Source organism: Globicephala melas, chromosome 5 (assembly GCF_963455315.2).
Source record: "Globicephala melas chromosome 5, mGloMel1.2, whole genome shotgun sequence".
Lineage (NCBI taxonomy): Eukaryota > Metazoa > Chordata > Mammalia > Artiodactyla > Delphinidae > Globicephala > Globicephala melas.
The window spans coordinates 16,102,371-17,255,803 of record NC_083318.1 but is presented as its reverse complement, the minus strand read 5'-3'; the positions used below and the strand labels follow the sequence as shown (position 1 = coordinate 17,255,803).

General features: G+C 35.9%; 2 protein-coding genes, 1 long non-coding RNA gene, 1 other non-coding gene and 1 pseudogene across 5 annotated transcripts; 1 reads left to right on the top strand and 4 right to left on the bottom strand.

Moving 5' to 3' along the window:
* Positions 1-147,979: 147,979 nt before the first annotated feature.
* ANKRD50 (ankyrin repeat domain containing 50) lies at positions 147,980-191,558 on the bottom strand. Its single transcript, XM_030863897.2, has 5 exons — positions 191,426-191,558; positions 188,965-189,918; positions 162,165-162,394; positions 152,627-156,174; positions 147,980-151,106 (listed from the first exon to the last, which is right to left on the bottom strand). Exons 2-4 carry the CDS (start codon positions 189,474-189,476, stop codon positions 152,630-152,632), a joined length of 4,287 nt encoding a protein of 1,428 aa, XP_030719757.1. The 5' UTR covers positions 189,477-189,918; positions 191,426-191,558; the 3' UTR covers positions 147,980-151,106; positions 152,627-152,629.
* Positions 191,559-333,157: 141,599 nt separating this feature from the next.
* Positions 333,158-711,856, bottom strand: LOC132597333 (uncharacterized). 2 transcript variants are annotated; one of them, XR_009563923.1, is made up of 4 exons: positions 711,529-711,856; positions 689,811-689,890; positions 353,370-353,455; positions 333,158-336,016 (listed from the first exon to the last, which is right to left on the bottom strand). It is a non-coding gene; the product is annotated as an uncharacterized lncRNA (long non-coding RNA). The 2 variants fall into 2 exon arrangements; XR_009563922.1 differs by lacking the exon at positions 333,158-336,016 and adding an exon at positions 353,129-353,183.
* On the bottom strand, positions 686,636-687,140 carry LOC115857090 (AKT-interacting protein-like; annotated as a pseudogene).
* FAT4 (FAT atypical cadherin 4) lies at positions 710,564-882,173 on the top strand. The gene is made up of 18 exons (XM_060298962.1): positions 710,564-715,738; positions 783,107-783,238; positions 794,711-794,972; positions 796,831-797,181; positions 803,539-804,461; positions 805,093-805,267; positions 831,257-831,437; positions 838,727-838,971; positions 840,987-845,336; positions 854,697-854,801; positions 858,944-859,251; positions 865,466-865,551; positions 866,767-866,946; positions 870,253-870,377; positions 872,050-872,267; positions 876,292-876,553; positions 877,735-877,737; positions 879,153-882,173. Exons 1-18 carry the CDS (start codon positions 710,564-710,566, stop codon positions 881,015-881,017), a joined length of 14,946 nt encoding a protein of 4,981 aa, XP_060154945.1. The 3' UTR covers positions 881,018-882,173.
* LOC115857365 (U6 spliceosomal RNA) lies at positions 792,200-792,306 on the bottom strand. The gene has a single exon (XR_004041233.1). It is a non-coding gene; the product is annotated as a U6 spliceosomal RNA (small nuclear RNA).
* Positions 882,174-1,153,433: the final 271,260 nt, after the last annotated feature.

Below are 1,153,433 nucleotides of genomic sequence, written 5' to 3'. Positions count from 1 at the left end.
AGTCATTTAGATAACATATCACATTACTAATAACTTTATAAATCATCAAATGTACAGCATAAAGAAAACCTATCTAATTGAAAATAGAATTAACAAAAAGCAAAGATATTTTTAACTGTTGGTGTAAAGAAATTGTGATCATTTTATGTTTTTTAAAAAGTCATTGGAAGCAGAGGTCATTTGTAAGAGCAATTTTGTGCCATACGCAGTGAACATGAATAAAAGGAAAGACACTTGATTTGCATGCCGTATAGATCACTAAGTAATTTTAGAGAACTTCTAGTCTCTGGTGCAATAAGAAAATGAGCATTACAGTCTTGAATGAAATTCACAGAAATAGTCTCAGGACAGTAAATTGCCTATAAACTCTTGACTAGTAGAAAGCACTCTGAAATACTGAATAACATCAAAGAAATATGTATATATCATGAGTTCTCCATCCAAGAATCTAAAATTGACCTACTTATCAGTTCCATAATTCTTTCACTTGATGATAATTACTTTTCACATTAACTTAATTCTTAACTCTCATCTTCAGGTCTTTTCATCTCTATCTGCTCTAATTTCTTTTAAGAGAGTTTTTCCAAATCATGTCTCTGTTGTATTGTGTTAAAGTAAATAACTATTCACCAGCCAGCTGTATGGCATTAAATGATGCAGTAACTATCTGGACCAATGTTTCTGGAGATCACTGCCATCCCTAAAACATCAACTGGCAGTTCTACAGCTTTTCCATAATATTATTCTTCATAATGATACCCTATAGGTGGTACAGGATTCTCAAATATTTTTATTCCTTTTCCAGTAAACATATGTCAGTTACCTGATGTGCAAAGGCATAATATTGGTATTATCACAGAAAGACTAAATTACTTTTAAATTAATAATTAAATAAGTCTTATAATTTGTAGAAAATGCAAAAACATGGGGAAGGTATCTTCGATTTTGATATTAATCAAATAATTTCATATTTTAAAAATGAGTTGCTGTTGTTTAAGTATTCCCAGTGATTAAACAAAATGCTGCGTTTAGGAGCATTTGAGATTATTATAATTGACCCAGCGTTCTTGGAGGAGCATTTGGTTGTATGTTTTAAAGGCACGAAAATGTGTGCTACCCTAATCCACAGATCCCATCTCTAGGAATATTTTCTAAGGCAACATTAATAGGTATGCAAATATATATTTATAAGAATTTCATTAAAGTTTTATTTATAGACTATAAACATGGATATATATATACATGTGTATATATATCATGCTTCATTCAAATAATAACGTGATGTGATGACAAGATAACAGTCTGGAAGTTTATACATTTATTGGTAAGGAAGGATGTTTATGTTTTGTTTTGACTGATAAGAGTGGCTAATAGCAGTTGGCAAATTATAAGCAATTTGTGTAAAAATTGTTATACATATAAGGGGAAGTGTCTAAAATGTATACACTAAAATATTTACAATGGTTTTCTCTGAGTAATTGAATTATAGAAGATCCTATTTTTTTCATTTCTGTTTAATAATAGTTTTGGATTTTCTACAGTAACTATGGATGGTATGATTTTTTAAAACATTCTAAAATAAAAATTCACTTAAAAATAGGAATTTATTACTGGCATATTTGTTCATTATCTACTCATTAAAGATAATGAGCAAAAATATTTCATTTCTCAGCTAAGCTTGAAAAAATTTCTGTATATACTCATTACATGATATTGTTCCACCTCGGTGACAACCACATCCCTTACTTCTAATGGTTATCCTTAAATTCTCTTCTTCCAGGTAGTCTGTGTGGAACCATTTATAGGAATCACCATTTGTAATTGGAAGGGCAGGCAATAGCAAAAGTAGATCAACTCCAAGGAATATGAGTGTTTTGAAGGAATTAGTGCAGGGAAGAGAAAACATATTTCCAGGGCTGTGAGGAAACCCTTCAAGGCTGCCATCAGTGCTACAGCGACTCTTCAACATATTTCAGTAGGAAATGGGCCACTGTCACTAAGGGACATGGTAAGGAAAAACAGTCCAGTCATCTGAGAGTCCTTGGTTGATTAGTCCAAATCCATCATCTTTATTAGTAAAATGAAAGCACATCCTCTGCATGTGGTCAGCTTGACCTGTGAAGTACAGCATAGCATTCTTTCCTCAAGCATTGCTCCCATTGTCCCATTCACTGAGTGCTGGACATTTTCTCATGATGAGACATGTTTTGTCTTTCTAAATAGAATTCATGGAGAAATTTATACATAAATGCTGAGCACTCCTTGCGTCTATGTCACGGCACTCTGTCCAAGGCAATGCCCCTGTTAACTGCAATCTTATAGTTAGATTATTCATCAGAAAATATGTAAATTCTACAAGAACTGGAATCATGTCTTATCCACCACTTTATATCTAGCACTAGATACAAAGAAGACATTCAATTAATGCTTGTTGAATGAATGAATGAATGAATGGTGAATAATGAATGAGAACATGAGTTAAACAATAGTAATTGAAAGTCAAGTGTTTATACATGAACAGTCATGAAGAACTATGAAAAGTAAAAAACACCAGGTAGACTTAATTATATGTGACCATTTAAAGCATGATGAATATGATATCAGTAAATAACAGGGAATATTAAAATTATTTTCTAAAAGGTGCTAGGTTAACTAGATAGCAATTAGATAAAGCAGTTTAATCCACATTATACACTACACAACAAAATTCCATATGATCTAAAGTGCCACAGAAAAAAAGAATATTAAGTTTTCATCAATTCTCTGAAGAAGAGCTAATGAATATGTAAAATGATAAATACCTAAGCTTCCTAACATAGAAGCAGTAGAAGAAATGCTAAACTAAATAAACATTCAGTGATACAAGAATTCTAAACTACTGTAAAAGTTTAAAAGTAGTAAAACTTTGTATTTTTAAATACAAATTGATTAGAAAAAAAATTCTCCAGTGACTAGGTATAAAATATGATTAGACAATTCCCTCAGGAGAAAATGCACTTAGAAAACCAACATACTGGGGGCTTCCCTGGTGGCGCAGTAGTTGAGAGTCCGCCTGCCGATGCAGGGGATACAGATTCGTGCCCCGGTCCGGGAAGATCCCACATGCCGCGGAGCGGCTGGGCCCGTGAGCCATGGCTGCTGAGCCCAAGCGTCTGGAGCCTGTGCTCCACAACGGGAGAGGCCACAACAGTGAGAGGCCTGCGTACAGCAAAAAAATAATAATAATAGATAAATGAAAACCAACATATTGAAAAGTCTGCAATCTCAATAATAAGGAATCAGTAGAATTAGAAAAAAACCAGCATGGCACCATTTTTCACCTGTTGAATCAGCCATTAAAAACTGTTAACAGCTAATGCTGTTTCAGAGCATACCAAAAATGGTAAAGTAAGTCATACTTTGCCCACAGCAAAGTAAATTAACACTATCCTTTTGGAAAACAATTTGGCAATATGTTTCAAGTACTATAAAAATGTTTGCATGCTTTGTTCTAATATTCCCATTTTGTAAGGCTCACCCATTTGAAAATAACACACAAGAAGTACCTCTCTGTATTCATTGCTTTTTATTTATAGAAGTGAAAACTGAGGCAAAAATGTCCAAGAATAGGGAAAAAGTTAAGTAATTTTGGAACACCCATTCAAAAGAGTATGAAGGAGCAATTTCAATGAGAGCTATGGATATGAAAAAATTATGGATAAGAAAAAATACAACATTATATACATAATATGATTGCAGCTGTGTAAAATACATGCATCTGGGAAAGGTGGGATGGAATTATTTTCATATGAGGAAGGGGGAGGACACTTTTGTCTCTTGCTTCTTCCATCCTGTTGTCTGGAATAGAGATTTATGAGTTCCAGAGGCTTCTGTCACCTTCATGTAGAGGGTGGCACTGAGGAACAGTCAAGCCTCAAGCTTGAAGTCTGAGGCCCTGCAGACACAATGAAGCTGCCACATCAGCCCTGGGTGGAATACTTCAGATTATTTATCTCAGCTTTTATTATTTAAGCCTCAGCTGTTTGGGGTTTTCTGTTACTGTTTGTTAGTTTGTTTTTGCTGAATGCATCTGAGCCTAATCGTAACCCATGTGTAATAAAAAATGTCTAGGATTCATTCTATATTTAGCATGAACAAGCAATTCCAAGTTCTAATTAAAATTTTAAGCTAAATATTAATATTTTTATTCTGAACATAGTCTGTTATACTGCATCATTGAATATCATACATTATGTTTTAAAATGTCCTATTTATCAAGGTGTTTACCAAAATAAGAAATGGTACACTGCAATATTTTGTCGTTATTAATAATCATTAAATTCAGAAGTTTCATAAGTAGTTAATCTGACTTGATTCCTATTTTTTCTTGTTTCCAGTTTATTTCCCACCCTAACAATGAGAGCAGTTCTCTGTTTTCAGTTTTTTTTTGCTTTGTTTCAGAACCGTCATATTCCTCTCACGGGAACTGCCTAACTCTGTTTAGTTTTGGCAGCCACAAAATATGTTCCCAGGACAAATGGCCCATGTACACTGTGAAGTGTACACAGTTCCCAGGTCAGAATAATGCTACATGCTAACAAGCAGATGCATACAGCTGGCGTTTTAAAAGGCTTGGCAAAATTCACTCTTTGTTCAGCTTTCTTAACAATCCTTATAAGATTTTTCTGAATATTTTATACTGGCCTTCTTTTATAACATCTAAATTGAGAAGAAAATTGAATACAAACACATGATACATATACAATGATTAAGTTCCAGGGCTTTATTTTATTTTTTTTTCACTTGGGTCATCAAAACCTCAGTGTCATCATTTTTAGAATTAAATATTGTGGATGATACTTATAACAAATTAGGTGTAATGAGGCATTAAGAAAAGTCAGAATTGTTTATTAACATAAGTGCTAAGTCAATGAGATAAAAAGCAAAAAGTATATTTTATTTTGGCTGGTCAGCTAGAAAATATGTGAACTGAAGAAAAGCAAACTTTGCAAAGTTCCCATTTAACCATACACAAAAAGAATAGCATGTAGGGCTTCCCTGGTGGTGCAGTGGTTGAGAGTCCACCTGCCGATGCAGGGGAAACGGGTTCTTGCACCGGTCTGGGAGGATCCCGCATGCCGTGGAGCGGCTGGGCCCGTGAGCCGTGACCGCTGGGCCTGCGCGTCTGGAGCCTGTGCTCCGCAGCAGGAGAGACTACAGCGGTGAGAGGCCCACATACCGCAAAAAAAAAAAAAAAAAAAAAAAAAGAATACCATGTAATTTAACATATTCTTCTGTACCAATTCTATGCTACATGGTCAAAAGAAAATAGCTTCTACTTAAGGATTTATAATCCTTAGGAAGGAAGGAAGGAAGAAAACAGGTAATGCTACGTTCAAGAAACATACAGTTAATTTCTCTAGCAAACCTATTTGAATATCCAGTAAATTCTAAAGACAACCATATTTTATATCTATATATATACATGTACATGCATAATATACATATGTGCATATATCTCTTTGGAAGAACCATAAATGTATTCCTCATAATTTTTAGGTTATATATATGAGCAATTAAAAAAAGAGGTTCAGTTCAAAAATGGTTGATGAAATCTTTTTTAACGGGGTAAATTTTGTCAAAAATTGTACACAAGTGTCTGAGTCAATTGATTCCGCACAATTTTTCATGATAGAATATTTAGTTGAGAAACTATTCACTAGGAAGATTGGTAACTCAGTAGTCACTATTTATATCAAGCTACACTCAGGAATTTTTCAAAACTACAATCAGGAATATAGTCAGAAAAAAGTAAGACATAGGGTAGTAAGAGTTAAAGTCACAGGTTAAGGTCAAATGACCTCTTCTCTAAAGAGCCTATTTTAACAGCCTGACCTGCTTCTTCTGAACAAACATGGCAGTTGGTCGTGCCTCTGATATGATTCCTGAGTCTTCTAGCTCACGTTGTAATTTTTTGTGTAAGCCTACAGAGATTATTGCTCCAATCTCCTGCATGGTTCCTCTTCCTCCAGTCTTGCTTCTGTATGATCTAGTGGTTCTCAGACTTGAGCATGCCTTGGAATCATCTGAAAGGCTTGTGAAACCACACATTGGTGAGTCTCCTTCTCCACAGGTCTTGATTGAGTAGCTTTGGGGTGAAGTCGAAGAATTTGCATTTTTAACAAATTTCCAGGCGATAACTATTCTGCTGGTTTTGAGAATATTTGGAGAACCACTGACTGGTCTATTCTTTACTCCACCAAGGAGACAGAGAGAGCTTTAAAAACAAACACCCAAGGATGTTTAAAGAGCTCTAATATCTTAAATAGTCTATACTGCAAGATGCTTTCATTCACATGGCACTTCCCTACTGGAGCTTATTGCATTTATTTGTTTGTTTGTTTGTTTGTTTGTTTTTTATGGCTGTGTTGGGTCTTCGCTGCTGCCCGCGGGTTTTCGGGCTTTCTCTAGTTGCAGTGAGTGGGGGCTACTCTTCGCTGCGGTGTGTGGGCTTCTCACTGCGGTGGCTTCTCTTGTTGTGGAGCACGGGCTCTAGGTGCACGGGCTTCAGTAGTTGTGGCTCACGGGCTTAGTTGCTCTGCGGCATGTGGGGTATTCCCGCACCAGGGCTTGGCGGGCGGATTCTTAACCACTGCGCCACCAGGGAATTCCTGGAGCCTCTTTCTTACCAGTTCCCTCCTTCACACTCCAGAAACAGTCATGTTAAACTTTTGAGATTCTCAAATGTAATTAGCTTTCTTTCTCTTCAGGGCCTTTATGTCTCTTCTTCCTGGCACAGTCATTTCTTCCTCTACCTGGCTAACTCATACTTCCATTTCAGGCAGCACATTTTTCTTCTTTCAGGAAGTCTTTCTGTCTCCATTAGAGGTGTTGCTCCTATGTATCCCCTGAATGCTCAACTTCTATTTCAGCCTAGCGATAATACAATAGCTCCTCACTCAGTTAGAGAGTCTATAACGGGCATTGGCAGCATCTTTTTAGCTCACCACTGTCTAGCACAGGACTTAACATGTGCCAGCTGCTCAGTAAAGATCTGGAATGGGTGACTAACTTAGTGAATGAATGTCCTGGTTTACCCATCAGACTTTAAGCTTGTGGGATAAGGATTTAGTGCTTGGATCTTCGTCTTCCTCATGGCATCCAGTATAGTCCCCTGCCCATGGTAAGCACTATATAGTGATGATTTGGCTAAAAGAAGAGATGAATGGATATAGGGATGGATGAAAGGAAAAGGGGGAACACAGCCAAATACCTAGAAGTAGCTACAGTATTTGGAAAGGTTAAGTAGGAATCTTCTTATATTTACTAAAACAAACAAACAAAACAAACAGGTAAACTCTCTGACATGGATTCAAGGAAGCTAACCCATAAAAGGAAAGTAATGGCAAATATCTATTCTAGAAAATTGAAAAATAAATTTTTGAGGGGTTATTCCATCATCTGAAAGTTCAGTATTAGAAGACATTAAGCCTTACTAGAAAAGTATTCCTGGAAAATGTGTAGGGAGAGATGTTCCCAACAGAAACAACATTCATATTAACAGAGGAAATGGCAATATCACAATACATTTGTGTAAGTAAAGAGCCATAACACAAGAATATTCAGACGTTGGCTTCAGCTGTGGCTGCCATCTGGTAGGTCACAGTGTGGGAAAAATGAGAGCTGTGACACAGGAAAATAAATCATAGGCCTGGGAACTGGAAAATCAGAATTCTGTTCTTGATTTTAGCTGCTGAATTGCTACATGAACTTGAATATGCTGAGTGCTTCAGTCTCCTCATCTATGAAGTGGGGCTAATAAAATTTCCAGTAAGACTATGCATGAATGAACAGATATCTGTCAATACAGAAAGCCCTCTGGACGTATTACTATTTTGAAGCTGCCTCAGATACTATTTTTCCCCAGTCTTAGTCTTCCCCTGTATTCAAGTGTGGCTAAACTTCCTGTTATTTTGCGGTTTTGTGGAGTCTGTGTTTTATATAAAGCTGCATTTCCCAAGCTGCTGAGTGCAGTGATTATTCTTGCCTTCAGTGAGAAATTCTGCAGATAACAGAAATAATTGGACTGGAGCAGCTGCTAGCTTTCCCATTTTTTTAAACAATTATGAATGGTTTCATTTTGTGTATTATTTGCTTCTCTTACATTCTCTTTTCTTGCTGCCTAGAACTGAAGACTTTCTGTTATAAGCCTGTAGAGATTAAGAACATAATTAAGAAGTAGCAGAACTTGTAGTTGGCATGACATCCAGCAAAGATGTCAGAAAAAACGCCACTGAGCAGGAAAGACCACGTAAACCAGCAATCATCCACAGAAAGACAGTGAAAATATAGGGGGAAAGGAGACCTGGAGAAAAATATTTGAAGAAAGACTGTCCAATCCCTCAGGGGGAACTCAGCAACAGAAGCAGGCAGATGCAGCCGATATATAACTTGGGAAGATAAAGGTGGGCTTTTCCATACACCTCTAGCAATGTCTATATTGATTGTCTTTGACTTTGTGGCTCTTCAGGTGGGCAAGTCTTGCAGAGCATTTACTGTCTACCAGGTAGAACTTTTCAATAGTAGCTTTGCTTATGTGAGTCCCCTAGCCTGAAATGCCATTTCATTTCCTCTCTTTTCCCTAATTCTTCAGCATCTCGGTGGAGATGTGTCAAACCTTTCTCAGGTGGAAATACCTGTTCTGTCCTGATGTCTATAACAGAACAAGAATATCATTATGTCAAAATTATTTTCTCTCTCCAGCCTTATGTGAGCTTCTTGAGAATAGAGATCTTATTCTCCTTCATGTCTGTACTGCTAGTTCCTCACCCAGTATTCCTGCCACATAGTAGAAGCTATATAAATGTTGGGTAGGATCTCAACCTTTGGATAAAAAGAGAGAATGCGTGACCGTGACTCAGTGCCAGCTGACATCATCAAGTGCCACTGTCATTACCTGACATAAAACTAAGCACATCTCTGTTTTATCGGGAGTATCATCTGTGTTTATGGAAGCCTGTGTACTGCCTCTTTCAGAATTCATAAGTAGCTGTTCTCTCCTTATATTACTACAAAGTCAAAACAGTAAAAGCATCTTACATCACAGACTTGGCATTGGATTAGCTTAATGAGAGTGTTTTCCATATAAAGATCAATGAAGAAAAATCCAGAGCAATTACTAATTAAATGGAGAGAAAATGTTTTTCTGACTCAGAGCCAATCATTTTCATTGGCAAGATGTTCAGTGTCTCCCTTCATCAAAGTGCCCTGATTTTCAGGGAACTAAGGTTACTGAATTTTTAGAAAGACTTGGGGCCCCCTAATTTAGGAGATGAATCTGGGGCAGGTAGATGTCCAGATTGGGGCAGCACAATGCTTTGCTTTTTGTAGTGGACACTCAACAGATCCTTAACAAATAAATATAATATCTAGAGGATACAAATGTTTTGGAGAAAAAATCTGTTTGGGCTAATGATCTGGGTGATTTCAAATTGAAGCTACCAGATACATTACAGTCTTCAGCCAAGTCACTAATGGCAGCGTACCGTGCCAAATGCTGAATTGTAGAAATTATGACACTTTATGAAATGATACCCACTAATAACGCCCTGGTTTTCAAGAATAACTAAGTAAACAATAACACTGGCAACTTGGCAACTTGACCAAAATTGCATCCTATCACAATTTGTCAGCATTAAGAGACACAATTCTACAGAAGTGACGATTTTGGTTTTTTTACATTTTTCTAACTTTTATCACATCTTCAAAATGCCTACGTCCTATGCTATTTGGGCCTCACTGCTCTCTTTTAAGTAATGATGAGCAGTAAGTTTACATAGATTTCAGCTAATGTCTAAACTAGTTTTTGTCTGTTCAGGTGATTCCTGGAGAAATCCAAATTTCTCCGGAATTGGTTTGGAACTGAACCCACAGTATCTCTGAGTTATGCCTGTATAGCTATGACATTAGTGAGAGTCTGCTTAGAATCACATTACTCTTTTCTGTGATTATATTCTCCAAGCATTAAAACAAACAAAAATCCTGGGTGGATGGTGAAGTGAGGAGGAAACCAGAATTTGGATCATATTTTCTGACATTTTCACTGGATAAAACAAGTTTTAGGCAGCAGCTCTTCCCTTTCTGTCTCATTTGGGTTTGGCTTCTTAACCTAAGGTGAATTATGATTTATTTCATAGAAATCTTCCCACAAATCTACATTCCTATTGCCAAGTCTATGATTAAGTAACTAAAAATTTTTTAATTGGAATAGGTGTTTTTCATCTAAATACATGCATACACACATAACATTCTATAATCCTAAACTTTACATTAAACATTATGCTTTCTTAAAATAGTAGATGAGCCTTAAAATAAATACCAAACCGTCAGTTGTGCCAATTATGATGTTTTCTGACCCAGATTTTTTTAAGTGAATCTTTCTTTCCACACTTTTACTGCCAAGCAGGTTCTTGTTCTGGCCAAGAAGGGTAAAGAAACCTCCATGAATACTTTAGATATTTAAGTCACAACAAATATACCCCCCAAAAGAACGAAAAGTAAAGAAAGACTTTTTTAGGTATAATGTACTGATTTTTCTCTATAAAAGAAGGGAAAACCTCCATGAAACTCGATGTTTTTCAAACCCCTTCCCCAGTTTATCCAGTAAACTCAGCACATACATGATATGGCAGAGCCTAAAAGAATACACTGCCTAATTCCTCACACCACAATCTTAAAGCCCTTGTGAATTTTGATTTAGCTTTCTTTATCTCTCGCATGGCTAAATAAAAAACAAACAAGCAAAAAAAACCTCTGCCCTGCAAACCATTTTTAAAATATACTTCCTTTCCTTGTCACCCCAATTCCCATTTTCTTAATCTTTACCAGCACACACACACACACACACACACCGTGATGAAAATGCAAGGGGGCACAAGACAGAACAAATAAGCAGATCTGATTTCCTTCTCCACAGACTGCAGAACAGGATACATTTGGAAATTAATTTCAGTTAACTCACGTGATCATAGCTTTTGGGAAGCGGTAGCCTAGAAATAAATCACTTTCCCTATATGTAATGTGAGAAGATTCCGAGAGACAAAATGCCACTATTAGAATAGCAAGGAGCATAAGGGTGTCTGGATGAAACCTGTCCGGAATCCCTAATGTGTCTGAAAAGCCCAAGTGTTGTTCAGCAGCCCGAATCGGTGGCTAACCTGAAAGAAGGATTTAAAGCCTGCATTTGAAGCTTCCAGAAATCACCTTGTGAATGTGTCATGGCTGAAAACTTTTTTTTTTCCATTCTGTAGTTTAAAACAGAGCTGGCAAAAACCAAGCAGAAGTATATCATAAATCAAAGCTACAAGCAGGGTACAAGTTCGAGTCAGGCCATTGTGATAAGAATTTCCACACCAAAAACCCAGTCCATCAGAATTCAAATAGATGAATGTAATCATTAACATGAGCACTTAAAAACAAAATTCTCCTGATTTTTCAATTAGTGCTTTCACTCACAATTAGAGCTATTGTGGGAATAAACATCATACTCCCAGAAACTCCATTCACAGTATGATGCATGAATAATCCAGTAGGAGAAAGAGGTGGGAACTTTGCATCTCAGTAAAGAACAAAAGTTCTTGTCTGTTTAATCTACACTGTGTCACTTATTGAAGGAAATTAGCAGAAGCAATTTTCTTCATGTCTCCCTACCCCAAAACAGGAAAACACAACAATTAAAAAATTAAAAATAGCAAAATCTGCATCGTCTCCCAAATCAATTGAAAAACTGCCACATGTTAATTTCAGGTTTAGTTCATATCTGGGCCATCAGAACTCTTGGGGCAGTCAGAGAGTGGGCACTAGCGATTTCAGCAACCCTTGGCATCTGGATGAAGATGGTTACAGCATTGAAGGTGGCAGGGCATGTAGGGTAAGAAAAAGAAGTCCTTGAGGACCTACATTTCTGTCGGTGCACTAGAGTCACCTCTGAAGAGGAACTAATGGAGCCGTCCATTATTAGTCCTGAGGTGTCAACAGAATGTTATTCTAAACCAGAGGTCAGAAGATATGTTCTGTAAAGAGCCAGATAGTGAGTGTAGGCTTTGCAACCTGTATGATCTGTGTCACAACTGTTCACCTCTGCCATACGTAATACATAAATCAACAAGTGCATTGTGTTCCGATACAATTTTGTTTAGATAAGCAAGTGGCAGGCTGGATTTAGCCTGTGGATTATGGTTCACTGAGGCTGGTTCTAGACTGTTTTGTCCTGAGCATATTTCTCAGCGCTACTGAAGAAAATTCTTTATGAGTTTTCTCCATGTCCCATAAGGAACAGAAGCAAAAAACATACATACAGCATGCATGCATACAGCAAAAAACAAATAACAACAACAACAAAAAAAACGGACAAAATTGACAAGTATTTTTAAAATTGTTCACGAATGTTTCAGTTCCTTTTTTATTTAGCTCATATTTCATGACCAACCACTATAAATACTTCCATAGAAGCATTTTTATTTACCCATCTTTCTGACGGATTCATTTTAGAAAATCCTACAGGAATTAAATCCAACTATGTGCTTACTCCGTAACTGCCTATATTAAATAACAAGACCTGGCTAGAGAAAATTTTGCATTTTGACTCTACACCCTTCAAATTTAAGAGCAAAATTTCAAAAGAGCAATTGAAACCAAGACAGTCTACCTACCTAGTAACCTCACTTTCTTACTCTCTAAAACAACTAATTTTTTACCTTCTCTGTTTGGTAGATTAGGAAACCATATGAGAAACCAACATATAGAAATCTGTATACAAGATTGGACCAAAAGCTTAGGCATCACCTAGAAAGAGATAGATTTGTGGATTAGCACATACTTAAGGGTAATGCTTAAGTACACAAGCTGCCTTTTAAAAAATGTCTGTACATAGATAAACTCTGCTCTTCTCCCAGGGAAATGCATGAATTACTAAAGAAGCAGCTGTAGTTTTAAGGACTATGGCCAGCAGCTGGGCATAATACAAGCATGAAAAATAAACCACATTGTCTTGTAATGGAAGCAATTTGATAGTTTTAATTTCATACACGAGCAATATATTCTCTAAAAATGACCACGGTACTTGAAGAATACTTTTGTGGGTATTAGATAGTTGTTCTTTTTATAAGATTGTGTTTGCAGTTAGGCAGTCTCCTGTATCCTGCTTTTCTTCTTGCTTCCTGCTCCTCCATTTCTGTAACGCAGTCCATAGGGTAGAGACAGGCAGAGTTCTCTGAGTTTCCACTTTATGGTTATACTAAGATCCATCAGGCTCTTAGACAACAAATACTTGCTGGAACTCAGAAGACAGAGGTAGTTTTCAGGCTTGGCACGTTTTGGAGATGGCTTCCTTTGTTTTTGTTTTTGTTTTTGTTTTGCGGTACGCGGGCCTCTCCCTGTTGTGGCCTCTCCTGCTGCGGAGCACAGGCTCCGGATGCGCAGGCTTAGCAGCCGTGGCTCACGGGCCCAGCCGCTCCGCGGCATGTGGGATCTTCCCGGACCGGGGCACGAACCCATGTCCTCTGCCTCGGCAGGCGGACTCTCAACCACTGCGCCACCAGGGAAGCCCGGGATGGCTTCCTTTGAAAGAGACTTTCTGGGTAATATAAAGAAGACCAGCGAAAGGAGGGAAAGGAAAGGGAAACACCTCCACCTAAGCTTATAGAAACTGCACTCTACCCTCTTGTGAGTATAAGCAGGGGCTCTAGAGCTAGACTACCTGTGTTTGAATCCTGGATCTGGCACTTTTTTGTGACCTTGGTCAACGTAGTTTTACTTCTTTGGCCTCAATTTTCTCATCAGTAAAATGGGAATAATAATAAGGTTTATTTTCAAGACATGTTATCAAGATTAAATAATCCAATATTTGTAAAGTTCTTAGAATAGTATCTAGTAAGTAGTATGTACCACTTAAGCGTTTGTTGAATAAAACAAATATTTTTTAGCAGTATAAAGTGCAGGCTACTGTGAATATTATGCAACAGGTAGACAAGAAGGTAAGGTTCAGCCGAGGTCCTACCCAAATCAGGATCAGTTATGAACAATAACCATTGCTGTATCCTTGGGTACTAGGATTGTAGTGATCCCGAGGCTTGAATTTGGGCCAAGCAGCTACCATTTAGTCTGAAGCCAAAATTATAATCATTCAGATAAAGCAATTGAAGTGCTACTGCACCTAGGAGCAAAATCCTGAAGACAGATGTTAGTACTGGGTGATGAGAACTTGTGCTATGTGCTTATGTCACAGGAGATTACCACAAACCCAGACAGGCCCAGGAGTAGGAACAGATGGGAATTAAAGCTGGAACACAGGACAAAATGAAGTCTGGTGTTCGATGAGCAGTCAGCAGCAGACACAAAATAATACAGTCTTGGCACTTATAAGGACTCAAAATGTCATTTAAGTGTGTTTCTCCTTGTTCTTCTAGCAATGTCTACATATGCCAAAAAGTGGACATGCCTCCTTGGCTTGATTCTTTCCACATATAGGAAAAGTTCCTTCCCAAGGAAATATGCTTTGTTTTCAGATAATTTGAGTCAGTAAAGTATTATTTGTTTTAATATGCTAAACCCTAACTCTATATATTTCATTGACCCATTTTTCCTAGTTCTGTTCTCAGAAACTTCAAAATATAGCAAATATCTTTCGTATATTTGAAATTACATGTATAACTATCTTGTTTTCCATAAATCTTCTTTTCTCTAGGCTGATTATTCCCTGTTTATTTACTTCATTCAACATGGCTTCTTTGCAGCCCCTTTACCTGTCCCATCACTCTCTTCTGGATAATTGTTAGTGTACCCAGAAAAATGTAGAACCTGGAACTGAAATGGTTAATAAGAATAAAACCAAGAAATAATTCAGAAAACATTGGGAGTGATTATCTCCCTATATGTGGATGCTCCATATATATTAACAAAAACTGTCAACACAATTTTTCTGTAAATATCCTGATAGTAAATGTTTTAGGCTTTGAGGTCCATAAAGTTCTATTACAATACTCAATTCTGTTGTAGCATGAAAGCAGCCATAGACACTGCAAATGAATGAGCATGGCTGTGTTTCAATAAAACTTTATTTACAGAAAGAGACAGTGGGTTTTGGTTTGTTAATTCCTGTATTAGATATTCATATGCTTTCAGTCAACTAAAACTCTTAAATTTTCTTCACTTCATGCCTCTAAGCTATAGATCTTCATGGTTTACTTTAAAAAGACTTTATGTTTATCCCTATTAAAATTTTGTATGATTAGATTTAGGTTATACATCTTAAAGTACCACAGTCATTTGGATTCCAATTCTGTTAGTCATTGCATCTGAAGACTCCTCCTCTCTACAGCATGCCACTTGCATATTAATTAACTATGTCCTGTCTTCATTTTAATGCAAATTATTGACTAAAATGTTGATTGGGACAGGACCAAGGAAAGAATCTTCTGTATGAAACTCTGAGTTAATAGAAATCCATTAATAAACATTCTTTGGAGACATTTCTTCAATCAGAATATTATGGGTTGATTTTACCACCCACCCATATTTTCACATCGTAGTAGCTCAACAAAAGGATTTAAATTTTCTCTTTCTTTGTAACTTAGTGTTAAGTAGCTCAGTAGTCAGGTATGTAAGTTCTTCAGTTTTCCCCACCTGTTTATGGCAAGACTAAGTGCAGTGCTTGAAATTTCAAGACGTCAAATTGCGGCTTATACAAAGAACAAGTTTCTAATAAGTATTTAGCATTGGAATGGATTGTGTCACGAGGAAATGCGGTTTCCAGGCATTGCAGGTATTCAGAAGATGAAAGATAAAATTTGAGGATGACTTAGAGAGATTCATGTATCAAATAAATAATGGAATAGATGACAAATAAAAACACATCTACCTCTGAGAGTCTGTGAATCTGAAAGTTTGTTCGGCCAAATAATTATCAAGGATTTAGCAAGGAAACAGCCTCTTGACTCTCTGCTGATATTCAGGCTGGAAGGGAGGTTAAATACACAGCAAATAGCTGCAGCTCATACCTCACTTTCATTATCAATGCCTTGTTATCTGCAGCTCCTGAGATTGTACTGGCAATGGCCCCAAAAGACAGGATATACAATGAGATTGAATTTCTGACAGTCTGAAAGTTCATGAAATATTTATTTCTACACAGGAAAAGAGGAAGTGGAATGGTTCTTTTACTAGCTTTATTAGAAATGTAGCCGTTTAAATTATGCCTTTAGCCTGAATAGGATCAGTCCACAAAGGACACCATATATCCCCGCCTCTACTTCATTTAGAATATTTCCCTGATCACAACTTGCTTCAAGGATATTGTCCTATTTTAAATAATAACACTATTGTCTGAATTGTGTGTAACATTTTGAGCTACGAGAATGGGCTGAGATAAATCTTTCATTAAGATGTAAAACTTTGGCTTATGATTATGTATAAGAATATAACTTACACAATCACTTCTCAAAGTTATTTTCATCAAAATCCATTCATTGGGTGAAAAGAGATTCTTCTAATAGCAAAATAAACACAATATATATATACACTCATTATCTACACCCTGAAATTATGACAACATTCAAAAGCAACATAGTAACATGATCATGATTAAAACGCAGTCATGAATATAGTTTTATCAGAATTTCTAACCGAAAAAATTCTGGTTGATTGCTTATTTTTTTTTTAATTCATGTAATAAGATAGACACTTGGCAGCATATCTTCTGCAATTATTTTTACCATCCATGAAAAAATCATGGTGTACATTTCCTGACAGGGAAAATGTTTTTTACTTTAGTATTTCCTCCTCCTCCTACCTCCCACCTGAAGCCCTTATACCAAGTTCTTCAGTGTTACTACGTATCAGAGAAGTCATCATTCATAAAGTTCATGTGTAGAGTTTGGAGTTTGAATCTTGTTATGATAACAATCATGCAGTGTAGAACAAGGAAAGAAGTCAAAACAATGAGAAGACTATAACTTCATTACTGACTTTGCCATATCTTGAATGACCAGAACATCATATAATTCCTTTCTAAGAATGGTGAGCCTGATTCTGTGAATTTCTGTGAGAACTTGATTCTGATTCCATTTATCATTCATGGTTTGTTCAGAAGAACATTGCTCTACTTTGGCAAAACTGTTTCTTCCTGACTCCAATTAAACGGGCCAGGTGGAGGCTGCCAGGCACAGTTTTACTCCTCTTCCATCTGACTACAACCAAGGGGCCACATTTTCTTATCCTAGAGGTTGTATAGGACATGGGTAGATGATCCAGGTTCTGTTCATCTAAATTTATTCTAGGATTTTATGAATTAGGAGCTATGTCTTCAATAAAAGATCTGAGGTCAGAACTGGGAGCCATGAATTACACTGAGTGGAGAAGGGTTTCAGTTAAGATGCTCTTGGTTGTAATCCAGAGGAAAAAAAATAAACTCAAATTCTTATACATAAGGTGGCAAATGGGAGGTAACATCTGGGAAAGGCACAGTAAGAACCTTCAAATATTCTCTGCTCAATAAAAGCAATAAGAACACTGGCAAAAAATTTTTTAAAGAATTGTGGAAATTAACCTAAAGCTTACAACAATCCGGGAAGTGTTTACTGGGGGAAAAATGCCTGAATTTAGTAACAGCAGTGAGCCTTGTAGCATTTTAGTCTGCCCTGTTCCCAGCTCCCTCTTCTAACTTCTATGGTAGCCTTGAAAACCAACAATCCCACTCTCATGGTGATAACTAGCAATCTAGTAGCCACTGAAAGGGGCAGCATGGAGCTAGAGCACCTTTAAAGGCCCATTCCCAGATAACTGTCATTATTTGATTTACCTGGAATTTCCCTGGAAAATCCCATCCCAAAGCGTACTTTATTTAATCAGAATCAGAATTCATCCAGTGTGAACCGGGTTTTTCCTGGGTGCATTTGATAAAGATAATCATCAGCAGCAGTTGTTCTGATGTGGCAAGACAACTGGGAAAACAACAAGGTGATCAGAAAACTTAAAAGAAAAAGCTGGAGAATGGAGTGTGTATAAAGGGCTTTTAAAAGCTCCAACATGCTCCTGGGAATCTAGAAGGCTACGTGTATGCCTAGATCTGCGTGCATGCCCAGGAAAGATGAAGAAGGCGCTGAATGACCTTGAGGCTCTGTGTGAGCAGGAAATAAAGTCTAAGGCAAAGCTGTAAACTGCCTGTCTGAACATTGAAGGCATACCTCCACAGGTATGCAGAGCCAGTCAGCAAAGTGGGAGACTTACTGATTTGAGTCATTTAAGGAAATCGCTCTACAGTTATTACCTGACCGCTAAATTAACCATCCAAAGATTCCAGAGGCTACATACGACAAAGAATATCAATGTTAAAGAGTTAGTTTAAGAAAGTCACTGAACAAACAGTCACAACAGCAAGCAGCCACAACAATAAACTCTGCAGATGGGAAGGAATCTAATTTCCAGAGTTTCCACATTGTATCATTTAAAATGTCCAAATTTCAAACAAAAATCATAAGACATGGGGAAAAAGACCGAGCATGGACTCTACATAAGAAAAATAAATGTCTAGTCAATAGAAACTGTACCTAGGGAAACCAAGACATTGGATCTACTGAATGAAGATTTTAAGTCATTATTTTAAACATGCTCAATGAACCAAAGAAAACTATGTCTAAAGAACTAAAGGAAAATCTGGGAACAATGTCTCATCAAATTGAGAATATAAATAAACAGAAATCTCAAAGATAGGTCCATTGAGATTATTCAGTTTGAGTGTCATAGTACATTAGGGTTACTGTTTAAAACAACAACAACAACATCTATTGGGTAGCTTATAAGCAACAAAAATTTATATCTCACAGTTCTGGAGGCTGAAAGTCTGAGATTAAGGCACCAGCCTGGTGAAGACCCTCTTCCAGTTGTAGACTTCTCATTGTATCCTCATAGGGCAGAAGGGCTAGGCAGATCTGTGGAGTTGCTTTTATAAAAGCACTAATCCCATTCATTAGGGCTTTACCCTGATGGCCTAGGCGCCTCCCAAAGGCCCCAGCTGCTAATATGATCATATTGGACATTAGGATTTCAACCTATGAATTTTGAAGATATACAAACATTTAAGCCATAGCACTGAGAGAAAACATAATGAAAATTGTACACTAGAAAAATATATTTAACACAATAGAATGTAGTGAAGGAAGAATATAGGATAAACAAAGATATATAAAAAGAAATAGCAAAATGGCACACAAATTCTACCTTTTCAGTAATTACATTACATGTAAATATATTAAAATCTCTAATCAAAAGGCAGAAATTGGCAGAATAGGTTAAAAAATATTGTTCAACTATATGCTGTTTGTGAGAGATATACTTTAAAATCAAATACACAAGTAGGTAGAAAATAAAAGGATAGAAGGAAATACACCATGTAAACAGTAACTAAAAGAGAGCTGTATTGGCTATGCTAATCTCAGACAAAGCAGAATCCATGATAAATTGTTATTAGAGGCAAAGATTGGTATTTTATAGTAATAAAATAGTCGATCCATCCAGAAGACAGAACTATTATAAATGCACCTGACAAAAGAGGCCCCCCAAAAAAGCATGAAACAAAAGCTGACAGAATTGAGCAGAGAAATGGACAATTCAGCAATAGTAGTTGGAAAAAATCAATACTATATACTTTCATAACTGATAGAACAACTAGACAGAAGGTTAGCAAAGAAATAAGAGATTTTAACAACACAATAAACCAACTAGACCCACGTAGCCATCTATAGAACAGTCCACCCAACAAGAGCAGAATACATGTTCTTCTCAAGTGTACATGGCACATTTGCAAACCCTATATCTGATAAGAGACTAGTCTCATACATAAATATTCATACAACTCAACGATAAAAATAGAAATAAGCCAATAACAATGTGCAAAGGATAAGAACAGACATTTCTCCAAAGAAGATACACAGTGACCAATAAGCACATGAAAAGAAGCTCAGCATCATTAGCCACAGGGAAATGCAAATCAAAACCGCAATGAGATACTATTTCACACCCACTAGGATAGCTAGAAATAAAAAGATGGACAAAAACAAATGTTAGTGAGGATGTGAAGAAATTAGAACCCTCATACATTGCCAGTGGGAATGCAAAATAGTGCAGCAGATTTGGAAAACACTTCAGCAATTCCTCAAAAGTTAAACATAGAGGTGCTATGTGATCCAGCAATTTGACTTCTTAGAATATACTCAAAAGAAATGAAAACATGTCCATTCAAAAGCTTGTACACAAATATTCATAGCAATATTATTCATAGCACCCAAAAAGAAAAAATACTCAAATGTTCATCAACTAATGAATGGATAAACAAAAGTACATAAACTAGAATATTATTTAGCCATAAAAAGAAATGCAGTATTGACGCATGCCGCAACATGGATGAAAACATTATGCTAAGTTAAAAATACCAAACCCAAAAGATCTCATGTTGTATGATTCCATTTATATGAAAGTTCCAGAACAGACAGATCCATAAGAGACAGAAAGTAGATTAGTGATTTCCAGGATCTGAGGAATGCAGGGGAATGGAGAATGACTGCTAATGTGTAAAAGATTTCTATTCAAGGGATCTAATGTTCTGAGATTATCAGTGGTAATGGTTATAGAACTTTGTGAGTATAATAAGCACTGAATTTTACACTCTAAAAGGTGATTTTTTGTTATGTGAATTGTATCTCAATTAAAAAAAGGAAAAACAATCTTATACATAAAAGGTCAGTGGTATAAGAGTCTAATAGCACAGTCTAAGGCTCCCTGCTGTCAAGTACATAAATTTGAACCTGGGGTGGAGTTAGCATTTCCAGAACCACACAGATTGCCAAGCAAATCTGGGAGAAGGTGACATGCTGGTGAAAAGAAGGTCCTAAGAGACTGAAGAGGACTTGCAGTTAGAAACAGAGAAAGGGACATAGAGAGGAAATCTGAGACTAAAGACTGGGTTCAGCTATTGCATTCTTTTTCATGGTTAGTTTTCAGAGCCAATAAAGTTTCTTTTTTTCCACTTAAGCCATTGGGTTGGATTTCTGTCACTTGCTAGTAAAACTCGGGAATAATAGCTGTATTTAAAGAAAAACACTACTCAAAATAACTTAAACCATTATAACACTAAAAATAGGAGTATATTGAACAGTGATGAGTGAAAGTGAAGATACAAGAGTGTTGTATTTCAATACCATCGGCCAGAAAGTTGTGAATGGATAATTTAAGCTCAAATCTTTAATACGGTTATTCTGAAATGTGAGTAAAAACTCTTGATAGGATCAAAGCTCAAAATGTTCAGGAAGAATATGATTGTGAATTATCAAGCCTGATTGTTATAAGCAACCTGTGCTTGACTAATCTCTATGTTTTAATGCAGTGATCAAGCTCTTATATTACTGCTATTGAATTATTTTCTAGGCTTCAGAATAAAGTAGCCCAAACAGTGGATATCTTTCCACATATAAATATGGTTTGTATTTCAGTTTTTTGAGAAATGAAAATTTATTTTTCACTATTACTTTCTTTACTAAATTATTTCACTTGGCAGAATTTTTAAAAATCTTCAGATATTTTCGCTATTAAGAAAATCAGTTAATCTAATGAAATAATCCTAGGAATTTCCATTATTTTTCCTCAAAAATTATACTTAAGGGATCCTGAGGGACTTCCCTGGTGGCACAGTGGTTGAGAATCCGTCTGCCAATGAGGGGACACGGGTTCAAGCCCTGGTCCGGGAAGATCCCACATGCTGCAGAGCAACTAAGCCTGTGAGCCACAACTACTGAAGCCTGCGAGCCTAGTGCCTGTGCTTCGCAACAAGAGAAGCCACCACAATGAGAAGCCCCGACTCGCTGCAACTAGAGAAAGCCTGTGCGCAGCAATGAAGACCCAAGGCAGCCAAAAAAAAAAAAAAAAGAAAAAAGAGTATAGGGATCCTGGTTATCAAATTCATTATTTTAGTATCTATTAAAAGGTGCCTGAGGAATGAAATTATAAATTATTTACTTATAGAATAATCCCTTTTATACTACATAGGTACAATAAATTTTAAAGAACAAAATAATTGAATTTTTAGGCCCCAACCCTGTAGGAGGAATCCATGATATCCTAAATTGGCCTGATCAGTTTTCTAGTAATAAATGGGTATTTAATAACTTCTTGTACCTAAACAAATAACAAATGAAATACAAGAAAGGAGTACATTCTCTTAGTTGACAAAAGAAAATGCACAGTTACCTGATTCTAAATGATATCTAGAATAAACAATCACTGATAAATGAATACGTTAATGCATAGATACACACCCACAAAACAGAAGCGGATTTGTAAATCAACTATACTTCACAGAAGCAGATGTGTTGATCAAATTTTAATGAATTATAGAAGCTCTATAAAAGAAGATTGTCTTCCCAAACTATCTAGATTAACTGAAGATCAAAACCTAATTTTCTATAAAGATACGTATGTGAGTGTTTGAGAGAGAGACAAAGACATACAGAGACAGAGATAGAAAGATAGAAGAAAAGAGATATAGAAGAGACCAGTCACCCCTCCCTCCATATCTACGGGTTCTGCATTCTCGGATTCAACCCGCCATTGAAGATGGAAAATATTCCGAAAAAAAAAAAAATCCAGAAAGTTCCAAAAAGCAAAACTTGAATTTGATGTGTGCTGGCAACTATTTACATAGCATGTACACTATATTAGGTATTATAAATTAGCCTAGAGAAGATTTAAAGTATAGGTGAATGTGTGTAGGTTATCTGTAAATACTACAACGTTTTATTTATTTATTTATTTGGGCATCCATGAATCTTGGTATCTGAGGGGAGTCCTGGGACCACGATTACCAAGGGTGACTGTATTTTGAGAAATAAGGTTTTCATCCTGGGCTTGATAGGATTCCTGGATGGCACCAGGAAGTTCCTAATAATAATAGTCTGACAATACTGGCTAGACTAAAAGTACAAAAGATCCTTTACTTTTTGTAGGCAGAATATACTGCAATTTGGGGTAAACACACTATTTTATTTTTTAAAACATATTTGAACACTATCTTCCTGAAGTAAATTTCTCACTGTGTGCCACGTAAAGTAATTTATTGGTATCTTGAGGGTTCTGCTCCTATTTAATCTACGTGTATTGACTGATTCATACTGATTTTTTAGCATTTGGCCATTTTTTATGAAATTGAGGGACCAATCTTCTGGTCAATTGGAGTAAGTCTTTAACACATAGAATATTTCTATTTAGTTGGATTTTTTTGTCAGGAAATAGGTTTAATTTATATATTGTGTATATTTGGCTCCACAAAGAGCCTGCTCACCCAAGACTTCCAAAAGTTAGACTGACTCTGTATAGGTCCATGGTAAGCTTAATGCAGCAGTAAAAAATTGAACAGTACCTGTAGCATAGAAAGAATTGCCTTACATATTGGTAAGAAGAGAGCTGAGTGCTAAGGTGGCCCCTGTCCCAACCTAATGGATGGAAACACCTTCATTTCTTGGCTATTATCACTGGGCAGGATTCTCAGTACTACCTGTGGGCTGCCAGCTCCTAAACCATGAGCATGTCTCCTTAAGAAATGGAGGGTGGCCTTGCAGAGCCATTTCTAGTCAATTATTTGTATCCTCATTTTGTGCAGTCTTTGCACTACTTGTTTGCTGTTTCAGTGGTAAACTGAAATGAGACACCACTAAAGCCAGTCAGAATTAACATTCTTGCCAATCTTCAAATCCAATCCAGCAATTTGTGGTCTAACTCAGCTCATTTTTCCATTCCACAAAGTAAGTAGGATTGGTTAAAATCATTTTGTAGCCTCACTGCATTTGTCACAGTGAAGTTCAAATAAATAATCACAAGCTATATTAAGGATAACAATCATATAAGTCTAAACAGATACTTTGATGGAGCAAATGATATAAGTCATACAGGGAAACAAAAATGTACATCTAAGGAGTCTTCAGCATGCTAGATGCATCTACTAGTGAAGAACATTTCTGTAGCTTTAACATCAGCAAAATGGTTTAATGAATGACAACAAAAGAAATAAGGTCAACATTGTCTCAATTTTGCCCCTGTGATTTAATCAGCATGAAAATATTCATAGAAAATCTAGCCCCCTCAGATTATTAACTACCTAATGCATAAGGGGTAGAGATGGCTTATGTCTCCTACTCTGTAGATATTGTATATAGGTATAGGATATTTATATATAAGTATAGGGTATATATACATAGGTATAGGATATTTATACACAGATATAAGATATTTATACATAGGTGCCTTAGAGTAAGCCACAAAACAAGTTTTAGGTATCCTCTTGACACATCAATTTTAATCAAGTATTTGGTAACAAGCTAAATATTTTAACTCATCTAATATACTATGTATCAAATATTTTCTCATCAAAATCAGCATAAATATATGTGGAGTAGAAGATGACATTTATTTGAACTTTAGAGATAAAACACAGAATTTCAAAGAAATGCCAGATGTTCAGGGAGCAGTTTGCCTATGCTTCACAATATCTACTCCCTATGATATTAGAGATACATCAGTGAAATGTTTGAGAAGCATTAATACAGGATTTTAAAAGTAATATTATTGGGACTTCCCTGGTGGCACAGAGGTTAAGAATCCGCCTTCCAATGCAGGGGATGTAGGTTCAATCCCTGGTCAGGGAACTAGATCCCACATGCATGCCACAACTAAGAGTTCACATGCCACAACTAAGGAGCCCGCCAGCCACAACTAAGACCTGGCACAACCAAAATAAATAAATAAAATTATTAAAAAATATAAAAACTAAAAAGTAATATTATCAAAGAGTAATTAGTAAATACCTCTATTACTAATTAGAGAGACCAGAGAAGAATGCATCACCTTTAGTAAAAAAATACATTATAGCAGATGCGGGTGGTGCCCCACCTAGATGTTCTTTACTAGACAGTAACCACCCTGCCCAGCTCTTATAATTACTGATTGCTAGTAGCTCACAGATGCCCCCCTATCCTATTGTGGACACCTGCTCTCAGCCAACAAAAGCCATCTTACCTGGAACGTTATGGTGGCTCCCAGGCAACGGCTGAAAGCTAAGGAAGGGCCAACTCTGTGGTGGGATTCCTGTTCCAGGACTGCTTCTGCAGGGGTCAGGCTGAAGCTAGACTCCAGCTGAGAACAAATCCATGCCCTATCCCTCTACCCCTCATTCTCTTTCTCCTGAGAAGATTCCCTCAATAAATCACTTGCACAAGAATCCTGTTCAGGCTGTGCTTCTAGAGAACCAATCATAGGCATCACGTTTCTGCCTCCACACCGCTTCTCCCAATAATAGTGTGAAATGCTTAAAATCTCCACAGTTTGTCCTTATTGTGCCCAGCCAGTGTCTTCTGAGCTTTCGCCTTTCTCCTCAATTGCATCCTTGTGAACCCTTTCCTGCAGGAAATTGCCTGGATCCTTATAGTCTCTTTATCACCCTGTCTTTGACTTGGTTTTTCCATTCTCTTTGTATTAGATTGGGAGGGACATTATCCTCATGGGTCTAGAAAGGAACTTCAGAGATAACTTCAAGCAGAAGAGTATATAAGTATATGGAAACTCAACCCACTTCAATGTTTTAGCATCCTTAAAATTAGCACTTTTTTCTTTATGTCCAATAAAAATTTGCCCTTCTTTACTTCATACCCATTTTTTGGTTTTGGATCTGGTCTTCTGTGGACATAAAGAATAACTCCTTATAAAGTATTATACTTCATAAACAAAGACTACTCACATAATCTAAAACAGTCAAAATTGACCCACTAGATCTGTATCTAGGTCATTTTGCCCAAAGTCAGTTCTTTAAAAGCCACTTCACCAAACAGGCAATCCCCAAATGACCAATGCACCAAAATACTTATATCTTTAACTATTTAGTTTTAAATAGACGGTTCTTGTTTGGTTTTCAAAACAGGCCCAGGGGCTAAAACAAATAGAATATTTCTTATACCATTATAACGAGGCAAAATGCAAAACAGTCAAATAAAATTAAATGCTTAGAAGAAACAAGTAAATTCTGCAAGTTGATCATTCCAAGGATTGTATTTGGCTTCTGGGAAATTGTTGACTACTTGGCTTATATCTGTTAGATATCTAGGCTACATATACTTTTTTTTTTTTCATTCCCCAATATTTTAGAACTGATTTCCATTCATTCATAATCATTTAAATGTCCTTAATGTTGAAAACATTGGGAGTTTATCTATCCTCAAATAGGTTCAATTTCCTGTCATTCTTCCCACTTATTAATATATAAATCACTTCCACCTTAAATTGTAGTGTAACCTGTAAGTGACTACTTGAGAAATCCGAGTTAAAGATTTTGTTTTCACCTTTAGAATTTTTTTTTTTTTTGACTTGGGAACGGCACTCATCCACTGATGGTAGGAATAAATAATACTATCAATGGTCTTGAAAATAGTTAGGAAGCATGTATCAAAAGATTTAAAAAATGATCTTTCCCTTTGAAACATTAACCCAATTTCTAAACTAAATAATCAGATATGTTAGAAATACTCCTATGTCCTGTGCCTTTCCTTCCTGTGTGTCTCCTTTACTCTCACACTACTACCACACTCATCACACTTCTGACACCAGATGTGTGGAGGTTTTTCCCCACACCAAGCAATACTCTGACACAAGCTGGAAGTCCTACAATTTATTGATAGCTCAATTATAACCCTATCTACCTGGAGATAGTGTTAGATCCCACAGGTTAAGGACTGGTCCCATAAGACTGCTGCCACCCTTCTTAAGATACTGATCACAAGTAGTAGGTTCCCAGGGTAACCACAACTTCTATTTACTTGACTACAAATCAGAGGTTCCCACAACCTCCTCTTCCTTTTGATTTAATTAATTTGCTAGAGCAGCTCACAGAACTCAAGGAAACATTTATATTTACCAGTTTATCAAAGGATTTGATAAAGGCTACAGAGGAAGAGTTACATAAGGCACATATAGAGCGAGGTCTGGGAGGAAGGTCCCAAAGACACGAGCTTCTGTCCTTGTGGAGTTGGGGTGTCTTACCCTCCTGGTATGTAGATGTGTTCACCAGCCTGGCAGCTCTTTAAACCCCATACTATTGGGATTTTTATGGAAACTTTATCACATAGGCATGATAAATTGTTAACCCCATTTTTAGCCCTTCTCCCTTCTCAAGAGAATTTGGGGGGGTGGGCAAGACTAAAAATCCCAAGCTTCTAATCATGGCTTGGTCTTTCTGGTCACCAGTCCCCATCCAGTAGCCCACCAGAAGTCACCTCATTAGAACAACATACACTCCTATCACCCAGGAAGTTAAAGGCTTTCAGGAGCTCTGTGTCAGGAATCAGGGTCAAAGGCCAAATATTAGAAGTGCTGTTATCACCTAGGAACTGGGGTCAGAGAACAATATAGATTTTCTTTTATCTCACATCAGACATGAGTACAAAATAAATTGCTGAGATATTAATTGCAACATTTTTAATGAAAATTTAAATGAAAAGGACGGAACTAGGACTAGTTTTGGAAATGGATGGACTCAGAATTCAAAAATTGTTGTCAAGAATTAAACTTTTCGGGCTTCCCTGGTGGTGTAGTGGTTAAGAATCCACCTGCCAATGCAGGGGACATGGGTTTGAGCCCTGGTCCGGAAGATCCCACATGCCGCAGAGCAGCTAAGCCCATGCGCCACAACTACTGAGCCTGTGCTCTAGAACCCGCAAGCCACAACTACCAAAGCCTGTGCACCTAGAGCCTGTGCTCCTCAACAAGAGAAGCCACCTCAATGAGAAGCTCACGCACCACAACGAAGAGTAGACCCCCGCTCAGAGCAACTAGAGAAAGCCCGCATGCAGCAACAAAGACCCAATGCAGCCAAAAATTAAATAAATAAATACATTTACTTTTTAAAAAAAGAATTCAACCTTTCTTTGCCTCTCAATTCTGTTCTTCTTTATTTTTTATATGGTGGTCCCCAAGACAGTATTTCTGTGTCTACCATTCATTGACTCAAAACATTCAGATGTCCCCCCTTGAACAATTTTGTGGCCAGGGAGCAGAGATCTCTTGATTAGTTTAAACCAATAGGCTCTACCTCTGGCCCTTAGAGTAGAAACAACTCCACCCAAATCATGAGTTTAAAGTAAAGGAAATTTGATAGTTAAAAGAAAATTTATCATAAGAAGGAAGAATGTTTTCTAGGTGACAGAAACTAAAGATACCCCCTCAATGATAATTTGAAAACATGATAAATTACTATCTATATATTAAAAGTCATATTGTTAAAATATATTTTGTTATATGAGAAGATGCTTAAGGTAAAATGTCACAATCAGAAAGCAGGGGGAATAGCAAATGTGAACACCTGAGGCAGAATCAGTTTTGACCTGTGAAGAATGAAGAGTTAGATGAGCTCAAGCATAATAAAGAAGGGGAAAAAATCTTTATAAACAAGACTGGAGAAATAAGCAGACTCCAGATCATGAAACATCTTGTAGACAATAGCACTGATTTTAGTCTTTTTCCCAAGTTCAATGAAAGACATTGTAGGATTTTTAGCAAGAAGTTTGCATGACACAATAAATATTTTTAAAGAACAATGTGACCAGTGTGTAGAAAATGGATTAGAGAGGAGCAAGTGTAGAAGCAGGAACTAACAAGATTTTTCTGGGAAAATCGGCAGTCTTGTATCTGTTTGGTTCTGTATTTAATCCATATCCAATGATCTCACCACCCCTTTATTACCTATGTTCTCCCATTTTGTACTCCATCATTTACACACCAATTCCAGGAGGGCAGGGACCATGTCTACCCATACTTTACACCTCTTTCTGGACCTAAGATATACTAGGCAATGCTTGCTTGTAAATTCTTTGTGTGTGTGAGCTTCAAGACAAAGTTCAAGATGGCAAAGACTTTATAACTCTTCTTTATGTTTTATTAAAACACTGTATTTAAAATATTAAATACATTTACATGTTTTCCTATTAGCAAATATAAAATAACAAATTGATTCCATCTTACTTAACAGGGGGTCACTTTGGATCCTAAACTATTGATTCTGTAATTTTTGAGAAATTACTGGATTCAGAGTATATTTGTGAGAATACCACCATGAATAGTTTAAAAGTAATAGATAAGTGAAAATTGACTTGAGTTACTGCATTATCCCTGATGTTTTTCTGTGATTCACGAATTTTTTACAGACAGATTCAACGTAAAATCACCAAAAAGATAAATAAAACAGTTTATTTTTTATTGGTTCTCATGATGTTTAGGTTATTTTCCTGATATTTAAGCATATATGTACAGTTAATTTTGATTACTTCTATATACATTCAAATTTGAGAACAGAAATATTGAATTTCTTCTAAGCAAAAGGCCTCAACACTTAATATTTAGCAAATTCCTTTGTTTTCAATAGTAGATAGTAGTATTCCTATTTTTAAAAACAAAAATGTAGAAGATGAGAAAATTTCTCAACTCATCTAGTTAATTTGTGAATTTAACCTTGTACTGTGCATATATTCACAAATCATAATTTAAAACTCAGTGTTCTTGCTGTGGTTTCAGATATTTTCAGTGAGCATTAAGCATCTTTTATTGTCTAACACTGGGATTAGATGCTTCTCTTCCGAACTCATAGCATTTCATTCATACCTCTGTCACCATAATTTTACTGCGTTTTAATAACCTGTTTACTCTCTGTCTCCCAACAAGAATATGAACTTGAAAGTAGGGGTTGTTTCTTAGGCACATAGTAGACACATAATAAATGTTTTAAAATAAATGATTATTTTAAATAATTTATTTTTCCATAGTAGCAGATAGGAACAGCAAAGCCTTGTTAGTTATGGAAAATCTTCAATGACCTAGAATAATATAATTTGCTAGTACTACTCTCTGGAAAGAAGGATTTATATTAAAACACATACACACATGCAATAGATGGCATATGTATTTTTTTGAAACATGACGATTATGGTACTACTTTAACGAAGCCTCCTTGGGGCTGATCTCAAGTACATGTTCTTGAAAAAAAAAAAGTGAGATTCGGGGGATGAAGTGCATATACGCAAATTGGCATCATTTGTCTTTGGATAGAATTTCAGCCAAATGAGACTCAAGACTACATTGACATGGCCAAGTATCATTTAATGCCACTTGTGGGCATTTCAAAAATTTCATGGAAAGTATAGTTCTCAGGTTTCTTATTTAATAACATGGGCAGTTGCCAGTGATGGGAAAATGCCAAACCTATTTCAATTTTGAGGTTAAAAAGTCTAATTTACTCAAAGTCAAATTTTATCATATCTCCTAAAAACAGTTGCTACTGAAGACTTACAGAAGTGTGTTACTTACACACACATTTATACTTGCAGAAATAATGCAAAAAACATTTCAGCCTCAGTATTTTTTGTTTATGCAATCAAATTTAGTTTAAATGGGTTTTGGTTCCTTAGCAAAAATATGATACGTAGACAAAGGAAAGGTGGCGTTTCTAACGAGACCCTAGAAAACTCAGGTTTTGAGTTAAAAGACATAAAATTAATTTAATTCATTCAACAAATATTACAAAGTACTTTAAGTTGACTACCTATAAAGTGTTGCAGTTCTAATTTAGTCAGTGTGTGCCTTTTAAATCCTCACCTGATACTTTGAGTACTCAACTAAAGAGATGTTAGTATCAGAACTATGTTGTCACAATTTTTCACTTATATATGGGTTATTTCAATTGGATATGATTTTGATCTGTTGGAATAAAATTGAATACATGGCTGTTTATATGGATGTAATATTTTTTTCTCACAAAATAACAGTCAATCACATGTATTCCTCAGACTGCTCCAAGCCAGAAAAAAAAAAATCTCGTTTGGAGATTTCCTAGTAGCCTCTGAGGAAAGAATTTGGTGGAGTCAACCTCCATCTAACATTCAAATTACTTTATTATTTTCTATTTTTGCTTTATTTCCCCTTTCTTCTGGCTTTCAAAGGTCTTTTGATTGTTTGTTTTCTTTATTTACTGTTCCTCCTCCTCTATGTGTTACGATTTCTGGGGAATCTTGGATTAACGTATCTATAAAGTACTGTGCACAGCACAGACTGACCAAAATCATAAAGTCATTCAATAGACAAAAGTCTGTAGCTGGCATGCTTTGGTTTCCTCGATTTTTCCACAAACTGTCAGTCCTGGGTGGGGCCCCATAATTCTCATGTTTTCTGTCTTTTGTCATTCCTGGGAGTTTCTCTGAACTAATCCTACTTCACAGGGTTTACAGACTAAATTTCAGAACAGACGTCCTCAGAGCTGACTGACAGGAACAAAGGCTAGCTAGGAGAGAGCTGAAGACAATGACGGTAATGGTACTGCTCTTTTTTCTCTCTTTTTTGTTTACTAACTTCATGAAGCACACACCCTCCCTTCACCCTCTGTGCAGAGCTGACTGCAAATTTTCTCTAGCCTCATCCAAAATTGGGCACTGGGTGTTTTGACTACATAACTTTATTTTTGTCAAATCAGGTCACTTTGTCTGAAGCAAAGGCTCCTGTTAGGACACATTTTCCACCCTGAGTTGTTTTATAATGTGTTTCTCTTTCTTATTCCCAGAACACACACACACACACACACACACACACACACACACACACACACACACACACACACACACACACACACACACACACACACACACACACACACACACACACACACACACACACACACACACACACACACACCCCTTCCTCCTAATGTTTTCACTCTTAAGGCAACCTGCCACTACAAAGACTAGTAATGAAAGTTTCTTGCAATTCTAAGCACTGGTCTGTGATCCTTTGAAATGTCACGGTCACTGGAATTTTTGGAGAAACCAATTCTCTGGGTTTTCCCACACTTCTTTCAAGGTATTTCCACTAGTCCTTGGGGTTGCCACACATACCCATCCTCATTTGTTTGGTGGTTCATTCTGTCAGCTTCCATAGCATTAGCTACAATCCTATTGAACCGCTTTGGCTATAGCGTAATGATTGCATTTTAACTGTTGCCTTCTGGAGATGGAAATCTCAGTTTTGATTTTCAAGCCAAAATAAAGGTTAATTTTTTTAATTCAATGTACTGGAAGAGATAAAGTTCATCTGTATCTTTTTAAATCACATCATGTAGGTAGAATTCATATCAGCTATAAATTACTAACAGGCATAAAAAGTAATAAGTATATGAAGTATTTTTAAAGTCTTCTAAAAAGTTAAGAAGGGGTAATATTACAAATGTGAGTAAAATTTCTGAGCTGCAGGATGGAAAAGGAACATGTCTAAGATGGATGCTGTAGCAGTAGACTCTTAATCAGCTTTTAAAAGTAAATCTCTTACTTCCTCAGAGTCTCAGGTTCCTAAACTGTGAAAGGAGGATAATAGTTCTGAAGCTTAAAAGAAATCATTTTTATCAAAGGCTCTGAGAAAACAAACATAAAAACTGTCTGTTGTTATTTAGCAAGTAAGTTTAAATGACCTAGCACACACAGAGTACAGTGCTAGCCTTACTAGCAAATAGAATAATAGAAATAGATCAAAGCCCTCCTCTATGCAGATATTGTACTCACTCTAGTGGAAGAGTCAGTGTATGAAATTTCTCAAACACAGCACAGGACACACGATAGGAGGACCTCTAACAGAGGTGCTCTAAGCTGCTATGGGAACCGAGGCTTGGAGGGAGAGTGGTATTTCTTGGGCTTCTGGGAAGTTTCACAGAGGAACTAATTTTCTATCTGAGCCTTAAAAGGGAAGGAGATATGGGGTAGGAAGTTTATTTACATAATGACAATTAAAGCCAGCATGCCAATCATCTCAAAATGATGAGAGCTAGCTGACTGGCTCCAGGCAGCCAACATGCTGTCTTTATTATTTTCAGGATAGAGCTGAGACTGGCATAAGGGAAAAAGACTGAACTGAAAAAAAGTGTTCACTCATAGTAAATATACACATGGCATAGTTAAAGGATCAACCAGTTTTGACAGACTTGGTAGAAACTAGGTTGCCAAATTTAATAGAATATTCTTACAGAAATTATTTGCAATAGTAAATGTCACATCATTAGGTCATACAGTAGAATAATTATACAGTAGAATAATTAAATAAAAATGATGAATAGGTGTATGTGTGTTTCTGTACTCATGTGTTTATAATGGATCTATTTCTAGTCCCTGCTCTGTGTCCATAGACATAACTTAGGCTACTATGTCCTAACAGCCAACTGAATAAATTTGCTTAAAATTGCTTTAATTACTTAAACTAATTTTCCAACTGCAGTATGTGTACAGTGATTTCCTTTGCTTTCATGCTGAACTTTTCCCCAAGCGGTTTGCTAAGAAGCAACCTTTTTTTTCCGATTCTCAGAAAGTCCTGTGCTGGCTTATATATCTCTCCTAACAGTCCTTGAGTTCAGACAATTTGAATCCCACATGTGGAGGAAACGTTTCTAAGTGAAAACTGATCTGACCCTAAACAAACCAAGCAGTACAGGCAAGGTCTTCAGAGGGAGAGGGAAGGGCAGAGCCCAGAAAGTGGGGGCCAGGCTCTTGGACGGTGTTTCTCAGGGCAGCTGCCTATAGATTCCAGAATGTATATGTGTACACTTAGGTCGGTATATCCAACATGTATCTTGGCATATGACATCAACAGGCCAAATCTGACACCGAAAAAGACAATCCTGAATCCATTGCCACTTTTACTTTGAGGGGGGAGGAAATGCTGCAATCTAAGCTCACACCATTGTCCCAGCTGGGGTGGGAGCGCATATGGAGTAATATCCAGGTGTGTGCAAGCCTTTCTTCTTCCCTCAGTGATGTCGTGTAAATAATTTAAAATGTTCATTCTCAGTGTTCTTACATTATCGTGGGAATGATATTTACACCAGTATAATAGGGCTGTTGTGAATACAAAATGTGTGCAAAGCAGTTAGCACAGTTCCTGGTACAATAAAAGTCAACCAGCATTATAAAAATTAAGTAGTAAATATAAATATCATTTTAATGACAGTACATAAATGCAGGACCTATATGTTGGAAAGATAGGACAAAAGATATAACTTTGGGGAAGTTATATGGTGAATGATACATGGGGGAGATACCCCCTCATTCTGCTATTGAAGCGGAGAATATATATCAGTTATTTACCCAGAAGTAGATGTCTGTCATGCTTTAATTTTGTCTTCCTCATTACAAAAATCATATAAAAATATTTTTGGTGCTAATTAAATAAATCTATTTGCAAAGAGTTTTTAAACTAAATTCTAGGGAAATAAGAGCATCCTTAGGCATGAGCTTTAGAGATGAAGCCACTAACTTTGAGAAAATTACTGTCTTCCAATTTCTTTTTTTTAATTTTTATTTTATATTGGAGCATAGTTGATTAAAAATGTTGTATTAGTTTCAGGTGTACAGCAAAGTGATCTAGTTATACATGCACATGAATCTATTCTTTTTAAAATTCTTTTCCCATTTAGGTTATTATAGAATACTGAACAGCGTTCTCTGTGCTATACAGTAGGTCCTTGTTGGTTATCTATTTTAAATATAGCAGTGTGTACATGTCAATCCTAAACTACCAATCTATTCCTCCCCCACACTCTTCCCCCCTGGTAACCATAAGTTCGTTCTCTAAGTCTGTGAGTCTGTTTCTGTTTTGTAAATAAGTTCACTTGTATCATCTTGGAGGGGAGGGTGCATCGCGTGGCATGTGGGTCTTAGTTCCCCAACCAGGAGTCAAACCTGCACCCGCTGCCGTAAAAGCATGCAATCCTAACCACTGGACCACCAGGGAATTCCCTGTATCCTTTTTTTTTTTCCATTCCAAATATAAGCTATATCATATGGTATTTGTCTGACTTACTTCACTTAGTATGATAATCTCCAGGTCCACCCATGTTGCTGCAAATGGCATTATTTCATTCTTTTTAATGACTGAGTAATATTCTATTGTATATAAGTACCATATCTTCTTTATCTGTTTATTTGTTGGTGGACATTTAGGTTGCTTCCATGTCTTGGCTATTGTAAACGGCACTTCAATGAACATTGGGGTGCATGTATCCTTTCAAACCATGTTTTTCTCTGGATATATGCCCAGGAGTGGGATTGCTGGATCATATGGTAGCTCTATTTTTAGTTTCTTAAGGAACCTCCATACTGTTCTCCAAAGTACCAATTTACATTCCCACCAACAGTGCAGGAGGGTCCCCTTTTCTCCATACCCTGTCCAGCATTTATTGTTTATAGATTTTTTGATGATGGCCATTCTGACTGGTGTGAGGTGATATCTCATTGTACATAGATACCTAACTAATTCTAATAACCAATAATAATTGCAATATTTCAACAATGTTTGTTATTGTTCTGGGTGAAAATTATATAGCGTCTTCAAAAAGTTACAACTTATTAAAGGCCTTAGACTTCCCAATGTATTTCCTCCAAAAAAAAAAAATCTGCTCAGAATGAAAATGTTAGTGCAGTCATCATAACATCTGAGATTTTTGAAAATTAGGAGAGACTGTATGTTGAAAGTACATTAACCAGGTACATCTCACTCACTGTTGCTTAGCAGACATCTCAGGAGAAGAATAGTGGCAAGAGACCTGGCTGACTGAAACACTGAGAGAAATCATACACAGAGGAAGTGTTCTATTTCCTTTGTTCTTTATGCGTTCTATAAATATTTCATGTATTTATTAAAGCTGTGTTATTGCTGGAAGCCAGCCTTCTCCCTTGTTTAAATCTTCCCCCACCCTTGAAGGATAGAAATGTTTGAAATATAGGGAGTCTGCATTCCACATACATGTTTTCTTAATAGACAACACATGAAAATTAGAGAGGAAAATTTCTTAAAAGAAAGAGAAGGAGAAATATTTAGGATGATTAGAAAGAAAAGTCTCACAATACCCTGGAGGTGACCTTGGAGCAATGACTTTTATCAAAATTCTATGAATTGAAAATACATGCAGTTCCAATAGAAATGAGAGTCAGCTTTTTCTTCTCACAGCTATGTTTGTCTTCCTTGGCCCATGTGGCAGGAAAGTCATGGTTTGAGGGGCTTCATTAGAAAGCTGCCTGCGGGTGGTTCATTACCAGTTATATTTATTTCAGTGTTAAAAGGGCAGATTTCCTGTTTAAATAGTATTCATCTTTAAGGGCGAGGCACCACTATTGGAAACATCAACAAAACCATTCCATTCACTAACATTTAAACCCAAAAGCTGGAATAATGGAAGGGATCAATAAATCAGAGGTCAACATGGAGTTCTCTTCCTTTGGGGACCCTGATGATCCTGTTGTTTCAATCTTGTCTGGGCTGTGAAATGAACAGAAACAACTGGGAACATTCCATCTGGTCTTTGGCGAACATAGGCTTCAGCTTCTTTCACTCATGAACGTCACAGCGGGACTATGTGCTATTCTATTTAATCTCAATGTAATACCACTTGTTTCCTAAAACAGAGCATTGATAAGTTGAAAAGCTGTGATTTGCTTCACATTGGGGGAAAAACAGTGCAGTACAAAAGCAGATACCAAAACTAATTCACACAAATTAAAAAGTGTCAAAATCTATGACGAATTCCCTGCTGTGTTGTGTCTTCTGTAGAAAGTATCTATGCTACTTAATATGTGCCAGACAATGTGACCAGCACTGAACATACATTATCTCATTTTTCTTCAAACAATTTTATGAGCCTCAGTTTTACTGAGAAGGAAACTGAGGCTTAGAGAGGTTGAGCTCCTGTCCAAGTTCCAGAGTTAATACATAGGAAAGCTGAATTCCAAGACTGTCGGATTCAGCACCTGAGCACTCAGCCACTACACATCCTCTAAGTAGAAGTTATGTGGCTGTACTTGTTTAAGAACAAGGCTGGTTTAACCCTTAATACCAAAGTTCTACTAAAGACATCTGTCCTCACTGAGAGACACACCTATATCCTGGAATCGCAGAATCACAGAAGCTCAAATGTATTTAATAGTAATGCTATCATATATGCCCAGTCTTCCAAACTGGGACACTTTTGCAAAGTGAAGAATGTGCTAATAATACTTTGCTGAGAAAACAGGTATAAACCAGGATTGATCAAGTGAACTTGGAATGTCTGTGCATTCTACTTGTAGACAATCTTTACCAATCATCTTATGATTAATGAATTTTCTAGCATTATACTAATATTAAGAACTGCAATATAATGCTGCTGCTAAGACCCAGATTTGTTTATATACATTGTCTCCATCATCTGCGCCGATTCTTCAGGTAGAGATTATTACCTCCATTTTGCCGTTGAGAGAACAGGGATCAGAGCAGACAGATGAGTTGCAAAAGGGCATTTAATTGTTAACAGGCAAAACTGGGATTCAATACCAGGTTTTGAACGTTACCCCTTACTGCTTTTCTTTTGTTTTCTCTTGTTTCCTATACCCCTAGGAAAATTTTAGTCATGTAAAATTCATTCCTTCTCAAGGAGGGACTTTGGTAGATAATCCATTTAAAACATTGTATCAAAATGGCTGAATAAGCAAATGTGATTATCTTCCTACCCACTTCAAATTCTTAGAAATGACAGAATTGAGTTTTTTAAAAGGAATAGATCAGTATTATCACTGGCAAACTACAAATAGTGCCACCAGCAGACTAAACGTTTTGGGAAATTTTGTAAAACATGGAGTAAATGAGATCAGATTGTCAAAAGACCCGCAGCTCAAACCATTTTGGGGACAGGGCTGCTGCAGAGGCGAGTGAATCTAGGGCACAACATGCTCCGAGACAAAGGATGCAGAGCAGAGGGTTCCTTTTGGCAATTGTCAGGAGGAATCACTGGGGATCTGATTCAGAAACGTTAATAGGCTGGCACCTATGTGTTTGCTGATTAATAGGCCATGGAGGTTCCCTTCCAAGTTAAAGCAGAGAGGATGTGGCCACCTGGGAGGAAGGACAGTGCAGGACTGATCTGCAGCTGGTACAAACCAGGTAGACCAGTTGTTTAAATATTGTAGGATTTCTCTTCCAGTTATTTAATCGATGCTGCTCTCAGCCCCCTAAATACCTCCACTGCCCCAGCCTCCCAAGCATTTCTTCCAGGACCCATAGGTCCCCTCATGATTCAGCACCCCAAGGGTACGTCTGGCACTACCAGGGGCTGTAAGACCCCAGTCTGGTGCTCTGGTCAGTGTCCATTCTGACTGCTCAGTACCTATGGCATGTAAGGGAGAGTAGATAGTAATCGACTTCTCAGATGTTTGCTTTCTCCTTTCTCAGTACCTATCTCTTTGTGGCTGTAAGTGGCTATATGACTTGCTTTGCACCAGTAAAGTGTGTAAGGAAATGACATGTATCACTCCAGGATGGAAACATTTAGAAAATGTACTCTTCACCTTCCATCATGAACCCTGAAGCTTCATGTAGAAATGTTAGCTCACAACCTGATGGAAACCCTGTCAGCCTGGGTGCTCAAGGGACTGTGATAATTATTTGTCATTTGATGTCATTGAGATCTAGGGAATGACTATTAAAACACCAGAACAAAGTCTGACTTAAATCTACTAGCAGTTAAATAATTTGTAGCATCCAATACGAAGGGGGTTGCTACTCAGCCAGAAGCCAGGGTCAGTGACATCAGCAGCCTACTCTGCTTTTCCACTGAAATAACCCTTAGTAGTGGCATCCACCAATGATCAGGAGTTCTCTAGTATAAAAATAGCCAGTGAATAAACAGCAACAAAAAGAGATGAAAAATATAAGGAAGGCTTAATAGACTGTGAGGTTAGATTCAAAAATTCCAACATCCATTTGAGAGACATCCAGAAGGGTTGAACAAAGGATATGAAGCAAAAGAAATAATTCTCAAGGCTCAGATAAAATCTAAGTCTTTGATTTAAAATGACCCTCTAAGAGCTACACAATATGAATAAACAAAGACAAACTCACTTATACATTCTTAAGGAATTACAAAAAAATGATAAAGAGAAAATTCTAAATGCTGCCGAGGAGCCTGAAAAAAACTACAGGCTCGCCAAACAAGAATAAGCTGTTGTTTCTGTTGTTTTATTGGAAGCTCTGGAATCTACAAGACAATGGTTTTCAATTTTTGGTGAAAAATTTTGATCCTAGAAGTCTATCCCTAATGGTGATTGCTATAGTTCCACTGAATTCAGCAGCAATAAGTCCAGCGACTTGAATAAAGGTTCGTAGTAATGCAACAACTTCTCAATACCATTAATATCCCAAGCTCATTCTGTCTAAAGACCACTATCCTTTGGATGTGATTTTTCACCATCATAGGCATCTTACAGTCATAAGATGGCTGGTCATTCTTGTTTCACATCTGCATTCCAGGAAAGAAGAGCAAAGTAACAAAGGGAAAAAATCTTATCCTACGCTGGAAACTCTATTCAATGTGGTACCGACATTGAAAAGGAAACTTTCCTGGACATGCCCAGAAGACTTTTACCTACAACTCTGTGGCAAGATCTGTGTTACAAGCCACACTTTGTTTCAGAAAAGGCTGGAAGTTAGGCTCTTTTAAGAAGACACGTTCTACATTAACACAGTTGGGGTTACAATAGCAAGGAGAAATGAGAGAGTGGATATTGGGTAGGAAATTAGCAGGGTCTGCTTGTGATTTTCCTTAGCATGAGTTCTGATCTTCCTCTCCTTCAGGGCGCACGCTATCAACAAATGTTGGAAGGATGACCTGCACATTTGGAAATAAAGTTACATGACAGTCTCACAAAATACATAAAAATAATTCTTTTTGAATCATGGAACAAAACAAAGTTATGAAAATAGTATAATTTTAACATGAAGGATTTTACTAAAAAAACCCAAAACTCAGAGCGCTTAAGTAAAAGGATTAACACTCTTAACACTGACAAATATAAAACTTCTCTACAACCAAAGAAACCAGAAAAAAATGTAACTTGGAATGTTGAAGAAGGGTTCTCACATTTTTTTTCATGTACCTGTTGCTGTTTGAGTATTTTATTAAAGAGGACATATTCTTGTATTCTTTGTGTAATTATTTTAAATACAAAACAACAAACACACAAGCGTTTTATTTTACTAGGTATGAACCAACATATTTTTCCACCATCTCATCTATTTTAGTTATACAGTCTAACACTGGGTCAAAACAAATCTAATGTATTTTGTAAATTGATGGCCATCCTTCAAATATTAGATGAACACAATTATAATGTCATTCGGAGTTTCCGCCTGTCCAAACCAAACATTCTTAATCTCTTCAGTCATGGCTAATGTGGATGGTATTGAATTGCTTTACTCTGCCCTGAATGTAGCAGCTCTACCTCTTGAACCACAGAGGTTCAAACTCACACGTCAAGTGTGGTTTTTTTCAGGGGCAGAATAAATCAGGAGTATCACTCCTCTAATTACAGGTATAATGTTTCCACTAATGAAGACTAATCATGCATTTACTTTTTAAAGCAACTCAATCATGCAGTTAGTACATGTAAAATTTACTGGTTTTGCCTTAAAGTTCATTTTCTTGGTACTACTAATTAGCTGTACCTTTTCCTTGTATTTCTCTTTATGGAGATAGTATGCTTTTCTGTCTTTCCTCAGCTACTCTGTGAAGATTCACTGCTGCCTCTTATATACTGAAGAAGCCTGAAGGCCAAGTTTCTTATAATTAGAATTGAGCTGGCCGTACCCTCCAGAGACTGTGCTTTGATGTTTTGACTGTTTCTTTGAAGTCCATATTTGCATCTGGGTCAGTTCTGATGTCTCCATGGTTATCAAGGTAGGTTCCAGACCCCTGACTTTTGTCCCTTGCTTCACGTTATTGTGTGACCAATCTGCATTGCATCCAAAACAGGCTATGATTTACATATTATGTACTTGTGTAATTGGACTTTTTGCGTATAAATATAGGACCTTTTATTTATCCCTGTTTAATTTCAATTTTTGCACTTACAATAGGTAGAGCTTCTTATTCTTTATAATTCCCAACATTGTATCGGGCCTGTTCTTGATAAGAATTCTCAATATAAGTACATCCAAGTTACTGGTATAAACACTGAGCAGAGGCAAGGCCAAGGACAGAACCCAAGAGCACACCCAGCAAAAGCTTTCTCCAGGGAGAGATGTGTCATTTCAAGCACTTACGTTTACTTATATTCTTATAAGAATAGGTGTATATTGGATTTATATTTTTGTGCTTCTTTTTCCTATTATAGGAGAACAACTCATAAAGCTTAACTTCTGGATTATATTCTGACTTATATCAATCCCAAGATACTGATGTGTGTTAGGTTTTATTAGGCAAGATGTTTTGGGAGAGTATAGAGCTCCAAATTGAATAGTAACTTCAAGACCTCAATTTACCTATTTTATGATAATATTCTGCTTCTTTAAACTCTAAACTATTGGTTAAAAGATGGATATAAATTTTCAATGGAATTTTCCCAATTGTTTGAAGAAAATCCGATTGGAACTTGGCACTTACCTGAATCAGAGAAATTCTGTCAACTGGTAAAAAATAGCATATTAATTTTCTTTTTTTTTTAACCAGTTATTTTAACATTGCATAGATATAGCTTGATTTACTTTATTCACTTGGAATGCTTAATATGATTAATTGGTTACATGCTTTATTTTGTTTAATCCCCACAAAATCTTACAATGAAGCAAATAACTCAATGAGGTAAAGTCATTTATATAAAGTTGTACAACTTGTGTTGGAAAAACTAAGGGTCAGTTTGAGGTGGGTGACATGAGAACAGTCACAATTATTCGCTAAACCATTGGCTCTTTATATACATTATTCCTATTAAGCTTTAGAACAGTTAAAGTGGAATTTTGTTATTGGTTTTGCTTTTCCAACATTTAAGAGACTTACTCTGTTGGAAGAGTTCCTCACCCTCTGAGCCTTGCTGGGAACAAGACAGCATTCTTGGTCTGTAGGAGCTTAACAAGCCAGAAGCTCTCTTTCTAGCTTTCCCTGCAGCCTCCCGTCCAACTTCCCTACTCACATCCAACCTCACCAGTGTCCGACTTAGGATGGGGAACTTGGTCCCTGGGATGGTAGCAGTAACAGTAGCTGCTGATGAAGTCGATGGGGCACAGGCGGAAGTTGTACGGGAAGTTACAGTGGTATAAGTTTACAAGCTTAGAATTGAGGTTTGGTGGCAGCAGCAATGATATCCTCATCACCATGGTTTTGAACATTGCTTCCGGCTGCTTCACCTTGAGTCTGATATACCAGCACCCCTCACATTTCTGTGAGTTACCCAATATTATTTTAATAAAGACTCAGTTTAGAGTATTCGTTAAGACCATAGGCCCAGATCTGCTACTTCCTAGCTGTGTGTGACCTTGGGTAAGTAGCTTAATTCCTGTGTGCTTCGATTTACTCCTCTGTGACAAGAAATAATAAGAATGTGGGGATTCAATGAGTATGGTACTTTGAAGACTCTGTGGCAGGTGGAAGGCACTCCATAATTGCCCACTATATTACTAGACTAATTTTCTCATTAATCAGGCAAAGTCTGTTTCTTTCAACTAAGAACTATGACTGATAATTATTAATATTTGTGGTTTTGATGAGGATACAGGCTCAGAAGAGTTACTTAAGGTTATAAATTTGTAAAAAAATGGATGCAAGAATTTTAGAATAAAATTTAGCTCTATCTGAACTCAAAACTTAGTTCAGTTCTTTGCATTTTCCTACTTAATAGAGGATGGCTTAAAATATCCTTATAACAAACAAGTAGAAAGGTAGTCATTCAAATGCAGTTGACTGGGAAAGAGAAGAGTTTGACTAGAAAATTTATCTTTCTCTATCATAATTACATATAGGAGACCTTCTACCAGAATGAAATTCCAATTCTCAATTAAACCACAAGAAAAATGTGTCTGTGTATATGATATAGCATGAACTCAATAACTTAATAATTCTGTTTATTAAAACTGTCTTGAAGTTAATCCTATTATAGATATCTAGTGCCCTGGAAGCAGACAAGATTACTAAAACAGACCGAGTGTAGTTTTTCTATAACAACTTTCTTTTTCCTTCCATCTCATTTTCTTGGCTTCAGAATTCAGTAAGCTGCAAATCTCCACTTTCTTTCTGATACTAAATGTAGCAAGGTTAGCAGAAACTCTTGATATGAGGGCTTATCTTTCTTCTTTACACTCACCAGGCAGAATTTCATCTCTCTCTCGGTGTGGCAGCAAAATAAAAATGTGTCTTCCAATCAAAACAGTCAAGCATTTCACTTTCGAGCTAATCTTCTTTTGCTGTAGTAGAAAACTCTTTGTACCTTCATCGAGGAAATCATCAGAAAAAGGGCAATCATTTTCAACCTGATATTTTCCTTTGTACAAATCTAGCCTCAAAGGAATGCATTTATCTTTTTAAAATGCTGCTATGATTTATTTCATGTCTCCACAGCTAAATGTGATGATTTGATGGGAAACCCAGGAAATAGCTTCTGATAGTACACATTATAATTGCATCACTTACATACTTGTATGCAGAGCTAATCATCAAGCATCAAATACCAAATTTTTAAAAAAATTATTTCTTTTAGAAATTGGGATATGGTTCTATTCTTTTTTTATTCTAAATTCATGTTTTAATTTTAACAGAATACCAAAATATAGCATTTCCATTTCTATCTAATTGTGTGTAACTTTGAATATGTTAAAATGGGTATGCATATTATTATTTGCAGTTTCTCCATGTCATGTGGTATTATTTTTCATGTATTCTTACAATCACCAGTAAGGCATACATTTGATAACCAAAAGCTGATAAATCCTCAACTTATTAAACCAAACCAATATAAATTATTTAAAATATTAATTTTTGTAAAGCAACTGTGAAACACATTTGTGCATTATTTGATAACGTAGTATTCCTGGAATAGAATCTGTTTTCTCTTCTATGACCTTGAAGAATAACTGTGTTGTTTGCCGTGGGTTTAAAAATATATAAAGTGCTTTTACATTGATTTTCTCATTTAATTCTAACAAATATATGAGCTGTATATAGAGGGTTTTATTGTTGCATTATAAAGTTGAGAAGATTCTGAGATGAGAGGTTAAGTTGTATCGCACAACAGGAGGGGGCGGAAGGAGACGGCAATAACTGCTGGGACTTGAATCCATTATTCTAAAGTGCGGATCCAGTGTCTTTCCTGTTACAGCCATTCCTCTCATTCTCTCGCTGAGTCGTGTTTAAGAGTTTGAAAGCGAAATGAGTTAATTTATCTCAGGAAACTTGCTCTGGCTGCTAGCCTTGCAGCAGAATGCGCAGTGCTAAGTCTCAAGCCCCACTGGAGACAAACCCCTCTCCCCGGACCCCTAGAGCCGAAAGTAAGGGTGCGTGTGTGTGCGTGCGTGTTTTCTCCCAGCTTCTCTTGTTGGGCCTGAGAGGATGGGGTGCAAGGCACAGTGGGAGCGCCAAGTACCTGTCCGGTGTCTGGTTGTTAAATGAGTAAGTGATGCCTGGACATGCTTGGGATCTCCTGGAAAGAACACTCGACTGAGATTCAAAATGTTTGCCGGAGGCTCAAGGAAGCCTCCCGAGCTCTGTGTTACGATGGAATTCTTTCTCTCTGAGTGGAAGTTTGCTCATACATGAATGAGGCTTGACGGAGACATTTAAATATGTTATAAATGTTATGATGTTTGTAATGGTTGTATGTCAGTTAGGGAGTGCTAGTCAGGGTCTCATTTTACCCTAGAGGTGAGCAGTCTTTTGCCCCATTCATTTATCAGGTAGTTTTGTTTGTTTATTTTACATAATGTCCTTCCCCCCTCACCTCAGCAGTGTGGAGATTACTTTGATCATTGTTTCTGTGTTTGTGGAGCACCGGGAAAAGTAAAAACTTCCCATCTCTTAGATCCGCTCTTATTACTTTTATAAAATGAACACTGCAGGCTAATTTATAAGGCTGGGTTTACCTGGCTCAGTGAATAATTTCTGCATCAGAAAACTGATATTTTGTTAAAAGGTGTATTTTAAAAATGGACTTACTGGTCTTGGCACTGCTTTTGTGTTAAAACACACACACACACACACACACACACACAAAACAAAACAACTCTTTCCTTCAATTTAATTTTTGGATGAGTGATACAATTTTTGCCATAGTTTAAGAGAAGTTCACACTAATGCCTGTAACATAAAAATGTAAGACAGAGTTAGGCTTTTGAGGTATGAAGTTGCTTCTGTGTTTTGAATGGCTGAAGTAAATAGATTGAGCACAGTAGTACAGGAGTTGAATAGGATTTCAAGTTTATAATGTATTTGATGCTGTGTTGTATAGCAGATAAAAGTAGAGATCATAGGGACAGATTTCTTATTCCTGAGAAGAATGGTTTTCTTTACATGTCTCTTTATCCCTATAAACCAGCCAGGATTATATATCCTCAACCTATTTTCCCTTCTGGTTCAAAAGTGAATCTTCATGTGACAACATAAAATTCCCCATTTTAAGTTATAATTGCACTACCTTCCCACAGAATCTTCAGAAACAAAACATATACACCTTTTTCAGAAAGAAAACATGGAATCAGAAATCATTTTCCTCCTTGAGAAAGAAAATAGCTCCTAGTCAACAAATTGCCTCAATAGGTAGATTTATGACAACCAAGGATGAAAAGATAAAGAACTTCTAATGACATATAGAACTCATATGTATCTATTATGAAGTACACATTATAATCATTTATACTTATTTGAAAATTCGTTTTAAGTGATTACATAGTCATAAAGTGATAGCTAGTTGTTTAATAGGAAAATTAGTGATTTATATATTGATTCTAGTTGATACATAAAACCTTCCTAGGCTCCAGTTTTCTTATCTGTAACATGAAACCTTAAACTAGATGATTTGTGTATACCTTTCCAATTCCAAACTAGAGTGATTAATCTGTCTTTCAGAAGAGCAAGTTAATTTTGTGTTATTTTCTTGTATTGTTTGTTAAATACTTCCAAGAGAGGGTATCATGTATTCTTGGAAACCTCATGAAGCTTGTCATTCATATAAAAATCAACAAATGTTAATAGTATATTAATTATGTATAAAACATTGTAAGCTATAAAAGACCCAAAGAAAAATAAGAAATCATTAATAACCCTAAGGAGCATACAATCTAATTTTAGAGACACGAATACAGGAAAACTCAAATAATACCGTACAATCATTAGATAACTGATGTCACAAGGGAATTAATGAGTATTGTCTAATTTAATTGTATGTGTAGGAGGAGCTGAGTTCATTCATTGGGGCTGAATGGAACTAGGGATTCTTATGAAAAAGTAATTTGATCTCTGTCTTGAAGGATGGGGAGAACTTGATTAGGTAAAGGGAAGAGCCATGGCCATCACAGCTATATTACTCTTAGAGCTTTTACAGTATGACAGGTGCTTTCACACAGTAACTGGACAAGATATTATGACAAGTATTCTTATACCTATTTTAAATGAAGCAAACGGGAACTATAAGAACTGAAACTCATATTCTGGTCTTTTGATTTCCAGTCTTCTGTTCTTACCTCTACTTTTACTGTAATCTTGAATATGTATTATTTAATTCTACTATTATTTTGTTTTGTTTTAGTTTCGTTTAGGAAGGGATTAGAGAATTAGTGTCTGAGTTGTCAACACTTACCCTGCATTATCTTTTTAATATAGGTGAATGTAGTATTGTTATTCTTATTTAACAGAAGAGGAAGCTGAAACTAAAGAAATTAGGCATCAAAATCAGGAATGTGGAAAACTGCACAGCATTAGACTGTGAATTTTGTCTTAAACAATTTATAGAAGGAAAAACTTCCAGAAGAGTTGATTGTAAGCTTCTCTTTCACAAATGGCTAATTGTTATCCTTTTGACCTCAAAGAGTTCATGAACCTTTATAAATCCTTAACATACATGCAAGAACTAATGTAACTAACTAGGAACTCTAATTGCTATTATTACTTAGAAATCAATAAGTAGTTTTTAAGTGCTAGCCTTGTGCCAGATGTCAAGCTCATTGCCCTCCCATCATCAAGAAAAAATCAAGAGTTGAATGATTTTTAAAATTATTTATCCATATGTTCTATAATTACTTGGAAATTTTAGTTTCCAAGTAATTAGCTATGTAGTGGGAGAAAAAATATTGAAATAACAAACAATTCTCTTACATCATCTAGGAATTCTAAAGGTCAGATTGCTAGTTGAGTGTCTGCCTTTCCCCGGGAAAACAAAGTGGGTCCTAGAGGAGGATGTGTTAGCAGCTATTGTATACATTTACAGAAAAATACAGGAAAGGCATTTTATGAAATCAATAGCTGAACTCCTTGAAAACCCTAATGAGGGACGAATGAAATTTCCAGGCCTCTCCTCAATCAAAAGAAACAAGGGAAGTGTTACTCTGACATCAAAAACTAGCTTCTACATCCTTGAAGGAATTTTCTTAAAAAAGAAAACAAAGCAGGAAATGGAGGAGAAGCTGGGGAAATGGATAACAAAATTTCTGCAGAATGAGGTGATCAATTTTAACCCTTCCAGGTCTTTGTGATACCAAAATTTCATAACCTCGTATTTCCCTGTTGCTAAAAATTCCATAATGTACTTTTATAATTTCACTTTGAAGAATTCTTTCAGACTATAAATTTTCTTTTTCAAACCAACAATTTCTTTCTGTAATAGAAAACACATTTTCTTCCATCTGTGCTCAGGTCTACAATCAATGAAAGCTTTCTTCATATGTTTAATCAAACAATAAAGAAAGACCCAGCACAAAGAGGACGAGCCAATGAGAGCAGCTCTTGTAACCAAGGATCATTTTAATCCTCCACTTTTTTTTAGCAGCACAGAATTTGGTACACAGCACCTCAGCTGTAATAATTTACACTTAACAAGCAAAGATAAGAATAGTGTCCCCTTTTGTGCAGTGGTATCACAATTATGGGGCAGTATTTACGCACTCATGCTAGCTTGGAAAGAGAACTTTTCACTAAAGAACATTTTACAGTAGGTGTTTCACCTCCCTTTGCAGAACATATTTGGGTGTGAACAGGAACTTTCAAACAGTCTGAATAGATTTCTCCGTCTGTATGCTTCAGCAATGCTGCCTGAACTATTTGTCTATGGCAGCAGTTCTCAGACATACTGGTCTCTGGACCCTTTTGATAATACTCTTAAAAATTATTGAGGATCCCCAAAGAACTTTTGTGTGTGTAGATTTTATCTGTCAATATTTAGCATATTATAAATTAAAAGATAAATTTTAATTAAAAATAACAATAATAAACCTTCTGCATGTGAATATAAATAACATAGTTTTGTGGAAAATATCTACAATTTTCAAAACAAAAAAGAATATTTGGCAAGAATAGTGACTTTTTTACACTCTTATATGCTTTTATATGTTTACAAATTTTTTTAAACACCTGTATTTATGGAGGACAGTTGGTTTCTTATATCTGCTTCTGCATTCCATCTATTGAAATATAGTTTTGGTTGAAGTATAAGAAAATATGACTTCATCCAGATTTTCAGTTGGCAAAATAAAGGATATTTTAACAGCCTTTTAAGACAATTGCATATAATCTTCTTTGCTAATTAACCAATACTTGACAGGTGGTAGTTTCTCAAAGATTAGTTGTACTATGAAGTCTGTTCTCATATCAATCAACTTTTTGAACTCTGTTACATTAAAACCCATTAGTTTAACCTGTTCTTTGAATATTTTACCACACATGATTTTGTAAAATTATACATTGGTGGTACAGAAAATTTACAGAGCTATACAGATCTTCCTGATGTTGACACATTTCATTATATAATATAAAAAGTTATTAATATTATCACCAACCTTATTTAAAACATCTAGGTATTGGAAGCTGTGGAACCATGGTGAGAATACAAGTTTTGCAAAATTCTAATTTTTACTTGATAGCTTGAATTTATTCACTTGCAACAAATGCTGTCAGTGTTTTCTTTGAAGGTACAGGCTCGCTTTATTCATTTTTGAGAAAATATCTGCCAGATACAGGTATATATATCTGAATAATCATAGTTTGTCTGCCTGCTATTCATTCAAGAAAAAATGGTGTTCCATGAAAAAAATAGCTAGTGCAACTCAAGCAGTTACACTAGTGCTTTTGCTTGTCCAACTGTTTCTTTGTGTGTCCAGCAGAAGTGTGCTCTATTCATACTCTAGTTTTATCACACAAATATTAAAAATCACATGTTCTCATGGATGAAGTTTTAATAAAAATCAGTCCTACTTACCCTTTCATCAAGGACATCCTCAGCTGGAACCAGCATTTTTAAAAATTGTGATTGTGTGGTGATGAAGAATACAATGACTATAGTACAGATAGATGCCATTGCCTTGATTCATCATAAGGTACTGCATTTCACTCATCATTGCTTTTGCATCATCAGTGGAAATGTCACCACAATAAAATAGGAAAATAATGTCATCATATTATTATGAAAATAGTTTGAACTCACTCTTTTTTCTTTTTTTAGAAATTTTAAAGCTTTTTATTGTTTTACTTTTTTTCGCTTTATAAATTTCTTTTTAAAAAATTTTTATTGGAGTATAGTTGCTTTACAATATTGTTAGTTTATACTGTACGGCAAAGTGTATCAGCCATACGTATACATATATCCCCTCTTTTTTGGATTTCCTTCTCATTTAGGTCACCACAGAGCACTGAGTAGAGTTCCCTGTGCTATACAGTAGGTTCTCATTAGTTATCTATTTTATCATAGTATCAATAGTGTATATATGCCAATCTCAATCTTCCAATTCATCCCACCCCCCTTGGTATCCATACGTTTGTCCTCTACGTCCGTGTCTCTATTTCTGTTTGAACTCACTCTTGAAAGTGTCTCAAGAGCCTCTAGATCTATAATGTGAAAAGATTATAACTTCAGATCTATGTTCACTCAAGGAAGGGAATGAATTATACATGAGTAAGTAGTTTTCTATTTATACCTACAAATAGATATATAATACCCACATTAATAATAGCTCACAAAATTGCATAGGGATTGAAAATTTTATGAGCCTAAATGCAGCTAGACTTATTTAACTTTGAATATATCTGTTTACTATTTTATTAGAATAATGTTAATCCAAAGGTAATGCTTCCTAATTTTTTTTCCACGAGTCATGAAAAATACAGAGCAAGAAACTATTTTCTAAGATGCCCATGGTTGTTCACATTAGAGAGTTAAATAAAATATTATTCACAATTAATTAAACATAAGTGCTTTAGATACTAATTGAATATCTGGAAGAGAAGAGCTAGATTATTCCATATTAATAATATTATATTTATTTTTCAGTTGTCAGTGAGGACTAGTTTCATAAGCTCATTTTAATTCATTCACTCAATAATTGTTTGAGACCATGAATGAGCTGGTGGGAGGGAGTGAGGTTAGCGTGCAAAGATAAGGTACATCCTCTATTTACTGCCACACAGTGTTGGATATAACTTAAGGTGGTAAGTGCTAAAATAAAACTAAAATATAAGGAACTATGGAATTACAGGAGTAGAAGGACTAACTTGACCCCGCGTGGAGAATCAGAGACAGCTGCCTAGAAGAGGATAAGCTTGGAGTTGATTCATGAAAGACAAGTAATTAAAATAATAACAGCTACCATTTCACTTATGTGCTAGGCCCTTTTCCAAGAAGTCTACGCTTTTTTCTTTAATTAATTTTTTTATTATTTGGCTGCATTGGGCCTTTGTCACGGCACGCGGGCTTCTCGCAAGTTGTGGTGTGCGGGCTCTAGAGTGTGCAGGCTTAGTTGTCGCGCACCATGTGGGATCTTAGTTCCCCAACCAGGGATCGAACCCGAGTCCCCTGCATTGGAAGGTGGATTCTTAACCACTGGACCACCAGGAAAGTCCCAGTCTACACTTATTTACAGACTTGGTCCTCATAATAACCCAATGAGTAGGAACAATTATTATCCCAGTTTTACAGATGCTGAACCTGAGTCACAGGTGGTTAAAAAAAGCCTACCTGTAGTCAAACTGTAAACAAATATTTGAACCCAAGATGTCCAGCTTCAGAGTTTGTGCTTCTGTTCACTGTACCATTCTGCAGTCTCAAACCACATGGAATGTTTACCCAGTACGGGGATCTATGTTTTCTGTGTTAGCATTCATTGTGTGTGCAGGAGGAAAGGGCATGCTAAGCAAGAAATATTTAGAGTCTAGTGAGAGGGTGCCATACCCTGCTCCGTTTCCACTCTGAAGTAGGAAGCAAGGTCATCTTCCTTGGGAGGCAGAGGTGGGGAGATGGCTAATGTTGAATTTGAGTAGATATTAAAGACTAAGAATAGCCACTGCATTGCATGCAGAAAGGAAATAACTATTTATACATATAGATAATGTTTAAAACCTTACATTTTTAGTGGTCCAGGTCTACATTGTTGTTGATTTTTTTCCCAGTAGATCTCAGAAATTGAGATAGAAGAAAATATTTAGATTGGCTCCAGGGTTAGCAATAAAATAGGGTTTTAGGATATTTTTGAGGGAGTAGGTAAGATCATAGACTTTGAGGTTTAGATTAAATAGAAAAAGCCCTGACAGAGAAAGTGCAGAGCTCTGTTATTTTATTTCTGACTTTTCTACCTATGAGAAGGATGTTCAACCTGGAAACAGCAGAATATCACAGAAGCCCAAGAAAAATGGGAAGACTTTTATGAGTGCATAGAGTTTCCAAATGAATGTATGTTGCCTGTTCCAGAAAAGAAAAGAAAATGAGAATTGGTTCATATCTGGAGTTTCACCGCCTATGATGAAATGCCAGTTTTTGTGATAGTGAGCAAATAAAACTCTCTGTACCTGCACTTTCCTATCTATAAAGTGAAGATAATAGCTGTAATTTACCTCAGAGTGTTATTATAAGGATTAAGTGAGTTAAATCATGAAATGCACAGATAGATGCTTGCCCAGAATAAGTACTTAAGAAGTACACACTTTTATGACTGATATTGATATTGTTATTATCATAAACTCAAGGAATAAAGATAGAGAATATCTGTATGAAGAGTTCACTATACAAATAAAGACTGTAGTTCTTTTTCTTAAGATTCTCGTTCAGGACAATTACAAATACATGGATTAATGTGCAATCTAATAATGCTTATGTTTAATCATCTGAGTCCTATAATATCAATAAAATAGGTAAGGATTCTTTATCCATTCGATTGACTTTTTTAAAGTTGTGCAAAATAGCTAATGCCTATAGCTGCAAAGTGTCTAAGGCAGAAAACTGGTAGAAAGTGAAGAATAACAACAAAACAACTACTCATTATTGAATGTTTACAGTGTACCAGGTATTATTCTAAGTAATTTTACATGTATTGGTACTTCTTAATAAATGGGCACTACTGATTTTTCTAACCTTAAAAATGAGAAAGCTGAGTCTGAGAAAGATTATACAACCACGTAAGGGAACACATCTAGGTTTTATAGGAAAGGAATTGTCAGGATTTTCAAATGTGATTATAATTACATCCCTGGGGATAATCTTCGTGTAGTATACATTTCTGCTATTATAATGGGACCAAGGTTATGACATAGTTTTTGTTTTACATTCAAATATAGGTGATATAAAAATCTGAACAAAATTAACAACTTCTATTTTTTTAATGGCTTCACAGTATCCTAACATGGAACTTTCACTGCTTTTTTCTTTGGTAAGACCTTGTACTACCACCGTCAGTGACTTGAAGGTTCTCTTCTTTGATCAAATCATCATGGCACATTCCGTGTGGAGTCTTTCAGACATGCTCAGTTACCAAGACCTATCTTCCAAGGAGATATTTTGTAGGTAAATATAAAACCTTCTAAGGAGATATTTTGTAGGTAAATATAAAATCTTCCAAGGAGATATTTTGTAGGTAAATATAAAACCTCATCACTCTATCAGTTTATCACTCTTGCAGCATTCTGTGCTATATATCCCCAATGGGTAGGCTAACTTTTCTTTCACCCGAGAGACTTTTCTACGTATTCCTTGTTAGAGTAGAGCTGGTCCATCCTCTGTGAGAGGTAAAACTGTGCTCTCAGCAGCTACCCAGAACCAAGCTTAATTTCTTCTCACCTTTTGGATTTCTGACATAATTATTTTATTAAGTGACTGTTTTTTAAACTTTTGGACTATGTCCAAATAAGTCTTCTTCAGGAGCAGTTCCTCATTTCCAAGTTTAGCTGACATGGCCATGGTCATTAAAGAGATGCTTTTCTTACATTGCCTCAACCTTGATAAAATCAGGGGTACTTTCTGAAATCTAGGTTTCCATACCAATGCACCACCCCCCAGAAAATGGAGTTGCCAGTAAGAGTAGCTAAGTTAAATATCTTTATATATGTGGTCATTTGTAGACAATGTTCACGACCAGCAAGCTTCTTCTTCTGTTTCTTATGTAAACTGAGTATTTTAAATGGTCATTAGATTTCTCAAATGTGGTAAGATAAGCCTGTGACTGTTTAGGAGTTTCTCATGAATATCTAGACTTTAAACAAAGTTGAAGTAAATAAATCTATTTTCACACTCACGCAATCTTTATTATGGCTACTATTTGATAATTTATGAGGAAATTGTTGGTTCATATGTATTATCTTTATCCTTTTAAATTGTGATTAGAAACTTAAAAATTTCCATTTCTTGAGTTTTACTTTATATTAGTTAAGATAAGAGTAATGGAGCATCGTAACTATAATACTAATTAATGACTAAAATATAAAATGTATGAAAACATAATTAAAGTTCAGATTTGTTATCTTCCACTTTAACAAAAGCAATATTCTCTGCCTTTTGACAAAGTATAAATTGTCTTATATGTGAAGTTTCTATGGGATAATATATTGAATAGAAGCCCAATAGCCAGTGGAAACAATTTTAAATTGGATTTTGTGAGTGTGAAATTTGGAAAAAACACAGTCAAGACTCTTTCTGTATTTTTATTTATTTTTTTGAAGAGAATTGAACTTGAACCTAGAAAATATAATTACTACAAAACAGCTAAAGATTGGCAAGTTAGCAAATGTTAGCACAAGAGTTAGAGCATGGGCAGTGTAAAATCACTGCTTTCTATAAAATTAGGAATCCAGTGATCCATAGAAGAAAAAATTGATAAATTGGACTTCATCAAAAAGAATTTTGCTGTTTGAAAGACCCTGTTAAGACAATAAAAAGACAAGCCACAGGGTGAGAGAAAATATATATAAATCATATATCTGATAAAGGATTTATATCCAGAATATATAAAGAGCTCTCAAATATTAATAATAAGGAAACTATGTGTGTGTATATATATATATATATATATATATATATATATATGATGGGTCTGAAGATTTGAAAGACACTTCACCAAAGATTTGTCAATGGAAAGGAGCACATGAAAAGACACTCAACATTATTAGTCACTGGGAAATGCAAATGAAAACCACAAGAACATACCACTACACACCTATCAGAATGGCTAAAAAAAGAGAAAAAAGAGAAAAAAAGACACTGACAATACTAAGTGTACTGGAAAGGAAGAAAAGCATTACATTGCTCTGTTTGGAATGCAAAATTGTACAGCCACTTCATCAGTTTCTTTCAAAATTAAATAGGCCATTATCATATGACCCAGTAATATTATTCTTAGATATTTACCCAGTGAAATCAAAATATATGTTCACATGAAAATCTGTATGTGAACTTATGTTCACATGAAATTCTTTATTCATAATTGCCCAAAACTCAGAACAACCCAAATGTACCTCAACTTGTGAGTTGATAAACAACCTATGGTACATCCGTACAATGCAACACCACTAGGCAGCAAAAAGGAACAAACTGTTAGTGCACACAACAATGTGCATGAATATCAAATGCATTATGTTAAGAAAAAGAAGCCAGATTCAAAAGACTACATACTGAATGATAGCAATTCTATGACGTTTTGGGAAAGGCAAACCTATAATGACATAAAACTAATCAGTGGTTGCCGAGGTCTGAAGGTGGGTGGGAAGCAAGAGGGGAATTGTGGAGTGAATGGAATCTTTCTCTATCTTGATTTTGGTGATGGTTACATGACTGTATGTATTTATCATAACTCATGGAACTATATATAAAAAAGTGAATTTTACTGTGTACAAATTATACCTCAATTTTAAGAAACCAGAATCACAACTACCAAACTCTCTAAAACATGGGACAATCTAAATAAATCTATATAATGCAGTTTTATCAAAATCTATTATTCCATGGCCTTCTATTATGTAAAATTATAGAAATTGAGAAATTGTTTTGGTAATTCTAAACCAAAACCTTGATCCTTTTTAAGGTGCAAAGACAAAAGCTGTTCACCTGCCTTAAATACCATTAATGTGATTATGAAAACATTAATGAATGTCAAATACATTTTTCATTGAATAACATTTTCAGAATAAAAACTTGCAAAGATGTACTTTTTAAGGTAAAACTGCCCCCCTGACTGGAAGCATTCCACACAGAGAGGTTGGATGATCCTTTGTGGGGATTCTTTTTAGGGACCTGTCATCTATAGCCGTATGTAAATTAGATATTTTTCAGTTCTCCTCTACACTTTTCCACAATGGTCCTAGCCAATGTCTATTATCAGTCTGATGTTCAAAGAGTTTATTTAGAAATAAAAAGGATTTCTTGCCTATACCAATGAAACCTGCATTTTTTGTGCTGCCTATTATTTCACTGTGTGATGAAAAGATCACAAAATAATGTTTCTATCACTTCTTTTAATTAAAATAATTTAGGCGTATAGGATTTTGATTGTGTTGGGAAAGATGGAGAAATTGAAGCAATATTTCAGATTAAACCTTCACCAAACCTTGGCATCTCTTTTCTATTCAGCACAAACAGCACTTCTAACCAACAGCCTTTATTTTTTAACTTCTTATCAAGTACTCTGGTGTTATTTAGATATAATGTAATTCAAAAAATTAATTGGACATTTTGGATAAAACTTAGTGAAAAGGGAATGCTTAATGCAATTCCACTTATCTATACAATCAAGATGAATTTCTCATGAAGCAGGTTGAGAAATAATGCTATAGAATAGGAACTTGGTTTATGACCTTAGTTTCATTTATTCTTTATCTTTAATGAAAAAAATATTTAAAGTCTGAGTCATGGGGTTATCTCTCATCCCTAATAAATTAGAGCAGTGGTATGAAAGGTATCAGTTGAATAGCCATAAGAAAGCTGAGCCTGGCAACTTTCTGTTTAAGAGTAAATAGCTCTTTTATGAATTACAGGAGAAAACTCACACATACACCCACAAATCTTACAGAAAACTTCTGAAAGTTGAATTGAGATCACAATAAATTACATTGAATTTTGGATCAATTTTTTGTTTTTCAGTTTTGAAGTAGTACAAAATAACATCTATCTTTAGGCTTACTAGCTTCAGGAGAAGAAACCTGCATGCACAAGGCATATCTTTCAGAGGGGCAGAAAAATAGGGCTGCATAAAAGACCTTGTGTGATTTATCAGTCATTGAGAAAAATAGTGCACTGTCTAGCCAGAGATTTCAAATAACCAGGCAAAGTTCTGAGAGGACTGAAAAGTCAAAATCCAACTTAATTGAAATGGATAATTAAATAGATTATATAGATAGAAAAATAGATAGATATAGATAGATGGATAGATGACAGATAGATAGATAATGGTAAATGTAGTTTGAGTCTATACGTGTAAGCTTAAAATATCTGACAGGTGATAGTTCTTCTTCAACAGCCAATTAATAACTAGTTAGAACTATCAGAATGAAGTTGTTTTTGTGGTATCTGAAGGGATTTCTAACTTTCTTCTTTTCTATACATTTTTAAAACAGTGTGAACAAGACAAAGTTATCCTGTTATTCTGGATACCAACCTAGCTCCTAAACAGCACCACTCTCATGGCCTAAAGAATAGCAGATTATATGGGAAATGACCTAAATGGGACATGAACTGCCATTCATTTGTTCTGCCCTTTTCCTGAATCAAATTGTGTAAGTGTTGCATAGGAGAATAGGAGAATTTGCATGGTTATTTGTACCAGAAGATCTTTTGGCTTTCATTAGTCACCAGTCAAGTATTCTTCCTCAAGAAAAAATTATTTCCAATAATTTACTCTTTTTTCTTGTATTCTCTCAGTCTTTCTTGTAATTTCCATTGTTATAAGGATAGGAGAAGCTGAAAGACTCATCCTTCTGATATATAGAAGACAAGGATTCAGGCTAAATCATCTTCAGTATTTCCAAAACGCATTTGCCAGCTGTCTTGAAAATCTAATAGAAGTAGTAATCTTTTATTTTTATTATTTTTCTGGAATTACATCAGCACAGGGTGTTTGTCATAATAATAGAAGACTAGATTGACAGTAAGAAGATTTGTCTTTGAAAGAGAAAAATGAGGAAACAAAATTTAATCAAATAAAGGCATTTTATTAGGTAGACCAGATCTTTCAACATATGGAGTATATGTGGGAAAACAAAATAATTAAAGAGTCACTGATGGTAAAAAGTTTAGGAACCATGTATTAGGCCATCTTCCTCTTCCAAAGAGGAAATGTTTAAGAGATGGTGTTTGTAATGTTGAATGAAGAAAGGGAACTTCAAACATCTATGCCTTCTTTAATTCAACAGGTTTATGGAAAACTTTAGCCTGTGCTATTATATTTTAAAATATTTATTGAATTATTATCTCAAATTTGACAAAATCAGCAGAGGGCTTCATTATTTTAATTATTTTTAATGAGTTTGAGACTTTTTGGTGTAATTTGGGTATTTCAAATGGATATATGTGATATACTCAATGCCATTTGTAAGTTTCAGATAAGTTGGAAACGTTGTTAATCAAAGTATCTAAATCATATTTTATGAAAAGAAAAATATGACATTTTTGTAGACATTTTATTCAGAAGTCTTGGATATTTAGTCCTCAATGATACATCATATATTTTCTTTTAGCTTCAAAAATAAATACAATTAATATGCATAAGTTCTTCGTGACTTAGGGTTTTAATTTTTTTATTTTTCTCAAAAACTAAAATATATGATAGCAGTGTTTTTTAACATCTTTTTTGAGGTAAAACTTATTTTTAATAAACTATACATGTTTGAAGTGTAAACTTATATAAGCTTTGCTATTTGTGTGCCCTCGTGAAATTACCACCACAATTAAAATAATAAGTATACTCTACAAGTCCCAAAGGTTTTCTCATGCCCCTTTGAGATCTCTCCCTCCACTGTTCTTTCTGCCCCATTATCCCTGAGCAACCACTGATTTGCTTCAGGACCAGCTACCTAATTTGCAGGACCCAGTACAAAATGAAAATGTACAAAACAATTCCTTTGTTCAGAAAGCAGAGAAATGTTTCTCTCAAAAGTACTAAAATATAAAGCTTTTTCTTTTCCTCTGTTGTCTCTCTCTTAGCTTGTCATGGTGGGGTTTTTTGGTTTGTTTGGTTGGTTGGCTGGTTGGTTGGGTTTTTTGGGGGTTTTTTGCTATTTAATGTCATTCTAAATAAAGAAAAATTGAATTTTGAGGGGAAGAGTCCAGAGATGGCAGCATAGGAATTCCCTGAACTCACCTCCTCTCACGAACACAACAAATTTACAGCTACACATGGAATAATTTTCCTCTGAAAAGGATCTGAGAACGAGGTGAACAGTGACTCCATAACAAAAGATAAAAGAGACTCATTGAGATGGGAAGAGAGGCAGAGACTTGGTCTCACCCAGAGCCCTACCCCAGGCACAGTGTCCCACAGTCAGGAGGGGATCCCCAAAGTATGGAACTTTCGCTGAAGGAGTGAATGGACTGTGTCTCACATCAGTTACCTCAACCTGGTCCAGCATCAGAAAGAGGAGCCCCCAAAGAATCTGGTTTTGAAAATCAATAGGGATTCAGTCCAAAGGAACCACAGAACGGTAGGGAACAGAGAACTTACTTTTTTTTTTTTTAAACATCTTTATTGGAGTGTAATTGCTTTACAATGGTGTGTTAGTTTCTGCTTTATAACAAAGTGAATCAGATATACATACATCACCATATCTCCTCCCTCTTGCGGCTCCCTCTCACCCTCCCTATCCCACCCCTCTAGGTGGAGAGAACTTACTTTTAAAAAACCTGTGCACAGAGCCACTCTCTCTGAGACCTCTCGAAAAAGCAACAGTTTGAAAAGCGCCTTGATCATATGTGAGGGCAACCCACTTACTAATCCTTAAGTGGCTTCTGAAGACTTTCCACAGTGACTTTCTCTGAGGACCAGAACGCTGCTGCCTATCAGCACCAGTGGGTGTGATCTGCATGCTGTACACCCTGCACATCAGCTGTGCCATGACTGGGATGGTTAGTACACCAGACCCTGCGGTCCCTACACAGCAGCCTCGGCCCTGCCACAGCTGGTGAGGGAAGCAGTTCACATGAGGGATGCCCCTTGAGCACCAGACTCTGGAGACCAGGGGAGATTGCACTTGTGGGACCCATGGATCATCTCCTACACAAAACCACACCTTCAAGACTGGTAGTAGTAGCTGTTTTGCCTAATTCATATAGACAAACTCAGAGTCAGGCAAAATGAGGTGATAAAGGAGTATGTTTCAAGCCAAAGAACAAGACAGATCCCCAGATAAAGACCTTAAGGAAATGAAGATAAGCAACCTACCTGATAAAGAGATCAAAGTATGGTCATGAAGATGCTCTCTGATCTCTGGAGAAGAATGGATAAACAGGTGAGAACTTCAACGAAGTTTTAGTTAGTTTAGGCAGGAAGGTAAATCAGGTCCCTGCTACTCCTTCTTGATGAGAAGCAGAAGTTCAGGTGATCTGACATTTCAATTTATAATTAAATTTTTTTTTGTTTCTTAATAAATATATGACTCCTTGAAATCACAGCTATTATTTCATAAACTTGTAAAAATTAACTGACTGATAACATCATGAAGTTGAAGTTTATTATTTTTACCCTGTGTCTTGCTCTTCTTTGATCAGAATTCTCTAGAGCCTTATTACTCAGTATAATCTGCTGACTAAAAGCATTGTGATCACTGCAGAGTAGATTAGAAAGGCAAAACCTCAGGCTTCACTTAGAGCTACTGAATAAAAATCTTTATTTTAACAACATCCCCAAGTTAAACATATTAAATTTCAAGAAGCACTGCAGGGCTTCCCTGGTGGCGCAGTGGTTGAGAGTCCGCCTGCCGATGCAGGGGACATGGGTTCGTACCCTGGTCCAGGAGGATCCCACATGCTGTGGAGCAGCTGGGCCCGTGAGCCATGGCTGCTGGGCCTGTGCGTCCGGAGCCTGTGCTCCGCAACGGGAGAGACCACAACAGTGAGAGGCCCGCGTACCGCAAAAAAAAAAAAAAAAAAAGCACTGCACCATGAACCCTCTTGCACTGCTGGTGGGAATGTAAATTGATATAGCCACTATGGAGAACAGTATGGAGGTTCCTTAAAAAACTAAAAATAGAATTACCATATGACCCAGCAATCCCACTGCTGGGCATACACCCAGAGAAAACCATAATTCAAAAAGACACATGCACCCCAATATTCATTGCAGCGCTATTTACAATAGTCAGGTCATGGAAGCAACCTAAATGCCCATCGACAGATGAATGGATAAAGAAGATGTGGTATATATATACGATGGAATATTACTCAGCCATAAAAAGGAATGAAATTGGGTCATTTGTAGAGATGTGGATGGACCTAGAGATGTGGATGGACCTAGAGACTATCCTACAGAGTGAAATAAATCAGAAAGAGAAAAACAAATATCGTATATTAACACATATATGTGGAATCTAGAAAAATGGTACAGAAGAACTGGTTTGCAAGGCAGAAATAGAGACACAGACGTAGAGAACAAATGTATGGACACCAACGGGGGAAAGTGGGGGGTGGTGGGATGAACTGGGAGATTGAGATTGACATGTATACACTAATATGTGTAAAATAGATAACTAATAAGAACCTGCTGTATAAAAAAAATAATAAAATTCCAAAAAAAGCACTGCACCATGGGATATTTCTTCAGAAGGTACTTAGATCTCATTCTTAGTTCCTTAATGGGAATTCCTAGCCAAGGTTAAGGATCTTAACCTTGTACAACAGAGCTCCCCTCTTGGAATCCAGCCATTATGCATTTGCATTCCAGCTCTGAAAATTTCTAGATGTGTGACTTTTAGTAAGGTAATTTTTAGTCTCAGTTTCATCATCCACCAAGCAGAACTAATAAAACTGACCTCTTAGGAATGTTACAAAATCAAATTAGATGTTACATCTAGTATCTGGCACATAACAACCTCTAAACAAAAGATAATTATGATTATTATTAGATTATTATCTTGTAAGTTTCTGAAAGGAAAGGGTCATGTCAAGTTTCTCTGCATTTCCCACAACACCTAAGAGAGAAGATACTGATTCACTGATTGATTGATTGTGATGACATTTGAATACTTCTCTAGGTAATTAAGAAATAGAAGTTAATGAAACTACTTCCAGTGAGTAGAGTATATGACTCACCGAGCAGTCACAATCATTGAAGGAGAAAATAGATGCTCTCTACTTCATTCACGTTTAAGGGCAGAATATGTTCATCCCACTGATTTTCAATGGTCATCAAAACAACTTCACGTGAAATTAATTTCACCTACTTCTTGTTCTTGTTCCATTTTAAGCAGGAAAGTCACTCTGCCTTAATGAATTTTTTTATTAAATACTCCTGCCAAACTTTAATTGAATGTGCAATGACCCTCATTGTAGTGCCACGACTCACCTGAATTTTATCGTCCAAATGATTTTTTTTGAGGAAATGACAATCTAGATAAGAGAGAAAGGAAATTCACCCCAACACATCAAGATTCAGTGTGTTGCTCTTAAAATATAAAGATATGACTGCTCTGTGATTTCTATGACACTTATTTAAAGATTTTGGTTCTAGGCTTGTCCTCTTCCTCCCAATTTTGATGAAATATTGGAGCTAATCTACTGCAGTCTTTCAGGTTGTCACACTTTTATGATATGGGGGACGCATTTACGAGAGATTAATGAAAACTACACATATAATTGGACCATAGTGGACTAAAACAAGGATTACAACCACATTAAGAGAATAATCTAACAAATGGCCATTTTAGGTCAGAAGAAAATTTCTTAAGCATTATTCAAAACCTATGTACAAAGTAACATATAAGAAATATAAAAATGATTTTTTAAATTAATTTAATCTTTAAAGTTATTTTCTAAAAGCAAACACTATTATAAAATTATGTTAAGGGTAATGTACTTGTTTAATTATAATATTATAAACAAAAATTGTATCTTCTAATTGATGTTGGGAATGTTTTCTTTCATCTGAGAATATATCGACTTCGGAAAAAAAGATCAAATATAAAATGTATTGTCTTTAAAAGAATTACTTGGCAAAATAATTAGTAACTATTAAGTTTTTATTTGAAAACTTGGTCTCCCATAAATGTGAAAAATATGCAGAGCCCTTTCCCTGTACTCCCACTTTATTTGCATCTCCTTAGTCAAATTGCTGCTAGGGCCTATGAACTGTTAGAAATATGAGGCTCTGAATTTGAAGTTCTCCAGGTGATAACTAATAACTAATGTGGTGCTTTATCCTTTATGGGACTGACTGAGACCCTGGAGGCCAGCTTTAGAAAGATCCTAGACAAATATCAGAAAGAAGTACATCCTGGAAAGATCCAACCTTTCCTGTCGTTTGGGCTGAGACAGCGTTGGGAGCCTGGGGAGCAGAGATCCTTCTTCTCAGTACCTTAGCAGTAGCACCAGCAAACTTCTTGCCTGTACACTTCCAGCCTAAAGGAGTCGCTTCAGCTACCTACAGGACTAGTGCCATTTATAGTCTTCTAACAACTAGCTCTCATACTCCGTGGATTAACAAAGGAAAAAAACCAGCCAGTTAAGGAACCCTAGGAAACAGAATGATCAGTCAGTATCTCAATCAGGGTCCAGTTAGGAGACAGAAATCATACCGATTGTTTTAACAGAATGTGAAATAAAGAATGGTTAATGATGTGTAAAAACAATTAGGTAACTTAAAGGCAAAAGGAGAACTCTGGGGTTTCATGGAATTAGCAAATTCAAGGAGCAGGTCCTACCCATAAGGCTGCGGGTGAAAGGAAAGCACTTAGAAATGTTAAACCTTGGAGGAGAGGCCTCACAGAGCTAAAATTCAGACCCCTGAGGGAGAGTCCTGTTCTACTGGTCATGGCATCTTTGAGCTGGAGAAGGGGTCCCATGGGGCTGGGACCCAGACTTCTAAGGAGGGGGTGTCAGCTGTCTGGTTCTGGTGTATCTGAGGCATGCTGACAAGCTGGTCTTGTCATAGTTGGAAAGACTACAAACAAGATTCAACTGCCACTATGGGTGAACACAGCTGCTACCAGGGTGATGAAGCATCACTAGGGCAACACAGGAAAAAGAAACTCAGAAAGCAACAGGAAGCCGGCAGGAAGAAAACAGAAAATAACAAGTCCCTTCTTACTCCACCTGCCTTATTGGCTCTCTCTCTCTCTAGCACCCCCTATTGACAAAACCTTAAGGGGAGTGGCTGACAAAGCAGAATGTAGTTAGTTGAATTGAAGAGGGTAGTTTGGGAGCTGAAATGCAATATATTAATAACTGACACAGTCAAAAAACAAACAAACAGAAAAAGAACACACGCACAAAAATAGAGCAACCCAGAGAGACAAATGGAGATGGAAAAAAAAGAAGAAAAATGAGGTAATTCAAATGTAGGGAAAAATAGTCTATAGATTAAAGAAATAATAATTTTTAAAACATGATCTTCTAAACAAATCACCTGATGAATTGAAAGAGAGAAGTTTTCACTGAGATCTAAACTAGTGGCATGGAAAATCAAGTGAAATAAGTACCACAAAGCATAGGATAAAATATAACTAGATTGAAATAATGACAAAAAATGCAAGCAATGTGGAACAGAGATCTAAGAGAGTTAATATGAGTAATAGGAACTCTAGAATAAGTAAAATGAAGAAAGGGAGGAGAAGAAATAATCAGACAAATAATAAAAGACAATGTATTTGATCTGAGGAACTTGGGTCTGCTGATTAAAAGTTTCACTAAGTTCCTTAACTACACTAATGGTAAAACCTAGGAATAAAAGTCCTAAACCTAAGATAAAGAGACATTTACAAGTTTCCAGGGATATAGAAAAATTACCATCAAAATAAAAAGAATTGAAAAAAAAAAAGAGAGAGACAAAAAGCATTGGGCTGGCATCAGAATTCTCATCCAAAACATAGGAAGATAAAAGCTAGAAGAGAGTAAGAGTCTTATCAGTCAATTATGAAGAAAAAGGACTGTAACTCAAAAAGCCCAATAATTGAAGAGTAAATACAAACTCAATTCTTCATAAAAAATGCAATGATAAATAAAATTTTCAGCACCAATCAAGTAAATAAACAAGACAGAATTATCTAACAGTGAAGTATTTTAACAAAGGTGGACTCTCACAGACTAATTGGAATCCAATTTCTCAAGGTGAGATAAGGAATAAAAGAGAATCTAAGAAGGAAAAATAAAACACAAATTAGACACCAAAGACTAGTTTATGTATCTTCAGTGTCTTCAATGTATTGATTAATGTCACAAATGTTTTTTAAAAAGAAAAAGAAAATCCTAGAATTTATACAAGTTAACAAGGTTATCAGATGTGGGAGAGATCTTTTTAATGAGAACAGAAACTCAGAAACTAAGAAAAATGTAGACAAACATTTACTCTTATATGAATATCTTTTTTTATATAAAGGGTGAGAAACAGTGCACAGAGTTTGGATGCACATCCAAACAGTGCACATCCCATTTGGATGTAGAGCTATCTGTAGAAGCCATTTACAGCAAATACTCTCAGACTTAAAACATTAAAATTAACCTCTAAGTTAGCAAAATTCGATGAGTATGAAGTGGAATTACTGTGTCATGTGTAGCTCTATTTTTAGTTTTCTGAGAAACCTTCATACTGTTTCCACAGTGGCTGTACCAATTTACATCTCCTCCAGTGTATGAGGGTTCCCTTTTCTCCACATCTTCACCAATATTTGTTATTTGTGTTCTTTTTGATGATAGCCATTCTGACAGGTGTGAGGTGGTATCATTATTGTTTTGGTTCGCATTTCTCTGATGACTAAAAATATTGAGCATCTTTTCATGTGCCTATTGGCCATCTGTATGTCCTCTTTGAAAAAATGTCCATTCAGGTCTTTGTCCTTTTTTAAATCGGGTTCTTTGTTTATTTAATGTCAAGTTGTTTGAACTGTTTCTATATGTTGGATATTAATCCCTTATCAGTCACATCATTTGCAAATATTTTCTCCCATTCAGTAGGTTGTCTTTTTGTTTTGTTTATGGTTTCCTTTGCTGTACAAAAGCTTTTAAGTTTAATTAGGTCCCATTTGTTTATTTTTGCTCTTATTTCCTTTGCTTTAGGAGACAGATCCAAAAAAACATTGCTATGATTTATGTCAAAAAGTGTTCTCCCTATGTTTTCTTCTAGGAGCTTTATAGTTTCCATCTTACATTTAGGTCCTTAATCCATTTTGAGTTTATTTTTGTATATGTTAGAGAATGCTATATAGATAATTTCATTCTTTTATATGTAGCTGTCCAGTTTTCCCAGTACCACTTATTGAAGAGACTGTCTTTTCTCCATTGTATATTCTTGCCTCCTTTGTCATAGATTAGTTAACTGTACTGTGTGGATTTATTTCTGGGCTCTCTATTCTGCTCCACTGATCTGTATGTCTGTTTTTATGCCAGTACCATACTGCTTTGATTACTGTAGTTTTGTTGTATAGTTGGAAGTCAGGGAGTGTGATTCCTCCAGCTCTGTTCTTCTTTCTCAAGATTGTTTTGGCTATTCGGGGTATTTTGTGTACCATACAAATTTTAAAATTATTTGTTCTAGTTCTGTGAAAAATGCCTTTGGTATTTTGATAGGATTGCACTGACTCTGTAGATTGCCTTGGGTAGTATGGTCATTTTAACAATATTAATTCTTCCAATCCATGAACACAGTATATCTTTCCATCTGTTTGTGTCATCTTCAGTTTCTTTCATCAGTGTCTTATAGTTTTCTGAATACAGGTCTTTCATCTCCTTAGTAGGTTTATTCCTAGGTATCTCCTTTTTTTTATTGTTTCCTTCCCATGTCTGTGAAAAACTTTAACCGAGTTACCATTCTGCTTTACATCTTCCAATGTCTTTCTAATTTTATTTACCATTGTTTAGTTTCCTAAACATATGTAGAAACAGGAATTTGGGAGCTAGCTTTCTTTGCTGTATTCAGGAACATAAATACTTGAATTGGAGGGAAGAGACTGTTCGTTCACAATTGCTCAATGCTGAGTCCAATATGTCAATGAAAGCACTCTCATTTTGTTTTTTGAAAGGTTTTGACATGAGGTTTGTTTTGTTTTCAGTGGTAAGGGATGCCTGCTTACTTAGAAGGATTGCATAAAAAGAAAAATATAATTTACAATTTTATTAATACAAAGTTCAAAAAATTATATTGTTTTTAAGTTACATGTGAAACGTAAGGGAAAATAAATGAAAGACTAAGGAGCAAAGCCTCTAATGGGAAAGCCATGCTTAAAAATCAGCTAAGCTGCATGTGTTATTTATAAGGTGTCAAGGGCAAAATTGTGAAAAGGAATTTTGCCTTTTCCATTCTCTTTTCATCTGTTAGTTTCTTTTCTTTGTGAAGTATGTGTACTTAAATGCTACCTGGAACAGACCAAAGCAGTCCATAAAAGTAGTATTAATTACTAGGTAATCCAGCACTATACGCTGCCTCTCATATTGCTTGGCCTTTAGCCTTCACCTTCTCTTTATAGCTCTAGATCAATAGAGGATTCAGGGACATAGAATGTGTTCACTAGGCTTTTATTTTAATTTTTGCATGTATTGCCTTCATTTTTAAGAAATAAGCAAAACTAATAAAGTCAACAATAATTATACTTTGTTAACATTGCAAAATATGTCATTCCAGACTTGTTTCTAAGCACATGTATATAAATAAATGAATGAGGTATGAATAAATGAATAGATGAGGAGTGAATGAATGAATGAATAAATAAATGACTAATTTAACAAAATGAAGAAGTGTATGTTTGTGAGTGTGTATATATATACATATATATGTATATATATATATATATACACATATATGTGTATATATATAATCTGTTCTTTCATTTGACCACAAACTCTGATTATCTCTTCATGCCAGTAAATTTAGAAACAGGTTATCATTAGGATACACTGTTAATGGTAAAGATTCACACATCTTTTCTGAACTGCAATCTGGCCACTTCTTACTCATGATTTGATTTTACTTGATTAATTGCATATAAAATATGTAGCTTTTATAGGCCTTTTGCAATATTAAATACAGAAACTACTCAAAATCCCAAATATTTATGCTCTCTCTTCATTGAATTCATAGAATAGCAATTTTTATTATCTAGTCCAGGAATCAGAAAACTTTTTCTGTAAAGGGCCAGATAGTAAATATTTTAGGCTTTGCAAGCTCTACGGTCTCTGTGCAATTTCTTGACTCTGCTATTGTAATGCAAAAGCAGCCAATGACAAGAAGTTAACAACTGAGCATGGATTTGTTTCAATAAAAATTTATATACAAAAATTGTCAGTGGTATGATTTGGACGGTTTTATCACCTAACTCCATTTTGCTGGTTAAACGAAGGCCCTGAAAGCTTAAAGAACTTTGCTCAAGTCTCAAAGCTAGTTAAAGACACAAGAGCTACTAGGATATGTGTCTATAAAACCCTAGTCCAGTGTTCCTTCTATATCCTGAAATATCAACTTTTATTTTTTGTCCCTCTCTAATTCTAATGGTATAACATCCCCCCAAAACTATAAATATACATTTTCATTCCCAATATTTTATTTATCAATTCTATTTTCAAAATATACTTAGAACTACTTCTAAACACCTCCCCTGCTACCATCGTGTTTTCCACACCACCATCATTAGTCCCTAGGGTAACTGCAATAGCCTTGCATCTCTGTCTCTGCTTCAGCCTTTGCCCCACTTCAGGCTGATTTTGACAAGGAAACAAGAGTGAGCCTTTAACAGAGGAGTCAGGGCCCTCCTAACCTGAATAAATCTTTATCACGACCTTAGTCCCTCCACGATCTGGCCATCTATGACCTCTGACGTCATGTCCCACCACAACCTCATTACCTCTGCCTCAGCAACTCTGTTCACCCGGCTTTTCCTTCAATCACTCCAGGCCTCAAGGACAGATATCCACACTCCTCATTCCCTCACCTTTCTAGATGTTTACTCAAATGCCACATTCTTAGTGAGGTTTTTCCTGGTTGCCATGTCTAAGTTGCAATGCATCTCACACACACACACACACACACACACACACACACACACACACACACCACACTTTGTATCTTCTTTCTTGCTTTATTTTTCCTCTTTGCGTTTATATAAGTGTTTTTTTAGGTGTGTATTCCCCCACCCACCAGATTACAAGCTTCGTAAGTACAGGGATTTTCATCTGTTTTATTCACCACTTCACTAACACTTAAACCAATGTATGGCATACAATGATTGTTCAGTAAATAATTGTATAGTGAATTAATGAATATAAAAGTCTGGTTGTCTTTCTCTTTCTGACTTACTTCACTCTGTATGACAGATTCTAGGTCCATCCACTTCACTACAATTTTGTTTCTTTTTATGGCTGAGTAATATTCCATTGTATATATGTGCCACATCTTCTTCATTCATCCACTGATGGACACTTAGGTTGCTTCCATCTCCTGGCTATTGCAAATAAAGCTGCAATGAACATTTTGGTACATGACTCTTTGAATTACGGTTTTCTCAGGGTACATGCCTATTAGTGGGATTGCTGGGTCATATGGTAGTTCTATTTGTAGTTTTTGAAGGAACCTCCATACTGTTCTCCATAGTGGCTGTACCAATTCACATTCCCACCAGCAGTGCAAGAGTGTTCCCTTTTCTCCACACCCTCTCCAGCATTTATTGTTTCTAGATTTTTTGATGATGGCCATTCTGACCAGTGTGAGATGATATCTCATTGTAGTTTTGATTTGCATTTCTCTAATGATTAATGATGTTGAGCATTCTTTCATGTGTTTGTTGGCAAACTGTATATCTTCTTTGGAGAAATGTCTATTTAGGTCTTCTGCCCATTTTTGGATTGGGTTGTTTGTTCTTTTGTTATTGAGCTGCATGAGCTGCTTGTAAATTTTGGAGATTAATCCTTTGTCAGTTGCTTCATTTGCAAATATTTTCTCCCATTCTGAGGGTTGTCTTTTGGTCTTGTTTCTGGTTTCCTTTGCTGTGCAAAAGCTTTTAAGTTTCATTAGGTCCCATTTTTTTTTTTCCATTTCTCTAGGAGGTGGGTCAGAAAGAGAAAGACAAATACCGTATGCTAACATGTATATATGGAATATAAGAAAAAAAAATATCATGAAGAACCTAGGGGTTAGACGGGAATAAAGACACAGACCTACTAGAGAATGGACTTGAGGATATGGGGAGGGGGAAGGGTAAGCTGTGACAAAGTGAGAGAGTGGCATGGACATATATACACTACCAAACATAAAAAAGATAGCTAGTGGGAAGCAGCCACATAGCACAGGGAGATCAGCTCGGTGGTTTGTGACCACCTAGAGGGGTGGGATAGGGAGGGTGGGAGGGAGGGAGATGCAAGAGGGAAGAGATGTGGGAATATATGTATATGTATAACTGATTCACTTCGTTATAAAGCAGAAACTAACACACCATTGTAAAGCAATTATACTCCAATAAAGATGTAAAAAAAAAAAAAGTCTGGTTGACTCACAACTAACCTTGAGTGCTGAGCATACTGAGTTTAAAGTTCAAAGTAATTTGGGGTTTGCTTCCCTTAATGGTCCAAGAAAGAGATTTGAAACAACTATTTATTTATATATTGGAAAAGGTGAAGAAATGAGGGGTGTGGAAATCTGCTCCTGAGACAGGCGTGCCTGGAGTGTTTGAGGGAAGAGCCGGGTGACCAGGGTTGCTGAAACAGAGTCAAGGACGCTGTGGTAGCAGGTGAAGTGGAAACGCAACAGGTGGCCAGATTGTGGAGGGGGCCTTAATGCAGTGATAAAGATTTATTCAGTATATGTAAATAATATTTTTAAAAGTCTCCGATTTCAGGTATTCTTTCCTAAAAAACACGTGAAATAATAAGGATGGTAGTCTGAGTCTCCAATAAACTTGAATTCTTGAAGACAGGTACATAATCCTTAAGAAGACTGTTATTTGAGAAGTAAAGAGCCTTACTCCTAACTTTTGAAGGTACATTTCTGCAGATCTAAGCGTTATATATTAATTTGAGGAGTACAGAAATCTTGAATTTAGATTTGAAAAATAGTTTCCTGAAATGTATACTAAAAACATTGCAATAATCTGAACACAGTTTGACCTTTGGGCTGAAGAGGATGGAGGAGCGTTGTAGAAATCACCCTGCAATCATATACCCTTGGTATTTTGCCACGTTTAATTTTGAAGGCATTTTCTGGCATCCCTCTCAGATTCTTCCACATACCATATTTACATTAATTATACTAAGAGACATAATTATAACTCATGGCTAATTTGTTTTTAAAAAGAAGAGAAAGAAGCCACAACAAGAAGCATGTTAAAAATAACACTGAGAATATAATTTAAGTATTAGACTTAAACCATTTAGTGTCAAAATACAGGCTTCTATCCCTAAGCTGCTTTAAATCTACATCATTACAACATGACTTGATTTGCCTGAACAATAAAAGACTAAACTTTTACAGGAAGTGACCGTTTAAAAAACGTATCTGTGCTTTTATAGTGTTTTAAGGAAAAAGATTAGCTTCATCTGAGTGTTTTCTATGTGTATATACAGTTTCACTTTTGAAAAAGATTTGTCATTCATTATGCTTATTCTTAAGCCAGTCAGTAGCTTGCCTGAAATTAACAGATGAATTTTCAGATACGGAAATAGATTAGTTTTGCACCAGACGTGCGGTACAAAAAATACCGTAACCATTGATGTTTTTTAAAGTTGTTTGAGGTTTTGAAGTGTTTTTTTAATATCATAATACATTCAATATATAATACATTTTTAACTTTAAATTTATTGCGTAATAAATTTTGTAATCTGATTTGTGTCATTGTGCTATGTTTATGAAGATTAGAATTCTCAGTTTATGTTTTATATATGGAAGTTTTAAATTATATATTTTCACATTTAACAATTTAGTATTAACGTTTCTAATTGGATTTATTTTTTTCCAACATGTGACACATTTAATATCCTTAATATGTAAATTACTCATACAAATTGAAAAGAAAAGCATTACAATCCAATTAGGCAAAAGCACAAAAGGTTTACACAGAAAGTTCATGGAAATAGTATAATTAACCAATGAATTTAAGATACAATAGTTTTAACGGTAATCATCTTCAGGACATTTAGTCATAAATATAAATATAATACATATAAAAATGTTATGTTATGAAAATATGCTCTAAAATGAACTAATAGTCTTGATTACCTAATTTTAAGGTTGCCATACATCCGTGGATATGAACTGTGTTCTTTTACCAACTGAACCATTTGAAACCACTGCTTGCTCCTGCCAGATAGCTCCTTAGTATATATCCCTAAGTGGGGGGCCTCTTTCCTTCATTCTAGAAATTAAATTTTTAAAAAGTTTGCTGTCTATACCCCAATAAAGATGTTAAAATAAATAAATAAATAAAATAAAAAATAAATTTAAAAAAAAAGTTTGCTGTCCTTAAGTATGGTTGCCTCTAAAACTATAGTGATATCTGTATGTGCACCCTTAACAGAATTCCTGAAAAGTCTAGTTAAGTGAAAATACACTAGTTATCAAAATGGGTAGATAATACAATATTATAGTTTTTAACAAGCTATATATAATGCTGCATATATAAAGACATATGTAGTAGATGTATAGTGACAAATGCATAGAAATTGTGTTGATAAAGCATGTTGTTTTTTTCCCTTGAGCAAAAATTAAAGCGCTGGGTTTCAAGTTCTTATGATAAAACAAACAATCTAGTGACAATATTTATCATTTAAAAAGAATTTAACTAGGTTCATCTTCTAGTTTTTCAAATCCAGAATAAGGAACTCAGGTTACCAAATAATCAGTGATGATGAGCGTTACATCAATTAAAAGTAGGTATGTGTTGGGACTTCCCTGGCAGTCCAGTGGTTGGGACTTCGCCAAGTGCAGGGGGTGAGGGTTTGATTCCTGGTCAGGGAGCTAAGATCCCACATGCCTTGGGGCCAAAAAACCAAAGCATAAAACAGAAGCAATATTGTAACAAATTCAATAAAGACTTTAAAAACGGTCCACATCAAAAAATCTTATAAAAAAGAAAAAAGAAAGTAGGTATATGTTAAAAATTATAGAAAATCAGGGGAAATTGTTTAAGACAAACTTGAAAACATTCTTGAACTAGATGTAATGGCACTAAAGTTACGTGACTTAAATTCAAAACTATTTGGTTAAAAAGAAAAATAAAATTCAACTAAATAAAACCCACAGGGCTCTTACCATTCCCCCCAAAAAGATGGGTGAGAACATTTTGTGTAAAAACGAACATTCTTAAAGCTGTACAGCTCGGAAGCCACTCTGTATGGATGCTGGAGAGCTGAAAAGGCCAGGCTGTAGTGCACGCTGAGACAGCTCCCTCCATACCTATTCTGTAAGCCACCCACTGAGCAGCTGATGTGGAGTTTAAAGAATTAATATCAGCTTAGGGGATAAACTTGATTGATCTAAGGATAAATATATACCTCAACACACCTGTCATTGGCTCACTTAGGTATGAGCATGTGTCCTAATCCTGACCAAAGAGATATGAGAAAACCCCAGCCAGTTCCATGATACTAAATCTGCCTTGGCCCAGGGCAGGAGTGTAACATCCTCTGTGTTCCTGCGTCTTGTGTGTTTGTACACTTACTTTCTTAACCAGTGTGCTAGAGGCCACCCTGTCGTCTTCTGGTAGGTGTGTGTGGGATCCTCTGTCCATACCTCCTGGGAGGGGCCCCTGCCATCTGGTCCCATTACTTTTGTCAGTAATGTATTCGTCAGGGTCCACACCAGGCATGGATGGGGGCTTGGAATGTTTTGTCGTGTTTCTTCAGTACCATGGATTTGAAATGAACTCATCCTTGCTGTGAGCATCAGAATCCCTGAAGAGTTTGTTCATAATTGGGAAACATTTGCAACGTCACCCCAGAATTAGTCAGCCTTATTCCCCTTCACTTCCAAGTAGAAGTTAAGAAGTATCAAAACAAGCAAAGAGCTATTTTTAGAAGAAATATGTTACACTCAGAAATGGTGAGATTTCTGGAAACTTTTTTCTCAAAGATAACAATGGGAAGCCATGCACTTTTTCCCACTGTACACAAAGAAGAATGAAGCTCAGACCCTAATGCCACTGGCAGCAATAACCATAAAGTCATTCAGCCTTAGGATGAAACCAGCTTTTATATTTGAACTGAAGAATCAACTAATCCTGAAACAAGGCCTGCTTCTGGAGTACTAGTCATATGAGTTAAGGCATGTCTTTACTCTTTAAGTCAATTTGACTTGTGTATTACTTGCAGCTTCAGGCATTGTAACTGATATAGAACTTGGTAGATATTTGGCTCAAGATGAGAACTAAGCATGAGTTTGTAAAAGCTATGACCCATGAAAGAAAAAGTCAGAGTAACAATTTAAAAACACCTAGAATCTGTAAAATAAAGCATGAAGTGAAAGCACATGTTCATTCTTCTCTGTAAAGAGTCCTGGAAAGCTACTTAAAGCAACAGCTGCCATTTGATCTTAAGTGATCACCAACTCTGTGATTACCTCCTACCTGGGATTTAGTGTGCAGATTCACCTCTAATCTGGATTGTAGGGAGAATTTCATGGTTTAGATTTTGAACTCTGCTTGGAAACCTCTTTGAAGATCAGCCAGAAGATTATGGTAGTGCAGATAACCTGCAGAAGCTTACAGCTGTCCGCCTGTAGTTCATGCTGAGCAAGTAGTCATTTTCCCAATGTGATAAAAATCGGATTACATTGAACATCACCTTCTACAGGTTATTATGTTCTCATCACCAAAATACACTAATCTCCTCTCTAATTTTTCTGATTTTCACAGCAGGGGAGTTCTAAAAGTGTTTTCCTCTTAAAATGTGTATGTGCTTCTTACTAAGAATGAAGTGTTCTTTTTTATTTGGGGTAGCAACTGACATACATGGTTCTACAACACTCAACATTTGCTATTTTGTTTTGCCTTATGTATAGATGATTGGCTATAATATATTATAATTTTTATTAAATTGAGCTATACAATGTAATCTTTATAATGGTTTTCTTTAAGAAAGTATTATAAAGGTTTTTCTTGGCCCAATTTTGAAAACCTGTTGCTTTCAGATTGAATAAAAATGTATTTTTATTAATGCATATTTGAGTATTTTTATGAATACTATTTTCTTCAAAAATTGCTTCATTTTTAAAGCCAAAATTGTGTGAGCACAGAAAACTATGAGTAGTCACAGTGGAACATGTTTAGCAAGTGTAAATGTATAGTAATTTAAGTCTAATTAAATTAAAATAAATCATAATTAAAGGTAATAAGTCAAATTAAACTTCCAAGTAATTTCAGTTACCAAGAGGAATGCCCCTTTATCACATATCAAAAACCAAATTACTCCCTTCTATTTATGTCATAAAACAAAAGTGACAATTTAAAAGCTAGTGATTTCTGCTCTTAACAACACAAACATCAGGATAACAAATAATCCTCTTAAAAAACAAAAATGAAAAAATAAACTATTTTCATAAATAAAAATACTGATTTTGCACACACATTCAGGTTTCAGTGACAGATAAATGAACATATCTCTATTTGTATTTTATCTAAAAAATAGATTATTAAAGACCAAATTTACAAAAATTGTGCATAGGAAAAGTTAACCAAACTATATAATTACATTTGTCCCTATTATATACCTCTTATTTTTGTGTTTTTTTCCTCACAGCACTAAATATGGAACTTCATTAAATCTCAGCATTTATATATTAATCATGTAAATAATTTTTTCATTATGAGTTACCACTTCATACTAGAATCTTTTTTGGGAGGGAGGAGATGCGAATGTTAGCATTTTGTAAAATACCTGGGCATTGTCTCTCTTCCATTAAAATAAATTAAAAAATTTAAAATTCTGCATAATCAGTATTATTATCTACTGTTCCCTTAAACACTGGGGAAAAAAAATACCTGAAAAGTTACTTTGCATTGTAATATTTACCTCTAGTGTGTAGAAACACAGAATCTATAAATACGAAAAATAAATATTAACAGTGAATAATTTTATGTTGGTTCTTTTACCATCAATTAAAAGTAGTATTTTTCATATATCAAAATTTAATTTATATTAGGAGAACAGATATATAGGTAAAAATATAATGAAACAATACAAGTTTTATAGGGCATTATTCATCATATTGCTAAAACTTATAAAAATAAAAATAGTGATTTGCTTGTAGTATGTGAGGCTGATGTTACTTACTCAGCCTCATGTGCTGTGTCTTGTCCTGCCAATATTGGTTAGGGGTTTCATCCATCATCTCCCATAGGGATACCTATACGCATCTGTGTCAGAATGGCTGGAAGTGGTTGTATATTCTCTAGCTAGTTTCTCCAGGTGAAACTAATGACCTCATACTGTTATCAAATCTATATTTGATAATATAGATTATTAAATAATACCACACATTAACCAAATGACTGTTGCAGTTTAGCATTACACACATACACATTTCCAAATACATCAACAAATAAAGTGCATTGCTTAATCACTAGATATATGTTAAAGTCAAAAGCATATGCATTCTAAGGAGAAAATATACATAATTGAAAACATAAGAAAACAGCAGTCAGTTGTGGGACATTAAAGAGATATAAAGAGACATTTTGGAAAAACAAAAAAACAAATTAGGTGCCTAATAAGCATATGAAAAGATGCGCAATCTAATTGTTAAAAAATAAAATAACCTTCCATATTAGCAAAAATTTTAAAACTTTATAATATCCAGTATTGGTCAGGATATAGGGCAACAGTCATTGATATACGCTGCTGGTGAAATTTAAATTGGGTGCTATATTTGGGAGCAGACTTTTGACTATATAGGCCAATTTCCAGTAGTAGAGATTCCTTTACCATGTATCTTGCAAAGATATCATGTATCTTTGCAAATAAATCTTTGCAGAATTATGCCTAAATGCATATAATGAATATACTCATTCAAGATTGTTTAAAATAGCGAAAAACGGAAAAGCAACTAGTTAGATATTTTTTCCCTCTCTTTCGTTTCCTTCTTTCTTCCTTCCTTGAGTGTAAGGCTCTTTGATGATTTCATTCATCAGATATTCAGCAGAAAGTTTACTCTGTCCGGTATAATAAAAACTCATAAGGAGTCATTGCTGGATTTTACATAATGCCCTATTTTTTTTTTAATTTTTTTTTAAATTTCTAGAAGATCACTTCAGCTGCAGTGTATGTGAGAAAGCTGGTAATGGCAAGGAGATGGAAATAATGCACACGAGCAGAGCAGTTATACAAAATCAAACCTTAGGATAGTGTGCCAATAATAAAAAAATGAAGTAGATCTGTACATGTTGATTTGGACAAAGGGCCACATTATATTAAGGTTATGAAAGCAAAGAGTACACATAAATGCATGTGGAAATACATAAGCATTTCTTTTCAGAATGGTAACAAAATTTAATATTAATTACCCTTTATGAATGGAAATAAAAAGTAAAGAAACTGGAGTAAGGCAGACATTTTATTTCTTTTAATTGCAAAATTTTCTGTATTGCTCACATTCTTACAATGCTTTTGTATAACTTTTATGATTTTGTAACAGAATTAACTAGTTTAGGATTTTAGACCATTTTTTTCTTTATATGTTATAAATTAAAAGTAATTATAATTACCATTTAAAATTTGTCTCCAATTTATGTTGTTCTAACCACTTGTCTCAAAATATTCTATAATTTTTAAAATATTGTGACAATATTTTATTAGGCTTCTTCTTTTTCCTTAATTTTTCCTAATAAATAAGTAATTGACAACAGCTAAGAAAATACAACTTAAACTTTAAAAAATTAATTAAAAAGGAATTTTCATTTCAGTTTGTTTAAAGTTTATTGAGTTATCAAAGTCTATGATGACATATATACCCTCAAAATTGGGCATAACTTTTTGCAAGAATTAGATTTTACGTAGCCCCCTATAGTCCTACATTTCAGATACACGTCTGGAGTTATTTTTGTAAGACAACATAATGAATAACTTTAGTATCTTCTCTTACACTAGAATACAGGGGCTTGAAACAAGATAGATTGGCTGAGAAGGAGTTTCATGTTTAGAAAAAGATAAAATCCTAAAAAAAAAAGAACAAGGCCATCTGCAAGAATCATTTATGTATCATTTTTGACTTTAATTTCATACAATATTTATCTTTTCGTGATTGACTTAACTTGGTATAATGTCTTCAAGTTTGTTTCATCCATGTTGTAGCACTTGTCAGAATTTCCTTCCTTCTTAAGGCTGAATAATATTCCATTGTAGTATATACCACATTTTGTGTATCCATTCATCCATCGACGGACACTTAGGTTGCTTCCACCTTTTGGCCATTGTGAATAATGGTGGTATGAACATAGGTGTACAAATACCTGTCTGAGTCTCTGCCTTCACTTCTTGGGGGTATATATCCAGCAGTAGAATTGCTAGATCATATGACAACTGTTTAATTTTTTGAGGAAAAAATTAAAAAGGTAAATTTGGGGTTATGTGTATTTTAGCACAAAAAACAAAAACAATTAATTTCTGCTTGATATAAAGATTCTTAACTCACTAAAAGGTGCCAAACTCTGATTGTGCATCAGAGAATCTCTGACAACTAAACCAGCCTAACTGCGCTTCACACAGTCTTGACTCTTCTCTGTCCTGACTTGTACTTTCAGGTCCATAATCTTTACACTGTCCAGCCTTCCCCATCCCAACAGGATGTGTCCTAATGCACATACAGCCCCTTTTTGACATAGAGAGGGTTCTACCTCCTCAGTTCCAGGAAGTTTGCTACTGTTTATTGTGTTTTCTCAGATTCAAAATAGTATAGAAGTCAGAAAGCCTGGGTCTAATTTCTATCCCTGCCTTTTACTAAAACTATGAATTTTCAAAAATCGTTTATTTTTCTTGATTTGCTATTTGCTCACCCATTCATTTTTTTAAAAAATCAGTTGAGCACCAACAATTTTCCAGGAACTATGCCAGGTGCTAAAAATGCCAAGAGATCATGATGTACCTCTTCTGTCAAGCAGTTTACAGTTACTGGGGCAAAAATAGCTCTCTAATACCCTTTAGAGGGATAAAGTAGGGAACTTCTAAAAAGTAATCCGTGAGAAATGGCTTTGTATATTTTAAACATTGAATGCATGTGGTGTGATTAATATTCACACTGGTTCCCGTCGCACTTCGGGTGCTCTCAAATCCACATAAGAAATTGGAGAAAGAGGTTATAATGGTTAAGTAGAAGAACAGCACTCCTTATTTGTACAGCAGAAACACCACCGCCAACACCAAAGAGCGCTGACCAGTAATTTATATTTTTAATATTAAAAAAATTTCACCCAATTTAAAATATTTGACGTCTCCAAATTCTTGTTTCCTTTCCATAAAGCAGTCTACTGATGACTCTCACGGTGTGTGGACATAAAGGGAAGGGCTGCATAGCTTTCTCTCCCTTTAATTAAAAATGGAAACAGGGCTTCCCTGGTGGCGCAGTGGTTGAGAGTCCACCTGCTGATGCAGGGGACATGGGTTCGTGCCCGGGTCTGGGAAGATCCCACATGCCGCGGAGCGGCTGGGCCCGTGAGCCATGGCCGCTGAGCCTGCGTGTCCGGAGCCTGTGCTCCACAACGGGAGAGGCCACAACAGTGAGAGGCCCGCGTACCGCAAAAAAAAAAAAAAGATATAGAAGCTTCTTGCTCTGGTCACTTTTTATGAAACAAGATGGGATGTGAAATACTTCTGGTCACTCTGGAGAATGAGATGGCCTCAGAGTGTGGATGAAATCTACTAATGTTGATAAAGAAAAATATTCAAAACAGACAAATCCAATCAGTGGATATGGAGTTGGGATATTAAGAAGTGCAATTTTATTGTAATGCTCTAGAAAAATGTGTGTGATAAGACTAATTTGGGAGGAAATGCATAAACCAATAGTTCTACCAATGGGATTTAAAGTAAAATATTCCATCAAATTGTTAGTAACCGGTGCATCTTAAGCAGATGACAGACACATAAAATTGGTTTCCTTATTTGTGCAATGTAGCAGGTTTCAAAAATTTCTTTGGATTGTTGTTGACAGTAAGTGAGATATAGTGGGAAAGCATCCAGGTGATGTCTGATGCAAAGTTGATGCTTAATAAATCCATCTATAGCGCCCCACCAACCTTGCCTGTGCTCCTCCATGATGACAACAATGAAATCCTATCCAATTCCTCTTGCAGTAAAGAAAGTTAAGTGTATTTCTTTAAAATGCAAGCAAGTAGAAGTATAGCATAATAAGCCTTAACGACGTGCGTGTTGAAGTAGAGTTCAATTTTGTTTCATCTGAAATGGGAATAATACTAATTACTTTATAGAAAGAGTATAAGGAGTAAATGAGATAATGAAAGTTACTTAACACTTAGCTTATTATATAGTATGTGTGAGATAAATCTTAGTGGATAAAGGATCCTAATAGAAACAATGATAAGAACAGAATTTCCCTGAAAAAAACACAGTAAAAAATTCTTGGGAAAGAAGAATCCATTTGACAAGTCATCTAGATTCTGGCTAATTTATTCTAGATACAAAATTGGCTTCCACATAAAATGGGAATGTGAGTTTTTATAGTTCTCCAGTATTACCCTTATTCAGAAATTTTTTTTTCTCTCCCGCATCTCTCCTGTTAGTGCTATTGCCTATCCACAGTTATCACACCTACACGAGAAGGGAAGTGATGGAGTTCCTTATTGTCAGGGTCAAAATTGACCATTCGAGCTGTCTCTGTGGCCTCTTTGGGTAGTAGAGCTAGGGTGCTTCGTCATAAAATATGAAGTCTTGCCTATAAAATCTATCTAGATTGAAATATTTCTACTTGAGACAAAGTTTGATTAGAGTTCTAAACCTTGGGCTTTCAACCAAATTTGGGGATTTGATATAAATTTAATTTCCTTTTGGAAAGACTGAAAAACAGACTTCCTGTGTACTTACATTAAACCCAAACAGATTTCAATTATTCAGGTTTGCTTTATTTTGAGATCCAGTGCCTTCTTCCTGTAATTTTTCAGGTAAGCGCGTCTTGCTCTTCAGGGCTCTTGTGTGCTCTGTACCTTTATTTCATGTCTTCTTATGTGTGCTGCAGCTGACTTTACAGACCCTCTAAAACTGACTCAATGCTCTCTTCTTTTGCTAAGAGTTTGCTGCTCTAAGAATAAATTGCGATTACACATTTCCTTTCCCTCCAGCTTTTTCTTTTTTGTAGTATCCTTTCTCCCCTCTATTTTTTCCTCCTTTTAAAACCATTCCTTTACTCTAGTCTTTGCATCCTCACCCTATGACACAGCATTCATTGTCTCCTCTACAATTTCCCCTTTCTGCAGGCTGTATCAACGTGCTGTTCGGTGAGCAGGTACTCATTAAACACCTACCACGTGTCAGACACATATGTCTGGAAAGACATCTTTGCCATTCTGTGGCTTCCTTTTTAATAAGTGCATATCTGGCTTCCTTTGGTTGCTTTTCCATCTTGCAGTTTCTTCCCGACTGCCTCTTTGTGGTGGGAGGGGGCTTTATTTTCTGATGCAAATTCTATTATTTTGGCGGGAAAGACACACTCAGTTTCCAAGCACAATACCTCTGACATAACCATCTCCACAGGACACTGAAATATTATCACAATTTAGGTCTCTTGGTTTCAGGCTAGTGGGTGCATTTCAAAGATGGTTGAAAAAAACCCACAATCATCATCCTACTCTTTTTGTCACACCAGGTCAAAAGTCACTCTTGGCTATAGGTTTTGGACATTTTTATTGCTTGAGAAAAAAGTCAAAACTCCTTAGTGGACTACAGGTTCCTTTTTGATCTGCTCTCTGATAACTCCCCAGTTTTATCTATCAAATATTCCTCCTTTGCCTTCAATGTTCAAATACTGAGTTATTCCCAACTCTAAGATGTGTCCCTTCTTGCTTACCTCTTGTCCACTGTACCTGCTGTTATGTATATGCTGGAAGCACTTTCGCACTCTTCTGAATTTGCTGGTATAACTTCTCTTTTTGTCTCAGTATGTGTGTTCCTTTCTCCATGAAGCCTTCCTTGAATTTCCAGGATTGGACTACATGCCTAGTCTTGTGCTTCCGTGGCAGCTGATGTGACACTTATTCTGGTGTAGAGGGGGTGTTCAGGAAACATTCTTTCAAGGAATGGGGATAAATTTTAACATTGATCATAACTAATGCATATTTTATTGTTTTAATACAGACATACTAATGATCAGTCCAAATCTAATTCTTGAAACTGAAACCAAGTAGCAAATTTGTCTCTACATTTCTCTAGAATAATACAACTAAAACATTTTGTTTTCCCCAACTGCTTCCCCCTTCTTGTGCAAGTTGATTCACTATTTGACTGGCTCAAGTTACATTGTTTTATGCTGGCTTCTCAGTGGCAAGGCATCTTTATATGTTAGCAAAGTAGTAACGAGGATAAAACATTTTAATTGTTTTAGTGCATTTTAATAAAGACCAGTGCCGCTTTATTTTGGCATTGTTTAATAGAATACCCAAGACTAAGATAATGGGGACATCTAATTGCTCTTTGATAATGGATATTAACCATGCAACTGATATTTCCATTTGACTGCATAGAAAAAAACAGACAAGAAAATTAATAAAGAATGGAAAATGTTGGCTGATTGCCACTTTTTTTATTCAACTCTTTATGTATGAGATCAGTTAAGGTAATACCCATAGACAGTGGCCTATAGGACCTCTTCTGACATGTTGAATGTCCTCCTAAGGCGGGATTATTTCCTCTATTATTTTTTCTAATTACTGTTTCCTTTTTTTTTTTTTGCGGTACGCGGGCCTCTCACTGTCGTGGCCTCTCCCGTTGCGGAGCACAGGCTCCGGACGCGCAGGCCCAGCGGCCATGGCTCACGGGCCCAGCCGCTCCGCGGCATGTGGGATCCTCCCAGATCGGGGCACGAACCTGTGTCCCCTGCATTGGCAGGCGGACTTTCAACCACTGCGCCACCAGGGAAGCCCTTCTATATCTTTTAAACAAAGAAACAATAAATTTATGAAGAACGTGCAAGACAAAGGGGTTTAGGCTAGGGGTAGTAAAGGATGAGGTCATAACTAGGAAGTTGAGGATTAGCTTGACATGTTTGTCTGTACTGATTTCTGGGCCCTACAATCCTCATCTCTGGTGAATGTCTTCCATCCTCCTGGTACAGGGAGGGGACCTTTCACATGACCTGTTTTGGGAAGAAGAGCAAGCGTGTGTCTGTTTGGGGGCGGGGTGGGAGGATATCACAGTGACCTTCCTGCTTCTGCCATTTTCTCAAACTCCTTCAGAGTAAGCTGTTTACTATGCCAAGGTGTCACATTTTGGGGTCGTGTGTCCTGAACCCCATCACCACCCTACCCTGCTTTACCTCTCCCAGAAACCACAGCAAAGGCACCTGCATACAGTTCTTCTTCCCCCTCAGCCTCGTAACTGCACCCGGGCTTACCCCTCAGCGGCCCTGTGTGAACTGTGGGTGTGACGAAGAACTGCAGACCCTTTCCGTTTTCTCTCTCTTGATCTGCATCCATCCTCACCAAACCTCAGCCAAGGGAATATGGTCATATGGTTAGAATACCTGGCCTCTACTCCCTAAAGCAGGAAAACCTTCCCCACCCCAGTCATGACAATTAAAAAAAATCTCAAGACTGGGGCAAAAAATCACCCTCAGGGGAGAACCACTGCTCAAATATTCCCTGTCGACCTCTGACCATCCGTAGTGCTTTCCTGACATCCGTTATCCCAGCTCTTCTAACAATAGAATAAGCACTTAATTCTCAATTAAACTCTTTATTTCTGGCTTCCATGAGCTTCTGTATTCTAACCAAAACTGACTGAGAGGGAGGACATAACAGATCAATTATTTTCTGCACGGGAGTAATCCAAAATAGATTAAATTTAGCCACATAAAATATTTAAGTAGAAGTTAAAAATTCACATGGTTTATGCTTCTTCCCCGCAGATAATTTTTCAATGTAATAGAATCCTTATTTTTTAAAAGAATGCTCTCTTAATTTTTGGAAAAATACCCATCTTCTACAATCAATTGTTTTTTTAAAGAAAATGTGACCTATTTGGCAAGGTTATTTCTTGGGAGATAGCTGCTGGCTTATATTTTTAGAATGTGTTTATGCAAGAGTTAGATTGTAATTTACCAAAATGTTACGTACAAAAAGGCCAAGCAAAAGTAAGAGTATGGGTCGTGGTTGGGGTAGAGGTTATTTTGTACTGTGGATGCATAGGTAAGACACACGAGAGAGAAAGTAGTATTTTCCCTTAATTGTCAATGGCCTAACTGGACTAGAGCAAAGAAGAAGTAAACAGAAAAAGTGAAGGCTTTGATGCTTCCTAAACAGGGTTAGGTCTAGTTGACATTAGATTGTATTGACAAAACAAACAAATGAACAAAAAGAGCCCCTTCTTTTTGTTTGTTTATTACAATTTCACCTTCAATGCAGTTTGATTAATTTTCTCACAGATAATAGTTTTAAAATTTTATGTATTATGAAATTGTGAGGCTGCACAGACTTTGAAATTCTCCAATGAAGGGTATTATAGAGGCGCCAGGTAACTAGAGATACAATATAAATCTTGACTGAATGTTTCAAAGTATAGAATTTCATGCCTTTCTTCTCCCATCTGTGCCCTAATCCTGCCTCTGAGAAACAAAGCATCAGGGGCACTTCACAGTGTGGTGCAAAAAATATAAATAAAACTTTAAAAAAAAATCTCTTTAGTAAGTCGGCATCCACTGAAGTCATGCCAGCCTGTGAATTACAGTTTGCAGAAGCTTTAGAAATGAGGATAAATTGCAGCATATCATATCCCATGTGAAATGAAGAAATGTTTTTTCTTGTATATGCCATATAACAAAACAATACTCTGACCTAAACTGATTCACTTTCTAAAACACTATGTTTCTCGGCTTCCGAAATCTTTCATCCATATTCTTCAGTCTGCTGCGCACATTTTATAACACTCAAGCCATGGACTGAACATGGTGCCGCAGTTCTGGCTGTGGCTCCAGCCTGACCCAAGAGCATATGCATTTTAAGCTTAAGAAGGAGAAGCAATTGCAGCATGTTGAAATTTACATATTTGTTTTGTTCTTGGAATCTGTTAATATACTAGTTGCTAAATGCATGTTGTAGGTCTTACAGACTCTGAACTTGTGTAATGATATAAAAACACCATAGCATGAAATTTCTACTAAAGGTATCATAAACAGTATCTTGACCTTTAATAAATCCCCACTGTAAAAACTTACACTTTAGGGTATGAAGAGTTGGTAGGATAACATTTTGATATATCAGCCTTGGCATTTTTTCCCCCTTCATGTAAATCTGTGGCTTCCCCACAATCCAGACTGCATTCATTACGTGAAGGAAATGATGTTACAACAGAATCAGAGACAGTTTCTTTAATGTCAAATCCCTACTCCTTGAAAAGGGTTAGAATATAACGAGCACAAAAGGAGTAGAAGAAATTCCTTTTTCTCCCAGCCTAGCTAAAGTTTTCTGGGAGGAATCTAGGAGTAAGTAGACCTTGGATGTCCCTAGGAGGGCCTCACCCTTGTCTGAGCTGAGCCCTCCACCTCTAATGGTAGGGTACAGTCAGAAGTTTTGGGGACGAAGTGAGAAACAGAGGCCCCATTGTGCTGATTTAAATAGAACCCAGTGAGGAGCAAGAGCCAGATTATCCTCCTACACTGTGGTAGGTAGCAGGGCATAAATGATCCACCTGGAACAGTCTCCCAGATTCCCCCCCCCCCCCTGCCGCAGGGCACAGGAAGAACCACTAAAAAGTACATTATTTTAATGTATAAATAGGTTGAAAGTGGAGATAAATGGAACATAAAAATTCATCGGTTAACCTAAGGGAAAACAGAGGAAAAAGAAGCAAAGAACGGATAGAACAAATAGAAAATATCTTCCAAGTTGGTAAATTTTAATCCAACTATAGCCATAATTACACTAAATGTAAATAGTCTAATGACATCAATTAGAAGAGACAAATTAAGTTGAATAAAAAAATTTAGACCCCAATATAGGTTTTCTACAGAAACCCAATTTAAATATAAAATACAAAGATGTTAAAATAAAACAAAATTTAAGTACTAATAGAAGGCAGGAGTAATATTAATTAACATTAAAATAGACTTTAGAACAAAGCATATGACTACATATAAAGAAGGATATTCCATAATGGAAAAGTGGTCAGTTAACCAAGCAAGCATAACCATCCTAAATGTGCATGCACCCAACAACAAAGTCTTAAAAAACAAAAAGCTTTAACTGAAAGAACTGAAAAAAAAAATAGACAGTTATAGTTGGAGATTTCTATGTTTCTCTCTCTGATCAGTAGAAATGCTAAACAGAAATTCTGAGGGATGTAGAACACCTGAACAACACTATCAACCAAATTGAACCAATTGACAATTACAGAACACTACACTCAATATCATCAGAATGAATATTCGTTTAAATTGCACATGTAAATTAACATTCACAAAGAGAGACCATAGTCTGGACCAAAAAAGAAAAAAAGATTTAAAAGTATAATTTGAAATGAAACTCAATTAAACAAGAAATCAGATAACTGGAAAATCCCCAAATAGTTGTAAATTAAATAGCACATCCATGTATAACTGACAGGTCAAAGTCACACAGGAAATCAGAAAATATTTCTAATCAAATAAAAGTGAAAACATAATATATCAAAGTTTGTGGGATGTGGCTAAAGCAGGGCTTAGAGGGAACTTTATGGCATTGATTGCTCATATTAAAAAAGAATCAATGTCCAAAATGTCTTATCTTAAGAAATTATAAAAAGAAGAGCAAATTAAACCAAATGAAATCAGAAGAAGGGATATAATAAAGATAAAAAGAAAACTGGAAGAGAATAACAACAGAGAAAATCATTTAAATCAATAGCTGTTTTTTTTTAAAGAAGTCAATAATTTTGATAACCTCTAGTCTGAGAAATGAACAAAAATGAGAGAAGACATAAATTACAACTACCAGGAATAAAAGAGGTGACATCACTAGATATTCTATAGATATTTAAAAATGAACAACAGTATGTTAGTTTGCTAGAGCTGCCATAACAAAGTACCACAAACTAAGTGGCTTAAACAACGGAAATGTATTGTCTCACAGTTTTGGAGGCTAGAAGTCCAAGACCAAGGTATCAGCAGAAGTCATGCTCCCTCTGAAGTTGCTAGGGAGAGGTCTGTTGCAGAGCTCTCTCCTAGTTTTGTAGTTCCTTGACTTGTGGAAGCATAACTCTAATCTTCACGTGGCTGTCTTCTTGTGTGCCTGTCTGTGTCCAAATTCACCCTTTTTATAGTGACACCAGATATTTTGGATTAAGGGCCCAACCTACTCCAGTATAACTTCATTTTAACTAATTATATCTGCTGATACTTTATTTCCAAATAAGGTTACATTCTGAGGTACTGGAGATTAAGACTTTGCTATGGTCTGAATGTTTGTTCTCCTTCCCCCGAATTCATACGTTGAAATCCTAACCTGCAAAGGTGATGGTATTAGTTAGTGGGGCCACTGGGAGGTGCCTAAGTTATGAGGGTGGAGCCCTCATGCATGGCGTTAGTACTCTTAAAAAAGGAGACCCGGCAGAACTCCCTTCCTCTTTCACCATATGAAGACACAATGGAGAAGTCTGCGACCCCCCAAAAATGCTCTCACCTGGCCATGCTTCCAGCCTCCAGAACTATTAGCAATAAATGTCTGTTGTTAGTTAGTTTGAGGTATTTTGTTATAGCAGCCAGAATGGACCACGACAGACTTCAACATACAGATTTGGAAGGCATAATGCAACCCATTACACACATTCTGCCCATAAATTGGACAACTCAAATGAAATGGATACATTAGACATCAACTGTCTAAGCTTTCCCAAGAAGATATAGGTAAGCTCAATAGCCCTATAATCTGTAAAATAAATTGAATTTGTAGTTAAAAAACTTTAAACAAAGAAAACTCCACACATAGTTTCCTATGCTGACCAAGTCTACCAAATATTTAAGGAAGAAATAATACCAATTCTACACATTGTTCCAGAATAAAGAGGAAAAAAACACTTCCCAACTCACTTTACTAGTGAGCATTTAACTCTGATGCCAAAACTGGGCAAAGGCATTATAAGAAAATTGCAGACCAATATCCCTCATGAACATAAAAGCAAAATCTTTCAAAAAATGCTATTAAAACAAATTCAATAATATATAAAAAGGGTAATACTTCATATCCAAATGAGTATTATCCTAGGAACTAGGCATTTGTTCAATATTCTAAAATTAATTGATATAATTCACCATTTAAAAGACTAATTAAGAGAAAAAATATGAAATTTTCAATTCAGAAATAGTCCTTTACAAAATTCAATATCCATTCTTCATCAACACTCGCAGAAAATGTGTGTTGCATATATATAGATAGATATAGATAGGGATATATATAATAGAATTCTCAAAAGTTAATAATAAGGAAACAATAAGCTAAATAAATGGGCAAGAAATTTGGATGCTTTCCCAAAGAAGATATATGAATAAAAAATAAGTACATTAGTTATTAGGACAATACAAATGTCAAAATCTCAAAGAGATATTACTCTTAACCATATCACAATGGTTAATATAAAAACGGGAGTGGGTAATACCAAGTGCTCATCAGGATGCAAAGCACTGGAACTGTCACATAGTGCTGACAGATTTGCAAAATGGCACAGTTACTTTAGAAAACAATTTGGCGAATTCTTATAAATTAAACACAGGGGCCATATAGCCCAGGGATAGCATTCCTAGGTGTTCACATAAACTGAAATCCTGTGCCCACACCAAAGCCTGTACATTAGTGTGTGTAGCAGTTTTATTCATAATATCCTAAAACGTAAAACAGCACAAATGTGTCTCAGCAGGAAAATAGATAAACTATGGTACCTCTGTATAATTGAGTACTACTCAATAATATAAAAGAAAGAACTAGTGATGTAGTCAGCAATGTAGATAAATAGTCCATGCATTTTGCTAAGTGAAAAAGCCAGACACAAAAGGTTACATTCTACATGATTTTACCCCAGATGACATTCTGAAAAAGGTACAGCTATAAGGGCAGATTTCATAATTTGTTGCCAGGGACTGCGTGTGTGTGTGTGTGTGTGTGTGTGTGTGTGTGTTTGTTGTGGGATGGGGTTGAGGTAGGTGTGGGTGACCACGCAGAAGAATAAGAGAATTTGGGGGTGGCGTGGAACTCCTTAAATCATCCTGAATGTGGTGACAGTGGTTACTCAAATGTACGCATTTGCCAAACTTCACAAAAATGTACAATAAAAACAGAAAACTCTACAGTATATAAATTATATAATAATTTTTAAAAATAAGCTATTGAAACGTATAGAATGGGCATCCAAATTAGTCCCATTTGCAAAGAACTATCCTCGTGAATAGTTACTGTATTGACTTGGCTTTTCTACTAAACACCAAATTCCCAGAAAGTAGAGATTTTGTTTCATTTGTCTCTGCACCCCAGCACTCAGTATGATGTCTGGCAAAAACAAAGTTCTCAATAAAAGTTTGTCGTGCGTAAAAGTCAAGTGGCTCAATTAAGTGTTTTAAAGCTCAGCCAACAATCTGATTGACTGATTCTATATAACAATATCAGAAAAAATTAATCGATGCAAAATAAGAGTTGTACTACACATGGGTGATAGAAACATTAAACCAAATTTAAAAGTCCCAAATGGCCCTTGATGAAAGGTTTATTACAGGCGTAGAGTATTTATTTTAAGTAAATTCTGGATCTGTCACCTAAAATTGATGTGATTAACAGTAAGGGGGAAAATAATGGCTACACCTCAAGTTGGGACCTGAGAGAAGTGAAATCACATATCTTAACATAAATTATCAAGATCCTAGGAGGTCTAAATGAGTCTTGTAGAATCAATCAAACACAGAAAAGAGAAGGAGTTCTCCTGGGAAGGTGATAAGCCCGAGTCTGAAAAGCTCATGCAGACCTGAAGCTTGATGAAAGCATTTTTATTTGAACCAGCTTAAGCACAATGGGATGCTGTGAGATTCTCACTGCACAGCTGTCCTCTTCCTTCACAGTGTGTTTGATGTACAAAGTGGTGCCTGGAGCCCAGAGCTTTCAGATGCCCACTCAGGACCATGTGCACTTTTCCAGACTCATTTGCTGACGGAAATAATAGTGCTGTGAGTCAATTTAGTCGATGAGAAGCACTTTAGCAAGTTTCTTTCTCTGGAACCACAGATGAGAGGGAAAGAAAAGATTCTACTTGTTTTGGGCATTCAGTAAATTACTTGGTGAAAGAATAAATGGGTGAGTGAAGGAATCAATGAGAGAATGCATAAATGAACAGGGCTATAATTTGTGTTATTTGGTGCTGAAAATAGCAGACGCTATGAGATTAACAGTAATGATGATGAACTTGTACGAAACAGCCTTTTAGAATTCAAACCTGCTCTTTACTAATCCCCCTCATTTACACTTGGATTTGCTGGTGGCATGGTCCATTAGCCTCTTCTGTTTTTAGTTTCCAAATTCTAGAGTTATCCCTTAGGAATGCTCTTCTGATACTCTCTCATTCTCTGCATTTCTCCTTGTCTTTCTCTCCTGTAAATATATTCTTCTCGCATGACTTTTCAGGAAGAAGATTCATGCCCTTATGTGCCCATAGGCTGTTTTTGTGTTTTATTCTTATGATCCAAGGAAAACAATACAACACACTTGTTTTCTTGGTATTTAATTAGATATTATATCCACTATCTTTGTGATCGCATTCTTATTCTTACAGCTTTAAAATAAAATAGAAAGAAAAAAAAATCTCCTCTTTACAAATTTACCAACTTCATACTCCCATTTTATTTATCAAGAAGACAACTGATGATAACAGAATAGATGTGTTTGGAACTATTGTCCAAAGGGAATTCTAGTAAACAAATTAGACTCCTATGATTTCTCCAAAGTGATACAGATGGCTTCCTGCTACATATTAACCTAAAATGATAAGTACATTTTCCAGGATTTTTAATGTGTACATCTGAAAAAAGCTAATACCATCTTATTTTGATAAATATGGACAGCACAATGGTTTAAAAGATTTAGAGAGAATTTCATGACACCATTATTAAATTATCTGACAGTGAAAGATCCTTACTGTGTCCATAATGCTTTGGATCATATTTTGCCATTTCCTCTACCCTTCCATTGCTTCACATTTTCAACTTTGGCTATTGGAATAATGATCACTTCTTGTTTTTAACACCGGAAAGATTTGAGGATTTTTTTTTTTTTTACATTGTGTCTTTTCAGTGGTTCACTCCCAGAAAAATTAGGCATGTTCTAGCATTAGAGTTTATATTAAAAATGGGTCCTTTAAAAAATATATTGATGTGGGGTATGTCAAAAGGCACAGTGGCCAACTGAAAGAGCTCCCAGTGGCCAAAGCTGCAACAATTTGAGCAACAAAATAAAGTAGTGTTGGATTATAACGCAAAGTATAAAGTAAATATTCATGAGTTCATACTGATGTGAATAAATTAATAAATGAGGGAGAAGAGTCAAATCTGTGCAGAAGAATTCCAAATAAACTATATAGATACTTCTTCATCTTAAAGAATGTAGAGCTTTACTCTACACTCCCTAAATTTGGGCTTCCGTCCAAATGAGGAAAGTCACAACCTGTCACATCCAAAGGAGAAACTGTCACTGCCAAAACACATCCTAAAGAGACATGATAACTAAATGTAATGTGGAATCTTAGATGGGATCCTGAAACAGAAAAGTATGTTAGGTTTAAACTTGGGGAATCTGAATAAACTATAGCTTTAGTTAATAATAATATATCAATAATGTATAATGTATAATAAGTTAATAATAATGTGTTGGTTCATTAACTGTCAAAGGTGCCATACTAATGTATAAGGCTAACAATAGGTGAAATTGTGTATATGGAACTCTGTTTTCTCAGTTTTTCCTTAAATCTAAAACTGTTCTAAAAATAAAGTCTATTTATTTTAAAAAATTGAGTAGAGTGAAACTAACAAAATACTTTAAGCCCTGGGGAAGGTTGAAGTCAGAATATTCCACAGAGAAGTAAAGCCCTAATTAGATGACAAATTACTTGAAAATCATGTCTCCTTGTTATAGATTTTTAACATCTCCTTGTTATATTATTTTAAAAATCTTTAAATATATATTTTTATTTTACAAAATATTTTATGGTGACACTAAAGGCTGTTTAAATTGGGTGGAATAAACATCTCCTCCTTGAGACTTTTCCTGATATTACTTTTCTTTGTTTCTTTCAGTCTTTGTTTACAGGCATATACTCACAAAGTGGGCTTAAGTTTAGAAATGTCTGGCTGTTCACTAATATTATGTATTTCTCTGTTATATATATCCCTTATAATTGTAAGTTAAATGGCTGAATAACAGTCGTTCCAGGTCATTTAAAAAAGCAAATTATTTTTGAAAACAAATAGAAAGAAAATGAACTGAAAGAAGCATGGTATCATTCAGGAATGAATTTTTATTTCATATGACTCTCGAAAGTAAGGGCAGCATAGCTTCCTAAGGTATTTTTCTTTTGTTTTTTACTTAAGTTAAACTATGTTGAACTCATTTTCTTAATAGCTGACTGAAAAAAATTCAGAACAAGTGATATTTTTATTTACCATAGACATCAAAACATTTGTGGTCACTTTGAATTACAATCTTGCTGCTCTACTAAATAATGTTTTTGATCTCCAAATTATTCTTGTATTATTACACTGTGGGAAAATTATGGTTATAATCAACTTAGAAATATAGTAAAGAAAACAAAAGAATAAAACAGATAAAATAGTAAGTCAAGCCAAAAATACATCCTCAGATCTGTGCTTTTTTTATCATTAGACATTTATTCATATTTTCTACATATTTGGAAGATGCAGCCTTGTGTACATATTTTAATTAGAATGATATATTAATGTCATTTTTTATCTGCTCTCACTGGTTTTGTCATAATATTTATATACCGGAAAATAAAACAGTGGTTAAGTTCTGAATATCAGATGCATGTTGATTTCAACATACAAACTAAAATATTTATTTTTCAGACCTTCTTTGCGAGGCAACATTTTAAAAATGTGGCTTTTTTTCTCATTTGATATTCGATGCTTTTAGAATTTAAAGAGCATAATGTATGAATCTTAAAACTTTTGTAATATAAAATGCTCTGCTGCTATTAGCCAAAGACATTTTCACATAATCCAGTAATCTTGTGGAATTCATAAAAAATAACAATACTATTTTTTAATATGATGTGTCAGAACCTCTGATAAGAGTTTTTCTTTTTATATATTATTCTTTTAAATTTTAACAAGTTTGTAACATCTGTACTGTGTTACTCATTTCATTTTACAAATGAGAAAACTTAGGTAAGAAGGGCTAAGTAACTTGTTAAGATAATAGAGACATAATTTCATAACAGGCTGCAGGACTCCAGAGCTTACACTTTATTGCTTCACCAAATGTAAAAGTTTGAACAATATATAAGTAATTCTTTCAAATGAAAATACTTATGAAGGGCCCTGAAAATGTCTGGGCCCCCAGAATTACACAGATCACTGCCAAAGTGGTTTTGTTTCTGTGACTGACAAAAGAATGAGTTGAGTGAAACAGTGCTTAATTAAGTTCTCTGCTATTCAGTCTTACAGCATACAAACTTTTCCTTAATTACACTTTTCACACTGTTAAATTCTATTTTGATTTTTTTGTATGTTTAAGGTCTAACCTCCCTCATTGTTCTGAAAACACCATGAAGCACCATGGGGTTTTTTTGCTCACTTTTCTATTCCTATATTCTAGCAAAGTGCCTGGCCAGAGTCAGCCAAGCCACCTGGCTCGTTCATCAGGACACCTTCAATTTCAAATGATAGATCTTACTAAGAGTTCTCAGACGATTAGGCACATTTAATTATTTTACATAACAAGAAGACTAGAGCCAGCTGGCTTTGAAGGAGGAGTTTGGTAGCTTCCAGGATATCAGGACACTGGCTGAGCATCTCTGTGTATGCTAGGTAGCAAGTGCAAGTATATTCTAATTGGGAAGACAAAAAGAGGCTGACAGATGGTGTCCCAGAGAAGGAGAAACTCTAAAGAGTTAGAGAATCATGAAATCTTGGCTTGAGAAGGAGCATCAGAGATCTGATTGCCTCACCCAGCTTTATTCCTGTATCGTCTTTTGACAAGTACCTACCTAAGACAGCCCATGCTTCATCACTCTCAATTCAGTGTCCAGGAATGTATTACTTCATAAGTAACCCATTCCATTCTTGAACAATCCTAGCTATATAAAGTTATTACATCAGGGTGGATTTTCTTTGGTCTCACACATTTCACCGATTCTCTGATCCTTCTCTTTCCTGTCTGAACGCCTCTTTGTGACTTCACCTTCTAAGCTTGTCTCCGTGGTGCATCCCTTCACTCACGTGTTTGCAAACGCATTAAGTTTCCTTTCCCCTTTGTCTTTCTTCCACACTTCCTGTGCACACAACTTTGGCTTCAATCAATTCTAACATCTTGCAGAAATCTTGAAATTGAGCAACACATAACATAAATCAGTCTGGAAGCAGCTTATTACTATAGAACTATGGGATTGCTTCTTTTATTTTTTTTTAACATCTTTATTGGAGTATAATTGCTTTACAATGGTGTGTTAGTTTCTGCTTTATAACAAAGTGAATCAGCTATACATATACATATATCCCCATATCTCCTCCTTCTTGCGTCTCCCTCCCACCCTCCCTATCCCACCCCTCTAGGTGGTCACAAAGCACCGAGCTGATCTCCCTGTGCTATGCGGCTGCTTCCCACTAGCTATCTATTTTACATTTGGTAGTGTATATATGTCCATGACACTCTCTCACTTTGTCCCAGCTTACCCTTCCCCCTCCCCGTGTCCTCAAGTCCATCGTCTAGTAGGTCTGTGTCTTTATTCCCATCCTGCCCCTGGGTTCTTCATGACCATTTTTTTAATTTTTTAAATTTTTATTATTATTATTTTTTTTTAGATTCCATATATATGTGTTAACATACGGTATTTGTTTTTCTCTTTCTGAAATACTGCACTCTGTATGACAGACTCTAGGTCCATCTACCTCACTATAAATAACTCAACTTCATTTCTTTTTTTTTTTTTTTTTGCGGTACGCGGGCCTCTTACTGTTGTGGCCTCTCCCGTTGCGGAGCATGGGCTCCGGACGCGCAGGCTCAGCGGCCATGGCTCACGGGCCCAGCTGCTCCGCGGCATAGTGGGATCTTCCTGGACCGGGGCACGAACCCGTGTCCCCTACATCGGCAGGCGGACTCTCAACCACTGCGCCACCAGGGAAGCCCCTGGATTACTTCTTGATCATAGCAATGATGGAACAAGCTCTAAACTAAGTTAATGAGCCTCAGGTTTTATAGAGACAAAGCAGACACTCAGATTTCATTACATCACCTATCATATGATTTAGCTGAATTTTCACACATATGCAACTCAAATTTTGATTAATTTCTTTGAGAAAAGAGGGATGTTGTCTCATTGATTCACTAGGAGTTGTTTGACGTTTGTAGCTGAACTTGGATGGACCAGATTTTGTAACCAATAGAATGTTTACTGTTTAGCCACCTGAGCTACTTCTAAGCAAGTGTCCTAAACTAGTTAAAAAAAAAAAAAAAGTTACTTGTAAAAAAATCCATAATGACTTTTTAAACATGGGGTGGGGGTAAGAAGAATGTCTCACTTCCAAACCTTTTTACTTACTTTCTTATTTCCCACTACACATCCCAACAATTTTGTTTTTACACCCAAGCTGCTGAGAGATGAAAGGATGAAACCAAAACTGAGTCATGCTTTCAGGTTTAGCCGGGCTTCTCAGCACTGCTCCAATACCTCCTGCATGTCCCTGGACAGAGTTCCTGTTGTCCACCAAAGTTATTAAAAATATTTACTCTTTACTCCTATTTCCTCCTAGACTTTTCATCATCATTAAAAGAAAAACACAGCGTTTGTCGTTCATTGAGAAAATTGATGCTAAAGCATAAAATTCCTAGCCCCTGTCTAAAAGCAGTGACTTTTATCTTCCCAGCTCTCAAGCCGGTGCCCCCAATCCCCGAGGAAGAGGAATATAGCATCACCCCGTGGGACACTTTCTGGTTTCCACCTCAAAGACCTGAATAAAGCATGTATTTCTTCCCTCTCTAGGAGCTCAACCCCTCCTCTACATGGGATTTCCACATATATAAATGCAATCATGAGTCTCCTATCTGAACAAATATTTATACTTGTCTCCAATTTAATCATCTGACCTCAGTCTTTTGCCTCTACCATTCCACTGGAATGACCTGGATCACGGTCACAAATGACATCTTAGGAGTTAAAAACAAAGTGCTTTTCATAATTTATTGCTCAGTAACTTTTGGCACTGTTGAGCAATCTTTTCTTGAAACCAACACCTCTCTATGTAGTAGTCCCTTCATTCATCCAACAAATATTTTCTAAGCACTTACGTTCAGCAAGGGCCTGTCCTCTACACTTGGAAATGTATCACTGAGCAGAATAGTTAAGGATTTCTGCCCACATGGAGATTATAGTCTATTGAGAGGAGACAGAAACAATCAATATATATAATTGTATATATACAATACAAATAGTATATATATATACTAAACCTTTTTAGTATTTTAGAAATTGACAAGTTTTATGGGAAAAAAATGAGAGCAGAGAAAGGGTATCAGAAGTATGAAGGATGAGATTAGCTGCCATATTACATTTAGTGGCCAGTGTAGGCATTATTGAAAAAGTGAGATGTGAACAAAATGTGAAAGATGTGAGAAAGATAGTCAAGAAGAAATATGGGGGACTTCCCTGGTGGCGCAGTGGTTAAGAATCCGCCTGCCAATGCAGGGGACACGGGTTCAAGCCCTGGTCCAGGAAGATCCTATGTGCTGCGGAGCAACTAAGCGTGTGTGCCACAACTACTGAGCCTGCTCTCTAGAGTCCGTGAGCCACAACTACTGAGCCCACGTGCCACAACTACTGAAGCCCACATGCCTAGATCCCGTGTTCCACAACAAAAGAAGCCACTGTGGTGAGAAGCCCGTGCACCGCAACAAAGAGTAGCCCCCGCTCTCCGCTACTAGAGAAAGCCCGCGCAGAACAACGAAGACCCAATGCAGCCAAAAATAAATAAATAAATAAATTTATTTTAAATAAAAGAAACTAGTAAATCTGTATTACAAACTATAAATCTTAAAAAAAAGAAGAAGAAGAAGATATATGGGAAGAAGAACAGCTAGGAAAATGGCAAAGCTAGACAAAGACCCTATGAAGCATGCCTGTGTGTTGAGGAATGACAAAGACACAGTGTCACTGGAGAGGAGTAAGGGACAGGAAGAGAAGGAGGAGGGGGGAGCAGAGAGTGATGGGGCCAGAGGAGGCAGATCTTTTTAGGCCTTTGTAGGGACTGTGACTTTTCCTTCAGATGAGCAGATGAGTGACATGTTTTGACTTGGCTTTGAAAGTTGTTCTCAGGATACAATGAGAATATATTGTATATTGTTGTGGGTAAGACCTATTTCAGTGATCCAGTAAGAGATGATGGTGGGTTGGACCAGGGTGGTAGCAATGAAGGTGGTAAGTGGTCAGATTCTGGCATATTCAGAAGGCAGAGAACTTAGGTTTTAAGAGAAATCAAGAGAGCAAAGATGAACTAAGGTGTTTTGGCCGGAGCAATAGGAAGAATGGAAGGGTCATGAAATGAGAAGGTGAAAGCTTCAGATAAAGCAGATTTGACACAGAAGAAGATCAAGTCCTCCTTAAACATCCTGCTGGATATGTAAAGTTGACATATGGACATGTCAGATAAGCAGTCGGATATGGGTCTGAAATAGGAAACAGCATCTGAGCCAACAATGTGTATTTTCAAGTCATCAGAATATAGATGATATTAAAAGCTCTGAGACAGTATGAGATCACCAAGGGAGAAATACAGAGAAGACAAGAGGATCAAGGATGGAGGCCTAGAACAATGCAACATCATGTGTCAGGCAGAAGAGGAGGGTCTAGCAGAGGTTACTGAGTAGAGGGAACCAGTGAGGTAGAAGGAAAGCAAAGAGAATGTAAAGTCACAGAAGCCAAGCAAGGAAAGTGTGAAGGGGAGGCGTGAGTTAGAGTCCTTGATTTGAGAGCATCTCTCTTGTGTCTCTCAGCATGACTTGACTGACTGTTTTAGCAACTAAATCCCAATCTTGGCTCTTAGTGTTCTTGGTGACAACTAAAACCCTCAAGTGTTTTCTTCATTTAAATAACTCTGCAGAGTTGGGGCTTGGGGGTGGATGAAGGTGGTCAAAGGTACAAACTTCCAATTATAAAATAAATAAGTCATGAGACTAATGTACAGCATGGTGACTATAGTTAACAATACTGTATTGTACATCTGAAAGTCACTAGAGGGTAGATCTTAAAAGTCTTATCATAAGAAAAATATATATATAACTATGTGAGGTGATGGATACTGAAAAAACTTGTAAACATTTTTCAGTATATACATTGATCAAATCATTATGTTGTACACTTAAAGCTAACACAATGTTATATGTCAATTATGTCTCAGTAAAAGTGGGGAAAAAAATCTTAAAAGCACTAACGATTTTACCTGTGCATACCCATACAATAACAATTCACCACTTCAAAAAAAAAAGAAAAAAAAAACTCCACAGCCCACTTTCCTTCATTCAATTCTACATTGTTTTAAAGTTAAAATATTGAACTTCCTATCCATCAATATTATTTATTTTATTACCTTTTATTAGACTGTTATATTTTTATGGATACTGACAATGTGGTGCTGAAAACTGGGGGTATAGGAAACCCTGAAAGTAGAAAGGAACTAAAAGCATCCTCAAATGTAAATGTTATATGCCATATTTTCTAGAGTCTTAAGACATTTTTACAATTTCAACTTTTCAGAATCAATGTCTTGCAATTCACGTGTATATATTTGATATGATAATGTTTTCATTTTTCCAACAAATCTGTTTTCAAATTGGTGGCAAATCTTAAACTAAATTAGTGGCATACTAGAAGCAAAACATTATTGAGAATTATCTCTGGGGGAAATAATAATAATAGCTAATATTTGTTAATACTTAGGCACCCTGCACCATGCCTAACAGACTAATTATCTCATTTGATTCTAAACACAACCATATGAAATAGAAAATGTGATTACAGCAGTATGAGAACTAAAGCTTAAAGATGTTGTTACTTACACACAATTATAAAATTAGTAAATATTAAAGCCAAAAATTGATCCAGGTCTTTCTGACAAGTCTATGCTCTTAGCCATCATGTGATCTAAGGTTCATTCCCGTATTAGTACAGCCTTTGTTTACTGCCCCACTTTATTCTTCAATGATTTCAACTTTACTCTAATAACTTACATGATTCTGTGACATAATATACAACGAATCCTTTAAATGGAACCATTTCCTATTTAGTGATGTGAATTTCGTTGCAAAATTGTTAACAATTTTATTGTAACCATAAAGAGTTACTGTGATTCCTTATTACTGAACTATATGCTGCAATTTGTTGGATGCCTTTGTTTAAGCTTGTGATTGTGGGATGCATACAAGACAGAATAATAGTTTTCTCAGAATTCTCAGCTAATACAGTTTTAGGCAGTCGATTCAAAAGAGATTATAGGTAGCATAACTCAAATTCTAATTTAAAAGCAGAAATTGTCCTATGTTTACATTTTTATTACCTAGCATTTATCTTCTAATTACAGTTACCAGTTATAATATTTATGGTAATTTCAAAGTCATGCAGCTTTTTAAGCCCTCTAGCTCAAATCTTCCACATCATTTAATGGAAAAATTGCAACCCGAGGCATACAGAAAGAAACTGGTATATTTATAGTGAAGTTTTTCTCTTCATCTAGATTTTTAATTTGGGGGTTGTAAATGGAATTGTGGGAATAACCTCAAACGGTTACTAAGAATAAGCATAAAAACTTACTGGTTATTCAAATATATCAAGCCCTTTCATCTGGAAATACAAATGAAAACTAGGAACCAGATTATTCAACAATTAATCCTTCCAGATTGTTTTTAGCAATAGTCCAAATACAGCTAGCAAAGTTGTTTTTCCTTTTTTCCCCCCAAATTTAATTATTTTAAAACACTGCAATATTTTAACTTAAAATATTGTTGTTAAGTTGACATCTTTATACTTTAAGAAAGCTGTTATGAATGAGCTAAATGAACTCCAGAATTTTTAATGACCTTTATTCTTTGGACTCAAAAGTTCAGAGAAAATTGAAAAGAGAAAATTAGATGGAATTTCCTTACAAACAGGAAAAGTAAACATAATCGACTCTACTAGTGTACCACTTATGGATCTGAGAAAGCATATTTACTCTTTGAATGTACATTCACCTAAGAACATAATCATTACCAAGCCGGAATTCACCATGTAGAGCCCAAAACCCTTTAGTCACTAGAAATGGTATATTGAAAACAGTCAACCACAATCAGTTATGAACTTTTCTGGGATCATGACTGATGAATCACCAACCAGTTTTATTAGAATACTTAATACTACAGTTCTTTTTAACTTACACTAAAGAGTCTATAATTTATCTATATGGAATTGAAATTTTTATTTTACAAAAGCATTTTATTTTACAAAATTTGAATATTTTAAGATTTCACAGAATAAGTCAAACAATTTAAAATATTAAAAGAATAGTCCTAAGACTATTCCATGGCAAATTTTAATTCTCCAATATAGCAGTCTATTTATTTCTACCTGTGTCAGGTAAGATTAGGTTCAGCTCCAAGTGTTAAAAAGTTCAAAATAGCAGCAGCTTAAACAAGATACAACTCCCTTTTTGGATGTAAGCAGTCCTGGCCCACAGTTACCAGGACATAAGGCCCTTCACATCTTGTTGCTTCCTGTTCTCAACAAGTGGCTTCCATTTTATGGTTTGAGATAGCTGCTCAAGCTGCAGCAGTCGCATTTAGTTTCAACCAGCAGAAAGCAAAAAAGAGACAAAGAAAGACACTTCACTTTCATTTAAGGGCACTTTCCAGAAGTTGCCCACAAATTCTGCTTACATTCCATATCAAAAAATTAAGTCCCACGTCTATATTTAACTGTAGATGAGGGTGAAAAACGTATTCTTTATTCCAGACAATCATATGCTCAGCTAAAAATCAGTTCTAGAGCCAAGGAAGGGGAGAGCAAACATTAGGTTCTAATCAGCCAGATTACTTTTCATTGTTAACTCTAGGTGTGTTGCATAAGTATGGCAAACTATCCCGCCCCCATTTCAATGGTGATTTATTATTCAGCAGTAAACGTTAATTACATGACATCATATACCTATTTATCCCTTCCAAAATGAGTCCAGTTTAATCAAGTGGATATGAATGTTTCCGTATAGAAATTATGTTAAGTTTATCTTAATAACATTATTGCCAGTGACTCCTACATTGAAAAGTCTGTGAACTTGAGCCCCTGAGTAACAATAGTTTGTGTAAATGGCTGAGCGTGTGTTTCCACCATGTCACCCTGTTGCTCTGCTTATGACTAGCTCTAGGTCTGCTTAAATAACCAGTGGCCTTAGACTTTATTATACACTCCATCAAATTGCATGATGCTGAGTTAAAATTCATTAATAAAATAATTGCAGAAGTTTCCCATTGGAGATGTTCATACAATTTCCTAACACCTGGTAAATTTGCTTTCTCTGACTTAATTAGTCTTGTTCTAAGTCGGTTAGTTGCTCCACATCACATCTAGAATAAATACATCAGAATCCAGTCACTTCTCAAAAATCTCCACTGATGGCCATCATCATCTCTCACCTGGATTGTTGCAAAAGCCTTCTAACTGATCTCGGTGCTTCAGTTTATTTTTCAACACTAAGAGTTATTTCAACAATGAGACTTATTCTTTTAACATATATATCAGATCATGTCCCTTCTTGGCTCAAAACCGTCTCAATAAGAGTAAATGGCCAAGCCCTTACTTGGACCTCCAAGACCCTACATGACCTGTTGCCACCACTCCCATGCACACAGTCGCAAGTTTATCTCCTACTTCTTTTCTCTGACTCTCTCTCTGTACTCCAACCAAGAAGGACCTCTTGTATGTCAAACACATCAAGCATGCTCCTACCTCAGGGCCTTTGCATCTTTTTTTCCCTCTGACTAGTATGCTTTTCTTCTGGTTATTTGTGTGTCTCAAACCATTACTTTGTTTTCAATCCTCTACTCAAATGTCATCTCACATGAGATGGCTTTCCTTACCATCCTAAATAAAAATATAAGCCCCTACCAAGGCATCCTACTCCCCTCACCTTTCTTCACTGTCGTCCATAGCATATATCATTATATGATGTTTTTATTGCTTTGTTGAATGAATTGTTTATTGCTGTGCCTCTGCTGGAATGTACGTTCCATGAGGGCAGGGACTTTGTTTTATTTACTGCTGTATCCAGTGACTAGAATAGTGCCTGGCATGCACTGGTGCTTAAACACAATGAATTACTAAATGAAAAAAATCAATGTATATCCCAGAATTCTTTCAAACTCCTGGAAAGGGCATTGTCTGATTCTATTTTTCAACATCTTTGGTAAAAAGGTATAAAACCTCCTAGGTTTTCTTCACCATTTATTTAGGAAGCATTAGCTGAGTGCTTCAAAAGAGAAGAAATAAAAATATCCAAACTCATCAGGTTAATATCCATTAAAAATATACAGCATTTTGGGTTTTTTGTTTTGTTTTGTTTGCGGTACGCGGGCCTCTCACTGTTGTGGCCTCTCCCGTTGTGGAGCACAGGCTCCGGACGCGCAGGCCCAGCGGCCATGGCTCACGGGCCCAGCCACTCCCGGACCGGGGCACGAACCCGTGTCCCGTGCATCGGCAGGCGGACTCTCAACCACTGTGCCACCAGGGAAGCCCTGGTTTTTTTTTTTTTTTCTTGTTTTATTTTTTATTTTTTCTGAGATGACTTAGACATATGCCACTCTTTCCCTCTGCTTTGGAACTTCTGTGAGGCTGGACTAAGAATTCCATTGACTTTTCTATCAGACAACTCTTGTTTCACTTCCTTTCACATCCTCTTGTCCTCACCTCTTTTTCTTTATTTTTTTAAACATCTTTATTAGAGTATAATTGCTTTACAATGGTGTGTCAGTTTCTGCTTTATAACAAAGTGAGTCAGTTATACATATACTTATGTTCCCATATCTCTTCCCTCTTGCGTCTCACTCCCTCCCACCCTCCCTACCCTACCCCTCTAGGTGGTCACAAAGCACCGAGCTGATCTCCCTGTGCTATGCGGCTGCTTCTCACTAGCTATCGATTTTACGTTTGGTAGTGTATATATGCCCATGCCACTCTCTTACTTTGTCCCAGCTTACCCTTCCCCCTCCCCGTATCCTCAAGTCCATTCTCTAGTAGATCTGCATCTTTATTCCCATCTTACCCCTAGGTTCTTCTGACCATTTTCTTTTTTTTTTCTTTTTTTAGATTCCATATATATGTGTTAGCATACAGTATTTGTTTTTCTCTTTCTGACTTACTTCACTCTGTATGACAGATTCTAGGTCCATCCACCTCACTACAAATAACTCAATTTCGTTTCTTTTTATGGCTGAGTAATATTCCATTGTATATATGTGCCACATCTTCTTTATCCATTCATCTGTCAATGGACACTTAGGTTGCTTCCATGTCCTGGCTATTGTAAAAAGAGCTGCAATGAATATTTTGGTACATGACTCTTTTTGAGTTATGGTTTTCTCAGAGTATATGCCCAGTAGTGGGATTGCTGGATCGTATGGTAGTTCTATTTTTAGTTTTTTAAGGAACCTCCATACAGTTCTCCATAGTGGCTGTATCAATTTACATTCCCACCAATGGTGCAGGAGGGTTCCCTTTTCTCCACACCCTCTCCAGCATTTATTGTTTGTAGACTTTTTGATGATGGCCATTCTGACTGGTGTGAGATGATATCTCATTGTAGTTTTGATTTGCATTTCTCTAATGATTAATGATGTTGAGAATTCTTTCATGTGTTTGTTGGCAATCTGTATATCTTCTTCGGAGAAATGTCTATTTAGGTCTTCTGCCCATTTTTAGATTAGGTTGTTTGTTTTTATGATATTGAGCTGCATGAGTTGCTTGTATGTTTTGGAGATTAATCGTTTGTCAGTTGCGTCATTTGCAAATATTTTCCCCCATTCTGAGGGTTGTCTTTTCGTCTTGTTTACGGTTTCCTTTGCTGTGCAAGAGCTATGAAGTTTCATTAGGTCCCATTTGTTTATTTTTGTTTTTATTTCCATTTCTCTAGGAGGTGGGTCAAAAAGGATCTTGCTGTGATTTATGTCATAGAGTGTTCTGCCTATGTTTTCCTCTAAGAGTTTGATAGTGTCTGGACTTACATTTAGGTCCTTAATCCATTTTTTTTTTTTTTTTGCTGTACGCAGGCCTCTCACTGTTGTGGCCTCTCCCGTTGTGGAGCACAGGCTCAGGACACGCAGGCTCAGTGGCCATGGCTCACGGGCCTAGCGACTCCGTGGCATGTGGGATCTTCCCGGACCGGGGCAGGAACCCGTGTCCCCTGCATCAGCAGGCAGACTCTCAACCACTGCGCCACCAGGGAAGCCCCCTTAATCCATTTTGAGTTTATTTTTGTGTATGGTGTTAGGGAGTGTTCTAATTTCATTCTTTTACATGTACCTGTCCAGTTTTCTCAGCACCACCTACTGAAGAGGCTGTCTTTTCTCCACTGTATATTCTTGCCTGCTTTATCAAAGATAAGGTGACCATACGTGCGTGGGTTTATCTCTGGGCTTTCTATCCTGTTCCATTGATCAATATTTCTGTTTCTGTACCAGTACCATACTGTCTTGATTACTATAGCTTTGTAGTATAGTCTGAAGTCCAGGAGCCTGATTCCTCCAGCTCCGTCTTTCTTTGTCAAGATTGCTTTGGCTATTCGGGGTCTTTTGTATTTCCATACAAATTGTGAAAATTTTTGTTCTAGTTCTGTGAAAAATGCCAGTGGTAGTTTGATAGGGATTGCATTGAATCTGTAGATTGCTTTGGGTAATAGAGTCATTTTCACAATATTGATTCTTCCAATCCAAGAACATGGTATATGTTTCCATCTATTATATCATCTTTAATTTCTTTCATCAGTATCTTATAATTTTCTGCATACAGTCTTTTGTCTCCTTAGGTAGGTTTATTCCTAGGTATTTTATTCTTTTTCTTGCAGTGGTAAATGGGAGTGTTTTCTTAATTTCACTTTCAGATTTTTCATCATTAGTGTATCAGAATGCAAGAGATTTCTGTGCATTAATTTTGTATCCTGCTACTTTACCAAATTCATTGATTAGCTCTAGTAGTTTTCTGGTAGCATCCTTCGAATTCTCTATGTATAGTATCATGTCATCTGCAAACAGTGACAGCTTTACTTCTTTTTCTATTTGGATTCCTTTTATTTCTTTTTCTTCTCTTGGTTGCTGTGGCTAAAACTTCCAAAACTATGTTGAATAATAGTGGTGAGAGTGGGTAACCTTGTCTTGTTCCTGATCTTAGTGGAAATGGTTTCAGTTTTTCACGATTGAGGACGATGTTGGCTGTGGGTTTGTCATATGTGGCCTTTATTATGTTGAGGTAAGTTCCCTCTATGCCTACTTTCTGGAGGGCTTTTATCATAAATGGGTGTTGAATTTTGTCAAAAGCTTTCTCTGCATCTATTGAGATGATCATATGGTTTTTCTCCTTCAGTTTGTTAACATGGTGTATCACATTGATTGATTTGCGTATATTGAAGAATCCTTGCATTACTGGAATAAACCCCACTTCATCATGGTGTATGATCCTTTTAATGTGCTGTTGGATTCTATTTGCTAGTATTTTGTTGAGGGTTTTTGCATCTATGTTCATCAGTGATATTGGCCTGTAGTTTTCTTTCTTTGTGACATCTTTGTCTGGTTTTGGTTTCAGAGTGATGGTGTCCTCATAGAATGAGTTTGGGAGTGTTCCTCCCTCTGCTATATTTTGGAAGAGTTTGAGAAGGATAGGTGTTAGCTCTTCTCTAAATGTTTGATAGAATTAGCCTGTGAAGCCATCTGGTCCTGGGCTTTTGTTTGTTGGAAGTTTTTTAATCACAGTTTCGATTTCAGTGCTTGTGATTGGTCTGTTCATATTTTCTATTTCTTCCTGGTTCAGTCTCGGAAGGTTGTGCATTTCTAAGAATTTGTCCATTTCTTCCAGGTTGTCCATTTTATTAGCATATAGTTGCTTGTAGTAATCTGTCATGATCCTTTGTATTTGGTCTCACCTCTTGATCCCAGACGTGGCTGCAGTGAACAGTTCTGTGCTGGCTTCAATTCAGGTAGGAATGACAGGGTTTCTGCTCAAGAAAGTGTCTGTTGCTTTGTGCTGTGAGGCTTCTCTGATGCCATAGCAGGGACCCTCATGGAAGCCCATTCTGCAGTCACACATGAGCAGCCAGAAGTAGCTGGAAGTTAACATCTTCAGGAGCAACCTCCATCAGCATAGGATGAGAGTGATGGATAAACACTGCCACCCCAATCATCCTCAGGCAGGTGATTCCAGGAAGCATTCAGGAGCATTTTGTGTGTCAATCACACCGCATTAAAATGGTTTTAAATATCACAATCCACTGTACTGTTTTATATGTAAGGACTAGGAAAATTTAATTCCATAATAAGAATTTCCTCCATATGTGATTATTGACAAAGAATATAACTATGTAAATTTCCTAGTTGGATGTGTATAATGGTTTTTTACTGCATCTTTTACTTGTATCCAAAAATCTAAAAATATTTACTGAAATAAAAATGTTAGTGGAATAACTATCTGTTGAAGTTATTTTCTGTATCTTTTTCCTATAATTTATGCTTTAAAATATAACTTAACTTTTTGAAAATAATAATGAATTCTGGATTTTTATTGTTGTTCTGTATATAAGACTAGATTTTAATGACATTCAGATAACTATGTCTTAGTGCCAACCACTATATGTCATTTACACAAAAATATGCTAGAATATGAATTGATAAAGTAGCTAAATGGTATCATCATGAAAAAGATTTTGAATATGCATTGAGTTATGGTAGATAGTCCCATTAAAAGTATATCCAAAAAGTATTGATTAATCCTTCTATGTTGAACAGAAAGGAATGTTTTACTGAAAACGATAATGATAAGCCCTTTGCTTTATCTCATTCAACAGAACTTAGATGAGTTTGTAGTTGAAATGCTCACTAAAATTGGAAATGATGCATATAATAATGGCTAACGTTGTATTGTTCCCTGTATATTAGGTGCTATAATTTATTTCAATTGATCTCTACAAAAATCTTACTAGATTTCTTATTATGTTGTACTAAATGTGAAAAAAACTGAATCTCAGCTAGGTTAGCTGGGTTATCCAACATCATACAACCAGTAAGTGGCAAGGCTGAAACATGTTTGATTAGAGCCCACAGCCCATGGTGGTAACCACTACTCCAGAATGCTTCTTATGGAAGCTAGTAGCTCTCCCTGAAAGCAGAGACCAAGAGAGAAAGTTGAAGCAAGTTTCAAAGTCTGCTCCACAGTATGTAAAGCATATTAAGTTAGGAAGCTCGTGTTTAACCCTGGCTCCATCAGTAACAAAGTATGGTCTTAGTTCCCTGAGGTTTCCAGTCTAATAAAATGAGATGACAGCATTAAATAAGTTCAATGAAGTATTCTCTAATATTCCCTGGCTCAATAGTTCTCTGAATTATTATTTTTAAAAAGTTATGTGCAATACTGACTTATACTGGCAAAAAGAAATTTGGATGTTTACATAATCACAAGTTTAATGTAAGTCAATAGTGTAATCTTGTTGCTCAAAATCAATAAATCTTTAAAGTTAGTATTTGGAGTGTGTCCACAAAACAGAAGTGATAGCCCTACTGAACTGTGCATGAGTCAGACAGCATCTTCAGTGTCCAGTAAATTCTGGACCCAGGCAAATAGGTGAACTAACTACAAAGATGTTGGGTTGGAATTTCAGGGACCAAGTCAGGGTGTAAGATTTGGGTGGGACTGGCCCAGAACTACGAAGATGTGATGGTATAATTAATTTTAATAATTTTCTATGTCACCTTAATTGGGCCATGGGGTGCCCAGATATTTGCCTAAATATTATTTCTAGGTGTGTCTGTGAGGGTGCTTCCAGGTGAGATGGGCATTTGAATCAGTAGATTGAGTAAAGCAAATGACCTTCCCCAGTGTAGGTGGGCATCACCCAATCCGTTGAGGGCCTAAATAGAATAAAAAACAGAGGAAGGGAGAATTTGCCTCTCTGCCTTCCTGCTTAAGCTGGGACATCAGTCTTGGTCTTCTCCTGTTTTAGGATTGAGATTTACGCCATCGGCTCCCCTGGTTCTCAGGCCTTCAGACTTGGACTGGAACTATACCACTGGCTTTCCTGGATCTCCACCTTGCAGACAGCAATTCGTGGGACTTTTCAGCCTCCAAAACTGAGTGAGCTAACTCCTCATAGTAAATCTCTTTAGATAAGATATTGCCTGTTTGTTTTGTTTCTCTGCAGAAACTTGACTAATACAGAATGTGGCAGTTAAAGTGGAAATATAGTTCAAATTGGGTATCCAAAAAAGGTTTAATCCAAGAGGACCAAAGCTTTACAAACCCAGAATCAGCCTTCTCTGTCTCCCACCAGAGTCCCACCTATAGCAGGAAAGTGCACAATTGCAAGACACAATAATTTAAAAGAAAAAGGAAGGAAGGGAGGGAGGGAGGGAGGAAGGGAGAGAAAAGAAAAAAAGGAAAAGAAAAGAAAAGGTAGTAAGTTTGGCAGATAGCTGGCACAACTAGCAGGCTTTGGCTATGAAAGAATATTTACAGAGCACCTTGCCTGCAGAGAAATGCTGGGTGAAGACAGATGCTCTGAGAGAAAGGAAACCTTTTCATTCATGTCAATGCAGATTATTCCAAATATTTCCATGACATACAGGTTATAGATATGTTTTGCTAATAGCAAACTTAACTGCCAGTAAAAGATAATATTCTCCATGTACAAAAGATAGCTAAAGACACAAGTCGCACACTCTTCTTTAAAAATATTTCAGCGACTCCATTGGATAGGAGGCTTTCAAGACTTCTGTTTCTCCTTTTTGAAAGAAAAATATTGACAGTACTCATGCTACCTTGTGTGGTCTGACACAGGGAGCAACCTGGCATTTGTTAGCCCTTGCACTGGGCAAGTGGGTAGCGTCATTCATCGTAGTTACCCTAAGGCTGAGCCCAGATGGTGTTCCCTGGGAAAAGCTTGGCAAGAGCTTCACAGACAGCAGGTCCGTTGCCTCTCCCTGAGTCAGAAACAAACCTTGAAAGGTCCTGCACTGATGGTATCTTCTCTAGCTCTCCAATCACATCACTCCTTTGACTCTGTCTCTGTCTCTATCTCTGTCCTTCTCTCATCACTTCTCTTTTCCTGCAAACAAATCTGCTTACGTTCCCACACGTTCAGTCTTCTCCCCAAGACTCCTATTTGGAAATCCCTCTCTCAACCCATATCGTCCTCCCTCTTATAGGTTCATTCAATATGTATTTTCTCTAGAAGAGTTTGCTGTCTGATTCCACAAGACCCGGATCACTCATAATGTATGCACTGCTGCACCACACACAGACAGTCTGGATGATGTTGTCAGTTAGATACACTGTATTGTTCTTATTCTCTCTGTTATTTTCTTAGGCATAATCTCTAAAAGAGAAGGAGTAACTCTTATGCTTTCTTTTTTATCTCTTCTCTTTATTTTCTTATCATCCCAAACACACACACCCGCACCCCCCCACACACACACATACTCACAGACACACCCATTTTGTCTAGTTTAGTATAGTATATTTTATTTATAAGTATACAGGATTATCGCTATTTCCCCCATTCTTTTCTGTAACTGAGATTGTGTTCATCTCAATATAGAATTACTCTCCACTATCAGGAGGACATTGAAGGAATATGTCATTTGATATGGCTCAAAAAAAAAGAGAATCTCAGATTGGAAAAAATAAGGACTACTACTTTGTTTAATTCTCAGGAAACTGGATACGTTCTGTATAATAGTAGCAAGATCGTACACCTCATGTGGTCACTGGAGGAAGAATTTTACCTTCTCCCTGGAATTCCTAATGAGAATTCTTCCCACTTGGTTGTATGATTTCAGTCTCCATTAGTGGCTTAGAGACTGCAGCTATTACATGCACATAACATGATTAATATCACATAAAATGGGTAAAGCAAGTAAGTTTTCTCTAAATTCACTGTCTAAAATGAAAAAACAAATTGATTGTTTAAGGAACATTTCTAAGTCATGGGCATTTTTTTTTTTTTAAGATGCTGGAGGTAGGAGTTTATTAGTTTATTTATTTATTTTTGCTGTGTTGGGTCTTCGTTTCCGTGCGAGGGCTTTCTCTAGTTGTGGCGAGCGGGGGCCACTCTTCATCGCAGTGCACGGGCCTCTCACTATCGCGGCCTCTCTTGTTGCGGAGCACAGGCTCCAGACGCGCAGGCTCAGTAGTTGTGGCTCACGGGCCTAGTTGTTCTGCGGCATGTGGGATCCTCCCAGACCAGGGCCCGAACCCGTGTCCCCTGCATTAGCAGGCAGATTCTCAACCACTGTGCCACCACGGAAGCCCCATGGGCATTTTTGAATGCGTAACTTCTTCAACAGCTGTCAGGAATATTTTATCACTTTGCTTTTCCAGGTGATAAAATGGTGTCTAAAACAAGTTACAAAAATGTCCCACACTCATGCAGATGGCAGGAAAAGGAACGGAGATTCAAACCTGTTCCTTTTACTCCAAGCTCAAATTTCTCCGTAATAATCACAGCAGCCTCAAGAGAAAGCAGAGTTATATTTTTGACACAACTTAGACAAACAGTATGCTTTAGACTTTGTTGCTTAAACAAGGATGTGGTAAGATGATTAGATAAGAGTCATATACAGGTAGGCTGATATTAAAAAAACAAGTTCAGAAATGTAGAGGAAGTCAAATGCAGAAAAACAAAAATTTTAAAAAGTTGTAGGTCAGAAAGACCCAGACTCGGGAAAGAAGTTAAAATGTTTTTTCACATTAGTCTGAAAGGTGATGCCATCTATTCCTCACTAAGAAATAAGAAGGCCGAGAGGATTAAAAGCAAAGGTGCTTCTTTCCTACCATAGTCTGCTTCAGTTTGCTGCCTTTGAAGATTGTTGATGAAGTGCTCCCTGATAAATTTACATTCTTTGTTTGTCCTAAGAGATGGCAGAAATGACTCCCAGAGTAATCCCAGATTTCTCGCTTTCTCCAGAGCCTTCAGGAACTAAGCCTCCTCGTATCATTCACTAGGACATTAGTGAATATACTGATATTCACTGGGAACTCAAATACTTTTCAGACAGAATGACTGAGGGGGAGAAGATGCAATCCAGAAACTTTGTTGGTATGAAACATATGTTGGCAGGGTTGGGGTAGGAGGGAGCACAGAATTTTTTGGTGATCCTTAAAACTAACAATTTTTGGGGGGGCATATTATGCTTTATTACTTCAAGGAAGGTAAAAATGTAACTAAAACACAAAAGAAGATTTGTGCAGTGTATGGAGAAGGTGCTGTGAATGATTAAACATGTCAAGAGTGGTTTGTGATGTTCCGTGCTGGGGATTTCTCGCTGGACGATGCTCCAGGGTCGGGTAGACCAGTTGAAGTTGATAGCAATCAAATCAAGACATCGAGAACAATCAACATTACACCACGCGAGAGATAGCCGACATACTCAAAATATCCAAATCAAGTGCTGAAAATCACCTGCACCAGCTTAGTTATGTTCATCGCTTTCATAAAACTAATCATTTTAAATATCAAAAGTAGTAGAAGTTATGTGGGCACAATCATCCTTTTCTCTATTTTTCTGAAGAAATCCTGGCTCCAAACTTGGATGCCGCATTCAGCAAAATGTACTTAAATTGACTCAATTCCCTCTGGAAATAGATTACCAACTGTTGTTACCAGCACAGAGCCGCTGAGGAGAGAGGAGTCTGGGAGAACCTCTTCCCACTGTCCTTCTCCCTGAGAGGCGTTATAGTTAATAGGAAATCCTTAACACCCTTACATGTCCACTGATTAATCTTCCAACAATGATTTCACAACTTTTATAGGTTGAGCCTGGGGAGCTGCCAGGCTGGCCCATCCCTTAGTCACTCTGGACGCATGGGTGTGCACACATGCCCTTCTTTGTGGAGGGAGACTAGGGTAAACACAAGTAAGCACTTAAATATCTTAAGAACAGATTAATATGAGGTGGTTTTGAAGTCTTCTCATTCACCACTCTTCAGTCTTCCCAGTTTCCCGAGGTACATGTGATCCCACTTCGGATCTTACCATCACCTCTAATTGCTCCACTCCCCAAATCCCTCACTCAAACAAGTCCACTCAGACCACACCTTCCCTCCTTCCACTTGCTGGTCCAGCCATATTTACCATGAACACTGCATGCGAATTGAGTCCTCCAGCTTTTTGATTCCTTTACTCTTTCCCAATCCATGTGCCTAGGGCCTTATTCCATTTGGATTCCATGATCCATCATTTCAACAATACCCTTGACACTATCCTAAGGTCCTTTAATGTAATTAAGTATGTCTGTTTTTTATTTATAACCTCTGGGTTTCTAGTCTTGCTTAAGAAGCTCAGCCTCATCTCTAAATTGTACCTGTAGTCTCCTAGATTTTCTCACAAAACTTTAATTTTACATTTACCACTTTACTACCTCTGAAACTTATCTTCAGTTATTGTAATATAAAGGCTAATATTCTATCCAGATGGAAGTTTACTTTTGCAAGCACTCAATGTAAAATAATGACTGTATACTTTATATATAACTTATAATGTGTATGTTTTATACATTATAAAATACTTTCCCAATGAATTTAACTGCCACGTGTGTCATACATTAGTTTATCGTATGTCTTTGGATCTATTTCTGGATTTCTAGTCTATTCTACTAAGCCATTTGTCTAATACCAGGCGAACACCATATTGATCTGTTTAGAGTGCCTTTCTTGTATGTTCTAAGTCTGGGAAGGCATGTCTTTCTATGTTACTGTTTTCTAAAATGTTCTAGACTAATCTTTGGTATCTGTTCTGCATATAAATTTTAAGATTATTTTATACAATTTTACCTGCACATACACAAAACACATGTTATCAGAATTCTAATTAATATTTTCTTAAATATATGGCTTCATTTTGAGAAAGTTACATTTTCTAATTTTAAATCATTCTCTCTAGAGCATAAGTCTTCCCATTATGCCTACTCAAAGACACAGCTCCTTTTCATCTCCCTGTTCTCTCCTGAATCATCATTTTTTTTCCCTCTTTGGGAGATTATTCCCATCCTTATACAAATGCTTTACTTACCTTCAAAAATTAACCCATATGATTGTGGTTTCCCCTTAGTTACCAATCCATTTCTCTGTTCTTATGTATAATAAAACCTCTTCATGAGTTTTCTTTTCCCTCTCTGTAATTTCTTTCCTCTCCTCCTTCTAACCTCATTCCATTTGGGCTTTATTCTCATGCCATTCCACGGACACAGTTCTTTTCTGGCTCACCACTACCCTGCAAGTATCTAAATCCAGTGACCAATTCTTCATTCACATCTTATTTGCCTTATCGTTAATATTTGACATGACTGATCACACTTTATACTTTATTCATTGGCTTTCACAACAACATAGTCAGGTGAATTTTCTCCTTTACTGCTTCCTATTTCGTTCTCTCACCTCTGAGAGCAACATGGCTCATTCTTTGAGTCTCTTCTTTTGTCTAAATACTCCCACTTCCTTGGTGATCTCAATGTTTGAGATGGTAACTTTAAATGCCATCTACATTATGAAGATTCTCAAATTTATATACCTCTGGCATGTACCCACCCCAGATTTGTATATCTAATTACCTCATGACCTCCCTACCTAAATACCTCATAGCCAGCAAACTTACCAAATTCTCCTATTAACACAAATCTGGTCATGAAATCTCATGGCAATCAAACCTTCCATGTCTTGAATCCTACTTACTTTACCAGGCTTAGTAGCCCTTTGTAATTTCAGCCACAGCCGTCACTCACCCTACCCCAAACATTTTCTGCATGTATCCTTATGCCTCCAGGCTTGTCTTAATCTAGTCTCTCTTCCGAAAATGACACATCCTCATTTCATCTGTTGAATCCCACCTCACCTCTCAACTCTATGTCTTGCAACCACATAATGCTTTTTTTCCATGTAGTAAATCTCTCCCTTCCTCAAATTTTAGTGTCATTTATTTTGTATTTCTTGTTTACCATATACTATCTTAGATATGGACACTCTGTTTTGTTGAAATGATCTATAAGCTCTTGTGGGGCAGGGAAAGGGGCTTTATCTTTCTGGGTTTTCAACATACCTACCTCAGGGTTTTGAAAGTAGCAATTGCTCAATAAATTGAAATTATAGTCTTCCATGGTTTCTATTGATAGTGCAGACATATTTGTCTCATTTATATAAACAATAAAGCAAAGTTATCTAGAACAATATCAATTAATTACACATTTTAGTGACCTGCCAAGAAGCTGTGTAAATCAGTTGTATTAGAAGTACAAAAGAAATCCCTGTATTGTAACATTATAGTATCTCACAGCATACACCATGTTTAAAATTCTGTCAGTCACCCATCTTCTCTCAGTTAATATCATCAATGGTACATCACAGTGTAGTAGGAACCATGAAGAAAGTAACAAGTTTATTGCCTGGTGTATTTTTAGTACAAATAGACATGTATTCAATGATTTAATACAACATTTGGTCAGATAAATCACCGTATTATAATGATAATGAGTATTATAGACAGCCTGAAAAATCACAAGTTCTCATGATGAACCAGTATAATTTTGGAATATGTGTAAGTACCCATCTGCACAGATACTACTTAAATGGGACCCAGGGCAATTTCTGAGAGCATATATTCACTTTCTCATCTATTTTATCTGTCTGCTTTTCAGCTTCCTCTTTTTCTACAAACTTTATTAATTTTGCCCGCCTTATTCCTTCTCCCTTTCTAACCCTTGGCTTGAGCAGAACCCACATGATAGCTCCAATGCCCCTGTGTGGGGTCAGGGTCAGAGATGGTGGACACCCAATTTAGTATCCATTGTCTGGATCACCTTTTATTGTTCTTCTTGGAAACTACCTCAGAGTTATCAGTGAGTTGTCTCAGTTATTAAAGCTGAAACTTAATAAATCAAAAAGTTCCATAAATAGATTATTCCAGATTAATTGCGTTCTCATTAACTGCAAAAAAGAATTCTTGACATTCTCTCTCTTTTTTTTTTCATAATGAAGATTAGATTACTTCGTTGCCTTAGGAAGTAGATTATATTAAATACAACATTTTTAAAAGAATTTTACATATTTAAGACATATATAAAGCTGTTACATGGTAAAGAGAATAGTAGGTTGGAAAGTTGTTTTCTGAATAGGTACAGATGTGAAAATATGCTCTGGAAGTTTTTAGTGGAAGCTTTTAAAGTAAAACTTTGATATAAGCTTATTTTTTATGTGCTGCGTCATTTTTTTTCAGCTTTTTGAGAAAAAAATAGTTAATTAAGGGTTCCAGTTAGACGAGTTAAAGTTAATCAGGATTGACTGTACTGGAACTAAATTCTTGAAATGACACACATAAACTTGGTTAACTTGTTTCTTTTGAGGCCACGTATTGCATTAAGGTCAGTGGTTACATAACCCATCCATGATAAATGGTAGTTTTCTTTTGCCAACATCATTTTAATTGCAAGTTCCAATTTCTTCAACATTTTGTTCTTTGCTGATATGAGGCCAACTTACACAGCACCTTGGTTTGCTGTTCCAGGTAATGTGTTGGCTTTCTCTCTTGCCCATAATTTACTCCAAGAAAATATAGCCCTCAACCTACAGCTTATAATTAGTAGTTAAGTATATGAAATTTTCCATTACTTATGTTTCTATATTTTAAAAATTTTAATATAAAAATTTGGGTTAGCAATCCATTTCTTAAAAGTCTAATTTATTATTTTAAATAATAACAGACTTTTTGTTGTTTTATCACAATGTAAACTCAAATCCTTTTACCAATAGTTATAGCTTTCCCTTTATGCCATATAGATAATTTCAGCTTTAGGGACAGAAATTCCAATCCTAGTATTATTTTACAGAAATGCAACTTACATTTTCCAATTTTTCTTTCTCTTTGTCTCTTTTTGCTAAATGTAGACACATCCCTATTTATTTAAACAAACAGTGGTTAAGAAAACAGTCTTGAGTTTCTCTTTACTTGATTCTGCTGTGTATTTCTTTGGTGTAAAATATGCTTTACTAAGGAAAAATAGTTTTCCCTTCTCTGCAAGTGAAATGAATCACTCAAGCAATGACATAAAAATATAGAGTAAGTTTTTAGTTAGTATATGTGACGAAGTGACACAACACCATGGCTGAGGCCAATGAGACAGAAGGATGGCTCCCTGAAAAAGATCTATCATCTTATCCGATTATCTGCTTATCTTATCATCTTATCTGCTACTGGATCAGGTAGATTACTCACTAGCACAGAAAAGGAAAACTCCCAAGGAGGGGTTGGTATATGGGCAGAATAAGCAATCATCTGGCATGCTGGCTATAAATACAAATTCACACACCTCACCTCTAGAGTTTCTGGTTAGAAAGCTTGGAGTAAGGTGCAGTTAACACCACTTTAATAAATTTATTTTTCCCCAGTACATCTACCAGATATAATTCTGAAGCAGATGGTACATGGACCAGACCCTGAGAAAAAATACACTAGACATAATACTTCTGCGTTGAAATTTTTTTTCTGCTGTTCTGGTCAAAATGGTCAACTAGTAGCAATTTCATATGATTCAAAATAATACTTTTCCTGCCATATTTATTATATTAAACCATAAAATTGGGTTGCCCAGGGGTTAGAGAACTCAGTGTTGTGGTGAAATAATATTTTGAAGTATTAACCAACATGTATCCCCTATATTTATGCTACTTGGGACACTTTGGCATTAAGACAGCTAACATGAAGCAGCTATTGACTTCTGGAGGAAATGTACTTATCGAATCAAAGAAAGGCCTGTTGAGGATCAAAAGCCTATATTTTATTTACGGGCAAAATCTAGCCAACAAGTAAACTCAAGGCACAAAGATACTAGATGACTCAAGGGAAATGTTACTGCTCTGTCCCCTTCTCTCTCCTCTTTCCCCACCCCAAGATGAAAAGTAACTCCAAAAGGTGGAGGGAAGAAAAGAATGGAAAGGAGATCTAAGAGTGGGTGGACATAGTGGGGTCCGAGGTGGAGATATCCGTGCTATGCTGAGCAAAGTCTTGAGGGACTTGTCTTGAGGGACAGGAAGACTGCAGCTAGTTTGTAGAAAACAAGTGTAGAGGGAACCTTTGCCTCATTTTTCCCGGTAGAGATGAAGAAAGGGAAAAGTCCTGAGTCAGACTGGGTTCAAATAAATCCACGAAGCCTCATACAATTTCTTTGCACTAGGCATGGATGATTTCCTTTTCCCTGGTAATCAGGAAGGGGTAAAGAGCTATATGAACCCTCATTGAATTTCTGTGGTCTCAGCATGACAAGAATAGCAGAGTGACTGTGTGCACCCAAGAGGGGCCCAAGCAGTGAGTCATCACATGACCCATGGAGCCTCTGGACAAGATTAAATGGCGTCACAGAAGCAATCTACGTGGGCAAACACACAAAGACCAGACTAAACAAGGCTGCTGCAGGAGATGCCGGGGTGGAGAGAGGGTAGCTACCTGGAACAGATGTTATCCTTAACTGCCTGGCACTATGTTAAGATCCTTGAAATAGTATAGATACAAGCCCAGAGGAGGGGACTGGGTAATTTTGCAGGTGGGTGGAGGGATGGCTACCTAGTATAATCACAGTTCATGTTAGGTATATCAGTTGCAGAAAAAAATTTTTTAATCTATTTCTTAAACATCTGAATTTTGTGGATAAAATGACAGCTTATTATGAGAATCCAAACTACACACAGTAGCAGTACATTTCAAACCAAAACAGATGATTAAAGCCTTTAACGGTCCCTTTTAACCCTGGATTGGCAATGCTTTTAGTCCATAGCCATTCTAAGCCTCTCCATGAGAAAAGTAGCCGTGCTTGCTATGTCATCCTTACAGTCCATCTTCCAGCCCAGGACTCTACTTATTATGTCTTAGCTGCATTAGAAGCTCGCGAAATAGGTTCTCTTTGTGACTGTTGAGGAACACATCGCTTCTCTCACTACTTTAGTGATTGCCATCAAGTGCTGTCCCTCAAGAATCCAGTTTTTTACACCTTAATTCCTTCTCCTCTATTAGTGTGTGTGTATATATATGTGTTTTTACTTTTATTTTTCATATTTCTTCATCCTGCTTTATTTGATCTAAGCTCACTTTTATTGAAGTTGTATAAACACAATTATAAGAGGTTCTGCTTTTTAGAAACTAATGTACAAAAATTCAGTTTACATAAGTGTTATGGAGAAATTCTTTACACCTGTGATTTTTTTAATAGTCGGCCTCTTTCTAATACACTGAAAGAAACAATTCTTGCCATTCCACTAAAAGCACTGCTCTGCACAGCAGATCATTGCCTCTGTGCTAAGAAAAAGGAATCTTTCATATTTCTAAAGGAACTTTCTTTTCTCCTGAGGAGATACACAAAAGGGTTTTACTTGTGTTATTGTTGTTGTCATTGTTGTTTTAGTGTTTTTAGAGGAGTGTAAAGAGCAGGTATTGCCTCTACTGAATGTTTGAGGGAACTGGAATTCAATAAAGTCACAGAATAAAAATCAGAGACATGAAGCCACCTCCTGGAAAGCTTGCTTGCTCTGTGTCACAACCAGTATTAAATTCCACCTCTCTATAAGAATTAGTCATTGACAAATTTTATGTAGCCTCAATTTTATGTAGCATTAAGTTAAGTACTCTAATAGGATGTACTAACTTCTCAGTCTACAAAATGACAGCCACCTAGTTGATGTCTCACCATGCCTTGGTATAGAGATTCCATGTGAAATCTTGGCTATAACCTCACTTTTTCAAAACCCAGTATCTTTTGCAACCTAGATTTCCAGTAAGAACTATGTTGCCTGGTTGTAATACATATAAAAATCAAAGAAAATATTCAAAATTTCAAGCAGATAATCATCTTTCTCACATAAAACTATTTTTTACATGTCTTCATAGATATATAGTTGTCCTTGCCTGTACTGAAATATTTTTATCAGGTGTTGCCTAGTGGCAAATAAACACTTGCATGTCTAAATTAGAGAACAGAAATAACTGAACAAGCCTAGGAGGAAAGTGAAATTGCATTTTCAACATAATTAGCTCTTTAATTGTCAGGCCCAGCTTAGTCAATGTATCTAGAAACATAAGTAATTATGATTTATTTAAACACTGTTTAAAGTGCATTATTCTTCTTCTAAAAGCTGAATTACAGAAGGAAAAATTCAATCTTAAAATCAGCAGTGTTTACAAACATCTTATAATTTTTTAATGTTAATGCAATAATTATAAAGTTAGCAGCAATTCCCCGAATGTAATGTTAAAAAGAAAACATCATACAATATAAAGAACTATAAATTACAAGAAAAAATCAACCAGTTTATATCAAATCATCTCCTAATAGAAACATTTCTTTTTAGAGAAATCCAAACTTTTCTTTTTTTTTTTTTTTGCGGTACGCGGGCCTCTCACTGTTGTGGCCTCTCCCGTTGCGGAGCACAGGCTCCGGATGCCCAGGCTCAGCGGCCGTGGCTAACGGACCCAGCCGCTCCGCGGCATGTGGGATCTTCCTGGATCGGGGCACAAACCGGTGTCCCCTGCATCATCAGGCGGACTCTCAACCACTGCACCAGGGAAGCCCCAGTCCAAACATTTTTACACCAACACACTCTAATCATAATTTACATATTGTGGTTAAAAAACACATAACATAAAATTTACCATCTTAACCATTTTGAAGTGTACAGTTCAGTAGCATTAAGTGTGTTTACACTGTTGTGCAACCAGTGTCCAGAACATTTTCATCTTGCAAAATCAAAGCTCTATACCTGTTAAACAACAAGTCCCCATTTCCACATCGACCCCCAAGCCCCTGGCAGCCATCATTCTGCTTTCTGTTTATATAAATCTGACTGTTCTACATACCTCATCTGAGTGGAGTCGTATAGTATTTGCCTTTTTTGTGACTGCCTCATGTCACTTGGACACATTCATTCATGCTGTCACATTTGTAAGAATTCCCTTCCTTTTTAAGGCTGAATAATATGCCATTGTATGTTTATACCACCTTTTGTTTATCCATTCATCCATTGACGGACACAGGTTGTTTCCACCTCTTGGCTATTGTGAATAGTGACGCTCTGAACATAGGAGTGCAATATCTCTTAAACTCCTGCTTTCAATACTTTTGGATACACTCAGAAGTGAGATTGCTGGATCATACGGTAATTTTACTTTTAATTATTTGAGGACTGACCATTCTGTTTTCCATAGTAACTGCACCGTTTTACATTCCCACCAACAATTTACAAAGGTTCCAATTTCTCTTCAACAAAACTTATTTTCTTTTTTTTAATAATAGTCATGCTAATGGATGTGAGGTGAAACCTCATTGTTGTCTTGATTCACATTTTTCTAATGATTAGTGATGTTGAGCATCTTTTCACATACTTGTTGGCCATCTGTATATCATCTTCGGAGAAATATCTATTCGAATCCTTTGCCTAAAGACAGTTTTTTTAATCAGCCTCGTATATTCACTACATTTTTGAAACAAAAGAGAGAAGAATTTTTTTTTTAATTGGAGCTAATTAGGTTCAATATCAGAGCAGAAGGAATTTGTGAAATTTTATTTTGCTTTACCTTTTATTTTGTCTTCAGTACTAACTGATTAAAAAGAGGAAAGAAAAAGAATTGTGCATTGTTTATTCAATTGGGTTTGCAGAAAATAAAACCTGACCTAGGTTTGACTAGATAAGGCAATTCTGGTGCCCTTAGGTGGATAAGCAGTAGGTAGCAACACCACAGTCTCAAGTACTTTTAAGATCCAGAGGAAAACTGGATAGATACATGTAAAAGAATGAAATTAGAACACTCCCTAACACCACACACAAAAATAAACTCAAAATGGATTAAAGGCCTAAATGTAAGGCCAGACACTATAAAACTCTTAGAGGAAAGCATAGGCAGATCATCCTATGACATAAGTCACAGCAAGATCCTTTTTGACCCACCTCCTAGAGAAATGGAAACAAAAATAAACAAGTGGGACCTAATGAAAGTTAGAAGCTTTTGCACAGCAAGGGAAACCATAAGATGAAAAGACAAACCTCAGAATGGGAGAAAATATTTGCAAATGAAGCAACTGACAAAGGATTAATCTCCAAAATTTACAAGTAACTCATGTGGCTCAATATCAAAAAAACAAACAACCCAATCCAAAAATGGGCAGATGACCTAAACAGACATTTCTCCAAAGAAGATATACAGATTGCCAACAAACACATGAAAGGATGCTCAATATCACAAATCGTTAGAGAAATGCAAATCAAAACTACAATGAGGTATCCCCTCACACTGGCCAGAATGGCCATCATCAAAAAATCTACAAACAATAAATGCTAGAGAAGGTGTGGAGAAAAGGGAACCCTCTTAGAATGTTGGTGGGAATGTAACTTGATACAGCCACTATGGAGAACAGTAGAGAAGTTCCTTAAAAAACTAAAAATAGAACTATCATATGACTCAGCAATCCCACTACTGGGCATATACCCTGAGAAAACCATAGTTCAAAAAGAGTCATGCACCACAATGTTCATTGCAGCTCTATTTACAGTAGCCAGGACATGGAAGCAACCTAAGTGTCCATCAACAGATGAATGGATGAAGAAGATGTGGCACATATATACAATGGAATATTACTCAGCCAAAAAAGAAAATGAAATTGAGTTATAAATTAGTGAGGTGGATGGACCTAGAGTCTGTCATACAGAGTGAAGTAAGTCAGAAAGAGAAAGACAAATACTGTATGCTAACACATATACATGGAATCTAAAAAAAAAAAACAGGTTCTGAAAAACCTAGGGGCAGGACAGGAATAAAGATGCAGATGTAGAGAATGGACTTGAGGACACAGGAAGGGGGAAGGGTAAGCTGGGATGAAGTGAGAGAGTGGCATGGACATATATACACTACCAAATGTAAAACAGCTAGTGGGTAGCAGCCACATAGCACAGGGAGATCAGCTCGGTGCTTTGTGACCACCTAGAGGGGTGGGATAGGGAGGGTGGGAGGGAGATGCAAGAGGGAGGAGATATGGGGATATATGTATATATATAGCTGATTCACTTTGTTATAAAGTGGAAACTAACACACCATTGTAAAGCAATTATACTCCAATAAAGATGTTAAAATATATATATATATCCAGTGGAAAGTTCCACCAACCCTGCGGCCGTGGTCCTTTGAGGACCACTAGGAGTTTCAGGGAAGTCCTGAGTCACTACAGTTTGAAGGCCTGAATCACTCACTGGCCTTAACCTTATTTGTAAAGAACAGTCTTTGTTGCTCTTTTTCTCATTAGCCTGATAATTTCTTAGTATTTCGTTATGGTCACATGAACAGGACACTGTCTGATTCTTCCCTAACTATCAAAAAAATTAGTCCCAACGCTCATCCCACATTTTAATCTCTGCATTCGCTTCCTTGGTCCTCCGTCCCCCGTATCAAGGATTCTCAGTTTGAGCACAATTGAGCATTGCTCTTTTATTCTAAGGTGTGTTCTCCACCTGCAGTTCGGTTTGTTGCACAGAATTAATCCCTTTATTAATCCCAACTGCAGCCCTTTTATTTGCAAAGCTATTCATTTCTCCACTTTACCTTGGATTTCTCCAGCTGCTGGCCATGATAATTCCCTACCTTCCTCACCAGAGTTGATTTATCCAAGGGTGGGCCGTTCTGAATTCTTCCCTAGGAAGAGAAGAAGTCACTCTCTAGTGGCAGGTTTATGAGATTTGAAGACCCCAACCTATGAAAGAAACTGTTCTACAAACAGAAGAGGGGCAGTCCAGAGGGTGTCACATTCCTGGGTTCAGTCACCCCTTGGGCTAGACTGCACCCCTCCATTCTACGGTTAGGCAATCCAGCCTTTCAATAAAGTCCCCTCTTTGCTGGAAATAATTTGAATGGATTTCTATTACTTGCAAACCAAAAGACTCAAGATGAATATATTTGTCACCTGTGGCCATTAAATCACCTTCCTTTTATGTGATCCTAACTCTGGCCTGGTTAGGACTTAGCTTCTCCTTATCTGGTTAACATGACTTTTCCTTTTCTTGTATATACCACAATTTTATTTCAATCGCACAAATGAAGTTAGCATGTACAAAATTTAAATGAAACAGTATGTTAAAAATAGCAGAGAGCCAAAAAAATCTAAAAAGGAAGTACACCTACAACATGAGAATTCAACATTCATTAGTGTTCCATCTCCAGTTTTGATTGATACTTGATGCTTGCAAATTTTGAAACAAACTTTGAGATCATGATGACTATTCTGAAGAGATTTCAGCACCAGCACTAAGATTTGTACATTCAGTTGGTTTGCAATTGACTTGTTAGCCATTTACACAGTGTATAGTACAGATGTGTCACAGGTCAGATCACAGTGTTGAAGGAAAGAAGTACCTTCCTGTAATTATAAAGTATCCCCTAAACTGCACTCAGCTGAAAACATCCAATGTACAAGAGCACGAAAACCATCGTAAATAATGTGGCTGCAAGGAACATAGTTTTGATGAGGAAACTAACCTAAGCTTCTGTTTCCCACTTTAATTACTGAAATCTCTAACAATGACAAAACTGTCACAAAGGACGGTAAATGTATACAGTAATTCAATCAAACTTCTTGGAAAGAACACATTTAGCGATCTGGGATAATGCGGAATGACAGAAAATATAATGTGATTCAATACTGGTTCTTTTTGTCATTTTACCCCGACATGTTAATATTAGATCAAGGCACAAAACGTTTAGCGCATAAACCAGTTTCTATTTTAAGATCTGATCAAAGAAGACTTATACTGAGATCAGCTCAGGGAAGTAAGGGTAAAGATAAGAAAACTGCCTTAATGTGATGGTTTCAGCGCTGTAAGGTCAGAGTGGGTTTGGGGGTCTGGAGCCATTTTGGTCTTATTATGAATTTTACAATGAACGCCTATCTGTGGTGGTAGGGCAGAGTACAGCACCGTTCTGTAAACAAGTCATCTATGCAGAAAAGCAGATGTGAATGGAAGTTTGTAATGGATCTACCACCCAGGGGCTTTTAGCAGCTCCCTTCACAGAGCTCCAGCCTCACGGCCTAGCCCATGCCCTTATTCTGATGTAAGGAGATAGTTCCAATATTCTGTGAGAAATACAACTCTGTACATGTTGAGAAAATCCTTTGTGTTCTTTGCTCCCATTAAGGGTAATCAAAAACAGACCAAAAAAAACCCAGGGCAACACCTCTAGTCATGAACTAATCATTATTTTACACCTCCTATGTTCATGCCTGCTTCAGGCAAATTTCCATGAGAATTCTAAATGTTTTGATTGCTCAGTAACCACTGACAAAATGCAAGGGGCCTGGGCAGCCATAGCAGGCCTCCCCAAGTGTGAATTCCCAAAACCTACTTATTTGCCAGCAGCTGCAGTCTTCTGATCTCCAAAGATACATTTGCTTGGAGCCCAGCCTTTGTTTAGATCAATTAAAGTGCCTTGGGCAAAATGTATGTCTTTTCCTTTAAGGTACTTTTCCATCTGAGTTGCCTGCAATGTATTTACTATAAAGAAAACTTAACAATATAAAGAAGCTTATTTGGGGGGTTAAAAACAATGCTATTAAAAACAATTCTAGAAATTCATCTTTCCTCTTACCCTTTGATTCATGAACTGGACATGTCATTGAACCTTCTTTTGGGGGAATTTATTCTTGAATCTTGTGTCAGTTACAATTTCATAGTAGAGGAGATACAAGCGTATTTTGAAAAAATATATATATACTTTTAAAGCGTCTGGCTGTTCCTATTTTGACCGAGCGCCTGCAGGGAACATATGCTTTTAACAGTCTTATCAGAATTAAGGAACGCTTTGAAAATGTCTGTTAGTGCCTGGTGCAGTGTGAAGGGTGGGTGTGGACCTCAAGTTTAAGCTGGAAGAAAAGAGAGAAGTGACAAGTTAACTGTGGGGATCCAAATGACCAGGTAGTCTCCCCCAAATCAGTAAAAGACTGGATTACAGGATGGAAAACACGAAGCAGCACTGCCACAGCCCAGGGTTATAGGAAGGCTAACCTGAACAAAATGCAAACAGATTATCAACTACTGTCATAAAATTAAATTCTCTTTCAATACTGGAATATGGTTTTAAAATTTTCTCTCTTCATTTTGCCTGCTTGTTTTCTTCTTTGTAAATGTTCGAGATTTCATGTCACCTGATTATTGGGAATATACTGAAATTTATTACCACTCAAATTTAATTCTGAACATTTTAATTTTACTAAAATTTATGAAAAATTGTAAATTGAGTCTCTAGCATTACCAATCAACAGTATCTAAAATTTAAGTATACTAGCTCTCATTTTATGCTTTGTAAAGTATTTTCATATAATTGTATGAAGAGCTAGAAGAAGATGAATTATTATCTCTAATTTATAGATGATAGAACAGTTGCTCAGAAAGTAATGTAGAACAAAGGACAGCAAAGCATAAGTGACTTTTTCAGGTCTCCTGGAAACTCGGTGCTTTTTTCAACACATCACATGCCATTTAAAAAAATTTCTCCAGAAATTAAATGACCAAGGGAATGGTCCCTATAGAAACCTAAGAAATGAAGTTTTTGAGGTTTTGTTCTCTTTAAGTGTTCTACATACAATTAACATTGATGCTGAAGACAATTTTGCCAGGAATAAAGCATACGTGTAAGTGCAAGAGATTTTGCAATTTAGCATTTGAATCATTAGTGGATAGAATTCACGGTTCATGTGAACAGAAAACACAATGCCATTAGTCCTTCAGTGTCACTAAAAGGCAGCTAACAATACCTTATTTATCCCTGCTAGTTGATGGATCGCTGTGAAAAGGTAGGAACACATTTTTTTTGTTGTAGTTTTAATGAATAAAAACACTTTCTGTTGTGGACGGGTTTTTTAGTTGGTATTTTGTTTGTTTTGCTTTCTCTCATTTTGTTTTGGTAAACGCACTGAGTGTGTATCAAGGCCCTGTTCCAAAATCAGTTTATATATAATAGCTTATTGTATTTTCATCTTAGTTCTTTCCTATATTCAAAGACAACCAAATGCCCATGGCGACTGTTTCTCTCCTTGCACGTTCAAAGTCCTGTTGACAACCAGCCAGATTCTCACTTTCTGAAACTTGTTGGGAATCCTTGTGGACATTTTCTTGAGGACTGAAGGTCTCTGCCTACAAATTTGAGAAAACAAGAAGAAACTCACGTGATCATCTGGCCTGTGGTTCACTTCCACTTGTGTGTCTTTTCCCATCTCATAATTAAAAGATAATAATGAATAGATCATGTCTTTCCAAATCCTCCCTACAGGCAGATCTTTTCTATCAAAATCATATATATAATTTGGCTGCACCGGCATTTGGGGGTCTTAGCACGGCACGTGGGATCTTAGTTCCCTGACCAGGTATTGAACCCATGCCCCCTGCGTTGGAAGCCCGGAGTCTTAACCACTGGACAGCCAGGGAAGTCCCAAAGTCACATATTTTTATTTTTTTAATTTTCTAAGGATTGTCACCCTTAAACTCTTCCTATTACAAAATCATTCATTAATACCAAACATTTTTTAACGTAGGTTATGCCCGTTTTTCTTCTCTATGTAAAGGTATGGAATAAGTACTAAACATTTCCTTGTAGATTTTATGAATTGGGAGGTACTATTAAGTCACCCTTCACCTTTTCTTTTCCACATTTTACAGTCTCAGTGCTTGACTCTTATCCATAGACCCTAAATTGCCACCTATTTCTTCAGCTTTTCCTTCAAGTTAATATTCACTAGTGACAAATACAAACTCTTGGCTCTGTCTTTTTACTTACTTTGTTGACAATGAACAAGATCCTAAAGCTCTCTTAAACTATTTCCTTAATTCCTAAGATATGGATAGTAAAACTTATTTCATAAAATTTTGTAAGGATTAAATGCAAAGTAATTGCATACAATGCACTTAGCACAGTGTTGGGTGTATAAATACTTGTAAACAGTTTATTCTCCAGAGCTCCTAGGCTGAAGAGGAGAGTTCCCAGAGAGTCTGTACCTTACAAGGTATTTCTGTTTTTAAAGAAAGAAAACTGCTAAGTTAGCCTTTAACCAAAATTCATGGATTCCCAAGGAAAGGATTTTCTCCCCTTTCTGGTCACTTCCCAAGTGCTGCGTGTCCTGTAACTATCCACCCTGATGGTGTTTGCTGGACAGTCTCTGTTTCTGGCTTTGACTATTGGCCTTGTCCTAAGCAGGCTGTTTCTTTGCAGACGCGTCCTCTGATTGCTTTACACCCATGTGTTCTGCCTGCTGTTCTCATTTCCCCAACTCCTGTGCTGATGTCACTATTCTTCAAATCGAGGGCACCCTGAGGATGGAAACCTGCAGGGCAGCAGAATGAATTTAATCCCATTGTTAGTGTCTATTCTGAACTGCTCAGCAAGCAAAGAGCAACTCCTTACAGAATGTGTTGCTCCTGAGAGCAGAAGGGTAATGAACTGTAAAACCAGATGGCTCCATCCCCTAAAGCCATTACAGGGTTAACTTCCCACAATCATGGGAGCAGCAAGGGTGCCATCTCCTGCTGATTATCTCCTCAGATTCCCAGGATAACTAACTGTGTGTCTTACAAGAACTCTCCTTTTATTGGGAAAAATATTAAAATGTGTTGCAATGAGAAAGAAAATGAAAAATTCTCAATTCGTTGTTGTAGAAAACTGATAGGTAACTGTTTAATTTTCCTCTCAGCAATTCCAAAAGGCTGATACTTTAATCTGGGAAGGTAGATGGAAGATTTTGCCTGTGGATTGAAGGAGAATACAAATACAGGTGATGCTCCCAGCTATGTGCTGTGTAAGAGACTTCATGCCTCTTACATGATTTATACTGTGACTTTTTTTCCCCTCTTTTACTATGGCTTTTCTGTTTGTAATTGGATTAAAAGAATTCACCTTCAGTGCAGGCACAAGTTCCCTATAAAAGGCTACCAGGAGCTGCAGATGGACATCAAGGGGAGGCTGTTTCCATGAAAAAAATAAATAAATAAAGCTTTTACTATAAATAAAAGAAAATTGAAAATAATAACCCCAGTCATTTCTGCTTTCTATATACCCTATTTTTTAAATAATTTTTTAGGGACAATGAATGGGCCGTTTATGATATTATTATCAATCCGTGTGGTTCTAAAGACCTCTTTTTTCTCAGAACCTGGCGAAAAGTGCCTTCATCCGATAAAGGCAAAATGAGAAGAAAAGAGAAAGCTAGTTTTATTCATTTAGTCCGTATTACAGTTTGCGTTGTCCTTTGGCTTTTTTAAATTGCAAAACTGTGCGCAAACACAACTACAAATCTTGCAATACTATTTTCCTTATAGATTGTTCTCAAAGATAACTATCCACTTATGACTTGAAATTTCAAAATAATTCTTCAGAAATTTAATTGGGGGAACAAGTGCTATCACTTTGAAGAAGTGTGTACCTATGTCTCACCTGTAAATCTCGACTTCCAGCTGTAAGTTTTATCACTAGTTTCTACAAGTCTCATCAGTCTCATGGGGATTCCCAAATTAAATCACATGTTCCCACTGAAGGACCTAACCTGAGGTTTCATTTTCCTAAGCAGAATATTTCAGAATATTTATTAGTCTTTGAAGAGAAAGCTTATTGCTAATGCTAGTTTGGCTTTTAATTGGCTTTTGTCCATTTTTAAAAATTTTATCTCTACTTTACCTTGATTCCTAACACAGCATTTATGAGGTATAAAATTTTGTGCTGTCTTAGTCGCTAAATCAAAGCATATAGCTGTGTACACTACAACTAATCCTGATTAGTCGGGGAAAAAAAAAGTCTGCACAGAAAAATCCATTCAGTTGTTTTGATGGAATTAACTTGTCCCAAGAAATCCATAAACCAGCAGTCAGTCAACATTTTATGAAGGAATATGCTGTTCATTTCAATTAGTCACCGAGACTGAACATGCATAGGCTTTATCAATAGCTTTAGTCACAATACCAGAAAAATCAAAAATCTGATATGGCTAAAGGTTAAATCAGAACTATTCACACTTAATCAGATCATCAATCACTACAAAAGTTATTAATGAATGAATAAGGGACAGTTATTAAGCCGGTTAATTTAGAATATCATTTGTTAAACTTGGCAAGTCACATGAAAAAAAAAGGAAAAAGCAACTAACGTTTGTTTTGTGCCTCGGCAGGTGTTTTCTATATTAACGCCTTTAATCTTCCCAACCTTGCAGTGAAGATATTATTATCTTCTTTTTGGGAAAAGTAAACTGAAGCTAAGAGAGGTCAAGGGATTTGCCTAAGGTCATAGTGCTAGGAAATGGTAGATTCTGGATCTGAAATTAAGGCTGACTTGAGAAGTTCACACCTTTCTCCAGGCCTGCCGCCCAGGCAAGAAACAGTTTCACATCCTTAGCTAATTCATGGGGTTGCAACCCAGGGTGCGCTGAAGTGATGCCCCAATGAATCATCGTGGCAGGGTTGCCGCTGATGTACAAATTGGCAAATGGGGCCTACTTACGTGCAGGAAAAAGAAGAGATGGGCTTTGAGTGAATGAATAATATTTTAAAATATTGACCTAGAGAATAAGTTTAAAAGAATTTATTTCATTGACTTTTCATTTTGAATTGGGAATAAACTCACTTGGTAAATAAATAAGCGGTATCCAGCTTAAAAGTCTGCCTCCACCGTCGCCTCATGGGTTTCCATTCTCCTCCTCCTATCTGTGAGCTCAACAAGATTGTTTCCTGCAGATCTTGTGGTCTTTCTTATGCAAAAGGTAGCAGGCACATTGTTCTGCACTAAGCTTTTTCCTCACAGGACAAAATCTCTTGGAGATTCCTTAGTGTTATGTTACTACATTGAACTGTCGTTTCTTATCTGCAGGGTCCGTTGAATAGATAGGCAATAATTTATTTAATCAGTCTCCTATTGATGGACATTTTTCAAACTTCTCACCATTTCAATTTTCATTTCGTTGCTCTGCTTTCGTTTTTGTTTGCCAGCTTTTTCGATTATTCAAACAATGCTTCAATGAATAAACGTGTACCTTCATCATTTCAAACATGTATAGGCATATCTGCAGATAAACTATAAAAGTGGGATTGCGGAATCAAAGAGTAAAAGAGTTTGCAGTTTTCCTATGTAGTAAATTGCTTTCCATAGGGATTGCAGCAGTTTTATGCCCACCTGTTATACATGAGCACTACTCATGTATCATGAGCCTACTTTCTCGCGGACTTTAAAGAAAAAAGTCTTTTAAATATCAAATTTGGGGAGTTTTGTCATTCTGATAGATGAAAAATGCCATTTTAGTGTACTTCTTTCACTATACCTTCCACTTGGTTATTTTTTGTATGTGTGAAAATTACTGAAAATGTGTGTTAATTGTGTCCTTATTGCTTTATTGAAATCTCTAATTGCCTACTGTGGTTTCTCAGTTGATTCACTTGGGTTTTTCCAAGAATATGATGACATTGCGCACAGTGATTTTACCTTCTTTACAAACTCAACTTTTTTTTCTTTTTCTAATTGTGTTGGCTACTAATGTCAGAACAATATTAATAATGGTGGTGAGAGTGAATTTTCTTGATTTATTCTGACTTTAGTGGGAAGGTAACTCATATTTCTTTATTAAGCATAAAGCTGACTTTTATACTAAGAAACACATTTTATTCTATTTCTATAGTGTTTTTATCAAAAACTATTGTTGTCATTTGTCATATGTCTTTTCAGCCACCATGAAATATATGTGTTTTTCTCTATAGGTATGTAATTAAAAGAACTGCTATATTAATAGCTTTCCAGATATCAAATTTTGCTTGAATTCCTGGAATAACCCCAGTGGTTATAATAAAATATTTTTTAATGTGGTGTGGGCTTCTGGTGGCTGATATTTACTTAAGATTTTTTGCATCAGAAATCATAAGTGAGATCAGTCTATTGGTCTGTTATTTTCTTTTTGCACAAGCTTTGCCATGATTTGGTATCAATTTACACTGGCAGTCCTCGCTTTGCACTACAGTGCTAAACTGTAAAAATGACCATGCATACTGAAACCCTGCACAGTGATCTTAATAATCCTTGGAATCTGGGTGCAAATTTCACAGCGGCATACATATTTGTGTTAACAGTTTCACCAATAACTTCGCATAAGTCAATTTACACTATCTTCTGAGACAACAAAAACCAGCCTTTACTGGCAGTGAAAGCTCTTTTCGGTCTCCTCATGGTCTCTGTTTTCTTTCAACGCAACAACTAACTTTAATGTTTTAGCTTGAATCCTAGCTAAACTGGTTGGGATTTTTTTATTACAGTCTCCACTTAAAAGTAGAAGCAAATTCTATGTTTCCATCATAGTGGCTTTCTGTGCTTAGTAAATTTTAAACTAAAAGATGTTAACGCAACTTTAGCTTAGTTTTTATATTCATCAAACTTTTTCAACATGGTTTGTACCATAACATCATGCAGATCTAGATTTCATCCTATCTTTGCTTTGCCGTTGCCGTTTTCAAATCTTCTAATTTCATCCACTTTCACTCCAGCATCATCAATTTCCATGTCTTTGTCACACTTTAATCTTTGTTGGCCAATTTCTTCTTTCAATAATCCATTTTTGAAAAATGTTGCATGGGTTTATCACTGGGAGATAAGAAAGCAACACAATTATGTGTTTTGCTGTCTGTTCATGAAGTGAGTAACAGATACTCAGTGACCAAGCAACCAGTCACCAACAGACTTTGAAAGAGGTGACATGATGATCACTGATCATAATGCACATCTGTTATGTACATAATGATTTGTGGACTAAAGAGCTAGCAGTGAAGTTTTTTACTTTATACAATTATTCATAGTTAATATATCATGGTGACTGAAATTTGAACCCTGCTGTTGAGGAACTGGTGTTATTTAACTAAACTGTAATAACTGAAATTCATGTGTATTGGAACCATGCAATATGAAGCTGCATACAAAGTATTAGGAATTTTTTTTTTAACAGCATTTTAGAACAGTTTTAAAAACATTAGAATTTTCTGCTCAATATCAGGTAGAGTTTTTCTGTGAACCATCTACTCTTACTTCCTTTTTGCCCAAGATATCTATATATCTTCTATGGAAATAAGATGCTTAGATTTTTAAGACTCTTTCCAGGGTCATTTTCATGGTAAATTATATTTTCTAAGGAAATGATTCATGTTATCCAGGTTTCCAAATTTATTTGAATAATATTAAACATTAGCTCTCCAGGTGTGCAGATATAGGTTGGTTACCTCAGGTGGATCCCTTCCCATAAGAAAGTGCTTTTTTGCTGCCTTTTTTTTTTTTTTTTTTTTGCGGTACGCGGGCTCCGGACGCGCAGGCTCAGCGGCCGTGGCTCACGGGCCCAGCCCGCTCCGCGGCACGCGGGATCCTCCCGGACCGGGGCTATTTTGTTTTTTTTAGATTATCTGGGATCTGCTGTCATTGGCCCATCTTGCTATCCACTTTCCCTCAAACAATATTTGCTGCTCTTCATTGCAAGAAATTTGGAGGCACTCTTACCTGCTCATGGCCGACCTGACCCTTTTAATGGAGTTTGAATTATCTGACTTCTAATTTCACTGAAAATGAAGCATGCAGATTTTGCTAGTGTTCAACTTGTAACTTTTGCAAAATATTCAGAAGAGAAAGGGAAATTGCTGCTTTGCCTTTCATGTTTGTATGAGAAGTAATCACTGGCTTTTCAACACAAAGCTAGACAATTTCATTAATGAATATATTTCATTATATTTCAATGTAATTCAGTGACATTGGGTTTTTAAATCAAACTTATTTATGAATTCGTTTGTCATTGTAGCAACTAGGGGCTTGGTTTGTGGGAAAAGTGTGGTTATAAAGGGAGAGTAGGTGACAGTTTTGGGGGGATGATGGAACAGTTCTGTGTCTTGATTGTGGTGGTGGTTATATGAATCTATGTGCATGATAAAATTTCATAGAACTATTAAAAAAATGAAGAAAGTGCATGAAACACTTGTGAAATACAAATAAATTCTATAGCTTTTTATAATTGTTTCAATGTCAATTTCCTGGTTTTAATAAGTGTACTATGTTTATGTAATATGTTACCATTGGGAGAATCAGGTAAAGAATACACAGGAACTCTGAACCATTTTTGCAAAAGCAAAATAAAAAGTTTGTTTGTATTTGAGCAAATTCTTGCTCTAATTATTAGATTGATTTCTTCATACAGAAACTTAGACCTCTTAGGTATTTAGATATGATTACAGATAGTAGGAAACTCAATACTACTGTTTAGTCTATGCACATTCAAGGTTCATAATGTATTTCATATGTGTCATGGTTGTATTTTCATATAGCGTGGTTATCTCTCTTCACTTGAAAAATTGGATTAAAAAATTGCAGACCACTGTGTTATACACTACTCTTTTCTATACTGATCTCTGACAGGAAAACAGCAGCATCTCTGTTCACAGTGTGACAGGTTGAAAAAGGAAATACGATCCACTGTCGTTTGAAATAATCCAAGTTCACTCTGTATTCCCTTGTGGGGAAGGAAGAATGTCAGAATAATCAATGTGAAAAGTGGAACAAAGAATCTTAGACATTGGGGTGGGGGTGGGAAATCATTCAGCTTGGCTTAAGAAGATCTATCATATGATTGAGACTAAGTTTTCTGAGTCATTCTGTTAAAGGCAGAAGTTGAACTAGATGACCCAAGGCAGTGCTTCACAAGCACAACTGATTTTCAGAAAATATTGGGAAGTTGCTAAAGTGATTCTGATGGCCAACTGGGTTTGGAAATCCTTTGATCCAAGGTAAATTTTACATTAAAAATATTGATTTAAGCAGGATTATAACAACATTAATTTCAGCGATAATGTTCCGAACTAACAACCAATTACTTGAAAAACTGTGAGGGTTTTTAAACCAATCCATACGTGTATTTTCAAAACTTAGAGGAATAGTTATTCTTATTTAAAAATTGTTTTTTATCCATTAGAAATTCTGGATCACGTTCAAATCTTCATTCTCAGATGAAGAATGTATTTGACTGAAATATATACTAAATAGCAGCTTTAGTACAATGAGGTCAAAATTCTCTTTGATATATTACAAAGTACTGTGAGTAATTCATTACTCAAGATTTGAATAGTGTCACTACCAAAAAAGGAGGAAATACTTTGTCATAGGATAAAGCTTCTATATGACTTTATAAGCGATTACACATTTCTTGCTTAATATGTTTTATTTTATATTCTCATTTATTTTATATTCTCATTGCTTAATTTTCAAAATTGACTGAGAATTTTTTTCCATTAAAATATGTTTTAAATTGTTTAGGTAGAACAATTTTAACTTGTTTGGGTAGAAGTATCTACCTTTATGGGGCTAACTGCTTTAAATCCTGACTTTTCAATCTATATTACTGTATGCTTCAGTTAAAAAAAAGTTTACCTTCAGACTGTTTTTTCTTTAATACTAATTTTTACACTTTAAGCTATTGACATATTTTTAAAACAGAAACCAAGAACTGTTTCTTCAAATATTCCTAAGAGGAACATTACAAGAGAGATAATAGGCAGGATAATGAGAGATGTTGCCCACACTTGCCCATCTTCTCCCATTAAGGTTCTAGGGTGTCACTCTTAGTTCAAGGCCCACACTTGCACTCTCATCACTGCCCTGTGGGAAGGACTGGGATCTGCACTGACAGAGAATGGCTTTTTTTCCTCCCAAGAAGTACCTGTAACTTGGACAGAGAAGACATCTGTATCGTACAGAGTTAGGCTCCATGGGGAAAATATTTCAAAGCACAATGGCCACAGTCTTCTTCCTTCTTAGGAAATTATGAAGGGCCCAGGTACTACTCTGGGAATTAACCAAACAACAGCTCATTCAGTGCAGCATCACGGGTTAGAGCTCTGTCATTTGGCGATGGCGTAGAGCTGATCTCGGTTGAATACCAAACTGAGCTCTGCCTGATTTCAACATGTTCCTGTATCTTCTCCATAAATACATTTATATAATTCCTCAAGTTCTACCAAACAGATGGAGGCACAAATTGTCAAAATGCCCACCCTGTTCTTGGTGTTCTAAGCCTGTCTGACCCAAACAAGTGACAATCGGGGGTTGAGGACACCACCAACACCTGCACCGTCACCACCACTTTGGTCTCTCTGAATCTACAAAACCCAAATCTTTCAGCTCTTTGTCCTTAATCTTTATCCTCTAGTCCTTTTGAACTTGAGTTTTAATGTCTTTGACATTGGCTTTCCTTCCATCTTTGATTTGAATCAGACGTTCATCTATCAATGTTTCTTTGCCTCTGTCAGCTCATCCTCTCACCTCGCTGGTAGACAATTCTCCCTAGATCTCTCATGTTTCTGCCTGTCTTGTGACATATTTTGTTCTGCACTAGCTTTTCAAAGATGTTTGTTTAGCAAACAGCCTTGGAGATAGACTATCTCCTTCCAGTTCAGAGGGCAGATTCTTTGCGGCCCAAAATAATAAAGACAATGGCTCTCTCCGGGGTAAGGATTGGGCAAGTTTGCTAGCAGCCCCTTTGTAAGAATGAGGGTTTCCCAGGCTCTGAGTTCCTTAGCTTTGATGTACAACCACTGTGCATGTAGAATCTTTCTGGACCTGCCTCCCTATCATCCCTGTAGAGCTTAGGGACAGGGAGAACCAAAGCAAACATGAAGCTCATGCTGCCTGCTGTGGTATGCGTAATAAAGTCTTTTGTCTCTGATCCAGAAGTCTTGTGTCTTCTGCTGGCATCTGTGAAACTGTGGCAGGCTTGTGACTTGTGAGCTTGCAAGTAGAGTAAAACCTCAGAGCTTTCACAGTTCTTGATACATCTCAGTTTGCATAAGCAGTATAACTGGCATTTTCTAGTTGGGGTTTCCTAGCACTTATTTCCCTTTCCTAATAACACCCTGATTCCCTCTTGAGAATTCTGTATTTCCTATTGGATACTATCTTCAAAAATATAATTAGATGTCCATCTTCTCCCTCTTAAGAGACGGGGATGTGACCCAGGCTAACCTCACTGGAACTTAAACAGAGTAACAAAGACAATGAAAGCAATTGGCATTTATTCATCCCTGCAGTGGCTCCCTAAACAAATATTTCCTGCTATTTCTAAACATCCTTTTTCTAGAATCTAGGGATAACTTGAACTCTGCCTATGTCCAGGCCAGGTTCTTCACATTTCTCATGAATTTTTTTAGTTTCTAATTTCCCCCAAATACATTTCCTTTGGCTTAAGTTGACACATTTTCTTTTACTTTCCACCTTCATACACATTTTCTTCTTCTATTTCACCAATTTTATTTCATTTTTAATGGGCTATATTCCCCACTGATTCAACTATTTCCATTTTAGCTTCTATTGAAATTTACATCAAATGACTTATTACCAGGTCTCAGATCGAATGCCTATATTATTGCACCAAAAGAACTTATGGTGGATTCTCAGAGAAAGGGGTGGTTAGCTGGAGGAAGTGATGTGTTGGCGATGTGGAATGGGGCTGACAACCCACACTTTTTTTTTTTTTTTTAATATTTTACATAACAAATATCAGGTGAAAATGTAATCTCAGTTCAAAAGTTTAACAATACTAAATTGATATAGTACCAAATAGAATTTTTAAAAATTTTTTTCTGTTAAAAATATAATCTCATATCCAAATTTCACAAGGAACCACTGTAATACGGAGAAAGGATTCCTAGGAGAAGGAGGCAATTTTGCTTGATGGAAAGTATCTGGGTTCTGAGGTTAGCAAGAGCTAAGTTCAAATCTGAATCAACTGTCCACACTTAATTCTTTTGAATCCATGAAAACTGCTGGGTTTCCATGTTTGCTGAATAATTAAAAGGCACACGTATGTTTTCTTGACTTTAGTGACAGCTATTAAGTTCTTCTTAAAATAATTAACTGAATTCAACTTAATAGTCTCCAATACAAAGAGGTCAGGTCAGGTTATCAGCTAAAAGCAATCAAGCAGTCAATCACATATGTTCAAACTAGTAAGTGATGAATAATTGGCTTGTTCTTCTGTGGTATTCAATACAAACTGAGTGACTATAATACAAACAGATGGGAAAGCAGGAATAAGAAAATGCATACTATTTTGTACTGAGTTTGATCCCTCTTTGAGCTTGGTTAAGCCAAGAGTGTGTTTTAACAAGTGGCCTAAAATAGCAGGATTGAAATGTTTCTCAATACCATGCAGCTGTTTCTGAATAAAAAGAAACTGCAATAAAAAGAATAGTAATTGAACGCTTACTATGTACAAGACAATCTAAAAGACACAAAGATGAGTAAGACTCAAGTCCTTTCAAAAAGAAGATTACAGTGGGAGAAAAGAAGACAATTTGTTTAGCATAACGAAGAAAAAGAACAATAAAAAACAAAAAATAAAATACAACAGTAATGAAAAAGAAGTGTTTCCTGGGGCTTCCCTGGTGGCGCAGTGGTTGAGAGTCCGCCTGCTGATGGAGGGGACGCGGGTTCGTGCCCCTGGACGCAGGTCCAGGAAGATCCCACATGCCGCGGAGCGGCTGGGCCCGTGAGCCATGGCCGCTGAGCCTGTGCGTCTGGAGCCTGTGCTCCACAACGGGAGAGGCCACAACAGTGAGAGGCCCGTGTACCGCAAAAAAAAAAAAAAAAAAGTTTGACACCATTGCTAAGTAGTAGTATCATATTAGAAGTTCTCCCTAAAGGAAATTGAGTTCTCCACTTACTTGGAACAAACCAGCCAGTTTCTCAAAATGATTTGAACCTCCTTGAGTGTTAATGATTTGTGTGAGTGGATATATGAGTTTGATCTATCGTTATTGTACCTATGTAGATATACCCTCATGTTGAATGCATGTTTTGTGCACACCATGTATTATTTTCTGAAGTCCATGTATTGAGTTGAACATTCATGCACATATAACTAACTTGTGTTTTTTCTTCATATATAGTTAATCAAAGTAAAGAAAATTACAAAATTCAACTTATCTTGGAAATTCTGATAAAAATGTAATATTAGTATGAGAAATTCTCTTAATTATTATGGCTAATTTATCTCCTTTATCATGTTCTTGAATTCAATTTTTTAAAAAAATGTACCGTATGAGTCAGGATACTTTAGAGAAACAGAATAATAAGAGAAAGACAGACAGAGAGATACAGAGTATTTTAATAAATTGGCTTATACGATTGTGGGACTGGCAAGTTTGAATTCTGCAGATCAGGCCAGCAGGGTAGAGAACAGGAGAGACTGATGTTTCATCTTGAGTCCGGAGGCATCTGGAGGCAGAAATTCTTCTTTCTCAGACGACCTCAGTCTTTTTCTCTTAAAGTCTTCAACTGATTGAATGAGGTCCACCCACATTATGAAGGGTAATCTGCTTTACTCAAAGTCCACTGATTTAAATGTTAATCACATTTAAAAAATATCTTCACAGCAACATCTAAACAGGTGTTTGACCAAACATCTGGGCACTATAGCCTAGCCCAGTTGATACATAAAGTTAATATCATATGTAATAATGGTGCTGTATGTGTCTAATATAAAACTCATCCTCAAATTCTTAAGAGAAAATGTTCAAAGTAATGCGCAAATACCCACTATGCTCCAATTCCTAAACTATTGAACTAGGCTAGATCACAAAGGCTAGGTGTGGTTAAAAGACAAGAATGATGAGTCATCTGTTTACCATTGTTTCCGCTTAGATTTATTACCAAATCAGTAAATAAGCAGTTCTGGAAGTACTCAAATCAAATATGTGAACAGACATGACTCCCAGCATCTCCCTTCCCTCCTACAAAAGCATAACTGATGTGATTTCAGTGAGTAGTGTGTTTGCACTCTCAGTGCTGCTCAGAGCCACACACTCACCTTTCACAATATTGGCCTTGGAGAAAGCCACATCCACATTCAGTGGTCCACCTTATTATAAGGAATTTCTTGCTGTGCCATTTCCATGTGATAATTCTTATAATGTCTGGCCATGGCTGATCTTTACATTTAAAAAGAAATAGTTCGAGATTCAGAGTGGTGATAATAGTCAAAACCTAAGAATCTGTTAATGTTAGATACATATCTAACACTATTATCACTAATGGGATTTTGAATAAGTCCACAAACACTCTTTAAAATTTCCTCCCCCAAATTATGTTATTGTTTTAACATAGTACATTATTAAATAGCAGATTTAAATATGAGTATTTTCATAGAGGTTAAAATTAGGTTCAGAGTGTTGAGTAAAGATAATCAGATGACTGAATGGAATCTTTAGGAAATTTTAAATAGGTTGAAGCAAGCAGGTTATTAGAGAATTATTTATTAAGAATTTTAGCCTAATACACTGAGAAAACATACAATATTCCATTTGCCATAATGAGGCATTTATCAAGTGTTCATTGCAGCACTATTTATAATAACCAGCACATGGAAGCAACCTAAATGTCCATCAACAGATGAATGGATAAAGGAGATGCGACACATATATACAATGGAATATTACTCAACCATAAAAAGAATCGAAATTGAGTTATTTGTAGTGAGGTGGATGGACCTAGAGTCTGTCATACAGAGTGAAGTAAGTCAGAAAGAGAGAAACAAATACCATATATTAACGCATATATATGGAATTTTAAAAAGCGGTACTGATGAACCTAGTAGCAGGGCAGGAATAAAGACGCAGACATAGAGAACAGACTTGAGGGCATGTGGGGGAAGGGGAAGCTGGGATGAAGTGAGAGAGTAGCATTGACATATATACACTACCAAATGTAAAATGGATGGCTAGTGGGAAGCAGCTGCATAGCACAAGGAGATCAACTCAATGCTTTGTGACCACCTAGAGGGATGGGATAGGGAGCGTGAGAGGGAGGCCAGGGGAGCGGGGGGTATGGGGATATATGTATATGTATAGCTGATTCACTTTGTTGCACAGCAGAAACTAACACAACATTGTAAAGCATTTATACTCCAATAAAGATGTGAAAAAAAAATAAAACAAAGAAATGAAGAGTGCTAGAAATGGTAAAAAAATGGGTAAATATAAAGTTTTGGGTTTCTTTTAATCTTTAAAAATAGCTGAATGTCTAGAGCAAAAATAGTAAGAATACATTGTGGGGTTTAAGTCATGTGTAGATATAAAATATATGATAACAATAACACAAAGTGTGGGAAAGAGAAAATGGAAACATATTATTATAAGGTTGTTAAACTATATGTAAAGTGTAATCTTATCTGAAGGAACACAGTGATAAGTTAATGATGTATACAGTAGACCCTAGAGCAATCATTAAAAAACAAAATTAAGAGCTATAAATAATAGCTAATAGTTGGAATAACATGGAACCATAAAATGATACTCCAAAATAAAACAGGAAAACAGAGAATAAAGGAACAAAGAACAAAGGAGACAAACATAAAACAAGTAGCAAGACAGTAGACAAACTCAGTTATATTAGCTATATTAAATGTAAATGATCAAATATTCCAATCAGAAGACAGATTGTTAATTGGATAAAAAGAAGCAAGGACCAGCTACATACCATGTATAAGAAACCCACTTCAAATATAAATAAATAAATAGGTTAAAAGTAAAGGAGATTAGGATTGACTAATGGTAGTGGATACACTACCATCCATGGTAGTGGATACACTACCATGTGTAAAATAGATAGCTAGTGGGAACCTGCTGTATAGCACAGGGAGCTCAGTTTGGTGCTCTGTGATGACCTAGATGGGTGGGATGGTGGGGGAGATCCAAGAGGGAGGGGATATATGTACACGTATAGCTGATTCACTTCATTGTACAGCAGAAACTAACACAACATCATAAAGCAATTATACTCCAATAATAAAAAAGCAGAAAGTAAAAGGATGGAAGAATATACCAGGAAAAAAGACTTTGAGGAAAGTTGTAATGGCTGCATTAATATCAGACAAAAGAGACTTCAGAATAAGGAATTTTGCCAAGGATAAAGGGGTACATTGAATAAGGATAAAGGGGTCAATTCATCAAGAGGGCACAATGGTTTTAAATTCATATACAAAATCTGAAAGATCTGAAAGGAGAAAGACAAATCTGCAATTATAATTAAAGATTTTAGTACTCCTTGTTCATTCAATAGAACAAGTAAACAAGAAAACGTAAGAGCTGAACAATACTTAACCAACTTGACATAATTGATATATATATAACATTTCATCCAACAACAGTATAAGTGTTTTTTCAATTGTACATACATGAAACATTACTAAGATAGGTGTATTCTGGGCCATGGAACAACCTCAACAAATGTAAAATGATTGAAGTCATAAAAAGTATGTTCTCTAATGCCAATAGAATAGCCAAGAATGAGTAATCAAAATGTATCTTTCCAGAAAAATCTGAAAGTATACCCAAATATTTAGAAAGCAAACAATACATATCTAAATACACTTGGGTCAAAAAGAGAAATCACAGGGTAATCAGAAGATACTTTTGACTGGATACAAAAGAAAAACAATATGCCATTTGTAGAATGTGGTTAAAGCAGTACTTAGAGGAAATTTTGTAGCATTAAATTATTATATTTGAAAGAAGATCTCAAATAAATAATGCAATTTTTTTTTTCTGTAAATGGAAAGATAGTAATTTTGGCTTAATGGGTCATACATACAATTTCTGTTGCAACTATTTAACTATATTTTCATAGTGTGAGAGCAGCCATAAGGAATATGTAAAACATGGGTATGACTATGTTCCACCTTATTGGAATAGAAAGTTCTTTGTCAGCCTTTAAAAAATTTTAGCCATTCTTGTGGATATATAGTTAAATCTCATTGTGATTTTAAATTGGTTTCTCCTGCAAATTAATGTTGAGCCTCTTTTCACATGTTTATTTGCCATCTGTATATCTTCTTTAATGTAGTATTTTTGACTATTTTGCCCATTTTTTCAACTAGGATGAAATTAGGTTTTCTTATTATTGTGTAGTACAAGTTCTTTATTTTAGACACAAATATTCATTTGATGAAAATACTATCCTTTCACTATTGAATTACTTTGTCATTTTGTTGAAAGTCAGTGGAACAAATATGTGTAGATCTGTTCATGAACTCATTTCTGTTCCATTGATCTATCTCTATCATTATGCCAATACCATACTATCTTGATTACTTTTACAGTAAATCCAATTTTTTTCTTTTTCAACGATATTTTGACTACCCTAAGTCCTTTGCATTTCCATGTAAATTTTCAAATCATTTTGTTAATATCCACACAAATACCCTGCTGGGACCTTGATTGAATCTATAGATAATTTGGGGAGAATGCACTTCTTATGAATATTGAGTTCTCTGATTCATGAAGACAATATATCACTCTATTTCTCTCAGCAATGTTTTGTAGTTTTCAGTGTATATTTGTTGCACATATTTTGTTAAATTTATCCCTAAGTATTTCAATTTTTTTCTGATGCTTTTGTAAATACTATTTTTAAATTTTCTTTTTCCAGTTTGTTGCTAGTATAAATAATATTTTTGTGTTTGTGTACTGACCTTGCTAAATTCACTTAAATAAAAATGAGTGAATTCTGCAAGATTACCCATAAAAATTAGTACACTAACAAAGAACATGTGTAAACTGAAATTAAAAGCTCAATCTATAATTGCTTCAAAGAACATGAATTTCTTAGATATATACTTAACAAAACATTTACAGGATCTGTAAATGAAAAATTACAAAAGCTGATGAAAGAAATCAAAGATATAAATACATTTACTTAGCTCTAGACTAGCTAAAATTTCCACTGAGAGGCACAGGCCCTAGAAAATCTGAAAAAAAGTAATATGGGAGGAATCATGATACTTTATATTAAGGCTTACTGTATATCTACTGCAATCAAGATAGAGCAGTATTGGCAGAGTAAGAGACACACAATCAAATTCAATCAAATTGAATTCAATCAAATTGACACAACTCAATCAAAAGAACAGAACAGAGAACCCAGAAATAGACCCACACAAAGATGCTGAACTGATTTTTGACAAAGGTGCCAAAGCAAATCAGTGAAGGAAGAATAAACTTTTCAACAAAAGTTGCTGAAAGTAATTGGACTTTCATAGCCAAAAAAAAATGAACTCAACCTAAACCTAAATGTAAAATGTAAAAACTGTAAAATGTTTAGAAAAAAAGGACAAAAGTCTTCAGGATCTAGGGCTAAGAAAAGAGTTCTTAGATTTGACAGAAAAAGCACAGTCCATAATGAAAAAAATTGATAAATTGGAGTGCACCAAAATTTAAAACTTTTGCTCTGTAAAAGAGTATATGAAAAAAATGAAGACAAGCTACTGTGAGAAAATATTGCAAACCATGTATCTGACAAAGGATTAGTATCTAGAACAAATAAAAAACTCTACATTAAAAAACCCCCAAAAATCCAATTGGAAAATAGGCAAACAACACAAACATTTCACTGAACAGAATATATAGATGGCAAATAGACACATGAAGAGATGTTCCACATCATTAGTCATTAGAGAAGTTCAAATTGAAACATGAGCTACTACTATATATTTATCAGAATGGCTGAAATAAAAAACAGTGACAACAAATTCTGGCAAGGATGTGAGGAAATTGGAGCACTCGCACATTGCTGATGAAAATGTAAAATGATATAGTTACTCTGGAAAAGTGTGGCTGTTTCTTAAAAAATTAAACATGCAATTACCATGTGACTCAGCAATTGAAGTCTGGGCATTTATTCTAGAGAAATGAAACCTTATATTCACAAAAAAAATCTATACACAGATATTGATAGCAGCTTTATTCATAACAGCTCAAAACTGGAAACAGTCCACATGCCCATCAATGGGTGAATCGTCAACTAAACTGTGGCATGTACACACCATGAAATATTCAGCAGTAAAAAGAAAAACAACTACTGACACACGCAACTTAGATAAACCTCAAGGGAACTCTGCTGAGTGAGAAAAGCCAAGCCAAAAACATTACATACGCTATGATTCTATTTATTTAACAATTTCGAAATAATAGAATTATGAAAATGGAGACTGGATTAGTGGTTGCCAGGAATTAAGAATGGAGGGGCTGGACAGGAAGCAGGTGAGTGTAGTTACGAAAGCAACACAAGGGATCCTTGTAGGCACGGAACTGTTTTGTATTTTGACTGTTGTGTTGGATATAGGAACATACACAAATGATAAAACTGAACGGAACTAAATGTGTGCACGTGTGCGTGCGTGCATGCACACACGAGAACGTGTAAAACAGAAATTGGAATAAGATTGGTGGATCTTATCAATGATAATATCTTGCCTGTGATATTGTTCTGTAGTTTCCCCAGATGCTACCATGTGAGGAAATTAGAGAAAGGGTACATAGGGTATCTATTATGTCTTACAACCGCATGTGAGGCTACAGTCATCTCAATGACAATTTCAATTAAAAAGACTGACAATTCCAAGTGTGGGTGAAAATGTGGAGACACTGGAAATCTCATCCACTGTGGGCGAGAATGCAAAATGGTAGAGCCACCGTGTAAAGGGCTTCATTAATTTCTTATAAATGTGAAGGTATACGTACCTCGCAACTCAGCAATTCCACTCTTAAATATTTACCCAAGACAAATGAAATCATATGTTGACACAAATATCTAAATGCAAATAAGATATCTCTAAAAAGGCAAAACTATTAAGAAATCAGACCAGTGGTTGCCAGAGGCTGGGGGTGAGAAGAGAGAATTGATTTCCAAAGGGACAAAGGAACTTTATGAAGTGATGGAAATATTCTATATCTCAATTGTGGTGGTGTTGATATTGTATACATTTGTCAAAACTCATCAAACTAGCCTTAAAAAGGATGAATTTTATTTTATGTGAGTTATACCTCACATTAAAAAATTCAGCAAGACTTATGAATACACGATCAATATACTGAAATGACTTCTATATATAACAAATAGAAAATGAAATAAAAATACCATTTACAACAGCATCAATGAGCAACAAATTATCCAGGAACACATCTAATAGATGCACATACCTCTACACAGAAAACTAAGAGACATTACTGAAAATAATGAAAGATACACAAGTTCATTGATTGGAAGACTAAATGTATAAACAGATCAATTCACCCAGCTCCAAATTGATCTGCAGATTCAATGCAATCTCAGTCGAAATCTCTTGGCAAGTTTCTTTTTGAAATGACAACTGAGAAGCTGATTTTAAAAGTTCTATAGAAACGCAAAACAATGCTAAGAAGAGCCATGGCAATCTTGAAGAAAAGAGTGGGAGGATTCACACTACTAGATATTAAAACTTCTAAAGCCACAGTAATTAAATGTGTCTGATATTGGCTCAAGGATGGACAAAAAAGATCTACCCATATAAGAATACATGATTTATGACAAAATGATACTAAAATACAATGAGAAATAGATAATGCTGGATTAATTTGATAATTCATCAAGGTAAAACAAAAACCTATTAGAAGAAAACATAGGAGGCTATCATCATGACCTTGGGCCAGGCAAATATTTATACAATAGGACACAAAAAAGCATTAACTTCTAAAAAATATTAAATAAGAACCTCTATTAAAACATGCCATCATGAGAGTGAAAGGGCAAAGCACAGAATCAAGAGAAGATATCTGCATTGTATATATTATAACAAGGATTTATATCCAAAACATAAAAGAATTTCTAAGAACCAAGAAACCCAAGGGGGAAAAAGGGCAAATTTCTTCACAAGTCAGCATATACGAATAGACAAAAATCATATGTAAAATGTCTAATTTCTTTAGTCATCTGGGAAATGCAAATTCAAACCTCAAATGCAATACTAGAATACAATCAAACAGAATGACAAAAAAAAGAGAAAAGAAAAAAGAAGAAAATTAAACAATACCAAGTATTGACAAGGATGTAGAGCAATAAGAGACTATTGTATATGGCTGATGTGTGTAGAAATTGATACAATCACTTGGGAAAATTGTTTGACATTATTAAAGCTAATCATACACATACCATAAGATGCAGTAATTTCACTCATCATGAAAAAGAAATGTACACACATGGACACCAAAAGTATGCACAAAAATGTAACTGCCTGCAGAATTTCCAAGAGCCCCAAACCAAAACAATCCAAATACCCATTAGTAGTAAAATGGATTTTTGAAAGTATGGTAAATTCACACAATGCAACATTATACAACAGTTTTAAAAGACAAACAATACTATAGCAACGAAAAGAGGTACACCACTGTTACACAGTGTGGATAAATTTTAGAAACATAACATTAAGGGAAAGAAAATAGCACAAAAAGGACATATTGTTTGATTCCATTTCTATGAAGCTTAAATAAATAGTCAATACTAATCTATTGTGAAGAAAGGCAGAATAGTGGTTTTCTTTGTTGGGGGTAATGTCTAGGAAGTGGCAAGGGAGGTTTCTGAGAGTATGGTTACGGCCTACTTCTTGATCAGGGCGATGGTTAAACAGGTCTGTTCACTTTATAAAAATGTATAGGACAGGAACTTAGGATGTGTGTTTCTTGCTGTGTATATTTCAACCTAAGTTTACAAACAAAATAGGAGTAACAGACACTCATTAAAATTGCAGCATCAGTTCTTTTGGGACCTACCTTTGTATCAATTTAGAACAAGAATAAGTAGAAAGCTGGATGTACACAGGGGCTTTTTCTAAACATTAAAAATATATTCTTCTAAGAATATGGTCATTAGAATGTAGCTAAATTTTGCCAGTGTGGTAATGACAGTGTGTATTTAAAAGTAGAAATCTAAATATGCAGTAAATTTCAAATGACTCCATTTTAATATTGGCTAATTCTAATTTTACTATATTAGCAAAACAAGCAAGCAGAGACCCTATCTTAAAGATGAGATTAGTGCATATATTTGCATGATGAATAAAATTTTCCCAGATATTCGGGAATCTGTGCCTTTGATATGTATCTCACTACTATTAGTTGGGTTCCCTCCAACTGTTAGAGCAAAGGAGTGAAAACATTAGTCATTGCCAAGTTCCCAGTGTATTTCCTTGGACCACCAGCTAGAAAATTCCATGTAAGTTTATTTAGTCAACGAGTCTGTTTTAAAATTCCTCTATGTACATCACCCACTTGTGTTTAAAAAAAAATTATTAAAAATTTTTAGAGTAAGACTTTTATTATTCCAACAATTTTATAAAGAATGTGAGGTAATGACTATAGAACCCTGTAATTATTGTAAAATTACCTAACAGAACGTGCCTTGTTGGCCCTTTTAGAAACCTCTGGAGTACAGACACACACACACACAACACTGTGTTCTGGTAGAAGAAGCAGAAGTTCTCGAAGAAGTGACATAAGTTTACTGAGTGAAGAATACACAGAAAATTATTTAGAAAATGACCATTGTTTGCAATAAAACCCCAAAATATCAAATTTAAGATGCCCATGATACTCTGAGGATCAAGGAGCACACACACATGCACACAATTTATTGGATTACTGCAATTTCAGAGGCAGGAAACCTGACATGGTGAGATACAGTATGTTTTTGGGGGTGGGAGGAGAATATTAAGTCCTTATAGAAATTTTAGGAAGATACTAAGGCTAGATCTTTTTGTTTTTCTATGTTCCTTTGAAAGGTTTTATATCTCATTTCTTTATGAAATGTTTCCAAAATTCATTTGCTCAGTATGTACTTAAAAGAAGTTAACTTAAAACAACTAGCAGTTGTTTTTACTGCAAGCACGTAAGAATCACTCCAATCACATGGATGTTCTGTTGGTTCAAGGATAAAATTAAAACAAGATATCCTCTGTAAAGCAAATATATTTATTATGCACTTTCATATACATAGGGATTTTTGCTTAATATAATACAAGGAATAAAATAAAACTTTTACAATGTGAAATTCAATGTACATTTTAGGCTATTTACATACCCCAAACCAAGGGAAAAATGAAAAAAGAAAAAGCATTTGTCTGAAACTACATTTGCTGAGAAGTGTAAGTGGAGGACATTAAAGTAAAACAAACATTTGCATAGGCAAACAACATTGGAAAAAGTACTTACTCCTGTTTTTTTAATCAGTGAACTATTATTGGTGAGGATCCCAGTAGGCATGGGGATGAGGGTGAAGGACATGATATAACTGGCTGTACTTTGCAGGACATACTGAGTTCTGGTCAATTTTCCTTCCAAAACCTTTCCTACAAACATGGAGATTTTATTTTTCATTGCTGTATTTTTTATCACTTCCTTTATTATCAACTCATGGCTGTTAGGGAAGCACACAAGGAATGGTATAAAACTGTTACAAGCACATGGCGGCATGGTTGTGTTGTGGCATCAAGTGATTTACAAAATTTAAACATTTTTATTTAAAAAATAGCTCTTTAGGAGTTTTATATTTGTGGGACTATTTTTACTCTCTTAGTGAAGCAGAAGCTATTGTCGGTCATCGTATTAAATAAATCCCCACAGAAACAAATAAGCAAAGCAGGGCATCTTCAGCCCCCTTTTCATCCATATTCTAACTGAAAGCCATTGCTGTTCTATTCCAAAGCTTAATTAATATAAAAACATCCAGAGGAATATTTACTTTTGAAAATCATATTTTTCCAACGGGTTCTCTTCCTACCAACTGTTTCAAGTGTATATAGTATGGATATGAAAACATTTAGCTCTTCAGAAAACATAAATCCCTTATGTAATGAGTCATAACTTTGCCCTTTGGCCACAAGGTGCATTTTTGTAAAAACAATAAAATTAAATAAATATAATTCCAATAATTCAAGGTTTACTAGAAAAACTGGCAGCTTTCAGGGTTCTCTTTCTAAAGAAAAATACACCTAATAAGAAATTGGAGCTTCATCTTCTAAAATTACATAAATGTACTGTATTTGAGATATGAGTAAAGTTGGTTATAATAATAGAATGTGTTCATATTTATTAACAGAATCATTAACACTTTTAAGGCTACTTTGCAAGAGTCCTATTAAGCGTATTTAATAAATGTCCCATAGGGACAAAAATTCAATACTTGAAACATTCACATTCGAGTTATCAATATTGCCATGTCACCTTAATATTAACTGAACTTATCAACTTATCTCCTATTCTTGATTATGACTTACTGATGACATAAACACATAAGTTTTGCTGACTTTAAAAAACAGAAGCAAAAATAAAAGCCTTATAGGAAGATCAAGTGAAACATTTATCACAACCAATTATACATTTCTATTTCTGTGAACAATGTATCATGTATATGTCCTTCATATATGAAGATGACATTACTGACCTCAGTTACTAAGACATTTTCTAAAGATTTTTTCCAGTAGTAGCAATGGTTTTGTGCTGAATCTCCAAATTCTCTTCCCTTATTCCTCCTTATGCACATAGAAAGAACAGAATTTCTGGGTTTTTTTGTAAGATCCCAGGGCTTTTTCAAAGATCAAACCTACAACCTTGGTTTCTAAACAATAAATTTTAATCTTTCCAGACATGCACACAACCCACTAAGCTAGCTCAACTGGTTTAGAGTCCACCCAGGAGGCTAAAGCTCTGGGTCACATGCTCATGTGAGCGGTCAACTTTGTTTTCCTGGGTTACAGACTTCACCCTTAACCCTGGCATCCATCATTCTGGAAGCGATTGTCCAAAGAGAAAAACAGGAAAGAGTATGTGGACAGAAAAGTGCAAATCCATCACTACCATTTATCAAATAGCAGTTAAAAAAAAAAATACACCTGTGCTATGGCCGATAGGTTAGTGGTGTCATCAGCGAAGGAAAACACGTATTATATTCATCAAGAATATTCATCCAACTAATCACTAAAATTGACCCAATTGATTTTGAGTGGGGGCTATTTTGGTCATGCAATGATTTACAAAATAGAAACAACTGAGAGAGAAGCTACCATCACAATTTACAGTGGTAGATATTTTATTTAACTGGATGGAAGAGAGAAAGGGTAGTCAATGAATTGTTCAGGGATCAAAAATCTACCCTCAGATAGACAGGTGCATCTCCCTTTACACACATGCCACTGAGGCCTGGCTCTGTCCCTGAGAATTTTCATGCCTCAGGAATGATCATCTGTCTTCTTGGAGGTGGAATGACAAGTGAGTGGAAGGTGAAACTGCATCCCAGTGAACGAAGCAGAACTTTATTCTGCCTATAGTCTGTGTGTGTGTGAGTTTTCTTTTCTTTCTTTTTTCTTTTCTTTTGCTTTTTTCTTTTTTTTTTTTGACACCTTTAGCCGAAGATTAGGAGGATTCTACTGGGAAATCCAAATATAAACTACTTAGAGCAGATCCCTAAAATACTAGACATTTTAAAAATCTTTCATGAAACTTTTTTCACCTCGATGTGGCATTAAATAGAAACACATTTTTAACCAGTGCTGAAGGTGTAGTGAACATAAAATAGTTGTATGATTTATTTTATTGAGTGACATTTTTAAGGATACAGGAAACAAGCCATACACTACAACAAGGCAAATACAACTGAAACAGTATGCTTAAGTTTTGTTTGCCACAGAAAGAAAAAAATAAATACAAAGAACACTGCCTTTTCATATATATTTGATCATGGCACATGCACATTTATCAAATCTTAACTTAAAATACTTTACTCAAGATCTTTTTCAGCTTTTATCAAGGAACCGCAGTATGTATCTCCATTTAAAAAAAAAAAAGTGCTTACTCTTGGGTAGTTAATACAAAGCACACAAAATGAAATTTTTTAAGTACAGAGGGTTACACTGAGAAGGCAGCCTTACTATTTAGGCACATTACAGTATTTAAGGTAACTGTACTGCAGATATCACATTCTTCATTTTTTTTTTTTTTCAGCAAATCAACAGGCATTTTATGTTTTCATCCAGTAGCTGAAGAATCACTCCAATCACAATGTCCTCTGTTTCACAGAATAGGAAACTAATGCAAAAGTTAAAAAAAAAATTAATTTCTATATTATACTTATTATCTAACTACATCTAGTTTTAAAACCCTACAAAAGAATATATACATATATTTACTATGTAAAGCACAAAAGTAGACCTTTTAGAGATTCATTATTTAACGTATAAATCACTTTTAAAGATTCCACAAAGTGTTTACCTTAATTCATATGTTTTACTGTATAATATATATCTATACTTAACCTTTACAAAAGACAGAATGAGTTGGAGGGCTGTACCATCAGAACTAAATATTTTTAAAATAAATCACATTGGAGAATGTATCCACTACTTTTAGACAAATTACTGTTGAATGAGATTTGACTAGTTGTCTGTAGATTCACAGTGAAGGGTGTTTATTATTAGAAGGTATAGGAAATGTATTTATAATAATGTTTTACCTAAAACATCCCTAAAAATTTATCTCCAAAGACAAAAAAGCAAAAGAAAGATTTCAAGTTTGTTAAAGAAAAGAGTACAATTTTGTTAGAGGATGAAAAATGATTAAGCAAAGTGGGATAAATATAATTGTAGTATAAGTTAGCAAAAATTCCTAGTGAAATCTGAATTTATCCTGAATATGAGAAATGTACTTCAGAAAAAGTATCCATAATATAAAATTATGCATCTGTTTTCCCATTAACCTCCCCTATGTAATTACTGTAGCATCCACTGTAGTGAAAAGGAGAAAAAAAATGTTTTTATTTAATAAATATAACATTGAGGTTTAAACATTTAATTCTAACGTCTAAATATACTGGGTCCTAAATACCCTCTTGCCAATACATCCATTTATCATCTTTCCACACCTATTCTTGATATGTGTAAATTTTACTTGGAAGATTCTTAAGGGATCTGTCATAATAAAAATTACCTTTCATGATTAAATCTTTTATTTCTTCCAGGGTGGAAAAAGGAAGGAAATTAACCTTCCCTAACTACCTACTAAGCACTATATACACTACCTTATTCAAACCCAAAAGGGAATATTACTGAAATAGCCCCTGCCTCTGTTACCATCAGAGAACTTTTAAGAGGGGAAATGACTGTATAGGAAGGAATTCTTAATCTGAGATCCATAAATAGCATATTCATTCACCCACTCATTCATTCACTTACTCAACACATTTCTACTGAGAAACTACTATAGGTCCAAGCAGTATTCCAAGTACCTGGAATACAGTGGTGAACCAAAGAGATAAAAATCCCTACTCTCACAAAGCTTACATTTCAGTAGAGAGGAGACAAATAATAAACATAATAAATAAAATATATAAAGCATGTTAAATAGTAAGTACTGTGGCTAATGTAAAGCAGGAAAGGGGGAAAGGGAGCGCTGGAGGTGGGAGAATTCAAATTCCAAAGAGTGATGAGGGAGGGTCTTGCTGAGAAGACGACAGGAAGAGTGATGAGGTGGCTGTGTGGGTTAGGGAAGAGTATTCTAAGTAGAGGGAACTACACTTTGGACATTTATTCTTTATGTTGATGAAATGTTACCTTTTATAATGGTGTTTCCTTTTTATAGTTGAAGCTTGGGTCAGAACCCTCAATCTGAAGCTTCAGGGCTTGTTTAAGGCTTAATTCCGTCTCCGAGGAAGGATATCCTTCCAGCACTTCCTGATGCCCTCTATCCTGTACTGTTCGTGGGACTGAAACCCTACCAAGAAAAACCTGGTTGCTCTGAAGATGATAATTTGGATTTGTCATTATTCCGTTTCTCTTCTTCTGTTCCCCACTTTGTTGGTGAATAAGAAACTGCTGTTGCGATCGACCGATTTCTTGCTGAGCTGAAGGTATAATTTTGCACTGCGATTCTGCTGGCATCTGTTTAGATGGTGCACTAGTCCCAGATTTGGCTGTAGGTCCTCTTTTATCAAACTGAGTCATTTCATATTCTAGAACCTTTGGCTGTGAAGAATTATTTTGTTTAGCTTTTTTCCCAGCTGACCCAGATTTGTTGGCATTTTCTGATTTCCCCCCTTTATTTGTTTTAGTTGACTTCAAACTGGGCTTTACTTGACTCCACTCAAACTCACTGCTCGGTGAATGATGGCTCTGTCCCAAGGACTGTGTTGTGGAAGACGGGGAAACAATTGACTGTCGACTTCTACTGCGCGGCAACGAATGCTGCTGAATTTGTTCTGTAAATGACAAGCTGTGAAAGCTGTCAATTGGCACTGTTTGAGCCGTTGCTGTAGATGAAGTAGTTCTCAAAGATGAATTTTTTGAGCTTTTCAGGGAATTATTTGACAATGACGACTTCTGCCGATCAACTGTCGAGTCCGGAGATTCTGAAGGAGAACTGAATGCATGAGCTGGCCCATTCGGTAACCCGCGCAGCGAAGGCTGCACGTCCCCTCCACCAGTACTGCCAGAGCTATTTGATTTAATTGTTAATGACTGCATTTTTGAAGACACTGACTGTAGAGGCTTTTGCTCCATTGTGTGGACAGGGGATGGAGAACAGCCATTCAAACTGGATGCACCATATTTTTCTAATAATTTAATTATCTGAGAATGTCCATTTTTGGCTGCAACACGCATAGCAGTGCGTCCAAATTGATCAGCATGGTTTGGATCAGCACCGTGCTCTAATAAAACCTGCACAACATCAATGTGCCCTTCCTGGGCCGCAATGCAGAGCGCAGTTGCACCTTGATTGCAGGTATGGTCCACCATGGCGCCATGCTCGATCAGAAGCTGCACCACTTTTACGTGGCCCTGCCAGGCTGCAGACTGCAGAGCAGAGCGCTTTTCATTGTCTGCAGCGTTGACGTCAGCATGGTAGGTGATCAGAACCTGCACCATTTCCAAATGGCCTTGCCAGCAGGAAACATGAAGTGCTGTCCTTCCTTCAGCATCACTTGCTTCTACATTTGCACCATTTTCTAAAAAATATTCAGCCATTGTAAGTTGGTTTTCTAAGGCCAAAATATAAAGAGTAGGCCTGCCATCAGCATCTTTGTAGTTCACATCAGCTCCGTGGCTAAAAAGTAATTCAACAATGTCCCTGTGTCCTTCCAATGCAGCAACCCGCAGTGCATTTCTTCCATCATAACCTCTGTGATCAATGTTGGATTTGTTTTCCAATAATACTTGAACACAATCATAATGACCCTCTTGCGAAGCTAATATGAAAGGTATCCGCCCATCATTATCTATTTCATTTGTTCTAGCACCTTGTTCAATAAGTGCTTCACATATTAATCTGTGACCTTCAAAAGCTGCCATGTGCAAAGGTGTCCATCCCGCATCATCCCTGTGATTTTCATCTAACCCCCTATCCAGTAGAGTACGTACAACTTCAACATTTCCTTGGGCTGAAGCTATACTGAGGACTGTCCTCCCTTCACTGTCAATGCTGTCCACAGCTGCACCCCAAAACAGAAGTGTGTTTACAACCGAAGCATGACCCATAGAAGCTGCTGCTAACAAGGGTGTACGACCATTGTTATCTGTGTGGTCGACATCTGCTCCCCCCTCTAGAAGCAAGTCAACCACATCGACGTGTCCTTCATAGGCAGCCACCAGCAGTGGAGTCATGCCATCTTTATCACAATGATCCACTTCAGCACCTCGATCGATTAAAAGGCTAACAACCGACGCATGTCCTTTACTTGCAGGAACACAAAGTGCAGCCACAGAGAGTGCAGTCCTGCCATCGACGTCCTCGTGATTCACTTCTGCTCCGTGGTCCAGTAGGTGTTCCACAATCTCTCTATGTCCCATGTAGGCTGCTGCTATCAAAGCAGTTCGACCTTCATTATCAGCTTTGTTGACTTCAGCACCATGTTGTAGCAAGTTAAGTACAATATCCTCATGTCCTCCCCAGGCTGCTGCTCTCAAAGCTGTTCGGCTATCAGCATCTGCACAATCCACTTTGACGCCAGCATACAGTAGTGCAGAAACGACCTCAGTATGACCACCCCAAGCAGCGGATCTTAATGCTGTCCAGCCATCCTGATCAGTATGATTAATATTTGCTCCACAACCAATCAAACAATTAACCACCTTGGTATGTCCTTGTCTAGCAGCTAGGGTAAGTGGCGTGTGCCCGTGAGCATCTTCTATCTCTAAATCTGCTCCCCTAGAGACGAGTAAATTCACCACATCAAGGTTGCCACTGTAAGCAGCATTAGCCAGTAATGTCCTCCCATTTGAATCACACTGGTTTACTGATGCTCCATTATCTAGTAATGTCCGGATGGAATCCTCTCTTTCCAAGGCTTGTCGGACTATGCATGATGTGCGATCATCTTCACTGTTGACGTGAGCACCAGCTTTCACCAACAGCTGTAGCACTTCTTGCTCCTTGGGTATTAGTGTGGACAGGGAGTCTCTGACAGGTGTACCGTTCCATATCATCCACAGAGCTAACTCAGCTGTCTCCAACTGTAAGTTTGAATTAATTAAGTGCAATGCAAATTCTTGTGCTTCCAATGGTGTTAAATTCTTGGCTTGACAGGTATAACTCATAGCCAACATTCGGTGTCCTTCTGCTGCATTACATAAATACTTCTGGGTGCAGTGTTTCACATCCAGGAGCCACTCCGCAAAACTATAGTGAAACAGTATTTTAGTATCTCCTAGTCCATCAACAAGAAGTTTGGAGAGGACATCTAACTTGCGCTGAAAGTCTTCCAAGCTTAATGACATACTTTTGGTCCACACTGCGTGATATAATTCCGTTATGGTCAGAGGTCGGCAGGCTGCAAGAATCACGTTCAAAATAGGCTGAACCTTTGCAAACTGTTTTCTTACAAAAAGTCTCTGACACAGCCAGAGATACAGACCATTTAGAGTTCCTGGGATGTCACGAATCTCTCTTAACATAATAAAATTTTCTACAACTCCATCGAGAACTCGTTCTAGATAAAGAAAGCATCCGCTGCTCTTAATGTGCAGTTGATTTAACATCTCTGCAGTTTCTTTTGTGAGGTGTTGTCGCAAAGCTTCTTCTTGATCTAAGCGATGAAGAATGTACTGCTGAACATCCTTAACGATATATGCCTTCCGAAGGTCATCTAAACTTATTTTTCGAAAACCTAAGGACAAAAAAGTAGATGTCAATTGAAAATGATTATCAAAGTTTCCACATAGTCAAAGAGAATGTCTTCAACATGTGACAAACTGAGAAGCAAATAAATCAATAATAAGTCAATTAATACTAATAAACCAGTCAATAGATACCTAGAAGTATATGAGTCAGTTTTCTTTTCCTTCTGGAGAAACACACTGATGGCAGATAAACGATTTCATTTTCCTATCCACAAATGGAACTATTTCTTATTCGTTTAGTGGCTCAGTGCTCCTCTCAACTTCCATGATAAGAGATACTAAATGAGCATTAGACATCTTACATACATAGCCAAGCACATCGGGAAGATTTTCTGATCTCCCAAATGATTAGGAAAAAAAGTTGCAGGAGACATAAATAAGGTTTGTTTGTTTTTATAAGCTGATCTTTTCCATGTGCAAAATTTACATATTTCTATCCACATAACTGAAGGTACACTAGTCTTAATTATGGAATTGAATATTTGCATACAGTTAGAATATCACCTGTCACTGCCTTTAAATGACATTATTTTACATGTTAACAAGTTAAAATAATTAAATCTTAGATTGTCAATAAACAGCTTGAATCTGAAGATGCAACTTGGTCAAATTATGCTAACAAAATTTCAGCACTGTGAAAATAAAGCAACTTAATAAAATTCAAACCAACCTAAAACCATACTAGTTACAGCTATTCAAAACTCACTTTAAGTTCTTTAAAGGAAACCATATCATTTTCCGAAGCAAGATGATATCCTGTTTTATAGACATGGATATATATTATATTAGACAACTGTGTAATTCATCTTCCAAAAGAAAAAACTGCTAAGTGAATGAACTCTCTTAAGAGGAATAAATCTAGAAATTCAGCAAAGATTAGTGATGGTCAATTAATACTGAGTAAAATACTCTTACTCAATTGAATAAAACAAATGTATATATCACCTACTATATGCCAGGTACTATGTGAGGAAATGAGACTCTCACTTTGTGGTGAGAAGTCAGTGAGGACCAAGGCAGACCCGCATTCTGAAAGACTATTCTAACATCACTAAAGATGAACAGGTGGAGTCAACTCTAGAGGCAAAGCCTCTTATAGAGGCTGTGATAAAGTCTACATAAGAATCACTAGGACTTCACTGGTGGCGCAGTGGCTAAGAATCTGCCTGCCGATGCAGGGGACACGGGTTAGAGCCCTGGTCCGGGAAGATCTCACGTGTCGTGGAGCAACTAAGCCCGTGCGCCACAACCACTGAGCCTGTGCTCTAGAGCCCATGTGCCACAACTACTGAAGCCCACGCACCTAGAGCCCATGCTCCACAACCAGAGAAGCCACCGCAATGAGAAGCCCACGCACTGCAACAAAGAGTAGCCCCTGCTCACCACAACTAGAGAAAGCCCACACGCAGCAACGCAGACCCAATGCAGACAAAAAATAAATAAATAATTAATTTTAAAAAAAGGGGTGGTGGTGGTGGGATGAATTGGGAGATTGGGACTGACATATATACACTAATATGTATAAAACAGATAACTAATAAGAACCTGCTGTATAAAAACATAATAATAAAATAAAATTCAAAAAACAAAAAAGAATCACTGAAAACCTCAACAACCAAAGCAGTAGCAGCAACAGATAAAAATAAAAGTTGGATCTGGAAATTACTAATAAGAGCTAGATGGCGTAGAGCTTAGTAAGTGTGGAGAAGGAAAGAGAACAGGAGTCAAAGCTAAGATTCTTTTGTGGTGTGGCCAAAAGCATGGAAAAAGAGACCGCTAAAGGACAAATAACAGGTTTGGAGAGAAAGTTGAAAAATTCAGTTTTGTGACACTAATCTTGAATTACTTAGATGAAATGGACAAATTTATTGAAAAACACAACCTACCAGGAATGACACATGAAGAAATAACAAATTTGCATACCTCTAAATCTATATAAAATGGAATCTGTAATTATATATATTTACATACATTCAATTGATTGATTAGTCTCAACAGAATTAATTTCAAATGATAAATTTTAATTACGAAAAGACACTCCTGAGCTGAAGAATTTAAAACATGCCTAGAAGTGTATAACATTCTACATTTATCAGTGATATGAGATAACTTGCCTCCAAACCTTTTTTGTGTGTTCATTTGCTTTTGACTTTATAAATTCATTAAAACAATTTAAGCTGGAAAACACCTGGCATGTTGCTAATAAAAAGGATTTTTAAAAATAATAACTACCACCTTACACCGTACAGTGTTTTAAAGTTTCCGAAGTGATCTTGTAGATAATGATTGACATGAAAGATCATATGGCCTATTATGAATAAATATCTGTAATTTAAACCTACATAACTAAGGTACCATGATTGAAACTTGAGGTAACTAAGACAGAATCTAGGCTAACCCTCCACTGTAACAGGTTTGGTTCTTGGTTTGGTTCTGAAAGAAATATAAGAGATCAACATTTATTGACAGTCAATTATTTTTAAAGCAGCACTTCCAGTACTTATCATACATAACACTTCTTATGTCAAGCCTGTGAGATAAGTTGCACCTGACAATTCTAATTTGGAATGCATACGTCTCAATTCAAAATCCATATATTTCATTAAAACAACAGTAGAAAGCAGAAACATGTAGGACATAAGGAATGCTGAAAAAATTTTTTAATAAGTGAAAAAAATGCTATGTTCATGGACAGAAGGAAAGCATATTTTAAATGTCAAACTCTTCCTAAATTTTAACCAAATGTAATAATTTTGTTTACATCATTAGTAGTTATAATTTTTAAAAAGCTGTTCAAGTCAATCTAGTGGAATAAAAGTAAAAACACATATTTTAGGATAATATTGATGGCAAGGACGACTGGGAAGTAACCGTACAAGAAAATTTAAAATAGTAAACCAATGTGACAGTTGCATAAAAACGCCAACAGACAGTTTAGAAGAGCAGACAGATGGTTTAGAAATACATCAATAACACACACACACAATAACACACACACACACACATGCCTACACTTAAGATAAAAGAAGCACTGACAACTAGTGGTACAGGGAGTTAATAAACAGTGCTGAGAAGATCTGTGATTTGATAAAGTATCCAGATAAGAGTCTTATTTCACACCATTCGGTAGAATATATACTATAAGGATAAAAATCACTAAATGTAAAAATAAGAATATACAATAGTAAAGGACAATACATTAGAGTGAATATAAGGGACTTCAAAAGAATTACTACAGTTTTAAAAAGCTGAAGAAAATAGCTGCAAAGAATAAAAAAATATGAAATAAAAGCCCTCTTAATAATCAATAAGAATATCACTAACTTCCTGGAGGAAACCTAGGTAAAGGTGAGAAAGTACTAATTCAAAGGAAAAAAAAGAGACAAATTGATAAATTAAGCATAAGGGGGAAGAATTCAATAGTAAATAAGAAGTATAAATAAAAATGAGATACTATTTTTCACACACTAAATCTGCAAATATGAAAATATATAATTCAATACTGGTGGAAGTTCTGAGAAACCAACACTCTCAGGTAGAAATATATGACATATATCTTTCTGGAAAGCAACTTGAAAATATGTATTCATAACTTTAGTAATATTCTTCAACGTTTACTACCAAATTCCAAACCTATCATCAACAGAGATGTGATCTGATGCTTATTACAGCTCAGCATTTTTAATAAGAAGGAGTATGGTAAGAGAACAAGACCATATTCAGTTCCTCCTTATTCCTTCTTGGTTCACTGCTTTCTCCACCAAGACCTAGTTCAAAGAAACACAAATTCATTTCTTTGCTTTGTTCCAAGCTCTGATCTAGATGTTGAGGAGATACAGTGGTGGACAAGACAAGCAAATTTCCTGTTCTTATGGAGGCTGTATCTTAGTGGAGGAGACACCCAAGTAAGAAAACAAATGTAAAATGTAAACAATTTTAAACAGTAATAAGACATAGGAAGAAAAATGTGTGCCTAAGTAGTTGAGGTGGCAAAAATAGAAATCGGATAGAAGAATATGGAGAAGCCTGCAGGAGACTGGTATTTGAGAAGAGATCGAAATGTTAAGATAGTAAGAAGTTCAGGAGAAGGTCATTCCCGTCAGAGGGAACGTCAAGCGCAAGCCCCTAAGGCAGAAAATGCAGATCTGAAAATAACAAACGTGAACTGACGAAAATATAGAGAAAGGGGAAATCTCATGTGTTGCCGGCAGAAGCATAAATTATTTCAAGCACACCAGATAGCAATTTGGCAAAATTAACTAAAGCTCAAAACGTACACACTCTATTCTCTAGTAATTCTGTCTGGGTTTGTAATGTAAACCTTTAGCACACGTGCACAAGACGTGTTCGAGTACGTTCATGAAGCATTTTTTGTAATAATGAAAAACTGAAATAATTAAATGTCCATGAATAGGATAATGGAAAAATTGGAGATTTATTCATGGGAAGGAATAATATACAGCAGTTAAAACCAATGAACTGGGTTTATAAGTAGTAATAGGAATAGGGCTCAAAAACAATGCTATCAAACAAAAGGATATAGTGATAATAATAATAACAGCAGCAATACACTTATGAAGCACTTATTATGTACTAGGCATTGTTCTAAGTGCTTCACATGTAATTTGTCATTTAGACTCACAAAAACTCTGCGGGGAAAGTAATAGGAATGTGTAATCCTCATTTTATAGACAAGGGCACTGAGGCACAGGTCATGTTGGTAAGCTGCATAAGGTCACATAGCCAGTAAATGGGAATAGCTAGGATGGTGTATGCAGTGTTTCATTTATGTGAACTATAAAAATATACAGAATACAAATATGAGTTGAAAGGACAGAAAATAAACTAATAATACTGGTCGTCTCAAATGAGGAAGGGAAAGAAATGGGATGCCATAGACCAAAAGGGGATTTAACTTTATCTGGACCTGACATACTAAGAGCTACATTAAGTATTAGCTGTTATCCTGTTAATCCCCCAACTTTTATCAACTAGATTTTCAATAACAACAGAACAGAATAGTATAACGGAAATCAAATCAAAAGTGCTGTTATTAGTAGCAAGGGAATCTAAAAGAGGGAATAAATCTGGTTAAAGGAAACCATTTTAACAAATTAGTAGGGTTTCACCATTCTGTAAAATGTATAGAACTATTTACAAGTGATATGGCTAATTAACCAATAACTTAATTATCTTTCCAATTACACTATAAATCCTGTGAGTGGTCCTTGTTTTATGCTCCTTTTACTTCCCATAGCACAAAGAAAAAAAGGGCTTTACATAATCTAATAGGAGAAACCACAACTTTATTGTGGTAGTAAAAAAGTAGAGTCAGGAAACAAGAAAAGTAAAGGAAGAAAAAAACCTGATCAGGTAGTTCTATACATTGTATAGACTGTTTTCTCACACATCAGAAAAAGGTTAAAAAAAGGATCTACTTCAAGAGGTATCCTGAATGGCTGTTGACTCTGTCTCTCCTCTTTTTTTTTTTTTTTTTATTTTAACATCTTTATTGGGGTATAATTGCTTTACAATGGTGTGTCTCTCCTCTTAAACCAGGAAAAACGTCTTAGAGAAACTGCCACTGATTTTTAAATACACATATTCACTACTCTCAGTCTAGTTAGAAGAAATATCATAAGCTGATCAGGACACATCAGCATAAAAATTGCAGCCCTACAGATATAAAGCAGCTAATATGGCATGAAATACTCGTAACCTTTACTAAAGATGTTAGATAAAGAATCTTGAAAAAAAAAGGTACTATTAAATGATCTTAAAATATTCTATGGCTTGTTTTTAATACAACTTTTAAAAAGTACAGTTGAAAACAGCTGATAGAACAGATAGAACAGCTGACAGAATAGCAGAAGCAATGAGCAGATTTTCAACTGAGTACTCTCCTCTAAGAAAGAAACACATGCATTATTTAGTTGATCAATGAAAAACATTTGAAGATGGCAGGAATTATGCTTACCGGTAAACATTTTAGTAACAGCTTTGCTCTGTTTTCGGGCAGAACAGAGAAGTAACAGCCATGGTGGAAAGAACTCGTGGTGACCAGCTAAAAGCTCTGCCACAGTCCCAGATAAGCTGGTAGACGTCTGTTCACCTTCCGTAACATTACACCCTTCATCCACTGAATCCACAAGCAGATAGAGGCTTTGCTGGGGAGGCTTCATTCCCAAGAGAGGGAGCAGGACACACCTGTGAAACACATCCATATGAGCATTTTGAATGTTACTGGCTATGATATTAAGGTTTATTATCCAAACACTAGAATTACAGGTTATAAATATTGTTTTAAGAAAAAAATTAATGTTTTAGAATAAAACTATTGTACAAGTTTCAATTCCTTACTTTAATGAGAATACTGGTCCTAAATAGTTCACATTTCCAACAACAACAACATTTTCCACAATAAAGTGTGTGTGTGTGTGTGTGTGTGTGTGTGTATTATTGATTCAGCATTCTTAAGAAGGGCAGTAGGAACCTGAAACAAGATTTCACTATTCCTTTCCTGAAATTTTTATCAATAATAAAAGCTTGAATTGTTTATCACAAAGCTAAAATGTATTGGAAAGGAAAAAGAAACTGGGGATCACTTCAGTAATAGAAAAGATATCAAGAGTTCTCTAGAATTTAGAAGATTTTATCATTATCATCATGTCTCTCACAAAATGACTGCACTTCATCTAGTTTGTCATACACAAGTTTTATTTTAAAAGACTTTTCAAAGATAAACTACAGTCTAGATTCCATTTGATGTATGTTCAAATTTCAATGTAAAGGATAAATTATTAGGTTTAATCCCAACACATTTCCTACTCAGATAATTTATACTGAAGTTGAATACAACTTTTTCATAACTGAAACAATACTCATTCATTTTCAACAAATATTTACATGAGCATTCCATATGCTGAATGAGGTACTGAAAGATACAACGGTGAAGAGGACAGAATCCATCTAATTATGAACACCAGAAACGTACAGATAATCCTTTCTACAACTCTCTTCTTAATCTTTCAATCCTGATAGCAACCAAGATCCAATGTATCACTAAGTCCTGTCAATGCTTCTTTATAAAAGTCTTCAAACCCACCCTGGTCTGTATCATCACCCTACTCCAAACTGCCGTCATCTCGTTCACCCAGGAACCACACTAATCTACATGCCTCCAGCCACTCCCTCCAGAGCTCCTACTGCAGCAGATCAAACTTTTCACAATGTTCCTCCAGCCATACTAGCTTTTTCCATGACTTTTACTAGATACAATTACACAAGGGCCTTTTGGTTTGCAGTCTCCTCTGCCTGGTCTGTGCTTCCCTTCTCTCTTCATGTAATTAACTCCTCCTTGGTCTTCAATGGTAAGCTTGAGAGTCACTTTCTCAAAACCAAGGCCCTATAATATGCTTTCACAACATCAAGTATTTCTCTTTCACAGCATTATCAAGTTTGTAATGTTAAACTTACTCAATGTCATTAATTCTTATTTCTCTTTAGACGTTAAGCATCAAAAGAACGGGGACTATGTCAGTCTCGCTCATGAGTATAACCCCAGAACCTAGCAGTGCTGTACCCATAGGAGATCCTAAGTAAAGACTTCACACTGTTGTAGCCTATTCTGGAAAACAAATAACTTCAATGTAGGCTGCTCAGTGCTACCAAAAAAGGCAGTAAAATTACTAACACAGTGGATAAGAAATGATCAACTCAAGGGAAGTAGATAAGAAAGGAAGAAAATGTCAGAGAAACATTCAAATATTAGGTGTTCAAGATGCACTAAGTTTTGAAGGATCAATTAAAATTCTCCAGGAATAGTAATAAATTTGCAATAAATTTTACAATAAAGGGAAGGCAGGGCCATCCTGGCAGAAGGAATGTTATAAATTTAGGAAAATGTCCTTTATTGTACCTTATGTATATAGTTCCTCTACTATGAGAACAAAGAAGGCTGACGTAAAACCAGTGTTATATATTTACCTACGTATACAGTACATATATACATATACAGTATATATATATTTCTATATATAGTACATATAAAATATACTATCATAATATACTATAGTAATATCCTATAATCAGTGCCACTTGAGAGAGACCATAACCTTAACTACTTTTTTTAAAAAATTTTATTAATTTATTTATTTTTGGCTGTGTTGGGTCTTCGTTGCTGCGCGGGTTTTCTCTAGTTGCGGCAAGCGGGGGCTACTCTTCGTTGCGGTGCACGGGCTTCTCATTGCAGTGGCTTCTCTTGTGGAGCACGTACTCTAGGCGTGCAGGCTTCAGTAGTTGTGGCATGTGGGCTCAGTGGTTGTGGCTCATGGGCTCTAGAGCACAGGCTCAGTAGTTGTGGTGCACGGGCTTAGTTGCTCCACAGCATGTGGGATCTTCCCAGACCAGGGCTCGAACACGTGTCCCCTACATTGGCAGGCGGATTCTTAACCGCTGCGCCACCAGGGGGGAGCCCCCACCTAACCTGTTTTTGATCAGGATAGGGTAAGGGGAGAGGTCAGCAAAGTTAGGAGAGGAGCTTAGTCAGGAGAAAGTTCGAGAGTAAGGCAACAGACACAGGAAAAAAAAAATCTAGTTAAGGCAGTAGGACACGCACAGGCTGGGGGAAGAGAAGGACCAGTGAACAACATACTGAAGAAAATTACTGAAAGAGTAAATGCTGGGACTTACAAAGTATTCTGAAATGTGAACTCTGACCTAAGGGTACTAAGGAGCCAGTGAAGTACTTTAAGCACAGAACTGATATGTTTATATCTGTGTTTAGAACGATAACTGGCTACAGTTGAAGGAAAGCCTGAAACAGAGTAAGTCTAGAAGGAAAGAGTGCGATAGGAGGCCACTGCTCAGAATTTAAGGGAAAAAAAAGAAAAAACAATCTCCATCCTGAACTACTGTTACCAAGGCCATCACTGCTAACTTTAATTCAGTGCTTTACTGCATTTAAGTACTTCACATCTGCATCAACTCACTTGATTCTCACATTAAGTCTTTAAGATGGGTACTACTGTAATACCCATTTCTAGATGAGGAAAACAAGGCACACAAGGAGAAGTCACTTATCCAAAGCTCAAGGAAGGGTCTGAAGTTCAGGGTCTGGCTCTAGAACCTACACAAGGGTAGAACATTCAGCCTGGTTTGCCTAGGACTTTACCAGTTCTAAGTGCTGAGAACCAGCCATTCCTCCTCCCTGTCCATGCCCCCCACGCCCCACTCCTGGGCAAACCAGGATGGTCAGTCACCCCCTAGTCTACACTCTTACCCACGACGGTCTACTGTCTATCTAAAACCAATGTTATAAATAAGGTAGTAAGCAGCAAGGTCAGAATGAAGTAGACAGATCTGAGGGAAATTTGGTGGGTGAAATTGATAGGATTTGATGATTATTCCCCGTCTTTTGCTTACTCCAGGTTATGTGTTCTTCTTTTCCTAGTTCCTTATAATACAAACTGAAATCATTGTTTCATACTTCTAATATAATCCTTTAATGTCATGAATTTCCCTCAAGTATTTTCACTATCATCCAATTCAAAATAATTTCCCTTTGATTTCTTCTTTGAAACAGGTTACTGAGAAGTGAGTGGTATAGTTTTTAAATATTTGGGGACCTCCCAGGTATTTTATGTTCCTGCGTTACCATTATTTAAATTCAATTGTGATCAGATAACATACTTTGTATAACTTGCACACCTTTAAATTTATTAAGCATTGTTCTATGGTCCAGAATGTCTAACTTAGTAAATGTGTAAGCATTTGAAAAGACTGTGTGTGCTATTGTTGGATGGACTATTCTATAAATGTCCATTAGGTCAAGTGGTGATAGTGTTGTTCAATTGTTCTATATACAACTGACCCTTGAGCAACTTGGGGGTTAGGGGCACCGAGCCCCTGTGCAGTTAAAAATCAGGATACTGCTTAGAGAGGGTATGGAGAAAAGGGAACCCTCTTGCACTGTTGGTGGGAATATAAATTGGTACAGCCACTATGGAGAACAGTATGGAGGTTCCTTAAAAAACTAAAAATAGAATTACCATATGATCCAGCAATCCCACTACTGGGCATATACCCAGAGAAAACCATAATTCAAAGAGACACATGCACCCCAATGTTCATTGCAGCACTATTTACAATAGCCAGGACAGGGAAGCAACCTAAATGCCCATCGACAGATGAATGGATAAAGAAGATGTGGTACATATATACAATGGAATATTACTCAGCCATAAAAAGGAATGAAATTGGGTCATTTGCAGAGACGTGGATGGATCTAGAGACTGTCATACAGAGTGAAATAAGTCAGCAAGAGAAAAACAAATATCGTATATTAACGCATATACGTGGAACCTAGAAAAATGGTACAGATGAACCGGTTTGCAGGGCAGAAATAGAGACACAGATGTAGAGAACAAACATATGGATACCAAGGGGGGAAAATGGCAAGGAGTGGGGGTGGTGGTGTGATGAATTGGGCAATTGGGATTGACATATATACACTAATATGTATAAAATGGATAACTAATAAGAACCTGCTGTATAAAAAAATAAATATAATAAAATTCAAAAAAAAAATCAGCATACTGCTATCTCTGCCTCAAAAACAAAGGAACCCAAGGGCAGTAAGCTAAAACAGTCAGGTATATATTTTTTCATTTTTTTTTAATTAAGCTATATGTCTCTTTATGTATATTTGTCTTAGGTAACATATAATTAGATCTTACATTTTTGTCTAAATCAGACAAACTGCCATTTATACTAGTGTATTTACCATTTACATTTAATGTGATTATTCATATGATTCAGTTTAAATTTACTATATTCTTATACATACCATTTTAAAATATACAAGTATATCTGTAGGACATATTACTAGGATTAGAGTTGCTAGGTTAAGGGCCATATCTGTGTATATCTTCACAGATATTGTCAAAATACCCTCTAGAAATTATATAACCATACCCTCCCAACAGTTGCGTAAGAGTGCCTGTTTCCCTAGCCCCTCCATTATAGCAATTAACATTATTTTCCACAGATATGCAGAAAATGGCATCATTATGCTTTTAGTTGACATTTCCTTATCATGAGGTCAATCTTATTTACAAATGTCTAGGAGTTTTATTTCTTTTTCTTTAAACTGTGTCTTCATATCCTTTATCCATTTTCCAAAAGATTAATGTTTCTCTTTTTTAGACAGTATTAAGAAAATGATTTTGTTGCTAATATTTTCCATCATTTGTTACTTTTCTTTTGACTTTTAAAGGGTTTTTTTTAAAAAATGTACAATATCTCTGTTTTTTTACTTTTATATAATATATCAGTCTTTTTTCTTTTATGAATTCTGAGTTTTATATGTTAACACATCAGTCTTTTTTTCTTTTATGAATTCTGATTTTATATGTTTCATTTCTGAGGGGACTTCCCTACTCTAAAGGTTAAAAAAAACACTTCCTCATGTTTTCTTCAAAAGCTTTGAAAATTTTATTTTTTAATCACATTAGTTTTGACATAAGATGTGAACTAGGTTTCCAATTTTTTTCCCCACATGGTTCCACAGTTATCCCCAAACTATTTACTAAATTATCTTTCTCTTATTGACTTGATTTGAAATATCTCTCTTTTCACAGACAGAGTAAATCCCCATATATATTTTGGCTAAGTTTCATCTCATTCTGTTGTCTCACCATCTCTTTTCCAAGCACTTATATCTCTGCCTCATGCAACTGTTGAAGTCAGGCAATTGCTCATTAATTATGTTTTCATTTAAGACAATATGTTTGGCTACGGTTTTCTTTTTGTTCCATGGCAATATTTTTCTGGTGAGCATTTCTGGTGCTGTTTTTTTTTTTTTGTTTTTTGTTTTTTTTTGGGAGGAAGAGTAAAATGTAGAGCTTTATTATGCCTTCAAACTTAAGTTGTTATTCACTTAAAATAGACTGTTAAAAATATAAGATTTTTTTTTTACTAGATCTTTATTAGAGTATAGTTGCTTCACAATACTGTGTTAGTTTCTGTTCCACAGCAAAGCAAATCATTTTTTACTAGCTCTTTATTAGAGTATAGTTGCTTCACAATACTGTGTTAGTTTCTGTTGCACAGCAAAGCAAATCATCCATGTGCATACACATGTCGCCATATCCCCTCCCTCCCATCCTCCCTATCCCACCCCTCTAGGTCATCGCAAAGCACCGAGCCAATTTCCACTAGCCAACATTTTACATTCTGTAGTGTATATATGTTGATGCTATTCTCACTTCACCCCAGCTTCGCCCTCCCACCCCACATCCTCAAGTCCATTCTCTATGTCTACCTCTTTATTTCTGCCCTGCAACTAGGTTCATCAGTACCATGTTTTTTAATTCCATATATATGTGTTAGCATATGGTATTTGCTTTTCTCTTTCTGACTTACTTCACTCTGTATGACAGACTCTAGGTCCATCTACCTCATTACAAATAATTTCATTTCTTTTTATGGCTGAGTAACATTCCATTGTATATATGTGCCTTCTTTATCCATTACCAAAACCAGAAAAAGATGTCACAAAAAAAGAAAATTATAGACCAATATCACTGATGAACATAGATGCAAAAATCCTGAACAAAACATTAGCAAACAGAAGCCAACAGCACATTAAAAGGATCATACACCATGATAAAGTGGGGTTTATCCCAGGGATGCAAGGATTCTTCAATATATGCAAATCAATCAATGTGATACACCATATTAACACACTGAACAATAAAAACCATATGATCATCTCAATAGATGCAGAAAAAGCTTATGACACAATTCAACACCCATTTATGATAAAAACTCTCCAGAAAATGGGCAATAGAGGAAATTACCTCAACATAATAAAGGCCATATACGACAAACCCACAGCCAACATCGTCCTCAATGGTGAAAAACTAAAAGCATTTCCTCTAAGATCAGAAACAAGACAAGGATGTCCACCCTCGCCACTCTTATTCAACATAGTTTTGGAAGTCCTAGTCTGGTGCTGTTTTTTAGACCCCTTCTCCCTACTGGTTTTGAGATATATTTTTACATATCTTGTGACAGCTCTTCTGTAAGGTAACTTCTTTCTGGATCAGCAATTGCAGGTTAGTGTGTCCAGTGTACAGGCTTCTAAGAATCTCCTTATGACTCAGAGTTATGGGCATGAACAACTTCTTTGCGCTTCTACTTCTCCCCAACCAATTAAGCTGAGAAGCTGTGGGGATGTACACAAGGCCTTTCTCACCACAGCCCCCTCGCCATTACCCCCAGATGTCTGACTCCTGCACAGAGCTCATCTGTGAGACTCATTCTTCCCAGCACTCTTTGTTCTTCCATTCTGCTTAACTGGGTCCAGGGAAACTTCTAGCATAAGTCTATAACCTGCCTCTGTGGTTCCAAATGAGGGTCTTTATGCTCTTGATGATGTTCAGGGTATACATTTATTTCAAAGAGTAAATGTTGTGTCAGTTTTGTCTGCATCTCAGTTTGGTATTAACTTCCACATTTATCTTGAGGCTGGGGTTTACAGGTCTCTCATAGTTTCACTTTCTTGCTATTAGACTATTTCCCAGGCCTTAGTCAGTCATGTCAAAACCAGAAGCCAAACTATGGCTTTAAAAATGTTGAGTAATTTTTTCTAGTCTTGACATCACCTCTAAACTCAAAACTGTCTGCTACCATCTCCATGTGGATGTCCTACAGGCGTCTCAAATTTAACATGTTTAAAGAAGCATTCTCTCAATTTACCCCCAATAAGTTCCTCCCCACCCATTTTCCCCATGTCAGTTAGTGGTATCCCATCACCCCCCTAGTTTCTTAAGTCAAAATCCTAGGACTAATTCCTGAGTCCTCCCTTTTATTCCAGCCACTGGTCCCCCTTTCAGTCCTAACAGCAAGCTTTCCTCCAGTCAGGGCCTATGTACTTGGTACTCCCTCTGCCTAGAAAGCTCCCTGAGGCCGAACTTCTCTTCCTTCAGATTTCAACACAAAGTTTATCCCTGAAGAGGTTTTCCTTGGTCACCGTGTCTTAAATGGCCTTCATCGTGTATTACTGTTCCTCTAACAACTCATCCTGTTTTCTTCGCAGTGTTGATCCCATCCTCAAAGTAATTTATTGCGTTATCTCGTGTACCGCTTTCACTGTAAGGCTGGGGTGAAGCTCCTCCACTTCCGTGCTGCCTCCCCCGGGATGGCGCCTGTCCTGTGCACTGCTAGATTCCCAGCACTCAAAACCATTATTTGCACATCACAAACACTCAGTAAAATCTGCTTCATGAATGAATGGTAATTAATAGGAAAACTGCTACTCTGAAACACTAGATAAAAAATTTTCTAGACTCAGAATTCCCATATTCAGTTTCCCTTTATTTATTCCATCAAAAGCACCATATGGGGATACCTACACCACCAAGTGACACACAGATCCACATCTCTACCAGATTACGTTTTATCATTTTATAAATGACAATCCCATCAAAGTATACACACACAAAGCAAGAGTGCTTTAGAAGTCTAAAACAGATTTTCCTCTGTTTGTGAATATATACGTATATATTATCTTCAAAATGAGATCATGTGATAGTATTAGATTATCACATTCAGACAAAGATAACCACCATCTTTAAAACCAGCAGTGTGCCGCAGGATTTTACCTGTGTAGGTACGTTATTAAATGTTATTAAATGCCTTACATTTCTTAGGTGCATTATTAAAATTCAGGCAATATATATTACATTAATACTTTTATGAATTTAATTTAAAGTCCTTGAGCTAGCTCTCCCCCCATTTTCAATTCTATGTTGAAAATAAGCGCTGGCAGCATCATGCTTCTGCAGCTGGCCTTCTGATTTTCAGGCAGAAAGGCAGCTAAAAGACCATTAGGGCAATTATGAAATGAAATCCTTTTTTTTTTTAATACAGTGAATTTACTTACTGCCTCTTTCTCAAGAGGCTAATTAACTTTTAAAAGCTCCTACAAGTATTGTAAGGAGTATACTATTAGACAGATACTTAATTTCTTAGTTTTCTTAGATACTTAATACTTAGTTTCTTAAGGTTTTCACTGTTGAACATTGAGTTTCATCTCATTCTCTGGCTCACTCCCTCAGGAGTAGAGAACTAGTTAAGAGCCTCCCTCCCAGTCTTACAACAAAATAAGCCAGGCAAACTGCAAGTTCAAGACTTTTCATGAACCTACGAGAGTGCTTAGGTCACAGGGCAACCAACTAGCCCAAAATCTAAGGTGACACAGACATCTGCAGGCAGACACAGAATGCAAGCACTTACTTACCTGGGGCAGATACCTGGACACTGGAAAACAAACTGAATAAAAAATAGGCAAAAGACCTGAACAGACACCTCACCAAAGAAGCTACAGATAGCAGGTAAGCGTATGAAAAGAAGTTCAACATCATATGTCATTAGGGAATTGCAAATTAAGACAAGCTGCGACATATAAGTTAGAATGGCCAAAATCCAAGCGCTGACAACACCAAATACTGGCAAGGATGTGGAGCAATGGGAACTCTCATTCGTTGCTGGTGGGAATGCAAAATGGTACACAGCAAGTTTGGAAGACAGTTTGGCAGTTTCATAGAAAACTAAACATACTCTTCCCATACAAAACAGCAATTGTGTCCCTGGTATTTACCTAAATGAACTGAAAAAGTATATCCATGCAAACACCTGCACACATGGTGTATATAACAGCTTTATTCATAACTGCCAAACTTCGGAAGCAACCAAGATGTCCTTCAGTAGGTGAATGTTAATAAACTATGGTACATCCAGACAATGGAAAATCATTCAGCACTAAAAAGATATGAGCTATCAGGCCATGAAAAGACATGGAGGAATCAAATGTATATTACCCAGTGAAAAAAGCCAATATGAAAAGGCTACATACTATATGATTCTGACTGTCAAACATTCTTAAGGCAAAACTATGGAAATGGTGACAAGATCAGTGGTTGCTACGAGGAGGGAGTGATGAATAGGCAGAGCATAGAGGATTTTTAGGGCAGTAAAACTACTGTGTATGATACAATAATGGTGGATACATTTATTATATATTTCTTAAAACCCATAGGATGTACAACACCAAGAGAGAACGCTAATGTCAACTATGGACTTTGGGTATTAATGATATGTCAATGCAGGTTCATCACTTATAACAAATGCACCACTGTGATGCAGGATGTCGATAGTGGAGGAGGCTGTGTGTGTGCAGGGATGGGAATAAATGGAAACTCTCTACACGTTCCCCTTAAAAGCAGTGAACCTAAAAAAATAAAGTCTGTAAATTTAAAAAAATAGTACGGTATTTGCAAAAGACAGACACATCAAAGTCTAGAAACAGACCAGTATAAATACAGGAAGCTGATTTTTCACAAAGTTGCAAAGGGAATTCAATTGAGAAAGGAAAGTTTTTTCAACCAAAAAAAAAATTATACATAATATTACCAGATTACCCACTTTGAATTCTGCCGTCTAAAATCTCACTACTATCTGGTGAAATTCAGCATCAAAATATTATACATTTGAAGTTTACCTAGAAGGGTAATAATCCTAAATACCTAGCACTTTCCAAAACCATCTGGAAGTACAATGCTGACATACTGGCCCATCATTTTATTAATGAAATGATTAAATTCTTTCGAAAGGCTATGCTTTAAAATAAATGTGTTTTAAAAAGATGAGAAGTAGAAAAACTAAATCTCTAATAATTCTTACTTAATATATCTTGTCTTAGGAAAACAAACACAGGTTTTACTTTTCTCTTTTTCTCCCATTTCATTAAGATATATATTGACATATTACATTGTATAAGTTTAAGGTATACAACACATATATGTACATATTGTAAAATGTCACCACAATAAGCTTAGTTAATATCCATCATCTCACAGTTAATAATTTTTTTTTCCCAACTTTTAAGATCTAGTCTCCTAGCACCTTTCAAATATACAATACAGTACCGCTAACTATAGTTGCCATGCTGTACATTACACCTCTTATAACTGGAAGTTTGTACCTTTTGACCACCTTCACCTAATGCCCCACCTCCTAACCCCTGCCTCTGGGAACTGCAAAGCTGATCTCCATTTCAATGAGTTGGGTTTTTTAGATTCCAAACACAAGTGAAATCATACAGCATTTGTCTCTATGTCTGACTTATTTCACTCAGCATAATGCCCTCAAGATCCATCCATGCTGCCAGAAATGGCAGAATTTCCTTCTTTTACTATGGCTGAATTATGTGTATATATGCATATCAAAATTTCTTTATCAATTTATCTAAGTCAGTGGACACTTAGGTTGTTTCCCTATTTTGTTTCCTTAGGAATGAAATTACCCTCCAGTAAATTAAAGCATGTGAAAATGTGGAACAGGGTATAAGATACCTCAAACCAGTTAGGGATCAAATTTATATACTCAATAAAAAAAATCTAATAAGTACAACTGATAATTAAAATCAGGTAAGGAGCTTGGCCAAAATGTAGGGTAAAATTTCCCTCTAAACTGTTACCAAGATATTGTTGTAACTTCATGCTTTTATGCACTGTTTCCCCTTTGCTAAAATATAGCAGGGAATGATGGAATATAAAAACAAAATGAAATAAGAAAAACATAACCAGAGTCAAAAATAAAATAAACATTTCAAAGTATCAGAAACAGAAAAGAAGCGTAATGCTGTGAGTGAACCGAAAACTTGAGCTTGTCAAACTTGTCTGCAATGGCAGCCTGGGGGTTAGATGGTGGAAGTAAAAGGGGCGAGGTAGTAGTCCTGCCTCTACTAACAGGACTCAGACTCACTGTATGAAACTAGGGGCTGGAACAGGGGCTTTCCTTATTACTAATGAAAGAAGGAAACAAAAAGCACAGACTACTGCCTAGGGCTATGGCTTTTAAGAAGCAGCAGGGAGGGCAAAAAATCAGCCTCCTTGGAGACAGGAACTGAACCTAAAATGATCAAGCGTCAGTGACTAAATCTACAAGATCACTTGTATCGGCTTGGAGTGTGAGCTTTGTATCTCAATTATTGGCCCTCATCCTAGACTGCACTGAGGGTGGGGAGTGGTGGAGGCAATCAGCAATCAGAGCAAGGAGAGCAGAGGTAGAAGTGTTCGTGAACCAAACAGGAGAGTGAAAAAAAAAATTACAAAATTTATAGTGCTCAGAGAGAAAGCAGCAAACTCAACAATCGGAATACGTGTTCATGTCCAAATGAAAGTAACTTATAAAACTGCCAGAGAACGCAAAGAAAATGTAGTTGTGATATTCAGATAAATAAAAGAGGGAATAAAATCCAATTTTTAAAAAAGGAATTATTTAACAAGCAAAGCCACAAATCAAATAAAACAGGAGAGAACCAGAGAAATCTTCCTCATAGGGACTTCCACTGCCAGATAAAATGCAGTAGGTGGCAGCAGCCCAAAACTCCCGCTGCAATAGCTAGAAAAAAAATGTTATCCGTTACAAAATTTACGTTTTTAAAGATAGGAGAAAGCTGTTGAAGCAAGAGAACAAAATGAATTAGAACTCCAGAGGATGGGAGTTGATCCAAAATGAGCAAAATAAAAACAAAAAACCAAACCACCTGCTACTTTCTCCTCAGGGGTCATTTGCTGATTTGAGGCATACAGTGATTTTAAGTATGGACTGAGAATCAGGCTTGGGCCACCCTGAGGGACTCTACCAGAGGAATAAAATCAGCACAACTTTCAGAGGTCAGCTATGTCTCTTTCAGAGAAAGTGCAAATCTGAGGTGTCCCTAACAAGAGGCTGATTTTCTCCAAGGTACATTTGCTAAATTCTGGGTTGTATTTAAAAAGCTAGGGAACTAGGATGAGTGTGTCTAAAAGCCAGCATGAAATCTCCCATAGTCTGTATGTTGGAGACAAAATTCTGCTAATGGGAGGGTACTTGCTTTAAACACAAAACCCATCCCCTTCAAGACACTTGTTAGAATTTGAAGGTATAAGGGGCAGGAAGTCAAAGGACTAAATAAATATTTCTTGGGGAAGAACTCAATTATCAAGTCCTTTTGGAACTCTCAATCAAAAGCTTAGAAGGTCCACACCAAAATAATAGGAATAAACTAGCAGTCTTACTAAGACGACAAAGGAGCCCCAGCCCACCTCCATCCCTGATTATATCAGCCCCTCACTCTCTCTGCCCAAATGAGAAAAACGAAAACCTTCTCTGATGAAAGATATTATCTGGAGCTCTAGTCATTTAACACACTGTCTGACATAAGAACAAAAATTATCAGACAGAAAAAGGGCAGAAATACATGATTGGTAATTTAGAGGAAAAAGACAATAAATACAGACTTAAATAATCTAGATACTATTGTTAGCATGATATTCATGGATTAAGAGATTCAACACTGAATTAGGAGATATATTCATGGGTTAGGAGATTCAACACTGCAAACAGGTCAATTCCCACAAATTCACCTAAAGATTCAATGCAACCCTCATCAAAATCTCAGCCAGAGTATTCGTGCACTCAGTCTCTCATGTGGCCTCCACTATACCCTCAAAAGAGAACAAGAGTGAAAAAACAAATACTGTGTGATGTGTTAGTATTATTTTAAAAATAACTTTGACCTTGCAGGGGCCTACACCGCACTTGGAGAAACACTAACCATGCCCCACTTGCCTAGATGATATTTTACACTTCGTTCTTCTCAAACCTCCATGATTTCCTTACTCCCCACATTCACTTGCAACTATCGACCTGGTTTCCTAGATAATAAAAAATTATTTAAATACGTATAAGTAACATTTAATATAAAAATGTGTGCATGCACACACACACACACACACACCCTTCTAGGCATATATAATTAGAAGAGAACTTCCACAAACTCACTGGAACATCTACTCTCCCAACCCACCTGCACTTTGATCTACATACACTGCCTTCCCTCCTCTAACCATGGATGAACCATCTGTGCTCCTATCCCACCCACTCTAATAACAGATCCTTCCTTATCTTACCTTCTCAATGATTTATTTCCAGCACTTTACCCTTTCTTTCTCGAATCATCAATCTCATCTCTTCTTTATCACCCTCAAACACATATCCTTCTCCAGCTATTATTCAACTTTGCTGCTCCCCTTCCTTACAGCAAAATGCCTCAAAAATTCTGCCGATATTTACTGCCTATTTACTCCTCTCACTTATTCATGATCTTATTATAATCAAGGTTTATTTTCCACTCCACCTATACCCCAAGAACTCCATGTTACTAAAATCAATCCTCAACTCAGCAAATACCTGACTTAGCTTATCACTTCCTCCTTCTGAAGACACTGTCTTCACTTTGTCACCCGGCTTTCTGCTCCTTTCATACTAGCTACTTTTTCTTCATATATTCTCAACCTTTGAAGTTGGAAGTACACTAAGGTTCAGATCTTGGATCTTCTCTCTTCTCTATTTACATTCATTCCTTACATAAGCTACTTAATGCTCTTAAATACCATCTATATTCCATTGAAACCAAACTGATATATAGAGACAGCACCTCTCTTTTGAATCTAGCCTCGTAAATCTGCTTACCTAACTTCAGACGTCTAATGCTGAACATATGCAGAACGAAACTTCTGACCTCAAACTCCACCTTGCTCCTGTCAGTCTTCTTCTTTTCAGTAAAAGACAACTCCATCCTTACAACTTCTCAAGCCAAGTATCTTAGAACCATCCTTTACTCCTCTGTTTTTCTCATATTCCACCTTCCAGTGTGCTATCAGGTCAATCTTAAAAATAATCAGAATACAACACTTCTCACCACCTCTACTTCACCTTAGTCCAAGTACACTGTCTCTCACCTTGACTGCTGCACTGGCCACTTACTGGTTTCCTTGCTTCCACATTTACCACCCCAGTTCTCAACACAGTAGCTAGTGTGATCCTTTAAAATCATGTCATATGATGTTTCATTCACTACTCTGTTTAAAAGACTTAATGGCTTCCAATCTCCTCAAAGGAAAAATGAATGTCCTTACAATGGCCTCCAAGTCCATACATTATGTGACTCCTAACTACATCTCGACTTGTCTCATATACTCAACTACTTGCTCACTCTGTTCCAGCCACACAGGCTCCCCCTTGTTTCTCTTGGATAATATTAAGCCAACTCCCACCTCAAGACTTTGCACTTGATATATCCTCAGTCTGGATACCTCCTTCAGGATGCCCTAACCTCCCCTACATAAATAGCAACACTCCTCCCCCAACCTACTCAGCGCACCACTCCTACCATGCTAACTCTGCTTTGATTTTCCACGTAGCACTTATTGCGTAGTGATATGCTACGTATTATATACTATCTTCTTAACTTTTCATTTTTCTACTAACCACCCACCCCAACCCTCAAAATTTAAGCTCCATAAACACAGAGGATATTTGCCACTTCTTTTTTACTAATCCATCTCAGTATTAAGAATGGCATCTGGCGCATTCCTGGTATCTAATACATATATGATAAATCAATGAATGAACGAATAAACCAAAGTAAAATAGAGAACTCGGAAATACATGCGTGTGTGTGTGTGTGTGTGTGTGTGTGTGTCTCACCGCAGTGGTATTACAAATCAATAGTGAAAGATTAGCCATTCAACAAATGCTGCTAGAATAATCAAGTAGAAAACAAGTTTTTAAATATTAAGACCCAAAAAGGCCAAAGTGTAAAGGAAATCATAAAAAGAAAAGATTGAGGGACTTCCCTGGTGGCGAAGTGGTTAAGAATCCACCTGCCAATGCAGGGGACAAGGGTTCAATCCCTGGTCCAGGAAGATCCCACACGCCATGGAGCAACCAAGCCCGTGCGCCACAACTACTGAGCCTGCGCTCTAGAGCCCACGGGCCACAACTACTGAGCCACGTGCCACAACTACTGAAGCCAGCGCGCCTAGAGCCCGTGCTCTGCAACAAGAGAAGCCACCACAATGAGAAGCCCATGCACCACAACGAAGAGTAGCCCTCTCTCGCTGCAACTAGAGAAAGCCCGCAGGCAGCAATGAAGACCCAACGCAGCCAAAATAAATAAAATAAATAAATTTATAAATGAATAAATAAAATTATTAAAGTTACGAGAACTAAAACAATTTTAAAAAAGAAAAGACTGATATATTTGACTCTATTCTTTTTTGTACCTTTCAAAACAAAAATTTCACAAGCAAAATGACAAGCCACAGGATCAAGGAAATAAGGTACCATTTCACATTCACTTTCCAGAACATAAAGAACTCTGACATTATGGCAAGTATTGGTGACCTAGTAGAGTAATGGAAACTCAAATTACACAGTACTACAAGAGGATACACTGATGTAATTTTAAAGGGTAGTTGGTACTATCTCCTCAGAGTTGAAGATGGATATACACACCTTATGATCCAAAATTTCACTTCTAAGTATTCAACCTCGAATCACCCTTCGCTATTTTATTCCTAGTATATGCACATCAGAATACCCAAGAATGTTCGTAACTGTTTTGTAAAGTTGAAAAAGTTGAATACATCTTAAATGAGTATCAACGTGACAACAAATGAATTATAGTATAAAGGATGACATTATATACCATATGGTAAAGTGAATCATGTAGATCCACATATAAAAACTTGGCTAAACATAAAAAAAAAGTGTTACACAGAAAATGTTGCAGAATAGTGCCAGCAACACAGTACTATTTATACAGAACAATGGTTTCCACATTGTAGTCTGGGGATCCCTTGGAGTCCCCTATTCAGTGTCATAATAAAACTAAGATGTCATTTGCCTTTTTCACTCTTGTTCTCTCTCAAGGATAAAGTGGAGTTTTCTAGAGACTGCATGCAGAAACAGAACCACGATAATCCAGCTGTCTTTTATTAAGCCTAATATTAAAAAGATTTGCAAAACAATGTAAAACAACGCCACTCTTTAAGTGGTTTTTTTTTTTTTTGGTCTTGGACAGTATATTCTTTCATTAAAATGTTATTTATGTTAAATAAAAATGTTATTTAGATGTTATTTAGATAAATAAAGATTTATTATTAAATATATTAATACATATTTAAATATCAGTTTAAATTTTAAATAAGCAAATATTTATAAATACAACCCACATAAACAAATTCTTTGGTGTGTGCAATAATCTTCAAGAGTATAAAGGGGACCTAGAATAAAAAAGTTTGAGAATTGCTGATGTGGAATCAAAAATGTACAGAACTAGAGCATGTAACAAGTATGTGTATATACATATATATCTCCCTATGTATATAAACTGGTCAAACTACATAGGCATAAAAAGTGAACTCACAGGAGGGGTCACCTACGGGGTATGAGTAGATCAGACTTAACGGGATACCTAGGTGGCTTCAAATGTGGATTATTTTTTCTTTAAAACAGAAACAGGAAACCCAGATTTAGAGCAAATATGGCAAAATGAGGAAGTACATGCATCTTTGTTTTTCAATTTTATTAACTTTGCTGTATAACTGAACCTTTGGCGGTAGGAGCAATCTATCATTTCCTCTGTAAATTTATTTTCTACAATTTCTTCCCCTTTAGTACCATTATTTTTTCCCTTTAAATTCCTGTGAAGGTCTCTGTTTGCAAGTTGCTTCTCTCCCTAAAGTAGCAATTTAACAAACATATTAGCTGAGATTTAAACTACAAAAGTTTTTTTCTCCTTTCTAAGTGAATATGAAATTTAAATGACAATGGCTGAAAGAATGATAAGAATTCTACAGATGAAACTATGGATTTATGACCTCATATGACTCACGTCACATAACATAAATCTGATGCTATTAAAAAGATTTTCCATTGATAAAAATTAATTTCAATATGAATTGTTGACACTAATGAAATCATCAAAAATACTGGTTTTAGATACTTTTCATCTATAACTATATAATCTATATGTATAGTATTATTCCACAGGAAAATAGAATATTTCAAAGCTGAATGTGGTTGAGCAATACAAATTATCAATGTGACAAAATTATAACATTTTAACGTAAAATACAGTTACTCATTAATTCAGGAAATACTGAGTCTCTGCTATATTCTAAGCCCTGGAGATATAAAGACACAAGACAGACAAGTACTCTGCTCATTCCAGAAGGTAGACAGAAAGTCAAAGTGAACAAATGCACAAAATAATTTCCAATCATGATAGACACTAAAAATTAAGAAATAAAGAAAACAAAGTGGGATGTTGTGATTTAAGAAAATGACCGGGTGGGGAGACTTGTAAAGATTCAGTGGAGAAGGGAAGACCTCAGAGGAGGTAACATTAAAGCTGGTGCACTAAGTGATACCAGAGCAAGTAGCCATACAAAAATCTGCTGGCCAGAAGGTGACCTATTTCAGAACAATAATAAGAACAATGTGGATGAAGAACCAATGAACAAGGCTGAAAACAGTACAGGCTGAAGTCAAAGGCTAGGTAAGGACTAGACCATGTAAAGCTTAGATTTTATTCTGAAGGTAGTGAGAAGCTAACTGCAGGTTTTAAGCAGACAGTTAACAAGATCTGATTATCCTTAACTGCTTTGTGAAGATAAGAGGGACAACAATAGCAAGAAGAAGACCAGTTAGGACACCACTGAAAGGGATAATGGGAGTGGCAGCAATGGAGATGAAGAAAAGTTGAGGTATTTGTTTTATCTTGGAAACAGAACAAAAGTACCTGACGGATTGAGTGTAGGGGGTGAGTGAAATTGAAGAATCAATGAGGACTCCTAGATTTTTGATGAAAATTAACGATTTCCTATTTGAAATGTTATTTCCTTAATTTTTGTATTGTTAGCTATTTCCACAACAGTGATGTACCACAACCACCCCAAAACGCAGTGGCTTGAAATAACAATCATTTATACTTCTGTGTCTATGAGTTCGTTGTACTCCAGGCGTGGAGTCAAGCTTCCAGTTGGGTCTGGTTTACTCCACACCTCCCTCATCTTCTTTGGACCAACAAGCTCGCCAGAACATGTTCTTCTGAAGGTAATGAGACACAAAAAGGACAAGCCCAATCACTCACGCACATGTTAAGCCTCTGTTTGGGTCACGTCTACTAACATCCCACTGGCCAAAGCAAATCTCATGGCTGAGCCGAAATCAAAAGGCAGAGAAGTACGCTTCTCCTCTAGCAGAAGGACTGCAATGTCACATGGCAAAGACCAAGGATACATGGAGAGAAGAAGAACAAAAGCAGATAATTCAATCCACACCAGTGTCTATATATTCAAATCATGAGTCACAACTGTAAAAGGTCACCAGTTTTTGGAATGTTCCAAATCATTGCTCAAGATAACCACAAGTAAGATGTAATTAGTTCTCTTAATTAATACCTATTTTTATTAAGTAATTACATGAACATTTTCAAATTCTACTTTATTACCAAAGACTATATTTAGCTACATTACATGTGTTATAGAAAAAAAATGACATTAGGCATATTTCTGAGATTAAGATAACATGAAAGAAAGAAACTGGTTTGAAATTTATTTTATTTATTTATTTTTTTGCGGTACGCGGGCCTCTCACTGTCGTGGCCGCTCCCGTTGCGGAGCACAGGCTCCGGACGCGCAGGCTCAGCGGCCATGGCTCACGGGCCCAGTCGCTCCGCGGCATGTGGGATCCTCCCGGACCGGGGCACGAACCCGGTTCCCCTGCATCGGCAGGCGGACTCTCAACCACTGCGCCACCAGGGAAGCCCTGGTTTGAAATTTAAAACAATTGTATAGTATGGTCAAAGACATCACTAGAACAACTAGACAGTAAAGACAGGCCACCAATCAGAATACACTTCAAAGATTATTTTTAAGGGGAGAAAAATAAGTATTTACTTATTTTACTTTATAAAATCAAACCATTTCATTGTATAGAAGCCATTATACTTTATAGATATTTCCTAAAAAGCAAAACTGCTAAAAGCAAAGTTGCTAAAAACAAAGTTAAGGGCTAAAAAACAAACTAAAAAAAAATCTGCAAAATATATAACAAACAAAAGGTCCATATCCTTACTATGTATATCAAGTTCTTACTAAACACTAAGAAAAATAAGACTATTCTTATCCATATCTCTTGTCGACTTTAACATTGTCTCATATGCTTAAAAATATTTCTTGAAAGAATAAATGAGCTTAATGTGTTCTGGTGAAGTTTGGAAACATGATACATACTTTAGATGGAAGAGAACCAAATTATGAAGAGCTTTTAAAGCCAAGCAGAGAAATTTAAATTTGTTGTAGAGGTTATCACAGGCTCAGAGGAATGACCTAAAGAAAGCACTGTTTTACTACAGTTAATTGGCCAACTGTTACCAAAATGAATTACGTATAGAGAGGCTAAGGTTAAGTAAAGCACCCAGGACGTGATGAACAAAAATTCTAGATTAGGGGAAAAGAATTCAAGAACCATTCCAAGAAAAAGATTAAATACCGTAGAATAGAGAAATATAATAGAAAATAATCAAAGAAAACTCTAGAATCTAGCCTGGGCAGTGCTTCTCAAACTTCAATGTGCACAGAATTCACTTAGGAATCTTGTTAAAAGGCAGATTCAGTTCAGTGGATTCAAGATTCTGCATTTATAATAACCTCCCAGGTGGTGCCACTATTGTTGATCTTAAGATCATACTTTTAAGTAGAAAGGGTCTAGGAAATAAGAGTAATTATGGAACAACGTAGATAAGAGAGTCAGTTTTCCCAGAACCCAAGACAACGATCAAGCCTCATATTACATGCTTTCTTATCAGCCTGTGTCCCTCCTTCTTAGCACTTACTAAAGCTCCATTTTTACATTTATTTTTGTGATTATTTGTTCAATGTATTTCCCCCCACTGAGCTCAGTGTCCTGTTTGGCTCACCACTTTAGTCCTGTTATCTGGACATTAGCACACATCTGGCGCATAGCAGGTGCTGATTATTTGTTTAAGAAATGAATGCGGCTTCCCTGGTGGCGCAGTGGTTAAGAATCTGCCTGCCAATGCAGGGGACATGGGTTCGAGCCCTGGTCCAGGAGGATCCCACATGCCGCGGGGCAACTAAGCCCATGTGCTACAACTACTGAGCCTGTGCTCTAGAGCCTGCGAGGCACAACTACTGAGCCCGCGTGCCACAACTCCTGAAGCCCACATGCCTAGAGCCCGTGCTCCGTAATAAGAGAAGCCACAGCAACGAGAAGCCCACGCACCGCAACGAAGAGTAGCCCCCGCTCACTGCAACTACAGAAAGCCGCTCACAGCAACAAGGAACCAAAGTAGCCGAAAATAAATAAATAAAATAATAAATAAATTTATATATAAAAAAAGAAATGAATGAATGAGTCAACGAAGAGAAATGCTAAAAGAGACGCTGGATTGAACAGAGGAAGGTGACAGACACTCCAGTGAAAAGATACATGTTGATCAGAATGAAGACAAAGGCTGTTGATGTAGATCTGATTGCTATCACATTAGACATGAGCATTGGTAGCCATGTAAGTAAATAAAATTACTGAAGGAGCGTATATACAAAGAGAGAAGATCTAAGGAAGCTTTGTTGGACAAATGGCCAGAGACAACCTACAGGAAGGGCCACCAAAGAATACAGTCAGACAGGAGATTCTGAATGCAAGAAAGCACAAATAATGAAGAAAGTCCTAACATATATCATCTAAGGCTAAAGATCGACTGAGTAGTGGATTCAGAAGCTATTATGCTTAAACATCTTTCTGTGAACATGTAGACGTAGAAGTCAGATTTTAGTACGCTAAGATAAAATGAGGTGATAGGGAAGAAGTAGTAGTACTTGCATGTACAAATTCAAGATAATATAATAGCAAATTTGGGGGGAGATAAAAATTATAGTGTTTCTCTACTCAGAGAAATAGAAAACATGTTCACGTTTGCAAATGCCCACAGGAGCCAGGCTGGCATATATAAACAAACGAAGTAGTCTTGGGATAGAATAATAGAGAGTGGAGGAGACGGAATCAAATTAGAATGTGTAGGCCCCACATAAAGACAGCAGCTGACACAGTGCCACCAGATTATTGCTTCAAAAAAAATGAAAAGCTAATACCGTCAAAATTTCCAATTTTTTTTCAAGAAAACCCCCAAATCTGGATAGGTGTGTGAAATTTCCTGAAGTGGATAAAAAATATATTCAACCTATAGGGCACTACTTTACTCTTTCTGATCCAAAATAAAGTCTGAGTTATCAAGAAGTAAATAAAAAAATGGCCAAGCAGAATTAAGAACGTGGCTGATGTTAAACAGTATAAATACGGAGCAATATGTTATGCCACTACAGAACTGATTAAATGCTGAGGACTAGTTCAGCAAATGATAAAGGTACCAGAAACCAAAGGAAGCAGCACTTAGACATGAAGTATAAAAGAGAGAGAAAGGCTAGGGTAAAAGGAAAAGATTTTAGGAAGGGAAAGTGCAAGCGTCTGAATGCATGGAAGTCCATATCAAAGTCAAAATAACATAAGAGTTAGAAGCAACAGACAACTCAGTGGAAACTGACACTATTACACTAAAAGAAATGTAGAATTTTGATTATGAAAATTATATTTTCATTTATTTTATTCAAAATGTGAACTGTAAAGACACCTTTACAAGGCCTTTTAATCCAACAATGTTTAAGAATAGATAATGATGGTTATCTTAAATAGTCTTAGATATTCAAGACAGATAATGGAAAGGAAATATTTTGCCTTGAAAATACCCCACAACTGAGGGTAAGAAGGAAGCACACGTTCCAGTCCCATTCTGTTCTTTGCCCCTTTGTTGAGTTTGCCAAAAATACTTGGAGTATACTCTTAATACTACAGTTAAGACAGAAGACAGACATCTGGCCACGTAAAACTATCTGGACCAATCCACATTCATACATGCTAAAGAGCAGACAGCAGGTTAATAAATTAATAATCACTGTACCAGTCTGGTCTGCATTTAAAACTGACCTAAATGATATAACATTTCAATTTCCTTTCTTATGCAAGCACTTCAGCTGTCCTTCAATCAGGTTCAAGCACATTCTAGATAGGTAAGTAGTATTATTCACTCCTTCAAATGATAATCATTTAGCACTTACGATATGCAAAGTGCTGTTCAAAGCGCTATGGTAAGCATAAAATATTAATCAGTCATGAATAATGTCACGAAGAAACATATGCCTAATAGAGGAGATTACAGAACATGTATGCATAAATAATTACAAAAGAAGTTAAAAATCTAAAGAGATACCAGTGAAGAACTATAAAATGTTCAAGAGGGAGATAAAAAGATTAGAAAGAAAATTTCACCATTCAAGGATTCTTTTTTTTTTTTTTTTTTTTTTTTTTTTTTGGTACGCGGGCCTCTCACTGTTGTGGCCTCTCCCGTTGCGGAGCACAGGCTCCGGACGCGCAGGCTCAGCAGCCATGGCTCACGCGCCCAGCCGCTCTGCGGCATGTGGGATCTTCCCGAACCGACCGGGGAACGAACCGGTGTCCCCTGCATCAGCAGGCGGACTCTCAACCACTGCGCCACCAGGGAAGCCCAAGGATTCTTATTCAACATAAAAACAAAGGTCACAGTCCAGTCTTCCAACTCCCAATCCTTTTCTAACAAGCCATTGTTGTCTTTCACCACTTCTCAGATGACTTTTCTACTAAATGCTCAAAGTTTAGAGTCATTCATCCTTAATTCTTCATCATGATTTTATTCCATTTACACTTAATTTGTGGTACCACTGAAGATGTTTAATTAATTCCTATCAACATTACACAGAACAAAATCTTTTTACTCGACTCAGAAAAATTGACGTCACACACAGAATTGACTCTCACCTGGCCTTGCAGATTGTGAACCAGAAATAAAAGAGAATGATATCCACTAGGAACAAAGCTTTGTACTTCCATTCCACATCCGTCTAACTCTCCAAAAAAGACCCTTGGGGGTTCAAGGACCATGATAGTAAAGTTCAGAAAGAAGTTTCTGGTTGAAAAAATAACCATCTTCAGTTGTGCTTCTAAACCAATCACAGGATCTAAAACCACTAGCCCCTCCCTCATTCCATAACTTAGGTGCCTTGATCCTTCTGTCAAAAACAACTGGAATTTATTTTACAGTTAGAGGACTACTAGGAAACTCTACCTCTGACATTAACTCTAGAAAAGACAATTCAACACAAAAGGCAAAGTTTTGCAATAAAAGCCTGAAGTGGGAGGCAGAATGAAAGAAATCAGCATTTGGTTCTCAAAACAAGTAAAAATGTAATTGTCATCAACTTAGTTCCACCAACAGAAACAGATAAAATATATATATTCTAAAGGTAGTAACAATAGCTTTTCACTTTAACCAGCGAAGAAAAATGGAAAAGAACAAAAATAAGAAATTAATGTGTCTTCATTCATCATTCTCTTCAACAGATGATCTAATTCCATTTGTGTTAAAATGTTCACGTGCTGCATCTACAGCAAGTATCTATATATTGATACCCGAAGTATCAATATTATTTCTTTTTATAGAAATAAGATAAATATTAGCGTAAGAACTTAAAGCTCCATGAAGACAGGGTATTTTGTCTGTTCGGTTCACTGATTTATCCACATCTGAATTCCACGTAACACACAGACAGTTCTCAATAAATATCTCCAGCTGAACTGTGCTTAAAACACAAAAGGCTCTCAATAAACATTTGCTGTAAGAATGAATGGATGTCAGAAGAAATTTGACAACTAAATCTCAGAATCAACAGACTATACTCTACCATGTCAGAAGAAAAAGAAGTAGCAATATTTACATGAAGTTTAAGATTAACATAAAGTTCCTTTCAGTCTTTAATTATCGTGAAGAAAATGTGATTTCAAAAAACTGGTAATTAACAAGTTACCACTTAGCTACGTGACTTCATGTAAGAAGTTAGCTTGCCGCACTACATACTGTATCTAGTATCATTAAGGGGGAAAAAAATAGGGATAAAAAATTAGGAAGTAAAACTGAAGAAAAGCAGATAAAAAGCATTAATTACTGAATCACTCTGAAATTTCCCCAACTTTGTGGACCTGTGAAGAACTAAGATTTACCTTTATCAATTTTCTATTTCTACTAAATTGTTTCACACATGAATATATGAAGCCATCAATATTATCAAGTGTTAGATGTTAAGAAAGTAACAATACACAAACTGGTTTGGGAGGTTGTTTTTGTCAAAAATGAAAAAAAAAATACTTTTCTTTGTTTATATTTCATCTCCCATCATGTTATAATTACCTCCAGCTCTGTCTCCCTCAAAATATTGCAACTTTTTGAAAATAATTACCTTTTGCTCCATTGTCTACTTGTTGAATTACATCTAACCCTGCCTAAATAAAATTCCTATCAAAAATACATTCCTATCAAAACTCTCTAAAGGACTTATCTAACAAGTCAATCAGTCACTAATAAAACCCACAATGAAATCTTAACTATTTGTCCAAAAGCAGAGGCCTAGATCATCTAATGCCATACACTATGTAAAAATATTTCTTTTCAACTTTTAATTGTGATCTCATGTCTGCATTCGACTATGGTTATCTTACTGCTTCGCAGTCTTGAAGGAAATGTAGCTCTGTGAATTATCAGAAACAGCTTCTCCAATATCAAAGTTACCTAATTTATTTAATGATTCATTACTTTAATGAAAAAGAAAGTGACCCAAGTTTTTGAAAGATCCAGTGGAAGATTAGTAAGAGCACCAAAATGGTCCAAGTGGAAAGACTAGGTTTTCCCTAACCAAGTACAGACTGGGAATATAAAGTGATTAGCTCCTTCTGTCAATCAGAAAATCAAAATTAATAAAAATCAATTTACACACAGCTCTATTTACTTGTTATTCCCCTTCAATGAGTAACTAAAATTACAGAAAAAAAATTACAGAAAATCCATCTGAGTAGAAGGATCTTTTTCAAGAAAATCTGATACTATAGAGAAAGATTTGCTTAGAATCAGTATATATCAAAAATATAGTTATCAGACTTGATTTTAAATATTTAAAGGTATTAGAAATTTACATAGCTAATTCCAATAAGACAAATTGCATAATTACATAATTTAGTTAGACTAAGTTCAACTTAGACTATAAGCTCTTTGAAACATTTTCTAAGGTGTCAATAAATGCAGTTTATGAAATTACTTATAAGAAATGAAAACTCAGCTCTTCAACTAGTGATAGTATCTCCAGAAAAAGCAGTAAGTCAAGAGGAAAAGAGCTGTTTATGTACAGAGACTTAAGTCTCTTAAAAGTTAAGTTTAATATTAAAGACTGCATTATTGATTCCATACACAGTGATTCCATATTGAACACTGTCCATCAAACCTGGCATCTCATACTTGTGATACAGGTATTGCCTAACCTATTTCCTCATTAATTTAAGAATGATATAACAATTCTAACGCTGATTTTGATGGCTCACAGCAAAAGATAACAGATTTGCCCTGAGTTTTACTGGACAGCACTTACACATTAAAAAGTCTGCAAGAATACCACACCTCTCAAATTAAGTTTCTTCAGTGCTTCACATTCTGTTATTAAACAAGTAAAAGATATACTTTTAATCTATAACCTTACAATACAAAGCTTACATTTTATTTCCTTCAACAAAGTAAACAGGTGTATTCATAACCACAGATTATCCCCAAATATACAGCGGTAGTAAAAGCACTGGCAAAGTTAAGAAACAAACACAAAAAAACTAAAAAAAACTTTAATTTTTGCACAGAAACCAGAACACCATGACATACTTATTGTTACCTTTTAAATGCTTCAGCTGGGTTTCTCTCACATTCCCCGGGCTGTAGGAGGCTTTGAACTGCTGGATCCCTTAGCTTGTCCTCATATCCTTGGAGAAGTCCACTGCGGCAGATCTGGGCAACCAGACCTCTAATAAACCCTCCAACACACAAAGTATCAGAGTCCTGGGCTTTGCAGAAATGAAAGGCCAAAGCCTGGCGATGTAAACCTCTCTGCAAGCTTGTAGGTGAACTTGGCCACAAGAGCTCAGTGCATAAGGCTGTCTTGCCACTGCCAGGCCCTCCTACCAATAACACACCCCAGGCAGCTCCTTTTCCAGAGACAACACTAGCATTATTCCCAGAATTCACTACAAGGGGTGGTGTGTTGACAGCACTGTTGCAGCAGTTAGTTTTCTCCTGGAGGCAATGCTGAAGCTTGTGGAAAACCCACTCCCTACAGTAAAACTGCTTCCCCTGCAGTAAACTCGTTTGAGCCATTTTGCAGACTTTCTCTTCCCAAGGATTAGTCATAATAGGTTTCTTAGCGTCAACATTTGCTAGAATCTGGGTACATCAACACAGGTCTTTACATCCATTAGGACGTAACTTGCATATTAAGTTGACTTTGAATGACAAGAGTAACCAGTTACAGTAAAATTCAACAGCCACATAGTCCATCTGCCAACAGAATGTGCATGACTTAATCTGGCTCTTTATTCCTGATCATCAGCAGAGAATATATTAGTTTATATGAATTGTTGAACTGATGGAAAACTGCCTGGTTCCGAACCTTGGCCAACACTTTTCCTATATCTTGATGGGTCACAAAACTCCATGGTTACATCTGGAGTTTATGTGATTGTGGATGTTTCAAGTATGCAGATGAGACAATACATCTGGAAAACTGAAGAGAAAGCCCAATCTTTCAATTTGTACAAAATGCTTTTCCAGATCGCAAGCGTTAAGTCTGTATCTGAAAATTAGATGCAGAAAAGGTGTCCATTATAGTAAATGCTACCAAAGAGATTACATTTATACAGTAGATTGTTAGTGCTCTACTCCTTGTTGAAGTATAGTCACTCAAAGTACTAGACCCTGCCAGTTTTAAGTATATGGGCAACTGCCAGGGAGGGAACTGTTTCAGATTACTGTCTCTTATGTGGCAAAAATGGCAAACCACTGTTAACACCTCCTTAATTCAAAGTATTCATAAAATGCATTTTTCAAGATAGATTCTTAATGAACCTGTTCACACGCTTCTCGGTTTAAGATGTCCAGGTAATCAATAATTCCCACCAGTAACTAAAATAAAACAAAAATATCTCAGTGCGAAATATCACATGCTAAAAGCTTACTTATCAAAGAATACAATTTACCAGTTACAGTAATCTCAAAAATCCATTCACTTCATCTTTGGCAGTTTCAAAAAGTTGGACAACTACCCCAAAATCATAACTACATTTTCCTTTCTGTATTTTTCTGCCTCTATAGTTAGGCTTCCCAAACAGCTACACTTTAATCAAGTTACCCTGGATTTTTAAAACCTCACTGTAGAAAGGAGAAAAAAAAAAAAAGACTTTAGGCACATGCAGTAACATCCTTAACTCTAGCCAAAAAGGTCTTTCCAACCAGCTTGGTAGAACAGCGCCAGTTCAGGAAGCTCCATTAACTTGCACAGCCCAGCCAGTCAAGGACTCTGTTTACGCGACTAGCCACACTTCTTTGTTGATAGTTTGCAAAAAACCTAGGGGATGATTATCAGGGTTGTGGCTAGATGGGAATGGATTGGAAAGAAAAAAAGGCGGGTGAGCTTACATGAAAGATAAATCCAAACACACGTACTATGGGAATCCTTCCTTCCTCTGAGCCGAAGGGGGGAACGTTTCGGAGGGGGGTTAGGAATGAAATCTACTACTGTGGCCGGAGAAAAGGCTGCATGCCCTCCAGGCAGGAAAGGGATAAGGAGCAGAGGGCTTCAGGACTGGTGGGTGTTCGCCTACAGTTCCGGCCTCTAGTTTCAGCTGATAGACAAAAGGAACTCCGGGATTCCCAGCGACAGGAACCACCTTTGGTTTCAACAGCCCCAAGGAGCCACAGGGGGGCCACCTTGGAGAGGCCACAGACGGAGGTGCTGCCTGCACACCGAGGTCTTCCTTCCAGAAGGCTGGGAACGCCTCGACACCCCGCCCCGCCCCGAGATCGGGGTGTGTCTTTTGAAGGGGGAGGGGGTGCCCGACGTCCTTGCCAATCCTTGAGGAGGGGTCGCCTCCGGTCGGCGTCCAGCTCCGCGCCCCTACCCCGGGCGCCGCTCCCGCCCCCGCCCGGCCCGCGACGGAACGACGGGAGAAGTCGGGTCTGGGGCCGGAGGCTGGACAGGGTGGCTGGGTGGGTCAGGTCGTAGCCCCAGGCACATGCCCCCAAGAATCCGACCTGAGCGTGGGGCCTCGCTTCCACCGCCGCCGCCGCCGCCCCTCGGTTACCTCGGTCCCGGCCGCCGCCACCGCCGCCGCCGCCGCCGAGGACTCTCAGCTTCAGACACTTGCTTCGCTGAGAAGCCGCCGCCGCCGCCAGCGCTCCCCAGACTCCAACTGCAGCCGCTTCCTCCACCCGGCCCGGAGCACGCTCCGGGTTCCTGATCCTCCTCTTGGCCCCCGGCAACTGCCAGTTCCAGCTGCCCCAGCAGCCTTGGCTGTGCTCCTCCCAGCCCCCAATGGCCAGCCGCCGCCGCCGTCGTCGTCAGGGCAGTGACTGTCTCAGGCAGCCCCGGACCGGCCGGCTCCGCCCCGCCCAGCAGCCCCGCCCCTTCGGCACAAGCCCCGCCCCTCCCGGCCGCCAGGCCTTTCTTCGGCCGCCGGCTCCGCCCCCTTGCCTCGCCCCTCCCCCACCGCGCCGTCCAGTCGCCAACCGTGCCTGGGCGTGTGCAGCCGCCTGGGACCCGCTGCCTGCGCCGCGGGGAGACCTTTCTGGGGGCGGCCTCGGGGCTCCGCCTTTCTCGGGGACGGGGCGGAGAAGGGGGCGGGGGCTGCGTTCTCGCGTCCCCGAGCTCACGCGAGTCGCTGCCCCCCCCTTCACCAGTCGGCCCTGAGCCTTCCTTTGTCTTCCAGGCTGAGGGACTCCGCTGGCTTTGGGGGCCGTGTCCGATGCTAGGAGGGGCAGTTGAGCTGGGAGAGTTGCCCCTTGCCACTCCCTTAACCCTCTTGTCCCCAAAAGCCACTCCAGGCCCGTTGTATTCCTGTCATCCGGGTCCCCTTTCAATCTATTAAATTCCAATTTGTACAAAATGATGCTTTAACTTTCTCAGTCTGGGGCTAAGAGAAGCAAGTAAAGACCGGGTAGAAGGTTGTAAAACTAAAAATCGTAGGGGTGTGGGGCGATGTTCCCACCTGCCTCATGTGAAGGACATGGCCAGATGGAGGTTGAAAGCAATCACGATTGGGTCTCAGGCCCCTGCCCTTCTGGACCGATTGATTACCCACAGAGGCCACTATATGAGAAAAAGACCATGGTCGAGGTCAGAATGCAGAATAACATGAACTGCCCTAGAGGACCTGACCACAGGGCAGTTACTTTTGAACTAGACAAGCCAGTTGTTTGCATTCACGTGGACCTGGATTAGATTCCAAATTTCTGCTGGGAAAGTACTGTCAACTGATGGAGTAGGAAATGTATCTTTATTATGTTATTATTTATGCTAAAACCATGAGCTTTCCTCCCATTCTCCATTAATTTAAATGTGCTTATTTCTTAAATGTTGAGCCAGTCTCCCATCTGTTTTTAGGAATTCCAAAGTTTAGTTCTCACTCTTAACTGGAAAAATGGATTGTGCTTGTGCTTACTCTTCCATTCTGTTTATTCCCTGGCTCTCCATGGCATTTGAGGTTTGTTGATCTCAATCTTTAACTTTAACACATTTGTTGCAAATTCTGAGGTTCTTTTCCAAAACACAAGCAAAAAAGGCAGAAGAGTATAAATCCTCAAGAATTAGAGTGATGAAAATTGATTTTTAAAAAGATACAATTTTGATATTAGTTTGCTTAAGCAATTTTAATTACCACTTAACTTGTTTGCCATACATTATTGTCATTGGAAAAGTTGACTCCTTCAGTTTCATGGTTGTAAAATTATATGCTTAGAGAAAATTTTAAATAAGAGATATGTACATCGTTTAATCATTTCCATTAAACTATTTGCTAATACAATAATTAAAATAATTTCTGCCCAATAGGGAGAGAAGTTACAGAAACTTGATTTAGTGAGCCTATTTTTTTTAAGGTAACTAACCATCATGGAAAGCTGTTCTAAATAACTTCAGCAATAACTAAGCTGTAATTAATCTTCAGACCCATTTAGAATTTTTTTCACTTTAAAGTTTATTTCACGTTTCATTTTTATGGCTTTTTGCTTTCCCTAATAGAAGAACTTCTGAAAAGCAGGGACTGTGACCTTCACACCCCTGTAGGTATGTAGCAAGTTTCCTTGCATGTAAAGCATGTCTGTTCCTTTTTGTCACACTCACTTACTTAGAGGCTTACTACAGGTATGGTATTATGCTGGGCATAGTGCTAGGTTATAAAGATGGATGGACACAGATGGCAAAAGAAACTTGGGACTGCTATAGCCATTCTTTCTTTTCAGAATATCCATTTATCTCACCAGTTTTTGATATGAAGCAATGATATTTTGTAAGCTCTTTCCAACTCCTCGCGGCCAAATTACTGTCTCTCTCACCAAAAGTCTGAAATCTCCACTGTTTTTTAAAAAAAAAAAAAGTCTGGCTTAGTGGGCCTATTTATTGACCAAACCAGGGCATTTTTGAGAACAAAAAGGAGACAATAAAAACAATTAAAATTGTATAATTCTTAGATATACTTATTTATTGACTGAAAACTTGGTTCTATTGTATTTGACAGAGATATTCTATTTAAACATTATTTTTCAAAAAATAACAATAAAATATATATTAAAACATAAATATATATTTACATACCAAATTTTACAAAACATCTTTTTACCAATTACCTGAATGCTAAAAATGACATAGGCAGAGTATTTACGTATTTACTCTCAGTGCATTTTCACATACTTTACTCAATTTCTTAGCATATTTTCTCCACCATCAAGTACTGGTATTTTTCTAAAGAATGCATTTTCTTAAATATGATTTTCCTTATTTTTAATTTGTTCATAAAATTGCCTGAAATCTTCTTCACGGTTGCGTAAATTTGAAATTATTGACGCCTTCAACTAATGCTTCTCGGTGGACCATAATAATTCTAATTGAAAAATTTTCCTGTAAGTACTGAGGTACGTAGTAAGTTCAAAGCAAACTCTGATAAAGAAAATATATTCTTATAAAATACATTCTAATTTCTGTTTTTCAGCTCAAATGTACAATTTTTTCAGCTCAAATCTTTTTTGAGGTGTGTGTTTTTTAAAACAGAGTAACATCTTTCAACAAAAATTTTTACAAAACAAAGCGCCTCATATAAATTTTCTTTATGTATGTTGATGTTGATGGTTTCAATTAAATTTAGATACTGCAAAATTATATGTCTTCTGATTTTTAACCCATTTGGATACAAAATATCATTTTATCCAATTAAAAACAGCAGCTCCATCAAGATTCTCCCCACAAGGTGAGATAATCCAAAGCCCAATTATAAATTTGAAAATGGGGTCTTTTATAATATTTGTACTCTCATCAAGTGATACATTTAATTCCGTCTTTGATTGGTAGAGATAAATTTCAGTATCTTCTCTTGAAGCCTTTGTTTTCAGTAATTACGATACTTTAAAAATCTGCAGAAGACGAACACTTTGATTTTGGAGTTTCAGTGATTCTCAATGAAATGCTGTGAAAATTTAGAGGACTCATTTTAGTCCTCTAGTTTAACTAGTGTAGGTCACTCAGGTTTATTTACAGAGTAATTCATCTCTTTTAATTGAAGTAGAGTTGATTTACAATATTATATTAGTTTAAGTGTACAACATTCAATATTTTTATAGATTATACTTCATTTAAAGTTATTACAGAACAATGGCTATATTTCCCTGTGCTGTACAGTATATCCTTGTTACTTATCTATTTTTTACATAGTAGTTTGTGACAAAGTAATTCTTTAAGTAGTTATCACTGGCAGTCTTTCAGATTATGTCACAAATTTAAAGAACGCTGTTCATTGTAAAATCATTCAGCCTACTTGATATGTGCTCTATTACAGGGTGACTCAGCCTCTGTTTCATGTATTTCAGATATACCTTACCTTTAACTTTCCGCGTTCGCCACTGATTCTCAGAAGTGGCAGCCTGGTGAGTTCATGCGTGTCAAAGGCAGCAGCAGCAGGCCAGGTCACACCTGACTAGCACACCAAGGACCTGGTAGGATCAGCAAGCTTGAAAGTTTCACTGACTACTACCAAGACCAGGAGTTGGCTATACCTAGCCTCTCATATCAAGCTGAATTTTGTTTTTTCAGCTAGTATCCTGCACACTATCCTTGAGAGGAAGGGTTTAGTTACTTTGCATCTGGAAAGAGTCTGGAAAAGAGTTATTGCTGGCAGTCTTTCAGATTTCCCTGCAAATTTAAAGAACTCTGTTCATTGCTAATGTGTCTCACACACTATGAAACATGACCATGGTAGAAGCTGGAAATAAATATGAAGGAAGGTCTACTAAACCTATTCCAGATTATTTTAATACTACTAATAGTAACAGTGCTTGGTTTACACAAACATGCACAAGTTATGTTAGTTATGTTAATTGGACTTGATGTGGTCCTAGACTATAGAAAGCCTTTGATTGACAAAGTAAGCATAATGATAGGAACATCCAGCTGTGGCTGCCCTCTTAAATACCCTTTTTAAAAGAATGCTTATTTAAGCCTTACATGTTAAAATTACTGTTGCCAGCTGTATTTGTTCCTGTTCTTGAAGACAAGCCTAAAAAGAGTTTTTTACTTACAAAATGTGTAAGGTATAGGCCTTTCTTTCAAAGAATTAAACAAACTCCAAAATAAGATCTATTTTGCAGAATTACCAGCCAAGGGGAATTCAGACACACTAGCTGTGGTTACTGAGTAGCTGCTTACAAGGCTCCCCACCTTATCTACAATCTTTTAGAACAAAAACTCTCCAGAGACTCCAAAATTACACCTACGGTACACATGACAGAATGAATCCGGAATTCATCTTCTGGTCCACCTCTCAAATACAGCGAGGAATTTAAAGAAGCAAATTAGGATCCTCTAAAATGTGTCCCTCCAATGGATTCTTATACTTGCGTTTTCCTACTTTTTCTTCTATGAGCCCATACCCAACCACAGAGCCGCCATCATCCTTTTATCAAATCTTTCATCCTAATAAAAGTCGTTCATGAAGTAGTCGCTGAACCTCATTTTAAACATAGGAGGACAATCGAAACTGATTTAGCAATATTACCTTCCTGACTCCTATGTCACATGGTTATATGTAAAAATAGCAATAATTAGATATAATTATAGTAACTTGAAACTAATGCTAGATGTCATTGATCAAAGTAGACTTGCATAACTTTATTATGTCCACTATGCATTCTTTGACCAAATTACAGTGAAATATTAATATAATTAATCTCGATTTGCTGTACATAGTTATTAACTTGATAGGTTCCCAGATAAATGAGAGATATTATTGTCCTCTGCTCTTCTAGAAGCATTCCTTATTTTGTCTTTTTCCAGGTCTGTTACTCACTAGGCCAACATGCCGTGGTATTAGCAACCTCTGAGAGATAGGTTTGTATTAATTTGGAAGATAAGTATTATATACTAGAAAGCATAAAAATAAGCTGAACGAAGTGTCTGTGGGAGTAACTCATCTTGGAAGGCATTTTTCGAAGGTCACAGAGGCTCCTGGGAATCCCACGCTTCCTATCCCACACACGTTACCAGGGAACTCGTTTATATTAATGGTGATGGTGCAGGCAGAGACAGTTGTACAATATAGCAGTGCAGCGCCAAGAGGCCCATGGCAGGGCAGTTAACTTCTCAGAAAGCTCGTTTGTTTTATTAGGCTAGATGTCAAATGACCTCCGAAAGGTAATTGATAATTTCCTTAAAAGTCAGTTTTATCTGGGTGACTATATTTCTTATTAGCACTCTTCAGTTACCCTAAAATGTGATCATTCCTTTAGCTCATCCCTTACACGTTCATTTAATTTTGAGTAAGCCCTCTCTGTTTTTAAGAATTCTTCTGACTGAAAAATGTGACTAAAATCCCAAGTCTGGAACTGAATTGTTTGAGGTCCGCCATCTGCCAAGTCTTTTAACCATGAAACACAGCAAGCACCCTATCAGAGATGATCGCTATTCTAGAACCATACTGAAAATACCATCCCAAATTATTTTCCGAAAGGCACATGTATAGATCCCCATGCTCCTGAAAAAGGAAGCAATGTTTTTATGCCTTTCTTCCAACTGTTAATGCTACCAGTCCAGAGTATGTAGGACAGAGACACCCCCAAGGAACCATACCTGATGAAATTTACACGCTTAAGCAGTTGTCTCACCACTGTACCTGGTCTGACCTGTGACTTGCATTAACCAATGGAATGTGGCAGAAGTGATGTTATATTCACTCCAGACCTAGATCTGAAAAGGACGGGCAGCTTCTGTGTCCCGTCTTGGAATGCTCAACTTTGGGAATCACTATTGAAGAAGTCTGGCTACCCTGCTGAAGAGACCATGTGGAGAGACCACACAAGAAGACCACATGGAGAGGACTTGAGGTCAGATGGAGATGTGGAGAGGTCCAGCCAGCCCAGCATCTTAGTTGGGCCTCCTGATGACTCCAGCCCCAGCTACCATTAAATGCAACCTCACGAAGAACCCCAGGTGAGCCCACTGGCAGCATTGTCCAGCTGAGCCCAGTCGAACCACAGAACCATAAGAGATATCAAAATGATTGCTATTTTAAGCCTCTAAGTTGTGGAGTCATTTGTTATATAGTAATAAATAACTAAAACACTACCTGATGGAAATAAGAAATATCCTAGTGTTCTGCAATTATTACGTTATTTCTCTGTCTCTCTCTTCATCTAGTCTTTTGGGCAATTGAAGTAGTTCTGAAGAACTGAAACATTATTTATACCATCCTAGTTTTCTATCCATTTGAGAACTAGAGAAATGAGACAGAAGTGAACTTTTTAAAATTTTATAGACTGAATGAGAATTTATATTTATTTCCAAGTTTCTTTTCTCCCCACTGCATATTTCTTATCATATTAGAAACCTTTACTCAACAAGAACATCTCTGATTCTAGCCTGTCAGACAGCCATATGATATTTTCAAACAAAAAACATCTGGTTCTAGCAAAGTGCCTTAAAATAAATGAGAATCAGAAGCTGCCCTCTCAATTTGCCAACATAGTTTTATATATAACTGGGATGGTGTGTCAGGGGGTAATCTAAATCAGAAGCACATAATCTCAATAATGTTGATTTAATTTCTGAATGCCTAGAGATTGACTACTTCAAAATTTAAAAAGAATAAAACATTTTGGTTTAGCATTAGCCTTAAGTAATAAAAAGGTTTTGTTTCATTTCTGTTTCTTTTTTCTTAGGGGTTTCTATATTTTGCTAAGAACACATAATTAAGAAACTTATGCAGATAAAAGATAGATCTAAATTTTGGGTGAACAAACTCATTAAAAATCAAAATTTTACTTTTAATACTAGAATATCTAACATGGGGACAAACTGGTTTACCCAAGGATCATACCTTTATGTGAGAATCTCATCAAATTGGTTGTTATAATCAAAAAAGGATAATAAAACTGAATATTTTTCAATCAAATCAGGTGAACTGAGAGCCCAGAGGAGGTGGGAAGAGAAATGACCAACTTTATCCTGGGAGAGGTACACTTTGAGAAGGAGAAGTGATCCTTTTTTCTAAGAGTTCACGTGGAAGAAAGAAAGGGAAATGGTTTGGAGATATTTTGAGAAGGAGTGTATCTGAAAAAGAGGATTGTCTGTAAGGTCAAATCGTGGTTGAAACATTAGGAGGTTCATGGCTTTAGGGAAGTATAGTTTGGGTAAGGGTCACCAGATACAGCTGCATAGGCTGTTCACTGCACAACTGCAGGTTACACCATTCAAATGAACTATGATCCACTTCAAACGGACCAGATTGTATCAAGGTAGTGAGTGCGGTTAGAGATTGTGTCTGAGCAAGTGTAACAGAACCCACACCCAATGGCTTAATACATAAGGGCTTGTTTCTCTTGTGTAATAAAAAGCCTGATGGCATGGCTTATATAGTAGCTCAACAGAACTCAGGAAGCCCCCTTCATCTTTCTCTCTGCCATCCTAAGTATCTTTCACTTCATTGTCAGCTCATGGTAGGATGACCAACCTGTCCTAGTTTTAAAACTGAAAGTAACACACTGAGAAACCTCCTTAGTCCCTGGTAAACCAGGACAGTTGGTGACCCTACATAGTCTCAAGATGACATTCTACCTCCAGCTTCTCATATCCATTGGGGCCAGGAAGAAGATGAGGGAAGAATTAGGGAATAAGAAATGGGTGGCACCTTTATCAGGAAAGTAAAACTTTCCCAGTAATTCTCAGCACACATCTAATTTACCAGAACTACAGAAAGTAGGCTGGGAAATAGGTTGTATGAGCTAGACACATTGCTGCCTTCTATTGTAAGAAGTAGAGACAGTTCATTGTGAAGACACTTAGCAATATCTGAATAGCTTTGTGACTTTCTCTAGGACTGCTCAGCATCCTTGGAGCAAGAATGAAGAAAGCAGACAAGGAGGGGCAAACCAGGGCTGGGGATTGTCAAAGAAAAATAGCAGAAGGCTAAGGAAACGCATTATTTTGGTACATGCATGTCATTATTGAAATGGCCCATTGTGCAGTGCATACTGGGGAAGAAGTTCAATAAAGCTAGGAAGGACATCACCTATTAAGAAAAATGATAGAAGACTAGAAGTTTATAATAAAATATCAAGATTCTTTTTAAATCCTAGGAAAAAAATTGACATGAGAAAGTCAATAATTTCTTTCATTTTATTGGCATCAGATTATTTCCCTTCAACTTAATATTCACCAAGTAGTTCTATTTTATTTATTTTAACATTCTGAACCTTAGGGAGGAAATTTTACTTGAATTTGTCTTAGAATTATGATATTTCTGTTACACTGATAATAAATCAATAAAGACATTAACAATGAAAATCTAATATAAAAACAGGTGGTGAGTTGATAACTGAAAGATTTTTTAAAATTTTATTTTAATGAAAATGCATGAGGAAAGCTAAGCATTTTAATGTCACGTGACAACTGAATAAATCATGGATTGAAGAGCAACACCATTTATCTGTAAACCATCAGTGACAAGTGAATTGAGATCACCTTCTATTTAAGTTAGACCACATTTAAATTCATATTCTATGCACTCATTCAGACAGGGAATAAACAGGTCAAAGAAGGTATAGAATAAATGATCTAAATATATAATTATTTTTGAGTCAAGACACAGTGAATGTAAAGTGATCAATTTCTCAGAGGGAGAATTCTCCCCTAAGAGAGCTTTTAAAAGTTCAAATTGGAGATTCTATATGTTTGCATAAAGAAGGTCAAGAAATTCCACTGACAGTGTTGTAAGAGTTTGGGCTGAAGAAAAATAACAAGGTAAGCTTACTAGGCCCCTTAAAGAAAGCAATTGTCCGTCAACGTAATACGTGTATCCTGGTTTGCAGTCTGCTGAGGCAGGTAACCCTTTTGCTTCTCAATCTAGAGAACAAGATTTCCTAGATTGGGGCTCTATTTCCTACATTGGCATAGATCAATTTTACCCCCACAGAATTTCTTACTTCTCTGTGCCAAGGAGGAAAAATCAAGAAAAAAGAGAAATCAGGGAATAATAGGGCAGAGCAAATATTACCTGCAAAAGTGGCTACCTAACCCTGAGAAGCTGAATATGAATTTAGGCCTGTGAACTCTTGTATTGATAAAATAATCCTGGAAACTTTGACTTCTTCAAAGGAAACAAAATCTATATATAATTTTTACTCAATAAAATTTATTTTTAAAATATATCTATATATATTTTGCAAAGGAAGGAAGGAAGGAAGGAAAGAAGGAAAAAAGAGGGCCCTTGCTGAGAACAAGTGATTTCTGACCATAATCTACTCCATTATTTGTTTCCAATATGGGCAGTAGGGTGGTTTCCATTTCCCATTAAATATATTTTTATTACAAAATATTGTAAAATAATACATTTTTCTGAAACTCAATGTTAAGTCCTTTTGACTTCGAGAGCAGAAGAGAGATATCATCAAATGTTGATAAATAGTCTCCTTTTTTAACACATTTGTCCAAAAGTCTCTGTAGTAAAGGGAAAAGTATTTCAAGGTGAACTCGCTTTTTGTCTCTAAACCAGTTTTTTGTGGAGTGTTAGATTTTGACCTAACAGTTATCTGTTGCTACATCACATACCCTAACCTAAGAAGTGGCTTAAAACCACACTAATTTATTATTTCTCACAATTCTCTGGATCAGCTGAGTGGTTCCTCTGCTGGTGTCCCCTGGGCTCCCTCATTTAGGTGCATTCAGCTGATTTCACTCCCATGTTTCGGTCATCATTCTTTGGCTGCAGAGAATGAGGTGGCTTTCTCGCCAGGCTTCTTCATAGCAAGGTGGCCTTGGAGTACAGTGAGAGCTAAGGCAGAATCTGGAAAGCCTCTGAGGCCTTGCTCTGGAACTCACCCAGCATCCCTTGTGCCAAATTTTCTAGGTCAAAGAAATTCACAAGGACTGATTCAAGAGGGGGGAAAGACTCTACCTGTTGATGGGATGGTCCTGTTTCTTTAAGTATGACAAATAGAAATCTTTAAGAATTTGACAAATGACATAAACTCTCCAGCAGAAGAAAAAAAATGTACACATACACAAAGTCTGTGTTAATTTTAAAGGAATGATACCCTTCTATGTCCTAGGACTCCAGATTAAGAAACTAAGAAATTCTGATTTAAACAGCTTCCCCTAAATTCAGTGTGCCACCTAACAGGAATACAGTCAAAACAATTTTTTAAAGTATGTCCATCTGCACTGACATTTTTCTCAGTGTTAGGGTTTGTATTTATAAAAAATTATGTTTTTACTCAGTAGGACTTTGGGGAGTTAAGGCGCAGAAAACGTGAATATCATAGTTGAACAGAGACTGATAATTTGTTTGACTTCGAATGGAATGTCACTTATATAAATTAATACATAACAAAAGACAATATGCTCTTTTCTAGTTCTATAGAGATGTTCTTATTTTAATCAATTTGTCATTCTATCTCTAAATTATTTTACTCTAAAAATGTTAAAAGCAACTTAATTTTATCTTCTTTAGTCATTGGTGGTTGAAGTCCCCTCAAACAGGAAAGTGAAGTAGAATTTTTGCTCAGTATCAGTCTTTGCTTAGTTTTAGTTAATTATTAAAGAATTAACTGGTGTGTGTTAAAAGATACATCAACGTGAACATTTTTCAAAAATAACTTCACACTAAATAACTGACATCAGCAATATCTTCTCAAGATATTGAGAAATATTTCTTATTTAACATAACCTTTGTAATGTTAACAAGTACTATAATACATGGTAGTTTAATTTGGCTAACTTCCAATTAAAGTGAATAAAGAATATTTTATTTTTTACTTGTATTTGTTTGTATACATTCATTATTTGCTTCCAGAATAATTTAGAAATGTTACATAAGTAAGTACCTGGCATTCAGTCTATAATCTGTACTTGATAAGATAAAAGCAAGACTTTCAGATAGGTACACAGGTTACATAAAGGAAATTCTCACACAGTTCCTGAAATTCAAGAGGAACAGGGTGCTGGTTATTTGATAACAAGAGTAAGAGGTTGGAGAGAAGAACATATTTTAATCAAGGTATGTGCTCAGGCCAAGGCAGAAATGATTATTGAAAAGTTCATGTGGGGAGGTTACATTAGAACTAAAGTCCACAAATTATACACTAAATAAAAATGAAACATCACAGCTGAAGCCCACAGTAGAACTAAACCCAACCATAGGTGATTATTTTAAGGTAGAACCTTTTTTATTTGATACAAAAAGATTGAAGTAGAAAAGGGTTTAATACACCATTGTTGCCTTTGGAGATGGACAGGGCCGTGTTCAAGGATTTAGAGAGTGGCTGCAAGAAGCTGAGAGTGACTCCTGGCCAACTGCCAACAAAGAAATGGGGATCTTAGTCCTGTAAGTGCAAGGAACTGCATTCTGCCAATAACAAGGAGGCTGGAGGAGAACTTTGAATTCCAGATGAAAACACAGCCACTCGACATCTTGAGTTTAGCCTTGAATTCCTGGAACAAACTTGAGGCTGCCTGGACTTCTCATGTACAGAAATTGTGAGGTAATAAGTGTATGTTGTTTTAAGCTCCTAAGTTTGTGATCATTTATTTTGGAGCAATAGAAAACTAATACAGATTTTGGTACCAAGGGTGCCACCATAACAAATGCCCAAAAGTGTGGAAGGGATTTTGAAAGCAGGCAGTGAACTGAGGCTGTTAGAATTGCGAGGGGCATGATAGAAAAAGCCTAGACTGCTTGAAAAGACTGTTCATAGAAATATGGACACTAAAAACGCTGCTGGTGAGCGCTCAGCAGAGAATGAGGAACGCGTTACTGGAAACTGGAGGAAAAGAGATCCTTGTTATATAGTAGTGGGAAGTTTAGGAAAATTGTTTCCTGCAGTTATATAGAAAGCAGAACTCGTAAATAATAAACTTGGATATTGAATTGAGATGGTTAAGCAAAAAGGAACCAGGACATGCTGATTTAGGACATTCTAAGCCTATAGAGATGGCAAAAGATGCTAAAATTAAGAGGTTACTCCTGGAAGTGTGTACAGAGTAAAAACTGTAGGTGTGGCTATACAACCTTTTGCTGCAACCCTGAAAAGATCAAAAGTTCAGGGTGTTCAATCACCCGAGGTTAAAGGTGTGCTTCATAGATCTCAATCAAGCCAGAAGACCTCTAAGAAGCTTTACTGGCAGTGTGCTTCAGCAATCTCAGCTGAAGCCAAAAATAGAAAAGAATTATCTCAGGAAAAACATCTGTGGATGAGCCTTTATGTGGAAAGCCACATAAAGCCACAAGGTACTTGGGAATATTTTATCAGCAGGGGTGCTGCCAACTGAGACTGTAAGGGACAGAAAGAGCATGAAATAAAAGGAGACTCTCAGCATCCCCAAATTCTCCTGGCAGGAAGCAGGGTTACTACTCAGCTGCAAATAGCATCTATCTTTCATGATAAAGGAAGGATGACTCACAGCTAAGATCTCAGAAGGCAGGGAGGAAAGCCACTGAGGATATTCCCGGGCCTTGAAACCTAATGGAGCCTTCCCAAGACTTCCAAGCAAGACTGATTCCGTTTTCCCTAATTGGGGGGCAGAATGTTTATAACTGTATTCGTTTTCTATAGCCATGTCACAAATTACCTCTAATGTAGTAACCTAAAAAACTCAAATCTATTGTCTCCCACTTCTCTAGGTCAGAAGTTTGGTATGGCTATTCTGGTCTTGCTTTTTAGCGTCTCACAAAGACAAAATCAAGACGTCAGCCAGGCTTGCTCATGTAGAGCTCTGAGGAAGAATCTACTTTCAAGCTCCTTCAGATGGTGGGCTGACTTCAGTTCCTTGCAGGCCCTCATTTCCTTGCTAGCTGTCAGCTGGGGCCCTGTCTTATCTCCCAAAGACCACCCACATTCCTTTGTATATTACCCGCTCTTGCTTCAGAGCCAGCGAAGACACAGCAAGTTCTCCTTGTGCTTTGACTCTCTGTGCCTGCCTCTTCCTGATTGCAAATTTTGTCCTGTTATTTGAGTGTATGAGCCCATTTTAATTGTAGACAATCAGAAGCTCTCAATACCTCAAGGATACATGTAAAATCTGCCCCCTCAGTTGAAGTCCGGAGCACAAGCCAATATCTCTGCAGGAACCACCCTTTGATTTTGTGTGTCCTTTCCCACAGACACACCTTCTTTACTGAATGTAATTTGAAGAGAATTGATGAAATGAAGTGGCAGAGTTAAGTTGTATTCTCTTTTATTGGCCACTCAGATACAATTGTTGGATTCTCTGAGAAAGCAAGGTCTATCAGAAGAGTAAACTAGAAACCCAGAGAGCAGGTTTCTACTTCTAATCCTGGGCAAATCAAATGAGTTATCGGATTCATTTTTCATCGTAGGATTCTTTTTTCATAGTAAAAGCCTTAGAAAAAATTATTACTAAATAAAGGCAAAGCAATGTATTATTACTAATTATTATTTCTGTAACACTGCCACTGTAGCCTTTTTGGATATAAAAGTCGTTTCCACATTTTTTAAAGATCTCTTTCATGATGACCCCACTGGTATTCTCTGTCTCACCTGTTATGTACTGAATATACACTACCTGAAATTCCCTCGACAGGCCGTTTGCTCTCATGCCTCCTGACCTTTTTACTCTGTCCTAACCTACAATATCATCTTTTTTTCATCTGCACTTTTCAGCCTTTGGATATCAGATCACTAAATCTCTGACACTTCACTTAATATTAGGTGCCCTTCTCTGTGCTTTTTATAGACTAACTGTGTCTCCTCCCCTCCCCAAATTCATATGCTGGAATTTTCATCCCCAATGTGGCTTTATTTGAAAATAGGGCCTTTAAGGAGGTAATTAAGGTTAAATGAGGTCATATGGGTGAAGCCTTAATCTGGTAAGACTAGTGTCCTTATAAGAGGAGGAGACACCAGCGATGTCTAAGAACAGAAGAAAGGCCATGTGAGAACGTGGCAAGAAGGCAGCCATCTGTCAGTGAGGCAAGGAGGGAGATGTCACCAGGAACCAACCCCGCCTGCCAGCACCTTGATCTTGGACTTCCAGCCTCCACAGCGGTGAGCAAATATATTAATGTTGTTTAAGCCCTATTCTGTGGTAGTCCGTTACAGTAGCCCTAGCAGACTGATACAGACTCTGTAGCTTCCTGTGCATAGCTTATCAGTTTTTTTTCCAGTAGCAAAACCAAAACTAAACAACAGCAACAATACCCACTTGTAAGCACAACTAGGTGGAATGTTTGACTTGTGTCCTTAATTTCAAACTTCTGGAAATGTTAGGACAGATTCAATGTTTCCAGTTTCTAGCCTTCCATTTTCTCTGAAACTTCTAGTCATCTAGCTTTGACTTTCACAACCCTGCCCAAACTGTTTCTGGCTATGTCATTAATGACCTTCTACTGAGCTGCTCCCCACTCTTTATTTAATCAATCCTACTGTGTCAGGACAACACAGCTGAACATTCCCTTATTTCTAAGTTAAGGCTCTGTTGTTTTTTCTCATAAACCTTTGGCTGTCTCTTCCAGTCTTCTTTTGCTTGTATATTTTCATTTGTGTTTCCTTTAAACAGGGACATTCCCCAGGGTTCTATTCATTGTTCTCTTCTCTCTTTACATATTCCCATTCAAACCTTCAATTTCTGCTAATGTCACACTGGGGATTAGGTTTCAACATGTCAATTTTGGGGACACAAACATTCAGTCTATAGCAATTGGTCTATCTTGAACTTTGAATTGATCTTTTATTCATACGTGATATTATAACATCATGCATTGATCATTTTGAAAATATTAACTCAGTTATGCAAACACATTTCATTATACGACATCAAAAAACCCACATTTGTTAATGTCACCACAAGTCACATCAGAAAAGTTGGTCAAGTTCACAGAGGTGGAAACTAGTAGTCCAAAATTCTAATTTTGGTTTGAAAGCTTAAATTTTGTCCTTGGCAATAAATACAGTCACCTAGTTTCCTTAAAGCAACAGGCTCACTTCATTCATTTTTGAAAAAATATCGGCCAGATATCCAAATCTAAATCACCCTAGTTTGTCTGTCAGTTGTTCTTTCAATTAAAAATGGTATTCCATGAAAAAGAGTGGCCAGTTCAACTTGCAACTCTTACCACACACAAGTGTTTTTCATTGAGTTAACCATCATAATGTGGTATGCGGTAGAATGTGTACTCACCCATGAGATTTAATGAAAAATAATATTTTTTACTGCTCAATCACAAATATTCTTAGGTGAAACTGGCTGTTTTTTCTTTTCTTTTCTTCTTTTTTTTAAACTATGAGTTGTGGCCGTGAAAATGCAATGATTACTAGAACCGTTTGGTGCCATTGCCTTTGAATCACGTTAAGGTGCCAGCAGTTTACTCACCATTACTTTTGGACCTGCCAGTGCAAATGTCAACAAAGTGAAAAAGTCAAGAGATTCTTAGTGTTTCTATGAAAGTAATTTTGACCAAGACAATCCCCTGCAAGGGTCTTAGGGACCCTTAGCAGTCCAAAGGCCATATTTGAGAATGGCTGAACTATACCACTCTTGTGTCCTCAGAGATTAGATGATACTAGAAGATAGGTATAGAGATTGTATTCATTATATTTTTCTCTAAACTGGCTCCTCTGCCCATAATCCCTGTCTTATTTTGTGGTACCATTGATCAATTAAGGTCCTGGCAGGAAAAAGGATGACATATCAAACTGGGTGATCTAAAGATCATAATAAAGAGACTAACCAGAAATGTGTAGGCAAGATTTATGGAAACAAAGAAAGGACAGTGCAATTCCCTGAGGTTAACAATGGCAGAAAGTGTCATCTCCCTGGGCCGGAAGGGACAGGTAGAGAGAGTAGTTACTGGAACTTGGAGGGAGCAGCGTAGGAAGACGGATGCCTCAAGCTAGCTTTTAGTTAGAGGGCAGAGCCAGCCTATGGTGAACCCGGAGGAAAAGAGCTGGAAGAATATCCTGACCTCCCATTCCTCCCTTCTCCCATCTCCTTTCCCTCCCTCCTACTTGCCTAACTCAGTATGAAACCAGAGGGCAAGGGTGGAGGCCAGACAGATTATCAACGGATGTGTCTTTTGTTCTAGTAATTTCTTTCATCCATATAGCCTATTTTCCATTCAAAGTAGACAGTGAGTGTCCATTGCCTCAAAGGAGGAATGATTCCACCAAAAATGAGAAAAAAAGTTGTTTTCATTTCTGAAGCAAAAGCTTTTGATGTATATAATATCTTAGGTATCCGAGCTTCCAAAACTAACCCTTGAAAGATGCAGATCATAAATTTTATGCTGATAAATCATAGACTTTGAAAACTGTATGATCATCTAAAAGCAAAATTTTCCCATTCTAGGGGAAAGAAATATTCCATGAGCTGGGGAGAAATGGGAGAGTCAGAATGGAGGTGGGAAGAATGAGTTGCTGGGTGCATCCTGAGAGTGGACCCTGAGCCCTATCTTTCTGGCCTCATTTCATAGGAAAATACAATGGAAAGACTAGAGGGCTTGGGGAAGATGGAGTATGAGAGCAGAGAGAACATGTGCTTGGCTGCCAGCATGGAGTTCTGAGGGGTGAGAACAGAAATGCCTGAGACAGACTCCAGAGTTTGCTTGTACCCAGGGTGGTGTAAGGAAAGACCAGTTGTTTGTTATATGCTTCGTAAGGGCTCATAAATACCTAAGAGATCTGTTCTTCTGGATTAGGGTTTAAGTAAGATTAAAGAAGAAGAAGCAGAAACGTGCATGGACTGATAACTAGGCAGCCAATGAGAATATGAACATGTTAGCAGAGACAAGTATGAATAGAGGATTACAACTATTCATCGGAGTGTCCCTTTTCTATTCCTGCACTGTGTCTGGGCCCTGAGAAATCCCTTAGAACATAGATATAATTCTAAGGATTAGTGGGAGGGTGGACTCTGAATTGACCAGGAAAATTCTGAAATGACTGAGGGAACTCAAAAGGTTTCCTGAGGCTATCTTAAATTCACTGAGATTCTGAGATTAAACTTCTGTTATCCAGCAGAATGGGAGTCAAAATAGAAATAGGTTGAATTCCAGAAAAAAACAAAATCACATTTCATGCACCTTGAATTTGAAGAGTAAGATTTTTTTCCATGCTGAACTTCTAATATAGGTTTTATAACACTTTATTCCATTTATTTGTTTGCAAGTCTGTCTTCCCCACCTATAATATAAACATTTGAAAGGCAGGAAATCAGTTTTATTTATTTATTACCAGTACCTGCACAATACTTGCCCACAATGGTTCTTAAATGTGTGTGGACTTAATTCAAGATCTTTAATCTTTGATTCTTTCATGAATAAAAGGAGCTATTTCGGAGTGGTCACTGTAATGTTTTAAAAATATAATGTTTATCATTCATTGCTCTCCCTTTTTGACTGTACTGCTAACATGAAGAAAAGGAAAGTGAAAGAACAAGAAGAAGCAGTTATGTTTTGCTTTTTGGGTTTTTTTGACTGCACTGTGCAGCATGTAGGATCTTAGTTTCCCTACCAGGGATCGAACCTGGTCCCTAAGACAGTGAAAGTGCAGAGTCCTAACCACTGGACCGCCAGGGAATTCCCACAGTTGTGTTTTAACGATAAAAAAATTTGATTCTAGTCTTCAGTATTCATATATACATATTGAAAGTAGAGAGTGACTCCCTGGCTCCTTTTTTGAAGGTGCTACTAGCCTTTGAGAGTTAATTAATAGGTACATAAATTAATTCCACATAATGAAAAAGGAAAAAAGATAATGATAAATATAGTTAGATCCCTTCATGCTGTAAGAGTGAGTGAGCAGAAAAGCCTAAAGGAGCTTGCTCTCACTTGTATTATTTATATAGCTTCACATTTTTAATAAGTATAAAAAAAGTCAAATGCCAAATAGTACAAGACAGGGAAGAGTGATCACATACATGCACTTGCTTATGAAATTTCCCTACAGCAATTCCTTTATCATTTATGTGGGATTGGGGGTAAGAGACATTAATTAGTTACAATGTATAGGCATTTAATAACGTGTGTGTGTGTGCGTGCATGCACATACATGCCCATACATATATGCACATAAATATCAAACCTCTTAAACTTTAAATTTAAAACTGTGAATTCATAAAACCTGAAATCAATCAGCCATCCGACAACTTTAACTGTCTACTCACAATTCTGTTAAGATTTATGGGAGAATACAATATTAATTGAAAACACTGCTTGACTTGAAGTAGTTTATCTGGTAAATGGAAAAAGAAAACATACTAATAAAATAAGAAAAGAAAATCTCTAAAATATAACATGAAATAAAGTCACCTCCACGACTCTATTCTATGATTTACAAGTTGAAATCAAACAAAATGCTTTACCACCAGTTGCATACAATTTAACTTTATAAGTTCAATATGATCATAGCAGTTTATTAACAATAAACAGTTGATTATGTTAATTTCCTAAAAGTTTCAATGTATACAATGAGGAATGTTTTTACTTAAATAAATTCATTTATCTTCCATAGCATTTAATATAATTATGGTTTGATGTTTCTATATTGCTTTTACAGACATAATATTTACATAAGTCAAGGCATTTTGAATTAAATATATGCACTGCTAACAATTGACGTCTAATGGGAAAAAATTGTGTTTGTACTAGACACCTCAATGACACTCAGAACTTGTAATGAGCAGAGAGCACGAGGTGGCCACATTTTCCATCATGAGACACCCATCTCCCACATGATCTTAGTTGATGGGGCCAAGAATGAGCAGCTAACCCAAGTCAGGAAATTTAGAGATTAGCCAGGAAGCCTAAAAGGCAAATAAGCCTGAAAAGCTCTGCAAAAACTGGGATGATGTGGGCCAATAACACTGTATATTCTAGATCAGATAGTAAGATCTACAGAGACCATCAGGCAGGTAACAACAGGAACTAGAAATGAAAGAATGCAGGGAGCCTGGGAATTCAAATAAGGACCGTAAGGCATGATGTTAACGCAGATGTATAAGAATGCAGAAATTATCAGTAAGCATAAAGTAAAGAGAACTATAACATTAGTTTGTAGTAGAAACAAAACCGACTCAAAAAGGAGGAATGGGAAGGAAGGAAGGGGTCTCATATTCATCTCCTATCTCTAAAGGGAAGAACCATAAGTTCTTGCTTCTGAGGTCCCTATTGCTACCTTGAATCTAGTTCCGATCCCCACATGTCCTAATTCTATTCTGGGTCCTTCTCATATATTTCAGTGTAAGCCTCATCTCTTTTACTGAGCCTTATATTAGACCTCTATTCCTGGAGCATGTTTAAATGACTTTGTTCATTGCAACCGAAAGAGTCTGACCGAACATTCAACAATGACACCTACTGTGTTCTAGGTTCTTGAGATGTAAAGATACCTCTGCACATACAGGATTCAGTCACCTGAAGTAGGACGAACATAAATAGGTGATTCAAAATATTTCGGAAAGACAGAATCATTATTTTTACAATGGAGATCATATATTACTGATTTTTATCACCCTGCAAGTCTGTAAATCCAGGCTTAAACTCTTTCTTGACTTTCTGTTTTTTGTTTGCAAAAGGCTGCTAGACAACATCATTTGAATGCTTCAGGGCATTCATCCTTGACCTTTCACTGTTTTCTCCTAAAACAAAAGTCTTTCTCAATGTTAGTTAATGTCACTATGATACATCCAGTAATGTTGGTTTGCTACCTTAGTGTCATCATTTATTTCAGTTCTGCCAACTCCAACAAATCAGACCCTTTGTCTTCTTTTGTTTGTCATAGCTAATCATTTTTTAGTTAAGCCCTGATAACCATTTAAAAGCCTCCCTGCTAAACCAGCTTCAAAATTAATCTCAGTAAGAGCAGCTCTGGTAGGTCATTCATTCCCTTTCTCAGAAACTCTCAGTGGATTCCCACTGTTACTAAGTTAAGTCCTGATTCCCCGCCCTCTTTCAAGGGCAAATTGTAGTTTTCCAAAACTACTGCTCATGACTACTTTAAATATAATTCCCACATCAATCAAACTGGGCAACCACGAGATGTTTCTACATGGTTTGCCTTCCCTGCCCATTCTCTTTTCTCTACTTGGAATGCCCTCCCCAAATTTTCTATCAAAATCCTTTTCTTTTTTTAGATATAATTTAAATCCCATTTTTTCAAGGATATTTACTGGAACTTGCCACTAAATATTATCTCTTTCTTACCTGAATTCTCATAGTAATCCTTTTGAATATCTCTGAAGATACAAACTGATCATTTGTGTAATTTATTGCCACTCTCCAGCTCAAGTGTAAGCTTCTGAAGGGCGGGGACCATGCATATTTGTTATTGCACTGTCCAGCCCTACCCATCACCCTGTCTTGGCATTGTTATTCCTCTGCAAGGATGTTGAATAAATAAATGTATGACTAATACAGAGAGCCATGGGGCTACTTTCACAAAAAACAACCTCATTTAGTATACCCACAACATGATATTTTCATCTTAATTCAAATGAACATATCTTCCCATCCCACACAAATCTGTTCCTCCTCCTGGATTTCCTCTTACTGTTTGGCTACATAATCCACTTCGTTGCCCAAGTCAGAAACAGGAATCACCCTACCCATCTTCATTTTTTTTACTCTTCACGTTAAATTCCATTTTTTCTCCTACTTATCTTTTATATCTGTCCTTATTTCTCTTTGTTATTACTCATTCGTTCAGATTTTCTCTCTCTCTTCTGGTCTTCCTGCTTCTAGTCTCAAACTTCTTCAATCCATCTTCTAAAACTATTGAAAAAGTAATCTCTCGAATACAAAAAATCTGATCATCATGTGCCTTTGTTAAAATGTTTTTCTTCCCCATTGGTTGCCTTTAAATTATGTAAGAGCTGAGCTCCTTTGTACAACTCTTCATGATATGACACCTCACTAGTATTCCTAATTACTTCTTAGCTTTTGTCCCCATACGCACTTTGTACATTCTAAATTACTTGTGCTTTTTACACTTCCAGACCTTTGGAAACATTCCATGTAGAACACTTCCTTCTCACATCTTCAGTTCACCAGAAAAACGCCTATGTAACCTGCAGCTTTAAGCTTCTTTGTGAAACCTTTCCTGAATTCCTTCAGCAATCTTAGCTATTCCTTCCTCTGTGTTTACATTATATGTGTTGTGCCTATTCCATTAAAGCAGTCATGTCGTGTTTGTCTACTTTGCCATTAGACTCCTTGGGGACACAGATTTATTTTTTTAAACGTGTACCTTAAGAATCTAGTGGAATATATTTCACACAGTCATTCACACAGTCATTTCACACATGACAAATTCTTGTGAAAAAAAATGGTAAATAAACATAAATTATGGAAAAGGGAACCTCCATATTTCTTAAATTTTAATTTATATATTCCATTGTCAGTAATTGTCAAATCATCTTTTTTTGGATGTAAAAGGAGCATTAGGCATAATCTGTGTTCATTGCAAAGGGCTAGCCATGAATAAAAATTATAACATGAATCAACAATATTATAACCAGAATTTTTATTTCCTTTAGTAATAGAAAGTAAAATGAATAACCAACACTACACATAGTATACTAGATTATGCTTAAATTTATAGTTTCATAAAATTAAAAAACACACATATATTGATACTACATTCTGTACTTTCTAAATGTGACACCCTGAAACACCTATTCGTCCATTTTCAATGATGAGGATAATTGAGTTTGCTTTGTCAATAATGATTATCACCAGTTTTTTCATGCCAATGCCCTTAAAATCTATATAAGTTAAAGAGAAAGGATGAAGGAATGTCTGTTCCTAGGATGATACACAAGTTTTTAGGCCCTTAGCAAAAACTATAACATAATAATAAGTATTATACTTCATTAAAAAGTGAATATATTTTATACCGCAACAGTTGAATTGGGCAACATCTATCTAGGGCTCCCACATTATAGATCAGAAACACTCAAGTATTTTAGAGAATTAATAAGCTCCATGAATCTATCATCAAGTTAATATAACTTTTATTTCTCTATTGTAGCTAAATTTATATTCATTTCACATTCTACTTTAGAGATGTAAGTCAGACTTTTAAATATAATTAATACAATTAACTTTTAAGGATATGTCAATGTTTGAATTATCCAGAGTTAAGACAGGTTCTTTGGCATTCAAATATATATTCCAGGGCTTCCCTGGTGGCGCAGTGGTTGAGAGTCCGCCTGCCGATGCAGGGGACACGGGTTCATGCCCCGGTCCGGGAAGATCCCACATGCCACGGAGCGGCTGGGCCCGTGAGCCATGGCCGCTGGGCCCGTGCGTCCGGAGCCTGTGCTCTGCAACGGGAGAGGCCACAACAGTGAGAGGCGCGCGTATCGCAAAAAAAAAAAAAAAAAAAAAAAAAAATGGAATCTCTGATGACTAGTTTGTAATTTCCACTGCATAAGTTTTGCATCCTGCTGCTCTGTACCCTGCAGGAGATGATGGCACACCGGGTAAGGACTGGCCTGTTCAGGAAGGGACCTCTTGGACACATCGCTATGTTAATTGCTTTGAGTAAAAAAAATTTTTAACGGACTATCAATCTTTTCAAAAAATCCCATTTAGCTAATAAAAAATGCCGGGGTCAGTGAATTATGTTGGCTTAGGAATAATTAAAATCTAGTCATCCTAATGGACTGAAGATCACAAGGGCATCTTGGAAGAACTGTTCCAGTGAACTGTTTCATATGATGCTAAGCTTTGTTGTGACAGTTTTGCACAGGGTAGCAGAGTGCCTGCCAAAAGAATATACTGTTACATATTTTCTTTTTTTAAATTAATTTTTATTGGACTATAGTTGCTTTACGATGTTGTGTTAGTTTCTACTGTACAGCAAAGTGAATCAGCTATACATATATACTATTGATACTATGTATAAATTAGATAACTAATGAGAACCTACTGCTGCATATTTTCTTAAGAAATATGTGTTTATATTGTGTAAAAAGAATAAAAGATAATTTCTCAATAAGACGTTAGAAGATGAATCACCCAGATATAGTATTTTTCATAAGCCCCATCTGTGGAGAAAATGGTAAAATATGCTTGATGAGCAACTGAGGTTTTCAACATTATCTGTATTTACAATTTTAAAGTTCTCTTTAGCTTGTCAGATGCAGATGCATTTAATTAAATCAGTGGATTAGAAAATAAAATAATGAAAGCGGGTGTTTGCAGGAAAGGCTCTGGATAAATCCTTTATGCAAGGTCCAGTTTGCTTTCAGTTACAACCATGTTTTAAAAACATTGTGGTTAAATCCTTGTTACCTTTTCTTGACTCCTTTGGAAGGTTTCTGACTTCTGTTTTCTTAACAGGAAAATACAAATTTAATATTTTTTTAATTCTTGCCTTTAAACTCTCTTTTCTATGTAGTCAATAAGCATTCTTTTGCTTCCCAAAGAACAAGACAAGTATAATACTGCCAACACACTATAAACATTGCTAAAATTCAAAAACACGTTTAAAGTGATGTCATTGATAAACACTTAGCACAGACACTCAGAGATAAAGGCATGACATGGTTCCATTTGGTCTTCATGACTCTCCTTCCTGTTGGCCCAAGCAACTTCCTAGGGTGCTCTGATGTCTACAATCTTATCTTTCTATTCTAAGCCAGATGTACTTTTCAACTAGGCTTGTAAATTATTTGCTTAATAATTAATAACTTTAAGGTCTGGATGTCAACAGTAAGAATAGCATTTAAACTGCTAAATATGTTGTTGTCAACATGCTAAAAATTAAGAGCCATACAATATCTCCAGGGTTACCATACTGTATCTCTCTTTATCTCAGTAAAATGTGTCCACTTGTGTAGTGGTGTTTTTGGAAGCAAAAGGGTAAAAATGAAAAACTATTTTTTATTTTATTTATTTATTTTATTTATTACTATTTTTTATTTCATTTTGTGGTTGTGTGCCAACCTCTGTGCAAATACATCAATGTTGGCAATTCAATACGAGAACCTTCCAGTCATCTGGGTTGTTAAGGGGAAGCGGGAAGATAATTGGAAAATACTGTGAGGTAGGTGGATCACCATCTACTTTGCCAAGAAAACGATTAGCTTACTACACTTGTAAAGTTTAGTAGTAACTGCTCTAAATGCAGATGCACAATCAATGATCCTTTGTTGCAAATTGTATACGGAATATTCAATATAGTTTAGCATTTTTTTAACATCTTTATTGGCGTATAATTGCTTTACAATCTTAAACTTAACAACACTCAGTTCCTCGTTTCCAACAGCTTATTTTACTTGCTTATAAAAGGCATGCCACTGAGACCTCTTTTTACTCCCTTTTTTACTCTCTTTTTTTTAGTTGACTTTAACACCTAGTGGAGAAAGAGCCAGAGAGTCTAAAACAGGGGTTCGTGTTCTCTTATTTTTCTCTAGCTCCCACTTCACTGCATGCAATTTCCATGTCACCAGAGAAGTGTCTTAATATAGGGATGATCCTGTTGTGTAAAATGTGCTTATGTTTATCTTACTGTATTGAGACCTTCATTGAAAATATTTCAATTACGTCACTGATAAGACCTTTCATTCTCTAGATTAGAAAAGAGAAATCCAAAGTCCTTTGTCCGGCACATCAAGAAAAAACTTCAAATAGGATTAGTAATGGAGTTAAATGAATGATGCAATGTGTTTGGAAAAGGGAAAAACAAAATCACAAACCAGTTTCCACTGATTTCTCATTTTAACTCTTAGGCTACAGCATTGCCAATGTGATTGAGTGAATTTTTCCTTTCTCCCTTCCTTTAACTCCATTTTTGTTTGCAAATAAAATTAAACTTAAAATCATTATTTGAAATCATTCTCATTGTACAACAAATGGGGCCACAGACAAATTTTAAATAAAACCTGAACTTGGTAGATTCTATTAAATGAGATTTCACAGGATATAACTTTATGGAATTTTAATTTCAAGTCACAAGAAATGTAAATACCAGGTGGATTTAACATGAACCTGATGAATCTTCAGCTTCAGGGATCCTCACTTGCACAGTCCCCTTGTAAGGCTCAGTCATTATTTATTTTTGAGTAATATTGCCTATTTCTATGAGGAGAGCTATAGCATTGAAAACATGCTTGGTACCAGGCGAAAATGTCCTGCTTTTTCACCAGTTCCTATAGTTTTGAATTTTCTCTCTATTTTATACCATTCATTCAAAGAGAAACTACCTCTCACAGAAGCTATTAAATTTTTTTTCTTGAGTTGGTAATTATACTTTTTATTTTAAAAAATCAACTTGAATGAAGTATAATTTGCGTAAAGTGCACAAATATTAATGGTACCACATTGACAAATGTATATATCCATGTAATCACCACTACAATTAAAGGCATGAAGGATCACAATGCTTCAAAATATTCATAGCCTTTGATCTCATAATCTTACTTCCAGAAATCTATCTTAAGGAAGTAATTCTAAATGTCATTAAAGATTCAGGCATAAAGATGTTCATCATCAAGTTGTATAATTTATAATTGCAAAAAATTAGAAGCCAACTAAATGTCCAGAATAGGGGAACGGTTAGGTGATAGCACATTGAGATGATAAAATATTGTGTTAACAAATGTTATTAAAGAGTCTGAAATAAAAACCTGGAGACTGTTGATTTTGCAAAATCTTACATGGAGAAAGTGATACAAAATTGATTGTATGATATGATTTCATTTCTGTAAACAAAAAATGAATAGAAAAATATTTGAAAAGAAATACTCCAAAATGTTAACAGTGGTTTTTTTGGAGGCTGGGATTCTTTCTGGCTCATATTCATTTATTATTTTTATCAATATGCTTTTATTATTAGCAGAATAAAGTATGATTGAAGTATAAAAATCTTTTTAAAAAATCAAGATCTTATTCATCTCAGTATTCGTGATGATGTTTCTGAGGAAGCTGTTTGTGATCATGGTTTGTTGAGCTGTGCTAATATGCTTTTCAAGTTTCCTGCCAAAGATTTCTTAAGATTCATCAGCTTCCTTCTCCTCATGACAATAGAGCTTACTAGAGCAATCCCTGTAGTAAGTAAAAACAGCCATCAGCCCTTGAAATTTTAATTAATTTTAGCACTTTGCAGCTATTACATGCAGTTCTTTCAAGCATCAAAGTATCCAATAAATCCAGAGCAGACTCTAGAAAAAAATGTGATGTGGGTGGTTTTTTTCAACATCCTACCTCTTTCTCAAGACTCTTCTCCAATTTTCATCGGCAAATTCTTTCTCAGTTTATTCCTCTGCCTGTCTCCCAAACTGTTGGCTTCTTTCTGGACTCCACTGGAAGCTGCCCTTCTACAAGACTAATCCTTATTTTCTAGATACCCAGTCATCTCCCCAGTTCATTTTCCACTAAAATGATTTATATTTTTCATGTCTTCAGTGAATTAATTTTTGCTAAAGTAAAATAATCTCTCTATATATTACAAATGGATATGTTGCTACCACCTCCACCTAGATAACATACATATTTATTGAGGCACTTGCAATGTAGTAGAAAAAGTAACAGATTTATACATTAATATTTATTTTGTATAGTTTTTAAATAAAGTAGTACATAAAACCTCTACATGTTTTTCTATTTATAAGAATTCTCTTTCTAAAAAGCAATTATAAGTAAAAAAACTCATTAAACACTTTATCTTATGACTCTTCAAAATTTTTCATTTTGACACCATCGTCTATAACAAGGGTCAGTAAACTCTGTGAAGAGCCAGATAGCTAATTTTTTAAAAATTAATTAATTAATTAATTTATTTTTGGCTGTGTTGGGTTCTCGTTGCTGCGCGCGGGCTTTCTCTAGTTGAGGTGAGCAGGGGCTACTCTTCGTTGCGGTGCGTGGGCTTCTCATTGCGGTGGCTTCTCTTGTTGTGGAGCACAGGTTCTAGGAGCGCGGGCTTCAGTAGTTGTGGCACGTGGGCTCAGTAGTTGTGGCACACGGGCTTAGTTGTTCCGTGGCATGTGGGATCTTCCCGGACCACGGCTCGAACCTGTGTCCCTGCATTGGCAGGCAGATTCTTAACCACTGTGCCACCAGGGAAGTCCCGAGATAGCTAATATTTTAGGTTTTGTAGCCAACCTGATCTCTGTTGCAAGTATTCACTCTGCTCACATAGTTTGAAAGCTGTCACGGACAATACTTAAACCAATGAGCATAGCTGTTTTCCAGTAGGACCTTACAAAAGCGGGAGGCAGGGCAGATTTGGTCCATTGCCAAAGTTTACCAACCCTAGTTTATAAAATAAAAACTAATCCATATAACATGCTATTAATGGCCCTTCTAAATTTGGCTATAGTCTACTGTTTCCTGGACATCCTTATTAACTCATTTCTCTTGTTCAAGCTGTTTTTTAATTTAAAATACCCTCCGTCTTCACTCTGTTCTTTCTACAACGAGCTCTCAAATACTTAAGTTGTAGACAAGATAATCACATTCTCTATGATCCTCTCTATTCCCTCCTGTATTTCTGTAAGAATTTTTTGTGCCTTTATCATAATGCTTTTTTTTGCAGTTACTATCACTCTATTCTTTTACATTTTCCCCAGGTTTATTGAGGTATAATTGGCAAATAACACCATATATAGTTAAAGTATACAATGTGATGACTTGATATACGTATACATTGCGAAAAGATTACCACAATCAGATTAGTGAACATATCCATCACCTCATATAGTTACCTTGTATATGCGTGTGTGTGCACACGCATGTGTGTGTGGTGGGAATGTTTAAGATTTACTCTCTTAGCAAATTTCAAGTACACGATACAGTATTATCAACTATAGTCACCATGCTCTACGCTAGATCCCCCAGAACTTATTCGTCTTATAACTGACGGTTTGTATCCTTTGAGCAACATCTTCTCAATTACTCCACTCTGAGCCCCTGGTAACCACCCTTTTACTTTCGTTTCTATGTGTTTGAGATTTTTTTAAAGATTCCACATACAAGTGAGATCCTAGACTGCTTGTCTTTCCCTAAATTGTTTTATTTCATCCATGTTGTCTTAAATGGCAAGACTTCCTTCTTTTTAAGGCTGAATAATATTCATATACATATATATACATACACATTTTCTTTATATATATATAAAGAAATATATATATAAAGAATATATATATGTATACCACATTTTCTTTATCCATTCATTTATCAACACTTAGGTTGTTGCTATATTTTGGCTACTGTGAATAATGCTATGGAGAACATAGGAGCACAGATATCTCTTAGAAATAGTGATTTCATTTCCTTTGGATACATACCAGAAGTAGAATTCCTGGACCATAAGGCAGTTCTATTTTTAATTTTTTGAGGAACCGCCATACCATTTTCTATGATGACTGCACCAATTTACAATCCCATCAACGGTGTACAAAGGTTACCTTTTCTCCACATCCTCACCAACATTTGTTACCTCTTGCTTTTTGACGATAGCCATCCTAACAGGTATGAGGTGATGTCTCCTTATGGCTTTGATTTGCATTTTCCTGAAGATTAGTGATGTTGAAGTTGTGTTCTCAACCCCTCCCTGCCCCTCAGTCATGCAGACCCCCTCAGTATTCTGGATGGGGCAAGGAAGAAATGACCTCTTTGACAGCATCCTACATAGCTGGGGAAGCCGTGCTCGCAGACTCTCACTTTCCCACACAGGAGAAATTGAGTGTTAGGGGATGTCTCTTGGCAGTGAGTTGTGCCTTCTGAGGGGAGGGGTGACAGGGGTAGATTGAAACTGTTCCTCTACCTCTTTAATAAATCCAACCTCAGATTTTTTTTGCCCCGATGGTGTGCTAGAACTTCTTAGCTGGACTTCCAGACTCCTAAAATGTATTCTTGTTTGTGGGTGTTTGTCAGAATCGGTGTCCTTTGTGGGGAAGATGGTAGAAAACTCCTATCCATTGTCTTAACTGGTGTCACTCCACAGCTCTTGATTATTTAGGGAGAGATGAACTAGATTTCACATTACACAGTCAAAAGAATAGACACTGCATCATTGAAAAAACTCAAACTCTCATGAATCAGTAAGAACTTTTTAAAAAGCTTCCATTATTTTGGATTAGAAAGAGCCAAAGATGTCATATTGTAGCTAATATAGAGTGAGAAAGCCAATTTCTCTTGCCCGTTAGATATATAGCTCAATAATTTAAATGTTTGATTCAATAAAAAGTATCTAGTGCTTTACATTGAGTAAACTATGTAATAATATAGAACAATTATAAAAAGAAGAAGGGACTACTGAACAACTTGAAATACACTATGACTAAAGTATTGCTTGATTTATGTCTTACTTGAAAAAGATAGGCAATCAATTTATTTCATCTGCAATTTTGTCCAGTTTTGTAAACAGTTTAAAAAGGTAAAAAAATCATAAATTCTTCTCATAGGATGACTGCAAGAAGGTAATTCTGGCTGGTTTGTCAAAAAATGGGTACAAGAAGTTCCAGCATCTGAGTTAATTCGCTATGGAAAGAACAAACTTTTCCCTTTGCACTCTTGGAATGTTAGATAACATCTCTAAAATATCTTTTGGCAAACTACCTGATGAAAATAACATTAATGCATGACTTGACTCTTACATGCATGAATCAGAGTTTGAAGAAATTGAGACTAATTGTTGTCAACATAATTAAATGATTTTGAAAATCCTGATAATAACATCAAACAATAATAGACTGCTAGGCCCTATTCTAAATACTTAACATTTATTAACTCATTTGGTCCTCAAATAACCCCATTTGACAGTTAAGAGAACAGACACAGCAAGTTTAAATAAGTAGCCCAAGATCACACAGGTCGCAAAAGGCAAAACCAAGACAGAAAATGAGACAGTCTGGCTCCAGAGCCTGTGCTCTCGACCACTGTGCTTTGTTTGCAAGTAGGATTATCATCAGGAAGGTAACACATGGGCCTGGACTTACTCACATATGCTCTCTACATATGGGAGGTAATTCTGATTAAATATATCAAATCAGTTTTAGACTTGCTGAAATCTTCTCTTTCTTCCATCCTATCCCATTGACGAGTTAATTGAAATTTGACTCCTATGATATTATTTCATAGTTTTTAGTTAGTTCTGCCATTTTTTTCCCCCATGAGATTATGGAAACTTCAAATGCAGTAGACGTCCTTATTCTAGTTCTAATTCTTTCGGCATTCAGAACTTTTGCACAGTGCTTGGAATTTAGGAGATGTTCAATAGAATGCTTGTTGAATGGATGAATAAATGATAAAATGCAATGAATAATATTAAGATGTTTGAGACAGTTCAATAACTAGAATCAAACTTCCCTGCTCAAGTGCCAAAATAATGACAAAAAAGACAAAAGATTCAGCTTTTGGAAGGTAAAATTTCAACTCTGATATTTCAAGCTAGTGCAGGAGAGTGGAGTTTATGTCTCATAACAGATGTAAGATTGAAGAGCACTTAATCTTTTATATTAATTATCTATTGCTGTATAAAAATTATCTCAAGACTTAGAAGCTTACACAACAATAAACACTTAGTCTGTCACATTTGCTACAGATGAGGAATTCAGAAGAGGCTTAGCTGGGTGTTCTGGTTCAGGGTCTCCTACAAGGTTGCAGGCAAGATGTAGGCTTGGGCCACAGTCGAAAACTTGACTGGGGCTAGAGGATCTGATTCCAAGAGAGCTCAGTCATATCGCTGACAAGTTGATGCTGGCTGTTGGCAGTTTCTTTCCATTGGACTATTTGAATGTTTTCATGGTTCTGGCAGCTGGCTCCCCCTAAAGGGGCTATCGCAAGAAAGAGCAAGATAGAAGACACAATTTCTTTTATGGCTTTGCCTCAGAAGTCACACATTGTCATTTCTGCATTATCTTATTGATATTACAAGCCAGCTGGTTTCAATGTGGGAGGAGACTACACGATGGCAAGAATATTAGGAGGCTTGAATCATTGGTGACCTTATTGGATGCTGGCTACCAAGCTTCCTTCACTAACAGTCTTGAACTGGAGTAGGCCTCCTCCCTCAGCTGCCTAGCCTGCCTGTGGGAAACCACAGTAGAGGAGACACAGACTTTCTACAGAGCATACTACCAAAAGAGAGAGAAAGGAGGGGTTAAACTATAGCAAGTTTCTACCACAATGTTTCACCACTTAATCACTTGTTTACTTATCTGAGGGCTTCCTCCCCAACTCAGTTATAAGCTGTAGGGATCAGGGACCCATTTGCCTTGGGCACCTCTGAGTGTCCAGCACTCAGCATAGCCCCTGGTACAACACACCCTGGTTGAATCTTGAACGAACAAATTAATGCAGTCATGATCTGCATCCTCCCACAGAAATTTCTGAAATTCAGTGGTTGATGGAAAGGATTCCCTTCAGTAGCTTTAGGACTACTATGCATACATTAATCTTTCCCATTTAAAACTTCAAAAACAATAAGTGCAAAATAATGTTGGTTGATAATTCACAGTACCTTTGGGATATTATTTTATGATGCCATCCTTATTAACGGCCAACTTAAATCTTTTTCATGTGGGAGATGTTCTGAAGTACAGACAAAGAAACAGTGGCTGATAAAATTTATCTTTGATCGAAGGACAAAAACTCCTGTTTAAAAATTCTCAAACTGATTCATACAAAGAGGAACATGGAAAATTAACTGCATTGATTAAATTAATATCTCCAGAAAAATTAGCCCTCCAATTTTCTTGGACTATTTAGCATCAGAACAAAGAAATGTCATAAGCAGCAACTGAAGAGAGAAATTTGTGGCATTAATTCTATCCAGTCCTGGCTTAACAAAACACTACAGTGGCCCTTTCCCTCCCATTCTATTCTAAAATTTCAATCCAGTGTATTTTCAAGTTCTATAGTCAACTTTTATTCAGTTCCACCAATACTGTCAAGGCTACTTTTTTTCAAATTTATCTCAGACAGCCTGCATTACCTGTGCTGAGAGGAACATCTGTTTCAGATTCTGAGATATCCAGATATATTGGTGAAAGTACTAAGTTTAATTGACATGAATTTTATCCTTAGTATTACTACATTTATAAACTACATTTTTAACTTTAATTTTACTCTTTTTATCCAACTAAAATATGAGGATAATAATGTATTTTTAGAATTAATGAGGAAGTCGACGTCAAGAGCTTTTTAACTGCAAAGAACTTTACAAAGTTGGATGGCTATTGTGGCCATCTTCAACAGAACTCTATGAATTAAGGCACTAGCTTTAACTCTTTATGCTCATAAATTCGTATGATGTGTTAGTGGTGGAATTATCATTTCCCAATTTTAAGGCTTTCTTCCATTTTGACTCTCCTAGCCTATTGCCGCTTGCTCTCTTATTGTCTCTGCTCCAAGTGAACTGGGAGCACTAATCAGATTGTTGAGTTTGGAGAAAGAAACTTGGCTCAAGTTTCTTGGTACTATGCTGAGTGCTGGCCATTCAGTGGTGCCCAAGGTAAATGGGTCTCTGGTTCCTACAGCTTATGATTGAGTTGGAGAGGAAGCCATCAAATAAGTAAAGTTATTACGTGGAGAAAAATTGTGGTAGATACTTGCTATGGACTGAATTATGACCCCCCCATTCATATGTTGAAATGTTAACCACCCCCTGCAACTGTACTGGAGATATAGGGCCTTTGAGGAGGTGATTAAGGTTAAATGAGGTCATAAGGGTGGAGCCCTGACCTGATAGAAGTGGTACCCGTCTAAGAAGAGAAAGAGACACCAGAACTCTTTCTTCAACATGTGAGGACACAGCGAGAAGACAGCCATCTGTGAGCCAGGTAGAGAGGTCTCACCAGAACTACATCATACTGGCACTCTGATTGCAGACTTTCAGCCTCCTGCCCTGTGAGAAAATAAATTTCTGTTGTTTAAGGCTTTTAGGTTATGGTATTTTGCTATGGCAGCCTGAGCTAACTAAAACAGTACTACACAAGAGAAGTACAGTTTTATTTGAAAGAATATAAAGGGCCTGCATTAGACTGGGTGATTAGGGAAAACCTATCCAAAGAGATGTTAAGACTTGGATCTGAAGACTGAATAATAACCAGCTGTGAGCATTGCAGACTGAGGTCACCAGGTTAATAAAGATTTTCCTCCATTTGGTTTGACTCTGTATCTGTGAATGTATGGTTAGACGGAATAACATGTTTGTTATCTCTGTTTGCAAAGCCTTTCTAGTTCTTACCATGACATCACTACATTATTTCTGTTTTAGAGATGTTGTTACACTGAGGAATAATATGGGAGTTTAAATAGGCCCCAAAACAAAACATAAATCTATCAGAAACATCCAGAAAATGCAGTTTCCAACATATTTTCTTGGCCTAAAATTGGATAATTCCCCATAAAATTTTCATTTGAATGAATTGTTAAAATGTGTTTACTTGGTTAGTGAAATTGTTGTTTTTCAAAATGACTTTTACCTGACCGTGGAAAACAGTTTAAATCTAAAAGTCTTTTTATTTTCATTTATACAAGACCTGAAAGAAAGTCTCAATGTGCATACATCTTTAATTCAGATAAATTCTTATGGTCATTTATTACTTAAAAAATATCTTCAATTAAGCTCTCCATCTGATGCTTTTAATACAATAAGCTCTTAACAATTAAAAAAAAAACAACCGTTGGTTTACCTTGTTTGTAGCATCGACACCAGGTTTTAATTTTTCTGTATATATATTTTCAGATGTTAGATGTTGTCTTATTCACGTGAGCATTTCCAAACCCTAGCATGGTAATCGACACGTGCTGAGTGTTTCATAAAGGTTGATTGACGTGTCCTTTTTAACTTAAAAAGGTTAATGATGGGTGATTGTCTTTTTAAGTAAGATATGACCTATTGTTGGTGGAAAGATGACTTTTAGGTTTCTATACCAAATAGTGACAAGCTTTGGTGCTATCATTGTTAAATATGGGTCAATTTTCCCTTGGATGAAATTTAAAGAAGTGCTTTTAATTGATGATATGATGTTTTGTTGTTATGTTGTGATATTTTTGGTTCAAAGGGATTGGGTGACAAGGAAACAGGCAAGGAAATGAGAAATATGAGGCTTGGTCCAATTTCTCTTGTAGCATTATAATCCATAGAATACATTTGGGAGATGGTTGGAATAAAACTTCTTAATTAGGAAACTGAAGGAAGCCACAGCATATGATCTGGATTTTGTGAAATAGTATCTCTCTTCCTTTTCACAGAGTAAGCGTTTCCTATTACCTACACAATAATAATAGTCCTACGTCATTTGCCTGAAAGCTATTAAGATCATGTTGTGTTTTGGGACCTTTAGTTAGAAACATGTCAAGGCCATTGACTGTGTAGCTGGATTGCCAAGGTTAGAATCCTGCCTTTGACACTGACAAGCTGTATAGACTTGAACAAGTTAGTTACCCTCTCTGGACCTCATTTCTTCACTTGTAAAGTGGAGACGATACTAGTGCCTGCTTAACAGAGTTTACTGAAGGCCAAGCATTTTATATATGTAGAATACTAAGAATAGTAGCTTGCACGTAGTTAGTGCTGCAAAGGGTGTTTGTTCAATAAGTAATAATGAACATTCATATTAAAACACAACTGTATTACTATAAATTGTAGACAAAGGAATTGAAGAATCTTTATTAAGTGCTCCAAATCATTGAATGGAGTTCATGGAAGAATAGCTCAAACCCAAAGCTTCTGATTTTTAAGTCTGTCAGCCATATGTGTGCCTGCTTCTCTCTAATTAAGCTTCACAGATTTAGAAATTCTCTGCTACAGAGGGCTGGAGTATAAGAAGAGTTATATATAGCTCTATAAAGGATAAAAATCAAAGGTCTTTGAGGAAAGCTGATCTGTATGTGGAACATAAGGGCTACCCCCAAGAATACGATGGGCTGCCTCACTGTGAGCTGTTGTGAGCCACATAGAAACGCATGCGACCTTTACTCTGAGAAGGAACAAAAAGCTTCAGGGGAAAAAAACTGTCCAGCTCATAGCAAAAGGACATAAAATTAGCTATGTCATTGAAATCAAATCATCAACTCTTTGCTACTTAAAATTCCTTTTGGAATGAACAAGATGTAAATCAATGACAAATGGATTAAATTATTTATTACAACATACTTCAAAGAATACTTTTTGAGTGTATAAATTAATGAGGACTCTGAAAAGGTCAGAACAAAGCAAACAAAGAATTCCTTGGGCAATCTCGACAGAGGTGAATTAGTGGGCTGGGCTGATGTTTAGCCCCTGGATCATGAAGCTTGGAGAACCAGAACAGACATTGAGAACCCGCTGAGCCAGACAGAGTTGCTCAGGCTGAAGCCTCATGCTGGGAGGCTCCTCTGACTGATGAAAGAACAGCTGCCTAACTGCTTACCCTGATCTCTGTTGCTCATTTATGATATTATGAAAAGTGTAACCCTACATTTTAGGGAGGTGTTAGAATTAGTGAGATACCTAAAGGACCTTGAGGTATTGACTATTACTGTCACCAAAAATACAACATATGCAAAAAAAATGTATAATGATTCTTGACACGAGGTATGAATAAGTTGCCTTCTGACATGTGGAAATGAACATGGGATTGGAATTGGGTCACATTTATGTCACCTTAGCCAATACCTAGTTTAATGAGTTTGGGTAATATTCTCTTTTTTTCACTCTTAGCCTTGCTTTCCTGAAATCTTTATCCTTCAAATATGTTTTAGGGTTTTTGGGTTTTAATGGCCATTAATTTTATAGGCTAGTACAGGCTAGATAAACAAAAAGAGACAGAAAGTGTTGAGGAGTTGTTTCAGTAAAGGTTTCTCACACATTATTAGACTGGACACATTAGAAAGCTGAATAATGCCAAGTGCTGGCTAAGATGTGGGGCTGAGGGAACCCTCAGCCATTCTGGAGAACAGTCTGGCACTATCTGAAAATATTTAGCTATCAACATGGCTTATCACTCAGCAGTTCTCCTTCAGGGTCCATGTACCAAAGACGTTCTTACATGTTCAAAATGGGACATTTAGGGCATTGTCATTGCAACGTTTATGCATGTGTGCAGTGAGTGTGTATGAGTGTGTGTATTTTTGTGCTGTGAGTGTATGCAAGTGTATATATGTGAGTATGAGTGTGTATGAGAGTGTGTGTGTGTGAGCGCACATGCACATGTAATGGAAGGTTCGTCTAGGCAACCCAAATGGCCAGCATTGGGAGAGTGGACACACCATGGGCTATATACAGCAATCAGATATAAGGATTACCTGGAGTTAGAACAGGATAGATGGATCTTAAATACACAGTATTTAATGAAAAATATCAATAGAAACAATGAGAGCTTTAAAACAGCACATTTACATACATTTGAAAACACACGTGTTCAAGCTCTATACAGTTTGTAAACATATACAAATAAAATAATTCTCATTAAACATAATGAATAATTGCAGTAGTTGCATACGGTAGAGGTAAAGACAGGAGTGGGTGAGGGGCTCAAAGGTAATAAATATCTACAGCAAGAGGGGAACCTTGTTTGGACTCATGAAGATAACGTGACATGGACTGAGCACAGGCGCAGACTGAAATACATAAATAAGTAAAATGACTGTCATGAGGGGGTCTCCCAAAGAAAGTGAGGTTTAAGATGGGTTTTGTGAGGTGAGTAGTAGTTGACCAGGCAAGGTGATGGAGAGGGAAATCTTACTAGAAAGAAGAAGACTTGAGAATATTCTGAGCGGTAGAAGCTGCCAATTCAATGGTCTGAAGTCAAAAGCACTTGCCTTCTCCTTGGGGTTGCTCCGCGCTGTGCGTGACAAGAGTATAGACCTCAAAGTGAAGTTGTGGGATGAAAAGGCAGAGAAGCAGACACTCTCTACATGAAGCAAGGTGCTATATTCTGCATTTCCACATCTGCATGGGATTCTGAAGGTGATGGGGAAGAGGTTCAACTAGAGAGTGATGGGACCCTTCTTTGTACTGTATCTGTATTGTAATATTTTAAACCATTCTGTCTCTAATTTGGGAGAGCCTATCTATGCATAAAGCCAGTTCAAGCCTCATTTCATCCACAAAGGCTTTGAAATAAAAGGTTAATACTTTTATTAATTGATAATAAAAATTTGATGAGTTAAATATAATACAGGAAAAGTTTCATTGTTTCCTTGAATCCAATTGATTAGATTATATATTGTGAAAATTTCTGAATCTATAGCTTTGAACGTTACTGCTGAAGTCTTTTATAAATAAAGTGAATGTTTGGTAAATCAATTTCTTAGTTAAATCTTTCCCTGCCAGCTCAACCACAGAATTCAGAAATAAATATAAATTTCATGTCAAAATTTTCCAAAAGATTTTGTTAGTACAGTAATAATTCCCAAATAATATGGCAACAGGCCCATGAAAATGTTTATTAGTTATCTCCCCATGTCCCAAACTGCCCACCATCTCTTCCTGCCCCACCTCTTTCTCCTCTAACCCTTCCTATCAGCTAGGAATTCTCATGGGTTTTCAGTGGCTTTCTATTGAAAATGTTTATTAAAACTTTTGTGCAGTTATAATGATGTAAGCATTTTCAAAAATCTGTGTTTGGTTCCATGTTCTTAGCAGTGATAGGCTTCTGTACAAGTATTTGGAGGAGTCTATTCCCATTTCACTACACTCCATTTGCCAGTACAAAGGCAGCCTTTGCCAGATTTAGTTCCAGCAAAGTGGAGGTCTACCCAAGTGTTTGCTTCATTTATAATATTCTTGTAGTCAAATATTTACACGGAGCCCCCAGATCCTCTGGCTTGGATCCTTCATATCATTTCCAACTCACTGTCTATTTACAAAACCATTTACTTTGGATGATGGTATAGACCTGGCCTAGTTTCCGAGGGGAAGCATTGAAAGCACCATTACTGGTCACTGTTAAAACAAGATTAGCCAACACGTGGGGAGTTGTACAAACAGAAGAAACTTACCCATTCTAAAGTGTTCTTTTTTCTTCATAACTTTATCTTTGAAATACACTGAAATGCACTGGGTTTTTTTAAAATTAGTTCTTGGGATGTTATTCTGAAAGTTTCCTGAAGTTGTTACCGATAAGGGCTACTTAGAACTGTGTAGAAAAAATTTAAAGGAAAGACAAAAACTAGCTGCTTGGGCACCTATGACAGAGATGTTAAAATATTTGAAAACTTGCATGAATGTAGAGGATCATATTTTAGTTAAAAGCCTATTCCTTCAAATGCAATTATCTCACTGATACTGCAAAGCCAATATTCATAGGCATTCTCTAGACAAGGATTTATTATGTGGAGGAAAGAACAATGTGTTTTATATAACATTTTATTTCATGTTCTGGGTTAATATGCTAGACAAGTTCTAAGTATGTTATGTGCCAACTAAAAGTATAATTCACATTGATGAACTGCAAGAGTCGTTTAGGTTAGTGAGCTGATTTGCTCACTGCTGCATGAGAGATTTATAGACTAAGGAAAGTTCTACTCTGAGGACAGAAGGTCATGTCTAACTGCATTAAAGATACTTAATTACACACATATTTTGAAACAGCAGTGAGCACAGCAATATATATCTACAAGCATTAAATTTTATATTGTCCATATGTAGTTTATTGTATATATATTGTTCATTCTGGTGCTATTTCCATTATATAGTCAACAAGGTTTGCTAAACAAGTAGTTTAATGATTGCTGTTTGGACAGTACAAAGTGTCATTAAGAGACAGTCTCTGATGGTGAGCCATTTGTCTGCATAAGGGAAGTTGCAACCTTGGCTTTATGATCTTACATATTTTTTTAAAATGCTATGCAAATATGCTGATAGACAATGAATTGGCAAATTAATATTTTTAAATTGTGCATTTAGATTTTTAAACTAAACTCAATTTCTCTTTATCTTGAACAATTTTCTAAGAGCAGTCGTTTGGTCTTCCTTGATCTAGATTCTTTCAACAATCCTACAGTACTTTGCATTTGCTTCCACTGCACTGTTATTGTCATCTTTTAGTATATTTTCTTGACTAAATCTGTTCCCAGGTTAGATAGTTGAAGTCTCTGTTGCAGGAAACTATAAACTCAACCCTTTATTTCCAATGTAGCCTAGAATCTGGTACACTGTAGAAATCTGATACATGTTTCATAAATGTTGAATACAAATTACCTTTCGAAGCACAGCTACTTCCTGCTCAAATATGCATATGGTGAGAATGAACTCTATTAATTGCTTTGCTGATTTAAATTTGATGTATTCTCATCCATTAATTTGTGTCAATGAAAGTAAAATAAGGGAAATACTGATACTAGTTTGAGCTGCTTTTTCTTGAACTTTCTAATAAGTTAAGCTGTGAAAAGTTTAGACAAAGCAGGTCCTTGAAGCAATAGTTTTGCAAAGTCATTAAGTATTAGACCCAGGAAACCTTACATTTTCTGCAGAACAGCAAACTTGTTTCACTGATGTGCTTAAGACAGCACATAAATATTATTCTTGGTTTCTTTGATAGCAGTGGAGTGCACAATCCATGCCTTGCTGGTCTTTAAGTATTTTAACAGATATTTCCGCGGATAAGTTTGCCTTTTTCCTTTTCTGCTTTATAAAAGGAAAAACTTGGCACTTCTTAAAAATAAAAGTTGCCTGTGCCCTCCTGGATAAAGATTTTGTTTTTGTTTTATATGTTCAGAAATTTGGAATTTTACAAGCCCCCAGATGATTCTTATTTTAGTGAAGTTTAATAAACACTTGGCAAATGAACTTTAAAACTCTGTTTTAAATGTAACACCTTAATAAGTAATTGGCGTCTGTTTATGGGGACGAGAGAGTGGAGGAGGGAAACTGAGAGAGATTGAGAAGTTGAGATATACAGTATTATGAGGGTGAAGGAAAAGCACAAGCACAGTTGGTGATCTGTGATTTGTTACTTGGTTATAACCTTTCCAGAGGGTATATGATACACATTAGAAGTCTTCAAATGGTGCACATATTTTGACTCCTAAATTCCTCTTCTAAGAATTTATTCCAAATCAGTCATCATGAAATTATGCAAATATTCAGCTCTAAGGATATACCTGGGAGTCAGTTTTTTAATTAACAGTGAAACCTTGGAAACAATGTGAATACCCAAGAATTTGATTAAAGGAAATATGTTAACAACACTAGGTTTCTCTTTCCTGATCCCGGAATAGGTTACATCCTGTACCCTCTTAGCACTGTGCTAGTCTTACTCCTTTGTAAACGTAATAGTTCTTTGTTTATATTTGTTTTTCTCCTTATATTATAAACACCATAGTGACAGAAACTGGGTTATTATATCTGCAATAATTAGAACAGGGTTTGGAACATAGGCAACTTTTAAAAAATATACGTGTTAAATGATAAGGAGTAACTCTGCTGCCAGAAAATATTCTTTTTTTTTTACATCTTTATTGGAGTATAATTGCTTTACAATGGTGTGTTAGTTTCTGCTTTATAACAAAGTGAATCAGCTATACATATACATATATTCCCATATCTCTTCCCTCTTGTGTCTCCCTCCCTCCCACCCTCCCTATCCCACCCCTCCAGGCCGTCACAAAGCACCGAGCTGATCTCCCTGTGCTATGCGGCTGCTTCCCACTAGCTATCTACCTTACGTTTGGTAGTGTATATATGTCCATGCCTCTCTCTCACTTTGTCACAGCTTACCCTTCCCCCTCCCCATATCCTTAAGTCCATGCTCTAGTAGGTCTGTGTCTTTATTCCTGTCTTACCCCTAGGTTCTTCATGACATTTTTTTTCTTAAATTCCATATATATGTGTTCGCATACGGTATTTGTCTTTCTCTTTCTGACTTACTTCACTCTGTATGACAGACTCTAGGTCTATCCATCTCATTACAAATAGCTCAATGTCATTTCTTTTTTATGGCTGAGTAATATTCCATTGTATATATGTGCCACATCTTCTTTATCCATTCATCCGATCATGGACACTTAGGTTGTTTCCATCTCTGGGCTATTGTAAATAGAGCTGCAGTGGACATTTTGGTACATGACTCTTTTTGAATTATGGTTTCCTCAGGGTATATGACCAATAGTGGGACTGCTGGGTCATATGGTAGTTCTGTTTGTAGTTCTAGTTTTTAAGGAACCTCCATACCATTCTCCACAGTGGCTGTATCAATTTACATTTCCACCAACACTGCAAGAGGATTCCCTTTTCTCCACACACTCTCCAGCATTTATTGTTTCTAGATGTTTTGATGATGGCCACTCTGACTGGTGTGAGATGATATCTCATTGTAGTTTTGACTTGCATTTCTCTAATGATTAATGATGTTGAGCATTCTTTCATGTGTTTGTTGGCAGTCTGCATATCTTCTTTGGAGAAATGTCTATTTAGGTCTTCTGCCCATTTTTGGATTGGGTTGTTTGTTTTTTTGTTATTGAGCTGCATGAGCTGCTTGTAAATTTTGGAGATTAATCCTTTGTCAGTTGCTTCATTTGCAAATATTTTCTCCCATTCTGAGGGTTGTCTTTTGGTCTTGTTTATGGTTTCCTTTGCTGTGCAAAAGCTCTTAAGTTTCATTAGGTCCCATTTGTTTATTTTTGTTTTTATTTCCATTTCTATAGGAGGTGGGTCAAAAAGGATCTTGCTGTGATTTATGTCATAGAGTGTTCTGCCTATGTTTTCCTCTAAGAGTTTGATAGTTTCTGGCCTTACATTTAGGTCTTTAATTCATTTTGAGCTTATTTTTGTGTATGGTGTTAGGGAGTGATCTAACCTCATATTTTACATGTACCTGTCCAGTTTTCCCAGCATGACTTATTGAAGAGGCTGTCCTTTGTCCACAGTACATTCTTGCCTCCTTTATCAAAGATAAGGTGACCATATGTGTGTGGGTTTATCTCTGGGATTTCTATCCTGTTCCATTGATCTATCTTTCTGTTTTTGTGCAAGTACCATACTGTCTTGATTACTGTAGCTTTGTAGTATAGTCTGAAGTCAGGGAGCCTGATTCCTCTAGTTCTGTGAAAAATGCCAGTGGTAGTTTGATAGGGATTGCATTGAATCTGTAGATTGCTTTGGGTAGTACAGTCATTTTCACAATGTTGATTCTTCCAATCCAAGAACATGGTATATCTCTCCATCTATTTGTATCATCTTTAATTTCTTTCATCAGTGTCTTATAGTTTTCTGCATACAGATCTTTTGTCCCCTTAGGTAGGTTTATTCCTAGATATTTTATTCTTTTTGTTGCAATGGTAAATGGGAGTGTTTTCTTGATTTCACTTTCAGATTTTTCATCATTAGTGTATAGGAATGCAAGAGATTTCTGTGCATTAATTTTGTATCCTGCTACTTTACCAAATTCATTGATTAGCTCTAGTAGTTTTCTGGTAGAATCTTTAGGATTCTCTATGTATAGTATCATGTCATCTGCAAACAGTGACAGCTTTACTTCTTCTTTTCCGATTTGGATTCCTTTTATTTCCTTTTCTTCTCTGATTGCTGTGGCAAAAACTTCCAAAATTATCTTGAATAAGAGTAGTGAGAGTGGGCAACCTTGTCTTTTTCCTGATCTTAGTGGAAATGCTTTCAGTTTTTCACCATTGAGGACAATGTTGGCTGTGGGTTTGTCATATATGGCCTTTATTATGTTGAGGAAATTTCCCTCTATGACTACTTTCTGCAGGGTTTTTATCATAAATGGGTGTTGAATTTTGTCGAAAGCTTTCTCTGCATCTATTGAGATGATCATATGGTTTTTCTCCTTCAATTTGTTAATATGGTGTATCACGTTGATTGATTTGCATATATTGAAGAATCCTTGCATTCCTGGAATAAACCCCATTTGATCATCGTGTATGATCTGTTTAATGTGCTGTTGGATTCTGTTTGCTAGTATTTTGTTCAGGATTTTTGCATCTATGTTCATCAGTGATATTGGCCTGTAGTTTTCTTTCTTTGTGACATCTTTGTCTGGTTTTGGTATCAGAGTGATGGCGGCCTCGTAGAATGAGTTTGGGAGTGTTCCTCCCTCTGCTATATTTTGGAAGAGTTTGAGAAGGATAGGTGTTAGCTCTTCTCTAAATGTTTGATAGAATTCGCCTGTGAAGTCATCCTGTCCTGGGCTTTTGTTTCTTGGAAGATTTTTTTTTTTTTTTTTTTTTGCCCTGTTGCGGAGCACAGGCTCCAGACGCATAGGCTCAGCAGCCATGGCTCACGGGCCCAGCCGCTCCGCGGCACGTGGGATCTTCCTGGACCGGGGCATGAACCCATGTCCCCTGCATTGGCAGGCGGACTCTCAACCACTGCGCCACCAGGGAAGCCCCTCTTGGAAGATTTTTAATCACAGTTTCAATCTCAGTGCTTGTGATTGGTCTGTTCATATTTTCCATTTCTTTCTGATTCAGTCTTGGCAAGTTGTACATTTCTAAGAATTTGTCCATTTCTTCCAGGTTGTCCATTTTATTGGCATAGAGTGGCATAGTAGTAATCTCTCATGATCTTTTGTATTTCTGCAGTGTCAGTTGTTACTTCTCCTTTTTCACTTCTAATTCTATTGATTTGAGTCTTCTCCCTTTTTTTCTTGATGAGTCTGGCTAATGTTTTTCAATTTTGTTTATCTTCTCAAAGAACCAGCTTTTAGTTTTATTGATCTTTGCTATCATTTACTTCATTTCTTTTCACTTATTTCTGATCTGATTTTTATGATTTCTTTCCTTCTGCTAACTTTGGGGTTTTTTTGTTCTTCTTTCTCTAATTGCTTTAGGTGTAAGTTTAGGTTGTTTATTTGAGATGTTTCTTGTTTCTTAAGGTAGGCTTGTATAGCTATAAACTTCCCTCTTAGAACTGCTTTTGCTGCATCCCCTAGATTTTGGGTCGTCGTGTCTCCATTGTCATTTGTTTCTAGGTATTTTTTTATTTCCTCTTTGATTTCCTCAGTGATCACTTCGTTATTAAGTAGTGTATTGTTTAGCCTCCATGTGTGTGTATTTTTTACAGATCTTTTCCTGTAATTGATATCTAGTCTCATAGCGTTGTGATCGGAAAAGGTACTTGATACAATTTCAATTTTCTTAAGTTTACCAAGGTTTGATTTGTGACCCAAGATATGATCTGTCCTGGAGAATGTTCCATGAGCACTTGAGAAAATGTGTATTCTATTGTTTTGGGATGGAATGTCCTATAAATATCAATTAAGTCCATCTTGTTTAAGGTATCATTTAAAGCTTGTGTTTCCTTATTTATTTTCATTTTGGATGATCTGTCCATTGGTGAAAGTGGGGTGTTAAAGTCCCCTATTATGAATGTGTTACTGCCGACTTCCTCTTTTATGGCTGTTAGTATTTGCCTTATGTATTGAAGTGTTCCTATGTTGGATGCATAAATATTTACAATTGTTATATCTTCTTCTTGGATTGATCCCTTGATCATTATGTAGTGTCCTTTTTTGTCTTTTCTAATAGTCTTTATTTTAAAGTCTATTTTGTCTGATATGAGAATTGCTACTCCAGCTTTTTTTTGGTTTCCATTTGCATGAAATATCTTTTTCCATACCCTTAGTTTCAGTCTGTATGTGTCTCTACATCTGAAGTGGGTCTCTTGTAGACAGCAAATATATGGGTCTTGTTTTTGTATCCATTCAGCCAATCTGTGTCTTTCGGTGGGAGCATTTAATCCATTTACATTTAAGGTAATTATCGATATGAATGTTCCTATTCCCATTTTCTTAATTGTTCTGGGTTCGTTATTGTAGGTCTTTTCCTTCTCTTGTGTTTCTTGCTTAGAGAAGTTCCTTTAGCAGTTGTTTTAAAGCTGCTTTGGTGGCTCTGAACTCTCTCAGCTTTTGCTTGTCTGTAAAGGTTTTAATTTCTCCATCAAATCTGAATGAGATCCTTTCTGGGTAATCTGGGTTGCAGGTTTTTCTCCTTCATCACTTTAAATATGTCCTGCCAGTCCCTTCTGGCTTGCAGAGTTTCTGCTGAAAGATCAGCTGTTAACCTTATGGGGATTCCCTTGTGTGTTATTTGTTGTTTTTCCCTTGCTGCTTTTAATATGTTTTCTTTGTTTTTAATTTTTGACAGTTTGGTTAATATGTGTCTTGGTGTATTTCTCTCTGGATTTATCCTGTATGGGACTCTCTGTGCTTCCTGGACTTGATTAACTATTTCCTTTCCCATATTAGAGAAGTTTTCAACTATAATCTCTTCAAATATTTTCTCAGTCCCTTTCTTTTTCTCTTCTTCTTCTGGAACCCCTATAATTCGAATGTTGGTGCATTTAATGTTGTCCCAGAGGTCTCTGAGACTGTCCTCAGTTCTTTTCATTCTTTTTTCTTTATTCTGCTCTGCAGTAGTTATTTCCACTATCTTATCTTCCAGGTCACTTATCCGTTCTTCTGCCTCAGTTATTCTGCTATTGATCCCATCTAGAGTATTTTTAATTTCATTTATTGTATTGTTCACCATTGTTTATTTCATCTTTAGTTCTTCTAGGTCCTTGTTAAATGTTTCTTGCATTTTGTCTATTCTATTTCCAAGATTTTGGATCATCTTTACTATCATTATTCTGAATTCTTTTTCAGGTAGACTGCCTATTTCCTCTTCATTTGTTAGGTCTGGTGGGTTTTTATCTTGCTCCTTCATCTGCTGTGTGTTTTTCTGTCTTCTCATTTTGCTTATCTTATTGTGTTTGGGGTCTCCTTTTTGCAGGTTGCAGGTTCGTAGTTCCCGTTGTTTTTGGTGTCTGCCCACAGTGGCTAAGGTTGGTTCAGTGGGTTGTGTAGGCTTCCTGGTGGAGGGTACTAGTGCCTGTGTTCTGGTGGATGAGGCTGGATCTTGTCTTTCTGGTGGGCAGGTCCACGTCTGGTGTTGTGTTTTGGGGTGTCTGTGAACTTATTTTGATTTTAGGCAGCCTCTCTGCTAATGGGTTGGGTTGTGTTCCTGTCTTGCTAGTTGTTTGGCATAGGATGTCCAGCACTGTAGCTTGCTGGTCGTTGAGTGAAGCTGGGTGCTGGTGTTGAGATGGAGATCTCTGGGAGATTTTCGCCATTTGATATTATGTGGAGCTGGGAGGTCTCTTGTGGACCAGTGTCCTGAAGTTGGCTCTCCCACCTCAGAGGCACAGCACTGACTCCTGGCTGCAGCACCAAGAGCCTTTCATCCACACAGCTCAGAATAAAAGGGAGAAAAAGTAGAAAGAAAGAATTAATAGAAGTAGAAAGAAAGAAAGGAGGGAGGGAGGGAGGAAGGAAGGAAGGAAGGAGGGAAGGAAGGAAAAAAGAAAGAAGATAAGGTAAAATAAAATAAAGTAAGATAAAATATAATAAAGTTATTAAAATAAAAAATAATTATTAAGGTAAAAAAATAAACAACAGACGGATAGAACCCTAGGACAAATGGTGGAAGGAAAGCTATACAGACAAAATCTCACACAGAAGCATACACATACACACTCACAAAAAGAGGAAAAGGGGAAAAAATCATATAAATCTTGCTCTCAAAGTCCACTTCCTCAATTTGGGATGACTCGTTGTCTATTCATGTATTCCACAGATGCAGGGTACATCAAGTTGATTGTGGAGCTTTAATCCGCTGCTTCTGAGGCTGCTGGGAGGGATTTCCCTTTCTCTTCTTTGTTCTCACAGCTCTCAGGGGCTCAGCTTTGGATTTGACCCCGCCTCTGCGTGTAGGTCACCGGAGGGCGTCTGTTTTTCGCTCAGACAGGACGGGGTTAAAGGAGCCGCTGATTCAGGGGCTCTGGCTCACTCAGGCATAGGGGAGGGAGGGGCACGGAGTGCGGGTTGAGCCTGCGACGGCAGAGGCTGGCGTGACGTTGCACCAGCCTGAGGCGCGCCATGCGTTCTCCCGGGGGAGTTGTCCCTGGATCCCGGGACCCTGGCAGTGGCGGGCTGCACAGGCTCCCTGGAAGAGGGGTGTGGAGAGTGAGCTGTGCTCGCACACAGGCTTCTTGGTGGCGGTGGCAGCAGCCTTAGCGTCTCATGCCCGTCTCTGGGATCTGCGCTTTTAGCCATGGCTCGCGCCTGTCTCTGGAGCTCCTTTACGCAGTGCTCTGAATCCCCTCTCCTCGTACACCCCACTACAATGGTCTCTTGCCTCTTGCCTCTTGGGTAGTTCCAGACTTTTCCCCGGACTCCCTCCCGTCTAGCCGTGGCACACTAACCCCCTGCAGGCTGTGTTCATGACGCCAATCCCAGTCCTCTCCCGGCGCTCCGAACGGAGCCTGAGCCTCAACTCCCAGCCCCGCCTGCCCCGGCGGGTGAGCAGACAAGCCTCTCGGGCTGGTGAGTGCCGGTCGGCCCTGATGGTCTGTGCGGGAATCTCTCCGCTTTGCCCTCTGCACCCCTGTTGCTGCGCTCTCCTCCATGGCTTCGAAGCTTACCTCCTCCACCACCCGCAGTCTCCGCCCGCGAAGGGGCTCCCAGTGTGTGGAAACCTTTCCTCCTTCACGGCTCCCTCCCACTGGTGCAGGTACCATCCCTATCGTTTTGTCTCTATTTATTCTTTTTTCTTTTGTCCTACCCAGGTACGTGGGGGGTTTCTTGCCTTTTGGGAGGTCTGAGGTCTTCTGCCAGCATTCAGTAGGTGTTCTGTAGGAGTTGTTCCACATGTAGATGTATTTCTGGTGTATCTGTGGGGAGGAAGGTGATCTCCGCGTCTTACTTTTCCGCCATCTTCCCAGAACCCTCCAGAAAATATTCTTGAAAGATATTTATTATCTTAGAAAGTTAATGATTTTTTCAGTTGTTGAAAAACAATTAGAAAACAGTATTTAGATGATGTCCTTGCCTTAAGAAAATGGATTTGTGCATAAAAACTTGGAAGTTTAAATACTTCCAAATACTTTTTTAGATAAATAGTCACAAGACATAATTAGGGGGTCAGTGGTAGCAAGTACAGGCCTTTTCAATGAATTACAGAAAGTGCTCCTGTGGGTAGATGAATAACAAAAAGATGTCCCTTTCTGTGGGTACCTCAGTCCCATCCCAGGCAGTAAGTTTTTGTAATGTTCACAAAATGCAGCAGCCCACTAACAACACAGCATCAAGAGATAAGACAGAGTATTGAACTAAACAAATGGTGTATAAAGAAAGATATCTAGATTTAAATGTCTAACTCCTGTGTATGAGTATATAAATTAAATAGATTCAAATCTTATTGCTCTAACTTCTATTGGAATTTTGGTGAAATTTTCCTTGTAGCTTTTAAATTTTTTTAAAAAATTATTTATTTTATTTATTTATTTTTGGCTGCATTGGGTCTTTGTTGCTGTGTGCGGGCTTTCTCTAGTTGTGGTGAGCAGGGGCTACTCTTCGATGCGGTGCACGGACTTCTCATTGCTGTGGCTTCTCTTGTGGTGGAGCATGGGCTCTAGGTGCGCCGGCTTCAGTAATTGTGGCACGTGGGCTCAGTAGTTGTGGTTCACAGGCTCTAGAGCACAGGCTTAGTAGTTGTGGCGCATGGGCTTAGTTGCTCCGCGGCATGTGGGATCTTCCCGGACCAGGGCTCAAACCCATATCCCTGACATTGGCAGGCAGATTCTTAACCACTGAGCCACCAGGGAAGGCCCTCCTTGAAGCTTCTAAATCAGGTTGTTTTTAAAATTAGTGTATGCATCAGTCTTTTTATTTCACTAGGTTATAATGAATTGATAAAATCACCTTATTCTTTGAATTTGTCATGAAATGTGAGTTTCTCTTTAAGCTTAGAATTAGTCAAGCGCTTCTGGCTCAGACACAGAAAATTTTCTAGAAAGGGGTGGTATTTTAATGAATTGGTTACAGTAGCCTCTACATTCTTAAAAGGTTTGATGTTTTCTTTGTTCATATCTGTATTCGGAAACAGACATTATATCAAGTAGTTTCATCATTATATATGCCTATATATTTTGGAAATTTATTTCTTGATTGTTGAATTTAGTTGGGAAATATATAATAAATAAACCGTTATATTTGGACTAAACAAGGCTCATAATTATAATTTTAGAAAACTATTCTCTTGTTAGTAATAGTTAGCACTATAAGCAAAAATATTCATTATCCCAGTGAATATTTAAATGACACTTGTTACTATTAATTCAATGTATATCCTGGATCAAAAGTTTTTAAATACTCTTGCACTAACTTATCTTCTTTCTTTTTCTCTCTCTCTCTGAATATGTGTGTGTGTTTATATAGTTATCTACAAACATGCACTTTAGAAAAATATGGACTCCACTAATGACTTGATGTATGATTTGACTGTATTGTTTGAGCATTAACATTAGTGATCTCTCTAGAAATTACCATCACCACTACATTATATTACCAGCTGCTGATATGGTTAGTGGGCTACACAGAACCAGTTCTCCAACTTTTTCTTATATGAAAAACAATAAACAATTTAATCCCAGATACTATTAAATTACCTCACTTGTGTGTGTGTGTGTGTGTGTGTGTGTATTCTTTCTGGACCTTTTTACTAGGTATGATTATCTTAATAACATTGGAAAGTCATTTTTCATATTCACCTATTAAAAGATAAACAAGTAGGACTCTATCAAACTAAAAAGCTTCTGCACAGCAAAGGAAACCATCAGCAAAATGAAAAGGCAATCTACTGAATGAAAGAAAATATTTGCAAATCATATATCTGATAAGGGATTAATATCCAAAGTATATAAAGAACTCATACAACTCAATAACAAAAAATAAACGATGCAATTAAAAAATGGGTAGAGGAGCTTCCCTGGTGACGCAGTGGTTGAGAGTCCGCCTGCCGATGCAGGGGACACGGGTTCGTACCCCGGTCTGGGAAGATCCCACATGCTGCGGAGCGGCTGCGCCCATGAGCCATGGCCGCCGAGCCTGCGCATCCGGAGCCTGGGCTCTGCAACGGGAGAGGCCACAGCAGTGAGAGGCCCGTGTACCGAAAAAAAAAAAAAAAAAAAAATTCGGTAGAGGATCTAAATACACATTTTCCCCAAGAAGACATACAGGTGACCAACAGGTACATGAAAATATGCTCAACATCACGAGTCATGAGGGAAAGCAATCAAAACCACATCGAGATATTATCTCACACCTGTTAGAATGGCTATTATCAGAGAGATGAGATAATAAATGCTGGTGAGGATGTAGAGAAAAGGGAACCCTTGTGCACTGTTAATGAAGATGTAAATTGGTCCAGCCACTATGGAACGAAGTATGGGAGTTGGTCAAAAATGTAAAAATAGAACTACCATATGATCCAGCAATTCCACTCAGGAATTCTGCTGTTATCAGAAGAAAACAGAAACACTAACTCAAAAAGATACATGCACCACCTGTTTATTGCAACATTGTCTACAATAGCCAAGATATGGAACAACCTAAATGTCCGTCCATGGAAGAATGGATAAAGGAAATGTGGTATAATTCTATATCTAAATTATTCAGCCATAAAAAAGAATGAAATCTTGCAGTTTGTGACCACATGAATGGACCTTGAAGGCATCATGCTAAGTGAAATAGGTCAGACAGAGAAAGACAAATACTATATGAACTCACTTATTTGGGGAATTAAAAAACACAGGCTCACAGATACAGAGAACAGATTGGTAGTAGCCAGAGGTCATGGGGGTGGACAAAATGGGTGAAGGGAGTCATAAAGTACAACCTTCCAGTTATAAAATAAATAAGTAATGGGGATATAACATACAGAAATGGCAACTAGAGTTAATAATACTCTACTGCATATTTGAAAGTTGCTAAGATAGTAGATCTTAAAAGTTCTTATCACAAGAAAAATAGCTCTCTAACCATGTATGGTGATGGATGTTAACCGGACTTATTGTGGCAATCACTTTGTGACATATACAAATATCGACTCATTCTGTTGTACACCTAAAACTAATACAGCGTTGAATTGCAATTATACTTTAATTAACAAGATAAAAAAATTCGAAACAGCAGGTTAATAATAAGCGCAAATATACATAGGTCCTGTCACATATGTGAATCTAAGGAACTATGACAGTTTGTATTTATAAATCATTAAAATATATAAAACTCTCATAAATATACTAAACAATTTACATACCTGAAAAACCAGAGTCTCTTAATCTTTTAAAATATTAGCGGTTCATCCTCACTTCTTTGCAATAAAATGTTAATGGGCACATGTTTTTTGAAATTCAAACTTTTGTGAGTAGAATGCTTGTGAAGCCCTGCCAGGAATGACACTCCCATGAGATGTAAAGAGTAATGACTTTTGATTCATAAAAACTGAAATGCACTCCTAACTCCACCGCAGAACAGCTGTGTGAGTTGGGAAGTCACCAAATCTCTCCGGGCCATTTTCCCGTAAGGGTTCAGACAGATCAATTCTAAGACTTCTTTCACTTCTGCTCTTCTTCACAGTTACTTGTATTCTTTTCCACCTCTCTCGGACTTCACACTTCGCTCTGCCACAGCAACAACAACAACAACAATAATAGTAGCAGTTATCAAAGGATGCTCAATTTGTGCCAGGTTCTGAGCTGAGCCCTTTGTTTGCATCAACTCATTTTCTATGCCAGTCCCCCTCTGAGCGAGAGCCTACTAGTGCTATTTCAGACCTAAGTCAACTGAAACACAAAGTTAAGCATTCCCCTAAAGCTTACACAGCAGTGTTAGAGCAGGGCTGGTGTTGACATCTGGTTCCAGAGCCCATGCTCTTAACCGTTAACGGGTGGGCCCTTTGCCAGCCCGAAGAAGAGCCCCTGCCTCTACATCCACTGTTGATTTCAGCCAGAGATCCTTAACTCTGCCATACTGTGAAGGCTACGTGTTGGCAAAGGGGAATATTGTAAGAGGTCAGAAAGGGGGAGGAGAGCATCTCAGAGACAGTGTCTGCTTTCATGGACTCAGTTGCTCTTGGGCTATGGGTTGGCCTCAGCATAACTGTGTGATGATCCTGCACCTACTCTGGAAAAGACATGAATGGGGACAAAGCTAAATATTTAGTTTTCTTCTGGTCTGCTTTCTAACCCCAATGCTTTTGAAACTCTGGTACATTGATCAGCCAGTTGAAATCAGTTTAGTGATTTTCATCCAGCATTCAAAAATGAAATAGAATCAAACATTCCAGAGTTCATCATAAATAGTAAAGATAAATGCTATCTTTTGAAACGCTTGTTTCATGGGGATGCGTGTGTGTGCGCCTGAGTTTGCTCACTGGGTCGTAATTTAAAAGTATTTCTCATTGTGAGTAATATTCAGAAAAGTTTCACAACTCTTTCTATTATAAAGATAGGAAAAGGAAGGGGGTGAACAAACTATGTTTTTACAAGGTGATCAGCAATGTTCTGTTTACATATCATGAGAGTTTAAATGTGAGCCAATTATGCCTTCTCCACCTAGATTTAAATTCTTCCTCAAATGACGTCATTTCAATGATCTTGGCCAAGAAGAAACAAAACATTCTCCTACCAACTGGAATTGTAGGAAGATCTGAAAATATCACTTTCCTTCTAATCCATTTTGCCTTGAAAAGAGATTCTTTATTGTTAGGTTATTTTTCTTTTTTAAGTTTTGTTTTGCCAAATTTTTCCTGTCATTTTTTTCTCAAGTGTAATAGCACATAGCACAACTTCCCCCGAACATCACTAATCCTGTACAACAGAAGTTTTACTAATTATTTATTTTAAAGCAAGAAAAGAAAGCATATGGAAATAACATGAATGTTTGAGTTCAGGATGATTTGTTTCTGAATATATCTATTCCACTTATAAGCTGTGTTACCTTGTATAATTTTCTCAAGCTTCCCAAGCCCAGTTTCCTCACCTATGAAAGGAGGTCAGTAACAATCATGGTCCCTCACCCCCAGTATCACCCAAGTCCTGTATCACTGCACTAGATTCCTGATGTCATCCTTTCTTCCACTCTTGCCCCCTTCCAGTCTGGCTCCACTCAGGGGACAGAGTGATCTTTTTAAAACATGAATCAGATCACTTCAGTTTCCTGTCCCAAACTTTCCAATGGGTGTATTCGTGTATAATTTAGTTTTGGTTATGTCTGCCATCATCTCCTAACTCTTTTGCCCAAACTCATTCTATTCTAATAATTTCTGGCCTTCTTCATGTTCCTTCAACACTTGGAACTCATTCTTACTTTGAGGCAGTTACTCTTGGCTCTACCTGTATCATTTTTTCCCAGATGTTTGTATAGCTATGCCCTCACATCATTTCTGTATCTGGTAAAATGCCATTTCCTTAAAATACACCGCCTCTGCCTTCACCCTTTATGTCATTACCTGCTTTAGTTTCTTCTTAGCCCTTATCACTAACTAACATATGTCACGTATTTGTTTGTCTATTGGTCTATTGTCTGTCCTACCTCACTCGAATATAACTTCCATGAGAGCAGGGACTTTGTCTTGTTTACTGCTGTATGCACAGCCCCCAAACCATGCCTGGCATACTGTAAGTGCTAAATAGTTGTTGAATAAATAATAAAATATTTTTAATCCCTTGCAAGGTTGATATGTGGATTAAGTAAAATAATTGATAAAAAGCACCTGTGGTAATGATTGGCATAAAATTAGCACTTAATGAATGACAGCTAATTTTATTGTCAAAGCTGAATTTTATTTTCCCATGCAGTTGGTAGTTATTATCAGGATAAAACATACAAGACATATTTATTTTTCTGTAGCAGTTAGGCTGAGGTGATGATTAACTTTTTTGTATCAACTTGTCTGGAAGATGATACTCAGATATTTGGTCAAACATTATGCTGGGATGTTTTTGTGAGGGTGTTTTTGGATGAGGTTTACATGTAAATTAGTAGACTTTGAGTAAAACAGATTGCCATCCATAATGTGGGTGGACCTCATCCAGTCAGTCTGAAGGCCTAAAACAGAAAGGCTCACCTCCCCAGAGCAAGAGAGAATCTTCCAGCTGACTGCCCTTGGACTTCCTCTCCAACATCGGCTCTTCCTGTTTCTACGACTGAGTGCCTTTGGACTTGAACTGCAACTCTTTCCTGAGTCTCCAGCCTGCTCACACACCCCATGATATTTTGGTTTCACCAAGACTCCACAATAGCATCCGCCAATTTCTTAAAATAAATCTCTTTCTATACGTATACACATATCTCTGTTTCTCTGGAGAAGCCTGACTAATACAGATACTTTCAGCGGCAAATATGATTTACCATCCAGTCTCTACTATGTTGATGAGCATCAGAGACTAAAATATTAGGGATTTTTTTCTTATAATGCAACGTGTTTGCCTAGTAGCTCAGGGATGGGAGCTTCTTGGCCAGTCTTGGTTTTCTCCTCATACTCATAGTGTGGTAGCTTCACATCTAAACAACTGAGTCCTTTCACGGCCACATCAAAGGTAAGAAGAAGCAAATGGTGCTTCTCCTCATATATCTCTCTCTTTCATCAAGGAGGAAAATTTTTACAGATGCCTCCCAAATTACTTCCCTTTATGTCTTACCAACATGAGTGTATTCATATTCCCATACCTTACCTGCAAGGGAAGCTGGGAAAATGCTATGAGAGCAAGAAAGAATGGTGGAAAAATAGCTCTTGTTAAGTAACTATAACACTGGTCTTGTGTCTTAAGAAAATACACCATAATATAATGGAAAAACTGTAGAAGTCTAAATGAGTCAGATTGGGTGTATAAGCTTATTATTGCTACATAAAAAACTATCACAAATTTGGTGGCTTAAACAGCATGCATTTATTATCTCACAGTTTCTATGGGTCAGAAGTGTGAATACAGCTTAGCCAGGTCCCCTACTTAGGGCTTCTTGAGGCTGAAATCAAGGTGTGCACCAGGACTGGAAACTCATCCTCGAACAGGTGTCCTCTTCCAAGGTCTTGGAATTTTGGCAAAATTCTGTTCTTTGTGGTTGTAAGGCTAAAGTTCCCTGTCACATAGCCCTCTCCAGACATGACATTTGCTCCTTTAAGACTAAGAAGAGAGCACCTGTGCTGCTTCCTCCTGTCTCTTACCTCTTTTGAAGGCATCTCACTTGTAATTAACTTAAAGTCAATGGATTAGGGATTCTAGCTATATCTGCCCAATCCCTTCACCTTTGACATATAACGTAATCACAGGAGTGCTGTCTCATCACCTTTGCCACATTCTATTGGTTAAAAGACAGTTGTAGGTCCCTCTCACACTTAAGGGGAAGAAATTGTACAAGGTGTAGCTCAATGATGATCATCTCAAAATTCTCCTTATTGCACCTGGCTTCACACTTTAATTCCATTACTCTTATCTCTATAACCTTTACTAGTTACTTCTCTGAGGTTCATCTTTTCTACACAGGCAAACCATGTTTTACTGTGCTTTGCTTTATTTTGTTTTTCACTAATTGAAAGTTTGTGGCAACTCTGGGTTAGACAAGTCTATTGGCACCATTTTCCAAGAGCATTTGCTCACTTCATGTCTCTGTGTCACATTTTGGTAATTTTTGCAATATTTTAAATTTTAAAATTATTAGTATATTTGTTATGGTGGTCTGTGATCAGTGATCTTTGATGTCACTACTATGACTCACTGAAGACTCAGATGATGGTTAGTGTTTTTTAGCAATAAAGTATTTTTTAATTAAGGTATGTGCTTTTTTAAAAGACATAATGCTATTACAAACTTAATAGACTACAGTTTGGTGTAAACATAAATTTTATATGTACTGGGAAACGAAAAAATCTGTGTGACTTGTTTTACTCATTTTATTGAGATATTCGCTTTGTTGTGGTAGTCTGGAAAAAACCTGCATTATCTTTGAGGTATGCCTATATATAAAATGGGATTAATTAACTTATGAAATTGCTTAAGTGTTAACTGATACAAGTATTTAAATATATTGGGGGAAGTGGGGAGTATGGGGCTGAAAACTCCAAACGTCTAATCACATTGGTGGTTCCCTAGGCACCTGGACCCCATCCTTAGGGGCTTTCCAAAGTCACCTCATTAACATAAACTCTGGTGTGACTGAAAGAGGCTTGTTATGAATAACAAAAGAACACCCATTTCACCTTTATGCTATGGAGCTATTTCAGGAACTGGAAATAAACTAAATATTTTAGCAAAAGATGCTCCTGTGCCTCTTACATAGAAAATTAGAAGAGTTTTATGAGCTATGCACCAGGAATAGGGGAATAAGACCAAATATACATATTTCTGATTATAAATCACAACATCATAAATGCCTAACTCAGTAGTTGGAACGTAGAATGCAAATGTTACTCTCCTGTCTTATCACCTACAGAGTTAAGTAAGATGAACTAAGTAAAATGCTTAGTACAGAGTCTGGTCTGTAGAAACAATATAATAAATATCAATTTCCTCTCCCTTCCATTTTTACATGATGCCATTTTAGAAAATATACTGCTTTATTTTTTTTAAATGATGTGAGCATCATAAGAAAGATTTGTAGTGTATTTCTGAACCAGTTATTTAATTTTTATGAGTTTTTATAACTCTAAGTGTATCATAAAGGAAAAATGGAAACACTAATCTGTTTGATCTTCTGACGTTATTTAATTTTAAAAGAATTTTTTACAATAAAATTTCTTAAAAAAACTAGAAAATTAGATTTTTATAAAAGACCCTTCATTCTTTATGGTAATAGTTCTGAATGTTTTCAATGCCTGAAGATGATTTGATAAAAAATTTGAAAAGAAAATATTATTATAAATTTTAACTATTGCAAATATTACATTTAAAATGTCACCTATTTGTAAAAAAAGAAATAATGAAGCAGTTTACAATAAAAATAAACAGTAAAAACTTTCTTTAAAAGATTTAAAAACAAAATCAGAGGCCATTTATTTAGAGAAATAGACAAAAATGCTCCTAGAAATTTGTTACTGGAGAGAATATAAAATTTAGCCCCATATTTCTTAAAGTAAAAATCAATCAATTAATCAATAAAGGAGCAATGTCAGGTCACTAAAATTCTTGTAAGAAGAAATTCATATTTCTTTAAACTCTTTAAACTCTTTTAAGATTACCAATTATTTTTCCGTAATTGTATCACTTTGGCCTGGCCAAATTCCTTAAATCTTAGGACTTAAATACATGTTTGATGAACTGAACTGAACTGTCACAAAAGCTATTCTTTATAAAATACTTAATTGAGAAAGATATTGCATGGCTACTGACATAAAGGACACCAACAAATATAATGGGTAAGATATTTCAGTGCAGGTTTGAGAAGATGCAGAAATGTTCTTCTTATAGTAGTTCTTGTGTCTAGTATATATAGAATTTAATCTTGGTAAAGCCATTTCTTTAAGGAGCTAAGCATGGTCTTAGAAATCCTTACTCAAATACAATATTGCAGTTGAACATTTATTTATTATTAGGATTGGCTAAGTCATTGAAGATTTAAATGCTTTAGATCTGGTCCCTGGATTCCAGGAATTCACAAGGCAACCAATTTGGGATTGGCTTCTCTGACAAGCTCTGAAATGTTGACATTCTGGAGAAGTTTGACTGAAGATAAGGGGATACAGTTTATATTGGCTATTGTGTTACTGAGCCTAACACATATTTCACCCTGACTCAAAGGGCTGTCCAAATTCTGCATGGAAGGCTATGCCTGTGAGGCCAAAACTGTCTGCAAAGAGATGAAACTACTTGAATTCTTGATTCTGATCCCAAGGTCTGTTCCATACAGAATGAAAGAGAAAAGCTGGCCTAAAAATTTAAAAGCAGGTGTTGTCAATTGCCCATTTCAATCGTTAAAGATCCTCAGCATGGCTCCCAAAGCAATTTGCTTTTGAGTAATATCACAAAGTAGTGATCTTGCCCAAATAAATGAGTAGGACCATATATATCCACATTTGACATGAATTACTGGATTCAGAATTAGTATTTATACTTGAAATTTGGAGAATATGGAGCCAAAGTCAACAATTTTTGTTGCTGTTCCTTTTACCAGCAAATAGTCAACAGATTTGACTGCTTCTGAAGGACTATTGGCCTATAATAGTGAAATATGTGAACAGCACTGAAAAAAGTAGTAGGCATGTGTGGTAGACAAATTCTAAAGGGCTCCCTAGGAGCCCCAGGCCCTGGTGTTTATACAGTTTCTCCTAGTTATTCAATTAAATGCTAAGTAGGTACTGCTATGAGTTGATTTTATAGATGTAATTAAGGTCCCAAATCAGCCGATTTTATTATAGGGAGATTACCCATGTGGGTCTTTAAAAGCAGAGAGTTTTCTCTAGATGGTTGCATTAGGGAAAGTCAGAGACACATTTTAGCTGGACTGGAAGAAAGCAACCATCCACACTGAAATGGGCTATGGAAGCTACATGACAAGAAACTGCAGGAGACATCTAGGAGAAAAGAGTGTGCATAGTCAATAGCTAAATGTAAAATAGGGACCTCAGTCCTACAACCGCAAGGAAATGAATTCTGCCCAAACACAGTGAGCTTGGAGGAGGACCCAGGGCCTCAGATGAGAACCCTAGCCCCGACCAACACCTTGATTTCAGCCTGGTGAGGCTCTGGGCAGTGAATTCATTCATGGTGTGCTAGACTCTGACCTACAGAAACTGTGAGATGACAAATTTGTGCTGTTTTATGCTGGTAAGTTGGTGGTGATTTGTTACACAACATGGATTTTAATGCAAAATAATACAATATGCATTTAATTCATTTAATGTAGAGACAAATTATTAGATACATTAAGAGAAGAGATAATAAGATTCCTCTGTTTTATATATTTTAGAATTTGTGCCTAAAATATACAGAGGTAAATTCTTCCAATTTTAGCTCTATGTGTAGTAATCTAATTCCACATGAAAAAAATTCACAGAGAAAGAAAAGCATAGACCATATTGAGTCCACCAGGTAGTCTCATTAAGTTGTTGTGTGAGGTATTTGAAAGTAATTGTAAACAATACTGGAAATAAAAAAAGAAAGAAAACCAGTTTGGGGTCATGTCAAGTAGGACCAACAAAGGAATTTGTACATTACTCAGTGGTAATGTGAGCCACTGAACATTTTTGAGTGATTGGGAAGGCCAATTAGAGTTGTACAGCAGAAAGATTTCTCTTAACAGTGTGAGGCATAGATTGGGAGTGGAACATGAAGCTACTGTAATAGACCATGTTAAATTTTGTGCCATGAGCCTACATGAAGATAGTAGAATGACATGTGGTTTCAAAGTCTAACACTGTAGTGTTTAAGCCTGAGTGTGATTATGGTGATTGTAATGCTATTAACAAATACGTGTAAGTCACAAGGTAACAAGTTTTAGGGTAAAGATGATAAAGTTAGTCTGGATAAATCAGATTTGAGATGTTAAGAAATCATGCAAATGATGGGATGGACAAGCAGTGGGCCATTGACAAAAATTCCAAAGGGAGATTGTTGCTGCAGAAATAGATTTGAAGTTATCAGGATGTAACTTTATGGCAGATGCCTCCTTCAAGGGAAAGAAGATGAAAAGTGGAGGAGACAAAAATACATGAGTGAGAAAATGTTACATTCCGAAGACAAGAAGCTAAGAGAAAAAATTGAAAAGGCTATAACTTTTATAAGACAATGTGAGAACAGATATCGTGGTTTGAGGGACAGAATATTTTTTAAAGAATATAATGGTAAATTAGTCCAGCTATTCCAGGGGTACAGCATGAAGAGCAATGATAAAAGACCTTTGAATTTGGTAACTGGAATGTGACAGTGAACTTCAAAACAGTTTCAGTAAAATAATAAGAGAAGCAAAATTTACACAGAGTTAGAAGTCATTTACTGCATATGAACTTTTCTTCAATGTGAAGTTGAAGGATGAGATATGATAAGATAAGAGGGGGCTAATTTACTCCTTCATACGTTTTTCTTCTAACAAATCCTAAGGATAGAGCTGAGCATAAGTCTCAGGTAAGAATAAAACCAATTTACATATATATATAGTAGTTAAGTTGATATTTCTGGTAGGCTTCTTGTTAGATTGCAATTCATTGCATCCTCTTCAACGTTCTACATACATAGACACACACAGATACATATATATTTATGAATTATACATGTATAATATATAATATATGTATTTACAGGTGATATTCAATCTAGTAAACTAATTTAAAAATTTGGTTTTTAAAATATTCAATTAAATTGTCTTTTTAATATTTTTTCTGAAGATTCAAAATGCTTTGCAAATATTAATTCATTAATCCTTGTCATAATTTCTTGAAAAATAATAATTTATTATTATTAATAATAAATTTTTTAGTATAGAACTAGGCTTAACCTCAGGGCTATTTCTCGAATTTTTATGAAAGCAGTGTATTTTTTTTAAACCTCAAGCATATTTCCATTAAAATAGTTAAAATTGTAGATATTTTGTATTTAATTAAATAGAGGTTATGGCCAGCATAGATTCCATTGCAAAAGCACTTAAATGATTAAAAATAATCAGGGTAGGGCTTCCCTGGTGGCGCAGTGGTTGAGAGTCCGCCTGCCGATGCAGGGGACACGGGTTTGTGCCCCGGTCCGGGAAGATCCCACATGCCGCGGAGCGGCTGGGCCCGTGAGCCATGGCCGCTGAGCCTGCGCATCCGGAGCCTGTGATCCGCAACGGGAGAGGCCACAGCAGTGAGAGGCCCGTGTACCACAAAATAAAATAAAATAAAATAAAAATAATCAGGGTAAACTCATAATGGTCTGAAAGACAGACACTTATTTTCAAGTTCTTTTTAATATATTCACATAAATCAAATAAATTTCCATTTTCCCTAAAAGAAGGAGAAACTTTTTCTGATTCTGTGTTTAAAGAAAGACTAGTCACAGTGTCAACGAGTAAAGACTACACTCATTGAGGAATATCTATAGAGGAAGAACAGGAAGTATCCTTCTGCTAAATATAGCACAAAAACTGTATTCATGAGACAATTTTTAGGTTCATAATGTAGTGCACAAAAAAATGATGGCTGAAAGCTTGAGAATCTGAAGAAAAAATATTGTATGAGAAGTTTAATTCAAGGCTAAAATGGGGATTTTTAGAATTTAACCTTAATAATTTATATATATGCCTATAATCAAAAAAATTTACAGCTCACTACTGTTCTGAATTAACTCCTCTGAAGGAGACTTCCCTTTGCTAACAACCCAGGGCAGAATCTTGCGTTTAACCACAGACCTCATTCACCCATTAGTCTCAGTAGTTCTCATCCCCAAGCATAACTGGGAAACAAGTGAAGTTCTGTACAGTGTACATCATGGCAGGGTCTCAAACTCTTACGGGCACCATATCAGTAGTTTTTTCTCAAGTTGCTTTATGCTTTATAATAGGTACTTAGACTACTAGTGACACTTCACCTTCCACTCCCTATGGAAAGTCTGTAGCCTCTTTTGCACACTCTTTACTTTCCAAGGTGACACAGAGAATTTTTGATGGTTTTATCAGTGCTAAAGTGTTCACTGGGAAAGTTACAATTATATGAACTTTCAGAAGGAGTCCAGTGGTTTCCAATACCAAATATTAAGATTTCTTTTAAAGTGTAAACCTTTTAAATATCCTCATATAAGAGTGGTTGTATTTTTAATACACACTGATTGCACTGATTATTGAAATCTATTGTCCATATAAACTCAAGGACCCCTTGTAGTAACTCATGGTCCCTGTGGTTCAAGCCTCAAAGGTCAGAAATCATCAGTCTAACCTAACCCTCTCATTTTGTATTTGTAAACACTGAGGCGTAGAGAGGTTTAGTGACCTTCCCAAGGTATCCCACCTAAGTGGACTAGAACCTAGGTCTCTTTGACTCCTATGAATATGTCAATTCCACTGTAACACTTCATACATTCTCTCTGTCATGATGGAGTCAAACAGTGTAATGTGATGTTAAAGCCCACTGGTCAAAGACCACCAGGGATGCACCTGTTGTCGAAGTTTCTGCAGCAAGAGAAAAAGCACATATAGGGACCATGGGATATCATGCTAAGAGGCAGTAGGAAGGGGCTTATTACAGGATTTGGGGTTATGCTGCTGATTCTAAACAGGGTTAAAGGAAGCTGAGTTCATTCTGTTTTGGGTGTTGTCTACAAGTAGGGGCATCTTGGTAACTTTTAACTAGAAGGAGGGGGTACTGAAGTGGGGTTAGAGTTGTCTTTGGTAAAGAAGCAGTAGTCACTCATGCTAGTAAGAAGAAAGGTATGTTTAGCTAGTCTTGCGGCTGCAGGGTCTTTGTCTCTATCTTATTTCAGATGTGGTCACTGAGTGGCATGTTCTCTGTCTTGTTCCATCACAGTCATAGCATGCCTTGCTTGCACATTGTTTATGTTCATATCCTGTGACCATGTTTATGTTCCTTAGGGAACATCAGAGCTTAGCTGTCAGCTGCCAGAGCCATTTTTCATTTTCTCTGTCATGTATAGGACAGACTCTGTTGATTGAGAAAGCACATTTGAATCAATAGACAAAGTTGTGAAAAGGAACACTCTAGTTCAACACAGGACACAATTTGGCACCTAGGAATGAAATGAATTGTCTCTCAAAACTGTGCATTTCCTGATACTGGAATGATTTGCAAGTCAAGATCCTTTGGTAAGAGGATGATTAGAATAAATGTGGTCTCCAGCTCTAAGATTTTACGCTTCTAGGTCTAATCCACAAAGTTGCCATAATCATAAAGATTTGAGGCTCAGTTGGAAGAGATAGTCAAAAGAATTTTTAAGACATTATCTTTCATTTCATGCTTCCCAGGCAAAATATTTTACCTTCATAAGGGCTTGCACCGTAACTCAAATATTGGCATTAAATCACATATGATTTTGTCCCTTACTCTCTTACACTCTGTATTTCATGAAAAGGAGATCTTTGTATAAGCAACCCATCTACTAAAATTGGAAGAATATACAGAATGTTATCAGAGTCTCTTCTACTAGGATGAAATGTACATTCATAAAAAATTAACTTTCTTGAACATTTCTCTTTCCATCTTCAATGTATATGATTAAGGTAGTTTCTCACTTTCTTCCATCTCTACCTGTTAAATTACTATCCACCCATCAAGATCCAACTTAGGAATTCCAATGTAACCCCCTGTATGCAGCCTTCTCTGACTCTACCCCCTTGATGGTGGTGTAAGCTCTGAAATTAAGACGTAATATTATGTGCTTCCTTAACATCTGGGGAAATGGAGAGGGCCTCAAATAGCCTATCTGCAATTCCCCTTCCCCACCTTCTCCCACAGATAAGGTCCCCTCACTAAACAACCCTCCTCAGGGGGACCAGGCACAGTTCCTGCTTATCCCTGAATAGCTGGTTTCAGTTCCCTGCAAACTCATGGGATTATTCAAACAAGCCAGTAACATCCTCCCTCAGGAACCATGGGGCATCTCACCCTCTTGGTACTATAAAACCTGCCTCCCAGGGCCCTTAATTACTTACTATGTCCCTGAGTGCAACTCCTATGTGGTCCTGTGTGCTGTGTAATCTGCTCCTTCCTACAGGCTGTGAGTGTATGTGACTAATAAGCTGCTGTTGATCTCATTTGCACAGTGTTAGGTGCTGTGTGTTTGGCCATCTCCAGGACCCTAGGGCAGGAATCCCTCCTTCACCAACAGGGTAAAGAGGAGGCAATTAACACATAGACTCCCTCTCCCTAAAGCAAGAATGAGTATATTTCTATTTTTCTAACGTTTTGTATGCTCCAGTACCATTTATTATACTGTGGCTTAAATTATAGTTATAATTTCACAATAGCGACTCCTTATTGCAAAGTGGGCAGAGATTTGAGTCTTAGCTTTGTATTTCCTCTAGGGTCTACCATGGCATCTTATAGACAGTAATGATTTTATATTATATTAGTACATTAGTATATGAGTACATTATATCAGTTCACATTATATTAGTACATTTTTCCTCCTTTCTAATTTTAGATCAATTTGTATCTAGCTTTTGATCATAAGAAACATTTTTTTCTTTGTATAATTGAAATAGTTTACACTGTAGAAAAGAAGCACATTAAAAATAAATCTTTTGCTGGATCAGCCTTGAGGCTGGCAATATAGTTATGATAGAGAGCTACCTCAGCAAATTTCATTAGTTCTGTGTCCAGCTGGAGACTAATGCTAAGCTACTTGTTCATTGCCAGCCCTACTGGGGTGACACATTTCTTATTAATACTTCTTTATTTTGATCCTACTGGATACCATACACCACTGATAAGGCCAAGACTATAGCTGCCACATCATTGTTAGAAGTGGAGCCTATTTTATAAGTTTAGGCCATCTCCAAAAATTGTCTTTTGCTGTTAGATTTTGCTTTAGTGGCAAAAAGTAATTTAGACATGCACACAGCTAGGCGATCAGGCTCTTAAGCAGAGAAATGATGGGAGGAAACTCAAGCTTTCTGGAGATCATGATGGATTTTATAGGGCAAGGGAAAAGTAATACTAATGTAATAAACTAGAAGTGATGGAATTCAGCCTTGTGGGGAGATGAGATTGAAAAATAAAGCTGTTTCTCAAGTGTCTAGGCAATCCTGCTTTAGAATTTCCCAGCAAACTTCCAGTTTATTCTGATTTTTCCCCTATCGGATAGTCATATGTTTCCTCACCACACCTGTTGAATTTTAAAATTTTAATGGTGCTCTCTAAATATTTCATGTGTGTATTCTTTGCTTCTTCAATAATATTGGAAAATTGAGAACATAAATAATATTTCTTTTCCATCCTTATAATATCTGGAAGGTTGTAGGGACTTCATAACTTCTTACTGGATTTGGAAAGGTAAAGTGGATTTTGGAGGAGTTTGAAGAATGAATTTGAGAATGAAAGAGAGAAATATCTAATATAGATATACACACATATGTACATATTTTATGTATACATTTATATTATACACACACATTTTTATATATGCAATATATTATATATATCCTTTATACATATTTATATACATTACATATTCAAATTTATATACTTAAATATATATATATATATATTCTCCCTATACATTTCTATATATACCAGAGAAGTCCTGAAATGCTTCTTATATGTTCTGTCAATTGGTCTTCACAGTTACACTGTGAAACACTTGTGTCTCTTTTATAGTGGAGGAAACAGGCTTAGAGATTTGCCTACTATGTTATATGTGCTGAAACCTAGAAGGAACCCAAACCAGGCTGACTCCATGTTGTCCTCATCAACAGACTACCAACGGATTTTACTGTCTCAATATTATGAAACTATACTAGCATACGTCATTATTGTCTCTTTTCCCAAAATGTATAATGATTTTTATCTTGATAATTTAAGTAGATGATAATTTTGACTAATTTTTACTAAGATGAGAAAGTTAGATGTGAAAAATTCATAGACAACTTTATTTTGTAGTTTAACTTAAGAAAAATGTTATAGGCACAGACATATGCCAGTTATACAGCCAGACCATGAAAGACTTAAGGTCTTAGAGGTTAAAAATTCTCCAAAGTAGAATCATGTATAAGTCACAAAATCTTTTCACTTGCTTGAAATTCTGCAGTTTTCTGCATAATTATTTCTTGAAGGCTCACGTTTGCTGTGTGAGAATGGAAGGGAGAAACATATATATAGATCTATATTCTATCTATCTGTCTATATACATATATATAGATCTATATTCTATCTATCTGTCTATATACATATATATAGATCTATATTCTATCTATCTGTCTATATATGGCTCACATTGGCTATGTCCAATATGAGATTCAGAGCTCGACACTCCAGAAACATGTTTAATTGAATTAAAGGTGAACTCTGATCAGTAATGGATAATTATAAGTTATTACCATATTTCACAAAAATATTATCTATCTATGGTTTTTATTTTCCAAATTATAGGCATACATTTTCCAAATATCAATTTACATCCGTGGTGAACTAGAATCTTTTTCTGTTTTGTTTCTTTGAAAAATATATATTGAACACTTAACAGTCCTCAATTCTTAGCTATTCCTGTTGACTTCTGAAATGTTGAGAAGTGAAAATTTTGATTAAATGCTATGCCAGGGAAGATCTATCTATCTATCTATCTATAGATAGATATAGATAGATATAAAGTGCATTAGTCTGCCTATTATAAAATAAGAGCTGACATGTACCTACCATATAAGACTATTTTAAAATTTGAGTCATTTAATTTAATATTTAAAGATTTAGGAGGCTGGATGGCAGTTATGTAAATATAAATCATTATTATCATTGCTATTCTCAGGTTTTAGTGGGGACTTGAAAAAAAAAAAATCCAAAATCGTGTCTCTCTTGCTTTGTTCTGTAATCTTAAGTATTCTTTATTTCCAAAAAAGAAGAGACAGCAAAGAAAAAAAAATGGCAACTGGCATTGAGAAAAACCCTTCTGTGCATTCCAGTGTCTCTTACTTCTTCTGCCAGCGAAGCCATGTGCTCGTGTTACTCAAATTGGATGCAGGTGTGTGTCCATGCACACTCGTAAAACCACATAACAAATGGAGAAAATGGAGCAAAACAACAAACCACTCAGAGACTTTGGGAAAGAAAAATGCCCAGCAATGAAGCTTACTTCACATTCCTTGTACGTACATCCAGTCAGACTTCTTAGTGTATGCAATTAACTCCCCAAATCCTGGTTTTAAGATTGGGATCTCTTGTAAAGAGAACCAAGGGAGCTCAAATCCCTGATGGACATTCTATCTGATGGCCTCTTTTAAATGCATATCATTTTTTTAAGACTTCTGTTGTTGTTGTTATCCACAAAGGCCAGGCCTATTTCATTACGATTTTGCTAACTGCAACAATCTACTTCTGAACACTGTAATAAGCCAGTTCCGCTAAATTGTAAATATTTCATATTATACATGACATAGGATCTATTGATACCCTTATATTCTACACTTGAGGGTTTTTGGAACTTCCCCCTTTTTGGGAAAGATAAATTATGCTGTGACTGTTTTAGTACTCTTACAAAGCACTTGCACATAAAGAAACCAAAAGAACTCTTTGAATCTTTATTCTTTTTCAGAGCTCACCAGCTTTGCTAAAAGTTGCACCATTCATTTAAGTCTTTGAGCACATACAGCATTGTTAATTTTTTATTCTATTTTCCATATGACACTGTCACTTTGGTGCCATAGGAAGGATGTGTCAGATGTTTTGAGAGGGGAGCTTTTGACCAGCTAGAATGAATTATTGACATATTTGTGTTATTAGTCTTTGTAATATGACTTCCATTGTATTTCTCAGTTTTATATTTGAAATATTTTTATTTACATTTATTTTCCTTTAAGTTTCATTAAAGGAAAGTTTTAAATATTTTAGTTTTAAATATTTTATTTATATATATATAAATATATATATTTTAAAAATATTTAAATATTTTATTTATTAGTTTTAAATATTTTATTTACATTTATTTTCCTTTACTCTTGGTGTCCTATTTCAATTAATGGGCAATAGGTTTTGAGTAAATCTGTAACTAGTTAATCAATTAATTAAAATGTTATAAATTATATACCCTTGTCTGTAAGATAACTTATGAACAGTGTTAAAGAGAGAAGACAAATTGAAGAGATAGTAAAGGATATCATATTTTCTTTATTAAGTAAATACTGTAAGAATGAACGGATCAAATCTATAACTTGTATTTCATATCCTCTGAAAGGCTATTGGGAATGATATAAAGCTTTAATTTCTGAGGTGTTTGTACATGTTCTCTGATAAAGTCATAAACTGCTCATTCTAGCTGAATAGCCACTTTTCTCTCATAGAGCCATACCGATAGGCAAAACCTTACTGCAATTGTGCATTCTTAACCTTTTCATTTTACCATTCATTTTGAAAATAATTTAACATTAATCCTATTCAAACTATGTATAAATTGAATCTGCTTTTTAACATGTACTTTTATTCTTGCTGACACTTAGAAATATCTCTCAACATCAGTGTTTTGGTACCAACACAACAGGCTGGTTATTAATCTGCCTGTCATTCCCAGGTTCAGTTCAGCAATTGGCTTTGCAGCCTCTGTCATTATATTGTACTTTAGGTTAACTGTACATTTATTGATTGCAACTTAGAAGATGTTGGAATATATTAGTTTTCTTGTCATTGATGTTAGGAGAAAGAAGATAAAAACCGACATTAGTCCAGTAGACCAGTGATTGGGATCTGGAGCTAATGAATTCCAGTTGTTAATGAATTCTGATTTGGAACAAAGAGTTTGAAAATTTGGTTCATAATCTTGTGTCCTAATTTGGGATGTAAACAAGTGAGTAAGTTAAGGATCAAGTGGAATCAATAAAGCAAGTGTAGTATGGACTGAAATAGCTGATGAACATGAGTTAAGTACGAGTTTTAAAGATACCATATTTTAGCTCATTTTTTTTGCAAAGGGAATGAAAATAGAGCAAAGCCTAAAACTATGAATTATAATATAATTACAAAAAGTATGTAAGGTAAAAAATTCTCTTGTCTGGAAAGAATGTCCTAGTTGTCCAGTTTCTATGAAGCAGGGGCATTAAACTGTTTAAATTGGTTATACAAGGGAAGACTCATCTCTTATGGCCAGAACAGAACTGTCTTTGCTCTTGGTCTTAACTTCTTTTGATAGTGTCTCATTATCTTATACTCAGGGCAAGTTTTGCTCACTTGGGTCAAAGGTCTAAATATGAATATTAAGTCTCAGAGCAGAGGAAGCTAGATATCCTGGGGTTTGTTTGTTTGTTTCGTTTGGCTGCCTTGTGTCTTCATTGCTGTGCGTGGGCCTTCTCTAGTTGGCGGTGAGCAGGGGCTACTCTTCGTTGCGGTGCGCAGGCTTCTCATTGCAGTGGCTTCTCTTGTTGCGGAGCACGGGCTCTAGGCGCCCAGGCTTCAGTAGTTGCAGCACACGGGCTCAGTAGTTGTGGCTCATGGGCTCTGGAGAGCAGGATGGGTAGTTATGGTGCACGGGCTCAGTTGCTCCGCAGCATGTGGAATCTTCCCGGACCAGAGATCAAACCGTGTTCCCTGCATCGGCAGGCAGATTGTTAACCACTGTGCCACTAGGGAAGCCCCTATCCTGGCCTTCATATTCATGTCTTGAATGACAAAAGAAACCCAGGTTTGCTTCCTACCAGAAGCAGTAAGTTTCAGAGGAGTTGAAAAGGAAGGAAAGGGAAATCGGAGGGAGAAAAATGTGAGATGATAGAAGGAAATGGAGAAATATTTAGTAAGGGAACAGGCATTTTAAAATTATGAATGCAGAAACATACTCTGATTCATTCTTTGTACGTATGTTTATTTTCTATTTTGTTATTAATAGTAATAAAATTCACCAACATATATTTCTCAATTTCTATTTTACTTTATGTACAACCATTTTATACATTCTTTTACTTTCATTGTTAAACTATATACTTTAAGCAGTTTTTTAGTTGGAGATTGTATTGTGTTTGTATGAAAATTTCTTTTCTCATATTCTCAAAGGATAGTTTAACTGTTTATATAACTCTAAGTTAGTAGTTTTTCCCCTCTCTAAACATTGATGATTTTAGCCCAATGCCTTATATAATCTATTGTCACTGGTAAGAAGTTGGCTCCTGTCAGTCTGAAGACAATATTTCTTTTCTCATTGGTGGCATTGAAAATTTTCTTCTTATCCTAACATTCTCCAGATCTCTGTGCTGTGTTAAGGTGGAAATTTTATTTCACTCTGCTCTGCACTTTCAAATCAAGGACTACTTTTTATTATGTTGTCTTATTTTAATTCCTGAAAAATTTCTACCACTTTTAAAAAATGTTCCTTCTGTCATTTCTGCTATCTTCATCTTGAACTTATATTAGAAACATGTTGGAGATTCTTTATCCTACCTTCTTTCTGTTTCTTAACAGGTTTTAGCTTTTTCTTCTCTTTCTGGTAAAATGCCAGGGTAATATGTTCTAATTCATTAATTTTTAATATCAATATATGGTGGACACAATCTAAGGTAACCTCAACGGGTCATGCCCTTGTATGAGCCACTTCCTTAAGTATGGACTGAATCTAAGACTTCCTCTTAACCAATTGAATATGGCAAAAGTGATGGGGCATCACTCTATTGATGAGGTTGTATTATATAGACTCTGTCTTAGCAGATTACAGTGAAAGGCTCTCCTGGTGATCTTGAAGAAGTAAACTGTCATGCTATTGAATGTCTATGGAGAGGACCATGTGGTAAGGAAATGTGGGCAACCTCTAGGATTTGAGGGCCTCGGTCCTACAACTGCAAAATTTCTTCCAGCAACCACCTGTTGCTGAAGACAAAGGCCCAAAATCCAGGGAGGACACAGCTCAGCCAATACCTTGCTAGCACTCTTAGGAGTTCTGAGCAGAAGACCTAGGTAAGTCTTGCCCGGATTCCTGATCCATGGAAACAGTGAGATAATAAATGTGTGTCATTTTCAGCTGCCAAATTTATGGTAATTGGTTACACAGCAATAGAAAGTTAATACAAACTAATATTTCCTACTTAATATTTATAATTCTAAATGTGTTCTTTTACTTCAGTGAATGTATTTTTTTTGCCAAGATTTCTAATTTACTGTTTTAATACAATATCCACCTTATAAAAAACTTTCCACTTCCTTTTGTTTCAATTTTATTGCTCATTTTTTAGATGCTCTTTTATTTGCCTCAGTGAAGGTCCTAACAATACATACTTTAAAATAGTTTTCAAGGACCAAGTCTTAGTATGGCAGCCCTGAGACTTCTGGTCTGGGTGATTCTGGAACTATCACAGATTTAGTTACCAAGTCAACAGGTGGATTGGCTCATTTCCTGGTAGAAGGGTTTTGTTTTTGATCTCCCACCTTTCTAGACATTGTACTTATTCTAAACGACAGCCCCTCAGCAACTGTTAGAATCTTTTCATAAGAGGGGAATTGTACCTGGTCTCTCGTTTCAAGCAATAAGTGTGTTTGTAGTCCTTGCATCTGAGTAGTTTCTTTAGTCCACTTAACCTAAGGCTACTAAACATCTGATGCTTCTTCCTTACTTCTCCCACCCAGCACAAGACTTTATTAACTTGCATTTCTATTCCTCTTCCTATTTACAAAGACATTTATCTTGTTTTGATCATGACTTATTAACCTAGTCTTTTTTCTTTTAAAACTATTAATCTAGCATTATGAGATACTTGGAGTGCACTCTGGGGAGGAGGTGAAAGGGGGTATTTTTTTTCAGTTATTACATGTCAGTGTTTACTTTCAAGTGAGCTGGAAATTCATCTTTAGAGCCATCTTCTTTTCTTCTCCTTTTTTTTTTTTAAATATTGATTTTTATTTATTTTTGGCTGCATTGGATCTTCGTTGCTGCGTGCGGGCTTTCTCTAGTTGTGGCGAGCAGGGGCTACTCTTCATTGTGGTGCGTGGGATTCTCCTTGCGGTGGCTTCTCTTGTTGTGGAGCACGGGCTCTAGGTGTGTGGGCTTCAGTAGTTGTGGCTCACGGGCTCAGCAGTTGTCGTACGTGGGCTCTAGAGCTCAGGCTCAGTAGTTGTGGCGCATGGGCTTAGTTGCTCTGCAGCATGTGAGATCTTCCCAGACCAGGGATCGAACCTGTGTTCCCTGAATTGGCAGGCGGATTCTTATCCACTGCACCACCGGGGAAGTCCCCTTTTCTCCTTTTTAAATTTAAAGCACATCATGTGCATCTGTTTTAATTTGTACTTCTGATTACTTAGGCTAAGGCTCCATTCATTCTTTCAATTATACAAGCTTGGTGTGTTATTAAGGATGGTATACAATTTGGAATGGCAAAAATTGAGATCATGCATAGGATAAGATTTAATAATTTCAAATATGTGTCATGTGGCTTTTATTAATGGATACTATAATGATTAAGATTTGACCAAGAGCAGGAAAAAACACATATTGACTCCAGTTTACCCTTCTTATTTACTCTAAAGCTAGATGGAAGTAACGGACTATTTAGGGTCACTCTTGTTCTAGTTTGCTACCCCTCTGGAAAACTTTGAGCTTTGAAATTCATACTCTATTTAGTAAAACTACTGAAATTATATAGCAAAAGTCAAATGCAATATTAATTAAAATGTAGGTTTCCTAACTTATCTTTCTACCTTCAGCTATTCCTGGATGATTAGAGCAATTATTTACGTAGGACTTCCTCTGATTATGACAAAGAGGGCAAGAAGTTCATTTAATTAGAGGGCCTCTGAATTTTTATAAATCGCTGGCTTTTCAAATTTCTGCATTAGCTTTGGAGAAGAGAAACCAGTGCAATCCCAACATTCCTCTGGCACCCCGCTTCACAAGATGTTAAGTGTGTTGATAGCTCTGTTGATTCTACCCAAAGAAGCCAGATAAAGCTGAGAACAGTGGGGACTGTACAAAAGGGTGGGTTAGAGAAATGAATGTCAACCAGCTCTCATCTCTTTTACTCTTTCCAGTAGTGAGCAGATTACTATTTACCAATGCACTGATTCTAAAGCATATTCTTTCTTTTCTCCCCACTTCTTTTTTTTTTCTTTTGCAGTATGTGGGCCTCCCACTGTTGTGGCCTCTCCCGCCACGGAGCACAGGCTCCGGATGCGCAGGCCCAGCGGCCATGGCTCACGGGCCCAGCCGTTCCACAGCATGTGGGATCCTCCCGGAGCGGGGCACGAACCTGTGTCCCCCACATCGGCAGGCGGACTCCCAACCACTGCGCCACCAGGGAAGCCCTCTCCCCACTTCTGATGTCAGGATACCTTATCAATGGCATCTTACAATTACTATTGACCAGAAATGGATAAATTCCTAGAAAAATACAACTTACCAAGACCAATTCATGAAGAAATAGAAAATCTGAACAAATCAATAATGAGTAAGGAGACTGCATCAGTAATCAAAAATCCCCCCCCCGCCCCCCAAAAAACCTGGGCTAGATGCTTTCCCTTCTTTCATTTAAAGAAGGATTAATACCAACACTTCTCAAACTTTTCCAGAAAATTGAAGAGGCAGGGACACTCCCAAACTCATTTTACAAAATCAGCATTCTCCTGTTACTGAAGTCAGTTAAGGACACTACAAGAAACAAAACTACAGGGCAATATCCCTGACGAATATACATGTAAAAATTCTCAACAAAATGTTAGCAACCTGAATCAACAGCACATTAAAAAGATCATACCCCGTAGTCAAGTAAGATTTACCCCTGGGATGCAGGCATGGTTCAACCTATGCAAATCAATAAATGTGATATACCACATTAATAGAATGAAAGATAAAAGCCATATGATGCAGAAAAATAGATCCAAAGAAAGTGTTTGACAAAATATAACTATTTTATGACAAAAATTATCCATAAACTGGGTATAGAAGGAACATACCTCAACATAATAAAAGCTATATATGACAAGCTCACAGCTTGTCAGCTACTATCATAGTAGCTCACAGCTACTATCATAGTCAAGTTAGACTTTTCCTGGGCTTCCCTGGTGGCACAGTGGTTGAGAGTCCGCCTGCCGATGTAGGGGACACTGGTTCGTGCCCCGGTCCGGGAAGATCCCACATGCCACGGAGTGGCTGGGCCCGTGAGCCATGGTTGTTGAGCCTGTATATCCGGAGCCTGTGCTCTGCAATGGGAGAGGCCACAACAGTGAGAGGCCCGTGTACCGCAAAAACAAAAAAAAACAAAAAAAAACAACTTAGACTTTTCCTAAAAGTTAAGGAATAAACAAGAGTGCTCATCCTCACTTTCCCTATTCAACATAGTTCTAGAAGTCACAGCCAACGCAATTAGGAAAAAAAAAATCCAAATCAGTAAGGAAGAAGTAAAATTGACTTTGTTTGTAGATCATATAATCTTAAATAGAGAAAATCCTAAAATCTCCACTGAAAATCTGTTAGAACTAAAAAATAAATTCAGTAAAGTTGTAGGATGCAAAATCAACAAACAGAAACCAGTTGTGTTCCTATACACTAACAAAAAACTATCTGAAAAAGAAAGAAAAAAATCCCATTTAATAGCATCAAAACCAAAATAAAATACATAGAAATTTAACCAAGGAGGTGAAAGATTTATACATAAAAAACTATAAAACTTTGATGAAAGAAATCGAAGACACAAGTAAATGGAAAATATCCCATGTTAATGGATCAGAATAGTTAATATTGTTAAAATGTCCCTACTACACAAAGCCATCTATAGATTCAATGCAATTCCTGTCAAAATTCCCATGTCATTTTTCACAGAAACAGAAAAAAACAATCCTAAAATTTGTATGGAATCACAAAAGACCTCAAATGGCCAAAACAATCTTGAGAAAGAAGAACAAAGCTGGAAGCATATTACTTCCTGATTTCAAACTGTACCACAAAGCTATAGTAATCAAAATAGTATGGTACTGGTGTAAAAATAGACACATAGACCAATAGAACAGAGTTGAGAGGGTAGAAATAAACTTCTCATTATATAGTCAACAAATACTTGACAAGGAAGCCAATAATACTCAATGGAGAAAGGATGATCTCTTCAATAAATGGTATTGGGAAAACTGGATAATCACATGCAAAAGAACGAAATTAGACCCCTGCCTTGCATCACTCACAAAAATTAACTCAAGATAGATTAAAGACTTATAAACATAAGACCTGACACCATAAAACTCCTAGAAAAATAACATAGGGAAGAAGCTCCTTGACATTAGTCTTGGAAATGATGTTTTGGATATGATATCAAAAGAGCAAGCAACAGGGCTTCCCTGGTGGTACAGTGGTTGAGAGTCTTCCTGCCGATGCACAGGACGTGGGTTCGTGCCCCAGTCCAGGAAGATCCCACGTGCCGCGGAGAGGCTGGGCCTGTGAGCCATGGCCGCTGAGCCTGCGTGTCCGGAGCCTGTGCTCCGCAAAGGGAGAGGCCACAACAGTGAGAGGCCCGCATACCGCAAAAAAAAAAAAAAAAAAAAAGAGCAAGCAACAAAAATAAAAACAAGTCGAGCTACATCAAATGAAATAGTTTCTGCACAGCAAAAGGAACAATTAACAAAATGGAAAGGAAAGCTACAGAATAGTAGGAAATATTTTCAAATCATATTTCTGATTAGGGGTTAATATCCAAACTATATAAGGAACTAACTCATACAACTCAATATCAAAAAACAATCCAAATAAAACTGGGCAGAGGAACTGAATAGATATTTTTTCAAAGGAGACATACAGATGGCCAACAGACACAGGAAAAGATATTCAACATCACTAATCATCAGGGAAATGCAAATCAAAACCACAATGAGGTGTCACCTCACATCTGTTAGAATGGCTATCATCAAACAGATAAGATATAACAAGTGTTGGTGAAGATGTAGAGAAAAGGGAACCCTTTTCTGCACCATTGGTGGGAATGCAAACTGGTACATCCATTATGGAAAACAACATGGAGTTTCCCCCCAATTAAAAAATAGAACTACCATATCATTCAGCAATTCCACTTCTGGGTATATACCTAAAGGAAATGAAATTAAGATCTTGAAGGGATATATGCACGCCTATATTCATTGCAACATTATTCACAATAGCCAAGATGTAAACAACCTGAGTGTCTGTCTATGGTTGAATGGATAAGGGTGTGGTATATATATACACAACGGTATGTTATTCAGTGATGGGAAAGAAGGAAATCCTGCCATCTGTGACAATACAGATGAAATATGTGCACATTATGCTAAGTGAAATAAGTCAAACAGGGAAAGACCAATACTGTATATCACTTACGTGTGGAATCTGAAGAAGCTGAACTCATAGAGTGCAACGATGGTTGCAGGGGCTGGGGGGTGGGAGAAATGGGGAGATGTTGGTCAAAGGTACAAACTTCAAGTCATAAGATGAATAAGTTCTAGGGATCTAATGTACTGCATAGTGATTATAATCAACAATACTGTATTATATACGTCAAAATTGCTAAGAAGGTAGATCTTAAATGTTCTCACCACAAAAAAGAGGTGGTAATTACGTGAGATGATGGAAGTATTAATAATGCTACTTTGGTAATCAGTTTACAATATATAAGTATCAAATCAACACAGTAAGTATATCTTAAACTTACACAAAGTCGTATGTCGATCATAGCTCTTTAAGTAAAGCTGGAAAAAACTATTGAGCAGGGGGCTGTTGAGCTGCACTTGGCATTGATTATATCTGTATAAATGTCTGCTACTTGCTTTTCCTCAGTCCTATACTTTTATTAGTCACCTTTTCCTTTAATAGCAAAACAAAACAAAAGAAAAAGTTGCAAATCCCATTCCACACACTAGCCTACAGCTGCCAAACTCTCCCTTTCCTTCCCGATGAAAGGGTATAAGTTGTCTTCAGAGCACACATTATTCTGTTCAGTTCATGCTGTTACAATTTCTCTCTTTTCACCTGGTTGCTTGTGGTTTTTCAGATTATTTTCTTCTCTCTATGCATGAAAGATAAAGCCCTCTCTGCCATTTCTTACACAGAGCTCTGCTGAACCAAGGCTAATACATAAGACAAGCTTTAATGAAGTTTTTAAGGTAAAGGAAACCAATTAAAATACAAAATAACACATGACAGATTCTGTAAATGTACTTTTTATCATGGAATTTATCATGGACTCTAGCCCCCAACTATGTTGCTGGGATTTTACTGTTTCTGGACCTTTTTCTTATCTTCTATGCCAGGACATTGCTTCTTTTTCTAGGTACCAGCAGAAAACTCCAAATTTCTTGTTATTATTAGTCATCTAAATGGCACCTATTTGGCTATACCTAATGGTCCTTGTTGTTCTTTTTTTTTTTTTTTTAGTGGTACACGGGCCTCTCACTGTTGTGGCCTCTCCCATTGCGGAGCACAGGCCCTGGACGCACAGGCCCAGCGGCCATGGCTCACGGGTCCAGCCACTCCGTGGCATGTGGGATCTTCCCAGACCGGGGCACAGAACCCGTGTCCCCTGCATCGGCAGGCAGACTCTCAACCACTGCGCCACCAGGGAAGCCCCTTGTTCTTAACTGATAACCAAACCAAGACTTTTGCCTGTTAAAAGAATTATCTCTTTTAGAGATAAGTTATTGTCACTCTTTTAGAAAGCATATACAACTATGATTAAAAAAATACTAAATTGTTTTTAGTATTTAAAAAATACTAAATTTTTTCTCTTTACCTATTATTTTCATATTTCCAACTGCCTCTAGACTTTACCTCTTGGATGCCCTATAGTTAATAGCTCAAACTGACAGTGTTAAAGAATAAAATTCAAAATGTTGAAAACTAAGCTCATCATAAAGACCTTCAAAACCTCTTCCTCCCTTTTTGTCTCATATCTCAGTGATCAATACCCACTTAATTGTCCAGATTTACAATCTGGGCATCATCCTAGATTCTTCCCTCTTAGTCAGTCCCCAAGTTCAATCATGATATTTTATCCATTCCACATGGTAGAAATTTCTGGAATCTGATAAAGTTTTCTTCGCCTCTCCTGTCTTTGTGTAGGTTAGTATCAACTATACATCTCAACTCCATGTCTCCATTATTTTTTCCCTCCAATTGAGTGAGTTTCTGGAAGGCAGAACCCAAGGTTTCCTCATGATTCCCACCTCCGGATGTTTGCAGCTTGTATAATCCCCTCACCTCGAGTTTGGTGGGATCTGTGACTTACTTCATGATAACAGGGTAAATGATATGAATAACAAGAATACGGCAAATGTGATGGGATATCACCACTTTGTTTATGTTAACACACCTTAATTGCAGCCTTGTGAGACCCTAAGCAGAGGCCCCATCTAAGTCATACCTGGATTTCTGAGCCACAAAACTGTGAGATAATAGTGTGCTTTGTTTTACACTAAGTTTGTAGAAATTTATTATGTAGCGATAGATAGCTAATACATATTTCTTACGTAAACTATGTGATCAGGTTACTCCTCAGCAGAAAAAGTCTATTAATGACATCATTTCCCGCAGAAATAAGCCAAGACTCTTAGCAAGACCCTTCCCTCCCTGACCCTTCCCTAGATTTCTATGAATGCTGAATTTCTGTTAGCTTATTGAATGAGGCATTTTCTCCTCTTTAGATCTTTGCACGTATTCCTCTTTCTACTTTGACTGTTCTCCCCTGGCTGCTTCTCTTTCCCTAATGGACTTGCTTCTTTTGTTAACTAATTCCTTCACTTCAATTCTGGTTTAGATATGACTATTTCTGGAAAGCTTTCTCTGACCAAGGAAGCTAGAGGCACCCTTTCCTTGTTTTTTCTATCAAAATGCTTTCCATACATCATTATAATTGCTGGTTTAATTGTCTCTTCTTCTCACTGGAGTCAATAAAATATGAGAGAAAAGATCATGTCTGTTTTGCTCATAAATTGTATATCCTCTGCATCTGACCCAGAGTTAAGGCTCATTAATTATCTATTTCATGAATAAATGAATGACTTACTACAAACTAGAGACTAAATTTGGCAAATATCACATGTAGTGCTAATAATTAGAACCACAGGACACCGTCTTGATGGGGAGTCACAGGAGCATCTGTATTATGCAGCCTTAAGGTGATGCCTAAGGCTCAGACCAGCTTTCCATCCTCTCCTATCTTTCCTTGTAGCCTCAGCTAGCTTTTTTCCTTGCCTTTAAAGCTTCTTACGTCCACTCTGTTCTTTGGTGTTCTCCCTACTAAGGCAGTATCCATTTCTCCTACAAAGCCATGTCCATACATCCTTTTTTGTTGTTGTTGTTACAATTATCGATAGTAACAAAAGCTGGGAAGTTGCAAAACTTAAATAGTCTGATTTATATAGTTCATAGCATCATAGTCCGTGATGAAAATTTACAAATTCCCTTTGGGAATAATAACTGGAACTTCTAAAAGTTTCCTTTCTAGTCTACTTTGTACCTCTAACTTTTGAGTCTATTCTACAGACAATACTCAATGAAACATCCATCCTTAAATTCTGATTTCAAAGATAAGGATGTACAGATTCTTTCTCTTTTCCTGTCTTTACAATAAGAAATCAAAATAGATCGTTAAGTGACTTTTTATCTTAATGGATAATTTGCATCTCTGAAGATTTCTGTTTTATCAGGACCTCTACTTTAGCCAGAACAATCATTTTGAATCATTTGTCTTGAACATTTCCTGGAATTACTGCTAAAATTTATTACAAATGGTCTTTCTAATCAGAATGTACTTAGAATTCTTTGAATAAACTGTGATTTTAGTTATATCTCAGTGATATTGTGATGATGGCATTATATTAAAGAATATAATTAGCTAGCATAATTAGGCACAGATAGAAATACTGTCAAGCATATGATTTACCCCCCAGTGGTTAGAAATTAAAGGGCTATTAAATTAATAAAGTGATGAATTCACATTTGAAAACAATAACATACTTTTCTATGAAATATAAAGGGAAAAAAATCACATTCTTTGTTATAAGAGCAGAATGAACTATTCTCCCTTGGTAACTAACTGTGATGGTATTACAAATCAGTCAGGTCTGGGAAGGACATGTTAAATCAGAAGTAAATAAAAACCTCATTACAAAGAATTCCCTTTCCTATATGTTATTCTTGCAATATTTGAAAAATAAAAAATACTTATCTTAATCTTCTAAAGTGTCAAGAGTTTCATACTACAAAATAAAAATTACATATCTTATTTTTATTACTATCAATTTTTTATTGGTGACATTTTTGAATATTATTTTTCTTTTTGACACTTACCAACATCTGATAGTCTAGCCAGTAAGATATTGTGTTTCCTTCTTTCCTGTTTAAATAGATAAATATAGAGATGCATATTCTACCCTGCCTTTAGTTTGAAGGGCCTTCTGTGCCATGATTTATTTTATATATATAAAAGAGCCTTGGCCAGATCATGAGGGTTATATTTTTAAATAACAAAGGGATCAGTGTGAGTACCTTTAGTTTTCTACTTTGAAAATAAATCATGTGAGTCAGATTTCTTAAACCACATGCTAAATTAAAAATATCATTGTCCTGGTAATGGATATTAAATAGCTTATTGATTTAGTTTCAACATTACCAGTTTTTCCCGGAGGATTCAAATACCCTCAATTGTGATTTGTAGGCAATATGCTAAGTATTGATTGCTACTATTATAATCTGTATTGTATGTTCATTACCTAGCATCAAAGAAAACAAAAACCCTACTAGAGTAAAATCCATTTTCAGATTGTTGTGATTTATTTTTAAAGAAAGATTTCAAATAATATTTTATTTGAATATATTCACTGAGCACATATTTTATACCAGACACTCTGCTAACTATTGCAGATTTCAAGCCGTATGGGACACGATTCAAGCACTGGTGGGACTTTATAATCTGGAGAAGTAGTAAAATTACTCTGATGAAAGGCAGTTCATACCTCTTAAGTAGTTTAAAATGTGCATACAGAGGAGAAGGAATGCATCTAACTGTGACAATTCAGGAAGTTGCATTGAATCAATGGTAATCTGAACATTCATGGCACCTTAAGAGAGAGGGATGGGACTTCAGTGGATGACTGTGGGAGGACAGTGACAATTCTAGGTAAAGAGAAAGGCTAAAAGCAAAGACATAGAAGTGGAAAACGTTGTGGAATGGTGGATTTCATTAACTGGTTGACACACAAGTTATTTGCTCTGAAGTAATATTTAAATGAATCATTTAAATATAATGGACAAAGCCTTATCCCAGCGCATAAACAGAAAAGCCTGTGTCAATGGCCTGATCCAGTATTTCCTGAGACTTAATCAAAAGAAATCCATGCTTTCTACATGGTAAGAAATCCTTGTTTGTGTCTATAAATGCATACTTAGGCACAATTATAGAATATCAATAAAAAATGCAATAGTCTATGAACTGACTGAGCATTTAGAAGTCAACAGTTTGGTACTCAAACCCCAATTCTGAATTCACATCCCAAATCTTTCACAGGTTCAGACTAACACCAAGGCCTAATAACCCCATCTTGGTTGTTGTAGGACAAACCAAAATGTATGCCAGTTGAACAGCTGTTTTGAAATCTGTTACTTTGGAGACCCCAAGGGGCTTTCTGACCCCTAATCTTGCTGAGTTACAATGGATACCCTAACTGATGTCTGTGTTGCCAGTTCCCTTGTAAAGCAGGGTAATAGATGTCAGGATGAGGCAGGATGTTAGCAAAGGTCATTAGCTGTACTTATAGGATTGGAAAACATCCAATTGTCAAGCAGAAGTGTGGCACTCGAACCAACACTATATCCTTTTTCCACGTGGCAACTTCCTTGCTTTCTCATGGGAAAAGAACATTGGAACATCACATAAATTGGCTTGTTAAATGTAAAGGGATATGCAAATACACAGTGATCCATTGAAATATCAATGTTCATGATTGTGGTCTGCCTGTGTGTTTTAAAACCATTAGCTGTAGAACAAGCCATTATATAGTAAATCCTGTATAATCAGGAGGTAGTCATAATAACCTAAAACTTCTATTTAGTTTATATTAAATTATGGAGATGGATGTAGTATTTGTACATACCTACCCACCCAAGCTGAGATTTTTTTAAGTTTTTAAAAAAATAATTTGTTTAAAATTCCATTTTTTAACTAATATTTTACAGCTACTATGTCTTTTCACCAAAGTTAATTGCAAATTATTTTACGCTACACAACATCAATTTGTCATGCTCTAGTTGGGCAAATAAAAGTAAGGCTTATGCTTCTCTCAGTAGTAATTTTACAACCTGTATCTGACAATGTCTTTTACTTTTGCCCCATCCTAACTTCCCTAGGAAATATTTGAATTTAGGATTCATGCGTTTCTCAGATACGGAAATAAAGAATTCATTTTGGCCTGACAAAAAATCATTAAGCTATATTCAGATTACCTAGTGAATAACTCACTTCAACTGAGTGGAAAGTAAATTAATTGACATCAGGGTTCATGAGTCCTTGCTTCAAATAGCTAACCTAATTAGGATCACTAATATTTTATAGTAAGCTGGAGATATGTATGTTTGCCAAATGGCATATTCATTCTTGACAAGTTCTTTTCATGTGAAAGCAACAAGATTCAGAAATTGTTAAATCTAATTAGGATATAAATCTCTGGCAACATTGCAATATAATATATGTTATGATCCATAATTTTGCCTGAAATATTTTTATTATAAAGATTCAGGTTTCAACTTATATTAAGACTGAACTCTACCTCTACAATCTCCTTTTTAGTAGTTGCAACTAATACAAAATCAGTTGCTATCCTTTCCTTTTTGCTCATTGTTACTTCTTGGAGAAGCTATTATTTATGAGTTTATAATGAATGAGTCTGGAGTTCTCAGAATATCCACCATGGTAAAATTGGTTAATTTAGTAGACATAATTTTAGCTATGAAACATCAACTTATTTATTAGCCAACACTGTGATATCCCAAGGACAAGAGTCAGGTCTTTTTTGTCTTTGTGACTGAAGTCCATGCTAAGCACAAGGCCTGCCACATATTAGACACATAATTTGAATATTCAAAATACCAGAGGCACACATGTTTAGCCTATTTCATGATATTTCTGAACCCATATAGGCTCAAGACAAAGCTGTCAATTGTCTTACTAAAGTGATGGGTAATTATGTAGTCACCAGGAAGTAATTTAGAAAGAAACACTTTTAGACATAAGTTCAAGTCTTTGTTTCACAGATAAGGTCTTTTAATGTTTCCTGCTTCTTAGGTTGCTCAATTTCAAGGGCTCACTTAGAGAAAATACATTTCCTCTACTTCTACTTCAAGATAGCAGCAGTGAGAGTCTCTAAAAATTGGGTTTTATAAATTATTGTACATGGATAAGAGCTTGATATTGGCAATGAAAATCTTTGATGAATTATCAATGATCTGATGTATATAATTACTCATTTCACAGTCAGTAACATAAATTGGAAAATATATTCTCTGGAATGAATAATGTTTATTATAAATATATGACATTTGCTTATGAAAAGCCAGCTTTGAATCTGGTGCAACACAGGCTTATTTTTCTGCTTTTACTTTATTTAAGATATTTAAAATATAATTTCACCCAAGAGAGTATTTTATTGTTATAAATAACATTGTATCATATTTCAAATAGCATATGATTAGTCAAATTCAGTAGATAGAATTCACTTAGAATTGTTATTTTTTTGAAATGACATGCTAAGTCATTTCAAAGGATAATTTACCCTAGAAAATAGGGAAAAAAAGTTCATTTACAACTGCATGATAGTTTAATATTTTTTCAGTTTAACATTTTAACTCATCTAACCATATGCCTTTGTCTCTGACTCAAACAAAATAAAGCAGAATGAATAAACAACGAAAATGACAAATTATTTTTCTGTGGAATTATTAAGGAGAGGAAGGTATTTTTGTTTGAGTCATTAAGCTTAAGGTATCTTTGTTTTTTCAGTGAATCTTAATCATGTGTAGGTTGTTGGTGTAGGTGGTGCTCGGGACAGAGGTGAACCTGCCTCGGTCCCGCTGAGAGGGGACACTTGCATACACATGACAATATTAATAGGCAGACTGTAAGGGCTTGATGGGACCACAACAGATACTGTGAAAATGTGATAGAGAAGAATATGAAGTTATGTCAGGGAAATCAGAGAAAACTTCTTGGAGGAGGTAGGGTATGAGTAATAATATTTGTAAGGATCGTCAAATATGGAGTATGTTAAGCAAGTGAAAACTATGATTCAGATTGGGGAAAAAAAACCCCAATGCATGTGTATTTTGTATTCTTCGTTGGGACAAACAGCAATAAAAAGATATATAAATCATTATTTTCCAAAATCTAGCTTCCTTGGTGCTGAAGCAGCATAATTTGTTATTTTCCTAATAAAAAGAATTTGCATATGGTTGGGGAGGGTGAGAAGAAAGAGTTGAGTACACTGTGTTTAAAACCCAATAATTTTCAATAATTGCCACAATTTTCTCCCTACGTAATGAATGCCAACTGGAATCAGCATTACCTATGAAGTACAATGGTGGAAAATGTAATGTGTTTTGTTCTAATTATTATGCTTTAAGCCTTTAGATAAAAAATTTATTCAAGCAAGTGTGGTTTTACTGTGTGCAGTCTATCAAGCAGAAAAGAGCGTGGTTCTTAACAAGTTACACTACAGGAATACTTTCCAAGACCAGAATAAGTATGTTATTTGGTCAAGTTCATTTTTTATGTACTTCTGCTTTCAGAACTCATGCCTCCCAATTTTTAAGCAGTCTTATGAAAACTAAAATATTTAACAATTACTTATTTCCCAAAATCCTATTATATCTAAAGTATCATAAATTGTTCCTAACCCCAATATTACAACTTAAAGAACAAATAAATTGCACTCATTCATGCTATATGTAGAAAACATGATTGCTATTTAGTTTTTCCTGGTCTTTAGCCTGTTATAATTCATTGTATTCAATAGTTTCACTAATATCAATAGCTTCGATCTCCAAGGAGGAAGAAAATATGCTTATCCCACTTGAATAAATGTAAGAATAGTTATCAGCTTTCAACATACATTATTTCTCTCCAGTATTTTAAAAATGGTCTCGTTTAGTGTTTCATTTGATTACCATTTATATATATACATTTATATTTATTTATAAATATATAATTTATGTATATACATATATGCATACACCTACATATATACGTACATACTTATACATATAAATATATATAACATATAAATATGTACGTATATATGTAGGTGTATGCATATATATAAATCTATTTTAATATGTTATAAGTAATGAATATTTATATTTTTCATACAAAACTTGGAAAGTTTGGATAAGCACGACAGATAATATAAAGGTCATACATATTCCTACCATCCAAAGATAACCAATCTAGACATTATATTAACCCAGGTAATGCAAATGGAAATCTCAGTATTAGAAATGGTATTTGATAACACAAGACCAAATGTGTTAAATCAGCTTCTTTATGTTTAAAATAAATTAAGAAGCAATTTTGGGCTAATTTAGATTAATATGGACTAATGTGTAGAATTTTCTTCCTGGTAGAAAATTTGACCACTGTCCCACTGTGCAATGATCAAAATTGCTTTAAGTGTGGACCAGCTAATTTTCACAGACGTAATGACACTTTTATCCCAGCTGTATGTAATTTGTTGTAATTACAACTTCTATTTAATGAACAATATTTCTGACTGAAATGCATTGACTTTCAACTTTCCCATTATGGCATACTGTTTTTGTGTGTTTTTATCTTCTGTGATACGTGTCACAAATAATATGTTATTAACAGAAGTTAAAATACTTACAAGTACTATTCAAAAACAACTTAAAGGTCACCCTAGAATAATGTCATTCTAACTTTCATTCAAGTGTCCTTTCTTGAGAGTAAAAGAAGGAGCAACAGAAAGAGATGGAATGTAGTTTAATCCACAGCATGTCCTAATAATGCTACAGCTGTTAATATATCAATTGTATTGACAGTTGCTTACCAGTAGTGATAACTAATTATTACAGTTCTGGGTGTTCTGTTAAAATCTTGGAATGCTCATTGGATTACATTTGCTCCTTGTGACTATTATGTCTCATGTATTGCAGTAGGAAATTCACTATTCATGAGTGCTTTTCAGAAAGATTGAATTTTGAAGGAATCAATACACTGAACACAAGAGTTGTTTTCACAGTGTTCACCATCCCTTTCTGAATTCGGATCAGGCTATTTTAAGTTGTGTCCCAACTGAAATGTGGAGCTCAGGCTATTTTAAGTTGTGTCCCAACTGAAATGTGGAATGATCCTGGATAAGAAATAGCATGATGGTGCTTATTAATGTATCTTTTTAAAAGCAGAAATATTATAATATCTGACCTGTTAGTCTTTTGTAATTTAATCTTATTTTCCATTATATGGCACAGAAATAATAAGTGGTCCCTCATTTTGAGGTAATGAGACAGAATGGCCTTCATGCCTCGTGTGATTAAGTCCCCCAAAATAAAGATGATTTCACCAGAAATTTTAATCTCTATGTAAATCAAGCCATGGCACATGGTAAAAGGTAGTCCTTTCCCCTTGGACAAAAGAGGCCAAATAGTGGCCAACTGTGTGTTGGTTTTCTCACTACATTCATTACTTAGTCATCTTTCGGACGGCCCTTAAACTTAGTGTCCCTTATTACGTTGAGTGATTTTTCTGGCCAGTGTGGTAATCTCCTTTTCTCACCTTGAGTGTTACACCTTATTCTACATCCAATACTGTATTAATGTAAAATTTGAAATTTATTTCCTTGCGGCAAATTATTGGATACCTCAATAGAGTTACATAGATCTGTTCAGATTTTCACTGGATTTTCTCGAAATAACATCTGCGTGTTTTTTTTTTTTTTTTATCTCTTAAAAGCACAACTTGAAGAAGTGTTCCATAAAAAGCAAACCAAGCTATCTCCACAAAAATCACAAGTCCCCAGATCCTATGGATATAATACCTATTTTTGTTAAGGCACATCCAGATGAAGAGAAAAGACTTTTCTTGAAGGATTCCTATAGTAAATGGGAAATAAAACTACTTTCTTTTTTGTGTGTACACACGACCTTTTCTATCATATACACAGTATCCTAGATATGATTGTTGTTTCTCTTATTCCCTTGTCTCCTAGATTTAAAATATTAATCTAGAATACAGCATTTGATTTTCTTAGAATTATCATTTATTTCAAACTCATTCTGAATTGATGGTAAGTTCATGTCAGTTCAAGAAATATTTATTAAATGCCTTTATTTATGTACCAGCTATTATTCATGGCATAGGGTATGCACTACCCTCTGCTCTGACTATCTAAAAAGTTTTTAATTAAACGTTTTAAAAGTTATCCCACTGAACATGTTACAAATCAAGTTATAGAAATGCTTATGACTTATTTGCTATAGTTTTATGATTTACAAGTAGCATAGAGAGAGCCTTTAAAAATTGATAAGTGGCGGCTTTGTAAAATAGAGGTTTACTCCAACAGTAGAAATGAAACTGTCTTAAAGTGCAAATACCGTTTCAAGCAATTTGGCAATGTCTTGACACTCCCAAGGAAAGACTAAATATCTCTCGTTGACAGTTAAAGATGTTGAACTGGAATATCCAAGTTTAGAAACAGAAATAGTGCCAAATAGCACAGTTCTGAACGCTGAGCAGATGCTCTATAAATACTTGTTGAAGCGGACTGCAAAGAATCCCCTCTTACCTTTAAAAGGGGAATTTTCCCCAATATGATCCCAACAACTGTGCTTTTTACCTCTTCTATCATCTGTTTTTGCTTGGCTACAACCACAGTTACTACACAGGCACATATTCAAAATTACGGGGTGTTCAGAGACTGAGGGGGTGCCCAGATTATTTATATCCCTCCAATTAGTACAAAAATAACATATCCCTAGGTGTTTCTAAGGTAACTGTGTGATTGTGAAATAAATTTCATACCATTAGACTTGTCGTTTTGCAAAAGCAAATACAACTCATATGATTTTATATGATTAAAAAAAGAGTTATCAATAGTTAGTACGTGAAGTAAATTTATAGTCCATATAGCTCAACTTTATTATTTTAGATACCTTATATTTAACAAATTAGTATGGCATTGTTTTTCATCAAATTCTTTCCTTTTAATCTAAGTGACTCCTGGCTATTTCTTGTTTAAAAAAAAAATCCATCCCTAAAATGTGAATATTTAATACTGCTGGACAACTTTAAACAATACTGTAAAGGGAATTCCAAATGAGAATTTTCAGTTATTTGCAAATGTCAGTGTCAGTGGAATACAAGTAGCCCCTGCTTTTTGAAAGTTCACTTTATGCCATTTCATTTTTACGAAAGACCTATACAGTAAGTCCCTAACTTTCAAGATTTGAGCTTTCAAAGTTGAACATGCATTTGGTTCCAGCAAGGAGCCAGAACCTGTGCCATCCACATCAGGCGTGAGTGAAACTGCAGCTTGCCCTCCGTCTCCTATTGCTGTCGATCCTTCAGCTCTGCCATCTCCCACCTCCTCTCCCTCCTCCAGTCAGTAACTCTTCTTTCGTGTTCACTCAGTGCCAGCCGCTGTATGCCAGCTGTTGTACTGTCCTAACTGTACTTTTCAAGGTACTGAACTGTAAGATTAAAAGTGTTTTATCTTTTGTGTTTGTTTTTTATGTATTATTTGTGTGAAAAGTATTATAACCTATTACAGTACAGTACTGTATAGCCGATTGTGTTATTTGGGTACCGAGGCTAACTTTGTTGGACTTCACGAACAAATTGGACTTATGAACGTGCTCTGAGAGTGGAGCTTATTCGTATGTAGGGGACGTATTGTATTAGTAGCTGTTTTTTTAACCAAAAGAAATCCAAAGAGGATTTTTGTTTGTCTGATAAAAAGGCAAAAAGGGAAAATAGTATTCAGTGTTTGTTTTGCTGGGAGCCATTATAGAGGCGTGACCAACCCTGAGCAGCCCTGAGAGTGGCACCCCCAAGCTTCTCCAGGAACTACACTCGACATGTCAGCATCAGGCCGCAATACACTGAACTGTGTCTGTGAGCATCTGCTTTGTGTCAATTTAGTATCCTAAGGTAATGGCTCCTTTGCTCTATGTCATTTTGGCTTACTAAAGGTTTCATAGGAACACTCTACTTTCGAATAGCTGAGGAAACCTGTATGTGACTAATGTCCTAAAGTGATAACTGAAGGTAGACTGAATAGGTGTTTGTGTGTGTGTTGAGTTTTATTACCTGTGTGTTGGTAAATAAAAGTAGTTAAAAAAAAATTAAACCCATGGATTTCCAACCTGAAATTTGGATGATACGATACGAAAATTGTTTAAAATGTAAACAATAAAGAAAAGCACAAATTTTTCTCTATAGAAGGGAAGGATAGCTAATATTTATTGTGTGTTAGTTGTGTCAATTCTCCTATTGTTCTGTTTGCCTTACAAGTGCTTTTTCTTTTAATTACAAAGGGTGATTTTACCCTCCATTCTACTCTTGAGGTCTCAGATAGTTGTATGGGTACCTGTAGGCTGTATGAGTAACTGCAGCTAGTCATTGGAACTAAGACTGAAACTCTGGTCTTTTTGTCTCTAAGACTCTTGTTCTTTGAAGTATCCCAAGGAACCCCTTGAAATGTAAATATATGAATCATTGACAAGCCTATACTTATTAATAGGTCCCGGGGTCTAGATGTATTAATTTTTAAAAAGTTGGCTTAAAATTTAAGTTTGACAGAAATACTTTAATAACAAAATCTTGCAATTAAACCTTGAATAGGTTTTAAAGGCTGGAATCCTAGGTTTATAATGCAGAATATTCAGATGTTAATATTTTATGTTGATCACCACATTCTCGTGATCTGATTATACGAGCATATTTTTCTGAGGAAAGGACAGTAGTCAGGCAGTAAAGCAATAGTCAGGATAAGAAATGAAGAATCCTTGAAAACCTTGAAGCTATATGTGACGACAATGGGTCAGCATAGGTGGAAGACACAGAGAAACAACAATTACGATTTTATCTTGACATTTTATCTAAAACCCCTTCTTGTCCAAAGCCAGGTTTCTTGGTCTGAACACGCAGGCTTCTGCTAATTTGCCTATCTCTTGTATTGAGTTTCCTTTCTAGAAAGATAATTTTAGGAGTTCTATAACACTGAAATCATTTTCACACATATACCATCAGGGAAATTCTGTGTATCAGCCTGTTTATTGCAAATGATATACCATATGTAAAAAAAAATCTGCTTTGAAATATTCTGAGTGATTTAGCATTCACTTAGTGAAAGTTGATGACAGCTTGTATATCATATATATACGATCCAAATTTTTATTTCTGTCAGTCTTAATCAACGATGATTTCTTGTTACTGATTGGGATTGTGTAATCCAAACCTAAAAAATTCATATTCAAAAATTTATTTTATGTCTATGTTGAAATAGTTTAGATGTTCAGCACAGAAGTATGTTTTGAAATCTGTTAAGTGCTTGCTAAAATTAGTCCTATATTTTCCAGTTTTAAATTATGTTCTAAGTTCGTGTTATTTTTCCATTAATTTTGAAAATACTTTTCCTAAAGTGCATGCTATTTCCCCTATGAGGAATTACTTTCCTATTTTTCTCCTTATTTATTTATTTTTTGTGTGTGGTACGCGGGCCTCTCACTGTTGTGACCTCTCCCGTTGCGGAGCAAAGGCTCTGGACGCGCAGGCCCAGCGGCCATGGCTCACGGGCCCAGCCATTTCGCGGCATGTGGGATCTTCCTGGACCGGGGCACGAACCCGTGTCCCCTGCATTGGCAGGCGGACTCTCAAGCACTGCGCCACCAGGGAAGTCCTATTTTTCTCCTTATTTTGCTAGAATCATTTTAAACCCCACTGCTTTCAGGAAATCCTGACCCAGTTTCTTTAATCCCTTTCTTCTTCTTTTTTTTTTTTTCTAATTTCTTTAGTGCTTTGCCTGTACTGTACTATCAAATTATTAGAAACTATTTTTAATTATACCGAATGGAGAAGTACAACTTTGAAATAACGTCATCTAATTAGAATAGGTTCTTCTCTATGGCCTTACCACCCTGAACACACCCTACCTCGTCTAATTAGAATAGCTTCTTGAAGAAGGAACTTTAGGAATCAAGAGAACTATAGGGAGACTCTGTAAGCTGTGTATATTGTTAGCCCCTTGAGGACAAGGAAATTGTTTTGCATGTAATAGATTTCTAGTGTTCAGACTTCTGAAAATGCTGTCTATCCAGGAGTCTTTTAACCTAAAAAAGTCACACTGAAAACAAAGGCAAATAACTGTATAGAGAGGAAGAGAGTTAATCTTTGGGAAGCAAATCATTCTCCAGAGTTTTTGACTTAGATTATATTAAGGAGTGTAGGATTTTTAATTTTAGTTCTTCAGTACTCCAGCTGAAGGCTATAAATGATATTGCAGCATAGAGGAATGGGAGGGGGCACTACTTGAAGCAGATAAAATGGCTGTACAGAGAAGTCTGTGTAGAGTCTGTGTTTTTTCTACATGTTTCATGCAACTGTAGAGAATTTCACAATATAATTATTTTATGATGACATTGATGGCAGTTTTATAATGGTTATATGATAATAAATGTATATCATATATTATTATATATAGTAATAAATTGTAATGAAAAATTTAACTATTAAACTTTAGATTATATATAATCTTAAAATTAATATTCTGAGTGTTTATGAACTACCAACTAAATCTTGAATTAGTATAGATTACTATTTCTGATACAGAGAAAGAAACAGAGTTGAAATTGTTTTGAAGAAGATAGCATTCTCCAATAAAATCATTAAGATCTATGGTGCTATTAGTCAAGGTAGAATATGAGTTGCTGTAAAGAGATTCCAAAGAATAATGGATTAACAAAGTGGAAATTTATTTCCTCTGATGTAACAGTTTGGCATCTCAGGCTTCTGGAACAACTGTGCTCCACAAGGTTATTCAGGATCTCAAGATTTCTCCATTGTATTATGTCTGTCTACACCTGGGCCATTGGCACCTCCATCTTGTTCAGTGAGAAGAAAGGAACTAAAATGGACCTCCAAGAAAAGTCATTTCTTTTTAAGCAAACAATGTGAAAATTGTAGATAGCACTTTCCTTCCCATTCCACTGAAGGACTTAGTCACATGGCTACACCTTCAAGGGAGTCTTGAAAACAGGTAACCCAGGAAAATCACTGTTAAAGGGACATCCTATAATTCTGTATTCAATTTTAAAATAAATAATAGGTTATAATAAGTTATGATTAACTTTTTGTGACTATATTTCACTGTCATTCATAGATGTTCCTGAGTCTGTCTTTGAAAGCTATCAGTTCTCATGCTTGTTTTTAGCATGAAAAAGAGTCATTTGGCAACATTTCAGACAGAAATGGAAGTTCTAAAATAATAAAATACATCCTTATGCTTTCTATCTAAGCTGACTCAACTCTAGTGGTAAAAACAAAGGTGAAACCATAAATAGTTGAAATGACTCACAGAAAAATAATAAGAAAGAAAATTTGGAAAATTAATAGTTCAACAGAAAATAGTCTAATTAGAAAAATCAACAGAATGAGCTCTTACATAACTTAAGACCTAAAAACTAAGTGCAACCCTAAAAATATATGTATGTATAACTCTAAAAATATCTAATAAACCAAATGAAAACTTAAAAGGTTAGATTCCACATTCAGATAAACTTTCTACTTTGATATTTAAGGATCATAATCTGCTATATATAGTCTACCAAGAGTTCATCATGAAAAATCAAATTAGCAGAGTCATTTGGGAGAAACCAATCTAGATAAGTGAAATTATTCTAGAAACTTAATATGCAGATTTTTTTATTCTCAACATGTACATTAATTAAGTAAGGTAAGCAATTTGGACTTTTATTTAACACAATAACGTTTGTAACTACGGAATCTCTATTTACAAATATATCTCAGAGATATTACAGGTTCAGCTTCAGACCACCATAATAAAGTGAATATTACAATAAAGCAAGTCACATGAATTTTCTGGTTTCATAATGAGTATAAAAGTTGTGTTTACACTATGCTGTAGTCCATTAAGCATGCAATAACATGTCTAAGAAAACAATGTATACGCCTTAATTAAAAAGCACTTTATTGCTAAAAGTTGTTAACTATCATCTGAGTCTTCAGTGAGTCCTAAACTTTTTGCAATTGTAATATTGAAGATCACTGATCACAGATCACCGTAACAAATACAATAACAGTGAAAAATTTGAAGAAATGCAAGAATTACCAAAATGTGACAGGAGACACAAAGTGACCAAATGCTGTTGGAAAAATGGTGCCAACAGATTTACTTGACACAGGGTTGCCACACACTTTCAATCTGTAAAAAAATGCAATGTATGTGAAGTGCAAGAAAGCACAATAAAAGTGAGGTCTGCCTGTACATGATTCCTGAAGGATAATTGTACACAGTAACAAGAGTTGGAATAAATGTACTATGACACTCAAGAAATAGAATAAGGTACAATATATAGTGGGGAATATTACAAAGGAAGGGACTAAACTTTGTTTTAGACACAAGAAGAAATGACCCTTGTCCTTATCAGGACTAAACCCTCAAGTTCTTCCCTCGATCTTCCTCCAGTGCCTGTCTCAGGGGCCCTATCCCACTGGTCAGGCCTTATTCAAGATATTAACTCTTCCCTTTTTATTCCTCTCCCTCTGACTTTTAACAGGAGTAGGTTCTCCGTTTTCATGAAGTGGAGGACTTTCACCAAATTTAAGCACCTTTGTATGAAGGGCTTTTACTGTCTTGTTTACCAGCTGTATCCTCATCTCTCAGAACTTGACCTTCACTGTTCAATAAATACTGAATTAGTAATACAATCTTACCATTCCTTAATACTAATACTGCTCACATGTATGCCTATACCTTCTGATTCCATTCATTCACAACCAATTCACTTCTGAGAGCGAATCTGGCGTTCCTCTTCATCACTCAATGGGAAATGTGTTCTCCGCCATCACCCAAATCCTCATGAGTTACAAAAAACTTCTCAGCTCTCAGTCTCCTCCAACGATCCTGCTGCACTTGAAATTAAATTTAATTTTTCTAGATTATTTTCTATCTCCATGCTTCAACAGCCGTTGCTTGTAGTTCAGTTTCTGATCTTTTGTTCTTCTCTGTATTATAAATAACTCAGAGTCCCTTTTATGTAGTTGTCTTTCAAATCTAAATGTCTTATTCTAGTACAAGTTGATGAAGCGTTACGTATTTATATTTTTTTCTACTTAAAATTCTCTCTATCTCTACATTGCAAATTCTTGCTTCTTCACTAAGATTTAGATCAAATAATTAAAGCATCAGCTTCCTAATGGAGCCCTTACTTCATCATGGAAAATCTTGAAGGAGTTTTAAGCAAAGGCTTGCATTATCACATCCTCTGCTTCCTTTTGCTACCCTAGTACTTCATTATTCCAGTTTCACTTTCTCCAGGACGCACCTGCAAAATTCTACAGCGTTTTCTTTATTTGGAAATTTATAACACTTATTGCCAGCAATACTCTTTAGATATTTATTACAAAAAGCTTACATAGGGACTTCCCTGGTGGCGCAGTGGTTAAGAATCCACCTGCCAATGCAGGGGACATGGGTTCGAGTCCTGGTCCGGGAAGATCCAAAGCAACATGCCATGGAGCAACTAAGCCCACGCGCCTACAGCCCGAGCTCTGCAACAAGGGAAGCCACCGCAATGAGAAGCCTGTGAACCTCAACGAAAACTAGCCCCCGCTGGCTGCAACTAGAGAAAGCCCGTGCTCAGCAATGAAGACCCAACGCAGCCAAAAAGAAAAAAAAAAAAAGAAAAAAAAGTTTTCTTAGATTTTTAGTCATACCTGTCCTCGCTTAGTGAATTTTAAGTTTCTTAAAGTTTGTAAATCTTAAAATGGATAGCAAATTTGTACTAGTTTATCAGCTGATACTTCTTGGATAAATTACTTAATGAATAAATGAGTGAAGGAACTCAAATGTTGGCCTCTGCTATTCTTTTTTCTTACAATATAACATAACCTTATGGTTATGAATCACCTATCTCAGAAATACAGATCTTTAACCAGATCTGCCAGCTGGGCTTATGTACACATAGTCAGCGCAACACTGCTTTCCCCACGTTTCTCTGGCAGTGAGTGAGAGGGAAGCAGAACCACTACAGTGCCTCACCCCATCCCCTACATGTCCTAATACAGCCCTAACAGGTTTAAAATCATATATATTTAGCCACCATTATTCCCACCTGACATGTCTTCGTTTCTCTCTCTATCATAATATAAACTCTTGCTTATAATTTCCTAAGGTGATGGAGGGCTAGAATATTTCCTAAAGTAGGAGCAGGAATTCAGTAGCACTCAGTATCCTGAATAAAAAGGATGATTTCTTGGCCTCCTTTATTGTATTAATGTATGCATGCTGATTCTCAATTTTTTCTTGATTGTCAAAGCACCCATCGTCAGAATAATTTAGGGATTATTTTCTATATTTCAGTAAGAATTGAGGTGGGGGCTTGTGGATAGATGTGTTCATAAATGCAAAATCGGAAATGTTACATTTCCCAGCTCTGGGGGATGGAAGGTAATCAAGACCTGCCCATCACAGCTGCAGCTGTCTGCCAAGCTTTGTCCTCCTGGGAGGCTTCCTGGAAGGCCAAGCTAAACTCATGGCTATTGGACTCTTCTGCAGATATGACAAGAGCTTTGGGCCAATACGGCGTTGCATTGCAAGGCTTCCTAGGTGCTTGCACTTGAATTCCTTCTCTTGCCTACTTTGCCTTTCGCTGACCTATGACTCATTTTGCTCTCAACAAAGGTCCTTTGATATCCCATCTTGCTTTCTGTCTTCCGTATTCACATCTATCTCCTAATTTTTACCATTCACAAACACCCTGATTCTACAAGTTATTCAACTCTATGAAATGAGTCAGAGGCTCACATGCCTATAGGAGCTAGGTCGGTGATATAAATAAAGAAATTCGGCTTGAGTGAAAACAGTGGAAAACTAAAGGGGACATGACTGCATTTATTTCTGATTGATGGTTGCCACAGGGGAATATGGGCCAAATATGACCAAAATTAAAAAGGAATTTTTTAAACTCTGCAGACTAATTAGAACATGTTTGTGGGCACCTTTGTCCTGTAGCCGGCCTTTTTTTTTTTTTTAATTTGATACTCTGGGATTAATCCTTGAATTACACCAATACAACCGTAGGGATTTATGTCTCAATGCCAACTTTATTTTAGCCAATTCTCTTACTCTTATTGAGTCAGGCAATTAGGTTTCTCACTGTTCAAATTTTTTTTACCTTCATATTAGAATATCTTTCTGTGCCCAAATCAATAATTATTTACTTTAAATTAAACATAATTAGAGTTTCTGATACTCTGTTATATGCACCACTTTAGCTAATATTTACTTCAGCTCTGATAATTGGCATCACAGTTGTATTTTTAGACGGAGAAAGGTGATTTCCAGTGTCACAGAGCTGGCAGTACTAAAGACATCCTGTTTGAATCAAGGCTCAGAGCAAGGTCTTCTGTTTCTGATCTACTGAGTTTTCTATTCTGCCACAGTAGTTTCTCAGCTATTACTTTCCAGAGTAATTTACCTTTTTGTTAAATCTTAAATATTGATACTGGAGCTCTGTCCTGTAATTCTCATGCCTTTTTTTTTTTAATGTCTCAAAAATTAAGATGAAAACATCAGTCATAGGTCTAAGACTCTTAATGATATTCAAGTCATTGACCCTGGTGATGAGATGTGTGCAGATGAAGTTCTCATATCTGAAAACAGACAAGCTAAGTCAAAGATCTGATGCATGGAAATTGCTGCATCCTTTGCTTTTGTGCTATAAGAGAGATTTTTAGTAAGAGTCTTTCATTCGTAAGATAATGTGTTATGTTGGATTTTAAAAATTCCTATCCAATAATAATTAAAGCCTTAAGTGAGCACCTATTATGTGCAAGGCATATGATAAATACTTTATAGAATTAACTATTTTATCTTCAAAACAACCCAGTAAAGATATTTTTCATATTTTAAAGATATGAAGACTAATACTTTCAAAAGATAAGAGAGTTGCCAAAGAAGTTTGCTTAGTACCTGGAATTAGCCAAACTTGAGGTTAAGGGTACAGTCCTCTAGACCACTTTTTCCCAAGACTTCTGACACCAGCTGCAACTTTGGCAGTTTCCCAAAACCACAGAGAGTTTCTATAATTTGCTAGGACTCACAGAAATCACTGGAACCTATGATGTTCACAGTCCTGTTTATGACGAGCAAAGGATGCCCATGAAACAGATGCCTAGGGTGGAATCTGGGACTGAGAAGGGTCCAAACGTGAAGCTTCTGAGTCATCAGGTATGCTCTATCCTCCTGGCATCAGTGTGTGGCAACACATGCATGCAATATTGCCAACCCAAGAAGTTTTTATTGAGGCTTCATTATCTAGACAGGATGGATTGAATCTTTGTCCAAATGGTTGAACTCAATATCCAGCCACTCTGGAGGTCAGGCTGATAACACAGTAGCTCAAAACCCCATCTCTCTCTTTTTTTGTTTTTGGCCTGGCCAACTCCACACCTGAGACACCTCATTAGCATCCACTTTCCTTTCTAGGGGCCCTGGTCAGTGTAAACTTTCAGATGTGGTCCTAGGGGCCCACCGTAAATAACAGAGACACTCCTATCACTCAGGAAATTCCACGGGTTTAGAGGCTACCTTCCAAGAACCAGAGACAAAGATCAGACACATTCTTTATTACACACTCAGTTAATAAATATCAGAATCAAGATTTAATGTTAGCTCTGTTGGGCTTCAGATATTAGTATGTGCATTTTCTTCTCATTTGCCTAGCATAGTACCTGACACATGGTAAGTGCCCAATAAATCTTAATTAAATGAATGAACAAGTCAGGTTTTTTTTCCTTTTGCACAGACAGATAGGGTAAAATTTCATGGCAATGATAGATACTCCCAAGGGTGGGTAATTTTGTCATTTTATGAATGATATTCTCAACAGGCAGTTGTTAATTATAAAACCCTTAAAACGAGCTTTTGTCCTCCTGAAAACAGCTTGCTGTTGCTAAATAGAATCACCAATAGAAAGAGGGGCTGGGAGCGGGTGTATAACGCTTGTGACTTAAGTGATTACAGATGAGACTGAGCATAAACTGGTTTAAGGCTGTTCTCTTGTGGGAGAATATCATTTCTGTTTTTTTTTTTTTTAAGATGTTGGGGGTAGGAGTTTTTATTAATTAATTTATTTATTTTTGCTGTGTTGGGTCTTCATTTCCGGGCGAGGGCTTTCTCTAGTTGCGGCAAGCGGGGGCCACTCTTCGAGGTGCACGGGCCTCTCACTGTTGCGGCCTCTCTTGTTGCGGAGCACAGGCTCTGGACGCGCAGGCTCAGCGGCCATGGCTCACGGGCCTAGTTGCTCTGCGGCATGTGGGATCCTCCCAGACCAGGGCTCGAACCCGTGTTCCCTGCATTAGCAGGCAGATTCTCAACCGCTGCGCCACCAGGGAAGCCCGAGAATATCATTTCTTAAGAGACGTTGCTCTCCTGCGTAATGCTTGAGTGTGATCACATGAGATTTTCTTTTAAATAGGATATAAGCTCCGCCGTGTCTCTGAAAAAAGAGTACTTACATTGAAGTAAGATAAAAAATATATTATGAAAAGCAAACTAAGAGTCAGCCAGTTAGGGTTTGTGTGTGAACGCAATGGAGAAATGTGAGTGAGGAAAATAGTTTTGGTGAGGGAAATCAGGATTTATTTAAATTACCAAATTCAAATCTATCTTAAAAATCTCTATATGTTACTTTAAATAAAGGCTCTGATCCAATTTAATTAAATAAACTATTAAGTCCTTAGTCAGAAACAGATTATGGGAAAGCATTTGTAAAGCACTTGTCTTTTATCTTTTCTCTGTTTCATCTATTATCCTTTTCATTTTTCTGGATATTAAACTATCAAAATGGCATTAAAAAGGAAACAAAACCTAACCTGTAATTCAGAGCGGATGGCTGATTTTAAAGTAATGGCCTGCAAAAGAAGAAAGATGGATGGAATAACCTTTTTTGTGTGATATATCCTTGGAAAATTTTCTGACTATATAATCATGAACATGGGAAGTTAAAGAGATAGTATCTCTTTGGGTGTGTTCCCAGACTTCTAATAGTTATGTTTTTTTATTTCTTAGTGTATTGAAATTATTTTATTTATGACTGCATCTAAAAATACATCTAAACGTGAGGCTATGCTCCTGCTATTTTATTCACTTTGCCTACGACAAAGCATGGAAGTTGGAAATGTTGTAGTTACTGAACCATATCTCTTACACATTTCACATAATTGTGCATTAGCCTAATGCTGCTTTCACTGAAACAAAATGTAGTAATAGTATATTATTAGGAGGGAGTGAACTTGTAATGTCAAAGTAGAGTCATATTCACTTAAATCTCATGTAAAGACAGAATTCACGGGACCACATTTACAAGTGCAACTGCAGGAGATTTTAGGTCCTTGAGAATGTTAACTAGAAGGAAACGTAGTAAGATAAACTCTCATATTATTCTACCCAAAATGAAGAATCTGTTTTCCTTTAATGTTCAATATATAGCTTAATTTCTGCCTGTGTTAGCAGATAACCTGTGCGTATGCCTTTCTGTCAAGTTTCTTCCCTTTATTTCCAGGAACCACAAATCAATTCAGGACTGATTCCTCAGTCCTGACCTCCTGAAATGGCCTTCTAACCATAGTCTTGGACAAACCTACCTTCTACTCTCCTACTGAAATAGCTTTATAAGTAGGCCTGTATTTAAAAAATCTGTAGTATCATCTCCCTCTACGAGAAATTGATCTTAGAAGCATTCATATAGCTCAATATAGAATTTATTCAATAAATACAACAGTCCCCCCTTATTCACAGGACATACGTTCCAAAACCCCCAGGGGATGCCTGAAACTGCAGATAGTACTGAACTCTATACATATGTTATGTTTTTCCTATACATACTTACCTACAATAAAGTTTAATTTATAAATGAGGCACAGCAAGAGATTAACGACAATAACCAATAATAAAATAGAACAATGATAACAATATACTGTAATAAACGTCATGTGAATGTGCTCTCTCTCTCTCTCTCAACATATCTTATTGTACAAATTTGGCAACTTTTCTGTCTTAACTAAGCACTTATCTGCACTGTAACGTTTGCAGTTTGAAGTGTGACAGAAAAACTAACGCACATTTCTTTTTCCCCTCCACAATTTCACAGATAGAAAATTTGTTCTTACCATAGACCTTAGCAACCTCAACATATGACTTTTATCCTTTCCTTACTAGATAGAGAACTTTCACCTTTTCACTTAAAGGAAGCACTTTATGGCTTCTCTTTGGCATATGTAAATTGTCAACATCACTCATCTTGCACCTTGTGGTCATTACCAAGTAAAATAAGTGTTACTTGAACACAAGTACTGTGATACATGGACAGTTGATCTGATACCTGAGATGTTTACTAAGTGAAAAATGGGTGGGATCCTCTGGACAAAGGGATGATTCACATCCCAGGCGGGATGAAATGGGATGGCAAGAGATTTCATCACACCACTTAAGATGACACACTATTTAAAACGTATGAAATGTTCATTTCTGAAACTGTTCACGTAATATTTTCAGATTGCAACTGACTGGGGGTAACTGAAACCTCTGAAAGCGAAACTACAGATAAGAGAGGACTGCTGTCCTAAGGAAAAATAATTATTTTTAAAAATACTATTTTAACAATTCCCCAAATTCTCATTAACTGATGCATCCTGCAATCATGTTTCAGATAACTGCTACCACAGTCGCTAACAGGTATTTATTGCATCGTGCTAGGCACTTTAGAATACAAATAAAGATCTGTTCCCTGACCATAAGCAGCTTGCAAGGTTTATTTTGCTAAAGTGTATGTCTTTAACCTGAATCCAAATACAAAAAGTAAATTCTCAGTGCTAATGATATGTGATTTGGCATCTGGGGTATGTAACATGGACAAACATTGTCTATGGACATTGTGCATGGACAAACATTGGAGGGAGGTGTATTTTAACAACTAGGAGTATGTGTAAGGGAGGGAAAAAATATGTTTTTCATGTACGCAATTTAGGTTCTCTGGCTGGGACCTTGTAAATTAGACTATTGAAAGACAGATTAACAAGAGAAAAACAAGCAGAATTTTATTAACACGTGCATTACACATACTCATGGGAGCCTGTGGTGATGAGTAACCCAAAGGGGTTGTTAGCGTTGTGCTTAAATACAGTCTTAGGCTAAACGAAGGAAAAGTGGTTTGGAACTTCTGGATGGAGGAAGCAAGCTGTGGGAAGGTGACCAGGAAGAGTATGGTAAAGACTGCTTGTTGAGTAAGGTTTGTTTTGCAGATTTAACTTGCTGCCTTCTCTGTTAGTAAGTTATTAAGAGTTCTTCTCCTTCTAGGATAGGAGAGGGAGAGAGATACCTTTACAAATGTAAATTTCCTTTACTAAAGGAAAACTTAGGTACTGTTTTTAGAGCTTTTTCTGCATCCACCTCTTCTTCATGGCCCTTAGCTCAAAAAATCCATATGCCAAAGAGGCATGTTTTGGGGTAACATATTCTGGTACCCTTCATGTGGAACTGGTAGAGTTGTTTGCCAGTTTGTAATGAAGGGGCATAACTTTGGCCCAAACAAAGTTCACCAATGAGAGTTTAATTCATCTTTTTTTCACTTTTATTTTCACAAGAGGTAAAGGATTTTTTTAATCTCAATCTTATTTTACGTATGTGTTGTGTCCATTAAATTTATCTGAATCACTTGAAAATGAATAGAGAAATTTTGATTCTACACAGCTGATTGCATATAGCAAACTACAACCGAATATTTAACTAAAATGACTAATAGCATAATATAAATGTATGTGGCAAAGAGAAAGGAAACAGAAAACTTGACAGTTTCTATTGCAATATTTGAAAGTTTATCTTATGCAAAATATTCAGAGCAGTCTAGGTGCTTAGTGAGTACTGGCAAAAACCATTTAAACAAAAGCAAAATCAATAAATTATATTTAGATCATCACAAAGAAGAATGACACTTCAGAGATTGTTCTTATTATTGCAGTTTTTAGTTGTCATCTTACCAGTAGGAGTAATAAGACTGATGAATATTGCTATTGAGACAAGGTATAATTTTTGTCTCATTAAAGGCATATTCTAGATGTTCATCAGACCGTATTAAGTCTGTTCCCTGGTGTTTCTGCTATAGTAATTTTTTCCCATTATTTTTCTGTTGCTAAGAATGCACATTGTGTAACGATGGTCTCTTTGTGACCACTGGCTGTCAGTGCCAATTATAATTTAAATAGCCCAGGCAAAGAACATTTAAATTTGAACGAGCAAATAGCTGTCATCAGCACATTACTGAAACAAAGTCATTTAGACTCAGCAGGTTAAAAATGAAAATAGCTGGATTTAAAATAACATATTTTTCTTTTAGTAATCTTGATGAATGTGTTCCTAAGTGAGATAATTGGGCTTTGATTAATCAAAAAATGTTATCCATAGCATGAAATAAATTCAGGTAGGCTTGAGGGATCTTAGTTCCCCGACCAGGGACGAACCCATGTCCCCTGCAGTGGAAGCACAGAGTCCTAACCACTAGATGGCCAGGGAATTCCCATGGGTAGGGAAATAAGAGGTTTAACATAGCAATATTCAAGGAATAATAATAATTTTCCTATGTTTCCGCAAACAAAGCTCGGTTTCTTTTTCTACCTATTAAAACAAACAAACACTGCTGTGTTTTTTTTTTTTTTTTTTTTTTTGCGGCACGCGGGCCTCTCACTGTTGTGGCCTCACCCGCCGCTCCGCGGCATGTGGGATCTTCCCGGACCGGGGCACAAACCCGTGTCCCCTGCGTCGGCAGGCGGACTCTCAACCACTGCGCCACCAGGGAAGCCCCAAACACTGCTTTTAACAGTGAAAAGGATGCTTTGAATCTCTGTGTAGAAATGCTTTTAGCATCGTTTGTCCAATAGGGGTGATGAATTTGCATTCAGCATCTCATTTCCCTCATTTTAAAGAACAATGGCTACGGAGAATCAGCTATTGAGTCAGGGGGAGCATCAAGAGTTTGAAGAGGACCAGAATAGGCCACCCCAAATATGCCACTTTGGAATAAGGATTATGTTGAGCTAAAGGTCATTAAAAACCACAGGTGCAAGAAAAGCTCTACCTCCCTGCTAACTGCCTAAAAATAAAGCATAAATTTCCTCTTTTGTAAAGGAACTTTACATTCGTAGTAAAATAAGTTTCCATTTGTATATCTGTCTCTGTACCAGGAAGAGTGCTTCTCTTGGAGACAACACTTACCACCTGAGAGGCTCCTACCTGCATAACAAGACAACAGTTACTTACATTTTCTCCCCTCACCTCCCCATAACTTGCCTCTCCCACCCCAAAGCCCCAAACCCCTTTTCCTTTCTGTAGCCTAAAATGGTGTACTAGTCTCAATCATGTGGACTCCTCCATTTTTCTAATTTCTTTTTGAAACTCCCATGCATATACACATAATTAAACTTTTTTTCCCCCATCTTGTTAATCTGTCTTTTATCAGTTTGGTTCTCAGGGCCCAGCTGTTGAACCTAGGAGGGTAGAGGGAAAAAAGTTCCACCTCTTCTATGAGTTCAAAGCACACATGTTACATAAAAAGGGTGCTTCTAGAGGTTGTCAGGGAGGAGAAAAGGAATTTCTAAAGAAGAAACTCTCTGAGCTGGGTCTTCAAGATTGACTAGTTCTCCAGCAGGCATATTAGGGAAGGACATAAGAGAGGAAAAGCATGTTGTAGTGGCATGAAATCATGCAAGGGCATGGTATGTTTAACCCGTTAAAGAGAAAAACCACAGACCCACAATGGCGTCACTTGCGCTAAAAGCCCACATTAAAATCTAGATTTAATACCTAACTTAATTAAGGTTTTCACCTTCCTCAGAAATGTAATCTTGATCAACAATTTTCGTATTTTCTGGTCAGCACCAACATGGTGATCTGTCACATGGGCCCTCTCCATCCCTGAGGAAGAAGAGACCATCTGCATGATTAAACCCTTGCTGGTCCTTTCCCCCCAAGTAAGATGTCCTGGCCTAAAAATAATCCTTTCTTTTCTTTTCAGCTCCCTAACCCCACCCTTCTTCCTATAAAAACCTTCCATTTTGTTCAATCCCTTGGAGTGCCCTTCTAGTTGCTAGATGGGACACTGCTGATTCATAAATCGTTGAATAAAACCAATTAGATTTACTCTGTTGAATTTTGTTTCTTAACAAAAGAAAGCTGGCTGTAGTTGAGGGTCTCTGGGGTAGAGGCTGTTGGGAAAGCGGTACAGATTTTTTAAGGTTATACGTACTCATACAGCATCAAGAAGATAATAAGGTCTTTTGAGCAAATTATGTAAGTGCTTATATGATAAATTTTTATTTTATGACTTTTATATTTTATTAAAGTTACATATATAAATGCTATTAAATGACAATATTTCTATAAAGCTTTCAGTAATAAACAAGTTATTCTTTGTTCCATCGTTCTCCACTACTCCTTTCCCCTCCTGTCTCTACTACTCCCTGGAAGTAACCCTGGAGGTGACCATCTTCAACTCTTAATTGTTTCCTTTTGCATTTGCTGTGCTTGCTCTAAATTCCTAAGTAATATGCTTATGTTAATTTTTAAAATTAGTTTTATATATTGACTTTTGATTTTTACTATGGAAGATGAAAATTTAATAGTTGTCTTAATTCATTTGGTCTGCTATAACAAAACACCACAGGCTGGGTTGCTTAAAAACAATAAACATTTATTTCACACAATTCTGGAGGCTATAAATCCAAGATTAGGGTGTCAGCATGGTCCAAGGAGGGTCCTCTTCTGGGTCCTAGATTTCTTGTTGTAGTCTCACATTGCAGAAGGGACAAGGGAGCTCTCTCAGACCTCTTCTATAAGGGCACTAATAATCCTAGTCACCTCCCAAATACCCTATCTACTAATGTTATTGAATGCAAGTTCGTGGGCCCAACGCACAGTGAGGCCAAACAAACCTAAATGTTGGAGATTGCAGCAGAGAAAGGTTTATTGCAGGGGCAAGCAAGGAGAACAGGTGGCTTGTGCTCAAAAACCATGAACTCCTCAATGGTTTGTGGGGAGAGGTTTTTTATAGGCACAATTTGGGGTGAAGGTTGCAGGGTATGTGACTTTCTTCTGATAGGTTGGTGGTGAGGTAACAAGGTGATGATCCAGGACTCATGCTCAGTCTGGGTGCGGGCAGGTTCCTAAAAAAGAACTCAATGATCCTCTATTAGGTATATTCCTGGAGGGGGAACCAGGACCCTCCCTCATTTCTGCACTATGGTTTCTTGACTGCTCCTCCCTTGTTTCTACTTTCCATTTCTTCCCTGATTAGCAACTGTTTGAATCTGCCCATTGGAACTAAGGGAAGGTCAAGGAGGCTGAATGAAGCTTGTTTCCTACAAAAAAGAAATTGGGGACATGGAAAGGATTTGTACCTGAAAGGACCCCACAGGGTCCTGCTCAGTTTCAATCAGAGTAGTAGTTTGTGAAAAATCCAATCTCTAATCTAGAAACATGAGTAGATAGAGGTTATATCTACTCTCATATTCAGCCTCATCCCAAATGTGCCTTTTACTACTCTATTCTGTTAAATTTTTCTCCCACCTCTAAGAAAGCAATGATCTTCTAAAATCAAATTCCTTCTTGGCTCATGATTCTATCTTTTCCTGATTCCTGAGTAGACTTCTTTGATTCTAGCATCTTCAGGGACATGATTGGAACTATTTTTAATATTCAAAAAACATATTTCAAAAGCATAAATCTTTTGTAAAAAACCGTATATAGTAAAATCTCATAAGATGAAATTCAAGTTTTATAGCCTGGCAATTGTAATATCTATAACTTCTTAAAAATTAACTTATTCTATGGATTTGACATATTGAAGTTTCTATAGGGCTACTCAGGGTTTATATGTAAAACCTGTGGAGTGTAATAAAAATCAGTGGGAATAGTGGACAACTGCAGAGTGAATGCTCCATCTAAGAGTGGACAGCCTCTGTTTAGTGCCAGCAGATTTTTGACATGTGGGAATTAAGCCTAATTTTTTCAGATACTTTGAGAGCTAGGTAACGTCTCTCTCTCTTTCTCTCTCTCTCTCTCTTTCTCTTTTGAACATGTGGGCAACTAGCAAATATTTGAGAACTACTGTGCTTGCCAACAAAGTCAAAAGTAGGATTCAGCTACCAGTTGCATCCTCTGCCTGCTCCAAGTTGGTTTATTGACTCTACCCCAGGCAACTCTTCATTCCTATTTCCTTAGCCTTTCTCATGATATGTACTTAACTTTAAGTAGTCTTCCTCTGTACCTATTCAAATACACCATTTTTCAAGTTCTAGGTCGATTTTTACCTTCTCTCCCCTACACTATCCACTTCAATATCACCCTCCACTGGGATAATATACATTTATTACATGATGATCTAATTTGTGACTAATGATTAATTAATTAATTTTTTTGTGGTACGCGGGCCTCTCACTGTTGTGGCCTCTCCCATTGCGGAGCACAGACTCCGGACGCGCAGGACACGAACCCATGTCCCCTGCATCGGCAGGCGGACTCCCAACCACTGTGCCACCAGGGAAGCCCTACCTTTAATTTTACTGTTAGTTCTGCCACGATTTTTTAAAGGTGAAACAAACTTTTTTTGTGGAAAAGACCTTAGAATATTGTAGCCCAACTCCTATTATATAGAGACTTGAAGAGGATAAGTAAATTCCCTAACATCATATTGTTAGTTGGTTACAGATTCCAGAGGCTGTTTTAATTGCCCTGAATATAGTAGGTGTTGGATACATATATGCTGACTGACTAAAAATTGTCTATCATTGTAATAAAGGCCTTCTTTAGACTTTTGTTACAATTTCTTAACATTTAAACACAAAATCCTAGATTCAGCAATGAAATCATGTTTTATAGAGTATTGTCTTTAAACTATAATCTTCCTCAAAAAAAAAAAACGGTTATTTCTCAAAGAAAAAAATCCATAACAATGGTATGTGTTTGCATTCCATGTTAAGCTGAAGAAAATAAGTGTGCAAATTGCTTTTGTTTATAAAATGCTGTGCCTCTGTTTAGATTTAGGCAGTTTTAACTGAATTAGCCATTTTTCCTTCAGAATTTTAAAGTTGCTTACCCACTGACAATGTTGGTATTGAATTTTTTCCCAGGTGACAATTTGGTAGCGATAGATGTTATTTTTTAAATCATGAAATATTTCTAATGAGTAGGAAATTATTAAAATCATATCACATATGCCCATATAAACACTACTCAGATCTAACATAAATCAAGATTTTGCAATACTTCCTTCATTCTGGAAAATTTAAGGAGACATTGTCATCCTGACTAATACTATCCTATTAAAACATATATTATGATTACCAAGGTAATACTGGTCATAATATTTAGGCAGAAAAGAATGGGCCTAAAGAACTGATTACACTAAAGCCAAACACAGCATTATAGGATTCTCCATCCTTTAAAATCTGAATCCGATTTTTTAAAAATATCAAACACATACCCCTCAGCTCATGGCACATGATCATCTTTTTTTTTCTAGACATCGTTTTTTTTTCTTTTTTTTCTGTATGTGGGCCTCTCACTGTTGTGGCGTCTCCCGCTGTGGAGCACAGGCTCTGGACACGCAGGCCCAGCGGCCATGGCTCAAGGGCCTAGCCGCTCCGCGGCATGTGGGATCTTCCTGGACCGGGGCACGAACCCGTGTCCCCTGCATCGGCAGGCGGACTCTCAACCACTGAGCCACCTGGGAAGCCCTAGACGTCCTTTTATTTAATGTTCATATTCCCTTTTATCAGCAGTGAGTGAGTACTGCTCTCGTGATCTGATTACTTTGCTGGAGAAACCACGTAGACAGGCTCTGAGTGTACAATTTAGCAGGAGAGCATCCCAGTTGAGCCAAGACTTCTAGTGTCCCTGCCAAGGTGTCAGAAATGTGAAAGAATAGGTCTTGGTCTCAGCTACTAATATAATAATGCTAATGCCCTCTCTGGATACCAAGTAGGCACAGGTGTCACCTACTTAAGCTATGCTTTGAGATCCTGACTCACAGAGCTGTGAGCAAGATGAAAGACTGTTGTTGTTTTTAGCTGCTAAGTTTTAGAGTGTTTGGCTATGCAACAAAGATAACCAGAACGACCATATTATTGTGTTTTAACATACATCTTTTTTTCCCCAGTGTATGTGTTCTTACAAAATATGTGTGTTTTGTGTACAGATATTTTGATTTTTTTAAATGTTATTATAAAATACATCTCATTTTCTTTTCAATTAAGCACAATGTTTTCGATATTCATGCATATTGCAACCTATACATCTATCTGTTACTTTTATTTGCTGTGTAAACTCATGTGTTCATCCAGACATTTTATTTTTTTCTCCTAGTTGCTGGGTTGCCTCTAACTTCCAGCTACACATAATGCTGTGGTAGATATCCTGGCAAATTCTCTTTACCTACTTGTATGAGAGGTACTTTAAGTTTATAGGAGCAGAAAGACTCTATCATAGATTGTGTCTACACTTTATTTGCCAAAGTAATGACAGATTCTCTCCAGTATGGTTGTACCAGTCCATCCTTCCACTAGCAATGTATGAGGGTCTTATCTTACCACATTCTCTTCAATAATTGAAATAATCCAGCTTTCTCATTTTTTCCTGTATAATATTTTAAAATGAGATCTATTTTTAATATACATGTTTCTGATTACAGTTGATTTTGAATGGCACTTTGTGCATGTTGGCCTTCTGTGTTTCCTTCTATTGACTTTATATTTTTACTTTTCTCACTTCAATACTTTTTTTGTCTAGAGTGCAGTGTAACAGTATATAACATATATAACACTATATTTAGTGTTAGATTGGAATCTCATCTTATTTTTCTCCATACAGGGAGCTCTTTTCATCCACTCTTTCCACCCCCCCCCAAACTCTACTAAACAATATATCCTCCCTGCCTTGATGTGTGATGTCATTTCTATCTTATGTTGTTATATTTACAATGATATATCTCTAAACTCTGTTCTCTTCAACTAATATATTTTTCTGTTCTTTAATCTTTTTAAAAGGTTGATTTATTTATTGCCAGAATGGTATTCTTTGTTATAAACATTTCAATAATTTTATCTTGTTTCTTGAAAACTTAACTGGAATTTTTATTTAGATTATATTGAATTTACATTTTAATTTGGGATGAATTAACATCTTTACAATTTTAAATCAAGAGTATGTAATGCTGTTCATTTATTCAGAGCATCATCTTTGATCTTACATTAAAAAGTTCTTTCTGATTGGGTTTTCATATATCCTTCTGTAAGTTAATTTGTAAACACTATATATTTTGTTGTTGTTTTGAATGATATCTTAATTATTACTGCACTTTCTGGTTAGTGTACTAGTCAGCTGTTGCTACATAAGATACAACTAAAAAAAAAAATCTCAAGGCATGTAGCGGTAAGTATTTTCACTCATGTGTGTGTTGATTGGCTTGAGCGAAACTCAGTGGGAGGCAGGGGCTCCCCAAGTCATAGGCTTCATACGGTGGAAGTTAGAAGCTCCCAGATGGGTGAGTGGAAACAAGCAGTGCTCAGAATGTCACACACATGGTCACGCACACTGTCACTTCTGCCCATACTTTATGGCCAAAGCACGTGGTCTAGCCCAATATCAATGGAATGGGAAAGTGCACTTCTCCCATGAAGGTAGTTCAGTGTGGGAATGAAAATTTGCTAAATAGTAACTGAATCAAATACAATTAGCCAATTAGCCTTCTAAATCAGCAAATGAGTTGAGATCATTATACTATTAGTTTAATAAAAAGATAATTTGAAGGAAAGCACTTGATTTCAATTAGGGAAATTTCTGAATGATATACATAAATTACATGCATTAAGTTTAATTAATTGATTCTTAGCTTTATTCCAAAAAGTATTTTCATTTTTAAACATAATGTTATTGAATAGTATATTATTATTATGTGGTTATTTTATTTTTTTCAGGTTTATTTTGATCAATTTTACATAAGAGCTTGAAATGTTTATTTTAATACTTGCTTCACATTTTAGGATATTTGTCACTGTATGCAGTATTCAGTTATATATATATATATATAAAATTTTTTTTTTTCATTTTTTGGTGGTGGGGGGAATGAGTAAACATATCTATCATCTAACCAAGAACTCAGGGACCCAAGACTTTCTCAATTTGATATTAGGCAGCTTAGTAGACAGTATTATGCCATATGCTCCCATATGTCTCAGCAAATCTGTATAATGCTAGTTATAAAGTGAGTACTTTATTTTAAATTAAATTAAAATAACCTAGATAAATCAGAATCTTAGTAAAACAAAAAAATAACAAATCTTCTTAAATTTGATGTAAGAAATTTTATCTTTAGTAAGTCACAGTGGTAGATAATATCTTTGGACTTTGTTGCATATTTAATATAGTATTGCTTCTTAAATATTGTTGCATAAGAAATTCAATGTGAGTTATTTTATTTGATAAATCATTGAGCCAAATTCCTTGAAGCAGTCTTATTTGTTGTTCTTATACTAAACTTTAAGATAATTAATTATTTTATTGGGCTATATATTGGTGTTTAGAGTCTGGCTGGGAAAATATTCTATTTTATTTATTTTATTTTTATTTGCCTTACTTGTGTTTATAGACATATTTGTTCACTTGTAAGCTCTAGAAATATCTTAGATCCAAATAAAAATGTATTTGGTAATAAATTTCAGCATATTTTTATAGAGAATTAAGAGGTGTTTTACCTATATACATTATATATTTTATATGAAGGCATTATCAGAATAATTTAAGCATAATTAATCTACTTATCATATATGAGAGCATTATATGTTTAAATGGTACTTAATAATGCCTTCATATAGAGAATACCAGTGAAAACACCTTAAAACAACAGCAAACAATTCTAGAAATACAAGTATAGCTTTGAAGAACAACAACAACAAAATCTGTATTGGAAATGTCAGTTGATTTTTAGCAATAATTTGGGGAACACTGAAGACTTAACCTGAATTCATGTGTTTTCAGTTAAGTGAGGCATAAATAAAAGCACAAAATCTGGAAATTGGATTAATTTATTAGTAGTAATTCTAGCCTGCCAAATTCAAAATGCCCCAGAATCTTTCCTAACGTTGAGCTTTTGAACTTCAGAAATCCCATCTGCTGGGGCAAATGGGCAATATCCCTAAGTCTGTGGCCTCTACTCTGGTGACATGAAAGGGAGAATTTGGGGACATGAGGTCTAACTCTTAAGGCCTTGTAACCTCCTGGAGGTCATCTTCTTCAAAAGTATGTTATGAAAAAAAAAAACCCTTTCTATTGTCATATCTCTCAACGGTGCTAAAGATTAGTATTTTTCAATCTTAATGTTACGTATTTGTTTTACACTTAAAAAAAGAAATAAACACTAATGTAATGCTTTGATGGCCTTTCTCTCCAGAGAATCAAATTTTATGCTGTTCGTTATCTTTGACAGCTTTCATTTTTCCTAAGAACAATAATGTTTAATGATAATCAATAACACTGGAGACCAAATTCTATTCATCTATTGAATGTTCATGAATGAAACTGGGTTAAAAGGGTATATATTAGATTGTCTCCAGTTTAGATCTTTGCTATGGTAGTCCTTCTTTATGCTTCTACAGGATTTAATACCAAATTGAAATCTAGGTAATGATAAGCAACTGTTTCCCATAAAAAATTACATGGTATGTCTTCAAGCTTGTGCTAAGTCACAGCAAGAGACAGCAAATCTTAAGGTTTTATTTCTTTTTCCGTGGAAGCATATGGCTTTAATTCACATGTACCTTTGGAACATTGCCACTGTTTGTGTACTTCATCAGCAGCATTCCAATAGAGCATTAACTTATAGTATTTCTGTTTTATTATTATTTGCAGGATTAGAAATGAAATAAAATAGTGTGAATGTGCTGTATTTGGGAGGTATTTCAATAGAGCCAATTATCCAGATTGTTTGCAAAAAAAATTCTTTAAACTTGCAAACTAGTGTTGTTTATTGTTTTTCAATCTTATATGCTTTACAAGTAGCTGTGATTTTTTTCCCTTTGCTTAGAGGCAGTCCAAACTGAAACTGGCTTTGTTTCAGCACTTCAAAATGAATTTCGCCAAATGGAATATAAATTGAATTGCTCTCAGGAATAAAATCACTTAGCTGCCATGAATCACAATTTTAAAGAGCAAAACATTCTGATACGTGTGTGTGCGTGTGTGTGTGTTCTAACATGTGTTCCTGCTTATATACCAGAAGGAGGAATAATACATTGTTGACTGAACTTTGAAATTCACTCGGAATTCCACTTGCTGAAGTGGAAGACAAGTTTTATCTTTGCCATGACTGGTTTTGACAGTCAGAGATAGTATTGTGTGATGATATTTTATAAGATTCTCCACTCTCCACTCATTTCCCAAGCTTTAGTATAGCATATATTATATTATCACATTGTATTATTTTCAAATATTTAACGTATTTGAAATATTTTAGGATGCAAATAACTTCAGCATCACCACTTCTTCCTTCTTTTCAGGTATTTAAGTAACGCTAATGTTTCATATTTTGGATTATCAACTTCATTTAATCACATACTACGCCCAAACTTGTGAAATACAAACAGTGCTACCAATGAAATACCAGTATGCTATATTTAAAGTTATTTCAAGAGTGAAGTTCTTCAATAAATACTTGTATTTCTAGCAATTGGAGCTTCCTTTTCATTACACTATCTTCAAAGTTATTGTTTCTAATTTTTTCATTCCTCTTTCTTGGAAAAAGATTTGCAGGAAATATTTAGAAGAGGGTATCAACTAGTAGATTGAGTTACCTGGTTTCACTGCCTGAATCCCCGAAACCACCTGTGTCTTTCAAAACATATTGTAAACAGAATTAGGTACTTCAAAATTCTTAGATTGCATTTTATATATGTCCCTCATTATTGCTCAAGTAGTTTTCTGGGTTTTTTCTACTTTATTAATTTCCAGGTAATTAATTAATTACCTACACATGTAATCAACCAAACTATAAGATACTACTATTGTAGAAATGCTTAATCTTTTGTATAGTTTTCCCCCTTTCTATAAAACATTTATTAATATTGCTTTACAACTTTATTTTGATTAGTGTTTGCACAGTGTGAATTTTTTCATCCTTTTGCTTTGAACCTATGTCTTTATATTTAGTGTGCATTTTTGTAGACAGCATGTAGTTGAATTTTTCTTTTTCAACTAACCTGATATCTGTGTTGTAATTGGCTTGTATAGATTGTTTTTAATTAATGTTATTATTAAAGTGGTTAGAATAAAATCTACCATCCTGCTGCTATTTTCTATTAGTTCCATTTTTTCTTTATTTTATCTGTTTTTCTGCTATCTTTTAGCTTATACAATATGTAATTTTCAGGATTCCATTTAATCTTCTCTATTATTTACATCTTCAAAAATTGTAATGACTGCCTTCAGGTTTACAATATACATCTTTAATTAGAACATACATTCAAATCATCTTATACAGGTGTGGAGAAGAACTTTACAAACAGTATGCTCCAAATTCCTCCATCCCATTTCTTGTACTATTATCATCATATAATTTGGTTGTACATGTGCTATCAACTCAAAATATCTTGTTAGTTATTTTAGCTTTTGAGGTTTTCTTTTAAAGCAGTTAAAAATCAAAATGAATTTTGTAATATCTTCACTTATTCCATTTTCAACACTCTCCGTTTCTTTTGTTTTTGACTTATATCATATTGCTTTGCCTACAGAATTTCCTTTAACATTTCTTGTAGTACTGAATAGTATTGACAGTACTTTCAGCTTTTATTTATCTGAAAAAAGCTTTATTTTTTTCTTCTTTTTGAAATATATTTTCATTGTGTATAAAATTTTGCATTGAAAGTTTTTTTTTTTTTTTCTATCAGCCCTTTAAAGAGTCACTTTATTGTTTTCTGGCTTGCATAGGTTCTGGTGTAATATCTGCTATAATGTTATATATGATGTGCCTTTTTTCTCTGGCTTTTTAAAGATTTTTTTCTTTCTCTTTGGTTTGGAGGAATACACCAATTTCTCTTTGTTGTTTTTTTATTTGTTTTGATATTTATCCTATCTTTATCCTCTGAGATCCTGGGACCTGTGGTGTAGTATCTGTCTTTAATTTTCAGAAAATTCACAGCCATTATTTTTTCAAATATTTGTTCTGCCTGTTCTCTCTTTCTTCTCCTTCTGAGGCTCCAAATACATGTATTGATACATTAGGTGACTTGATATTATCTCACATGTCTCAGATGATCTTTTCTTCTTTTTAAAAATTTCACTGTTTTGTGTGTGTGTGTGTCACTTCGAGTAAATTTGTTGACTTATTTTCAAGTTTATTGATTAACTCTTCCGTTATGCCCACCTACTGATACGCCTGTCAAAGGCATTCCTCATTTTTCTTGCTCTTTTTATTTATTCTAGCATTTTCATTTGATTCTTTTTTTTTTTTTTTAGATGTTGGGGGTAGGAGTTTATTAATTTATTTATTTATTTTTGCTGTGTAGGGTCTTCGTTTCTGTGCGAGGGCTTTCTCTAGATGTGGCAAGTGGGGGCCACTCTTCATCGTGGTGCGCGGGCCTCTCACTATCACGGCCTCTCTTATTGTGGAGCACAGGCTCCATACGCGCAGGCTCAGTAGTTGTGGTTCACGGGCCCAGGTGCCCCACGGCATGTGGGATCCTCCCAGAACAGGGCTCGAACCTGTGTCCCCTGCATTAGCAGGCAAACTCTCAACCACTGCGCCACCAGGGAAGCCCTCATTTGATTCTTTCTTGTAGTTTTCATCTCTGCTGAATTTACACACCTGATCATCCATTTTGTTCATCTTGTCTTTTAGAGGTCTTAATCTATTAATAGTAGTTATTTAAAATTCTGTGTCTAGCACTTCCCTGGTGGTGCAGTGGTTAAGGGTCCGCCTACCAATGCAGGGGACACGGGTTCCATCCCTGCTCTGGGAAGATCCCACATGCAGTGGAACAACTAAGCCCGTGCACCACAACTACTGAGCCTGCGCTCTAGAGCCCACAAGCCACAACTACTGAGCCAGCATGCCACAACTACTGAAGACTATGCTCCACAACAAGAGAAGCCACTGCAATAAGAAGCCTGCACACTGCAATGAAGAGTAGCCTCCTCTAGCCACAGCTAGAAGAAGGCTGCGAGCAACAACGAAGACCAAAGGCAGCGAAAATTATATAAATAAATTAATTAATTTAAAACAAATAAGCAATCTAAAAGAGAATACATTTTTATTTTAATTTTTTATTTTATTTTATATTTTTAAATTTAATTTTATTTTTCTATACAGCTGGTTCTTATTAGTCATCCATTTTATACATACTAATGTATATATGTCAATCCCAATCTCCAAATTCATCCCACCCCTCCCCCCCACATTCCCCCCTTGGTGTCCATATGTTTCTGACAGTCTCTAGATCCATCCACGTCTCTACAAATGACCCAATTTCATTCCTTTTTATGGTTGAGTAATATTCTGTTGTATACATGTACCACATCTATATCCATTCATCTGTCGATGGGCATTTAGGTTACTTCCATGGCCTGGCCATTGTAAATAGTGTTGCAATGAACATTGGGGTGCATGTGTCTTTTGAATTATGGTTTTCTCTGGGTATATGCCCAGAAGTGGGATTGCCAGGTCGTATGATAATTGTATTTTTAGGTTTTTAAGGAACCTCCATACTGTTCTCCATAGTGGCTGTATCAATTTACATTTACATTGTAAATCAATTCAATTTACATTCCAACCAACAGTGCAAGAGGCTTCCCTTTTCTCCACACCCTCTCCAGCATTTGTTTGTAGATTTTCTGATGATGCCCATTCTAACTGATGTGAGGTGATACCTCATTGTAGTTTTGATTTGCATTTCTCTAATAATTAGTTATGTTGAGCAGGTTTTCATGTGCTTCTTGGCCATCTGTATGTCTTCTTTGGTTTGTAGTTTCCTTTGCTTTGAAAAAGCTTTTAAGTTTCATTAGGTCCCATTTTTTGTTTGTTTTTATTTCCATTACTCTAGGAGGTGGATCAAAAAAGATCTTGCTGCGATTTATGTCAAAGAGTGTTCTTCCTATGTTTTCCTCTAAGAGTTTTATACTGTCCAGGCTTAAATTGAAGTCTCTAATCCATTTTGAGTTTATTTTTGTGTATTATGGCATTAGAGTGTGTTCTAATTTATTCTTTTACATGTAGCTGTCCAGTTTTCCCAGCATCACTTATTGAAGAGGCTGTCTTTTCTCCAATGTATATCCTTGACTCCTTTGTCATAGATTAGTTGACCATAGGTGCACGGGTTTATCTCTGGGCTTTCTATCCTGTTCCATAGATCTATATTTCTGTTTTTGTGCCAGTACCATAATGTCTTGATTACTGTAGCTTTGTAGTATACTCTGAAGTCAGGGAGTCTTATTCCTCCAGCTCCATTTTTTTCCCACAATACTGCTTTGGCTATTCAGGGTTTTTCATGTCTCCATACAAATTTTAAGATTTTTTGTCTTAGTTCTGTAAAAAATGCCATTGGTAATTTGATAGGGATTGCATTGACTCTGTAGATTGCTTTGGGTAATATAGTCATTGTCACAATATTGATTCTTCCAATCCAAGAACATGGTATATCTCTCCATCTATTTGTATCATCTTTAATTTCTTTCATCAGTGTCTTATAGTTTTTTGCATACAGGTCTTTTGTCTCCCTAGGTAGGTTTATTCCTAGGTATTTTATTCTTTTTGTTGCAGTGGTAAATGGGGATGTTTCCTTAATTTCTTTTTCAAATTTTTCATCATTAGTATGTAGGAATGCAAGCGATTTCTGTGGATTAATTTTGTATCCTGCAACTTTACCAAATTCACTGATTAGCTCTAGTAGTTTTCTGGTGGCATCTTTAGGAATCTCTATGCATAGTATCATGTCATCGGCAAACCGTGGCAGTTTTAATTCTTCTTTTCCAATCTGTATTCTTTTTATTTCTTTTTCTTCTCTGATTGCCGTGGCTAGGACTTCCAAAACTGTTGAATAATAGTGGTGAGCGTGGACATCCTTGTCTTCTTCCTGATCTTAGAGGAAATGGTTTCAGTTTTTCACCATTGAGAATGATGCTTGCTGTGGGTTTGTTGTATATGGCCTTTATTATGTTGAGGTAGGTTCCCTCTATGCCCACTTTCTGGAGAGTTTTTATCATAAATAGGTGTTGAATTTTGTCAAAAGCTTTTTCTGCATCTATTGAGATGATCATATGGTTTTTCTCCTTCAATTTGTTAATATGGTGTATCATGTTGCTTGATTTGCATATATTGAAGAATCCTTGCATCCCTGGGATTAATCCCACTTGATCATGGTGTATAATCCTTTCAATGTGTTGTTGGATTCTGTTCACTAGTATTTTGTTGAGGATTTTTGCATCTATATTCATCAGTGATATTGGACTGTAATTTTCTTTTTTTATAGTATCTTTGTCTGGTTTTGGTATCAGGGTGATGGTGGCCTCATAGAATGAGTTTGGGAGTGTTCCTTCCTCTGCAATTTTTGGGAAGAGTTTGAGAAGGATGGGTGTTAGCTCTTCTCTAAATGTTTGATAGAATTCACCTGTGAAGCCATCTGGTCCTGGACTTTTGTTTGTTGGAAGATTTTTAATCACAGTTTCAATTTCAGTGCTTGTGATTCATCTGTTCATATTTTCTATATCTTCCTGGTTCAGTCTTGGAAGGTTATACCTTTCTAAGAATTTGTCCATTTCTTCCAGGTTGTCCATTTTATTGGCATAGAGTTGCTTGTAGTAGTCTATTAGGATGCTTTGTATTTCTGCAGTGTCCATTGTAACTTCTCCTTTTTCATTTCTAATTTATTGATTTGAGTCCTCTCCCTCTTTTTCTTGATGAGTCTGGCTAATCGTTTATCAATTTTGTTTATTTTCTCAAAGAACCAGCGCTTAGTTTTATTGATCTTTGCTATTGTTTTCTTTGTTTCTATTTCATTTATTTCAGCTCTGATCTTTATGATTTCTTTCCTTCTACTAACATTGGGTTTTGTTTGTTCTTCTTTCTCTAGTTCCTTTAGGTGTAAGGTTAGATTGTATTGGAGACTTTTCTTGTTTCTTGAGATAGGCTTGTATTGCTATAAACTTCCCTCTTAGAACTGCTTTTCCTGCGTCCCATAGGTTTTGGATTGTCATGTTTTCATTGTCATTTGTCTCTAGGTATTTTTTTATTTCCTCTTTGATTTCTTCAGTGATCTCTTAGTTATTTAGCAACGTAGTGTTTAGCTCCCATGTGTTTGTGTTTTTTAAGTCTTTCCCCTGTAATTTATTTCTAGTCTCATAGCATTATGGACAGAAAAGATGCTTGATATGATTTCAATTTTTTAAAAACTTACTGAGGCTTGATTTGTGACCCAAGTTGTGACCTATCCTGTAGAATTGAATTTCTGTGTGCACTTGAGAAGAAACTGTAATCTGCTGTTTTTGGATGGAATGTCCTATAAATATCAATTAAATCTATCTGGTCTATTGTGTCATTTAAAGCTTGTCTTTCCTTATTAATTTTCTGTTTGGATGATCTGTCCATTGGTATAAGTGAGGTGTTAAAGTCCCCCACTATTATTGTGTTACTATCAATTTTCTCTTTTATTGCTGTTAGCAGTTGCCTTATGTATTGAGGTGCTCCTATGTTGGGTGCATATATATTTATAATTGTTATATCTTCTTCCTGGATTGATCCCTTGATCATTACATAATGTCCTTCCTTGTCTCTTGTAACATTCTTTATTTTAAAGTCTATTTTATCTGATATGAGTATTGCTACTCCAGCTTTCTTTTGATTTCCATTTGCATGGAATATCTTTTTCCATCCCCTCACTTTCAGTTTGTATGTGTCCCTAGGTCTGAAGTGGGTCTCTTATAGACAACATATATATGGGTCACATTTAAGGTAATTATCATTATGTATATTTCTATTACCATTTTCTTAATTATTTTGGGTTTGTTTTTGTAGGTCCTCTTCTTCTCTTGTGTTTCCCACTTAGAGAAGTTCCTTTAGCATTTGTGTAGAGCTGTTTTGGTGGTGCTGAATTCTCTTAGCTTTTGCTTGTCTGTAAAGCTTTTGATTTCTCTGTCATATCTGAATGAGATCCTTGCCAGGTAGAGTAATCTTTGTTGTAGGTTCTTCCCTTTCATCACTTTAAATATGTCACACCACTCCTTTCTGGCTTTTAGAGTTTCTGCTGAGAAATCAGCTGTTAACCTTATGGGGGTTCCCTAGTATGCTATTTATCATTTTTCCCTTGTTGTTTTCAATAATTTTTCTTTGTCTTTAATTTTTGTTGGTTCAATTACTATGTGTCTCGGCGTGTTTCTCCTTGGTTTTATCCAGCCTAGGACTCTCTGCACTTCCTGGACTTGATTAACTATTTCCTTTCCCGTGTTAGGGAAGTTTTTGACTATAATCTCTTCAACTATTTTCTTGGGTCCTTTCTTTCTCTCGTCTCCTTCTGGGATCCTTGTGATGTGAATGTTGTTGTGTTTAATGTTGTCCTTGAAGCCTCTTAGGCTTTCTTCATTTTTTTTTCACTCTTTTTTCTTTATTCTATTCTGCTGCAGTGAATTCCACCATTCCCTCTTCCAGGTCACTTATCCGTTCTTCTGCCTCAGTCCTTCTGCTATTGATTCCTTCTAGTGTATTTTTCATTTCAGTGATTGTATTGTTCATCTCTGTTTGTTTGTTCTTTAATTCTTCTATGTGTTTGTTCTTTAATTCTTCTAGGTCTTTGTTAAATATTTCTTGCATCTTCTCGATCTTTGCCTCCATTCTTTTTCTGAGGTCCTGGATCATCTTCACTATCATTATTCTGAATTCTTTTTCTGGAAGGTTGCCTACCTCCACTTCATTTAGCTGTTTTTCTGGGGTTTTATCTTGTTCCTTCATCTGGTACATAGCCCTCTGCCTTTTCATCTTGTCTATCTTTCTCTGAATGTGTTTTTTGTTCTACAGGCTGCAGGACTATAGTTCTTCTTGCTTCTGCTGTCTGCCCTCTGGTGGATGTAGCTATCTAAGAGGCTTGTGCAAGTTTCCTGATGGGAGGGACTGGTGGTGGGTAGAGCTGTGTTTTCCTCTGGTGGGCAGAGCTCAGTAAAACTTTAATCTGCTTGTCTGCTGATGGGTGGGGCTGGGTTCCCTCCCTGTTGGTTGTTTCACCTGAGGTGACCCAACATTGCAGCCTACCCGGGCTCTTTGGTAAGGTTAATGGGGGACTCTGGGAGGGCTCATTCCAAGGAGTACTACCCAGAACTTCTGCTGCCAATGTCCTTGTCCTCACGATGAGCCACAGCCACCCCCACCTCTGCAGGAGACCCTCCAACACTAGCAGGTAGGTCTGATTCAGTCTCCTGTGGGGTCACTGCTCCTTCCCCTGTGTCCTGATGAGCACACTACTTTGTGTGTGCCCTCCAAGAGTGGAGTCTCTGTTTACCCCTGTCCTGTCGAAGCCCTGCAATCAAATCCTGCTAGCCTTCAAAGTCTGATTCTCTAGGAATTCCTCCTCCTGTTGCCGGACCCCCAGGTTGGGAAGCCTGACGTGGGTCTCAGAACCTTCACTCCAGTGGGTGGACTTCTGTGGTATCAGTGTTCTCCAGTTGGTGAATCACCCAACCAACATATATGGGATTTGATTTTATTGTGATTACACCCCTCCTCCCATTTCATTTTGGCTTCTCCTTTGTCTTTGGATGTGGGGTATCTTTTCTGGTGAGTTCCAGTGTCTTCCTGTCAATGATTGTTCAGCAGTTAGTTGTGATTCTGGTGCTCTCGCAAGAGGGAGTGAGAGCACGTCCTTCTACTCTGCCATCTTTAACCAATCTTCTAAAAAAGAATACTTTAATAAAAAAAAAATTCTGTGTCTAATGATTCCAGTATCTGTGTCATAACTGAATCTTGTCCTGATGATCGCTTTGCCTCTCAACAATGTGTTTTTGTTTTCTTGATTCTTTGCACATCTTGTGATTTTTTTGATGAAACTTGACATTTTATTCAGGACAGTAGAGATAGAGGTAAATAATTTGTAATCCCATTTCTTCTGTGGACTTTTCTTGGAGTAGTTAGGAAATCTAATCAGTAGTTGATCTGGGTTTGGTTTTTTTGTTTGTTTCTACGGTTATCCTCAGTGCAACACATGCTTCAAATTTCTCTAGCATTACCTTGTGTTTGAGTAGGGCTGGTTTTCTGAGGTATTTTCTTGATGTCTTTTCCACTCCCAGCTTTAAGTCTTCTCTTTGCCCTGTGCCTCAGAGGGGATTTCTCTCCATGCTTTTACCCCCCTCCCAGTAGTAAACCACTGTTAATCGATACTTGACTCTTGTTAACTTCGTGCAATAAGTGGTGGTGGTAGAGGGGTTGTTCTCTGTTGTCCTGATTAACTTGAGCCTTAGACAGGTGCTGTATATCTGGGTCTTGAGGGTGGGTTTTCTCAGTGGTTCTGTCCTGTCTCCAGCTGCAAATCTTTGCCCAACATATATTCCTGCCCCTCCCCCAGGGACAGAGCATATTTTACTCTTCCCTTTCCCTAACTGCAATGGTTGTTCACCAGGGGCTGAAAGGACAGTGTTTTTGCCCTTCTCCCAAAGGTTGATCTATAGCAGGGGTAGAAAAGTTTGCAGATGAGCAATGTGCCTTTCCGCCCATGGCTGTTTGCTCCTCTCCCCTAAGCCTGCATGATTGTAGTTACCCTGTCCCCAGCTGTTCCTGTGAGTGTCTAGTAAGATCCATGGCTGTGAGTGGGTACAAATTCCTCTTTTATCTTCTGTTTCCAGGAGTTCAATATTCTCTCAATCACTTACACTTTACCATTAGTATTTTATTAAAATTTTAGCTAAATTCTTCATGCTGGTGTCCAGTGGCAGGTGCACCAGTAAGCAAGTGCTCATGTCTAATCACTCATTTGAGGCACCTGACTTTCCCTTAGATTTCAGCTTAGTTTGTTGACCTGTGACCTAAGTTCTTTGAGAAAAGTTGTGAATTTGTAAGTTATCTTTTATTTTTTAAATTAATTAATTAATTTATTTTTTGTGGTACACAGGCCTCTCACTGTTGTGGCCTCTCCCATTGTGGAGCACAGGCTCCAGACGTGCAGGCTCAGCGGCCATGGCTCATGGGCCCAGCCACTCCGTGGCATGTGGAATCTTCCCTGACCGGGGCACGAACCCGTGTCCCCTGCATTGGCAAGTGGACTCTCAACCACTGCACCACCTGTAAGTTATCTTTTATTATTTTTGTCAAAATAGTGGGAGTTTTGTTCTTTCCATCTTTCTGTAAGCGGAAGCCAAGTAGCTAAACTAACTTTTTAAAATTAAATCTAATGTGTTCTTGTAAGAAAAATAACCCTCTTCTCCATTCAAGATATTCCTTACTTTGACCATAATAACACCAATCACTCTTTATTGACTATTGACCTGGTATCTTATATATATCTCCTTTAATTACTTCTGATACCCTGTGATACAAGTTTATAGTGTAAAACAATCTTTGTCACCCTTACAGTATCTCTACCATTTCCCAAGAATCACTTCCTGCAAAACTAGATATATAGAGGAGCATGCAAATATGTCTCCTGGGCTTGAACACCATGGATTCAAATGCCTACATATTAAAAAACATTATATATTTTGTCTTTTACATCTTCTAACACACCACAGAAAATGCAAGTCAAATTTTATGTGGTATTTTTCTCATAGTCTCACATGGGAAGCTTATTCAATTCTTAATTACTTTATAAATTTTAGATTCAATTAACTTTTTAATAATTAAACTATTACTGTCTTGACAAAGTTATTTTGAATACCAAATGGCAAATATGAAGAAAGAAAATCTCCTTAAAATTCTTAGTCTGTAGTTTACAATAAAATTTTATTAGCTGAATTGTAGAATATTTTTTGTACCAAACAAGTAAACTTTTTGAAGAAAATAAACTTCGTTTTCCATATTAATGTGCTATAATTTATTTCACTGGAATCCAAATGTAATCTAAAATAAACTTCAGAGCATTCATGGGAATTTAATGAGCAAACACATTCGTGATAGCCAGAGTTCCCTGCAGCACAAATCATTATTGCTTAGTTGAGATTAATGTCCATCAAGTAAGAGCTTTCTGTAGGATAGTTAGAATTATTTTCACTTACAGAGAAATTGGAAAATTTATTATATTTATACATTTAATATTGCCTCAAGATATGATCTGTTTTAGTTTTTTTTTTTTTTACACACACACACACTTAGGGAAAATGACTGGAACTATTTCTAATTATTTTTTTAATAGCACAGTGTTGGACTGTGCATTCTTTTTCCTCTTGGGACAACACAGAATTGGTGTTTTGTTTTGTTTTATCTCTCAGGCAGATAGTTAGATGAATATATGGGCAATCAGGTGTGAGATAAGACTCCATCATTTTCCCAACACTCCCAATGAACTCTTATTCAGTGTAACAAGAAGGGAGAAGATGGAAAAATGCTTTCTTGTTATTCTTAAATCTTTTTTTTGTTTTAAATTTATTTATTTATTTATTTATTATTTTTATTTATTTTTGGCTGCATTGGGTCTTCCTTGATGCGTGCGTGCTTTCTCTAGGTGCAGCAAGCGGGGGTTACTCTTTGTTGCGGTGCGTGGGCTTCTCATTGTGGTGGCTTCTCTTGTTGCGGAGCACGGGCTCTAGGCATGCAGGCTTCTGTAGTTGTGGTTCGCGGGCTCTAGAGCGCAGGCTCAGTAGTTGTGGCCCACGGGATTCGTTGTTCCGTGGCGTGTGGGAACTTCCCAGACCAGGGCTTGAACACGTGTCCCCTGCATTGGCAGGCGGATTCTTAACAACTGCGCCACTAGGGAAGCCCTATTCTTAACTCTTAAGTGGAATCTTCCTTGGTATAGATTTTGAGCTGTTATAATGTAGGGGAACAATTCCCAGATTGACTTACTTCCTTGGCTACTCTACTTTCTTCCTCCAGTAGATTACTAACTCTAGGTTCCATTTTTTTTTTCCTTTTTCCTGTTTCTCTGAGACTGGCTGCGTTTTCATGTCCCACAGTTAGTATCGGTCATAGGGTGAGTTCTCTGGAAGCAGATTCTATGATAAAGGTTATCATTCAGGAGATTTATTAAAGGTGCTCCTGGAACTAACACTTATGGAAAGAAGGGAGAGGAAGGCAGGATTGGAGAAAGGAGAAAGTGGACTGTGTTGGGGTCTCCACAAAGGCCTCAGTGAATCCCATCGATAGATCTGAATCTTGAATGGTCCTTCAGAGTTGTCATGAGTTGGGGTGAGGAATTCAGCTTCAGACTCTCACATTGGTTAATCATTGAATGTGAGCCAGCTGAGAAGTGAATTTGCCTTGGGTGAAGCAGATCTCTTTAACACGCATCTCCAGATTAGGGCTGACTGTTGAGGGATCTCTATATGAAGCCCTCCCAGAAGGTGGAAGAGTAAGTCCTTCATCCCCAAAGGGGATAGGTAACAGTCACAACATGCATAAGAGTCCACCCCTTGTGCCACTCAGAAACATATCTTTGTATGAAATTTGGGAGCAGATCTTTCAGGTTTCTGGGGGCTCTTAATCCTGTAAAATTAATGAGAGGAACTATAGCTCCCACCACTGTAGTTGGTCTATGGGCTACAACTGATACTCACTGTTTCCCTGCTCTACTATCCTTTTCAGATTTCTTTGACCTTAAGCTAGTATCTCTACTGTTCTTGGTGGCTTACCTGGTGATATGACCCAGACGCACATCCTTGAAAATTTCACCCCTGTATAATGCATTTTTCTGAATCATAACTGCTGCATTTTTTTCTATTTACCATGAAAGTTGTGAATAGATTGCAAGATGTACGTAGATTACGTTGGTTGAAACATATTTCTCCTTTACTCATTGTGTAACACAGCCATATCTGGTGATCAGGATCAATTATCCTTTCTAATATGGTGAATCCTATTCTTAATTACTGGTCTTTTGGCACAAGGAGCCCAAAGTGACCCAGGTGCAACTGACCTTTATAGTTAAATAGAACTATTTTTTGTTCCCTTACTGCAGTGTTCCCGCTTTGAGAACCAGAACTTCTAAACCCTCACAGTTCAGAGTTGCAGGAATGGAAAGCACACATTCTCCAATAATGCTACTAGTAGTGATAGTAGCAGAGGGTTTCCTCTTCCTACCACTTAGATTCTGGGTCCAAGTAGCCCACCCATTGAAGACACAGCACCATATAAAAGTTGGTGATTTAGAATGTGCATTGCATCCTGGAAGATGGCACCAAATCCTCTCAAGTTACCTTCTCCAGGCTGGTGCTTCAGCTGTGTTTTTACCATCTCTTTCTGTCATTTCGTTAGGCCAGAAGCTTCTGGGTGGTATAGTATGTAATAGAATGAGTGAACCCCATGGTCAAGCTCACACTAACACTTCCTTTGCTATGAAATAGTACCCTGTGCTGGTAAACTAAACAGTCTTTAAATCCTGGGAAAGTATTGTTGACTGAGACCCTGTAGTCAGAAAGTGCAAATCCATAATGAGAATGTAAGTCTATTCTTATCAAAATCAATCATGGCTGCCTCCCTTGTAGAAGGTGTTCAATGTACTCAGTTTGCCACCATGGGGCTAATTGGTGACCTTGAAGGTCTGTGCCATATTAGGACTCATCTTTGATCTCCATCACTGGTTTTTGACCATTCAGCAGTGCAGTATTTAACCTACTGCTGTAAGTGGAAGCTAGTGCTGTTTGATCCTTCACAGTCTCCATCCCTGCCGTTATGATTATTTACTTATGCATGTATTGTTTAATCACTGGAATGGCTGATGACCAGGAATAGCTAAGGTCACTGGTTGGTAGTTTTGTCTACTTGGTTTTTTAATGCCTGTTCTCCTTCCACACAGTGTGGATGACCAGCTATACTGCCTAGAATTCTGCTTTTTGGAAACATTTTCTCTTACCACCTTTTTTCAAGGTTACCTTCTTTTAAGTGCAACCTCTTGCCATTTCCAAGTTGCATCCTTATTAGTGAGCTAAGCCATCCATGATTTATGATTGCTTTCTGCTTCCTCTGTCAGTTGCTCACAAGGGAACTCCTTCATCAGTCATTAAATATAAGCTGCCGCTGGGCCTGTAAATTTGGGAGAAGAAGCTCTTCTTAACAGAGGCAATTCCCAAAATGGCAAACAGTTAATGAATGCTGCCATTAGCACTCCTGCAGCTGGAGAAATAAATCCTTCATTCTTGAAGGGAGATCTAGGTGGTTGAGATATTATATATATTTGCAACTAGAATAATAATTTCCCAGAATAAGAAAGCAGAAAATATGACTAAGTTTTATCCTAAGATGACAGGTGTCTTGATATTTTGCCCCACTAAACTTCAAATTCAAGAGGTTCACAATGAACAATTATCCTCAAACTGTAATTATAATAAAATATAGAACACTGGGTCCTCTGAGCCATAGAATTTCTGTATTAATGTTCTTCCTTACCTAAAAATCAAGTACAAACTTCCATAGTTTGGACATCAAAAACTCTCTATAGTCTGGTCCCAACTGATTTCAAACTAATTTCTCATTTGTCTCAGCCATTTACTTTATATTCTTAGTGCCATCAATTTCATCCTCACAACAACCCTATGAATTAGATTTTATTACCTACATTTTACAGACAAGGAAGAAAAGGCTTAGAGAGGTTCAGTAAATTGCCTACAGCTACACATTTGTTCTAGTGGCAGAACTGGGATGTCTACCTTTCTTCATAACTCCAAATTTTATTCATAGTGCCTTCCATGTTTGACAAATACGTGACTGACTTAGAAATTGATCGGTAGTCCAACCAATAAACAAAAATATTTAATTGTAAGAGATACCTTCTCCCAATTTATTAATCCATTTAGCTTTCTAATCAAACTAACAAATCAATCCATTCCAGTAGTCTTTTATAAACTAACCATGTGGAAAGTAATTTATGAATAGGTATCTATATATTGTTTTTAAAGTTCCATAGTTCAATATACAGCTGCTTATTTCATACCTTTGACTTTATACAATGTATCCAAAGTAAATTCCCTGCAGAATTTATATGCTATGAGGTACAGAATGATAATAGAAAGGGCAGGGTTTTGGTTTTGTTTTTTAAATATTACTTAAGTGAATCTCTATCGTGATTTGAACTGATGACAGAACATATATTCTTCTGGTTTCCAAGAGGTCCAGTTTTGGGAGGTTTAACCACAGCCAGTTTGTAAATCAATGCTAGTCCGTTTTTCCTCCAAATGTCATCTTGTGCTTAGGATAGTTTATTAGTTTGCTAAGGCTGCCATAACGAAGTATCACAAACTGGGTGTTGTAAACAATAGAAATTATTTTCTCACAGTTCTAGAGACTTGAAGTCTGAGATCAAGGTGTCTGGTAGGGTTAGTTTCTTCTGAGCCTTCTCTCCTTGTCTCCCAGATAACTGTCTTAATGTTCACAAGGTGTTCTTCCTCTATGCATGTCTGTGTCCAAATTTCCTCTTATAAGGACACCTGCCATATTGGATTAGGAATCACCCTAATGACTTCATTTTAACTTAATTACGTCATAAAAACACCTGTCTCTAAATACAGCCACACTCTAAGGTAATGGGGGTTAGGACTTCAATATTTTAATTTTGGGGGGATAACAGGAGGGGAGTACTTGTGGAAGCCACAGTATTGGTAGGCAATGCTGGGTCTTTGTTGGCTTCTAGGCTCTCTGGCGTGCCTCGAGGTGCATATTGTCAAGTCTGGCCATCAGCTACTCTTTGAGCTCTAGTTATAAGATCCACATGTCTTTCTGCTGACACCTTGTCTCTCCATGAGACTGCTGGGTCTGTGGACTGTCTATCTTTGTTAACTTGTACATCTATCTGGAGTCTGGGGGAAGGTTTTAATCTTATGCAGATTGCACAGGCTACAGGAAAGTCTCCGATTCTGCCTTGTTTCTTCTCTTTTTGCAGTACTCCAGGTAGCCTTTGCAACCCTTTAACCCAGGGAGCTCCTTCAAGGCTACTGCCTTCCTGTAAGTAGGCACCAGACCCCTTTGCTTTAAAATCCCTGGACTTGTCTGCCCACTTATCATTTTCCTTTTGGAGTGAATATTGATCAAGTCTGTTTCTTAATTGTTCTCCTCTCCAAGACTTTCCTTTCTTCCTCATCTTGAAGGATTTTTTTTTTCCTCTCTATATATAAGGACAGAAGAGGGAATGGAGAAATGAAGAACAAGAGCTCTAGTATCTGATTGCAGCTCTCCTAGTGAGCTTAGGTTTAGCACTTATGTTTTTACGGACCTCAGTTACTCATTTATAAAATGAAGAGGTTGGTGTAGATAATGTCTGAAGTCCTTCCCACCATTAAATTTCTATGCCTCTGTGATGATATATTTAAGTTTACTCAGTCTTCTAAAGGGCTATTTTCTATCGGCACTTTAAAATGAATAGAAATGAGATGCCTTATGTTTCTCCAGTTTTTAATTTCATGATTGCCCATGGGTTTTAACAAATACTCTTTTTCTTTGACTGTTAGAGTTACAAATGATTATAATTTTATGTGACTTTCCAGGCAATTCCACTGCCCTCAAAGTTTTTCATGACCTATCATTTAAGAAAAAAAAAAAAAACATTATCAATGCACAAAGCTCTGAGGAGCTTTTTCTCTGAGAGATCCCAGATAAATAAAGTTACATGTGGTCAATAATTCCAAAATCAGCTATAAAGAAGTCATATTGCAAAACAGTACCTTATTCAGTTACTTGTTTTGAATATCTTGGAGACAAGCCCTGCTTTTGTTGACAGTATTTCTGAGAATGTTGACATTCCAACAGCAGCACCCATCAATTTGGGGGTAAGTGTTTGGAGTATGGGACAGTGTAGGAGATTGTAATTCGCCCTCTACAAAATCTGCTTAACTGGTTTTACCTGATTCTAGTTCTTATGAAGTTTTGAAGGGAAAGCCCAAGTGTCCGCCCTAAGCAAAATTTTAGGGTTGAACTATAAAGCCTTCAAAAACATATAGAATTGTAATTAGTGATGATGAGTGAAATTTTATATGGTTTAAGGCTCACTTTGTGCAAGCACGTTGAAACCTGACATGATGTATGCTATTCCTCTTGACGATTGCCAGAAAACTTCACCATGTCAGATTTCTGTTGTCACGTCTACTATTGCCATTTGCTGGCCAAAGAGTTGGTAAAATTTCAGTGAGAGATTTGCCTGAGTCCAAAAGTTGTCCCTGAGGATACAGTGGAAAAACATAATGAGACCGTGTGTTGTGTTATTTGGAGGAAAGCAATGTAAAAATTTAACAGTTAACAACAAGTTGACACTTTTTTATTGGTTCTATTAGTAAAGATAATAAAAACTTGTCAACTGGCCCTTATTTTTCTCCTCACTTGAAAGCCTGGTCAACTGTTGATTGATAAGCTAATGTTTCTCCATGCTTCTGTCCATGCTGGCCTTATACACATCTTTCCATCCTCCATCATCTCTTCCTCTGTTCTCTGTGTGACTAATTCCACTCACTCTTCAAGATCTAGGAAGTTGCTTCTGGTAGGTGATGACTTTCCCAAACAGACTTCTTTGTTTTTTCCTCCCATTGTGTTTTCATAGCATTTTTACACCTATTTTGAAACAGGTATCACATCATGCTACAATAGATCTCTTTATTTTTTCCCTTTCTTCCTCACTAGACTTGGAAACTTCTCAAAGGTAAAGCCATGTCACTCCCTGCCTTTCTCATAGTATCTTGAATTTAGCTGACACTCAAAGTGATGATGGAGTGAATGACTTCTTTCACAGCGATGGTCTGCATGTCTGATCAAAAACTAGTTCTGGGGACTTCCCTCGTGGTGCAGTGGTTAAGAATCCGCCTGCCAATGCAGGGGACACAGGTTTGAGCCCTGATCTGGGAAGATCCCACATGCCACGGAGCAACTAAGCCCCTGCACCACAACTACTGAGCCTGAGCTCTAGAGCTGGTGAGCCACAACTACCAAGCCCACGCACCTATAGCCCATGCTCTGCAACAAGAGAAGTCACCACAATGAGATGCCTGTGCACTGCAACCAAGAATAACCCCCGCTCTCTGCAACTAGAGAAAGCCCATGTGCAGTAACAAAGACCCAACACAGCCATAAATAAATAAATAAATTTATTTATTTAAAAAAAAACTAGTTCTGCATAATGGTAGAAAAATGGTTAGGTTCATGATAGTACTTAGTAACCATAGAACTCTCTGTGTAGTCTTAGGGCTGGAAAAGGAGAAGGAACAGAAAAGTGAGTGATGATATACCAGATTTCATTCAGTTTTAATGTCTTCATGGGTGTGAATACAGCCCAAGAGCACAATTCTTTTTTCTTTTTTTTTTATTGGAAGGAGCACAATTCTTGAACTTGGCATAAACCATAACAAAGAAATGCAACATAGAAATAAAAGTTTTACACTAAATTTATAAAATTCTGTTCAATTCTTCCTTATGGAAATAACTTTAAAGATCATTTAATTTACTGCTTTTCACATTGTTTTCCTTGGAGGATCCATAAAGATGGTTCAGGAGCCACCCAGATGGACTGAGCCTGACCAATGGATAGATGTCTAGGCCCTGACATACATTTCCAACAGAGAGGTCAGCTTTCATTAATGTATTTTGAATGTTAGCTTAGGCCTAACTCCCACTCAAAACCTAAGCAAAATTGGCTCAAGCCCACACCAAGTCAAGAGACTCTGGTCATTTAAAACCTGTTATATATTTTTTAAAATTCCCAGGGCTACCTCCATCTCTGGGCTCTTGAGTACCTGTGTGCTGATTCTGACCTCCATGTGATAGTAAGATTCATTGATTTATACAATTAAAAAAAATTGAACCTAAGCATTCATGACTACAGCAGGTCTCCTCTCTCCTTTTTTCCTCCCCAGATTGTCCTAGGAACACAAACCTCTTCCATTGCTTCTGCGTCTGCTTGGCTGCAGCCAATGCACAAATCTTCTGTAGGAGCAGGGGAAGTGGCGAATTCCCCAGCATTGGTCATAGTTTATTTCTCAATAAAACAGAGAGTGAGCCTGCTCCCTAATTCTGTCACAGTTTGTCCCTTGAGCCAAGAAACCATGCTAGCACTTAGAGATGCATAGAATGTCATGTAAACACCTTCCTCAGTCTTTGCTTTGACCTCTGCCCCACTGGGGATATAAACCTTCTCATACTGAGTGAGAATACGTTATTCACTCAATTCTTTTGCTTTTACTTCCTACCCCAGACTAGCTCTAGTACCAGTGCTAGATACACACACACACACACACACACACACTTTCTTTTTTCCTTCAGCCTGAAAATAAAATTCCTCCCCCACAATAACATATATAAATAGATTTCTGGAGTAGTAATCATCTCTCTGATTTGGCAAACTTATTCTAAGTTAGTCTGGGCAGGGTACAACTGGGACATCCTTTTGCATTTATGTTTTTATAGCATACTTCCATTTATAAAGTGCCTTCACATACTCAATTCTCTTATTAACCCTAAAAATACTATGTCCTTATCTATCACCAATTTACAGATTAGGAAACTGTGGCCAAGAAGATTGCCAAGGTCACAGAAAGACGCTGTGTGTGATGTGTTATTTTTATGTGACTGGGCTAAGGGATGCTTAGATAACTGGTAGGACATTATTTCTGGACATATCTGTGAAGGTGTTTCTGGAAGAGATTAGCCTTTGAATATGTCAACTGAGTAAAGAAGATCACCCACAATACCAATGTGCTGGGCATCATCTAATCTGTTGAAGACCTGAACAGAACAAAAAGGTAGAGGAAGGGCAAATCCTCTCTCTCTGCTTGAGCTGAGATAGCCGTCTTCTCCTGCCCACAGACATCAGAGCTCCTGGCTCTTGGACTCATGAACTCTAACCAGGACTTACACCATCAGCCCCCAAATTTCAGGCTTTCAGACTCACTGAATTACACCACTGTCTTTCTTGGTCTTCCAACTCACAGATGGTAGACTGTGGGATTTCTTCGTCTCCAAAACCATGTAAGCTAATTGCTACAGTAAATATTTTCTATCTCTATCTCTATCTATCCTATTGGTTCTGTTTCTCTGGGGAACCCTGACTAATACATGGTGCATCTGCAGCTTTGACTCAGGTCTCCTGACACCCCCCAAGGAGTTAATGATGTTGATGCGATGACTTTAACACAAGTTAGTCTTTAAGGACTAGATTTACTTACGTGTATTCTATTTTCTTTTTGGCCAAGTTTTCTTTCTCCTTCCTCTCTTCTTCTCCCATATTCTCTTCCTTTTATTTTTAACCACTTAAACCATGGTGGGAGGGAAGAAGAAGAGTGGAGGAAGAAGAATCATCTGCTGAACCTCAATATTTTCCTATCCTTTGAGGACTAGGTAAGCTTCTTGGACCATTATTTTGAGACATGCAAGTTGGGCTTTAGTAGTACATAATGAGTTGCAAGGGGGTGCCCTTAGGAGAGAGCCCGGCTAGTAGTTCCCCGTGGATCATCTGCTATTGTCAGACACACTGGCTTCTGGGGGCTACTTTATTACCAGCAACTCTGAGCTCACTGGGAGCAGGCCCATTTCAAGGATTTTCCACAGCGCCTTATACAGTGTTAGGCAAAATAATTATTTGCTAAGCTAATGGAAATTAAAAATGAATTAATTTTAAAAATTAAAAATGAAACTAATGAAATTAGAAATGAGAGTGAGGGATGTTCATACCCTCTATAAGATTGGGAAAGTGAGAATACATGGCAGTGAAAATTTTAAAAATACATGTTTTTCATTTGTCACTAATACTATCTAGATTATATACCTATAGAAAAAAAAAGATGTAACATAAAGGTCTTAGGGAGAGGAGAGTTATTGTTTCAACATTTACTGCTTAAATAAAACAGAATAATAAGGTGATGTGTAAGAGATAGTCTCATCTCTTTAGAATAAATTCATACAGAAAAATGACATAGTGTAATTTTTATTACTTGTTATAAATCAAACCATTCTCCTTTGGAAGTATGTCTGTTGAAGGTCTGGTGAACAAAAAAATAAATTGACCAAGTTCAACTCTCTTTCTATGGCTTGTCCTGATGCTCTTAAGTGGGCACTGTTTATGTAACACATAGGGTAATTCTTTATTTCTAATTTTGTTTTTTTTTCACATAAATTATTCCAATTTAAATAAAAATAATATATGCTTATGCATTATTTTAAAAAATCAAACTGTGTAAAGAGCAGAGAGAGAAAAAAAAAATCAAAAGCATTGCCTACTTCTCCCCAGTCCATATTACTCCTAATGAAAGATTTTAGTGAGAGTTCAGAGAATTTTGTAGAGTCATTTTCTTCTTTTGGGGGGTTGATTCTGGGAGCAAGGAAGCTGGCTCAGGGGCCCACACCACACCACCTGTCATATCAGAATTCTGTTTCTTTCCTTAGCTCTGCTTTTTTGAGGTTAATGGCTTTCATTTGTTCTTATTTCCTTATTTGATTGTTGCTTGTGAAGGAATTTTTTCTTTTTTTCTTTCTTCATTTAAAAACTATTTTTGTTCATTTTATTAGCATGGGGGAGGGTAATTTTTTGCTGCTGTGTCACTCAGCTAGTAAACCTCAAAACTCCTGTTTGGTTTATAAAGCTAAAATGTGAGGTAGATTAAGATTTCTAAAGAATTTTCACCCTGTGTTTTACCTCTTCAGAGTTTGAGATTGATATGGAATGATTGGACAAGAAAAGGAAAAACGTTACATTTTGTTTTAGTCTAACTCTGATGAACTGGAAGAGTGTAGAATTAATCAAAACAAGCTTTGAGTTCCATTGCCAAACTTAGAAAGTAATTAGCTTTCAGAGTTCAACCAGTACACGCAGTATATTCATGAATACACAGTTCCTTCAGGAATTGTCTCCCCTGCAGAGAGCTGCCAGAGTCATGCCCCTTTCCCTGCAGGCACGTCCAATGGCTGGTCTCACTGGGAACATAAAGGCCTGGCTATTTCCACCCAGTTGAGAACAACTCTGAAGGGCCATTCTAGCTTCAGACCTCCTCATGGGAGCAGCAAAACTTGCCATTGGTCACACTGCTCTGCCCACACTTGCTTCCTTCCCCTCCCTATGCAGGTATTGATCCCAAGGATACTCCCTAAAACACCCATCTTGAATACTAAGCCCTCTCTCAGAATTTGCATCCAAGGAACCCAATCTGTATGGTGGATACTGTGAGTTTTCTCACCAACATCTACCGAATCCCTATCCCACTATGTTGCAACATTTCTTTTGGTGGGATTAGCTTAACACTCAGCGCTGGGGTGAGTGCTTTATCTAAGACAGTCAGTGTATTCTATCTAATTTGCCACAGTCAAAGGTTCAGATATTCCAGGGCCAATAGGTTAGCACATTACAGTCACCTGATCATAGGGAATGACTCAGGGACAGTTTGATCAGTGAATTTCAGGACTTGGGTAATTGCGGGAATTAATGCTACTCTCTACCTAGGTGTAACCATATTGCCTTCAATGGCTGCTAGTAGTCAACTTCCAACAATGATGGAAACCAACCTGTGATGCTAAGACACAAAGGACAGAACTGAAGAAGATATTAAGAAAATGAGCCCAGCCTGGAATGCAACTATGCCTGAATCCTGTCCTACAGGTGGTGGGTGCAGGTGAAGATGATTTGTCAGGATGCCAGTCTTCTTCTAAGAAAAACCACTTCAGAAACAGCATATTAAATGGGTCTGAGTACTCTTAAAGGGTAATTGACTCTCAGAGTGAAAACTTTAGCCTGACCATAAGTTGGTTTATGAAACAAACCTGTTAGAGTTCAGGATGATTCTTGTTGCCCTATTACTTGAGTTAGACCCACATAAAGAAACAAAACATTGGGGATAGTGGTATTTCAAGCAACTTGGCCACATATATCTGTATATGTTGGTCATAATTTTATTGCTTTTAGCTTAAAGCCATTGCAAATGTATGGTGATTATGTTAGTGAGAGAATGGATGTTCTTTTTTTTCATTCTCTTTCACCCATTAAAATAAACCAGCGATTACTAAAAAACAGCTCAAAGCTTAGAAGTGCAGTATGGGAACATTATAGTAATTTCTGTGTAGTTTAGTGACACTGGAACAATACAGACTGTGTCATTTGCATTCTCAGTTGAACTTCACTTAAATGGAAATTTATTAATGGGTTTTTATGTAATGAATGAGGCACATAGGTTCAGGCCCAAGATCTTGGTCAACATTTGGGTACGTTTTGCAGTATTGTATTTTTAACTTTATTCTGTCTCATTTATTGTAAGAAAATGTATAATACAAATGGAAAATACTGGCTGCTTAGTAATATTCACATGACAAAATTCAGCTGACAAATGAGAATGATATTTCTGGATATCTAGCTCAAAATTATGTATGTAAACCAACAAAGGACAGAAAAGAAAATAACAGTAGCAGGAATATAAAAGTATTCACTTATTCTTGAGTGTGTATATGATATATATATATATAAATGATATAAAAATCTACAAGAACTATTCTCATTTTAACACTAGTGAAGACCTAAAATCAGAGAGGAGCAATAACCCTTGTTCATTGACCATCCAACAGACTGCAAGTAACTTTTCCACAATGTATTTGGGAATTTATAGACAGAAAATTGTTTCATTTATTTTCTGAATGAATTCCCATATGAGCTCTGACATGGCAAACTAAAATATCACTGAATATTGCCCCCCAAAACTTAAGAGTACATCATATGTAAATTTTTCTAAATAGTCCACACATATTTTATTTATTTTATTTACACTGGAAACAAAATTCTGGTTATCTGTAGGGATAAAATAGAAACTAAGGTTGTATTACTACTTCAGAAATTTTTTGTTTTGTTTTGTTGTAATTTTTTTTTTTGGCTGTCTTGCAATAGTATTTTTTTCAAATAAAAAGGGGATATACAATATATTGGACAGTAAATTTCCTGGTAATAAGATAATTCATAAAAATCACTCAAGAAACTTACTTTACATTTCTTGTCAGTTTAAAACTACTCTAGATAATGAAAAGAAAAAAAGAAGGTACAGTACAATTTCTAACATGGAGACTTTTGCACTTTTATAAAGTATTGAGAATATATTTTAGCTTAATGAATGAGAAAGTGATATAGGCTGAAATAATTAAAATACAGCAAGTCCCTTACATACAAAACTTCAAGTTGCAAAATTTCAAAGATGCAAAAGTGCTACAACCCAGACATTGCTGGATCGTTTTCTCAGGCGGGTAGATAGAAGTGAATCCAGCAAGGAACCAGAACCTGTGCCATCCACGTCAGGCGTGAGTGAAATTGCAGCTTGCCCTCCATCTCCTGTTGCTGACGATCCTTCAGCTCTACCATCTCCCACCTCCTCTCCCTCCTCCAATCAGTAACTCTTCTTTCCTGTTCACTCAATGCCAGTCCCTGTATGACAGCTGTTGTACTCTACTACTGTACTTTTCAAGGTACTGTACTGTAAGGTTAAAAATGTTTTCTTTGTTTTGTGTGTGTTTGTTTTTTTATGTTTTATTTGTGTGAAAAGTACTATAAACCTATCATAGTTCAGTACTATATAGCCGACTGTGTTAGTTGGGTACCTAGGCTAACTTTGTTGGGCTTACGAACAAATTGGTCTTACGAACGTGCTCTCGGAAGGGAACTTGTTCGTATGTAGGGGCCTACTGTAAAGGGGAAATAATTGTTTATTGACTTAATATGTAAAATTTTCTTTTAAATTATATCTCTCCATCGCTTAAAATCACTTGATAGCTTCTAACTGCCTATGAGATAGATTTTCAAGTGTGTGTCTGGTCATTTAAGCTTCTCCCTAATGTATTCCCCATATAAACTTCTACAGTTATTTCTCCCTCCACAGATCCTTCTCTAGAGCCATAAATATCTCCTTGTCATTCCCCCAAATTGCCCAGCATCATCTCATTCCCATACCTTTGCTTTTCCTGTCTCCTCTTGGCAAGAAAGTCTTCTGCAGTGTCCCAGCCAGAACACATTCTTCTTTCTCCTCCAAACCCCCATCCTATGTTGGAAAGGGCAAAAGAAACATTATCTTACTACATATTCCAGAATTCATCTGAGGAAGATAACTGGCTTTGCAGAGAAACAAACGAACAAACTTTATAAAACTACTGAGGAAAAAGGCGAGACTCTAAAGTTATGGAAATAAATCCCCAAACAAAATACTTTGCTCAAGTATAAACAGGAAGAGAGGGGAATGAGAAGGATGTGTGTGCATGTTAGTGGGGGGAAGGGTAGTGACAGAAGAGAGCAAATACATAGATGTGCAACATGGTAGCTTTACTTTGGACATTTTAGAAGCCAGGATATATGCTAGTCTATGTTAGTGTTTCTGTGATATTCTAATCTCTTAAATCTTTGGTAGATTCTGCCACACACAAAAGGCCTTTTGAGCATTTTCTTTGTCTTTTCTTTTGAAATAGGAGAAAGGGTATGAAGTCTACATTGGTTTAAATGTCGGTGAGGAGATGAGTGAGAGCTTCAAGATTTAGGGCAAAATATAAAACTTCAGGGTGAGCAGGAAATAGGAGCAAGAGGTGGCTAGAGAAATAGCTTTTCCTTAGAATTTAGCAGAATTCTTAGGGATGGCACGGACTTTCTACAAAGCGTATAATGGGAGTGCTGCTAAGGCTTACTGTAAGGTGACCAGTCTTCCAGTTTGTCCAGCACTGAAGGCTTTCCCGGCATGGGGACAAGCAGTGCTGAAAAGTCCCGGGCAAACTGAGATGGGTTATCCACTCTCCTAAAGAACGGAAAGCCACTAACCTACATCCTTGTGCCACAGACACTCTCTCTGGTACACATATGGCACTTAACACACAATATCTTGAATTATTAGTTATCATTCTCTTTGTTAAATATGTAATGAAAAGGTTATATATATATTTTTTTGGTTCAAAAAACCTCACATATCTGATCTATAATCTAAATCTGCACCCCCCCCATACTTACCTAAAAATATTTTAACCTTAATAATTCCCCTGATAATTTATTCAGTGCATTTTGTCACTCTCCTTTTGGCGTTACCTTTGGGTCACTCATTCTCATCTGGTAGCGATTTTGCCCTCTTCCCCCAATTCTGTCAACGTCTGGAGAAATCCGTACAATGTACAAGAGAGCACACCCCACTCCCTGCCACCAACACCACCCTAACAAAGAATTTTCTGGCAAAAAAGTATCAATGAGACCCAGATTGACAACCCCTGATTTAGATCCTGAATCATATTATTTTTTATCACAGTGTTGGCAAATACTTGGCTGGACATGAGGATTTGATATTTGAAAACTATCAAAATCATTTGAGGAGAAACTGGCACCGTGAAAGCCTGTTTTAAAAAGCCCCTTTTCCATGCCAAGCACAGAGCAATGACAGGTAAAATAATTTTAAAACATCAAAAGTAGTGTCCGTAAACAAGATAACAATCTTTATGGACCAGAAATGGAATAGAAACACAAAGCTGCGGCCCGGGCTTGCTGGGATCTGGCTCCCAAAGCAAACAAAGGCAGCCAGAGTTCAATTCTGAGGGGAAACAGGATCCCCAAAGCCCTATGCCTGGCAGGGGACCAGAGCCAGATTCAGCTCCAGAAGCAGTGAGGCAGTGGTTGTTGCAGCATTCCATGAGAAAGAGAAAAAAACCTCTTGCTATAGCTTTTAGAAGAGCTGTATGAGTCAGTATAGCCTAGCTTATGCTGTCGACAAGCAGCTCCAAAGTCTATTTGTCCAAAGCAATGAAAGCTTTTATCTGCTCAGCTACATGTGCATTATCTTCCTACATATTCCAGAATTCATCTGAGGAAGATAACTGGCTTTGCAGAGAAACAAACGAACAAACTTTACAAAACTACTGAGGAAAAAGGCGAGACTCTAAAGTTATGGAAATAAATCCCCAAACAAAATACTTTGCTCAAGTATAAACAGGAAGAGAGGGGAATGATAAGGAGTCTGTGCCCATTGCAGTTTATGTCATTCCAGACTTAGGTTGACAAAGAAGCCACCACTTGCATATGTGCTGACATCCAGGTCAAGAGCTAAAGGGCTCTAGAAGGTCTGGTATCAGTGAAATCTATGCTCTGGCTTGGTAGGAAAACATATCACGTCAGGCCAAAAGTTATTGGCTAGCATTAGTCACCCGGCTTCAGGAAGTGCAATTCTATCGTGTGCCTGGAAAGAGGGTCAACTACACTAATAAATGCCACAGTCTCTTTATCTAAGTTCTAAAAAGAAGCATAAAAAGCCAAGAACAAGGTCGCCAGCCAAGTTGCTTGCTTGTTCATTGACCACATGTCTGATAACTCCAATTTCATGATTGGTTAGAAAAAGAGCTGTCAGATGAGATCTGGGCATAATGAGATGGCTCTTGATGAGGCCAGGAAGAAGCCAACCATATACCATTTATACAGGTAGGGAAGAGTGAATAGAGAGAAAGAAAATATGCCCACTTAAGATTAGGCCTCGTTTAATCTCAAGGCACACGAGGAAGCACAGCAATATTTGCGGTTCTCTTCCTTCTGGACAAACGGTAGGATTTCACAGCCTCGATCTCTTACAGTTAGGGCTGGCCTGTAAGGGGAAGGATGTGTCTCAATTCCAGATTGAAGACTGTAAAAGCTGGTGCATGATGTTTCTTTCTTTCCTCCATAGAAACGGGTGTATGGCAAATAGCATAGGGTCTGGTAGCCTGGTATCTGAGTGAGGATAAGGTAGAGGGGATCCCCCTCCAGACCTGAGATGGACATACAGCGTAAGTGAGTTATCTACCTATATTGTTTTAACCCACTGAGATTTTGATGTTATGCAGCAAAATTTATCTTATGCTGACTGATATACTAGTTATTCCAGAAATATTTATTGAGTGCTTAGAAAATCTTAAAGCTGGTGAGTGTTCAGTTGGGCACGTGGGCCTCTCACTGTTGTGGCCTCTCCCGTTGCGGAGCACAGGCTCCAGACGCACAGGCTCAGCGACCATGGCTCACGGGCCTAGCGGCTCTGCGGCATGTGGGATCTTCCTGGATCGGGGCACAAACCCGCGTCCCCTGCATTGGCAGGCGGACTCTCAACGACTGCGCCACCAGGGAAGCCCAGTTGGGCTTTTAATAGAGTGTAAACTGAATTGATGAAGATCACGGTAGAAGACATTCCAGACTCTGAATAGCAGAGGCAGAGTGCTAGCATAGTGTACTGATGTGATAGAACAAACAAGGGTGTTTTGCTTGGGTGTGCAGGTGAAGAGCAGCTGGAAAGAAAATTTCATGGGAGAAGAAATATGATGTAAATTACAGCAGGTAAAGGGGTATCAGTTAATATAGCACTTTTCATTCCAGTTTGAAGAATTTGAATCTTACCTTCTTGAGAATAATTTAGGTTATTTTAAAGGTGAATGCCACATTGAATGTTAGTTGTTTTTAATGATGATTAATCTAGTAGTCATATTTAGGATGGTTTCGGATGTGGAAAAGTAGGCAAAGAATTTTTATAATAAGCTAAATGTGAAATAAAGAGCAGTTTCTGTATTGATAGTGGGAATGGTATAAACTTGGGAGCGATTGACAAAAGGAAATATTAACAGAATGTTTTGATTAGTATACATGAGAAAGTTAGGGGGCAAGTTTAAGAAAATCAATCAAAATCAGAATCAGGGTCACACACCTGGGAGATGAATAGGCGTTTGGACTGCAGGAGAAGATGACAGATTGAACTATAGATTTTAGGGGTGGGAGGACATTTTGTAGTGATATCTGGAATGCAGTTATAATTCTGTGGCTTGTATGGGAGGTTAGGTCTGAAGATATAGATTTATTTATAAACATTCCATTTATTCCATCGGTGTGGTTCATATTCACTAGACAGGCGAGCAAAAGTTTGGGTGAGTCATTTATGCAATACTCAGCAAAAGTAAGAGTGATGCCAAGTTTGTAATTATGTTGTTAGATTTATCACTGACAGGCTTTAGAGCTTCAGTATTTTAAAAAATGGCTACCATGCAGATAAAGGAGAAAAGGGATTGCCAAAATATATGGATTTTTACAATTTATACTTGTTCCTTTTCACCCAGTTTTAAGGAGCTTAACTTTCAGCTACAGAATTGGCTTCAGGGTGATCTGAAGAACAAATACAAACTTACTCTGGGAGATGATCTTTTTTTATTAGTCCCTTTAACGGTTTTAGGTTATTATATGTGTGTATCGTGAAATCTAGTCACTGTAGTTACTGCTTTTGAAAACTTTTGATCCCTTTTAATTCAAGACTAGATTTATTGTCATTATGAGTATCCAGAAATAGGCTGTGTTTAAGTGAATTTATTTGAGTTCACAAATGTTAATAAAATGAGTATTTTCTTCTTGAGTCATGGCATTTTATGATCTTTGTTGCTATGGTTAGAAGCTCAAAAGCACAATGTTAGCTTTATATAAAATACTTAATGCAAAATAGTATAGTCTTAAAAGTGCTTCCTGTGAACTCGATGGCATGGAACTAATTAAGATGCAAGCAGCAAATCCATGCAGATTTTGCTATGCCACCAAAGGAACTAGCATATATACAGGCAATATATGGCAATCGATGTTAAAGAATTTTTTATTATTTTCATAATATTTTTATTGGATCAAAACATAGACCAATTTCCACATTAAGATTTCAGGAATCTCGACAAACCTGCATTATCATATAGAAACTAAAATAAATGTTGCTGACAGTATCATATAACTTAAATTATTTAAAGTTTAATAATGTGCCCATAATTGAATGTATATTAATTTTGCTTTTGGGAAAAAAATGTATTTCTGACAGAATTATTATAATTAGCAAAGAAAAAATTCTAAACTATAAAATCTAAAAAATAAGCAAATCGTGCAGGATCCTAATTTAGGATTCCTAATTTAAACATTTTGCTGAGTTTTTACACATATTAAATTATACAACAATTTCCATATAGGTTTCCACCTATTAACACAGTTTCCAAACAGTGAAAACTTCTTGAGGATTGCATGTATTTTTTCCTCCAAATTTCCTAACAAATTTATACTTAGCCATCAGGGCAATTGAAACGCTGCTAGACCCAGATAGACCAGATTCTCCTCCATAATCCTCTAAAAATTATCCTATTTTCACACAGTCTGGGAATCTGTTTGAGGAGTTTTAAACTATTAAGAAACAAGTGCTTAAACCACGTCTGAAAGCAAGTGCTTGGAAAACTGATGGCTAATTTCTCGTCCTATGTGGGAGAATTCTCTGTGTGTGACATAGGATGAGGAACAAGCCAAATGATCTCAAAACAACATCACTGGAACATTTTAACTCCATGAAACACTTACTTCCAAAGGGAGATTCTGAACACTGGAATCTGGTTTTCCTCCTTTGTGGGGCAAAGAAAACATTTTCCTTTTCCTTCATTTTTTTTCCCTTTAATGTTTTAAAAAACAACTAAAAAGAAGCCATGCGTGTTTTTCTAGTAGTATCATTTTTCTGGTAGCTGAGACATTCTTAAGTCTTACGCTACAGCACTACAGAAATAATATTATTGATTTTATATTTCAGGTATGTTTATGATTTAGGCTTCACTTTGGCTGAGGGAGGAACTTGAAAAATGTTATGCCAACAAGGATTACTGTGAAAGTCAAGAATCTTTCTGATTGCTTAATGAGGTTCTCCATTTTGCATCATAAAAGAAATATGGAACTTTGTCAAAACAGGATGGAAATACCAATCATGTTTTCTGTTGCTAACCTAAATGCCTGGATATTTAGTCTCAGAAGCACTCTGGCTCCAGCTGGATGTCACGATGATTGGGTAGAAACTGCCAGGAATCAAATCTTATAAATGCAGAAGAGAGATGAATACTTCTAAATCAGAATTTACTGATTACATAGCACTGTTTTAAGTAGTTTAAAATATTAAATCATAACAACCCTATGAAATAGTTACTCTTACCCCTGTTTTAGAGAGAAGGAAGCTGCTTCTCATAGCAGTTAAGTGACATGCTTAGGTCCTAAGGTCAGGAACCAGCCAGGTAATATTTGAATTGGGCAGATCAGGCCCACAGTCTACACTTTGAACCAGCATGCATGCTGCCTCAGAAGAAAGTTGCAGTGTATCGTGCAGACACCATTGTTAGGGCTCCTACTGCGTTCGTCACCTTTGAAAGCAAATACTTTTCACCTCAGTTTTGTACAGTATAAGGAGAAAATTGCTGTCAAACAATATGTAAAGCTTCTTTATTTTTGATCAATGTGGAAAAGAGAATGATTGTCAGTTTTTCTGGTTAACAAAGACACCTGAGAATGTGTTAAGTTGGACTGAGACGTCATCATTCTAGAATATTTAAACGCATAGAGAAGTATTGTCTGTACAGAGAAAAGTCATTTCAAAGTAAGTGTTAAGTCTTGAAATTATAGAATTACCTAAAAGAAGATAAAAACTTATGAAGAAAATCTATCATCTTGGTGCTAATCTTGACAGAATTTTATCTGTAATTGTTTACGGGCCAGTGAGAATGATTTCTGATGAGTCGCTTTATATATTACCACACATATATCATATACTGTACATGTGTATGCACTGACACCCAATCATTTATATAGCTAATGTAATGCAATGTTTTCCAATTAACTTTTATGGGAAAATTCTGTGACAGAAATTTTATTCTCATAAATATATTACATTGAGTGTTTTGGTTCCAAGGACTATAGTCTGAATCCACGTGGCTCCTGGAGCCTTACCAGAAAACAACACGATTTCCAACCTTGCTGAATATTCCATGCTCTCAGCAATCGTGTTATATAGGAAGCCACAGGCTAAACTATTTCAAAAACATCTCTGGATTGAGAAATGATTTATTCAAATGGAAGTCCATATGAACCAGTTATCTCATGGAAATTGCCTCATGTATCAGGTGAATGATATCTAGATAATTCTGTAGTTACAACTCCAAAAAACGAATGATGCCAAGGCATATATAATATTGTCCAACATATAAGATTCATTGTATTTTTTTAAGAAGCAAAGTCCCTGTTCTCCTCAATCAAAGCAACTTCTCAAAACAGCAAGAAGAAATCCTTCTAGTTCTCCTTGGAATTGAAGGCAGGAAAGGGTAGGACATGTATGTACCAACTTCTGGAAATTGTCTCCTGGGAGATCTGAAATATGTTGATTTTAGAATCTTAAAAATAACGTGTCTATTGATGAAACAAATGTGTTCCAGAAATACTTAGTGTGAAAACTGAAATCACAATTCTGAAGAAATGGGGGTACGTTATCTCCATTGTTCACCAGTGGAAGCAGGTATTGGAAGGGTGGCTGTGCTAGGTGCACAGCAGGTGCAGCGCTGCAGGAAAGGAAACTATTTTCTGCTTGTTTCTCAATGGCAAAGTTCTTCTTCTGATGCCAATGTTCTCATCACACCATCTTGGGATAACTCAGAAGCAGTTGCTGAAGAAACTTAAAGCCCTAAAATTAGAGAAAGATGGAAAACTTGAGGACCACACAAATAGAGAATAGTGAGTTCTGTGGTTATAAATATTTAGTGACAGGCATTTTGCAGAGAAAATGAGAAGCTATGTCCCGCCCACCCTTAAGAATAGAATTAGTAAAATATATTATTAATATACGCAACTTGAAAACTTGTAAAACTTCAGAAAATGAAGAATCCCACACAAAGATCATTCACCTAACAGCACCAGGCAGAGAGAGAGAGAGAGAGAGAGAGAGAGAGAGAGAGAGAGAGAGATTGATTAACTTACTAAAGAAGAAATTAGAAATCAGAACCCCATACCATATGATCAGAAGTTTGTGGTATATAGTTTTTCTTATGTTAACTGAAGTAAAATCTATGTCGTTCTCTTCATGTGTGCTGCCCAGGGGTGGGACAATATTCAGATGGCGCACTCAGAAGGGACAATTGAAGAGAGTTTTATAAAGGGACTATTTACAAAGTGTGATGAGGGCCAGGGGAACCCACACTGCCTGGTTAAGCATCCTGGTGCTAATACCAGCTGGACAGTTACCAGACCCATTGAGAAGATTAGCTGTGGGAGAGCAGCCACCCAGCAGGAGGTGTGGCTATAATTAGAAAAAATCAGCTTGTGCCTGACCAAGTGTCCACGGGGAGGTAACCTAAAGAATAAATGTCCAGTGTGTCTCTCTTTCTCTGATCTCTTATATGTGCCCCCTATTGCTTAAACCCAACTAAAATCCAGAAGGAAAGGGAATTTGGTTGATATAGTAAATAGAAGTGAGAATACCCAGTGCTACAAGAGGGTGGACAAGGTTGAGAGTAGATTTGGAGGGGAGACTCTTGGACACATTCAAAAGCATTTTTTTAGTTTTCATGTCTTGAATTAAGATAGGATCTGTGGGGGAAATCCAATGATGTCAAGAGTCTGGTACTCAGAACGTGTAAACCCAGTCATCAACAACTTTTATAGAAAAGTTGCTTTAACAAGGCTACTTCTACCTAGGTGTACTTCAACATTCAAGGGGCATTTTTTATGCCCTGCAAAAGTCAGAATTTAGCCTTAAGTATTCTGGGAAAAGACTTCCAGTTCTGAGATTTTTTTTTTCACTTTGACTAGTATAGAAAAATTTTGATTTGGTTACTTAAAAAAATACATATATTTGAGACAACAGATGGCCTCATTTAGACTGTCAGGGAAAAAAGTTAGAGTGAAGGAAGGTATCTTTTTGTACTATTATGAAATAATCTCTGAGGCCCCATATATATGCACACATATATTTTTATGCATGTACTCTTAATTAACCAGGTACTCTGCCCTAAGGAAGATTTACTTGGAAAGTACAGTCTGTTCACTCTTATTATCTTTTTAAAGGTAAAAGGTGACAAAAAGTTCTGTATGAATAATAGAGGCACAAGTACCATGGTCTTGACAAAAAAAAAAAAATCCTTTTACTTTTGTAAAGATTATGTATTACTTTGTGAGCATTTTCCAAAGGAGACACAAAACTCCACGAGAATTCAGAGTTTGATTCTTTAAATTAATCTCACCATAGAAGTTGATAGAGCATTTATCAGTCACTTCAAGAAGTGAGATATTTCAAACAACACATGAAATGATCTTTTCCTTCTTTTTTTTGTTTGGACTCTAGGCTTATGTTAATAAAAGATGAAACAACTTGAGTCACGCATCTTCTCCTCACTCATCATTTCAGATGGTTCCTGACTTTTTGATACAGAGGTTTTATCATCTCCCACCAGGGAAACACACAGAACATGTTTCTTTTCCTTTTAAATAAGAGTCTACTTCTTCCTTCCTCCATTTTTCTCTTTCTTCCTTCCTTCCTTCCTTCCTTTCTTTCTTTCTTCCTTTCTTTTTCTTTCTTTCTTTCTTTCCTTCTTTCTTTCTTTTCTTTCTTTCTTTCTTTCTTTCCACCAGGTCTTAGTTGTGGCTCCAGGGCTCCTTAGTTGTGGCTCACCAGATCCTTAGTTGTGGCACATGGGCTCCTTAGTTGCAGCATGCATGTGAGATCTAGTTTCCTGACCAGGGATCAAACCCAGGTCCCTTGCATTGGGAGCACGAAGTCTTATCCACTGCACCACCAGGGAAGTCCCAGAACAAGTTTCTACGTTATGTCCTGATGGTTATTCAGCAGTTCCATGGAGCTCTCTGTTTTCTTGCTTGATTGAAACAAACTTGATGATCTTTCTACAGGACAATATCAAAGGTCAGTACTTGCTTCTGTGTCTTCAAAATATACCTGGCACAATTGTCATCCTTACAGGCCTGAACACTTGCAGAAGAAGGTTGAAAAGTACAAGCTTTTCCTGGAATCAGTAATGTTGCACATTTTGGCCTCCTATCTATCCCTTAAAGAAATCATTTTATTGGTCGCCTCATGTGCAGGGTTATCTCAGTGGTATTCTCTAGATTCAGCCTGATTTACTTTTCACGCATGAAATGTGTATAGTTGTATAAAAATATTATCTATTATTAACTAAAAATAGCCTGGATATCTGAATTGATGCCATTTCAGAGCAAGAAAGTAAAATATATATGGCCCCTAGTTTAATTTTAGTCTAACCTCAGCTTTAAAGAAATCACTATGAATTATGTATTGATATGTAGTTGCAATAAAAAACAATAATCATCATATTAGAAGCTGAGATTTTTTTGTTTTTGTTCTTTTTCTCCCCCAGGACCTAAGAAGAATTACCTGTAATCTGTCTCCTCTTTCTCCATGTAGGGAAGTGAGGCTGTTAAGACATGTGTTAAGAGTGGAGCTCAGAGCCATGCCTGAAATTTGTGCTTCCAAATCATGCATGTTCCAGCAAGCACACGACCTTGGTGGGGGACTCCAGAGGACAATTATCTCTGCTGGACTCTAGCAGCTAGTTTTCCCACACAATAACTTAGAAAACACACGATCTGGAGCACAAAGCATAGGTTTCTTTCAAAAGCATAAAATGATGTCATTAATGAAGGTTTTATTTATTTGGACAGGCAGCCTAACAAGAAGACAAAATACAGAAGTTGGAGCAAGGCATGCCCATGTGAAAGCTGCCTCCCCTTCAGGTTAGAAAGATGTACGCTGGTGTGACGTGCAGGCAGCTTCTATGTAATGAGGAGAGTAAGTTCATTAGCAAATCATTTTGTAGAGTCTTTGTAAAGCATTTATGAGATCCATTAAAGCCTCCAGTGTTTTTTATATGACATGAGATAGTTTTCATCATTACTCAAGGTCTCACAATTCATGAGTAATACCAGAGATCAAATCTCCTGACCCTCTTTCAGCGTCCCTTCTACTAGCCTCAGTACCATTCTATTTACATATTTACGAAGAGATAGCCAACACTTGAAAATGCAAATCAAATTCTTTAGGAATTTGATTTGTAAGCAAGTCCTGGAGGGGACTGGGGAATTTGGAGGATACTTTGCTTATTTGGAATTTCTCACCTTCAGCTGTCTGGTCTGATAAGCCAATAAAAAGGCATATTGTCTCTCCTTCCTCAAAGGCATGACATCTGATTATTCCTCTGGCTGGCATAAAGTAATGATGTGTTTAAGAGATAGAACTGAAAATGGAAATTATTCAGTGTGTTATGTGGTGAAAGAGAAGTAAACCAAGGACACAGGTTAAATGCTCAGTAAATTAAGATAATTTTTTGCCAATTTGGACGGTTGATAATTTAAAATTTAAGTAGAGGATCAGAAAATATATTTGTTGTCTTTTAGTATTATTCCACCCTTTTAGATTTGGGGCAACCATATTTTCCTTTTCTTTCTTTCCCTCTCTCTTTCTTTCTTTCCTTCGTGGTATAACAAATGTTTTAACTCTTAAATATAATAGATCTACCTCATATTTAACTTCAAGAATAATTTTAATGAAAAATATTTTTTACATGTCACATTGTATTTTTTTTTTGTACTCTCTAGAATGTATTCATTCTGCTGCAGGAGTAGCTTCAGAGCATCTAACATGCCATAATGCTAGAAACAAAAATTGCTAGCTTTTAAAAAATACGTATTTTCTTAAACAATAAGAACATTTATTACCTAACTTAAGAAGTTGGTTCTACAGGGTTGGTTCTGTAGCTCACTGGTACCTTAAGGACCTTTTCTATCTTTTGAGTTGATCATCCATTTATTAAGAATATATCTTTCACAGTTACCAGATGGCTGAAGAAGTTCCAAATATCTTATATTCATACAAAAAAACCCTTCCTGCTGTTCTCCATTTCTACCTGTCATTCTGTATTTCTATCTGGAATTATCTTCTATTACCTTAAATAACTCTTCTTAGTTTATTATTGTAAGACATATCTGCTTGTGATTAATAGCATATTTTCATTTTTTATGAAAAATATTTATTTTAATTTTTAAAAGATATTTTTGACTTGGTGTAAAGTTCTAGCCTGATGGATTTTTCTTTCTGTATTTTGAAGATTTTTCATTTTGCTTTGGATTTCACAGTTTCTGACAAAAAAGTCAGTCAGCATTCAGTCAGTGTTGTTCCTTTGCAGGCTCATTTGGAGAATTTTCTTTGACTGCTTTTAAGGTTTTTCTCTTTGATTTTCAGCATTTCACTAGGATATGACCCTGTGTGATTTAATTTATATTTATCCTGCTTGAGGTTCATTGGGCTTCTTGATGTCCTTGGAATATTCTCAGCAGTTATTTCTTCAAATATTGCTTCTGCTTTTCTCTCTCTCTCTTCTCTTGTTTTGAGACTCCAGTTGGACACATTAGAACTTTTGAGCAACATGTCACATTGTATCTTAACTTAGTACATTGCATTGTAAACATATTTTTGATGTAGTGTTTCTTATTCTAAAAGCCCTACAGCTTACCAAAGAGAATACGTGAGAATTCAACATCCTCTGCTCTTAATGAGAAGCCAGGAAAACCAACACAAATACTATTATAGTGATAAGTATAAGGACTTTGTATGGATTGAAATATTGGCTTTTGCTATAAATGGAGTCTTTTGAGTCTGCCCAGCTCACCTTATCTGGCTAAAACACGTTGGTATATTCTCCTTTAGAATTTGTTTCAGCTTGCTTGCTTCCCTCCCCCTCCATCCTTAGCACATATTTCAGATTACCTATAAAGGATTGTATTAAGAAAACACTATGATTAAAAAAAAATAAGAAGAAGAACTTTTAAATTAAGGTCTAACTCAATAGGGTGGACCACTTTATGAATTGCTACAACTGTGTAACCACCACCCAGGTCAAGATATAGAAATATCCATAATTCCAGAAAGCTCCTTTGAGACTTTTCAGAGTCAGCATTCCCAGAAGATAACTACTCTTTGACCTCTGCCATCATAAAATTGTTTTGCCTGCATTTGAAATAGAATCATACCATCTGTATTCTTCTATGGCTGGTATTATTTGCTTTGTATTACATGCGTTAGATGATCTTTAAGAGTTATCCTCCACTCCAGTTTTTAAATGTAACTAAGCCTTAATATACTATTCTGACTTTTCTGAAAGTGTCAAATGTGAGTCACAAAACCACTACAAAAAGAAAGATTGTTCATTAGTTGTGAGAATAAATTAATAGTAACTTCACTTTGTAATGGTTAATGTAAAGAAAAATTGCTTCAGATCCTCACATTCACGTACGCACCCCTCTCTCATGCCCATATTACAAAATAAACACACCTAATTAGGCAGTAGTTACATCAAAATTCTGGAAAGATTACTTAAGTCTTCAGCTTGACACAGGTTGAATCATTACATGTTCTCAATTAGCTCAAAATTATTGTGAACATAGACTTAAATAGCAAAAATTTGAACAGAGCTTGCGTGGTTGTGATGGTTAGTTTTATGTGTCAACTTGACTGGGCCACAGGGATGCTCAGATATTTGGTCCAGCATTCTGGGAATGTCTGTGAGGGTGATCATGAGTAAGATTAACATTTAACTTGGTAGACTGCATAAAGCAGATTGCCCTCCCTAATGTGGGTGGACCTCCTTCAATCATTTAAAGGCCTAAATGGAACAAAAGGGCTGACCCTCCTGTGAGTAAGAGAGAATTCCTTCTGCCTGACAACTTGAGCTGGGACATGGGTCTTTTCTTGCCTTTGGACTCAGATTGAAACATCAGCCCTTCTTGGGTCTCAAGCCTGGTGACTCTCTGGACTGGAGCTACACCATCAGCTCTCTTGGGTCTCCAGTTTGCCTGTTGGAGATCTTGGGACTTCTTAGCCTCCATCATCTTGTGAGCCAATTCCTTATAATAAATCAATCTTTCTGTCTCTCTCTCTCTCTCCATAAACACATTCTGTTGGTTCTGTTTCTCTGGAGAATCCTGACTAATACAAATTTGTACCGAGAATGGTTCTAGAACAGAATTTTAAGTTTGAGCTTTCTAGATTCTGGGGTTTCCGGTATTGACTCTGTAATCTGATTAGATTTAAAGACACCAATGAAAAAACAAAAAAGAAAGACACCAATGACTCTCCAGTACTAAGAAGAGCACTGAGATTCCACGGTGTAATGTGGAAATAGAGATACACAAAACATCACCTTTGGATACTCCTAATCAGCCACTTTGAGAAGCAAGTATCTGGGTGACTGTGTATATAATACTTTCAAACATTCTTAGTAAACTAATAAATATAATGAGATTGGTTGCTCCTAAGTTTGCTGGACAAAATGAGGAAGGAACAGGGTGAGCTCAGGGACTCTAATTCCCAATTAAAGCACAACATAAATAATCTGAATGCTTCTTTGTGCCCTGAAGGAGATCCTTATTTCCTGTAGCTTTAGGACTGAAATTATTGAAAATTAAACCCAGAATCTCAGCATGACTGGTTGAATTACAACACAAATTGAATTCTTATCCTTGTAGGGTGTCTACTGTTAAAGTGAATTGATTGGGAAGAAACGGGATCCGAAATTTGAAATGGGGACACATGGGAAGACTCTGATGAGGCTGGCAACATTGGGCCCCTAAATTCTGATGAGTCTTCTTTGCCAGGAGAAGGAGCCTCTCTACTCCCCTCTGAGGGGGTTAACTCTGCATTGTCTGCAGAAACTCTAATGGTTTCCCTCCCCTGAGGCAGTTGCCATGTAAGTTGCAATTCCACATCTCTTCCGAACCCACCTCTGCCATCCTTCTTTGCTTCCATGGGTTTCTCTGGAGAACCCTGACTAATAGAGTGGTTGAAATTTAGAAGACTATATACAATACTCTTCAACTTTTCTTTAGATTGGCTGGTAATACACAGGAAGCTGCAACATCAAAACAATTTTCTGAACAATATTAACAAAAAATTACCAAACTGGACTAGAGAAGAAATTACTTTTCTAAAGAAAAGCACAAAGTTATAATTGGGTATAGAGCAAATTAGAAAGACATAATAGGTCAAAATTAAAACATATATTGTGTTCTTTCAGGAAGCATCTTTTGTGGGGAGTTGAAATATGGTAGTCCATAGTCAGACTTGAGGTGAAGTGACCTGAAATGTACTTGAAAAGAATAATGACTTACATGGGCTTCCCTGGTGGCGCAGTGGTTGAGAGTCCACCTGCCGATTCAGGGGACGCAGGTTCATGCCTGGGCCCGGGAAGATCCCACATGCCGTGGAGCAGCTGGGCCCGTGAGCCATGGCCGCTGAGCCTGCGCGTCCGGAGCCTGTTCTCCACGGCGGGAGAGGCCACAACAGTAAGAGGCCCGCGTACCACACAAAAAAAAAAAAGAATAATGACTTACATTGAAAAGGAAGGGTTGTATGTAGTGAAAAAAAGACAATTTCTGCTTTTTAAAGAATAAATTTCCACTTCTGGAAAATTCTTAGGAATATTAAAATATACTCACAAAAGATTCACAGTATTGAAGACATAGATATTGGCATTGGATTGGAAGGTGTAAGTTTAATGCATATTATTTTTCTATGAAAAGATTTACCCTCTGATTCTAGTGTTAAAAAGCACTACATTTGACCAATTAGAAAGGGAGCCTAGTTTGAATTAGGAAAAAATCTTAATTATAGAGTTTCTGAAAGTAGACATTTTTCAAGGTAAAACCTTAAATCAGAGATGAAATTAAGATTAATCAACAATTGGTAACACATAGAACCAAACACTCAGGATGGATGCTAGCCATAACTGGGGCAGAGTCCCATGCCCAGTTCTGCTGGGCAATGATTCTTGAGTTATTTAGGAAAAATATCTAGAAAGCCCTGGAGAAGAAACAGTATTGGAAAGGGGCAAAGGTGAACATGGAGGCTCCAGGCAACAAGAATGAAAGTGCCTAAATATTTTAACAAGTGTTTTGGCCTTATCTGTGGTTAGTAGTTGAATATCAGCTCTACCTTAACTTCACTGTTTACATAATCCTTGCTGGCATTCTCCCTTTTCATAAGATAAGGAGGAATCTCTAAAGTTGAAGCACTCATTTGTTTTTGAACGCCGATGTCCTTGAAGGATTTTATTTACTTAGATTGAACAAAACCATCCTCTATGACTATGTGTATTCTTTTTATGCTTATTAACCTCTTTGTTTTCTATGTAGTGTAAAGAAAACGCAAGATAGAAACTTTATTTCTTTACTAAAAAATGTTATTGTAACTAAATTGTAACTAATGTCATATATATCCTATCATTCATTCAAGGATGCATTTGTTCCTGCAATTATTCATGTAGTCAACATACTTTGAGAAAAGCATGACTGTCTCTTCAGTGTTGTTGTTATTGTTGTTGTTTTTTAGAATATTTAATAGTCTATGTTTTCTAATCTCTTTTATATATAAAATATTTCTCTGGTTATTAGACAAGTATGTGCTCCACCTCGAAAATACACAGGAAGCACAGAAAGTTTTTGAGAATATAAAAACAAATACCCTTGCTAGCACTTGATGATATCACTTGGTGGACTTTGAAATGTTTTTAGAAATAAGCTTGTAATTCAACTTGAATATAAAATTGCAACAGAGTTTGGCATGGGCATTTCATGTGATGTCAAAAACAGCAAAACTGTTATTTTAATATCACATAGTACTTCACAGTATGAATATTTTATAATTTACCTAACCATTCCTTTCATGTTGGACATATAAATGATTACAAACAATACTATGATGATTAGATTTATGCATACATATGCGCATGCATTTATGAATATTTACTTAGGAAACATGATGAAAAATTTAAGAATCTTGACGCATATTACAAAATTAATTCCAGGAAAAGTTGTATTGATTCCTATTACTGCCAATAGATTATGATTCTTCTTACTACGTCCTCCCCAACTATTGCATATTATTATCAATAAAACTAAAAAGTAACTTTTGATTTTTTGTTGCGGGATAATGATTATTAACCCTAATTGTTTATAAAGAAAGGTGATTTTTGATGCAGTATTTTAATTCTTTTACTTTACTATTTTTGTTTTTATTCTTATAATTTTCCACAGCAGCATTTCCCTGCTCTTTCTTTGTGTTAAATACAATGATTGCTGTTTACTTTTTCCTCAGTAGACCTAAGCTCTTTCTAGGTAAGACAGTTCTGTAATCTTTGTATTAGCTCTGTACTCCTTCACACCCAGGATATTAAGAGACTGAATAAATGAGTGAATGAAATGAATAGGTTACAAATCTTCAACCAAGTAACAAGATGTTTCATTTTATGGTCTATTTTTTTATAGTGTAATATTCCTCCAGGTTTCCAAGACTTGAATAGTAAGGGAAAGCTGGGCTACTTTAACTTCAGCTGGTTCTTTTGGAAAATTTTAGGAGAAAATAAAACACAGTATTTATTTACTACTGCTTTTGAAGATTTATGCACAATATCAATAGTGAAAAAAAAAAAAATACAGCAACACAGACTCACAAAGACTACAAAGTATCATAAGAAAAATATTCGCCTTCCAAAAAATCTGGAGTAACAGTTGAAAAAATATTACATCTTCAGTGTAGTATTTATGCTCTTTTTATCACATTACTTCAGAATACTTTGGTTCGGATTGGAATGCGACTGGGTGCTTTTCTTTATGCTCTTGAGAAAAAAAATAGCAACCCAAAAAAAAAAAAAATAGAGATTACATCATCTCTGATTTCTACTTTGTGTTTTAAATCTTTTTTTTTTCCTCTCAATAATGACAGTTTGGCCCTCCTTTGTTTCAGCCATACTTAGGTTAAAATAATGCTTTTTGAATTGGAACTTCCCATTCAACAGTGGACTTTCTGTCTCATTCAGAATTCCTTAAAATGTTGATGGTCACTAAAACATGCTGAGGAAGGACATTTTGTTACATAGATATCATTATGACACATGAAGGGATATTACTAGTTAATTTCCTTGCAAATTGCTGTTCTTTGAAATTTGTTATGTGTATTAAATGATAATTTTTGAAAAAAGTTATAACACAATGTATAGTGAACATATGTCAAACATTTATATCATAAATTAATGAAGGAACGAGCGGGATAACAAAGGTGGTTCAAAAGAGGACACAAGAGACTAAAATATATAGTCAGGAAAAGAAAAATAGCTGAAATAAGTCATCTAAAGTAGATTCAAAACTGGTTAATGCTCTACAGGGTAACAAAACCATAACCTTTGGGTTTTGTTTTTGTTTCTTTCCTGCTGGATGGAAAGCATCTGCATCTGTACATTTGTTAACATTTATTTGCAACTTATCCATTTGCTATAAGTTTAAATCCAACTTTACAAAATCTGAGCTCTAAAAATAGTCAAATAATAAATCATACAAAGTTACATTTTCTTAGAGCATCTGATAACCTTTAAGTTGGATTGTTAGAGAATGCTCTTGTAAGATATTGAAAACAACACTGTAACTTTTTGCCTTATTTACAAGTTTGGGTAATTTTTACTACATAGGAGTTAAGTGGATATATATGTAGTATGAGATGAGACCTTATTCTCATCTTTGATTTAAGGGGTATTTTCATTTATGCTTTATCTTTTGTTGGATACTTTTTCTTGTCTTTTCCCCATTTCTCTATATTTTTTAACTTTTTAATTATCAAATGGTAGGAATTTGTTCATGTATGCTGCTACTACTTAGTTTTTGTTGATTATATGTCTCTTGTCTTTTTGCTGTTTCCTTAATAGCATCGTTTGATGACCAGAAATTTTTATTTTGAAATAATTTCAAACTTACAGAAAAGTTACAAGGATAGCTATGAACTCTCCTGTACCATTAACTAATTTTTCTTTATCACTTTGTATATAGGCGCACATGCTATTATTAGTATTATTGCTGAAACATTTGCAGGTGCAAAGCTTGTATAAATGTATAACTCCGGTGATCGCCACTCACAAAGATCACAGTAAAAATAGTGCCTTTTATAGATGTGAAGTCCAGGGTCGCTGAGTATATTTCCTCCCCAGGTAGTCTTTTGTCTAGAATTAGTAACTGCTTATTCTGGTACAATAGGAAAACTGATATTCTGATGCAATGCCAGTCTGTAACCTAGTGGAACATTCCTAGTGAAATGAAATTAGCTAAAAAGGAGTGGCATGGTTGTTATACAACTTACTGCATTTCACTCACAAAAGCTGGACATCAAATATTCCCACAGTCTTCCTCTTGGAGGAATTGCATCTGAGCTCTACTACCTGATGACTATAGGAGTATAGTAAGTCCCCTACATTTGAACCTTCAAGTTGCGATCTTTCAAAGATGCAAACATGGAATTTATTAATGAAGACCTGATGGAATTGGAGGCCCAGAGAAAGGATGAAGAGAGACCAGAGAAAGAAGTAACTGAAGAACCGAAGAAATTTACGACGCAGGAAATGGCAAGGGGATTCTCTTTATTTGAGGAGGCACCGTGAGTTTTTGAGGTACAGAACCCGAACGTAGAACAGTACAGGAAGGTTGCAGCAGCCATTCAGAATGCAATCCAGTGCTACCGTGTCATCCATGATGAGAAAAAAAAGAGCTACTACCCAGATATCACTGGATCGTTTTTTCAAGAGGGTAGATAGAATTGAATCCAGCAAGGAACCAGAACCTGTGCCATTGACGTCAGGCGTGAGTGAAATTGCAGCTTGCCCTCCGTCTCCTACTGCTGACGATCCTTCAGCTCTACCATCTCCCACCTCCTCTCTCTCCCGCAGTCAGTAACCCTTCTTGCCTGTTCACTCAGTGCCAGCCCCTGTATGCCAGCTGTTGTACTCTACTACTGTATTTTTCAAGGTCCTGTATTGTAAGATTAAAAATGTCCTCATTCTATGTGTGTGTGTTTATGTATTATTTGTGTGAAAAGTATTATAAACATATTACAGTACAGTACTATATAGTCGATCATGTTAGTTGGGTACCAAGCTAACTTGGTTGGACTTATGAACGCACTCTTGGAATGGAGCTTGTTCGTATGTAGGGGACTTGCTGTATTTCATTTAGAGCTCCTGTCTCTTCATTCTCCTGCCTGCTTTCTACATATGTTTTTCAAGATAGCCTCTTTCAGCTACTTAGAAACCCCAGCAAGCACATAAAGCTATTTGGGAAGTGTGGCTATTGTTTAATTCCTAGAAGTATTATAGTTCAGTCTCAGCGTTTTGTCTCCAGAGCTGAATGGTGAAGTGCTTTAGGGTAAAACTGATGTAGTTTATAACCTTATACAAGTCTGCTGCTGAAGGTCTACTTATATTTGTCTTTCTCTTGGTTTTATATTCCCCTCCGATTTGCAACAAAAGAATTATGTCACATTCCTTTGATACCAAGTACTACATATCTGTGGACCATTTATCTATGTGAATTAGAATAGAAAAAGTAGCTGGAGAAAATTGGCATCTATTTTATTACTCCTTACTTGAAGCAATGTCTATGAGCACTAATTTTATTTTTATTTATTTATTTATTTTATTGTATTTATTTATTTTTAAACATCTTTATTGCAGTATAATTGCTTTACAATGGTGTGTTAGTTTCTGCTTTATAACAAAGTGAATCAGTTATACATATACATATGCCCCCATATCTCTTCCCTCTTGTGTCTCCCTCCCTCCCACCCTCCCTATCCCACCACTCTAGGTGGTCACAAAGCCCCGAGCTGATCTCCTTGTGCTATGTGGCTGCTTCCCATTAGCTATCTATTTTACATTTGGGAGTGTATATATGTCCATGCCACTCTCTCACTTCATCCCAGCTTCCCCTTGCCCCTCCCCGTATCCTCAAGTCCATTCTCTATGTCTGCGTCTTAATTCCTGTCCTGCCCCTAGGTTCTTCAAAACCATTTTTTTTTCTTTTTTTAGATCCCATATATATGTGTTAGCATACGGTATTTGTTTTTCTCTTTCTGACTTACTTCACTCTGTATGACAGATTCTAGGTCCATCCACCTCACTACAAATAACTCAATTTCGTTTCTTTTTATGGCTGAGTAATATTCCATTGTATATATGTGCCACATCTTCTTTATCCATTCATCTGTCAATGGACACTTAGGTTGCTTCCATGTCCTGGCTATTATAAATAGAGCTGCAGTGAACATTGTTGTACATGACCCTTTTTGAATTATGATTTACTCAGGGTGTCTGCACAGTAGTGGGATTGCTGGGTTGTATGGTAGCTCCATTTTTAGTTTTCTAAGGAACCTCCATACTGTTCTCCATTGGCTGTATCAATTAACATTCCCACCAACACTGCAAGAGGGTTCCCTTTTCTCCACACCCTCTCCAGCATTTATTGTTTGTAGATTTTTTGATGATGGCCATTCTGACTGGTGTGAGGTGATACATCATTGTAGTTTTGATTTGCATTTCTCTAATGATTAATAATGTTGAGCATCCTTTCATGTGTTTGTTGGCAATCTGTATGTCTTCTTTGGAGAAATGTCTATTTAAGTCTTCTGCCCATTTTTGGATTGGGTTTTTTGTTTTTTTGATATTGAGCTGCATGAGCTGCTTGTAAATTTTGGAGATTAATCCTTTGTCAGTTGCTTTGTTTGCAAATATTTTCTCCCATTCTGAGGGTTGTCTTTTGGTCTTGTTTATGGTTTCCTTTGCTGTGCAAAAGCTTTTAAATTTCATTAGGTCCCATTTGTTTATTTTTGCTTTTATTTCCATTTCTCTAGGAGGTGGGTCAAAAAGGACCTTGCTGTGATTTATGTCATAGAGTGTTCCGCCTATGTTTTATGGGCACAAATTTTAAAAGGTTTTTCTAAGTTTCTCTTGGTGTCCTAGTATTGATGTGGAGAATTTAAATATAAATCTTTAGTTTCTTATTAAGACAATATGGCAAAGGCATCAAAATCATGAAAGCAATATTAGAAAGAACACAATGTGTCAAAAATGACTCATTTATATAGGTGGTAAACTCTGTAGTAATGGTTATCCCTGCTGATAACCATTCATGGTGGAAATAAATCCTATTAGAAGAAACCAGAACTTGTTAAATCGGATCATAACCTGGCCAGAAAAGTAATTTCGACCTATACACCATGCTCTCTGAGTTCCATTTTAAGAAAAAGGTAACTGTTTGGGAGAGTTATGGAAAGTTTCCACTTTATTGAAGCAGGTCAAAATAAGGGAGAGTCATACCTTGAGAGTCATATTATCAATTTGTACATCACCCTTTAATTAGAAGCTCAAGATCTAAATTTTAGTAAAATATGCTCCCCACTTCAGATGCCTGTAAATAATTAAACCTCACTCCCCCCTGAGGCTTACACATCAGTGAGAGAAGAACATTAACAGGGAATTAACAAAGAGGAAGTGAACCATGTGATTCAAAGGTGGTGGACTTAGAGGTGAGAAATCCCTAGAGAGGTGGAAGCTTCTCCTTGTTGTCAGGATTAGAAGATCTGGGTTTATTTTATTAGGGAAATTAAAACTTTCCTTATACCTCACAAGTAGATAAAGAACCTTTATGTTGTCTTCTGAAAGGTCATCAGTGCTATTAATTCTTCATTAATTCTTCAGAAAGAAAAAAATCAATTGAAACGTAGTTGGTAATAATGACAGAAGAGCCTTGGGGGAAATATGGAATTAATTCCACACTTTCTTACCTCGTTGCTAACACAAATAATCCTGCCATCTACCACATCAGAAGAATGGGTACCTTGTAGCTACTTACCTATTAAGAAAGTGTTACAGCAGAGGCTCCATCACTCAGCAGGGATTATCAAAGTGATTAAAGCATAGAAAGAGCAGGTTGGTGAAAGGTGACTTTTGTGCTCCTCAGTCTGATATTTTGTTTTTGTATTTAAATGCATATAGGAAATGCTGTATTTAACTAAAAGCTTTATTTTTTTCTTTAAAAGTTAATAGTGACTTTTTTTTTTTTTTTTTTTTTTGTGGTACGCGGGCCTCTCACTGCCGTGGCCTCTCCCGTTGCGGAGCACAGGCTCCGGAGGCGCAGGCCCAGCGGCCATGGCTCACGGGCCCAGCCGGTCCGCGGCACGCGGGATCCTCCCAGACCGGGGCACGAACCCGCGTCCCCTGCATCGGCAGGCGGACTCTCAACCACTGCGCCACCAGGGAAGCCCAATAGTGACTTTTAATTATAAGATTTTCTTTTGAAAAAGCCTGAGTTATTTTGTTTTTATAGTTCATTCTTATTAAGGTCACACATCTCCTACAAACAGAAAAGCGAAAAATCTCCACAAAACTACCCCAGTTAAATCCAATAAGTTATAGTATAAAAACTTTTTACTGTTTAATTAATGAGATTCTAAAGAAACTTGTATTGATTTATTTAATATTATTGATAGATTTACTATTATTCATAGGAACTTAATTATTATAACTTACAATTTGCATATGTTTCATGATTTAATGAGAATATCTAAATCAAATAAAATGAGAGAATAGGGTTGTAGAAATAAAAAAATTAATTATGTCATGCTTTAAACACTTTTACACATGTATCATATAATTGCCTAAGCCAGTGCTCTTAGCACAGATCATCGTCTTGCAGAGCTGAATGGATTTATATTGCCGACTGGTGGAATGCATAAATCTTTGAATTGTAAAATTTATTACCTGAATTATATTGAGTTGGGAAAAGTTGAGTTTCAAAACACTGGTGCAAGAGGAATGGTTACTAACCGAATATCATTTTGACTTTTGAATTACCGCAAGTCCTTTACAGCAAAGCAGGAGGACAGAGTCATTAGTTTCACAAATTTCTTTCTTTCTTATGAATACCCAACACTCTAAGGTACATTTTCGGAACATTCTTAAACTGTTCTTTTTTTGGTCTACAGTTTGTTTCTCCAACTCTCCAATCTCTCTTTTTCTTTTCCCTCCATCTTTCTTTTGGCATTTCAATATGTCCAGCCTTTACTGTGCACCAGTTAAAATATGGACATCATCTTAAATTAGGCAGAAAAATACTAAGAGAAAGAGAAGAACCCAAGTTATTTCACCCTGTCTAGCTCCTTGACAGCATTAAAAAAGAATCCCATATACACTGGATACAGAAGACATGAATGCCTGAATTCCCAAATACTTTGTTGAATGTAAAGGCATTAATTGGATTGTAAGTTTAAGAAATTTAAAACTTCAGCTGGGAGTCTTCAAAGCCAAATCATAATGTGCAAGCAAGGGTTATATAATGTGCAAAGGATACTTAGTGATTGTTTATGCATGTAAATATGTTTTTAATATCTCAATGTATATATCAATCAGGCTAGCCAATAACCTTACCCCTTGTAGCCTTTCTGTAACCTTGGAAGTCTAGTTAAATTTTATTGTTAATTGAAATTAAGGGTATGTACATGTATACAGCGCTTTATTCATATACTGTGCAATGTCAACCACTTCAAACCTTGACAATTTCCTAAACTTGGCATCGAGTAATGGGGTTTATGTGTATTAATTTGGCATTCTAGTTGCAATTGATTTTGAACATTATGTTTTTCCATGTTTTGTGCAAGCTTTTTTAAAAAAGAAAATCAGATTCTATAGAACTTCTTATTTTTGTAAATAATTTTAGTACCAGAAATCTGTCTCTGCTAAAGAAGGCTAAAAGTTTCAGTGGGAATATTAGCAACTTGAACAGCAAATCTTTAGGATCCAAACTAGCTGGAAGAGCGTTTAAGACAAATGGTTTGTTTCATCTTAGTACTACATACCTCAGTATCATGGAAGAGTTATTTTTTATTCTTCTCTAAAAATGAGTCTTTGAATTCTCCTAACCATCCTCAGAGAGAAAATTTTTGGCAGTAGAGATAACACCTAGAAAACAGAACACCTGTGGGTCATATACTATTATCTCTGGAGAACGGATCTTTCTTACAGAAGAGAACTATTTTGCCAAGTTTAGCTTATGCCTAAAAATTATGATAGTGTATATTAGTCAGGTTTCTCCAGAGAGAAGTAACAGAATATATTAAAAATATTTCTGATAAGGAATTGACTTACATGATTTCCAGCCTGAGCCTGAAGACCTGAGAGCCAGGAGTGTTGTGGTGTAAGTCTGAGTCCAAGGGCAGGACTTGCTGTCCCAGCTTAGCAGTCAGCCAGAGAGAAAAAGAGAGAGAAAGAGAGAGAATGAGAGAGAGAGAGAATTTTCCCTTCCTCAGCCTTTTCATTCTGTCCAGACCTCCAATGGATTGGACGATGCTCACCCACTTTGAGGAGGGCCATCTGCTTTACTCTGTCAACTGATTCAAATGCTAATCTCTTCTGGAAACGTCCCCACAGACACATTCAGAAATCATGTTTTACCAAATATCTGGGCGCCCTGCCACCCAGGCAAGTTGACATATAAAGCTAACTATTATGTACTAGCATTTCAAGAAGTCAGACTTCAGAGTTTTCAAATCCGAAGTACTTATTGTGTTTTAAAAAAACTTTATGGGGCTTCCGCTGGTGGCGCAGTGGTTGAGAGTCCGCCTGCCGATGCAGGGGACACAGGTTCGTGCCCTGGTCCAGGAGGATCCCACATGCCGCGGAGCGGCTGGGCCCGTGAGCCATGGCCGCTGAGCCTGCGCGTCCGGAGGCTGTGCTCCGCAACGGGAGAGGCCACAACAGTGAGAGGCCTGCGTACCGCAAAAAAAAAAAAAAAAAAAAAAATCTAAGAACGGAGGATTTATATATGAATGAAAATTAAAAGAAACTTTAATTTTTGTGACACTTCATTATTTCAACATTTGGATTATGTCTAACTCAATTCAACACTTGGATTATGTCTAACTTAATCATGTTTTTATAGCAATGAATATTTAATGAATTTCTCTTATATGCATACTTCTATTATTTAATTTTATTTAAGTCACTTTCCTCTGGTAAGTTAAATATGATTTATACTTGGTAAATTTAGGAATGCTAGTAAGGATGTGGGAAGTTGTATCTCACTGTGGTTAAAAGTGCAGCTCCCCTAGAATATAAATGTCTGAATTTGAGCCTCAGCGCTAGTACTTCCTAGCTGTGTGCTACTGTATAAACCAGTGTACTCCCCAGTCTTCAGTATCCTCATCTGCACAATAGAGATTACAATGGTATCTACTTCTTAAGATTAATGTGAGGAATAAATAAATCTATGTACAACACTGAACATGTTCAGTGACATTATACAAAAGTAAACTTCCTTACCAAACAAAACTTTCATAGACCTTTAATTTTCACCTATGTTATTTAGTCATTCTCTGGATTATGTTAAGTTTTCATCAGCAGTACTTTTTAATCAGGAGTGTTTATTCAGAATTACCTAGAGACCTTTTTATTTTTTCCCAAAATATACATGCCTTAATGCATGACAATCCTGGAGAATGGGATACAGGCGTGCACGTCTTGACAAAATTACACAAGTGATTCTTAGGGGAACCACTTAGGATCCAAGCTGGGTGGACGAGAGTTCAAAATAAAGGATGTGTTTTGTTGTTATACTATACACCTGAGCATCATGGAAGTGTTATTTCTCATTTTCTAAAAATGAGTCTTTTGATTCTCCTAACCATCCCTAGAGAGATATTTTTGGCAGATAAGGCCTAGAAAATTGAACACTTGTAGGTCACTTAAAGTTAGATTCATTTATAGTTAATTTACAACTGAAACTTTTAAAAGTATATTTACCATTTCCAAATTGATAATAAATTAACTACTTTTGATTTATTTAGGTATGATAATGTGCAACATTAAAAATATATATAGTTGAACGGGCAATGGTCAATAGTTCCCTACTATTTCTAATACAAATAGAGTTTTATCAACACATTTATTTCAGACTTAGGTTTCACTTTGGAAATGCCTGGGACCTGGTGAGTGTGAGAGATGAGAGAGAGAGAGAGAGAACAAAGTGACTGCCAGAGCAATGAGTGGTTTTTGAAGTGGGTACATCTGAAGTCAAGGATATTCTCCAGTTAATGTCTCTGACTCGTAATAACCAAAGAATTTAAGGTACATTTGCCTTATTCAATGCATCCCTTGAAAGTAGCCTCACTTCCTGCTGGAATCTGTCTTTACTCTGAAGTGTAGTTTGTACTTTGATGCAATTTCACCTGTAAATTTCAGAAACCCTTTGAAGATATAGAATGGAATACAAAGGCCAGCAAATCCATATTCAATAACAAGTAAAATGAAGTTGTACATCTTTTCATTTTGAAGACATATTTCATTTTTTATTTATTTTGAAGTATTTTTACCATTCAGGAAAATATAGAAAACGTGGCTTACAGCGAGATAGTTCAGCATTCAGGAAGACCTTGCTTCCCTAACTTTCCTAGACCCAGATGGAAGGGGTGACAAGATGAAGCCTGGTCTCCCTTGCGCCAAAAGAGAGGCTAAGGAGGACTGCATTACTCTTCAGTAACACGTGTTTCTGGGTCCCTTTGTGTCTATATTTATTTTACTCCAAAAGCCCCATTGGATTCAATGTCATCTTGATAGTTCACAAATGAAAGTTCTGAAGCCCCACTAGATGTAGATTCCCAATTTGGCTGAAAGATCCATATCACCAGGAACTGGGACTTTTTTTTCTCCACTATTTTATCTGCAAAACTTAGCAGAGTGCTTGACACACCATAGGCACAGTATAAATATTAATCAGATAAATGAATATATGAGAAGTCTGAAGTGAAAGTTCTCTTCTTTTAGCAGCAAAATATAAGTTATATATCTTGTGGATTTACACTAGGGTATGTTGATGACTTCCCCCATGCCAATTATATGAGAAACAGCATTTCTGGGGAACAATGAATATTTCTGTCATTTTTCTATTCTAAGGACCTCATTGGACAGGAAAAACAGAGACCTGGCTTTTCTCTTTCCCCTTTTATACCTTTAATTACAAATTTTTACTTAGCTAGTAAAAGGTATATGTTAAGGACCAAAATGAAGTCCTTTGCATATTACCTAAATTAGGTCTCTATCAAAATTTTGAAGTGGGCATTAAAGTATATATGTATTATACATCGTACCAATGTTTTCTTAGGTCAGTCTCCCAAGACAATAGAAATAAAAACAAAAATAAACAACTGGGACCTAATCAAACTTACAAGCTTTTGCATAGCAAAGGAAACTATAAACAAAATGAAAAGACAACCTATGGAATGGGAGAAAATATTTGCAAATGATGTGGTCAACAAGGGCTTAATTCCCAATATAGACAAGTAGCTCATACAACTCAATAACAAAAAACAAACAACCTAATCAAAAAATGGGCAGAAGACCTAAACAGACTTTTTTCTAAGAAGATATACAGCTGGTCAACAGGCACATGAAAATATGCTCAATATCACTAATTATTAGAGAAATGCAAATCAAAACTACAATGAGGTATTACCTCACACAGGTCAGAATGGCCATCATTGAAAAGTCTACAAATAACAAATGCTGGAGAGAGTGTGGAGAAAAGGGAACCCTCCTACACTGTTGGTGGGAATGTAAGTTGGTACAACCACTGTGGAAAACAGTATGGAGGTTCCTTAAAAAACTAAAAATACAGTTGCCATATGATCCTGAAATTCCACTCCTGGGTATATATCTGGAGAAAACTCCAATTCGGAAAGATACATGCATCTCAATGTTTATAGAAGCACTATTTACAGTAGCCAAGACATGGACACAACCTAAATGTCTATCAACAGATGAATGGGCAAAGAAGACGTGGTAACATATATACAATGGAATATTACTAAGCCATAAAAAAGAGTGAAATAATGCCACCTGCAGCAACATGGATGGACCTAGAGATTATCATACTAAATGAAGTAAGCCAGACAGAGAAAGACAAATACCATATGATATCACTTATATGTGGAATCTAAAGTACGACACAAATGCACTTATTTATGAAAGAGAAATAGACTCACAGATATAGAAAACAAACTTATGGTTACCAAAGGGGAAAGGGGGCGGGGGAGGGATAAATTAGCAGTTTGGAATTAGCAGACACAAACTACTATATATAAAATAAACAACAAAGTCCTATTGTATAGCACAGGAGACTATATTCAATATTCTGTAATAAACCATAACGGAAAAGAAAAAAACTGTGTATGTATTATCAAGATGAGAAGCCTACAGCTCAGAGCTCAAAAAGTTTAAGTAAGTTCTCCATTTGGCACCTCTTACATGGCAGAGTTGAGGTCAGGACTCAGGAAGGAATGACTGTACAGCACATCATATCTCATGATGTCATGTTTCTTTGGAATGTATTCCTTTGTCCACTGTTCACCAAGCACATAGCCATTTACTTGTTGGCTCAATTTTTTAAAAATTTTTTTCTGAGAAGTCTTTAGTGGAGAATGGTGTATTTCCTTACAGAATTTTGAAGTATGGCTGCACTCTGTCAAATCTTGATAAGAATCTGCTAGAATAGAAATAAAGTCTATGTTTGAGATTTTTTTCCCAATGTTTAATATTACTCAGGAAGTTATTTTGCTGCTAAAATGCTCTTCCCACTATTTTCCTATTTAAGCTTCTTGCTTGCTATTCTCTTCTCAGTAGACAGTGACTAATTTTTCAATTCCAATTTACATAATGGACAATTTGGATGACAGTTTCAGTTGTGATAACTAGCTAATACACTTTCTAGCCCCATATTTTATACAGAAGAACAAGAGTCCTGGATAGAAAAGAAATGCTATGTTAACATTTTCTATCAGTAATTTCTCTTAATTATGCAAATCATAGTAATTGTTGAGAAGAACAATGGTACTTCATTTTAAAAATAAAATTATGGGGCTTCCCTGGTGGCGCAGTGTTGAGAGTCCGCCTGCCGACGCAGGGGACATGAGTTCGTGCCCCGACCCGGGAAGATCCCACATGCCGCGGAGCGGCTGGGCCCGTGAGCCGTGGCCGCTGAGCCTGCGCGTCCGGAGGCTGTGCTCCACAACGGGAGAGGCCACAACAGTGAGAGGCTCGCGTACCGCAAAAAAAAATAATAATAATAGTAATAATAAATAAATAAATAAATAAAATAAACTAATGGTTGTTCAGCTAAATATTAAAAATGTTGTATACATAGTCCATATCCCAAGTTGAAATACAGTTAGTTAGGCTACCTATTATTAACTCAACACTTGCAGTCATATTTAAATGGTCAAGATAAAAGGAAAATGGTTATTTAAAAATTCTGTTATGAGATTTGAGGTCAAACAGCATCAAAGTCCAGATTTTTATCCCAATACCTCTTATTGACTGCAGACTTGTATTTCTAGGTATCTTCTTTTAAATATAGTATGTTTGCTTGCCAACCTAGGTTTCTTGGTTTTTTTGAAACTGAGCATAGTTTGATATTTTTGAATACTTCAAAAAGACTAAGGTATTATTTCTTCAGGACTGGATTTAAGTTTAATCTTTTTGTCTATGTTTTGGACATACCTTTTATAAAATGCTTCCAAAATACCCATTATGTTAATATTTTACTACAAAAATTAAGGTACTCATCAGGGATATATCTACGTCTGAGCACATTTTATGTGATGTATATGTTAATGTCTCTGAGTTCTCATTCTTAGATTGACATCTGTTTTCCTTGAAATGTGACCCTTTGAATGGGTGTCTGTGGTGGGGCCTGATGTGGCTGGAGAAAGGTCACTACTATGAACTGAGTTTGTTGTATTGTTTGAGGATGTTCAATTCTTCTATAAAGACAAGAAAAACAAACAAGGTGTGGGAGACACAAGAAATACAAAGTGTGGATAGTATTTAAAACAGTGGCTTATGAGTAATAGGCAAAAAGTATAATAAATGATATGCATACATAGTAAAAAAGCTAGTAACTTATAAATTAAGAAGATAATTGCTGTGTAAAGTGTAAAAAATAAATCAATAATATGTGAAACATACCAAAAATAGAGTCAATAAGGAATGTGACAGAACAAACAAAAATGTGGACGATAGATGGAAAGAGATGGGAAGACCAAGTGCCGGTCCCGCCACTTCCGGGCTCACAGCTGTCTCACCCTACATCAGCTACCATTGATCACACCCAATATGTTCTATTCTGACTCCACAAGTGCTCCACCAAGAAATGTAAATAAAACCCAAGGTTGTTCAGCAGGCTGGTCACAAGTTCCCACTGTAGCCTGTGCACTTGCCCCTGCATCTCTCTGACAGACTTGAGTGTGTATCACTGGCCTGGGGAACTTAGTGTCTGTGGGCCCCTTGCTTAAACCTCAGCTCTGGTGCTTTTAACCACACCCACTGCATTAGAGGGAGAGACAGGACATAGAACTTTGTGCAATCCCAGATCAAGGTAGTGTGGATTTTTACCACCTACCTGCTGTCCTAAGTGTGTTACCCTACCCCATTTTCCTCCTTGTTTCTTGCTGTGTGACTAAATTAATTTAATACACTGTGGGATTTGAGCATTTTAATTGGGTCTATAAGCATTTTGGTTGTTTGGCCTCTGGGATAGCTTACCTGGTAGTATACTTGGAGGCTGTTATTGCTTCAGAGTAATTTCCTGTATACCAGTGACCTTGCTCACTATGCACTAGGAAAACATATAAGCTCTGGGCAGAAGGGTCTAGAGTAAGTTGGAAATCTAACCAAGTAAATCATCATATGGTTGATGGTAATTTAGCTTCTGTGTAGATCCTGCTCAAACATAAATGGAACCAGTATTACTTATTAGGTCAGTTAGTATGTCATCTCCAAGGAAGATCCAGGGGAAAATAAATTTTAAATCCAATGGTGAATAAGATATAGTTGTGTAACTTGCTCCTTAACTATCACTTTGTTTATTATGTTATTATTAAAAATAGATCAAATTTACATATAATATACTATTTCATAGTTACTATTGAGGCTTACTCTATGAAAAATTTGAGAGTTATCATTTTAAATAAGTCTATTTCTATAACTTAATCACCAAGTAATAATAACAATAAAAACAATACAATATTTCCCACAAGTTCTTTTTTCTCTCAAGAAGCAAAAGAGCTGATTTCCATCTTATTTATGAATCCAAACTAAAGAAACACACACATTTTAACAAAGTTTCTGTATAAAGCTTACTCGCAGTCATAAGTCATATTATTTCTTTGCATTACTTAGTGGCAGGCTTGGTTTTCCTCCCTGTAATAAGATTTTTGTTTTTAATGTGATTCTTGGTCCTGAGAGACATACAAAGTAGAACATGGAAATCCCTTTGAATTCAAAATATTCAGTCTGTGATCAATGCTACTTTTTTATGAAGTATAAAAAGAGCAGAGATCATAAAGTGGCAATCTTGGTCCAACATAATGTTGTTTTATTTGATTTTAAACGCTTCTGGGCTCCAGGGTGGTGGATTCTGTACTTCATCATAATTTCGATTCCCTTCTGTCTCACTACTTTACACAATTCCTACTTGAGCCCAGAAGACATTTGAGGCATCACAATTTAAAGCATAGTTAATGCTCAAGGGTTATACTGAGGAAGACAATGGTGACAGATTACTTTTGGGACAAGTTTCATCAAAAAGATGAACTTTGGAAGCCATCAGCAAGTTGCAGAGGAATTGTACCCTTATTTTCCTTATCTCAGGAGTTTGGAATTATCTTTATTGGTAAATCCATTTGTATAATGCAATAATTTATTATTATAAAATGTATTTTGTTAATTTACTCATCATCTATTTTTTCTACTTTGAAGTATTTTTATAAATATTTAAAAAATCTTACATTGAATATAATTTGCTCAAAAATAAATTAACCATTATTATTTATTACTGAAACCCCTTGTCATCTCCAGAAGAAAGATCCAAGGAAAAAAACCTTGAAATCCCATGGGAAACTCCTGCTTCTGGGGACATAGAGTAAATGTACTTTTCCCTATTCCTCCCACCAAATACAACTAGAAGCCCTGGAAAAAATTTTATGTGTGTGTGTGTGTGTGTGTGTGTATACACACACACATATATATAATTTACATATATAAATTAATTTAAAAATCCAAATATTTAAATATATAAATAATTCAAATATGGAAATTACATATAACTATATGTTGTATATAATTCTTCTTAGGTTTATTTTATATACATGTAAATGTATAATATAAATGTGTATATTTATATAGTATATACAATTATATTTACATGTATGTAAAACAAATATAAGAAGAATGAAAAGTGGAACCACAGATGCAGACTGGACTGGCTATAAGAACACAGGGACTTAAGGAATAACACGGGGCTGAGTTCCCTGGATTTTCTTTCTGCCTTACATATTCCAGAAGCCAGTAACCTCCCCAGTCATACCTGTTTTCTTTACCTAAAGGACCAGGAAAGGGAAAGTCTAGCAAGAGGGAAACTTTTAGGTGATAATTCCTCTACTCCAGCCAAACACCATGGAAAAATTAGAGGTCTCACCACTAGCCATATCAGCGAGCGTTCAGTGGCAGGTCTAGCCTTGCCAGAGGCCCCAGCACTCCCAACCTTTTCCCTCCAGGTGTCAATGAAGACCAAGTCGGGACCCAGATCAGGAGACCCTCCAGCAGCACAGTGTCTTTGGAAACCACGTGGCGAGCCTGGACTTTCATCCCCATCCTGAAGTAGGAAAGCCTTTGTTGGTCTCCCTGTTGGCGTGGTTTCAGAGGCTGCCTAGGGAAAAGTCAGGACCTGCACCCGTGCCCAGTGGTGGAGGCTACTTCCTACTCTTGTGTCAGAGAAGATCAGGTGGGGCGCAGGAAAGAGGCCCACCTGCCTCTCAGCCAGGGTAGCATCACGGGAGGTCTACTGGGGATCTGGGACTCCCATCCCTGTCCAGGGGTAATGAGTCTTTCTCCCCATCGAGTGTCAGTGTAGGTTGATGGGGAACCTAGACCTCTACCTCCACCTGGCAGCAAGGAGGCTTCACCTTCCCCCAGGCCTACTGGAGCAGAGGAAGCCAGAGGAGGATGAAAGTAGACCTGGAGTCCAGTAATACACAGAGTGTCCAGGTTTCAATAGAAAACCATTCATTGTACCAAGTACCTGAAAAATCTCAACTTAAATGAAAAACCAATTGATGCTCTCATCAAAATGACAAAGATGTTAGAATTATCTGACAGATATTTTAAAGCAGATATTTCATCAAAGAGTATATATAAATTGAAAATAAGCACATAAAAAGACGTTCAATATCATTCAGCATTAGAGAAAGGAAAATTAAAACCACAATAGGCTATCACTACATACATATCATAATTGCTAAAATAAAAAAATAATCATAATGCAAAATGCTGGTGAGGATACAGAAAAACTGAATCACTCAGTTTGATGGTGGGAATGTCAAATGGTACAGCCGCATTGGAAAACTGGCATTTTCTTCAAAAAAAAAAACCAAAAAAACCTAAACATACCACCCGGGAATTCTCCTTCTGGGCCTTCATTCCAGAGAAATAAAAACTTATGTTCACACAAAATCCTGTACAGGAATGTTCATAGCAGCTTTATTCATAATAGCTAGAAACTGGAAATAGCTCAGATGTTCCATTTCAGATGATTAGTTGAGCATAGCATAGAACATACATATCATGGAACATCATTCAGCAATAATAATTTAAAAAATAACTATTGATACATGCAACAACTTGGATAAACCTCCAGAGATTTATGCTGAGTGAAAAAAATCCAATCCGAGAATGTTACTTACTGTATAATTCCACTTATATACCATTCTTGAAATAAAAAATTTAAATGGAAAACAGATTAAGTGGTTGCCGGGATTAAGGACTGGAGGGGACGTGAGGAGGGTGAGAGAAGGGCTTCAGTGTGGCTCTAAAAGAATTAAACGGAAATGTTTTGCATCTTAACTGTGTCTATGTGAATATACTGGTTGTGAAATTGTACTAGAGTCTCGTGAGATGTTACCACTGGGGGCAAGGGTAAAGGGTATATGGGATTTCACTGCATTATTTTTCTACAACTGCATACGGAATCTACAATTATCTCCAAATAAAAATTAAGCTAAAATAATTCAATGGTGAATATAACATCGCTGCAGATTATCTGGATATGTAATTTATACTTTAACGTCCCCTTTAGTCAACATCTTTATTACTATTAAAATAGATCAAATTGATATGTAACCTACAATTATCACTCATATTCATAATTACCAAATAAACTGTGTGAGTTAATTTATTTTTCCTGATCTAAGTTCTATCAGGGCAGTGGATTGTGACATCAGTGGCATGAATTGTAATCTTTCTCTGGCAAAATAGCATTATTGAAAGGAGATGAGTTAAGCCCAGGAGAAACAGGAGTACAGTCCAAGAAAATGCTGGGGTAGAAGCATCTTGAACTTTTACTCTACTTCCTGTCAGAAAAGTTCATGCTGAGTCCCGGGAGTGTGGCAAAGTCCAATATAATTACTGAATATAATCAAAATAGGAGGATATAGGCTGACAATTGTTTGGAAAACAGTGCTACTTTGCTGGACAACCAAGACTTATCTTTGGGAACCCACTAGAAATAGTCAGGATTAGAAGGAATGGCTTGAGAAATTAGGCTAGTGGGAAGCAGCCAGCCCTACAGCTAAGGGACCTGGAATCCAAGAGGTCTGGAGAGAAAGGACTAGACCCAAAGATGCGCCCAGCCTAATGAGGGTACAGATGAACAGACTGTGCAGGCCATGGCGTTTTAGCCTTCTGGCATGAGATAACTGAGGATTATTTCCAAATTCAATTTACCTTGTGGGGAAGTACCAGAATGGAGTCATAGTGGGCTAGAACAGAGCAATTGGCATGCTTCTGGGTCATCTTTTAAAGTCAAGGGATACATTTAGAATGAAGCAGAAACTTTCTCAGCAAAACGAGGTGGTTGGATGAGATGAACTTCAGGATCCTTCCACTTTAGGATTAAATCAACAAATCTATGAATAAATAAACCCTAAATTGTGTTTTTTCTTATTGTGAACTTTGTGGAGTAAAATGGTTATAATCTGCTTTGCTTGGTTTTGAAAGTTAATAAGAGGTCAAAATAAAATCATTCAAAATAGCGTAAGATATTCTAAAATAAACATGAATACTGTTTTAGAATAGTAATGCACTTTTAGGCAACTACTTCTCACAATATTTGGAAGGTATAATGATAAAATAAACTTTGTGTCAGGAAAGGCACACATTGGTCTCTAATGTTTCTGGAGATAAAGTGAAAGGAGAAAATTATCCATAAATCATCATTGTTCTGGTGTCCTAAAACATTTTGCTGATAGAATGAGACCAAAAATCCAATAATAAATGACTAAGGAGCAAAAATCATTTATAATTTTTCTTTTTAAATTCCATATTTAATCTGACTCCAGGAACTGAGACACACTACCCTATATAATCAATTGTATGCATTAACTTCTTGCTTTTTTTACTCCACTGATTTTGGAGTCACATAATTAACTCCCTGGTTCTTCTCTTTTAAGCACAATGTGTTATCATGCAGAATTAATTTGAAAAGTACTTTCTGAATCTTACTAGTGTTTATTCATGCAGAAAAACTGAAGAAAAAGAAATCATTATTGAATAGCTATTTTAAACTGGGGGGAAGTAAGGTTGGGTATTATATGAATGCATACATACGTATATTCATATGTAAAGCAATATTTAAACATCCAAAAGTTGGCAATTGCTTTCTTTGACTTTTCAATTCTACTTAATCTTAGTAGAGTTTCCCTAACGCTTATAAAATGTTGCTGTAATAACTGAGGATTTTCTTTTATCATTTTAAAAATATCATCTGATAGCAACACCTGTGATTTATCATTTGGTTTCATTTAGGTAGATGAGCTGAAAGATATGATGTACTTTCATTTCAGTATTAAGTTAACCTTTGTGTTAAAATGATCCTTAGTCAAGAGTTGGTTTCCTTTCTTTTAAAATTTTTAATTTTTTCGGCCATGCCACACGGCATGAGGATCTTAGTTCCCCAACCAGGGATCGAACCAGTGCCCCCTGCAGTGAAGCACAGAGTCTTTACCACTGGACCGCCAGGGAAGTCCCAGCCCAGAGTTTTAAATTCAAATTTCTTGTCTGTTTAAATGCAGTAGTTAATGAAGTAAACACTGATATCTTTTCTTTAAAAAGAACATATAGATGATAATTTAATTCAAAATGAGGGAAGCCAGTGCAGCTAATGGGCATTGAGTGCTGTGCTGTGTTCTGGGCACTGAGCTGAATGCTTCACATTTATTAACCATTTAATCCTCCTGGCAGTCTAGAAAGCAAGTGCATGTATTCATCCCATTTTACAGAGAAGGCAAGTCTTGACGAGAGAACTAAGTCTCTGTGTGAGGTATCAGAGCTAGAAAATGTTAGTGTTGTGTTGTTCTGGCTACAGGACATGCACTTCTGAATCATTCACTCTTCTGTTCATTCTAAGATAATGCATTAAAAGAAAGAGAAAAAACCTCATGTGAAAAGATGGAAATTTAACTATATTCTCAATAATGTTTGGAAATTTCCTGTTAGGAATTATATTGAAACATAATATTTTCCTCACAGCTTTCCTCACCATATTTGCCATGAATTTACATGCTTACAGTTTGTGAGTGTGTATAAGAAAATGCTGAGTTGACCTATAATTAATATTTTAATTTTCTCTTGTGTAGTGAAATTAAATAGGCTTGAGGATAAACCACATACTCTGAATGGTTACCTGTCTTAACCTGGATAAGAGAAAGATGACTTTGAATATGAGTAAGAAATTATGTGGACCAGTTGGTCAAGCTGCCAATGGTATGGTTATAACATCCTAGCCTGCAATCCAATTATGATGTTTTGCTCGTTTCTAGTCAGCAGAACTTCTCTGTCCTCTTCTGTGGTGAAGATTGTTTCTGTCTCTCAGGGGGACACTCAGTGGCAGAGAAGCAGATTCAATAATTCAGAGCAACTGCCTCAAATGTCCCAGGTTAAGACCTCTCCCAAAGGTCAAGAACTAATCACAACAGCTGCTTAGTTACCCAGCAGAATAATAAATAGTTCCCAAGCCCAATCTCTCTGTATGTAAACACAGAGGTCTCCCACTCTTCACTGCAACATTTTAAGGTGAATAGTAAAGAGTGTTCTTGTTTACCAGGCAGATGTTAGAGCATTAATGGTGTACTATTTACAACTCCTCCGTGGATGTCAAAGTTTTTGTTTGCTTGCCTTGAACATTTGTTATCAACACAGCTGCCAGAGATGGTGTGGGTGATATTTGAAACATTGCGGAGAGCTGCTGCTAGGAACCACCTTCTCAGCACAGGAATCAATATCAGCGAGATGGGTTTCATGATGATACATGTATATTGGGTACCTTATCTTTTAATCTGTTTTCCCATATCCAAAGGAATACATCCTATTGTTTTTGTGAGTCATATGAGAGAGTCAACTTCCTTCCATCCGAGATGAAATGAGGCAATCAATATGTATTGTCTTCACTGCCCACAGCAATGCCTCTTCAATAGTTAACGGGTCTCAAGCTGTGTGGGACTGACTGCTCTGGCCATGATAGTGGGCACCATCGACAAGCAGTGCTTGTGTTAAAGTTTTCGATTTGTTCTACCAAGAAAGAGACAATAACACAGGTTAAAGAATAACAGGCCAGGGGTATTGGGGGTGGAGAAAAAAACCAGCAACCACCAGCTATAATAAATAAATGAGTTTGGTTTGTAAGGAGGAGGCATTTGCTGTTTAATTTTCAAAGGGAATGCAATAGAATTCACTCTAGCTCTTCCCTGGGAGTGTACGTCACATTATATATTAAGAAACAACTCTTGACATCTAACCAAAGCTAATATTGTACAAGGTTCAAACATATGGTGAATTATTTCTATTTTGAATTGACTCATTCAGCTGTGGTAAGATAAAAGACATGATTTTATAAAATTTCTGGATTTCTTTTTACTGTGCATGCTAATAAATTAGTTTTCTGACAATTCAAGGGACTAAAATGCTCCCATCAGTTTTGTTTTAGATTATAATCATAAAATTATGTGGTAGTCTATTAATTATCCTTTAATTGTTGCCATCATTTAAAAATCCATTTCTGCCTATGATTTAGTGACAACTAAGCATATTTATTCATCAGGATGATATTATATTACAGAGGAACTAAGTGAGCACTAAGGATGAGTAGACGTAATAAACTTGGAGATTCTCAAGCCACTTCCCGTTTATCATAGAGTAAAAGAAAAGAGTAAATATTAGAGGTTTTTTTCTCTTTTATTTCTATTTTGATTCTGTATATCAAGTGAATTAACAGATTTGCAATATAATGGAAAGAAAAAAAAAAAGAAACACAAGTTCTCCAGCCACCTTGGTCCAAGGGGAGGAGCTAAACAAAATATTAACTGGACTTCCCATTTTCCAGAAGGTCGTTGCTGACCTCAGAGCCCGGACACCTGGTCCACATGCTTATGCATGTGTGTGAGCTACACTTCTCTTTGACGGGGAGTTGTAAGAGTTTGTTCAGAATATCATAGTGGTCACCAGTGTTCTCGGTTACTATAAAAACCCTTACATTTTGACAATATTCTTACTTTTCTAGAGTGTTTTCTTTCGAACACTGAAAATTAGTTCGTGCCTCAGTAAATCCGAAGTATGTTTTTAGTGTCCACAAAGGGCTGGGTTTCTATTTAGGTGGAGCCAACAGCTGCTAAGTGGTATGATTTCAGAAGCCCCGGACTCCTCCCCGTTCCTTGCCCCATTCCAAAATCTGTTTTCCACACCTGTTCGCCAACTTAGGACATTCCTTTAACAGGGGACAAAACTTTCATTTTATAATTAGAAATATGACTGAGGAAACCCCTCTGCCAGAAAGGTCCAAACACAGCTGCCCAGGTTACTTTATGGGCTGTCAAATTTCTCTTGGCTCTGGCTGCAGCCCAGAACACTCAGAAAATCTTTCCACTGTGCTGCGCTCCAGCCTCTGCCACCATCTTCTTGATGTGTAAGCCTATGTCTGTGGGAAGCTTCAATAAAATAGACAAAATTGAAAAGCTGTTATGCATCTTTCAAGAGAGAAGTTCCATGACATAGAGCCACACAGGATCTTTGCTCCGTGTTACAAATGTTCAGCTTTCTTAGGAAAATCCTCCACGAATCACTAGTACAAAGTCTGAGGTCGTGCCCCTGGCATTGCCTACCGCCCACGTGACCTTCTCCCTTTTCTTTCTACATCGGTAGTGTTCAAATGTTGTGATTGAGGCCCATTTCAAATCCAAGAATTTAGGTATTTTATTTGAAGAAAGCAAAAGTTCCACACTACTTTTTAAAATGTTTCAGAAATTGAAGGGAAAGAAACTTACTTCCCAGAGATTTTGGAACCCCGCAGTCACTCACAGCACTGGGTCGCAGTTTGAATAGAACCGTACACTTTCCTGACCAAACTCTCCTGTGTGTCAAGACACTCAGTTCTTGAGCGTTTCAGTAAACACGTGACTTTTCATCAGTGCTTGTTGGACTAGTACCCCTGTTCATACAGCAGTTATACCCACTCGTTACTGCATCACCTGGTCCACGTAGTTAAACGGTATTAGAAAACATTACTTTTACTATTGATCTAAATTTCTCAGCACATGAGAGAAGGGTTTATAGTATATCAGTGTGGCTCAGGATCATTGTGGTGTACATTTCAGGAGAAATCCTTGCAGTGTTTTTACCAGATGTCTATGTGGATTACGATTTTCCAATAGCTTTAGCAATACATTTTATACCAGGAATGTCTAACTTGAGGCTATTTTACTTTCAACTTAACCACTGTAAAGAGGTTGAGTCAGTGTTGCTTCCCCCTTTCAAGCTGAAAGACCCTCCAACTGTAGATGTAAAATAGCACTTGCTCTATTTGCACAGATTAGCTGAGACTTTACCCCAAACTGATGTAGTTTTCCATTGTCCCCAAAGTAAGGAAAAATCTTTCCTTCCTTCAACAGAATTTTTTATCAGATTTCTCTGAGCTAACAAGTGTCCCCACTTATGTTATAATTTCCTTGTTAGACACTGAGTTTGAAAAAATAAGTTGATTCTCAGTGAGAAGTGTTAAACACTGTGGTAACCCATCCTAGGGGAAGAGATGTTTTCAATAGCTCTTAGAGCGTGTATACGTTGAGATATGCTTTCATTTATGACAATGGAGAAGGCAAAGTTGCCATAAATGTTCTGGTACCCAGTGTGAAGGACAATAATTCATTATCATTATTATTATTATTGTTTCTGTGAGGGAGCTTCCTTTGAGGATTGCTGTCAGTTTTCATTTCCTGGAGGTGGGAATTTTTTCTTTTTTCACACACACACCCTTTCTTTTGGGAAAATTACTGGGCTGGGTTTGCTAGGTTCACAAAAGTAAAGCAAGTGGTCATCATGGTCATCTATTGTTCTTAGAGAAAACATAAAATAATTTACACATTTGAATGAAGATTTTAGAGGCTAAAATTTTAAGTGTTCAATTTAGGATCTAAGTCTGGCAAATAATCAGCTCAACCGTTTTTTGTTTTGTTTCTTTTTCCTCTGGTGTATAACTGTCAGAACCATTTGTCACATGTTATGTTGTATTATTCTGCTAATATTCCCACCAAAGTTTTAAAATCAACCAACCCATCAGTTAACTTTTTTTTTTCTCCCAATAATTAAATTATACTGGATTACTGAGGGTTCTACACTGGTGTTACTTAAGACCTAATAAGCCAGATTTGTGGAAATAATTGTTCTTTGCATCTCCTTTAGTGGGCTATAGAGATCAGACCATTTCCTAGGGATTGGGCTGGAAGAGGAGATTGGAAATGGAAGTATTCCCTGAAGGAAATGAATGTCTCTACTGTTCTTTGTGAAAATAAATAAAGGAAACCTCATTTTAAGTGGATTTGGGAACCCCTGAAGGAGGCGCTCTCACTCACATACCACTCTTGCAGCCTGCATAACCAGCAGAAAGAAGGAAGGTAAGAATGTTACTTTCTTCTGGTGCAAAGAGGGCATTAATCACACAGGGGAATTTTATCTCCTGCTTTTTAGAAAAGGAAAGAAGATCCCTCCCTGCCCCAGCAGCAACACACTAACCAATGCTTGCAGCCAAGGAGAAACGGCCACAACCTCGAACTCTCGTTCTTCTCCAATGAACTTTTGTTCAAAACAACCGTCCCCAATTTCCTCTTCAAACCTAATAAGAGTAAGCCCCTCGCCTTTGTTCTACATATTTGCCTGTGATTCACTACAGCCTGCCTGTCCTGAATGCAATTCTCTGCTATTCACAAATAAACCCATTTTGCTGGTAAAAAGTAACTGGTTATTTTATTTTTGAGGTTCACATCTTCATTGAGCACACCTTAGACTATGCAGACGGCAGGTTCTTCTTCTTGTTTTGCAATTTAAGAATAAAGGGTTGCTGGATTTCATATTTAAATGACCCAGAGATGCCTAATGGTAGCCGTCAAGAATTAAGCAGGGGTCTAGAGATTAAGTTGGGTTCCTGTGGGCCCTAGAAATACCTTGTGATATTGACATAACTGACACATGAACTTTATTTCTGTTACCCTCTATGCCCCAGATATTCTGGAAATAAATATTATGCATATAGTCTACCCTCATCTTTGCTTTGAAGTATTCAGAGCTACTCTGTCCATGCTCAGAGTAAACAACAATGAGGATTTGAGTTTAACAGCAAGGGCAACTCATTGTATCCTGTCAATAATCCTAAGAGAGAGGTGGTATTATTATCTCTGTTTTACAGGTGGAGGAACAAAAGGAAAGAGAGATTATTTATTTATTTACTTATTATTTTTTTATTTTTGCTGTGTTGGGTCTTCGTTTCTGTGCGAGGGCTTTCTCTAGTTGTGGCAAGCGGGGGCCACTCTTCATCGCGGCGCGCGGGCCTCTCACTATCGCGGCCTCTCCTGTTGCGGAGCACAGGCTCCAGACGCGCAGGCTCAGTAGTTGTGGCTCACGGGCCTAGTTGCTCCGCGGCATGTGGGATCTTCCCAGACCAGGGCTCGAACCCGTGTCCCCTGCATTAGCAGGCGGACTCCCAACCACTACGCCACCAGGGAAGCCCGGAAAGAGAGATTAGATAACTTCCTGTAAGTCACACAGATGTGTTAAGTGACATATCTCAAGAACAGCGAAGTTTCATTGGTTCACAATCAATTCATATATTGATTTTGTACTCTCTATGTGTCAGTCAGTCACCATTTGAATTGCAGGGATACAATAATGAAAAAGACAGAAAATAGCCTTGCTCTTCTGGAACTCATATTCTATTGGGACAATAGCAGTGGGAGAAAGAATCACCCACTAGGAGGAATTCACAGACTAGAGAAAAATTCCTTAAAGATAATAAGAAATTTCTTGTGGAAGGAAATACAAGAATGAGTGGACTCGATGTGAGTCTGGGCCTTAGGATATTTTATTTTGAACACTAAGAAAATGAATTTAATTACAATTAGAATTTGGCATCAGCTGCAAGGTGATACTTCCAATGCAGGAGTCTTTCATAGAGGTAATGCACTAATTACTTTTCACAGTAAGACTATATATATACTGTTTCTCCCTGAGAACAGTTTTTTTGAGGGAAATGAATACACGTAAAAGACCTCAAGTTTGGATGAGGGGATGAAAAGGGAAGGGGAGAGGCTGTATATTCTTATATTCTGGTATAATAGTTGTCATACAGAGACACTAAGTGATTTTAAATAAATTTTCCATTCCTTGTGTTTATGACATTTGGATATTTTCTATTCTTGAGTGTTTTTTTTTTTTTCTGGTGAATGGTCATAAGAATCATTAGTTTCATGCAGTATATTATACTGTTTTTATTCTCACCATGCTTTTCCCCTCCGAATCTTTAAATCCGCAACATGCCAGTTTCTTTCTCATTTCTCTCAGTTTTTTTTCCCCATGTGATATAGCTGGCTTAATTTCCTCAAGATCACTTTTTAATTTTATGATATGGACAAACTCAGAGAAATTTTATGAGAGGAAAAACCTTGAATCATTAGGTACCTGATTTTTTTTTTTTTGCTTGCTACTTGACAGTCTTAAATGGCCTTAACACATGGTAAATAAAATTTTTTTAAAAATCAAAACTATTGTAGAAAAAATGAATAGCATCAGGAAATGACTGGAATGGTCTAATTCACAGTAGGAATTTTTAATGAGTTTTCTAAGAATTTGATATTCAGCTCTTCATTCTTTGTATGTTTCTTTGGAGGATATAAGTTTATTTTTCATATGGAAAATTGGATCATTGAGTTCTTTAAGCAGAATTTGCCAGACTCAGTCAGTGGTAAAAATAATATATATATACCCTTTCTAAGTTATGTTAATGTAACTTGCCCATTTCTCATTAAAATGCAATATTTCACCTTCACTGGTGTTCTTTTCCTTCTTTTCACATGGTGGCTTGATTACCAAGAGTAAATATCTTTCTACCAACCACAGATTCATAAACTCTATCAATATTGAATTTATTTTTATTCCCTCTCCTAAAAAAGATAGAGAAAGAAACAAGAAATAGAAATTTCAGGTATCTTTGCTTGGAATAACAGAGGTTTTTATGTTGTGTTTGAAAATTGCATTTTATAGAAGTTTACAAACTTTTGTCTAGTTTTTCTATCAATTATTGATAAAGAGATTATAAAATCTTGAGTTAGAATTGTGGATTTATTTATTTCTCCCTTTAATTATGTCAATTTTTTCTTCATGTATATTAAGCTTTGCATATACATTTAGGATTATTGTATGTACTTAATGAATTGGCCCTTTTAACATTATGAAATGTCTCTCCTTATCTCTAATAATACTCCTTATCCCGAAATCTACTTTGTTTCATATAAATATAGCATTAGCAGTATTTTTATGCTAAGTGTCACTTGGTATTTCTTTTTCCTTCTTTTACTTTCAACAGCTCTCTGTCTTTATATTTAAGATTCATCTCCTGTAAACAGCATTTGGTGGGATTTTCTCTAGGTATTACAATAATCATCCTTAACTTATCACAAGCTTTATTTAATATTATAACACCTTATGTGTAATGTTAGGAATTTATAACATCCTTTATATTATTTTCATCATATATTTCATTTCAACAAATTTTATGAACTCCATGATATATTGTTATTTTTGCTTAAGGAATTAACTGAACTTTCTGTTTTCTATTTTTAACTGCTTTAGAATAATTCAATAAAAGAAGGAAAAATATTGTTGCTTATTTACCCACATGTTTACCATTTTTAGTGCTCTTCAAATTCATTAGATCTGAATTTCCATCTGGTACCATTTACCTTCTGTTTGAAGAAATTTCTTCAGAAGTTTTTGTAGGGTGGGTATGTCCATTAGCAAAGAATTCTTGGCTTTTGTTTGTGTAAAAGTGTCTTTATTTAATCTTTAATTTTAAGGGACATGTTTGTTTAATATAGAGTTATATATTGACAATATTTTGTTTTTCTTTCAGCACTTTAGATATTTTATTCTAGCCTCATTGCTGTTAATGATGTAACAGCCACTGTCATTCTTATTTATGTCTTCCTATATGTAAGGTGTCTTTATTTTGTAGGTGTTTTTAAGATTTTCTCTTTACCTTTGGTTTCCAATGGCTTAACTATGATATATTTAAGTGTGATTTTCTTTGTACTTATTCTGCTTGGGTATTATTTACCTTACTGAATCTATTGATACATTTAGTTTTTAAAAACATTAAGCAATTTAGCCGATATTTCTACAAATATTTTCTGGCCCCTTAAGTTTCTTTTGTCTTTCAGAAACTCCAGTTGCATTTATCTTATAACAGTTGATACTGTTCATTTTTTTCATTCTCCCCCTGCACCCACTTCCCCTCATGGTACTTCAGTTTTTATAATTTCCATTGACCTGTTTTCAAATTTACTGGTCCTTTCTTTTAATGTGTCCATTTGTGATTATATAATCCAAAGATTCATAGTATATCATGTCACATGTCTAAGCAGGTTTTCTGACCTCATCTCTTGAATTTTGTTTCAGAAATATCAGTCACTATAAGCTTTTCTATTGCATCGGTGAGGCACACAGGACAAATCAGAGACCCCTTTTCTGGGGAGTTAGTTGGTTCAATAAGAAAACTAAATAGTTTAGAAATAAAGTTAAATACTATCATAAGTAGTTGATCCAACAAGACTTAAACATGCATGTTAATCACACACACACACACACACACACACACAAATATGTGCATGAATACTAAGAATGTGCTGGAGTGTTAAAAATGTCTGAGCCAAATAATTGATGTGCAAACAAACAATGACAAAACTAAACAACAAAAACAAAATGGCAGCAGTATTTTCAAGAAAGATTTGATATAAAGGAAGAGAGCATAAACTTCCAAAGTTAGGGATATAGTATGTGCAGGAATTTTCTTTAGTCAACTTGGCTTTTATTTATTCTTCAAGTCTATTTATAAAAATGGGATTGAATGCATGCTACCATATCTGAAAACACATCCTGGTGAGCATATACTTAAAGAAACCTTTCCTTTTAATCAATTCTGCTAATTTTCTTTGCCTTTCTACATCCTGAGGAATACATTTCTTAGAACACTTCTATGCACCAAAGATAGACTTAACTCAGATAGGTCTCTACTGTCTCTAGAGCAACATACCTCTGATTCCTTAAGGATTTTATAGTATTTTGCCACACTCCTAATGGAAACTCTGGTTAATTTTTCCTAATTAATGAAGGACTCTAGTGGTCCACTATCTTTTTTCATTGTCATTGAAGGGAGAGAAATGAAATGATAAGAATAAGTGAGAATCTGCTTCTGTTAGTATCTCCAGAGACTTGAAAACTCTAAATATACTTTTGAAATAATTGTACAAAAAGGGAATTGAGTGGGGAGGATTGATTGGTTTCTTACTCAATGCAAAAGTATACATATATACACAATCAGCAATATACAGGCATCATAATATGAGAATTCATTAATCATATAATTCTAATCAGGAGAACCTTGATAGGACCTAGACTATATTATCATATTACCTTTGAAAGTGAAAGCATTTGGGGATTACAGGTATTCAGGCTTTTGTCAGAAGGATTAAGGATAAGTGGTGATGAGAGGCATTAAAATGAACAATGTTCACTTATCAAAAAACACTATTTGTATTGGCTATTAAATGCTTTCAAGATGAACTTCTTATCTACCAAAACAATGTTGCAGAGAGTCTGAGGAGTTTGGGAGTATGAAAGAATTTACTATGGGTCCCATGAGAAAGTAAGAGTGATATAAGAAAAAATGTTTTTATTTGGGAAAGAAAGGAAAGATTTTATAAAATATTACTTTGTTTAATTAAAAAGATAAATCATGGTTGTAGAATGTGTTGCAATTTTTAATTGTTATTCTTAAGATTTTTTTCAATTTTAAAAACAAATTCTTAGCAAAAAATTGACTTAAAAATGTTCTCTGTTATCTGTCTGTCGTTGTTGAGTGATAGAATTGTTGAAGAGTTTTAATTTGTCTCTAAACCTTCTTTATACTCTGTTGAGGTTAAATATAAATTTTTATAATAGAATATACTCTCTGTATAGTTAAAAACATAAAACTATTTTTAGGGAGAAGCACGTATACAAAAAATAGGATAAAATATTGAAAGTATTGACTTTATTTTTTATTTTTTATTTTTTTTAAACATCTTTATTGGAGCATAATTGCTTTACAATGGTATGTTAGTTTCAGCTTCACAACAAAATGAATCAGTTATATATATACATATGTTCCCATATCTCTTCCCGCTTGCGTCACCCTCCCTCCCACCCTCCCTATCCCACCCCTCCAGGCGGTCACACAGCACCGAGCTGATCTCCCTGTGCTATGCGGCTGCTTCCCACTAGCTATCTACCTTACGTTTGGTAGTGTATACATGTCCATGCCTCTTTATTGCTTTGTCACCGTTTACCCTTCCCCCTCCCCATAGCCTCAGGTCCATTCTCTAGTAAGTCTGTGTCTTTATTCCTGTTTCACCCCTAGGTTTTTCATGACATTTTTTTTTTCTTAAATTCCATATATATGTGTTAGCATACGGTATTTGTCTCTCTCTTTCTGACTTACTTCACTCTGTATGACAGACTCTAGGTCTATCCACCTCATTACAAATAGCTCAATTTCGTCTCTTTTTATGGCTGAGTAATACTCCATTGTATATATGTGCCACATCTTCTTTATCCATTCATCCGATGATGGACACTTAGGTTGTTTCCATCTCTGGGCTATTGTAAATAGAGCTGCAATGAACATTTTGGTACATGACTCTTTTTGAATTATGGTTTTCTCAGGGTATATACCCAGTAGTGGGATTGCTGGGTCATATGGTAGTTCTATTTGTAGCTTTTTAAGGAACCTCCATACTGTTCTCCACAGTGGCTGTATCAATTTACATTCCCACCAACAGTGTAAGAGGGTTCCCTTTTCTCCACACCCTCTCCAGCATTTATTGTTTCTAGATTTTTTGATGATGACCATTCTGACTGGTGTGAGATGATATCTCATTGTAGTTTTGATTTGCATTTCTCTAATGATTAGTGATGTTGAGCATTCTTTCATGTGTTTGTTGGCAATCTGTATATCTTCTTTGGAGAAATGTCTATTTAGGTCTTCTGCCCATTTTTGGATTGGGTTGTTTGTTCTTTTGTTATTAAGCTGCATGAGCTGCTTATAAATTTTGGAGATTAATCCTTTGTCAGTTGCTTCATTTGCAAATATTTTCTCCCATTCTGAGGGTTGTCTTTTGGTCTTCTTTATGGTTTCCTTTGCTGCGCAAAAGCTTTTAAGTTTCATTAGGTCCCATTTGTTTACTTTTGTTTTTATTTCCCTTTCTCTAGGAGGTGGGTCAAAAAGGATCTTGCTGTGATTTATGTCATAGAGTGTTCTGCCTATGTTTTCCTCTAAGAGTTTGATAGTTTCTGGCCTTACATTTAGGTCTTTAATCCATTTTGAGCTTATTTTTGTGTATGGTGTTAGGGAGTGATCTAATCTCATACTTTTACATGTAGCTGTCCAGTTTTCCCAGCACCACTTATTGAATAGGCTGTCCTTTCTCCACTGTATATTTCTGCCTCCTTTGTCAAAGATAAGGTGACCATATGTGCGTGGGTTTATCTCTGGGCTTTCTATCCTGTTCCATTGATCTATATTTCTGTTTTTGTGCCAGTACCATACTGTCTTGATTACTGTAGCTTTGTAGTATAGTCTGAAGTCAGGAAGCCTGATTCCTCCAGCTCCATTTTTCGTTCTCAAAATTGCTTTGGCTATTCGGGGTCTTTTGTGTTTCCATACAAATTGTGAGATTTTTTGTTCTAGTTCTGTGAAAAATGCCAGTGGTAGTTTGATAGGGATTGCATTGAATCTGTAGATTGCTTTGGGTAGTAGAGTCATTTTCACAATGTTGATTCTTCCAATCCAAGAACATGGTATATCTCTCCATCTATTTGTATCATTTTTAATTTCTTTCATCAGTGTCTTATAATTTTCTGCATACAGGTCTTTTGTCTCCTTAGGTAGGTTTATTCCTAGGTATTTTATTCTTTTTGTTGCAATGGTAAATGGGAGTGTTTTCTTGATTTCACTTTCAGATTTTTCATCCTTAGTGTATAGGAATGCCAGAGATTTCTGTGCATTAATTTTGTATCCTGCTACTTTACCAAATTCATTGATTAGCTCTAGTAGTTTTCTGGTAGCATCTTTAGGGTTCTGTATGTATAGTATCATGTCATCTGCAAACAGTGACAGCTTTACTTCTTCTTTTCCGATTTGGATTCCTTTTATTTCCTTTTCTTCTCTGATTGCTGTGGCTAAAACTTCCAAAACTATGTTGAATAAGAGTGGTGAGAGTGGGCAACCTTGTCTTGTTCCTGATCTTAGTGGAAATGCTTTCAGTTTTTCACCATTGAGGACGATGTTGGCTGTGGGTTTGTCATATATGGCCTTTATTATGTTGAGGAAAGTTCCCTCTATGCCTACTTTCTGCAGGGTTTTTATCATAAATGGGTGTTGAATTTTGTCAAAAGCTTTCTCTGCATCTATTGAGATGATCATATGGTTTTTCTCCTTCAATTTGTTAATATGGTGTATCACGTTGATTGATTTGCGTATATTGAAGAATCCTTGCATTCCTGGAATAAACCCCACTTGATCATGGTGTATGATCCGTTTAATGTGCTGTTGGATTCTGTTTGCTAGTATTTTGTTGAGGATCTTTGCATCTATGTTCATCAGTGATATTGGCCTGTAGTTTTCTTTCTTTGTGACATCCTTGTCTGGTTTTGGTATCAGGGTGATGGTGGCCTCGTAGAATGAGTTGGGGAGTGTTCCTCCCTCTGCTATATTTTGGAAGAGTCTGAGAAGGATAGGTGATAGCTCTTCTCTAAATGTTTGATAGAATTCGCCTGTGAAGCCATCTGGTCCTGGGCTTTTGCTTGTTGGAAGATTTTTAATCACAGTTTCAATTTCAGTGCTTGTGATTGGTCTGTTCATATTTTCTATTTCTTCCTGATTCAGTCTTGGCAGGTTGTGCCTTTCTAAGAATTTGTCTATTTCTTCCAGGTTGTCCATTTTATTGGCATAGAGTTGCTTGTAGTAATCTCTCATGATCTTTTGTATTTCTGCAGTGTCAGTCGTTACTTCTCCTTTTTCATTTCTAATTCTATTTATTTGAGTCTTCTCCCTTTTTTTCTTGATGAGTCTGGCTAATGGTTTATCAATTTTGTTTATCCTTTCAAAGAACCAGCTTTTACTTTTATTGATCTTTGCTATCGTTTCCTTCATTTCTTTTTCATTTATTTCTGATCTCATTTTTATGATTTCTTTCCTCCTGCTAACTTTGGGGTTTTTTTGTTCTTCTTTCTCTAATTGCTTTAGGTGCAAGGTTAGGTTGTTTATTCGAGATGTTTCCTGTTTCTTAAGGTAAGATTGTATTGCTATAAACTTCCCTCTTAGAACTGCTTTTGCTGCATCCCATAGATTTTGAGTCGTCGTGTCTCCATTGTCATTTGTTTCTAGGTATTTTTTGATTTCCCCTTTGATTTCTTCAGTGATCACTTCGTTATTAAGTAGTGTATTGTTTAGCCTCCATGTGTTTGTATTTTTTACAGATCTTCTCCTGTGATTGATATCGAGTCTCATAGCGTTGTGGTCGGAAAAGATACTTGATACAATTTCAATTTTCTTAAATTTACCAAGGCTTGATTTGTGACCCAAGATATGATCTATCCTGGAGAATGTTCCATGAGCACTTGAGAAAAATGTGTATTCTGTTGTTTTTGGATGGAATGTCCTATAAATATCAATTAACTCCATCTCATTTAATGTATCATTTAAAGCTTGTGTTTCCTTATTTATTTTCATTTTGGATGATCTGTCCATTGGTGAAAGTGGGGTGTTAAAGTCCCCTACTATGAATGTGTTACTGTCGATTTCCCCTTTTATGGTTGTCAGTATTTGCCTTATGTATTGAGGTGCACCTATGTTGGGTGCATAAATATTGACAATTGTTATATCTTCCTCTTGGATCGATCCCTTGATCATTATGTAGTGTCCTTCTTTGTCTCTTCTAATAGTCTTTGTTTTAAAGTCTATTTTGTCTGATATGAGAATTGCTACTCCAGCTTTCTTTTGGTTTCCATTTGCATGAAATACCTTTTTCCATCCCCTTACTTTCAGTCTGTATGTGTCTCTAGGTCTGAAGTGGGTCTCTTGTAGACAGCAAATATATGGGTCTTGTTTTTGTATCCATTCAGCCAATCTGTGTCTTTTGGTGGGAGCATTTAGTCCATTTACATTTAAGGTAATTATCGAAATGTGTGTTCCCATTCCCATTTTCTTAATTGTTTTGGGTTTGTTATTGTAGGTCTTTTCCTTCTTTTGTGTTTCTTGCCTAGAGAAGTTCCTTTAGCAGTTGTTGTAGAGCTGGTTTGGTGGTGCTGAACTCTCTCAGCTTTTGCTTGTCTGTAAAGGTTTTAATTTCTCCATCAAATCTGAATGAGATCCTTGCTGGGTAGAGTAATCTTGGTTGCAGGTTTTTCTCCTTCAACACTTTCAATATGTCCTGCCACTCCCTTCTGGCTTGCAGAGTTTCTGCTGAAAGATCAGCTGTTAACCTTATGGGGATTCCCTTGTGTGTTATTTGTTGTTTTTCCCTTGCTGCTTTTAATATGTTTTCTTTGTATTTAATTTTTGACAGTTTGATTAATATGTGTCTTGGCGTATTTCTCCTTGGATTTATCCTGTATGGGACTCTCTGTGCTTCCTGGACTTGATTAACTATTTCCTTTCCCATATTAGGGAAGTTTTCAACTATAATCTCTTCAAATATTTTCTCAGTCCCTTTCTTTTTCTCTTCTTCTTCTGGAACCCCTATAATTCGAATGTTGGTACGTTTAATGTTGTCCCAGAGGTCTCTGAGACTGTCCTCAGTTCTTTTCATTCTTTTTTCTTTATTCTGCTCTGCAGTAGTTATTTCCACTATTTTATCTTCCAGGTCACTTATCCGTTCTTCTGCCTCAGTTATTCTGCTATTGATCCCATCTAGAGTACTTTTAATTTCATTTATTGTGTTGTTCATCGTTGCTTGTTTCATCTTTAGTTCTTCTAGGTCCTTGTTAACTGATTCTTGCATTTTGTCCATTCTATTGTCCATTCTATCTCCAAGATTTCGGATCAACCTTACTATCATTATTTTGAATTCTTTTTCAGGTAGACTGCCTATTTCCTCTTCATTTGTTAGGTCTGATGGGTTTTTATCTTGCTCCTTCATCTGCGGTGTGTTTTTCTGTCTTTTCATTTTGCTTATCCTACTGTGTTTGGGGTCTCCTTTTTTGCAGGCTGAAGGTTCGTAGTTCCTGTTGTTTTTTGTGTCTGTCCCCAGTGGCTAAGGTTGGTTCAGTGGGTTGTGTAGGCTTCCTGGTGGAGGGGACTAGTGCCTGTGTTCTGGTGGATGAGGCTAGATCTTGTCTTTCTGGTGGGCAGGTCCACGTCTGGTGGTGTGTTTTGGGGTGTCTGTAGACTTATTATGATTTTGGGCCGCCTCTCTGCTAATGGGTGGGGTTGTGTTCCTGTCTTGCTAGTTGTTTGGCATAGGATGTCCAGCACTGTAGCTTGCTGGTCGTTGAGTGAAGCTGGGTGCTGGCGTTGAGATGGAGATCTCTCGGAAATTTTTGCTGTTTGATATTATGTGCAGCTGGGAGGTCTCTTGTGGATCAGTGTCCTGAAGTTGGCTCTCCCACCTCAGAGGCACAGCACTGACTCCTGGCTGCAGCACCAAGAGCCTTTCATCCACACCGCTCCTTAATTTGGGATGATTCCTTGTCTATTCAGGTATTCCACAGATGCAGGGTATATCAAGTTGATTGTGGAGCTTTAATCCGCTGCTTCTGAGGCTGCTGGGAGAGATTTCCCTTTCTCTTCTTTGTTCTCACAGCTCCCAGGGGCTCAGCTTTGGATTTAGCCCCGCCTGTGCGTGTAGGTCGCTGGAGGGCGTCTGTTCTTTGCTCAGACAGGACGGGGTTAAAGGAGCCGCTGATTCGGGGGCTCTGGCTCACTCAGGCCCGGGGGTAGGGAGGGGCACGGAGTGTGGGGCGGGCCTGCGGCGGCAGAGGCCGGCGAGACGTTGCAGCCTGAGGCGCGCCTGTGCGTTCTCCCGGGGGACTTGTCCCTGGATCCCGGGACCCTGGCAGTGGCGGGCTGCACAGACTCCCCGGAAGGGCGTGTGGCTAGTGACCTGTGTTCGCACACAGGCCTCCCGGTGGCGGCAGCAGCGGCCCTAGCGTCTCATGTCTGTCTCTGGGCTCCGCACTTTTAGCCGCGGCTCGCGCCCGTCCCTGGAGCTCTCTCAAGCAGCGTTCTTAATCCCCTCTCCTCGTGCACCAGGAAACAAAGAGGGACGTAAAAGTCTCTTGCCTCTTCGGCAGTTCCAGACTTCTCCCCGGACTCTCTCCCGGCCAGCCGCGGTGCACTAACGCCCTGCAGGCTGTGTTCACGCCGCCAACCTCAGTCCTCTCCCGGCGCTCCGACAAAAGCCGGAGCCTCAGCTCCCAGTCCCGCCCGCCCTGGCGGGCGAGCAGACAAGCCTCTCGGCTGGCGAGTTCCGGTCGGCCCGATCCTCTGCGCTGGAATCTGTCCGCTTTGCCCTCCGCACCCCTGTTGCTGTGCTCTCCTCCGCGGCTCCCAAGCTCCCCCACTCCGCCTCCCGAAGCCTCCACCCGCGAAGGGGCTTCCTAGTGTGTGGACACTTTTCCTCCTTCACAGCTCTCTCCCGCTGGTGCAGGACCCGTCCCTATCCTTTTGTCTCTGTTTAGTTTTTTCTTTTGCCCTACCCAGGTACGTGGGGGGTTTCTTGCCTTTTGGGAGGTCTGAGGTCTTCTGCCAGCGTTCAGTAGATGCTCTGTAGGAGTTGTTCCACGCGTAGATGTATTTCTGGTGTATCTGTGGGGAGGAACGTGATCTCCGCGTCTTACTTTTCCGCCATCTTCCCGGAAGTCCTCGACTTTATTTTTATTTATTGGATTTTTATGTATTTTTATTCATTGGATTTTTATGTTATTAATTGGGGAATATTTTATACCTTCTTCAGTAAGGTTAGTCATTTAAGTAGTTAAATGCATCAGAAATATTATTTTTATTTCCTTAACAATATGGGAATATTTCTTTGGATTTTCACTAATGAAAAAAAATTTTTTTGGTTCTATGGCCATATATTTTTATCCCTATGTCTGTATATTTAAATGTCGGGCAAAATAACAGTGTGACAAGTGGATATTTAGATATTTTTAGTTTCCTTCATTTTATTTCTTTGCATTTTCTAATTTTTAGATAAATATGTAAAAAAAAACTCTGTGGAAAGAAGCATTGACTTATGTCCTTAAAACAACCGGCAACCATGTCTGAATACCATGAAGGATTTCAGATTGTACCAATGCCAGTTCTGAGAAGATCACTGCTTTGGAGACCAAAGTGTTTTTCAGTTGTGGAACCAAAGTAATTTAAGTAAGAACAAACATAAATCAATAAACTTGTCAAACCTGGCCTATCAAAGTGCATACACAGTATTGTATTTTTCTCACATTAAAATATATTTTTCTTGGGCTTCCCTGGTGGCGCAGTGGTTGAGAGTCCGCCTGCCGATGCAGGGGACGTGGGTTCGTGCCCCGGTCCGGGAAAATCCCACATGCCGCAGAGCGGCTGGGCCCGTGAGCCATGGCCGCTGAGCCTGCGCGTCCGGAGCCTGTGCTCCGCAATGGGAGAGGCCACAATGGTTAGAGGCCCGCGTACCGCACAAAAAAAAAAAAAAAAAAATATATATATATATATATATATATATTTCTCAGTGGTGCTCAGTATCTATTCTTTTGCTTCTCTTCATATTCTAAGAATGGTTCTGGAGACTCTTGCAAATCTGTGTGCTAATAAAAATGGGTGCTTATGGGCAACTGTGGTACATTTTGCATTATTAAACGTTTCAGATTTCTCCTAAATTTGCACATATATAATGATGTAAAATATAAAGTATGATACCAATTCTATATATTGGTATCGATATTAAATCCTAGAATTAAGAATATTTTTGCCTTATAGAGATTTTTAATGATACTGATTAATTTTTTAAAATAAAATGTTCAGCTTTTTAATAAAAGGTCATTGATACAATCTACGATAATGATGCTAGCATAGTTAATAAAGCAGAATAGAAACCAAAATTTTGGCCAAAGAGCCAGAGTATTCTTTGTGCACAGTTAGAATTTTTGCTAGAAAGCATGTCCTCAATTGGGCCAGAATTGATTATAGTTTTGCGACAATTCCAAGTTTATAATCTCTATTTTCTGGACCTGTTCAAAGAAAGAAATCTTCATGAAACCCATATAAAATTTGACCTTACAATTACCTTTGGATTTACGGTTGAAATATCATCTAAATATTATAGCAGTCTAGATACAAGATGCATGAAAACAGGTGAAACAACAGATGTTCAACTAAAGAAGTCATGCTTTTTGAAGAAAAATGAAATGAATTTTGAATATGCATTAACCATATTTTTGGGGTAGGAACTGTTACAATTATTAGTTTAGTAAAAGCTTCTGGAAAACCCAGATTAAATTTAGCTCTTTCCGTATTAAAGGGATTAAATATCTTAAATGTTTTAGATTAAGTTTTTTGTCCCTAAGTCAAAATAGACTGCATGTAAAATATGCAGCAAAGGCAAACATTCCATTAAAATGTAACAAAATTAGAACAAGGAAACTCAAATGTTTGCATGAACAAGGAGTAGGACATTCACATAAAGTAATCTCCAGAGTATTTTCTGGGTATTATTTTATAACTAATATTCTTCCAGGAATAGTTGTGATTGAGCAGCATATTGCTATTTTTGTCTTCTTATATTTTCTAAGCTTTTAAAACTTTGGAGAACAACTTAAGAAATACTGTTTGCATCCAGGTATTGCTATAAGAGATAGTAAAACTAGTGATGTTGGGGCTTCCCTGGTGGTGCAGTGGTTGAGAGTCCGCCTGCCGATGCAGGGGACACGGGTTTGTGCCCCGGTCCGGGAAGATCCCACCTGCCGCGGAGCGGCTGGGCCCGTGAGCCATGGCCGCTGGGCCTGTGCGTCTGGAGCCTGTGCTCAGGATGTTAAGTGATAGGAATTTATATGGTGAAATTAAAATATTTTTCAACTTATGTGGGAAAATAATAATTTATCATTTGGGACCCTATTTACATGACAGGTATGAATCAAGTCTCATTCCTGAATCAAAGTATTGATTTAAGAATTTTATTGATATTTCCAATTGCTGCAGCCTCAGTAGAACAGGTCTTTTTTTAAATTTTGAAATTAATTAAAAAAGTAGTTAATAAAAGTATGCCCAACAAATATCTAATTCAGCATTGCTGCCAATAAAATACAAATTATGTTAAACAGTCCTTGCTAATAACAACATAATGATGATTTTACTAAAATGCATGCAAGAAAAGTGATTGTTGTGGGATAAATATATACTAATTCAAATTATGTTAGTCTTTATTATTTTAATTATCAAAACAATTCAGACCTGACGACAGAACACAGACATGCACAGTAATAATAGATTTCAGACAATTCAATATTTTGTCAGCTTTCAATCATATTAAAAAAAGCACATAGCACATATTTTTAAAATTTGTTCTTATGTGGTATATTTACATATATAGTGTGTGGGCCTGCATTTCTGTTCTTGTCCTGGGTCCTGAAAATAATAGAGAACAGCCTGTCTCTATTATACAGGGCCATTTAGGAATAAAGAGCAGAGTTAGTATCAGTCATGAAAGGACTGTCGAAGGGGGATGGAAAATTGGAGAAGCTAATCTTTGTTGAGCAGCTTATATGTGTCAAGGCCTATTCCATGTAATTTAAGTTCTATAAATGACTGAGATAGGTGGAGTGGGTCAGTTTCAGAGCTGAGGAAATTAAGTAATTTTTCAAGTTCATTTTGCTCATTATGTGAAAGAGTCAGAATTCAGAGCAAGGTCAGTCTGGGCTGGCTCTAATTACCCAGCTCTTTCTAAACTTAGATTGTAGAAGTAAATGAAACATGTCATAGTAGAAGACAGATCATAGTAGGCACAGAAACTGTTGATTATAGAAAATTGGTAGAAATAAAAAACTTGACAAGAAAAAAAAGATGTTTTGGGGTTTTAGAAGTACTAAATTTCTAAATTGTAGTGAGAATTAAAACACTTAGCAAATATCAAAAAGAATCTGCAAAGTCTCTCCACATTCTAGGAGTGTGGTAGATGAGTAGGATGAAAAGTGATGGAATAGTCAGGAAATAGTGTTGAATATTTAGTTTTATTTCTATATTTATAAAAATAAATTGAGGATAGCTAAAATTTATATAGTAGACATTTGAAAACACAAAAATGAACACCCTGAAGAATGTTTTTATAATTTCAAGGTAGAAAGATTTTGAGCTATGATACCAAGTCAGGACTCAAAGAAGACCTTTTTTAAAAAAGTTAATTTTTATTAAAGACAATTTATTGTCTTTAAACTGAGACAATATTGGAAACACTGGTGGAAAACCAGGATTCAGATAATTTATATTAAAAAATCTTACATGTTAATACGACCCTGTCTCAGAAAATGGGCAAATGACACCAATGGGAACTTTATACAGAAAGAAATACAAATGTCACCCACCCACTGGGAAAGTAACATGTCACATCTCTGTCTTGCTTTTCGCACTTCATCTTTCTTAGGGTATTACTGTAAAGTCCCTATTGTGGAGATATTATCCAAAAGTTAGCTCACATTTGTTAGAATAAGTTTATATTTAGCTGCTTATTAAATCTTTAATTTATCCATAGTGCGGCATTTGTTCAAAGAAATTCATCTTAGAGGATGATTATAAATCTCCAATCCTAGGATCACAACCAGGGCTTTTTCTGGGGATGAACCTAAATGTAGGTGGATACCACTGGCTTTCTGATCACTGGGCTGAAACCGAGGTTACATCAGATGATCAGTGACTGGGTCTATTTTTTCGTCCCCCCCGCCAGCAAGGATGGGAAAGGGGTGTCTCTGATTAGCATACTCAACAGAGGCTTCAGTCCGGCTCTTGGAAGATCACCCTAACCTCCAGGGCAGTGATAAGGTTTCATGTTTATCCTCTTGCAAGATAATTTGCATTTCAATAAGTAATAAAGGATTAGGCCAATTAATGAGGAACTAATCTGAAATACTTGGACTTCATGCAGCTGAAACCAGTGGGCGAAGCATGCAGGAGGGCTGGAGGCCTTTCACGGTCTCTAAACTGGTCAATGGAAACACCGGCTTCCCTGGGCCACACAGGTAAGTAGGTGTCAACACTGAAGCTTTCTTAGACTGGCTCTTCTATAAAGGGGTCAAGGAGCACAGATGCCAATTTATTTTTCTGTCATTCAGCCATTGTTAATTCTTCTTTCTCCTCTGAATACTAATCTCACCCCCATCATCTTACACCCACATGTCCTTTTTTGGAGAGCATAAGTAATGCCAAAAACCATCCTATAAAAGGGCTTACTTCCCTGTTGATAGTCCCAAATTGGTTATTTTAGATAGACAAAGTATAAGAAAAATCTTACATGTCCTAATCGATATCTGCTTGATAAAGAGAGGTGAACAAATAATAGTGCTCAATAGTGCAAATAAATCAAAAGTTTTAAAGCCTTTGAAATAACAAAAAAACCTAAATAAATTAAAGATCGTTTGTCCTAGAGTAACAAGCACATCATTTTCCTAAATAAACTCCTCAGTGAATATCTTTGGTGCTCTCACTAGGGCACGGGAACATGAGGGCTGGGTATTTCTACATTGTTTTCAGACACATTCTTGCTAATAACCCATTTCAGTTAAAATTTTACTTCTGACAAAGCGCTTAGGCACTCAATATTAGTGTCTTAGAACAAAGCTTATCCTTTAGTAAAACATCACTGAGGTTTATGGAGCATTTGTTGTACTTTTCTGTGATTCTTTTGCTGCAAACCTAGTGCAGAGTATCTAAACTAGTAGCTACTTGATCAGGCATTGTATGTGGTTATTAAATAGTATGCTCTGAACAGAACAGAACATTTAGAATAGGACAAGATTTGATTTGGTCTTCACTGTTTGTACCACCTACAGAAACTTGGATCTTTCAATTAAAATAAAGTCTAGGAGTTGTTCATTAGACATTGGATTTAACTTTAAAATATAATTTCTGTTTTATTAGGTAAAAGACATTTCTACCTATTGTAGAAATGTGAAAGATAGACATATGAAATTTATAATTTATATAAAAATATATAAGTACAAACGAACCTTGAACAATTTGGGGGGGGTTAGGGACACCAACACTCCCTCCTCAGTCGAAAATCCGCATACTGCTATCTTTGCCTCAAAAACAAAGGAATTGACTGATGACTCACCCAAGGGCAGGAAGCTGAAACAGTGTGGATAGGATCAGGACTCAAACCCCAGCTCTTTTTTTTTTTTTTTTTGCGGTACGTGGGCCTCTCACTGTTGTGGCCTCTCCCGTTGCGGAGCACAGGCTCTGGACGCGCAGGCTCAGCGGCCATGGCTCACGGGCCCAGCTGCTCCGCGGCATGTGGGATCTTCCAGGACTGGGGCATGAACCCGTGTCCCCTGCATCGGCAGGTGGACTCTCAACCACTGCGCCACCAGGGAAGCCCAAACCCCAGTTCTTTTGAATCCACATATTGTGATCTCAAATCCAACACAGACTTTTCCCACACTTAGTTAACTTAAAGATCTGTAAACTGAAGATACAGGTACTATATTTATTGAAAAAATTCTGCATATAAGTGGACCCATGCAGTTCAAGCCCATGTTATTCAATGGTCTACTGTACATATTTTTATATAAAAAGAAATATGTACGTGTATATGTGTACATATAATATCATAAGGGCATTCACATTAAAAGTGAGCCACTAAGCCACATGCATGACGTAATTCCTGCCCTTTGCATGTTGCAGTTCACATGGGATGGTAGGTGTTTTGTACTGGGTCAGGAGACCTCAGTTCAAGTAGGCACAGAGAATCTTCCATGTTCTCCTCTCTAAAAGTGGTTCAAATAGAACTCTTGGATTCCAGAGGCCTTTGGGCTCTAATATTCTATATTTTATAATCTAACATTTGTATGACTCTATAACTAAATAAAAGAAAATCCAATTTCAACAGTTCCAAATAATTATGAAACTTGTGGAGAGTGAAAAGCATACTTTTATTAGCTTTGGGATAATATTTAGGGACCAAAAAGTAATTTTTAAAAGAGAAGAAAATGTCTTCTGAAAATAAAACCTGCACCCAGGCAAAATTATAAGGACCTAATGATTACACCTACAAAAACACAGGATAAACGTTTAATGAAAAGAGAAGGTAGAAATTTACCAAATGATTGAGTGGTGGTAATGGGCCTCTGAAAGGTTAATTTTTCATCTTAATATTCTTTTTATTGAACCACTTTTATTTTTATTCTAAATGAAAAAGACCAAAACTAAGAGTACTTGGAAAGGGTTAAATACCACCGTTTACTCTGATGTACTTGCAATTGGTCTTCCAAATATCAAGGTGAAAAGTATTCAGTTTTGAAAGTTGTTCTTTCTTGTTATTGAAAAAGAGAGAAATCTTGTTGCATCCTTTAATGTAGGTACATCAGTGTTTTCCTTACCAAGAATTTCAACAGACTTATAACAACTGATGACTGGTGCCTGATGGAGAGCTCCCACCACTCTGAGGGTAAAGGGTGTACAGGCGGACTCATGTGACCCCAGACCCTCCGCCTGCCAAGGGGACTGAATTCTCGAAAAGACCGCCTGAATCCAGCTGGGACTATGGACTCCTCCTTCCCCTGAGTCTAGAGTATCTGGGAATATGGTACAAGGGAGAGAGACATTTTGGAATGGTAAATGAGAATGTACTATATTTAATTGGTTTCTACAAAAACCACACATATTTTGGGGAAGATAATGTTTAGTGATCTCTTGAAAATGTTGACCAAGATGTCATCAATTACACATAAAATGAAAAAAATGCAAACTTTGTATGGCAGTTTTCTGGTTACTAGAACAATGATTGAACCATCTGCATGATATTTACAGTTTGAGACCCGAAGAACAGCAGGACTTCAGCTGAAACCTCTAAGTTTTGCCCGGTGTTTCCTCAGAATTATTAATTGGTCCACATTTGGCATGCCAGTAAAGTTCTCATGAAACTTAACTAGGGCTAGCTAAAAACTTGGCATTTGTCCTTGGAAAAAAAAAAATCGACTTGAGTTTGCTTAAAGGTCTATGAACCTCAGGAAACCTCTCAGTGACCCTTCCTACAGTGTGGTGGTTTCTAGTGATATCTGAAACCAAGAATGTTTTGTGAAGGATTTGGGTTTCATTTGGAAAGCCATATCTAATCCTGGATACTGCCTAATGAATTAAAAGTCTGGTTCTCCTTGGATCTTCATAAAGGCAGTGCTATGTGTAAAATTCATGACTTCTTCTACAGAGTAAAATAGCACTTCTCAATTAGTCATTTTAAAATGCCTTCTTGGATTTTTTAAAACGTTCTTTCTGCATATATATATTCTGTCATCACAGTTATCTAAAATATAGGCATACGTTGAGTCTATCACTTGAAGCTGTAGCACAATTTCTCTTAAAGAACATAATTATTATAACAGATAACTATTTTATTGATACTATTGCATATTCTAAAAGTATTTCATGTATTTTGTAGACTAAAACAATCCCAAGAATAACAAGTTTTGACTATGTGCAGCTGGGGAAAGTAACTACCTCCCAAGTAATAACTGGATGGTCCTCCAGGTGCTGAGTGGGGTACTGGTGGACCTGGCTTTCTCACTCTACTTTTATCCCTCACAAGCACACACACAGGCTTCCATATACACACTTTTCTGCAGCATATGGGAATTACCTCCCCCAAATGAGGAAAATGACTCAGTGGATATGAACATTTAATGATAAAAAATATTTCCAAAAGGTATTAGAAAAATAACAACTACAGCTGATTGTCAAGGAAAATATGCAGTATTAAAAAGTGGCTTAAGAGATATGAATTGGAAATAACCTCTCTGTTTCCCTTTTTGAATCATCTTTAGCAGCTTTTTTGGTCTAAGTGAATTTTCAGCTTTTTTGTTCTAAGGATTTATTGTCCACAGTTCCTTACTGTTTTTGTATCTCAAATTCTTAGATAAAAAGTCTGAGAAGTATTGACATTCTTCATGTTTCTTAGTCTGTTTAGACATCATTATTTTAGGGCCTGTCTTTATTTTAGGAATCAGTAGAAATGATTTAGGAAAAGTAATCTATATGAGGATTATTAAGAAAAGATATGTATATATATATATATATATTTCTTTCCGTTATTCTGAGCCACTATGCAACTATAGAGAGGAAAATTTTTATATTGATAATGACTGATTCTGATGGCCAAAGAATTAAGAACAAAGTTCTACCAGGGCCAAAAAAAGAAAATGAAATCCTTCCAACCTTGATATATAGGCACTAACACTTTCTTTTCTACTGAGTTTCTTGTACAGCCACGTATAGCCACGTATAGTTCACTGTACAATTTTTTTATTTGAAAGTTTTAACAATACATTTTAAATAGGTTTATCAATTAATACCTTATGAGATGTGCTCTATACTTACAAAGAGTACTTTCCACTTGGATGGCATATCTGTGGACAGACCACTGTACCAGGGTACAGTGTCTAATTTTAGGACATCCAGTTCGATTTTCTTTTCTGACCATTGAGACTTCATGAGCAAGTAGAACATCGACATCACAAGTCATAGAGGTGCTTCTGACAGAGGCGACCCTGCTATGATCTGTATCATAAAGGCTTTTTATCATCATAGGCAGTGGAAGGGAAAATGTGTCTCTAGGAAATTTCTAAGAAACTAGATCCTTCTCCCTTTTCAATTATAAGGCAGTTGTTAACAAAGGGCAACATGTAACCAAGTAAAAGGAATGCAGTCCGTGAACTTTGGCCCACGCCATACTCTCGTAGATGCTGGAAGTAGTCTAAGCCAAGTCATCACCAGTGATCTTAAGCTCCAGCTGCCATTATGATTATAGGTCTTTCTAAATCACCTCTAAACCACCACTCATGTATTTCAGGTCTTTCAATAAGCAGTTAACTTCCTGGGGAGCTTGTCATACAAATCCCCAAATTTTCTTGTAACATCTTAGCTGTAATCCATCTTAGTAAATCTCAGTCATTTTTGGCTTTACTTAGCACTGATTTGTTGTCAAGGCAAATGCTTTGTCCTTCCACCAAGAAGTCATGGGTCTGCCTGTCTTACTGCCATTGGTTTCTGATTCCTGCTACACTACAACCTCCTGATACAAACACTCATATGAAGTAGTAGTTTAATCCTTTTGCGTAATTTATTTGTGCACTTCTCACAACATACATTTCCATACAATCTGGTCATTAACTGATCGTGTGGGTCACTATATATACTGCAAATTTGCTTTTCTTTATTCTATTAAACATATTTTATTTATAAGCTATCTACTCATAGATATATACTTTTGTAGAGTGTGGCTAATGGATATGAATTATAATACAGTGTTACATTTTGTTAAGAGACAAAGTTATTTCTGAAGAAATTTTTTCATAGAATATTTGGTCATTTGCAAGAATGAAAGTTTGGTTTCTGAGGAAAGCATGAGAAAATGATGATGTACAATGAGATACTGTATAGAAAACAGACAAGCCCTTTTAGCTTGTGTTTGATGATAAAGATGCCTTCACTCAACAAAGAATAGACGAGGCCCATCAAAACGTCAACGTCGGGCTTCCCTGGTGGCGCAGTGGTTGAGAATCAGCCGGTCGATGCAGGGGACACGTGTTCGTGCCGGGTCCGGGAAAATCCCACATGCCGCGGACCGGCTGGGCCCGTGAGACATGGCCACGGAGCCTGCGCGTCAAACGTCAACGTCAATGACATTATCATTACCTCTTTCTGCAGTTGCTAACAAAAGTGATTTCATTTCAGGAAAAGATAATATGAGAAAGCACTGTTTGGCCAATATGCAATCATTAAACTATCCCCCCAGTTTTTTTCTTTTCTCATTATTTCTCCCAGCTAAATTCACTTCTCCTTAATAAACGTTGTCATTTTTTTCTCTTTTGGCTATACAGAATCAGAAGCATGTTGATGGAGGGGATCAAGCTTACCAGGAGTGCAATATCTAGAGATAATTTTCCTTAAGGCAGAGTGTTCACATACTCATGATGCCGGGTCATCCCAAGGGCAAGGCTTACAAAAGACAGTGTTCAAAGAAGCTTGGTATCGGGAGAATTTGCCTATTGCAGTCTGCATTTATGGTCAGTTTTGCAGCAAGTTACTTAGCTACACTTCTTGGAACCAAGGGAGATTTGGGGAGGAGTAATTTCAGGACTCTGCTTCTTTTCAGTTTGTTTCTTCTTGGCCCAGAGGATTTTGTGATACAAGAATAGGCAAAGTATATCATTTATTAAACTCATCTAAATGGCAGGCAGAGCTTAGGAAGTTTTTCATATGTTTTCTCATTTAATTCACAAAGCAAGCTCTTGAGATAGACACTAATTATCATTGTTATCATCCCCTTTCAGAGATGCACGTGGAGTTTACACAGCTTGTTTAAGGAGATAAAATTCTTAAGTTCCAGAACTACAATTATGACTTAAGCCTTTAGGATTTCACACAAACACAGCATAAAGAAGTGTGGATGCTAGAACTAGACCCTTTTACTAAAAATCAAGGTCTCTTGTTTATTAATTTTGTCACTTGGGGTGAATTAACTTTTCTGTGTCTCAGTGTCCTCAAATGGAAGCAATAATTATTTAACACATGCAAAGGACTTGGGGCTTAACACATAGGAAATGCTTAATACATATTAATTACAATGCTAGGCTTTCTTCAAAGAATTTTATTATGTATTAATTCAATATGCTCATAGAAATTATATGTATAAATACAAATATTCAGAATTTTATATTTGAAATAACTTTTCAGGAAGGATTTTATTATATCCTAGGCACAATATATGTCTATATTTTTATGCCAAATATAAGAGGAATGCTGAGTTTCTCTCTGATAGTATAAAATGTCACGTTTCCTTACAACACGCAAATGCTTTACTTCAAAAGGCCAAATCTAAAGGTGCTGTCTAGCTTGATTTATTTGGTCCTATTTTAATCAGGACTGTTTTGCCCTACAAACTAAATTGCTTTGAGGAGGACCTGTCTCTGGGAAGCACATTATCATTTTGGCTCACACAGCAGGATGCTTCCTTCCCTGTAATGGGGCTTCTTTCAGCTCCCCTATAGGGCAGGATCTTGATGGGAAGGAAGGGAAAAGCAAGGTCAGACATTGTCATGGCACAGACAGTACTGTGACAATGGATAAACAGGTGCACAGGAGTGCAGGCATGCATACAAGTTCGAGAGAGTCTGCTCCTGTAACTCAGAGTTAGGTTGCCCATGGGCAGCCTCCCAAAACATTCCAACCTATGCCAGTGCTTAAGGCTGTAGGACTGGAATAACCACGAGTAATAAATACCGCGTGGAATTCGGTAGAACTTGCAGCTTCCACCTCCAACTTCTTTGTGGATCCAACATTCTAAGAAATAGTTGCTCTTTTACAGTTGAGCCAAGGAGCTTGAGAGCAGATAAGGGACTCATGTGAGGATCTGTACCACATTAGTTGTGGTAGAATCGTCGATCCCAGAGCCCAATTCTTTGCATTATATATTCTATCTCTGATCAAAAGTAAAAGTAAAAGTGCTTTTGGATCATTAGCCAAGGAGCCAATAATTCAATGCTTAAGAAAGACTAGTATTATATGATAAAGAACATTCAGAAAAGATTTCATTGGACTACCAGTTCATAAGCTGGCACTGAGCATGAATAGGCTATTATGGATAGACATGGTAAAGTGCAAAGATAATGGGACTTGGCTTTTTGTCCTTTGAGAGTTGATTTGAGTTAGGGAGGTCAAAGTTAAAATACATTAGTAGCAATTTAGAAGCAAGAACGAGTATGTCAGAAAAAAGCCTGGTGACTTGGACGGTTAGAGTTGGACGTGCACATTGATGAGTGGCTAGGGGGAGTAAGATAGAAGAGGTGGGGCCTTTTTGGCTTACTTCTTGGGTCTCCTGTCTTCTGGTTTTTCAGCTGTTTCTTGGAGGGAGTCATAATACTGGTAATATGGGTCGAATGGATAGGCCATGACTCAACCATGTTATCTGGACAAGTAGTAGACATGTCTTTAAAAATTAGCATGACTTTTTTTCCTCTTGTGTTTAAATCTAAAAGCAATAGGGTGAGTATGTGTGTAAAGTTTGCCAAACATTAAGGGCAAAATAAACAACTAATAAACAACCCATATAACTGAGGAGCATATTTCCATATAACGAAGAAAGAGCAAAATGAGATCAGGAAAGTGAATGTAAAGAAATATAATGATTTATCACGAACTGTTATGACCCAACATAGTTAATAGAGAAAGGAATCCATTTTCATAGGATGCATATGGGACTCAAGATTTTTTGGCAGTTGGAGCATCTACCTTGTTCCCTTCTCTCTAGTCTGTCTTTCCCTTTCCAACATACAAAATAAAATGAAAGCACTTACAGAGCAAGAGAAAACCTGAGGGGAAAATGTCCGTCTCAAAGCCAGACGGGCAGAGTCACCGCCGGCTGCACACATTACACTGTTTGGTGGTAGCTCTGCAGCTGCCAAGTACATCTCAAGAGTGACTGTAAACACTTTTGGCCCCAGTGGAGTCAGGGATCCAGAAGGCTGACAGAGCGTCCGTGCACCATCTGCCAGCAGGGGACGGGGACAGGCCAAATGCTGATCGAATTACACCCGTGTGACACTTCCTACTGTAATCACACCCTCCTTTTGCAGAGGCCAGGCTGGGACTAGAAGAGCAACCACTGTGATCAATGTCATCAGAGAAGGCTGGTGTCAGTGAGCAGCCCAGCTCAGCAGTTAAGAGAGCTCGGGCAAGCATCTGCTTGCTGCAAGAGGCATTCGCCTAAAAGGGCTGCCTAAGCTACCAGATGGAAGAAAGAGAAATGTTTTTACAGAAGTATGGCCTGTGCTTAATAATGATTAGGTTTGAGTGAGGTATAGCATGAATAAAATGCTTTAAAAAATAAGGGTTTTGAGAAATCTCACTGATCAAGGCACACATAAATACATAAAGCAATACAGGGAGAGAATGCTATTAAATATATTTTATATATATCTAATATATATATATTAAATATATGAAGAAAAGATCTCAAGTTCAAAATATTTTCATGTAATCATCTTTCATATATATTTTTGGTCACTTCACCCAGCATGTGGAATCTTACTTCCCCCGACCAGGGATCGAACCCACGGCCCCTGCACTGGAAGTATGGAGTCTTAACCATTGGACCCAGGGAAGTCCCTTTCAAATATTTTTAGTGCACATGTTATCCCTTAGAGTTTCTTCTTCTTTCTTTCTAATCCCCTCCTTCTACTCAGTTAGCCATAGCTTTCTGATACTGGGCATGACCTCATTAATAAGAACAGTCCCTGGGCTGGCAAGTATGTACACCCCAGAGGGCTTAGCAGTGTTAGGCAAAGACTAGCACTAGGTATATTTCAATTCAACTGGGAATGGGGAAGGCTTGAACCTCAATCATGTTTTACCCTTGCTTCCAATAGGAAGGTTGCTTATGTTGGGAAATGGAAGTACAAAAAGCAAAGGTATAGAGTTCTTAGATTCCAGAAGAAGCTGGTCTTGGGTTGGTTGGTATATCAGCCAACCAACATTTTATTTGGCTAAGAAGAAAGGTCCACAGAAGTCTGTCTGTCTCTCTCTCGTATATATATACATACACACTGGGAAGTAAAATGTTCATAATGTTTACATGAGACTTAGTAAAACTCCAAATTGAATAACTCCTTCTACTATTGTTTTATGTAAGACTAGAATTTGTAAACATTCACCTATGGTCCCAGTTAAGCATTCAGATGAACAGAGTGGGCTGAATTCATGCTTCTCAGAATATGTTTTGCAGACCAGCTGGTCCATCACAGGACAAGTATAGACTTTGAGAGTAAGTGGTTAGAAACTTTTATAGCACTTTGACAGAGTACTTTTTTTATGTCTGTTGAATCAAATGATAAATAATTTGGGTTTGTGTTTCATGTGTGTAATGTTATTTAATTTTTCAAATATTCATTTTATGATATCTTACAAAGTTATCAATCCATGCAGGACAGGGAGTAAAAAAATCCTTGATGATAGTTGCTTGCATACTGCTAACTTAATAAGGCTTTAATAAGGCTAACTGTGCATTCCACAATTATCTGTGCACATATACATGCTTACTTCCAAGGCCAGTGTTTAACGAGGAAAACCAAGGTGAAATTTATCATGTCATGATCCCACGGAAGAGGTTTTAAAGGGCACAAAATCTGCTTCCTAAAGCTGTCTGCTGAGCTAGCTCAATGATGTCGGGGAAAAAAAATAAACCAGAGGGTTTGAGAAAGTGGTCACTATTTAATGATACAAACAACTTCCTTTGTAGAAACTCTCCATCTCAGTACCTGTGGGCACCATAGAAGAGCAGGCTATTGCGGAGAAAACTTTATTTTATACCATTTAAAAATGGAGATATTAACACTTCATGTGTCATAAATACTCCTTTTTTTCTGGGTAGAAATCCACTTCACTACCTTTTCAGCAATCCATAATAATCTTTTAGCAAGATCTCTTTTTTCCTCCCTTTTTCTATACTTTTCTTATCTTCTGTTTCTTTCTTCTCTGTATCTGTGCTAAGTTGTTGGGAGTTAGAGAGTTATGGGCTTAAAGTTTTAGTATTAACAGGAAATGAATTTGGTATAGATTGTCGCTTGTTAAATATGTCACAAGTGATACAAAGTTCTACCTTTTTATGTCTCTAAATATAAATATATGGTTTAATACTTTCCAACCTCAGTCCATTGGAAATCCTTGGAGAGGGGTATTTGTATAAAGGTACAATAATATGATAAAATAGAAACAATAGAAAGTAACACGATAATCAAGGTGGAAAAATTAATTCTTAAAATGTCACTTAATTTCAAGTAATTAATGAGAGAAGATACAGAAATTTTATTTTGACATGTGTAGGTTTGTAAATAGGAGGACTTGGTTCTTTTACTCTGTTTTGTACAGAACTGAATATATTGAACCTTGCAGGGTTACTGTTTATTTCTGGTCAAATAAGTTTTTCTATTCATGTTCAGATTATCTCCAGTAGCTGTTCCAAGCCTAGCTAATTATCAGAATTGCCTGGAGAACTACCAAATAAAAAATCTTTGGAGGTGAGACCTGGGAATCCCTAAACTTAAAATCCTCTATAGGTGATTTTAATGAACGCTTTAGTTTGGGAAATACTTGTCTGGAGGCAATAGTCCCAAGTGGGAAAAAAACTAATTTAACATTTTTAGAAGCATCTTAATTCAAATGTAGGACGTTCCATTCCTTCTCGAAGTTCTATGGCACCTCTTAAGACATGGGCTAAACCATGTGGCACGTATGCTGTGTGGATCCCTGTTATCTCCTTAAGGATGAGGACACATTTTCTTTTATTGCTCTCTGCCACATGCTTATTGCATTGCACTGAGGCATTCAATTAACACCACTGAATAAAGTGGCATTCCCAAGAGAAATTGTGGCTGAAAAAGGGAGTAGAGCATTAATAGGAGGTGGTAAGAAGTTATTACACACCAGAGGCTGCCTTGAGCAGCCAACTGCTGGTGGAAACTGTCCCTCTTCTGAGAATCCCTTACCAACGGGAAATTTTTAGGACTCTGTACCGCTATGGAGTCCTTAGATATCTCAGAAGGGGGACACAGGATTGCAAGAAAGCTAAGAGATTAGCCAAAGCATTGTCTTCTAAAAAGAAAAAACACATTTCAAGTGAAACTTAAATTTATAACTCATATACTCTAACTTAAAAAACATCCGGAGGAGAATTCTCAAACTCACACAAATGCTATTTCCAAGTGTCAATACACAATTGTCACTATTAAAAAAAAGCAGACAATTAAGAAAAGAATTCAATCCTGGTGAATAACTTATGTGCAACAATAACTAACTGAGGCAATCATTTTAAGAATACATCATGGGCTTCCCTGGTGGCGCAGTGGTTGAGAATCCGCCTGCCAATGCAGGGGACACAGGTTTGAGCCCTGGTCTGGGAAGATCCCACATGCCGCGGAGCAACTAGGCCCGTGAGCCACAACTACTGAGCCTGCGTGTCTGGAGACTGTGCTCTGCAACAAGAGAGGCCGCGATAGTGAGAGGCCCGCGTACCGCGATGAAGAGTGGCCCCCGCTTGCCACAACTGGAGAAAGCCCTCGTACAGAAACGAAGACCCAACACAGCCATAAATAAATAAATAAATAAATAAAAACAAAGAATACATCATAATTACTAAAGCCATCTGTAATTTCATTTCAAGATATGGGATTACTGTTTCTATTAAAATGGCAGTATTAAGGTAAGCAATATTTTTCAGTATTTTTTAAATTTTTGATCATAAATAGTTGCTTGTAATGACAAAATTAATTATGGCCCTGTTTAATATTGCCATATTTGGCAATTAACAATTGTGCTCTATCATCTAAGAAAACTTTTTCTTACAAGGTATTAGGCCCAATTGAAGAACATTGGTAAGGATGAAAACAAACTGCATGGCTAATAAAAGCGCTCGAAATGTCAGGTAGAGTCTGAGAGCTGTATTTTACATGTTTCTTCTTTTTCATATCTTTCTAAGATTGTACCTTAAAAAGATCGCCTTCATCTCTTGTTATAATTCTTACTTCATTGGATTAATCAATTCTCAAAGATTTATAGAATGATAGAGTACATCATGCCTTGATGAAAACCACTCATTCAGCTTTTCTGGCATTTATTCATATGAATATTAACCTCATTGCTTGACACAATTTAAGGGATAAGTCTATATTCCCCACAAACAACCTGTTGAAAACACCTGACTGATCTCAGCAAAGACTTCCCAGCACAAAGACGTAGGTTGAGTCTAGCAGTCTCTTTTTCCTCACCATACCTCTTAGGTGCCTATCATACCCAGGCAGCACGCCATCCCACCTGCTCTCCCCGCTTAGAATTTTGGTTGCCATGGTTTGAAATTACCTGACTTGTAGCTTATTATATTAACTTGCTAATCAATTTCCTCTGTGTAATAAAGGGCTTTAAACCCAATTAGTATATGCATTTTATGTTTTTTTAGAAAGAAGTTTTTATGAAAGAAATATAAGCCCATGTTAAATTACATGTTACACAAGGGTTTATAATGGAAAACAAGAATTCTTTTTCCCAATTTATTCTCACTTACAACCTGCCCTTCAGGGGGCAGTTTTAAGACATATGAGCATTTAGTTTTCTTGTAGTTACCTATCTCCCAAATACATGTTCACTGCTATATCTTCACAAAATTTAGAAATTTTTACTGCTGTCTTCTTTTATAAGTGAGGATTTAGTTTACTTATCCTACCTTCATCTTCCCTAACACCTTTCCCATTTAATAGTTATTTTACTATTCTAGTTCTTCTATTGTTGCTTTTCTAAGTTTAAATAATTATTGAAAACTTTATTTCCTGTTCCATCATAAGTAACTCAATGCTGAACCTATACATTAAGGATATTGGCACCCTTATCTTTCTGGCATTTTTCCTCCGTACCTTCTCGTTTCCACCATTTGTTCAAGTCACATTAAATTTTATACTGCTAGATTGATAACATTTATATTTAGTTCTATATTCCAAATATAATCTTAGGTGTTTAATCTATAGAGTGAGTTTAAAAGTTGAAAACCAATAAGCTAAGTTATCTTAAATTTTTTTTTTTACTTTTACATTATTGTGACCACAAAAATTTGGCTCACTGTATAGCAGAGTTGTGGGCTATGCTTATATTTACTTCTTAGGTGTTCTCATGGGTCAAATTTGGTAGCACTCAAGGGAGAATATTTCTACAATTGTGTTCAAATGTAATATCTTCTTTTATACTCCACCAATTATTCAAATATTTAATTTGATCCATATTTGACTATGGATTTTTTTGTTTGATGTTTTAAACTTTTCCCTAGTTTCTGTTGCCTTTGTTTTTTTTCTTATTGGGATAAAAGACGTATGCTCTTTTCATTATATCCCTAATATGATCCAGGTTCTTAATCATTTTAGTTATTTCTTGAACTGATTATGTTCCTCTTTTTGTAGGCATTCTTCTTGGAGGCCACCTTCCAGTTTACCTTAGACTATCGTTTTTTAGACTTGTATTGAAGAAATTAGAATCATTCTTAATATTTCAGTTCTTTTGCTGGTGAATTGGCAGAATTGCACTAACTTAAAATTGCACATGGCCACATGACTTGCTTTGGGCAACAATATATGAGTGAAAGATCCTAAAAGCCAGTGGGCAATATATCATATTCTTCCCCCTGATACACAGGGATGGGTGGAGACTCCAAATTCTAAATCCCAGAGTGAGGAGACATGAACCAGAGCCCTCATCCATTATTCATAAAATAGTCATTTATTGAACACACAGTATGTGCCAGATTTTATGTATGTATATGTGTGTGTGTATATATATATATATATATATATATATATGTATGAATGCATGTCTACAGAGAAATCTAGACAATTTGTTAGGTTTTTGAAGCTATGAATTGCATATTCAGGCACCTGAGACTCTGGGGCAGAGTTATGTTGCAGAGCCTGAGAGTTGTTCTAGAATGGAGCAGAAAATGATGGAAGAAAATTGGAGCTTGTCAAAGACAAATAGGACGTATTGGGGGACAAGTTATCAGCGTTCACAATCCCATTATTGGATCAGGCAATAGATTCACTCAGGTAAGTTGGTGCTTTCACAGGGCTGAAGAAAGCTCCTCTTTGCTCATCTTCTAAAAGAGTAGTAGATCTAAGGTTATACCCCCTTAGTTGGTACCACCTTAAGGGCAAACCTTGTGGATATTAAAGGACACAGTATGGTTCAGGTGAGCCTAGGAGAAGCTGGGAGTGGAGAAGGGAAGAGTCACAGAGTCTCACCCTGGAGTGTTCAAAAGCAGAGCCATCCTCTATCCTTACTGAATGTCTATTCATTCAACAATTCATTCCCTCAATGACATTGGTCCTTTACTTGCTACATACTATTTAGATGCTGGGGATACAGCCAGTGATCAGAACGGCAAATTTCTTGCCAATTTGATTTTAGATTCTAGAAAAGAGAGAGCAAATATGCAGTATATCAGGTAGGGGGAAATGTGATAAAGAATAATGAAGTTGGGTAAGAGAATGAGACAGAGACCAGGTTCTTTCATAGTGCAGTTAGGGAAGGCATTCTAGGATGGAAACCTTTGGGCAGAGATAAGAAGGACATGAGAAAGCTGCTTACTTGAATGTTTGGAAAAAGAATTTTAAGGCTGAGGAAACTCTAAGAACAAAGACCCTGAATCAGGAGCAAGCTTGGCTTGAATAAGGAGCTGTGAGAATTTCAATGTGGCTCTCGAGAAGGAATCTAGTAGCCTTAGTAGTAAAGGAACCCAGGGCCAGATCGTTAAGGGACTTATGGGTCAGGAAAGGTTTGGTGTTTATTCTGTGTGAGCTGTGAAGCTACCAGAGGAATTTAAACAGAACATGACATGGTCTGATGTGAATTTTCAAAGGCTCACTCCTGTTGTTAGCAGAATAGACAATGAGACACAAGTTTTAGTTCAAAGTAATTTTTTTCTCAAGACTTTAAAGTCTTAGCTGCATTTTAGTGTTCTCTTTTGCTGATAAATTTGATATATGTATTATTTTCATTCTTTAATTGGGAATACATTTTTTTATTACTGATAAGCTTTTAGGATCTTCTTATTCTTGTGCTCTGAAATTTCATAATGATGTGTTTCGGATAATGATGTGCTTGTGTTTAAAATTTATCTTGCTCTGCGTTTTCTGGAGCTTTTCAGTTTAAAGGCTTGTGTCCCACTTCAGCTCCTGGACCTCTTCTCTATTATCGTTTTGAAAAACATTTTCCTGTCACTGTCCTCTATTCTTTTTTTCCAGAAATTTTATTAAAAATATTTAACTTTCTGTTTTAAGCTTCTATGCCTTTTATATTTCTATTTTTCTTACTACAGAGTTAAGCATTTATTTGTATCTCTGCTTCTATTAAAAATAGAAAAACCAAAGTTAGAATAAAAAGACTATATGTCTCAAGTAAAAGTGGGAGCTTCTATAATTTTTATGTGAAATTGAATGATGTTTAATGTGTTTAATATGTACGATTTTCATTAACTTGTACATGCCAGTTTGCTCCTTTCTGACCTTAAATTGATGGTCTTCCTTCTCCTAACTTTTAAACTATCATTACAGTGGGATCTCAGAAAATAAGGGGTAAATTTGTCTTGTAAATCTAACTTATTTTAATGATGTCCTTATCTTCAAGGGAGAAGAAAATAGATTATTTGCTCAGTCATTTCAGACTGTTCAGATAATACCACAAACTTTTGACTAAAACCATCCCTGAATGCTAACTCCATGTCTCTCAACTGTGAATTAGTCACTTCGTATAATATAATTGCTTCATCCAATAGCTGCTTTTAGATGTCAACTAAATTAAACTTTTTTGATATGCAAATTGCATTGGCTGCACATGTATTTTCTGTGACCGTGTGTCACCTATCCATTTGAAACTGCACAGTCACTCTTCCTGATTTGTAATTAAGATGGCAAAACCAGATTTTCAGTTGGAAATTATATCTGGAGTCAAAACTAAATAGAAATTAATGCTGTCAGAAAACTGGCTTTGTCCTTAAAGCAGGAGGAAGGAAATCAGAACCTTAAAGAAAGCTTCAAGAAATTAGGACTCCAACCTCTGAGGCCAAATTCACATAACCTATGGTACAAGGTACAAATGACCACAATACTTTGCAGCTCTTTCTATGGAGAAGTGAAGTCTATTTCCCCATCCCTTGAGTTTAGGCTTGGCCAGATAATTTGTTTTGAATATTAAAACAGTAGTAAATATGCCACATGTAGGGACTGAAAGAGTGCTTATCCACCCTGGGAATTGCCATCTCTCTTTACGGGATGATTACCCCGTGAAGTCAGTCCAGCCAGCAAGAATGAGAGACAATGGAGTGCAAGCTCAGCCACCTAAGCTGGACCATCTCACCAAGCAACCAGACTCCAGCTCTCCTGGGTTCTGACCACAGACCTGGGAGTGAGCTCAGCTGAGACCAGCAGGAAAACCACACAACTGAGCTGTGCCCAATTTACCAAACTATGGGCTTGTGAGATATGTTTACGGTTGCTGTTATTTTAAGTCATTAGGTTTTGGAGTGATTTGTTACGCAGCCAAGATAACTGACACACTACCTTTGTCAGGCAGGAATATTGCAGTGAGATGTTAATATAAAGATTGATCTGGGCTCCTGCACCTCGGCAGGGCCGATGCAGGATCCTGGTGGCTGAGGCCAGTGGCGGCAGCTGCGGAGTCTGGGTTTCAACCAGGGCCAGGCTGCAGCGAGCTCGGTGGCGTAACCCCGCAGAAAATGCCCCCCACCTGAGGTGACCTCCTGGGAGGGAGCGCACCCCAACCCATGCCTCTGCATCCCAGCAGGGCTCTAGCCCTCTTAAAGATGAAAAAAAAAATTGATCTGAAAGAGAGTCAAACTGAAGACCAGCCTTTTGGGAAACCCACGAGTGCTGGCTTGAAAACACAGAAAACAGTCTCTGCTTAGTTAACAGTCAAATAATCATAACCATTTGAGATTAAAAAATGAAGAAGTTAGCGTAAACAACAACTGAGAGAATAGAAGATTATAGAAAAATCTGAAGAGCTCTATAAAATAAAAAAGATGGAAGATAGGAATAAGAACATAAGACACCAGCAGGATATTTTCATTAAAGAAAATGTCAGATTTAAAATAGAATCAAGCATAAGCTTAGGAAATAAAAATATAACCATTAAAACTAGCAATCTAATTTGAAAATTCATGTAAAAGTGTGGACTAAGTAAAGAAAAATCATAGTAAGTGAAAAACACGAAATAGGATGATAAAAATAAATCCAAGTATCAGTAATCTCAACATAGGTGGATGGATTAATCATAGCAAAAAGAGACACAAAGGACTTGTTTTCAAAAAATTCAAAAATATGTTTACAAGAAACAAACCTGAAAGTTATGATGCTGAAATGTTAAAAATAGGAATAAGAAAGATAGAAAGAAAAACTGTTAACCAAAATTTACCTATTATCAATGTTAATATCAAACAAATAGGATTTAAGGAGGAAATTGCTCAAGTTAATCACCCCTTTCTTCTCTCATGTTCAGAACCAATTGAGAAATGCATATAGGAGTCAGTAAGGTAGGGATAAAATTGTCACCTTTATAATTCATAAGGACGGGGGGGCAGGGATGGCTTAAGTTTTGTCAAAAATACATGCTTCTACTTTTTCTGAATTAGAAATAAATAAATAAATAAATAACAAGATCATCACACAACCTTCACCCAGTCACAGGCAGGTCTGGGCAAACACTGAGTAGAGCCACACCGACTGAGTTTACCATCTCCCAGAGGGAATACCAGTATGCACACTCTCTCCAGACATTCCAATCTAGGGGCCAGAAGTGACTGAGTTTGAATGACTAGCTCCTTTCCCAAATTCACTAATCAGAATAGTTCATTCTTCTTTCCCTGGTTTCTATTTCTATCAATATGGCAGACTACTTATCTAGAAAAATTCTCATGGTAAAGAATACTTTATGGGCTTCCCTGGTGGCGCAGTGGTTGAGAGTCCGCCTGCCGATGCAGGGGACGCGGGTTCGTGCCCTGGTCCGGGAAGATCCCACATGCCGCGAAGCGGCTAGGCCTGTGAGCCATGGCCGCTGAGACTGCGCGTCCGGAGCCTGTGCTCCGCAATGGGAGAGGCCACAGCAGTGAGAGGCCCACGTACCACAAAAAAAAAAAAAAAGAATACTTTATGGTGGATATAAAATTAAATTATATATATGAAAATATGACCAAACTGATGATAGGTGATGGAAATACGTAGAAGCCAAAAACTACAACAAATCTCATATCTCATTGTAGATTTGTATTACCCTCTAATGCATGGCAGAAGCATATAGAATCCTCTCTGGAGGAAAATACTCTAAATTGAGACCTCAAAGAGTTCCTGCACATTAATTTTCAAATAATATAACCTAGAAGAAAAAAATCACGAAACACACAAGGGTACACACGAGGATACAAGCCACCATTACTGAAGTCATCAAAAACAACAAAACCATAGATATCGACAAACTGATACTAAAGTTTATACGGAGAGTAAAAGACCCAGAATAGCCAATAAAATATTGAAAGAGAAGAACAAAATTGGCAGACTGACACTACCCAACTTCGAGACTTAGTATAATTAAGACAGTGTGGTAATGGCAAAAGAATAAACAAATAGATCAATGGAACAGAATATGGAGCCCAGAAATAGACTCACATGAAAAATAGTTAACTGATCTTTGACAAAGGAGCAAAGGCAATACAATGGAGTAAAGATAGTCTTTTCAACAAACGGTGCTGAAGAAAAATGGACATCCACCTGCAAATGAATGAATCTAGACACAGAACTTCTACTCTTCACAAAAGTTAACTCAAAATGAATCATTGACCTAAATGTAAAATGCAAAACTATAAAATGATAAGATAACATAAAAGAAATCCTATATGACTTTGGGTATAGTAATGACTTTTTAGATACAACACCAAAGTCAAGACCCATGAAAGAATAATTGGTAAGCTGGAATTCATTAAAATTTTAAACTTCTGCTCTGCAAAAGCAAATGACTAGAGAATGAGAAGACAAGCCATGGATTGGGAGAAAAAACTTGCAGGACATATCTGATAAAAGACTGCTATCCAAAATATACAAAGAACTCTTAAAATTCAACAATAAGTGTACACTCAAACTGATAAAAAAATAGGTCACCTCACCAAAGAAGTTATACAGGAGGCAAATAAGCATATGAAAAGATTCAATCCCTTGAAAATCCTCTATTTAGGAGTAGGAAATGACTGACATGAGGAGTAGGTTAGAGTGCAATATCTTTAAGCCATGTACTTATATAGTTTTTATGAGAATGAAGATGAAAATTTTTAAAAAGATAGATCCAGAGTTTTATGCATTTGCAATATCACCACTTGAAAAATCACATAAATTACTTCTTAGAAATATGTCAGGATCATTCCTAAAGCAACTTTAACTCTACCCAGACGTGTAGAATTATCTCTTTTAAAATAAGTACATGTCTACTAGTATTCTTTTATTTAATTATTGTGTGGAAAAAAAAGAGACACATTTTAAAGAAACTCAGTACAGAATCATACAGAACCCCCTGTACTAAGAGTTAATTCCATTATATAGATATTTCTACTACCTGAATTAAAACACAATTGGATATTTAGAGATCAGGCACTGCTTTGCTTTTAAAACTGGAAACAGAATTGGTTTCGTTTTTAAGCTCTATTAGTCTGTAGCACCTGTCTCTGATATTTTTCTTCTTTAAGTTATCACAGTTCTCTGTTGCAGATGAGTGCTATTTTGATAGTTCTTCACAAACTAAAAACATGGGGTCTCTTACAAGCAGGGGATTCTTGGCAACTTATTATCTGTTTATTTTCTCTGAAATCAAATTTCCATAGATCCAACGGCATAGTCTATAAAATGTTGCCTATCCATACATTAAACTCATCACAGATGACCTAACTATATCTATGATGTATGCATATAGCAATATATATCTGTACTCTTAAGCTTAATTCACTTTCAAAAAAACTGTTCTAAACTTACTTTGTCTATATTTGTGCGCTCATTTTAAAATCCTATACTCTGTTCAAAATGTATCAATGTAATTTTATCAGCAAAATAAGCACACAAACAAAAGACAGAGAAGTTTATAAGCCTCTGCCTGGTATTCTTCTGCTCTGTTTTGTTTTGTTTTGGACAATGTCTGCTTTGCTCCGAGTCTATGTAATTGAATCTACAGATGCCACTCTCAGTCAGACTCAATCTCTCCTCATTTTCTGAGTCATTATTTATCAAGATAGAGTAAAAATATCAATAATCCGGGTCCCTTCTCACCATCTATCTCATGGGGCTTATAATTAATCTCTATTCACAGGTCAGGTGGACATATGGTCTCAGTTTTGCCATTTTCTAGTCTGATACTCAGCAAGTGCACTAGAGTAGCTCTGTCCAGTAGAACTGTCTTAAACAATGAAAATGTTTTCTTGAGCTGTATAATATTACAGCCAGTAGCCACTGAGCACTTGAAATGTGGCTAGTTAATTTTAGAGAGTCACATAGAGCTGGCAGCTACCATATTAGATAGTGCAACACTAGAGATTCCCTGATCCTAGTTGATATTCCCCAGAATAATTCTCTACCTGCTTTCTTGCCTTCTGATGCAGAACATACCAAATGTACTCTATTTCTTTTCCTAATGACTGTGAGTCATCATTATTGGATTGTAGAATGCTGCATCTAGAAGAGAATGGAGAGCAATGTTCTCCCAGACTGTGGAGGCATTCAGAGAGATTTAATGCATGCATTTCTCTCTATATTAGATGCCTCTACAGTGTAATTATTTTTCATCTTGCCACTCTTTTACCTTTTACTTTGTTATTATCTGTAACTCTCTATCTGACTTGTGTGCTTGGCGTAGCCACCACTGCAGTACTTCTACTTTGTTGTCTTCTGTACCTTAATACACAGTAAAGCATGTTAGAAGTGACCAGGTAATCAAACTGGTCAAATTAAATTTTACCTTAACTCTCTGCATGCCTCTGACCTGCTCTGCTACCGAGTAGAATGTTATGAATATTACGTCCTGCCTTTTCCTTGGAGATTCTCAGTGAAGCACAACTGAAAGGCACAATTGAAAGAGCTTGGAATTTAAAATAAGAAAGTTCGGGGGTTAGACTCATGGCTCAACTGTATGACTTTGGCCTGAGCCAATCTCATCTCTCCTTAAGGATTAGTTTTCTCATTTGTTAATCATCATCTTCAGTATTATCATCACTAACACTGATGAAGTTCTGTGCACGTGTCAAGCAATGTTCTAAGTGCTTTCCCTGTAGTAACTCACTTTAAGCTTCACAATACCCTATGAATTAAATGCTATTATTTATCCACAGTTTACAAATGAAGAAACTGAGATATGAACAGATTAAGAAACTAACTTTCAGAACTATGTTTCCAAGTTGCAAGTGTTTTGTTTCTTTGAGAGACATTTAATTGTCCTTTGGGCTTGTGATTTTATTCTGGATGATTTAACTTTGGGGTAGTAGGTTTGTAGATAAGAGCACACCATAAAGCACTTTGGAATTTCTAGAGAAATTGCAGGCAGCATTCATTATTCAATAAACTGAGTGGTGATCCATCCTTCCCTAATGAAGAAGTGGTCAGCGCAATGCGGCCTGGGGACAAGCAAAAGAAATTAAGTCAGTTTGGCTACAATCTGTTAGGGTTTTATAAAACCTGTGTGTGGTATTAATTTAAGCTTGGGATTTGGAGAGAGTCAAGAAAAGGTTTACATGACAAAGTCACTAATGCATTGGCTTATGAGGGAAAATCTAGGGTTAGTAGAATTTTTGCCCAATTTGATTTTAAAAAAGCATTTTCAAGATTTTATTTTGATTCTAAATATCTATGTTAATGTAAGCTCGACAACCTTGTTCTGGAAATAAACTTGTCTATTTAATGATATTTCTATGGGAATTCTCCCAAGTGTAATTTGATGATTCAAGTAGAGTTCTGAGTATCTAAATGTCTTTTAAACTAATTGCCTCTGTGTATAAACAAGGGACTTTGTAATTGAAAGGAAGTCACACCTAGCTATTTTTATTTTAGAAAAGACAAAAATATTGTGAAGAGATGCCATTATCCTGTAGGTATCATCAGTACTAGAAGCTATCTTTGCTTGGAAACTGACTCTCAATGTAAGCTGGATAAATGGAATTTCCTGTTGAACTGGTGAACTAGTGATAAGGTTGCTATAGTGGACTCACATGAGCTAAATTTTTCATGAAAGTAGATAGAAAATATTAACATCAATAATGATCTTCAAAAATCCCACTTAGTGTTGCTCAGAAAATGGAAGGTGCTTTATCATCTTCTTTATGGTTCTTCTGCATACATCCTCTCACATTCTCTCACATCGTCTTCACCATCATCGCCACACTCAGCAAAATATACAGATAATTTTTGCATTCATATATTTAAGAAAGCTTAGCATTAAAAATTATGGTAGATTTTAGTTTAGATGAAAGAAAAGCCACGTATTGTTTAGTAACATTTCCTCTCAAATGATAATCGTAAAATTGAATTTCTCCAGTAGTCATTTGTGGTACTGGGTGATTCTTATCCTCTAATGGCCATGGACTTGGCAGTCTGGGGGACATTTGTGCCGGAAGACAAAAGCACCTCATCAGCACCTCTGGTTCATCCACTTTTAGGACTGACCATCAGAGCTCAGGCTGGCTAGGAATGGGTAGCTTCAGGATCTCTCAAACAGATTTCCTCATAACTCACTTTTGTTTTGTAGGTTTGAGGGTAGCAGCTAACATATCAACAAAGCAAACCTATGTTCACTAGAAACTTCGCAGGGGCTACCAATGCTGGCTGCTACTTCATCTTGCTGGAAATTCTTAGCCTTTTTTCCTTCTTAAAGTATCAGGAACCTGATTAATGACAGGGCAGTTACTGCCCAATGAAAGTAAATGGCTAAAGACCTATGGCTGGCAACATTCAGAATGATTTAGATTACAGTGCATCCACAGGGCCTAAATGCTAATTTGGCACTAATTTGTGTTTAAAATCTTAATAAGATTTTTAAAATTCTTTAGGAAATCCTGGAAGAGAAGCAGAAAACAAAACAATCCCATAAAGTAAAGCATTACAGTGAGACACAGGAACTGACAGTTGTGGCAGCAGAGTGTGAAAAATAAAACTCATTTAAATCCTGTTTGTTTACAAGTTTGCATTGCATTGCTTAAGCTCTAGGCTCATGTTGTTAAAATTCTGTGAAGAAAAAAATATAGGCTGGATTATCTGGGCCAGCGCTTATTATTTTCAGTGTTCTGCCTTGTTCTCATGCATACACTCTCGTTTTGTTGTTACTGTTTTGGGGATTTTTTTTTCTTTTTCTTTTTTTTTTGGTACGCAGGCCTCTCACTGTTGTGGCCTCTCCCGTTGCGGAGCACAGGCTCCAGACGCGCAGGCTCAGTGGCCATGGCTCACGGGCCCAGCTGCTCTGCGGCATGTGGGATCTTCCCGGACTGGGGCACGAACCCAGGTCCCCTGCATCGGCAGGCGGACTCTCAACCACTGTGCCACCAGGGAAGCCCTGTCTGCAATCTTTACATTCAGGCAAGGGTAGATTATTTCTTCAAAATAATGTGATTAACTTCTTTACATAATGTTTAGCAATAAAACAAAAATCCCATTTTTTGTCTTTTGAGAAGTTAGCACTGCATGTGGGGAGTGATAAAGGAAATACAATGTTCTCCTTCTTAAGTCACAGAATCAGGAGACTGGGGGCATAAACAACTGAGGGAAAAATCTCAGTAGAGTGGTTTCCTTCTCTGCTAGAATTATATGCATCTCTGTAATTCATCAGTTGGCAACATTTTATAAGACAGCATTCTGCAAGTCAGTGAATGCATCTGGATTAATAATGTCTAGAGTCTAAATAGAATTTACAAGACAGATTAAACCTGGAGACATGATGTTAGGTAAAGAGAGTTGAGAAGAAGGTAAAGTGAATGTGAATTCTGACAAGTGATTATGGGAAAAAACTCCTTTAAAGAAAGGATCAGCAACACAGTTTAATGGTTGAACACCAAGGGGAAAACCCGAGTGCTGATTTTATGTTCAGAGAAATTATGTTAGAAAAGTGTGGCTAAAATTAAATTTATATTTTTATTCTAACCTCCTATTTTTTTCCCTTAGTTCTATCATTAAAGGAATAAAAATGGAGAGTGACACTTCTTGTTCTTGGGCTTGGAATTCAGCCCCAAATGAATTCCATTCTGCATTCTTGATTAACATTCACTCATCTATTTTTGCAGTCTTTGAATATGGGAAGAAAGAGATTTTTCAGATTCACACCATATAACTCATGTAACTAAAAAATAGCTTTCTGTTCATGCTTCAGGCCTGGCAGACAGGTAATAAAGAATACAAGCTTGGCCTTCTTTGAAGAAACTTTGTATTGAGAAAACAAATTATGACACTTTCTAAATTTTTAAGAAACACTGCCATAGAATCTAAGCATATGCCTTATAATAATATATAATATAATAAAGTACAGGATATTCCATGTTTAATTCCTATTAAATTTATTAAGACATACCTGGGATGTCAGCAGCTGTGCATTCCTGAAAATCTTTGTGGTCTGAAAAGTCATACACAAAAATATCAGAGCCTATGATAAAAATAGGACTTGGGGAAAGACTTCCCCAAACCCATGCAACTCTGTAACCAAGGCAACAATAAAAATAATAATCATGTCATGAAATAACTTAGCCCAGGGATGCTACCTTAGGGATATCAAATAGGTACAAAAACAATAAAGTAGAAATGTGGGTTTGGGGGCCACTGAGATGATGCAGATATAAGCGAAGGTCTGTATTCTTGGATGAAGAGCAACCTGCAGAGAGAGCCATTCCCAGCTCAGGAGCGCGGCTCTGGGATCAGAGTCCCAGGGCAGCAGTTGGTTGCTAATTTTCTTATAATACAGCTAAAAATGTTCTTACCTGTGCAGTAGTCAAGCTAAGAGTTTTTCCCTTTTCTAACAAAGATTGTCATTCTATTCTTGCTATACCAGTCTCTCTTGTCTAGGAAAATTTGTTTATGAAATTACTCAACTTCATATTACACTGATGTCATCTCTCCTACTTACCAATCATGTATGAGCTAACTTGTGTTAAAGAAATACGTATTGTCCCAGATCAACGATAGGCATCTGAGGAGATTTCTCTATGTGCCCATTACTTAATTGAGTTGCGATGTCCATGTCTATATCTTTCTTCCTCTATTTTATTATCCTGGTGTGGCCATTAAGAACCCCTCACATATCTCTCTACATATGTGTCGTATATTTTTTTCCTAAATCTAATGCTAAAGACAAGCATTATGTAAATTTCCACTTTCCATAGCCATCTCTCTGGGTGCCTTGTAGCTGTTCAGAGGTAGAGAAAGATCATGATATAAATGTGAAGTAGAAGCCACCAGAGAGCTGGGAGGATGACCCAGAGTGTTCAGGGACATGGAAGGCCAGGCAAGAGCATGTGACAGAAGGACGAGAGGTCAACAGCCTCAGACACAGCCCAGAGTTCATGGTAGGAATGGCTGATGGAGACACAGTCTTCGTATTTAACAGTAATGAACTTGTTGGTGGCTTTAACAGCTTCAGTGGAGTTAGGGTAGCCAGAAATCAGATTTCAAGAGTTTGAAGACTCAACTCAGGGAAACATGTAGAGAAAGAGAGAGTAAATGACTCTTTCATGAAATTTGATTACAAAAGAGAAGAGAAAATTAGGTCAGTAGCTGGAGGAGGATGGGGCTTTTGTTGTTTGTTTTATTGTGAAAAAATCAAATGTTTAAATGCTGTTGTGGTGGATGGGGACACAGAACATAGACTAGAAAATGAGTCTATTGTAGAGCATGGTCTCAAAGAAGACAGAAGTTGGACAACAGAGGTGTAGAAGCAAGGTGGGCAAATTTACATTGTAATCGGAGAGAAAAGGAAATGACAGCTGCACACGAGTAAGGTGGACATTAGAAGGGGGAAGTTGAAAAAGTTTTTGTTTAATGTTCTCTATTTTCTCTGAAGCAAAAGAGAAAAGAAATTTACAGTGTTGGATGTCTGTAATCGCTGCTGTCGAGGACAAGAAAAAGATGCAAAGTCTCCCCAGAAAGCAGAGAAGGACCATAAGATGAAGGGTCCCTTTTCCCCGTCATTTCTGGAACTCAGTCTGAACTGACCCATGTGTGACACCCATGCTTGGGAAGACAACTCAAGACCTATGTGCTCCAGGAGAGAGGTCCCTTCCCCTGTGTAATCCTGATGAGATCTACCCAGTCCAGATTTGGTTCTTGTTAGACTCTTGAGGAAAACAATTCTGTAAACCTTCTCGGCAGCTCTTCTGTGCATCTTTCACATGGGTAAAGTAAGAAGAAGATGGCTTTGGCATGAGGCAGACGCAGATTGGCCTCTTGGCTTCATGGCTTCTTAATGGTATAGGGTGGATTTCATTCTCTGGATTTCTTTTAATTTCTACACAAAGGAGGGTTAAACATCTACCTTTCACTGTTGTTACAAGGATTATACGAGGCAGTAAGTGCAAATTTCCTGGCACAGAGTAGATACTCAGCAAATAAAGTTTCACTTCCTTCTGTAGTTAAATAGTGCTTCTAGACTTTGTTAGCTTAATAGGAGAGGAAATGACTAGGTTGAGAATTTGGAACAAGACTCTGCCAACATTAAAAACTTTTCTTGCTTTTCATCATTAAATTGTCAAATAACATTCATGGAAGAGATTTGCGTTATGTATTTAGGTTTCTCAAGTTAATAATAAGTGTATGTTTAAGAAAGAAGAGACATTCTAGTGCCTGCTAAACCCTGACAAGTTGGCATTAATGCCAGAAAAAAAAAAAAGAAAGAAACCTAACAGTTCTGATAGGGATAAAGATGACTCATACTTATTTTTTTTTTCAGATTTCAACAGAATCATTCAGGCAGATTAGATAATGGCTTATAAGATGAGATAAAACTCTTATCATTGACAAAAAGTTCCTCACAGTTAAATCCCAGAGTTTTCCTTTTTTATTTTAGGTACAGATGACCCTTGAACAACGAGGGGACTGGGGGAGCACCAACCCTCTAAGCAGTGGAAAATCCGTGTATAGCTTTAGGGTCGGCCCTCCTTGTCTGTGCTTCCATATCTGCCAATGCAACACACTGCAGATTCAACCAAACTCATATTCTCTACTAGGTATTTAGTGGAAAAAAATCTGCGCGGAAGTAGACCCACCCGGTTCAAATCCGTGTTGTTCCAGGGTCAACACTATTAGGTAAAATTTGATGTTCTCTTCAGACACAGGTACTTTTGGGGATCCACTATCAAGCAAATAAAATACCAACTAGAAGACATAAGATAGAGGCCCCCAGAAGGTGTTTGCTTCATTTCACATTTTAGCAGGTGCCATAGGGCCGGTTTCAATGGATAGAATTATAGCTCAAGAAGGTTAAATTCTTAAAGCAGTTTAAGCCCCAAGTCACAGTAGCATATACATGTCTGTATTTACACACATACACATACAACATTTTAGAGAGTTTACTAGCTATTTTTCCATTTTGCTGGCAATTTATATTTGTTCATGAGCTTTCAGAAATAAGACCTCAGTTTTGTTTGTTGCTGCTTTTGCTGAATAGCAAATGCACTTCCACGGAAACAGAAGTAAGACTCAACCTGCCTATCTCGGTTACTTTAGTGGACTACTTACTTTAGTTACTCTGCTTTTTCACTCTAAGAAATATTTTTAAATCATTGGAGAAATCAACATACAAATATAAACAAGGCTCCGACTACCAAAGAATGGCTACAGAGGTGAAGCTTGGCCTCATGAACACCTCCCCTGAATAAAGGGATGATTGATCTCATCCTGATGCTTGGTGCTCCCAGCCTGAGAATTATTTTATTTGTGCTGTGATGAACCGTGGGACTGTGGTACCATCTGCCTCAAGGACAGTGTTTCCAGGATGGGATAGGGACAAAGGTCTATTATCATCTTTTAACATTTTATAAAATGCTTTGACAGGTCAATCCTGTGAAATAACTTCAAGCTCGGAAAAGATGAACTTTTCAGATGATAAACATCTGGTTCCTTCTTTCATGTTTATCAGAATCTTTTCCAAGAGATTTGCTATACCTGAGTTTTTATCACACATTTTATAACAATGATATTAAGGTACATAGCATAGACATGCTTAAAAGACCTTTTTAAAACATATAAGATTTATCAGATGAGAAACACTATAGTTTACATACCAATGATTTGGAACAGAGCACATGATATAATAAAATGGATCTTTTGGACAAATTGTAAAACTTCAGATGATGAAACTTATTGCTAACTTGCAATTTACGGTGAAAATACAATGGAAGATACACAAGTTATACTGATGGATAAAAGAAAATAAATGAGAGTAAGAGACAGGAGTAAGGCTTTGAACCTTTAATGGCAGTTTAAGAAGACTCAGAAAGGCCATTAGAGGCTGTTTTTAATACCTCACACTGACCCAGAGCTAGCGATGGTAGAAAAGCCTTAAATTATTACTCAAACGGGTAAATGAGAGTCACTCTAAATAAAAGAGAAGTAGATGGTTTAATTTAGAATTTATTTCTATTCCCTGATGTCAGTAAAAAGCTCCTGCAATCAAAACAGTGACAAATTAGATTTCTGACAACTTTTAAGGGTTTTAGATGTTGAGGTCACACTTTATTATCTCTAACTGCACCTTAAAATGTATTGCTTTATTTCCTTAACACTTGTGTAGGATTGTTTTTTCTTTTTTCATATAGGAGAATACCATTTAGGATGCTAATGAAACAGTTCAGATGAGAAATGATAGCTCTGAATTAAAGAAGTAACAATGAGAGTGGAGAAAAGGGACTGACTGAAGAAATGTCCATATATTTATCAAAGATATGTATGTAATTAATTGGATATTGGAGGCAAAGGAGAAGAAAGTCGTGAAAATGACTTACAGTCTTTTTGTTTAGATGAGTCATGAATAAATGGCAAAGCCTTTCACTGAGACTGGGTATAAAACACAACAGGAAGATTTGGAAGAAAAATATGAACTTCATTTTGTAATGTTTATTATAAATTGCTCACTTGGTGGGATATCAAATAGTCTGCCAAACATATAGATTTAGAGCTTAGGAGGTGAGCTGGAGCTAACGATTTGGCCATCTCATGAGTGAAAAGCTGGTAGTTGAAGTCACAACAATAAATCGGGTTGCTCACAGAAAATAAGTAGCATGAGAGAAGGACAAAGATAAAACTGTGAAAAATAGCGAAAATTAAAGAGCAGCAGAGGAAATGAAGACAAGAAGGAAACACCTAGAGCACTGGTCTGATTAAGTTGGAGGGTCAGTATAGTTTAGAGAAAATAAAGGAGGCCAAGACTTTAAAATGTGAGAAGTGACTACCACTGAACAAAGCCATAGAATGAATAAATCCCTATTGGATTTTGCAGTTAAGAAAGTATCAGTGGTGATCTTAGAGTGAGTGGTTTCCATAGGGTGGTGTTAAACTTGAACTGATTATGAGGGGATTAAGTGGAGACATAGACTTCTTTTTTAGTAGGTTTGACACAGAGAGTGGATTCTAGCTGGAGGGAGTAAAGGACCCAGGGAGATTTCTTTCTTTTAAGTTTAAGAGAGTTGAACTTATTTAAATAGAAAAGGGAATAACCAGTAGAGAAGGAAAGGATGATGTATAAAACAAAGAATGGTAAATGATGGAGGTAAAATTTTGGAGCAGACCAGACATGATAAGATCCGGCACAAAGGTGAAAGAATTAGATTGGACAGAAGGAGAGCTACGTTTTTCCCTCAGAAGAAAAAACAGATGCATCCTTCTACAACAACTACTCCAATTCCTTTTATTTTTGATGGATAATGTTACTGCTTATGCACCTCTAAACTCAGAGGGATAAACTATTAAACACTCAATAGATGATGGTAAATAAATTCAGTCATGCTAATCAACAGTCTCCAGGTAAGAAGAAGGAAGAGCAAAATCTAGCTGTATCCAGGAGCTTGTGTCCATGAATGCTCTAATTACCATCAATTCCATACAGCAACCATAAAACCACAGTGGAAAAGAAAGCTTCAGGCAAGAAGCTGGATGACGCTAGCCGTGGAGTCACCCAGCTAATCGTGCCTCCTGTGAGTCCATGTTCACAGCGCAATAACCTCTTTTTTTTTTTTGATATTTATTTATTTATTTGGTTGCACCAGGTCTTAGTTGCGGCAGGAGGGCTCCTTAGTTGTGGCATGTGAACTCTTAGTTGCGGCATGCATGTGGGATCTAGTTCCCCGATCAGGGATTGAACCCAGACCCTCTGCTTTGGGAGCACGGAGTCTCATCTGCTGCACCACCAGGGAAGTCCCATAACAACCTCTCTATGCCTTTCTGCAAGTGATTTCCCAATGGCCATGTTATTCCTTTCCCTGGGTAATTCTAATTCTATTTTCTTTTGTGGCTAGTATGAGCCAGTCCCTGAAAGACTGATCACTACTGGCTACAATATTAAAAAGTATGGTTCTGGACTTTAAAGCTTGGGAGAACTGAGTCTTGACCAAGATGATTTCATAAAACCCATCGCACCTGTGGGTGATCAGCTCCCTCCAAATGCCATTGCTACCATCTTTGATCTCAAACGACATCTTTTTTCAACCAAGGTGTTGATGAAATTATACAAAAGAGGAATATCGTCTACCCATTTCTTTCTAATCCCATGCCTTAAGTTTTCCCCAGTTTGAGTTAATGTCTGGGTGTGCTAGGCCTGTGTTTCTTTTCATGGCTGCAGTGTGCCCTGTAGCTTGATTATAGCTGTGCATTGGCAATGTTTAATTCAGTCTTTAACATGTCTCTCATTTTTTCTTATCCTAGGATTTTTTTTGACAAGGTAAAATAACTAAGCATAATGTCTTTATTTCTCTTTCAAAACTGAGGGAATAAAACAAAGATTCAGTCATGACCAGAGGCCCTCTAGTCCACAGAAATTTGATTTATTTGATGATGTGAAAGCCTAGCTTTTATAGTTCAGTTACAGGTATGGTTGGAATCCAAGTATGAAAATTATATTTTGTAAGTCTTATAAATACTAGAATGATAAATTAAGTGCAGGGTAAGTAAAAACTGAAAATGCCAGCAAGAACAGAGAAACTGTTCAGTGATTTTTAAGAAAGGGAAAGGAAATTTAACTTCTAAGGGGTTGCTGATGCTTTCTGAATAGAAGATTGATGAGCATCAAGATGCTATCTTTTTCTCTAACTTATATCTGAGGTTCTTTTTTTGCCCTCACAGATGTTGGTTAAATTTGTTACTTTTCATTCATTTGTACCTTTAGTTCAGAGTTTATTATCTCCTTATGGCAATTGCTTGAAGGATGGCAACATTTGATACCTGTGTGGGATATAACCATAGCACCCATTTTGGTGATTCTCAATTTAGAGACAGATGGCATTTAGCGGCACCAACTGTGGAAAGAGAGTAATTTTGTATAACTGTCAAAGTTCACCGTACTTGAAACCAAGGTGTTGATTGTATATCTCGCAGCTCTCTCTTCACATAAGTAACTCTCAAAAACAATAAGGGCTGGTGGTGTAGGCATCCCACATAGTATATCCTGGTTCAAAGTTTAGATAGAGCTAATACACACACACACACACACACACACACACACACACACACACACACACACACACACACACACACACACACACACACACCCCACTACGCGCGTGCATGCAACAGGAAGAAAATTTCCCTTTAGAGTCAGGATTCGTCAACTGTTAACATAAAGAGAGGCAAAAGAAAGAATCTTTAAATGAATAAAACATACTGATTTATTTAGCTCTCCTTTGTAAGCACTGATCTTTCATTGCTGATAGATGGGTGATGCTTAAATTTTATACCACGTTTTTTCCTGGAAATCTTTATGTCAATGTTGAGGAGTAAAGAGAGGAAATAGAAATTTAATAGGGCCAGATTGTGGGAATCTGAGAGAAGAGATTGATGTTTATTTCATAAGCAATAGGGAAACTGTACTTTCTTAAATGTGAATGTAACATGAAAGCCTGAATTGTTTTAAGAAAAGGGTTATATCAATAGTTAAATTCCTTGTGTTCACAGGACTCACCCCTGAGAAGAAGTAACCAAATATTTGTTAGTAACAATATAACATTAATGTCAAGACCTGCCATATGTCACAGTTCTAAGGCTTATGAAATTTGAATTGGACAAAAGAGTGAGCTTGCCTCGGGCTAGTGCTTGACGTTGGTGAGAGTGGTTGAGATACCAAAATCCAGTGTTCACCCCCAGCCAACACCCCAGATTCAGTGTGTGTGTTTTTGTTTGTTGGCATGCTTGCTTTTTTTCTGCCCTTTTATTTAAGTTATTTAAGTTGGGCTTAAGCATTTTAAGTAAGTTCATAAAGGGTACCCAAGAATAGGCATTATTCTTACATTCAAAAGTATTTTTGAGCTTCGTTCATTTTTTCATGTCTCTATGGTATTTTAATGGGCAGCTGTGAGGAGGTGTGACAGGCACTGACTGACTTCTATCATCCTAACTCAGGAGTTTTGACAACTTTTGGATTCTCAATTTGTCTAATATGTGCAAAGCATTACTTGCCCCCAAGATGGGAGAGGTGAGGACAGGTAGATAACTGTGACATGAGAAATTGAAAGAAACAAAAAAGAATGATTACTCCAAGAAATAGGTAGTTCAAGATAAAAGCAAACTTTTTCCTTAATAAGCTCTAACCATCAGAAAAGCCCTCGCCTAGAGAAGTGTTTTGTTATTAACAAAATGCATTTCTTATAGTTACAGTCGACTCTCTTTTTATGTTCGTTATTTGGAGTTTGCAGCAGAAGATTCTGAACTTTAATCATTAATTTACTTTTCAGGACACCACTTTATCTTTGTTTTGTCCATCCCAAACTTCTAGTACCATGTTTTGCGATTACTGTCAATGGCTCTGTTTTCTATTATTCAAGTTATAAGGGTGCTAAGAAAATGTATTCGTTATTTTACAGGACAAAAACCCAATTCATAGTTTACTTTACTTCATGCCGTAATATTTTAGGTAAAGTACACAAGCATTATCTTTATATTTTTGATAATCTCATTTGACTCTTTCCAAAGGGTGTTAGTGTGAGGTTTTCTGATGGCCAGAGCACCATGTAAATATAAAACACATCTTCTTGGGCTGGGGTGGGGAGATCTATGTTACTGGACCTGCAGGAATATAATACAAAATTACTTTATTGCCTATTGCCCCATAGTGCCCTGCCACCAATATCTAGACATTTATTGTCCCTTGTGACATCCAAGCAGATGGGTATTACTTACATTTAAACAGTGTTGTGTATTGCAATGTACATATTGTCAAAATCCTTATGAAATTAATTTCAGTAAATGTATAGAAATAATAATTTGTTTAAAAAGATTATTTTTAAAGTTTGTATAATTATGTAACACATTTCCTAGCTTGATTCTCTTGGAATTCAAGCATGCCTCAGAAGACGTGAAGGATGGATGGAGGTCAACCATGGTCTATTTACACAAAAAATGAGACACTTTGTGGGAAGGAAAAGAGAGGATTGAGAAGTCAAAGTTATTTGGGGATAATGGGCCAGAGTTAGTAGAGAAGGATCATTCTAAAAACAGCCTTTTATTCAGATCATCCTCTGATCTCGTCCCCATAACTCATGCTTGAATGCTACCAAAAGCGAATTGCAAAAAAATGTATGAGAAATGTCTCAAAAGCAATTAAACTTCCATCTCCATGAGACGTGAAGAGTGCAAGAGTATCTTCTGCCAGAGCAGCTGCCCATGAACTGGGATGGCAGAGAGCATCTTTGGTACAACATTAGCACCTTCACACTGTCCCCATCAGTTTTCTGGGGACCCAAGTAGGTTTTACTGGGAGTGACGGGAGACTTGTGGCCTAGTTATGGCTTTTCACATTAGAAGTATTAAAAAACAAAATTTAACTGAGTAAAATTTCAACATCGTGTTGGCTTTATTTTGATAATTCATGAATCAGGCAGCAGCCAGTCTAGCAGTCAGAAAGGAGCTCTAAGGACTGTACAAAGTGAAAGATTTGCAGAGGCGGAAGGAGAGGGAGCAAGGAGGTTACACCAGGCAAAAAGGGAATTCGCTGCGGCAAGGCCACTTTCCTTTAAGGGATGGCAGGGCCTATTAGACAGATTATCTCACTAGTACTGATCAGGTGATTCCAGTTTGACTGGTTTAAGATTCCCTTTCTGGGAGAGCTGAAACTGTAATTAAGTCATGGTTTGCAGACATGGGGCTTAGCATAAGTGACTCTATGTTGGACCTGTTATCTGGTTTTGGACAGGAACAATAAAAGAAATTATACTTGGGAAGAATTTATGAAGGAAGAATGTTATAATACTTAAAAGGCAGATGGAGACAAAGTCAGTTAAACCTCATATTAGTGTTTTTTTCTTACCGTGACTATTATTTTTTCCAGATTAACCTAGCTTGGAAAAGTGTAGTTAATTATTTTATTTAAAAATTTTTTATGTTAATTTTAATGTAGCTTCTTATCCCTATGTTCAAATAACATAGAGATGTAAGATATGTAATCAAAATATTTTCTGTATTATGTAATCCCTAATTCTGTATTACTAATAATTTCAAGGTTAAAGACGCTAAACACAACATATTATTTTAAAATAATATGCTTCTCAGATGTATTCCTAAAATTGATTCATGGAAACATGCTATATAATACAAGTCTCTGCTCAACACGACCCTTGGATAAATACATTTTTAAAATTCACATTCTTTTTTTATTAAATGACTCTGGTAATCTGCTTCCAAATAGCTCTCAATCATCTGCACCTCTTGGCATTCATGCCCAGTTTAGTCCCTCCCTCTTTTGTGGGCTGGACTAATGACTATCTTCTTTGTTTTTATATTTCATACATACTTTATATTTTATAATTATTAATATTTTTGTGTTTGTCTTAGGTTGAATAGAACCTAATTCTATAGTGAATTGATGCTGTTCTTTGTCATCTGGTAGCTAGTATAAAAAAACAAAAAATTGTATGGACCGTGTAGGTCTGTTTCATGGGACACCAGCAGCATATTAGATGCTCATAGAACAAACACATCCAGTCCCTACCTTGGCCATATATCTACGGTCTGAGAAACCAGGAAGAACAAGTACATCTACAAGTACACAAATTGTAACTTTGTGGCAAGAGGAAGTTGGCATCATTAACAGAGCAGAGAATTTTATCTCGTATTTTAAAGACAAGAAAATATTCTTTTGACTCTTACTTGATTGAAATGGATTTCCTAGAGAACATAAAGGTTCACATGGACTTGTGGGTCAAAGAGCCTTTGGCTGGCGGGTCTTTGCAAATTGGCATTTCTATTTTTAGAACCTGTCCAGACAGGGAACTGACAATGTTCTTTTTATTTCCCTGAACCTGACCTTGGCTTTGTTGGTGAGTCTGTTAGTCTATCTTATTTACTAAATGTCCACAAGATCAGCACACTAGCCCTACACAGTCAGTTCAAAAATATGGAGAATTTTGTTCGCTGGGGTTTTAAATATTCTTTTCCACATAGAAATAAAACACTGTCTTTTAAGCTCCTGGAGGGTGGAGATTTGTATTTGTCTTATTTCTCAGCACCAGAAGAGTGCTGTCATAGAACAGGTACTCATTAGTATGTGTTTCAAGTTTTACTCCAACCTAAGGATATCAGGAAACATGAAAGACATTTGAACTTTTTCCATGTGCATTCAGAGCATGATACATATAGTGGGTGTGCTAGCTTGCTTTCATAATGCCATATTCTAAACATATCCTGCTTTAATAATATTATTAGATAGGGAAGAAGACCTAGAAAAATCTCTTTTACTTCCTGGGAAACTTAAAAACTAGAATCTTTTTTTTTTTTTTTTTTTGGCACTTTGCTTATACCTTACGGCACTTGCTACTTTCTTCTACCTTCCCTGTGACTCAACCCATCTCTCTTTATTCCATGAAGTCTCAGAAGCTGGAACAACACTTGGAATAGGACTGACATTAACAATCTAACTCTTAGTGGAGAAGAGAAATGAAGAAAAATTAGACTTAAGGAGGCTATGGTACTGGGCAATAAAAAACTGACCAGAGCAGGGCCAAGGGGAAGGAAGCACGGGAACTAGGGCCAAAGAGTAGGAACCAACTCTTGCCTCTCCTAAGGACCTGCTCATTCAATAATCTGATCTCCATCTAGAGTCTTGCTATCCTTTTAATCCAGAGAGGAAAAGAGGTGTGTTGGCTGAGAACATCGGGAAAGTTGTTAGCACTATGACAAATGTGGTGCACTGACACTCACATTCTCTGGCCGGGTTCTACACAAACCCTAAAATCCGTGTACTATTGATTTAATACTCCACGGTTAAAGAATGCATGATTTGTTTTCAGCAACCATCCACACATTTAGTTAAGTGCTTTATATTAAGGAAGTCATATTATGTGTTGAAGGTTGTGAGGATTTCATACCATGAACTTGTCTGTTGGTGTGTGTATGTGTGTGTGTGTGTGGTGTGTATGTGAGTATGTATATATATATTAAACCTTATCTATTTACCTAGAATTACCTTATGTATTTATATATAAATACATAAGGTAGTAATATATATATAATATATATTTATATATAAAAATATGAATACACAAGGTAATTCTAGGTCAATATGTAAGGTTATATATATATGATATATATTTATTATATTTACCTAGAATTACCTTATTATATTGACGATATATACCTTAGATATTATAGATTATATATTACCTTATAAGGTAATGCAATATAAATTATAGAGTATTACGTTATGTATTATACACATACATATATATTATGCACATATACATAACAGTGTATATATTAATATATAAGCACATAAGGTGATTCTAGGTAAATAGATAAGGTTTTATATGTATATGATATGATATATATATATAATGCAGCATGAGGCTTATTCCCTTCTTTCATGAAGCCTGTTTGGTGCCACACGACTGTAGTGCAACTGAATAAAATATTAGATTTTCATCTGAGGGTAAGCAGTGCCGTGCCCCTGGGGGAGAAGGCAGTAGGAGAGAGGGGTTTGTGGACCTATTTAAATAGAGTAGGTCGCTAACTCATTGGAATTCCAGTCTATTAGCTCAGTGGGTTCAAGAGTTCACAAGAACCTAAAGTCCTCACATAATACTTGATATGTTTTATGAAATAAGAAATGAGTTACGTAGATGTTAGAGAGAAAAAAGTTATTCGTCTACTAGTTCACCTGAAGGCATTGTATTCAGCCCTGAGGTTTTCGTTCCATTTTATCAGATTTTACATCAATTCCATAATGTAAAATCAGGTTTTGTATATCAGACAAAATCTGGAGAGGGTAAGCTATAAGATTTTACATATAATCTGGGTTTTCCTGTAGGTTTGAAATTAGAATATTTACTTAAAAACTCAAATATTTTAATTATAAAATATGGTGGTGTGAAATTGGATTTGAAAAATAAAATGTAATTTATTTATCTATTTAGTCATCTAATATGTCTTTTTGCACTGCTCTATTCCAAAAGGATTTGACTCATAAAAATTAATTATATGTAAAAAATTGAGGAGGAAATTGCCAACCAGTTCATTAACTAAACTTTATTAAATGTCATTTAGGTGTCAGAAACTTTCACATCCATCACCTCATATATTCCATTCCACAAAATCTGTCAGGTTTATTTTTATTTTTTAAAAGACATTGAAGCTCTTTAGGTGAAGTCATTTACTTGCCCATTTTAAAAAAATAAGTAAATGGTAGAGCTTGTGTTCAAGCCAGGACTTCTGTCTCTATGACAGTTTCCCCAATACTCCCCATCGCTTTTTCTTTAGCTTAGAATCATGATCAAAGTTATATTTTTCAAACTGTGAAAAGATTAGACACAAGACAAAAATTTCCTGGTGAATTAAGTAGAAAAGCACAGCTTCAGTCCGTTACCAACATGCAACAGGTCTGGGGTAGGAGGAGTGAAGCAAATGTTCTACTAATGTGTTTTCCCGGCTTTAATGATAGATTTCACTGTATATGAATTTCATTCTGGGAGCTGAATCATAGACTATTTTGATTATTCTAAAATAAAGAATATGTGCAAATTGTTATTGACTGGAGAAAAACCTAAAGGCCAAAGTGTTCCCAGAGACAGTCTCAGAACTGTTCAGACCAGGCTCCCTCCAACTCCACAGCATAACTGTTGTTAATAACTTGTCACTCTCAAGCACTGTCATCAGTGTTTTCACACCTGTTGCCTCTCTTCCCAAGTCCAAATCCTGAGAGCTGATACCTTTTAGCAGAAAGCCACTCCTTCTATGTTACTGAGAAATCAGTACCACTGAGCGGTTTTCCTTCATCCAGCTGCACTTCTAGCATCACCACTGTGGCTTTCAGATGGCTGCTCACCCGTTCCTACCATCCCAGAAGAACTCTGTGCCTCACGTTTTGAAGTGAAAGTGTCTAACTGTATTTGCAATCTGTCTGTCTCCACTAGGACCTTGCTCTGTTATTTATACCTTCTCTCTATCATTTTTTATTCTTTGTAAGAAAATGCATGGAATTCTAATAATTTTTCAGGCCACGTGCAGATCCCCACCCTCCATGTTCTAGTACACTTCGATTCCCATCTACCTCTTAGCTGTTCCTATTCAGCCTCCAAGTGCTCAAGTATTACTAATTAACATATAGTTTATGTATCTGTGTGTGTTTCTGCATGGCTATGCATGGAAAGGTCTCTTCAGTGACAGACTTATTGCCCTTTGTTTAGATACTATCAGTAGTAATTTTAGGCAAGCCAAATGCTGCTTTAAATATAGTATTAAATATTGTGTAGGAATAAGGATCATGAACGCTGCACACTTGACATAGACAAGTTATTTAGTTTCTCTGTGTCTTATTTTCCTCATTTAAGATGGGGATATTGGTAGTATCTACCTCATAGATTTCTAAGAGAATTACATGAGTTAAGAGTGTAGATGGCTTAGAAGAGCACCTGTCATGTAATAAGCTCTGTGTGATGATGATTGATGATGACGATGACGATGCAACTGACACATTTGTGGGGTCGCCTGTCTCTGTTGTCTCTGCATTGTCTGTATTGATTCTCTAGTCCACACTTTTCCTGAAGATGGGTGCATCATTTAATTTGATGCTGTATAATCACGACTTCAGTTCTGTTTTAAACAAATTACAGTGAGATGTTGTAAAACAACATAGCTATGCCAGTGCTGTCGCTGTTGGGAAATTATTTTTTAAAAAAGCATATCCTGTAGATCAGTTCCTATAGTATTGAACCAAACAGCAAATAGTTTCATATTTTTCCCTAATTAATATCTTGGTTTAACCTTATGACTGAGTAATCCTTATTTGCTAGCTAAGAGCTAGAGCTATAAAACACCCACAGTCAAAAAATCTGTTAACTTACTCCCTCTTTTCCCCACGAATACCTCAAGGAAGTGATATCCTCTTTCATCTTCAAGAAGACAATGCCTTGCCTGAGCTAGCAGAGAGGTGTGAAATATTTACCCTCTATTTATTATCCTGTTGTCAGGTACTTAGATTGGTCACCTTTGGAGCAGGAAACTTTCTTATTACTCTAATAAGGAATGTAATGTTTTCTTAATAGCTAAAACAGCTTACATTATCATGTTAAAGTGATTTCACAATCTTAAAAGCCTGAGTAAAAGTAAGCAGGTGGTATGGGAAAACAAAAGTAGAAAGAGAGAGGAAAGGAATGAGGCAAGATAAATATAGGGTGATAAACACAGGTGAAGCCTGAGGCAAACATAAGGGCATGAGTTAGAGATTCTCACAAGAGAACATTTGTCACTGGTGGTGGGGTGAGTAATATGCAGAAACTAGAAAAGGAGAAAATCTCACTCAGGAATCCCAGAGTGAAATAACTAGTTGGTTCTTGCTTAGAGTCCATCTCTCGCAAAGTAGCCATCGAACTATTGGGCGGCACTACCGTCATCTGAAGATTCACCTGGGTGATGATCTGCTTCTGAAATCATCCACAGAACTTTTGGCAGACTCAGAAAATCTACTTCCAACCTTATTCATGGGGATCGTTCTACAGGGCTGCTTCATGTCATGGCAGCTGGCTTTCTCCAGAAGCAAGAATTCCAAGAGAATAAGAGAATGCCGAAGCACCCAAGATGGAAGCCACCATCTTTGATAATCTCATCTCAGAAGCGACATCTCATCACTTCCGCCATATTCGATGAATTAGAAATGAGTCATTAAATCCAGACCACACTCAAGGGGAGGGCATTGCACAAGGACATGAATACCAGGGGGTGGGATAATCAGAGCCCATTTTCACACTGCCTCTCACACTGAATTCAACACTATCCCTCAGGCCAATCCCAAACTTGTTATACAGGTGACTGGAGAATTCAGGTACGTATCTGGAGAATGATAATGGTATGGAGGAAAACCTTTTATTTTGTTAAAGTTCTACTCTTCATCTAACAATTCGGAAATACAAGAACAACAACGACAAAAAATGTTTCTTTCTTAGAGGTACACACAGAATTTTTTTTAATATTTAAATTGAGTTACCTGGTATTTGTTTTAAACTATCTCAGTTTTAAAACATTGGCATTTAAAAAAACAAGATGGCAAAGATGAGTGAAGCATTGTTGAACTGTACTATGGATACTTAAAAAAAAAAACATAACCATAGGTACTTATCACACCGAACAAACTTAACAACAATTTCTTGGAATAATGTAACACCCAGGAAATATTCAAAGTTCCTAGTTTGCCTCCAATATATCTTTTTACAGTTGATTTATTTATCCAGGACCCTAATAAGGATCTACCTTATTGATTTAGCTTAGTATATGCTTGTAGTGTCCTTTATCTCCTGTATTTTCTGTAAATTGCTTTTTTTTTTTTCGGTACGCGGGCCTCTCACTGTGTGGCCTCTCCCGTTGCGGAGCACAGGCTCCGGACGCGCAGGCTCAGTGGCCATGGCTCACGGGCCCAGCCGCTCCGCGGCATGTGGGATCCTCCCGGATCGGGGCACGAACCAGTGTCCCCTGCATCGGCAGGCGGACTGTCAACCACTGCGCCACCAGGGAAGCCCTGTAAATTGCTTTTTATAACTAGAGGTTTGACCGGATTCCAATTCAATTATTTTGGCAAAAATACTTCATAGGTTATTGTGTGTACTTCTTCTATGAATCAGGAGATGTGATATTAATGATATTATGAGATTTAATGATATTAAATCGATTGTTTTGTTCAGGTGTTGTCAGCTTGAATAATACATTGTAAAATTCTCAATCTTTAACCTAATTACTCTAGCATTGTGATCCCATTCCAGATGAAGTCTTTCATTCTTTGCTGCAAAATAGTAATTTTCAAATCAGATTATTTCTTTGACATTTACAGGTTAGAATTCCTCTTTAAGAATACTTTTTTTTTCTCCTCACATATGTGGTTTCCCTGAAATATAGTTTATACAGCAAAGGCAAGATAAATTAATGAAATACAAATTTTAAATTATTTCTGAAATTACTTGCTTAATTTTTGTCCACAAAAATGTGCATAGTAAATTTATTTATACCTCAGTAGTATTTTTAAAATAAACAAAGCCATATTTACCACCTAGTAGTTAAAATTCCAAAGAGAACCTTTTGCCAATAGCACATATATCTGATTTGAAATTTAATGCCTTTTGAATGAGAATTCCAAAACAGATGTTGGGCAAATTCATGTGACTAATGAAAATAAACTACCATATCTCCACAAGCATTGAACTGGGATAGCCTTTGGATAATTTTCTTTGGGCTTTGAAAGTGAATTTTTTTTCTAAAAGAAACAATCAGAAATAAACACCTCTGAGAGAGTAAAGGAAGAACATAAAATTAATATTATTTCTCAATCATGAAAAATGACTATTACGTATCAGGTATTTTATATGTTAACTGCATGGATTTTTCAAGACTTGGATCTTTTAACATATGGAAAAAGACAGAATGAAATGTTTGACTTATTTCTATTTCTGAGCTTTGCTGCTATTAAAAGCCTGTTTATCATGCCTTTCATAATTTGTGGGAAGTTAAGAATGAATAGCAAAGTCAATCATTTTTGTCGTGTTTTCTCTTTCCAGGATCAATACTTACAAAACAATGCAAAACTGCATGATTAGAAAATGATGTTACAGCTTTTCATATTTTTATCTGTATTATTTATTTTAAGGTAATCTGATTTGCCATGCTTTGTCAGTTTACTTAATAACACCCATTCATTGACTACCTTCTATGTTCAAAGAATTGGTCTAGGGCTTGTAAGGATCAAAGATCCACAAGGCATGATTTGGGGGCATTTTCGTAGTGTAGTGGTTCGCCTCACACAAGGCATGATTGTTCCCTTGAAGAAAAGCACTTTCTATTGGAAATCACAGACTTATATGCACTGTGAGTAATGAAGCAGGAGATGGAGAAGGCTAGATACTCTTGGTTTTGGGGCAGGTAACTGAGGGAAGCTAGGAAATGACAAATGTTTTGTGTTACTGGTGAAATGGTGGTGCACTGATATGGAAAAATGAAACTATTCAACCTCACTCTTGAGTGACTAAGTCTCTTGAATGGAAAAGCAATACATTCTCTTTCGGACTCCTAAATCCAGCCATTAAATACCACTTGTCTCGTTAGTTGACTCAATTGGCCTCTCATATGAAAGGAGAGCAACTATATCACTTGCATTCATTGGAAATGACTCTAGCATTGGGAAAAATAAGATTCCTTTTTTGAACTTAACAGAAAATCCTTTCCTTTTTGTCTGGGTGACATTTATAGTAATGACAACTTATTCTGGTTTTGGAGCAATTACATTTTCTGATTTTACTTTTTTTTCTTCATCAGAAGTTAGAAGAGTGTAACTTTTCATAGGATTCTAACTTCAGCATAGATAGTTTGATTGTCAGCTCTTCAAATTTATCATTTAACGACCACCAACCAGAATATGAGACTAAAAGAAAAACCTCACACAGAACACAGAATTTGGAATTTGGAGAGTTGCTGCTGCCTTAGCTTGCTATGTAACTGTAGAATGCAAAGGCTTAACATTTGCACAATAGCTAGTTTACTACCATCAAGTCAAAAGGCCAAGAGTGGAATAACTACCCAATTGGTTATTGGCAGAGTGTGAGGGATCAGTATTTTGTAAATACTCTTACAGGGTCTGTTGTTTACAACCAAAAAGAAAGTAATGGCTGCCATAAAATGTGGTCTCACACAGCTTGGCAATCCTCTATAAACCTTGGGAAGGACAAATGTATTTGGACCCCATGTCAGTAGTCCTGTGGAATGAGCTTTGGTCGTCCAATTGAAGTAGGCTGTTGATACTGAATGGGAAGTGACTTCTTGTTGTAACTACCCTTTACCAATTATGGATGTTTACCTGAGAAATCAAGACACATACCTGCTGTTTTATTATGCCATTCCCTTCTAAATTGCTTTTAGTGCATATCTGTTTAGTCCAACAGAAAAGAAAAGGAAAATGTGAAAGCATTCCAGTTTGGTCCTTACTTGCAAAGCTGCCAATTGACAACCAGCACCAAGTGGTTTACTTATGTGTTCTGAAGCACCCTGTTATCTAGTTAACATAAATATTGAATTCTACACACTGTCTTCTCAGCTTGAGATTCATACACGTTATTGTTTACAGCCTTGCCTCTCACTGCAAAAACAAAGTCCTGGTCATGTTCCTTCCATGAAACTACCTTTGATGAGCTTTTAGATTTACTATTTACTCCAAAATGGGCTACAGCTGGAAGTTGACATTAACTCTCTTGAAATATAGTCTCTCTGTTTCTCCCACTCATTTTGGCTATCTTTGATAAACAGATTAAAATAACTTGGCCTTGTTTTTAACATAAAATGGGTTATTCCATCAGTGTTTGGTCTAGATTCTTTTTTTAATTGATAGTTTTGTAACTCAATTAGATACTGAAAACAATATATATTCTTGAATTTTATTGCTGTTAGAGAGGTTTTTACCCCAACAAGATTTTATCAACAGAGCTGAGTTAATACGACTTTGGTGTTTACTCCAAGTGTCAGCTTTTGGGTTTGCTCTCCCTGCCTCACACTGAAATGTTCTCTACTTCCTCCACCACTGTATACTACCCTTACCTGCACAATTCAGAAGGTGGGACTTCTGAATAAACTGGGATTGTGGCAGATAGAGAATACCAAATTATTTGGAAGAAAACTTGATCAGATGGGAAGAGTACAGAAAAAATTGTAAGCATCACATGTAAATGGACCAAAAATGTTTTCTACTTTATGCCAATAAAATCAACTTGCAAGGAATTAATCATAACAGATTTATGTGGAGTGTTTATAGGTCAGAGATTCTGTAGTTTTCCTATTTTTCTATATTAATTATTTGTCTTTTAACAATCAATTACTATTAATTCAATAGCTGACTGATTTGCACATATAATACATAGAGGGGAATTACCTCAAAGACTTATGAACTGCCATATATGAAAAAATGTATACAACTGGCCTGACAAAACTAATAGAGTCAATTAAAAATAAAGCCAATCAGAATAGTATTAAAGTTTACATGAAAATTCAATCTGTTTCTACTTTAGAAAGTAGAAATATATTATTATTGATATGAATATTCTATGGTTCCTTTCTGGGAATTTCAAAGAGCTGCAAGGACTTTTCAAGAAAAAGTAAAACAATTTTTGAAAACAAATGTGAACATATGAAAGAAAAAAAGAATAATACCCAGGATAATTCTTAGTGACCACAATTTGTCTTATGATGCTTTTTTTAAAAAATAAAACCACCCTACTTCATGAGTCATCAGATTTATTCTATGACTAGTTTTGACGAGGTCCCACAAAGGGTAGGAGTACACATGCAGCATCCTCACCCTTATACCAAATTGAAAATTGCTAAATGGGATTTAGTCAATTGCTGACTTATTTAAAATAAAATAAAAATTTCAGAATAAGATTAGGTTTTGGCTTAGATAATAAAGTACTGTTATCCTAAATAAATAAATAAATAAATAAGGTCATCTTAAATACAATTTTTTATCTAATTAATTTGTGGGCTTGCTATTCATAATCAGAGATACCCTTAAAAGTGAGATTATCAAATTTCCTCATTACCCTATTTTCAGTCACCTGTTTAGGGTTTTTCACTTTATTCAATGGAAAGATGTTTAATTTAATGCTTATACTCTCATGGATTTGAGCAAACACAGCACAACTTGACACAAAGTAGATGTTTAGTTAGATTGTGATTGAATGAATAAATGAATTGTTGAGCCAAAGGTTAAAATTGGAATTACTCTAATAGTTATTACATTAGCTTTTATGAAAGTACATTATACATTGGTGTGTATCTATAAAGTAAATTTTATACTTACTTGATTCCTCTAGCAGTTTGAAGATTTTTTTTTGTTACTAAGATATTCAAACAAATCTTTATCAGTGTCATCGAGTCAAAAGAATGACATAATTTTACATTTAAGAAATTGTATCCTGAAATAAATTAACATACAGAATTTAAAACATCTGGTATTTCAATAGAGCTAAGTTAACTATGAATGAAATTTTATTAGGTGGAATTTGAAGGTAGGATTATATTTTTGTTTTTATGGGTTAGATTATTCTCTTCCTAAGATGAGTAAAATTGAAAGTAAAATGTTATCTGGCATAATGGTAATTTTATTATAATGAGGAAAATATTATGTCCAATAATACTACGTTTTTTGGAGGAGAACATAACATTTAATGGTTATTTCATTTCAAGTTTTGGTCATGTTTTAAGTGGATTCAAGAGCTGCAAGCTAAGTGCAGTGTACCCTCTGGTGCTCTGCAAAAATAAGTTTACACATTAGATTATGACTCCCCTAGAAATAATGTGAATGAGCTAGTTTCAAAACAACGTTTTAATCTGCTGGCTCTTCTAACAATGTCAAATGAATTCGCTCCACACTTGTGATTCCAACCTTAGCATTACTATTAATCAAGAGGAATTTCACATTTTTCCGTTGCCTCACAAATTTTGGTGTTATCCAAGAAAACAGAAACAGATGATTTTTTTTTTTCTTTTGGTACGCGGGCCTCTCACTGTTGTGGCCTCTCCCGTTGCGGAGCACAGGCTGCGGACGCGCAGGCTCAGTGGCCATGGCTCACGGGTCCAGCTGCTCCGCGGCATGTGGGATTTTCCCGGACCGGGGCACGAACCCGTGTCCACTGCATCGGCAGGCGGACTCTCAACCACTGCGCCACCAGGGAAGCCTGAAACGGATGATTTTTATTTTTCATCCTTACTCTCATTTCTCCTTGTCCCGGAACGAGCTCCCAGTTTCCTGAAATACCTTTTACAACAGAGTGGCTGCTTTCTAATTAAGTGGTTAGTTCTACAGAGCCACCGTATGATGTCTCTTTTACTTTAATGAGTTAATAGATTAAATGTTACCTCTGAGGAGGATTGCAACAGCCTATGGAGTAGACAGGTGACAGGTTATCAGCAGTGCTCACACATCAGTTAAGTCACAATTTCAGTTTCTATGAATGAACAGCCTGAGCATGAAATATAAATGACTAAAAATTAAATTTAAGCTATAGTATTTTGCCCTAAGAGTAATTGGAAGAACCTGAATGTATAGTTATGATTAAAACTATGGATCGTCACACCAAGGGACAATGGCATTTTATGGTATTTCTATAAATTGAATTCAGAAGCCCTGTGGAGTTAGGGTAGGGACCTCTAAAAATAGATGATGACCTTCCACATTAAATATACATATACATACCCCAGTGATTGTTTGATGAATTATTCATCACTGTAACAAAGGGCATTACATATTTTAAAAAGAAATGCTAAACACAAACTTTTTAATATTACCACACACACACTCACACATACACTCACACACTTGAAATGCTATATTGTTGAGTGATGTTTGGGCTGTAGTCTTGATTTGAGCCTTCTGTTCGAATATTATGATAGCTACCTTTTTCAAATTTCACAAACAAATCTATGTTGATTATTGATTCCATTTAGTAGATTTTGGAAGACTGAACTATAGTTTTAAGTCTATCTCAGATCCTTTGTAGATTAAAAAAATAACTATGTGTTAGTGTTATATAAACTACGATATTTTGGATCAATTAGAAATATTTATTATAGGAGTTACTAGTAATTTTTAAGTGCACCCTTCAAGAATAATAAATGCCATTTAGATTACAGGAAAAAAGAAATTGGGCAAATATTATTGTATTGCCATTTTCTAAAACTGTGTTTTATATTCAGAGTAGTCCCGAATGACTATTTTAAGGCTATACCATTCTTTTCATCTTGATTACCTAGGTCGTAATTACAGTCTATCTTGTTATCTGCTAATTTACCCTATCACTTTCCATTCTGGCTGCCATGTTCTTATTCTCTATTAGTTTACCCCTATATGAGCCAGGATTACTGGTTTCTAGTACGTATTTGCCATGAAGTGTTTGTTCATGGGTGGAAGCTGAAAGTTTTGCTTTTTGGAGAATTCATACCAGCCTTTGCACTCTGATGATGTCCAAGATTTTGTGATATGTTTTTTCTGAACATAGATGTAGGCATAGAGTATTTTTTTCTTTTAACCTCAGCCCTATAAAATAAAATAAGAGGGAGTAAAAAATAAGAAAGAAATAATTTGCATGCCTCCATTTATAAGATCTTGGGCAATTTGTTTAATTTTTTTGGGGGGGGGTGTCTCTGTATCTAAGTATATAAAATGAGTGAGTTGGCTGAAAGAAGTGAGATCAATTAAACTAGATTATTTCCAGTGTTCTATTCAGCTAGAAAATTATAGCATATTAAGGCTTGGCTTTAAAATGGTGTGTTTTTGATGTTTATTTTAAAAAAAGAAAGAAGGCAAGAAAGAAAAAGAAAAAAACAACTTTGGATTAGGTCTCTTATGTAACTTAATTCATTTTTATATTTGCTGAATGAGGTCATATAAAAAATGTTTCAAGCTTATGTAACAGGTTCAGAAAATCAATTGTCAGGATAAGTTAGGGTAAAAGAGACGAGGGATCCCATTTCAGGATGTAAGCCTGAGGTGAAGGTGAGCACACAGTTGCCTTAAGCAAGACCTGGGCTGCAATATTGACTGTTGCCTTGAAGTAGAAATGTAACGATAAATTACTGTGACTTTTAACAGTGGAGAACTTTTCACTGCTGAGGAGGTGAATACATTAAAAGAAGAATTAGTTATATTTTTAAGGAAAAATTATAATGGGAGGGAATTACAGCAGGTTTTAGTTATCTTGGTACAAAGATACCCAGTGATAATTTTGCCTGAATTTGCGGCACTGATTGGGCCAAATAATTGGGTCAGTTAGATAAAGAATTTGATTTCTTTTTCATTGAATTGACTTTCTATTTTAGTGTCAATACCCAGATTTGGTTTATATTAAATTTAAAGGCAAAAGGAGGTGGAATAGGATGAAGCATTTGTCCCATAAGACGTATTTTGCACCATAAAATAAATCACGAAAAAGAATCTCAAAATCGCTGCATGATTGTAATGGTTGTAGTGTATCTAGCAACTTTGGGTTCACATAATGTGTATTAATTTGTATCATCAGGGAGAACAACAGTGAACTGGGGTGTAGAATTAAGTTGGAATTGAAAACTCAGAGTTAGAGCAGACAGAAATAGCCAAAGCTATTCTCTATATAACCATTGGGATATTGGTGTGAATTGTACTAGGCTTTACAGAATATAAAGATAAAGTGATAATGGAAACCTGAAACATTTAAAACATTTGGTTACACTTACTGAGCCCCACATTTTTACTGTACATCTGAATGCAACTGAAATAGCATATCAACTAGTACTTCAACAAAAAGTTGTAATTTTAAAAATTAGGATGAATGTTTGAAATTAGGAGGAAAAAAAGGATAAGTATTTGGTAATAAAATAGGAAGCAAACAAGCTATGTGAGTATGAAAGTTAGAGTATATCAATGAAACAGGATATTTTGAAGCTGTAAAAAAAAGTAAAGTACCTTTGTATGTGTCAATATGAAAATTGTGCAAGATGTGTTATGTGAAAAACACAATGTGCTCAAAGATATGTTTTGAATGAATCTCTTTATTTTAAAAAACAATACATATTATCATGCTGGTTTATGTATTTTTGAAAAAAAAAAAGAAAAACAAGAAAATGGTGCTATTAGATGCAGTCACCAAATTTTCACTTTTTATATTATACCTTTATTTGTTGTTTGAATTCTCTAAACAAGAACATATTTCACTTTTGTTATTTAAAAAATAAAGTGTCAATAAATATTATCTCAAAGGAAGGTTTATGGGCTATTTTTCCTTCATATTGTCCTCAAACTAGAAAAATGTTACTAATAAATCTAAATTAAAAAATTTTTAAACCACAGGAAAGAATTTGCAGAATTTGCGTTTGATTATAAAAATCCCACTAATTGCATCAAAATTTATCTGTGTCTTGTAAGTACTCTTTTTAAATTAGTCTCACAATTATTTGAGGATTTCTTAGGCCAATTGAAAGTTCCAGTAAATTATGCTACACTCTAAAATAAACCTACCTCCATAAAAGCCTTAAAGTTGCCTTCAAATATCAGAGGAATAGCCTTGATTATCAGTACAGTGTCTTATCACAGGGTCTCTTTAAACATACTATGGACCCACCAAGAATAAAGTTCAAACTAAATCAGCCCAAGAGTCTCACTAGCTAAAATTCTGATATCAGTCTGGCAAGTAGCAGAAATGAGTAAAGGGTGAAGGTTCTAGTTTTGCTACCATAAAACACAAATATCCTCATCAATAATATTCAGCCATTTGACATTGATATGTATTGTCCATTGCAATCAACTTCCAAACTAGAACAAGAATCATTCATTATAACTTAAAATTACTCCTGCCATTGGTGTATGAAAATTGAATTCTTTACATCAGTACTTAGAACAAAATATTTCTAGCATTGATTGTCGGCTGGAAATTATAGTCAGATGACAGTAATTATACAACTAGGTATCACTATGAAAAAATAAGTGATGAAACATTAAATAAAAGGCATTCTATTTTTCAATTAATGTGGCTAGAGTTACTTGTTTTTCTTGATCAGAGCCATGAAAATTGTTTAGATTAGCCACATTTTCAGTCCCATGGCTGAATCAGTAGGATTTGAGGTCTCTACTGTCATTCCCTATCCCTGTGGCCTCCATTTTATTACCAACTCTGGTTCATGTACTTGCTACCAACAGCCTGAGGCCCAGAAGTTGACACCCTTCCTCTTTGGGCCAATGGAGTTTCCACTGCATCTCAAATAGAAAGTGTCTATTGGGTGTTTAGCTTAATTCATTATAAGGAATGAGGATTTCAGGGAAAGGGTTAATTTACTTAGCAACATTTTAGCAGGTAATGTGATTTCAAGCATAACCTTGCAGTTATAAGGCAGCACACACCAAATACCAGTTTATCCTCCCTAGGTTTTTCAGGGATGAACAGAGTCTCATGGCCCACTATGCTGCACTCCGGGAGGGCTTTTCTTGCACCAGAAGTTGGTTAGATGCTCTCCTTTCCTGGTCTTTGGCTCTCACATTCTGGCTCACAAAGTTCCTGACTCCCAGAAAGATCCATTCTTTCCATTTCTGGTTAAGGATAATTTTCTGAGTGACATTTTGTTGGTATCTAAAAGATGATGGTTTGTCCCTTCTGGATCTGAGACTTCTGTTTTCAAGAGGAATGATATGTATCCTGTAGTTAGCTCCGTTACTCTCTCATCGTTCCTGATTCCCAGGAGAAGAGTACCCGCACACACACATCTTTTTAGCTCTAATTTATATCCTTGAATTTTGGTTAAGACTGAAATCTTTGCAATAACCTCCAGCAAGCTTTTCCTGGCCTAATATGTCTAATCCAATCAATTTGAATGCTTCCTAGATCATCAAATCTTAGATAATTTTTCTCAACCCATCTTGCATATCAGGTCATCCTCTAAGGTTTTTGTTTTTGGACCTTTTTTTTTTCTGTTTCAGGCATTCTGAAAGGACCTGACCTCTATACTTGCCTTCCAGATCACTCACACTTTGATCTGCCATGTTGTTCTTACATCTATACTCTGTAAAGGAAAAAAATGTTCTGAAACAGTCTTAAGAAGTGTCTATGAATTCAAGGTTGTCTTTGATCATTGTTGTAGAGTTTTTCTTCACGAACAATATATTTACCTCAGGTAAAACAGAAAATCTCTAACGCAGTTGAACATATTTGGAGATAAATATATTGAAGGGATGGCTAATGGAATCAAAGCTAAATAGAAAGGAACTGAAAAGAGAAGGGGTTTAATGAGGAGAAATGAACCTGTAAAGGGTTTGTAGGTCTTCACTAATTCAAGGAACAAAAGTAACTGATAATGAGGGAATCAGAAATTGAATGGTTATGGTACATATTGAAATCACCCAAGGTGATGGTAGTACCGAAGGATGACTCAAAGAGGATGCTTTAATAGTGACCTAGATATTGGGAAATAATAGCAAAGAGGAAGAATAAAGGGGCACAAGCCTAAAAAAAACAGAATTAAGAAGGATAGGGTGTTTAGAAATGGTAGTCAACAGCATTGTAGGGCACCATCCCACCTTCGGATTCTGAGGCAATGGGGTGATACACAATGTTAGCTGCTTCCTCAGAGAAGGCTTTGGGGGTATAGTCTCCTCATAGTTTACCATAGTTGAAGGAAGTGAAAAAGTGCAGTAAGTTTTTATATTGAAAGGGAAGTTCCAAAGGGAGCATGAAGCAGAAATTGGATTATTAACAAGAATCTACTAGAGATATTGGTTATGAAAAGACAATTTTTGAAATAAAGAACTTAGTGTGTGGGCCTGATAGCAGATTGAATTTGGCCAAAGAATAAAATAGTGAGCTAAAAAGCAGCTCCAGGAATTTCCCCAGAATTGAGACCAAAAAATAATATAAAGTAAAATAAGAATGGCGCATAGAAGCAGAAATTTAGCCATGAGCTGTGAAGAAAGCTCAGAAGCAGGAATAGTACATGAGGGGAAAAATTATTTAAAGAAATAATAATTGAATATTCATCCCCTTCACCAAAAAATATGAGATCTCATTTTAAAAGGTAAGTAGGATGCTGAGAAAGAGAAAAAAATGTGCATTCAGACACATAAGAGGATAACATCATTAATGCCTCTGGTGAGAAAAGCAGATACCTCAAAAATCAAGGATGAGAAGTCAGAGTGATATCAACTTTCTCAAGGTAAAGATATACATATTGATTTTAAATTGTTGAAGGAAAGTAAATCTAAGTCTAGAATTTTCTCTTCAGTTAAATTATTTAAATGTAAGCTAATAAAAGTATTTTTAGGAATAAATGCATTCAGAATAAAATTTACCACTAAAAGACCTTCTCAGAAAGAATATTGTAGAATATATTACATCCATAGGAGAAATAAAGCTAGGTGAAATGCATTAAGATATGGGAAATAAGTTTAGTTATAGAGCTTATTGAAGTTTATTGCTGCCTAATAAACAATGTTTAAAAAATGTATACTCATAATAATCCATAAATAAACTCCAGACAATATCAACAGTTGGGGCAGTGTTTGAGAGAAGGGAGACTGAAGTGTGTAAAAACAGAAAAAGATTCTTGTCTTGCTCCAGATATAGACATACCAATATATTAATAAGCAGTAGACACTGTCAAAATACAAATAAATAACATAAACATGTATAAGCTCCACAAGAAAAAATAACAGAAGAAAATATGTCTAATATAAGGCCTGAAAAGCATGAAGGTATGAAAAGTGAATAAAATGAAAAAAATATAGTGTAGAGAATATAAAAATATAATTCAGATAAAAGAAAAACTGAAAAGTAATTACAACAATATAGAAGGTTAAATTTGTCAATTAAAAGATTTTATCTCCATATTGACTAAAATTCAAGTTCCAGCAATACACTATTCAGACATATTTACCTAAGAGATACACTTAGAAAGTAGAGGTCAGAAAGATTGATGATAAAGTGAGGGAAAAAATAAAACCAGAAAAGTATCTTTCAAAAAATAGTCATAAAATGAATTTTGATATCAAACTAAGTATAATTTAGGGTGAAAGATCATAAGAGCAAAGAAAGTTTCCTCTCTAATGGAGGATTGTATGTCTCTGTCCACTGTTGAGCTTGTCAGGCTATGGGATTTGCATTGAAAGGCAATTTACATATTGTAGGTAGTCTGCCCATTTAAATGTTCCCTTTTGTCTCCATCAGACCAGTTTCCCAGCATCCGGAGCTTGTTCTGTCAATCAGAAGTTTCTCCCAACAGGCACCTTTTCCATAAGACTGAAATAATTTGACCTGGAACTTACTTCTCATTGGTGTTTTAATTCCTCCTAAGAGCTAATCAGAGAGGTGAGAGTCCATCATTCTGGGCACAGCTATTTTATCATGTTTAGGGATGCAGCTTCCAAAAAAAAAATAGTAATAGAAAGCAGAATATATCTTGAGGCAAGTCACATTGACCAAATAAAAATGTGTCTTTCGACAGTTGTCCATTTTGAACCAGAAGAAGTCACTGCATGCCCCCAATGCTTATCTAGTCCTACTTTTAAGTTACAACAACTACATAAGGAAAGTCCAAAAATATAGGCTGGTACTACTTTATCTTTTTCTTTATTCAAAGTGAAATAATCACAAAACAATTTTTGAGAAAACGCCTAGATACTAGACAACCCCTATGATTTATGAAATATGTGTAGCATTTGGTTTATCTTTCCGCTTTCACAAGGCCTCATAGAAAGGTTTCCCCCATTATGCAAAGGAAAGAATGGAGTTAATTGAAACACTCAGTTTAATTCATCATTTGAATGATGTCAAAGATAAACACCCCAAATTTATTTTTCCTAGTAATTTTATTTAGTCATCTTTATTTTTCATGAATTTCTGTTTTCTTGAATCTCCTCAGACTTTATTGGCACTCTATCAATCAGTAGCAGAAAACAGAGAAATCATTGGATCATCTACTGGGATGAAGTAGAGGCTGTATGGAAAATAGTGTGGCCAAGACAACCAAGTACTCAAAATAGAATTAAACTCTCATGATAACTACAACCACAATATGCCAGGAAGGAAACAAAAAAGAAATTGTCCCCAAATGAAAGAGGAGGGGAAGCAGCGTGGGGCAGTCACACTCTTGGTTCTTTGAATAACTTGCATTATGTCCTTGGGTGATTCACTTAATTTCCTTGGGTTTACAGATTCCCCTCTGTAAAATGAGAGGATTGGACTAAATCAGTAGTTTCTAAATTATGAACCTTGGAATAATTGCAAGAAGGTCTTGAATTCATATGCTTTATATACTTCTACAATTACTAGGGTCCAAAAGTCCAATTGTAGTCATGGGACAGTTGCAAAAATATGTTTATATGTTTTAAAACAGTCCTCATTTGGAAAATTAAATAAGACACACTGGCTAAATGATGTGTGAAGTCTTTTCAGCCTATAGAATGCCATTATTTTATGAGTTAGATATCCAGGTGTTGAGGTGTCTGATTCCTGATTGAAATCTTTCTCCTGAAACTGTATTGTTATTGGAAAGAGCAGTGAGATTGTAGTTAGGACTGTGGTTTTCCAAGCTGGAATTTCATTCATTAATTGTTACCTTAGGCAAGTTATGTAAATGTTTATTTCCTTCATTTGAGATGACCCTTTGGAAAGACCTAGAAAAAGTTTAACGCGTTGTTCAAATTTAAGATGCTTTTATTGGTCAACTACTCTCAGCCATCTAATGCTAAATTTGCAGAGTAGGAATAAGAATCAGCTGTTAGGTCTGTTTATCATTGTAGCTGTTTTCAGCTTCTTTTTCTTTTACCCCTTCCATATTAATTTGCTGTTCAACTCTCTAGTTATTTTTCCACTTCCAGGCTGATCTATTGTTTGTGGTTTAAGGATCTTTAATACTTAATAACTCCAGCAGTAATACTTGCTATTTTTAGAAGAGAAATAATACAAATTCTAACAAAGCAAGCCAATAGATTGCCTGGAAATTGAACATAATAATAATAATAATCTAATATTATTTTATAGGCATAGAATTTTTCTTCTTCCTCTTGTTTGTCAGTTTCTGAAATACATGATTCTTTTTTTCTCAGCTCTGTCTTTTCTCTGCGTGCCTGTGTGTAAGTGTTTGTGAGCATGTGCATTTATCCTTCTTTCAGAGCAGTGTTTAGTCAAAGGCTCCTATTTATATTCTTGTCAGTTATTCGTTTATTTCTGGGTCCCTGATGATTGACTCCATGACCACTGAAACTGCTCTTGTCCTGTGAGAACTGCTCATTTTGCTGTGGGACCAAAGGAAGTTCGTTTCTTGTCCAGTTATTGGATTTCACTCCTTCTTAACTCACGCCATGTGAGCAGATGTACTCACTTGGAAATGGAAATAAATGGTTATCACTTGAAACAGAAGGGATCAGGGCTTCGCACATCTGAAGCACCCTGCTTTCAGAATTATTAAAGACTCTCCTTGAAAGTAACAGAGATTCCACAATGCTCAACCATCTTAATCTTCAATTAACTTTTAATCACTCTTTTAACAATGTCTTACAGACATGGATAAATTGTACAAGAGGCCAACTAACAATATTCTTTGGAAAATATGATTAAATAAAAGCAATTTTTTTACTTCAGTAAAACACATGAACTAATTTAAAGGAAAGAGAGGAATCAATTTTTCTATATTCGATATATTTGTCAAGCAGGCACAGGATTATTTTGGTAAACTGATATGTTATCCTTAAATGTTATCTGAACTCCAGATTCATATGTCCAAGCTCCTACTTGATATCCTGTTTGAATGTTCACTTAACATGTGTCAAATTGGGTTTTTTATCTCTCTCTTCTCCGCATTATCCTACTTTTCTTAACATCTTTGACATTTCAGTTAATGGCAGTTCATTCCTCCCAGTTTCAAAGACCAAAATCTTGGAATCATCCTTGATTTTTCTCTTTCTTTTTCACAGTGAATCTAAAGGTAAATTCAGTTAACTCTACTTTCAAAATATATCTTGACTATGACCGCCTCTTTTCACTTTCAATGGTACCACTCTTATGAAAGCTTACATTTTGCCTGGGTTGTTTCACCTTTCCACACATTTTTGTCTATTAGCAAAACAGCAGTCACACCTGCCCTATTAAAACATTAGCCAAACCATGTCACTCTTGTCTGTGAAAGTCTCTAATGTCTTCCCATATCACTCAGAGAATAAAGCCAAAGTCTTCAAGGGCCTAAGAAGATCTATGCCTCTGGACACTCTCTCCTATTAATTTCCCACTGATAAAGCTTTTGAATAGGGTGTCTCAACCTTCATTGTACCCTCATTCTGTTACCGAATAGGTCAACTGGACCAGCACCTGGGTCCTAGCCTGGATTAAGACCTGCTATCTCAGCCAGGGACATTCTTTTCCCTGATCAGATTAGCACAGCCAATAACAATACTGATGCTGAGACTGGAACAGCACAAGCTTTATCAATGGCCAAAGAATGAAGAAGCAGGAACCTAGTTCACAGATCAACCTCTCAACCCAATTCGGACTGAGACACCAAATATGTAGGAGGATTGAACAAGGTAAAAGGGAGGGAATTGGAAAGAATGGGAGAAATATTCATGAGTTATCAGAGAACAGGGATATGGTTTGGACTCAGAACTGATGCAACTCTCCTTTTCAGTCCTTGTATGGGTTTTTCTGGTTGTTGTCATGACAGTTGCCAACTCTCAGGGCTCTGGTGGGTGTGTCATTTAGCATGCTAATGTATTACAGTAAGCATATAATGAGGCTCGAGGTCTACTGCAAGTCAAATCCTCCACCATCTTGGACCTAGTTGGCTCTAAATGGTTCTTTTTTTTCTTCTTTTTGCAGCTTCCTCCTGAAACTTATACAAGAGTAATTGCTTTCTATTTGAGGGAGGGGCAGGGGTATGATTCTGGGGCAATAGCCTTGGTAACTATTCCCTTTGGAAAGCCAAAACCCAGACTCTCTAGAATTCTCTAGATTCTCTAGAATCTGGGATGTGAATAGTGTCCATCAATTAAATGCAATTGCAGCAATTTAAAACATGGAAGCAAGGTAGAGGCCATACTCTTTGCTCTGCATGAATATCTTTAGGAAGTTGCATGGTAGCCTCAGTATCCTTGTCTGCCCCCAGTTCACACAAATCTAGACACTGGTGGGATGATGGTGATAGTAGTAGCCACCGTTTTCTGCTCTCTCCATCACAGCTAGGATGGTGAGTCCTTCAGCTCCTTAAATCAGTGGTAGACCTCCTTGATTCTCTGTTAATGTTATATTAATAATAATGTTAACACATTATTCCCTGTATTGAATAGTTAAAATTTTGTTCTGTTTGACATACAAAAAGATGTGGTTTTTCCTGTGGTTAACTTCTATTGCTATACGCTCTTCCTCACTTAGATCTTTAGGAAAATGTCATTGTCTCAGTGAGATCTTCGTGGGCCACCCTATGTAAAATTTCACCTACCAAAACACACTTCCTCTTTCCTTCCCACGATTTATTTTTTCTTAGCACTTTCATCATTCTAGTATATAATCTATTTCACATATTTTACCATCTTATTTATAGCTGCCTCCCCCAAGAATGTGAGATTTATAAAGGTCAGGATTTTTTTAATGACTGCTGTATACCCAGTGCCTAGAACAATGCCTTGTACATCGAAGATACTCTGAAAAAATTTGTTGAATGAATGAATAAAAATCATGTGACAGGGCTTCCCTGGTGGCTCAGTGGTTGAGAGTCTGCCTGCCGATGCAGGGGACACAGGTTCATGCCCCGGTCCGGGAAGAACCCACATGCCGCGGAGCGGCTGGGCCCGTGAGCCATGGCCGCTGAGCCTGTGCGTCCGGAGCCTGTGCTCTGCAACGGGAGAGGCCACAACAGTGAGAGCCCCGCGTACCGCAAAAAAAAAAAAAAAAAAAAAAAAAAAATCATGTGACATTCTGTACTCCCAGTGACACCTTATGTGTATGTGCAAAAGTGTAAGAATATATATATATATATATATCAATACACACACGGTTGGCATGTGCATTATTCATAAAAAGCTAAGTTTCTTTAAATATATTTTGTGTCATGTTTTGAGTGGAGTGGTATTCAGTATTCAGCATAGTTTCCCTTCTTTTTTAAAGGGTTACAAAGCAGTGCTATGTTTCAGGACTATACTGATAAATTGAAACAATAGCTACAAAATCTGAGAAGTATCCTGAATGGAAGAAGGAGTTCATTGTTAATGCTTTTTGACCTCAGATTCCATTTTAAATAACATGAGAAAGGCATTTTAGTTTTCCAGTTGACCTCAGATATTTGGTTGGTTTGATCAGGCCTTAAAGATTTTTATTTTTAGCTGCTTAGCTGCATTAAATCTAAGTTTCCAGATTTTTCTGAAATGGTCTCTGTAGCTTCTTTCTTCACTAGATTCAGTATCAAGTAAAAGAGCAATGCAGAGGCAGAATCTATAGGCTCACTTGCCTCCCAGAAAATAGGGAAATTAACGTTATGAAATGTAGCCTGCCTCACTCTCATTCTTGTCCTCAATGGCTGTTTTCAAAGGCCGTGAATACTCCATTGCAAATAATTGCCCCCTCCCCTCCCCCATCCCCCTCAGAAACACAGACACAAACACACTCAGACATGCACAGTCACAGGCCAGCATACAAAAGATGCACCCCTCCCCCAACCCCCCCCCCCCCACACACACACACAAAACTATGAAGAAAAATCAATACTTGACCTTTCCAAGCAGTGGAGACATGGAGGCTTCTATTTCTAGTATCTGATTTTTAACATGCAATGCCATATTTGGGATCGGTCAGAAGAGATCAATGGCTCATTTTATTAGTATCAGGCATCAGAGAAGTTGAAAACCTCTCCAGGGATTATTCTGGGGTAAAGCATCCAAACACAGAAATTATTTTCTGTTACACAGTTGGGTTGAATTGAGGAGTTATTCCTTTCTCTTGTCATACCATATCATCGGTAATTTGAATTAAAGCAAGAAATTTTGTTCCTAAAGGGTCTTAGAGTTGCTCTTATTGACGTTCTGCTTCTTCTTCCCTTTTTTCCCCTAGGTTTGTTTGGCTCCTTAGATAACTTCAGAATCATCTTATATAATTTTTAAAGAAATAGATCAAAGCCTCTGGAATCAATGAAACTGAAAAAGAGAGGAGGATTAAGGGATCTTAAAACTGGCATAATATTATTTTTAGTAGTAGCACGTAGTTATTTAAGAACCTGTGAGTATTATGGGGCCATGACACTTTTATTTTGTAAGGAAAATTTTAGGGTATGATTTTTTTTTTTAAGTAGGAAAGTGCTTCATATTCAGAAAAGAAAAATGTAGCTCCCTGCCCTCCCCTCTCCATATACACATTCCACTGCATTGCTTTCAGCTTGCTACCCAAAATTTCAATACATCTGTTCGTTTTGATTAGTTTATGATATAATTTATAGATTTTACTTAAAAAAAAGGTATTTTCCATTTCAAAAGGCAAAGAAAATTGATTTAAAAAACAAAGCATGGTCATTTATTAGAAATATTTAGTTGGTAGCAATGGAAATCCCCTAGATAAAATTATTATAAAACCAGCATAACTTCTTCTTTGTGGAATTTTCAAACTCTCGGCCCTGAAGAAATCCAGTTAATGAATGAATGAATGAATGAATGATTGTGTCTTTCCACCCATCCATTCATTTATAGTAGGCTTTTACTGAAGATTTACTAACTACCCAGTGCGACGAAAGAAGTGAAGGATACAAAAATAATGATTCACAGTGAGTCACAGTTCAGTAGGGGAAATAGACACTCAGTTCCATCATGGCATAGTAAGTACAACACCAAAAAATATGTGGGTACACAGAGAATGGCATTTAAGTTATTTCAAGCTTGAGGTTTTGGTGTACATAATATTAAATTTACATTACCCTCTTTGTTTAAAATTTCAAGATCTCCCTCAACTGAAAGAGATTCTCTTTGGGAATTGTTATTCTTAAACCTCAAAAAAAATTTTTTTTCTTTTATAGACTGTGAAAACTCAGCTTTAGCTAAAATGCTGCTAGTACGCATAGGGAGAACAAAAGTTGTGGTCTGTTGTATATTCCTGAGAAGGACTGAAATGTGGCTAAATAAAACAGTGATTTTCTGTAGCATTGATTTCTTCAGAATATGTAGTTCGATAAGAGTTCGAAGGAACGAGCCAGCTGGTTGTCTGTTACAATACAGCAATGACCACAGTTTCATTGTTGTCAAACCCAAATTCTTGTGCCTGATGTACAGTGAAGCCAAACAAACTGAAACATCAGAGTCTGGAGCAGAGAAAGGTTTATTGCAGGGCTGAGCAAGGAGAATGGGGCAGTTCATGCTCAAAAGACCTGAACTCCCCAGTGGGTTTCAGGGAAGCGGTGTTTAGAGGCAAAGTGAGGGAGGGGAGTCCCAGGGTGTGTGATCAGCTTGTGCACAATCCTCTGATTAGTTGATGCTGAGGTAACAGGGTGGTGTCACATGGGTTAACATTATCAAACCTCAGGCTCCAGTAGGTCTGGGGACTACGCACTTATGGTCGTCAAGTAGTTAACTTCTTCCGTTTGGAGGGGGTTTTAGCATCTGTAAAACAACTCAGGAAATGTGGCTCAGATACTGTTATGTAGGTACTTCAGAGAGGAACTAAAGATTCTGTGATGCCAGGTGGCCGATTTACTGTTTAAGTTTACCGGTTCTCCTGGTCCAAAACTGCTATTTTTGTCACTACATGTTTGCATCCTTTCCATCATTAATTCTTGAGACAAGCTTTTGTGACTCAGGGGAGGCCTGGGAGATTGCAGCTTTTCTATAAAGAAGTGGTAGGCAGAGGACATGGGAGGAGGGTCTGTCCTGGGAAGGCCCTATAGGGTCCTACTCGGATACACCATGATGAGACAATTGTTTCATCAATTAGGAAATCATCAAAAGGACATAATTTTAACAAGCTCTTTGACATAAAAAAAGTCTTAATATGGCCGTGCTGAAGAGGTATTCTAAAAATTGTATTATTGTTTTAATTTAGACTTGCATTATAGCAATATAATATGATCCATTGATATAATTCAAGTTTAAATTAATGTCCTGCAAATAGAAGATATGCTATTTCAGGGAGCTTAGGATATGCTTCTAAATTTACCTTATTCACAAGTATAATACTTTGGACATTTTGTCAAAACACACTTGTGGAACATTTAGAATTAATGTTGAAGTTATTCATATTTCTTTTCTTTGTCAATTATGTAATGTTTACTATATAAGCTTAAGTTGCAAAACATAATAAAAAATTTAGGAAACTTCTACTACTCACCTCCTAAATGTTAATTATTTTATTGCTTTATAAGATTCTATCACATATGTATGAACATTTGAGTAACATGTTGTTTGATTTTGAATGAATTTTACATTTGTAAAAATTATATGCTCTATTCTACATTTTCACTCAATATTATATTCCTGAGATTTATTATTGCAGTTAATTATTTTTCATTGCCATACATTTTACTGGTTAAATAAACCACATATTTTATCCATTCTCCTGTGATTGGTATTTAGGATGGTTCCACTTGGAGAAGGTGTATCACACACAATGCTGTTATGAATATTTTTGTGTATATTTCCAGTAGCATATATGTGGGAATTTCTGTAGAGTATGTACTTAAAAGGAAATTTCTGGATCATATGCAATGCTCATGTTTAACCTGATAATTTTTTTTCAAAGATACTGAGGCAGGAGATAGGTGCATCCCAGGCTGAGCAGCTGGAATCTGGCCCATGTGGACAGGTACTCCAAGATAAAGATAATAGTAGGAACAAAAAGGAGCTGAGTCCTGCTTGGATAGAAGATAAGGAGACACATATTTCTCATTCTTGAGGTCAAGGAGACCCCCCAAACTACACATGCACAGAAAGGTGCCTCAGAGGTCAGAGAAGGGAGGGAGCACCAGGCCATAATATGTTCCTCTTCCCAGAAACCCTTGCACTGGAATCCATCTTGGCTAAAAGATGCACATGCACACAGGGGAGGGCTCTGAGTTAAACCACATATGGACTCAGAGCCAGGCAAAGCAAGATGATGGGCCAGAGGAAACCCGGAAGAACTGCCCCATATAAGTAATTTAAACTACCCAAAGGCGTGACCCTTTCTGTGAGCCTGCCCCTGTGTGTCTATCCACACGCACTTTTTTCCTCCTAGTAAACACTTTACTTGCTTCACTACTTTCCGTCTATTTGTTGAAATTCCTTTCTCCAAAGCAGAATAGCCAGGGCCTTGTCACTAGCCACTGGCCCTTGTGGTCTAGTGGTTAGGATTAGCTGCTCTCACTGCTGCAGCCTGGCTTTAATCTCTGGTCAGGGAATTGAGATCCTACTTCAAGTCACTGCAGGCCAAGGTCACCTGTGATCAATACTGTATTCATTTATAATGCTACCATAAAGTATGATACTTCCCATTGATCAAACATTTTTGCCAACATTTAATATTGTCATCTTTCATAATTTTGGTCAGTATTTCTTATTTGGAAGGGCACAGGGAAATATTTTTAGTCAAAATAATAAAATAGGTAGATGATAGCCACTAATCAATGAAAAGAGGATTTCTTTATATATCAATATTGGAATTCATTTGAAAACATTCTGTTTAATAGGTGGTTATTTTTTCTTAGCAAATGTTTACAAGTACTTTAAATGAAAAAAATGTCAAACTTCACAAACCATGTGAAATTTTAAAAAACTGTAATGAATTTTATGCAAAAACTATAAAATATGACTTCATTAAATGCATATTTTATTTTTTGCCTCTATTATGAATTGAACAATATAGGGAAAGCAAATTAATAGAACTGTAATTTTCTAAAATTTGATTTGCAATACTGTTGTTTCAAACTTAATGAGTATACTCACCATCAACATGAATATATTATGTAAACATTATGATCCGTCTGTTTTGTCTGGGCAGAGCAACTAGTGTTTATTTTATTGACTATTGAGAAAATTGGACACCTCTGGCTTTCTCATCTGCTTAAATCAATAGCTGAATTCATAAACATCACCTGTTTCATAGAACATACAAAATTAAGGTAATGTAAATATACTTCAAATGTTACTATCTTTAAATGCCATTCCTTTGTATTCCTAACATAAATCTGTATCTTTTAATTAAATAATCCTATCCATTTTGGTAAGGAATTCAGAAAGGAAGAAAACACTTCAATAAAACAGGAATAAAAGTTAGATTCTCTTTTTTGTAACATCTTTATTTGAGTATAATTGCTTTACAATGGTGTGTTAGTTTCTACTGTATAACAAAGTGAATCAGCTATATGTATACATATATCCCCATATCTCCTCTCTCTTGTGTCTCCCTCTCACCCTCACTATCCCACCCCTCAAGAGGGACACAAACCACCTAGCTGATCTCCCTGTGCTATGCAGCTGCTTCCGGCTAGCTACCTATTTTACATTTGGTAGTGTATATATGCCCATGCCACTCTCTCACTTCGTCCCACCTTACCATTCCCCCTCCCAGTGTCATAAAGTCCATTCTCTACTTCTGCATCTTTATTCCTGTCCTGCCCTTATGTTCTTCAGAACCAATTTTGTTTGTTTAGATTCCTAACATATGTGTTAGCATACAGTATTTGTTTTTCTCTTTCTGACTTACTTCACTCTGTAGGACAGTCTCTAGGTCCATCCACCTCACTACAAATAACTCAATTTTGCTTCTTTTTATGGCTGAGTAATATTCCATTGTATATATGTGCCACATCTTCTTTATCCATTCATCTGTCAATGGACACTTAGGTTGCTTCCATGTCCTGGCTATTGTAAATAGAGCTGCAATGAACATTGTAGTACATGAATCTTTTTGAATTATGGTTTTCTCAGGGTATATGCCCAGTAATGAGATTGCTGGGTCATATGATAGTTCTATTTTTAGTTTTTTTAAGGAACCTCCCTACTGTTCTCCATAGTGGGTGTATCAGTTTACATTCCCACCAGCAGGGCAAGAGGGTTCCCTTTTCTCCACACCCTCTTCAGCATTTATTGCTTTTAGATTTTTTGATGATGGCCCTTCTGACCAGTGTGATGTGATACCTCATTGTATTTCTGATTTGCATTTCTCTAATGATTAGTGATGTTGAGAATCCTTTCATGTGTTTGTTGGCAATCTGTGTATCTTCTTTGGAGAAATGTCTACTTAGGTCTTCTGCCCATTTTGGGATTGGGTTGTTTGATTTTTGATATTGAACTGCATGCGCTGCTTGCATATTTTTCAGATTAATCCTTTGTCAGTTGCTTCATTTGCAAATACTTTCCTCCAATCTGAGGGTTGTCTTTTTGTCTTGTTTATGGTTTACTTTGCTGTGCAAAAGATTTTAGGTTTCATTAGGTCCCATTTGTTTATTTTTATTTCCATTTCTCTAGGAGGTGGGTCAAAAAGGATCTTGATGGCATATATGTCATAGAGTGTTCTGCCTATGTTTTCCTCTAAGAGTTTGATAGTGTCTGGCTTTACATTTAGGTCTCTAATCCACTTTGAGTTTATTTTTGTGTATGGTGTAAAGGAGGGTTCTAATTTCATTCTTTTACATGTAGCTGTCCAGTTTTCCAGGCACCACTTATTAGAGAGGCTATCTTTTCTCCATTGTATATTCTTGCTTCCTTTATCAAAGATAAGGTGACCTTATGTGCGTGGGTTTACTTCTAGGATTTTTATGCTGTTCCATTGATCTATATCTCTGTTTTTGTGCCAGTACCATACTGTCTTGATTACTGTAGCTTTGTAGTATAGTCTTAAGTCCAGGAGCCTGATTGCTCCAGCTCCATTTTTCTTTCTCAAGATTGCTTTGGCTATTCGGGGTCTTTTGTGTTTCCATACAAATTGTGAAATGTTTTGTTCTACTTCTGTGAAAAATGACATTGGTAGTTTGATAGGGATTGCATTGAATCTGTAGATTGCTTTGGGTAGTATAATGATATTCACAATGTTGATTTTTCTAATCCAAGAACAGTGTATCTCTCCATCTGTCTGTATCATCTTTAATTTCTTTCATCAGTGTCTTATAGTTTTCTGCATACAGATCGTTTTTCTCCTTAGGTAGATTTATTCCTAGGTATTTTATTCTTTTTGTTGCAGTGGTAAATGGGAGTGTTTCCTTAATTTCTCTTTGAGATTTTTCATCATTAGTGTATAGGAATGAAAGAGATTTTTGTGCATTAATTTTGTATCCTGCTACTTTACCAAATTCATTGATTATCTCTAGTAGTTTTCTGGTAGCATCATTAGGATTCTCTAGGTATATGATCATGTCAACTGCAAACAGTGACAGTTTTAGTTCTTATTTTCTGATTTGGATTTCTTTTATTTCTTTCTCTTCTCTGATTGCTGTGGCTAAAACTTCCAAAACTATGCTGAATAATAGTGGTGAGAATGGGCAACCTTGTCTTGTTCCTGATCTTAGTGGAAATGGTTTCAGTTTTTCACCATTGAGAACGATGTTGGCTCTGGGTTTGTCATATATGGCCTTTATTACGTTGAGGTAAGTTCCCTCTGTCCCTACTTTCTGGAAGGTTTTTTATCATAAATGTGTGTTGAATTTTGATGAAAGCTTTTTCTACATCTATTGAAATGATCATATTGTTTTTCTCCTTTAATTTGTTAATATGGTTTATCACATTGATTGATTTGTGTATATTGAAGAATCCTTGTATTACTAGGATAAACCCCACTTGATCATGTTGTATGATCCTTTTACTGTGCCACTGGATTGTGTTTGCTTGTATTTTATTGAGGATTTTTGCAACTATGTTCATCAGTTATATTGACCTGTAGTTTTCTTTCTTTGTGACATCTTTTTCTGCTTTTGATATCAGGGTGATGGTGGCCTCATAGAATGAGTTTCAGAGCATTCCTCCCTCTGCTATATTTTGGAAGAGTTTGAGAAGGATAGGTGTTATCTTTTCTCTGAAAGTTTGATAGAATTATCCTGTGAAGCCCTCTGGTCCTGGGCTTTTGTTTGTTCAAGGATTTTTAACCACAGGTTCAATTTCAGTGTTTGTGATTGGTCCGTTTATATTTTCTATTTCTTCCTGGTTCAGTCTCGGAAGGTTGTGCTTTTCTAAGAATTTGTCCATTTCTTCCAAGTTGTCCATTTTATTGGCATATAGTTGCTTGTAGTAGTCTCCATGATCCTTTGTATTTCTGAAGTGTCAGTTGTTACTTCTCCTTTTTCATTTCTAATTCTATTGATTTGAGTCTTCTTCCTTTTTTTCTTGATGAGTCTGGCTAATGTTTTATCAATTTTGCTTATCTCTTCAAAGAACCAGCTTTTAATTTTATTGATCTTTGTTGTTTTCTTCATTTTTTTCCATTTATTTCCAATCTGATTTTTATGATTTCTTTCCTTCTGCTAACTTGGTTTTTTTTTTGTTCTTCTTTCTCTAATTGCTGTTGGTGTAAGGTTAGATTGTTTATTCGAGACGTTTATTGTTTCCTGGGGTAGGATTGTATTGCTATAAACATCCCCCTTAGAATTGCTTTTGTTGCATCCCATAGGTTTTGGGCCATGGTGTTTTCATTGTCATTTGTTTCTAGGTATTTTTAAATTTCTTCTTTGATTTCTTCAGTGATCTCTTGGTTATTAAGTAGTGTATTGTTTAACCTCCATGCGTTTGTATTTCTCACAGATTTTTTCCTATAATTGATATCTAGTCTCATAGCATTGTGGTCAGAAAAGATACTTGATACGATTTCAATTCTGTTAAACTTACCATGGCTTGATTTGTGACCCAAGATATGATCTATCCTGGAGAATGTTCTATGGGCACTTGAGAAGAAAGTGTATTCTGTTGTTTAGGGGTGGAATGTCCTATAATTATCAATTAAGTTCATCTTGTTTAATGTATCATTTAAATCTTGTGTTTCCTTAGTTATTTTCACTTTGGATGATCTGTCCATTGGTGAAAGTGAGGTGTTAAAGTCCCCTACTATGATTATCTTCCTGTCAATTTCCCCTATTATTAAGGCTGTTAGCATTTTCCTTATGTATTGAGGTGTTCCTATGTTGGGTGCATAAATATTTACAATTGTTACATCTTCTTCTTGGATTGATCTCTTGATCATTATGTAGTGTCCTTCTTTGTCTCTTGTAATAGTCTTTATTTTAAAGTCTACTTTGTCTGATATGAGAATTGCTACTCCAGCTTTCTTTTGATTTCCATTTGCATTGAATATCTTTTTCCATCCCATCACATTCAGTCTGTTATGTGTCTCTAGGTCTCAAGTGGGTCTCTTGTAGACAGCATATATACGGGTCTTGTTTTGTATCAGTTCAGCCAGTCTATGTCTTTTGGTTGGATCATTTAATTCATTTACATTTAAGGTATTTATTGATATGTCTGTTCTTGGTACCATTTTCTTAATTGTTTTGGGTTTGTTATTGTAGGTCTTTTCCTTCTCTTGTGTTTCCTGCCTAGAGAAGTTCCTTTAGCATTTGCTGTAAAGCTGGTTTGGTGGTGCTGAATTCTCTTACCTTTTGCTTTATTGTAAAGATTTTAATTTATCCATCGAATTTGAATGAGATCCTTGCTAAGTAGAGTAATCTTGGCTGTAGGTTTTTCCCTTTCATCACTTTAAATATGCCCTGCAACACCCTTCTGGCTTGCAGAGTTTCTGCTGAGAAATCAGCTCTTAACCTTATGAGGATTGCCTTGTATATTATTTGTTGCTTTTCCCTTGCTACTTTTAATATTTTTTCTTTTTATTTAAATTTTGATAGTTTGATTAATATGTGTCTTGGCATGTTTGTCCTTGGATTTATCCTGTATGGGACTCTCTGTGCTTCCTGGACTTGATTGACTATTTCTTTCCCATATTAGGGAAGTTTTCAACTATAATCTCTTCAAATATTTTCTCAGTCCCTTTCTTTTTGTCTTCTTCTTCTGGGACCTCTGTAACTCGAATGTTGGTGTGTTTAATGTCCCAGAGGTCTCTGAGACTGTCTTCAATTCTTTTCATTCTTTTTTATTTATTCTGCTCTGCAGTAGTTATTTCTACTCTTTTATCATCCAGGTCAATTCTCTGTTCTTCTGCCTCAGTTATTCTGCTATTGATTCCTTCTAGAGAAGTTTTAATTTCATTTATTGTCTTGTTCATCATTGTTTGTTTGCTCTTTATTTCTTCTAAGTCCTTTTTAAATGTTTCTTGTATTTTCTCCATTCTATATCCAAGATTTTGGATCATCTTTACTATTATTACTCTGAATTATTTTCCAGGTAGCCTGCCTATTTCCTCTTCATATGTTTGGTCTGGTGGGTTTTTACCTTGCTCCTTCATCTGCTGTGTGTTTCTCTGTCTTTTCATTTCACTTAACTTACTGTGTTTGGGGCTTCCTTTTCCCAGGTTGCACGTTCATAGTTCTCATCACTTTTGGCACCTGCCCCCAGTGGATAAGGTTGTTTCAGTGGGTTTTATAGGCTTCTTGGTGGAGGCAACTTGTGCCTGTGTTCTGGTGGCGGAGGCTGGATCTTATCTTTCTGGTGGGCAGGACCAAGTCCGATGGTGTGTTTTGGGGTGTCTGTGAACTTATTATGATTTTAGGCAGCCTCTCTGCTAATGGGTGGCTTTGTGTTTCTGTCTTGCTAGTTGTTTGGTATGGGTTCTACAGCACTGGAGCTTGCTGGTCATTGAGTGAAGCTGGCTCTTAGCATTGAGATGGAGATCGCTGGAAGAGCTTTCGCTGTTTGATATTACGTGGGGCTGTGAGGTCTCTGGTCATCCAATTTCCTGAACTCGGCCCTCCCACCTAAGAGGCTTAGACCTGACACCTGGCCAGAGCACCAAGACCCTGTCAACCGTATGCCTTGGAGGAAAGGGAGAAATAGAAATAAATAAATAAATAAAATAAAATAATTAAAATAAAATATATTATTAAAAAAATAAAAAAACTAATAAAAAATTTAAGAAAGAACAAAAGAAGAGAGCAACCAAAGCAATAAACAAATCCACCAATGATAACAAGCACTAAAAACTATACTAAAAACTCCCCAAAAAACAAAAAAAAAAAAGGACAGACATCATCCTAGGACAAATGGTAAAAGCAAAGCAATACAGACAAAGTCACACAAAAAAGCATACACATACACACTCACAAAAAGAGAAAAAGGAAAAAATATATATTTGCATATAAAAATAAAAAAGAAAGAGAACAACCAAATCAATAAACTAATCTACCAATGATAGTAAGCTCTAAATACTGAACTAAGGTAAACATAAAACCAGAAACAAATTAGATGCAGAAAGCAAACCCTTAGTCTACAGTTGCTCCTAAAGTCCACTGCCTCAATTTTGGGATGATTCGTTGTCTTTTCAAGTATTCCACAGATGCAGGGTACATCAAGTTGACTGTGGAGATTTAATCTGTTGCTCCTGAGGCTGCTGGGAGAAATTTCCCTTTCTCTTCTTTGTTTGCACAGCTCCCGGGGTTCAGCTTTGGATTTGGCCCTGTCTCTGCATGTAGGTCGCCCTCTGGCATCTGTTCTTCGCCCAGACAGGACGGGGTTAAAGAGCAGCTGATTAGGGGGCTCTGGCTCACTCTGGCCAGGGAGAGGGAAGGATACGGAATGAGGCGCGAGCCTGCAGCGGCAGAGGGCATCGTGACGTTGCAACAGCCATAGGCACAGCTGTGTGTTCTCCTGTGGAAGTTGTCCTTGAATCAAGGGATCCGGGCAGTGACAGGCTGTACAGCCTCCTGGGAGGGGAAGTGTGTCTAGTGACCTGTGTTTGCACACAGGCTTCTTGGTGGCTGTAGCAGCCACCTTAGTGTTTCATATCCATCTCTGGTGTCCGTGCTGATAGCCGCAACTTGCGCCCATCTCTGGAGTTCATTTAGTCGATGCTCTGAATGCCCTCTCCTCGTGCACCGCAAAACAATGGTCTCTTGCCTCTTAGGCAGGTCCAGACTTTTTCCCAGACTCCCTACCAGCTATTTGTGGTCCACTATCCCCCTTCAGTCTATGTTCATGCAGCCAACCCCAGACCACTCCCTGGGATCTGACCTCCAAAGCCTGAGCCTCAGCTCCCAGCCCCAACCTGCCCCGGTGGGTGAGCAGACAATCCTCTCGGGCTGGTGAGTCCTGGTCGGCACCGATCCTCTGTGCGGGAATCTCTCTGCTTTGCCCTCTGCACCCCTGTTGCTGTGCTCTCCTCCATGGCTCCAACGCTTCCCCCACACCCCCGTCTCCGTCAGTGAAGGGGCTTCCTACTGTGTGAAAACTTTTCCTCCTTCACAGCTCCCTCCCAGAGGTGCAGGTCCAATCCCTATTATTTTGTTTCTGTTTTTTATTTTTTCTTTTACCCTACCCAGGTACATGGGGAGTTTCTTGCCTGTTGGGAAGTCTGAGGTCTTCTGCCAGTGTTCAGTAGGTGTTCTGTAGGAGTTGTTCCACATGTAGATGTATTTTTGATATATTTGTGGAGAGGAAGGTGATCTCCACATCTTACTCCTCTGCCATCTTGAAGATCCTCCAAAAGTTAACTTCTAATAGCAGAATAGAGTGGTCATTATTACAAGGAAGAGTCCTCAAAGCCTTTTATAGAAATATCTTATTGCATTAAATATTTCAAAAATTTACCCTCAGCAAAAATAACTTTTTTTTTCTTTTAATGCCTATATGCATTTTGGAAATAATATTTTGCCTTTCCATTTATAGATAAAGACGTCTGTACAAAGACCAGGAATTTCTAATATAAAAGTGTAACTATCTGAAAATACACAGGTTCCAGGCTTATACTAACGTATCTGGATAAAGAGCAGATGAAGTGCAAAGATCTGTTTGAGTCACTGAAATCAAGCTACTTATCATTTCCTGAGTGACATCCCCCAGCTTTACTGAGGAAACCCTCTTTCCAAAAACTATTGACTTGGCATATTTCTATGAGAATGTCTGTACCCCAAGTACCATTAAACTTTTTTTTTTTAATCTGAGAAAATGAAATAACTCTTATACACTTTTAAAATGCAAAAATATTTATTATGATGTCAAAAACAGAATAAGGATTCTTTCCATGAATTACTTATTTCATAAAAAACTGAACAGTGATTATATTTCTCAAAGGTTCACAAAGTCACCATCATTGTGATCTTTCTCATCAGTGCCAAAACAACAAGAAGAGCCATATAAGTTTCCTGTAATTATAAGCCCCTGGAAACCAGTCCATAAAATTGAAACCAAAGCAGATTTCTTTTATTAGATTGCTACATAACTGTGTAAGCCTCTGCATTTATAGTTATGGGAAATTTGCCTTAAAAAATAAAGCAAGCTAAATGGAAGCAGCACAAAAATTTAGGTAATTTTCTTGGTGAAAAGTATCATCTCTGTTTTATGGTTTATTCTTGGTATACAAATAAATATAAAATATAATCCTTTAATGTCTAGACATGTTCCCCCACTGATTGACTGTATCTGTTCAGCTTAGATGGCCTATGCCATATCCACAAGTCTTTGAGAGTACCTAATAAGCATTTACAAAAATTTGTGATCTTAGACAAAGAAATAAAGATGACTGTGAAGGTTATATCTTGGTAGTCATTTTTATTTTTGAAATATTGTCAAACGTTAAAGCATAAAAAAGCATCTGGTTCATAGCAATCTAATATGTGAGCACCAAACATCATTCCATTTTTAAAACAGCTAGTGAACATTAAAATGAACAATGCTTGGATTTAATAATTAAACACAAAGTAGTTCCTTCAGTTTTGGATTACTCTGTTGTGAAAAAATATAAGAATAGTATACAAGAGTCACTAAAGATTTTTGACATCTTGAAAAATGTTTGGTAAATACCTTGACATTCTTTTTTTTTTTTTTTTGCGGTATGTGGGCCTCTCACCGTTGTGGCCTCTCCCGTTGCGGAGCACAGGCTCCGGACGCGCAGGCTCAGCGGCCATGGCTCATGGGCCCAGCCACTCCGCGGCATGTGGAATCCTGCCGGACCGGGGCACGAACCCGTGTCCCCTGCATCGGCAGGCGGACTCTCAACCACTGCGCCACCAGGGAAGCCCCCAATACCTTGACATTCTTAAGCCTCTTTTAAGACTTTTGTTAATTTTATTAAACTCAAAGTTTTAAAATTTTTTGTAGGTTTTCATTTAAAGTTCTTTCAGAACATTTTTAAAGGGAGAACATAGATGGGGTTTCCTCACCTGATTAATTTCTTTTTTTCTGGTTACACTCTTGAGATAAATTATCTCTCCCTGTTTAGGGAGAGGCTAGAAAGTCTCTAGGAAATCTTCTCATGGAAGCATGTTGTCAAGAGGACCAGGGTTTGCCCTAACATTACCCAGATATTTGTTTTCTTAACCCATGGAACTTAACAATCAAGGCTTATTCCAGGGGTGTAGCTATTCCACTCAGGGGAGGAAACAGGCAGGCTCTCATTTTCAACCACTTCTACTTCGTGTTTTTTTCTTGGATCCACTGGTAAGTATTAGAGAAGATACCTTTTCTCCACTCCTTGTACTTTTATAGTTCGTAGGAAATTTCCATTATGCAGGAGTAACAGTGTAGGGAAATTTGTGGACTATCTTCTCCAGGGAAGATTGAAGAGATTAGGAAAGAAGCTGGGTAGGAGTGAATCAATCCTTTCTTTCTCTTTCTTCAAGAAACCTGTGCTCAGCGGGTAGCCATTCTCTGCTCATCCCTATGATGTATTTTCCAGGTGGACCAGATGTCTTGTGTTCACTCATCTAGTTCCACTTTCCACTTCTGTTTTGCCTGGTGTCCACCCCAAGAGGGTGACTTGGATGGAATATATCAAATGATCCTTTTTCCTCTGGCTTTTGGGTGGATATGGCTAACAGGGAGTTGTGGTAGAAGATTGAATAGAAGCAGAACATTGAGTTCAAGTTGTCTATCTCGTTGGCTGTCTCCTGCAGAATTGCCTATCTCCTTTCATAGTGACTCGATTTGACTCTCTCTTTCTGACTTTAAAAAACTTCTTTGGGCCTAGGGCTAAAAATAGCTCTGCTGTCGACCAGCCCATGGTTTTTCAGCATTCCTATGCGTTGTCCACGTGATGCTAAATAGTTCCTATATTTGACTTTATTTAAATGACTCTAATATCCTTCTGAGACCATGGCTGCTACACAGAGCAGAGATTTGGGGGAAATAGGTTTAATTCAGAGAAATATTTGAAGCCCTATTTTGGCTGTAATCCCAACATTCATTTTCTAATTTAATCATAGTCATAATAAAGCTGATAAGAGCTCTCCATTTCTCTTACACCAATGTCTAATTTCAGAGTTGGTTCAGAACTAAAAAGGAGCAGAGAGGAATGTTAATTATATGTCCCTATGATACTCCAGTGTATTGATGCACAGCCAGTATCTTCAAAGGATGGAGAAGTCTAGGTATTTGATGTTCAAAAGAATAGGTGGAATGTGAAGCTGTTCCTGTGACCAGTGTGGGAGCACCTACTTCCTAGTAGTAAGATTCAGTCTTCAGTGCTTTAGTTAGTGTGGTCTTGCCTATATTTTTCCCCTTGAAAGTTTGGCTATATTGAGTTTCTGCAGCTATATGAATTTTTCAAAACTAGCATGATCTTCAGTAAGACACCTGGCCTTAGTATGCAGATTGCTATGGTTAACCTTGAACGATATAAAGATATATGTGGCCAGGAAAGGGTTTAAATCACAGGAGAGTCTCAACTCCAAACAGGCAATGCTTAAGCATGCAGAGTGTTTGGGCAGTGGTGGATATGACACATTTTTTGTCATCTCTGCAGAATATTTCTCAGTTAGTTCTTCAGCTGTCCAGGTCTCTGCAGATCAAAAGGCAGTTTTCAGTATAGGCTACTGAAAAGTATTAGAATATTTGAATATTATTAGGAACTGGACTTTATGTTGCTAACTGACAGGCATTAGATAGTGGCAGAAGATTACCTGACACATGTTTCTCAATCTTCCTGGGAAATGCATAAAGGTCAAGGGCAGAGGATCTGGGCTCCTTCTGTCCTGTGACTCATCCTCAGGCTGATGGTCACCTTCCTCTCCACTCGCCCGCCACCTAGGTTCACATTTTTACTCTGATTTATTAGCAATATAATTTATGACCACCATTTTGGATTTTGGAGATTCTAATTGTGGCTTCTCTCACAAAAATGAATGATGAAGTAAGAGAGAATAGAAACCTTACTAATTAGGGAATATTCCATTTTCTTGGAAAGTATCATTTAACCCAAGTCCAAAAAGTAACCTAAAAAAGGATTGACCCTGCAGAAATCAGTTTGTTCAAGGAAGAGTTAAACTGGTTTTGAACAGTATGCTTTGGGTTTTTTGTCAGAATAAGAGAAAGAGAAAAAAAATAAAAATAAAGAAAAGCAAGGTAATTCCATTGGAAGAATTCTTTATTTATTAATCACACACTAAGCTCTGGGCCAACAGTGGCCATGAGACAGGTCCTCTCCTCATATTCTAATATTCTAGTGATAGAGTCTAATATTCTAGTGATAGAAACAGGTAATGCATATATATTAAATTAAATTAAAATGCATATAAAATATAGTATCTGAGGTTGATACACTTATAAGGAAAAATAAAGCAAGAAAAGGAGAAAAAAACTGGGAAGACTTGTGCTATTTTAATACAAGATAATATATGAAAAAAAGAGCCCCTCTGGGAAGGTAGTATTTCAGGAGGGACTTAAATGAAGCAAGAAAACCAGGCATACAAATATCACGTGGGATATATTTCAGGTAAAGGGAATAGCATGTGCAAAGATCCTGAGACAGGAATATATTTGGTTTGACCAAGGTACCAAAAAAAAGCAGTATGATTCAGCCAATGAATGCATGGAAGAATGGTAGAGGATTAAGCTCAAGACACAGCCAGAAAAGACTTTTCTACATAATTTAATCTTTGCCCCGGCTGATCTGTCCTGTCCAAGTCTGCTACTGAGGGAGGATGCTGAGGTCTGTCTCCTCAGGCAATCCTGTTATTGATCAGCCCAGGACTGTATCACCAATCACAATGCATGTAGCTGTAAGGCAGGAAGGTCAAAGATGTCAAGACCCACCCTCACTAAAGCATCACAACATTCTATTTTGGTCCCACATGAAAATTCCGCCCTCAGCCTGTCATTATGGTCTCCAAACGATGCTCTCATGTTTCTCAGCATTTCCTGGTCTATGCACTAATGACAGGAATAAATATAACCCGTGTCTTCCTCTCTTCCTTTCTGACCCAATGGAAAATAGTTGCTGAAGTTGGAGAGTTGAAGAGCAGTCTATCTGCTTTGTGGCTGCTGAAGCTAATTGAAGAGAAATCCACTTAACCTGGGGCTACAATCAGTTTTCCTAATATATTGCCCCTTGGATTAAATTCACCAGCCCAGAGCTGTCGGCCAGGCTCCTGGTGCAGCAAAGTCATCCCTAGTGAGCTTACAGCATGAAGAAATAAGGAATAGGAGAGTTCTAATGACAGTTCCCTTGGGAGGGAGTATCCATAGGAGACAGAGCCTTCCATAGTCACCCAGATCCCTTTATATATGCTCCTTCTTCTTTATTGGGAAGGAGTTAGTGAGTGAGAGGTAGAGAATGACTAGGGGTTGCTCTCTCAAAAATCTTCTATGGAAATCTAAGGACATGGGAGCTGCATTCCCATTAATAACTATACTCTATCCATAAGAATCCCAAAAAAGAATTTGGAGAGATGTGAGGCTCCCCCACTCCAGGATGGCGTTCAAGTCAGTTTTATTTAGCTCTCAAAGAGAAGGGTAGCTCAGCTGATGTCTGCATTACAATTGTCAAGTCATGTTTCCTTCCTAGGGAACACTGTTTAGTTTTTGCTAGATTCGATAATATTACTTTGGACAATTAAAATTCTAAATCTAAATTAAGATTAGGACCATAATTACATCTCTCACATACTTCTTTATCACGGGGTATCTATTTCTTTCAAAAGAAAGCAATCTGTCATTTTAGATTACTGTCGTCTACCATAAGCAATAATACCTAATGGACTCAAGAAGCACTTACTGTGAAAATAATTGTTCATTGAAATGATAGTTGAATACCATAAGATCCTTACCCCACCCTCAAATGGCCCTATTTTTACCATTAACATTATTACCACATGTTTTAAATAGCAGGCCATAATCTGTTACAGTAAAATACAGCCTCATAGTCTCTGCCATGAGCAGTATTTTATATATGATACCCAGGAACTAAGAGAAGAAACAATTTAAACATGGAAGGAAAAATATTTCTAAATGCAAAATTATCAATATGTGTTTATATGTGTATGCATGTGATACTGTAGCAACTTGGGGCTTTTTTTGTTTTAAATATTCTGAAATTACATTTCTATATTTAAAGACAGTCCTCTCCCATCAGATAAAATTATCTCCAAGACTGTCCTAAATTAGAAAAGAAGCAGATGTACTGGGATAGATCTTATCTCTAAAGCTGCTGACAGTGGAAATTAATCTCAAAGGTTTCTTTCCGTCTCCCTTTATGGGAAAGCATATAATCATCTGCCATCAAATGCACACACAGACACCGTGGCCTCCAATGCATGCAGTGCGTGTCACCAAACAGATTCATTCCCAGCGCCCGTGACACGGCAAACTGTTCACCTGGGAAGGCATGTGCCCAGCAGCTAGGGTGCGAGCATATCCAAGAAATTGTTAGCCTCCCACTCTTCTTGCCTTCTCACGTACCCCCAATCCACTGAAATAGCTCATGGTGTAGCTGGAGTGAAATTGTCATAAAGAATGACAGATGATTTTTTCTCCTTTCAAGGCAAATCTGAGCAATTGAATTTTAGAGGAAATGAGAAATGAAAGAAAAGTGTACAGTGAGCTTATGAGATGCCTGTGAACACTGTGCTGCAGTGAATCCAGGCCGCCTCCCCAAAACACACACACAAAGGTTTGGTTTCCAAGCAATGGCCTTACCTCTGGCATCTATGCTTTTTTTTTAATTGCATGTAATTTTGTATGGAGATTTGGTCTTTATTATTAGTGATAGAGATGATTGCTAATGAGGAAGATTCAAGTAAAAGCTCCAGATAATTCACACTGTGTAATAGATTCTGCTTCCAAACAGCTGCCTCATTTTGCTGCATTCAAATTGCCAATTAGTATGAGGTGCTATTGGATATTGTATATGCAAAATTTGTTCATTTCCCAAACTCTGCCTTTTTGATCTTTTTTTTCACCTTATTTAAACAAAAGATGTCAAACATACTGAAAATAATAAGATAACGAATGCTTATTTACTCTTGCTCTCCTAACTAAACAAGTCAATATTTTGCCATATATTTTTGAATCAAATGCTATAGATAAAGTTGATATCTCTTTGTATCCTTCATTGATCTTCCCTCTCTCCCCAGATGTATCATTGTCCTTAAATTGGTATCATTCCTATTCATATGTTTGTATTATATGTGTCAGGTATTCATAGACTAGAAATAACACTGCATTTTTTTGTTTCTTAAAATTTCACAATTTTTATCACACTATTTATATATTTTGGCAATTTGCTTTTTACATTTAACAGTGCTCTTTAAAAATTTACTTTTGCTGACTGATGCTGCTCTAATTTATTTATTTTAACTGCTATATAATATCCCCCCATCTGAATATAATACAATTGATTTGTCCATTTTCTTAATAATAAGCACTAAGATTCTTCTATTATAAACAATGCTGCAATGAAGATTTGTACATACCTGCTTTTACACATGTGTGAGTTTCTCTAGGGCTTATAACTGGGTATAGAATTGCTCCATTACAGGTGAGTTGCTTCTTCACATTTACCAGATATTTTCTGTGTGAAATTGCTCTCTAAAGCAGTTGTACCAGTTTTTACTCCCACGAAACATGGTGAGAATTCGCCTAAGTTGTATTCTCAGACACCTTAAAATTGTTTGCTTTTGATGGGAATAAAATGCTATTTCATTGTGGTTTTGAGATGTGTGACTATAATCACAAGTGGAGTTGAGTTTTTTAAATATTTGTTAGCTGTTGTCTGAATTGTCTGTCCATATCATTTGTCTGTTTTTCTATCAAATTATTTGCCATTTTTCTTTGGTTTATAGGAATTCCTTATATATTCTCTTTCCTATCCCTTTGTTCACTTTAGTCCCAGGGAATATTGGTAGGACACAAATGTAAATTAATCCAAATGAGAATGACATTCACTGAGCCCCACCAACCAAAGCAAAAACATCCTTTAAACTTAAAACCAATGAGGCCTTCGTAAATTTAAAGTAAAATCTACCCTTCCTGTTACATATATCAGCATATTCTCCATTTTGTTTTCTAAGTTTTTGTTTTTCACCAAATGATTGTTTCTGACAAAATCATTTTTTTATATCCAGCAAAATCTGAGGAGCTAGCTTATCTCCATAATCACAAATTGGTACTGAAAGTGAAACCATGAGAGAATATCTCTGTCTTCTAAGTTAAGTGAAAATTCAGATCTCTGAAATAAGAATTGTGGTAAAACTTTGATACACATTAAGACACATGTTATATGTGTATATATAATTTAGATTTTGTTTACTGATCCATAGTGAACTAGTAAACTGTCCTCTCCTGTATTCAGAACCTGCTACATAATTTGTAGGGCCCAGTGCAAAATGAAAACGTTCAAGGTCAATGAGAATTTCAATACAGAGATAGCAGAGCCCAAAGCTCTGTGTGTTGCACACGTTACATGAACTTGAACCTGACCCTGCCTACATTATGTTTACATTACATTTTGTGCACCCTATCACATTCCAACTATTACCTTATGCTAGACATATTATTTTTCTTTATTACACAATTGCTTTTGTATGTTAAGAATGCTGAACTCAATCTTTTACTTAGAAAATTATTTTCAACCATTCTTAGATAAACTGAATAATAAAATGTATACACTATTTTGAGGGTACTTATGACTGTGCAAATAAAGACAGAAATGAAAATCACAGAATGCTAATTTATTTATCAAGTGAGTATTTGGAAAGTACTGACTTTATGATGATGATAGTGAAATAGTTTTGATAAAATTCATCGAAATTTTCTACTGTGAGATAAGCAATTAAAGTTCAAAAGAACACTAGCAATACCACATTCCTAAGGACAACCAGTATAACCTGCTTAACTAAGGGGGAGACAATGACCAAACACAGTTGAGACTGAAACTAAGGAAACACTGATGGTAATTTTGGATAGGGACTGCCACAGGGATTAGGTGGAAGCCTAAATGAGGCAGATAGATAATTCAACAAAGACCCATTGCCATACCTCCTACATGCCAGACCCTGAAAGTTGGAAATACAGCTGAGAACGGGCAAAAGATTGATTTTTATTCAGCTGAAAATAGATGTCTCTGTAGCTTAAACAGTGTCAGAATACAGAGAGAGGATGTAAGTATATTATGTAATACTTGACAGATTTGCCTTCCTATAAAAGAAAGAAAAGAGGTCCAATAGGTTAATGAAGCACCTAATAGGCAAGTGGAGTTAGCATAGAGTAATTTAAAATTTGCTGAAAGTCTAAGATCTAAGGGCTAGTCAAACCTTCTACTGTAAGTACGAGCATGAGCAGGAACGAATATGCAAAGTTTTTATAAAATTTCCACTTGAAAATTGGAACGATGGCGTTAAAATAAAATAAGGCATTAGTTTTAAATATCCTGTTTATCACTTTATTTCTAGATACCTAATGATCTTTCACTTTATATATTTAATTTGCTTTTAAATTGTAAGCATTTTGAACAGAAATTTTTTTTAATTTTAATTATTTTTTAACATCTTTATTGGAGTATAATTGCTTTACAATGGTGTGTTAGTTTCTGCTGTATAACAAAGTGAATCAGCTATATGTATACACATATCCCCATATCCCCTCTCTCTTACATTTCCCTCCCACCCTCCGTATCCCACCCACATAGATGGTCAAAAAGCACTGAGCTGATCTCCCTGTGCTATGTGGCTGCTTCCCACTAGCTATCTATTTTACATTTGGTAGTGTATATATGTCCATACCACTCTCTCACTTCGTCCCAGCTTAGCCTTCCCCTTCCTCGTCTCCTCAAGTCCATTTTCTACGTCTGCGTCTTTATTCCTGTCCTGCCCCTAGGTTCTTCAGAATTATTATTATTTTTTTTTAGATTCCATATATATGTGATAGCATACAGTATTTGTTTTTCTCTTTCTAACTTATTTCACTCTGTATGACAGACTCTAGGTCCATCCACCTCACTACAAATAAATCAATTTCATTTCTTTTTATGGCTGAGTAATATTTCATTGTATATATGTGACACATCTTCTTTATCCATTTATCTATTGATGGACACTTAGGTTGTTTCCATGTCCTGGCTATTGTAAATAGAGCTGCAATGGACATTGTAGTACATGACTCTTTTTGAGTTATGGTTTTCTCAGGATATATGCCCAGTAGTGGGATTGCTGGGTTGTATGGTAGTTCAATATTTAGTTTTGTAAGAAACCTCCATACTGTTCTCCATAGTGGCTGTATCAATTTACATTCCCACCAACAGTGCAAGAGGGTTCCCCTTTCTCCACACCCTCTCCAGCATTTATTGTTTGTAGATTTTTTGATGATGGCCATTCTGACTGGTGTGAGGTGATGCCTCATTGTATTTCTGATTTGCATTTCTATAATGATTAGTGATGTTGAACATCCTTTCATGTGTTTGTTGGCAATCTGTATATCTTCTATGGAGAAATGTCTATTTAGGTCTTCTGTCCATTCTTGGATTAGGTTGTTTGTTTTTTTGATATTGAGCTGCATGAGCTGCTTGTGAATTTTGGAGGTTAATCCTTTGTCAGTTATTCATTTGCAAATATTGTCTCCCATTCTGAGGGTTGCCTTTTCTTCTTTTTTTTTTTTTGCAGTACGCAGGCCTCTTACTGTTGTGGCCTCTCCCATTGCGGAGCACAGGCTCCAGACGCGCAGGCTCAGTGGCCATGGCTCACGGGCCCAGCCGCTCCGCGGCATGTGGGATCTTCCCAGACCGGGTCACGAATCCGTATCCCCTGCATCGGCAGGCGGACTGTCAACCACTGCACCACCAGGGAAGCCCTCGTTGGAAGATTTTGAATCACAATCTCAATTTCAGTGCATGTGATTTGTCTGTTTATATTTTCTATTTCTTCCTGCTTCAGTCTTGGAAGGTTGTGCTTTTCTAAGAATTTGTCCATTTCTTCCAGGTTGTCCATTTTATTGGCATATGGTTGCCTGTAGTAATCTCTCATGATCTTTTGTATTTCCGCAGTGTCAGTTGTTACTTTTCCTTTTTCATTTCTAATTCTACTGATTTGAGTCTTTTCCCTTTTTTTCTAGATGAGTCTGGCTAATGGTTTATCAATTTTGTTTATCTTCTTAAAGAATCAACTCTTAGTTTTATTGATCTTTGTTATATTTTCCTTCATTTATTTTTCATTTATTTCTGATCTGATGTTTATGATTTCTTTCCTTCTGCTAACTTTGGGTGTTTTTTTGTTCTTATTTCTCCAATTGCTTTAGGTGTAAGGTTAGCTTGTTTATTTGAGGTGTTTATTGTTTTTGAGGTAGGACTGTATTGCTAAAAACTTCCCTGTTAGAACTACATTTACTGCACCCCAAAGGTTTGGGCTTGTCCTATTTTCATTGCCATTTGTTTCTAGGGAATTTTTGATTTCCTCTTTGATTTCTCCAGTGATCTCTTGGTTATTTAGTAGCGTGTTGTTTAGCCTCCATGTGTTTGTATTATTCTCAGACATTTTCGTGTAATTGATATCTAGCCTCATAGCATTGTGGTCAAAAAAAGTTGCTTGATAAAATTTCAATTTTGTTAAATTTACCACAGCTTGATTTGTGACCCAAGATATGATCTATCCTGGAGAATGTTCCATGAGCACTTGATAAGAAAGTGTATTCTGTTGTGTTTGGATGGCATGTCCTATAAATATCAATTAAGTCCTTCTTGTTTAATGTATCATTTAAAGTTTGTGTTTCCATATTTATTTTCATTTTGGACGATCTGTCCATTGGTGAAAGTGGTGTGTTTAAGTACCCTACTATGATTACATTACTGTCAATTTCCCGTTTGATTGCTGTTAGCATTTTCCTTATGTATTGAGGTGCTCCTATGTTGGGTGCATAAATATTTACAATTGTTATATATTCTTCTTGGACTGATCCCTTGATCTTTATGTAGTGTTTTTCTTTGTCTCTTGTAATAGTCTTTATTTTAAAGTTTATTTTTTCTGATATGAGAATTGTTACTCCAGCTTTCTTTTGATTTCCATTTATATGGAATATCTTTTTCCATCCCCTCACTTTCAGTCTGTATGTGTCCCTAGGTCTCAAGTGGGTCTGTTGTACACAGCATATATATGAGTCTTGTTTTTGTATCTATTCATCCAGTCTATGTCTTTTGGTTGGAGCATTTAATCCATTTACATTTAAGGTAATTATCAATATGTATCTTCCTATTATCATATTCTTAATTGTTTTGGGTATGTTATTGTAGGTCTTTTCCTTCTTTTGTGTTTCCTGCCAGAGAAGTTCCTTTAGCATTTGTTTTAAAACTGGTTTGGTGGTGCTGAATTCTCTTAGCTTTTACTTGTCTGTAAAGGTTTTAATTTCTCTGTCGAATCTGAATGAGATCCTTGCTGGGTAGAGTAATCTTGGTCATAGGTTTTTCCCTTTCATCGCGTTAAATATGTCCTGCCCCTCCCTTCGGGCTTGCAGAGTTTCTGCTGAAAGATCAGCTGTTAACCTTATGAGGATTCCCTTTTATTTTATTTGTTTTTTTTTTCCTTGCTGCTTTTAGTATTTTTTATTTGTATTTAATTTTTGATAGTTTGAATAATATGTGTCTTGGTGGGTTTCTCTTTGGATTTATACTGTTTGGGACCTTCTGTGCTTCCTGGCCTTAATTGACTATTTCCTTTCCCATATTAGGGAAGCTTTCAACTATAATCTCTTCAAATATTTTCTCAGTCCCTTTCTTTTTCTCTTCTTCTTCTGGTGCCCCTATAATTCAAACTTTGGTACATTTAGTGTTGTCCCAGAGGTCTCTAAGTCTGTTTCCAATTCATTTCATTCTTTTTTCTTTATTCTGTTCTGCAGTAGTTATTTCCACTATTTTATCTTCCAGGTCACTTATCTGTTCTTCTGCCTTAGTTATTCTGCTATTGATTCCTTCTGGAAAATTTTAATTTCACTTATTGTGTTGTTCATCATTGTTTGTTTGCTCTTTAGTTCTTCTAGGTCCTTGTTAAAGGTTTCGTGTATTCTCTCCATTCTATTTCCAAGGTTTTGGATCATCTTTATTATTATTACTCTGAAATCTTTTTCAGGTATACTGCCTATTTCCTCTTCATTTGCTTGGGCTGGTGGATTTTTACCTTTATCCTTCATCTGCTGTGTGTTTCTCTGTCTTCTCATTTTGCTTCACTTACTGTGTTTGGGGTCTCCTTTTCAGAGGCTAAAGGTTCGTAATTCCCATTGTTTTTTTTCTGCCCTTAGTGGCTATGGTTAGTTCAGTGGGTTGTGTAGGCTTCTTGATGGAGGAGACTATTGCCTGTGTTCTGTTGGATGTGGCCGGATCTTGTCTTTCTGGTGGGCAGGACCATGTCTGATAGTGTGTTTTGTGTTGTCTTTACCTTATTATGATTTTAGGCAGCCTCTCTGATAATGTGTGGGGCTGTGGTCCTGTCTTGCTAGTTGTTTGGCATAGGGTGTCCAGCACTGTAGCTTGCTGGTCGTTGAGTGGAGCTGGGTCTTAACATTGAGATAGTAATCTCTGGGAGAGCTTTCACCACTTGACATTATGTGGAGCCAGAATATCTCTGGTGGACCAATGTCCTGAACTTGGCTCTCACACCTCAGAGGCACAGTCCTGACACCCAGAAGGAGCACAAAGACCCTGTCAGTCACATGGCTCAGAAAAAAGGGGAGGGAAGAAAGAAAGAAAGAAAAAAATAAAATAAATTATTAAAGAAAAGAATTATTAAAAATAAAGATAATTAAAAAGTAATTTAAAAAAAGAGAAAGAAAGAAGAGAGCACCCAAACCAAAAAACAAATCCACCAATAACAAGCGCTAAAAACTATACTTAAAAAAAAAAAAAACAGAAAAACAAAAAACATGGACAGACAGAACTCTAGGACAAACAGTAAAAGCAAAGCTATATAGACAAAATCACACAATGAAGCATACACATACACACTCACAAAAAGAGAAAAAGGAAATATATATATATATATATATATTTATCTTTATACAAAAAAAAAAAAGGAGGAAGAGAGCAACCAAATCAATAAACAAATCTACCAATGATAATAAACTCTCAATACTAACCTAAGATAAACATAAAGGCAGGAACAAATTAGATGCAGAAAACAAACCCCAAGTCTACATTTACTACTAAAGTCCACCGCCTCAATTTTGGGATGATTCATTTTCTATTCAGGTATTCCAAAGATGAAGCGTACATCAAGTTGATTGTGGAAATTTACTCTGCTGCTCCTGAGGCTGCTGGGAGAGATTTCCCTTTCTCTTCTTTGTTCGCATAGCTCCCATGGTTCAACTTTGGATTTGGCCCCCTTCTGCGTGTAGGTTGCCTGACGGCATCTGTTCTTCGCTCAGACATGATAGGGTTAAAGTAGCAGCTGATTAGGGAGCTCTGCTCACTCAGGACGGGGGAAAGGAGGGGTATGGAATGTGGGGCAAGCCTGCGGTGGCAGAGGCCAGCGTGATGTTGCAACAGCCTGAGGCTCACCATTTGTTCTCCTGTGGAACTTGTCCCTGGATCACGGGACCCTGGCAGTGGCACGCTGCACAGGTTCCCAGGAAGAGAGGTGTATATAGTGAACTATGATTGCACACAGGTTTCTTGGTGGCTGCAGCAGAAGCTTTAGCGTTTCATGCTTATCTCTGCTGTCCGCACTTGTAGCCGCAGCTCGCGCCCGTCTCTGGAGCTCGTTTAGGCAGTTCTCTGAATACCCTCTCCTCGCACACACTGAAACGATGGTCTCTTGTCTCTAAGGCAGGTCCAGACTTTTCCCAGACTCCTTCCTGGCTAGCTGTGGCACCCTAGCCCCATTTAGGCTGTGTCTATGCAGCAACCACAGTCCTGTCCCTGGGATCTGACCTCTGAAGCCCAAGCCTCAGCTCCCAGCTCCCACCTACCCCAGAAAGTGAGCAGACAAGCCTCTCAGGCTTGTGAGTGTGGTGGGCACTGATTCTCTGTCCAGGAATCTCTCCGCTTTGCCATCTGCACCCTTGTTTCTGCGCTATCCACCGTGGCTCCAAAGTTTCCACCAGCTCACCTGCCTTCTCCACCAGTGAAGGCTCTACCTAGTGTGTGGAAACTTTTACTCCTTCAAAGCTCCCTCCCAGAGGTGCAGGTCCCATCCCTACTATTTTATCTTTGTTGTTTTCTTTTTTCTTTTGCCATACCTAGGTACATTGGGACTTTCTTGCCTTTTGGGAAGTCTGAGGTTTTCTGCCAATGTTCAGTAGGTGTTTTGTAGGAGTTGTTCCACATGTAAATGTATTTCTCTTGTATTTGGGACAACATTAAATGCACCAACATTCGAATCTTAGGGGTCCCAGAAGAAGAAGAGGAAGAGAAAGAGACTGAGAAAATATTTGAAGAGATTATAGTTGAAAACTTCCCTAATATGGGAAAGGAAATAATGAAATCCAGGGAGCACAGAGAGTACCATACAGGATAAATCCAAGGAGAAACATGCCAAGACACATATTAATCAAACTATCAAAAATTAAATACAAAGAAAAAGTATTAAAAGCAGCAAGGGAAAAGCAAAAAATAACATACAAGGGAATCCCCATAAGGTTAAAAGCTGATCTTTCAGCAGGAACTCTGCAAGCCAGAAGGGAGTGGTAGGACATATTGAACGTGATGAAAGAGAAAAACCTACCACCAAGATTACCAGCAAGGATCTACCCAGCAAGGATCTCATTCAAATTTGAAGGAGAAATTAAAACCTTTACAAACAAGCAAAAACTAAGAGAATTCAGCACCACCAAACCAGTTTTAAAACAAATGCTAAAGGAACTTCTTTAGGCAGGAAACACAAGAGAAGGAAAAGACCTACAAACACAAACCCAAAACAATTAAGAAAATGGCAATAGAAAGATACATATTGATAATTACCTTAAATGTAAATGGATTAAATGCTCCAACCAAAAGACATAGACTGGATGAATGGATACAAAAACAAGACCCAAATATATGCTGTCTACAACAGACCCACTTGAGACCTAGAGACACATACAGACTGAAAGTGAGGGGATGGAAAAACATATTCCATGCAAATGGAAATCAAAAGAAAGCTGAAGCAGCAATTCTCATATCAGAAAAAAATAGACTTTAAAGAGCAAACAAACAATGATGAACAACACAATAAGTGAAATTAAAATTTTCCAGAAGGAAAGAGACAAAGACAAGACAAGACACAAAGAAGGACACTACATAATGATCAAGGGATCAATCCAAAAGGAAGATATACCAATTGTAAATATTTATGCACCAAACATAGGAGCACCTCAATACATAAGGATGATGCTAACAGCCATAAAAGGGAAATTGACAGTAACACATTCATATTAGGGGACTCTAACATCCCACTTTCGCCAATGGACAGATCATCCAAAATGTAAATAAATAAGGAAACACAAGCTTTAAATAATACATTAAACATGATGGTCTTAATTGATATTTATAGGACATTTCACCCCTAAACAACAGAATACACTTTCTTCTCAAGTGCTCATGGAACATTCTCCAGGATAGATCATATCTTGGGTCACATATCAATCCTTGGTAAATTTAACAAAATTGAAATTGTATCAAGTATCTCTTCTGACCACAACGTTATGAGGCTAGATATTAATATTAGGAAAAAAATCTGTGAAAAATACAAACACAGGGAGGCTAAACACAACTAAGTGACCAAGAGATCACTGGAGAAAGCAAAGAGGAAATCAAAAAATACCTAGAAACAAACAACAATGAAAACAGGACGCCCCCAAAACCTATGGGATGCAACAAAAGCAGTTCTAAGAGGGAAGTTTATAGTGATACAATCCTACCTCAAGAAACAAGAAACATCTCAAATAAACAATCTAAGCTTACACCTAAAGCAATTAGAGAAAGAAGAACCAAAGAACCCCAAAGTTAGCAGAAGGAAAGAAATAATAAAGATCAGATCAGAAATAAATGAAAAAGAAATGAAGGAAACAATAGTTAAGATCAATAAAACTAACTCTGGTTCCTTGAGAAGCTAAACAAAATTGGTAAACCACTAGCCAGACTCATCAAGAAAAAAAGGGAGAAGACTCTAATCAATAGAATTAGAAATGAAAAAGGAGAAGTAACAACTGACACTGTGGAAATACAAAGGATCATGAGAGATTACTACAAGCAACTATATGCCAATAAAATGGACAACCTGGAAGAAATGGACAAATTCTTAGAAAATCACAACCTTCTGAGACTGAACCAGGAGGAAAGAGAAAATATAAACAGACCAATCACAAGCACTGAAATTGAGACTGTGATTAAAAATCTTCCAACAAACAAAAGCCCAGGACCAGATGGCTTCACAGGTGAATTCTATCAAACTTTCAGAGAAGAGATAACACCCATCTTTCTCAAACTCTTCCAAAATATCACAGAGAGAGGAACACTCCCAAACTCATTCTATGAGACCACCTTCACCCTGACACCAGAAGCAGACAAATATGTCCAAAAAAAGAAAACTACAGGCCAATATCATTGATGAACATAGATGCAAAAATCCTCAATAAAATACTAGTAAACAGAACTCAACAACACATTAAAAGAATCATACACCATGATCATGTGAAGTTTATCCCAGGAATACAAGGATCCTTCAATATACTCAAATCAATCAAAGTGATACACTGTATTAACAAATTGAAGGAGAAAAACTATATGATCATCTCAATAGATGCAGAAAAAGCTTTCGACAAAATTCAACACCCACTTATGATAAAAACCCTCCAGAACATAGATATAAAGGGAACTTACCTCAACATAATAATGGCCATATATGACAAACTCACAGCCAACATCATTCTCAATAGTGAAAAACTGAAACCATTTCCACTAAGATCAGGAACAAGACAAGGTTGCCCACTCTCACCACTATTATTCAATATAGTTTTGGAAGTTTTACCCACAGCAATCAGAGAAGAATACGAAATAAAAGAAATCCAAATCGGAAAAGAAGTAAAAGTGTCACTGTTTGCAGATGACATGATACTATACATAGAGAATCCTAAAGATGCTTCCAGAAACTTACTAGATTTAATCAGTTAGTTCGGTAAAGTATCAGGATATAAAACTAATGCACAGAAATCTCTTTCATTCCTATATACTAGTGATGAAAAATCTGAAAGAGAAATTAAGTAAACACTCTCATTTACCATTGCAACAAAAAGAATAAAATACTTAGGAATAAATCTACCTAAGGAGACAAAAGATCTGTATGCAGAAAACTATAAGACACTGATAAAAGAAATTAAAGATGACACAAACAGATGGAGAGATATACCATGTTCTTGGATTGGAATAATCAACATTGTGAAAATGACTGTACTACCCAAAGCAATCTACAGATTCAATGCAATCCCTATCAAACTACCAAAGGAATTTTTCACAGAACTAGAACAAAAAATTTCACAATTTGTATGTAAACACAAAAGACCCTGAATAGCCAAAGTAATTTTGAGAAAGGAAAACGGAGCTGGAGGAATCAGGCTCCCTGACTTCAGAATATACTACAAAGCTACAGTAATCAAGACAGTATGGTACTGGCACAAAAATAGAAATATAGATCAATGGAACAGGATAGAAAGTCCAGAGATAAACCCATGCACATATGGTCACTTTATCTTTGATAAAGTAAGTAAGGATATACAATGGAGAAAAGACAGCCTCTTCATGAGTGGTGCTGGGAAATCTGGACAGCTACATGTTAAAGAATGAAATTAGAATACTCCCTAACACCATACAGAAAAATAAACTGAAAATAGAATAAAGACCTAAATGTAAGGCCAGACACCATAAAATTCTTAGAGGAAAACATAGGCAGAACACTCTATGACATACATCACAGTGAGATCCTTTTTGACCTACCTCCTAGAGAAATGGAAATGAAAAGAAAAATAAACAAATGGTACTTAATGAAATGTGAAAGCTCTTGCACAGCAGAAGAAACCATAAACAAGACCAAAAGACAACCCTCAGAATGGGAGAAAATATTTGCAAACGAAGCAACTGACAAATGGTTACTCTCCAAAATATACAGGCAGCTTATGCAGCTCAATATCAATAAATCAAACCAGCCAATCTAAAAATGGGCAGTAGACTTAAATAGAAATTTCTCCAAAGAAGATATACAGATTGCCAACAAACACATGAAAGGATGCTCAACATCACTAATCGTTAGAGAAATGCAAATCAAATTTACTATGAGGTATCACCACACACCGGTAAGAATGGTCATCATCAAAAGATCTACAAAGAATAAATTCTGGAGAGGGTGTGGAGAAAAGGAACACTTTGCCCTGCTGCTGGGAATGTAAATTGATACAGCCACTATGGAGAACATTATGGAGGTTCCTTAAAAACTAAACATAGAACTACCATACGACCCAGCAATCCCACTAGTGGACATATACCCTGAGAAAACTATAATTCAAAAAGAGTTATGTACCACAATGTTCATTGCAGTTCTATTTACAATAGTCAGGACATAAAACAACTTAAGTGTCCATCGACAGATGAATGGATAAAGAAGATGTGGCACATATATACAATGGAATATTACTCAGCCATAAAAAGAAATGAAATTGATTTATCTGTAGTGAGGTGGATGGACCTAGAGTCTGTCATACAGAGTGAAGTAAGTCAGAATGAGAAAAACAAATACCGTATGCTAATACATATATATGGAATCTAAAAAAAAAAAAGAGGTTCTCAAGAACCTAGGGTCAGGATAGGAATAAAGATGCAGACATAGAGAATGGACTTGAGGACACGGGGAAGGGGAAGGGGAAGCTGGGATAAAGTGAGAGAGTTGCAATGACATATATACACTACCAATTGTAAAATAGATAGCTATCGGGAAGCAGCCACATAGTACAGGGAGATCAGCTTCGTGCTTTGTTACCACCTAGAGTGGTGGGATAGTGAGGGTGGGAGGGAGACAGAAGAGGGAGGAGATATGGGGATATTTCTTTTTATATAGCTGATTCACTTTGTTATAGAGACTTAACACATCATTCTAAAGCAATTATACTCCAATAAAGATTTTTAAAAAATCTCTAAATGATGCAGTTAAGAGACTTGAAACATTTGGGATTCTCCTCTTTTATATTTTGAGCAGGAAAAAAAAATGCATTTTAGATTTGACCATGTTACTACAATGCAGAAAAAATGAGTATTTCAATCACTTGCAGATTAGTTCATATATCAAATTATGCATCAAATATTTTATGTATTTTGATAGTTTGCATATTTGTATACCTCATAATATATTAAAATACATAAATTTTTTATGTATAACAGTTTTATTATATAGTATAATATATTATATATTATGTATGAAATAGTTTATAGTATAAATCACAAATAGTTTGTAGTAAATAATCCACATATTTGTTTATAGTAAATAGTTCACAAATTGTCTCTATATTATACTATATATTTATTATATATTTCTATATAATTATGATATTATAGATTATATATATGTTATCATTTATGTATTACAATTACATACTTTTTATATTATGATATATAATTATATATTATAAAGAGACACTTGCTTTATCTAATAGTATTCTTGCTGTATGTTTTGGAATGGATACAGTAACAGCTTACCACCTCCATAAAACATCTGAAATAACTCACACAGATAGCTGTGTTTGAAAAAACATTTTCTGATTTTGTCAGTGTTCCATCTGAGGTGTTGGCATAACCACAATATAGGATGGAGAATCCCTAATAATATTTTAATCTGTTAAATTTTAAAATGGCTTTCTATTTTATTTTTGTCTCCAATTTAGTTTAAATCAAACTTAAAATTATCTGTATAGTCCTGCTATAGATAACCTATTTTCGAAGAAAGAATTGAGGCTTATTAAACATTTCATACTCATAGGTCCTGAACATGGTTTACTTTCTTTGTGAAGTAGCATGGATGGAATGGAAAGAGATTGTGTCAGACATAACTGAGATTATTGCCAGCTTCATCATTTTAAAAAGATGTGGCTCTATTATAAAAGCCTTGAGAAATATGTCTGTTCAAAAGCATGTGCCTGCTTTCCTAGTTTCCACTGTTTCTAAGGGATTAGTTTCAAATTTTAAGATTTAATGTATTCTCTTTCCCTCTGTATCAAGCAAGTTTACTTTTCCTATGTATGAGTTTGGTAAAATCAAACATAATAGTCCCAAATATTGTTCCATAAATAAGAAGATATTTATTCTCTAATGAAAACTTACTCCAATAATAATAATATGTGCATAAAGCAATGGAGAAAGAAAAACTGGAGGCTAGTGAAGATGTGGCTGGTGGAACCATAGTCCAAGACCATCATCATCATGAGAACCAGCTTCTACTCTGATCAATTTTATTTTTTCTATAGTGTTGGCAGACAGTTTTCCATGGGTCACCAGTCTTTTATTGTTGCCTAATGTGCCAAAAATACAGAGCCCTGAGTCCTTTTTCAGGATTATCTTTTCATAGAGCACCCTTGAGGGATAAGGTATATCTCTCATTGTGATAAACAGAAGGTTTCTTTACTGCCTGCTATAAAATAACTAGATTCTCCAATCTCAGTGCTCTTCTACAGTGCAATCCACTTTGCTAAGTGTTTCATCTCCCCCCCATCATCCTCTGGAGACTTGGGAGCAAGAGGAACTGAAGCAAATACCCTGATGCTCATGCTGCTTGCTGTATGATGAGTAACATATTCCCTTGTCTCTGACCCAGGAGTCTTGTGTCTTCTACCAGTATCCAAAAAAAAGTGACAGACTAAGTTTTTAGCTCATCAAGGTAAGGTAAGATGAAATCTCAGAGGCAAAAGTTTTCACGATGAGGATGGGATCTTGAATAAGGTGACTTTCTGGAAGAGGAAGTAAAAGGCCCCACAAGCAAGTTTCAGAGTGAGAAGAAGACACCCTGAGATCTGCTAGTGAATGCTTTCATCCAAATTGTGAGCAGGGGAGAAGATGGTAGTGTCCCAAATGCTAATGAGACTGAGGACCAACAAGTAGAATGGAAGCAACAAGCTGCCCAAGTGGAATCTGGTTGTTTCCTACTCTCTTCTGTGCAGAAACAGGAAGAGATATCATGAATAAGGGGCAGCAAACCCTATGGCCCCAGGTGAAAGATGAGGTAGCTATAGATGGTAAGCCTGGGCCCTCAAATGGCATCAGCAATGAGAAATTTACAGTTTGATACAGAGCTTGGGTGAACCGAAAACACAGGGGTCTCTTTGGTTGGGTTGTGTTCTGCTATCATGCCTCTCAAAACCAAAAGTAAATGCAAAGAGTCTTTCTTATTAGCATGGAGCCACTCTTTCACACAGTACCCCTGATCTCTACTTCCTCCTTCTATGTCAACCTCAGCTGCTTTTAGGAGAAATATCCCTAGGATGAGGCCAAGATCTTAGTCCTCTCTTCAAAAGGGAACCAAGGCTAAATACACTTGTCTGAGTATGTTGGGGAGCTTTGGGGAGGGCTAATGCTTATGGTTCTACTGGATCCATGCACCAAAGTCAATTCCTACCCAGTCTTTTAGGCAGAGAAGGAAACTGAATTCAACCTATAGACTGTGGGACAAAGTCACAGTGGATGACCTTGTGGATGAGCGCTTTCAGCTGATTCAATTCATGATTGCAGTGGCTTTGACATCTGCACATACCATTGAATTGATGCATTACATGCTTCTACTTCCTGTCCCAAAAGAGTTACAGAGAATTCACCTTTTCAAAGACTGCCACGAGGGGAAAAAGGTTAGTGAGACAGATCAATCCCTTCTCCCCTCCCACTTAACCCTCTTCCCTCTCCCTTCCTGGCTGGTCAAATAGAAATAAAATGAACTACAAGAAAGAGAAATGAAAATCACAGTTTTAGTTAAAGACTTAAAGGCTGCCAGAGTACTCAAAGAGATTGTTTCCCAGAAGAACAGTGCCAGCGAGATGAAGGTACCAATTACACCCCTTTTTTTAAAATAAAAAGGCACATTTTAACCTGCTCCTAAGCTTTTGTTGAAATTGTACCCATGACTCACGGAGGCTTGTAATGCTAGACTGATATCCTTATTTGTGAGTGCATCAGTTTGAATTCAATGACTAACAAAATGGAAAGTACTCAGTAGGCTTTCTTGGTCAAACAGGTACAATCTGTTCAGAGTTCAACTAGCCTGACCCAGGGACTTCTCAACTTTGCATGAAAACATGCTGCTCCTCCTTTAAGGAAACTTCATCCCCCACTTGATTGTCTAAAAAAATGCCATTGGATCAATAGGGACCTTAATCAGTGGGTACTGTCCACTGATACTGTCCATCAGTGAAAGTTAATGGTGTCCATGGATAGGAACAGCAATCTCGCCCCAATGACAACTCTGAAGACCAACTTTGGTAAAGGCTGGTCATCACAATGGGTTGAATTGGAAGCTGTGACCCTTTCCCTAGACAGTACTCCAGTGGATCATGTTATATTTTTATATAGTATTATACATAACATGCATACACGTAACAGTCATATTTTTACTAACTCTTAAGCTGTTGCCAATGGCTTAGCCATCTGTTCTACTACTTGGAAGACTCCAAAATGGCAGATTAAAGATGATCCTCGTTATGACTGCAAAATGTGGAAGGCAATTGTGGTTGCTCATCTGACAGTCTGGGCTGTACACATAGATGCTCACATAAGGGCTCATTCTCTGATGAGAGTGAATGGAATCTGCTGCTGATCAAGCCTGCATTACTCACATTGGTGCCATTGTTATCTAGATGCATCATCACATAAGGCATGACTATTTCCACCATCATAAACTGGACACAATGTAAGAAGTCAAAACTTTCTGATACAGAAGATAACTGTAATAAAGACTCCATTTTTTGATGTTTCATGGCTGCCAGCTTTTAAGCCTCACGTCTCACTCTTCCACTTCTGCCCCACATCTGGTCAAGCCGATGAGAAAACCTGCATGATCCCTCCTTTGATGCTGACAGGAAGTTCAAGCCACCCAAAGGAACATTACACTGGCTCCACCACCGAACCATCAAAACACTGCCAAGCCATTCTCCTTCCCTACTCTCTCAAGCCATTTCAGAACCTGCTTGAGAGTCACCTTGCTCTTCCTAGAAATCCTTGTCATATGAGTAATGAAACTTTCACATCCTTTTGGTGTGTCTGCGACATTGTCAATGTCAACAACCAAACCAAATATGGGGGTGGGAAGATGTGTTCTGTTTCTGTGGAATCTCCAAAACAGTTGGAGAAGAGAGCATCATGGGTGTCTAGACAATGACCACCACCTCGCAGTGTCTTTCTTCTCTTTCTCTGACTTGCTAACTGCTGGTGAGAGTGCTCTTTGAGCTGCGTTGCTGCCTGCTGATAAGCTTGCACTTTAATTTAGGCTGTTTTATGTTGCATTTGCTGAGTTCTACTGAGCCTTTGTTATAGATTGAACTGACCCAAGTCAGAAGTCTGGGTAATTGGAATTTAGGGACAGGAATATGAGCTTGGGGATGTCCTCTAAAAAGCTCTGGGTTGTGTATCTCTACCCAGACCAATCTGTGTGTAACAGATTGAACTGTGTGTCTCGACTCCACCATAAACTGTGCCTGACACTATGCTCAGGAGAATGACTCTTATTCTTTAACCATTGGTCATATGTCTCAACCACGCACTGGCCCCATTCTGCAAAGAGCTCAAGGGCAAGGTTGATACTCTGTGCATTATGGGACCACCAGTGGTTGCTGGTATGGAAGAAGAATAGCAACTGTGTGACATTCTGGAATCATACTCCTAAAAGCAGATGACTCATTGAGACCTCACAAAACGCCTTTTCTGCTGCTGCTATTTATGCTTCTGTAACCAAAAAAGATCCTGATCCTCAGAGTTTAGGGATTATCATAAGACCCTTGTAGCACAGTCAAAGGGTCACTTCAAACACTGCTCTTTGAAGGCCTCCACCCGTAACAATTCTGAGTCAAGTCACCTTGGTTAAATTCCTGAAAGTCATTTGATAAACCAAGGTCTGCTCCATCCCTGACAATGTCAAAAAAAGAGTTATTAACTATCTCAGTACCCACAACATGAAAAGAATTCCAACATCTTTAGGTCTTCTTGGGTTCTGAAGGCAACAAATTCCTCATTTACAAATTTTACATAATCCAGTTATACTGTTACATGCACATTGACCCATCTTGCATGGGACTTCCTCCAACAAAAGCTCTAAAATCTGTCCAAGTTGCAATATAATAGGCATTTTGTTAGAGCCCCCACCAGCGATACCTTCACTACATAGGCTCTATCAGCCTCCTCTCATACCTCCTGGAATCTCTGGAACACCTGTGATGGCCATAAGTTGCCCATGGGCTTCTGATGCAAGAAATTGTGTTCTTTGGCCCCATGTTATATACCATTAGAGTGACAATTCTGGTCCACACTGGGCTGTCATGGAAATATAGGCTCTCATAAGTCCTAAACCCAAGATCTTCCATATCCAGCTGCTCATTATACCTTGGGTCATGAAAGTAGCACCGCAAAAGCATGGCCACTGAGGACTCCTGACACACGATAGAGCCAAACCTGAGCTCCTGGTATATTCCTCCTGCAGGAGGGGGTGGCCTTCCCTTTCCTCAGTCCTTTTCTGGATGCCATGGTGCTAAAGGAGGTCACCCCTCTCTCAGACTCTTTGGCTATTTATGGAGCTCCTCAGGATCAGCTGAGTGAACAGAAAAAGGAGCTTGTAGAATTTGTGGATGGCTTCATCACCCTCACATATGATGAAGCTTGTTGCCATTCCTTCCTTAAACAGGATGCCCTTAATAAAGGATGAGACCCAAAGGTCACTATAATTGGCCAAACTTTAGGCAGTCACAGTAGCACTGGAAGACCTGATCAAAAATTGGCCCCATTTGAACATTTATGCAGACCCATGGACCATTGTCAATGGTCTATCTAGTATATTTAATGACAGCAACAGTGATTTCTTACCCAAGGCTGCTTCTTTGGTATAAAGAACTCTAGGCAACACTTGCCTGACAGATACACAAAATGTGAATCAAGGTCACATGCCTACTAAAGCTACAACACAAGTCCTCACCAAGATATTCCTGATCCCCTTGGAAGTTTTATACAGCACTGATAATGACAAAGGCACTCATTCATTTCCCACAATGAACAATGTTGGAATTTTGAAAAAGGCATTTGATGGAAATTTCATCTCTTTTAATCACCTCAGGCTACAGATCTCATAGAGTGCCATAATGGCTTACATAAACAAGCTCAAATTCAATTAAGTGAAAAATGGCACATGTGAGTCATCAGTCAACCATCAGGGGTCTGTTGTAATATGTCATCATTTTTTAATGTTTGGCTGTTGCCAGCTTTTAAGCTTCCCTCTTCCCTCTTCCATTTCTGCCCTGTATCTGGGCAAGACAATTAAAAAGCCCAGGTGCTCCCTCTTTTGCTGTTTGTAGGATCTTCAAACCATATGTCAGAACACTCACCCTGGCCCCATTCCATAACCACCATAAAAACCCAAGCCAGTCTTTTTTCCCTGCTCACTTTTTTATTTTTTCAAACCTGTTGAGGAGCAACCTTGTTTGACCCAGAAAGTCTCATTGTGTGATTAATGAACATTGTTATATCTCTTGGTTTGTGTGTGGTATCATCAGTCTCAACAACTGAACCAAATTTTGAGTGGGGTCCACCTTGTTTCTGGGCAATGGCTATAATGCCAACTCTAAGAGTTCTTGAAAAATTGACTGTATTTAACCCTTTTCAAGGTCACCATCTATGTCTTGCTATTGTTGAAACTTTCTAGTACAAATGATTGATCTCAGCCATAGCAAGTAGCCCTTGGGACCCTTGAAAAAAAACAGCCATGTTTTCAACTTTCCTGATCATCCATAGCTTGTAACAGTGAGACTTTTGTTGAAAATCATCCAACAGTGGTCCAATAGTCAAGATATTCAAATGACATTCCATGTTCCCTAACATTTATAGGCATTTGTTATTACAGATCACTTGATAGACTCCTCAAAAATCAATACAAATATGTTTCTAACACTTCCTCTCTTACTGTCTTCTGGTTCACATTCTATAAGAGGGCAGTTTCGACATTGAATGCAGCTATCCCCAGAATGGTTTATCTTCTTTAGTCTGCCTCCTGGATAATGTGAAGAAGAATGAAAGATGTAGGGAAGCCTATAGAACAAATTTGAAAATTCATGTTTCCTACTCTCACAATGTTTGTGCATGATGCATCTTTCTTTCTCCTAACAGTGACCCCAGGTAAGCCTGGCACTCTACATCCTCTGGGTAGCAGTCTAGCCATAAGGGGGCCTAAAGAATTCAAATTTAATTTTGGTTCAGCCACTTGGATTCTTTTGTTCTGACTTACATGGTCTTAGGTCATAAAGACACGGAATATACTAGTGAGTGCACTGCTCCACACGTCTTCCTTGTCCCTTTGGACCAAGGTGAGAAATATAATGGGTCTTTGTAAATTTTACAAAATCAGTCTTATTCCACTTGCACCTGACACCCCAGACAAAAGCTTTGGTATGAGTAGAAAATGATTAGAGAAAAGGTATATTTATAACACTGGGGTGGGACACACTAATTTCGTGAACAGCAAATAGGCAACTCCGGCACCTGGGGGTGGCACACCTTAGATCTCAGAAGTTGCAAGGAAGGGGAATAATAAATGCTCCTTTTGTCACCTAGATACAACACTGAAACCTGATAAAACCATCATAGGGTCTGCCTAAGTAATGCAACATCTACCATGGGCAATCTGACCCTTTACTGTAAAAACAGAGACACCCATGTGGACATGAACAGTTCTGAACTATTCTACTTCCTGATGCTATCAATGTGAACTCCTGAACAGGGATGCCCTCCCTCATATGTCTACAAAAATATGGCCCAGTCTGTTTCAGCTTGGTTGATACAAATTCATATTCTTTTCTTGATGTCTAAGTGCCTTTGAATTATGTCATATATGATGATTGAGGCTACAACTTCTAGGTGACATTGCCCATGTGTCTTAAACAAACTGTTATAATGTTCCACATTAGATTTAAGAACATATCTAGAACAGGGGCGACCTGTGTACATTTGGGTTATATGTTTGTATGTGGGAGATCAGGGACAGACCATTAAATGTCTTTCCATTGCAGATAGAGCTTGCTTTTTTAGCCCATGTATTGCCCCCTGTACTTATTGGCAATGACATCAAAGATCAGCAAGTCAGTTGCAACTCCCTTGCATGGTTCATAATGGATAATAGACCTGACCTTAGACTACAGTCTGACTACCTAAAATACGACTTGCTGATCCTGCTGGAATATATTCACAGTTGACTGAATCTGAGATCCTGAGGACGTGACTGAGGTCAGTACTGCAGGTTGCCATCATTCTCCTTTTTATCCTGTTAAGTAAATGCTGTGACAAATTGAATGGATTTGGGTGTAGCTTCTGTTAGTTAGGTTAATTGAAGCGGCCAATGGAGTAGTAAAATCATTTAGAAATTTGCTAGAAGCCAAGGTAAAGTAGGACTAAATGTTGGATATTGTTTGGAGATACCCAAGGGTCTTGGTCTTTCACGTTCTATGTCTTGCTAGGTGTGCCAAGAATAAAAGGCCCTGTCTACTCTTTACCTGGGCTGATTCTGAGGGTCATGTTACTCAAAAGGTTAGATTCTGAAGGGCTTTTTCCAAGTGTACATAAGGGTTGTGATCTTAAGACTCAGCTTGAGGGATGAGGTAGTATCTCCCTCTGGTTCAAAGAAGAGGATTAATTACTGATTGCTATAGAAAGGTGGATTCTCCCAAGCTCAGGGTTTTTCTCTTTAAGACATGCCACTGTTTGTGCTAGTGTTGTCTGGGGCCTTCTCATGCCCTGCTCCCCTGTTGGATTTGGGGACAAGCAGAACTGATGCAAATATGTTGATGTTTATGCTCCTTGCTGTGCCTTACATAATAAAGTCTTTGTGTCCGACCTGGGAGTCTTGTGTTTTCTGCCAGCATCCGTGAAACAGTATTAGACCAACTCATTAGCATGTAAGTTTAAGGTGAAATCAAATCCTAGACTCAACATGTAATACTAGGCATGTTCTCTGAAACTAGTTCTTTTCAACTCAGCTGTTGATTGGTCTTCATATTAGATACAGTTTCTACCTTAGTCACTAGCATGCAAGAAAGGACTGGGGTTATCAGTTATTTGCTTATCTTTTGGGAAGAGTGTAAGGAAACATCTTGAGCTGGAATTGGCTGCTGAATGACAACTGCTAGAGGAAGGCCTGGGTGGTTAATAGCAGTTAGAATTAATAACAGCTAATGAATTAAAAGCATTGGGAAATAATACTTACCCATGTTTTCTCTTTGTACAGTAGTTCCAAAATCTCTCTTTAAGCTGGCAATCAGATTTGTTTCCCTGGTTACAAAGACCAGCCTACTCAGACAGTTGGAGAGGTGACCATCCTGACTCAGCCTTAAAAAAAAAAATTCAAATTTTGCATATGCATAGGTATTTATTTGCTAAGCTCTTGAGACTAGTCTTATTAGCTGTTAAGGCAGCTTTAAAAACAGTACTTAATTTTCATTTAAAATGATGTTAAAATATCAATTCCAAAGAAACTGTCATTATTTGAATATTTACTGTAAAGTAGGAACTATATTGCTGCATGCATTTTTTATTCATGTATCCCATTAAAAGAAACTTATGAAATGCAGACTGTTGTGTTCATATCCCAGAATATGAAATTGGGATTAGCAAGTTTATGCAATGTAGTGATACTTCAGAGGTAATATGTGGTAGAATTTGTATTTGAAATAAGATATTCCTGCTATTAAAACCTCTTCATTTAAGTATACACTATTTAAAAATGATTTATTTAAAATTAAATAATAAAAAGCATGTAAATGATTTCAAAATGAGAAAGAGTAAGACAAGAAATTCTTTGTACCCTCTTACTTCTTCCTTAAACTCTCAACTGTATAAAAGAGAAAGAAAAGGGCTTCCCTGGTGGCGCAGTGGTTGAGAGTCCGCCTGTCGATGCAGGGGACACGGGTTCGTGCCCCGGTCCGGGAAGATCCCACATGCCGCGGAGCGGCTAGGTCCGTGAGCCATGGCCGTTGGGCCTGCGCGTCCGGAGCCTGTGCTCCGCAATGGGAGAGGCCACAACGGTGAGAGGCCCTAGAGGCACCAAGTGCGGAAGAAAGGAGTCAAGCTCTATAAACTATGACTTTTATTGCTTGAATGATAAGACAGCATGATTCACTTAATCAATCATTGATTTAATTTATAGTTCCCTTTACTGCATTTCATAAAATAAGCAGTTTGAAAAATTATAGTCAGAACATGTCTAAAGAAATGAGAATGATATATACTTTTATAGCCTTGAAGACTTCCTCAGGATGGGAAAATATATAATAAACAGATTTTATTTTATATCAAATTAGTTTATATGTTATAATGAGAAAAACCAGGTTACAGGTAAGATAAAATTTTAAACGTCCAAAAAGATAGATTTCCAAAAAAAGATAAACACAGAAAGGGCTGAAACCACTAAATTGTCTAATTTTGCATCAGGTTATGAATATAGGATCAACCCTTATGTCATCCAATGACACATTACTGAACTATGATATATTTTCCATAATTTGTTACCACGGATAATGGAGAGGCTTCTTTTAAAAATGTGGGTAAAGAACAGGTGAATGTACACATTGGATTGTATCCATAAAGGCTTAGTCAGGAGAAAGAAGCCATTCTGGTTATTTTAGGAAATAATTTAATATAGAAATTATTAATTAGGTACAAAGTTATATTATTTAGTGCTAGAAATTTTTTGTCTCCTTAGGCATCAAATGGTCAAACTGTTTCTCCTCATAGATGCCTCATGCTTTTTTTTTTTTTTTTTTTTTTTGCGGTATGCGGCCTCTCACTGTTGTGGCCTCTCCCGTTGCGGAGTACAGGCTCCGGACGCGCAGGCTCAGAGGCCATGGCTCACGGGCCCAGCCGCTCCGCGGCATGTGGGATCTTCCCGGACCGGGGCATGAACCCGTATCCCCTGCATCGGCAGGCGAACTCTCAACCACTGCGCCACCAGGGAAGCCCTGCCTCATGCTTTTTAAACAATTTTTTAAAGAAAAACTTGAGGAAATAAAATCTAATCTGCGACCTGAGGGGAGAGCGGATTTGTTTAAGGAAGGGGAAGGATAGGGTGCATTATAAGTCAAGGCAGCCTGGCAAGAAGAAGCGGGTAGCTTAATGTGGAGGAAGAACTTCACCCACATTATCCTACTTAATTCCAAACCCATTTATGGAGTATGCATGCTCATCTACTCATTATCTCCCTTTTTAAGAGAGTTAAAGAGGACAAAATAAGGCTTACTGATTTCCACAAGACCGCAGAGCCAGCAAATTGCAGCTAGATTTGAATTCAGGAGTATAAAGCCCCCATTTTAAACTATTAATGTGCTTCTCCATGTGTTATAACACTTTTGGAGGCTGGCTTAACCAGCAGAGACACAGAATGAATTGTTCTCCCAAGCACATCAGCAGTTGATAAGTACTTGAACTTCTTGTTTGGGATTGTTGTGCATTAGATCTGTCAATCAAATATTCATACAACTTTAATTGCTCTTGATCCAGTGAAGATTTAATGAAGAACAAATCTTGTGTTTACTCTAGTGGTGAGAAAAAGGCAAGGTACTACATATTACTATTAAAAGCTGTCGCATGCAAAAATCTAAAATTTGCAGGTAAATATTTTTCTGCAAAAGGACTCTTTGGTTTTTAGGAAAAAGTATCATTTCTCATGCCATAATTTAGTATTTTTCTCTAATACTTTAGGTAAACAGAAAAAAGCTCAACAAAATATCTAAACTTCTAGCAAGTATCCAGGTTGGAAATCTAGAGTTATTTATTTATTTATTTATTTATTTATTTATTTATTTATTTATTTATTTATTTATTTATTTTTGCGGTACGCGAGCCTCTCCCGCAGCGGAGCACAGGCTCCAGACGCGCAGTTCCAGCGGCCATGGCTCACGGGCCCAGCTGCTCCGCGGCACGTGCGATCCTCCCGGACCGGGTCACGAACCCACGTCCCCTGCATCGGCAGGCGAACTCTCAACCAATGCACCACCAGGGAAGCCCTAGAGTTTATTTTTAATAGAATTTATTAATTAAGGCCTTTGATATTTGGTACTATCACCAAAAAAAAAAAAATGTGTTTTTCTATCTATAATAACAATGAGGTTTTTTTTTTTTTTCTATCCGGAAAATTGAGATAATAATACCAACTTTACGGGCTATTGCGAGCATTAGGGAATATATATGTGCATGGAACGTTCTCCAAGATGAATTTGAAGAAAGAGTAGGTGTAGGACAGACTAATGGGCTAACAGCACTTCACACATAGAGGTCAGATATAAGAAAGATCATGATGTTCTTAAAAAATAAATTGATGAAACAACTGTGATTTTTTTTTTAAGGGGTTAGATTTCTCCTTTTCAGTGACTTGAAGAATGGTCTAGCTATTCAGAGTCTTTATTCTCTCCCGTTTTCTGGAAATAAATTTTTTCATCCACTTCTTAAATACTGCATGAATTGTAGCTTCAATAAAAATTTATTTCCACCCCATAGGAGTATCCACCTATTCAGGAAATACTATCTTTCATAGAAGTTTGTGACTCCTTCCCCATAAAGATATTTCACATTGCAGGCTTCTCAAAGGCAAAAGGTGGGGAAATTTCAGGCAAGGAGTTATGGTTTTAACCACCAGTCTAACCATTTTCAAACTGGATGACAGTCAGCAAGTATGGTGCTTTCATCAAGATGATGGAAATAATTAATTCCTACCTTACAGAGATTGGTTATGTTGAATTAGATAACATGTAAATAAATCATCAGATAGTAAACTTTTATCCAACTTCCCCAACCTTCTCATAAAGGAAATACAAAACTATCCTTCTCTAACCATTTTAGTATCATGAAATGTCTGGAATACATTGTTCTTGATTTTGTGTTTATGATTTATATTATCATGATTTGTTTTGTATGGTTTCCTGGTAGCACAACTAGACCAAGATAGCATATAGCCATAATGGTATAATTTAATGTGCAGAACACCTCAAACACAGGTAGAGAAATTGAGATGAGAAAAATGATCCCCCTGGTACATTATGAATCTTATGCATATTAGGATGGAAAAGATAGACTCATTATAATATGCTGAGGTAAATGAACAAAATGATGGCAAGATCTCTAAGCACATCAAAGGAAAGAGTAACAGCTTATGTAGATTCTGTAAATAGCAATAGTGACAGGATACAGCAAATAACATCAGATAATTTTAGAAGATGAATTGACTTTTCCTTATCACACACTAACTGGAAAAAGCAAATAATCTTTGAAAGAAACTAAGAATTGCTGCCAAAGAAAGTTAGCCCTGCAGCTGTGAAGGCCAAGGTGGGGTAGATGTAGAGGTATAAACATAAATACATTTTTTTTAAACGTAAAAGCAATTAGAATGACTTTTACATAGGAACAGGTCATTGGGTGCTGTAGATCCACATACTTTAGTAATCTAACCTTTACTTTATTATGAAATATACTGAGTATGAACCTAGAGGTGCAACTATTTTGTTAAAACTAATCCCAAGTATTATAAATCAGGAAAATCCTATTACGTCCCTTTTTTCCGGTAAATGGCATGAGAATTCTAATATCCTATACTGAAATCTTCTAAGACATTTCTCTATTATCATATCCTCTTATTAGAATGGTTTAGTTTTAAATAGTTTGTACAGCCTGAGAGTAGCAAAACAATGCAACAAACATAGGTCTCTGAGAACCAGGCTAGCACTTTCGAGGAATTGAAGGAAAGCTATAGGCATATTTTAAATTTTTCTAATTTAATTATTTCAATTGAAGCTTGTAGATAGGATAAAACTGCCTTATTCATGGTGCTATTTGCAAAGGCCCCCAGCAGGCTACTCCTTTCTATTAAACAAACAAACAAAAACTTATATAGGAATTTTTAAAGTAGTAAATTCATAGTTAACAAACTTCAGCATTCATTGTGCTTCTTCTAGGTAGAAATGTAGTAAACCTTTTCAAAAACTCTAATATTGTTCAGCAACTTCAGTATTAATTAAGAATAGGATTTGAAGAAAACATGGATAAAGTGATGGTTTTACTTACTAATCTGAGATTTTCCATTCTATGCTTTCTACTTAAATTCTTAGGGAAGAAAAATGTTCCAGTTGGATGTTTGTATGGTGAAGTAGCATAACATATAACATGGTTCAACGGCAAGAAATAAATTTGTGTATCTAATGATGAGAAATGGCAAAATACGATTAGAGACTCGTTAAAAAAATGTTGATTTATTTTTTATAACAAGAAGACTAATTTCTTGGGATTAAAAGGAAAATATCATGCAACAGTTCTTTTAAAAGCCAGCTAAACTAGACATTAATTTCTTAATACTAAACTATCTCTACAAGTGCACAAAAGTCTCTTACATTTTTAAGTAAAAGATTTTCTTTGAAGTATTAGCATATATAAAGAAAAGTTCTCAAACCTTAAGTGTAAAGTTCAAAACATTTGTACATATAATTGCATCCTTGTTACCTCTACTCTGATCAAAAAATACTAACACGTCAGAAAATTTCTGTGTTCTCCTCCAGTCATGATCCCCCAAAGCAACCATCATTTTGATTTCAGTCACCATCCCCCAAAGCAACCATCATTTTGATTTCTGTCTTTATAGAAATGGAACCCAGCAGTCTCGTTTCCTACTCTGTCTAGCTTATTTTCTTCAACATTGTATCTGTGAGACTCATGCATGATATTCATAATATTGTATGTAGCTAGCAGTAGTCTGTTCATTTTTATTGGTGCATAGTATTTCACTGTATAATTATGAGACCATTTATCCAGTCTGAGGAGTATTTAGTTTTTTTTCCAGAGTTTGACTATTATATATAATACATTACAAATATTATTGTATATGTGTTTTGGTGCACATTTAAGATGCAGTTTGGTTAAGTATATTCCTAGTAGTGAAATAACTAGATCTTAGGATGTATGCATGTTAAGTAAGCTTTAGTAAACACTGCCAAACAATTTTTCAAAGTGGTTCTATTAATTTATACAGCACCATTGTAGAAAGGAACTGCTGCTCCCTTTCTCTCCTGCACTTGGTATTAACAGTCTTTTTAATTCTAGCTCTTCTTGTGGGTATGTAGAGGTGTCCCATTGTGGTCTTAATTTTCTTTTCCCTAATGACTAATCAGGTTGAGCTACTTTACTTAAATCACTGCATAGTGATTTTCAAGTCTTTTGCTTGCTTATCCTTTTATTATGTATTTTCTCTTTAAGGTGTAGGAAATCTTTTATATTTTAGAAACCTATTTGTCAGTATATATAATACAGACTGTGCATATATGTAGTTTCACGTTTCCTCTTTTAAGAGTGACTTTTATGTAAAGTTCTTAATTTCAGTGCAGGCCATTTAATCAATATTTTTCTTTATATGTAGTTTATTATATCCTGCTGAAGAAATATTTTTCTGCTCCAAAGATCTATTCTCCTGTGTTATTTTCCAGAAGCTTGATCTTTTCAACCTTTCAGATTTGGGTCTAAAATTCTTCTGGAATTGAGTTTTCTATATGATATGCCATCGGTATCAATATTTATTTTTTTCTCTGTGGATACCTAATTGACTCTGGTAAACAATGATCTATTGTATCTATCACTGGAGATTAATTTTGTATGCTCCTGAATTTTATATAAAACAAAACATTTAGGATATATTTTTTATGCTTGGCCTCCTTCATGAAGTATATGCTTTTGCAATTCACTCATCGTGTGGCCAATAGTTCACTCACTATTTTTATTGTAAGGTAGAATTCCATTGTATTAATATACCACATTTTGTTTAGCTATTTACCTCTTGTTAGGTATTTAGGTTGTTTCCATGTTTTGATTACTAGGAATAAAGCTGACATGACCATTTATGTACAAGCCTTTTTGTGGACATCTGTTTTTATTTTTCTTAAGCCCATACTCAGGAGTGGATTTGCTGGATACCACAGTGAATGTATGTTTAACTTTTTAAGAAAGTATTAAATCTTTCCAAAGTAACTGTACTATTTTACACTTTTCTAACCCTGTATTAGGGTCTCATTTGCTCCACATATTCTGCAGCACTTGGTATTTTCCAAGCCCAATTTACCATATTATTTTTCTTTCTAGGTTAGTGATTTTGTGTCATGACTGAGAAATTTTTGCCTACCCTGAGGTTAAGAATATTATATTCTAAAATTTTGTAGTTTTTGCTTTTGTGTTTACATCTATGATCCATTTTGACTTAAGTATTGAGTATGGTATTATGTGAGGATTGAGGTTAAATTTTATCCTTTCCCCTTGTCACCTTTGGTAAAAATGACCCTCTCTCTTTCTATATATATATGTATGTTTTTTTTATCTATTGGCTTATTTTAACACCAGTAAAACATTTTCTTGATTACTGATTGATTCATAATAAATCTTGATATCAGGTAGTCTAAGTTCTCCAACTTTGTACTTTTCTTAAACTGATGTTCTAGATATTTTCACTTCCATATAAATTTTACAATCATCTTATTAATTCCCACACAAAACCAGGTGGGATAGTGGTTGGAATTCCTTTACAAAATAAATAGAACAAATTGGGAATAATCCATCTATTAACATTATCGCATTTTCCAATCTGTGAAAATAGTTTATTTCTTCATTTATTTAGTTACTCTCCCTCTGTCCTTTAGTTTAAAACTGGAGAAGGTGTCTTCTACAATTCAAACCTTTGATTTAAAATGCACTTTTATTTTTTATTTTTTTGGTCACTACAGAATCAGGGTCCTAAAGTTGGCTTTGTACTAATCCAGGGTTGAGAGTTAAGAACATATTTTATCAGGGTAGTGGGTTTAGGACAAGAGATTGTGATGATAATTGTATACACATTGTTCACATATAACACAAAGGAGGATGGAGTTTGTATATAAAGGAATCCTTCCTTAATTATCAAATTGTGCACTTATTTTGTAAACCATTTAAGGGAATATTTCTGTACAAACTCACTCGCTTTCACTTGACACATGGCAATTTGATCCTTTGGAGACCATATATGGTAAATTTAGTCACTGCAGAAGATGGCACTGCTTAGGAAAGAACGCACACGCATGCGCGCGCGCGCGCACACACACACACACACACACACTCAGAAGATAATACCAAAAAAGGCAACTCTTAAAATTGGGTAGAGAAAAACCAGCAAAATTTTTATCTATTCCCTTTAAATAAAAACTGGACACACTTTATCACCAGAAGGACCTCATTTGGGGAAACTTACTCTATATTTTATTAAGCATATAAACTTTGGGATCAGTTAAGTACCAGTTAGTTACTGGATTTTAATAAAAACCAGTTAAAAAGGCAAAAATCTACACTTATTCTTTATCATATGGTGTCTTTTCTAAATTTGTTTAGAAGCTGAATACTTAAATCATGACTGAACACAAAGCAAATAAATATTGTAAGTTTTTCATAGAGAAATATAGTTGGTCATTAATAAGTAAAATATTAAGGATATTCTAACACACTCTATCATGTTTTCTCTTCTCTTTTATTTATTTATTTTTTGGCTGTGTCCCACGGCTTGTGGGATCTTAGTTCCCCGGCCAGGGATCTAACCCTGGCCACAACAGTGAAAGTACCGAGTCCTAACCACTGGACTGCCAGGGAATTCCGTTTTCTTTTCTAATAACTAAACATCTGCCTTCATTGAGCAGTATAAAATATCATGACATCAGGCCATTTGAGAAAGATGAGCACATGTTCTCTATGAAGAAAGTTTAAAACTTTAGTAAAGATAAGAGAATATAATCTGATAATATCAGGAAACTTCAATGATATTTGATAGAGTGAATTAATATTATAAGGATCTAGATTCTTCTCAAATTAAAGTATGAATTCAATGAAAATACATTCAAATTGAAGTACACTCTTGTTTTGAGGAACATGATAAGCTTTCTCTGAAATTAACCTGGAAGCTTAAAGGTCCACGAGTGATATCTAATTTTGGCAATGACAAAGTGGGCTCAGTAAAGAACTAACACTTCCACTGATAACAACCACAAAAGCTGAACAAAATATATTCAATAAACGTTGGAAGTTATTGGAAGACTATCTACAGGCATGACTTAAGAAGCTATGATCCCTTAAAGAGGAGGGACACATAAGGCAAGTGCCACATTCACATTAGCTTTTTACTTTGGGGCATTGTCCAAATAACAGGACAGAGAAAAGAGAAAGCAACAAGCTTGCAGGACTAAAGACAAAACTGTTGGCCTTCTGGGCTGCCAGGAAATTGGATCTTGAGTGGTAAAAATCCCGGAGAGGAAAGAACAGCCAACAGATGCCCCAAATCTTCCCTTTAAGTCATAATTCTTCCTTAAATTGAACATGCCCAGAGTAAGACTCTAAAACCCCTACCAGCAAAAGCAGCTAGGAAGCCAAAAATCTGGGGAGATATCCGTGAAAAGTATGGTGCTGGGAAGAGACTGCAGTTTAGGTCCTGTGAGTAGAAGCAGCCTTCCTAAATGCCCAGGGTTTTGAATTGGGACCCCAGACAACCAAGCTTTAAGAATAATGGCTACCCCTTGGAGTCAGAAAAACATCCTAAAATAAAAGCCCTAGACCTAAAGGCAATACTCAAATCGACTTATCCATCAAAATTTAACAAGATCAAGGCTTGCAAGACAGATATACTTCATGTCATTACATTAGAAACATAACTTTTAAAACCACGTTTCAAAATGGCATTTTGGCTTGTATGATTCTAAGAAATCTAATAGACTTCTAGTACAACCCATCACAATAATATACCTGAAAAATTTTAATGTGATTCTATCTAAACTTCCTGTAAACTCCATGAAGGCATAGATTCTATGTCATATTTGATCATTGTATCAGCAATAAGCCATACAGCGCTATTATATGCATTCGATAAAAGCTTGTTAAATTAGTAAAATATTTCTTTCAATTCATAGTATCCACCCTGTCTGACACTTTTAGTCCTGGCTGCTCCTTGAGACCTCGTATCTGGTCCATCTGACCTTTCTTGCCGAGCTGCACAAAGAATACTGGTCTTAACTTTAAACTCAAGACTTCACTGTCTACTGCTTTGAATGATAAAACTCTTGACTCATCCTGTGTAAGAGCCAAAGTCAGAATAAACCATTGTATGCTAGATTATTGTACTACAGTCCTAGAAGGTATGAGTAAATGTTGCTTTTATAACTAAGTTAAATTAGTTATTTAAAGAATTTAGAGCAACATCTGGTACATGGTAACTACTTTATTTTATTTAGATTGTTTTATTTAAAGTTAATCTAGCTGAAAGGATTCCAGATACTTACAAAGAAAAAGTAGAGGACATGCATTGCTAACTGCTAATGATTAATATTTTTAATCAGATGAACTGTAATAAAAGTAAACACAACATTCAACAACTTCAAGGCTACAGCAGTGGCGTATGAAAAAAGAATGTTTATCCTTTTGGACACATTTAAAAAAATCACGTCCAGTAGTTTAGCACAGAGAATTCATAACTTTTGGCATTATTATGTGCTAAAAGATAAGCTTACAAACCCACATTTGTAATCCCTTACTACTGTGAACCATGTGTTGCTTGAATCTTCATGGGAGACATCTAATTGGCTGAAATGATTCTCATTAACTATAAAGTCAGTTGTTTCCCAGAAAAGAAAGACATATTTTCATTATATATGTAAAATATATAATGAAAATATATACTGATATTGGGAAAATGTATAATATATATGAGAACTTAGGTAGAAAAGCGAAAAATGAAATATGCTGCCCTCAACACCAGCTTCAACAATTCAGTATCATTATACTAAGTAAAGACCGACTATCAATGACTAAGCATGTACATAATAAGTGAAAGCAATTCTCTTATTTTCTTTTTCTAAAAACGGGCAAACAGTAAAAACATAGTTCTAATTTTTCTAATTTCTCTATTCTACATTGATGGTACATTTCAGCACAATAAACTTGCTTGGAATAAAACATTTTTACATAAAGTATTAGTAATATGTTATCAAAGAGCCTTAAAATTTTTTCCATATAGCCTTCTTTTTATGGCAAATTGTATATTCCTTGCAGAGATTCCATTTTACTAAGGAAAAGTTTCAATATAAAAGATACAAATACACATCTGAATATTTCCTTTGTTGTATGATAAATTGACTTTACAAAACTATAAACTATTCTGAGCTTAAGGGATTTTGGAAATAATGACCTTCATTAGAGTTTGTAATGCATTCTGGGTGATATAAAAAACGGCGTCAGCAGAATAATTTCTCCCTTAAAATGATCACCTTCACTGTGTAACAAATTGCTTGCATATATTCATAAAAAAATCTCTGTGGAACATTTCAAATTCGTAAGCATATATCTTCACTTTGAAACTTTACAGGAAATGTATAGGTTACTATATTTATGACCAGATTACAGTTACTACATAAAAGGATATCTCTGCTTTGAAAAGTGTGCGTATGTAGAAATATAAAAGTACTTACCAGTTACTTAACAGACTTAAGTCTATCAACTTAGCAGAAAGCCAGCCTTTAAATGTTTATAAATGAAATTATTTGAATACACATATTAGCTGGTCCTTCCACTGATCTCTTGTTCTTATATAACAGGTATATACTTTCATGTGTTCTATTTCTTCTCATTAAGGATAAATGATCTTTTATACTATGATGGAAGATGAAAATATATTTTCTACCACTAATAGCAATAATAAATAGTGGAAGTATTGTGGTCTCTTCTTAAACAGACTTTTAATTATCTATGAGTATAAATAATCTTATTAAATAATATTTCAATAAAAATCTATTTCCTGTATATTAGGAATATAATGACTTGAAAAACTGAGCTATTTTTTAATACTAATATTTTATTGAGTTAAGCATAATCACTACTCATTTCAAATATTATAAACTGAGGATATATCTCTTACATAATTTACTAGGGAATTTATAATAGTACACAGGATAGAAATACCAAAAATGAATGCCTAAATAAGTTCTGAAATTGAAATATCAAGTCATGCCTTTACATTAGAAATCTCAGCTTCTGTACTTTCAAACATTATGTCCCATTGAATTCATTACTTGCTGCCTTGTATTGTCGACCTATCAATCAGTTAATCAATCAATTATATAGTATTACATACACATGTATAGGTATATGTGTTTATGTAGAAAAATATAATAAAAGAAATAAATTTTATATGCTATATATGTATATATAATGTATATCCAATTTCATCTTCTAGATGTAAGATCTTTGTGGACAAGATCTTGTCTATACCTCCCTCAGCTGCTAACACAGCAATTTTCACAAAGCAAAGTTTCAGCAAATGTTTTTTTATCAATGTTTAAATAAATACTTCATTTTACACTTCAATTACTTAAAGGTTAAATAAGTAATAATTAAAACTAATATTTATAAGGTGGTTTCTATGTGACAGCCATTGTTTAATCTGCACTAACCCCTAAGGTGCCAAAGAATAAAAATGTTAACAGTTTATATGAATTGTCAGTTCCTGATGATGGTCTAACCTAATTTAATTTTATTTTCATTTAGATAATTTAGATAGAAATTTTGGAAAAATATTCAAAGGAACAAAATATGAATTTAAAAAAATGAAACAGATTTATTACTGAAAAGAATAAAAAGTGGAAAATAATTAATATCAGCTTCTTCAAAGTTTGAATTACCTTGAGAATAAAGTTAGCCAAGTTAAAGCAAATAGAAATAAAAGTGATTCTAATACTTGTGTTGCTTAAAATACACTAACTAGGTATTCTCCCGGATTTGTACTATGGGACCAATTCAGCATCACTGTGAGATAAATGAGGTGTTTTGTTAGATCTACTTAGAATCACATGTCCTGCTTCCATTATCGTTCCATTCTGCAAAGCATGTAAGTATCAAAAGAGTGTCTCTAACATCCTACATGTAAAAACTGTTGCTTTCTTGAAAATATATTACTTTTATTTATTTTGCTTTTGAAAACAAATATGACTATAGATTATTTAGATTTTTTCAGAAATTAATTTGTATCATTTACATAATTTTCTTTTATTTTCATTTAAGTAAAAATAGTATATAATGTACCCATGACTTTGCAAATTATCACAGTTTCATATAGAATGATTTAACAAGAACATCCTTCTCTTGATTTTGAGACATAATTATCTACATTCAAATCCAATGAAAATCAATATCTCATTATATTCTAAGAGGCAAATTAATGTCTCTTTTCAATGCTTTATTTTGGAGCAGATGGGAGTGCCAAAGCAGAAGCTGAGGAAGCGCTTTAAAACAAAAACCAAAAACCAAAAAAACATGGTATTGAAGCTTTTTATAGCCATTTAAGAATAAAAAGAAAAAACTCCTCATCAGGGGGACAGTGATGTTTTCAATAGATTACCTTTCCTTTAAAAGAACAAATGGACAGGAATAAAGGGAAAAAAAAACCCTTTAATGTCATCCTTTTGAATGGCAGCGAGAGTTACTTTTACTGCAGACAGGCTACAGTGGCCTATATATTCATTTAAAAGCTGTGGCTTTTATTTTAAATATGATTATTTCCCCCTGTGCCCATAAATTAAGGGCAGCTACTATTAAATTTAATTACTTTCTGTATCAGCATGCAGCTGGGGAATATTTCCCTCTCAAAAAGGATGATTACAAAGAGAGAACTCTTCTAAACATAGATCATGCTCTCTTGTTTACGTTCATTCATAGATCCAAGATCGAAAAATGGAGCCATACAATACAAATAGAAAATTGGTTAAAGAAAATAAAGGCCAGATTACATACAATACCTTGACAGAACTGCTGTTAGTAAACCTGAGTATTTTCTTTATGGATATACATTTTGTGTAATGAGCAACAGTGATTATCATTCCCTATCTACTGAGTTGGAAAACAAATGATAGGATCTGTCTCAGTAATAACTACCATCTAAAAAATGATCATGACTTTTGGCACATTATTTTTTCAGCATTTAGGTTACAGAAGTCTTGTAGTGATTAATCAAAATGACCACGAACAATATTCATAATACTCTTGAAGCAATGAGGTCTTCTTTGTATCTGTATTATAAAAATGAGAAAAGCATGTTTATGATGCTTTGGAATGTATACCTGACAGTGATGCAGTTACACAAAGATACAAACCAAATTAAGAGTGATTTTTCCAATAATTGCAAGCATCGTCCCTGATCTTGTTCATAAAATTAAGTTTAGTTAAACTTAGTTGTGTTGAGAGTGACAAAATTTCGAGAATTTACTATCTTCATTTCTTCTATTTAAAATTACCTAAGTTTTTCTACCCCAGACCATAACAACTAAAGTAAGTCTCTTTCATATCAAGATAATATATGGAAAGGTAAGGACAGGAATTACTGTATTAAGATATATCTAAGTGTGTTGTGTTGTATATGTAAATATAAAATAATATCAAGATTTTTTTTAGCATTTAATAGAAAATAATAAGTTGAACCTTTTAAGATAGTTCAGATTGAACTGAGCAAGAGAATCTCGATGGACAGCAAGAGAGAGAATGAGTGTCAAAATAATAATAACAGTAGCAACAATAACAATAATAGATTAATAGAAGAAACTATAGAGACAGATAATTTTTTTTATAGTTAGAGTAAAGAAAATAGAAAAGATATTGAGAGGAAGGAACAAAAGTTTTGCCTTTCTCTTCTGAGAAGGTAGTAGGCAGCTCTGCATATGAATCAGAGTTTCCAAATAATCCAGATAGTGAGCCACTGCTGAGAACAAGGATCTGGAAAGCCACCAGTCAACAGACAAACCAAGGAGACTACAGACCTTCTAGAGGGATTCTCCAGAATCAGCACAGCAATGCTCTCCACAAGGCCCCCTTCTTGCCCAGATAAGACTGGAGTCTTTTCACTCTCAGCCACTATAATTGAGATGAAATGTGTTTGAATAACTGGTACCTGCTAGCCTGATGGACCAGTTTGTTGTATTATTATTTTTAATGTTTAGTTTTTTTTTTTTAATTTAGTTAGGTGTCTCAATTAGAATTCAGAGATCCATGAGTATTGCCTTCAAAATTGTCACATCGGTAGGTTATGTAGATTTTAAAAAAACATTAATGACACTAATCAAGTCAGTTGGAGAGCATTTCTTTTAGAATTATTTTCAGAGTCACTTTGAAGCCACATCCTCACCAGCCTACTTCCAAAACAAATTGGTGAAAATAGGTTTGTAGCTCATCCCCTAGTAAAGGCAGAAACATTTTCAAAACTTCTTAAGCTACCTCTTGGAAGGAGCTTCTGTTCAAACCCTTTCACAATCAGAATGTCTAGTCTGTCTCCAAAGAAAGTCCATTCAATTTTATGTATAAGAGTTTTAATAGTCTAAACACATCCCCCACTCTTTAGACACCAAGGATTTTGGGATATTTCTAAGCCTCAAATTCACCTTCAAAGGATGGCTCTTTGTCACTACTTAGTAATGTCCAGTGAATTAGCTTTTCCTGCTCAAAGGTAGATGATAGCTTTTCAATATACTCACAAGATCATACAGAGAGAATATCTCTTATTGATATACCTAAGGCCTTTCTTTCCCTATTTTTAATTGTACAGATAGATTCTCTACAGGAATAGGGATATTCAAATTGTGAATTATCACAAAGAAAATTAATATTACTTTATTTTATATAAAAAGATATTTTCAAATATTATTAGATGTTAGTTATAAGATACTAAATCAATTGTGTCATAAAGTACAGTACAGTGTAAAGAAATTTCTGAATATTTTACCTACTTCAATAAAAACAATTTTAGTAGCAACATAATTTTGAAGTAAAAATAGAAAACAAAAAATTTTCATATCAACCTGATATACCAGTGTTGAATTTTTTACATTCCCTACCAGTGCTTGTCAATATGCATAAATAATCTTACATAGTGGTCATTATCATTTAGATATAATATCAATCACGTTTTAGTAAATACATTATTAACATTTTAAGTCTAAGAACATTTGCAAGACCCTTTAAAATAATACCTATAAATAAACATAAATGAATCAAAATTTTTTCAAAGGCTTTGATTTCTGTAGCATTAGCACCAATGCCTTAAACTAATTTAGAATTGTCATCATTGCCAAACAAACAAGAACAAGAGCTTTGAAAGTTGTACTTGTAACAATTATTCATGCCATTTTCTCTTCACCAATTCAGTTAACTTATACCTGTATTTTTCTATATAATCATATTCTAATCAATATTTCTCACAATCTGAATTTTTTTCCAGATTGCTAATGACTATGTGTTCTAGTTTTTTCCTCACAATGCATTTTTATAGTCAAATCACAAAATAGTAGATGTCTTTCTAAAAATTTTTGGTTTTATCTTCTGTCTCTCCCTGCTTTGATCACTTCCCCCTTTCATTCAAACCCACACAATTGTACATCAAAAAAAAAAACAAACACCACAACACAGCACAACAAAACCAACCATCCATTTGGCAGGGCAAGGAGAAGAGCTGGAGTGCGGACCTGCATTCCTGTGCTGAATTATGAGCTAGTGATGCACAGGAGCTGTTTTTCCTGGATTTGTAATCTCATGGTTCAGTGAGAACTCCACAGGGATCAATGAACAAGGATGAAAGAAAACATAATGGAAATGTTCCCGTCATGAGACCATGTTATAAGCAATATTTGAAAACCTTGCTAACTTTTAAAATAATGTTGCTCTTTGCTGTTCACAAACTGTAAAACTATCCATGCAATTTGTTATTATAAAATTGACTCCAAAATTACAGAAATATTTTTATCAATGGCTGTGGAAATCAAATCAATAAAGATTTCCAAATGAGCATGTATAAAATATATTACAGAGAAGCAGCTGGAACAGTATCACTTTGTATGCATATATGTAGAGATACATATCTCATTCCAAAAAGACTTAAGAGGGTTCATAAAATTACATGAAATGAAGCAAGATAAAGATGTATTTAAAGTACAAAAATGAGGTAAACAGAAAATAAAAATACAAAAAGAAAATAGAGCTAAGAGTGAGGATGGTATAAAAATCATATTTATGAAGATATACATGCAGAGAGGTATTTTTTACTTCTCCAAGGCCATTTTTAACCCCTTTCTGTTCTGTGTATTCCTAGCTTTTCACTTGTGTAATTCTGGTCAATGAGATTGAACAGAAATATTTTGAATGACTTATCAAAAATAATGTTTACTTTCTGATAACTGTCAAACAATTTTATATTATTCTCTGACTAAGAGCTTTCTCCCTTGCTTTATGTCTTTGAATATGAAATGAGAAGGTAATGTTTGGAGCCCTTGCAGTCATTTTGTGGCCATTAGAACAGCAAAAATTTCAGCCTCATGCTTTGAAATCATAAAGGTGTTACAAAAATATCAACAATAATGTACCACAAGCTTGTTATGGGAGAAAAAGGCATCTCTGTTTTTGTAAACCATAGCTAATCTAGTTTTTGGTTTCTTGTTGCTGATCACATATTAATTTAAACAAACTATATTATGACTAAAGTGTGACCACATTTTTGACTTTGTTTTTAACATTCAACATGACCAGTCATGATATACATTGCTTGTAAAAGATTAATAATATTCTTCAGGTTTCTTATTAATGAACATATTATGTGAGGTAGGGAGCAAAATCCTTTCTAAGCACAATGACACTGAGGAGAAATCCAGGCACCTTTTTAAGAATTTTGATCCTTTATAGAATCAGGTGAGAATAAGGGGTTTACAAGTTTGATACTTAGAGATTGTAAAGGAAAGCATAACTTACTATTTTCTCCACCATCACCCAAGAGAGTCATCATTCTTGCATGAAAGCCTTTAAAACACAAAAGTTATCAATTCATGACTCATGGTGGTGGAGTTAATTGTTATATCACTGTTGGGTAGGGGAGTCACAATATTGGCATAAACATCAAATACTGGCCCTACAGAAAAGTCATTCTTACCATACGAGAAAGCAAAGAATTCTTTTTTTCCCTTATTTTTACAGTCTATGCTCTAGAAATGCAGAGAAGTATATCTGAAAGAGGAGCCTCTCATATATCATTTCCATACCATGATTGTCAACAGAGCAGACAATGATTTTAGCCATTTTTGCCTACAAGTAAACAGTTGCATAAAATGTACTAATCAAGCAGAAATTATTTGACAATCCAAAAAACCAAAATTGTGCTATGTAAATGATGCTTCTTTTAATTAATACTTGAATGCCAATGGGAGATAAGTGGAATGGGGAAGTATCTATCCTTAGAACTTTTGATATGGGACGGATATGGAAAAAAATGAAGAAGATACAGAACATATTTGTAGATCTTTCCTTCCTTGGATCATCAATTCCCTCTTGAGAAAAGAATAGTTTTAAAATTGACTAAAGAATTAGCCTTTTTTATGAAGTCTTGTGAAAGAAGTTGTGCAGAAAATATAATTGTCCTTTAAATCATTCCTTTAACTATTGGAATAAAACAAGAGACTAACAAACATTCTGGAATGTTAAAACTAGAAGGGACCAGAGAAACTGTCTAGTGTATCCTTAATGTATTTAAGACAATGAAAGAGAAGCTTGAATAAAGCGTCTACAGTTGATGTCAAAAATGAGTTATGGTAATTTAACTATTTTCATATACAGGCGTATGTATAGCTTTAAGACTAGAAATGATATTTTTATCAGTCAGAATTTAAAGTACCTAAAACACAGTATAATTGTATTTATATAATTTAATTTGAATTAGATTGTTGATGTCAACAAAAGATTAATCAACATTTTTTATTCATCAACAGTTGGGAAAAGCTAAGACTGATACTATTTTGAGACTGCTGTTGCTTTCTTCCTTTTAAGGAACTGTCCTTGACAAAAGTTTACTTGATATTGAATGTGCTGTTTCTAAGACAATTAACTTCTTACATCTGGATTGCTGTAAGTAAAAATTAAAGGATCACTAGATGGACTGTTAATTCCATGAAGGAACCAACTTTTTAAACAAAGATATATGCTTCCAGATACTAATTAAAAGAGAGTCTATAATATATACAGTATTAAGAGAAGTGTGGGATGAGTTTGAATAGAGTTTCTTTACAAGTATAAAGTTACTTAAGAATTTGATATTCCTCCTTTACTCCAGGATGCTTTCTTTGAAGAGCAGAGATTCAGAGTTTATTTTCTTTCATTGCTGTCTGCTTGTTTCAGTACTACTCTTTCCACTTTATTTATTTTATTATTTATTTGTGAACTCAGCTGGGTATGAATAACTAGACTTTTTTTTTCCTTGAGTTTTCTCTTCCTCATAAACTCAATGGAAAAAATTCTCTCACTCCTGTAAGAATATTATAACTGGCTGTGGAATCAATTACAAACACTAATTCTACACCTATTGTATGTCTTTAATGTCGAGGACTCTGTTCTTTTCCTACTTTCTAATAAATATCTTGGTTCTATAAATACAGATAAGAATGCATACAATTTACCACCAAGAAAAAGTCAACAATCTCTCAGTCTAATCCCTCTCTCTGTTTTTTCATCTTTATATACTCTTCCCCTCTTCACACTTCTTACTCAGTTGAGTCAGGTCTTGCCTATATTAGCCAAACAAACCTTTTCTTAAACCAGTTTCCCACCTAAAAATGTCATCTTATTTCCCTTAACTTTTCATGCCAACTTGTTTTAGTCTTCAACAAGAAAAAAAAGTAAAAAAATAGAAAGAAAAAGGAAAAGCCACTGCCTTATTTCCCCATTTCCTATTCATTCTTTCAAACAACTGAACTAATAAAATGGCTCTGCCTGAAATTAACAAAATTCTGGCTGTCCAGAGTCTTTGGTGTCTTGCCTGTCTTGTCTATGACGTTTTGAAATGTTAACCACCTCTCCTTTCTTTATCACTCTAATGATTTTCTATCATTTAACTTCATTGTCTTCCAACATCTCTAAGTCTTCTCTTTCTCTTCAGCATCTCATTGAATACTTATTCGTTCTGTTCTTGTTCTAGACATAGAGCTTATCACCTTATCAACATTCTCATTCTGCCATTAAGTGTAGATTTCCCCCCTGAATCCTGTTCTTAAGCTCTTTCCCTTTTCTTCCTTACCATGTTGTTTTTAAATTCCCTATTTACTTCTATGCCTTCAAATAGCATCTCCATGAGAATTATCTCTGCATTTTTATGGAGAACCTCAGCTGGTTAATATACTTTTCCCTTAGACACTTTATCCTGTACTTTAAATTCACCTGACCACAACTGAATCTCTAATCACTGATTCTGCTCAGTCACATGGCATAGTGCAGCTCCAGTGATAAAGCTGAGATCTGCACCCAGGCATACCTGGCCACATTCCTACCTTTGCCATTGGTGATCGGTGGGATATTGGGCAAGATTCTTACCTGTGGGATACTGGATACATTTTTACCTTTCCTAAGACTTATTTTTCTTAGTAATATGATGAGCATAATAGTGGTACTCCTTCAAGTTTGTCTGAAAGACTAAAAGAAGGAGAGTTCAAAAAGGTAGAAAATGAATCAGGAAGTGCAGAGGAATAGAAACAAATTGAGCAGAATGTCCCAAGATATGGATGGTTCACAAAGAGAAAGTGAGATGAGGACCTTGGGAAAGCCATTACATCTGACAAATGATTTGAAAGTTAGTTCTTGTTTTATCTGTATTTGGTAGGATTTCTGCATGAAATCTTTCCTTTGGTTCATAGTACAGCCACATATTTTATTCATCTCTCTTAATACAATAATTCAAGTTCTAAAACAAAAGAGGAAATTAGTTCACTCTCATATCTCCAAGTTTGTATATATACCAAAGCCATTATTTCATGTAGAAAAGCATGGCAAAACTTCAGATTCATAGATATATTTGTGCCATAGATATATTTGTTTTATAATCTACAGTATTTTGTGATTGTATACTTTAACTTAATTTGTTTATATTTCTTATCCCTATAAAACTGGAAACTTTTTTGACTAACAGTTTAGAAAAGGTAAATGAATTAATTTAGTGAATCAAATATGCTATACCAGCCAGCATTTTCTTGGGAAATGTTCTTAGACTATTATAATTGAATGAGAACAAAAACAGTCACATTCATTCTGTGGAGAAATGAATAATTTATGAAGTTAAAACATTCTCCAAGGTACATAAAGTTCTGATAGAAATCATTGTGTTTCCACTCTTTCTCTGTAAATCTTTGATATCTATAAAATATAAATGCACATAATATATACAATATATAATAAAATATAAATATAATGATATACATGTAACATAATACTAGATATATATTTGCCCATCAAAATTTTTAAATTAGTTTTCACAGATGAACTAACTTTTTCAAAGTTTAGAACAAAAGGTGGACTGCTATACTTTGATACAGTAAGTCATGTTTTCCTGTTTGTTTATCCACTAAAAGAATTCCCTTTAATTATTTATCTTAAGCACCTAACATTTAAAAAAGGATTTTTTTCATGATTTATTTACATTATCTGATTGATTTTTAAACTATGAACACAAATTCCTATTGTCATGCAAATTTTACTTTTTTATCAGTTCATGTTAGTTCTGAGACAATTTCAAGGGTGATAATGCCATATACACAAATATCCGATTAAATAGTCTATCACCTGTGGTTGTTTATTCTCTGTTAAAAAATTAAGTTACCAAAATATTTTAATATTATTTCTCCCTTTCTCTTACCTTGCCACATACATTTATTTATTTTCAATTTTCACTGACTTCTGTAGAATGGCTTGTGATCAGGAGGGAGTATTTGGCCTAGATGATCTCTAAGGTCTTTTTTGGTTTTGACATTTTATTGCACTACACAGTTCAGTTCTTGCATCAGGTAGGTATAATACTTGTTTTTACTTAATCCAGCTTTTTCTTCTGTAATGTAAATTTCCTTGACAAAGGCCTAACAGATTGCTGGTGCTTTTAACTTTTGGCTACAATAGCATTATAAATAAATAGAACCTAAATGATTCTTAGAGACTAAGATTCTTTTTTAGCTCCTGAGTCCTTTAAAGAACACTTATTTGATGCCCACCAGGCACTACAGCTAAAGTACTTGGTAGCTAAATGAGTGCACTATTGGAAATAGAATGGAGGGGCTTGGAATTTTTCTATTTTATGGTACCCTGAGAAGGTTCTAAAGAGCAAAGTTTGAAAATCACAGACAGAATAAACCATTTACTTTATTTCAAGACTTCTGTCTGAATGTCTGATTTATACACACAAACACTCCTTTTTAGAATGAAGAAAGAGTTGCCCCTCCTCAGATGATGCTTAGTCCATTGATAGGTTTCAAAGGAGACTGCAAAAAGAAGCACTGCACCTAGAAAGTGATCAATAAACAATAGGAATTTCATAGTTATTGATATTATGTTGTTTGCTTTCCACTGATTATTTTTTAGATCGGTTGCCTATGCTATTATTCAACATGCCCTCTTGAAGTTCACTCATGCCACTTACACAGCACTCTCGTTTTCCTTCTCAAAACCAAGACACTGCCTCCCCGTTACACATCTTAAATTTTATAAAAATGCTTTTCTTACTTTTAGTGTAACTTTTGATATATTACAAGAATATGTGTTAAACCCTTATACCTTACTTATGATGCATACTAATGATGTAGATAACTGTGAACATACAAGAACTAGAACTGTCAACAGAACTAGACACACGTAGCATCCAAACCTGGAGAAATCATTTGCCAACTGCTAATCTAATTTGTTCATTGAGTTTTATATTTCGATCAGTAATGATTTCCCTCCTCAAGTCTAGTTTGATTCTTTTTTCGGGGGGTGGGGCATGCTTACTTAATGCCATCTTCACCAGCAGGAATTGAAGCAGCAGTGTATTCCCAGCTGCCCTAGATCGGAACCCTCAGGTTACGGGAGCAAGTCCTTCACAAGCCTGCTACGGGTACTGGGATTCCTGGGGTGATCCCTTCTTGGGCCGGGCAGCGACAATCCCCTCCGAGTGGGGAGCCCACTTCAGCTTCTGCACCTGCTCACTCTTGTGGGTGTCCTTGCAGTACGGGGGCTTCTGGGTGGTCTTGCAAGTACAAAGTGCCGCTATGCGGGTCTCCTGTGCCTTGAACTTGAGTGGGGATAGGCCGATGAGTTGGAAGAAGTGGGAGTCATCACAGAAGGGCTGCTTCTTGCTGTGGCCACATGCATACTACATGTAGGTTTTCCCAGCTGCCAACTCCACCTTCATGGGTATTTTGAGGGTCACCACGGACTCGCCTGGGGCTTTGGGGAACCATGGGGCCAGCCAGGAAGAGATGTCCTGCCTCTGGTTCAGCTTCCAGGCCACCGGCTTCAGGAGTGCCCTCACACTGCACAGGCTGGCCCTGCGGCCTCCAGCGCGCCGCTCTGGCTCCGCCTCGTGCCCTGGTCACCCAGTTTGATTCTTTAACAAAGTTAATGGCCATTCGTCATCGCCTCTAATTACCTGTTCACCTTTGTGATTCCATCTTTTACTTCTTTAAGCACAGTTATATTTAGTGTTATGTATATTTTACATGATCTTTGGGTGAGGGTGGAAATCTGTTTCCTTTACCCATTAGTTTGTGTGCATGTTTATTGCTCGATGCTCATCTGTTTATCTCCACCAGTTCTCCTTTGGGATGCTTTCATTGGCAGTAGACTTTGGTCCACTTCTGCAAACAGCTAGGGTTTGCCAAAGACCCAGGAAAACTTTACTCCCTTTCCCAGAAGTGGGGCCCAAATCAATGGGAAGTCCCAAATTCAAACACTTACCTAAGCAGTGGCCCAAGGCTTATAGTACCTACTGGGCTGGGTTACTCTGAGCACCTGCCTTAGGGGAAATTCTTCCTCTCCTGTCTATCTATCCATAGTTTTATGTCCCAGCTCCAACTCTAGAGGAAGTATTTGGGGGGAAGGAGGGAGATGCAGAGATAAAGTGGCAAAGTGGCAGGGTTTTTTTCTTGCTTATTTTTTATTATTTTTTTGAACTCCTCTATGTTTTGCAAGTCTAGAATTTTTTTTTTCTTTTCTATTTAGGATCTAGTTTTCTTGAAGCAGGAGGTTTCTTACGCCATCTAAACCACCATAATGTCAGAAAGGAAAGTACAGTCTGGAACTATTTCATTGTCTGTGTGTTTTTAATATGTATATCTGATTGAGAAATTGCTTCTTATATCCAGATGCAGAGTTCCAATTTCTTCTGGGACATTTTCCTATACTTTTTGTCTGAAACTAAAAATATATTTTGAAAAATATTTTAAAAATTATTTCTAAATTAATTTTCTTTCACAAGCTGTTTTATTCTCCTGTTCTATTAACTCTGCAACTAGATTACTGTAACTTCCCATACTAATAACTCAAATCTGTTGATCATATTTACTCTCTTACATAGGCTATTGAGCTTTGAAAACATACAAACTTGAATTATATTTCTTTGGGAATCTGATGGAGACTAACTCATTCTAAAATGTCCCTTTCTGCTCACAGAGAAAATAATTTTATCTCAGAAAGTAATGACTTTCTGAACTTATTCTGATCATTCACTGTGTTTTAAACATGATTCTCATATTTCTACATATTGGATAGTTGAGTCTGGAGGCTTGGAATAGTGAGTGGGTCTCATCATTCTAAAAGTTGCCTAATAAAATGCACTCCACTTTACCATAATTTAGACTTTGTTTTAGATCAGTTAAATTTTTAAAAGTAGCATTCTTTTGAAGGATTTAGACAACTCCATTAAATATTCCTTTCAACGTAAAAATTTCTTTCAACCTTAGCAACCAATGGAATAATTAAACTAAAAAGCTATAAAATAAGAAGCTAACAATTTATTATAAGACATAACAGAAGTATAAAATAAAGATTAATTAAATAAAACTAGTGAATAAGAATTTCATTTTTTTCTGTAACCCTGATGAGTAAATTAAGTATCCTTGACAGATTTTTTTTTTTTAGTACCAACAACTTCATGTATAATACGTTGTAAAATGGTTTAGCCTGGAATACATTAAGGAAACACCTTGGCTAGAATGCAAGCCAACACAGTTGAACCCATATAGTCCAAACAAGAAAATCTGTTACATACTTTCAGGAGAAGAATAAATCAGTATGGAGTCAAGGCTATCATGCTGTAAGTGTTTTATAAATAGATGGATCAGAAAGTAAAAGGAGAATGTCACAAATTTGGTATCAAAGTGACATTGATCTAGATAAGAAGCTAAGGAAATTGTAAATGCATCAGAATAATTTTGGTTGCAAATAATCTAAAATCCAATTTAGAATGGCTTATATACCAAAAGGTGACCTATTCTACTGACTCATAAATTCAACAACTCAGCAGTGTTGTTAAGGATGTAGTTTCTTTCGACTTTGCCTTTGGGGATGAAAGTTTTAACCTCATTCAGGGCTCCTTCATGGCCACAGGTTGCCTGCAAAGATTGATCACCATGGCCAAAACTTCCTCAATGATATCCAAAAAGGGGGAGCAAGGAGAGAAATTTCTGGTAGTTCTCTTGAAGAACAAGGAAGCTACTTTCCTAAACATTTCATCACTTCAACTGAGTCATTCTCCCTTCCCTGAATTAATTACTGTGGGAGAAGGATGGACTTTGCTGAATGACTTAAACAAATCAGGGCCCACCTTTGGTGTTGAACATAAGTTCACGGACTTTACACAATGAGAAAAGGATGCATCACCCAATGGAATATTGGGAATATTTGGCAGAAGAAGAGGAAACAATTTGGGGTGATATAAACAGCAGGTATCTACCAAGCATAGAAGAGATGATTGGGTCTGAGTGAAATTTTTCCCTAAGCGTGTACCTCTATTAAATCCTTAGTCCCTACTTCACTTAGTTGTGCTTGCTTCCCTCCTATAGAATGGCTATATAGTTCAGTGGTTAAAAACTGATCTAAAGCCCTGGTATGAGTCAAAAGCCTGGCTCCATCATTTACTAACTACGTGAACTTGGTCAAATTACTTAATTTCTCTGTGCTTCAGTTTCTTCAGTTTATATTGTATATAATAAGCGTAGCTACCTACTATCATTATTAGGTAGCTTTTATGAGCTAATTCATGTAAATTATTTAGAACAATGCTGACTGTATAATTATTATTAAATAAATCCTAATGGTTGCCATAGGAGATAGGATTTTGACATATAGTATATATGTATGTGTATATATGTATGTATATATAATACAGATTATAGAATATGAATTAATCTTTAAGCATCTCTCAAACAAAAATGCTTCTCTCAAACAAAAATCTTGCTTTTTCCCTATCATCATTTTGTTTAAGCTTTTGTCTTTTAGTACCTCAACCCATCTAAATTATCTTACTTTGATATAAGATTATTTCTTTTTTTAAATAAATAAATTTATTTGTTTATTTATTTATTTTTGGCTGCATTGGGTCTTCATTGCTGCGTGTGGGCTTTCTCTAGTTGCAGCAAGAGGGGGTTACTCTTCATTGCGTTGCACGGGCTTCTCATTGCGGTGGCTTCTCTTGTTGCAGAACATGGGCTTTAGGGTGTGTGGGTTTCAGTAGCTGTGGCATGTGGGCTCAGTAGTTGTGGCTTGCAGGCTCTAGGGTGCAGGCTCAGTAGTTGTGGCACACAGGCTTTGTTGCTCTGCAGCATGTGGGATCTTCCTGGACAAGGGCTCGAACCTGTGTCCCCTGCATTGGCAGGTGGATTCTTAACCACTGTGCCACCAGGGGAGTCCCAAGATGATTAAGGTACTGTGTTCCTGCTCACCCATCTTCCATTTCTGGTATTGCTTAGGAATTAAACTCTGTTGACCTTTGTATGAGTGTTAGCATAACTGACGCCATCTTGGGTCTGTTCAGTTCCTCCTGTCCTTCCACTGACCCTACTTAGGGCTGTATTGTGTAGTAAATCTCTTCTCTGTCATCAAAGGCTTTGTAGTTAATAGATATTGTTTAATTATCATTAGGTCCAGGTGGCCTCTATGCTCTGTTAGTCTCCAAAGAGTGATGAAGACCTTCCCTGACGTATTCCCAGCACCTATGAGACTAGTTACACATTCATTAATCTTGACTCTGGAATGCACTTCCTGTGGGTATACCCCCATACCCTAGGTTAACCATAAAATTGTCCCAATGGCTCCTCGATGGTGAGGAGCCCAGTTGTGAATGCTTCCAAATTGGTGGTCACCGGATCCTACCCTGCGAGTATGTTACTCTATGATAAATGGATCCACTGATTATATGGAGCTGACTAACTCATCTGTCAGTCTCAAGATTTCTTCTCAGTTCAGTGGGCACTTTTTGTTCCCTCTGTCCTCCAACAACCATCTAGTATTCAAGGCATTTTAGAAAATCTCCATCTTCATATGTTCAAGTTAGACTAACTGTTGTTTCCCAGAGTCACACATTTTCTAAACTCCAGGTCATTTCTCAGATTGTTTCCTGTGTTTTGTATGTCTCTTTTTCTATCTTTACCCTTTTTCTAGGTCTACCTTAAATATCACCTATTCTGTAAAGAATTTCCAGATTTCTGACAACCATATGTACACTAGAAGTTATTTTAATAGACCTTTAATGACAGAACTTAATTACTAATACTCTCCAATCCTCTCTCAAACATTCAACTACTGCCTGTGTAGTACCCAATGCCCAAACCCAGAAGTTTGCAGAGTTGGCTCATGTGTTTACAGAGTTCATTGGCTTTGTTCCACAAAATATGGCAATTACATTTGTTATTGTAATTATGAGATTTAAATTTCTTTCTAATTGATTAAATTTACATGTAAAAATAGAGCATTATATCCAAAAAAGCTAAGTTGATTTTTTTTGAAATACAAAAGTAAAAAACTGAAAACACTACTATTGAATTAGATGTTGAGGATGAAATTTAAGAAACCAGGAAAACAAAACAAAACAAAATCTAGAGGTATTCTGCACTCAAATTGCTTCATTAGTATTTTTAAAATTATTATAGAACTAGCAATAAAAATTCTAGTTAGTGGCTATGACTACTGTTTATACAAGAAAGACCTTGTAAAACAGAAATAGGGCAGCTCTACTCAGAGGAAAGTCCTGTACTCTCTGATAAAATGTGAGCAAATTAGTTTTCCTTTCCCTGTTTAAAATTGAATTTAAATATGTAAGGTGAATGTGTATTTTTAAATAAGTCCTTAAAAAGATTAATCAACTTCCTGTACTAATCACTCAGATGAATCACCAGAAATTATATTATTACTTATATGTTATTTTGGCATACTTTATTTTGTAAATGTTCAAGAGCTGGGAATATAAGAACAATAAAAATCTCTTTCTTATATGAATTCAGATTCTATTGAAGAGACAAGTATAAACATAATTACAAAATATCGGGGTAAATGCTAATGGATATTTTCATGAACTACTATTTCTCTGTGAGTATCAAATCTTCCTCTAAAATGGAACTTCTTGAAGGCCTTTTACTTCATATTTTGCCAAATAAAGGTTGCTGAATGGATGAATTGAACTCAATTTGGGACAAGTTAACTAAGTTGACAAGAGTTTATAACATCTATAGAGAGTTGCAAAATGTGAAAATCATTTTGCACTGTGCATAGATAAACAAGAACATATTACCTTATTTAGCACAGCTTCATGCAGAAAATATAGTTTAATAGTTCCTTATGTTTCCTATATTGAATAATAATAATAGTTGTTGATTGAGTTCTTACTAAGATCCAAGCACTAGTCTAAAGGCTTTACAAGTATTAACTCAATTAACAATAAAACCCTATGAATTTAATTTTATTGTTATCCACACAAAAAGTCTAATTTGCCAAGATAACAGAGTAAGTACAAAACCAGGATTCAAACCCACATAGTAAGGCTCCAGAGACCCTGCTCCCAATTTCTACTGAGTATTTGTTCATTCAATGGGCAATTACAGAGGGTATGTTTCTTGTCAATTACTGTGCTAGGCTTGGGGGCAAAAGAATAAATAAAACATGATTCCTCCTTTCAAAGAATTTGTTGTCTAATGAAGGGAGACAAAATAAATACTAAAAAAATGGTACAGGTTTTATTTTAGATATATTCACAAAAAGTGTAAAGCAAGGAATGTTAATCTACTGGGGACGTGTGGCATCTAAAGAGTTTTATATAAACTATTACAATTTTATTACAATCTGAACTTCAAAGAAAAGTTAAGAAATTCATCCATGATCATTGGATAAGATGAAAAATAAGTGGAGAATACAGTTACAAATCTGTATATTTGTTTTCATTTCATAAGGATATTTAATGTGCTAATATTGAACTCCTCCAACTATATGTGGCTTTTATAGATAATATAACATTTTGCAAGCTGCCTTATCATATGGACTAGTGCCACTAAAGAGAATGCATTTCTGTGATGTGATGTGTAGTAAACAGATACTAATTTCCTGTACGTTGACTTATTCTGTGTCAATTATAAATTTTGATCAGGGATTAGAAGGATCCATCTTCCTTTCTTAAAAGTGTACAAAAATCAACACAAATTGCCTGAACCAGAGAAAAGAAGTCTAACTTTAAAATTTGTTTATATTGCCAGTATTTTATTTCACTGTAAAAGATGAATTTTAAGGGGAGTGATATCAGGAAAGCAAAACAGCAAAACATATCTATTTTAAGTACTGCCAAAGGAAGTAAAAATAAAGTATGTGCTGACATTACACTTAAAACTTTATTTAAAAATATTTATAGTGTTAGAGAACAAAAGTATGGACACCATGGGGGAAAAGTGGGTGGGGATGGTGGTGGTGGGATGAACTGGGAGATTGGGATTGACATATGTACACTAATATGTATAAAATAGATAATAAGAACCTGCTGTACAAAAAATAAATAAAATAAAATTCAAAAAAATATTTATAGTGCTTATCATGCTGCTAGTGATTAATAATTATGAAAGAAATAAAATACTAACCATAACTTTCATAGAAGATAGTAAAAAAGTTTGAAGTAAAACAGCATGTGGCCTTAGCTGTAGGCAGACACATGTGCTGCCATTCTCACAAGGACAACATTTTGTAATATAATATATCCACTAAGTTCTAGCAAGTCAGAAAAATGACCTGCTTTTATTTTACGTGTTAAATATATACCTTGTTTGAATTAAATTTTTCAAACTTTTTGGTGCTAAGCATTTTTTGAAATGGTAGCCAAAACATCTTAAATTTTAGATCAAGAATTTATGTAGACAAAATTCTAAATGCATTTCACTCTGCATTAATACAGTAGTCACTCCCTTATTTAGGAGGATACATTCCAAGACCCCCAGTGGATGCCTAAACCCATGGATAGTACTGAACCCTGTATAAATACTATGTTTTTTTCCTATATGTACATACCTACAAATTAGACACAATAAGAGATTAACAACAGCAATAATAAAATAGAACAATCATAACAATATACTGTAATAAAAGTTATGTGAATGTGGTCTCTCTCTCTCTCTCAAAATATCTTGCTGTACATATTCAATGCTTTTTCTTTCTTAACTAAGCACTGATCGTTCACTGTGGCCTTAACTTTTACAGTTTGAAGTGGGACAGCAAAACTAGCATGAATTTCTTTCTCTTTCTTCACAATTTCATGGATAGAAGATTCGTTCTAACCATAGACTTTAGCAACCTCAGCGTATGACATTTTTCTTTCCTTATTAAGTCAAGGACTTTCACATTTTCCCTTTAAGACTTCTCTTGGGCATATCTGAATTGTCAGCATTGCTATTCTTGCACTTTGGGGCCATTATTAAGTAAAGTAATGGTTGCTTGAACATAAGCACTGAGGTACCATGACAGTTGATCTCATAACTGAAATGGCTACTTAGTGACTAAGTAGGATGGCAGGATACACTGGACAAAGGGGTGATTCATGACCTAGGTGGGACAGGGCTTGAGACTGCAACATACTACTCAGAACAGCACACAATTTAAAACATATGAATTGTTTATATCTGGAACTTTCCACTTACTCTTTCAGACCATGAAATCTTGTAAATGAAACCACGGAAAGAGACTTCCCTGGTGGTGCAGTGGTTAAGAATCCATCTGCCAATGCAGGGGACACAGGCTCGATCCCTAGTCTGGGAAGATCCCACATGCCATGGAGCAACTAAGCCCGTGCACCACAACTAGTGAGCCTGTGCTCTAGGACCCGCGAGCCACAACTACTGAAGCCCTCGTGCCTAGAGCCTGTGCTCTGCAACAAGAGAAGCCACTGCAATGAGAAGCCTGTGAACCGCAACGAAGAGTAGACCCGACTCGCCGTAACTAGAAAGCCCGCGTGCAGCAACGATCACCCAATGCAGCCAAAAATAAATAAATTAATTAATTAAAAAAAGGAAAAAGAAAGGAACCACAGAAAAGGGGGGACTAAAGTACAACTTCGTGTGCAAAGCAAGCATAATATTCCCCAGCCTTCACACAGGAATGCAATCCTCAGATACATTGTGTGTTTATTAGGGAGTGTAGTTGATTAATGGTCATATATTTTTATTATCAGCAGAAACTCTCTAAGATCAAGGATGAGGGTCTTATAGAGTAAGCATTGGGTTTACTTCCTGTATTGGTCTGCTCTGGCTGCCATGGCAAAGTACCATAGACTGGGTGAGTTCAACAACAAAAATTTGTTTTCTCACAGTTCTGGAGGCAGGAAATCTGTGATCAGGATGCCAATATGGTCAGTTCCTGGTGAGAGGTCTCTTCCTGGATTGTAGACTGCTGCCTTTTTGCTGTGTTTTTACAGAACAAAAGAGAAATATCCCTCTTCCACTTCTTATGAGACCACCAATCCTATCGGATCAGGACCCCATCCTTATGGCCTCATTTAACTTTAATTACCTCCTAAAAGCCCTATCAGCCAATACAGTTATATTGGGGTTTAGAGCTTCAGCATACGAATTTGACAGGGGGTAGAGTGGGAGGATGGGGCACCATTCAGTCCATACCACCTTCTTTTTCCTAAGTACCTTCTTTTTTATCCATTTTCATCTTCTCCAAACAAATCCCACAGTAGCTTGGGGTGAGATTATCCGACATTTTTCTGTTAAAGGAACTGACTGATCTCAAAAGACAATGCTATGTAAGATAAACATGTATACGTTTATCTCACTTTCAAATCTAGGAAAAAAAGGATTCCCATTGAGGTTTCTTCCTTTTCTCCAATGCCTCCTCCTTTTGCATCATCTCTTTTTTCAAGCACCTTTGTCCAGGACTCTATCTTGTAAGTGTTTACACTCCAGACAGGAAGAAATATTCCTTAGCAGATCTGGACAGAATTTTTCAGTTCAAACATCACAGGCTTTATCCCTGTGCCAAGGAGGCTCTCCTTTGCTCAGACTCAGGCTGACCTTACAGGGAGCTGACAGTGGGTGCCAGTCCTCTGAATGGGGGTGATTGTTAGTGCCCAGATTCCAGTTCAATCACCTGACCAGTTAGAGCTATGGTCTTACAGTTACCCAAGAAGGAAGCCCATCTTGCCTAGGCGAGTCTCAGATGAAGAAACAAATTATTCCCGTTAGTGTGATTTTGACCATGCACTTGAAGAAGAATTGATTTCTAGAAGTATTTGACTTTTTTCCCAGCCATGATAGCTGTAAATAATGTCAACTCTAATTATTTCTTCCTCATTTCAGTTAACTCCTCTGATAGAAGGGTGTTTGGAGTCTGGTTTATCTTATCCCACTGGTGGATCTAGGGTTGGCTTCTCTGTCTTTTGTTCTGCCAGTCTCCTTCTGAAGTGTGCTCTCTAATTTCTGCTTTTATGCTCTGCATTTTATTTTACATTTTGGTGATGGTTAAGATATATATTCTGCACCATTTCCCAAAGGGAAAATTTCTTATTGGGGTGTGAGAAAACAATGGATTTCCCCATTGTATATCAGAGTGACATTACTGTGTAATACAATTCAGCATTAACCTAGTTGTGGCTATTTAGGGGACATGCCTATTTAACTATCTCTTGTCCTTGTCATATAATCTACACCATCATCTTATTTCCAGGCATTATAAACTTTTGATGGAATTGTTTTAATACCTTTTTAAGACCTTCCTGGTTTCTTTCCCATCAACCAATTCGAAAATTGTTGTTCAAGTTATCTTTTTATAAGATAGCTTGATGGTGATACTTGCCTACTCAAAAGCATTCAGTGAATCTCATCATCCTCAGGACTAGATCTCTGCTTTTCAGTTTGAGATTCTATATTTTCCACCAGTTGGCCCCTGACTTTCCTAGCTTTATTTTTTATTGTGATATGAGATCAAAGTTCCATTCTTTGCTAATCTGAGCTACTCAGTCTTTCTAAATAGAATTTCCATCATGATCGACCTCATCTCCTTCCCTTCTCCCTCTTTCTCTGCTTGGTCTTCCTCCTCCTTGACATCTTCCCTCTTTTCTCAGACAATTAACCATACATCTTATTTCATTACATCAAAGCCTATTCGGTCTACACATGTGTTACTATTGCTTGATTTTATTTTTTCTTCATATCACATCCCTACTCCCAGTACCCTTTCTTCTAATTTAGATATGTTACCTGTTCTAAGTTCTTTACACACCCTTCCTTCCCAGGTCTCAAAGCATCATTTTAAACTTTTTATTTTTCTTGATGTAGTATGTCTTTGAAAACTCTTATCAAAGGGGATCTGTTTTTGATAAACTTTCTGAGACATTTAGTGTGTTCCTGATAATAGATTCACTGAGCTTCCATGTTGATATGATGGTTTAGTTTGTTATAAAATTGTGAATTTGAAGGTTTTTTTCTTCAACAAATGGAAAATATTACTTCTCTGTCTTCTTTCATCCAATAATGATGTTGAGAATACGCTTTTCTTATTCCTTTGTAGGTTATTTCTAACACGTATTATAATAATTTTGTCTGTTTAATGGTTTGAATTTCACTATGATGCATGATTCAAAAACTGATTAATCTTGTTAGGCTTGCATTTCTCCAATTAACTTTTTAGTCTGAAAAGTTAGATATTTCTCTAATTCTAGGAAGCTCTTGGTAGTCATTTTTCAGATTTCCTTTACATTTATTTATATTTTTTGTCACCTTCTGGGACACATATAATACACATTTTGATAAGCTTACTTTTATATCCTATATCTATTATCTTCTATTTTGAAAAAGGTGCAATGGAGTCTTTTTCAGGTTTTGTTTTTTTATCTTTTGTCAGCATCACTGTGCAATTCACTCCATCTACTAAGTTTTTATTTTAACTTTTATACCTTGAAAACTGTTCTTCATAATTTATTGTTTCTGCTTCACATTTTAATTTTCTATCCTTAAATTTTTGAAGATTTACGTATGCCTATGATATCATTTACTTCTATCTGATTCATTAATTCTGCCATGTTGAAGCAGGTATTAAGTTGTGGTACCTCCATGACAGAATCGACACTCCAAATGGGTTGTTATTTTCCTTGGGAACTCAGAGACACCTGGAGGTGTTAGTATCTCAACTGATAATGTGTATTTGGGTGAAGTTTATAAAGCCTATACCCTACCATAAGCCCCCTGTGATAAATTTAGAATATCTATTAGGAGGAGGAAATATGCTTCAGTGCAGAAAACGCATGCCTTTTATTTTTTTTAATTTTTTTTATTTTTTTTGCGGTATGCGGGCCTCTCACTCTTGTGGCCTCTGCCCGGAGCACAGGCTCCGGACGCGCAGGCTCAGGGGCCATGGCTCACGGGCCTAGCTGCTCCGCAGCATGTGGGACCCTCCCGGACTGGGACACGAACCCGTGTCCCCTGCATCGGCAGGCGGACCCCCAACCACTCCGCCACCAGGGGAGCCCTCATGTCTTTTAATATACACTGCAGCTGAGATTCACTTTTTTTTCCCCCAAGAGCTTCTCCTTGAATTATTATCATTTACTCCTTAGAGTGTGGAAAGGCATACTGAAAGGAAAACTTTCTCAGGGTTGGCTGGTCTACCTGCACCTATTTTAGACTATTTCTATCCCAGCCTCTATGAAGTTTCCTCACTGACCAAGGCTGCTTGCAGAGTTCTTATTTGAAGGGCCTTCAGGTGGCAAAGATCCATCCAGAGTAATGTGAACAAGAGAAAGAGTACACTTAAAATAATCAATTTTCACCCAATAGTGCATTCAGGGGCCCAGCGACTTCACCTTTGCCCACCGTTTTCTGCAGTTGCAGAGATTTCTCACCTGTGCCTATGTTAGTTTTATAGATCCATCCAACTCTAGATTTTGTGACATCTCTAGCCCAGGTGAATGCACCATCTTATCAAAACGCTATTCACTGCTCGAGGCCTAGCTCAGGAGCTTCTTCCTAAAAGCCATAGTCAACCACTTCAAACTATAGTGAATCTAGAATTTAAACAATAAAACCAGGTATTTAGTTAATCAGAATATTTAAAAATGTGTATATCTTGGCTGAAATTCTAATTAGTATTTTAAGCAATATCACTATCTCAGAAGTGACTAAAATGTTTATTCTAGCTGGATGTGCTGTATGTCACACTTTTATTTTAAGGGAAGGGGTCCAGAGAGTTTGTTCGGGCTAAGTCACTTAAGAAGCCTCAAAAATAAAGAGAATTTGGGGATCAAGTTACTTATCAGTCCTAGGGAGAAAGCCACCTCCCTTGAAACACTTATTAGTCCTCTAATCTGTCCCAGATACCATAACAGAGATTATTTCAATCTTTGAAATAGCTTGGGGAGGCTCATTTCTCCAATTAACAGATGATTAAATTGACGGATGGAGAAATCAGATAACCTAGCAAAGCTCACAGAGCCAGTGAATCACAGGGGAAGGATTTAAATCTAGCTGTCGTATCCCCTTCACCAGGTAGTATGCACATCCCTTAGCAAATACTAGCTTTCTAGAACTGATGTGGGTCCCTGGGTGCACAAGCTTGAGGAATTAACTCTTCTGGCCACTTAGAATGACCTTCCTCCAGTTACGTAGTATTTCAGATCTGTAACAGCTTTAGTAAAAAGTGCATAGTCAGGACAACTGTGAAAACTTAATTTCCTTACAGGCTCAGTTTTAGCTTCTAAGGCAAAATCAGAGTTTTGCTGATCTGCCTGAGTCTTGTGCTTCTATTTAAGGAGGCCTGAATTCAGCTGAAGAGTAAAGCAGGATGCATGAGGAAGATGGTTAGAAACATTCCTTTGTCTCTCTTTCAAAGCACACCAGTCTGCCCAGATCTGATCTCTGAAGTTAGGAGACCAGACAAGGGAATAGATAGCCAAATTCTCAGCATTATTTTATGTAACATAAACAACTTGGGGGCTTACTTAATTGAAGCTGAGATAAACCATAGTCACATGCATTTTGAGACTAAGTGGAAAAAATTCACATTATTTCCATTTCCGATTGTAAATCTTTACTAACCAAATTTTAATTTTTCATAAAATTCAATACTATTGTTGAATCCAGTCTTCTAATGCCACTAAAATGAGTTTCTTTAATGCAACTTGTGAATTCTATTACCTATAATAAAACATGTTTGAAACAATTGTGTTAAAAATGCCATAAATTAGGAACTATTTTGCGTTTTAATTTTAACTGCGAAATTTTCATTATTTTTAGAAACCCTCAACACGTAGGCCCATATAATCAAGAGGTGCCTAGGCTTTCTCTTCAATCTCATTATAGCAGCTGATTGTTGTAAAATAAATTTGTAGATATAAACTACAAACTCAGGAATTTTTAATAATTTAAAAAATAACTTTCTGTAATGTGCAAGTATGTGGTAACTAACAGGCAGAAATTGGGTATTCCTCTGTAGTAGGTGCATTTATTATATCTCTTTATTTCTGATGCTGAGGATTACAATTAAGGAAGGAGACTTGGTGGCACTTAAGTTCACAGGATCTGATCCTCAGTTTTCTGGGTTGAGAAACTAAAATCTGTCAGGGTAATCAGAACTTACCTGCATTTTAAGTCCTAAATCATGACTGATGCGTGCATCAAAATGCCAATAAAATGTGTACTTTAATTCCTTGACAAGGGTTAAATACTCACATACAGTTTTCATGCCATTCTCATTTTGGGGTCAGGCTATCTGGAAAGAGAACTAGTAATCAAAACATAGCCTGGGTAGTGGCAGTGAGAAAAGAAGAGAGTTGAACTGTCCAGCATAAGAAATAGAAATGTAATGGGCATAAGTGTGGCAAAGGTAAGGTGTTTAAGAAAGTTCAAGTTATCATTGCAATCAGTGGTACTAATTATATAAATTCTGCTGTATTACCAATTAAATAGAATTTCCTAGACTACTATAAATATCTCTGATTCACTTTTTTTGTCTTATACTTGAGAAAATGTTTTTGGATCTAACTAAGCAATGAATACAACAAGTTTATACATTGTGGACTCTGGCTCATGAGAACTTCTGTTTTCCTTTGTCTACTTTGAATCCTCTGTCTTGTTTATTTTAATAAAGAAACAAAATCACCCAAATCTAAAATAAACTAAAGAAGAATTTGTTCTACTGAGTTTTACTAAATAAATGAGATCATCTTATTTAATTCAGACCACATTACATCATCAGGTTGTCTTCATTGCTCTTACCCTTTCTGTTGTTTCCTATTGTCGTACAAATTTTCCCCTTTGTTTCTAGCTGGATTTGATTTAATCATGCATATTGCTAAAACACTTTCATTATTTAAAATTGATGCTGATTTTTACTCTTTTGGTCTAGAAATACATCTAACAAAACCAGGCGTGCGTGTTATCCATGCCCAAACTGTCCTATTAGAAATACCTTATTTGCAGGCCGACAGGATGCTACACCAAATAGGTTATTTGCTCCATTGCTTAGCTGCACTACGCAGTATAGAACATTTGATTCAGCTAAGGCAGCTGGTGATATGAATGCAATGTTAACCACTATCATGGTTATAAAACGAGACAGATTAAGTTCACAACTGTGGCCATAACCTTGGTCTAATAAAATAAAACAAAATAAGGCCCATTACAGTGTGTTTATTGCCATCTGTTACTAAATACTTCATTTAGATGATTCTGGAACAGTTTCATAGCTTTCCCACTGAGCCGGCTGTCTATGACATACAAAACTCAGAGGAATTAGAAAAATGTTAAATGAATTCACATAACAAATGCAAATCCTTTATGTTCAGACAGGCTATACTCTCAATTTATGATCTCTGAATTTTCCCTGAATGTGATTTCTATCCTAGTGAGAAGCCAGCAAGAGTTTGTGGATGATCATTTGCTATATTCTATGTTTATATGGGGCCTATGACCTTTGCACAAACAATTTTGGCATAGCTGTTCTTCATTGCTCATCTTTAAAGATGTTTCCCCCACCCTAGGTCATGGAGGATAAAATTAAAGCACAGGCAATATACCATAGATTATAGCACTGAGCTAGAACAGACAAAAATAATGTATCTTTGTGGTCCCAGGATTAATGGTTCACCAACTGGGCATGAGTAGACTCAGTTATACCCCGTTCACAGGGGAACCTGTAGACATTGCTGGGTAAGATACAAGACTGATGAATTTTGCCCAGTCATTTGAAGAGCAGTAGAGATGGAATGAAGAAAAGAGGCTATGGAAAAGAATATTAAAAAACATAATAATAAGAATATAGATATACATATAACCGAATCACTTTGCTGTATACCTGAAACTAACACAATATTGTAAGTCAACTATACTTCAATTAAAAAAAAAAGAGAGACTAATTTCTTCCCACAGCTAATCTGAGACTCTCTCCCCCTTGCTCTGGACCACTTGCAATGGGCCTTGTCCAACTGTATACTTCACGAATAAAGTGAGCATATAATTTAATATCCAAGACAGGACACTTTCAAGCGTTAAAAGACAGGCACTATTAACAATTAAAAACTATTAATAATTACACTATTAATAATTATAAAACTGTTGGTGCCATAGGTATAAATTGGATGACATTCTATTTTAAACCATTTTAGATCCAGTCTTTCTTATTTCAAGCATAATATTTATCCATTTTACCTCCTAGCCAGCTTCCATTTATCCTTCCTTTCTAAAAAGAAACTATACTAAAATACAGAATGATCCAAAGATTATTGCATATTAAATACCCAGGAATTGAAGAATAGTAAAAAAACGATAAGTGGTTATCATACTTTATTTAAAATTTCTGATTAAATAGATATGCATATATATGTGTATGTCTATGTATGTCTATGCATGTATATGTATATATACACACACACATTAGATATGTGTACCCACAGAATTTTTATCTCTTGTATAGATGTCATTGCTTAACAAATTATATTTTTTTCATTCGCTAAATGGTTTTTACACTCAGTATTAACCTTTTCAAAAATAACACTCTCAAATTAAATAAATTATTTGAACTTAGGATTCAAGCTGGGATATCTTCACAGAAAGAGACATGAAATATTTGTTTGTTTTTTAATTAGAATGTATGGTTTGAAATGGGGCAGGAAGATATACAATTACTGGATCTGGAATACCATGGGAAAAACAAGAAAAAACAAAAACAGAAGCCTTGTTGCTAGAACTAGAAACAAAGGCAGGAGAGGAATAGGATAAAATTTAACTCAATTCTGAGAAGTCTGACTTTAAAAATTAATACTTCTTTAATTTCTTCTGATTAAGGACACAATTGGTCCCCAAACCTAAGGTAGATCAGTTTGCAAGTGTGAGTCAAATGACTACAGATTTGGAGAGAGGATGCTCTGAGGCCTGGTGACAGCAAGGTTAGACTAATTATCTATTCTGCATTGTCAAATTTAAATCTGCTTGCCAATTTTACGTTATTTACATTTTTTTGAAATTTATTTTTTTAAGTTATATTTAAGATAATTTAAATCTCTATATAAAATCCTTAGTCTCAATTTATATATATATATATTATTATTATTACCATCTTTAAATTCACCTTATTAGAGGTGGGAGCAAAATATTGGCAGTAGACATACAATGTGAGAGCTGGAAAGACTCAAAGATGTAATTAAATCTATTCCCCTTGCATATTGGTGACAAAACTGATGTCCAGAAAATTTAACTGATTTACCCAAAGCCACAAAATTAGTTTATGGCAAAGCTGGAACTAGATTCCAAGGCTCTGGAATCTTAATCCATCATCTCCCCAGTATATCATGATGCCTCATGTTGCCCTCATGTGTCTGTCCTAAAAGATGCCTCGTTTTTCTCCAACTCTGTATTTCTAAGGATTTATTTTGTTAGCCCTCAGAAAGTCTGTGCCATTTTATGAAATGCTAGAGTAATTCAAACACCATCCATTTCTAATATATATATTGTATATATATATAATATATATAATGAAGTATATAATAAAACATATATTCATACAAATGTATGTTTAAATATGCATATTTTATATTCTGTTTGTTTTATACATATATATACAATATAACCACTGTCAATCTTATAAGATAAGAGCCTCTAGAATTCTTTTAATTTAAAATAATTTAAGTAAGTTTGTATTATATTTAAGGCTAATAAAATATATCTGGTAAATGGAATTTGTTTTACTTTTAGTTTATTCATTAATTCATCCTTTCAACAAAGTTACAGAGCTCTTGTTATGTGCCAGACAGTCTTCTAGGTACTAGAGGAAAGGCAATTAAAAACAAAGATGATAATTACATATGTGCCCTTAAAGAACTTATGTCTCTCTTTTTCATCTCTTTTTAGGGGCAAGGCTATAAGATTTTTCTTTCAAAAGAAAAACTGAAGAATAAAAATATAGTGACTTAAACCATGAAGTAAAAATAGGTAGTTTATGTGATGTTTTAGAGTGTACTTAAGTGCCACATTAGATTTACTAAGTAGCCATCTCAGTTTGAATATTTAAACTTTTCAATATTTTTTTCATTTTATTACAAGTATTTTTAAAATTTAGTTGAAAAAAACACATATTTAAAATCATATGAATAATTAATATGTTCCAGAATTGTCTAACCCTATTAGTCCTATGTCCACTTTTGCATGTTGAAAACAAGTTACACATTCTGCCACCTCATTTAGCACTGCATACAGTGGGATATCTTGATCATAAACTGTTTCATTTAAAATTTTTCATATATACTGCAAAATTTTCTACTTATAATGTAGATAAGTGAAAATTCTCACAACTTCAGGTTCCTATAAACTATAGTCAATATATTAGGCATTATCAGAATTTATAAAATATTCAGTTTGGGAGGAGAAAATGGTATCTTGTTGGTTTGAGTTATATTTTTTTAAATAAATGAGATTTTCATGTGCTTATTGGTCATTGGTATTTTTATTTCTTGTTTTTGGTAATCATCCATTTGCCCATTTTTAAAAATAGGAATCATGGTTTTTCAATTTTTCTGTCTGTGATGTATGTTGTAATCTTTTTTCTTCTCAGCTTATTTTTCTTACTCTCCATCATATTTCTTCCATAGAAAATTTAATTTTTTCATTTATAGTAAGTTGTTTTCTTCATGAGTTTTTATTTTGCTTAGAAAAACCTGTCTCCCATATTATAAATATTTGCTTTTGTTTAGAACTGCTAAATATTTTTAACATTTACATATTTACCATTTAAATATCATCTGGAATTTATTTTGTCTAAGACATAATATAGAATTATACATTTTTTCAAAATGAAAAGAAATTAGAACTATAGATTAACAAGATTAAAGTACAAATACTAGTTCATACTTGAAATATTTTACATGAATTAAAAAATGTTTAATATTAAAATTTATTCTTATTTTTAAATTTTAAGCTGAAGAAGGAATCATGAAAAAAATAATTGTTGACTATTACATGATTATTATGGAAAATAACTGTTCATACAGAGGAGGGGTTTCATTACCAAATTATTTACTCCACATATAAAGTACTCTTTTTGCTTTGTAGCTTGGAAAGCTTCTAAAGGGTTTTAGTATTTTGCAATCTTGTTACTGCATAGGAATAAATGGAACAGAACAAAATTGGCTACAAGAAGTCTATTTAAGGGCTTATCTTAGTAGATCATGTTGAGAGAAAATGAGAGCTTGGACAATATTGGTGGCAGTGTTGATGGAAAGGAGTAGAAAGATTTGTGTAAACTGAAAACTTAAAGGTCTTATTAATTGATTGAAAATGGTGAGGGAGAGATAAAGAGAGATACAAGTGTCAAGGGTAATTGACATATATATGTTAACTTACATATTAAATATATGATACATATATAATATGTTACATTAATGGTGAAAATTTAACAATGAGGAAAGAAGAGATTTATATATAGAAAGAGATGAAGAAATCTCTTGGCAAAAATGATACATAAGTGATAATGTAATGATCTGTAGTGCATACAGATGGATCTCCAGGGAAGGGTTAGCTCTCTCCTAAAAGATGCCCTTCCAATTCAACTATATAGCTTCCGAAATGCCATTTATACACATTTCCCATGTTTTCAGAAATATGCCTTTAGAATGTTAAAAACTCCACAAAGTCTAGAAATATTAGTTAACAGCAACTAATATATGATATTCTAGTAAGAGTTTTTTTTTTTTTCGTGGCAAAAAGAGAGTATCAAAAAAGCACTCAGTTAGCTAAGAGCTTTCTCTAAGAATAAGGACATATACATTTTAATTGGTTTGTACTTAAGAAAGAAATTTCTATATGAATGATCTGTCCTTTGGGAAACTTTGGCCTGCAAGAGGACACGAGTTCATGTAAGCAGGAGAATAAGATAACAGTAAGTGAAAAACAAAAGAGAGTTAGGAATCAGACAGATGTTGAAGAAAATGTCACTTACTTCATAATTTCCCTGAGACTGACAGTGATTCTATATTTACAGTTATCCTATTAAAATTAATTATTGAATTTTAAATAAATTAATTTTTGAAATAAGACATTTTATCAAGTATTAAATTATAATTTTTAGCAATAGAAATAGAGTTAACCATTCTTCAATGTTTAATTTTCATGCATTTGACTCTTGTAATACCATTTCTATCTGTCACAAAGCAGACTGACACATGATAGCAGTTTACACTTCATGCCATGACACATTGAGATTAGGCTGTCAAACCCTTTCATATAGCTCACTGACTTGAGGTAAAGAAAGTACTGGGAGACATCTTTGAGATTTTTTTTTCAAGTTCTTAATTTTAGTACTAACTAGACTAGAAAAAATAGTTCAAAGTGTTATTAAAATTTTGGTTTTGTATACATCTGCTACATTCAAGGTGTGAAAAATGACTTAAAAATAAATTTTGTGCAGTGGATAGCAACGTCCACGCTACACACATATTTTCACACACTGGTAGAAAATAAGTAAAAAAAATATATATTTTAACAATTTCCAAAAAGAAAATTTCCCTGATTCATTCTAAGAGTGAGTGGGAAGACACTGCTTTACCTATTCAGTCCTAAGCAGATATGTATTTCAGTCACTGATACATTTTTGCATTATCTATGTGAAAAAAAAAACCCAAATCAGTTTTCTTAAATATTTGCAAGTGACCATAAAATGATAACAAAGTAAAATACTTAACATTACTTTGGAAAATGACCATTTCTATTCATTTATTTATTTATTCATTCATTCTTTAAGTACCATTTTTTTTTCCTAGAAGTTCATCATTACACAGATTTGTCATATGGCAGACACTGTTACAAACTATTAATGTTAAAAGAGTCTTTTTAGTGTATAAATATATGTTGTAAAATAAAATTTAAAAATATAAGCATTGTATCAAATGTTGCCCCAAATTTTTAGCAACCAAAACACATCTTAATAACCAATGGTCATCTTAGAGAACTACTTTGATGAATAATAACTTATCTTTTATGTAGATTTAAAGTTTCAAACTTAAAGATTCTAGGATTAGTCTATAATTAATTTTTATTTATATGGAGTGTCAATGTCATCTAATCTGATCAATTTCTTAACATCAAGAAATGGCATAAATTTATAAACAGGGCTGTATTAAGCTGAATTTATATTTCTATCTTCAATGATACAGTTAATCTGAAATTTGCACTTTTGTCCCCAAAACACTATACAAAGGCATATACACACACCCAGAGTGATTCAGAGTATAGAGGCTATTATCCTAAGCTTTTTGTGTGGAAATAGTACTCTTGGAAGGTAATTCGGATGTAGAAAGAATACAGACTATTTTGTATTAGTGAAAGTACTATAGCTAAAGACCTAAGTAAACATTGAAAGGCATCTAGAATGTGTTGACATTCTAGAAATTGATGGTGCCACCAAATACTTTGTAAATTTTCTTATATTCCTTTATTTTAAGCACAAATGTCATTTGTGCTTAAAATAAGGAAAAACATGGTCATGAGGTTGGCTTAGTTTGGTTTTGTTTTAGCAGGAGATAATTTTGGTGACTACAACAAAATATAGCATCAAACTCCAAAGAATGTATAGTTGGCCATAATATTGTCCAGGTATCTACATAGATTATACTGAATATATCACAGATGTTTAAGAAGATCTCCTGATAAAATTAAAGATCCTATTAAATTAAAGAACATTTTACTGGGAAAAGGCTTTTATCCTATATCCACCACTAATTTTTAGTGGGTTCAAACGCTAGACAATTAAGTCCTCTATAAAAGAAGGCCTTTGATTTGTGTGGTCTCTCCTCTCTTAAAGTTGTTATGTAGAGCACTAGCTACTTGAATTACAGGATGGGGTCCATTTGAAGGAGTTTCTTTGTGGTTGGTTCTAGGGAGTCTAATATTCACTGCATCACTCTCCTGCCAGACTGAATACAACAGGAGAACAGGTAATAGCACCAGGAATGGAAAGACACTCATGGAAGAGGGCGGTGATTATAATTTGATATCCCATCATACTGACAGCCTGTGAATACATTTTTAAGGAATTTGAGTACACCTGAGGTCAATGAAGGAAGACTAGGCTGCTGTCTTCTGATGGCCCTGGGCAGTTCACCCCTAACCCCAATTTGCAAATCTTACACTAGTACTGCTCATTGGAAAAATGGGGATCCTATTGGCAAGGGATTTTAGAAATGAAGCTCTAGGTTTTTCCTCTGCAATTTATGGGTGCACTATTCCAATGAAGCTTGTGGAAGGGAATAAAGTTGAAAAACAAAAAAAAGGATACAAAAACAATTTTAGAGCAGCACAGGAAAAGCCCTGTCTTTAACAGGATTGACTTTGGTAGAAATCAAGTTATTGATCAACTACCAGTGTTAAGCAAGTCTTTGGGGGAATCTGACCCTCTAACTGGAGGGGCTTGGCAAGATTTTCCTTCAAATTCTGTGCTGCTGTACTCTTCTGGGGAGGAGTTCTGGTAAATACAATTTTGTCTCTCAGAATACATCCTTCAAGATTGCTGCCTCAGGCATCTGCTTTACTGATCCACTCCTTAATCCACATTTGTTGACAGAAAATCAAAGCTGCTTAGAAACTAAGTTGAGGAGGGGAGAGAGAGAGAGAGTTAAAGGGCAGACGTATGTTCTAATGACAGAATCAAGGATGCAATGAGGTAGCATGACGGGATTCTGGGAGTAAAGCAGCAGCAAACAACTCACATAGCAGTAATGAAACTAATCTATTCAACTGAAGATCTTGTGCAGTCTTTGAGGCAGAATCCAGAGGAAACTGATGGAAGACAAGGTACTCACTCCAGACTGTTCAACCCCACTTGAACCTACTAATGGAACCATCAGTTAATGGCATCACCTCTGACATGATGGACAGTGAAACAATAGGCATTGTGATCTTTTGCCTGAAAGAAGGATTCATACACGTTTTGTTACCTTCTTTTTGTTCTGCCAAAAATTAATGTACCATTAGAACAATTGAGGAAGAGAGCATTAAAGGGAAGTCAGTTACTTCTATCCTGTGTGTTACTTCATAATCTGGAGAAGCACTTTTGATATGAATTCAAGTAATAGTAGACTGTATAGATTGCAAAACAGTGAGCTTTTGAAAGTTATGCTTGTGATTCTGTCTATGTGGTGCTAAATTTTTACAATGTTTAACTGATCTAAGCTCTTAAGTGCAATTGTGTTTATTCTTTCTCTCAATATTCATTTCCAAGGTACCTTGAAACGTGATACTTTCTCATAGCACTTGATCTTTGTAATTCCAGTTCTAAGCAGCAAAATCTGACAGCAGTTTACAGTTCTTGCAGTGACATATTGAGAAGATTAAGCTGTCAAACTTTTAATGCTTTTTTTTGATAGCTCTTTTCTTTTGGGAGACTTTAAAATAGGAATTCAGATATTAATAAGAGAATTAATTATAGCCCTTCAGTTAAAGGAGGTTCTGTTGACAAAAATTTGTTCAGTAATGTTAACTCTATTTGTGTAATTTAAGAATATAAGACAAGGCAGATTTTAAGGCATTATTTTAAGGCATAAATAATGTTATAAAATGAGGTAGCCTGTAAAAACAAATAGAGATAATTGAGCTTTCTTAAATTAGTATACCTAATATTTCTACATCTTAGAGCTTATATTTTACATTACTCTTCTAATAATTTTCACCTCCATTTTGTTTATTCTATCCAGAAATTTGCTTTAACAACTCTGCCAGTAAGTACTCAGAAGGAAATGAGAAGCAAGGTAGAAGTGATATATCATATTAGAAAACACCTAAGTTATCATAAACACAGTGTTGGTAGAAATATGGACCATAAAAGTGATGCTAGTGAGAGCTAAGATGGAAATAAGGAACACATTATTGGGAACTTGAGGTAATATTATCCAGTGTTGTAGAGTAGCAGAAAGCTTTTCCTTTAATTCTTTTTTTTTTTTTTTTTTCTGCACCAGCTCTTAGTTGCGGCATGCAGGATCTTTCTTTTTTTAGGTTGCAGCATGCGGGCTTCTTAGTTATGGCATGAGAACTCTTAGTTGTGGCATTCATGTGGGATCTAGTTCCCCCTGACCAGGGATCAAACCCGGGCTCTCTGCATTGGGAGCACGGAGCCTTACCCACTGGATCACCAGGGAAGTCCCTAGAGTGGCAGAAAGCTTAACTGACTTGTGTTCTGCAGTTATATGGTAAGCAAAACATGGAAATGCTGAACTCAGATATTTAGCAGAGATTTCAAAAAATAAGGTTGAAGATATGACTGGTTTCTTCTTGCTGCTTAGAGTAAAATATGAGAGGAAAGAGATGGATTGAAGAAAAAAACTGTTAAGCAAAGATGACCGAGGACTTGATGATTGGGAAATTCTCAGCCTATCCAGATTGCTAAAATTAGGAGATTCATTGCCAGGAAAGCGTGCTCCAGAGAAAAAGCCAAGGGTATGGCTGGACAACCTTTTGCTAGTATCTCAGAAAGATTAAAAGGTCAGAGTATTCCTTCACACAGAGAGCTTTTTGAAAGATTAGGTGCATGGCTCATGGATTCCCCTAATTCATTTTAGCAGAAGTCAAAAATAGAGATGGGGTTATACAGGAAAGATCTATGGAGGAGCCTCTTGTCTAACGGAGTGAATCCAGGACACATACACTGGAGATCTACAAGGCTCCTGAGAATGTTTTCTCAGCAGAAACCCTGCCAGCTTGGACTGAAAGGGAAAGAGAAAGGACATAATAAAACAAGGCTATCAGATTCCCCAAATTCTACTTGAAGGGAACAGGCTAATAATACTACTCAGCTGCAAAAATGTGCTATCCTTCAAGAAAAAGGGAAAGTAAATCCAAGGTCAGAGACAGGGCTCAGGTGATGGAGACTTAAGTCAGACTTACTGACTTAAGATGACCTGATTATACTCGGGTCATGAAACCTACAGGAGTTTGTCCTGCTGGATTTTGAAATCATTTGGGACCAATGACTACTCTTTTCCTTCCATTTTCTCCTACTTAGAATAGTAACGTCTATATCTGGTATCTTATGCTTGCCCCATCATTGTATTTTGAAAACAGATAACTTGTATTCTAGTTTCATAGGTCCACACAGGGAAAGGAATTTTGCCTCAGGATATACAATATACTAAGAGCCTCACTCATATCTAATGTAGATGATTTAAATGATATAATTTGGGATTTTTAAGCTGATAAGACTTAGGTGAGATTTGAACTTGAGTTAATGATATTAAGTTAATGAACTTGGGTTAAAATTTTGGTGGAGTTTGGGATGCAATGAATGTATTTTGCATGTGGGACAGATGTGAATCTTTGGGTACCAGAGAGCAGATTTTGGTAGGGTAAATAATGGCTGCCTAAAGATGTCCATATCCTGTTCTGCAGAATCTGTGAATATGTTGCCTTATGGGAAGATTATCTTAGCTTATCCAGATGGACCTAGTGTAATCACAAGGGTCCTTGTAAGAGGAAGGTCAGAGTGAGAAAAGGAAATGTGATGATAAAAGCAAAGATGGAAGTGATATGGTCACAAGCCAAGGAATTCAGGTAGCTACTCTATAGAAGCTGGAAGAAGCAAGGAGCCTATTCTTCCCTAGAACTTGCTGACACCATAAGTAGTGAAGCTGCTTTCAGACTTCTGTCCTCCAGAACTGTAGGATAGTAAACTTGTGGTAATTTGTTACAGCACAATAAACAATTATTAAAGAGGAGTGCTATATATGTTCCCCACAACTCTCTAATGTTTTGGTGCATGGCCAGTAATCTTGAGCAATGGGGAAGTCCTGGCATTTGAGGCCCTCCAAAATATGTGGAGTGTGAGGTTTCTGCTTTGGCCAGGGTAGGAACTTTTAAGATTCAGTTTCAGTGCTTTAGTTAGTGCAGTTGCTGCCATTGATTCATTATTTGCCATTGCCAAAGAATAATATAATTCCTCATGTTAAACATAGCATTTATGGAAAGCAAAAAGAGGGTACATTCACAAATTCATTTTTTGAGGCTAGTTTAACCTTGAACAAAAACCATGGTAGAGTAATATGATAAAATAAAATTACCAACAAGTCTTCTTCTTAGCATTACAAATCTCAACAAAATACTAACAAATGATGATCAAGTAGGATTTATACTAGGTATACATAGTTGGTTTAATCTTCAAAAATCAGTCAGTGTGAGTCATGACATTAACAGATGTAATTAGAAAAAAGTTGCATGATTGTTGTAAGAGATGCAGAAAAAGTGACAGCTAAAAAAATCAAAGTAGGAAATATTTATAAGGAAAGCTTTTTAACTTTTATAAAAGGCATCTACACTTTAAAGAACATACTAATAATGATACATTGAAATTCTTATCATTCACATAGGAAATAAAACAAATATGTTCATCATTGCCACTTCAATTTAATTACGTTTTTATTAGGTGTCTAAACCAGTGTGTTAATATAAGAAAAAATTGATATGTATAAAGATTATGAAGAAATAAGCACTCTTTACCATTTTTGTCCATGTAGATAGAAATTTGAAAGAATTTATGAATAAATGTTTAGCATAAGATGAGAATTTAGGAAGATTTTGAACAGAAAAATTGTTATCTCTCTGAAAAATCTTTTGTATTTACATTCTAAAAATTTACAATTAAAAATCGTCTCACAAAAGATATATTTAAAAATCATCAAAAAATATTTTAAGATAAATCAAACAAATATGTGCAATTTCTTTGTGAATAAACAGTTAATGGAGGAAACTAAATGTGACAAATAAATGGAGATATATACAAAGTTCATGGATTGAAACACTCAATATTGTAAAAATATAAAAATTTCACAAGTTGATCTAAAGTTTTTACATAATTCAATCGAATATTTTTCTTTCTTTCTTATTTTTTAGAACTTGAAAGGCTGATCCTAAAATTACTTTGCAAATGTAAACGTAAAAAATATAATAGGGTATTCTTGAAGAAAACAAGAAAGTTTTGGAATACTTGTTCCTCCAGATAACATGCCTTGGTGTATTCCCAAGAGAAATGAAAGCAGATAGCCACAGAAAGGCTTTTGTACAAATTTTCATGAAAAGAATATTTATAATAGCTAAAATTTGAAATCAACCTGTTGTAGGTTGAATTATATTCCCTCTAAATAAATATGTTGTAATCTCAACCCCAAGTACCTAAGAATATGACCTTATTTGAAAATAAGGTCATTGCAGTGGTAATTAGTTAAGATGAAATCTTCAACATGTTGAAGTAGCATGGGTCCCCAGATCAATAAAACAGGTGCCCTTATAAAAAAAGGGAATTTTGGACACAAATATACCTATATAGAGAATGCCATGCAAACATGAAGACAGAAAATGGGGGGATGTGTTTACAAGCCAAGGAATGACAAAGATTGCCAGCAACCCAGGCATAGAACAAATTCTCCTTCACAGCTTCAGAAAAATCCAATTTAGCCAACACCTTGATTTTGGATTTTCAGCCTCCAGAACAATAAAACAATAAATTTCTGTTGTTTAAACAACCCAGTTGTGACATTTTGCCATGGTAGCCCTAGCAAACTAACACGCAACCCAAGTGTCAATTAACTGGTAAATGATTAAACATATCATGCTATATCCTTATAATATAAGCCATGTAAAGAATGAAGTATTAATATCCACAATTATTTGGACAAATATGAAAAACATTAAGCTATGTGAAGGAAGTATAACATGAAATACAACATTCTGTATGGTTCCATTTATATGAAACTCTAAAAAGTTAAAATTCTAATAACTTGAAGCAAATCAATGGTTATCTGGGGTTGAAATTTTAATGTTCTGTGTTACTCAGAAAATCTTATTAATAAAGACCCCTCCCTCACAACATACAAAAAAAATCTGTGGATTATAATTAAGGTGACCAAATATTTTGGCATCCAAATTGGGATGCTGATAAGAAAGAAAAACGTACAGTTGAGTATCCTGGACATAAAATAGGAATGTTGAAGGGAAACAAAGATGGTCCTCCTAATTATTGACCCAAATGTGCAATTCCAAGCTAGCCTTTAGAAAATTATCTGGTTGAATGTCTTCATGATCTCATGATAGGAAATTTTTCTTAAGACATAAAAAAGTCTTAAACACAAATTTAAAATGTAATTTCTACTGTGTAAAAATATAAATTTTTATATTTAAAATTTATAAATGGTAGACTCATATCCAGAATATTTAAAGGCTCCTTATCCCATTAAAAAACAATATCAACTGTAGAAAAATCAGAAGGCTGAATAAGCACTTCACAAAAGAGGAAATATGTGACCAAAAAGATATAAAACATGATGTACCAGGCTTCCCTGGTGACGCAGTGGTTGAGAATCTGCCTGCTAATGCAGGGGACATGGGTTCGAGCCCTGGTCTGGGAGGATCCCACATGCCGCAGAGCAACTAGGCCCATGAGTCACAACTACTGAGCCTGCGCATCTGGAGCCTGTGCTCCACAGTAAGAGAGGCCGCGATAGTGAGAGGCCCGTGCACCGCGATGAAGAGTGGCCCCCGCTTGCCACAACTAGAGAAAGCCCTCGCACAGAAACGAAGACCCAACACAGCAAACATAAATAAATAAATTAATAGTAATAAAAAAAACATGATGTACCTTCAGTAGGAATAAGAGGACACAAGAGATGCTAATCTACGTTCACTACACTGGCACAAAATGTTGGCAAGGATGTAGATCAAAAAGAACTCTCATGTACTGTTGGTGGCAGCATGACTAGGTATAAGCTTGGAAAACAGTTTGGTAAAGGTGGATCCTACTCTTTGATCTAGCAGTTCAACCTACAGGTGTTTGTCATAGATAGATACATGTACATTAGGTGGTCCCAATTTAAAATTAAAAACTCTGATGAACATGCAGATTTTATTCACTGAAGCTCTTTATGCAGAAGTAGTGTATATAGTAAGATACGAGGTACTTTTTAAAGTCCTATCAATTTCTAAATGTAAAATTAAGATGAAAAAAATCTTCAGTCATGAAAATGCTTATTGGGCAAAAAAAAGTGCCTGAAACATTAAATAGATATAGTGATGTATAGGCATAGTGATGCAGCTTCCTACATGCCTCAGATTCATTTCTATTTCTTCAATTTATGATCACGTGGACCAAGTGACATATGCTATATCTCTCTCACTCATAAATAAGTGAGAGACAGGTGTTATTTCTGCCTCCCAATGTCACGATCACAAATAATATTTTTAGAAGAGTGATATATAATAGTTCTTGACATTTCTTTAATAGAATTACAAACCAAAGAGAACTTAGTGTTGCTGAGTCCTAAAACAAAACACTCACTATAAATAATAATATGAAGTACTTTAGGCAAACAAATGCACAAAGTCTGTAATGACCTGGGAGCCTATTTTAGAACTTATCTGTACTAATTTCTGCAAGATACTCTATGGAATCTTAAGTCCAATATGATTAACTGTGTTCCCTACCAACATGAAGGACATCTATTCAGATCCCTCTTCTATGTTTTAAATGGAATGATTTGCAAGGTTTAATAAACTTCTTAGTAGCTTAGGTAACTTTGCCTCTTGAAAACTCAAGTTAAAGATGATAGAGAAACTGATCAACATTCAGTGTAGCTAAAAGACACCTCACATGTGTGTGGAAAGAGCTCAGGGCCAACAGTCAGAAGACCTGGCTTCACAATGCAAGATAAGTCAGTTTGCTTGAGTCCTTGTTTCCTCATCCATAAACTGAAGGTAAAAACACAAGCTCTTTATACTTTTAGGGATATTTGTAAAATCAAATGAAATAATGTGAGAACACGTTTAAAGCTATTCATGAAAGATTTCTTGTTATTATTGATACTTTATCATTAATATCATGTTTTGGAAAGAAAGGTTTTATGTCATTGACATTGGATCATTTGTTAAGGTATGCAGGCAGGTGTTTTGATTTGTGCTTCTAATTTCAATATTCAGTTACAAATATACATGATTTGTTTGCTAATAAACATGTAATAAAATAAGTTACATAAAATAAGTTACATGGTTGGTGATAATATGTCCCGATGCATGAAGTTCTTATGCTGGTATATGTATATGTTTATGTTTTTATGTACTTACATTTATGTCAATATATTTAATAGATTTAGAGACTTTGTAAAAAAAGATGAAAACTAAAGACTGCTTCCACATATTAACAGATGGCATATGTGGGAAAAGAATGAGACCCTGGAAGACTAAATTGTCATAAAACAAAGAAAATGCCAAGGACTGTATGATTTTAATTTTTCAAAATCTTTCCAAAATAAGCAACTTCTCTTTGTTAAATGATGATTTTAAAGATTTGAAGGAAGCACTTCATAACTTTTGACCTCAGGTTTTATTTCCTCTTTTGTAATATGGAAATCAAAAGAATTATTTCTTAATAACTTAATATAATTCTACTTTTTAAAAAAATCTATATTTTTATGCAGAGTATTTATGAAAAGATCAACTATTCAAATTAGAGCAGTCTGGATTAAGTTAATTCTTCTTAAAAAGGACAGGCTATGAAGAAGCAAAAATGGTACTTAGAATGAAAATATTTTATCTATGATATTAGGTGTGCCCTTCCTTTAGCAAACCATACACATTGTATTTTTGTATTGATATACTTGGTAAGCTTTTAAAAATAGTTTGAAGATTTTTTCAGCATTATGATCATTTTTAGCAGGATTACAAATCTTGCTAGTGAAACTCTGGTATTTCCCCATTACAAAGGAGTAGTATAGAATAGTCAGTAGGTTGAGTTTTGGGGGTGAATTTGATGTAGAATTGAATCCTGGTTTCTCCTTTTCTACCTGAATTGGGACAAGTTACTTGACCTTTCCAAATCTCAGTTTATTCACCTGAAAAATGAAGGTGATGATATCTACCTTTATGCATTTGTTGTAAATTATACAGTAAAGTATGTAAATTGTGCAGACCATTTCCTGGCCCATAGCAAAGCACTTGGAAATTGGCAGTATTATTCTTGGAAATGAAGGAAAGAATATCTTTTTTGCAGTTTATCAGTATATATCAATAGGTTGAATATAATAGAAAGATATTGAAATGTTCTCATTAGCTAATCTGAAGCAATAATTTTTTCCCTGAGTTAAGAAGTTGTTTGAACTTGATAGTTAATATTTTAAGTTACCATTGTCACCTAAGTAAAATTTATATTCTCAGTATATCCATGATGGTGAAATATGAAGTACTTCTTAAAATATAAGTAAAACACAAATATAAACATATCATTCCTCATTTTTAGGAATTTTGCCAACCTCAGAATAACTTCAGAAACTAGAAAATTAAGATCTGTCCTTGAGAAAGTCATTAACTGTTACTTATGTAGCTAAAATACAGCCAGAACTGTGATATCTAAAAGTCAACCCTGAAGAAAACTTTCTAAATTTATATTCTTATGATAGCATTCTGGAAAATATAGTATTATGAGAAATGTTTATCTATAATGTTTCATACTGTAACACAGTTTACATTAGATTTTTATGGAGTAGTACAAATATTCATCAAAATGCCCCAGCAAAAGTTAGGCATCCACTTGCCTAAGGGTTAGTGTTAAATGACGCAGTTACCATAATCTACACCAAGGCAACGCTGGCAGATCAATTCTCACTTTTGTGAATGGTATCATCTACTCCTCCTTTGAGTCTCAGGGGAAATAAGAAATGAGGCAAAAGCACTTTCCAGCATTTTGTGGCATTCTGCACATAGTGATACTAATTATATCATCCTTGACTTATTATATCGTTTAGTAGCAGTGTAAATTGCAAAGAACAGGGACTAACCCTTATAAATGATTTTAGAGTGTGTAGTATGCTGGTAGAAATGGATTAATCATTATTAAAAATTATGAAATCAAACTGATAACTTCCATAGTTTTTACTATCACCACCCCTCCCCCTCCCATGACCTCCATCCCCGAATCTGCCAAAAGTTTATTTGCTATTTGATTCAGCAACTAAGTAAATGCAGTCTTTTCCTCAGTCTGGTTGAAAAAGAGATTTAAACAATGCCCTGCCCTGAAGACTTGATCCATGTAGGAAGGGTTTACAAGTTGTTTTCTGCCATGTGACTTTGTTACCATAGATAAAAAAAATTTTTTTCACCTTGTGTATAATACTGAGGTCAAAGCTTTTCTGTTCCACTGATGTTATTACGACACTAGTTCAAGGAACTGTTATTGTATGACAAACAAAAAAGATGCATAGGCTATAACGTTGAAAATGTGATTTTACAAAGTAACAGTTGTGTAACCAGAAGTACCTATTGAAGTATAAATTTAAATAAAATACAAAAACATATGCTTTTAATAATAATACTTTATGACCCTTTGCTCCAGGTTTCCTTTCCTCCATCTAATTATTGAGCAGTCATTATTGACAAATGGCAACTAAAAAAAGAAAAAAACAAAAAAGAAAGAAAGAAAAACAGTTGTCTTTAATGGCAGAGCTATTATATTTTTAAAATTGTTGCCTCATTTCAAGGAAGATGATTAACAGAGGCATATTATTATTACTGAATGCCTGCAAACAAAGGGCATTTCAGAGATGAAATAGGATGTAACAATAAATGTCAACATATTTTTCTAATATTTGTCATGTGTTATAAAATAAACATGACAAATGAAAAACCAATTTTTTACTTTAGTTAAGCTTAAGGTTTTCTAAAAAAAGAGTTAATCATAACCCAAAATTTCTTTGTAATGAGACAGATGATACAATAGCCTATATTCTTAATAGACTCTTAGGTCATTATTAGTTACCATGTGAAATTGCTAAAAAGAGACATTTAAATTTATATCATTAGACCATTGCAATGGAATATATAGTATTCATTATTAGGGCTATATGTGATTTTTTATATAGCACAGATTTGCTTTTTGCTTGTAAAGTGCTTACTTTTCATTTACTACAATATTAAAAGTAAATAAAAATTATGGTAATAATTGTTTTGAGTACCTTTGTCTTACTGCATTAAGATTATCCCACCCGATTATTCTTTCATTTTGTTCCAGTTTATGTGTCCTTTCTCTACTAGTTGCTTTCCCTCTTTCCTTCCCTGGGATATATATGTCTGCTACAGGTATTTTAACAGCAAGACAGAAGTAAGGGACTGAGGATACAAATTTAATCTCCATGTTTCTAGTCTCATCTTTCATTTCCATCTTCTGTTATCCTTTGCATCTCTAAATCCAGAGTGTCTGTAGGAGAAATTAAAAATAAACAGCTGCTGGAAGTATACGGCAGGTGCAGACAGATACACTAAGCTACCTTAGGAGGGAAAAGGAATCTGAGTATTGAACCCCTCTATTTACAATCTATCTTACACTATTTCCTTATGCTTCCAAGTCCTGGGCCATCCTTGTGATTCAAAAGTAAATTTTCTTGCACTTTCTCCTCTTCCACTCTGAAGGCTCTTAGGTAACAACTCTTTCCATTTTCAATTAATCAATTCTTCCCCCACAACCTGTATTTCAAAGCTTTATTAAAATTTATTGTGTCATCTCATTTTCTCTTTGTCCTTGTGGGTTTACACCTCTTTATTTCATCACTCTCCCTTTATGAGCTTTTGAGAAGCAGACGTGATAATTCTTTGTAGTAAATCTGCCACATTTACCCAATTTCTATTAGTACTTTGGAGTAACTAATTTCACTGCAAATCACTTCATGCTTCTCAGATCCTAAACATTTAGTAATATCTTTGAACCTGTATATAAATGTGAATTAGCAAGATTCTAGGACCAAGACTTGGAGGAGAGAGATGAAGAATGGTACACTGTACTCCTTGTTATTAAGAGACATTCAGAGGTATTTTAATGATCTGTCTCTGACCTTGTGAATACCTTACAGGCACTCAGGTCATACACTCATCTATTTACCTCCTATCTGTAGAGTATCATTGGGATAATTTCTGCACGCTAATGAGACTTCATCTACTAGAAAGGCATCTTCAAAACATTAGCTGAAGATAGGGACAATTATATTTTCAGTTTAGTGTTATAATCTAAGAAACACCTATTGAAAAAGCAAGTATACTAATTTTGAGTAAATTTATTTGACTAAAAAACAAAAAGAAAAGTGAATTTACTAGACATATAAAGAAAGAAAAAGTGAGGTGCCCATCTTCTTGATTGCTGTTGTGTTCTTCACATTAAAAGGGCAGATAAGATCAGAAGTGAAATAGAACGGCTGCTTTTGTTATGACAGTAATGAGCTAGAATGAGACTTAGGTCAAAAAGACTGTAGATATGGGGTCACAGAGCGGTGAGACTTCATGAATTTATTCATTGAAATGTGGCCGTGTCCCCATAAAATAAGATGTCATCATTGCAAGTGCAGGTCGCTTTGCTGCACAGGACTGCTGTCTAACTCTGCTATGAGGGAGTCATCCAAAACTGGTTTATATATTTGACTGAAAATAGGAAAATTATTAAACTTTCAAAGAGAAAAAAGCACGGGGTCACTCCTTAGAAGATTTAGCATTTTGCTTTTTGATAATAATAAAAATGTATGTTTCTGAAAAAAGAAATATGAAATGAGATTTTGTGGATAAAATATTAAATTTTGAGTTATTCCAAGAGAAACAAATAAGATGTTTGTTCTATAAATCTGAGGAGAGTTTTGTTCAATAGAGCTTTAAAGCTATCTGTTCAGAGAGAAATACTTATTTTTAAAAAGTTGCATTGTTTTGATATCTTGAGGTATATGCTAGTTTAATACATCCATTCATTCCTTTGGCAATCTCTAGCATCTTCCATTTCTTATTTTCTACAGCCCAACCTCACAGTTCACCAGTAAAAATAATAATTATTGCTAAAATTTTAAATCAGCACAGTTTGGAAATAAAAATTAATTTTTATAAATACTCCAAACTTTTAAAATAACAATAATTTTGAAGTCTGTTATGATGTTAGAATACCCTCATCTCTGTGGCTTTACTCAATATCTCTGAAAGGGTATTATTTAGGCTTTCATTTCTACTTTCTAACTTAGAATCTTTTTTCATGTGACAGAACTAAAGGACAAATGTGTTTTAAAAATAAATAGGGTATATAGGGACATTGTAAAAACTACACATTCTATTGAATTTTCTTTTAAAATATATGTCATAAAAACTACACATTCTATTGTACTTTCTTTTAAAATATATGTACATAATTTTTGTTATACCTATTTAAACCATGTAGAAAAGTACAGGGTATTATATGACAAATACTCATGAACACACCATATTTTCTTTAGTCCTTCCAAAAAAAATTACAGATGTAATAAAACTTACTTAATATCATGTTCTAATACAATTCTCCTATATAACTCCACAGAAATAATCAAGAATCTGTTGTTAGTTTGTATTCTACATGATAGTACTTTTAAAGATATAGCTACTTCTTATCTTTCTATTATTTATTTTCTATTTTAATAAATTCTATTTTTATCTTTATTATATATTTTTTAGTTTTATTCTATTAGTTTTATTTGTATTTGTTGCTTTATTTTCTAACTTCCTAATGATTAACATATTTACTTTCAATATTTATTAAAAACACATTTAAAACAAACAAAAAACGAATGCCCACTTTTACCACTACTATTCAACATTATACTGGAAGTTCAAACCAAAGCAATCACACAAGAAAAAGAAATAAAAGGCATCCAAATTGGGTAGTAAACTTTTAGTTGCTTGTCTTAAAATATCCTTATCTCCTTTTAAATAATTCTGAGCTGAGTATAGAAATATAGTTCGAAATCTTTCCTTTGCAGATTGAAACTATATTGGCATTATTGTTACTATGGAGAAATCTATTGTCAATCTAATTGTCTGTCTAGTGATCTTTACCTTCAAGTAGATTTAATGAGTTTTCCCTTACCCCTGATTTGCTACAGCTTCACTAGGATGAATCTAGATAACAATTAAAAAAAAAAATCCTGCTCAAAAATCATGATATATTTTCAATATGAAAACACAGTTCTGGACATTTTTTAGCTATTACCCCTTAAGTTTTACTTTTCTGCCATCTCTCCAATGTATTTTTGAAGTACTTCAAACTACTCTTTACATCTTTACAAATTCTTCCATATTTCATATCTCTTTGCCTCTGAGTACTCTTTGCTAGGTTCATTTCTCTACTGGATCTTTCAATTAACTGATTATTTTATTCTGTGGAAACTCTCCTTCATTACAGAGTTAATTCCCTTTAAAGATTATTTTCAATTTCAGTGACTATATTTAAAAATATATTTTAAATGTATGTTTTCTCTTATTTTGTTTTGCTTTTCTGGACTCTATATCTAGTAGATCTGCAGTTTCAGTTCTTCTCAGTTCTAAGCATTTATTTTTCATTTTCGCTTCATGGAACTAATAGCGTTTTGAGCATGACAGAGGTTTTTAATGTCTCCTCTTTTGTACTTTATGTATCATTCTTATTTATTCACGTGGAGGAACGGCACTTTCAAAGTGTGAATATATAATGCAATCTTCACTAGAAGTGTGAAAAATTTTGTTTTTTGTAAAGGTATTGTAAGGGGAGACATAAAAAGAGGCAAATGGGCTTCCCTGGTGGCACAGTGGTTGAGAGTCTGCCTGCCGATTCAGGGGACACGGGTTCGTGCCCCAGTCCGGGAAGATCCCACATGCCGCAGAGCGGCTGGGCCCGTGAGCCATGGCCGCTGAGCCTGCACGTCGGGAGCCTGTGCTCTGCAACGGGAGAGGCCACAACAGTGAGAGGCCCGCATACCGCAAAAAAAAAAAAAAAAAAAAAAATAGTGGCAAACACATGGAGAGTTTAAAATTTTTTTTTGTAATATAAAATTTTTGGATAGTTTTTCACTTTTAGCTAACACAAACATATTTTTCAGTTTATTAAACACCTTTTGATAAACAATTGTTTACTACTGTGTCACGTGCATTATAATGTTGTAATGCCATGACATTCTTGGCTCAGTTTTTCACAACAATTTATGAATAAAGCATTTTAAGAAAACTTAGTAGAGATAATAATCAGTGTTTGGTAAAAAATCCTTTCAAACTTCAGACTTTCCTTTGTTACTCTCCACAGGTGACATTTCTGCTTGGAGGACACTGAACAAAGGCTCACATGTTTCTTTTACCTGTGAAGTGACTGACTCTACCAAATGCTGTAATCAACATGAATCCTCTTTTGGCAGCAGTACTGGCTCAATAGTTACTATGATTTGGAATAGACTATTAACCACTAAGGAAAGATGGCTTATTTTATTCTTCTTTTTCTATGAGTGAAACTTTTTACATATAACAGTAAACTTTCCTTCAAATCATAAAGGGTAATTGTATTTTTAGTTATACATGTAAAATTCTAAGCAATTTCAACTCTATTATGAAGTTATTTGAAAAAATATATAATATTGATGAATATAACATTATCAGGTGTTCTTATCTATATATTAGAATTTCAAGATAAAGAGCACTAAACATATTCAGTGTCTTATTTACAGATTTTATAGCCACATAGTCAAACCATGATTTCCAGAACAATGCTCTAGCACTGTGAGAAGAATGTGGGAGAATGAGAGAAAATGTGACTTTCCTCTATAAATCAACTGGATCCGAGCTTCAAGTAATTTAATCTTCTCTATTTTCTCATGTTTTCCCCTATGGTCTTTCTGACAGAACTATTGATGCTTTCAATCTTTCCACTGAAATTGTAAGTGTAAGAAAGACTTGCTTTTCCTAATCAGCTGGGGGGAAAAATAAGTCTTCGCTTTTATCACACATGGAAGCATTTACTATTCAGCTAGCCCATGCTGAGAAGTCGATTTCTCAAATGATTTAGTTTTTAGTCAAATGCTCCCAGAGTGAACACTCTTGAATCCCAGCATGCAAAAATAGGAGGATACTTGATACTACTAGTATTCTTTTGATTTCATTACTCCCACTCAGGAGTAACTCACAGAATTTGAAAATCAACTAAAAAGTGACTCAAAATTATACTTTAAGATGAATTCGCAATGAAGGCAAAAATTTCTGCATGAAGTAAAAAGAGGCACATATTCTTTGTCATGTTTTCTGGTAGAATGATTTGAATGCAGGGTAAGAATGACCAAATAGGAATTTTTTTTGGCGGTAAACTAATTAAAGTCACTTCTCATAGCTGACTTTTATGATACACTTCATGTATGGCTTAATGGGCCTGTAACAGTTTCTTTATGGAAAAAATTTTTCTGAGGCATTCTGGGGTATATAACAAAATAAAAGTAATTATGGCTAGATTTTAAAATGAGCTCTTTTTAGACAAAGCTTTCCACATGAAGATTTAGTAAAGTTACATCTGTTTTAGATAGAGATCTTTAAGCATCAGTCCTCAACAGCTACTTTGATAACAAGCAAACTGAAAGACCTCCAGGGTTTCTGATTTCCTACCACAACTGGCTTCAGTCAAAATGACTGTTATTCTTCATATTTTGCAGAACTCATTTTATTTAGCTGAAAGTCAAATGCTACTGAAAATCAGTTTCAATTGGGATACCCATCCAAAGCTGTAAAAAGGAAAAAATCTTTTTGGTCAGAATAAACGTTTCTCAAATATCTAAAGTCATACAAATGAAGCATTTGTTTTGAGCCAGTGGCCCACCCTGGGTGCCGATGGTGGGTGGTCATCACTGTATTTGCTTCTCAGTTTGTATACCTCAAAGCAACGGAAAGGCTGGACTCCTGAGATTATTAAATGATGCCATACAACATGGACAGAAGCTCCTTAAGGTCAAGGGGACTGCGTTTTAAATTTGTTTACATGCTCAGTGTCTTTTTAAGGGTTCTACACTAAACTGAATGAATTATAATTACTTGGATTTCTTGAAGTACCATGTCTTTAATAAAAATTCTATATTTTTGCTATGTATGTATGTATGTTACTCTGTGAATGAAAAAGAGGAGATTTTTCTTCTTAATAGATAAGCTAGTAAGATTAATCTTTTTCTTTTACAATTTTTCTTTCTCCCCGCTGATTGCACTCATCACTATCTGAATCTGTCCCACTCCCAACAAGAATGCAAGCTTCATATAGGCTGGGATTTTGTTTGTTTGGTTCATTGATATATCCCCAGAGTCTAGACTAATTGTGCATGGCATATAATTGACATTCAATAAATAGCAATTGAGTAAATAAGTTAGCAACTATTCCACATTTTGGGAGAAGTTAATACAGTAGTTCAGTTGAAGTCTTATGGAAGGAGCCTTAGGAGCAGAGACAAAGATGAATAGCAAGACCCCAATAAATATTAGCAATTATTAGTATCAGCTGTTTGTTATCCCCCCTTTTGCTGATGAAAGTTTACTTAAGAATCTTAATCTCAAGAAGAGATAAGGAGGGATTCATTACACCTAGTAAAAATTATTATGGAAAACATGCTCAAATATTATTTCTTTCAGAGGGTCTATTTATTTTTATCAAATATGTGATGTCCTTTAGACAAAACAATGATTCTACCATCTCAGATGCAACAACAAGAAGATATGTAGATGGATAGTTATACACTTACCTATGTACAATGGTATGTCTATATATCTCAATCAGTATTTATATCTATATATTATATATACATATATTTGTTTACATGTTGTATGCATTTCCACCACTGTGGTTATTTTTTTAAATCTGATCCTTGCTAAATTTAATTATCTGAGTTCACTACAGTTTATCTTCCTGTGAACTCCCAAATTAAGTATTGATATAATTATTTTAAATGAATCTTTAAGAGAATGAGGAATACAATACATACCTCATCTCATGGATTCACTTTGAGAAAGCTAACACTAACTCTTACCAAGTTGATTTGCTTGCATTTTATTTTCCACTCTACCTACAACTAGTGTTCCTTTTTATTTTAGTCGTTAAAGCAGGAAGTTATACTTTGATCTTTGGTCAATCATTTCAAACCCGCAATTAATACTTCCATTATATTTGTTTAATCAAAATGTTTTTGTTAACACACTCTTAGTTTGGAATAAAATAATCTAATTTTATAGTTCAAACTCTGCTTTGAAAAAGATATTCTAAAATTGTATGTAGGAGTAATATATAAAAATGTATTGCCATTCTACCTGAGACACTAACCAGGCAATCTTAAGTAATCCAGTGTTTTCAGTAGAACATATTAGCAACTTACATGCTATGATCACAGTAAGAAACATAGTAAGAAATACAGTGAATAAGCACAGGTCATTTCCTATAATTGGAGTTATTAAGTACACCTATAATACTGTATAATTTAGTATTCTATAACTTAAAAGTACATACAACAAAACCCATATTCTTGTATTACTAATTTTTTTAAATAAAAGTAGCAGTAAATAAATGAAATTGCATAAATGAATAAACAAAACAGAATAATAATTTCAAACTCTTTCTTATAAAAACAGAGTTTCAAGAGCTCAAAAACAAGAGAGAAGTAACAGAAATAAAGTTTCTTTACCCGTTTGTCTGTCACCTCTAGGATATAGCGTCAGGGATATTCTTCCTTAAGGGGTAAAGTCATTTAAGGATTTCCCCCCCAAGAATGACTTGAAATAAATCTTCCAAGTCATGTCTAAAAATCCTGAAATAAGAGCTGTGTGGAAATGCTGATTCTGGGGATTGTGAGTTGTGAAGGATTCATTGCAATAATGTCCTAACTGATCTCTAATATGCGTGACGTGAAGTATATGATAATCAAAAGCAAATGTCAAATTTACTATGTCCTTTTTCGAAGCAAAGAGAGAATAAATATTTTAAATGGAACAAAATTCTTTCCATGTAGTTGCATGTAGCACTAGTTTATTTTTTACAGTACAATATTCTATTGCATAAATATGCAGTTTATTTATCCTTAGTATTATTGATAGACATTTAGATTTTTCCAGTGTTTGAATATTACAAATAATGTGATACTACAAATAATGTGGTTACAAACATTCCTGTACGTATCTACTGGTGCAGGTACAGACACATTTCTTTTGGGAAAATATCTTAGGGGTAGAAGTGTTGGTATGCATATGCTAAGTTTTGTAGATGATGTCAAATAGAGAGTCCAACTTGTTGTATCAAATTACATCCCCACTAGCACTTTGAGATAATATTTGCTTTGCAATTCACCTATAAAACCTATTTTTTTCGTTTTAATTTTAACCATTCTGGAGACTGTGTAGTGATATATCATCATTTCATTTTGCATTTCCTGAGGAATGGTGAAAATGATTGCTTTGTAACTTGCTTCATGGCCACTATCTTGTCCCTTCTCCCTTCCCTCTACCCACTGGTAACCACTTATTTTTTCTCTATACCTGTGAGTCTGCTTATGGTTTTATTTTCACTAGTTTGTTTTATTTTTTAGATTCCACATATAAGTGATTATACCATAGAGTTTTTGTCTTTCTCTGACTTATTTCCCTAAGCATAATACCCTCCAGACCCATCCATGTTGTTGCAAATGGTAAAATTTCATTCTTTTTAAATGGCTGAGTAGTATTCCATTGTGTGTGTGTGTGTGTGTGTGTGTGTGTGTGCGCGCGCGCGTGTGTGTATGCCAGGTCTTTTTTATCTATTCATCTGTTGATGGACACTTGGGTTGCTTCCATATCTTGGCTATTGTAAATAATGTTGCTATGAACATTGGGGTACATGTATCTTTTCAAATTAGTGTTTTCATTTTCTTCAGATATATATCCAGGAGTGGAATTATTGGGTCATATGGTAGTTCTAATTTTAGTTTTTTGAGAAAGCTCCAGTATACCCATATTGATTTGCAACAGTATAATAAAGATAACATCTCCTTTCAGGGAAAAGTTTCAACAAGTTTGCTTTCAGCATATTATAAAATATTGGTTCTCTAAACTTGTAATTCTTTGGCTAGGTTGCTTTCTGGGGATCCAATCACGTTTCTTAGACTTTTTACTTTGTGACTCATGGATCTCTTATTTTCTTATTTTGCTTCTTAATATATCTTTTAGTCTGTATGTATTCTGATCCAACATGAAACTCACTTATACTCTTACTTGTTGAGTCTAGTCTGCTTTAATCTATTTGTTGAATTCTTCATTCGTTGTTGAATCTGCTCTATTTCTGTGCATTTCTGTTTTAGATTTCATTTTGTCATATATTTTCTTGAATATACTATTCCCAGCTATTTCAATGTCTAGAAATTTTAATATCCAGATAACCTGTGGGTCTTTTAAAAAGATCTGGTTTTTCTCTTGGCTATTCTTTTTTATTGAATAGAATTTTTACTGAATGCTGAAAATTATGTATGAAATAATTTGTCCCCAACCTTTTATTCTATAATATCTTATTTTCTGATTAAGGCTTTGAAGTTCCATTTCAATAATTAAATCACAACTGCCTAATATTATACAATTATGATTCCATCTTCCTTTAAGGATTCTTTACGTCAAATAATATATGTTTCAAGTGCTAGCATAGAATTAGAATTCTATATTCAGAGAAACTATCCTTCAAGGATAAAGGTGAAATTAAGGCATTTTCATGAAGAAAAACTGAGAGAGTTTCTTGGTATTTGATTTTCTCTAAAAGAACTACTAAAGGAAGTTTTTCAAACAGAGGGAAATGATAGCAGAAGCAAATTTGGAGTATCAGCAATGATAATACCAAGTGGTGGCTAGGATTTGTAGCAGCAGCTAGAACTCTTGGACATTGCTGGTGGGAGTGCAAAATCGTCCAGGTATTCCGGAAAAAGGGTTGGCAATTTCTTACACAGTTAAACATATACTTTCCATATGGCCCAGCAATCCCAAAAAGACCTGTCCATGAATATTTATTGTAGATCTATTTATAACTGCCAAGAACGGGAAACAATCCAAATATCTTTTGATGGATGAATGGATCAACAAACTCTGGTATGTCTATATCTGCACAATGGAATACCAATTAGAAATACAAAGGAACGAACTTTTCTTTTGACCTTGATTGTGGTAGACATTAAACACATTTATAGATATATTAAGATATTAAAACAGTTTTAAACTCATATTCTTTGTGAGTGACTGTAGAGGAAACTCAGGGAAATATTGTGGAGATGTTGAAGCTCTATAATGAAAATCTATCAAGACCAAATAGCATGGCTTCTGCTATTTGAACCTCATTTGTTGATGTCTAATTAAAAGAATCATTTGCATTTGCTAATGAATGTGTTTAGCTTCTAGTCAAATAATTATTGAACAAGCATGTGATTTAATTTTAATCTCAATTTTCCAGTGGTTCACTTTTCATGCTTATTTAAGTATTATCCTTTAAAATGAGTGTTATTAATGTGTATGGCACTTGTGCCTTGTCTTTTCATCATTATTTTATTGGCTTTTTCTCCCCTTTCTCCTTTACCCTGTTTCCAGCATTTATTTAGCACACTAACTGTGGATGAGCTTATACCCTGGAAAGAAATGCATCAAATTCCACAGAATCAAGCCTTATTTTTCCAAAAATTGGGTGAGCTCCCAGAAGACATTTAATGCTTCATAGTTTTATAGTTTAAGCAATAAAAGAGAGGAAACTAATTCTCCATTCTCATACCCTCACTCAAAATATAATTGAAAGAGAGACTTCTGTACTCTTGATGATTTGTTTTGACATCTATGAACAATCTTGCTGAGATGCATTTTTTATTCTTTCCTCTGCTATATACATTATAGATTTTTATTAATTTTCTGTTCCATATTATATAGCATAAATAGGAAGTTATGCAACTATTAAGCCAAATCAACAAATATCCAAATGAGAAGTAAGGTAATTGATAACCAAGAGTGTAAGTATTCCTGTGAATAACAAGCTTTTATAAGAATACAATGCTTCTTATTTTTAAATTATTTTATCTTCCTGTGGATGTGGACATTTTGTCTGAACAAGATGTAAGGCTGTAGTTTTCCATACCAGAAAAATCCATTTTATTGACCAAAAATAACCAGAAACATAGCAATATATTTTACCTAGATTATTTCTGAAATCTTCATTTCTCAAATTGCTGTTAAGCATGGAAAATGACTTTTTTGATATTTATGGCCTTTAGGGACTCAATTTGTGTTTCTATGAAATTAATGGTTCATTATATAGAAAAATCTTAATAAAATTACACATTTGGATAAGGAATATGGCATGTGTCAATAATGAGAACACCAATAATGATTTTTACAGACTTTAGCTTGGGCTCTGCTATTACAACTTTTTCCCATTAATTTTATTTCTCTTCATGAAAGTTGGAAAATATGCAGTGTAAACCAAAATGCACAATTCCCAGATCCAAGAAAAGAAAAAGTGTTTTAATTTCATTTTAATAATATTTTTGTATTATTATCATTACTTTATTTTTCCTGTAAAATCAATTTGTGATTATTTGAAACAAACAAATGGAAATGCTCAAACAATTTGTTTTTTTCCTTTAATTTGTAAGAACAAGAATTAAGAGAGAAATTACAGCAACCACATTTATAATAGGAACTTTTAAAAGACGAATCCAGATTATATGATTTTTGCAGATTAATTTTGCCTTTTTCACCTTCTAGATTTACCACCTCCCACAGAGTTTGACCCTAGTATCTGGAAAATGGAAAATGTCTTAGAAGTCATCAAGCACATCAAATTGCTATTTTCTTTTGTTGAGACACTACAAAGTACTGACAAAGCAAGAGAAATTAAATTAAATTTAGTATACAGGATTTTAAGGTAGGAGAATAAATTATGGCACTCTAAAGGTTTTAAATTACTCACTTTTTATAGTTTATATAAATATGACACATCATTATGTGGGAAATCTTGAAGATTCAGGAGAGGATAAAGGGAAATTATTTATCCTTTCACTATCCACACATGGTTCTGAAAATATACCGTTGTTCAATACTTCTGCTCTTTATATATTCATTTAATCAGCAGCTATTTACTGAGCACCTGATGTGTGCAAAAACTATTCTAGACAGTCAACCTTCCACTTTTGAAGCCTACATTGTGATAGGAAGGAAACTAAAAATAAAATAAGAACAACAAGAAGTCTGATAATTATAATGTACTGGCAAGAAAAAACACAGTAGGATAACATGAATTGTGGCAGGGGAAGGCTGAAGGATGTGTAATTCAGTTGAATGGTCAGGAGAGGAGGATCTGATGTTTGAAATAGAGACTGAGTAATGAGATGGAGCCATCCATGGGAGAAAGTTTCTAGGCAGCATTAAAAAAATGCAAACCACCTAACAGGGGGAATAAACTTCAATATAATGGAAAAGAAAAAGAAAAGAAATAGAAAAGAAATGTCAGAAGTTGTGGGAAATATTGAGCAAGGGGGAGTTTGATAATGAGGTGAAAATGGAAAAGCAGTTGTGCCAGATTGTGTAAGTCATGGTTAGAAGTTTGGATTTCATTTTATTAATTTTTTTAGTTGTGGAAGGAATGCTTAACATGGGCCCTATCCTCTTAACAAAATTTCAAGTGTACAATACAGTGCAATGTTGTACAGTAGATCTCTAGAACTTATTCATTTTGCATCACTAAAACTTTATAGCCATTGAACAGCCAGCAATTCTCCATTTCCTTCTGTGCCCAGCACCTGGCAAGCACCATTCTATTCTGTTTCTATGAATTTGACTATTTTAGATACATTATATAACTGGAATCATGCAGTATTTGTTTTCTGTGTCTGGCTTATTTCACTCAGCATAATGTCCACCAGGTTTACCCATGTCGTTGTATGTGGCAGGATTTCCTTCTTTTTATGGATAAATAATATTTCATTGTATGTATATACAAAATTTTATTTAGCTATTCTTCTGTTGATGGACATTTAGGTTGTTTTCATATCTTGGCTACTGTGATAGTTGCTACAATGAACATGGGAGTTCTGTTGGAGAACTGGAGATCCTGATTTCAATTGTTTTGGATATATACCAAGAAGTGGGATTGCTGGATCATATGGTTTACTTTTCATTCAAGTTAAAATAAAATCCAACCTCAACAATTTTTTAACTTAAATAAAAGCTAATTAAATAACTATTAAGCAGAAGAGTGCTATGTATGATTTTCTTTGAAAACAAGTAACTTCTGGGTGGAGAATGGAATGTGGTGGGCTGGGAGAGGAGCAGAGGCTGAGTTGAAGTGTGGGCTCTTTAGTCCAGATGAAAGAAGGTGGCTTGGACTGGGAGAATATTGGTTAAAATGAAGAAAAGGAGGTAAAAAATATATTTTTAGAGATAGAATGGATGATGTGAGGAGCTTAAGAAGAGTACAGAATCTAGAACACCACCAAGGGTAAGTAGATGGTGGTGCTATTTTCAGATAAAGGGTAAAATGAAGAAAATGTTAGGAGGGGGAGAACTCTGTCCAAAAGTTTCTTTGTTTAAAGCACCACATTCAAAAGGTGTTTGTTAGCTATTCAAATGGAGATATCAAGTAGATCTATAAGTTTGGAGAGAGGTACATATATGTGTATGTATATACACATATACACACCATATATGTGTATATCATGTTTTATAATATTTTTGTATTTAATCATTATTATTTATATAAGTTAATACATTTTCAAAATATCACTTTAATGACTACATAGATGATATTATGTAAAAGTAACATAATTTATATGTAATCATTTGTGAAATGCTGGACATGAAATTGTTTCTATGTTCCTGGATTTTGTTTTTATTATTTATACTCTATGTGGTCATTATTCAAGGTAAATAATTATGCATATCTACTTTATTCCCCTGAATAAAATTTTTTATTTTATTTTATTTAATGGAATTGCCAGATCAAAGAATTTCCACACTTTTAAAGATTTTGACACAATTCCAACACTGTTCCATCACAATTTCCATCAATGGTTCACAAAAGTGCCATTTCTCAGAATGACCAGCTAATCTAATAACTTTTTTTTGTTAACCTGTGCCATTTGCCAGAAGAAAAATATCATATCTTATTTGTAGTCTTTAAAACATATTTCTTTGATGCTTTGAAGATGTTTATTTTTCATAAGTGTTTAGCCATTTGCCTTTCTTCTTTTGTAAATTAGCTGTATATGGTCTTTGACTATTTTTCCTTAGTAATTTTCATCTTTATCATATTCATTTTTCAGGAATTTTTGTAGTTATTAACATTTCTATACACAATGAAAATATGCCTATACTTTAATATCATTCATTTTAATTATGGAGGGTTTTGATGGTTGTTGAATATTGTAAAAGTATGTATCAATGATTTCCTCCCTGTGACATCTGTGTTTGAATGAACACTTAATGTAATAAAAATTCTCCACTTTTTGGTGTTTGACTTCTGACAACTTTCAAGCTTCAGATCTTACTTCTCTCTTTCTGCTCCACATCTGAGCAAGCTGATAAGAAAGCCTGGGTTCTCCCTCTTTTGGTGTCAGGCAGGGGAGACTCAGACCAAGCAAACCCCTCCTTGCACATGGGAAACCTCATCTAAAGGCTACTCCTAACCACAATCAAAACCCCAAGTCAGTCTCCTTTCCTTACTCTCTTGAGTTATTTTCAGACCAGCTTGGGAAGCTTGCCCCATCCTTCCCCAAATCCTCATTATGGAAGTAATAAGCATTTTCATATCCTCTTGGTATGTGTGTGGCATCATCTGTCCTGACATCTGAACTAAATCATGGTGGAGGGTCCATTCTGTTTCTGCAGAGTAGCCACGGCACTAAGAAAGGACTGTTGCAACCATAAGTCATATAATTATTTGCCAGTATTTTCTTCTATTTCTTAAATATGTTAAAAAATTATTTCCTTTGAGGATTAACTTATTTTGGATTTTGATGTGAAGTAGGGATGTTTATTTTTTTCAAACATTAACCCTGTTGTTTCAACACTTTTTGGAAGCTATTAGGAGAAGGACAAGAGAAGTAGAAGGAAAAATAAGACTTCTTTTAATATCCTTTTAGATTTCCAAGGACATGACCATTATTTTATTTTTAGAAATTTATGAAATTCTAGAAAAATTCTAGATACAATTTTGATGGTCACTTCAATGTTGAAAACTTAGTTTAATAGAAATTCAATTTGATCAATTATTATTGTACATTATATGTAGTTAAAAGGAAAACTATTTGGATTAAAAGGAATCTTCTGTTACTGAAATATAATTGGCAACATTAAATGTGGTGAATGCACTCCTAATTTATAGCACTGCCAATACACTGAAGCTGAAAAGAATTTCCAAGATTAAAAATGTGAAAAACAAATGACAGTTTTCAAAGGCAATCAAGAAGGCATTCATCTACTTTGCCACTTCCGAGCTAATGTAATTGGGTAGAACTCTTTGATTATTTGCTATTGGCCTGAAACCACACTACATACTTTTATTCAATTATCTCATTTAATACCTAGATCTTCATGGAAAATAGTATATGTAATATATGTATGTATGGAAAAGAGTATATTCTCCCTCTTTACAGATGAGGAAACCAAAGCTTAGAAAGATTACAAAAATTGTAAGCCATAGGATGTAGCTTAGAACTCAGTTTAAGTGGAGACATTCCAAAAATATATTTCCTTGAAATTATTTCCATGCATTCTCTCTGAAAAACCTATTATTTACTTAAGGCAGCTAAAGGAAATGCCAATTAATGTTGTTATCATTGCAGGTTATATTATTTCAATCTTCAAATTTAAAGTAATTTTAACCAATAAGTAAGTTTTTATAGAAATCAAGATTATATTACACTACCTTTCCTTTCTATCCTCAGGAATCTTTCTTTGGTAGAAACTTGTTAAAGGTATTTTCTACAGGCATATATTGACTTCTCTTACTGACATAAAGAAGGAACCAATTCAAGGAAAAATGAAAGGCATTATCAATTATCAGCTGTGCATCTGTTAATTGAGGAACAGAAGCAAGCCTTGGCAGACCTGAAATGGCAAGACTCTATGAAGCTCAAAATAAACATGGAACAGGTCAGTCAAAAATAAAGATAAGGGCTTCCTTGGTGGTGCAGTGGTTGAGAATCTGCCTGCTAATGCAGGGGACACGGGTTTGAGCCCTGGTCTGAGAGGATCCCACATGCCGCGGAGCAACTAGGCCCGTGAGCCGCAACTACTGAGCCTGCACATCTGGACCCTGTGCTGCGCAACAAGAGAGGCTGCGATAGTGAGAGGCCCGCCCACCGCAATGAAGAGTGACCCCCGCTTGCCACAACAAGAGAAAGCCCTCGCACAGAAATGAAGACCCAACACAGCCAAAAAATAATTAATTAATTAATTAATAAACTCCTACCCCCGAACATCTTAAAAAAAAAAAGAGATAAATCCACATTTTAAGTGCCACATTTGTCATCATATGTCATTACACTTATTGTCACATATCACCATGGTTACTTTAGACTAGTTTCCAAGCTTTGATTTTCTACTTCATGCTTTAATGAATGAATAAATTTCCTAGACATCAATGTGATCCTTTAAGTAGTATCCAGTGATAAGTATATCATCTACAAATGCAGTATATAGCATTTTATTGCTTGAAAAATGTCTCATGTATATATTTAATCAACTTCAAATAGGAATCACAATGATTTCTTTATTGTCTTATCAGAGAAAAGTACTTACTAGAAGGAAATCTGTATGCATTTAAAACCTTATTTCAAGTACACTATAGATAAGAATTATTTTTTCAGATAAGTGTTCACAGTAATACATTTTCTGAACTGGAAAAGAGAAGTGTATATCACCCTATTAAGAGGTTCTATTTATTTTTGTTCTTTTGTAGCATTGTATTCTTTCCTGAGATCTTTCTTCTTTTATCAGTATACTCCCTGTTTTAATCTAAAATAAATAACTGAATATTTAGGGTTTTATTACTTTTACCTGGAAATTTTTGATTGTGCCATCATTATGTTGTCAAGGTAGCTAATGGCATATCTTTTTCCTTTAAGGAAAATATATGTCCATTTTATGAAATAATATATATATTATCAAGATATGAGCTAGGGGTTTGAATGTGTTGATTGACCTGTTTAAAATAATAATGAGTCATAAAATGACATTTATACATATATACATACATTCATGCATGGACACATGCATATATATGTATATACACACATGCACACATGTATATTTCCATTTAGGGATACAAATGAGATGTGGAATAAATTAGATACTTTCCATGATAAAAACTTTCCACTATAATTGCTACATTATAACTATATATAAATATATATGTGTATATAAGTATAAATATATATTAATATAAACTAGATCTATATAAAATATCTATATATTTATATTATATAATAGCTATAGCTTTATTCCTTTCCTGAAATGCAATTTTTCTCTCTGATTCTATCTAGTAGAAGCATGTCAATGACTACCTCTTTTTTTTCCTTTTGGTTCTACAAATCATATATAACTCAGGTTAAGAAATCAGCATTGCATGACTTAGAACCACTCAACATGGCCTGTTCTACAGCATTTTCCTAACTACTGCCACTATTGTGACTTTTTAGATGAATATTCTTATTCTTTTTGCTTATAGTTTTTAAAGCTATGTATGAATCCATCAAGTACATTAAATTTTCATACTTTAAAATTTTATTTAAATTGACACACACTTTTTAAATTTTTCTGTGACTGCTTTTGCACTCAACATTTTCTTTGTGAGATTTAACTGAGATGACTCATATTTCTGTAGATTGGTCATTTTCACTGTTGTATAGTATTCTGATAAATAGATAAACTACAAGGTATTAATCTAATATATTATCAACAGGTCTTTTGCTGGATTCCAGTGTTTGTTATTATGAACAGCGTTACTATGAACATTCTTCTATATGTTTCCTTCTGTATATGTACAAGAGTTTCTTTAGGGAATATACTTAGAAATGAAATTGATTAAATATTAGGTCTATGAATTTTCAAATTTATTAGGTAATAAAAGATAATTCTTTATCAAAGTTGTCATTTACATATTCACCAATAGTAAAGAAAGTTCTCATTGCTTGGAAATTTCTTGCTAATACACAATAGTGTCAGATTTTTAAATTTTTGCCAACATGGTAGATGCATAACAGTATCTCTTTGTAATTTTAATTTGCATTCCCCTGATTGCTAATAATATTACACATCCTTTTTGGTTTACTGGTCATTAGACTGACCTCTTTTGGGTTGTTATACATTTTCTTTGTAATAGATATATAAAACTTCTCCAAAATCTCTGATTACTAATTTTGTCAGTTATATGTGTTATCAGTAATTCTTGCCACAATAATGCTGCATAAAAAACAAAAATCATTCCTTAGTGGCATACAAAATAAACATGTATTTACCCCCTCAGTTTAAGAGTTGTCAGCCTAGGCTAGGCTTGCTGGCAGACTTTCCTGGTCTCAGCGGGTCTCATCCAAACATCCAGCAGTCTGATGGGATTGGCTAATCTATTAGTTACAAAATAGTCCATGTACAAATGTATTATCTAATTAACCCCTCCTCTTTATTGAATATCTAGTTTCTAATCATTTGCTATTATTAGCAGAGCTGTAATGAATATTCTTATAGAGAAATTTTTTTGCATGTGTCTGAATCATAAAATCTTTAGGACAGATTCTTAACATGGAATCATTGTGGTGACATGGAGACAAATTTTCACAATTTATATGTTCTGCCAAATTGCCCTCAAAAAGGGTTATAACAATCATTCTTCCACAAATATTAAATGAAAAAATCGACTTTTCCCATTGTTAAGACTCGGTACTGTCAATTTCGCATATTTTGGCCTAACTAATTAGTTCAAAAGTGATCCCAGTTTTGTTTTATCATTTTTTATTGCCAACATATTTAAGAATCTTTTTTCTATTTTCAATGTCCTTTGTAATTACTTTTTCATTCCTTTGCAAATTTATCTCTTAAGTCATTTGTCTTTTTCAAGTTGATTTGTGGGAGTTTCAAATGTTCTTTCATTCTATGGCTTTATTTGGACATTGATTATGATGAATTTTGACATGCACAAGACTTTGTTTTCATTCAGCTAAGTTTTTCTTAAGAGGTCTCTTTTCCCCTTTTTGGAAGCCCCTCCACATACAAAGTATATTTTTTAAAGACACAGATTTATATTTTCTTTTGAAAAACTTTTACCACACAAAGAATGAAGTCATCTTTTTTATTGTATTGCTATTTATGTCATTAGGATATTTTTCATTGAAATCTTAGATTTACCTAGAATTTGTTGTTATGCATGGGTATGAATTAGAAATGTACATTAATTTTGTTCCAAGTACCAAAACAAATTTTATGGCAAATTTTCATTTATACATAAGAATGGCTCTGAACTTTCTATTCCACATAATTCCATATAATTAAAAATGATACTCTCAATCCAACCTTGCAAGTGTCTTAGTTCCATTAGAATTGATTGTCAATCTAACCTACTCTCATTATTATTTACATTCTCAGAAATTCTTCTTCTTTTTCATCAGCTAATGGCTTCCTTCTAATTTTCCAATATTGGTAAAGATTTATTTAATTCTTATGTTTCTTCTCTCATTCAGTATGATTTTGAAAGAAGGAGATTAAAAAAACCTTGCATTTGTTTACTCATTGTGAAACAAAAGTGGATATTTAATTTATATTTTACATTTGGACTTTATGAATATATTAAGTAATATGAAAAATTTTAAATTATTTTGAAAAGCAAATAATCATGCCATAATCTACTTTTATAAAAGGAGTTGTACACTCATTAAATATCTATTAAATAGCTGGAATTATTAAATACACATCTAATAATCAAAATGATCTTACAAGGTATTTATTAGACTTACAGAAAATTATCTGAGTGTATGTGTGTTTTCTTGTTGTTATTCATCCAATAGCCATCTCCAAATACTACTTCCTTACAAATAGAATTGTTATTTCCTTTGCCCTACTCTAAGTGAACATGAGTGATTTAAAATCTTCCCAGATTCAGGGCATAAATCTTTATATATTTGAGCTTTGAATGTCCTTTGCCTCAAATTATGAGGCTCTGAGATTTTACCCTACTCCCTAGGTAACAAGTTAGCCAGCCACAGCTTCATAGTTTCTGGAAGAAGCAACATTCTTCAGATGTGTCAGATGAAGCACAGTTTAATATTCACTACAGATAAAATTACTATTAAAGATAAGAAATCTAGAATTTATATATAATATTTGTATTGATTATATTTAATTATGGTTATATTTTTATTATTGATAAATAATATGTGACTTTCTGCAACTTAACAAAGTTTACACTTTTGTATGTCTGCATTCTGCGATGATCCTTGAGATTTTAAGGGTTGTATTCTCCCATGAGTTCATTAAGTAGTTTCATATATTAGCTCAAAACCTTTCTGTGACCCTTCATTTCCAGTGTCACAAGTGCAAATTCCCAGGGCTCTAAACAATCACCTGCCAAACTTCTGGTGAACATTTCACCAAATGTGCTTATCTTTTCTCGTGCTCCTGCCTTTATTCATGCCAATTCTCAGACATAGAATGTATTGGATTCCATGTGTCAAAACCCATGCTATCATTCTGGAAGCTATATTTTTGTATTACATGTTGTATGTATTCAATGTTAAACTCTTTGTACTTTGATAATGTTTACATTTGAATAAAATGTCTTTAGAAATATTTAATTGCCTTCCTATGAAAATTAACATCCAAGGAGCCCAGTATCCCACAATTGTTAATAATAGTAGCAATGTATTTTTCTGCACTTAAAATATTCCACACGCAATTTATAGTAGATGCTCTCTATGCCTTACTCATTACCCCTCTTTCAAATGCATTAAGTGCCAACATGTTTATCTTTGTGCCTGAGAGGTTTGTTTTGTTTTGTTTTGTGTTTTCCCTTGAAACTGCTGAAAGATATAATACCATGATTGGGACCCACCATCATCACCATTACCAGCAGCTCTCAATGAATGACTCTCAGGAATTGGTACATGAACTGTCTAATTCCTTTATTCTTTGGGTAGGACAATTTTTAGATATATGGTTTCCATCTCTCTGCAGAATTGTATGATGCTCTAGACCAACACTTAAGAGCTCTGATGAACATTTGATACTTCACCACTATTGACAAGTTTCCCTTTCCTGTATTAAGTCCCCCACTTCCAAGTATTAAGTTCTCTGCACTTCCAAGTAATTATTTGACCTCAAATTCTTGTCTTTGAATCTGCTATTGAAAGACCCCATACTAGGACAGTTTATCGGAAGTGGTTTCCAAATGCAGGTCCTGAATCACTGTAGTCAAATGACAAGAAGCCCACTCCAGGGAATATAACCCCTGGAATGCTATAGTATCACAATTTTTAAGCCTCATCTGTAGTGAACTGGGGTAAGATAGAGATAAAGGAGGATGCATAGATTATGTAATTTTTCAAGACTTTTGACCATATGATAATAAAGAGAATTTCCAGCATTATGGAGTCGGTTGTCTCTCATTAAGTTCCAATGATACAGTAAAGAAAGGAAAGGACAGATTTAGTTTAGCCAAGCACCAATTCAGGTCACAATTTAAGAGCCAGAAGTTCTTTATGTCAGAGCCAAAGACCCTCATTGCCTGTAGCTGGTGGACTACAGGGCTGAAAACAAGGCCCAGGATCAGATTGTGAGTGAAGCAAAATTGCAGTGTTTGTTTTGCTTTTTTTTTCTTTCCTACTCCCAGGAGCCTTTGTTGCTAAAGTAAGGACTATGATACAGAAATCCTGGGACCTTGCAATTTAGATAAGATCATCTGTGTGAATGTGCTTAACAACCTTGAACCTCCAGACTCCCTGAATGTCCTGGGATGGTAGAAGTGTCTCACTGTCCCTCATGGATGGAAAATTAGCCTTGTCTGGAGACCATGCAGAGACCTCACAGGAGACAGATGCTTCAAACAACTATAACTGCCCTCTTTGAGATTTGACTCCATCTCCCTTTATATATTCTAGGCAAATAACTAGGATCATGTTTCAGCATGGCCCAGGGGAAGTATTTTTTCTCCTTCAGGAGGAAAACAGGGCAATGGCTAACTTCTTTCTACCACAGGAAAACATTAGAAGCTTCTTCGGAATGGGTTATAAGAGTGCTTGACCAGGATGCCTTGATAGAGTACTGAGGAGGGCACAAAATGGGAAGAGTGAAAGGGTTTATTCCCAAAGACCCTATGACATACCAGCTAACTCTGTTCCCTAATAGTGACCAGAAACACCTACTTTACTATAACAATAACAATGGTGAGGAGAATGATAGCATTATTAAAAAGCTCACAGTTGGCTATTTTTTTCTTAAGTCAGGAATGACAGTAGGGTAAACCTCTATGGTATTGGACTCTCTAAGGTCAATGGAGATAATACAATTCTGGAATTGTATGGGTCATGTAGCAGCATTTAACTGTCAGAAGCAAAGTGGATGTCATCTGAGGGAACCCAGCTTGCAATAATCTATGGTAATAGCTAATATACCATGATGTCCCAAGAGGTGAGATACAGTAAAATGTGACAAGTTTTTTTCCTTGACCTATACAACCAGCAAAGATCAAGAATGAGAGAACTGAAGGCTAACATCAGTGGCCACAATGGAAAACCAGCTTCCACATGTGGAGCAGCCCTATGACACCTATAGCTCATTGTTTAAAGTGCAGGACAGTTCATCTTGCAAAAGAACCCAAAATGCCATAGCAAGTATACTGAGTAGTATTTTCCCCCAATAATCCCCCGAGAAACCTTTAGTCATTTATCAGAATATTTGTGCATGGGAAAATGAGCACACTAAACTTTTTAGGATATTTGAATACACAGTCTAAGATGACAATCATACTTGGAGACTCAAAACACCATTATGGCCCAACTGTAAGAGTAGGGACATATAGAAGCCAGGGGATAAATGGGATCCTGGCCAAAGCCTATCTCACAGCGTGTCAGTTGGTTCTCCAGGTCTACCAAGTGCTTCCCCACTATGTATATACTGCATAGCTGGCTTGATTCATGCTCTGTTTTCTTGTTCTCTGGAGTTAAAGCCATAATGGTAAGAATGGCCAAGAGGAAGCCATACTACTCTCTTTTCTCTGGCCAATGTAGTAAATTGAAAGTAATGCTATGCTCTGGGTAGTATGGTAAAGATTAGTGCCACTCTTAATAATTACAAGGATTTAGGGGTCATAGATCCACCTAATGTCTCTGTTTATTTTATTAGTCTAGTCCCTAAGAAAGGTCACATAGATTACAACAATGACAGACTACCATAAATTATTCAAGTGATAGTCCTAATCACAACTATTGTATTGTATGTGGTATCTTTACTAGAAGATTTTATATAAACTCTGGGAGTTGGTATCTGGCTATTGATGTAGCAAATATATTCTTTCAGTCCCTGTCATGGAGAATCAGAATCATTTACATTCACCTGGAATAAAGAGCAGCATAGATTCAGTTTTGTCACAGGATAATGTTAACTCTCACTTTTGGTCACAAAGTCAGAAGAGACCTTGATCATCTGGACATTTCACATTATATCACACTGATCTACTATATTGAGGGCACCATGTTCATCTGGCCTAGAAAAAAGTAAGTGGCAAGTGTCCTGAGTCCCCTGGTAAAACCATGTGTATCGTAGGGTATAAGAAGAATCATAAAAAGGTCCAGAATATGTCACACAAGTATAGTTTATATGTATCCAGACATTAGAGGTATGTCAAGATATCTCCTCCAAGATAAAGAACAAGTTGTGGCAGCTTGCATCCCCTGCCACTAAGAAAAAGGCACAGAGTTGGTAGGCTTCTTCATATTTGGAAGACAGCACATATTACACTTGAAAATACAGCTCCATCTCCATTTATTAGATGATTTGGAAAGCTATCAACTTAAAGTTATCCAGCACATTAAAATTCTGTGCTAAAATATCTGGCAAGCCCAAATAAAAGTGTCGTAGCAAAGACCCTGGGCATGGAGGGTTAGCACAAGGACATGCCAACTGCAGCAAAGACGTATTCACTGTTTTAAAAGCTGTCGTAGCAAAGACCCTGGGCATGGAGGGTTAGCGCAAGGACATGCCAGCTGCAGCAAAGATGTATTCACTGTTTTAAAAGCAGCTCTTGACTTGCTATTCACCCCTACTACATGCTGGGCAACTAAGCATGAGGCATTGAGTGACTTTGTAACCTGAGCTGCCCATCCTGAGCCAGGTATTATAAAAACCCACCAAGTCACAGAGGTAATCAGATGCAAAGCAATCCATCACACATTTGAAATGTCATGTTATGAATCAGACCCAATTAGATTAGAGGATACAAGTAACTTACAATGCAGGTGACAGTACCACCTATTCCAGTCTCATGGATGCCTCTCCCACAGCTTCTAACCAAGGTCTCTTAGGGGCTCCCCATGGCCAGCTATTGGAAAAGAGAAAAACTAAGGTTTGATTCATAATGGCTGGGTAGATATATTGGCACAAGCTTATGATGCCCTGCTGCTGCATGAGAGTCCCACTAAACTGTATCTCTGAATGTCAGGGAGCAGAGAAATGTATCTCAATGGGCAGAGCTTCAGATAAATTTGTGCAGATGGAGAGTTGACCTCAGATGAATATGTTCACTAAATCCTGAGCAGCAGCAAATAGTTTAGCTAGTTGGCCAAAGACCTGAAATAACATTTATATAGGAAACAATCTGTTCTTAGAGAAAAACATGTGGATGCACCTACAGGATTAGGCTTAGGCACAGAGATGGTGAATCTCTGTGTCTCTCGCTGGTATTCACTAAAGAGCATCCACAGCAGAGGAGGCATTATAGAACAAAATAGAGAAGGTGAATTGTCTAGTAGAGATCACAACACCGCTAAATTTAGCACACTGAGGTGAAAGCTATGGCTACACCTGATTGGTCAGTATACCAGCAGGCAAAGAAGGACTTCTTATGTCAGACCAGGAAATTGACCCTGATTATTAGGAGGAGGTAAGATTGCTGCTGTATAATGTGGGAAAGGAGATTCATTTGGACAACATTTTTGTGCTTCTATGTCTAGTAATAATCGTAAATGGGCAACTTGTAGCAACTTCAGCCTAACAAGGACATGATAGCACTGTCCTTGCTTAATTGGAATGATCCAAGTAAGATTGATAAACAGTGCACTAACCAAATGCAAATCAAGACTCTGTAAAGAGAGATAATGAGGGGAAATTATTTATGCCTTACTTTCTATCATAAAAGAAGCAATTCTGGAAGACAAAAATAATCATGGTCTCTCATAATTGAGTAGTTCCAGGAACCTATATAATCACATGATAGCATGACTCCTCAGGCATGAGGTGTGCTTTACAACACCAGGCAAGCATACTAGAACATATGTGCCTGCTGAGAGTAAGAGGAATCTGGAATGGGTGGTAAAGGAGGAAGATTAGTATCAGTTGCAGTAATGGAAACCATAATTTGTCCAGCTAACGCTCTTTTTCTTATATCTCTCCCTCCCTTGAAATTGTGACTGGCAACTATATTGAAGAAGCAATAATAGGAAAGAGCAAATTTAACATGAAGCATTAATGGATGTGAACAGCACAGAATTCAGACTCTAACATCCATTATGTATTTCATATCCTTTGAATCTTTTTGTGTGTTCCAGTAGGCTTCCAAGTGCCTGTATCTGAAGATATGTGCCTGAGGGCTCTTTTGCTTTAAAAATCAAAAACTGTGGTGCCCACAATTGCAAGGCAGCCATCTGGAAATGCCAAGGGACTAGCAATCCTGGATCAGTTCCTCTCAGTTGGTGTTCAGTTATCCAACTTCCTCCCTCCTCAGGAAAGAGAATTCTGAGGGACAGGATTTGGACCATTTTCTCAAGTTTCCCCCGACATTTAACATATAGTGGTACATTTAATAGTTCTCCACTTAATAATTTACTCTATTCTGAGTCGCTTGCCCCATTTTTTTAAAACCAGAGTTCTCTGTGCTTCCCAAATAAACTACTTGCACGTGAATCCTGACTCTGAGTTGACTTTTGGGAAAATCCCAAATAATACACTAGATGTGGAGATAAATGAATAGAATATAGTATCCATGCCTGGAGAAATTTATATTGTGGAATTCAATACTAAGACATAAGAAAATGAATATAGTATGGTAGAGAATTATAATAGAATTAAGAACAAGATGCTGGGAGAGAAACAAGAGTAATATACTTAACTTCCTACAAGAAGCTGGATGAATCAGGACCAATAGCGTGGAGGAGTTGACATCCCACTGGAGTCATGAAGACTGAAGAAATGAATAGTAAATAAGAAAGTATACAGCCTAATGAGAAACTCATTTTAGGATACAATACAATAAAACCACACACTGATTATTCATAATATTCAGTCCTTTAAGGTAAACCAACACAAACTTGAGAATTTCCAATGTGAGTCATTTCCTGTAGAAAGTTTACTCTTGTGGAAAACATTGTAAAAAAACAAAACTTCTACTCCTGTAGATAGATGATTAGGCAAAGAAACCTTTGCATTTGTTCTTCTTGAGCCTATGCAACTGCCACTCAGACAGAAGTTAGTTTCCTTCTGTTACTTCTAAAGAGAAGTTAATGGATTTCTTTTGTGTGCTTTTTATGAACAGGTTTCTGGAAAATGAAATTTCCCAATTCCACAGTTCATCACCCTATACCTGATTGCAGAAATTAGTGATCAGAAATGAGAATATAAACTGAAAAAAATGTAATTTCCTTCTGTCTTTGAAACTGCTTTGAGATGGGAAACATTTTGCTGTTTCACAACATAATGTCTTCTCGTATAATATGCTGTCAGCAGTAATGAGTTGAATGAAAGTAATTTCTTTTCCTCTCATATAAAAAAGTGATGTGAAATATTCAAAGGGTAAAAATCATCCTCAAAGCAAAATATATATATTTCAGTATTTTCTTGAAGATTAATGTACCAGATACCTAAAATTCTTTTTTCTCTCCTTTCTAGACTTATAAAAAAAAGTATAGTTTTCTCTAGAGACCTGTGATTCAAAACTAGTCATTTTTTTCCTAGTATATGCTGGACTACATGACATTGCTTATAGAAGGATTTGTTCTTTTGCAAATGACTTGCCTGGTCTGGTACAACATGATTGTGTATAATGTTTCAATAGTTATTTTTAGGTTAATAAAAGAATGATCCAATTAAGATTGTTAAACAGTGCACTAGCCAAATGCAAATCAAGACTCTGTAAAGACAGATAATGAGGGAAAATTATTTATGCCTTACTTTCTATTCCAGAAGAAGCGATTCTGGAAGACAAAAATAATCATGGTTTCTCTCATAATTGAGTAGTTCCAGGAACCTATAAAGTCACTGGGGAAAGTTATTTGTATATTAAGGCTCAGGGACTGTCTAGCTCTGACAAGAATAATGTTCTTTTCTACTTCTGAACTATAAGACTTCTATTACTGAATCGCATGGTCTAGCAATGTGATGTATTAAATATTTATGAAAAAATGAAGTCTTCAGGATTTGGATCTGTGTATAATTGAGCTTCAGATGTTTATATGTTTCTTCAACACATTTTCTGAAGCATTTGTCATTTAAATTTTTTGTAATCTTTTTCATAAAATACTTTCTGTGTGCGCTAAGTTGAAAGAATGAACATGAAGAATGTATAAGTAAAAATATCTTTATAGATATAAGAAGGATATTCAATTACAAAAAGGTTTAAAAGTGAGGAGAGTATATGGAGTGAACATACAGTTTCTGATGTATGCAAAAATGCTCAAAGCAAAAAATGCTAAGTCATCTACATTCAATGTCCCTAAATGTATGTTAGTTTTAAGCAAAAAGAACTCTAAGGAAACAATTACCCATCAAATGAAAGTTCAAAGTACACAGTAGCCAAAGAGTAATATAAAAACAAAACAATTTTATGTAGTTCAATTTCAAAATCATAAAACATTTAACACAAAAACCCTTACCTTATGTTGCTAAGAATTAGAGTTTTTTCAGTATGTAGGATTAAATAATGTTAATAACAGTAAATAATGTTAAAAAAATAATTTTCGGGGCTTCCCTGGTGGCGCAGTCATTGAGAGTCCGCCTGCCGATGCAGGGGACGCGGGTTCGTGCCCCGGTCCGGGAAGATCTCACATGCTGCGGAGCGGCTGGGCCCGTGAGCCATGGCCGCTGAGCCTGCGCGTCCGGAGCCTGTGCTCCGCAACGGGAGAGGCCACAACAGTGAGAGGCCCGCGTGCCGCAAAAATAAATAAATAAATAATAATTTTTGGTTGAATACAATCTGTGATTTTATATGTACTTCACAGAATCTGCTGCATTAGCATCAGGGCACTCTAAATGTGAGGTGGACAGAAGCAAGAGATGGCAGAGTTCCAGCTGGCTTTGGAACGTCACTGACACATTGAGGTGGCTGAGACCTGGCATCTTCTATCCTTGACCGTGTCTTGTCTATAGTACAGTATGTTAATGTTTTAAATATAATAGAAAAAAAGGATACCAGCTTGAACATTCAGACACACGGAGTTAACAACTGTTCTACAAGGATATGGCAAGCCACCAACAGTAATGGGACAGAGAATCTAAACCCTAAAAAAGGCTCATGTTCCAGGAGAGCGAGAACTGTGTCTCTCAGTGAAGGGCACAGGGCAATAGTAAGTGCTCAATAAATACCACTGAAATAGTGAGGAGAAGTAAAAGAGTGATTACAATGACCAATAGTTCATAAACACTGTTTCTAAAGTATTTTGCTTATTCCTAAATGAGCCTAGATGCATTCTTTCAGGGCAATAATAAACATAAATATATAATACACATGCATATATAGAATGTGATGATTTGCTCAATAGTTATCAAAAGGGCCTACGTTTGTGTTTACAAAATTGTAGTTTATTACCTATGAGTATTGTGTAGAGTTATGATTTCTAAAGTCAGACTACCACTGTTCAAAACTGGTAGCCTTACCAAATACTAGTTGTGACATTGGGCAAATCTATTAACTTCTATATGCCTTAATTTCCTTACCCGTAAAATGGGGACAAAAATAATAGCTACTCATTAATTGTGAGAATTAAATGAATTATCTCATGTAATTGCTTAGAAAACTGCTTGGCAAATCATCAGTGCTATATTCATGTTAGCTATTATTACTTCTTATACCATAAGAAATGGAAATAACATCATAACCTTATGTTATCTTGCCAGAACTACTATATTATCTCCCCCTCTCCAATCTTTTCCTTTCTAAGTCATCCTACATACATTCCATTCAGAAAAATCTTTCTAAATCATGGTCTTGTTCATGTCAGACCTACACACTAAAAATGTCTACTGTCCCCAAATATGTATATAGTTCTTAGCCTGGCATTTAAGGCCTCTCCCAACCTAATTTTACCATCTTGTTTTCAACTGCTCCCTTTCTCTCATCTTTCATATAAATTAAGTTGACTTGCCCATTTTCTGAAAAGACCCTGAAATTTTCCTTCAATGATTGGCTGTCCTGGCCTTTCTCCTTGCTTACAATGTTGATACTTCATCTCCCCCATGAATATTTAACCAAGTCCTATAGCTTGAATTAGTGGGTTATACAGATAAGGTTATTATAAGGATGTGTACATGAGTGTGAATAGACCCTTCAATGGTACTGAAACTACTCATCCATTAATTTTGTGCATCACAGCAGGACTAGAGTTTACAATATGCGTTTTTAAAACTATATAATATTTCTTGGCTTACTCATTAAGACACTCCATCTCTTCCTGGATTTATGGCTGAAAAGTCTTATTTCACCACCTCAGAAACCTTGTGCCACTGCTATGCATTGTTTGCACTACCTGCAATGTGACATTTTACCTTATGGAAGACTCTTGCTGAGGGATATCTTGTCTTTGAAAATAACCCAAGACCAGAATATAAGATTTCTCTTACGTGGTGGCTGTTCAGTCTTAACTCAGTTTTGTTAAATCATAATTAGCTGTGTGATCAAGGGAGGCTAATTCTTTTGATAAATGCTTCCTATGTGCTGTAAATTGTGAGAACAAACAGGAAGATATAAGTCAAATATATCAGAGTGAGATAAAGGAAGTGGATTTTTAATCAGATTATGCAGAGAGGAGTAGCTTTTAATTAGAGGCTGTGGATTTGGGTTCTTATTTTCAGTATAAGGTGGTTAACTGACATTTTACTTCATAGCTTCCTTATCTGTTAAGTGGGGATACCAGTGCCTGGGTAGCTTACGAAAAAGTTATTGTGAGGAGCAAATGACACCCTGTAAACACTTTGAAATTTTGTGCTATACAAACGAGATTATTACGAAAAAAAACTGAGATAATTTCTATGCATGCTTGTATGTTTAAATGCAATGAAATTGTGACTTCGGTTAAAACCTAAAGTGCAGTAATTTTAATGCTTATCTAGTTACTGATTACAATATGAATATAGATAATATATGATAGATTAGCTATCTTCTGCCCACCACTGAGCTGGGTTTATTATAAATATGGAAGAAGAAAAGACTCTGTCTTCTCAGAGCCTTGGAGGTGGAAGGACCACTTGTGAGGAAGGAGGTATGAACACATGGCCACTGAACCCTAATTTCTAGGGTTTAGAAGTAGTAGGTACCAAAGAAATATGTATTGGTTTTCTACTGCTGCTGTAACAAATTACCACAAACTATGTGTCTCAAAATAATTCAAATTTATTCTCTTACAGTTCCTGAAATGTGTGTCATGGGGCTAAAGTCATGGTGTTAGAATCAGAAGGCTGTAGAGGAGAATCCATTTCCTTACCTTTTTCAGCTCCTAGAGGCTGCCTACGTCCCTTAGTTTGTGGCCCAGGATCACATCACATCTTCCCCAGCTTTTGTTATCACATCACTATTACCTCCTTCCTTTGACCGTGTTGCCTCCCTCTTATAAGGACTCATGATTACATTGGGCTCACGTGGATAATCCAGGCTACTCATGCAGGAGCCTTAATTACACCTGCAACACCCCTATCTCATGTAGGATAATAACCACAGGTTCCAGAAATTAGGATATGGGTAGCTCTGAGGGGGAAGAGTGGGGCCTTAGTCAGCCTCTCCCACAGAAGGGGAGAATCCCACCTTCAAGTGGCCCATAGGTTACTGACTACTACAGCCAAATTAAATTACTTAATTTTATTGCCTCATGACACTCACTACTAATTAAAATGGGGACAAAAAATACGAATTGAATATAGAAATTACTTCTCTAATTTCAATGCTTTTTTCCTATGTTTTGCAACTAGAGAATTCCTAAATTAGCACAATACTTAAGTAGGATGACCAGATTTTCCTTATCTAGAATATTCTGATAGACTTTGTTACAGGCTGGGTCTTCACTTAGAGTGAAAATTCTTTTGATGATCTTACCATCTTCTAGCATCTTCTAGGCCTAATACCCACTTGGATGAAATAAGTTTTGAATCAGAGCGTCAATGATTGAAAGCTTTCATCTGGGAACACTGAAATGGGATCAAATGATAGCTGTCTCTATTACAATGTTGCCTTGCATCATAGTTGCAGATTTCCATTATAAGAAATGATACTATTATATAAAGGCATCTTAGAAAAAAATATGAATGGTAGGAAGTTCTAAGCTTACAAAGAAGCTATCATTTCAGACTTAGGAGAGCAAAGTCATTGAGCCATCTAGTGAAGGCCAGAGAATTAAAAGGATATATTATGAGTTAAAGCTTTTAAAATTCTAAAGTTGGTATCTCATTTCCTATTATTTGTGTTCCATTGCTTTTCAGTTCTTTACAGCCTAATATCTTGAAAAGGAAAAAGAAAAAATCATTAAACAATGTAAGAGTAAACACACAAGTGTCATGACATGCTATTACCAAATGCTACAGTAATGCTGGTCTTTTGTAAACATTTGACATTAATATTATGTGAACTTCATAATATTACAAGTTTTGCATCAATAAATAGAATTTTAAGTACTACTAAATACTCATTTTAAATAGGATGAAATGGAGACATAAAGTTATAATACGGGGTGTTTTGGTCTAAGAAAAGCTGCATAATCTAAAATCACAACATTTAATGTCTGAATATCTGAGAATATAAAAGTATTTTTATGGGAAAAATTATATTTTAGAAAGATGTCTTATCATAAAAATAACAAGTAGAACTTAAAGAAAATTGGTAAATATTAAAAATGTAAAAGGGGGACTTCCCTGGTGGTGCAGTGGTTAAGAATCCACCTGCCAATGCAGGGGACACAGGTTTGATCCCTGGTCTGGGAAGATCCCACATGCCGCAGAGCAACTAAGCCCGTGCACCACAACTACTGACCCTGCGCTCTAGAGCCTGCGAGCCACAACTACTGAGCCCGCATGCCACAATTACTGAAACCAGCGCTCCTAGAGCCCGTGCTCTGCAACAAGACAAGCCACTGCAATGAGAATCCCATGCACCGCAACAAAGAGTAGCCCCCGCTCGCTGCAACTACGGAAAGCCTGCATGCAGCAATGGAGACCCAATGCAGCCAAAAATAAATAAAATAAATTTAATTTTTTTTTAAAAAATGTAAAAGGAGTAAATTAAATCCCTGTAACAGCTACCAGAGAAAGCCACTGTTAATATTTTTGGTTGTGAGGATTTTGTTCTGTTTTTTACTTAACTTATGTGCATGTTACTCAATATTACAGAAACAATCTAATAGAGCAAACAAAATAATATTTATTACTTATGTTGTTGAAAAAGCTTAAAGCAAAACTTATGACAGAGACAACTCTAAATTTCCTACAATTATTTTTATTTGTTTTTAATCGCATTTGTCTTTTTCAAGACCTTGAAAACATTAACTCAAACACTGGGGTTAATGTCTCTATTTCAAAATCTGCAGAAGTACTATTAAGATGGATAAATATTTTATAGCCCTTTAGAGTTCACAAAGCACTTTCAAAAGTGTATTTCTCATATATAATCTCGATGACACCTGTGACATTTAAATGTTATCTACAGGGTCCTTACCAAGCCCGAGCCTAGCATAAGGTCTCGCAGCTTTTGTGTTGTGACAGCTCTTTACCAAGAAAATAGAGCAGCTTCTAATAATGCTAACTGCCCATGATTTCAACAGTCCAATCTTATTTGCCATAATATGTGGGTCGCATAGGGAATTTCACCTTAATACGGACACTATTAGCATACCACTAATTTCATACCGCTGGCTTGTGGCCAGCGGTTTTTATAATTTTTATCCCACCAAGGTTGTTGGAGGATGTATGTTTCACAGGACATTCTTATACACATTCAAGGATGGTAGGAATTCTTCTCACTAAACTTAATGACTAGTAGTAGTGAACAAGGAAACTAAGACAGAGACCTCAAGAGGACAATATTGCCACCCACTCTATTGTGAAGACTAGAAGCACTGTCTGGCAGATCACCCTGGAGACTGTCTATGGGCTGTCTAAGCACCCCTGGCAGGAGGGGCTGCACCTAAACTCAATACCTCATGAGGCTGGAGCACCACACGTTCTCCAGGTGCTAGGCAGCTGGCATGTATTTCCCAGCATTCTCCTAGAGTGTTGGCACCAAAATTCAGTTTACTTGGTTCTTCTCCCCAGAACATTCACCATCTCCTTTACACATCCATTCTTGTGCTTGTGCATCCACAGAAAACTGGAATCCCTCTCCTAGAGAGAGCCCAAGGGAAGCCCTTTGGGTCCTGCCAAGCATGCCTCTCTGTAGGATGGTGAGACACCAGGGACCCCTCACTGCTGTCGCTTCTGTCTGTGATTTCTGATGGCCCAAGACTCTACAAGCACTTAGATAAATGCAAGGCTTTGCATGGGGTTGGAGCCAAGAAAAAACAAATGTTTGAATGAATTATAATGAGTGAGGAGAAGGCAGAGTAAGAATAGGAAAATAGAAGAAACTGACACCAAAGACACTGTACTCAACTGCCGTGTTTTTCAGCATTAAATGAATAGATAGATGGCAATCTTCAAATATTTTTTCCTCTTCTTTGGAAAATATTTGAAAATAATATTGTTGCCATTTAATGGATGATGACTAAGCAGTAGACACTGTGTGTGTTAACAACATAAACCATCTCCAACCATATGATAACCCTATTCGGTAGACTATTATACACATCTTCATTTTATAGAAAACTGAGGCTGGAGAGTTTAATAACATAACAATTTAAGTGGCTGAGTCAGGATTGAAACTCACTCTGACTTTAGCTGGTGTCTGTTTTCCAGAGGGAAAAGTATTTTAACATTATATCTGCTCATGGGAAATTAAGAAATTTATATTCAATGGTACTGTTTGTATAGGAAATATATGCAAATTTGAGGGAATGACTAGATGTCAGAACATATCTGATTAGAAAGGGCATATTTACTTTTAAATGCTATCTTAGCCTGTTAAGGGGAGCTACATATTGAAATAATCATAACCATAGCAGATAATTCCAGTTGATACATACTTCTTATAAAATACAGATTGCCATTTTAAAAGATGGATCATCTTATAAAATCACTAGGAAATTGTTACTAATTCAGTGTGAAGTGCTCTTCAGTACCAAATAATGATGGCTGATAAGTTTATTTTCACTGTTATGTCAAAACCCAGTGTTCAGGAAAATTAAAAGAAAAATAAAACTAATCTGTGAGAAACAGACTTTTTTTTACAATTAATTTTGTATTTGCTAGTGGGAAAAAACTGCAGAGATAGAGTTTACAACATTAATTTTTCAAAAAATTTATTCTTACTGAAATATTGTCAAGCAGAGGTCAAATTTCCACATCCTTTCTGATATGAGTTAAAAAAAATTAGGTTCTAGAGGTCATGAATTCTCAAATGAGGTACCCTGGTTTAGAAATAATCCCTCTTCTTAGTTAGGCATCATTCCTCTGAAATATCTTTTTACGTGCCAGCCTTGGAGTTTATTATATTAATATAACATATTATATGTGTGAAAATTATGTTATTACATATTATATTGATAGTCCATATTATATGTGGAAATATAGGTAATTTTGCTTAATACTAGGTCAACAATAATGAATAGTTTTTTGATAAACAGTTTAAAATCATCATGGTAACAATATGTCTTTTACTATATGCTCTTTTTTCTTCCTCTGGCCCTATAATTTTTTCAAAATACTTTCATTGTTTCCTTTGTTTGCTTGTGATAAGGAAAGGTTATTTAAGAGATGCAGAGCAACTTCATAATTGAAATTTGCTCACTTCTAATCATGCCACATGATCAGTGTCTCTAGAACTAGATGCAATTATAATGCTCTGCAGCATTTACTGTTTCAGTGGATTATGGACTCTGAGAGGAATTAAAATGAAGGGGTAAGTTTAATACAAATTACTGTTACCACCAAAATACATACACTAGCTGTGAAGACAAAGAGGTGCAAAGATTTACATGTGAAGGAGGCTATGTCTCCCCAAAGGTTCTTAATGTGTCTTCTGGTTTTATGTTATGTGGCAGTTCACATACAGAAAGAAATATAATGAAACCATAAAAAGAAAAAAACAATCCTCCAAGTCTGGCCATAAATGCACTCATATTTTATACTTGCCTTAGTGAGGAGGTTACCAATCAGAGTTTGCTTCTCTCTAGTTATTTAAATATTCTGGATCTTTTAAATAATTTGATGCTAATTATTAACATATTCTGGAGGATTGTTTTTACTTCCCTTTTCCATGGCTTAGACCATACAATTCAAGTAGTGTGACTAAACTTCTGTGAGTTCTGCTAAAAGACTTGCTGTAAATATTTACTTAGAAGAGTTCTGAATCATCCTTTGTGATGACTGCTTTAAACCCAGTCTCAGTATGGTGCCTTAACTTTTAATGCTGACGATTGGAAAAACATAACAAGCAAAGCTGGAGGATTTGGGAATAACAAATTTGGTGAATGTATAGGAAAATGACTATAGGGAAGCCAATATTTTCCCATCTCATGTAAAATCCGTCATCAATATTTCGAATGTACTTCTATCATCTATATTATAACACAGATGGGCCCCATGTTCTTTATTATAATTTAATAGTTCTGTTCCTGGTTACGTTTAGTTTTAACTCCACTGAATTGTTGCTGTGTTTCTAATTATGCAAGTGTTTTATTGGAGACATGTGGTTTAAAACTAAGATACTTTTACATAGATTTTTATTTGTTATTTTATAAAAGAACCATTGACATATGCATAAAATATAGTATTAAAGTTTCCAAATTACAAACAGGTTTTATGATGTTAGCTTTTTGATCTATATTTATTGCCATTCTGTTCTGAACTAAACATTTAATATATAAATTTAAAAACATATAAGATTCAAGATAAGGTGAGAGAGAGAAGTGAGACATAGGAAACTTGTCTAAGCAAATTAAATACTGACTTTAAATTTGTCAAGTCTTTTCTTTTTACCTAAGTACTCTTGTATTTAAAATAATTGATACATTCTGAACAAAATAATCTTGATTTTAGCTGAATAACTAGAAATAAAACACCTTTTGACTTCATGCCAAAATTTAAGGACCAATATTCAATGTGAGCTATTTAAAATTTCTGAGATGATAGAAATCAGGTCATCATTTTATAATCTTACATTTCTTATTTGAAATTACACATATCTGAAATTTTGTGTAATTATTTTTGAGAATCAAAGAAAATCTACTAAAAGTTAGTGATATCACCTTATCTAAAAATTTGTTATTTAGCTACCAGATCAATTGATTTCACAGTATGACTAATTATAAAATAAGTTTTTAATTTGACATTTCAGATTGCTAAGCCTATTGACCTTTTAGAAGACCTCCCGCTCAATGGTCTATATTAAAAAAAACAAAAAAAACTGCTTACGTCTCCCTTTCTAAATGAGTTAAGAATGCAGACATTTTGCTTTTTTAATAAGTTTCACACAATGAAGTTATTTGTAAATATTCAGAATGTCACTGGAATCTTTTGTTGGTATCATTATCCATAATTTTCAGTTTTCTTCACTCACAGGCTTTTTGCTCTACATTTATAATGTTTTGCTCATCTCTTTGTATGTTTTCACAGACCTGGGAGATTTTTTGTTGAAAATATATTGTTCATCATCTTCAAAATTTTTCCTAGATAAGTGAAGATTTGCCTAAGATTCACCAGGTGGTCATAAATTCTAGTGTTATTGTTCCTTTTTAAGTCCCACACATATGACCTCTTTTTACTCCCAGACTTAGAAACCAGTAGAGTGAATGAGATCCTCCCTAGGTCAAGGTAGCTTATACATGAAAAAGTTGCAAAATTTTACAAATGTAAACAGTAGAAATCTAGAAAATATAAATATGCATGGATTCTAAAGGTTTAAGATCAGGGAGGAAGGAATATAACATTAGATCAAGCCACGCTTAGCAACATAGGAAAAACACTCACCATACAGTCAGAATTCCATATTAATTCAAGCATCTAGGAGGGGCAGTAATAGCTCACTCAGTTGTTAGCTAAAACCTGGACACCATAGTCACCTAAATTAGAAAAAGGTGACATGCCAGAAATCCTTTGGTATTATTTAGAGCAAAGAATCCAAAGACCAGAGAGATAGGTGTCTTAATGTGGATTAATGATGGTGAATTTCTTACCCAATTATTTCCCTGGGAGGGCCTGAAGAACTGTAATATAGCATTAAGAACATTGGTGATAGAACATCCTTTAAAACTTCTGAGAATGTACTCAGCAAGCAAGAACAAAGGTGAGAAATGTCACCATGGATATAGCCTTTCTGATATTTATGGTAAAGTTAAGATTCTAAAGTGGCAGAAGCCATGTGTCAGAGCTTAATTGCAAATGACACAATAAGCATGATAGCTGTAATGGAAAGCAGGGCCTGAGGTATAATCAGTAAACTGGGCAAGCTGCAATTTAGACATGGCTAATTGATCATGAGTTTCGTGGAAGTGAAATAGATGGACACGCTATTAAATTCTTCCTTAATTCGGTAATAGAAAAAAAAATTCTTAGTTGGTGAATTTAACTTATTGAGTCACTATAAGGGACAATCATGAATTTTCACCCAGTTCCAGACTTGAGACAAATTATGGTCCCATATGCCTTGAAAGAAGAGGATGACGGATCTGCTTAAAGAAGGAGCAGAGACACAGCCAAGCACACGTACTCTAAATCTTCTTTCTATTTCTCCTAAAATATTCCTGTGGCTGTTTAAGAGGGTGATTGTGGTCTGAGAAAAAGAAAATTTCCAAGATTTTGAAGAATTAATAAACACTGGGTTTAAAGTGAAAATAATCTTTAAAGATCAAAAAACAAAATCACTCTCGGGGCCATAAATCAGAGAGGGTATTGTGGCAGTCTGGTGATAAATGGCGTTTTGGATGGAGTGTATGTTAAAATGAGCTCAGTGTGTTTGTGGATTTATCCACGAGTTTTTCTCCTTATTTGGAAACTCACAGAATTCTTCCTTTGGCTAGTTGTCCCTTGAATCAACATTTATAATATTAGCAAGAACCAAGTGTAAGTTCCTGGAACTGGTTTCCCCTCTACCATTAATTTGTATTTTAGCAAATTGAAAAACAGAAACCAGTAATACATCCCTGGTGGAATGACAGAATTTAGTGCCACCATGAAAGACTTGAAAGATGAATGAACATTGATTCGTGGTAGGTCTTCTTTTAAGTCATCTGTTTGATATGTTTAAATATGATGAAGAATGATGGGGATTATCATAAATACAATTAATCGATGATCCCAATATCAGCTGTTGTACCGGATGTGGTTCCTTTACTGAAGCGACCCACAGAATGCGTTTACCCTGATATGTGGCACTTGATCCAAAGTCAATGTTGTTCAGGCCGAGAAATAAAGGTCATGGACTTCAGCAGGCAACAGAAGTGAGATTTTCTTGGAGGCAGTGTATGAATAGCTTCCTCTGGATCACTCATTTTTGTGCTCCAGGAAATTGAGATCATGGGTAGCAATTTCGTCTGATTTCTGCACTCTCTGATATCTTGAAGCTGGTAGCACCTTTCTGTGATCTTTGTTCCCTGGGCCCTTCCAGCAGTTTTATCTTCTAATTCTCTGTATTAAATCCCAACCTGCTGCTTTCTTATGAGTTGTAAAATGGTTTCTGTTTTTTTTGGCTGAACTCTGACTAATTTAACCCAGAGCTTTACTCTCTACATGTTTTCTTAGGCTCTGTAATAAAACCTTCATTTATCCAATAGTTCAAGTCAAACGTCTTACAGACATTCTTGACCCCAGCAGTATTTCCCACCATTCCTCCCACATAGCCTTCTTGTCCCCTGAGTTCAGTGTTTTCTTACCAAAGGGCATTTGTAAGGCACTCTCCTTTCTATCTCTAGCACTTTCTCCTCAATGTTCTCATAACTCACTCCCTCACTTCACTTACGTCTTTGCTCAGATGTTACCTGCTTGGAAAAGACTTGCCTGACTACTGCTACCTACTTCTTTGACTATTGGCTTTACAACATATATTGATTTTGATTTTGACTGATGTATTAATTTACTCTCCTCTCAACTAGAAGAAAAACTCCAAGAAAGCAAATTCTTCATCTCTTTTAATTATTAATATATCCACATCACCAAAAATAGGTTATACAATTAGTAGGATTTCAATACATTTTTATTAACATAAAAAATAAATATTTATATATAAATTGTGTAGTTGTGAATCATTACTTTAAATTTAGTATAAAATATATTCATAAAATTTTAAACATATAAATTATGATAAAATAGCATTATGGGAGGCAGTATTGAATTCAATGAATATTCTTACTGGTGTCCTCAAGTACACAGAAGAGAACTTCCAGATAAAAGTCAACTTATTTATTTATTTATTTTTTTGTGGTACGTGGGCCTCTCACTGTTGTGGCCTCTCCCGTTGCGGAGCACAGGCTCCGGACACGCAGGCTCAGCGGCCATGGCTCACGGGCCCAGCTGCTCCACGGCATGTGGGATCTTCCCGGACCGGGGCACGAACCCGCGTCCCCTGCATGGGCAGGTGGACTCTCAACCACTGAGCCACCAGGGAAGCCCAAAAGTCAACTTATTAACACAGCAGCCTGTGGATTTTGCTGCTTGCCTGGCCTCACTTTGTCTGCTCTGTGTATGTGAAACTTTATTGCATTACTAAGAAAATGTCTTACATAGTACGTATCTCAATCCTTGAAGTGTTCATTTAATTCATCTTTTATGAAACCAATAAAAGATTCTCTTTTAATATTTGACCCAAATTCTGAAGTGGAAAATATATACTCTATAGAATCTTAGTCACAACAATTGAAAAATATATAAACTATATACAATATTTTTTTCTTAACTGAACATCCAGTAAAGCTTATAATCAGAGGCTGATGTAGTATCTCTGTCTGTTGAAGTCTAAATTCCTCCTCTTCTCTCTTTATACAAGTTCTGCTGCTCCTTTTTTGATGGCACATAATGTGCTCATTGCAGTTTGGTTGGCTCTGGGTGTCACTTTCTTGTATCAGGACCGTGATTGCTTAGGCTATGCTACTTCACTTACTCTGCTGTCAGATTTCAAATAAAGGAGTAACAACTGTATTGTTCAGAAAACTGCATCTCTCCAATATGCTGTGAAAGAAAAATGCCTATCCTTAATTTCAGGTACCATGAAATGATGTTTCTTTCAGACTTTTGATGTTCTAATATAATTGGTACCTTTTACATTCTTTGTCACACTGCAGTGATAGAGAATGTTACTGTATTTCATTTTTTATGGTAGAGGAAATAACTTCCTAATGGGGTCTGAGTTAAAAATCAGATCCTTCACTGGACAGAAATAATATAATTCAACACTTTATGTTCAATACCATTAAAATATGTCCTTCTGGCTTCTGGAGATCTTTCTGTTTTATCATTTTATCCTAACGATCAGTTTTCTTAGGCTGACAAATCCCGACCATCAAAGGTACATACTTATTTCACAGTAAGACATTAAAGCAGGAGAGTCGTTTACAAAGAAGTTAGATTGCCCATTACCAGACATTTCTCTTTTCATATTTCTCAACTTCCTGACCCTCTTCTACTGAAGACGCTCACAGCATTTCTTCAATCATTGTGCACATCACCTGTAGACTCTCAACTCTCTGTCTGAGTATAAAACCTGGACCTATCTCAGGTACCCCAAAATAACCATACGTACAAAAGCTTTCAAGCAAGTACATGTGTACTATGTCTAGAATATATGATGAAGCTCAGGTGAAGGTCTGGACTCAAGATGTCCATTTGGGAAACATCAGTGTGTTGGTAATTAAAACTAGGAGAATGGCTAAGGAGTATGTGCTTTTTGGTGAATCACAAGGGACACCAAAAATGCAAGCATAAACAATGGAAGAGGTGTTCACAAGAGATGCAAAGATGTGAAAATAACTGGGAAATTTTGTGATAATGGAAACTGAAGGAATATGGAGTTTTAAGGAGGATGAAGTGTGCAGTGCTGTCCCAAGGAACAGTGATTTACAGTGTGATAAGGACTCAAATTATCTTTGTAATCTGGCACTGGGAGATTTTTGGTGACTCTGATAAGAATGATCTTAGTAGAGTGAAGTTACAGGACATGTTACTGTGGTGAGTTAAGGAAGTGAAAACAAAGTGTGTAGATCACACATTTAAGAAATTTGAGTGGCGAGATTATAAAGCAAATGGCATCAAATGGCCTAAATTATTTCAAAATACTAGAATAAGCATGCAGATAATACTCTGAAATAGTCATTTCAGGGAATAGAAGAGGGTTTTGACCAAGGACCAGTGAAATATGGTAATAAAGATTCAAATGAGTTCTCATTTGTTACAGTAACAAGTCTTCACTAGACCTTCATGAGCTTGGTCTTCATGAAACTTTCTTATTGAAGTTAAATGGGGTACTGGACTAGAGAAGGTATTTTGTAATGTAGATTTACGGTTGGGTTTTCCTGGGTGACTATATTAGAAACATATAGTAAAGAGATACAGTAAATAAATAAATAAATGAAGTATTAAAATGAAGGCATAATAAAGTTAAAGTTCCTGGTGAGAAAGTAGGTTATGTGCTCAACCAAATGCTATTACTAATTGTAATAATAGCAAATATTCACATAGCATTTACAGTGTGCCCAGCAGTCCTCACAGCATCCTCCAGAGGCAGCTACTAGTTCTTATCCTCACGTATCAAATGAGGAAGCCAAGGCACAAGGAAGGGAAATAACTTGTCCAAGGTCTAACGGCTACTAAGTACTACAGCCACGATTTGAACCGAAGAGTCCAAATCTAGACCCTGTCCTCTTAAAAACCAGCAGATGAATGCCTTCATAGTGGGTATAATTAGTTGCAATACATTTTGGCTAGTTTAATCAGAAGCAGAACTTGTTAAGAATGGGCTAGAATGCAGGACTTAGAAGCTGTGCAAAACAGAAGAGCAACCAGAGCCACCCTACGAAGTGGCACAGGAAGGTATACAACTTTCCAGTGTACAAACACTCCAGCACAGATAACACACAGATAACATCACGGGTAACATCTGTGATAACGCAGAACTACACAGATGACATCACAGTGAGAAGCAACACTGGATATCAGTTTCTATCAGTAGAACCTCACTCACAGGCTCCACTGAAACTGGATGCAGTTCAGGCTACCTTTGCCAGCATAGTTTCTATGTGGTGCCAGTTTTTCTCATCAATTTTTACATCACTAATTTCCAATTTGGAAATGAGAAATTTCTAAACCAGGCTAGGAAACAACCCTATCTATACAACAGTGTCTGGGAAAGCAAGTGTCTAGGTTCTAGGCAAGTGGCCATAGGAACATGTCCAAGGGTCTCAGCAGCCAAAGAGAAACAAAATGAAACAAAAAGGCAAGTGTCAGCTGCATAGGTAATTCCAGCTGGCTAGGATGGCAAAGAAGTGAGAGGAGGAGCTCAAAGGACTATACATGAGGTTAAAGAGAAGTTAGAGAGGGAGAGAGGTTGTGAGAGAACCAGGAAAAAAGCGTGCTGTCAACAGAGTGAATTATTCGAGTTTAAGGTATGTAATGTAGATCTAGTCCAGGTGATGACCAGATCTCAGGTTTGGCCCTGGAGGTTGTTTGCCAAAATTAATGGAGATAAAGTCATCACATTAAATAGCGTTGCACACTTTAATACTAGCTTGTTAGATGAATTTTCCCTGTGGACTTCGAAATCTCTCAACTTTGTGATAAGATGTCAGAATGCAAAAGGGAAGACATGGCCGGTTCTCAAAGGCTTCACTGAATGAGGGATACTGATTTCAGGTGGATGAGTGACAACAGGGAAAAGTAGGGACTGCTAAAGTCCCAAGGCACTAGCCTCAGACAAGAATGAGTGCTTCCAGAAGTTGTACATATATACAATGAAATATTACTCAGCCATAAAAAGGAATGAAATTTGGTCATTTGTAGAGATGTGGATGGATCTAGAGACTGTCATACAGAGTGAAGTAAGTCAGAAAGAGAAAATCAAATATCGTATATTAATGCATATATGTGGAACCTAGAAAAATGGTACAGATGAACTGGTTTGCAGGGCAGAAATAGAGACACAGATGTAGAGAACAAACATATGGATACCAAGGTGGGAAAGTGGCGGGGGGCGGGTGGTGGTGGGATGAATTGGGAGATTGGGATGGATATATATACACTAATATGTATAAAATGTATAACTAATAAGAACCTGCTGTATAAAAAAATAAATAAAATAAAATTCAAAAATTAAAAAAAAAAAAAAGAATGAATGCTTCCACGGCAATGGAAGCACCTTTGTTTGGAGAGGAAGGATTGCAGCTATGGGAGTTGTGTGCATGGTTGTCTGCCCTTACTTATCCCATCATTCTGCCCCCAAATGATCTCAGCATTTCAGGCTGTATACGAGTTGTTCTCAAGGAAAAGTTGAAAACCACTATATGGCTGTACTTCAGGAATTCCCACCATTCTTCAGTTCTTCTTTCTTTATCTTTTCATTCATTAATTGATTCATGTATTCACTCTAGCCAATAGATAGATGAAGAGATAGAGGATATTTATGATGAGCTATAATGCTGTGTGAGACACTGGGTACACCACCATGATCAGATACGTTGATGTACTTTATATAAAGAAAACTTACAGAACTAAGAGAGGAGGTAAAAGAGAGATGTAATTTAGACTGAAAGGTCAGAGACGACTCCCCTGAGAATTAACAGTTCAGCTGAAACCGGAGGAACAGCAAATGTAAGAGATTTTCAGGTGCAGAAACCATCGTGTGCAAAGGCCAGTAAGTGGGGAAAAAAACGACTTGTTTGAGAAATTAAAAGAAGTCCAGTGTCTGAAGTATTTACGTTTCTGTTTTCCCTAAGTCATTGATTATGTTTAAGTATCTTATGACCTCAGACCACATATTATAAATAATGGGAGGATTTAGAATCATAGTCTGCCCTGAAGAAACCCTGTAATTTCCTAAATCAGAAAAGAAAGGGTATATTCTATATACCTTTCATATGTAATATAAATATATTACTCATGTATAATTATATAATATATAGTAATATGTATTATAAATATTAAATTGATTACCGTATATATGTGTGTGCATATTTTGTGTCTATATCTGTATCGATGATCTGGTTTGATGGGTCAGGGTATTCCCTTCAACTTACAAGACAGTATACTCCCTTTATAAGTCATGTAGGAAGTCTATAAGCTGATATGAAGAAAGACGATCTCTCTATATATAAATTGATGATTAGGTCCCTCAAAGCCAGCATTTATGTACCATCATTTTGTTGTGTGTTGAAAGGCAGGCAGATATGAAAACATGATATGAAAGCACTCAGATGAGACAGGCAAAAAAATCAATAAGAGAGAGCACAAGTGCAAGGGAACAACAATTCAATCTAGGTGAGAGGGCGCTGAAAATGTACGGGAGGCACGGTCTGCATAGTTGAAAGCTCATGAGGAAATCTCATAAGACATCAAAGCTCAGCATTAATGTACTCTGTGCAGTGGGGTTCTGAAGAGTTTCACATCAGAAGTAGATTTTAAGGACAATGAATCTTAATTCTTCAGAAGAAATGTCATCTACAACTTTTATTTGTTATTTTAAAATATGTTTAGCATCGTTTTCTCCCAAGCCCATTTTCTATGAGACTAATCTTACTGCCACACTTTCAGAAATAGCAGTACTTTTTGAAAGGCAGCAAGGGATTCGTGTCCTTTTTTCTTATCTCAAATGAAATAATCCTTTGGGCTTTAACGTTTCAAAGCATTAATATTTTATATCGCATTATAAAGTAAATAAGCAGATTTGTTTGGTGCATTGATCTTGATGGAGGGAAGAATTGATAGATAAGACAAGACACCTGGTGGAGGTAAAGAGAGTTGCTACTCATTAAAGAAATGTCCCTCGATACCCACGTCCAGGACTGCAAGGACATATTTTACAATTTCTGAAGTGTCTGATCAGTGAAATGATAAAATATTTGTATGATAGCTACTAAATGGATGGGTATTATGTTCTTTATCTGCTTATGGAATACATATTTATAGATTGCCTCTGTAATTCTCTTTGTAGAAGCTGAAAGTTGAACACCATGAAAACCACGACTCATTATTTTGGGTCACATACTGCCAGCTCATATTTTTAATATAAACACAGTGTATCAGCCAAAGCCATCAGCCATTGATTATTTGATTAAGTTGTATTGTTACAAAGACCATAATTACACTGTCTTCTAAAGAGACCATAATTTCATTTGTTTTGGTTCGAATGTTTTGTTTGTAAAACAGAAACCTAGTGACAAGCAAAACAGGAACTTATATAAAAAAGAAAAGATAGGGCCTGAAAACAGGAATGCATCTGGATTGTAAGAAATATCTGAAAGCAGAGAATTAGATGTCTTCCAGGTCCTTCTATATCTTTCATTTCTGCTTCTGCCTGGGTATCCATTTACATGTCATGACAACCAGCAATCTTTTTGGTTCTCAGGCCCAGGTACTAGGGAAGGAAACCCTTGATGCTCTTATATCAGAAGTCACCCTGGACCCATAACATAGCCATTACATGTAATGGCCATTATGTGGCCAGGGGAGTCATGTAGTAAATGCTGGAGGCAGCTCCACTCACATAAACAGAAAATCCCACAGAAATGTTAAGGGGAAATCACCCAATAAGTTTCTACTATACCATTTGGTGGAAGCATAAAGTGAACTAACATTTGTCAGCATTTAATATTCACCAAGCACTACATGGATAGTCTCTTTTAATACTCAGTACAATTCACTAAGTATATGCAGTTATCACTATATAGATGAAGAAGCCAAGCTAAAGGAAATGTGAAAAAAAGTCCAAGATCACATATGTACACATTTAGTTGAAGCAAATTTAAATACAATTATTGTGTTTCCATCTTGCTAAGCAGTGTTCTAAGGTTTGAGGATTCAAAGTTCTCAGATATGATCAATTCATGACCTTGGAGAGCTCATGGCCAATTGGAAAAGAGAAGAGAAAAAAAAAGATAATTATAACAAAAGTGGTTAAGCTTTCTATTTTAAAGAACGAATGATGTTTCAGAGGTTTATGTGTGGGGCATCAGACCTACTGTGACCCAGGCCAGCAGAAAAAAAAATATTTGGGGAAAGGAGTATTCGAATTTAAAAGAAGAATTGATATTAACTGGATGAAAAAGAAAGATAAGTGAATCCATGCAGAAAGAGCAGGCATGTAAAAATATGATCATTTTAAAACAACACAGTATGCTGTTGGTGAAACATAGGCAATTTGGCAGGGATGGAATATAGGAAAAAACAGGCAGAGAACGTCAAGCAGTGAGAATCAAGAGAGAAGTGGAGGTTAGATTTTGATTAGCATTGAACGTGTTTAGGACTTAGTTGTTATGAGGAAGCAATGAGAAGTTGTAGAAAGATATTTTTAATAAATTTATTTATTTATTCATTTATTTATGGCTGCATTGGGTCTTTGTTGCTGTGCCTGGGCTTTCTCTAGTTGCGGCAAGTGGGGGCTACTCTTCGTTGTGGTGCATAGGCTTCTCTTTGCAGTGACTTCTCTTGTTGCAGAGCATGGGCTTTAGGCACACAGGCTTCAGTAGTTGTGGTACATGGGCTCAGTAGTTGTGGCTTGTGGGCTCTAGAGTGCAGGCTCAGTAGTTGTGGTGCACGGGCTTAGTTGCTCTGCAGCATGTGGGATCTTCCTGGACCAGGGTTCAAATCCGTGTCCCCTGCATTGGCAGGCGGATTGTTAACAATTGCACCACCAGGGAAGTCTGAAAGATTTTTAAAAGAGTATTGCTCTTACATGAATTGACATTTAAAAACAAATTATTCTGGCAAATATTAATAATTAATGGGCTGGAAGAAGGAAAGGCTATAGGCTAGAAAGTAAATAAGATTCAGTGGTGGAAAACTTTGAAAAAGATAATTAAGTTCTGTCTGAAAGAAGCTGAGGCAGTTGGTGAAGCTAAAATTCTAGTCACGGTGTGGGTTTTTTTTTTTTTTTTTTTTTTTGCGGTACGCGGGCCTCTCACTGTTGTGGCCTCTCCCGTTGCGGAGCACAGGCTCCCGACGTGCAGGCTCAGCGGCCATGGCTCACGGGCCCAGCCGCTCCGCGGCATGGGGGATCTTCCCGGACCGGGGCACGAACCCGTGTCCCCTGCATCGGCAGGCGGACTCTCAACCACTGCGTCACCAAGGAAGGAACCAAGGTGTGGGTTTTTCATGACCCCACACACCCCCCTCCATTGTTGAAACAAGTGCAATGGAGATTGAATTCAATTTGGAAAATTCGGAAATTTCAACCCCCAACCACCAAAGCAAAAAATATATATATATATTACAATGCCTGTCATTTATTTTAAAATAATTCAGCATAGACAGTAATTGAAATGTGAATATTCATTAGTTAAGCAACATGCAGGCAACAGTCATCTGACCTAGTGAGGAATTCCCTCTCAAGAGGTAGTGCTACACATCATAAGAAATTATACTCTGTGATAACTTCACTAGACAACTTTTTCCATCCTAAACATTGGGGTCAAAATATGGTTTGAAGGAAAACAGTAGCTTTCCATTAGAATTCTTTAAATTTCTTACCCAGTTCAGCAGTATGATCTGAAAGTTATCAAATGTTTTCCATATAATTTAACGTACCAAATAATCCTAGTTACTTCAATATTTCTTCTGAGATGCCTAGGGGCCCTTTGGAGTACTCTAGTTAGCTAGAGAAAGAAACTTACAATCTGTTATCAAAAGCAGTTCATTATTCCAGGAAATCTTTTTTTCTCTTAACAGGGAGAAAGAAAAACCAAATTCCAGTCTTGTACCAGCTTACTATTAATAACAAAATTCATTTACCTAATTAAATCCAATCTAATCTTAATCACTACTAACAACATACAAAATTCTTTTTTCAAAGTTCCCTTTTCTCACAAACCTTTTATTACTTTTTGTATCCATATGATTTGTCCCATATTTTTCTCCATCCAGAAAAAAACAGCTCTAGGACAAAATTATTATCATCATTTTCCTCAATAAAAATATCTCCATTTTTTATACCTCTGTCAGCAACAACACATATCCTACTTGCTTTACACACTGAAATGCTTCGCTTATCATTTTTAGTAGCTTTAATTACATATTACAGTTTTTAAGCCTTAAAAGCCTTAACGAAACCAAGAAACAAGTAATTGAACTGTTATACCAGCATTTACTGATTGGCAAACTTAAGAATATATTCCATAACCTCTAAAAACATACATTTTTCTCATAGCATAATTTCTCTTCAATGTGGTACAAGATGCGTTAATAAACCCAAACATCTTTAGTGTTTTTTCTCTCAAAAGAAGGCAAAAGTATGTAAACTTAGATTTGTTCAGCAATGGTCCAGTATTTTATCTTAAAAATGATTTAGACATTCAATTAATTTTATTCAGTTAACTTAATTTAGCAAAACTCTAAAGTTTCAAGTTACCAAAAATCTGGAATAAGTATTTTTAGATAGACATCCCCGAAGCATAATTATTTTCAAAGAGTTTATCCAAAAGCTTTTGATCCATTTATGACAATATCACATATAGACATATGATATTCAGAGATCTCAAACCAGATATTTCAATACAGAACTTGTCAGCTTATAAATAACAGTTGGAATAAGTTCAATTTATTCACTTGATTATAAAAGGCTTCTCCCACTCCCCCCCTTTTTTTTTTTACCTTGGCTTGAAGTTCTACTAATTAACCCAAGACTGAAGTCTCAGGCAAAGTGGGCTGTGTTTGTATTTTAAGGACAGGATAAGAGTTAACTTCAAGCTTTCTCCTAGGCATATTTTTGTTCTCTCAGGGTCAGAATTCCAAAAACAGTATTTATCAAGCTAGCTTTCTCTAACTGCATATGCAAAAAGAAGCCGTTTTGGAATTTCAAAAGAATTTCATCTTAACCAATTTTCTCTGGAGTCTGAAGAATACTGTTGGCAACACAATGTTAAAAAAATCATCTTTCTGTTTTTTTAGTCATAGTTTCATAGCTTAATTTTTCTAATGAATTGAACCTGAATTTCCCATTTTACAAAAGGCAACAAGAATACCAGTCATACAAATGGAATACACGCTCATGCACCAGAAGACAGAACTGTCACATATCTTCTGATAGGATGACCAATGACCAATACAGAGTCCCAAACAAATACTTCCCCAAAACAAATGGTCCCCAAAGTCAGACTTATGTCAGAACTAATTGGAAAAATGTCCAAATAGCACTTCGTGCTCAAAAAAGAAGTTTGTCCAGGTGCACAACTGGTGGGCTTACTCGATTTTGGAGCTCATCAGCTCATCCAGATGCATGTTTCTGTTCCACCAAGGAAAAGCGTTAAGTTGGCAGACAGTGGCAAGAAGGGGAGTAACAGGGAGGAACCCCGAAACAAATGGTTTTGGCAGCTGCTAGGAACATCCCCCCAGATTTCCCTCTCAGGGCCAGCTAGCCACCAGCAGCCAGCCCCTCTCAGCCTTTAGGGCTAGTTGTCATGGCTGCGGCTCTACTCGGGAAACCCCGGGGAGCCAGATGTCATGAGAGCGCAGCAGCCCCACGTTGGGTGGCAAAAAACTGTCACCGTAAGTGGAGCCCGGCTGCTTGCCACTCTGAAGCCAATAAAGAGGCAAGGTTGGTGGAAAGGAAAGTTTGTTTTATTTTGGAGGTTGGCAACCATGGGATTCCTGTCCACCTGCTAACTCTCCCCACTGACAGTCAGTGGGCAAGAGCTTTTATAGATGGAGGGAGGGGGCTACCTGCAAGAACAACATGGTCAGCTCTGACAGTCATCTTGAAATGGGTCATGCAGTTGTCTGATCAGTGTCACCTCGATTGTTTTAAGTACAGTTAGCCTTTAGTTCCTGGGTCAGTTTGTTCCCATTTCTTTGGGCCAGTTCTTGGAATTGTGGCAGCTTATGTCACGGCTACAGTCTGGTCGTCATGTAGTTAACTGCTTCCACCTGGTGGGGTTTTCAGTATCTATAAGACAGCTCACAGGATGTGGCTCAGAATATTATCTACAGCCCTTGAAGAGGAACTAAAGGTCCTTGTGGTGGGCAAGGACCATAAGGTTCTGCTTCATTTCAAGAGGACATTTCTTTATTATCTATTTCTTCTCATGGGTGTTTCTCATAAAAGATAAAATCTAGTGATAATCTTGATAATGTGTATAGAATTAATATTAGGTGCACCAAAGTCAGTTTTAGAAGAGAACAACATAAACATTTAAAATTCTTTTGTAAAGATCACCTAAATCGTATCCAAAAAAATTAAACAAAAATCAAATGCATCTATTGGTTAGCTATGTGAACAGAACTGTAGAATGGTTTTATTTGATCCTGCCCTCATTTTTGCAGTCAGACCACCTTGTCAGATCCTTTTTACCGACCTGAGATTGTTTTCCTTCGAGACTTTTATCTTGCATTCTAGCACTAAATAGTTTGTTAGAATTTTTATAACTCCTTAAAAAGGACTCTGAGAACATTTCACAGTAATGAATACCGAGCCAGTTTTGACAACCTTGAATAGATGAGGCAAATTATTAAAGTGTATTTGCCACTTTTATAAACTTACTCAAATGCTGAAAAATCATTAGAGCACAAAACACTGATTCAGTATAACTTCATTCTGTCATTGATACATTTACATGTATATCTTATTGTTAACTTTCTTCTTAACTCATATTTTAGTATATCATGTGATGTAAGATAATTCTCATTTTTATAAAGATCACAGAGTTGCTGAAAACAGTAATTTTCACTGATTGTATATAAAATACTCATAAGAAGTCTAGTTTATATGCTTGTGTGAATGTTATTTCTATCATTTTTAACATGCATATCTCATAAATTTAACACATGCCTCGAATAGCATAGATACAGGTTATTTGATGTTCATCAAACATTTAACCTGTGACTCATATGTTTCATTCTAACAGTTATTAAAGGAAATATTATTCATCCTTAATGATAGACAAGTTCTTCTGCCAGTTTCTTATTACCAAAATAACACATATTAGTTGTGAAGAATTTGAAAAACATTACAGAAACTCTCTTACTGACTTCTGCTTAACTGATTACCGAGTATAACTTTTCATGTTCTGAGACCAATCTCCCAATGTGAGTGGGGAGAGTGTTCCCCACACCACCAAGAAATTCTCCTACACCAGCTGGATTTCCTACAATTCAGCTCAATTCCGTCATCCACCCAGAGGTAGCATCAGATTCCACAGGTTAAGGGTTCAGTCCTATAAGACTGTCCCCGGGCCCTTCAGATGCCTATCTCAAGCCCAGGGTGTTACCTATGCTTCTGACCAACTGGCTATAAATCAGAGGTTCCCAAGACCCCCTCCTTGGGTTCAATTAATTTGCCAGAGCAGGTCAAAGAACTCAGAGAAATAATTTACTTGCTAGATTACTGGTTTATTATGAAAGGGTGTAACTCAGGAAGAGCCAGATGCAAGGAGTATATAGGATAAGTTCTGTGGGAAAGATCTCAGAGCTTCCACGTCATCTTCAGGCACATCACTCTCCCCAGGTTTCCACGTGATCACCAACCCAGAAGCTCTCCAAACTCAGTGCTTTGGGGGTTTTATGGAGGCTTCACCACACAGGCACAATTGGTTAAATCATTGGTTAAATTAATTCAACCTCAAGCCCCTCTCCCCTCCCTAGAAATCAGGAGGTGGGATTGAAAATTCCAAGCCTATATTCTTGGTGGTTTTCCCTAACAACCAGCCCCCATCCTTAGTGCTGGCCAAAAGTCCCTCATTATCATAAACCCAGTTGTGGTAGAAAGGGGTTTGTTTTGAATAACAAGACAACATTTTACATTTATGACTCTGAAGCTTTTCAGAAACTGAAGACAGGAGACCAAATATTATGACAGGAGATGCTCCCACTGATTCCAGTTTTGGACTGTGATTCTGGAACTGTGGACATAAATTAAAATAAATTTTAATAAAAATAAATGGTTTATAAATAACATTTTTTCTTATAAATCATAATATCACAATAAGCAAGTCTCCACTGCCTCCATAAAGTGCTGAACACTCAAGGTTAGTAGGCCCCAAGCCATTGGAAATGTTTGCTTACTAGAGTTTGCTAAATACGGGTACATTCTCCAAACTGTGTGTGCCAGACTTACTTAATATTGCAATTATGCAATGTAATTCAATAAAACTGTGATATATGATTGTCAGAAGAGAATTACTTTCACAAAAATCAAATTTAAACTAAGAAAATAATAAATAATAGAAATTTTCTTGAAAATAAATTGCAGATGAAATAGGCATGAATGAGACAACCATAAAATATTGGCAAGAAAATTATAAAAATCTCCAAGGAGTCTCAATTTAGATTTCTATACAGATGTCTATAGTTCTTGCTACACATAAGAGAAAGCAAAACTTGGAATCATAAACATAATGCAAATTTGGCAATGTCAAATTAGCTGTTGTTGGTTGCTTCTGCAATATTTTGTTTGATTTTTTTGTTTTCCCTGGTAATAACCAATCTGAAAAAAAAACAACAGACTTAGTCATAATAAGAAGAACAGAAAACTTTTTTAATGTTGAAACACTAATCTTACTTAAATGTTTACCAAAACAGTTCCAAAAAAAAATTTTTTTTTTTTTTGTGCTATACGCAGGCCTCTCACTGTTGTGACCTCTCCCGTTGTGGAGCACAGGCTCCGGACTTGCAGGCTCAGCGGCCATGGCTCACGGGCCTACTTGCTCCGCGGCATGTGGGATCTTCCCAGACCGGGGCACGAACCCATGTCCCCTGAATTGGCAGGCGGACTCTCAACCACGGCGCCACCAGGGAAGCCCACAAAAAATTTTTGACACATAAAATATATTACTTTAGTGTTGTAATAACAATAGTTATTTAGACGATGAAAGCTGATGTTTCTGAATGGTTGCAAAATTGTCTGTCTTATTTTCATTGTGTTCATTTCTCTGACTATGAGAAATTATACTTCTATTAAGATGGCCAGCCTCCTTAACATACATGTTACTTGTGCTTAATTATAGCTTATAAAGTATAGAACTCCAAATATGGTGTTTTCCAAACATACATTATCAAAAGGATAGAATCAGGATGCTTCTGCCAAAGTATAGAGGTCTTTCCATGTCATATTAATGAAGTAAATTAGAATTTAAAAAATTCTCTGGTCTGCAATGTATGAGTACCAAAATACGAACCATTCCAGAGGATATAAGCTCTACTTAAGCTACCTCTGCACTAAACCATTTATTTAACAAACATTCATTGAGTGCAATGTATCCCCCAGGCTCTGCTCAAAGAACTAGTAACAAAAGAATTGATGACATGGTAAACTGATGCCCTTGAGAAGTCATTGGCATTGTATGCCAATGAAAAAAATTCCACTGATGCTTACAGGTGTACATGAGGGTGCTGTAATAACAGTGCCAAAGAGAAAGCAGGAAAAAGCAAGCAACATGACAAAAATAGAGTTCAGCTCTCAAATCTACCCATTTATCATCATTGGTTTGCACACTGAAAAAACCATCTGCAAGATATATTCATGTATTACCACCAAAGAATATACCATTCTCAATTACTACCTTTAGCTGTTTTTCCTTTAAAATCTTTGTAATTATTTCACTCTTGAAACCTTGCTCAAAGCGTAGTTTTGTTTTATTTTGTTTTTAATACATAGGAAATAACCAAATATCTAATACTTTTTTCATTACATTCTATTGAAAGCTATGAGACATACTTGAAAGTATATCATATTCTTTATTCTGTCAGTGCTAAAGCAGGATGTTCTCTTTTCAAAATATGTACTCTTTATTTAGGTTACTTCATACTCTTAAAAATCTATTTATTTATCATTCAAAGTATTTATATGCAGCCAGGAAAATATTTTTCTGTAATTATTTTTAATCATTCTGTAATTTTCTGTAATCATTTGCCAGTAATTCTGGCAAATAAACCAGAGTGAGAGGCACATGTTCCTAAGTTATTATATAAAAATCACCTTTCCAAACTATATCTATAGTTTGAAATCATGGAAAAAATTAAGAAAATCAGAATGTGTTTTAGAGGAAGGGCATCCCATATTTCATGACACGAATGACCAGAAAGTACAATTTAGATTTACCTCTACATTTAAAAATATCATTAAATACTAAAATGTTTCATTATTTTTAAAATGATAACATTAAATGTAAAACCCAACTATTGCACACATAAAGTTTATGAGACTTAGGGATATATTGACCCAAATTCATTATTTAAATGGCTAAAATAAAGAGACGAAAGAGATATTATGATACTTTGTAAAGATGGCTTATATTGTCATGTTATTAATAACATAGATTCACTTAACATTTTATTAGCAACATCATTATTAAAAATTATGCTATAATACAATGAACATAGAACCGTTTTTATATCAGAGATTCCAGTTACTAAGGTCTGGTGAAGATTCCTCCCCTTTTGTGGAAATTGAATTATTAAATCAACTCTACCCTACTAATGTCAGAAATAGCCTCAAAACACTAATATCACATAATCAGGATTGGCATGGAAAATAAAACCTATTTGAAAATAAAACCGATTGTTAATCCAATATAAATTACATCTTTCAGAATTAGGGTTACGTAGGGTCTACATTTCAGGCCCTTATGATTAAGGAAGGATGCCAAGTCCTTTCCTTTCCTATATCAAAGTCATCCCCATTCTTCCTCTGGTATATAAGGAAAGTACAATCATGTTGGAGTTCAGTCACTCTTACCCTTAGGCCTGCTATCCAGAAATTACCTAGAATGGAACTGTAACCCCGAAACTCACTGTGCAGAAGAGTCTGGTGTGAATGTGGAAGAAACTAGTGCATGAGTTAGGAGAGGAATAATAATATTGCATTAACTGATTCATCACAGAGAAAATGATGGAGGCAACATCTAAGATCTCTTAGGACACAACTTTCACCTCGCTCTTCTGCTGTGAACTGAATTGGCTGCATGGTCCACCTGGGTTTCTGTATTTATGTTTCATGCTCAAAGTGCAGATTGAAAGAATCAGGTGAACATACCATAGTTATCTGATAAAGTGTCAGAATAGTTTTCTATACTTAGATAACTAGCTCGTGCTTCCTGTTGGAGCCTTGGAGAACAATGGTAAGTAGGCCTTATGGGAAAGGCCACAGAAAAATGCCGCCCTCACATCAGAGAAAAGGGTTTCCAGGAGGTGTTTTGAAATTCACGAATGCTTCAAACTATGTAGCTTTTCTTTTTTTTTAGGTACAATAAAATTGTGATACGTTGAGAGTGTTTTAATATGCCAAGGTCAGTTTTCTCACATCAAAAAGATTTCATGTGGTAATTTTGAGAAAATGATTCAGACTTCCCTAAAAGTAATTAAAATTTTATTTTATTTTACAAACAACTTAATTGTTAATGAAATACAACATATTGTTTAAGATACTATTTGAGGCTTTTACTCTGTGAAGAAATATCTCTTTAGTAATAAGTGTACTTTAAAATTATGATATAGATATCTTATAATAAATTTAAAACTCTATTTTCATTTATAAGCCAGTAGTACAGCTTACTATTAAGAAATGCTAATATTAAACTTTTGTTAGTTATATCTCTCAATCTTAGGCAGTAGTCAAATAGTTTTAAATATAATTATTGAACGATTTTTGTTAGCAAGATCCTTAATTTTATAAATGACAAAACTCATCACTTAGAATAAAGTTATTTATTATACATAAACAGCTACAGAAAGTAAGGATCAAAAGATAAAGTAGCATAATTACTATATTAAAGCTAAATATAGACAAAATTAGAAAATGATATTAAATAAAAATAAATAAAATCTGTTTTAATATTTTATTTCTCTTTGGTGGATGTTTAGAAAACCTTGTTTGGTACATGAAATTTTATGATAGGACAGTCTGTGTGTGGGTGTGATATGGGTGTGTGCTGTGTGTGTGTGTGTGTTTTGAAAATTCATTGTGCACTTGGAAGGTTTAAATTTTTCATTAGCTATGATGTTGTTATTTTCTCCTTTGGATTTCTTGTATTCAATATCTGGTATTGATAAATTATTTATTATCATATTCTCTCCATATCCCAAATGGAGAATCGGTCCTATATATTGCTACCATGAAAAAATATGGTACACTGATTTTCCGTTTCTTTCTTAGAGCTCAACCTTTTATTTTTCCTCATCATTTAATGATCACTCTCCCAAACTAAGCTCATTTCCTTTTCTGAATTCATGCTCTCAACTCTTTCCAACCTCCCTGTACACCTGCCTAGACTTATTTTCGTGCTGAATTTGCCATTGCCACTACATTTCAGAGGTTCTAAATATAAAAGACTGAAAATGTAGAAAATACTAGTATGTGCATGTTTGGGTTATGGTATGTTCTTAATGTGAGGTTTAATCCCTTAAAAATAGGTAATTTTTTTCAGGAGAGGCAATGGTTACAGAAGCTCAATGATATAAAATCATTAGAAAATAATATAAATAGGAATCTAAAGGGATGAGGGTTGATGCGAAGAGTCAATAGGAAAATCTGCAGAAGAGTCTACAATAAGAACAAAACCAGTAAAAACCAAGCAGTAGTAGGGGACAGGGTAAATGGCTGAAGTTAAATAAACAGATTGGGCTATACTTAATAATGGTGGGTGAAAAATAAAATAGTTTCTAGAATTTTCCTAAATAAATATTTACTAAATAGTTTTACAATAGTTCAATTTTATATATTTTCTAATCCTTTTATTTTATAATTAGTTTATAAATTAATAGTGATGATATTTGGCCTCACTTTTTTCACTGTATTATTTTTTCTGCCTTTAGTGCTTTGTCTTATATCTTTTGCCACGTAGATTGTTTCTGGTTTGGGGCATGTGTAAGGCCAGTAAGTGTGTGTGTGCATGGGGGAGTGTGTGTGTGTGTTCATGCACACATATGTGCATATGGTTTCTTTTCACTTATAATTATTTTTTCCCTAGCAGTAGTCATTATGTCACTTATATACTTTATTTATTCCTGTCAGCCAAAAAAGAGAAACAGGAAGGAAAGGAGCATGGTCCTTCTTTTTAGAATACTTCCCCTAAATTTCACTCAGTTCTTTCATCTATACCCCATTGTCCAAAATTTGGTTATTTTCTCTCACTTAGCTGCAAAGAGGATGGGGGTGGGGTGTAGCTTTTCATTTGGCAGTCATATTCCCAGCTATAATTTTGAGTGCAATTACTGAGGACAAAAGAGGAAGAGATTAGGAAATACTGAGCAAACAGCCTGTCACACATGACTACATGTATGTTATAACAATCTGGAAATTAGATAATGTGCTTTGAATTTAATAATCAAAGTTTTCACAAACATTCCTAAGTTTGTTTTCATTTAATCATCTCAATGTAAAAGACAACAATAATTTTTAATCCTTCTGACAAAAGACATTGTATTTCTGCTTTTGTTCTTTCCATCCTCAACTCTTTCAACTTTGCAAATTGTTTTACAATCATCTAAGGTCATAAATCCAATTTTTAAAAATTTCTCTCTTTTTCATGTTATTATTTTTTTCATGTTATTTTTAATAACAAGATATTCTTCCTTCGGTTGTGGACACCCAATGTCTTAGGTAGACATAAATCTAAGCCAAGGGAGATCATTGGAAATCAAACCCTGTGAATAAAGATGGGAATAAATAACCCCAAATAAGTATTTGTGTTTCTCAAAAATGTGTGCAGGTGACTCGTCCTCAGTGGATTCCTACCAGAGCAAGAGTAGCATCTCTGAGTTTGACTTAGGGCCCCCTCAATCAAATAAAAATAAAAATTAAATAAAACCTTCACTTGCAAACCCATCTGTGTGGTCTTTTCAGTTTCAGAATCTTTTCCCTGACTGCTTTATACTTTAAACTATTTCTGTTTCTATGGTTTAAAAACATGAAGATTTACCACCACTGACCTTTAATTCTTATAATTATTAGTTACATAAAAAGTTTTTTATACATTTCTGTATCTTTTCATCCTACTTTAACACCAGCTATCTCAGAGAGAACTATATTTTCTGATTTCTCTTACGGTGATCTCAAGTGTGTCACTGAACATTCACCAGAGGCTTTCATTCCTGAACACCTGTATTTTCAAACGCTTGGTAGTATTTGAAATGATCATTACTCAACTCTTTCAGTGAAAATTTTATAAATATTATATGTTTTTCTTCAAAAATTTATTTAAAAAAATTATTTTACCCAAGGAAAGATCTGAATCTAACTTGATTTTAGTGATCTGTAGGCAGTCATTTCTAAAAAACGTTTAAAGTATTTATTATTACCTCTTACTCATTTTTGACAACTGATTTATTTTCTTGCATGTTCCCATGCCTTTCACAATTCCAAGTAATGGCTGTCCACCTCAAACTCGATGTTAATGGCACTCTTCAGAGCTGTACAGTGTATAGTTTTCAGGCCATGAGAGCTGGCCCGAGTTCCAATCTGATCATAAAAGGCTTCTTCACTTATACCTTTGATTATTAGTTCTGATAATTAACTTATATTTAAGTTTTCTTGTTCTTCAATCGTACCTTAGATTGCTATGGTTAATTTTCTATGTACACTCACTTCACTCAAAATTTTCATTTCTCTTTTTTCTTTTTTAGATTCTGGAAATGCTTTAAAAGTCTACTTTATTATTGTTAATTTGAATTTCTTCAGTGTAAATCTGCTTTTTAGTCTTCCAGCGAATGTTCTATTGGGCAATTATTTCTCATTGAATTTTGTACTTTTCTTATCCAGACCTGTCCTTGTTTAACAGAACTAAAGCTTTCTTTTATATTACTAAGAATAAGAAACAAATGTGTTCTGCATTTTCTTTTGTGTCATGAATTCATTTCAGGGGAGGATTTTCCTCTGAGTCATTGCCGTTTCACTTCTCTTTCTCTATATTTCATAATGCCTTCTTATATACCAGTTGACATTTTCTATTAACTCCTGTTAGAACTTGATTTTGTAATATTTGTTCATGTCATGAGGAAGGCTGATGCATCTTATTTTCATCTCTTTCCCCTGGATCTTATTGCAAAAGAAGGAAATGATTCATGCCCGGTGTTGGGGGAAAGTGAGGATGTGGGTTTTCAATACTCATTCCACAGTAGTTTCCTGGATGCTGGCAGAAGCCCCCAGTTGACTTGAAACCAGAGGACAGAGCATCATGTAATGCAGGTAGCACCCTGGTGCCCACATCGTGGCATTTAGTGAATGTTAATTTCCTTAGTAACTCTGTGTGCCTTTTCAAATTGTTCAATAAATACAACAACCTACTCAATAATAAGTGAAAAATAAATTTCTATAGATCTATAGTTATGGTTCAGAGAACAATGAGAAATAGGCCAGAGGTTATTGATGCTGCTCCTGGGTATATACCTTACAGGGCTTATAGCTGTGACTAAAAGGCTTAAAGGCAAAAAAGCATAAAGTACTGGAGATTTTTCATTATGTGACTTCCTATGTCAGTGTTAGCCAGAGGCAGTTAAGGTCATAAGCCTGGAGAATTAGTTGTGCAGACTTTCATGGGCAGAGGCCAATGCACAGACGGTCAGTGGAAGCTGGTAATGATTATTCCTAGTATATTTTGGTCAAGAAAAATGTCAAAGAAATAATAGAGGGATGATTTTTATTTCTAACTTATCTGCATAAATATGCAGACAAATCTGAAATATGCTCACTTCTTACTTCTCATTGCAAAGATATTAATCTATCTTTCATTTCCAGATAGAATAATGACTGTTTTATTTATAAATAAAACAAAATGAAAAGCCAGGAGCAAGTGTTCCTGCCAGGTCCACTCACTCTTCCATCTTTCTTTCCGGAGGTAAAGTATGCAGAAAATGTGTAACTCCTAGTTAATATTTGGGATCCCTTCCTCCAGAAACTACATCAAAAAACCAAGAATGTAGACTCCAGAAGAACAAAGATTACATTTGAAGATCTAGCTGGAAGGAGGGAAAAAAGCTGCCTTTGGGAGAAGATGAGGAAGCACATATTGAATAGTTTAAAAGCCATGGTACCTGCAGGAGATGAGAGGACATTGTCAAACCTGAAGCAAATCACACGGGACACCCTTCTGTGAGCCTTGGGTGACCAATAGAGGGGAGGCTGGCAGCATAAGGGCTTCATCAGTTAGACACTGAGCTCTTCCACACAAAGACAGACAAAAATGTGTCCCACTTATCCAGAGAATTCCTCCACAGTACTCGTAGAGGTGAGATTACACAGAAGACTGACCTACCTAGAAACCCTTAGATCCCAGCAAGGAACATGCAGGCTAGATGTGCGCTAGGTAGGTGTCAGGTTCCACTCCAAGCCAAAGGCAAATCATGAGGCAGAGTCAAGAGGAATATTAAGGATTTGGCGGGAAAGCGTAGAAACTGAGTGGAGAAAAATGTCAAATACAGGTCTGAAGATGTAGCTAAGAACCAAGGAAAATTTAACCAGAGAGAGAAAAACATTGGGATAAAACCTATATAATTCTGTTAATTTTCTCTCTCACCCAGAGCTAATTTTCATAGTCTACTCATGCATGCAATGGTTTTGGCTTAATGACATCTTAGCAATGACGCACAACATTTGACAGTTATCACTTTGTCTTGATTTTTTTTTTTATCGTTGATGGCATCATCAAGAGGATATGAAGATGTCCAGATTAAAATATTATGAAAAATTTTTAGAGACAGGAAGAAAATTCCCCTGAGCAATTAAATGACCTTTCTGACAAGGGGTGTGTACACACATGTGTGTATATAGAATTCAACTTACTTAAGGGGCTGGGCTAGAGGCACATCCTACACATAAATGTTTTGTGGTAGAACTAAAATGTCACAACTTGTACACTGAGGCTAGGCCTGAAAATAATTCCTGAATAAAAAATAGTAATGTAATATCAATGTGATTAATAATGCTACTTAGCATATTGCATACATTCAGTATACCAAGCTTTGTAATAGGCATTATATAAGCATTTTTATATCAGGTTTCTAATTTTTTTTAATAGTTATTATTACTCCAGCTTTATCCATGAGGAGAATGAGGTTCAGGTTCATGAAGGAGATGTAACTGCTCCAGATAACAGACACAGGAGGTGAAAGAACTGGGATTTTACATAGGTGTTTCTGAATCTAAAGCCCATGATTTCTCTACTACATTACAGCAGCATATCTGAGGAGTCACCTTAAGTCTTCCAGACCTGAGGTAAGCCATAAAATCTGTCCAAAGTTTTTTGTATCTCAAGTATCCAGGATATCCAAGAACACAATGGAAACTTGGAGAAGAATAATCAGCCAGCATCTTAGTGAAGCTGAGAGAATCATACACACTCCTCACATCATACATCAAAAAAAAAAAAAAAAACAACCAATTTAACCATCTGGAGAACAGTTTAGCAATTCCTTCAGAATTGCTAAAGTTCCCTTCAGCAAAGTTCCCTTTAGAAGATGTTTTCCATACCATATTCTCTTGGGAGCAATGGATAATCATGGTGATGACAGTTTTTCTGAGCTGGATCTGATCTGGCCACACAGGTAATAGAGAAAATATGGAAAAAGTTTTGTGTAATTAATGCAGGAAGAGTCATCATATCTGCACTGGAGGTTACTTGTCAGTTTGTTCCTGACACTGCAGTAAAAGAAGAAAAAGGCTTTATTTCGTTTTTTTTTGTTTGTTTTTTTAATTAATTAATTTATTTATTTTTGGCTGCGTTGGGTCTTCATTTCTATGTGAGGGCTTTCTCTAGTTGCGGCAAGCAGGGGCCCCTCTTCATCGCGGTGCGCGGGCCTCTCACTGTCGTGGCCTCTCTTGTTGCGGAGCACGGGCTCCAGATGCGCAGGCTCAGTAGCTGTGGCTCACGGGCCTAGCCGCTCCACGGCATGTGGGATCTTCCCAGACCAGGGCTCGAACCCGTGTCCCCTGAACTGGCAGGCAGATTCTCAACCACTGCGCCACCAGGGAAGCCCCAGGCTTTTTTCTTAAGGAAGAAATCCTCTAACATATAGAGCTGGACCAAAAGCAAGCACATGGAAACAAGAAAGACAAATAAAACAAAAAACCGGAAGGAGAAAGACACAAATCCCCCTCATGTATACAGAAGGTAAAGTTCTCATAGATATTAGCGGCCCCTTGTAGTCTATCTATAGGCAAAGCTGCCTCGGAGGAGGGATGTGGAATCAGATGTAAGCCAAACAGTAGCCTTGCAAATCCATTGTTACCACCAGTGTCACCTTCTGTTGCCATGGCACTACTTTGACTCCGACTCAGCTTTACTCCCTCCAAGAAGCTAATCAAAGCAGAGATTCCAATAGCTCCATTTTCTTCTGACTGGGCTTTTTTTTTTTTCAATTTAATTCTTCGAATATTTTCTATTGAGCCATGGTTAATACACCAATTTCACACTTTAATGAACACTCCCTGGGTAAATATATTAGTGAACCAGAATCTTATCAGATTCTTCCCTCACCTTCAAAGTACTGAGTGAATAAATTAAATTTATTAAATTATGGCATGGAATAACAAATATACCTATTCAATAAATAAGAGTAACTTGAGGAATGCAACAATAAAGCACCTTTTTTTTTTTTTTTTTTGTCTCCAACTGTTCATTTGATTTTTTTAGTGGGGTTAGATTTTTTGTCTGTGGATGAAAACTCAAGGATGACCTATGACATATCTGATCATTCATAGGCAATATAATTCCTTTTTCTCAGCTATGCTTATAAAATATGTATAAATTCAGTACTTAAAAGACTCAGACTTGAGAATTCCAGTTTCAGGGCAGTGATATAGAGCTTGAAAGAACATCACTTCTACCCTTGCATAAAGAAAAAGCCTGAAAAAAACCTGCAGATGTTAACAATTTTTCTTGCACCTATTAGAGAAATGAAGTTTCAGGGAACCATTTAATCTGCAATCTGGAGAAAGAAAAATGCTTGCAGTGAGAAACAGAACCTGATCTTAAATATAGTGAAGCTTGTCCTAACATAATATTTGTCAGTAAAATATCTGCAAACTCCTTTTAAAAATTCTCTTATTGATAAATTGATGAATCTATTAAAATTGAACACATTTAATCAAAATGTAATAAATTTCATTGCTTCTTTTCAGATTCATTACAAATATAATAAATTTAGACAAATAAAAGTTACTTTCTGCTACTTGCAACTTTGTATATATATTAAAGTTATGATTTTAACTATTTCCCCTCTCATGCAGCCAGACCATTTACTAATTTACTAGACTCAGTAATATTTAATAAATAAAATACGTACTATTGTCTTGCATCCACATTCAAACATTTCTGCTACTATACTTCCAGTAGAATCTTAATCACCCGTATTAAATATAATTTGTATTCTAAAGAGCTACATCTACTTTACAGAGAAAACTGGGAGATAGGTGTTCAGTAATTGTCATACAAAGCATCTTAGCAAACCAGTAAGACTCATAAGCACGCACAATATGTTGACCTAAGTCCACTCACGTTCCTCCTACATATTTTCAAAGTGGTAAAACATGAACATATCCATTAACATGAACCATAAGAATAAGCACTCTGTAACATTACAAAGTGTTGATAAAAAGCAAAGACACACACGCACACACACAAACACACACACGGAACACAATCAACTAATTACTTGGTGACCAAAGCTTCAGTATTCTATCTAACTTGGGAAGTATCTGGTTATCAAAATAATGCCCATGAATTACCTTCATTTAATATTAGTTTGGGATCTTAAATTAAGGGTCTTGGAAATTACATTTAAGTCCATATGCTTCTGAACCACCCTTCATATAAAATGTCTTTATAATTACAAATAAATTTACTTCAAAAAAATTTAACACTTTTCAGGGCCTCCCTGGTAGCGCAGTGGTTCAGAGTCTGCCTGCCGATGCAAGGGACATGGGTTCGTGCCCCGGTCTGGGAGTATCCCACATGCCATGGAGTGGCTGGGCCCGTGAGCCATGGCCACTGAGCCTGCGCGTCCAAAGCCTGTGCTCCGCAACGGGAGAGGCCACAACAGTGAGAGGCCTGCTTACAGACAAAAAAAAAAAAGAAAAAATTAATAAAAATAAATTTTAAAAAAAATTAACACTTCAAAATCATAAGCATTATGTAGAAATTGTCTTACCTTAACTGATAATAAACCAATATACTAAATTTAAGGACTCAACAGGTTAACTAGTCTCTTAGTGAAAATACAAATCTTACTTTCAAAAAATTCTATATTGTATACAGAGAAAATCAAAGAAAAAACATATAGTTATTCTCTTGAAAGAAGAAAACATTAAATCAGTCTGAATTGTTCAAAGTTTTAGACTTTCTTACATGTATTTGGATTCTTACATAAAACTTCTGAGCTAGCATATTCTATAAAATATAATCTCTTTTAAAAAGACTATCACATTTAGGGCTTCCCTGGTGCCGCAGTGGTTGAGAGTCCGCCTGCCGATGCAGGGGACACGGTTTCGTGCCCTGGAGCGGCTGGGCCCGTGAGCCATGGCGCTGAGCCTGCGCGTCTGGAGCCTGTGCTCCGCAATGGGAGAGGCCACAACAGTGAGAGGCCCGCGTACCGCAAAAAAAAAAAAAAAAAAAAAGACTATCACATTTAAAGAATGAAAAGTTTCTTTTCTAGGTATTTGGTGGGGATTATTAGATTTATTTATTTATTTTTTTTAATATTTCATTTTACATTTTTAATCTCTTTCATTCTTGTTAGGGCTAATTTTTTTTTAACATCTTTATTGGAGTATAATTGCTTTACAATGGTGTGTTAGTTTCTGCTTTATAACAAAGTGAATCAGTTATACATATACATATACATATATTCCCATATCTCTTCCCTCTTGCATCTCCCTCCCTCCAACCCTCCCTATCCCACCCCTCTAAGTAGTCACAAAGCACCAAGCTGATCTCCCTGTGCTATGCAGCTGCTTCCCACTAGCTATCTATTTTACATTTGATAGTGTATATATGTCCATGCCACTCTCTCACTTTCTCCCAGCTTACCCTTCCCCCTCCCCATATCCTCAAGTTCATTCTCTAGTAGGTCTGTGTCTTTATTCCCATCTTGCCCCTAGTTTCTCAATGACCTTTTTTTTTTTTTTTTTAGATTCCGTATATATGTGTTAGAATACAGTATTTGTATTTTCTTTTTTCTTTCTGACTTACTTCACTCTGTATGACAGACACTAGGTCCATCTACCTCACTACAAATAACTAAATTTCGTTTCTTCTTATGGCTGAGTAAAATTCCATTGTATATATGTGCCACATCTTCTTTGTCCATTCATCTGTTGGTGGACACTTAGGTTGCTTCCATGTCCTGGCTGTTGTAAATAGTGCTGCAATGAACATTGTGGTACATGACTCTTTTTGAATTATGGTTTTCTCAGGGTATATGCCCAGTAGTGGGATTGCTGGCTCGTATGGTAGTTCTATTTTAAATTTTTTAAGGAACCTCCATACTGTTCTTCATAGTGGCTGTATCAATTTACATTCCCACCAACAGTGCAAGAGGGTTCCCTTAGCTCCACACCATCTCCAGCATTTATTGTTTGTAGATTTTTAATGATGGCCACCTGACCAGTGTGAGATGATATCTCATTGTAGTTTTGATTTGCTTTTCTCTAATGATTAATGATGTTGAGCATTCTTTCATGTGTTTGTTGGCAATCTGTATATCTTCTTTGGAGTAATGTCTATTTAGGTCTTCTGCCCATTTTTCAATTGGGTTATTTATTTTTTTGATATTGAGCTGCATGAGCTGCTTGTAAATTTTGGAGATTAATCTTTTGTCAGTTGCTTCATTTGCAAATATTTTCCCTCAATCTGAGGGTTGTCTTTTCCTCTGGTTTATGGTTTCCTTTGCTGTGCAAAAGCTTTTAAGTTTCATTAGCTCCCATTTGCTTATTTTTGTTTTTATTTCCATTTCTCTAGGAGGTGGGTCTAAAAGGATCTTGCTGTGATTTATGTCATAGAGTGTTCTGCCTATGTTTTCCTCTAAGAGTTTTATAGTGTCTGGCCTTGCATTTAGGTCTTTAATCTATTTTGAGTTTATTTTTGTGTATGGTGTTAGGGAGTGTTCTAATTTCATTCTTTTACATGTAGCTGACCAGTTTTCCCAGCACCACTTATTGAAGAGGCTGTCTTTTCTCCACTGTATATTCTTGCTTCCTTTATCAAAGATAAGGTGACCATATGTGCGTGGGTTTATCTCTGGACTTTCTATCCTGTTCCATTGATCCATATTTCTATTTTTGTGCCATTACCATACTGTCTTGATTACTGTAGCTTTGTAGTATAGTTTGAAGTAAGAGAGCCTGATTCCTCCATCTCCGTTTTTCTTTCTCAAGATTGTTTGGCTATTCGGAGTCTTTTGTGTGTCCATACAAATTGTGAAACTTTTTGTTCTAGTTCTGTGAAAAATGTCAGTGGTAGTTTGATAGGGATTGCATTGCATCTGTAGATTGCTTTGAGTAGTAAAGTCACTTTCACAATGTTGATTCTTCCAATACAAGAACATGGTATATCTCTCCATCTATTTGTATCATCTTTAATTTATTTCACCAGTATCTTATAATTTTCTGCATACAGGTCTTTTGGCTCCTTAGGTAGGTTTATTCCTAGATATTTTATTCTTTTTGTTGCTGTGGTAAATGGGAGTGTTTTTTTAATTTCACTTTCAGATTTTTCATCATTAGTGTATAGGAATGCAAGAGATTTCCGTGCATTAATTTTGTATCCTGCTACTTTACCAAATTCATTGATTAGCTCTAGTAGTATTCTGGGAGCATCTTTAAGATTCTCTATGTGTAGTATCATGTCATCTGCAAATGGTGACAGCTTTACTTCATCTTTTCCGATTTGGATTCCTTTTATTTCTTTTTCTTCTCTTATTGCTGTGGCTAACACTTCCAAAACTATGTTGAATAAGAGTGGTGAGAGTGGGCAACCTTGTCTTTTTCCTGATCTTAGTGGAAGTGGTTTCAGTTTTTCACCATTGAGGATGATGTTGGCTGTGTGTTTGTCATATATGGCCTTTACTATGTTGAGGAAAGTTCCCTCTATTCCTACTTTCTGCAGGGTTTTTATCATAAGTGGGTGTTGAATTTTGTCGAAAGTTTTCTCTGCATCTATTGAGATGATCATATGGTTTTTCTCCTTCAATTTGTTAATATGGTGTATCACACTTGATTGCTTTGCATATATTGAAGAATCCTTGCATTCCTGGGATAAGCCCCACTTGATCATGGTGTATGATCCTTTTAATGTGCTGTTGGATTCTTTTGCCTAGTATTTTGTTGAGGATTTTTGCATCTATGTTCATGAGAGATATTGGCCTGTAGTTTTCTTTCTTTGTGACATCTTTGTCTGGTGTTGGTATCAGGGTGATGGTGGCCTCATAAAATGAGTTTGGGAGTGTTTCTCTCTCTACTATATTTTGGAAGAGTTTGAGAAGGATAGATGTTAGCTCTTCTCTAAATGTTTGATAGAATTTGCCTGTGAAGCCATCTGGTCCTGGGCTTTTGTGTATTGGAATATTTTTAATCACAGTTTCAATTTCAGTGCTAGTGATTGGTCTGTTCATATTTTTTATCTCTTCCTGGTTCAGTCTCGGAAGGTTGTGCATTTCTAAGAATTTGTCCATTTCTTACAGGTTGTCCATTTTATTGGTGTATAGTTGCTTTTAGTAATCTCTCATGATCCTTTGTATTTCTGTAGTGTCAGTTACTTCTCGTTTTTCATTTCTAATTCGATTGATTTGAGTCTTCTCCCTGTTTTTCTTGATGAGTCTGGCTAATGGTTTATCAATTTTGTTTATCTTGTCAAAGAACCAGCATTTAGTTTTATTGATCTTTGCTATCTTTTCCTTCATTTCTTTTTCATTTATTTCTGATCTGACCTTTATGATTTCTTTCCTTCTGCTAACTTTGGGGTTTTTTTGTTCTTCTTTCTCTAATTGTTTTAGGTGTAAGGTTAACTTGTTTATTTGAGATGTTTCTTGTTTCTTGAGGTAAGATTGTATTGCTATAAACTTCCCTCTTAGAACTGCTTTTGCTGCATCCCATAGGTTTTGGGTCATCATGCTTTCACTGTCATTTGTTTCTAGGTATTTTTTGATTTCCTCTTTGATTTCTTCAGTGATCTCTTGGTTATTAAGTAGTGTATTGTTTAGCCTCTATGTTTTTGTATTTTTTACAGAGTTTTTTCTGTAATTGATACCTAGTCTCATAGCATTGTGGTCGGAAAAGCTACTTGATACTATTTCAATTTTCTTAAATTTACCAAGGCTTGATTTGTGACCCAGGATATGATCTATCCTGGAGAATCTTCCATGAGTACTTGAGAAGAAAGTGTATTCTGTTGTTTTTGGATGGAATGTCCTATAAATATCAATTAATTTCATCTTGTTTAATGTATCATTTCAAGCTTGTGTTTCCTTATTTATTTTCATTTCAGATGATCTGACCATTGGTGAAAGTGGGGTGTTAAAGTTCCCTACTCTGATTGTGTTACTGCCAATTTCCCCTTTTATGGCTGTTAGTATTTTCCTTATGTATTGAGGTGCTCCTAGTTTGGGTGCATAAATGTTTACAATTGTTATGTCTTCTTCTTGGATTGATCCCTTGATCATTATGTAGTGTCCTTCTTTGTCTCTTCTAATAGTCTTTGTTTTAAAGTCTATTTTGTCTGATATGAGAATTGCTACTCCAGCTTTCTTTTGATTTCCATTTGCATGGAATATCTTTTTCCATCCCCTCACTTTCAGTCTGTATGTGTCCCTAGGTCTCAAGTGGGTCTCTTGTAGACAGCATATATATGGGTATCATTTTTGTATCCATTCAGCCAGTCCATGTCTTTTGGTTGGAGCATTTAACCCATTCACATTTAAGGGAATTATCGATATGTATGTTCTTATTACCATTTTCTTAATTGTTTTGGGTGTGTTATTGTAGGTCTTTTCCTTCTCGTGTTTCATGCCTAGAGAAGTTCCTTTAGCATTTGTTGTAAAGCTGGTTTGGTGGTGCTTAATTCCCTTAGTTTTTGCTTGTCTGTAAAGGTTTTAATTTCTCTGCCATATCTGAATGAGATCCTTGCTGGGTAGAGTAATCTTGGCTGTAGGTTTTTCCCTTTCATCGCATTAAATATGTCCTGCCCCTCCCTTCTGGCTTGCAGTTTCTGTTGAAAGATCAGCTGTTAACCTTATGGGGATTCCCTTGTATGTTATTTGTTGCTTTTCCCTTGCTGCTTTTAATATTTTTTCTTTGTATTTAATTTTTGATAGTTTGATTAATATGTGTCTTGGTGTGTTTCTCCTTAGATTTATCCTGTCTCTCTGTGCTTCCTGGACTTGATTAACTATTTTCTTTCTCATATTATGGAAGTTTTCAACTATAACCTCTTCAAATATTTTCTCAGTCCCTTTTTTTTCTCTTCTTCTTCTGGCACCGCTATAATTCGAATGTCGGTGCATGTAGTGTTGTCCCAGAAGTCTCTTAGACTGTCCTCAATTCTTTTCATTCTTTTTTCTTTATTCTGCTCTGCAGTAGTTATTTCCACTATTTTATCTTCCAGGTCACTTATGTGTTCTTCTGCCTCAGTTATTCTGCTATTGATCCCTTCTAGAGAATTTTTAATTTATTTATTTTGTTGTTTATCACTGTTTATTTGCTCTTTAGTTCTTTTAGTTCCTTGTTAAAAGCTTCTTGTATTTTCTCCATTCTATTTCCAAGATTTTGGATCATCTTTACTGTCATTATTCTGAATTCTTTTTCAGGTAGACTGCCTATTTCCTCTTCATTTGTTAGGTCTGGTAGGCTTTTACCTTACTCCTTCACCTGCTCTGTGATTCTCTGTCGTCTAATTTTGCTTAACTTACTGTGTTTGGGGTCTCCTTTTCACAGGCTGCAGGTTTGCTGTTCCAGTTATTTTAGGTGTCTGCCCACAGTGGCTAAGATTGGTGCAGTTGGTTGTGTAGGCTTCCTGGTGGAAGGGACTAGTGCCTGTGTTCTGGTGGATGAAGCTGGATTTTGTCTTTCTGGTGGGCAGGTCCATGTCTGGTGGTGTGTTTTGGGGTGTCTGTGCCCTTGTTATTATTTTAGGCAGCCTCTCTGCTAATCGGTGGGGTTGTGTTCCTGTCTTGCTAGTTGTTTGACATATGGTGTCCCACACTGAAGCTTGCTGGTCATTGAGTGGAGCTGGGTATTGGCATTGAGATGGAGATATCTGAGAGATTTTCGCTACTTGATATTACATAGAGCTGGGAGGTCTCTGGTTGACCAATGTCCTGAACCTGGCTCTCCCACCTCAGAGGCACAGCCCTGATGCCTGGCTGGAGCACCAAGAGCCTGTCATCCACACGGCTCAGAATGAAAGGGAGAAAAATAAGAAAGAAAGAAAGAAGAAGATAAAATAAAATAAAGTTATTAAAATAAAAAATTATTTAAAAAGTAATTTAAAAAAAGAAGGAAAGAAGAGAGCAATCAAACTGAAAAACACATCCACCAATGATAACAAGCTTTTAAAAGTATAATGAAAAGAACAAAAACAAAAACAAAAATGGACAGACAGAACCCTAGGACAAATAGTAAAAGGAAAGCTATACAGACAAAATCACACACAGATGCATACACATACACACTCACAAAAAGAGAAAAAGGCGAAAAAAATATATATATATCGTTGCTCCCAAAGTCCACCTCCTCAATTTGGGATGACTCGTTGTCTATTCATGTATTCCACAGATGCAGGATACATCAAGTTGATTGTGGAGCTTTAATCCACTGCTCCTGAAGCTGCTGGGAGAGATTTCCCTTTCTCTTCTTTGTTCTCACAGCTTCAGGGGCTCAGCTTTGGATTTGGACCCGCCTCTGTGTGTAGGTCCACTGAGGGCGTCTGTTCCCACTCAGAAAGGACGGGGTTAAAGGAGCAGCTGACTGGGGGCTCTGGCTCACTCAGGCCGGGGGGAGGGAGGGGTACAGATGCAGGGCGAGTCTGCGGTGGCAGAGGCTAGCGTGACGTTGCACCAGCCTGAGGTGCACCATGCATCCTCCTGGGGAAGTTGTCCCTGGATCACAGGACCCTGGCAGTGGTGGGCTGCCCAGGCTCCTAGGAGGGGAGGTGTGGATAGTGACCTGTGCTCACACATAGGCTTCTTAGTGGTGGCAGCAGCAGCCTTAGCGTCTCATACCTGTCTCTGGGGTCCACGCTGATAGTAGCGGCTCGCGCCTGTCTTGGAGCTCATTTAGGCAGTGCTCTGAATCCCCTCTCCTCCTGCACCCTGAAATGATAGTCTCTTGCCTCTTAGGCAGCTCCAGACTTTTCCCGGACTCCCTCCCAGCTACCCGTGGTGCACTAACCCCCTTCAGGCTGTGTTCATGCCGCCAACCCCAGTCCTCTCCCTGGGGTCTGACCTTTGAAGCCCGAGTCTCAGCTCGCAGCCCCGCCCGCCCCGGCGGGTGAGCAGACAAGCCTCTCGGGCTGGTGAGTGCTGGTCAGCACTGATCCTCTGTGCGGGAATCTCTTCACTTTGCCCTCCGTACCCCTGTTGCTGTGCTCTCCTCCGCAGCTCCGAAGCTTCCCCCCTCCGCCACCTGCAGTCTCCGCCTGCAAAGGGGCTTCCTAGTGTATGGGAACCTTTCCTCCTTCACAGCTCCCTCCCACTGGTGCACGTCCCATCCCTATCCTTTTGTTTCTGTTTATTCTTTTTTCTTTTGCCCTACCCAGGTATGTGGGGAGTTTCTTGCCTTTTGGGAGGTCTCAGGTCCTCTGCCAGCGTTCAGTAGGTGTTCTGTAGGAGTTGTTACACATGTAGATGTATTTCTGATGTATTTGTGGGGAGGAAGGTGATCTCCATGTCTTACTCTTCTGCCATCTTGAAGCTCTATATTGGATTATTAGATTTATGTAGGTAGATTACAAACTCTCTATACTAGTAAGAACATAGCTTTTTTTATTTTAGTAATAATAACAATGTCTAATAATAGGTATGGAAGTGGAAAAGTATTTCACAGAAACACACAAAAGAAGTAAAGCCTTTTCTGACTCATATAGACAAAGAACGCTTATAGTTCCATTTGTCCAACCTCCAACATGGGTCAAAAGTAAACACTAAATACAAAACTAACTAGATCAGTGTGCAAAAATCTGTTCTCATTTCCAGTTGACACGAAATATTTTCTTATTCAATTTGAGCTTACATATAAGGATAATAGACAAAATAACCAAAAATAGATTAACAAATGTTATTCTCTCTTGTCCCTCATCCAACAGAAAATAGGCATCTATTTTCCTAATAGAAATCACCAAATTGTCAGATGATAAAACCAGATTTTCAACCCTTGTTGCCACTCATGGGGAATAACTTCTTCATCTTGCACAGATCAGATATATACAGAGAAAGCTTTCTCCGTATATAGTTGAGACCAACTCAGTGTTCTGAGACAAGAGTCACTAAGTCTCTGTTGTAGAAAGAGACACAGCAATTACTTTGACTTAGACAAGAGAGGGAAGGAATAATAGACTTAACCAGAAACAAAAACGAAAAGAAAACATTAGAATATTAATAACAACAACAACAACAACTAAAGAAATGGAATGTCAAAAAAAGTAAAGTGCTCCTCCTACTTGGGAATCACTCTGAAAGCCAAGAAAACAAACCTGAGCATCAATTGCCCATGAGGTGCACTCAGTCAATGCACTTTAACTGTCTCCATCAGGTAAATCCACCTGGAGAATTTCAGCATCTTGAGGAACTGGCCATTTACAAGTATTATTTTTAAATAAAATGATTAGAATAAGATTGTTAAGTTAAAAATAAAACAAATCAATGGCATACAGAACAATAAAACTATAACCTTTGGAATTCTCTTTCCAGCGGACAGAAGTGTACAAGTGGACATGTAACTTCTCTGTGTGTGGGCTCTGAGTAGTAGAACACGGGTGTATTCACCTAGATAATTAAATAATCTTCCAATCTTCCTTTCAAAAAAATGCCTCAGTATGGTACATACTCTGTTGTCTTATTTCCAAATTTTTGGTAACTTTTCTAAACACTAGAAAATTCAGTCTTTCTAGTTAGTGGTCATTTGCATATTTTATTTTTTAAATAATATGTAATAGAGATTCTTTTTAAATCTGACTAAAATTGGAATATGTTTCTCAATATGTTCATTTTTATGTTCTGAAATTATTACTTTCATTGTCTCATTGTTCAAGATTTCATCTTATACACTAATCATTAAAATGCTCAATAAGTTGGGACAAAAATTGATTTAAATTTAATTCAATTTGAATTATCATACTTTTCTAATTCAAAGGATATCAATGTGTCCTTCTTGGGGAATGAAAAGTAATTACTGTAAAACCCATAAAAACAAAATTTAGTGATCACACAATTTGATATACACACACAGTCTGCCAGAATTTTTGATATATATGTAGATATATATCAATGTTATCTACATATATGCATATATATCTAAAATTCTGGTATGGATATCATACATACACTTTACATAGATATATAAGTAGATATATACATATGTCATGTATACATGTAAAGTAGTATTTTAATATATAAGTTTAGGTGTTTAGTATAGTTATATATATTTATATATTATACATTTTGTGTATTTACATAAATTTAGTATATAGATTTAGTATATTTATATATACATAAACTTAGGGGGTTCATACCATTATTTAATACTCTTATTAGATGTTTAACACTAACCTTCATTTTTGTCATTTTCTTTCATTCAAAATATTGTAAATTGAAAGTAGCCAAGAATTTTCAACTATTAAAACACAATATGTTCACAAAACTTACTTTGCAAAGGTAATGTCCCTCTTCTCATTGACAACATATGGAGGTAGGTATCTGTTCCTGTTATTTATGTCTAGTGTATTTAAGAAACAGAGAAAGAGATAATCCCTGGAGTTACCATCCATAATGAACACTTGAACTGTTTCATATAACAGTTTCATTACTTTTGTCAAGAGCATTATTCTAAAACAATGGAAACCTGAAGAAAATCTCCCACCTCTTTGAAGGGAATAGATTTTGAGACTAAAAGAGCATACAGAGAAGGAATACTAATCTTTATTTCTATTTTTAAAAGCCATTGTTTTAATAAATGCTGGAGAGGGTGTGGAGAAAAGTGAACCCTCTTGCACTGTTGGTGGGAATGTAAATTGATACAGCCACTATGGAGAACAGTATGGAGGTTCCTTAAAAAACTAAAAATGGAACTACCATACGACACAGCAATCCCACTAGTGGGTGTATACCCTGAGAAAACCATAATTCAAAAAAAGTCATGTACCACAAAGTTCACTGCAGCACTATTTACAGTAGGCAGGACAAGGAAGCAACCTAAGTGTCCATCGACATATGAATGGATAAAGAAGATGTGGCACATATATACAATGGAATATTACTCAACCATGAAAAGAAATGAAATTGAGTTATCTGTAATGAGGTTGTTGGACATAGAGTCTGTCATACAGAGTGAAGGAAGTCAGAAAGAGAAAAACAAATACCATATGCTAACACATATATATAGAATAAAAAAAAAAGGTTCTGAAGAACGTAGGGGCAGGACAGGAATAAAGATGCAGATGTAGAAAATGGACTTGAGGACACGGGGAGGGGGAAAGGTAAGCTGAGATGAAGTGAGAGAGTGGCATTGACATATATATATATATACTACCAAATGTAAAATAGATAGCTAGTGGGAAGCAGCCGCATAGCACAGGGAGATCAGCTCGTTGCTTTGTGACCACCTAGAAGGATGGGATAGGGAGGGTGGGAGGGAGATGCAAGAGGGAGGAGATATGGGGATATATGTATATGTATAGCTGATTCACTTTGTTATACAGCAGCAACTAACACAATGTAAAGCAATTATACTCCAATAAAGATTTTTTTTAAAAAAAAAGCAATTGTTTTTTCTTATCTCAAACTTACACACATAGAGGAATGTGTTCCATAAATAATTAACAATTTTTTAAAGTGATTTCTATATTTGCACTATTATCCTTTTATTCTTCTTATTCTTTTTTCTTATTGTTTTTATGAGAATTGAATAGACTGTAAGTCAAGTAAAAGTAAGGGAATTTTGCCTATCAATTTCCTAATTATTTTTATATACTTGCTTGCATTTCAGGTTAGACACTCCCATGCCTACTTCTTGAGAATAATGGGAAATTTGCTTTGGGCTGTATATTGGCCAGTAGTCACCAATTTGGATGAGGGAGGAGATAGGAGAAGGGAAGGTATTAGTCAGGTTCTTCTGCCCTGGTGGAATGCCAAGAAAGATGGAGAGGGTGTGGGCTGGGCTGGAAAGAACACTCTATGTTTGATTTATAACAAATTGCTCTTTGAAAGTTTTATAAAAATCAAAAATAAGAAGTGAAGTAAACTAGGCTAAATAAATTAGACTTAGAGGTTTACATGTTCTCCTATGGTTGCTGGAAAATTGCTTTTTCTAAGCAATGCTGAGACTTTATTATAAGGTTGCAGAAAGCTCATTAGGCAAGAAATTCTTGGAATCTCTTTTTTGGTTTATAGCAATTAGCTGTTTGAATTCAGCCTTATTTTTTTGTAGCAATTAACTTTGTGGAAAAATCCCCTGTTAAAGTATCTTTGGACAATGTTCACAAAACTATCAGTGATTGTTTTCTTATAACTCTTTGCTATTTCTTTGGCCCTTGTGTTGCTGTTGTTACAAAATAATTTTTCCACATAAGAGGGCCAATTTCCCATTGTTGTTGAACTAAGAGACTAGAAGGATGGGATTATAAATGCATTATATATACATTTCCGTCTGCTGGGTTAGCTATGAAAAACAATGTGGTATTCTGACTGTCACAATCTTGTGACTTGTCATTTAATACCATTCCCTATGAATGCTGTTTCCTAGAAGAGGAAATCAAAAAATGTTCTTTTGACCACTGAGAATTTAATTCATATTCATGAGTCCTCAAAAACTACTTCTAGGTTATTAAGATTGATTGAGCTTGATTCTTCCAAAGATGAGGGGCATACCTCCTAATTATTGAGACATTCAGTTATAGAATAATGTCATTTATCTATCCATAGCCATATCTTTATTAGTTTGTATCTATCAATATACAGCCATCTACTTATGTCTATCAAAGCTGATTCTGAAATATCTATCCATAATATATCTATCATAATACCTATCCATAACTAATCTATAGTTAGCCTGTTTCTTTTGCTTTTACTCCCTTTGCCCATTATGGCTCCCAGACAGGGACAGAGCTAATATACTGGAACAAAGAAAGACAGGCTGAAATGTCACTTTCTTCCAGTGGGAAGCAATGGAAAGTGTACCGGTCCACTTCAAGTGGACTTCGGAAGGGAGAGGAAGACAGAAGCAGAGCTAGGAGATAAGACGCTGCAGTCTTTTCTCACGGTCTTGTGAATCAATCTTGGGTAGCATGTATGGAGCTAGGCAACACCTCGATAAAAATTATGAGGCATCGGGCTTCCCTGGTGGCGCAATGGTTGAGAATCTGCCTGCTGATGCAGGGAACGTGGGTTTGTGCCCCGGTCCGGGAAGATCCCACATTGCTGCGGAGCGGCTGGGCCCGTGAGCCATGGCCGCTGAGCCTGCGCGTCCGGAGCCTGTGCTCCGCAACGGGAGAGGCCACAACAGTGAGAGGTCCGCGTACCGCAAAATAAATAAACAAACAAACAAATAAATAAATAATGAGGCATCTGTGGACATCAAAGCGACAGGCCTGTTTCTCAAACACACTTTATGTTACAGACTCCTTGAAGAAGTCTAACAAGCCCAGGTGGAGGTGGACAGATGAATTGGAAGCCATGTTCTTGGTTCCCATAGTCTGTAGTGGTGTGAGGATTATTGGTGGTTGAGGTTCCTACTTCTTTGGTAGGGAAATAAGGAAACGCTGAAATGATCAGTGGACCAGTGGAGGATCGATGTAACCATGGAGGCCTGGGGTTTCCACAAAGACAATATAAGGGACAAGGACTTCCCCAAAGTCAATATGCTTGTAGGATTATGCAGTGCAGCAGGCTATGTCTAAAGGGGGCCCCAGAGTCAAAGAGGATCTTAGATAGAAAAACATCATATTGAAAATCAGACTGCATGTGGGTCTCTTTCCTCCATAAAACTATGAAAATTCCATCTACCTGTACACCATCTTACAGAAGAACACGGGGAAGCTGAGACTATCTTTACTTTTATGTTTAACACAATTCTCTGAAGGTTCAAATGAAAAAAAAATATGACAAATAATTGAATATATTTTTTCATGTATAAATTTGGATCATTTTTTATCCTGACAATTTCACTCAAGTCCAAGACATTCCAAAAAGGAGATTGTAATGAAAAGAAACATGTAAAGTGAGACGTTAAAATACTGACGCATTTTAAAAGTCTCTTTCCCTCCTCAGTCACTACTCAGTGATGTAGGAATCATGAGAAATGTTAAATAAGTTGTAGGAATGATTGGAGCTAACTTTCCTTTCTCACCTAAATGATAGTGGATATAAATTTGTGATCTCACATATACATAATATATACGAAAAGCTTGGAAATCTGTGTAGATGGTGGAAGATAAAGTAAGAGGCTTTTAATTTTATTTATTTATTTTTTTGCAGTATGTGGGCCTCTCACTGTTGTGGCCTCTCCCGTTGCGGAGCACACGCTCCAGACGCGCAGGCTCAATGGCCATGGCTCACGGGCCCAGCCGCTCCGCGGCATGTGGGATCTTCCCGGACCGGGGCACGAACCCGTGTCCCCTGCATCGGCAGGCGGACTCTCAACCACTGCGCCACCAGGGAAGCCCAAGAGGCTTTTTAAAGTTATTTGAAAAAACTGTTTTGAAAAATGTCTCTGAAAGCCAAATTAATATATTCCCATTGTAAAAAATTTAGAAATACAGAACTTCATATAGAAGAAAATAATCCGTGAATACCTTGTGTTGTAATCTTATAGGGAAGAGTGTGAATGAGGGACAGTACTGTATTTCAGAGAATTCAATAATTACAGCCACAAAGCTACTTCATTTTTGTAGCTTTTCTTTGTTCACATTTCGGGTAAATTCAGGCTCCTTTTACACAAACCAATAATCTGTTTCGAGCTATTTTAAGACTTCCTTTGTGTCTTGGAAAGTGATTTTGGCTGAGTATGAAAATGTACCCTCATCCCCGTTCAGCTTCTCTGTGATGAGTTGGTGTTGGATTTGCAGGTATTTTTTTTTTAAAGTGAAGTCATAAGAGGAGGAGGCTGGTTCTGTAGGCCACTCAACTACTTAGCTATAGGAAGAGCTAAAGCCACGTCTGGTGTCTCCTGACCACCTGTCTGTGTCCTTTCCAGCACACTGTCCATCAGACAAGTTCATGAAACATAATTTCCAAGTCCAACCCAAGTTAGAACTTTCTGTTTAGAAGGATGAGCCTTTCTCACCTCTGGCAATGCCTGGGAAATTCTATCATCACTACTGGTGGCTTCTGAGGACAGGAGAAATCTGCTCTGAAATAGCCCAAATACACTGGTAGGCATGATTCTTTGAATGGTTAAGCTGATCTCTGCAAAGCTCCCGGTAGAGATGAAGCAGAGGAAGACACTTTATATCCCTCGTTTCCTTAAACTGCATGGGGCAGGCAGTATAACGGGCTTTGTTAGTATTGATAACTGGGAGAGTGTCCCATAGGGAAGTTTCCTCTCCCAAACATTCTCTTTCCACTATTGTCTCCACTCCGTTCCTCCTCTACTCTCTTCCTAGCCCTTCCACACCTCTTCTATCTAGTATCTTACTTTCATTAGGAATTATTACCCTTCCCTGGACTAAAAGAAGCTCTTTTAAATTCAAAGATAGTTTCCCTAATAGAATGATAGGGATTGCAGATGTTTTAATTCAACCCTCCACAAAGAAATAAATCGTTTTCAAGCACAGACTTAAATATGGACTACGTTAGAAAGATTTTTTTTGCTGTTATGTATTAAATTGTGTACTTTCCTGCATATGCATGTGATATAGGTATGAACAGTCTCACATAATTTCTTAGTTAATGAAACAAGTATCTAGTGTATTGTTCTAATTAGAGGTTGAAAAATGGTTAATGATACGTGTGTCCTTATTAGAAAGACCATATTATCCATGTAGAAGTGACTAAGAGAGGCTAACAACAGACACTGTCTCAGTGTTTTTATTGTCTTTATGAATAATGACACTAAATGATGTGCACTGAAGTTTCACTGCCTTCACAGCCCCAGGACAAGGTAGCAGCAGTACCACCAGCTGTAATTTGGATTCTGAATACCATCACACATGTTGTTCATAAGCATACAAAAGATAATTTTCTGGTTCTCAAATACAATATTTTTCTTAAAATCCCAAAATACTCTCAAGGTTCATATGAAAGAAAATATAACAGTACTTTAAGGTAATTTCCATGTATAAATTTGCTCCAGTTTTTACCTTGAGAAATTTAGGTTAATATGGGTTTAACCTTAGTAACTATGCATGGAAGCAACCTAAATGTCCATCAACAGAGGAATAGATTCAGAAGATGTGGTATATATATACAATGAAATATTACTCAGCCATTAAAAAAGAACAAAATAATACCATTTGCAGCAACATGGATGAACCCAGAGATTTGTCATACTGAGTGAAGTAAGTCAGACAGAGAAAGACAAATATCATATGATATCGCTTATATGTGAAATCTGAAAAAAGGGTACAAATGAACTTATCTACAAAAGAGAAATAGAGTTACCAATGTAAAAAAGAAACTTATGGTTACCAGGGGGTAAGAGGGGGAATGAATTGGGAGATTGGGATTGACATATACACACTACTATATATGAAATATATAACTAATATGGACCTACTCTATAACACAGGGAATGAAAATGATTGGCTATATGTATAAGTGTAACTGATTCACTTTGCTGTACACCTGAAACTAACACAGTATTGTAAATCAACTATACTCCAATAAAAATTTAAAAAATAAAATAAAATAAAATCTGGGGACTGAGAGTTTTAAAATATATATATAACAGTACTTTAATGGAACTTCCATATATAAATTTGTTTCAGTTTTCACCTTAAGAAATATTAAGTTAATATGGATTTAACCTTAGTAATTACTCAAAAACATTGTAATTGGTATGAAAGGCTCCTTGATCATATTATATATACATAAAACAACAGTCAAAATAATAGCAAGGGAGAGCAACAAACTCAAAACTACTTAAGCTATATATATATATATATATATATAGGTATGAACTATATATAGCCTGTCTAGACATGCAGACTTAAACAATGTCATCAGTATTCTATTAGCTTTCTTGGTGTTTAGCTCTGACCATACGTCCAGTAGAAATGGCCTCTTTCCAACAAAAACTCCACATTTCTCACTGGCTTTTATTGGCCTGTCTTGGCCCTCGTGCCCACACAGTGATCACTGTAACTGGAGATACCCTATGTAAGGCATAGAAATCCCTTCAAACAGGGTAAGTCACAGACTCAGAGTTAGAAAATAGTGTTCCCAAAGAAATTTGGAGTACTATTACAAGAGGAAAGAAAGATGGTTGGTAGGAAGGAGAGAATTGCTGTTCATTCACTCACTTATTTAATTAACATTTATTGTATGTCTATGATGAGCAAGACACAAGTCTTGGCACTGGGAACAAAGCAGTGACTAGAACAAGAAAGCTCGGGTTCTCCAGACACTTTCATTTGTGTAAGAGGATGGACAGTAAGCAAGTACTCAGATAACAATATAATAGATGAGGCTAAGGGGCATGAAGAAAAGTAAGAGACTAGAGAACAACAGGCCACATTATGTTCAATAAAGTGGCTGTTAAACAGTATTCAGAGAAGAATTCACAACAATATTAAATGTAGGGTCTACTACTATTTTTCAGTTGTAAATTAAAATGACATAATTCTAAAGTATAAATATATTTCTACTAAGCCTAAAAGAAATGTTTGAATACCTGTGATTTGCAGTAATTTATATAGATTTTTCTCCACGTGTATACACACAGACACATATATTCCCCTAAGTATGTATGTATATGTCCGAGACAGAATTTAATATGAGAGTGCATGTAATAAAAATTGTATTATGAATTATCTTCATCATTAGTGAGTTATTTGTAAAAAACTATCTGTGGTGGCTAACTTGCCTTTGATAGAGAACAATATAACTGGCCTTTACATGTATCAACCCTGTGACTTAGCCAACATGCTCTCTCAAAGAAATAAATTTTGAAAATATTATTATGAGTTTACTTCCATTAAAAGAAAAGTAAAATTATAATAAATTCATTTGGGGACATAAATAAAATATTTAAACTTAATGTTGTTAGTTTTAATAAGGAGACTTTTTCAACATTTTTGAATTGCTATAATGTTCTGAAAAAAATTAATCATGAAAATGCATGTAAACACTGATATAAGAATATATATTTTTCTTTTTGCCTTATTTTCCAATATGATTTGAAAGAGCTAGCACATAGAAGATGTTCAAAAAAGGATTTGTTGAATGACTGCATGAACAGGTAAATCGTAGCCTCCAGTTACATCATTCATGGAAAGGAATCCTAGGCTTCTGTTGAAATTTTTTGCTTTCATTTCTCATCTTAAAAGTCCAAGTCGGGCTTCCCTGGTGGCGCAGTGGTTGAGAGTCCGCCTGCCGATGCAGGGGACACGGGTTCATGCCCTGGTCCGGGAAGATCCCACATGCCGTGGAGCGGCTGGGCCCGTGAGCCATGGCTGCTGAGCCTGCGCGTCTGGAGCCTGCGCTCCGCAACGGGAGAGGCCACAACAATGAGAGGCCCGTGTACCGCAAAAAAAAAAAAAAAAAAAAAAAAGTCCAAGTAGGCCAGATATTTAGCTTACTAAAGAGTAGGTAATGAAACAAATGGTCAGAATAGCATCATAGCATGAGTTAAGAAAGTTTTATGACAATACTTTGCTCCTGGGATATTAATTTCATAGTTCTTTTTATGGGACTAGAGTGCATTTTTGGTATTTTAATATTACTATTAATTAATACTTATGGAGCATTTACTACACTGTCCTCAGTCCTTTACACACATTGAATATAAAATCTTTTTAAAACTTTAAGAGATGAGGAAATCGAGTTACTCAGAGGCTAAACAACTTCACACACGTATTGGGTAAAGTCTGGTACAAACCCAGAGAGTGGGGCTTGAGAGTCAGCGATATTAACCATGTTGTTCCTATTCTGCCTAGGTGTATCCAGTTTTTTAAGTAACCATAAAATATTACACAAAACACTGACTCTTACAAAAAAATAGTCCGTATTTTCTTCTAGTGACAAAAAAAGACTTTACCAAAAAAAAGACTATAGGCTTCCTACTGAGTACGACTAATCTTCTTAGAACTCCATAAGATTTTAATAAACTAAAAAATTTATTAAATATTATACAGACTCCAAAATCAATATTTAGCACACATACCTGGATAACAGAGGAGTTTTTTTTTTTTTTCTCAATAGAGCAAACAGGGAGAACCTAATAATTTCATCTTATTTCCATAGCGTTTTTAACATGGTTTCTGAAGACTGTTGCTTGCTGTTCATAAGATTTAAAGATAATGTTGCAGGGTTGTCATAGACATAGCTAAATAAATGAACTAAGAGAGTTTTCTGACGGCAGTGTTCTCCTAAGCTTATAATATTTTATGGCTCTTCATGGTCTTAGGTGAGATACCCTAGACTCTTTCAGATTTAGTTTGAGGCTTTGTTTTCGTTGCTTAACTATTTCAAATGAGTTTCCACTTGAGTACGAAAGAACACAGACATATGTGAGATGCTCTTTACACTAACTTAAAATTTTTATAAAATTAAAAAATGCCTATTGAGCACTAAGCTAGCAGTTCTACACTTGCTTTGTTTCATCTGAGAAAAGTACAACTCAGAGCCCATTTCACAGATGAGGAAGTGGACACTTTTGTGAAGTAGCAGGTGAAGATACAGGATTTGGGTCTCAGTCTGTCACACTCATACTTCAGAGCTCAAGCGTTTCATCATTGAGCCCTACTGTCTTTCCAACTTTATTAAGTAAAGGATGGAAGTTTTTCATCACTGAACATTGACATGTTCTCAGATGTTGTATAGTGAAACTAAGGCAATATTTTCTCTGTAAATGGGTACAGAAGTTAAAATCATTATCGTTTATAGAGTTTTAAAATTTCAAGAACTAGCTTGACTTGTATGTGAAACTAAGAGGTAGAATTAAAAGAATTAAAAAGAACATTTATTTAATTAAAGAGAATGGGGATCCAATGACAGCTGCCTAGGTGGTCGATTTGCTTAATGAGCCTCAACTTCACAAGAGGGGTAAGAATGATATCTATATGAAGGATTTCCTGAGAAACTTAAACTTACGTACATAGATTAAATGAGTGTTTTGTGTACCAAGCACACAGTAAACACTCAATAAACATGATTGTCACTTTCCTTTCTTTGTTTTATATCTTGAATTCTTGTGTATGGAACTTCTAATTTTCTTGGCATCCAAAGACATTGTTTTAGTGATTGATTAAATGTGCACTACATTTCAAGTACCATGCAAAGCACCTGAGTTATTTTATACAATCCTCTAAAGCTATGATGTGGGTACTGTTCTCATTCTACAAAAAATAATCTAAACCTTAAGAGTGTTTAAATAACATCATCTAAGGTCATTCACTTGTAAACGTAGACTTGGATTTAATATGCTTACATAGACAGGCATTTATATCAAAAAACTACCATTTACTAGCAGATATCTTGCATACAAAACATGTGAAAGATATATGTTAGATTCTGATTCCCTGCTCCAACACTTCCTCACTGAGGAAATGATTATAATCTAATCAAAATAAACATCAGAATAATATCAGGCTAGTATGGGTTTTGTTTCTGTGTATCCCATTTTGCTTTATCCCATGTTTTATTCTCTGTAGTATCTATTTTTGGGGGGCAAAAAAATCTTTTATTACCAATTACCAATTTGGTTATGAAACTTGCTTATAAAAACAGTCTTTTAGAATTAAATGTTTACTGATTTACTTCTAAAGATATACTCCCCTACAATATGCTCCGTAAGATGTTTATTATCACCTTGTAAACTTCTCGTTCCTCTAACCTTTCATTTAAGTGTACATTTTATGTGCTATGAATAATCTTCCTTTCGTGATGTAGTGATGAATCAGTATCTGAACCCTTTCTTGGCTGGAAGAATATCATCCTGAATCAAATATTGTACAAGCATGATATTATAATCAAAAGTCTTGTAGCTAATTTTCTGGAATAGTTAAGACATGTTAAAGAACTCTCAAGTGTATGGAAGCAAACACTATTTTCTTATAATGCATTGTAAAACAGCTAAAGAAAAGTGGGTTTATCTTCAAAATCCTATTATAGGAATAGGTTTAATATAGTTAAACCTATTAGGTTTAATAGGTTTAAATATAGTTTAATTTACATGGACTATTAAACCTTTGATTAAAGTTGGAAAGTCTTCTGAGTTTAGAATATTAACTTACCTGAATGTAGAAGAAATTCTCACTATGTTTCAAGAGGCAATTATCCTATGTCACCTCTTTTTATGGTTCAAGTAGAGTTAGTTGCATTGCTCTCCTTTAAAATGTATGTTTTTTTCACCGACAAGTTATGTCATTATGACTGAACCTTTTCTCAGAGACTTCTATCACTTTAACAACTTGAGGTTTCAAACAAAATTTAAGAAATTATTTTTAATGAAATTTCTGTCAGTCAGAGGACTCAAGATGTACTAAAAGCACAACAATTTCAAACACATTTGATTTTAAGCACTTTACAAATGATGGAAATCTTGATATTTTACTATATCAACACAAGTATTAATTTTTTATTGGAATACCATTTTTGATTAATGTAATTAAACACTAATGATAATTATAAGCAAGCTCATCTTTTAGGGTATGAGTATAATGATTTTTAATAATCACTCAGTTATTTAAATTCTTATGATTTTAGTGTATATTGAAATTATCTGTGAGGCTTAAGATGAAAAATGTTTGTGTCATTTAAATTTCTTTCAGAAAATGGATTCATCAAGAAAAGTGTTTAAAAAATCATTGATAGGACTCTGACAGAATAAGTAGTCATTTACAAAGCAATTTTAGGGTCATGGATCCCTTTAATAACTTATCAACACATACACGGTGAGTATCTGCCATCTGCCAGCTCCAGGGCTGGCTTGGAGGGTGTACAACCCTTTCAGTCAAACAGGGCCCCATTCTCAGAAGCATCTCACACATGATTTAATGCTGCTTCTGTTTTGAAATTCTTAGTAACTTCTGAACAAGGAGCTTCACATTTTCATTTTGTACTAGGCCTAGCAAATTATGTAACTGGGTTTATCTGGCCCTGTGTTCTGCCTGAGCTCTGACCTCAGGAAGTTCCAGCCTACCCGAGAAAGACAGCAAAGAAGTAGACAAATAAATCTGTAATTAAAAATTACAGTGAGTATCATGAAAAAAAAGGAGTGTTATTATAAAGATTAAGGGAAAGAATGTTAATCTACTTTAAATTGTTTGGTCTAGAATGGCCTATTTAAAACAGTGAAATTTGAGGTAGTACCTGAAGTATGAACAGGAAATATTCCTACAATAATTCAGGGAAACAGCCTTCCATGCTTAGGAAATACATTGAGTGAATGGCCTAAGACAGGTGTGACAATCAGAGTGATGTTCTTTTGAGGAGCTGCCCACCTGTCGGACTATTCCAACCATCAATGCCTTGAGAGTCTACCTCAGCTTCAATGAGCCACCTCTCCCAAAGTCCATCTCCTTCGCAGGGCGTACCACATATGCACGTCAAACTCCATCTTAACTTCTACTTCTGGAGAACCCAACTTGTACCAGTTGGTACCAGAAGTGGTCCAAGAATTCAGACTATGGGTGTTACTACAGTCCATATATTGGAAGACATGAAAGCTGATAGCTTTGAGTGGGACCCAGGAGGAATTGTCTCTATAGCAAGTCTAGGCTACAGTACAAGCAATCTGTGGTTTGGGCCATAAGATACATAAGACCCTATGTTGTTGGGAAAAGGTGCCCATGGGGAACTTATGGCAAACCCAGGTGAGAGAATTAGATTGGCCACTGTGATTCTATACCAAGGCCATGATATCTGGATCAGGAAATTGTATATGTTTTGAACAATAGCTGCTGGCATATTACTTGGCCCTGATAGCGATAGAATGTCTGACCAAGGGACACCAAGTGACCATGAAGCCAGAACTGCTCTCCACGTATTGGGCCCTCTCAGACCCATCAAAACATAATCGAGAAGACCCAGCAACAATCCAATGGAAGATGGAAGTGTAACATTAAGTATTGAGGACAAATAGGTCTAGAGTACACAGGCAAGCTGTCTGAGGAGGAAGATGGGGCCCCATGACACACACCACCATTGCTGAACTCAATGGCTCTCCCTCAGCTCCTGCCTGTGGCTGTATAATGGACCCTATACAACCAGCTGGGAGAGGAGAAAAAGGCCAAGCTTGTGTTATAGATGGGTCACCTTGGCATGTGAGTACAAGCCAAAAATGAACAGCAACTACACTACAGCCTGGTCTTGAAAGATAGCAGCAAAGGAAAATCACCCAATGGGTCAAGCTTTGGGTGGCACACTTGGTCATACACTTTGTGTGGATATAAAAGTAGCCTAAGGTTAGAATATATATGGCCTGGCTGGATTAATTATTGCTTCAGTTCCTATAATATAATCAAATATAACTATGACTTTCAAAAAGAACTTTGATTGTTTTAACATCCAGGCTTATTCACCATTTCATATTGAGAAAGGTCTAAATTTACTATGCTATATTAAACTATACATAATATATATATTAAACATGCTAGTATAACATATATACTATACATATGATACTATATTTACCTAATTTACTATGTAGGTTGAGAGTTAAATTTTGCATAAAAATAAATATATACGTGAGATGTTTGCACAATTTAAAAAGAAAATACATGATTAAAATTGATCAATTTATGAGCTCTTTGAATGGAATAAACTCTTTGAATATGGCTGATTTGGTGGTAGGACATATATTTAACAATGTTACTTTTAATAACTGTAGCAAAATATCGTGAATTTTTAAATGATTTAATGTTAAGGAAAACATTAGTGCTGATAAGTGTCATTCATTATTAGTGTTTTGCTTTGAGTATATAGTAGTATTAGCTATTACTTGTTGCACTCTCACTATATGCCAGTTAGTTAGGATTTTATTATTCTTGTTTTACAAAAGAAGAAACCGAGACTTAAGAAGCAGTTTCCCAAGATTACACAGCTAGAAAATGGTAGAACTGAGACTGAAATATGGTTGCCTTTGCCAAAGCCTGTGCCCTCATGTACTGTGCTGTTCAGTGCTAGTGCAGGGAGTTTGAATGGATTTAACCTAATATAGTTTTTAGAACAATAAAGTAAATTCTCATCAAAGACCTAATTATCTAAATAATTCCAAAAATTGTAATGTTTAAACAGATGGTATAACTCTGTAATAGAATTAATGTTTTCTCATTATACTTGTAAATTTATAATTAGAAGACTAAATATATTGGTATAAATGTACCTTCAAAAGACTTACAATATGATTAGATTATTTTTCTGTCCTAATAAAATGGGGCTTTGAGAGGTTTTATTGTGGCACATTTGTGAGTTTTGTAATTTGTCATAAGTTGTTCCACATTTCTCTTTGGGGTTTGAGTCTTGTTTGTTTCAGGAGAGAATGAGACTGTCCTTCACACTGACAAGAAGACTATTGTGTTTAGCTTCCCTGAAGGGCAAAGTATCCTGTACCATAGTAGTCACTGTAAGCGGACATGGTAAGAAGATTTAATGGCTGTTTCCACCATTGTTTCCATTTAAATTGTTGTAGTAGGCTCTGATTAGCCACCAGATGCTAGAAGCTGTCAAGGTGCTAATGGCTTACCTCATAAAAGCATCACATAGGAAACTGAAATATATACAAGCAAAATTCCTTGATATTTTCATGAGGGTTGATTGGTTTCTTAGCAATCTTTATAGTCATCCCTAAACTTACTTTTTTTTGTAAGGTTTTTTCTAAGCTAAATAACATAATTGTTTCCAGATACACCAAAGTCTTAAGCAGAAAACATGTCCACACACAAACTTGAAAGGTAGTAAGGAATTCTGATTCATTAGACCATATCTGAAAACATACCCAAGACTATCTCTTTTGTACCATCTCTTTTGGCACTTCTGGAGTTTTGAAACTATGCTGATCCATCACTTCAGAGGAGAATATTCAAAGTGGAGGGTTTTCTTGATAATAACTTTTCAACGTGACTCAAAGAACCTCTAATACAAGGTGTCAAAGACATGGCTCGGTAGTGGTTATTTGTAGTATAGCGCAATATCTTACAAGGAATCTTTATCTGTCCTCAACTGAGCTTGAGAAATTTGTGAATATGAATCTTATCTGAACTTTCGCAATGATATCCGACTCCTCTGTAAGAACTATGAAAACTGTGAAGGTCTACATGAAGCAAACTGTCCGCAAGACAGCACAGGCCTCTTCCCCTTCCAAACCAGAAAGAGAGATCGATTTCTTGGTGTTCACATCACAATGTTATATATGATCCCCTTTTACACTGAGTCAAGAACATCTAGAAGATTGAAAAAGATTAATTAAGGCCATGGCTCCACCTCATATTATCTTTTTTCATTGTTATTGCTGGAGTAGCTTTTACTAGAATTATGAGTTGCATAAAGATGGATTCTTGCAGTTATAACTGGGGACACAAAACCTTTGTAATAGAAGACCAGAGTAAACTTGAGTCAGTCACTAAGTAAGGGAGGGATTTTCAGGATGATTGGATACATATAAAACCCTTAGAAGTATATCTGAGTACAGTAGTAATGGCTTTTGATTATGCATGCTGCAGTGTTACAAAAGAACTATTTCTCCTCTGATAACTCTGGAGCAAATTCTGAAAATGTAAGTACTTGATTTCTATATCTATTACTTATAACAAAGAAATGGCTTTGTAAAGTTTAAAGAGTTTGCTTAGCTAAGCAGAAATACTAGTTTACAGTACAGGGATTCACAACTAGAGCTCTTTTTGTCATGGTTACTTTGTTGTTTGGTTTACAGGTTGTTTTATAAGTTATAGAATTTTAAGTGTGGCTTATTTCAGAGTATTAGTTGTAACAACAAAGCATTGCTTTCTTCAAAATTGATCTTGTTCTGAAGTTAATTCCAAACAGTATCTATAAAGAAACATTGTTAGTCTTTTCGGGAGTGCTATTTTGTGAGTATCTTAAGGTTAAAGATTCTGAACATACCTTTAAAAATAAATTTGTGAAACTTTCACTTTGGAAAAAAATCATTTTATATTCACATCATCTGTTCCTGTGTTAGAAGCAGAAAGCCAAGTTCAGTAGAAGAAGCAACCGTTGAAAATCAGCAAATTATACTTGATTTCAGAATCAAAATTTTCTCAACCCATCAGTCAAAATTCTAAGAAAATATTTGTCACATATTGAAATACTCATTGGAATTTGGAATATGTCTTCAGTTTGAAGCCAACCCACCACTTTCAATATTAATGTGTTAACAGCTGCTATAAACCTAGTAATACAGACACTGAGAGATTTTGAAATAATTTTATAGAGTTGAAATAATATTAATAACATAGAAATTATATATCTTTGGGACACAGATAAGTTTGTTTTAAGTATAAATATAGATTAGCTTTCTTTAAATATTTTTTAAATCGAATTCAATGCAATGTCTCTTAAAACTTATCCCATCACATACTTAATTTTTTATTTATGCTGAAATCTTCATGTAGATTTATTATTCAGAAGGAGAAATGTAACATTATTATTATGGGTCTTGAAATCCCCCCTAAAGCTTGAAACTTTGTATAAGAAAATTTCTCCTGAACAGAAGAGAATTATTCTTTTAAGACTATGTGTGCAATGCATCCAAAGGGGAATGTGTAATCTACTATTGTGCTACCGTAGTCACCTGCAGGTCTTAGAAAGAGGGAATGCTAAAGGCCATCTGTTCTTCTTGATATTCAAGTTCATTTATTTAAGTATATCTCCCAGCGTAAATCACATAGCCTCTCACAAACTTCAATAGAAAAGGAAAGGCATGAGAAAAATGTTTCTTTCTCTGGTAGCCTTGAAGAGTGAAAAACTCAATAGCGTTTCTCCTGAATCTTAGTATTTTTATTGATTTTTCTTGAATTATTAATGCAATAATACTTAATTTTATATCTTTCTTCTTTCCCAGACTGTTCCATCTGTACCTCAATACCAAGAAACCAAAAAGTGTTTAATTTTAGAGATAAGATGAGATACATTTCTAATCTCTATTTGTATACTTAAGTCTATTTGCAACAAGTGGTTTCTAAAAAGCTATTATCACCTTCATAACATGAAGGTGTTCCAGTTCTATATTTTTGTACAATAAACCATCTCAAACATAGAAGTTTACACAACAATGTATTATTATCTTTCATAGTTTGGAGGGTTGACTGGGTTCAGCTGGATGGTTCTCACTAGAGGTCCCTCATGGAGTTATATACGGGTGGAGGGTAGGGCTGGAGTTATTTGAAGGTGCACTGCATTAAAGATTCAAGTTGTCTGCTTCGCTCAAATGTCTGGATCAGAACTGAGATAGCTGGAAGAGTCAGGGGCTGGCCAGTCATATCTCTAAGTGGCCTTTCCAGATGGCTAGCTTGGCCTTCCTCACAGCATGACAGTTTCAGGGTGGTAAGAATTATTACATGTCATCAGCTAAATTCTCCCAAAGCTAGCTTTCTAAGAGACTTAATGCAGAAGATTCAAGGTTTCTTCTGTCCTTGCCTTGGAAATCACTCAGTATCATTTTCCCCATATTGTATTGGTAAAAAAAAAAAAGTTACAAAGTCAGCCCACACTTTAGGCAGTAGAGGAGAGCACACAGATGAATACCAGAAGGTGAGATTCATCGGTGGAGATGAGCTACTACACAGGATATGATAAAATTAAAATCAGATCCTTAAAAACCATTAAGAAACTCAAAATAGCTTAATTACTTTCATAATATCTAATTTGACTCATTAAAAGAAAAAAACATTACCTCTCCTTATTTTATCAGTGACAAATTGTAGCCAAGAAGATGAAATGATCTACTGAAATCAAGGTAGAACCTGGTTTCCAACTCCTACATTAAGGATTTAGTTGAATTCATTAAAAAAAAAAGTTTGGTGTACTTTAATTTGTTTTTAATTTTAAAAAGAGTTTGTTAATATTTTGAATTTAATTTATGTATTCATGTGGCTACATGCACCTTTTTTTATTTTACAGGGATTCCTCAGGATTACTGATCATGAACTTTATCTTATTATGAGAGTGGGCAGCTGCTAGATTCAATCAGATGCTACTTAGCACAGGAAAAGACGGAAATGTTAACAGAGATTCTCCCTCTCTCCCAGGGCTCTGGACTAACCACCACCTGCTCAGGATAAACTAAACTCACTACAGGTTCAATTCTGTGTTCTGGTCATCAGATGAGAGAAAAATGCCAGAGTGCCAAACAGTGAAACTAAACTCTCCAAGTTGGCCATTCCATTTTCTAAAATGAAAAAGTAATGTTTTTACATAACAGAAATGTGTTGAATAATAAATGTTGAACAGCTCACTAAACACATTAATCATTGTGAAGTAAGAATGTTAACTTAAGTTTTAATAACCAGAGTAAGTGGCAGAAGTAGTCCTTTTCAAAATTTTTTTTCCCCTCCAGGAAATCAGAGGTAATTAAAGAGACTTGAATGATAAACAAGTGAGCCTCAGTTCATGTACATGTTATGAAGCATGGAAAATATTGGAAACTGTTTCTACATCTTCTCGATCCTTGGATGTAGATTTTCATGGGAGAGAGTGATGAGCTCTACAGTTGAAAACCATGAGAGTCCACCAAGAAAAATAAAAGACTTCAGTCATTATGATCCCAGGATAATGGCATGGCTAGTGGCTTTGAGAAGGCTGAATACTATGAAACTTTATGGTATTATGAAACTCTGCTTTCCTAATTCAACTCAAGAAGGTTATAAACTTAACCTTTCCAAGTTTTAATTTATTTTTTGATTAAATGGAGCTAGAAATAATACTGCAGTTAATGACATAGAGCATGTAGAGGAGCTTCATGCGATGACTAGAAGAGAGTTTATACTGAATAACTGGTTGTAGCAGTTATAGGATTAATTAATTAGTTCTTCTAAAAAAAAGACTGTGCTCTTAAAGAAATATCTATTTTAGAAAGCTGTATATTGAAGACCTGTGAAATACCCATCAGTTGTGGACCAAAGGAAATAAATTCATTTAAAAAATATTATTCATTTGTCTAGTATTTTGTTGAATGACTTCTTTGTGCCAAGCAGTGCACTTGGTAAGTAAAACAAATTCCCTTCCCTTTTGGAGCTGAAGACAATGAGTAAACAAAAAATCAGCTGTAAAAGCCCAAATGCTATAAGGACGCAGATTATCCTGAAAGACTAATAGAAGGAGGGTTTTTTTTTATTATTATTTACTAAAAGTGACCAAGGAAGTTTCCTTAGAAAGTGATATTTCACCTTATTCAGTGATTTGACAGTTGCTAACAATAGTTAATTGAAATAAAAGCTTTTATCAAAGCAAAAACTGTATTTTCAAAGGCTCTAACAAGAGAAATAGCCAGTACATTTTAAGAAGTAAGCAATGTTTATGTAGAAGGAATGTGGAAAAAGGGAAAATAATATGAGATTGGATAAGTTAAGATGAGCCAGAGGAGCATTCAGGGTCCTGAATGCCAATATTAGAAATTCAGATTTTCTCTGAAGGAAAATAAAAAGCCATTGGTAAATTTTACTAGGATATCGTATGGTCCAATTTGTGTTTTTTAAAAAATATTATTCCACAATTGTTTGAAGAACGAGTGAAATAAAAGTAATAGAGGTAGGGCTTCCCTGGTGGTGCAGTGGTTGAGAGTCCACCTGCCGATGCAGGGGACACGGGTTCGTGCCCCGGTCCGGGAAGATCCCACATGCCGCGGAGCGGCTGGGCCCATGAGCCATGGCCGCTGAGCCTGCATGTCCAGAGCCTGTGCTCCGCAACGGGAGAGGCCACAACAGTGAGAGGCCCGTGTACTGCAAAAAAAAAAAAAAAAAAAAAGTAATAGAGGTAGAGTGCAGAGACATGAGAGGTGACTAGGGCCATGCTGGGAATGATGGAAAAATGTACAGATGTGAGATATAGTTTAGAAGAAGAAATGACAGGACTTGATAGATTGGACATGGGAATAAAAGTAAAAAGAAGAACAATTTCCAGGTATATTGATTTGGAACTGAATAGATGGTAGTTCTATTTGCTAAAATACAGTAGATGAGCCTTTAAGAGTAAAAGCAGAAATTCGGTTTTAGAATTTTAATTTTGAGACTCTAGTCTGACATCCAAGGAAATTTTCAAATATATATAATTACCTGGGTCTGGACTGCAGATATAAATTTGGGGATCATCAAACTACAGATGGTCTCTAAACCCACAGGATTAGGACAGCTCAGCACAGGAGAGGATATACAGAGGAGAAGAGACCTAGTACTGAGTCCTGAGGGACTGCTTGCTGTATTAGGGAGAGGGGATGAGTTCAAACGATGAGAACTGGAAGAAAAACTGGAAGAAAATGGTGTTATAGTATCTGAAAGAGGACGGTGTTCCAGAAGGAGGGAGTGGTATATCCCGCCAAATTCTGTCAGGAGATCAAGAGACAGGAGGACAGAAAGATAAAGATACCCATTGAATTTGACAACAGGCAAACCAGTGATGATGGGTGCAAGTCATAGAGGCCCCCAGATGGACTCCCATGTGGCTCAGGCTCATTTTAGTTACCCAATTAAAGACATTGTCAAGTTGCCAACAATAATTAAAAATCTTGAAGCACATTTATATAAGAATATTAAGGGATATCCAATTTATAACCTAAAATGAAAGTTCTTAAAACCCCAATTTTCTCTCCATTTCCACTCTCTCACACACCCGAACTTTCTCACATCCTCACATCGGCTGCTCATTTTCTCATACTCTCCGTCTCAGTTCTTTTTTTACTTAATAGATAAAGTTAAAAATCTCTGAATTTTTGTTGATTTTTTTTGTGTGTGTGGTTGTTGTTTTTGTTTGGTTGACTTTATGTTTTGAAAGAACAAAACTTTACTTTTTCCTGTTCTTTGTTTTCTATTCCCATTTTCTTCAATAAAGGAAGGCCTGGGCAATATTGCAACAAATAATACGATTATAGTCTTTCCAGCTCTTTCTTTGATCTTATCTTACCTTGATAACATGTTTTGACTTAAGGCCACCAAAAAGCTTGGGACGTAGGCTGACAAGAACAGACCTTTTCTCAGAGGACAATGGGAGAGTAGTAGAATGAAGAGCCAGAGGCACAAAGACAAAATTCATACCATTACAGAGGAGGAAAACCTGTAAATATGTAGAAGTTAATAAATTTTGTGATTGTCACATGACAATCATAGAGATTTGCTACTCTAGGGTGACCCAGCCTGGAAGAAGCATCAGTGTTAAACTTGATTCAAAGAGCCAATTCGTTGCCAAATTCAAGGGAAGAGGAGAGAAACGTGATCTTTCCTTATAACTCATTTTAATGGAGTGCAAATTATAGCTTATTACAAGAACTCTTGCACAGTTAGTTGATGGCCTTAAGGCTGAGTGATGGCATAAGTTATTTAAGAAAAAACAAGACAGCAGTGTGGCAAGCAAAGTATAGCCTAAAACTAAGCAAGCATATTTAGAGGGGGTTCATCAACTCAAAAGTTAGAAAGCCAGAATTTGAGATATATTCAAAGACTAAAAGCATCCTGGCATTCAGCTTTTGGTTTTAGGTGTGTGTTCTAGAATACTGAAACTCTCAGGGCAATGAAAAGCTACACTTACTTGGAATATGACCCACTGCTATAAAAATGGGATTTACCTGTAGAACTCCAGACCACTGCCTCTGGACACCAACTTAATCATCAAAAATAGTATCCTAATGAAGGTTATCAAGTGGAGTAAGCTGTGGGTGATTTTAGATTCAAAACTGAGTTGTATCAAATATCTATTTTGACACATCATTAGAAATAACATATTCTCCAAACCAAAGATTTAAAACATTTATAGTTTCCTTTCTCTCATTTTACAGATAACTAAGACATATTAAAGATCAATGACTAAGAAAAGAAGTTTGCAAAACAAGAAAAGTGTTAAAAATGTTCAAGTATTCCTTAACTAAAAAAAAAAAAAAATGATTAGTGAAAAAGAAAACCCCAAACAGAGAAATCTTACATGATTATTGCATCCCTGCAGCCTTTATGAATGGGAATTATGAGAACTATGGAAACTAGTAGGTTGGAATTTTTGATTCTTCTACGCAGATGTTAATTACATTTTTGTAGTTAACTAAGGTAACTTACTAATGATGTTCCCAGATATATAATGGCTCTTATCATAAGTTACTACCTAGGTGTCTACTATTTTATTATTCTAAGTATCTTAATTTTATTCCTATCCTCACTGATTAGAATTTTGAAGTTCTTTTGGCCCTGATTTTCTTCAAAAACTTTCAGGTGGCAATATGACTCTAGCACTGACAGAGATATGGATTTTATACCTTGTAATTTTGAATTTTTTCATTTAACTCAGTGAATATTTTATCATCTGTAGCCCATCATTTCCATATATAGGAAAAACACAAACAGAGAGGATTTGATGGCAAAAGGAACTATTCTAGGAAATAAATTGCATGTTATCTGAAGTTCTATAGTTTTTGTATTTTTAACTAAAATTTGTGGAAAGGGGAAGAGACAGGAAAATGTGCCTGTTAATTAAGAGAAAAATATAAAATAGAAGCAGCTCCATGGATAATCCAGAGAATGGATTTAAAAGTCAAAGGCTTTAAAATAATTATAACTAACATATTTTTAAAATACAGAAAAAAAGATACAAAATAGATGAAAATAGAATTTCAACAAAGAATCAAAATGTACATAAAAAACAAAAACAAATGGACATCTCAGAACTGAAAAATCCAGAAGTTAAAATTAAGAACTCAATGGAGAGGTTTAAGAGGAGAATAAATAAAACAAAAATTAAATTAGTAAACATATGACAGATTATAAGAATATATTTCAACTGAGACAAGAGAAAAAGCTGGAAAGAACCAAGCCTAAGAGATATGATGATCAGTCAAATGGTCTAATGTATATTTAACTGGAGTTCCAGAAGACAAAAATAATGAAAATGGGACAGAAAATATTTGAAGAAATATACGTGGAGAATTTTTCAAAATCGATGCAAGGCATTTGTCAATCCATGAATCCAGAAGTTCTGCAAACCTCAAACAGGATAATTACAAAGAAAGCAAACCCTAAGTATATTGTAGTCAAGTTGCTATAGCCAATTGAACATGAAAAAAAACCTTCAGCTAGAGAAAAAAGAACCATTAACCTCAAAGAATAATAATGAGTGATAATTGATTTTTAATGAAAGCCTAAAAGAGTGGAATATTAGTGTTAAAATGCTGAAAGAAAGAAACATAAATTACTAGTCCCAACTTCTATAGTCAGCAAAAATATCGTTCAAAAAGTAAAGTAAAATAAACGTTTGTATGCAAACAAAGGCTTAGGCAATTCATCACCAAGATCTGCAGCAGAAGAAATATTAAGGGAAGTTAATTCAGGCTGAAGGTAAATAAATCCAGAAGGAAACACAAAACTTCAAGATGGTTATGGTGAGCAGGTGAACAAGGGATGTGCTACAGAAGTCTGGTTGAAGTTGCAAAGTTGCTCTTGCCTTGAAGAAGAAGGAAGGGGTCATGAGTCAAGAATCTGGGCAGGGCTTCCCTGGTGGCGCAGTGGTTGAGAGTCCGCCTGCCGATGCAGGGGATGCGGGTTCGTGCCCCGGTCCAGGAATATCTCACATGTCGCGGAGCGGCTGGGCCCGTGAGCCATGGCCGCTGACCCTGCGCGTCCGGAGCCTGTGCTCCGTAATGGGAGAGGCCACAACAGTGAGAGGCCCGTGAACCACAAAAAAAAAAAAAAAAAAAAAAAAAGAATCTGGGCAGCCTCTAGAACTTGGAAAAGGCAAAGAAATAGAAACAGATACTCCTGAAAGGAATACAGCTGATGCCTTGATTTAAGCCCAGTGAGACCATATCAGACTGCTTTTTAAAACTATTAATTGTATAGTAATTTGTTAGAACAACAGTAGAAAACCAATACAGAAAGGCAAATTGAAAATACAATAAAATACTATTACACACCCACCAGAACTGCTAAAACCATGTTTTGGCAAGAACGTGGTATGACTAAAACTGTCCCATTGCTGGTGCCCGTATAAAGATGGCACACGTACTATTGAGAAGTTTGGCATTTTTCTCCTAAAGCTAAAGCCTACCCAAGTTATAACTTAGCAATTTCATTTCTGAGCATATATCAAAGAAAACTGAGTAAATATATCCACAAAAACACATGCATATTATCAGTCATTTACAATAGCCAAAACCTGAAAGCTCAACAGAAGAATGGATAAAAATTGAAGTATACCCATAAAGTGGAACACTACATAGCAATTACAAAGAATGAGCTACTCATGTACACAATAACATCCCTCTCTTTATATATATGTATAAATATGTATGTGTGTGTGGGCATGTTTGTGTGTGTGTGTATAAAATCAAGGTGAAAACTCAAGATCAGAGCACTTTATGCACCTTTTTGTATTTTATCCTTCAATAAAAATACAATGGCCTATGGAATTATAACTTACACAGCGATGAAATAAATAGCAATGAAGGGGAGCAAAATTTGCCACCCACCCCCCAAAATATGTCACTTTAGCATGTTGATTATTTTGAATTAAATTTACTTAAGAAACTGCTAGTATGCAAAGGACACTCTGACCCTCCTTTGTCTTTCTGAAAGCAGGAAATAAATCCCCCATGTGAAGGTGCCCTTCCTATACCAGGAGGGTAGAAGGCATCCTTATCACCAGAGATAGGGAATTCAAGGCTGAAGAGGCTGTATAAACAACTTTGTTACTTCTTTATTGATTTGCTACCACAAACCCAAACCCCTTTGTCAACTCTTCACAAATATTTGTTTGTCTAAAAGGTATAAAAGCTTTCTGCTTTGGTCACTTCCTTGAGTTTCATATTTTTATAAGCTCCATATGTACAAAATTAAATTGGTTGTTCTCCTGTTAATGTGTCTCATGGCCATTTAATTATTAGACTAGCAAAGAACCTAAAAAGGAAGAAGGGAAAAGTTTGCCTCCCCTACACTAAGAACAGCAAAAAGGGCAAGAGACAATGCATGAATTAAATCATGTTAAGTTTCTTGCAGAAAGCCATAAAAAACATTTAAGGTAGATTGTACTATGTCAGGGGAATACATTAAAGTATAGAGAAATCATTAAGAGTAATCCAAGAATAGATTACTAAAAGGCTAGTTCAAGGAGAAAAATAGAATAAAAATACTTGCTTAACCCAAAGTAAGTCAAGAAAGATGAAATAAAGAAACAAGTAACAAAGTGAAAAAAAATTGCCAGGTGATAGACATGAATTATTACATCATTATTATATTATTACATTGAATGAGAAGAAACTAAACAATCCAATGGGTATTAAACACTTTTGAATGAGTAGAAGCTGAAAGTAGATTAAAGTTAGATATAAGCACATAGCACAGGAAAACTGCTCACAACAACAACAAAAAGTATCATCATCATTACAAAGTTGAAGACAAGAGCATTATTTTAGTAGTTTAGCAGGATAATGTTAAATGGTATTACCCTAGACAAAAAATACAGAATTAAAACAAGAAGACAAGAGAGTTTTCCTTCAAAAGAATCATTCAAGTGGAAATCAAATTAAGGTTCTATAAAATGGTAATTGTAACTAGGCATCCATTATAGTTTCATTTCTTAAAATAGTTTTGAATACCAGCTCTGGCTTTCAGAATTGCCTTCATTGGCCTAACTTTGGTAGTATTGCTTTTTCAAGAATTAAATCTTATTAAGGATATGAAAAAAGATATTACCCCTATCTTATTCCATATGTCTTTCTTAAACAGATATTATATTTATTTTAAATTATTTTGAGAGAATTATCCCTTTGACATCATGAATAGGGCTATATCCTTTAGTGATAAATTAGTCTACTTTGAAGAAAGGGATTAATCTTACTGTCAATCAACCAGTGTCATGTGTTGAGATGGGAAATTGAAACATACAATTCAGGTCTTATATACGTGTGCTGAAGGGAACCTATTTCTCTTTCTGAGACTCTTTCTCTTGGCTCTAGATTTTGAAGAAGTGGCCAGATTTTAAATGTCTCATAAAACCTTTATCATACAAGGGAGGCTAGCATCCTATAGGAGAAATCAAGTTTAAGATAATAGAGCTTTATATTTAAGCTAATAATCTAGTTATATGTTTGTTCTATGTTCACCTTTTTGGTAGTTAACCCTACTATTCTTTGGTAATAGCCATTTTATTTCCAATTATTAGGCTTGTGTCATTTACGTCCCTGGAGTAATGCGAGTGATGGCAGAAGTAAGTAGAGAAAGCCACATGAAAGCTGGGCTCTGGAAATCAAGCACTGGATCTACAAGCTTCAAATTACCCTACTGACATGCAAATTCTCTGTCCATTACCAACCACTGAGGAACAGGATTTGATTTCAGGTAGAAATATACTGGTTTTCTTTGCAGGATAGACAAAGGAGATTTTAATTAAAGAGTGGAGGTTGATGAACGATTCCACTTAACCCAAATTGAAAATTTTATTTTTGAAGGAAATAAAGTTCTTCCTCTGAGTCATCTTGACTAAGATTTATAAAATTGTCAAAGGTATACAAAGGGAGGTTCAGACACAAAATATGGGGTACCTGAAAGCACTAAGACTTGGTTCCTAACATTTCCAAATAAAGAGCAGGCACGGATGAAGAATGGATGAAAGCAGGATACAGAGACTGATTTAACTGTAAATAGACTGACATCTGTTGCTCTGTGAAAGTTAAATGTTTGATATTATACCATTGACATAGAAAGAGCTGGAATGGATAGCTTTTGCTGAGATGAGTTAAAACAACTTTACCTTAAAAATTAAACATCCTGTGTGATCACACTCTCATGCCAGAAAAATCTGCAGACTCTATAAAATCCATAAAATTAATTCACTAAGAACATCTTTCTCTATTCCATGTTTTCCTAAATAAACACAGATTTAGTTTATTGAGTGCCTCTGCTGTCATGTGCAAAAAATACGTCAGCTACAAAATGTATTAAGTGTATTTTATGATTTTATAAATGCAAGATTTTACTCAAAATATATTTTAAGTTATGGGAAATCATGTCTTTTCAAAAATGAATAGCATAAGGTCATTATAAGATAAACGGATGATTTCTAGAATGAAATATAGGCTTCCATATAACATTATAAGCCTTCATTTTAAAATAAGGGGCCTACGATCTAAATAAGCTATGTGATTTATAAAAGATAAAAAACTAAATAAACTAAAATCTACATCTTCTGATTCACAAACATGCTTTTAAAAAACGACTATACTGTGTTAATATACCAAATTATCTTTTATAAGTAATGACAAAATACATGCTAAGCCCCTGGGAATTCCTATCTGCTTCTTCTCATGGCCCTTGAAGCCTGACTATTCCTCCTCAATATTGTGCTCAGGCTGCCCTGTAACATCTCTCAGAAATTCTTTTTACTCTCGCAACTGATTTCATCCCAGCTTGCTTAACTCACTCCTCCTTCCCCAAAATCTGAACTCTAATCCCAATGTGTTTGTCTTTAATCACCTTTCCACATGCTCTTCTCCTCGACACATCTGTTGGCGTTTTGGTTTCATCTTTCTCCCAAGTCTCTTTGACTCACAGCTCTAATGCCAGCATCATTGGCCGTCTTGGTTTAGGACTCCCAGTTTCAGCCTAGTAAACCCCTATGGACTCCTGAGAAACCTTCCAATCTGTGGAATGAGAACATTAAGGATAGCAGCAAGTGACTGTTTACTGATTTAGGCACTGTGCTACCTTGATAACGCAGGAATTTCTTCTGAATAGTTTGTCCTTTCTGCTTCACTGGCAAGTCCTTAAGGGCAGGGTCCTCATCTGCATTTTTTGCTTTTGGAGCCTCAGTGCTTAGAACAGGGCCCTGCCCAGAGTGAGCCTTCAATACGAGATTAGTTGGTGTAAATCTTCCGGTGTTATTATCTCCACTTTTTACTCACTAGCCATAGAGAAGTTGAGTACCTTGTTTGACTTCTCCAAGTTGCCTTTGGACTACAAGCCATGCTTCCCAGGTCATTTTGGGGGCAACTACTACATCCTTCTAAAGGTGTCCTTCTAGTTCTTCTAGTGCTTAGGGAGCAAGCACGCAGTAGAGAATAAGAAAAAGTTCCTGTCCTGTGGGGTTTGCATAAGCAATAGGCAGATAAATATGTATAACATAAAATGCCACAAAGTCATATGTTAAACGGTGTGCCATTACAAATGGGGTGGTCAGAGAAGTGATGGGAGATGGTACTGTATAATTGTAACTAAACTGCCCGGTTAGCAGTACCTGTAACCCATGTCAACCAGTTAATCGTTTTTTCCTTTTTTGTAACTGAGTCCAAAACATAAGGATTCGATTTAAGAGCTCCATCCTACCTTAAGGCATATGCCAGAATAACTCATTTTTTTGTTGACCTCATGGATAAAAATCCAAATTTCCATGAATAAAAGAAGTGGTGATTAAGGAATATTACAACAAATATTATTCATGTTTTTCAAATGATTGATTTATATAGCATTGTTATATAAAGTGAGCAGTGAATTAATTTTAAACCTACCAAATTTGTGTACACGTAGGAACCACTATATTGTGAAGGGAAGCAGTGACTTTTTGTGTACCACTGAGTTTACACTACAAAAAAATGACCTACTTAGAGCATGTTTTATAAAATTATGGGTAATCAGCATAAAATTATTGACCCTAAAGTTGAAAAGGACCACAAAAGATCAACTAGCTAGAACTTGTGAAGGTCTGAAGGATTTAGCAACATACTCAAGGTGACAAGCAGCTAATTAGTTGGGAATCATCGAAGGGAAAGGGACGTAGACCCCTAGCCTCCTCCCTTTTATTGTGGAGTCTTAGAACAAGCGTAATCCCATACCAGCCATATAAATTGGCAGGAAATTTTAGTTGGGAGATGCAATGAAAGTTACTGCAAAAGGCTAAGGAAGACACATTCCTAAAGGCTCTTGTTTTGTTTTGTTGCAGTATGTTTTTGTATTTTGTTTTTTGGTTGAATGATTATGAGAAATCCTATTTCTTCCTCTGTTCAAGGACATTCTGTTCAGGTGGTGCCTGCTTTACATTCATATCCTTTCTTCCTCCTTGCATTGTTCAAACTCAGTTAAAGTATCTTTTCATGCTTAAGCAGCCTACTTATCAACATAGCTCAGTGCTATACTGAAAAAATGCTAATGCACATTACTCACAGAGAAACAGTACTTTTATTGTTTTTAGGAATCAAACAGATCTTTTAAAAATAGGATTCTAGTTTTTATTTCATAAAAAGTGAACATTTTAGGAGTTAAAATGAAGTTAGACCAGAATCTTGGGTGTTACAATGCTTCCCTGGACATTTTATTATATTGATATGTGGAATTTTTCCAAGCAAAATAATTTATTGTGTAGCACATTTCATGAAACTATAATATATAAAAGCAAAAAAATAAGCCTTCACTTATTTAAAGTATTAGATATTATTTATGAAAATACAGAATCTCATAAATTGGCTGTTAATTAGATACGAAAAATAATCCCTAGTGTTGCTTTGGCAGTGTATTTGCAGGCTATGTGGAACATTTCCTTTCCATCTCCTTTTACCGAAAACTCAGAGATCCATTTTTCTGTGACTGAATGGGGTCGCTCAGCGCTGCACTGCAGTCTGGAGGGAAAGGGTTTCAGACGGAATGGCTGAGCAAGCAACAGCTGCTCCCCTGCACTGGCTCCATCTCCGAGGGTCACATGTCAGGGTCTTGAACAAATAATGCACCATTGTCCACATTTACAAAACTGAGGGTCTGGCCTTGGGAGGTAGCGAGGCATTTGAGCTTAAGGAATTGTGCTCACACACACCAGCATGCTATTCAATGCCTCACTGATGAACTTTAAGGAGGAGAAGGAGAAAGCAGTCAAACCCCTCCTAAAAGTCCACGCTTGAGCTGTGTTGCTACTTTCTTTGCTATTTGGCATAGTAATTTTTTTTGTATCATGGAAGGTAGCTAATAAACATCTTTGTTTAATTGGTTTGACTTCAGCAATTTTTCTAACATTTGTAGAGTAGTTTCTAAAGCACAATCTTTAAGAATGATCCAAACTAACTACTTCATTCATTCTACTTTTCTATCTAGTCCACTGTTTCACACACAGTCACCACCAAATGGATAGCTGGAGGAGTGCAACTTCTATTCTTTTAAGGATGGCATTTAGCTGTTGATAATTTAGCAAACAGACTTTATCAATTTGACCTAAAAGTCTCTGTAACTATATGACAGGAACTCCTGCTGACTGGCTATATGGTTTTAGAAGCGTGTGCTACAATTATTTCTTTTGTTTCAGAAGCTCATGCAAAATTTGATATTCACAGCTGCTAGGCATCAATTTGGTTGAGAAACAATCTCACCACAAAAAAACAAAAGTGACTGATTCCAGATTATTGCCAGATCATGCATTGTAGTGCTGGAGAGGATTCAAGTTTAAGTGCTACAAAAGTAACCATGACCCAGGTGGGCTATAAGGTTTCGGTAAGTCATGCCAGACTCCTGTCTGCTGATACTGCTTGATAACATCTGGGAATTCCTAGGAGTGGAGTTAAGTATGGTAGCTACAATTTTTTTCTCCTCAGAATGACTACATTGAAGCAGACAACTGATAGAGGAATTACAAGATTGAAACTAATACACATTTGTTTGCTGAGAAACTCAATCAAAATTCCTATTTACAATATTAATAAAATTGAGACTGGACATTACAGCATGAAACCTATAAGTAAGCATCTTTTCTACAAACTGATCTGAACTAAGTTAAGAAACCACATATAGAGAGAGCCCTGAATACAAAGCAGGAACATTGTTTAAAAAGCATTTTTATTATTATTTTAATTGCATCTCTTTAAATACCACTCTTTGAGCATTAGTTAACAGTTTAAGAGAGGAACAGTTATACGAGAAAATCATCCTAGCCTCATACAAAGGTGGAAAGTTATAATGACAAACAACAAAAAGGGAGGAAAAGTATTTACTGCACTCTTTGGTATTACAATAGGAATTCTTATCAATAACTGTTCAAGAATTAGGTTTGTTTTAGGGATTACTCATGTCCAACAGTATGTGTAGTGTGTTTGTTGTACAAAAGACTTATTGCTGTAAGATAGATTAAACATACTAAAAATAATAAATATAGTTTAAAATATCAAACTTTTAAAACTTTAAAATAGGCATTAATTTAAATGAAAGCATTACTGCAAAGATTTCTACATAAACATTGTTTTGTTTTTGTTCAGTATGTGTCCTGGGCCCTTAGGAGAAGACATCTACTTCATTTTCTGTCCTTCTGTTGTTACACAGAGATTTCCAAGCACCATCATTACCATTTCCACATGTTTATGGACATTACTTACATGCATTTCTTGTGCTTCCACTCCGCAGCCCCATTCTAGGCATGTCTGATAATAATTTCATTATTATAAATTATTATATATTATTATATATAATAATATTATATAAAATATATTATTATAATATACAATAATAATACATATAATAATATTATACATTATAAATTTATTATAAATAAATTCATTCCAAGAAAGATTTCTATTGAAGCAAAATAAGCATTTTTTAACTCTCTATGTATCCTTTTTTCAGCCATCTACCTATCAAATACAGGAATGCTAAAAATATCCAGAATAAGAAATATTCAGAAACGCTGAATCTAGATTCCCAAACTCTGCTGTGCTGTGTCCCTTGCTTTAATGGAAGAGTGATATTTCAAATAAAATAAAATGAAAGAGGGACTTCCTTGGTGGTACAGTGGTTAAGAATCCACCTGCCAATGCAGGGGACACGGGTTCGATCCCTGTTCCCAGAAGATCCACGTGCCATGGAGAAACTAAGCCCATGATTCACAACTACTGAGCCTGTGCTCTAGAGCCCACGAGCCACAACCACTGAGCTCACATGCCACAACTACTGAAGCCTGTGCACATAGAGCCTGTGCTCCGCAACAAGAGAAGCCACCGCAATGAGAAGCCCGTGCACAGCAACAAAGAGTAGCCCCCGCTCACCACAACTAGAGAAAGCCCACGCACAGCAACAAAGACCCAATGCAACCAAAAATAAATAAATAAATTAATTAATTAAAAAATGAAAGAGTACGTGGTTGGAGGAACAGGAAATCAGGAGCCGAATTTGCTGTGTGCTGTAATCAAGTCAATTTTCTTACATGAATCTTACATGACTTATATGTAAAATAAGGAAGAGGAAAATATGGTCTCTAAAGTCTTTTCCAAATCTAGGATGCTGGATATCGTTAATTCAACAAACATCTTTACACAGCATTATCATGAGTTAGAGAATTCAAAGATGAACAGGATTTGGTCCTGCCTTAGCCAAGCTTTACACATAGATAGATATAGATATAGATATAGATACAGATACAGATATAGATGATATCGATTCCTGTGTTGTTTTGCCTTTTCTCCACTAGGTTTTAATTAAATATCTATTCTCTCTTTTTTCTTTAAAGAGACATATGACTGTATTCAGGTTTGCGATGTGTCCTGTTAAAATTCTTAGTTCCCAAAGCCTCCTTGTTCCTAAGGATAGCTGTATGACAAGATTCTGAGCAACAAGATTTAAGTTGAAGTCAGCCAAATGGATTTTTTTGAAAGCAAATTATTTTTTATATTAAAAAGTGACAGGTCTAGCTAGGAAATGCCACCTTTGCAATCCACTTTCCTTCTGGGGTATGGAATCAATGTTTGGAGATAAAGCAGCCACCTTGCACCCATGAGCAGGGAGTGAGGTGGAGCCTGTATCTCAGTGTCTCCTCTTGGATGGCTATCCAGTCCTGGACCACCTACAATTTGGACTTCTTCTATGAAAATTAAACTTACAAGTGGTTTCTATATTTTCTATTTCTGATGTTTGCAGCCTAAGCAAACCTAACTGGTATATTTGTTGTCATATTTTTCAAGCAGAAGTAGTTCATGTTCTGTGTACAAGCAACATATTAGGTATTGATAGATTCTTTAGAAAACTTAAAATCTAAACATATACACACAATTTTTTATGCTTTCACTAAGTTAATAGCTTTTTTATCTCTCTAGAGTATCTGTCTTCATTCTGTTGGTTGCTCTTATATTGTCATATTTTTCTTTCATTCAATATTCATGTTAGAATTTCTAATTATTTTAGCAAAGAACTTAGGGAATTACTATTTTATTTACATGTTTGTCAAATACTATATCTGTTTCCTCAAGGAACAGATGGCTGCAAATTTCCTATGCTTTGTTATCCATCACTTTCTTATTCTATTGATTTAGTATAATACCTCACAAATGCATTTGATTTGTTTAGCATCTCAATGTACACTTTATCCTAATCAAAGAATTATTCATAATTAAAAAAAATTTTATTTCCTTATGCTTTATTTCCAACCTTTATAATCTTTGGCTTTTATTTTTCCATATTGTTGTTTCTTTCCTGTGTAACTGTCACCTGTGTTCTCATTTCCCTTTGAAATTATTTCTGTGTGACTCTGAGCATCTGCATATATGGCCATATTTTTCAATTTGTCATTTTGGACTGTCTTTATTACGTATATTGCATTTTAAGACAATAGATGAGCAGAATGTACATAAACATTCTCTGTGGCTTATGTACTAAGGAGGGAGCTCTTGTCTATTATAGACCTTTGGTGAGTAGTACATAACTTAAAAGGATTGTTGTGGTTTTCTATCCTGGAACTATTCCTAAAAAATGTTGATAAGAAAGACGGGATTATCTAAGGTATATAATAGCCTAGAAATTATGTCAAATGTTAGGATACGTATCCTGAGAACTATAATAAAACTCACCAAAATTTATTGGTATGCTCTAAAGTATAGCTATTGATACAAATCAAGCTTAGTATGAAGCAACAATTTGGAGAAGTATTAGAAATTATTTTATAGTGTATACACATTTAATTTTTAATTTAACAAATTTTATTAACTCCTCCTATCTTCCAGGTGCTATGCAAAACTCTGCAGATCAGAGGGTAAGCAGGACAGATGAGGTCTCTGTCTGCATGACACTTAAGTTTAGATGGGGTATGTAAGCTAAAATGCTGTGATTGGTCTGATTCAAGGATAAGTAAACTATAGCTCACATTCCAAATACTACCTGCTAACTTTTTTTGGTAAATTAAGTTTTACTGAAACACAGCCATGCCCATTAATTTACCTATTATCTCTGACTGTTTTCATGCTACAACGGCAGAGTCAACTATTTGGGACAGAGACCTTATGACCCACAAACCTAAAAATACTCAGTATCTGGTGCTTATAGAAAAAGTTTGGGGATGTCTAATCTAATTGTTCATTCAGTAATTAAATAACAGTAACTGGTTATTTTAGTCAGCTGTTTAAAATATGATCAGCATGTGTGAAAGCAATGGCCATTGAAGGTTGAGTTAATCAAAAAGTCATACGAGCTTGTACAACAGCCTTTATTCGGTGCCACCATTGCTGCATTAATTTGCTCATAACTCTCTCCCAAATATGCAACATCATCAGTCTAAGGATCTTACCAATTTTGTGATCCTCCCATTGAGGTTCAGACACAATACTGTAATTAACATAACAGCTTGTACTTATAGTCATTATATTAAGTATCCTGGATAAATATCCAATAAGGTTACTGTGTCAATAGAGCACCTTAGAAGAATTCTTTTCTCTTAGAACTCACAATGACTTTGAGGTGTTTTAATCTGTAAAGATAAGAACATTTAGGGACCTATTTTTCGTTGAGCAAATTTGCTGATGTTTATGGAACCTTATAGATTCTAGTTGTAAAATATGATTGACGGGAAAATAGCCCTTTTATGGAATGAACTCTAAACTCCCTCACATTTTCAGGAAGTCTGTAGCCTAAAGCACATTCTTCTTCCTTCTCCTAGTAATTAGCTACTTAAATAGCACTGATAAAGCCTCCCAGGTGTCCCATCAACTCCCTATCTAATTTTATAGCAGGGTTTTTTGATAAAAGGTGTACAGGGAATAATCAATTGTTCCTTTTGTTTTCAAAGGGATGTATGTTTCAAGCATTATTTAATCTTACGTCACATTAGATTTCCAAAGAAGTAAACTTATTCAGTTGATAGAAAACTTGCATGGAAATAAAAAATAGTTATAGCTTTATCATCATTAACTAACAGGTAAAAAATCCCTGCCCCCAAAATGATAAATTTGTAGTGGACTCTCCACTCTTTCAAAGATATAGCTGGTGAAATATTTTTGAATTATGTTTACTGATACAAAAAGAAATGACCTTTCCATAAATATTTTAGAATAGCTTAACATGGTTATATTTCTTTCTTTCATCATTTAGAGTGCTGCTGTTAATTATATTATTTAAGGTCCTATATTCTCTCTGTGCACAAGATAGTATATGTGAAAGCTATAGAATTACCCTGGGCTACAAAGGCATCATAAAAATTGATGTAAGGGGGATGGCAAAAGAAACAAGAGTAGCTAACACTGACTGATTTCTAGGCAGACTTCTTTATCCCTAACCTGTGTTATTTCATGTGATGAAGACAATTTTATCTTTCCCACATGTTCACTCTGATATTTTAAGGATAAGAAAGAAATGGAGAAAATTGAGATTCAGAAATATAAATACCAATATTTTTGGTTAGTAAATGGCAGAGCTAATATTGCAGCTTTTATTTTAGCACTATATTTTTCCCTCTACAGTATGATGCTACTCTAAATTAATTTAAAATATTTGAATGAACAGGTTTCAGTATACTTGTGTTATATGGAAAATAAATTTGGACAATTTTCATGCAAAGAATGGGCGGTGACCTCATAAATATATTTGCAGGCACATCTTCCTCTCTTAATTATGTGGACAAATAGAAGAGCAAATCCTCAAGGTTTCTGCTAATTATAAAGATCTATAGTTTCTCAAAAAAATTAAGTTCACAATTGAAATTTAATAACTCAAGAAGTGGAATATTGGAATTTTGATTAAAAGTGAAAAGTCTTTCACTGTATAAATGTATATTGAACAATAAAATACATATTCTCTTTACCAGCATGTTAATTATATTTTTAAAATTCCAGAAAAACTCTTCAATAATACTTTTAAACTTTATTTTCCCAGAATGGATGAAGATAAGCATGACTTGAACAACCCAATGTCATATAACTAATATTTGATATTTGGGATTAGATCCTGCCATTGATATTTACCAGAAAGAAAGATAAATTAGTATGGATTTGGATAACATGCTTATGTTATCGATTCCAGTATTAAGTTGCCACTATCCAAAATTTATTCTATTTTCAGTTATATTCTCTGATTTTTGAATTTTGAGGACATTTTGAACTCCATTTGTGAAGTCAGCTTTCTTATTCTATGATTTTCAGTAAAAGTCGATGTTCAGAATGTAAGATAATGGTAACGTAAAAACATTATTTCTTTCGCAAAATTATTATTAATAGTGATTTCAAATTATTTTATCTTGAAAACCACTTTTTAAACTATTGAGAATAAAACTGTTTTAAGAAAATACTACCAGATTTCAACAAATAGTTAAAAGTTAAAGCTACTTTACAAAATAAAATCAGAAACAATTTTAATGAAAAGATGTTTAGGAGCTTCCCTGGTGGCTCAGTGGTTGAGAGTCCGCCTGCCGATGCAGGGGACACAGGTTCGTGCCCCGGTCGGTGAAGATCCCACATGCCACGGAGCGGCTGGGCCCGTGAGCCATGGCCGCTGAGCCTGCGCGTCTGGAGCCTGTGCTCCGCAACGGGAGAGGCCACAACAGTGAGAGGCCCGCATACCGCAAGAAAAAAAAAAAAAAAGTTGTTCATCATCACTAATTATTAGAGAAATGCAAATTAAGACAGAATGGCTATCACCAAGAAGTCTACAAATAACAAATGTTGGAGAGGATGTAGATAAAAGGGAATCCTTGTCTATTGTTGGTGGGAGTGTAAGTTGGTGCAGCCATTATGGAAAACAGTATAGAGGTTCCTCAAAAAACTAAAAATAGAACTACCATATCATCCAGGAATTCCCCTCCTGGATATATATCTGGAAAAAACGAAAACACTAACTCAAAAAGATACATGCACCCTAGTGTTCATAGCAGCACTGTTTACAATTGCCAAGTGCCCATCAACAGATGAATGGATAAAGAATTATATATTTATAATATATGGTCAAAATGGTCATCATCAAAAAATCTACAAACAATAAATGCTGGAGAGGGTGTGGAGAAAAGGGAACCCTCTTGTACTATTGGTGGGAATGTAAATTGATACAGCCACTATGGAGAACAGTATGGAGGTTCCTTACAAAACTAAAAATAACACTACCATATGACCCAGCAATCCCACTACTGGGCATATACCCTGAGAAAACCATAATTCAAAAGGAGTCATGTACCACAATGTTCATTGCAGCACTATTTACAACAGCCAGGACATGGAAGCAACCTAAGTGTCCATCGACAAATGAATGGACAAAGAAGATGTGGCACATATATACAATGGAATATTACTCAGCCATAAAAAATGAAATTGAGTTATTTGTAGTGAGGTGGATGGACCTAGAGACTGTCATACAGAATGAAGTAAGTCAGAAAGAGAAAAACAAATATTGTATGCTAACACATATATATGGAATCTAAAAAAAAAAAATGGTTCTGAAGAACCTAGGGGCAGGACAGGAATAAAGACACAGACATAGAGAATGGACTTGAGGACATGGGGAGGGGGAAGGGCAAGCTGGCACAAAGTGAGAGAGTGGCATGGACAGATATTCACTACCAAATGTAAAATAGATAGCTAGTGGGAAGCAGCCCCATAGCACAGGGAGATCAGCTCGGTACTTTGTGTCCACCTAGAGGGATGGGATAAAGAGAGTGGGAGGGAGACGCAAGAGGGAGGAGATATGGGGATATATGTATACGTATAGCTGATTCACTTTGTTATACAGCAGAAACTAACACACCATTGTAAAGCAATTATACTCCAATAAAGATGTTTAAAAAAATAGATAAACAACAAGGATATACTGTATAGTACAGGGAATTATAGCCATTATCTTGTAATAACATCTAATGGAGTATAATCTGTAAAAATACTGAATCACTATGCTGTACGCCTGAAACTATAATATTGTAAATCAACTATATTTCACTTAAAAGTAGAAACAATGTTAGTGGTATTATAGCTGCTAATATTCATAAAATCAAAGAGAAAGTTTATAAATGCAATTTGTCTTTGATACATCGTACTTGATATAATGTTAAAAAAATATTGGAACATTCTCATATATTAGATTTTTTTAAAACTACATCTTAAATAATTAGATGAAATAAAATTTCTATTTTGAGGTTATGAAAATGTTAACACAAAAATTTTACCTGCATAAAGTAGGCACTGAATAAATATTTACTGAATGAATGAGAATGTAACAGGACAGAATGGGGAAAAAAACAACCCAGGCTGAGACTGCCAAGCAAAATTAATACAGACTACGAGAAAGGCCCAGAAATGCATTTGAGGGAAATATATTTATCTTTGTCTTGCTTTTACAGCACTGCATGTATTTTCCATTCCTCCATCCTTTGAGGATTGAGGAGTAAGCCATAAAAAAGTGTAAAATAAAATAAAATATAAAAAAAATTAAAACCTCTTTTTATCAACAACTAATGTTGACTGTTTGGAGAGGCAATCTGCCGTAGGATCTGCATGTTCTTGCTGGGTATTCTAAGAATTTAACACCCTGACAAGCTCTTTACCTGAGCCATTTCTCAAGGTAGCGACTGCAGTGAGAAACCTTGAGAGATGAGGTAGCATCACTCCCTCGACAGAGAGCAGGCTTGTTCTCACACGCTATAAAAGCAGTAAATCCCCCAAGTTGGGTATTCCTCTGCTATAATGCAATCCACTGCATGTGTAGGAATCCATGAAATCTGGAGGGCATGGGGAAACTGACACAAATATGAAGCTCTGGTTATTGCTTTTGCTGTGAGTAATAAGGTCTTTTGTCTCTGATCCAGGAGTTTCATGTTTTCTGTCAGCATCTATTAAACAGTAACAGGTTAATTTTCTAGCAAGTAGGGTAAAATCTCAGACTCTGTACAGCTCTGGACAATGATATCATTATCAAATTTGTGAGTGTGTGTGTGTGTGTGTGTGTGTGTATACACATACAATTCTATACATATAACTTCATATACACTTATATACATGTACGGCTATATCTCACGTCTAATTTTTTTTTAAGGTAGCCTTTGTAACATAATGTTAATGGCATACAATCTTCGGTCATTTATTTAAACTCTCTGTCCCCTATTTTCCTCAACTATACATTGAGAATACCATTGGTAGATAACTCACAGGGCTGTAATGAGAACTAAATTGTGTAATGAATACAATATTCTTAGAACAATATTTGGCACTCAATAACTTTAACCATACTATTTTACCAGAATCCATCATTTTTCAAAGATATTTCACTGAAAGTAGGTTTATAATCCTTCTATAATTATTGAAGAACATTGATTTTGGGGAAAACAAATATGGTGTGAGGAGTAACATCTATATTTGTCATTTGGTATAAATGACAATGTTAAAATAAAGATTTCACATTTTGCTTTGAGTATTAAAAAATCATATTTTACTTCAAATAGCTGACTTCACAAAAGATAAAACACATTTTTCTCCTATTTCTAAAATCTATTGCTTTTGAGTTACTCAGACACTGTATTTAAAGACTTCCCCTACTGAAGAGACAACAGTGGCCTCTAGTGATACAAAAACTAAAATAACAGGATGGAAATCTAAACCATTCAAAGGAAAATAAATTTAAATGATTTAGTGAAATAGTCTAATGAGAGATTAATATAGTCTTCACAGAAAGTCTCTTCCCTCAAAAAATAGCTCCTTACACACTGATAAATTAATGTACACACTTTTTCACTCAAACAGAAACTGGCATCTTCACTTCTACTGTTTATAAGGGACTATAGACTCATACATAGATAAATTGTACATAATCACAAGAATACTAATTTACTTGTCAAACACATTTGATCAAAAATAAGTTAGATCTTGCTTGTAAATAGTAGTATTGCACCAGCATTTGGAAACTCACCTAAGATTTAATCTGTTAAGACTTGTTCAGAAAAAAACTGTCTTGGAGGTCCAATCATTAACTGTTTATATAGATTTAGAGTCAAATAAATTTATTATTATTTTGTCATATGTAAACATATGCACATGTATCATGCAGGTATATATACAAGAATCACATGTCTACATGCCATATACTTGCAGATGTACACATGTATCATATCGATAACATATTCCCTCAGAGGTATAAATATCTTTTAATAACTATAAATCACTTTGTGAGAGTTAAAAATACTTTCATCTTTTCTAAGAATTATTCTATAAGATACCTGGAAGTTAACATTTACTCCTTCAGCAGAAGAGTTTCTAAAGGAAAAAAATAAATAAAAACCTATGGAGGAGAATGAATATTTGATGCATATCTAGCCAAAAACTAGACCAAAACAATGCCTAGACTAAACAATAAATCAGCATTATCAATATTTTAATTTTCCTTTTAACTGTTCTAAAATTTATTTTCCACTCACTGTCTTACAAAAATGAATTTTTATTTTTTGTCATTCTTTATTTTTTAAAACAGTAAAATAAAATTGACTGAATCTTCCCACTAGCTAGACCTGAGAGGTTTATTTATATAGCCTGAATTTCATTTGGATAATTGATACAATAACTAGTTTTTGGACACATTCTAGGGGCCAATATGCAGGTAAATAAAAGATCAAATGGAGTATGTTCAGTGTAATGGTCTTTAATCACCCAGAACACCTGAACACACAGACTGCTGAGCGCCAACCCCAGAATTTCTGATTCAAGAGGTGGTGGGGCACGAGGTCTTGCATTACTAGCAAGTTCCAGAGAAATGCTGATTCTGTTGTTCTTAGGAAGACACTTCCAGAACAACTGATTGAGTGTGTTATACTGGTAGGGCTTAGCAAGGGTGCTGTAAAATGGGCGTTAACCCAGACCTGGAGAAGTTAGGGAAGAATCCATAGAGGATTTGAACACTGAATCTTGAGGAATGGTGAACAAAGCCAGATGAAGCCAGGCAAATTTTACTGTTGCAAGAGCCCTATTGATAGCTGAGCTTTAATAGCCTACTAATCCAGACCAAACCGAGGCTTCCACTGAGCTGGGAATCTTATTCACTTAAAAAGAATAGCAGTTATCCTTTTCTGACAACTGCAGTTTCAATGAGGTTGAAAGTATGCATGATAGGTGTAAATGGAAATCTGATCTCATAAGCTTTGGCTAAGCTGGGGTATTTTTGGTCTCAAAGAAAATTTAATACTCAACTTCTCTGAGAGTTGTAGTCCCAAAGGGCTAAACAGGACTTTTGACCTTAAAAGAGGAGGCTTTTATGTCTCTGAACAATAATTTGCTATGCTTCCTCAAACAAAAACAATTATTAAAATAGTGTTATTAATAAATTAATGAAGTCAACCATTTTTTTTCATGTTTGAGCAATGCAGTGTGTAGCACATGTACAAGTCACTAAGGCAAAATAGATAGGAACTAATATAAAGGCAAATATGCAAGATACCAAAGAACCAGAAAAAACAAAGAAGAGAATTAAGATTAGCAATTTATTTAGTAAATTTCTTAGTCTGTTCTTAGCACAACTCCTAAAACCATTGGAACTTCCTGTGATGAGAGGAAGAAAGGTTTCTTTTGCTATGTTAATTAGGTGATCTTTGGATTTTTGTCTAAGGATGGGGGCTGGTTGCCTGGAGAACCAACCTGTGATTAGGGGGCTGGAATTTTCAGTCCCACCCCTTGACCTTTTGGGAGGGGAGAGAGGCTGCAGGTTAAATCCATGCCCAATAGCCAATGTTCTGATGAGCCATACCTTTATAATTAAGCCTGTGCAAAACAACCAAAAAGAAGGGGTTCACAGAGCTTCCAGGTGGGTGAACGTACATGGAGATTTGGAGGGTGGCACACCAGGAAAGAGAACGGAAACTCTACCTTTCCCCATTCCTTGCCCTATGCATCTCTTCCATCTGGCTCTTCCTGAGTTATATCCTTTTATAATAAACCAGTGATCTTATAAATGAAATGTTTCTCTGAGTTCTGTGAGCCACCCTCTAGGAGGGTGGAAGGGTCAGAATGTCAAGGGAATCTCTGATTATAGGCAGTTGGTGAGAAGTACCAGTAACAACCTGGACTTGGGACTGGCATCTGAAGTCCAAGGAGGGGGTTATTGGAACTGCCAATCTATAGCCAGTCAGTCAGAAGCACAGGTAACAACCTGGGTTTGCTATTGGCATCTGAAGTGGGGGCAGGGAGAGAGCAGTCTTGTAGGACTGAGCCATTCACCTGTGGGATTTGATGCTATCTCCAGTTGGGTAGTGTCAGAATTCAGTTGAATTGTAGGACACCCACTGGTGTCACAGAATTGCTTGGATGTGTGGGAATCCCGCCCCCCCCGCACATGATTAGAATTGGGTGCAGAGTCCTTACCTTGTTATTCTCATGTAGTTATAGTATCCAATTCTGAGTTTCAGAAATGCAACTTCTGAAAGACCAAAGAGGAGGCCAGGCACTGAGTTTGACAACAGCCCAGGGAATCCCTGTCAGAGAGAAGTTGCACCTAACCTTTAAGTTTTTGTCCAATACTCAGAGTCCCTGATTCTATCTATTACAACTTCCCTATTTTCTATCACACATTTTTATTCTTTAATTACCCATGAAATTTCCCATGTATTTTATTAATATAATCCCTCTTTTCATCAATAAAAAAGTATAATTACCTGGAAAACATTAAAGGGAAAATAACCTCAACATCTTAAACAGAGTTCTTAGCCAAAACTAAAATCTCAATTATTTGAGTGGCTCTGGACAAACTATACTAAAGGAAAATAAAGATGAAATGTTTCAGCATGAATTATTGATAAATCTGAACAAATAATTTATTGAATAAGGTAACATGTGGAGTAAATACCCATGATAAACGTCTGCTCATTAATATCTAATAATCTTACTGGGAAGAACTCACTAATAGAAACCATAATACATTTTTATATATGATTTTAAAACCTCCATAGATCAAAGACTACAATAAATAAACTTAAAGGGGGAAAAAACTTGAAAAATACTTATATACACAGCCAAAAGTTATCAACATTAACATATAAAAAGATTTTTATTAAGCAATACAAAGATAACCACTCAATTGAAAAAATGAGCAAAGGATGAAAAATGGAGTTTCATATAAGAAAAACAAATGGCCAACTAAGATTAACCTTAATAGTAATAAAGACATACATAAAACAAGATATTCCATATACGGACATATTTTACAAAATTAAAACTCAATGTTGGTGAGAATATAGAAGAAAGGCATTCTTCAGCCCTGTTGGTAAGAGGGAATTAAAGTGAAAGATTTTGGAGGAATTTGTCAAAGTATACTAAAAGCTAAAAAGATATATCCTTTGGCATAAGTAATTCTAATGTTAGAAATTTATCCTAAGGGAAGTAATTGGACAATTGTACAAAGATTCAGGCATATTTATCATAATATTATTTATATAAAAATAATTAAAACATTGTAAATGTCCAGTTATAATGGATTGGTAAATAAAATTTGATGTATGCAATATAAAAAAGAATCTAATTATCTTCACCTCATTTTATATTTTGAGATGCTCAATCTGTTGCATTATTTTGAATTTTTAATACAATAATTAGTCTAAGGTTTTATAACAGATTTCCATGAATTCATTTGAGGTATGTCTGGACTGAAAAAGATATGAAAAGAATATCCTCAAAGAAGGTGAGGACTGTATATTCCTCTCTTCACTGAGCAAGTCTAGTGTTGTGATAGCAAACAACCCTCTTCTTTCCTAGAAGAGACTCTTGGGATTACTACTGATAATTTACAATTGTATCATGTGTTAAATTTTCTAGAAGATCTGGGGCAAGAATGATCTCTTTAGAGTAAACCAAAATACACACACATACTTAATTTTGAAAACATGGCCTGATTTGACTCATTGTTTTATTAAGATATGTGTTTTTTAGAAACCTGAGCAAGCACATGTTTAATCATTATTCGTATACACTTGTCTCAAAATTTGTTATAACCTTTTGTTCTAATCTCCAGGAAGCACATTTCTTTACATACCTAAGTGAAATAACTAACACTTACTTTCAAAAAACGTATCAGTATGTAAATTCTTATCTATAAAAGAATAAATAATCTATTTTACACTTCAATATTATGAGGAAATATTTTATATCTTAAGTTTCTTCAAGTCTGTAATTTAGACATGAGATACTAACATCCATTCTAATATTTTATTCTTTGTTTGCTATCAGCCACGTTGTTTTCAGAGCAGTTCTTCTGATTTTCCAGTATTTAACAGAGGTAAAAAAAATTCAGGTTCTTCTTCAAAATGCATGCATTCCATTATTTATCTATACAATTATTGAAAGCCTATCTTATGTAAACACATAGTGGTATGATAATGGAAGTTACAGATATAAACTCTATCCCTAAGGAACTTCTTATTCATTTAGAATGAAAAGTAAGACATGCATAAGTAATTTAGGACTGTAAAAGGCAGAAACTAATAAATACTAGATGGAGACCTTGATAAAACACTGTGAGAGTTTAAAGGAGGGACAGATAACACCCAGCTGAAAGAATCAAGGACGGGCTCATGGAGGCCATGATATTTCATGCTGGACTCAAAAACAATGACATTTGTATAAGCAGTTGGAATGGAAACTCCAGGTAGAGATAACAATGTAAGAAATAGCAGTAGTGAAATGAAACAAAGAAAAGAGAAGGGAGCTACATCCAGCCAGTGCATTTTGGTAATTATTTTACATTCCCCATCAGCTTGAAATAATATAGTTTCAATGCCTATGGCCACAGCTCTATAGAAAGGATTCAAGTGGCAGTCAAGAACACTATATATGCCCAGAGAGAGAACTTTGCCCTTTGTCTATTCTTCTACCACTACAACTACAACTATCTGCTCTGGGGCCATCTGCCTTGGGACCATCAAGACCAAGACCTTTACTCATTTTTCTCCTGATTTTACAGATAACTTCATAATTTGCAAGTCTGATGGGTAGGGTGACCATATAATATAATTTGCCTGAGAGAGTTCCAGTGTATGCTTGTTATCTTGGTGTGATTATTATTGGGGTCTCTTTTTAGGTTTTGATAATTAATTATATGGTCTTGTTGCAGGAAAGAAAGTGGAGTGCAAGAAGATGGTCAAGTCCCAGGTCTCAGGTGAGTCCCTGGGTCAGCCACCAAGTGTTGGTTCTTGGCTTCGCACAGGAAAGAATTCAGGAGCAAGACATGATAAAGTGAAAGAAGGTTTATTCAGGGAGATACACGCTCCATAGACAGACTGTGGGCCATCTCAAAAGGCAAGAGGCCCCGAAATATGGCGTGGTTAGTTTTTATGGGCTAGGTAATTTCAAAGGCTAATGAGTGGGAGGATTATTCCAACTATTTCAGGGAAGGGGCGGGGACTTCTAGGAATTGGGCCACCACCCACTTTTTGACCTTTTATGGTTAGCCTCGGAACTGTCATGGCACCTGTGGGTGTGTCATTTAGCATGCTAATGTATTATAATGAGAATATAATGAGGCTTAAGGTCTACTAGAAGTCAAATCTTCCACCATCTTGGACCTAACTGGTTCTAACCAGTGTATGTGTGTATTCAATGGCTGTCATTCTTTTCAAAGTTGTGCCTTGCCCACTTCCTGTCTTATTCTTGCTACTCCTAGGTTCTATAAATAATATTTCTGGCCTCATTTACCATATCTCCCTCAACTCCCAAAACTCCCTTGATACTTTCTGGATTAATCAGGGTCAATTACCTGAAAAATCCCCTCAAATCTTTCTCTGAATGCTCTTTTCCTCATTTGATCTAACTAAAACCAGGCTCACCTCTGAGTATATATTTCCGATAAAGTCCCCTCCACTGGTGTGGTGTCAAAGGCATCCTTCTTCATTGTTGTGTCCAGGCCCTTCTCTCTTATTCTTCCCTGAAACCATCACCTCAGAATTTTATGATATAGGATTAATACAACAAGACTATCCCTCATTGTTGTAGTTATTTACCAACTCCTGGTTCATTTTCCCTTTTTCCTTAAAGATTTAGTGTTTTGTTTCCTTATACATATCTACAGTCACAATTCAGCGAAGGAATCCCCCAAAGCTTGACCTCTCAGTTTCTGTCCTCTCTCCATAGATAATCTTTCTCCCCCCTGCCCCCCACACCTCAGCCACATACTTTCTTAGTCATAACCTAGACCTTGTCAATTTTAGCAGCTATAATCTCTCCATAGCCATGATCTTAAGCATCCTAAACTTCAACCCAATCTTCAGTTCACTTTCCACATTATCCTGACTCCAATAATTTGTTAACCCCACTGGGGCTTTGACACTGCCATCTTTCATTGTTTCTTACTCCTTTCGTGTTCTCATGTGCCCCTTACCTAGTTTGTCTCATGATCAAGAATTACAATCACTGTCTTACTTACACCCCAATGCATGTTCTATTTACCCCATGTCCACACACCTATGTTATTTGGGATAAAGGAAACACACACACACACGTTGACCTGTTCTACCTCAAATTTGTGACCGCTGACTCAGATTGCACCCTAACAATATGACAATCAAGTTTTCCTAATCTACTCACTCCCCTCCCCTAAACAACAACTTCATTTTAACTCCCCATTTCTTAATTCACCAAATGATCTTGCTTCCTGTTTTGATGAAACTCTCTGAAGCCTAAGAAAAGAAGTACAACAATCAAATATCTCCATTTACCTACATCTAGCCACATTCAGTTGCTATCTCTCTTGTTGCCATATAAGAACTGTTGATGTTCCAATTTACAGAAAAACCTCCTCATGTGTACTCTGTCCCATTAATCCTTATCACCATTCAAGGGCATTTCTCCTGCAATTCATGCTTTCTCCTGCAATTCATGCTTTCTCCTGCATTGTGAAGTTTTCCTTCTCTCTTGCATCTCTCCATAATATGCCACAACTTCTCTCTTTAAAAGAAGAAAACTAAATAAGACAAAAACAAATCCCTTCAAATCCACTTCCCTCTTCAACAACCACTTTAATTCTCTCATTCCTTTTAATAAAATTCTTTGAACCCAGTTTTCTATATTCACTCTTTCCAATTCTTCGCCTCCCCTTCTTCTTGGAACACTTGACCAGGCTTTCACCATTGTCTTTCTCCTGTAACTGCTCTCGTAAAAGTCTTGAGTGACCTCCTCATTGCTGGCCCTTCAGTCAGTTCTCAGTCCCCATCTTACTTGATCTGTCAGCAGTATTTGATGTAGTCAGTTACTCTTTGAAACACTTTTTTTCTCTTGGTTTCCAAGACATGACCCCCCTCATGAATTTCCTTTCAACTCACTGTCTGTGTTTATTCTTTTCCTCTATGAATGAGTTACCTCCTTCACCTGCTAGTGTTGAAATGAATCATGCCTTAATCTTAGGTCTCTTTTCTCTTCTATCTACACTCAATTCCTTGGCAACCTCATCTTCTTTCTATATGCCAATGACCCTCAACTCTATATCTTCTGAGTAAACCTATCCCCTAAATTCAAGACCCAGGTATCCAATTGTTTACTCAACATCTTCACTTGCGTAGGCATCTCAAATGTAAATGTGAAAAAGTGAGCTGCTGATTCCTCACCTTCAAGACCTACTTCTTTTTCAGCCTATATCCCACTTCACTTAAAATCAGCTCACTCTTTCATGTTGCTCGGCCAGAACTTTAAAGTCATTTTTGACTCTTGTCTTTGTATTTCTCTCATTCAACAAATATGCGTATCATGTGCATTCTAAGTTCTATCTATTCTTCTATGTGCTGAAGCTACAGTAGTGAACAAATTAGACAAAAATCTTGGTCTCACAGAGCATTTATACTAGTAGAGAAAAATAAAATTGTAAAATATAGTACTTTATATGTTACTGGCAGCATGGAGAAAAATTATTAAGGATGGGGGATCAAAAGTGTTATGGGTATAGTTTGAAATTTTCAATAGGATACCATGGAAGCCTTCACCAAGAAGGTGACAGCTGAGTAAAGATTTGAAAGATGTGAAAGATTGAGGCATGTGAATATTTAGGAGAAGAACATTCCAGTAAGAAGAAATACTAAGTACAAATGTTCTGAGTCAAGAGTGGTCCATGTATTTCCTTGAAACAGCAAGGAGGCCAGTGTGGCTAGAGCAGTGGGGTCCCAAGGAAATGAAGGTAACAAATTAGCTCAGAGCTAGATCACATAGGGACTTACAGGTCATTGCAAAGACTTTGGTGTTTACAAAGTGAGATAGGAAACTACTGAAGGGTTTTGAGCAGAAGAAAGGCATTACTTCACTTCCCTTTTAACAGAATTACTGTCTCCTCTTTGGAAAGAACCTATATGAGGGCAATGGTGTAATCAGACAGATGTGTTTCACAGCCACTGCAGTAATTTTAACTTTATATAGTTCACTTTATTGAATTCTAACAACAATTCTTTGGAAGGAATATTATTTTTCAAGAATCTTGGTGAAGGAATATTCAAAATATGTAATAAAGGGTTAGTCCCAGGCACTTACTAACTGTAAGAGTCACCAGTCTTAATCATCTAACAGAGCCGTACCATGCAAATGAGGTTAAGACCAGCCCCACTTGGCTGAATGTAGAAAGTATGATGACCTCCTAAATGAAAGAGATTGGAGCTCCTAGTCTGTAATACTTATTAAAATATTTTTATTGTAGGGCCTTATAATATATAGTCAACCTCAGTTCATTGCATAAAAGTTGAGCTTTCAAGACAATTCTATAATCTCTAGAAGTTTAAATGTCCCATATGTGCTAAAAAACTAAATTAATTATAACACAGAGGCAGGGCATTTAGCAAAATTATTAATTTTTAAAATTCATCAGCCACTTAACAGAATTGAGATCCTATTCTAAATAAGTTTTTAACATTTAGTTTCATTAATTTTTTAATACTCTATGCTATTTTATATACATATCACTAAATGAGAATTTTAACACACACTGCACCATACACCATGATTTTAATGACTTCAGAGAAGGAGGATTGATTCTTCACAGGCTAAAATTCCCTTGATCTAAATATCATTTCTATATTTAGTTAAAGTAACTTATTTTGTCAGCAAAAGTAGATGAATACCCCTCCTACATTTTAATTACTCTCTTTGCAACGTTAATTAATTGAGTTAATACATTTTTGCACCTAAATGTTAATCACACATTTTGTGAATTGCTTGCCTCACCAGAGAATTTAAAGCAACCCTAACTACATTCTTGGCTACAAACTATCTATAAATAGCCATGTTGCTATAAACCAAGCATGTGAGGTCAAAGTTTATGATACACTCAATAAATCCTACTTTATTTTTTAATCTTCCTATTATATTGTGATGATTTAAAATTATATTTTACAGCTGTCTTTTGTGCAGACATACTTCTATACATTTTCCCATGCTTATAACAAAATAAAAAATGTAGAGATGCAGGTGATTTTTTCTACAGAAATGAGATTATACTATTCATGTTAATCTGAAAAATTATTTTTTTCCCTTTACACAATATATCACAGTCATTTTTCCAGGTCAACACTTACAAATCTAACCTAATATTTTAAATAGAAGCAGAACATTTTCTATAGATATTCAGATTATTCCTTTTTAAAATTTACTTATAGGTTCTCCATAACTTATTTGCAATTCCAAAATTAATTTTTTTTCTAATTCATTTGTTGGGAAACCTGATCTGAAGCAATATGAGGCTATTTATAATCTTTAGTTAAGCTACTTAATTTGAATATTCTTACATTTTGCTGCAGAAATATAAATATGTTTGATTATGAGGCACTGCTCCAGGCACCCTAATGGTATTAATAATATACGGAATATGCTTCATATTATTGTTATAAAAATCCATAAACATCAGAATTCTTAAACAGATTTGGCCTCAAGAGTTTTAGTTAATTGTTTGTACATTTGTATAAAGAATGATGCAATAAACATCCTCTGACCCATCCAATTAAAGACTGGGATTTTTGTTTTTATAAATTAGATCTCTAGAAGTGACATTACTGGATCATAAAACATGGTGGCACTGCTTCAATTCTTACATGCCCTAAATTGCTTTCAGAAATGTTGCAATTCATACTTTTATCAAATATGTGTTAACATGTTTCTATTTCTCATGGTTTTACTGGCAAAATATTTTGACAAACCTTTAATATAATAACTTCATAGACTACCTTAATTTGTATACTGCTATTTCCCATGGTGAATCTGCCCTTCTATAAGTTCCATGCACAACATTTCATAAACAGTCCTGATACACCACAGACAATTTAAAAGAGGCAACTCAGGATGCGTAAAGCATAATAGGTCACTTGTTTTAGTAGTTACATTACAAAGAGGTTTTTCTAACCATTTCCAACATCTGCTTGTTACTTCATTTCATTTATTTTTATGCCCTGGATTACTGTCCTTTCTATGCTGCTGTCTGTTAACTGTGAGACTAAATACTAACCCATATTAGTCGGCTGTCTCTTCTTCCCTCCCACTTCTCTCCCTTCTTCATTTCCATTTCATTTGGATATTACCATTTTTCCAAAGCACCTTAACTTTTGATGTTCCCTATTTGCTTCCCCAGTGGTCTCGCTATGTGAGCATTTTCACTTGCTATGATACAGAGCTAATAAGCCCATGTTTATTTCTCTAGAGTGAACTATTCTCCCTGTTTCACACACATATTGCTATAGGATGTACAGTAGATTATGAGTGTTATATATGCTATTAGAATATCACATAGGCATTTCATACCCATCTTTCTCTCAGCATCTGCCTTCCAAAAATGCCCGTTTTACTCCTATGTACTCCAAGAGCTAGCACTGCCTGGCATTTAATGAACTCAATAAATTAATAAATGCATAAATGAAAAACAATAGTGGTTTAAATTTCTAGAAAACATTTTCACAGTCATAATTAACATTAAAAACACAATCCTAATAATTCTTTGGTAAGGGCAGAATGTAATTTCAAAGAAGTTAAGCAGCTGGAAAAAGGATATAAGACTCAAGTGCGACAGAATCAGGAATAAAATTGAGTTTTCTGGTTTTAAATCTACCTCTATTTCATCTGGTAGATTTTTTTTTTTTTTTTTTTTGCAGTACGCGGGCCTCTCACCGCTGCGGCCTCTCCCGCCGTGGAGCACAGGCCCCGGACGCGCAGGCCCGGCGGCCACGGCCCACGGGCCCAGCCGCTCCGCGGCACGCAGGATCCTCCCGGACCGGGGCACGAAGCCGCGTCACCCGCATCGGCAGGCGGACCCTCAACCACCGCGCCACAAGGGAAGCCCCATCTTGTAGATTTTTAACTGATAAGCCCTTATTTTATTCATCTTGATGAATTATATATTGATTTTTGTGTTGCCCTGTAGCTTAAACACATTGTAAAAAATATAAAATAATTAAATGCTAAATAGACTAATTGAGATTGAACAATTAATGTGAAACATTTAGAAGTATTACATGTATTGTGTGAACAAAAAAATGTATGAATATGAGCATGCATTCTACCTTCCATTATTCTTGACTTACAACAATTTTCACTGGAAATCAAAGGCAATGCGGAGCATTCTGAGCTAGAAGGTGATGCCTTTTGTGTTCATCTGCCTGTGTAGTATCTAGTGATTATGTAGATAAAAGTATCAATAGATGGAATTGATTTTTCAAAGAGAATATATTTTATTGTATGCAGCATGAGCTTGCAAATAAATACCGCTTTATTCTTATGACTGGTACATATGAATCAAAATCAGTTCTCTGAATTTTTTCAAAGAGGTCAAAATCAATCCAAGGATACAACCTTTCCTTATTTCATAATATTCCTGAACGTGTATGACCAGCAGCCATCACTGTGCCTGTTTCCACATGTGGGAACTCTGCATCACATCCAGGAACCAGTTGTTTCTTGTTTCTTCCCTACATTGGCAGAATAGAATTTTCCCACGCTGGTTTTCTTCAGATGACTCAGTAAATCTTTCAGCTCATCCATAAAGCTCTCTCACACCAACCCCCTCCCAGAGTGTACAGAATGCACACCTGTGGTGCATACATGTTAGGATTTGATCAAGAAGCTGAAAATGGCTCTGTGCCCGGTTGTATTTTATAGTCACAACAGACGTTGGGCAAAACCATTATTCTGTAGACTTTTTACCTGCCTGGAGTGTTATGCCACTTCTGAGCTCACTGGAGTTCCAGAGAACTCCTTGGCCTTTCTGACTTCTTCTCAGCCTCATCCAGATCATCATTTCTCACTGCATTTTTAGAGATATTGCTCATTAACGACCTTTTAAAAAATCAGGGAATTATAAAGATCCATAATCCCTTCAGCAAATCTAACAGAAACTTATCTGAAGATAAAACCTAACCTGACTGGGCATGAGGTTATTTGTGATTGCTATCCTATTTAACGCGACTATGCATTCAGGTCCCTGCAGAAATATGAATCTGTTTGATCACGGTGCCCCCCCAAGACATAATGGGAAATGCTATAATAATATACCATATGTGTAACATAATATCTTTCCAAAATTAAAAAGAAAATCTGAAATTCAAAACACATCTAGTCCCAAGGGTTTCAAGTAAGGGAGTATGGACCTACACATATATGTTGAGCTACATCTATGTACTAGCCTGAAAACATTATCATGATATATTAGATTTTTAAAAGTCTTTTAAACGTATGGCATAGTCCCATTAAAAACAAATACATATGTAACTTTGTGTGCATAGGATGTATGTATACATATAAGTATGAACAGATAAATGACTAGAAGTACATATTATTCTATAGTATATCTTATTTTATATTGTTTTATGCATATCAATGTCTTCATATGCAAGTACAGAAAATTTCCTTAAGCGGTTGGATTAGGTTAGCAGGGTGGTGTGCAAAGGGGTGAAGGCAGTTACACAATATTCTTTTACTACAAATATATTTCTAATTCTGTTACTGTTAGCAAAAACATTTACGAAGCACTTACTATAAGGGAGATGTTAGAATAAGCATTTGCATTGATTATTTAGTATTCAGTACAATTTTTTAGAATAGGTACTATTATTATTCACATTTCATTTATACACTTTTTACTTTCTGAACTTCTTAGAGGTGACCAAAAAGCATAGGACCTAAAAACTGGCAGAAATTTCCACTTTGACTGTATAAAATTAAAAAAATTGTTTATTATTTTAAGCTGCTTTGAAAAGAGATATAAATTTTTAAATGCAATAAATCTTTCTTAACATATTTATCAGAAAGTATTCATAAATAAGAGTAATAAGTAGTAATGTTTAACAACCAGCTTGCAGGGTGTTTGGGGAGGGAGTGGAGGAGGAGAAGGTAAGGGAACCCTGGTACATTGCATTTTTTCATTTATGTGGTACAAGTACTCCCATTACGGTCAATTTCAAGCTATTTCAACATGACACCACTGACCATGGAGTTGCAATGAGATGTGAATAATTGCTCTTGGGACCCAGTGCAGCCTGACTCTAGTGCCCCTTAGAAGGATAACTCAATAACCCTAGAGATGATGAAGTTAATTTTTACAGCATAAATATAAATGCCAGGGCTAAAATGTTTTAGATGTGCTCATTAAAAAGGAAAGAGAGATACAAGTAAGACAAAGCAAAGCAAACAAGTACAAGCAAGATTATTCTGCTTAAGTTCATTATATTTTTTAACATACAAATAACTTTTAGACAAGAGTTTTTAGAAAAACAAACTAGGAGCTATAATTATTGAATATAATTGCATCTATCTGAAAAGTCAGCATGATTAACTATGTTAAGGGGTTTTAAGATGTGGGTTTCTTTGTGGTAACACTATATACTTCAGTTCACAGGATTCAGGGAGTGAGCACATACAAACCATGTCACTTCAACAGCATTTTCAAATCTCTGATTCCTTAGGCTATTGCTTATAAAGTTCTGAAACATGTCACCTAGTTTCTCCATAATAGACATTTGGAAGCTTCTTTTAAGTAGAGTGAATGAGAAGGTTAGGAAGGAAAAGAAATTCTGGCTGTCATATAGACTCCTTAAGGTAAAGATAGAATTGCTTAGATCTTTAAAGTGCTATGGGTAGAGTCATGAATTTTAGAATCCAGGTAAATTTTTCAAGAGAATTGGTACATAAATATTAATGAGATACATGAAAAATAGAATTCCCTTACCCAGAAATTACTTATGAAATGTCAGATTAGTACATATGGATTTCTTCTAAATAATAATTTAGATATAGAAATATTCATAAGAAATAACACTTATGAGAATTGACGTTATGTGTCAACTTGATTGGGCCATGGGATGCCTAGGCATTTGGCCAAACATTATTCTGAGTGTACCTTTGAGAGTATTTCTGAATGAGAATAACGTTTGAACCAGTAGAATGAATGAAGCAGAAACGGCCTCTCTAATGTGTGTAGACCTCATCCAATGAGTTCAAGATCTGAACAGAACAAAAAGACTGAGTGGGGAAGAATTCCTCCTGCCTGACTCTCTTGGAGCTGTTACGTTGGTTGTTCTTGTCTTCAGACTCAAACTGAAACATAATTCTTCTGGATCTCCAGCTAGCTGACAGCAGCTTTGACTTGTCAGCTTCCATAATTGCCTAAGTCAATTCATTTTATATATGTATATATTCTATAGGTTCGTTCTGTTTCTCTAGAGGAACCTGACTGGTAAAATATTTAACTTATTTTGTTTGAAAAAATATCAATGCGGAAGATTAAAGTGAAGATGAAACCCAAAGTCCTTACTATGGCCTACAATGCCCTACATGATTATCCCCTTCCGCCTTGTTAGCTCTCTGACTTCATCTCTTCATTCTTCCTTTTGTTTGTTTCACTCTTGCCACATTGGCTTCCTTCCTTTCACTCATGTCAATCAAGCCATGAAAAGACATGAGGAACCTTAAAAGCATATCACTAAGCAAAAGAAGCCAATCTGAAAAGGCTACATACTATATGATTCCAACTATATGACCTCTGGAAAAGGTAAAACTATGCAGACTGTAAAAAGATCCATGGTTGCTAGGGGTTGGGGGGAAGGAAAGATGAATAGGCAGAACACAGAGGATTTTTAGGACAGTGAAACTATTCTGTATGATACAACAATGATGGATAAATGTCATTATATATTTGTCCAAATCCAGAGAATGCATAACACCAATAGTAAACCCTAAAGTAAACTATGGACTTTGAGTGATTATGATTTACCAATGTAGGTTCATCAGTTGTAGCAAATATACCACTGTGATGTGTAATAATAAAAAGGGAGGTGGTGCTTGTGTGGGGACAGGGGTACATAGGATTTTTTGAACATTCCTCTCAATTTTGCTGTGAACATAAAACTGCTCTATAAAATAAAGTTTATTGAAAGAGAAAGAGAGGAACTATTGAGAAGCCATCTATGAAAATAATACCATTCGAGTTTCAAACAGACACTCTGCCATGTAGATTGTTCTCTATTTGTTCTTTTATTCTCACTTTCCTCATTTCCTATTCCAAGAAACCAGAACTGTTTCTAAGTCTCCGTTTTGTCTTTTCGTATATTGATAGTAAACTTACATAGATTCAAACAATTTCCTCCATATTTTTTCCTAATTTTTTTCACATATTCATCTGTGTTGTATATAGCATAGTAATTCAAACACAGCCAATATCTATTAAATAAGTATTGATTGATTTTTATAAGACATATACACATATTCACTGATTCCATTGCTTGATACTAAATTACAAGTTCATGCTCGAGTGTATTCCCTACTGTGATGGTTTTATCTTACAAGGTACATTTTAAAATATTAGATTTAAAAATAAATCTTTACCTGTATCTGAAGATCTCCTTATTTCTTTAAAACAGCCTCAAAGGAGGGTTTTTGTTTAAATTTTCTAGGTCTTATTTCTAAAATTTGGCATCACCAACTCCAAGTTGCATTACATGATTTTGAAAGATACCCCAATTTCTACAATGATATAATAACGTGATAATAGAACACTTTGCATTCATTTCATTTTAATTAAGCAACTGAAAAATGATGATTTACTTCCCAGGGCACCATACCATGCTTCAGGATCTGTGAATTCTAAAATCGGTTCTTCCACTTGCTAGCTGAGTGGTTTTGGTGCATTGCTTTACTTTTCTCTGCCTTACGTCTTTCATATGTTGGATGGGAACAGGTTATTTCTAAAGTTCCTCCAATGCTAATACTCAATTATTCCAGCTTAAGAGAATGGACATTTCTAGGTACTAGCCTGCAAACTATGTTAAAATACCATCAACACAATGTAATAACATGTATTCACTGGGTTTAAACATCCCCAAGTTTTTACAAAAGTCATTTTCTTGTCTTTTGTAACTTTCCAGGATTTACAAATTCGGCCTATAGCAATGTGAAAACAGTGCCAGAGAAATTTTAAAAGTGCCTTGTAATTAAGCAATTTTCTTCCTTGGCGTGTTTGCCTTCTTTACTTGTCTTGCTAAGAGCCTCGTTTTTCTATTTTATTACCTACAAACCCTATGCCCTCTATTCCTAGTTTACTATCATTACTTGCTAAATGTTGCTTTTTAAAATTTTTGCTGGATTATTTTTAGGGCCCTAAGGTAGTAAGAATTAGAGAACTACAAGTAGGGTTCAAATAAAGATGTTTGCCTTTGTCTTAAAGAATATTTGAACCTTAAAAATCTGTAAATACTGTGGGTCTATAAACAAAGAGAAATAAGTCCTTTTCAAGGCAGTGAATTTTTTACAGGAAATTTCTATTTCTAATAGAAAATACTGGTCTAACTGTTATAACCAAATGGCTATAAACAGAGTCCATCATTCATATAATCCTTATTAAAAATATATAGTGCTTCCCTGGTGGCACAGGGGTTGAGAGTCCGCCTGCCGATGCAGGGGACACGGGTTCGTGCCCCGGTCCGGGAAGATCCCACATGCCGCGGAGCGGCTGGGCCCGTGAGCCATGGCCGCTGAGCCTGCGCGTCCGGAGCCTGTGCTCCGCAACAGGAGAGGCCACAATAGGGAGAGGCCCGCGTACCGCAAAAAAAAAAAAAAAAAAAAAAAAAAAAAAATATATATATATATATATATATATAGTGAGCTTCTTTCTTGGGAATAATATTACTTGACAATGTATTAAAGAACAAAAAAAAGATATGAACTCTTCCCATAAAGAAAACATAGTCTGACTGGTTGATGGAACATTAAAAAAGGTAAGTAACAATACATGCACAATCTTAGAACAGCAAATAAGTATTAAGTACAAATGCGTATTGTAGATATGATATAATGTTAAGCACTGGGAAAGAGACTTTTCACAGTTATCTTGACCTCGGTCCTTTAGAAACTAGACCCTGAGGCTTAGATGAAGTGTTGACTCCTTACTTATTTGGGAGGTGTAAGCCCAGACAAATGAGGTTGATGGAAAAATAAATAAATAAATAAATAAATAAATAAAACAAGACAGGGAAAGATGAAAAGCTGTATAGTATGATAAGAAGCATTACAGTACCAGCCCCTTCTTTAGGACAATCTCTGGGACACAGCAGCTGCTGGCAGGCGTGTTCACACAGCACATGTGACACTGGTAAAAGAACCGTAAAATGCAACTGCTCCTCAGAGGGGTCCACAGGAGAGAGAAAGGAAGAGGAATTTATCTCCTATTTTCACCAGTCAAGGTTCAACCCATGGGGAGCCACTCCCTACATGTCTGCCTTGCTCAGCAAGCTCCTAGGGGTACATTTCCTTCACATCTGCAAGAGGAGTGACTCAGCTTGGATGGTATGCAGACTAAGAGAGAAAAAGGAAGACATTAAGGAGATAAGTCTGAGAATACAACAGGTTTGAAAGGCTTAAATATGGGCTTTCAGATGAGAGAAATTTGGATAACTAAAGAAAAGAGAGAATGTGTTTAGTAGGGAAAACAGTACAAGCAAAGTAGGAAAGAAAAGAATGCACACATGGAACATTATAAACACACTGAGTATGGTAGAGAGAGTTTTGGATAAAGATATGACTGGACGGGGTGTTTGGTAGAGTTTGGACAGTATTGCGTGTTAGGCTAAAACACTTAAATTTGACTCAGGCCAGGAAGGCACCACTAATTCCTAAGTAAGCTAAGCTAAGCTAAGCATGTGGGATGTTTAGAGCATCAGTTTGAGGAGTGAGAGCATAGTTGCCGAAGAACAATGAAATGGAAATATTTTTAAAATCATCATCTATTAAATGTGCTTAATGCGCTAGATACATGTTAAGTACTATTACGCATTATCTCATTTAATTCTATACAACAAACATGTGAGGCAATTCCCTCTTACAGATGAGGAAGATGAGGTTCTGAAAAATTAAGCAACTTGTGCAAGGTCACAGAGCTAATAATCTCACTCTGCATTCAAACCTAGACCTACTACAAAATTTATATTTTTGCTACTACATTAATGGTCTAAAATTTTTTTTTATTGCACATCATTTTTAACTTAATAAAATCCTAACATGTATACATAAAATTTAAATATGAAATTTCCATTGTATTATATTTCATCAAAGTCCCAAATACTGAGATCAATAAAACAAATCCTTAACACCATCATATTCTAAAGTGAGATCATAAACCACCTACTGAGAACACTGTGAATTTATTTTTGTCACATCAGCCCATCACCCACACCTAGCCTACAGAAGAGAAGATCGAGTGAATGTGAAGTTCATTTGAAAAAGCCCTTTGTGTCTTGCCCTCCCCAGTCCCCTACCCACCATGGAGAGAAGGGCAGTATGCATTTTACCCTAGGTTAAGCCAGAGGGAGAGCTTGACATGTGTGCCCTGGAATTTGAGTAGGAAAGAGACAGATCTGGAAAGTTTGAAATCAAAGTGTTGTTTCTGGAGTGAATGGGTTGTTTCTGGAGGAGAGCTTTCTCTGGGAGTGAGCTATACTTCCACTGACAGAGAGCCAGAGGCACATTCTCCATGAGTCTTACATGGACATCTGTGTGCTTGAATAGGATACATGAAGAAAGTTTTCCTGATGGGAGGGGGGTGGCCTCAGCAGAGAGGGCATGCACATTGAGATAATGGGGCAGGGAGTTGTAAGTGAGAAGCCAGGAAAGGCAGCACCCACAAGAGAGCTTCACCTGGAGGCCACAGCAGGGAGTCCCTAAGGAGCCCTGAGAAAGGGTCAGCTGTGAACCTCTGTCACCTCTGATTACAGTTCTGTCCCTCAAGAAGACTTTTTCTGTCCTTCACTACTGCTCCTCCCCACTCTCCAAACCTGGAGATGAAGAAGCACAAATAGAGTTGAATAAAGAAACAAAGAAATTGTCAACGACAACCCTCTCACCACACTGCAAGCACCTTTGAGGCAGGCCCAAGGTGGGGCAACAAAAGGGCTTTAAATTGGTAGAGGGTCTGAAGATTTTATATTAGACCGGATTGAACTTGAAAATATCCACACCTCTGCAACTCATCAAGATTCTATCCAAATGACTGAGGAAATAGTAGACTGCAGATGGGGTCCATGGAGTGAGCAGAAATGAAAAAGAATAAAGTTGCCTTCTGCTAGAGCCCCTCAGAGACCAGTGTTTTCAGTTACTGGCTAAGATGTTTATTTACTTATACTGCAGTTACTTCTCTAGTACTTTTAAAACCTACGAACATATAAAACATAAATAATATATGTCTTCAATATATTAAAGATAAGACTAAAAGTAGTAGAAATTCTAACGTTGTAATTCCACTTTGAAAGTCAATCAGTTGTAATAATCCTTGTATATATTGAAGTATGTATAATATGTTGTAATAATCCCCATATAAGACAAGGATATTGTATATATGCAGGGGGTGATGTGCAATGAGAAAGAGATTGTTGTTACATGCCTATGAAAGAAAATACTGACGGTTAGGGAAAATTACTTTGATGTGGCAAAAGGCAAAAATCTAGACGAGTAGTAGATTACTACTAGAACATATTGTGATATATATCACATGTGTGTTGAGCATTTTAAAAACTTTTTAATGAAAATGAGACATTAGAGAGTATAAGTCGTAAAGACAGATTAATAACCTACTAGTCTTTGTGATTTTAACCCCAATATTCATGTTTTTAAACTCATATTACAATTGATCTGTCCTCTTAGGCATAACCTGTCTCTACCTGGTCAAGAGAAGAGATACAGAGGAGAAAAACTATACAGTGAAAGGAAAGACCCATCTCTTCCCCTCTACAGGACAGCTTTTGAGGAGAGAAAGAGGCCCCCTATCTGATACCAAAACAAAACTCTCTGATACATGAAATTCTATTTCTAGGTTTTTAGACTATAAAGATGAATAAGATATAGTGCCTTACTACGTTTAATTTTGTAAACTTTTGTCTTTTACAAATTGTCTAAAGCAAAATATGATACTGCAAATGATTTTTAAGAAACATTTGTCCCTTTTTGGTTAAAGGCTGCCACCAAGTGGCTAATTTAAAAAACAACATTTTCAGAAGTGATTTTTCTTAAGCATTTAGATCTAGAAGGGAAAATAGGAGGGTATGCAATACACAGTGCGCGCTTCTGTCTTTGTTAATCTAATTTAATCAACATAGAACATCCGTTTGTGGTAATATTATTACCATGCAAAACATTCCACATAAGTTATTTATTTCTTCCTCACTACCAGCCTTTGAGGTAGATACACATGACATCTCTATAGTCTGCAAGTATCATTTCTGTCACCTCTTGTAGAGTCCTGACACAAGCCCAGGAGAGAATCTTCACATTCTAGATTGGTCTCTAATGTCAATGAACTGTATCTATAGCATCACTTGACTATATGTGGCAGAACTGGATTTTAACTCACTACTGTCTGACACTGGAACTATATATATCAGGACCTAAACTTTTTTTCCCCATGTCTTGAAGTTTCTAGCTGTTTCTTAGAATATTAATTACATTTTTCAAATAGTGAAAGGAAAAAATTATCATCTTATTAAGAATTCGTGCCTAAGTATTTCATTTTTTTTCATGTTATGGCAAACAAACCACAAAGGAAAAATAAAAATAACACTCATGAGCTAAATAAAAATGGTATCAATAAATACACATAGATTGCTTGTTTTGTGATCTTCTTACTGAAATGAGATGAAAAATTATTATCACTATGTAGTGTAACTAATTTTACATAAGAGCGATCTATAACAATATACTTTGATTAAGGATTCTTACTAATTGTTGAGATTTATGTTTTGGACATAAAAACAAATTTTGTAAAGGCAAGGTCACCTACTTCTTATCCTCATAATTATTCATACCACAATGATGTCTCTCCTCTCGTAGAATCACATGGAAAAAAAGAATCTATTTCTATACAAACTAATTGTATATGCTTTACATTTCATTGCAAAATTATTTCAGTTGTTGTATAATTTAGGTAAAGGATCAGTCAAGGAAAAGATAATTTATAATTCCAAATGCTTTTCCTTTCTTCTTCTTTATAATGTTATAGCAGAAAGGCATAGAGAATAGTTACCACTCTGTTTCACTCCCTCTTAAAAATTATAGGTTGAGGAACTTCCCTTGTGGTCCAGGGGTAAAGAATCCACCTTACAATGCAGGGAACACAGGTTCAATCCCTGGTCGGGGAACTAGGATCCCATGTGCCGCGGGGCAACTAAGCCTCAACTAATGAGCTCGCACACCTCAACTAAAGAGCCCGCGTGCCACAAACTACAGAGCTCACGCACTCTGGAACCTGCGTGCCACAACTAGAGAAGAGAAACCCCACATGCACAACTAGAGAGAAGTCCACACACCACAACTAAAGATCCCGCATGCCTCAACGAAGATCCTGCGTGCCACAACTAAGACGTGATGCAGCCAAAAATAAATAAATAAATAATCAATAATCAATAATCAATAAAACTTTAAAAAAATTATGGGTTGAGGAAAGTCAAAAACGTCTTACATAAGGGTTTAGAGTTTTTTGTTGACCCCTTTCTCCAAAAAAATCATTGACAAGAACTGTGGACTCCAGAAAAAATATGTGAAAAAAGGTGAATACATTTTTCATAAGTGACAATGAAAAATCACCAAATCTAAGACTTACTGTTCTGATTTGATCTTTCTCCACTTTTTTAAGCCTAAAATATACACTTGTAAAGTTAAGGTACAACTCTGTTGCTGTTAGTATTTGCTATCTCAGGATTGAAGTTGATTTGGCACTAGAGACATCAGTTGCCAAAGCAATCTTGAGAAAAAAGAACAAAGCTGGAGACATAAGCCTCCCAGACTTCAGACAATACTACCAAGCTACAGTAATCAAAACAGTGTGGTATTGACACAAAAACAGACACGTGGATCTATGGAATAGAATAGAGAGCCCAGATATAAGCCCACACAACTATGGTCAATTAATCTTCAACAAACGGGATAAGAATACACAGTGCAGAAAAGACAGTCTCTTCATCAAGTGGTGTTGGGAAAGCTGGACAGTCACAAATAAATAAATGAATTTAGAACATTCCCTTACACCATACACAAAAATAAACTCAAAATGGCTTAAAGACTTAAATATAAAACAGGACACCATAAAACTCCTAGAAGAGAACATAGGCAAAACATTCTCTGACATAAATTATACCAATGTTTTCTTAGGTCAGATCCCAAGGCAATAGAACAAAAAGTAAAAGTAAATAAATGAGACTTAATCAAACTTACAAGCTTTTGCACAGCCAAGGAAACCATAAGCAAAATGAAAAGACAACCTCTGGACTAGGAGAAAATGTTTGCAAATGATGCGATAAACAAGGGCTTAATTTCCGAAATATACAAACAGCTCATACAACTCAACAACAACAAAAAACAAACAACCCAATTAAAAAATGGGCAGAAGGCCTAAATAGCCATTTCTCCAAAGAAGACATTCAGATAGTCAATAGGCACATGGAAAGATGCTCAACATTGCTAATTATCAGAGAAGTGCAAATTCAAAACTACAATAAGGTATCACCTCACACCAGTCAGAATAGCCATCATTAAAAAGTCTACAAATAACAAATGTTAGAGAGGGTATGGAGAAAATGGAACCCTCCTACAGTGTTGGTGGCAATTTAAATTGGTACAGCCATTATGGAAAACAGTATGGAGGTTCCTTAAAAAACTAAAAATAGAGTTACCATATGATCCAGCAATCCCACCTCTGGGCATGTATCTGGAGAAAACTCTAATTTGAAAAGATGTATGCACCCCAATGTTCATAGAAGCACTATTTTCAATAGCCAAGACATGGAAGCAACCTAAATGTCCACAGACAGATGAATTGGTAAAGAAGATGTGGTACATATACACAATGGAATACTACTCAGCCATAAAAAATGAAATAATACTATTTGCAGCAACATGGATGAACCTAGAGATTATCATACTAAGTGAAATAGACAAATATCATATGATATCACTTATATGTGGAATCTAAAATGTGATGCAAATGAACTTATTTACAAAACAGAAACAGAATCACAGACGTAGCTTATGGTTACCAATGGGGGAAGGGGGGAGGGATAACTTAGGAGTTTGGGATAAGCAAATACAAACTACTATATATAAAATAGATAAATAACAAGGTCCTACTGTATAGTGCAGGGAACAATATTCAATATCTTGTAATAATTTATAATGAAAAAGAATATATATATGTGTGTGTGTGTGTGTGTGTGTGTGTGTGTGTGTACAACTGAATCACTTTTCTGTACACCAGAAACTAACACAACATTGTAACTCAACTATACTTTAATTAAAAAAAAATAGAGTGTCAATACTCTATGAATCTTATGTAAGGATTAAGTGACATGATCTAAATAAATGATCAGTATCATGTTTAGCATAAAATAAGTACAGAAATAGTATTGGACCATTGGGTTTTGGGTATCTGAAGATATTAAAGAAAATTTTAAATTTATTTTAAGTCTGGTAATGGCAACTGGATATGTAAAAATGAATAGCCCTTAAGAACTAGAGATATGTATTAAATTCTTATCAATGAAATGACATATTTTCTGACATCTGTACCTGATAAAACTTTAAAAAATATTTTTGAAGAGATAGATGAAATAAGATTAGCACAATGTCAATGATTTTTTTTGAAGCTGGGTGATAGGTAATATTATCTGTATTTTTGAGTATGTTTTAAAATTTCCATTAAAATTAAGAAAAATATATTCTGCAAGCTAAAATTGAGCACAATAATTCCAATACTCATTCACCTTTAAGGCGGATAAGAGAAGAATTGAAATCTCTGTAAGACAGGAGATAAAGTTCAAAAATGAACAGTTTAATATTAGCTTAAATTACATCCCTGTGACATTTATTATCTAATTGGAGGTTGGTACCTCTTAATCACAATTATCATTTTACCCCCCAACCCCTCCCTTCTGGCAATCACCCTTTTGTTCTCTGTATCTATGGGTCTGTTTTCATTGTTTTGTTTATTCCTTTGTTTTCTTTTTTAGATTCCATATAAAAGTGAAATCATGCAGTATTTGTCCTTTTCTGTTTGATTTGTTTCACTTAGCATAATACCCTCTACATCTATCTATATGTTGTCACAAATGGGAAGATTTTATTTTATATGGCTGAGTAATATTTCATTGTGTGTGTGTATATATATATATATACCACATTTTCTTTATTAATTTGTCTATAGATGGACACTTTGCTTCCATATTATGGCTTTTGTAAATAATGCTGCAGTGAGCTTTGGAGTGCATATTGAATTAGTGTTTTTTTTTCTTCTGGTAAATATCAATAAGTGCAATTGTTGGATCACATGGTAGCTCTATTTTTAATCTTTTTTTTTTTTTTTTTTTTTTTTTTTTTTGCGGTACGCAGGCCTCTTACTGTTGTGGCCTCTCCCATTTTGGAGCACAGGCTCCAGACGTGCAGGCTCAGCAGCCATGGCTCACGGGCCCAGCTGCTCCGCAGCATGTGGGATCTTCCTGGACTGGGGCACAAACCCATGTCCCCTGCATCGGCAGGCAGACTCTCAACCACTGCGCCACCAGGGAAGCCTTATTTTTAATCTTTTGAGGAACCTCTATTCTGTTTTCCATAGTAGCTGTACCAATTTACATACCTCCACAACAGTGCACAGGGTTCCCTTTTCTCCACATACTTGCCAACACTTATTTCTTGTCTTTTTGATGGTAGCCATTCTGACAGGTATGAGGTGGTATCTCATTGTGGTTTTGATTTGTATTTCCCTGATGAATAGTGATGTTGAGCATCTTTTAATGTGTGTTTTGGCCCTCTATATGTCTTTAGAAAAATGTCTATCCAGGTGCTCTGCCCATTTTTAAATTGTGTTATTTGGGTTTTTTTCTTTTTTTGATGTTGAGTTTATGGGATTCTTTGTATATTCTGAATATTAACCCCTTTTCATAAGGTTTCTTAAGATGGAAACTTAGGTTATTGATTTTATATCTTCTTTTCTAGTATATGCATTTAATGTTACATTATTTGTTGTATAATGCTATATAAGTTTTCCTCTAAACACTGGTTTTATTGCAGCCCACAGATTTTGATGTTATATTTTCATTTTCATTCATTTCAAAATATTTTAAATTTTTCTTGAAACACTGCTTTGACCCAAGTTATTTCAAAGTGTGTTGTTTAATTTTCAAATATTTTAGGATTTTCCAGCTATCTTTCTATTTTTTATTTCAAGTTTAATTCCATTATGGTATGAGAACATATTTTGCATGACTCCCATTCTTTTAAATTCATTAAGGTGGGGCTTCCCTGGTGGCCCAGTGGTTGAGAGTCTGCCTGCCGATACAGGGGACACGAGTTCGTGTCCTGGTCGGGGAAGATCCCACATGCCGCGGAGTGGCTGGGCCCATGAGCCATGGCTGCTGAGTCTGCGCGTCCGGAGCCTGCGCTGCGCAACGGGAGAGGCCACAAGAGTAAGAGGCCCGCGTACCGGAAAAAAAAAAAATTCAATAAGGTGTGTTTTATGACCACTTATATGGTCTACTTTAGCAAATGCCATTTGACCTTGAGAAGAAGTCATTGGAGAAAATTAGATCAAGCTGATTGGTAGTGTTGTTCAGGTCAATTATATCCTTAATGGTTTTATGCTTCCTTCGTCTATCGATTACTAAAAGAGGAGAGTTGAAGTCTCTAGCTACAATAGTTGTCTGTCTATTGTTCCTTTCAGGTCTATCATTTGCTTCTTCACGTATTTGGATGCTTTGTTGGTAAGTACACACATGTGTAGGATTGTTATATCTTCTTGGAGAATCAATCCCCCTATTATTATGTAATGCCCCTCATTATCCCTGATAATCTTCCTTGTCCTGAGGTCCATTGTCTCTGAAATTAATATAGCTACTCTAGTTTTCTTTTAATTAGTGTTAAAAATGTTATACTTTCTCCATCCTTTAATTTTAACTTTTCTGAGTCTTTATATTTACAATGGGTTTCCTATAGACAACATATGGTTTTATTCTGTCAATCTTTCTCTTAATTGGTGCATTTAGACCATTATCATTTAAATGATAATTGATATAGTTGGACTAATATCTCCCATATATGTAACTTTTTAATATTTCTTGTACTTATTCTTTGTTTCCATTTCCCTCCCCCTTTTTTTCTACTTTCTATGGCTTTCATTGAGCATTTTATATAATTTGAATTTTGTCTCCTCTCTTAGCATATCAATTATACTACTATAAAATTGTTTAATGGTTCCTTTAGAGCTTGAAATAAACATTTTAAATTAATCCAAGTCACTGTCAAGTAACACTTCATGTGTAACACAGGTTTCTTAGAGTGTATTCCCCATCCCTCTGTCCTTTTCTTATAACATTTCTGTCACTCATTTCACTTATCCATATGCTATAATCACCCAATACATTGTTATTATTCTTAACAGTTATATTTTATATCTATTAAAATATTTTATTTTTATTCATTTGTTCCTTCTCCAACCTTCTTCCTTATTTATGTAGATCTGAGTTTTCTGACTTACATCATTTCCTTTCTCTCCAATTCACTTCTTTTAACATTTCCTTCAGGATGAGTCTGCTGGGGATGAATTCTCTAAGTTTGTGTGTGTGTGTGTGTGTGTGTCTATGCACAAGAGCGAGATAAACAGTCTTAATATCCTTTTGAAGGACATTCTTCTGAAGGGTAATTTCACTGGGCATAGAATTCTAGGTGCTTTACTTTAAATACTTTAAATATCTCACTCTGCTCTTCTTGTTTGCATCATTTCTGATGTGAAGCCCACTGTAATTCTTATTTTTTTTCCTTTGTAGGTAAGGTGTTTCCCTTCCTTCCCTTTGACTTCCTCACAGATTTTTGTCTTTGTCTTTGGTCTTCTGTAGTGTGAATATGATATGTCCAGGTGTAGTTTTTATGAGTTTGTTTGTTTTGCATTTATCCCGTGTTATTCTCTGAGCTCCCTGGATCTGTAGTTTGGTGTTTGCTATTAATTTTGGAAACATTTTGTCCCTTATTACTTAATATTTCTTCTGCTCCATATTCTCTTTCTTCTTGTTCTGGCAATCCTAATACATATATGTTACTTTTCAAAATGTCCCAAGTTCATGGAGTTTCTATTCTTTTTTAAAAAAAATTCTCTTTACCCTTTGCATTCCATTTTGCGAAGTTTCTATTGGTCTACCTTCAAACTCACTGAATCCTGCCTCAGCTGTGTCTATACGGATGAGATGTTTAAAGGCATTCTCCATTTCTGTTGCAGTGTTTTTAATACTTAGCATTTCCTTTTCATACATTCTTAGAGTTTCCACCTGCCTGCTTACGTTAGCTATCTATTCTTGGATATTGTCTTCTTTTTCAATTGAAGCACTTATATAATTCACAGTTATTTTAAATTCTTTTTTTTAATAATTCCAAAATTTGTGTCATGTCCAAGTCTGGTACTGATGCTTGCTTTGTCTCTTCAGATATTATTTTTCTTGCCTTTCGGTATGCTTTGTAGTTTTTTGTTGAATGCCAGTGATGTTGTATTGGTGAATAAGTATTGAGGGAAATAGGCTTTTAGTGTGAGGATTTATGCTAATCTGAATACGAGTTGGGCCTAATTAATGTTTGCCGTAGCTGTTGGTGCCAGTGGCTTCATATTCCTCTGGGGTCCTGATTTTTGTCCCTCTTCCTCATTGTGGGCTTCCCTCAGTACTCCCTCCTCAGGGTAGATCTGCATCTTGCAGCTCTGTCAGCTGTATTACACTGTCATTTTCCTGGAATCCAACGTGTGGTGCAGAAGACCAATACTGTCATCTTATGATTCAATCTCAGTCTTTTAATGTGCCTGAAACTCTGGGCTAAAACACTGACTGGTATTTCCACAGTAACTGTTTAGCTTCCCTCCACCCTCTAGGCTAGGCAGGAAGGTGAGAGTGATCTGGGTCAGGCAGCATTCCCTTCTGCTGCCTGGGATAAGGCTCTGGGTAAAATTTTTCCCCTTGAAAAGTAGGCCTTTGTTATGGAGAATCCTCTGGACATATTACACAATGATTACTCATATCCCCTCCTCCAGTCAGAATCACAAGGTTAGAGAATTTGCATGTGCAGTAGGAAAACCCAGGGGGGGTGCCCCTGGAGCTAAAACCTGTGAAGGTATGGGGGTCGTCACAGCCCCCATGGGCTTTTCCCTCTCATTCTAGTCCACACTCAGCCTCCAGCAATTCATCAAAATGATTGTTTAAGTATCCCTACCAGTTTATGGCTCCAACAGATTCTGCTCCAGGTAAGCAGATCTCATCTGTGACTCTCTGAATTTGCTTGTCTCTACAGATTTCAGGGTAACAAGTTTCCTTATAATCTCAGGTCTCTGATGAGTCCAAGAAAAGTCACTGATTTTCTGTTTCTTCTTCCTCTTCTTGCAGGCACAGGAATGACAGTTTACAAGTTCTTTGCACATTGGAGTTTAAACACTGGAATTCTGTAACCTGAAGACTTTTATCGTGGTGTTCATCAAGTTTCTTTTTATGAGATAGCATCTTCTCTATGAGTTCATCACATACAGATGGATTTCATGGAGAAAAACTAATTACATAGGGTCTTTTAATTTATGTTTATCAAACAAACACACAGTGTACACTCTAATACTGTTGAGCATTTTTCTTTCATAAAGCTAACTATCTTTTTATACAGTACTGCAGCCTTTGGTTTTAGGAGGCTTGCTGTTTCAGCTCTCCATGGACACATAAATACTTAACAACTATGTTTATGGTTCCACCTGCATTTTGCAAATGCTCTCTGAATATCTAGTTGACCTAAGTTGGGATCAGCTAGTGGGTGAAAGATAGAAATATCAAACCCCCATGGACATTCACCCTCTGGAGCATTATCAGTGATAATCACTATAGACTTAAATGTGCCATCTTGATAAAGTCATTGCCATATGAATGCTACTCTGAACCACATTAATGAAGAGCTATAAGATGGCTACTCATAGACACCAAGTAACTTCTGCTTTACAACCAAGAAGAGAATACTTCAAGAAGAGAATATTCCAGAGAGAAGGGTCTGTAAGAAACATGGGAGCCATTTGTTTACTGCTGGGGCAGGAGATACAGTCTTAGTTATGAGGAAAGCAATTTGAGATTAGAAGGCAGCTGTATTTTTGAGCTGTACATGGTGTTCTGGTTTGTAGGTCCCCTGTGAAAATATTCTCCTGACCACCAGATATTTTGCACACAGTGCTTGTAGACATGCTCCAGAAAATGGTTCATAACATGTATTTCAAACAAAGAAGTGAAATGATCTGTGTCACCAATTTAATTCATGCTTGGCATACATTTTCTAGTTGACCTGTGGCACCCTTCATCTTGATGACTTCAATACAGTGCTCTCTGCACTTGACTCTCCAGGCCCAACAGCTTATCTGGCCACAGTGCAAGCCTGCCGCTGCCCACTCCCCTACCCACCATTCCATCCTATATGAATTATTTTTAACTAAGAAAGTTATTAAGAAGAATGGCCCAAATCAGGAGAGGCGCATATTGAATTCATCAACAGATACACAGCAGGATGCTGTAATTAAGGCTTCACTTGGAGCCTAAACTCTGTGTTGTAATCTTGAAATCAATATCAGTTCTACCACCCATTTTCTAGTCTGAAATAATAATAGTTATAAATATCAATACACTGTGAACTCTAAAGTGCTATGCAAACCTAACATATTATCTCCTTCCAGTGTTATAATACTTAAAAATTACAATAGAGTTCTTTTTCCTCAAATGTTTTAATTAGAAAAAAATTATTTCTCATAATGTAAGGGCAGCAAGAAGGATTTTAATGAATTTAAACCATGAAATATAGCCACTACTTTGTAATTTTTGTTCTCATGGAGTGTGGTCAGCAGACTCTAAGGTGGCCCCCATCATCATGCTGCTGGTGTTCATGCCTTGTCTGATACCCTCCCCTCCAGTGTAGGTGGGACTTATGAATTGCTTCTAACCAACAGAATATGCCAAAGGTGACATGATGTACTAGATTATGTGTATATATTACAAAAGATTGTAACTCATCTTGCTAAGAGACTCTTTCTTTTGCAGGACTTGAAGATGCAAGCTGCCATGTTGTGAGCTGCCATGTGGAGAACAGCATGTGGCAAGGAGCCAAGGGTAGGCTCCAGCTCAGAGCAAGCAGGAAACTGAGGTCCTCAGTTTGGAAAACTGAAAGGAACTGAATTCTGCCAATAACACTGTGAGTTAGGAAGCTGATATCTCCCCAGTCGAGCAACTTGGCCAACACCTCGATTGCAATTTTGAAAGACCCTGAAGCGGAGGACTCAGCTAAACTGTGCCCAGACTCCTGACCCAGAAAAACTCTGAGGAAATACATGTGTGCTGTTTTAAGCCACTAAGTTTATAGTATCATTGTTAAGCAGCAATAGATAACTAATACACTGAGTTTTACCATGTTCTTTTTAAAGACTGAACATAACTCCTGTAATTGATTTTATTCATTTGCTCCAAATGAGCACTCCTGTTGAATTTTGCCATATGAATAGGAAAAATAGCTAATATTTATTGAACTCTTCCTTGCACTTAGTACTTTACAGACATTATCTCATTGATTCTATTTTCAATATTTTCCAGCATGGAAGATACCGCTCTCTATCATCATTCATTAAATCAATCAATCAATCTGAAAATCACAATGTACCTCCAGGACAGATAGAAAAGAAAGCACTTAATTCTAAGAGATATCTGGTGGACTGTAAGGATTAGGATTCACTGAGAACAAAACCGAACTATTAATAATACAGAACGTTGCAAACAAGCAAAATTATCTCAAACTTTGCCAAAATTATTAAAGAAATAAACAATGGGCAATGAATTGGTATGGCATTTAGATCATCTTATTCAATCTTCTTAATAGCATCAATTTAATGTCTTGAGTTATGAAATTATATGATAAATGCAATCATCAAAAAGGGCTGAAAAACAGAGACAAATTTACCATTTGCAAGCAGTAGTCTTCAATGAGGCAGTAATCATAATGCACCTTTCAACAGGCAAAGATGAAACACAAGTTATCAAAGCAAAGATGCTTATTTCAAATCATAGTATTTTTTTAAAAGAAAATTCTTTAAAAAAGAAAAAAACATGTCACAGACCCACTGGGGATCAGAAAGAGTTTGGACTATTGCTTTAACATGATTGATGTAAACTTCTTACTACCAATCTCCTGACTCAAAAGCAACAAAACATTTTTTACAAAATATGGTTCAAATTCAATATATAGATTCCCCAAAATAACTAGTGATAGGACTATAGAGTAGTATTTTGGTTGCAGTATAGTAATTCAGGACGTATGTGGTTTTACCGCAAGTATTAACATGACAGTGGAATTTCTTTAAATGTATTTTTAAAAAGTTGGAGCCAACAAAACTTTTAGATTTTCTGAAATATTTGTCTGTGTGTTGCTATGACTACTTATATAGGCTCTGTTTCAACTTTATATGGGTTATTGTTTCCTTTGAACTAAATTTTTGAACAAATTGTTCCATCTGAATCTACTCCATTGAACTTATTCAAATTCATTTAAAAATAAACACACTATTAGTATTGTCTTTCACACAACCATATTATAATATTTGACTTTACCCATAAATATTTCAATATATTTATTTTATATTATTTTTATTTTTTGGTTCCAAGGTTTTTAGAAATTTATGATAATTCTTGAAATTCTATACATATAACTATGCAATGCTGTTTTGAAATGAATAAAACTGTTTCTCTTCCATGAAAATTAAAATTATATTTTCAACTTTCCCTCAGTATAGGTATGATTAACAGTATTTAACTTTTATCTAGAACTTTTTCTAATTAAATTGAGGTATGTCTCTTGCTCGGATAGATGATAATCAACTTACAGTTACCACGTGAGCTGATTTCTCTCATTTTACAAATGGAGAAGTCAATTGTGGAATGCTGAAACGACTTACGGTTGACCCTGTAGAGAGGAAGAAGCAGAGTCAGTAGGATTGGATCCAGTGATTGTCAGATTCTAAAACTGATCTTTCTTGAAGAGCAAAAATTAAGTCTTAACCACAATAATATCCTATCTGTGATTGTCTGTGTTATTTTAGCTGAACATTATTTTGTAAATATTAAACTGTCACTTTTGTTTGTTCTTTCAGAAACCTCTCCTTGGTATAACCATACAAAGTATTTGAACTGAAAAGTAGTTCATTTTTCTATGCTTTGCTTGTTTCTTTTGTGTTTACTATTTCCTTGAGTCTTGTTATAAGTTCATGAGTAGGGTGGAGAGGAAGGGGTTAATATGTCTGCCACTCTGAAATTACTACCCACAACCGAAATCACAGCTTAGTTTCTCTCAAAACACATGTTTGCCATTTTTAATCACAGACTCAGTGATTAAGAATGGAATGAAAAAGAGACATGACCAAGGAGCAATTCAAATAAACAAAGATTAAGATGTTGTGATATGTTTATAAAGACTAGAGACATCTGGAATATTCCAGCTAAATAGTACAGATAATGCACCCTTTCTTTTAATAAGAGCTTTGAGTACCATAAAATATCAAAATGCTTAAGTACTACTTCGATCCTCTGTTATTTTTCCTTTGTTTTCTAGTATATGCCAAGTCCTGAGATTTTTCTTTATTCCAATTATATTGTGCACACTACTTCTGACTCATTTTAGATTTTAATCTTCTTTAATTAAGGAGACTCTATATTGTGTTCAAACAGTACCATGTTAATCAAATCTCCATCAATTATGCTTGTCATGTGTCTATTCACTTAGAACACTCTCTATCCAAAAGGAAGATATGTGATGTTAAAGAGGAGGTAAACATTCTGATTCTAACCATAGAATTTCTCCTTTACTTGAAAGAGAAACGAAAGTGGAATAATTTTTATCACTTGTGATTGTATCAGCCAACATCCAGTTGCAGGAACTGTTAGGCAGTCCAGCTGTTTCAAGAACATTTAGGGAAGTAGGTGCTTTCAGAATTGTTGGGGGCATGGTGATAGAAACAGAAAAGCCCCACTGTGGGCACTGTGACTTCTGCCACAATCAGCAAGGTAGAAAAACAGGAGGTCCCCATTGGAATAATTAACTTCACCAACACACCATAGTAGCTGCAATTCAAGGGTTAGGAATTTGTGGCAACAGCAAATGATACAATTGTTGGTTCTCTACACACATAGACTGGACACTTGCACACCACTGTGGAACTGCATCCACGACTGTGCTAGCTGGCAGAGAAAGGGCTAAAGTAAAATGAAGATGGTCTCTGCCCATGTTTGCCTAACAAATTCCAAGTGCTTGCATTTAAATAGAGGACCATTGCATGAAGAACCGTGGATGAGAAGGTGTCTGAAGAAAAGCCTCTAGAAATGCACACTAGAGGTAGGCTGGAAGGTTTGAATGGAAGGTGAATGTCAAGCCACAACACTCACCATAGTGTTTTGATTTTTTTTTTTAATGTCTCCTGTTTTTTACTCTTTTCAATACCCTCTTCTGAGCCCCCTGGAATCATCTGTGAGTACCACCCTTTACCACATTTTAGAAAACAATGTTTTAAACTGTAGAGTTCAAAACACTTATTACTGCTTTTTAAAATTATATATATTTTAAAAATTTTAGGTATCCTATCTGGGATGAAATTGAGCAGACTTCTGTTGAATACTTCCTGAATTTCAGACATGATGCTAGATTCAGAGAAAAGAAAATTATTTATCTGCTCTGCTCCAGTGGCATTATGCCAATTGATACAACATAATTAGGACAAAGAAGTAGAAGGAAGAGCAGAAAGAGGAAACTAGAATTAAAGTTTTATGAATAGTCTCTGGATAAAGGAAAGAATTAAAAATTTAAAACAAAGGTAGGTGTTTATAAAGGAGAACAAATTGATTAACAATATCAGCAACAACCAAAAAATTAGATCTGAGACCCCAATTGATTAAATCGACAACAAACATGAATAATTTCTTTTAAAAAAAGGAAAACAAATAGCTCATATATGAAAAATAAAATAGAAATACATGTTGAAAGAAGACACGTTTTTAATCCCCTGTAAAGAGACCAGGATTTAAGACATGTTATATTCAAATGTATTTGTTTCTTTGTTTTGCTGGGAGGAGAACTCTGATATACTTTGGTTTCAATTATAAATTGATACATTATTTATGGAATGTGACTTGGCAATAAGTAATAAAGGTCCTTAAAAGTTTAAATTATTTAAAAAATTTCTGCAATTTGACTAAACATGGCAGAAGCTGTGTCTGTTTTATTCATTATTGTCTTCCCTCTGTAGCTTTTAAAGTACCTGACACAGTTACTTTTCAATAAATTTTGTTTGGAGGAGTGACGGATAATTATCAAAGCATGCATTTAACAGCAAAATAAGCTGGAAAAATCCTGAAGGTCAACATTGAAGGAACAATTAATAATTTTTGGCCTATTCATATTACAAATAGTATCCATCTAATAAAACAATATTTACAAAAAATTATTACAATGGCAAGGAAATGCTCATTAGGCAATAACACAAAATAAAGGTATCTTATAGTAGTCTATATTTCATCATCTCAAATAAAGTTAAAATAGAAAAAAGATAAAATGTTAGCTGTGGGTCAAGATTATTTGTTTTCGACTCCCTTTTTCAAGAGCACCAGAATCACAACTAACTGCTGAAAAATCATCGACAGGAAGACACTGGAACTCACCAAAAAAGATACCTCACATCCAAAGACAAAGGAGAAACCATAATGAGATGGTAGGAGGGGCACAATCACAATAAAATCAAATCCCATAACTGCTGGGAGGATGACTCACAAACTGGAGAACACTTACACCACAGAAGTCCACCCACTGGAGTGAAGGTTCTGAGCCCCACGTCAGGCTTCCCAACCTGGGAGTCTGGCAATGGGAGGAGAAATTCCTAGAGAATCAGACTTTGAAGGCTAGTGGGATTTGATTGCAAGACTTCAACAGGGCTGGGGGAAACAGAGACTCCACCCTTTGAGGGCACACACAAAGTAGTGTGTGCATCAGGACCCAGGGGAAGGAGCAGTGACCCCATAGGAGACTGAACCAGACCTACCTGCTAGTGCTGGAGGGTCTCCTGCAGAGGCAGGGGGTGGCTGTGGCTCACTACGAGGACAAGGACATTGGCAGCAGAAGTTCTGGGAAGTACTCCTAGGCATGAGCACTCCCAGAGTCTGCCATTAGCCCCACCAAAGAGCACGGGTAGGCTCCAGTGTTGGGTTGCCACAGGCCAAACAACCAAGAAGGAGGGAATCCAGCCACACCCATCAGCAGCCAAGCAGATTAAAGTTTTACTGAGCTCTTCCCACAAGAGCAACACCCAGCTCTACCCACCACCAGTCCCTCCCATCAGGAAACTTTCAGAAGCCTCTTAAATAGCCTCATCCACCAGAGGGCAGACAGCAGAAGCAAGAAGAACTATAATCCCGCAACCTGTGGAACAAAAACCATATTCACAGATAGACAAGATGAAAAGGCAGAGGGCTATGTACCAGATGAAGGAACAAGATAAAACCTCAGAAAAACAACTAAATGAAGTAGAGATAGGCAACCTTCCAGAAAAAGAATTCACAATAATGATAGTGAAGATGATCCAAGACCTTGGAAAAAGAATGGAGGCAAAGATCGAGAAGATGCAAGAAATGTTTAAGAAAGACCTAGAAAAATTAAAGAACAAACAAAGAGATGAACAATACAATAACTGAAATGAAAAATACACTAGAAGGAATCAATAGCAGAATAACTGAGGCAGAAGAACGGATAAATGACCTGGAAGACAGAATGGTGTAATTCCCTGCCATAGAACAGAATAAAGAAAAAAGAATGAAAAGAAATGAAGACAGCTTAAGAGACCTCTGGGACAACATTAAACGCAACAACATTCACATTATGGGGGTCCCAGAAGGAGAAGAGAGAGAGGAAGGACCCGAGAAAATATTTGAAGAGATTATAGTTGAAAACTTCCCTAACATGGGAAAGGAAATAGTCACCCAAGGCCAGGAGCATGGAGTCCCAGGCAGGATAAACCCAAGGAGAAACATGCTGAGACACATAGTAATCAAATTAACAAAAATTAAAGACAATGAAAAATTATTGAAAGCAACAAGGGAAATATGACAAATAATATACAAGGGAGCTCCCATAAGGTTAACAACTGATTTCTCAGTAGAAACTGTACAAGCCAGAGGGAGTGGCATGATATACTTAAAGTGATGAAAGAGAAGAACCTACAACCAAGATTACTCTACCTGGCAAGGATCTCATTCAGATTCAACAGAGAAATCAAAAGCTTTACAGACAAGCAAAAGCTAAGAGAATTCAGCACCACCACAATAGCTCTACAACAAATGTTAAAGGAACTTCTCTAAGTGGGAAACATAAGAGAAGAAAAGGACCTACAAAAACAAACATATAAAAATTAAGAAAATGGTAATAGGAAAATGCATATCTATAATTACCTTAAACATGAATGGATTAAATGCTTCAACCAAAAGACACAGGCTCACTGAATGGATACAAAAACAAGACCCATATATATGCTGTCTATAAGAGACCCACTTCAGACCTAGGGACACATACGGACTGAAAGTGAGGGGATGGAAAAAGATATCCCATGCAAATGGAAATCAAAAGAAAGCTGGAGTAGCAATACTCATATCAGACAAAATAGCCTTTAAAACAAAGAATGTTACAAAGACAAGGAAGGATACTACATAATGATCAAGGGATCAATCCAAGAAGAAGATATAACAATTATAAATATATGTGCACCCAACATAGGAGCACCTCAATACATAAGGCAACTGCTAACAGCTATAAAAGAGGAAATCGACAGTAACACAATAATAGTGGGGGACTTTAACACCTCATTTGCACCAATGGACAGATCAACCAAACAGAAAATTAATAAGGAAACACAAGTTTTAAATGACACAATAGACCAGATAGATTTAATTGATATTCATAGGACATTCCATGCAAAAACAAAAGATTACACTTTCTTCTCAAGTGCGCATGGAACATTCTCCAGGATAGATCACATCTTGGGTCACAATCAAGCCTCAGTAAATTTAGCAATATTGAAATCATATTAAGCATCTTTTCTGACCACAATACTATGAGATTAGAAATCAATTACAGGGAAAAAAACATAAAAAACAGAAACACATGGAGAGTAAAGAATACATTACTAAATAACCAAGATATCACTGAATAAATCAAAGAGGAACTCAAAAAATACCTAGAGACAAATGACAATGAAATCACGATGATCCAAAACATATGGGATGCAGCAAAAGCAGTTCTAAGAGGGAAGTTTATAGTAATACAAGCCTACCTCAAGAAACAAGAAAAATCTCAAATAAACAATCTAACCTTACATCTAAAGGAACTAGAGAAAGAAGAACAAACAACACCCAAAGTTAGTAGAAGGAAAGAAATCATAAAGTTCAAAGCAGAAATAAATGAAATGGAAACAAAGAAAACAATAGCAAAGATCAATAAAACTAAAAGCTAGTTCTCTGAGAAGATAAACAAAATTGATAAACCATTAGACAGACTCATCAAGAAAAAGAGGGAGAGAACTCAAATCAATAAAATTAGAAATGAAAAAGGAGAAGTTACAACGGACACAGCAGAATTACAAAGCATCCTAAGAGACTATTACAAGCAACTCTATGCCAATAAAATGGACAACCTGGAAGAAATGGACAAATTCTTAGAAAGGTATAACTTTCCAAGACTGAACCAGGAAGAAATAGAAAATATGAACAGACCAATCACAAGTAATGAAATTGAAACTGTGATTAAAAATCTTCCAACAAACAAAGTCCAGGACCAGATAGCATCACAGGTGAATTCTATCAAACATTTATCACCCATCCTTCTCAAACTCTTCCAAAAAACTGCAGAGGAAAGAGCACTCCCAAACTCATTCTATGAGGCCACCATCACCCTGATACCAAAATCAGACAAAGATACTACAAAAAAAGAAAATTACAGACCAATATCACTGATGAATATAGATGCAAAAATCCTCAACAAAATACTAGAAAACAGAATCCAACAACACATTAAAAGGATCATACACCATGATAAAGTGGGATTTATCCCAGGGATGCAAGGATTCTTCAATATATGCAAATCAATCAATGTGATACATCATATTAACAAATTGAACAATAAAAACCATATGATCATCTCAATAGATGCAGAAAAAGCTTTTGAAAAAATTCAACACCGGTTTATGATTGAAAACTCTCCAGAAAGTCAGCATAGAGGGAACCTACCTCAACAAAATAAAGGCCACATATTACAAACCCACAGCAAACATCATTCTCAATGGTGAAAAACTGAAAGCCTTTCCTCTAAAATCAGGAACAAGACAAGGATGTCCACTCTCGCCACTATTATTCAACATAGTTTTGGAAGTCCTAGCCACGGCAATCAGTGAAAAAGAAATAAAAGGAATACAAATTGGAAAAGAAGAAGTAAAACTGTCACTGTTTGCAGATGACATGATACTATACATAGAGAATCCTAAAGATTCTACTAGAATCTACTAGATTCTAGAAAACTACTAGAGCTAATCAATGAATTTGGTAAAGTTGCAGGATACAAAATTAATGCACGGAAATCTCTTGCATTCCTATACACTAATGGTGAAAAATCTGAAAGAGAAATTAAGGAAACATTCCCATTTACCACTGCAACAAAAAGAATAAAATACCTAGGAATAAACCTACCTAGGGAGACAAAAGACCTGTATGCAGAAAACTATAAGACACTGATGAAAGAAATTAAAGATGATACAAATAGATGGAGAGATATACCATGCTCTTGGATGGGAAGAATCAACATTGTGAAAATGACTATACTACCCAAAGCAATCTACAGATTCAATGCAACCCCTATCAAATTACCAATGGCATTTTTTACAGAACTAGAACAAAAAATCTTAAAATTTGTATGGAGACACAAAAGACCCTGAATAGCCAAAGCAGTCTTAAGGGAAAAAAACGGAGCTGGAGGAATCAGACTCCCTGACTTCAGACTATACTACAAAGCTACAATAATCAAGACAATATGGTACTGGCACAAAAACAGAAATATAGATCAATGGAACAGGATAGAAAGCCCAGAGATAAACCGATGCACCTATGGTCAACTAATCTATGACAAAGTAGGCAAGGACATACAATGGAGAAAAGACAGCCTCTTCAGTAAGTGGTGCTGGGAAAACTGGACAGCTACCTGTAAAAGAATGAAATTAGAACACTCCTTAACACCATACACAAAAATAAACTCAAAATGGATTAGAGACCTAAATGTAAGCTTGCACACTATAAATCTCTTGGAGGAAAACATAGGAAGAACACTCTCTGACATAAATCACAGCAAGATCTTTTTTGATCCACCTCCTAGGGTAATGGAAATAAAAACAAAAATAAACAAATTGGACCTAATGAAACTTAAAAGCTTTTGCAAAGCAAAGGAAACTACAACCAAGATGAAAAGACAACCCTCAGAATTGGAGAAAATGTTTGCAAGTGAATCAACGCACAAAAGATTAACCTCCAAAATATATAAACAACTCATGTAGCTCAATATTAAAATAACAAACAACCCAATCCAAAAATGGGCAGAAGACCTAAATAGACATTTCTACAAAGAAGACATACAGATGGCCAAGAAGCACATGAAAATCTGTTCAACATCACTAATTATTAGAGAAATGCAAATCAAAACTACAATGAGGTATCACTTCACACCAGTTAGAATGGGCATCATCAGAAAATCTACAAACAACAAATGCTGGAAAGGGTGTGGAGAAAAGGGGACGCTCTTGCACTGTTGGTGGGAATGTAAATTGATACAGCCACTATGGAGAACAGTATGGAGGTTCCTTAACAAAGTAAAAATAGAACTACCATATGATGCAACAATCCCACTACTGAGCATATACCCAGAGAAAACCATATTTCAAAAAGACACATGCACCCCAATGTTTATTATAGCACTATTTACAATAGCCAGGTCATGGAAGCAACCTAAATGCCCATTGACAGACGAATGGATAAAGAAGTGGTGGTACATATATACAATGGAATATTACTCAGCCATAAAAAGGAATGAAATTGGGTCATTCGTAGAGACGTGGATGGATCTAGAGACTGTCATACAGAGTGAAATAAGTCAGAAAGAGAAAAACAAATATCATATATTAACTCATATATGTGGAACCTAGAAAAATGGTACAGATGAACCAGTTTGCAGACACAGATGTAGAGAACAAATGTACGGACACCACGGGGGGAAAGTGGCAGTGGGGTAGTGGTGGTGTGATGAATTGGGAGATTGAGATTGACATATATACACTAATATGTATAAAGTGGATAACTAATAAGAACCTGCTGTATAAAAATATAAATAAAATAAAATCCAAAAATGCAAAACAGAATTGTTTTCTTAGCATCAACTCTTCTGGCAGGACTCTCATAATTCTCCATACACCTATTGTTGATGGAAGTTACAGTTCAAATTGTTCTGTATTTCCAAATGTTTTCACATGTTACAAGTCTAGTAAACCTAGAGTGAATATCATATCATTTTACTTATCTCTTCTCCATGACAAATATATATATGTGTATATATATATATATTAGAGGTATCTATTTTCTTAATTCTCGTTATATTCTAGCATGAAATTCAACATCAGAGTATTTTAATGCAGCCATTAATTATTACCCATATTAATATATTTTTGTTTGAGATAAATTGTATACCTATACCTAATCAAGATTAAAAGATAACCAACCCATGATATGCATATTTCAACAAAAGAGTAGCTTGTCACAGTTGTTGGACTGAGCAGTTTCTCCAAATTATGGTAGGTAATTACTAGTTTGTGGCAAATGCCACAGTATTCAGAAACCTACTCTCACATATAGTGTAAGCAATTTCCATTCCAGTGGGTTTGCTCACATATTCACATGTAGTATATTATGAAGGATTTTAAAGCTAACCCTTCATTTTGTTTCTCCCATAAGTGTGATGTTAAAAAATATGATTTTAGTTTCCATGATGTAGTTTCAGATTTATTTACATACACTGGTGGTTCCACAATCTTTGGAAATTGAACACTGGCCAGAAAAAGATGGGTAAACATATATATTGTATAATTATATATATATATATATATATATATATATAAATTATATAAAGGGGATATGGAAAATGGAAGGAGAAAGCTAAGCACCAAGTAATAAGGGCCAGAAAATTTTTATAGAGACTAGAAAAGATAAGTGTTTATAAAAAAATAGTTTTTGCCTCTACTGTATGTTGCCTTGAGGCTATTATTGTCTGCTTCACTGCAGACACTGGCAGCAGTAGCCAAGACAACAGTGTTCACATGAAATAAGTGCATTCTGAAGAGCTGCCCTTAGGTATTGAATATCCCATCTTACTCTCTAAAAATCCCTAAGACCATGGATTACAATTTAGGGAGATTGTCACTTCCCAATCATACTATACCTCAAAGTTTAAAATTTAAGATTACAAAAGGTCAGATGGTAAAAAGAAAAGAAATGCAGTGTTTGTAAAACAGACAGAAATTTTGAATCATATTCAAAATACTGACTCTATATACGTGTACATATATATGTAAAAAAAGATTACAAATGGGAATGACCAGCAATGGTCATCTGGTGGAGTTTTCAGCACAAGGCTTATCTCTTATGCTCTAAAACAGTGGTCAGCAAATGACAGCCTGCAGGCCAAATTGGGCCTGGTTCCTGTTTTTGTAAATAAATTTTTGTTGGAACACAGCCATACCCAATAATTTCCATAATATCTATAGCTGCTGTCACATTATAAGGGGAAGTTGAAATGGTATGACAGAGACTGTCTGATTTTCAAAACCTAAAATATTTACTATCTTCTCTTTCACAGAAAAAATTTGCCAGCCCCTGTCTTAAACTCACACACTGAGATCTGACCTTTGATCCCTCCTCAACACAGATAGACAATTAATGGATAGACATTTATTGTCAATATAAAACAAGAATTAAATTTCATTTAAAAATGAGTGAAGTATAAATATTTGGTCAGTACGAAAAATTTTGAGTTGATGTAAAGAGAACAAAAGATTAAACAGTGGTAGATTGGATATACCTGAAGACCAAATTAGTGAGTTGGTACATCAGATTAAGGAATTTTCCCAGAAAACATCAAGAAAAGCTAAAGAGACCTGACTTATGGATAAGTACCAAATGATAAGATTTCTCAAAGGAGAAAAAACAAATGAATAAAGGAAACTATTTGAAGAAATAAGGAAGATAGACTTCCCATTCTGGTAATATGCCAGGCTATTATTTACTACTAAAAACTACTAAAATTACTAAATTTTAAAATATTTTCTTAAAAGATCAAAAAGCTGACATGATATTAGAGTTAGGAATTATCATATCTAGTCTAGATAAGAAGCCATAGAAGTAAGCTCAACATTGAAGTAGTTTTTGCCTTAAGGACATTTACCAAACTTCACAAATATGAGCTTTGACTTTTAAGGTGTGGTAAAGTGTGAGAGCTAAGAGAAAAAGCCCAGGCTTCTCTGAAGGTGTGGAGTTTAATAGGAAACTTCTCTTATTAAAGTTGGAGCTCCTAAATCATAAGTCTTAAGTTAACTAGTCCTAAGATAACTAGTTATCTATGCAGGTATACCTAGTCAACCTGCCTTCTCCAAAATATTGAAAATAATATTGCCTTGGCAATGATTAGACTGAGGTGTGGAGAAGGGGGAAACCATCCCTAAGAAGTTGAAGCCCCAAGGCAGCACTCAAAATCACATTACTGAGGAGGTGCATAAAAAAACCCTCAAGTTGTAAATTCACCATATTTAATTATTCTAAGATTCAACATGTTTTTGGTCCTATTTTAATATTTAGCAGTTAGGATGTATGTTATATCTGCTAAAGGCCTGGCAGCAATTGTGACTTAATTATCATCAACTATATAGCAAACATGCAGTGTTAGTAGGTTAGAAAAAAATCACAGACAAAATGGAGCACTTTTTCAATAAATGCTATACCACTTTGAGCTGGATTTTCAATGTGAAAAAGATCTAAGATGGCCTTGTTCAATTTATTTTGCTTATAGTTTCCTTCTCATACATATAGAAGAATGACATGACAAAAATCTAAATGAGGGTAAAACTGTCTTTAAATAAAACTCCAAAATGATGAGAAAGCATTTTTTATGGTTTACTTGGCAGTGTTACCTTGTGATTCATAAAGTGTTATTGCTCTTTTGCTGTTGCCATCTTAGCTTCAGTGAAAACAGTAGTTGTTGCAGACTAGTAGCAACTCACAAGAACCTAATGGAAGCATACCCAGCTCTTCTTTACAAGAGCACACCAATCCCAAGCCTCAAGGAATAGCATAAATAACTTACCAATTAAAATGACCACTTCAGGGACTTCCCTGGTGGCACAGTGGTTAAGAATCTGCCTGCCAAAGCAGGGGACATGGGTTCAATCCCTGGTCTGGGAAGATCCCACATGTTGTGGAGCAACTAAGCCCATGCACCACAACAATTGAGCCTGCTCTCTAGAGCCTGTGAGCCACAACTACTGACCCTGCATGCCACAACTACTGAAGCCCACATGCCTAGATCCCGTGCTCCACAACAGGAGAAGCCACCACAATGAGAAGCCCGCACACTGCAACAAAGAGTAGCCCCCACTTGCTGCAACTAGAGAAAGCCCGCACACAGCAACGAAGACCCAATGCAGCCAAAAATAAATAAATTTATTAAAAAAAAAAGACCAGTTCATATTCAAACGTAAATACTCACACAAGGAAACAATTTACTATGAGCTAAAACTAGCAATAAAAATGGAAAGCATAGGGCTTCCCTGGTGGCGCAGTGGTTGAGAGTCCGCCTGCCGATGCAGGGGACACGGGTTCGTGCCCCGGTTTGGGAAGATCCCACATGCCGCGGAGCGGCTGGACCTGTGAGCCATGGCTGCAGAGCCTGTGCGTCTGGAGCCTGTGCTCCACAACGGGAGAGGCCACAACAGTGAGAGGCCGGCGTACTGCAAAAAAAAAAAAAGGAAAGCATAAACATTAAATATGCCTGATACTGGAATCTTCAGATACCTATCTAAATAACATCTAAAACTATGTTTAACATGTTCAAAGGAATGAAAAACAAGCTTGAAAATATCTGAAGGGGATAGCTAACTTCAAAACACATCAAGATGTTAAGGTATAAGAATTCAGTAATTAAACTTATAATTAAATAGATGAATTTAAAAGTAGGTTAAACATAGCTAAAGACAGAATTAGTGAACTGGATGACAAGTCAGAAAAAATTATTCAAAATTAAGCATAGAGAAAAGAAAAGAGAAGATATTAAACTGATAATTGAGATATACAAGATATCGTGAGAAGTCTTAATATGTGTCTAAGTAAAGTTCCAGAAGGAAGAACAAGGAGAAGAAAACAAGGAGTAATATCTGCAAATACAAATATAAAGGCTGAACATTTTTCAGAAATAATGAAAGAATGATTTGCATCATGAAGACTTCAATTTCCAGGCAAGATTACAAAAACATTTTACACCTACACACATAGCAAAGCAAAACTGCAAAACATCAAAAATACAGAGGCATTTCAGGAAGAATCAGTGAAAAGTGACAGATTACCTTGATCAAGAGATTAAAAAGGAATAAGAATTAGATTGACAGAAAAATGAAAGCCAAACTTCTGTATAATTAAACTGTGCTGATAAATACAGTGATGATTCTGAATCATGTGAATTAAACTATCAATGTGTAGTATTAGAAATACCCTAATTTATTTCCTTTAAATACCCTTTTTCATATTTGCACTAGAATGGCATATGACAAAAAATTTATAGCTAAGTGACTCATTAATTTTGAATTTATAATTTTATTCTTAAAGAAAAAATATTTCAAGAATGGGGCACTATAAAGTGTTTCTACCAACAGCTTCCATTCCAAAGGAAACTCAGAAAAACGTATTTCGGGCAGAACGCAAGAGATCCAGGATAGGATGTTTGTGATAGAGGAAAGATCAAAACACAACAAACTGTGTTAAATACGTTATTGCCTTTTTAAAAATAAAAATGTTATGCAAGATTAAAATTTAAATAAAGAATTAAAAAGCAACACCAAATTAAGAGGTAAATTGACAAGTAAATGAATGTATTTAAAAATTTATTGTTCAAGAAGTGCCCTTTTTCCTTAAGGCATTGAACTATTTAAGACTTTGAGAAGAATATTTTTTTTAAATTTCTTGAAGTAAAATGAAAATAGCCAAAACAGAGCATATATCACCCAAAGTATTAGCAGAAAGTGAAAGAAATATCTAATTAATTTAAGAAAAAGGAGAGAAGCACAGAAATAAAAAGATAAAACTGGAGAAAAATAGCAGCACACAAAGTTAGATAGGAGATTTAAACAGGAATGTGAGTAGTTATACTAAATGTAAATAGACTAAATGCTCCAGTTAAGAAGCAATGATGATAAAAAAATATCAGTGAATGCATTTTCATATATAATGCTGTGTCAAAAAGACTTCTAAAACATTAGGGTACAGAAAATACGAGGTGAAAGGATAGGAAAAAAAATCTGTCATGATAGTACCAAAGAATGTTGGTTACCTGTACTTGTAACAGACAAAAATAGACTTTAAGGAAAATACATTATTTGGGATAAAGATAGTCACATCTTAACTAGAAAAGGTTTAATTCATGATGAATATATAAAATTATATATATGTACTTATAAATATATAAACATATAAAATGAGGAATAAATAAAATATAAAATATATATAATAAAATATATATTAATATGCAAAACAAGAATATGCAAAACAAGAATAGCTACATAACTATAAGGAGATTTAAATTTGCAATCACAATGCAGATTTAACATGCCTCCATGCCTCTTTTAGTATCAATACATGAAGCCAACAGAAAATCAGTAATGATATATAAGATCTGAATAGCATAATTAACAAACAGCGTAATGGATGTGGACAGAACACTGAACCCATGAACTGCACAGTTCACATTCTTTTCTGAGTGTAATCAACTTATTTGAAGACTCGCTACAAGATGAGATCACCAAGAGGCAGAGTTTAGAGAATGGACGGTGACAGTTTGTCCCATGAGCCCTGAGGTGCTACATAGTCAAATATCTGAGACTGAAAAGATGAGGCAGGATGGCATCCTGGAAGGGAAATTAATAAAGTTAATCAAGGAGAAGGAAGTGATCAACTGAGACTTTGATACGAAAAATTTTTGAGGATCGCTTTGGGTAAAACTGATTGGGTTAAGATAAGAAGAGAGGACAGAAACTGGAGACTTTTTTTTTTCTCACAGATACTTTGTTTTGCTCTGTTTCTTGATATTTAACATTTTTTTTTGTTTGTTTTGAATTTGTGTTAAAAATGACTGTGGTACACCGGCATGCTGAATTCTTAGACATGCATAGTTACTGTTCCATCTGGGATGTGTTCAGCAACCTTGCAATTAAAAAATGTTTCACAGTCAACCTTTAAGAAGGAGGAGATGCAGAAGAATGAGAAGCAGAAGTAAGTGGAAACCACTTACAAATTAAGTACAAATTGAGTACTTTTCATTGCTATCATATATTCCTTCACATGAGTATTCCGTGCCGTTTGAATGATAGAATTCTTTGAAGAAATGCCACCAGATGGCAGGCACCTTCCCTTTGTATCACAGATACTTTGATTATAACACAATGAAGAAACAGTAACAAAGGGAAGATGGTGAAAGACAGCAGGATTGTTGAAAGAGAGGGCTCTTTATTACTCAACACATATTTAGAAATGTATTTATATATTAAATACAATCTTGTGCTACAGAGGAAACCATAAAATAAGTTACTAAATATTTAAAGTTAAATAAAAGTGAAATCATTACACGTAGCATTTTGTAATTAATATTTTGTGGAGTAAGGCTCATACTCCACAAAATATTAATTAATTAATACTTTGAGGGAAATTTATAGCTTTAAATATATTTATCAGGAAATAAGAAAGTCTAAAATACTGAGTTAAACATTTAGCAAAAAAATCCTATCCACCTGTGGCAATGATACCAAGAGCCAATTATAAGAACCAGTGTTAAACCCATCCCAAATCATGTTAAATTCACATCGGTAATCACAAATATGAAATTTAGCCAATCTGCAAAAACTACAGTCTACTAATTTCAATTCCACATCCAAAAGTTAACCAATATCTAACCCTTCCTACTTCTGAAAGTTTGCCATCTCTGAACTCCATGCTTCCCGATCCTAGGATCAGTTGTCTTCTTGTTCAGAAACACTGCATCCCACAAACACAACTCTCTCTTGTTTAGCAAACAATCAGCTCTTCATTTCAGGTATGGAATGGAGGCCTCTTCCATTCCCCACTACATATCCTTAAACTATTCATTTCCTTTTGAGGACAATTACAAGGATGTTGTTCATTGCAGACTAATCTTTGATGTCAGGGAGTTAGAGGCAACCTGGATGCCTATAACCATGTAAATAGACAGGTTAAGAGTTATGAATACATGCCTTACAGTAAAAGGCAAAAGTCAGAAACAATAATTTAGAGGAACACATAACAACATGTGTAAACCTTAAAAATAGCTCTTTGTAGAAAGACACAAAAGAGGATGATACACATACACAGTATAACCCAAACCATTTATCTCAATTAAAAATACAGGACAACTAAATAATACATATTTTGCAAAAGCATGGAACCAAAAAGTACACATTCCACTTATTAGAATGTTTGCCTCTGGGAGTCCTGTAACAGGACTGAAGAATGATAAGGAGAAAAGAGGAAAGCAGAATAAGGTAAGGTGAGCAAAGTATAATAAAGAGTAAAGTGAGGGACGGGAGGGGAAGGATGGGAGAGGAAGGGAGAGGAGGGGAGTGGAGGGGAAGGGAAGGCAGGAATTGGAAGGGAAGGGAAAAAAGAAGGAGAGGAGAGGAGAAGGAAGAGAGGGAAAGGAAGGGGAAGAGAAGAGCAGGGAGAGAAGGGAGAAGAACGGAAGAAGGGAGAAAGGAAGGGGAAGAAGGGAGGGAAGGGGAGAAGAGAGGAATAGAAAGGAAGAAGCAGCGGGAGAATACTTTTCTGGGACGATGTTGCTAATGTGATATGAATTGTAGAGTATGATTAACCTAAGCTTCTTTACCTAGGGTCTAAAACATGAAAGTAATTTCAGACATTTAATGAAGTAATGATGGTAATTGTATACAGACCAGGATAACAAATTCTTACAAAAACTATTTGTTTTAATGTATGCTCTAAACTTCAAATGAGCTGTGTTCTCTAGTTTCTTTCATGCTTGGACATAAAAAAAAAAAATTTTCCCCTACAGTTTACTAAAATTGATGAATATCTTCTCTCTTAGAAGCATGTAATTTTATGTTTATTGAAAGTTTTCACTAAATAACCCTTTTCTTAAAATAATTAAGCTTTTTGTGGAAAAGCAAAAATAAACTTTGCTTTTTCACACATATAATTACAATGTGTCTTGATTTGATTTGATTTGATTTTGTTGGGGGCATCCTTACATTTTATCATGCATTATATTACTAGAATTTCTGAAATCCAAGGGAGAAAAATTAAATATAATAAAAGCTTTATTCTTGTCTTTTATTAAAACCATTCTCTATATTATACCTTAAATTATGTACCTATGTGTACATAGATTGTAATTTTATGTGTAGGTTTTATCTATAAACGAATGTGTTACTTTAATGTAGTTATCATGGAAAGTGTCCATTTATTTGAATAACCATGCCATTGTCTAAATCATTTTTGATAGTCTTTATTCAGAATGTTCAAAAAATTATTTTATGTACTGAATATATGTACATTTTTTGTATTACTTAACTTTGTCATATCTTGTTTTTTTACTTAAAAATATATATTGCACTTCCTATTCCACAAAATAAATGATTTTTACCCATTTCCCCAATATTAAATTCACTCATAAGTGATGCAAATTTAATACTATTGAGACTAAATAAGAAGATGATCCCACAGGCTTTCCAAACAAACAATAAAACAGAAAAAAGTACCTGATCCCCTACAAGTATCTAAGTGTTTTCTTTCTACTGTTTCCTACCTGAATGACTGAACTGTGGCACATTAGTAAACAATATACAAGTAAGTAAGAAAACCCTCTTAAAATCACACATCATAGCCATGGTTTGTAAAAATTTCTGCTTTCACTTTAGTTAATCAACAAATCTTTGTGTGTTAATTTACATCAAAATAAAGACTATAATATATTGGCAGAGATACGAGTTTTGAGAAAATGCTTAAAAATATCTCTCTTTTAAAAGAATAGCTTCCAATGCTTTCACAAGTTTTCAAGGCCTAAAAATACAAAAATGGTGAAATTTAACTTTCTTGTCTGTTTCCAATTCACCCATTATATGTACCATATACATCAGTATCTACAGTAGAGGAAAATGCAGAAGTAAATATTCTAACCTAAACAAATGTTTCCATATATCAGTTTTGGGCTACAGGCTGTCTGGATCAGAGGACTTGAATTTGCTCTCTGCCTTATTGCTTAAAAAAGGTTTTTGTTTTGTTTTGTTTTTAACCGTAAGTAAAGAAAGGCACTAGGAGATTCCTAAAGATCTTTTTTCTTTGCTACTATCCCTAGGCAAGAAGGAGGAATTAGCCTTGTAACCAGATCCTTCTGTCTCTGCATTTAATTTTAAGCAAGAAACCAGACTGCTAAAAATGTAAGATGGACAGAGAACAGCAGAGGGCAGTATTTACTCATGGCTGAATCATCTCCGAACTCAGAAGTTTTAAATTTGGAGGGGTCACTGTGGCTGAAACGTATGACACATGCCCTGTATTTGCATTACTTGGCTTAAATTCTTATTTTCTAAACGGTTGTCCTTAAAGGGGAAATAATACTGACCTGGTTCCTAGTCCCTTTTTTTTTTTCTTTGAAGAATACCACAAAAATTAGCTACAGTAATCTGAGTAACTTGCGTGGCACGTGGGTAATTTTAAAATTTAAATTTCATTCTATTTATTTCTATTTCCTCATATCTGTCTTTTCCCCAGATAAAAACCAAACCAAAGCAAAAAGAAACAAACCTTCACCAGGATTCCTTTGGCTTTAAAATGTCTAGGGGGAAATACTCCAACGGAGATCAAAATTCCAAACTTTGCAATAGGAAGAGACCTCCATCTTCCCAAAGGGCTACCATTGTTATTGTTGAAACTCTAAGGTTTGGCTACTGACACCTGGGATCCATTTGGGACAGGAAACAAAACAGAGTTCCCCTGGCTTTTCCTATAGGAAATCCAAAGTGCCGTCGGTACCGAGGCCTTGGTGCCCCTACTCACCTGGAAGTGGAGACAGGTTTAGGGTTAGATCTGGACTGCAATTATCTCGCTCTGTAGACAGAGGAGGAATGGGGAAGATTTGGTTTGGATACTGCCGGATCGTACTGTAGAGCTACTCCCTCCCCTCTCATCGAAAGAGAAGGGGCAGGAAACGGTTAAAGCAAATCTGCGCTCTGCATTCCCAGACAGGCTTTGCTTAATCCTTCTTCCCGCTCTAATAGACCTTCACCCCCTGCCTTTCTTTTATTTCCCTCGACCCCCCCTTACCCCTGAGTTATTACTAGCATAACAACCTAACGGTCTTCCCCCAGAACCCATCACTAAAGTTATTTATCTGCAAACCTGACCCCACCCCCATCTATTCGGCGGCAGCTTTTTGCTGTTATTGCTCAGATGCCGGCCAAGATGTGACCAAAAAGAAAAAAAAAAAAAGGGTATAAAAAACCCCACCCCACCCCCTTCTCAGCGCCTCCTACCCGCCGAGCTCCCACACCCCACAGCCTACAGTCCTCCGAGAGGCTGGAGTGATTAGCATCCCGAGAAGCCAGTCGGAGGCAGAAGAAGCCGGAGAGCGCTCGCGGTAGGAGTGCCGGGCGGGGCTGCTTTAGCTCCGGCCCAATGGGGCTGGGGCGAGGGAGGGGCAGTAGGTGACAGCACGGGGAGCTAGGGGGAGTCCGGGCAAACTAAAGTGCGGGGATCAATGAGTGGCGAGCAAAGTTTCTGAGTCCTGCTCCAGCTCGCGGTCTTCCCTCCCCCTCTGTTTGTGTTTCGACAACGCGGTGTGTGTGTGTGTGTGTGTGTGCGCGTGTACGCGTGTGTGCGCGCGCGCGTGCGGCGGGGAAGGGGCGGGGAGAGTGTGAGGGAGCAGCCGGAGGTTGAGAGGGGCTCGCGGAGCTCCAGCTCCACAGCGGTACAACCTTCAGCCCGGGCAGGCGAGAGGGAGAGCGCTGACAGCCGCCGTCCCGAGCTGCCGCGGGCGCCGCCAGAGCCCAGCGCCGACTTCCCCGCCTCCACCGCCAACGGTGAAGGAGAAAGAGGGATCCACCACCCCCCCGCCCCAAACCAAAAGCCTTGTGGATTACAAAGTGAAACTGACACGGGACAATAAAAGCAAAGGCAAAGGGCACGAGGTCAGGGGCGAGGCGCACTAGAGTGGGCTTCTGACTGGGGCCGCCGGAGAAGGAGTCCCCTGGCATGGTGAGGGGAGGGGACTCGGGGACAGCGCGCTGCTCCTGCCCGACCCCGGCGAGGCCGAGAAGAAAGCGGGACCTGCGCTCGATTTGGATGTACAAATAATGGGTCGGCAGGCGTCCCGGCAGAGGTAAAAAAAAAAAAAAAAATGCTGAGGCGCGCTGGATTTTGCCTGTGCCCAACTAAGGGCTCGAAGCCGCAGCAGGGGCGGCGGCGGCTTCTGCTGGAGGAGAAGGGACGGAGCTGAGCGCTCCCGGGTACCGGAACCTAGCGCCAAAGCGAGCGCTTGGAACGCAGTTTGCTAGCTGCCCGCGCTCAGACGCCGCCGCCTGGGCCTCAGCGGCCACTTCTGCAGCCCTGTTGGAGGGGCGTTGCAGCCTCGTTCTTGAGGAGAGGGGACTCGAGGAAATCCCTCGTCTCCAGCTTTTGGGAAAGCAATTTGATAATCTCCAGGTTCCCCATCGCCCCCTCCCCAGTGCGCAGTTGTTCTGTCCACACACCGCTACGGACGTTTGTCCTTCCCTCTTCAGTTTCTTCGCCTTGGGTAAGTTCTAAAGTTTCTGAAGACAATTGTTTGCAATGATTCCTCATATACCTTAAGTACAGGCAACCTCTCCCAACTCACATCCACCCAGCCGAAAACGCTCAGACTTTCTGGATTCGAGAACAAAGTGAAGGGGGAAAATATAGGAGGTTTGAGAAACTTTTCTGGGGACTCGTCAACAAACAGGAGTGCCCCGAGGGATGCCCTGCCGCTTTTCCTCAAGGCATCTCTCCCGCGCTAAGCGTCCAGATGGCTACCTGGAGCCTTTTGCTGATGCGACTTGCTTCTGCTGGACTGGAGGTTCTTTGAAATAGCAGAGCTCCCAGACAGATACATCGGCTGCATGTTTGCTGGTGCCTACTTGATCCCTGTCATTATCACTCTTTTTTGCCTCACCTCTTCCTTCTCTTTATCACACCGTTCCAGGGAGCCAGGACCATGGACTTGGCAGCAGACAGGGCTCCTGGCCGCCCGTGGCTCCCGCTGCCCACTTTATCATTATTTCAGCTCCTTCGCGTCTTTTGGCTGCTGTCACTGCTACCGCAGCCGGCCCGGGTCAGCGGGGCCGAGCAGCGCCAGGTGTTTGAGGTGCTGGAGGAGCAACCTCCCGGCACGCTGGTGGGTACCATCCAGACGCGCCCAGGCTTCACCTACCGACTCAGCGAAAGCCACGCCCTGTTTGCCATAAACAGTAGCACCGGGGCCCTGTACACCACTGCCACCATCGACCGCGAGAGCCTACCCAGCGACGTGATCAACCTGGTGGTTCTTTCCAGCTCACCCACCTACCCCACCGAAGTGCGAGTGTTGGTGCGGGACCTCAATGACAACGCCCCGGTCTTCCCTGAACCCTCGATTGTGGTCACTTTCAAGGAGGACAGTAGCAGCGGGCGGCAAGTCATCTTAGATACGGCCACCGACTCAGACATCGGCTCCAATGGTGTGGACCACCGGTCCTATCGCATCGTCCAGGGCAACGAGGCGGGTCGCTTCCGCCTGGACATCACCCTGAACCCGAGTGGCGAGGGCGCGTTCCTGCATCTGGTGTCCAAGGGCGGGCTGGACCGCGAGGTCACGCCGCAGTACCAACTACTGGTGGAAGTGGAGGACAAGGGAGAGCCGAAGCGGCGGGGCTACCTTCAGGTAAACGTAACTGTGCAGGACATTAACGACAACCCCCCAGTTTTTGGTAGTTCCCACTACCAGGCGGGGGTGCCTGAGGACGCGGCGGTGGGCTCCAGCGTCCTCCAGGTGGCGGCAGCGGACGCGGACGAGGGCACCAACGCGGATATCCGCTACCGGCTGCAGGACGAGGGGACCCCCTTCCAAATGGACCCCGAAACTGGGCTTATCACGGTGCGGGAGCCCCTGGACTTCGAGGCCCGGCGCCAGTACTCGCTTACCGTGCAGGCTATGGACCGAGGCGTGCCTTCCCTCACTGGGCGCGCCGAGGCGCTGATTCAGCTGCTGGACGTCAACGACAACGACCCTGTGGTGAAATTCCGCTACTTCCCTGCCACCTCACGCTACGCCTCGGTAGATGAGAATGCTCAGGTGGGCACTGTGGTGGCTCTGCTCACCGTGACGGACGCAGACTCCCCCGCGGCCAACGGGAACATCTCTGTGCAGATTCTTGGGGGCAACGAGCAGCGCCACTTTGAGGTGCAGAGCAGCAAAGTGCCGAACCTGAGCCTCATCAAAGTAGCCAGCGCCCTGGACCGGGAGCGCATCCCTTCTTACAACCTAACAGTTTCTGTCTCTGATAACTACGGGGCGCCCCCTGGCGCAGCGGTTCAGGCGCGCTCTTCTGTGGCGAGCTTGGTGATTTTCGTCAATGACATCAATGACCACCCTCCCGTCTTTGCCCAACAAGTGTACAGAGTGAACCTGAGCGAGGAGGCGCCCCCAGGAAGCTATGTGAGTGGAGTGTCTGCCACTGACGGCGACTCTGGTCTCAATGCTAATCTGCGTTACAGCATTGTCTCTGGGAACGGACTAGGTTGGTTCCACATCAGTGAACACAGCGGCCTGGTGACCACTGGGTTTGCTGGGGGCTTGGACCGTGAACTCGCTTCCCAGATTGTACTGAATATCAGTGCTCGGGACCAGGGGGTTCACCCCAAGGTTTCCTATGCCCAGCTTGTAGTCACCCTCCTGGATGTGAATGATGAAAAGCCAGTATTTACCCAGCTGGAAGGATATGAGGTGTCTGTGGTTGAGAATGCCCCAACAGGGACTGAACTACTGGTGCTTGGGGCAACTGATGGGGACCTGGGTGACAATGGGACAGTGCGTTTCTCCCTCCAAGAGTCTGAGACTGACCAGAGGTCCTTCCGCCTGCATCCTGTGTCGGGGAGGTTGAGTACTATCTCCTCCTTGGACAGAGAAGAGCAAGCTTTCTACTCCCTGTTGGTTCTGGCCACAGATCTGGGCTCCCCTCCCCAGTCATCAATGGCTCGAATCAATGTGAGCCTCCTGGATATTAATGACAACAGCCCTGTGTTCTACCCAGTCCAGTACTTTGCTCATATTCAGGAGAATGAGCCTGGAGGTAGCTACATCACCACAGTGTCTGCCACTGACCCAGACCTGGGTCTCAATGGAACTGTCAAATATAGTATATCAGCTGGGGACAGGTCTCGGTTTCAGGTCAATGCTCAGAGTGGGGTTATTTCTACAAGAATGGCCCTAGACAGAGAAGAAAAAACTGCTTACCAGTTGCAAATAGTGGCTACCGATGGTGGCAATTTACAGTCTCCAAACCAGGCAATAGTAACCATCACTGTATTGGACACTCAAGACAACCCACCTGTATTCAGCCAGGCTGCCTACAGCTTCGTGGTCTTTGAGAATGTGGCTCTGGGATATCATGTGGGTAGTGTGTCTGCATCCACCATGGATCTCAATTCCAACATCAGTTATCTCATTACTACTGGGGATCAGAAAGGTATGTTTGCTATCAACCAGGTCACTGGGCAGCTTACCACAGCAAGTGTGATTGACAGAGAAGAGCAATCCTTTTATCAGCTGAAAGTAGTAGCCAGTGGGGGCACAGTGACTGGAGACACTATGGTTAACATAACAGTTAAGGATTTAAATGACAACTCTCCCCATTTCCTTCAGGCAGTAGAGAGTGTGAATGTGGTAGAGAACTGGCAGGCAGGTCACAGCATTTTCCAAGCCAAAGCTGTGGACCCTGATGAAGGTGTCAATGGCATGGTACTCTATAGCCTGAAGCAAAACCCCAAGAACCTCTTTACTATCAATGAAAGGAATGGTAATATTAGTCTGCTAGGACCCCTGGATGTTCACGCTGGTTCCTACCAGATAGAGATCTTGGCATCTGATGTGGGTGTTCCTCAGCTCTCCTCTAGTTTCATCTTAACAGTTTATGTCCATGATGTAAATGACAACCCACCAGTGTTTGACCAACTTTCTTATGAGGTCACCCTTTCTGAGTCAGAACCTGTGAATTCTCGATTCTTTAAAGTGCAAGCTTTTGATAAGGATTCAGGAGCAAATGGTGAAATTGCATACAGCATTGCTGAAGGCAATACAGGGGATGCTTTTGGCATATTCCCAGATGGTCAATTGTATATAAAAAGTGAACTGGACCGTGAACTTCAAGACAGATATGTTTTACTGGTTGTTGCTTCTGACAGAGCAGTGGAACCCCTTAGTGCTACTGTGAATGTTACTGTAATTTTAGAAGATGTAAATGATAACAGACCTCTTTTTAACAGTACCAATTACACATTTTACTTTGAGGAAGAACAGAGAGCTGGGTCGTTTGTGGGCAAAGTAAGTGCTATAGATAAAGACTTCGGGCCAAATGGAGAAGTAAGGTATTCTTTTGAAATGGTGCAGCCAGATTTTGAGCTGCATGCAATTAGTGGGGAAATTACAAATACTCATCAGTTTGACAGGGAGTCTCTTATGAGGCGGAGAGGGACTGCAGTGTTTAGCTTTACAGTCACTGCAACAGATCAGGGGCTCCCTCAGCCTCTCAAGGATCAGGCCACAGTACATGTTTACATGAAGGACATAAACGATAATGCTCCCAAGTTTTTAAAAGACTTTTACCAAGCGACAATATCAGAGTCAGCAGCCAACCTGACACAAGTCTTAAGAGTATCTGCCTCAGATGTTGATGAAGGTAATAATGGACTTATTCATTATTCTGTAATAAAAGGAAATGAAGAAAGACAGTTTGCTATAGACAGTACCTCTGGTCAGGTGACACTTATTGGCAAATTAGACTATGAAGCAACAGCTGCCTATTCCCTTGTAATTCAAGCAGTGGATTCAGGGGCAGTTTCCCTCAATTCGACTTGTACCTTAAATATTGATATTTTAGATGAAAATGACAATACCCCTTCTTTCCCTAAATCAACACTATTTGTTGATGTTTTGGAAAACATGAGAATTGGTGAACTCGTGTCCTCTGTTACTGCAACTGATTCAGATTCAGGTGACAATGCTGACTTACATTACAGTATTACTGGGACTAACAATCATGGAACTTTCAGCATTAGCCCAAACACTGGGAGTATTTTTCTTGCCAAAAAATTGGACTTTGAAACACAGTCTTTGTACAAATTAAATATAACAGCAAAAGACCAAGGAAGGCCTCCTCGTTCATCTACAATGTCAGTGGTTATACATGTGAGAGACTTTAATGACAATCCTCCTAGCTTCCCTCCTGGGGATATTTTCAAGTCTATTGTTGAGAACATTCCCATTGGAACGTCTGTCATTTCAGTGACTGCCCATGACCCTGATGCAGACATTAATGGGCAACTCTGCTATACGATCATCCAACAGATGCCAAGGGGCAACCACTTTGGCATAGATGAAGTCAAAGGTACTATCTATACAAATGCCGAAATAGATCGGGAATTTGCTAATCTCTTTGAGTTAACTGTAAAAGCCAATGATCAAGCTGTGCCTATTGAAACTAGACGGTATGCTTTGAAAAACGTGACCATTTTGGTTACAGACCTCAATGACAATGTTCCAATGTTTATATCACAAAATGCCCTGGCTGCCGACCCTTCAGCTGTGATTGGTTCTGTTCTGACAACAATTATGGCTGCCGACCCAGATGAAGGGGCGAATGGAGAGGTGGAGTACGAGATCATCAATGGGGACACAGACACCTTCATTGTGGATCGTTATAGTGGAGACTTGAGAGTGGCTTCAGCGCTGGTGCCTTCTCAGCTGATCTATAATCTCATAGTCTCAGCAACAGACCTTGGCCCTGAAAGGAGGAAATCAACCACTGAATTGACCGTCATTCTTCAGGGCCTTGATGGACCTGTTTTTACACAACCCAAATATATCACTATTTTGAAGGAAGGAGAACCCATTGGCACCAATGTGATATCAATAGAAGCAGCTAGCCCTAGAGGATCTGAAGCCCCCGTGGAGTATTATATTGTTTCAGTCCGTTGTGAAGAAAAAACTGTGGGACGTCTCTTTACTATTGGACGACAAACTGGCATAATTCAGACTGCAGCCATTCTGGACCGCGAACAAGGAGCCTGTCTTTACCTGGTGGATGTTTATGCCATAGAAAAATCAACTGCTTTTCCCAGAACACAGAGAGCAGAGGTAATGATTTTGTCATCCCTTATGATTATTTGTTGATGTGTTTTTTAGGAAGATTGTTCTCTTTATATTTACTTTCTATAGTAATTTACCTTTACTGTTGATTGTTCATTTTACTGACAGGAGCATATAAAAATGTTCTGTCACACAGACTAACAAGAATTACATGCAATTTAGCCTCAATCCTGATCAAAACCAAACAATGGACAGTTTTTACCTTATATTTCATCTCACACCATGATATGTGTAAGGCTAATGAGAGCTCTTTAGCCATTTCAGAAGTACAAAAAAAAATATTCATTTATCTAAGTTACATCACCGCACTAAACTAAACACCTCACAGTAAGGAAGTCTACCAGAGAATGAGCAATTTCAGACTTAAGAAATCCGTATTCCAAAATGAAGAGCTTTGGTAGAAATCAGCATTATAGCATGGCTTTCAAGGGGGAGTGGCTGTGGACTGACAGTTTACATCAGGACGGTATTAACTTTCACATCCTCAGCAGTCTTGGCAGTTTCTTTGTAGACAGTGACTAATTTCAATGTGCTGGGCCAAGTTTGGGGAGATTCCTGATTTCACCTGCCTTCACATTTTAGGCACTATCTTCTGACTTAGAGTAATCCTCTCTCTTCCCTCTTGAACTAAAGCATGTAATGTGCTGTGAATGATCAGAGATTAGAAGCTGTTTCTTGAGACAAAACTGTGTTGTTCAATGCCATGGTATAGGTACAAGTTGTTCTGTCTGCTGATGAGCAAGAAACTAGTGTTTCAAAGCATAAGCCAAAAGATTTCAAGCTTGGCCTTTCCCGGGGTATATTTTTGGCTGTTACTACCTCAGTGTTTCATTGATTTGCTTTTTAATTGAACTGCTTCCAATGTTGTTCTGATAATCAACTAGAAATGATATAGCTGTACTCTGGAAAGCTCGTTTGCCATTTCCTAAGTTCTCTCTCCTCACTCCCTTCAAAGAGATTCTGGTGTCACTCAGCCAAAAACACAAAATATCAAATGTGGTTGTGATACTCGGCAGTAACCCAGACACAACATGCTAGTGAAACTGAGGCTCATGTGTTTGTTTTCTTGCTTTTTTTTCTTGTTTTTACAGAGGTGAGGGGTTTTCTTCATTTAAAAATGTTCATTTATTATTATTATCTTTCTGAATCCCCTGTGATTTTTTTCTCATGTTAGCTAGCTATGTCTATTCTATGGATGGAACAGTATATTCATGGCCTAGAGGATATTAGAGATATAATTAGAGATATAATTCTTAGAGATAAAATTTTAAGTGGAATTCAGTTTTATCTTATACACATAGACCTGAAGAAACTTTTAACCCATATGTCCTCTTTTACCTAATTAGTTTTTTAAAGATCTTAACATACGTCTTACTTATTGAGCTATTTGGTTTAACTCAGGCTATGATTTACATGTAATTTTATTTTGATTTGGGGTTATTCCTCCCTTAAACCCACTCCCTGGCTCTACCTTCCTTCTCTGGAATTATTTCTTAGATGAAGAGATTTAAGCAGCTATTAAAGACAGGCAGTTAAGTCATTCTAGACTTTAAATTTGTTAAACTGTAAAACAAATTATGTTATTGGTTGTTTGGTTCAATGCATTACATTTTCTCTGCAGTGAGAATAAATGTCCATTGTTTTCATTAGAAGATTTATTTAGTCTTATTATTTATCCATGAGATATGCAAAGATTAGCTTAGCTTAAATTTATTAAATAGTGCTGTTTCTGCATTAGGCACGAGGACTAAAAATTAATGATTATAAACCATTTTGTTAGTAATAGGGGATTATATGTCTGTTACTTTTTTTAACCTCAAATAGCACCGATATGAAAAGTTATTTATATTTACTGTAGCCTATTTAAAAATCTGGAGAGAATTCATCATGATGATTTTTTTATGAGAAAAAAATTGTTTGTCAGGGTACCTTCTGTGAACTGAAGTGCTGAAATTGTAAACCAAGTTTGAGTTCCCAAGCTCCAACCACTCCTAAAATTAAAAGCAAATGTGTTTCTCCAAAGAATATTGAAAGCAGTAGTTGGGAGCTAGAATTTCATATTATTATTGGTTGTATCTTTCAAGTGTATACAATAAAGTTTTTTTCCTTCTGCTCAAACAGTTAATTTACCGTGATTCTGCAAAAAGAAGCTGTAAATTACCTCTGGTTGTCAGAGGTGATATTTCAATTGTTTGTTTCTAAGTGTAAACTTTGCTCCAATGCATTTTTTAACAATTTATTCATGTACACTGATAGGAGTCTGGGTTGCTTACTCAGGTTTTTGGCTAGAGTCATGGCTGATCACATTCCGTGGACAAACAGAGGGTCAGTGGGTAAAAGAGAAATGATTTAATCTGCATTCTTTTTCAAGCTCTGACACTTGTGTGTGTGGGGGAAGGGGGCAGTGCTGGGGACTTGGCTCTGATACTTCTCATTCCAGAGCTCTGTCCAGTTGTACACCTTCACTGCCCCTACCTGTCATAACTAAAACTTTGGCATGGATGAGAGTGTCTTTGAAGGATGGCTTTTGTGTTGCAGACACAAGGTTTATTATCCTTTTATTTTATATCTTTGTATTCTAAGAAGAGTCTTGATTATGTTAGAATAGCTCATATACACTTTGTACCACTTCTTTAGGTTCAACAAAAAAATTGGAGATGTAGCACATCCATAAGCATTTCTCTTTTAATATGTGTTTTATGGGAACATGCAACTTAGGGACTGGGTTGGACTTCTTGAAGGTCAAAGGCTTTGTCTCATTGGTCTTTATTTCTTTTATTTTTATTTTTTACACCTTTATTGGAATATAATTGCTTTACAATGTTGTGTTAGTTCCTGCTGTACAACAAAGTGAGTCAGCTATGTGTATACATATATCCCCATATCCCCTCCCTCTTGAACCTCCCTCCAACCCTCCCTATCCCACCTCATTGGTCTTTATTATCTCCTAGTATTATATCTCCTTGATAATAATATCTCCTAGAGCCTGGTGTATAGTAGGTGCTCAGTACCTGTTTGCTGAATGAAATGGTAGAAGAGCTAAGACTGGTGTGTGCATTCTTGTGCTTCAGGAATAATCAGCAGAGAGAAGGCGGGGGAATAAAGGAGGTTAGTAAATTTGATCTTGATCATTATTTGAACTAAGGACGTAAAGACATACTAATTATGTCTGTTCTACAAATGAACTGAGAATTGTCAGAAGACTCAAAGAGGAAAGAGGAATTTAGGTGGGTGGTCTCACATGGAACTTAGGGTTTAAATGGAGAGAAATACTGTATATGCTTCTAGGTTGCAGTTCTCAAATTTGTTGGTCACAAGACCCCAAGAGCTTTTGCTTGGGTGTGTCTTATCTATTAATATTTATATTTTGAACATTAAAACTGAGAAAAATTTAAAATGTTTATTAATTTCTTTAAAATCACATTAACCATATAACATATTTTTATTTTATTTTATTAAAAGAACTTAATTTTGCCAAACTTAAAAAATAATGAAAAGAGAGACATTATTTTACATTTTAATAAATCCCTTTAATATCTGGCCTAAGAGAAGACAGCTGGATTCTCAAATCTTATTCCATCTACTGCAATATTTCTTTTGGTTAAAGTACATGAAGATAATCCGTTCTCACTCAGATAGACAAAGCTGGATAAGGGAAAGATATTTTGATATCCTTTTCAGATAATTGATGATTTTCTTTTGATACTACACCGGAATTCCACAACTGTCTGTTTCTTAAAACTTACTTGCAATTAGGAATCTGAAACCCTACCATTGAACTTTTCATACTTTGTTGAATGAAAATACTGATCTATCTTGCATTCTGAATGGAAATTTTACCTATGTGTGACTTAGAAATATCAGGCATTGATCATTTGGAAAATACTGGTTATAACTGATAAGGATCTTATCAAAAGAGTCGTTAAATATATTGACTCACAACCTCATGGTGATGGTTTGAAGTTTTCCAAATTTGAATTTTCACTTATACGCTCAAATTTTATCATTAGTAATTAGTTAGTTGTTGTCCTGATGTATTAGGCTTCCTTTGTCCATTTTCAAACAAACAAAAAAGGTCTGTCACATACCAAATCTAAAAAAAGTGTAGTTTCTCTGTCAGTTGTTCTTTCAAGTAAAAATTGTATTCTGTAAATAAAGCACCTAGTTCAGCCTTCAACTCACTCCGTCACACACATGCTTTTCTTTGAGGCTACTTACAGTGGTACAGATTAATGGTTCTTTGTGCACGTTTCACTATTTGTCACCCAAATATTGAAAAGACATCAGGATCTAATGGTCTAGATTTAATAATATTAATCATTTTACTGTTTCTTCAAGGAGAGTTCTTCAGTTTTTAAGTGACACTGGCATTTCATTTTTACTGTGCCTAGTAAGTGAAGAGTACAATTAGGGCTGAAAACTTTGGAACTACTGCTTTGCTTTGTGCTAAGGCACCAGCAGTTTTACCTGCCCTTTGCTTTTGCACCTCTAGTGTAAATGTCAACATAGTGAAAAGGCAAACAATGTTTTGTATAATTATGACCACAGTTTTTTTAATTTCCCAGGCATCTTTAATGGGTCTCTGGTATGCCTAGGGCCCCATGTTCCACAGTGGGAGAACCATTGGTCTAGGCACTGAGATTTTTGCAATTCAGTAAAAAAAAACAACAAAAAAAGCAACTAGAAATATTCTATTAAAAGTGTGTTTAGAATGTTAAGTGAACAAATTATGATTGCGTTTAGATTAGAAATGAGTTTTAGCAATTGATAATAAATAAATTTATTTTTACAGTGAAACCATCAAGAGTTCCAGGAGAAATGATGGAGGCGTTTGTAATATCAATACTGAATATCAAGTTTAGAAATGATTTTCTTCCAAAGGGTTTAGAAGAAGAGTTAGTGCACCTTACATTAAATGTATGTATATCTTGTGTGTCATTCCTCACAGGCAAAATATAAGCAACAGAACTGAATATTTAATAATAATGATAATAATTATTATAAAATTTATTGCATATCACTATGTTCAGTCATTGACCTGAGTGCTAAGTGTTTCTTTAGGGATTTTTATCATTTGAGCCTCACAACAACGTTAGTCATATCACTCCCACTTCTTAGATGTGGAAACAGTCTCAGAAAAGTTAAATGATTTGCTTAGGTTCAGATTGATAGAAAGAAAAATCACATCCAGACTTGCATAATCCATTATTTGTGTTCATAGCTACTGTCCTATAAAGACAGGGTAATCTGTGGTCTTTGTTAAGAGAGGGGCTTTTTTACTCCATAGATAAAAGTATAAATGTATGCTTTTGATAATCTTGTTTTCACACCCTTATTGGTGTTAAAAACTCTTTGAAAAGTAGTATTATGTATTGTCTGAACCAAGAGAAGCAAGACTTTTGCTGCCTCAATCAAGGCCATCAGCAGATGCTGTACATTCCTATGGGTCAGTTACTGGTAGCAGCAAGGATTCCAAGTTGAGGACCTGTGGAGGTGTTTTTGGAGCAGGGAAGAAGGGTGAGAATATGAGAGAGGAGCACTGGAGACAAAGGAAGCGCACACGTATATGCAGTGACTCTCCTCATTTACAGTACTGTACAGGTTGCAAACAGTTGCTGTACTTTATTTGTGGAGAATAGGTGGAGAATCCATTTTTGGATTTTCAGATGATAAGTCTTACTCTCCTAAGGAATAATGATGAAATTGTGTGGGTGGAGTGTGAGGATTATATTCAAAGGGAGAAAACATTTTCTTACTGCCTCGACTTTTGTCTTCCCCATTGTTTTTTTTTTTAAACAATCTATGATTATTTTCTGATTCTGTTTTTTCCCTGTTGGTTTGTGTTTATTAAATGTATTAAACTGTGACTTAAAGGCCTCTATAAGTTTTCAAGACGTGTATAAATGTGTATGACAGACAGGAACATTGATGGACAATTAAGCTCATGTTGCATAGTTCATATATGGCTTCAGGATGCTTGATTTGGTCTCTCTCTTTTGTTGATATATTTCCATAGACATAGTTTATTTTCTGACAGAGTTATTGTTTATTTCTCTCTTTGCCTTTATTAAAACCCAAATTATTTTAATCCTTTATTGTTCCATTAGATTTTGAGGCAACTACTCTAGGAATAGTTTTGAAAAGATATTTATATACTTCATATTTTGTGGAATCAATTTTCCATTGCACTGTCTGCAGCTTGCACTTTGCCATCATTACAATGAAAAACTGCCAAAGAACCTCATTAGCTGTGAGGGACTGTTGAGTTAGTGACTGTAAAGGATTCCACAGGCCCTGAGGTATGTCCTGTCTTCCAAGAATTAATATGTCTAAGGTTCAGCTCTTGATGAATATCCATGAAATTAGGTAGTATTCAGAATGAGGAGCTTGGGAGTGGAAATTGAAGAAGAGTAACTGGCAAGTGACATGGCCAAAATGAATTAAAGGGTTTCTTAAAGCCTCCTAGATATGGAATGTGGTAAACATATTCTAATGCTTTCAGGCTTTAAGTAGTCTGTGACAACAGCAGCCAATTATAGTAGTACAATAAATAAGGAGGAGAGAGCATGAAGAAGGCAGAGAAGTGAAAAATTTTAAAACTTCTGTTAGACAAATATCATTTATAAAATATATACATGTAATATATATATATATATAGTACCATGTACTAACATGTATGCAACCATTGTACAAAGATTACTGGATTTTCCCTGGTGTTAAAATTCTGAGACAGAATGGGACAATAAAGTCATGAAATGACAGAATCTAACTGGAAGATAATTTACATGTGGCAGTCAAGAATTGTCTCTAGGGGTGCAGTTTCCAGACATGTATGCATATTTAGGAAACAATTAGGGAATAAAAACCAAGTTTTAAGGTATTGAGGAAATGTTGAGAGACATTTATAAACCCTGTTTGACAACTGGCAACTGGGAGCCAATGGCATTGTTATGGATTATTTGTTTCAGATTATTGACATTTTTCTGAAATGTTTTATCATGTATAGATTCTAACATATATAAAGTGTTTACATTATGTCAGACACTGGTGAGCACGGGGCATTGTCTTGCCTTCACCATAATCCACGACATCTCACCATTTGACAAATGAGGATACCAAGGCTAATGGAAGTCAAGTTTATGGAGCTGGTTTATGGTGGAATGGAATTTGAACCCAGCAGTCTGACTTGAGTATGTATGTTTAATCCCAACACAACATGTTATAAGAAAGGTTGATACTTTCTATACTCTCATAGGCATACAAGTTTTACTGTGTAAAAAGTTGTTTTCATATTTTTATATTTCTTCATACTGGTGACTGAAGAAATATAGGGTAAAGTGAAGTTTAGTTAATGACCCAATAGTAGGATTACTTTAGGTCCCTATTAATCTTTATTTAGGTTAGGCTTCAATAAATGGACCTATAATGTCAGTTCTTCATTTTATTTTGCGATGTGCCGTGAGAATATATTTCCATTCTTCCAGTTACTGGCTCATTTACTTTCTTCCCTTTTCAGCAAAATTTTTGAAAGAGTTGCCTTTCCTGTCTTCTTTCTTCTCATTATCTCTTAAATCTACCCCCATCAGGCTTGGCTTCTGCCACTCTAGTAAAATTGCTCTTACCAAAGCCACCATGATAGCCACATGTTTACATCCATTGGGCAGGTCTCAGTGCCCACTGTATATATACTTCTAAGTAATCAAACTCTCAGGATTTTTATTCTGTTTCTTGGACCAGCTCCTTTTCAGCCTCCTTCACCAGCTTCTCTCCATGCCCTCAAATTTGTTGGAATATCCCTAGAATCCGTTCTTGAAAACCTCTTCCTTTTTAATCTACACTTATTCCCTTGAAGATCTCAATCAAACTCATGATTTTAAATAACATATGAACATATGAGTCCAAAATTTTGTCTCCACCCTGTATATCTCTCCTGAATTCCATAGTCATATAACCAACCACTTACTCATTACATTTGATTAGTTTCTTAATAGATATTTTAAATTAACATTTCCAAATCTAAGCTCTTGATATCTTCCCCAATAAAAACTGACTCAAGAACCCTCAGCCATCTCCTTTTCAATTGATGGCAACCCCAATCTTCTAACTGCTCGGGTCAAAAAACTTGGTGTTCTTTGACTTCTCACTTTCACACCCTATGTGCACTCTGTCAGTTAATCTTGGCTCTCTCTTAAAAATATATCTAGGACTTCCCTGGTGGCGCAGTGGTTGGGAATCCGTCTGCCAATGCAGGGGCACGGATTCGAGCCCTGGTCCGGGAGGATCCCACGTGCCGCGGAGCAACTGAGCCCGTGCGCCACAACTACTGAGCCTGCGCTGTAGAGCCCGTGAGCCACAACTGCTGAGCCCGCGAGCCACAGCTACCGAAGCCCATGCGCCTGGAGCCCATGTCCCACAGCAGGAGAGGCCACCGCAATGAGAGGCCCACCCACCGCAGCGAAGAGTGGCCCCCCGCTCTCTGCAACTAGAGAGGGCCCGTGCACAGCAACAAAGACCCAACGCAGCCAAACAACAACAACAACAACAACAACAACAATATATATATATAGGGCTTCCCTGGTGGCGCAGTGGTTGAAAGTCCGCCTGCCGATGCAGGGAACACGGGTTCGTGCCCCGGTCCGGGAAGATTCCACATGCCACGGAGCGGCTGGGCCCGTGAGCCATGGCTGCTGAGCCTGCGTGTCCGGAGCCTGTGTCCGCAACGGGAGAGGCCACAACAGTGAGAGGCCCGTGTACCGCAAAAAAAAAAAAAAAAAAAAAAAAAAAAATATATATATATATATATATCAGAAACTGATCTTTTCTCATCACTTATACTGTTACTCCCTTTGTCTAAGATGCCATCATCCTTCCCTTAGATTATTGAAGACAGACATCTTCTTACTGATTTCCATCATTCTTTCCCACTCTTGTCTTTCCTTGCTCATCTTCTTTACTCATACTAGCGTCTTGCTAGTCCCAAAACTTGCTAGGAATACACCTGCCTCAAAGCTCGTGCTCCTGGATCCTCACTCTGCATAGAATGCTCTTTCCTCCAGAGCACCTACTTGGATAATTTCCTCCCACGCTTGCAAGTATTTGCTCATATCTCACATTCTAAGTGAGAACTAACCTTCCTTTACTGACTTATTACTGTAGCTCCCCACCCCCTCATCCTGCCTGATCTCCATTTCTCTATTACAGTGTTTCATATTCCTCCCCCGTAGAATTGATCAGCCTCCTTCACCAGCTTCTTCTCATCTCCCGAAATGCTAAACACTGGGATGCCCCTGGAATCAATTCTTGCAATTCTTCTCTTTCTAATCTACTCTATTCCACTGAGGTGACGAGCCCAACCAATCTCATGACTTTGAATAATATATATACACTATACAGGTATAAGCGCATGTGTGATATAATTTGCTGATCTGTAATTTTGATTATATTTTATCTGTCTTCCTCCTGCTAGAATGAAGTTCCACAAGGGCAGGTGTATTTATCTGCTATGTTCACTGATGTACCTCAAGAGTCTAGAACATTAGTTGGAACATAGTAGGCACAAAGTAAATTTTTGTTGGATGAATGAATGAATAAATGAATGAATAACTAATGAATGGATGAGTTGATTTCCCTGCTTCTGTCCTTCATCTCTGTGATTTAGTCTAGCAGGTGGAATGATCCTTTAAAATGTAGGTCAGACCATTTCACTCCTTTGCTCAAAACCCACAGCTTTCCATTTCACTCGTAGTAAAAGCCAGATCCCTACAGTGAGCCCCAAGGCCCTTTGTGGCCTGCTCTCATCAGTCAGTCATTTCCTGACTTCTCTTCTTCTTGGCTGTCCCTCCCTAAGCTTGCTCAGCCACTTCACTGTGGGCTGTGGCCCAGCCTCGGGAGCTCCTGCCTCACCGCCTTGGGCTGCCTGGGCTCTCAGCCTGGACTGCTGGCTTTGTGCTTCTCTCACATCTTTTCTCAAAGTCACCTTGCAAAGTTCTCATTCCCTCAACCTTCCTTCTTCTCTTTTCTTCTTTTCGTTTCTTCTTAGTCCTTATCATCACCCAACATAACACATATGTTACTTCTTTATTTTGTTTATGGTATGTCTTCCCTCTAAAATATATGTTCCACCGGGGAAACGTTTTCATCTGTTTATTATTGCTGTATTCCCATCACCTTCAATAGGGCTGGATCAATGCAGATGCTCAGTAAATCTTTGATAAAGTAAGGAATTACTGTTGAACATGCTGCAAATATGCTGCTTAAAGGCCAGAAGCTCAGTCAGTGATGCGTGCTGAAGGAAAGGAGTCATTTTTCATGTCTCAAGCCAAGCCATGGAGCTTCTTCTGAAATCAGTGAAGCTAGCTAATTGGCCAGGACTGATTTTCCTGGGTAGAATGACCGTGGCTGCGTGAATTGACTGGCTAAGAGCCTGTAACTCAATATCCAGAAATCTGTACTGTCTAAAGTACAGTGAGATCACTAATGCTTATTTTATAGACATTTTGGTAAAGTAGAACATTTTAGAGTATATATAACAATGTATGCCACTCTATTACCATGTCTTCTCATTTCCTTAGAATTTATCAAATTTTGCTTTAGAGAGCAAATCTTAACTTACTGTAAACCATGTTTTTCTTTCTGCAAAAAAGCAGGATAACAATATTCTACTTTGGACATTGATACGTTTAAGTACTGTCATTTCTTTCTCAAATTTACACCGTTGCTCAATATTTAACATCAACAGTATTAGTAAACTTGATTAATAAAATGCAGCAAATCAAATATTGTTTAACATTTCATTCTGACTGAAGTTTATGTGAAATAGTGCATGCTTTTGATTTGGAAGAAGCATGATTCAAACTTTTTCATGGTTACTGTCTGAATTTCATTTTTCTCATCTGTAAAATGGAAATGATTACCTGTTTCATGGCTTCTTGTGAGGGTGGAAAAACAAGGTGCTCACTAAAGTTTGTTAGTTTCCTTCCTTTTTCTCCAAAATGCAGATATGCACAGAACTATTAACATTTTAAAAAATGCTTTCTATTTCCAAAGTGTTTTAGAACTCTATTCCTCCTTTTTTTTTTTTTTAATTTCCCTAACAAGTCTGTACAGAGGCATATCAGGTGTTTTTTGCTTCATTTTAAGGAAAAGGCACAGAGAATTTCATGATTTGCATGTGATCACAAATCTAGAGTAACATTTAGGTTTTTTCTGACTTTGGTCCACATGCTTGGCACTAAACCACACTGCCCGTCTGTGGTTAAATTGATGCCATTTACCTATCCATCGTTTTATTATTGTTGACATAATTCAGTAATAGTTATAGTCTCTTAAGGGAATTAATTTACTAATCCAGAAACTTTGAGAGGCTTAGTTGCTTATGAAACAAGCAAATTAAAATAGATTATTCAGTGTCTGTTTCATTTTAAAGCCTTCTCTCTCATTTAGATGAGAAATGTTCATCTCTCAGTTGTCAGATATTGATTACCATGAAATCATGTGTGTTTATCTGAGAACCTAATTTGAAAAAAAAATTTTTGTCAATTACTTAATGCAATTCTATTAATTGAAGTCAAATTGGCTGGTCCCATCAAATATAGGTAAAACTATCTTTTCTTCAAAACTACTTTGTTTTTTACAAAACATATAAATGCTGGTAACTTCTTAAGTGAGAATTTTCTAATTCATAATTAAAATATTTCCCTGAAAAGAAAAATGTTTTATTACTTTCTGAAATTGTTCAAAAAAAGCAAATACCCAAAGAAGATGTGCTTACCTTCTGCTTGACATAGTGTTCTATAGTATGTAACTTTGTTTTTTAGTCAAGATATTTACCCTCTGTTTCTTTCTCTCTCTCTCTCTCCCCCTCTCTCTCTCTCTCTCTCTCTCTCTCTATATATATATATATAATATATATGTGCGTGTGTACATATACATATGAAGCCACTTCATGCTACAATGGGTTTGAAGCAGGTTACAAAAGTATATATACAATGAAAGGAAGATAAAATTGTTAAACTATAGGAAGTAAAAATAAGTGTAGCTAAAAAGTAATCCTGGAATATGTAAGATTAGCATACAGAAATGTATGACTTAGGTAGTCCACTAAGTTTAATTTTCTAAATGCCAAATCAGACAGAGAAATAAGATCAGGTAGATAAGTCATGGTGTCCTAGACTAAACAAGCACATACATAAGACAGTTAACAAAAGAAATATAGATTTTCTAAACCTTAAGGACCTAAGAGGAATTCTCACAGATGATCAAAAGAGATCTATTTTTAAGTGATGATTTTCTCAATGGTACTTTTACTAGTACAATGACAGATTTTCAATGTCTCCTATTATTGTGATGTCTTTGATTTATTTATTTATTTTTCCTCCCCCGGTTCTCTCTCTTTTTTTTTTTTTTAAACATCTTTATTGGAGTATAATTGCTTTACAGTGGTGTGTTAGTTTCTGCTTTATAACGAAGTACATCAGTTATACATATACATATGTCCCCATATCTCTTCCATCTTTCTTCTCCCTCCCTCCCACCCTCCCTATCTCACCCCTCTAGGTGGTCACAAAGCACCGAGCTGATCTCCCTGTGCTATGCGGCTGCTTCCCACTAGCTATCTATTTTACCTTTGGTAATGTATATATGTCAATGCCACTCTCTCACTTTGTCCCAGCTTACCATTCCCCTCCCCATATCCTCAAGTCCATTCTCTAGTAGGTCTGCATCTTTATTCCCGTCTTGCCCCTATGTTCTTCTGACCTTTTTTTTTTCTTTTTCTGTTTTAGATTCCATATATATGTGTTAGCATATGGTATTTGTTTTTCTCTTTTTGACTTACTTCACTCTGTATGACAGTCTCTAGGTCCATCCACCTAACTACAAATAACTCAGTTTCGTTCCTTTTTATGGCTGAGTAATATTCCATTGTATATATGTGCCACATCTTCTTTGTCCATTCATCTGTTGGTGGACACTTAGGTTGCTTCCATGTCCTGGCTGTTGTAAATAGTGCTGCAATGAACATTGTGGTACATGACTCTTTTTGAATTATGGTTTTCTCAGGGTATATGCCCAGTAGTGGGATTGCTGGGTTGTATGGTAGTTCTATTTTTCATTTTTTAAGGAACTTCCATACTGTTCTCCATGGTGGCTGTATCAATTTACATTCCCACCAACAGTGTAAGAGGGTTCCCTTTTCTCCACACCCGTCCAGCATTTATTGTTTGTAGATTCTTTGATGATGGCCATTCTGACCGGTGTGAGATGATATCTCATTGTAGTTTTGATTTGCATTTCTCTAATGATTAATGATGTTGAGCATCCTTTCATGTGTTTGTTGGCAAACTGTATATCTTCTTTGGAGAAATGTCTATTTAGGTCTTCTGCTCATTTTTGGATTGGGTTGTTTGTTTTTCTGATATTGAGCTGCATGAGTTGCTTGTATGTTTTAGAGATTAATTGTGATGTCTTTTAGAATGTACTTATGACAAATTATAAAACTGCCATTCTAACAAATAATTTATTTATGGATCAAAAGAGAATCCCCCGTTGATAGAGTGCTCTTGTTTGACTTTATTTCACGTAGTGGATTAATATTTTATAATCACATGATGAACATTCCTACTGAGGTTTTCACATTAGCGTATCTGCAGCACATCACAGGGGTAACCGGATGATAGGGTTTCGGTAAGATTATAACTTAATCCTTTGGTAAGATTTTAGCTTTACTTGTATTTTTCTAAAAGTTCATTTAAAGCAATTGGTTAAAATAGTTGGCCCACATCTAGCAACTTGTGTCTTAGATTGTGGCCATTTCTTAGAAACATAATTGAGTTACTAACTTCAGCTTGAATTAATTATATTGTTTTATTGTAGCATTTTTTCCTCACCGGTAGCTGTATGGCAGTCCTTTAATTGATACAAAAAGTTGACTCAGTCTCTTTTTTTAAGACGGTAACTTCAATTATCCACTAAAAAGATTAAAGTACTAATTCATGTATATGACTAAATGGGACAGAACTGCCTGTGTTGCAACTACAGCTTAATATTTTATTACTTTGCATAATAAAATAGGGAAAGTTATTTATTTATCCATTGAGGTTGTAATTAATTACAAGTAACTAATGAATCCTTAGTATTTCACGTCCACAGCCTGGCAGATTTAACACACTTGACCCCAGACTTGCTGGAAAATGAAGGAAGTGGGAGTAAAAATTTTCTTTATAGGACAAGATGCTTTGGGATAGGAGGGACCACATAAACTTGCCAAAACTTTGGGTCAAACTGAGCACAGATGGCCATAGCTGATAGAGGTGTCTATTATTGTATTTTCTTCTAGGCACTTTTCTGCCTGTGTGTCAGTGCGTTTATACTTAAATGAAGAATTTTGGTTGCTTGGCAACCAAGAGAATATACATTTAGAGAAAACATTTTTGCTAAGGAAAAAGAAATTGGTAGTTTTAGATACTGGATAGTGGAGGTTAGGGAGGTGTTGCTTTGAGCAGTATTAACATTAAGCAAAGGCAATTTTCCAGGAGAAAGGTGTTTGCTATATATGTCTAAAATTAAATAATTCACATTGTACATTTACTTCTTAGCTTGTCTCTACCTTCTACCTCAAATACTATTTGAAAAAATAATGGCCTAAGTAAATGCATTAGGTTAGTTAATCTAACTTCTTATAGTGCACAGGGTAAACATATGATGAAGTGAAACTCTAATTGAAATTTTATTTTCTGACTTTATTTTTTTCTAAAATTAATTATTTTAAATCCTCAATTAAAAGATTTAATATGTACTTCAATTTCTGAAAGAGTTCTGTGTTATTCTTAATATTGAGTATAGTTGTGCACTGCATGATTAAATACTGAAATAAACATAAATTTGAAAGTTAGACTAATTTTATTCAAATCCTGGCTTTACCCTTTCATGCTGTGTGACCTTGAAGCAGAAGTTAAACTTCTCTGAGCTACAGCGCCTTCATCTGTTAAAGGGAGAGAATTCTAACCATTTATCTTAACCACTGAACATAGCAGTGCATATTTTCCTAAAAGTCTGTTGGTTTACTTTTATTGATGCTGCATTCAGTTATTTACTCCTTGTGTGGTCAAGAAGACAATGATTAAAAAGAAAAAAAATGTAAACAGCTACTGGGCATGTAAATAGCTACTGTTTATATAGGAACTGTGATGACATTTCTAATGATACCATGTAGATGGGAAACAAAACCAAACTTACAAATTACATTTCCTAATTTTAGGGAAATTACTCAGGAAGCACATTGAAAAATACCTCTTTGGTTATTTTCTCATTCTACTATATCAGGTAGAAAAATAACTTTTAAATGATGGTGACTAATAAGCTGAAAGGTATAACTCAGAAAAGAAAGGTTATTACATAAGATAAGGAAATGGGTGTAGTGTTTAATTGTTTATTTGCATATAATTTAATTTAAGTAAATTTCAGGATTTGTCTTTTAATTTTAATATAATGTACAAACAGATAAGCATCTTCCAGTTTATGGACTGTGTTCTTTTAAAAGTATCAAATTTTGAAGTCATTTTAAAACACAGGCAGCCTACCTGGGGAAAACAATTAAAATAAAAACTTTGTTGAAAGACAGCCTGTTAGAAATTGGACTTCAGAAACAACCCTAAAACACCTTTATTTCAATTTAATACCATATCTGAAACATCTAGAAGAGACAGTTTTAAATATTCCAACAGTGCATTGTAAGCACTGCAACTTTACAAGTTTTATTTCTAAGAAAAATTATGTTAAAAACTGTTCATTTTACATGTGCTTTTCTGAATAAGGAGTCTTTCTGTTTTAAAAGAGGAAATGAAACATGGTACTGCTCTCTTAATGTGTTCTGATGTCAAGGCACTTTTATTGGAACAATTTTAAGCATACTCTGATTACAAAAGCAAATAAATTTAAGCAGATCTGGAGTGATAGGAAGATTCCAGTTTTTGTTGATTTCCAACTTCTGTAGCATACACTGTAGCATATACTTTGCAAATACATCATTTACTCCTCTTGAAAATTCTTTGAGGCACGTAACAGTATCTCCATTTCACAGATGAAGTATCAAGGGCCATAACAATTTGAGTAAATTGTTTTGTGGTACAGCTGGATTTGAGTTCATTTGGTTTCAAAGCTTTTGTTCTTTCCACCACACTCTACAGCTCTTTAATTATTATAAATCGCTGTCTGTTAATGTAATAGAAAGAATGAGATTAAAAGAAAAAAACCCATAAATATAAAAGAAAGCATTGGTTTGAATTCTGACCAGATATAACCAGATCTTACTTTTTTGTTTGGAATATTTATACACTGAATATTCACTTTTTAAATACTGAACAATACAATCAAATAATATTTTTTAAAGAGTTAATAATCTTGCTTCAAAGAACATTACTTGCTTCAAAGATTAACCATGAATCTCATTAAAAGGCAAGACATGCTGAGGAATCACAGAAAATTTCTGTTTGCTAATGGTTGAACTTATGATTAACTGAATTAAATTAGATGTTAACTATCTTTGATATACCTAAACCGATCTCCTAATTAAATAGTTAAAAATGAATGAATCCATTTTTGCTTTTAATAATGGCTCTAGAAGAAAGAAAAAATAGGATAATTAACGTCAATTTAGTAACTGATAATTAATATGGACTTAGTCATGGACGAAGGGGTAATATGGAGCCTGCACTTATAAATACATTTATATATTATAAAACACCTATGTACATATAACCAGGTATATTTGTATGTGGGTTGCATTGAAGATTAGTGCTATTTCATGTGTAAAGTTTTCCTTATAAGAGCAGGTGAACAGGAAAAAACTGTTGAATTCAAATTTAGGAAACAGTGGGAAGAGCAAGGACTTTTGGTATCGACACAGTAGTACAATTCATGATCTTAGGGGAGCTGTTTAATACACTAGTGTGTCAGCTACCTCCTTGTGAAGTCTATTTCACAGAGCTGTTTTGAGAAATAAAATAAATAAGCATACCTAGGATGTTCACCCCAAATAAGCATTAGTTCACTTCCTTCTCACCTTTTTGCATTTGCATAGATGCTAATTTTGTCATTAATCAGGCAAGATAGCAAGGTTACAGCATTGAGAGATGCATAAACAACACCTCAGTTTTTCATACCTGCTTTTAAATGAGACCAAGTTTGAGAGCTTTCTTGCAGTGTTTCTCAGAGGAGAATTCAAGCAACTTAGGATTTCCAGTTTTCTTCTGAGGTGGCAGATGGACACAGAAACAGAAGAGTTGTTAATCTTTTTCCTGGCCATTTGGCCAGATGTATATGTTCACCTTGCTAAAATCTTGTTTCTCCACATTGTCACATAGGCAATAATCAAAGGACTTCTAAATTAGAAGGGATGTTTTATTGTGAACAATTTATTTGCCTTTATATTGATTCCCATCCTTAACTTTCATCCCAGTATTCAATATGCCAGACAGGATGTTTCGTACTGGAGATTCAAATTAGCGTTTTACAGATCTGTGCCTTTGAGGGACAAACAGTCCAACAGGAAGACAAACGTCACATAAACCATTATCAGAAAATGTAGAAGGTTGCTATGATGAAATAAAGTTTTACTAATTGATTATAGTAACTGGTTTCATACAATTGAGATGATTTATCTTACTTAAGAATTCAAAAAAAAAGAATTCAGTTATTGTACTTCATAAGGGGTTGTCTGCATATTTTAAATTATTTGAAGTGCAATCATTTTCTTGGTCTACAGTCTGAGAAGACAGCTATAAAACAATACCTATTTTTCATATTTTCCTGTTTTTAAAATATTTGATATGAGATATCATTGTGTAACTAAATAGAGTTTGACTTACAATATATCCATCTTGGGCCTCATCCCAGAGATATTCTAGTATCTAAGATACTCTTAGGTAGTTTGAGGCTGCCACTCAGTCCTACTGTGCCTTTCCTGCTAGGACACTGGTCCATTCTGGGCTGCATCTCTGCCCTTAGGAGCTACCTTTGCCCTTAGATGCCTCTATCCATGCTTACATTTGATGAATGTGTGTATCTTGGTCAGGAACTATATTTATTCATCTGTCTTCAACATTATTCCTATCTCAGGTAATGGTTATTAAACAATAACAGCATGGTTATTAAATAATAATTATTGAACAACAATGGCAACCACCCCTAGAACAATACAAACTATTTATTAAGAAAAGATGGCTATCTGTGCTTTTTAATCCAGATCTCAAAATAATGCTGTGAAATAAATGTTGTTACTGCCATTTTACAGATGAGAAAACTCAGGCCTAGGGAAAGATAAATTTACTTCCTTTGGGTCATACAATTAGCAAGGCATAGAGCCAGGACTGAAGCCCAGGCACTAACTCCAAAACTCATCCCTACCAATAGCACATTCTGACAAAGTTTCTGACAAAGATATCAGTATGGGAAATTTAAATAAGTAATTCCTGTTTTCACTGTACATGGTATATTATTTGTATAATTTTATATGTGTGTAGCATAGATGGCTTTTAAGATCACTTTAAGTCTCTTTTGGAATGAATCATAAGTTAAAAAGTAGATTGAATGTGGAAGGAGAATTTTAATCAAATGAGTCTGGAAAAACATTCTTTAAAATATCACTGACTCATACAAAATATGAGAATGTATGAAAACATCTTCTTCAACATATTTTTTCAGTCTTTTATTGTTTCTGTTTTGTACATCCAATAAGCAAAATTCAAACTTTTGAAAATATTCCATTTTCATATGGTGATATGTTTTAGTTTGATTAGTTCTCAAAACAATGCATGTGAGGATTCCTTACGTGGATGCTTATTTAAAATGCCGATTATTTTTAAGAAGATTCAAGGAACATCCTTGAATCATGTCATTTTAACAAGTTGCTCAAGTGATTCTGATGCAGATGGGCCCCTGAACTTGCTGTAAGAAACCTTTCTTCTTTAATTGGTTAGGATTTTTATGAGATTAATTATACTTTTGCAAATTTGGAAACTTCTCTGAAGTAATACTAGTGGTGGTAATAGTAGTAAGCTCAACACAGGGAGCCCCAGTGGATAATTACCTTTTCCCCTTTGATAGTGACTCAAAAATACCAGAACACTTTGGCTTTAGTTGACGACAAATATCTGGGGCAACTAATGAAATACTAAAATGTAAATTGAATAAATAAAAATGTACACCATCCTAGTTATTTATTAATTAAGCTTGTGTAAATGTGTTATAAATAGCTATGTAGCATTCAGAATCCCCTCCCTGCCTTGTCAGAAATTACCTTACACAAGATAGCTTTTAGTTATTTATTTTATTTAATTTATACATTTATTATACATTTAGAAAGAAGATGAGAGTAATAGATTTTTGTTGGTATAAGCCAAACTTTCAGAGATTAAATCTCATGGAAAGCAATATTTCCCAGAGAGATACAGGGAAAAAGAACAATAGGAAAGAACTAAGTAGTGTTCCAAGTACAAGGGGATGGCTCTATGAGTCAACCCTGGGAGAGTATATTTAAAAGGACCTGAAATAAGGACATTTTGCTTTGAACAGAATCTATGGGGTGTTTTTAAAAATACATGAGGTGGCCTGAGACAGTAGGTAGATGGCAACTTATGCTAATATTAAAGATTTACATTTAATAACAAATAATATATTCTGTACTTTACTGACTTATTTAAGGAAGACCTCTTAGTTTTAATATTATGGTTCTATAACTGTGGAATTACTATTAGCATAGAGGCCCAAAGTATTTCTTATTTCTGAAGTCTTCTGAGACACTGAAACGCAAGGTATAGTAATATCCACTTATGAGAAAATTGATTAATAATTAATAATACTTTAAAAACATTTTAGGATCCCTCATTCGCTCAGTTATATTTTCTAACTTTTGACAGTGTACTGCACATTGTCTTTTAATTCATGTACATTTTCCCTTATCCAAAAACATTTACATTTACAAATAAGAGTTTTTTTACCTGCCCACTCAAGATACAATCAGTAACATTCTAGATGTAAAAGAGTAAGAGGACACTTGAGAAAAACTGCAATTTAGCGTAATTGAAACATGTGCCTAGCCATCTGGAGCACTTCTGCATAAAATAAAGACATTTGGCATTCTAAATAAAGGATTTTGAATTAAGCCAGAAATCTTTTGTGTCTTCCAAAGACATTGATTTATTGAGACTATGTGTGGCTTTCCCTCATATCCAAAAGATTAATGATTTCCTAAATGTTCTTTCATTCCTTCTTTTTATAAAATGAATACATACAGTTAAGCAAAATGACATCTTTGAGGTTGTATGCACAAAGGTGACAGAAATATTGCAAAGTATTTTGTTTCAACAATTTATCAACGGATACAAAATATAAATTTTTCCAAAGTAAAAAAAATGAGCTTGGCATTATTGAATGTTGATTAAATGAATGAATGAGTAAATATATGATTATCTTCATATTGCATAATATGTAAGTGATTTTTATGAAACACATTAAAGATACAGTAAAATAAGTCAACTTTTGATCTAAAAATTTCTAAAATATGAGCATGTGGTGATTGGTGTTGATAAACAAGACATCAGACAGATCTGGTCTTACCAATATGAAGTAGTTTACTTCTATAAAGGAATTTTTAAGAGTAAAATATTTATTAAGTTCAAATAATTCTAAATCTTAGAGTCCAAGTGATTAAAATACCTTTTATATTATGAAATTGAAGTTGCTCTAGTTTTTATTATAATAGCTCTTGGTATTTTGATTTTTGAACATTTAAAATTTTTACTGAGATTACATAACTGATGTTATAAATTTATTATTTACAGTCCAAATTAGAACTGAGCTGCTTCTTCAGTGGACTATATTAATGTAAAATGTTTATGTGGAGTGGTGACCAACGAGATAGATTTTTGTTATTTCTTGTCTAGGACATAGGCAAATCCCCATAGTTAAACAAATTATATAGTTTTATATAACTGCATATATACAGGCTTGGGCAAAAGGATTAAGCCAAGAAAGACAGGAAAAAAAAATTTAGGACCACTAACAAAAACCTGAAAACCTACTTGAAAGTGAATGAATTTTGTCAATTCTTTCTTGGCCGATCAGAGCTCCCTTTCACTGACTGACATTTATATATTCTGAATAAAAAGTAGAACGACCATATTATTATGTTAAATCAGGGTTTTTAAACAGAGAAATGTTTTATCTGTGTGCAGTTCTTTTAAGTAAGTATTCTGAAGTAAATAAATCAATACTATACGATTTTGAAACTGCACAATGGGTTGTAATTAACGATACAGGCCAATATTAGTTGTGTGAGTGTTATATTTACTAGATAGCGAAATTTCTGCCAGACTTTAACATAAGTTAAGTGGAACATACGTAAGCTTTAGGTAGTCCATCATTTTGCAGTTTTAACTCCCATCCAGTGGATTCTTTGTAAAGAAATGTGTGGTTTTTATAATCGGGCCTCCATATTTTCCTGTGTAAGCTGGCACATGTCATTAAATTCTCTGTGTCTACTCTTCTGCGTACTGAGAACATACTCTCCTTTGTCAGTGCAGACATTTTCAGAAACAAATCAGTGTTTTATCCCAGTTGTGTTCAACTATCTTTACTGGTTTAAAGACAATGATGAATTAAGCACCTTCAGTTCATGGGCCTGGTTACTTTCCAGCTGCCAGGGCTGGAGACTCCCCTGCTTCACCTCTAGAATGTTACCATCTACTTACTGTTCTATTTTGACCCCTAAATCAGTCAAGAATTTTCATCTCATTTACAATTCCAATTGTTTAAAAAAAATTGATGAAACTTTAATTTTATTGATATTGTTTTAATAGCAGTTCTTCATAGTTTTATCTCAGACTTTTGAACTGATTTTTAAAAGTCTGGGTTTGAGTATTGACTATCTAATATGTGAAGAGCTTCACTGCTCAAGAAAATAAATTGAAAATAAATATTGGCCTTGATCTGACAGAAAATTTGAGAAGCCACACTATAGAAAAAAAAGAAATGTAGCGAAAATTGTGTGAGTAGATGGAATAAATTAGTTAACCATATTATTAAGCAGGTTAATTTGAAAGGCTTCCTGAAGAGAAGTTTGATCTTGGACTTACATGGATTGCTAAACATAAATGTGCAGGGAGGAAACACCAGGAATTTTCCAAGGGCGAATTGAATCCAGGACTGTGTAAAATGAGGACCAAGAACAGTTAACTGAGCTGGTCACAGGACCATATGGTGTCATAATGGAGGAACTGATACAGGTTTGGTTTGTGATGTGAGTTAGACAAAGTGAGCAGAAGTACATCAGGATCAAGAGATTTTCTTGCTAAGTTAAGCAATTTATACTTTTTAAAGTTGGAGGGGTTTCTCATAACTTAGTTACTACAGTGCAGAAAGTTTCTGATGAACGTTGAACAGTTCTATAAATTTTGCCAGAGCATATCCAAGACATACTGTATGTGGACTTTTAAAAAGATTATTTGCTTTATAAATTTATTATTTTAATGTATTTTACGCTTCCTGTGATGAATGAAATTCCCAATCACCTTGAAAAATTCAGAAGCAAATTTATTAAGTAAAGTATTTCATTTTTGTTGTAACTGAACAAGTAGCGTGTGCATAGCAAGAGTAGGAGGCCTGGTACCCATTTAATTTACTTTTACTTGTGAGCTTACTCAAGTGGAGATGCTCCATTAAATCCAAAGGTTTCATCCTGGAAACTTCAAGAGCATACCCCAAACACCAGCCCTCAGTTCAGGAATACCTAATTGCTGCTGTTGCTTCTTTGCGTGCTCTAGCTGATGGACATTACTTACCTTTCCTGTTTGGAAGATTCCTTCTCATCATTCACTGTTTAGGTCAAGAACACCTATATGAAAAAATCGCCTCAGTTGCCCTCCAGGTGGAATTAATTATTCCCTTCTAAATTCCTTAACATTTTAGTCACGCTACACATGTAATGCTTACCATATTGAATTACAATGACTAGCATTCCCAACTGCCTCCCTTTCCAGATTATGATGTCTCTGTGCCTGGTCCATTCGTCACTCATCCCTGGATCTTCATGTCTATAGTGGTACCTGGCACATGGCCATGATCAGTAAATGCTGAGAGAATGAATTCATTGAAGTGAGTTGTATGAATAACTGGGTTTAGTTTTCTTGGTACTGTTGTAGCTATTATTTTCAGATTATTTCCCTTTTACTTTGACAGGTACATTTGTAATTTGGTCATATGTAAATTGTTAATAGAAAAAAAAGACTCCTTTATTTAAAGTCCTACAGTAGCTGACCCTTTCTTTTACACAGTATAAGTGATCAACAGGTGTTTGTGAAATTGGTGAACTAGGTGAATGTCCAGGTGCCCCCGGAGGAGAGTGAATGGAGTAAGTCACTGTCCTGCTTAATCACCTCAGTGTATTTTTTGCATTGGAGTAGGACTCTGAAAAGAATCTCTGTAAAAGAAAAATATTGGGCAGTGAAGGTGCTGCTAAGTTTGACCCTTCCGCGTTTTTGATTTGAAGGCTATATATTTCACATGGCACAGTGCACTTCCAGTTTCTTCCCTGTCAATCTTCTGCTTAAGGCCAAAGAGAAATATCTAAGAACCTCTTAGGAACCATTGGAAAAGAAAGGGAAAAGTGATGACAATGATTCATATTGTTTCCCTTTTAGTAAATTATTTTCCTTTAATTTTTTTCTGGTCATTTTTGATGTTGTTATTATAACTATTTAAATATAGCTAATATTAGAGATAACCTTTGATGCCACAAAAAGAAAAATTATATATCAGTTATTTTTTTCTTCACTTTCTTATTTGTAGGAGAAAGCCTAGCTTTTAAAAAAATTCTGATGTCTCAAGCCAATAGCTAGGGTGTAGACTTCTGGTAGCACTCCTGAATATTATTCTAGCATGCATTATTAATGGACTTTGATTTGCATTTGCATGGTGGAATTTCTTTTTGGCTTATAATTAAATTAGAATGCACTTAGAGTTTCAAAGTATTGTAGTTTACATAACTTACATTATTAGCTACAAATGAAGTTCCAGATTTATTCTTGAAATGAAGTCGTACTGACAGCTATATTTTAAATAAATCTATACATAGAGTGCTTTAAAAGTTAACCAGGCAGATTTTCCCAGCTGCCCAGCCAAGGAGCACTGTACTCAGCGTCACAGTTCAGCTGAACTGTCGTTATCTGTATGAAATCAATCTTTTGGAGAAGGCGATGAAGGTTTTTTCTTGTTTAATTTGCTTTCAACCAGACCTTCTTCTTTTTTTTTAATTTTAAGAAATGCTCTTGGTAGGTCATTAGACTTTGAGAGTTATTCACTTTTAGGCGAAACACTAAAACCTTCTTTTAACTCTGATTAGTGACACTTTAATAAAGTCATTTGAAGTTCAGTGAGCTGAATTTTCCAACTTTTCTGATGTTTCTATGGTCACAGAAAAGCAACCTGTATTGAAGCTTGTATACAATCTTTTAAATGCAAATCTTGGAAAACTGTGCATAATCTTGTATATCTGACTTCAACGCTGACTGCAAAATGTGAGGGATTAAAATAAAAACGATTGCAGTGTTTTCCTTCATTTTTTTTTCAAGTTGGGGTACAGTAAGTGGTGGGAAATAGAGAGGTTGTCACTTGACTAAACTTGAGTCTTTGTAGATATAAAGTTTGTAGGTAAAACTTTTATGGCTATACTTTTTTTTTGACAAGGCTTATTTCTTTCCCACATGATTAGATAATAAGGATAATGCAAGACTATTGAATGAAAAATTTCTTAGAGCTAGAGCCTTGAATTATTTTTTTAGAAAAAATAAAGGAAAAGTATACCCAATTGGCTATAATTAAATCATGCACGGTGAACTCACTTTGGAGGAATTAATGCATTTTGTATTGGATTGTGGACTTGAGTGAACATTTACAACACGTGAGAATGGAAAGGATGAAAAATTATGGTTGTCTTTTGGTTCACAAGAAGCCAAGGAGGCAGGTCATTGACTTGATTTTCATGGGAAGACTGATTCTTGCCAGCTCGCGTATTCAGGGCCTGAACAACCTGGTATTGACAGACGCGGTTTGGGAGGGGAACATGCAGCAAGCATTGTGCCATGGTTTGTTGAGGAAAAACAAGGGAAGATTTAAAACAAAGCTGTGAATAGGAACAGTAGTCCTTGTGTCCTGAAGCTGACTGATTTTCCTCTGTAGTGCTTCATGAAAGTGTTACCCTTTTCTCTAAATAAGGTCTATACTGTGCTAAGAGAAATGCTTAAGTTATAATTCAGTGACTCTCAGGAAGTGGAAGCACTTGCACTCTTTGAAGGAAATAAGATGGGAGAAATTAATCGCAAATGCTATAAAAAAACATGAGCCTGAGAGGTAGGCTCAAGGCTAGTCAAGGAATATGTAAAAATACTAATACGAAGAGGTTAATTTTTCGAAACCAAAAGAATTTGTAGCCTTGCATATTTTTGGGGGGATTTCTAAATCTTGACATTAACAAATGTGAATATTTGTATTATAAATTCAACTGTATAGGAAATATGGCTCAGCATTTAGTTATTGCCTTAGTGAATTTTAAAAGGCATTTTTTTTCTTTTACACCAACTTAATCTATGGATATTTTCTATGAATTAATTTTATGGAAACTCAACAGAAATGTTATTATGTAGGTGGGGTCTACTACCAACAATATCAATATATTCACTAGGGACTTAATCAATGTGTGTGTTTAATAAGTGAGAACATCAATAAATTATGACAAGGTAATGGAGAAAGTAGTGGCTAACAGTGAACATAGAAATTTGTTGCATTTTTAATGAGTAATAAAGTATATTGTGCACTGATGAAAATGAATATTTATTTAGAATGAAGCAGTCTTCCGAAAACTGATAAAAGAACAAAGGTGTTCTTTGAATTGATATCTTGTGAGAATAACTGATAAGGAATGCTTTACTTTTGGTTCCTATAACTTCAATTAATGAACGTCAACTATAGATATATATTACCAACTTTATATAATATGTAGTTTATACCCTATACATACATAATATACAACATATATTCTCTCTATATATTTCAATCATATGAGTTATTTTATATAGAGAGATATAGACATATAGATGGGACAACCTACCAATTAATGGTACTAATTAAAAATGATAGAACAGGGGCTTCCCTGGTGGCGCAGTGGTTGAGAGTCTGCCTGCCGATGCAGGGGACACGGGTTCGTGCCCCGGTCCGTGAAGACTCCACATGCCGCGGAGCGGCATGTGAGCCATGGCCGCTGAGCCTGCGCGTCTGGAGCCTGTGCTCCGCAACGGGAGAGGCCACAGCAGTGAGAGGCCCGCGTACCGCAAAAAAAAAAACAAAAAACAAAAGTGATAGAACAAAAGGTAAAAGAAGAAAGATAAGAAATGCCAGTTTAGTAAAGTTTGCACATTTGCAATATCTAGGGTACATGCTTCGGAATCGTGGGGGGGATTCTTTCTGTCCTCATTTGTTCTCTCATCACTGTATCCCCTGCAGAGTCCAATGCCTGACAGCTAGAGGGTAATCAATAATGATATATTGAGGAAGTGCATAAAGAGCACAGGATTAGAGTGGGAGAAAATTCAATAATGTGAAAATTATATTCTTAACCTAGATTGCACACTGGAAGGGCTGCATTTTTATCTTGTAATTATGTAAAGTACTAATTCTGGAGAATATGTATATATTATCTAAGTAAATATTCAAACTTGGAACCATATAGTGCTGTCTACACGGATAATCTCAGCCAAAATGACATTGATAATACTATATTTTACTTGTGATTGAAGGCATTTTTTTTCCCTAAAAGAGTGTGCTGTTTATTTGAAAATTGAGGATAGTTTATCTTAAAATTATCACATCCAAGAGAAAACTGCATTTGTATTTTATGAAGTTAAAGAATATGAGAGAATCTGGGAGTTCTATATTGATAATTCTCTGATCTGAAAATGTAGTTATTTTCCAAGATTCCAACTAAATTCAGGAAGATTAGAAACTAAATGTATCATCATATAAGTAGTAATGAATCTGTGCATCAAGAATACTGTGTATACTTCTGGTTGCTATAATTGAGAAAGATACAATGATACTGAAAAAGGACATAAATTATCTAAGCAGGTTTAGAAAAGTATAATAAAAATATAAAAATTAGGGCTCTTAAGTCTAGGGAAGAAAGTAAAAGGCATTTTTGTTGAAATTTATAAGATGATGTAAAGTATTGCTGAAACTGGCATTTGTTAAGAATTTCCCAATATATTAAAGACAATGGCTAACACTTGTAGCTTGAAAGAGATGTATTGAGGAAAAGTAATATAATATACAGTATTCTATTATATATACTATATTAACATGTGTTATAGATTGAATTATACCAATATCATGAGATGAAATGGGTTGAAAGTATTGTATAAGTTTAAAAGAGGTTTAAATTAATTTGTGAACGGCTTTCACACTCTTTCACAAATGACGCAGCGCTCCCATAGCCAGAGGTAGAATATTGGGTCTAGTGCACTGAAGATCTGATATGCTAGGTTAACGTCATACTTAGAGAGGTTTATGGGGACTTAAGCAGGCAAATGACACAAATAGAATTATATACGTAATATATGCAATGGCTTGATTTAATATATATGCCCACTTTTAAACTTTTAAATATACCAGCAGTGCATTTTGGAATATAATAATGAATTTGTTTAGAATATTGTCATTTTGTTTGACATTCATATGTCACATAAGCTGGGTTCAAATCATATGAAGATGTACAAAGGCTCATTTCAGAAATAAAATAACAAATAACATTAATTTATACAAAGGTGAAGGACAATGAAAACTGATTAAAATCCACCTTAATTCAATTCAGAGTGCTTTCACAGTACCCTAAACTCAATGTGAAATTTCAGGCGTGTGTATTGAATTTACAATTACTGACTACATTGCATTTATTTTGCAAGTATGGTCAAGTTTTCATGTGTGAATCCATTAATTTCAATTAAATTTGGATTTAGTAAATTTCTGGTTGTTTAGCACTTCATAAAAATTCACATTTCACATAATAAGTGAATAATTTTCATTATGATCTCTTTTGGATAGGACGGCTTTTTTGAAGGAACACAAAGGAATTGTAAATTTCGACTCCCACAGTTCACACACTTTAGAACCAGTTGAATGCCTGAGTAACAGTGGTTGTGTTTATCTTTGGTCACACTCAGTGTTTTCTTTCTTCTCCTCAACGAGATGAGATAATTGAAGCATTTTCTGTATTTGGGCCATGTAAATTCAAAAATACCTGAGAAAACTATAGATTTTGAGTTGGCCCTATAATCTCTTTATCTTTATTTTCCAAGTACAAAAATCAAAACTTCATCCCACTTTATTTACATGATCTTCCCAAGTTCTGTTCCTTAATGCTGCTTAAATATATATATATATATATATATATATATATATATATATATCTGTTCAATGACTTAGTTTCTTGTGTACAACAGAAAGAATCCAGTTTGGTCTTTGTAAGCAGTGGAAGAGTAGGAAGGAAGTATGTGTTGTATAGCCAGTGTTTCGAGTTGGTAGTTTTTGCTTTTGTTTACTGTGTTTCTCATTCAGTCTGAATGTCCCTATCTGTAACAGCTTTGGAAAAGCACCTTTGTCCCCAGAGCTGGCCTCCAGGAAGGCTTGGATCCTTACAAGTTTGGAGAAATGGGTACTGGCTGTCATCCATAGGAAAACAGAACAAGTTTACAGAGCTCCTGCTGATTTCCTTGAAAGTTCTCTCTCCTCATGCACTGCAGTAAGCCATTTAATGTTACTAGGGACAGACACTAAGCAGAGATTTCTGAGGTATCTATTCATCCTTCCCAGCTAGGCAGTCCATTAAACTTGAAGAAGAATGCCTGTCCCTTAAGGCAGGGTGGTTCCGCATGTTTCCCTCTCTGACCATTTGGAATGAAAAGACCCTTAAATGATTATTGGTGTTAGTATTAGTGTTTTTGTTTTAGGGCATGGGAATGGTGACTGAGGTTTCTCAGTGGAAGATTCCTTAATCCAGACCTTGCATCACATGGTAGCCAACCACAGCCAATACTCAGTGGATTTGCATATGGTCATGTGATGTGGTTGATTGGTCAGATGGTACCAATTTCAATTTTAAATTCTGTTTTACATCATTTTTATTTAATTAAACTCAGAGGCAATGAATCATAAATTTCTAATTTTAAGATTAAAATATTTATGAAATATGCTTGGTGCCATCAATTTGGAATTTAAATGTACAGATGAAACACAAGAACTGTTGCTGATACAGTGACTACTTTCGAAGGCTTCATAACTTTCATTTCCTGTTGATTTTGGTCTATGTGCGCTTTTTTTTTCACATTTAGTTTGGCAACTTTTATTTCTAGCAGTATTGGTCATAAATAAATGAGCAAAACAGTATTTTACATTTTTGAGAAACCATGACTAATGTGATTCATTTTCTTTTGTTATCTTCTACTATCTTGACTATTTTTTCTAGTCATGTTATTTGTAACAGCCAGTCTGCAATATGATGAATCTTCACACTTCACTTTTTTTATCAGAAAAACTTCGATTTTATTGTGTGTACAAGAGCTCTTGTTCGTGCCACAGCTTTTTAGCTGTTTCAGGTGACAACTTGATTGGGCTAATATATAGACCTGAACTGCACGTAAAGTTAGCAAGCGCATAATGAGTGAAAGGGCAGAATTTTGTTATGATTTTTCAACACTGGTCAGTGAACATCAGAAATATTTGTTCAAATTTCCGTTTGATAATGACTGATAACTAAATTTTTGTATTCACAATGCTTCCTACCATGAGATATTATTCTTCATTCTGAGAAAGATGGGCTCTTCAGAATTCTTTGGAATTCCTCCACTTCCTACAGAATTCTAGACTCTTCCCAACTCAGGATAAACTTGTTTTTGAAGGATACCTCACTTTGGACACTGGATTTTGTGCAACAATTCAAACCATTTCAGAAAGATAGATTCTACCTGTTCAAACATTTTATATTGAAATTTCAACAAACAGTAGCTATATTAAGCTTTTAACTTTATTATAGTGTAACTTTTATTTTCTCTCACAAAACGTTTTAATAAAGGAATTTAGATTGTTGCAGAAAGTTGTTACTTTAATTTTCAGGATTTGTATAACATATAGAATAGTTATGATGATGATTCATACATTGAAGTGCTGCTCTTAAATATAGCATAATTCTAACTGATTATATGAACGGAAATTAAAATATTCTGGAAGCATTTTTGATTGTCTAATGCAGTGATTTCCAAACTAGAGCTGAAGAAGCCTCACAGGCCGGGCAGAACTTTGTCACCAACATTTCTCTTGCTCTTCATTATTTCAACCAGAGTAGCTCCAAGTTTAACTGTTTCAAATGTTTTCTTCCACCTACCATTTATTTTTAATATTACAATTCATTTTTCATGACCAAAAAAGGTTTGAACAGAACAGGTAATCACTAAGTGTTTGGTTTGAAAATGTAGCAGCACACAGGTTGCCAACAGATTTGGGAAATACATCTCCTCTGCTTGACTGTTCCTCTTAAATAAAGAATTCTCTTTCAATTGTTGCTTTTTATGTCTATCTGTCAGTATTTTCAAGTATTCCATTTGTTACAGTAAGGACATATTTAAAGTGGGATTTTGAGATCCCTGATTTCAAAGAGCGGCTTTTCAGATCACTTCCCCGTATAGGTAACTAATGACAGGATTGCCTTCTTCTGTGAGCACTGCCAGTCTTCTCCTTTGCATGTTCAACATGTATAAATTGTCCTCCTGTGAAACAAAACTGGGGCTTTCTTATGCTTCTCCAATACACTGCAACCTTGACACTAAAGGAAAAAAAGCTAGCATCAATTATATAAGCCATAAACCTATAATAATTTCTATAAGGTGTAGTGGTGGTATTAGAAAAATGATTTATTTCTGTATTTCTCTGTCCCTAGCAGAGTGCTTTGCACATAATGGGCCTTTGATGAATGTGTTTTTAATTCATAATTAGCCGTCTTCTGTATGGTAATGTTAAAATATGATTCCAGGGCTTCCCTGGTGGCTCAGTGGTTGAGAGTCCGCCTGCTGATGCAGGAGACATGGGTTCATGCCCCGGTCAGGGAAGATCCCACACGCCGCGGAGCGGCTGGGCCCGTGAGCCATGGCCACTGAACCTGCGCGTCCGGAGCCTGTGCTCCGCAATGGGAGAGGCCACAACAGTGAGAGGCCCACGTACCTCAAAAAAAAAAAAAAAATATATATATATATATATATGATTCCACTCTAACTTGAAGATGTTTCAAATCCTTCTAAAATTTTAGAAGGATGCAAAATTGAGAAGGATGCAAAAGGTGCATTCTTAATGACTAATAAAGGTTTTAAATGATGCGAATCAGACCTCATTTTTCAAGAAATGTTCAGTTCTATAGAAAGTTTAGCATTCAGTTAGAATGACTTATTTATTCAAGCAGTTTTACAATAATTTGAAAATGAAAACCAACCAGCATTTAGTGATGATAGTCTACAGAAGTTTCACCAAAACATTATTTCATCACAAACAAAGAAACTATTCATTGACTGTTAGGCATCATATCAACATCTCTCCACTATTGACTTGTCCATTTATATTGTTAGAGAATACGATGTAAATTAAAAATTTCATTGTTTTCTTTTTAGTTTAAAATTGTATTTTGCCCCATTGGAATTGGCCCAGAAATGAGATAAATATGTCTTAAAGTAATCATTTTCATAATATGTTTACTGTCCTTTGTCAATCTGTTAGTTGATCAAGGACTTGGTATTATCTTTAAAAACAGAAATTAATATGTCTTTAGAATATAGCAGTGCTGTAACACAGCTTATGGTTACATAGATTTGAGAGGACCATGAGTCAAATTACATATATCACTAAATAAGAAGTCTCAGTGATGGTGTTGTGTTATAAAGGCAGTCTGTTGTTTCTGTGATATGAGTTACACACACACATCTTTACTTATAAATGAACACTTGATACATTTTATTCTTTAGAGCAAAATATTTAGTGACTGAAAAACAGCAAATGAAGACTATGTAAAATATGCTTTGGTTGAACTGGTGTTTGAGAATTTGCAAAGCCATCATGTTCGAATTGATCCAAAGGTCTCAGAAATATTATATAATCAGTCTTCCTTTCTTCAGACTGAATTCAATTTTAATTACCATAGTCAGATAGATATCTATGCTGTTACTCAACAAATCTTTCCAAAGTGTAATTCATAAGGTGAAAAAGTAAATACTGAAAATATGCTATTTAAAAAAAAAGGCATGTCTGTGTTTCAAAGACAAAGATAGGAAATTAGTTGCATCTTACAATATTTTAGAAAAATCCTATAAATCACTATAACTAAAGTAGTTTTAAAAGATTTTGCACCATATTTTCACAGGTTTTAAATGAGCAAATAAATCATCATTTTCTGTAATCAGCTGGTGTTAAAATTTACAGAAAATTTTAATTTATAAGGGATTTTTATTTAATGAACACTTCTGTTTGTAACCCTCAACATATATTTTATTTGCTTTTAGATATAGTTTTTGATTCAAATGAAGAAAGGAATAACCAAGATACTTCGGGGTTATACGTAGATAGAATTAACTTTCAAAATCCTACACATAGACTCTTTCTATTGTGGTTATCTATAAATTAATTGTGATTATTTCTTTGCTGACGGAATACTGAGCAAATTCTCACTCTTTTTTCTTTTCCAATGTGCAGTAATAGCATATGCCAAATAAGAAGAGAGAGTCTCAGGCCAATTTAAAGAGTGATGGAGTTTACCATTCTTAGTCCTAAGAAGCCAGCTCAGGGAGAGAAATGAAACCACAGTCTGGAGGGTCAAAGGCTGTAGCTGGGAAATTAGTGTCGTCTCAAACCCAACAGGAAAATGCAAATCAAAGAACAAAAGAAAGATTGGTAGATGGGAGAATAATGAACAAGCCATTCAGGGTTTAATGAAAATAACTTATTGGAACAATTGGGTAAGAGGGAAAATAAATTTAAAGTTTAGTTTTTAACTTGATCAGGGTCCTGGATCAAACATGGTGTCCTAAAGGAACTGGTCAAAGCAGTATTCTTAGAATGCTTTCTGGGACTTTCTGAATTCTTGGATTCAAGAACTGGGGAGAAAATCATAACAGTTTAGCTTCAATGTACACTTATATCATGGCAGCCTTTGCTATGATCCACATATTTTTCCATTCAGAGATGCATATAAAGAAATTTCGTATAACCTCTACTTATTAATAATGTTGATACTTCACTTTTTCCAAATGATTTCCTGCATATCATCAACAATTTATATTTTTATCCCATTAAGTTATAGAGGACCTTCATATGATAAGAAAGTTAAAGACCTTTTTAAAGAAATATTGATTTCTAAGCAAATGATTTATAAATGTATTTATTAATTTCCTCTAATCCTAAAACATACTTCTTTACAGTAAATTTAAATAGCTTCTGAAGTATCTATTAGAGTTGGCTAGCTGCAACAGAATACTTGGAAGGTACTCTCAGTAAATTGACAGCCTCCATATATTTTAATATAACAAAATATAACAAAAATAAAAATTCCTTTGATCCATCTTTTTACAAGATACATTCCAGATCTGACTCCAAATGCATTTGGGTAAATTAAAACAAAAATTTGATCCTGGTGTGGTGATGGTATGATGGGAAAATTATTATAGATATGTTTTGAATCTCAGCTTTTTACCAGCTCTGCGCTCTTGGTCAAGTTACTTAATTTTGTGAACGATTTTCTTATCTGTGAAATGAGGAAGACACCTGCATTTAGGGTTTTATAAGGATCAAAGGATTTAATTTATGTATTGCACATATAACAATGCCCTTTACGTTATATGTTAAAATATTTTACAACTTTATCTCACTTGTTTCTGGTGATGTTGAGACGGTGGTTCAATCTTTTTTTCCTCCAGAATCAATGGATGCATGGTGCTTTCCTTTGTAAGAGAGAGAAAAATATGTGATAATGATGGTGATGATGACGAAAGCGATTTCCAGGATTTTTTTAAATACAGATCATCTTGCTACAGGGCCATTGACAATTTGCCTAACACAGATATATAGAAGCACAAATAGTCTCTTCTACCCCCAAATATATTTGCGTTAGAGGATTTTCTCTATCACAGCTGCATCGCTTGATTGACATAATAATATCCTGTGAGTAGCAGCCCTGCTGTTTGGATCATGTTTTGTTTTCTGTCAGCAGTATATCACAAGTATTTTCCTCAGTGGGCTAAACAGACCCCGAGTGGGAGGCTGATAAAAGCAGCCTCGTCCTCATGTATCACTTTGAATGATTTCAAAGAGAAAAGGAGCAGCTGTGACAGTGTTCACACGAGCCACTCAGGGTGGTCTTATCTTTGTAGTCTAACAATAATAGTACACCCTGGTTTGCATTCCTCAGCTTGAGAAGAGCAAAGTCGCCTAAGAGTCATACATTTTTATTCCTTGACATGTCTTAAAATTGGATCTGTGATAAAGGAACTGACATCTTTACTTCCCTCGGTAATTTGTCTTCAAAGTAAATGCAGAGAAGTGCTGTTTATGAATTTATTGCACGTCTGAATCAATATTTATTTTAAACAGATACTTGAAGTAATATGTAACAGATTGGTATGTACATACACAATCTGAAGGTTTTTGTTTTATTTGATTCATTAAAAGGATATGAAAAGAAGTCTTCTACCTATGATCATTATAGTAATAATATTCTGCTCTAAAATTGTGCATCTATATTTTTTTGCCATTGTCTAGATCACGAGCCATGTTTACATATTTGGAAAGGTCCTATGTGAGAATTATTTTTAAAAGTGACTGTATAATACAAGTGATAAGACCAGATAGTAAAGTAAGATATAGTTGAGTTAGAGAATATTTAATAAATTTAGCCTAACACACATACAAATGAAAGTCATTCACCAAAGATAGATGGTGGGACATTGCATTCAACCTTTAATAGTTCCATTTTGAACATTCATGAATCTGGAAATATGAAAATTGAATTTCCTGAGGGTGTGACTATGTTTTTGCATTTCTTCTATTTTGTCTTCTTACTCTAACCACTAACCCCAACAGCATCTCCCGTTGCCCACTGTTATACAAAGCACATGGCACTAATGATAAATGACTAAAATAAAAAGTAAATACACCATATGATGTGCTATATAAAATGCAGTATAAGGCCATATTCAAATAAATGTAATAATTGATCATCAGTGTGCTCCAGTGTAAAAGTTGCTGTTTTTGAGCATCTGTAAATAAAAAGAAACATTAAAACCTCTCAGGTGTGACAGGTGATCATAGAGTAAAACACTAAACTTGCTTCTAGTGAATAAGTATGTCTGAATAAGATGTTCTTGATTCCAGTTTTTATGAATTTAGGCAGATGTACAATCTCTTGCTCTATAATAAAAATAGTTGCTCACTGAAATTGACACAGATTCCTATAGAGCAAAAAAGACCTATAAAACAAGATCCGGGATAGATTTATATTTTAACTCAGACAATTTTGGACCTTTAAGTAATAATAACCAAACCAAGGAATCAAATGGAATTTTAATAGAAATTATTTTACCAATATGCCCACTGGCATTTAACTAAGTGAAATATATCAAACATTCCAGCTGTATTTGATCACATTAGGTTTTCACACAAAGACATAGGAGATGTTATTTTACTGCTCATTCTGGTAGATTTTACTCCTCTCACTGAAGAAAAACAAAATATTTTATCTCCTTGTTGCAGCTCAGATCTGAAGTGTAACAGCTAAAGCATAAATTGTTGAACACGGCTGGCATGTGCTCTGTGGGTATATTTGAATCAAGGAATTTTACGAAGGGCTCAGACCTTCCTCCTAGGAGGCTGTCATTTACCACAGACACTCTTGTTCATTGTGGGGCGTAGCCTCAGAAAACCTCTCAACATTGTTTGTCAAATCCTACAGACTAATGAACTGGGCCATATATCCCTTCCCCTTCACTTATGAAGGGAATAGCTAACTGCTTCGCAGAGCTGTAAGATTATTTCCTTTTGCCCTTTGGTATTAGTTTCTTTTGTGGTTATTTAAGCTTTAAATACATAAATCCAACTAGAGTTTTTTATTTTTTAATTTTTTTCCTGCGGTACGCGGGCCTCTCACTGTTGTGGCCTCTCCCATTGTGGAGCACAGGCTCCGGACGCGCAGGCTCAGCGGCCATGGCTCACGGGCCCAGCAGCTCCGCGGCACGCGGGATCCCCCCGGACCGGAGCACGAACCCGTGTCCCCTGCGTCGGCAGGTGGACTCCCAACCACTGCGCCACCAGGGAAGCCCCCAACTAGAGTTCTTTTAAGTGAGCCAGCAAGGGGGAAAAAGCCCCACTATTATTATGAGTGTGGAATTTCCGTTGACGTTAGCTATGTTGTTTTCTTTAGAATAATTGTGTTTAATTTTACATCTTTATTTTGAAATAATTTGGACTTGTTATTATAAAGAAATCACCTGTTATGTTGTGAGATCTATGATTTTCTGTTACCATTTACATCCACATGTTCTGTCTTTTGTGAGGATTTGGTGTGGGTTATGGATTTAGGAGCCAAAAATTACAAAAAGGAAGTCAACTCAAAGTGGAAAGTAAGGCCATGTACATCGTCCTTTGTTTAGAACCCACATTCTAGGTATTATAAATCATACAAACTTTTTCACTATACAAAACGTGATTATTTTACCATTGTTTTATTTAGAAGGTAGTTAATTGTGCATGAGTAATAATCACCATTGTTGATTGGTCTATATTACGTTTATGATCAAACAGAAGTTAAATGTTCAACAAATAATAGAAGTAGCGGCACAAACATCTATACGTACAGCATTTACCAGGTTCTGCTCCCACATGTTGACACATACTAGCACATTTAATGCCCCCAACAGTCCTGTGAGGTAGGCACCACTATTCTCTCCATTTTCCTGATGAGAAAACCATCATAGACAGGTGGAGGTAACTCACCCAAGGTTGTTAAGGCCAAATGAAAATTCTTCTTACTGTAGTGACTTAGGTTATTTGTTAAATATCCTTGATTTTAGGAATATTATTGTTTTCCTAATAAGTTATCTGTATTAAAACGCTAAACTGGCAATACATGCTGAAGACCAATATATCCCCCAAATATACTGCATTCATACATCTTTGCTAAATGGGATGTTTTAAGACAATACACTGTTTATTTTTCAATGCAAATAATTTATTTCACTGTGGCTTGTCATATTACTCCTCAGTAAATCAACTAATGGGTAGTGTAAGATTTATCAGTCCTGAAAATATAATTATTTCTGAGATCATTATATATAATTCTATTGTTGTCTAATTTTCCTTTTAAATCAAAAATATGTGCCTTTTTGTTGGTATAGCGTAGTAATGCAAAAGGAAGTAGAGGCTTCAAAGGAAAAACTGAAATAGTGGAGAGTAATTGTCAGAAGAAAATAATAATTGCATATAAGTTAATATTGAAACATAACTGTGATATTAGCATACAGGGAATGAAAGCCATTATGTTTTACCTAGTTTTGTGTATTGTTTTATTTTCTCATCTGTTTTTTTTTTTTTTTAACTCATGGGCCCTAGCCTGAATCTCTGTGGAGAAATAATCCAAAGTTTGTGCTTCTTAACCTTACTGTGAAAACACTATGTATTGACTCTCCACTGGAATCCACTCACCTGTGTATTCCTAGATGGATTTTCCCTTGGAACACAATAACCTAAATTTGAGTGTCATAAAGCTCTCTCTTTCTCTCCCTCTTCCCATGGGCTTTCCCTCAGTTTCGCCACTCCAATTAAACTTATCTTTTATTCTTTTCTAGTAACCCTCTGACATTCACAAAGCTCTCCTATTCCTTTACAATGTTTCCCCTGTACGAATTACCAGTATCAGCTCTTCTTTCACCCTGGGAATTACCACCTCCTTCCCTCTTTCCTAAGCAGTTAAGAGATATGGAGTCACAATGTCTGGTTTCATATCCCACTTTCAAAATTTATTGGCTTTGTGACCTTGGCAAGTTAACTAACTTCATTAAGCTTCCATCGCTTCATCTTGAAGACATGGATCACAACATTTCCCTCCTAGGCTTGTAAGGAGGATAAAATTATGTAATGGATACAAGGTGGTGCATAGATTCACATGTTAGTTGCTATTATTATTGCTCCCACAATACAACCCCTCTGTTAAGTTGTTATTTCTAAAATAATTAACTAATTTAGGAACTATTTAATCAAGTCTATTATGTCCAAGGACCTGAGTAAACAGGTACTGTCCTCAAGGAACTCACAGTCTGGTAAGGGAGGCTGACCAACTCAGGGATAATTATAATGCACCTATACTATTTCCACTGACCTGCAGTACATGCACACTCAATTGTATTCATACCCCTGAATATACTTACAAAACTCAGCATACCTTTAGAGGCAGAGGATGGATCGCAGATATGACATGGGAGGCATAGACATCTTTATTTCATTAAAATTTGAACTTACTAAAGATGAGGAACATGTAAAGTATGGTTTTGCTTAATTCTGGGGTAAATATTTGTGGATATAAATATAATCATGTGTATTACTTCAAATACTTTTCCTTACATTCAGTATCAAATTGCTAGTTACTGTGAGGCTAAATATTGCATTTTTTTCCCTTTAGGGCCAAGTTCAAATCAATTAGCTGAAATGAATATGCATTAGATCTCAACTCTCTCACAGAGGTACTGTGTTAGATGTTGGAGGGAATTCAAAGATAATGAAAAAAAAAGTGTCTCTGTTCTTTGGGGTTTCAGTCAATTATTAGCTAAGCATATAAAGCAGTTACACATATGAAGCAGGTCAGTATAACATGTACGATGAATGAAGTATAACAAGGTGCAGTGGGAATAAAGGTAATGACATCCATCAAATTGTGGTAATCTGGAAGGCGTTGTGAGGGAGATGGCATTTGACAGAGTAAACAAAGGATGATGCATTTTCAATAGTTAGCGATGGAGTAGGGACCTGCATGCCCAAGAGAGGTTTGGAAAATCTAGTCATTGTCTTTGTTTTAAACCTAGGATGGTGTGCAGGCACTGATGCTGAGAGGTGATCTAACAAATGCTTATTCAAAACCTGCCACCTTGAACAAGGGACCGTGTTAGAGGATATAAAAAGACATTAATTTTGCCTTAAGAGGGAGGACAAACAGTTGATTTTAAAGCTGTGATACTTACAACCTTTGGGAAATTATAAGCCACAAAGCCACACAGAGAAGGGGTTATTCACTTCGTTGGTAGAACAGGATCTGACAAGGATGACTCTGTCTAACCTGGATTTTGTAATACAGAATAGGGAAATAAAGTAGGGGAGATGTTGTGAGAAGCAAGAACATCCGTACAGACGAGTGATTATTTTCTTCCTTTTAATTGTTGCTGGTTGCCCATCCTTCTCTGCCATACGTCAGTCATGAGCTCGATTCATTTATCGTCATGTGCACGTCCCAGACTCACTGGGATGAAATTCAGTTACCCTTGAATCACAGGGACTCCCACAGGAAATGGGAGAAAAGGACTGTTGGGTTCAAACCAGACTTCGATTGCTAGGGTAAAATGTTGCCCTGTTTATTTTGAGTTTTACATTCTATTTTATTCCTCACTAAGCATGGGTGAACTTTGCAGTTTTCTGACATTCAGTTGCTGGCAAAGTCCTGTCTCTCACTGGAAGCTCTTGGTTGTTGCCCCTCACTGGATTCATGACCTGCAGACAATACCATTTACACTTCTTTCCAGTGTTATTCCATAATATTACCCCCTCTCTTACCAAGGTGACTGATTAAGAGTGTGTATATGTGTGTGTTTGTGTGAGTGTGCACACGTATGCATTTTCCCCCTTTCTCAACTTTGTAGGGAAATGCAGTCTCTATATTTCCTTTCAAGAAGACAAGAGTCAAACTCTTGGAAGGCAAGCATTGGATTCTTTCCAGCGTACTAGTCTGAGAACCTCAGGTATATATTGAAAGATATTAGTTGAAAGAATAAGTAGCGATATCATTATGACAAAAGTAAGGAATATTTTATGAAGTTTGGTGAAGAGAAATGATTCCTCTCTTTTGATAAGAAGTAAAAAAGGGATAAAGTTTTCCAAAATATGAAAGTGAAGAATCTGTAAGCAGAACCCTTCAGTTTATGAGCATATGTGGAGATGAATAGACTTACTATTTGATCTTTATTACATGGTTGAATACAATGTGAATTTATTAGTAAAATATCCAAAATTACTATTGATAGAAGATAATTTATTGAACTACATATTCTTTGAACAGAAAACTCTGTCAAGTGAAAGAAGAATAAATACAGCAAAACTTCTATTAAATATATAATATTCTAAGCCTGTGTGAATGGATCTAGCTATTACGACCAAATCAAAAGAGAAGATAATGTTTTTCTAGCTTAACATTAATTGGATGGTTTATATAAAGGTTGTAAACCTCTTAGCACTCATTAGAAAAAATGCTTCAATTAAACAAAAATAAATTTCTCCTTCAGTTAAAAATAAATAAGACCAATTATCAAACTAAATTTCACAGTAATTGAAATGCTGGACAATGCAAACTATATATATATACTTTTAGATAGACAGGAATAAATGAATACTTTTAAAGAAATTTAATTTACATATATTAGTTATATCTTGGCTGCACTAAAGCAATATATTAATAAAATTGGATACTTATAATTATACATAACTTAGTTTGAAAGAATAAAATAGAAGCACCCATGTAAGTACTTTTGCAATATTCATATTCAACTATAATTTCTTCTAATTTGTTCCTTGTTTTAGAGTGATGTCCTGGGAGCGGGGTCTGTCAGTTTTAGGGTTATCCTATTACTTTACCCAGTTAAATTGAGACTTGCTTTTTCTTTGGTTACTTCTCTGAATGTTTTTATTTATATTCTCTCTCTCTTTCCCTTTCTCCCCTGACCTCCCTCCTGCTACAAATTAAATGGAGGTTTCCTCAAAGACTTTTCCTTGGACTTCCCCTCCTCTCTCTCTACAGTGTCTCCTTAGCAGTCTCATAGTGTCAGCTGTCACATTTATGCTGGTCACTATTTACCTCTCTCTCTTTATTTCAAGAGCATCACATTCTGAATATTTGCTGGATTTCTACCTGGAAATTTAGCCACCAATCCACTTCAAGTTCACTATGCCCATTGAGAAAAATAGTTATTAATAAGGTAGTTTAGTAAATTATGAGGAGTGTGTGATAGAAAAACGGGGCACTTTAAGAAACTATTGGAAGGGAACTGAAACTAGACTGTGGTCACTGAAAGAGTCACCATGGAAGTGATATTTACACTGTAGCTTGAAGGATCACTTGAAATTAATTAGGCCAAGTTCAGTGGTTAGGAGGCAGTGTTCCAAGCAAAAGGAATACCATGCATAAATGACCTGAGAGAGTACAACTCTGAGTAACCGAAAAAAGAGAAGTTTATTGAACTGACAGAGCTGAAAGGAAAGAAGTGAGAGATGACCCTGGGGAATTAGCCTGGGTATGAGTGTAAAGAACTCCAGAAGTCAGGTTAAATATTTGGTATTTTTCATGCCAAAAGGAGAAGCCATTGAAGAGTTTTCATCCAGTTATTGATTTGATCATATCTGTGTTTCATAGAAAGTCTTCTACCTGAATGGATGTAAAGAGACCAGTTAGAGGTCAGGGGCGCTGTGGTCTTAGTAGTTCAGCATAGAGAACATGGAGCCGTGGAGCAGGAGGTGGCAGAGATGTTGGCGATCGGGCATTGGTTTGAGTTGTGTTGACCTGGTGGTACTGGTGTTTCTTGGTGATGAATTGGATGTGAATGTGGAGGATGATGGCAGGATGTTGGGAGTGGCAAGATGCTGGCTAGGTTTCTGCCATGAACAGCTAAGTGGTGAGTTAGGGAACATGGGAGGAGGGGCAATACCTGGAAGGTGATGAATGTAAAAGTGCGTTTACTCTGAGACACCCAATGGAAATATCAGTTAGGTGGGTATTTGCATCTGGAACACAACAGGACAGTCCGGGTTAAAATTTAGATCTGGAGTTCAGTATTCATGAAAGTAGCAGATGACAGCAGATGTGTTATCCAAAGGAGTGTAGACTCTCTTTTGATATTAAACACCATCACTGCAAGTTCAAAACCTCAACTGTATCCTGTAACTCCTCTTCTTCTTTCTTGCTTGCTTCCTATATGAAATCAGTTGTCAAGTCTTATCAGTTTAGCTCTCCATTTTCCTTCTTGTTCATACCACCATTTCTATTTCTAATAGTCTAATTAGGTTATTTTTATTTCTCACCAGAACTATTACATATTTGAGGGTAGCAAGACTGGTTGCCAGATTAACAGACTAGTGCAGGAGAGTTAGGAGACTAGGCTAGGAGAGTTATGACCATCCTTTGAACAAGGATATTAGCTGTGGGGAAGGAGGAAAAAGGATAGAATTAATAAATATAGAATATGGAACAGAGGAATGGAAAATGAATGTTTGATTAAAACTAGTAGGGGAGACATTTGAAATGCCTCAACATGTATGTATACAAGAACTTTTTTCCCTTTCATTTTTAACATAGCAAATATGAATCAAGTGATATCAATTTATTTTACCACACTGCTCTACACAAGCCTTATCCAGCAATAACTATTCTTTCAGGTAAAATTGATTCGAAGCAATTTTTGACAGAGCTAGAAATAAGTATTTACCAGACATTTTTTTCTAAACACTTCACATATATTAAAAATTTAATATTTATACAAATTCTATGAGATGCTTACTTATAGTACACACTTAACAGATGAGGAAATTGAGGAACAGCAAGATTATGGTGTTTCTATCCCAAGGTCATACAATTTGTAACTGTCAGAAATAGATTTAAACCCAGGTGTTCTGGTTCCAAAGTCTGTATTCTTATCCAGCAGAATAAAAGATTTCATATGGTTAAAGAACCAGCTAATGTGCTAAGGAACAATGAGATATATAAAAATGCATAACTTAATGTTTAATTATACATAGATATCTAATAGATATTTTAAATACCTATTGAAATATGCATAATATTTAAAAACTCAGAAACAGAGAGTAGAAAAGTGGTTTCCAGGGGCTGGAGTGTGGGGAGAATAAGGAGAGGTTGGTAAGATGATACAAACTCTCATCTATAAGATGAATAAGCTCTGAGGATCTAATTTAAAACATGCTGACTATAGTTGATAACACTGTATTGTATAATTGAAATTTGCTAACAGAGTAAAACCTAAATGTTCTTATCAAAAACAAAAAGATAAACACATGAAGTGATGGATGTGTTAATTAACTACATGAGGGGAATCCTTTCACCATGTATATGTATCTCAAATCACAATTTATCCTTTAAATATCTCACAATTTTATGTCAATTATACCTCAGTAATTAAAAATTACTCAGCTTAAATATCAGGTTGGGAAAAAAAGAACATATTCTTTAACTAGTTTTAAAACGTATATCATAGAAAATTAAGAAAGTTATTTAGTTGTTCAAAGTTAGTTGAGTTCAATGGAAGATGGTTGAAATGAAAAAGGTTTCCTGTAGGGAAATTCAAGGGTCACCATTACCATTTATACCCAAACATCCACAGTATTCACCTTTCCTTAAGTAACACATAAGGAACAGCTGCAAACAATATATACAGAAATGGGTTTGGAGACTTTTGCCAACAAATCTACCACAGTTTTAAACAGGAGAAAGGGTATCTGTGTGTGGAAATTCCACCCTGTCTCAGGTAGGTAGATATTATGAACAAAAGAGGAAAAGGCAATTTCCTATCTGATGGTGTAGAACTCTCTAAATCTGCCAGTCCAGTTTTTTCCCCTTCTGTTTTAGGTTTTATAGGGCCTTCTGAATAGTCAATTTAGTATTTGTCACTAGTTTGGAAATTATTTTTTTGGAGCCAATATGAAGTGTTAAGTATTTATAGACAGAAACTTTGGCAAAGACTGTAAGAGAATCTTGAAATGGCCTTTCACTGTGGCAGAAGAGCTTGAACATATTCAAGTGCAAATCCTGGTTTGTAGAGAGTAAGTGTAGGTTTGTGGAAATAAAGTATATGACTGAGAAAGTCGGTTTTTCCAGTATTACTGACTGATCATTAAAAAGCTTGTTTTTTATCTGAGTCGCTTGGAGGGAAGCTCCATAGCATTCGTAGTAAACAATTTATGCAGTTAAAATATGAAAAAGACAAAGAAAAGCAAACTAAAAAGACGTTTTAGAGTAGAATGGGAATTGAGCCAATGAGCCTGACTGGTAGAGTCTTTGGAGGGAAGCCAGGAAGTCTGTGATATTTCTCTAGTTAGGATATATATATGTGGTATTGGCTAAAAAATGTTAACTCTTTCCATTGAATTTGAGACTCCTGATTCTGAAACTGAAAACTTGAGGCAAATTAAGATGTTTTTAAAAATATGATTAAAAAAATACCACATGCACACATGACATTTGACAATGCCTTAGATCTCTCTAAAATGTCAAGATAGGAAAATATCCAAAAGCGCTTTTTTTTTTTTTTTTTTGGAGAAAAAGAGAAACTTGGATTCTAGCCAAATGCCTGCTGAGGAATTCTTATGAGAATTTCTGGAAACTGTACTTTTTAAGGTAATCATATTCTCCATGCTTGCATAGCCCCAAATGTTCCTTGAGTGAATTTAAAGTCTCATCTGTTTGTGCCTTTTTGTTGTACATCTTTTAGACTTCAGTGGTCAAGTTTCACTTTGGCGAAGGGACGAAAAAAAAATATTGTGTTTGGCACTACACAACCTTAGAATACTTTAAGAATAAATATGCCAAGAGAGAATCATATTATGTAGCTTGAATTATATTTTTCATGTATGATATGTATGTCTCCTTATGTTAGATAAATCGATATCAGCCTTTTGCTTTTCCATTAAAATAAATGCAAATATCTGATATACACATACTATGGTTGGAGGGCATAAGAGTGAGATATGATTTCAGGTAAATAACGTAAAATCAGCAGAGCTCTTATCTAAATGTAATGTTTTAAATCTTATCAACATAGTTTTTTAAGGAATAGGGAACAACTATCTACAATGAAAAATGACCAAGAAGAAAAATGCCAAACTTTCCTGCAACGATTTGGGAGATTAGTATCACCTGTATTAATTAATTCATTCTGTTGTATGATATAAATGGTGAAACTGTGGCCATACCATTGAGGGTCTTCTTTTTTTAATTCTGATAAAATGTACATAACATAAAATTTATCTGTAACTATTTTTAAGTGTACAGGTCTGTTATCATCATCCACCACCAGAACTTGTTCATCTTCCCAAACTAAAACTCTATAAATTAAATCTTCACTCTCCATTTCTTCCAACTCCTAACTCCTGGCAACTACCTTTTTGTTTTCTGTCTCCGTGAATCTGACCGCTTTAGGTAATTTATATAAGTAGAATCATACAATATATGTCTTTCTGTGGTTGACTTATTTCACTGAATGTAATGTCTTCAAGTTTCATCCATGTTGTGGAATGTGTCAGAACTTCCGTTTTAAAGCTGGATAATATTCTATTGTATGTATATATCACATTTTGTTTATCTATTCATCTATCGATGGACACTTGGATTGCTTTTATCTTTTGTTATTGTATGCATTGAGCTTTAATATTATGTGATCCTTAAAAAAGACAGGTATGGGGCAATAAAACCATAGTAGTTTGGAAACAGAAAAGCTAGATTTAGTTATGTCACAATTAGGTAAATTAGTTAATTTCTCTCTGACTTAGTTTTCTCATCTGTAAAATAGGGATACAATTGTATGTTATAGTATTATAGTATTATTGTTATAGCTAATAATTATTAAACTTTCATGTTTTTTTAATGTATTCTGACAGAAACCATATAAAGCAGGGACAGTTCCATTTCCCAGAGTTGTGAAATTGTGACATATGTGAGAAACTTCCTATTAAACTGTAAAACACTAAATTATGCAATAGGTTATTCTACACAATGCCTGGCATACGTAAAAATGTGAGATATACTATTGGAGAATAAAAACTGTTCTGTTTCATAGCCATAGGTGGCACACTTGGCAGGCATTGGAAAAAGGTGTGCCTTGATAAGAGATTATTGCATTTGGATTAATATAGATAATCACCATGACTAATGAGTAACTGAAAGCAAAAACTACAAAGCATATATAGAGAAAATATTCAAAATGTTTGTAATACTAAAATTGGTAAGGTGAATCTTATTTCCCAATACAATCAAATTTTTAATGGTGATGGTGGGACTAAGGGGGTTGGGGGGAAGGTGAGTATCATCTTTCTAATGTCACAATTTTATAGAAATCGTTACAAGTCTCTTTATTAATCAGCAGTTGAAAAATCTACTGATATGTTTTTGAGTTGTTTTATAGAACTTACATTTTTTTCTACATATCAAATATGTAACACAAATATTGGGTCATGTGATGCATATTCATTATATTAATAAATCTTTCTAAAAATACTGCACATACCTTTTAAGAGACTTCCTTCCAAAAACCAACAGTGGAGAGTATGGAGAGCCATGAAATCTGCCAGGATAGCTGTTGTGAAGGATGGCAGGAGACTGAGGGCTAGAGCCTTGTGGGATGGGGTATACTTTAGGTAGAGTGCATCCAACTGAGAAACTGACTTGATTTCCTGCTGTCTGCTGTAAGTACCATAAGTAATAATACAGAAATAGTTGGCTGACAATTTCATTTATTCAGTGAATAATGAGAGAGCCTCTAGTATTTGCTAGACTTAGTCCCAGAGGCTGGGAACATAGAAGTGAATCTGATGAAAAATGTCTCTTTTGTGGGGAGGATCAATTGTGGGAGAGTTGTAGGATGATTCTACAAATATATAAGTTGGATAATTATGGAAAGTGACCTGTTTTATGAATAAAACTAAATATAGTGATGTACTAGAGAATGATGGAGGTATGTGGAGAATACCCTTTATATCAATATAAGGTCATTTAGAGAACTGCCTCCTGAGAACAGGGCATCATAAATGTCAATCATTCAACTAGTCTGCTCCATCAGGATGAGAATCATGTTTTCCTTGTTGGTTAGTACATCCAAAGTGCCTAGTACAGAGCCTGGTCCTTGGTAAACATACTATGATAATGCTCTATAAGTGTAAATTACTTTTTAAAAATATTTTAATAGATGTCATGTTACTTAATTTTTAGAATGACCTGAGGTAGTGTGCCAAGAATTATTAACTACATTTGGTGAGTTTGAGATACTTAGATCACACAACTAGTAAATGGCAGAACTGACCAAAAAAAAAAAAAAAAAAAAAAAATACAGAAGGAGCTTTTCAAACAGTCCTCTTCTTAAATATATGTCACAATGATTCATGATTAATCGTGTTGTTAATATTGAGTATGGAATTTTTATGAGTGAAAATCACATTTATTTACATAATAATAGTGGACTGATTTCAAATCAGTTTTGATATGCTTGCACCCTTACAATGGTCCAATAAGAAAGACAGTATTATCATATTCATGATTATAGACATAGAAATAGTAGTTGAGAAAAGTTGTTTTCATCAATATCACATACACTAGCAAGTGGAAAACCCATGCTTTTAATTTAAGATAGAATAGGGGGAATCTTTGCTTTTATGGATTTCTTTATGTATTTAAAATATTTTTATTTTAAATTCTAAACCTAACACCTTTACTTTTTAAATAGTATATATTTTTCCCTTTTTACAAAATGTTAGCTCTTCGTTGTATTGAATTTAGAAAATATCTTAAAGAACAAAACAGAAATAACCACCATTAATAATCTGGTATGAGTAATTGAACTCCTTTTGTCCTAAAAAAAATTACAAATGTGAAATGTGTTTTGAAATTTGTGTAAAAGCTAGAGTATTATTTGATTTAAATCTATTATTTAAGTTTAATTTAGTGAAGTAAAGGTAATTTTATGAGTTATTCAAATCAGAATTGTAGTGATGTGGCCTCACATATATGAAGTAAGTCAACATGAGGAATATTTTGCTTATAGATTCCTTTTTATCCTGATTTTATCTTAATTGTGCTAACAAAGGCATGGTTTATCTAAAAAGAGATCTGAATAAGGTCAGATCTCTAAAAAATGTTGACATTTTTTACTGTGAACCTAAAATATGTTCCTTCTAATAACTGAAGCTTTATTTCTATAACTAGAATCTACATTTCTGTGTGTGTGTATTGAATGTTTGTGTTCTGTTGATTACAAACAACACTTCAGCAGTGCACTATTCAATACTAGTACTGACATCCCTTTTCTTAATGAGTACTAAATGTGTGCCAGTCACTATTCTATGTGCTGTACACCCTTTATCTCATTTAATCATCAGAACAACCCACTGAATGTGGTACTTTTATTATCTCAAAGTTACTGATGAAGAAACAGGGGCACATGCAAGTTAAATAACTTTCTAGGTTCATATAGATAAAAATGACAAATCCAGGATTTAAACCCACTAACAGCATCCTTGTCTACCTTTAGAAATAAGTTGTAGGCAAGGAACAACCCTTGTTTAATATCTAATTTTAAATAGCCTCTAGATGAAGATAACAAATGTATTAGAAAATAATGGCAATTATATGCATTCTATTTCAGACTATTTTCCCACTTTCAATAAATTAAGATAAATGGCATATTTGTTAAAGTGTGAAATGTTAGGGAAAAATCTCAGTTCTAGTCATAGATCTCTACTAACCCTGAAATTAGGGATACCACTTTAACTCTTTGACCTGGAATTCTTTATTCAAAGGAATCAAAGGAGATGATTTCAAAGTGTTTTCCAATTCTAAAATTCTATTAAATCATCTTCTATGTTATCATTTGATTGTCTGTGAATCAGTGAATGTAGTCATGGCTTCAACCTTCTCCACATGTTTCTCTTGCATCCTTACTTGTAAAGTGAGACTGAGTGTAATGAAAGAATGATAAACCTAGTCACACAAGCCCCTATTTTTAAAACTATGAAGCATCAGTGTAATTTAACAAGCTTAATAGTATTCCGTGACACATAACTAAAACTATTCTTTAGAAAAACTCAGAAAGGAAGATGCTGTCTATAAACAGCCGTCTTTGTTGGCTTCAGTACAAATAAATTATATAAAATAGGCATCACTTCCTTATTCTGTAGATTTACTGATTTCAAAGGCCTCTTACCTACTTTTTAAGAACTTTAGCAAGATATAATTCACTTTTCATAAAGTTCATCCCTTTAAGGGGTAAATTCCCTGGTTTTTAGTACATTCACAGAACTGTCCAGATTGACCCGTAGTTTCTCTCTTTGCTTGTTGAAGAGCATCTGTCCCCACAAAGTGTTCGGTAGTGGCATTCTACCAGTACTTGCTGAATAAACCACTTCATGGATATAAGGGTATAGCAGAGGGAGCCAGATAATCCTAGCTAAATGCAGATGAAATAGCTTGTAAAAACACAAGGAGTAATTAAGTATTCAGATATAGATTCCCAGAGGCATGCAAATAGATGATTAAAATAACATGTTTATTTGTAACTTTAGCACCTAGAGAAACAGTGTAGGCTTGTTAGCATCAGATAATTTGCCAAGTATGACATTTGTCTCATATATTTGGAATCACTTTATGTGGGACTTAAATTCATAGACACATCTTAGCATCTTCAGAGTAAAATGAATTAACACTCAAGAGTAGTTTTTTGTTTTCTTTTTAAAATAGATTATCACTTGAGAAAGGGCAACATCATAACATTTAGTGGCAAAAGTTGAAATTTTTCCATGGGCCCTAGTGATTTAACAGCTCATAAAACCAACAAAAAGAAAGTTTGATCCTTATTTTAGGTTCCTTCTTGTTGATTCTAAGTTGAAAGCATAGCAAGAACGTTTTCACTGGCAGTCTCCTTTATCTTAAAATGTAATGGCACAACATATTTGTCAAAAGCAGCTAAATTATTTCTCATGTGTACACTTGGTTGAGGCAGTTATTACTATAGAAAAGACGAAAAAGAAAATGAGATTTTATTCCCTATCTTGTTTCACCCATAGCTCCAATGAGCATTTGCCTGAGTGTTCCTCTTCATTTCACTGAATGATTATTCTTTGTTTACTCAGTCCTTGGCCACCCGCTTGGGTGCCCTAATGAGTGGGTTCCCTGGAGTTTGGGCCTGTAACTGTGTATTATGAAAATTCTGTCTGGTGATTCTAATTTATAAACCTCGTTAGAAACCACTGCATTGAAAGTAAGTAAGCTCTTTTTTATCTCTGCCCTGGGTTCAGTAGTTTTCATTATCCAGTAGATGTCTTTGTAACTTAACTCAAAAGATTTTCCTGACTTTTGATGCCGTCCACAAAAGCATTTTCAGGAACTACTTAATCACTATTTTTAACTGATTCTAAGATTTTATTTAAAAACCTTTTAATGTGTGATAATTACTAGTAAGTTTTTCATTTTAATAAGAAATTACTAAGATTTATAGTCACTGGCACTATGTGATGACTATGTTTATAGTCACCATCATTATATGATGACCTTATATTTGTCTGACATTCTGCAAAACTTCATTATTTTTGCATTTGGAAGCTTCATATTATATGTGAAGAAGCTGAGGCTTAGAAAAGGTGGCAGGTGCCTGGATAATAGCATCAAGATTAAAACCGAGGAATGTAGAGGTAACTGCTAAATCTCACCCTGCTGATTAACAGAGACCTTATTTTCAGCAAAACAACATATACAATTATTGCTATTAATTTGAATTTTATTGAGTATACATTTAATTTGAAATTTTTTATTGGTTTCTGATTTGTAAATACATTTACAAAGTTTTTACCAAGTTTATACTTTTACATATCTAAGAATGTACTGTTTCCACTCCAGATTATGCTGTTCTTCCTACACTTATGTTTTCTTGCCTTACACTTAATGTTATTTCTGAAAGTAGACCCCAAATAAGCTAATTTTGGTTTTGCTAAGATTTTCTTAAATATAAACCACTAGTAACTCTTAAATATATTATTTTATGGCTATTAACTAATACATACATGAGTGGTTATTTATTCTTTTGTTACATATGTTCTGAGTAATCATGTACATTTTATTTTATTTTATTTTTTTGAGCTTGTTTCCTTTTTTTAAAATTTTTATTGGAGTATAGTTGCTTTACAGTGTTGTGTTAGTTTCTACTGTCCAGCAAAGTGAATCAGCTATATGTATACATATATCCCCTCTTTTTTGGATTTCCTTCCCATTTAGGTCACCACAGAGCACTGAGTAGAGTTCCCTGTGCTATACAGTAGGTTCTCATTAGTTATCTATTTTATACATAGTATCAATAGTGTATATATGTCAATCCCAATCTCCCAATTTATCCCACCTCCCCCCTTGGTATCCATGCATTTATTCTCTATTTCTGCTTTATGAATAAGATTGTCTATACCAATTTTTTCAGATTCCACATATATGCATTAATATACAATATTTGTTTTTCTCTTTCTGACTTACTTCACTCTGTATGACAGTCTCTAGGTCTATCCATGTCTCTACAAATGACCCAATTTTGTCCTTTCTATGCCTAAGTAATATTCCATTGTATATACATACCACATCTTCTTTATCCATTCCTCTGTTGATGGGCATTTAGGTTGCCATTGTTATAAAAAAATGAAATACCTAGTAATAAACCTACCTGAGGAGGCAAAAGACCAGTACACAGAAAACTATAAGACACTGATGAAAGAAATCAAAGATGACACAAACAGATGGAGAGATATACTATGTTCTTGGATTGAAAGAATCAATATTGTGAAAATGATTATACTACTGAAAGCAATCTACAGATTCAATGCAATCCCTATCAAATTACCAACAGCATTTTTCACAGAACTAGAACAAAAAATTTTACAATTTATATGGAAACACAGAATACATCGAATAGCAAAAGCAATCTTGAGGAAAAATAAACAAACAGAAAAAAGAGCTGGAGGAATCAGGCTCCCTGACTTCAGACTATACTACAGGGCTACAGTAATCAAGACAGTATGGTACTGGCACAAAAACAGAAATATAGATCCTGCACATTTTAAAAGACAAGTTATTAATCAAATTAAACTTTTAAATTTTAGATTTTTATAGGTAATATTTGCTTTTCCTGAGCACTGAACTTCTAAGAATTAAAATATACTCTAATTATGAATAAACAGATTAAAAAATGTTGCCAAAGTCTTGCAAACCAAGGCAAAATTATAACATTTTACTTGATTTTAATATTACCTTAGCAAATAGAAATAAGAAGTTAGATGTTTTAAAAATATTCATTAAAAGTAGAAAAAACCTTGTTCATTTATTCACACAACTATTGTCTCTAGTAGGCAATTGAGTATGAATTATAATTTGTGGTTTCCTTTAATGAACAGTTTGCTCAAGCAGAAAACCTGAAAGAATATTACACACAGGGTTGTGACAGCCTATTGAGACCTAGAGCATAAGACATGAGCACTCCTCTCCTCAAACACTTACAATTTTAAAAAATTCATAGATGTGAGAATAGCCATTGCCAGACAAAAAGTATACCTACTCTGTTCCACACTTACAGATATATTTCTGGTTGCATATATTGAATTGGATATAAAGACCAATGAATTTAGGAATATAATCTTTAAAACCTAAGCTGTTTGCAGCAAAATGTCACTGTAAGAGCCCAAGATAAAGGATAACTTTAAGAATGTCATTAGGCCGATGAGGTCAGAAAAGATGGTTTTGATCATTGTTACACATCTACCACTTAAAATAGCACATAGTAGGCCTTAAGTAAATATTTATTGGATAAATTAATGAAAAATAACTACAGAAGTATAGTTGATACTTAGAAAGGTAATATATGACACATCAGTCATTTTTAATATAAAAATAAGCTGTAATTTAATATTATTTCTTGAGATGGGTATTGGGTCAGAAACTTTTTTTCCTTATCACAGATGAGTCATAAAACTAATTTGAAAATCACAGAGAATCTCAAATTAGGTCCCTGAATAGACAATTATTAATTGTAAAGTATCTTCTTTTAAGGAGGTAATATTTGTGTTACAGATTCTTGGCTCCAGGAATTTTATACATATCTTCTAATCTTTGGTTTTGCAAATTTATTTTTTCATGTGACTAAAAAAATATTTATTGTTATTCCTGCTCACCAAATATTGCAGTGCAATCCTCTAAATTTAACAACATTCAAAACACTATGCAATAAAATAAGAGAAAAAATTTCATGCTCAGTGTTCACCATTGTAATATAACTTAGATTACTTTCTCAATTGCTACTATGAAAACTTTAAATGTAGGAAGTAAACTGCACTGAGAAGATTAAGTTTTCCTAAAGGTGGTTTCATTGGCAATGTAGTAACTGGGAATTATGTTCTCTATTGTAGAATGTTTATGAAAATTGCTTGATTTGCAATTTCATTGGTTTTATTGAAAGCTCATGATGTACAAAAAAAAAAAAAAAAGATGTGCTGTGTGAATAAGAACTGTATCTACACAAGGATAAACAGAAAAAACCTTGATTAAATGAAGTGTGGAAAATGGTTACAGGCTCATTCCAATATCTTTGAGTTTGCAGTTACTTGGAAGCATAAAGTTTGTCATGCCTTAGTTTTGACACGGAATATACTTTTTTTAAAAAAGTGAGAACAAATTTTATTTTATTGCCATGATTAAAAACATGTCAAAGAGAATGAAAAATGTTAACATATTAAATCAACTTTTAAAAAGTGAATAGATTGTAGAGCTCCAAAACAAACACATCGATATTTTCTAGTGAATAAATTTCATGTACTTAATCTTTCTCTTCACTGAATTTTGAATTTAATTCATGCTTGTTATATTTTAAAGAAGGAAATTTCCAACTTGAATTTCCTATGCTTTTATGGATTTTATTCTTAGGGAAATTAGGTGGATGAAGGTGGTTTTCTACTACAAAGACACAAAATTGAAAGAGGTAAACTTAGCTGTTGTAAATACTATTACTACATTCAAATAACAATATTAACTTGCAAGGGTCTCTTTTTGTCACAATCAATAGTCTAATTTGAGGGTTTTGGGTTTTTTTTAGAAAATATTTTACCAAGAAAGACTATGCAGTGTAATGGACAAATGTTCTTGGTAAAGGGGAATTTTATGTGAAAATTTGCACAATGATTTTTCATATATATACATAGAATATTAAAAATTGTCAATAAAAACATGTGACAATGCTTAATCACACTTTAGTATTAATAAAAACGTTAATAAAGACTATAAAAACTGTAATTTATTCTCTTATTAAAAAGTATTCTCTGATTAACTGAAAAAACACTCATAGGCTCTAATATCTAAATACAATCACTAGAGGAAAGGGATAGATTTCCTGTAACATTTATTAACATAAGCAGACTGTGAGAATTCTATTAGTCTAGACAGGAGAACTGCAGTGTTTCTTTTGTTTTTCTTATTAATTTTGACAGACTTGAAGTGCTTGCAATTCTGCACTACCAGGTTTCCATGAATCCCCTACTCTGATATAGTTTAATTTTTGCATACTTACCATGGATTTAAAAAATGCTTTAAAATGGGTTTTAAAAAGTTACTTAAATATGAGTGCAGAAAAAACTAATTAGTAATGGAAGATTACATGAAACATTTTTCTTTTGGTTTTAGTGAAAAGAATATGCCTTTGAAAAATAAAATCAAAGCATCTATTGATGTCATCCTACTCATGGTTATAGAGTCATAAATTGAGAAAGAGTGAGAGTATATTTGGACAAAATAATCAAACCATGTTATTTCATGGAGATGATTACTTGTAGTCAGTAAGTATTTATGATTGGCATATCTTTTTCATCACTCTTGAGTCTAATCTCTTAAAGTATAGAGATGTTTTATTGTATTTTGCTCATTTTTTTCTCTTTTCGAGAGAGTACACTTCTGTAACAGTTCAATGATTTCTTTAAAGTGAAATACTTTTTAAAAAATGTATTAATCTTCTTGTGATACTGTTATCACACTAAAAAATTTGGTACTTTGGCTTTGACAATGAGAAATAGAAGACAACCTTCCACACTGAAATATCTTTTTAAAGAAAATGTATTTTGCTATTTATTTCTTTATTTTTCACATTTAAAAATATTCTTTCCAATTAATTAGTTTTTACTTTGCTAAACATCAGGGAATCATTCTTAGGAAAGTAGTTTTTACTTTGATAAACATCAGGAATCATTCTTAGGACTTTTGCTACTCAATGTAATTGTTACAGTTGATGGTTCACCCCAGCTGGTGTCCTCTGCTCTTAATTTTGCATATAAAATACCATTCCCTTCATTTCTATGTATATAACTACAAGATGTTCTACTGCAATAAGCATACTGGCTTTTAAATCATAGAACAAATGTAAATTAAGTGCCTACTGTACGCTAAACCCTATGCCAGAAACTAAATGTTCCATGTTCCACTGAAGCTTAGAAGAGAAACAGTCTTTCTTAATTCATTGAAATAGGCTTTCTAAATATAATTAAGCACAGTGCATTGCAAAAAATTTATGCTTTGACAGTGAATTCAAAGTTTTCAGAAGATATATTTTAGATTAAAGTTATATTCACTCCTGAATATTGATGAGCTAATGCTGTTTCATATGAATAGAAATTGTTACATTTTTGAAGTTAAAAAAACATATATGGGACTTTGTAAACTATAAATGGGACTTTAATTTTACAGTGTGAAATATATAAAGAAGGCTTCCCTGGTGGTGCCGTTGTTGAGAGTCCGCCTGCCGATGCAGGGGACACGGGTTCGTGCCCCAGTCCGGGAAGATCCCACATGCCGCAGAGTGTCTGGGCCCGTGAGCCATGGCCGCTGGGCCTGCGCATCTGGAGCCTGTGCTCTGCAACGGGAGAGGCCACAACAGTGAGAGGCCCGCATACCGAAAAAAAAAAAAAATATATATATATATATATATATAAATATAAGCAGTGTAAACTAATAACCAACTAAAATAAGATAGAATAGCTATAAGTCAAAACATGATGTCTTTGGTATTGAGTAATCGAAATTTCTTCAAAGGTGAAAGCAAATGTGCAAAGGTGAAATGGGGCAGAGGGATCATTTTGGCATTGTAGCAATTCCATAAGAAAAATCTAGCCAGGCCTCATGTGGGGCCACTTATTCATAGGAACTGCATTGTAGTTGTGCCATTATTATTTTCTTGTAGTGTTTCCTATTTTTTTCATAAATTTCACTCTTAAGAAAGACGATTTCATTGACTCAACCCAGTCATAATTTGTTCCTCTTGGATCAAGTATTCCCACCCTCTTGCTCTAATTTTTGGATTGTGGGAGGGGCAGGGGAGCTTGATCAAAACTTGATCATATCTTGTTTTGCGTTGTCCTTCTAAAGGGGCATGGTGTGTTAAGAATGGGAAGTTATACAGGGTAGGAAGATGTTAGTAAGTTCATAGCATTAAAAATTACCTCATATTATAAGGTATACTACAGCTATCAGTATGCGTTAACATTTTTTTTCTTCTTTTTGCCCCTCATTTTAAACAGAACAGTAATCCATTATTTAAAACATAATAATTAGCATATTCAATAAATGAATCCATTTTTTTTGCCTTAAGGTATCTGTCAGCTATTGCCACAATAATGTTACGTAATAAAGAGCCACACAATCTCAAAGCCCTACAACAATACACATTTATTCTCATGCATCTTTGTGTAGGCAGTTGGGTTGACCTAGTCTGGGCTCAACTGGAAAGGTCTGCTTCAGGCTACAAGTCTCTCCGTGTCAATGTCTCCTCTATTCAATGTCTGTTGTCCTCCTTCTGGTACTAGTGAACTAGCAGGGACGTAGTATTCTAGTAACCATGGCAGACGTACAAGAAAGCAAATGCATTTCAAATCTGTACTTGGGTCATATTTGTAAATATCCATCGACTGAAACAGTATCATGGATGAGCCCAAAGTCAAGAGGCAGAGAGAGAAACTCCACCTAAAGGTGGGAGGGACTGTGAAGTTGCTTATAGGGATGGGTGAAGAATTGGGATCAATAATTCAATCTACCACAGCTTGTATCTTTAATATGAATCAAACTGCTTTTCTATTTTTCAGCAGTCTTAATAGAAGCCTTTTCTTTTAAAAAAATCCAGGATCTATTAAGTCAAAAAAGAAAAGTGAAGAACAATTTGGTGGAATATTTTTATTTGTTTTTCTTATACTACATTTTCCTTTTGATGTGTGTTTACCACATTCATATGAACAACTGTTGAAAAGTGTACTCCAGGATGCTTTTGCAGTGTGTTTGTTTTGAAGAATAGTATAAAAATTTCCATAAAGTTTCATATGCAACCACAGATATTTTAACTTGATCCTTTATTCTGCATTTACTTTTAGGCGTCCTTAAGAATCTGTTAAAATGCAGAAATTATGCAGTATTGATTTCAGGAAAAGTTGAAGTGGTTACACATGATTGCCTTTGCCTTAAAAGAAATCCTTATTTGGTTCTAATTTGAACAATATTGAAAGCACAACAAAACTAGCTTTTTATTATGTCACCACACATTTGGTGAGTTATGGAAAGCATTTTATTTCAGGAATGGAGTTAACTGTGTCTTGTCCGCACTTCTAGCCATTCTTGTCATTTCTGGCTACTGTCCAAGCCTGCCTGTGACTCATACATACTTCTTTCCTGGTAAGAAATGCATTGAAATCCCAGGAACATATGCTGCTGACTGCTAGAAGAGTTTTAGTGGTGAGAGATTAATGCAATTGCTTTTATTTGAGAAATATAATTGGTCACAGTTACATACATGTAGCTTATATGTAAAATATGTTCTATTTTAAAACTCATGACAGTCATTTTTACTTTGCTTTTAAAAATGATGCTGAAAGGAATCTAAAATGTATATGCTTCATTCTTTCCTCTTATTCCAGAATAGTTGGAAAGGAAAAAGTACAAACTTATGTGAAATAAATGCACAGATATCTAAATATACACAAAACTTAATTTAAATTTCAGGTATAAAGTTTGAAATGACAAAGTATTTGTTAGCCTAAAATTCCAAAAAGAGGAGTATTCTAATTCCCAAATTAAATGTTGCTTCATCAGATATTATCATTATATCATGTTTCTCTTATTAAAGTGTTTTCTCTTTAAAAACATAGTAAAATATGGGCTTCCCTGGTGGTGCAGTGGTTGAGAGTCCACCTGCCGATGCAGGGGACACGGGTTCGTGCCCCGTCTGGAAAGATCCCACATGCCATGGAGTGGCTAGAACAGTGAGCCATGGCCGCTGAGCCTGCACATCCGGAGCCTGTGCTCCGCAACGGGAGAGGCCACAACAGTGAGAGGCCCGCGTACCGCAAAAGAAAAACAAAAACAAAACAAAAAAAAACAAATAGTAAAATAATGTTTAGTATATAAGGTAATATTTTAGTGCTAAATTTCTGTGAAATACATGATTTTTCTATTTTTTCTTGTCATTCTGAAGAAACACTGTACCTAAGTGCAAAGATTTCCTTTCTGATGATCCCTGAAGCTTCAGTAAAGTTGGGGCCTGCAACAGACCTGTGTTCTCAAGAATTTCTAGTTCATGTATACGTGCAGTAGTGGTGCTATTAATTTTCTCTAATAGGTCACATCTAACCCCTACTGGTCTTCCATTGTATGGGATCATAGGTCATTTCTCCATAGTTTGATTTTCCCCATTTTCTTCAAGATTTCAGTTTCAAAAGTTCAGAAATACCATCAAGATGAGACAGTACACTATGATTACAGCTACCACAGACTCTTGTGAATAAAGTTGGTTATACATCATAAATAAATAAATACCTCAAAGCATTGTTCACAGAGTATGATTGGACCTTACACACCTATGCAGTCCAAACAAGACATTCCTGACATTTAGGGACTTTTAGATGTAAACTGTTCTTTGCTAGGGCTCTCTCATAACTAAAGTATGAGTCACTTGCAAACCATAATAGATTTTGGCTCTGCAACATGATGAAGTGTTCTGGATGTAGTGAAAGACTTCACCCAGACTTATGGCAGCAGAATTCCCAGTGGTCACCCAAAATAGGGAAAGAAATGAAGAACAAAATTAAAGGAAATATGCAAACCCTGGCACCATCCCTTCATGGCAATACAGCTCTTTATTCTTGTTGGTAAGAGATGGAAGTACTTGGAGTTTAAACCCATAAATGATAGTACAAGTAGGTGTTGAATTTTCTTGTTCCTAATGACTGAACTTAACCTCATACTTGAAATTTTAAAAAGGGGTAAGATATATGCCCTACCAAATGAAATTATTTGGTTAGTTCTTCTACCAAAAGGCGAATATAGAATGTCAAACTTTCTGCAGAAATGTAATTAGACCTTCTGCTATGTATTCTCAATATATATAGGCTTTGACACAAATTTACTAAATAAAGCCTTGTTATTGGAAGCCAACATAGCATGCAAAATGTGTCAATCCCACTGAATTGGGTGAATCACATAGTATTTGGCTTCATTTGAAGAGAGGGAATGGGAAGTTATCACCAAACATTTAAAATATAAATTTGATTATTTACTTGAGCCATGGTTTCGATATTTCTGTCTTGATGTCTTTGTTTAATGAATGTTGCTCTCGATTCCCAAGTTTAATGTCAAGTCATAGAATGTTTCTTTGCACACACCACCCTGATGTCCCCCAGCACAAAGCCACTCACTGCATTGCAGGCAGACTCATACTTCACACACAGCCTCATCTCAGACAGGAAAGGTGGAGTTTTCCTTTTCAGAGTCAAAGGAAGTGACAGCTCAGTCTTGATAGTTGTACTGATCCTGGTGTGGATTTCAGTTTGGTTACTTTGCTTTCAACTTCAACTTCTCACTTGAACCTCCATACAGAAAATTAAATGCTAGATTTCAGCATTTTGTTTCACGCTGATGAAATAAAAATTGTTTTGAGTGTAAGATTAGACTTTATCCTCACTGAATTTCAGTAGCACCTACACAGTATAAACTAGGGCATCGTTTAGCAAAGTGTTATTGGAGTGACATCATAATGACCTATTAAGGGTAATACACATTTGAATGACCTCAGTTATTTTTTCAGGTTTATTCATGACTTTTGTGGCGTTTAGTGTAGTTGTTTCTGAAGCAGTGATGGGCATTTCATAGGATCTTATATTCCAATCTCCCAACTGGGAGATTTCCTGAGTTGTTATTGTATATGTTTATATACAAGATGTTTTTCCTGAAGCTCTTTTAAATCATTCTTCTGAGTATAAGGTTATTGAATTATCATCAAGTATAATGTCATATCATAAAAATTATGCATGATGGCATCATGGACACACAAGAACTAGGAAATCAATGGAATTGGATTGGTTCTAAATATTATTGTCATATAGGGCAAATTTGATGAATACATTCCTTATATACCAATAACATATCTAATTTATTAAATTTGCTGAACATGTGACTCTAATAAAAATGTAAAAATAACCTGGGTTTGCTTTTAAAACAAATATCTCTGGAGAGAAAGTTACATGCTAGAGATGGATAAGTGAGAATGCAAAAATGAACAAGACAATTTTTGCCCTCAAAATTCTAGAAGTTACAAATTTGAGCAGTATAAATGATCTGTTAACCTTTACAACGACCAATTTCTATAATATATAAATGTGTTAAAGAAATCAGCAAAAAATACTTCCCTTGAAATAAATATTTTTGGCAGAATTATTAATTAAAAAGGAGTGTTTAAATACAATCTGGTGGCATTATCACAATATCTTTGGAGGTAACACATGTGAACCCTAAGCATTATTTTTGGTGCAATGCTTTGTCACAATTTATGTGGTAATAGTAGTATTTGAGAAACTTGGAGTGTCAGTTTCACAAAAATAAAAAGGCAGTAATGTAAATAATTATGTTTGGCACTAAAAAAAGCAACTAATCAGGCACTATTTGCTGTGATATGTCTTCTTTTACTCTTTTATAGTTTATGTACTTTATGTCTGTCCCACCAACCATTTAGACTTTAGTCATTTCTGAAAATGAATATTACTGCATCTTTTGAGAAAAAGAAATAGCTTCTTTGTAGACATTTTAAAAGCAGTAACTTTTACTGATATCTACAGATAATTTAGCTATAGTTTCTTTACTTGTAATGTATATCCACCACCTTTTTGCTGAATGTTTAATAGTCTTCCAGTGACATCAGTAAGGCAAACCTTCACAGATTATTTTCCCTTAATGTAAATATATATAAAGGAATTTAAAAATGAGCAAGAAGGTGGATAAAGTAGTATTTGTAGGGTAGATAATCAAACATTAATTTCTACAAATATTATTTTCCTGTACACATCAAATGCATATTTTGTTTGAATGATCTCTGTCTTCGTGCAAAGATTAGAGACAGTGGTCTAAGGCATATTATGCTGCTTGCTCCCTAGCCTGGTTCTTTCCACAGATCTCTGCAAAAATCAGTGGACTAGAGTTAAGAGGCTGACAATAGTTTTTCTTAGATAAATCACTTGACATTTCAATGCTTTGCTTTTGATTAGGAGATGAACTTGATGATATCTAAATTCCTTCTAAGAATTTTAATATTTCTTCTTGCAAATAAATGGATTCCTAAACCTTTGTTGTATTATAAATTTTACAGTCTTTCAAAAGAAAAAAAAAAGATTGTTTTCCAGAACATGTTATGTAGGTTGCAGGAAGACTGTGAATTAAAAATATGTTTTGGGGCATTTTTCATCCTGATTCACTAAGAACCACTTTATTTAGTTTGCAGAGAGATTGTGTATTTAAGAATATGTTTTTAATTGTGGTTGAGATAGTGATCACAATGCAATTATCAGTTTATTAACTGGAGAATGAGCTCATAATGGACCTTGATATTTTAGTCAATTCCTTAGCCTTGAATATAGTGTATTACTTCTGTAATATCAACTTAATTTAGTGAAATACCATATTTTATATTTACACATATGTAATGATTTGATCATTGCTATTGCTAACTAATAATAATAGCAATTGCTCATTTATTATGTATCTGTATTCTGATTTATTGACTTAAGAAATTAAAAGTAAATCCCCAAGATATAACATCATTCCTGATGCAGTGCAGAATAAAATGATAAATTGCATATAATAGGAAAAAATTTTTAAAGAGAAAAGCATTGTACTCATTTCATGGTAACTATTTGCACAGTAAGAGTTTTAGTTTTTAAATATCCATTTGGCTATTCAGCAAGTAGAATATCAAGGATTTTATTCCTTCAGCATAAATAAGTTTGGTGACAATATTTAAAGCCATATTTTTAATTAACTTTTACCTTTAAAAAACTACCAAAAGGCAAACCAATTTTTAATGAATTGATCATTAGCCTTAGCGCCTTAATCTCGGTCATATTTTTGTCTTTTAATATCATCATTTACCAAGGTTTCACTGTCTAGGGATCAGGTATCTCAGCTTAGAAAGTCATTCTGAAGGTACCTAAATGGTAATGGAGTGATGGCCGTAGACAATACCTATGGTTCAGCCGTTAGCTGTAGCTGATGTTTTTGCTATGAATAAGTCAACCACAAAGCTACCAACTGCCTTTGTAATTGTAGCAGATGAAACCACATATGTTCCTTAAGGGTCAAATATCTAAGCACAAAGGTCAACATTTGATAGGCAAGCATAAAATATGCAAGTACCTTATCTTAATGGTGTAATGTTTCTTTCATCTTTGAGGGTCAATTTTCACCAACTTACAGAATTGATACCTTAAAATGTCCCCAGACTTAAGTGATGGAAGCTACTGGCAGTTTGTATTTGTTTTGTTTTCATTTAAAATACAGCCACTTGTGAAGGGAAGCTTCTGAGTTCAAAATGTGATATTTTTCAGACTTCCCTGGCGGTCCAGTGGTTAAGACTCTGTGCTTCCAATGCAGAGGTCATGGGTTTGATCCCTGGTCGGGGAACTAAGACCCCACATGTTCACAGCTTGGCCTAAAAAATAAAAAAAAATATTTTTAAATATGATAGTTTTTACAAAATAATATTTAAATGCAATTATTTTGCTTATTTCAGATCCAAACAAATATAAAAACAGATGTAAAACACTAAAGGGGCAATGCTGGCCCTAAAATCTTAGCTCTCCTGTAGGTTTTTTTTTTTTTTTTTTTTTGCGGTACGCGGGCCTCTCACTGCCGCGGCCTCCCCCGCTGCGGAGCAGCAGGCTCCAGACGCGCAGGCCCAGTGGCCATGGCTAAGGGGCCCAGCCGCTCCGCGGCACGTGGGATCCTCCCGGACCGGGGCACGAACCCGTATCCCCTGCATTGGCAGGCGGACCCCCAACCACTGCGCCACCAGGGAAGCCCTATGCTGTAATTTTTGGTGTGTCTTTTAAAAGAATGGAATGTATTTACCAACATATACTTTTTTTAGTTTAGGAATTATATCTTAGACAGTTTTTAAATCTCAGAATTTTAAAATAAACCACTAATAGCCATTATCTGTATTATTTAAAGTTATCTAATTTGTACAGAAAGAAAGGACTCTTTAAAAATTATAATGTCTTAATTCTTATTTCCAGATATCTTCTCTAAACTTTTAATGTTTGACTCCTGTGTTTTATATGATAATATTTCAAAACAAATCATACCAAATCTTAGTCCAAAGAGGGGGTAGTAATGGAAAAAGACTCTCAGGTTGGTGGCAGATCCAAGAGAGTGAGCCAAGTGCATGTTAGGATCTGGACTCATCAAGAGAGATGATAACTGCCAAGGACAAGATGCAGGGCAGTTCAAAGAATTATCCATGGTGTGGGGAACTAACTTCTTGGAATCAAGATGTCAACAATATGTTTTCCTGGAGGTAGTTGTAAATGTTTCTATTTGTACATATTTCCATGATCAAACTTCATTTCTTCCCTGCAAGGGACGGTGGCCTGTCTTATTTTCATCTTTTTTTGTTGGTTTTTTTTTTGTGTTTTTTGCGGTACGCGGGCCTCTCACTGTTGTGGCCTCCCCCGTTGCGGAGCACAGGCTCCGGACGCGCAGGCTCAGCGGCCATGGCTTATGGGCCAAGCCACTCCGCGGCATGTGGGATCTTTCCGGACAGGGCACGAACCCGTGTCCCCTGCATCGGCAGGCGGACTTTCAACCACTGCGCCACCAGGGAAGCCCTCATCTGTATTTTTAATGACTAACATATACCCTTTATGCGATAGATCCTAAAATATTACATGGATAAATATTGGAATCAGTGACCACCTCATAGGTAAACAGGGTCCATGATCTTGGAATTCTTGGTAGTAGAAACATGGCACACCGAGTCAGAAGTGAAGGGATTGCAGGATGACACCTACTTACGCCAATAAGTTCAAATCTCCTCTCCTAGGTAATTCGTACTCCAGGCAATTGAGGGAATCTAGAGGAGTCATGCTGAAAGCTTTTCAGGAATACTTGAGGAAGTGTGAAGTGGAGAAGAGAGACTGGACAGTTAGAGAAAATATCCAGATTTTTCTTTAGAAAGGAATACAAAGTTTCAACTTTTTGATTGGCAAGCTGACACTGATTTGGAAAAAGCATAGTCTGGCTTATTAAATGGATGACCTGTTGTATCCTTAACCAAAAATATAACCTTTGCATATATCAGATCCAATGATGAGATGTTCTAGATCTGTGCCTATAACTGGCTGATTCTAGATACATTCAGAAATGTTTAGTTTTGAACTCATTAATATTTAACTAAATTTATTCTTGCTAATAAAAAAGGAAATACTTTTCTGTACCTGAAGTGATGGAGTTGGCCAAAATTTCATAGAGAATACATGATCACAGACTTTTAGAGCTGTATCTAGGAATCACCTAGTTCATTTTTTTTTTTAATTCTGACAAAGATTTATAGGCTGACTCAAGATTATATGGCTAGTTAGTTCATATGTAAGTGTTCCAAATTCCAGACAGGAATAATATGCACATTTGTAAAAATATATTTATATAGCTGTGACATACTTTTCAGATATGATTCATTTATTGAACACACACACACAAACAAGGGAGGTATGTGTGGAGAGAGAGAAAGACAGGTTTGCATTGTAGTGAAGAAAACACTGACTTACTAGATCTTAACCTATGTACCTTTGATTAACTCATTTCTCTAATGGAAGATAATAGTACCTGCCTCATAGGGCTCTTTTGAGGATTTTATATGTATATATGTGTGTGTGTGGATGCATGTATATATGTGTGTACACATATATACAACTTAAAACAGTGTTTGCTATGTGCATGTTAGTTATAACTATTAAAATATAGAAGGGTCTTGTTCAGTTCATGCACTCATAATGAAGAATCTTTCTTTTATACCCAACATGCTTCTAGTGTGTGGTACAGGTCCTGATGTATCTTTGATGTCATGTTTAATTGGTGCCAGTCTGGATTCTCTTTACCCTCAATTTAGTGTTCTTCCTTCCCCCCACAGATATGAACATATACTTACATAAACACACACTCATATATGCATGTCACATATGCAGTCTCTCTCTGGTTCTGAGGAACACCTAGTTCTGTCCTGGTAGTGTGAAAACCAAGATCTACTTTTTGTTGAACGCTTCCCTCTGTGCTAGTCATTTTGCCAGCATCATCAAGGTTTAGTCTTCATAAAATGCTGCAAGATAAATGTTATTATCCTAATTTTAAGATAAGGAGACTGAGGCTCAGAGAAATTAAGTGCTCGAGTTTCCCCAGTTAATAAGTTGCAGAGACAGAATCTGAACTCCAGTCTTTCTAATTCGAAAACTCATGTTGTTTACAACCTTGCAAGGAAGTTGGAAATGCTCCTTATAGACTGCAGTTTTAGCCATTGTGGATCTTTTCTAAAGGAAGTGGTGTAGAGAATGATGTCAGCCAAAAAAGAAGTGGCAGATTTCTAACTACTGAGGCTGTCTTAACCACTTCCTAGACTAATTTGAGCCACTAGCTATGATCAAAACTGTCCTGTTAAATGGTGGAACTATAATAATTATTTAGTACTGAATTTTGTACATTGTTTTCTGGGTTTTCTTTTTTATCAATTGCTCACCCGTTTACTTGCCTAGCTTTCCTATATGTCCCACTCATTCCTTGCCAGAGAATAATGACAATCCTACCTATTACTTCTCCCTCCACCCAAGCCCGCCCTCCTCTCTTCCTGGAAAAGAAGAAACCAGAATGCTTTTGCTCTCTCCTAATATTCATACTCATCACTCTTGGATCTGATGGAGTTTTTACAGTGTAACTATAAAAGATGACATTTCATCCTAGGAGAAAAATGTCCTGGTTATATCTGAGCTAAATGGATGGATGGATTTTTCTCCATGACTTGATTTTGTGACCCAACTGGGGAAGCTTTCAGTTTTATTAGCAGCTGTCTCCCCTTTTCTTATCAGATATTCAGCTTTTAGCACCTAGCTCGAAAGAGAAAACACATGGTTTGAAGTTATTATTTAAACTTCACAAATTGTTATTTCTAAACAATTTTTCTTAGGTAGGAAAACAAATAGCTCTGACAAGGATCTTTCAAACAAAGCTGTTAATATTTGCAATTTATATGAATGCTACATCTGAATGGAATGATTGTTTAGCTTTAGTCACATTAAGATGTGTTGAAAGGAGTGGAAATAGAAAGAAAAGATGTGTGTAGTTTTCTTCCCCTAAAGATTGAGAGTTGACTTTAAAGGGAAAAATGCTGAGTGTTTCTTAAAACAAAATGTGAACTTCTTTATTTCCTTTGGACATTAGTTGCCAATATGTAAACATTTCAGGAAGAAATTTTATACAACCTCATCTGTGTGTCAGGCAACATTTAATGGTTGAAAGACAGTCCTAAGTCTCAACAATTCTTCACTGGTGCACAAATCTGGGGATTAAAATGACAGTTGATCGTGGACCTATTCTATTATAAACTCCAAGTTGATCATTTAAAGTCAGTTACGATCAACAAATGATCAAATGATCTTTATTTGGCTTTTATATTTTTCTATAAATATTTCACAACTTTCTCTAGGGTATTTTCTGTTTTTGATGTCATATATGAAGGTTCTGATTCTTTTTGGAAGGACTATTTGAATAGACTCTTGGTATACAATTTAATTGGTATCTTGCAGACATATGCAATATTCATACATTGTTTCTTTCTCTCCTTGTAGGTAGAAATAACACTTCAGGATATCAATGACAATCCGCCAGTGTTCCCAACCGACATGCTGGATCTCACAGTGGAGGAGAACACTGGAGATGGCTCTAAGATTATGCAACTAACAGCCATGGATGCTGACGAGGTAGTTCAGACACCCTCTCTGAATTTTTGAAACCTAGTATTCCAGTGATCTATCAAATTTCTATTGTATGTTGACAACATTTATTTCCTAATAACTAAGGTAAAGCGTTGTGTGCTCTTTTCCAAAGAAATTAAGTAATTCTTGAAATATGATATAGGAATGCTAAAATAAAGACTGTCTAGTCATGATTTTCCTTTGATCAGCAATTAACAACTCAGTTCATTGCTGGCTACATTTTGAATTTCTTAGCCAAATTATTTTAATTTCTCAAATAGTAAAAAATTCCTACAGAAATATCTTATTTTTTAATGCTAGTATCACTCCCATTTGCTATCTTATAACATATATAGCTAAGAATTTATTTTTTATTTGTAATTGAAAAAAGCAAATTATTTAAAATTAAAAAAAAATTAAGGCTACCTTGCAACTTTTCATTTAATTTGCATATATACATATACACAAATATATATAATTTAATTATAGCCTTATATATTTTAAGGAAATTATCTAGGTAGCTAATGAGTTTTCAATTCCATTAATAAACAAATTTCTTTCCTAGTGGTAAATTGAAATTTGGGGGCACAATCTAGATTTCTACCTTCTGTATTTATATTTTAAGTTTAGCTAATGCTCCAAATGGCATGGCAGCTTATATAATTTGTAATTTACATTTTTCCCATTAAAAAAATAGTATCACTTGTTTTCTCCTTCTTGCTAGGTAAAGGGTTTAATTAATGTTCTAGAGTTTTGGAAAGAGGAATAAAGTTCCCCTACACTAGTATCCCCTTTCTCTTTAAGCTAAGCCCCAAACAGGTCAGATAATTTAATTTCCTTACCCTCAATTAAAATCCAGAAGTATCTGAAAACTTGATTTTTGGCTTATTTCTTTGACTTTAAAAAGGTAAATAGCGGGTTCGAGCCCCGGTCCGGGAAGATCCCACATGCTGAAGAGCGGCTGGGCCTGTGAGCCATGGCTGCTGAGCCTGCACGTCTGGAGCCTGTGCTCCACAACGGGAGAGGCCACAACAGTGAGGGGCCCGCATACCGCAAAAACAAACAAAAGAAAACGAATATATAAATATATGTATAATTGAATCACTTTGCTGTGCAGCAGAAATTAACACAACATTGTAAATCAACTATACTTCAGTAAAATAAAATTTAAAAAAAAAAAAAAGGGCTTCCCTGGTGGTGCAGTGGTTGAGAGTCCGCCTGCCGATGCAGGGGACACGGGTTTGTGCCCCGGTCCGGGAAGATCCCACATGCCATGGAGCAGCTGGGCCCGTGAGCCATGGCTGCTGAGCCTGTGTGTCCGGAGCCTGTGCTCCGGGAGAGGCCACAACAGTGAGAGGCCCGTGTACCGCAAAACAAAAAACAAAAAACAACAACAAAAAAAAGGTAAATAATTCAATAGCAGACTAATATTTAACAGCCAGTACAGAAATATAATGACTTAGTCATTTATACATTTTGCCAAATTTCTTTTTCCTAAGGAAAAGGAAACAAAATAAAGCAAGGGCATTTAGGTAATTGTAGTTTTCTACTGAAAAAGATTTGGTGTTTCAAGTTTAGTACCTTCTACTCAATTTTATATAGAGAAAAGTTTATTCCCAACTCCAGCTACCATTAAGAGTTGTGTGCAGAATATTTCTATTATTATTGATAGATATGAAATATCATCAACTATAATTAAGTAAATACTGCATTTCCTTAAAGCTCATCATTGATAATATATATTTGGATAGCTCAATTCATAAAACTTCATTATCTCTTATTTAGCAAAATAACTAAAAATCAACAACAGAAAAGAAGCTCATGCAATTGCTATAAGCCTACGCAATCGATACATCAAATAATTGTAATTGTAACAACTGCTCTGTTAGCTATACTCTCTGTAGAAACAGAACAAATAAACCTCATTTATTTCAAGTGATTTATCCAAGGCAGGAAGCAATAATATGTTAATTATAATATATATATATTCCGATGGGATACACTAGTCTCTTAAGAACTGATTGTTTGAAAGAGATGCCAACATTCAACCCTTTTAATACTATTATGTTGATACTGTTATAATTTTATTTTCCCCTCTACTTTTTCTTTTCACGATATGACAGAGAAGGGTTAATACAAATGCAGTGCTACCTGTGTGTTTATTTTTCTCTCTTTAACTTTTCTGTGTGTGTGTATGCCCACACACACTTGCATTGTCTTCAAGTTCATCTTTTGAGATGTGTTTATATTTATGATGAAATTTGAAGAAGGCTGGGAAAGTCCTTATGTCTCTAGGTATTTACGTCAACACGGTTTTAGTGTACTTGTTTTATTTCTATTGAGTTTTGTTTTTTAAGTTAAAAAAATGTAAGTAACCATGCTCGTGTTATCCTGAGATGTTCCAGTTTTTCTTTTTTTTTTAAATTACTAAATGTAAGGTGATGATAGCTAGGATATGCAAGAAGTGCATTTGAGGTGAGAAAGGGTGGGGAGTTAAAGGGGCAGAAACGGGTAAAGTTATAAAGCAGGAATAACTAGGGAAAAGAAAGAATTGTTTGCCATTCAGGGAGCGGTTGGGATGTTGACAATTTGTGCAGGATGTGACTGCACTTGAAGGCATAAAAATCAACACTGAGTATTTTGTAATAGGACCTGTATGCGGGGGCAAGGAGAGGTGGGGTGGAAGGAGGAAAAGGCAGCAGAGGATGGAAGGGAGGAAATAGTTTCACCTGCAACTTTAAAGAAAAGAAGGGGAGGAGACCTTCAAGATGGTGGAGGAGTAAGATGTGGAGATCACCTTCCTCCCCACAAAAACATCAGAAATACATCTACATGTGGAACAACTCCTACAGAACACCTACTGAACGCTGGCAGAAGACCTCAGACCTCCCAAAAGGCAAGAAACTTCCTACGTACCTGGAGAGGGCAAAAGAAAAAAGAATAAACAGAGACAAAAGAATAGGGATGGGACCTGCACCAGTGGGAGGGAGCTGTGAAGGAGGAAAGGTTTCCAGACACTAGGAGCACCTTTGTGGGCGGAGACTGCGGGTGGCGGAGGGGGGAAGCTTCGGAGCCGCAGAGGAGAGCGCAGCCACAGGGGTGCGGAGGGCAAAGAGGAGAGACTCCCGCACAGAGGATCGTTGCCGACCAGCACTCACCAGCCCGAGAGGCTTGTCTGCTCGCGCGAGGGGCGGGCGGGCCTGAGAGCTGAGGCTCCGGCTTCGGTCGGAGCGCCTGGAGAGGACTGGCGGCGTGAACACAGCCTGAAGGGGGCTAGTGCTGCACAGCTGGCCAGGACGGAGTCCGGGGAAAAGTCTGCAGCTGCCGAAGAGGCAAGAGACCATTGTAAACAAGCTCCAGAGAAGAGCTCGAGCTGCGGCTACCAGCGCGGACCCCAGAGGCAGGCATGAAACACTATGGCTGCTGCTGCCGCCACCAAGAAGCCTGTGTGCGAGCACAGGTCACATTCCACACCTCCCCTCCCGGGAGCCTGTGTAGCCTGCTACTGCCAGGGTCCCGTGATCCAGGGACAACTTCCCTGGGAGAACGCACGGCACACCTCAGGCTGGTGCAACGTTATGCTGGCGTCTGCTGCCGCAGGCTCGCCCCGCACTCCGTGCCCCTTCCTCCCCCAGGCCTGAGTGAGCCAGAGCCCCCCAATCAGCGGCTCCTTTAACCTGGTCCTGTCTGGGCGGGAAGAGATGCCTTCAGGCGACCTACACGCAGAGGCGGGGCCAAATCCAAAGCTGAACCCTGGGACCTGTGCGAACAAAGAAGAGAAAGGGAAATCCCTCTCAGCAGCTCAGGAGCAGCGGAGTAAATCTCCACAGTCAACTTGATGTACCCTGCATCTGTGGAATACCTGAATAGACAACGAGTCATCCCAAATTGAGGAGGTGGACTTTGGGAGCAACGATATATATATATTTTTCCCTTTTCTCTTTTTGTGTATATGTGTATGCTTCTTTGTGTAATTTTGACTGTATAGCTTTGCTTTTACCATTTGTCCTAGGGTTCTGTCTATTTCTTTGTTGTTGTCATTGCTTTTTGTTTGTTTTAGTATAGTTTTTAGCGCTTGTTATCATTGGTGGATTTGTTTTTAGGTTTGGTTGCTCTCCTTTTTCTTTCTTTGCTTTTTTAAATTATTTTTATTTTTAATAATTATTTTTTATTTTAATAACTTTATTTTATTTTTTCTTTCTCTCTTTCTTTTTTTCTCCCTTTTCTTCTGAGCCGTGTGACTAACAGGGTCTTGCTGCTCTGGCTGGGTGTCAGGACTGTGTCTCTGAGGTGGGAGAGCCGAGTTCAGGACATTGGTCCACCAGAGACCTCCCGGCTCCATGTAATATCAAATGGTGAAAGCTCTCCCAGAGATTATAAGAAAATTATAAGACACTGATGAAAGAAATGAAAGATGATACAAACAGGTGGAGAGATATACCGTGTTCTTGGAAGAATCAACATTGTGAAAATGACTATACTACCCAAAGCAATCTACAGATTCAATGCAATCCCTATCAAACTACCACTGGTATTTTTAACAGAACTAGAACAAAATATTTCACAATTTGCATGGAAACACAAAAGACCCCAAATAGCCAAAGCAATCTTGAGAAAGGAAAACTGAGGAATCCAGCTCCCTGACTTCAGACTATATGACAAAGCTACAGTAATCAAGACAGTAAGGTACTGGCACAAAAACAGAAATATAGATCAATGGAACAGGATAGAAAGCCCAGAGATAAACCCACGCACATATGGTCACCTTATCTTTGATAAAGGAGGCAAGAATATACAATGGAGAAGAGACAGCCTCTTCAATAAATGGTGCTGGGAAAACTAGACAGCTGCATGGAAAAGAATGAAATTAGAACACTTCCTAACACCATATACAAAAATAAACTCAAAATGGATTGAAGACCTAAATATAATGCCAGACACTATCAAAGTCTTAGAGGAAAACATAGGCAGAACACTCTATGACATAAGTCACAGCAAGATCCTTTTTGACCCACCTCCTAGAGAAATGGAAATAAATACAAAAATAAACAAATAGGAACTAATAAAACTTAAAAGCTTTTGCACAGCAAAGGAAACATAAACAAAACGAAAAGACAACCTCAGAATGGGAGAAAATATTTGCAAATGAAGCAACTGACAAAGGATTAATTTCCAAAATTTACAAGGACCTCATGCAGCTCAATATCAAAAGAACAACCCAGTCCAAAAATGGGCAGAAGACCTAAATAGACATTTCTCCATAGAAGATATACAGATTGCCAACAAACACATGAAAGGATGCTCAACATCACTAATCATTAGAGAAATGCAAATCAAAACCACAATGAGGTATCACCTCACACCAGTCAGAATGGCCATCATCAAAAAATCTACAAACAATAAATGCTGGAGAGGGTATGGGGGAAAGGGAGCCCTCTTGTACTGTTGGCGGGAATGTAAATTGATATAGCCACTATGGAGAAGTGTATGGAGGTTCCTTAAAAAACTAAAAATAGAACTACCATACAACCCAGCAATGCCACTATTGAGCATATTCCCTGAGAAAACCATAGTTCAAAAAGAGTCATATACCACAATGTTCATTGCAGTGTGATTTACAATAGCCAGGACATGGAAGCAACCTAAGTGTCCATCGACAGATGAATGGATAAAGAAGATGTGGCACATATATACAATGGAATATTACTCAGCCATAAAAGGAAACGAAATTGAGTTATTTGTAGTTAGGTGGATGGACCTAGAGACTGTCATACAGAGTGAAGTAAGTCAGAAAGAAAAAAACATATACTGTATGCTAACGTATATATAGAATCTGAAAAAAAAAATGGTTCTGAAGAACCTAGGGGCAGGACAGGAATAAATATGCAGATGTAGAGAATGGACTTGAGGACATGGGGAGGGGGAAGGGTAAGCTGGGAGGAAGTGAGAGAGTGGCATGGACTTATATATACTACCAAATGTAAAATAGCTAGTGGGAAGCAGCTGCATAGAACAGGGAGATCAGCTCGGTGCTTTGTGACCACCTGGAGGGGTGGTATAGGGAGGGTGGCAAGGAGATGCAAGAGGGAGAGAGATATGGGGATATATGTATATGTAGAGCTGATCCACTATTTTATAAAGCAGAAACTAACACACCATTGTAAAGCAATTATACTCCTATAAAGATGTTTAAAAAGAAAAAAGGAAGACATTTTTGGAAAATGCTTTTGGACTCTTATGTTTAAAATTTTAAGCCCCTGAGGTTGTTTTCCTTCTTGGATATGTTTTCTCTTAAATTTTTTAGTAGCATTTTAATGACTACTGACTATTTCCAATCCTGGCTTTAGAAACCAATTTCTTTGGCTCTATGCCATGCGTAAGGGATACCTAGGCTTCCTATGGCATTCAGAATTATTGGCTGTTTCCTTTTCTGAGTGGTTTATAATAAATTAATATTAATGCTTTTAGGTAAACCTTCTATCTTCTTCTCTATTGTCAGCTCCTTACCTCTTAGTTAAATTTGAAAATATGTATATATATATATATATGTTTCAAATGTTTTCTCTCTTACCAAATCATGGCTCTGTTTTCTTTCTTCATCTAGTTTTGAGTAGGAGTCAATATTGAAAGCAAGGAGTTGCTTTTACTTTGTGGCCAGCATTAAATTGTCACACAACTATCCAGTAGATTGATTTTGCAAGATTAATAGAATTCTTTAAAATGCTAAGATTATGTAGGTAATCAGCAAATTATGTCCATATATTCTTTAGTTTATACACTTGTCCTTAATTACTAAATTGAACATAAAAATATTAGTATGTTAGAGAAACTAGTAGGTCACTGAAGAGTAATGCCTGGGTAAAGGAATCAGTTTTAGAAAGCAACATATACATGTTGAACGTAATTTAAATATCTTTTGAAACATGTGTTGGATCAAGATACACATCTCTCAGAAGCATGTGACTTTGTCAGTCTCTTGTTTCCTTCGATAAACAGAATTATTATGCTTGTAATTGGCCAGGATACTCAAGCTTTGTTCCATGGTACCATATGTGTTTTTGAAAATACTACTTAAGTTCATAAAATGCATTTGCAATTTATAGCTATTTACTTTTAGAATTCCTTCCACTTACTTTTGTCTCTGTGGTTCCTCAGGAGAGTGGAGTATTTTTAAACAGCATTATTTCCACTGGGCTACAGCTGAAATACGATATTTGTTTCTTGTAGCATTGCTGATACTGCATATTTGGAATATTAAATAAATAGACTTTTCAAAAGACCTAATTAAATCATTACTCTTGGCTACACATTTTCAGACATTCACTAGAACTACTAATGCACCACATCAGCTGATTTTGAAAGTGAAAAAGATGGTTTATCGACATAGTCTGTTGCCTTTGCTTCTGTTCAGAAGAATTATCATAAGTTTAGGAGTATTAATTATTATAGTCATTTTGCAGACAGGACATTTCTCAATTTCAAACCATTTGTACAATAGCTTGAAATGTTTTTATATCTTGGCTTTCCCCTAGTTTCCAAATTCCATTTTAGTAGGTCAGAATTGAGTGTAGCTGTTTTTCCCTGGACTGTTTTACCAGAATAATCGAATTCCTTGTAAAATAGAACAAATGGTACAGAATGTGGTCAGATTAGAAGTCTAAAATTCTTATTGAATGTTTTTGTTAAACCATACAATTACAATAAATACATTAGATACTCTATGTACACCTGAATATACAAGATAAATGTGCATAGTACGTTAAACCCAGCTGTTCCATTACTAAATTAAAATGTTCTTTGAGGCATTCACGTTACTAAATTTTAAGATTAGCTTAGGGAATGCAGTACAAATATAGCAAATGCCACTAAATGTAAATTTTGAAAGAGTATTTTTGCCTTCAACTGTTAGAAATCATCCCCTTATGTGTTTGGTCACAAAGATAAAATATATTTAACCTGTGATGGAAAAGATGTATGGAAACTTCAGCTGCTGAAATTTCCCAGCATGTCAGCTTTATAGTCTAAACACCCTAAATTTATGTTCTTCCTAATATCTTCTGGAGAGTTCTTAGCCTGTATATTTTAATAAATACCTTGCTATAGCTTAATATGGTAAAAAAAGTATATTTGTTTTATGTGAGTATATTTAAATCAAAAAGCAATTTTTGAAGTTGACAATTCCAACACTACTTATACCTCAGTGTCAAGACTCAATACTACATATTAACAGGAAATCAGAGAATATTTTCCCTGGGATATATAGCAACTCTAATCAAATTTTTACTTAAATTATTTATTTGCAAACAACTTAGTCATCAAATACATTTAACTTGTTGTATTCCTTTTATAAGAAAATAATTAAAATAGGACTAAAAGTAACAACTAGCATTGTCATACGCTTAAAGCTTCTCAAGGATTTTTCTAGGTCCTTTACACATATGAGTGCCTTTAATCCTCAGAGCAGTCCTATGTGGCAGGTATTATTACCAACCCGATTGTCCAGGTAAGGAAACGTTGGCTCAAAGAGGTTAGGTAGTGGCCCAATGACACACAATTAATAAGTAGTAGAGCAAATATTCAAGCCCAAAACTATGACCCCAGAGCATCAGATCTCAGCCAGTACAGTGTATAATATTTAACTCAATATTTCAATTATAATATACATATAAGTAAACATATCTAAATCAAACTGCTCATAATTGCAACAATATATAGATAAGTTTATAAGAGATTTTTAAATACTGTAAAATTATCATCCCCCATCATCAAATCCAGATGGGTGCTTAATTTTTTTTTTATTAATCTTTATTTGAGTACAGTTGCTTTACAACGTTGTGTTAGTTTCTGCTGTACAGCAAAGTGAATCAGCTATATGTATACATATACCCCTTCTTTTTTGGATTTCCTTCCCATTTAGGTTACCACAGAGCACTGAGTTCCCTGAGCTACACAGTAGATTCTCATTAGAAAAATATGGAACACTTCACGAATTTGTGTGTCATCCTTGCGCAGGGGCCATGCTGATCTCCTCTGTATCATTCCAATTTTAGTATATGTGCTTCCGAAGCGAGCACTGGATGCTTTAATTTTAATTTCCCTTAATTTCTTTATTTTTGACACTGCTAAAATCTGTTCTTTCTTGAAACCTTCCCTTTAACCTCTGTGGCAGGCTGTCCTCTGGGTCTCCTAGGTCCTTCCCCCTCTTCTTCCCGTAGTCCCTGCCCCTTTTTCCCATTCTCTAAATGTAGTATTCAATCTTTATGCTGCTGTTCCTTTCTTGATCTATTCTAATTTAAATCCTCAACAAATCTTGTGGCCTCAACTGTGACCTACATATATCGACCTTCAGATAGTTTTATGAAACCCCTTTTCAAATCTCTGACCACACAACCATTTCTATGGTTATGACCATTGCCACATAACAATTTCTATGAAACTGTCCTTCAATTGCTTAACATACTATACATAAAATTATAAAATTTCACTGTATACTTTCTCCTGCATCAAAGCAGACCTTATCCAGAGATATCTTCAGCAAGAGGATTCTCCTAATTGACAGCCAAAGTAATTTGAAATTAATTTTTTTTCCTTCTGTTTCACTTTTACACCCATTGCCTGGAGTTGTTAAAAGAAAGAAATGAGACTGAGTGAAGTAAGTCAGACACAGAAAAAAAAAATATCATATTTTTTATATTTGGAAACTAAAAAAAGGGTACAAATGAACTTACTTACAAAACAGAAGTAGGGTCACAGATGTAGAAAACAAACTTATGGTTACCAGGGGATAAGGGCAGTGGGGAGGGATACACTGGGAGTTTTAGATTGACATACACACATTACTGTACATAAAATAGATAACTAATAAGAGCCTACTGTATAGCACAGGAAACTCTACTCAATATTCTGTAATGGCCTATATGAGAAAAGAATTTAAAAAAAGAGTGGATATATATATATATATATATATATATATATAACTGATTCACTTTACTGTACACCTGAAACTAACACAACATTGTAAATCAACTGCAATTTAAAAAAAAAAGAAAGAAATGAGAATATAGGGGAATGTTGAACAAATGAGAGATACTGTTACTGTTACTTCTATATCCAATAACCTATCAGATCTTAACTAATTTGTCCTGTGTATTATGTTTGTTACATAATAATTGAGAGTCTCATTTCTAGAGCAAGATAGCCAGGGTTCGTATTTCTTTGTCTCAGTTTCTTTATCTTCAAAATTGGGATAATAATAGTACTTACCCAACTGGATTACCTTTAAGTATCTAAACAATTAGTGCCCATGAACTGATGTGCTCAGAGCAGTGCTTAGCACTTAATAAACACTTAATAAATGTATTTTTCTCAACTTTTCCATTCCTTCTGCCAAATTCCTGGTTCATACCTCAGATTTTGAGTGCTACAGCTCTAAGATCTGAGAGAAAACAAGAATGGATTCCTGCTTTCATTTTACAGAACAGGGACTTAGAACCAGAAAATAATACAGATTGTATAGAGTTTCATCTTGAGGAAATAAAGCCCCAGTCTCTTGGGGCCAAACTTTATTCACTGTCTCCCTTCTCTGGCCTCTCTTCATTCTAGTCCATCCTACACTATTGAGAGCCTTAAAAGATTGTTTTCGATTAAAACAAGATTAGTGGTTTCTTGGCCATACAATTCAATGTGTGTTACAACTGAGATTCTCCAACATACACCCATAATCTAATACTTTAGCTTGATTTTTCTTCTTTTATTTTAGATTTAAACTCTCCACACTACCAAATTGGTCAAAATAATCCCTGTCTTTGGTTCTTACAGTGCTTATTGCAAGCCTCCATTTAGTGCTTGATTTGTTTAATACCTTTTCATGTTGAACCAGAAGGAGCATGAGCTCAGAGTCAGGCAGACTAGGGTTTGAAATCCACGCTCACACTTACAGTGAGACTCTGCATAAGTTACCTAGCATCTCGGAACCCTGTGTCTTCATTTGAGGAATAGTATCTCATGGAGCTGTGAATTGAAGCGAGATAATGCATACTTAGTGCTGTCACTAGGCCTGGCACAGAGCAAGCCTTTAGCAAACCTCTGGTTATGTGGTTAATAGTATTAGCATCATTCGTATTTTCCATGTGTATATTTTAAGAATTAAAAAACATATAAATACTGAAGGTTGAGATTTGTTGTGTTATTTAATGGAGTGAATGGTATATATAAATACTGAAGGTTGAGATTCATTGTGTTATATAAATACTGAAATATACATATAAATACTGAAGGTTGCGATTTGTTGTTATTTAATGGAGTGAATGGTGAAAGACTAGGTAATACACTACTCTGGCTTGTTACCTTTTGAAATCTTACAGTATCATGTGAAATTAAGCCCCAAAGCTTCACTTTGTCAAATACGTATTCAGCACAAGGAGTGGTACTCTTGGTGTTCTGTTTCTAGCAGTTCAGATACTCATCTTTTTTCCCTAGGGTGCAAATGCTCTTGTCACATACACAATCATTAGTGGAGCTGATGACAGTTTCCGAATTGACCCTGAATCTGGAGATCTGATAGCTACCAAGAGGTTGGACAGGGAACGCCGTTCCAAATATTCCTTGCTGGTTCGTGCAGATGACGGCCTTCAGTCCTCAGATATGAGAATAAATATCACTGTCAGCGATGTGAATGACCACACACCCAAGTTCTCCAGGCCTGTGTACTCTTTTGACATCCCAGAAGACACTACCCCAGGTAGGTGGCACGCCCATAAGTGTATTGGCAAGGATCACCTTTGACTACAATTATGGACTATGTTTTGGCTACTCTTAAATTGTGACTAGTTTTTACCATATGCTACCAAGTATAAATGCTGGATTTTGAAATATTTTAATTAACCATCTTCACTACAATTCCCAAACAAATTTCTAGACTTTTGAGAGCAAATGAAGGTAGCCAATCATCTGATTACTAATTACAGATATTTCTGTTTCTGAAAGTATTTGTGACATGCATTGTGGATTTTTCTGGCAACCATAGTTTTGATAGCATTTTTCCACTTTAAAAACGTCTGATGTTCACTTTGTTGTAAAGCGGAAACTAACACATCATTGTAAAGCAATTATACTCCAATAAAGATTAAAAAAAAAGTCTGATGTGAATATGTTGCTGTGCATAGAAAGAGCAAAGAAAAGCACATGAAAACCTGTCAATACTGGTTCTAACACTTACTAGCTGTGTGAACCAAGGCAGTGTATTCATTTCTCTTAGCTTCAGTTCATCCTGCTGTATATGGAAACGATTCCTGTTAGAATTAGGGTAAAACGTATATAAGTTTGCTAACATGGGGTTCGAGGATTAGCAGATGCTCAATAAATGTTAGTAAAATAGGAATCCTGAATTCCCACCTTGTCTATTTGAACATATTATGCTATGACTGTTGAATTTGAGTACCCAAAATCCATGTAATTGGTGTGGGTATGCTTCCTTCCCACTATTGGAAATTCTTATCTAAAACTGAAATTGAATTCTGAATTACATTTGGAGTGAGTTTGGAATAAGGCATATGTTTTAGAAACTCATTTGACAGAGGAGTGAAACATTTATAGAAGCCTACTTCTCACTACAGTCCCCAAGATGAGTTATGCATGTCCTTCAGGTAATTCCCATTACGTTTCTTTCTCGCCTTAATTCTAGCAATGGTCATGATACTGACCAGGGTTCATGGCCTTCCCCAATCAATAGAAATTGACTAGAGGCCAGACAAGAAATTCAGGCTAGGCTTTTTTGGGGCCCCTGCCCCAGCAGGAAGGAGCAAAAACAAGTAACAGGTTCCCTTGCTCGCTCAGCAAGCTGCTTCCTTATGTGGGGTCAGGGTAGGGGTGTGCCCAGGGGTCGGGACAGAGGGGTGGCTTAGGTGTTCTGCCCACCTATTTGTGGTGCTGAGTGCAGGGGGCATGCGCAGTACCCTGCTTTTGCTCCCAACACCCAGTTTTTGCTCCTGGCTCTTCAGAAGTGGCAGTTGGTTTTTTTGGTCTTTTTTTATCTCTTGGTCCAGAATTTGCCCCAACTGGGCATGCACACAGTTATTTTCAGTCCCATATAGTTTCTCTGTATTTGTTTTGCTTGAGGAGAGGTGTGTGCCGGTGTAAGCCCTGCAGCACTGCAGCAAATGGCCCCAGGTCCCAGCCTGTTTCGGTCATATGAGCTGTCAACTGGTATCCCCTCAGCATAAGTTTGTATCATTGCTTGGAATTCCCAGTTCCTGACACTAGCAATGGGCCCCAATATATGCTCATTGAATTCATCAATATGTTTATGGATTGGTAGTGCCAGGTAGAAAAATAATGTCCGAAGTAGTGTTCATTCCCCAGAACATTTACATTGCAACATAAGATCTACTGGATATCTAATACGCTATACATTTTGATACTATTTGGGAATGTTGGTATCGGGTGTTAATGTAGAAATCTACAGAATGTTGTGTTCATTATATTTTCATAGTACTTCTCTAGTTAAAATACTTTACTGTAGAAATAAAGTTTTTGATATCATAAGTGTTCTCTTAGCAATACCCTGTCCCATTAATTTTAGACTCTTATTTTTCTGATAGGTTCTTTGGTAGCAGCTATTTTAGCTACGGATGATGACTCTGGTGTGAATGGAGAAATTACATACATTGTAAATGAAGACGATGAAGATGGCACATTTTTCCTGAATCCAGTTACCGGAGTCTTTAATTTGACTCGAATATTAGATTATGAAGCACAGCAATATTATATTCTCACTGTCCGAGCTGAAGATGGTGGGGGACAATTTACTACCATTAGGGTTTATTTCAATATACTAGATGTAAATGATAACCCACCCATTTTCAGCTTGGATTCATACAGCACATCTTTAATGGAGAATCTACCTCTAGGATCTACTGTTCTTGTGTTTAATGTTACTGACGCGGATGATGGTATGTACTTTATTTTATATACTTAAACTTTATTAAAAAATATCGTCAGCTTCATTTCGTATTTCTTTACTGTGTGCAGCTGTCACAAAATTGCATTTTGTAAGTATAGGTCCAAAGTTGAGGAATAGATTATAATTTAACTATACAGGATGAAAAGATTAAGTATTTTGTTAGTTAATATCTTATTTATAACAGTTACACTGCATGCATTGTTATCATCTTATAAGCTTTTTAAACTTTATCTTTCTTTTTTTCTCCCTAACTGTATGACACTATTGCAGGTTAGCAATGTAGAAGTCATAAAACAGCTTTTTGGTAGGTTTATGTCAGATAAATAACTATTTGCTTACATATATTCTTTTAACATGAAAAGGATAAAATATGGATGCAAAAGGAAAACCAAAGTCTCAAAAAATACTTAGAATGCGTGATTAGTTTTATATTTCTTTTTTTTTTTTTTTTTGCGGTCTGCGGGCCTCTCACCACTGTGGCCTCTCCCGCTGTGGAGCGCAGGCTCAGCGGCCATGGCCCACGGGCCCAGCCGCTCCGCGGCATGTGGGATCTTCCCGGACCGGGGCACGAACCCGTGTCCCCTGCATCGGCAGGCGGACTCTCAACCACTGTGCCACCAGGGAAGCCCTAGTTTTATATTTCTGACTGAAAATTGCTCAGAGTATTTTAGCAAGCTTTCATGCTTTGTCTCAAAGGACAGTCTCAGATCTCTTTAATTTATGCTATATAATCCAGTTGAGATTTTACATTAAATCTAGACTTTACAATGTTTGATTTTTGCTTGATTTTTATTTATTTATTTGAAAAACTTTATTTTAAAATAGGACTCCCTTGGTCTTTCTTCTAAGACTAACTTGTATATACAAATACCAGATAATATAGGCTCAGAGATAACATTGTACAGATTATCAGCCTTTAACTAAACTGTTTGGAAAGTTAGTACCTTGTTTTCCCTTCCACTGGATGCAGCTAAATGTTCATTCAGTTGAGAAAACAAGGGACATTATTTTAAGAGGAAATGGGTCTCTAGCCCAAGGATATGCCTCGTGACATAGGCATATCAACCTTAATTTAGAATTTCCTGGTTCTTGCTGACTTAAATGATTTATGTAATCTCAGAGTACCATTCTATCTCAACATTCTGCTCTATACTTAGTTTCCTTTCAGGAGTGTCCAGAATTGCCACTTAGAAAGATATGAGAGGCAAAGAGCACAGTATTTTTAATTCATGAGAATGCTTTCTTTAGAATTCATTAAGTACATTTTGAAGTTTTCCCCTCTTATTTAAGCACAGTTAATATTGGACACATAAATATACCTAAAATAGAAGTGCCTATAATGTTAGTTCTAGAAATTGCTAATAATATTAGTAACAATAACCGACAATTGTCAAATACAGGTTGTCCCTTTGTATCTGCAGGGGATTGGTTCCAGGACCCCTACTGGTACCAAGATCCAAGATGCTCAAATCCTTTATGTAAAGTGGTGTAGTATTTGCATATAATCTATGCACATCCTCCCATATAGATTACTAGATTAGTTATAATACCTAATACAATATAAATGCTATGTAAATAGTTGCCAGTGCATGGAAAATTCAAGTTTTTCTTTTTGGAAATGTTTGGAATCTTTCTTTCCCAAATATTTTTGATCCATCGTGGTTGAATCTGTGGATGGGGAACCAGCAAATGTGATGGGCCACCTGTCCTTAGTATGTACCCAGTCCTGGCCTAAGAACATTGCTCAGTCTATTTCATGCACATCAGCCCAGCTCTGTAATTGTCTACCATTAGGCTTTATACACAACTGAGGTTAATCTTTATTTTGGATGTTGATTTCTCTATTATTATTGATATAAACTTAATTAATTTACCTGATCTCTGGATATGAACTTTTTTTATTGGTTCCAACTTTTCTGTAGTGAAGAATTATCTGCCAGGTTTCATTGTGACTTATTTATTAGGTATTAGAGAGAGTCCATTGTATCATAGGATTGTGTGCAGCTCTAAAGTAAATTTCGTTTATCCTCACACCTTGATTGCAGGGAACTGGGAAAATAGCAAATAAGACACTTTTTTGTGTGTGAAAGCTGCTGGAATAATGCATGTAAGCATATGCAGAGAAATGTGTTAACCATTGACTTCAAGTTACTTTTTATGGATTTTTTTTTGCCTTTAATTGTGTTAGGTAAAAGTTTCAAGCTACATTTTTCCATTGTTTTAGTTTAGAATACTTTTATCAGTGTAATTTCCTGTACTTTGACCTAAAATATAGGACACAGTTTCTAATCTCTCTGAATTACAGGGATCATGATAAGACTGTACAAGGGTAACCTTCTTTGTTTAAAACTGCCAACTCAGTTATACTAAATAGTTCTCAACATATTTCACAAACAATATTATTTGCTAATTAGACTTTTCTAATTAGCAAATTTATTAGCAAATTTGTTTTAATCTCTGATCAAGAGTTTTCAGATGAGAGAATATTGTCATCTTAAATGAAGACATTTTATATGGAAATAAGTTTAACATTTTCTGTTACTTATATCTAAATTCTCTAATTTTAACCTAAAATTTTAGATTACATACCATTTAATAAGAATAAAGCAAATATTTTACTGTGTTCACAAGATAAGTAACACATGTATTAATCTCAAGGCTTTCATGCATACAGTTAAGAAAGTATTATATTGAGGCAAAGTATTATAAAATGGAAGTTTCATGGAAATATCCTGGCTTTGATAATTATTACATTATCCTAGAAATAAATTCATAAACTCTTCAAAATATTGGGGAGTTGTAGAGTCATAAAGCAATTGTAATTATTGCTGAATAAATTTACTGATATATGCTTGGTACACAATGCAGATCATTTGACCTGTAAATGGGTTTCATATTCCAGTGACCTGATGACCTTGTTGGAACTGCTTCATAAAAGTGAATGCTATTTGCAAGAGTTCCATGTGTTACAGCTGTATGATAAGTTGACAAATACTAGTTCATCATAGAAATAATTAGACAACATTTATGGATTGTGAATAAATATACACATTTCATAGTAGAGCTACATACCTATAGTTATATGCTATATTTCCTGGAACTAAATTATTCTTAAGATTGAAATAAAAATCAACCAAAAAAAAAAAAAAAAACCCTAACACAACCACACACACACAAAAAAGCTGCCAGAAAGAAAGAGTCATGTAAATAAACTGCTTTCAGAACATTGAACACAAATGGTTAGAAATATGAACTTTTCTAAGCTTAAAAATCTGGTGCTATGAAAGCCCACTAAATTCAAGTCCCAACACATATGAATAAATTATAGAATACTAAAATAATATATTTAGTGATTCATGATTGGGATATTTGATGCAAGGAGCAGAGAGAGAAGAATGGCCTGAGCTCTCAATTTTTCAGGATAGTACAAAGGTTCAGGGAGAATTTTGAGTTTCAATATGTCTACATGTATTTTTTAGATGTAGAGCACATGCCCAGAGTCACTTAGACTTGACAGGAATGAAAAGTCCTTTTCTTTACAGTAAAGTCCATATAGATGGCTTCCATGGCCTGTAATTGCAACCGTAAGGTCTCAGTTCCTGAGATGAGAGCTGTTTCTTAGATGCTGCTGCAATATTTTGTGCAAAACTAGTTGTATTTCTATGTTTATTTTTTCAAAGATAATGATTGTTATCGTCAGTTCATTGTTAACGTTACCACCTGATACATTTTTCATTATGAATTTGAATATAAAACCAAATTTTTCTTTTTTCATAATTCTAGCTAAAGCTTAATATTTATTACTTCCACCATCCACCTACTCCACTAAAAGTTTTCCCTAAAAAGGAGGCTCTCCTGCTGTTTACAAGGCTATAAAATCTTGGTATCATGTTCTCTTTTTGCCTCTGCAAGTTAATTGTTTACTCCAGGAAGTAGCATACACAGTGGACCAAGGGTGTTCAGATCCTTGATTTAATTACTTGCATTCCAGTTGATTTATGTAGAAATGTTAGGCCATCACTTTGTAGCCATCTGTAATTTTGTAAGTATTTTAAATTTCTTTTGATCTTGGGCATGAAAGGTTTTATATGCTTACAAAGAAGTATATCTCTGCTTGTTGGTATTATTTTTATCCAGATGTCATCATAACTTTTTTTCTCAATAATAATTGTGTATGAATTTGTGCCTCAAAGAATAGGAATTAAATATTTACTGATGGAGTTAGCCATAGGAAAGGCAAAAAATTTCCTTAGAGAGTAATTCTATTTAAAAATATATCAAATATATATATATATATATAATATATATATATGGGTATATATATCTTTAAAATCAAATTGCTTTCTAAGTAATATATACATATATTGCACCAGTTGATGAAACTTTTTATCTTTGCATCAGTTGATAGAACTTTTCTTCCCCCAAACCTGTGGAATTTTAAGTCAAAGAGTTGAAGTAGGCTCTTGACCTTGTTCTATCCAGATCTTAAACTTCTCTTTATCTCCTGCTGGTGAATTGAGCTGTGGCCTCCGTTAGCTTTATTTATTCATATTTTTCCTGATCCTCAGACTCCTAAGTATTTGGAAGTTTATAACCTCTGCTTTGTTCTCTTGTGAATAGTCTTAAATAAACTACAAAGATTAAAAGCCACAACTCTTAAATGAGGAGAAAAATCCTACCTTTTCAAAGATCTACTCAATCCTTGTTTATCCTAGAAATTTTTGTGAATAAGCCAGTTCCCGAAAGTTATCTCCATAAATATTTTTCTCTGCATCAACATATTGACAAAAGACATTAGATAAGAGACTATTAAATCACAGGAAAATAATAATTCTAGCCTTTTTTTTTAAAATAGAGCAAGCAGACTTTACCTGGTAGAAAAAAAATCCTGTTACTCAACTAAACTTACCTTTATAAAGATTGTAATGAGTTTAAAGAAAAGGCAAAAGCAAACTCAAATATTCACAGAATCTTGAGAAAGAGTATTTTTCAAGAAATAAAAGAGGAAAAAGGTGATCCAATTGTTCTAGAAGACTTTTGGCAAAGAGTGGACATCTTTTCTGACACCTGAATAGTTAAAATTAACTTCAGAAATATAGGAGCCATTTGTAAGCAGTTTTTGTAACTCAACAGATTTTCCCTAGCAGAAGATCCCAGAGTACAGTATTTTTATTAAGGATGAGTTATCTAGATATACAATATGTTTCTTAGAAATTCTTATCCTATGGTTGCCCAACAACTTTATGATAAAATATAAAAGTACACATGACATTGTGCACCAGTGAAGAAAATGCTATTCTGGGGCAGAAAATATGATTTTTCTTTCTGTTTGCACTGCTTATCTGTTGTTTACCTTTAAATTATTTACTAAACTAATAGGTTGATCCATTCTTCATATCATCTTTGTTAGAAGAATCTCTGCAATCATTTTATGAAATAAGGATTTATATATAATTTTTTTTTACTTTTATTTTATATGGGACTATAGTTGATTACCAGTGTTGTATTAGTTTCAGGTGTACAGCAAAGTGATTCAGTTATACATATACATGTATCTATTCATTTTCAAATTCTTTTCCCATTTAGGTTGTTACATAATATTAAGCAGAGTTCCCTGTGCTATACAGCAGGAAAAATAGATAAAATATTATCTAAAAATAGCCCCCAAATAGTGTGAACCTTTATATTTGGAGCCTTTTACTGCTAATATTTCTTTCAAAAATTACTTTTAAAACACGGTACATACACATAATAAAATTTGAAAGAGAATTATTTTCTCAAAGGCCATTAGCCAGATGCTTAATAGGAATTAAAAAGTATTTATTGGTTCTGACAAGAAATGTAAAAGTAGACTTAAAGCATCCATGACTAATGCCATACATCAGAAAATTTTATTACCCTTCTCTGAAAATTGGTGTCGGCCTCAATAAATTACTAAAGTGATAAATGTTTGGCTAGTAGTATAGTGTGGCACTGTTAATGTTGAACTCTCAGGAATTATGTGACAGAAATAAGTAAATGTATAGAAAAATATCCGCTCTCTGGAATATTGTTTTCCTCTTTATTTTTGTAATTTAGCATTTCAACACCATGGTAAATAGCCCGCAGTATATAGATCATTTGTTCACCAGATTGTAAACATCTTTTCAGATCAGACGTTGACAAGGAAAGGATTATGGGTTATGTATTACTTATAAAGAAAATTAACTGTGGCTAAATCATCTGTAAGGTGTGTTTGGAGGCATCATATATCAAATGTGCAGTTTCATATCATGAAAATTTTGGTGCAGTTTAGTTTGCAATCAGCACATATTTCAGAAAATTTAATTTTTCCCTTCCATTTCAGGCATCAACTCCCAGTTGGCTTACAGCATTGCTTCTGGTGATAGCCTTGGGCAGTTTACAGTTGACAAGCATGGGATACTGAAAGTCCAGAAAGCTTTGGATCGGGAAAGTCAGTCCTTCTACAATCTGGTCGTTCAAGTGCACGACCTGCCACAGCTTCCAGCCTCCAGATTCACAAGCACTGCTCAAGTCTCCATTATTTTGTTGGATGTAAATGATAACCCACCAACATTTCTTTCCCCTAAATTGACATACATTCCAGAAAACACACCTATTGATACCATTGTTTTCAAAGCGCAAGCAACTGACCCAGACAGCGGCCCAAATAGCTATATTGAGTACAACCTACTGAACCCTTCGGGAAACAAGTTCAGTATTGGGACCATTGATGGAGAAGTGAGGCTCACTGGAGAACTGGATCGAGAAGAGGTTTCTAATTATACTCTAACAGTGGTGGCTACAGACAAAGGTCAACCATCTCTCTCTTCATCTACAGAGGTTGTAGTTATGGTACTTGACATCAACGATAATAACCCTGTTTTTGCACAGGCCGTGTATAAAGTGGAGATTGATGAAAATACACTCACTGGAACGGATATAATACAAGTATCCGCAGCAGATGGAGATGAAGGTACAAATGGACAGGTCCGCTACGGCATTATTGATGGTAATGCCAATCAGGAATTTCGGATCGACTCAGTCACAGGTGCAATCACTGTGGCTAAGCCCTTGGATAGAGAGAAGACCCCTACTTACTTTTTAACTGTTCAGGCCACAGATCGGGGCAGCACCCCCAGAACTGATACCTCCACTGTCAGTGTTGTTCTACTGGATATTAATGATTTTGTTCCCATATTTGAGCTATCTCCATATTCTGTAAATGTCCCTGAGAATTTGGGGACACTACCCAGAACAATTCTTCAGGTCAGTATATTTAAATAAAACAAATATTGTGTTCATTATAAGACTCTCATTTAATTAAAATGTACATGCTTCCCCCACTCTCTTTCTCTTTCTCATCCAAAAATGCTTACTTGCAGGTATAGCAAATCTTGAAAAGGACAGTTTTATGAAAATTATACCTAAGGACTTATTTATTTCCTTGTAGATTAAATATTGCATTTCAGTTATATTCTTTTGTGTTTACTCATGTTGCACATATTTATGCATTTGTGTATTTTTGAATTTTGTTTCACTATAACTAATATCTGCACACGGTAAGAAAATAAAATGATGTAAAAGTTTGAAAACTTACAAATGTTGTTCTCCCTTCCCTCTTTACAAATCCACTACTTGGATGAAACTACTGTTAAAATTTTTTGTGAAGCCTTCCAAAAATTCAATGTATGGCTTTTATGCCTAGTTTTGCACAAATAATGCATAGTACTCTGTACCATTTTAATTTTTTGCTTGAAACTTACAAACATGTCTTTGAAACCTTTTAATATTGGAACATATGGCTCTACCTCATTATTTTTAATGATACACTTTATTTCATGATATACATTTTGTTAGTTTTACTCGCATTCATGGTGTGTATTATGCTCTCCTATAGGTCGTGGCAAGAGATGACGATCAAGGTTCTAACAGCAAACTCTCGTATGTTCTATTTGGTGGTAATGAAGAGAGTGCTTTTACTCTCTCATCTAGTGGAGAGCTTCGAGTGACACAGAGTTTGGACCGTGAAACAAAGGAGCATTTTGTCTTGTTGATCACAGCTACAGATTCAGGTAAGTCTGTAATAATCTTGTTCAACTGTGAAGAATTTCTTCATAATATAAATAAATGGAGGTATTTTTGTCTACCATTAATTTAAATATTTGTTGAAATTTACTAATGCTTGGAACTCCAGTTGTATCTACATCATTTATAGAACATATATCACTTTATGAAATTTATATGTAAGTGGTAAGAGCTTAAGCACATTACAAGCAAAGCTCTATTCCTGTAAAGCAAAATGTGTCCTTGCCTGGAAGGATACCCCAGTACCTCTGGGGATGACTTGATGCTCTAACACTTGAGCTGCGGGGCATTGCAAATACTGGGTTGGCCAAAAAGTTCTTTTAGGTTTTTGCAGAACAAAACCCCAATGAACTTTTTGGCCAACCCAATACTTTAGCTTTGAAAACATCCAAATTGTTCTAACTGGTCATGGAGATAAGAGAGTGGGTCCAGAGTTTTACTTCATTAGTCCTTTAGGTTCTGCAAAATTGTAAGTAGCCATAATAAGCATTTGATGAAGCCTCACAGAGCTCCAAAGAGAGCAGTGAGAGCCCTGGGTTCTTACTGAGATAGCAGTGGAATGGACTACCATGGAGAGAAAGAAAAGCAGCATACATTAGCTTTTAGTGTTTAAAAGCTTTTAGTGTTTAGTAGCATAAAATACAATCTATTCAAAAAAGGAACGTTACTGTTTACCACTACATTATTTTGCATATATTGACTCTATTCATAAGTGTTGATCACTTCTAATCAAAAACTGAAACAACTAAAAATTTGTTAAAGAACCATTATGCCTTGAAGAAAGTAGGTATTGCTTAAATATTTTTTGAATGAATGAATGAATGGATGGATGAATGAACCATTGATCTACAAAAGTATTGGGGAATTATGAAACATTGTCTTTATGTAACACTCATTTATAAAAATTGTCACAACTTAGTATTTTAAGTATTGAGGAATTTAGTAATGTTGACGTATTTTAAAATTTTGTTGAAATTGTTTTAAGCCAAGGCAGATTTGTTTGAACCTCAAAGGACTGACATTTTTTGTATATGTATATTCATGTAAATATGTGGCTCCTGCTATAGAAGAACAATTCTGAATGTTCAAATGAGCTGTTTTTACTGTGGCTGAAACGTTTTTGATGAATATAATATATCAATTTTTTTTATATATAACCAGTTTCGAAGTATACAATTTCATGTTACCACTTCTCATTAAAAAAGGAGATTTTAAGATTGAGTAATAATAAATTTATGTTAAGTATTCAAATGATAGTGCCATTGCTTATTAATCAAGGTGGCTCTGTCTATATATTATTTGCCGTTTGCTTTTGGAAGTGTAATCATCTGAGACTATTATTTTATGAAAGAAAGAACTATTCTCTGTATTTTTTAATGGTTGTGAATGACCATATTACATTTCATGCAAACTATAAAATCCCAGAGAATGATGAACAGAATGTAGCATGGTAACCACATAAAACTTAAACAAGTTGATCTGAAACATGTTTCATTATATGTGTAGGCAGTGCTTCTTGGTCAGTACGTAAGCATTTTCATGTGAAAAATGCAGCCACTGCCACATTGTTCAAATCAATCCAGTATTGATTCAAATCAATCCAAGAGTCACCTGGAGGGAAGAGAGGATGAAATGGAGTAGAAACTGGTAGAGGGTCAGATATTTAGAACCAAGCTTTTATTACGAAAACACCCCAGTCTCAGCTCTCCTCTCCAGTTCCTGGATGTGTGCAGTCAATTCTAGGCAAGCACAAAAACAGCCTTTGTGGAGGTCAAGTGGGGGAGGAGAAACCAGAACCAGGAATCTGGTCGCTAAGGCATCAGTCACTATAAAACTTGCTGCACAAGATGGTGTGTCACAAGTAGGTCATCCCAGGATGAGGAGCAGATTGTGATTGTGAGAATGCAGTGCAGGGCAGGGCACAACCCACAGAAGTTCTCCATCAGAGGATTTGTACTTTGGAACATTCTAAAGTCAAAAGCCATGGTAGAGAAGGAATGTAATCATCTAGACAAGAGTGCCTGTTTTCAATCAAATCATTCTGAGAATTTAAAAATCTTTTTGTGTGCCTACAAAGCCAAGGGGCGATATTGTGAAGGGGAAGGGAATGCTTGTTTTTTTGACATTTGGCAATCTGAGTCATGCAGTCAGGTTTTACAGATATTAACCCATTTCTACACATTACTTTTCTTTATTATCTCAAAGACTTTGGCGCTTTTATTTCCACCTTACTTACAGTAAGCCCCACCTCACAGTGATTAAATAACTTGCCCAGGATTACACCTCCAAGAAGTAGAAGAGCAGGATTCAGACCCTGACATATCTGACTTCCAAGTTTAGTGTATATGAAGGCTTTAGTGTGGAGGTAAAGTAAATTTTGAAAAATCTATTCATTTTCAAAATTATTTTATTTGCAAAGTAAACCCAATACTATTCTATATAATATAATATAATGATAAAAGCTTTGAATATGAATTGATCTTGATTTGAATTCTGGTTCTGTCATAATTTTCTCCATGATTCAGGCAAAAAGTATCATCTCTGTCAATCTCAGTATCCTTCTCAGTAACATGGGGATAATAGTAATTATAAAATATTTTATTACAAGGTTTAATTGATACAACATATGTTAAATTGCTAAATATGCCTACCACATCACGTATATAATGATTTAAAAAAAATTGTGATCCATGCACTTTAAACATCTTAAAATTCTTAGAAATATTTGCCCTGTTCTTTACTACATAAGTATCTTATTAGAAAATATAATTGAATTGCTTTTAAAAAGCATTTTTAAACATTGCAGTTCATATTTTTACATTTTATACATTACTACATTAAAATTTTTTATTGAGGTATCAGATTTTTTTTCAAACTTCCAAAGAATGTATTTCATAGTAAGTGAATGCTTAACCATTTAAAAACTGTAGTTCAGCCAAATTATGGTTAAGGAAGCCTTTGTGGGCTAGCCAGCAAGCTTAACCACCACTTGTAATGCTGTTTCTCCATCAATATGACAGCACAAAAGGGACATTTCATTAGGAAAAATAGAAAGAATGAAAGAAAAAGAAAGAAGGAAGGGAGGGAGGGAGGAAGAAAGAGAAAGAAAACTTGAAATGATAGAGTTAAATATTCTCTTCTAATACTCATGGGTGAGTCAGCCTGTTGGGAGGAACTTTCGCAAGTAGGAGGTTCGATAGAGCCTTGGTCTAAGTGAGCAGACTGCACAAGAACCAAGTCCTGGTTCCAGGGAGCTGAACTGTGTGCATTCCTGATGCCATCGGTCTCGATCCTGGGGAAAATTGGGGGTCTAGAATTCTTAATATAAGGACAAATAATGCAAGTACAACTCTAATTTCTATGAAGGACTGTTGCCATTAAATGAAACATGTGAAGACCAAGTGTTTATATATTCTACCCAACATTGAGATAGGAGAGTTAGAGTTATAGAGAGTGAAAATTCATATCATCGGTAAAATGAAAGTATCTGGAAGTTTGTCATTCAGGCCTTTAAATATGGTGCTTAGGAGCGTGGTGGGAGACATAAATGAGATTCAGGGACACTGGTGCCTTGGTCACAGTATTTTGGCAGTCTTGGAAATTAGAGAATTGCTTGAATTTTGCCCCAAAGCACAGATTTTTATGAGTGCTTTTTGGGGGGCTGCCTTGAAATGGACTGGTGTTTATGAGGCCACAGGAGTATAAGTATTCAGTTAGGTGTCTGAAGGTCATTTCATACAGATCACATGTAAAGCAATCAGAAATTGTGAAGTAAGTTGACTAGATGCTTTTAAGATTATTAAAACTCATACGTGACCATAATTTTTTAGTCAATTCCTTTGTATACTTTTGGTATCATCGATATCCAGTTGTATGGAAGAATGCGAGAGTTTCAGATATCGGGCTTCAGAATCTGCAGTTTAATCCTATACTCCAGGAATGAAGTCTCTAACACAGGATTTAGAATACTTATTCCCTGCCATGATTTAAAAGTCAAATTGGTAGATGACATGAGAAAGTTCAGAAAAATATGGCAGCTTTTAGGTCCCAGATGCGATGTTATTCTCAAATTTGCAGTGTTCTAAGAACAAGGGAAATATCAGTGTTCTAAAGAAGGAAGAAATTTGACAGTTTTATCCCTTAGCTCACAAATCACTTTTGCTTTGCTCTTTTAAAATTCTTACCTGATGGCGGCCCAAAGATGGGTCAGCTTCGGCAATATGGCAGCGATTGAAGCCGCAGCTTACTTTTATCAGCAGATCTCTAAATCTTTGAATATTTTTGGAGAAAATACTAACATTCCACTATCATCGTATTTTTATTTACTGACTGCATGGCTATAGAGTAGGACATCTGGAAACTCTCTGACTACTCCTGTCTCCTGCTTAAAATGAGCTGCAACCACACTATCCTATGTGTGTGGGACCGACTGTTACAATGTTAAGTAACGATACTAGGACAGAGTATAATGATTCTACCTCATTATTTTTCCTATAGGATTTACTTACTAAAGATTAACTTAATGACTATAACTCAAAGGTGATAGTTTGTTTAACTGGTGTAATGAAAAGTATGGGTATTCTGCCTTCAGTCTGTATTACTCATTGTTACTTCTTCTAGAAATGTGTACCAAGTAGAAACTCCTAGGAGGTTGAGGCTTCACCTAGGTGTAGTCATGCAGGACCTGCAGAGAACCCAGCTCTCCGTGGTTCCTTCTAAGTGGGGAGCTGGCCCTAAAGCAGTTAATGTCCTTAACATGGTTTGGCATTCTGTTCCCAAGGACCCTTCCCTACAAAAGTTTTCCTTACCATTTTCTTGTAAGTGCAATAAATAAAAGAATATGTTTTAAATATAGTAAGTAGCAGGGAATTATCAGGGAACCCAGAGCAGTATACTTTCAAAAATCAATCCTAAGAATTAATTACAAAATGGAAGTATATCCTAAAGGTAAATACATAACTTTATAATTAAAAAGAGGCTCAAATCCCACCTCTGCCACTTTCTAGGTACATGACCTTGAAGAAGTTACCATTGTGTTCATATCTATAGAATGGAAACAGTAGTTCCTATGTGAAAAACATATTGGCAGGAATAAATATGGAAATGACTTATTTTAGCTATTAATATTAGTCAACATACTTTCTGGACATCTCAAGCTTAGTAAGGCCAAGTAAAATTTTTTGACTTCTGTCCACACTAATCTCCATAAATTGTTCTCTGTCCCTGATTTCACAGTTGCTAAAGATAAACCTTGTTATCACTCTTCATTCCTCTTTCTCTGTACTCCGCATTCAACAGGTCCATTGACAAGTAGACTCTGCCTCAAAAAATGTCCTGAATTTATCCACTTTTCTTCATTTCCACTACCACCACTTTAGTCTAAGCCAGGGCTAATGTGAGAGCTTCCTAATTGCATTTCTTCCCACAGTACTTTCTCCAACAAGCAACTAATGAACCTTAAAACCATAACTTAAATCGTCATGCCCTGTCGCTTACTTAGATGCAAGAGGGAAGAGATATGGGAACATATGTATATGTATAACTGATTCACTAACACACCATTGTAAAACAATTATACTCCAATAAAGATGTTAAAAAAAAAAACACAAAACCTTCAGTGATTTCCAAGAAGAAAAACTATATTTCTTACCATTGACCACATGGCATTAAATGACCTGACCTCTGTCCACCTATCTGACTCCTTCTGTCACCAACCCCTGGCTGCCTTTATCATGTGCCACCATTGGCCATTGTCACCTCCCGACTCTGTGTTCAGTATCTTCATGTTGGTTTGGCTGAAATTGGCCAATGCAGGAGTATTTACACCACAGAAGTCAGCAAACTTACAAATCAGGTGACTTGCTTCTGGAGAGCAGTTGCTAGACATTTGTTGCAAATGGCCAGTGCCAGTTAACCTGGCCCCTTTATAAATGCTAACCTTTTCCTGACCTTGGCCCTTTGCATTTGCACTTGTTTTCCATTCATGTCTTGGTCATTTTGTCATTACCTCTAGGTAAAATGTCAACTTCTCAGAGAGGACTTATCTGACTACCAACCTAGGGTCCCACTTCCCATCTCTCCAGTGTCTCTATCACTTTAGCTTGTTGTGATTTCTTCTTAACCCTAGTTGCTATCTAAAATTATATGTTCATATAGAATATAATGGATCTGCGTATGTATAGTTTGTTTACCCCATCAATAGCTGCCATCCTTCCAGTAGCATGTAAGCTTCCTAAGTCTTGTTCAAAACTGAATTCCCAGAAACACTCCGAACAGAACCTGTCACATAGCACTTGCTTGATAGCATTTATTGAATGAATGAATGACTTAATGTGTGAAAAGTGATGATAATTAGTTATCAATTAATCACCATCCTGTTATTTTAATATGTAACTATTATTTCATATTCATTTACCATACTTATATTTATTTTGTTATTGTGTATTTAATCGCTTGCAGATTTTTCAAAGGAACTACCAAAAGGAAAAGTGCCAATATTGTTTAACTCACGGCTGAAATTCCAGAAGTTTTTGCTACATGGGTTGTGGTCATTCAAATTGACCCCTGCTTTGAAAAGCAGTGCAAGTGTTTTAAGGCTGTGTAGTGTTTAGTGTGATGTGATAAATTGCAGTCATATGTAAGGACCCACTGAAGCATTTTATGGCTTTAATTCACTTTCAAATGCTTAAAATACTGCTTGAGCTATATTCTCATGACTCTCCCCTGAACCTTCTGGCTCTTATTCAATTCTGTTATCTTGTAGATGTTTCTAGGTAGGTCTTATCTCTACTTTGTGCTGTGCTGCCTACCATTTCTTAATCTGGTTCACTAACTCAAAATCTGCATAAACAGACACTGTGCTTTTGAAGCGTTTCAGCATTTGGCGATTCTCTTATATCTGGGCTTCCCAAAGCAAAAAGCAAAAAAGTGTGAGCCTTCCATATCTCCTAAATACCCAACACCTTTTTTTTTTTTCGGTACGCGGACCTCTCACTGTTGTGGCCTCTCCCGTTGTGGAGCACAGGCTCCGGGCCATGACTCACCGGCGTAGCCGCTCCGCGGCATGTGGGATCTTCCAGGACCGGGGCACGAACCCGTGTCCCCTGCATCGGCAGGCGGACTCTCAACCACTGCGCCACCAGGGAAGCCCCCACCCAACACCTTTTTAGCTACAATAAAATATATCCTATATGTGGTATTTGGCTTCACATAGCTTGATACTAAAGGCCTATACTAAAGGCCTTCACATTAATGTAATATGAAAACTTTTGCTTGATTTGAGTTTTGTTATGAAGATTTTGGTATTTAGACAAGCTATTCTAACAGATATGTATCTATATATGTAATTTTCCAGGTCTCTTAGAATTTTTTTTAACCTTTGATGATCTTCTGCCCTCACCAATAAATTCAGGGTCTGTGAGCCATTAAAATTTGCTAGTACTCTTGCAAGGAACTGAATTATATACAAGAAAGCAGTAAAACAAAATGATGTGACAATAAGGGGTTATTGCATTTGTAACACAGTGTGTAATATGGAAGGATTTTAAAATAGAACTAGAAATGAAAAAATTCTAAGCTAGAAAAATCTGACTTAAAATGATAATTTCATAGCCAGTAGACTTCTTGGAGATGAGCCAGTCCATTTCCTTTATTTTTGAGAAACAGAACTGAGGGCTGCGATAATTTGGCCGTTTGCCAGAGCTTTGCACACCCAGAGGGTGGCAGTGTCAGGAGCAACATCCAGGACTTCTGCCTTTCCACCGAGTTCTTGCTTACTTATACTGTATCCAAAAAATCAGGATCTTATGACTGTCTGCAAAACGTAGATTTCCAAAACCATGATTTTAAGAAAGCTTTTCTTCTTTGCATCTTCTATGCTATTCCTTGTACTCTAATGAACAAAACGTTCTACGGTTATTTTTCTTTTTCCAAGTACATAAATAAATGTTTCACAATATTTTAAGTGAAGTCAAATCAATTGGAATCAGTAATTTCAATAGTGATTGTTTGAAAATGAGCTTCAGTTTAGGCACTGTTCAAATTAAATTGCTAAGTAGGAGAAGATATAAAAAATTCATTAGACTTTACAGGTCGAAGATGATAATATTGCCAAATATCCCTGCCAGTTGTCATTTTGTATGTATTAAAACGAAGCTATGATGGTAATTTAATAGACCTTATGAGTGAATTATGATTAGAGTCAGTGAGACTCATATGCTTCTATGGGCTGTATTGATGTGTAAAAAGCATCTTGACAATGTTTTGTCAGAAAATATTTATGGAGCAGTCTCTCCCAGGTATTCTTCTAGGAACTGCAGATACAATGGTGGAAAACATGACAGTCTCTGTCTTCACAGAAGTTACATTCTAGTCAGAAAGATAGACAAAATATAATATGTAGGCCTACAGTTATATGAGATGCTATGAAGTTAAATGAAGCAGGTTAAGTGGCTAGCAAAATAGGAATTGGAGGTATTATTTTTGATAGCACAGTCAGGACAGTGAAAGGTGAAGAACTGGGTAAACTTGTAGATGAAACAGCCCGGAGGCAGAGATCAAGTTGGCTATATCTAAAGAAGAGCTAGAGGGTGTAGATGGCTGCACCAGAGTAAAAGAGAGGAAGAGTCTTGGAAGATGAGGTAGGCAGAGGCTGGATCATCTAAACTTTTTAGGCCAGGGTAAGGAGCTTTAATTTTATTCAAAGAGTGAGGCCAAGTCTCATTAAAGCTTTGGACAGGGGAGTGACAGGGGATTTTGGAGAGATCTGGCTTTGTGGAGAAGAGATCTGGTTTTGTGGCAGTGGTGAAGACAGCAGTGAGAATAGAGATGGTGATTTAAAGGCCATGACAGCAAATCCCTGAGAGTGTTTGAAATTAGAGACAGTGTGGAGGTGGTGTGAATGAGCTAATATTTTATCCATGTTGAAGGTTGAGCCAATAGGACTTGATGATGGAACTGGAGGTACAGGACATTAGGAAAAGAGACAAATCCATCATGAGTCCTAGAAAATTGGCCAGAGAAATTTGGGGATGTTAAAACAAAAGTTTTTTTTTTTTTCCTCCGTGCCACGTGGCGTGTGGGATCTTAGTTCCCTGGCAGCCAAGGATGGGACCCACGTCCCCTGCATTGGAAACACAGAGTCTTAACCACTGGGCGACCAGGGAAGTCCCACAAAAGTTTTTTAGGGTGGATTATCCTTAATTATTTTTTGGATATATTGTATTTTAGACATTATGAGATCTCCAGTGGAGATGTCAGGTAGATAGATATAAAAGCTTAGTTCCCAGAAAAGATGTTTGAGTAGAGATACAACTTGGGCAGTCAAACTTTAGAGGATATTCATCCTGTGCATGCTGAGTGCTTGTATATACCAGAGTTTTTATTATAGTATCTCATTTAATCTCATAACTGCCTTGTAAATTGGATTCCAATTTTAGGGATTAAAAGTAAAACAAAAACAAAACTGAGAAGGTTTGCAACTTGATTTAGGTCTGCAGCTGTTAATCAGTGGAAATAGGATTTGAAGCCACTAAACCTGATCAAGGAGACCATTTTTAAACCATTACTCAGTTTCCCACAGATTAGCTCATCTACCATATTATGTTTTATGTAAAACATGTTTAAAGAGTTTATTCTCTTTGGGTTAAATATTATTTTTATATTAAAAAGAGCACTGGTTTTTGCACCAAAGGAAAAAAAAAGGAAAGAAAGAAATTTTGGCTCTCTGCCATTAAGACAGCAAGTAAAATAAGAATATTCATGAATTCAAAATCAAAGGATTGCTGTTCTCATCAGATCAGGAAATGCATATCCAAGGGTTTTATAGAGTGCAAATCAAATGTTAAATATTATACTAAGAATATACAATATGTACAATATACACATACATGCACATACAATAAGTCAATTGGGCTGTATGTGTATTTGCATTTAATTTGGGGGTGGGAGATTAATCTGTGTACCAATTAAATACATTACCTTTATTTATCTGTTCTCAGTCTAATATACTAAAGGAATATAGAGATATTCTGGCTATAGATTTGGCCAAAAAGTCTGGTAATGCACTGTCTATGTGTTAGCATAATTAATAGGTCTGAGGGGAAAAGTTCAGTTATTAACATTCCTAATTAAAGGCATTTATCATCTGACTGAAAGAGGGAATAAACTTCATTCTTATGCAGGGATTGGAAATTACTTTTTGATGGAGGGGATACATGATGCTTTTGCAAAAGTTAATCCTAAAATCTAAAAGGGCTAATCACTATGCTTTATTTTCTTGGTGAGGATATGGTGACATTTAAATTAATACTATCTGTCACATTGTTCAGCTGAGAGGGTCACAGCATTGCAAATGTCTCTATAATCAAAAGAGAGGTCATAAATGTGGCATATCATATTTTAGATCTGAAGAGAGTTGTTTTTTAACTGTTCCAGGAAAATTGCATTTGTCAGTGTTATTTGTGGGAAGATGTTGAAGAAGAGCTTGGCTTGTCTGTTATGAAGAACATTTTTAATAATGAAAATTGCTTGAGAACTTTCCATAAGGCACCAATGATTTCATAAATCAGATTGTGCTAGGGTAATCTTCAATTACCAGAAATCACTTGCATTTCACTTAATTATATATTTAAGTTAAAGGAAGTTTTGGTTATTTCCATTGGAGTATTTGTCTTAGATGAGAATTTTGTTTCCAAGGTTGATAACTGGTTATTGTTTTACTTCCTCTTATTTCTAGTAAATTTTTGTATAAAATCTGTTAGCAACTAAGTATTATAAATCATTTATTTAAATAACTTACTTTAAATCAGCTACTCTTTAGTAGGAACAGTTCTTCCTACATAGAATTTCATTTGTATATTCATAAGATAAAAATACAAAAAGAAAGATGATCTAACTTCCAAAACTCCACTAAATAAGATCTAGAATTGCCATCATGTTGCATAGAATTAAAATTTGATAATTTCAGTCTACTTTTCATTTACTCAATTTAAGCAATAAATCTGAGTAGACAAAGGAAACCCAAGTTTGAAATGGAAACAAACAATTTGAAATATTAAAGAGAATGTTTATATTACCTAAAGGATAAATATTAAATATAATACAAAATAATGTCAGTTTATTATGAGGAAATTTTTTCTTTTCAAAAATCTTCTAAATTTTATCTTGTTACAACTTGATCTTATTTTGTGGCCTATTTTGATAATTATTCCATAATATATTAATTTGATATTTTCAGTAGGCAAGTAGGCAGGAAGCAGGTTGTATTTCAAATTTGGTGGTAGCCTCTCGTATTTCAGAGTTTCAACGTGTGTTGAGAGGTTGTCTTTTAAAATATTCTCCAAAAAGTAACTCCTCATGACATGCTTTGTGTGGGGGATATAATATTTAGTTTCCATTACATTTTATTACTTTATAAACTCTTTTTATAAATAGATCTTTATTGGAGTATAATTGCTTCACAATACTGTGTTAGTTTCTGTTGTACAACAAAGTGAATCAGCCATATGCATACATATATCGCCATAGCCTCTCCCTCTAGAGCCTCCCTCCCACCCTCCCTATCCCACCCCTCTAGGTGGTCACAAAGCACCGAGCTGATCCCCCTGTGCTATGCTGCTGTTTCCCACTAGCTATCTATTTTACATTCGGTAGTGTATATATGTCAATGCTACTATCACTTCGCCCCAGCTTTCCCCTCCCACCCCATATCCTCAAGTCCATTCTCTACATCTGAGGCTTTATTCCTGCCCTGCCATTAGGGCATTTTTTTTTTGATTCCATATATATGTGTTAGCATACGATATTTGTTTTTCTCGTTCTGACTTACTTCACTCTGTATGACAGACTCTAGGTCCAACCACCTCACTCCAAATAACTCAATTTCGTTTCTTTTTATGGCTGAGTAATATTCCATTGTATATATGTGCCACATCTTCTTCTCCATTCAGCTGTCGATGGACATTTAGGTTGGTTCCATGTCCTGGCTATTGTAAATAGTGCTGCAATGGACATTGTGGTACATGGCTCTTTTAGGATTATGGTTTTCTCAGGGTATAGGCCCAAATTTATATATTCATATAACATAAAATTTACCTTTTTTACCATTTTTCAATGTACAGTTCGGTGGCATTAAGTACATTTATATTGTGGGCCACTTTTCAGTCTCATTTTCATAACATCACTAAGTTCTTTCTTTAGTTTTACTTGTCGCCTCTATTTAGTATAGGAATTTATATTAAGGAAATACAGTGTTTTTGATAAAGATTACTGAGAAATGATTAAAAATAAAATGTTACCTAATGTGTATATACCTAATTTATATAAACGTATTTATAAAACTAATTAGCAGTAATATATTATAAAATGAAATTTTTAAGATAAAAGCTAATGGTCATATTTAAAATGTTATATACTTACTTGCTTCAAGTATTTTCTGGATTTAAATCTAACCACATAATTTAATGTTAATATTGAATGGCTTTCAATACATTTTCAGGGAATGGCTTACTTACTGTGAGAAATATGCATTTACTGCATGGGTAAAAAAAGAAGCTAATACTTTATTACAACAAACAAGCACCCAGTCGGGACCCTTTCACCAAATGTTTGATGTCAAGAACAAATCGGCTTTGTTGCAAAGCAACAGATTTCAGTTAAGCAAAAATACTATTTCGGCTGAATAGTCGTTCAAGTTTCAAGAAAGTATGTTTAATTTATAGGGTCTAACAAAAAATGTAAAATGTCTGCAGTTTGAACTTTAATTAGATGGTTAGGCTCATTCATTACACTTATTAAAGATGTATTTTCTGATAGAGAATTTGCCTGAAACATTTTCTTTTTAAAATCTTTTTTTTTAACATCTTTATTGGAGTAAAATTGCTTTACAATGGTGTGTTAGTTTCTGCTTTATAACAAAGTGAATCAGCTATACATATAGATATACCCCATATCTCCTCCCTCTTGCGTCTCCTTGCCACCCTCCCTATCCCACCCCTCTAGGTGGTCACAAAGCACCGAGCTAATATCCCTGTGATATGCGGCAGCTTCCGACTAGCTATCTATTTTACATTTGGTAGTATATATAAGTCCATGCCACTCTCTCACTTCGTCCCAACTTACCCTCCCCACCCCGTATCCTCAACTCCATTCTCTACATCTGTGGCTTTATTCCTGTCCTGCTCCTAAGTTCTTCAGAACCATCTTTCTTTCTTTCTTTTTTTTTGATGCCATATATATGTGTTAGCATACGGTATTTGTCTTTCTCTTTCTGACTTACTTCACTCTGTATGACAGACTCTAGGTCCATCCACCTCACTACAAATAAATCAATTTCATTTCTTTTTATGGCTGAGTAATATTCCATTGTATATATGTGCCACATCTTCTTTATCCATTCATCTGTTGATGGACACTTAGGTTGCTTCCATGTCCTGGATATTGTAAATAGAGCTGCAATGAACATTGTGGTACATGACTCTTTTTGAATTATGGTTTCCTCCGGGTATATGCCCAGTAGTTGGATTGCTGGGTCGTATGGTAGTTCGATTTTTAGTTTTTTAAGGAACCTCCATACTGTTCTCCATAGTGGCTATAACAATTTACATACCCACCAACAGTGCAAGAAGTTTCCCTTTTCTCCACATCCTCTCCAGCATTTATTGTTTCTAGATTTTTTGATGATGGCCATTCTGACCAGTGTGAGGTGACACCACATTGTGGTTTTGATTTGCATTTCTCTAATGATTAGTGATGTTGAGCATCCTTTCATGTGTTTGTTGGCAATCTGTATATCTTTTATGGAGAAATGTCTATTTAGGTCTTCTGTGCATTTTTGGATTACGTTGTTTGTTTTTTTGATATTGAGCTGCATGAGCTGCTTGTGAATTTTGAAGAATAATCCTTTGTCACTTGCTTCATTTGCAAAACTTTCTCCCATTCTGAGGGTTGTTTCTTTGTCTTGTTTATGGTTTCCTTTGCTATGAAAAAGGTTTTAAGTTTCATTAGTGCCCATTTGTTTGTTTTTGTTTTTATTTCCATTTCTCCAGGAGGTGAGTCAAAAAGGATCTTGCTGTGATTTATGTCAAAGAGTGTTCTGCCTATGTTTTCCCTCTAAGAGTTTTACAGTGTCTGACCTTACATTTAGGTCTTTAATCCATTTTGAGTTTATTTTTGTATATGGTGTTAGGGAGTGTTCTAATTTCATTCTTTTACATGCAGCTGTCCAGTTTTCCCAGCACCACTTATTGAATAGGCTGTCTTTTCTCCATGGTATATTCTTGCCTCCTTTATCAAAAATAAGCTGACCATATGTGCGTGGGCTTACTCTGGGCTTTCTATCCTGTTCCATTGATCTATATTTCTGTTTTTGTACTGTTTTGACAGTACCTTACTGCCTTGATTACTGTAGCTTTGTAGTATAGTCTGAAGTAAGGGAGCCTGATTCCTCCTGCTCCGTTTTTCTTTCTCAAGATTGCTTTGGCTGTTCGGGGTCTTTTTTGTTTCCATACAAGTTATGAAACTTTTTGTTCTAGTTTTGTGAAAAATGCCTTTGGTAGTTTGATAAGGATTGCACTGAATCTGTAGATTGCTTTGGGTAGTATAGTCATTTTCACAATGTTGATTCTTCCAATCCAAGAACATGGTATATCTATCCATCTCTTTGTATCATCTTTAATTTCTTTCATCAGCGTCTTATAGTTTTCTGCATACAGCTCTTTTGTCTCCTTAGGTAGGTTTATTCCTAGATAATTTATTCTTTTTGTTTCAATGCTAAATGGAAGTGTTTCCTTAATTTCTCTTTCACATTGTTCATCATTAATGTATAGGAAAGCAAGAGATTTGTGTGCATTAATTTTGTATCCTGCTACTTTACGAAATTCGTTGATTAGTTCTAGTAGTTTTCTGGTAGCATATTTAGGATTCTCTATGTATAGTATCATGTAATCTGCAAACAGTGACAGCTTTACTTCTTCTTCTCTGATTTGGATTCCTTTTTTTTTTCTTTTTTCTCTGATTGCTGTGGGTAAAACTTCCAAAGCTATGTTGAATAATAGTGGTGAGACTGGACAACCTTGTCTTGTTCCTGATGTTAGTGGAAATGGTTTCATTTTGTTCACCATTGAGAATGATGTTGACCTGGTTTTGTCATATATGACCTTTATTATGTTGAGGTAAGTTCCCTCTATGTCGACTTTCTGGAGAGTTTTTATCATAAATGGGTGTTGAATTTTTTCAAAACCTTTTTCTGCATCTATTGAGACGATCATATGGTTTTTATCCTTTAATTTGTTAATATGGTTTCTCACACTGATTGATTTGCATATATTGAAGAATTGTTGCATTCCTGGGATAAATCCCACTTGATCATCGTGTATGATCCATATAATGTGCTGTTGGATTCCGTTTGCTAGTATTTTGTTGAGGATTTTTGCATCTATGTTCATCAATGATATTGGCCTGTAGTTTTCTTTCTTTGTGACATCTTTGTCTGGTTTTGGTATGAGGTTGATTGTGGCCTCATAGAATGAGTTTGGGAGTGTTCCTCCCTCTGCTATATTTTGGAAGAGTTTGAGAAGGAGAGGTATTAGCTCTTCTCTAAATGTTTGATAGAATTTGCCTGTGAAGCCATCTGGTCCTGAGCTTTTGTTTGTTGAAAGATTTTTAATCACAGTCTCAATTTCAGTGCTTGTGATTCATCTGTTTACATTTTCTATTTCTTCCTGGTTCAGTCTCAGAAGGTTGTGCTTTTCTAAGAATTTGTCCATTTCTTCCAGGTTTTCCAATTTTTTGGCATATAGTTGCTTGTAGTAATCTCTCATGATCATTTGTATTTCTGTAGTGTCAGTTGTTACTTCTTTTTCATTTCTAATTCTATTGATTTGAGTCTTCTCTCTTTTTTTCTTGATGAGTCTGGCTAATGGTTTATCAATTTTGTTTATCTTCTCAAAGAACCAGCTTTTAGTTTTATTGATCTTTGCTTTCGTTTCCTTCATTTCTTTTTCATTTATTTCTGATCTGATCTTTATGATTTCATTCCTTCTGCTAACTTTGGGTGTTTTTGTTCTTCTTTCTCTAATTGCTTTAGGTGTAAGTTTAGGTTGTTTATTTGAAATGTTTCTTGTTTCTTGAGGTAGGATTGTATTGCTATAAACTTGCCTCTTAGAACTGCTTTTGCTGCATCCCATAGGTCTTGGGTTGTCGTGTTTTCATTGTAATTTGTTTCTAGATATTTTTTGATTTCCTCTTTGATTTCTTCAGTGATCTCTTGGTTATTAAGTAGTGTATTGTTTAGCCTCCATGTGTTTGTATTTTTTACAGATCTTTTCCTGTAATTGATATCTAGTCTCATAGCGTTGTGGTCGGAAAAGATACTTGATATGATTTCAATTTTCTTAAATTTACTAAAGCTTGATTTGTGACCCAAGATATGATCTATCCTGGAGAATGTTCCATGAGCACTTGAGAAGAAAGTGTATTCTGTTGTTTTGGGATGGTTGTCCTATAAATATCAAGTCCATCTTGTTTAGTGTATCATTTAAAGCTTGTGTTTCCTTATTTATTTTCATTTTGGATGATCTGTCCATTGGTTAAATTGGGGTGTTAAATTCCCCCATTATGACTGTGTTACTGTCAATTTCCCCTTTTATGGCTGTTAACATTTGCCTTATGTATTGAGATGTTCCTATGTTGGGTGCATAAATGTTTACAATTTTTGTATCTTCTTCTTGGATTGATCCCTTGATCATTATGTAGTGTCCTACTTTGTCTCTTGTAATAGTCTTTATTTTAAAGTGTATTTTGTCTGATATGAGAATTGCTACTCCAGCTTCCTTTTGATTTCCATTTGCCTGGAATATCTTTTTCCATCCCCTCACTTTCAGTCTGTATGTGTCCTTAAGTCTGAAGTGGCTCTCTTGTAGACAGCATATATACAGGTCTTGTTTTTGTATCCATTCAGCCAGTCTATGTCTCTTGGTTGGAACATTTAATCCATTTACATTGACGGTAATTATCAATATGTATGTTCCTATTACCATTTTCTTAATTGTTTTGGGTTTGTTATTGTAGGTCATTTCCTTCTCTTGTGTTTTCTGCCTAGAGAAGTTCCTTTAGCATTTTTTATAAAGCTGGTTTTGTGGTGGTGAATTCTCTTAGCTTTTGCTTGTCTGTAAATGTTTTAATTTCTCCATCGAATCTGAATGAGGTCCTTGCTGCGTAGGGTAATCTTGGTTGTAGGTTTTTCCCTTTCATCACTTTAAATATGTCCTGCCACTCCTTTCTGGCTTGTAGAATTTCTGCTGAAAGATCAGCTCTTAACCTTATGGGGATTACCTTGTATATTATTTGTTGCTTTTCCCTTGCTGCTTTTAATATTTTTCTTTGTATTTTATTTTTGATAGTTTGATTAATATGTGTCTTGGTGTGTTTCTCCTTGGATTTATCCTGTATGGGATTCTACGTTTCCTGGACTTGATTGACTATGTCCTTTCCCATATTAAGGAAAATTTCAACTCTAATCTCTTCATATATTATCTCAGTCCCTTTATTTTTCTCTTCTTCTTCTGGGACCTCTATGATTCGAATGTTGGTGCATTTAATGTTGGCCCAGACGTCTCTGAGACTGTCCTCAATTCTTTTCATTCTTTTTTTTTTAATTCTACTCTTCAGTAGTTATTTCCACTATTTTATCTTCCAGGTCACTTATCTGTTCTTCTGCCTCAGTTATTCTGCTATTGATTCCTTCCAGAGAATTTTTAATTTGAATTATTGTGTTGGTCATCATTGTTGGTTTGCTCTTTAGTTCTTCTAGGTCCTTGTTAAACATTTCTTGTATCTTCTCCATTCTTTTCCCAAGATTTGGATCATCTTTACTATCATTACTCTGAATTCTTTTTCAAGTAGACTGCCTATTTCCACTTCAGTTGTTTGGTCTGGTGGGTTTTTACCTTGCTCCTTCAACTGCTGTGTGTTTCTCTGTCTTCTCATTTTGCTTAGCTTACTGTGTTTGGGGTGTCCTTTTCACAGGCTGCAGGTTTGTAATTCCTGTTGTTTTTGGTGTCTGCCCCCAGTGGTTAAGGTTGGTTCAGTGGGTTGTGTAGGCTTCCTGGTGCAGGGGACTAGTGCCTGTGTTCTGGTGGATAAGGCTGGATCTTGTCTTTTTGGTGGGCAGGACCGTCTCTGTTGGTGTGTTCTGGAGTGTCTGTGACCTTATTATGATTTTAGGCAGCCTCTCTGCTAATGGGTGGGGTTGTGTTTCTATCTTGCTAGTTGTTTGGCATAGGGTGTCCAGCACTGTAGCTTGCTGGTCATTGAGTGGAGCTGGGTCTTACCATTGAGATGGTGATCTCTGGGAGACCTTTCGCTGTTTGATGTTACATGGAGCCTGGAAGTCTCTGGTGAACCAATGTCCTGAACTTGCCTCTCCCACCTCAGAGGCACAGGCCTAACACCTGGCCTGAGTACCATGACTCTGTGAGACACATGGCTCAGAAGAAAAGGGAGAAAGAAAGAAAGAAGAAAGAAAAAATAAAGTAAAATAAAATAAAATAAAGTTTTTGAAATAAAAAATAATTATTAAAAATAAAAAATATTAAAAAGTAATAAAGAAAAAGAAAGAAGGGAGTAACCAAGCCAAAAAAGAAATCTACCAATGATAACAAGCATTACAAACTATACAGAAAGAAAAAAAAAAAAGAACAAGAAACAAAAATGGACAGACAGAACCCTAGGACAAATGGTAAAAACAAAGCTATATAGACAAAATCTCACACAGAAGCATACACATACACACTCACAAAAAGAGAAAAAGGAAAAAAAAAAATCTATATATATAAAAAAGAAAGGAGGAAGAGAGCCACCAAATCAATAAACAAATCGACCAATGATAATAAACTCTAAATACTAAACGAAGATAAACATAAAACCAGAAACCAGTCAGTAGCATACAGTAAACCCCAAGTCTACAGTTGCTCACAAAATCCACCGCCTCTATTTTGGGATGATTTTTTGTCTATTCAGGTATTCCAGAGATGCAGGGTACATCAAGATGATTGTGGAGATTTAATCTGCTGCCCCTGAGGCTGCTGGGAGAGATTTCCTTTTCTGTTCTTTGTTCGCACAGCTCCCAGGGCTCAGCTTTGGATTTGGCCCCGCCTCTGTATGTAGGTCGCCAGAGGGCATCTCTTTCCCACCCAGACAGGACAGAGTTAATGTAGCAGCTGATTAGGGGCTCTGGCTCACTCAGGCCGGGGAGAGGGAGAGGTACGGTATGTGGGGCGAGCCTGCGGCTGCAGAGGCTGATGTAACATTGCTACAGCCTGAGCCACGCCAATTTTTCTCCTGGGGAAGTTGTCCCTGGATCACAGGACCCTGGCAGTGGTGGGCTCCGTAGGTTCCTAGGAGGGGAGGTGTGGATAGTGACTAGTGCTCGCACACAGGCTTCTCTGTGGCAGCAGCAGCAGACTTAGCGTCTCATGCCCATCTCTGGGGTCTGCGCTGATAACTGCAGCTCATGCCCATCTCTGGAGCTCGTTTAGGTGGTGCTCTGAATCTGCTCTCCTCGCACACCCTGAAACAATGGTCTCTTGCCTCCTAGGCAGTTCTAGACTTTTTCCCAGACTCCCTCCCATCTAGCTGTGGTGCACTAGCTCCCTTGAAGCTGTGTTCATGCAGCCAACCCCAGTCCTCTCCCTGGGAATTGACCTCCAAAGACCGAGCCTCAGCTCCCAGCCCCTGCCTGCCCCGGCGGTCAAGCAGACAAGCCTCTCGGGCTGATGAGTGCTGGTGGGCACTGATCCTCTGTGCGGGAATCTCTCCACTTTGCCCTCTGCACCCCTGTTGCTGCGCTCTCCTCCATGGCTCTGAAGCTTCCCCCCTGCCACCCCCGTCTCTGCCAGTGAAGGGGCTTTCTAGGGTGTGGAAACCTTTCCTCCTTCACAGCTCCCGCCCACTGGTGCAGGTCCCATCCCTATTCTTTTGTCTCTGTTTATTCTTTATTCTTTTGCCCTCCCCAGGTACGTGGGGAGTTTCTTGCCTTTTGGGAAGTCTGAGGTCTTCTGCCAGCATTCAGTAGGTGTTCTGTAGGAGTTGTTCCACATGTAGATGTATTTCTGGTGTATCTGTGGGGAGGAAGGTGATCTCTGCGTCTTACTCCTCCTCCATCTTGACGGTCTCCTCTTTTTAAAATCTTATTTTAAGTTTCCTTGAACTTTTTTTTTCTTTTTTTTTTTTTTTGCGGTACGCGGGCCTCTCACTGTTGTGGCCTCTCCCGTTGTGGAGCACAGGCTCCGGACGCACAAGCTCAGCGGCCATGGCTCACGGGCCCAGCCACTCCGCAGCATGTGGGATCTTCCTGGACCGGGGCACGAACCTGTGTCCCCTGCATTGGCAGGCTGACTCTCAACCACTGCGCCACCAGAGAAGCCCTATTTTGATATATTTGATCTTTTTAGGCCACTAGTGTTAAAAGGCAATACCAGTTTAATTATTTCCCAAATAAGAGTATAAAATATGACTCAGACGAGGCTTGGAACTTCCCAATTATAATGGACTATCAGAAGATTAAGCTGTGAACAGTCTGTGTGTGTGTGTGTGTGTGTGTGTGTGTGTGTGTATGTGTGTGTATGTGTTTGTGTGTGAGATGTGTTTTTGCACATTTTAAAAAGTGCTTTTCAGAACCATAGGTATGTTTTTCTATTTGCTCTAAAAATTTCAGAAGGTTCCTATCAATTTACCTATATTTATTTTATTTATATATATATATACATATATATACACACATTATGATGTATACAATACATATAATTTTCACAAAATTAAATTTAAAGTTCATTTTATCATCTGACCTCTGATTGTATTTCAGATGTCCACTGTACCCTCCTAACATCTACAACTATAAATTTCTGAGATCTTTTCCTTTTATTTCGTTTGTTTCTTCAACCCCTTTCACTGGCTCACTGTCTTCTACCAGCAGCCTGTGTCATTACATCCTCCCTCTTCTTTCTGTTTGCATCTGGTTCTCATAAATCAATTCCAGATGAAATCGAGTAATCTTGCCCTAGTACGCCACTACCTATATAATTCATCCTTATCAGATCTATCCAAGCTAAACATTGGCCCCTGGTATTCTGATTCTTCTCATGGGATTCAAGATTAATTGGGACCCTCTGTTATAAGTAGTAGACTATCTCCAAAACTTTGACCTTTGTCGACAGTCTTGTTCTCTGACCCTGGCCATAGGCTAAAACCTATATTCCCAGATGTATATTTCTAGAACTGTTCAGCTTTTTGAACTTTCAGCCATGTAGTCACTAGATCAGATTTCCATATATTGAGTCAAAGGAGAAGTTAATAAACATTGAGGAGAAGGTCTATTAGTATGCATTATGGTTTTATATAAAGATGAATTAAACAATTATTTCTGCTCTCAATTAGTTTGTAACTTAATAGAGAATATGGCAGAAGTACATTGATAAGAATAATAATATAGAGTAAAAATGTGCAATAAGAGTGGCATACTTTTATCTGAGCCTAATGAACTGAGAAAAGATATTTTTTTTAAGAGTTCAAAACTGATTTCCTTCTGCCACTATGGCTGAATGTAAATAAATTGCTCAAATTCTTTGGGTCTAAAGTTCTTTATTTAAAAAATTAAATAGTAATACTTACTTCATGAATCTGTATATTAAATGAGTAATACATATATAAGATAGTCATACATATATCTGTTATCAAATAAATGTTCAATAATAGGTATCTATAAATATATATGTGTATATGTATTTGCACATATGTTTTTCAATTTATATATAAATATGTGGGCTAAGTTTACACAGAATAATTAAGACTTGAGTTTTTGACATACTAATATCGAGACTCTGGAACCAGCAGAAAGTTCTGGACCAAAGATAAAGTAATAGTGAACATCATGCAGCACTTCACATGGGCTATAACCAAAAAGATGTGGGGAAACAGGAACATAAGCACCAGGACCAGTTTTTCACATAGTTAAGAGGAAGGGTTCAAAAACAAGCAAACAAACACAGAAAAGCAACAAGAACAACAACAAAAACAAGACTTCATCACTCCATTAGGAGACGAGGAAGCACTAAAGTCTGTGTGGGCCAAGGACTAGGGAACTTGTGTCCTTCATCTGAGAAGAGTGTGTAGAGATGAGGCTTACTCACTTGAAATCCAGGGGCATTGCTGCTTTTTGTCCCTTGATTTCATCTCCCTGCCTAAAGCTGAGAGGAAGGGCCTTGTGGAGCTCCTGCTATAGTGCATAAGTCTGAGGCTGGAGTGAGGTGTGCGATGGAAAACCCCACCCCCAAGAATGAATGAAAAATATTGGAGGCAGAGTTCGGAGTAAGTTAAATCTCAGTAAAAGACTTAGAAATGTAGAACGTTGTCTTTGTGAAGTTTCCTTGTAAAACTTTAAAAAAGTAAGTAAGACCTTCGTGCACATCCCCTGGGGCAACAAGAAAGCGAGGCCACTGTAGAGATTGTGTTTCACTCTATCAATTCTTGAAGAAAATAGGAAGAGAAGAACCCCAAGTGCTTTGAAAGTGGGCTGTGGCTGCTAAAAAGAAGAGAAAAGGGGACTCTGGGCATGGTTCTTGGCTTAAGAAGATGTCCCATGTGGATATGGGATTACCTATGGGGCCATTTCTCAAGTCAGGCCCATCTGTTGTCGCTGGTGTGCTTTTAAGATCTTGTGAAAAAATTATTCTCTGGTATGGAGATTGAACTTGCTGAATATTTTCCTGGGTAAACAATGTTTTGTTCTTTTTGCTTACTAATTCAGAAAACACATTAGCAACAATATTTATGTAGTTTATAGACAAGGAAAGAAATCACATGTTCCTGACCAAATGATTTAGTCATCATTTTATGAGGTTTTCCATATGTGTGTCATCAGACACTTTAGAATACCAAAGATGAAACCTTTGTTTGGCAGTACTGTGTTATTTCTTAACAAGTTTAAACACTGTTGATTAGAGAGCATATCAGACATATTCAGGTCTTCTTCAAACTCTCACTGTAAATTTTTAGATTTTGCATTTTTAAACTTTCAATTCAACGTCTTCCACAAAGCTGTGAAAGTTTTGAAAGCTAAGTATTTCATATACTTATAACTACAAAAAAATCATTAAAAGAAAAGAATGATTCCAAATCTTTTCCTGAATAATATTATCATAGGATTGACTTGAAAGTTTTGTGGAGGAACAAAAATCCTGAGAACTATGACACAGAAATCTGTAGGATTAAAAACGGACCTTTAAAAGGTCAATGTTCCATTTTTCTGTTTCTAAAACAAGTACAACAACAAAGAGTACTATAGAATACATTTTAACTATGTACCAGCCACTATCCTAAGCATGTTACATTCCCCTCAACACCTCTTTTGAGGTAGGTCCTATTTTCATTATTCCCATTTTGCATATAAGGAGACAGATTTAGTGAGTGGAGTACAATGTCAATAAAAGAGATAAAAGAGCCCTTCATGTCCTCTGGGACATTGATTTAGTTATCCCTTCTCTCAATTCATCAGATGTACAGCCTCCTTCCCATGATATCCCCTTCTGTCCACACAAAAGCACAGATATCCTCTAGTTATTTTTTTTAATGCAACCAGTGGGAGAAATACTAACATCATTCACATCATTAACTTCCATTTCATCCAACTGTATGTAATTAAACACATTCAAGAGCTTTAGGCCAAACATTGGCCAAAAAGAATACCCCAGAAAAATTGATTGTGGTTTTAACATGTGCTATGAAAAATTCAAAATTCATGACCAGACTGTTGTCTCCAAATGCTCCACAAACAACCTCGACAATAGCTAGAGTCCCTCACAGATGGACCTCTTTCTCTAGCTTGTGCCTCATGCTGTTCTCGGGGATCGGCTTGCCCAGGGTCCCAGAGCATCTCACTGAGCAGTACCTGTCCAGCTGCTAACACCTTACGGCTTTTTGCCAGTAGTCAACAGCTCCACATTCAAGTCAAATCCCAGCTCCATTCCCCACTAAGTCTGTGGCCCTAAAAATGTTGTTCAGCCTTTCTCTCAGTTTACTTATATATAAAATGGAGATAAGAGTTGTACTAACTTATGAAGATTAGACAATGCAAGTAAACTTCTTCAACCAGTACTTGAATACCTAAAGACTCAGTAAATATTTGCAATTATCATTATTAATATGTTGAGTGAGATTTAAAACGTATTATTTTAATGTGCTTCCTCCTTCAGTGTTTATAATACTTCCAGATCTATTCTGGGTGTGAAATGTTTGTGACATCAGCCTACCATTGTTTAAGTGACTAGTAAAAAGGCAATTACTAGTAAAAAGGCAATTACAGTATTTAAACATCTGTAGTCGATTGTACAAAAAAAGCAAAAAGTGAGAACTAGTTTTCTTTCCTTTAATGTAAAATCAAACACCTAAAAAGTAGGATTTCTGCAGTCATGAATTTAAAAATATGTTAATGTAAATGGAACGCTTAATATAAATTATGTCACGGAGAAGGATATATATGGCAACAAAGGTCAGCTTGCAGCCTAAATTTAATTGCATAGGTTTCCGGGAGGTATCATGCCTCATTACACTGCCCAGTTCAAGTGGTCTTACACATTTTTTATCTAACGTAGAATTTGAGCTTCCTTACATAGAGCACAAAAATACCAGATCACTAAAACCACTGCATTCCTTAATTTTCTAGTCTGTTGATTTTGGTTCCTATACATTTGAGCATAAAAGCTGATTGGTACTATGCCATCAGTAATAACAATCTAATAGGAAAAAGTTTGAATAGTAGTAAGGAAATACTAGCAAATCACTAGAATATTATTATGAAAAAATAATATTGGAAGGCTGTGAATCTCAACACCATCCTGATACTAAAGAGTTACTCCATAAACATTTTACAGAGAAACAAATGAGCGAGTGAATGAATGGCTTTATTTACAAAATGTTGAGTACTGGAAATAAGTAGAATTTAAACTTTGTTTAACAGGAGATAATTTTATGGGAGAAAGAATAGTATCTTAAACAGAAAGTAAGAGTATCCAGGGCTTTATTTTATTGTACATAAATACAGTTAAACAGACTTTCATTATTTCTATTTAGAGAAATTAAAGTTTGAAAACACAACTAAGGGCAGATGATTTGCCATTTACCTGTGGGACAACCCACAGAGTCTAACCAAATATGTCATCTGATCCTCACCACAAAGAGTCTGCTAACCTTGTGTAGTACAGACCGTGTACCCCAAGATTTTGTTAAACGCTAGGTTTTCACTATATGCTGATAACGGAACTGGAACAGGAAATAAAAATGAATTGTTTCACATTTAGCTTAAATATTAAATACATGCAATAAAAATGATTTCAAGTCAGCTCATTGACATAGTGTTATTTCCAGCAAGTGGAAGATTAGAGTTTTGATGTTAACTTGAAGCTTTCTTCTTTAAGATTTCTGCAAACAAATATTGGTTAGTACAGAAAAGGGGGTTTAAAGGCCTCAGAAGCCCAGTTGAATTTTGTTGACAATAGCATTGAGAGTCACATCTAGGAATACAGTTTTTAACTCTGCCTTGTCAGCTGGCCAGCTATTCCAGGCCCAGGGGTATTCTCCAAATCTGGCTTGAGCTATTTTACTGTAAGTGCCTCTTTTGTGGCATTTAAATGATATTGTTGTGTTCTGCATTGCTGAATCAGCACCTTTAAAATAGAATAAGAGGTTGACATATTCCTTTTGTGCAGTATCACTAGGAAAGAGCTGGAATACTAGTCCCTAAATAAAAATATTTTTTTCTTGTAACAACACTAAAAATCACTCGATCACTTGCCTATGTGTTCACAAATTTTACTTTGGGATGTCTTCTAAATTCTCTTCCATAGTTCTGTCTACAGCTAATTGTTAAGTTTGCTATTATTTTTATTATTTATGAACATTAAGACTTGATTTTCTTTTCCTTCTAGGATCCCCTGCTCTGACTGGAACTGGAACTATCAATGTCATAGTGGATGATGTCAATGACAATGTCCCCACTTTTGCCAGTAAAATGTATTTCACAACAATTCCTGAAGATGACCCAACGGGGACAGATGTTTTATTGGTAAATGCCTCAGATGCTGATGCTTCAACAAATGCAGTTATCAGGTACATATTACTTTGTAAATTTTAATTATTTTTCTCATTAAACATTAGTCTTTGGACTAAATGCACACAATGCTTCATTTTGCTGAAATTCTGTAGCATTAACTCATAGCCCAGTTGTGGTTATCTATTGCTGAATAACCAACTATGCCTAAAATTAGGATTAAAACAATAATGATTTTATGTATCATTCTAAAATTTTATCTTATTCATTTTATTTATATTTTTATTGTATCTCATTATTTTGTAGTTGAGGAATTAGGGCACAGGTCAGTGGGAGATTCTTCTGCTTCTTGTGGTTGACTAGTGTCACTTATGGTATTTACCTGGTGACTGTGTCCTAGAGGGTCCAAGATAGCGTCACTCGCATGCCTGGTGGCTTGGCAGGGATGGCTGGAACTTTAGGCTCAGCTGGACCCCTTCTCTGATCATGCGATCTCAGAGCTTCTCAGTGTGGTTCTTCAGCAGGGTAGTTGGACTTCTTTATATGGTAGAAGAACCTCTGGGTTACAGGGACCTCAGGTGAAAGCTGCTAATGCTCTTAAAGGCCAGGCCTTGAAACGGCGTAGAATCACTTCCATAATACTCTCTTTGTCAAAGCAGCCATGGCCAGCCAAGAGTCCCTGGGCTAAAACCCATCGGTGAAAAGTCTTCAAACGACTGTGCCATCCTATAGTCAGATATGATAAAAATTCATGCCATTTTTATCTTGCAAAAAACTATTATGTTCACTTTAAATTGACAAATATTACAACTTAAATGAAAAATATTTTCACAGAATAGTAAGTTGTTATGCCAACCTAAATCTTATTTACTCTGGCTTGATATGTTTTTAATGGAATATATATTTTGGATGTTAATCACTCCTTGCTATTCATGGAATCCTGGAGAAAATCCACTTTTTCCTCTGGTTAACAGAGCTTTTATGTATTAATGTTTATATTGACTATTTAAGTATTACATATTTAAGTCATTTACCCAACTACTGATGGACTCTCTAAAAGCACAACCTTTTATGTGTGATGTTAATTTTCCCATATGGTCTAACATGATCTTTTGCACAGCAGCTACCCCCAAAATATTTATTTCTATTCTTCTTTCTACCAGTTTGATCAAGTTATGCATTTTAATGGATGGAATACTTATTTTGAGTTAAACACTTTACGTAACTTTTAATATTTTCCCTTCTAGTAAACCAGCCTGCATTAATTACTAGCTTATCTAGTTTATATCTTTATCTAGTTTATATCTTTGTTTCCCAGACACCTATTCCAGAATTTAGTTGTTATAGAAATATATTCCTTTTTTTTCCCCAACTGACCAAATCTCCATTCAAAACCTCACTTTTAATTCTTTTCTGTCATAACATTGGAGAAAGTCACAAAACTGTATCAACAGGGTTGACATTCAAAGGCAAATCCCTTTCTCTGTGCTCCTAATCCCATCCCATTTGATTTCCCTCAAATCATTAATTCAACAGTTACTACATTTTGCTCTGGATCTTCAGGTAATCCTTCTTTCCTTGATCATACCTTTATCCCTATAGAAATGCTCAGAATATCTGGTATTGAGTTCTGGTTCCTTTATTTACTTACATGACTTAGGAAAGTCATTTTAGTGTCTCTAAGGCTCAGTGTATCCATCAGTAAAAGTGGAGTTAAGAATTGCTACTTTCGAAATTTGTGAGAATTAAATATATATTGACCAATTACTAGGTGCCAAGTATCATATATGGAATCAGTTAATATGTGCAAATGTCTCTAACACATTATTGGGACATGAAAGTCACTAAATTTATACTAGTTTTTTTTTCTTTTCATCACTCTAATATCTATTTTATTCCTAATATATTCTTCTACAACATAGTAGTGACTGGCACCTAAATAAATGCATTAAATGAATGATCCTAGTATTCTTTACAACTGCTGCTTTTCCTCACAGTTTTCACACCACATTTTTGAGAGGGTGGGTTACTGCCTCATAGTTTTCTCTGGCCATTTATTCTTGAAAATCTCTCAGTCTTTCTCCTCCATTGCTTTACCAAAAAAGACTATTCGAAGATTCTACTGAAATTTATCAAGTCCAGTGATTTCTGAGTCTTTATTTTCCTTTGCCTTTTGCAATATTTGCACCACAGGTCAGCCTTTCTTATTGACATTATTTTTTTCTCCTCAGTGTCTGTGTAAATGTTATTTCTTATTTCTCATCCTGCGTCTCTGACCACACCTTCTAATTTGCCTTCTGTATCCCCTCTTTCTAGCTCTCCAAAGAAATTTGGACCTTCGCCACAGCATTTTTTCTCAGTCCTTTTCTTTCCTTTCTTTATTTTCCCGCACGTGTGTGTATGTGTGCGTGTGTGTGTGTGTGTGTGTGTGTGTGTGAGAGAGAGAGAGAGAGAGAGAAAGAGTAAAAGAGAGAGAGAGTAGAGAATCATCCATTTCCATGGCTGCAGCCATGAGAAAAGTTACCCAGAAAACTAGACAGAAAACCTCTAAACCTATTGTATCAACACTGACTCCACCCTGGAGATTCCCACCCGTCTTTAAAACTCTCTAGGAGGCACTTCTACATAGAGGTAGAAGTCATAAGAACAACATATCAGAAACTAATAACCTTTTCTGTTTCTCATCTTGGTGTACTGCGCTCTTTTAATGACGTTGCCTTGCTTTCTTCATCCTCCCATTGATGGCTAACAGTCATTCTCTCCCCCTACGCTCACTCAGTGGACAAGTTTTCATGTTTCTTCTTTCCTAATGCCTCTGGCACTCATTCTTTTCTGTGCATCCCTCCTGCCAAGACCCTAGTTCAGTCCATAATTACATCATGCCTGGACTATTATAATAAAAATTAACTTACTTTCCTTACTCTGGTTTCTAATCCTTCCAATCTATATATTACATGATCCTGTATAATCTTGGAGCCCTTACGATGTCCCAGATACTTTGTTAAGTTCTGAGGAGTTAAGCACTGCAGTTCTAATAAGAACACTTTAATATAGAAGGTAATTTTGAAATATTACAATTACAGTACCTTGTAACAAGTATAGTTTAAACAGAATGTGTGGAAAGAACAGCATACTCAGTGATACCTGAGGAAATAAATATAAGCTTCAAGTAATTGATGAGTTTTGGAAAGACAGAGGAGTTGCTTATGGACAAACAAGGGATGAAAGGCATTCTAGGGAAAGACAATAACAGGTGCAAAGCCAAATCTATGCAAAAACACAGCATCAGAAAAACAAAGCTCTTCAGTATGGTTGGTGTGGGTTAGGAACGGGCCTTGTAAACCATAGGAGAAAATTCACATTTCTTTCTGTGTCTAGTAGGAGAAACAGCTGAAATGTTTTAAGATGGGCAATAACATGATTAGTTTATGTTTTATGATGATTCCTCTCTCAGTGTTGTAGAAAGTGATTTGGATAAAGCAAAGCCTGAGTCAGTGAATGAAAGGAAAATGGCAGTAACATGAAACAGCTAGCTCAGTGGCGTAGCTTTAACGATACTCCCCCCTCCTCAACATCTTTCAACTTCCAGTTTGCCTAGGGCATAATGCCCAGTCTGCATATTCCAGCCACTCCGTAAACAGTCACAGCATCTTTCCAAGCTTATTCTGTACAAATGTATAGCCAAACTTTCAGCCTCACTGGATCACTTTCTGCTCCTGGGAAAAGGACCTGTGCTTTTCCAAGCATTATGGCTCTGTTCAAATCCTTCTATATCCTAGACCAGGGTTCTGCAAACAGCAGCCTGCAAGCCAAATTCGACCCAGTGCCTAGTTTTGTAAATAAAGTGTTACTGAAAAATAGCTATGCCATTCATGTACGTATCGTCTGCAGCTGCTTTTGCATTAAAACAGCAAGTTGAGTGTTGCAACAGAGATCTGATGGCCTAAAGAGCTGAAAGTATTTACTAACTGGTTCTTTACAGAAAACTTTGTTGACTCCTAGCCTAAAATACCTTCATTCTCCCTTTACGATACTATTGTAAGGTGGGTAACCTCTTTAAGACTTAGCCTAAATTTACATTTCTCCAAGAAAGGCTTTTCTATCAAAAGTGATCTCTTTGTCTTCTGAATTCCCTAAACAATGCTTCTGAGCAATTTCATAGCACTTAAACATACTGCCTGGTTTTGTATTTACTTTTCCATGTGTCTTTCTTCCATCTAGGGTATAAGTTTGAGCACAGAATTTTTTTTACCTACTTATCCATGTCTCTATTAGTTCATCCATTTACCTAAAGATGGATTATAAGAGATTATATATAATAGATTATTATAATTATGTACGTATATATACTGTTATGTGTGTAAACCTAAACTTTGAATTCTTGTCACATACTAATTACTCTGCCAAGTGCTTTTCAAAAGAAATTACATTTGATGCTCAAAACTACCAAATGAAAGGAATACATATATGTATAATACTTTATAGATAGAGAAGACTTAGAAAGGCTAAGAAACTTTATGAATTTAAGTACTTGAATGAGATCAAAATTCATGTCCAAGGGAACTGTGTTCCAAAGTCCAGTTTCTAAACTATTACTAAATCACTGTATTCTAGCAGCCCACAGTGCAGTGCCTTATGACCATAGCAAATCTCAGGAAGAGGTAAAAAAAGTTTCAAAAAATCAAATGGGGATATTTCAGCTTTACAAATGCAACAACAGTTGATTTAGATTTTAGATAACAATGATCAGTTTATGCCAGTAATTTGAAACAGTAATTTCTTGAGTCAGAAAAAAAATTAACACCTTGTTGATTTGCATTGAACTAAATCGTTGTAAACTGATTCTACATCGACAAACCTGAGCAAGAGTCCCTTTTGGCCTTAGCAAGAGCTACAGTGTGCCTTGTCTCACCCACATCCCCCCAGGCTGTGTCCCACCTTCCATCTACTGTAGGAAAATGGAAAAAGTGCATGTTGAAGTCATAAAGACAGAAGTTCAAAGTCTCCATGTACCATTTATAGATTTCATGTTTCTCTGTGCAACTAGATTAGCCTCCCTTAGACTCAGATTCCTCATCGATAAAAAATGTAGTACAAAACCAAACTGTTAGGATTGTTCTGAGGCTTCAATGAGAGCGTATATAAAATGCCTTGTAGTCTGCTGGGCGCACCCTAAGAACACAGTAAGATGCTGCAAAGTTGTAAAGAACAGCGTAGGTGTTTAGCTGTTAAGAAGGTAGCACAAGACTTGATCTAAGTTCATAACCTTAAAAGAAATTAATGTGGACCAGAGAAGCAGGAGAGAGATGCATGAAAAGATGAGAAGTGAAACAAGACTCAAATAATACAAGTAGGGAAAACCTGGGCATGTGATCTCAGCAGTCCATCCATTTATATTGTCCCCTATGTTTCTTTTATCTCTTTCTTTTTGTAACTTACAAGAATAAATTTGATTGAAACTGGTATTATAGATATTGTGAGATATTAAAGAATATCTCATATTTAAAATACACTATTGATACACTTTTATTCTTTAATTTTTAAAACTAATAAATATATTACCTACTTTTAAACAGACAATCTTATGTGCAATAGCATAAAATAAAGAATAAGAATTTATAGTACAGAGCTCCTGTATGGATTAGTTAGTTCAACCTGGGCCAGAACTCACATCATTTGCCTTTCAACACGTTGTTCATTCTAACATACCATGGTCTTCTCACATACAAAGCATCCAAATCAAATTTACATACACTTTGCCTCCTTCTTATTTTTATTTGTAAATGCTTAAGGGAACAAATATTTGAGTGAACCCTGACCTTTGCTGCCATAAAGCTGTAAGAAAGCTTGTGGCACTATGAAGCACTTGTTGCAACCCCTATTAACTTATTTGGTCATTTCTACACCTACCGATAGAAGCAAAGTTTCCCAAAGTAAAGTCACGTAATTCTCATAATCCAGGTGTCTACAGACTTTCTCCAAAAGGTAAGGCAATATGATTATTTCATGAGTCCTGAATTTCTAACTTTGAGAAATCATTTACAAACCTGTGTTATTTTTATTTTGATAAAGGGAATAGATAGCTTCTACTGTGTAAGCATAGTAATTACACTTTGTAGAGTCATTTCTGGTCCAGGAAATATAGTCAGTGCTGTTCTCACTCCTGATCGTGGCATGTGGGTGTGTGAAAGGGTGTTCAAATCTGAGTGATACCAAGTACTTTATCAATATTAATATCATTTCTCAACCAAATTCCTTCTTTATTCTTTTTCTATTTAGCTCTCATTTTATAGAACCTCTATTTAAAAAAAAAGAAATAGCTCCCAACGGTTCATTATGTCTCGAAAAAGGATGAAGATGCTGAAATGTTTGTTTTAAATGATGAACTTCATAGGAGAAATGTGCACTGGCTGCACTGCAAGGTTTTTCTTGCTGTTTCTATTAGGCACTTGCTGTTGCTACGTTTTTACGGACACAAACCAAACTATAGAAACACCAGTTAGTTCCAACAAGGGCATTTCTTTGTTGGCATAAAGGAGAAAGCTTTGAAAGATGTCTATTATCTCGCTACCCTCCAACTTAAAAAATTATGGACCCCAGCCAGCTTCTGAACCTTCAAGCTTAGCTACTTCTTTCCTAGCTGACCTCTCAGGAATATATACAGACAGCTTTTTTCTTCAGAAAGAAGATAGAAGCTATTCTCAGTGGAAACTCCTCCCTGCTAACCAATCTGGTTAGCATCAAAATATCCATGAAGATGTCATACCTCTCCTTACAACAAGAAAGCAAAGCAGCATGACCATATGAGGAATAGCAAATGAGAGAATTAGTATCTAGGAATGTCTCTGTATAAATAATCAGTTCTTGAGTTGTTCTGGACAGTCAGTATGTGTCAAATACTTTGTTTGGTCTTTAAAGAAAAAGATCTTCCACTGACCTTTCTGGTGGTGCACAGCAGAAAAAATAATTTTTAGATTCATTTAACAGATGTTCATTTGTGATCCTGGCCACTGACCACAATATTAGAGCAAGGCCCTGATTTATGCTCTCAGGCTGGTTTATTTAAAACACAATAGTCTTCTGGGTATATTCTGGGGACTTGCATGATTTAAGAAACCCACAAACCTTGTGAGGACCTGCTTGAGGTCATGGGATATCTCACAATAAAGATTGTTAATGTGATGTTCACATAAAATTTGAACTCGCCATATCCTTTCGTTGTTGTGTGATCTTACTTGTAATGTTTTTCTTGACATTTCTGCCTCGGTCATTAAATTATAGTAAATAGATGTTGCAGCATTAAAACTGGAACAAATATGCCCACGTCTGCTCTCTGCTTTAGTTATAGGATCATTGGTGGAAATTCTCAGTTCACCATCAACCCATCCACAGGACAAATCATCACCAGCGCGTTGCTAGACAGGGAAACAAAAGAGAATTATACTTTAGTGGTTGTCGCATGTGATGCTGGATCCCCGGAGCCTCTTTCCAGTTCCACCAGTGTGCTCGTCACGGTGACTGACGTCAACGACAACCCACCAAGGTTTCAGCATCACCCGTATGTCACACATATCCCATCCCCTACTCTTCCAGGTAACCAAACCAACTCGGAGGTCTCATAGATGAATAAAAACTATACATTGGACACTTTCTATAATTACATTGCTGTTATTTTTACGTGTATATTTCTGATATAGCCAAAGTTGGCAAATCCTCTAAAAGTCAACTCTTGCCTAAATAAATTGAAGGAACATCGAATCTTGCAAATTAATTCTTTCTTCCCAGACTAATTGTATTTAAGGTTTTATAATTGCCACACCTTTCCTAGTGCTGTTTCTTAATTTTACTTGAATATTGTTAAAGATTAGAATAGATTTCAATCTGTAGTCAAGGAGGGTTCTGTCCTGAGATGTAATTTGTGTGTTCTTTGATAGGAGGGACATTATCTCTTTTTCCATGCCATATCCAAGCACCTGAAACATTATCTGGAAAGTAATAGGCCTTCAACTGTATTTCTTAGTAGAAACTGAATATTTTATTCAATCTTCATAGATAGATAAGTTTTCAAAAGGTTTAATGAAGGAATCCTTCTAGTTAATTATTACTGTAAATATTTTACTCTAGTTTTGATGAGTGAAGTTTTTCTTCCATTAGTATGACTATGAAGCCGTTCATGAACGACTTTCGTATTGACAATATGTATTTAGCTTTCTGCATCTCTTTTAAATTTAGTTTGGTTTTGTTTGTTTCTTTGCAAGGAATGGCCTACTCTCAGGCACTACACAAATCATCTGCCATTGGTAATTTTTGAAATGAATTTTGAAACGGAAAATATACACATAAAAGCCATAATTAATTTTCCTTGCTTTAAGATATTTTTAATTAGAAAAACAAAAAAACGGATGCAGGATTTCTCCTCTAGTGATCTTTGATCTTCTATTCACTTGAGAAGGTCTAATTGATACCAATTGCAAGTATAAAATCCATAAATTATTGTGCCAAATTTCTATCAAAAGGAAATGTCAATAGTGAGGTCATAAATCCCTGATGACGGCCTTCAGCTGAAATGATGCTGGCAGGCATGATTCTAATCACACCCGATGTGTGGTGATGCAATATAACATCTCCTGTACAAAGTGAGTAAGGCTTAAGCATTTTTTTCCTCATTAGACATGATATAATTAATCAGAATCACTGGCCTTTTTTAAATTAGAGACTTTTCACTTGTGTCACAAACTCTTCTGTTACGGGTAGGAGTGCAGGTTTGGGAAAGGTTTCTGAATAAGTTCATCGAAAACACGTCCTTATGGCAGCTTTTCAGCTCTGTCCAATTGGCCCTCATCCCAAGCATTGACTTTTGGAATCCAAATTGAGTCCATTCTTCCTCAGTTCTTATTTCTTACTACTTTATCATTGTTTATATATGTGTGTGTGTGTGTGTGTGTACTTTATAATTGTTCATATATGTGTGTGTGTGTGTAATTTATAATTGTTCATATATATATATATATATGCACGCATACATATATACACTTCATCTCCATATGAGAATAGTTCACAGATAAGAGAATTTTGCTATAAAAGAGTGGGTATAAGGAATCAACAGTAATTTTTTAAACATATTATTTTTGTTGACATGATTACATAAAAGGTAATTCAATAATATTTTAAGACATAATAGGGCAATTATTCTTCCCCCCCATTGGGCATAAACATAGTTCTTAGCAGAACTCCTGTATTATCGTGTTTGTTGGAAGTTCTGTTATGTACAGATTTTTCTCCTAGGAACTATAATTCGGAAGGATTAGCCGTTGCCCTTCCCTGTGCTTCTCGCAAAGGCATACTGAAAATTATTAAATTCACTAGACTGCATGTGTTTTAGGTAGATAATTGCAGGTCAGTTCCTGAAGACTATTGTTAGATTTGACTGGGGAACTTCAGAGACAATATAAGAGGTACTGTTCTCCACTAGTAATCATGGGGAAATAAAGTTATGTCAGGTAGCAATATAGTGTTTTATATATAGTTTTAATATAGTGTTTTAACTTACTATCAAATGTTTTATTGGGGTTCCATGAGATGATAACTGCACACTCCCTCTTTTATAGGTTCCTTCGTCTTTGCGGTTACTGTCACAGATGCTGATTTTGGACCCAATGCTGAACTACATTATTCTCTTTCGGGTAGAAACTCTGAAAAATTTCACATTGACCCACTGAGAGGAGCTATTATGGCAGCCAGACCACTAAATGGTACTTCAGAAGTGACATTTTCTGTGCACGTAAAAGACGGTGGCTCATTTCCAAAGACAGATTCTACAACAGTGACTGTTCGATTTGTGAACAAAGCAGATTTCCCTAAAGTCAGAGCTAAAGAACAAACTTTTGTGTTTCCTGAAGACCAACCAGTAGGCACTCTTGTCACTACCATAACAGGGTCCTCCTTGAGAGGAGAACCTCTGTCCTATTATATTGCAAGTGGGAATCTTGGCAACACATTTCAGACTGATCAGTTATCAGGGCAGGTGTCCATTAGTCAACCTCTGGATTTTGAAAAGATACAAAAATATGTTGTATGGATAGAAGCCAGAGATGGAGGTTTCCCTCCTTTCTCCTCTTATGAGAAACTTGACATAACAGTATTAGATGTCAATGATAATTCCCCAGTTTTTAAGGAAGATCCATTTGTATCTGAAATACTGGAAAACCTTTCTCCTCGAAAAATACTTACTGTTTCTGCAGTGGACAAGGATAGTGGACCCAATGGACAGTTAGACTATGAAATTGTTAATGGCAACAGAGAACATAGTTTCAGTATCAATCATGCTACTGGTGAAATTAGCAGCATTCGACCTTTAGACCGGGAAAAAATATCTCAGTACGTGCTTACCATAAAGTCCTCAGACAGAGGCTCCCCTTCTCAGAGCACCTCAGTAAAAGTCATCATTAACATTTTAGATGAAAATGATAATGCCCCTAGGTTTTCGCAAATATTCAGTGCCCATGTTCCCGAAAATTCCCCATTAGGGTACACAGTTACACGTGTCACAACTTCTGATGAAGACATTGGTGTAAATGCAGTTAGTAGATATTCTATAATGGACACAAGTCTTCCGTTTACGATTAATCCCAGCACTGGGGATATTGTAATTAGTAGACCTTTAAATAGAGAAGACACAGACCGTTACAGAATCCGAGTTTCTGCCCACGATTCTGGGTGGACTGTAAGTACAGATGTCACAATATTTGTGACAGATGTCAATGACAATGCCCCAAGATTTAGCAGACCATCCTATTACTTAGATTTTCCTGAACTTACTGAAATCGGCTCCAGAGTGACTCAGGTATCTGCAACAGACCCTGATGAGGGATCAAACGGACAAGTGTTTTATTTTATAAAATCTCAGTCAGAGTACTTCAGGATTAATGCCACCACAGGAGAGATTTTCAATAAACAGGTCTTAATATACCAGAACGTCAGTGGCTTCAGTAACGTGAACATCAACAGACATAGCTTTATAGTGACATCTTCAGATCGAGGTAATCCTGCATTACTTAGTGAGACAACAGTTACCATCAACACGGTGGACAGTAATGACAACGCACCACAATTTCTTAAAACTGCATATTTTACTCCAGTCACCAAACATGTTAAAATCGGTACAAAGTTAATCAAAGTTACTGCAGTAGATGAGAAAGATTTTGGATTGAATTCTGAAGTGGAGTATTTCATTTCGAATGAAAATCATTTGGGAAAATTTAAGTTAGACAATAATACAGGGTGGATTTCAGTAGCAGCTCCCCTGATATCTGACTTGAATCAAAACTTTTTGATCACTGTCACCGCAAAGGATAAGGGAAACCCTCCGCTTTCATCCCAAGCAACTGTTCAAATAATTGTCACTGAGGAAAACTACCACACACCTGAATTCTCTCAAAGCCACATGAGTGCAACCATCCCTGAAAGCCATAGTATTGGGGCCATTGTCAGAACCGTTTCTGCAAGAGATAGAGACACGGCTATGAATGGCTTGATTAAGTACAGTATTTCCTCAGGAAATGAAGAAGGCATCTTTGCAATCAATTCCTCCACAGGTGTATTAACACTAGCCAAAGCTCTTGATTATGAGCTGTGCCAGAAACATGAAATGACTATTAGTGCTACAGATGGCGGCTGGGTTGCAAGGACTGGTTACTGCAGTGTGACTGTAGATGTGATTGATGTGAATGACAATTCTCCAGTGTTCCTCCCTGATGAATATTTCCCCACTGTTTTGGAAAATGCCCCCAGTGGGACGACAGTTATCCACCTAAATGCAACGGATGCCGACTCTGGAACCAATGCTGTGACTGCATATACTATACAGTCATCTGACAGTGACCTCTTTGTCATTGACCCCAACACAGGAGTCATCACCACTCAAGGCTTCTTGGATTTTGAAACCAAGCAGAGCTACCACCTTACTGTGAAAGCTTTCAATGTCCCCGATGAAGAAAGGTGCAGTTTTGCCACTGTTAATATACAGTTAAAAGGGACAAATGAATATGTGCCTCGTTTTGTTTCCAAACTTTACTATTTTGAAATCTCAGAAGCAGCTCCTAAAGGTACTATTGTTGGAGAAGTGTTTGCCAGTGACCGTGATTTGGGCACCGATGGGGAAGTGCATTATTTGATTTTTGGTAACAGTAGAAAGAAGGGTTTCCAGATCAACAAGAAGACTGGACAAATTTATGTTTCTGGACTTCTTGATAGAGAAAAAGAAGAAAGGGTATCTTTGAAGGTAGTGGCCAAGAATTTTGGCAGCATTAGGGGTGCAGACATCGATGAGGTCACTGTAAATGTCACTGTGCTTGATGCCAATGACCCACCCGTTTTTAGTCTAAACATCTACAGTGTTCAGATCAGTGAAGGGGTCCCAACGGGAACTCATGTGACCTTTGTCAGTGCCTTCGACTCAGACTCTGTTCCCAGCTGGAGTAGGTTTTCCTATTTTATTGGATCAGGGAATGAAAATGGTGCCTTTTCCATTAATCCACAGACAGGACAGATCACCGTTACTGCAGAATTAGATCGAGAAACCCTACCCATCTATAATCTCACGGTTTTAGCTGTGGATTCAGGGACCCCCTCAGCTACAGGAAGTGCCTCCTTATTAGTCACTCTGGAAGATATAAATGATAATGGGCCTATGCTGACCATCAGTGAGGGAGAAGTTATGGAAAACAAACGCCCAGGAACTCTGGTGATGACCCTTCAGTCCACGGATCCTGACCTCCCTCCAAATCAAGGCCCCTTTACCTATTACTTGCTGAGCACGGGTCCTGCCACCAGCTATTTTAGTCTGAACACTGCTGGAGTTCTGAGCACGACTAGAGAGATTGACAGAGAGCAAATTGCAGACTTCTATCTGTCTGTGGTCACTAGGGACTCCGGTGTTCCTCAGATGTCTTCCACAGGAACCGTGCATATCACAGTGATAGACCAAAATGACAACCCTTCACAGTCTCGGACAGTGGAGATATTTGTGAACTATTACGGCAACTTGTTTCCTGGTGGGATTTTAGGCTCCGTGAAGCCACAGGATCCCGATGTGTTAGACACCTTCCACTGCTCCCTGACTTCGGGAGTTACGAGCCTCTTCAGTATTCCAAGGGGCACTTGCAATCTGAGTTCCCAGCCAAGGTCCACAGATGGCACGTTTGATCTGACTGTCCTCAGCAATGATGGCGTCCACAGCACGGTCACGAGCAATATCCGAGTTTTCTTCACTGGATTTTCCAACGCGACAGTGGATAACAGCATCCTACTGCGTCTCAGTGTACCAAGCGTAAAGGACTTCTTGACGAACCACTACCTTCATTTCTTACGCATTGCCAGTTCACAGCTGACTGGCCTTGGGACCGCTGTGCAACTGTATGGGGCCTATGAAGGGAACAATAGAACGTTTCTTTTGGCAGCTGTGAAGCGAAACCATAATCAGTATGTGAATCCCAGTGGTGTAGCCACCTTCTTCGAAAGCATCAAAGAGATCCTCTTCCGGCAGAGTGGAGTGAAGGTAGAATCTGTGGATCACGACTCCTGTGCTCCTGGCCCATGTCAGAATGGAGGGAGTTGTGTAAGGAGACTGGCCGTGAGCTTCAAATTAAAGAGCCACGAGAGCCTTCCAGTCATCATCGTGGCAAATGAACCTTTGCAGCCTTTCTTATGCAAGTGTCTGCCAGGCTATACTGGCAGCTGGTGTGAAATAGACATAGACGAATGCCTTCCGTCCCCTTGCCACAATGGTGGGACCTGTCACAATTTAGTGGGAGGATTTTCATGCAGCTGCCCAGATGGCTTCACTGGCAGGGCCTGTGAGAGAGATATCAACGAGTGCCTGCCTAGTCCCTGCAAGAACAGTGCCGTCTGCCAGAACTTTCCAGGAGGCTTCAACTGTGTTTGCAAAACTGGATACACAGGTATGACAATGTTTGGCTTTTTTTTTTCCACCAAGACTTTAGCCATATCAAGTATAACAGAAAGTCATGAGCTTTGTCATTTTCAAATGATTTTCCCTAAAGAGTAGGCAGAATCACAGCAAATGCTTTAAGCATTTACTATTGGCCAGACACTTTTCTAAGCACTTTATCTGTATTTATTTCACTTACTTCTCACAAGAAACCTATGAGGTAGGGATAATGATTTTCCAGGTTTTACAGAGGAGGAAGATGATGTGGAGAGAAGTTGAGTTGGTATTCTAAGGTGACTCAGTTGATTTGTTGTAGAGTCGGGATGTGAGCTTACACAGTTCATTCCAGAGGTTAAGTTCTTGTACAAGAGCAAAAAGAGCATCCTATCTTCAAAAAAGTGTTCTAAAGTTAAAGGACATGGTATATTTAAAGTATAAGACCTGGACTATTTAATGTCCTAAATACAGTTATCAACTATTGTTGTTGGTTCCTTCATTTTATCATGATCATCTTTATGATTTTTTATCATAATTATCATTAGGATTATTGAAATTTGACCCACACTGTGAGGAGAATGAAGCAAGAGCTGTGATTCAGATTGAGATTAAAATGCCTTGTTATTTGTAGTAGTCGGTTAGAAAACATCACAGGCTGATTTGTAAGGTAACTGAGCCACAATGTACCTTGACATTTTAGAAACAGAGTTAAATATATTGAGCAAATTTGTTTGACTAGTCTTTGGCATCCTAATAGGACATGATGTATGTTTAAATATATCTCTGTTTCTATCCCTATCTATCTATCACCTATTTATTTATTAGCTGATCTGTAGTTAGTGCACCTTCAAATGTGTATAAATTTATGCTGTTGATAAGTTTGAGGAGAGACAATTTCTCTGCTGTAATTTGCACAGTATACATTTTTAGAGCATATATACTACATTGGGTTGCCCTGTAGTGTTTATGAACACAAGTTAAAGTACAGTGAAATAGGTAAAACCAGGATATATTTTTAAAAATTTGGTAGATGTTTTGCAGAATACTATTTTAAAAGAAGTTTTTCAGAAAATGTATTTGGATATCATATTTTAAAATGATGCCCACCATGTGTATACTTATAGTTTTATATTTGGAGAATTGAATTGCTTGATGATGATATAAAGCAAGTTTGAATAAGCCAAAGCAGATCTCATAAGCTTTGCCTTCTAACGAAATAATGTCCTTGAAATGTAAAGAAAAAACGGGGCAGCAAACATATGAATGAAAGAATCAAGGGATTTGACAGAACTTGATTTATCTATAGCTTTTGGGAAGTCACCTTAGCTTGCTGACCTTCAACTCCCCCATCTGTAAAATGGGAATAATCATACTTACTTATCTTTTAGGGTTGTTTTAATGAGTATAAATAATGTTTTTAAAACACCTAGCACAGAGCCCAGCTTTCAATAAGTAGCAATGCTGATTAGTAGCGTTAGTAGCAGTGTTAGTATAATGGTAGATGTAGAGGTGTGCCATAGGGTTTCTATAAAGACAAGCGTCAGTGGCACAAGGTAAGCGTGAGTCTTACCAGAGTTGTACTTGTAGGATCATGAATAACAGGCTTATATACATGTTATGAGTTCAGGGTTTCTAGAAAACCTTCTTCACTCTTTCCCACACTTCTCCCCCCACCAACCACACCCCTCGTTACTTCCTCTGTTGGGAATTCAACAATAAAGATGATTTATTTGTCCCATTTTAGTATAATACACTGATTCACACTTAGAGTGAGTTTACGCTTAGTTCTGGAATGAAGAAAGTGTGACTGCATTGGGTAGTAGATGGGGAAGAGGGAAAGTGTGTTAGCAAGGCACCCTATGCTGATCTCAGCATAAATGTTACTTACTGCATGAAGGGACACAGAACTAGCCCTTTCACTTCACTTCTCTGTAGTTTGTTTCTTTATTTGTTGCATTTTATTTAAACATACACCACATCCTTTTCTAAATGTAGTTGTTGAAACTTTTAAGCATACTCTTCTTTCATCATGAAATATTAATAACATTTGTCGAGTGACTATTTAAAACACTGCTTAAAGCTCCTTGCATCACAGACATTGTTATTCACTTAGTTATTTATTCAGTTCTTCTCACAACTCTATTAAATGAATTTTTTTATCATTCCCATTTAAAAACAAAACGATTTGGATCTTAGAGAGATTGGAGATGAGATAACTTGCCTCCAGCATGGCACAGAAAGTGATCTGAGTTTTGACTAAAAGCTTTACTCCGGAGCCTCTGCTCTTTATATGCCTGTCACGTCTCATCACACTTTGATCTGCACTTGCTAGAGAGTTTTGCTAGTGGGTCTGTGATATCTTCTAAGAATTTTTTTTCCCATTATTCTACTTAAACCGCACAAAAAGCCTATGAGATAGGTATCGGAATCCTCAAACTGGATAAGAGTGAAGGTCAGGAAAATTCACCCATAACCTCAGCAATAAAGACATTGCGGGTATTTCCAGAAACCACTGCTGATCATCACTGCAGTTCTGCAGTGAGGGATTCCCAGAACAGTCCCTGCTTTGCTGTCACCCTTCAGATATCATTCAACTCTCACCCACTGGCAGAAGCTAAACCTGAGTCCTGCTGTAAGGGAGTCTGAAAAAGTGATAGTTTCCAACTTCCAGTCCCTGCAATACAGAAGGATGGAATGGAGCTGGGTGTCAACAGAGAGTATCTGACATAGAAAGATCCTCCTACTGCTCCTATTTTATGTTGTAGGAAGCTGAGCCTACACTCTGGTGACTCTAGGCCCAGAGCTGCCAAAAACGAGATCATAACCTCTTTCTCTAAGGGACATCATTTGAAGTAATGTATTAATTTTACATGCGGTCCCTCCTCAGAGCTCACTTTGGTCCCTGTTTGCATAATTGGAGATAATCCAATTGATCAGGAATGATATAAACAAACGTATAATTGAATGCTTCATATAAATCTTACATTTTTAAATTAATGTTATTCTTTGTTTCCAAATTCTATATGCAAAGTCCATCCAGTAAAACTAGCAGATAATTGAAGTCTGATAGTTTTATTTCTTTGTTTTGTTTTGCAGAAAACAGTATATGAAAAACCATGCTGACACATTGTTAACCCACACACTAAATTAGGAATGCATTGTTTAAATGTCTGTAAATGTTTAATGTTCTTTGGAAAGGTAATCTCTCAAGTATCATTTTGAGTTACTTTTTTCCAGCTAGTCTTTACCAGGTAACCTGACTCAGGAAGGTGGAGCTAGTGTACCAAAACATCTTAAAGAACCAATCAGAGCTAATAAGTCATAAAACAAAATTCATACTTAAGCACAAGTGTGCCTCACAGAATGAATTTTTAACTATTCATTCTGGCTAGATTTTACTTCTGTTAACATTAAGGATTAGTGCCTTAGTGAAGCCTTCTTCAAAGTCTATATGTATTGTATTCAGATGTTTTTGGATCATCAGAATTATTTCAAAGCACCTATATTTTATACTCTATTTACTATTGTGGACTTACACTGCATTTTTTTTCAGTGATTTTTAAAGTCAGTGGCATTGCAAATTGGAGCTGTGAGAGATTATAAACTTTCTGATTAAAATAATTCTCAGCTGCTGTCCCCCCATCACACACACACACATGCACACACACACACACACACTACTGAATATTTCATGTGAAGCTAGAGATTGTGCTACAGATTAGAAGAGTGTTTATGAATTGATGCAAGTTGAGAGACTTTATCCTAAGAGCACCCCACAGAGAGTGGTTAAATATTAGCTCAACAGGGAATCTTTGTGGAGAACATCCTGTAAGGATGCAAGTAGAAAAATGAAAATTATGGAATGATTACAACAAAAAAGATATAAAGAGATATAGTTATTATCATATTGCTACCCTATTCCTGATATATTTATTTTTTTAAGTTTATTTTCAAGTTTTTGGCTACAGGGTCACATAATAAATATGGAATAAGAATATTTTTTATTTAATGACTTTAGAGAAAACTAATTTGTTTGTGTAACTTGTATTTTGGGTGGGTTTTTCTCAGTTACTAGAAAAAGAACCAAAAAGAAACTGAGAAAAGAAATACTGAGACTTCATTTTCTGTTATAATCACTTCATGTTTCACTGTTAAGAATATTTTCCTATAATTTAATTTTATATTAATAGCAGTAAATGAAGCTTTGATTAGCTGTATGTAGAGTATATTAGAAAATATGAATAAATTTTAATATAGTCTAGAACATGTGAAAAATTAATGTCTAGGTTTTCACAGAGTTTAATAGTATAAGAAATTGCATCAACTGTCAATATGACCCAGTAAATTAAAAGAAAATATCTTCCATATTATTCATGCCTCAGAAGTTCAGGGAACCCTGGAGGAAAACATCAGCCTAATAACTGCAAACCTAATATTTCTTTTCCTATACAAATGAAAATTTCTTGCATTTAATAGAACACTAATTAGAAAGCACAATTATAGTCAGTAACCACACAGCATTTGTCTTCCTGCTCCCAGGTTTTCTGTTTGCAGTACACCCTGTATTAAATCCTTCATAGTAATGAATGGTGTTATAAAGGGCAGCATGTATATGGAACTTATTTCTAAATCTTGGTCTCTCATAACAGAATTAGTTCATAGCACCTTTAACCTTTCCTGTTCACTTTCACACATCTGGATGCATTTTAGGTGTGGTATTTGTAGTAACGCCAGGAGTGTATTCCCACAAGGAGAAGTTTTCCTGTGCTCTCTAGTAAGTCCTAGTATTTCAGGGGAGGATGAGATTTGTCCATTCATCACTTTTATGTCACTTGACAGTACAAAAAGGCCCGTAAAGTTATTTACAGTTTGTGCATAGTAATTTTACCAAGAAACTTGGCAAACATTTGCTTTCACGAAGATGGGAGTTGTAACTAAGTGTCATTCTTTTAAAATCATAGCAGTCATATATTAATGTTGTCAATGATCATGTGATCAGGAAACCAAGGAATATAAACAAATTTTATTTCCAAGAGTGGAATCACACAGTTTGCCTCAAATGATACATTAACTTATTAAAGCATTAATAACAGGTTTTAGTAGCTTAAAAGCTTCTTATTTCTGTGGAAAATAAGTGTGTATTTGTAAGCATATTGTAGATATTATGTGTATCATTATATATAATCATTTGTAGTCTCATTGAGATCGTATTTGTGTGTGTTTTAAAATACGAAGGTAAGACCGTTATTTTTTTTCTTTTTGGTTTTATTACTAGCGACCCTCATTTAAGCATAATATTTTTGCTTTGTTTCCATGTGAAAAACCATAATGCTCACTGATCAGGTTATTTAGATGAGCTATCTTCATAGTGCCTTTCATTTACATAGCATGCAAAAAACAGCTACTTTCTATTAAAACAATAAAAAAGCCTATAAGCATAAACATTCAGAATATATAGCGTATATGTATTATGGAATTATATTTGCTAATAAAGTAATCAATTTAGATATAAAGTGAACTTTGTTAGTTCCACATGGTCTTCCTTCTCCTCTGTGTATAAACACAAGACATGCAAAAGTATTACTTGTGGTGATCTAACATATATATGATCTAAGCTATTAAATTGAAAACTACACAGACTATGGGATATCAGAAATCATCATATCCCCATAGGGTGGCTGAATTTAACAGGCAAGAATAAATTTAGCACAATTATACCTAACTTAACATTAAAATGTGCTATTGCAATAAGTGAAACTTGAATATACATCCTTGTCGAAAAGATCATAGATGATCACATCAGATTCGATTTATGTTCAACACTTCATCACACCTTCTGCCCCAGAACATGAAGACACATGCTAAATTTCTCCTGTAAGTTTAAACTGTAATCTTGAAAAGTCTGGATTTACCTTGGCCTCCTATTATGCATTCACTTTCATCTTCACCAGTTCCCATTCTCCATGTGCTAGGATTTTACACTTCCGAAAGCATATCTCCTTCTATCTATAATAAATAATGTATATCAACACCATTAATTGATGAATGTCAAAGCAATGAGATCACTTTATTCCTCTAAACAGCTGCTCTGACAGTTAACATATCTCAATAGAAAAAGGCTCCTTGAATTCAGGAGACATAAATGCCTTTCTCTGTGCAAGCCCTATCAGCATACTTCCAAGGCACTGACAAATATTGTTAATTGACTTGCAGCATTAATTAAGTTAATGATGCAAAATTTTGTTTCACGGTGCTCCAACACATCAGATTGTTTGTACCAGAAGCATGTTAGAGTAATTCAAACTGCTGCATTCTCTGATAATCATTATGCCATTAACATAGATGTGTGCAGAACAATACAGAATTTGTTGCTGACTTCTAATTGGGTAATAGAGCATAAACTTTCCAAACCCTAGAAATATGCATTTAAAGGCTTTTTGATTCTAAGTAAAATTATGACATCTTTCCCTCACATGTAAGGAAAAATGTTCTTTTAATAATAACTTAAATTGCAACATTGAGTTTTCAAACTGTATCTTGTAATCTATTATGGCAACCTCTTTGAAATTTACTAATTGTAAAATAAAAATATTACTCAATAAATGGAGTACTCAAACTAAAGTTTTGAAATGGTAAATAATTTACATACTCTAACAACAACAAATAATACTATTTTACCCAAACTCAACAAAAAGTTCATTTGCATAACCCCTAGAAAATTCATTTCTTAAATTTTTGACAAATATGAAGATAAAACTCTGGCTTAAAATAAAATGTCAAATGAAAGATTGAATTTTCTTTCTCCTTAAAAGACGTTCATTCTCAAACTAATATTTTCTCAGTTTGTAGCTGCTTCTATTTATGTAGTCACCGTATGTTTTAACACATGAGTAAGTCATATTTATTTTTGGGTTTCTTTCCACCTCTTGCTTTGGACTAACTGAAATAGCTGATAGTTTGTATCTGAATTAAATTCAGATGTCCATGTTAAAACCTTATTTTGTAAGGGGTAAATAAAATAACCATTTTATATAATTATTTTTAAAAAACCCTAAATTTCTTTGTTGTTATTGCTGTAGAAACCAAGATTCAAGGTGGTCTTTTCCAACAAGATTCAAAAAAGTAGAGAGTTGAGATTTCCAGGATCAACGATTTGGGTTTTTATAGTCATACGTTGTTCTTGGAGAGCACATAGGTCTAAATACTTGAGTAAGTGTACATGACCACACCCGCTAAACTGTTTAGCGTTTGTTCCCCATTTCCAGTCTTCAAGAAGTGAAGTTTGTGATTTTGTAACCTACGTATATGTGTTCACAACATGAAGGTTATACTGACCATACCTGTAAAGAATATTAGTCTATATTCTTAATACATGCTACTCTTAACAAAACTCTAAAAGAAATTTTCAAAAAAGAAAAGGAAAAGAAGAAAATAAAACCTTATTTAGTACAACGGCACATGTGAAAATTATGCATAATCTTACAGTGGAAAAAATGGAAGGACTGAGATGTGACTTTCCTGATACTAGGTAAATAATCAATAATATAGTCAATAGGTCTTATTTCATTCTCTATTGAGCAGTATCAGTATTGTATTAAGGGAAAAAAAGTACACTTCTCTAAAACAATCTGTCACAAATCCAGTTAGAAAACACCCAGAGAAGAGAGTTCTCCCATGGCACAGCATCTCTCTGGTGTGATAGTTTGTATGGGCTTAGAATAAATTTGTCCTGCCTGTTTCTCTAGTATGACTCATTGCTAAAGTACTTAAAACTTAATTTCTGTGCTTCTAGATTGTTAACTTGTTTATTTTCATTATTTCCCCTTAGAATAGAAAGGTATTCTGAAATTGTACTGTTTTACCTTGTAAGGAGATTCCCAATTTTATTTATAAAGTAAAAAATTTTGTGTTTATGACCGTTAGCAGTGTCATGAGATCTGACTCACAATTATAATTTCAAACAAACCAGCAAGTGTGGCTACAAAATCAAGCCACAAAAGCAGAAATGAATTAAACAAAAACTTTGACTGTGTTTCAAGCATAGTTGTTATGATGAAATGGATTATCTATGCACAACAGGGTCTAGTTGTGCATATAAAACTTACGCCCTTTCATGAGACATTGAATAAAGGCATTAGTGCAGTCATGCTGGGAAGTAGGTGATAGCTTTACAGAAATAAACTCTCCCTCCTGTCAATGAATGGAAATTAAGAACTCTAAGAAATGTCTTAATTTCTTAGGAAATTAAGAAATATCATTATTTCCTCAAATCAGAAAACTAAAAACTATTCTAACAAATATGTTAAATGATTACAATAATTATTATAGAACAGTGATATTAGAACAAATTTACATTTGCATAAAAAAACCACACAGCATCACAACGATAACAAAACACAGATGGGACTGGCCTCATACCCTAAGTTTTGCCTACTAGGTGATTAATTTTTCAATTATAGCTGTCTGAAACCTGGATATGGGAGCAGAGTTACAGTGGTCTGTACCATAGTTTTATAATTTCTTTGGCAAGAGATTACCCTCCAAAGGCTTCTTCTCTGCCATCTGTGAAATATGTTTCCTGTTGTGTGGATCGGTTTCCCCCACTAAAGTGGAGACACCATGTAAAGACACTTGTCTGCTTTTTAACTGTCAGACCTTCATCTTCTAGCATGCCTGACCCATAATAGGCACGCAGTCAATATTAACAGATTCAATTAACAAGATGATGTATGAGAAGTCTTTATACACTGAAATATATGCTTGCTAGGCATTATTGGTTTAGAAGAAAGACAGAGCATATATAATCTATAGTCAATAAATTTTCATAAATATTTGAAACTGTGTTTGACGTGTCTTTTTATTTCTTACTCTACTTTACAACAGGTAAGTCAAAGTTAAGGAATATTTCTTGAGAGTGAAAGGATTGTAATTTGGCAAATAAGCTAAATGAGATTCATTATTACCTTTGAGAAGTCTGAGTTAAGGATATCTCGATGGTGAAAATTATACTGCAGAAGTTTCAACTCTCCAGTTATAATACATGAAAAAATTGGCATGACAAGAGAAAATAAATTCAGTGAAAACATTTAAATATGTTCACCATTTGTGATTTCCCTGAAAACAGTAGTTCCTTCCAAGATGATTATGTAAATTACTTCCTAAATATTATAATGCACATCTTTAAAATAGGACAACTGAATAAGACTTTGAACTCAGATATAATATTCCTCTGTCCTCATGTCAAGTAAAATGTTCTTGTATTTCTTTTCTCCAAAGATAGGCTCTCTCAGGATAGACTATTACATATGGTCATGCAGTAATGGTGTTAATATATTTATGCAAGGATTTTTTTAATGAGTTTGATGCTTTTCAGGGAAAATCTGTGAATCTCCAGTCAATTACTGTGAATGCAACCCCTGCTTTAATGGTGGTTCCTGTCAAAGTGGTGTGGAGTCATACTACTGCCATTGTCCGTTTGGTGAGTAAAACTTAGTGGTTGATATAAAATATCAATCTATTTTGGCACACAGTTTAGCAATTCTGTTTTATCTTGTCTTGGAGTGACTAAGAAAATGTTAGTCGTTTTACACAGAAGGTTTTAGCAAAATAAAATCTCAAAGGTTTAGTATTTTCTGTTAATTATGGAAATTCCATTGAGTATATTGTTTTGATCATTACTAGAAAATAATCAACCAAAGATTATTAAATTTGATGTTGTCTCCTCAGGACATTTCCTCTCAAAAACTTGTGTATGCCTTCTTTTTAGCCTAGAACCTATCTAATGAAAAATCCTTTAAGAACTATTTGACAACACTTTCTACTAAAATCTTTAAGACTAGTCAAAACGTTTTTGTTTTGTTTTGCTTTTGCTTCTTTACTTTTGTTTTTTGCATTAATTCAACCACTTCAGTTAGAATGATTTGGTAACTTGACATGCAGTCTTCATATAGGCTTTGTAGATAGTGTCGTGTAACTAATCAAAATTCAGAATGATGTGTTCTGTTAAGGAAGAAAATTGTTAAAAGAATTTTTTCATATGCATGCATATTTAGTCATCATAGTGGAATGAATTAAAGGATTCCTTCCAGGTCTCACCCAAATGTTACCCTACACTGGGACAGCCAAGAACTATGAGAACAGCTTTGCAGGAAGCTTTTATTTTAACTTGGTTTGTTTCGTAGGTTGGTGATTATTCCATTTATTTAAAAGCTGCTTTACTCCACAATAAAGTATTCTTCTCCAGAGGCCCTGCAGTAGTTAGAGACTCTGTCTTTCTCCATAGGCAAGAGAGGAGAAGGATTTTTTTCTAGTCTTTCCTTGAATATATTTATTACAGTGCTACATGGACCTGAAAAGTGAATCTCAATGTATAGTAGAGAATAGAACTTAAAAAGAATTTCAGGTTTCTAGTAACCAGTAAATGTAACATTAATTCATTTTCAAGTAATTCTATGACTATCTAGTTCTAAAGTACAATATCAAAAGAATGATAAAGAAAAACAGAATATAAAAATATCTAATTGTGAGCCTTGTATTTTAGCAATGGTTCTGAGGCCCAGAAATTGAGGGCTTTGTCTACAGTCAAACAGTGAAAACAAAACAAAACAACCTCAAAATGATATATTGACTAAAACACAATTTTATTTTCAGTCCAGGATGATATTCACAGTACCTCTCTTTTTTAAAACTTCTTCAGATTCTCACTAATAATACCCTCGAAGCAGTAAAAGGTAGATCAAGGTCGAAATAACCACAATGTTAGATCTCCTAAAATGTCTTTCTTTCAATTATCTCTGTTTTTTTTTAACTTTTTATTTTATATTGGAGTATAGTTGATTAACAATGTGGTGTTAGTTTCAGGTGTACGGCAAAGTGATTCAGTTATACATATACATGTATCTACTCTTTTCTCAAATTCCTTTCCCATTTAGGTTGTTGCATAATATTGAGCAGAGTTCCCTGTGCTATACAGTAGGTCCTTGGTTATCCATTTTAAATAAAGGGTGCTGCTTTTGACCGATAACCACAATCAAGTTTCATGGTTTTAACGTGTTTTGGAAGGAAAGATAAGGGGATTGGAGTGGAAAGTGGAAAAATTATTTTCAAGGTGACTGAACCAAAATTTTTTACATTTTTAGAGATTCTTTTGCATTCCATTTGTACATATGAGGATTTAAGATAGATAGTTGATAACAAATAAGAGCAAATGGTTGCAGCATTGTAGCTGATACAACAGTGATTGCCTGTTGGGTGGATGTGTTTTGGTGTCCAAATAAACCTTCTCCTCACCATACCAGAGATCCTCAGGGGTAGGGGACTAGCACAATAACGTAAATTAAAATAGAGACAGATCACATGTAGCCGGCGGAGCGCACTTACCCTCCTATTCTTTCTAGTGGCAAAGGCAAAAAAACATTATTTAAACTTAGACATTGTTAGTTGGGAACAGAAGCCTTAAAAAGAAAACAAAACAGAACAAAAACCTTGAAACAGTACAGATTTGAGAAAAGAGAGATAGAATTAAAAGGAAAAAGTATTGTCCTTTACAAATTGAATGTGGGTGAAACATACAAAAAAATGGCAGATGGAATGCCTCAGGCAAATAGCTGGAGGTAGTTACACATGCATCCTATAACAGAACATCTTAACTATAATTTTGAAGTTGGAAAAACCTTTACACTGTTTCCCTTCTCATCAGTGAAAGATTTGCTGTTTTGGACTAATATTTTTTTAATTTTTAGACTTTTTTAGCTTATGTTTTATTAAAAAACCATAAAGTACTTAAGACTTTATAAAGAAGAACCTATATAGCTATAAGTTTATATATATGTATAACTTCATACACACACACACAATATTTCTTATTAAAGTAATTTAAATAATTTATTTTTACCTTTATGTAGGTTTATTTCATGGCATTCTATTTGGAGGGCAGTTTTGAAATTAAAATTTCAAAAAGTTTTAAATTACTTTTAAATAATTTAAAATTATTTCAAAGACAAAAATTTACATTTCTCTAGAAACAATAACAAAAACCCTTAGAAAGATAACATATTCTATAAAAATATTATCATTTTTGAAAGTACAGTGTCAATTTAAATAAAATGTAGAACATATTTCCAGTATATACTTTCTACATATATTTATATTCAAATTTTAAATATATTTTCATAGATTTATTAAAATTTAATCATAAGAGACCTAAGGGAACACACAGTAAAAATTTCTCTCTAATAATGTGTTTCATTTGTATGCTTTATTTTTCCTTTCTATTTAACTTTGATTACTCTTTCTGCATATATAAATAATATATATAATAAAATATATGTTTAATATAAACTTGAAAATTTATTATATATAAATATAAGTTTTATATAAAATATAAATACTCGATGAAAGATATATTTATGATATAAAACATATGCCATATATAATATATATGATATATAATACATATAATTCCTATAATTTCTTTATCTTTTTGTTAACTTTAGTTAATGATTAAAAATAAATCATATAGATTTCTTAGTCATTTATAATGAATATTATGTGAGCCTTTACAGAAAAAGGAAAGATAAATGACACAAGGAAATTCTAGGCCATTTTAATTTAAAGAACATTTAGATATAAAATGTGGTGTAGTCAAAACAACTAGACAATCAGTAGATCTGGCCTCAAATTTTGGCTCTGTCTCCCATGGTTCTATGACATTGGACAAGTTTTAAGTATTCTGTAAAATGATGACATTGGTTTCTTCTAGCAGAACAATTCCCTGCATCTATATTTAATGCATTTACATGAGATGTACAGCCAAAATGAAGGAATGAAACCTTTGCAAGTTAATATGAATTATGATGTGTTGGCATGGGTTAATTTTCTGATCATTTGCTACAGGCTACTAATATTTGTGGGAAAAGAATTTTGGCATAGAATTGTAACATCAGTAAAACTCACTTTTCAGGTTTGAAAAAGAACCAGCACAAACAAGTGGGAATGCTAGATTTCAGAAAAACAGAAAGCAATTTCAAAGTAGCTGCTGTAAATTATACCCAAAGATGGTATAAAACAAGAAACAGAGAAAAACTTAAGACAGTTATTTTTTTCGCTAAAGGCAGTGTATTCCTTTCCTTAATTTTGTGACTTGAAAATACCACAAACACAGGGACTGATTTTTTTAGGTCAAAACAAAATTTACCGTCCTTAATTGAATTAAAATTGTTTTCAGGAATTGTTTATTATGAAGGAAATAACTTGGTTGAAAATTACAGCATATTAAACTTTAAAAAGATTGACAAACTCACTTTGAAAGTTTTTCAGAAAAGAAACCTCTTCAGACCTACTCCATTCTACTAATTCTAATTTTTTAAAATGAAGCATAGTTAGATATGTTTCCATATTGGCCAAAGAAAAATAATTACACCAGTTTATCATTTCTTATATGCTTTAGAGATCATCATTTTTCTTTCTATTTCAAATAAATTTAGACAGTATTCTTTGGAGAGTAATAGAAAGTTGTTAAAAACGTGACATTATTGTAATTTAAAAATATTTTAATCAAAGTCATTTAATAAAACTTTACTTGAATGTGTTGTGTCAGTTTGTCAATTTTCTCATTTACAGGTGTCTTTGGAAAACACTGCGAGCTGAACAGTTATGGATTTGAGGAGTTGTCATACATGGAATTTCCCAGCTTGGACCCCAATAATAACTATATTTATGTCAAATTTGCAACTATCAAAAGTCATGCTTTATTGCTTTACAACTATGACAACCAGACAGGGGACCGGGCTGAGTTTTTGGCCCTTGAAATTGCTGAAGAAAGACTAAGGTTCTCTTATAACTTAGGCAGTGGTACCTATAAACTCACCACCATGAAGAAGGTGTCAGATGGACATTTTCATACTGTGATTGCCCGGAGGGCAGGAATGGTAAGATATTAATTCCACATTAAAACTTGTTTTATTGAATATCCAGTCAATCAGGCTGGAAACTTGAAAAGTTAAAGCATGAATTGTGGTGCAAATTGAGTTCAATTATATGTATTCATTATTTGTCCAGTTTTGTTATGAACTACAGCAGCAAATGGGTAACATTCTTCTTTTGCTCATGACAGCGTTGTTTGACTCAAAAACAACTCATCTCAAAAACAAAAAGGGAACGAAGGAAAGAAAATATCCTAGTGCATAAACATTCCATTGTATACATTTCTTATATTGAACAGATTTTTAAGGCTGTGTCAGAACGCTACTTAAAATGGCTCCTTTGCTTTTCTAAGTATCCTTGCCCAAATTGAAGAAACGACTTAAAAACAGACAGGGAAAACTTTTCTACAAATAAATTACTGGTAAAAGATGATACTTAACACAGGTTTCCGTATAGTAGGTAATAATCCTTATTATACCAGCACTTCAGTATACTGTCATCTGTGAGGTCTATGACATGAAATTGTGTTAGGATGAAGTATTGGTTTTTGACTATTAAAGTATTCTCAGAATTATAACTCAGTAATATCCAAGATTTCCATATTATATTCCATTTCATTATATGGCTCTCATAACAAACAGGGTACATATTTAGCGCTTGTGTTCATTAAACAAGTATTTTTCTTTATAAAGGGAAATGCGTCATATCTTTTCCATGTTAATGTTTGAAAACATTTGACACAGAGTAATAGAATGGAAGGATTTATTTATTTATTCATTTATTTATTCCAACTCTATCTCCATAGTTCCCCCCGTCTTCAACAACTATCAAAGATTTGGGAAAAAGTAATTTGTAACAAAAACTATTTTTAAATATTTTTCGATTTTAACGCTGACCTTTTAAAACCATAACTGCTCTTTAAAATTTTTATTTCACCCTAAAAATGGAATGGAATGGTTAAAGTATTAAACCAACTATTAAAAATTAGCCAAAAGAACAAAATAAATACTCTGAAATTTTTTTTAAATGAAGAAACTGGGATCTAAATGATTATAATTTTACCTCTTGGCTCTATGACAAGCTAGAAAAATATGGTAATTATATAGTTCTGAGATGGATGAAATGAATCATATGAGAGAAGTATTTTTGCCACTAAACTTCGGGAATACTTTGTATTGTTGTACTACATGTAAGCAACTTGCAGAAGTGATATTGAAAATGTTTTTACCATGTTTTTGCTAGCTTTTTCTGTGATCCATAATTAGGTTTAAAAGCAAAACTTTTGTGCCCTCTATAATTACCAATTTCATAAAGCTATAAGACAGAAGCTACCTTATAACATTAATTTTTTTTCTGACAAATATGAATAACAAGTTGTCTTTATCAAAGGACAAAATTCTCCATTTGTTTCCAGGAATACTATAAATCTATGTTGAATTGGCCTCAGATACAATGGCTTTTCTCTCCTCCACTCTAATTTATTACATTAAAGAAGATCTAAATAGCTTTAAAATACAGAACTATTTCCAATTATGGAAAAAAAGAGAATAGTGATTAACCCTAACGTGACCAAATGATTGTGTCAGCATGATCAAGATTGGCTGTTCCGATATTTCATCAGGTACAGTCACCACATCCATTGTGTTGCTTTCAGAACCCTACTAGATTATTAGATGTATGCTATTTGAATATAATGAGAGGTGAGAAAACAGGCAAAGAAGTGCAAATTTATGAATTATTTTAATTCTATATTGTCTTCCATTTCCTTATGAACTTGGTGTTAATATCTGTAACTATAACTTTTTTCTAATACATTTAATTTATAAAGTGTTTATAAAATTACCCCAACATTTTGAAAATGACAATGAAACAAAATTTAGTAACTAATTATAATTAAGATCATTTAGATTCTAAAAATAATCTATGTGAAAAATCTATTGGGCTTCCCTGGTGGCGCAGTGGTTGAGAGTCCGCCTGCCGATGCAGGGCACACGGGTTCGTGCCCTGGTCCAGGAAGATCCCACATGCCTCGGAGCGGCTGGGCCCGTGCGCCATGGCCGCTGAGCCTGCGCGTCTGGAGCCTATGCTCCGCAACGGGAGAGGCCACAACAGTGAGAGGCCCGCATACCGCAAAAAAAAAAAAAAAAAAAAAAAATGTATTGAAAAGCACTCATTGGAGGCCTGATTTGGTAGTAATTCAGGTGGCTTTGTTAATTGGACAGAAAATCAAAATGTGAAGATAATATCTCCACATTTTTAGCATTATCACAAATAGTAATATAAATTATATCTAAAATTGCCTACATTTTGTATGAAAAGGTGCTTAATAAATTTAATAGAGGTATAACAAATACATCTTGGGAATAATTTTTCAGATTAGTAATAGGTTACTGCACTCATTTCTGCCTGAGATTTTTTTACACCTACATAATATGAAACCAGTGTGCTTAGAGGACGATCTCTAGGAGAATAGGGATTTAGAAAATTCCAGTGTCCCTGAATATTGATGTACCCAGTCATATTGAATCTGACAAAATTAGGACAAACGTGGAGTCTGGTGTGTATATGTAGATTGGTGCTTATGTTAGCCATAATTATTTTCTAATACTGAAAGGGAAACCTAAAGGGGTTGGTAGATACCACTCACCGCAACCCTCCAAGCATACGTAAGGTAACCATATTGCTAAGATGTTGTCAATGGGCTCTTATATAGAATAGAGGATTTTACGTGGTGACCTCTAAGGTCCCCTTAAACTTCATGAACACTTGATTTTATCAAAGAAGGGCTTGGAAGCAAGAGGGAGAACAGAGAAAGAGGCACCATGAAATATGCCCAAAGGGAAAGAAAAAGAAGTTATTTCAGTTCATTTGTAATATGTCACCATAGTCATGAGGTTTTGAATAATACTAAATGTGGAAAAAATGCCCTTGTCATAATTAATTCAATCAGAGGAAAAATCTCTCCCTATTTCAGAAAACATCCAAAATAAGGCCCTACTGGATTTTGAATCTGTTGTTTTCTACAATTCAAAAGGATTTTTTTGGAAACTGGCAAAATCATTAACTTCTCAGCTTTGAATCATTGCATAGACAGGATAAAAATATCTCAATTTACAGTGGTAGTGGTAGAAATATTCAACAGTAAAAGAAGGTACATTTAACTCTGAAGATTAAATTGAATGAGCTATTATTCAAATAAAACTTTCCCTCAGGTATTTTTTCCTTTGAGTTGTATCACTAAGCTTTTAGAAAATAAGAAAAAATATATTAAGTATGAACATTCATGAAAATATGATACTATTATGCAAGATTTTTTCCCTAATTAAAGCATTCATAAATGTCCATGTGATACTCTCTAGCTTGTAATAACTTTAAGTATCTCTAGAATGGATGGATGGCTTACATAGTATACATAGAGATGTGTTAACATTTTGTTTTAGAAGTAAATTGAAAGGAATTGTGCTTAAATTAATAGTCAACATAAACATACATGGTATTATGGAAACCTAATACCTATTTTGAGATTGAATGTCCCTCAATTTTATAGATCACTGGAAAAAAAATAAAAACTACTGAAAGAGTAAACTAAATAGGACGTGAAAGTCTTGATATAGAATTGGAAGTGTAAATGTTCCCTAAAAATATTAGTATTTATTATAATTTATTTGAGAAAGTGGCAAAAAAAATTACATGGCTTATGAGAGTTTGTTGTATGGAGTTTATAATCAGTTATAATAACTTATAGAAATATTTTTAAATAGTTTAGACACTAATATTTGAGGCACAGTAAGTATAAATTGGCCCTATTTATTATTTCTGAAATGTGAGTATTTAAGATATACTTTTACAAATCCTAAATATATATTTTTATGGACAATACCTTAAAGTCATATGCAATATCAATAAAAAGGTGATATTAAGGAAACCAATCATTTCCATACATAATGAAAGAAGATAGAAAACCTGATACTTTTGCATTTAAGTCAAAGGTAATGTTAACTTGCTTAACTTCCCTGTGCTGTGTTTCCTACATTTGCTTTGCTTTCATTAAAATTAACCTCAAATGACAATTATTCTCTCTTTTTTTGTTGTTGTTACTGAAGAAACTTTATTCACAGAACAAGTGTGAAAATGTCTTTTTATTGGTACTAAAAGGGAATTTTAAGGCTGTAATACCAGCTCTTTATTCCTTAAAGGAAAGCAGTTACTATAATGATGTACTTGGAGCCACAGGGCTAGTTAGCACCTCCCTCTTCATTGGGGAACCATGAAATCTATTACGTTCCCCCAGGAGGGCAGTTTTCAATGAGAAATTGCTACATTTGTAAAGAGCATATTGACCATGATGAAAAGATTTTATCCACATCTACACGATGATGACAAAATTGGAGATGACTAAAAGGTTTGGGCAGCCCAGTTCTCAGGAGCAAAACCTAGAAACAAATGTCATGATACCCATAAAAATGCCTTGATGTGTCACAGGACACCAATCTAAGCCTTTAATTCACATTCCAGTGCAGATGTCCTCAAAGGTGTTTTGGATCAGTGGTTTTTAATTTTGTTTGTTTGTTTGTTTAGCAGAACAGCCCTTTTCTCAAAATTTTACATGGAACCCAAATATGTAAACAAAAAATATATATTGCTGGGCCAGTCTAGGTTGAAAATCATAGGATGGCAGTTCTACCCAGCAGTGGCCCCTGAGCTTATCAAAGAATTTTCCAGGCACCATGAGATCTCATGGGCCCCCCCACCCCCGCCCATAAACTCTGATACTAAATTGGAGAAGATCAGGAAAAATGAAGGAGGGGTAAGGCAATAGAAGAGACTGCAATTATCCCCCGAAGACTGATCACACTCTAAAGGGACTTTACAATTACTGGATCCTACCAAGTTCTGAACCACATTAGACTTAATAGTGTTAATTTTTTTCCTTCAACCTTGTAAGTGAGGCTCTTGAGGATCCCCAAGACAATTGTCCTCAAGACAATTGTTCTTATAAATGCTTTCATAGTATTTATCTTTCTGCTATACAAATGGACAAAGCTGGATTAGTCTTGTCCTGTGGTACTCAAGTAAATTTAGGTAGAACCTTTGATTTTCTGCATTAGGAGAAGCCCTCAGTCCTTCTATGTTTCTGGATTTGGGGTTAGGCCTCTTCCTATGAATTACTGGCCATGTTCTGAAATACCACATTCTGAATATCAACTTTACAATCTCACCAATTAAAATATCCAAAGTTTTGCAGAATTTCACTGCAGTCTGGGAAACAAAGAAGGGGCATCATTACAGCCTTGTAGAGCACAGAGTAACTTGGTTATGCAACCACCATGGTCTTAAACTGGACCACAGCCATCCCCAATGGCCATTGCCCAATAGAGAGAGCCCTGACTTCATCATATTCTTGGTCCTGGTGACCCTGACTTGATGACTTTGCTTATTGATCAAATGGAGTTTTAATCTGTCCTACTAAACAGAAGGCTTTTGTCTCAGGGGAATATGCATCCCTTAGGATACAAAAACAATTACTGTTAGTTGTGTTTTAAATATTATTGGTGAGTTTCTACTTATAGCAATATATAATAATGCATTCAGATTATACATAAATATGCTGTAATATGCCATGTATAAACAATGATTCTTATAAATGAAAAGAGCATCTAATAGACTTGTTTAAATTATCTCAAACTTTATCTTTAATACAAGTATTACGATCTTCATAGTTTGCAGTAATAGTATTTATATTATACTCCCAAAATCTTTTTGTGAATATGACTGAAATATTATTGGAAATAGACTTTTGAAAATTAAGAATCTAATTTTTTTTTATTTGTTGGAATAGTTGGATAGTAGGATAAACATTTTTCTTAAGATTGTAATCCCAGGAAGCTGTCCCAGACCTAACGTATGATATCCTAAGAGACATTAATAACATTTTTATTCTTTCATCTATAAAACAAAGGGGCTGGAGATTTTTAAAAGTACCCTCCCACTTCTTACATGCAATAATTTCACAATTTTAACTTTGGATATATCAAAGAAATATGTACCCCTAATTTGAGCATGCATTATAATTATATAATATTATAATATACTACATCAAAAATGTATTTCAACTTTAAAATCATGTCCATATAGAAACGAGTCCTGGGTAGTGTTGGCTGAAAAGGACAACAGGGTCACTAGAATCCAAACTGAACATCTCTTTCTTTTGCTTTATAGGCAGCTTCCTTAACTGTGGACTCTTGTTCTGAGAACCAAGAACCAGGGTACTGCACTGTTAGTAATGTGGCAGTTTCAGATGACTGGTAAGTAAAATTTTTAGTTTGATCTTTATTATTCCTTGACATTCAAAATGAAATTATACCTTAACAATCATTTTATTATGCTCAGTATTATAAAGAAGTTTAAGATATTTTGTCTTCTCCAAAGGGATTTTCATACTATAAAATAAAAAGTTAATAAGTAGTCTACAACATGTGTAAAAAAGGGTGTAAAAATGAAGTGGTACAGATGAGGATAAAGTTAGAGGAAGGGAAGATGAACATAGCCTATCCTCTTTGAGAAGCTTCATGAAATAGTTGCACGTGACCTGGGTCCTGCAAGAAGGCTAGGATAAGTATCCCACCTCTTTTAAATGTATTTTCTGAAAGTTGTATGTGACAATGGTTGGCAGATATTTTTCAATAGCACCTGAAGGTGAAATACAACATTACCTCACCTAAAACATAGTGATTTTGTTAGAAATAGTAACAAACAGAGAAAAAGAAATAGTGACACATCATTCATTTGCTTTAATCAACTTATTGGCATTCCTTATAATCTCTGTAGTGAAGGAAAAACATAATCTGACATTAATATTAAAGTTGTCACTTCTACTGCATTTTATTTTCTTTCCGATAGTATGCTCCTTCTCTAAGACTCAACGTTGTTATATACATCTCATGTGACTAACTGAACCTATTATTTCCATTAGTTTTGTTATTTTTCATACCCTGAAAATCTAACAATCCTGTAGGTATCTATTTAGAGGACATGCATCCATAGGTAATGTTACCCATTCAAATATACCATGCTTTACTACATGCCAGAAAAAATTATAGTCACCTCTTCTTTTATTCATTTGTTTGTTTGTTTATTATTTTTTTGGCTGCATTAGGCCTTAGTTGAGGCACGCGGGATCTTTCGTTGTGGCGAGCAGACTCTTGGCTGTGGCGCACAGGCTTCTCTCTAGTTGTGGCAAACAGGCTCCAGAGCACGTGAGCTCTGTAGTTTGTAGCACACGGGCTCTGTAGTTGAGGCACGCGTGGGCTCAGTAGTTGTGGCATGGGGCTTACTTGCCCAGCGGCATGTGGGATCTTAGTTCCCCGACCAGGGATTGAACCCATGTCCCCTGTACTGGAAGGTGGATTCTTTACCACTGGACCACCAGTGAAGTCCCTAGTCACCTCTTCTTAAGCTAAACATTCTACTGAAATCTGTTGCATTGGTACTAATAAACGTACCTTTCCTTTCTTATGCAGGACTCTTGACATTCAGCCAAATCGAGTCACAGTTGGAGGTATCAGATCGCTAGAACCAATCCTTCAGAGGAGAGGACACGTGGAAAGCCACGATTTTGTTGGGTGTATAATGGAGTTTGCAGTCAATGGAAGACCTCTGGAACCAAGCCAAGCTCTGGCAGCACAAGGCATCCTAGATCAGTATGGCAACCTTATTTCTTACCATTTTAAAGAAAGACACCAAAAGTGTATGATGATTGAACATCAAAATATGAAATTCTTGTGCCCAAAGCCCTAAAAATACCAAATGTATTATGCTGTTTTGAATTTCAATTTTTTACTTATAGCTGTGAAATTTTGGAAAAAACAAATGGATGTGTGCATATATGTATGCATATACCTTTTACCTTACATAGTTGTGAAGAATATATGAGTTAAGTAAGTAAATCACATAGAAAGGAACCTGGCACATAGTGATATATAAGTGTTAGCAATAATATGTACAAAAACTATTTGAAATTAAATAGTTTTACATATAAATGTACGTATTCCTCTTGGCCTGGCCCTAGGCTCAAATAAACGGACAAGGCAGATCCCTGCTCTTGAAGAGTTCATAGTCTCTTTAAATTCCTGATTGTTAGCCTCTAGTGAAGCTGTAATTATTGCCTGGCAATATATTATATTCTCCTAGTTTAGTCACTTTTCACTTCCTCAGTAACTATTTCATGTCTGTTCTTTCCATAAACCTCAAACATCATCTCCTGCATCCTTTTTCCAGCTAATGAATTTGCTTCCTAACTTGCTCAGAAAATTGGGGCAATCGAAACAAAACTCCCCAAAGCTCATTCCTCCACATCTTCCCATGCAGCCTATAGTCTACCCTGTATACTATTATTTAATGAACTGTTCTTATTCCCACAAAGACCAACCCCTTTTTATGTGATAGACTCCATCCCCCCAAACCTTCTTAAAACAGTACTCCAGCTTTCTAAAGCGTTTCCTTTCTCATTTCAATTCAGGCTTCTATTTCTCCCCACCCCCCTTTTTTCTTAAACTTGGTTAATCCCATTTTCACACTGTTCTGTCTCTGTCAAGTGATCAATAACCACTGTGTTGCTAAAATCAATGGTCAAGTCTCATCTTATTTGAACTTCAGCAACATTGAGAACAACGTTATTAGTTTGTCCACCAGCACACGGTATGCCCCCGGTTTTCTACTCTGATTCTTCTTCCCATCTCCTTAACCTCTTCTCGTTTGTATCTATATTCATTTTTTAAGTCATTTTTAATAGTCCTTGCTTTTAAGTACTGTCGCTAAAGCTGATGACTTTGAAATGTTTATCTTAAACTTGACGTCTCCTCTGAACTTTAGACCCTCGTATCCAACAGCATACGGAATATCCTGTGTGTATTTCTAACAAGTATTTCAAACTTAAGTTTAAAACTGAACTTCTGGCCTTCCTTCCTGACTTCTCCCAAACCCACTCCTTCCAGGTTTTCCCATCTCAGGTAATAACAACTCAGTCTACCCACCTGGTCAGCCACAATTTGTAGACCACCTTTGACTCCTCCCTTTCTGACAAACCACATTCAATCCACCAGCAAACAGAAGTCATGTCAATCTGCTATATTTAAAACAGATAACCAATAAGGACCTATTGTAGCATGGGGAACTCTGCTCAGTACTCTGTAATAACCTAAACGGGAAATGAGTTTGAAAAAGAATAGATACATGTATATGTATAACTGAATCACTTTGCTGTACACCTGAAACTAACACAACATTGTTAATCAACTATACTCCAATATAAAACAAAATTTTTTTTAAAAGAAAAAATAAATAAAATAAAAACAGAGGTCAGTTCTTACCCTGACTTATAAGGCTGACCTTCCTCTTGTCAACCAAATGGACCAGGAACTGTAAAGAGGCATAAAGGCATTTTATTTGGGGTCTTAGAATGGCAACTCGGGGATCACAGATTCCAGGGGAAACCAAACTAATATCCCACCAGAAGAAAATGGGCAGGGGTTTTTTATAGGGAAATGAGGGAAATTAATGCAGAATTTGGACTGGAGGGTAAAATTATTCTATACATGTGATTGGGTTATGGAGCACATCTCGTTTGTTACTGGGGAAAGGTATGTTTTCTTTAGTCCAGAAAAAGTCCAGTTCTCAACATTATTCTTTCCTTTTTGCAACTTAACAACTATTCAGCAGTTTTAATTTAGAGTGTTCAGCAGACATCCAGCATGGGTGGCAAACGTGGAGGTCCTTAGGTCACTTCCCAGCCATTTCTTTTTATTTATTTATTTATTTATTTATTTATTTATGGCTGCATTGGGTCTTCATTGCTGCACACAGGCTTTCTCTAGTTGAGGCGAGTGGGGGCTACTTTTCATTGTGGTACGTGGGCTTCTCATTGTGGTGGCTTCTCTCGTTGTGGAGCTTGGGCTCTAGGCGCGTGGGCTTCAGTAGTTGTGGCACGTGGACTCAGTAGTTGTGGCTTGTGGGCTCTAGAGCACAGGCTCAGTAGTTGTGGTGCATGGGCTTAGTTGCTCTGCGGCATGTGGGATCTTCCCGGACCAGAGCTCGAACCCATGTCCCCTGCATTGGCAGGCAGGTTCTTAACCACTGTGCCACCAGGAAAGCCCAAGTCCCAGCCATTTTTGAGATAGCTCTTTCCATACCCTTGACTTCCTTACCATTATCTACCTGCTCGTCTTGTTCACGTTGTTCTGACGATATTGGCCACTTGATGTTCCTCAAACATGCAAAGGACACTTTCACTTCAGGACCTCCTCACTCGACTCTTTCCTCTCCCTGGAATGATCTTCTATCAGATATACTTTTCTCTCTCTCCCTTTGTTTAGGACTTTATGAAAACAGATCCTTCCTTCACTCCCTAACCTAGAGATCCAGCAATCCCCTCAAAACTCCCAATCCCCTTTCTCTGCCTTAATTTTCCCGTAAAACTTCCTTCTTTCTAACATACTACACAATTATATATTTTTTTGTTTTTTGTCTGTGTCCCCCACAAGGAAAAAGAAATATTCCATGAACACATGGATTTTTTTCATCACTTTATCTCCATGCTTAGAACCATGCTTGGCAGGTAGTAGCCATTCAATAAACATTAGGTGCGTGAGTTGTCTGATGGAGGAGATGGGTATTTAGATAAAAATGTGGCCCCGAGAGCACGTGAACCAAAGTGTTTATTTGACCAAGAGGCTTTGCTCAATTAAGAATTAATTTAAAAAAGGAATGATCACCTCTTTTCTTTATTGTGTAAGTTGTTATTTTGTTTAATCTTCTCCATTATGAATGAGACAGGGCATGTGTTACAGGACACCTTGTTAGATTAGATGCTCCAAATATAGTTGTAACCTGAGTTTCAAAGATATGAGTTCATGAAAACTAAGCAGGTTAATAAAAGTTTATATCTAATTTTAACAAATTTCCTCCCACCTGATTTTGTGCTTTATGCGTCTTTATTCTGTTTATTTTAGATGCCCTAGACTAGAAGGTGCTTGTACTCACAGTCCCTGCCAACATGGTGGCACGTGTACGGATTACTGGTCGTGGCAGCAGTGTCATTGCAGAGAAGGACTGACTGGGAAATATTGTGAAAAATGTATGCAAGCTGTTTCATCTTCCACCAGAAATTATAATAACTATTAAAAGTATAAATATATGCACCCAAATATGTAATTGAAGTAAAAGAATTATGTTTTGATTCTAAATATTGAAAATATTAAATGGGATATAATTGGTAAAACACAGTGACATTTTTTAATTCATGTTTTAACCTGAGAAAGAGTGAAATCCTTTTAGAATTATTTACTAAATATGTCCTTCATTTCCATTTTATAAATATATCACTTAGTTATTTTTGTTTTACCTATAGGAATGCTAGACAATTTACAAAGCCAGGGGCTATATTCAGGCTTTGGCTTAATATTATCTGCACTTAGGGGATATTTCTCTGGTGAATATGTTGTATTTGGTTGAAAAGTATAATACTAAATCACTAAACACTGAGTTCAAAACATGCAATGGCAATAAAATCTGTTACAGTTCAAGGTGATACTTAAATTTTAAATTGCAATTATTGGAATTGGCTTCGAATATTACTTTTTAAATTCTTTTATTAAGTACTTGTTTCTAAAGCCTAATTTTATTAAGACATTAATGATGTTCAAGCCATCATTAGAACATGGCATTCTCTAATTTCAAGTTGTGTATCCCACTAACTAACCCTAATGGAGTCTCTTTTATAAAAATTGCTTTATTTTCAGATAAGTGGTTACTGCTTAAATCATTGCACTTATCTGATCACTTTTTAAGTAGTCATTTGATTCTATTATAATATGAGAATGAATAGAAATTTATGATTAAATTACGTATATACTACAATCGAAAAAATCTTAGTAGCAGAGTATAATTGTGTTTATTTAGGATAAAATCAAAACATGGGGAAAGTACATTGTCACATGATATTTTTTAAAGTAATGAGTATTTAGTAGGTAGGAACCCAACTATATTTGGAAAATAAAATGTCACTCACTTGAGCAATGCCTGCAGTTTTTTCTTTTTAGTTGAGATATAATTCACATACTACAAAGTTTACCTTCTTAAAATGTACCATTCATTGCTGAAGCCCTTTTGAGCTCATTTTCTTTATGTCCTTTCTTTAGCTCTATTAGCTATAACACACTTTTATACTTCAGAAGTGTGAACATTTTATCAGATTATGAAAAATTATAATTACATATGATGTTTATACATGATGACAAATTAAATTCGATGTGATTATTGCTACTAATAAAGTTACTTACAAATGTGAATGTTTGTACAATTCTTTGTTCAAATTTTCCATGTTAGAGGCTTTAAAGATTACAAATCATTATAACTGTGAAAACATATATGGATTTATTAATTTTAGAAACACAGTGAAACTTATAATCAAATTCTTCAACTGTATATTTTTAACATGTGGCTATCTCTCGAGGTATTCATAATGTATGTAGCATGTATCAAATATTTTAATGAATATTTTCCAAATGAATAATTATCATAAAATGTTTTATATTTCATGGTTCTGAAATGGATTTAAGCATTTGAAATCAACTTACACAATAATTCACAAGTGGGAATTATTTTTTCAGAGGAGGATTAAGGGACACTAATTCCAAAAACTTAATATTTTCATTGTTCTTTTTTTATAATATTTTTGTCACCAAAGAAACTCTTTAAGAAATGCCTATTGGATGCATTCATGTTTCGCTTTATTCATTGGCTTTCAGCTATTACTCCTGACACGGCCTTATCATTAGAAGGCAAAGGGCGCTTGGACTACCACATGAGTCAGAATGAGAAGCGGGAGTATTTGTTGAGACAGAGCATCCGAGGTGCCATGTTGGAACCTTTTGGTGTGAACAGTCTGGAAGTAAAATTCAGGACAAGAAGCGAGAATGGCATTTTAATCCATATCCAAGAAAGCAGCAATTACACTACTGTGAAGGTAAGATAAAAGCTAATGGTGACTTCATTTGATTAGACCGCCTGCTGTGTCATGGTTTAAATCACTTCTCCCATAATTTCTATCCTTTTCTTCACAACCCATTAGAGTTCCGACTGAGGCTGGGCACTATTCCAATATCATCTATCTTAACTATTCCTCAGGCATTGGCCAGAGTAACAAAGAACTGAATGGTTTGGTTTCTAAACACTTTTGTTTAGAGTAGAGAGCACTGCTGTGTAGGCCAGCAAAGAAAGAATTTGTTGCAATCTATTTTGCCAGATAAAAATTTATATTGTTTTTACCCTACTTTTAAACAAAGTGAAACAAAAAGATAGTATGTCTTTGAAATGGAAAATTATGTTTTTCCAAGAATTATTCCAAACATTGTTATGTATATATTAATTGGAATGATTAGAATAAAAAATTTTTGAAATTTTCTGGCTTTATTCTGGAACGTATATTCAATTCACTATTCAGGTAAATCCTGTGAAATTAAATACCTTTGGAATTTATGGTAAGTAAAATTTCAGTTAACTCCTCCAAATAATTTATAAATAAATATTTCTGAAACATTATATTTCATGATTGATTTATCATTAGGCTTTTACACATTTTTTTCCTCAGCTATAAATGAGATGCTAAACTAGTGAATCATTTCATTACATATGCATTTCCTGTCAGCTCTTAGCTTTCTTAATTTCTAAAATGATTATTCTGCTTTCCTTCCCACAAATAAGACTTCATCTTTCAGACCATCATTTTTTTTAGTTTAGTTATATCAACTGCTTTTTTATTAATATCATTCAGTCTATTATAAATCTGCTGGTAATTTTTCTATGAATTTTAGTTCATTCTTAAGAAAGCAAATCCAGATTTCCTGAATTATTTTCACTTTTAACTCAATATTTTGAAAATTACTGAAAGCTTAGTTCATAAAGAAAAGAGCAATATGCATAGAAAATTACTAGGTTTAATTCACATAAAATGCTAAAAATGAAAACAGACATGCACCTTTAAACTTCAGCTTATTTATTCTCAAAATTTCTCTCTGTCCTAGCCAACTCGGTTGTTATGTGGCCTGTACATAGCTTTAAATAGTATAAAAAACAATCTTTTTAAAATTCTCATAATCCCCCTAGTCCAGCCATTCTCAGCTGGGGGTGACTTCACCACCCCTCCACAGGGGATATTTGGCAAAGCCTGGGAACATTTTTATTGTCTTGGTTGTTGGGAGTGAGGAGGGTACTGCTGCCAACATCTAGTGGGTAGAAGTCAAATATGCTGCTAAACACCCTTCAGTGCTCACCACAACACCCCACAAGAAAGAACCATCCAGTCTGAAATGTCAATGCTGAGGTTGAGAAACGCTGCCCTAATACAGTTGAAGAATATCTTCAGGTTATAATTTTACCTCCGTTGTTGAAACAAAGAGCCCAGATCCAGAATTAATAGAGTAACTGCTGCAAAACGAAACACCTAAGTCACTGTATAACGTTATTATTCAGTGTTTATGGTTTTCATTGAAAAGTGTATTGGAAGTAAAGAAAGTAAGGAAAGAAGTAGACCACCATATTCTACCAGAAACCTTTTTTATATTCATTGAGAGGCTTTGACATTGAGTCTGTGCGTTATCTGTTAGGCTGCTTCCAAGTCCTCGTGCCATTTAAATGACATATGAAATATTTCTGTATGCTATCTCTTTAAGCCAAGAGATACAAAAACAATGTGCTTGAAGAAATTGGAGACAGAATATTTTTCTTCCTCAAGGAAGAAGCTGAATGTCGACATCCGTTTTTGTCACCATAAAATCTTGCATTTCCAACAGGACAGCAGCATGCAGCTTCTCCAGATTTCGTTGCATTGGTAGCAAGCACTTAGAAAGAGATTTCTTTTTTCCCTGAAGGGAAAATGAGTAAAAATAATGACTAATGCAGACCAAAATGCACATTTCTTTTGTATGAAAATTTTGAAAGGCGGTTTTTCAGAGATTCAGGGGTTTGGCAGGTGGAGTAAATAGATTAAAAAGAAACAGTGATTAAGAAGAACTGAACAGACAGGAAGAGAGTGACTTTTTTAAGTAAGCAAGTTACTTGGATGACAGGAATCCGATCTGCTTATCCAGGCGAGGAAGCAAGTTAGAATGGACTGTTACTTATCAGTTGGCTTATCAGTGACCAAGGCCCCTGGTTTTCCTCTGTCTTTCTTTTGGCTCAGTTTCTGACAGTTGCTTTTTCTCTCTTTCTCTCTTTTTTCCCCTTCTTTTATTTATTTCTTTTTTTTTTAATTCAGATAAAAAAAGAAACTAAGGAGAGAAAATTTCAGAGAGGAAAACAAAAGAAAAGCATTCTTATGTATAACGACTTTTGAACTGTATTTAAATTGTTTCACAAATCTCTCTTCTTTCACGGCACATTGGGTATCTCCATATTTGGAAATGTAATAATGCCAGATGATGGGCTTTGTTTCTACTCCAAATCAATTCTGGTTTTTGGTGTATTGTTTGTTTGTTTTTCTTTTGAAGTGAGGCCAGGTATGATGTACAGGGTTAGGATGATTCCGAGCTCTACAGAGTCAAAAATAAATAAGTGAGCAAATCAATCTATGAATAAATAAAACCAAGCAAAAAATGAGCATGATGTTTCAAAAGTTAGGGTGGGTAGAAGAGTTAGGTAGAGTATTATTGGGGAGAAGGAGAACATGAAGAATGTTGTAATGGAAACATATATTCTTATTCATCCTACTCCATGGCATGTTCCAAGGACCCTGTCATCAGAAATTGGTCGAATGAAAGGATGACATGGTGTGATCAATTAGGAGAGAAACACAGAGCTTGCGGAAGGCTCTTCTCAAGGCTTCTTTCCAAAAAGGACTCTGCCTATAACCAAAGAGGAGTTGCTGTTTTCACTGTCTGTTTCATGAGACATTGCCCATTCGATGAAATGTTATTGTCATTTAACCACAGTTTTCTTTTTTTTTTTCCCCTGGGTTCAGTACTGGAATATATTACTATCTGGAGAAACTGCTTTAATAAAATATTACATTATGAATAACTTATGTAAATGTGTTAGGCATATTTTCCATAAAGTAAAAATGAACTCATTTTTAATTCTACCAGATGTGTTTGTTGCATGTAGAAAAAGCATTTGATCTGAGTGACAAAATAAACGGATCCATCCTTTCATTCCCGTCATTTGATACGCAGTGCCACTTTATCCCCCGGCCGAGGCACTGGCTCTGTCTGGCAGTAGTGATGGGATTATGCTCTTTTCATCCTGCCTTATAAATTATTTCATTTTCTAAGTGTCTACTTAGAAAACTGGAAACTTGGGAGCTGGAAACTGGAGTAAGAGCATCCTGTTACCCAATGTTCTACTGGGCGAAGTAAAAGAAACCAAATATCCCTTAGATAAATTTTAAAAGACAGCCAAAATAAAGACTTGTCCAGATGCCTCATTATTAAGAACTCTCCCTTTATTCATCATAGTGGTCATCTTAATAAATAATAAGCATGATTTTTTAAGATAAAATTCCAGTGTGTAGTAGATGACAGGTAAAACAATTTCTTCATGTCTTCACTTTTCCAACTATGCTTCATTTATAGTTAATCATTGATTTCTCATTTTGGATATAGTTTTAAAATTTTTTGATAGCTATGGGCCATTTACGAAACAATTTTTTTAAACTTGCAGTTGCCATTTTAATATAAGTACTCATTAAAAGGTGTGATTTACCTATTTTAAAATTAGTATTCACCCTATTATTCATCTCAGTTGCGTTCTGGAAAATAAATCTATACATCTGGAAAAATTAGTTATAAATATAAGAATATCTTGAAAACTGCTGAGCCTATTATATGTGAAGGTATATGTTAACTACAATTGTAAAGGCATACTCTAACACAACCAGACTCCTCAACTGTTCTCTCTGCTTTAAACTGATCAATGTTTTAAGGTTTCACAACACTTTTATTTTTATTCAAGCATACCATAGTTTAATTGTACACTACTTTTAATATATTTTACAGATTAAGAATGGCAAAGTACATTTTACGTCAGATGCAGGAATTGCTGGGAAAGTGGAGAGAAATATTCCTGAAGTCTACGTTGCTGACGGCCACTGGCATACTTTTCTAATTGGAAAAAATGGAACAGCCACAGTATTGTCCATCGACAGAATTTATAACAGAGATATCATTCACCCTACTCAGGATTTTGGTGGCCTCGATGTGCTCACTATATCTCTTGGAGGAATTCCTCCCAATCAAGCTCATCGAGATACTCAAACAGGTAAATGCTTGTGTTGAGTAGAGGCACAAAACAAAGGTAAAATTGTTCCTCTAAAAGTAGTTGGATATCTGTTAATGTCCATTATGAATATTCTAAGACTATCATAACTACCTTTAGAAAGTTGGTAATAAATTATTGGTCATCACTTTCTTTAGGCATTTTCTACCAAGTTCATAACTCAGCCCAGGGTGTTTTGATCCTTTCTTTGTGTACCAAATATTTATTTATACGTTCATTCATTTACTCATCCGTTTGTTCATTCACACAACATACAGCCCTGTAGGTACTTGGCATGAACTACAATGGTGGACTCTTTTCACAGAATACATGGTCCTGTAAGGAAGACAAACATCAATCAAATCGTTACACAAGTAACTATATTATTTTAACCTACGATAAATGATGTGAGGAAGAATATAGAATTCTAAGAGGTTGCCAAAAACGTGGAGGAGGGGAAACTTCTCTGGAAATTGGCATTTGTACTTAAATCTGAACTATGAAGATGAGGATGGGAAAGTATGAAAGTTAATTTATATTGATGGGAACTAAAGGGAAAGAAGCAGATTAAGTCAGGATCACAGAACCCAGAATATTGGGGACTGATGTCACAGATGAAAGATGAAGTTGGAGAATGAAAGTTCTACTAGACTATGTGGCAATTTTTATCTCATTCTTGGAACAATGGGAAGTTACTGAAAAATTAATCACAGAAGTATCAAAATCAGATATACAGTGACATTAAAGATTTTTCCGGCTACACCATGGAAAATACATTGGAGAAGGACAAGAGGGGACTTGCATAAATTGGCTGGGAAGATATTGCAGTGATCTACGCAAGGTATTGTGTGAGCTTGGACTGGTTTGGTGGCACAGGAGTTTAAAAGTAGTGGATAAGGAAGAATATTTTAGGAATGAAAATGAGCCAAAGTGTTGATGCTTTTGGTAAAATTCAGGAAGGTTTCTGACATTCCAACTAATGGGTAGTGCCACTAAGAGAGGAAACTGCAGAAGGGTGCCAAAAAAAAAAAAATATATATATATATATCTCTACGGGGAACATCAAGATTTTGTTTGGAGCTTTCTGAGTTTGGAGCACCTTTGAGAAAGACCTTTGGGTAGATGGGTTAGAAATCAGGAGTAGACCAGTTGGAAATACTTATTTAGGAGTTATGAGTGTTGAGCAGGTAACTGAAGTACTGGGCATGGATATGATAAGGAAATATGAGGGTGTAGAGTAAAAACAAAGCCCAGGGCCTTACCTTGAGTAATTCTAAGAGCCAATGGCTGTCTAGAGGAGAATGAGACAGAAAGGGGACTAAGCCATAAAAAGAAAACCAGGAGAGGAGGAACAAAAGCAGATGTCCCAGGAACTCATGGAAAAAGAGTGTATCAGGAATGGAAATGACACTAGGGTGGAATGATGCACCAAAGAGGAAAATTTAAAAATGTATTGCAGAGCAAAGGAGTCAAAGCATAAAAGTTAAAGCCTAGGTAATAATTAGTTCATATGTATTTAGCTTGTTTTAGAATACGGATGCTAATTCATTTGGATGTTGTAAGAAAATAAGCCAATGTAAATTATGCCCTTTTGTTAGTGTCAAGATATATTCTTGGGCTTTGTGACTGGAGCATTAGCAATATTAGCACACAAATATTAGTGTAACAAAGTCTTTCTCAACTTTTTTTAAAATCATCTCCCTCTAAGGAACTGTGTTAGATCTTCTTTTCCAACCCCTGCCATCACTACCGCATAAAATGTTAATTGAATGAGTATACTCCATTTTTTTATTGAAGTGTAATTAACTTACAATGTTCTATTAGTTTCAGGTATACAGCAAAGTGATTCAGTTATATATATATATATGTGTATATATATATACACATATACACACAGATATGCACATACAGATTCTTTTCCCTTATAGGTTATTACAAAATATTGAGTCCCTGTGCTATACAGTAGGTCCTTGTTGGTTATCTATTTTACGCATAGTAGTGTTTATATGTTAATCCCAACCTCCTGATTTATCCACATCTCCGCCCCCCATGTCCCTGCCACAAGTATACTCTATATCTGCCCTTTGGAGGCCCACAAGTCATGGTAATAGCTAAGATTTTTCTTTTACTCCTTAAGAAGCTATGTTCAACTCCCCCCTTGGGAGCAGTATCACCTCCACTGAGAGTGCAAGATCTAATGCTTGAAGCTATTGGCCTATTTTGGTTCTTTTTAAGTAGTTTTAAAATAAAATTTATTTTTATGTATGTAATTCTTGGTACATAGACTCTAAAAATAAAACCAACAGATAATTAAAGGAGGGATAAAACGAAGACGCAGCCTGTTAGCGCCCTTCATGAATGTTCAGAAAGAGCAGGATGCCAGCAATCTGCTCCACGTTCTGTTATGGAAATCTTACTCATCTTGCTAACTTCTGTTGTAATATGCACGGATTTATTGCCTTCGGACGGGGTGATGGCGCTGGGACTGTGGTGTCTAAACTCTCGTGATGTGATTGTGAAGCTTCTCTTCGGCAGATCTGTGCAGCCTGTTAGGCCTTTGGTTTTCCCTAAAACGCCTTACTGCTCCTTCTTGCCCCGGCAGGGTTTGATGGCTGCATCGCTTCTGTGCTGTACGGCGGAGAAAGTCTTCCTTTCAGCGGGAAGCACAGCTTGGCCTCCATTTCGAAGACGGATCCCTCAGTGAAGATGGGCTGTCGTGGCCCAAACATTTGTGCCAGTAACCCCTGCTGGGGAGATCTGCTGTGCATCAATCAGTGGCATGCGTACAAGTGCGTCCCCCCTGGGGACTGCGCCTCCCACCCGTGCCAGAACGGGGGCAGCTGTGAGCCAGGCCTGCACTCCGGCTTCACCTGTAGCTGCCCGGAGTCACACACAGGCAGGACCTGTGAGACGGTGGTGGCCTGTCTTGGTGTCTTCTGTCCTCCGGGGAGGGTGTGCAAGGCTGGAAGTCCTGGAGGGCACGTCTGTGTTGTGAGTCAGGGCCCCGAGGAGATCTCCCTGCCCCTGTGGGCCGTGCCTGCCATCGTGGGCAGCTGTGCCACCGTCCTGGCCCTCCTGGTCCTGAGCCTGATTCTGTGTAACCAGTGCCGGGGGAAGAAGGCCAAAAATCCCAAAGAGGAGAAGAAACCGAAGGAGAAGAAGAAAAAGGGAAGTGAGAACGTTGCTTTTGATGATCCAGACAACATCCCCCCCTACGGGGAGGACATGACCGTGAGGAAACAGCCCGAAGGGAACCCGAAGCCTGATATCATTGAAAGGGAGAACCCCTACCTCATCTACGATGAGACCGATCTTCCCCACAACTCAGAAACCATCCCCAGTGCCCCTTTGGCTTCACCGGAGCAAGAGATAGAGCATTACGACATCGACAACGCCAGCAGCATCGCCCCTTCAGACGCAGACATCATCCAACACTACAAGCAGTTCCGCAGCCACACCCCGAAATTCTCCATCCAGCGGCACAGTCCGCTAGGCTTCGCCAGGCAGTCCCCCATGCCCTTAGGAGCTAGCAGCTTGACTTACCAGCCTTCCTACAGTCAAGGTTTAAGATCCAGCTCCCTGAGCCACTCGGCTTGCCCAACTCCCAACCCTCTGTCTCGACACAGCCCAGCTCCTTTCTCCAAGTCCTCCACTTTCTACAGGAACAGCCCGGCCAGGGAATTGCATCTTCCGATAAGGGATGGAAATACTTTGGAAATGCACGGCGATGTGTGCCAACCCGGCATCTTCAACTACGCCGCGAGGCTGGGAAGGAGAAGCAAGAGTCCTCAGGCCATGGCCTCTCATGGTTCTAGACCGGGGAGTCGCCTGAAGCAGCCAATTGGGCAGATTCCTCTGGAATCTTCTCCACCAGTAGGACTCTCCATTGAGGAGGTGGAGAGGCTAAACACCCCTCGCCCTAGAAACCCAAGTATCTGCAGTGCAGATCACGGGAGGTCTTCTTCAGAAGAGGACTGCAGAAGGCCACTGTCCAGAACGAGGAACCCAGCGGATGGCATTCCGGCTCCAGAATCTTCCTCTGATAGTGACTCTCATGAGTCTTTCACTTGCTCAGAAATGGAATATGACAGGGAAAAACCAATGGTATATACTTCCAGGATGCCCAAATTATCTCAAGTCAATGAATCTGATGCAGATGATGAAGATAATTATGGAGCCAGACTGAAGCCTAGAAGATACCACGGCCGCAGGGCTGAGGGGGGACCTGTGGGCACACAGGCAGCAGCGCCTGGGGTTGCTGACAACACACTGCCCTTGAAGCTTGGGCAGCAAGCAGGGAATTTCAACTGGGACAACCTTTTGAACTGGGGCCCTGGCTTTGGCCATTATGTAGATGTGTTTAAAGATTTGGCATCTCTCCCAGAAAAAGCAGCAGCAAACGAAGAAGGCAAAGGTGGGACCACTAAACCAGCCCCCAAAGATGGGGAAGCGGAACAGTATGTGTGACCTTTGTGTGCTGGCGTTATAAAAATATAAAAAACAAGAAACACTCAGACCATTGTAAGGTTGCCGAATAGGGTGGGTCACATTTGCAAAACAGGCCAGTATGAACTGGTGTTAGAGGAAAACTTAAAAATAATAACCACAATGCTGCTGAAACAGACTCAGAACAACTCTTTAATTTAAATATGTTTGGTTGAATTTCTTTTCCTGCATGCACTGTATTTTGTAACTAGTCATGTGGCATGCAGCGTTTGGAAAGGTTTTTCTTATTTACCAATGTTTGATTTGTGACTTTTAAAATTAATACCGTTGCCATTGCCGAAATGAACTTGTGCTTTTACGGTGGGGTATGTGTATTGTTTCCATTGTATTATTATTGTCATGTTTTGCATTGCAAGATCCTTGAGGTTTAACCCATCTTTGTAAAGTGTAGAAAGAGCCCTCCTATCCTTGAATGAACGACTAAGTATTAACACTTTTCAGAATTATGGATTCCGTATTCGATGTTGCTCAGAAATGTCTGAATATTTGAATATGTTTGTCATGACAGTGGGTACTAAAATTAAGTCATTTTGTTCAGCACTTTAGAACTTTCTTACAAAGTTTTGCTAAAAATTCCGAATCTTTTTTGTAAACAATTTTGGTCTTCTGACTTTCATCAGGCTTCCACTTGGAACAAAATGTTGTCCCCAGATCTCTGCCGCTCTCCTGCTGTGGAAAGATGTCCTAACAACACATCTCAGAGACACTTTTAAAAGTTATTTATTGAAAAATGTTCTATGCTTTTAAAATTTTAAAGAATCAACCTAAAGAAAGCCTATGATTGGACTTAGTTTTCAGCCATTTAACATTTACCCCAAGTACCCAGTTTTTATAATTTATATAAAGTCAAATTTCAACACTTCTTACTTTCTGTCATTTTGTAGACCCTTTTTTTAATACTGTGTAAAAACTTTTTTTTACACCGAAGCTGTGTTTTTGATACTGATATTTTCCTATGCTGAATGGTTTTCTTACTTTCAGGGAAGGTAAGAAAATACCTTTTTTACATTTGTTACTTATGTAACGTTCATATTTTTCACAGTTTGATATTTGTAACATACTGTATGCTTTCTACTTTTAAATGCCAACGATAGAATTAAAATATTTATTTAAAATACTTTGCATTCATAGTGTACTATTAATTTTTCCTTTTTCCCATACTCTTTCCATGCCCAATTGAGAAAAGTCTTTACTTGTCAATAGGGTATGACAAGTTGAATGATAAATGGGCAACATCATTTTCTTTAAAAAAACATGAGTATGGATAATTGCCAGAACAGATATTTTAAGGTCGCGTTAGTGCATTCCTACCTGTCAGAGTTCTTGGACTTCCCTAGAGCATAATGAGTCTAGACTAGGTTGGACCTTAGGAGACTAACTTTGTTATGAGCCTGGTTTAAGCATTCTGGCAAAAAATGCTTGGAAGTTCCCCCTAGATATGTTCACTAAAGGCCAGCTTTGGACCAGGCTTATAATAATAGGAGTAGCAATGAATTAAAGCTAATTATGGGAAAATGTCTGGGTCTCATTTTCTCCAAGGATGCAGCCCCAACTTTTCTAAATCCAGTCGTGGGTAGGAAGAATGACAGTGAAAGCTCTGTAACGCATACCTGTGTTTAATTTATTGATCGCTCTGCTGCATAAATTCTAAACAAATTTTACGTACTATCTTAGCCAAGACAAACCCCTGTTTTCGCGTAGTCACCCAAGAGTGAAACAATCCAGGAGAAGAGACTAGCCCGGAAGAAATCCAGTGGTGAATAAATAGTTATATCTGAAATAACAGGACTTCTGCAAATTATGTCACAACCTCAGCACTTTTTGTAATTAAATACCTGCCCCACACCTAATATTTGCTGAGAATATTATCCTCTACCACTGGTTGTCCCATAATGAATAGAGATTTTAACCGTATGTAAAAGTTCTCAGTACATAACATATGAAAAAGCTTTTAGTAAATAAAATATTTTAAATTAATAACAACAGATTGAGATCTGTGCCAGAATTATTGATAGAAAATAAAATGTGGGTATAATTTAAATTATAGTATTCATATAACACAATTTAGGGACTGAGTGTAAGATGCTAATCTAATTTGGGGGGTTTTTTTGGTCACCTGCAATAAGCCAACGTATTTTAGTATTTCCCTATGAATTTTAGGATTATGAATCTATGCACCAAATATGGGAACATGTTGCTAGCTTTGCATAACTCAAAACAGGATACATTTTTCTTTCTGAGAAACTCTGAAGCATCTCAATGTCCTCAAGAATATAAACTCTATAAATGAGAACAGAGCTAAAAGCAAGATGATAAACATGATTATAGCTAAGGGTTAAGGAGAAGGAATGTGATGCCAGGATTCTGTTTTCTAATTCTCTAGGAATTCTTTGTGAGTTAGAGAATTACTATTCCCTTGATTAATTAATCCCAGTTTCGGCATAAGATAGAATTTTTATTGGAAAATTTCTAGCCTTTGGTTCTTCTTTAAATCTTTTCCACTGAAGCAAGAACAATACTTATATAGCAAAACAAATCAAAAATGTATGCAATGAAATTTTCACTCAAAATGGAAATTAATCCTTACCAAAACAGTGACATGACATAACATTACTGTAGTGGAATGGGGATTGAAGACAAACTGACAAGGTAACAATCCCCACAAATTAATTGCTAGTGGTGACCTGCAGTTTCACACATAAAATCATGCCTTCAGAATTTTAATCCAGCCCTTGCAAGGGTATATTGGATTGCCTGGAATACAGTCACTCTTTGGGGCTCTTCCTGCATGTCTGTTGTGGAGGAAACATGACTTTCCTTCAGGTACACATAGAAAATATCTTAGTGGGCATGTTGCCAGGAAAAGCAGCTTGTGATCACTCAGCCACAAGATCTGTGGGCTTGGATTGGCAACATGGCACAGGACTCCAAGCACTCAGCTCTTAAGGAACCCATTGCTGTTGCTTTCAAGGCTCTTTCCAAAATCTTCTAAGTTCGCTGATTTCATTGACCACTTGTTCAGATATGTTAAAATCATTTGAGGAAAACAGAGCATCATAAGGGAGTGGAGGACAACTTCTGCCTCACATGTTGCCCTTAAAATGTTTACCCACACAAAGGGTGATGAAAATGATAACTGACTTAAACTATTGAAAGCTATGTTCTTTATATTTTATTTATAAGAAAAAAAATATATCACCCTGTGGCTTTATTACTTCCCGACAACACACCTAAAAAATCACTCTTTTCATGCAAATGCATTTTTATTCACTTGAATTCAACATTAGGATAAAATTAATGTGTAAAAGGTGAAAATGATTTTTAAATTTTGAATCAGTAATTCAGCAATGCACTTTTCGTTTTCTCATTATTTTATGTAATAGATTCAATTTTAAAAGGACTAACATTCTAAGATGACTGAATTTACATTCCCCTTAGGAAAAATAAGCCTAGAAATGAAATGTATTTTGGGATACATTTATTAGAGCTTTCAGTGTGAAATAAAATTAATTAATCTGTAATTAATCTAGTATATATTCCTTAAAGGTATTTTGAGTGAAATGTCACATTATTAGTAATTTATATGGTTACCATTACTGAGCCAGCCAGCAGTTTTAATCGTTTATCAGTCCAAGAGTTATAGATCAGTATTATACATGATTCAGTACTTTCATTTATTGTTAATGAGGCAAAAGGCACTAATAAATTTTGGTGCATACAATTTTCATGCATACAGATAAATATCAGTGATTCAATTCTAACATAACCTATGCATCTATGATAATCATTGCAAGCAAATATATTCTAGACCAAAGTCCATGAAGTACAACATTCTCCATCAACAAAGAAATAAACTGAGGTATAAAGAAGTTCAATGTCCTGGGTAAATCCATTTAATCACAGACAATATCAAGTGTTCTTTACATGTCAGGCACTCTTCTAGATCATGGGATAAAACAGCGAAGAAAATAGACAAAGACCTTCCTCAAAGGAACTTACATTTTGGTAGAGGAGCTGGACAAGCCATCAATAAGTAACAAATACAGTAATAACTATGCAGGGTAATATCTAGTGGAGACAAACGCTTGCAAGCCAACTAAGGCAGTGTAAGGGCTAGATGTTGACTTGGGAGTGTGCCTGCTATTTTATTTTATTTATTTATTTGGCCATGCAACACGCAGCACGGCTTGTGGGATCTTAGTTCCCCGACCAGGGATCGAACCCAGGCCCTCAGCAGTGAAAGCACCGAGTCTTAACCATTGCACCACCAGGGAATTCCTCCATGCTACTTTAGATGGGCTGGTCAGGGAGGGCCTCTCTGGGTAGGCGACATTTGAGCAGAGCTCTGAATGAGGCAGGAAAACAAGCCACGGACACGCGTGGGTGATGCTGTTGCAGGCAGAGGCGGTGGCATGGGGAATCCCCAAGTAGGAGACCATTCCATGTTAGAGGAACAGCCAGAGAGTCAGGGATGCCAGATTATTGTCAATACACCAGCAAAGACTGCACCACAGAAACCTTAGGGTCAAATGGATGTGAGGATAAAGCGTAAGAATGGTAATTCAGAACAGGCCCAGAAACAGAATGATTGTTGAAGCAAACCTTCATTTATGCATATTCTCCTGCAAAATAAGTGCATCTCCAAATGCAAAGGAAACCCTGAAAATGTGGATATGCGCTCACTCTGCATTGATGTCTAAGATCCCGAAGACAAAAGGAGAGATGTTTTTAACTGAGATGAATGTCTGTGCTAACACTGATTGATTCACGCGACCCTCCATGACCAATCCAAACCTGTACGTGTATTAATAGGAAGCATGTTAAGATATATAATAGTAAAGCAGTCTGTTTCCTTACTGCTGAGGCATTAATATATCCAAAGTATGTAATTCCTAACTTTTAGAAGGTTGTATAAATTTTAATTTTAAAAATTGACTTCTATTTTTATGAAGCAGATCATTTGCAAGGAAAAATTTTCAAGTGGAATGAGATAGATTAATATTGGTAGGAAATGGTGGCAAACGAGATATCTCTAAGACATGACGATAAATCTGTGCCTAAATTTAAGGCAACTAAAGCTTGTCCAAATATCTCATAATGAGTCTTTGTTTGTAATGAGTGTAGTTAACCTCCATCTTTGCATCACTAATAAACCTTTTTCAAAGTATGTTAGAATTTTAATAAGGATGCAAGTTGAGTGTAGTGAACTAGGATTAAGATATAAAGACAGGGGCTTCCCTGGTGGTGCAGTGGTTAAGAATCCGCCTGCCAATGCAGGGGACATGGGTTCGATCCCTGGTCTGGGAAGATCCCACATGCCACGGAGCGCATGGGCCCATGCGCCACAACTACTAAGCCTGCGCTCTAGAGCACACGAGCCACAACTACTGAAGCCCGCGTGCCTAGAGCCCATGCTCTGCAACAAGAGAAGCCACTGCAATGAGAAGCATGCTCACTGCAACGATAAGTAGCCCCCACTTGCTGCAACTAGAGAAAGCCCGCGTGCAGCAGTGAAGACCCAACACAGCCAAAAATTTTTAAAAAATAATAATTAAATAATTGATTAATTTAGAAAAAAGATATAAAGACAAACTTTAGGCATTTACCAAGAAAACTCTTGGAAGTCTTTTTTTTTTTAATGTACATATGACATACGTACAATGTATACATGTCAGACCCATAATTATGTTAGAATTCACATAGACAATTCTGACAAATGTGTAACTGACATCATATAGGTAACTTAACGACTCTTTGTGTCTCTTAAAAGAATATGTTGGATGGATGGACAGACTCATCAAATCCTCATATATCATGTGATATATTCAAGGTAGAAATACTGAAAATATTTGTGAGAGAGTCTCCATATCTGAAGACCTATAATTAAAATGAAAAGACCCCAGAATGTTTAAAAACACACTGCATAAAGGCAGAAAATTTCCAGGTGACCCATTTGGATACTTCCAATTTTATTAGTTTATGAATCAATTTGCCAAAGACCCAAATCAGTTTGCAAAGTATAAAGTGCAGTCATCATGGTATTCTGGCAGAAAGTTGGGATCTTAATCTGTGTACCATTCTAGCCCAAATAAAATAACCACCAATGTACAAAGTTCTTTGGCAATGTCAATGAGTTCCCCGTTTCCAATTAAAACCATATTGTGTGTGGTACAGATGTTGATCAAAATAAGATTCTGTTTTGTCAGAGCTGACTGCTCACTTAAGTCATCCTTTCCTTACTGTATTCACAGAGTCTTAGGCCAGAATGCTGTGGAGGATAGAGTTATTAGTACTTGACTTTGATGTCGAAAAGTAAGACATCTAGGGAATTATCTCTTCAGAAAAACAGTATGATTAAGACAATAAGTGCAGCATAACCTGCTCCAAAAATACATTAATTCTTTTACAGCTATGAGTCTGTAGAAAGAGATGTTGTACTGAATGAGGGGTAATGCTCATCAGAAAGTCAGATTATGAGATGGACTCTTTATGAGAAACTGATAAATATGAGAAATGGCTTTGGATAAGTAGAAACTGAAAAGATGGCTGCCCTCTTTTGCTTTGGGAGAACTGTCATCATGAAACTTGATTTGATGATCTCTACTAACAGGAAACCATTCATGTCTTTAACATGTTTCTTCTAACTGATGCAAAAAGCTTATGATAGCACGAGCTGCACACACTGATACATGGATCTGGAGAGTGAATCAAAACCAGAATTTTTTTTTTCTTTTAAGTTTTATGGGTAGTGATTATAGAATAGTGTTTCCTGAAAGAGGATGGTTTGGGCTGTCAGCATTGTAAGATAGAAAAAGTACATTCACATTTGAAATTGTCTTAATTTATGCAGCTTCAGATCAAGAACAGAATGAGACCAAGAAATATTCAAGAGATTTTGAAGTGGCAAAGTCAACTATCTATAATTTATAGGGAGCTTTCTATCCACATTAAAGCACAATTCCTGGCCACTCTGCATTTAATGGGCCTTTCTAAATAGATACTTGTGGGACATTGAATTCAAGTTTAACTATTCCCTACAAATTAGTCTGTAAGTGAATCTTGGTAATGCATGCTTTTTTTTTTTTTTTTTTTTTTTTTTTGGTAATGCATGCTTTTTAAAATTTGCTCAGCCTTGTCTGCCAAGTGCTGGGAAGAACTTGGTGAATAAAGATGACTTTTGCCTTCAAGAGGCTTGTGATTTTTGGTGACTAGACTCTTCCTTTCCCAACATACCTTAAAATTTGCATAGCTCTGTTTTCGGAGAATTATTTCAATATTTTCAAAGATATTTCTGTTGTACTCATGTGTGCTCCACATGCATTCTTTTGGACAATTGATGTGATCAATAACTCCCTAAACTTTGGTAATCTGCTGCATTTCTAAAGTAACAAAATAGTAGGTTTAGTGAGTTTTAAAGAACGCAAGTTCTTGAAGTAAGGCATAGTCTAATTATGTAAGACTTAGTTAAAATTCCTGGCATTTGAGAGCTTTTGCCCTGAACTAACTATTATCAGCTTTGTCTTATCCTTTACTACTACTTAATTTGAAACTGTTTCATTTGGTTTCAGGATTATACATTTTCACAGAATTTGGTGGCATCCATCCCCAGCAAAAAAAAAAATATGTTATCCAGATTCATCATGGTTTGTTGAGTTTGTGAGAAATAAAGCTGAAGTCTAATTTGGGTAAAAACTGAATAATTACCTCTGACAAGTTGTCTAGCTATCTCAAAGTTCCATTTGCCTTCCAATTCCAATGATTTTAATTTTCCATTTTAATTTCTCTGGACTCCCTTCAAATTGTTATAGGATCCATTTGTGGCTGTATTCTGTGGAAAGGAAACATTCAAAACTGTGAAGAAAAAAAGAATAACCAAATGGTTCATGCTTTTTTCTGACATTTTTGTTTTTCCAACCATATATTTTTCTAATTATTCATGAGAAACTGAATAAAATACCTCTATATGTCCTGTTTTTTCTTTCTTTTTCTAAATTTCCCCTGGAGTATTCAATATAATTTCATATTACATTTTAAGTCTTTCATTTAAGCAGATTACATATCCCCTAAAAGGTACTGCATGAAATATCTGGAAAAAAATAGCTTTATAGACTCAGTAATCATCATGAGATAACTTGCAAAATATAATCTACTATTGTCAGAGTGGAAAGGATATTATCACCGTTAATGCCACAAGACAAAAGAAATATATCTTTATACACTGAATTCTACTCTGAATGTGTTTTAGACAACAATTCATTGCTGCTTTTTTTACAGTATTACTCAGAAAACTTAGTTTTACTTTATGATTCTACCAACCTTAGTTATATTTTGTTTAATAAGTACTAGTAAAGGCCAATAACAAAATAAAATACTGTAATAGTTTAACAGTAGCACTCTGTAACAAAGACAATATCAGAATAATGAATGGGGCAACGTGATGTAGAAAAACATTTTGCCTATAGTATCAAACACTGCAAAAATTTTTTGAAGTGTTTAAAATATTGTCTCTCATAAAGTCTCTCACAGTAAAGTCTTTTAATTCTGGGGATAATTGAGAATTTTGGAACAATTTCAGAGATAAGTACAAGAATATTAATTTCTGGTTTCATTAAGCTAAGGAGACCTCTTTAATATTTCCCCTACTGTTAAAATTGGTTTTAAAACATCAGCATACAGACAAGATTAGTTAATGGAGGAAGTGAAAGATAGCAATAAATCTAACAGTTGAGATACCCTTTCTTGTGACTACACTCACTCTTTGATATAGACACATGTTCACACACAGCTTAACAAAGAAATTTGTGACCCTTTTTTAAATCAAAGCTTCTTGAGTATTTTTGCCAATTTGATACTGCTGAGACTTGAGGAAATAGTCTAACTTTCTCAAACAAGAATTTAAAAAGAATGAATTTGCAGCCAATATACTGAGTGTTCTCTTAATTCTAAAAGGATGGTTAGTAACTTACAGACAAGGTGGTTCAGAGCGACTACTGAAGTTAAGGTTTAGAACAGGAGCCTGTCAGGTGAAGAGCTGGACCGAGCATCTCACACAGATGGAAGGGAATGAGCAAAGTCATCACAGTGCGAGGAGTTGCAGTGTTCCAGGACTTGAGAAGGGCCAGGGTGTTGCCATGTGTTGAGGGAAGTCTCAAAACAAGGAGTGAGGAGAAGCAGCCCTCAAATCACACAGATCCTGGGGGGATGCATTTGCATCTTAAACTCTCTTAAATGTTCCCCACAAAACAGTCCAGTTAATCTCATCTATATGTTTGGTTGCTCAAAGTAACTTTTTTTTTTTTAATCTTAGAAGCTACATATAAGATTTTGATAACAGAGACTTCTGCCATTTGACTTACAAAAAATGGGACAAGCAGGCAATACACGAATCCAAGTTACCTATGTATATATTTTTTTTTTTTTTTTTTTGTGGCACGCGGGCCTCTCACTGTTGTGGCCTCTCCCGTTGCGGAGCACAGGCTCCGGACGCACAGGCTCAGTGGCCATGGCTCACAGGCCCAGCCGCTCCGCGGCATGTGGGATCTTCCCGGACCGGAGCACGAACCCGTGTCCCCTGCATCGGCAGGAGGACTCTCAACCACTGCGCCACCAGAGAAGCCCATGTATATCTTTTTTGAAGAATGAGCACTAAGAACCCTTACGGCGAGTATCTTTCTTCCACACACTGAATATTCACTGATCACTTCATTTGTGTAAGCTACAACACCATCAGTCTAAATCAAGACTGATTACCCAGCAATTGATTTCTATTACATAATCTGTAAGACACATGAAATTAAAATGTATCCCTAAATTATAGTTCATTCTTAATTTGCCTTTGTAATTTAGTTTTTTTAAATAAAAATTTATTAAAGAATTAATGACAAAACATAATAATAAGCATAAATAGTAAAACAACGAACATAGAATTACCAAGAACCCAATCCCTATATAACACTGTGTACATTCTTACTGTTAAACATGGTCTTATCCAGTGTGATTTAGTTTTGTCAATAGTTGAAATCAATCTCTTCTCAGTAATTCCCATAGGTGTACCCATGTGATAGTTTAAAAAATAATAACTTTCTCACACAATTTACGTTAAGATGTTTCTTTGATAAGCAATTGTGAGCCACGGCTCTTCAAGCCTGTCATACTACAGTCATTATCATCATCATCTGTGACCCTGCCTTTTGCATTCAGCATCGTTAGGGATTCTTCAGTGTCAAATGGTGAACTAGTGCCTTCCTGCTTCAAACCAGGCCGGCTTGTCAGCTCTTTTTATTTCTCTGAAGTCTACGGCTAAGCCAGTGTTTGATGCTTGCCCTCACCGCTGGCAGCCAACCCATTTCATCCCATCTTATGACAGCTGTCTAGGCCTTACTGTCATCCATTCTCTACACAATTCGAATGCAATGAGATCATGTCATGGTAAACAAATTTCACTCTTTATAATCGTGCTACATAATTAAATCGTCATGGACTACAAAAGAATCCCCCTTTCATTTTTATTTAAGACTCCAGTGAATTTCCTTCCTTTGGAATCAGTAACCTATTAGAATCATGGTAAGCTCTGGCTAAAAGTTTGGAGAATAATGATCACTCTCCTATGAGAGTTTTTTGTTTGTTTTTTATTGTTGTTTTGTATTTAGTGTATTTTGTGCTGATCATACTGGAGCATGTAAGAATGGTATAAAATAATGTCTAAGTACTAGGGACAATGTGATTTATTGATGAGACATACTTATGTCAAAAATTACAAAAATCCCACAATATTTAGCAATAGAATTTTCCTTTGACAGTAGAGATTATTCTTCCCAATTTTATTTCTAAATACTGAGTCTCAAAGAGGATAAGTGACCTCTAATCTCCACAAGGTTGATAAGGGTCAGAGCTAGAATCTGAACTGGGCTTGAACTAGATTTCAAAGTTCCTTCTTTTTCTACTACTACCTAATACTTGTATATGTCTTTTCAGCTTTTAAAGAGTTTTCAAACGAGTTATCTAATTTGAACATTATATCACACCTGTGGGGTTGATCAGACAAAAATAATGATCACATTTTACTGAGAGGAAAACAAACAGACTTGCTCAAAGTCACAGTTAATAACTGACAATGTTAATGCTTATCTCGAAATAGACATTAGCCCCCTCTGGAGTATTTTTTCCCAGTATATTATGATAAAATGTGGAGAGAGTGAAACACTGGCATGATATCTTTGATATTAAACTGCAACTATTTGAGAAACATTGAGCCAGGAATGATCATACTAGAAATAACGGTGTTGGAGTGTGAATCTGGCAATAGTGAATATTATTGGAAATTAGGAACCAATATTAAAGAATCTATAAAGAAAATATGACATCAAAAAGCTAAAAATACAAAGCCATGTATAGAGAAGATCACCAGAACATGTTAAGCACCTATGCACATTATTCTATTCTATTCTATTCTATTTAATTAATTGATTTTACTTAAGTCTCACAACTACCATACGAAGTAGTAATTTCATTCTCTAATTTACATACAAGGAAACAGAGGGTTAGGGCTTTGTTCAAAGTCATATAACTGATGAAGAGTAGAACTGGAATTCTTTTTTAGATTCTTTTCAATTATAGGTTATTACAAGGCATTGAGCATAGTTCCCTGTGCTATACAGTAGGTTCTTTGGGATTAAAATATGCATACTACTATGTATAAAATAGATAACCAACAACGACCTATTGCCTGCATTTCTTAACATGGTATGTCTTTGCCCTGTTTTCCACAACAGGGCTTATAATACAATTGAACATTCCTCCTATTTCTCTTTACTTAAGATGTTGATCCTGAACCAATGTGCTTTGCCATTACTTCCTCTTTGCTATTTCTCTATGTGCATAATGAGGGTGATAATAATACCTACTCATAAGATGGCCTGAGATTAAATGGATTAATTTATGTAAAGTGATTAAACCTTAAAGTGACCCACATGTAATCAGAACTCCATTAGCATTGAGAAGGATGAAACTGATCATTTTTCTCCAAACTGTTAGTGAGCACCTACAATGATTTTAATCCTGAAGTTGAAGTTTCTGTCGTCAAACTAGTACAGTCTGATCTGGCCTCTAGTCAAATGAGTAGAAAAGATAACAAACTCATCTAATATTCCTGGTATAAAAGTATAAGCTCTTTACTGCACAGAAGAGGCAAACAAATTTGAAAGATCTTTATGATATTATTATGAGCCTTCAAGTCAGTTCATACAGAAGATTCTAAGTGGACAAGCTTAGGGGTTTGTATCTAGAATACAGTGTGAGTGACTGTGAGATATTGCTAAGTCAGGACAGGCAGACCTTGTTTTATTGAGCTTCTCTCTCTGTTGTGCTTTGCAGATATTGCCTTTTTTTTTTTTTTTTTTTAACAAATTGAAGGTTTGCAGCAACCCTGAGCTGAGCAAGTCTTATCAGCACCATTTTCCAACGTCATTTGCTCACTTCATATCTCAGTGTCACATTTTGGTAATTCTCACAATATTTCAAGCTGTTTCATTATTATTTTATTTGTTATGGTGATCTGTGATCACTGATCTTTGATTTTACTATTGCAAAAAGACTATGACTAACTGAGAGCTCAGATAATGGTTAGCATTTTTTACCAACAAAGCATTTTTAAACTAAGGTATGTGCACTGTTTTATCAGACATAATGCTACTGCACACTTAGACCACAGTATAATATAAACATAACTTTTATATGCACTGGGAAACCAAAAATTCTTGCAACTCATCTTATTGCTATGTTTGCTTTATTGCAGTGGTCTGGAACTAAACCTTCAATATCTCCAAGGTCTGCCTGACTTTACATTAGCCCTGGGCAATGAGTTCAAATTTTCCGATATTTCTTGTCAAAAAATGTATTCTTTTCAGAAAGCCATTGTAGATGCATTGTTTCACCTTTCATTTAAATCTAAGGTTTCTCTTATACTGATATGAAATTGTTTACCCTTACGGTTTGCAACCAGAGAAGTCATACTCCAGGCATAAATAGCAAGCCAGTTCAGTTAACAGAATCATTTCTAGAGCACCCAATTTAGTATCTTTCTCAAGTAATTGTGTTAAAAATAATCACATGGTCCCTGGAAGATTCGTTGCTCTTGTGAAGGGGAACAATGTGTGTATAATATTATTGCTCATCAATTTTTATTGTGAAATAATAGAATACTTTAAAAAAGCTTCAAGTGAAATAAGTCAGACAGAGAAAGGCAAATACTCTATGATCTCACATGTGTGGAATCTAAAAATACTGAGGAGAACACAGCAACAGGGGTGCGGAGGGCAAAGTGAAGAGATTCCCGCACAGAGGATGGGTGCCAACCCGCACTCACCAGCCCGAGAGGCTTGTCTGCTCACCCGCCGGGGCGGGCGGGGCTGGGAGCTGAGGCTCGGGCTTCGGTCGGTCGGAGCGCACTGAGAGGGCTGGGGTTGGCGGCGTGAACACAGCCTGCAGGGGGTTAGTGTGCCACAGCTAGCTGGGAGGGAGTCCGGGAAAAGGGCTGGAGCTGCCAAAGAGGCAAGAGACTTTTTCTTGCCTCTTTGTTTCCTGTTGCACGAGGAGAGGGGATTAAGAGCGCTGCTTAAAGGAGCTCCAGGGACGGGCGCGAGCCGCGGCTATCAGCGCAGACCCCAGAGACGGGCATGAGACTCTAAGGCTTCTGCCGCCACCAAGAAGCCTGTGTGTGAGCACAGGTCACTCTCCACACCTCCCCTCCTGGGAGCCTGTGCAGCCCGCCACTGCCAGGGTCCCGAGTTCCAGGGACAACTTCCCCGGGAGAACGCACGGCGCGCCTCAGGCTGTTGCAACGTCACGCCGGCCTCTGACGCCGCAGGCTCGCCCCGCATCCATAACCGACCCCCCCCCCACCCACGCCTGAGTGAGCCAGAGCCTCTGCATCAGCGGCTCCTTTAACCCCGCCCTGTCTGAGCAAAAAACAGACGCTCTCCAGCGGCCTATACGCAGAGGCGGGGCCAAATCCAAAGCTGAGCCCCTGGTAGCTGTGCGAACAAAGAAGAAAAAGAGAAATCTCTCCCAGCAGCCTCAGGAGCAGCAGATTAAATCTCCACAATCATCTTGATGTACCTGCATCTGTGGAATACCTGAATAGACAACGAACCATCCCAAATTGAGGAGATGGACTTTGAGAGCAAGATTTATTATTTTTTCCCCTTTTCCTCTTTTTGTGAATGTTTATGTGTATGCTTCTGTGTGAGATTTTGTCTGTATAGCGTTGCTTTCACAATTTGTCCTAGGGTTCTATCCGTCCTTTTTTGTTGTTGTTTACTTAAAAAAAATTTTTTTTTCTTAATAATTATTTTTTATTTTAATTATTTTATATTACTTTCTTTTGTTTTATTCTCTTTATTTCCACTTTTTCTCCCTTTTATTCTGAGCTGTGTGGATGAAAGGCTCTTGGTGCTGCAGCCAGGAGTCAGTGCTGTGCCTCTGAGGTGGGAGAGCCAATTTCAGGACACTGGTCCACAAGAGACCTCCCAGCTCCACATAATATCAAACGGCGAAAATCTCCCAGAGATCTCCATCTCAAAACCAGCACCCAGCTTCACTCAATGACCAGCAAGCTACAGTGCTGGGCACCCTATGCCAAACAACTAGCAAGACAGGAACACAACCCCACCCATTAGCAGAGAGGCTGCCTAAAATCATAAGGCCACAGACACCCCAAAACACACCACCAGACGTGGACCTGCCCACCAGAAAGACAAGATCCAGCCTCTTCCACCAGAACGCAGGCACTAGTCCCCTCCACCAGGAAGCCTACACAACCCACTGAACCAACCTTAGTCACTGGGGACAGACACCAAAAACAACGGGAACTACGAACCTGCAGTCTGCAAAAAGGAGACCCCAAACACCGTAAGATAAGCAAAATGAGAAGAAAGAAAAACACACAGCAGATGAAGGAGCAAGATAAAAACCCACCAGACCTAACAAATGAAGAGGAAATAGGCAGTCTACCTGAAACAGAATTCAGAATAATGATAGTAAAGATGATCCAAAATCTTGGAAATAGAATAGACAAAATGCAAGTAACATTTAACAAGGACCTAGAAGAACTAAAGATGAAACAAGCAACAATGAACAACACAATAAATGAAATTAAAAATACTGTAGAAGGGATCAATAGCAGAATAACTGAAGCAGAAGAATGGATAAGTGATCTGGAAGATAAAATAGTGGAAATAACTACTGCAGAGCAGAATAAAGAAAAAAGAATGAAAAGACCTGAGGACAGTCTCAGAGACCTCTGGGACAACATTAAACGCACCAACATTCAAATTACAGGGGTCCCAGAAGAAGAGAAGAAAAAGAAAGGGACTGAGAAAATATTTGAAGAGATTATAGTTGAAAACTTCCCTAATATGGGAAAAGAAATACTTAATCAAGTCCAGGAAGCACAGAGAGTCCCATACAGGATAAATCCAAGGAGAAACACGCCAAGACACATATTAATCAAACTGTCAAAAATTAAATACAAAGAAAACATATTAAAAGCAGCAAGGGAAAAACAACAAATAACACACAAGGGAATCCCCATAAGGTTAACAGCTGATCTTTCAGCAGAAACTCTGCAAGCCAGAAGGGAGTGGCAGGACATATATAAAGTGATGAAGGAGAACAATCTACAACCAAGATTACTCTACCTAGCAAGGATCTCATTCAGATTTGATGGAGAAATTAAAACCTTTACAGACAAGCAAAAGCTGAGAGAGTTCAGCACCACCAAACCAGCTTTACAACAAATGCTAAAGGAACTTCTCTAGGCAAGAAACACAAGAGAACAAAAAGACCTACAATAACAAACCCAAAACAATTAAGAAAATGGGAATAGGAACATACATATCGATAATTACCTTCAATGTAAATGGATTAAATGCTCCCACCGAAAGACACAGCCTGGCTGAATGGATAAAAAAACAAGACCCATATATATGCTGTCTACAAGAGACCCACTTCATTCCTAGAGACACATACAGACTGAAAGTGAGGGGATGGAAAAAGATATTCCATGCAAATGGAAATCAAAATAAAACTGGAGTAGCAATTCTCATATCAGACAAAATAGACTTTAAAATAAAGACTATTACAAGAGACAAAGAGGGACACTACATAATGATCAAGGGATTGATCCAAGAAGAAGATGTAACAATTGTAAATATTTATGCACCCAACATAGGAGTACCTCAATACATAAGGCAAATACTAACAGCCATAAAAAGGGAAATTGACAGTAACACATTCATAGTAGGGGACTTGAACACCCCTCTTTCACCAATGGAGAGATCATCCAAAATGAAAATAAATAAGGAAAAACAAGCATTAAATGATACATTAAACAAGATGGACTTCATTGGTATTTATAGGACATTTCATCTAAAAACAACAGAATACACATTTTCCTCAAGTGCTCATGGAACATTCTCCAGGACAGATCATATCTTGGTTCACAAATCAAGCCTTGGTAAATTTAAGAAAATTGAAATTCTATCAAGTATCTTTTCTGACCACAATGCTATGAGACTAGATATCAATTACAGGAAAAGATCTGTAAAAAATACAAACACATGGAGGCTAAGCAATACACTACTTAATAACGAAGTGATCACTGAAGAAATCAAAGAGGAAATCAAAAAATACCTAGAAACAAATGACAATGTAGACACGATGACCCAAAACCAATGGGATGTAGGAAAAGTAGTTCTAAGAGGGAAGTTTATAGCAATACAATCCTACCTTAAGAAACAGGAAAAACCTCAAATAAAGAACATAACTTTGCACCTAAAGCAATTAAAGAAAGAAGAACAAAAAACCCCAAAGTTAGCAGAAGGAAAGAAATCATAAAGATCAGATCAGGAATAAATGAAAAAGAAATGAAGGAAATGATAGCAAAGGTCAATAAAACTAAAATCTGGTTCTTTGAGAAGATAAACAAAATTGATAAACTATTAGCCAGACTCATCAAGAAAACAAGAGAGAAGACTCAAATCAATAGAATTAGAAATGAAAAAGAAGAAGTAACAACTGACACTGCAGAAATACAAAAGATCATGAGAAATTACTACAAGCAACTCTATGCCAATATAATGGAAAACCTGGAAGAAATGGACAAATTCTTAGAAATGCACAACCTGCCAAGACTGAATCAGGAAGAAATAGAAAATATGAACAGACCAATCACAAGCACTGAAATTGAAACTGTGATTAAAAATCTTCCAACAAACAAAAGCCCAGGACCAGATGGCTTCACAGGCGAATTCTATCAAACATTTAGAGAAGAGCTAACACCTGTCCTTCTCAAACTCTTCCAAAATATAGCAGAGGGAAGAACACTCCCAAACTCATTCTACGAGGCCACCATCACCCAGATACCAGAACCAGACAAACATGTCACAAAGAAAGAAAACTACAGGCCAATATCACTGATGAACATAGATGCAAACATCCTTAACGCAATACTAGCCAACAGAATCCAACAGTACATTAAAAGGATCATACACCATGATCAAGTGGGGTTTGTTCCAGGAATGCAAGGATTCTTCAATATATGCAAATCAATCAAGTGTGATACACCATATTAACAAATTGAAGGAGAAAAACCATATGATCATCTCAATAGATGCAGAGAAAGCTTTTGACAAAATTCAACAACCATTTATGATAAAAACGCTGCAGAAAGTAGGCATAGAGGGAACTTTCCTCAACATAATAAAGGCCATATATGACAAACCCACAGCCAACATCATCCTCAATGGTGAAAAACTGAAACCATTTCCACTAAGATCAGGAACAAGACAAGTTTGCCCACTCTCACCACTCTTATTCGACATAGTTTTGGAAGTTTTAGCCACAGCAATCAGAGAAGAAAAGGAAATAAAAGGAATCCAAATCAGAAAAGAAGTAAAGCTGTCACTTTTTGCAGATGACATGATACTGTACATAGAGAACCCCAAAGATGCTACCAGAAAACTACTAGAGCTAAGCAATGAATTTTGTAAAGTAGCAGGATACAAAATTAATGCACAGAAATCTCTGGCCTTCCTATATACTAATGATGAAAAATCTGAAAATGAAATTAAGAAAACACTCCCATTTACCATTGCAACAAAAAGAATAAAATACATAGGAATAAACCTACCTAAGGACACAAAAGACCTGTATGCAGAAAATTATAAGCCACTGATGAAACAAATTAAAGATGATACAAATAGATGGAGAGATATACCATGTTCTTGTATTAGAAGAATCAACATTGTGAAAATGACTCTACTACCCAAAGCAATCTACAGATTCAATGCAATCCCTATCAAACTACCACTGGCATTTTTCACAGAACTAGAACAAAAAACTTCACAATTTATATGGAAACACAAAAGACCCCAAATAGCCAAAGCAATCTTGAGAACGAAAAAAGGAGCTGGAGGAATCAGGATCCCTAACTTCAGACTTTATTACAAAGCTACAGTAATCAAGACAGTATGGTACTGGCACAAAAACAGAAAGATAGATCAATGGAACAAGATAGAAAGCCCAGAGATAAACCCACACACATATGGACACCTTATCTTTGATAAAGGTGGCAGGAATGTACAGTGGAGAAAGGACAGCCTCTTCAATAAGTGGTGCTGGGAAAACTGGACAGGTACATGTAAAAGTATGAGAATTGAACACTCCCTAACACCATACACAAAAATAAGCTCAAAATAGATTAAAGACTTAAATGTAAGGCCAGAAACTATCAAACTCTTAGAGGAAAACATAGACTCTATGACATAAATCACAGCAAAATCCTTTTTGACCCACCTCATAGAGAAATGGAAATAAAAACAAAAATAAACAAGTGGGACCTAATGAAACTTAAAAGCTTTTGAACAGCAAAGGAAACCATAAACAAGACCAAAAGACAACCCTCAGAATGGGAGAAAATATTTGCAAATGAAGCGAATGACAAAGGATTAATCTCCAAAATTTACAAGCAGCTCATGCAGCTCAATATCAAAAAAACAAACAACCCAATCCAAAAATGGGCAGAAGACCTAAATAGACATTTCTCCAAGGAAGATATACAGATTGGCAACAAACACATGAAAGAATGCTCAACATTATTAATCATTAGAGAAATGCAAATCAAAACTACAATGATATATCATCTCACACCAATCAGAATGGCCATCATCACAAAATCTAGAAACAATAAATGCTGGAGAGGGTGTGGAGAAAAACGAACACTCTTGCACTGCTGGTGGGAATGTAAATTGATACAACCACTATGGAAAACAGTATGGAAGTTCCTTAAAAAACTACAGATCGAACTACCATATGACTCAGCAATCCCACTCCTGGGCATATACCCTGAGAAAACCATAATTCAAAAAGAGTCATGTACCACAATGTTCATTGCAGCTCTATTTACAATAGCCAGGAGATGGAAGCAACCTAAGTGTCCATCATCAGATGAATGGATAAAGAAGATGTGGCACATATATAGAATGGAATATTACTCAGTCATAAAAAGAAATGAAATTGAGTTATTTGTAGTGAGGTGGATGGACCTGGAGTCTGTCATACAGAGTGAAGTAAGTCAGAAAGAGAAAAACAAATACCGTATGCTAACACATATATATGGAATCTAAGGGAAAAAAAAAAAAAAGGTCATGAAGAACCTAGGGGTAAGATGGGAATAAAGACAGAGACCTACTAGAGAATGGACTTGAGGATATGGGGAGGGGGAAGGGTAAGCTGTGACAAAGTGAGAGAATGCCATGGACACATATACACTACCAAACGTAAGGTAGATAGCTAGTGGGAAGCAGCCACATGGCACAGGGAGATCAGCTCAGTGCTTTGTGACCACCTAGAGGGGTGGGATACAGAGGGTGGGAGGGAGGGAGATGCAAGAGGGAAGAGATATGGGAACATATGTATATGTATAACTGATTCACTTTGTTATAAAGCAGAAAGTAACACACCATTGTAAAGCAATTATACTCCAATAATGATGTTAGAAAAAAAATTAAAAATAATAATTAGGTAAATAACAAGGCCTTAGAAAAGTTAATTTTAATTTCTCAAAATGGTTTTCCTCTTATGACATTCCAGATTTTACAATCAATTTCTAAAAAATAAAAATGTGCTGAACAAAGAAAAGGAAATTTTTCAGGCATATCACAAAAAGAAAAATTAATAAGGATTAAACATTTTTCACACGTTGTTCAAAAGTGCATATTTTGATTTTGTTCTCACTTAAGTAATGCTAAATTATAGTATGAAGCCCACCTTAGTAACTACTCTTCAAAAGCCACATTATCCGTAATTACTGGAATTAAATTAACATTAGCTGACTGCTATTGTATATAAATTAATTATTTTTTTCTGTTTCTCTGAGTTCTATGAATTACATTATATAATCTCCTTCCTCTCAAGGGACAAAGGGTGTTACAGTGAAAATAACTGTGGCCTAGAAACAAACAAACAAAGCTTTAATTTATTATAGAGCATACTTATTTAGGGAGCTGTATTGTTATAAAATCCTGAGTTTCCTTGTGCCCAATGTCTGCAAATTGAAAATGTCATCGAATACTAATTTCAGTAGAAACTGAGGTTTCTAAATACAAAGCAGCATTTACCTTCCATGAATTCTTATAACCCTATTAAAATGTTGTACCGGAATTCTCATTTCTTTCTCCCTTATTTGATTACCTGTGTACTCCGTGTTTCATTTATTTTGTTCTTATTTCCTCCTGAGCATGGTTTAGTCAATTGATGTTTCACAGTAATTACAACTACACCTGAGAAGCCCACTATGGGGAAGAAAGAAAACAGTTGGTTCAAGTGATATTTGAAACACAGTATATAAAACACATGAACAAAAATGCCACAGCTTCTGTTGCTGAAGCTTCTCTCTTGGGTGTAGGTGACAGTAGAAGGAGACTTGGGAAGCTGGAGAATTGGGAGGGCTACGCCTTTCACACTGCCTATTGGACCCCTTTTGCACCCAACACAGCCTCTTATGAGTCCGGGCTATGGAGCAAACCCTTGGCTTGATGTCTGCTCTCATCTCACATCTTTCTTTAAAAATCTCTTTGCCACTCTACCAAGTTGCTCAAGTTTTCTGAATGATAGTGTCTTAATCCTCCGAATGACTGAGAGACTTCATTAAACAGAATATATTAAAACACAAATGTACACTGTAAAGCAAAATACAAATATATTTAGAGTTGCCTCACAGATACCATACTTTCAACACACCATTCTTGCATGTGTGGATACTTTCTTCTAAATGTTTCTAAAGACTAGATAAATCATTTCTCAAGGGAAAAGAGAATAATTTAAAATATCTAATTAGAATTTGCTTCAAAGTAATAAATTATACTCTCCTATTTTGATTTTTGTGTGTGTAAGGAAGAGTCTAATATAGAAAATGTACAATATAATTCTTACTGAGTTCTCCCTTTCATGACATAATACGTGGTCCATACGTACAAGAGGGAGAAGATATTTTGAGATGTAGTTACTGTATTTTTTTCTTTTCGTTTTGACTAAAGAATATAGATGATTAGGGTATAGTGTCCTCAGACAAGAAATAAAGCAGGTGGAGATAGGATAGAAGATTTACTGGGGTATTAAAGTGGCTTTGTTGTACATGATGTGATATTAATTAAGACACTAATAAATGTTCTTCTTCTTCTTGTGAGTTTAAAGACTCAAAAAACGTTGCTCTCAGGCATTGGGAATGAGCTCTTGGGGTCATGCTCTGACTTTTACAACAGCCAATTGCCAATCCCACGTCTTTGGCTTAAAGATAGTCTTGATTGCTTTGGGTGATTAATCGGTAGACTCTATGAATGACTTCATAGTTGGAGCAGTATCTTTCTGCTCTGACATTGCTTTGGTATTTAGTAAACTGTGAGCTGTTCTTAAAATATTGCCAATGATTCTAAAGAAGCCCAGTGCTAGGATTAAAATATGGGTTTAATATAAAGATTTTTTATAACAATTTCTTTATTTACAGTAACGGGAGAGCCAGATCATTGACCCTATTTCCAAAACTTTTCACCCCCTGGTACATGATACATAAATTTATTTGTGTAGTTATCCATGCATTAAGCCATGTTACTGGTTAAATTTCAGAATAGGAAGTGAACTGATTCTGATTGCAATCTTTTCATATTAGCCATATAAATCTGATATAGATCATATTTGATATAGATCAGAACTACAAGCAGAAGTCTAATGAAAATACCTATCCTTTTATGGAAGATACTTGTGTGATAATATCAGGTTCTTCTACATTTTAGCCAGACTTGGAAACATGTAAATAAATGGCAGCATATTTTATAATCAGCTATAATATTTCCTCAGTTTTCTGTCATGTCTACTCAAAGTCTTTCTGTCAGAATTAAGAACTTAGTTTCAGGACTGGTGAAAAGTGTTATAAGTTTACTTTAGAAAAAATAATTATAAGACAGTTTGTGTTATCATCCAAATTTCTGTTGCATCTTCTTGCAGGGACAATCCCTGCAGGAAAACTTTCTCATCTTACTGACATCAGGCTTGGTCGTGTGAGCTCCCTTTGCCTATTAAATGTGAACGGAAATAATGACACTTCTCAGCAAACATTTTAAAGTAGCCCCTAGTTCCATCATCATTCCTTTCTTTCTGCCATGAGAACAGCTCATTCGAGATAGAGGCGGCACCTTCCACCAGGTATTAGAATGGTGAATATGGAGCAGAGCTGCAATGAGCATTCATGAGAGTGAGGAGAAAAACAAACAAACAAAACCTTTCTTTGTTGTAAGCCATTGAGATGGGGTGATTTGTTACTGTAGCATAGTGTACTGAAACTGACGGATACAGACAAGCTCATGAAACAAAGACGAATAGCTCTGAACTTCAAGTTTAATAATGTAAGGTATTCTTAGAACTAATTGCAATGACGATATTATGTAGTATAGAAATTGCAGAATAACCCTTTATACTCTTTTATCGCTTATATCAGATTATTATTATGAAATATCTTGGCATATAGGTAATGTAAATATATTGATAAAACGTCATAGTTCTACTTTTACCTCCCAATACATGAGAGCAAGTGAGAATTAATTTGTCTGCATTTTTCAGAGGTACACAGCTATCTGTTGATTGAATTATTAATACTCCCAATGAATCCGTGTGGTGTTGTTACTTTTCCTTTGATGACAATTAAGAAGCACCAGTTTGTAGACTCTCTTTCTTCCTGTAATATAAGTTTAATTTATTCTCTATCATTAACAATTTTATTGCAGAGGAACATATTAAAATATTCAACAGAGGGTAATTAGCCTTCTATGTTGTATATGCAGTAATAATGCGTGAAACTACTTTGAAATTTAGTAAGTAAGCTCAGGCTAGAGCAAAACAAACTTGATTGTCTTAACAGTTAATTCAGACAAACCAAGAGACTTACAGTCCCCTATAGACATTTTGTTTTCTCCTCTCATATTGCTCAGTTTTATAATTAATAACAGAATCAAAATTACGGAATTTTCTTTTGCTGAGATAGAAATTTCCCCAGTGGCTCTCAGTAGAGGGTAGAACAATCAGCAATGTTCCAGAAAATCTGATAACAGATATTGCTGTTTTAAGAAAACAGAATTTAAAATTGCTAATTAATGTTGTTACTTAAAAGTCAGGGGCATTACAGTGTCAAAACTAAAAGGCTCAGAACAAAACTTCTCCAAAAGAGTAACTTCAAAATATTTTGATTAACTAGTCTCTGCCTTCTTTTTATAAAAGAGAATACATGGAGCAAAAGACACAATCCTGTTGCCAGCTGATCTTTTTACCCCCTAATTTAGTGGCAAATTAACCTTCTGACTATTTTATTTCCAAGGCACAAATATAATCTGTCAGCTGAAGTTGTATAGCTTGGCAGCAAACTAGATAAATTTTAAATGCATAATCGTACATTTGTTATAATCTTTGAAGGTTTTGGATTCTAGTATCTTACCCTCAGCTGGACTTCCTGTAGAGAGATGAAATCTTTCTTCCTCCAAACAATTTACAAAGGCCAAAGGTTTCTAAGGAAAAAGAAAATAAAGCTAAAGAAAACCTGATATTTTGCACAACACTGGTGGAGCATAGAAAAAAAGTTTAGAACAGAACTGAAAATCCATTAAATGATTTGTGTCCCAGGGGATAACTATGGCTAGTCTTGAATGCTCAACAGATTTTTCCATTACAGTTTTTTGGGATGTGTATTTTATCTTAATAGTAAAATAGTTCTCTGTGTTCCTGTGACTCTCATTAAGCTGCTCAAAGAAAATACTTGTTCATTGACCTTTATTCTCCTTAGGTAGAAAAGTCTGGATTTAAGTTTTTTGTTGTTTGTTTGTTTATATATTTTTTTGTTTTATAGTCATTTTCCATGATCAAGAAGTCATCATAAGTCCCCGTGAACTCTTAATAGAATTTTTAAAAAGATTATAGTATCTTGTTTTTAGATGGGGGAATATCTGGGAAAATATTATTTTTGTAAGACTAGATCAAGCAAAAAGAGGATCTGAGATTTTATGATTTCATGAGCTTTCATAAACAATCCTGAAGAAAGCTATTCCTAACTTTTAGTTCATTAATAAGAAATAGTATAGTGTGACTTTAATAAATGTAAAAGATTTTAAAGCTAGCAAAAAATGAATGGTATTTTTGTGAAATTTTAATATAAAAGCATTGCTTTCAAAAAAAGAAATATGTTTCATACTTCATTGTGAAAGAAAAAACTCTTAATGCTTTTAAACCTGGCACAAGTATTACTCATCAAATAAAATAATGTGGCTTCACTATATTCATACTTTGATTGAAAATATATTTAACTTTTTTTTTTTTTTTTTTTTTTTTTGCGGTACGCGGGCCTCTCACTGTTGTGGCCTCTCCCGTTGCGGACCACAGGTTCCGGACGCGCAGGCTCAGCGGCCATGGCTCACGGGCCCAGCCGCTCCGCGGCATGTGGGATCTTCCCGGACCAGGGCACGAACCCGTATCCCCTGCATCGGCAGGCGGACTCTCAACCACTGCGCCACCAGGGAAGCCCATATTTAACTATTAAAATTGTTTCTTTGCACAAAGTATTGTTCACATTTTAAAATAACAAAATTTATCTATAAAAGCATAGTTTAAAAAACAACAGCAAATGAAAATTATATGCGAAGATATTTAATAAGAAATAGTCAAGATCCAAAAGTTTGTCTCTTCCTAATGTATTGCATAAAAAAGAATAGCATATACACTTTCATATAGGTACTCATACTTGGATATGTTAAAATATAGTTTGTAAAATAAGAGAAGCTAAAATTCATCACCTTCTGATAATGATAGTATATGTTGGCAACGTTTCTAGAAAGAGTTTTGTATAAAAACATAATAGAGAAGGCCAATATGTTGTCTGATGGAACTAACTGAACAACAGGAATTTATTTTATTGGATATAAAGTGATTGTAAGAGGAGGTACAAGAGAAGATCCTGGCACAAGTTGGTCAGTTGGTCCTAAAACAATTAGGATTAATTTGCAGGGTTTCTGAAAAACATGAAGCAATTTCTCCTTGTAATATTTTCCCTCCTCAAAGGGATATTTGATAGAATAATGACCAATCAAATCCTCTGAGAGGTCAGCAGTTAGTGATATCAGGTTAGTAGTAGAGGTGGGTTGCTTGTGTTTGTAGTACGGTAAGTCCCCTACACACGAACCTCCAAGTTGCAAACTTTCAAAGGTGCGAACGTATGTTCGCATGCCCAGTCACGTAAGTTCACATGTCTGGCGTACATTGTCACACACGTGCGTCCTCTACAAGTGGTTGTACTTCTGTGTACTTTCTGTACTGTGTTTTTTTTGAATTTATTATCTATGTGAAAAGTATTATAAACCTATTACAGTACAGTACTATATAGCCGATTGTGTTAGTTGGGTACCTAGGCTAACTTTGTTGGACTTATGAACAAATTGGACTAAAGAACATGCTCTCGGAACAGAACTCGTTCATACGTAGGGGACCTACTGTAATCAGGAGCTTAGTTATCACTTTTGAAGAAAGATGAGTGATTCATATCTCATTGCTTTCATTACTTCCTTTCTATATGCTTTCAGTAAAGGGCCTTATGTATGGAACAGAGTGAGGGGAATAAAAGCTGAGAATGTTTCCAGTATACACTGGTTACATAGTAGTTTCCTGCTTACCCTTTTCTAATGGATCCTGTGTGGAACAAGAAAAATCACACTCCTGAACCAGTTTCCGAGTGTATACATTTACCTTCTGACGTTCTATTTCAATCATTCGTTTATCTAACACATTTCAGTTCAGCACCTTGTTTATGCAGGAGACAAGGATGAAGAAGAGAGAGAGATTCTCCTTTGTACATCTTGGAGTCCAGAGATGCTGCGAATCCCTGAGTCAAGGAAGCGTTTTGCATATGTGAGAAAATGAGAGGGCACTGTGTCTGCATTCATTTCCTATTGCTGCTATAAAAAATAACCACAAACGTAGGGGTCTAAGTTAGCATAAGTTTATTATCATACATCTACAGAGGCCAGAAGTCCAAAATCAGTTTCCCTGGGCTAAAAATCAAGATTCAGCAGGGCTGTGTTACTGCTAGAAGTTCTGAGGGTGAATTCATTTCCTTGCCTTTGTCAGCACCTAGTGGCCTAAGAATCCCTGGCTTGTGGCCTCTTCCTCCATCTGTAAAGCCAGCATCATGACATCTTCTCTCCCTTCTGACCCCTGTGTCCACTGCACATCTTTTCCCTCTGACTTGATTCTCCTGCTTCCCTCTTATAAGGATATATGTGATTATATTGGACCCAACTGAATAATCCAGAATAATCTCCTATCTCAGGATCCTTAACTTGATCACATTTGTAGAATTCCTTTTGTAGGTAAGGTAATGTACTCACTGGTTCCTGAGATTAGGGTGTGGACACCTTTGGGGACCACTGTTCAACTACCACAGTGACCAACGACCTCAGATTGAACTGTGACACAAGCAGAGGTTGATGACTGAGGCAGGGATCAGGTCTTCTAAATTGTTTGGAATCCTGTATATAGTTTGGATTTATTATTAACAACATGAGGAAACTTTGAAGTTTTTTTCTTTTTTTAATGAAGAAATTTATATGGCCTAATTTATATCACATGTTCTATGAACAATGTATGGGAGTGAAGCAAGAGTAAACATAAATGCTTACTTGTTTTCTATATTTCCATGTATTACTTTGGAAAATGAAATAAGTAACAATTAGGCTGGTATTTGTGAGGTAAAATACTTTATTTTACAATCTTAGTTCACTGTAAAAAGGAGCATTGACTTTTAGCCTGTATACTAGAAAAGTTATTAACTGTGAAATTTGGGAAATTAAGGCCATGCTACATATTAGATTTTACATGAGTTTAGAGTTCAGTGATAAACGCTCAGAAAATGCATGGGTTGCTGCACACAGTTAATTAAAAAGGAAAAAAATAGTTCCAGCATTATGTAACTCAAACCAATTACTCTAAGACACCATAGTCACAGCAGTACTTCTCCACCATCATTTAAATTACTTCTGTAATCTGAATATTGTTCCAGCTCCACTACTTACTTGAATGCTCATAAAATTTTGAAATGGCCTCTGAATTCTTCTTCACTTGGCTTTGTGATGAAATATAGTCATCCTACAGGTTGGCAACCCCAAATATCTAGGTCATTAATTTCTTCCTGGGATATATTTGAAAGGTACTTTGCCTGAAATTCAGGCATCCTATGAATCCTTGATATTGTTATCAAAGACTGTCAAATCCAGATCCTTAGAAATAGCACTGCTAGGCAGATCCTGTGTTGCAAACTTGATGTGGCTCCTGTCATTTCAAAGCTGCATGCTCTGCACAGCTGTAACAGTTCTCTCACCTTGCAGTTCTGCCACTAGGTGATTTCTCCCAGGAAAACTTGCGTTCACTTCTAGGGCACGGGTTCAGCTCTGATCTGTTGACTAATTTAAACCATGTGAATGAAGGCTGATTGTTGACCTTTTCTTAAAAGAAAATAAAAACTTAGTGGTTTTAAAACAGCTTTATGCAACCGAAACTGTAAAAAACAAACAAACAAACAAAAACTGAAGAAAAGGCAGGGCCAGTACTACCATAACACTCAAATGTGGAGTATAGCTTCACGAGTGTCACATATCTGCCCTCTAAAAATTCTTACCGAACTCAGGGCTGGCTGTGTCTGCGTGTCTGATTAAACACTGGAAGGAACATGGCAACGAAGTTCCTCTGCCCCTCTTGATGTGTCTGAAGCAGTATACACTTACTTATGTGATACATGTGACCTGGATAATGTGGGCATTCAGTCCTGAGTGATTATCCATCTGTGTATTACATCTATGTCAGTAAATAGATACCTGCAAATCTAAATGATACTTAGAAATAATTATAATTATAAAAGGAAGGCTAGGCATAAACATGAGGAATTCCAGTGAATTCCAGTGTGTCAGGACAACTTTCCTTTAATCAGCTTTTAAGAAAATCAGAACAACTAGTAAAAAGGCCAACTGGGACATACTCTTTGCCACTTAATATTTTCACAAATATTAAGCCCATTAATGTAATTTCTTTTTACCTCTCAAAAAACTTTAGGAGCTCTTGCAGAAAGAAGGATGGTGAGAATATTGCAGTTTCTCTTGGTCAACAGTCTTTACCTAGAGATTAAATAGTCTGGCTCCAAACCACCCAGCTCATTGTTTTTTTATCCACAGTATGAAAGAAAAATCATCTTTGTGCCAACCCCACATCATATAAAGCCCTAACAACGTGTTGAGTGCAACTTAAGAGCCCATAATGCATTTTTCATGAAGGTAAGGAAAATCCATTAAAGAGATTAATTTGTGTTTGGAGGTCCTACCTCTCTACAGCCAAAAATATTTATTCTGTTAACTGTGGTTTGCTGATACACAAGTGATAGTACTGAGACCTAGTGATGGCATTGTTATTGTACCATTACATCTTCCACAGATGCATCATTTATGAATTATTTAAACAATTATTTCTCAAAGAGTACTATTGATTTGGTGCTAAACTATCTTTTTTATTTTTGGTGATTATTACAGTTAAAGGTTAAAAAAAAAGGGCAAATCTAGGCCTAGTAATTTTTTCAGGAACATTCATGTTGAAGAAAGCTGCTCTTCTACACCCAGGTAATGTTTATTTGCTACCACTCTACCAGAACTTTCTGAAAAGAAAATTGGAATGTCTATAATACATTTTTAAATGATTAGCAACAACATAGATTTAGCCATTTTGATAATCTTGTTGAAGAAATACGATTAATAGGCTTGAGTTGAATTCTGTAGTTAAGCATTTTGAAATAATAAAATGCAACCTTTATGTTATAAATAATTTAAGTCACACAAACATTACAAGGAGGTGTGGTCTGAAGGAAGGGAGCAGAGAGCACAGTTTTCTCCTTACGCTACCTCACAGCTCAATTATTTATATCTTCAGTGATTCTCAATTTAACTCCTTGGAATCAACCGAAGCACTCAGGAGATATACATGCCTGGGTCCTACCCTTACAGTTTCTGATCTAACTGGTCTGAAGTTAACCCTGAGGATCAAATGTTGTCCAAGTTCTCCAGGTGATTCTAATATCCAGCCCAAGTTGAGAACCATTAAGCTAGAGGAAGAATAAAAGATCTAAAAGTGGAATGCCCTTGCGAGAAATGGGCAAGAAGAATACAAGGAAGCAAATTTTATTTTTCCCTTAAATATTTCCATTGACCAGTCTGCTTTTATATTTTCCACTTAGGACTCAGATTCTAACTATGAAGCATTCCTGTTGAATTGTTAACCAGAAACGAAAGCCTCTGAGACATGAGGTCCTCATGCTGTGTAGTTGCTTTCGTCTGCAGATGTAGCTGCTGCATATGGCACATGGTGTCTACTGCGCAGGGACAGACACCAGTGATGAAATCTAGCCTGTGTTCCTTCCCCTCTTCAGGCTACACCCTGATGTACTGAATAGAACTTTTCCTCCCCGAGGAAGGATGACCTTTTTCTAATTCGTACAGAGTATTGCACAGGATAGTGGCAGACCTGGAAGACATGGGAGATTCATGTTGGAGATTAGATTATTGGGTTAGCTAGGAGACGGTGCCCTTCACCAACCTATAGGCTGCCTCAGAGGGGAAGGAGCAGCCTCAAAGCAAAGAGCAGATCCAGCCTGGCCTTGGGCACCCATTCAGCAGCCATACTCCACTGGACCCCAGAGGCCAGAGTAGGAAAAGCAAGAACTGTGCAGTCATGGCAAGAAAAGAAAGGAGCTCGAGAAAACTCCCAGTCTTCTGAGGCAGCATAAGCCGAGCCTTAATTGGATGGGAATACCACTGTAATAATTATTCTTTGATATATGGGTAATAAATTTCATGTGTAAGAGATAGGTGTTGGGGATGGCTAATTTTGCTCTGGGTAAACTCATAAAGAAGAAATGTGATCCTACAGGGTCTTGACAGAAAAGAGTAGGTTAGAACATAGGATACTGTAGGATTTATGGCAACACACACACACAACAACAAAACGCACACCCCCCATGCAAAAACTACAGAACAAGCACACATGTATTTTATTAGACTTCCTGGATGGCCCAAGCAAGCTGACCAAGCTGTGTTTGAAACATAGAAAAGGGAGAGAGATAAGACAGAAAAATAGTGAAGGATATGGGGCCTAGAGTCAGATTAAATAAAATTTTAATTCTGTAAGCCCTTGAGGAATTTACCTAACTTCTTATACCCTAGTTTTCCTCAATGCAGTAAAAAGGATGACAATGGTAACATGTTGGTTGTTGTGAGGGTTAAATGAGATAGCCCACATAAAAAGCTGAGCTCAGAGCTTGGCACATTATAAATGCTTAATAACAGTTAGTTATGTTTTTAATTAATCAGTCACAATCTAAGTTTAACAAAAGAGTAAACACCTTGACATTAATTCCAGACCAACATATTACAAAATGCTTCAGACCTGTCCTCATTACAAAGTAGTCTTCTTCACTGAGGGAGTTCTTCTTTTTGAAAATTTTGCAGTTAAGTAAAATCATAGGCTTGGAGAGAGATAAGTTTCTAAAATATTGGCAGGGAGCCTGGAATTTTAAAAAATAATAATTCTTATCACCCTTTCAATCATCTGAGACACTCCAATCACTGCCAAAACAGTTCTTTGTTACCATAGAGACCCATAGAGATATTCATATATTAAATAACAAACATTGCTCAACAAGAATAGAAATTAGAATGAGACACTCCTGTTTAAGTTCCTGAATTAGATTTCTTTTTGCCAGAAAATGGGCATGAAGGAGATTTGAACATATGGAGGATTCTGCAAGTTTACTTATAAAGCAAATTTCGGTACTTGAAATACAGGATAGTCAGTACATTGAATAAGTGGGGCTCACCGATATAATCAGAAATTATAGTTTCTTCTATAATGATTCCCCCTACATAGCCATTCTCTATGAGGATAATTCTTGCCCACCTTTCTAAATACAGTGAAGAGATTTTTCTGGATGTTCTCAGAATAAAATACATTTTGGTGACTTTAATCCCCCACTTCATAATATACTTTTATTATGTTAACATGTTTAGTACTGTAAATTTGTCAAAATTCTGTACTCCTTTCAAAGGAAAAATGTCCTGGTCTCTACTAGCTTTGGGTGTGTTTGGCAGGGGGTGGGGTGGGTGTCTGAGACTCACGATAATTTTACTCTAAAGAAATCCTCCTAATTCCCAGCACTCCTGTCCTTTCCATTTTATCCTCTGTTATATTCTAGAAAGGTGACATTAAGAGCCAAGACCCATAAAGGAGTTCACTCCCTTCCTTTGCACATCAACCACAGGTGTTCTTGAACGTCTTTTTGGAATTTAGGAGAAGCTGGTGTTTAATGTTTTGAGGCCTTGGTTGAAATTCTTTCCTTCTGAATACTCTTTTGTGTAAACTGGTTTGCTGGAAGGTGTATCTTCTTAGATAGGACAAGGACCAGATATTTTAAGGCTTTTTTTTTTTCCCCAGTTTTTGAACTACTGTAGTGTTCAGTTTAGCCAAATTAGCTTTGTTTGTGTGTTTTCTAATTAGTAAAGTGTCATTTAATATGACACAGCCGTTCTTCACTCGGCGATGTTACCAGAAAACGTGAGATGTCACTAGGAAAATTAATGCAGCTTCTCTAGATCACTGAGTGCTGTAGTATTTTAAATCTTCTACTTCCTCCCCCTCCTCCCTCTCTTTCTCCTTCTTAAACAAAAATAACAAGAACAACTAGTAACTTAAGACTTTCTGTATCTCAGGCAAAGTATCCAGGTACACATAGTATTCCTTGAAATTTGGCTAAGTATAATACTCAACAACATGAAATATCTCCTTATAATGTATATCCAGAGAGTGAAACCCCAAAATCAAACATTAAACATTTTAGCCAATACTTCAGAAAACTGATTCCTCTGAAACCACTCCATCAGCACTAGTACTTATCAGATTTTCTGAAAGAATTCTGGGCCAGTCTTGCAAAGTTGCCATGGGTAATTCTTATTATTTCAAAAAGAGTGGAAGGCATTTTGTTCTTGTAAGAATGCAGGAAAAGTTTTTGTTCAACTGAAAATATTCCATTCTTTCTTTACAAACTGCGACGGCAACACCTCCCACCTGTCAGAGTTATATATACACCAACAAGAGGATTTAATCATGTTCCCAAGCTTGTGTGGTGGGATCGGGCCCGTCCTCATCCCATGTACAATGTGGAGGGAAGTCCATATGCATGAGGAAGAGATTCATTAACTCTATGGCAAGTCTGTGGTTCAAAGTATCTATTTGGGGGAGGGTCAAAAAAGGTTATGTAACTCTCATTTTCATCAACATTTCCAAAACGTTAAAGTAGGCTTGTTTTCTTTTTAGAAGGACGGGGGGTGGTGGTCTGGGGGGAAAAGAAGTAGAGATAATTCCTCTAATAGTATCAAATACACTTACAGACAGACATTTGGGAATTAAAAAAATGTTATGTGTAGATTTTCAGGGGCTTAAAGCTTTTCAAATAAATGTATGCACCATTAGCATTCACTCAGCTATAAAGGCTTTGATCCTCCTTTAAAAGAAGCTAGAGGAAAAAAGGGAGGGAAAGAAAGGAGTGAGAAAGCGAAGCTGTCAGCAATTTGAATGCTGCCAATTCTTACACCACTTATAAAGAGCTAATTAAACACGATTGCTTCCAAAAAGAATCATCTTTACTCTTTTTGTGTTCTTTTTATATTTATACTGTAAAGAAACTTGATTATTGATAAGACCCACGTTGAAAGCTGAATGGGAATGTCTTTCTACAATAATGGAACCATTTCTTTAGTTTACTCGAGGCCAGTCTGTATGGTATTTCGGGTTTAGGAATTCTATTCTCATGACTTCAGCTTTAAGTTCAGTTTCAACAGTTTGCAAATAAAATGTAAGACTACTGGGTTTCTCTCTGTATCTCTAGTTCTCTCTGTGTATTTATACCAGGAAATAAATCTATTTATTAATATTTCTAGCAATTAATAATTATTGTCCAGCCATACACTCAAGGCCTACCCATCACTCTAAATAAATCCTTTTTTCTGTCTCATCTTCCCATTTTCAATTAGTCATCAAAGCTTATTTATAACTCCCTCCTAACTATCTCCATCTCCACAGTGGTTTTCTTCCTCTCTGTCTACTTCCACTGTCTTTGTTAGGTCCTCATTCCCTTTCCCGGGTATTAGTGAAATTTGGTCTCAATTGCTGGTTCCCTCTTCATTTTTGAAGACACTCCTTCAATAACTATTTTCACACTGGAACCTAAATAATCTTGCTTTTAAGACATTTCCAGTGAATACATGAGATAAAATAATACAGAAAAATGTTCAAAGCAAAATTGTACATCTTCATGAGTTGTATCACAAAGCCAACCTCTGTGGAACCACCACTCAGGTCAAGAAATCAAATATGGCCAGATCCCAGAATTTTCCTCGTGACCCTAACCTCATAAACCCAGTGACTCTCCAAATATTTTGTTCTATTTTCTATGACCTCATTTGTCTTTTTGCTTACTTCTAGGAATTCTTTACATATTATGCGCATAAGCCCCTTTTTCATACACGTAACACACTTCTCCCTCTCTTTTGCTTGCCTTTTTATTCTCTTTATACTCTCTTTTAATAAACAGAAATTTAAGATTTTGAATCCAATTTATCAGTCTATTTCTTTATGGCGACTGTTTTTTGGGTCCTATTTGAGATATTCTTCCTTACTCTGATAGCATGAAGACATTCTTGTATAGTATATTTTAGAAACTGTATTGTTTTCTTAAGTCACATTGACCTGTAATTTACCTCAAATTGATTTTTGTGTATGGTGTGAAGTAGTGGTCAAAGTTCTTCCACATGGATTTCCAATTGTGCCATCACCATTTACTGAAAAGTCCATCTTTTCTCCACTGCCGTGTATTGCCAAGTTTATTTTATGCTCCGTCCTTATATCTGTTTAATCTGTGCTTGGGCACTCTATTTTATATACTGTTGTATTATTTGTCTATTCTTATAGTACAATGTCTTAATTAGTATAACTTCATAATAAGTCAAAATCAATTGGAGTAAGTCCTTCCAATTAAAAAAATAAATGTTTTGTTGGTAATTTGCTATATATCATTTTAGATCAACTTATCAAGTATGATGTTTGTTAAATGTTGTTTTACCCTTTATCATAATAAGGAACTTTCTGTGCATAATGTTTTATAATCTTTTTCTTTATCATGAGAAGCTGTTGAATTTATCAAATGCTTTTCTGTATCTTTTGTTAATCACATAATTTTCTCTTCTGTTGTATTAATGTGATGAATTTCACCAATTCCTTTCAAATATTAAAATAAGCTTATAATTATGAAGTAAACTTCAAATAGTAAAACAGTATTATCCTTTAAAAATATTTATTGGGTTTGATTTAATATGCTTGTTTAAAATGTTTGCATCCAATTAATGAAAAGATTGTTGGGTAAATGTTATTTTTTTATAATATTTTTCATGTTTTGGTATCAAAGCCTGACTTCATAAAAACAATGTGGCAAATGTTCTTTCTTTTATTTTCTGGAAGAATTTCTGGGAAGATGGTATTATTTATTTTTTAAGATTTTAGCAGTGATTGTGAGTGAAATCATCTAAGCACACGGTTTCCTTTGTGAAAAGTTAATAATGCTTACAAATACTTTCACTTTAATTGAAGTGCTCAGATTTTCATTATTTACCTTGTCAATATTTGTTAGTTTTGTTTTCGAATTGTTCAATTTCATCTAAATTTGCAAATTAACTTAATAAGATTATCCATATTATTATTATTATGTATTATATAAGGTATATATCAATGATACAATAATATAATAATTAGTATGATAATATGTTATTATTTTTGTGTGGATGATTTATAGTGTTCTCTCCCATTCATTACTGACATTATTTGTGCCTTTTGCTTTTATTCTACTAGCAATGTCTTAGGGGTTTAACATTTTTAAAGTTTTTTCTTGAAAACAACTTCACTTTTGTTGATTATTTAGTATATGATTGTTTTCTATTTCACTAACTCCTGTTCTTATTTTCATTATCTTCTTTCTTTTACATTTTTTTTAGATTCAAATTGCTGTTTGTTGCTAAATTTCTAATTGATTTTTAGGTTTTTTTTCTTTCCTAATACATTCATTTAAGACAATAATTCTTTTTAAACATGACAAAGTATTGATATGTAGCATTTTTTGTACTGTTAATTATTATTTGTTTATGCATGATTTCCAATATTCAGTATGATTTCCTCTATGACTTCTGAGTTATTTAGGAATGTATTGTTTTCTTTAAGAACATATGATATTCTGTAGTTACATTTTTCTATTGATTTCTTGCCTCATTATATTGTTGTCAGATTAAATTTTCTGTGTGATTTAAATTTTGATATTTATTGAAACAGGCTTTAGACCTGACATATGGTCATTGTTTTGTTTATGTTTTATGTGTGCTTGAAAATAATATGCATATTGCACTTTGGGGGATTATGGTTCTTTATATATTCATTAGTTCAAATTTGCAATCCTGTTATTCAAAAGTGCTATGTTTGTAATACTTTTTTTTTTTTTACTTTTTCAATCGGTTATGGATAGAAGTATCTCAAAATCAACCACTATTCTGAAATTGTCCATTCCCTTTTATCTATGCCAGACTTTACATGTTTTTAAGTCATGTTTTTAGGTGCATACAAATTTAAAATTTTTATATGTTTCTGCTGAATTTTTTTAATATGAAGTGTCCCTCTTTATTTCTAGTTATGAGCTATGCCTGTATATCTTTTTAATTTGTATTAAAATCAAAATTAATTAAATTTTGATTTCTACTGCTGTCTTTTTTAGTATTTTCATGGTATGTCTTTTTCCATTCTTTACCTGTAAGCCTTTCTGTTCATTTGATTTTATATATATGACACAAAAACATTGAACATAGTCGGGTTTTGTGTTTTATCCAGCCTAATCAACTCTCCATTTAATGGCAGCATTTCTCCAATTTTTACGTAATAATTGACATAAACTAAGATCATGTTGCTCAGTTTATGAAATCAAACTTGCCCATAATAGCCTTTAGAATAAAGTTCAAATGTATTATCATAGCATAAAACTTTATTACCAGACTCCTTTATATGTCTCTCATCTTATGCCCTTTATTTTCACCACCATGGCAGCATATGTCTGTTTGTCACTCCACATGACTCCAAATTCCAATTGTATCTTGAATATAAATATATGCATGTAAATATACATATACATATACATATATATATATATTTGTGTCTTAATTCTATGCCGATAATATGCATATACATGAATTCATATTGTTCTGTACTATTCGAGATCAGAAATGGGTTAAAGTTTTCTACAACATAAAATGTCAATACAAATTAGAACTTCATAAATTTATACCAATAAGAAAATAAGAACAGCTATAAAAGATATTTGAAGCCAGAAAGCAAACTGAATAAATACAATAAGTTTATGCCACTGGCCCTTCTGACATATTTAACAAACATATAGACATACATGCACATATATAGCTATGTATGTAAGCATATAACTACAAAGAATGTTAAGGTGCTTTATATCAATACTTAACATTTGGTCTTTTCTCACACATATTAAAACTGCTTTTTGAAAAAATTTTGTTAGAACAAACACAACTAAAATTCAATTCCAGGAGATATTTTTGGAGATAGAGATAACTAAATGTATGAAAAAGAAAAGATTTACTTATGCATTCCCATTTTATTCACATTATGTAGTGACAAACAGCCAGCATGATGTGAGCAATTAGAAATGTTCAGAGAATGTCTAATTATGATGCAGATTGGAGGGGGGATATCCATTACTTTTTAATATGATAAGCCTCTGCTGAACAAATGGGACTATAGATTTTCTTTAAATAACAAAAACCAAACAATAAAAATAATCTTAGCAGCAGCAATTACTGAGTGCTCATTCTTTGCCAAGCACTATTCCAAGTTCCTTACCAACATAAGCTCATTGCTCCTCTCAATGGCTCGTAAGGTAAGTTATTATTATTATCTTCAATTACAAACTAAAAAAAAATAAGTATTAGGTAACTTACCCAAGTTCACAAAGCTATTATGTAACAGAGCTGGGGTTAGACTGAAGGCAGATTTGTTTTAAATGTTTCAAAGTCTGGGTTGTTAAAGATTATATTATATTGTGTCAAACAATAAAAAAAGTTTGCATTTTATAATTCAGTGGTTCCTAAACTGAAGTCCTGGAGGCACTGGGACCTCAGTGGAAATAATATATATCTCTGAATAACTTTCGTGTTTCTAACTAGCGTGATAATTACTCATATATTCTCCCGTGATAAAGCGTATCTGTTTAAATATCTCTATGTATGGAACTCTATTCTAGGCCCTGGCAATAAGACAGTGAAGAAAACAAAATTCCTCCTCTGAAGGAGCTTACATTTTAGTAGAATAAGAGAGATGATAAATAAGTAAGAGACAGCATGGTGGATATATGATCAATAAGCAAACAACTATAGTAGACAGTACTGGCTCTACCACTTTGCAAATGTGTTTTCTTGGGAAAATTACTTGAATTCTCTCACCTCTTTTACCTGTTCTGTAAAGTGTGGAGAATCATAGTATATAGCTCCCTGAGATGTTATGAAAACTAAATGAATGAATATTTATAAAGATCTTAGAACTGTGCCTGGTGCCAAAATAAGCAGTACCAAAGTGTATGTTAAATATTTTTTTAAGTATGTTATTAAATGCTTTAAAATAAGAGAGAGTAAAGAAATTACATGTTAGGGTAATTAAGGAGGAAGGAACTTGGTATTTTAGGAAAAAATGATCAGAGAAGGTATCTCTAATAAAAGTTCCATGTGAGTAGAGACCTGACAAAAAAAATTGCGGTATTTGGTGAAGAACATTCCAGTCCATGGAAACAGCAGACACAAAGGCCTTGGACTTGTGGTTAAAGGGTTGCTGAAGCAGGCTGGATTCAGAATGTCTGCAGCCCAGGATGAAGGGAGTGAATGGTGCAGATGAGACTAGAGATGTTACAGGCCAAATAAAGAGACCATGGTAAAATCTGCTTTTAAGGTACATGAGTTTGTTGGCCATGGGAAGGTTTTGAGCAGTAGAAGTGACATAATTTGACTCACTCTATAATTTTCACACTAATTGCCACTAAGAGCTGACAATTGATTGTAGGAGGCAAGGACAGAAGGAAAACATTAGTCAGGAATTATTGCAGTAGTCCACGGGGAGGTGATGTGGGCCTGAACTAGCATATTACAGGAGGAGGGTGTGGGGGGTGATTGGATTCTAGCAGACTTCAGTTCTTTAAACTTCGATACCTCAAACTGAACTCCTCATATGTCTCCCACTGAGCTGCCCTCCTAATTGCTGCTTTACTAATCTTCCCCATCTTGGAAAATGAGGACTCCATTCTTTCAGTTGTTTAGTACAAATATCCTGAAATCATCCTTTTTTCTTCTCTTTCTCCAACACCTTGTTTCACACTCACTGACGAATCGCATCAGTCTACGTTTAAATCATCCCCTTCTCTCCCACTCTCCTGATACCTCTGGAGTCTAAGCTGCCATTACGTTTTTGCCTACATCATTAAAATGACATTTCAATGGTTCTCCCTTCTTTCATCCTTAAATATTTTCTCAGTAAAATGGGCAGAGGGGGGAGAGGGAGAGAGAGATTGATTGAGAACCCGTTTAGACACGTCAGATTTTATCAGTCAAAACCCTACATCAGCTTCTCCCCTCACTGGGTATGGAAACCAAAGTCCTGCTCATGGACCCCAAGGCCCCACATGCTCTGCTCATCTCCCGTACCTGGTCTCCCCTTCCTCTCACTTTCACTAGTCTGGACTCACTGTCTCTTGAATATTCTAGGTACATAACACCATTGTCTTTGGGATTTCTTTCTGCTCTGCTTAAAATATTCTATCCAAAGAAATTCATATGACTGGATCTCTCACATCCTTTAGGTCCTTACTCAGAACCATCTCCACGAAGTCTTCCCTGGCAAACCAATCTAAAGTTCCACACCTATACACACACGCACACACACACACACACACACACACACACACACACTATTTTCTCCCTTCTCTGCTTTCCTTCTCAGCATTTATCACTTATCATTACTTATTACAGTAATAAGTCATGTTGTAATGTTATTACAGTCATGTTATTACAGTAATTAGTCATGTTGTTTATTGTCTGTATCCTGTGTGAAAATCTAGATTCCATCAGGCCAAAAATTTGTTTGTTTTATTAACTGCTGTCTCCTCAGCATCTAAAACAGTGTCTGGCATATTCTAGCTGTCCAATAAATATTTGTTAAATAACAAACAAGTTATTAACAGTGGATCCAACTTCCAAGAATAAAACCATACACTTTTTTTTGTTTGTTTCTTTGCTTGTTTGGTTAATATATAGAGAGTGAGAGGATGTGAGGGTTGTGTGTGTGTGTGCATGTGGTTTGTGTGTGTGCCCAGACAATTGATATAATCATAATTCTTATTAAAATAAATATTCTGTTTTTCAGTTTGGGGGAGAGAAATGAGAATTTGTTTTTTTAAAGTATGCATGCATGTATCTATATACAACAGAAAAATAATTTAAGGAAGCCAACATTTATCAAATACTTATATGCCCAAGTCATTTTGCTGGAAGGTGACAGATATAAAAATTAATAAACTATGCTTCTGTACAGAAGTGGTTCAGAATTTGTATTTTTTAAGATGCTATTTTGTGAACATTTCATGCATGCCAAGAATGAAGCTGTTTCGGTTACTTACATAATCTCATATTATATTCACAACAGTATCATGTACTTTGAAAAGCATAGGCTTGAGATGTACCTCTAGTTTTGTCTCTAGTGAATTTGGACATAGTATCTACATTCCTAGATCTCATTTATCTCATTGTAAAACAAAACAGAGTTACTGAGCATATGCAAAGTATTAATACATAGAATCTACTTAGCATAGTGGTTGTAAAATAAACTTTTAGTTATATTAATCATTATTTTACATCTATTCTTTAAGTTTACAGTTTACAATCCTGCAAACTAAGTAGTTTCTGAAAACAACTGTAATATGAATACATAACTAGAAGATGGTATTTACTGAAAACACACAAAGTTATGCAGTTTGGGCAATGATGTATGGAAACACCTCCACTGATGGTGGTAATGGTATTTGCGACAATACTCAGGATAAATTTGGCCACAGGTATCAAGAGACTTAAAACTGTGGAACATATATATGGGGGTTATATAAAATCTAAGAATGGAGAAAAAAAATTCAAAATGAATTTTGTAACATAAAATAAACTGATTGGAGGAATAGAGGAATAGTTTTAATTGTGATGAAAAGCTGTGGTCTTGATCCTTTAGATAATAGAGTTATTAAATTTTTTTTAAAGGCCTATTCTCCTAGGATTATGTAATCTGTATTAGAAAAAGGGACACTGAAGGAACAAAGAGCCTATTAAGAAGTTATAGCAACTGTCCAAGTATTTAGTGAAATGGTATTGAGCTAAGGATAATAAAAATGTTTAAAGGTGAAAATTTTAAGAAATATTATAAAAGAAGAATTAACAAAAATTTGAGGTAATTTTTTTTTTTACTTTTTAAATTTCAGTATCACTGAGCTTAAAACATTCAGCATCTTTAACTTTTCCCTCTTTACAGAAATTTTGAGTCATCTTTAACTAGAAGGGATTAGAAAGATCAACGTTTTCTTAATTAAGGGCATATCATCAAAAGCCTAACAACAAAAACCCCATAGGTCTTTCAGAAAATTTTATTAATTCAATGTAAATTTGAAAAGTAAAAAACAGATAAAATAATTAAAAAATTTATGCTTATGCAGTATTCAATTGAATCAAACCATTAATTTGATTTTGAGAAACTGAATTAAATTATTGAGTTCACTAATTTAATCCAGAAATGGTTTCCCTGTCATAAAGAAAGTATTCTCCCTTAAAAGTATTAAAAATAGCATAAATATTTTGCATAAATTTGCATCCCTTAATATTATGTGTGTGTAAAAATTTTATGATGTGCAAAATATTTTGAAATTTTACTTTTAATTAATGTTTGTTGCCAGTAGCAAGTAATTAAATGTAAAATGTACTTTTGTTTGGGATACTGGGGATATTTTATTATGAATGGAAAAATTTAACAGAAACATAAGTTTCTTCACTCCAGTTTTTCAGTTTAATCAAACACAGATGGTTTGTACAAAACTAAAATGTTTATCTTTTTTTTTTGGGTGGGAGGGTGTTTATTAGAATCTAAACCAATTGCTTATCAGTTGAGAATCTTCCTTTAAGTATGCATTTGAATAATAATCTATTATAACATAATAGGGACAGATGGATGTTTACACCTAAACTGAATGATATATAATTTTCATGGTCATCGCTTTCCCTTTCAAAAGTCTGTTTTGGCTTTTATCCAGTTTCCATCTACTTTATTAGTCCTTCATGAATTGTCCAACATGACAGTTATTTGATTTAACCAATTCAAAGACATCCTACTGAGTGAGTAATCAAGGCCTGCTGAGTCAACACTATACTGTGGGGAATAACCGTTTCAAACTATATTATTTCTCAATATATAATAAAGAACACTTGGATTTTAAGTTGAATAAAACCTGACAATTTTTCAACTGAAGATTCTAACTAGATAAAGGTTTATCCACTTACGATTAAAAATCCAAAACCCTAACAATTTGCTTAGGAGACAAGTAAACATCCTGTGTTCATTTTATATTTTAAAATTTTATGCAACTTGATTTTTTTCAGAAAGAAAGAATTCTGGATACTCTATCAAACTGCTCTTAAACTCTGAAATAATACCAATATTCAACAACTGTCTTCATAATTAAATTGGTGGGTTTTTTAGTTTGTTATTTTCTTTTTGTTTTGTTGTGCTTTGTTTTGTTTTGCTTGAGGTTCTGGGCACTGTTCCACAGCTCTACACAGTTCTAGCAAGATGTAAAAGTTGAGATATTTCCAAAGCAACAACTTTATGCATATTAACTTTTTTGTTTGAAACCAAAAATGATAGAAATGATCTATATATGAATGTACAATCTTTCTACTCAAACCACATTTCTTAAAAACATTTAAAGCACATCATAGAAATGTTCTTTTCCTTTGTATCAGTTGGTATCCAGCACATGATATATAATTCCAGCCTTGAGTTCATTGCATTTATGATCCTCTTGCATGTTAAGCTGTCATTCAAGTCATTGCCCATAGGCTTCATTATCTTCATCAAGAGAAAGGGAATTTAAGAGTATTATGGAAGGAGCAACAAGTCTTCCTTTTAGGGTCTGGCTCAGTCTGGAAACTTCCCTTCCAGTAAAAAGAAATATTATATTAGGCCTCTTTCCAACACTTTAATAGGTTCAGAAAATAGAGAATAAAAGAATAGGTGGCACCACCAAGAATAATAAGGAATAATATTTCTAGATAATAATCAAAACATGCCTGACATTTTGAGTACAAAGCTGTAATGAAATGCAATTAGTATTGAAATCTTAACACAAGAAATAACTATTTCTGATCTATATGACACAAGACTATCCTAACTAAAAGTTTCAACAGAATATAACCAAGAAAAGAAGTGAATTAGGAGTTAATGTGGACAGAGCAAATAATCTGTAGAACATTAAATTTAATTATTCCAGAAAGTGTATTTTGTCACTCTCTATCTGCTGTCCTTATAAAAGCATAATTTAAAAGAATCTTTTCATCATTGCTAATAAAAATACAATAATGGAATGTGAAATAGCAATTGTAATCAAACTCATGTGGTCAGAAAAGACAGCCATATAATTATTACTCCTTATTGAAGAATTTTCACCTGATATTGGGTATTATTAAGTTTGCTTTCTCTAAAGATTGCTTCTTCTTATCTATCTGCAATGGAATGAAAGTATTCTTAGCATTAATTATTTAAAAATTTAATGGGATTGTACCAATTTACATTCCCATCAACAGTGCAGGAGCATTCCTTTTCTCCACACCCTCTCCAGCATTGATTGTTTGTAGATATATTGATGATGGCCATTCTGACCAGTGTGAGGTGATACCTCATTGTAGTTTTGATCTGCATTTCTCTAATAATTAGCAATGTTCAGCATTTTTTCATGTGCTTTTTGGCCATCTGTATGTCTTCTTTGGAGAAACGTCTATTTAGATCTTCTGCCCATTTTTTGATTTAGTTGTTTGTTTTTGTGATATTGAGCTGCATGAGCTTTTTGTATGTTTTGGAGATTAATCCCTTGTCATTCACTTCGTTTACAAATACTTTCTCCCATTCTCCAAACCACTGTGGAGAACAGTATGGAGGTTCCTTAAAAAACTAAAAATAGAAATACCATATGATACAGCAATCCCACTCCTGGGCTTATATACAAAGAAAACCATAATTTGAAAAGATATATGCACACTACTGTAGATTGTAGCACTATCTGCAATAGCCAAGACAGGGAAGCAATGTAAATTTCCATAGACAGAGGAATAGATATAGAAAATGTGGTACATATATACAATGGACTATTACTCAGCCATAAAAAAGAATGAAATAATGCAATTTGCAGCAACATGGACCTAGAGATTATCATACTAAGTGAAGTAAATCAGACAGAGAAAGACAAATATCATTTATATATGGAATCTAAAAGAAAATGATACAAATGAACTTATTTATAAAACAGAAACAGACTCACAGACTTTGAAAATAAACTTATGGTTACCAAAGGGGAAAGGTGTGGAGGAGGGATAAGTTAGGAGTTTGGGATTAACATACACACACTACTATATATAAAATAAATAACCAACAAGGACCTACTGTATAGCACAGGGAACTCTACTCAGTATTCTGTAATAACCTATGTGAGAAAAGAATCTGAAAAAGAATGGATATATATATATATAACTGAATCACTTTGCTGTACACCTGAAACTAACACAACATTGTAAATCAACTATACTCCAATATAAAATAAAAATTAAATTAAAAAACTTTTAAGGGGAAATTCACCTTTGGCATCATAGATTATATTGAAGCTTCCAAATCACTGTTATGTTCCAGATTTCCTTCATTTTTTTTTCTCTTGCCATAACATCCATAAATAGAGCATATCAGGCACATTGTTACCTTATCAGTGCATTTCAGGAAAGGAAATGTGTATATTTGTGAAGTTATTTTCAAAAACATGAATTTAGATACTTGCCTGGAAGTTAATAACCCAGAATGGAGAGGGAATTGAAACATAAGCAAAATGTTCTATTAATTTTACATAAAGAAGATTATGTTCATTTAAAAATATCAGACTGTGGGATCTAAAAATAAAGTTTTGAAACATAAAGAGAAGAAGTAATAATTGACAAAATGATATATAGGACATTGAACTTGAAAACCTTGGTTCTGGGCATCACCCAAGCATTTATCTAAAGAAAATTGGGTGACTACAACGTTCTAAAGATATGCAAGATATCAATACATCAACAACTTGTGATTCATTCTTAAAATTATGGAACTCTTAATCCTTTTTAAAAATAATTGTTTCCAACTGTTCATTCTTTCTTTCTTTCATTAGGTGATAACATTAGAATTTAACGTTTTCATCTATAGTAAATTTCTTGAAGGCATATTTTCAAATATAGATGTAAAACAAACAAAACTAATAATGTAGAAATTCCACTTCATACCAAGTTTTTCACCAAATATAACTAGAAAATTTATCATCCAAAGCTGGATATATTCTAGGAATGTAGAACTGATTTAACATACAGGTATCTGGGTAAATAATTACATCAATAAAATAAAGGAGAAAAATCATAAGATTTTTTTCCAGATGCTAGGGAAACATCTGATCAAATTCAACATACATTAATTATTAAATAATTAGATAAATAAAGCTTTTGGTAAAACCAGAAATAAAAGAGAACTTCCCTAATATGTTAAAGGAAAACTACATTAAAAGTCATACTCAAAGGTAATATACTTACATTTTTCTTATGAAGAATGGGTATGAGGTAAGGATATACTCTGTTATCTCTTTTATTTAACATTATATATACCCTACTCAGTGAAAAAATGTAAGACTAAGAAATAAAAGTTTTAAGGGCTGCTTAAAGAAAGAATAAACTTGCCATTATTTATAGATTATATGATTGAGTACATACAAATCAAAAAGGTCTACAGAAAAAATTTTAGTATAAATAAATGTTCTTAGCACTGTTTCTGGATAAGAGATTAATATACAAAAAAAGCAATTTTATTTCCTTCTTTATTTCCTTGTAACTATTTTTACAAACAATAATTTGAAAATAAAATTTTAAAGATGATGATCTATATAGGAGCATCATAAACAAATTAGGAATAAATATAATAAAAGATGTGCAAAATATCTACATAAAAATTTATTAAATATTACTGAGAGAAATTTAAAAAATAAAAATAAAGGGAAAATTATATCATATTCATGGAATATGAAGACTCAGTATCTTAAAGATGTCATTTCTTCAGAAATTTTTGCGTAGATTCTATGCAATTCCAATACAATTTCTGAAAGGTTTTATATGAATTCACAAATTAATTCTAATTTGCATATAGAAATTCAAAGAGTCAAAATTACAGAGGACCATTTTTAAGAACTGCTAAATGGGAGAGCTTCCTCTACTGAGTATTACACTTCTCTGTAAGTCTACATGAATTTTAACAGTACAGCATTGGTGTGATGATAGATTAATAGACCAATGAATCAGAATAAAGAGTCCAGAAACTGACCCATTCACAGTTGGATGCTTGAATTTTGACAAAAGTTGTACTGAAAAACGGTGAGAAGAATTATCTTTTCATTAATTCTTCCAGAATGAAGTGTATAGATATAAAAATTAACTAAAAATTAGTCACAGCCTTCACACTGTACTCAAAATCATTTCAGTTGAATTAAAGGTATAAATGCAGATGGTGCAATAATGAGCTCCTAAAAATTAATAAAGGAGAATATTTTTATAAACTCTGAGTAGGAAAATATTTCTTAAACCAAATATAAAATGCACTAACATTAAAGATTGATAAAATGGATTACATTAAAGATAAGGGATTCTGTACATCAAAAGATAGTATTTAGAATAAAAATAGAATTAAAAATTGCAACATATATAACAACAACAACAACAACATCAACAAAACCTCATATAATCTACAAATCAACGAGAAAAACAGTAAATAATGGTCTTTGGATTTGAACAGGCACTTCACTAAAATTATCCACTTGAACAATTAATATAACAAAAGGTGTTTGACCATTAATAATTAGGGAAATGTAACTAAGAACCAAAACAAGATACTATTATATACCTAGAAGAATATCGAAAATTAGAAAGATTGCCTATGACCAAATTTTCTCACCATAGCCAGTGGGAGTGTAAATTGGTACAACCACTTGGGAAATTATTTGGCTGCATCTGTTTTATTTGGACATATATACATACCTTATAATCCATAGGGGAAACATTACTTTTTTACTCCCAAATAAATGAATGTAAATATGTACATAAGACATGTATAAAAATATTGAGTGTTGATTTATACATTAAGAACACATTAAGACTTGAGAAGAAAAGAAAGAAAAATATGCTTTATAGGATAAAGTACAAGGAAATGAGTTTAGTCTTTAGTTCTGTATGCAAATGAAATACCAAACTAGACTCTCATAAGAAGGAGAGAATTTCAAAGTAGAATTAGTTATCTACCAAAAGGGTCTAAAACTTAGAACTATAAAAGTATCAACTCTATCTCTCAGCACCTTACTATTTAATCTCTTCATGTGCCAAAGCATCTTTCACATCCTAGTGGAAAAATAATTAGGTATATATTCACATACACTTCATCTTTCACAATTCTGCATGCTTCTTTTAATATCATCTGTTTAAGAAAGTATTGCTTTTTTGGTAGTCAAAAGAGTAATATTTTATCCTTAACAGGTCAGCATGTAATATTGTTTTCCTCAAATATAAAAATGTTGGAATGTAAAGAAACTTCTACAACTTTGTAAAGAGAAAATGCAGAGTTTTTTGAAACTGTTTTCTCTTATCCAACTTCAGGTTCATAGTGCTGACAAGATCTTCCTTCCTTGCTTTGGTCCCAAGAGTTAACTTGAAACAATATAGGATAAACATTCAAACTGAAAGGTCTAAAACTCTAGCAGTCTACTTTCCTGCAAAATAAGGATAATCTGTATTCACATTCCAAGATACAGTCAAATAGTAAAGCATCATAAGGTACCAAAGAGATGAAACAAATTTTGTCTCTCATGTGAAGTTATTATCCTAACAATACTGAGTTTTCTCCATATATATGCTATTCATGTATGGCTTTAAGGAAGACATGACATTTTGAATTAGTGTATGTTTTCTATTATGGAAACTTTAAGTACACATGCTGATGAATATTACTCTATGATAAAATATAAAATGCACAATTTCCTTCAAGATTGAAACTGTCTTTGTTTTCTATCTAAAATTACACTGATCATTCTCAAAGTGTATGAAGAGAAGACATAATTAGCTTTAAAGAAGTGAAATTTATTCAGCCAGAGTTATAATAATAAGATGGAGATACTTTTTTCTGACAGTTAGTGTTAAAACCTTAATTTTTAAAAAAATCCTCAACTGATAGCAGTATGGCTGAAATAACAATATAATTCCAATATAATAATTTATCAAGTTTCTTGGTATGGTTTTAAATGTTTTGCAATTTTGGTGAAAATTTTTTAGAAGGGAGATAAAGTGAATTTATTTTCAAGTAAATTTCTCAATACTTTTTTTTTTTATCTCTTTCACTTAATCTATCCAAAGTGATAATGTATAAGTTTGTTTCAGACCTCATTTTATAAAGGAAACATCAAGGTAGTCCTTAAAAGTTTTTACTTATTTGAGCAAAAGAGATAGAACATAGTATCCAAAATTTGCCTTTTTAAACTTAATAGAGTCTAAGGAATTTAAATGAAGACTGTAGCTAATTAATGTATTCATCTTCTATTCAACATAAAATATTCAGTATGTATCTGGCATTGGTAAGTACTAGAATTATAGTTCCTTGATGTCAAGATGTTAACATGTTTGCTATGATCTGAATGTTTGTGTCCCCCCACCCCCAAAGTCATGTTGAAATCCTAACCTCCAAAGGCAATGGTGTTAGTAGGTGAGGCTTCATCGTCAGGAGTGGGATTAATGATCTTATAAAAGAGATCTCACGGAGCTCCCTAGGCCCTTTTGCAATGTTAGTATACAAGTTAAGCACTCATCTGAGCACACTGGCATGCCCATCTTGGTCTTCCAGCCTCCAGAACTGTGAGAAATAAATTTCTGTTGTTTATAAGCCACCCAGTCGGTGGTACTTTGTTGCAGTAGCCTGAACAGACTAAAACAGTAGTGAATGAGGAAATTTATTCAACTATTTTTAATGAGTTAAATAAAAATAATGATTTTAAAGTGTGTTGGGAACAGAGAGAAAGAAGTACTGATTCCAATGAAGTAGAAGAGGTGATAAGAGTCTGCATGTGTGGGAGAATGGGTCATCTAGAAGGGGATGAGATTTCAATTGATCCTAAAAAATGAATGTTTTATGGGAAAAAAATGATATTGAGCTATTCCAAGCAAGAATTAAACATAGAAACATCATGGATTGGGTAGGTAATATGCTTCTGCTCACATTCAGATGGTTAAAATCATGTCATGAAAATCCCTGAATCCCAAAAGATCTGCAAAATACAGCTCATGGCTGCACAACTGCTTCTAGCAAAAATGACACACAATTTTGCCGAGTCTATGGAAATTGTTGGACAGCAACAAAAGAAGATAGTTCATTTTTCCATTTGTTTACTGCTGTGTTATGTACCTCACAAACCACAGTGGCATAAAACTAGAATTTGTAATTATTTCTCATGGTACTGAGGTTTCACTAGGAGCAGACAGGTGGTTCTTACTTGGAGTCTCTCAAGGGATTACAGTCAATTAGTGGCTGGGGAAGAAATCATCTGAAGGCTCAGCTGGGCTGAATATCCAAGATGAACTCAGGGCTGTCTACTGGGGTACATTTACTCAGTGTTTCTGTGTGGTTTAGCTTCTCATAACATGGTAACTGGGATCTAAAGGTAAGTCTTTAAAGGATAGGAAGTATATGCTGCTAGTGTCATAAGGACTGAGACAAAAATCTAGCACAGTCTCACTTCTGGCTTATTCTGTTGGTCAAAGTACTCAGAGAGTCCTCCTACAGTCAAAGGAAGAGGAAGTAAGCCCCATCTCTTGATGACAGAAATCTTAAAGAATGCTTGGCTGTCTTTAATTCACCATGGTTCTCTCTCTAGACACATGTTGATTATATTCTGGCCTCCTTCCCCTAAAAATATACATTCACTCCATCCCAACATCCTTAAAGTTTCATTCTAACACAGCATTATTAGCTCAAAGTTCTGGATCTTATTACCTAAGTTAGATCCAGGTGTTATGATGTTCCTTGTGTATCATTTCGTGAGTATTGTTCCTCTCACTCTAAAATTGTGTAAACTCAATTGATAAGTTTTCTACACCGTTTCTCCCCTTCTCACCAAAAAACTTACTACATAGTGATAAGATCGAGACAGGAGAACCACAATAGGCATTCCTATTCAAAAAGGAAAAAAAAAAAATCCTTAGGCACATAGCAGCCACTGTTTCACAGAAACTCTGAGATTCAGCCTGGAAAATGTCACCAGATCCTTGATTAGTTCTGAATCCTGCTTCCTGGGAATATTTTCTGTGGCTCTTAATTCTATCCTATTGGCTCTTGGTTTTGTCCTCTGAATTAACCTTCTTGGTACATGTTTGCAACCACATGGTCTTCTATGCCTGTTTGGAAACTAGGGAGGCATAAGAGCTCTTTTCATTTTGTACTTTCCCTGTCCCTTTTAGTCTAAGCTATTGTTGCTTCTGATGATATAATCCTCTTAAAAACATTACAGGTTTTCAATGAATATTATCAGGTCACTAGATTAGATAGATAGACCCTTTCAATCTTGTGAAAGACCCTGTGTAAGGTATCTGTGAGACAATGTCTTTAGGATTCTTAGAAGCTTTCTGTCTTAGAAGATTAATAAAATAATCCCCTTGGCTTTTGACTAGCTGAAAATGTGTTGCACTGCCACAGATCTTTCTGTGGTCTTAACAAAGAATCTTTCAGCTCCATGCTGGATTTGATATTTATCCCGACGCCATTTTTTTTTCTTTAAAAATGTTTTGCTTGAAGAGAATGTGGATAAGAAACAGATTGGTTTTCCAACCCAGGAAGACTTTTCTCCTTTATATTTCCTGTATACTAGGCTCAAAAGTGAGCAGGTCCTTCTTTAGTTCATATCTGCCTTTCATATTTTCTCATAGGAACTAAGAGAAGTGACTGGCACATTTTACCTTCTGCTTGAAAATCTCCAGAGCAAGATCGGTAAGTTAATTAGGCACCCTTTTTATTTTCCACATTTATTGCCAAATTTTCTGCTACACATTATGAAGGTATCATTTTCTCTAACTACCGACTGCAAATTCCTCTCTGTTCTCTCAGCTCTCACCAAAAATCTCATTGAGATGCCTCCAGATTTTATTAAGAATCTCCTCTAGGGCCGTCCAACTTTGCTTACCACCTGGTCCAAAAGTCAGTGTTATTTCCAGATTCCAAATTCCATCTGTTGTTGCACAACAAATTACCTCCAAAATTAGAGGCTTTAAACTCTAAGAATTGTATTTTAACTCATGATTTTGTGGGGCAGAAATTCAAGCAGGAATCATCTGGCCAAATCTTCTGCTCCATGTGGTATTGATTGAGGCCACTCAGTAATATCCAGCTGGTGGATGGGCCAGTCTAGAGAAATCAGAGCAGCTTCACTCACATGCCTCATGCTTTGTTAAAGAGGACAGGAAAGATAGGCTCAGCTTGGACTATTAACCATGTTATAATGCGTGGACCCCAAGAACGGTTGTCAAGATAGTCAGACTTCTTACATGGTGGATGAGGACTCCTGGAGGGAAAATTTCCAGTGGCAGACATGGAAGCTGCCAGTCTGTAAATAGCTGAGCCTGGACTCTGGCACAGTGTCATTTCATCATTTTTTACTGGTGAGGGTAGTCATAGAGCTTACCCAGTTTAAAGGTGTGTGTGCATGTTTGTGTGTATGTGTTGGGGGTGGGAGATTTGTAAAAGAATTAGCACCCCTGTTTAATCTATCATATATGTACTTGGAAAATGAGGCAGGAGAGATTTACACATGATATTAGGCTTTAAGGAAAGGCACCAATGTGGAAGGAGAAATTGATACATAAGAATAAAAGCATAATTGATGGGACAAGGTCCTGGGGTGAAACCAGAGGAAATGAGATCACTAGTATAGGCATTAGGATTAGTCTTGCAAATAACTAAGCTTGCTCTTTTCCTGGAGTCCAAAATATATGGTAACTATGGCTAAAATATTAATAAATTTGAATTGGAATATGTGATGGCTGAAAAAGAATTCACTTCCTAATTCTTGGATTCTGTGAATGTTGCTTTATGTGGCCAAAGAGACTCTTGGCAGATGTGATTAAGGATTTTGAGATGATGAGATTACCCTTGATTATCCAAGTGGGCACTAAATGCAATCAATATATATCCTTATAAGAGGAAGATAGAGGGTTATTTTACTATACCCAGAGGAGTAAACAATATGAAGACAGAACAGAGAGAGAGAGATTTGAAGATGCTGGCCTTGAAGATTGGAGCAATGAAGCCACATTTCAAGGAAGGCAGATGGACACCAGAAGCTGGAAGGAAATGGAATTTATTTCTGGGCTCTCTATTCTGTGATTCTAGACAAATTAATCTTTCTAAATTTTAGGTTTTTAATTGTAAAATGGGAAGAAAATAATACTTATTTTATAGTGTTCCTGGGAAGATAAAAATACAATGTATAATATAGCAGCAAGTATAGTGGCAAAAATGTTTTTAAAAACAACTGAATGTGTGTGTGTGTGTGCGCGTGTGTGTGTGTGTGTGTGTGTGTGTGTGTGTGTGTGTGTGTGGTTCGGGGGAGGGAAACATATAACCTAGAGGCAGTGTGAAGGACACCATGGTTGATTTGGGGCTTCGGAGTCAAGTTCTCTATGTTCAATTTCTGGGATTACTGCTTTGTGGATGAATAACATTGGACAAGTTATTGAACTTCCCTGTTCCTCAGTTTTATTCTTTGAAAAATGGTATTTATCATAAAATCTACTTCATGGAATTGTTTTGTTGATAAAGTGATGTATAATTATAATCCATTTATAAAATGCTTGGAACTTTGTGCAGACCTAATTTATACACTGATAATTTACTACAGCATAAGGAAGTTCTAAATGTTGTTTAATAATTTTGAAGATTCTCTTTCTCCATTCCAGGATTTTTAATTTTAATTTGAATGATCCTATATCTATATGTTAATTCTATTTGTTCTGGCTTATATGCCAGTTTATGGGTATAGCTCAAGCCTGGGGATTTAATTTTATGAGCCAACTAAAGCAATTGATAGAGCTAATGTGGAACATTAATTCATTATTTTGATATTTTGTACAGTGCAAAAAGGTCTGCATCGAAATTTAAATTACTTCTGTGGATTCTGTGAGCTGAGAGGTAAGAAACCTATGCAAGGGTTAGGTTTTGTGGTTAATTCTTCTGAAATCTGTAGTATTAAATATAAAATTATCCTCATCACTAAGGATAATTGTTCTCATTTTATCTTCAGTCATATTCATTATGACTGAATGATCAGGAAACCTTTAAATAATATGTGGGTTTTCTTATATTTTTTTATTTTAAACACCCAGTCAATAAATGGATATATTCTGATAGTTTATCACAGCTATTAGCACATAATTTAAAATACCCATGTTACATCTGATATGTGTATATTTGTTCTTAATTTGAAACTTCAAATGTTGAGAATCATGAATTTGTAAAAAACACTACATCTGCAAAATTTCAGCCTCTGGTTTCCATACTTTCCTGCTCGCTGTGATCACTTTTATTTTTTTATTGAATTGTGGTTGATTTACAATGTTATATTAGTTTCAGGTGTACAGCATAGTGATCACTTTTATGCTTCTGAGCACTTAGTTACCCCACTCCGCTGGCGGAAGGGAATGCAAGCTAGCAAGAAACTTGGAGAAAATTATCTACATTAAATTTATGCCTCTCATTTCAGGAAAAAGACAGAATAAGGGAAAGTTATATTTTAAAAAATAAGGGTGAAAGAAGAGTTATGTTTGAAATTTTGGTAGTAACATAGATAAGTATAAATGAATAAGACAGAGAGGGCAAAAATCCCGCATATAGACTTAGTCATTATAATTATTGCAGGTTATTAATTAAGGTGGTTGGTGGAAGGCACAGTCCAGTCTTCTAAGCTATGGGGTCTCCCACTGCTAGGGCGAGATGGAAGAAGTTTGTCAAAGGAGGAAACTGGGCTGCCAGAGCCACACAGGAAGCCTGCCCTTTCAAATATCCTGATAAAAGAAAGGACTAAATAAAAGACTTGCAAGCTTCAGGGATCTGATGATGAAGAGCAAAGGTAAAAGGCCAGAAATACAAGCCTTCTATTTCTTAGCCTTCGAGTTATAGTGAAGATATGATTTGTTAAATAAATGCATAAAGCAAAGTAAGCATTAGTGTCCATTGTGAAGTGTAGCAAATCACTTAAGCCTAATTCTCCGAAAGGCAGGAGAGAAATGGAACAGTACATAGTACACCACCAAAAGCTGGACCCTTAATTTGCCCACTTCTTTGGTTAGAAGACCATAAAAGCACAGAGGGGTGTTTGGTTTCAACATTCTACTCTTCTAAATGCAAAATGCTAAATGCATTTTTAAAGAACAGGATTATGGGAGTGTGAAAATCTCACCCTCTGGTTGAAAATGGAAATAAGTTAGTGTCACCAGCTTTGAAAAATATGACTGACTTCCTTCCCGAATTTCCCACTCTATAACCAGTGTGTTGTTTTAATGCATCATCTTTTCCAAGCAAAAGAAAGCCTCAGAAGTTGTATGTGTGTGACCAGAAGAGATTAATCTGGCAGTTTATCAAGAGCTCATAATACCACTTAGTATTTTTCTCTCTTTTTTACTTTATTATTTTTCCTTTATGAAATGGTAAGTTTGTCTTTTAGTTAAAAGTTAATGCCAAGTTTGATACTTTTGAGATAAGAGCAGCAGAAATTCAATTTCAAGGACTTTACAATTCCATTTATTTAAGTTTTTTACATTGTGAGCAGCAACTGATTATTTTTCAGAGCATAAATTTTATTTTACATATTTATTTATGTATTCAGAGACTTTGTCCTTTCAAGAAAAGATAATTCATAAGCAACTACTAGATGTCATGTACTCAGCTAGGCTTGGGAGTTACAATAAGGCATACATATTTCTCTGTCTCACAGGTTCTATATTCTAGTGGGGGAGAGAGACAAACAAGTAAACAGATACATCAATGAAATAAAAAAAATTTTGATTACTGTTATGAAGGAGACCTTGTTAACTGTACAATTAAAAGGTAAGTTAAAACAAAGAAACAAAAAATGATGAACCAGAGACAGTGTTTTATATTTTTAATGAACTTTATGAAGCTCATTTAAACAAGATGTTGAGGAAAGCTATTTCACAGATACCTTATTGGTAGACAGTTTTAGGAAATTTAAAGAAGTCATGCTTGTGTAATACTTAGACTGATTGTAGATTAATATAGGTTTGTATTATTAAGTCCACATAATGAAGTCCTAAAATATTGAAGAAGTTTGGGTTTCAGAGCATACAGGCATTTCTGAATGTTTGGGAAACACATATTATTATTTCTATTGCCCTATAATGACTTTTCCCTCTGGCAAATGATCTGCTCTCCATAACACTTGTCTTTTGTTTCTCTCTTAAACCCTGAAGCGGGGCATTGGTCAAGTTTTTATCTTTCCTTGTTTTGATATCTAAATCATCTCCCTCATGGAACCATCTACTGCTATAGCTTTAAGCATTACTAACATTTTAGTTTTCAAAAGTGAATCTAAAAGAATTATGTTCCCTCCAGAATCTGCTCTATCCTGACTCCATCTTTCCCACATCTTAGGCAAGAAAACTCAGAGTAATGAAAGAATCCTCTCTTTGCTTACATGTTCCCACATCTAACTTACTGTCAGATATTAATTCCAGTGTTCCTCACATATATTACATCCATTTTATTGTGACAGTCAATAATCTCTTTAAGATAGATGATTATTTACTGCAAGAAATGCCTAACTATTCTGTTACTTTTCCCGAATTTTAATTTATGTTATTCAAACCTTATAGATTAATCTTTTCTTAAGTGAACCTCATAGTTCTCTGTTCAAAATGCCCTAACATCTGGCCAATTTTATTAATTTAAACACAAACCCACTGGCCCTGACATTCAAGAAGTTTACAATTATTTTCCTGTTATAATATAGTAAGGACTATGTAAGCATTTACTTACACTTTTTAATTATAGAATAATAGTAATTACTATTATTATTGTTATTAATAGCAGTAGTAGTATACTCACTTTACTCCCCTTTATTTGTAGTATTTTGGGGTTCAAAGAACCCAACTGTAGCATTCCAAATCTGCCTTCTACTTTTAATCAACCATCAAAGTATTCCATCGGTTTTCATTTAACTGCCTGATCATTTGTGTTGAAGGACGGGTAGTGTCCTTATAGCATCCTCTCCTCTCCTTCACACCTTCCTACTTTTGCCAAAAGCAATATAGATGTGTAGTTTTTAATATACACATATTGAGGCATTTTCTCTGAAGTCTTGAAAGTCCTGATCACAGTTTTAAAACTACTTGTAACATTATGGTCCTCTCTTCTAGTGATATTACCCATTTAGATCACATACTTCCTACGGTTAAGGATTGTGTCTCATTTTTTTTTTGTATTATCTTAATGTACTGTAGAATAGCATGTTGCACATAATACACAGTTGATAAATATTATTAAATAATAATTGTTATTAAATAATAATATTTAATAAATATTTTAAATATATAATTTTTCATATTGCCATCTTATTTTATAGCAATTTTGTTAGCTAGAAACATGCACTGACAAGTGAAAGGGCAGAGCATAGCTACAGAAATCACTCATTGGTCAAAATCTATAATTTCTTTACATTGATATTCATTTAAATATCTGGAAATGTCCCTTCTACAACTGTGTAGATTTTATGGAGGTCTCTTTCTTCCAGATTAGTTATAAAAATCTGAAATAAAACTAGATTCAGTATCCAAGTATGGGAGATATTTGAGGAATACATCTCAAGACAAGTTCTTGTTTATTTCTATTCTTTGTTTCATACAGTTTAATTTTCCATACATGAAAAAGATATTTTTACTCATAGTTTCACAGAACTTGGTTATATGTTATGTTTATAAAAATCTGTTTAAAAACTGTATTTAGGGGGAGAACTTCAAGATGGTGGAGGCAGAAGATGTGGAGATCAACTTCCTCCCAACAAATACATCAGAAATACATCTAAATGTGGAACAACTCCTACAGAACACCTACTGAATGCTGCCATAAGACCTCAGACCTCCCAAAAGGCAAGAAACTCCCCACATACATGGGTAGGGCAAAAGAAAAAAGAAAAAACAGAGACAAAAGAATAGGGACGGGACCGACCTGCACCAGTGGGAGGGAGCTGTGAAGGAGGAAAGGTTTCCACACACTAGGAAGCCCCTTTGCGGGCAGAGACTGCGGGTGGCGGAGGGGGGCAGCTTCACAGCCACGGGGGAGAGCGCAGCCACAGGGGTGCAGAGGGCAAAGTGGAGAGATTCCCACACAGAGGATCAGTGCCGATGGGTACTCACCAGCCCGAGAGGCTTGTCTGCTCACCCGCCAGGGTGGGCGGGGGCTGGGAGCTGAGGCTCGGGCTTCGGAGGTCGTATCCCAAGGAGAGTACTGGGGTTGGCGGCGTGAACACAGCCTGCAGGGGGCTAGTGCACCACAGCTAGCCGGGAGGGAGTCCGGGAAAATGTCTGGACCTGCTGAAGAGGCAAGAGACCATTGTTTCGGGGTGTGCGAGGAGAGGGGATTCAGAGCACCACCTAAACGATCTCCAGCGACGGGCGTGAGCCACGGCTATCAGCGCGGACCCCAGAGACGGGCATGAGACGCTAAGGCTGCTGCTGATGCCACCAAGAAGCCTGTGTGCGAGCACAGGTCACTATCCACACCTCCCCTCCTGGGAGGCTGTGCAGTCCACCACTGCCAGGGTCCTGTGATCCTGGGACAACTTCCCCAGGAGAACGCACGGCGCGCCTCAGGCTGGTGCAACGTCACACTGGCCTCTGTCGCCGCAGGCTCACCCCACATCCGTACCCCTCCCTCCCCACGGCCTGAGTGAGCCAGAGCCCCCTAATCAGCTGCTCCTTTAACCCCATCGTGTCTGAGCAGGAAAAGACGCCCTCAGACAACCTACACAAAGAGGCAGGGTCAAATCCAAAGTTGAACCCCAGGAGCTGTGCGAACAAAGAAGAGAAGGGGAAACTTCTCCCAGAAGCCTCAGGAGCAGCGAATTAAATCTCCACAATCAACCTGATGTACCGTGAATCTCTGGAATAACTGAATAGACAAAGAATTATCGAAAAATTGAGGTGGTGGACTTTGGGAGGAACCGTAGACTTGGGTTTGCTTTCTGCATCTAATTTGTTTCTGTTTTTATGTTTATCTTAGTTTAGTATTTAGAGTTTATTATGATTGGTAGATTTGTTTATTGATTTGGTTGCTCTCTTCCATTCTTTTTTATACCTAGGTATATATATATTTTTCCTTTTTTGCTTTTTGTGAGTGTGTATGTGTATGCTTCTTTGTATAATTTTGTCTGAAAAGCTTTGCTTTTACCATTTGTCCTAGGGCTCTGTCTGCCTGTTTTTTTTTTTTTTTTTTCTTTTTTTTAATATGGTTTTTAGCACTTGGTATCATTGGTGGATTGGATTTTTGGTTTGGTTGCCCTTTTCTTTCTTTCTTTCTTTCTTTCTTTCTTCTTTCTTTCTTTCTTTCTTTCTTTCTTTCTTTCTTTCTTTCTTTCTTTCTTTCTTTCTTTCTTTCTTTCTTTCTTTCGTTCTTTCCTTCTTTCTTTTTCCCCCCACTCTTCTTTGACCTGGGTGGCTGACAGTGTCTTTGTGCTCCAGCTGGGTGTCAGGCCTGTGCCTCTGAAGTGGGAGAGCCGAGTTCAGGGCATTGGTCCACCAGAGACCTCCCAGCTCCACATAATATCAAACAGAAAAAGTGCTCCCAGTGATCTCCATTTCCATGCTAAGACCCAGCTCCTCTCAACGACCAGCAAGCTACAGTGCTGGACAACCTATGCCAAACAACTAGCAAGACAGGAACACAGCCCCATCCATTAGCAGAGAGGCTGCCTAAAATGAAAATAAGGTCACAGACACCACAAAACACACCACCAGATGCCCACCAGAAATACAAGATCCAGCCTCATCCAACAGAACACAGGCACTAGTCTCCTGCACCAGGAACCTACACAACCTGCTGAAGCAACCTTAGCCACTGGGGACAGACACCCAAAACAACAGGAACTACAAACCTGCAGCCTGAAAAAAGGAGACCCCAAACACAGTAAGTTAAGCAAAATGAGAAGACAGAGAAACACACAGCAGATGAAGGAGCAAGGTAAAAACCCACCAGATCAAACAAATGAAGAGGAAATAGGCAGTCTACCTGAAAAAGAATACAGAGTAATGAGAGTAAAGATGATCCAAAAACTTGGAAATAAAATGGAGAAAATACAAGAAATGTTTACCAAAGACTTAGAAGAACTAAAGGGCAAACAGACAATGATGAAAAACATGATAAATGAAATTGAAAATTCTCTAGAAGGAATCAATAGCAGAATAACTGAAGCAGAAGAATGGATAAGTGACCTGGAAGATAAAATAGTGAAAATAACTAGTACAGAGCAGAATAAAGAAAAAAGAATGAAAAGAATTCAGGAGATTCTCAGAGACCTCTGGGACAACATTAAACACATCAGCATTCAAATTATAGGGGTCCCAGAAGAAGAAGAGAAAAAGAAAGGGACTGAGAAAATATTTGAAGAGATTGTAGTTGAAAACTTCCCTAATATGGGAAAGGAAATAGTCAATCAACTCCAGGAAGTGAAGAGGCCCTATAGAGGATAAATCCAAGGAGAAACATGCCAAGAGACATATTTATCAAACTATCAAAAATTAAATACAAAGAAAAAATATTTAAAAGCAGCAAGGGAAAAAAAATCATAACATACAAGGGAATCCCCATAAGATAAGGTTAACAGCTGATCTTTCAGAAGAAACTCTGCAAGCCAGAAGGGTGTGGCAAGACATATTTAAAGTGATGCAAGGGAAAAACCTACAACCAAGATTACTCTACCCAGCAAGGATCTCATTCAGATTCAATGGAGAAATTAAAACATTTACAGACAAGCAAAAGCTAAGAGAATTCAGCACCACCAAACCAGCCTTTCAACAAATGCTAAAGGAATTTCTCTAGGCAGGAAACACAAGACAGGGAAAACATCTACAATAACAAACCCAAAACAATTAAGAAAATTGTAATAGGAACATACATATTGATAATTATCTTAAAAGTAAATGGATTAAATGCTCCCAACAAAAGACATAGACTGTCTGAATGGATACAAAAATAAGACCCATATATATGCTATCTACAAGAGACCCACTACAGACCTAGGGAAATATACAGACTGAAAGTGATGGGATGGAAAAAGATATTCCATGCAAATGGAAATCAAAAGAAAGCTGGAGTAGCAATTTTCATATCAGACAAAACAGACTTAAAATAAAGACTATTACAAGAGAAAAAGAAGGACACTACATAATGATCAAGGGATCAATCCAAGAAAAAGATGTAACAATTGTAAATATTTGTGCACCCAACACAGGAGCAGCTCAATACATAAGGCAAATACTATAGCCATAAAAGGGGAAATCGACAGTAACACAATCATAGTAGGGGACTTTAACACCCCACTTTCACCAATGGACAGGTCATCCACAAAGAAAATAAATAGGGAAACACAAGCTTTAAATGATACATTAAACAAGATGGACTTGATATTTACAGGACATTCCATCCAAAAACAACAGCATACACTTTCTTCTCAAGTGCTCATGTAACATTCTCCAGGATAGATCATATCTTGGGTCACAAATCAAGACTTGGTAAATTTGAGAAAACTGAAATCATATCAAGTAATGTTTCTGAAAACAATGCTATGAGACTAGATATCAACTACAGGAAAATATCTGTAAAAAATACAAACACATGGAGGCTAAAGAATACACTACTAAATAACCAAGAGATCACTGAAGAAATCAAAGAGGAAATAAAGAATTACCTAGAAACAAATGACAGTGAAAACACGATGGTCCAAAACTTACGGGATGCAATAAAATAATTCTAAGTGGGAAGTTTATAGCAATACAATCCTACCTCAAGAAACAAGAAACATCTCAAATAAACATTCTAGTCTTACATCTAAAGCATTTAGAGACAGAAGAACAAAAAAACCCAAAGTTAGCAGAAGAAAAGAAACCATAAAAATCAGATCAGAAATAAATGAAAAAGAAATGAAGGAAACAATAACAAAGATCAATACAACTAAAAGCTGGTTCTTTGAGAAGATAAACAAAATTGATAAACCATTAGCCAGACTCATCAAGAAAAAAAGAGAGAAGACTCAAATCAATAGAGTTAGAAATAAAAAAGAAGTAACAATGGACACTGCAGAAATACAAAAGATTATGAAAGATTACTCCAGGCAACTATATGCCAGTAAAATGGACAACCTGGAATAAAAGGACAAATTCTTTGAAAAGCACAACTTCTGAACCTGAACCAAGAAGAAATAGAAAATATGAAGAGACCAATCACAAGCACTGAAATTGAAACTGTGATTAAAAATCTTCCAACAAACAAAAGCCCAGGACCAAATGGCTTCACAGACAATTTCTATCAAACATTTAGAGAAGAGCTAACACCTATCCTTCTCAAACTCTTCCAAAATATATCAGAGGGAGGAACACTCACATACTCATTCTACGAGGCCACCATCGCCCTGAAACCAAAACCAGATAAAGATGTCACAAAGAAAGAAAACTACAGGCCAATATCACTGATGAACATAGATGCAAAAATCCTCATCAAAATACTAGCAAACAGAATCCAACAGCACATTAAAAGGATCATACGCCATGATCAAGTGGGGTTCATCCCAGAAATGCAAGGATTCTTCAATATACACAAATCAATCAATGTGATACACCACATTTACAACTTAAAGAATAAAAACCATATGATAAACTCAATAGATGCAGAAAAAGCTTTTGACAAAAGTCAACACCCATTTGATATGATATAATGAAAACCCTATAGAAAGTAGGCATAGAGGGAACTTACCTCAACATAATAAAGGCCGTATATGACAAACCCACATCCAACATCGTTCTCAATGGTGAAAAATTGAAACCATTTCCTCTAAGATCAGGAACAAGACAAGGTTGTCCACTCTCACCAGTATTATTCAACCTAGGTTTGGAAGTTTTAGCCACAGCAATCAGAGAAGAAAAAGAAATAAAAGAAATCCAAGTCAGAGAAGAAGAAGTAAAACTGTCACTGTTTGCAGTTGACATGATACTATACATAGAGAATCCTAAATATGCTACCAGAAAACTTCTGGAGCTAATCAATGAATTTGGTAAAGTAGCAGGGTACAAAATTAATGCACAGAAATCTCTTGCATTCCTATACACTAATGATGAAACATCTTAAAGAGAAATTAAGGAATCACTCCCATTTACCATTGCAAAAACAAGAATAAAATACCTAGGAATAAACCTACCTAAGGAGACAAAGACTTGTATGCAGAAAACTTTAAGACACTGATGAAATAAATTAAAGATGATACAAACAGATGTAGAGATATACCATGTTCTTCAATTGGAAGAATCAACATTGTGAAAATGACTATACTACCCAAAGCAATATGAAGATTCAATGCAATGCCTATCAAATGAAGAATGGCATTTTCCCAGAACTAGAACAAAAATTTTCACAATTTGTATGGAAACACAAAAGACCTCGAACAGCCAAAGCAATCTGGAGAGGGAAAAACAGAGCTGGAGGAATCAGGCTCCCTGACTTCAGACTATACTACAAAGCTACAGTAATCAAGACAGTATGGTACTGGCACAAAAATGAAAATATAGATCAATGGAACAGGATAGAAAGCCCAGAGATAAACCCACACACATATGGTCACCTTATTTTTGATAAAGAAGGCAAGAAAATACAGTGGAGAAAAGACAGCCTCTTCAATAAGTGGTGCTGAGAAACTGGACAGCTACATGTAAAAGAATGAAATTAGAACACTCCCTAACACCATACACAAAAATAAACTCACATGGGTTAAAGACCTAAATGTAAGACCAGACACTATCAAACTCTTAGAGGAAAACATAGGCAGAACACTCTATGACATAAAACACAGCAAGATCCTTTTTGACCCACCTCCTAGAGAAATGGAAATAAAAACAAAAACAAACAAATGGGACTTAATGGAACTTAAAAGCTTTTGCACAGCAAAGGAAACCATAAACAAGATGAAAAGACAAACTTCAGAATGGGAGAAAATATTTGCAAATGAAGCAACTGTCAAAGGATTAATCTCCAAAATTTACAAGCAGCTCATGCAGCCTAATATTCAAAAAACAAACAACCCAGTCCAAAAATGTGCAGAAGACCTAAATAGACCTTTATACAAAGAAGATATACAGATTGCCAATAAACACATGAAAGGATATTCAACATCACTAATCATTAGAGAAATGCAAACCAAAACTACAATGAGGTATTACCTCATACCAGTCAGAATGGCCATCATCAAAAAATCTACAAACAGTAAAGGCTGGAGAGGGTGTGGCAAAAAGAGAACCCTCTTGCACTGTTGGTGGGAATGTAAAGTAAATTGATACAGCCACTATGGAGAACAGTATGGAGGTTCCTTAAAAAACTAAAAATAAAACTACCATATAACCCAGCAATCCCACTACTGGGCAAATATCCTGAGAAAACCATAATTCAAAAAGAGTCATGTACCACAATGTTTATTGCAGCTCTATTTACAATAGCCAGGGCATGGAAGCAACCGAAGTGTCTATCAACAGATGAATGGATAAAGAAGATGTGGCACATGTATACAATGGAATATTACTCAGCTATAAAAAGAAACAAAATTGAGTCATTTGTAGTTAGGTGGATGGACCTAGAGACTGTCATACAGAGTGATGTAAGTCAGAAAGAGAAAAATAAATACCATATGCTAACACATATATACAGAATCCAAAAAAAAAAAAAATGGTTCCGAAGAACCTAGGGTCAGGACAGGAATAAAGATGCAGACGTAGAGAATGGACTTGAGGACACGAGGAGGGGGAAGCATAAGCTGGGATGAAGTGTGAGAGTGGCAGAGACTTATGTATACTACCAAATGTAAAATAGCTGGTGGGAAGCAGCCACATAGCACAGGGAGATCAGCTCTGTGCTTTGTGACCACATAGAGGGGTGGGATAGGGAAGGTGGGAGGGACGCAAGAAGGAGGAGATATGGGGATACATCTATATGCATAGCTGATTCACTTTGTTATAAACAGAAACTAATAGACCATTGTAAAGCAATTACACTCCATTCAAGATGTTAAAAAAAAAATAGAGGGAACCAGAAAACATCAGTTTTTGCATTAGGACTAGATGGGAGGCTGTTGTTACTTAGTGATTATACATATTTCAAAATAATTTTATTGATATGCATAAATTAATTTGGAAGACACATTAATAAATTCATAAAATTAGAAGAAAAATAAATTAAAAACTGTTTTTCTTTTTTGCTAATAATTTTCAAGAATAGAAATTTGTTGCTTTTTTGTTTATATGGTGTGAGTACCAGAAAAAATTATAATTCAATATCATATTATTTGTGAAATGAAATATAAATTTGAATAACAAAGAGTAATTAAGTGACTGTCAGGAGTATATGAAGGAAATTTGTTGTGGGGAAAACCGAGTCACATTTAAAACATGATTTTCTTGTGTAATATTTCACAGCAGATAATGGCTGATAAAGAATAATTTATTTTTTTTAACCTTAAATCTACCTGGATAAATCTGAAGATTGATGATCATATACCATTAGTTATAACAAAAAAATCTGTAAAAACTAGTTTTCAGTTATTATAGAATGCAAATCTAAACATTCAAATTTAGAAAGTATAATTTTTGTGGTTTTCATTTAAAACTTGTATCTTATGTACCTTAGAGACTCTTCTAAATGGGAACAATTATCCCTTTTTTAAAATGATTTTTTGTGAATCTTTTTTTTTTTTTTTTAGCCATGCCGTGTGGCTTGCAGGATCCTATTTCCTGACCACAGATTGAGATTGAGCCCGGGGCCATGGCAGTGAAAGCACCGAGTCCTAACCACTGAACCGCCAAGGAAGTCCCTGTGAATCTTTAACAGTCAAAAAGCCAATACTAGTTTTATGATACATATTTTGAATGTTAGTGCTATTATTATTTTGCAATTTTATGGTTTCTATATACACAGAATTTTATTTCTATGTATTGCATGTAAATTAACCCCATATAACATTTTTGTGACCTTAAGCATTCTACAGTAGACCTCTGTTCTTCAGTTTCTTCCTCTGTAATATGTGAATGGTATTACCTACCCCACTGTATCATTGTGAGGAATGGACAAATAAGTTCATGTAAAATCCTCAAAATGATTCTTGGGACAACATTTCAACAAATATAAGCTGTTATTATAAATTCTAATGTGAACAGTAGAAAAAAATGTGTCTTCAAACATGCAAAGTGACATTTTGAATGCCTGTACTCTTTGCTGGACAGAAAATATTGAGAAAGAAGTGCCCACATCTATTTAACTCATCCCAGAATCTCCTGGCCTAGCAGAGTATCTGACACATAGAACTCCTAATGGCCATTCACTGAGTCAATGAATGATTTAAAGACCAAATTTGTTAGACTATGAGAAGACTGTGGGACTTTTTATATGGAGTTCCCTGCTACTTGCTGTGAATCCATAGCCGAGTAGCCAATATTGTATATTGTTTGATGTATAATTGTTATTATATTTAATTAAATTACTTTAAATTGGGGGTTAATAATTCTAGCAGCTTTCTATACTATGATTTAATCTTAAGACAATAAACAACCGAAAATGCAAATTCCATATCACTGCAGTTTTTTTTTATGCAACTTGATGACAATCTAGAAGACATTTAAATAGTTAGATTCAATGGGTATTTCATATTTTTGTGAATGTTTGTATTTTTATTATAAAATATGTGTGAAACGATAAAATATTGTTTGTCATTTATTTAAAATATGCATTTTGATATATAAAGAATAAAAATTTTAATAAGCTTATGTCTAAGACTTTACATTCATTTTTATCCCCTACTTTTAAAATCTTTTCCTTTGCCTTATTATATGACCAAGTATCTAACTTTTTATAAGATTATAAACTAAAAATAACACTTTTTATGAGCAAAGAGATACTGTTTATCTTATAATTACCAAATGTATGCTTCATTTATCATTTGTGGGGTTTTTTTGGTTTTTTTTTTTGCAGTGTGCGGGCCTCTCACTGTTGTGGCCTCTCCCTTTGTGGAGCACAGGCTCCGGACACGCAGGCTCAGCGGCCATGGCTCACAGGCCTAGACGCTCCGCGGCACGTGGGATCTTCCCAGACCGGGACACGAACCCGTGTCCCCTGCATCGGCAGGCGGACTCTCAACCACTGCGCCACCAGGGAAGCCCTCATTTGTGATTATTAATTAATCTTTCAATGTTTGTTCTTTTTGTTGATATTAGAAATACATTGTTAAAACAAAATACTGTCTTTTAAAAAGCAATTCTTTATGTTTTTATACATTCAAAATAAATTCATGTCTCATAAGCAAAATATTTACACATAGTGTCTAAAACCAAGACAAGAACTTTCGTTTTTAGTATCGTCCAAATTATGGAAGCCTGTTACACAACATGACACAGTAAATGTGTGTTTGCAAAGTGAAGATCTGCCCAATAGTTACATCACATTATACAGGGTTATCTGATCGTGTAATGGAAAAACCCCGTCACAGCACATGACACCAGTGTAAGTTTCGAGTTGCTGTGAGAACCTAACTTCTGAATCTTCTGATTTTTGTAGGCTTCAACATCTCAGCCTAATGCTGATAGAACGTTGCTACATTTAGACTTACATGCATGTGATCTGTTAATAGGAGTATGTGTGTATGAATATATAGGTCTGTGTTCGCATTCACAGGAAGCCTCAAATACACACACAGGCAGCCCTGCACAGCCATGGAAATCAATGTGTAGATTATCACCAGTAATTGCAGGGAAGATAGTCTTGTAAGAGTCCTTGGATCCTAAAGGTAGGTATTAAAGCTAAAATAACATGAGTCAAAGAGAAGAATAGCTTCATATGCTGTTTTTACATATGGAACAGATTAACTTTAGTAAGTTGGCAACAAATGTATTCTTGCATTCAACTGTCAATCTACTAAATTTTTATTAGCTTCATTAGAATTTGGCTTCAATTAGGATCCTCTGAGGGGAACAGAGCCATAGGCCCCCAAAACTCAATTTTCTATCAAATATTTCAATATGTTCTGAAATTTAAACTAAAAACTGTACTTCATTGGTTGAATGTGCCCTTGAATTAGAAACGTAGTTTGTGAATCAGAGCCACATGCTGCAGTCTCCGTCCAGTAACCAACAAAGTAGCAATAAAGCCTTACAAAATTATATTAAATAAAATTTCCTTAGGCAAATTTGTCATCATTTAAGTTCATATTCCTAAATGCCAATATGAACATGGCCTGGTAGGGAAAAGAACTGTATTAGTATTTGGATTTTTATTTTAAATGATTTGCTTATAGAACTGAAAAGCAAAATCTGGGCTGTTAGTCTGAAAAAGTAATAACGTTAAGCTACTTTCTAAAGGAAATGAAATTTGAGTTAGATAAAAGCAGACTAAAGACCAGGTTTTTCATAAAGCCTTTGTTTACACAGTTTCAACAAACATTTCCTGAGATTCTATTGGGGGTAAGACTGCCCAAATGACGTCAGATCCAGGATAGTCCTCTATAAGAGAAGGGAAGAAGGGAGAGACAGTTCTGAAGGTTGACTGGCCAAAAAAAATGACTTACTCTGGAGACTATGAAATTGTGATCCTAAAGCTCACCAGAGCAATGGTTCTTAAATTTTGATGTATCTTAGAACCACATGGGAGACTTATACAAGTACAAAAGTCCTAGCCTTGTCCTCTTGAAGAAGCCTGTGCTTCTGTGTTCTTTATTGGCTCTCCAAAAAATTTATTACACAACTTTGAAGAACCAGTGCATCTGAATGCCTGCACCGAGTAAAGAGGTGGAGCAGAAACACCAACACAAATCTAAGAAGCGATTTGACATTTGAGCTGTCAGCAATGTAGACAGCTCCTTTGATATGGTGGTCAGTGAAAATTCAGAGAGAAAGGGCATAATGTCAGGAAAAGTAGTCCCGTCAAATGGAGAATAATGCTATGACCAAACAGTCCAGTCAAAAATGAATGTACAAGGTCAGGGAAGAGATGGTAAAGACAGAGAAGTATTCAAGAAAGAGAAGGATCCAAGGGCTAGAAGAGATGAGAGGTAATTGAATCCAGAACTCCACTGCAAAGACTAATTGGAGAAAGACCATTTTTTTCCCCTTGAGACAAAAAGGAGAAGATGAGTAAAGACAGCGAGATTGAGATGTTGGGGGAGATAAGGGGAATACGAGTGTGTCAGTTGTTAAGACACAATAGAAGCAAAGATGGTTGGTTTTACAAGAAGTTGCTTAGTGATACAGCAAGAAGACTTACAACATCAAAGTTTGAAGGATCTTATTCTATCACGTTAGTGAGAACATTTTATTAGGCATTTTATACCACATATAAATTTACTGAAATGAAAGACATACTGGATGATAAATACTAATTTTCTAGGTTGCAAAGGATTGAAATTTGTACTTTTCATCCCCATTGTATTTTTGCAGTCATCTGAGATTGTTCTTCAGCTCATTAATTTGTATGAATGTCAGGTGCATAAACTTCATAAAATAAGCAAGAAAAGAGAGTATTGGTTAGAATTTTTATACTCCAATTAAATACACATAATGGGGATAACAGTTAATAAAAATATACTTCCTTTTCTTCTTGATTGATATCCTCTCATGACCTTTGATTATCAAGGCTAATCTAAGCATTTTATTTGCTCAGAAAAGTAGAATGGTCTCACATGGGAAGGGGGGGCGCATCAATGATCAGCTTGGTGTCTCAAAATGACTTTCTAGAGTCCATAAAATGAAAATAGTTTCCAGGTTTCATTGAAAAGATAATGGTGTTTTAATATTACTTGTATTCTATTTAGCATATCAAAAGCAGAGAAAGAATCCTACTACATGAGAGAGAACTCAGATTTTGATATGAAGGAATACACAAAAATCTAAATGTCCAGTACAAGGGAATTATAGGAAGAAAAAGGGCACCGAAATGGAGGAAGGGCAGAGGATAAGTACGTAAACCACAGAATTGGACTCCTGTGTGCCTTCTCATTTGCAGTCTGCAGTCCTAGAGCTGAGACTGGGAAAGGTTGAGGAGTGAAAAGCAGGGTTTCCCATCTGCGACTCTTGGAGGAGTCTGCCTTGCAGGATTCTCTGTTTATTAACTGGTATAGGAAAATTTGAGTAAAATTAATAGTTGACAAGGTTGAGCAGATGGAGAGCATATGATTATTCCCTAACCTCCCCAACTCCAACCCCTACATATACACACACTCTTTTTTTGTTTTAATTTATTTATTTTATTTATTCAGTTTTGGCTGCGTTGGGTCTTCATTGCTGTGTGTGGGCTTTCTCTAGTTGCGGCAAGCCGGGGCTACTCTTCGTTATTGTGCGCAGGCTTCTCATTGTGGTGGCTTCTCTTGTTGCAGATCACGGGCTCTAGGCACGTGGGCTTCAGTAGTTGTGGCTCCTGGGTTCTAGAGTGCAGGCTCAGTAGGTGTGGCGCACAGGCTTAGTTGCTCCGCGGCATGTGAGATCTTCCTGGACTAGGGCTCGAACCCGTGTCCCCTGCGTTGGCAGGCGGATTCATAACCACTGCACCACCAGGGAAACCCACACACTCTTGAGTGGCATGGAAATGCCAAAAGTCCGCACATGTCTTGGAGTAATAGCTGACAGTGCTGGACTGGTGAGTCTACCAGGGAGGATAGAACATCTGGAGTGAAATGATACTGTAATGAAGGTACAAAGCAGCAAAGCAGAAGCACATCAAAACCTCAGGAACAGGAGGTAATTCTATCCAGAATCAAGATGCAGTAAAGTCAATAGGGGTAACTACTGAGTTCTAACCAATCTGGGAGTGGAGATAAATTCATTCATTAAATATTTATTGGCTACCCACTGTATGGCACTCATTGTTCTAAAAATTGGGACTATAGCAGTAAACATATCAATCTTCTCCTAACCATGGAGCTTAGATTCTGGTGGTAGGAAACAGATAATTTTTGACAGAAGCAACTGGGAAAGACTGTGATGTGAATAGTTTTTTGAGAAGGTCTGCGTGGAGGTAGGGAGTTAAGAGTCCCAATGTATGTTTACTATTTTCTATTAGTAGCTACATATCCTTTGATGCCAATAAGAGGCAAAGCTAACAGGTGTACAGGGATATTTCTATGAAGTTCAAAGGAATCAGAATATATATAAAAACATTGTCAGGGACTTCCCTGGCAGTCCAGTGGTTAAGACTTCACATTCCAATGCAGTGGATACTGGTTTGATCCCTGGTTGGCGAGCTAAGATCCCACATGCCTCAAAGCCAAAAAACCAAAACAGAAGCAATATTGTAACAAATTCAATAAAGACTTTAAAAATAGTCCACATCAAAAAAATATCTTTAAGATAAAAACATAGATCTGTCATAGATCTGAGGGCCTAATTCTTCCTAGACACACAGGGTGAAGTAGACCTGTCCCCCAATCCATTCAGACACCATTTGAGAAAAGCACAGAAGAGGGGAAATTTAAAAGACTGAATACATATCCAAAAAATGCCAAGCTGTTTAAAGGTCTGAATAATTTATTGGAGTAGTCTGAATTTACCTTTAGAGCCTCAGTAGGAACTTCAATTAAAACATTATATTACATAGTGCAAAAGAAAATTTAGCTTCTGTATTTCCTATATCAAATCCCATCTTTCATGTTTCCATTTCAATGGATAGTGGGTAAAATAATTAATTTCTCCCTATTTATCCAATATTCTTATGTTAGTTTAACTGCTTTGTGTTAATAAGTTAATTAAGCTACATGGTAAAAGCCAGAATTTTTATTTTGACTAGAAAAAAATATAAAAGGCCAATAAACCCTAATAGACTTGCTGCCAGTGCATGAATTTACACAGATGATAATGACAAGATGAAGAATGAGTAGAGGGGGAAAAGGAGGAGTAGAAAAAATAAAATAGGATGGTAGTTTTCTGGGAATAAATTCTTTTCATCTTTCATTGATACAAAAATATTTATTGATTGATATTTATTGAGAATGGACCATTTACCACTATAGTTCCAGAGGATCAAATATGGTGATGGATAACTTAGAACAATTTCCTGCTTTCATGGCATTTAATATTTTGTCAGTGAGACAGATAATAAGTAATAAATAAGTAAGCAAATTAAAAAAATTATAATGTCAGTGATAATTGTTCTGAGAATAGAGTTTAGTAAGGGGATAGAAACTGTGGGGCAGGGTGCAAATTCTCTTAGATAAGGTAGTTAGAAAAGACTTCTCTGATGTGGTGGCATTTGTGAAGAGATATCAAATATGAGACTTTATTACAGGCCCATGGCTTTATTTCTATTACAGATAGATAAATAGATGATAGAGATAGGTAGATAAAGATATTAGAAAAACTAGTTGAAGAAATTTGTTAGCCATAACTGTTCTTGTCTTTCAAAGTATTAGGTCATAGAAATGTGTGTCCTCAAAATTGTGATGTACATTTTTGTTTTGTGACACACTTTCAGTTTCTAGTTCTATTTGCAAAGAGCTTGGAAGGCACTATGTGGTCCTAACAACTAGTAAAAAACTTAGTTTATTCAATTATGTATGCTTTTGTATATATCATAGGTATAGCTATGCTTATATATATAAGTGAGATGAACGACAACAATGATACCAGGGATGGGAGGGAGGAATAAGGATTATTACTTTTTTTTAAGATTTAATTTTTTAAATTAATTTATTTATTTTGGCTGCATTGGGTCTTTGCTGCTGCACAAGCTTTCTCTAGTTGTGGTGAGAGGGGGCCACCCTTCGTCGGGCTTCCCCTTGGGTTGGCTTCTCTTGTTGAGGAGCGTGGGCTCCAGGAGTGCAGGCTTCAGTAGTTGCGGCCCACAGGCTCAGTGGTTGTGGCTCACAGGCTCTAGAGCACAGGCTCGGTAGGGCTGGCACACGGGCTTAGTTGCTCCACGGCATGTGGGATCTTCCAGGACCAGGGCTCGAACAAGTGTCCCCTGCATTGGCAGGCAGATTCTTATCTGCTGCACCACCAGGGAAGTCCCAAGGATTGCCTTCATGTTATAAGGTAGTCATACTCCCCGTGAAGTGACATAGTGTTATTTAGAAGTGGACTTGGATTAGCTGTAAATGTGTATTTCACATTTACAGGGCAACTGCTAAAAATAAGTTTTATTTTGAAGTAGAACTGATATTTTTTTGTGTGTCTTATACTATCTATTTTATTTTATTTTTTTAGGACACTGCTGTCAATTAAAAGAGACTTAATAGTTGTAACAACCAAATGCAATGTGTGGAACTTGTTTGGATCTGATTTAAACCAACTAACTGTAAAAAAAAATTGTGAAACAATTGGGGAAATTTTAGTATGGACTGGGTATTATGTGACAAGAAGGCTGTGTTTGATAATTTTGTTAGTTGTGATGATGGTCCTGGGGTTATATAAGAGAATTTCCATATTTTAAAGTGATAAATACTAAACATATTAAGGGAGTTGGAAAAAAAAAAAACAAAAGAGGGGAGAATACTTTGATAAATAGGGGTAAAGGAGTTTTAATGGTTTCTAATATCTGAATGAATAAACATATAATTTATCTAAAAAGAAAAGCACAGCTGATATGCAAAGAAAATAGAAAAAAGGGAAACATGAAATTCTCATTTAAAACCATAAAAAGCAGATAAAGAGTGGAAGGCAAAAATAAAAAGTGGAACAAAGAACAAGGGCAACAAATAGAAAACAGTAATGAATATGATAGCCATTAATCTGATTATATCAATAATTGTTTAGAACATCAATGGACCAACTAAAAGTCAGAGATTGTCACAGTGGATCAAAAACAAGGCACAACTACATGTTGTCTGCACAAAGGCAACTTTATATAGTAAGACAAATAGATTAAAATTAAATGGATAGAAATTGTTTGAGTGGAGTAAGTTTTGTCAATCTTTAAAAATCTTTCTTATATGAAGCCATAATATATTTTCCTGCTAACTGTTTTAATATCTGATCTATGAACTGACAAATAATCATAAAATTATATTTCCATGAAAAAAGTAAATGATTAGAGAAAAATATACCATGCTAACACTAATAAAAAGAAACCAAGAGTAGCCAAGTTAATTGCAGAGAGAGCAGACTTCACTAAGGAAAGTTATAAGGGATAAAGAAGAGCATTACATAGTGATAAAGGTGCAATTCATCAAGAAGGCATAATAATTCTTAATGTGTGTGTACCTAACAACAGAGCATCAAACTACACGTGGCAAAAACTGATGGACTTGCAAGGAGAAATAGATGAATTCATTATCATAGTTGGAGACTTCAACACCACTCTCTCAGAAATGGACATACTTAGCAGGCAGAAAATCAGTAAGAATATAGCTGAACATAACAACACTATCAAGCAACTGGATAGAATTAGCATCTATAGACTACTTCATCCAACAACAGGGAATTACACTTTTTTCTCAAGTTGACGTGGAATATTTGCCAAGATAGACCACATTCTGGGACATAAAATGCACTCTAACAAATTGAACGGAACAGAAATCAGACAATGTCTGCCCTCAGATCACAATAGAATTAAAGTAGAAATCAATGACAGAAAGATAACTGGAAAACCCCAAAATATGTGGAGAATAAGCAACACACCTCTAAATAACACATAGGTCAAAGAAGCACTCTCAAGAGAAATTTAAAAATATTTTGAACTAAATAAGAATGAAAATACTACTTATCAAAATTTGTGGAATGCAATGAAGGCAGTGCTTAGGAGGGAAATTTGTAGCACTGAATGGATACACGGTAGTCCCCCTTGTTTGTGGGGGATTTGTTCTTCTTGGATCCCCCAGTGGATGTGTGAAACTGTGTATAGTAGCAAACCCTATACATACTATATTTTTTCTATATATGCATGTTTATGACAAAAATTAATTTATAATTTGGGCACAGTAAGAGATTAACAACAACTAATAATAAAATAGAACAATTATAACAATGTACTGTGATAAAAGTTATGTGAATGTGGCCTCTCTCTTTCTCTCTACCTCTTAAAATATCTTATTGTACAAATTTAATGCTTTTTCCATTTTAATTAAGCACTTACCATGCACTGTGGTTGTAATTTGGGGGGTTTGAGGTACAACAGCAATACTAGCACAAATTTCTTTCTCCTTCTTCACAGTTTCATGGACAGAAGATCCGTACTTACTGGAGATCATAGCAACTTCGCATCTGATTTTTTTTTCCCTCTCCTAATTAAGTTGAGAACTTTCACCTTTTCACTTAAAGGAAGCACTTTATGGCTTCTCTTGGCATATATGAGTTGCTAGCATTATTACTCTTGCACTTTGGGGCCTTTAGAAAGTAAAATAAATGTTACTTGAACACAAGCACTGTGATACCTGGACAGCTGAAAAGGCTACTAAATGACTAAGGGGTGGGATATGCTGGACAATGGGGTGATTCACATCCTGGGTGGGACAGAGTGGGACAGTGTGGAAAAGTTCGAGGTTTCTCCACACTACTCAGAATTAAAAATTTTTGAATTGTCTATTTCTGGATTTTCCCACTTAATATTTTCCGACCACTTAATATTTTCTGATCATTGTTGACATCAGGTAACTGAAACCATGGAAAGTGAAATTGAGGAGGGGAGGGGCTAGTATTAGAAAAGAAGAAAAGTCTAAAATTAATTATCTAAGTTTCCACCTTGGAAAACTAGGAACAGAAGAGTAAATTAAATCCAAACTAAGCAAATGAAAAGTAAGAATAATTAGAACAGAAATCAATGAAATTGAGAATAGGAAATCACAGAGAAAATCAATAAAACCAAAAAGTGATTCTTTGAAAAGATCAACAAATCAATAAGCCTCTGGCCAGGGTAACTAAGAAAAAAAGAATGAGGGCACAAATTACTAATATCAGAGTGAAAAATGGACACCACTACAGATCCTATGAGCATTGAAAGGATAAAAGTGGAATACTATGAATAACTCTATGCCCACAAATTTGACAATCTAGATGAAATGGACTAATTCCTTGAAAGACACAATCTGCCTAAACTCACATCAGAAAAAAAAAAAAAAAGTCTAAATAGGCCTCTATCTATTAAAGAAATCAGATTGATAATTAGTAACCTTCTAAAACAGAAAGCACCAAATTCAGATGAGCTCACTGGTGAATTCTACCAAATATTTAAGAAAAATGTATACCAACTCACTACAATCTCTTTCAGAGGTTAAAAGCAGAGAGAATACTTCTTAATTCATTCCATGAGGCCAGTACTACCTTAATACCAAATCCAGACAAAGACATCACAAGACAACTACAGAACAATATTTCTCATGAACAAGGATCCCAAAATGCTCAACAAAATATTAGTAAATCAAATCTAAAAATATACTATGACCAAGTGGAATTTATCCCAAGTATGCAAGGCTGTTTCAACATTCGAAAATCAATCACTGTAACTTATGACATCAACAGACTAAAAAAGAAAAATCACATGATTATACCAATAGATGCCAAGAAAGAATTTGACAAAATCCAACACCCCTGGACTTCCCTGGTGGTGCAGTGGTTAAGAATCCACCTGCTAATTCAGGGGACATGGGTTCAAGGCCTGGTCCAGGAAGATCCCACATACCATGGAGCAACTAAGCCCATGTGCCACAACTACTGAGCCTGTGCTCTAGAGCCCGTGAGCCACAACTGTTGAAGCCTGTGTGCCACAACTACTGAAGGCCGTGCACCTAGAGCCCATGATCTGCAACAAGAGAAGCTACTGCAATGAGAAGCCCGCCCACCGCAAGGAAGAGTAGTCCCCACTCGCCGCAACTAGAGAAAGCCAGCACGCAGCAATGAAGACCCAACGCAGCCAAAAATATAATTAATTAATTAATTAATTTTAAAAAAATCTAACACCCCTTCATGATAAAGATTCTCAGTAAAATAGGAATTGGGGGAATCTTTCTCAACTTGATAAAGTCTATCTACAAAAGATCTACAGCTAACATCATACTTAGTGGTGAGAAACTCGAAACTTTCACACTAAGATCAGGTGCAAGGCAAGAATGTGTATCCTCACCACTCATTTTCAGCATAGTACTGAAGGATACATGTCATTATATATTTGTCCAAACCCACAGATTGCACCGAGAGTAAGCCCTAAGGTAAACTATGGACTTTGGGTGATGAAGATATGTCAATGTAGGTTCACCTTTGGTAACAAATGTACCATTCTGTTCTGGTGAGTGATGTTGATAATGGGGGAGACTATACATGTTCAGGGTAGGGGGCATATGGGAAATCTCTGTACCTTCCTCTAAATTTTGTTGCTCTAAAAAATCTTTTAAAAGAAACAAGCAAAAAAAACTTCCTCAATGGCCATAACTGGAATAAAATCTTTTTATTAGTGATTTTTCCAAAATCAGTTTGTTTTTTCTTTGGTCATTGAGAGAAAGATTTTCTAAACCTTGTTCACAAATAGAACAAATTCCAGATGTTTGAATTCCAAACAAATAGATGTCATAAATTAACATAGTTTATTTTCATTTAAAATAACTTTGGATTATTACTCATTAATTTAAAACACTGAAATTATTTAATTCATAAAAGCTAGGTTTTATTCATGACCATTTGTTTATAATTTAGCTTATCTAGGCCATGTTTGAGAAACACAATGACAATAGTTGGTATAAGTAAGTGTTTATACAGTTTATTGTCATAAATGTGATTCTGTTGATAAACAAAGCACTAATATCACACTGAGAGGACAGGTAATAATCAGGGTGGTCATGTAATTTTCACAGCATGGTCAATCTAGCTATAACCGTTTGAGGGTTCAGGCTGAATAGATTAAAACATGTAGTTGAAAAGCGTGTATATTTTGTGTCAGGTATTAAGTAACTGTAATGTAAATCTTTCTCATTCTGAAAAAAAGCATTGGAAATTCTTTAGAATATGAATTCTTGTGAATACATATATAAAATAAGAGTTATATGTGCTCATATAAGGATGTCCTTGTCTCTAAAACCTTAAAAACATAATTTATCTCTTTGATAGTATTGTGGCTATTGATTAATTATAATTTTTATGCTTAATTGCCTATTATGTTTCAGAATTATGACTGAGTTCCAAAAAGCACACTTCTAGTTCTAAATCTCTAAAACTGTATTTATATTATGTAGAAATCTTTTTTTTCTGGAACAGACATCTCAAAGAGTTTCAGCCTCTTTCACACCTTCTAAATGGCAAGATGGAGATTCAATAGATATGCTAGAACATGGTATAATCAGCAATCATTGTGTTTCTGGCTTATTAGAAAAGTAAGGCTGTTACAGATGGAATAAAAATTTTTCTTTATGAAACCAGATTGGGGAAAATGAAATTTGGCTGATAATCAGAATGAGTGGAAGAAGAGTTTTTATTAATTAAACCAGATGGAGACCATCAATAGCAATAATGTGGAAAAGAGTTAAGTTAAACTGATAGCTATTAATTAGCATTAACTAAATGCTTCTGAGATTAGAAACTTCTAAAAAGTTTACTTCTTGAAATAAACTTCCTTGACTTTGTTCTTAGATTTTTTTTTTCCTTTAGTGTAGTGATACTACCCATCACAGTTTGCTCAAAGTATGCGGTAACCATGATGAAGTGATTCCTTCATTTAAAAAAATAAATTTAGGGCTTCCTTGGTGGCACAGTGGTTGAGAGTCCACCTGCCGATGCAGGGGACACGGGTTCGTGCCCTGGTCTGGGAAGATCCCACATGCCGCAGAGCGGCTGGGCCAGTGAGGCATGGCCGCTGAGCCTGCGCATCCGGAGCCTGTGCTCAGCAACGGGAGAGGCCACAACAGTGACAGGCCCGCGTACCGCAAAAAATAAGTAAATAAATAAATAAATAAATTAATTAATTAATTAAAAAATACTCATTAAACATGTACTGGGTGCCAGGTAACAGCTAGGAACAATTTTAACTTAAATATCTTGCAGGAGGTCAGGAACTTAGGTCACAGCAAATTTCAGGAGGCAGAGAATTCAGGATATTAAGAAGAAAATAAATAACATATACATAAGTTATTTTTAATACATGACAAAACTATCTATATAAAATACAAATATTATATATTAATTTGCCCAAGATATGGCTTGGTGTACATAGCAAAAGTACCTGTACAAGTCTAATTTGTTGTTCAGTAAGTTTTAAGTCTCTTCATTCCCTTTTTGCTCCCTTCCTGTTCTCTTTCTCTCTTTCTAATTATTTTTCTGAAGGAAATCAAGTGCCTGCAAAATGAAGGAAAATTTTCTTGAAGTCGTTAGACTTACAACCAGGGTTCTTTGAGAAACATAAGATAGCAAGTCTGGCAAGAAGGGTTTTATTTGCCTGAGAGCTACAGGTCACATGGGAGGAATTTGGATGGTAATTTTGGAAGGAATAAGTCTAGTCCTCTGATACCAGGAATAAGCCAAAGAGAAGAACTGATGGCTTGTCACCTTAGTCCTGAGAAGATGTACCTGGATGTAGCAGAGGGTTGAAAGAGATGCACTGCTTTCAGAGGCAGGCCTGGAGTAGTGAGGGACATCTAGCAATGCTGCACATATCGGTGCCACCTAGCAGAGGGGGCTGTAGAATAAAATAAGTATAATTATTTGGAGGTCAGGCCAGCCAAGCTTAGTTGGAAATCTTGGCCTAAAAAAAGTGTTGCTGTCATTGGTGAAGCCAACCATAGTGGCTTTGACTTCAGTAGTTAAGCAGAGCAAAGATTTGTAGGCTGTGTTGTGATAATGATTTTGTCCAGATTCACAACAGAAAAATCAGGGTTTTTTAATAAACACAGAGTTAAATAAATAATAAATTATAGACAAGTAAAATATTTTTGATACTCAGAATCAATAAATGATAAAGATTATCAATTAGGCAGTATTTAAAACTAAGTGGCGTAAATATACAAACAATTATAATAAACTCATGGGTAAAGAAAATCATGGAAAGAAGAAACAAAAGAGTAATTTCCTTCATTAAAGTGTTTTAACAAATCATTAGAGAAAGGTTTATAACCCATTCGAACAATAGATAAAGATATTAACAGCTGTTCAGAAAGTTGTTCACCCCTCGACTAAAAATTTTCAATTTAAAATAATGAGATAGAAGATCGACTTCGAGCAGGAGAGCGTGGGAAGCTCCACGGTGAAACTGGTAAAAATTATTTTAAAAACTCAACAGTTTAAACCCTGTGGAAATGGCCCTAAAAGGAAACAACAAATGAAGAAAATCCGTTTGGGAAAAATCAGCAAGAAGGGCAAAAGACTGTGCTATTTGAACCAAAGTGACTCTCTGCTTCCCCACTCCCAGCTCAGCAAGGCAGAAACGCCACTCTTGATGACTGCAGCTAAAAGACACCAGGCTCCCCCTTTGAACTCCCAGTCTTGAGCAAATTGTTGAGAGGAGAAGGCACCCTTCATTTGTCCAGATCCTACTCATGAAATGGAGCCGCATCCTCAGGCATGGTACACCAAGGACCCTGGGGTCCCCATGGCTGTTGCCCTGGCCCAAGTCTAATTTATTGGTCCCCAAGACCTATCAGAGTGTCTCACACATAGTTGGTGCTCAATAAATATTTGGTAGAAAGAAAGGATTCAGAGAAGAAGGAAAAACAGAGACATAAAGAGAAGAGGCATACAGTGCACATTTGAGTAGCAACCAGAAAGTTTATAAGCCATATGCCAACATCAGTAGGATATTATATATAGATGATGTTTGAATCCAATTTAAAATTTGTTCTGGAAGAAAGGGCCAACTGGATAGGAAACTACAGTTTATTTTTTCAACACTGTGACAGAATTGATGGTCTAGTGAGCCTTTAAAACACCACTTTCACCATAAAACTAGTTCTTGGCTTTTCTTTTATTGTATACAATTTGATTTACTGAGCTGAATTGTACAGTTCTAAATTGAAAACTTTATGAACAGAACTATTCTTTTTGGCATTTACATTCTCTTCTGGTAACAGGTGCTTTTATTTCATTTCAAAAGAACAGACTTTTCCCTGTAAATCAATATTGCATTTCTTCTTTCTTCATTACAGTGTCAGCTTCTAGCTTTATTACATTCTGTTAGATTACACTCAGTATGGGTGCTGAACATATTTATAATATTGGCAGATCAGTTCACAGCATTTGTTTATTTTTTTCCTTAATGAGACAAGTACAATGCATATTCTTTTCTAAAACTGACAGGAAAAGTAATTTTAAGTGACTTATCAAAGGGCTCACATCTTTAACAAGTTTTCAATTTTATCTAAAAGAAGCAGATTCTTCTTATATGCAACTTCTGCATTTACTTAACTCACTACATATCTTTGTAAAACTAATTTGCCATCTTTATGGAAAATGAGAGAGCTAGACTGAGTATGACATAGCTGGTTTAATTGCTTCAGAGACAGTCTATTCAAGATTAATTAAATCATGCTTAACATGTTGCAGTAGTAACTGTGAAGTTCTTGAAAAACACCCTTACTCTTCAAAACATTAATACTGTGAGGTTGAATCAGAAGAAACCTTAATACCAAATGGTAGAACTGGGAAATAAAATTTCCAGCCTCATAAATTAGATAGTTGTGCACTTTTATTTCATAATAATGAAAATCTGAGATTTATAGATTGTAATATGATGCATGTATGCCTCTGGGCTTTGGAGGGCACAGAGATACTTCATGTAACTTATTACAAAATAGTTTTATCATTTATAAATAATATTCTGTTTGGAAAATTCAGTTACTAAAAAAAAAATCCATATTTGACAAAACCACATTGTTGTAATATTTATAATGATGTGAACTAAAGAAGACATTTGCAATGCAAGACATGCTATCTCCATCAGTGACTCTGTCTAGTGCTCCCAATATCCTTCACAGTCTACCTAGAACATGATAGGAGTACTTGCAGGGCACATATGGTAAACTGACAAATCTGCTGCTGGAAGGGAAGGAAGCTGCTGGCTGCTGAGAGGAACCCTACTCAACATGGGTGAGACCCTCTGCTCCCTAAAATATATGTTCTCAAATATAACTATGATTTTTAGGCAATTCTCCCCAAAAATTTATAGGCAAAGAGTATTTGTTACATATGTAAATCAATACAGAATAAGTATACCTAATTTTCACAAGTCATTTGACTTCATTTAGAATTACTACCATTATGATGTCATTTCCTTGTTCTAGAATTCACAATCGCTATCAAGTTCTTCTCATAATATCATTACTATCCTTCCTTTTTACAATATAAAATGTGTCTAGTATCCCTATATTCCGTGAACTCAAGAGAAGCATTTTTGTTTCTAATTATGTAAACTTTTGAAAAATGTACTGTTTCTTTTATTAGTATTTTAACACAACTCCCTGAAGCTGGCTTGATATAGACTTTGGGATAATGGAACAGTAGGTAAAGGTTATTGTTTTCTTCTTCACAGAGTCATGATCATAATCTGTGCGGCATTGAGAAGATCTAGGTAGAGAAGACCTGTTCTCTAGGGTCAAGGACGACTTAATTAAGAGAGCTGATTTAGAATCCTCTAAATATGGGAGCACAGACTATATAAATCCAGGCAAAGAAACACAGGGACAATGATTTAGGAGCAAGGGTCTCTGTTCTCTCAATAGGAGTTTGAGATCTTATTATCAAAACGGGGAACGAATAGTAGAGAGTTACGGCAGCCAAAATCAGTAGTCAATTCAAGAAGAAAGTAGGCTTTAAGGGCAGTCTAATTCTAAATAGTATGGACCTGAGCCTCAAGAAAAGGAATCTTAGTCACTGGGTGATTGATGTCCCCAAATCAAAGCAGCACCAGTATCAAGGTTGACCCAATTCTGATGTGGAAGGCTAATGAATGACATTCCACATGTTAGGTTGTGACAGGCCCAAAGTTTGGTGACAGCATTGAGTGAATTAGTGGGTGAGTAAAAGCTTACTTGAAAATGTCAGGCAGATAGAGACCAGAGATTCACGTCAGGAATTACACAATTACCCGGTTTGTGATTTAGAGCAGTACAAGGGAGACATGTTGACCTGGGTTGGCCTTTGAAACTCCACTAAAGAAATAAAGGATGGGTAAGATTGTTCCTTCATTTGTTTCTCCCTGCAACCACTAGCTATTTAAAAATACCTTCCTGGTTATTGAATACAGAATAGTTTGCATATTTGTACATGAGAAATCGATATCCCAAATTTTAACTTAAACTACTTAGAAAAAGAAAATAGGTTTTCTTACTTCCATTTATAGGGTATAAATAGTATATTAAATATCAACAGATAAAAGTGTACAAAAAAGGAGAGTAAGTGATTTTCAAGTTCATGACCCATGGCATGTGTCTATTACTATTTCTCTTTGATCATCCACCTACCTATGGGTCAGCATTTCCAATCAAGAGAATCTCTATCCACCACTAAAATTTACATGTTTTGACAGATTAAACAAAAGGAGTAGAAGACATGAAAAGGAAACTTACTAAAATTTTAGAGTATTTTTAAAACTTTTTAAAAAGAAGACTGATGATCAGTTTTAGACAATAAAATCATCATGCACATAAAATACATTAAAAAAATCCTCAATCTTTTGTGCAGGGTACGTTTTTACTTAATAAATAGCTCAAAATTAGTTTATTTAAAGCTTAGCATGTGAAAAATTCAATCTCAAGAGAAATCACCCCAAAAGTTTCTAAGTATAAAAATATTGCCTTTCATATTTAGCCCTAATGATTAGATTGTCTTAATAAGTTTTCATATTCTTCTCTCCATTTTCTTCTCCCTCTCTCTGTGTCTCTGTATCCATTCGTCTCTCTGTCTCTTTCCACTATATTTATGTACATGCATATAGGAGTGCATGTTTGTGTGAGTTTGTGCATACATACATATGTACATATTTTTATCTCCCCTGGAACTGTACATTAAATAAAAATATAATTACTCTGTTACTCTAGTCAGTGTATTTACAATATTACAGAGTTCTGAGAAAATATATGCAATTATATCCTATATCCTAAGATATATTCTTAGAGCAAAACTGGTGGAAATTTAGCAGATATAAAATTGTTTTTCCATCGCTTCAAACGTTATCATCATCTTAAAGCAAACGTACATTTTTTATTATTTTTATTCTAATAATAGATTCATAATGAAATAACTGCCATAATGTGAATATTTTGTGAACAAGTTTTTTTTTTTTTAATAATCAGTTCACTCACATACATGCAGGAGTTTTGTCTGTGCATTTTGAAAAGCCTAGAAAAGTTTAATATTTTCCTCAAATTGTTTTCACTTATATTTAGTTTTAATAATTTTATGTAGGAAAAGATGCAACATGGCAACATAGTGTAAAAGGGGTATTAGTTTCTTCTGATTGGACTTGATAGGGTGGTGGCCTGAGAATAGATCAAGAATGCAATGGATGGCCAAGGACATTGAGGTTGGGACCAAATCACAGAGTCACTGAGGACTGGAAAAATGTCAGCATCATTCATTTGATGTAACAGGTTCCCCTTCTGCCTTTCCAACACATATGTATACCTCCTGGAAGAGAAGTATTGACAATAACTTTTGAATAAGCAATCCTGTCTCTCTTGGGTTTGGAACCAGTAGATCTTGGTGGATTCTAGAAATGTAGGACAAACTGAGAAAAGTCAGAAAAAGGATGGGGGGTGGAAGTGGAGAGGAGGCAAAATGTACTGCAGATGTTGGCAGCTGGAAGGGAGGAGGCCATGCTGCATGGACCACATGTGCATTGCACTGAAGATGGGCAGGTGGAGAATTATGTCCTATAATCAGGCTACTAGTGTAGCGACCCAGAAAGAGCCAAGGAAAAGGAGGTGGAAAAACCAGGTGCATTAGAGTTGGACATTCCTATCGAAAACACAAGCCCCAAGCAGGCTGGGCCAAACAGCAATCCCAGGCTACCAGGAAGAGTAAGGAGGATTTTTGCCAGAGTGTCCCGGATACTCTGTCTGCCACTTACACAGTCCTTGCTTATTCTTTCTAGACTGCTCTAGAAATCCTCTAGACTGGACTGGGAAATCAGACACACCTGGCAGCTTCCATTCCTCTCCAACTGTCCTAAACTCCTATCCTCCAAAAAATGTTGGGGACCTGAAAAAATGAAACCTGATGTACTCTACTCTAGCTGAGTTCTGATTTCTAAGATATAGGGTGACAGTAAAATGTAATTGATAATGGTGATGATGATGATGATAAATAAAAGAAAAAGAAGAGAAAATCTTAGTATTGCAAGACTACTTGAAGTTAAAATTGTACAACTTTTCACTCCATGTACTACATCCTTAGTGACAAGATTTGCCAGAACAAGTTTGAGGGAATGTGTTAGCTAAGCAACATACTATGGAAAATAATGTACTATGGGAATAAGCTTAGTTTCTGAAGATTTCAATCAGGATGTGGCATCTATTTCAGTTAGAATTTATTGCTTTAGATTTCATTCTAGAACATCCTAAAAGGATCATGTGGTTTTTGATATAAAGCAGAGATCACATATACAACAACCCTAAAGAGGTTATCAAGAGTCTGCCAAAATTTAACTCATTTCAGTTTAGCACAGATGAATTTTTTTATTTGGTTGAGGAGAAATCCATGTATGTATAGCCTCTATCCACAAGTTCTACGTCTTTCTTCTGCAGTTAGAATAAGTCCAAATGATATCCATTCAAATATTTTAAACTTTCTTCTTATCAAAACTACTATAGGATACTTTAATCCCTCATACATACATACACACACACATAGACATATACATAGTTTTCTTCAAGCTACACAAGACAGAGTCTCCAAACTGTTCATCATCTTGTTCAATTGCCTTTAAATGTTCTTGAAGTCCCCAATATTTCACTAAACATATTTTTATGTTACCCAGAATGGAACACAATATAATCAGGAGACTATCACTTCTCTGAGCTTTACATAGTCATGTTATACTATTGTCATTTCAAGCTTATAGTCAACTAATCCTTTGTTTCTGTCCTCCATTCTTTCCTCTACATAAAAGGTTTTTCTCAGCCATACACAACATCTCTTTAGGGACTTGCCTGAATAACCTAGTGTAAACTTCACCTTATATCTCCTTATGACATTCTTGGTTCTTTTACTATTTACCTTGTGGTTCAATCTCCTTCTATGACATCGTATAAATAAATGTTAGTTATAGTTTTGTTTTTTCCTTTAAGCTTGATTCTGTGTTTCTTTCCTGGCATAACTGACTTGTTTGGCTGAAAAAAAAAGAAATGCTAAAGATGAGCTGGTTCTCTGGACTGTTTAAGCTTGACTGTTGTGCCCACCAAATCATGGTAGAAGAGTCCTATTGGTAAGAACAGACTCCAAGTTCTTTTAATTAAAATACTGCCATGTTGTACTGGCACATTTAAGGCTGTAATGTGCCTCTAGACTTAAAAACACAACATCACCCTATCAACCTGAAGTAGTCTTATGAGGAAATAAAACAAAAATAGGAACTAATTCTGATTAAGCCTGTAGACACAAATACCAGTATAAAAGTAATAAAATAGGGAGAAAAAATGTTATTTTCTACAACAAAATCCAGAAAGTGAGACACTCTAAATGAAAAATACATTTCAAGATAAAAAGATATTGGTAGCTAATCTATACATTAAAAGTTGAAAGCCTTTACTTCATTTATTTTTAAATTAAAAATTTGAACAAAATTGAATGTTTGATGATGTCAAGAAATTATTGTTTTTAATTGTGGTAATGACATGGTGGTTACATTTTTTTAAAAAAGATCTTGCCTTTTAGAGCTCATAATGAAATATTTACAGATGAAAAGATATAACTTCTGAGATTGGCTTCAAAATAATCCATGAAGGGAGAATTGTGTGGATAGAAATGAAACAAGATTAGAAATGAACTGACAATTGTTCAAGCTGATTGATGGTTATTTGGGAGTTCATTGTATTATTCTGTGTATTTTTTGTATATGTTGATGTTTCCCACAAAAAATTTTATATATGACAGATGTTTTCTAACGCATCTTATTAGCTAAATGCTGATGTAAAAGCACACACACACACACACACACACACACACACACACATATATACATAAAGGATCATATAAGAATGAATTTTTTTTTTTAATTTAGAGTTCCATTTATACATCTAGTGGGTTCAGGCAATATTGAGAAAAAATAACTTTGAAATTAAAATGCAATATGAAATGCAAAATGAAATGAATGCTAGAGAGTATAAAGTGTGAATTACTGTGCATGAGGTGCTTGTCTCTGACAAACTAATGGTATAATGAAAGAAACAGATAAGCAAGTAACCGAAAAACAATGTGTTTAATGTTCTAATATATGCAAATCAACTGAGCTGTGGAAACAAAGGAAAACTATGACTAACTCTGCTTACTTAGATAGAATAAATACTTGGAAGGAAAGATAGACCAAGACGACAAAAAAGCAGGTTGATACTTGATTTTGAAAATTTCTAAATAATGTGCCAAAAATTTTGAAGTTAATCATGCAGGGGAGTCTTAGAGTTCTGTATTACACAAATTACCTTAAAAATAAAGAAAACAGTTAAAATATTCTGGTGATTTTATGGAGTATGACTAGGAAAGGGAAGGATGAAGACAAGAGGCTTGGTTGAAAAACTATTCTGAATACACACAGGCACACACACACACACACATACAACATATATGTATTACTGGATCTCTCTTTTTTTCTTTTTGGTCTTGGTATAGTGCTCTACATAATAATATAATATAGTGCTCTGCATAATTCATGTCTGTCAAAAATTGTAAGGATAAGATAAACACTACTGTATTGAAACTTCTCTGTAGAGTAATGGATTTGAAACTGAGAATTGTTCTACTTATGTGTTAGTGTAATCATAACTACTCAGATTTGACTAATATGTGACTTGAATACTTTTCTTAGCCTTCTAAAATAGCATATATATTTAAATACATAATATTTTGAAAGATTGGGCTTAATAATTTTGCCAAACAAATCTATATCTCTATTTTAGAACTAATAACAAGTTTCATCTTCTAAGAAAAATTCTCTTAAAGGAGAATGATTAGTAATTCATATTAGTTGATTACAGCCCCACCAGGAAAGATATTCCAGATTTCAGTGGGTTATGCACGATGGAAGTTTCTTCTCTCTCATATAACAATTCAATGGTAGGCAGGCATCAGAGCTGGTAAGTGGCTCTGCCAGGGTCTTTACATGGCTAAAGTGGGGGTCCAATATGGCTGTTCCAGTTCTGGCATCTCCAAGTTAGTGAAAAGAGGGTGAGAAACTTGGGGAGCAATGCCTAATTGTTTTAGAGCAAGACCTGGAAATTGTGTATGTTTTTTAACAAAACTCATGTTCTCTCTCTTCCTAAAATGTAAATTGTGCTTATCATGTACCAGATATTATTTTAAGCCTTTATAAGACAACAGCTGAGAACATCCCATGACTAATCACATAGGAAGCTGGGAAATATAGCTTTTAGTTTGGTGACCATGTACACAACTAAAAGGAAGCCTATTACTGTGGGAGAAGGGGAGAACAAATATGAGGAATCTCTAAGAGTTTGCTATAAAGACTACAAAAAAATACATAAAAAAGAAAAAAAGAATACTGAAGTTGAAGAAATGCCTTAGTTAATCAAAGAAAGAAAATAGAGCACCCAACACATGTGGTGATAATTTACCAAAGTTCTTCCTGTTCTTTTTAAATTTACTCCTAGAGTGTTTTATTTCATAAATAGAGTATTGTTTGGCTGACCTAAAAAAGGAGAAAAATAGATGGAAGACAGATAATTAGTTTTCTCTATAATGCTCATTTTTTCTCCTTTAACAGAGAAGGAAAAATTTAAGATATTTAATCTATTCCCTTAAAAAATACATGCATATTAATTGTTTAATTTCTTCTTCCAAATATTTTGATAGGACTGAAGTATAACAAAGCATGTATTTTTCTTATTCTAGAATTCAGTCAAATTCAGTGTCATGAATTATTGTGAAAAAAGACCCTCAAGAAAACTGCTCACATGGTCTTGTCAAACTGTATAGTATACAAGAAAATTACCTTGACACAGTGAACATAAAGGTACATAAACTTTAAAATTTTTAAAAATCTTATAGTGTTTGCCTATAGTATACAGCATTTGAGACTAAATGTAAAACTCATTTGATTGACTATGCTTGTGGCTAGAAGCCGATAGACCAAGAGGAGGAAAGGAGAGCTATCAAACTGCAAATAACTGCCAGCCTTATGGCAGTGTCTGGTGAGAAGTTCTTTCTTAATCACCACACACTGTCCTGACACTGAGTGTACAAATTACTCAAGATATTCAACTGCTTCTGCCTTTCAGTTAAATAGATATGAAACACATAGAAATGGAAACAAGACAGACTTTGAACTTTTGATATTTCATGTGAACTTCCATTTTAAACATACGTTTCTCAGCTGTTAGTTCTCACTTCAGTTTCAGAACAATATTTTTGACCTTACCTCCCTACTAGTTCTGTTATATGAAGCGAGTAAGTGTATTCTCCCCTGGGATCCTCGAAAAATGACTTAATTTGACAAAGAAATAATCTCTCTCTCTTTCTCTCTCGTTCTCTTTCTCTTTCTTTTTTCTTTTTTTTTTTTTTTGACCAGAAGCCAATGTTAAACCGGAAAAATGATACTCTACCCTTATATCAGCAGACTTCCCAAAGATAAATAACTAGAAAAGGCTTGCTAAATAAATTATTTAAGGATACTCTAAGATTCCTTTATGGTACTTTTAGCTGTCTAATTAGGCAGGTACAGTAAATCCTGCTGTACAATAACAAGTAGCTGTAATAATACAGATGTCTATTGTTTGGCTCATAAAATTAAGAAAAAAATAAGCTCTTTGTTGTTTTTAAAATGCAGCAAAAGCTGAATTTTTAACCTTATATAAATCTTAAATCAGTCTGACATCATTGCACAGAGTAAAATGCCAGTTTTCAGCTATAATGTCTGCTTGCCTATGAAAGAAAACAAAAGCAAAAATAACAGAAATGTTTGGTGTCTGATTATTCTTTTCATTTACTTTTATCTGTTACCAATAATTTAATGACAAATGATTATTTGTTCTTAAATTAAAAGTGGAAAGAATAAGTGTTTGGAAAAATTCATTGTCATGAGGTTTTGGAATTTGTAGTTTTGTCAGTTCATAATATTTCCACCTTGTGAATAAAATGGACCTACTTATTTTAGTTGATCTTTCTTCTTTTCAGCTTTCTAATCTATGAGAACATAATTGTCCAGTTGCGAAAAATAGATGTGTGTACAATAAATACTAGTAAAATTTCCAAATATTGTGATTAAGGCATTTTTACTTTCTATATTTAATTTTTTACTTGGTTTCTCTTGTAAGAAATATGTCAAACAATTGTTTTATTCTTAATTGACAATATCTTTTTCTGGGAGGTCACATTGGGTATAGGAGGTAATGATAGAGGAAAAAATGTTTTGCAGTTAATCTTTTTGCTGTTTATGTAGTATGACATTTGTTTTAATCTCTTCTTATATTATTTACACACATCTCACCTTTGATTATCTTCCATTAGGATTCAAAAGCATCATATGGGCAGCAGGGAAAGTCATAAGAACCTCAAACTCTAATCCAGTGATTTTTGGATTTTTTTCTTTTTTGGAGTGCCACAAATCCTTAGAGGTAATAAACTAAATTTAACAGGTTGTGAATGATATTTTTAACAAAATAAAATCAAAAAGTAAAAAAAAAAGTGCATCACTTGTGGTAAAAGTAAATAGGGTTTCAGGAAACTTTGTTTGAGTTTGTGTATGTGTGTGTACTGGATAAAATGTACTACTTTCTTTAAGGCATGGTCAAAGCTTGACAAAACCAAACTAGGTGAAGTTCAGAGGCCCTTCAGTACACTCAAGTTGCCTTCTGATCCTAGCTAGTCCCTTTCCAGTTCACCAAGAAAAGTTGAAAACCTCATACCTAAATCACTGCTTCTGGTAACTGGGCAAAAATAAAGACTACGATTTCCCCCCAGGAGAATAACAGACCCAGCTTCTAAACAGTCTCTTGCTGTAACTGTTGCAGGATTTCATACCTAAATTTTAAAGACATAATAAATAATCAACAGGCTTGGGTTTTTTATGATTGAAAACCACAGTTTCTACTAACTTTCCCTCAAAATACCTATGAATAAAATAGAAAAGTCAGAAATGACATCAATATCAGAAATTGAGTCTATTAAATAAAGTAACGCTGGAATCTGGGAGAGTTCTCTATTAACTATAAAGCAGATGGAGTCAAATGTTTCAGAAAAAAATTGTCTTAGGTTTCAACGTAAAAGAAGGTAGAAATTATCTTTATAATTTGCCCCTTTTTTCAAGGAACTTAAATTTTAACCAGAAAATTTGGCTTCCATTTTGAAAACTCTTTCTTACTGAGTCCTGACATTTTTAATAGTGGCATGTTTTTTTTACACAAATTAGTATCACCTGCATTTTGTCAATGAGGAAACTGGGAAAGAATTATGTAACATGGCTAAAGTCACATCGCTGTGATGTGATGGAGGCAAAATTTGACCCCAGCACTCTGACCCCTAGTCTGCATGTCAAATTATCACAGTACACTGCCACTGAATATTACTCTAAAAATCATTTATTTTAGAACCTAAGTTATGTATCAAGAAAAGTTTTAATATATTCAACAGACTTCAAGAATCCTATGAAATGTAATCTTTCTTCAAAAGAACAAGGGTTTTATATAAAATATCTTCAATAAACTAATAATTATGGCATTTCAAAAGTTGTAATGGGAGAATATGAGACAAAAAGTCAATAGGTTGAGATGAAAAGGGAAATTAATAAGCAAAAGAGGTATTCAAAAAAACCTAAAACAAAGAAAATAGAATAAAATTATATACTGATGGATATAAAAGCAAGACTAATTGAGAAACCTGAAATACAGAAAAAATTTAAAGTAGATTAAACAATGAGATAGGATTTGATAGATTTGGAGGAAAAAGAATGGAGATACCTGATGTTCTTGAAAATATAGAAGCAAGGTAGCCTGAAACAGTAGAAGAAAATCTTTCCTTTCCTGACAAAAAACAATGTATCAACAAACAAGTTATGCCAGAATTCAAGAAAAGCTAAGATGTAAAGACCCTTAACAAGATAAATACTGGAAAGATATTTTTCCCCAACAAGGAATAAGAAGATTATCAGGCATATAAGCAGAAAAGAGTTCCATTGCAAATGAACAAGCTTTCAATGTGTACTTTTACTTTGCAACTTTAAATAACAAAGTGCAATCAACACACATGCATCTAGATAATGTTGTGGTAAAAAAATGTGTGCACTCAAAATTTTATATCATGCATTTAATGCATATGTATGAATGCAAATACATGAATCCTTAGCTATGCAAAGTAAGAAAAGTGTCACATATGTATCTTTAAAAATTACTTTCTAAAAAATTTACTATTTCTTTAGAACTGCATTACCTCTTTAATCAGAAAAAATTATACATAGATATAAATATAAACTATATCTATTAAACCTAATATGAAACGACATGAAATATATTTACTTTTTAAATCAGCATTTAATAATATGGATAATTATGGATAATAATAATAATACATAATATAATGATAATAATATGGATATGTCAGTAAATTACATTTATATAAAGTTTAAATTAGTATTCATTTAAATAATATTATATAAACACAACTACAGTTTAAAAGAACACAGGAAGAGGTGTCCTAAAACATCAAGAGCATTTGTCTGTTGTAGTAAGTCTATGGATAATTTTTTCTTTTTTCTTTCTTCTTTTGGGTATTCTAAACATTCTGTTTGGGAATCATTTACTATCTCCAAGCATGAGGAATTAAAGCATATCAATAAATAGAAAGAAAGCCCTCCTTGTCCCACCCACCCTCCAGAAGGAGTAATGTGAGACAGCTGAACAACAGTCTTAGGTGCCTACTAACAGTCCAAGAAGGCCAAACATTGGAATCCTCACTCCCTTGCTTTTAATCTCAGTTAAGAATTAGTCCTGAATTTCCCTGCAAGACTTCTTGGAAGACAGCATAAAGAAGATGCAGCTATCCTTTCTTTGTATCTTTGTTTCTGTTTTTACTTTTTATGTTGTGCTCAGTTTACCCGGTTGTAGGTGCCTTAGGTTGCCTGGTCCAAAAATCTTCTAACAACTAGGAACTTTTAAACTATTCAGCCCAAATGAGTAATCTAGTCCTGATGAAAATAGGCAAACTTGAAATCATACAACCTCATGTTCCAAAAGTTGAATGATTGCACTTTCTTTGACCTTGAAGTATATTGTGACACACCCTTATGTTGCCTGAAAAATCCTCCTCTGACATGTAGCAGAAAGAGATTTAAATGACCTTTTTAGCTAACGTTTCTTCTGGGCTTTGTTTACAATAATCCTAGTTTCAACAGAAAACAAATTACCTCATGTACAAGGCTTTTGGCCCAATTTTTTTGATCCAGTCACCTATGTATAACTTTAGTAGATAAAAGGTGAGCAAGCCACAGTGATATCCAAAGAAATGAGAAAATTTCTGAGACACCAAATTTGTTAAATGTGTGTTAACTGAATGAAATTGTAATTCCTGGTGAGACAATCATTTTTGTAAAGTGCAACTAGAACCATAAATTGGAGGGTCTACCTTGACAGCTTTTAAAATGTTATGTAATCACTCATTAGCAAATAAATTATGGGAGCTTGAATGATGGAATAGTTCTACTGATGAAAGATATATCTGAATAAAATGAGAAATAATTGGCTATACCAATTTATATTCTAAACTATACTGTTAAATTTCACTTTTAGGGAAATATTGAGATGTAGTTATAATCATTAACAATTGAGGAACATGCATTATTATTTAATAAAAAGTTATGTTTCATAGTTAAATTTTCAGGTTATGTGTCTTAAACTTCATTAAAAGTAATTTGCTTCCCTTTCCACTTACCCTATTCTGCCAATATTTCTATCTGTGAGTTTTGCATAAAAATACAATAAGCCAAGAAAAGATGTTGAAAGCCTTTGTGCCTTTTGATAAAGGCAGTGCTAGTGGGGGTGGGGATGGGGGTGGGAAGGGGAGTAGATGAACAACTTCTAACAGGAACAAGAACATTTGCTTTGCTGTTGCTGTTTGGATGAAGATTTATATCATTTCAATGGAAAAACTAGAAAAAAGGGTGAGATTATGTTGGTAGAAAGAAATAGTAATAGAGTAGGAAGGGAGCTAAGGAAAATGTTTCCTTGCTAGAATCTTCCTCCATACTGGGCATTCTTAAATGACAATGACTGATTTGTGAGAACTGTGTACATACATACATAACTGAGGACCTGCTGGTTTGGGGAATAGGAACAATGCTAAAGCTCTCTGGGATAATGAATGTGAATGAAGTTAATAGATGTTTTAAATACTTACTACAAGTGATCTCCTATCTCCACTGATAAACACAGAACATACTTACATGTCACACACATATTTAGTGAATTACATCTTAAAATATTCATCTTTGTGCTTTTCTTTCCACACTCACCGGTCTTCCACACTGAATCAAGAACAATTAAGATATATATAGCAGAAAAGGTATAAGAAAGAAAGAATCAAATGTTTTGAATATCAAACTAGTATCTTGAGAATTAAAAAGAACGCCTGAAACCACTAGTATCTAGGGTTTTAAAAAATATTATTTAGTAATAATAATTTAGTGTTGACTATCTAGTAAATTATAAAAGGAATAGATAGCCAGATTACCATGCTGTGCCCTTCGGCTATGAGGAAATAATAGAAGAAACTCTGGATAAATCTGTGCCATGAAATGAGACAAATAGATGTGGAGAACCGTGTGGAGAGGAGGGAAATCAGTATGAAGAGACTTCCAAGCTCCTCGTATAGCCAGCACTGGAAAGTTTCATGGAAAAGTATTTCAAGTATCTATTGCTTTATAACAAATCATCCCACAATTTAATGGATTAAAATAAGAAAAATGATTTGTTACCTCTCATTTTTTCTACGGGTCATCAATTTGGATAGGGTATCTCTGCTCTGTGATTTTTGGGGTCTTAATTGCAAGACTTGAAGTCTGGAAGCTGTCATCTTCTAAAGACATCTTCTAAAGACATCTCCTAAAGACATCTTCACTAACATCTTGCAGTCAATGCTCGCTATCAGCTCAGACCTTAGTTGGGGCTGTTAATAGGAATACATACACATTGTCTCCATGTCGTCTGGTATTCCTTACAACATGGTAGCTGGGTTCCAGAGGTGAGTATCTTAAGAGAGAAAAAAAGAGAATGAGAGCACCAAGCAAAAGGTATTTTATTTATCCAAAATAACTGAAACCAGAATTTTGAAGAGATATTAGCACTCCCATGTTCATTACAGCACTACTTACAATAGCTAAGATGTGGAAACAATCTAAATGTCTATCAATGGATGAATGGTTAAAGAAAATGTGGTATATACATACAATGGAATATTGCACAGCAGTAAAAGAGAAGGAAATTCTACATATGTGATAACATGGGTAAACCTTGAGGTCATTACACCAGGTGAAATAAGCCAGTCGCAGAAGAACAAATTCCACTTTATATGAGGTATCTAAAATAGTCAAACTCATAGAATCAAAAAGTGGTTGCCAGAGGTCAAGTGAAAGCAGGAATGGGGGGTAAATAGTCAATGGACATAAAGTTTCAGTTAAGCAAGATGAGTTAGTTCTAGAGGTCTGCTGTACATTAGTTGGCAATACTGCATTTTACACTTAAGAATTTGTTCAGGGTAGATCTCATGTGAAGAGTTCTTACCACAATAAAATAATTCTTTTAAAGAAACAACAAAGAAAGTCACATAGCATCATTTCCATAGTACACCAATGGTCAGGGTAATTATAAGTACCTGCCCAGGTTCGAGAGAGGGAACAAATCCCATCAATTTATATACATATTGCTATTTTTGGAAAATACAATCTGTCAAACTGAGGTGATAGCAAACCACCCCAACAACCAAAATGAGTACATCATGATATCTATGGGGAAAAGCCACAAGAGGTGTGCTCTTGTTCACAGTTTGAATGAGAGTATCCTTTGATAGTGGCTACACAGAATTTCCTGAGGAAGGTGAAAGCTTATACATCAGGACTTTGTTGCACCCCACCCAAAAGCCCCCTATAGCACTGGATACCCTCAGCCCCATGAAACTTCAGGTCAAGTCTTAGTCACCAGAGGGATGTTTAGAGTTTGGAAGGAAACACCCAAGTAATTGACGAATTACAGTAAAGAAAATTGTGTCAAGGATGCTATTGCTAGGAAATGCTTCCACATCCTACCTCTTGTCATTGATTTGCACTGGGATTTTACAACTCATTGTCACCGAGTCCCAGGATAGCCCTCATATCCAGAGTTCCACAGTTGTCCTTAAATGAAACCATCAACATCAGTTTTTTAAAATTCCTCTCCTCACAGAGACCTCAAAAAGAGTTCAGAAGACCTGCTATGAGAAAGATGTTACTCCATTCCTCTCATTGTGTCCCTTTCTCACCCACTCACCTAATAAAATCTGTTTCTTTTCCAATTACAAAATAATGCTACTAAATAAATAGAGATATATGTCTATGGGTTAGAAGATTCAATGCTGTTAAAATGTCAACTTTATAAAAATTGATCAGAAAGGTTTCAGACAATCCCAATCAAAATTACAATGGGTTTTTGTTGTTAGAAATCAACAAGTTGATTTTAATATTCGTATAAAAAAGCAAAGAACCTGGAATAACCAAAATTGCTTTGAAAAGGAAGGTTGAAGTTGAAGGATATACATGACTTAATTATGAGACTTAGTAAAATGCTATAGTAATTGAGCCAACATGGCACTGAGTAAAAGATAGATTTGTACATAAAAGGAAAAAAATTGAGCATCTAGAAGTAGATCCACACATACATAGTAAATGGATTTTCCACAAAGATGTCAAGGTATTTGACTATGAAAAATTCTTTTCAACAAGTGATGCTGGAACAATTGAATATCATCATATGAAATTAAATGAATTAAAACTTGACTCTTACATCATACCATATACACAGATAAACTCATAATTGATCATAGACCTAAAGGTTAGATCCAAAATTAGAAAACTTTTTAGAATAAAATATAGGAGAAAAAATCTTGTGATCTTGGGTTCTGGATAGATTTCTTGGAAAGCACACAAAAAACATAAATCCTAAAAAAACTGATAAATTGGACTTGATATATATTAAAACCTTTTAATCCTCCAAAAATACTGTTTTAAAAAATGAGAAGACAATCCAGAGTCTGGGAAAAGAATATTTGCAAAATATAACTAAGTAGTTGTACCCAGAATATATAAAGGATTTTTACAACTTAAGAAGACATGAAACAACTTGACAAAAAGTTGGTATAATGTTGACATCAAAGGGGCTAGAGAAACATTTTAGGGTGATGGACATGTTCTACATCACAATTATGGAGATGGTTACAAAAGTATATGCCTTAGACAAAAGCAATCAAAATTTAAATTTAAAATGGCTAAATATTATTATATGTATATTATAACTGATTTAATTGTTAAGAGAATAATATTACCCATGGGTGGTTGTTGTTGAAGCTGGTGGTGATGTGTACAGAAGGCTGAATCATACTATTCTCTCTACAAGTTTCCATACTGAAAAGTTAAAAATTATATGTGGTTAAACGCTAGACAGGAAAGTTACATGGTTCTTTCCAAATATATGACAAAACAAATCAAATCTAACCTGAAGGGGACGGTGATGCTTAAGGAAAGCTTGATGTGAAGGAGGAACTGGAGTTAACTAGGTGAAAAAGCATTCTGGGTTTTGGAAGAAGAAATTCTCTCAGCACAGAAACAGCTTTGTAGCTGGGTTGAGAATAACATAATTGAGAGACAAAAAAGGAGACCAGCATGGCTAAAGTTCTGAAAATAGATTTTATTACAAAGTTCCAAACGCAACACATTTGATCATTAAAACAGTCAAGGCACAAATTTCAGTTGGCATTTCATGATGCCAAGAGCAGAGATGAAGCCAGTCTCTCCAGTCTGAGGAGAATGTAAAATTAATGACTGCAGTCTTGTCTCATCTAAATTTGATAAAGTAAAAAAAAAAAATTAACTTTAAAATAAGATATTATCTGTAAGAGTTTGATAGTGTTTTGTTCTAAGAGTTTGATAGTGTCAGGCACTATCAAACTCTTAGAGGAAAACATAGGCACAACACTCTATGACATAAATCACAGCAAGATCCTTTTTGACTCACCTCCTAGAGAAATGGAAATAAAAACAAAAACAAACAAATGGAACCTAATGAAACTTAAAAGCTTTTGAACAGCAAAGGAAACCATAAATAAGACCAAAAGACAACCCTCAGAATGGGAGAAAGTATTTGCAAATGAAGCAAATGACAAAGGATTAATCTCCAAAATTTACAAGCACCTCATGCAGCTCAACAGCAAAAAAACAAACAAACCAATCCAAAAATGGGCAGAAGACCTAAATAGACGTTTCTCCAAAGAAGATATACAGATTGCCAACAAACACATGAAAGGATGCTCAACATCACTAATCATTAGAGAAATGCAAATCAAAACTACAATGAGATATCATCTCACACCAGTCAGAATGGCCATCATCAAAAAATCTAGAAACAGTAAATGCTGGAGAGGGTGTGGAGAAAAAGGAACCCTCTTGCACTGTTGGTGGGAATGTAAATTGGTACAGCCACTATGGAGAACAGCATGAAGGTTCCTTAAAAAACTAAAAATAGAACTACCATATGACCCAGTAATCCCACTACTGGGCATATACCCTGAGAAAACCATAATTCAAAAAGAGTCATGTACCACAATGTTCATTGCAGCTCTATTTACAATAGCCAGGACATGGAAGCAACCTAAGTGTCCATCAACAGATGAATGGATAAAGAAGATGTGGCACATATATACAATGGAATATTATCAGCCAAAAAAAGAAACAAAATTGAGTTATTTGTAGTGAGGTGGATGGACCTAGAATCTGTCATACAAACTGAAGTAAGTCAGAAAGAGAAAAACAAATACCGTATGCTGACACATATATATGGAATGTAAAAGAAAAAAAAAAAGGTCATGAAGAACCTAGGGGCAAGATGGGAATAAAGACACAGACCTACTAGAGAATGGACTTGAAGATATGGGGAGGGGGAAGGGTAAGCTGCGACAAAGTGAGAGAGTGGCATGGACATATATACACTACCAAACGTAAAATAGATAGCTAGTGGGAAGCAGCCACATAGCACAGGGAGATCAGCTCCGTGCTTTGTGACCACCTAGAGGGGTGGGATAGGGAGAGTGGGAGGGAGACACAAGAGGGAAGAGATATGGGGACATATGTGTATGTATAACTGATTCACTTTGTTATAAAGCAGAAACTAACACACCATTGTAAAGCAATTATACTCCAATAAAGATGTTAAAAAAAACCCAAAAAACAAAAAATAAGATATTAGATAAATTCTTTGCCCATCTGAAGATAATTCAAGAGCTGGCAATATTCCAGTTCTAAATTACAAATGGTTAAAGCATGCAAGGATAAATATCTTTAGCTTGTACCTAGATCATGTGTGAAGTTGAAGCTACTTTTTAAGGAAGATAATAGAAGTAAAATTCTTCAAATGCAACTTTATTAAGGAGAGTGGAAATAATTTCCAACTTTCTCATTTTAGAGGTTGATAAAACTTATTTTCAGGCAAATATCAAGCCAGCAGCTAATATCAGAGGTTTGGGGAAAGAGAGAACCTATCCCTAACTCCACACTTTGGGCTTTTAAAAGGTTTCTGCTCTGCACATTGAGGGAGAAAATGAAAACAGACCTTTTTTAACTATTTGTGGCCAGTTCCTCACCAGGAAATCAGCAAGGACAGAGGAGAGGCCAAGCCAGTTTCCTCGTGTTCCCCTGTGGTAATTAATGCACCACTGTACCAAATGCAGTCAGGGACCTGTACTTTCCTTTAGGTATTAGTTTCTTCCTAGTAGGTCAGACACTGAGGGAAATGATCCAATATTATCTCTTTTTTTTTTTTTGGTCTATTTTCCCCTGTTGTATCTCCAGTGCCCGAAAGAGTACCTGACACGTATTAGGCTCCAACGAATATTTATTGAATGAGTGAACAAAATCATTAACCTGAAAAAATTATTGCATTTAACTGAGTGTAAGGAAGAGACTTAGCCACCTGGGACTTTTTTTTTTCTCTCATTGTATTGTTGCCTTAAACTACCTCATCCTCTGCTCAGCAGCATTTGTTCTTAAACTAATTACTATTAATATGACTCACTACTAAATAAAGTTCTATTTGAATTATTTTATACATTCTTGAAGGAAAGTGGCTCAGATCTCAATTTCCAATGCACTGATATGATTTATTCAAATGAGTGTTTCTATTGTACAATATTGCATTCTGTATTTTTCTTAAAGAAAAAAAAAGTTAATGTATTTCAACTAAAAAATTTCCAGCCAATACATATCAATTAGTAGCTATTTGTTTCAGTATAAAAAAGGCAGTTTGTAGAAACATGTAAATTACTCAGCTAATAAGTTATAAAGTATATAAGAATGTTAAAGTTTGACTTTATTTTGAACATTCACATATGTCTTAGTATGGTTTTTGTATGACTGGACTGATTAAAAATGTTGGAGGAAGAAATAGCTTTGAGCACTGTATAAAAATATCAGTCTGAGAGAAAAATAATACAAGTTAGATCCCTTGCAAATCAAAATGGATTGTGATTTAGGGAAATTTCTCATTTTTATAATTTTTTGGCATCAGGAGCTAATGTAATAACTGTTACCAACTACAGAGAGTCCAGACGACTGGCTTGACCTCTGAGCCAGCAGTCATTATTCTGCTGTATCATGTCATCTAAATCTTTGGGACTAGGAAATCCTGAGGCTTTTTCCCTGTTGTTGAAGGAAGTCTGTGTGCAGTCTGGAAATTGCCCACTTTTCTGTAAGCCTTACCCCTCCTCCCTTTTCTCCCCTCCAGGCAACCCTCAGGCTATTTTTTCTTAACTTTATGTTTTCCTGTCTTTAGCCTCACTGCCCACACCACTGCCTTCCCTCTTGTCATATAGGGCACTAAGCAGAGCATTCACAAACTGTCATTTTCTGCAAAAGATAAAACACCAGCAGATCTGGATAATAAACGAAGTCTTTTCTGAGTGATCTTTTAATTCACTTATACTCATTTCACTTGATAAAAGAAACTCCCACCCTTTACTTCTGGAACAAGTCTTTCATCCTTTATCTCTGAATTCTCTAAGGCTAGATAAACTATACATACCACTGCAGTCCATTTCATTTCCTTCCTTTAATTTCCTCATCATTAATTTCTTCAAAAGTTTGACATTGGTCAGTACTATAAAAAAGAATAAAAACAGCATTATAATTATGTATCTACCCACAGAACATCTCATGACATGATTTCCTACTACTCTATTTTCCATGAAAGGGCTAATATAAAATCTGCCCCGTGGGTCATTAGAGGAGCAGTTGTTGCTTCAGAGGCTGCTGCTGGGGCTGTATGTGTGCCCAACAGATGCAAAGTACTGGGCGGGCACTATGGGGTGGGGGGATCATGCAATTGGATCCCAGTCCCACAGAAATTCCATAAGTCCAATAATTCAATTTTTTTAAAACATGACTTTTTACTAAATTAGAAATCTGGAACACTCAGGATTCATAAAAAATGTCATATGTGACTGGGTATTCTCTGCTCAAAAACTAAAAATAAATTCAGTTGTAGCAGAAACATGGGAAGTTTAAAAATGGTTCCCCAGTGCTAAAGATGTAGGATCAGTGGTGAATTGCTAAACATTTAACAGCAGCTCTCAGGAGAGGGGAAAGCCCCGACATACAGCATTTGCTGCTTTCTATGGGCTAAATACTCCCACTAGGACCAATTTTGAGCTACCTGGATGACATCAGTAAACATGGAGTAAACACTAGTAAACATGGGAAGAAAAGTGTATAATTGGTTCCTGGGAGCAAGTCTGAGCAGTCTCCAACGTCCCACTGTGAGATGAAAAAAAATAATGCATTTGAATCTGGCCTTAGATATTAGTTTGAAATCAGTGCCTTAGAAAACATACATACCAAGTATTACATGTTTTTGCTACTAAAAGAAAAACATTGCATGTTTTAGGGGGAAGCATTTCAAATCAAACAAATGAACAAACTTGAAAGAGAAGTTTGGATTAAGGAAAGCATTGTTTCTGTTTCTGGCACAGGTTTAAATTCAGTTCCTATAAGTAATGCTACCTGTTTGTAGTTTCTATCACTCATTTTCTTTTTCTGTCCTCCATTCTTTCATGGTGCTGGAAATGAATGTCAATCAATTTGTGATCAAGTCTTTTTCTTAAGAAGCACACAATATTAAGGAGGCTTATGACATAATAAGGCATTAGTAGTGACACGTCATCATCAGTGCCATTTGTCCTCTTTAGAATCTGTCGAGATAGCTATAGAACATTCTGGAATTCAGTTCTTGATCCATGCTGTAGAAATGTCCCAATTTCCAGTTGTATGGCTTCTAGGTCTACCCACTTCTACCCATTATACTTCTTGGCATTGTGGAAACCTAGAAATGGATCTGTTTTTCCAACATCTCTATGTTGTGATGTCAACTAAGCCTGTATCTGTCTAGAGACAACATTTAAACACCTCTATCTGAGAATGATTCAGTATTCCCCTCTACTCTCAGTACCCACAAACCTATGCATTTTGCTATTTTCTAAGGGCTTCATTTAAGAACTCAGGTACAGGGTCTCTCCCTCTTTGAGACCCACCCTTATCTACATAATTAAAATTTCTCTTCTAACTATCCCCCTCCTTTACCAATTCCAGATTTGGGCACCTGTCCTCTGTCCTAGGTTAAGTGGTGGGACAGGGAAGCCTTGGCCAAATTCATCATGTTTTCTTTCACGTCTTTTTCCAGGTTGTGTGCACTCTGTCTTCCCTTAAGGATTTTACCGTTTGGAGCTCTAGAGTTGGGGAGAGTCCCCCTTTTCCCTTTAATAGTGTTACTTTCCTCTTTAACTCTTTAAGTAAAAGAGTGCTAAATGCTCTAGCATTTCAATTTAAGAAGAGAGAGGAGCAGGGAAAGAAAATAGAGGAGAAAAAAGAAAAACACCTTTCTTAATAAAAGAGCAACATCATACAACACTGCATTATTGGAGCAGTAATTCTTGTATTTTTACTGTTTCTGCTCCAAGCATAGAAGAGCTAGTGGCATACTCTTAAAGAAATTTTTTCTTCAATATTGGATTTTAAGAAACACTAAAACCCTAAATAAAAACTAAAATTTGAAGAACCCATGGGAAGAAGACTTAAATGACTGAGGAAATTCAGGTGGGTTTAATACTACAGCAGCCAACAGCATAATGGACTGAGCTAATACAAACTGCTGTGCCCACGTACAAATACCTAGAAAGTTTGCATTTTTAACAAACACAAGATCTCAGAAGTCCCCAGAAGCCAAAGATGAAACTTAAAATTAAAACCATAAACTTACAATAAGCTTGCAATATGCTCTTAAACTGATACCCTGATGGTTGTAAGGATATCAGAGCAGAGATGAGACCTAAGTGGTAGGGCCTGAGATGGTAATGCCCATTCTAGAGCAGAAGACATTGTCTCAGGAGTGAAAGCCAGACTGAGATCATTACATAAAACTGGAGCCTGCCACCATCCCAGGAGAATTTAAAAAAAAGAAGTGAGCCAATTCCTGGGAGAAGAAAAAAATATACATATATGTGTGTGTGCATAATCTCTATTTATGTATTATATATGTATGCTTTTTATGTATATACACATATATAATATACATGAATATATATACATATAATATATACACATTTTTATATAAATATCTTTTATGAAAACTCTGGAACCTCAGTGATACTGTGCCACATGTGGTATGAAATCTGAATTAACATTTTCTGTATGCATGCCATGGAAATCTCTAAGCCAAGGGTTTAACACAAATTTGAGACTGGTTAGAAGGTATTCCTTTTAAGTAGCACTTTTCTTCCCCTCATGTTGCACTGTTTAACCTGTACAATTTTTTTCCCTAAATAATATTATGTAATACATTTGAGACATCATCCATACAAAGTTAGCTTTACTTTATTTATTTATTTTAAAATTTCATTTATTTAATTATTTTTGGCCGCACTATGCGGCATGCAGGATCTTAGTTCCCCGACCAGGGATTGAGCCTGCACCCCCTGCAGTGGAAGCGAGGAGTCCTAACCACTGGAATTCCAGGGAAGTCCCAGCTTTACTTTAAAAACTTAGGACCATAATATAAACCAGTAAAAAACAGGTCTGACAGAGCCTCAGGTAATCCGCGGGAACAGGTCCCTTGGGGTGGCCCTGGCCCAGCCTGGTGTGGAGTGAGACAGAGGGTGGTGGCGGGACCTTGTCAGAACCAGACTCATGAGGCAGAACACTGACTCAAAGGGAGGGTCACCAGGGGCTTGGAGGTTACAGCCTCTGCTAAGAACAAGCAAAGGCTCTTGGCTTCCTGGTCTAGCTGTGTCTCCTTGCTCCTTCTCTGCCCCAGGCCATGGATAAAGTCTCTACCACTATATTAGGTCAGGGAGCATTATGGGCAGGTTCACCAGGCCACAGATGAATGCAGGGAGTATGTTCAAAGGGCAGATGGGGAGGAGAAATAGTAAGGCGGCCTTGGGGAGGAAAGGGTGGGGACCTGATGGAAATCCCAGTGTGTCCCCAGTAAGGGCATACTAACAGTAATGAGGTGTTAGGAGTTCACCTTCATAGCAACTGCTGCCAACTGACACACAGTTTGATTTTATGTTTGTTTATGTATTTTCTGTCTCTTCCACTACACATAATGTCCTAGAAGTCAGAGACTTGTTTTATCCTCACCTTAGAGAAGAGGGCCTGGGACTGGGCAAAAATATGAACAGTAAGCTTTTGGTCCCTTGGTATAGCAGCTGCTGTTGACACAGTCCACTAAGAGGACAGGCAGCAAAATGCACAGGATTAGCATTCCAAAAAATTGTAATAATAATGAGATTTTAAATTAGATTTTTGAAGAGTCTCTTTTAGAAGATTCAACTGTTAATACATAAAAGCAGATATGAAAATAATTAGATAAAAGTTCTAAAAATGAATTGCACACACACACACCAAAACACATGCTTGTTTAAATTTAAAAAAAAACTATATAATGTGAAAGTAAAAAACCTATGCTCCATCTCTTTGAAGTCATAGACGGGAAGAAATGGGAATCCTGAAGCAGTTATATATTAAGGGCTAAGAAGGTGGGCTCTGGAATCATACTCCAGAGGTTCAAGTGAGCAAGTGCTTTCACATGTTACTAGGGAGAGATGAAAGAGAGGCAAGTAGAAGGAGGGAGAGAGAGAAGGAGGGAAGAAGGCATGAATGGAGGAAGGGAGGGAGACAAGGATAGAAAAAAAAAAAGGGATGAGAGTGGTTCAAGGAGGCCAGTGGTTTTTAAAGTTCCTAATAGCAGAGAAGAGGATTCAATTTGACCAGCATGCTTTGTTTTCAGACATTTTTGACATTCCCAGTTCTAACTTACCCTATACTTTCCAATAATTTCTTCCATTGCTGTCTCTAAAATCCTATCCTTTAGGACACTGTTACAGACTTTCTGTTGTGGAGTTCCTATTGAAATGCTCCTTCATGCTAAAGGTAAGTGTTGCTGGGCATGTGTGAGTCTATGTGTGTGTGTGTGTGTGTGTGTGTGTGAGTCTACTGTTTCCCTGAAGACAAGGAAACAGAAGAAAATTGAATGATAGATCTCTTCTTCCTTTTCTTAAGTTTTAAATGACTGTGTGCATAACTTCATATAATCTCCTAGCCATTTACTTTGGAAAGAGATAGGCCAAAATAAACACACTTAGTGTGCATATATTCCAAAATACTTTTTAGCTTATTGTCTGACTTACCTACCAAAGAGACTGTGATTTTTCACAGAATGTGGTTGTGTCATTAGCAAAATGAGGATGAAGAGTGTGGTTTGTGTCTTCAGCAGAAAAACATATTTATTTAATTCATTAATCTAACTCTTCTTTATGTACTTAATCCCAAGATAATTTATTTGGTTAAGTATGGGATCTCCATGGATTTGAATTTTGAAAATAGAAAAGGTTTTGTGAGCTTTAACCTTGGTACAAGGTGTAAGATATTTAAACTCTGAATAACATTGTGAATGGAGTCAATTTCCATCAAATAAAGCCTCTTAATAAGGAACAAGATAATATTTAAAGAAGTATTTTAGAATATGGTAAAAAAGTGTAAATAATAGAACAATGTGTGATATTATATAGGGTTTAGTTTGAAAATGCTAAATATATTATATATATTCACATATGTGTATATTTGATTTCATCATTTGTTAAACTTGTATATTAGGATAGTCATATAAATATTTTAAATTAGAAAGAACAATGAAATATAAATGATGAATAAGCATAAATAATGCTTGAAAGAGTACTTCCCAAACTTCCACTGCCAGTGTCCTTGTCCCCGTGGTAGCCACAGCCATTCCCCTGTCTCTGCAGGAGACCCTCCAACACTAGCAGCCATGTGGCTGACAGGGTCTTAGTGCTCCGGCTAGGTGTCAGGCCTGAGTCTCTGAGGTGGCAGAGCCAAGTTCAGGACATTGGTCCACCAGACACATAATATCAGTTGGTGACAGCTCTCACAGAGATCTCCATCTCAATGCTAAGACCCAGCTCCACTCAAGGACAAGCAAGTTCAAGTGCTGGACACCCCATGCCAAACAACTAGCAAGGCAGGAACATAACCCCACCCATTAGCAGAGAGGATGCCTAAAATCATACTAAGGTCACAGACTCCCCAAAACACAGCACCGGACATGGTGCTACCCACCAGAAAGACAAGATCCAACCTCATCCATCAGAACATAGGCACCAGTCTCCTCCACCAGGAAACCTACACAATCCACTGAACCAACCTTATCTACTGGGGGAAGACACCAAAAACAATGGGAACTATGAACTTGCAGCCTGTGAAAAGGAAACCCCCAAACACAGTAAGTTAAGCAAAATGAGAAGACAGAGAAATACACAGCAGATGAAGGAGCAAGGTAAAAAGCTACCAGACCAGACAAATGAAGAGGAAATAGGCAGTCTACCTGAAAAATAATTCATAGTATTGATAGTAAACATGATCCAAAATCTTGGAAATAGAATGGAGAAAATGCAAGAAAGTTTAAAAAGGACCTAGAAGAACTAAAGAGCAAACAGACAAAAATGAACAACACAATAAATGAAATTAAATATTCTCTAGAAGGAATCAATATCAGAATAACTGAGGCAGAAGAAAGGATAAGTGACCTAGAAGATAAAATAGTGGAAATAACTACTACAGAGGAGAATAAAGAAAAAAGAATGAAAAGAATTGAGGACAGTCTCAGACACCTCTGGGACAAGATTAAACATACCAATATTCAAATTATAGGAGTCCCAGAAAGAAGAAAAGAAAAAGAAAGGGACCAAGAAAATATTTGAAAAGATTATAGTTGAAAATTTCCCTAATATGGGAAAGGAAAGAGTCAATCAATTCCAGGAAGCACAGAGTCCCATACAGGATAAATTGAGGGAGAAATATCCCAAGACACATATTAATCAAGCTATCAAAAATTAAACACAAAGAAAAATTATTAAAAGCAACTAGAGAAAAGCAACACATAACATACAAGGGAATCCCTATAAGTTTAACAACTGATCTTTCAGCAGAAACTCTGCAAGTCAGAAGGGTGTGACAGGACGTATTTAAAGTGATGCAAGGGAAAAACCTACAACCAAGATTACTCTACCCAGCAGGGATCTCATTCAGATTCGACGGATAAATTAAAACCTTTACAGGCAAGCAAAGAGAATTCAGCACCACTAAACCAGCTTTACAACAAATGTTAACGGAACTTCTCTAGGAAAAAACACAAGAGAAGGAAAAGACCTACAATAACAAACCCAAAACAATTAAGAAAATGATAATAGGAACATACATATCCATAATTACCTTAAATGTAAATGGATTAAATGCTTCAAACAAAAGACAGAGACTGGCTAAATGGATACAAGAACAAGACCCACATGTATTGTGTCTACAAGAGACCCACTTCAGACCTAAGAACACATATGGACTGAAAGTGAGGGGATGGAAAAAGATATTCCATGCAAGTGGAAATCAAAAGAAAGCTGGAGTAGCAATTCTCATATAAGACAAAACAGACTTTAAGATAAAGACAATTACAAGAGACAAAGGACACTGCATAATCATCAAGGGATCAATCCAAGCAGAAGATATAACAATTGTAAAAATTTATGCACCCAACATAGGAGCATCTCAATACATAACACAAATGCTAATGGCTGTAAATGGAAAATCAACAGTAACACAATGAGAGTAGAGGGCTTTAACACCATACTTTCAACAATGGACAGATTATCAAAAATGAAAGTAAATAAGGAAACAGAAGCTTTAAAAGACACATTAAACACGATGGACTTAATTGATATTTATAGGATATTCCATCCAAAAACAACTGAATACACTATCTTCTCAAGTGATCATGGAACATTCTTCAGGATAGATAATACCTTGTGTCACAAATCAATCCTTGGTAAATTTAAGAAAACTGAAATTGTATCAAGTATCTTTTCTGACCCCAGTGCTATGAGACTAGATATCAATTACAGCAAAAATATCAGTAAAAAATACAAACACATGGAGACTAAACAATTCACTACTAAGTAACCAAGTGATCACTGAAGAAATCAAGAAGGAAATCAAAAAATACCTAGAAACAAATGACAATGAAAACACAGTGAGCCAAAACCTTTGGGATGCAGCAAAAGCAATTCTAAGAGGGAATTTTATAGCAATACAATCCTACCTCAGGAAACAAGAAACATCTCAAATTAAAAACGCAACCTTACACCTAAAGCAATTAGAGAAAGAAGAACAAAATAAGACCAAAGTTAGCAGAAGGAAAGAAATCATAAAGATCAGATCAGAAATAAATGAAAAAGAAATGAAGGAAACAATAACAAAGATCAATAAAACTAAAAGCTGGTTCTTTGAGAAGATAAACAAAATTGACAAACCATTAGCCAGAGTCATCAAGAGAAAAAAGGAGAAGACACAAAGTAAAAGAATTAGAAATGAAAAAAGAAAAGTAACAACTGACACTGCAGCAAAACTAAGTATCATGAGAGATTACTACAAGCAACTATATGCCAATAAAATGGGCAACCTGGAAAAAATGAACATATTCTTAGAAATGCACAACCTTCTGAGGCTGAACCAGGAAGAAATACAAAACAAAATCAGAACAATCACAAGCACTGAAATTGAAACTGTGATTTAAAATCTTCCAACAAACAAAAGCCCAGCACCAGATGGCTTCATAGGCGAATTCTATCAAACATTTAGAGAAGAGCTAACACCTATCCTTCTCAAACTCTTCCAAAATATAGCAAAAGTATGAACACTCCCAAACTCAGTCTATGAGGCAACTATCACCCTGATATCAAAACCAGATAAAGATATCCCAAAGAAAGAAAACTACAGGCCAATATCACTGATGAACATAGATGTAAAAATCCTCAACAAAATACTAGCAAACAGGATCCAACAGCACATTAAAGGGATCATACACCATGATCACGTGGGGTTCATCCCAGGAATGAAAGGATTCTTCAATGTACACAAATCAATCAATGTGATGCACCATATTAACAAGTTGAAGAATAAAAACCATATGATCAACTCAATAGGTGCAGAAAAAGCTATCGACAAAATTCAACAGCCATTTATGATAAAGACCCTCCAGAATGTAGGCATAGAGGGAACTTACCTCAACATAATAAAGGCCATATATGACAAACCCACAGCCAACATTGTTCTCAATTGTGAAAGACTGAAACAATTTCCTCTAAGATAAGGAACAAGACAAGGTTTTCCATTCTCACCACTGTTATTCAACATAGTTTTGGAAGTTTTAGCCACAGCAATCAGACAAGAAAAAGAAATAAAAGGAATCCAAATCAGAAAAGAACTAAAGCTTTCACTGTTTGCAGATGACATGATACTATACATAGATAATCCTAAAGATTCTACCAGAAAACTACTAGTGCTAATCAATGAATTTGGTAGAGTAGCAGAATACAAAATTAATGCACACAAATCTCTTGCATTCCTATACACTAATGATGGAAAATCTGAAAGAGAAATTAAGGAAACTCTCCCGTTTACCATTGCAACAAAAAGAATAACATACGTAGGAATAAACCTACCTATGGATCCAAAAGACCTGTATGCAGAAAACTATAAGACACTGATGAATGAAATTAAAGATGTTACAAACAGATGGAGAGATATACCATGTGCTTGGATTGGAAAAGTCAACATTGTGAAAATGACTATACTACACAAAGCAATCTACAGAGTCAGTGCAATCCCTATCAAACTACCACTGGCATTTTTCACAGAACTAGAACAAAAATTTCACAATTGGTATGGAAACACAAAAGACCCCAAATAGCTAAAGCAATCTGGAGAAAGAAAAACAGAGCTGGAGGAATCAGGCTCCCAGACTTCAGACTATACTACTAATCTACAGTAATCAAGACAGTATGGTACTGACATAAAAACAAAAATATAGATCAATGGAACAGCATAGAAAACCCAGAGATAATCCCATGCACATATAGCCACATTTCTTTGATAAAGGAGGCAAGAATATACAATTGAGAAAAGACTACCTTTTCAATAACTTGTGCTGGGAAAACTGGACAGCTACATGTAAAAGAATGAAATTAGAACACTCCCTAACACCATGCACAGGAATAAACTCAGAATGGATTAAAGACCTAAATGTAAGGCCAGACACTATCAAATTCTTAGAGGAAAACATAGGCAGAACACTCTATGACATAAATCACAGCAAGATCCTTTATGACCCACCTCCTAGAGAAATGGAAATAAAAACAAAAACAAACAAATGGGAACTAATGAAACTTAAAAGCTTTTGCACAGCAAAGGAAACCATAAACAAGACGAAAAGACAAACTCAGAATGGGAGAAAATATTTGCAAATGAAGCAACTGACAAAGGATTAATCTCAAAAATATACAAGCAGCACATGTAGCTCAGTATCAGAAAAACAAACAATTCAATCCAAAACTGGGCAGAAGACCTAAAAAGATATTTCTCCAAAGAAGATATACAGATTGCCAACAAACACATGAAAGGATGTTCAACATCACTAATCATTAGAGAAATGCAAATCAAAACTACAATGAGATATCATCTCACACTGATCAGAATGGCCATCAACAAAAAGTCTACAAACAATAAATGCTGGAGAGGATGTGGAGAAAAGGGAACCCTCTTAAAGTGTTGGTGGGAATATAAATTGATACAGCCACTATGGAGAACAGTATGAAGCTTCCTTAAAAAACTAAAAATCAAAATACCATATGACCCAGCAATCTCACTACTGGGCATATACCCTAGGAAAACCATAATTCATAAAGAGTCATGTACCACAATATTCACTGCACTCTATTTACAATAGCCAGACATGGAATCTACCTAAGTGTCCATTGACAGATGAATGCATTAAGAAGATGTGGCACACATTTACAGTGGAATATTACTCAGCTGTAAAATGAAATGAAATTGAGTTATATGTAGTGAGGTGGATAGACCTAAGAGTCTGTCATACAGAGTAAGGTAAGTCAGAAGAGAAAAACAAATACCATATGCTAACACATATATATGGAATCTAAAAAAAAAAAAAAAAAAAAAAAGTGGTTCTGAAGAACCTAGGGGCAGGACAGGAATAAAGATGCAGATGTAGAGAATGGACTTGAGGACACAAGAAGGGGAAAGGGGAAGCCGGGACAATGTGAGAGAGAGGCATGGACATATATACACTACCAAATGTAAAATAGATAGCTAGTGGGAAGCAGCCGTATAGCACAGGGAGATCAGCTTGGTGCTTTGTGTCCACCTACAGGGGTGGGATAGGGAGGGAGGGAGGGAGATGCAAGAGGGAGAGGACATGGCGATATATGTATACGTATTGCTGATTCATTTTGCTATACAGCAGAAACTAACCCACCATTGTAAAGCAATTATATGCCAATAAAGATGTTTAAAAAAAGAATAAATAATGCTTTCATATTCTTCAAAATGGTAGTTTTTAATTATCAAGCAATGAATAAGTTAAAACAAAAGTAGATATTTGAAATATTAATAGTTAAAGACTATCCTGAAATATATTTCCATGATAATTTGAAAACTTAAGCTGATACAACCTTCCTACCATGCTGAGCTTTCCCTAGACTTTGGAAGTAGTTATTTATAGCTCTCTAATCTGAACTGTAGTTATTCTTTGGTTTTTTCAGTATGTTATATTCCCTCATTTAAATTTTTCATCCCATAAATGCTGGTAGCTATCAATTAGGTAAATAGCCAAAGAAATAGTCAAAGGATGTGTCTAAGCCATTAAAAAAATAAGATTGTTACCACGTGTCCAGATGGTTCATATATATTGAAGAACTTTCCATAATGACCCATGAATTTATAATTAATGGTTTATGGACTAGAACCTACAGGATAAGATGCAAAACTTCTGGCTAAGTGTCCATTAATTAAGAAGGACCATGTATGGAAGAGTGTATTGAGGGCACCACTAGTATGTTTTCCAAAAATTGAATTATTGACATAGACTTTGAAGATAGAGGGTTATAGTAGTTTCCTAGATGTGGGGTTAGAAGGAAGAACATTTAAAGCTGTTGTAAAATAAATGTCTTTGTTTAATTTTGTAAGGGGTTTTTCCCCCAGTGCCTAGAAGGCTATTTTCTTCTCCTTTTTTGTTTTCCAAAATGTAATATTTCGGTTAATTAGTATGAGCAGACACATAAACTAGTTTTCTGGTTTCTTAATATCAGTTTAAACAGAGGCTAAATCATTTGTTTTTCAGTGAATCTTCTCAAAGGAAGGTTTTTTTTTAATTGAAAGTTGGAACTTGCCTCAGGACACTCATTCATTCATTCAATTACTTAATGAGTTGTTTATCACACATGGTGTTGTCTGCCAGGCTGAGGGCTAATATTTAAGGAAACAGCAATGGCCAGCAGAGGATTTCTAACTCTGAGAATGTCTCCTGATAGAAAAACATGCTAGCTAATCTTGTTCCTTTGTGTTTTAATGTAGATGCATTGGACACTTACTTAAATATGCAAGTTTAATTTTTTCCTGCCATAAGTCACACTTATGACTTATCACTAAAGTCGACGTATTTTAGAAGGTATTTCATAGAAAATGAGAAGAATAAGTTCAGAAGAACAAATTAGAATTTTACCCAAAGTACACATGAAGAAAGAAGACAGCTTCAGAAATGCTTGCTTAATGACAGCCATTTCTGAAATAAAAGCTAAGTAACACAAGAAATTGGAGGCAGAACATAAAGGAATAAAGTAATCAAAAAAGAATTTCTTAATTATTGATGTAAATAAAACAGGAAATTGTCCTCAGACCTTTTAGTCAGGAAAGAAAACTTGGACTATATACTGGGCTGAAACTTTTACTTTTCAGATGGAAAGTACAGATAAGAGAGCTAAAAATTTAAGCAATTCTTGAAAAATGACAGGCCTGGCTACAGAAAATTTAAATTTTCTGAGTTTGCTCCACTGAATTCAAATACTGTAATCAAACGAAAGCTGACCTGCAAGAGTTGGTGAGAAAGGACTTCTTTGTCAGATATTGAGAGGAGATCCCTACAATTTTCTTCACAGATAAGTCTTCTGTGGTTTTCATTGGAGAGCAGGGAGGATGTTGGCCTTGAACTTCACTGTAAGGGGCTCATCCCTCTGCGGCTACACTTGACGCTGATAAGTGCTTGTCTTGCACAGTTTCAGTTTCTCAGTTGAAACTGTAGCTCCTTTCAAATAGGCCTAATGTCTAGAGCTGTACTACAACCATCCAGCCATTCCTTCCCATCCAAGGTACTGCATGTAGGAGGTGCCTCTTCCATGCAATAACTCACAGATACCTGTCTCTGCTGTCTCTCTGGAAGTTGCTTTCTGAAACAGGCCCAGCAGCTGCTTCTCATGAAGCTCCAGCCCAGCCTCTTCTCCCAGCAATCTAGTTCTTTGTCAAGAGCCTAGGTCTTGGAAAACATAAGCTTCAACTCTCTCCCACAGGAAGAATATCCTCAGGTCTCCTGGAGCTAAGCCCTGCTGTCCCTCTTTAAAGGGGAAAGAGTAAAATGTATCTCATTCTTTCTTATTTGGAAAACACAGTTAAGTTCTCTTCCCATTGGGTTGTGTGACAGACGTACTTAACGTAATTGCTCCCTCTCAGGTAACACAATTTTTTGCAATAAGAGCTAAAGATAAATATCAATTTCTCAATACTAAAAGGGAAATTAAAGCTGTGTTATGGCTTTTGGATATAAAAGTTATACAAAACAACAAACAAAAACAAGTAAATAGTAATAAAACAAGTAATAAAAATGCCTTTGGAATGTTTTTGTTCAGACACATATAATTATGGAATTCAGTTTCCAAGGATGGTTTTCTGGACAGAAGTTTTACACAGAGTATAATCCTTATGGACTCTTTTTTTGTTTGGTTTCAGTAAATTTCAACGTCAAAGTGCTGCTGCTGTTTCATTCCAATGCCACATGATTGTACTGAGAAGAGAGAAGAGTATGTATCAAGTCACTGAGTGAGTGACTAGGGCTCATGTGTTGACCATTTCTCAATAGATTTAGAATTTTTACCCTTCAAGAGGAAAAAAAAAATCTGTTGAAATCCAAAGAGGTCACAGTCAAAAGACCAGATTATTCATTATTTTTATTCCCTTAGGAAACTGTAAGGAATAATTCTGCTGACCATATTGTTTTGTTCAAATGAGATGTTTTGTTTTTTTGAACAGAAAAGTGTCAAGTTGAAAATGTTCTTTTTCTTTTCTTTATCACTTTGAAAGGATCATTCAACCAAATCAAGCAATTGAAAACAATGGCACTTTTTATGTGAACTAAAACTTCTTCACATACCCAGAAACAAATGCTAAATTCCACTTTAATCAGGCCAGATCAGTTACACAGAATGGATTACTATCACAATGATTTCTGAGAGTCCTGATACTTTGATTCTGTTATAAACTTTGTAAGGCTGTTGCCCTGTATTCTGTTATTAAATTTTACATACTATGATCTTCTAAATCAGCACAATCACAGCTTAAAAGAGGAAACCAATTTTAAAAAGCATAGATAAGTGCTACTTCATCTATGAAATTTTTTTTTTTTTTTTTTTTGGTACTTAAACCAAAAGAAGTTCAGGAAAGAATGCCTCCCAAAGAATGCTAGTTGGCCAACATGTTTTGAGTTGTGAGGTGCAGATCTTGTCTAGATAAGTGTAGTCTTGGCTTCAAGGATAAAATATCTATTTTTGTCTTTGCCTCTACTGGTTTTTGCAACACTTCTTTCCTAGTCCATTACATTGAATGACTCCCACTTTTATGACTAGACTTCATGATTGAAAGAAGAGATAAAGAAACTAAATATCTTCCTTATCCACACTTCCTCTTATATAAAAATTTATTTCCTAGCAATATGCTGATGTATTAAAAATAGTTTAATGGATAGTTTTTACATATTTATACTAAAAGTGTAGAATATATCTTAAAATATGACTTTCCCTGGATATACATCTATTTACAGTCTGGAATTTAATCATCCATTAATAAGCATATTTTAAATTTATTCATTATAAATAGATGCCTCTTAAAGTCTGCAATATTAGGGATTGTGAAGGGAATGTGTTCTATGTGACTCCAGGGTCCAAACTCCTAATCACTGTGACATATGTCATTGGATTCAACAAGAGCCAATAGCTAGGTAGAGAAGCTTGTCTGGGAGATGTTTGGGAACTCTGTACACAAGAGGGATGCTTAATAGCCCAGGGCAGCTGTGGCATGAAATTACATAGAAATCTATCTCTTCTACTGCCCAACCCCCAACATCTATATGGAGTGCATATCTCCTCTAGAACTTTGATGAATTGCCAATAATATTTCTGGGCATCTGGAGACAATAATCTGGCACAGATACTGATGTTCTCTTAAGAGACATTGTTAGCAATATCAATGTAGAAGTTTGATTTGTGGGCAGTAGTTGTGAAATTGTTCGAGAGAGGGAAAACATAATGAGTGCTTTGGGATGACTGTGGCTAAATGGAGATTCTTCATATGGAGCCTCTGTAGATGGAGATACCATGAGTACTCTATCAAGATCAAGTGGATCCGGTGATATAAAAAAGTTATTTATATTGATGTAAATTTATTTGTTCCACATATTAGGAAGATCCAGTAGACACATACAACTTACTTCTATGTGAATATGAGATGATTTCCCATATATAACTAATTTTTCAGATAACTAAAAATTATATGATTTTTACTGACTGCATACATATAATATATATAATATGGATCTCTTTTCAGTTTACCTAAGACCTTGTCAGAGAGTTCAATATTGAATTGGATACATATTGGTTTCTATCACAAGCTTGACTGATTCAATTTTCAGAGAAAGCTTAAGTCAACTCCCTTCTAGACTAATCTTCTACTAGAATGTCACCTCCATGAGAGCTGTATCTGGTCTGTACTATTCACCACTCCCATATCCTTAGTACATAGAACAAAACTAGGCATAAGCATTAATTAAATATTTTTGAATTAATGGATTTCCTTTGACCTTAGATGGCCCATGCTTTACTGCAGTACAAAGGGACATAAGCCTTGTGTCTAAATATTTTTTGCTCCTCACTCACAAGATCTTTTCCTCCATCCTGACATACCCGTATACTCCCATCATCGTTCTCTAATCTATATCTCCTCCAAAACCTCAGTTTCCAACATCTGCTTTCCATCTACTACCTCTTAATCTTCAACTTTACTTTTTCCAGTAATTTGTTGACCTGGTAAAGACCTCCCAATTGATTTTCCCACCATCTCTCCCTGTCCATCATGACCTTCATCTCTTTACTCTCCTTTTACAAGTGCTCCATAGCATCTGTCCTCTTCTCTCTTGCACCTCTTTTCCTTTGCAAAACTCCAATCCTCCTTAAATCCACAACTTAATTCAAGCTTTTGAATGTTCTGGGAATAAAGACATGCAACAATGCTGATTGGATATCTTTTATTTTTTACCACTCTTGGAAGCAGTATGCTTTTCCTATTCCTGATGTTTCTTTCCAAATGAGTATAATTTAATTAGCCTAATTCCAGATCTCACTGATTGCCTTATAAGAATTAAATGAGAACAAAATGACATTATTTCAAATTAGATTCTAAGAGAAGAAAGAGGAGGGGAGGAAAGTTACGAGCTAATTTCACTACTTATCATAAATAGAAAAATGAAAAAATAAAGTCAATATCCCCCCAAAAAGGGGATGTCTAAGGATATTACATAAAGGTATTAGAATAATTGTAACTGTGTTAGATTGCAAAAATGACCTCCTGTTCTGCATTCCTCTCATTTGCCCTCCTCTATGATTCTGGACTTCATCATATTATTTCCTTTGGCCCATGAGAAGTTAATGAATATAATTCAAACAGAAGTTTGAAAAAGTACTTGCCTGTTGCTTCTTAGGCTTTTGCAACTCTGTTTTTGCCATAAGAAGTCTAGTCTTGCCTGCTGGAGGAATGTAATAAGAATGTAAGATACAGAGCTAAATTGTCCCAGTCAATAGCCAACATAGTCCCAGAAATGAAAGTAAATCTAGCTTAAACCAGAGCCACCACCCAGCTGAAATCACTGACTCATACACTCATGAACCGGGTTGATGCTTATTGCTCTAAACATTGAGTTCGGGGTGTCTTTTGTTTTGTTTTGTTTTGTTTTGTTTTTAATCCAGCATAACAGTAGAAATACAACAAATACTGTAACCATTTAAAAAAATGCAAACCTTTATAAATGTCAAAAGGTATACTGATAAACACACAGAGTGAAAGAGAATATATAAAACTAGTTATGTAATGAAATTTGATGTGGGTGTGTATATCACACAATAATATAAAAGAACAAAGACCAAAGTTATTATTCATATTGACAGTTGTGTAACAGCTTAAATTATGTATTGATAGAAAAAAAGAAGTTCAAATTGCCTAACAAAGCAAAATTCAATACTCTGTGCTACATTCACAAGACAGATCTGAAACAAATATTCTGAATGGGTAAAAAGTAAAGAACAAGCAATATTATACCAGGCAAATGCAGATAAAAAGAAAGTAGGTAGACATCTGACAGGTAGAATTTAGACCAAAAAACACTAAAAGAAGAACACAAAAAGACACTTTATAAGGCCATAGATTAAAATTCAAAATGAAGATATAGAATATATTAATATTTGTGCACTGATAATTCAGCAATACTAGTCATACAAGCCAAATTAAATATGTAAATAAATAAATCTAATCATGATTTTTTAGAAAAAAATTTTTTGAAAAAGAACACTATTGAAAAATAGCTAACTAACTCAATTAAAAAGTGGTGGCAGTGAGGGAATTGAGATGGGGGGAGACAAAACACAAAGTTAGAAACAACAAAGGTAAAATTATCATCAAAATTGAGGAAATTATAAAAATAATAATTAAGAGACTTACTTTGTACAATAATGCAAATTAATTTAAAAAAATGAAAACTTGGATAATTTTCTCTCTCTACCAAAGGGCTGTGGGAGAGGAGGAGAAGATGGTCTATGTAGATCAATTACCATTGAAGAAATAAAGGAAGTACTTGAAAAGAGTGGGTGTTTGTTTTTAATTGTTGACTGAAGTGTTCTTTGTAGGTCAGTGAGGTTAAATTGGTTAACAGTTGTTCAAATCTTCTACAAGTTGTTGAGATTTTCACATAAGATTTTCGACACTTCTTTTTCTCCTTTAAATCTGTCATATGTACTGTTTGTATTTCAAAGCTCTATTATCGTATACACACTGATTTTGGATTCTTGTATCTTTCTGTGGAATTAGTTCTTTTATCATTTTGAAATGTCTTTTTCTCTAGTAGTACACCTTGTCTTAAGTCTTCTTTGCCTAATATTAATAAATTTGTAATAGCTATCTTTTGGTTTGTGTATGCATAATATATATTTTTTCATCCTTTTGATTCTCTCTTTATCTTTATACTCGTGTATCTCTAGTAAACAACATCGAATTGCTTTTGATATCTTTATCCAGTTAGACAAATGTGGCCTTTTAATGGGATTTTAGTCAATTTATGTTTATCACAATTCCTGATATATCTGTATTTAATGAACATATTGTTATTATCCTATGTATTCATTTCTTTTTTTAATGCATTTTTAGATTAATCAAGTTTTAAAAATTCTAAGTTGGGTTTTTTTGTTATATATTCTCACACAGTTCTTCTAGTATTTCTCTAAATATAGCATCCCTGATTTCTATTTTTTAAATATTATTTTTATTTTACTAATGGAAAGATAGCTAGTACACCTTCATGTATTCCAGATGAATTTCAGAAAGGAAGAAGAGAAAGGATCATACCAACCATCAGTCTTTTTTTATTTTGGGGGGAACTTTATTGAGGAATATTTTACATAAGTAACACCTGTTTAAGTGTGCAATTTGATAAGTTTTTACATATGTATACACGCACCCATGAAACTATTACGACAATTGAGATAATGAGCTTATCACTGTCCCCAAAACTCCCTCTTGCTCCCCTGTGATCCTTTCTTCTTGCCCACTTGCCAATACCCAGACAGTCACTGATCTTTTTATTACTGTAGATGAGTTTTCACTTCTAGAATTTCATATAAACAAAAATATATATTATATACTTTTTTGTACTGGCTTGAGCATATTTATTTTGAGATAAATCTAAATTGTTCCATGATTCAATATTCATACCCCTTTATTGCTGAACAGTATTTTACTGCATTACATACCACAATTTATTTATCCAATTCACCTATAGATAGATAGTTGGATTTTTTTCCTAATTTGAGTCTATTATAAATTAAGCCTTCAAAAACATTCAGGTACAATTCTTTATATGGACATGTGCTTTCATTTGTTTTTGCTAAATACTTAGAAATGGAATGGCTAGTCATATACTAGGTATATGTTCAATGTTTTTACATGAAGTTCAGAAACATGCAAAAGCATGACAAAGATTGTCACAACAAAGTACCACAGACACTTTTTCCTCACAAATCTGGAGACTAGAAGTCTGGAACCAAGGTGTCAGCAGGACTGGTTTCTTCTGAGGTCTTTTCTTGGCTTGCAGATGGCCTTCTCCCTGTGTTTTCACATGGTCCTCTCTCTGTTTCTATGTCCAAATTTCCTCTTCTTATATGGAAACCAGTTATATTGGATTGGGGCCTACCCTAATGACTTCATTTTAACTTAATTTCCTCTTTGAAGACCCTAGCTCCAAATACAGTCACATTCTGAGGTACTGGAGGCTATGACTTTAACATATGGATTTGAGGGGAACACAATTCAGCCCATAATAGTGGTACTTGTCAATGAATGCCATTTAAGTTCAGAAAACTATATTGGGCTGATGGAATTGCCCATTTACTGATGAGTAAATGGTAGTGTCTTTTCCAGGTTTGATGAATAACATAGGGTCATATGGTCCATATCTAGGGAGTCCCATGTGTATCGGTGGTTGAGAGGCTGAAGCTTTGGAAGTTCAGCACCCCTGGGCTGCTGGGACAGATGATGAATATTATTTTCCTCTCAGTCCTTCAAATAAGTCTAAGTCCCTCTTTAAAGATTAGTACACACACACACACTCACACACACACATACACACACAAACACACATATTTTCTGCAAAAACAGTTGGTCCCTTGGGGACAAAGATAAGACATATCCACTACAGGTAAGCAGAGAGATTCCATTGTATTAAAAGTGCTTTATGTTGAAAAATGAAGTGGAAGCTCTTCAGCTGTTCCTCAGTGTAGGACTGTGCATGCTCTTGGGGAAAGGAGCATTGACTTTAGAAGGAATATACACCGGCTTCCCATAAGAAGTTGCATTCATTCATTTCTGCCCCTGAGTATCACTGCATTTGCGCTGCACACGTTTTCCTTTAATGGCATTGAAAAGAGTCAAATATGAAGATTCTGGGGCCTGAACCTCAAATCTTGATATTTGAGATACAGAATGGGAGCTGAGGGACCTTGCGAGTTTGGAGGATGCAAGAAAGTCACAGAAAGCTCATCAGAAAATGCTTTGTGGCCATGTAGAGTGGAAGATGAGATTAAGATGATCCAAGAAGTTGGTGCTTTACCCCAAGAGTCTTTCAAACAAGCTCCAGAATTTGGGCTGTAGAAAGCCATGTGAGTGCTAGTATAAGATCTGCCTGCCTTTGGGGCAAGCATGAAGCCTATAGTTTGTGTATTTTTATCTTAAAAATTGTTTTTGTTGTTGAGCTACAGTGGATGTACAATATTACATGGGTTTCAGGTGTGCGATGTGGTGATTCACAATTTTTTTTTTTTTTTTTTTTTTTTTTTGCAGTACGCGGGCCTCTCTGTTGTGGCCTCTCCCGTTGCGGAGCACAGGCTCCGGACGCGCAGGCTCAGCGGCCATGGCTCACGGGCCCAGCCACTCCACAGCATGTGGGATCTTCCCAGACCGGGGCACGAACCCACGTCCCCTGCATCGGCAGGCGGACTGTCAACCACTGAGCCACCAGGGAAGCCCTGATTCACAATTTTTGAAGGTTATACGTCGTTTATACTTATTGTAAGATGTTGGCTATACTCCCCCTACTCACACACACACAAAAGCTATGACAGAGGTGAGAAGAATGGTTAATTTGGAGGTACACTAATGGGAAAGGAGCACAAGGAGCCTGCTTGGATGATGGAAATGTTTATATCTTGATCTGGATCATGTTTAAACAGGTAAATTCTTGTATAAAATACATCAATCTTTGTACTTAAGATTTGTGTACCTTACTGTAAGTTATAGTTTAATTTAAAAAACAGTAATAACAATAAAAACAAAATCTGCCAAAAACATTTAGGAGATGTTGGGAGAAATTAGAACACACATAGGGTAATTAATGGTATTAATGAATAACAAATACCACTGAGATGTAATAAGAGTATTTGCAGTTTTATATAAAGTATCTGTATCTTTTAGAGATGCATATTGAAGTACTGCACTTACTGCAGAAAAGATATAATCCCTGAGATCCTTTTAAAATAAACTAACAGGTGTTGGTATAACTTAAACAAGACTGGTAATATTTGATAATTGTTGAATCTGGGATGATGAGTACATTGGTTTAATTATATAATTCTCTCTACTTATGTCTATGTACGTTTTCAATAATAAAAGTTTATTTTTTAAGGTATTGTTTAGTTCAGATTTCCATGCTCAGAATATTAACTTCTGGGCTTTTTCCCAAAATGGATTGGTGCAGTCTCTCCACCTTCCATGCTGTGCCTCTCTAGTTAGTAGTAGTAACAGCTGTTGCTTATTGACTCTTAGCAATCACCAGGCTCCAATATAAATAAATATATATGATATATATATATATATCATATATATAATAAAGTTTAAGTTAATAAATACATAAATTAAGTTCTTATCTCTCTTTTTGGAATTAGCTAAAAGGAAGTCAGACTTTATATTTAAAAAAAAATATCTGAATCTTGTGAGGGTTGACACAACGGGATTGGGAGCATTGAAAACATCCAAAAGCTATTTGATTGATTTAATGGTTAAAAGTCAGGGTTTACCCCGGGAAAAGATTGGAAAAGTTGGGAGAGAAGAGTAGGAAAAACTAGAGCCAGCAGTAGCCCGTGGATTCAAGGCAGAGAATTGTAGAGTCTGGGAAAGAAGACAGGAATTGGGGCCAACCAGCCTGCTGGGCTGTGTGAGAGGGATTGGGGAAAATGTTTCTACAAAAATTTTGTTCTGTATCATGAATAAAACCTCTCTCGAGCTTTGCTTTGCCTTGCAGTAGATTTTAAAATTTACTTTGGAGGAAGAAAAAAAAAAGTGTTGGTCCATACACAATATATTTATTTATTTACATTTCCAAGCAAGTATATTAAAGTCTCTGATAAGTCCTAATAGAAAACAACACTCAAAAATTTTAACCCAGAAATACCAGAATTATTTTTCCACCCATCCCTGAACATCCACACTCACTTTTGGCCCCTATGATCATCTTCTAAGTCTAGCCCTTGGAACACTGTTTGGAAGTGTTTCCTCAAATTTACTATTCAATTCATGTGTGCTTTGGTTCAAAACCTCCCTCTGCCTGTTGCCAGGACTCTGCCTGATCTTCCCTCTCCTGATCTGCAGCTAGCCTGTGACTATCCAAGTCCTGCTTAAAAAGCAAACTTTTCTCTTATATTTTTAACAGTCATATTTTCAAATATCCTATTTTATGTTCTTATTTTTATTTTGTATCAGTACATATTCCAATTAAATTACCTTTCTGGTGAGTTTCAATTCTGAAATCCTATGGTTTTTTTGATTTTGTGGAAAAGAGTTGTTTCATAGGATAAAAATGACGCAGGAGGAGAACGCTCCACGGGACTAATATTTCTAAGGGAGAATTGAAAGTCTTTCCTTTTATAGAATAAAAAACATGCTATTACAATAGATTTATAACTCAAGTAATTGTGGGTCTGCCTTACTCTAGATCACCTTAGTAAATTATTTTTAAAATAGCACTAAGAAAGCTGGTGCTATGTCATTCAGGAAGCTGGAATAACACTTTGGGGACTTAATGGCCTCTGCTCAATCACACGGATGCCCTGATCACAAACAATATTTGGTGGCAAAGGTCCATAGTCACAAGAATCATGCTAATCCTTTCATAGTTTCAGGGTGATTTCTGTTCTGTAAGCTGAACTTACCTGGATATTTCAGTTAGGTCCTTTTTTACAAGACTCCATGGAAAGATTTAATAATAGGAAAATGTAGAGAGTGAACATATTTTACTAAACTGGAAAAGGCCAGAAAACTGCCTTTAAAGAGTTCCTTAATATAAAAAAATGGAGAGAAAGACAAATATATGATATCGCTTATATGTGGAATCTAAAAAAATGATACAAATGAGCTTATTTACAAAACAGAAATAGAGTCACAGATGTAGAAAACAAACTTATGGTTACAGGGGCTAGGGAGTGGGGAGGGAGGGATAATTGAGAGATTGCGATTGACATGTACACACTACTGTATATAAAATAGATGACTAATGTGGACCTACTGTATAGCACATGTGGGAAAAGAATTTTAAAAAGGGGGATATAGGTATATGTATAACTGATTCACTTTGCTGTATGTCTGAAACTAACACCACATAGTAAATCAACTGTACTCCACTAGAAAATTTTTTTAAATAGGGAAAAGTATTTTAGAACCACAGAATTGACCCATTCACTTAGACTTTATTTTCTGCCTTGTATTAGTACTTATATTTTCACACATGGTTTTTCACTTTCCTCATTAAACTGTAATAACCTGAGAATAGGAACCATATTTGATATGGCTTTGCATTCATTGAATTGTCCAAAGCAGGGTGCAGTTACCTTGAAACATAGTTAATATCTGGGAGAATGAAGATGAGTTTCAAAAGTCAAGAAAAATCAGCCGTGTACCTAATGTCCAAGGAATTATAAGACAGATATCAGGCAAAAGGTGCACTAGGAGGAATATAATGAAGAGCCTAAAAGACAGGAAAGTGACTGTAAAGCATTAAAAGAGAGGCTTTGGGTTTGAACAAAAGAGTATAGTGGCTTCAATAAAAGTAGTTTAACTGGAGTTGGGAAATAAAAAATATATGCTCAAGTTCGAGATCAGGTTAATGTGACAGGGAGAAAACAGATGATTATTCAATAATTTTTATCAGAAAAAAATACAATAAAGGTTAATAAAATGAGATTATTGAATAAGATATTGAGAAATTAAGTATGTCAGAACCTGAATACTTGGTGCTATTTAGAAGAAAAGGGGAAGAAACTGATGAGAAAATTTTGAAGTTATTATAAGAACAATTTTGATCATTGGAGATTATAAATAAAATTCAGAAGGTATTGAAGTTTAAAGTCAGCAGTGGATAGTCTCTCTTTCTGAGTTTGCAAAAGAGAGAGGTGCAGTTATCGTTTGGAGTAGAAATTTGAGTTTTTTGGTATAATAAACTTATATCAAACTTCAATCTAAAAACAGCATTGACAATCACATTGCATTTTGAGGGAATTATAATAAACTTCAATCTAAAAACAGCATTGGCAATCACATTGCATTTTGAGGTAATTAAAACCAGCCATTCCCACAAAATTCTTTACCTATTATCCCATTATATAATTGACTTCTTCCTTAACTTAGCTTGAAGTTCTTTACATTAGAGTCACTTCTTCAAATAAGACAAGAAAACTAGAGAAAATTTTTGAAGGCTTCATTTACAAAGCACATAATTTACAAGGGCACAATGCTTTCTCTGAGTTTCCTCCAAATGTATTTATGCAAGATATCTATTATTTTATTTGCTAATCTTGAGATATTAATTATACTCTTCTCTTTCCAACAATAATTTATTTTGACTAAAGTTGATGTTGAAGTCTAGAAAGAAAGTAGAATGAGAAAAGATGAAAGTTGAGATATTTGAGTTATTGATTAATTAATCTTGGTTGAACTAGAGATAGCTTTAGAATTTAATATAAGGCTTAGAGTAGGGGGGTGATTTGCAAGAAAAAACAAAAATAATTGAACATAAGATTATGGCATGAATAGAAGGAATCCATATTGGATTCAGCAAAAATCGTACTGACAAACTTATATCTAACAACAGTTAACATTACACTGATATGCACAGTCTACCTCCTATCTCCAGGAAAGCGTTTTCCTTACCATCAAACAATAGGACTTCGTTTTTGGGGTTTTTAAAAACATCTTTATTGGAGTATAATTGCTTTACAATGGTGTGTTAGTTTCTGCTTTATAACAAAGTGAATCAGTTATACATATACATATGTTCCCATATCTCTTCCCTCTACATCTCCCTCCATCCCACCCTCCCTATCCCACCCCTCTAGGTGGTCACTAGGACTTTGTTTTGACAAACGTGACACCACCACGTTTCTGCACTCAGTCTGAAGGAAGCGTCTGATCGATCGTTATTTTCTCTTCCAGGATGATATACTTGTGCCTGGACAGAGCTAGTATTTCTATAAGGAATTTTAGGAATGGATGTGAAAAGAAAGAAAACGAAAAAATAAAACAACGATTTTAGAAAATAACGCAGAATTCCATATTCTAGTATCATTTGTATCTTTTTATACTTATATTAAAATTTTTTTACTTCTTACACAATATTTTATCATTCTAATAGGATTATCTTGCTATGTTCATTTATTAATAGTTACTTGAGCTATTAAAATATAACATTGCTTCCCCCCCTTGGTGTCCATACGTTTGTTCTCTACATTTCTGCCCTGCAAACCGGTTCATCTGTACCATTTTTCTAGGTTCCACATATATGCATTAATATACAGTATTTGTTTTTCTCTTTCTGACTTACTTCACTCTGTGTGATAGTCTCTAGATTCATCCACGTCTCTACAAATGACCCAATTTCATCAGCTGGTGGGGGGCAGGGGAGCTGGTGTGATGAATTGAGAGATTGGGATTTACATATATGCACTAATATGTATAAAATGGATAACTAGTAAGAACCTGCTGTATAAAAAAATAAATAAAATAAAAAATTCAAAAAAATATAACTTTGATCACTTATTTCTCTATTGTAAACTAATGAAACCACTAACATTTCTGATTAAAATGCAACATTTTTGGAGGGACATTCGCTGTATACATTGGATAATTTTACAGAATTAGTCTTTGGATATTTTACAGTAGTCATAATAAAACAATTTAGTTACTTAGGAACGTGTTTCTTATAATTAAATACAACACATTCAGTAAAGTTTAATAAATGTTAACAATTTTGAATTTTCATTTTCTTTTCATTGCCAAGATTTTAAACCTCTATTCTGAAGCAAGTTATTAGTGTTGGATATTAATTAAATATTGCTCTTTGATAGAATATTAAGAAAACTATTATCAGTAACCAGCTCATTTTAAATAATTATTGCACAAAAATAAGGTATTTCACTTTCAGGAGGTGTTTGCCAAAATTTATAGTATAGTCACATGCTTTTTAAAAATTCCAATAAGTAGCACTTGCATTTGAAATGTATCACTTGGTCCAAAGATTAACATTTCATCCAACTTAAGTGAAACAGAGGTTTGAAAAATAGAGACATGAATGTACCAGTAGGTTTCCTGTTTTCTTTAGCTCTGCCCTCTAGGCTTCTCACTGTGGCCCTAGGCTCAGGCCCAGTCCTTTTGCCATCCACCTCAGTACCTACACCTCTTCCCACAGCCCTGATACAACAGTTCAACATCATTAGCTTAAATCCTACGTTTGGTGTGCTGTCCTGGGTGTTCAACTAATGAGGACACATATAAAATGTCTAAAATTCAACTAATTACCTTCCTCCTGAAGACACAAATAAGTCTTGCCACTGCTTAAATTTCTAAAAAAAAAAATTCCAATAAATATTTATAAAGTCTTGCTACTTTGGTGCAAGTTGTGGTACTTCATGTGCAAAGAAGGACACATAACTATGGCTTGAAGGAAATGAAAGCCTACCCCCAGGAGGCTGAGGTTGTGTTGGGTGGTCTACCTAGGGGAAATAAAGGAACAGCACAGTTTTCAGGTAAATATTACAACTACAACTTTATTTTTATTTAAAAGAATGGTAACGGAGTCTATAAAAAGTTGCTAAAGGCACTATTTCCATGGTAAGAAAATATATATATAAATAATAATCTCCATGGAAGGAGATTCTAAATAAGCAGCCAAAAATTAACAAAATACTATGTTTCTATTTTCAAAGTATTTCATGTCAGGAAAGTCCCAAACTGTCACTCTTCAGGATTATCTACTTTTTAAATTGTCATTTAATAGCAAAGAAATGCCTTTTGTGGGTTCTTGGTTTTAGGAAGATATCTTATAACCAATCCTTCTCCAGAAACACCCTCACATCCAGAGCCATGTAAATGTTCTAACAGAGTATCCTTTCAAAATAGAGATACAAATATTTATAGCTTATTCCAAACACAGATAACAAACATAACTACATATTTTTATGTGAGTTGAGGAGGCATTTTTCTTCCAATGAAGAAGATATAAAAATATGAATTAATTTTTTTTAAGAAAACTCATAATAATTTATTTTCTTGAATAAAAAATTCATATTAGATCTTACAAATAAACATAAACTCTGCTACCTAATTTCCTAATATTTTCCTTGTCAATCTCATTGTGAAATCATTCAAGGATTTGGAGATCTTTTTATCTAAAGTATAGAGAGGCCAGCAGTGTGAGAGTCATCTGGGTGCTTATTACAAATGCAGAATCTTAGGTCTTAACTCAGAGAGACTGAATTAGACTTTGCTTTTAACAAGAGCCTCTGGAGATCAGAATGAACATTAAGCATGAGAAGTGATGATGTAGATCATAGTGGTAGTCGTAAGAAAGAATAAATCTGGTTGGGATAATTTAAAAACTTGATTAGGAAAGTGGGTTTCAGACAAAATTGTTGGACATAGTCATTTCTTGGAGATACATCACTTAATTTTGGCTTAAGTCATATAACTTAACTGCCTTCACAATGTTACCATACTACCTATGTTGTAAATATTTCCTACATTATTTGGCTTTCATTTTTTTCATATGGGAGGTTGGAAAAACACAAATTACCTTTCAAGCATTTCTACACTATATTGTGCTGAAGTATTATGAGATAATAATTGTGAAGAATATCAGGAATCTTAGATAAAAGGGGTCTTAAATTTTTTGTTTGTTAGCCTTCAGTAATTAGGTAAGACAGTTGTACCACTAGAGCATTGTGGAAAGGCACTAACTGGGAGAAATGTGTGTTATCACCTCTTTTATTTTTATTATGTTCAATTTCACCCTTGCCCTTCAGCCTCCACTCTGAAGAATATACACAATTCCTCCAAAAGATGAACTATTATTATTGTCCTTTGTTAACACATTTTTATAGTTACAGACGTGGAGTATGTACACATTGGTAGGAGACCAAATAAATGTTCACCTCAAACCCTTTCCTAGCCTCAAATGCACAGCACTGCAATGTACTGCAATGTAATGTAATTTCCAACTCTTTGATCAGTTCTGTGTAATCCCAAGAAAAAATTGCTTTCTCAGCTTTGGATATCCTGACTTTAAAATCTCCTTCAGTCTCTTGCCAGTTCTAAACTGGAATAGGTTTGACTGTGAGTGACATGAGTGAGAGGTGACTGATCTCTGCCACCCATCATTTTGAAGGTTGCAAAATTAACTCACTTTCGCTTTGTCAGTGTAGACGGAAAGAATGAGAGTAAGTCACAAAAATATGCATTATTTCATTATATAGTTTGTTAATTAAGCTCACCTCTATTTTCTATTTGTAAAGATATCTGATAGCCATTTCTGTTAAGAGCAGTCCCAGTTTTCATTAGTGAGTTTTGCAGCTGCTTGGAGTTCCTGGCAGGCCACACCATTTAAGCTTGTGTAAGTCTAAAATGTTTTCCCTAACGTTTCAGTTCATATTGAAAACAGACACACACTCTTGAATGTTTAAAGCAGAATTGTTTCTGGCCAAATTTTCAGCGTCAACACAAAATACTGTAGAAGAAATTACATTTTAGTTTTCTTTCTTTTTTTTCTTTTTAGAGGATTTAAAAAATCAAGAGAAAAATAGAGGAAGAAAGAGATGAAGGAAAAAGAGAAGAAAGAAAAGAAAACCCACTATGTGTTTTAATCCAAGTTTAATAGATTAATTTTAAGGAAATAATAAAAATCTATTAAGTTTTCCCAAGGAAGTTAATAGAAATTGAATGCTTAAAGAGACTTGCTTCTAAGAATGTGGAACAAACAAAACTTTTAGAGAGACAAGTTAATCCTTAAATAACATAATTCACTCTCTAGTGTCTAAGTGATTAATCAAAGAATATCATTTCAATGATTTTCTTCATAGAAAAATTAGAATGGATTGACTATCGAGAACAGCAGAAAAAAACTGATCTTAAAACTACCTCACTATTACCTATATCATTGTACAACTGATCCTTAAACAATGTGAGGGTTGGAGATGCCAACCCTCTGTGCAGTGGAAAATCCAAGTAACTTAGAGTCGGCTCTCCATATACATGGTTCCTTCATAACGGGGGTTTCATGTCTTGGATTCAACCAATGATGGATCATGTAGCCCTACAGTATTTATAGAATAAAAAAAGAAATCTGTGTATAAGTGGACCCCTGCAGTTCAAACCCATATTGTTCAAAGGCCAGCTGTCTGCAACTAAATTATGATGGGAACCCTTTAGTTTTTAAGAGTAGTTTTAAGATGATAACAGAATAGTTTTTTTTCAGATGAAGTTATATTTGTATACATCATGCCTCTTAATAAAATTACCTTGGAATGAAGGAATTTAATTGTTTAAAGGTATGGCAATGCATATTCAGGAAAGAACAGAAAAGAGGAACGTTTTACAAAGAGGAAAAAAAATTCTTCTCGAAGACAAATACAATTTCTAAAAATTTTATATTTGAAATTTGCTTGCATTATACTCAAAAAGATTTGTGTCATAAAGCTTGTTAATATTTCATAATAAAATGATTCCCTTTAAAGAACGTTAGTAATATCCCAAACTATGTAGTAAGAGGGTTTCTCCTTAGTATCAGAAAATATAAAATCTTGTTTATATAGGCAGTTGGCTTTTGGAAACCAGAGTTAATCTTTCCTATTGTTTTGAAAATTTTCTCTTTTTAATTGTTTTAATAGAATGATGTAGTTGGCAATTTAGAATATACATTTTTTCTTTTAAAACATAAAGTGATAATTTGTTATGAAAATGTAATGAATATGAAATGACAAGGCAAATGAAGAACAGAGATGGTACAAGTGATACCCAGTTAAGTCCATGAAAATGGCCAAACTTACATTTGATGAATGTAAAAATGATGAAAGACATTGAGTAATGGTCACATTCACATTTGGATTCCAGGACTTAAATATGTGGTTGTTGGCGGGGGAAAGAGAAGCTGATCAGTAACAAACTATAAAGCTAGAATGGGTAAGAATATTACACCTTCAGTAAAAGGGGAGCAAGAAAATATCTGCCTGTTGTCAAAATGAGACCAAAAGAAGCCCTGTTTTCTCTGTTGTGCTCTGAGTGGAACGTTTTGTTGTTGCCATCATCATCATCATTACCATTTATCACCATGCTCCATATTTTGTCATCATAGGCCTGCTCCCAGATAGACCAGGAACTCTAATTTATATTATCCCCACACACACCAACACATTTTGGGAAAACCCAAACCAAGAAATACTATTGAAGTATTTCTAGGTTTGCAGTGTCCCTTGATGCTAGAAAGAAACAAACCTAAGATTTGCCTGAGGAAAGTGTGCTCAGCTGTGGTCCCTTGAGATTGCCATATGTTAAATTCTCAATGTTTAAAATTTAGATCAATTACATATGAACAGAAAAATATATATATATAAATGGACCACAATGAGAGAAAATCAATAGAAGAAGAAGAAGAAGCTTATTTAAACTATCCTTAGGAGAAAGTGAAATTATGAGATACAGGATACAAAGTAGATCTACATGAAGCAATTTAAAGAGATAAAATATGAAGTCAATAAGCACTGTAGAGGGACAACCAAAATGACCAGGGATGATAGAAAATAAGTCAAAAAGAATTCTAGGAAAAAAAAAATCTTGCAAAGAATGGGAGAAAGGACAAATGATGTACAGCTGAAGAGAGAATTAATAACCTGAAAATTAAAGCTGAAGGAATTCCCCAGTATTCAACACAGAAAACTAAAGAAACAGAAAACAGAAAAGAGATGTTGAGACATGGAATATAGAATGACAAGGTCTACTGAGATACTGTGATATAATAACAACTATATATTCAATCTTCGTCCCTGGTTCCTGGCACAGAGCTCCTAAAACCTTTGTAATTTCTTGAGTGATAAGGGCGACAGAAACATCAATTGTTATAATATTTTGTCTTAGTCCCCAGTTCCTGACACAAGAGCTTCTAAGACCCTTGGAATCATCCAGTGTCTTTTTGTGTGCTAACGAAATGGCTGGTGGCTGAGGACCCCTAGATAGTTTCAGGATTGAGTCCAGAAAGACTAACCATGTGATTAGAGGTTGGTAATTTCAGCCCCTCCTGCAACCTCTAGGGAGAAGAGAGGGGCTGGAGATTGAGTTAATCACCAATAGCCAATGATTTAGATAATCATGCCTTAATGATGAAGCCTCCATAAAAACCCTAAACAATAGGGTTTGGAGAGCCTTTGGGTTGGTGAACACATCCACATGCTAGAAGTATGGCACACCTCAACTCCAGGGGACAGAGCTCCTGCACTTGGGACCCTTCCAGATCTCACCCTATGTACCTCTTCATCTGGCTGTTCATCTGTGTCCTTTATAATATTCTTTATAATAACCTGATAAATGGAAATAAATGTTTCTCTGAATCTTGTGAGCCATTCCAGCAAATTATTAAACTGGGGGAGTTGTGGGAACCCCCAACTTTGTAGCGAAGTTGGACAGAAGTGTGAGTACTCTAGGGACCTGTTTACTTGGAACTGGCATCTGAAGAGGGGGGCAGTCTTGTGGGAATCAGCCTTTAAGCTGTGGGGTTTGCACTATCCCCAGGTAGTTAGTGTAGGAATTGAATTAGACTGTTGGATACCCAGTTGGTATCTTCAGAGAACTGGAGAATTGGTTGGTGTGGGAAAAACAAAACAAAACAAGCATTTGGTGTCAGAAGTGTTATGAGTATAAGAAATAGGTTTCTTTTATCTACATAACTGTAGTGGGACTCACAGAAGGAGAAAAGAGACAGACAAATAGACAATATTTGCAAATAGACAATATTTGCAAAATTAATGGCTGAAAAGTTTCCAAAATTAAAAACAAAAATTTGGTCCCAGAGATAATACAACACAGTAAGATATCTAAAGAATAATAATGCAAAAGAAATCCATGTCTAAGCCCATCATGGTGAAACTACAGAACGTCAAGGGCAGAGACAAGAAGAGCCTGGGAAAAAAACAGCACACATCACCTAAAGTAAATGAAATCCAGGGCTTCCCTGGTGGCGCAGTGATTGAGAGTCCGCCTGCCGATGCAGGGGACATGGGTTTGTGCCCCGGTCCAGGAAGATCCCACATGCTGCGGAGCAGCTGGGCCCGTGAGCCATGGCCGCTGAGCCTGCGCGTCTGGAGCCTGTGCTCTGCAACGGGAGAGGCCACAACAGTGAGAGGCTCACGTACAGCAAAAAAATAAATAAATAGATGAAATCCATGTTGCTGGAAGTTTTCTCACCAGTAACAACGAAACAAAGACTTCAAAAATGTAACTACCTGGACATTTGTATCCCAGAAAAGTAGTCTTTCAATCGAAATTGCAAATTAAAAACTTTTTTACAAAAACTAAAATAGAGAGTTTACAATGAACCAAACCTTGGTAAAGAAACTTATAAATTATCTAGTGTCAAAGGAAGGAGAATGATCCCATGAGGAATATCTATAGTCAGAAACAAATGGTGAAAAAAGACATGGGTAGATAAAGAATAATGTAACAAACTTTGAATAAAAAATAAATAATAATGTTCAATCTGTGAGGTTAAAGTAATACAGGATGAATGAAAATCTGGACAAACATAACATTTTCAGCTGGGATTTACCGTTGAAGTATCCTAAGATCTGTTATTTGTGAAGAGAATATATGAGTATTAAATTCAACGGTAGACTTTGTAAGATATGCCTGGCAAAATTCAAATTTAACCACTGGAAAAAACACACAGAGTATATATTTTACAAACTAGTAAGACAATGTGAACTTTAACAAAACAATCATAACAAATCAAGGCAAGGAATAAGTAGGGGAACATTAGAAAAATGGGAAAGCACCAAATATATCAGAAATATATCAAAATATATTGATAATCACAATAAATTTAAATTGGTAAATATACTATTTAAAAAGGATTAGGGCTTCCCTGGTGGCGCAGTGGTTGAGAGCCTGCCTGCCGATGCAGGGGACACGGGTTCGTGCCCCGGTCCGGGAGGATCCCACGTGCCGCGGAGCGGCTGGGCCCGTGAGCCATGGCCGCTGGGCCTGCGCGTCCGGAGCCTGTGCTCTGCAGCGGGAGAGGCCGCAGCGGTGAGAGGCCCGCGTACCGCAAAAAAAAAAAAAAATAAATAGGATTAGATAATACCTTTTAAACATCTATATAAAATTCTGTAAAAAATTCATATATATGATATTTATAAGAGGCACACTTAAAATATGGGAATTTTGATAATAAATTGAAGACATAGAAATGTTAAAAATAAATGCTTTCAAAAAACCAGAAAAATATTTACAAAAAGAAAGCTGAAAAGAGTTGCGTTAATATAAAAAAGGTAGACTTTGACCAAAAAAAAAGTTATTCGGAGAAAAAATCATTATAAAATGATACGTTTAAAAAAAAAGAGTTAATTATAATTCAAAATTTGAGTATATCAAATTAAATAGCCCTAAAGTATTTGAGAAAACTTCAAAGAGAAATTAAAATGTCCAGGATCAGTGTTGTTATTAATGTGATTAATTTATAATATAATCACATTATAATATAGAAGATAGACTATTTCAGTGTTTCTCAAATTTTAATGTTCATATAAGAACCAATTCAAGATCTTGTTAAAACGCAGATTCTGATGGAGTAGAACTGGTTTGGCGACTGCAGTTCTGAAGCTCTAAGAAGCTCTCTCCTGATGCTGATACTGCTAGTTGGTGGATTACAATTCGACAAGCAAGGACAGCAGAGAAGGAAAATCTTTCTATAAGTAGAGTTTCAAGAAGTCCACTTACTCATTAGTTTTGTATCAGTACACATGGATTCCTGAAGGCTGGCAAAATGAATGGCTGATTGTGTCCAAAAGGAGGAAAATTGGTGGCAAGGAGATCTTGGGGAGAGGTGTGTAGATAGATCCACTTGAGTGGACATAAAATGCATCAAGTGAGTGCCACCAGAAAGCAACCACGGCAGAGAAGGCATTTAACAAACAGGTGGAAAATGTAACTTACCTGGTGGGTGTCAGCAAGTCTCTGTTCCTGAGCCCCTGAGAGTTTGCACAAAGGGTCTATGAACAGAGTGGCCATAGAGGTGGAGGATAGGTATGGTCCAGCCACATGGGCTCCCTCTCAATAAGGCCAATCTAACTAGTGCCACTTCAGAATAACTAACCTGCTAGTAGCAAAAATTGATGTTGAGCCCTTGATGTGGAACCACTTCACAAGAAGACCAGGTAATTCCTTAGCAAAAAGTCATGTGAATAGGACTTCCTTCTACCCTGAAGGTAGCAGCAATGTGAACTCCAGATATAAATTTTCTTTTCTTGTCTTCAGTGCTTCTGCTAGCAGTATCATCTAAAGTTTAGGAAAAGCTTGATTTACTAACAGGTGATCAATAACTGATAACATCACCTCAGTGGAAGGACATATTACACAGTAAAATAAGTACATCAATGGGTGTATGACCAAATACCAATTAGAGTGCTGTAATGGCCCACTGAAAGTTCAATTACAACAGGGATTGACAAACATTTTCTCTAAATGGTCACAGAGTCAATACTTTAGGCTTCATGTACCACAGGGTCCATGTTACACCTAATTCTGCCGTTATAGTGGGAAAGCAGCTAGAGACAACGCATAAAATAACTGTCGTATTTGTACTCCAATAAAACTTTATTTACAAAAGCAGGTGGTGGGTCAGATTTAGTTTGTTGATCTTTGAGCTTCAGCATCATCTTGGGAATGACCCTCTGTCATTTGGGCATTGACCTTTAGAACAGGCTAAATGAAACTAAACCAACAGCTATGTATCTAATAATATGTCACCCAGGGACAAAGGGTGAAAATATGATTGATACTTCTTCCCTCTATCCAAACAACTTACCTGCAGCATTCATGCTTCCAACCCTTGAAACCTTAGATACTGCTGAGTTTAAGGTGTTGGTTCTCAAGGTGGTGAACACTGCCAACTGTGGAGCACAATAATTGAAGCTATGGTTATCATCTGATTGCTTTGGCCTCCTCGTGCAACCCTTGGTTAAAGGACACGATAGCTGATGCGTGGTCCCACTTTTAGGCAGGTAATTCACACAGGCTTTCTGTACTGTTCTCAGGAGGTTCTAGCAGAATTGTGCCCCTATAGTCTACCGTGGAGAATTGGATAATTTCCACTTACATTGACATTTCTGCTATCCCTGTATCAGTCTCCCTGATTGTTCAACCCTGCTGTTTGGGCTGACCTCCAAAATAAACTACCTGAATAAACATTTTACCTCGGCTTCTACTTAGTAAAAAAACTAAGCTAAGAAAACTAATATACTAATAATGCCTAGAGTTTAATATAAAAGTGTTTACAAAGATAATGAGAAAAGACATAAACAAATTATAACATGAAATTTGGAAACTTATAAGACATACATTCTTAAAAAACTAAAGAAGAAATTGACCTCCTGATCTTTTATACCTGGGAAAGGATTGATTGAATTATTCATTTAAAATTCTTCCATGAGAGGAAAAACAAAATCAAAACAGAAACAGCCTGTCTGCATCTGTCAAAATATTAAGAATATTTTTGAAAAGTCTGTCAAAATATTAAGAAAGAAGTAGAAAGAATACAAAGAAAGGGTATATTTTTCAAATTTGTTAAGCAAGTTGGTAAAACCCTGACAGCAAAACCATACAAAGTTCTCTTAACCAGTTTCTTTCAACCAAGTACTTTGATTACTAGTATAACTTTCCATATCAGCATATTAAGGAGAAAAAAAAATCATGTGCTTCTTTCAGTAGATTCAGCAAAAGCATGGATAAGTTTCAACGCCTATTCATCACAGAGAGTTGATATAAGATTACAAATAAAAGGGAAACTTCTTGAACTTATAAAGGATAATTACTGAAAACCTAAAGCAAATATAACACTCAATTGAACTGATAAAACATTTAAAGCATTGTCTTTAAAGTCATAAATATGTGTGCCCACTATCCCCAATTTTATTCAACATAGTACTTTAGGTTTCAGAGAACATAACAATAGGCACAAAAAAGATACAAAATAAATGGGTATAGATAAAGAAACAAACTAATATTTTTAATTGATGTGATATATTTAGAAAGCCAAAATAGTCCCCCAAAACTTATCAGATTTACTACTGTATTTTAGCCAGTATATTTATTATGTTTATTATTGTAAATTATTATCAATGATTCTGCATTTTATGTTTAATTTTATTAAAATGTATACTATTAGTCAATGTCATCCAGAATATAATTGCTTTTCAGAACTTATATTTATGGTGTAAATAAAATATTATATAATGCCTTTCATCATTTTAGCATGTACACGTTATTTGTCTGAAAAATCAAGTCTTTTTCTGCCACTGCCTTAAGGATTCTTCTTATAAAACAAGGATTTAGAGTGTTGAATGAGAAAAGACATTATTCATCTTATTGAATAGTAATTATGAATATCAAAGAGAGGAGAGTCACCAACGAGCCTTTTAAGAAACATAGCAAGATTCAATATGTTTTTAAATGTATCATAAGTAAAAATCATTTCATATATTGAAAATTCATCACTGTTGTAAATTCTGATGTGATAGTTCTACTAACAATATTTCATAGTATTAAACACAATCAGACATTTTGTTGTCAGGAGTAAAAATAACATCTCTGCGAATAAGATGCTTGTATTTTGACAATAGTAGGTTATTATATAACAGTATCACTGAAACTTAAAATATATTTATGACTGCTCTAAAGTTTGGGGGTTTTTTTGTTTGTTTTTTGCGGTACGCGGGCCTCTCACTGTTGTGTGCGGAGCACAGGCTCTGGACACGCAGGCTCAGCGGCCATGGCTCTCGGGCCCAACTGCCTCCGCGGCATGTGGGGTCTTCCCGGACCGGGGCACGAACCCGTGTCCCCTGCATCGGCAGGCGGACTCTCAACCACTGTGTCACCAGGGAAGCCCTAAAGTTCTTTTTAATAACTATTATTTTCCTCCTTTATAAAAAAGATTTAGCACTCTTGTACTGAAAAAGTAAATGGTGATTATGCCAGGCATCTCCTCTTACCTTTCAAATGATGAACTATTTTATAAAATCAAGGTTTTTTTTTTTTTTTTGCAGATATTTTGTAGATAATTGATAGGAAAGGATAGTGAGTAAAAGTGAAAAATAAGATTTGGAAGAAAAATGTAAACACAAAAATGCGAGATGAAAGTATTAGAGGAAGAAATTGTGCTGTGTGTTAGAAACGCTGTTTTCTCCTCTCCACTCGATGCGTCTTCTAGAAAGCACATCTTCCAACTGACCTTAGGGATAAAGTTCTGGATGTAAATTACATTCACTTGTGCAAGAACTTGGCAGATGAAAGTGGGACAGAGGCCATCTTGTGGCAGCCAGCTCACAGAGACCCTGGACTGTGGCCGACTGGGCGCTGCAGCTAATGTTGTCACCAGAAGCATGGTGTGAAGGGCAATTGTGGTCTCAGTTGTAGTGACAGCAACAGCAGTGAGCTGAACACTGAATTGCAAATAGGGTTCTGTGGCCTTTAACTCAATAATCTAATGGTTATCTCTGCCTTTGATCCTCCAGAACCTTTTAATGTATTTCTATACACTTACTTTCCTTGTTATATCTGGAGCTAGTATCCATTTCCTCTGCTAATTCCTGGCTGATTTAGGGAGAGGGTGACATCCTTCTGGTTGCCTAATTTCTCTTCATGTTAAGTACTCATGGCTCATCTACTCTCCCACTGAAACCGGGGTACCCTTTTTTAATTGAGGATGGTCTTTCTTTCTCAATAATGTAATGTATTTATTTATTGGAGAATGCTTCAGCTAATGCTGAATTCTACACTTCTGCAGCTTCCTAAAATTATAACTTTGTTGTTGTTATGTAAATGCAACTAAATACAAAGCCCAATTTAGGTAAAAAGGAAGGCAGTAATATCTCAGGCATCAAATCATCTCTTGGTTTGGTGATATGCCAGACTTCAGCACGTGTCTGCCAACTATTCATCTCTCTGTGTGCCATGGCTAATGCATTTGCCAAACGTTCCAGGTGTCAATTGCTTTACTTATGCTTTGTTGGAAAGGATAAAAAGAAACACACTAGGAAATATTGCCAATTAAGAAAAATAGCTTTTTTAATGGGGACGTATAATTTTCTCCTTAAATTCCACTGGGTACTTAGCTTTCAGATTTTCATATGTTTTCCAGATTCAGAGATGATTTTCCAGTTTGGCATGTGCATAGTTTGGCCACATTTGAATATGTGCATAAGAAAATAAATTTACTGGGCAGATCAATCTTGGTTTCTGCCATATTGTTGTCTCTCTATGGGAAACTGCTCCATCTCCACCACTGGCTGAGGAAAGCCATGGAGTGGCCCTGGTCAGTACCTCATAATCCGCCCCAAGAGACAGATGTAGTAGGTCTGCTGTGGACAGCTGGCCCAATGACAGATAACATAGAGTATTACTAAGGATCTATAAGCTGTCTGGTACTTAACGATCTATCCAAACAAAGATTATGATGATTAGCTTGGCAAATCAGATATTCTTTCTTAAGAATTGAACTAGTCCAGTCCATTAGTAGTTGGAAAACTGAGAAGACCAACAAATCGAAGCAGTGGAAGTTGAAGAACCAAGCTTGTTCAATTTTTTGTTTTTTAATTTTTGATGGTATGATTTGAAAATGGCTCTTAAAACCACTTAAACAATATAGATTACCAATGAATCACATACTGAATATAGACATTGAAAAATATTATTTCATTTGAAATAGGCTTAAGATATTACTCTTGAATTCAGCATTCCAAAAAACCCTTGTGATTTGGTTCACAATAGTCATAGTACAATTTAAATTGCTTCAATTGATTGGCATAAGATCATAATTCCATACCTTGAATCCATCATATTCCCTCAATTACTCACCTAGATGGTGCATACTAATATAGCATTTTGAATCATATGCATAAAGTTTATCTATTGGAAACCATATTTGCATATGTGAAGATATTAAATATAATTTGCATGTATTTAAGTATTTTACATAAAATGTATACATGTGTGTATACACAGGCACACAAGAAATGAGCCAGTTTCTGCGTTGCTTTTGGTTGTGCCGTGTCTTCATATCATGCCCATAATTCTTAGTACCTTGCAGGATACACATTCGATATAGCTCACATTCAAGTTAATTATAGGTTGTGGCATCATTATTATTCAAACAAAATATACTTTATGGAAGTATATACTTTTTTTCTCTCTGAAAAATATGCCTATTCGTTTAAGTGTGTACAACAAAGAGTTATGTGGAAGCCACAGGATTCCTGCCTAGGCTGCCAGATCAACTTAATCAACCCTGGAAGGAAATGGAGTGACAGTTGTCCAAGCTAGATCACACTTACATTCTCATCAAGTCAGTTAATCCTGTTTAACCAACTGTTATTGTGAAGAGTAGAAAGGATTCTACCTTCTGGCAGCTCGCAGTAGGGTTTGAAAAACAAAAACAGATATAAAGAAATATAACCCAATACATGCTAGGATAAGAATCAAAATAGAATTACAGACAAATTGCAAAGGCAGAACAAGGGAAGGAAAGATTATTTTTGACTAGCAATATAGGCCAGAGGCTTGGAAGACATGTGACTTGAATTTGAGTTTAAAGGATATGGAAGACTTCATTGTTTCAAACTTTGCAAGCGGATTATGTATTTTAACTCTGCTGACATACACTATTTCAGTCTTCATTTAACTTCTTTGTAGTTGGCCTCTTTCCTATACCCTTCGTATATTTATAGATAATCCAAAATTTTACAGCATATCTGTTTTTCACCATATTTCTCCCATTACTAATTATCAAATGAATCCCTCTTCATCTGATAATTAGTTTGTAAATTCCAAAAAGAGTTTTAAGACATTTATACCCTGCTTCTTTCATATTTTTTCATGGTTCACTTCATGTTTTTGGTAGAAAACATTATTCTAATTTCCTCTAATTTACTATTAATAAAAGACCCATATACCCAGCAATTTGTACATAGCTTTCAGTCCCAACTTTGATAAGTTCTATTTGATTCACAATTTCTAGACCCCCTTCATGTATGTTCTATACATTTTTTTGCATTTTTTAGTTCAGTATGTTGTTATGAGTCAAGAATTTTATACTGCTGTAACCTATGCTTATCTGTTGCAAAAAGGAAAAAGAATAGATGCAAAGCAAAAACCGAGATCATTCCAGCCAGTATACTGCCTTTAATTATTTGATATTTCAGTCAAAAGAGATATAGACCTGAATTTCTCAGATAAGTTCCTAAATGAAGCAAAATGTCACACTCTAATATGTGCAGAGAGTCTGTCACTCTTTGTCTAATTTATTAGATGCCCAATAATAGCACTAGTTCTTCCAAGGTATAATGATGTCATTTAGCTCCTTATTGTTGCAGTACATCAGGAACAATCATAGAATTATCCTAAACTACATTGAATTGAATTTTAAATTAAATTATGCTGCAAGTTTTATCAAATGCTTGAACTTTAAGAAAAGTTTCTACCATATTTTTTATCAATAACTTCAGTTTTATTCGTGTATATTCTTTGAGTGTATTTCAGGAAACAGCTCATTGAATATGAGCTGCTTTGGTGTGGAAAGTTAAATATCCACATTTTGAGGGGTTAGTGGAAATGACTCTGTGCTAACCTTGGTTTGTCAGGACTTGAAATGCTCCTCAGATACAGATAAGGTCAGAAAATAAACAGGGTTCTGATCATAATCTGACTCACATATAGGCCCAATGATCCTCCAAACTATCCTGATATTATTATCCCCGTTTCTGAGTATAATTGAATTTTCTCAGCAACAGCAGAATCCTCATACAAACTCCCTAAGTGGAGCCACTGCTAAGTCTGCCACCATAAGAAAATTATAAATAAAAAATAAATGAGGGCTTCCCTGGTGGCGCAGTGGTTGAGAGTCCGTCTGCCAATGCAGGCGACACGGATTGGTGCCCCGGTCCGGGAAGATCCCACATGCCGCGGAGTGGCTCGGCCCGAGAGCCATGGCCGCTGAGGCTGCGCGCCTGGAGCCTGTGCTCCACAGCGGGAGAGGCCACAGCAGTGAGAGAGGCCCGCATACCGCAAATAAATAAATAAATAAACAAATGAAATACTTAGTGTACTTAGAAAAAGAGAGTAAAAAAAAAAAAAAGAAATAAAGACTATGATTTTAAAAAAATCCCGAAGTATAAAAATATGACATAAGATAAAATATATTATTTTATGGCTATACTATATATAATCTTAAAATAATAATGTTATATTTATGATACCGAGACTTTATAAGTTTTTTTTTTAATTGTTGTCGTACATGCTTTTAGGACAAGAAAAAAAATTCCTGGAAAGAATCTAAAAATTTAATAGAACATAGGTTAAAACTGAAAAATAAATAAATAAATAAATAAGAGCTTTCTGTAATAGCTCTATTAAAATTTAGAAAAACTCAGAGGGGATATTTGTGTTTTGTTGAAATTGTACATAACGTTACACAATATGAGAAATGATAGGGACCTTAGGGTTCATATAGACGTTTTTAAGGTTTTCAGTGATAGAGGAAAGACTAGCATTATATCTTCTAAATCCCAGCCCAATTTTCTTCCCTCACATTATAATACTCTTCAGGGAAAAAATATAAGGTAGGTCGAAGTTAAAGATATAGAAACAAAATACATATATACATGTATAGGTATCTGTTTACACATGTACACATGATTGAAATGGTTGTATATAATAGCAGTGGAATTAGAAGCAATTCTATGTGATTAATGGTTAGCAATAGATAATACTAAGTTGACACCCTGGAAATCCATTCATTCTCCCAAGAGTCATTAAAGCCATTGTGAATGTGAGTGTGTGTATGTGTTTAGGACAATTTGTATTATTTTATTTTAATCACTGGATGCATGGTTGATAATTGCCCGCATACAAAAAGGCTCAATTATCATGTAATTGCTGATATTTCTATTGAATAGAAGTGATAAAACATATATGAGAGTATAAATTCAAATGCTGAGACATATTTCTAAAATTAATTATGACTTTTTGATTTTCCTTATTCATAGATGACTTCCTAGCAAACCAGTTATCACAGTAAATTTATAGGACAAAGAATGTGGACTCAACAACAGAAGATAATTCTCCAGACAGTGGTTACTGCTAGTCATTAAGTTTCTTTCAACTGTCAGAACATATTCATGTGCACCAATATTGTAAACTTCTAAGGAAGGAAACAACTTTTGACAGTTCTGCTGACATATCTCATCTGATTTAACCAAATATATCAGACTAACCAAGTCACTACCTAATTTTTATTTATTTCATTGACATGAAAACTCTTTTATAAATTATATAAATGACTAAACCTATTGAGACTATCCTGGAAAAAAAGACTGACAATATAGCATTACACTGTTTTGATCAATAGGTGATGATGTTTAGAAATAATACCTTCCTTGTTAAATTTCCTATAAATCTAACATGTGACATAACTTTTTTGTTCCTAAGATGTAACTTCCTTCCAAAACATAGGACCCAAATTATATTGCATATTTAACCCAATTTTATATTCTATATTTATCCTTTTCTTTAGAACAAGCTTGTTATTGAAAATAAGAAGTAAAATAATTGAAATACATTTGTAGATTTATTTTCTCCTCATGCATTAAACATTTTTCAATAAATATTTTATGATTTTCATTTTTATTTCTACTTTGTAATTCTTTAGTGATAAAATATGCCTTTTCTGTAAAGAAAGAGTGTCTTTTCTAAATGTACATTACAAAGCTAAGTCATACATTGTTTAAGTTAATCCTTTTTTTTTTTTTTTTTTTTTTTTTTGGTGGTATGTGGGCCTCTCACCGCTGTGGCCTCTCCCGTTGCGGAGCACAGGCTCCGGACGCACAGGCTCAGCGGCCATGGCTCACGGGCCCAGCCGCTCCGCGGCATGTGGGATCTTCCCGGACCGGGACACGAACCCGCGTCCCCTGCATCGGCAGGTGGACTCTCAACCACTGCGCCACCAGGAAAGCCCAAGTTAATTCATTTTGATCAGTAAGTGATGATGTTTAGAACAATGGTATCTTCTTTGTTGATTCCCTCTATATATACATGTGAAATAACTTTAATGTTCCCATGGAGTTTCTTTTCACATCATAAAATAACACAAATTGTATTGTGTATTAGATCTAATGTTATTTTACATATTTATATTTTAGGAGCAATTATAAATTATAAATGAAGAGTCCGTTAGAACCAATGAATCAGGGTTTTCCATGATGCACTAATCAAAATGTAAAAGTAAGAAACTATAACCCAGATTCAGAGGCTCTCAGGGAATTCCCATGTTGCTTTTCATTTGATTTTACTGCAAGGGTTATGGTGGTTCAAAACTAAAAAAACTGAATTTGATGGCATTCTTGAAAGTTTTAAAGAGAATAATATACGATAGCTATTTTAAATCACTCATAATTCTAAAGTCATAAGAAAGTAGTATTATAGAAATCTATTAAAAAGACAGTTCTCTTTCATGTTTTTTATCTTTCCAAGAAAAGATTACTGGATATAGGATAAGAAGATACTTTAAACAATGCATAAACTTTTTAGAATAAATAGTTTTGGAGGCAAAAATAAGAGTATACAACAGATGCAAGGTGGAAAAATGTCTTTAAATATTAACTTAAAAGATTGCTTCAAAATGAGAAATTCAATACACATTTTTACCTTTCTTATTCCAAAATCTTATTGACATAAGAATATAGTACATGTTTCTTCCACTGGGCCAAGTATTTTATAACAAAAAGAACTGGAATTAAGTTACCTATAAATCAGAAAAAAAGGTATCTTCTGCATAGGAGAAAACTGAGGTAGAGGTGGGACTTAACTCTTTCTCAGGTAGAGACTCTTTAAGCTTGGAAATTGCTCATCTAAGGCCAAACGTGGGGAAAGTAGAAACCAGGAATTTCCTCAAGATTTCTAAGAGACCGATGTGAAGGTCATTCATGCCCCAACTATTCTCCCCAGGCCTGTGATGGCAGAGCCATTGGCAACAAGATATTGCTCCTAAGCTAATGTCAGGCTAAGCCCGATTCTTAAAACAACAACAACAAAACCCCATAAACTTAAACTTTCCTAAGGAGGGCCAAGGCACACGTCCTGTGGCCTTTGAGAAATCTTTCTTATTTTGGCTCGGGGGTTGTAATGTGAAGTGATGAAGGGAAGTCTACTTGCTTTCTTCTTGCAGTTTATTCTGATATGAAGCTGACAATATGCACATAATAGAACTTTCTGTCAGTGCTCCCATTCAAGGGAGGGGAATAACCAGTGGGTTTGCAAGAATGAAGCAGAGGAAACATAACCTAAGTAGTAACCTTTGGGGAGTATGCCTTGTGGGAAGGGTGGGAGATCATGTGATTCTTTCCATTGGCCATAAACAGGTATTATTTTTATAATCATAATACTAACTCACATTGGAAGGAGAAGTACAGAGTATAATTATATTATAAAAACAAAATGAAATATACCTCTCTTTTTATATATTTTACAATATAAAACATTGACTTTGCAAAATTATCTTCTGCTCAAAAGCGGCATTTCTCACCTTACAGACACTGTACATGGATTGCATTTTATAAGTAAGTATGATTTTACTGCCTGGTTACAGCTCTAGTACTGGAAATGCTGACATACATATTTAGAGTAAATATTTAGAGTATTTTTAAAGTAAGTGCATAGTTTTTCACACAGAGAATATGCACAATTATGTGCTGAAAACCAACAGAAAGAACATTTCCTGGCAATTAGGGTCTGATAAAAATAACGGTACAAAAACCATGTTACCTGTGCCAACCAGCTATTTTCAGTATCCCAGGAAATGTCTCCTCATCAGTAGTGACTAGTATAGAAACGTTGGCAAAACAATTTAAACAAGCACATTTATGTGTGTAGTAAGGTTATATTGAAATTACCTGAAATTAAGAAATTACCTGAAATGAACTCTGTTAACTTCAGGCTGTCCCTCCACAGCAGGGCTCTTTCTAACCTCAGCAGGATCAACATTTTGGATCAGAGAGTTCTTTGGTGTAGGGGGGAGCTGTCCCGAGCATTGTTTAACAGCATCCCGGGTCTCCACCAGGGATGGATGGAAACTATGGATGGAGATGCCATAGTACCCGCCATGTTGTGACAACCAAAAATGTCTTCAGACATCGTCAGATGTCCCTTGAGCATAGAGAACAATAGTTCCAGAGCCTTAAAGAGATCTCTTCATTGTCTTTATTAAAACGTGCTCCATTCTGCCTATGCCCAGGGTTCTTCTTGATTGCAATTTAGATATTTTAGAGGGTCATAGACATTTGCAGAACACAGGTAATCTAATCTGGGGCTTTGTGTAGCCAGCTTCTGCATTTCCACGCAGTTATTAAAAGAGACAGAAATAATTCACTATCCTGTTTTAGTTGCCATTGTTATCTATCTCGGAAAAGTAGGCATAGAGAGAGAGAGAAAATATATTTTTGTCTCTCTCCTCCTCCTAAGCTATGTTATTCAGACCTGTGTGGACCTCAACAGTGACACCCATCCATCTACACTTGCCCTGAGAAAGCTCAGAATTCAGTCCTCTGTATATAGGAAATCACTCAATAGTAATATTTTTTCTAGCTTTAAATAGGAAAATTTTGGTGTTTCACTCATTCACAGAATGAGGCATTTTTAAAGGAGGTCGTATTTAAGAGAATTATATTAATAGTGGTTATCATACATATATGTATGCTTATATATACATAAATATACCTACAACTAGCATTCAAATAATGTTTATTTTTTTACATATTTTTCATATATAAGCTTATTTATTTATCCCTCATAATGAATCTATAAGATATTATCATTTTTCCCATTTTATAAATGAGAAAACTGAAGCATAAGAGACTAACCAGTGGCACCGATTCAAACCCGGACATTCTGGCTTTAGAATCAATGTGCAATGAACCCTCCATTCAGCCTTCCACTGGTTATGCTTCTTCTCAATAGAGAATCTTGATGCCAAACATTGTGTTGCCTTTTTTAATCCTCACAAAAACTTCACAAGGTAAGTATTGTTATTTTCTAAGTATCTGCAGCTGGTTTAAAGATAGAGTGACAAACTGACCAATGTCAAGGCTAAAAACAGAAGCTGTATGGCTTTATTTCATTGGTACAACAGACCTACATATGTATTTCCCTCTAATCAAAACACACATTAATGTAATTAAAATGTATTAGACAAATACATTTTTTCTTTTTTAATGCTGTAATATTTTAATTTTCATATAATTTCATATATGAATTGAACAAAATAAACTTTTCAATAACTGCATTTCTTTTCTGACCATTTTTTTTTTTTTGTCACTTGATTTCTACTGAGTATAATTTTGTTATGTAAAGACAGGGCATTAAAAGCAAGCCACTCTGGGTGTCAAATACATTAGATATGCCACAGCTGAGGGAAAAAAAGCTGACTTCTCATATTAGACTCAATTATTCAAAAAATGCAGCCAATAGCAAGTAAGCAAGAGATATGTTTATCCTGTAAGAAGAGCATTTCTTCTTTCTGATGAGTTCAGGAGGGGTCTATGATTACTTCAGTGAGTTAGCACAGAGGATTCATACACAAAGAATTTGAACTAAATGGTCTTTCAATTCTATGTTTCAACTCCTAAAGCAAAGAATTTCCTTTCTGAGACTTTCTCAAGTAAGAGAAAATGTAATTTTTGTGTCTAATATAAAGGAGGTAGACATCTTGTCAGGTAAATCTTGCTCTGTTTACTCTAGTTTCATTGAAATAAAATGCATAGGTGTATCTCTCAGATACACCTATATAATGAGCCCAACACAAGGGTATCTAAAAAAGTAATATTGCAATTACATTCTAATCCAAAGTAGTAGTGGACAAAAGCAAAATTTGGTTGATTGTTTGAACCAAAAATCAACAAGTTCTACAACAGAGTATTTGCTTTAGCTGTAGTTTTCCTAGTCTGTATTCATATCCCACAGAGGTTTCCGCAAACACCAATTTAATTATAATACCTTTTCACCTACTGTCCCTGATTTTGGTTTCAGTATGTTTTTTTAAGCAAGTGTATTATTAAAAGACTATAATGTAAGGTCTACACTTGAGGCCCAATATTATGTGTTGCTTTGTTATGTGGTGCCATTGGGAAGGCCTCACCTGGCCTAAGTCAAGTTTTCTGCCTCACTCTGCTCCTGCAGATAATGTCCCCTCAGCACTCAACCCTTCTTATCAGGAGACCAGGCCCAATCCCTGCTTATCCATGAGTGGCATGGAATTGCTCAGATGAACCAATCACATCTTCCTGCAGGAATCTGGGGCACTCTCCACCCTCTTTTTTTTTTTTCATTAATTTTTACTGGAGTATAGTTGCCTTACAATGTTGTATTAGTTTCAGCTGTACAGCAAAGTGAATCAGTTTTACATAAACATATGTCTCCTGTTTTTTAGATTCTTTTCCCATATAAGTCATTACAGAGGATTGAGTAGAGTTCCCTGTGCTGTAAAGTAGGTCTTTATTAGTTATCTATTTTATATACACTAGTGTGTATATGTCAATCCCAATCTCCCAGTTTATCCCTCCCCCCCTTCCCCCCGATAACCATAAGTTTGTTTTCTACATCTGTGATTCTACTTCTGTTTTGTAAGTAGGTTCATTGTACCATTGTTTTAAATCCCACAGATAAGCGTTATCACATGATATCTGTCTTTCTCTGTCTGACTTACTTCACCCTCGTGAGACTATAAAACTTGCCCCTTGGTGTGCACTCTGTTCCACAGTGCAACCCCCGTGTGGCCCTCTGTGCAGTGCGGTGTTCTCCTCCCCTAGGTGATGCGTATACGTGGCTAATAAACTGTGGTCCAGCTTAATGTCCTGTCCAGTGGTAGGTGTCCTATGTTCTAGTCATCCCAGATCCTAGAGTGGGAAGCCCCGCTCACCAATGGAGTGAATAGGAGGTAATTACACAAAAAGAAACTACCATAACATATACAGACACATATGTCTCTTTCTTATTGGATAGTTGTGTATAGACATTTCAGTGTATTTATAATTGAGTTATTCTTAATCTTTTTAAAGAATTGAATCTTACCAAATCCTTCAAAGATATGCCAGTTATCTTGTTAAGTTTTGCAAAAAGTACTCTGTTATTGTGGAAGTAGTATATATTTTATCCTCAATAACAGAAAAAAGAAAGAAAATATGCCTTCTTCATGGTTAAAAAAAAAAAAAAGCCACATTTCAATGGCCATAATTGTTAGGGAACAAAAATTAAGAAAAGAATGTCTTTGCCTGTGTGTGTGTGTATATGTGTGTATGTGTGTGTGTATGTGTGTGTGTGTGTGTGTGTTTATCTATCTATTTTCTCTTTGTTTTTACTTTCTTCATTTTGTGTATCAACTAAATAACATTGATTCATGTTTCCTTACATACATTACTACTTTATAATCTTATTCTGTCCTACTGATACATAATTTACAATATATCTGCCCTAAGTATTGAGATTTTTTTAAACTTTATTTTTTAAGCAAATACACTGTTAAGACTAGATATATGTATATGTGTGTGATGTGTACAAGTGTGTATATATATTTAAATTGCTTCTAATTTTTTTTTTAAGTTTAGGGTTTTTTGGGGCAGCAAATAATTCTCAATTCTTATTTTTCTACATTAGCAGTACATTTCACATAAAAAGACAAACTTCTGTAAACTTTGTGAGTCAATCTGTGTTCTAGGCTGAGTGCTACTTGTTTTATTATGTGTGACATGATCAGAGGCAAAATAATTTGTGGCACCTCAGTCATGTGCAATAACCATTTCACATCAAAAAGCAAATAACCAATCTGACTTGTACTCTTACACGGTTCATAAGAAATGTGGTTACTAGACCTGAAGCAGCAAGTGAGCATGAAATGCAATATTGTTTAACACTGGATGTAAAAATTATTTGCGAGAAAAAAAATAAGAAAAAATCTTAAAAGGAAAGGGGGTGGAAAGTTGGTGCAAAGGGAAACCCTGGAGAAATAGTCTCTGAGAAATTACACTGCTGCTGGCACATCCTGCTGGTGATTGCCTGAGATCCTGGTGCATGGAATTGAGCAAACAGTAATTAATAAACTAAAGACGGTAACTCTGCTGGTCATCCAGTTTTCTTCAAAACAGTGTGTGGAAGCTTTGATGTGAGAGAATTTCTTTCATTAGGAGGGAGCCAAGAATACACAAACACTGTACTTTGATCAAGTTTCTCCAAGGACCATAAATATCTTCTGACTTGAAAGTTAAAGAGATTTGAAATTGCATAAAATATTTGAGAAGAATAAGATTTAATATTACCTAACCCACTGACGGAATATACAAGACAGAGAAATAGAATAGGAAACTGTAATGAAGAGAGCCTCTGATACTTTGTAAAGAAACCGGAGAAATAAAGTCAGCAAAAGATTTTCCTTTCTCTCTAAAGGTTTTAAAGTGCTTGAACATAGAACATTTTTCTCCTAGGAGGATTGGGTGAAAGAGTAGAGGGACATCTATGAAGTTAAAAGAAACATACTCAAATAATTTGCTGCATGATTTTTTTTTTTTTTTTTTAAGTGGCAGTTCAACTATTACAAATGAAGTTAAAAGTTCTTTCCAAGGTGAAAGTTGCCAATTCTGAAGTAAATTATTTTTGATGACTATAATCAATTCATAATAGATAAATAAGCTAGATGAGTATGTATAAGTATGAAGCTACTTCCAAAACTGTATTTTTCTTCAATAAATAAGGCATGCACATTTGTTTGTATGAGTTAAGCTTAAAATTGCATTGTTTTCTATTAAGCTGCATAATATTTTTAATTCAATGAATATTTATTGCACAACTTCTAATATCAAGATGCAGTTATCTTTGGTTGTCTGATAGAGCTTTGGGAGTTTAATATTTGTAAAAAAATCATAAAATAATTACAATAAAAAACAAATGTTAACTGCTGTTAAAAATACAAATTAATTCATGTAGGATTACAAAGGAGGGAAACAGTAGATGTATAACAGAATTTTTAAAACTTTAAGAAGGATGGTGCATTCAGACACCAATTTGAGGATTAGCTACAACAGATATGGTACTGCTCTGAGTGGCGTGGGGTGACTGAAAGACCCCGAGGGTAGGGAGTCAGGTTTGTTTGCACTGGGTCCAGACTGACAAGAGGTTGGACTTCTTGTCAAGATATGGGAAAATGTAAACATTGAAGATGTTAAGTATAATGGAAGATGATGAGCGCGAGGCTGAATATTGTATTAAAATTTTAGGCAACAGAAAACCACTGAAAGCTTAAGTAGAAGGATTTGTGAAGTGCTGATACCCTGAGGAGATTATTTTTTGACTCAACCTTTCCTAACTAGGGGGCTTCCATCTCGCCTAGAATTGCATGTATTTGTGTGTATTTATGTGTGTGTGCACAGTGGTTTGGGGTTAATACCTAAGAGTTTTCTAAACTAGATTCTCCCACTAGGGACTTCTGATGGAAATCCCAGAGTTAGAGCCTGATCTTTTGAAATTCCTTCTTGAAAAAAATATTAATTTTTGTCACTTCACATGCCCAGCTCATTCATCAAGCTACTTTTAGCCATTTAGAATACACAATGGATTTGGCTTGATTCTTTGTTTTTTTTTTCCTTATTATTACTAGTATTAGTATTATTTATATCATTATTAATTTATTACTTACTTAGTCATCCACTTTACAATCAGATTATAATATCTTTAATTTAGGTTTCTGTTGTGTCTGTATATGCATCTATTATCTTTTCACATTTTACTTCATTTCAGATTGAAACAACATTAGGGATTATCTTTGTCACAAACCCTGGAAGATGGATGAAGAATTTTCTCCTAGCTTGTTTCCATTAAGGCCTTTTATCCTCTCTGGAGTGATCAGTTTCACTCACCAGATAGTCTCTCTGTCCCTAAAAATAGCCCTCTAGGAATGATTTTCAGTTTCTCACATGAAAGAATTGCTTTGGCAACTCAGAATTTGGAAACAAAATCCTATTTTTCTTGTTTTCTTCCTCAATGGAGTAGAATGTTAATAGTTAAAGAAGGCTCAGTAGTAACTGGGAAATACTGATCTTTCTAGATGAGCAATGTTCAGTAAAAAATATAATGTGAACTTTAGATGAAATTAAAAATTTTCTAGTAGCCACATTAAAAAAAAGAAATAGGTGAAATTCATTTTAATAATATATTTTGTTTAACCCAGTATACCTAAGATATTGTCACTTAATATGTAGTTGATAATAAAAATTATTAATGAAGTAGTTTACATTCTTTTGTTCACACTGTATAATCAGGTCTGTATTTTAAATTTACTGCACATTCTACTTCATATTAGTGCTTGACAGCCACACATGGCTCATGACTACTGTACTGGATAGTGGGGCTTTAAATCATGGTTTTCATTTCCCGGAAGAATAAAAGCTCATGTAATGGTTGAGGTATCAGTGAATTTTCAGTCCATACATGAGAAAGTTATTGAATTAATAATCCTGACTTTAAACCTACACAATAGGACAGTTATCCTGAAGGGAATCTCTATGCTATAATCCCTCTACAGATTTAATTCCAATAAAAATCCAAGCACATGTGACCCTTTTGAAAAGACTCTAGAAGGAGACATAATTAAGCTATAAAGTCCTCTTTTTTTCTGGTCTCTTTGTAGAAAAAGAATGGTGCAAATTATTCACCTTTCATCAAGGGGAACTGTCTATTGTTTTTGCTTCATAACTTTAGCTAAAAAGAAACTTGCTATGCTAGGAAGATCTTATAGGATGAGTGTTGATAAATTCATACTCTGAAAGCATCTCAATTAAATCTCACATAGAACTGTGTTCTTTCCAATTCTTTCTTCATCACACACTCCTATCATTGGTTCATGCGTAGATCATTTTCATTTCTTGAGTTAGCCAATCAGTTATCTTTAATAATGTAATAATGATTCAGGAACCCACCTCCTCACATTAAAATATAGAATCTTGACAATAACCTATAGGTAACCATACAGTCCCACCTCTTATCTTCCCTAAATTTAAGTGTCTTATCCCAGTCTAGTTAACTATGATTTTGAATCTCTTGTTCATAATTTCATCACTTTCTGTTTTAGTATAGTTTTATTAAGCCCATAAAAAGTTCTGAAATACATTTTTTACTTGTTTCAAGTTTATAGTATAGTATGTTGTACATAATAGTTTGGGAATACTTTTTATTATTATATTGCTAAGATTTGTTCATATTGTATATCTTTATAGTTCATTTGTTTCAAATGCTATATATATTTCATTATGTAACTCTTCACAGTTTTATTTATCCACTCTCCCATTGATACATGCTGATGTCATTTCCAGGTTTGTGCTATTGTGAATAATGCTGCTACAAACATCCTTGTATATTTCCTGCTGTGCATATATACCTTATTCCTTTTCATTTAATCACTCAACACACTTAAATCACCCCCACCCTGAGCCATGCATCAAGAACATTTGTCTGTTATCATTTTTTACCAAGGACATGACTCTCAATATCCTCCTTTACAAGTAGGATGTGCTTAGAATTTCAGTGCTCCTCAAAAAGATATAATTTTTCATTGTTGAATCTGCCAATACTTAGTTTTCCTATGAATTTATTTAATACTAAGAAACAGTGGCAAGCAGTTTTTGCCCTGTTTGGAAAACTTCTTAAGAACAAACTAAAATTTTTAGTGGGGAGGAAAAATACTTTTTAAATATAGTGAACAATATATGTGACCAAGATTCTTAGTGTTGATTCTTCTAACTCACTATTTCTGATAATCTAAAATCTCAATTAATCTGTCTGTCATTTATCATTTAAGTGCTTCTCTAACTCTGACTCTATTCAGTGTTACACCCTGAGAGATTGAAAACACAACTCATCTTATCTCTCCATGAGATTTTCTTTCAAATCTTCCTTCTGCTAATACTTTAGTTGCTCTGGCTAATTTTTGCATAAGTTCTTTAAAGATTCTTATTCATAAGCAGAATGAAGTAATCCTGACATCACTGAATTTGGGACAGAAAGACCAGATCTGTGTCACGTTTTGGGAAAAATATCTAACTTTTACACACCATCCATTCCTCTAATTCTAGGCAGAGATTCAGGGCGTTTTAGCAATTGTGAATGGTCAAGGAGTAGTTTTTTTGGGGTCTGGAGTTTAGATAAGCATTCTTTCTCTGGGCAATCAGAACAGTGAGATCCGGAAAAATAACACTTTAAAGTTAGTTGAGGAAAGCCAACTAAGGTAAGAATGAAATGAAGGTGAAAGAAAACTGGGAATAAGCAAATTGGGGCATTACAAAATGCAATGGTGGGTTTTTGCCACCCCTTGAGGCATGGATGCAAGCATTACAGCCACCATGGTATCTGCAAGGGCAAACAGAAACAGGTCTTAACAAAAAGAATATATTCTCACCAATTAATTAAGAATACATTCAGAAGCTAGAGGATGGGCTAAAATATTCTTAACTTTCCTCTCTGGAAATGACTCCAAAGGGGGTCATTCAGCAATTGCTTTTTTCTTTGTTTGGACTCTCTTCCACCTTCTTATGGTCCCAAAGTATTATTCACTACCACCCCAAGGACCCAGCTGCAACCTAGGGTCACATAACTGATTCAAGTCTAGGATGACTATACCCTGGAAGGGAGATTGTAGCTTGTGGACATTGGCCTATGAGAGCTTACAGATATAAAATAAAATAAAATAGATATCTTTCTATCTTTGAAATAAAAAAGATATCTTTCTCCATAATATCAAAAAAAGGCCGGGGGTGGAGGGGAGCTTACCCATCTAAGTAAGAATGTACAAGGACAAAGATGATAAATGTGACCAAGAAACCTCCTTCTGCTTTATGTGCATTCGTTTGTCTTTAAGGACAGCAAATAGGACAGATACAAGTTTTATTCAAGTCATACAGCTCCTTTAAATCTGAGCATTATAATTTATAAAAACACTGAAATGCAATTATTTATAAACATAGAGCTAAATATCATATTATTTCCATATATGAAAGTAAATAGGAAAAGAAATGGTGGAAAGAGTTGAAACTGATTACTGAGGAAAGGGATTTTTGCAAGGAAGTCGTGGGGAAAATGACTGCCATTTTTAGATGTCTTTTGTTTTGTTTTTTAATTACATGTTACCAAAAATAAAAGTTAAATAAAAATAAAGTAATTAGTATATTTGGTAAAATGTATATGAACAAAACATTGTCAAATCTTTATTGTGATACAAAGGAAAAACTGACCTAATGGAACCAATTTGAAACAATTTTACATAAAGATTTTATGAAGATTGAATATTTTTTCACTGTTATAAAAGTAGTGATGAATAGATAGACTCAATGTAGTTCTCTCTGAAAACTTAATTTTCAATGGAAATTCACCAATACTTGTAAAATTCTGAGGAAAATAATTATATGTGTAAATACATAATGAAAATGTCTATTGAGTCAAATGATTTCACATAAACAAAAGAGAACACATCTTCTACTCATTTAGTGACTGTTTAATGGAGGAGATGTGATTTAAGGTGGTTCTCAGGCTGACTTAGAGAAAAAGTTCAATATTTTAAACGGAAAGAAAGGTCACTGGTAGAAACAGAAGCTAGAAAATACAAAACTCAAGATGGGAACTGGGCTTAGGTGATTTTCATATTACAGAATTTGTGTCATGAATTATTGTATGATAAAAGTAAAAAAAGTGATTAATTGTTGAAATAATGTGTTGTTTCTCGAAAATTGGGCTATATTGTGTTCTCATATAATCAACCCATTGCAACATTACAAAAACCCTGATATATACTCAGCATAGGTAATAGTGTCACTTCATCTTAATAACTAATTTAAGAGGAGCAACACTGCAGGTTTCCATTTGTTATTCGAGTCCAGAAGGTTCAGATAAATTACACACAAAAAATGTTAGTCTACAGGCTTGGTAAAGGAACTTCTGGCTTTATATCTGGTGATAGTCTACTCAGCCTTCTCCAAAGGTGAAGAAGTTATGTTATTCAGAATCAGTTGTGTTAATAAATATACTAAAAGAATATAACTGATTTTGTATTCAAATTTGGTGGATCCAAGTTTTGGGTAGAATGCAGTTAATAAGCAGCATAGCCCAACTGATAAATCTCAAGTTGTTCAGATGAATTAGAAAGATATTTTAGAGCTTGAATAAAAATAGCTGAAAGGGTTACCTTAACAAGGTGTTAACTTGAGGGATTTTTTTCTGGTGGCAAATTCACCATTCATTAGAAGGAATTGATTTTTTACAGAGGAAGATATATCATTTAAGCAAAGAGGATGATAGTCTATGTTTATCATCATCTGGGCAGAAAAAGTCAAATTGTTTTAAAGGAGATACAGAAATGATTAACTCACCCAGTCAGAAAGAAAAAAAAAAAGGTGAATTTATTTTTGATGATTTCATATATCAAATACTTTTTTTTTTTTTTTTTTTGCGGTACACGGGCCTCTCACTGTTGTGGCCTCTCCCGCTGCAGAGCACAGGCTCTGGACGTGCAGGCCCAGCAGCCATGGTCCACGGGCCCAGCCGCTCCGCGGCATGTGGGATCTTGCCAGACCAGGGCATGAACCCACGTCCCCTGCATCGGCAGGCGGACCCCCAACCACTGAGCCACCAGGGAAGCCCTATCAAATACTTTTAAGTTGATACTGTGAATAAACCAAATGCACTGGAAATTTAAAGAGATAATTTTGTTTAGGCTAATGCAATAGGGAGAACATTGATTAATGATGAACATCTCAAAGAAAAGGAAGAGGCAACAAACAAGGGATCATCAGCTTATCTTATGGGATCTTGGAGATTATGTTCAAGTTGACATACTGCAAAACAAAGTAATTATTTAAATAAAGTTTGTCAGAATAATTATTCAATTTTATTAACACAAATTTATATTTTTAATAATCTTAAGTATTTAGTCCAATTAATGCTAGCTTATTCAATTACTAAACCTATATAAATTTAGGAAGAACATACTCAGAAAATAAAAATCCACATTTGTATTATATTTAATATTTAATAATATTGTCAGAGCAAACAGCTATTTTTATTAAACCAGAACTATTGAACTAATTTTGTTTGCCAAAGTTGCACCTAAATTATGTGAATGTCAATTCTTAAAATCTTTTTGAGTTAGATTCTATAAGAATATACTTTTTAGCACATTGAAAATATTAGAAGTCCAATTTTCTTATTTTCTATTTTTTTTTAAAGAATATTCAATTTATATAAGCACTTCTTTGTCTCTAAGGAAATCACAATAGATCTCCTTTAAGAGATTTCATAATCTACCAGTCCTGGGTGCCCGAAGGACAAAGCAGATCAAGTTACTGGGAAAAAAAAAGATCAAATATATACTGTTCTATGTGGTGTCTTTGAGTACTTGTGCTTGCTTTATTTTGAGAAGATTGCTGTACTTTAGATGCTCCTACACTAACAGGCCTGTCCCCATCCCCACCATTCCTCCCAAGTTTACTCTGGAAATAGCAATTTGCCTATGTGCAGAGAAAGCAACTTCTAGGATTTGGACACTGTTATTAAGAATACCCATAAAATAATTGGGCAGTTGCATAATTTTCAGTTTACTGTAGATCATGCATTTCTAAGTCAGAGAGGAACCTGTTGGAGAAAGAGACAGGTTCTCTCTATGAAATTTTATATAGGCTCATACTCTTGGTACCAGCATAATGGGATAGTATATGTAACTTCTTTTGGTATAGCATAATGTAACTAGTTAATTGGAATTAACTGATCTTATTTTATTCATTTTTGTCAGCCTTGCTGTTAGTTGAATTATTTTCTAGATTATGAAATTTGGTTGATTGTTGGTCCTAATTTTCTCTGTGTGTGTGTGTGTGTGTGTGTGTGTGTGTGTGTGTGTGTGTTTATTCTGTCTTGGTTGTTATTTTGGTAGGAATCTAGAAAAGAGAGCCAGTGGATGTTGGCCAGATGCCATTTTAAGCTTGAATTTCCAGGCAACAGGTTTTAAAGCCCAGAGTATCTATTGCCAAATTGTTTTTCCAAATATTTCCCAACCATACACTATGTTAAAGGGACTGATATTGTCACTGTTTGTTTTTGCTAATTTTATCTGTGAAAATGGTAATTTATTTTTAAATTTTTCATACATGTATGTGATTAGACTACTGGAATTGGACACTGTAACAATATTGAAATAATTAGTAGTTTTGCTTATTATATATAAGGGATAGCAACTGGTGATGTATAATAAAATGACACAGTTTTTGAGAATTTCTTAAGGGGAATATGCTCAGACACCTAGCTCAACGTTGTCTATAATGTATTCTATGAATCCCATAAATGAAGTACAAGGAGAGATTAGAGGAGGTAGAAATATATTTTGGTCTGTTAGGGGTGATTTCATAAAGACATAATGTCAGAATAATGCATTGGAGGAGTGATAGGATAATAAAAGGAGTTGTGAGAGGTACACCAAGGGGAAAAATTGGGATGATCAACCTTCCAGAGTTGCGATAGTGCAAGACATTCTTATGACTTTGGCATGCTGGGTTTGTGTAAAGGAGATACAGATGATGCTTAGAAATGTGAATAGTATTTTGGGAGTAGATAATTTGTATTGGGGAAATAATAGGAGACAAATCTGGATATAAAGATACTGGGTAGATTTTGGAAGATACTTAATGATATTTGAACCTTGTTGTAGACAATATACCATGTAAAGTGTTCAACCAAACGATATAACCAAAGTTTTAAAAATGTAATTCTGGAACGAGTGTAAAGGGTCAGTTACTTGGGACCAAACAGGAATAAAGAAGCTATTGGAAGGATATCCCAGGACAAAGGTATAAGTGTTTAAAAAAGAAAAAAAAAAGCACCTAAATTAAGATAACTGGAGTGGGAAGAAAAAAGTAAATACAAGAGTCATTTTTAAGTAAAAAGCAACATGATATGGAACATTACTAGATGTAGCAAAAGTATAACAATGGGCTATTAATTATAATGCTAAGCCTTCAAATGTAAATATTTTGAAATGTGGTGATGCCATTAGCAAAATAAATTTTAAAAATGAAGTTTATGAGAAAAACTGATTTGCATTTTATGAATAATAAATTTTTCTATTATTGTGATGGGAAAGAAATTAATTTAGCTAAATTAAGAAATTTTCGATGAAACTATCTAATTTTTGATGAGACAATATGAACATTGTTTTAAATGTTTCCTTTACCTACATATGGAAAGAAACATATAGAGATGATGGTGTAACATTTAAGGTTGTCATTTGCTTGCTGGAGAGGGTGTGGAGAAAAGGGAACCCTTGTACACTGTTCGTGGGAATGTATATTGGTCAACCACTATGGAGAACAGTATGGAGGTTCCTCAAAAAACTAAAAATAGAGTTGCCATATGAGTTCCTCAAAAAACTAAAAATAGAGTTGCCAGCAATCCCACTCCTGGTCATATATCCAGACAAAACTATAATTCAAAAAGATACATACACCCCTATGTTCACAGAAGCACTATTTACAATTGCCAAGACATGGAAACAATCTAAATGCCCATTGACAGATGAATGGATAAAGAAGATGTGGTATATATATACAGTGGAATATTACTCAGCCATAAAAAGAATAAAATAATGCCATTTGCAGCAACATGGATAGACCTAGAGATTATCATACTAAGCAAAGTCAGAAGGAGAAAGACAAATACCATACAATATCACTTATAAGTGGAATCTAAAATACGATTTAGATTCTTTTGAACATATCTACAAAACAGAAACAGGTTCACACACATAGAAAACAGACTTGTGGTTTCCAAGGCGGAGGGTATGTGGGAGGGAAGGATTGGGAGTTTGGGATTAGCAGATGCAAGCTATTGTATATAGGATGGATAAACAACAAGATCCTACTGTATAGCACACAGTAGAGAGAGAACTATATTCAATATCCTGTGATAAACCATAATGGAAAAGAATATGAAAAAGAATTTATATATGTATAATGAGTCACTGTGCTATACAGCAGAATTTAACACAACATTGTAAATCAACTATATTTCAATAAAATTTTTTTAAGTTACATTTCTAGAAGAATAAAGTTGTCATTTGCTAATCATCATGATGTGTTTTAAATATTTTATAATTTTGTCAATTATACTTCAGTAAAGCTGAAAACTTTTAAAATAAAGTTATTTGTTAAATGACTGAGTTGTGGGCATAAATATTTGTTCATTACAGTATGATACATATTTTTAATATTCTGTTCTGTTGGCACTCAAAATTATGTAAAGTGAAATGCAATTTTATTTAAGACAGAAAGAATAATTTCTTATTCTCAGGTCCCAGGAAATGCTAGGAGCTATGTTCCATGTTAATTATTTCAGTGAGAAAAGTAAAAATAAACAGGCCACCCTTTTAACACTATGTTTTATTATAGTAAATAGAATTATCTGCAACATTTCCCAGTTCCTTTTTTCTTCTTTGACTTTTCCATCTGTTATTTTTTATGCTTCACACTTGCTGAATCTGTGAAAACTAGAGAAATCAACTGTTTTTGCAAAGATGCATTGCTTTGTTCTGAAACTAATAAGATCTGAATATGGTACTTAAGATTTTGTGTGGTAGAAACCATCTCAGTAAAGTAAGCTAAATTATTTATCTTGACTGAAATATAGTAATATTTTGATAAGGCTATTAGCATACATATATTAGTTGATTCACTTTATAATTTTTTCTTATGAGTAACATGGGCAAATGCATATATTCACCTTTATAAATTACATTTAATTTTTTGATATAAGATTGTTGTGTTAAACTTTACTGTTCAACTGTGGATAACTGTTCCTCTGAGTTCTGTGAGCCTCTAGCAAATTACTGGAACCCAAGGAGAGGCTTGTGGCAATCTCTGATTTATAGCCAGTCAGTCTAAAGTACATGTAGCAACCTGGACTTGCAACTGGTGTCTGAAGTCCAAGAAAGGGGTCATGGGGAACTCCCATCTATAGCCAGTTGAACAGAAGCACAGGGGACAACCTGGAATTGCAACTGACATCTGAATTTGGGGGGAGGGTGCTCAGTCTTGTGAGACTGAACCCTTAACCTGTGGAATCTGATGCTATCTTCGGGTAGAGAGTGTCAGGATTGAGTTCAATTGTAGAACACCTGGCTGGTGTCTGTAGATTTTTGGTGTGGGGGAAACTCTACCACAGATATATACACTTGTGTATACACATCAGAATTGGGTCCCAGAACCTTTAGCTGACTAATATAGTAAGTGATTCACTAGTGGGGTGAGACACAAGGGAGAGGCTGAAGGGAGGAGTTTGATAGTTGAACCGTGGTGATTTGCTGTTTCAAAGCCATTCAAAGTAATTGAAGCACAGAGTACAAGGAAATGGATTAGTGTGTGTGTGTGTGTGTGTGTGTGTGTGTGTGCATGTGTGTCTTAAAACAACAGAAATCTATTCTCTCATGATTCCGGAGGCTAGGAGTTCAAAATCAAAGTACCGGCTGGGTTATCTTTCTGCAGGTTCTAGGGGCAAATCTGTTCCATATCTTTCTTTCAGCTTCTCATGTTTCCAGCAATCCTTGGTGTTCCTTCTTGCTATAGATACATTATAAATGATTTCATATACCTTCATAATGAGTTTAGGCCTTGTCATGTGCTATGGCCTGAATGTTTGCCCCCAACTCCCCACCAAATTCATATGTTGAAATCCTAATGCCCCATGTAATGGTATTAAGAGGTGGGCCTACGGGAGGTGCTTAGGTCATGAGGATAGAGCCCTCATGAATGGGATTAGTGCCTTTTTAAGAAGAGGCTAGAGAGCATACTTGCTCCTTCTACCATGTGAGGACACAGGTGAGTAGGCACTGGCTATAAACCAGGAGAGGGCCCTTACCAGAGAACACAGCCATACTGGCACCTTGATCTTAGACTTCCCAGCCTCCAGAACTGTGAGAAATAAATTTCTGTTGTTTGTAAAATACAATTGCAGGGTATTTTGTTATAATAGCATGAATGGACTAAAACATTATGAAAGCAAATTGGAGCCAGCTGAGTTTTAAATGGGGCATGGAGTGGAGGGGCGATGTCAAATTGATTTCATCCTTTCTTTTTCATCTTTCTCCTTTCCCCCCATCCTCTCCCCTTAACTTCTTTAAAGCTATCTGTGAGGTAGAATTAGCAAGACATTGTGACTGACTAGAAATGCAGAATGATAAAAGGCAAGAGTCAAACATTAGTACACATTTTCTAGTTTAGGATGACCAACACCATAAACTGAAATAAGATACTGAAAACCTAGGACAATTTTTATTTTTGCAAGAGGAAAGAGAGTAGAGATGAGGACATTTAATTTGTGATATCTGTGGCACATTTGGGAAGAGATTGCCAAATGAGATAAAGGTCAGAAAAGAGTTTGACACCAAAATATGAGATTATCCACGAACACTGTATTTTTTTGATACACTGATCAAATTTATGGACCATCTGCCATGAAAAATAAACACCATAATCAGTGTTCATAGACTCTATAAGATAATTTAATATGGACTCAAGTTAAATGAAAAAAACAACTGAAAACATGAAGAAAAATAATATGAAAACACATATGAATAGTTTCTAAGAAGCCAAGAAATAGAAGGAAAACACAGGATTGTTAACATTGTCAGATGCTGCAGAAAGTCCGCATAAGAAGAGAGTTAAAACACATTAGGTTAGTATCTTAGAAAATCTTTCTTTCTTTTTTTCCCCAATATACCATACTAACTCTTAAATAATATTCTACAAGCCATCTGAATATTGGCATGGGGGCTACAGTGTGATGAGTGATGACTAAGAATTGAGTATCTTGTAAGAGACCTTTTTTCCCGGATTATCTTTGAAGACAGAAAAAAAAGACAAATGCGTTAAGAAATATAATTTAACAGCAGTGTAGTGACTAATAATAGAGAGGAAAGGCATCATTGGAGCAAGGTCTTGGAGGACTTTGGAGAGGATGTGCTCAAGTTCACAAGTAGAGGGTAAATCTTGCAGGAAAGTTAAAGATATATACTGGCACAAGGGGTAGGAAAACTTCGAGGAAAGTGCTGGTAAGCACATCTGATGGGCTCAGTTTCCTCTGTAAAGAAGAAGCTCATCATTCTGGTTTTGTATACAGAAGATCAAATCCAATACAATTTTTCTACTCAGCATTTCACTCCCAATATAAATGTATTTGCTTTTAAAGTCATGAGTGTCAATTGTAAGAAGAGATGTAAACACCATCTGTATTTCCAAATCCTCAAATTCCTTCCATGTCACAAAAGATGTATTTCAGATTTATTCTGGCAGTATATACCATAAAGGAACTTAGTAGGTGTTGGGATTGATAAATCTTACAGTTTCCTTTGTCTTTGTTTGGGCTGCTATAATGAAGTACCATTGACTGGACGGTTTATCAACAACAGAAATTTATTTCTCATAGTTCTGAAGGCTGTAAGTGCAAGATGAGGCTGCCAGCATGGTCTGGTTCTGTTGAGAACCCACTTCCAGGTTTGGACTGCTGACTTTTTATGGTATCCTCACATAGCCGAAAGAGAGTGAGCTTGCTCTGTGACCACTTCTTATAAAGACACAAATCCTATTCAGGAAGGCTCCACCTCGTTACCTAATTACCTCTCAAAGGCCGCACCTCCAAGTATCACATTGAAGATTAAATATCATCATATACATTTTGGGGAGACACAAACATTCAGTCCTTAACACCTTGTCATAAGTAGCTGTTCTGGGAGAGTACCAAAGATCCTAATTAATCATATCAGGTCTACGTATGGAGTCAAAGATAAACAAAACCAGGCACTAGTTAAGGAGATAAGGACAGATTTTAATCAGCAATCTACTAATGTCATAGGGAAAAGAGTCCAGCTTGATTTGAGCTCAACTTCAATTTTTACAGAGGGGACTCAGAGTTTTAAAGGGAGAATGGTAGAATATGGAAGGGAGTGAGCAGGGACTCAAGAGTCAGAGAAGCAAAAAGTTACAAAAAAATGGGCAGTGGGGGAGTTGGGCCATGCGAAACCTGTATGGTTTTGTTTTGTTAACTGATGCTTGTCAAAGTTAGGCTCCTCCCTTCCCACAAAGCCTGGGAGACAGGGGCTCTTATCTTCAGGTGTGTTGGCTGGAACAAACAGTAAATTCTTTTTGCAGCCTTGAGATTTCTCAGACACTTTACAGTAGTGGTGTTGGGGCGGGGGGTGTAGAGTTATCCTAGGGATGTGGCCTTGAGTTGTTAGAAACTCTGTTACTGTTTTGTTCAAGTCTTTACAAGCCAAGAAAGGGCTGAAATGGAGCCTCACTAGAGTTGGGTCAAAGAGAGAATCTTTGTCAGTGGTTATTCTTGATTCTATCAGTGAAAAACAAGCTTTATCAATATCTATATTTTTCTTTCAATGTCAATAGCAGGATATCCACACTGGCTAACCAAAATATTTAGTGTTTGTTTCTTTCAAAAATCCTGTAGTATCTCGTTTCTCATCTTTATAGTCTTAGAATTAAATCTTCAATATCTGATTGGACCCCCTCGTGTTACTTTACAGACTTTTTATCTTAATTTTTTTGGGCAATTTCTTGAAGCTCTTTATTCATTTTAATAGGACAAAAGGTATGGCCAGTTTGCATGTGTAGCAAAATAATTGGAGATGACCATGAACGGGAAGAGAAAAATACTCCTAGGAGGTCACAAGAGAGAGATGGGGAGGTAACTAGTGTCCACTGAGTATTAACAATGTACTAGATGCTGTGCAAACTGCTTTAAAAACTTTTCCTTTGTTTCCAATAACAGTTTAATATCACAAAGAAACTAACACTCAGAAAGATATGTCAAAAATTACACAATTCATAAACAGCAAAGGTTTAGTTTTAATCTGCGTCATAAAAATAAAATCCAACTTGTACTAACTACCAAATAGCATTCTACAGCCTGCCTTAGTTTCCAGGTTCCCTTTGTCTGCAACAGACTGAAATATATTATATTTGCCTGATATACTGTGAGAGGTAATGTGTTATAGTAAGTGAAGTTCTTGGATTTCTTCTCTATAATCAAGTTCAGATCCTTCATCTGAAAAGGAAGGATTGGTAGTCATAAGACAGACACTCCCTCCAATCTTTTCTCAATAGCAAATGTACAAAGATACCTACCAGTATGTTCTATTATCTAACATATTTCTAAACATTTAACTTTGATTTCATCATGTAATTATGCTGTATTTTTCCCCATCACCACGGTATTAAGATTAAAAAGAAAATATCAAATATAACAGAATTTATATCCAGGACTTGCTCCACATTCTACACTTAAAATAGGTTACTACTCCCAAACTATCAGGTTTTCAGCTTGCTAAAAGTTAAATTGCGCATATGATTCTCATCTGTATAGGAAAAATTTTAAAGTATTCCCTTTTATTATCCTTGGGAATAAGCCTAAGTAGTTCTTAGACTGAATAATAACTGCAGAACTGTTTGTTTTGGAATTCAGCTTAATTCAACAAATATTTATTGAATACCTATATTTGGAAGGCAGTGTGATTACCATTTAGAAGGTGATGGTCCATTCTGAAATGTCATTTGAAGTTCTCTGATTTCTAGTTCTATCATTTATTTCAAAGCTTAGATAGGAGCAGCTTGATATACAAACTGAGAATCAGCTTTTATCTCTGTCAAGGTTTTAAGAGAAAAAAGATCTCTCATCACATTTGAGAATTGCATGGCAACATCTGTTTGTTGGTATAGCAAGGATGCAGTGAGTGTTTGTTATATTGTTTTCTAACCTAAGCACCCACTCAACAGCTTCTGCTGCAAATGGGAAGGATACATTGGCATCCACCTCTCCCTAGTGTTTGGGTTTCTTCTTTGGCTACTTCTGTGTTTTCCATGTAACTCAGCTGCCAAGTCTCACACCTAAAGGGTCAATCCTTCACTGTATGTAGTTTAAGTAAAATTCCACAACTACTTCCAAACTGATGCCTATACCAAGGGATTTCCAGCCATTAAAAAAAAAAGCTAGGGGGTAGACGTATCATTTGGTACTGTCTCACTTACAAATTACTCATGCAGACTTGGGGAGACTTCCTCCACTTGCTAATGACCAGGGCAGATCTTCTCAACTGCCTGTCACAAGTTTTTCATTCATTATGTGATCTGTGTTAATGACTGCAGTATTTGTGAAAAAGGAACACAAGGCTCCGAAACTAGAATTTTTTTCCCAGCATTGATAGATTTTTCTATAGGGACAATTTCCTGTGTCACTACGGTGGTGAATTGTTAGAAAAACGATCCCAAGTTAAAATAGCTTCCATAGTCAATGCAAATCCACAGAGCCACCTAGCACTGACTTTGCCTCAGTCCCTTGAAAGAAATAACAGGGGTGATGTAAATCCAGTACCAATGTAATGCTAAGCAAAGCGAGCTAAAAAGGAAAAGACATACCTTCTACTTTATTATTGCTATGTTTTCAGAGCATTTGTGAAAAGATGTAGGTCAGGCGGTCCAGTCTTGAGTTTCATTACACATTTTAGCAAGTTCAATGATTTGTGTGTGGCAGTGACGTATTTTAGTTGTAAATCTTTCTGTTTATCAAAAAAAAAAAAAATATATATATATATATAACTTGCCCATCAAATAATAGAGAATCTAACAGGAGACCTGTTTACAGAAAAATTATGAGTAATAATTAGAAACTCCACTCACATTATCTTTAGAACCTTTTTAGGGGTTGATAAAATTTCTAAACCAAACCCCTGAGATATATTCAAGGTATTGGGCTGAATACAAAAAGAATAACAGAAAGAATTTTTAAGAAAGAAATTAAAGATTAATGGTGGCTAAGCACCTACAACGTGCCAGGAGATTGTGTTGTGTATTTGACAGGCATTCTCTCTTACAGGCATAGATACTAGAAATTTATGAATTGCTTCTAACTGATATATGTATAACATGTGAGTGGCTGGGAAAACTAACAACTAAATTTGATTCACTTAGGTAAAACAGTTAGTGATATGTGCAGGCAAGTTCAAAAGGATGAAAGACTATGAAGGCTAATGACTCATTTCCTTATGCCATACATTTTAAAATTACTTTGCTGATCAACCTATACTATCCAGGGGTGGAGCTAAGTGCTTACTCTCATGCAATTCTTGGCTTTGCTGAATGGTTCGTTATGCTGCCCCATTTCTCTGTGTTCTTGAACGAGATGGAGACACCTGGTCAGTCTAAATGCTGTTGTTTTGTTTTTGTTTCGGTTTTGGTTGTTGGTTTTGTCTTATATATTTTTTAACTGATCAGGTCTTAAGATTTAGAGGGTTGAATTATCTTAATAGAGTATAAATGTATTATTATGTATTAATATTTGAAGTTTGCCATGAAGTCTCTGGAGTAGTACTCATGTTACCTTAATCCACCAAATTGTGTCTTATCTGCTGTCAGTATTTCAGGTAATTTATGATGACTATACTGCCATTTTAAGTAAATTCTCTAGAGAATTATTTACTAATTGAGTATTTTGCCTTCTTTCAGTGATTTCAGAGAAGAAATACCTTGAGCCTAAATGGGAGTAAACCCCAAAATATTCTCTGATCATAAACATAAAATAATTCTTCAGAGACTGTGGTGATTTCTGCCTATAGCAGAGTTAATTTGTTTTCAGAAACAGTGTGTGGAGAAGAAAGAAGAGAAAGAAGAGGGGATGAAATGAAAGAGGAAGAAATATACCACAATATCCAGGTGAGGCCTAGGGTTAATGTAATTCTTCCCTGCAGTTACCACATTATAAAATGAAGGAGAGGAATACACGAGTGGTGGTCACTGTGGAAGGACTTAAATTCCTTACCGATCACAACTCTGAGAGCAGTAGTTCATGACTCAGTTCCTAAGTGTGACCTATATCTGCAAAAGAACACTTTTTCCAAAAATTCCTGATTGAGTGTTCAAAAATAAACCAATTCATAGATTTCAACTGATACTTCTCTGGGAGACAATTAGACCAAATCCTACCACATCTTATCACAAATGTATCTTAAATGTTGTTTTTGATGAAACATACATAAGATACTAATGCATGTACAATTGAAACACTATTACAAAAATACTAACTGACCTAACAATCAGTTTAAAGCTAAAATTTATTAGTAACTTTGAAAGCCCAGTATATCACACTTTGATCAAATTCCCTCACTCCTTCCCCTAAAAGTTAGTATCATCTTGGATACTTAATACCCATTTTCTAATTTTCTTTAATTTTGTTATGTAAAGATAAACCCCTGAAAAATTTATAGTTTACTCTTCCCTATTTTATGTTATATATAAAGGTAAATATTTTGTCTTTGTCCTGTGATTTTGTTGTTTCATATATTATTATATTTGAATATTAATAATTTGAGAGGTATGTAGTTGGTCTATGTAGAACTTTGTTGCAATGCTACAATAACTTATTTACCCATTATACTGTTGACAGACATTTGGGCTGTTAACAGGTTTGGCTAATAAAAAGATGATGTTAAATATATTATTATAAACATCTTCTGGACACATATGTGCAAACATTTTCTGAGTATATATTTTGGAGTAGAATTTCTGGAACATAGTGTAAACAAATAGTAAACTTTGCTAAATTATGCCAAACTATTTTGCAATGTGGCTGTACTAGTTTATACTCCTGCCAGTAACTTGGTGATTCTTGTTTCCTTGTGTAAGATGTCTGCTTCTGTCTTCAATTCATTTTTTTATTAGATTAATTCTCTGATGTACAGTTAAGGATTACATTTATGAATATTAATTCTTAACTGGTATATATGATGCAGATATATTCTCCAAAATTATGTGGCTTGTTTTTATAATCTCTTTATTGTGTCTAATAATGCAGAGATATTCTTCATTCTAATGTAGTCAAATTAATCATGCTTTTATGACATGTACTGTCAAATCTCTATTTAAGAATTCATTTTCTATCCCAAAGGTCTTAAAGATGTTTTCCTATATTGCCAACTAAACGTTTTAAGTTTTACCTTAGACATAAGTCTTTATTTTACCTTAATTTTTATGTATATATGCACAGTGGGAAATAGGTATCCATTTTTATTTTTTCCCATATGTATATGTAATTTTAACACAGTGTATGTTAAATAGCCCATCTGCTCCCCACTAACTTATATCGCGTCTTCCATCATAAACTGTATATATAAGAAAGCCTATTTCTATGCTTTCACATGTCCCCATGATGAATACCACATTGTCATAATTACTATGGCTCCAGAGTAAGTCTTAATATCTGATAGGGCAAGTTATTCCATTTTCTTCTTCAGATTTTTTTGATTATATTTGGGCCTTTTTCTCTTTTATATACATTTATATAAATATGTCAAGTGCGTCCCCTCCAAAAGATCTACCTGAGATTTTGTCTGAATTACATTGATCAATTTGGGTAAAACTGACATCTTTACAATGTTTCGTAAAATATGCAAAAGAACATGATATAGCTTTGGATTTAGTTAGGTATTTTTATCTATCTATCTATTCAACAGATAGAGGTATAGTTGAGGTACATCAAGCTAAGAAAACTCCCCTTTTTATGGGCACTCTTACTTATTTGACAAGAGAAATCAACTTGAACAGTTTGGCACATCCTTTATTTTTTTTAGTGTTATTATTTTATTCTATTTACTCACAGTCAGCCTTTGATTCTAGGAAAATGCATACAAAGTAAGTAGGTGACAACTCCCTGGAGGTTTGAAAAATAGCCATAGGGCATGTAATCCAACTCAAATTAATCTTTAAGTGAGTCATTGAAAAATAACCCTAAGTGTTTCTGAGGACTCTTTTGCTCCAGAGGGTGAGGGACTTGTTTAGTAGGGAAGAAAGACTGCAATCTCCATGTGACTACACATGTACCATTAACTGAAAGACAAAGTTAACCATAATTTATATGATGCTTCATATTTGTGAGTTATAATTCCCCCTAGGTTCTATAATATTATCACCATTTTGCAGATTAGCAGGAAGCAAATGTTTAGTTATATTATATGACTTTACCAATGTCACATGACCTAGAGACAGGACCAGAAGAAGAAGTCAGTCTTACTAGCTTTAATTCCCTTGTCCTTTCTACGCTGCTACACAGTTGACTTTTCCATGTATTTGATTCTAACTTCAAAAGATTACTTTTACAAGAAAGAAAAGACATCAATTGAATTCTCACACAAAATCTGTCTAAATTGATTACTTGACTGTAATCTTTTATGGAAATGTATTTAATTCTATAAGTTCTTACATTCTTAGTCATTCATCATCCAAGGCATTTGTTTCAAATCTAAAATTCTCTCACAATCTCCTCCTGATGTCAGTCTTGCCAAAGTCTGTCCCTTTATTAAGTTATCACTCTGCCAGCCAGATGAAGAAACTTGTCATCTTTGGCTGCAGAAGCAGAACTTTCTGTGGAATCCTTGACTAACCATGTCTGGGAAGCACCCAATCAGGTCGGCAGACCCTTCAGTCCTGTTGAATCAGAGGCTAAGACTTGTCCAGTCAGATCATTCTCTGCACGCTGGTGACCCTCATCTCTAGGCCACTTAAATACTCCTAGCTTACCAACAGATTTGATAAGGCATAAAAAAATATTGCTCAACTCTAATTATTATTCTCATGGACTCCATTCACCTGTCCACTAAATTTTAGGGACACTGAAACCAAAATGAAGTATTTCAAAGCTCCTTGCAAACTTTTAAATCTTATACCAAAGTAACAGTATCTTCATTGTAATTATATAACAAATATTAATCTGCATTAAATATCTTTATATAGTATAATACTCTGTATGTTGTTATATTAAAAAATAATATTATCATTATCATATTTCTTCAAGTGGGATCACATATTCCAGAGCCAGGAATTAATCAGAGGTGGGTTGTCTATAAACCCCCAATTGTTGATCATTTTAAACTAATGCTTTGTCGTAATGTTGTTCTCAATTCATCATTGTTTAACTTTCGCACTATAATATTTTTTAACTTAGCACAGAACTTTACTTTTTAACACCTTTAAATAAAATTTTCCCTATAGACTTGTACAGATGAATCAGACTAGTATGGGTGTGTTGGTTGACACTCTCAGTGCAATGATTATACAGATGCTCAGGTGATTTAGAACAAGCGCCTGCCACTGAGAGGAAGGGACCTCAGAGTACAGAATCTAGCCACAGTTTTTCAGAAACATCACCCTGGTATCTGAAAATCAGTGCATTCATATGATCTGTATGTTTATTTAAATACAACACTTGAAAGGATTTTTCCATTTCGCTCTGCTCAAATTGTACTTTTATATTTGTGTGGTTGTTTGGGGCCTGAAAATAGTTCACTAAGAGGAGTGTTGCCTGGGATTTGGGGCCTATTTTGTGTTCAAGGCTATTTTGGAGATGTTTTTAAGTACAAGGTTTTCATTTCAGTCAAAATATCTGTATTTTTAAAGATTAATTTTGTGTTAATTAAGGACTCGGGAATATTTCTTATCCAGTTCTTCATTTCTATTTCTTCATTATTAAGCAGATGCAAATGGATAGTAATTCTTTAATTACCATAGCAACAAAGAAAGTTAGATTGAACAATATATTTGAAAACAAACCTAATTTGAACAAGCTTATAACTTGAACATAATTGCTTACAAAAGAATAAGCTCTTAAATAACCTTTAAATGGTTTTACTTGGAAGTCTGAAATATGTATTTTTAAAGTTGAATATTTTGCCAAGATCATGCACACACAAAAATATGTTCCCTCCTTGATCTGCATCCTTCAGAGCCCAGCAGAAGTCAAGAAAAGGACTCCTGTTAACAGGGCTCAAAGGACTGACTTGCCCTAAGGGGCAGACAACCAAATCCAGCTAAGGAATTTTGGGCTATATTCCGTAGAGTTCATTAAAAAAGCAAAGGGGGTAAAAGTTCCCTAGAGATCACATACTACCTCTGCCCTAAAACTGTGATTTTAATTCTGGGGTACTGAAACTGTGTCAAATAGCCTATAGCAAGATATGTACTATGTGCTGCAAAATGATGCAAAATAAATACTTACTGGGTTTTGAGAACTAGCTCATTAGTAGGGGAAATACTATACTATACACACCCTAAGGATATTTGAGTGTTCACATAGGCACATAAATGTTGATGTGAAATGTCATTCATAGATGATGGTAGCTGCATATTTTTTCATTGACATAAATATTGAATTTCTATTCAGTTGACTAAGGGCTTGATGAGATATGTTGGTTAAGGGAAACACCTGGATAAAACTAATTATCAAAATGGCCATAATTTAATTTTAAATAATACTTTCCCATTCCAAATATTTTCACTTTCTCATTTGAAAAACAAAACCTTGTAAAATAGGTGATATTATTATTAGCCTAATTTCACATGTAGGAAAATTAAGATTAACACAGGTTGAAGTTCCCAGGATTCTGACATGGAGATCTGTGTGCATGGCATTTATGTGAAAACGTGCTTGAGGTCATTATTTGTGGAAGGGAGGAGAAAGATGCAAGATGGGCAGAGAGAGAAGTGGAGTTGCAATGCCATCCTAATGAAGGCCTCAGTAAACATCATGGAAGGTTCTAGGATGTGGCATGACCATTCAGAAGTCAGATCTGGCAAGACCATTGGGCTTGATTTCTAAAGAGGGTGACAGCAGAGAACAGTTGTGTGGTAGCATCCCAGAAACTTGGGAATACGTCCTTTATTCTTGAAGGGTTATCTTGGTCGCACGATATAGCATGCACCAGAGGGATTATGGAGTTACACATGTAAAAAGTACTTGTACCAAAATGGAAACTGTATTTCGAAATTAGAAATTCTATTCCTGTATTACATGTAACTCTATGTTAGCATTTTGTAAATTTTTCTATCATTTTGTACCAATTTACATGATTTCACTCTCCTTTCATTAATTCAATTAGAACTGTTTTAAAACAGCATTGAATTATAAGTAAAGAAGCATGTTCCCATTACAAAAATGAAGTAGTATTAGCAAGACATTTTCATAATGTTTATTTTCTAAGCTGATGAACATGTTGAAATATGTAAAACTAAGTACTGAATATGCATCTATTTAACTACAGTTACATATAAAAATAATAAGAATATATGAAAATTGAAGACAATGATATTTTTGTTTGCAGCCCCTCTAGACATCAACAGGAGGTCTGAAATTTATAAGAAAGAGAATGTTGACCTGATCTAAGACTTGCCTATTACTTATTCCTAACCTTCCTTTTCTCTGGCTTCTAGATAATGATTAAATCATGAACCATACAATTATTCTATATTCCTGGAGTAATAGATGGGTAACACAAAGTGTTCCAGAGAAATAGTATAATTTATTTTCTAAAAGAGTATATAAGAAGTCATGTTTTGTGCTACAAGTACTACATTTTTATATGAAAATAAAATTGGCTGTTTGCTTATAAACTATTTAGTCCTTAGGATTGTTCTAAATCCAGAGAATTATTACAATAAAATAAATTACTCCAGTGATATGGAATTATGAATTCAAATGACTAAATAAAATTATATTCTATAAAGTTATTTGTCTAGTGGAAAGGATGTCTTCACGCTCCTGAATGAATCTCATAGTGTTAGTGGTTTATTGAAATACATTCAGGTGATACTTGCAAATCATCTCAACATCTATATCTTGGCCTGTAACAGTAGCTATTGATTGCCATCTTCTCAAATATCACCAATACAACTTGCTGATAATAGAAAGATGACTTTCTTGCTTACTACAGTAAGAGAGAGTATGACCTCAACAGAACTTTGGCAGTATCTTGAGGGAGAAGGGCAAAGTGAATTTCTTTTAGAATTTAAAGTGTGGTTTCAGGTGTGTCTTTGAAATGCAGAGACTCAATTAAGACTGGATATGTATAACGATACAGTTGTTTTAAGATTGGTGAAAAGAGAGAGGTGAGAATTTTGAGACAACGGGTTCTAGTAGTCTTTGGGTATAACCAACAGTGAATGCTATCTACTGAAGAGCTCATGGGACCTGGGGGACACTCCAAAAGTGAACAACCAAGTTGTTTGCCTCGGCAACAGTCTCCTGAGAATAGAATAAAGTCAGGTTAATGTAGACAGAAAGCTGTGTTTAGCAGAAGATGATTTCTTTCTCATAGTCAAGAGACTACCTGCTGGTATTAAAATGTCAGCACTGGATCTTAGCTCCTCCATGATTAGCAGTGGGACTTTGGATGAGATCCTAAATTTCACTGTACATCATTTTTCTTTTCTGTGCTTATAGCTACATCATGAGTTTATTATGAGGATTAAATAGACAATATTACAAAGACAATTTGAACTGCAGCTGACACATAGTAAGTAAATCAATAGATTTTTACTGTTTCCCTCACTCTTTACCACCCATTTGCACAATATGCACAATTTCCCAAGTATCTGCCTCTTTCAGTCATGGGCTAAGGGGGAAGAATAAAAGATTATTTTGTTGGAAGGTACATGATATTCAAGCATTCATTTCATTAAGTACGTGTGTGTGTGTGTGTGTGTGTGTGTGTACACATATCAGTGAAGACACTCTTCATGGCTCATTTAACTAGTTAAAGGTAAAATGTCACATAAACAGATTGCCAAAAAGGAGAAAGTATTTGAAAGTACCTAAGTTTCTATTTACCATATGTCAAAAATTATAAAATTGGATGATATTGTCATGGACTAATAACGCCTCATGTGATTGCTTACACTTTTTCTACTTTCATGTAAAAAATATGACAGTAAAATGACATTATCATTATCAGAATAACAGAGGATCAAGTTACAGTAGTTACCAGAAAGCAGGGTCCATAATATCTATCTTGTTTATGCCTTTATTCTTCCAAGATATATTTACTGAGTACCTAACATGGGTCAAGTTGGGTGTTTTATGCTGGGGATAACATGATCAGCCAAACCAGACAGTGTTCCTGTCTTGACAGAGTTTGGGTCTGTTGGGAGAGGAAAATATAAATCAAATCATTACACAAGTAAATAATGATTGAGATGTGAAGAGAAAGATGATCCAGGAAGGCTTTCAGTAGGAAATGTCATTTGACCAAGGTTTAAAGGACAAGGAAGTATCTACTAGGTTAAATGGGTTGAGGGTTCAGGGATGAGGGTTCCATTCATAGAACCTGGTGTGATGGGGGAACACACAATCAGAGGCCTGAAAAAAGGCCATGTGATGCTGTTGCAGAGAGCTAGGGAGAGTACTGAATGAAATCAAGCTGTGCAGATTGGAGGATCTGACTATGTAGAATCTTGAAGTCTGTCTGGAATCCATAACACACGTTAAGGATTTTGACCTTATTCTAAAAGTCATTAGAGGATTTTAAGCAGAGGAGAGAGTGGGGAAAGAAGAAACCATATGAAGATTTAGGGTAAACTTTGAAAAACTACCTTTTGGAGAAGTAATTGGAATATATAACAAAGTTCTTAAAGGGTAAATATTTCTTCTCCTGTGAATTTCCCCTTTTTTATGTCAGTAGGTAACTTACTGCTGCTTTATAGTCACTGTGTTTATGATTTGGACTGCAGAATTAAATAACTGAGGATCTATAAAAAATACATCAGTGTCCATTTATAGAACAGTTATTCGCTTTAACAGAACTTTAGTCTATGCGGTCAACCATAAATAAAAAATACAGAGTGATGGAAACCAAGTACATAAAAGAAAATTGCTATCCTTTCTTATTAGATATTTAATATACTTTGACTCATTTGTGTTGTTTATTATCATCTGCTTTTACACAAGGCTCTATTAATAAGTATTGATATAGCATACCAACTGACTTTATTTTTCTTGAATTTGGAAGAGCCCTCCTAAAGAAAAGGGCTTTTATAGAAGAATAAAAGGGGACAGCAATTTTCAGTTGTTTGGAAGGCTGTCATATTAAAGAGGCAATGGAATCATTTGGTTCATTTCTGGAATATAGACGTAGGGCCTACAAGCAAAATTTATGGACTGGTAAAGTAAATTCAGATTGAGACATGGTTTTTTAAGTAATTAGGCCTATTTAACAGTGGAGCTTCCAGTATCTAGAAATAGTCTAGCAGAAGCTCATTTTGATCTCAAATTTTAAAAGAAATCCCAAGTCAAGATTCTGATTTTTCTTAAAGCAAAACTCTACAAATGTTGCTGCTTATTCCAAAGCAGGTCTTTTTCCCCCCATCTTTCCCTAGCAACTCCTGCCTCTGAATTCTGAGTCTCACTTTCAGCTGTGATGATATAACATCTTTTTACCCCTTTGCAACTAATGTCGCAGAGTGACTATCACAACCACCTTACTTTTGGATGAAGTAAGGTGAACTACTATGGATATCAAACATGAAAAAAAAAATCATCAAATGAAGCTAAAGTATGTTTCAGAATTGAAAATAAACTAACTAGATTTTTTGACATAGTGTTGGTTGAGTTTAGGCAAGTGAGAATATTGTTAGTATTTACTTTTTCATGCGATCCAGTAGCTTGCATTTTATTAAACTTGTTTCTTCCTTTCCTCTTACTCAGATATGGTACTTGAAGTAGTCAGAACAGGCTAAGTATCAGAGATTGTGCATCAGAAACTCAGAAGGTCTAACAGTAACCTGGCAGTAGCTAAACTAGTCATAGATTTAATTAAGGTCAAACTGTAAAGTTTGTGAAACTTCAGTTCAATCCCTGGTTCTAGACACTGTACGGGGTAAGTGTGAGCAAGTTATCTGACCTTTATAAGTCTCAGTTTTTTGATCAGTAAAAATGAGCATAAGAATATTATTCAATGTGTGGGGATTTTGTGAGGATAAAATAATTCATATAACAGCATAGCACCTAATATATAAGAAAACTCAATAAATTTTTGATATTAATATTATTATGAAGTAAAATATCTTATTGTACTGCTTCAATTTAGCCAGCAGTTAAAATAATTTCCTTGCTTAGAATATCATTTTACTTAAGATTTTAGCACAGCTTACAGGAAAAAGAGCATTGGGCTGGCACTTTAGCAATTCCCTGCCTTTCTTCTTCAAGTGGGTAGAGCATTTTAAGGAAAGAAGGTAAAAGAAATTAGTACAGAAATGACATACTCCAGATTGACATATGTAATATATGACACAAGATACACCTAGTCAGATATAAATGGGTTTCAGGCATGATTCTGTGAAAAATATGTTGTTCATTCATTAATTACAATTTGAGCTCAGGGACTTTTAATAATTCTTGAAAAGAATAAAAACCTATACATACAAAAATGATTATTTGATAATTCCTGAACAAATGCATGTAACCTACTAAACGACACAAGCATTCAATCATATGCATACACCCACCTGTAAACAGTGTGATTTACCAATGTAAATTTTGTTATTAACTTCAACCATTTGCCACCAGGGAGCTGAGGAAATATTTTTACCCAGGATCTGTTAAAAAAATGTCTGGATACTGGTTCGATCCATGAATTTTTTCTATTATCATTCTTATTCTGAATATTTTAAATCTACTTTGTGTCTCATCATGTCAGCAGCACATTGGGATCCTTCCTGGACCTGTCACTTCTATATTCTAGGAGTATAACAACATTAACTTTTACAGTTGACATCTATTGAGTAACTAATATTTCATGTAATTTTCTACAACATTCTAACCTTGCAAGATTGATTTAACATTTCACTTTTATTGCTGAAGAAACTGAAATTTGGACAGGTTAACTTATTACCTGAGGTTGTCAGGCTGATAAATATAAAAGCTACTTTAAATTCAGTCGCTATAGTAATGCCATCTCTTCTCTTTAGCTGAATAACTTAACGATCACTTCAGACGAGAAACACTGTTGATCCCTTCTCATCATTCTTACTAGGATTCATGCATTTATTTAGAAACATTTAGTGAACACTTAATATGTAGTAGGCACTATTCTAGGTTCTGGGATACAGTGGTGAGACTATGAACAAGACTTTTGTTCTTCTGGGCTTTTAGACTCTTGGGTGAAGACAAACAGTAAGATAGTAGGTTACAGAGTCAATAGTATAATTTCAGATATTTACAAGTCTTCTGAAAAATACAACAAAGCGTAATGGAAAAGAAAGTGACAAGAAAGTGGTTAATATTTTAAATATCATGTGAATGTTTAGTAACTAAATTAATGTCTCTCTGAGGAGAGAATATTTGAATAGAAAGGTGTTAAGAAGAAAGAAACAAATTATATGAACATGGAAGAAGTTTTCCAAGCAGAGGGAATAGTAAGTAAAACATCTGAGGTGGAAACAAACTTGCAATGTTTGAGTAATAAAACAAATATCAATTTATATAGTATATAATAAAAGAGAGGGAAACAGAGAGATAGCAGGTTTAGGTCAGGTAGGGTCTTGTTGACCCTGGTATTAGAATGAATTTCGTCCTAAACATAACTGGAAACCATTAGAAAATTTTAAACAGAAGAACTATATGATGCTTCTATTCTAACAGATTTGTAGGAACATGGAAAGTACAGAAGCAAAAAGATGAATTAGGTGGCTTTTGCAAAAATCTGGGAAATAGCATCAGAACCAGTGGATTAATAGCTATAAAATGGGTTTCAGTGTTTGTCCCTTCTTGAATTGATGGATCCTGATGCTGTTAGAGTAGTTTTTATAATCATATGACCTCCCCACCCAAAATTGTCCACTTTTGTGTTATTTAATCCAAGTTTCACTCATCTTACTATGTAAGGGGGAAAATTAATAATTTCATCTGAACTCTGGCTTTTATGTAAATCTCCAGTGACACAGCAGAAACAGAAATGGCTCAGAATCATTTGTCAACTATAAAAATGTACCTCTGTGACCTCCAAAACTTAAAATTACAGCAAGGTTGAGACTCTGAAAAATGAAAAGCACATGGATACATTGAGAAATCAGTAGGGGGTGAAGCATAGGTGGCATTATTTATTTAAATTTAGGGGAAAATCTACAAATAGAAGGTAATAATTCAGAAAACAAACAAAGCATTATTCTGGGAAATAGGAAAATGACAACAGACATTCCGATAGCTAGTTTGCTATTATTTATTTACAGAGGTAAAAAGAAGAAGGTTTGTTGGCATTTGTCAATAATTCATAGTTATCATAAAGTTAATTTTTAAATCTTGACCATCCTGTCTTGAGACCACATTTAGATATATTTTTCTTCATTAAGAATCATTTGAAAGGCACATTTTACCAACAATTGTGTTCTCAGACTAAATCAGTAGATATGTTGTTAACAAACAACCTTGAAGGAAATACCTGTATCACAACACTGGACAAAGTCATGTCATTGGCATACATCCGTATTAAAAAAAGTGTTTATCTTTGTCACAAAATAAAATAATTCATAGAAGAAAATGATAATTTCTTAAATTAAACCTTTGATTTTGACATAACTATAGATTCTCATTCAGTTGTAAAAAAACAATACTGAGAATATACAAGTGTATTTTCTGCCCAGCTTTCTCCAAGAGTAACATCTTACACAAAAGTGTAATAGCAAAACCAGATATTGCTACAAAGAGTTCTACCACTAAAAGTATCACTTTTATAGTCATATCTACCTCCTTACCCTCTCCTCAAGTCTCTAATCATTCACAAACCACTAAATCTGTTCTCTATTTTAAAATTTTGTCATTTCAAGAATGTTCTGTAAACGTAATCATACAGTATGCAGCATTTGGGATTGGCTTCTTCACTCAGCATAATACCCTAGAAATTCATACAAGCTGTTGCATGCAAAATACTTAATTCCTTTTTATTGCGGAATAGTATTCAACGGTATGGTTGTACCACAGTTTGTTAATCATTCACCTGTTGAAGGACAACCAAGTCATTTTCTGTTTTGGCTATTATGAAACAAGCTGTTATAATCATTCATATATATATTTTCTATGAAAATATGTTTTCGTTTCCCTGGGAAAAGTGCCCAAGAGTGCATGAAAGTTATGTAGTAGTTGCCTTTTTAGTTTTACAGGAAGCTGTCAAATTGTTTGCCATAGTGGCTATACCATTTTACATTTCCATCATCAATATATGAGTCATCCAGTTTTTCTGCATTATTGCCAGCATTTGATATTGTCACTATTTTTCATTTTAGTCATTCTAACTGTGTAATTGTGTTTCACTGTGGTTTTAATTTGCATTTTCACCATGGCTAATAATGTTGAACATCTTTTCAGGTACTTATCTGCTATCAGTTTATTTTCAAGTTAAACATCTGTTCATGCTCAATCTTCTAATTCCCTTTTTCTTTTTTTACTGCTGAGTGTTTATAGTTCTTTATATAATCTAGATCTAGTCCTTTGTTGAATATGCAATAGTATTGTGCTTTTCATTTTGGTTTTCATGTATTTATATAGTATATAAAAATGTAACTGATGTTTGTGTGTCGATCTTATGATCTGCAAATTTGCAGAACACACCTCTTATTCCTAGGAGTTTTTTTGTTGTTTTTAGATTCATTGGTATTTTGTACATAGCCAATCATATCATTTTCAAAACAGGCAGTTTTTTTTTTCTTCTAACTTGTGTGCCTTTTATTTATTTATTTAGTGAGTTAGTTTTGCCTTATTGCAGTGGCTATTAGTCACTGGTTATAGTCTTTCATCTTTAATAATCCTGAAAGTTCTTTGTAGATGATTTTTGTCAAGTTGAAATAGTTACACCATATTCCTAAGTTGCAGAGACTTTTTTTAAGTCATGAATATTCATGAGTGTTGGATTTTGTCAAATGCTTTTTTCTTCATCAGCTGAAATAATCATATGATTTTTCTTTTTCAGCCTATTGATGGTGGATTACACTGATGGTTTTCAAATGTTGAAATAGCCTTGTACACCTGGAATATATCTCACTTGGTCATGGTTTATAAATTTTTATACATTAAAAAATTTGATTTGTTAATATATTGAGGGGTTTTTTGAGTCTAAGTTCATAAAGTATATTAGTCAGTAGCTTTCATTTATTGTACTGTCTTTGTCTAGTTTTGCTACCATGGTAATACTGTCCTTATAAAATGAGCTGAAAAGTGTTTTCTCCTCTTCCATTTTCTGGAAGAGATTATGACCATTTGTGTTAAGGTAAAATAATTATTACTTAACAGAGAGCAAATAGTGGAGACAGAACTTCAAATAGGTTTCAGGCTTGGGCAGATTCTCTTTATAATTCTATTAGAAAGTAGATTATCTTTTAAAATCTAGGACTATCTATACTTATCCAAAACATTTTCATTATTTTAATTATTATATTATTATTATAAATTAGATTGCTCATTACTTTCTAGAAGAGGGCCTTTCAAAACTGCTTATCACAAACACACATAAAATCCAGAAGGTTATGCATAATATTCCTTGGTTTATCTCATCAGGTTACCATTAAGTTCTACTTTGGTAGAGTCTGCTTTTGGTGGAAATTCAGAAATAGCTTCTGTTTCTTCTCTCCTGTCCCTTCCCTCTTAACTATTCCCATGAAACTCTTTGTTCATTTGGTTTTTCAATGTCCCCTCTTTCCTTCATGCTGGTCCTGTTTCTGCTCTGCACAACTAAGTTCCTCAAGGAACATGCTCCAATGCCATCTTGTTTATATCTTTGGAGGGGCCTTAAGATCTTTCAGATTCTTTAGAGTAGAGGAGATAAGACCAAACATCCGGTCTCTTGCTAATATTGACCATCAGCCATATGCATATTTGATTATGAAAAGTAGCCTTGATTTCTACTTGTTACATCTCCAAGTTTGTAATGGAGTTTACGGGTACATGCATGGAGAAGGAGTTATAAAGCTGTTTGAAATGAGCAAAGGAGAAAATAATGGTAGAACAAAGTAAGTGAAAGGAAGAAACACTAGAAATGAGAGGCAAGACTGAAATCTGGGATAAGGGGGATGTTGTCTGATACGGTATCAGTGACTGAGACAGTAGATGATTAATAAACATTTGTTACATGAAGTAATGTGAATTAGAGTTAAGAGAGCATAGTGTTAAGGAAAGGACAGGCATACGAGGCATTGCAAAGTAAAAGCTTAGCAAGCTTGGAGACTAATAGGATATGGGAAATAAAAGATAAATCTTTTCAAAGATCACAATGAAGCACTGAGTCTTGGGATTACAGTGGTACTAGACTCAAAAAAAATGTATAAAACAGTAAAAAGATAATTTAGATATTTGCCACACAAAGTGTAGTTTATAGACAATCAGCAACAGCAGACCTGGGAGCTCATTAGAAATATAGAAACTCAGACCCTCCTCATGCTCCAAATCTAATGAAAAATAATCTACATATAAATAAAATCTTCACGTGATTCATGCACACATTAAAATTTAGGAAGAACTGATATATGATTAATATAAGAAAAGATAATGTGGATGGTAGCAAATTTAAAAATTCTTTGGAAATGGTAAAACATTTATTATAAATTACTTGGTGACATGATTAATAGTCCTGATGTCTAGGAGTTAACATAGATTTTAAAAAATTAAACATAAGTATTTGTGGAATAAACGAATAAACAAAAAGCAGGTTGGTAATAGATAAACAGCAGAGAAAATAAAGTGGGGAGAAATGACTTCTCAATGTGCCTAGCACGTTTGCCCACCCTGACCTGAATCTCCATGGTCAGACTCTCTGCTCCATTTCTCTTATAACATAAATTGCAGTCTCCTTTTTCTAATCAAGACCTATCTGTGCATCTGAGTCCTGATGCTTTGGCAGCAGAAAGTCCCATTTTAGTTTTCCCTATTAGGATTTAGTAGAGGAAGCTGTGCTGGGCACTGCTTTCTTGTTGGTCCCTTGATCATTCCTAACTGAAAGTGAAACTTTGCATATATTGAGAGTGACTTCAGATGGAAACGGGAGAACTATCTACACAGCAGGGATCTGGAGGCCAGGCTGCTCTGGGTAATTTCTTCCCCATGATTATGCAGAACTAGTCCATATTATAGCCTTCTGTCACCTTGCAAGTTGTTACTATTAAACAAGGATGAGGGTTGGGCATCCCTTGATAAGCCATACTCATTTTGTCACAGATGATTTCAAATTTTTCAGCTCATATGTAGAAGTTATATAATTTTTGACACAAGGGAAAATGGAGCAATACCCTCTGGAGCAGATGTCATAGTGAATGTCATAAATGCCAAGAGCCCTTGAGGGTTGTGGAATTTATAATGGAAAAGAAGTGTTTCTGTGTTAAATAATGTACCGCTTTGAGATAAGCGGAGTTTTCTTAACTGTATAATTCTTTGACTTTTCTACAGTATACCAGTGCTTAAAATTCATGGTAATGGAAGAAGGATTTTTTGGTACTGATAGTGAAATAGTGAGGTCAATCGAGGTGGTCAATCTCATCAGCCCTGCAGGTCCTCTGGCCAGCGACTGGGGTCACTACCATGAGTTCCACATCATCAGAAAGTAAAGACTGTAAAGCCATATTGAAGTAGAGCAATTTATCTCAATCACTTTCATATCCTTTAATATGCTTGCTTTAAATACACTGATTTTGTTTTCTTTAACAATTGACACACTAAATTACATTATTTATATAATGGTAGACTCTGGACAAAGTGAAGACAGTGAAAATAAGGACAGCCTATCTAAATTCCTATCATGAATCACTACATTATAAAGCATCTAGTAGTTTAACAAATTAAAATGCAAATTACATTTAAAAAGTAAGAAATATGTTTGGATTTTTGCAGATCAACATAATGTCCTTTTAAAAAATGGTGATGTAATCATGCGCTTAATTCTGACAATAATTCACAAAACACAAAATCACACTTTTTTGTACCCTTTTGTACAATTTGGTCTTGGAAATTGCAGTAATAGAGAAGAATAAAAAATAAAGTTCAGTGCTCAGAAACAAATATCTTTTCTAATTTTTAACGTATCAAAGTTGCAAAAATTTCATTCAGAAAAGCCAATCATTGCTATAAGCAGGTAGATAAAACAGAGTTTTACAACACTTTTATAATCAAAATCAGCTAATGTTTACTAAAAACATATACCTATATACAATATATATTTTAGAAAAATAGTGCCTCTTTGGTGCAATGATTCTGAAAGTGTTCATTTGATACAATTATTAAACCTATATAAAAAAATTAAACCATTTTCAATGACATTCCATGTTCAGATTACATCAGGAAACTGCAGTTGAAAAGTAAATAGGTCAATCTAATTGTTTTGCTTCTCTCTTAAAGGTTAAGGCAGTTCTCTGTCAAAGGACTTTCCTTTTTATCCACTCTCCTCTTATTAATGCTATTACAAGCACATTACACAGATAATAATGTTCTGACCTGCCTGGACATTATTATCTGTCTCTCTAGTCACTGGTAACACTGGGAAAAATTTAGTTAGTATAAAGAATATTTTTTTAATGTGTTGTCTTTATATTAAACCATTAAGATATTAAGAAGTGTAGAAGCCATTCCATTTGGGGTCAATATTAATAGCTGTATAAGAACTAAGTCTGCGTTGGAAGAGCTCATAAAATTTCCACTAAAGTAATAATACATCCTTCACCTGCATTCAATCAATCTGACTGAAGTGAAAATATGCTCCTGATGGTTCATCTTAGATGTGGGAAAAAAGCCACTTCATATAAATATCCTAAAGGTGATCAATATAGGTTAGTGAAAAGTTGTTTGACAAGACTCACAGCATTCTTCCTTTGGACGGACTGCCAAATGTCAAAGTAGAAACAAAAATGAAGAAGACAAGAGACAACTAAGTTGAGTCTGCCAAACATTTAGGTCAGTAACTATTTCAACAAGTTTTAAAGTGACCAGTTTCAATGACTTGGTACCTCTAACTCATCCTTCTACATGTACTGAAGATTTGAAGTCTAAACTGTGAAAAATGAAATGTCCTAAAAGAAAAGGATACACTGAGGCAAGAGTTTCTTTCCATGAATTCATACTTTATACATGTGCATGAATGTATATATTATTCTGTATAAAAGATGCTCCTCAGTGTAGTTCGAGATGTCTTTATCAAATAACAAATTGATTTTACTATAAACACTAGAGGTCATTTCATCTGTATGAGAAACAAATATGCATGTATTTATGTAGTGTCAACCTTATCAACAAAAGCACAGCTATTAACACTTGGCTAAATAAAAGGCTTTGATAGCCAGAGATATAATCAGAATATAGCTTACAAAAAAAAAAAATACACAACCAGGTTTTATATTTGCAAGAAAAGAGTTGTTCAGCATGGCAAGTATTGAACAGAGTTCAAATTTCAGAGTAAGGAGAAATATCAAAGTTTCATAAATCTCCTGAGGTTCAATTTAATTACTGGATTGATTTTAGAAAAATAGACTCAAAAAATGGTTTGAAGTGAGAAGATATTTTCTTTAATGTTTCAGTGTTACCAGAAGTCTGTAAATAGACTTAAAGTTCCCCCTCAGTCATTGCTAATGATAAATATCACTTTTGTTTATTGTCTGCCTTTTTATTCCTCTTCCTATTCTTTGATATAATTTATTTTAACATGTGGCTAATAATACTTGCATATAAAACTACATTAGCAAGTATTAGAGCCACTCACTAACTAAAAGGCTTTGCTGGTCAGAGATGTAATTGGAATATTGCTTACAAAGTAAAAATTAAAAAAATACACAACTGGTTTTTGGTTGTTTTTTTTTTTTCAGTACTCAGGCCTCTCACTGTTGTGGCCTCTCCTGTTGCAGAGCAGAGGCTCCTGACACACAGGCTTATCGGCTATGGCTCACAGGCCTAGCCGCTCCGCAGGATCTTCCCAGACCGGGGCATGAACCCATGTCCCCTGCATCGGCAGGCGGACTCTCAACCACTGTGCCACCAGGGAAGCACCACAACTGGGTTTTATATTCACAAGAAAAGAGTTGTTCAGCAAGCAAGAATTGAACAGAGTTCAAATTTCAGGCTCCTTGTTCATATAATTACATAAATGTTTAAGTAATTAAAGACAAGCTAACATTATTCATCTGTAAAACATCAATATGCTAGTTTTTTCAATAAAAAATTAAAATTCCACCTAATAGATTGGTAAACCTTGAAAGAATTTTAATATTTTCCAAACAAGGACTTTGAAGACAATACTCCAACAATGTTTGTGTGATGAAGGGGTCCAGTATGGTAGCTTAGGAAGACCCTGAACTCACCTCTACTCACAGAATCTACACCTATATATAGAAGATTTCCTACTGGGGAATAACTGAAGGCTGATTACACAGCTTCTGCATGACAAACCACAGAGGGATCACAGACAGATAGGCTGGAGATATGGAGACACAGTACTGATGTCCCACCCCCAACCCAGCAACCTGCAGTAGGGATAAATATCACTTAGCAACCCATGGGGAGACTCACCCACCCCGGGTCACAGTGAGAAAACAGCAGTTTAAAGGGCACTTACACTATTTATGTGAAGGAAATCCATTTATTATTCCTAGATCTTCTGCCAAATGCTGATGGAACTCTCTCTGGGGTTGGAGGTGCCAGAGAGTTTCATTTTTTGCCTTCCCCTGGCAGCTTGAGAGTACAACCAATAAGGAAACACTGGTCTTTAATAACACATTAGACTGGATAATCTTAATAGATATAAATGTTACATTACATCCCAAAACTTCAGAATACACATTCAAGGGCACATGGAACATTCCCCAGGATAGATCACATACTAGGTCACAAAACAAGACTCAGTATATTTAGAATGATGAAATTATATCAAGCATCTTTTCTGACCATAGTAGTATGAATCTAGAAATCAGTTGGAAGAAGAAAATTGGAAAAATACAAACACATGAAGACTAAACAACATACTACTTAATAAGCAGTGGGTCAATGAAGAAACAAAAAATAAATAAAAAAAAATACCTTGAGACAAATGAAAATGGAAATACAACTTTCCAAGAATCTATGGGACACAGCAAAAGCAAAAGGTAAGTTTTTAGTCATATAGGCCTACCTCAAGAAACAAGGAAACCCCCCCCATCTAACTTTACACCTAAAGGAACTAGAAAAGGAAGAACATACAAAGTCCAAAATTAGTAGAAGGAAGGAAATAATAAAAATCAGAGTGGAAATAAATGAAATAGATACTAAAAAAACCATAGAAAATATCAATGAAACTAAGAGCTAGTTTTTTGAAAAGATTAACAAAATAAACCTTTAGCCAGACTCTTCAAGGAAAAAAAAAAGCCCAAAGAAATAAACTCAGAAATGAAAGAGAAATTACAACAAATTCCATAGAAATACAAAGAATCATGAGACTACTACAATTATATGTTAATCAAATGGACATAGAAGAGGAGAAATTCTTAGAAACATACAATCTAAATTAGGAAAAATACAAAATTTGAATAGACCGATTGCCTGTAATGAAATTGAATCAGTAATTTAAAAAGCTCTCAACATACAAAAGTTCAGGTCCACATGGCTTCACAGGAGAATTCTACCAACATTTAAACACGTGTGAACACCTATCCTTCTCAATTATTAAAAAAAAAAAAAAACAACTTGAGATAAAAACACTTCCAAGCTCATTTTACAAGGCCAGTATCATCCTGATACCAAAACCAAACAAGGACATTAAAAAAAAGAAAATTACAGGCCAATATAACTGATGAACATAGCTTCAAAAATTATCAACAAAATATTAGCACACCAAAATCAAGAATACTTTAAAAGAATCAAGTGGGATTTATCCCAGTGATGCAAGGATGTTTCAGTAACCATAAATCAATTAATGTGATACACCACATTAATAAATTGAAGAATAAAAATAATATAGTCATCTGAATAGATGCAGGAAAAGTTTTGATAAAATTTAATATCCATTTATGATAAAAGCTCTCAACAAAATAGATACAGAGAGAACATAGCTCAACATAATAAAGACTATATATGACAAACATAAAGTCAACATCACACTCAATGGTGAAAAGCTGAAAGCATTTCCTCTAAGATCATGAATAAGACAAGATTGCCCACTACTGCCATTTTTATTCAACATAGTATTGGAAGTCTGAGCCACAGCAATTAGATAAGAAAAACAAATACAAAGCATCAAAACTGGAAAATAAGACGTAAACCTGTAATTATTTGCAGATGACATACAGCTATATATAGAAAATACTAAAGACACCATCAAAAAATGATTAGGATTAATAAATATATTAGGTAAATTTGCAGGATACAAAACTAATATACAGAAATCTGTTACATTTCTATACACTAATAACAAACTATCAGAAAGAGAAATTAAGAAAACAATCTCATTTACAATTGCATCAAAAAGAATAAAATACCTAAGAACAAATTTAACCAATGAAGTGAATCACCTGTAATCTGAAATAAATAAGACATTGATGAAATTGACAACAACACAAATAAATGGAAAGGTATACCATGCTCATGGATTGGAAAAGTTAATATTGCTAAAACGTTCATACTACCCACGGAATCCACAAATTCAATGAAACCCCTATCAAAATATCCATGGCATTTTCCACAGAACTAGAACAAATAATTCTAAAATTTGTATGGAACCACAAAGACCTCGAGCAGCCAAAACAATTCTGAGAAAGAATAAAGCTGGAGATATCATGGTCCCTGATTTCAAATAATACTATAAAGCTACAGTAATCAAAACAGAATTGTACTGACACAAAAACACATAAATCAATGGAACAAAATAGTGAGCCCAGAAATAATCCCATGCTTATAAGCTCAATTAATCTACAACAAGGAGGCAAGAACATACAGTGGAAAAAGATGATCTCTTCAATAAGTGATGTTGGGAAACTGGACAGCTAAAAAGCAAACAAACAAAACTAGACCTCTTTTTTACATTATATACAAAAATGAAGTCAAAATTGGGTAAAGACTTAAATATAAAGCCTGAAACCATAAAATTTTTCAAAGAAAGCATTGGTAGTATGGTCTTTAGCATCAGCCTTAGCAATATATTTTTGGACATGTCTCCTCAGGCAGTGGAAACAAAAGCAAAATTAAACAAATAAGAATACATCAAACTAAAAATGTTTTGCATGGTGAAGAAACCATCGACAAAACAAAAAAGCAACCTACAGTATGGGAGAAGATATTTGCAAATGATATGTCTGATAAGGGGTTAATATCCAAAAAATATGTAAAGAACTCACATAACTCAATACATATAAAAAATCTGATTTAAAAATGGACAGAAGATTCAAATAGACATTTTTCCAAAGAATACATACAGATAGCCAACAAACACATGAAAAGATGCTCAATACCATTAAACATCAGGGAAGTGAAAGTCAAAACCACATTGAGATATCACCTCACACCTGTCACACCTGTTAGAATGGTTATTATCAAAAAGAACAAATAACAAGTGTTGGCAAGGATGTAGAGAAAAAGGAACACTTGTACACTTCTTGGTGAAGATATAAATTGGTAGAACCATTATGGAAAAGAGTATGGAGGTTCCTCGAAAAATTAAAAATAGAACTACCATAAGACCCAGAAATTCTACCTCTGGGTATTTATCAAAAGAATACAAAAACAGCAAACTGAAAATATTTAGGCAGACCTATGTTCATTACAGCATTACTTATAATTGCTAAGATATGGAAGTAACCTAAGTGTCCATCAATAGATGAATGAATAAAAAAGATATGTTATGTGTATACATATATATGAATATTACTCAGCCATAACAGAGTGGTATCTTGACATTTGATTCATATAGCTTGAAATGAGTGAGACAGGAAGACATATACCATATGATCTCACTTACACATGGAATCTAAAAAATAAAACAAATGAACAAACATAACAGAAGAGAAACAGATTCATAGATATAAAGAACAACCCAGTGATTGATAGAAAGGAAAGGGTGTGGGGGGGGGTGAAATTGGAAAAGGGGACTAAGAGGTACAAACTTAAAGTTATAAAGTATATAAGTCACGGAGATGTAATGTACAGCATAGCAAATATAGTCAGTAATGTAATAACTGCATGGTGACAGACACTAACTAGACTTATATGTGGTGATCATCTCATACTGTATAAAAGTATCAAATCATTATGTGGTACTCCTGAAACTAATATAATATTATAAGTCTATTACACTTCAATAAGTAATAAAAATAAATTTAAAAAAATTTTTGTGTGCATACCAAAAGCTTTACATATTTATTGGAAAAAGCATTTCTCTTAATGAATTTCGACATTTGAAACTTTGGATTTGGATGTCAAGTACGAGTTGCAAGCCCTTGGGAAATTTTTTTTCTTTCTGAACCTCATTTTATTTCTTCTTTAATAATAACTAATATTCACCAGATAAGGGTTGAAATTTTAAATGACATAATATTTGTAAAGCATCCAGCAAAGAGCTTGACACTTAAGATGAGATCTATAAATGAATACTTCCTGTTTCCACCTTTTATGTAACTGAATCCTTCTTAAATCACAGCACTGTTGTTTTTTGTTGTGCAACATAAAACTATACTACAGTACTTGTAGAGTAATGTGCTGGACATTTCTTTTTTTTTTTTTAATTAAAACATTCACATTTTTATAATGGGAAGTGCTTCATTCTTGGTTGTTTTTCTTTTACCAATACAAGAGATTTCTATGAATTGTTATTTCAGTCTTTATTCATTGTGTAATATTCTCCTTTAAATGGAAAATATTAAATACACAGAATTCACTTTAAAGCACTCTTATATAATTTACAATATAGTCTTTCTATTTGGACATGTTATATCCTCTACTAAAGTTTACTAAAGACTAATCAGATTAGCATTTACCTAATGAAAGTGCATTTAGCAGCAAAACAACATTAATAGAAATAAGAATGACTCTAACTTTAAGCAGAGTTTGATTCAATTTAAAACCATGTACTATGTGTTGCCTGCCCTGGTTCTGAAGACATTAATAAAAAAATAGAATTATCTGTGAAACTTTCATTCTAGTGTTAGTGGAAGGGTTAAAAAATCAACAAATAAGTAATGTCTCTACTGGTGACAAGGGCTTTGAAGAAAAATAAAGCTGGATGATAAAAATATTACCTGGTACCAGTGAGGACAGGGTACCAAATGGAAGCTGAATCTTCTTTGATAAGGAAAACACATCAAGTGAGGGGAAAAGACACAACAATATTGTGTAAAACTGTGTTTCAGGTACAAACATCAGAAAGTGCAAAGGCCCTAAGATGAGAATGTGTTTTATGTGTTTGAGAAGCAGGAAAAAAATTTTATGGCAGGGGGAAACAAGGGTTGAATAGTAAGAGATAATATTATGGAAGCAGCAGGGCCCCAAACCATAAAGGGCCTGATAGGCCATCATCTGGGCTTTGGATTTTATTCCATACAATAAGGGGAACTTTTAGAGAAAGCTGAGCAGAGAAGTAGTTAAATCTTATTTTTATGTTTAAAAGATCACTGCCATCTGTGTGATTAATTGACTGTGAAGGAACAAGGGTGGAAAAAGGGAGACTAGCTAGAAGCCTGTTATATTAATTCAGGTGCTAGCTGATGCTGATCTACCTTAGGGAGACAGGGTAGAGATGTGAGAAATAAATAGTAGGATCTAAATGTATTTTGAAGGTAGAACAAAAAAAACCCTCCTAATGTGAGGCTGTATGTGGTATGTGAGAGAAAGAGAAAAAATTTTCTGAGGACCTGGAAAAAGGCACATAATGGAAATTTACTGGCTCAATTAACATAACAATTCAGAAGTAGGCCAGGCTCCAAGGACCCTTTGAGCAGTTTTCTGGCTCTGTTGTTTTGTGATCCTCTTGGTGTCATCATCCTCTATTGGCAGGCTTTATCCTTCATGGAGTTGAAATGACTGCAGAAATTCAAATGGCCCATCTGTATGTCATACTATTCAGGAGGGAGAACTTTTCTTCCAAATACTATCAAATTAAAATCATAAATTTTCCTCTGTTAGATCCAATTAGATTATATTTCTACATCTGAGCCAATCACAAGAGACAGGAGAATGCCATATGCTGAGAGGGCTTCAGAGTGCCCTATGTCATAACAGAGGCCTCGATACTCACAGTGTGTCTTAAAAAATCCTTTTTGTTACATCAACTATTAAAAAAACTCATAGCACCTAGTTAACCACATCTAATCTACTAATCTACTTGCCATATTGATTTCAAAAGCCATTTGGTTAGAGATTTGTTATACCTGCCCAATTAAGTAGTATTCATTCTCACACCATGTTTCTGTTCATGTTTTCCTTCATTTAGAGCATTCTTTCCTCTTTAACTTGGACTATCTAAATTATAATCATCCTCTGTGGCAAGCACAAGCCCTGCCTCCTTCATAAAATGTTCCACGAATACTCAGCACTCATCACTCTTTACATTCATCAATCATTACATTTATAGCATCAACATGGTCTTCTTACACTTGCCTATATCCTATGTAATATAGCTTTTTATATTCACAAATTGCATTGTGTATGTCTTCCTCTATTAGATTTTAGAGGAGGAAACATGACAAATATTAACTTTGTGTTCATTCATAGGGAATCCTTTCTGAGAACATACCTGTCTTTGAATAAGTATTAATAATTGATAAGATAACAGTATGCATTTATTCTATTGATAATTAATTTATATTGTTTTACAAATATTGATTTTGATTAATTGGTGCACTGTTAGAGTAACCTCTGTTGCTCCTTCAGGCAATTTACTACCAACAAGCTAGCATACAAATAATAACTATATCACAAAAGAATATTTCCAACCTTTAGGTAAAAAATCCATTGAAGAAAATGGATAGATTAAAGTCATCATTAACAACTTACTAGCTTATCTTAATTACACTCTTTGTATTCTAGCTTACTTATTGCCACAGAGAAGGAAAAAGGAAAGAGAAAGCAAGAAAAAAAAAAAGAATGAGAAAAGAGAGCAGAGAAAGAGAGAAGAGAAAGTCTGTAAGTCTTTGTAAGTTTGCCCCTTGGCAGGAAAGAAAAATGTTTCTCCAAAGCAATGAGGCCCTCCTTCTACTGTTTTCCCCATGAGGAAATGCCCATGACTATTTTACATACTTTCACATATCTTGATTTGCCTTCTGAGTTCCTACCAGGGCCTTGGCAAAATATGGGAGGACAAGGCTGTAGTTTCAACTGATTTTCCTCTATGTCAGTGTTTCTCAAACTCTATTTCAAAGTATTCAGAAAGTATTCAAAGCTACTATTTCAAAGTATTCAATATCCAAAAATAGATATATTGCTATTAAATATATTAAATATATATTGCTATTAAAAATATTTTCCTGGTGATGAGTTTTTAGATAAAACACCCAAAAAATCATGATCCAAAATATGACTCATGAAAAAATAGACAGGTTGCACTTTATGAAAATTAGAAATTTTGCTTTGCAAAAGACACTGTTAAGAGAATGAAAAGCCACAGACTGGGAGAAAATAGTAACAAAACACTTATCTATCAAAGAACTTGTATCGAAAATATACAAAGAACTCTTAAAATTCAACAAGAAAATAAATAGCCATTCTTTAAGTGATCAAAAATCTGAACAGATACCTCACCAAAGAAGATATATAGGTGGCAAATAAGCATATGAAAAGATGTTCAATATTATTGTCATCAGAGAATTACAGATTAAAAATGCAAGATAGGGCTTCCCTGGTGGTGCAGTGGTTAAGAATCTGCCTACCAATGCAGGGGACACGAGTTCAAACCGTGGTCTGGGAAAATCCCACATGCCGCAGAGCAACTAAGCCCATGCGCCACAGCTACTGAGCCTGTGTTCTAGAGCCTGTGAGCCATACTGAAGCCCGTGCACCTAGAGCTCGTGCTCCATGACAAGAGCTGCCACTGCAATGAGAAGCCTGCACAGTGCTACGAAGAGTAGCCCCTGTTCACCGCAACTAGAGAAAGCCCACGCGCAGCAACAAAGACCCAACACAGCCAAAAATAATAAATAAATAAAATAAATAAACTTGTTTAAAAAATAATGAAATAAAATAAAATAACAAGATATCACTACAAATGAATTAGATTGGCTAAAATCCAAAACACTGATAATATCAATCCCTGGCAAGAATGCAGAGCAATAAAGCTTTCATTCATTTCTCGTAGGAATTCAAAATGTTACAGCCACTTTGGGAGTAAATTTGGCAATTTCTTGCAAATCTAAACATAATCTTAAATATGATACAGCAACTCTTCTCCTAGATTATTTATCTTACTGATTTGAAAATATTTGTCCACCTAAAAACTTGTATGTTTTATTCATAATTGTCAAAAGCTGGAAGCAACTAAGGTGTCCTTCAGTAGGCAAACAGATAAATTGTGTTACATCCATACAACAAAGTATTATTCAGCAAAAAAAAAAAGAGCCATTAAGCCGTAGAAAGAAACTGATGAATATTAAATTCATATTAAGTGAAAAATGTTAGTCTGAAAAGGTTACATAGTCTATAATTTCAATGATATGACCTATGAAAAAGGCAAAATTATAACAATGATAATAAAATCAATGGTTTCCAGTTTAGCGGGAGGAGAAGAAGGTTGAATAGGTAAAGCACAGGGGATTTCTTAGGGCAGTGAAAGTATTATGAATGATACAGTAATGGTAGATACATCACATTGTGTATTTGTTAAAATCCATAGAACTTTAAACCACAAAAGGTGAACCTTAATATATGCAAATTTCCAAAAAATTATTTAAGAGATCGGGGGAAATCCCAGGATGGAATGTAGAACATGATAAAAGAATATTACTAATACATGAAACAACTTAAAAATATTGCTGACCTAGGCAATTTTGGAAATAAGTGGAGTTTGTGAGAATAAAGTATTGCTGCACTCTAGTTAATAAATTTATTTCCTACAGGTATACTGGTTAACAATTCTGTAACTGCTATATAAGTATACTGAAATTAAGTCAATGGATTGTATGTTGGTTGAATCCAGGTTTGTTACTCTTGGAGTAGTAGTTTGCAGATAAGCAAGGGAAGGGGGCTAGAATGATCCATTTGGTAATTAATTAGAGTTGGATTTGCAAAAAAATTATAAATAGGAACTTCAATTAAATAGAGTTGGGAAACCAGAAGGGGGAGGTCTGATGTTCTGTGATGATAGCAGAGCCCAACAGGAAGAAGAAAGACTCATCTTCTTTCCTGTCAAGGACTCAGCCAATAAAAAGACATAATCTCTTTGTTTATTATAGCCCTCCCAACTTCCTTTTCCTCTCTATAAAGTGTTCTCCTTCCCTTGAGTGCAGGGAACTTGCATGTTGCTTGCCATGGTTGCAGACCCTGAGTTGCAATTCTCTGCTGATCCTGAACTTTGTTGGAGAAATATCTGGCAGGCTCTTTATTCCAGGTCAACAGAGTCATCAGAATGAAGTCAGAATTAATTGATATAGACACAGATATTTACATACACAAATACTTAAAGATGTGTATAGATGCAGGGGTTAGTATATTTACATATATAAATACATTTCCTTGTACTATTACTGAGAGGACGTAGAATCAATGACATACCAATATCTACGTATACACTTAGCACCTAGATCTTGGTTTCTAATATTGTCCTCCAATAAAGGGAACCACACTCCTTGGAGAATGGCTGATTCTAGGACTGGGGCAGGAAATACGCATGATGAGCCTGGAGCACCCTGTAATGCCAGAAACAGAGAACACACACACACACACACACACACACACACACACACACACACACACAGATGAGATATATCAAAAGGATACAGGAGCCAACTGTAAAGCACCCAATGGCCAAAACTGGATAAATTTAAGCAACAAAATAAAGTATTAGATTGTAATGAATATTCATGGGTCCATACTGATATAAATATGAATGAATGAATAAATAAATAAATTGGGAGAAGAGACAAATTTCCTGTATAGAAAAATTCCAAATAATATGTGTAGATATCGTGCCCTCAAGGAGGTGAAGCATAACTCTCCACTCCTTATATGTGGACTGCACATAGTGGCTTCCTTCCAAAGAAGACTGTATGGAATGGTGGAGAGAGGGCCAGCAAATTTCAGTGGAGAAAACTGAGAAACACTGCCTTAGGCAGGTGCTTAAGATCAATATTAGCAGTGATAAGTCATGTATCCTTGATAAGATATGATGGAAATGGTACTTTACTTCTGTGGTCTTCCTCCTCAAACTCCATAGCCCTAGTATGAGAAAAAAATATCAGACAAATTCTTATTGAGAAACATCCTTCAAAATACCTGACCAGTACTCCTCAGACTGTCAAGGTCATCAAAGACAAGGAATGAATGTCTGAGAAGCTATCACAGTCATGAGAAGTCTAAGGGAACATGATAACTAAATGTAGTGTGCTATCCTAGATGGAATCCTGGAACACAAAAGGAATATTAGGTAAAAACTAATCTGAATAAATTATGGATTTTAGTTAATAATAACGTATCACTATTAACTCCTTATTGTAACAAAAGTATCATACTAATGTAAGATATTACTATTAAGGGAAAATGGGTACAGAAATATGAGAAATCACTGTACTATCCTTATGATTTTCTGTAAATCTAAAACCGTTTCATCTTAAACCTGTATTTAAAAATAATTTAATTTTCAACTCTTCAATAAAACAATACCAAACAAAATATTATTGCCCCTTTAAACATGGGTCAGGAACTCTAAGTCAATTCACTGTAATAGGCGATGCAATGCATATTAATGCAAAAAGTGAACATTGTACGTGTAGTTCACCCCCCTAACCCAAACTAATTTTTTAAGATTCCAAGAGACTCTGTCTGGATGGCAAGGCAGTGACAACCTTGAAATGTGGTAACCTCTGCATGGTCATTTTCTGTCTTTCTAGATTCTGCCTCTAAAAATGTCTGACTGAAGATTTCAAGGCAAAATAGTATTAAAACATTCTGAATACAAAAATGTAAATAATACATTAAAATGGAAGGGTTCTAGTTCTGATGGAAAAGCATACTAATAACAATACTTATTATTAAAACCTAATCTTTAATGATTAAAAAATATCTTTGTAATTCAGGCCTGTAGATATTTCTTTCATTAGTGAAATCCTTTTAATGCCCTAAATAATTGAGTGTTCAGAAGCCAGCAACTCAAATTGACATTAGAAGTGTTGTTTATACAGGTGGCTTGCCTACTGGGAGTCAAAATTCTTACTTTTGTTGTCCTTATCAATTATTCTGAGACTTTGTCTGTTTAGTGTCTGCCAACTTTTATTGCAACAGAAGACTCTTTTTAAAAATTGCTGACATAACATTTATCAAATTATCCTAAGAGTAACACTCTGTTTCCAAATTTAAAAAATCAAGAGTGGAGGAAAATGTTTGGATGATTAACTATTAAGTCAGTTATATGATTCTCTCAGATTTAAATATTTAAAATGTGTCAACTAAAATGAATAAGAAACGAAGGTCTTAGGAATATGAGGTTCACCCAAAACAGACTAAAGGTATTGTCAGTATTGTCAGTTATGAGCTCAAGAACTTAGAATCAACATGTAATGAATCAATCCAGACATAAAAAATATTTAAGTGCTGGGTATGATAAGTGACCATAACTTCTGCTAGCACTGATAGTCAGCATTTACTTTCAGGAGTGTAAGCTTCCATCTCAGTTGCTCACATGTCTCTACTGGGGGGATCTTCTAATTTTCCCCTACTAATTATACAAAAGAAAGAAGATGAACTTCAGAAGTAAACATTCAGAATTACCACATAGAAGAAGAGAAGACAAGGGAAATTCGACAGTCTGGATACTCCAGCCAGGCACACACACTGTCTGCCAGAAGGGAGGGAGGGGCCCTAGGTCGCAGAAGTTGCAAGGCAGGTGAGCCCACACAGGACTTATAACTCGTTTTTTAAAATGGAGAGCCCCAAATCCTATAAGGGTCTCATTCTCATCGACCTCTGTGATAATAATACAGTGTACACAGGATTTTCCTAAGGGGAAAAAATTCACACGATTCATTTCCAAAGCTGGAGGCTTCAGAGTGCTTTCTCATTGGACTGGCAGCCGAGTGGGTCTAAAGAGAACAATAAAAGCTCAGCGTTGCATCAGAATAAAAAAGTAGTGAACCAAGATCACACAGTATGGGAGGAGCTTCTTGTCACCTAATTCGTATTCTGAAACCACACTCACTGAGCAAGCTAGAGAATACAGCGTGGCTCCCCCAAAGGAACATCAGCAGGGAGAGAATGTTCTGGCCAGAGGACTCAAGTGCCTGGTCCCCTCATTGTAAATTAATAAATCAGGGCTTTGATTTTTCAAATCAGTCCCTTGAGCTTATTTAATATCACTAAGCCCTTTAGAAATAGACAACTAGGTTTCAGCGTCTGGAAAGGCTGAGGGCCAGACTTGGAGCCAGGCAAATCTACCAAGGTAATGAGACTCTAAGAGGTCTGTTGGAAGGCGGCCTGCTGGCATTCCCTAGCAACACTCCCCCTTCTTCACGGCTTGAGGCAAGTCTGATCATTTTTCCAAGGTGAACTCTGCAATGGGTACTTTGTAGTAACAGAAAATTAAAATAATACTGTTCATTTGTGCAGCTTGCTGTGGTTTAAAACATGTTTTCATGGAGATGATCACATTCAATAAGGCAGTTTTTCAACATATTTATTGCTCCACTTATTTTACAGATGAAGAAAATAAAACTCGGATGGGTGTCAGGTGCCCTTACATTTGCTCCCACATTAGATTTTTTCCCTCAAAAATACTACCCTCTGGAAGGAAGCATGAGCAGGAGGTGTTCCTGATGCTGGTACTGTTCTGTTCGTTGATCTGGCTGCTGGTTACATGGGTGTGTTCAATTGCGAAAATTCATCAATCTATACACTTGGGAAATGTACATTTTTATGTGGACAATTACACTTCAAAAAAGTTAATAAATGTTTAGATAAAAATGGATAAAACAGAAAAATAATAATGCTTCTGTTGTTGTTTTATCTATCTTTAAATTTTTAAAAAAATCTTAAGCTTAGTATAATCAACAAGCTGGCTGGCACATTTTCAGCTAAAATTTGATCTAATTCAGTAATCCCTTCCTTCTGAGTAATTTTGGCTATTTAAAAATTACTAATAAAGAGTAGGAGAAATGAATGTGGCACTATACCTACTAGCACATATTTGAAGAAGCTGATAAGCTTTATGAATAAACAAGGTTCATAAATCACATTAAAATTCTTAGGATTCCATTGAACTGGGCAAACTGTACCTAGAATGATAAATTAATTGTTCACAGTAATATTTCCAAGAGTAAGATGACCTTGCAGATTAAGGTTTGTGTAGGAATGAGTAGGGAGATGGGGGAATTGAGATGGAGCAGTTAACTGAATGCATATGTCACTGAATTAGACTAGAGGGAAAGTACATAAGGGTTTAATAGGAAGATCAACTCATATACCCACTTCCTATATTTGAGGTATCTCACAAAGGAGAATTATAAATCCTCTCACTTTTTCCATTTCATTTGTAAAGACTAGTCTGGAAACACCCTACATAGAGAAATGATTTGGCCTCAGATATTGGACACTGTAAATGTGTCTGCTGGGTCTTTTTAAAGTAACCAATGAATACCAGGCTCTGGAGAACGTAAGACTTCATCTGGAAGTTGGGGGCTGTTCCACACAAACACACAAAGCCTCTTCACTAAATCTGCTCTAAAAAGTAGTCTTACAAAATAAATAAGTAAATAAATATTTTTTAAAAAATCAGAGTGGAGGATTGTCTGAGGAAGTGACATTTTGGATAACACTGGAAATGAGTAGGACTCAGCACCTGAGTAAATGGGAAGACCACATCTCACTCTTAACAAGTAAGAGGTGGAGTTGCCCCCAGAGCAAGTTCCTCTTTTAGAGAGAGGTAAACCCCTGATTACAAAGAAGTAAGTTATAAATAAGGCTCTCTATAAATCAGCCTCTTAAAAAGTCTAATTCTTTGGATGCTTTCCCTTTTGTCAGCAGTCATACAAAACAAGTTTTAAGAACTTTGCCTCTCTCCCATCTTATGTGTAGAAGAAAGACTCTCAGTCTCAGGTGCCTTTGAAACCACCATACAAATCCCAGACAAAGCTCTCCATCATAAGAGTCTCCAGGAAAGCAAAATAATTCTTCCAGCTTGGTGACAGTTCTATGCTTGAAGGAAACAATACCATCAGAAGTTAACAAAATTAACACTGTGACCCTTCAAGAAACCCACCTGTAAAAGCCCATTGGACCCACCTACTATTTGATGCTAGGTCTCTGATTCTCTGATTTATTTTTCCAACCAAGGGGTGTCCTAACAATTGCAGTAGGAAATTTGGCCTAAGCTTCACAAGGCAGACATAAAATGCATGGTTTTTTTTGCCTCCTTTTTATCTATCTGATAACCCCAAGTGATTAAAGTGAAGACACACCCTTCTTCCTCTTATATTTTAATAGCATGAAAACAGTGAAAATGCATAAGGAAGACTCTTGTAGACTACTGGTTTCTGGGTCAGGAAGCCTGCACTCAATGTTCAAACTCTCAGACCCTACTCTGAGGAATTAGTTACACCAATCGGTAAAGACAAGTCCCCTTGTATTAGTACTTGAACAGGAAATTGTGGAAAATAAAGAGACAAGATGGTAACATTATGTGGACCGACATATATTTATTATTCCAATGACACCCACCAAAAGAAAATAGAATCCTGGGGAAAGGGAATATAACAAAGGCATTCAAGGGGTAGCTAGCAACAGAAAAAGGAGCATCCTATAGCAGATTTAAGAGCAGAGAGGAGAATCTCAAAATATAGAGGAACAGCTTCTAGGTAGACGACTTAAGAAGGATTAAAAAAATACTCTGAGTTACCTGGACTTATATTTCTTTGGTTATTTTACATGTCTTTTCCCCAATTCTCTATCTGAATATGATCTTCACCAATGCTAATAACCTGTTGGGAGTGTTTCATTATTCTTTTGTCATCATTACAATGTTAGGACTGGAAAAGATAGAACAATTCTTCTTTTGTGTATAATATATTCAGAACTGAAGGCTCTGAGCAAACACAAATCTGCTTGTGTGCTCGGTATGCCTATATACTCTGTATATCAAAAGCTTCTTAAAACAATATTGTAAGTTGTATGATTATTTCATCAAGATGCAGAATTTATTTCTCCACTCATTAAATCTGGGCTGGGTTGCTTCTGTTAACTTCTTTGGAAGAAGTTATGGAGTGCTAATTCCTAGTCCATACTTCAAGAAACCTTGCATGCTTCCACTCATCCTTTTGCATCCCTACGATGATTACGTGGACAGGTCTAGGGTCATCTGATTAAGGACAAGAGGCTCATGGCCCAGTCTTTCCTGCTGGACCAGCCAATAGCCAGCCAAATAAGAGATCTGTAATAGAGATCATCTCAGACCAGCCAGCATACAAGTTGATTTCAGGCACACAGACAAGCCCAGGCAAGATCAGAGCAACTGCCCAGTTAACTCATAGACCCAGGGGCAATAACAAATTCTTGTTTTAAGCCACAGAGTTTTTTTATTAAACTGTAAGAGGCAATGGGTATAGAAATTGGTACATAGAAGTGCATGCTATTGACTTAAAATATGATACTCTGATTTAAGAGCAAAGCAATGAGCAGACAATGGAAACACAATGAGCAATTTCACAGAGGTTGGAAAATGCTGAGAGATTGCTATTGGAAACCGGAAAAGTAGAGCCCCATGATAAAATCCAACAAAACAATTGGCAAGACTATACCGATAGGTCTGTTCCTAATAAATTGATAGATGTTGACAGAAATGATTTTCAGACAAAATGTTGAAAGTGTCAGTTGGCTCCTTTTAGCAGCACAAGATAAGGTAGTAAAGGAACAATATGAGTTAACCAGAGGTCAGCAAACTTTTTCTGTAAAGGGCCAGATAGTAACTTTGTGACTATTCAGTCTCTGCCTCAACTATTCTACTCTGTGGTTCTCCAGGAACAAAGAACAAGATAAACCCGAACAAGGGCCAACATTGCCAGAACAAAAAGTTACAGGACTCTTATCACTCTGTCACGTAGTGGCCCTTGCAATATCCCTGAGCCCTTCCAAGCAGCATGCCCCATCCCTTTCCCAGCCCGTATAAGGAGATGTATTTGTCCCGTTCTTCTCCAGCTCTGCACACTGGAAGTATGCATACCCTGCCCAATCAGCAGGTGACTCGGAAGTTCTTTGTTCCCTAGCTATAAAAACAGACCAGTAACCCTTGCTTGGGAGCGGCTCTCCCTGATTATCAGGAAGTCGGCCCGCTGTTCTATCTTCTTTACATTCTGCCTTGTTTCTGGAAATTCTTTTCCAACCCGCGTTTGGACCACGACATCTCTGGTGGCCCGAACAGGGATCTCTTTCCTCACTTCCTCTCCTCATTCCTTGGGACCTTCTGTGAACAGACAAGTTTGTGGAAGCAACAGAGAAACTCTGGCCAGGACCACACCCTGGTGAGGCTCCACGGCTCACTTTGCCCCAGTAACTGCAGCCCAGAATGGGTGAGGGTCCCTCTGTCTTCCTTCCGACTGAGGACTAAGCCGATTGGTATTGTGCGGGCACATGTCAGGCATTTAAAAGCCATTAGGGAGCCTGCCGCTTGAAGACTCCCATGAAAGAATAAGGGGGTCACAGACCAGACCAGGCTTTTGGAGTGTCTGCCCCCATCCAGACAGCTTCCGTGCAACGTGAGGCACATAATGGTTGAAACAAACCACAAAGCGCACTGTCCCTTGGCCACCGCCTCCTCGGTATGGTTAAAAGGTGAGATCTTCAGTCCTCTTTTCTGTTACTTCTGTTTCCTCTTCCTCAGCCCAGACTGATTCCAAAGGACCTCACTGCCTCTAGATCGTCCTGAGAATCCTCTCCCCCATCCCTGAGGATCTTCTAAAGGTGAGTCAATTCCCGGCTGGCTATGGGAATCCTCCTCTATGTTCACTGGTGCTCTAGCTGCACGGTTTCTCATCGCCCTGGTCACCTCTCTCAGTCGGACGTGACTGCTGAGATGGTGGGCATTTTTGTGCCTTAGTTGCATGGAGACACCACTGAGGCAAAGAGGGGCACCTTTTTGCCCATTAGTGATTCTCAGTACACCCATTCTTCAGCATCGAGGCTAAGAATGGGTTCAGGTACATCTATCCCCTTAGATTCACCTGTTGTATTCTCAGGAATTGGAAGGAATTTGACCCAGACAATCTCAAAAAGAAGAGGCTCACTTTCTTTTGTCACACAGCTTGGCCCAGTACAAACTGGGGGACCAAGAACGATGGCCTCTTAATAGGATGCTAAATTATAACACGATCCTCCAACTTGATCTTTATTACCAGAGGCTGGGAAAGGATTCTGAGGTTCCGTACATCCAGGCCTTCATGGCCCTCAGTCTGAATCCGAGCCTGAGGGACTCCTGCTGCACGTGTCTCTCCATTGCCGCTCTACTGTCTTGCCCTCCCCCTTCTCTCCCTCCACCAGCTTAACTGCCTTGCCCCTCCCCATCTCTCCTCCAACAGATAGTTTAGATGAGCCTTCTTGTCCCCGGTCTCACCCGCCTCCTCAACCTTCGGCTTCCCAATCTCCACCCCCTGACCCAGATGTGGATCCGCTTTCCCCTCCCCACCCTCAGTCACGGACAACCCAACGCTCCGAACCAAGTCCCAATATGCTTCCCCTATGAGAGGTCACTAATGGAGACCTAGGCACTATCAGAGTTCATGTCCCCTTCCCCATGTCTGATCTCTCTCATATCCAAGGGAAACTAGGCTTCTTCAGCCAGGACCCCTTCACTTTATCAGGGAATTTCAGGCCCTTACCAGAGGCTTTGACCTAACCTGGCAAGATATTCATGTAGTCCTAACTACATGCTGTACTCATGAAGAAAAGACCAGGATCTGGGCCTGGGCTCAGGCCTGAGCAGTTGAGGCACATTCTCAAAATCCTAATGAGAACCAAGCAGGGGCAGAAGCAGTCCCACGGGTGAATCCAGGATGGAAATACCAAGCAAATGAAAATGGGCAACAGGAGGGCTCACTAGGAGAAATTACATGATTACCTGTCTATTAGAAGGTGTGAAAAAGGCAATCATCAAACCTGTCAATTATAATAAGCTCAGAGAAGTTACACAGGAACCCTCTGAGAATCCAGCCCTTGTTCAGGCCTGATTAGCAGAGGCTATGAGGAAATACACCAAGCTAGACCCTGAGAGCCCTGAAGGTCAGGCCATACTTGCAGTTCATTTTATAAGCCAAGCAACCCCTGACGTCAGACAGAAATTAGAACAGGGCCCACAAACTCCATTCTTTGTCCTACTTGACACAGCCTTTAAGGTCTTTAACAACAGGGAAGTAATTTCCAGGAATAGGCAAGAACTGAGAAAGGAGGAAAAATTAAAGTGACAGGCTCAATATATGGCTCTTGCCATTGGTCAGTCCCTACCGCAACAGGGACCTACGGGAATCCCCTCCTCTTCTCAAAAACCACCACTGACCCGCTACCAGTGTGGCCAGCAGGGGCGCATTGTCAGGAACTGCCTCACCCCACCACTCGATACCCCATGCCCTTACTGTCGTCAAAAAGGCCATTGGAAGAGGAGTTGTCCCTCCTGCCATCAAGTGGGTAGGCTAATGCCACAATCATCCAATATCCAGGGTATTTCGTGTCCCGGCCCCTTGGGCCGAGGACAAGGCCAATTGCCCTTGTCAAGAACCAGCTTGTGCTCTAGATCTAGGGCTCCTGGATGCAGATGACTGAAGGTGTGTGTGGCTTAACCTATAGGCCCCTATGTTCCCCATAAGACCAGAGGAGCCCTGGGTAACACTGGATGTGGCAGGGGCTACTATAACCTTTCTCATTAACACTGGGGCTAGTTATTCAGTCCTGACCTCCTTCTCTAGTCCCATTTGTCATTCCTTGATCCTCCTAACAGGGGTAGGAACAGGCTCAACTGGACTTTTAAACTCTATTATCACTGCCCGATAGCTCTCTCTTGAATTCACACAACAGTTTGCCTACCTAGCAGCTCAAATTAACACTCTACAAGAACAAATAAATTCTCTAGCAGGAATGGTTTTTACAGAATAGGAGCGCTTTAGACTTACTAACAGCTAACCAAGGTGGGGTCTGTGCAATGTTAAAGGAGGAGTGCTGTTTTTCGTCAACCAGTCAGGCAAAATTCAAACTAACCTTTGGAATATTATCCAAAGAGCTAACGGGTTTTACATGAAGGGAGCCTCAGCGGGATTCGACTCGTGGGATTTCAAGACTAATATCTGGTCCTGGTTCTGTTGGCTAACCCCTTTCCTAGGTCCTGTAATAGCCTTCCTACTTTTACTGATCTTCGGGTCATATATTTTTAACCTCTTTGTTAAGTTTGTCTCTTCTAGAATACAACAAATAAACCTCCAAATGGTAAGGCGACAGGAATACCAGCCAGTCAACACCCGGACAGCACTTGCACAAGCTGCCATCAATGTTCCATGGAGCCTCCACCCCCTCTCTAGGAATACCCTGACCGAGGGCAGGCATCAGGAACCCAGGGCCCCTATGACTCCCCTGCCCAGCAGGAAGTAGCCAGAGAGAGATAGTTGTTCCTTCTTACAAAGAGCGTTCCCGAATACCTGAGAAGGAGCTAAGCAGGCAGGTAGACACGAGCAGGGTGTCGAGTAGGGCCAAAGGACTGGCTCTATAAATAAAGAGAGGGAGAAATGTGGTGCTCCAGGGACAAAGAACAAGATAAACCTAAACAAGGGCCAACATTGCCAGAACAAAGAGTTACAGGACTCTTATCACTCTGTCACGTAGTGGCCCTTACAATATCCCTGAGCCCTCCCAAGCAGCATGTCCTGCCCCTTTCCCAGCCCATATAAGGAAAGGTATTTGTCCCGTTCTTCTCCAGCTCTGCACACTGGAAGTATGCATACCCTGCCCAATCAGCAGGTGACTCGAAAGTTCCTTTGTTCCCTAGCTATAAAGAGCAACTAAGCCCGTGCGCCACAACTACTGAGCCTGTGCTCTAGAGCCCGCGTGCCGCAACTACGGAGCCCATGTGCCACAACAATTGAAGCCTGCTCGCCTAGAGCCTGTGCTCCACAACAAGAGAAGCCACCGCAATGAGATGCCCGTGCACCACAACGAACACCCAATGCAGCCAAAAATAAATAAATAAATAAATAAAAACAAAAAGACCAGTAACACTTGCTCAGGGTCGGCTCTCCCTGATTATCAGGAAGTCAGCCCGCTCTTCTGGCAGCGACCCTTCCCTTTAATAAATTCTGTCTTCTTTACATTCTGCCTTGTGTCTGGAAGTTCTCTTCCAACCTGCGTTTGGACCACGACAAACTAGGTTACTGCAGTGCAAAAACAGAGAGAATATGTAAATGAATGAGTGTGGTTGAGTTTTAAAAAACCCTATTTATGAACACTGAAATGTGAATATGACATAATTTGCATGTATCACAAAATGTTATCCTTCTTTTGATTTTTTTTAACCAAAAAAATGAAAATTTAATGAACAGTCTTAGCTCATAGTTCATACAAAAATAGGAGGTGGGTTGAATTTGGTCTGCAGCTCTTAGTTTGCCAATCTCTGAACTAGAGAAAGACCTGATCAGTCTTCAAAAAAAATTTAGAGAGATCTAAAAAAAAATAAAAACAAAATTGCTTCTTATATTCTGTCTTCCCAACTAGTAAGGGTTCCAACATAAAATAAGTTCTGAGGACAAGATCAAATCTAGTGTGTTATTATAAAACCCTTTATTAAGACTTAAGTCAGTGCCCAGGCTTCCCTTTCAGCTAGATAAAAGGGTTTCTGAGAAACTTAAGAGGCTTGTCTCATAACCTTCTGACATGGCCAAAGCTGCCATGAGTAAATCCAGAGGGAGATGCGTGTCTCCCAAATAATTGTGGATTTGGCTCTCAGGATAGACTTGAGTCTGAATCAGAGAAAGCCTACAATGTTTTTAAGCTCTACTTTCAAAAGAGCTTCATTCTCTTGAATCTTTTTCAGTGAGTAGATGAATAAACCTCAACTAGCAGGAGAGAGAAACAGGGCAGCCCAATCAACATCCAGCAAGCTCCTAGAAGCAGAGCTGCTACCAAGGTAATGACAGAAAACCAGAGATGAGGAAGGAGCTGGTCCTAAACTGGAACAACCACTTTGCTGACCTGTAGGCTCATGAATAGTAGCACATACTTCCTTTTTAAACCCCTAAAATTGTAAGATGATTTGTTGTACGGTCATAGATAGCTGATACAGAATATTCTGTTATTCATTTGTTTATCTTAGCATTTTCGTTGGGGGTGGCAGGGCTTAAGTTGAAAAAAGCAAACTATGTTGAAATAGTTCTTATGAATAATATATTTAGAATTAAAAAAGTATAGTGAACTATAAAGTATAGTAAAAATTATTGTTAGTTTCTTAAAATGAAGGAATAGCTTAGATTTTAGTAACTATGTGTATGTGTATCCTTGACTGGATTTTTCGAAGTATAGTATAGTGGAGTGAATGAATCTTATCAGTGAAACTAGACCAAGTGTATAGTATACAGTTTTCTGGGTTATAAAACCTGCATTCGTAGTAAAAATTAACCTTTATATCTATTTTCATTATTGAGTTATAGGTCTTCAAATGCCTTTGAATTTTAACATTCATTTGCTTTGCTTAATTTTATTTTCATCTTACAATATAAAGGCAAAAAATGCAAACAAATGAACAAAAAAAAAAGAAAGGAAGCTACCAAATATAACCATTTTGATATTTAAGAGTAGGTAGGTCACGCATTGAAAGAAAAATTCTTTCTCTGAGGAGGGTAAATTTAACGTTCAGTCTGCATGATTTCAGCAGCTCTGGAGGGCTACAGCTCACAGTTTTCACAAACGTTGTAAACAGCAACATTTTCAGACACTCTAAATTTTGTAGCTAAAATCTGTGACAAGAAAATCAGGACTGACTCAACAGCAGGTCAATTAAACAATCCCTAATTGAACTTAAGTCCATTTTTAGGCTTATTTTCATTGCTGATGGGGGAGAAAGAGGGAAGCTTATATTCCACTTGCTCATAAACTATCCAGTGCAAGAACACCATTGCCTCTACCTGTGGGTCCCTTAAAATCACTGTCAATACCTGAAGAGGGATTGGAACTATTTTTAGGTATTTGGTTAGCTTGTGGGATTCCATAAAATTTAAACAGTTTCTCTAAGATAGGTAGAACCAATTAAAAGGAAAAAGAATTTGTTTTAAATGATCAAACTGGAAAAAAATGACTAGAAAACCCCTCTGGTCATTTTCTTTTTCCTGTGTTCTCCTAACCATCATTTATGGGCCACTTGAGAGATGAAAGAAAGGATGTTAAAGGCCCTGGAGATATTGTAGCTGCATTAGCAAAGTACCAGAACACATGTATAAAGCTTGTAAAGCATTGGGCTCTACAAATCTGACATATAAACTGTGCTACAGTTGTCTTCATTTCCTCTTGTCTCTGACTCATTCTTGGTTTCTTATTCTGATGACAGAAGTGATGACCTGAAGGAAAATTAGAAAGCATTCTTATGTGGAAGTTTCCTGTACTTCAGAATAATTGTACTAGGTGAAATTTTTAAATGGGTAGAAAAACTTACTGTGTCTTCATTGGCATTGCTGAATGTAATGCTTTATTATGGCTTCTAAGTTGCCTCTTACACATTACTATGTAATCCTTTCTTCAATATGGAGAATAACCAGCAACAAAGATTGAAAGATATTATGTAAAGGCATATTCAATTTTGTAATTCTAAGAAATGTGGAAACATTGGCTGAAACTACTCAATGTTAAGGACTAGTAGAAAATTTGTTGCTTGACTCATGCCCTATGTGAATGGGATTTAAATTACTATTATTAACGTCAAATATGTTCTGGTATACCCAGTGTTTATAACCATTAAATAGCCTTATTGAAAAAAAAGTTATATGAAACTGTGAGGAAAAATTTTAAAGGAAAAGAGAAACTATAATTGACTCCAAAACTTCCTAAGAGTTTCAAATGTAATGTAAGAAACTGAGAATAATTAGAAAAAAATTTAGGTATCAATTTTGTTTTTCCAAAATGGAGACCTAAGGAGACATCATGCACACATAGAGCATTGTATCATAGATGATTAATTTTGTTATATTCAAAAGCACACTACAGGATAGAAAGTCCAGAGATAAACCCACGCACATATGGTCACCTTATCTTTGATAAAAGAGGCATGAATGTACAGTGGAGAATGGACAGCCTCCTTAATAAGTGGTGCTGGGAAAACTAGACAGGTACATGTAAAAGTATGAGATTAGATCACTCCCTAACACCATTCCCAAAAATAAGCTCAAAATGGATTAAAGACCTAAATGTAAGGCCAGAAACTATCAAACGCTTAGCAGAAAACATAGGCAGAACACACTATGACATAAATCACAGCACGATCCTTTTTGACCCACCTCCTAGAGAAATGGAAATAAAACAAAATAAACAAATGGGACCTAATGAAACTTAAAAGCTTTTGCACAGCAAAAAAAACCATAAACAAGACCAAAACACAACCCTCAGAATGGGAGAAAATATTTGCAAATGAAGCAACCGACAAAGGATTAATCTCCAAAATTTATAAGCAGCTCATGTAGCTCAATAACAAAAAAACAAACAACCCAATCCAAAAATGGGCAGAAGACCTAAATAGGCATTTCTCCAAAGAATATATACAGACTACCAAGAAACACATGAAAGAATGCTCAACATCATTAATCATTAGAGAAATGCAAGTCAAAACTACAATGAGATATCATCTCACAACAATCGGAATGGCCATCATCAAAAAATCTAGAGACAATAAATGTTGGAGAGGGTGTGGAGAAAAGGGAACCCTCTTGCACTGTTGGTGGGAATGTAAATTGATACAGCCAATGGAGAACAGTATGGAGGTTCCTTAAAAAACTACAAATAGAACTACCATATGACCCAGCAATCCCACTCCTCGGCATATACCCTGAGAAAACCATAATTCAAAAAGAGTCATGTACCAAAATGTTCATTGCAGCTCTATTTACAATAGCCCAGAGATGGAAGCAACCTAAGTGTCCATTATCGGATGAATGGATAAAGAAGATGTGGCACATATATACAATGGAATATTACTCAGCCATAAAAAGAAACAAAATTGAGCTATTTGTAATGAGGTGGATGGGCCTAGAGTCTGTCATACAGAGTGAAGTAAGTCAGAAAGAGAAAGACAAATACTGTATGCTAACACATATATATGGAATTTAAGAAAAAAAATGTCATGAAGAACCTAGGAGTAAGACAGGAATAAAGACACAGACCTACTAGAGAATGGACTTGTGGATATGGGGAGGGGGAAGGGTAAGCTGGGACAAAGTGAGAGAGAGGCATGGACATATATACACTACCAAATGTAAGGTAGATAGCTAGTGGGAAGCAGCCACCATAGCACAGGGAGATCAGCTCAGTGCTTTGTGACTGCCTGGAGGGGTGGGATAGGGAGGGTGGGAGGGAGGGAGACGCAAGAGGGAAGAGATATGGGAACATATGTATATTTTTAACTGATACACTTTGTTATAAAGCAGAAACTAACACACCATTGTAAAGCAATTATACTCTAATAAAGATTTAAAAAAAAAAAAGTACACTACAGTTCACTTTCCCCTAATGTTATTTATAAGTGTTTGAATATAAATCAAGTCAATTCTGGGATATTGAGTAGATCAGTTTTTATAAATTTATAGATTTTTATTATTATTCAGTTGTGTGTGTGAAAACTAAGAAATAATCATTCACTGGAGACTGTTTTATGACCAGTAGAGTATTATACTGTAAATAAAGTGATTGCCAAATTTAATATATTTTATACATCACAAAATAAACCAAGTTGTATTTTCCACAATTATGCTTAGGAAATTACTTCTTTGGGTAAAACAAATCTCTTAAGATCCTGGGTGCGCTTGTAATTACTTTTTTGTAGAAAACAAAGTACCATTCAGGGAAGACACACAAGCGTAAGATGGCTCATACTGTTATGAATTTCTAGATATTTATAGATATTTGTATTTACATAAATATATTTAGACATAAGTATATATATTATTTAAATCTATATTAACTACCTATATACTTGATATATATTTAGGTATTTATAGAGATCATCTGAAGAAATCATAAAAAAAGGAATAAAATAAATTTAATACAGAAGTAGTAATTATTTTCAATAATTAACTGAATTTTGAAATTGAATACTGTAAACAAGTTTTTTAACAGACATTTCAAAAGGCACTAGCAGTAAAAGATGGTGGAGTTCACAAATATAAATGGCTGTTTGTGGTTTGAGATAAAATTTACAATTTCAACATGCATAGATTTTATAGTTGTCATATCCCAAACATATTAGAAGAAAATTAAAAGAAGGCACCCTAAAAAATTGTTTTATATTTCAAGAAAAGTTTCTAGAGATGACAATGGCTTATGCCAAACATAGAGATCAAAATTTAAATACATTAGTTCATACATATAAGAAAAGGAAAAATGTCATTTTGAAATTTAATGCACTATTTTATAAGATATAATTTTGAAATTTGTATAAAAATAAAAACATCTAAAATTTTAGTTCTTAGCTCTTCTTTTTGAAGAAATAAATAGTAGTTGTAGCTTGACCTTGGAATACATAGTATTGTTAAAAGATTTAGTAAGTATGGCCAGAATATTATAAAGTAGAATGTTGTGGGAATTAAATTTAGAGAATAGTGTTGAAATGAAAAATGACTTTGATATTTTGGGAAGTAGGCAGACATTATGGAAAATGCAACCTTTTAGTTAAGAAAATGAATTCCAGAAATAAAGATGAAGGAAAGTTGGACTTATTTGAAGATAGTGTAAAAATGATTTTTGGGACAAAAGGTTAGCAAAACTAACATGAGTCATTGTGATGTTTTTGTCACTAAAATAGAATTTAAATGCTTGGCAGTTAGCTTCCCATTATCCCTCAAAGTAAATGTTGCTTATTAATTAGGGGTCATTATTTTGAAGATCTATTAAAAGTTACAATCCTCTTCCTTAAAATTTTACATCAACACATCATTCAGCTAATAACTTCAGGAAAGCTATAGGCCCAAGTTAAGAACTCCTGCTTTTTGCCTTCAAGTAATTAACATCCACTGGAGAATAAGGTGCCTTTTCTCCCAACCAGGCAAATTAGATCTCTGTCTTGGCATTGAAAACTGAGAAACAAGAAATGTCAGTACAGACTTTTTTAAACATAGAAAAAAACATTCTCTTTAATTAAACAATTAGTATGAATACTAATTCTATTGAATAGAGTTTTGGAAAATATAATATTTAAGACAATATTTTAAAAACTTAAACACTGTCAGACATTCAACTTTAAAATGACTAATTCTTTATTTTAAAAATAGTTTGTTTGTTTTTTTAAGATTAACTTCTGGTGACCTTCCATTGCTTTTATAATATTAACTGTTTTCTTTCTGACCAAAGTAAAGACTTGGAAGGCAGGAACTATGTATTAGTTGTTGTAACCTCAGCAATTAAAGCAATGAAATTAAGTGTGTAGTAAGTGTTTGCTTCCCCCAAACATAAGCATGGTTGCATGCACATCCTGCAACTGCTTTAACCCTGACCCCATCAAGGAGGTATATTGCCCTATCTCTCAAAGCTTTCACTCCATAGGCACTAAGAGTTAAGACTGTGGAGGAGAGCTGTTCTTCTCCACACTGTTGCTTATTTTGGACAGTGGTTCCCATTAGCTAGTAACAGAAAGACAGCAGTATTCATGCTTTTGGAGTCCATCAGAACCCACCTTCCCGAAGTCCACCTTACAATTTCCAAGTGGTTTCCAGAGCTTCTCATCATTATAGAGCAAGTTAAATCAATATCAAGTGCACATTCAATTGTTGTCTTTGTGTTATCAGAATGGTCTCTCTGATAAAAAAACTATTAGAGAAAACAGTCCTGTTACTTTATGTATTATTAAAATATAATTTAAAATTATGTATGTAGAATAAACTCTCTCCAGGAAGAAAACAGTAATGTGATCTAAAAAGGCAAAATGAGCATCACAAAGTATGAAAGCAGTTGGAAATATGACTGTGATGGTAGGCTTATGAAGGACTATTAAGAATTTTGAGAACAAAATGATGATGTTGGGTTTGTTTAATACCTTTATTTTATTTCATTTTTAAAATTTTAACATCCTTATTGGAGTATAATTGCTTTACAATGGTGTGTTAGTTTCTGCTGTATAACAAAGTAAATCAGCTACACATATACATGTATCTCCATATCTCCTCCCTCATGCATCTCCCTCCCACCCTCCCTATCCCACCCCTCTAGGTGGACACAAAGCATCAAGCTGATCTCCCTGAGCTATACAGCTGCTTCCCACTAGCTATCTATTTTACATTTGATAGTGAATATATGTCCATGACACGCTCTCACTTCATCCCAACTTACCCTTCCACCTCCCCATGTCCTCAAGTCTATTTTCTACGTTTCTGTCTTTATTCCTGTCCTGCCCCTAGGTTCTTCAGAACCATTTTGGTTTCTTTGTTTTAGATTCCATATATATGTGTTAGCACATGATATTTGTTTTTCTCTTTCTAACTTACTTCACTCTGCATGACAGTCTTTAGGTCCATCCACCTCCCTACAAATAACTCAATTTCATTTCTTTTTATGGCTGAGTAATATTCCATTATATATATGTGCCACATCTTCTTTAATCATTCATATGTCAATGGACACTTAGATTGCTTCCATGTCCTGGATATTGTAAATAGAGGTGCAATGAACACTGTAGTACATGACACTTTCTGAAGTATGGTTTTCTCAGGGTATATGCCCAGTAGTGGGATTGCTGGGTTGTATGGTGGTTCTATTTTTAGTTTTTTAAAGAACCTCCATACTGTTCTAGTATTTTGTTGAGGATTTTTGCATCTATGCTCAGCAGGGATATTGGCCTGTAGTTTTCTTTCTTTGTGACATCTTTGTCTTGTTTTGGTATCAGGGTGATGGTGGTCTCGTAGGATGAGTGTGGGAGTGTTCTTCCCTCCGCTATATTTTGGAACAGCTTAAGAAGTATAGGTGTTAGCTCTTTTCTAAATGTTTGATAGAATTCGCCTGTGAAGCCTTCTCGTCCTGGGCTTTTGTTTGTTGGAAGATTTTAAATCAAAGTTTCAATTTCAATGCTTGCGATTGGTCTGTTTATATTTTTTATTTCTTCCTGGTTCAGTCTTGGAAGGTTGTGCTTTTCTAAGAACTTGTCCATGTTTTCCAGGTTGTCCATTTTAATGGCATACACTTGCTTGTAGTAATCTCCTGTGATTCTTAGTATTTCTGCAGTGTCAGCTGTTACTTCTCCTTTTTCATTTCTAATTCTATTGATTTGAGTCTTCTCCCTGGCTAATGGTTTATCAATTTTGTTTATCTTCTCAAAGAACGAGCTTTTAGATTTATTGATCTTTGTTATTGTTTCTTTCATTTCTTTTTCATTAATTTCTGATCTGATCTTTATGATTTCTTTCCTCCTGCTAACTTTGGGGTATTTTTTGTTGTCCTTCTTCCTTTAATTGCTTTAGGTGTAAGGTTAGGTTGTTTATTTGAGATGTTTCATGTTTCTTAAGTTAGGATTGTATTGCTATAAACTTCTCTCTTAGAACTGCTTTTGCTACACCCCATAGGTTTTGAGTTATCATGTTTTCATGTCATTTGTTTCTAGGTATTTTTTGATTTCCTCTTTGATTTCTTCAGTGATCCTTTGGTTATTTAATAGTGTATTGCTTAGCATCCATGTGTTTGTGTTTTTTTACAGATTTTTTCCCCTTAAATAGTCTCATAGCATTGTGGTCAGAAAAGATACTGGATATGATTTCAATTTTCTTAAATTTATCAAGGCTTGATTTGTGACCCATATGATCTATCTTGGAGAATGTTCCATGAGCAAGTGAGAAGAAAGTGTATTCTATTATTTTTCATGGAATATCCTAAAATATCAATTAAGTCCATCTTATTTAATGTATCATTTAAATCTTGAGTTTCCTTATTTTTTTTCACTTTGGTTGACCTGTCCACTGGTGAAAGTGGGGTGTTAAAGTCCTTTACTCTTATTGTGTTACTGCCGATTTCCCCTTTATATCTGTTAGCATTTGCCTTATGTATTGAGGTGCTCCTATGTTGGGTGCACAGTCTCCGGACATGCAGGCTCAGCAGCCATGGCTCATGGGCCCAGCCACTCCGCGGCATGTGGGATCTTCACGGACCGGGGCACAAACCCGTGTCCCCTGCATTGGCAGGTGGACTCTCAACCACTGCGCCACTAGGGAAGCCCGGGTGCATAAATATTTACAATTGTTATATCTTCTTCTTGGATTGATCCCTTGATCATTATGTAGTGTCCTTCTTTGTCTCTTGTAATAGTCTATTTTAAAGTCTATTTTGTCTGATATGAGAATTGCTACTCCAGCTTTCTTTTGATTTCCACTTGCAAGGAGTATCTTTTTCTATCCCCTCACTTTCAGTCTGTATGTGTCCCTAGGTCTGAAGTGGTCTCTTGCAGACCGCATACATATGGGTTTTGTTTTTGTAACCATTCAGCCAGTCTATGTCTTTTGGCTGGAGCCTTTAATCCATTTACATTTAAGGTAGTTATCAATATATATGTTCCTATTATCATTTTCTTAATTGTTTTGGGTTTGTTATTGTAGGTCTTTTCCTTCTCTTGTGTTTCCTGCCTAGAGAAGTTCCTTTAGCATTTGTTGTAAAGCAGGTTTGGTGGTGCTGAATTCTCTTAGCTTTTGCTTGTCTGTAAAGGTTTTAATTTCTCCATCAAATCTGAATGAGATCCTTGCTGGTTAGAGTAATCTTGGTTGTAGGTTTTTCTCTTTCATCCCTTTAAATATGTCCTGCCTCTCCCTTCTGGATTGAAGAGTTTCTGCTGAAAGAACAGCTGATAACCTTATGGGGTTTCCCTTGTATATTATTTGTTGCTTTTCCCTTGCTGATTTTAATATTTTTTCTTTGTGTTTAATTTTGACAGTTTGATTAATATGTGTATTGTGTTTCTCCTTAGATTTATCCTGTATGGGACTCTCTGCGCTTCCTGGATTTGATTGACTAATTCCTTTCCCATATTAGGGAAGTTTTCAACTATAATCTCTTCAAATATTTTCCCAGTCCCTATTTTTTCCTCTTCTTCTTCAAGGACCCCTTTAATTCGAATGTTGGTGGATTTAATGTTGTCCCAGAGGTCTTTGAGACTGTCCTCAATTCTTTTTATTTTTTCTTTCTTTATTCTGCTTTGCAGTAGTTATTTCCACTATTTTATCTTCCAGGTCACTTATCCGTTCTTCTGCCTCAGTTATTCTGCTATTGATTCCTTCTAGAGAATTTTAAATTTCATTTATTTTGTTGTTCATCATTGTTGGTTTGCTATTTAGTTCTTCTAGGTCCTTGTTAAACATTTCTTGTATTTTCTCCATCTTGTTGCCAAGATTTTGGATCATCTTTACTATCATTACTCTGAGTTTTTTTTCAGGTAGACTGCCTATTTCCCCTTCATTTGTTAGGTCTGGTCGGTTTTTATCTTGCTCCTTCATCTGCTGTGTGTTTCTCTGTCTTCTCATTTTGTTTAACTTACTGTGTTTGGGGTCTCCTTTTTGCAGGCTGCAGGTTCTTAGTTCCCATTGTTTTTGGTGTCTTCCCGCAGTGGGTAAGGTTGGTTCAGTGGGTTGTGTAGGCTTCTTGGTGGAGGGGACTGGTGCCTGTGTTCTGGTAGATGAGGCTGGATCTTGTATTTTTAGTGGGCAGGACTGCATCTGGTGGTGTTTTTTGGAGTGTCTGTGAACTTATTATGATTTTAGGCAGCCTCTCTGCTAATGGGCGTGTTTGTGTTCCTGTCTTGCTAGTTGTTTGCTATGGTGTATCCAGCAGTGGAGCTTCCTGGTCGTTGAGTGGATCTGGGTCTTAGTGTGGGATGGAGATCTCTGGGAGAGCTTTTGGTGTTTGATATTACATGGGGCCAGGAGGTCTCTGGTGAACCAGTGTCCTGAACTCAGCTCTACCACCTCAGAGGCACAGGCCTGACACCTGGTTAGTGTACCAAGACCCTCTCAGCCACATGGCTCAGGAGAAAATAAATAAATAAATAAATAAATAAATAAATAAAATAAATAGTTATTAAAATAAAAAATATAAAAAAATTATTAAAAAGAAAAAAATTTAAAGTACTAAAAAAAAGAGAAAGAAAGAAGAGAGCAACTAAACCTAAAAACAAATCCACCAATGATAACAAGCACTAAAAACTATACTAAAAATAAATAAATAAAACAGAAAGACAGAACCCTAAGGCAAATGGTAAAAACAAAGCTATAATCACACAAAGATGCATACATATACACACTCACAAAAAGAGAAAAATGAAAATATATATATGTATATATATATGTATATAAAGGAAGAGAGCAACTAAATCAATAAACAAATGAAGCTCTAAACACTAAACTAAGGTAAACATAAAACCAGAAACAAATTAGATTCAGAAAGTAAACCAAAAATCTACAGTTGCTCCCGAAGTCCACCACCTCAATTCTGGGATGATTCGTTGTCTATTCACATATTCCAGAGATGCAGGGTACATCAAGTTGATTGTGGAGACTTAATCCAATGCTCCTGAGGCTGCTGGGAGAGATTTCCCTTTCTCTTCTTTGTTCGCACAGCTCCTGGGTCTCAGCTTTGGATTTGGCCCCACCTCTGTGTGTAGGTCACCCTCTGGCATCTGTTCTTTGCCCAGACAGGGCGAGGTTAAAGTAGCAGCTGATTCGGGGGCTGTGGCTCACTCAGGCTGGGGGAGAGGGGGTTATGGAATGCAGGGTCACTCTGTGGCGGTAGAGGCCAGTGTGACATTGCAACAGCCTGAGGCATGCCATGTGTCCTCCCAGGGAAGTTGTCCCTAGATCATGTGACCCTGGCAGTGGCAGGCTGCACAGACTCCTGGGAGGGGAGGTGTGGAGAGTGACCTGTGCTTGCACACAGGCTTCTTGGTGGCTGCAGCAGCAACGTTAGCATTTCATGCCCGTCTCTGGTGCCCGCACTGATAGCTGCAGCTTGCACCTGTCTCTGGCACTCGTTTAGATCATGTTCTGAATCCCCTCTCCTTGTGCACCCCAAAACTATGGTCTCTTGCCTCTCAGACAGTTCCAGACTTTTTCCCGGATTCCTTCCCACCTAGTTGTGGTGCACTAGCCCCCTTCAGTCTGTGTTCACACAGCCAACCCCAGTGCTCTACCTGGGATCTGACCTCTGAAGCCCAAGCCTCAGCTCCCAGCCCTCACACGCCCCAGTGGGTGAGAAGACAAGCCTCTCAAGGTGGTGAGTGCTGGTCGGCAGTGATACTCTGTGTGGAAATCTCTCCGCTTTGCCCTCTGCACCCCTGTTGCTGCGCTCTCCTCTGTGGCTCTGAAGCTTCCCCCCTCCGCCAACCCCCATCTCCACCAGTGAAGGGGTTTCCTAGTGTGTGGAAACTTTTTCTCCTTCACAGCTCCCTCCCAGTGGTGCAGGTCCCGTCCCTATGCTTTTGTCTCTGTTTTTCCTCTTTTCTTTTGCCCTACACAGGTATGTGAGGAGTTTCTTGCCTTGTGGGAAGTCTGAGGTCTTCTGCCAGCATTCAATAGGTGTTCTGTAGGAGTTGTTCCACATGTAGATGCATTTTTGATGTATTTGTGGGAGGAAGGTGATCTCCACATCTTACTCCTCCACCATCTTGAAGGTCTCCCAATACCTTTATTTTAAGTAAATAGAAGAGTAATGTCTGATTATTACTCTTCACTTTGTGTATTCACAAAGTATCTTTTTAAAAAGTTTTTTAATGACTGGGCCTAATCTTTAGTGATACCACTGATTAAAATTAATATGTTTCATTTAGGCAGCAACTAGAGAAGAGATTTTTGAAACTCTCAAACACGTGCACAAAAAAAACAGACTCACTAATATGTCTGGCAGTCCTATGTCAGTGTGATTAAAGAGCTGGTCTGAAATAACACACTTAACCGGTAATTTTGTTCGGTGTCCTGTTCTCACTTTTTCTCTGTTCCACCCCTTCATCCTACCTTCCTCCCTCTAATCCTCCAACCAGTATTCCCCAGTAATTTCTTAGACACGTCAAAACCCACTGCAACCACAGCCTCCACCACCAAATACAAGTGCGCTTAGGCACTTGGTGTTAATGCCTTATTCTTCCTTCTTACAAATCTTATCCTTAAAAAATTCAGATGACAGAAATTAGCCTAAATATTTCCCCCAGGGATTTTTTTGTTCCAATTTAATATAGATAAAAGCAATAGTTTTTAAAATTTAAACTCTATAATTGTACTGCCCTTAAAAACCTCTCCCAGTGGATAGTAGAGACATTTAGGAGACAAAAGTGTATCCTACTACACACTACTATTCTTCTTTTTCTTTTCATGTCCTCAGGAATGACCCTCATTCTTAGGAGTGGAGTTCAGTTTTTAGAGAACAAGTGTTTTATCTGCGTCTTATAATAAAAAGGATAATTATTGACATAAAACAGCTCAAGTAATTGTTGTGACTGATTATAGATTACAGAGGAGTGAATATCTCTCTAAATATGAGGGAAAAGGAAATTACTTAAATAGTATTCCATGACATTTTAAAAGTTATGTCTAGGGCTTCCCTGGTGGCGCAGTGGTTGAGAGTCCACCTGCCGATGCAGGGGACATGGGTTCGTGCCCCGGTCCGGGAAGATCTCACATGCCGCAGAGTGGCTAGGCCTGTGAGCCATGGCCACTGAGCCTGCGCGTCCGGAGCCTGTGCTCTGCAGTGGGAGAGGCCACAACAGTGAGAGGCCCACGTACCACAAAAAAAAAAAAAAAGTTCTCTCTATAGGCAAACAAGTGCTACCAAGTTGGTAGGTTTTGGAAGTTAAAAAATATTAAGATATTATGAGAAATTCATTTTTGTCTTGAGTGGGTCCTTTACAGTTTTGGAAGATTTACAGGAAAAATATTAGTCCAGTTAAACTAATTAGCTACAGATATTCAATCTGATTAAAGTCAATATTTTAGAAAGTTTTATTTCATCTTTCAAAGATGTGTTTAGTTTCACACCTTAGTTGCTAAATTTAACTTTCTAGTAATTTTTGAATGTTTTAAGTTATGCCTTTGTTATGGGCTTACTTGTGTCCCCTCAAAATTCCTTTGTTGAAGCCCTAACCCCCTAATACCTCAGAATGTAACTGTATTGGAGATAGGGTCTTTAAAGAGGCAACTAAGTTAAAAAGGGGTCATTAAGGTGGGTTCTTATTCAATATGACTTTGTCCTTCTGAGAAGAGTTTAGGACTCAGCACACAAAGACAGGGGGACGACCCTGTGAGGACACAGTGAGAAAGTAGCCATCTGCAAGTCAAGGAGAGAGGCCTCAGAAGAAACCAAACTTGCCAACACCTTGATCTTAGACTTCTAGCCTCCAGAACTAGGAGAAAACAAATTTATTTTGTTTAAGCCACCCAGTCTGTAGTACTTAGTTAAGGTAGCCATAGCAAACTAATATAATCTTTTAGTCCAAAAGTAATATAAAATGTATACTCTGACTTATGCTCTTCATATAAAAGTATATATAAAAGGACTAAGTCTTTAATTCCTAGAGATCTAATTTTCAGATTGGTTAATAAGACCAGCTTCAGAAGAAAAGATCCCATAAGAATGAACATGCAAACTATTTAAAATATAAGAAGTAAAAGATGAAATTATTTATAACTTTGATCAATGACCCAAATTCTAGGACCATTTTGAGATGGTTTGAGACCAATGCAATTTCTCTTTTTATTATTTTTTATTTTTGGCAGCCGTGCGTGGCCTGTGGAATCTTATTTCCTTGACCAGGGACTGAACCCAGGCCACAGCAGTGAAAGCACCAAATCCTAATCACTGGACTGCCAGGGAACTCCTGACACCATTGTAATTTCTTACCTATGGTTTTCCTAAAAAGCCACTAAACATGTGTACTTGATAGCACGTATTGTGGTTGTAACTGACAGTAGTCTGTATATCTCCTCCATGGTGTGGGAGGTTGTGTCTCTGCCCTTGTTTCCCATATTGTTGAACTCCAGAGGGATAAGAGCTTTGAAAGAAGAGATGGCCAGGGGAAGATCACAAGGGTCAAGGATAAACCAACAAGGGAAGCAGAAACATCTGTTCACATATAGAAGGATTGTCTTGTCGGCTCTTGTAAAATCTCTTGAATGAACACCAGTTACCTTGATTGTCTTATTTTACTCATTTTCCCTAATGCCTTGCATGTATCAGGACTTGATAAATGGTTTAGTATGAAGGAATGGGTAAACCAATTGATGGCTGCCATTTATTTACTCATGTGGAAAAGTGGATTTGTAAAGAGTAAAAAGGGGGGCAATTATGTAAGGAATTTGGCAAAACCAAATTAGCAGTTTAGCTACTATACTTCTTACTGTGTCTCTTGAAATCCGATCTATTTATTTATATTGAAAAAATAAATCAGAAAATAGTGAGCATGTTTTTTCCTTAGATTTACATGATTTTGTACATATCTATTTTTAGATATTTTCTTGCAACATTAATTTCTGAAGAGATTAGTCTGTCTAATTTACTTTCAAATGGCTTATCATTATTATGAAATCTGAATTGACACAGAAAATATGAGAGTAATATTCTACTTTTTATTAAAAAAGAAAACACTGCTTTGTTATCAGATTGAATTAGAGCTTTTATCTAGATGGCAATATTGATTTTAGAATAATCTGATAATGTGCACACAGAAACACACACACTACACTATGTGCAAATTGTCTTTTCCATCTTTCTAAGATTTAAAATTTGATGTAATAATGTTTGAACTTGAAGGCTGAATTCAAAGAAATATAGCTAGTAACAGGAATATAAAATACTCCTATCAATGTATCCATCTTTATTTTTCTCATTCTAGCTGTTTTCATACCATGTATTTTGCTTAATGTAATGACCAACTGAGAATTGCAATGCATTTTTCTGAGGATAGACCAAGTGACATTCAAATACACTTCACAAGCATATACTGACTCAGACATAATAGAAGTATACAGCTAACAACTCTGCTCCATAACATAAAAATAGTTTACTTCTTCATATCCTTCCACATGGACACAATACTTTTCTTTTGTCATGGCCCAAAAAGAGAACATGAACTCATTCTCAGGTCTGGAATGCATGAAGTCATCTCATCAGATAGTCAAATTTATATCACAATATTTTATTTACAATAGTACAATTCAGCAAAAGTCATAAGCTTTGCCAGGACTTTTCATTGCCTTTTCTCTAGGAATGAGCATCAGAAAACATATTCTTGATACATGGATGAGAAAATAAATCTTTAAAATAATTTAACCAGAATAAACCAAATAATAAAATGAATTTCCAGATCTCAAAATGACATTATCCTCCAGAAATATGTGCTGAATTCCTATTAGTTTAATTCTTTAGGTGGTTTCTCAGATTGATAGACTGATAATTGCCATCTATGACATATGATGTGGGAACCAATTCAAAATACTTGCATCACTTCTACATCTATAATGACCTTGTGTGAACAGCTTCAAATTTAAATACAGTACTTTCACTTCCAAATATTACATTCTGATTCTAAAATATTTAAGGTTTGTAATGAGTAGGCCATATTTAATAAATCCATTTAAACCATATAATTTTAGATTAGCTTGATGTCTGATATATAATAGTTAACAGAAATTTCTGACTGAATTAGTAAACTTCAACCTAAGACTAAGAAATCATCACCACCACCACCACCACCACCATCATCATCATCATCATCTTCAAAGTTCTAGAGTTAAGTCCAAAATCAAAATGTTGGCAGAGCCATGCTCCTTCTGAAGGGAATATCCTTCCTTGCCTCTTCCTAGTTTCTGGTTTGCAATCCTTGGCATTTCTTGGCTTGTGGCAACATAACTCCAATCTCTGCCTCTGTTTTCACCTGGCCTTGTTCCCTAGGTTTCTCTGTATCTCCAAATCTCTCTCTCCTTATAAGGACACCAGTATTGGATTTAGGGCTCACCCTAATCCAGTATAAACCTATCTCAATTTACATCTTCAAAGACTCTATTTCCAAATATCAGTACAATTGTATTCACTGGGGATTAGAATTTCAACATATTTGGGGGGGGGCGCACAATTCAACTCACAACGGTCATAATCATAATCATCAATTACGTTTATATAGTGCTTCCTAATTGCCAGGTACTAGTCTAAACACTTTATGCATATTAGTTCATTTAATCATCATGATGATTCCATGAGGTAGGTACTATCATTATCACCACATAACAGAATAGGAAAGTAAACCAGAGAGAGATTATGTAACTTTAAGGGCCTCTAATCCAGGGTTCAAAATCCTAGCTGAAGAGTTGGTGCTTTTAACCACTGTAGCCTACAGCCTCTCAAATAGGATGAGACTCATTTGAGTCCCTCTTCTGTAATAGAACCTGTGTTTCCTGCTAATGTTAGAGGGATGTTGATAGAAATCTGAGACCTCAAAGTACTTATATGCTTATTTTAATAGGAGCTTGAGGAGATGGTTTGGATCTGGAGACAGATTATTTATCCCTTTTGTGTGACCTTGGATAAATTATTTAACCTTACTTTGCCTCAGACTTGTGAAGTATTGAAGATTAAACAAGTTAATCGTGTATAAATTGCTTAGAATAGTGCCTGATATATACACTATTATTAAGCTATTAATTTTTATTGTTACCATTACTAATGACAACAAATTCTGAATTATCTTTTTACATAAGTGAGTTGTTTTGAGAGGCATTGTCTATAAATAAAAACAAATACTATTTTAATACATATTTTCACTTCTTCTATGTAACTTGATAGGAATTGCTGATTTGTTTCAAAATAGCTACAAGCACCTAGACTTGGAAGGAAATTCTTCCCTCTCCTGCTGTCTGATGCAGGTTTTCCTACCCCAAAAGTGGTGCAGAGGAAAACAGAAGGTCAAGTATGTATGCAGTGACTAATGGGTGTCTACAGGTTAATGCTGTGACTGTCATCTTTGCCACCTTACTGAAATCCCTCACCAGGCACAGGAAGTAACAAAGCTACTTGTGTAAACACAAGTTTTTAAACTCTAAGTGTGAGTTTGCTTGCTATAATGACTCACCCAAATGAGAGAAGACAGTCTCATCAAGTTCTACACTTATTTGATTTCCAGAGTTTCAGATACTTTACTGATTACACCTGTGTATCACAGTATGCCATGTGCCCTCCACCCACCTGGAGTTTTTTTGTACTTTATAGGAAGCAAATATCCTCCAGATATTTGTACTTGAAACTAGCAAGCAATAATTGAATTTCATCTAGAATTATTTTTTCTGACATTTCACTTGTTTTTCTGGTGTACAAAAAGTAAATAAAGAACAGCTTGTATCTGATTTTCATTTTCAAAAAGTGAGTTATTTGTCCTCAAAATTAACAGGATGATGACTTTTAGCTGGTAAAGTGGAAAACTTGGAAATAAGATGGATTAGGGGACTTGAAGTTCAGTCTGGTTAAAAAGAAACCTTATTTAGTATCTACTATGTGTCTGGCGCACTGCTAAGTGATTACAAAGATGAATGGTTAACCTAGAATAACTGAAAAGAAAAACACCTGTATGCTATCAGATGCTTACAAAAACATAAAGTAAAATAATACTTAAATGTTGAGGTACATTTGCAATTGTTTTTTCCAGTAATAACAAAGACAGTGTATGTTAAAAGAGGAAATTTTAAAATCAACTATTTTTTTAAAGTTCATATATAGATTGTATGCCTTGTGACAGAGAATAAAAGTTTCTAAAAAAGTGGTTATTCATTTCCATTTACCTAATATGGTGAATATGTGTGACTGGTGAAATTATCTCAGCTTGGAAATATCAGCTTTCATTGTTCTGCTACTTCAAACTTTAGCCTAGGTCTAATGTATAGTAGTTTGAGGGGGAACATGAGAGAAAAATTCTATCTCTGCCTTTAAGTAAGAAAACAGTTATCATGCAGTAGTTTCTAGTAGTGTTAAATTTTTTCCTCAAATATATTATCCCTTACCCCTCCCCCTTTATTTTTCAGTTCAAAAACAGTAGCTTAGGGACAGAGCAAAATCTTAGAGAAAGAAAGGAAACATTACCCTCTCAATAAATATACAAGGGTACAGGAAGGAATGAGTCTAGTAGGGGCAGGATGCCATGGATACATGGTAAAGGGATTCCCAAGGATACCACAAAGAATTCCACAAGTATATGCTTCCTAAGGAAGATGACTCTGCTACATATTGAAGCATTTAATGCAATTTAATGAAAATAAGCAGATACTATATACTGAAATGCACATATGTGTAAATGCACATATGTGTTACTGATGAGCTTTTCATCAGTAACATAATAACTCCCCTTAGATTTCATAGCCCTTTCCCAAACAGGCAGACAGACACATGTGATACAGGTGGAAAAAGATGGCTTTCCTTTTTTGAGATATGTCATTGGATTAAGCTGATCAAAACAGAGGTTGTCCATTCTGTTTCTACTAGAGAATTTTTGGTCTCCTGACAAATTTAATTCACTTTTTTAAAATAGAAGAGTATCTTAAGTATATGAACTGTAAGGTATGAGTCCATTAGGAAAATTGAATATTTTCTCCATGTATATGGAAACTGTTCTATGTAACAAATCTATTATAGATCATCTGGTTATTCACCAGACAAAAATGGATATGTGAATTATGTTTGCACACATTCTCTAAAATAAATAACTCTCCCTGATGAGTGGGTATGTTTGACCCCAGAGGCCTGTGTTGTAATTAATACTGATGGAGAAACCAGAGTCAGGAATTTCTTTAGCAGATACTCTATACTGCATTTCCAGCTTGGGCCTCCTGGGCTCACCACAGGTAGCACTATACAGGTGCAACACTCACTGTCTGAAAAGAACTCAGTAGGTTAACAAAATCACCTAAAGCATGGGTCAGCAAATTTTGTCCTATAACTGGCCAGATAGTAAATAGTAGGATTTGTGGGCCATATACTCTCTGTACCAACTCCTTCCCTCTGCAATTATAGGCTGAAAGCAGCCACAGACAATATGTAAGTGAATGGATGTAGCTGAGTTCCAGTAAAATTTATTTAGATTTAGCCCGCCAACCCCTGATATAGACATCATAAAGTTTTCAAAAAAAAAAAAAAAAAAAGAAGGCAAATGTGAATTTGCCCACAAATTTGAGTGTCCTTTGGATTTCTAGTTACTTTTTAAAAACATTTTAAACTGTTGATGTAACTACATTTAACTGTTATTTGTTATTGCTCAAACTGGAACCTTTCCCCGGAAGTTCCTTTGTTGAATTTCTTTAGTTAACTATAATTTACATACCTTATTGTATTCTAGAAAGTTTTAATGGAGGTTGACAAAGTTGACTGCAGGACAAAATAAAGGTAAAATAGGTGAGAAAAATGAGGTATGGAGTTATGGTAGGATAGAAGAATAACATGCTGCAGGATGAGATGCACAAGGACAGGTCATGAAATTCTGTGCATGTTCTAGAAGTGCAATACATTTATCTCAAAGCCATCCAAGCAGCTAATGAGAAGAAAGAAAGAAACACAATCAGGTATATGGGGTCAGAGCGTTCAAAAGATGACATCTCACTGGTGCCTCTGGTAAAGCTCAATGAACGATTCCAAATTTGATACATGAGAGAAATTGTGGTCTCCATCAGGAAAACTGTAGTAATATACTTGTAACTTATTCCACCCTTAAAATCATATCTCCAGTAAACGTAAATGCGTATGTAAGGTAAAGCAATAGAGACAAAAGAAAAAGCAGTAGAATAGAAATAATAGCAGCGAAGCTCCTTGTAGATTAGAAAAAGAACTCAAATATTTAAAAAATACTCTCAGGAATTACCTTTCTAGAGCTGTTTCTCTCAGAAAAGATGGTTAGCTTAGCAGTAACAGGCATGGAATCCACAAAGAGGACAAATATAAAACACATACATACATATGAAATATAAGAAAAATAAGTAAATCAAGATTTCTATTGCAAAATATTAAAATATGATTGAATCTTAAAATTTTTCTCTTTGTAGATATCTTGGGTGAAATTGTACCAGTTATGTTGTATGGGAGATAACTAGAATGTTTGGAAACCGTATACAAGCCCTTGTGTCCCCGTCCTTTGACGTAAAAGGCTTTTGCTTTAGTATCCCAGGCCTCCCTTGAGTCTCAAAAGACTGACTCAAGAGTTAATGATCAGGAAATGTGAAGATGTAGAAACAAAGAATAGCTGTCAGGCTGGGAAACTGGTAACAATTTAGACAATAAATCCACCACATAGCAGAATCACCAAACTCCCAGTTCCCTGAAAGATAAAGGCCTGACACACATTCCTAAGTTGTTTTTAAAGGAAGCAGACCCCCACCAGATGAAAACTGCTGACCGCAAGAACATAGACCCTAGACTGGTTGAAAACAGAAGGTTGATGATGCTTGAAACTTCACCTTGATGCCAACCAGTCTGAGAATTGTGCATGAGCTGATCACACACCCTGCAGCCCTCTCTCTCACACTGCCTTTAAAATCCCTTTCCTGAAAGCCATCCAGAAGTTTGGGTCTTTTGAGCATGAGCTATCTGTTCTCCTTGACTGGTGTCCTGCAATAAATGTACTTTCCTTCTCTGCAACCCAGTGTCAATAGATTGGCTTTACTGCACATGGACGAGGAGACCCAAGTTAGGTTCGGTAACATTACTGGGGAGAAATTTTATTTTACATTTACAATTTCAGTTAAACTTTGGTAGAATAGTGACACTGCATCTGAATCTCAGGAATATTGAGTAGCTTTCTTAAGGCCTCACATCCAGTCAGCCTCACCTCTCACCTCCCAGGCTAATTCCCTGCCCGCAGGAACACTCCCTCCCATGGTTCCCTTCCTGTCCTGACACAGCACTGATGAAAGGAGCTAAAATCAGATAATACGTGTTAAGCCCTCCATTCGAGACTGCAGGCCATATCTCAGAGCTCCCCGCTAAATCCCTGGACTTGCGAAAATTGCAGGAACAAGTGACAAGCACATAGTAAGTACTCAACAAGAAATTATTACAAATCCGTGGGGTTTCCCTTGTGGTGCAGTGGTTAAGAATCTGCCTGCCAATGCAGGGGACACAGGTTCGAGCCCTGGTCTGGGAAGATCCCACATGCCGTGGAGCAACTAAGCCCATGCATCACAACTACTGAGCCTGTGCTTTAGAGCCCGCAAGCCACAACTACTGAGCCCGCGTGTCACAACTACTGAAGCCTGCATGCCTAGAGCCTGTGCTCCACAACAAGAGAAGCCACCGCAATGAGAAGCCTGTGCACGTCAAAGAAGAGTAGCCCCACTTGCTGCACCTAAAGAAAGCCCACGTGCAACAATGAAGACCTAACGCAGCCAAAAATAAATTAATTAATTTCATACTTTTTATTTTTTTAAAAAGAAATTATTACAAATTCAAACAAAACAAACATGGGCATGATTTAAATACAATTTGCTGGCTACATGTAGCATTGTCAAAGTTCCTTCTACCAAAAAACAAAAAAAAAGGTAAGAAATCTCTCCAGTCTATCAAAAAATAGCTTAAAAGATATATACTTTTTACCATTTTTACATATATTTTCTTACCTTAGAATTCTTTAACTTTGTTTAATCATCATATTCTGGACAATGAGCTTGAGTTTATTTTCTTAAACTATATCTTCTCTATACTGCTTCTCCAAATCCCTCCCATTTTCCAGATTCTCACCTTAGTTTAAATAATCTATTTAGGAAAGCAAGATCCTGAAATTCTGATTTCTGAAGGGCGGTTCCTTAGAAAACAACTCAGCCAAAAGAAAAGACTAGATCCCTTGTTTCTCAAACATTTCCTGCCTGTTCTCACCCTGGGAGAAGTAACCTACTCCAGTGAAATCACCTTTATCAGAAATAATTTGATGCTTATGGGGTACACTTGAAGCTACATCCATGCCACCCTATTTGCATGCTTTGACCACACTGTACTATTTCCCTCTGCCTGAGTGTTCTTTTTAGAACAGCATCAGAGTGGGGCCTGGGGGCCCTGCACAGCACCTGTGCAGTCTGTGCCCTCACTCCCCAGCCACCAGGACAAGCAGTGGCAACAGATCAAATAAGATAAGAGGTGCTCAGAGGTGATTTCCAGTTTAAGTGTCTTTTTATCAAGTTGCTTTGCTGTTTACATAGTGGTAGAATAAATAGTACTGTGGTATATTTTTTCTCCTGAAAAGTGCATAACCAATTTAATGTATGTTCATGTTTCATGATCTATTCTATGACATGTCATCTATTTTGGCATGTCAAAAATATACATACCCACATTTTTTTTTCCTCTCTCCCTCCCTTCTGGCATATCTGACTGTTACTCTGTGATCTTGGTGCAAGGAAAGGATATTATGATCTCAGTTTCTTAATGCTTTGTTGCTGTCTCATCATTTTTTTCTACGTAGATATTACCTACTCTTCTCTAAAAACTCATTCAAATGTACAATTCTTTCTGAACCCTTCCTTTCCCTGCCTGAGAAGAGTTGATCCCTTCCTCTTAAGAACTGCTTGCTCCTCACATGAATTCCCTATTATTCTAATATAAATTTCCTTCTCCTCAGCCCTTATGGAAGTTTTATATTCCTGTTGCCTAGAAAAGTATCTGCCACACAGAACATGACTTATGTTAATTGAATATATTGCAGCTGATGAGACCAGTTTCCAGTTTGGGTTTTTCAAATTTTTTTTTTTTTTTTTTCGCGGTACACGGGCCTCTCACTGTTGTGGCCTCTCCAGTTGCGGAGCACAGGCTCCAGACGCGCAGGCTCAGCGGCCATGGCTCACAGGCCTAGCCGCTCCGCGGCATGTGGGATCTTCCCGGACCGGGGCACGAACCCGCGTCCCCTGCATCGGCAGGCGGACTCTCAACCACTGCGCCACCAGGGAAGCCCTCAAATATTAATTTTGATGAAGAGTTGTTTTGCAATTGATTTCTCACCATATGAACAAAAAGTGCATTTAATGTAGATGTGTACAAGTGAACAAACTCACTCTTTGACTTGCAAAAAATCTCCATGAGCAAATATTTTTAATAAAGGCAAACCAAAAGGATTTTTTCAAAATTGCTATGATGCTGCTAAGAAATGACTTATCACTTGTTTCCTACTGGTATGAAGCTTAGTTGTTTATATTGTGCAATGTAGACAAGTTGTCATAAAAGTTTTTGTCTGACTTTTCTCTTCTCAAAACTAGCTCTGTGAACCCGTGTGTGTGTGCATGGATGTTGGTGTACGGGTGTGTTAGAGAGAGGGGGAAAGAGAACGAGGTATACAGGACAAAATTAACTCTTGCTTCAGTAATTACATTGTAGAGTGCACTAAACAATGGTCAGTGGCAATTATATATATGAATGTAAACCCATGAACATGCCAACCATCGACATCCTTCTAGTGCAACAGGACAGTGTCATGACTTTACTATGATCCATGGAATTCAAGTCTGAAACGTATAATTCCATCATCAATCACTATTTCTCTTCCACAGATATGCTGACAGCGTATACTATTTGCCATGGAAATTTTTATTAAATGCTCTAAACTGCTGCAGAAATAACTCAGGAGTATATCAATTAATCTTTATCCAAGGTAATTTAATTCATTTTACTTACAACCATTTCAAAAGCAGGCTTTTGTCTTTACAAAAAAGCCTTCAAAAATAGCTTCAAATTTGTAAAAATTATTCTCTTTTACAACTATCAATATTTCTGTAACTTTCAAGAGATTCTTGGGTATGTTTGCTTCACTTCCCAAAGAGTTAGATGGACATGAAAATTACTTCTAAGTAATAATGTTGACACTAATTCAGTTATTTTTCTACTCTTAATTACCTGGGATTAAAATTCAGAATAGTTTACTTAATTTTCCTTGAGTTTCTTTTTTTAATATATTGACGTTTTCTGTCCTGTTCACTGATGAGAGTTTCAGTCTCTCACTATTCTATGAGATTTCTTCCAAAATACTGGCACTGTGGTATAGTCTTGTGACAGTTAATACAGAGGAGCATGGCATAAAAAATTCCCAAACACCTAATTACAACGGAACAGATAGTAATGAAGTATTCCAGAAATGTGACAAAATGTCTGTATTGATTTTATAGAGAAACTGAAGGTATCTCCTGAAGGGAAGAATTTTTATATTTAGAAGTCTCCCCTCAGATTTATCACCCTTTACTTCTGGAGGACTCTAACAACATGGCTGAATTTGTTAGCTTGGTTTGGTTTTGGTTTTCACAAATCTTTCTTCAACTCAGGCATCTGCACTGAATATTCTTCACTCTTAAGATCCATCATCACTGTCCTAACCATGACTGTAAACACTAGGACAAAGAAAAAGGAGAGTGCCTTTCCTTTTGCTTACACTGCTTGCTTTATATGAAGCCTATCTCTTAATACCGTATTTTGTTTACTGAAAGCTAGTGGTTATAGAATAACATGAAGAGGCTTATTACCCCTAAGATAAGATTATATGAAAATGCTGAGTTTCTTCTAAATTTAGACTTTATAATTAAGCTGGGGGAAGAAAAGCTCCTTCTGGAGATCAAATTTTTGGCAACATTTTCAGATGGAACTGGTGGCTGTGATACTGGAAAGCTACTGAACAAGAAATAACATCACAGAGTTTTCAGCCCAGTGCCAGTTTGTGCCAAACTCCTTGTCTTCGTAAATGTTTATGGGTGGTCTCTGTCATCTCATTAGAATTGAATTCAAAGACAACAGGTGCAGGCAGTGATTGCTCAAGCTAGGCCAACTCGCTTTGTTATTGTGTTCCAAGTTTTACATTTAGAAGGATCTGTAGTGGGTAGTCTCTGCGACTTCTTTGATTTATTCATTCTACTTTATAAAATGTTGGTTGGGCACTTCTAAAAGCAAGCAACTTGCTTCCAGAGAGCCACAGTCTAGCTTGAACAACAAATGCTGTATGAAAGATTATGCAAATAATCATTTGATTACATTTCTGAAGAGTGTAATGAAAGACATATAAGCTATATGTGTATATGACAGTGAGATCTGCCTCATGGCCTCACGCAGTGTTAAGTGAGGCATTCTGAGACTTGCAGGATGAGTAGAAGTTCAGCAGGCCAAGTGGAGTGGGAGAGGGAGGGAAGGGTACCACTCCAAAGACTTTGAGATGCCCTGGTGAGAGCTTTGAAGCAGGATGGTACTTCGTTCCTCCAGAAAACAGAGTGAAGACAAAAGTGTCTGGGGTGTGCATAGTAAGCCAGGAAGGTAGCAGTGCAAGATGAGACTAGCAAAACAATCAGAGATGAGATCTTAAAAAAATTTTATAGGCCATGTTAAAAGATCATTCATTCATCCAATGCATTCAACAAATATCCACTGAAGGCTCAACCTGTTCCAGGCACTGTACTGAAAGCTGAACATACGGCAGTGATTGAAAGAGAAGAAAACCCCTATCCTCACACAGCTTAAACACCAAAGAACAGATGGTAGTAATGAAGACAGAAAATTTTAAAAATGAGTAAATATAAAGTAGGTCAATATACGCTATGAAGAAAAATAAAATAGTGTAAGGAGGATAGGCAACTAACACAGGAGGTGCTATATTACTAATGTTCTTAAGGAAAACCTCATTCCAAGGGGCACAAGCAGATAAGTGAAGGACAGGAAATGTGAGTAAAGGAGATATCTGGGAAAAGAAAGTGTCATTAAGTAGGAGTTTTTGATCGATATTTCCCCCTAGAACTTACGTCATCCATGAACTTAGTTTAGAAAAAAATTAAAATGTGATTCTCATTAACCTTTAACTGAAAATTAATATTTCTTTCAATTATAAATTTTATCAAGAATCCAGAGGAGTCCTAACAGCACCTGTAATTTTGTTACCCAAAAAATTTACAGATATTTTTACTTATATAACCTTGTTCAGACATTTACACTCACCACTCATTTTACATCATGGCTATTGTTAGACTTGGGGCTAGATCTTGTTATTTTGATGAATTATTAAAGAAGCATATATGTTACTATAAAGCACATTTAGCTTAAAAATATTTTTAAAGTTTGTCTCCATATAATTGGTCACACTTGTAGTCCTGTGAATTCTGTTTTATGACTTATGGAACATCATTCAGAGAGTGTGCGTTGGCTTTACTTGACTGCCAGAGGACCTGTACACAGGGAAGCATTAAGGGCCCCTGTGTTAGAGAAAACAGGGGTAAAACCCCTCTTTTGGGAATGTCCTTGATGTGTTCAAGGGCTGCTCAGAAGTCAGTGAGGAGGAAGCAGAGGCAGGAAGTGGTAGGGGTGATAGGAGAAGAGATCAGGAAGAGATCAGGCCCAGATCAGCAGATCATGGTAGAGCTTTACATGTGCACAGTGAGAAACCATTAATGGGCTTAAGTTAAGGAGTAAAATCAAGAAAATTCAGAAAGACTAACGATAAAAAAAATAATAAATTGAAAACTAATTAATAAGCAGAAAATTCTGCCTAACTGGGATAATAGCCTTTCTCCTTATGAGAGTCATGAAAATACATTGCTTTCCTCCGAAGCATTTTGCTTGTTAAATCAAACGTTTCAGGGTCAGGGCTGTGCTGTCCTTTAACAGTAGAAAATTAAGCCATGTGAATTAGAATACTATCTAGAAAAATTTCCTTCCTGCTTTCAATTATCTACATGCTGAGCTTTCTAAATTTGCATGTTTTTTTTCCCCAATAAATTTGCCTCTTTTCCTCTTGTCTTAATTTACTTTACATCTGCAATACCAAAGTTTCCAGGGGTAAAACTTGAAGTTAACTAGAAGCATTTATTGTCTTGTGTACAAGGAAAGAAAGCAGATGTGTTTTTATCAGCTCTGCCATTGTGTGATTTTTAACGACATGTTTGCTTGGCCAGGCCTGCCCGTACTTCACAGTGTTGCTCTGTTAAACTTCATCTTCCCAGCTCAACATTCCTACTGAGCTACTTATTGCCCACTGTGTGGATTCTAATGGATGTTTCTTTCTTGTGACACATGAAAAATATATACCAGACCATCATCATTCTCATTCCTAATCACACAACTCTCCCTAGGTTAATTCTTTTGTACATTCAACATGTGTTTATTTACCAGTTTATTTTCTTCCTCCAGACAGGAAGATACTGGTTTAAACTGTTTTATTTTAAATAACTAAATCTAATATTCTTTCTGCTACTGTTCCAATAAAATATTTGTTCTCTTAGATCTTCCTTAGATTCAAAATTCAAGGAGTCTCTTTATGTCATTTCAGATTTTCTTTCTCTCCATAATATCTTTGATTTGTCTGTCTTGTTCACTTTGCTTTTTAGATACATGTATTCTTTTATTAGATGGCATCTGTTAGAACTGTTTACAGAATGACTTTTTAAGAGAGAAAAGCACTTTTAAACAGAGATAAATGAAAGGAATTATAGTGATTTGCCAAGAGACATTACTCAAGTTTTCTCTTGGCAGCTAAGAATTTTGCATGGACGTCATAAAATTGAAACACCAGCTTGGGGAACATAGACTTGGCCACAATAATTGCTCAGTGATTGTTTTTGTACATTCAGTTATCAAATATTTTAGTCTTTACTAACATTAGGCATTGCAACAGATATTTTGGGGCATAGAGGTGACCATGCTCAGCATGATTTCATGCATTCATGAAGCTTGCAATAAAATGAGAAAGGTTGGAATTAAGCAAAATTAGAAACGATATACTCAACTGATATGAATTAAAAAAAACTATCATGTTCAAGAATGTGGTAGAGAAGCGTGTAACAAACAGCCAGTCTGACTTCTCTAAGGTGATGCTGTTTATGCTGAGCCATGAAGAATACATGCTGATCACCCAGCTCACAGTAGCCTGGGAGAGAATTTTGGACAAATGATTTGGCATTGTCATGCATTGTGGCAAAATCTGAGAGAGTACAGGGGCATGTGCTAAAAGACAAGATTGAAGAAGTAGGAAGACTCAGATCACGGTGGGAATTGTAGACCATTTTAAGTTTTCTATATTATATTCCCATGGGAAATGGGGGGGAAAAAGATCAAGAATTTATAGCATGGAATTGATGCATGTATTTTATAAAGGAAGTGTCATGAAAATATTATGCAAAATAAATTTAAGAAATAGAGTAAATACTGGTATTTTTTTTAGAAAAGTATCTCTGTGGTAGCTTTTGGCAATGAGAAAAGAGAGGAGCTGCCTGCACAGCATAAGGGAAGCATAAACAACAGAACTTGATGTCTGATTGTGTATGGGATGAGGAAGAGAGAGAAGGTACATGTGAGTCAGGATTTTGGATTAAACACCTAGATGGATAGTACTGCCTTGGACTGAGCTGAAGTACACTGCAGGGAAATATTTTTGAGAGGAAGAAGATAGACTCGATCTTAGATTGAGATATATTGAGCTTGAGATGTTGATGAGAAATTCAAGTAGAGGTGACAAGTGGTGAGTTAGATATATGAACCCTGATCTGACTGGCTTGGGTTTAAGACAACAGGAAACACAGAACACAGTAACAGTGAACAAAGCCATGACTCTGTAGACAGTGAGCCCAGGAAAGGACCTAGAGAACAGTGCTGGGTTTTTAACATTCAGAGTCAATGAATCTGTGATACATGAAAAGATGTTTATTTTTTGTCAGGTTTCAGTTGAATCTGGCTTCTCATACAGAGATCTAATATAGGCATGGGCCTGTGACTTTGCTCTGGGTTAAGACTAAATGTAGTCTTGAGGGTGCTCCAGGCACTTGACCTGTACAATAATCACATGTCTGGAATGCAAACTTGAGAGGGCTGGAGGGCCATGTGATCTATGGCAGTACTGGGCCCTAGAGATTCAATATAAAACTCAGATGTGGAGGTTCCTGAAGAAAGGGAAAAAGTTTAACTCATTATTGCAAGTTTTCTCCCTACTGTAAATTGTGATAAGTCACTTAGGAATGGAAATGATAGGATGGACAGAAAGTAGAGAGGTAAACCAATGGCAGTGTCTGATTTAGGGGAGCCTCTGAGTCATCTAAGTCTCTAATGAAAAACAAATTTTCTGATGGGAAGGGTAGAATAACAACAAATTCACTGTTCTCCCTGCTGCATCACACTACGTATGAATTTCTGCCTCACTTTGATATGCAGACAGACAGAGGGAACAGAGCCAAACAACGTACCACCTGTCTTGTGGGTTGAAATAAGCAAAATGCTGCAAGCAATATTGCCTGGTCTCTCTTCCCCTTAACATTAACCCAGACTGAGGGCTTAAAATTTAAGTAGAAATACAATTCTAATAGAATAGTGTCTCTTCAGTAGTTATTTATTTATAATTTCAACATCTCTTTCTTTTACTTTCTAAGATTAAAGCATTAGAAAGTAACAGATGAATGGATAAAGAAGATATGGTACATATATACAATGGAATATTACTCAGCCGTAAAAAGGAATGAAATTGGGGTCATTTGCAGAGACACGGATGGACTTAGAGTCTGTCATACAGAGTGAAGTAAGTCAGAAAGAGAAAAACAAATATTGTATATTTGTATTCCATATATGTGGAATCTAGAAAAATGGTGCAGATGAACCTGTCTGCAAGGCAGAAATAGAGACACAGACATAGACATAGAGAACAAACGTATGGAAACCAAGGGGTGAAAGGGGGGGTGGGATGAATTGGGAGATTAGGATTGACGTATATACACTACTATGTATAAAATAAATAACTAATGAGAACCTGCTGTATGGCACAGGGAGCTCTACTTCACTTTGCTGTACAGTAGAAAATAACACAACATTGTAAAACAACTATACCCCAATCTAAAAAAAAAGTAAAAAAAAAAGCATTAGGAAGTATTAACAGCTGGCTGAATGGAGAGATATTGGAGATGTTTTAAATGCCAATCAACTTGGAATCTACTAGCACCTATAACTGACTGCTCAAAAAATGAATGAAAAACACTGCCATGGATAGATCTGTAAATCTGGGATGGATACTGGAGGTTTTTAGTAGCAAGAGAGGGACTATGAATACTCTATTAGTAAAGTTGGCGAGATTGAAAGGATATTGGTCCTTTGGTATGCAGATGGTTGCATAATCTACCCAAGATGATTTCATGTTAAATTGTCAGGGAAAATGAAGGATGGATGAAGGCAAGAATAATGATAGATTAATTACATCCCAGCTCCTTTTGTAGTTTTCAGCACCTTGATGGGTGCGTGCACATACAAATTTCCATGTGACTTTTAAAGATTTATAATATGTAGGTGATATTTTTATATAAATTAGACTACAGTATTCTGTACTATAGTCTCAAATTATTTGGACTATGTGTGTATGTAGGAAGAATGATAAATGGAGCTAAGTGTCCACCATGAGAATTTATTGAAGAAGCATCTAGTAATTAACTCATTTACTATTCCACATTAGCTTCCTGAGAGTCTACCACCTGCCATAGCCCCGCTCTCTCCTAGGTACTTGGGATGCTACAGCGAACAAAATAAAGTCTCTGCTCACATAGGTTTTACATTTTTATTAGGAGAAATTATTAATAAAAAGCCACAAATGAAAACAAGCAAATGTTTAGAGTGTAGCGGTGATGTTAAGGGCTGTGAAAAAATATAAAGTAGGAAAGGAGATGGACACATCATCAGAGTGGAGTGTGCCATTTTACAGTCATCAGAAGGTCACATTTGAGCAGAGCCTTGATTAAGGAAGGTGGGGGGACTTGGCAAAGTCTGGGGGAGATAATTTTAGGGAGAAGGGACAGCAGGAGCAGAGGATCTAAGACAGAGATGTGCTTTGTTTGTTCCAGAAGAGAAAGAAAAAGTGTCTCTCAGGTTCAACATGTCCTTGGCTATTTTTCCTTGTCTTAATGCTGATCTGCTTTTTATTTTATTTATTTATTTATTTATTTATTTTTGATCTGCTTTTTAAAGAAAAGTCTCTTAGGGGACAAAAATTATTTAAGTAAGCTAACAGATTAATTTTTATACAAGTAGATGTGATAGATTGAATCTATAATACAATTTCTTACAGAGATAAGTATGGGAGAATATATTTCTTTCTCAAATTACACAATTCTGTTTATGGTGGTCAGCAAAATGTTCCACTGAATACTGGTTCAACATTCAGTAATCATGGTAAAATAAAACGTGTCTCTATTTCTTTGGTTCTCTTTAAAGTGATTTATTTTCAGGGCAGCTCGCTGAAAAATGAACATTCTTTCATCCATGTAAGTACAGAAAAATGAAGCTCTACTACCTTCGATGCAGTTTGTGTATTTATTTTATCAGTCCTCAGAAGCCTGCAAAATATATTGAGTTATGAAATGGGGAACTTACTATCTATCCAAAACTATGTTTGCGATTGGAGATTTCTCTTACAGTAGTGGCTTGGTACCTGGTAAGCGGTTTTGAGATTTGATCAGCCCCAATCCTTAAAACGCAGTTGCCTTCCCCTGCCTGCTCCATCACATGAAAAGAAGTAACAACTTTCTCTTCCTGTTAGTCTAGCTGCTTAAAAATAACACATTCCAGCAAGGAGGGAGGGACATTACAAGCAACAGGACATATGAGACTTGCCAAGGGGGCCAGCATTTCCTGGCTCACAATTGCAGGAAAGGCTTTGCTCCATTATCAATGGGACCTGGATGCTTTGATAGGCAATTGTTTTAAAAGCTAAACAACATTTGCAGTAGAAATATTGTGTGTGTTATACAAGGCTTGTGTGGAGGAAATATAGCACCAGATGGATCAGACAATAGTCTTGTCTCATGTTTTGTTCCTTTACTGGTAGTAAAATAAAAACTAAAAAATATAGCCGTATACAACTTTGCTTTTAATAAAGTCTCTGTTGTTTTAGAAAAGAATAGTGGAATTGTCATGAACAATACAGATTTCCTTTGCAATAATTGTTGATTTTAAAATGTACAGAAACAATGGAATATTCAAGACATCACAATCACTTTGAGCAAGGACATTCCTTATATAGCACACTGAATCCATCATTTCCAGAGGAATTAGAACAAATGATCAACTGTTTAGAAATATACTCCCCCTAGAGTCAGGACAAAAGAATGACTTCTAAACAACTCGTTATTTAGGGAATATCTTGACTAATATTGCCTTGCTATCTGAGCTCCTATAAGAAATTAGATGTAGATAGATAGATAGATAGATGATAGATAGATAATATGTTATATAAATATGTATATTATATATATTCTCCACCTCTCAGAAAGTTCAGTAACTTTGACGATCTTTCAGAAGTGAGATCAGGAAAAGTTTTCTTTTTCTTTTTTTCTTTCTGAGGAAGCAGAGAGAAATGGACAAAAATAGATCTATATTAAATAAATATTATAAAAAATCTATTCATGATAAAGACTTGTGGGTACATGTCTTATCCTGAAGTGATAGAGAAGCTGACAATTTCTCTCTCAAATGCTGTGTGGCATTTGGTCATCTTCAGGCAGGTGCTAGTCACCCTTGCTCTGGGTCACTTTGGTTAGAGGGTCTGCATAGACGGGGCACAATTCTCCATCCCTCTCCCCACATGAAAGCATACACTGATTAAAATATGTAGTCAGGCAAATTCTGATGCAGTGCTGGGATAATTGTGATTTCAACATGCTCTGATGTTACCCTTAAAGGGTCTCCCTCACTGTCTCCCTATAACTAAAAAGGTAGAGAAAAATGCATCCCAACTAGAGAAAGCAAAATTTAGACTAGATAAATATTTCACAAATATGCAAGCTAAGCTTGTAGTATATGTTTAAAAGAGACGGGAATTCCCATTATACACTCAGCACCCAGTTATCTTCTTTCATGTTGAGAATATCATATGCCTTTTTTGGATGAATAGCTGACATGTGCCCTGCAGGAAGTCTGTAATCCTGGCAATTCTGACTCTTCCCTAGAAATCATTTTTGTAGAGGAATAAAGTGATAATAATTTGATTCGAAAATTTACTCTGGTTGTGGTATGGAAGGAAAATAGAAAAGAAAGAAACTATTGGTAGAGAGATCAATTAACAGATGTTGTGAAAATACCTTCAGAAATATTTAGAAGAAAAAATCCAATTATATATTGAATATACTTGATAAAAGAGTTGGGAAAGTAATAAAGACGATAATATTTCCATTTGGGATCATACTTGGACGGTAATTAAGATGCATCTTTGTCATTTATAGTAGCCAGTATTATGTAGTTTAAAATTTTCCAAATCTTAAACTATGATGTTGGAAATTTGCTTTGCAGTGAACAGTGTAATTTCATTTTATCAGCACATGGAAATAACACTACTTAGAAAGAAATAAATGAGTATGTATTACTGCCTTTAGATGACTTTAGTTAATAAATTAATTTTGTTCTTTGCTTGAATTTAATTAATATACATTTTAGCAATCAAGAGGTGTTTTAAAATATTAAAATTGAGGTAGTATAAATTAAAATCATGAGAATTATAATACATTCTGATTTCCTCCTTTTTTGGCTTGAAGACTGCCCTTTAATTTATGTGATGATAAAAGACACAAATCATCAAAATAAATTGGCTAGGGCTTCTCTGGTGGCGCAGTGGTTGAGAGTCCGCATGCCGATGCAGGGGACACGGGTTCGTGCCCCGGTCCGGGAAGATCCCACATGCTGCGGAGCGGCTAGGCTCCTGAGCCATGGCCGCTGAGCCTGAGCGTCCGGAGCCTGTGCTCCGCAAAGGGAGAGGCCACAGCAGTGAGAGGCCTGCGTACAGCAAAAATAAATAAATAAATAAATAAATAAATAAATAAATAAATAAATAAATTGGCTAGTCTGTTTATTCTATTTTTTCATGTGTCTACCCACTACAATTTGCCATTTATTTATTAAAGAATATGCTTATGTAATTACATACTAAACATATGCTTATCAGGTGGTGATTCAGTATATGGTTTCAGTTGCTAAGAGCAAAGCAGATTTTTAACAGGATTTGTTCAGGAAAACAGAAATTACTCTAGATAATTGAAACAGGAAGGTATTTAATACAGGGAGTCAGTGGCTTAAAATTTTTTTGAAAGGACTGGCAGAACGAAGTTCATGGAAAAGAGTAAAAAGTTTTCAGCAAATTAGGATATTTTTGAGCTGCCAAGAAATTACTGTTGATGATTTCATGTGCCTTGAAATTAATTATTTTAACTGATCTTTTCTTGATTTGCTTGATTTTAATCAAAATGGTCTGCAGAATATAGAACGGGCTAACTGTACATATTTGGATTCTTATATGTTTATATGATTCACCCTTGTTGCTGCCAGGCATTATTTCCTTCTGTCAGCTTGCTTATATGTATGGTTCCTACAGAAAAAAGATAAAATTCTCTTCAGGCACAAGCTGCAAATAAATTAATTCCAATTTCAAATTTATCAAATAACCAATTCTTCATCCTAAAATAATTTTCCAAGTTGTTTATTAAATAAAGAAATTTAATTTTAAGCCTTCTAAAAATTAATGAAAATACTTAAAAACATATTTTTCCTGTGTCACCTTTATGTGAGCAAAGAGTTTGAAGGCTGCTAAAATAATAGGGATGAAGTAACTACTCCTAATTAAGGGGCTAAACTGGATGGGTCAGGTTTATGAGTGAGTGAAATGTAAAGGGTATTTGCAGTCTTCAGAGACCAGAGCTAGGAAAGGAAGAAGTCGGAAGATTTTTGGAGAAAAAGGTAATCATTTGCCTTTGAGAGCTATATTTGAATGCTTAGTAGGGACCCCTCTACTGTCCATGGTCAGGTAGTACCAAAGCTATTGGGCTAAGAGAATCTTTGGAGACTATAAAGACCACTGAGGAATGAGCATAGTAGAGAAAGCTATACAGGCCATGAATAAGGAGACAGAAAATTGTTTGAATATTAGCTTTGTTGATTACTAAGAGGGAGACTTTGAAGATATTTCTTAACTTTCCCAAGTATAGAATTTTAAATCTGTAATAAGTGTGTATGTCTTCCACATTCTCTTCATTGTGTTGCACATAAACTAATTTTTGAGAAAGTCTATCTACCCTTTCTGTTTTGAAATCTGATCTGGTAGGAGAGTACATCTGCATTTGCCCAAATCTCATGGGCCATGCCGAATTCTGAGGATCTTACCAGAGCAGCAAAAATTCACATAGAAGTTTTATAAAATACTTGAGTGGACTTATATAAAATCACTCTGTAGTTCTACCGTAATACTTCTTTGAAATATCTTGGAGTCCTTGAAGTGTAGAGGTGGTGGGTAAAGTAGTGAGGATGTCCAAAGAATCTTATTTCCAGGGAGAAACATATTATTTGACATAAAGAATGAGGAGTAAAACTATTTTTACAATCTAGTGGAAGAAGTTAAATTAAAAAGATAAATCAAGCAAAGTATTTTTTAAAATTAACGACGGTATTTGTAAAATAGAATTAGGCTCAGACGTAATATTTACTTTATTTTTAATACTGGCTCCTAATGGAACTTAAAAACAGCTGGTTTTGTTGATCTAATGGTTCCATGTAAGACTGAATAGGCCAGAATCATTAAAATTCCATTTTCATCAGATTTGTGCTTGAGAAAACTAAGTATACTTTCATAGTAATTTATTATAGACATTTCTTTGTCTTAGATATATTATTAAAATGACAGAAGGGGATGAGATGCAATAGTACAGCAATTACACAGTTTAAAACTTTTCAATTATAGAGAAGCATTCAACTGCATCCTTCATTACCACCGTCTGTGTTGTATATATCACTTTAAGATTAATAGCAGGCAAGGTTTGTTTGTTTCCTTGTTTATATGGCATTCAGATCAAGATAGGTTTTTCCCATCATTGGAGAATATTGTAAAAAGACAGTTATCTTTCTTGGATAGTAGGACATTCTCAAGGTTTTTCCCAGACTATCTCCCCACCCCCTCAAAAAACATACTGTACTGCCTCAAATCTGACATATTTTTATTCAAAATAAACAGTACATTATCTTTTTACCTAACCTAGTAAAAGAAAGATTTTTGATAGTTGCATATTCCCATCCTCTGGAATGCTAAGTACAAGATTGGTTTAAATTTCAACAATAAGACTCAGGATTGGAGAAAAGCTGTCATTTCTGGTTTCCTAGAAATAATTTAATGTTCTGAATTGCGTCTCCTCCTAGTGGCCTCATAGAGTTATCGCAATTTCCAGTGTGAGTAGCTCACTTTTAAGTTCAAATCAATTCAGTTCAGCTCACATCACTTCACTTCAATTTAATTCAATTCACTTTTGTTCAATTCAATTTCACAAAAATTTATTGAATACTTACTGAACACAGTGAACACTCTGTTAGATGTTGCAGATTGAAAAGTGCAAAGGACTTCCATCTTTACCACAAATGAACTAATTTTATGAGCCAATGATTTTAATCACTGGTTGTAGCATATTTGTTTATTTTTATTCTGTTCTCTTAAGTTAAATAGTAACAAAATAGTGCATTCCAATACAGATAGTTGGCTAATCCTCCTGTCCAAAGGTGGCACCACTCTAAGGCTAAGTCAGCATTTGGCAGACAGAATCACTATGCTGAGGTATCAAAGTCTAAATACAAAGTATTTGGGGTGCTTGAATGTAGTGGAAAGCATGGTATAATGAATTACTTCTGAGAAGGCACCATGCTGGAATGGAAATGAATTAGCTTTTGGAATGGTGTCAGGCATCCCTTTCTAGCCTGAATCCTGATACCAGTTGTGTGATCTAAAACATGTTACTCCAGGAGATCAAGATGGCAGAGTAGGGGCACATGGAGCTCATCTCATCCCACGAACACAGCAAAAATACATCTGATTAGTAATAAAATGCCTTGATTGGTAATAAAATGCCCACCATAAAACCAGTAGTTTTACCCACCCTTGTTTTTACACCATTAGTGCAAATGTTAACACTGTGAAATAAGTAATTTGTGCCTTAGAATTATTATGAAAATAGTTTGATCTTATAAAGGGGTTGAGGACCTCCAGGTGTCTATGTCATACATTTAGGGCCACTGACTGACAAAGACGAAGGGCATACTCTGAACTGGGTCAACTATAGGATCCCATGTTTAGTAAATAAGTAAATAATTAAGATGACCCACCGACATTTCTAATAGCATTTATCAACCACAGAGGCATGAATTGAATCAAACTGAAAGAGGTGTTATGGGTGCCATTTAGACTGAAAAAAATCACTAAATGATTCTCATGTATTGATAGTTTTTGCCTCCAAAAAAACAAAGGAGAAAAAAAGCTTGCTTGCTGTAGTAGATCTCATTATTTACTTTTGTCAAAATATTCACTGTCTTCTCTACAGGAGGATTATAAATTCCTTCTCTGTTGACAGCCTAACTATATGACTCATTTTATCTAATGAAATGTGAGCAGAAGTAATGGGTGCCACTTCTGAAAATAAGCTTTAAAAGATATTTCATAGTTTCACCTTTCTTTTGCTGCAAACTCAGCAATTTCCCAGCATGAAGACTATGTGGACCCAAACACAGCCAAGTGATTATATAATGTGAGCATTAAAAAAAATATTGTTGGGAGCCATCAGTATTTTGGGGTTGCTTTTCACTGTTGCATAACTGAGCCTAAACAGATACAACCTCTATGAAATGTGATGCAACAGTCATAATGAAATCAGGCTAACGTTGAGATACAAGGATAGTACAAAGAGACCACAAAACAGTAGGGTTTTCTGAGATAAGGAAATATGGTAAGGGAATTAAAATTCAATAGTTGAACTTAAGTTATCATCAAAGGCAATAAAGGGCAGGGTTCATGCTGTAGAAAAGGAAGATAGAAAACTAAATCAATAATTACAGTTTACATTTATAAACTGCCTACTAAATACTACGTCTGTGCTAACTCTTAACAGATTGTCATCAAATCCTCACATGATTTTAGGCTATTGATACTATTATTATCATCATTCAACTCATATGAAGAGAAGGCTTATAGAGATGAAAACATTTCTTAATTTGAACCAGGATTTAATCCCAGGAAGTCTGATTTAGGGCCTTATCTCTTAATCACTCTGCTCTTTAAATAGGACTTTTGCTTTTTATTTTTTATTTTTTGCCACTCAACATCAATTTTCTCTATATAACAATTCCAGAAGTTTCCTTTGGAATAATTTCCCCATCTTGTTTTCAATCCTTTGTTTGGAATTGAATTCACCAGATCCACAGTGGTTGATTCAAGTGGGCATATTTAAATTGGGGTAGCTGAGAGCCAATCCAAGGACATTTGTGTAACAGTTAAGGGGGAGAAACCCTTTTACCCCCTGGGATTTATTGACAACTATCTTGTAGTAATGAAGGGCAAAGCCAGAACCAACAACTGAGAAATCAGAGCGAAGAAACAGAATGAGAAAACCCAACTCTAGGTCACATTGCTTGATCCTTGAACCAAATCACACATGAAGTCAGATTGCTCCTGGATGCTCTGAGTTTGTGAAACTCTAAATTCCTTTTATCATTTACATAAATTTGGTTCAAGTTTTCTTTCATTTCTATCTTAATCACTCTTCTGACTTGTCATTTTTTTTTTTTGTTAATGTGTGTGTCTCTCTCATTAGTGAATTCTTTGATAGCAGAGGCCATTGCTACCTCGCTCTTTCTTCCCAAGGCCAACAGGCTGAAGTAAATTCTCAATGACTAAAGAATCTCTCACAGAACCAAACTATTATGGTTTGATTGATGTAATAATGATGTAAACATAAATGTCTTTAATTCTACTTTTTGTCCATTTTCTGGAGTGACATTAATGTTATTTATGATGATGGTAAATGGAATGATTTATAATCTTTAACCTACTTCAGCAGAATTTGATATCATGGAATACACAGTTTTGTGTGTGTGTGTGTGTGTGTGTGTGTGTGAAAGAGAGAGAGAGAGAGAGAGAGAGAGAGAAAGTAGTTTCTGGGTTTTTTTTTCTTCCGTTTAAATATTGAATTTGAACATGACCACAGCAAAGGGTAAGATTCAACATACATATAGTGTGTCAGATTGTTACTTGAAGGACTGGGCTGCAGTGCCTGTGCTATTCTCATCACCAGCTGCTCTCTACACAGCCATGGAGCTGTGCAGTTGTGAAGTACAGTGTGAAGTACATCAGGATGGAGTTCCATTAGATAAAATGGAAAACTTATTTGGTACTTTGTTTCCCATATTTGTCTGAGAAGATTAAGTTAACATTTGATTCACTGTTAACCCACACCCTCTACCATAAGCAAACTACATAAGATTTAGAGATCATCTTTAGTGAAATCCTTCATCTTACACAGTTGCTTTCACTGTTAAGTAATTCAGCTAAAATTTTCTATTTTTCCAGACTTTGGAAGCCCTAGAGTCATAGAAGTTTAATGTTGGGAGAAACTTTGGTGATAATCTAACACTTTGGTTTTGCTGACTTTGGAACGAACAGAAGGGTAAGTTGTTTACTTAAGGCCACCCAGGGAGGACACCAGAACTTGAATTCAGTTTCCAAAGTCTCAATCCAAAAATTTTTACACTTGATGTTCTACTTACCTTAGAGTTCAAATTAGAGTAGAAACAATGCTTTCTTACATATTCTCTTTTATTTGGAATCAGATCTCTTTACTTTTACAGAAGAATTAAGAAATAGGTATACCTGACCTTGGAAAATAATCTTTTTGAACAATGAGTTACTTTCCTAGTACAGCTAATAGGGTTTTTTTCTAATATTATTTTGTTTATTCCCATTATTTTACTAAACATTTGCTCTTCTAAAAAAAATCATAGCTTTCATGATATATTTCCTATTTGTTTTCAGATGACTTAACTTCCAAAAGCCCTAACTTTGAGAAATCTCAACATTGTCTTGTATTAACTTTTTATAAGACAATTTGTACCTTCTGCAATAATTCAGTTTGTGCCTTACCTTTTTAGATTTGAAAGAATTCAATAACAGTAGTCTAGTATACACATTGAATACAATGAAAACTAGTAGAAAATTTATAGAAGACACTCTTTCAACTGAAATTATTCACTTTTCCCTGAGAAAAATTGACCTATGCCCATATCATTCTGAATGCTATGGCCAATTTAAAATTTTCTTGGGCTATGTTCCAACTTTTGGGGAGAGAGAACTATATTTTTTGTTTTTATATAATTTTATAAAAGTTTTATAGTCCTTTTGGCTTAAAATAATTACAGCCTTCTTTTCCTAATGATTACGATCTCACTTTCTCACGTCTGTACTCATCTACTTATTCTGAATCAATTAATAGGTGGAGATACTCGATTCCAACCATAAACTTTATTACAGAAAAATAATCCATAAATAACTAAACCTGCATCTTGAATCATACAAGTACAGCTACCTAAATAACAATATGATATAACAATTCAAATATCAATAAAGTTATTGATTGGTACCACATAATCTCCTAACAGAACAATTTATAAGAAGGCTATCGGGGCTTCCCTGCTGGTGCAGTGGTTGAGAGTCCGCCTGCTGATGCAAGGGACGCGGGTTCGTGCCCCGGTCCGGGAAGATCCCACATGCCACGGAGCGGCTGGGCCCGTGAGCCATGGCCACTGAGCCTGTGCGTCCGGAGCCTGTGCTCAGCAATGGAAGAGGTCACAGCAGTGAGTAGGCCCGCGTACCGCAAAAAAAAAAAAAAAAAGACTATCAATGTCAATATTTTGAAGCTTGAGACCAAGTATGTCACTTAAACTTTCTTAGCCTCAGGTGTAGAATAATAATTGGGTTATTGAAAAATAACTCAGCACTGGTTTTCAGACCAGCGCTGAGTGAGTGTTCCATGTATGCTGTAGTATTTCGTTGGCCTGGTTGGTCTATGTAAAATGCTTAAAAGTCGTCAGGGTTGCCAAGGAAATTGATAATTGTTACTCTGTAGTTCCCCTTTCTAGTTTAGAGTATATCACTAATCTTTAACCTTTGCAACATCAATGCTATTTTTATGCTCACTTGGATTGGTGTCACAGAGATGTCACTGTTGCTCACATTATGATCAGAGGAACAAGAAAAAACAGTTTCTTTGTTTTATTTTGTCTACAAGAGTTCTGGCTTCCCTTATGATTCATTGGAAATAAAAAAAGAACTACATTTAGTCCAATTTGGTTTAAAACTTAATCCAATCCAGTAATTTTAACAGTCTTTTAAAAAAAATGACTGCTTGACTCTTTTATTTCCACTCTTCCCATGCACTTGATAGTCTCAAAGATGGTGTTAGGTTGAATTCGGGGATTGAGCCAATTGGGGACTTTTATGAACATACAGGGGAAAGGGGAAGAGTCTTTGGATCCATCAGATATTTATTGGTTTTCAGACCAGTGCTGAGTGGGTGTTCCATGTATGCTGTAGTATTTCGTTGGCCTGGTCCTTTTTCAGGATTTTCTGCTGGCATTTGCTGCTGACATCTGGGGCTGATGAACACAAATTGCAATTTTTCTTTGCTCAATCAACAGCTCTCTGCTTACTCAGCCCTTGCTGCTTTGCAGACTCTCTGCCACCTCCTCTGTCTGGATCAAGTCACTCCACTCTTGGTCAAGCCACTCCACTCTGTCATAGCAGGTTCTTGCCAGGTGGAAACCAAGAGAAGCTTGGGAGATCATTCCAGACTCTATTTACCTATGACCCCATTTCTTTGTGCCTTAACCATACTGTTCCACCACATGGAGGTATAGGTTTCTTCGTGAAGTTAGACTTTTCCAAGTGTCCCAGATGGAGAACTGGACAAGATCTCTTTGTTCTCAACTTCCTTATCAACTAATGGACCACACCCACTTCTGAAGGCCAAACGCAGAGAAATATCCCAGATATAGGATATGTATCTGACAGCTTCCTTTCCTGGTATTTGCCCTATAATGCCCAGGATTCTGAATGTCTGTTTATTTCTTCCTATCAGCCTAGGGCTTCCCACTATTGTCTAGTTCACAGAGTTGGAGTCTTGAATGGTTAAAATGGGAGGTACAAAAATTTAAAAACTAATTTCTTCCTCAGCCATGCTTGGCTTTCAAATGTAGTGGCTTCTTGAAAATTCATATTTGTAATATCATAATCTGAATATTGATGTTTTATTTTCCTTTGCACTCCTACTTTAATAGTGTTAATCACTTTGAAGCAGATAGGTGCCTAGGGCTAACTAGGGAGAAGGTCTTGTCATGAAAATGCAAATGACAACCCTTTAACTTTTTTTTCAAATATGATTTTTAGTATTTACACTAAACTATTGCTATCTTTTCTATTTAAATTATTTATACTTATGATTTCAAATCAAAATTCTAATAATTCAATGCTTAAACCAGGTTACATGACAATATATTTTGTTTCTATTTGTTTTTATCAGTTAATGTATTATCCTTCATCAAACAAGGAACATCACATATTCAGATACCATATGAAAATAATCTTTTCTTATGGTTCTTATAACAGTAAAGAGCAAACTGATGATCCTTAAATTGCTTATGAAAATGAATACAATTTTAAATAAAATTTGATATTTTAAATTAAAATTATTGAAATAAAAATATTTAAATACTGATCAGATTAGTCACCCACCTACATTTATTAATGTAAGTAATGTGTGAGCTTTTTTCTTTCCTTTTTCCTTTCTTTCTTCCTTCCTTTCTTCTTTCTTTCTTTCTCTCTCTTTCTTTCTTTCCTTCTTTCTTTCTCTTTTTCTTTCTTTCTCCCTTTTTTCTTTTCTTAATCCATTTTAGGCTATCACCATGAATTCCAGCATTAATCCCAGCATGATTTTATGCAGAAAGAAGTGGTCAAGATAAACATTCATAGGGACTTCCCTGGTGGCGCAGTGGTTGAGAGTCCACCTGCCAGTGCAGGGGACACAGGTTTGAGCCCTGGCCCGGGCAGATCCCACATGCCGTGGAGCAACTAAGCCCGTGCGCCACAACTACCGAAGCCCGTGCGCCGTGCTCCACAATAAGAGAAGCCACTGCAATGAGAAGCCCACGCACTGCAATGAAGACCTAATGCAGCCAAAAATAAAAATAAATTAAAACAAAAAACAAAGAAAAACTTTCATAACATGGTAAGCAGAATGTAGAATGGGCTGAGAGAATCTTGCTGAGAGAACTGTACACTCTGTTATGCATGACTGAGTATCATATTTATTCCTAAACTACTTTCTGCCATTATTACACGTTACTTTTCCCCAAAGTGTATATATTTAAAATTTATAGTCGTGTTTCCCTTAAACACTTAAACCCTCTTGCATTTAATGCACTGAAGTAATGCACTGCCTTAATACATAGAAATATTCATTTATCACAAAGAAATATGTATTAGTATTCCTTAATAAATAGAAATACTCATTTATTGTAAGAAAATATACATTAGAACCTAAAATTTTTTATTAAATTCCATTCAAATAAAGGAGGTAAGTTTCCTAAATACATGGCAATCTCCTATCCAGAGGACGTTGGAGAGGTTATAATTATTGTATACTTTCTTATGCATATTATATACTTCTTTGAAGATGTTCTCATTAAATAAAATATCATTTCCATATGTTTAAAATTTGTTTTTAAGAATACATTTAACATAGTTAATCTAATCTAAGCTAATGTATTTAATCTTTTTTAGGTCTCCTCTGAGTTGAATTATCTTTCTATTGCTATCTGTGGAATGGGAATTAAAATTATAATACTAATTATAAGGTTCTCCCAGTCCTGCATATCTGGAGATGAAAAATGTCATGTTTAAAAATGAAAAGGTAAACAAGGAATGGCAAAAATTTTTGTAGAAAACCTTATCATTCTAATTTGTATTTTACTAAAGTTTAGTTTTGAAAACTTGAAATATTTGGTTTTATAAAAATCTATACACTATCTACAAACTAACTTCATTATGGGTGAGTAAATTTTACATATTTAATAATTTAAGTATTAAAAATGTAGTGGTTATAACTTAGCTTATCTTTACAATTTAAAATAACATTATCATTACAGTTTTGAATGAAGAAATGAAGTAAAGAAAGTAAAACAACTAAGAAAATTAATGAAAAAGAAATGGTAAGACAAATAATACCAAAATTAAATGAAATACAGAATTTTAAAATGGCTGGATAAAATTTAAGAAAATAAAACTATTTGTGTGTTTTGTTTTGTTTTTTCCTGTCTGAGCACTACTCAGATTACTTTTGTTGAAATTATTTTCAAATTTCTCAAAACATATATTAAGTATTTTCCACAGAAGAGAACCATATGTGCTCTTTAAATATTGGCTAAGAAAACTCCCGTGGATAAAATGAATATTAGCACGGCACAAAATGTAAGTTGTGACCACATTTTGCTCAAACTACCTCAGTATTTTAAAGTTAAAGGAGGAAAATTATAACTCCTAAATTTAATTTCTGTGAAAGTTAAGAGCAAATCAACAAATGAATAGCAAATGAGCTCTTGTTCCCATGCCTCATGAGCTCAGTCCCTATATAAATCATATACTTTGAAGGAGTTACTCTTGATTCAATTTGTGGTGATTAGGTTCTTACCAGAATAAAACGAAGACCATCTTGGTCTTGCTTTCCACTAGAGAAATACTATGCCTCACCTACACTGCAGAGGTCAGTATACTTCCAGCCTAAGTAGGAATTCATTAAATTCTAGAATGATTCTGCATTGTAAAATTATATAGATACATAGATTAAAAATTTGTACCTATGAAAACATGCAATTACATGCAAATGTCATATACTTATGACATATCCCTGTCACATACATACCCACAGAAACATTGAATTAAGGAGTAAATTAGGAAATAGATATTTGGCAAGTATGGCATTCCCTTTCTGGATACTTTCTAGCCATCTCCACAATCCCTACCTTTCTTTGCAAAATTCGAAGGAACAAAATGCTATTCTGATTGTTAACTTCAAAAAAGATATAATTGAGGTATAAGCATTACAAAATCTGCTCAAAGAATCAATTGAATGAGAGAGTAGATGGAGATCCATTTTAAAACTTTATTTTGAAAAAAATTCTGAAAAGAAATATGGCTTAACATTAATTTGTGAAATTGTAAATAATATGGGTTGCAGAAAACAACTGGATTAAATCTCTCAACCAAGTGGATTGTACTAACTTCAAATTGTTGCCACAAACCTCAAACCCAAAACAACTCTTTTCCTATCCTCACTTTTAGCTGATGCTCTTGTCAAATATTTTAGTGAGAAAATAAAAGCAGCCAGAAATAAACTTCCACAAGCTCCTGATGATACATCTACCCTCCTACTAGCATATGCTCTGGATTTTTGCCCATTAATAGAGATGAATTTTCCAAGTTCCTATCTAAAATCATCTCCTCCATTGTAGACCAGATCCCATCTGCTTTAATCCACCTCTGCTGTGTTCCTCTATCACTTCTTCATGCTTTCTCCTAAATCATGGACTTTTCCTCTAATTGTTCTCATATGCATGCAAATGTTATTATTTTCACAATTTTAAAATAAATAAACTGAAAACTACTCTTCTCAACAATTTGCCCACAAACTTCTGCATCATTTCTCTAGTCCCCTTCAGTAACATCCCTACAAAGAGTTGTCTATGCCCATTCCCATTCTCTCTTCTAAGTAAGAGTAACAGCAGTTTCATCTGGTGGCCCTGCATCTACCTAGTCTTCTTTTCCCTACCCACCTGCTTAACACTGGAGTGCCCCCAGTACAGTCTTTAGAACCCTTCCCTATCTATTGCCACTTCTCTGATAATCTCAGAGTTTTAAAACCTATATTCCAATGACTCTCACATTTATGTTTCCAGTCCACACATATTTCCTGAATTTCAGATTCATGTATCCAAATGCTTACTTTAAATCTTCTCTTGGATGTCTAACTGATAACTTATTTTTGAACTGAACTCCTGATCTTTCCATCCCACCCCACTTTAACCCACCCTTCCCTGGAAAATTCTGCTTTTACAGAGTCTGCCTCTCAGTGAACGGCATCTCATTTTTTTCCATTTACTGAAATCTTAGAGTTATTCTCGACTTCTTTTTTTCTCTCACACCCTAGGTGTATATTTACAATTATAATATCTTCTTGATTTATTAACCCTTTAATTATTATATAATAACTTTTTGTCTCTTGTTACAGTTTTGCCTTAAGGTCTACTTTGTCTGATATAAGTATAGCTACTCCTGCTTTCTTTTGGTTCCATTTGCTTGGAATATTTTTTCCATCCCTTCATTTTCAGCTTGTGTGTGTCCTTCAAGCTCAAGTGGGTCTCTTGTAGGTGATTTATACACCACCGTTACAGTAGTAGAGTATTCTGATTTTGATCATATACTTAACATTATCAGTGCGTTTTATATTTTCATTTGTCTTCATGTTACTAATTAGCTTCCTTTCATTTCAGCTTGAAGAAATCCCTTTAGCATATCTTATAAGCAGCTCTAGTGGTGATGAACCTCCTTAACTACTTTTATTTTTAATTGGTCTGCGAAAGTCTTTACCTCTCCTTCATTTCTGGAGGACAACATTTTTTGGTAAAGTATTTGTGGTTGGCAGACTTCTGCTTTTAGCACTTTGGATATATCATCCCACTCTCTCCAGGCCTGCAAGGTTTCTGCTGAGAAGCCTGCTGACACCCTATGGAAGTATGTCACAATTCACTTTGTATGTGACCTTGTATGTGGCAATTCACTTTTCTCTTGCTGCTTCCTAGAGTCTTTCTTTGTTTTGATTTTCAAGAGTTTGACTATAATGTATTTTGGTGAAGTCTTCTTTAGATTAAAAGTTATTCTGTCATCTTGCTCTTTCTTATTTGTTTTCTGAATGCTGATTTAGTTCTTTGGTTCCTTTTTGCTCTTTTTCTATCTTCATTTATTATTTGACAATTTTTTGTACCTTCATCTTTTGTGTTTCTACTACAGGTTTTTCCTTTGTGATAATCAAGAAGCTTACATAACACATTTTATAGTTATGATAGTCTATTTTAAGTTAATCACAGAGTTTTATACCAAACTAAAATCTTATGTAAATATTAAGAAACAAAGCATATTTATTAACAGGAGAAAAAGTTTAATATTCTATTTTCACATGATTATATTATGACTGAAAGTGCCTTCTATGCTAATTTACACTAATATGGAAAATGTTTATGATCAAAGTTTTAGTGAAAATTAAAAAAAAAAACTAGTTACATATGATTATCAGTAGATAAAGACAAACAGTAATAGAACAACAAAGCCAAAAACAAGAACAATAATGAACTACATAAAAAAGAGACTAGAAAAATAGATTATCTTTTTATGAGTTATTTTCTTTGGGTAGTAATTTTTTAAGTTTTTTAATGTTTCTCATGTTCTCTAATTTTTCTTTGTGGGCTTGAGTTATATTAACAATGGGAAAGTGCTAAATTTATTTATTTAATTAAGTACAGCATACACAGATGACTTGATTTAATTTAAAATTGTACTTATAGTAGGCAGCTTCCACCTCCCAAATTATTACACATATTTTTCTCCTTTTGGATAAAATACATGATTTTTAATTTAATGTCCCACCTTCATATGTCTCCATATTTACTCATGTAAGTGGTGTGGAGAATTAACATGTAGACATCTATTGATATAATTTTCATATACATGATCATCTATATATTTAGTAAAGAATATCTATAGAAGAAGACCCAAAGCACAACTCTGTCCCTTCCTCTCATTAAACTAGTTTCTGAGATCCTTTAAAATGGAATAAAGCTGATAATTTCAAAAGATTCTGAACAATCAATTCCCTTTATACTTGTTGGTTTTTCCTTTCACGAGATGAAATATTGAGTGTTCTAAAAGTTAATTTCAAACATTAGCATTATTATTAAATAAGTTTTCTACTTTGGGTATTAAATATTACATATATTTATCTTAATATTCTTTGTTTTTTTCTTAACTTAATGGCCTAAGTTGGCTAGCTTCACTTTCTCTATTTTGCTTCCAATTGTCTTCATGTTTCTTTGTTTAACATCCATTTTTCTGCCTAGTTTTGTCTCTGAGGGAATGCTTGTCAGATTCCTTTACTAAGGGAATAGACTCTTCTGACACCCCAACTTGGTGGTTTGGACAGTCTCTCTTTTAGCACACTTTTTTTTCTTATTTGTCACGTGGCATTTTGTAAACAATTTCCTTTCCAGGAGTCTATAAAAAGCTATATTTTCTCTGTGGTAGAAAACAAAAATTGTTTATTATTTGTAAATGTACTGAAAGCATGACAAGTACTGCAAACTACCTGATTTTTGAAGTGAATAGAGTCTGACTTATTTCTCTTCCAAAATATGACTTGAAAACATACCAACTAAGAGACATTTTGGGGAAAATGATCTGTAAAATTGTAACACATCTAAGATCGGAAACAGGAAACATCTTTTGGTCTAGAGATATTTTTATTTTATGATTTTTTTCCTTTTGATGTCTCTTCTTTCCATGTAGATGCACTCACTATCACCTTTAGCTTTTGTCTGCCTCTGGAGGAAATTCTTTAGAGTACTCACAGAACTTTTCAAAATAAACTAATTGTTGCTGATTCTCTACCTTTAAAGGGAAAGTACATTTTGGAAACAGTAATTTTAAAACTTCCTTAGCAAGATTACTTAATAGCTATAAAACAGAGATCAGGCATTTTAAAATACCTTCCATAAAAGACAGATCTGTGGATTCTAAGCAAAATGCTATATCAAATGTGATAATAATATAGCCAGCTTGAAAAAAAGTTCATAGACTAATGAAATGTAACATATTCATTATTAAATCAAGACAATATACTAATAAATGTATGTTCATTTAACTTCTTAATATATGTTCTTTAAGTAAAATTGTTCCATTTTGTGTTTAAACTTCAGTGTTAGAGGTACAAATTAAGGCTAAAGATAACTCCCCTTTGTAAAAAGGGAAGAAAGATTTTAAGGGAGCAGAATGAATCTAGGAAACAAAATATATAATTTAAAAAACAACCATTATTAGTTCAAAGACTCAGTAAGCTTTTCAGAAAACATCACTAAAGATGAAGAGAGGTTTGGAGTTGAATGTATAGGATTATATTTAACTGTGGTCTTGTTTAAAGTGCTAAATTGCTAAGAAATATCAAATCATAATACCAAGGTTGTAGCATTTTACTGGGAATGAGTAAATTTTATTGATTTACAAAGAAAAATTAAATGGCATTTCGGAAATCCGTGTAATTAGTGTTGGTGTTTCTTTCTATAGTCACCTACCACTGATTTAGACCTAAATTTGAAGCATTACACTAGTTAGGTATATGGCGATCAGCACCTTGCAGAAGAACACATGTGAGGGTACTGGATTTTTTTCTTTCCTTCTTTCTGTTAATTGGTTCTTCTAGTTTTCATTTTCCTGTAACTTTAAATGAAAAAAATCAAGTTTGTGTGTGTAGCAGGGGGGTACCTAGGAAAACCCTAAGAACTATGTGTCTGTGTGTGGTGAGGTTGAGAGTAGGTGGTCTAAAGGGTCATTTGACCTAGCAAAGGGGCCAATGAAAGGAAAATAGTGTGTGAACCATTAATCTCAAGCTTGTTTACACAACTGTAATTTTGTATTGCTTGTTTACTGCCACTCTGATGAGAGAAACAGTTCTTCCTTGACTTAGCAGCAGGCTCCTGGACATCATGCTTAAAAAATTATTTGTGATAACAAGTGATGATAATATTTAATAAAATAGTTTCATATAATCTGATACTTTTAAGTGGGAATGATCTTTGACTATGTTAAAGAATTGACAAATTAACTCTATCAGGTAAATATTACGGCTTTAGTGTTTACATTTCTATAAAAATAACTTAAATTTGAGAAAAATAATATGTTTCTGCAGTGTAGTAATACGTACTTCTAGAGAACAGTTTCTTTTTTTTTTTCTGTCATACCAGATTATTGGCTTAATATATATTTTGAAGATCTTTTATATGCACTTTATCCATTATCAGTGTTATAAACTCTTTGGGTATTTTATTCATGCTATTTCCATTGAGTTTTATCTCCGGGTGGACTCTGTTTTAAAAATATATATTTAGGCTAAGTAGTCTTTTTGGTAAAGTTTCCAGAATTTCTGCGTAACAGGTGATTAGTTTGTGACGTAAATAAAGTCCAAAATAAATTGTGAAGATCTAAATTGTGAAAATCTATCTTTCACCCCAAAATGTCTTATTTCATTTAAAAATTTCACTGAGTGTCTACATGTACCAAGCACTAGGCTGAGGATGGAACACAAAACATACGCCATTCCAAGACTCCCAGAATTTGTAGCTGTGGTGGAGACTGGGTTGAACAAAGAAATAATTCCATAATATGAGTGTGGCATACTCTGATGAGAGGATACTTTAAAATGTTTACAGTTCTAACAAAAAATAATTCACTCATAGATATTTTCTTGAAAATATCCATGTACATGGTTTAAGGTGAATGCCAAGTTTGAATGAAAACTACTCTATACCATAAGAAAATGTGTAGTGAATACAGAAAAAAAAAAAGAAACAAAGAAACTGATCTGAATGTTTTATTTACTAATCGTTAAACAGCTAGTTTGATTTAACACTTTTTTCCTGATTTGATGGGAGTTCTCAAACTTCTGACTGTCTCAAAAACTTGAGAAATGAAATATTTATTTCTAGCAATAAAGTGGCTGATTGAGATAGTGATTCTCAAGGTCTGGGAGCTTTATATCATTATCATGTGTCTGGGTTGAGAGGAGGCATGTGTAGTTAAAACAAATTCCGTTTCTCAATTGATTTTGGCACATCCTACCAATAAGCAGGAAAACTTTTTCCCTTCTCTCTCCTTGCCATTCTTTCCACTAACTAATAACTAATTAGAATACCTAATTAATTCTAAATGATTTTAGAAAAACTGTATACATGGTAGAGATCTCAGAGAATTCACAGCTAATTAAAAGAGGTCTCTCAGTGGAGCTGACATGAAAACTATACCAAGAACTTTATAATACTGATAACACAATGCATCTAAAGAATTAAAAACACTTAAACATATAATATTTGTCCACCAGGATTAATTACTAAAATTGCTACTTTTTACAAGAGTTAAAAATGTATTTTTTCCCCTGAAGTTAGGCTTTTTTTCATGCAAAAATAATCATGAGCTATAGAGCTTATCTGCTTCTTCAATTAGCTTCGTTTTCAATTATATATTATATATATAAATATGTATAAATATTCTTTAAAAATACAAAAGTTTTAGGAAATTGGATCAGTGTTACTTGAAAGGAATTGTTTACTTTTTAGAAATCACATTTTCCAGCTCATGTGGGATAAAAAATTAGGTTACATTAGAGGCAGTTTCAATGTCATACATTGTATCTAACTGTCATGTGCTTAAGTTAATGAGGAAAGAAAGAGCTCTATGTTGAAGCGTGGAAGAGGTGAGGAAAGAGGGAAGAAATCGGATCCAAAATCTCTCTGTAGCTTACAAAATTCCAGTACCAATAAACACATAATGTCTGGGAAACCAGACTGAACCCACAGGATTCTCAATGAAAAAGGAGAGCTATTTGAAATACTAATTATTCCTTCAGTTTAAAAGATCAAGCTTTACCCCCAAGGTATGAAATGATTACACATGCATAGAACAGCTGGTGGAAGTTGAATGAGGATGTTAGCAACGCTGATAACAGAGGGGAAGATGTGTGGGCAGAAAGCTTCAAAGGGAAATTGACTAGTGTATGTGCTTAAAAGGAGCACTTCAGTATTATAATCTGATCACTTAATTTTGTTCTTTTATATTCCATTTCTATTCCTAGATGTCCTTAGGACTGGAAAAAACTAAACAGCTTTCTGTGAAAATGAAAGATGCTAATTTAATTTACTAGAATCAAATAAAAAGCAAAAATCACAGATTCTTCCTACATCTCAGCATTTCTTTTTTTTACTTTTATTTTTCACATATTATTCCATTGCTATATTAATTTTGTTGATGAAAAGAAAAGAATATTGTCTGTAGTTTTTAAGTCAAAGTGTCTGTTTGACATTTACCCTGGTAAGGGACCCTTCATGAATTTATTTATTGTAACTATAGTGTTATTATTTTAATAACACTCAGACTCTCTTGCTTTTCTCACCTGATGGAGTTAATTCTGTAGCCCTGTTTCCTTTGTATCCACCACAGTAGCACTGGGCACATGGCCCAAACTAGCCAGAGTAGTACATTCTCTGGTTCACAGATAAGCATGTGGTCCATACCCAGACAATTAGTGTTATGTTGTCAATTAAAAATAGTTCTAGACTTGTATATTCACTTTATCATAGGAGGGATATTCCCTATACCACTGTAACCCTAACTTTGGTCACAGTTTAAATATAAATAAGCAGAAGACAAGACCCTGAAAGAAATCAAAATTTTAACTTAAAAAACCAAACAACAACAACAATTTTCTAATTGTCAAGTAAGGAGCTTGGAAGTGGCCAATCCATCCTAACAACAAGTAAAAGGCTGAACAAACTGAAAAATCTACAACTCCTTTTAGAGTCATTGGAGAAGTGATGTCAAAGAGCAAATAACTGTCATCAAAATTGGAGATAGATGAACACAGAGAATCATTATAAACCATGAGAAGAAATGTCCAAAGGAACCAGTTCTGGAGCATGAAAATCTAAACTGTAATTGTTGAATTGCTGGAGGCTTATGTGGCCAAATCTGAGAGTTACAATCTCCAGGGTAACCAGGCATGGAGGGGCTCCACTTTTGTGAGTTTTACTTCCAAGAGCTTGACCAGGTTCTCACAGTGACTATTTGAAAAAAATCCTTTCCAGCAAGGGAGGGAAAAGGAAACATTTTCAAATATGTCACAACACTATACTGTTAACAATGCCTTTCCTCAGGAGAAACTAATTTACCAGAACGTAAGCTATTGGAATACGAACAGAGCCTAACCAACCTGGGGGAAGGGAAATAGTTAATTCTCACCTGCTCTAGTCTTCCACACAAGGGAAGAGAAATGCCCAACTCCAGCCCATTACATCCATCCTGTCCTACAAAAAGGAGTGGGGACTGAGAACACTAGTGAAGAGCTTCACAGTTCAGAGACACAGGCTCATTAAAAGACTGAAATCTAATCATAGGTTTATAGAATGCTTTTGTCTCTCCACACCTTACTACCACTTAGTAAAGGTCTATTTATAGTAGTTTCTTTGATTAAGCACATCATGCACAGATTATCAAAAACAAAAAAAATTACAAGGTATACTAAAGAGCAAAAAGCACAGTTTGAAGAGACAGAGCAAATATCAGACCCAGACTCAGATTAAGCAGGGATTGTGAAACTTTCAAACTGGAAATTTAAAACAACTTCAATTGATATACGAAAGTCTTTACTGGAAAAGAAGACAGCATTCAAGAATATTCAAGATGGACATGTAAATGGAGAGATAGAAATTCTGAGAAAGAATCAAAAACAAATGCTGGAGATTGAAAGCACTCTAACAGAAATGACAAATACCTTTAATGAATTGATTAGTAAACTGAACATAGTCGAGGACACAAATGTTGAGCTTGAGGATATTGCAATATAAACCTCTAATACTGAAAAGCACAGAGAAAAAAGACTGAAACATACAAAACAATTTCTAAGAACTATGGAAAATTACATGTGTAACATACACATAATGATAATACCAGAAGGAGAAGAAGGGAGAAAGAAATATAAGAAATATTTGAAGCAATATTGACTTAGAATTTCCCCCAAATAAAGCAAAGGTCTAGTAAACTCAGAGAACACCAAGAAGGATAAATGCAAAAACACAACAAAACAAAACAAAAAGTACACCAAGAATATCATGTTAAAACTGCAGATATTCAAAGATAAACAAAAAATCTTGAAAGAAGTCAGAGTAGAAAAACACCTTATCTATAGAGGAGCAAACATAAGTATTACATCTGACTTATCAGAAATCATACAAAGAAAAACTGAGCGGGATTAAATATTTAAAGACAGAAAAAAAAAGTTACCAATTTAAAATTCTATACCCTGCATAAATACACTTCAAATTCAAGGAGAAAGAAAGACTTTTTCAGACAAACAAAAATTGAGAACTTTAGGGAAATTGGGAATTTGTTGCCAGGAAACCTGCCTTGCAAGAAATGTTAAAAGAAATTTTTTAGAGTGAAGAAAATTACATATAGACTTCAGACCTAGGGACACCTACAGATTGAAAGTGAGGGAATGGAAAAGGATATTCCATTCAAATGGAAATCAAAAGAAAGCTGGAGTAACAATTCTCATAACAGACAAAATAGACTTTAAGATAAAGACTAGTACAAGAGACAAAGACGAACACTTCATAATGATCCAGGGATCAATCCAAGAAGAAGATATAACAATTGTAAATATTTAGGCACCAAAACATAGGAGCACTGAAATACATAAGGCAAATGCTAACAGCCATAAAGGGGAAATCGACTGTAACACAATAATAGTAGGGGACTTTAACATGCCACTTTCACCAATGGACAGATAATCCAAAATGAAAATGAATGAAGATACCCAAGCTTTAAATGATACATTAAACAAGATGGACTTAACTGATATTTATAGGATATTCCATCCAAAAGCAACAGAATACACTTTCTTCTCAAGTGATCATGGAACATTCTCTAGGATAGATCATATCTTGGTTCACAAATCAAGTCTTGGTAAATTTAAGAAAATTGAAATCATATCAAGTATCTTTTCTGACTACAACATTATGAGACTAGATATCAATTACAAAAAAAAAGTGTAAAAAATTCAAATACATGGAAGCTAAGCAATACACTACTAAATAACCAAGACATTACTGAAGAAATCAAAGAGGAAATGAAAAAATCTGTAGAAACAAATGACAATGAAAACACGATGACCCAAAACCTATGGGATGCAGCAAAAGCAGTTCTAAGAGGGAAGTTTATAGCAATACAATCCTACCTCAAGAAACAAGAAACATCTCAAATAAGCAACCTAACCTTACATCTAAAGCAATTAGAGAAAGAAGAACAAAAAAACCACAAAGCTAGCAGAAGGAAAGAAATGATAAAGATCAGACCAGAAATAATTGAAAAAGAAATGAAGGAAACCATAGCAAAGATCAATAAAACTAAATGCTGGTTCTTTAAGAAGATAAACAAAATTGATAAACCAATAACCAGGCTCATTAAGAAAAAAAGGGAGGAGCCACCTCAAAATAATTAGAAATGAAAAAGGAGAAGTAACATCTGACATTGCAGAAATACAAAGGATCATGAGAGATTACTACAAGCAACTATATGCCAATAAAATGGACAACCTGAAAGAAATGGACAAATTCTTAAAAGCACAACCTTCTGAGACTGAACCAGAAATAAGCAGAAAATAAGAATAGATCAATCACAAGCACTGAAATTGAAACTGTGGTTTAAAATCTTCCAACAAACAAAAGCCCAGGACCAGAAGACTTCACAGGTGAATTCTATCAAACATTTAGAGAAGAGATAACACCTATCCTTCTCAAACTCTTGCAAAATACAGCAGAGGGAGGAACACTCCCCAACTCATTCTATGAGGCCACTATCACCATGACACCAAAACCAAACAAAGATGTCACAAAGAAAGGAAACTACAGGCCAGTATCACTGATGAATATAGACACCAAAATCCTCAACAAAATACTAGCAAACAGAATTAAACAGCACATTAAAAGGATCACACACCATGATCAAGTGGGGTTTATCCCAGGAGTGTAAGGGTTCTTCAATGTATGCAAATCAATCGATGTGATACACCAGATTAAAAAATTGAAGGGGAAGAGCCATATGATCATCTCAGTAGATGCAGAAAAATATTTCAATAAAATTCAACACCGATTTATGATAAAACCCCTCCAGAAAGTAGGCATAGAGGGAACTTACCTCAACATAATAAAGGCCATATATGACAAAACGACAGCCAACATTGTTCTCAAAGGTAAAAAACTGAAATCTCTTCCTCTGAGATCAGGAACAAGATAAGGTTTTCCACTCTCACCACTATTATTCAACATAATTTTGGAATTTTTAGCCACAGCAATCAGAGAAGAAAATGAAATAAAAGGAATCCAAATCAGAAAAGAAGAAGTAAAACTGTCACTGTTTGCAGATGACATGATATTATACATAGAGAATCCTAAAGATACTACCAGAAAACTACTAGAGCTAATCAGTTAATTTGGTAAAGTAACAGGATACAAAATTAATGCACAGAAATCTCTTTCATTCCTATACACTAATGATGAAAAATCTGAAAGAGAAATTAAGGAAACTCTCCCATTTACCATTGCAATGAAAAGTATAAAATACCTGGGAATAAACCTACCTAGGGAGAAAAAAAGACCTGTTTGTAGAAAATTATAAGACACTGGTGAAATAAACTAAAGATGATACAAACAGATGGAGAGATATACCATGTTCTTGACTGGAAAAATCAATATTGTGAAAATGACTATCCTACCCGAGGCAATCTACAGATTCAATGCATTCTCTATTAAACTACCAATGTCATTTTTCACAGAAGTAGAACAAAATATTTCACAATTTGTATGGAAACCCAAAAGGCACTGAATAGCCAAAGAAATCTTGAGAAATAAAAACAGAGCTGGAGGAATCAGGGTCCCTGACTTCAGACTATACTACAAAGCTGCAGTAATCAAGACAGTATGGTACTGGCACAAAAAGCAAAATATAGATCAATGGAATAGGATAGAAAGCCCAGAGATAAACCCATGCACATATAGTCAGCTTATCTTTGACAAAGGAGGCAAAAATATACAATGGAAAAAAGGCAGCTCCTTCAATAATGGTGCTGGGAAAACTGGACAGCTACATGTAAAAGAATGAAATTAGAACACTCCCTTACACCATACACAAAAATAAACTCAAAATGGATTAGAGACCTAAATGTAAAGCCAGCCACTATAAAAGTCTTAGAGGAAAACATAGGCAGCACACTCTATGACATAAATCACAGCAAGTTCCTTTTTGAACCACACTCTAGAGAAATGGAAATAAAAACAAAAATAAACAAATGGGAGCTTATGAAACTTAAAGACTTTTGCACAGCAAAGGAAACTATAAACAAGATGAAATGACAACCCTCAGAATGTGAGAAAATATTTGCAAAAGAAGCAACTGACAAAGGATTAATGTCCAATATATAGAAGCAGCTCAATATCAAAAAAACAAACAATCCAATACAAAAATAGGCAGAAAACCTAAATAGACTTTTCTCCAAAGAAGATATACAGATTGCCAACAAACACATGAAAGGATACTCAATATCACTAATTATTAGAGAAATGCAAATCAAAACTACAATGAGGTATCACCAGTCAGAATGGCCATCATCAAAAATCTACAAACAATAAATGATGGAGATGTGTGGAGAAAAGGGAACCCTCTTGCACTGTTAGTGGGAATGTAAATTGATACAGCCACTATGGAGAACAGTATGGAGATTCCTAAGAAAACTAAAAATAGAACTACCATATGACCCAGCAATCCCATTACTGGGCATACACCCTGAGAAAACCATCATTCTAATAGAGTCATGTACCACAAATTTCACTGCAGCTCTATTTGCAATAGCGAGGACATGGAAGCCACCTAAGTGTCCATCAACAGATGAATGAATAAAGAAGATGTGGCACATATATACAATGGAATATTACTCAGCCATACAAAGAAACGAAATTGGTTATTTGTAATGAGGTGGATGGACCTAGAATCTGTCATACAGAGTGAAGTAAATCAGAAAAAAGAAACAAATACCGTATGGTAATTCATATATATGGAATCTAAAAAAAATTTTTTTTAAAAAAAAGGTTCTGAAGAACCTAGGTGCAGGAAAGGAATAAAGATGCAGATGTAGAGAATGGACCTGAGTACCCAGGGAGGGGGAAGCGTAAGCTGGGACGAAGTGAGAGAGTGGCATGAACATATATACACTACCAAATGTAAAACAGATAGCTAGTGGGAAACAGCTTCATAGCACAGAGAGATCAGCTCAGTGCTTTGTGACCACCTAGAGGGGTGGGATAGGGACGATGGGAGGGAGACGCAAGAGGGAGGAGATATGGGGACATATGTGTATGTATAGCTGATTCACTTTATTATAAAGCAGAAACTAACACACCATTGTAAAGCAATTAAACTCCAATAAAGATGTTAAAAAAAGTGCTCAATTAAAACGACAAATGATAGAAAAAGAGTGGAAGACAAAAGTAGAAACAAAGAACAAATACAAGGAACAGAGAACAGTAACAAATATGGCAGATATTAATCCAACAATATCTATAATTACTTTAAACATCAAAGACTTAAAAATACCAATTAAAAGAGATGATCAAATCAGAGTCAATAAAAAATCAAGACTCCACTATATGTTGTCTACAAGACTCTTACTTTAAGTATAAATACACATAAAAATTAAGAGTAAATAGATGGAGAAAGATATGCCATTTTAACACTAGTCAAAAGAAAGGGGGAATAGCTATATTAATTTCAGAAAGCAGATTTCAGAGAAAGGAAACTATTGTCAATGTAGAATATATGAAAGAATTGGAAAAAAAACCCAAAACAAACAAAAAATTCCTGGAATACAGCAAGGTTATATAATACAAGGTTAATATGCAAAATTGATTACTTTCCTATAAACCTATCTACCAGCAATGAACAAGTGGACTTTGAAATGAAAAACACAGTATCATTTATTTTAGCATTCTAAAACATAAAATACATAAGTATAAACCTAACAAAATATGTATAATATCTATATGAGGGAAACAACAAAACTCTGATTAAATACATCAGAGAAGAATGAAATAAATATATATTCCATGTTCTGGATAGGAAGACTCAATATTATAAAGATATCAATTCTTCCCAACTTGATCTACAGACTCATTGTAATCTCAATCAAAATACCAGCAAGCTACAAGTTATTTTATGGATATCAAAACCTGATGCTAAAGTTTATATGGAGAGGCAGAAGGCTCAGAATAGCCAGCACAATACTGAAAGGAGAAGGCAAAGTCAGAGTACTGGCACTACCAGATTTCACGACTTATTATAAAGCTATAGAAATCAACAGAATGTGGTATTTGAGAAAGAACAGACAGATCAATGGGATGGAGTAGAGAACTGAGATACAGATCAATATAAATGTTGTCAACTAATCTTTGACAAAGGATCAAAGGCAATACAAAGAAACAAAGATCGTTTTTTTCAAAAATAGTGCTGGCACAACTGGATATTCACAGTCAAAAAAAAAGGGAATCCAGACACAGACCTTACATTCTTCCCAAAAATTAACTCGAAATGGATTTTTAGATGCAGCACCAAAGGCATGATTCATGAATGAAATAATTGATTAGCTGGACTTCATTAAAATTAAAAACTTCTATGTAAAGGATAATCTCAAGGGAATGAAAAGACAAGCCACACACTTAGGTAAAATATTTGCAAAAGAAATATCTGATAAAGGACTACTATACAAAATACACAAAGAACTCTTACAAATCAACAATAAGAAAACAAAAAACCTTATTAAAAAGTAAGCCAGGGCTTCCCTGCTGGCGCAGTGGTTGAGAGTCCACCTGCCGATGCAGGGGACACGGGTTCGTGCCCCGGTCCGGGAAGATCCCACATGCCGTGGAGCGGCTGGGCCCGTGAGCCATGGCCGCTGAGCCTGCGCGTCTGGAGCCTGTGCTCCACAACGGGAGAGGCCTCAACAGTGAGAAGCCCGCGTACAGCAAAAAAAAAAAAAAAAAAAACTAAGCCAAAGAACTCCCCTGGCTGCCCAGTGGTCAAGACTCCATGCTTCCAATGCAGGGGGCGCAGGTTTGATCCCTGGTCGGGGAACTAAGGTCGCACATGCAGTTGGCGGCATGGCCAAAAATAAATAAATAATAAGCCAAGATCTTAAAGATTCCTCATCAGAAAAGATGCATGGATGGAAATTAAGCACGTGATGGGACTTCCCTGGTGGCACAGTGGTTAAGAATCCACCTGTCAACACAGGCAACACGGGTTTGAGCCCTGGTCCAGGAAGATCCCACATATCACAGAGCAACTAAGCCCGTGTGCCACAACTACTGAGCCTGCACTCTAGAATCCACGAGCCACAACTACTGAGCCTGGGTGCCACAGCTACTGAAGCCCATGTGCCTAGAGCCCATGCTCCACAACAAGAGAAGCCACAGCAATGAGAAGTCCGAGCACCACAATGAAGAGTAGCCCCTGCTCATCACGACTAGAGAAACCCCTTCACAGCAACAAAGACCCAATGCAGCCAAAAATTAATTCATTAATTAATTTTTAAAAAAGAAAAAATAAGTACGTGGCAAGATGCTCCACATCATCTGTTGTTATGGAAATGCAAATTAAAACAATAATGAGATACTAATACACCATTATTAGAATGGCCAAAATCTGGAACACTGACAACACCAAACACTGGTGAGGGTGTAGAGCAAGGGAAACTCTCATTTCATTGCTGTTGGGGATGCAAACTGGTTACAACAACTTTGGAAGACATTTTGGCAGTTTTTTACAAAACTAAGCATATTCTTACCATATGATCTAGCAATTGCAATCCTCGTTATTTACCTAAAGGAGTTGAAAACTTCTATCAGTACAAAAGCCTGCACATAGATGTTTATAGCAACTTTACTCATAATTGCTAAAACTTGGAAGCAACCAAGATGTCCTTCAGTAGGTAAATGGATAAATAAACTGTGTTACATCCAGACAATGAAAAATTATTCAGTGCTAATAAGAAATGAACTATCAAGCCATGAAAAGACCTGGAGGAATCTTAAATGCATATTACTAAGTGAAATATGCCACTCTGAAAAGGCTACATACTGTATGATTCCAACTATATGACATTCTGGAAAAGGCAAACTATGGAGATAGTAAAAAGATCCATGGTTGCTAGGGGTTAGGGAAGAAGGAGGGATGAATAGGCAGAACACAGAGAATTTTTAGGGCAGTGAAACTATTCTGTATAATACTGTAATGGTGGTTGCATATCATTATACATTTGTCAAAACCCATAGAATGTACAAGAGTGAATCCTAACATAAACTATGGACTTTGGGTGATAATGATGTTTCAATTGTAGATTCATTAATTGTAATAAATGTACCACTCTGGTGTTGATAATGGAGGAGGCTATGCATGTATGGGGGCAGGGATATATGAATAGTTTCTGTACCTTCTCAATTTTGCTGTGAATCTGAAACTGCTTTAAAAAACTGCTTTAGATTATATATATATATATATATATATATATACACATATATATATATATGCACACACGCATACCATTGGTAGTATATATATAATAGTGCAGAGTTGATAATGGAGAACCTTTTATTTCTCTGAGGAAACAGGTATATATAGAGAGAGAACATATATAATAATTATGGTTATTTTCTTTTCACTAATTGTACATATGAAAAGTACATCAATATGCAGAAATAAAATATTTTCAGGTCATTCTTAGGAAAGTGTAACCATATACAATATAATTAATCATTAAAACTTGTTAGCTCATTACTCTTAGAAGACCTCTTATCTCTAAGAAAACCACATTGATTATTTCTGGGTTTTCCCAAATGTCATGTGCTCTCAAGAACTAGTCATTTCCACCAAATTAGTCATTCTGCAAGTCACTTTTACTGTCCCAGATGATACTAGAAGTACTTTCTGCAGCTCAACAGTAACTCCTGGATTTCCACAGTCAGTAAATCTGCAGGGGTGGATGTCCTAATACTAAGGGGCCAAAACAGTGATACTGTCTTCAGTGGACTAGGGGTAGGAAAATGACCACTCTCCTTTGTGATACAGAAATATTTTGATAGATATGCTTGATAGAGCATGGATGAATTTTAGAGTTCCAATATTGAAGGAGCTAAGAAAGAAATTGATTAAAATAATATGGTCCTCTGGATTCTTTTCGAGTGATAAAGGTTTATTATCATGTAAAACTCAGTATATTTAACTTATCCATGTCTTAGGGTGAGATAGCTTTCACAAAGCTCCTTGGCCACTCAGTCTCTATTTTACTTAGTCTCTTCATATAAGGGGTCCTGTAGTCCCTTTGGACTGCTCTAACAAAATATCACAGATGGGGTGGCTTATATGTATATAACAGAAAGGTACTTTTCACAGTAGTGGAAACTGGAAGTCAAAGATTAGGGTGCCAGCATGATCAGATGAGTGCCCTCTTCTGGGTTACAGACTTCATGTCGCATCCTCATGTAGCGTAAGGGACTAGGGAGAAATGTGAGGTCTCTTTTATAAGGCCCATTTATGAGGGATATATAGCCTCATGACCTAATCACTTCCCAAAGACTTCACCTCCTAAAACCATCACGTTGGGCATTAGGGCTTCAACATATGAATTATGGAGGGAGACAAACATTCAGACCATAGCAAGGGGTTTTTGAAAGTAAATTTTCATGTTATTTTATTAAATGATTAGTTTCAAGTCAAGTGATTTTTGAGAGCATTTTAAGATTTAGATTACATTTTATTTAATTGCAAATGGAAACTCAATCATAGTAAAAAAATAAGTTCAGACAATAAATTAATGTATACAAAAAACATTCTCTTCCCCATGCCAAGATCATGAGTTTCCTCTTTCAGTGGGGGAGAGGCAGAAAAACAAAATGCCAAAACTTCAGTAATTTCTTGCATATCCTTTCAGAGAATATCCATATTTAAACAAATACAAGAAACTGCCTGCAGTGGGTCAACTGGTGGCCCACCAAAAGATATCTCCACATCTAAATCCCAGAACCTGTGAGTGTTAACTTATTTGGGGAAAAAGGACTTGAGAGATGTAATTAAATTAAAGATTTTAGGATGAGGAGATAGTCCTAGATTATCTGGTTGAGACCTAATGCAGTGATAAGTATCTTTAGGAGAGATACACAAACAAAAGGAGATGTGAAGATAGAGGCAGATGGGAGTGATGTCACCACAAGCCAAGGAAGACTGAAACCACCAGAGGATAAAGGAGACATGAAAACAATCCCTAGAGTCCTTGGAGGGGGTGTGACCCTGCTGACACCTTCATTTCAAACTTCTGGCTCCTAGAATTGGGAGACAGTAAATTTCTGTTGTTTGAAGCCACCAAGTTTGTGATAATGTGTTAAGGCACTCCTAAGAATCGAATACACTGACCTTTAATTGAAATAGGTATATACTATATGCATTGATTTGCACTATGATTTTGTACATTGTCTTTGAATTTTTTTTTACATCAACACATGTAAATGCACCAAATTCTGTTAACATCTGAAAGGCAGTTCATTATTTGGCTGTATCAAAATTCATTTAACCAGTCTTCTGTTGATGGTCATCTAGGTTGTTTCTGATTGATTGGTACTACTAACACGAACACAATTACTACATGTGCCTGTGCACACATGTAACATCTATATAATAAATTCTCAGAAGTAGAATTATTTTTGAAGGTATGTACATTTAAATATCTCCCCTTCATTCTATTAATCTTTTTTCTCTCCTTCCTAACAAACCCAATCACTGTGCAATACACTAGAGGTATAAAAATCATGTAATTTATAGTTTCTGATGTTTTAGTGGAAGATGTATTGTTAAATAAGTGCACTAAAGGGTTATAGGTATAGACAGTGCTCAGATGGACACATACAACGTACAGAGGGATGGTCAATTCTCGCTTTAGCAAAGACATGACAGAGACAACTCTTGATTTGAGTCTTAGAAAAATTGTTTGCTTATTAGGGTGTCCCAGGCTGAATGAACAGCCAGGGATTAAAAAAAGAAAGGGGAATGTGAAAGAGCAGTAAATCAATGTACCTGAAGCAAATGTTTTGTTTTTTGGTTTGTGTGTGTGTGTGTGTGTGTGTGTGTGTGTGTTTAAAGAGCGCAACAAGAGAGAGCCTAGAGAAGCAGGTGGGTCCAGATTGTGGAGTCCTGAGATAACCTGAGACTATTTTTCTCTATGTAATATGGAGCCAATGAACGATTTAATGAAGAAGAATAACATGGTCAGAGTTGACTTTTCATAAAGTCATTTTGACAGCAATGTAGAAGATGGATTTCAGGGAGTATGGGTAGGGACTAGAGGCCATAATATCAGTTTATCAGCTTGAAGATAAATTTCTATTTCACTTGGCACATTTCAAGGAACCTCAAACTCAGTATGTTCAAATTTGTGATTTTCTTTCTACCTAGTACTCTTATGGCACTCTGTATCTCAGTTAAGAGAATCCTAAATCTTTCAAGCAAAAGGTATAATATAAATGATTCCTTCTACTATTCTCATGTCTTATGTCAATTTGTCATCAAATACTAGAGGATCTGTCTCAGCGATGTCTTTAAATCCTGGTCTCTCCCCTCAGTCCTTATTTCCACTGCCTTTAGGTCAGACCCATATCCTCTCTTATAAAGCCTATTTCATTGATCCTTTCATCATCTGATGCCTTTCATCTGATCACTCCTTTCTCCACTTTCTCCACCTATATTTCATTTTCCACATTCCCCAAAGCGTGTTGGTGGTTACCAAAGCCAATCTACAAAATAAATCTGATTATGTCATCTCACAGCTTCAAACGTCCCTTGGTTTTTTTGTCCACAGGATTGGTTTTTTTTGTCCACAGGATGTCCTGCCCTCCACAGTCTGACTGAATTTTACCCTACCAACCTCTTTAGCACCTGTTTGAAACATTTCTCAATCCCGTTACAGAATCTCTCACTCCCAGAATACTGGAGGCTTTGCCATGGCTTCACGTCGTTTTGTGATCTGTTTCCCTGCCTGAAAAACCTATCTCCTTCTTTATCTGAAAGCTCCAACTATTTTTCTTAAAAGATAGAAATTGTTACTTCCTCTTGGAAAAATCGCCTCACAGCCTATGGCAGAGCAATTAGTTCCATCCTCAGGGTGTTACGATCACATTTTGGTCTTACTTATATTATGGCACTTTCTTTGCTGTGCTATAATTTTTGTATATTTGTGGGTATTTCCACGAATTTTCAATTTTATTCTGAGGAGAGTCTAACCTATTACACAATACATTTTAGGCACTGAATTTATGATTCTTAAATAATTAGCCAAGATTATAACTTTACTATGAGAATATTATGAAAGAGACAACTTACTCTTCATATAGCTAAGGTTCACAAATGCCATATTTTCTGTGAATAACTGAGGGAATGGTAAGCAATTTTTTAAAAAAAATCAGG

Coding starts and splice junctions, on each gene's coding strand:
- ANKRD50 (XM_030863897.2), bottom strand. CDS start 189,476: ATGACTAATCCTTGGGAAGAGAAAGTCTGCAAAATGGCTCAAACGAGT. Junction 162,395..188,964: donor CCAGCTGAAGCATTTAAAAG/GTAACAATAAGT, acceptor TGTGTTTCACAG/GTGTGTCCTGCTCCCTCTCT. Junction 156,175..162,164: donor TGTTACTAAAATGTTTACCG/GTAAGCATAATT, acceptor TTTTGTCCTTAG/GTTTTCGAAAAATAAGTTTA.
- FAT4 (XM_060298962.1), top strand. CDS start 710,564: ATGGACTTGGCAGCAGACAGGGCTCCTGGCCGCCCGTGGCTCCCGCTG. Junction 804,462..805,092: donor TACCCAGAACAATTCTTCAG/GTCAGTATATTT, acceptor GCTCTCCTATAG/GTCGTGGCAAGAGATGACGA. Junction 845,337..854,696: donor TTGCAAAACTGGATACACAG/GTATGACAATGT, acceptor GATGCTTTTCAG/GGAAAATCTGTGAATCTCCA.